Below are 941656 nucleotides of genomic sequence, written 5' to 3'. Positions count from 1 at the left end.
TCTAAGGCTTCGCCCCCATGATCAGTTGCCTTTTAGGGCTTCGCCCCCCGCGCCCCCAAGATTAATTGCCGTTTAGGGCTTCGCCCCCCTTAGTTAATGCCTTTTAGGGCTTCGCCCCTCCGCGCCCCCATGATTAAATGCCGTCTAAGGCTTCGCCCCCATGATCAGTTGCCTTTTAGGGCTTCGCCCCTCCGCGCCCCCATGATTAATTGCCGTCTAGGGCTTCGCCCCCCTTAGTTAATGCCTATTAGGGCTTGCGCCCCATGAGGCTGGGCCCCCCGGGCCCCCTACGGGGCCCCACGGGGCTGCGCCCCTTGTGGCGCCCCCTTTTGAGCCCCATGGGGCTGCGCCCCATGAGGCTGGGCCCCCCGGGCCCCCTTCGGGGCCCCACGGGGCTGCGCCCCTTGTGGCGCCCCCTTTTGAGCCCCATGGGGCTACGCCCCATGAGGCTGGGCCCCCCGCGCCCCCTTCGGGGCTTCACGGGACTGCGCCCCTTGTGGCACCCCCTTTTGAGCCCCATGGGGCTGCGCCCCATGAGGCTAGGCCCCCCGGGCCCCCACGGGGCTGCGCCCCTTGTGGCGCCCCCTTTTGAGCCCCATGGGGCTGCGCCCCATGAGGCTGGGCCCCCCGGGCCCCCTTCGGGGCCCCACGGGGCTGTGCCCCTTGTGGCGCCCCCTTTTGAGCCCCATGGGGCTGCGCCCCATGAGGCTGGGCCCCCCCGGGGCCCCACGGGGCTGCGCCCCTCGTGGCGCCCCCTTTTGAGCCCCATGGGGCTGCGCCCCATGAGGCTGGGCCCCCCGGGCCCCCTTCGGGGCCCCACGGGGCTGCGCCCCTTGTAGCGCCCCCTTTTGAGCCCCATGGGGCTGCGCCCCATGAGGCTGGGCCCCCCGGGCCCCCTTCGGGGCCCCACGGGGCTGCGCCCCTTGTGGCGCCCCCTTTTGAGCCTCATGGGGCTGCGCCCCATGAGGCTGGGGCCCCACGGGGCTGCGCCCCTTGTGGCGCCCCCTTTTGAGCCCCATGGGGCTGCGCCCCATGAGGCTGGGCCCCCCGCGCCCCCTTCGGGGCTTCACGGGGCTGCGCCCCTTGTGGCACCCCCTTTTGAGCCCCATGGGGCTGCGCCCCATGAGGCTGGGCCCCACGGGGCTGCGCCCCTTGTGGCGCCCCCTTTTGAGCCCCACGGGGCTGCGCCCCTTGTGGCGCCCCTGGCGGGGCCCCATGAAACTACTCGCCTTGCGCCCCCGCGGGGGTGAATCCATTGAAATGAAAAAAAAAATCGGCGCCCATGGATCGAAAAAAAAAAAATCGAATCACGTGTTCGATGACGTCACCGATCTACGGACGATGACGAAGACGACGACGACGACGACCAAGGATATTTACATACAAAGTCTCTTTCCAAATTATAGATTAGATAAAACAATTGTAAAATAAAAAAAAAAGTATTCTTAACATTCAAATACATACATTAAATATAAACAATATGTAATAAACACTTTTTTTCAAATATCAGCTCTGTTTATATTTTATAAAAATTGTATTTATTAATTACAGGAAATAACATGAAAAAGACTTCACCAAAAATAGTATTTAATTCTAGTATCTGTCTAAGAAATAAATACAAAAACGACAGGTAAAATATTTGTAATTGTTCAAACATTTAATAAATAAATAATTACCACAAATAATCTTAATTTATGTTTAGATCTCGAATCAAATTAAATTCAGAGGAAAATTCAAAATCACACAAAAAAATAATCCAGTACTTAATACTGAATAGGAAAAACAGTTTTACCAAGTGTATATTGAAGCCAATAAAACTTCACACGTTGAAGCAGAATATTCGATTCAGAAGAAATAGCAAAGGTACGTCAAACTGTTCGTAAACTTTCAGCTAAACCTACATTTAGAAGCTAAAGTTGCACTGTACATATTGACAGGATCACCTCCGGACGTCATGTATACATTCATCGAGCAAGCCGTGCAACCAGTTGCCCACATTTCCCTCAAGTGTTCAGCTTCCGGTGATCCCCCACCGAGATTCGACTGGTATCTTGACACACAGTTCATCTCATCATCCCCTCACAGGTTTGTATTTTTGAAAAAGTAATAAAAACCAATTTAATGTTTCATATGCACTACAATTTCCTATGTATACAGACATGCCGTTGGTCAGTATATGGATCATAGTGGGCTCGTAGTTTCCCATCTGAATATTACAGCGGTGAGAGTTGAAGATGGTGGATTGTACGAATGTAAAGCAGTCAACTCTAAAGGCCACGCTTCGCATTCGGCTCGCTTGAATGTCTATGGTAAATTCTATTGATGTGCATAGTAAAATAATACACTTTGAATTCTATAAATAGTTTCATACATTTAAATAAAACATCCACTTCAGGTGCTCCATATATAAGATCGATGAGTTCTGTGCGTGGTATCACTGGAAATGAAGTAGTAATATTATGCCCTTATTACGGATATCCAATTAGGTATTTACAAATTTTAATAATAAACTCGTGTATTTTATATAAATTAAAACTTGATTTTAATCGATACAATCACATATGAAAGTATATTTGAAATAATCAATTTATTTTTATAGTTATGTTAAATGGGAATCGAGCAGTGTGAAAATTTCATCAAATCCTAGATATAGGCAAGATGGAGGACTGTTGAAAATATCATCATTAGATCCAACAACTGATGCCGGGAGTTACACATGTTCTGTTGCCACGCCGAGTGGAGAGTTAGCCAGAAGAGAAATTCAATTGATAGTGAATAGTCCACCAGTACTTTCTCCACTGACATTTCCACCTAATCTTAAATCTGGTGAACGAGCTCAACTTTCATGCACAGTAACATCTGGCGATATGCCTGTGTACTTTTCATGGTTGAAAGATGGACTTCCAATATCTGCAACGTTACAGGTATAAATAATTATAATATATATACATATGTATACGAATTACTAAACTGGATTTAATATTCTAATGATTGTTCATAATTCATCAGATTGAAGAAAGGAATGCAGAATTTTTCAGCTATTTACTGTTCAAAAGTTTATCTGCAGTTCACAGTGGTACGTACACATGCGTTTCTACTAATTCAGGGGGAAAAGTTAATTCATCTGCTGAACTCATCATAAAAGGTTGTATATACGTTTTGCTAATTAGTACTTATCTCATGATAAAATAAAAATATAATAATATAAATGATTTACAGTTCCTCCGTATTGGAGCTACGAGCCACAAGATGTATCTACATTACTAGGAAGTTCGGTGTTTGTTAATTGTGTTGCAAAAGGATATCCAGAACCAAGAACCTACTGGTCTAAACAACACAGTATGTTTAGTTAAAAAGTTATTTGATCCATTGATATTATAAATTGATTAAAAAGTACTAACCCAACAAATGTTTCAGATCGAGCAAGTGATGATTTTGATCCAATATCACCGATCAATGGACACATCTTAATATTCAACAACGGTTCACTTCTCATAAATTCTGTGACATCTATCGATGAAGGCAACTATAGATGCACTGCTGAAAACGGAGTCGGTCCTGTTCTTTATAAAAACATAGCCGTCAGCGTTAATGGTAACTATTGTGTCTATATACAATGATACATAAAATATTTATATTATTAATTATGCTTAAACAATTTATAGAACCTGCACGATTTGAAGTCGCCTCTCAAAATATAACAACTCGAAGAAATGATCCAATTACGCTCATGTGCGATATATTAGGCGATAACCCCATACATAATGTATGGACTCATAATACTAATTCCATAGATACATCTAATTTTAGGTACCAAAACTTTTTAATTTATATAAGTCCAAGTTAAATTAGATTTAACATTTTATTTGCAATTGTTTATAGATTCAGTTTATCAGAATTGAAAAAAGAAAATGGATTAAGATCACAGTTGAGCATAGAACGTACCGATAGACAGGATTCAGGACTCTATCGGTGTCAAGCAAGCAATGCATTCGGACGGAGTGAACATTTTATACATTTAGCAGTACAAGGTAATTCATTTTACTATTAAAATGGTGTTATAATTAACTGTTATTCATATTTTATGCAATTTTAAGAGAGACCAGATCCTCCGTCGCAGTTGGAAGTGATTGAAGTGGCTAGTCGATCAGTCAGACTAGCTTGGCGTAGACCATTCGATGGCAACAGTCCAGTTTTAGGCTATTTGGTTCAATATCAACCAATACATTCCATTGAAAGTGATGTGTGGGATAATGCTAATATTGTAAATGTTACAATATCAACCAATGGTCCATATTCTATAACTAGGTATAATATTCTTCTTTTCATAGGTATATATGTATTATATGTAGATGCATAATACAGTAATATTTATTGTATATTATACATATACAGTTCCATAAGTGATGCACTAGAACAAGGAATTGTAAATGGACTTTCGCCTGATACAACTTATTCTATGCGAATGCTTGCTGTAAATCAAATAGAAAGTAGTACATTCACCGATACTGTAGTTGCCAAAACTCATGAAGAAGGTATTGATTTTATTGATATTTAATAATGAAACTTTGAAGAAATGTGTTGACTTTTGATTATTTTAAAATACAAATTATTATTTTAGCACCTACAGATCCTCCACAAAATGTTCAAGTACAAGCAGGAGAAGCTGGTGAGCTTATTATCAGTTGGCAGGTAAACGAACATTATTTATTTCAAGAATAAATTTCTAAGACCAATGAATGATAATGTTCATTTAAAACTTCAGGCACCGACACGTTCATCTTGGAACGGTCCACTATTGGGCTACACCGTTAGCTGGTCTGAGTCTCCAGACAATGATGATCCGTCATCATCTTCTTCTGCCCTTCTTCCACACAAATTTGCAACTGTAAAAGGATCAAGCTCTAACAGGTTCACGATAACTGGTCTGAGGCAATTCACAAGATATAAAGTAACAGTTAGAGCATTCAATAGAGCATCAGCAGGACCGCTTAGTATACCAGTGATGGCTCTGACAAGAGAAGGAGGTGTTTTGAAACGAAAAAATATTTATTTTTTTTAATAATAGACAAAGTCTTAATACATAATAAATACATTTTAGTTCCCACTGCTGCACCACAATCAGTTCGTTGCGCTGCATTGTCTTCACAGAGCTTGAAAATCGAATGGACGTCTCCTCCACGCATTCACCATGGTGGTACATTGCTTGGATATAAAATATTATACAAGCCAATTGCTGACATTTATTGTAAGTAGTCAGTTTTTAGCTCAAAATAATTCACAGTATTCAAAATTAATCTGAAAATAAAAAAAATTAGCAGCTGACGTTACACCTACATCTGAAATAAAGCGAATAAGCAGTACTGAGACAACTCTGCATGCTCTCCTTAAATATACTAACTACTCGATACAAGTGTTGGCATATACCAGTGCTGGAGATGGGGTTTTGAGTCCAGCTATATTTTGTACCACCGAAGAAGATAGTATGTTCAATTCAAACAAATATTTTTAATATGATTAACGCTTGATTTATCAAATTGAATATTTATATCGCATTTTAGTACCTGGACCACCAGCGGATATCAAAGCCATATCAAGTACATCTGAATCAATTATGATTAGTTGGTTACCACCAAAGAAACCCAATGGAAAAGTTATATATTACACAATATATTACAGAGATGCTGCAAGGTAAACATGAATAATTCAAAACAAATTGCATTGCTTTAAAACTTATACTATATATTTATATATGTACGTATTTCAGAGGTGGACAGCCAATGACACAAGTTGTAAACGCATTAGAGCTAAAAAGTTTTACCAACATCGGGATTGGTGGTGCATTAGAAATAAGAAAGTTGACTGAAAACAGACGATACGAATTTTGGCTCACGGCAAATACAGGCTCTGGTGAAGGAGAAGCAACAAGTTCTGTAAATCAAGTAACGACAATGAGAGGTCAGTTCTGTAGTAGAATTGTTTTTTTCATAACTCTGTGGTATGCATATGTTTTAAATTGTATTTTATTTTAATAGTTGGTGCACGTATTGCCTCGTTTGGAATCGCTGTACGGGGAGGTATTGGACGTTCCATCATACTGAGTTGCATGGTCGTCGGTAATCCCACACCGAGAGCTCGTTGGCTGCATTCTCAAAAACCAATCACACACAGTCAACTTTATAAAGTGACAACAGAAGGAAATTTATTGATTCACAGTACGTTTCGTTAATTATTTAAGAGTACTGATAATGAAATTTATTTATATACTATATCAATGGTTACTAAATAAAATTTACTTCATTTTTAGACATTGATAAAAGCGTTAGTGGAAACTATACGTGTACTGCTAAGAATTTATTCGGTTCTGATGATATAGTATACTCTGTTGTATGCTTGACTCCACCCAGTGCTCCATCACTTGACATACTGTATACAACTGCTAACAGTGTTCAAATTCAATGGAGATCCACCGGAGATGGTGGCTCGATGATAATGGGTAATTAACGACGCAGATAATCAATTTATTCACATATACAAATAATATAAAACTAAAAATTAAAACAGGTTACACACTCATATACAAACGTATGGAAGAGAGTATGCAAAGCGTGGAATTACCCGCAGAAATTAATACATTCAACATAGTCGGCCTCAAATGTGGCTCTCAATATTCATTTCAAATAGCAGCTTATAATAGAATCGGCAAAGGAGAATTTTGTTCATCGCTTCACGTGAACACCAAAGGGGAAGGTAAACAATATATTATATTTCTTACATCATACATTTCTGAAATCAAAAATGTGAGTAAAATTTAAATTAATTGTAGCACCAAAATTGCCCGACGATTGGGAGGATTTGATATGGAGTAACTCTAGCTGTGTGATTCTCGATGTAAGACGATCTTTGAGTGACTCTATCGACTGTCCTGTTTTAAATGTGGGTGCTGAGTGGAGACGGGGTGGCTCTGGAGCTTGGCAGGCAACTATAGGAGGGGCTGGTGGATCAGCTCCATTGACACTTCCACACCTAGCACCTGCAACGTGGTATGAGATTAGGATTTCAGCCGAGAATCATGCTGGAAGAAGTACAGCTGTCGTCCGAGCTGCTACTACAACACTTACTGGTGGTACGTTTCAGCTCTAATTTTCAGTAATTAATTACAAAATAAAATTATAGCCGACATTAATGACTGAACAAATACTTTTCAGCTCTCATATCACCACCGGTTAATTTTCCAATGGAACCCATACATCCCAACGACATCGATAGTAGAGATAATATATTTAATTTGATATCAATTGTATTTGCAACTGTGGCAGCCATATCTACTTTGTCTGTTGCTTACATATTGATTAAAAAACGAAGGTCTGTTTATTACTTTTTGTTAAAATAGTTACTACTGGTTACTAATCGGCAGCTATTGTTTTAACTATGTACTTGAAATTATCAATATTTCCAGAATGATTTGTCACTGTAGTGATCAATCTGAATACGGTGGTGATAGGCAAAGAAGTCAATCGCAAGCAAGTGACGAAAAGACGATATGTGCAGAGCATCAAAATATGCGAAACATTCAACATGATTACTCTACATCGCCAATCAAAGGACATGTTGACAAAATGCGAAGAGAATCTTCAGGTATGTTTTATGATACTCAAATATGTATGTATGTATGTACTTCAGATTTGATTTCGAATGTGAAAAAATCAAAAACCATGTATTTTTATGATTTTAGAAATGTACGAAATAAGTCCGTACGCCACGTTTCAAGTAGGAGGTCCTACGAGGCAGGTAGCACCGTCTACATTAGATCACACTTTACAATTTCGCACTTTTGGACATATTGAAAACGATGCTTTACCTATGCAATCGCAATGTAAACGCCATTACACGCAAAAGCCACACAGACATACAACTTTAAAAGGTAGATTATTATAATATATATAATACATATTCTATACAAATATATATATATACATATGTATAAAACGCTAGGCCCAACTAGAGTAAACGTATTATATTGAGTGGTAGAAACTTTCAATGAAATTTTTGTGAATATTGGGCCTTTTAGTACCAAGTGACAAATTAATATTACAACAACCAGTTTCCATGCCTCATGTTTTACAGATGACGATAAAATGGGGAATGCTTGTGAAATGCAACCATTAAGAGTTCGCGGTAGACCACGTCAATGTTCCAGTTCGACGTATGGAATACCGATACAACAAGGTATGCTTTGCGAACTCTGTCATTCCAATACGTATGGGTATAAAAGTTTATACAATGTTTAATTTATATTTTGTAGATATTTATCAACGTGAATCGAGTACAGAATCGAACGAGCTGTCGCCACCTCCGGACAGAGCTCGAACACCAAGACATTTCATGGACAGGCCATTGCACGTACACCAATCAGCAAGCTCGTCACATAGTTAACCAAACTTTAAACAATTCTAAATTAAGTAGTATATTTTAAACGAAATCTCTTTTTACTATACATTTTTCATTTTCAATTTCATACATATTATATTAAATAATTTTGATATTTTAATTCATCTGCTGTCATCTTAACTCAGCCAAATAATATCAATAATAATCTGAATCATAATAATAAAATCAGAATACAATTTATGTGTATTCCAGTGACACAATAGCATCCATTATAATGCAATTTGGACTTATTTGAAGGACATATCACATCATTTTACTATTATTTAACGTTTACATATGTAAATCTTAATAGCAGTATTAATTAATATTCAAAATTAAATTGAACAAAAATTTCTTTATATGGACCAAAATATACCAGTCTGAAGAAATTCACTCAAACTGCCCAAATTGCTCAAGGTTTTTTTTCCTATTTTACACATACATAATTTAATAATCTTACTCCTTTTTTAAAATACGTACTATAATATGCTAGTTTTGATTTTGTATAATATATATTTGTTTTAGCTTATTTTGTATATAAAGTTTTAGAATAAAAATCAAACAGAGCTTATTTTAGATTGAGACAAAATATTAATCATAATTATATTATTGTTATAATATATACGAACTCTATGTTGCCAGTTAAACTGAAATAAATGCCAAGCAAATAAATTTAGATGATAATTCCTGTGATAACTGCAACTATAAAAACTTAATTAAAAAAGATGTTGATTTTTTACTTAATACATATAAATATATTGTACAGATTTGCATTAAAATGTTAGTTTTTGAATCTTCTCAATATGTAAAATATTTATAGGGCATCGTTGAAATATTTCTCAAATAAAATTGTCATTTATTTCCATTCGTTACATAACTTTGATATTGTATAAAATACACATATATGTACATAGGATATATAAGATAAAAATTGTTAGTAAAAAAAGTTTTATAAAATCATTTAATAAAGAATAAATTGTAGCTTAAGTTAATAATTATTTGAGACTGACTTTCAACCATATTAATGTATGTACATATGTTGTACATTTTTTTTTTTTTATAAAATCTTACCGCTAAGGATATTTTACTATGACTTCAAATTATAATAAAATTTCGATTATTATCTGGATCAATATGATAAAGATATAATAATTCAACACAATAATCAGATTTCTAGCAGACGATGTTTGGTGGACGCAAATTCTGTGTAAATTATATTCATTAAGCACAATCAAAATATATGTGGTAACAAGAAAAAATATCCGGTATGTATGTACATATGTGTCTAAAACAGAACTTTTAAATTCTTAATGCCACAAACCGTATTCAGCATTTAAGATATTTAAATTTGATTAGGTTTTATAAATATCGATTTTAAAATTCATATAAAAAGACACCCCAAGTGCATTCTTGCACATCCCTGTATACACCAATGTTATATTTCATTGAATAATGGCGATATCTAGTCAATTTATTACATACAGTACATCTATCGACAAGCGCTGAAATATGTTATACATTGTATGTATGTATGTATGATATATAGTTATATAATATTAGAATTCTCTTTATTATTCATATTATTTCATGTAAAATATTAGGATATTGAATAAACAATTTCAGTTTTTGTATTTGTATTTATATTGTTTCAGTTATTGAATTTTACTAATATTACCTCTATAATTATGTAATAAATATTTTGTTATAATTTCTGTACAGTTTATTTTATTTTTTTATATAATAGCAGGATCAAAAAGAAAAATCAAATATTATAATTGAACATCATTTATATTTCAAATGTTATAATAAAACAATTAATTTCCCCAATTCCTTCATTAAATAAAACAAATACTATCTGATTTCATATAACAGGATCTTACAGTAGTATTACAGAATATAGTAAAATATAATTAAAGAAATACATTTTACGGTGACAAAATAGAATTTTTTATTTTATTTAAGTAAACCTCATATTATTTATCAACAATGTAAAAATATTCAATATCTTCTAACGGTCACACCATTCACATGAAGCAAAGGACCTGAAATAAGTTTATATGGTTATTTATAATTAATAAAATATAAATTAATAATAAAAACAAAATATAAAATACCCAAAGACTCCACAGAACCTTCCATCAAATATTCTGCATGAAATTTCCGATACTTGGGTATTTCATATGAAGCGACAACAGCTTTTGCTGGAATCTGAAAACAAATCAAACATAATGTTTTTAAATGCCTTATAAATTAATTTTACCACAGTAAAGAATTCATATATTATAATACAAGAAACCATTTATTTTAAAATTTAACATACCACCACAGCCATCCATCGATAGGCACAAACATGAACATATGTAGCAATTATTGTTAGTTTAAGTATTACTCAAAGAAACTGGAAGAAATGATATGCTCGTTTTGTCATCTTCAATTATCGTTTGAGAGGGTCTTATTTTGGCTATTAAAGGATTCTTTCTCGTAGAAGTTTTACAAGTTGAAGTTGAAGGATTTACAGTATTTATAGTATTTTGCATAAATCTTTTCTGTTTTTCTCGATAAAGTTCCTTGTAACAATGAAAAGCTTCGTTAACAGCTCGGGTCACTTTAAGACTTCTGTCACGACAAGGATCATTCTCTGATATGATCTTGAGCGCAGCTTCCAAATGAGTGAACGATTGAAACAAACAATCCATGGTCAATTGCCTTGGATTATAAGTAGCCTCAGTAGTTTCACTATCATCACCAGATTCGAGTTTGTCATCATCAACATGCGACATACTCTCCTTCATGAAATCTTCACCGTGCGACTGAATGAACTCCACAACGTCCGACTCTTCTATTTCATCAAATCCAACATTCTTAGCAATATCTACAATATTTTTTTGTATATCTGAAACTGTTTCCTGAACCATTTCATCATGTACACATTCAGGCCATAGTTTTTCCCATGCACGATTCATTGCACAAGCCGGAAGCTCTTCCCATGACTCGGTAATGTTATCAATAGCATTCATAATATGGTAATTCCTCCACAATTCTCTTTCTACAGGCAATCCATCGCTCTCGGTCAAGCGTACAAAATGAGCAAAAGCCCTTCTTAGATAGCAAGCTTTTAAAGTCGATATAACTCCTTGACACATCGGTTGAATAGAAGCCGTTTTATTTCTCGGAAGAAATTCAACACGAACGTGTTGAGATATATCATTCAGATTTACTGGATGTCCTAAGCCATTATCAATAATAAGAAGAGCTCTATGTGGAAGGTTATTCAGGTAGCAATATTTTTCAACAGCCGGACAAAAGTAAGTTGAAAACCATTCTTGAAATATACTGACACTAATAAACGAATTTTTATTAGAACGCCATATAACAGGCAAGTCCGGCTTAGAATAACCTTTCATAGCTCTCGGCGTTTCTGAATAATAAACTAATAATGGTTTTAATTTAAAATCACCCTCAGCATTACTACCTAAAAGTAACGTGAGACGATCTTTAGATCCTAAGGAAGTAACTTCTTCAAAACTTTTAAAAATCTTTCCGGGCATACGCTTCCAATATAATCCAGTCTCGTCAACGTTAAAAACTTGTTGAGGTGTATATCCGCCTTCTTCTATAATTCTTTGTAAAATCTGTGGATACTGTTCAGCAGTTCTAGCATCGTTTTCGCTTTCGTCTCCCATTTTATTATTAAGCAAAGTCGAACGATTTTTAAACCGCTCATACCATCCTCTACTGGCGTTGAACGTTTCCGAGTCTGATGTTTCACCCTGCTCACGTTTCAGTCGTTCGAAGAGTGTTTTAGCCTTCTCGCGTATTACCAATGTGTTGATGGGAATATCGTTTTGAATTTGGTTTTCAATCCAATCGTTCAAATGTTGTTCCATGTTCTCCATGAGATCGCTTCTGTTCCGGTACAACTTTGTCGCTCGCCCTGGAGTAACGGCTTGTGCGCTCGATAATATCTTTATACTATTTTCTCGTATCGTGCACACCGTTGATATAGCCAATCCTAATGCTTTGGCTATAGTGCTAGCTTTTTCTCCAGCCTGAAATCTACTCAGTACCTTTAATTTAGTATCCAAACTTATGTTTTTTCTGCACTTTTTCACTTTCACAATCCTCTTTGAGCTTATATTAAACGCCATAGTACAATTACACAGTTTTATTCTCTTTACCGTGAAGAAATAATCAGAGATATAGAATAAACGAAGCAAGAATATGACTTGACAGCGATAGCACAATGCAAACCGGTGATACCAACCAATGACATTTGTCGTAATAGTTATAATAACAGCTATGGCTAATTCTGATTTTTACGGCAAATCATTATTTTTTATTTATATTTTTTTTAATATCAATTAAAGAAACACTTCAGTCATTAATCGCTCTAAAATAGTTAGTTATAAAAAAAATAAGGATTCTGTGATATTACTGAGTTATGTATATTTGTGCCCTCAGTAAAGCTCTCGTTCTATCAATAAATTAATTTATCGATTATAATAAGCGTTATTGCATTAATATAATACAGATTGCCAAAGACTATCGCATGACCAACTACCGTAGTGTTTCCCTTATCTACAACATAAAATCTAAAAAAAAAGTGAAATATATAAACTTACAATTTTGGTGGCTTTCTTTTGATTTTTCCTTCGCTTGAAACAGATAAATATCGATAAAAACATTATTCCAATAATAAAAATACTAATTAGAGACGGTAAAAGTAATCGACTTCCATTCCAATTATCCGCTTTGTGAAAAAAAAAATAGCAATTAAATTTATTATTTCAAAATAATTTAAACAAAGATACTTAAAACATTTTACATTTTAACGATGTATTGGTATCAAATGAACTTTCAGTTGTATTAAATAAACTTTCAGTTGTACCAAATAAGCTTTCAGATGTATCATCAAATGAAATCGTAGTAGAAAATGAAAATTCAGATATTGTCGACATGAATCCATTAAAATAATCTGTTTTCTCTTCTAAACTTATTTGTGTAGTTGTTATAACTTTTGGGGTCGCGTAAAGGCTAAAAACAATGTTTTCAAACAAATTCATACTTATCGAATGAATAAGGTAATAATATTTGTAAAAACTAAAGTACCTGATAAATCCAAATGAATCACACTTGCATAACACGTAATTGGTCTTTTTAGATACTAAGTATTTAGCATTGCTTTCACATGTCGTTTCATCCCATTTATTTTCATTCCATCTGCGGCACTAATATAATAAAAAAATATTATAAATAATGTTATTTATTCCCAATATATTTATATACACACAGATATGAATTATTATACCTGCAAGACTTCATTAACTTGAAGCAATGGTTCAAGGACAGGAATTTTTAACAATATTTGAAAATTGCTTCTTAATTCAACGAGATCATTATCATACATTGAACTTTGATATATAAAGCCATTCTGCTTTTCATCATTTTCAAATAATTTTATTGAATATAAACTTTTTGCTAAACAATACGGATTTGAAGGTAAAAAATTATCTTTTGGTAATATCTGCATGTTGCTGATTACAGAATCATTGATTTTACTCGCAATATTAGGATTGTAAGGAATGTAAAAATTTGCATTTGGTTTTAAATTGATCTTTTCCACGCTCATTGATACAAGTTGACTTTCTAAAATATATATGTTTATACTTCAAATATATGATACCACATTAAATTGAAAATTTAATCAAAAATCGTACCGATAATTGTGGATTGTTTCTTTTTATTTTTGCACAATTCTCTGATAGATATTTGAAGTTTCGATAGAAAATTTTCTTTTTCTATTTTTATTTGTTCCTCATTTTTTGACGTTAATATCACGTATTCGGACACTTTCAATAAACTTTGAATATCGTCCGATGACAAATCTCTCTTATATCGACGTTTTCGATAAACTTTAAATGATTTGTGTCTTTTTGTTAGTTCAGAATATTTTTGTGATTGTTTATTGCTTACTGCTTTTAAAGATTGACTGACAACTTCGAATACATAATCTCTAAGTTTTAAAATATCCTAAAAATTTTAATTAATTTGTTATTTACTACTATAGTATTTGTTATTGAATAATTTAAATAAATATTACTTGTATAAGTGAATCAGAAACAGTAAACTTCTCAATAAATTTCGTAACTATTAGAATGAATTCATTTGAAATTGCAATATTTGATGCATTTTTAATATTTTCAATTTGTTTATAAATATCCAATCTAGTTATGTTTTCAATATCAACCATAAACGAAGTGTTCAGTTCGTTTTCATCCATAGCCTAGACTTTTTATAATAAATTTCCATTAAGAGTAGGTCACATTTGTATGTATGTATATGAAAACCAAAACAAAAATACGATACCGTAAGTGTTTGTAGCACCATAGACACTAACTTGAAACCATCAAAATACTCCTTTCTGTAGATATTTACTCGGAAAGTGTCAATGAATAAACGTAACTTATTAATAGTAAGAGTTGAGGGTTTAAGTGTAGTAATAGGATCACCATCAATATCTGAACATGCACTTCTCGAATCACATACCTTAAGTGTAGGAATCAGAGGGCTATCTGAAATATTAGTACCACATCAACACAAATTAGTCTAAAATTAAATACAAAAACAGAATAATTATAGTAACTTAACTTGAAAATGGTAAAATTGTCTCCACCACTAAATTTTCAACAAAACTTGTTATAATATTAATATCGTTCATTAATTTATATCCAAAAATGTACGTTAATGGATAGTCTGATAATATATCAATGGCTGCTGAAGTTCCAAACTGAAAGACAGTCATCAAAGCTATTCCAGACACTGGTTTTATCTGTAAGGAATTCGATAGTTAATGGGATAATATACATTCGAAATAAAATAAACATACATACGAATAGACAAACTTTTAGAGATTTCGGAATCGGAGGTTCGTTTGTGTCGACGATAACATCAGAATATGCTGAAACATTTTGGGGTCCATCGCATTCAATACTCATAGAACAAGTACATTCCACTAATAAACGAAATTTATACTCTACATTAGACTTTAAACCTGGCCAAGCTTCAGACATTCCCGGTATTAGTAAAGGAAAATTTTTATAAACTGTCTCATTTCCGAATTCAACTATTTCAGAAAGAAACGTTTCATCAATTGAATTTATTGGTAATAAATTTCCAAAATTTCCAGGCTTAAAATAAATAAAGTAAACATGTGTACATATGTATGCACATATACATATGTCTTATTCATATTGTTTTAATATTACCACTATTTCTTTGTCAAAATATGTGAAACTATTTTCTTCAACTGAAATCCACCTTAGATTACAACCTGATCTCAAATCTGATACTCTAGCTTGAATTTCTAATGGACGTCCTGAAATTGCTGAAACTGACGCCATATCGAATTCAATAGTAGGAATCATAGCATTTTGCGCTATTATTAAACATTTTTGAGTAGCACTTTCATTGCCTTTAATTATTATAACCTCAAATTCATATCTAAAATGTATGACAAATGCATTGTATAGTGTTGTATCATTAATTATATTATACATATATAATGATAGTATAAATGTAACCATACTCTCCGTCATTCTCCAATCCACCTTCCAAAGTCAGTTCACTTTGATTCACTGATTTAAAATTATCACAGACGTTCAAATCTGGTCTTACTTTGCAGCTCCATTCAATCTTAAATGAATTCACGATGTATGCATAACAAAACTGAAACTATATTATCGTATATTTGTTAATATACTTACGAATAATTTTCCAGGAAAATTATCAGGATTTTTGAGTGTTGCTATTAAATTTATAGAACTACTTGTAGCAACTTTTAACTCTTTCACATTCATTTCGATGGAAATTCCTCTTACTTTTGTAAAAATGAAAATCCCTTTCTACAAAAATTATTCTCTATATTTATTAGAATTTGATGACAATTTCATAGACATTATAAGAGAACAAAATTTGCACTCACTGACGTTATGAAATTATTGTCTGATATTCTTAAAATGTTACAATGTATGTCGTATTCTCGACCTCCAATCAACTTCCCCGGAGCAATGTCGAGTCTTTTGCCATTCTGTTGACTAATATTTACTTCAGTATTATACAACAAATCAGTCACAGTCCAAACGAACTAAATTACAAACAAAATAAAAGAGAGAAATTGAAATGGCGTTTTAAGCAAAAATAGTTAAAAACAATCATAAAAAAATGGTTACATACATAGTAATCACGAGTTGGTTTACAAGGTGTAACATGTGCTTCAATTACATATGGTACATCAACGTACATCACATCACTACCTAACATTAAAACTGAAAACTGCTCGTTTACACCTTCTCCACTTATATCGAACTGAGGTTCACTTCCAGCGTCTTGAAACTTAATTGCAAAGCTCTTCATATCTCCAACTACCCCCTGCTTATTTATACCAGATATATAAAATACGTAATCGACGCCTTCAACGAGCTACGTGAAAACATAAAATATTATAGTATTTTGCTAAAAATGTTGTTAATTTTAAAATATATATATATATATATATATACATATAATACCATTGTATTGTTTATAACGACTTTATTGGTAGAGGCTATTTCTGGACTCAAGTTAGTCAGGGTTTTTTCAAGATTGCGAACAGCTCGCCAAACAAGCAAGTTGAATCGTTGACCTCGTGGCCCATTTAAAACAGTGAATCGCACTGTCCAATTGTAACTCAGCTCTTGGCCAGACGCTGTCTGAAGTCTTTAAATATTCCATTCATTTAATTGCAATAACGTATGTGCATATAATATGATGTAAAAAAATCAATATTCAATTTCACCTAATGGTTGTAGCTCCAGGAGAGGGTTCGGGCAAAGCAGTCGCATTATCTTTTAATTTATCGGAACTACATATGAACTGTGGAGCAAGTATCCGAAAATTCGGCTTGGATTCCTTGGAATTATTTTAATATACTTTAAAACAAATGTATTTTATAATAAGTTCTTACGTTGAAAGTAATTACCTGGCCTTTAACCATCGTTGAATACAAGATACAAATTATGAACCAGGACGTTCTTATTAAACATTTCGCCATGTCGAGTTCATATTACTAAATATTGAAATAAAATTGATTGGATGAAAAAGAATGACAATTATAAAATATGTATGTATGTATATTGTTTCTAGGTTACAGTTTTTATAGTGCATTGCATGCGATAAACTGAACAATAAAGATTTTACAGATAGCTTTATTACAAAAAATGCAGGCAATTCAAAGTCATTATCTGCACGAAACTGAAATACAAACATAATACACGAATGAATATGAATGAATGTATTTAAAAAAAAAATACCAGAGAATGATTTAAAAATTTATTTTTAACTAATTAAAATAAAACGTTATGTACGGTTTCTATCAGATACAAAAAATTATATATTATTAAAAGCCAGGATTCCATTCTGTAGTTTTCTTATAATCAACCATATGGTAACAAACAATCACATCACCAGGTTTAAATTCTATTCCTTTATCGGTTATTCTCAGACCACATTCTACATTGTTTTTTATGGTGTCTACTTCATCTTTTATATGTCTCATTGAAGCTAATTTACCTGTAGACAATGACATAAGAAATAACATTAATAAATGACATACTAAAATATGTATTCATTAAAATTAATAAGATATATATTTAAATATATGTATGTATGTACCATCAAACAATAACTCTTCATCCCTGAGAACTTTGAACATTGCATTTCTTTTTAAGACACCGCGAGTACACCTACACCCAGCTACATTTACCACTTTTCTTCTCTCATTTATAGGAAAATTTTGCAAAACATTTGCCACTCCTAATAACAAATTAACATGAGTATTCGAATAAAAAATGGATATTTAAAAATTTTCGATATAAAACTAATGAATATAGGAAACAAATAATAAATTTTAATACCCAATTCTTCTTCTTTCTGAGCCGATGGAATTCGATTATTTAGCTCTTCTTTAATATCATCAATCATTTTATAAATAACATTATGATTTTTTATCTTCATATTCTTTTGTTTCAGTAACATCCGAACATTCGGCAAACAATCCACATTGAAAGCATATATCAATCCTTTAAAAGCTTCAGCCATATCAATATCTGTCTCCGATATATTCCCAACGCCATAATGAACAATATCCAGTTTACATTTAGAATGATCGTCATAAGTTTCAAGAACATCTAAAAGAGCTTCTAATGATCCATCCACATCAGCTAAAAATTCAGATACATAGTTATTGGTCAAATAAAAATCAAAAAAAAGCGATGCGAAAAATATTAACATACCTTTAACAACAATACTCAATGTAGGTTCATTAGAATCGATGAACATTTTCGGTCGAGGACCTTCTCTTCTCATTTTGAACCTCCCTAACAAACGTTTCTTTTGTAAGAGTTCTCCGTAAGTGGCCTTGTGTTCGGATTCTTTTATTGCAATAATTACCGCATCTCTTTCCTGCTTCTCTTGCATTTTAAGATTGTGCCTCAAGCGCATAACTTCAGAAGCTCGTTTCTGAATAATTAAAAAAAATACATGTAAGTGCATGGTAAATTAATCGTGCATAACAATTGTTTTTACATAATCATCATACCTCAGATTGTACTTCGATCATATCATCTCCAGCAGATGGAAGTTCCCGCCAACCAAGCAATTGAACTGGCGTTGATGGTGGCGCTTCTGATATTGGTGAACCGTCTGGTGAAAACATGGTGCGAGTACGAGCCCAACCTGTTCCCGCAACAACTATACATCCACGTCTCAATGTGCCTCTTTGAACAATAATAGTAGCTAGTTTCCTATGGTAGATAAATTATTAACGTGAATTCAAACCAGAAATTAATTAAATACTGTATAAATTGTGAGCCACACTCACCCTCGTTGAGGATCAGTTTGAGCTTCAATAATTACGCCTTCAACTAGTCCAGTCGGATCTGACTTCAGTTCCATTAGCTGCGCTTGCAATGCTATAGTTTCCACTAGGAGGTCTAAATTCGTTTGCTTTAATGCCGATATTGGAACTGATTGCACATCTCCTCCCAAATCTTCCACAAGTATACCTTGCTTTGACAGCATCTTTTTTGTTCTTTCCTTAAAAGAATGAAATTCGCAATGCATTCAATCACAATAATGAAATATAGAACAATAACTAATATCTAATTAGTTGCATTAACGATTACCTACAATGTCTGCTCCAATCTTGTCGATTTTGTTGATAGCAACGATCATGGGAACTGAAATGAAAGAAAACAATGAAATTTCTTGTTAACTTCTAAAGCACTATACATTTAAATATTTTTCATTAAACCTTGAGCTTCTCGTGCCATTCTAATCGATTCTATAGTTTGTTCCATGACACCATCATCAGCAGCCACTACTAAAACAACCATATCGGTGACATTGGCGCCTCTAGCACGCATTGCCGAAAATGCAGCATGGCCAGGAGTATCGAGGAATGTAACTAAATCTTCATTAGGCAATCTAACTGTTTCATAATAAATAAATAAATTCTATAGATGTAACATGATAAAGTAAAAAAATGTGATGAAAAAAAAATCAAATTCTATGGTACCAGAAAATGCGCCGATGTGTTGAGTTATACCACCAAACTCTTGTTCAACAACGTTTGAATTACGTAAAGCATCTAATAGTGTTGTTTTGCCATGATCCACATGACCCATTACAGTAACAACTGGGGGTCGTGGTTTTAGATTTTCAGGTGAAGCTGGAGGGCCACGAACTGCATCTTTGATCTAAATTAAAAGATTATTACCATTGAATTAGAATGTATAGAAGCGCTCTTAGCTTCCAAAAATGTTGCCACAAAAACTCCGTGCAAACGGAGATGTCGGCTGTTTTGCTCAGTTGTTTGTTAAACTCTGTAGCAGTAGGATCTCTTTGAAATAGGCTCTACTAGTGAAATTGTGTGGTAGTATTAGTTCGACAAAGTCCGAACATCTGTATGTGCATGTGCGTATTGTTCGGACCAGCCTCACTCATTGAAAAACAGGGCCGTACACCGTATTCTTTTTTAAAACTAATTATTACTTTATCTACATTGAAGTAGTATGCATAGAATTGCTCTCATTGTTGGTGTGTAGTTCGATTATTAATGAAAAAATTTAAATGTGAAGACTGTATTGCAAGTCTGTTGGCAACAGAAGAAATGTGGTTTCACAAGCTCATTAATTTGCGGAATTTGGGTGGACTATGTTATCCATCATCTGATGTATTCCAAATATGCCTGATATGAGAAACTGTAATAAGGAAATTAATAAATGAAAATGACGGGAAAACATTATCAAACAAAATCACAAACGTAGAAATAGTTTCTAAAATATTAAAATTATTTTTGGGTACCAATATTTTTAGTTCTATATTAGTGCATTCTACAGATCAGCCTGCTATACAAAACCATAGATTACAGTTAATTCACGCAACCATTGAAAATTTTGTTAAAATTAGAGTTTATTACATTGCGAAAAAAGATAATTCGGTTAAACAAATATTCATCGAAAAGGTATTTGTTTAACAAAACAGTTCTTTTCCAAGGATTTTAAAATTCTTTTAATTTATGATATGTACAGTACTGTCACACTAACACACTAACATTATTTATAATATGTCATTCTGATTGATATGTCATATTTGTATATTTATATATTTCTAATTCAACTAAATTCTCGCGACTAGGAGGCTTCCACTTTTGGGGACTGATAACACTCCCAAGGAAGGAATCCTCTTGGGCAGCTATTTAAATTATTCACTTAATTTCGCGTAAACGCCTTTCTTATTTCTTTATATGTATTGTAACTATCGTGAAAATTGTTTAAATTAAAAATAACTTGAGTCCCCTTGGTTATAGTGGAGTACCCTTATGGACCACTGATACAAGGGTGGGAAAGAGGTGGAAGCACAACTTCCTATGGGTCAAAAGCTGTTAATAGAGATAAAAAGTGATATTTTGTATTTTAAAATTGAATTAAAATTAATATTTTATCTATTGATACTTCGTAAATAGATAAAATAAAAATATGCCCATGCCACCCTGAACGTCAAGGGACGATCACTTCCACGAATTTTTTTTCCTCACTCTTTTGTCTCTCTTCTGACTTTCCGTTTCTCTCTTCGATGGCTCGCTTTTAAGCGATATTTTGTTAGAAATGACTATTCTATACATTATACTTCAATGATTATTACTATTCACGTTTATCTAAAAATTAAAAACGAATAAAAAAAGCTCTTACCTCTTTTTCTACAATGTTACTGTCGTCAATCTTAGAAATAGTTCTAAATCGGTAGCCGCAAATTTTTAATATATCTTGAATCACTTGTGGGTTATCTATGATAGACGTTTCTTCACTATAACTGTCGGCATTTTTCACGTACAACATGGATTCAAAAATATCATCTATTAAAAATATTTATAAATCGGTTAACATGTTTTTCGATTGGAAAATTACGAATACATTTCAAATACAAATCATACCTATATTCCTATTAGCGGCTGTGGCTAGTTCTTGAACAGTCATATTTTTCCAAATATCAATGACTGGATTTTTGGGTTTACTTTTTGGCGAATATCTGATCATTTTTCTACCAGTGTTTTTATAGACCTACAAAAATTTTTTGTTGAATCTGTAAATTTGCTTTTATTGCACATAAAGAAACCAAAGTATACACACCTTCTCCTCTTCGGAGAGCCTTTTTTTCAACAAAAGCCTGTTTGTATGAAAATTTTGACATCCGTTTTGAGATCCGATTATAACGCATTTCCTGTGAATTTGAAACTCCATCAAAAATTTGGATGAGCATCTGAAAGCAAAGCATGCATTCCATATACATATGTATGCACATGACATTTACATAACCTTAAATTATAGTAGGAATTCAATTAAGTTATATTCAAACATATGTATTTTGAAATTTAAGTAGTTTGTTAAGGAGTTTATTTCACCTTAAAGCGAAGCGTAAGCGACCTGCGCCAAACATTATCACCCCCTCAACTGTCAAAATCGTTCATCTAACCAAGAGCGGCTCTTCTTCTTCGAAATACCTAAGCACGCTATAGTTGTTGACCAGTATTTAGTTACAATGGATTTTGTAGTAAAAATATAAGAATCCTATTGGTGGGATATACAGGTCTTTGGTTTTTATCCGGATTCTCAAGATTTCAACCTCATTTCTCCGGATTAAAAATTTTGTAAAATTTAAGTAACAATTTTTTTCCCAATTCTTGAAAATTATTGGTGAAGATCATATTAATGCCAAACAGTAATGCTTGCATTGAACGTCTAAAAGAAAATGATCTTTTAAAACTGTTTATAGAAATAAATAAATATTTACCAGAAAGTCATCATCATTTACAGTCATCGACATTAGGGCATTTCGAAAAATTTTCCACTCGTTTCTATTTTGCGCAACTCTCATCCATCTCACCCCACACATTTTATTAATTTCTTCTCAGCATCTTCCCTACTGTCTTCCATTTACTCTTTTGCATTCTCTCTAGTAAAATTCTAGCACTTCTTTCATTATTAGCATTCTAGCACTTTTGTTTCCACCATGAAAATCAGATAAATTGACAAATTCTGATAAGAAACGATTGACTTGGAGTCATAAATATCCAAGTCTAACCAACAGTATTAAAGATTAGCAAGGGCTCGAACCCAGTAATCTCTCGGTGCTAAAGATAAACGCAACCATCGAGCCATACTGCTGGTTAATATGTTAAGTATGTTAAAGATATTTCACAAATTTATACAAACTCCTGTTCAAGCAGACGAAAATGGTTGAGAACAAGTGTCAAGCAGGGGCGTCATTAGAGAGGGGGGGGCTAGGGTGGGCAGCCGCCCCCTCCGCCCCCCAGATTTTAACGGGACTATCCAAGTTGTTTAATGTATTATTATGAATTTGAATTAAAATACTAAACCAAAAAAAAATAAAATATTGAAAGTTTTTAGAACACTGTTAGGTATAAACACGTCGATTTTTCCCAGAAAAAAAATGTTAACTCCCAAATTCATTTTGTTTTATTGTTTGTCTTGATTTGAAAGATATTTGTAAAACTCGTTTATTCTATGGGGGCGTAAGGGAATGAAACGACGGAGTGTTGTACACACGACAAGCAGTTCAGTGGCGAGTAACATGGCCGAGTCGGTTCCAGCTTGTAGGATGGTGACCGAAACTCGACGCTACAATTCTATAAAAATTAAAAAAACAAAATGATTAAAAGAAATAGTTACTATTCATATACACTCATTTTTTTAATGTAACACCCCTCCCTCTCTAGAAAATCATTCCTTACTAGCCAAAAGTTTTGCCCTCCCCCCCCCCCCCCCCCTTCCCCGTGGGAAATGCTGAAAGACGCCCATGGTGTCGAGATATTGGCCACAAAGCGCTCACCCAAAAGTCACTAAAATCTCTAAAACCAGACATCTGGCAGCCGAAAAGTCCTTCATACTAACGAAAACTCGAGTGCAAAATATTCTATATTCGCGATTTTCATGGCAAAAATTGTCTTTTGGGCGATCTTAATGTGACTAATAATCCATCCAATTAGAGGAGATATTGCAAGTGGTAAACAGACTACTAGTCAATCAGTCACAGGACAACCTGTCGCTATAGATCGGTCACACTAAAACTAGTCACGAAAAAACTAGTCACACCCGAAAATTAGTCACACCATAGATATATAATACACAAAGATGGGCCCTGACGCGTGATTTTGGTCGGAGATCTTGTCGTCACTAACTGAGGGGTGCGGGGGGTTTAACTAGCGGGGAAGTTGAGAAAAAAAAAGGATTTTTTTTCCCTACGACGCAGTGGTCGGCGTTTTTTTCACTCCCCTGCTAGTTAAACCCCCCGCACCCCTCAGTTAGTGACGACAAGATCTCCGCATATTTATCGACAAGATCTCCGCAATCGACCTTTCCTACTGTAGGCATATAGTACAACTTAAATGATCTCATCAGGTCACTGCGACACATATCCAGGAAAGTCACTAATGCATGGCACACGCTCGCCTCGTCAAAAGGTCGACACGTGTTTCTATACACGTGTCTTGGAAACAAAGGAAGAACACTGAATCCATAAAAACCACGAACTACGTCTAGGCGTATGAACCCATAAAACCACGCTCGCAGCATAACTGGGGCATCGCGAGTACCAAGAACAAAACGTTTATAAAGCAACGCAGCAACCTCCACCGGCAGAGTGAGCCTCTGGAGTTCATACAGATCACTTCTCCGAAGAAACCTCTTCGTACATACAATAACCATTGTATAAAATTGAACGAAAATAAACGATCCTCTTTGAAACTACACAACATGTGTTTCGTTAGACCGGGATACGGTCAACATACCTTCTCTGTCTTACACTACTAAGAAGCTAACTACCTACTGAGAAAAAGTGCATGCGCCATGTATTTTGTATGCGCTAAAAGGAGACCAGTATAAAGCGTGAGGGCGGATCTATGTGTAGGAATCTCGTCATCGTCATCGTCATCGTCATCGAAACATTCGAGAATATTTCACAACAACAAACCACATTCCGCGCAGAACTCGCACACGTAAACAACACGTGCACTTCTTGGAATCAATCACCAAAACCTTCGAGACAGTTCCACCCCTCACACTCGAGCGGAACAAAACCAGTCGAAGCACACCTGCAACCATTATATTAAACTCGAGCGGAACGGTGCCAAATCCTTCGAGAATGTTCCACCCCTCACACTCGAGCGGAACAAAACCAGTCGAAGCACACCGCCGCCATTAAACTACATCGAGCGGAACGGCGCCAATCATTCCATAAAATTCTACCCCTCGACAAAAGCACATTCCTCGCTTACGCATCAACAACCACCACCATGGGTCAGGTGATTCCAGAAACACTATAAAAGGAGGTACAACCCAAACAACGCCAGTCGACCCACAGCAGCGAGCGTCGACACACAGCAGCAGACCAGAGACCTTCCGAACATAGCCGAACGACGAGCCAGCAACACACTGCCGCATCCAGAGACCTTCTGCACATAGCCGAACAACGAGCCAGCAACACACTGCCGCATCCAGAGACCTTCTGAACATAGCTGAATGCCGAGCCAGCGACACTCTACCATATCCAGAGACCGCTGAACGACATACTTTTGCCCAAATATCATACCTTTGTACAACCATAGGCAAACAATAAAACTTAATAAAAACAAGCACAACAGTGTTTCGTTAGGCTGGGATACGGTCAACACATACCTACCCCGCCTACATATGTATTATACATCTAAGGGTCACACCCAAAAATTCGACCAATTTTTAATTTTTGGGTGTGACCAGTTTTTTCGTGATCAGTTTTAGTGTGACGGGTGATCACGTGTGACCGATCTAGAGCGACCGGTTGTCCTGTGACCGGTTCACATTTGACTAGAAATCAGAACCGGTATGAAGTGCGCTACCGAGGGCACGGCAGCTGGAGCTGGGAGGTTGCAAGGTGGCGGTCTGCGAGGTGTCCGGCGACGGGCCGAGTCGAGCGACAGTCGACGTACGGACACGAGTGCGCTCGCGCGTAGCAGGGGGTGTAGACGCGCGTGCTAGGTGCCAGGTGCCAGGTGCCAGGCCGCTCGCAGTCACGCGCGCTCGTGGAGGGGTGCGGGGGTGCAGCTTTAGCGGCAGGAGAGCGGCTGCGGCTACGGCTGCGGCTGCGGCTGGAGGCCCAGCGTGGTCTGCGCGTGCGGCTGTGGCTGCGGAAGCGGGGGTGCGGGCGGGGCAGGGGGTCACCTGTGCGCCACCTGTGCCGGATGCGGGAGGGGGCGCAGCGGCGGGGGGCGCGGGAGTGGCAGCGGCAGCGGCAGCGGCCGGCTGATGGCGCAGGAGGGCGCGCCGCCGCCCCCCGGCAGCGACCGCGATCGCGATCACGACCACGATCACGACCACGACCTCAAGTCGCAGTTCGTCACTCGCGAGGGCACCTACCGACTGCTGGCGCTGGCCGACTACTCGCGAGCGGCCACCGCTGCGGCCGGGACTGGAGCCGCAACCGGAGCCTCCCGCAACGTGTGTGGCGCTGCGCCCCCCCCTTCGTGCAGCGCCGGCTCCGGCTCCGGCCCCGGACCGCGCCTCTCGCTGGTCACTCTTCCCCAACAGGCCAACTCTCCACCAGGGGGGGAGCAACAGCCGCCCTCCGAGCAGCCGGAGCCCCCCGACCCTCCCGACCGCCTCTGCTTCAACTACGGCAAGGAGCTCTACGTGTACGTCTACCGTGGACTCAACAAGGTCACTTGCTTGTGCTAATTTATTTATTTATTTATTTGGAAAATTTACAGTTTATTATGTTACATAGATTGATAGTAAAAAAACATAATCATGTTAAGTAAACCATTAATAATTTTCACATATAGGTAAAAAAAAGAAAAGCTCAAACATTTAAAATAAGAAACAAAAATGATAATAGAGTAAGATAGTTAGAGAAAACAAAAAGAAAAAAATAGAAATAACAGTATAATAAAAATATCAAAATAATAAGAATAATAATATGATAAAAATTATGAAATAATAAAAATAATATAATATAAAACAAAAAGACAAAATAAATACATCAAAATAAGAATTCATAATCACAATCGTAAATTTTCAATAAAATTAATCATCGAAAAACAAATTTGCAATAATCACTCTAGCTTGTATAGCATTAATATTAAATAAGTCAAACATAGAAATTGTTAAAATTAGTGTGTTGACGGTGGAGTTTGCACGCCAGATGAATGAGCTTCTTCCATAATTAGAAAAAGTATTAGGTATGTAAAGGAGCTCATTACATCTAGTCATTCTATTGGGCACACGCAATGATAGTCTGCTCAATAATTGAGGACAGTCGATCGAGCCGTTAAGGATGTTCAAAATTGTTGAGATGTCAGCTATCTCCCTTCTTTTGACAAGTGGAAGTAGATGCTGACACCTACAAGCATCTTCATAGGAAGTATAGGATAATCCAAAACGGCTACTGATGTACCTCGAGAATCTCTTCTGAATGCGCTCCAATCTGTCTCTTGCACCAGAGTACTCTGGGTTCCAAACTTGGGATGCAAACTCAACAATACTTCTTACGTATGCACAATATAGTATTTTGTATGATTTAATAGAAGTAAAGCATTTGGAGGACCGGATGACGAACCCGAGGGCCTTCGACGCTCGAGCTACAACATTGTCAATATGTTTACTAAAGGATAGATCAGAGTTTAAAAAGACTCCCAAATCTCTAATTTCCGATACCCTTGTGAGTCTATGTCCGTTGATTGAATGAGGAAAGTCAACTGGACATAGTTTTCTGGTGAAGGTTATGCAGGAGCATTTTGCTACATTAATTTCCAACTTATTTATGCTGCAATATGCCTCTAGCCTGAACAAATCATCTTGTAGGGCCAAAGCATCATTTCGGTTGTCTATTCTCTTGAAAATCTTCATATCAATTGCAATTATTCTCGAGCCTCAAACACTCGCGCTATCTGTCACATTTTTCTCGTCTGTCCCCAGACTGCTGACCTCTCCAAACCCATCGACAAGAAGATCTACAAAGGCACCAACCCCACCTGTCACGACTTCAACACCGTCACCACCACCCACAACAGCGTCTCCCTGCTCATCGGCTTCTCCACCGGACAGATACAAATACTGGACCCCATCAAGAAAGAAGTCAGCAAGTTGTACAACGAAGAGGTCAGTCCTACCCGCGACATTTATACCGACCGATTATATCCATTCGCAATTCCAATAAGAAACGAATGAGAAATTGTAAAATAAGCGACACTCTTACTAAAATGCGTCAATACAAAACGTGCCGTTTCACATTGCCGACGATGTAACTTAATCCTAATCCGGCATCCCCTAAATATCGCATACAGAATATTATTACATTAAAAACGCACTTTTAAAATTTCCATATATTCATCTATGCACTCCTACATATTCGAAAAAGTTGTGTTTTATTTTTACAAGCCTCGTATCTTTTGCTGCTTTCGCTTTTTCGTTTGACAAAATTTGGGTTTGATATCCACTGATATTCTTGCGATCGTTTTTCAAACGTCTATACAAAGTATCGTCTTTAATAAACGAAGTGAAACATAGAATAGCCTTGTAAACATAAATATGCAATTCAGTATCATCATAAATCACAATAAATTGTTTTTAAACAATGAGGAAAACCATGTTATATCTATTTTCCATTTATTTATGTAATATTTATTTATTTATTTATTCTAAACAATGAGGAAAACCATGTTATATTTTTTTTCCATTTATTTATGTAATATTTATTTATTTATTTATTCTAAACAGACCATTGTGGCATAACAGGAATTCCTAAAGCGCCACAATGGTCAAAAAATATAACACAAAAAAAATACATACATATATGTATATAATATGTTACAGTTGAAGTCTATCTTCCAATTGTAATATATTTTGACTAGTTGGAATATATTCCATTTAACTCACGTGAGTTGATTCATATGACGAATTACATTACAACTGAAAATTTAGTTCAACTACAAGTTGATACCAAATTAAATGGATTGGTTAGGTTTTCGTGAAAACGTCACTCGACTAGTAAATTGAGTTGAAAAGTTACATTTTTGTTTTGAAAACATCATTAAAGTTATCGCAATACGGTACTCATTACCTTCATTCGTAATGCCTATGAAATATTAACGCATTATTAAATTCTAAAGCATTCGTAAAAATATCAGAGCTGTCACAACTCAACTGTTATGCCTACTACAACCGGCGCACATTGTTGAAAGTGTATTTGCTTGTTGAATTCGAATATGAATGACCTAAAACGCCAGTTGGATTATATTATGTACAATTGAAAATACACCCAAGACTGTTACATATATGTACATTACGATTAAACTCGGTATTTGTAATACAGAACAAATAATTCACAATCTTGAATCAATATTATTATTAGACGTTTCGGCATCGTTCAATTCCCCGTTCAAATATTCCATTTGCCCTATGTCCACATTTTTATCGATGTGACAAAGCGTGTCTACTAATTTGTGACCCATCCGAAATGTCAATTCGCTCTCATAAGAGTGAATTAACCCCAATGGTCACAGATTAAATAAACGAGGTAATGCCCTATTTATATAACTGTGATGATTTGCACAACCTATGTTATGATTTACACGTCAAAAATATCTTCACAGTATTGACTGAACAAATCTTATCATGTAACTGAAATGATTTTTCATTGTTTATTTAGACCTAATCTAATCTTAACAGAACGACAATGTTGGGAAGAACTATATTTCAACAAATATAATGAATGATCTAAAAGTAAATTTTAATATACATTTGTATGTATGTACATGTCTGAAAATATTTTTCGTTTATTTCAGAGGCTCATTGATAAAACTCGAGTTACGTGCATTCGATGGGTGCCAGGCTCCTGCAACTTATTCCTGGCAGCTCATGCGTCGGGACAACTTTATGTGTATAACGAAGAACTCGGCTGCGGAACAGCTGCACCTCACTATCAACCGTTCAAACAGGGAGAGGGATACGCAATTCACACGTGCAAAACTAAATCGACGCGGAATCCTTTATATCGCTGGGTGATCGGTGCCGACGGCTGCTGTATCAATGAGTTTGCTTTCTCGCCGTGTGGAGCGCATTTAGCGGTGGCCTCGCAAGATGGATTCCTCAGAGTGTTCCATTACGACACGATGGAACTCATCGGCCATGCTAGGTCGTATTTCGGTGGATTTTTGTGTGTTTGCTGGTCTCCGGACGGTCGATATGTAGTTGTGGGAGGGGAGGACGACCTGGTTACCATATGGTCGTTCAACGAAAGCAGAGTAGTGGCCCGAGGGCAAGGACATAAGTCTTGGGTTTCCGTGGTAGCGTTTGATCCTTATACTTGTTGTTTATCTGAAAATGATAATGGTGCTTCTACGGGTTCGGATGAAGAGCTACGTGTGTCCGCCGCGGACAACCCAGGCGTCAGCTATAGATTAGGTAGCGTATCCCAGGATACTCATCTCTGTCTATGGGATGTTACGGAAGACATACTGCGCCCACCAGCGAAGAGCCGGGTATCGGCACACTTGACGACAAATCTAAAAACGTCCTCTACCAACGGTGTAGTCAATAAGCCTCCCGTGAAGTGTTTAAAAAATAATAAAATAGGACTGAAAGTCAGTGAATCTAGTATAGTTAGTTCTTCTTCTCATTCAACTGTGAGCAATAAATCGAACGTCGAAAGTTCCGGCAACGGTACAAATACTAAAATAGGAAATAAGACTGCTAAAGTGAACAACGTATCTACGGTAAACATCACGGTAGGCGGCTGTGCCCCGGCGACCGAACCCGGTCCTTTGAGCGCGGTGACGCAACGACTAGCCGGCTTCACTTTCGGAGACCGCAAGGACCATTCCCATCGTCGTAATTTTAGTTTGACTTCTAAAAGTGGCAATTCCAGTAATAGTGATAGTAAAAACAATTCCATATCGAACTCGGTGGCGCTACGGATGAAGAGCACACTCGTGGGCAGTGTCGGCACCGGGAGTGGGGCGAGTAGTACGTGCGGGGGCTGCGGGGCACGGGGAGCTTGTGATCCCCTACGACTCATCGGGACAGCGGCGTGCCCCCGCTTCGACGACTGTCCCGTGTTGGAGCCGCTCGTAATTAAGAAAATAGCGCACGAGCGACTCACGGCGCTGCTGTTCCGCGAGGATTGCCTGCTGACTGCGTGTCAGGACGGCGGCGTTTACACCTGGGCGAGGCCGGGACTGCCTTCGTCGTCTAACGACGCGCCCGACGCTTCGCACGTCTTCGAACGGGACAGACGTTTTGAACACATCGACATGTACAATTGAATGAAACATCTAAATTATTGTTTTTATTTTATACTTGTTGAATAATCTTATAAATTTGACTTCGCGTTAGATTGTTAGGAAAAAACAATCATTTTACTAAAATGCGTTCTTTATGTAAAATATTTTATCATATAAATCAGTTAGAATAAAAAATGTTGATAAAAGAAACTGTTTTTTTTTCCTTCTGTTTTTTTGTAATTGGCAATTTGATTATTGTTTTCATCGATTTGTTGTAAATTGTTGACAGAATGTTTTAAGTATTGTTTAGTGTTAGAAATTATAACTCTTCAATTTGTGCGTGCGTACGTACGTTGAGTTACAATGCCCTAAAAGTTTACTGTAAAGTAACTATGTAAATTATAGGAAGAATTGTTGGATTTGATGAAAAATAATTATTGATAACCACTTGTTTTGGATATAAGGATAACTTATTTGTAATATAATAAATTGAAAACTATTATATTAAATTTATATTTACACAATATTCATTGTTAAGTTTATTTACATCAATAAATATTTGCAATAAATATACTTGGCCTAAAAGAATTTATTTTTTATGTATCTGTTACGTCTGTTTAAATATATATTTTTATTTGGGTGCAACTTAAGAAAAAAAATAAGGAAACAAATTACATTAAAAATCACAATGAAACACAACATTATTTATATTGTTATATTTACAATTATTATCTGAATATAAACAGATAACTTGGGTAATTTTTTCACAATGAAATTTCTCACTTATAAATTCCAAACTGTTCATGTACACATAGTGTAAAGAGAAATTTTGCTTTAAAATTATATTTAAAAAAAAATACATATTTATCATACATGTAGATTGGTTCACACATTATTAAAATATTCAACGTTGACTAAATACAACCAATTCGTTATTTTATTTTATTTTCAATAGTATTAGTGATGAGGAAAATCTCACTGGAATATAATAATTTTAATGAAGAAACTTAAAAAAACTTCCATGTCAAATGATAAGACAAATAAAAAACCACTATGAATACTGTTAAGAAACTGAACATCCCACAAAATAGAATCATTTCAACTTAAAAAAAAAATTTTTTAAAGCAAATAACGATAAAAATATAATTTTCATAAAAACAACTATCATATTTCCGAGGATGCAAATGTAAGTGTACTAAATAAGCACTGATAAAGAGGAACTACACATATTGTAAAACGACAGATACTTCCACTTCCCAAAAAGCAATTGATCCCTTTGAAAGGGTGGTTATTTTTTTTTTAAAGGTAAAAATGTTTATATAATTTGTATGCTGTTTTTAAAAAATTAATAAATGCATCTTTATTACACATTACATATTTTATCCATGGGTATTCCGAAATTTTCTCTTGTTTATTTCATTATTCATCTATTTAGTAAACTTGCCCTGTATGTAAATTGTTTCTATTCTATAACAATCACTCGCATCCTTCCGACACAATTTTTTTAATCAGTTGATCCATATCAACTTCCATGTCCTGATTTTGTTGGTCACATATTGCAGGAGGGGAGGCCAATGGCGCTGACGAATCTCGTGTTGTGTACGTTGCGCTAAATGGCGTTTCTAAATCTTCCAAACCGGGAGGCACCGCTAATTTGGCGAGCTCTTCTCGCAAATTTTTATAGTGTCGCTGAAAATACACCAAGGATTAGCGTTACTTTACACACATGTAACGTCGCAAATAAGGAATTCAAATAAATAATAACCTTCAGTGCCACCATATTGAGACGTATATTACGTTGAGTCCTTTTATCACCAGCTTGTTTCTCTAACTCTTCAATCCACCCTTCTATAACTGAACATATTTCATCTCGCTTCAACCAGAAGTGTGTTTGTATTACCTGAAAATAATAATAATGTATTTATTTTAAATAAACAATTAACAAGAACACGATGAATAAGTGTGCAAATAAGAACTGAATCATGTATGAACTTTAAATTCTATAATTGATAATAAACAAAGCCAGTAGCAATGTGTAAATGTCATTGTAAGCATAAAGTCCAATAAATATTATATAGAACACTATTAGTCAAAGCAAAGAAATAATCAAAGATTTATATTGTTTTCTTTTTTTATTTTGTTATAGAATACAAGGAGTACTAATTAGTAAATGCCATACCTGTTGAAAGCAAGACGTAGGGTTTCTCAATTGTTCTAACATTGCCCAACGTACACACGCTTGATATATATTAGAATTATATTCTAAGCTGTGATGAGTTCCACCAGGTGTACCACGACTTCGTTCAAACCCAGGCTCGTTAAAATATGGCTCGGGTACAAGGATCAAACTTTGAATAGACACCAAAACCTAAAACAGCAATTACATAAAATAACAATTCACCGATTTAAATAGAGATGGAAAATTCAACAATAAAATCAAACCTGTAAGAAACTTGATGTTTGCGCATTCCATTGTTCTTCCGGTCGACCATGCCAAGTATTAAGCACTGACAGGCAAACTTTACCGTCTAGATATAAATTTGGATTAAACCTTACTGAATGTCTACCCGTCGTTTCTAGATTTATTAACATTGGAGTGTTAGGATAGTCTATCGGGAAGTAAACGTCTAATTCGAAACATCCATTTGCATAGGGTGTATCTGAAGGACCTGTTATTAAAACCTGAGAAAAGCAAACGTCAAAAGTCAAATAATACAACAACAACAACAACAACAAAGAGGTAATAAAAGTATAATCTTACTTTCATAACATCTAATCTATCTTGGTCTGTTCTAACAAATACGGAACTGCTGTACGAAAGCGGTAAACTGGTGGATAATGTCACTGCTTCTTGGGCCAGTCGTTTCATTCGAGCGGGATGACTGTGTTCACCGGCTGCACGTACAGTCGACTCGAAATGATACGGAACGTTGAATTTAAATCCATTGTCCGGACACTCTCCGATCATTTCAAACGTTTCTGAAAATTCCATTCAATAATAAACACACGTTTCGGGAAATTTATATAACTTTATAATAAAGTTCATAATAATTACCGAATTGAAGCCTTCGCATGACTTCCAAATATCTCGCCTCTCTCGTGGCAGTTGAAGGTGTTCGGAGTATAAGCGACGTACTGACTAAGCCCTTGCTTTCATCACTCATTCCTAATCTGCGTTGAATTAATGCAGACGTTGCCTAAAAAATTCAAAAGTTAAAGTCATCCTTCAAAAGTTGAAGTCAGATTAAAAGAAATCTAATATGCTTACTTGAATATCTGGAATGAGTAGTGCGAGTCCTTCGTCATCTTCGCAACCGTCTGTATTAGAATTAATCGATTTTTGGGTGTAAGTCTTTGAAAAAGCAGTCTTTTTGTTCATTCTAAATAACATTTTAAATTAGAATAATCTTTTTATATAGAAAAACAATTCAACTAAATATGTATGAACATCATGCTAACTTCAATTTCTTTGCGTATGTGTCTACAGTACAGCTCATTTGATGCAGCAGTTGTGGTATGACTGTTAGTGAAGATGAAATAGGCACAGAAGGGCCATCTCCGTGTGAACATAAGGCTTGCGTGGTCATAACTGCACGTACCACTTTCATAACAGCTAAATACAGTGGAATGTGTCGTGACATATCTAGCACTGAAAAATAATTATCAATGTTAAATTATTCACTTAAATAATGATACACATTTATTATTGTTTAATTAAAACCTGAATCGTTTCTAAGGTATGATGAAATAGCTGGTAATAGGACACTTTGGTGAATTATAGTAATGAACTCGGTTGGTAAACAAGACGGTTGACTTTCTGTGCTTGTCGATGACGAAGCATCACTTTCCACGTTTGATTCTGACGATTGCTCTCCGACTTGCCATTTTTCGCCAGGTTGAATGTATGATGCGATTACCTGATATAAAAATTGATTTAGTTAATTAATTTTTTACAGTTTATAGTGCAAAATGTTCAATGGCAGAAATCTATACCTAAGATGCAAATAAACTAACCAAAAACAGAAAATACATCTTTTATTAGTTCACTAAAATTTCTAAAAAAAAAAAAAAAAACCTACCTGAAGTAAAACAGTAACATGTTCTTCCTCCGTTTTTTGTCTCAAAAGTGATTCTTCTACGTTCCAGGATTGCTGAGTGGAACCAGTACCAAAACCGGTACCTTTGGCCCAATACAGTTTGCTTTTTTCTTCAGCTTTTGCTTTGGAGAGTGAACCGTTTGTATGTGTAGTCTAAAACGCAATTACAAATCAATATACAATTAAAACAATTTAAAAAAAGGAATTCAAAAAAATGGAAAACAAACCTCTGAAGGTGGTGAATCAGGTTGTTGGTGAGTGAACACAGCAAGGCAAAGTAATAAAAGTCGTAAAGTTCCCGACTGAAGCAACGTGGACCTAAGTAGCATTCCATCATCAGTAGACAGTGGCAGACTTTCCAACAACGAACCCAACACTTTGAATGAAAGCGTACCGAGTCCGGGTCCACATACCGACATAATATCTTCTAAAAATACACATAAATTTTATTTCAAAACATAATTAATTTACAGCACATTAATTTTATATTCTCGACTTACTTCCTTCTCCATCGTCTGTCACGCCTAGCAAAAGCCTTAGCAAATATACAGCTTTTTGACCTTCTTTCAGCAAAGCTTCAGCGTAACCTGGCAATCGAAGCAACAATCCCAATGCTACCAATGAATGAGCAGGCACCAAGGAGCTGGCTTCATCATTAGTACTACTACTACCAGCTTCCGCCACATCTTCATAGACATCGTCCAACTTTACCCACTCATCTGTATTTGTGGAATCTTTGCTAGGCTGTATCGAAAGCGGTAATGGGGGACACACCGGTGGTAGATGACGTGCTAATAATGCAAGTCCACCGGCTCCAACGAAAGTAGCCAGGAGCGAAGGATGTGGTTGCATTTCACTGAGCATACATTGTGGAATACTGTGTTCTGAAGAGTCCGCTGTGATAAAAATATTTTTATTACATACATTGAATTTCATCCTTCAATCTTAGTAAACTAGTATACATATGAAACTTACGATTATTAAAAGGTGAAATGATGGAGATATTAAGCTGTGGACCAAATTTGTATGATGTAGCCGAGCATAACATTCCCAATGTTACATTAGATGAAACATAGCCATCTAAACCATCAACTAATATTTTAATACTATTGGATGATAATGAATCTAAAATAATTCATTTTATTTAAAATAAAATAGTGTCACTGTTACAAAATGATCATTCTTTTAATTAAATACATATAGTATACCTGGTATATTAACGGAATTGAATAATGAAGGATTATTAATTGAAAATTCATCTTTTTTGCTGGACGAACCACGTTGAGAACCTTTCTTTTTACTGTGCATCAACATGGCCTGTTTAGCGCACAGGTTTCTGGCGTCTTTAGTTCTTTTATCTTTGGCAGTATTGGCGGCGGCAACACTGAGTTCCCAAGCGTCAATAGCACCGGCGCTACTCTGGGCATTGCTGATCACATCAGCGAAATTTCCAATCATTGAAGACTTTTTCGGTATGTTATTTACAGTTATCGACGATTCGTTCACGGACCACGTATTACCACCTATACATACGAATTAAAATTATTAACAAATAATTTCAATAAATGTTTAAATCAGTTTTACAACAAATCTTACTCAATAATAGATGCTGTGATATTATATCGGACAATTGCGTCTGGTGGGGCAGCGACAATAATATACAACCATATAGAGATGGATGTGTGGCAAGATATCTCGGTGGTAATGGACTTGTAGTTGAATATCGAAGGTTGAATGATGTATTGGCGTCTTTGAAGTAAGACTCGTTACTACCCTTTATTCGAATGGCTACGGAAATTCTTTCGCTTCTCAGGAGCAGTCTCAATAAGAGTCCACGTGTAAATCCACTGATCGGAGAACCTGTGCCTATACAAACGATTAAGTATTATTTTAAGTCGACACATAAATTTAAATTGCTTCCAAATGAAAAATACCTGATAATGTCTCTGGATGGCATTTGATAACGTCATACAATGTTTTAGCGAACAATTGTTGATTTGTAGCGTGACACAATACTAAAGCGCCAAACAGTTTGATTGTTTTCTCTTCTAATTGTGTGTGAAGTTCGCTTTTATGCCATGATCTACAATTTAAAAAGAAAATTTTATTACAAAAAAAAATCACCATCGTAGTGATTAATTTAAATGTTCATTTAGCTTACTTAGTTTTAGATGATGGAAGGCATAGCATCATAAGAAGTGGTTTCCAGAAGATAGATCCCACTGATCGTCCCAGCCAATTTTTTATTTCGGCATCGATGCAAAGATAAGATAGCCATTCAACCAAAACAGGCATCATTTCCAAAGTCATAAGTCCGTCTAAAATTATTTAATATATTTTATTACATTTAAAATTAGTTCGAACGAATAGCTGCTTTTAAAAATATATCTTACCAGTTTTTCTAGATTTATCGGAATCAGTTAGAGATACACGATCTTGATCAGTGCTATTTTGCTGAGTGCAAAATACTAAAAAAAAATTTTACATAAATTAATAATGTAAATAAAATTAATAATCTAAAATAAAACATTTAATTCAAACATACTTTCGATAGCTTTAGTAACACTCGTTAATAAATGTGATTTCAGGAGCGCTTTTGTAGCCTCAGGAGACATACAAGCGACAGATATAGTCATAAATTGAGATGGTGAAAGTTTAAGATTTTCTAAAGACACTGGTTTTAGCAATTGAGTGTTCTCACGGTAAACCTTTATATCATCAGTTACAGCTTCACGAGCTTCTAAATCTTTCCTGTAATAAAAAAAAATTTAAGTCGTTTGGACAAATCAAGATTCAAATCAAGATAGTGACTACAAACCTATCGTCTGATATAGATGCTTCAACAGTGCTCGATGATGATGAAGCATCGGGTACTAAAATTTTCATTCTTTGCAACATTCTCGTGAATAACTCCGGTTTGATATAACATATAGAACAAAGGACTGAAAAAAACAAATATTAATGTAACAAGATTTTACACGAATGCGATTATGCATTATTTATTAAATATACACACCTGAGTTGAGTGATCTTTTAACGGTGGCGTATTTTGGAAGTATTTCGAGCCAATCGTAAATGGTATCAAACAAATCCCTAGTGATAATATCGTTCAAATTGTACTGCACATGATGTTCTTTGATAGACCACAGGACAGAAGCGAGACATTGAATATACACAGGACTCAAATACTTCGAAGTATAGCTGGTATTAAACATTAGATCGTTAGACGATCTTTGCCTAGCATGCGAAAGCATCGACTGACCACAATTCTTTAACCAGTCAATGAACGTTTTGATTCGTTGCGACGAGTGTACATCTTGAATGGTACACAGCTGGAATAATAAATCACAAACCGAGTCTGTTGCACTCTTAGCATTGATAGAAAGGAATGACGGTTGGTATCCTAATAAAAAATAAAGTAAAAACATGAATTACAAAAATGTACATAAATAATACTATGTATGTATATGTAATTGATGTTATATTTACCTCTATGCGCTGGAATATGAGCACTGTGTAACATCAATGACAGTACTCGTAAAGCTGTCGATCTTTCACTGCCCAATGCGAGAAGAAGTGATCGTAGCGTTGCCGAAGGTGTAGCGGCAGAAAGAAGAAGGCCAGCTGTGGCTTCGGCGAGACCCGGAATAGATGATGCACGTTGTCTAGCTTCTAAATGAGACGTCGTTTCCGATCCACACAAACACCACCACAATAAAACTGCCCATCCAGCACTATAATAACAAAATTATTCATGTGTTAATTATTATAATAATTTATTTTAACGCCGATTGAAAAAGTTTAATTACCTCGTTGCAGCTAGTTTTTCTTCAACTTTATCTGCTGATGGTGCTGTAAACGCTGCTGTACCCAATATTCGTATGTTTAACAGTCCCATATTGAAATTATCCCTAGGTCTATAAAGTCTTACCTAAAATAAAAATAAAATATATAAAGTATTTCACAGTAAAATATATTTATTTCTCTAAAGTTGATGATTTATTTATTAGGATCATTCGGGTTATAAGTTCGACTTACTAAAACAGTACTGACGACCAGTGGATTAGCCAATTTCAAACGTATATAAGTCATGCCTGCAGTAGGCTGCGGTGGTCCTAGTGGAGTCATAACGCTACCTTGAGCACAAACTTCGAGACTTACAGCACTAGGACAAGCTAAAAAAAAGCAATTAATATATTAAATGTAAAAATAATAAATATTCTATACCATATTAAATAGAAACACAAACTCGATAATGTCGAAAGATGAGGTTGTAATTGAACTTCGTGCAGAAGAATTGCATGCGGCAACCTAATAGAAAGATCTACTGAAGTTTCTCCACGGCAGAAGTGATGAGACCATGCTGCTGATCGAGTGCGTCTATGAGCACCACCTCCACCGCCACCTCCTGAATTTCCACTGCCATTATTAGTTATGGTGAGGAGCGCGTCAGCTTGTTGAGCGCTAGGATTACTAGATGATACTGAACCTGATCAAAAAAAAAAAATTATGAATATTTGTATACATATGTATAATAAAAATTTAATCAAATGTAAAGAATTTACCTAAAGGTGCATAATTTAATAGGCCTTCAGATATTTCCATATTAGTCTGCTGGGCTTTTTCTGTATTGGCTGGATTTACTGTTGACAGGTTAATAATTTGCGTAGGTTGTTTGAGATGATTCATCAAAGCTGCGACGAGTCCAGGTTGAGGACTCAATTGAGATTTGTGACTGGCTATTAAGCGAGAGCAAATTATTTCGATTCCACCGAGTTGAACGAATATTTCGAGCGCATCTGGAGCTTCCAACGATCGAAGAATGAATCTAACAAGCGCCTCTGACAACGCACCTTGAACTAAAAACATACATTATAATATGAAAACGTTGCATTTTCATTCATTCCAAAAGTAGATAAGAAAATAATTACCTAAATAATCCAATAAGGGAGTTAATATCAGTCTTGGATGGGTCGCTGTTTGCACTAAGCCTATTACGAACTTAAATAATGCGTCCCCGAAAGACATATTTTCGTTAGCCATAGATTCATTTGCTAAAAAATTAACATAAAGTTAAAAAAAATACAAACACTGAAATATTCTATTACACGACAATATTGTAAACGTACTTGTTGTTGGGACAAATAAAACATTTGTTGTGGAACAAGTTGATAACGCCTTGAATATTCTCTTCATAGTTGGATAGTGTTGTAATACTGTATCAGCGAGACATGGAACTTTCGGTGGAGTGGCCGATGTTGATGGGTTTGGATTATCGATGTGAGCTGACTGCTGCTGTGATGCTTTACTTTCGTCCGTTTGACTTTCATCAGTATTCGGCTCAGTATTTATCTCTTCCTGTTAACATTGAGTAAAAAGTCAATGAAAAATAATAAAAAAAACTTAGTTTAACAAGTTACATTTTATATAGTGTTATAAATACCTGTACATCACGTAGTGGTATAAGGATTAACGACCGAGCGAATATAATCAAAGATATTATAAGGTCACGGCGAGTTGCAGGTCGCTCCCGTCGAACTCCATCAGTTGCTACACCCAAAGCTTCTGCAATCAGACCACCAAGGCTACCACTGACACCTCCACTCAAATCAACAGAGCTAACACTGGATATCGGCTCTCCAATGCCGAAGATTTCAACACCGATAGAATTTCCAACTAAATTTATTATAACTCCTAAAAAAAAATCATTTCAATACAATTCGTTTAAGAACGTCTTAAAAGCACATGAAGTGTTGAATCATTACCTATACTTTCAATGAGACTCATCGCTTCAGGCAAATGTACAGACGTGTATTGGCAAGGGTATGGAGTGGCTACACGTAGAAGTTCTCGTTGGGCATCAGGTGGACCTCTACCATTACGAAGGGCGCCAGACGGAGCCGTAAGTTGGCATAGAGCCCTTAAGAAAGCATTCCTAGCTGTGGCAGGAGCACGAGCTGATATTCTTTGTAAGAGACAAGCCATTGTTGCGCAAGCGACAGGTCCAGCCTAATAATTGAAATAACATTTAAAAATTATTCTGGAAATAATTTATAAAAAAGAGTAATTTTAAATAAACATTACACAAGATCGCTCCCCTCCGTGTGAGATTAAATCGCTTTCCATATTAGACGACAAGAATTTTACTAGCATTTCGACAAATTGTGGGTCTTCTAGCATAATACCTGCCATACCTTCAGGATTCGGAGATCCCTAATAAAAAATATACAATATGAATACATACATAATATAGAAATAAAATATAATATAATGACATATAATCAAATTCAAAAAAAGTACCTTAGATGGAGAACTACTCGGACTGTTGGAAATCCACGATAAGCATTGGAAAGCTAAGACCCAACACCTAATCGGAATATTTATTTGTCTGCAAAAAAAAAATTAAACAAATGATTGCCATAAAATAATTTGTTTTGATGTCTAAAAAATTTATATTTACTGATTAAGAGCGTGAATTATTGCAATGACTGCTTGTGTCGATAATTTAATCTTGGGCATAAGCAGGGAATCTTGAGATGAACTATTATTCAATGATACGCCACAGCTGCATCCATTCAATGTAATCCAGAGTTGAAGCACTCGCTCAAGGTAATTGCAATTATCCTAATAAAACATTGTTTGATGTCAATACTAAAAATAAGATTCTCATATATCATATATCATAATATAATTAAATACCTGTAATTCTAGTTCTGTGAAAAGAGTGTGGAAAGAATGAATCAACATATTGGTTAAATCGCCAGTCGAAGGAGGCAAAACCTCAGCAGGAGGAGTGGCATTAACTGATGTATTAGATGGTATTGGCTGTGAATGAATTGCGGTAGCTAAAGAGCCACCCCCTAACAAAGCTAATCGTCTAACTAGTACTTCTCCAGATATTTCCATTCCAGACCCTAGTCTTGCATCAATAGCAATAGATGCTCTAAAATAAGATAATAATTATTACATAACATCTAATTAATGAATACATACATTAGTCAAAATTTTAAATACCCATTAGGTGTTTGATTGATGGGAGGTTTAGGAACAATTTCTTTATTGAAACTCCTGCTTTTATCTGGCATTTCTTCTAGAAGGTCATCTATGTCAAAATCTTCATCTGATTCAATAATTGGCGATTGAGAATAATCTACACTTCCGGAAGCTAAAATTTTATTTGAATATGATCAAACATGTTCGTTCGAAATGGACATTTACATATGTAAGTATTTTTTTTATTTACCAGCAGCACCGTCATCATTGCTAGTAGCGAACGACACTGTTGATCCCATATCACTTGAAATTGTATCGTTTCGATTATCCGGACTAGAAAATGGATTTAAGCTATTACTATTCCACTGTACAATGTTTTCTTCAGAGGTGTCAGTTTGTATCACAGGCAATGGCGAAAGCGGTGTATCTGAAGCTCTACATCCAGTTCGATCATATTCAACTAAATCCTATAAATTACAAAAATTGTATATTTTGTTTGTTTTTAAAACGTACACATGTTTTTAATATAAAATACGAACCTGCAATAGCATAAGAAGAGCGTGTTGATGCCACGGTGCCGGTGAACAAGCAGCTCGCATTAATTCTAGAACTTCATTTTCCTTGACCACATTAGACAATCCACCACAAATGCCATTCAATCGACCGATAACCTATGAAAATGTTATAATTTGATTAATTTAATTAAAAATAAATTATAAACAATATTAATAACGTTAAATAATCAAACCTTGCATGCTAATAATAGCACATCTGTATTGCAAGTGAAATCCATAGAAAGTATTAGTGATATTAAACTACGGGAAACTTGAAGAGCAAGCTGTTGTGAAATCAAATGTGTTGGCCGTCCATCGAATAATACTGAATCATTATCGTTGCTTGTTCCAGGGCCGTTACCATTTGATCTGCTAGAATTGCCCATTGTGCTTGAATGTCCCGCCACCCTCTTATTCAAGGCTGATAGTCGATGCTGAATATAGTCTTCGAACTTCTGTAAATTGGATGAAGAATGTTTCATACCTTTAGGTAGGGTTACCTAAAGGTTAAATACATTACAAACATAAAACAATCAAGAGTCATATACATACGTACATATAAATATAATATATAGAAATATGAAGTATGAAGCATGATATATGAAGATATGAGGATGATTGTAGGTTTTAACAAACGTACATTTAAAGACAAAAATAGAAAATCGATTATGGTTAAATACAAAATGGTTCCATTGAAATATTCTATATTTTTTTACAAGAAACATTTCATGCACAATACTTTCTACCGAATTTAACACAAAAAATCATACATACACGTCATACTTAAAACATATTAGAATATATGTATATTAAAAAATAAACAAAATTATTGTATATGAAATTTAGCATACTTTGACCCATTGATGTTTGAAAGAGGGCTTGAACATTGGTTCTTGGTTTTTATGAGTGGACTGCAAAATGTTTGAATTGTTAATATTTGAAGTTATTAGATGCTGGGTTAAACTAGCAGCCTGACTTGACAGAGCAGAAAGAGCCTGAAATATGGAAATAAAAAATATTGAAAATTTTTCAATCGATTGAAAAAACTTTCAAAATATTAGATAAAAATAATAAAATCAATTTTATATAAAATTCGTATACAAATTAAGTAATTTTTAACACATTCTTCCAAAGTTCAAAATGCCCACGACAATTTTTTTTTTTTTTCAGGATACTTCTGCTAAATTTATTTAATTGAGGATTAAACACTCAAGTTCAACATTTATTATATTGTAGTAGACAGCATCATTCGAGTTAGATTATGAATAAAGGAAAATGCATCATGGTTATTAATTTCATACATTATTTAATATGTAAAAATTAACAAAATGATAAGCTTCCGATGAATGAATGTTGATGATCATGAATACTATATCTTTTATAGATAATAATAATTATATAAACCATTTAAACATTAAATAAATTAATTTAAACCAAATAAAACAAACAAGTACATTGTTTTTGTTGATAACTTTTTGAAAACGACTTTTATAAAAAATTGACACTTATATGAACAAAGCAATAACACATAATCAAATATTTGAGGTAAAAAATATATAGAAACAAACCTGCACCTGTTGAGATACTTGATAAGCTTTTCGTACAGCTTCCAACTCTTCTACTTTATGTACCAGACGTTTTTGCATTTTACGTCGATGAAACCGATTTATACCGCCAACGCTGGATCCCTTTCCAATGTTTCCATTCATACTACCAGCATTATTTCCAGCGAAATTTCCATTACCACCTGACAAAAAGTTCCATCGCGACCAAGCATTGAGCGCTATAAATATAAAAAATAAACATTACCGGAAAAACTTTTTGATAATTTAAATCTAAAACAGAAATTACAATCAACTTACATCCGTCTTTTGGCTGAGCCGTATCTAGACAAGCTGATAAGTATATGAGCAACCATCCTAACAAAGCCAAATCTGTCGTTTGCCAAATTGGATCTGTTGAAGACTGTCCACTATCGGATGGCGGAGGAAGAAGACGAGCTACAAGTTGGGAAACGCATTCAACTACTCCACCACCACCTCCTGTCACGCCAGTTTTACCAAATAGAAGACTTTTACGCCCCATATACACCAATAAAATAAGAACTCTAAAAATTAATAATCAATGATTAGTAGCGAATGTAACAATCGAGAAAATTCAATTGCGAACAACCTGATTGTACCTATTTTGTGAGAAAATCAAAGTATTCGATGGACTGTATAACTGGGCCAAAGTATCAGCTATAAAAGTGCCCCACCAAGGTTGAGATGAACACAGACGAACTATCACACTAGCTAATCCAGCTTCTAGTCGAGGACTGCCACCTCCTCCACAGACGATGAGCCAACGTGTAATCAAGTTACAAGTTGACATGCTCACATTAATCGACAAACGCTTAAATAGAAACACACAAACAATATTTACATAAATCACTTTCAAAAATAATTTATAAATACACGTCAAGCAACATACCTTTAGCACAGTAGAATCACATTCAAAGCATACATACAGTAGAATATCGGTTAACTGTTCTGTGATGGTTTTTAATTTGTCAATTGACGCCTGTTTTAAGAGAGTCAATGATGATTGCTTTCCTAGTTCGTCTGGTGCAAATCTCTTCATATTTTCATTCGCACTTTGAATATTAAACCGTTCCATGATTTTTTCTACGATAGTAATTTGTTGTTGCAGTTCCAAGCACTCCTGGTAAGTTGTTCGAACTAAAGGACAACTATCATTTTGCTGATCTAAATCAGCTGTCATGTGAGCTGCGTTTCCACCAGACATTTCCAAATAAAAATCTAAGCAATCAGTCAATTTTCCAACCGCCAATCTATAAAATTGATTATTTAATTGAAATATTAAGAAAGAAATTCATTATTCAATAGAAAACTAAAAATATGTATATTTTCACCTGAATCTGCACAGTAAATCTTGATGTAATGCAATTAAATTACTTGAATTAGCCTGATCATTATTGAAAACTGAGTCAGCAATTTCACCATAGAACCATCCTAGTGGAATTTTACATCTCGTAGTGGACATATTGTATTTTCCAGTTGCGGTAATCTATAAAAATAATTCGACCATAAAAATATGCACACTTCAGATTTAATTTTCTCACTGTTTCAAATGTTACCTTCAAATATTGGCAAAGTGGTGGTGGTTCTATATCAGTCATAACGAGATTCTTAGCTGATATGTCCGGTGTCGATATAAGTCGAACACAATCCTGATCTTCACTCAATAGCCATATATCAATACTCAAATTTGATAATTCGGAACATACCGGAATAATCTAAAATAAATGTTTTGATATAAATGACATTCATATTAGAAATAAAAAAATAATTACGGCTTCAAAAATAATACCAAATCAGTAAGTTTCACAGGGTGGCCAAAATCTAAAACTATGAAATGACGGGCACCAGGATGCATCCTCTTAATAACGAAGGTCTGTTGTGGAGGTTGTTGAACTAAAAGCTGCCATGGAAGTAAACCATTTCCGTTGCCAAACTGGAAATTAATGACGTATTTTTGATATTTGTATACATATATTTTTATCAGATTAAAGCTAAGTCGAATTCTGAAAAACTTTTACTCCTCCAATGCTTTAAGCTTTTTTTAATTGAATTTTTTTACGTAAGTAGGTGGATGTAATGTTTTCAAAACTATTTACCATATCATATATATAAAGACGGTAATCTGTGTGTGTGTCCTAACTCTCGCCGAACATAATGAACGAATCGATAAAAATCGATTAATTCATTTTTCGACGAGACAACTTTGTCGCGACTCGAACCGAATTTTTTTAAACATAAATTGAAATATTCCTTCTCGCCATATAAAAATACGTAATTTTAATAATTTCATTTAGCGAGGTTTTGAACCATTTTTTTATGTATTTATTTTCAATTAAATTATAATTATAATTTAAATTATTTATATTTTGATGATATTCGAGAAAAAAATTGATTTCCATTCACCGCGGGCGCCGGGAATCGAACCTCGGACCCTCCGATCCAAACGCAATGGCCCTCACGAGCTCGCGTCGCATGCCATATCCTCGCCCAGAATACGTGTTGTAAATACACATCATATGTATATGCACGTAATTTGTTATGTGTAATAATAATATTCAACGTTACGAGGTCAATGACCGTTTGTGTATAATCGGAAAATATTACATTTTGTTAACGTTAACTTTAAGAATTGAAAATTATTACAAATAAAGAATTGAAAACTATCTATGAGAGTCTACGAAAATAACGGTTCCGGTTCCGGATTTTTTTTTTAGTTTTATACGGGTATATAATAATTTTATACCCATGCGATGATATTTCATCGGGCTATTCACTAGTTTGATATATAATCAATTATGATGACAATAACCGATATCTCAAAGTTTCTTATATATCATATTAAAATATCATTTAAAAACATATTAAATTCGAATTAAACGTTTTCCTCAGAGCATGGAGAAAAGTATGGAGGGAAACTGGAGCAAGAATTTTTATTTCGAAGCAAAATTGGTCTGTTCCAATTTCCTGGAAACCAAAAAAAGTACATCTTTCAAAATTACCTTGCTTCCATCTTTATAATGGAATGTACTCTCAGGAGGTTGAGTTTCTTCCTCAGATTTTGCGAATTCCCCAACTGTTTCGCATTCCATGACAGAGCAATCCGATTTATCGTTTTCATTCATTTCAGACAAGGATGCTTTGCCTGCATCAGTTTCCATAGCATTAGATTCTTTATTTTCCTTGGGGTTTAGAATATCCCAAAACTAAAAAATATATACATACATTTAATAAATCGTTAAATATTTTAAAACGTTTAAAATTTTTTACTAGTAAATCAAGAGAATATCAACCAATGAATTGTCAGAATTAATTGTGAAAATTGACTGTGACGATTGCTGAGTAGTTGCAGTATCTAAAATTGTACCATCAGATGCATTGTGAAAGATTACTCTCAGTGGCATTACTTCTCCAAGGCCGGTAACACTTCCACAAACCGAACTTTCAGTACACCACCATCCAGAGCTTCCTTTGCCTGTAATAATAATGATAATAAAAATGACACGCATGATAATAATGATACACATGTGCACATAAATGATTAGATATACTTTCGAAATTAGTTACACATAATACATGCATATATGTATGTCGGATGACAGCCAACTCTTTTCCACTCAAATGCCATTAGATATTTTATCTCTAACATTAAAAAAACTTAATTTATTTATCAGATTACACATACCAGAATAATTATAAAGATCTCGTAGATCGATCTCAGGATGTGATGCAGTCTGATTGGATCCGGCGTCTCCTGCTACAATACTAGCATAAGTCAACGGCACCGACATAGTCTTTCCCAATGCTGGAGGTTCAATATCAAACAACGAAGACTCCATTGGCAAGCCATATAATCCAAATCTAAAATAGAATCACCATAATAATAACAAACAAATATTATACACATTAAAATTTATTTCGGTGACAATAATCACTAACCGAGAGCGCAACAGCAGATGGTACGGATTGTACAAAGTTTGCATTATGGATGCTATGTCCTTCAAGAGTTGCATACACGAAGTGGCACATCTCATTTCAAAGTCTAAGGACACAGATCGCTTCACGAGCTGTGTAAACCAACTGAGTGAACCAGCCGATTGAATCGAGCCTATCAACGGTAGACATGTAGTGAGGCTGTCCAATAAGCCTATCTCAAATTGAATAGACACCTCATTGTTTAAATTTTTAACACCCCTATAAAAAATAACCGATTAAATAACATTAATAATAAGTAAACCAATATTTTTGTAAACAATACCTACTTGCAACAGATCAGTATAAGTTTGATACATTTCTTAGCAATACTTCGTTTTGACAATAAAATACAATTTTTCACTAGAGTGGTAATATGCTTTTGAATTAATTTGAGGGTCTCATATTGTAAGCCTTCTATGTCTAAGTTAGCATTTTTAGGTTTGCTTTTGCTACTAGACGTATCAACATTTTCGTTTTCGTTGGATTCAGATTTGGCACTTCTGAATCTCGTCAATCGTATTGAAGCTATCCATATCAACAGGTCCAGGGCGCTACCTTGTCTCTCTTTATTTTCAATGTTTGACGCTATGTTCAGTAAATTTTCGAAAAAGCTATTCGATTCTAACATAGCTATTCGCTGCAGTCGTTCTTGTGGAATATTCGTATGTTTGTTGGTGCGTATAGTTATCGAAATTTCATGCAACCAATCGCATCCAATATACGATTCGACTTTCTTTTTAGCCAACGGCATTGCAAAGCGTTCCACAGTAGAACCTGGAGGAGTGAACGTAACATCTGAATTCTCCGAAAGTTTACTCTTTTTAGACGAGGACACCTTGCCTTGATTTATCTCTTTAGATGGATCGAAAAGTGTCTTTATATGAATTAAGAGTGTTCTTCCCCTAGCTCTGTACAATCGTGGACTAGTCAACGTCAAAGTTCCACTTTGTTGTGTGAGGTCTAAATCTTGGGATAGCGACAATGGTCCAGCTAATATTTCCGCATTGTGTGCTCTGAGATATTCCTTGCTCCTCACCGGATTTTCCGCCAGTCCTTTTGATTCAGAATCAACCAAATTAAAATCTATCTGATCATCAATCCTTGAGAAACACTTTGAAGAATCTTTCCGATGACCGATGCCGTGCAAGTGCTGCTTTAAGAGAGTAACTTGAATGTTTGGTGGAGTCGTGCACGGTGCGTGCAAAGAGAATTTAAGATCAACGTGTGATATCGATATACTCCAAGGCAATGTCAACTCTAATACATGTTCGTCCCACGTTGATGCAGTATTTTGTAATCTCCACGATCTACAAAAGTATTGATTGTCAGCTCTAGATCGTTGTGTTGGCAATAATTCACACCAACAATTTGAGACTATGGCACTGTATGCAATGACGTTATCTCCTTTGCCGTCTATTCCAGCTAATTTTATAAGAGTGGAAAAGTCTTCTTGATTAAGTTCAGATTTATGTGCAATTAAATTGGATGGATTGATTAAAGGATTCTGTAAACCAAGAGATGAACTTTGTTGATTTACAAAATGCTCTGATGAATTTAGGCATGCATCTTCCTCATCCAATTCTTCGGTAGAGTCACCTTCACTATCTCTCACTGCGTAAAAATATAAAGATCCCTTTTCAGTACAAGCACACAGTCGTTCCGAACTAGTGCAAAAAGCCAATGATACAAAATCCGAATCTACTTCTGCCTGTGCAATTGGTTCTAATATCGTCAAATCCAATAAACGCAATGCCCCATCTCGGCTAACAGTAGCAGCCAGGCCGATACCTTGAGGATTTTTATCTAATTTTGGTAGCAGACATACTTCTAATGGAGTTTCTCCATATGGGATTTCCTTTACACACAGCGGTGAATCGTTTATTAACGTGACAAATGAGTCGAATTTGAGAGAATACAACACTAGAAATGAAGTTGGCAAGCTTACAAAGTGATCACCGTATATGTTTTGGTCACCCGTAGCATTGCATTCAAAACCATCGAGCTCCATAGATTCGGTCAGTCCGTTCACTGTGCACGGATTGGTTTCGTCGTTTTTGATTGGTTCACATGCAATTACAACTAAGAGGAGATCTCCTTCATTAGTCGGTATCACATGTGAGATGGTCAAGTCACTCCTCGTTGATATATTAGGAGGAAGCTGCACACATTGTACAGCTCTGCATGTTGGTGGTAATGGCGCTTCCTCTTTCTGTGTATTTTCTTCATCGGGTAATTCGATGGCGTTCGTTTTATCAGGGTTAGATTTGGTAGTCGACGGTTTGCAATATGGCATTTTCATTTTAATTCCGCTATTCTTATACTCGTACATCAATTCAGTTATGTATGCGATCTCTTGACTGTGATCATCGTTCTTAGTGTCCAGAACCAAAGCGTCTGGTTGAGTAGCATGCTTAACCACCGGTTCAAATATTTTCACATTTGGATCGAAAAGATTATACAGAGGTTTTAAAATCTTCTCAGCGGGCTCAACTTCATACTGTTCATTTTTGTTTCCTTGGGAATCAACAATTGATATAGAGTTCCCTGGTGGATTACCCATGTTTACTTTAGATATAAATTGAATGCATTTTTGCAAAGGATTTTTGCTATTGCTATTTGATACTCCTGATGATTCAAGCGACTGACTCAGTTTCGAATCTAATTCTTTGTTGGTTACCAGTCCTTTCAGGTCAATAACTGCCACTTGATCGGGTAAACCGGCCATTAGTGCCATTTCTTGTGAAATATCTTCGTCCAAACACATATACTTTGAAAAATAAATGTCATCATAGAAATTAGCATCTTCGGTGCGACAAATTTGATTTATGAGGTCTCCACACTTCTTGCTGCCCCCAGATTTATTACAACCATTTTTGGAGTTTAAACTCCCATTCCCATTGGTCAAAGGTGATACAGTTTGTGCACATTTTCCTTGAAAGTCGTAAACTATTAGATAGGAACTATTTATTACACTATTATTGGTTTTAGCTTGATTTTGATCATTCATTGCTTTAATTCCGTCTATAGAATACACAACTTTATTTTTCAAAGGACAATTTTGTAAATTTTGATCCATGGAACTTTCAGCATCATTCCATATACTAAAAGGAGTTTTTCCAGAAGCACTAGCTGTATTTATTTTCACACCGCACACAATCGCTGGCCTCGCCAAACACTGCTTTTCATCTTGAATGTCTTCAGTGGTATTCGGCAAGTTTTTAGAACACGGTTGATCTTTATTTTGGCATCTTCCAACAACCGTCAACGATGTTAAGGTTAGTTCTATATCTGAAAAACAAAATATAAAATTAAACAAAAAAAAAAAAAATCTAAATCTCGAAGTGAAATTTTGAAATCTACATTGATATTGTTACTACTTACATACATAGATAAAATAAAAGTAAGCATATATTACAATAATGGGTTAATGTGATTAATCAAAACAGAAAAAAGGTAAGTTAGGTTAGGTTAAAAATTGATAATTATTGTTATTTATCATATTAACTGCTTATTAATAATAATAAGAAACAGTCTATCACATTAACCTTAGCATATATGTACATACATCGATTTTAATGATTTACAGAATATGAAAATTAAATACCACTATCATTCGTGTTGTTATCACTCCAAGCTTTTCTTACACTAGAATAAGGTCCATAAAGTTTACTTTGAAGTAAAGGCTCATCAATGGAAATATTAAATTCTTGTTGCAATTTTAATTTACAATCAACGTTCCATATTGAAACTTTTCCTGACGTTGTTCCAGTAAGAAATATGTCACCAGAATTGCCCTTGGATATTAATGCGATTCCAGGATGAGAAGTGGCGGGGCTCGTCGCATAAGTTACCTGTAAAAAAGTAAATCAATAATAATTTTATATTATATACACATATGTATGCGTAAATAAAACATATATTTCGTTATTATTTACCGAGAGAGGAACATTATGAGTGTATTCTCCTTTGACGAGGGCACAATCTGGGGAATGCCTTTCATGTTCACTCCAAGGTTCGTCAGTTTTTTCCCAACAAACTAAGCAGACAAGGCAAACAAAACACATTGCACGATCGTCGCCGCTGATTGCAGGTTGATAAAAGAATCCGGCTTGTGCCATCTGCGCAGGCAAGGCCCATCTAATTTAGTGACAAAGGGAAAAAAGTAAATAAAAGTACGATGCAAATGCAGTAATTTATTTCTAAATTTAAAAGTAAACCAACTTGTAATCCATGTGTGGCCATTTTTTGAAAGTCTCCCGTCGAGTGGCCTCCGAAAACATCAATTCACGATTGTGCGTGTCTTGCGACGATTGTGAGCACATCGTAGTACTAGGCATCAAATCGGAAACTTGTTGATTTATTGCAGATGCAATCGCTAATGCTGGCACGTGTCTTTTTTGTTTTTTCAATTCCATTACAATAGTGCTGGCCATTAGTTTGAGGGTCATATATGGCAATTCTAGACATATTGTACTCCACTGAAACGTTACAATAACAATTTGAATTTAATAATTAGCGTTGTGAATAATTTGCGATAAATGTATACGATATTGTACCTTTTGTGCTTTTATTCCTTTCTTCGGCAGTTTATTAGCTTTTTCTATAGCATCACCTAATGCTTTGAAAAATTCGGCTGCACATTCTACCGACATAAGCTCGATTGATCTCATACATTGATAGAGCAAAACTGCCTATAATAAAAAAAATTTAAATGAATTGTTTAGATAATAAAATAAATTAATAAGTAAAATATTGAAAAAATATAAAACATTTTACCTCAGAAAGAAATAGCTCAATTTTAACCGAGTGTTCGGTGTTCGAAGATGATAATGGTTGTTGTAGTATGGTGTGGAGTAAAAGGACACCATTATAATCAGAACGCACACCCAAGGAGTGTCTATTCCAAAAAACAATTCTATCCGATCCTGCTAAATATTGAATTCCAATCGGTTCATCACAATCGCCTATAAAATTAAACAATAGCTGTAACATTCCATTGAAACAATAAATGATAAAAAAAATATATGTGAGTCATTCTCGTACAATATAAAATAAATAAATAACGGGCGCAGTAAAAAAACCCAAGCAATATGAAGTTGTGCAAAAATATGATCCAACTGGAATATTTTTCATCATCATTCTAATGAGAATTACAAAGTCCAAAAATTAACATGATTTGCACAACTAAAAAATCCAATAGAGTTCCGATATTGAAATTTTTTTCATCACAAAAATGAGTGACACGGGATTACTACAAAATCGAATATTTTGCACTTCCATAAGATATACGTGGACTTACTTTATTATATAAAAACGATTAAAAGCAGCAACTCGTCCAACCAAAGTTAACGCAACGCAAAACACTCGAGTTAGGTTAGTTTTTAATGTAGAGGGATAAAACAGTTTCAAAATTAGTATAAGACTACCTTATGGACAATGCTGCACGCACTGTATTAAAAAAAATTGTTTTCAAATGGGTGGAACCAATCCACAATGGATTCGATTCGAAGATTGACATTAATTACAGAGTTGCCATTGATTTTTTTTTGATGCATAGTATTCGTCAGTCAGAAGGAATTAGGTTAAGCGCAATGCACAGCAGCGAAAAGTACAACAATTAAAATTGCACAACGATCGAGTGCAGAGTGGCGCGGGGTGGGGGTGGGGTGGGGTGGGTTGGGGGGGGGTGTCAGGCGAAGACACGCAGAGGGGCGGGGTGGGGTGGGGTGGGGTGGGGTGAGGTGGGGCGGGGTGTTACCGGGCGTCGCGTGGTGCAGAAGAGCGCCAGAGTTGACGTCGAGCACACGCAGGTGTCCGCCGCGCGCCTCCACAACCACGTTGATGCCGGGGTGGTAGGCGAGGCTGGTGGGGGGCGACGGCTGGGGGGCGGAGGCGTTGAGGCCGGCGCCGAGGGCGAGAGCGGGGGCAGAGGCGCTCGCAGAGGCGACAGGGGGGGGAGCGGGCGCGGGCGCGCGCCCCTCCTCGCGCAGCACCCACGCGCCCATCCGGAGCGCCAGACGTCAACTGCGACACCGGCCCACGGACCACGCCTGCCGACCAGCTCTCGCCAACTCACGGCTGCCAATTGAACCACTTTTGCGCAACTTTTCACTTTGCACAATTTAGATTTTTGCCACGCTAACTCACTTCATGTGTTTTGGTATGCATTATAAACGTGCTAATTTATTCTGCGTTAAATATGTGGTCAAATTTATAATAAAATTTTACCAATAATTACTGGGGGTGTTTTTCACAGGGGTGTGCTCATGTATAATGCCCTCCCTGAGTGCATCAGGTCTGCTAAAAACATGGATGCATTCCTGCAAGGTGCGAAGAGACACTTATCTGAGGGACAGTACATATACATAAGTTAATTATAAATTTTAGAGTTAAGTATAATAATTAAGATGTATTTTTAAATTAGCTTGATAGCTAAAATATATATAAATAAATAAATAAATAATACTTATTTAATAACTTGAAATCCATGTTTTTTCTTTATCCTTTACACTCATTTTACTTTTTCCACAGAGGAAAAGCTCGTATTCACATCTGAAACGTTTAAAAATCATTTAGTTTACGAAGTATAGACACCGAATACTCGAAGCTTGCTGTGTTTGTAATTACGGTAAAAGGATTATTTCGCACATTGCGATCGCGAATACGAAATATCTGACACTCGAGTTCTCGCTAATTCGATTGTTCATAGAATTTTCGGGTGTTAGATGTTACATGATCGAGATTTTAGTGACTTGCGCGAGATCGCTCTATGTGGAATAATCACTGAATCATAATTACACTGAGCAACAAAAAAAAAATATCAGAGCGGAGACTAGCCAATCTTTACTAAGTTTGACCCACTGAATTCGAATATGATATTGATTTTTGTTGGTGGGTAATCGTTTACGAGATATGACATATAGTCCGACCGTTGTACTCTGTGAGGTGGATTACATGCCATCTCGCTTGCACCCAAATATTACGCGCTATAACCATATACACAACGAAAGCATTTAAATTGCAATTACCGCTTGAGTTAGTACGTTTAGATAAAAAAAAAAATATATTGAGATAGAAAACCAATCCTTATAAACGTGGTGAAATAAAAAATTTGCCAAATAAATGAAAAATAGCACGGAAAAAAAATCACGCATGAATGCGTAAATGCGCATGCGTGAAAGGAGTATGAATACGTCCATATAATGTACCAAAGAATACTATCCGCCCTTGCAGGATACGGGTCGTGCTGGATAGGTATGAACAGACCTTAACTGCCAATCGATCATTTAAAAAATTATCATTTTTTCATAATCATTCACTATGGTGACGTCATTAATAAAGCCTGTTAATATTGTCATTTTGATTATATATAATGATAATAAAAAAAATGTAAGAAATCACACAACGGTATTAGAAAAATAATAGTGGAATAGAAAAAGTCAAAATCAAACATGTGCTTCACACTACAAATCAAAGATGAAACTTTCTTATTAAAAATCTATTACATACACACTATATATAATGTGACCATTTATTTATTTCCTTAAAACGGGACATCTTCTAATTTTTAGGTAATGTTTCAGAAAACACATATTTCTTCATACTTCAATTTATTAATGAAAACAATAAGAATGAACACGTGAAAATAAACAATTAATGTGATCCTATATTTTTCTGAAGAACTAATTTGCTTAAATATATAATATTTGTTGTTCATTTGAAATAAAAATAAAATTCTAGGTAGGATTTCTTAAAATTTACTTTGGTAATTAACCCTGATTTAAGAACTGTGACTTGCAACTGTGTTTTTCGCTCGTCTATAACTTATTCATAAAGGTCTGACCGCACTAGGCGACTTTTCATAACTTTTCATAACTTTTATCACAGTCTGACCGCAAAAGGTCACTCGTAGTGCGTTCTTTCTCATACAATTTCATACAAACAATATTTGGCCGCGCTGCGTCGCTGCAATGCAGTGCCGCTTAGTGTGGTCTAAGCTTAAGAGAAAATATCCTTTCTACGGGTACAACAGTGCCTAGAGGTTGTGCTTTCTCGACTTTTTTTGATTCTCGAGATTCGAGAATCTCCTTTTCTCGGAATATTTGAATCTCGAGATTTGAGAAACTTATTTTCTCGAAATATTTGAATCTCGAGAATTCGAGATTTCCTTTTATTGTTTCTCGAGATTCTCGAGAATTCTCGAGAAAGTATATATATTTTTTTAATATAGTGAATTGATTTTTTTAGCATATAAACTTGACAACATACAAAAATCAAAAGGACACAAACACTACATATGTATGTATATTATGTCAGGGTTTTACAACTTTATTAAAGACATGACGAAAGATAGATATAGAGAGATACAATAGAACATTGAATAGAAAAAAGGCATGATAAGAAAATAAAAAATACACAAAAGTAATTTAAAATAGTAAAAATAACAATATGTAAAAAATAATTTTATAAAATTCCCAGTGGTGCTACCCGGCTTTGCCCGTGTTTTTGTGACCGGAAAAATAATAGAAATACTGACCATCTATGCATATTAAAATACTGACTATAAATTGATTAATATCTAATCAAATACTCGAGTAAATAAATAATAAATCAAAAACCTTTGTTTTATGTGTGTTAAGTGGGGTCATATTGTTAGTGAAAATATATTTTCACTAGCGTTTTAATGATATCATAACCGAATACTTTCGCACTAATGACTAGTACCTACATGCACATATGTATACCTATATGTATATGTAACTTAAAAATGGTGCGATTTCGTTGTAACATGTGTATATGTACTTATATGATGACCGAATAATAACTTACCGGACAAATAATAAAAATACTGACCATCTATACATATTACAATACTTCACAAAATTATTTACGAGTTAACAAGTATACAAATCAGTCAGTTTATTGAGCAAAAACATGTAATGATAAATTAAGAATATTCTCGATATTTTCGAGATTCTAATAAACGATTTCTCGAGATACGAGAATCTCGAATTTTCATAATAAAATATTCTCGAGAAATGAGAATCTCGAAATTTTACAATAAAATATTCTCGAGAAACGAGAATCAAAATTTCTCGAGAATTCTCGAGAAATCTCGAGACGAGATTTCTCGATCACAACCTCTATCAGTGCCGGGCAGACATAAAATATTATATATTCAAGTTTGTATGATTCAAATTATTGGTGTGTGTTTTGTGGGTTGCTCTATTTCTGAAAATAGAACATTTCGGCATCCGAAGCTGTGCTTGGCGACAGCGGAATAGGCTATTTAAAAACGGGACGTATGGTCACATTAACCATACACGAAACAGGTTAGGTTAGTGAAGTGATTCTAAAGTAAGGTGACCATTTTTTAAAATTCACAAACAGGACATAACATTTTTTAATAAATATATTTGGCTAAAATTATAGGTACTTAGTGATTGGCAAACATTTTAAAGTTTCAACATTTAGTGATGCTTTATTACTAAACCACATATTGTTCATCAAAGAAAAGTCAATCGGTAGGTTCCTGGTTAACATAAACAATATTCAACCAAACCATTTTCACTGAAGGCTTTAAATATTTCAATCCATTTATTAGATAAAAAAGTTTTATTACATAAAGTGTACTGGTTTTATTTCACGATTTACGGTGTACTGGTTTTATTTCACGGATAGATAGTAGATACCCAAAAAACCAGTACTGTACTGAAAAAGCCAGTACGAATGGTCACCTTATTCTAAAGAAAGGGGAGACAGAGGTCAAGAGAGAACAATAAGGTGTCTTCCCCATCGTCTCTTTTGAATTTCATGCAATGCTTAAGCGTTACAAATTTTCATGACGCAAATCATAGTATTTCTCGGAAAAAAATTGTAATCAAAAACAATTTTGCTAACTTGCATTTGCAAGTTAGCAAAATTACAATCGTTGTCTTCAGTTACACTACATACAATTGGCGTATTTAGTTAAATTACAATCGTTGTTCACACAATCGCATCATAACGTCTTAAATTTCAAAATGCTCTTTATAAATACACTATAAATATACAGAAATTTGAGAATAATGAAAATACAAACCAAAAAAATAAAAATGAGGACTTTATTTTCATTCTTAACTTAACATTTTCAACTTGGCGCAAATCATTACATGCATAATTTAAAAAACATATTCAGGTGATTTACCATACTAACACACTTGTGAAGAGTCTCGGTGATTACAACAAAATGTCCATACCCTTCAGGTATAAACCCAGATTACCTAAACACAATCTGCTTTAGGTCTTCGACTTAAGAGAGTCTTTAATTAATATTATGTATTAGATGTATTATGAACATTTATAAGGATTGTAAATAGGTTTTTGATCTCTTTTTCCTATTATGCTGTAGATTAACATTAAAATAATATAATACTATGATTACTAACCAAATTAAATTAAATTGTAAAATAGAAAATGATCAGTAGATCAGTAGCTATTAAAATAGATATAAGATGTATTGTGAACATAATTTCGTAATAATAAAAAGCATTTAAAAAGCAAAAAAATATTAAGGTGATTCTATTTTGATTCATAATTATTTAAAATAAATTTAAGGGCTTTTTTATAATTTCCATACATACATAAGTATTCAATATTGAATTTTATATTGTAATGTTTTGCTAATTTTACCATAGAAGACTTTATTTATCTGTTTTTCATAAAAAAACAAAATTAAATTTTCTCAAAAAATGTTTAATATAATATCTACTGTAAAAAAATTAACTAATAAATATAATGCGTCCTTCTTAAAAATGACAATAAATTGGAAATTTTCGTGTTAGAAAAATAAGTTTTCATGGTAACAAAACGAGGACTTTATGTGCATATTGCACATTAATAATCAAGACTTCAGACTTCTTATTACAACCCGTATAAAAAAAAAAATCTTAATTAAATTAACTAGTAATCAATGCGATTTGAATTAATATTTCACATAACCATTTAATATTATTACCTATTATGTTTATATGAAATTAAGTTAATGAAGTAAATGTTTTACCGAAATTTGAAATAAAAACTGCTTTGAGTGTCAATATTTTTAAGAGCATTCGTGACAATATTTGCTACATCGTAATACCTTACGCTAGAATATTTTTTAAATGGTTCACGACACTGAAACAATGGATTGTTCATTTCTCTCAGCATTTCCACGAAACTACTTTTAATTGGATTTAATTCTTTGGGGAAGTAAAATCTGAAATAAATTTAACATCTTTTATTATTGTGTGTAAATACAGGAAAATGAAAATTTCAAAGTAGCTTTCATTAACATAGCAAAAGCAACAAAATAAATCATTGAAGTTGTGCATTTAATCAGTGGCACAAGCAGGAGAGTGGTTCAAGAGCACATTTGAAATATTGTTAAATTAATAATTTTATGACTTAATATAGCTAAATATCGATTTGTAATAACAAAAACTTGAACATTTTGCAGAATATATACTGATTTTCTTTTTTATTTAACCCCTATTTAAAATTCTGATTGCGCCGCTGATCTCATTACAAATACCCATTATAAATATGCAATCTCAGCCATGACTTCTCATTGTATTGGTTCAATAAGTACAAAGAAGTAAATACTGCTGCTGCAGCCATCATTGAAGGTAAGGTGTGAATAAATTGACAATCTAACAAAGCACAATCCAGTATATAGTGTGAACATTGAGCAATAATCTGTACCAAATAAAAATAATTCATATTATTATAAATTAATATTTAAAATATACAAAAGATAACAATTATATATAATAAATGACTTACATCTGGATTAGTAATTTGCAAGTTAAATGTATAATAGTGAATATATATGCTTTGATCAATTGGATTTACATTAAAATTGTTGGCCTGAAAAACCGTACGCTCCATTAGTATAAGTTGATCTCTGGTACATGCTCCATCTGACTGTTTCACCATCCATGACACCTAATATTTTGACTTGAATTAATTTAATTTAGCAAATGTAAATGTAAAATACATAAAATTATAATTACATCTTTCTGATGCACTGCGTGAAATTTCAAAGATATCCAAAAAGAAGCAAGGGCAACTAATTGTAGCTTATTAATGGGAATATCTATAACATCTAAGGTCCGATCCATCATTCTCACAGCAGTGTGAATTAAAACATGTTCAGTTTTCATATATGCCTGCAATGTTTTTGAATAATATTTCGTTAATATACGTACTGTTAATTTATTTTAAAAAGTCAATGCTATTTTGTATTTACAAATACGCATATTTGAAAAATATGGTAATTATTTTGACAGTATTGGTAGTGTATGTATAAACTGAATTATATTATATTACCTGAAGTTTTATTAACCAATTAATGACGATTGATCTATTTAGATTAGTAACACTGAATTTTTTTAGAAAGGTATTTGTAAGCCTATTTTTACTCTCTATTCTGCATTGATATGCACATATATAATTTAAATATGGCGTTGAATATAAAACAGAATGATACACTGGGAAAATAAAATTTATAAAGCGTCTGAAATCATTTATATAAAAGTTATAGATAATCAATGAACATAAAATATATAAAAATACATACCAAAATTTTCTTGCGAATCTAAATTAACTGCTCCGGCTAAAACATACAAATGTCTTCTTTTCATTTCATTTTGTTTTTTGTCGTTAATTTTTAGTTTAGATGTACTATTGCTATTTAACTCAATTTTTTTTGAAGCCGATTGCTCCAGTTCTATATCATTTACGTCCAAATTATTTGCCTTCAGAAATGCCTTCCGTATTTCTTTAATAGCCTTTATTTGTGTTTGTGGAACAAATGAATTAGCCGGTGTGCATACTTGTTTTGCAATATTAAAAGTATCCCAGTTTGCTGCAAGAAAAGGATCCGTAACAGATAGTTTTAATTTTGAATCACCACTTAAGTCTTCAAAGAAAAAACTTTCATCACTTTTAAGCTCCAAAGAAAGATCAGTCATATTTAAGGTGTCATAATGACGCTGGGTCGTTATGCGTTCTGGTTTATCTATAACAGGATTTAAATCCTCGTAGATGTGTTGGAGTAGTGGATTTAAAGACTCATCGATTTCCCTAAAGCGTTCTTCTGGAATATCTGGCAAGTTGGATACTCCTTCTTTATCAATAAATTTTTGAGGTTTAAATCGTTCATAAACATACTTATCATTTTCTACAACTGATTCTTTTTTAATTTTGTGAATATTAAACTCTTTATGACATATATCATTTAAAGGTTTTCTGACTATTTTTTTTGCTAAACAATCTTCAAATACATCATTGTTATATTCTTTATTATTAATTTGATTTTTCAATGGTATTTTCTTCTTTTGATTTTTTTGCACAATATTGATTTGATTTTCCTTATTCTCGTGCTTATTTATTACATGTTTATGATGGATGCAAGATGATATTTCAATATTTGTCTTATTCCACGAATGATTTTTTTTCTGATTCTTTGACATTTTTACTAAAGATATTCTTGAAATTTCAATAAACAGATGAGCAACACAAAACCAAACACAAATATCACTCAATACTATTAAACGTTGTATTATATGTGACAATAATATTATAATCTTAAAATTAACTTATTGAGCAATACCAAAAAATTGATCAATCGCATTTAAACTTTAAATTAAAAAACCTCGTAATTTTTTTACTCGTAGTCACTTTGAACTTTCTTTTTAAATAATTACAGATTCAAATTCATTATGGTGTGTGGGCCACTTCGATTAAACAATTTTGTATCACTGATTTCTTGTTGTCTCAAATCTGGAAAAACTCAAACAGGAAAAAATATGAAAATTTGTAAATTAAATTATTTTAGCATACATTTTTACTTTTAAATTCATAGATTTTAAATTAAAATTTTATATTGATATATTTTGGTAGCACATTGTGACATTAGGGAGTATTTTTTCTGTCAACACGTGTATTAGTATTAGCCAAAATTTATTAGAAAGGTCCGGCTTTTTTTAGGCTTTGGAGAACGGTTTATGACATTGCCTGGTTTTACGTAAATTCTCAGTTATTGTCGGCATTGAGTCTGTATACCTACTTTTTTTCGAAAAAGATATAATTAAGTGTGCAAAAATAACAATACATTAAGTCAATTAAAGCATTCAAATTTTCAATGTGTACAAATTTTTGAGCGTAAAATCTAATTTTTAATTTAATACCCCTCGCTTGGAAGCCACCCCCCCCCCCTAGATCTTGAGGCCGTAGGCTGAAGCATATTTAGTACGGGCTCGAATGTGAAACGCCCGAAAACGAAAGATAAAAAAAGGGTGCATGGTAAACGGTACATACTCACTTAATTTGCGCGAGCAGGATACAACAGGAACAAGAGGAACAGGCTTTTCCTCCCGTATTCTGCGCGTGCACATCGATTTTCGATCTTTGCCTTCCGATATTTGCGTTTTCGGGCGTTTCACATTCGGGCCCGTCACGGAGACCGATTTAGTACATAGGCAAATCTCGCACTGATTATAATCCTAATAGTCAACCACTATAATATTTCCCGTTTGAATATGAAAAATGCTTGATTTATATGAGATAATGTCTCATTTATACATAATTTCAACCAAAAATAATTATTTTTTATAAAAAAATTTAAAAAATATTTATGTCGTTCATAAATGAATTTATTTTTTCATTACAAATCAAACAATAAATTCGAATTATCAAGATTTTAACATAGCCGCTTATATTTGGCCAAAACAACATCTGTCACATATCTTATTGTTGATTTGTCGTTTCGCGCTCATATTTTGTTTGCTTTTGGAATTTTCTGAATTGAAAACACATTAAATTAACCTATTTGCACATCGCAAATAATATTAAGTGATATTCCGATTCAATTGACCTCAACCACTCAAAAATTAATATGGGGGTGTGTATTATATTGTAGATAGAAAAACATAACCTAAAATTTGTAGCATTCTCAACGTAACATTTTAAAGTTAATTGGAATTGTGTTATAATGCATATTTAACTTTTTACATGTTTTATTGTCTTTGCTTGAGTATTTCTATATTTACATTGCAGCGTAAAATAGTGAACAAAAAAGGAAAGGAAAAGCGTTTAGCACGCAAAGAAGAACGTCAACGTATAGCAGCTGGTACAATTGCCGTCGCACGTGCTAATGCTCTGACAGACCCATTGGCACCTTTGACTGCTTTTCGCTCTTACCAGAGATGCGGTCTAATAGCATTATTGTCGTGTTCTCGGGTCACTCAATTGCCAACTGAAACCGTTGAGTGGGCAATCGACTTAACAGAAAGAAACATTAGAAAACCGTAAGTTGTATCACTATCTTTAATCCTGAGCTAATCGCGTGTCCATTTAAATTTAAAAATCGCTTTTAAATCATAATTATCCCATATCTATGTCTCGTGTTCGTGAACTGTTTAAAAGTTGAATATAATATTAATAACCGTTTTAGTCATTTGTTATATTCATCATTAAAATATAGCAAAAATTCAGATATGGCCAACCGTCAACTTTTAGATTTATATTTAAGGAATCCAAATAGTGTCAAAAACACGTTTTTTAAATTTGTTATACCTGTTAAATATGCAAAAGTTTCAGTCTAGTCCATTGAGCGGTTTAGGGGATAAAAAATATTTAAAGAAGAATTAAAAATATGGAGATTTATAAAGGAAGGTATTACTTATGGTTGACTTTAAAATTTGAAAAAAATAATAACATAATTATTAGCATTTTATTAATTAATATGTATATTTCAGTGTATTAGGATTTTTTTTTAAACCATTCACATTTTTTTATTTAAAACCCAACTCTTATTGAATAATAAAAGAATTAATAAATAGGTAATTTTTACAATTCTGACCCCTTCAAAAGTGCTATGAATTCACAGCCCTGGTTTTTAATTAAATTATCATTGGCATAAAACAACAAATAAATCAGCAGTATGACTAATCCAGCGTTAATATATTTTTAATGGATTATACATATGTACATATATTAAAACACCAAAGTAATTTATTGTTTTAAATGTTTATTTTTACTTACTATTTAAGTAGTTATTTACAATGTATGTATTATATTTAGGCGCGGTACGTGAAGATTTCTCTATTTCTATCGCATAGCCTTACTTGTGGGTCTGCGAACAGGTCAACTGATTCTACATGACCTAGCATCCTGCTTGCACACACACAACTAAGACTATACATATATACAACATTATATATATATTTTCCATACCTTATAAATATAAAATTGTAAAAATATAATATTTATTTCTATAAAAAAATATTTGTACAAATTTCCTTAAATTATAATATTGTAACTGACGTGACTAAAGTAGTTAAATTAATTCGAACGTATTTATAAATATTAAAAATAGTAATTAATTAATTAAAGCTTATTTTATTTACATTCAAGGAGTGAACAATGCTCTTGGGGTTGGGATGGTGATAAAAAACGTGAAGAAATGACTGAAGAAGCTGCATGGTATTTGATTGCGAAAGATCCCGAAGGAAAAAATCTCGGATTTTCACATTTTCGCTTTGATATGGATTACGGCGATGAGGTCTTGTATTGGTAAGACTTAAATTACTTTTATATAAATTAAAATTGTTTTTATCATATACTCCTTAACACACTCGAGGTTCGATTTTTTTTGTTAAAAATACTTTGTGCCACTTTCACAAGTTTAATCTTACACTGCATGTTTTCTATGTATATTTTTTTGTAATTATTCATCTTTTGGATGAAATGCACTGTATGTCACTTTGTCTAATTGTATCGTTCCATTGTGATTTGGATACCCGTTTTGATACATGGTTGTGTATCCGTTGGACTTCATATAACCATTTCCAGTTTGATATATGTGATTGTTGTTGATGACATTTGGATTTTCGCATTTGATTTCTGCGTCTTTATTCGTCGTAGTCTTCAAAAAGAGATGTTTTAAGAAACGTTTCATCATGAAGAATACGCCGATGCTTGATAGTATTAAAAATCCAATTACGTCCAAAAGCAAGTATTGGTACCACGATAGTTCGAGTGCTGCCGATCTAAGATGCTTAGCGCCTTTGTATTTGATCACATATTCCAGCCAGTACACAGCTGTTTCCATAGGATGCTGCGGTCTGTCTTTGAAAATTTGCGATAGATGATTCATATTTTTCGCATAGCTGCAAAAAGATACATTTCAAATTACAAATTGCAAATAAAAATAACGTATAAGGGAGATAACATTTTGGCGATTTTTATTTTTCGTGCATTTCACTATTAAATTCAATGTAGCGTGATGAGATAGTCTTGTTGTACTTTTCAAAGTCATAAGCATTGCGATCTGACACAATTTCTTATCAAATTGCGATGGTGTGGATGTTTTCATTAATTTTATTGTTGTCACATTTTTAATATTACAGTTCTTATTATCTATATACGTAATTAACCTATATTATATATTAACGCTTATATAAAGAGTATAATAACTTTTAATTAATTGTATGCATATTTATTTACAATTTTTATCATTAATGTCGTTTCTTTTCTTTTTCATTTTTAATAAACACTTCTATGCATAATGTATTCACCAGTTTATGTATAATGTTAAGATATTCTTAAAATATATACATTTAAATTCAACAAACTTCATATATTACAAATATACATATTTATGTACGTATGTATGAAAGTAAATTACGTAAAATTGTATAAATAGGAAATATGACGTTATAAATACAAACCTCGTATCGTTGATCAACTTATTTATTGCTGTTCTTAATGTTTTGCCATTCACATCATAATAATCAATGACTTCGGCTACTCCTCGTTTCCTTAGTTCCCCCAAATTAAGCGCTTGGTCAGCAAATAAAGGTACACCTAATATTGGTACACCGCAATGGATTGTCTCTTGACTGCCAAGAAGTCCACCGTGACTTATGAAAAGCTTCGTCGCTGGATGGCCTATAAATGAATATCAAAATGATTTATCTTCTTATTTATATCAGTATGTTAAATATGCATATTCTAAAGATTGCCGGCTTACATAAAATTTCCAACTGTGGCATCCACAATCCAGTCTTGATATTGTTCGGTAAATCTGGTAAATTTGTTGCATTAACTTTCCATAATACCCTTTGTTTGAGACTGCCTAGAACATCTATAATCTGTTGTAGTTTCTCTCTAGGTATTGATTCAACACGAAGCATTGATCCGAAACTAAAGTATATTACTCCGTGAGATGATTCGTCGAGGAATAATTTTATGTCCTAAAAATTATTAATGATATGTTTAAAGAAAACTTGAAATTGAAAACAACACTGATTTTTTATTTGAAATATTTGAACGCACTTTTGGTAATATTCCTTGTTTTTTAATGTGAAGTCCTCCTACTTCTATAATTTGTGGCACAAACGGCCGTACTTGATTTATACTGAAGTGACTGTTCGTTAAAATCACACTGAAATTTTTAGCCAAGCTTGAAATAGATGGAACAGGACCCAAAACATTCTCAACTATTTTTTGCGCTTCCCAATTAGACAAAATCTCATAAGTCACTTTGATCACTACAGTCATTACGGTGTTATACAACCGTTGGTAAAAATTCATCCATTGAGTCAACGGGAAGAAGTAAAGTGGTACATAGGATGGGTTGTCTGGATTTCCCACCATGTCATTGACCCAAGGTAAAGTTACGCTCGATATCATGCCCACTGATGGTATCCCGAGCTTATGTGCTATTGCTAGATAACACTCGGAGCCAAATATTTCAGTTATGAAAAGATCAAATTTATGATTTGGTTGTATTAATTCTAAAACTTGAGGATGCTTCAGTCCCACTTGGCATGATTGATAACTGTCTGATATAATGTCAAAGTGATTTTCCAATGGGGTCATAGCCAACGGTATGTCGATCGATATGTTGTTTGTAAATGCAGGTAAAGTACCTTCCAGACTTATATCAACAAAATTTGGAATGAGCGTTTTCTGTAATAAAAAAATTAAATAAATTAGCAACACAAATCAATTTATAATAATGTGAACCACATTGCAATATCACAGATAAAATCGAAATTCATTATTAGAAAGTTGTTGACCAATATCACATTAATAAGTTGATAAGTTCAACTCAAAAATGATTCGAAAAAAAGTATTCGAAATTAATATATTTGCATGTTCATTATCTTCCATATAGAATTTATTCATTAGTGTTATTTTACATGTCATACTTTTGTATGTACACGTAAAATTTTTCACATTATTTTGTTATAAAATTATTATTTTTTTCCAGTAAAAAATAATAATGTTTTTGATATGACGGCCTAGTAACATTTATCTTATTTGATACATAAAAAATTATTATTCGAAGATGATAAAATTAAATTTTAATTAAAGAAAAAAAAATTAGATTGCTACCAGAGCAAAAAGACTTAATGGAAAATATAAATCAAATAATATATAAATACAATTAGCAATTATTATTTAAAATCAATGAAATCATCAAAAAGTATATTAAATAATGGTATATTTTCTTAATTAACGAGCATTGTTTTTTCAATACACTGTATGTAAAAGCTCGCGCATGATAAAAACTTACCGAAGGAAAATGGTTGACGACAGTAACATGATGTCCACGTCGAGCTAACTCTCTCATCACGCTTCCGTACATAACATAGTGACTGTGAGTATTAGTGGGAAATATAGCCAGGATGTTGGCTCCTTCAGTCAATGTTATTAAGCTTCCAGCCACCAAGAGCAAAATCCAAGAACCAATCCTTATATCCATGTCTACGTCTATCTCGTCTCTTCCAAACTGAACTGTTATCTACCAAAGTAGATTCGCGCTCGTGTAGACTTTGCTTTCATCCAGGGCATACCCACCCTAAGGTAAGAACTTTCGATAAAAGACCTGGTATTATGTTAGTGTGCTCTCTCTACCGATGCCTGACCGATACTGGCGCTCTGCGAGAGTTTTTCTTTTGACGATCTTATCGATCGTTCTGGACTAGTCGTTACCGGATCTAGCGACCAACGGATCTGATCTTGGAATTCCTGATTGGCTTTGCACAACGTCACCGTCAGGTCCAGGGTGCGGACGCTAATCGAAAATCAGCTCTACACCTTGCGAGTTTCCCCCTTGCAATGCTCAATTTGGAACTTGAAACTCGTATATTTTGTGGGTCTGGTGGTGGGGAATTTGCCGTTCGTGACGGTAATTTTCATGTCTTGCCAAAATGCGTTTGTCATCTTCTTCGTCATGTGCAATAGCTAATATACAATTGAGAACTGTTACTATCATTATCGGGGATTTCGTACTAACTGGTAATGATTGATTGTTTCGAAAATCTATTTAGGCAATGCTAATGACTATGCATTTATGGATGTCAGGCAGGTAATTTAATTTAACGTGCTTACGCGTTTGTCGTAATGTGTTTTAAATTGAAATTTTTCTTTAAAATTGGCGTACTACTAAGTAATTTTTCAATACTGCCTTTTGCATTTGAGTGATTTCAAACTTGCTCTAGTCGTATCGTCTAATACAGATATGGTCTCGCTTTCTTTCAAATTAAATTCAATGATAAAGTGCATGTACGCTTATCTATAAGCTTTAATTGAAACATTACAATTGTTTACGAAATAATAATGAATTAACCGAAATGATTTCTGGATCGTCGATTTTCCGCAAAAACATTAGACATCTGCGTTTTATTTTAACGAAATCTGAGAAAGTGTACGAATTCATTCAATTTATATAATTTTTATACTTAATAATAAATAAAACCATGATTTCGATTTGGGTTAACGCCTCTGAAATTAGGATCAACATATATATAATACATTAAATTAAAACCATTTAAAAGTGTGCCAAAAAAGTGACGTTTGTTTTTGTTTTGGTTTTGTGTCGATATTTATTAGGTCACTCGTTTTCTCTAGTATTATAATGTAAATATTTTGATTAAAATATTTATTTCTAATATCCTCAACATTTTTTTGCATAATTGGTTTTGTCGCAGAAAGACGTTGCATTTTATATCCACGCTCATCTTCCTGTTCATAATATGACCCTGATTTGTTTGCACACAAACCAACGGAAACATTGACATTGCGTTCGGGTGCTTCGCACTGTTAGACTTGGCACGCTGAACTACAAATGTTTCACGATAGTGACCTCCATATTGCGAATTTAATGCTGAACAATTTAGAATTGCACACGTTTCGCAGATAATCTCTGAATTTATCTTGCTTAACGTTTTCAAATCAAAAAGTTTATTTGGATTACTTTTTATTATGTTCTATTTCACTGTAGTCTACTACTTCCTCCTAAGAATAAATTTGAAAGGAAGTAGATAACGAGATCATGACCTTGCTCTTATCGAAGGTAAATTGAAAAAATTATAGTGAAGACTAATCTTCAAATACTTTTGGCAGACGCTACGAGGACATGAAAGTAGAAAAAAATTCGTCAACTCGACTCGTTTTCGATTTGACTGAGTAGCCATGCATGTAGTTTTTCAATTAATTGAGTAAGGAATAGTGACACGTATCTAGTTTCATCTTTTGACCCCTTAGATACTATATGTTACTCTACTCTGTTGATCATTAAGACTAGTATCAATTACCAACCAATGTGATAACTAGCTTCACACCGATTACACATAAACTTTGACAGGGCCGAACCTGTTCTGTTTGAAACATACTAGTTTACAAAAGTCCATTGTGGAATTGCGTTGTCTCAATTACAAAGTTCAGGAAGATCAATGGCACGAGCCATTGCATTATCAACATTTTTTATGTATGTTGTTTCTATATACGTAATTAACAAAACCTCTGAAGCTCCCTTGTATTTTATACTGTAATATTCATGCTTAAGAGGGCTGGACAGCAGCGCCTTGTCCATACAAACGTACTATACTTCTCCCTTCCTCAATTATGGCACTAGAGAAATTATTTTTTAATATGCTATGGATATCCACCATTGGGGTGCATCTATCGTTTTATTTTTTTGATTAATTATTTTTTATATGAGTTAGGAGCCGCCAAACATCTATAAAATCGCTTCTTTTTTACACCCACGAAACGAGCCCAGCGTGCTTATTTAACGGTCGATTTAAAAAAAAATACGCCGATAGATGCACAGAAAGTATCTTTCTCATACCGATGATGAAATTTTTTTAAAAATTGGTCCAGTTTTGGAGGAGAAAATAGTAGAATACGAAACCTCAATTTTGTCAATTTAAAATACGTTTTATCTGGTCGAAGCGCAACTGTCGCATTCACTCAATATATATATTGATATATATTGTCGCATTCACTCAATATATACATACACTCAATATATATATATCGAAGAAAGGAATGGTAACAAAATTAGGGTTTCTCTTAATATACATATTTACGTTTGGAACAAGTCAGGTACAAAAAATATTATACAATAGTATTGCCTTACATAATATTTTGCTTAAAGCTGTCGAATTATATGAGTTGGTAAATTTTTATTTACATATTTAGAATTCAATTCTTGAAGGGACACCCGGTAAGGTTAGCTTATTAGCAATTAGACTTGTTTAGCCGACTTGAACTGTCGTTTGGGCGCAGCGTTTTGCAACATACCAACTTAAATATACACTTGACCCAATCATGCCAATTTAATCATCTATACATAAACTCTTTTTTTTTTTAATTTTATTTAAGGAAAACCAACAGTCTTAATTACAAAACAGAACAAATAGTAAAGTATATAATAAAAGACCAATTATAGGTTTCCGCTGGTAGTAATAAACTAAAGCATACACGTAATCATACATGAAATTTCAAATTAACATAAGAAAAAAAATAGAAATTAAATTAAAAGATTATTCAAAAAATGATTTAACTATTTAACTTTTGGGTTTGAAAAATAAATTCTGCGCATATGTATATTGTTTTCACCAGTGGCGGCTTGTGAGAGTTCACAGTGGGGGGCTGCATAGATGAATTGGGCTGTAGTAGCTCGTTGACCATACCGGTGACCAAATGCAAGCAAAAATGCACTATACTTGGAGAGCTGTAGACCGCAGCCCATATGGGCATCAAAAATAGTATGTATATGGACTATACCGGGAGGGCTGTAGCCCATAGGGTTTTCACTCTCCCATACTGGTTGTGATTCACATCGCTTGGTACACAAAAACTGTATGAGCAGCATTATAATACGTTTTTAGATCTACATATGTCAAAGTTAGATTTTACATTCAGACACTGCATTTGACTTCCGATATTAAACCACCAAAAAGTTAAATATTTTTATTTTATTTACACGCACATTCTCACAAATATATATTGATAAGAATGTTTACTATTTTTTGATCGACCGATATGGATTTGTTAATGTTATTAACTTGCACTTATCACCTTGCACTCGAACTGAACTCCGGCATATCTTTGTATATTTTGAATACTAATACTCAATTGAAGTAATAATACTCAATTGAATTATTACTTCATACTATATTTATTTTCAATTGTTATTATAGAAATTTTATGCTTCAAATCCTAAATTGCGATAAACAATTCGAAAGTGGTGTTCTCGTGATTCGACAATCTATTCGTATGAATTAGATATTAGAGAATTATTTGTGATATTGATTTGTGGCGATCACGTTCGTTCGAATGTACAACGCCTCGCACATGTTTGCGGTTCGTATTGCCGTGTGTACGTTAAAATATTTAAGGGAACCTGACCTTAAACTTACTGATGTTTTAAGTAAAATATGGTACTTTTGTAAATAGCGGTAGTTCCACTTATTAAGAAAAAAAAATCCTTTTAAGAATCTTACTTATCTATGATTTACAAATAATGTTTTACAATTTGTTTACAATGATGTGTTAATTTCACGTTCAAGAGGCAAGCACGTGAACTTGTAATATTCACACAAGTCTTTAGAAATTACGTGTTTTTATTTACATGCGTGATATCCTTGTTAGTGTTTTTAAGCGTTTTGAAAATTGTAAATTTGCACAGTAATTTACCATGTGTTAAAATTAAGATTTCACATAAAATAACGGGGAGTGATAATTATCTACAACAGAGTGAGATAAAACACAATGAATGGACTGTGCATGATATATTGAATGAATGACAAAAGCATTAAATCTTATCCTGGTATTCTTGCGTCTTAATTTGATAAAATAAAATAATTTTTAATGGTTTAACTTTGGATCGGAATTGTGATCTGATAAAATCTTATAAATACTCATCTTAACTGATATTCTGAAAATTAATGCTTTTTAAAAAAGTTTTTTTTGAAAATAAAAGTTAATAAAACCGATAAGTGCGGCTAAAATCGTCTTAGAATATGATTCTTAGAGCAATTTCTAAAACTTGACAGTTGAAATAAACTCTCCAAGAATGCATGTTATATATTTTGAAGGTGATTAAAAATTCATTACATTAATTTAAGTAGGAAATGGGGGGGGAGGGAGTTTTATGATCTCTATTTGGAAAAACCGTGTAAATTTTTACAAAAAATATTTAGTGACTCATTACAATCCTTCAGAGTGATTATGTGTAATTTTTGCCATACAAATTCTATTATACGTTATTGATTAAAAATCAAAAGAACTGGAAATTCCCAAATTCACTTAATTAATATTTTATTATCAAAAATCACCAATTTCCATTAATTCTTTTAAGTTTGATCCTTATGTACATACGATGTATAATATGTGTACAATAATTTTTCATTTTCATTTTATGTACATATATATACACATGTAAAACTTTATCTATTACATAATTTGAATTTACAAATATGATTTTAATGTTCTGAGCATGTTGTTTTTACATGATTTCAAGATAATATCAATTAATTGCTCTTATAATTAGTTTCAATATTTAGTTTGTTGTGCTGTGTAACTAGACAGAAGTAAGCTGATAATTTTTTTTTTTTGCAAAGCTCTTAGCATTTATTGAGGTTATCATTTTTCTTATAGAAATCGTAAAATAAATTAAACATACATATTTCTGTCAAACTTACTACATACTACCTAAAATTATCTATAAACACGTTGTCCGAGTTCAATGTCTCCAATGGCCTTAGATGTGTAACTTAAGCAAAAATCGAGATGCGTTCATACTGTTATATACTGTACTGTCATCGACCTCTCAATTAAATAAATTATAAAATTCTCCTAGCCTTTGACCTAAAGATCAATTCATCTTTGAAGAAGCTCATCCAAATCTGGCCATTTCAATATATGTAGGATCAAAGTTGACCACATTATCTGTTCTAGTTTGACTATTGCATGACATTGGCATATATTTCTGCTTACAAAATAGGTCCATGAGTGTTTGAATTTTACGGAAGAAGTGTTCGGTGGCAATAACTGATGATTCGTTATCGAGTAGCGGATGCCGTCTAGAGTTTATTGTTATCGTCGCTCACTCAAATTGGAACTCGACCCTAACACCCCCAGATTGTAGATAGTGAAAGCACGCGCCGATATCAAAACCAGAATTTTACTATTTATTACTGCGTCATTTCGGTAATGTAATCTTGTACTTTGGAGTTTATCGTTCGTAGAAACTACATACTACATGTAAAAGAATCAAATGACCTGTCAATTGATTGACTAACTAAATTTGATACACAGATTCTTCAACCAAAGAAAAGGTCATTTGTTATATGATAAAAATTAAACAGAAAATATTCATTGATATGATATTTTTTTTCATTTATTCTATCATACATACATTACGCAATAATAAGAGAATCTTTGCTGACTTTTACAAGGTTAATATATGTTATTGCATATGTTTCACTTCCTTGTTCCAATTTATTCAATACGTAAGCGTGTTAAAATTACTTTTTTTTTCATTTGTTATATCACAACACGTTCAAGGCTTGCACTCTTGCTAAGATAAACGAAAATTATTTGCTAAAATATATAGTTTATTAATTTATCTCAAAGAATACAGTAGATTTGTACTATTCAGAATAGGGACCTCTAAACTTTTTAGGACGAGGACCACATAGGGATATTTAAAATAAAGTAAATAAGATCAGGCTAAACCAGGTTATTGCAATTTGGAAATCGGTTGAGGGCTAGATAAAATACGGCCACAAACCAGAATATGTCCTGCAGACGGTAGTTTGAGTGAGATTTCAGACTAAATGTGGATTGATAAGGTTCAGATGATCGTTTTTGAATTAATCACATGGCCTTCGATTTCTTTATTTCGTGATTTTTTCACAACTTTACACAAAGTTGCCATCCTCAGACTTATGGACACTTTCATATGTATGTTAAAATATGCACACATACATAGTTTTATATATATGTTAAAAAAAATTGTTTATGTAAATAATCGAGGTTCTATTGTATGTATAATATACTAGTGGTTTTACCCGGCTTCGCTCGGTATTTGTAATATAAACCGCTTAAACATGACTAATCTTATAGGAAACATTATATTAAATTTGTTTGAATAGCTTTATTTTATATAAATTTATTGGAATATTCATTTGTTTTTTTTTATTGAATTGACTTACAGAGAAATGTTATAATAGTAGAAGCGCCCTTTGGAATACATTTATTGTTTCAATACACGCGTACCGTTTCCATAACTACGCAATATTCTACGCGTATGCGTATGCTATTGCTGAATGCTAGTTGTCGCCATGACGCTTTCATGAAAACTTTCATATACGATGTTAATTGAATAATATGTTACTTAAATGATCAATAGTGGACAAGAATGGGGAACCAATCACAGCCGAGTATTCGGTACGTAATCGCGCATTTTCGGCAGTCGTCAGCGTTCGGTAGTCGGCTGTCGCGGATGGTGGTGATCGAGTGAATCGATTTTCAATGCGATTTCGATTTTCATTTCGTATTTGATTTCGATTTGATTTCAGAATGGGAAGTGAGGGGCGTACCACTTCGTAATTCGTAATTTCTAATTCGTGTATCAATTCCTTTCCGAAACCACCCGTTTTGATTTCGATTTGCAGTAGTCTCGGGGCGATAACCCCGGGGTGGCCGCAAGGGCGCGGGGTGGCGGCGGCTGGGGTGTTTCAGTTCTAGATCCTGATACCTTTTTGATTTCCGATTTTGGATTCCCTTTTGTTTCAGATACGGACTCCATTTTCAGTTCCTATTTCAATTCCGATTCCCGATTTCTGTTTTAGTTCCGCTTCCGATTAATTATTACTATACGTATTGTAACTTTATTTTTAATCATGTATCAATATGTTTCCGAAACCACCCGTTGAAATTTCAATGGGTACAACACTATTTACTTATAAAAATGTATCCCATGTTGTTTATTATGTGTTTTTGAATGCATCGTGCAATTTTTAACGATGCACTTGCCCAGAAAAATTTTTATCGGACATACGTCGACCACCAAGTATCAAATACGACTGATGCTAAAATTATTTAGGAATGTCTGTGGACAATCGTCGATTGACAACAATATAACGCCTAAAGCCACTTCTATTATTATAACATTTCTCTAGACTGTCACGAACAAACAAACATATATACTAAGTCTCTTTCGAAATTATATGTATACCAGAATCCGGCGCCTGCACCCCGGGGCTGAAGGCCCGTCCCCATGTCGTCATGGAAATTTTGACATGTTTACAAAGTTACAAACGAACAATACATACATATATATATATACAAAGTCTCTTTCGAAATTATATATTAGATCTGTTTTATATAGGTGGTAGTATAAATCATACGTGTTTTACAATTTTATAAAGAGACACTTCAATTACATGATGTAATATTTAGTAGTGAAATATGAATATATCATTCATTATATAATCTTGCATCATACGTATAATGTCTCATGCATGCATGTCATTTTTTTGTTTGTCTTTTATGATAGATAAATAGGAATTTCTATTATTTTATAATTACACATCTATTTATCTGTTCTTTCTTCATTTGTATAATAGTACTATGTATGTAATAGGAATTGACTGTAATTTTTTCCCTACTTCATTTATTTTTACGTTGTTTAATAGAAAGCATCATACTTACATACATATAATTAATATAAATTCAATTTATGTTTCAGCTATGAACTACAACTGGAACCATGGGCACAACGCCGAGGCTTGGGAAGCTTTCTTCTGCATACCTTAGAGCTCATTGCTTTCACAAACCAGATGCGAAAAGTTATACTTACCGTCCTACTTAACAACAAACCTTCAATATGTTTCTTCAAAGCACTCAGGTATGTTCTTGAAAAAAAGCAAAAACATTTTAATAGTCATAGGTAAGTAACTTATGTACATATATGTGAATGTATTTAATAATTGCTTATTTGACCACCAATGTAGATACTCAACAGACGAAACCAATCCGGATGAAGAAGAAAAAATACCATATGAAATATTGAGTAAACATAATCCGAAGATGAATCGAACTGTGCCTGCGCCCAGCAAGCCTGCGGTGAGAGCTGCCGATCTCTTGACAGCATCCTCACACCAATGCTGTCAAGGTGGACATCACCACCATTGATTGTGCTGTTTATTTGTATTTTAAAATTTGACTAGATGAATTTATGAATAGAATAATTAATGTCCTTACTATTTCTAATAATTTTGTATTATTTTTAATTTACGCAATGATACCACCATTCTATATGTGTGCGTGTGTTCCAAACTTTCAGTTTTAATGGAATGATCTGAATTCATAAAAAAGATTTACATATATGCATAAACAACTTTAAAGATGTATACAAATATGTTATAGTTAATTTAGATGCATAATTATTGTATGTAGCTAAATATTTGTTTCTGATATTTAATAAAAATCAATTTGTAATTAAATGCATTTGCGGAAATATCTCTTTCTGTTATTTAATTTTGTTTGTCATTTACATTTTTACTTTTAAATCGCAATTTAAAATAAAATAATATTTTTGTAATATCAGGTTTTTATTTTCTTTTCTCAAGTAACATTATTATAGTAATACCTTTTAATTTAAAAAAAAAATAATAATTTTATAAGCATTTTTTTCTATAATTGAAAAATTATTTTAATTGATACTACGGCATTTACACAAATTTTGATCAAGATATTCCCATCCATTGTATTGTATGTATAATACGCACATTTTTTCACTATTTACATTCATATAAACATGCCTGTTACATCAAATTCGTGACAATGGGGAAAATAATGCTTATTTCATGAATAATGCAAGAGTTGCTTTTTTATTATTTATTATTCGTGAATCTGGCAAAAAACTGCTGCTTACATGGAGTCATGAGGTAAATAACATATAATATGTAGTTGTCACAGTTAGCCTCAGTAGATATTGAGTAATTATATAAAACCGTTTAATGTGGTGACATTCGAGTACATTACTCTCATCTTGACTAGGCATAGTTATCAACTATATCTAGGTACATTAATGATGCATTATGTATGATAATACATATGTAATTTAATTTTTAAAAGAAAATTTTACATTTAGTTTTAGTTTATGTACATGTTTATATGATCCTTCAGTCTTTCTTTTGTTCTTTTTGTGTAAGATCTTTATTTTTACAAAAATAACTATAAATATACTTTAAAATCATCAAAATCATTGCAATAATTATCAAAATCGAAAATATTACGAAAATAATCACATCAAAAAGATAATATTGGTACCACTCTAATTCTAATGATGGAGATTTCAAATGATATGCACCCTTATGTTTTATTGCATATTCCAACCAGTAAATAGCTTTATCTAACGGGTGTAGGGGTCTATCTTTAAACAATTCAGATATCTCTTTAGCTTTTGACGAAAATCTGAAAATGAAGTAGAGAAAATTTGTATTAAATAATTAAAATGTTCGTTCATTGGTTTGATAATATAATACTCACGACTTATCTGTTAGCATTTCATTCAATACTTTTTGAAATGACTTTTTATTCAAGTATTTGTAGTCTAACATTTTGGCCATTCCTTTCCTTGTGGCTTGGGCCAAGTTATGTGCCTGGTCTGCAAAAACTGGTATTCCCAACATTGGAACACCGCAGTATATCGCTTCTTGCAATCCTAATAATCCACCATGACCTATGAATAACTTTATATTTGGGTGACCTGCAATCAGGTTTTATCACAATGATAGTTATAAATGAAATAATCCATTAGTTCTTTGCTTTGCAAATTATTAATTTTCTATTTCGTTCAATACGTGAAATTTTTATCTTTTAAATAAATTTAGAAATTGATTTATGTATATATATTTTACACTTTAAAAATTAGATACAACATTGAAACTAAAATACTTATTGGTAATAATATGTACTTACAAAGTACTTCCAATTGCGGTGACCATAATACTGTTTTAATATTTGAAGGAATTTTTTTCAACGAGCTGGCATCAACTTTCCAAAGAACATTTTGTTTTAAAGAACCTAAAATTTGAATTAAGGCATCTATTTTTTCTTTTTTCATAGTTTCTACTTGAGCTATTGATCCAAGGCTGAAGTAAATAACACCATTAGTCGATTTATTGAGATAGGTTTCCAAATCCTAAAATTTTTTCAATTGTAATTCATTTTTTTTTAAATCAAAATATATGAGAAGTTCTTACTTACTGTAGGTAATTTTCCTAGTTGTTTTGGAATGTGCATTCCTCCAATTTCAATAACTTGCGGAACCAATGGTCTTACAGGATTTATACTATTGTGTGTATTGGTTAATAAAAGACTATAATTTTGCGAAAGTCGTTTCAGCGATGGCAGTGAGCCGAACGCTTTTTCAGCTATTATTTGTGATGGTTCAACAGAGTACATATTGTAGTATAATTTCATTCCGAAATTTGTTAATGAGTTGTACATTCTTTCATAGAATGTCATGTGTTGAGAAAACCAGTAAAAATACCCAGGTATATATGAAGGATTATCTGGAGTGCCTATCATGTCGCTCATCCAGGGTAAAAGGACACTCGTTATAATTCCCACAGTTGGCGTACCAAGCTTATGGCCTATTGAAAGAAAACAATCGGATCCGAATACTTCTGTTATGAACAAATCAAAGTCTTGTTGAAGGACTTCTACAGTGGCTGGGTGTGTCAAAACTGTTTCGCATGCTTTGAGGCATAGATCTATTATGTCTCTTTCGTTTGTGAACTCTGTCATGTCTATTAACTGTTCAAAAGTCATCGTTGGAATAATGTAAGATCCGTTTAAACCTATGTCATTCAAATTTTCTATGTTCGTAGTCTGAAAAAATAAAATGTTTGATTAAATTATGCATTGCATGCAAAGCTTAAATTATACATTAAAAGATGAATACTGTCCACTTATTCAAGTTGGAAGGAATGCCTTTTGACAGGTGAGCTCTATTTTGTCCTTAGTACAATTTCTAAATTGATAAATTGAAGATCATTTAGTGTTCAATTGAGTCTGATTGTTAAATTATTTGATTCGTGTTGATGCTAATATATGCACATGTGTGTATGTACATACATGCATACATGTTGTTTATTTATATACGAAGTATTGATAATTGCATTCTTGAGAAATTTCAACTTTTTCCTTAAGATGTTTTTATGGATATGTAGCACTAAGCTAAAACTGATACTCCTAATTATCCTCAAGTATATACAACATAAACATACCATATACAAAAAGTTATGGACACGTCTAATATTTTTCTTGGGCAACAAATTGAATGCCCAGTTTATTTTTCAATAAATGTGACATCTACACAGTACAATATACAATGTTTGGAAAAACTAATCTGTTAATTTGATAAATCAACTACATAATATTCATTTAATAAAGTGTTGCATAATTTATATTTCATTTACATATGCAGTGACACACTCAGCGGAGGGTAGGGGTTCTAGCCCTCCCCAAAAATAATAGAAATTATCCAAAATAATTCAAGAGTTTTATAATAAGAGAGGAAATCTGGATTTTTTGCTTAAATTATTTTTTATAATGAATTCGCAATATAAATATTTTCATCTGTTTGACCCCCCCCCCCCTCATTAAATACGGTTCGGTGATTATTCCGCAAAAAGTGATCTCGCGCACTTTTTGCGGCACATCCGGCACCTAAAAACTCCATCAATCGAAAGTAAGTTACGCACGCCAAATATTGTAATAACGAGAACTCGCGTGATCGAGATTTTAGTGACATGGGCTATATCGCTTTTTGCGGAATAATCCGTTTACCATTAAATACTTATGTTTGCTAAATTTTGTTTGAATTTTTCACCATGATTCCAACTAATAATAGGGACATATTTTCTTCCATTAAAAATGCTTACAATTAATGGTCATCAATAAAGCTACATTGTACGTGTACATATTTGTTTTCTATATATTTTAAATCTATCTAATATGATTTTTAAAAAAATACACCTTTGTAAGGTGAAAATACAGTTTTTATGAACAATTGAAAAATTGGTACGAAATCGTTTTATCTTTTAATCTGTCAGTATTGATTTTTAAATTGCTTGTTAAATCACAAAATTATATCATGCGATATGTTACGATACTAATTTTAACATTATCTTCACATACATGTACATTCGTCTATAATTTGTTTTTAGTCAATTTTAATTTAGTAATTTTAAAATTCGATATATTCAAAAAACCTCTAAAAATCTCTCTCTAAATCATGAAAATTTAAATAAACATAATATTAGTATGATGCTTCATTATACGCATTCACTTGTTACAGAATTTTATTTAAAAAAAAAGATTAATAATTGAATTCAAAAAATCGTACAGTCAAAATGGAACAGATCACCAAATTCGCTATGAATTTGTAATCAATATTGAAATTCAAACAAATCTAGTACATACAGATAATTTCCCAATAAGAGCAAACATTTGTAGAAAGAATTTCTAAATGCTTATTTATTTATAGAGCTCCTCACCTCTGGAAAAAGACTGACGACGGTGACTTGATGCCCTCGTGAAGCCAATGTCTTCATCAGTCTGCTGTACACCATGTAGTGACTTTGTGTATCTGTGGGAAAGAATCCGAGAATCCTGGCGGAGTCGACGATCCCAACCGTCACTAGCAGCAGCAGGATAGTGGCGACGCGCACTCGCACCTCCATTTTGAACTTCGGAAAATTCGTATTCAATTGTTATCCAAACATAGACGAGCTCTCATAATGATACACCAGTTCTTGAATGGTTGCGATCGCGATCTGTGCCGTTTCAATTCGAGCGCCATCTCGATAGCTTATCTCCGGCTCACTGAACTTAAGCCAATTAACCATGTGTCGTCATTTCACGTCGACGCCATATTTCACTGTATTTAAATTCAAATTTTATCAAAATTATGTAAATTATATTTCATTCGATTTTGTGTTGACTGTAAACAGTAATTTACGGAATTAAATAGCATTTTCACTCGGACTTTTTAAGAAAAGTCTCGTCACGCCTTTATTTTATTAATAACTTCAAACTTTATCCCGAATCGGCAACTAATAAATACGTGTTTTAAGAATCGGATTCATTTATATAAACTCGGAAAATGCGTATTATTCATCGAAAGTATGTAAGCGAAAAAATTTAAATATACAAGTAAACAAAATTCTAGATATTTAATATCGATTATAAACTTCGTAAATGTACTTTTGGTTAAAAACAATGTTTTTAATTCAGAGATCTGGAGCAACCACTTTTTTGAGTCGCACCGCTCCGACACCTCAGTACTTGCTCCAACTCCACTCCGTGCTCCGAATAGTTTTAATACATATGATAAAAAATTATAAAATTTTATTTATTATTAAAATAGTTGATATTTAATATATATCACGAAAATACATATATATGTAGATATATGTAACTACTTACACACTCATTTCTACAATTTGTATTTTTGACTTATTTATGATATACTACAAGCTAGAGTGATTGTTGCAAATTTGATTTTCGATGATTAACTTTATTGAAAATTTATAATTGTGATTATGAATTTTTATTATATTATTGTTTTTATTATCTATTATTTTATTATTATTATTTTTATCATACTGCTATCGTTTTATTATTCTTATTATTTTTATTATATTGTTATTTCTATTTTTTTTTGATTTTTCTAGTTATCTTACTCGATTGTTATATTTATTTTTTATTTTAAATGTTTAAATTTTTCTTTTTTTACCTACATATATGTGAAAATTCTTAATGGTTTTTCTTAAAAAATTTATGTTCTTTCATCAATTTTGTAATTTTAATAAACTGTTAATTTTCCCAATCAAAATAAATAAATAAATAACTATACTACACGGTGTGCACATGGTTATCCCAAATTGCCATAGTAACAAGAATAGAGAAAATAATCAAGAATATGATTTGATTACGATAGAAAAAAAAAGAATGCGAAAACATTAAGAAAACTAAATAATTCAGAAAAAATTGTAATATTCATATGTAAAAAAGTACATATGTACCTATACAGAAAGAGAACATATAAAAAATAGTCACATGATAATCCGTAGAAATCACAGCTATTCAAATTTATGTTTGTTTATAGCTCAGAGATGGCGAACCTTTTTGGGTCCGCGTGCCAAAAATCCTCAAAAATTATTTCTCGATTGTGTGGCGTGCCCAAGCAGTAAAAATAAAATTAACAAAATAGAAAAAATAAAAAATAATTTTTTTTCTGAATTTTATTTAAAAGCTTAAAAATTACAATAGAGTTTCTTAACAATAAAGTCATAATTAATAAAAATAAGTAAAAATATTTTCTGGTTTACTTTAGTCATATTCAGTAAAAAATTATTTAATAAACGGACATCTTCTTACAGAAGGTCAATATCGAAAGTAATTGTTTTGTTAATTCTTCAATTGACGAAAATTCGATTTTCAAGTTTGGTTTCAAGAAAAAGACGTACATACATATGATTGAAATTTGTTACTTTTGAAGTCGAACCATTTCTGTACAAAAATTGAGCGAACCTCTTTAGCTTCATACATTTTTAAAGGTCGGGTTTTTCAGAGGCAATGCGGGACTCAGGATTTGTCCGTTGAACTTGGGACAGTCCCACTCAAAAAGGGACGTCTGGCAGCCCTGAATTCGGTATGCTCGTACATACGTAATATAATTAAATAAATAAATTCCATTGTTGTTTTCGATGCTTATAAACATTGTTTTTGCGGATAATTTTTTTCATGTAATTTACTATACAGAAAGATTACAAATCGCTATCAATTTAAACCTTTGACATTTTTTCCATTCCTACAACTCCTATTATATTATGATTGGTATAATATAAATACCTTTGTACGTATTCGATTCACTTCTATTAAGTCAAATTTCATATTGTATGACGAACATTTAAAGTTCCAAATATTATAATTGCCAATGCATATGGTTCATGTCACGCGATTGTATACATTGATAACGTCGTATCACTAACATTATTTACGTTTTAAAGTGATACAGTAAAACTTTTATTTATTCCTATGTAGTAAATAGTGGAATTTTGTCTTCAAATGTAATTAAAAAATATTTTACCATCTCACGGAAACATTCCACAAACGAGCAATAAAATTATATTATTACAAATACACGTCGTGTTTTGGAAGATAACTGAAAATGGGTTGTAAACATACATATATTTTTGTTCCGTAGACAAAAAATGTATTCGTTGAATATAATAAAAATCTAACAGCATTTTCCACTATAGCAAAAATAAGCATAACATTTTCCACTGTGGCCTTATTGGGGGCGATGACCCCCCAAGTATGAGAAATATTATTTATTTAAAATACATACATAGATTAGGCATATATGCAGTGGTGTCACCCCAATTTTGGAACAACGGGTTTCCAATTTTTTTTTCAATAAAATTATTATGAAAATATATATGTATATACATTATTTTTTCATCCAAGGCATATTACTTGAAAGTTCATTAAATTTTCAATATTTGTATAATTTTTGACAATAATTATATGAATTTTTAGTTTAAATAACAGGTTTCCGGAAACGTTTGATTTTTAACAGCGGGTTTCCGGAAACCCATGGAAACCATTAGGGTGACACCACTGCATATGTATATGTATTACAATTTAAGTTTTGTAAATGTTAAATAATATATAATGCAAGTTTCAGTTAAGTTGTACATATGTATAAATGTACATATATGCAGGGACGGTGCGTCACATTTTTCTTGTACGTGCGGTTAAATTTTTGGCGCCTTTTCTAAAAAAATTCTGTTTTTAACAAAAAATTACGTAAAAAATGATAATAATTAAATAAGAAGAATTTGGAAAGAGTTCCTCTAGGTTGTTGTTATATATCCACTCATAATCTTAACTTCTTCAGCTTCTATATCCTTCGTTAAAAATACATCGCATTTTTAATTATTCTGTGGGAATCTCGTCACCAACATTTACTGCGACGCAGAATACATTCCTAAAACCTTCTAGAAAGCTCCACCCCAACCAGGCGAGCGGAAACAAACCGGTCGAAGCACACCTGCAGTTATTAAACTAAACTCAAGCGGCACGGTGCCGAAACCTTCTAGAAAGCTCCACCCCTACCAGTAGAGCGGAAACAAACCAGTCGAAGCACACCTGCAGCCATTAAACTAAACTCAAGCGGAACGGTGCCGAAACCTTCCAGAAAGCTCCACCCCTACCAGTAGAGCGGAAACAAACCGGTCGAAGCACACCGCAGCCATTAAACTACATCGAGCGGAACGGTGCCAATCATTCCAGAAAATTCTACCCCATCGACAAAAGCACATTCCTCGCATACGCATCAACAACAGCCACCACGGGTCACGTGATACCCAGAAACACTATAAAAGGAGGTCCAACCCAAACAACGCCAGTCGACCCACAGCAGCAAGCGCCGACACACAGCACAGAGAGTCGACCCACAGCACAGAGAGTCGACCCACAGCAGCAAGCGTCGACACACAGCAGCAGACCTGAGACCTTCTGAACATAGCCGAACGCCGAGCCAGCAACACACTGCCGCATCCAGAGACCTTCTGAACATAGCCGAATGCCGAGCCAGCGACACTCTACCATATCCAGAGACCGCTGAACGACATACTTTTGCCCAAATATTCTAATACTTTTGTACAATATTTAGGCAAACAATAAAACTTTATTAAAACAAGCACAACAGTGTTTCGTTAGGCTGGGATGCAGTCAACACATCCTACCCCGCCTACAATTCCCAAAATTTTATCCTTTGTTACTTTAGCGATCAATGAAATAATTTCCTGCTGGATATATTTTCCCAAGAAATGAGCCTTTTGTGGATTTTTTACTGCCTGTTTTACATGCTTCTCTAACACCGGATCATATTTTGAGAACAACTCGATAATTAAAAAAAAAATACCATTATTTTCGGTGAAAAGTTTGTTTGAAAATCCTCTGTATGCAATATTTTTTGAGGCCATCGTTAAAATAATTGAAATTATTCTTTTGAGCAACTCATCCCAATGTTTGATCTAACTCAAATATACTCGTAAATTATTTGCTATTCAATCGATAGTTTGATTTGTGGAAAGCCTCTTTTTGAAATCACTCTCACTTCTCATAGCAACCAAATTGAGTGCTTCCCTCGTGTCCCTTTAAAGCCGTCATGTGTCTCCCATAGCACTGAGCAACAAAAAATCACGTTTTTGAGTTACCAGAGCGGAAACTAACCAATCTTTACTAACTTTGACCCATTGAATTTGAATATGATAATGATTTTTGTTGGTTGGTGATCGTTTACGAGATATGAGCGTTTAAAAAAATGCGTGATTTTTACAGTGTTTTAGCTTTTGCGGTCTTTAACTCAAAATCTAGTATTGTTGTGCTCAAAGTGAGTATTGGAATCAATAGTCAGATGTTTTTTCTATTGATTGTGATATTTCATTTCTTTAAAATACTTCTAATTAATTGTATAGCGAATTTTAAAAGTCAAAAATATATTGTTTTTTACGGATTTTTTCTCCGTGCTATTTTGCATTTATTTGACAAATTTTGTATTTCAACTCGTTTATAAGGATTGGTTTTCTATCTCAATATTTTTTTGTTTTTATCTAAACGTACGTACTAACTCGAGTGGTAATTGCAATTTAAATGATTTCGTTGTGTATACGTTTGAAACGCGGATAGCAAGGTGCAAGCGAGATGGCATGTAGTCCGACCGCTGTACTCTGTGAGGTCTATTTATGTGCGCGCGAAGAATACGGGAGGAAAAACCTGTTTCTCTTGTTCCTGTTGCATCCCACTTGCGCAAATTAAGTGAGTATGTACCGTTTACCATGCACCCTTTTTTATCTTTCGATTTTCGATCTTTGCCTTCCGATATTTGCGTTTTAGGGCGTTTCGTATTAAATGGCGAGACCGGTTTGAATCGTATTAAATGGATCGTCACATAAAATAAAAATATCGATTTTAAGCAATGTCCCGAACCTCCGAGTAATCGGTTATCTCGAAATTTGAAGGCAATATTTGCACATTATATATATAAAAACGGACTGTCGCTAAATATATTTGTATATTTGTATGTATATTTGTATATTTGTATGTATATTTGTATATTTGTATGTATATTTGTATATTTGTATGTATATTTGTATGTATATTTGTATGTATATTTGTATATATGTGACGGACGATCAACCGTCAACCAGTATGGGGAACAAAATTTTTTTTTTTTTTCATTTTTTTCATATTTTTCATATTTTTCAGTTTTTTCATATTTTTCAGTTTTTTTCAGGTTTTTTCAGTTTTTTTAATTTTTTTAATTTTTTTCATTTTTTCAGTTTTTTCATTTTTTTAATTTTTTTAATTTTTTCAGTTTTTTCATTTTTTTCATTTTTTCAGTTTTTTAATTTTTTTCATTTTTTCAGTTTTTTCATTTTTTTCATTTTTTCATTTTTTTCATTTTTTTCATTTTTTTCATTTTTTCAGTTTTTTCATTTTTTTCATTGCCGGGGGCGCTGGCGGCGCCGAAGGCGTCAGCGGCGCTGGGGGCGCCGGAGGCGTCGGCGGCGCTGGGGGCGAATCCCCCGGGGTGCCGAAGGCATCGGGGGGGCTGGGGGCGCCGGAGGCGTCGGCGGCGCTGGGGGCGAAGCCCCCGGGGTGCCGAAGGCATCGGGGGGGCTGGGGGCGCCGGAGGCGTCGGCGGCGCTGGGGGCGAAGCCCCCGGGGTGCCGAAGGCGTCGGGGGCGCCGGAGGCGTCGGGGGCGCCGGAGGCGTCGGCGGCGCTGGGGCCGAAGGCCCCGGAGCGACGGAGGCATCGGGGGCAAAGGCGGCAGGAGGTCGGCGATGCACAAAACGTAGTTCGTAATTCGTAATCACTTCGTAATTCGTGCATCAATTTCTTTCCGAAACCAGTCGATTCAATATCTTTAACTTTATTTTTATTCGAGTTGTAGGCGGGGTACGATGTGTTGACCGTATCCCGGCCTAACGAAACACTGTTGTGTGGTTCAAAGATGGGGTCACCAATGTAGGCGGGGTAGCGATGTGTTGACAGCGCTGTTGGATGATCAGAAGGTTGCGTAGATCACGTCGGAGTAGTACCAATGTAGGCGGGTTACATGTGTGTTGACCGTATCCCGGCCTAACGAAACACTGTTGTGCTAGTTTTATAAAGTTTTATTGTTTGCCTATGGTTGTACAAAGGTATGGTATTTGTGGGCAAAAGTATGTCGTTCAGCGGTCTCTGGATATGGTAGAGTGTCGCTGGCTCAGCATTCAGCTATGTACGGAAGGTCTCTGGATACGGCAGTGTGTTGCTGGCTCGTCCGGCTGGTTGATCTTCCAAGTCCGCGTAGTGTAGTGGTGGCTGGTCAGGAGCTGTATGTTGACTGGTCTGCTGCTGTGTGTCGACGCTTGCTGCTGTGGGTCGACTGGTCTGGTGCTGTGTGTCGACGCTTGCTGCTGTGGGTCGACTGGCGTTGTTTGGGTTGTACCTCCTTTTATAGTGTTTTTGGAATGCTTGGTGGAAGTGGTTATTGACGCGTACGAAAGGAATTTTGTTTTCGTCGAGGCGTCGAATTTTCTGGAATGCTTGATGGAAGTGGTTATTGACGCGTACGAGAGGAATTTTGTTTTCGTCGAGGCGTCGAATTTTCTGGAATGCTTGATGGAAGTGGTTATTGACGCGTACGAGAGGAATTTTGTTTTCGTCGAGGCGTCGAATTTTCTGGAATGCTTGGCGCCTTTCCGCTCGATGTATTTTAATGGTGGCGGCGTGTTTCGACCGTTTTGGTTCCACTCGACTGGTAGGGGCGTTCCGCCTGAGTTTAATATAATGACTGCAGGTGCATGTCGTCTGGGTTTCGGGAATGTAGTTTGTTGTTGCGGAATATTCTCGAAGGTTTCGATGACGATGACGACGACGAGATTCCTACATGGCTCTCCGGTGAGTGTTAACGATGTGTGTGATTTTGTGGGAATCTTGATATGTTGGAGTCTATTGACTCGATGGCGTCGTTGTTTGTCCGGTTGTGCTGGAGAAAGTTGTCTCGACAGCGGGTCTTGTGTTGCATGCCGGTCCAAGTCTTGTTCTCTACCAGGTTGCTTATTTTGGGCGAGCTGCGTTGGTAGTGAAGGTTTGCGATGGCTTGGATGGTGCTGTTGTGCAGGCTGCTGTGTTCTGCGTGGAGTCATTCGCGTGACTGTTTTGCTGGTTGTGCTGGAGTTAGTTGTCTCGGCAGCGGGTCTTGCGTGAAGAACGTTGGTTGACGAAGTGCGTTGAGTGCTAGTCTTCGTTGGTTGTGCTGGAGTTAGTTGTCTCGACAGCGGATCTTGCGTGAAGTAGCTGGTCCATATGTACTTTCACACCATGTTACTGTTTCGGTCGTTACAATGGTAGTGAAGGTTTGTGTCGGTCTGGACGGTGCTGTTGTGCAGGCTGCGGCGTCCTGCATGGGCTCATCGAGGTGATGAATCATCGAAGGTGTGATGAGCGGTGCTGGCGGATCAACAGTAGTGGATCCATTTGGTTGTTGTCTCCGGGTTGCGTCTTGTTGTGGCGAAAGCTGCGGAGTTGTTTGACATGGTCACTAGTTGTGGGGACATGTAGCGGACTGCGTTTGAAGTCTGCGTTGAAGGCTGCAGTTGCGTGAAGTCTGCGGTTGCATGAAGTCTGCGGTTGCTATGTAGGCTGCGATGTGGGCTGCTATGTAGGCTGCGATGTGGGCTGCTATGTAGGCTGCAATGTGGGCTGCTTTGTAGGCTGCGATGTGGGCTGCTTTGTAGGCTGCGATGTGGGCTGCTTTGTAGGCTGCGATGTGGGCTGCTATGTAGGCTGCAATGTGGGCTGCTATGTAGGCTGCGATGTGGGCTGCTATGTAGGCTGCAATGTGGGCTGCTTTGTAGGCTGCGATGTGGGCTGCTTTGTAGGCTGCGATGTGGGCTGCTATGTAGGCTGCGCTGTTGACTGTTGTCGTGGCGGCTGTTGGTTGTTGTGGAGGCTGCACTGTGGGCTGCCGTGCTGACTGCGCTGTTGACTGCTATGAAGGCTGCGTAGTTCAAAGATGGGGTCACCAATGTAGGCGGGGTACGATGTGTTGACCGTATCCCGGCCTAACGAAACACTGTTGTGTGGTTCAAAGATGGGGTCACCAATGTAGGCGGGGTAGCGATGTGTTGACAGCGCTGTTGGATGATCAGAAGGTTGCGTAGATCACGTCGGAGTAGTACCAATGTAGGCGGGTTACATGTGTGTTGACCGTATCCCGGCCTAACGAAACACTGTTGTGCTAGTTTTATAAAGTTTTATTGTTTGCCTATGGTTGTACAAAGGTATGGTATTTGTGGGCAAAAGTATGTCGTTCAGCGGTCTCTGGATATGGTAGAGTGTCGCTGGCTCAGCATTCAGCTATGTACGGAAGGTCTCTGGATACGGCAGTGTGTTGCTGGCTCGTCCGGCTGGTTGATCTTCCAAGTCCGCGTAGTGTAGTGGTGGCTGGTCAGGAGCTGTATGTTGACTGGTCTGCTGCTGTGTGTCGACGCTTGCTGCTGTGGGTCGACTGGTCTGGTGCTGTGTGTCGACGCTTGCTGCTGTGGGTCGACTGGCGTTGTTTGGGTTGTACCTCCTTTTATAGTGTTTTTGGAATGCTTGGTGGAAGTGGTTATTGACGCGTACGAAAGGAATTTTGTTTTCGTCGAGGCGTCGAATTTTCTGGAATGCTTGATGGAAGTGGTTATTGACGCGTACGAGAGGAATTTTGTTTTCGTCGAGGCGTCGAATTTTCTGGAATGCTTGATGGAAGTGGTTATTGACGCGTACGAGAGGAATTTTGTTTTCGTCGAGGCGTCGAATTTTCTGGAATGCTTGGCGCCTTTCCGCTCGATGTATTTTAATGGTGGCGGCGTGTTTCGACCGTTTTGGTTCCACTCGACTGGTAGGGGCGTTCCGCCTGAGTTTAATATAATGACTGCAGGTGCATGTCGTCTGGGTTTCGGGAATGTAGTTTGTTGTTGCGGAATATTCTCGAAGGTTTCGATGACGATGACGACGACGAGATTCCTACAGAGTTTCAATTCCTTTTCGAAACCACCCGTTGAAATCAACGGGCCCAACACTAGTTTAATCATATTCACCGATTGCGATTAGATCCGAATGAATGTAAATGTGGCGATAAAGGTGAAAGCCGTCAACGCAAACGCCAACGAAGAGCGAAGAGCGAAGAGCGAAGAGAGAGAAGTGCGTTCGCGAAGTGTCAGTCGTGGCGTGGAATCGCGAACGTGCGTTTGTTCGTCGGTGTTCGCTCGAAGGCTCGGGGGTAGGCGGCTGAACGATTAAAGGGCTACAGATAAGTAAAGAGCAGTAGAAGGATGTCCAGTCAGACAGAAGGACAGGTGTCGGGGGCGCAGCCCGGGTTGGGGGCCACCACGAGAATCGATCCGATGCAGCGCTGTTACGAGAACTTGATCGTGGTGGATGCTGGAGCCAACCTCACCAACAAGAAGTATGCCAGGGACCTGGATTCCGTCGTACAAAGGGCTCAAGATGCTGGTACGTACTTCTACATTCACACATAACCTATAAATTCGTGTCACTTTGACATTTCCATTTGACGTATATTTAACCAATTCCTTAGTGGGTTCGTTCTGATTATTTGTACACTTGTGAAAGTGCGTATTTTTTCGTTACTTCTTATTATAATTCATTTATTACAATCTACGATTCGGATAAGATAATTCAGATTAAGTTTTAATGCTCATTTCTACCATACTTTTTGATGGCAACGTATATTTTAGTAATACTATAATGACTGTAGTTACTGAGAACTATGCATTGAATCATAGTACAATATAAGGTGTGGTTTATTCTTGAGCGATTACAACATTCGCACTGTGTCATCATTGACTAAATATAATATGATGTGATTCTTATAAGAATCTTGTTTGATATCAATATTAACTTTCGTTATGAAATGTCAACACATACTAATTTAATATTAATACAAACTAGAATTTCTGTTATTTACTTACACTTAAGATTACCATATTTACTACGGCTGTAGCCAGGGCGGGGGGTTATGGAGGGGCCAGCCCCCCCTTAAATTTAAAAATAATATATTGTAATTATAATTAACTTGGCGTATGAATGTTTCATTCGTTTCCTATGCTCATAATGCGTTCATAATGCTCTGCTGCTTTTAGAACTAAACGTTTTTAAATCCCGAGGAAAAATCTGTTTTTCTTACCTTCTGTTTTTAACTTTTTAGTGCTTTCGATTTCATTCTGGTTTTTGAAAATTAAATTTTCGGAAATATATTGTGAATGCGAATTTTGCTGTGAAGAATTTTCCTGTGAACATGAGAAGTGGGAACTTAAGAATTTTTTTTTCAGAGATTTCTAATGAATGTTCAAACTTTTTCGCTGGATATCATTCCAGACGTCTTCAGACGATTTTTTTAAGTAATTGATATATTTATTACATACCAGCCCCAGTCCTAAGGGTATACGGTACAGTTCAAGAGAACATCTCGTCTTTTTTGACAGAATTATTTTGCTCTCTCTCTACTGTCAAATATGTTCAATATGTTCTCTTTTTTGATTTAGCTGATTTTTAAATATTATTTAATGTTCAAATAAATAAGCACTATCGATTTTTTTTATAATAAAATAAGCATTTGTGATAGTGTTTAATTTGGAGCTTTCGGATTGCATAGTTCTAGGATTATCGAAAATCAATGAGCGCCTTATTTGGAAAATTAAAATCTCATCTAACCAATATTTATTTTTATTGATTACTTTTAATTTATGAGTCTTTACTATATACAATTCACGTTACACTATTTTGTAAAATAAAACGGTTCTCAGTAGATAACATTTTTCTAATGGTAAAGTGAAAGTGAATGTTCCAGCAAATATGCTGAGATTTCAAGAATTAGTATAAAAAATTTCACTTGCAGCACTAAGTACAGTATTATTTTCTGACCATATTTTTTTGTAAATTAGAGTTTGTGTTAAAATAAACTGGCATTTATTTTTATGAATACCTCAACTTTCTAATTTTTAAATTGTTTCGAGGTCGAAAGTCGAGGCTTTATTGTGATTTTTTAATAAAATTAAATATAAAAAAAGCTATTTTCATTTCTTAGTTGGCAACCCTAGTATATGGCGCTCCTGGGCTAGTTTGGTTTATAGTGCTCAACATTTGTGAAATAATTTAATAAGAGATACATGTTGTAGAACATACTAAGAAAAACACATAAAATTAAATTTACAATTTTTTTTTTAATTCATCGCTTTTTCCTAATTCCAAACGAAGAAAAGCTTATAAAATTTTTTTTTTTAAAAAATAAAAAAGCTTGGGGTAGGAGGAAACTGTGTTTCAGCTCCCCCCCCCCTAAAAAAATCCCAACTATGACTGTGATATTTACCATATATATATCAACAGTTCCTCTTAAAATGTATAAGTTAATACTGACGACGAAATTTTATATATGTATTTAAATTCAAAAATACAAATCCAGATAAAATAATTGATAAGCAATGAAAATAATTGATAAGCAATGAAATTTAGCATTCCTTATATGTTTTTATGAATTATTTTCAGGTGTCCAGAAAATCATGGTAACTGGTACTTCTGTGAGGAATAGTAAAGAAGCTTTGCGTCTAACAAGGATTTTTCCCGGTGTAATTTATTGTACTGCAGGTGAGATTGGAATTTCACTTTTTACTTACAATCAATTTGATTTGTATAATTGAAAATATTGTAATGTATTTTTAGGTGTTCATCCACATGATGCCAAATCAATGGTGGAGGAAGATTTGTGGGAATCCTTGAGAAGCATAGCAGTAGCCCCAGAATGTGTAGCCATTGGAGAGTGTGGTTTAGATTATGGAAAGGATTTTTCAGAGCCATCTGTACAAAAAGAAGTGTTCGTAAAACAGGTAGGAATAATGTTTTTAATATATATAATACATATATTCACAAGAAGCTGGTCAATGATTTAAATTATTTGCAGATTGAACTTTCATGTGAGCTCAAGAAACCTTTATTCATACACGAAAAAGAAGCACAAAGTGATTTGCTACATATTCTGGAACCATACCGAAGCCGCCTACCCCCTGTTATAATACATTCTTTTTCGGGAACAGCCGATGAGGGCATCAAATACTTGGACGCTGGCTTTTATATAGGTCTTACCGGTAAAAAGACAAGTTTGATTTGGTTTAATCTATTTTATTTTATTATTATTATTTTTTTAATATAACTGCTATTTTAGGATACTTGTGTAAAGATAAATCGGATACGGGTGTTCGTAAATTATTATCTGAAGGAAAGATTCCTTTGGATAAACTTTTAGTTGAAACTGATTCTCCCTTCATGTATCCTAACACAAGAGCTTCCAAGTTACCCATTCATGTAAAAGATGCCCTTACTGAACGGTAAGTATTATTATACAGTATTAAAAATCTCATTTTCTAATGTATGTAAATCAGAAATATACATGATAACTTGAATATTAATCAAAATGACTCCATACTTTGTCAGATCGATGGCGTTTTTACAACGATATTGTACATTTCAACGAAACGAACCGTGCTCTTTACCTGCAATTGTAGAGATGATAGCTGCTTTTATGGGGAACAAGCCGGAAGATGTCGCTTTAGCGACCGCATTCAACGCTCTCAAACTATTTGATATTAGTAGATAATAAATAACGTAGAAATGCAAAGTACATTATTAATTTTGCAAAACTGAAATGATTAAAATTTAAAACACAAGAGTGGATGCTACAATCTGCAAGTATTTATTTTATACTTTTACATGGTTCCTGTGCCTTTAAATTAATCAGTTAAACATCACTCTTGCCTTTGCAATCACCCACCACAATTTAGGTATTAGGACGCTAGACAACACTGTAAAATTTAGCACATTATGTATATGTGAACCTATTCTAACATTTTATACATATATTATAAATCCTGCAAGAGGCTAGGGTGTGCAATGTTTATTTAACTGAATATTTTTAGTTTTTTGTTTTTCGTTTATGACCAATATTTTACAATTCTATAAAAGCTGGGAAATTTTTATTGAAAACGGAAAAAATACAAGAGAGCGGTCATAAATATTACTAACCGCATATATTTAATTATAAAGAATATGGTGCAAATTAATACAAAATGGTGATATGCACATCACATTTATACATATATACATACTTTTTGTAAATAGTTTAATCTATTAATGATAAATTTCTACCAATAAACGAGCTTTTAATTTACAAAAAGTATTAAGAAAACCATTTATTTATTAACATAAGTATAATTCTTTATTTTTTGATTCTGTATATTTTTTTAAAAAGTAAGTACTTTATTTAACTCTTATGTAACGATTAATATTAAAATGCTGTAAATATAAATTGGACTTGCTACTGGGGTGACTTTTCTTTTCTTTTATACTCATTCATTTCTAGTCAATATGTTAAATACTTTAAAACTAATCTCTTAAATATTCTTGAATTATATTTATGTGAAACGACTTTTATGATTTAAATGTTAAGTGTAGTAAAATTTAAAGAATGTAACTTGCACATCCTTGTATATGCTTTTGTAAAGTTAAAATATTGGTCACTAATTTTGAAACTACGTATTTAATGATGACAACTATTCTAAATACATATATATGTACATATGTATGTTATAAAAGATTGATACTATTTTGTATAGATACATTTTTCATGTACACTTCTTGTATTAGTTTTTATGTGGTAAGTTCTTTTTAAAATATAAATATATTTTTTTAAAATCTAAAATCATTTATGATCGATTCGACCTGTGAATCCGTCGGAAAGCCTTAGCCTAAGGAAACAAACATGACTGTTAAGCTAATGGTAGCTATTTAAGATTACTATATTAATCTACATATACCATCCATCAATTTAAGGTGCTTTATTTAACCATTGACTAAGTTTTGCTTACTGTGTACCTATGCATAATTTATATCTACATGAAAAGTTATAATTTCATGTTTTTTTTTCACATGTGACTGGTGTGTTAAAGAACACGTTCATAAAGAACAGTAGTAAAATATTTGTTTTATTGTACATATATATTATTACATATACTTATGTATTATTCTTTTTGTATTTTTGCTTAGATCTCAAAAACTGGGAGAATATTAAATGCTTGGTGTGTTTTTATATATTAAATATATTTATATAGAGTTACATATGTATACGTTCATACATATGTATATGATTTTTGAGAAAGTGCCTTATACTTTACTGGAATGTGATAATACATTATACATACACGTTGTTGATATATTATTTTCTAATAAAAATAAATATTTCCATAATGAAATTTATTATTATTTTCATAGTCATGGTACAAATTCTAGAAATATACACAGTTCATTAAAATATATGTATTAGGGATTACAATTTACTATCAAATTTCATAGACCGGTAAACGGTAAATGATTCTTCCTACTACCGGTATGCCAATATTTACGGGTAAATTTATAAAAAAAAAAATCGTGGATTACATAACTGTATGTGGTTAATTTTCCTAAAAACGTTAACCTAGATTGAATTGTAAATGATTAAAAATAAATCTCAGTTGCATAATGTCATATAAATACATTTAAATAAAGTCGTCATAACAAATAAATTTTATTTGTAACTAATTATATTATATTTATTTATTCAAAATTTGAACCATTTGAAAGTTTGTATCATAATTGAAACAACCTTCTAAGATCGCACTTATTTCGATTTGGTTAGTCTGTGTTGCTAGTAATTTTATCAATTTGAAATTGCCACATTGAATACTGAAAATAAACAAATTCCAGACAACCTAATCCAGAGCCACGCAACCTCTTGATTTTCGCGGAACACATTGTTTACGACTAGTAGAGTTTGCCAGCTACGTACATACATATGTACTTTATCGGCTTTCGCTAGCTAGTCCCTACATACATAGGTGACAAAACGTTAACTAACATCGGTTTTCTCCTAGACACGCGTTAGATCAAAGTGGTGCCCACGATACAAAAAGGACCACGTCCACCAGGTTGCGATGCTCTGACCTAATCCACAATGCGCTATTTGTTTCGATTTGAATGTAATATTATGCAATAGTATGACTATATGCTCTTCATTCGCGATAAAATAGTTTCCGGTAATTATCGGTATGACGATTTACCAGTAAACTGGTATTGCAATCCCTAAAGCGGCCTCTACACTCGCGCGCGAACAACGGCGCGAGCTCGCGCTTATTACTTTACTAATTTTTCGGTGTTGTTATCACCTGAATTATTGCTCAGGTGAGACTACTCACCCACCCATGAGAAGTTTTGTTCATTAAGCTAGAGGGCTTAAGCCTTAAAACATGATGAAATTGTGATGACATTAGAATTAGACTGTCTTCTAGAATTTTTTCTATGATACATTGCTGGAATAGTATTTATAACTAATAATCATCCTTTCCAGCAACGTTTTTTTTGGTTGGCATGCAATGAAATAACATACACTGATATATAAATGCTTTTATGGTTATAAAAATGCTTCGACACATACAAAAAATGTTAAGATTTATGTTTATTTTGTTCTGGTGTATTAGCCATAGAGTTTTGACTGGTTTTGGTTGACGAATAATTTAATAAAGTAACTAAGGATTCTGGCTTTTCGCACCACAACTTTTTGTTACCATTGGCTGGATATTTTCTAACGAAACTACACTGTTTACATTTCCATATTACAATAGGAACTTTTTTATTACTTTTGATCTTTACATCTGCTGTTGTGCCGGGCAATAAGGCGCCTTTACACTTCTTGCAACTTTGCTTTTTCAAGACTGGATCTCTATTAAAATAAAAATATATATACTTCTTCAATATAAAATTTTATAATTGTATATAAAATTTTACAGGCACAAAAAATTAGGTAAAATTCGAGATTGGGGACCGGTCGGACCACTCGCTGCTGTCAGTGACTTTTTTTGTATGTGTAAAGAATTGCCAGTGCAGAAGAAAACGGCTTGGTCGACAGTGCGCAGTTATTTTACGTACCTTTACAATATTTAGAATTTTAAACCATCAGATTCAGTACACATAATTAAAATTTAAAAGACATTTACTGATAGCGCACTGACGACCAAGCTGTTTTCTTCTGCACTGGCAATACAAAACTACACTCACACATACAAAAAGAGCCACTGACAGCAGCGAGCGGTCCGACCGGTCCCTAATCTCGGATTTTACCAAAAATGAAATATATACTTATTAACTAATATCTACTTACATTCTAAGAACCGATTTTTTTGCAATGCTGTCTATTAAACTTCCGTAATACGTTGATAATGCAATGTTGCCTACATTGATAGCCATAAAATCTCTGATCTAAAAAAATGTCATAAGGGTGTTATTAAAGGATTTCGACATTGTAGGTTATGTTAAATTAATTTTGAATTAATTAAAAAAATAAAATATTTTGAATACCTTGAATGCATTATATGAAAAAAATTACCTGAAATAAGTAATTTAGCCTCTGGAAAGATTCGAATCCTTGACATTTTCGAGTATTTTTAGGCATCCTGAACTGTCAAACTATGTACATTTGACAAGTTATAATATAAACCAATATAAAACCGAGCATATAAATACGAGTACATTCATTTTAAGATTTACATAACCATTATGGTAAACGGACTACTAGTCATATGTGAACCAGTCACAGGACAACCGGTCACTCTAGATCGGTCACACGTGATCACCCGTCACACTAAAACTGGGCACACCCTAAAATTGGTCACAAGAAAACTGGTTAACCGATTTTAGGGTGTGACCGGTTTTATCGTGACCAGTTTTAGTGTGACGGGTGATCACGTGTGACCGATCTAGAGCGACCGGTTCACATTTGACTAGTAATCACCGAACCACGATTATAGGTCTCCTTGCCTATTTCTCTCGTTTGATGAGATTAATCGTGTAAAATATTTAGTTGGTGATTTGATATATTAGGATTAAATTTGAGTTAAATTAATTAAATTTACAAGATTAGATGGATGAGTAATGTTTAGGAATTTGTCCAAAAGTTGATGGTGAGCGACTGAAAATGATGATGGATTTAAAATTTGACAACAACGGTAATTGGATTATTAGTCACAATGCGATCGCTCAAAAGACAATTTTTGCCATCAAATCGCGAATACGGAATATTTGGCACTTGATTTCTCGTTAGTATGATATTTATTGTTAGTATGATGGACTTTTCGGCTGCCAGATGTTCTGCTTTGTGACCAATAATCACCGAACTGACAAAAACATATGGTTATGCGTGTGACAACATTACTTTATCTCACTGGCAACTATATTTGAAAAGCGATGGCGGCTCCGTTGAGGTTATATTGTGGTCATTTAGGATTTTTTAATAAATTTAAATGCAAGAAAATTTCGCGAAATATACATCGATATAGAAAGTTTTCTAGTACAGCTGTCAAATCAAACGAGCCAGAGGTGGAAGCTCAATTCTCGAATGGGTAATCGGCACATTTACTTTGACATTTAAAGGTTAAGTTTTGATAAGAAGGATGAACGATATTTAAAAGTATTTATGTTAGAGAACTAGGTAACAAATGGTGTTTCAGAGATTTTTATTTAGATTATTTTATTATGTTTCTAACAGTATAAGTACTATCCATAAGTACTATGCATATATTTCCGTTATCATCATATGTATTTATTTTCAGTCGCGAAATATTAATATCAACTGGAAAATATGCCAGATTTGCTGATGGATGCGCTGTTGCGAAGCTTGGCGATACCAGTGTTATGGTCACAGCAGTTTCAAAAATTAAATCGTCTTCAAATTCGTTTTTACCTTTAACTGTTGACTACCGACAAAAGTCAGCTGCCGCTGGAAGAATACCAACCAATTTTTTACGCAGAGAATTGGGTATTTCATTCATCAATTATATGTAGTAATTGTGATAAAAATACACATTCATTAAAAATAGATTAATTTTTCAGGTCCATCAGAACGAGAAATTTTAACATCAAGAGTAATCGATCGCTCTCTTAGGCCACTATTTCCCACTGGATTCAACTGCGAAACCCAGATAATTTGTAATATGTTAGCTGTAGATTCTGTAAATTCACCAGATATTATAGCTATTAATGCAGCCAGTGCAGCGATTAGTCTATCTGATATTCCATGGAATGGACCCATAGGAGCAGTAAGGTAATTATTATTTATACTATTTGAAATCATCTTCAAATATCTGTTATACTTATCTGATATCACTCAAAATGTTAATTTTTAGAATTGGAAAAATAGATGATGAATTAATCATAAATCCGACACGCAAAGAATTGCAAGGTTCAAATTTGAATCTCATTGTTACAGCGACTCGTCAAAATTTATTGGTCATGTTAGAAGGACATGCTGATAATATTCTTCAGCAAGATTTACTTAAGGCTATCAAATTAGGTGTGTATTCAATGTTACTTGGTTTCGTATTGATTATATATTTTTTTACAGAAGTGTATAAATTTTATCAACAGGAACAAAAGAAGCACAGGTAGTTATAGCCGCTATTGAAAAATTACAAAAGAATTATGGTAGAGAAAAAAGACCAATTGACGGTGATATTGAAATTAATCTTGAAATGTTAAATACAGTTAGGTCTTTTTCTGTAATGAGACTGCGAGAAGTATTTAGGTAAATAATCCATTGCTTAAAAATTTTATATTCAAATTATTTTCTAATGATAATGTGTTACAAATATGGAATCATTTTTTCTTTTTCAGTAATTACAATCATGATAAATTAAGCCGCGATGTAGCGGTTAATAATATAAGATCTGACGTAGTATCCAGTGTTCGTGAAACTTATGGTGCTGATGATAGTGATGGTGCTAAAACAACAGAATATTTTAATTCAGTTTGTAAAGAAGTTTTTAGAGAAATAATATTTGAACAGGATATCAGATGTGATGGAAGACATTTAGACCATATACGCAATATATCTTGTCAAGTTTGTATTTTTGAGTAAATTCAATACACCGCCCTATAATAAACATTAATAACAATGTTATAAATTAGGTGAATCTACACAAACCACTTCATGGCAGTGCGCTGTTTCAACGAGGTCAAACTCAAGTTTTTTGTACTGTATCTTTGGATTCTGCTGAAAGTGCGATGAAGTTGGATACTCTTTCTATGTTAACGAGGTATACTATAGTGTATATTATTTTATAATAGTATATACTATTTTGTTTTGTATTAACTATTGACCTTTTTTCGCTATTATTGGAGTGTTTTATTTTTAGTGGTATTAAAGAAAAGAATTTCTTCCTTCATTATGATTTCCCACCATACGCAACTAGAGAAATTGGCCGTGTTAGTGGACCTCAAGGTCGTAGAGAGACTGGACATGGTGCATTAGCTGAGAAGGGTCTCATTCCAATTTTACCTAAGGATTATGACTTTACTGTTAGACTCACTTCAGAAGTTTTAGAATCAAATGGTGTGTTGTCATTTTTATCTCGAGATTTTGACGTATATATGTATTTATATTTTTAATTTACTATGTTTTCAATTATTTATTTTAGGATCGAGTTCAATGGCTAGTGTTTGTGGAGGTAGTATGGCCTTGATGGATGCAGGAGTTCCAGTTACTGAACATGCCGCAGGAGTAGCCATAGGCCTCGTTACTAAATATGATAAAAATGATACTAAGCATATAGAAGATTATAGAATTTTAACAGATATTTTAGTACGTTATATTTATTATTTAAAAACAAAAAAAATTGTGATTAATTTATTTTTATTTTTCGTAACTTCACAATACGTCTAAGGTTTATTCTAATTGTGATTATCTATTTTATGACCAAATATGTTTTATGATTTAGTGATTATCTTCTTTACACATTTTTACTTTATCTATGTACGTAGTAACAATAAGATGAATTTTTGTGATCATGCGAAAATTCGAACTCGAGATTTTGACTGATTCAAACTCAGAATCGATTACTGATTTCGTTTTCATGGTCTAGAAAAAATGTGTGTGTATCTGTGTGTTAGTATGTGTGGCTGTGTATTTTGGGGATTTAGTCCTATCACCTATTGGTTACTGGAATGCTTATTGATATGACGTAATTTTTTTTTCAAATTTTTAAGTTCACTGGTAATGGCACCTCCCTTATAGGTTTCTTCTTTTTTACTAACCTCTTAGTTCAGAATCGATTTTTTAAAGATTTTGGATTATCTCCCGAACCGCTCTACGAATCGGACTAATATTTTTGCATGTAATAGAAATTATAAATTTTATACACTAATATTTTTACCTCAACCGGAAGTAATACTTTTTACTTTAGAGAATTGGGATTTTTAAGTTTTTACTTCAAAAACTTTCAGTGTATTGATCTGAAATTTCCAATCTAGAAGTTATAGCTTAATACCAATTGATATTATATATACAATTTTGTTAAGATCCGTCAACTGGTGGTGGCAGTTTACTCTTGTTCGATTTTTATTCTACTATTTTTTTTGACCCTTTAAATATGTGTGCTCTTCGCGAGAAAATTCCAGTATAACTCTAGTATTATTGTCATAAATAAAAAAATCAACAAGTTTAATAAATTGGAAGTGGTATTTTTTTCTCTTCGAAAAGTCGAAAATGTTGTGACCACACGATTTCCATTTACCTATCGAACTGAAAATTTATATTTTTATTCTTTATGTTCTCACTTAGAGTTGATAAGGTTTTGTTTAGAATTTAGTAGTAATTTTTATTTAAAACAATATTTCAATTATTTTATTTTGACCTTTTAATTTATTTCAATTTTCTTGATATTTTATGATTTTAATATTGTGATATTAAGTAATAAAAAAAAATTGGAACAAAATCCGAAGTAGAACTTTTGTCTTGTGTGCTATTAGCGCTCAAATTTGTATCGAAAATGTTTTCATAGCCGGTATGTATGAATGTGTGCGTCACTGTCAAATATATTTTTTTATAACTTCTTATATTCCTCAAATACATGATAAAGCCATGAGTTGGTCACATTCGAATTTTTATAATGTTTTTCTTATTTTAATGTTATTATTTTAGTCCAATAGGAGAAAATGCTCAAAAATTCATTCAATTCTTAATAAAAATTTAGGGCATTGAAGATTACATGGGCGATATGGATTTTAAATTAGCTGGAACAAAAAGAGGTATCAGCTCTTTACAGGCTGATATAAAAATTCCTGGTTTACCATTGAAAATTGTAATGGAAGCCGTTCAGAAAGCTTGTGATGCAAAATCTAAAATTATTGATATTATGTATGATTGCATTAAGAGTCCAAGGTAATTGAAAGTTATAACATGAATTTTTAAGTATTTGTTTTGAATGAAATAGCTTGATGTTTTTAATTTGTTATTTTAGCAAACACAGAAAGGATAATATGCCAGTTGTAGAAAAGATGGAAATTGAAGCTCACAAAAGAGGAAAATTGTTGGGTGTCGGCGGTGTAAATTTGAAAAAACTATTGGTCGAAACTGGAGTACAGGTAATTTTTTTAAATAGAATTTTTAATAATTAAAACAATATATACATATGTATGTAGATCAGTGGTTCTCAACTTGTTTTTAATCTGCCCCTTCCCCCTTCCACATAGATTTTAAAACACATAGAATAAATACATTTCAATAGTGCTACATACATCATTTAACATTGAAAATCCAAACTCGCTACTAAAAAACTATTTGTGCCTTTTTTTTTATTAGAGCTAGGTCTTACTCGGATGAAATTATTATGTCAAGAATTCAAATGTATTTTTTATATTCACAATTTCGTGGAATATTTATGAAATAATGTTTAATAATTTTGATTTGTAAATGCTATTTATTATGTTCACAATACATTTTGTATCTAGTTTAATAGCTACTGATCTACTGATCATTTTGTATTTTAATTTTTTTTTTAGTAGTTATAGTATTATATTTCTTTAATGTTAATGTACAGCATAATATAAAAAAGAGTTGAACACGGAATATGTACACAGAATATTGCACTTTACCGCTGATAGTAAATTGGAAAGTCTTGTCTAGAATCTGAAACTAGTCTGAACTATTCGTTTTTAGCTGATTATAAAGACTGATTTCTGTTCATTTTTCTTGCTCTGAATTCGATCTAACAACCCAACCCAATGATTTTTTTGATGCTATTATTAGTCTATCTTACAATTTTATCATTAAAAGTATCATTTTTCCAAGGGTTCGTAACCCATTTTCTTTCTACACATTTTACATACACATGTATGTAAAATGTTTGTATCTCATAATAGTGTATTTTATCCTACGATGCAAACTTTTATTTTTATCTAAAAAAAAGTTTAAGTTTAAGAAAATCGATTAATCTTGCAACCAATTTTTGTTTATATGTAATAGCATTTTTAAAAAATTTTAAGGTTACTCAAGTGGATGATACTAATTTCAACATCTTCGCACCGTCACAATCTGCGATGGATGAAGCCAAAGAAATGATAGCAGAGTGGATGGCCAAAGATAAAATTCCTGATTTGGAGTTTGGCGCTATATACACTGCGAAAATAGTAGAAATTCGAGACATCGGCGTTATGGTCACACTTTATCCCAACATGTCCCCAGCACTTTTGCATAATTCGCAAATCGATCAACGAAAGGTTTGTACTTCAATTTTACACATATGTGCGTATGTAATTAAACAGATGTATCTCGATAGAGAGTATTTTGTTCATCAAAATACATATGTAATGCTAATCGGTTTGTACGTTTATCTTATGGGCAGGTTTCGAAGCAACGCAAATATTAAATTTTCACAATCAAACAAAGACTCGATTCCATCATTATTGTCGTTTCTTTCTTTGTTTTATTAAGATTTTCCCCATATTTCGCACTCTCTCCTCTTCCCCTCCCACTCTCGACTAGCTCTTGAATTCAGTAGTAATACAAAGCTTTTGCCTCTGACAAGTCAAAGCCTCTGCTGATATTGTTATCGTAGCTTACGATGAATGGATCCAATGATCTCCGAAAACAAACATTGATAAACGTGTTCGTAAATCTAAACATTAAATAATGCTGAATGTAATATTTTTAGTTTACTTGGAAGTGAAATTTTTATTTGGAGGATGCGAATCGTTTCTCCAGAGTGTTGTTTGGTCAGTTTTTTTGTGTGTCTGGGATTAGGTATCGTTCGGCTTTTATTTCGGTGTGTTTTATTATATCATCCCTTATAATCGTAATAAGCTTGGCCGTTGGCCGTCTTAGATTTATATCGGCAGCGTCTGGAAAAAGTATTTTGTCGTTATTCGATCGAACAACCGTACAAAACCCCTTCAGATAAGTAAACCGTGCGTAATAAAGATAGTGCTTATACTAGTAACGAAAATACATATGAATTTCTCGGAAAGATAAACTCAAGTGAAATCAGATTTTTTTTTTTAGTTAAAGCAATAAATAAGTTGACATACCAAATCAATTAAATGAAGATCAGCAGCTAGTTGATTAAATATAAGTCAGAAAGAGAATGTAATATATCACAAATAAATTACGTAAATAGTAGCCCGTATTATATTTCAAATTCGATACGAAAAAAATATTTTTAATGCGTGTATACATAAAGTAAAAAATTCGGGTGTGACCAACCCTTGACATTATCTATGTATTTGAGGAATATAAGAAAGTTACAACACAAAATTCGATATTGAACCGTACAGATTATGAAATACATACGTACTAATAACTACATATGACAGCGATACAAATTGAGCGCAAATGTATGGAAACTTGCACAAGACAAAAGTTCTATTTCCGGTTTTCGGATTTTTTTCAATTTTTTTTTAGTACTTAAAATCACTATCAGTATTAAACACATTAAATATTAAGAAAATAAAAATATTTTAAAAGGTCAAAAAAAAAAAAAGAAATATTGTTTTAAAAACAAATACTACTTCCGGTTTACGAATTCTGACCAAAACGTTAGCAGCTTTAAGTTCGTACATAAAGAATACAAATATAAATTTTCAGCTTAATACGTTCAGGGGTGTAGACAGAATCCAGGCGACAACATTTTTGACCTTTCTAAGAGGAAAAAACCCCACTTCCGGTTTATAAAATTTAAGGATTTTTTTTTATTTTATTCACATTGATATAAAAATTATACTATTTTTTCGTGACAAGCACACATGTTTAAGAGGTCGAAAAAAATAGTGGAAGAAAAATCGGACAAGAGTAAACTGCCACTTCCGGTTGACGGATGCTCACCAAATTTTAAACATAACTTGGTATTATGTTTAAACTTCTAGATATGAAATTTCAGTTGAATAAACCAAACAGTTTCTGAGAAAAACGATTCTCTAGAGTAAAAGTACTACTTCCGGTTCAGATAAAAATATTTAAAAAATTTAAGGTTATAAAGATTATTGTTTCTATTACATGTAAAAAAAATTTAGTCCGATTCAGTCAGCAGTTTGGGAGATAATTGAATTCAAAAACTTAAAAAAAGAGGATACCTATGTATGTATAAGGGGAGGTACCATTTCCGGTCAACTTAAAAATTTGAAAAAAATTTAGGTCGTGTCGATAAAAATTTCTGTAACCGATACAAAATACGCTGACACACAATAAACATACAGATACTCACACACACACACACATTTTTTCTAGATCACGAAAACGTGATCAGTGGTCGATTCTGAGTTAAAATCATCAGTTGAATCAGTTAAAATATGCTTCAAATATAATTGCGGTTGAGCACAATATCTGGGACACAATAAAGGCCGTTCATACCATTTCGTGGAAACGGCAAGCCGGCGTCGAAACGGGTGGCAAACAAATGGACTATGACTGTCATTGCTCATCCCACCATTGTTCATTATACATACATATATAATGTTGTTTTATGTTTTTGTCCATATTATTTTTGTAAAAATAATATTTTTAAAGAAATTTCTGCCAGCACCGTAATCCCGGTATTCAGACTAGTTTCAGCACCGGGATTCACGGTACCAGAAAACACGGGGATCCCGGGATTGGAAGCCTTAATGTACATATATATGTATGTATATGTATGCGACGTGCAAAAATCAAATCACATCAAATATTATTTGATGGCCACGTTTTCTAAATCGAAAGCTGGCCTCTCTTAACTTACTGTGCTAAAAAATAATCCGCTAGCCACTGTGCTGGACGCTAAGCGTCCATTTAAAAGTGTGTGTTTTTAGTTAAAATAATGCAAAATCTGCGAGGTTTCTTATTGTAATCTAATATATAATTTCGAAAAAGACTTTTTTTATGTATAGAAGTATGTTATATCTTTGGTTGGGAACTTCGTAAACAACTCAAAATTTCTATGACGATTCGATTTTTTTTTTCGATTCAAATAAATTTAATAAACAAACAAATTAATATTTACTATTAGATTCGCCATGTTTAAGCTGTTTATATTACAAATACTGAGCGAAGTCGGGTAAAACAACTAGTTAGCTATAAAAATCATTTTATCGCGTATTTAACGTCGAATAATATAAAATAAAGGCAAGAAATGAAAAAAAATTTGGCTGAAGCAGATACCTCATTCCAAGGCGGATATCATTCTCACACTGACCGTTGAGCGTGGTGTACTGAATTCCCCCTCTCTCTCGCATCTGTGAGGCACGTGTACAAGTGGCTTCCCGCGAAAATAATTATTTCTGTTGATATTGATATATATTTTGATTTCGTAATGACAATTCGAATCATAGAGGTTTTGATGAGGAATACTGCATAAAATATGAAAAACCGGCATTCAGTATATTTGGAGAAATACAGCAAAATATGTCCTGGTCACTCGCTATCCATCACAGTGCGGCAAGTGTTAAATGAAACATCGGAAAAACAACCCGTTACCGTATATATAATTTATTTACTGTCGTGATATTACCAACTTTTCATAATAAGATTTTAATGATAAAGTAGTGTTATGAATTTTTAATTATTCATAAGAATTTCTATCGAAAATTTTTGTTCATGAAGAATATCTGCAACGATACAACTGCATAACTAATTAATCCATCTATTACCCGATTTTCTTCAAATGTTCAACATTTGAAGTATGAAACAACAGTATGAAAATCTACATAAATACAAACCGCCTAGTGGATAAGCGGCTTCGGCATTGTAAAAAAGGCTTTCAGCTATTTATAGTAGGTTGCTCAGAAGCCCTTCGATGCATCAGCCTCTGTAATTTGTTGCAATTATATACACCTCCAAGGTAACAGTCGATCGCGTGTCAACGACGGTGAAATTTCACGAAATCAACGCGAAACAACCCGCCTTAATCCAATTTATGACCTACGGATAGGGGTTGGGGTGTCTGGAAGTTAACTCGAGTGGTGGTTTCGGGGTCGAGCGACTTATCGCCCTTTTATCTGAGGTCAGAAGGCGTCGGCCACACCTTCGAGGGGTAAATCCGACCGGATATCTTCAACTATACACAACCTCTGGAATAATAAAGTGCGGTTCATTCCACTTCACGGGAAAGATAAAATGTACATACATAAGAGAATCAGTGTTTAACCCAATCACTAAATCGCACAACAAAAGTTGAAGAATGATTGCTCCATTCTGATTTTGATTTTTAAACGCTTTTTATTATTACGAAATTATGTTCACAATACATCTTATATCTATTTTAATAAATTGCTCCATTCTGATACTTAAGTATACCACTAAATTAACGCCTCCCTTAAATTGATCTGATGTAGAAGTCATTTTTGATTCAGAAGTCATTAAAAAGGTACGGCTGAAATTTGGTGTATGCAGAACGTGCCCGAAAAGCTATATTTCGTTTAAATTCACGTAAAAAACATTTCATCATCATCATCATAATTTATAGCCATTCGCCATCCACTGCTGGATGAAGACCTCTCCAACACGCTTCCAATCGTCTCTGTTTTGCGCAACTCTCATCCATCTCACCCTGCACATTTTCCTAATTTCATCCACCCATCTTCCCTGCGGTCTTCCTTTTACCCTTTTGCATTATATCGGGTACCATTCAAGTACTTTTTTGTCCACCTTTCGTCCAATCTTCTAGCCACGTGGCCCGCCCATTTCCATTTCAATCTTTTTACTCTATCCACTATGTCCACTACCTACTTCTACGTCATACTTCTCACCCACGTGTTCCGCTTTCTGTCTTTCCTCGTAATGCTAAGCATACAGCGTTCCATACTTCTTTGAGTGCATTGGATTTTTTTGTAGCGTCTTGGCAAACCTTCTTAAATCAGCGTAAGAGCCAAAACTGAAATATGAAATTTTTGCCAAGGCCGCATAATTTTTTCGGAAAAGTAGTTATTAGAAACAATCTAATAACTACTCCCGCATTTAAACAAAATTTGGAATATAATATTGTAGCGTGGACGTGTGGGGGGGTTGTCATAGATCCAAATGAAAGATGCAGTGAGTAATGTTAGAGGTAGTTTATTGTTGATCCGTCGTCAAGTCAGCTCCCAATGGAGCACGGAAGAAATCCGCCAAATCAGCACAGACAGATCATTGGTCGATGGGTCGCGAGACCTAATTGGCTGTTGTGCACAGCTTGCTAAACGCGCGATCAGTGTTAGTGTGTTAGTGAATCAGTGGTATATATATATATATATATATATATATATATATATATATATATATATATATATATATATATATATATATATATATATATATATATTTATTTATTTATTTTTTTTTTTTAATTTTCTGTATTATATAGACTTTTTATCAATTTGTATAAATATTTGTAATTTTTGCGTGCAAGGAAATTCTCCCGCTTGCCACGTTTAGTACGTGTGCTATACATATATTGTTATGTTGTGAATATCTTACAACCTATGTATGTATCTTCTCTAATCTATAATTTGGAAAGAGACTTTGTATGTATGTAAATATCCTTGGTCTTCGTCGTTTTCGTCGTTTTCGTCGTCGTCGTCCGTAGATCGGTGACGTCATCGAACACGTGATTCGATTTTTTTTTTTTCGATCCATGGGCGCCGATTTGTTTTTTTCGTTTCAATGGATTCACCCCCGCGGGGGCGCAAGGCGAGTAGCTTCATGGGGCCCCGCCAGGGGCGCCACAAGGGGCGCAGCCCCGTGGGGCCCCAGCCTCATGGGGCGCAGCCCCATGGGGCTCAAAAGGGGGCGCCACAAGGGGAGCAGCCCCGTGGGGCCCAGCCTCATGGGGCGCAGCCCCATGGGGCTCAAAAGGGGGCGCCACAAGGGGCGCAGCCCCGTGGGGCCCCGAAGGGGGCCCGGGGGGCCCAGCCTCATGGGGCGCAGCCCCATGGGGCTCAAAAGGGGGCGCCACAAGGGGCGCAGCCCCGTGGGGCCCCGGGGGGGCCCAGCCTCATGGGGCGCAGCCCCATGGGGCTCAAAAGGGGGCGCCACATGGGGCGCAGCCCCGTGGGGCCCCGAAGGGGGCCCGGGGGGCCCAGCCTCATGGGGCGCAGCCCCATGGGGCTCAAAAGGGGGCGCCACAAGGGGCGCAGCCCCGTGGGGGCCCGGGGGGCCCAGCCTCATGGGGCGCAGCCCCATGGGGCTCAAAAGGGGGCGCCACAAGGGGCGCAGCCCCGTGGGGCCCCGAAAGGGGCCCGGGGGGCCCAGCCTCATGGGGCGCAAGCCCTAATAGGCATTAACTAAGGGGGGCGAAGCCCTAGACGGCAATTAATCATGGGGGCGCGGAGGGGCGAAGCCCTAAAAGGCAACTGATCATGGGGGCGAAGCCTTAGACGGCATTTAATCATGGGGGCGCGGAGGGGCGAAGCCCTAAAAGGCATTAACTAAGGGGGGCGAAGCCCTAAACGGCAATTAATCTTGGGGGCGCGGGGGGCGAAGCCCTTAAAGGCATTAACTAGGGGGGGCGAAGCCCTAGACGGCATTTAATCATGGGGGTGCGGAGGGGCGAAGCCCTAAAAGGCATTAACTAAGGGGGGCGAAGCCCGAAACGGCAATTAATCTTGGGGGCGCGGGGGGCGAAGCCCTAAAAGGCATTAACTAAGGGGGGCGAAGCCCTAGACGGCTTTGAATCATGGGGGCGCGGAGGGGCGAAGCCCTAAAAGGCAACTGATCATGGGGGCGAAGCCCTAAACGGCAATTGCTCATGGGGCGTGGAGGGGCGAAGCCCTAGAAGGCAAAGGCTCAGGGGGGTGCCGAGGGCGAAGCCCTAGAAGGCAAAAAAAAAAAATGATTTTTTTTTTTTGATTTTTTTAAAATTTTTTTTTGATTTTTTTTTTATTTTTTTTTTGATTTTTTTTTATTTTTTTTTTATTTTTTTTTTTAATTTTTAAATTTTTTTTTAATTTTTTTTTTTTTTAATTAAATTAGCTTAGTCATGTTTAAGCGGTTTATATTATAAACACTGAGCGAAGCCGGGTAATACAGCTAGTCTAATCTATAATTTGGAAAGAGACTTTGTATGTATGTAAATATCCTTGGTCTTCGTCGTTTTCGTCGTCGTCGTCGTCGTCGTCCGTAGATCGGTGACGTCATCGAACACGTGATTCGATTTTTTTTTTTTCGATCCATGGGCGCCGATTTGTTTTTTTCGTTTCAATGGATTCACCCCCGCGGGGGCGCAAGGCGAGTAGCTTCATGGGGCCCCGCCAGGGGCGCCACAAGGGGCGCAGCCCCGTGGGGCTCAAAAGGGGGCGCCACAAGGGGCGCAGCCCCGTGGGGCCCCGAAGGGGGCCCGGGGGGCCCAGCCTCATGGGGCGCAGCCCCATGGGGCTCAAAAGGGGGTGCCACAAGGGGCGCAGCCCCGTGAAGCCCCGAAGGGGGCGCGGGGGGCCCAGCCTCATGGGGCGCAGCCCCATGGGGCTCAAAAGGGGGCGCCACAAGGGGCGCAGCCCCGTGGGGCCCAGCCTCATGGGGCGCAGCCCCATGAGGCTCAAAAGGGGGCGCGGGGGGCAAGGCGTTTTTTTTTCGTTTCAATGGATTCACCCCCGCGGGGGCGCAAGGCGAGTAGCTTCATGGGGCCCCGCCAGGGGCGCCACAAGGGGCGCAGCCCCGTGGGGCTCAAAAGGGGGCGCCACAAGGGGCGCAGCCCCGTGGGGCCCCGAAGGGGGCCCGGGGGGCCCAGCCTCATGGGGCGCAGCCCCATGGGGCTCAAAAGGGGGTGCCACAAGGGGCGCAGCCCCGTGAAGCCCCGAAGGGGGCGCGGGGGGCCCAGCCTCATGGGGCGCAGCCCCATGGGGCTCAAAAGGGGGCGCCACAAGGGGCGCAGCCCCGTGGGGCCCCGAAGGGGGCCCGGGGGGCCCAGCCTCATGGGGCGCAGCCCCATGGGGCTCAAAAGGGGGCGCCACAAGGGGCGCAGCCCCGTGGGGCCCCGAAGGGGGCCCGGGGGGCCCAGCCTCATGGGGCGCAGCCCCATGGGGCTCAAAAGGGGGTGCCACAAGGGGCGCAGCCCCGTGAAGCCCCGAAGGGGGCGCGGGGGGCCCAGCCTCATGGGGCGCAGCCCCATGGGGCTCAAAAGGGGGCGCCACAAGGGGCGCAGCCCCGTGGGGCCCCGAAGGGGGCCCGGGGGGCCCAGCCTCATGGGGCGCAGCCCCATGGGGCTCAAAAGGGGGCGCCACAAGGGGCGCAGCCCCGTGGGGCCCCGAAGGGGGCCCGGGGGGCCCAGCCTCATGGGGCGCAAGCCCTAATAGACATTAACTAAGGGGGGCGAAGCCCTAGACGGCAATTAATCATGGGGGCGCGGAGGGGCGAAGCCCTAAAAGGCAACTGATCATGGGGGCGAAGCCTTAGACGGCATTTAATCATGGGGGCGCGGAGGGGCGAAGCCCTAAAAGGCATTAACTAAGGGGGGGCGAAGCCCTAAACGGCAATTAATCTTGGGGGCGCGGGGGGCGAAGCCCTAAAAGGCAACTGATCATGGGGGCGAAGCCTTAGACGGCATTTAATCATGGGGGCGCGGAGGGGCGAAGCCCTAAAAGGCATTAACTAAGGGGGGCGAAGCCCTAAACGGCAATTAATCTTGGGGGCGCGGGGGGCGAAGCCCTAAAAGGCATTAACTAAGGGGGGCGAAGCCCTAGACGGCATTTAATCATGGGGGCGTGGAGGGGCGAAGCCCTAAAAGGCAACTGATAATGGGGGCGAAGCCCTAGACGGCAATTAACCATGGGGACGTGGAGGGGCGAAGCCCCAAAAGGCATTAACTAAGGGGGGCGAAGCCCTAAACGACAATTAATCTTGGGGGCGTGGGGGGCGAAGCCCTAAAAGGCATTAACTAAGGGGGGCGAAGCCCTAGACGGCATTTAATCATGGGGGTGCGGAGGGGCGAAGCCCTAAAAGGCATTAACTAAGGGGGGCGAAGCCCTAAACGGCAATTGCTCATGGGGCGTGGAGGGGCGAAGCCCTAGAAGACAAAGGCCCAGGGGGGCGCCGAGGGCGAAGCCCTAGAAGGCAAAAAAAAATTTTGATTTTTTTTTTTGATTTTTTAAAAATTTTTTTTTAATTTTTTTTTAATTTTTTTTTTTATTTTTTTTTTATTTTTTTTTTTGATTTTTTTTTTTTTTTTTTTTTATTTTTTTTTTTAATTTTTAAATTTTTTTTTAATTTTTTTTTTTTTTTAATTAAATTAGCTTAGTCATGTTTAAGCGGTTTATATTATAAACACTGAGCGAAGCCGGGTAATACAGCTAGTGTTCTTATATTACTCTTTATTCCCGCTTGTTATCTTGATTCTTTGAACGTACGCTTAATTGATATTTTCCTTTAATGTTATTTATGAGACTTCCAAAATCCTTATTGTTTTAGTTGCATTTTTCTCACGACTCAATGCTATCTGCGTGACGAATTCTGTGCATCTACTCAACCATTTCTCGATACATTCAAAACACATATGTTAACACTAAAAATATCGTTTTTAAATAACTTTATTTCTTATTCTCACGCCACCAGCGTGACAAATTATGTTTCCCTCAAATACCAAAACCCTTCTTAATCCGCACGACGAATTGCGAGAAATCTACCCTCAAGGGATACATATGCAAACACTAAAAATATTATCTTTAATTAGTTTACCAGCATTTTTCACACGACTCGACTCGAATCGTATTCCCTCAAAAACCCTTTTAAAGCTGCGTAACTAATTGTGTGAAAACCATTTCTCGATACACTCAAGGGTCAAAGTATTAAAGTTTTAAGATATTGTTTTACTTAACTCGAGTTCCCCCTAAAAATATTATTTTCCCACGAACTATGATTGGTCCAAATTGTTACGTTTATTAAATATATACTGATGTAAAACATATTGAAGATCACTTGCGATCGAGCCGTCTCTTACTTATCACTTGCGATCGAACCGTCTCTTACTAATCACTGACTTACAATTGAACCGTCTAACTAGTGACTCGCGATTAGACGACTTAACTAGTAACCACTAACTAGTAACGTGTAATACAAACTTATCTCGTGTATACTTACTACTATTAAAGAAGACCTTATAAAAAACTGTGACTATAATATTTGTACACCATCTCCTTCTCGACCCCGTAACAATATGTAGGTTTGCCATATGTGATTGGCATGGTACTAATATTTGCTATAACGATAACACTGTTATATCGCAGTGATAGTTCACTTGTCAATGTTTGCTTATTTTTTCTGTAGACCAATTTTATTTTATTTTTATTCAATCAATCTATGTACACTCGTTATTACAAATCGATCCATTGCGACGAGTGTACTATACAGATCAAGAAACACCAAATTATATACATAATTCGAAATTATACATGACATATGTATCTGGCCAAACATAGCAATGTGCATTGCAAACATCGTATACAATACGATCAACAAATATTTATACAAAAATACGATTTTTTTTATACAATAATCATCCACAACATCTATGGAAAGACAACTAGATAACCTTGAGATATAACATAATATCTCAAGATTTTGCGAGAAATGCGGAGGGAAAGCCAATTTTACAGAAATCGTTTCAATATAGATACATACATATGTATGTATATACGTCTAAACAATTTAAATAAATTATATATACGACTGAACATTGATAATTGAGTATCGCCATATCTTTAAAATAAATGTTTATTTTCAGCGTTTTTAAGGTGTAATAATGGATCTTTACCTATATTTTTACAATGGCGTAAAATTGTATTCGCTTTAATGCCATGCATGGACAAATGCCATGTCGCGTAACTTACTATACACACTCTCTTGATACGATTTTTATATAAACCAGATTATAATTTTCATTAACGTGAAACATTAATTGATTTCTTACAGGAAATTATAAGAAATCGCTGTACAAAAGTAACAAGTACAAAAGTAAAATGTTACCTCCGGAAACACTGTAACAAATACTCGAGTCGTTTGTGACGGCAGTTTTGAGTTCAGTAAAAAATATTAATTATTATTGCACTATATTTTCCTCGCACATAGAAAAACATTCAATAATCCTCAAATGCGGAATGAAAATGCTTTTAGCTAGAAAGGCTTTCGACTGGAACGGCAGCTCAACGAATGGTATGTAGGTATGTATATACTATGTACATATACCTAGTAATATACCTAACACGCCTAGTAACTACGTAATAAATATTCAGTTTTATGCGTATATAAATCTCGGAGAGATTGTTGCGGAATTCCTCTTTACCAAGGAATGCTTGCACTTTGATTTAATTTCGTTGTCGTAGTAAATTAATGTTTTTTTTTCTTTGAAATTTTTCATCAAAACGAACCACACGTCGTACCTTCTGGGCCACCGATATAAAACGAAATAGAAAGAAAAAAATACAATAACTACGTAGACCTGTGTGAATAAAATAGACCAGGTTCACCCTTTTACATATCCATATGCAAACCAAAAAAGCTGTGAGCTGAAACTTGGGTACTCGCTTAAGGACACTTTTGAGTGTAAATACGCGTATTGTGTGTTTTTGTGACATTTTTTGTTCTCTATTCATTTTTAATCTGAAATATTTGATTTTTCAATACTTCTTTATTTATAAATGTCTATGTATGTATGTACATATATACATATATGAAGTTCAAATTTAAACTAAAAATCGCCACAATATAACAGTCAGCTTATACTCGGTCCCACCCACGCTATAATTTTTACGATTCATTTCCTGAAAATTTGAAGAATGCTGTTATTGAATCTGAGATTATTTTGTAACCAACCTATCAAACAATTGCTATTTCGCAGCAACTATTCGACACCAATTAGTTACAATTTAAAATTTTTAATTAGTACAAACATACATCGATGTATCTTTCAGATTTTAGAAATATGTATATATTCTTTCCACGTTTTGTTCGTCCGAGGTTAATTCCTTGTTCTATTAGTATCCAGTGCACACATATACATACATAATTTATGATTGTTAAATGTTCACATTATAATTACTGTATTGAAGTGTTTCTCAACGTGTTTTAGTGATCGTATTGTCGATTGAAGTTTCGTTTTTGATGTTGGTTTTCCCCGATTTTCCCGTGTCGGTTCCCCAAGTAGTCGAGATGAAAGACGCGTGTCTACCGAAATAGCCAAAACAAAAGCGGCTGTAAATTATGATTGTATACTAAATATTTATTTTAGAATTGCTGGGCTGCCATTTTGTAGACACAATAGTCGTGTCCACGTTGGAAAAACTCGTCGAAAATAGAAAGAGTCGTCGTCGTAGATGTTGCGGCATGGCACGTAGTGGATAATATTGGCACTTGCACTTTCTAGCAGCACGTGGATTTCCATTTTTACCGTCTGAAAATCTTTTTGCGTGAAATATACATGTATACATATGTATGTATATATATATATATATATATATATAAATTTGTGTTTGAAAATTTCACATGCATATGCATTTCAATGTATGAATGAACAAGTATGACGGAGTAAATATACTCGGCTCATTCATGTATGCATAATATGTATGTGCATGTGGTGAAAGAATTAGCCGTACAATTTTTGTACATCGTCTTAGTCAGAATCTTTACATACTACGTATGTATACTTATACTCATTCCCAAATGTATTTAATGTAAGTCTACAGTTTTAAATTTAGGATACGGCTGGATGTATGTATGTAATATGTATGCAGTATATCGTAGTTATGTATTTTTCTTCCGATTTTTCTTGTTATTCCAGGCATACGAACATACATAGTTTATTCATAATATTTTCTTATCACACCTCGTACATACATATGAGAAAAGTGTCGCGTCGTATTTTTTTCAGCTTGAAAAAAAAACCACATGAAGGCATTCGCATTCCAGAACAGTTATTATTTGCTTACATGTTGTATATCAGTGGTGAATTTCAACCAGATCGGTCTAAACTAATTTGCATTTATCGCTTTGGGTTTTGCTGAATAATTCAAATGTTGATTTTCTTTTTTTTTCATCTCCCCGTTGCGGAATTGTTTATTTTCAGAGACTATAAAATTGACATTGACTTGCGCTAAATTTATTGCCGATTTTCAGCCGGCTGTATACCGCGCGTAAACAAAAGTGCTTTCGATCGACGCTAACGGATAATTTCAGATAATGAACTAATGGATATTTTATAGGGCTTCCAAGCCGGCTTTTTGACCATTTTTCAAAAAACCGAAAACCGGCTTTTTAAGATTTTTTTTCCTCAAAACTAACAATTATGAATTTCAAATTTCTATGAAAGATCAAAATAAATGTGTATATCCAAACTTTCTTCTTGAATGGGCGTATATTTCTTTGAACAACAAAAAAAGGTATCGCACTCAGCGGTGGCTTTGAGATTAAGTTATGGACAAAGACCTGGTTATAAACCAATAAAATATTATTGAAAGTAGTTTCAATAACCTATACAAGGCCTTTCAAAATTTCGGCAAATTGGGTTTTCCATAATTTGAAGTTTTTGCGTCTTCAGTTATAAAAGTATATAGAAAATGTTATCGTAAGTAAGAATTCGTTGTTGTTTTAAACTAAAACAGATGTGTAAAATAATTTTGAAAGATGGAAATATTTCATATTTAATTATGTTTTCGAACACAAATTCATCTCAGCAGGGTTGTTATTCACGATTCCACGATCACAGTTTTTCTACGAAGTAGAGACATTATTTTTTTAATATATTGATTATTTCAATCATTTAATTATTTGTGCGTATTCAGGATCTACCATTTTACGGCTGTAATATATAATACAATTTTTATTATTTGTAATATTTATAATAATAATATATAATAATGGTCTTATGAGAGTTCATAATATTTATAACTCAATTTAATTTATAAGCAATTATTTTTTTGCATAATATAAGATGTATATTTACAATTTTTTTTTCGATGTTAAAGTTTACATCTAAAGTTTACATTTAAAGTTAAAGTTAACTTAAAAAACATCCTAATTTTCTGAAACCGGTGAACGCCGGTCAACCGGATTTTTAAAAAACCGAAAACCGGCTTTTTCTTTTGGGCGGTTTTTTGGAACCCCTAGATCTTTTATCATATTCTATTTTTTATGATTTTTTTTTTCCGAAAAACCGTTTCCTTTTCGTATTCTTACAGTTTGACTATTTTAATATAAATTATTAGCTTTAATAATGAATAGCATAGGGTTTCTTTTAGTTGACCTCGATCGAAAGAATTTATTTCGAGTATTGTCTGTTTGCTTAATTATCTGATTTCGTTGTTGAAACGGTTTTTCATCAAATTGGCGAAAAACATCCTACACTATGTCACTATTTGAATATGATTTCAAAATTCATAATCTATAGATTTATATATGACCAAGTTTAATACCATAGATCAGGTTTGGACAATATTTTCAAATGAAGGGCCGGCCGCATTAGGAATTAAAAATGAACGTCGGGCCGCAAGTATAATACTATTTATAGATATATGTACGTTATTTACTGTCATGAAAAATAATTTCAACAAAAAACAAAAAAAATAAGTTATCCTCTAATAATAACCGACAATTTGGCGGGCCGCACAAAAATTCGGATCGGGCCACAGTTTGCCCAGGCCTGCCATAGATGATGCTCACGGGCAACCCGATAATGGCATCTTGGGAAAATATAAAATTGGGTCAGTCAGATATGCCGCCTTTCTAAAGTATAAATAAGGCTTGTTTATAATCTACTACCAATATATTTTATTAATTACATAGTTAGGAATAGATATATGCATAATCATAAAACTAGACATAGGAATACATTAATTATATGTAGGTAGAGTTAAGAAAGCAAGAACTGCAGGAGGTGTTTTCCACAGACGTGTTCAAATCTATAATAGCCCTGAAAAGATTAGAGGTGCTAATAACATTGGTGCCTCCTAGAAGTGTGTCAATGGATACCTCTGGAAAATGTAATTATATAAGTTAAAGTGCAATTTTCGATATATTATTTATTTATTTTAAAGTTCAGACCATTGTGGCATTACAGGAATTCCTAATGCGCCACAATGGTCAAAAAATATAACATAAATTAATACATAACGAAAATAATATATGAACTATGGTATACTATGTTATATTATGTTATACTATGTTATATTATAATATACTATGTTATGTTATTGTTATTAATTTTAGTTTGTTATTTTGTTTACATGTTTTAATCATCAATTTGATATAATAAATAAATAAATAAAATGAATGCAGGTTCAGTATGAACAGTTATTAGTTGTACGCTTAAAGTATACAGTATTTTACTATTATTTGTAAGCATACATACAATCTTACTTACACAAAATAGGATAGAAAAATTATATGGAAAGACTAAAAGTCATCATGCTGTTTGCAAAATATTTTACTGGGTGAAAATGAAGGTTGCTGCCGACGTTTGAAAGGAAATTATTATGGTGAAAAAAAAATGAGGCAAGGGAAATTCGGAAAGAAATTTTCATTTGAAAAGGTCGGCGCCAAATAAAAAAAAAACAAATTTTTTTCAAGGCCAAACCAAAGCTACTAATGATGCAAGAAGATATTTTTAAATGTGTAAATTAGGTACTTTTAAATGTACATATATTTTAACCAATATACACATGTATTTATCTGACATTAACATGCAGAGAAAAATCGTTCATCGTCTCTATTCATTGTCAGCCGAAGTTGACCCGAAATGGTATTCTATTAACCCCTTTGACTTCATTTTTAAATACATTTCTGTTTATAATCAAAATCCTATCTTAGAACTGATATCCTGTCGTCAGTTTGCAATGCCATTAAAAACTTTTATTACAAAAAATATATTAAAAAGTTTCTTAAATTAAAATGGCTTCAAACTGTGCGGTCGATCAGATATTGTGGATTACATTTGAGTTTCGTTCTCGAGTGTTTGAAAAAATTTCACGCAAGTTGCGGATACTTTAATGGGAAAGTCGGCGGTCAGAAAAGCGTCGAAAATGTAAACAACGACGCCGCCCGTTTCGAATGTTAAATTTTACGGTCGTTCTTCCTCCACGGGCGTGCAATTTTATTGCGAAACAACAACACGTTGTCGGATTTAATTATTTTCTAAACGCTGTGCTGGCAGCTGACGATGATTCGTACTAATACGAAGGTATGCGTGAAATTTTCACGCTATTTTCGACCAATCAATTCAGGAAGACTCGATTCGAATTTCTATCGTTGAAATACAATGGAAATTTCACAATGCCAAGAACACCTTTTTCGATTCATTTTTTTGCCTGTAACTGTCGCCACCGTCTTGCGATTCAATTTTTTTTTCTACATTATGATAATTTTATTTCGTATCGAAACTTAACAAAAGTTGTACTTTGTAAAATGATATTTAATTAATTTAAAATATCTTATAAAATTATTTGTGTTTCCATTCAATTTTTTACCTCAGTGAACCTTGGCTTTCCTACTGCATAACATACATATGTATATATGTATATATGTACATACATATGTATATTATAATTTATATTAAATCACAGCCAAAATTTTTCGTTTCTCTGGTAGTAATATCCAGCTCTTTATTTGATGCTAACTAATATTAAATTCTTACGTGTATTATATTAAATATATATTTACTACATGTGTATGTACATACATACCTATATGGCGCTAACATCGACTTTAATCTATTTGACGTGGCGTGGAATTTGCGGAGACAGCGTCAAATAGACTTTTCACCTTTCGACTTTACACTAGATTTACATACATATACATATGTATATTTTTCCATTATTTCGCATTTTTGTATTCTTAATACTGCCAACTTTTGACATTTCAATAAAAAAATGTATCAAGAATACTATTTTTATCGTCCATAGGAGTTATCTAACTATGGCCCGCGGGCCAAAACGAGCTTGTGACCACTTTTCGAATCTGAAATCGCAAGTATCTATGTAGAAGTAAATTTCTAAAATTTTCGAAAACAATATAGGGAATTTGCTCGTCCTAGTCCCCCTAGTATTTAAAATGCTTTTATTTGACATGGTGCAGTATGTTGACAGTATTATTTTAGAAAGTTGATGGTTTAATATAAAACCAACGGAAAACCATACTTTTATTTATTTTATTTTATCTTTAATTTATACCAGGAAAACCTAACAGGTAACCCCAATGCGCATTCTTGGCCAGAAACATTGTACATTTGATACAAATATTATTAGTATTATTACGTAGGGGGTGGAGGATCCAAATAAAAGGCCAACGTGGCTTCACAGCATTTATTGGTGATTCAGGAGATACACGCATCGCCAGTGATCCGTCCAGAATCTCTTGCTATGGTCTAAGTACCTCCTTATAAAGGACAGGTCGCTCAGGGCATCTTCGACGTCCGGTTTGTTTACCTATTGTTATAGTCACGTACTAGATATGCAGTCCCACGCCACTCTAACGGGAAACCGTGCTGACCACTTAGTTCATTCGGCAGTTTCCTTTGCTAGCCGAATGCTCTTAAGCATGGAGATAATCCTCGGAACCAATTATAACGGTCGCACAGTCTCAGGGATGCTGCTCGACCTAATCCGATTGGCGGCGTATGTTACAGTATTATATAAAGTAAATATAATACTGTAACATACGCCGATCAATTAATATCCACAAAGACATCTAGGGTCAAATTTGTAAATTTGCAGCATTTTTAAACAATTCAGCGAAATTCAGTAAATATATTGTTGCGTAAGGGTGGGTGGAGGATCCAAGTCAAAAGCCAACAGTCGTTTCACAGCATTTATTGATGATTAAGGAGTTACACGTATTGCTAGTGTTAAGTCCAGAATGACCTGATATCGCCTACGTACCGCCTTATAAGGGGTAGATCTCTCAGGACGTCTAATCTGTTTACCTACAGTATAGTCACGTATTCGGATATGTATTCCCACGGTATGAGAAGTGCACTCATTGTTTAGCTTTCATGCACTTCGCTTGTCGCTAATCCCTAAAACCACTTACACCGGTCTCACGGTCTCTCAAGACGTCTACTCGTCTTAATCCGATCGCAGTTACTCGGCGGCTCTGTTTAGTATACGTTACATTGCCCCCCACTTAGGTCAAATCGTCCCGATTGACCAACAAATCCTAATTGATAAATCTACCGTAGTAGTTACATTTATATCTGATATCAGTCACAGTTACATTTAAAATTACAGCCGTTATCTTTACAGTGAATACATTAGCGCGTCGTTACAATGGAGACAATTACATTAAACTTTCGTTACACTTCAATTACGTCACCTTTACATTGGAAACAATTACATAAATTTAAATTATAAGTACACAAAAGAGATTGAAAATTAATTCCCCCGTTTCCATCAGTCTTTTTCCGAGGGGGTGACTCGATAACGCGCTAAACGGTCCAGATGCACTACCATGCAGCGTGTTGCGTTTCCAAATTCCCTCTTGATGCGATAAACGACATCGCTGATCCGTTTCACAATCCGGTACGGTCCCTCCCAGAACGACTGAAGCTTTGGTGATAGGCCCACGTGCTTAGCAGGGTTGTATAACCACACTCGCTCTTCTTCTTCGTATCGGGACTCTGTTGCGCGGATGTCGTAGCGCGCCTTCATTCGGTCGTGTTGTATTCGAAGATGGGCGCGAGCGAAACGGTGGCTCTCAGACATTCGTTCCACCAGTTGTGTGGTGTACTGGTGTGGGTCCCGTGGTCCATGGTCGGGAGGGGGCCCTCCATATAGTAGTTCTGCGGGCATTCTCAATTCTCGGCCGTATAATAGTGCCGCTGGGGATGTTCCAGTGGCATCATGTTGCGCAGCTCGATACGCCATCAGGAAGTGCGGAACGAACTTGTCCCAGTCTTTTTGTCGGTCTGCCACGAATTTCGTAAGGTGGGCCAGTAGTGTCCGATTCAATCGTTCCACCATGCCATCGGACTGTGGTCTATATGGAGTGGTTCTTGTTTTTCGGATCCCCATGATTTCTAGTGCCTGTCGGAATAATTTGGACTCAAAATTTCGACCCTGGTCTGAGTGTAGTTCATTTGGCACTCCTAGTCTTGTAAACACTTGGTGGACCAGCACCTCGGCCACCGTCTCCGCTTCTTGGTTGGGAATAGGAATCGCCTCTGGCCATTTTGTGAAATAGTCCATAGCGACGAGGATATAGCGGTTTCCACTTTCCGTTTTTGGCAGTGGCCCAAGGATGTCAACCGCCATTCTTTCTAATGGTGCCCCGGAAATGTACTGTCGTAGCGCTCCTCTGTTTTTCCGCTGTGGACCGTTGTGGGCTGCACACACTGCACAATTTTCACACCAGCGAATTACGTCGATGCGACACGTCGGCCAATAATACCGTTGACGTATGTTTTTAAGAGTTTTGTTCATTCCAAAATGTCCCCCCGTTGGTGAGCTATGGAATTCTTTTAAGATGTCCGTCACGCACTCTTTTGGTACAACCTGTTGTCGTACCTGTCTACTTCCAGTTGTACTCTCCCACTTGCGGTACAATTTGTTTTCTTCTACCGTTAAAGAGTCCCACTGGGCCCAGAGAACTTTCACTTCCGGCTCTTCTAAGGATACTGCTTCCCACGCTGGTCGCTGTTCAGTTCGTTTCCAATCAATAATTTTCTGAATGGTGGCGTCGTTTATAACTTCCGGCTGAATTCCCACTAGAGCTACACAGGTATCTGAGTCTATTATTTCCGCTTCTTTATCCAGCTCCTCCAGTCGCGAGCATTTTGGGCAATCCGTCTGACACGGTCTTCGTGACAACGCGTCCGCATTTCCGTGCTTCCTTCCGGGCCGATGAATTATATCTGGGTTATATTGGCCCAGTATCTCCAGCCACCTAGCGAGTTGACCTTCCGGGTGTTTGAATTCTTTCAGCCACGTTAACGCAGAATGGTCGGTCCTCAGTGTGAATTTCGTACCCGCCAAGTAATGATGGAACTGCTGTACAGCTTTTACAATAGCTAGTAATTCCTTTCGGGTTACGCAATAGTTCCGTTCTGCTTTGTTCATGGTTCTGCTGAAGTATGCAATCACTCGTTCCTCTCCGTCTTGCCGTTGGGACAACACCGCTCCAATGCTGTGTTGACTCGCATCTGTGTCGAGGATGAAATGATCGTTGGGCCGTGGATGTGTCATTACCGGAGCTGTAATCAGCGCCTCTTTTAACTGCTCGAACGCTTTTTGACATTCTGGCGTCCACTCGAACTTACGCTCCTTCTCTGTCAATCTATGTAGTGGTTTGGCAATCTTCGCGAAGTTTTGTACGAAACGTCGGTAATATGTACAGAGTCCTACAAAGCTCCGCACTTGTTTCTTCGTACGTGGGACTTCCCAATCCTTTACATCCTGTATTTTCTTTGGATTGGTTGTGATTCCATCGGCTGATACTCGGTGCCCCAAGAAGTCAACTTCTCGATTCAATAGTTGGCACTTGTCAGCGTTTAGTTTTAGGCCAGCTGCTCGCATTCGCTGCAAGACTTGTTCCAACTGTTCCATGTGTTCTTCGAACGTTCGGCTATGTATGATGATATCGTCTAAATACACCAATACATGGTCTTGCATGTCCCCAACGACTTGTTCCATCAGTCGCACAAATGTTGCCGGTGCATTACATAGCCCAAATGGCATCACTTTAAACTGGAACAACCCAAATTCCGTGGCGAATGCTGTCTTTTCCCGATCCTTCGTGGCTACGGGTACCTGCCAATAACCGCTCTGTAAGTCCAGCGTACTGAAATATTGTGCTCCAGCCAGTCGATCTAACGTGTCGTCTATCCGAGGAATGGGATGGGAATCCAATTTGGTGACCGCGTTCAAACGTCGATAGTCGATGCAGAGGCGTGAAGATCCATCTTTCTTCCCCACTAACACAATTGGGGATGCCCATGGGCTGGAAGCCGGTTCGATGACGCCTCGCTGAAGCAGATCGTCAATCAACTGTCTGACCTCTCGTTTCTTGGCTAGCGGTGTTCTTCTCGGTGCCTGTTTAATTGGTTTTGCGTCTCCCACGTTAATAGAGTGCACGGCTCTCGTAGTACGGCCGTGGTCGTCCTTGTTTCGGGCGAATGCCGTTGCATTCTTGCGTAGCATTCTTTCCACCTTCTCTAAAGATTCTTCCGAAAGTTCTTTTGTTGGAGTCTGCATCAGTACTGCGATTTTTGGATGAGCTGTGTTTAGACTGATGTCTGTGTCTCCCCTTTTCCGTGGTCAACTTGGGATGTGACCTGTTCTCGGTGGTGGCTCTTCTCACAGATATCGTGGCCTTTTTCGGGGACAACGACAAAACTACCCCCACATGGGACAAGAATCCCAAACTCAGTAGGACTTCATCTTCTATATCTGCGACCGCTACCGTCCACTTGACGGTCTTCCCCTCGAATTCTATATCGAGGTTCACCCACTCTGTAGTCGGAAGACGCGCCTTCGATGCCATCCGCAAGGACTGTCGGCCGATCCTTTTCTCATATCGAGAACGGGGAATTCGGGCAAAAATGTCCCTCCTAATTACTGTGACCTGTGCTCCACTGTCGATAACCATTCGACACGAAACTCCCCCGATTTTTCCGTCGACTTACAGGGATCGTCCGATATCAAATGTACGGACGGATTTTAATGCGAGCTCTTTTTTGTTTGCGATCGACAGGACCCGCGGTCTGGCGACCCGTTCTCGTTTCCCGATGACGTGCTGCTGGCGTCGTCTAAGATCCGAACTGAGGAATTTTTTCGGCAGAAACGGCTGATATGCCCCGCTTTATTGCACTTAAAACACCTCACCTCCGGTCGCTGTTTATATCTGTTCTCGTACTGCCTTTTGGGTATTGCATCTTCTGATGTTTCCAGTCTGTGCGGCCGCAGCTTTTTACTTTCATCGCACGCAAGTGTCTTCCCGTTTTCACACGAGAACTTCGTGGCTTCGTACACTGCCTCTGCCACCTTCACAACTTCAGGAAGGCTCGTAGTGGGGCATAGCCTGGCTACGGCTGCCTTCACGTCAGCTTGCATGATGCTGTTTACAAACATGCAGGTTATTACTCGCTCAAGAGCTTCTGGTGCGGCAACCCCTGCGAAGCTTAGCTCCACGTGTTCTGTAATGGCATCCATGTGGGCTGTTAGTGACTCTCCTGCTTCGGGACGCCACTTTCTCGTGCTGGCCTTTTCGAAGTGCTGGTATACCGATGTTTTGCTTCCATATCGCACCGCGAGTCTCGACACCAATTTCTCAGATTCCAATTGGATTCTTTCTGGAAGGCGGCAAACGTAATTCATGGCCGCGCCACGCATCGCCGCACACAGCCTCATTGACAGGTCCGTCGCGCCATGTAGTCGTGCCGTGAATCGAAAGCGCGCCAGGAACTCTTCCCATGACCCAGTTCCATCAAATGTCGGGAACTCTGGTAATGCTCCTGGATATCGTCTGTCTTCGACTGCTACCGGTCGTGGTGATGAATTTGACTCATTAACCAAAATTGAGTCACGTTGCAGTGAAAACTGCATTTTTGGATCTTGCGAACTCGGAAGCGCTGCCATTTTCTCCTCCATGGCCCGAAGTCTCTCCTCCAACTCCTTGGCTTGACTCCGTTGTGAAAACTCTTCGATTGCTGGCGACTTCTGTCTTCTTGTTGCTCTTGTTGCTCTGCTCATCTTGGATCCCACTTCTGACGACCAGTGTTGCGTAAGGGTGGGTGGAGGATCCAAGTCAAAAGCCAACAGTCGTTTCACAGCATTTATTGATGATTAAGGAGTTACACGTATTGCTAGTGTTAAGTCCAGAATGACCTGATATCGCCTACGTACCGCCTTATAAGGGGTAGATCTCTCAGGACGTCTAATCTGTTTACCTACAGTATAGTCACGTATTCGGATATGTATTCCCACGGTATGAGAAGTGCACTCATTGTTTAGCTTTCATGCACTTCGCTTGTCGCTAATCCCTAAAACCACTTACACCGGTCTCACGGTCTCTCAAGACGTCTACCCGTCTTAATCCGATCGCAGTTACTCGGCGGCTCTGTTTAGTATACGTTACAATATATATATATATATATATATCAATTCACATTTATTGTCAAATTTGTAAATTTGCAGCATTTTATATAATTCAGTGAAATTCGGGATTGCTGAAAACTAGTAGTAAAAAAAACTAGTAAGGTTACCAATTTGTTGGAACCGTTTCAATGAAAATCAGATAAATTGGCAAACTGATAGGAAACGATCGACCTGGAGTCACAAATCCAAGGTCTGGCCAGCAGAAACCACTGGGATTTGAACCCGTGACCACTCTGTTCAAAGTATTTTTGGTTGCAGGAAACTGTTTGCATGGTTAAAAACGTGCCTAAGTTGGCAATTCTGAAAATTCTCATCTAGTTGAAATGCGCAATCCAAATCTAGCATAAGTCGACCACGAAATGAAGACAAATGGCCGCCGAAGTCTGCGACTGGGTGAAGATGACAGTTCCTCGTTAAGTCTCCTCATACCCCACCCTGGTTGTTTTCTGCGAACGATGCGAATCAAGTCCCGAAAAAAAGGCAGTCGGTCCCTCTCCGTTTTCGCTAATAGCCCTTTTCTACTTAATTCTGCACATTTATAGCCGACGGTTACCGAGGGGGAAATTATTTCAAAAAACTTTTTTCAGCCGCAATGAATCATTTCGCCATTATACGAAATCGCTCTTTCGTCTTTGGACTGTGTTGTTATCGAACGAAAGACCCCCATGCTATAATGCCATTGTCATTTTGCCAATAAACTAATAATTTATTGTTCCACGTGCTCGAAAGAGTTATACTGTGTAGTACTAAATTTTGGAATGTCCATGAAATGCCAACTACATAGTTGGGAAAAATCCGATTTCTTCAATTTTCAAAACTTTCTTTTAAATGTTTGCTTTGAATTCTACCTATTATCTAAAATAGTTTTGAAACTGAAAATGCTAAATTATGAAACTTTTCATAATTTAGCATTTAAAATGGAATTTGATGCTTTGAAATTGTAATGCTGAGAGATTCTCAACCAAATTTAAACCCGCGAACTTTTCTTTATAAATATAATTTCCGCTTTAAATAAAATACGGGCGTTTTAAAATCTTATTTTGTTATCGCAGCTTCTCAAAAGACTCCAATACAATATTATATTTAAATTTGTTTGATTCAGACGATTTATTTCATTGTTCTTGGATAGGTTTATTTATTCGGCTTTTTATAATATGAATAATATGGATTTTATTTCAAAGCGTGAATATGCCTATCGTATACAAAAATCTGTTGAAAGGATCAAAATTTTATATTATAATTTTATTTTATTTAAAAAAAAAATCAATACCACAGAGACTTGACAAGTTGCCCCAAAGCGTCAATGTGATTATAATACAAATAATAAAAATCATAAAAATTACAAAAAAAACATCATAAAAAAATAATAAAAATCATAAATAAAAAAAACATAAAAAAATAATAAAAATTATAAATAAAAAAAAACATCATAAAAAATAATAAAAATCAAGTAAGAAATATGTACACAAAATAAAAACAAAGAAATAAGATTGAAAAATTTATATCGTGCTATTTAGGATGTGTTCCACCAACTCAACATAACTGGCATCGAAGAGGTCCAATTAATGTGCCAGTAAGTTAAGGAGTCGAACAGCTCTCGAGAGGGGGGAGTTCATGAGCACGTTTGATTTAGCCCTAATTGGCAAAAATATATCATGTTTTCTTAAAACTCTATGATTTTCCGGGGCCCAGAATTTTAGTTTCTCCAGGATAGCGGGATTGTGAATCTCTCCTCTAAGTAATTTTACGAAATGTTTCCCAAGAAATAAATCTCTTCTCTTTGCCAGGGAGTTGAAACCCAAAGATCCCAAGACAAAGGCACTAGGGAACAGATATGGATAAAATCCAAATGTCTTCAGATATAAAAATCTAAGGAATTTCCTTTGAACTCGTTCCAACATTGGAGAGTAACGAAGTTGATAGGGAGACCATATAATGGAGCCAAACTCTAGCACACTGCGAACTAATGTACAATATAAGAGACGAATGGCAGTGAGCCCTAGTTCGGACGAATTACGGATGACGAATCCAAGGATTTTTGTTGCCCTATCACAGATATTCTCAATGTGGATGTTGAAACTACATATTTTCGAAGACTATTCCCAGATCAGATATATTTATCAGATATATTAATTTATATACCTAATGTATATATAAGTATTGTAAAATTCGCTAGATCTTGAAGCTGATTTTTGTATATGTTCAAAATGTATTGCATAGTTTTATTTTATTTATATTTGATTTACTATTATAATAAATACATTATATAAATGGATAGATAATAATAATAACAAAATAATGACCGATGTGACCTGACAGGTTGCCCCAATGCGTCACAGCAGTCTTATAGATCAATGGTTTTTTTTTTTATTCTGAAAACATAAATTTGAATGGGGAAATATGTAAATTTTAAAATATTCACTTTGGTGGATAAAGTGGCGTGTTTTTGCCACACGAAATTTTTGCGTTAAACTTATAAATTTCACTAATAAATCTGTACGAAACACACGCTATTTCCCTCGGAAAAATTTACTAACCTACGTAAAAAAAATGCAATCTCCGAATTCATACACCATCCCTGGGAACTTCTTAATGGAGCACGCGTTGAGATAAATAAGCCTAATCCCGGCTATCTCTCCGTATCGTTACTTTCATTTTCCACAGTCGCTAACATGGCATCGTTAACATTTACATTCTTCTGCATTTTATGATATACACATATCTTTTTTTATACAATATTATTGTTCTTTGCTCCCCCCCCCCTAATCTGCTTTACCGCTTATCACATTTGACCGCTGTCATACATTCGAGGGTTTCAGTTTCACGGTTCAGTCATTTGTGGACTTTCAACACGTCGCTTTATACACATGTACCTATATAGGTAGGTTTTTCATTAGGTTTTAAAAGGTGAAGGCATTTAACACTGTGTGTATCTTACGTCTCAAGAATAGTCCCACTGCCTTATAAATCATTACGAACTTGGATAGAATGATGTGATTTTTTTAATATAGCTATTGTATATATTAATAAATTGATGGCAATATTTAAATAAAATTTTAGTGACACATAGAGACATGCATTTCCAAACGTGGCTTCCATGAACTTAAACGATGATTCAAAGTATTTTCCTTTATGGAAATCCATATGCATTTCACGAGCACCGAGGCTTGACGTAATTCGATATAATAAGATATTTATGGTCCTTCGTATAACATTTTTAACAACTTGACTTGTTTACATTAAATTTCATATTATAATTAAATGAATCGATTCTTAAAAATTGATTGCATGCCGTACTCCGTGGACCCCCGATTTATGACCAACCCATGGCTAGTAAAAGTGTATAGATATGTATCAGCTCTTTTTTCAACGAATTTAAAAGGTTTTTTTCAGGATTAATGGAGCGAAAAAAACCTTTTCAAATCGAACGCTTACTAAATAATATCGGAGAGTTTTGCTCGGGAAAGGATTTGAATAATCGACTACATACAATTTTTCTTCGGAGCAATTTGTTAAAATTCTTTATCGGTTTCATATCTGCGAAAACGATTCATTGTGCTGTTGCAAACGCGAAAGCTTTCGCCTTTCTTTTATCCTTTTTTTATTAATGTGATCCCAAAAGGGCTAACGTCATATTTTGGCCAAATTGGGTTTTTTTATTTTTTTTTTACTAAACCTCAAAAAATGGTGACTTATTTGTAATATGTTATACCCTTTTTAAATCATATGTATTTTATTTTAACAAATATATTCCCCAATTTCGTTACCCCATTATGATAATGTGGCCGGAGTAGTGGCGTAGCTACCGCGCCCGTAGACCCCGTAATACGGGGGGTGGGGGGTGCCGCAAAGCGGCGCGCCTTTTTTACAGATTTTTTAATTTGTTCCGTAATTTCATTGTAATAATGTTTTAAAAACCTCTCTTATTTTTCAACTTATTTGCATCTCGTTTTATTGTATGTACATATAGCTGAAAATTCTCTCTTATTCTTGTACAATTTTTTTCAGTGTTAAAACAATAAAACAAAATTATATGAAAACCAATAGAATTTACAAATTTATAAATTTTTCGCTGTCAACATTAAGGTGGGAAGTTTTTGAGTAAAATTCACCATCAGTTACTTTAAACAGATTGTGCAATGCTTGTTGATCGTCCAGATTAGACTCTATTAATGCACTTCGACATTTATTTATTTACTTAAAGTTTGGACGATTGTAGCATTACATTACAATTACTAATGCGCCACAATGGTCAAAAATATATCAGAAAAGAAACAAAATGATAACTAAAGAAATTAGACATGACAAAAATAAAACATATATGTACATATGTTTTATTTTATCAGTATTGTTCGTGTCGTGATCGTGTACAGACGTTGATTACGTGTGTGGCGATTTGGACAACGAAATTGTAACAATTAAAAAATTAAAAATAAATTTGTAATATATAATTATGTGTACGTCCTAAGTGTATAATAATGGCATCAGAACGCATAAGTGAAGTAATAACAATTGAAAAAAAAATTATGGACATTTTGACCACAAAAACTAACAGTATATCAAATGACAATAAGACATTTTTAATTACATCAGTAAAAAAATTAGTTGAATATATTTGTAAAAATGAAAATAATGATAAGGAACAATTTTTGGATGTAATATGTGAATTAAGAAGTGAATTTAAAAATTTGAAAAACAATATACAAAAAGACATAAATATAATAAAAACCAACAGTGAATTAAACATTTTAAAAAGTGTAAATAAGAGTGAAAATAGTTTTAGTTATGCAAATGCACTTAAGAAGAATAATAAAGACATAACAATAATTGTTCCGAAAAAAATCCAAGAAACGGACAAGACAAAGGAAGAATGTAAAAGTTTAATAAACCCTAAGGAACTAAAAATAGGAATACAAGGGGTTAAAAAAATCGGTAAAGGGGGCATTGCTGTAACGTGTAACAGTGCACAGGATAGTATTAAATTAATAAAAGAAGTAGAAAATAAATTAGGGGAGAATTATAATGTTAAAAGAGGGGAATTAAAAAATCCCAAAATTAAAATTGTAGATATGTCGGAGGAACTTACAAGTGAACAGTTGGCTGAGTGTTTGATGAATCAAAATCAAGAAGTTATAAATGATGGTGAACTGAAGGTGTTAAAAATATGGAAAAGTAGAAAAAATAATAAATATAATGCGATAGTGGAAGTAGATTGCAATACATTTAAAAGATTTATTGAAGATGGAAAAGTAAATATAAATTGGGATAGATGTAGGGTTTTTGAAGAAATTAATATTCTAAGATGTCTAAATTGTTACGGATTTAATCACAAAGCGGTGGATTGTAGAAACAAGGTGACATGTGCGAAATGTGGAGAAGAAGGGCACAAAAGCGAGGGATGTAACAATAAAATAATAAAATGTAATAATTGCTTTAAAAGTAATAATAAATTAAAATTAAATTTGAACACAAATCACGGACCGTTGGACACTAAGTGCAGTGTATATAAAAGAAATATAGAATTAATGAGAAATAGAATTAAGTATAATAATATATAGCAACCACCAAAAGGTATCGGTATAAATGTACAAAGTTTTTTTGCTCACAAGGATGAGGTTTGGAGTTTAACTGTAAGTCAAAAACCATTATTTATAGGTTTAAGTGAAACGCATGTAACTAGTGATTTTGAAGATTTTGAGCTGAATATAGATGGATATTGTGTTTTGAGATGTGACTCTAATTCTAGACATACGGGTGGGGTACTATTGTATTTAAGGGATGATTTAAGTTACGGTAATGTAATAGTTAATAAGGTTGATGGTGAGTTTTGGACAATTGGTGTGGATCTGCTTGTGAATGGAGTTACTGTGTTTTTGCTAGTAATTTACCGCTCTCCGAATGGTAGAAGTGGAAGATTTCTTAAATTTTTAGAAGAATTGAGTGAAAGAAGTATAGATGTGAGTAAAAATATAATTATGTTTGGGGACTGGAATTTTAATTGGTTACAGACAGAAGAATTTTATGTAAAAAAGTTGAGAAATTGGGTAAATGAATTGGGTTTTAAACAAAAAGTGACGGAAGCAACGAGAGTGAATAATTTATCAAGCTCTCTCATTGATTTGGTTATAACGAATATAATGGATCTGCGGTGTGAGGTGAAAGATGTACCGAAAATAGGAGACCATTCTATTGTCAACATGTTTTTGGGACAGCGGTTTAGTAACGGAGGACTTAAAAATATGCAGGTGACTGAAAGAGAAAACATTGATTATCAATTGATGAATGAATTGTTAAAGGAGTGTGTATGGGGAAAGGATGGTGATAGTGTGAATGAAATGTGGGAGATAATGTATCGTAATATAACATATTCTAAAAGTAAATGCGTAAAAACCACAAGAATCATGCATAAGCATAAGCTGAAACCTTGGTTTACCAAGGAAGTAAAGGAAAGCTTAGTTGATAAGAATGTTAGTTATAAAAGATATAAAATTATTAAGGCTATGGATGGAATCCAATTAGAAAAGGCTTGGTTAGAGTATAAAAGAAAGAGGAATAAATGTGTGAATGTTTTACGTAATGCGAAGAGGGATTGGCATGAAAGAAATATTGATGGTGCAAAAAAAGATCCCACAAAAATGTGGCGAATAATTAAAACTTTGATTTCCGGGGGAAAAAATGTTTCTTTGAATGAATTAGAAGTCGAGGGAGTAGTATATAATGATAAAGAGGATATGGTTGAAAGATTGAATGAGTTTTACATCAATAGTGTGAATGATATAGTTAATTCAATACAAACAAGGCATAATAGTGTGAATGATGATATTAACTTGGGTTTAAATAAGTTTGAAAGGTTTAAATTAGTGGAAATGGAGGGATTAAATGGTGTATTGAAGGGCATGAAATCAGTTTCTAGTATGGATGGATTGACTCTAGATATTTTAATCAACACTTGGGATATGGTTGGACCTCAGTTACTGAAATTAATAAATGAATCGTTAGAAGTGGGATCCGTCCCGGATGCATGGAAGGTGTCTACTATTGTACCGGTACCAAAGGTTACGGGCACACATAAAGCCAGTGAAATGAGGCCCATCAATATGTTACCGATTGTTGAGAAGATGCTGGAGGAAATCGTTATGATTCAATTGAAAGAGTTCATTAGTATAAATGATTGTTTGGTTGTGGAACAGTCTGGATTTAGAGTGAAACATTCAACAGAAACCGCTATCCAATTGGTGGTTTCTGATTGGATGGAGACGATGGATGAATCTAGCATGGTTGTTGGAGCAGTTTTTCTAGATTTTAAGCGAGCGTTCGAGACAGTAGATAGGAATATTTTATTACAAAAATTATATAAGTTAGGAATAAATGGTATAGTATTAAAGTGGCTTCAATCATACTTAAATAATAGAAGGCAAAGAGTAAAAATTGATAAGGTGTTATCCTCTGAATATGTAACACCTCATGGAGTGCCGCAAGGGTCCAAATTGGGACCCTTATTATTTATATTATATATAAACGATATTGTTAAGGTAATTAAGATGTGTAAAATACATTTGTTTGCAGATGATACATTGATATATATAATTGGAAAGAATGTTGATGTAATGTCTGAGATTTTAAATATAGAATTAAATTATGTGAATGACTGGTTGTGTGAAAATAAATTAAAGTTGAATGTGAATAAAACAAAAATGATGTGGTTGAATGGTAAAAATAAAAATATATTGAATGAAATTAGAATTAATGATAAGTTAATTGAAAAAGTTGAAAATATAAAATACTTAGGTGTATACATAGATTCAGGACTAAATTTTAAAATGCACGCTGACTATATAATAAAAAAAATGGCTAGAAAAGTTGGTGTATTATGTAGATTAAGAAATATTTTAAGTAAAAAAAGTAAAATTTTAGTGTTTAATTCAATTGTCTTGCCACATGTGGTTTATTGTGCCACTGTGCTTAATTTGTTTAGTGGCCAAGATTTAGAAAAAATGCAAAAAATACAGAATAAAGCTATGAGAGCTATTTTGAATGTGAGTAGATTTAAGAGTATTGGAAGTATGTTAGATGAATTAGGATGGATGAGTATTAGAATTAGTCTAAATATTAGTACATTGTCTTTTGTTTATAAGTTAGATCATAAGTTATTACCTAAGTATTTTGATGATTATATAATAAGGAATAGAGATAAACATAGTTTTTATACTAGAAATAAGGACAAACTAGTTGTAAGTAGAGTAAGAAAGAATAAGACGGCTGGGGGTGTTTTTCACAGGGGTGTGCTCATGTATAATGCCCTCCCTGAGTGCGTCAGGTCTGCTAAAAACATGGATGCATTCCTGCGAGGTGCGAAGAGACACCTCTGTGAGGGACAGTACATATAAGTTAATTATAAATTTTAGAGTTAAGTATAATAATTAAGATGTATTTTTTTTTTTAAATTAGCTTGATAGCTAAAATATATATAAATAAATAAAAAAAATAAATAATATATAGCACAAAGAACAAATTTAACACAATCATAAAAATAAGGTATATAGGTGCACATCTGTACATAAAGCACTAAATATATGTACATATGTACAGATGTTTAAAAAATTTTTACAGATATAATTTTTAAAGTAAAAGAAATGATGAACAATCTGAAGCAAAGTGACTAAAAAAGAAAATGGAAAGTTTCGAATTTATTCTCCTAATCGTGCTTCTTGAAAAAATTTTCAATTTGAATGAAATTGTTACAATTTCGTAACAATTTCAACAATATTAGGGTTGAAGCCAAAATTTAAATTTACTCTATCTGAAATTTATAATTTATCTCGATGAACTTAGTCATGATACACGATTCCAGAATTTTTAATGCGGCATTAAACGTAACCTTAGTGCATATAAAGGTTCGTATCACGTTATTTAATGATATTGTTTCAAAGTTCGCTTTCCCGGAAAGCAAATATCAGATGATGATTTACATATAGTATATGTACATACATATGTATATCGTGAAGCCAATTCTCTAGCCAACTAATATGTCAATGAATTTGACAAATCATTGCCTAATCAGATGCTTCATTTCCGTTCGTGCTTAAAATAAAATAAACCTCGTAAAAATAAAGAAGATCGACAGTGTTCATAATTTGGCTAAGCTCTTCATTTGTAATTTTTATACTTTAAATACGTCATTTCAATCATCTTGTTTCTCACGCGTCACAAGTTGAAACTTATTAAAAATTATTTAAGGTCAACTATGTCAACTAAAAGGATTAGCAATGATTAGTATTAAATTTTAACAAATTATTCGTGTTTACCAATGAGAAGTAAGGAAATAATATGAATATATGGGGGGTGGGCGCCTTAAAATATTTTGCGGGGGGGGTGCCTGGAATTCACGCTAAGCCATTGGGCCGGACATGATAAATAAATAAAAAAAGTAAAAATAAAAAATAATGTAGCGTTGAAATGAAGAGGCGCTTCCCAGCAAGTAGTGGTACAGGTGATTTATTGTTGATCCGTCGTCAAGCCAGCTCCGAATGAAGCACGGAACAAATCCGGCGAATACGTATTGATACGTCGATGCCTTAATGGCGTGAACGCTTCATCAGGCGATTTGTGATAGTAAGCCAGGGTTCCACGAGCACCAATGACCTAATAAATAAATAAAATAAACAAAAGAAAGTTGTTTATTTTGAAATACAAAAAAACAAACACTCTTTGGTTGATACAATAGTATATGTAGCTAGTAATTCTTTACATTTAGGGAAAGTGATAGACATATCCGGTAGCAATGAAGAAGAAATAAAGGGACGAATGTACATAATTAGGACAGAGTGCATTTGCGTAAATGAACCCTGTAACGAACGGTTTTTACGCGCGTTATCTGATCTCGCGGTGGGAGATGCAGATGGCGGATACGTCGTTCTTCTTCCAAGGGTCGGGTTATAGGGAAACGTGAACTAACCTTGGGATACAGTTTATATAGTCGGGGAGGTTCCTGACTGCAACTCGTCTCGTTGATAACAGCTTCCTCGTGGTCGGGAGCTGGTTCTGCGCTTCGGACCGGTCCACTCGCGTCTGATATTTCTCCGGAAACGGCGTGAGCAATACGAGGACGTTGGCTGGAACTCTTGGGAGGGAGTGATGCTGCACTCGACCTCACAGCGGTTCTTCAGCAAGATGGCGGATCTCTGGGCCCCGTCTCCCCGTGGAGACGTGCACAGGAGAGATCTTTCTTCGACGGTGGATGGCGGGTGAGAGGCTCGCTCTCGATGCGCGCGCGCCTATAAGGCTCTTTTCTGTGTGGCCACTCGAAATAAAGGGCGAGTGTTGCCCTATGGGACTATGGGGAGAACGTTGCGTTACATCCCGCTTTTAAATCCAAAATTTCACTTCGCCTAAATAAAAAAATCTTCAATCTATATGGTTTGCCAGTGATGACGTATGGATGTGAAATTTTGACGTTGAACGCCAAAATGCTACACAAAATCCAATGTGCAAAAAGTATGGAGCGCTGCATGTTCCTCGTACCGAAGGATATGCCAAATTGGAGAGAGTGAAGAGATTAAAATAGCAATGGGCGGGTCTCGTGGCTGGAAAAATTGCTAAAAGTGGACAAAAATACAGGAATGTTACCCGAAATACTGTCAAAGGATGAAAGGAAGGCCGCATAGAAATGGTTGAGTGAAATGGGTAAAACAGAGACGAATGAAAACGAGGCTTGTTGGAGAGGCCTTCATCCAGCAGTGCATGGTGAATGGCTGTAAATGATGAATAATGATAATGAATAGCGTATTTAATAAGTAAATTTTACTGCAAAATATTCTCAATTTTATTTCAATATCTTAGAAAATATGTACATATATTGCAATTTTCCGCAATATATGTATGTTGGAATTACTTTTTCATTTGATGGCAATAGAGTCGTATTATTTCCATTGCAGAGTTTTCCTCGAGAGCTTTCCGCTAACAATCCCAGTTTATTTATATAGTTTCGATTTGGCTGCATTCGGAACATATTCGATTATACCGGAATTGATTTATCGCCGACGGTTTATTCCAGTTTTATGTTGGCTTTATAGTTTCACCTAAAAATTATTGCTTCGTACAGCGGTTTCTCGAACAATTATTGCCGATTTTATTGCCATGCATACACGACGACACAGTTCCGAATTCGACCACCAGGGATTCCCAAATCTTACACATGCTCACATATGTACATCTATATATATATATATATATTTTTTTTTTTTTTTTTTTGCAAGATGTGGGTATGCTCACATATGTACATCTATATATATATATATATATATATATATATATTTTTTTTTTTTTTTTTTTGCAAGATGTGGGTATGCAAACAACACCCCTAATCGGGTTAAACCATGTTTGAAGTGCATTAACCCTTTCGCTGTCCGGAGAGTATCTGCAGTACCGTCGTCAATTAACTTTTCGCGTTCCGACAAAAATCGCATTAGAACGGGTTGATGCGGGGGTAGGAGGACACACCCGTGCCAATCTGAAAGCAAATTCGCCAAAATGTAAATTATATTATATTTGTTCGGGCCTCTCTCGTCCTCTCGGTCTTTTTAATTTAATCGCCACAAAACGACCTCTTTTATGCGAGGGTCTTTTTAACGAGCAGACACCAGGATGATGCCTTTATTAGAGGTTTGAGAGCGTGATGTACCTATGTGCGTGCTTTTGGCGAAATTCTTCTAATTTTCTTCTCTTTCATCTGTAACATTCATATATGTACATATGCGTATGTGTAACGAAGTTGAATAGCAGCTCTCGTTTGACGCCTGAATTTTCCTAAACTGTGTGTTTATACAATTCTAGGAAATTCGCCTATTTCAAAGATGAAATTATTGAGCGTGTCGTCGTCTCCTTTTATAAGTAGAATTTTCTTTTATTAGTAATGAGGTACTCGGTTTAAATGTAAAGATAGCTTGGAAAAGGTTTTTGAAGAATCTCTGCTTAACCTAGCGCCTAGTTCTCAGATTCAACTTGAGAAGATATTGTTTATGCTCAATATACAATGTACATATGTATGTATGTACGTGTCAGATATTATCATCTTTTGCATCCCTTTGCTTTCTATCGAAGCTGAATAAATATTGTATTGTAATCCAATATCAAATGTCTTTGTTTTATTTTTAAATGTTGATTGTTTATATTACATGTTTAATCAATACCCTATTATTATAAGTGATATAAGTGTCATTATAAATACATTTTTGCTATATTGTGCCGTCTCCGAATTGTTCCTAGAGAATTTCATATAAGATTTGGGTAGTTTAAGTTTTATTATATAATATTATAAGACGATAAAATAGTAGAAGTATTAAATAATTATTTATATTTAGGTCAAACAATTGACATGTCCGGTAGAAGAAGAAATAAAGAGACGTATGAAATTAGGAAATAGTGCATTTGGACGAATGAATGTTGTTTTTATTTAAAAAATGCCACTCTGTTTGAATAAAAAGATCTTTGATCAATGCGTTTTGCCAATGATGACGTATGGATGCGAAACTTAGACATTGAACGCCAAGATGCTACATAAAGTCCAATGCTTTCAAAGAAGTATAGAACGCTGTATGCTTGGCATAACGAGGAAAAACAGGGAACAGAATACGTGGGATAGGTGGACAAAATAAGTACTAGAATGGTACCCGAGAGAATTTAAAATGAGACGAGTGGAAGCGTGTTGGAGAGGCCTTCATCCAGCAGTTGATGGTGAGTGGCTGTAGATGATGATTATGATGATATGTATGTACATATTTAATACACATTCTTGGCACTAGGAAACGAATTGCATTGAAAACATCTTTTCTTTAATTAAAAAAGTTATTTTTGTTAAAGTCTAAAGCTAAACGTGCTAATTTAACCTTAAATTCTAATTGGGAAATTCTCCAATTGCAGCTCCAACGTTTTCTGATACCGTCTTCATTTCAAAACTTCGCTTTGCAAAAGTATCCATCGTTTGCAATTATACGATAGAATTAAGTAAAATGTCCCAATTCGACCGAAAGTGAAATAGGATAGTTTTTCTTGTTTTTTTTTTTTTTTTTTGGTGAATGTCCCTACTAACCCTCTCTTTTTAGTAACCCGGGAAAGGCTTAAACGTTTTACGCGACATACCTCCAATAAAACGCTACAAATGCTCCTCCATCCTATTTGTACAATGTCGTAAAAGGCTTAGGCAAATTCCGAAGCATTTTCTTATCTTCGCTTTCAGACAGTTTTAATGAAAACTTCAATCTTTTTTCGTTACATAAAAGTGGGGACTTTCCACAAAAAGCATTTTCCATTCTAATCGATTGCCTTTTTCCCAATTAGAAATTTATCAGTAAGGTTATTTGAGGTTAGTGTGTATTTACAGTTTTTATTTTAGGAAATGCAAGTTTTCGACAACTACATACGTAGGTGTTTTTCGTATGTCTTGCGTCGATCGATTGATGAACTTCGAACTTATCATTTGTCAATGTCTCCGTAAAGGAAGTTCAAGTTTTCATCCAAGTAAACTGCAACAAGCTTCTCTAGGAATAATAGCAAAAGGGCGTGAAATTGATCACTTCTACCAAGATAGGCAATTCGTCAAACTTCCAGTCAACTTTTGTATATGATATTTTTATTTTATTTTATTTATTTTATTTTATTAATTGAAAAATCAACAGACAGGATGTACAGAGATAGGTATAAAAAAAACAAAAAGTAAATAAATAATATATGTAACATCCGAGTCCAATAATAGATTTTTACAAAAATGAAAAAGATAAATATAAGGAAAACAAATTAAAAAGTAAAGAATAAAGGCATGACAAAATATGTAGTACATTGCATAATTAAACTATAGTATTAAAATATTTGGAAAAGGTTATAAGATAGAATATAAGAAGAAATTGATATATTATTATAGTATGCGGGTATAACGATATGTTTAAATTATTTGTTTGAGAAAATACATATATTATTATTTACATACGTTGAAGATAAATATGAGATCATTCATCGTTCCCTTCTTGTTCTCACGTCCGTTTATCCCTTTTATTCTTTTCTTTTGTCCTTAACTTGATTTCATCCATCACGACCGAAATAAACAGGTGGAATTAGTATGGTGATAAATTGCCACAAATTTCTCTTTCTTGTCAAATAATTTCCTCCTATCGCAAAGGCTTCATACGCATTTCTCCCCGCAAAAAGCTCTCGCTTTTCATTCTGCCCGAGAAATGTCAATTTATTTTCATATATTAATTCCTCGTGAACGTATAATGCCTAAGCTATTCGCATTCATAACAAGATATACCCCCCCGTATTACGTATATTCAGTGCTTCGTAATCGTATTATCTGTGCGCGTGTTTGCCTATTTTGTGGATTAAAATTGTTCATTAAAATGCGCGTTTCCATGTGTATTTCCTTAAACACACCAATCTGTTGTTTAATAATCTAGCGCGATGAAATCCACTCCGGTTTCCCGGCGACGACAATATACTTCAAGAGTTCATCATGTTTTAAATCGGCATGAGCTGGCGACAGGATAGTATTAAAAGCACTTCAAAGGGAAATTGTTTTTCCTCTTCTCCATCTGGTATCATCTCGCGAAGCAACAGTACGCGTACACACAAACGTATTTGCGTTAAAAAAATTGGTATTTTTTTCTGGGAATTCTCCTAAAAAAGTAAAATTAAATTATGTTTGTGTTCGTTTGTTCCTATAATATTGCGGAACAGTGCGCTTTGTAAATATTTTTGCCTAACGTTCAGATTTTTCTTTTAATTTCATTCCCCGAATTGTCGTTTTCTTTTTATATTTCAATTTTCCTTTGCCGCTTTATTATTCATTTATATAATTTTGTGGTTTCATATTTTTCATTGATTGTAATAATCGGAATTGGGAATATATCGCAATTTCATATTTTTTCAGTATTATACATATTTATGAATATGTACATATATACGTTAGTGACAGTAGATGAATTTTTGTGATCAAACTCGAGATTTTTAACATGGCATTAAAATTACAAAAATAAATGTATTGATACGTCAAAGTATTTTCCGAATAATGTATCTTTAACTTATAATTTTTTTTGAAAATTTTGATACATTATTAATTTACATCATTTTATGAATACATTAAAATTATCGAACAAATACGTACGAGCGACAAAATTTAAGATTTTTTTTCTTATCTTAGCGATGTTAAATCACCCCATTTTATATGATAAGCTAAATAAATACACAAGACTACCAAAGTGGTGTTCAAATAAAAATAAAACTTCGAGAATTGGTAAATATAACGATTTTCACAAACTTGAATGGGTAAATACCTTTTTTAGAATTTTTATACTAATTTTCAAACGTTTCCCTTGATATAGAATTAGAGATTGCAATTTACCGTCAAATTCCAATAACCGGTAAACGGTAAATAATTTCTCCCATTACCGGTTTACCGGTTCTTTACCGGTAAATTAATAATAAAATTATATAAAAAATATTGGTTTTGTTGAGAAAAATGTTTAGATGAAAATGCTCGTTCTGATTCACCCCGTTTTGGTCGGAAAGTCATAAGATGTTGAAATGCAATGTTTAAATATTTGCCACGATTTTTTTTGATTTCCAAATATGACATTTCGCTCTGAATAATATTGTTTACATCTGTTTTTGGTTTATCCACTTTATTTTTGTCGTTTAATTTTTTATTTATTGCTAATTTAAGCTTTTCTTATAGTGTTAATATTTCGACTATTTCTATTTCTTTTCCTTCTCTGTCTTTTTGTTCAGAAATTTTATAGTTCTCATCCCTCAAAAATTCATACTTGGTTATATATCTATGATTTTTTCCATTATTGTAGTTTTATTCGTTATATTAAATATTCCATATTCATCAAAATCATTTATTGTATCAGGATCATTAAGTTAATTAACCACGTCGGAATATATCGTTCTTCTTTCCTTTATTCGAATTATTAGCTCTTCTTTAAGTTACATGGCTAAAAAAGAACTGTATTTAGACAGTTCATCAAGCATAAATTTCAAAGTTATGTCGGCTGTATATTGATTTATGTCTTCACGACATAGAGCTTCTACAGCTATTTTTACCGGCTGTAATGCCAATATTATGTCAGAGATTTTATCAAATTCAATATTATCAATTTTTATCTCCGATTTTATATCAATTAAACTTTTTAAGATCGCATTAATTTCATAAAATCGTTCCAGCAATTTCAGTAAGGAATTCCATCGAGTTTTGCAATCTCCATACAAAGTAAGCTCTTTTCCTAATTCGTCTTTTATATTTTTTGAAGATTATCATTTTTTTAAGGAGATCTTCAGATCATCTGACTTGTTTCCCTTTATGAAATATTCTTTATTTTTATATAAATTAAACTATTGTATTATACCGAAAATATATTTTACATTACATTTCACCGAGATTTCACAAACATCGATCACCATCATTGCGAAAATCCTTCACGCTATTTTTTACAGTAATAATAATAGACACATCGAATTTTTTCCACTTACTCTTTGTGTCGGATCGTGCCATGCGAAGCTTTTGAGCTTTTCACTCAATTTTCCCCCCCACCTTAACAACGATCGAATATTCTCGCGAGCTTGCCACATTGGTTGCAAACACTGGAAAGATTCCGTTATAAAACGATTTATTTCCCGTTTTATTCTCATAATTAGATATATTACGATTCAAGTCCTATATAATGTTATATTTACGTATAGCATTAGTGCAGAGTAGAGATTCGTCTGGGCTTTGTCGACCCCGTGACCCAGTTGTTCTAGTGCGTCCATTTCGGCCACAAAAAAGGACGAAAACTTCTACCACGGACGAAATTCTTTCATCCTCTTTCAGTCCACCTAAAAGCATCGATCGCGCACGCGCAAAATTTACATGACGTAACGACTTTTTCCACTTGGGAAAATGCGTCCACTTGACACTTACGTAATAGTAATAGTTTTCGTCGCTTCACTCTGCTCCCAACATCCTGTGCAATTTTAAGACAATTATTCGAAATATGCGATACGGAGCCGACCATTAGGAGCCACTCGGGTGAAATTACCCCATAAATTCCTGTCCCCGATAGGCCGTGCTCGTTCATGAGGGTGAAAAAAAAAGTTTTTCGCCGAAGAGCTTTTTTCTCTTTCTTTATTCGAAAGCTTCAATTTGGTGCAAATTCGAACTGTTCGCAGCACACTTATTGAGACTTAACAGCCGGTCGAAATATATATGTATATATGTATGTATACCTATGTACGTACTTATGATCGATCCTATTTTCCCCTTTGTACTGTTTGGTCTGAAACGGCTTCGCCATGTTCAATTTTGCGCACACTTATGGACACGTCCTTTTTGGTATACATACATATGATATTGCGCAATGCAGTTCTAATGCATCTCGTAGATATGCAGATATTTGACAACGGTTGGGTGCTATATCAGGACAAAGGAAGGAAAACGATCGAAATTGAGAAATCCGTGCTACCGAGTGGCAGTAATAAAGCGAGGATGTGTGCGCATGCAAATAATGTTCTATTAAAATAGTCGTTTTTATGTGAGCTTTCTAATTAATCAAAGGCTCAGCAGTTTAATCTGCTCTAAATCAATAGCATGTAGATAGATTCAGTTAGGATAGATGGCCCAGAGATTAATTATAGGTTCTTCGCGTTCGAGTGAATATGTACGACAAATGAGAGGATATTTAAATTAATCTCGATCCTCTAAAATTCCATTATCGCTCCACAAACACTTTCCGAAGTAATCTCATCGCCGATATCTCTGTCGCTCTACTCAACGAGGGCTGTTTAACCCCTTTCCTGTCGAACATATAATATTTTTAACATACCTATGTATGTATATACATATCTATTCGGATCATCTACGTGTAGGTATAACTTAATATAGTAATAAGTATGTATTATATTTCGCTCAGCTTATTGGATTTATGTGGCTTTTGTAACTTAGCTGGCATTGACGCACACACTCAATGATGCGATAACGCCTTGTACAGATATAGATATACATTTTATTTATATGTACGTATTTCTCGTAGATTTTCCAGTAGGATTAAATGAATACTGGTCGTCGTCTTGTAATCGCCAATTAATGGTTATCTTATACCATGTCGGTTCTATGTAATTAATTTTTATAAAATTCTCCGAATATATTTTTATCGTGTGCTCATTATTTCTTACTTGGGGTTTTCGAGTACGTGACTTATCTGTGACTTGCACATACTTGCATACGTGTATATTGTTGCGGTGTTTTCAGAATGGCTTCATCTTCTTTATTCGCCTCCCGGGATTCCCAAGAATATAAAGAATAAGCTTGTTGTGTGTTTTTTTTCTAAAATTTTATCCTTCTACGCTTTCAGGTGAACCATCCTTCAGCTCTCGGCATGCAGGTGGGCGACGAGATTCAAGTGAAATATTTTGGACGAGATCCAGTTTCAGGATTGATGAGGCTCTCGCGAAAAGTACTCATGGGAACGGCGTCGTCTGTGGTCAAGAGTTTGGATAGGAATTGAAGAATAAAATAATTGTTTTTATAGTCGTGCGTTTAATTTAGAAACACTGATAAATGTTTCGAGTGGTTTTTTTATACTATAGTGCGACGTTTATGGTCTGATTAGTGAATGCCATTTCGAATAAAAACATTTGTCATAAAAAAATATTTGATTTGAGCAGTTATGAGGATAATCTCGATCTTTGATTCATAACTACTCCAAATCAATGTATCACTGTCCAAATTACAGCTACACATGGTGAAATTATGTAACAATTGAAAGTACATGTAATCGTACGTAATAAGATGTATGTATATACATACATTTAGGAAATTTTTAATTTTATATACATTGAATACAAAACTTTGTTTTTGTTGTGGTATTTAATAAAAATTTTATGTATTATATTATATAATAAATATTACAAATAAAATATTAGATTTTTTTAAATATGATATTATTCATTGTTTGCTTTCTCCTGTATGTATATTTTGTCCTATTTATTTTTATGTGATACATTTGAACAAAAATATAGCTTTTGGAAGGAAATCTGTATATTTTTTTCTTTTTATTTGAGAATGTTTAAAATGAAACGTGGAATATTTAAATTTACACTGTTCGACACGAAAAATGGTTCAGAGACGAGATATGACTTTTCTTATGGTCCGTACGCACCAAACCAACGACGATTTTGGGCCAACTTTTAAAACCAGTAGCGTACATAATATCGAAATAAAAATTAAATTAAAAAAATTGAAATTAAATATCAAAATTAAGCTAAAGAGCGAGATTGAGCTAAAATTAGATCATCGTTGATGTTTTGAATTACAACAATGATTTGAATTACGACGATACGCATTACAACCAGAGAAATATTATAATTTCTCTGATTACGAGCGAAAAAAACCTCGTTATTATTTCTTCAAAGTCGTCACGATATACTACTGTGTTTCGGCCGTCGATGAAACATTTAATAAAAAAAGCTGTCGATGTCGGTTGTCGGTGATTTGTCAAAGGGTTTTTTTTTCTTTCGTCGAAATATAATTAATAATCACACATTATCCGATAAATTTTACCTCTGAGATGGATTTAATTAATTGATTTATGCCGACGAGAGAAACTTAAAGACTTAAAAAATTTCGATTGATGTACCGACAACGAAACGGATTGCCGGCCATCGCTGGATCACCCATACTAATACATGATATATTCTCAGTAACTGTGCATTACGGGGAAGTAAAAATAATAATTCTTTTATTTTTTTTCGATCTTAGTGCGTATCTTCGTAAGTCAAAACATCTTCGACAAACAAAAGTCTAGGATTACCTGTATGTGATTGTTGATGATCTAATTTTAGGTCAATCTCGAAAATTTATTTAAATTGGGCATGTTCTGTTTTAACTTTCAATATTTTATTTTAATTTTAATATATTGATTATAATTTTATTTTGATATTTGAATTTAATTTTAATATAATAATAATATTTTTAATTTTGATATTTAATTTCAATTTTTAAATTTAATTTTTATTTCGATATTTTGTACGCTACTGGTTTTATCCTGCTGGTTAAAACTTTGGCCCAAAACCGTCGTTGGTTTGGTCCGTACGCAGCGTTATAGATCTATGCCCAGTGAACACGAATCTGGTAATAAAAAATGTTGATTTGCTCGAGATTCGGAGATATATGTGTTTTTTAAATCGAGCGATTTTTCTACATAGTCCTGCCATAAGTTCTGTTACAAAGGTTTGCGATCGTTTTGCTCGTAAATATTAAATACCAACAATATTTTTTTACTCCTTTTGGTAAAGGTACATATCTAGATTAGATTCATATACATAATCAGTTGATCCTTTGTTCAGGTAAAATGGAGTGGATAGATTACGAAAACCGCATGGCTGTGATAGCGCTGCATGAGATTATGAAGAGGGCAGGCTAAATTTTCAACACCCTGAAAAAGCTTAAGCTTTCGAGAATGTTCGTGTATCGAACGATCAAAAGATTCACCATATCCAACTCATTATTAAACACTGAAAGAAATGGCCAGCCAAGAACAGTTTGATCGTCGAATCCAATTCATGTAGTCCAAGAGCGAATTTGAAGAAAACTAAAAAAAATCGTCATTTGTCGAACAGTGTCATTGAAAGGTATTCTACCTAAACCTTCATTGTTTATCCTAATATATATCATTAAAAAATCCAATCTTTTTTATTATTCTTTATATGTATTTCATTATTAGTTACAATATTTGTTATACAATAATCTTCGATTAATAGGTTGTTTATCTTAATCTTCTTATATATCTTGATTTAAAATTGATTATATTCGTTATCAGAAAAGTAGGTGACGGCCGTTTTAGAATTGCGTCACTTGATCAACATCTGCTCTCGCTTATTTATATGAATTTGAAAAGGATTAGCTTATTTGCACCCCTATCCAAAAAAACGACCAATTAAAATGTGTGTAATTAATAAATCTCTTTCAGGTTGAATATTATCAATTTATTGTGTAAATTTACTCAAATAAAAGTATAGTACATATGTCGTAAGATTATAACGTCATTGGTTTATCTTATCGGCGCTTGAAAATCTGTTAAATCCACTGAATTCATTTCAAATTACGTCAAGTTTATTAAAAAGAACGTCAGAGCTAATCTTTTATTTTATTTCAAGAATTTTTTCAAAAATTTACTAAAATAATAAACCATTCAATTCCAGTTTTTAGCTAACAATCGTACTATACCTATAGTTAAAAGATTTTCATATCGAATGTTTTCCAATAAGATGTACTATTAAGATACTAATGTAAAGTAATGGTTAACATGGATGAAATACATATCCGTTATGATTTCAGTAATAATATAAGCGGGTTGGTGATACCCACTTTCAGCAATAGATGATTGTTAAAGTAGAGCGATTTTTTTCATCAGTTATTTGTAATGATAAAAACTACATGTGATACGTCGCACCATTGTTGTGAAAAAGTCAACGAATAGTTCTTTTCGTACACTTTTCTTATATTATGATATTAAAAGCCGTTCCCGGATGAAAACGGGATTAAGCTTTCCCAAGGGAGGATTTTTCGGTTTCAGAACACCTGCCGGCCAGTGTGTTCCATATTAACACGTTGTGGACACTTGCCATAAAAATAAAGCCACCACTGGAACCTCGGACCGTAATATTTTTTTGCCTCCTTAATTTCATTAGATTGTGTATACAACATACCCAAAAGCAAAAAATGAAAATTATTTTACGAAGCTATACACGCAACGGTAAGTACGTGACTATCAAATAATTGTAGCTTATTATGAAATGTTGGTCCAAGTAATGGAATAGTCAATTGATATCTACATATTATATATGCAATTGTTGTCATTGAATGAAATTCAGAAAAACGATAATAATTCATGATTCGATGTAAAACAAAATATTCGTGAAGGAAAAACTGCTTCTAAAATATTATAGTAAATATATTGACGAAAGCACGCTAAGCTTACTTGAAGTATTATACTCACTCTTATAAGTTTCTAAATTTAAAGCAACGTAATATTATTACGAAATTTGGAAATTGTATCGATGGACTAGTTCCTGACCTTATTGAACTAATTATCTAGGTATCCATCGTAACAATAAACTTGAAGCAACAAAGTTCCAACTCAGGTAGTTCGATATTTCGATAGAAGTAGACCTTGGTGTGTTCGGCAAGGTTAGCTTGTACTTAAAAAAAAAGTTTTCGCTTCAAATTTTCCGATTAATTAATTTTATTTTCACTGCTAATGATCAACTCTCGAAGTCTGCTTTACTTTTAATTAATTATATTCCCTTTTCGATTTCAGTGCATGATAAAAAAAAAATTATCGCAATTTAGAAACCTCGGGAATCGATGCAAAACTTTAAATTACCCTTGGCCTTGAATGGAATGTTAATCTCGAGTGAATTTTCGAAATATTTCGAACACAGATTTACGCTTATATGAGTAAGTTTCAGATTTACGAGCATTAAAAGTTTCCAAAGTTAATTTTCGGATAATACCAAGTTAAAACAGGGTTTTTTTGTATACATATATAGTACCACATATGTATGTATATGTATGTATGCATATAAAGAAAAAGAAAAAAACAGAATACAAAATTGAAAGGCCCTTCGATGTAATCGTTACATTGTAGGACATTCTGTGTCAAATACACTTCATTTTTATCGCCCATCTTATAAAGTTTTGTTACTGGTATTCGAGGATTATATTACCTATATACACATGTACATTGTACTACCTTTACATTGTAACCTTTTATTTAGGTATGTATTGAGTCATTTGCCACACCCGAGTGTGTCCCAAGTGGAATTCCGGTGTGTGATGATTTCATACATACTTCAAGGTTATCACGAGATCTTTCTTATGAGTGTATTTAAATATCTAATAATCCCCATTTGGTTTTATGTATTTTGATTTTTATATATGCAATATCAATTTGTAAGACATTATTTTTGTAATATCTCTGATTAAGTTGTTGAAAGCATTGTCTGATCGAAAAATTGAATATGTGCGTTTGTAACTATATATTTCGTGCAATTAGTGGCAAGCTTGAACAATATATGTAAACTCCTTTGAAATGTGATGTTACCGAAGGATGTAAAAGATCTCATTGAAGGAGCATGTGAGGAACGGAATCCTCCAGCTTCTTCATATAAAAAGAAAGTATCAAATGGAATATTATTCGTAGCCCCAAGTATCACCTTCTATAAACAATAATATAGGGGAAAATAGAAGCAAACGGTGGCTTGGGAGAAAGAAGCTCTCTTGACTCCGGAACATCAGGTCATGGATGGGACTCGAACTCATAAAATTGTTTCGGCTTGTCCATGATAGGACAGAATTCGCACAGACCATAAACAATCTCTTCCCACGGTAGTCGCCGATTTGGCAAGAGAAGAAAAAAGAGATTTCGAGGAAAATTCGGACACTTCTATCATTAAAGAAGATCATATGGACGCAGACACACTCACACATATTTATTTTACTTGATGATACTCTTTATTTCCTCAGATATTCATTATAGATAGTCGTAGTTTGATACACCTAATGTTTTAAATTCAAATAAAAAAAAAACAAAAGCATATTTTTTCACTATAAAATATATCTTGTTTTTTTTGTGAGTGACACGTATTTTACGAAAAATTGGAGTTATCAGTGCCAAAAACCGCATCCCAAACTTCCTGAGGATTCCTGAATTATTATGGAGCATGAACCGGACCACTGGCTTCATAATTTTGGAAAAGTTGGGGTTCTACGCGCTTGAAATATGTGAGTTGATTTTATTTCACCAGAAGCATTATATTATACATACATCCATTTTTAAATTTTGTCTTTTCGTTTCATGGATATAAAAGTAATGTACAATATTGAACAAATTTTAATATTGTTAACTACCTATTTTATACATTTTTACTATTTAACTACATATTTTATAAATTCAAAAAACTGGTTTGAAAATGCAAATCTAAAATTAATACTTGATTGAGAACATATGTAGTACACACATGCATACATACATATGGAGTATCATTTTCGAAAATAAATTTTGGTGGGTTAAATTTGAATTATTTTTTGAAATTTATTTATTTCATTTCATTTATTTTATTATTCGTGTACAAAAATTAACCTCTTATTTAACCTCCTAAATGAATCTCTCATTGTCGAGACAGTTTAATCGTATTCTCGTCATCACATCATCATGTGTCATTAAAATCCTTGCGTCCGTTTATCAAGATAAAAGTGACAAATGTATACAGAAATTGTTCGTTTAATGCATAGCATGAGATTTAAATTTTTAATATTCTTCATATCTTTATTCTTATAATTTTATCCACGATAAGGATTGCACTATTCTTCCTATAGTCTGAAATAAAAATAATTATTATTATTCAACTTAACAACATTATTCTTGGAAAATAATAAACTTTCAAAATTTGCAATCATATAAAGCCTATCGCGGTATTTTCCATTGTGCATTTCCATACTCGTTTAGCATCGATGAGTGAACACGCTCTTGTCGAGTTCGAAGATTAATCCTTCACCTCTTATCTTCTGTTTTGGACGTTCGTTAAGGTTCTTCGTGTAGATTTCTCTCGTATAGTTGCACTAGTCGACGGCTATTGTTAAAATTATGACACCAAAAAACAACGCTTGAACAATTACATACATATCTGATTCTCATAATTATAATTTTTATAATAATATGGATGATTTCATAATAATAGATACAGCCGTGTCGTACATATGCAATATATATGTAGAAAGATTATGGGGATCTTCAAAAAAATATCCTCGTACGGAGCAATTTTTTGGAACTTTATGTGATGGTATCTTATTATGTTGACAAGCAACCAAACCAAGATTCATCTGAAGAGCAACAACCAATATCCAATAACTAGAACATATGCAAAATCCATAGACATAAAATCAAAACAATTTTTTTAAATTTTTTTTATACTGCAAATTGGGATGTTGAAATGTTAAATGAAAAGGAGATAAGTAATGTTTTTTTAATAAATTTGTGTAAAAGTGTCGTCTTAAAATGTCTTACTTACCCTGTACTGTGTTTGTTTACGTGTGTGTAAAATTCTTTCATTGCGCCCGTATTACAGAAATGAACCTTTTTAATATGCAAAAATTTCCAGATAATTTATTTATTTAATTTTGGAAAATTTTACAGTTTAAATAACAAGCATGCATAAAATAAATATTTTTTAAAGTAAAAACTTTTGCATATTGATGAAATAAGATATTAATAAAAATAATAATGATAACGGTTATAATAATGACAACAATAAAAAATAGTAATAATTCCATATATCAACAAAATAATTAAAAAATAAAATGAAGTACACAAAAGTTAGTAAAATAAATCAATAAATCACAATTCAATTATTGACAGACATTAAAAAACAAATCCACAATGACCATTTTAGCCGAATTCGCCTTCACATTAAAAGTATGAAAATCACAAACAACGGAATTATGTATGTTAATGGTGGATCTTGCATGCCAGACAAATGAAGTCCTTCCATAATTTGAGCAGACATTGGTGAAGAACCCAATTGATTTAGTACTTGCATTCAGTGTGCGAATATGTCGTATTTTTTGCAATAGTAACAAAATTGCACGAAACCGTGTAAGTTGAAGGTGTTTTGTTTTTTACTTACCTCTTATACAGTTCACATGGTTTTCGTGTAAGGGGTAATTTTTTATTTAAATAACACGATAATAAAAATTGTCGATCAACGGAACTGGTCGAATTGGTGTATGTATGTATATATGTATATGTACATATGTGCACGTAAAAGTTGGAAAAGCGTAGAAGAAAATGGTCGGAAAAGCGGGTGGGGTGGTGCGCGTGCGCGCGTGGTGCGTGTTGTGGTGGGGTGGGGGTGGGGTGCAGAGGAGGGGCAGGTGGAGTGGGAGGGGGAGGGAGAGGGTATCGGGGGAGAACGGCGGCGTCGAGCATCGAGCATCGAGCAGGATTCGGTTAGTGTGCGCGGGTGTGGTGTGGCGAGTGCACGTGTCGCGGCGGATGTGCCGAGAGCGCACCGTGACGTGACGTGACGAGAGCGCGCGCAGTTTGAAAGTCGCGCCCCGGCTATTTATTGCCGCTGATGCCGGGATACCCCAGGCACTCCGAACGCCGAACGCTAACACGCTATTCATAGACAACGAACGCTCTCCGACGCAAGCTCTTCGACAGCGCTCGCTCGCCTCCGCCACCGCCACCGCCACCGCCACCGCCACCGCCAAAGATATGAGAGACGCGCGCCGACGGTGATCAGCGATCACGACACGAGGATGCGCGACCGCGACCCCGGAAACGACAGTGCCGCCACCGCAGCCACCATCACCCGTACTGCCAACACCAACAGCACCACCAACTCCTCCAACGTAGCCGCGTCCGCACCCCCGGCTCATTGAAAACGGCCGCCGACATGAAGCCCTCCGTGGCCGGCCTGCCGCTGCTGCTGCTGCTGCTGGCGCTCTTCTGCCTCTCCGCGGCGCACGGCGTCGAGAACGGTGTTTCCTCCGCCAACGTCACCTCCCCCAGGCGCTCCGACGGCACCCACGAGTGCATCGATGGCCTCGTCATGCCCGCCTGGCGACCTATCCAGAACATCACCGTCGGCGACAAAGTTCTCCGCGGCTTCGTCTACTTCTCCATCATGCTCTACCTCTTCATCGGCGTCTCCATCATCTCCGACAGGTTCATGGCTGCCATCGAAGTCATCACCTCTCAGGAGAAGGAGGTGCGCGTGAAGAAGCCCAACGGCGACACGCAGATCGTCGTTGTGCGCGTGTGGAACGAAACTGTCGCCAACCTCACCCTCATGGCGTTGGGGTCTAGCGCTCCCGAAATCCTGCTCTCCATCATCGAGATCGTCGCCAAGAACTTTAAAGCTGGCGATCTCGGTCCCGGCACCATTGTCGGGTCGGCCGCTTACAATCTCTTCGTCATCATTGCCATCTGCGTTCTCGTCATCCCCAAGGGAGAGGTGCGGAAGATCAAACATCTGCGGGTCTTCTTCGTGACCGCCACCTGGTCCGTTTTCGCTTACGTTTGGTTGTACTTAATCTTGGCCGTGTTCTCTCCCGGAGAACTCGAGGTGTGGGAGGGTCTCCTCACTTTCACGTTCTTCCCGATGACTGTTTGTACGGCATGGGTCGCCGATCGTCGTCTTTTCATCTACAAATACCTCAATAAGAAGTATCGCATCAATAAGCGTGGTGTGGTCGTGCAGGTCGAGGGGGGCGACAACTCCGTCGAGATGGAATTGAAGAACGACGGAATGAAGGGCTTGGAAGAGGAAATGTCCGACGAGGTTAAAGATTTCGAGCAACATAGAAAGGAGTACATAACCACTTTGAAAGAATTGAGGAAGCAGTATCCTCAGAACGATTTGGATTCGATTGAGTGTATGGCGCACGAGTTATTACTCAACAAGGGGCCGAAATCGCGAGCTTTCTACAGGGTGCAAGCTACGCGCAAAATGATGGGCAGCGGAAACATCATGAGGAAGATATCGGAACGAGCTCAGAGTGATTTGAGCGAAGTCAAGGCCGAGCTTCAGAAGCAGGATATAGACGAGGAGTTGGCCGAAACCGGCGGCAGTCACGTGCACTTCGAACCGGGACATTACACCGTGATGGAAAATTGTGGGGAGTTCGAAGTGCGCGTAGTACGCACCGGTGAGACGGAGGAAGCGTGCAGCGTAGACTTCCACACGGAAGACGGCACCGCCGAAGATGGAAGCGATTATATTGGAAAGAAGGGAACTTTGACTTTCGAACCGGGTGAGACCGAAAAGCGGTTCACCCTCGAGGTTATTGACGACGACGTGTTCGAGGAGGACGAGCACTTCTACATTCGGCTGAGCGACGCTCGAGGGGTCACGCTCGCTTCTCCGAGCCTCGCCACCGTGATGATCCTGGACGATGATCACGGGGGCGTGTTCGCTTTTGCCGAACGAGACCACGAGCTGGTCGAGTCGGTGGGCACGTACGATTTGCGCGTGGTGCGCTACTCTGGCGCGCGTGGGAGAGTAGCTCTTCCTTACTGGACCGAGGATGGAACCGCCAAACAAGGACACCAGTACGAGGCCATAAAAGGGGAAATTGTTTTCGAGAACAATGAAGTCGAGTAAGTTCATTTTTTTTTGTCTCAATTTCGATATTGCCAGAATAAATGCCTGATTAACGTTATTCCGTTCGTATTGCTCATTGAACGTTGGGTTGTCTATACTTTTAGATATGCACATATGTATGTGTATGTATGCGTGTGTTATATTATCTTCACATGATAAACGGAAACGGAAACGAACGAACGAACGGACTAGATAAATTAACATATTAATTATTGTGTTTTTTTTCCTATTATGTATAGAATAAGCATTTCATCACAAGTATTTATGTATATCATGTTTTTTCGAGTTAAAATTTGAAAACTAAGAATTTAATTATTTTTATTAAATTGATAGTTAATGTTTTGTCAGAGTCAAAAGATAAAGTTTAAACGTCAAAATGGAATTCAATTTTAACAGTATATGAACATTCATATTTACATATTATACATATGTATACATACATATGTATGTATATACATACATACGAATGCTTACATTCGAAATCACTTCATCTTAATTATAAATTTCGAGACGAGATTTTTTTTAACTTGCATGTTTTTCGTATTATAAATATGATAAGCCTTTAAAATGATTTTTAACTATTTATTATATTACTTACTTTTGATCCATAATCCGACATTTATAAAAAGTCAAAGTTGAATTTTTTTAAATTTTATATACTGCATACAAATGAGTTAATTTTCATATGTACATAATTACAATAAAGTTGAATGCATTTTAAATTTAGAATCAATCTTATACTCATTCTATTGCTTTTATCGTTATTGCGGGCTTAAACTTCTCAACATTGTCCAATAATCCAGTGAGATCAATTCTCTTCTGTTGGGTATAACGTTCGTCGTATCAAATTTAACACGTTCTCATCGGCTACTATAGATTGACATGATTGGTATGTCCAAATTCGGAATCCGGGGACGTACTCACGTTCGTAATCAGATTTCGTTTGGAATCGATTGAACTTGAACCTTGTGTAATTTGATTCGACCCCATTGTCCGACACTGGTCCACGGTGGCGTGGGTTGTTAATCTTAACCGTACAATATTATAACTAATAATATAACTCGCTGATAATAACGTATTATTACTGCCGAGTTTTTAAATGTGTTTTGCCTTTTGCAATTCCAAATGCGGTTTGATGATCTGACTGTCAGACCGAAGGTGGTTGTTTTAGATTGGGATCGGATAAAAAATGATAACCGTATCGTCTGTCGGCTGTGATAAATGAAATTGTCTTATCGACGTACTCAAACTCTGGATTTAGATAATAATTTTTTTAATTTTATTTCGAAAAAGGTCGATTTTAATCTTTTTTTTTTTTGATTTTATCGATTTTACGTGATTTTTCTTCGAAACATTATTATTAAAATATGTACGTATGTACATCTAAAATTGTTTTATTTCTAAATTGTGCTTTTTTCCCCTTTTTAATTTTTTTTACATACATACATATGTACATACATATACAATACGTATCGACATTTATTTCCAAATTATGTCTAATTTGGAATATGGTCTTGACAAATTGATTCCTGGTCCCTAATTTTAAGTTTGAATTATATTTATTTTTTTTAATTTACATAATTAATCTTTCTTCAACAGTCCAATGACGTGGTTAGTATTTTCTATTCCTTTTCGCAGATACATACATATGTACATAATGTCAACGAAGCTGCAATCGAAACGTGATTTTTATTTCGTCTTTAAATATATTTATAGCGTTATCAAAACGCCAAATAAAAACCATATATAAAAATAGTATCCTTCAAACGCATTTAAAGAAATAAAAAAACCCGCATATTTTGTAGTAGGGCACTTTTTGTTATTTTTGAATTAGTCTTCGATTTGTTTACCTAAATGTGTTAGTTAAAATCTTTATTTATATTATGCTGTTAAGAATATACATATTTATGTACATACATGCATATGAATATGTCCATACATTTAATATGAAGTATTAATTTATTTCAAAATGATTGACTTGATACATACATATTTTTAATTTAAATTTTTTTTCTTTCTCTAATTTGTTTACAATTTTTAAAATGTTTATCCATACTCTTTCTTGATTTTTACCATGTTTTTTTCTCCTATTTATGTATGTACATATGTTTTTTTTCCTTTCACGTGAATAATTTTTTTTGTTTAAATTTTTGGTCACAGTGTCGTTTTGGGCAAATGTAAGAAGACACTGGTAAAAAAATCTTTTAATAGTAAAATAAAATAAAATATGTACGTACATATATAATTTTCTTGAAATTGGAGTTGAATATAATTATGAGAATGTTCAATTTTATTCTAATCATAATAATTGACAATTTATTTTAACGTCAAAAACGCAATTAATCTGTTTTGTTTTTCTTATTTTATATATTATAATTAAAACCCAAATAGTATCATTCATTGTTTATACCCATAATCATATTATATGTATTAGTACGAATTCGGCTGTTGGTATTATAATACAGTATAATATTATTAAACGCGTACAATTACGCTCTGGTTAACTCATATCTTACCTACATAATTATACCAATTCAATGGGTTTTACTTTCACATGGATTAATTTACGTCCACGGTACCACATTGTGAATAATAATACATGTATATAATTCAACATAGGCATTATATTACAATATATAATTTAATTTTAGTTAATCCGCTACACATATCATACATATACATATTAATGTACATATATACATACATATGTACATACATACATACTTATTGTACAATAGATGAAGTTAGTCATAGATTTAGGTCCAACACCAAGTGGTGATGTGATAAATTTACATTAATCATCGGAATTTAAATACATACATACATTAGTATATGTATGTATGTACATACATTGTGAACTCATCTTGTTGCTCATTGTTTCAACGCAATATGGGAACACGCTTGCTGTTAAATTATGGGAATTCTTGTGGGTACATACACACATAGGAAGTTTTTTTTTATCAAAGTAGTCGTTAGCGTATCAAGTATATTATGGTAAACGTAACGTGTTATAATGTCCCAGTTCCGAAACACCTACAATCGTCGTCAACATATGGGTACCGTAAATTATGATTGCCGGAAATTACGAATGTCGTGTTACATTGAAGAGACCTTGCTAGAATTGTAAATTTTGTCGTCAACAAATTTAAAGGAATACAAGTTTCTGGAAAAAAACTATATACATATGTACATATGTACATAGATATGCATGTACCAGTGAATTGGAGCGGACTATTTTTGCTAAAACTCCAGAAACAATGTTTTGCTCCAGCTCCGTTCCGTGCTCCGTTCCATGCTCCGAACAAAAAATTTCCAAAATTAAGAGGCTAGTAAAAATCATGTCACACGAAAATTCGTCGCACAGTAAAATTTCCGTACAGAAAACACCGTACAGTGCCCAAATATTGCTGAGAACTGCCCAAATATCGTAAAAAAAAGCATTTGCTGAGAAATATTTAGTCAGTTTTCTGTAAGGCAATTTTCCTGTGAGACGAATTTTCGTGCGACAGGAGACCGAATTTTCTTGCGAGAGATTTTCGTAGCGGCGGTTATCGTGTTAGCGATTCACATTTGGGATGTAACCCGTTTACCAGGTTGAAAATAAAAATATATTCGGAGCGTGGAGCACAACAAAATTTTACGTGCTCCGCTCCGCTCCTGCTCCAGGCGAAATCTCATCGCTCCACTGCTTCGTGCTCCGTGATCCTGCTCCGCTCCAATTCTCTGGGACGTACAAACAAAAAGCCCAATTATGCGTCGAACAACCGTCGATACACTTATGTACATACATGCTATTACACAACCAGTTTTATCTGATGGGTATGTCAATGAACAGTTACGATTTCACTAGGTGTAACAATCAATTACACGGCGTAAGGTTATCGGGTCAATTGTTCCATCTTTTCGAACGTGTGTAACGTAATTTTTATAATTGTAATAATATTTTAAAATAGAACTACGGCTAGAGCTCGGTGATTAAGTTTGTGTGTGAGAGGGAGGATGAGAGCTCGTTCAAATATCAGTGTGTGTCACGACACTATTTTCAAACGTTCCAACTTCTTTAATTAACCCTTTAACGAAACATGGGCTTGTTTTTAAAACACGTATCGCTCGACAAATTATTGCTGTACATATATATGTATGTATGCATGTACACCTGTATTTAATATGTCGATGGATAAAATATAGTTTGTTTCGGAGGCGAAACTTCGGACTTAGGTATCCCGGAAAGTTGAGATTTTTTTGGACTATCTCCACGACCTTACACAACCGCCGCTTTTTTTTTTAGATATAAAATTAGATCGACGTCGGCCGAAAGATACATACATTTTTGTAACTTCAACCCTTCGACGACGACGCGTGTTTACAATTTAATTACGCAAATATTTACATTGCACTATGCCAAAGTGGCGTGAGAATTATTACAAAACTTTGCGTTTCGGCCTCGCGGCATGCATTTATGGCTCGGTTGATATGACGCGACGGCTTGATCTATAAAAACATATGTTCAGTTGAGCGTTTGTATTCGGAGGTATGAATTGTAAATAAAAAATAAATAAATAGGCGAAACTGTGTCACTGAATCGGTTAAATTAATTAATTAGAGGAAAGTTCTACGGATTGTGGCATGAGTGTGGTATTACACGAGCCGTACGTATTTTTTGTCGGTTAAATGCAATCTGATCGTGAACGCCTGCCTGACATTGAACTATTTTTTTCTAGTCCATTGTGATTCACGAAATTTTTTTCTTGTCTTATATCGCGCCGATTCTCAACTTTTTATTGTGAGTAGTGTTATTATATGATATTAAATTTCCATTAAATTTTCATATGTTTGTGTATCAAGTCACAGAAATGCGATGACTAATCTTGAAAAATGTTGTTTGCGAATGAGTAAGTTATAAGGGAAATGTTAAACAGAAATTCCAGTTTCCAGTGTGGTGTTTTTTTTTTGTTGGGTCGCTCTTCAGATTACAAAATAAACGAATAAAAGAAGATGTAACTTCGTAAATTACACATATCCAGGATCGTGTTGTTTATATGTATATGTATAAAATATATATAACCATATATCTATATTTAACCATATTTTTATCAAAAATTCGCATGATGTGCTATTTATATATGTAGTAGATTGTTATTTTTATCAGCTGGTTTGTATTCAAATCAATAAACAATATTACGAACATTTGTTTGAAAAAAGTGAATGCTGCAAAAATGGATGAAATAATTTTTGTTTTATATGTATGTGTGTACATATATGTACATATTGCGAATTTCTTCGTTAAATGTAAGGAGTATCTCGCACGGACTGAATGGTTGACCGATACTCGTTTCGTATTGTATGGGTTCCCACCAGAATCCGCACTGGCGTCTCTCGACTTCACACCCTACTTCTCCTCTGTCCGCTGCAAATATTTTTATTTATACGACGATACGTCATATCGATAGTAAGCTCGATTTGTTGATGTGTCAGTTATGTCAGGGTTGTCAGTGTCGGCCGGTGTGTGTGCAATTATAGCAGGGAGCGTCTGGTGCGGCCGCCGGAACGATGACACCGCGCGTCATTGGCGAATTGTGTCAGACGAGAGACCGACCACGTCTGAGGAGTACAAATGTACGTCTACAACTCTACACTATTCTTTTTAAGATCATCAAATCGAGCATGAGAGAGAGGGGAAAAAATGTGTGCCGGTCGATCGCCTTGGCACGGCCGTCAATATAGCGCTTTGAGCGGCCGAGCGGCCGTTTCAAGATCGAATACCTTACCGCTTGAGTTTGATTTTTACTTTATTTTTCTTGATACTTTTAAAACATTTTGGGGATTGTTGGTGTGTGGCGGTGACCTTCGAAGTGCTAAAAAGACGCTCGTTGAAATATTCAACGCTCATTTGCGTAATTGTCGAATTGCTTTTAAGAGACGAAAGAGAGTATAATGACATCAAATGCTTTCGACGCATCTATTTTTATCAAAAGAACAGTGTGTGTGTGTGTGTGTGGACGAAAATATATTTGTATACATGTTTCCATATGTTAATTGACTTTAGATATTTGTTTGTGAATGTACGGATATAATGGTTTAGGAATTCTTGTTTATGAATAGAACTTTGATGTTTTGCATGTTACAAAAACCGTATAAAAAAATCTTGATGTTTTATGTCATTTTATTTGAGGTTTATAATTGTCTCGCTTATCTATAAAATATTTCGTCGCTTGCATTTTATATAATCACATAGTGTTTTCAGTAAAGGAACCACTAGTTGACCCAGAAAATGATCAATTCATTCATTCAATGGCATTCAAATAAATATAATAATACTTAAAAAAATCTTTTTAAAAGCCATAAATTTTAAGGACTTATGTTTTGCATAGATAATAGCGCGAAAGGTCACTTTCATCTTGAATTAAGCTTAGTCCATCTACCTGAAAGGGTCATGAAAAAAACAATCGTGCAACTATGTAAAATTAAAATAGAAAGAAGAAAAATATATTTATACGTAATCTGTTGTGAAAAATGAATTTAAATGTAAAATTTAAAGAAAAAGTATGTCTACACGTGAAATTAAATTCGTCCAAGGGCAGGAGGGGGGGGGGGGCATTAGCACCCATGGTACCCCACTTGGATCCGCCTATGATAGGAACATATAAATATTTAAGCTCACAAATTGGCAATGCATACACACATAACTGGAAATATTTAAGGTTAACTATTTTTCTTGATTTTTTTATTATTCGGGGTATGGATTATATGTACATATGTATATTGCGTGTTCGTATACATATACTACTTATGTAAAGTACACATCAATAGGTACAAAAACTTTATTTTTTCCGTTCACAAGTAACTCGTAATTATGAATTATGTAAATATTCGAAAAATTTATTGATTAAAAATTGACTGCAAAATTTTATTTTAACAACGTATTATTTGTATCTACATATGTATAATTTTGTTTTTAAAAGAAGTTGGGTCTGATACCGCTTAATAAGCTGTTGTGAAATGTTAATTTCGACTGTTGAAATTAAGTGTCACTATGTATATAATCAGTGGCAAAATTAGTTTTCCGGTGCGGATATTCGGTAACGTGGGCACTACCCGGGAATTAAAGGAGAAACCCTCGTGAACGCGCTCTCCGTTTTCAGACATTTCAGCAGAATATAGCAATGTTTTACGGCGCGTTGCGAAATTGTTAACTTTGAAAACAATAACGCGAAATGTTGAATGGGCGACCGTATACATATGTATATAGTTTGATTTATAAGTAGCGTAGCGTATATCAAGAGTTAAATCGGAATATGTGAATGTAACGTGTGTGATACCGGCTTTGGTATTGTTGGACGCGGCATTCGCTCACGCGAATAGTGAAAAATTATTATTGTTGTCACTTCCTATGAATGATAACCGTTCATTCTTACCACATTTTATGAATAGTAATATAATTAAATTTCACTTGTGTTATTACTTACGCATATTATAATCATCGCACTATTTTGTTTATACGTAACATGTCATTTTTTTTCATTATACGTGACGTCAAAGAGCAAGGTGTGTCTTTAGTTCTATGAATAGAAACTACAGTTTCGTAAAAAAAACGTATATATAGGAATACATACACACCATTTCATGGCCATTATCATATTTATATTTATCAATGTCGCGTGTTGAAGTTTGAGAATTAAAAATATTATCGTCTAATTGAAAATGGAGTGGATGGAGTATAAGATTTTTAAACAATCAATGAATGTTTAAAAATCTTATAATTATTTCGAAATAAAATGTTTGTCATAATATTTTTACTAACGTGTTGATTTACGATCTCCATATATAGGTTGTCGTCAGTGGTGTAGTTGGGCCGGGTCTGGCTGGGTCGCCGCCCTGGTACTTTGATATAAAAATAGTTTTTCGAGTACATACAACTAAAAAATATTTTTTCTTATATGTATTTCATATAAAATTTTGTAAACCGAATATTGTGAACAGACTCTCGTTTTAACATTTGGTGACTACAACCGTATCCCCACTCAAATGCTCATTTGAGTGTAGAAAATATTTTAAAAACAGCCCAACAACAACCCTTTGAAAACTTCATAGACACTCTGAATTATGCCGAATTCGAATCATCTAACAAAATGAACTGCATATTATATTATATTGCAAAAAATAATAAGCCTTATTCAGACCACTTTGATTGACGTTTCAAGTTAATTAGCATTTGATTTTTTATAAATATTTGTACTACCAATATTAGGATACATATTTTTTAAGTAACGAAAAAAGGGAGGGAGCTGGGCTTGTAAAAATTAAACACCGACCTGGTACTTTTTTATTTAGCACTACACCACTGGTTGTCGTATAAATCAAATTAAGTATTCCTATTCACATTTCAGAAGATATTTACAATATGTACATACAGTGGTGGCTCGTAAGAGATGCGGCTCTGCAGTACCCACAGAATAATTAGGAAAAAATCGCATTTGTATACATTTACAACTTATGAATATAATAAAAATAAAAATGTGTCAAATATATATTTTCGTAATTTTTCTTGGGGTGCTGCATCGCCGCAGCTCCCAAGCACGAGCCGACATTGTACATACATATGTATGTAAGTTACATATATAATTTTACATTACTTTTGCGTTATTTCAAAATAAAATTTAACTATGTATTTATGTATGTATTATAGAATCATCTCATTAATTGATTTTGGGTTAGGTTAGGCTTTATTGAATAAAAATAAATAAAAAAATAAAAATTAAGCAATATATGTAGAATCGTCTAAAGGCACTATTCTTCTGTGAAGTATTTATTGCATGAATTTGTCACTCATCTCATATTGAGACGTATAAAATTGTTCGGTCGCGTCGTTGTACATTTTATTTGCATTATTTTATTTTTAATTTAGCAAATTCACCAAGGCGGTCATTTTCCACAATATAACATATCTGTTGTACGGTGTGCATATATTTACATTTGTATGTTTAGTCAATTCGTCGCATTTCTGGGAAAAACTGAAGTACGTCATCAATTTTATTGATCAGAATGGGCACAAAAACGGTCGGTGATGGTTTGTTAGTGATCATTTTAGCTTTTATCGTATTGTCTTCAGTTTTTATTTGATAAATGCTTTCGTTTCGTTTCTTGCTTTTTTAATTTTGATTAATATTTGAGACGGCATTTTCAATTACGCAATTTTTTATTCGGAGAAATTACTCCGTTTTTGCCTTAGCGCAAATAAAGCGATCGATTTTCAATCCGTTTGAGTGACGCTCGCGTAAATATACTAGTACGTGTGTCGATATTGTAGAAAGAAGAAAAAATAATACCGATCGTATGAATAGTTTATTCATTCGAAAATTACACTTATTCAAATATACCGCGGAAAATTCAAGGTTGAATATTTAGATTTTTGCACTGTGTTATTATTGTCCGAAAATAGTAATTCTTATTAAATGGTAGAATACTAAGTTCATAATAAAAAGGCTAATAAAAAGCTTGTAAAAATTGAAAATACATGGAAAATATAAATGTCATTTTTAAACGATTTATAATACACTGGGGAATCACAGACTTTTTTGATTGCGAATGCATTCGTAGCTGCATAATCTCGTTATTTTATGAGTAATTTATGATTTCGCCCACACACAACAATAGCTGTAATATAGACCTTGACGTGTCCGTCTCGGAAGTCGGCGGTTGATCGATTCGAAGACCACAACGAAAATAGTCGTGTCGGAACAGCTTGAGCCTCGTGCAATATTCAGCTGAAAGTCAAGCCGTTTCGGAGCGACGACGATAATTTTCCAACATTATTCGGGTCGGAAAGAACACAAGGATGTCACGCTGATTGTATTAGTGATCGTGTCATCATTTAGTTTCATTTTCGTCATCGAAATGTCAAAGATCACGCTACAATAAATCCAATCGACTGATGAAATATGCATGTTTCATGATACGATGACGTGGTTATATGTATGTACATATGTTTGTTGAATGTAAGCTGCCAGTGTCAATTTTCTTGTGTTTTTTAGTTGAAATGAATTTTCGATCTGTATTATGAACGTTGTGAGAACTTTGGTAAAATTCGATACTACATATATTTGTGGTCAAATTATCTATATATGTATGTTTCAACTTATTAAGTCAACATAGGTTTCAACATTTTTGAGGCTCAACTTGTGAAATAATAAAAGTGTATGTGGATGTCATTTAAATTGACCTTAAATTTTGATATATATTAATTGTGGCATGGGAAAAATGAATAATACATCCAAAAATTTATTTATGACGCTATTTTTGAATACTATGTGTTTTAAGCATTGTCCCTCGTTAAAAATTTATATAGCGTCAATCTTTTAATTAGATATGGTAATATTCATTAAATATGTAATAATTAATAATTTTGATAAATCATTCTGAAAAATTAACTTGTGTCAGTATAGCGATTTTCCATCTTTGAATATTATACATACAGAGATTAAATATGATATTTTCAGTCTCCTTAACGACTCTAACGAATTTACCTTGAATTTTTTCAGCATATCGGAACTTTTTTTGGGAAGTTTTCAATTAAGATATCGGTGCTGTATATGTAACTTCAAACGGGAAAGCAATGTAACGTGATGTGATGTGATTAACCGTCTCAATTTTAAATTATTTAACATTTAATACTATCACATTGCCTACTTTTACATATACATACATATAAGTACATATGTCTTTATGACGAACTGGAGTACATACAATAATTCGTTTCTATCAATTATTTTTATAACCAAACTAGGAATTTTCACAGCAACATAACGCTAATTATTATGGTACACAATAAAGCAAAAATCGCAAAAAAAAAAACATCATTAAAGTTTCAATCCGCGATGGTTTTTCGCAATTTTACGCGATTGTATACATACACATGTAGTTACATTAATATGTATGTATATACACACGCATATGGAGACAACCTACAAGTGTTGTGTGAAAAGTGAAAATCGATTCGGATTTAGGCCAAATAACTAACTGCTCGACGGTAATCGCACATTTTGTTGAACCTAATTGTCCTAAAGTTATCGAGTTATCGAGTCACAAAAGTGCAAGCGTTTCGTTATTTAATATTTGTAAAACAAGTCATTGGCTCACCCAAATAGCGTACATTTATGAAAGTGATTTCTATGTACATATATAATTGCAGTGACGTTTTAATTTCAGCAGATATCGAAAATTTTGATTTATTGAGTCGTCAACACGTGGCTCGTACCTCCCACGAACAACGCTCATCAAATCAACGTCAAATTAAACTAATTTATGAGGAAATTTCCGAACCAGAATGTGTATTTAATAACTGGGAATAACTATGTACCTATAGATGCAATGCAGTATATTTGTATGTCGATAAATCTATTTTAAATTTTCCTTGTTTTGCCTGTGCCGATCGTCAAACTTGTCAGAATCGCGCAAATTCAAACCTATCAGAAACATTATTTAAAAAAAATATTTATGTATATAAATTTCTACAGCTACATGTACATATGTGTATATGAAAAAAATAAATGCCCGAAGAAAACATACGTATTTTTCTACTGAAATTACTAACACGAGACAAAATCTAATTTGCTTTGAATCATCATTTGCTAATAAATCGCAGCGGGTATAGACAACTTGGCGCCATAGTATAAAAGAAAAAATACGATTATTATAAGTCATCAAATAAAAAAATTTTTGTCGTTAGAAATTTTCGGATATTTATTTTGTTCTTGTTTTTTGACCTGTTATTTTTAATTAAAAAGTTTTGCATATTTAGACGCGATTCATTTTTTTCTCAGTTCTTTATTATTGTTTCGTGTTGGTATTTCACATGTTTGGATCGTATTTAATAACAAGGGAGTGTCTAAATCATTTGATTTTCATCACTGTTAATAGGATGTATCAATTTCACATTACCTTATAAGAAACCCCTCATTTTTAATATAAATTCCGTATTACAATATTTTGCGCGAATATACATAACTAGTGAATAGCCCGATGAAATATCATCGCATGGGTATAAAATTATTATATACTCGTATAAAACTAAAAAAAACAATCCGGAACCGGAACCGTTATTTTCGTAGACTCTCATAGATAGTTTTCAATTCTTTATTTGTAATAATTTTCAATTCTTAAAGTTAACGTTAACAAAATGTAATATTTTCCGATTATACACAAACGGTCATTGACCTCGTAACGTTGAATATTATTATTACACATAAAAAATTACGTGCATATACATATGATGTGTATTTACAACACGTATTCTGGGCGAGGATATGGCGTGTGGCGCGGGCTCGTGAGAACATTGTGTTTGGATCGGAGGGTCCGAGGTTCGATTCCCGGCGCCCGCGGTGAATGAAATCAATTTTTTTCTCGAATATCGTCAAAATTTAAATAATTTAAATTTAAATTTAAATTTAATTAAAAATAAATATATAAAAAAATGGTTCAAAACCTCGCTAAATGAAATTATTAAAATTACGTTTTTATATGGCGAGAAGGAATATTTCAATTAATTTTTAAAACAAAGGCGAAATGAAGAATTGGATTTGGCGTGATGTTCGTGACCATTAGCTCAATTTCGGTCTCCGTGATTTGACAGAATGTTAAATTACAGAAAACGCAAATATCAGAATGCAAAGATCGAAAATCGAAAGATCTTAAGTCGAAAGATCAAAAAAAATGGTGCATGGTAAACGGTACATACTCACTTAATTTGCGCGAGCAGGATACAACAGGAACAAGACGAACATGCTTTTCCTCCCGTGCTAATGTGCGCGCGCAGAATACGGGAGGAAAAGCATGTTGGAAAAGCATGAGGTGATGTAATCGGTGTGATGTGATATTTATCGAAATTGACATATTATGCCATCATTATTCCGCGGAAAAATATTTTAGGTGAACATAAAATTTGTATAAAATTAATTACAGTAAATCTCAAACGCTATTAATGGGTAGTCCGTCATTAGCGAGTGTTAACTTTTTCCCGCTTGTGTGACCTGATTCTTTCATACACAACGTGCTATACAATTAATCAAATTTTCAAAACACAAAAAAAGTTTTCTCATTATTTATAATAAAAATATGAAGTCTGTAGGAAAAAGCACTTTCATATTTGATTTTTTTAAATTCAATTTGTTTTGTGTATATTTATTTTGCAACATCCTTGCCGTACAGTTTATGAGTAAATAAATCCAACTCAAATTATATAGTTCGATATAACCAATGAAAGCATTTTATAAAAAAATAAAAAGCAATTTATAGATAATAAAATTTTATATACACTTTGAGGTTTATGAATTTAAGTTTTCCTCGGTTAAATTACACACAAGAAGTTAAATTAAGCTCTGTGATTCAATAACAAATGAAAAAATAATTGATAATTTTCAACACATTTAGGTTAGTCGTGTTATTTTTTTTAGTATACAGTTGTTACTGAAATGTTTTTATTCTCATTAATAACAAATAATATGTACTAGTGTTTTCCCTGTTGATAAATCAACGAATAGCATAATTGTTTCAGGAATTCTTTAGCCAATAGTTAAATAATTGATTTTTACTATTCGTTCAAATTTCAGATACTAGTTAACGCTCTGGAAAAATTTGTGTATGTGTGTACAATGTACGCACATACGTATGTATATTGGCCATTTAAAATTAATTTTTAAATATAGAAAGGGTAAAACGTTTTAGTTTTATATACCCCACTGGGTATACAAGACGTTCTTGGAAGCATTAAATCATCCCCAAGTCTTGTCTCAAGGGCTCCTCACCCCCTTTGTCGTGATCATTTAAATGTGGCTCACCCTTGTCCTCTGTAGGCTTTCCCGGCCTCCTAATGGGTAGCACGTGTAACCCCTCAGGGCTAGATATCACATCAGAAGCGAACGGAAACCATTAAAATTACAAGAAACTTGTCGCTCGTTTGTATGTATGTACATATATATTGATGTATATGTAAACATTTGTGTGTATGAATGTAAAATATGCATATATGTACATACATACTGGTATATGAATAGATTGTCTGTGATCTTTCTGCCGGGTCTTCTCACCCAATAAAAATTCTTCCACTCATACCAGTTTCCCAGCAAAAATTAGTAGGCGATTTCCCGATCCCTATACCGAAGGGTGACTCAGATGTCAATTCTTGCGTGTTTGGCCGAGATAACGCACTGGATTTTATTTGTCAAGTCGTTGAAGCATAATCGTCGTATTTTAAATTAGTTTTGAATTATATATAATAAACATATGTATGTATATACATAAATACATATAATCAGATTTTCGATCACCACGCGCAGTAGGGTGACCTGTTATGCTAAATTGATAAATAAATAAATACTCTAGATATTTGAGATACAAATATTTAAATGCAATATAAAAATAAAAAAAATACCTATTGATTGTGATCGTAGTCACACGCTTTGTAATTTCATTATCATTATATTGATACATTTAATATTCAATATATGTATGTATATTATTTAATAAATCGCAAGGAAGAATTTTCTTATGCACAATGAAGCGTCAAAAACCTTTTTCATCGTTTAACAATGAATTTTTCCTGACTGTTTGTGAGATTAAATATAATAATTATTATATTAATTGCTAACTATTATTTATTAGTACGTACGCATGCTTTGCATTAACTTTAATTTAATTTTTCGGGTGTAATGTTGTTAATAAATGTACATGTGTTTTATAATATTAAATTTTCCATAGAGAATAGATAACGTGTTCAATGGTGTGATTTTTGCGGTCGTAGACCATGTGTTGTCTCAATGGTGATTGCTACCGTGCCACGTGCGTTGTCCTTTAGCACGTGGAATGTGCCAGGAATGAGAGCACAACGTGCGCTCTTGCAACTCAATGAAACTTTCTCGCTTACAATCAAAGATTAGACACGTGTCAAATGTGCAAACGCTGTAATCGTTTTTACGAGTAATTTAATATTTATTCTATGTATGTATGGTACAACCTTCATCAAACTTCAAAAGTGGTATTTTTCGACACAAACAATAATTATTTATTTCACTTTCAGACACAATTGTTATTGGGTTTTACGTGTGACTCGTAATAATTATAATCGTGATTATATATAAATAGCTGTGAACTTCATTGAAATATATACCTATGTACATATGTATATATGTATGTATATACATATCTACTATAATATATCTAGGTTTTCAACTTCCTAGGTATTCTTTTTCAGTTTTCTCATTCTATACATACATTTTTTTAACTAATTGGTATATATTAAGCTGTGTTAGTTTTTATTAAAAGGGACAAGAATTTTTCATGTTGTTACATTCACATACATTGTATGATGACTTAAATACATATGAAATGTCGTATTTAATACACTTACATTTTTATATTACATATGTATGTATATGTGAGCGAGCAAACTTGTTGTGTGTGACATTTTGACAATAATTCACTTCGATTGTTTTCCAATATATGTATGTATGTATATAAATTAGATAAGACTTATATTGGCGGTAGTCGACACGAGCTTTGATCCTAACAGCAGCAGCAGCATCGTCGTCGTTGTCGTCTCCGTGGTCGTCTTTCGAGTGTTCCATTTTTACGTACGTTTGGATCTCAGCCAGACCCCTTTTACATAATTTCACCTCGGCATAACTAAATGCCACCGTCTCGCTTGTTCCAACTTGATGTATTCGATCCAAATAATAAATACACACGCGGGTTGCGCGCTTACAATTTCCGACGCGCGTCGAAGTTTCCCGCACACGCGCTTTCAGAAAACTCCCTGCGTTGACGCTTTTCTTCTACTAGTTTTTTTCTCACTATCTTACATCGTTTTTTCGCTTACATTTTTATTATGTGTGTGTGTTTTTTGTACATATGTACATACACGTGTTAGTGTGTGTTTGTAAATCAGATTTCTCGTCGAATGGCGTGCAAACAAGCCGGTTAACTGTCGACGCGTTGAATGATTAAAATCTGTTTTCATTGATGCCTAACGTCAAAGCCCGTGTTCAAACATTTTTATTTATTTTAAATGATTTGATTTGTATTCCTGTTCGTATTTATGAATCTGATTGGTATAGTAAATTGTTTATTTATATTTTATGTGTGTTTTAATTACGCAGGTGGTTTTTTTATTAATTTTTAATTAAATAAAATTTAACTATGTAAATTTCATTTTTGAAGATATAATTTATATGGTCTTATGTTATATTACTTAATTTAATCACATTCCACCTTCATTGAGGTTTCACGTGTTGTGCCACGAGCTGCTTGATCCTTCTTCGTTGCTTAGTTTTTCTTTTGCAATCCAAAACTTATTTAAAGAAAAATATGTGAAAGATTTTATTTAACAATTTCTACTATGATAAATATATGTGTATTATTTAAAAATAATATTCATAAACACATTTCTTTTGTCATATTATTGTGAAATTGGAAATTCGGTTATGATTTAATTTTTTTTATTTATTTCAATAATTGCTTATTATAATATAAAAAACAAAAAGAATAAAACTTTAATATAATCTATGTACATACATACATACACGGTATAATATACAGAATAATCGTTAAACAATAAATATCGCTATGGTCCATCCGCTGTAGAAAGACACTTAAAACGCACTGCTGTCCCTTACACCACGTCTTAACCAATAGCATTCTGTATGAAATTCTATTGGTTGAGAATTTCATACTGACAATATAATATTGTAGAGATGGTGTTAGAGAAAACATGTGTTTCCTACAGCGTCTTCCTAATTAAGTATCTTCCTACAGCGGATGGATTATAATTGAACTAACCAAAAAAGGTGTATTAAAAAGGAAATTATTGTAGTAGAAATTAAAAAAAAATATTATTGCGGGTAATAATTTCCATTAGGTAAAAGTATGTATATATAAGCTAATTTAAATTTATATGATGGTTTCCGTGTGCTCATATTCTAGACATTTTTTAATTTAATTTTTTTTAGATAGGGATTTCCATAGATAGATAATTCCATATAATAGGAAGGCCTTACAGGTAGACCCCAATATGCCTAGATAATTAATTACAAATATTGCAGCATTTTTATTACATAAATCGCTGTATTTCGAGAGGCTGAAGAACACGGAATTAGCAATTAATTAATCTATAGAGTTATCTATGGATTTACAATTGTACATATTTTTTTTACATATTATATAGTACATAAATCAAATTCAGATATTTCTGTCAGCGGCTAGGATGATTTTGCCAATTTAATGGAGGAGCCAATGAAAATCAGATAAATTGGCAAACTCTGAAAAAGAAACGATCGACTCGGAGTCACAAATATCCAAGTCTAACCAGCAATATTAAAGATTAGCACGGGATCGAACCCAGTAACCTCTTGGTGCTAAACATAAACGCAACCACCGAGCCATACTGCTGACTTTTGAACAATTGAAATACTTTTGTATTATTTTGAACAGAATTTGCATCTTTGCATGTTGTATTTGTAAACCAACGAAGTGCAATTTTTCAAACGAAAAATTATCTAAAGTGTAATCACACCAACTGTCGTAACAACATCGAACCGAGAGACCGCAAGCAAACACTAAGGTGTCTTGTCTTATTCACGATATATTGGCCGATGGACCGAGATACACCGTGTCCCAACAGCTGGCCTACATCCAATCATAATAATAGACAATGCACTTTAAATATTTCGATCGCACACCGAAACTGACCCTTAAAAATTGCGATTATTATTCCGCGATCATATGTACATACATATGTTTACGCAAACGTACTCACGGTCGTATTATTCGCTATATGTAGTAATAAATTTGTCACACGTCAATATACACATTATAGATTAGATCGGAGATATACATACATAGATACGCGTCTGCGTGCGTCCCTTTTCGGTATCTTATCACATGTGTTATGATAAAAATTTATTTATGTACATATGTACATCGCTAACTATGTATTGCGCTTGGTCGTAGGTTTGTATAATACATACATATAATAGTTTGCATGTATAATACATATGTACATACGTACACTTTTAGTCCTTGAACTTCGTTTAAATAGCTTCCGGACTTTGAAAACTGCATCGCTAAAACACTCAAGTCGCACAAGTTACTTCCGTTAGATGTACATACATACATATGTATGTATATACAAACATATGCATGTTCTTGTATGTGTTGAAACACACTCTATGTAGTACTATCGAGTCAAAGAAGTACACGCTCAACTTCACACTGTTTGTTTTCAGCGGTAATCTACTATGTACATATGTATGTGCGGTTTGGTGTTTTTAGTCGGAACTTCCCGCATTGCAGTGGACTAAGCCTCACAGTTAATTTGATTAATTTATTTCTAAAGATGATTCTATTTCAGTTACAAAGTTTTTTATTCTATTTCAGTCACAAAATCTTGGGTTTCTATTATATGTGAATACCCGTATATTTTAGTAAAATAGAATGTTGACAGCTTATGTATATTTAATACCATCTGCATCGTGCCTGCAGGTTATATATATATATATATATATATATATATATATATATATATATATATATATATATATATATATATATATATATATATTCCCATTCCCGTTCCCATTTGTCGGGAAAATGCAGGCGGCGAACTTGACTTGACTTGACTAAAAAAAACAATAGAAGACGGCGAACACTTTTTCAATTATTCACATATTCACAACGTAGGTTGCGAACTGATTTGAAATTATTTGCCATGCAATGCCACTCATTTCCGTTTTTCCCGCTTCCGTTCCCGTTTTTGGGGGATTTTTTTACAAAAACCATCTCGGACATGCACACAATAACTTTTTTAAGTTTCATCGCAATTGGTTGAATGGTATAGGAACGCATACGTGACAAAGAAACAGACAAACATTGATTTTTATATATACATATATATATATATATATATATATATATATATATATATATATATATATATATATATATATATATATATATATATATATATATATATATATAGATAATATACTTAGTACTATGTAATACATACTTAGTTATATGTACGTAAATGTATGTATCTCAATTAGAAATCTTCCAAATATTGACATATTTTAGAAACAGTATTGATTATTTATGTTACACTTATTTTCGCATTATCTACCTACATACATTATAAGTATCAGTGGCGTGCGGTGAAATTCTCCCTGTTTGTGTTGCACAGCCTTACTTAGGTGAGCTCACAAGGGGACTAGGTGGTCATATTGAATTCCCTTGTATCCTGCTCGCGCAGGTATATTATGTAGATATGTATGTATGTAAATTACCGTGATACTTATGCTCTTTTTTAATTTGTTTCAGGTAAGTAACCATTTGCATATCTTACTATTAACCTCGACCTGTCTGGTTTAAGCGTAAGTTTAATAAATCATTTCATCATTACTTTTGATAATCCGAGCTGTATCCGAGTCATGCGTGTATGTATGTACATATAAAGAATAAGGTATACAAAATAATATTGTTTAAAAAAATACACTAATTCATATTCTCCATTCCCATATACCTATGTATATAATTTATGTACATACAAACATATGCATGTATTTATTTACATGTACTTGTAATATCAATGTATGATACCTATAATAATTTTCTTGCGCAATGAATTGGAGTGATGGATTCGCGGTTAAGCCCCGTATGAAAGTATCCAGCTGAGGGCTTTGCAACGAGATTTATGGCTTTGGCGAATCTCGCCCTACGAGATAAAAACCTCATCTTTCACGCGGACCAAAAACTGGACGTTCAAAAGGGTTAAAACATCGCGATGAGTTTTTGGGATACACGTACATAAACGCGCACATATGGTGTGCCTAATTAAATATAAAAAAGAGAATCATACATACATATATGTACGTACAAATATAATATAATAAATCGTCAAGAAAAATATCAACATGTCGACACAATTGGACCTATTATAATTTTTTATTATCGAGGTTATTATAAATTTTATTTGAAGTTGTTAAATTTATTTATTTGTTTTATTTTCAAAGTAAATTTGTCTTAAATGATTATACAAACATAAATATGCGTAATTAATCTGAATTGAAGTCGTTGATGAGTTAATATTCTAGGATGGTATATCAACTCTGACAATTAAGACCGGATACGCGCCAATAATTGAATACATCCCCTTTAATTGCAGATAATTTATAGCTTAGAGATAGGTGCATATTAACTCTAAAATATATGTACAATATGGAACTCAGAATCGACCACTGATCACGTTTTCGTGATCTAGAAAAAATGTGTGTGTGTGTCAGTGTATTTTGGGAATTTTTTGAACACTGTTCGTCCTATCGAACTGAAACTTAGTATTGGTCAATAAAGTTTTTATCGATACACCGTTATTTTTTTTTCAAATTTTTAAGTTGACCGGAAATGGTACCTCCCCTTATAGGTATCATCTTTCTTTTTATGTTTTTGAATTAAATTATCTCCCAAACCACTAATCAAATCAGACTGAAATTTCTTACTTGTAATAGAAATTATTAATTTTATACCCAAATATTTATATCTAGAGTTTTGAGTTTAATACCAAGTTATGAATAAAAGTTGGTAAGCATCCGTCAAACGGAGGTGGCAGTTTACAGTCTTGTTCAATTTTTTCTTCCACTGTTTTTTTCGACCTCTTTAACATGTGTGCTCTTCACGTAAAAATTAAAGTATAATTGTTGTATCAATGTGATGAAAATAAAAAAAAATCACTAAATATAATAAACCGGAAGCGGGATTTTTTCCTCTTAGAAAAGTCAAAAATGTTGTGACAACGATTCTTTCCACGCACTGAATATATTTAGGTGAAAATTTATATTTGTATTATTTTTGTACTAACATAGAGTTCATAAGGTTTTGGTCGAAATTCGTAAGCCGAAAGTAGAAATTTTGTCTTGTATGTAAGTTTTCCTACATTTGTATTGAAAATGCTCATAGCCGGTGTATGTGAACGTATATGTACATACATATGTTCGATTATAGAATTTTGTTTTTTATCCTTCTTATATTCCTCAAATACATAGATAAAGTCGTAGGTTGGTAAAATCCGAGTTTTTTTATATTAGGTGGATGGTTTCGATGAATAATTACTAGACGGTTCAAACTATTTGTAAAAAACGAATCAATGAATCAAAGTGATATTTTTTTCTTTATTTAATTACATTTTCGGATGTGTTTTATTTAATATTAGAAATTTATGGATGCGAACCGAAAATTTAAAGAATGTAGCCAAACTCTCAAAATTATTACGCCAATATGGGAGTATGTTTTGCGTGAAACATCGGGAGAGTTTGCAAAATGCAATTGAACGTTTTTGAAATATGAAAACATGCAATTGAACTTTTTTTTATTATACATTTGAAATTCCGGTGCTAGCACCGGGATCCTGGGATCGGAAATTCCCAGCACCGCAATCCCGGTGCTGAAGTAACCTTCCGGCATTGGGAGCACTAATATGTACTTATAATACATATGTATATATTATTTCATGAGTGAGCTTGGACAAAATAACCCCTTCGATCAATAGCTAAATACGGTTTTCTGCGTCTTGCTCGCTCGGTATGTACATTTAATATATATATGGAATATATAATTATATACATTATATGTTCTTTCGCGAGTTTTTATTGACCAGGGGAGAGACAGGATAAAATTCAATTTTCTCATGTTTACCCTCGTGCAAATCTCGCTTTTGTTTATGCGGATATCATGTATTATATTAAAAATGAAATCTCGCAAATATTCAAACAAATTGACCCTAGTTGTTTTTTTACTGCCCCGTCGAGGGCAATAGCTAATATAACAAAAGCAAACATTACAATTTCCCGCGAGATTAGAAAGTTTTTCTTCATTGTGTTCGCTTGCCGAAATATTGATTAACACTTTGCCTTTTATTCTCGCTAGTGTTTGAATATTCTAATCGCGTTAATCGTTTAGCGTCGTGTTAGCCGTAAACTTTTTCTTCAAAAAAATATTCCACGAAGTTATTATGAATATTTCATGAGTTTGTGGGAATAGAATGGTTTCATTTACAGGTAGTCCTCGACTTACGAAGGTTCGACTTACGACGGTTCGCACACGACCGAAAAAAAATAATATATTTTTTATTAATTAATTATTTTTCAAAAATTGATTGATACATCTCAAGCGGATGTGAGTTATGAAAATGGGGAATTCTCTTTCGGAAGAAATTAAACATCGCAGTAGTTTTAAAAATTAAGTTATGACTCATTCCTTTGGGATTCGTCAGCAGTCGCACGACGGTAACAAACTCATACGGTCGTTACTGTTCGTTATTGTTTTAGGATGTTTATTTTCTCAATTTTGAGTTCATTAATGCTCAAATTTTTATTTATAAGAACATTTATAATGTGTGATAAAGAAACGGGATAATGGCCGATAAAGGAACTCTTGTTAAAAAAAAGAGAAAGGTGATAGACTTAGAAATGAAACTTGAAGTGATAAAACAATATGATAGTGGTAAAAAAGTGATGGACTTGGCAAATAATTTGAAATTTTCACATTCAACGGTCTCCACTATTTTAAAAGATAAAGAAAAAATTCGTAAAGCCGTTAAAGGGTCCTTGCCATTCAAATCTAAAATAATAAATAAAAAAAGACTCGGACCCATTCAACAAATGGAAAAATTACTAGTGATTTGGATCGATGACAAGATTGAAAAGCGAATTCCATTGCGTCTCTTAAAGCTCATTATTTAAAAATTACATTTGCGCAAGGCATTGAAGCAATAAAAACTTTTCAAGAATTTTGGAAAAATTATAATATCCTTCATGCTATAAGAAATATAGATAAGGGATGGACCCTTAACGGCTTAAGAAGTTACTTCAGCATGTATGTACGGAATGTGAAAAAACCCAATCGATTTGAACCCGTTTCTCTTTCCATATACGAAAAAGAAAAAAAATGTCGAGGATATTACTAACCTAATCGTACAATTTAGTAAACGTCTACAATTTGACGTAGATAACGTAACGTAATAACATCAACCAACTTCTTGAAAATGATTCAGAATATCTAACCAATGCAGAATTATTAGATCTTGAAACTCAAATGGTTGCAGAAGAGGATATTCATGAAAATTAATCAATCACATCTGCGGAACCGCTGAAAAAAATTGTATTGAAAGAAATGGCTGCTGCTTTTAATTTAATTAATCAAGGAATACAAAAGTTTGAAATGATGGACCCAGACAGTGAAAGATTTTCAAATGTGAACCGCAGGATTCAAGAAAATCTCGCATGCTACCAAGAAATATATAGAGAAAAAAAACAGGATACTGTTCAAACAAAATTAGACACATTTTTCAAAAAAACTCATACGACTGTATCTCAAACTGAAGATGAAGAAATGGATTTTACTTATGTGATAAGTGATGAGGATGTATAATTTATAATTAATAAGTACGGATGATGTAGATGTTTAATTTTTTTTAAATTTAAATATGAATTCATTTGAATTACTGTATTAATAAAAGTAAGTAAAATCACCGAAAAAAAATATATAAATATATTCCTCGACTTACGACCGAGGTTCAGGAACGTATCTCCGTCGTAAGTCGAGGAATACCTGTATTGTATGTGTTGACTTCTACACAAGATGTGTATTATATTAGCTATGTATGTATATTTTTTTGAATTCTTGTTAGAGAAGGCATTACATATTACATACATATAATACAGGCCTGGTTCACTGCATCGAAAGTCGAAAGATCGAAAAGCAAATATCGGAGAGCAAAAATCGAAAATCGAAAGAACGAAAATAATGTATGCATGGTAAACGTGCTATGTATGTACATATATATGTATATATATAATATAGGTATATATCAGTGGCGTGCGGTGAAATTCTCTCTTTTTGTCGTACAGCCTTACTTAATGTGCACGGGCAGGATACAAGAGGAACAGCCTATTTCTCTTGTATCCTGCTCGCGCAAATTAAGTAAGGCTGTACGACAAAAAGAGAGAATTTCACCGCACGCCACTGACATACATATATACTATCCAATCTTCATATGTAGGTATACATGGTAAACGAAAATGAATAAAGATTTCGATTTTTAGACATTCGATGTGGTGACGGCCACCGGTATAATACGTATGTACAATGTACATAAAAAGTGCGTTTTACTCGCTCAATTCGTTTTATTGCATTTTAAACCTTATCTGTATCGTCTTTTTTTTTTTTGTAGATATGTATAAAAATATAATATAATATTTTCGTAAATATTTGCCCACAACAGCGTTCTGTATCTTACTTATTAAATGCCGATGATACGTACTTTGCTGCTTTACAGAAGCGATCCCGTAATAAATACTGTTTTATGAGCATTTTAACGTTTTTCGACAATTTTTGACTTAAATTATTTTAATAAAATAAATTGTCTACGTTTTTCGAGCTCACGCATTTTATGTAAGATTTTCCTTAGAAGTACTGTAAATAAACCAAACCGTACAAGTTTGTAAGTCTGTCTTTGTAAATAATTCAATGATCATTAGAAAATTGCTTAGTTAGTAAATAAATGATTTCATGTTGATATAATGTATTCATAAGTACGTGATTAATCTATTATTTTACCATATATATATATCGTAGAAAATGTCCTTATTGTACGAAGTTTTCATTAAAAATCGTTGCTTAAATTTCATACAAGTAATGATTGTTTACATTTATTTAGGAATATCTTGAATGACTTTGGTCGTGAATTTTAGTAAAGCTTTTATTTTTTTTATTCAATTTTGGAATGGGGGGATTACTGCGGTGCATCGCTTTCAGTCTGTCTGCCGTGTAACAAGCATTTCATCTCTTTATAATTTAACCTTATTTATCTTTTCACCCCTCTTAAGTCGTGTACTAAAATCGTCTTTGGCTTTCTTGCGTAATAATTCTTCATGACCATTGATAGCTGAGAGTTACACATAATAATATCTGAAAAAATGATAAATTACGTACTTCATTCATTGAACGATTTCATATGACGTAGGTATTTTGCACTCTCTGTGTCCGGAGGGGAGGGTACATTAACAAAAATACTAATGCATGCCAAGATACTATTTTCATCTACTTTCCGACACTCCGGTGTATGTTAGCGTTTAGATTTAGCTTTTTCATTCCCTTGTGTACCGATAACATACGACATTCGTGCAAAAGAACGATCGATCGAACGCGATCGAACACACTTCTATGGCCGCCATCTTGAAGTTTAAGCCGGCGCCATCTACCGCCGTCGAGGAGCTTTTATCAGCTCGAAGCCGAAAATAAGTAGGAAATTCGCTTTAGCACGCGTAGAAATAAGCGGCGAAATGTCGTCGAGACATTGACCCATAAATAATTATAGACCCGCCGCATGTCACACCACACCGTCAAACAAAACTGTGAGGGCGTTTGCATATTGTATGTAGCTACAATTAACAAAAATTATCCATACGTACCTACAATGTATGTGAGTAGAAGCTCACTTATCTATGTGGGCATACAAATTTAAGTATCGTTGAAAAAAACCATTCGCCGCCGCCGTCACTTATTTATAAATTGAGTCTGCTAACTATTCACCTTTCGACGTTAATTCGAACGATGCTTTTGACGAGCTTTTGAATTGAAAAGTATGTATAAAAAAACGTATAGCTCGCGATACGCATCGTTAGCGCGTTGATTTACGCCGACGTCCACGTGCTCTTCAGATCAAACGCGTATCGTATATTATATATTCGGTATCAAACAAAAAAATAAATTATTGAGATCGAATCATTCGTCTGTCTGTCTGCCTGTCTGATTCTGTTCAGGGAATCCCGGAATTTTCTTTTTCTCGGGTTTTTTTCTCTGTCAATACTTTATTTAATTTTCAATGCAAACGTGTAAATTATGGTGTGTGATTTAACTCTTTAGGTGATGAAATTAACTACATTGTTATATATATCGTGATTACCTAATATCTAATCGGTTTCAATAAGTAGTGATTAGGCAGGTGTATTTATCGTAGTTTCAGTTTTTTTTATATTCATGATAATTTTACACGTGTAAACCAAAGAAATGATCTTAGAAAAAAAATTAAGTTCATAAAAAACTGTCTACGAAGATGTTTTTTTTCGATTAATAGCCGACAAAAAAATGTATCTATGATAGTTGAAACATAAAAGGATTTCTAGATTTTGATAGATACCTACGACAGGTAGATACTAGATGCTAATAATAAAAGAAAAAAGGAAACTTTTTCTGTTGTTTTTACTTTATTTTAACGTACTTTTTGCCATTTTTGGTTGTTTTTTTTTCTTAATTCCAAATTGGCCGTTATTGGCATTTTATTTATCTCCTTTTTAGTAACGGAAAGGCAAAAAAAAAATTGTCGTCTCTCTTAATCTTTTTCTCTTCGTTTGCAGATTAAAACAAATGCGTTGATTAAAGGATGAAACGAATTTCCGAATTATATTTTAATTGAAAACTGTCTTTGATATTCTTATCACCTTGTGTTTATAAAATTTAAAAATTGAATTTTATGTGGAAATATGATGGACTGTGTTAAAATATACATATATTATATACATATTATTTGATTCATCAACAAGTGATAACGTTCGTAGATAAATCAAAGTAATCTTAGTTTAATGTATTAAAACAATATGTAATAATATATATAACAATAACAAAAGCAATATATATATATATATATATATATATATATATATATATATATATATATATATATATATATATATATATATATATATATAAATATACACATAAATATACATATATGTATATATATATATACTACAAAATTCGTGAATAATCCAATTCCACGCACGCACAAAAAAATCCAATTCCACGCCAAACGCATTGCGCTTGCAAAAAATCAACATATATATTATTTGACCAACTATTATAGATATACATATGTATACACATATAATATAAAAATTTAATTAAATTTCGAAATTTACCTGTAGCATTTTAGCCACACCTATTCGCCAGTCTATCGTTCGATTGCAATTCGAGACTGTTTTAACACATCTCTCGGACGACAAACACATACTGGTGAGTCGTTCCGGAAGTTCCCGGACCCAATTCCGTACTCGTTAAGCCATTAAACCAAATTGATCGTCTGCTAACCGGCGGATTAACAGACGACACACCGCCAGTGCGATATTCAAATCAAGTTCATGGCTAACCGACTTATTTTTGTTTGTTTTTATTTCATTTTTATTTTTAGCCAGACGGTTAATCGCAAGCTTATCGATCATACCGAAAATCTCGTGAATGGTGTTATTTTGCGTGTCAGTCCACAATAAAGTGTCCCCAAACGATCGCAATCTGAACATGCTGAAACCTAATAAGACCGTTGTATATACGTTTTTGATAATATTATGCGATTTGATCGAATTTTCAACATTTTTTCCATTTTAATTAACCCTTTAGTTGCAGCCCGCTCGTTGGTAATGAGCTTCGCGGTCAAATCGTCGTTGCATTCCAATTTATTTCCGAATGAATTTATGCGATCGTTTACCTCATTTTTGCACCAATGTCGCTGTCACGCATCCCGCTCTGCATGCGATCGCTTAAGTGGTTTTATTTTTTTTAAACGCTTGGTTTAATTACGGATTTGATATGTATGGGGAGCATTTCGTGCGTTTTATACGCGATTTTTAGTACCGTGACGTTATCGAGTTTTGATTTAAATGTACGAAAATCGAATGTAATGTGTAATATTTTCAACTTAAGCTCATCGTAAATCAATTCGTATCGTTGCACAGTTTATAGCTTACTATTATCATATTATACATACATATTTATACGTGTCTAAATATCGATGTTTGTCTAGTGCCAATAATAACAGTTTATATTCCAATAAATATATGTATGCTCATATTGTAGAACACGGTGGTGATATTTTAAATCATTCATCTCAAGTTGTAATAAGGTTTATATAAGTTTAACTAAAACATAATTTAATGTCATCCAAAACAACCCTAATGTATCAGTAAGATCGTATTTGAATTTGAAATTTGGCACGAATCGTGTGTATGAAAAAATATTTAACAAAATATAATATATATGTAGAATAAAGAGGCGACTTAATCGAAGTCTTTAAAATACTAAATAATAATTATAAATTTCATATGTCCAATCTTTTTACATTCAACGAAAACACTCACCTCAGAGGTCACTCGCTTAAACTCCAAAAAGAAAAATCTAATAAATTGATCAGAGATTACTTCCTTTCAAACAGAGTGGTTACAGTTTGGAATAGTATTCCCAATGAAATTGCAATTTCTGTTAACCTTAATATTTTTAAGAAAAAGCTTGATGCGTTTCTTAAACTTAAAAGAATTCTTCTTTCCCAATATCTTATTTCTGTTTCTTGTTTACTTTTTTTCTCTTATTTTTATTTTGATATTGTCATTTTGAATGTATTTTTTTTCTCATTTAATTTACATATATGTATAAATCAAACTCCTTGGGTCTATCGGCTTTGGTGCCTTTCCCAAGTATATTAAATAAATAAATAAATAAAATAGTTTTGTTATGGTGTATTACATATGCATAAGAAATTAAATATTTCTGTATTTATTTACGAGAATTTAATTTTAGCGTATTTTTCATTTCAATTAAGGTCATACATTTAATGTTTTTGTCAAATTAGTTTTATTTTACGAATATTTTTCGTGCAGATATGATGCATTTTTACTTTAATTCGAAACAATTTTGTCGATATTCGTGCGATACGCGCGAGTGCAATGACTTGCACACACCACTTGGTCTCTGTCCAAGTTTCAAGCTAATATAATTCTATATAACATATTTTCGAACATACATAGCTACCGCATAATCGCATCGTACACACGCAATAATAATAATGTATAAATAGGTAAAACAACAACAAAAAATTAATAGCCGTTTTAAAACGAGCGCTAATTTTACGCGAGCGTAACTTTAAAGTTCGCACGCACATACTATTAAATATATGTACACATTCGTGCAAATTGTTTTTATAAATCATGGAAACCCTAATGAGCTTTCGATCCAATTATAATAAGCTTCCATGATTGCACGCCGAAATTGCAATCAGTTTACGTTACAATCGTGTTACGTTACGTTATCGTTACGTCATTGATGTGGAAACGTCATTCGAAAAACCATTTTCCAGATGTATCTCGTCTCGTCGAATTCACTTTCGCACGCCCACGTGCTCTCCGTGTGACTTATTTTCTTCGTCGCTAATATTTTTTCCGTCTATTTTAATAAAGTAGTCCAAGTTTATACGTTCGCCAGCTATTTACGACGGTAAAAAAAGTGTATTAGTAAGTAGTGTATATCGTGTTGATTTGATGCGATGTGTCCGCAGGTACTTATAATATTTACTCTATGGTACATTTTCGAAAACGTAAAAGTACACAGTTTGCAAATATGTCAGTCTTTAAGTGCTCCATGCGAATCGCATTACTTTGATCTCACATTTCAAAGCAAATCCATATATTTTTTTATACACCTCAAATATCCAATTTTTTAATGAATTAAAACATTGTATGTTATATTTTACTATTCATACATATGTACTTGAATAAAATTTCCTCTTCCGTTTTCAATTTTCATTTGTAAGTTTTTTCGTGTTTGGGGATCGCTTTTATCGCTTAAAATAAAATATTATATTATATATGTACACATATACATTAACATATTGTACCTATATATGAAGGTAATGAATTTTTAGAAAAAAAGTGGTTTAATGTTGATCGATTTTCAAGTATTCCAATAACCTTTATTTATTGTCACTTCAACTAGAGATAATTCTTTCCATTGTATCTAATTTTCATATACATATAACATTTTAGTAGTACGTATTATGTGTATTTTTGTACATTTTTTTCAATATATTGCTTCCATATTATTTTTCCACTATCCCATGTATGGTTTCGATTAAACTGGGGAGCTTTTCTCACACAATTTTTTCATGATATCTAGAATATGTATTTGCATATTCGAACAGTTAATTAATTGACATTAGCAATAACTGCGATAATAACCGAACATCGACCGCATTCCGGTTTGGCAGGGCTTCGGTTTAGCTCGTGTAGTAAAATTAGACGAAACGGTGACGACCCTGAAGCAAAATTGATGCACTAAAAAATACAAATTGACTACTTATTTCTCGATCAACAATTTTTCACCGCATGGTTTACGACTCTACTGTGTACGCGTATTATATACCCTTGGAATGAAGAATGGTCGAAGAATATTTTCATCAAGGTAAAATGTTCTTTAATATATGTACATACAAAATTATTTACAACTGAAGACTATGTCATCGATTTGTGATTTTGGAATCGAACTCTGATTTCTTCAACTATGAATATGCGATAATGGTCAATTTAATAGAACCATATATAAATTTAATCATTATCGACCTTCATACAAACTTTTGTCGTATGCAAATGCGAGCGTGTGTCCATGCGGGGAAATTCAGAAGAATCGCTAATTTTGATTTACGGAAAATTCGCTGTGAGAGCTCGTATCTTATTTAGATAATATTTTTTGTGCGTGTTTTTTCATAAAGGGTTTTCTTCTTAGATTGAGGGCTCTTCGGAGTCGCTGTCCTGCAAGGGGTCTTCAATTACGCCACTGGAGACGAGTTATTAAGGTCGACAGCTGGTTATAGTCTCACATTCAAAATAAAGCTTCCACATTTCTATTATTAACAATAATAATAAAAAAAATACAAAACTATAAAATAAAATTACTACAGTTAAATTCAGCGCGGGAGATCGTCAGTGAAATATGGCAGGCGAGTGTCAAAATCTTCTTAGCAAAAAAAATAAAACAAAAGGCGTTTCCCGGGTTCGTTTCCAGTTTGACAAATGTTTTCTGTGTGATGAAGCTAAATGCGAACGATAGATAGTTGGACTGAGATTTTTTAATCGCTTTGACTGTAATATGTCAAGAATCTACTGACGAATGTTACCTATTAAGCATCGAGGAATAATTCTCAAATCACACTTTCTAGACGTTGATTTAAAGTAATACGAAATTTTAATGCCGATCTTGTCGGTCGTAAATTCTAAATTAAAATAATATTTCATCGCACCGTAGACGTCGATTTATAGCTTAATTCTGACTACCTTTTTATATCTACGTCTACGCATATATAACTGTATTAAATATTATTGGTAAGCAATTGGAGCCACAATGTGATCTATCTACATATTATATTATAAATCTAGACAATTTAGATGAATGTTTTGACATCGAAACTCAGTTTTGGAGTCTTCTAGCATTGTCCAATACATACATACTTCTCGTTTATAATTCGGCCGATGTATATTTGACAAGTATATTACATAACTAAGATATCAGCTATATATAATACATATATTTCAAAGGGATAATATTTTTGGCACGGCTGTAAAATAAATTATACGACAAATGTCAAAACGACATTTAATTTCAAATTAACATCTCTTAAATAGCTCGCACGACAGAATCGTCGCTCGCCCGGCAAATCAAACGTCAAACGGGTTGCCAGTAACAAAAATAAAATTTGACGTTTCAGTGAAATCATTACCAGTTATGTACATTTTCACTGAATAATCGTTATATCTTAGCAGCCAACACTTATTTATTTAAGGGTTGTTAGGTTAGGTTAAGTTAGGATTGGCCAATTTCATTTAAGATTAGGTTATTACGGTCGGTATTTATTTTTGTCAAATTTTATTTTGTTACTTGGCAACCCATTTGACGTTTGATTTGCCGGTCGAAAACCGAACCTGTCGTGCAAGCAATTTTAGAGAGGGGCATTATTTTTATTTGCCGGACTGATAAATGGTACCGTATATCAAAATGGTCATTAAGTGTTTTAATACATGTATTATGTACATATGTAAGTCGTCAAGTAAAATATATTAGTATTTGTAATTGTTTCTGCCTCTTTAGATTTTTAGAATATTTCACTTATTCGTTAGTACAAAACGATCAGTTCGATGAATTAATACAATAATACGCTTTCGATTGGCCCGAATAAACAATTAAATCAAAGCAGACTGTTATTGCAGACAATACTAGTAAACAAATTGCACGAATGCATAAATAAATTATTTGAATATTTCAAATAAAGCTAGCACAGTTCTCCATTCGTGAGACAGTAGAATTTTTTTTATTATTTTACTCTTTATTAAATTCAAAAAGTAAATACGTGAGAAAACTCGTTATTGTAATTAGCATTGCATTCGTATGTATGTATGTACATTAGGGTTTCTGACCCGGGACAGACATTCCCGGGAATTCACGGAATTTTTGTCATCCCGTGTCCCGGGAATTCTTATCTCGAATCCCGGGAATTGGATTTAAAAATTCTTGAAAATATATAACATTTTCACGACTGCACGAAGGTAAATAATAAATCAAATACACAAATAATTGTTTCTCAAAGGTTTGTTCTTTAGTACAGCGCATTCCCCGAACGTGGAAGTTTTATATAAATAATGGTTCTGTGCGTTTGGCCAAAATCGTTTCTTGTAATTCTATTTTTGGAAAATCTCAATACCGAAGGACTTGAAGTTACCGATGAATTATTCCGAGAATTGAAAATTAAAATCGAAGAAAGACGGAGCCTAAAACTGATTTTTTTAACTAAATTTTAAATAATTCTAATTTTAAACTGAACAAAACATTCTTTAAATGTTGTATTAAAAGTGAATTTATATCCAACGGTGAAACTATGTATTATGAAGCGAGTATATCCATCTTGTATTGACGATTCCACAATGGAATCGTCAATAAAAGTGGAATTAATGAAGAGTTAAATGAGTTATCAAAGACAAATATACAAAATAACGTAAATAAAAATAACCTATACTTTAAAAAAGAAATTAAAATATATGTACATGCTTGACAGAAGATAAAACCGATAATTTAAAAAAATTTTTTCGTCCTTTTTAACAATAAAACCAACTTTGACCGAAACTGAAAGAGTTTTTTCCATTGCTGAAAACATTTGTACCAAATCTAGAAATAGGCTTTCGGATTCTCATTTAAATATTTGAGTATTCTTAGAAGTTTACTTTAATAATTACATTTTTTCCAGTTAATAGATATATTATGTATTGTTTACTTTTTTTTAATATTTTGTAAATAAATAAATATTTTTTTTATTATTAAAAAATATATTAAATTGAAAAAAAAAGTATTTTTACATGTATCTCGGGATCCCGGGAATCCCGGGAACGATCCCGGGCTCCGCCCCGTGTCCCGGGAATTGAAAAAGTCCGGGAATACAGAAACCCTTGTACATATGTATGTATCTCGCACACAGTTCGGACACGTGCTCGATACGGTTTTTAAGACTTTGGATATATGTACATATGTATGGATGTGGCTTCAATTAATTTCCGCATTTTTACTTCTCAAAGTGAATGCAGTTTCGATGCAATCGACTCGATTACCATTCTGTGGGATTGGTGAGTCACTATCACGCAAACTATAATAGGACGACAGATGATCTCAACAGCAACAATATCTTCCTCCTTGTTTAAGACCGATGATGCGATCGTATTAAATAATATAGTATTTACATTGCATTAGTGTGAAGTAAATGGAAAAATTTTGCAATGTTAGCACACTTGCGAGGCTTTGTAATTACTTAGTTGGCTGCCTTTACATAAATACCATTATGTACATACATATACATATGTATGCACGCTTAAGGTTGATGTACTAATATATCTAATATCGCAATTTTTGTTTATTTTGTTGTTGAACTATTTACTTTGAACTTAACCTTTATCGTCCTCTCCCTCCTCGCACTCGCTTATTTTTATGGGCGGATTTGTACTCGAACAAATGAGTCATATTCTCGGATTATGTACATAGGTGGATTTAAGCTTGATTCTTCTGCCGCAAGATTGCCACCCGTGGCCATTAACGAAGAATGCGCTTCGGCGTCAGTTTCAGACATTGTTTTGTGTGTTTTCTGCTCAAAATAAATGCTCTTCTGAAAAGACTGGACATTTTTCAACGACTTTTATGGGGTTTAAATGCGACGGATAGCCACGAACCGATTTTGCTATTTGTTTTATTTGAAAGGTGTGATTCATCTGTGAAAACAAACAGGTGGAAAAAAATATATTCTCATTGCCTTATTTTGAGCAAATTGATTTGTTCATCGTAAAAGCCGTATTTTTTATTATTTTTCATGAGTATAATAATGCAAATAAAAAATTTTTTTACCCAAAAGTCAAACGAACTTATGGATTTATTTCTATTTCGGAAACGATATTTTTGATACAGCACAAACTGATATTAAATACATATGTAGAAGATAAATGGAATAGATTTGTGTTTCATTGTACATACATTCGTATGTACAATAAAACGCGCTCTTTCGCCGAATATCACATCAATCACAAAATTGACGTGAAATTGTGTGAAGTTAAACTTTTTTTTATTATTTTGTGTTGAAATCGACGTTGGTCCTTTCGCGCCCTGCCCAATTCGACGACAGGCCGATTGATAAGGGTCAAAAGGACGGGAAAAGTCCCATCAGCGCCTGAACGGCGATGCACAACGGGGAAATTTAATATTTGACGTGCTTTAGGGGATGTGCTATTAGCGTGGAGGACGGTGGGTCGATTTACGGTTGTCATTAGCAGGAGACTGGGAGGTAGGGGTACGTGATCTAGCCTGCCGATGGGTGCGGTCCAAACTAGGTCAGATATGGGTTAAGGTAAGGTTAGGGTCGTCGATTTTCTCCATTTTACTACCACGGGCGATGGTGCTGTTTTATCGATATTTTTGCAATTTCCTTCATTCGCAATTCAAATATTTGTATTGGAAAAATTTCCCGTGAAAAATTTCAGCAGCATCCATCCACCATAATTTTTATATACCTGCACACGGGTGCAGAAAAGTAAATAACTTTTTAAGTATTTAAAATTATCCGTATACATATTTTAAAAGTATAAAATGCATGCGTATAAAAATATAAAATTCCTGTTTATTGGTTTTACCAAATTAGATAATTTTGTGTTCGAGAACACCAAAAAATTGAAAAATTGTTTTATTATCCTGATATATCCTGAAAATCGATGCGCTCCGTTCAACTGACTTGCAATTTCCTGAGACTCGTTTTCTCCACTTTTCATTTGTTTGAACAGGAGTTTTTTGTATACATGTTTGAAATTATCTTTAAAATACGAAACATATTGTCATCGTTAATAGATTTTTTTAGATATTAACAGACCTTTAAAATTTTAAAGAAAAACTTTTTGAAATCAATTTTTATAATTTTTTTTTTTAATATTCAATGTTTTATCTCATAAAATAAGTATTTCACTATTTTCGTATATGTATTTTGTATATATGTACAATGTTACAGTCTATAGAATATATTACAACTGAAAGTGTATTTTCAGTTGTAATATATTCTAGCTGGCGTTTTAGTTCATTTATATTCGAATACAATTCAACTAGTGAATTATATATCTACAAGTGCAAACGCACTTTCAACAATGTGCGCCAGTTGTAATATAAATAAAAATATCAGAGCATTTTGATAGCTCTGATATTTCTAAGAATGCTTTAGAATTCAATAATGCGTTGATATTATATTTGATAGGTATAACATATGCATACATATGCATGTATTATATATACAAACTCGGGGACAAGATAAACAGAAACAAATCGGGAAAACGAGTCTGATATATAAAATATGATCTGTTGTCCTTGATAAAACAATGAAAATCTGTTGTCCAATATAAAATAATTAATTTATGATACTTAATCCAACCATAAAACAATCACTTAGCAGTGTTTCTTTTATCATTAATGGATTACAAAATCGATCAGGTACTAGCGATATATAATTCAGTGAATATTATTAAGGACCGATTAAATTATCGCGCTTTTCCTTCAACAGAGGTGTCACTGATTCTGACGTGTTGTCTCTTCGCTTGACTGAACTGCTAACACATAACGTTTAATTTTCATAATACGCATTAATATTCTCTCTATTATTGCGAAGAAACTCGATAATTTGTTGTAAAATAGCGAAACTGCTAACAGTCGTAACGTTTTAGCTTGGCGGTAAATATTCCCGCGAATGGCGAAAGTTTTAGGTAGCGCCTCGCGCAACGAATTTAACTCGAGCAACTTTTGCCTCACTGTGTTAAATAACTTTGACCTACGGTCATACGAAAAGTTATTATTGGTATTATAAAAATATTCTCGAAATCATGTTTCTACGGTCATTGATTATAATATACTATATTTATTGAGTTTAAGGTCGTTGGCAGGTATGTATGTATTGTATAATAAATATATAAATTCGCAGAGTAGATGTAATATAATATTACACGCATAGGTATTACATAATAAATATGTACAGCAAAAGAGAGCACATTTGTTTATACTGTGAGATTTAACGCCCACGTTTATGCCATCGTTGGCTTATATTTTTTTATATTTATAGATATACCCGAGGGTATATTTTATATTATTGGCAGTTTGATTTACACGGGCGATGTCATATTTCAGGTGCGTAAAATGTGTGTGGGTTGGAACCCCAGTAAATTTTCTACGTTGGTTTCGATTTTTAGCTACGATAAGATAATGTTGTCGGCCGTCGGGTGACTTTGTTAAAATTAAAATGTATGGTAGTATTGTTTTTATTATATCAATTGAAGTTTTTAAACAGCATTTCCGGTTGTTACTCGTATGTTACTGTTTGTATGATAGGAGCTTTGCAGTTATGATTTATCAAAATTGAATCATCGAAAAATGAACGTTAAGTATTTTAATGAATACTTGTTTATGTACATATGTACATATGTATATGTATAAGACATGGCCCATACCCCAAGCCGGGCCCCTGGGCTAGCATGCTTAAGCCCCCTCCCCAAATTTCAAATTTGAAATTAAAAATCATTTCATCAATATTTTTCCCAATTCACATTAAGGAGTAATGAGATTGAGTGATAAGTGATAACATATGTTTATTTTCACAAATTATTATTGTGTATAATCTGTGTGTGTGTGTGTCCTAACGCTAGCCGAACATAATGAATGAATCGATAGAAAGCCTAAACTTTGTATAAATTCTCATTCGGTAGTCGAACCGGCGAACCCTCACTCGAACACAAATATACATACATATATATGTACATATGTATGTATGTATATATATATATATATATATATATGTATATTTTTTTTTGGGTTCAGAGACAAGATATGACTTTTCTTATAGATCTATGCCCAGTGAATACGAATCTGGTAATAAAAATGATCATTGGCTTGAGATTCGGAGATATACATATGTATGTGTTTTTGAAATCGCGCGATTTTTCTATATCTTGGTGTTGATAGGTTGATGTCTCAAAATCTGTCAATTTCCTGTTCAAAATGAATATTGAAATCTGTAGTCGGGTATTTTATCTTCCATTCGTAGTACTTTTGGAATCCGGTGCCCTTTTGCGGCGGCCGCCAAAGGGCGCTAGAGGGCGCCGGGGGCGGGGAGCGCCGGGGGGGGCCGCCGGATTCTGGAGTCCTTTTTGATTCGGATTTTTGTTTCAGTTCCGGATACCGATCCCTGTTTCAGTTCCGGTTCCCGATTAATTATTACTATACATACATACGTGTTATAACTTTATTTTAAATCATGTATAAATTCCTTTCCGAAACCACCCGTTGAAAACAACGGGCACAACACTAGTTGTGCCCGTTGATTTCACGTTACATGTCATTCCAGTTAAAAAACTGGAATGACATATAAAAATAAGAGAAAATACCAAAATATCTAACATTTTATACAAATTTTACTACCGTACTAAAATTAAGCAATCCAGATATTTTGTTGTTTCTACGCCTCAATTTTATTTTTATTGTTATTATTTTAGCTTGCGGAAGATCTCGCGGTTTTCCATAAATCTCTTCAAACATCGAGTCCATTTCTTTCGCTAAAATATTATCTAACGCTCGCGCATTCTCTCTCCTTTTGGCTGGAAAACGCGGACGCAAAAAAATCGGCCATTTGTAAATTTGCTTAAAATATGGCGGTCGAAAAGTATGAGCTTTTTATTTTTCATTCTCCGAAGCCTCAGCATAAATTGGGAGCCTGGCCTCCGCAAAAGTTTTCCAAGATTCTCGTACCATCAAAATCCCTATAGCCTTGCCATATTCAATGTTCGTGCATATATATATATATATACATATGGATATTATATATATATATATATATATATATATATATATATATAACGTACGCTTTATACATATATGTACTTGCAATTTGAAATTCAAATGTCACGATTGTGAGGCACGTCACGCATAAAAGCCTTAACCCAGATCGGAAATTTGTACTCCCGTACCAGGAACTCACCCGGCTTAGGGAAATCCTCTAATTGACAACAAAACCTTATTTCGTTAAATATCGTCATTTCCATAAATTTCGAATGATAATTTTCATTTAATTTTGATATAAAATACTTTCCATTTCACTATGGGAAGGATGATTCGTCCTTGCTGTATATAACGTTTAATTACTTAAATAGACTTCTCTCATACATACTGTCTCAACGCACGAAATTAGTTTTAAAGTGTCTGCAATTTACTATGTCCTGTAATTATGTTTTTAGTATACGGTTGTACATATATAAGTTACATAAACATATTTAAACTATGTATATTTAAGATGTTTTCATGTCTTATCATCTCGTTTTTTTATACTTGAAAACACTTATAAGCTGTTCAATATAAATAAAATAAAATAAAATAAAAATAAAATAAAATATATTTTTTCAATATGGATACGTTTTTATGTTTAAAATGTGGCGTCCCATTTTAACATCCGAAAATAGGTAAGTTGTCCTGAATAATGGGAAAAGCTTTACAATAACAGATTTTGAAAAAAATTTGCTTTTATGATTGTCGCATATGGATAGTATGTATATGTACATATGTAATAGTATATCCATAATCATATTTTTCCCTCAGTTTCTTAATAACTGCCGTATTTTCTTTTTCATCATCTTATATTAAATGTATATGTGAATATCTACATATATTCATAATCTGCCTATTGAATTAAGAGATGAAACACGCTTCTTGTGGATTTAGTCGACATTTTTTTTGGTATTCAATAAATAATGCCAAAAAAATGATAAAACCCCTATTTTTTAAATAGTATTTCTTAAGAAGCTTTGGGACTACTTTTTATATGTGTTTACATAGATACGTACATATGTATGTACATATGTATAATATACATATGTATAATATACATATGTATATTATACATATACATTGTATATACAGACAGAAAACTTATGAGAAATGTGGCAATTTAGCGAATACCTCTTTTCTGAACAATTTTATTTATTTATTTATATAATTTTAGCTATCTAGCTAATTTTTAATAATAATTATATTACATATGTAAAAATAGTACAGTATTATATTACATATGTATATTTATTATTAATAATTATAATTTTTTAACCAGATGATAGGGGCAATAGTACAATCCCTATCGTCCTTATAAATAATACATATATAGATAATACAAATAAATACTTTTTTTCTCTTATTTTTATTTTAATATTGTCATTTTGAATATATTTTACTTTTTTTCTCATTTAATGTACATAAATCAAACTCGGCTTTGCCACCTCCCCCAAGTATATTAAATAAATAAATGATAAAATAAATAAATATAATATAATTATATGTAATAATAATATATGTACATGTAATAATAATATTAAAAAATAAATAATAATAATAAAGTTATCAATAATTGTTCATTAATATTTTATAAACTATTATTTTCCTTATTCTAATGGCTACAGCGTAAATTCCCTTGCCTCAAACATCCATAATAAATGAAACAAAATAGCAGTGTCACTTTCTCTGATGACAGTTAGAGAAAATTCATAACTGTCACGTCACTTTACTCCGTCCCTAGAGATATTCTCTTAATTCTCTCCGTTACTACGTCAAACATGTGTATACACTTACATACATCTCTTGAGCGATTCATCGTAGGATTTCTAAATCCTTCATTGTCAATTGTCGGGTTTTTTACTTTATATGAAACAATATATGAAGTTTTGTGATCATGCGAAAATTTGAACTCGAGATTTTGACTGATTCGAACTCAAAATCGATCACTGATCACGTTTTCGTGATCTAGAAAAAATGTGCGTCTGTGTGTATGTGTATTTTGGGGATTTTTTGAATGAAATGATCTGAAATTCTTATCGATACGACGTAAATTTTTTTCAAATTTTTAAGTTGACCGGAAATGGTACCTCGCCTTATTTTAATATCAACTCGCGAGTTGATGAAACGTAAAGGTAAGAGTTTATCTGTGAAAAAAGTTCGGCAATTTGCAGGTGAGTCGTTTCTATTGTTAGGGTTTTCCGCCGTTCAATTTCAAAATCGCTTTGTGCGATGGAGTCCGATTGAAAAAAGCAATCGCTTCGCTTTCATCATAAAATTCTGCTTATCTTTTCTACTCATGTATAAGCTTCGAGTCGGGGTTTAATCTCGCCCTTTCAAATTTATTAATTTACATTACGGTGTAGAACCTTCGTCCGTTCATTGTACGTTTAACTTTCGAGAGCGTTGTAACAACTCAAAGTTTTTCAAATTTGGATCGTCTCGAGTAATTGGATTTGCACGCGATATCCCCCTTCCTCGCCTAAAGAAAAAATAGATCTGAGCCTTACTCTATTTAAGTATTTAGTTGTCTGCGTGTGAATGTTGAAATCAATCATTTCAGCGAAAACATTCATCACACGGTGGGGTTTATCTCTAATGTTTTATGCGTCACGTGCCGGTGAAGTCGTAAAAATATATACGGGAAGCTCTTCGGTGGAATTACCGACAATTCTTCAAGCTGTCACTGAAAGGGTTAGTAAATACGAGTGTGAGTGTAGCATGCGACGATCGCTTAAAATTCTAAAACAAACACGTCTAAATAAAGATCGAATCGTTCGTTGCTCCATACGATAGATCGTCGTATGTTTTCAGAGTTGAACTTTTAAAGGTGATATTTTTCAATTTCGTGATTTGAGAAGTTTTTGTTATCTAATATATTTCAAATGTAATAAAAATAATTTGGTATCTTAATTCTTAAGTATACACTAAGTATTTATTAAAGAGACATATTGTAATTTTATTGTATAATACATATTTACCTATAGCTATTGAAGTAAATTTAAAACTACGTATTATATAAGGTTTGTTTTGATATTACATATCCAATTCAAAAAGATTTTTTCATTTTCATTATATAAACTGCGTGTATTCAAAAGTATCATTCTAATGTTTAGAAGAAAATATTGAAAATTCGTAATGAATAATATCAACTTTTTCACCCTATTTTTGGTACATATTTATTACTATACTTATTTTCTTATTATTTTATGTGTTTCAGTAATATAAATTTTGTACGCAATTTTTATTAGTTTTGAACACGTAAATATTTCAAACAGAATAAATCGTTTCTTTGAGTTTGAAAACTTTTGCTTAACTCCCTCCATTGAATCTGTATGAAATACATAATATAATGAAGATTCACCGTTTGAATGATATCCATGACAAACTTTCACGCTTTATTGCGTCGTTAGTACGGACATCACGATTCCGAACGTCCATAAAACCGGAAAAAAGGTCCAGTAAATAGATTGCCTTATTTCTAGCTTACCGGATATACTGTGATGATGTTTACTCTAGCGGAAAAACAACCAAAATAGACAACACAATGCTCGAGACCAAAGGTGAAAGGACCTATTTTCGGTCATTGTCCGAATTTTGCATTATAAAATCGCAATAATTTAATGCGGTGCATGTTTACTAGCAATATTTTTTTTTATTACCACTCATGACCGGTCTCAAGCTTCACAATATAAAATTTTTATATATGTATGTATATATGTATGTTTGAAATTGCACTGCTCGCATATTAAAGCTTTGCTGAAAGTTCGAGTTGTATATACATACATATGTATGTACATATGTAGTTGTGTATTTCGTTTTGTTCTTATATGCAAAATACGCAATTGACTAAAGAAAAATCCCGAAATAGAAACACAATTAGCTTTGTTTTCGAGGTTTCTTTTGATGTTTCCGAACACATTTTATTTGGACTTTGTCCACTTTACGCGGAAAACTATGAGTGTGTGTGGCCTCGGATCGATTGGAGTCATGAAACGTTACGATTCGCAAATATCGTAATGTACGAAAAATCAATACGACACACACTTCATTTTATATATACATACGTATACCTACATATTTGTATACACATAATTTACAACTTCTAAAAATTCTAAACACGTATTAATACGTACCCGTCCTGACAATGGACCGGGTTAAACTTTTGCTTCGCTTTTCTAATATAGTGCCCTATTGTGCTAAAATATACCGATGCGACGTTTACTAGTTCGGTTTTCCGTTCGTTTGCTCGTAAGATTGTCTTATTCGTAAGTTTTTTTATCGTTGTTTTTTTTATGTTTTTTAAGTCTTCCGTATTTTTTCTCTCCCGTTAGTGAAAACTTTATTTCATCCGTCGTTTATGGTGTTCGGTATGACGGGAGAAATGCTCGGTGATTTTCATTATTCAACCGACGGAAAAGCGTTTCCGACAAATCGGTCGTGTTTCAAGCCTCGTTATTTTCCTTTTCCCCTGTAGAGCTTTGCGGTGAATACTATTGACGTTTTGTTAATGCAAATTTAAAATGGTTTTAATGCCTTTTTCTGTAATATCTCATCTCAAATATTGGACGTCCATGTATGTATGTACATATGTACATAAGTAAATTAATCTTACGACTTATTTGTATTGCTTATTATTATTTTTAATTCACTCTCAATAAAATATAATAAAAATCGGTTCATTTTAATGAGTCCCAAAAAACATAACGTATTTTACTTTTAAATATCGTTTTATTTTAACTTTTTCATTATTTTTTCCCCTTCAATTTTGATGGAATCAAAATTTCATAATAATTGAAATGATTCATTTAAAAATGTATTGACGATGATTTTATTTATTTTTATTAACTCACAAATATGCTTCCACCTTTAATTCCATTTAATGTATTTGTCCTTCTTTCTGTGCCAAAAAGCGAATTGATTAATCTCTCATGCGAAGACTCATTGATTCACATTTTTTTCGCGAAATTCTATAGGGACTATCGTTTCAAGACATTAATTTAATTAAGGTAAAATGTATTCGAAATAGATTATGCATAATAAAATTCGCCGAATTCCAACGTATAAACATGCGATAGAATGCGTATGATATTAATTAATTAAAATTTATATATGGAATATTCTTTTCATCCATTTACTTTATCCTTCGATGAGTTCCCTTTATAGCGATAGTTCTGAATTAATCTTTAAATATTTTGTCTATTATTTTCGTGAATAGATCTTGATTTATATCATAGTTAATATTATAACGTGTAAGATTTTATTACATTATAAGATATTGTTGCGTAATGGCGCTACAAATGTTTAATTTTGTATAACTTGACTATCTCTATCGTATATAACTATTTAACTGATATTGAAAAGGTTTAATAAATAATTCTGATAGCAGTTAACCTTTAAGGCTTCAGCTACAAAAATTATAAATATTGAATGATACCACTTATTCCCAAAGGTGGGGGGGGGGGGGCAAGTGTGTAAGTAGACATCTCGGTCCGGATTAGGCTCATATTTCCACCGCAACTTTTACAACCTTTTTTTTTGGATGGAGGCGGTGGAAAATCTCATCAATCCGAAGCTTGAAAGCGTCGTGAACTTTTCTATATTATTTTTGCGTGTGGCACCGAATCGCGCGTTATGCAGTAAATATGTTTATTGACGTTTTTACGAGAAGCAGTTACGCGTTCTTCTTCTTTGTTGTTTCCCTGGCAATCGTTAAACGCACGAGCGTTCCTTTTTTCGCATTTTTTCGTTTTCGTCCTCAGATTATGTCGTTGTTGGCGATATCATCCTCACAAGAAATTAATGTTTCATTTTATAGTCTTCATAAACAATTTTTACACAGTGTCTAAAGCATTTTACGCTGAAGAATCACAAGTTGATATTTTGAATCATAGATATTTAAAATAAAAAAAACCAATGCTTTTCTTAAAGTTATACTGTTTCAGATATGTATTTCGAATATAGAGAAAAATCTGATATGTATGTACATATGTCTATTCTTAAGAGTACACGTGTACTTAAACTTAACACATCCACCTATGTATTATATTTTGATGTGTCTAATGAAAATAAAAATGTAAATCCTGTATTTAATTTAATGTATGTTTTATTTGTTTCAGGTAAGTCCTGATTTAAATATCACACTGTAGAGTTCGAGGCCGCTCATTTCCAACGTAAGTTTCATTATACGTTACGTAAATCCCTGTTTAATTTAGGGGGAAATTATACTGATTTCTACCTTTGATAATCTAGACAATATAATTAGCACGATGAGTTTGAGCTTATTGAGATTAGACAGACTTAAATCTGTGCAATTGGTGATACGGTTCGACCAACTTATATTGATTTATCGAAAATTTGCCTTGAAATGCTTTTTTCATTAATATTATAATTACATTTTATGTGTTGTATAGAAAGTGTAAACTTGAAAGGCGTCAGTAAAATTTAACGCTTCGCGGTTAATTTAACCCGCGGCGCGCTGACTCACGCCTCGACCGATTAACCGACTTGTTTTTAGCCGCCAGTCATGCCATCCGCAATATTTTGAATTAAATTAGTGCCTATTTGATCGCAGAGTGTTGATTTTTAGATTCGATTTAATATGTAGTGTGTAGTACCACAGTACATACATATATAAATATGTACATTTATACATTTACTATTTTTCGCTGAACAATGGATTACGTAACGTCGACGGCCGCTCTCAGATTAATTAATATTCGCTTACTTTGATTTGAAATAAAAATAATAAAGTACATTTCAGCGAATACATAATTTACATTTGTGCTATTAGTGTTTCGCATTTTTTCTTAAAGACATTTATTAATTTTATATAAAGATTTATTCTGACCTTTTACGGGTACTTATTTTTGCATTGTTTCCCGATTTAGTGCAAGAGAAAACACCGAGGGTTTTGTAAATTATTCTGAAAGATTTGTAAAAATAGAATTGTTGTGTTTCCACAATGAAAATAAAAACTCATGAATTGTGCTCACATTTTTTGGAAAAATGATAGTGATAAAAATTAGGCAAACCATTACAAAAACCGAACAGTTATAAATGTTATACGCACATGTGTATTATACGAATGTAATAATATGTAATATGATAGCGGCTCGATTTTTCCAGGATTCGTTTTGGAATGGGTGAAAATTTATCTCTCGCCAATATAATTTTCAAGTAAATTTATTTTTAATGCAAATCGCCAGTTTTAAATTACGTGCTTTAGTTTTTGACAGTGTATGTAAAAATTTCAGATATAGAATTACACGAAGAAGCCCAAAACGTTTGTTTATTTTATTCAGATTGATGAGAATAATATAATACAATGAAAGGTCAAAAAAAAAAAATCAAAAACCAATATTGACAAATAATATTCGACAAGATAAATTTAATTTCAATTTCACCCTCCTCCCTTGAATAAAAATATTATAATAATGGAAGAAAAAAGCATCGAATTTCGCAATCGGATATTTCCAATGTCGTCACAACGAGAAATGTTTTCCCTAACCAACCGACCAGTAATTTTTCCGAATACGCCCCTCCCCACACCTTTCTCGCTCGTTCCCTTTTTTCGCGAATAATTTTCGCCGCATTTTCCAGTGATATTGCGAGCGGATTCCGCGGCGAAGATGTCGGCCGGTCGGAATGCCGATGGTTGACTGGGCCTTTATTGCCGTGCGAACCTCGACCCAATAAAAACAAGGACGAACGACTAGTTTTGCCCACCCTGCAACCCATTATTCCTGTTGTAATTCATTACGAATAGTAATTTCCGAGATGCAAAATTGCTTCAAATTATTACTATTCTTTGTAATCTAATCACATACATAATATAATGGACTGATTTGGATTCGTGCCCAATCTGATAATAATGAAAAATTGACTAAATAATATAACGCACTATAATTAATTTGGTCGATTCGTTACATTCTAAACTCGACGAACAATGAATCGGTCAACGTCGTTAAACGACACATGACAAATAATGTCACATCGCGATAATTGAGGGTTTCGAAAAACAATGTCGATCGTTGATATCTCTTCAATGTTTTGAATGAGAATAGTATGTGATATCATATCTGCTAGTGGAATAGAAGTGAGTACTATGTTGTATATTTAATGTGAATAAATGATTATATAAATGGTAATAAATGATTTATGTACTGTAAGCCATTTACTGAATATTATATTTACAATAAATAGGCACTACATAGAATGTTTCGAAAATACAGATACAAAGCATTGATTTACAGGAATTTCAAAAATAAATTTTATATAACTTGAATCAATAAGTTTCCGAAGAATCTTTTGAATCACCAGTCTTATTATGTATAAGGTTGTTATTATTTTATTGTTATTATTACAAAGAAAATTTGGTTTCAAAGTATTATCATTGTTGAAACCGTTACACAGCACCAAGGAATTGTAATTTGTATAATATATATTTTTTTAGTTATACATAATTCTTACTTTGATGAACGTTTTATTTTTTTATTTTTTTTATTTTATTTTAAAAATCAATACCACAGAGACTCGACAAGTAGCCCCAAAGCGTCACTGTGGTTATAATACAAGAATAATAAAAATCGTAAAAAAAAATTAGCCCATTCAAAAATAGAATTCAAAGCCTCTTGCAAATAATGAGCGTCAGGTAAATCAATTATTCTCTTGTAAATTTTTAAGTCATCCGCATATAATACAAATTTTGAATGGTGAATAGAAGAATGAATATCGTTGATAAATATTAGGAATAATAAAGGGCCAAGATTTGATTCTTGGGGAATCTCAGAAGTGACAACATACTCATAAGAAAAGCGATTCCCAAACTTAACGAATTTACGTCGATCCTGCAAATAAGAAACAAAAATACTAACAAGATTATTAGTAAATCCAATAAAACTTAATTTACTAACTAAAATTTTATGATTAACTTTATCAAACGCCTTCTCAAAATCAGTCATATTACAGTCCAAAGAGCTGATCATGTCACTAGAGAAACATAACAAATTGGTAATAGCTGATCTGGCCAGACGAAAGCCATGCTGCTGATCACTGAGTGTATTTTGAAAATGATTAAAAATGTATTTGTTTAATATTACTTGAAACATTTTGGTTGACGCAGACAAGATAGCAATTGGTCTGTAGTTCCTTACACAAGATTCTAATCCTTATAAAAGTTTGTTTATTATTATCAATTTTAAAAGGCTTGTAATCTTACTAACTGTGAAATTTAACACTCACTTTTAATTATTTAATTTCTCTGTTTTTTCTTATGTTAATTTAAAATTTTTATGTATGACTACGTGTACTTTATACCCTTTAGTTTATTACTACCAGTGGAAACCTAAAATTGGTCTTTTAATTATTTGTTGTGTTTTGATTTAAGACTGTTGGTTTTCCTTTTAAAATAAAATAAAATAAAAATATACGTTACAGTGAAAGCATATTTCAAGTGAAAATATATTTTCACTAGTAAAAATATATTTTCACTAGTAAAAATATATTTTCACTAGTATAAATATATTTTCACCAATTCAAGCAGTGAAAATATATCAAACAATGAATTTACAAGGTTTAATTCTATAAATTTAACCCTTAACAACCCAATCTTAAATGAATAGGGCCAACCCTTACTTAACCTAACCTATCCTAACCCGTAAGTAATACCAACCCTAACAATCTAATCTTAAATTAATAAAACCAACCCTGAAAATGTAACTGGTTATGATTTCACTATGACATATAAAAAACTGAGTTTTTGTTTTTCTAATTTCTGATAAATTAGAATTTCAAAAATTAATTAATTACCTTTTTTAGACAGAACTTAATGTATGTAAATATGTATGTGTACATAAACATACATATATTCATATATTTACTTTAATGTATGTATGTATATATTTATTTTTTTAATATGAACTTGTAACTACATACATATGTACATACTTGTAAATTGATTGTTTTAATAACATTTTTTTTCCCACCGTATTACACATATTATATGCAGAACGTAAAAACAACGTGTAAGAAATGGTAGTTCGACCTCATATGAATAATTACGTATGTCTTTAGAAATTTCTTATACACGACAAATAATCGAATACCTACTACAATTTTTTGATTATAATTAGGAATAAAGTCAATAATATATGTATTAAATTCAGGCCTTTGTTCTGCCAAGTCAGTCGTAGTCTTACATACGTATACATATATGTATGTATGTATAATATGTACATGCAGATACGTATGTTATTTACATATTTTTCTTCACAAAACTAAGCAGCCCTAAATTTAACATCGATACTTTCAGAAACAGTAAACTAAATCAAGTGGATCATTTGATTAAATTTAAGGTTATCCATCAAACGTCTCTAACGAGTCTAAATTTGTCGAATGGCGATTTCTTGGAGAGAAATTTCTCGAAGGAGAGCGTCATCTTTGCAGAGTCGTAGGTTGGAACTCATGAAAACTACTGTTGGTGAACTTAAAAGGGCTTGTTTGTCGAACAAATAGCGAACTTTCCGAACCGACCGCCCTTCAACAATATATCTAGTATTTTGAGGGGGGTAATTAGGGCACAACGACCCTATTTCGTATCGGCCAATTTGCTTGTTTGTCCCGGTCGAGTGTCGAATTCAAACAAAGCTAGAGAGAGAAACGTTGAGTACACTTCGACGCGGAAGGCCTTTTGTTCGCCTATATGTTGTATACGTACATACATACATATGTACATACATATACGTATGTTTATACAAGTGAGTATTCATATGTATTCGCCTAAAATCGTATATGTAGCCGCGAATGTGTAGTTTTGTATTTCGCACACGTTTTGACGGTAGAGATTTTCGCAGATAGACGCGCTTTTACGACAAATTTTAATATTTTGTATATACATACATATATACATATATATATATATACATACATATTTATGTTTGAACAATGTTCATACATATTGGCCAGGAAGATGCATTGGGTTTATCTGTTAGGTCTTCCTGGTATAAATAAAATAATATAAATAAAAAATAAAATATATGTACTATTTATTCAGAGTGCGGTGTCTTATCGTTCCCGTTTCGCTTCAAGTTTGCGGCCGACTGTTTCGATTGTATGTATGTATGTATGTATGAACTAAAATAAGCTTTTATTTATCGTACTTTGCAAGAGGGCTTAATTCTTTAATTGGGTACGGTCGATTAATTCTATAAATGATTTTATTTACGAGTGTTGTGTAACTCTCAACATGGTATGTCTGAACTCGGTTTTTCCTTTTTATAAATTACATATGGGAGTGTTCGCTTATATTATAATTCGAAATACTTTTCCATGGTGCATTTTTCTCGAACAATATGTTATAATTTTCCAAAATATACATGTACACGTACAAAAAAATGCATAGTATGTATATTGAATGTAGTAGACTTTTCCAATTTTCGAAATATTAAAAACATTTTTTTTAAATATATCTCCCAATGTATTATATGTATTTTGAAATTAAACAATAAATTGTGTCTTTATTTATTTTTGATAGATGTTTTTTTTTATTTTGATTGATGTGTATTGCTCAAATCACTTATGTATGCATTGCTTATTGTTTTGATTAAACTTTCTGTCTTCGTGAACTTAATATTAGGTATTTATATCTACATAATTCTCTAGTTATAAATTGGTATGCATACATACTCGTATGTATGTATGTAGTAATAGTTACATACGTAAGTAAACTCTTATTTTAGTGAGGTAGAATTTTTTTTACTTTTGACAAAGTTAAATAAAAATTAACCTCGATCTCTTCTTGAACCTTTTTGATTTACTTTATGTCAAACTTGAATGAACCGAAAAACTATATAATTTGCATGGGCTTAAGAATTTACTTATTTTTAAACCCACCCTTTCATAGCTTTGCGTGCATTTGCATAATGTTCACTGGGATTATTAAATTTTTGCTGAAAAATAGTCCCAAGTCGAGAATATTACCGCAAGTTATGGTATTAATTATACTCATTAAAATATTACATATTAAATTATTTCAAAAATATACACGAACTTGATTACCTGAGTGCTTGCAAATTAAATTTGCATTGAAAATCTACCGCTTTTACAATATTAATTTTCCATTTTGCAATATAAATTTAAGAGCATCATCACCACTTGAACTTGTTTTTCAATCGAGCGATATTATCCTAATAATATGTATAGGTAATAATACATAAAAGGAACATCTCCAATTCGGTTGATATATTACATTATTATAAACATATGGTATTAACATTACATATATCTATGTACATATGTATATATGTACATACGCAGGCGAATACGTACCGTATATACATACATATGTACCTATGTACGTATAACAAAGCGTGAAACAAAGTTCGTTTCTCTAACGCTGTAGAAATCCAATATAAGCTTCGCGGTTGAATTTTCCGACTAATTTTGAATACCAGATAAAAACAATTGTGAAACTAAAGAAGAAAAGTAGATGGAATTCAATTTTGGATTTCATGTACCTACATATGTATATATATATATATATATATATATATATATATATATATATATATATAAATATAAATTTCATTCATTTTTTTACTTATTCATTTTATTCTTTTGAAGATGTCGACATTTTTACTGACAAGGGTTATACATATGTAAGCATTTATATTAATATTAAATTATATATGTATGTACATATGTAAATACATAATGCTATTTTTTAATCAAGCATGTATGCAACCTTTATATTCTACCCGTGCAATAATCTAATATAACTTCATAAACTTTCGTCTCGATTATTCGAAGGTTATGGAAATTTATGTTAATGCAGCAAAGATACAGAAATTCAATGATATGTTTTATATATACATATGTATGCACATATACGTAAGTAGCCAAATACAGACTTAGACAACTCTTCCATTAGTGTCATATTTAACTACATACATATAAATAGGAGTTTCTAAGGTAATTTTCTTTGAGCACCAATCAATGGTTCTTCTTACATAGGTTTTCTTCTTTAGTAGATGTCGTCACTTTCAAAAGCACATACTGAAATTCCCGTAGTGAAAATTTCGAGCTTTCATGTCGCAAGCGATTCTGCTGCATTTTCATTCACGATGCACACGGTTCGGTGTATCTCAACGTTATCCTTTTTAAAGGCGGAAAGCTCAAGCTCAGACATGCCATTAAATGGACGTTAAGCGTTGGCTTTCAGACAAAAACGACTGGACGAAAGCTTCGCCTCATTAACTTCAACCGCTGTGCGATACGTCCTTGCCAAAGTCGTGCGATTTAATTACACGCGTTTGCTTTTACGTCCTAGACTCAAACTATCAACTGATATATAAATATGAACATATGTATGTATATATGTAATACATAAACATCATACATATACATACATATTATGTATGTATATGTACGATCATATATGTATATATTTAACAAATACAGACGTATATTTTATACTGTATAAGCATACTTAGATCGTGTAAGTGCTTATGCTACGTCGATTGCTATGGATACTATTTTATTTAATTTTCGATATTGCATGGAAGATGAATATAACTATTAATTTGGAAGAAATAATGTTCGAAAACTTATTCGATGCGTTTTTTCGATTTGCAACATTTTTTTTTGAGAAATTTACATAACGTATAAATTTTTGGAACGAATCTATTTTCCGGTTTTAATCTTTTCGATTTGTTTTACTCCGACAGTAAAGTTCGCTCTATATTCATTTTTACCAATATCATGTTTCGCATCAAAGCTAGATTGACTTGACCCAAAAATGAGATTATTTTTAATAAAAGTCGATTTATAACACTCATCTTCCACCCGACTACTAAAAGTTTGCGGTTACGACTCATAGAAATATATTTTATTTCACCCGGCGAAATTCGGTCGTAGCGAAAGATGAGAATGATGTTGGGGGGTATCGCGTTAAAAATGAATAAAGGAAAAATGGCGTTCAAGTTCTGGCGTCGATTGGGTCTCTAATACGACGAGCCGGCCGGTCGGTAATTGTGTTTCTGCGGGGCAAAATAGACCCCTAGCCGGATGCGAGGTCTTCCTGGCGAGAGTGCAAATCTCCAGGGTCCTTTCCTGGTTTCCAGGAGGCATCATCCCCCTTCTCCGGGCCCCGTCTTGCGTCGGTTATAAGGGGGTATCTCCCCTGGGCCGTCTGGAAGTAGCCAGGCGTGACCGGACTGCTCGCTGCATTATTAACCCAGCATCCCTTTCAAGTGTTTTTCTTTTATATGTGTGTTTGTGTTTGAACTCTTCTACGTGTTCGGTGTGCGTAGGTAATAAAATGATAAAAAAGTTCTCATCGAGTTTTGGCGGTCCCTCTTGTATCGGATTGCTATAGCCGAGAGAAAGTCAAAGAAAATCTATCGAATTAGAACGTTGTATAATGAATTACGATGGTGTGTTGTGTGATCGTCATAAACTTTTAAATTTATGCAACACGCTTTGATAATAACTATATTGGATTGTATTAATAAAATGTCGTGAAATGCAACACGCGATTTAAATTAGAAAATTTATTGCAGTTTCTGTAATGTCGGAACTTAGTTTAGTTTTTAATATAAATAAACTAACACGAATAGTTTTTCTTTGAAAATTATTTAAATTCAATGGTGAATTTTAGTAAACGAAATTTTTTTTATTCATTGGAAATGGAATAACGCGCATTATTGGTCAATAATAAAAATATATAAAAAGGTAAATAGTGAGAAAATTGATTAGAAGGCAACTAAAAAACGATCGAAGATTACTTTGATTATAATATAAATTAGTGTAAAAATTCATGTAAATGATCATTAACTAGTATTTTAAAACATAAGCCTTTACTGTTTTTTCCTAATTAACTTTCCGTTAGTTAAATGACTGTACAAATACAGTTGTTCATTTATATTTTAGAATGGAAGTCGCATAAAAGTATATTTGCGATACGAATCTAAAGGATTGATAAAAATGTCATGAATTTCCACGCAACACAATCAGACTTCCTTTTTAATGAATTTCGTAAGTTTTCCTTTCTATTAAAATGTGTGTTTGTAAATACATAAACATATTTTATGACATATTTAGCCATGTGTTTGCATTCACTTAAAAAAATACTTATTATTACTACATATGTATGTATATCGTAGACCGAATAATTTTATGAAATCAATCTCGCAAATTACCAAAATACAAAAAACGAGAGAGTGATAAATAATGTAAACGAGAAATAGCGTTTACACATTAACATTAACATTAACATTCGCGCGTTAGCACCCACCACCGACCGCAAATAAATAAAGAACTCTCGTCGAAAACAACACACCCTTTGTCGTTTTTCGCACCTTTAATTTATGCCGAACGCGCATTTCCCACGCGGAAAATCACCATGGTGAATTTTCCGCAAGAGTGAACGATATACCTCGCCCCCACCAGACCACAATTGAATCGTACTCTCGCTTCGCAGTTGAAATCAATTTCCACGTCCGGGAAAAATCGGAATTTTCCGTGTGGCGTCGAATACGCCACGCACTGTGAGCGAAAAGTTGTCGCACACAATCCGATCTCCTCCAGTCGGCCTTCTTCTCTTTATTTTCGGCTTTGAAGATTTTTTTGTGCAATGCAGCGATTTTCTTTTACGCTTTTGCCACACCGCGATGCGAAAATAATAATGAATTTTCCGAGCGTTTTGAAGGCGGTATCGCATTTTTGCGACGTATTAATATTCATCAACATCACAAAAGCACTCTAATAAAAATGCTTCATTTTTTTCTTCTTTTTTTTTTTTGAGGCCTTAAAGGGAAGCTCTTGGTTTTCACTCGGACGCTATTTATTCGAACCGTGTAAATGATTTTGCGAAGATGCTTTGTGTTGTAATATTGTATATTATGTGTTCAAGCGTTTTATGTAATTTTTTTTATTGCTTTGTATCTTTGAACATCTTTTTGCTTGTTTTTTTTCCTGATTATGCCTTTAGTATTTTCATTTGACAAAAAACACAAAGCATATTCTGTCATACCTTGGTATATGTAGATACATGTATGTAAATACGTTAAGTGCTTCACATTTCCATTTTTGATTATTAAATACCTTTTATAATTGTATGGTAATACTAAATGCTTTCCGCCGCCTCTATAATTGAAATATGTTCATACTTGATTGAATTTACCTGAAATGTTTCCACGCTCAAAATAAGAATTTAAAAATTTAGTGCACTCTTAATTTAAATCTTCATATTCAAATATTTCGTTTCATTATTTAAATTTATATAATATCAAAAATTCATATTGAAAGATTCTCATAAAATTAGCTAGTCTAGGAAAATTGGTATATTTTATACGATATCATTTAATAGATTATACTATAATATAAGTAAAATAGTTGAAATATAGAAACATTTATACTATGTGTATATAATATGTACATATGTATGTATATATGGACTTTTTTAGCCCCATCATAAACTCACCGCATTTATCGCGATCTGAATAACACCCTGTATATTTTCATTTAACTTAAAATCGATGAAGCTATAACTCACCGAATCTTCATAAAATGAAAATACGACCGTTTGCCGGCGCGCCACACGTAAATCTGCGAAAAACCCAAAGCACACACGTTTTCCGATTTTTCCGAAAGCTTCAACACGAACATTGTCCTCGACTAGATAACGATACGAATCGTTTCGGTTCCGTTTATGTTCCCCGGGGTGTACTCGAAAATTCGTCATTTCATTCAGACTTATTGATCCTCTATGAAATTTAAAAAAATTGGCGAAGATATACAAATATATGTATGTATGTACATATGTACTTACGGCTCGCTTTTTGTTTACGATCTCAATAATTTTCAACGTTTAGTGAGTTTTTAGGACCGTTTGTGTCTGTGGGTGGGGTTTTTAGCGAGTTTCGGTCCGACCAGATGGGAACCCCGAAACACTCTGGGATTATAGGATATACTGGATAGCGCGCAGTTTTCTCTTTCTCTTCCAGTCGCCACGCTTTTTTATTGCCTCAATAAAATGTGTACACGGATGAAGAGGGGTAGTGTTTCGCTCACGCACAATTACAAAAGTAACTCTTATCTTTTACGCGAAATTTGATTATAATGTGTTGAAGTTTATATTCTATTCTTTTTGAAGTAGGTATAATATTTCAAATTATTTCTGGAAATTTTTTAAGTAATTGACTGTTATAAAATGCTGATGAAATATGTACAAACCTTATCTACTTTTAATCTATAATTCACTATGACGCTTCCAATGAAAAACACATTATGTACTTACTACAAATATTCATATAGTCAAGTATAATCACACACTTGTCAAGGATTTGGGAATTGCTTTTTCAAATATCTGGAATTTTAATTCTCATGTCCAAGATGTGTGCAATAGGGCTACGAAAATATTCGGATTTGTCATCAGAAACTCACGCGCCTTTGATAGCACCAGAGTGCACTTACACTATCGCATGGTGCATTAGCGTTCGAGTTACAAATTCACTGACATTGAGAAGTGAATTTGTAATTCTATTGAAACATCCGTAATCACTACTTGAGTCAGTCAAATTATAATTTCACTGTAACTTATAAATATTACGTTTGTTATATTGTGCTTCTTTTTATATATTTTCTAATACGTTTCATATCATTTCAACAAAAAAAAAGTCGTAATTAACATATATTTATTGTAGTTGAAGCTGTACTATACTTATGTATTGTATTTTATTTGTTCGTTTAAATTTCTTGAATTTTTATATGTGTAAAGATAAATTTAGTTTAATGTTAATTGTATAACCATTAAAAACATAAAAACTGAAAAATCGGCCGTTCTTCTAAATTTTCTGTTAAACCACAGGCTATGTCGTGCAAGTTTCATTAAGAAAATTTGATGAACCAAAATATAGTATTACATACATATGTCTCAAATTTGATGATTACAAATTTAAAACTAAAGATGTGCACAGCGGACAACTGAACAACCATTTATTTTTATACATTATTCTATACCCATTCTACTGTTTCCGATATTTTAAAAATCCTATCTTTTAACAATTTTTCTGGCAGGCGACGACATACTGATGCTATATTCTTCTTTAAGCTCATAAATGGTTTCATTGATTGTTCTGATTTACTGAATAAGGTTAATTTCAGAATCCCAGTTCGGTACTCTAGACACGTTGCACTCTTTTCACTTGATCCTTTCAATACTAATTCCCAAAAATATTCTTATCTACAGCGCGTTTATCGTATGTTTAACGGAGAGCTGAATGAGGTTGATCTATTTGGTATTTCCCTACATCAATTCAGGTCTAACATCAAGAGAATCTTGACCGATTGATTCATTTCTTTTTCCTTTCCTTTTTCCAATATTTCCAATATTTTTATACTTTAGTTTAGTTATGTAATGTGCTATTTAATCATGTTATAGCTTTCATTATTTTCCTTTTCATTTGTTTATTTTGTATTTACCTTTTTCATTTGTTTTATATTTGTAAATTTCAATTTCTTCTTATATTCTATTTTATAACCTTTTTCCTCTATTTTAATACTATAGTTTAATTATGCAATGTTCTATTTTGTCATGTTCTTTATTCTTTTCATTTTCATTTGTTTTCCTTATAGATATTTATCTTTTTCATTTTTTTTATAATCTTTGTGAAAATCTGTTATTGGACTCGGATGTTACATATATTATATATTTACTATTGGTTTTTTATACATATCTACATCCTGTTGTCTGTTGATTTTTCAATAAATAAAATAAAATAAAAATAAAAATACATAAATGTGTACAAATGTACAGGCATGTGTGCATACATATGTATGTTGAATATAGAAGGTGGAATATTTGTCTGACATTTGCAATGTTATTATAATTGTATAATATGATTTCAATGTTGTGGTGTCCTTTAATATAGGATAATAATCGTTCGATAAAGCTGTTTTGATCGACCGACACAGTTTCATCTGAATTTTGATCGTGTTGTTCTGTCATAATACAGACAGCCTTGGGCGTGGCGGCTTGCCCGTATCCATGGAAACCTCCCAAGTATCGCACCAAACCTCCCCCCCCCCCACAAACCCCTAGAAAACACCCACACTCGACACGACCTCCGGTCTAGCGATTTTCTTCGCAAAATCGAATCATCGCGTCAAGTTCGATTCAAAAGCTTTGAATAAACCTTCAACCTAACGAATCTAACCTATGTATGTATGTTGTATTCGTAAGTTTGTATATACCCACTACTCGTATATATGTATGTACCTGCAAAAGGCCAAATGCAAAATTGAAATGGGTTGCGTCACTGAGTTGAAACAAATGAAATAGTAAATCGCAAAGAGGAGATTCGTTTTATTTTTTTATTTTATTTTATACATATGTGCTATCATCAAACCGATTGAATAAATCGTATTTATGTCATTACTTTGGCCTCCAACAACAATGATCGGTTCTGAAAATCGGTTCTAGGACACATGCATACCTGCATTTCTGAATTTGTATTTTTCTGACTGAAATAAATTAGTATTGATACTGACTTTTCGATTATATATGTACATAGATACAACGCAGATACTGTCAATTTTTATCAAATATTTTTATCCAAGGCGGGGGGGCTATTTTTCAGGGTTTTTTTTGCACGGGGGGTCAATGTCCAGGGGGTGGTTTGACCCGGGGGTATGTGTCCTGGGGGTACATGTCCTCTTACCCTGAAAATCGCAACAATTTTGACCGCTTTCATTCGGTGTGTTTATTTTGTTAGACGTAAAAAATCTTATATACAGGTACTATGAAGCTATGTAAGTGCAAGACCTCAAAGAATTGATAGTTCATATCATTTAAAATATTTTGAGCCACACACACACACACATACATTAGTACAAAGTCTTATGGTTTTTTTTTTAATCTCATTTTTAAAGGTCTTTAGAAAAAACACCATAATCTTACAGTTAGTTAAAAGCTAATTTTAAAATTGGCATATTAGTAAATTATTATTTTTTTTGCTTTTTACATGTTTAGTGCTTTTTTATTGTAATGATAAATTTTCAAACAATTATCAAGTAGGCAAAAAGTCTAAAAGATATTTGTACGATGTTTTAAATAAGGTTTCAAGAGGCATAAAAAAATAAGTTATTTGCAAATCCTTGTACATTTTTGATTCTCTCAATTTCCAAATTTAAACTTTTTAGAAGGCACAAAAATTTAATGAACCGATTTAAACGTTAATATACATATGTTTTAAAATGCCATCTTTACTAGACTGCGAACTTATTATTTGTTAACTAGATGTTCAAAAATAAATAATCAGTTCATCCACTTGCGTTTTCTATGAACTTACTAACGATGAAATTTTACATAATGTAGAATTTATTTCTCGAATTTTTTATATACCGTAAAATAAATTCATGTATGTTTAATAATATTGCTATATTGACCTCGTAAAAATACGCTTATTAATTTTATACAAGAACAAGCCTTAGAAGTTACGTGTTTCATATCAGTTTTCTTCGTCAAAATTCATTATGTATGTAGAATTGAAGGTATTCAATTAAATTTCATTCCACGCAATACTTATGTATGTATATTATCGTGTTTTTTTTCAAGTGTGAAAGAATCTAGAAAATTTTCATTGAAACTTACAAAATATAATTTTTAAAGCAAATATATATACATATGTGCATATATCATATTCAGACATGTAAACTTCAAATATTCAAACTAATATTTTTTGACGTCCGATACTAAACAATAAATTCAAGTCATGTTCAATTTTTTTTTACACTAACTTTACATAGATCACGTTATTTCTTAACTGACAAGTTTGACGTTTTCCCAAACCAAAATAAATATTTATCGGGAAATAAATATATATATATATATATATATATATATATATATATATATATATATATATATATATATATATATACATATATTATATGTACATATAACAAAAAAGTAACATCAACCACATACATAAATATACAGGATGATAAATAACGTAAATTCATCTTATAAGCTTTACTCATAGCAAAATATACGAATTAAGATGTATATAATGCGTCTATTATGTGCGTAATTTATATAGAAAATACGCACATTTTTATTTCATCAACATACTGATTTATCACCGGTAATATACACTGCTTAGTTAAGCCTATGGCGATAAATCATAAACGGACGTGTCGTACTGAAGTATAAATAAATAATTTTGCACCGGTTTCGGAGTAATTTATGCAAACTAATCAATCATAATTAATTCACTTGTGCCCAAAATATACGCACTCTTGATTTTTCCTTAATTTTCCTTTAAGAATACATACATACTCATACATATGTAGAGTACGTACTCTGATAGGAATTCTGACTCTCAACACTTTTTCGATACCCAAAATTAAAAGACATAAAATGACATTGAAGTTTATTATAATTATATAATAAAATATTGTATCAATTTCCAGGAAAGGATGAACCTCCTAATACATATATGTACATACATATATGTACATACATATGCACATAAGAAACATCAATTCATTGATGTATCATAGAGTATGTAAATTTTAGTGAATGGTTGGAATATTCTCGGCACGCAATCGTGATTGTTCAAAAGTTGGGTGTCGTCTTGAATTTTTTTCAAGGGCCATTACACGTTTTGGCGCACGCGACAAACCGAGCTGTCGGCACGAGATAACTCGCGTATAGATCAATGGACCGAAGAATGGATGCCGGTTGTCTGAAGAGACACTCGTCTCAGTGTATCTTCACGCTGTCGAAACGAACGAGACGCATTGGCGAACTATGTTAGAATTCGACGCACGCGCGTCTTGGCACAATTTTCTGGCAAACTTGGCTCGAACTGAAATCTATCGCTTATATTATATATCAAAAGTCTGCATTCGCTTTGAGAATTTGCTTTTTTTGTTTTGTAGTGTGGGTACTTTAATACTGCGACACGTGGCCGTTCAGATACCTCTTGAGAATCTCGGATCACTGCTAAAATATTAAACAAAGCTTTTTTTTAGTTTATGAATTTTTTTTTTTCACATAAAAATATTGTTATGTTATGTCATCATTATCGTTGCTTTTCGAAATTCAATATTCTTCCACTTTGACTATATCGAATTTTTCAACATTTATTTTGTAGCAATTGTAAAGTATGTAGTACGTTTCTGAATTTTAATTTGAGTTGTAGTGATTAATTAGTTAGGATAGTCTTGGGGTCAAATTACAATAACCATGTAAAATTTTGATATTCCTTCATTTAAATTAGCATGCGTAAATCTAACATTAATAAGCATACAAATGTTCATTTTCATTTGACTAACTAATCTGTTAAGCATTGGAATAACTACTATATTTTCATTTCATAATTAAAATGATTATTATTGCTAATTTCCATCAAATTGCTTCATTAATTCTGATGGACTACTTAAGTTCTGGTAAAATGTAGTAATTATAATTAGTAATTAAAGTACCTGTTTCGACTTTAAAGCCTGAAATTTTCCACTGCTAAAAGTTATCCACGTCGTTTTCAGACAGACTGTACAAAGAGAGTCAAAGATTACTTTCATTGGCGTATGTAACCATTTGTTGTGAAGACGCGTCCATTTTTCCTTCCTTTGTTTTCCAACTTGGGGAGATATTTTTGTTGTTTCAGCTGTAGTTCTTTCTACGACGCGGCTGGCTACGAATCGTAGCAATTTAGAAAATGTGAAAAACGTTAATGAAACTCGACCGGCAGCCTCGACTCACGCGAAAATCCTTCACCTAATGACTTTTAGCTCAATTTTCCGCGCATATTGTGAACCGTATTCCTAGGGTTTGTATTTTTTCCCTTTTTCAGCTGAAGTATCGTGTTGCGTGACGAGTGACGTATACTAGTCTTACCCTTAACGAGCTGTTTGCTGTAATTTGAACCAACGAGTTAATCGTGCTCGAGTCGAGAGTTGGCGATCACTGTGCCGTTTTACCCTCTTTCGAAAGCGAAAGCGTTTATAACTGATCCTTTTATTATGCATATAAAACGATTAATTTATAATTATAATTATTTATTTCATTTCCAAAGGAATGTTGCGGTAAATAAGTCTTTTAATACTGAATGAATTGGATGAATTTGATATCTGGTGCTTTCGTAAAAAAATATAATCCACGTGATTAAAAATAATATTGAAAATTTAACATATTGCTTTTTATCTTCTTTTCTGGTATATGTATTTAAATTATTATTAAAAAAAAATTCTCAAGTACTTTTCCTCCGGGTCATTGATTGATTTTTGAATTGATTTTGGTTTACGGATAAAATTTTAATCGTTTAATTGTTAAACATCGCTAAATTCATATACAAATAAATCATTAATTTTGATTGAAACTATATTTTATAATTATTGCTTTTTATTTATATATTATAATATTATATAATAATCAATTAAAATAGAAGAATTATTTATTTTATGAAGGAATGGTAGATGGAGTGATCGTTTCCACGCAAAATTTTTGTATTCAGCTGAAGATTAAATCCACAAAAACATCCCTCTTTTTCGTTTTTTTTTTAAGTAGACAAGCTCTTAATTTAACTTTTTACCGTTACTTTCAGAAATGCGAGCAACGTCTCGAGTTCAACGTTATAATTAAAATTCACGATCTACTGTATTTTACGTTTCTGTATAAAATTTTAATATAAAATACGCCACCTGCGTATGATATAATTCATTTTTTTATACATATACATATATGTACTTATACGAATGCGCATATATAATACATAGATATATTTTTGTGCACTACTTGTATGAAAAATAAAATAAAATACCACTAAAATAAATGCGAGTCAATTGTAAAATACAATAAATTCATACGTACCGAACAAATAAATCGTAGTGTATATTCTACAATATGCAAATTTTTATGAACGTTGACATTCATATACAATTTCTCACAAATAGTTTTATTACATTATGTGCTTGATACTGAAATTTTCATTTCACATTAACTTCATATGCTATTGTTTTTTTACAAACTAGCATTTTCAATAGAAAATATTTAGATATTGTATATGTACAATTTATAGATTGGTACATACATACATACATACATGTATTAAAAATTATATAATTCTAATATGTATAATATTTTCAAAATCCACAAAACTATTTGTAGTTTTAATAATCTACATTTCAAAACTGCGTTAAATTATAATTGGACGGGTTCCGGCTTAAATATATGTATGATAGCAAATATAATAATAATATAGGAAACGTGACGTTTTTAACGTAAGTCGTTGTCAACCTTGTTTTGACGCTCCATTTAATCTCCAATTTGTAACTTTGGTGGGAGACACTTTGGAAATTATTCCAAACATTTCATCTTTTAAATTATAACCAGTCTAATTCGACACCCGAGTGATCGAATTAAACCATCAAAACTTACCAAAAACGAGCCCAATTTAATCGGAGTAAATTTTCCATTCTCCTTTCACACCCACAATACACAAAATGTACATATAATAAATATATGTACAGCTTCTTTGTGCTTCGAAGGAAATCCGCCGTCCAAACAATTTGAATGCTAATTTTGAAAGCACCGTCAGTCAAACATATTGGCCTTTGCACAATCAATCGATGTTAAAATAATAAGCGAATAAGAGAGACGAATATTTTCCCTCCGGGATTGAAAGTTGGTTTCGCACATGCGTTCGTTTAAATAATGAGTGTAAATATTAATTTTACCTTTCAACTGTTATTTTCAAATATTATTAACTCGATGTTTATACTGATCGCGAGAAAATTTTCGTTTTGATAGCGGAATGTTGTGAAGAATTCATCCCGTGCATCAATTCGTCACACGTCTTGGAATTTTGATACGGTTTTTTAATAACACTTTGAACTAACTGATGTATACGTCAAATATGCTACTTTCGCATGTTTTAATGTCAATAGGTATAGTATGATATGTTTATAAGAACGCTCATAAGAGCGCTGTTAAAAATATATTTCAGATATCGCAACATTTTTTTTATAATGATTGTAAAACAATTTTCCAATTGTGATAAGGTTACGTTTTTAAATTTCCAAAATATTCTCCTAGTAATTACTTATATATTACTGATATGAAGACATCGATCAAAAACTAAAAAAGATAACAGACTATCTAGACGCGTTTAGCACTCGCTTTTATACGTTCAATATTATGTCTACGCAGCTGTCTTTAACCTGAAGAAAATTGAGGGAAAAACGATAAAAGAAAAAAGGGAAAAGGGAAAAGGGAAAAGGGTAGAAATTGAGAGAAATTTTTTCGTTCGAAATTCGCACTAAATCCGTCTAATTTTCGCCTAAATGTAAAATTGAATATACATAAATATGTAGATACATATGTATGTATGTATTTGTAATTTGATGATAAACTCGCATAATCGTCATACACTAATTTATAATAATTGAATGAATTTCTGAAAATATTTCAAAATTTTCTTTATTCTTTACTGAATTGATTAAATTCAATTTTAAAGTATTTAAATTTCATCGTTTTTAAATACATCTTATCACGAAAATTTAAGATTTCTTTTGTTGAAAAATTTAGCAAAGTAATTTAAATATATTTTTTAATTATCAGACAAAGAAATGGATTATAATAAAAATATATTCAGCTGAGAACTCTGCTAAAAATAAAACTTGTCAGGTAAAATATCTACATACGTACATATTTACATATCTATATTCCGATAAGTTAACGCTTCTAAAATTCAAAATTATTCGAAATGTATTCAGGAAAAACACACATAATATTATAAGTTATATATTATATTATACGCTATTATATATGCAAAAAACGAAAGATTCCTCCCCTGTTTTGACGGCTTAATATAAAATTTGAAAGTACGATTGAATCGAAAGAAAACTTTTACCCTCACTGTCAATAGACTTATATAAATATGTGTGCTTTTCTCTATCAAAATGATAAAGACGCACACAACTTCATCCCAATTTTTTCTCTCCAATATACATATATACCATAAAAAGTATAATGCCTATGAATATAATGCGATATGCGGCGTGCAGTCGTCTGATAGGAATAGACCTGTCAAAACTTACACGAAGTGAGAAAACGTGTAAAGTTTACTCCCCCCAGGGCGAAGTTTATTTGAAAGTAATATTAGAAGGCGAAAAATCGATCCGGCAACTTTTACTATATGTAACACCAACATAATATAATAAAATATATATATATATATATATATATATATATATATATATATATATATATATATATATATATATATATATATATCTCCACATATGTATGTATATTGTTTACGCGAAAAATGAAGAGGTCACGAGCACACATTTGAATATTGACTACCCCCATATGTACATATGTATATTTTACGTATATATACAGACCGCAATACTATATATGTATATAAATGTGTGCGAGTTGAATCCGGCATATCCACGCGGTATCGTCCGAAAGAGAAACTCGCGTTAGTACGTGATCGGGTTTCCAACGTGTTCCAGGGTACGTGTTCCATGCCAAAAACCCATCTGGTCACTGAAATAAGAGTTTACGATCTGAACGTCTCGCCTTCGTCTCCGTCTCCTCTGTATATTGTATGTATGTATACCTTCAAATTGTACGTAGCATCGCGTCGTCTCCAAACTCTCAGATCTCGTTAAATCCAGCGACCAGCGAACGTGACCGCCTTAATGAATCCGTACTAAATGTTGTATGTATGTCCATATATCAATAAAGGATAAGTGTGGCTTATATACATACTAGCTGAACCCCGGCATGCGTTGCAATGCCATAATAGCGCATGCAATTCCCGTTCTGGTTCCCATTTGTCGGAAAAACGCAGGTAGCGAACACATTTGAAATTATTGCGTTTCAATGACACTCATTCCCATTTTTCCCGTTTCCGTTCCCATTTTTTCCCGTTTTTTTTTCACAGTAATCTTCCCGGACATGCACATAAGAAATCCTGAAAGTTTCATCGTAATCGGTTCAGTGGTTTAGCAGCCTATTCGAGAGACACACACACACACACACACACACACAGACATTCATTTATATATATATATATATATATATATATATATATATATATATATATATATATATATATATATATATATATATATCATCATCATCATCATCATTTACAGCCATTCGCCATCCACTGCTGGATGAAGGCCTCTCCAACACGCTTCCACTCGTCTCTGTTTTGCGCAACACTCATCCATCTCATTCCGCACATTTTCCTAATTTCGTTCACCCATCTTCCTTGCGGTCTTCCTTTTACTCTTTTGCCTTCTCTCGGGTACCATTCAAGCACTTCTTTTGTCCACCTTTCGTCCATCCTCCTAGCTACGTGACCCGCCCATTGCCATTTCAATCTCTTCACTCTATCCACTATGTCCACTACCCTTGTCATATTTCTCACCCACGTGTTCCGCTTCCTGTCTTTCCTCGTTATGCCAAGCATACAGCGTTCCATACTTCTTTGAGTGCATTGGATTTTATTTTGCATCTTGGCGTTCAGTGTCCAAGTTTCACATCCATACGTCATCACTGGCAAAACGCATTGATCAAAGATCCTTTTCTTCAGGCAGAGTGGCATTTTTGATTTAAAAACAGCATTCATCCGTCCAAATGCACTCCACCCCAATTTCATACGTCTCTTTATCTCTTCATTTTTACTACCAGACATGTCAATTATTTGACCTAAATATAAATAATTATTTACTACTTCTACTGGTTTATCATCTAAGGGGATGCTATCAGGCATGCAATAACTATTGAACATTAGTTTAGTCTTATCTACGTTAATTTTTAATCCTACTTTTCTACTTTCCCTGTCCAGCTGTGTTAGTCTGATAAGTAGGTCAGCTGAATCACGAGCTACTAAAACTATATCGTCTGCGAACCGAAGGTGACTCAAAAAGCGACCATTGATGCTTACTCCGGCTGTATCCCAATCCAATTTCCTGAAAACTCCCTCAAGCACCGCGTTGAATAACTTGGGCGAGATTGTATCTCCTTGTCTTACTCCTTTTCCTATGCTAAATCTATCTGTACCTGAAAAAATTTTAACTGAAGCTGTGGCATTCTTATATATTGTAGCTAACAGTCCCACATAGGGTTCCGGCACTCCCTGTGTTTTTAGAGCGTTAAGTACTGCATTATGACTAACTGTATCGAAGGCTTTCTCATAATCGACGAAACCTAGGCACAGTGGCCGTTGATATTCGTTGGCGCGCTCGATTAGTTCGCCAACTACTTGGAGGTGGTCCATTGTGCTGAAATTTGCCCTAAACCCTGCCTGCTCTATAGGTTGGTTCTCGTCGAGGATATTCTTCAGCCTTTCTGTAATAACCTTCGTGAAGAGCTTGTAGACCGCTGAAAGTAGACTAATGGGTCGGTAGTTCTTGATATCGCTTTTGTCGCCTTTTTTGTGTATTAAAATGATAGTTGCGTTATTCCATCCTTCTGGTATAGCTTGGTTATATATATATATATATATATATATATATATATATATATATATATATATATATATATATATATATATATATATGTATATATAGATATATAGATTATACTTACATACATATGTATGTTAGTTTTGTATTTTCGGAAAATTTATTGATAAAAAATACCAGGGGCAGAAGGAAGTGGAATCAACTTAGAATTTCTCACTCAATTTTATTTCGTTCTTTTCACTATTTTCATAATTAAAGATATTTTTTTTTTGTAAATGTCATTTTTGATATACAAATATCATACATTTTTTAAATATTTTTGACGCAATAGTGCGGATTGACTTCAAGAAAAGAAATGACCGGAGCGGAAACTAATCAATCTTTACAAAGGTTGACCCACTGAATTCGAATATGACAATCATTTATGTTGACTTAATCTCGTTTAAGAGATGTGAGCGTTTAAAAAATGTGCAATTTTTAAAGATTTTATGCTTTTCCAGTTTTAATTCAAAATCTAATATTGCTGTGCCTAAAGTGAGTATTGATATCAATATTTTTTTCTACTTATATAAATGTAGTTCTACATACTTATGTATATACTCGTACTTATGATTTGTAAAATATGTATCAGGCATAATATTTCATGACTGTATTCTTACAGCCGCGATAAGGTGTGCATATAATAATGAATTCGTGTTAAAATTTTTTATTGTTAAGTCTAATCCCTGTCGCCTTATCGGTGTCCCTCTGGCTACATAAAAAGCCCACGAGTGTTTTTAGTCGCTGAAGGAGGGAGGATCGTGGAGGTTTTCCTCACCTCTTTTATAACCGACCGCTTCCGGCCACTCGTACTCCCGAGTGCCTCCTTATCTCTTCGTGCTTTTTTTTTCTTTTTTTTGTGACTTTTCCACTTCAGTGATTTTTAAAGAAGCCTTGTGTCCCTCCTCTCGTTGAGAAGTCGAAACGAAACGAGAGGGACACCGTTTTGATAGATATCATCTTTTCTTAGTCTGTATGTTATATTGTTACAATTTAACAAATTGCCTTTTTCCACGTCTAATAAAAAAAATGTATACAGGATGTTATGAAGTTAAGTGCAAAGCAAAGCAAAGGTTGATAGCTCATATCATTTAGAACATTTTGAACCACACATACCTTTTTGTAATTTCATGTTATTATCAATTTCAATTTATTTAGTATACATAAATTACCTTGAATGGAAAAACCCGAATTATACCAGCATCTCAAAACATAAAATTTGATGCAAATTCAAAAATGGAAATACTATATTTCTGCACCAAACCATTAATATGTACTATGTACATATGTATATATAGGTAGTATTTTTACGTATTTGTATGTATGTACGTAGTAGGGTTTTTGCTTCTTGACATTCCCGGGAATTCATGGAATTTTTGTTGTCCCTTGTCCCGGGAATTCTTATCTCGAATCCCGGTAGTTGGATTTAAAAAAACTTGAAAATATACAACATTTTCACGTCTGAAATATTATTACGTCTGAAATACATTTTCACGTCTGAAATATTATTACGTCTGAAATACATTTTCACGTTTGAAAATCAAATACACATAGAATTGTGAAATATTCTCAAAAGGTTTGTTGTTTAGCACTAAGTACAGCGCATTCCACGAAGTGGAAGTTTTATGAGCATAATGGCCAAAATCGTTTCTTATAATTCTATTTTTGGAAAATCTCAATACCGAAGCACTTGACCTTACCGATAAATTATTCCGAGAATTGAAAATTAAAATCGAAGAGAGAGGAAGCATGAAACTTATTTTTTTAACACAAATTTTAAATAATTCTAATTTTATACCGAACAAAACATTCTTGAGTGTTGTAATAAAAGCAAATGTGTATCCTACGGTGAAACTATTATGAAGCGAGTATATCCTTCTTGTATTGACGATTCCACAATGGTAGAAACTCGTTTAGATTCGGATGAAGATGAAACAATTCTGTGTTTGACGATGAATGAAGAATTAAATAAGGAGTTATCAAAGACAAATATACAAAACAACGTAAATAAAAATAATCTCGACTTTAAAAAAGAAATTAAAATATACATACTGATAAAAGAAAAAACCGATAATTAAAAAAAAAATTCGTCCCTTTTAATGATAAAACCAAGTTAATAGTTTTTTCCAGTTAATAGATGTATCATGTAATATTTACTTTTTTTTATATTTTCTAAATACATAATTATTGTTTTTAGTAATAAAATATATATTAAATTGAAAAAAAAAATGTTTTTTTACACGTGTCCCGGGATCCCGGGAATCCCGAGAACGATCCCAGACTCCGTACCGTATCCCGGGAATTGAAAAAGTCCGGGAAATCAGAAACCCTAGTACGTAGTAACAATATATGAAGTTTTGTGATCATGCGAAAATTCGAACTCGAGATTTTAAATGATTCGAACTAAGAATCGATCACTTATCACGTTTTCATGATCTAGTTTATATTTGTTTCGATTAGTTTGGAGAATATTTGGTAAATAAATATTTTGCATTGCATTTGAAAGCACACAAAATGGCAAATCAAAAATGTATAATATACAGGTGTGTTATGAATAGAGGTAGGATAGTCACAGTGCTATCCATTGTTCGGCAAACCTTTAACAATGCATTTACAACCTTTGAACAATACACGGCCCCCTCAGGCTCCGGTGACTAGTTATGAAGCTAAGCCTTAAAGAGTTGATAGCTCATTCAGATCACTTTGTTAGTCAATTATTATTTTTTTTGTTTTTCTCATGTTTAATCAATCAAATAAAGTTATTCCAGCTTCTACAAACATAAAATTCGATACAATTTAAAAAATGGACATGCAACATCTATGCATCAAGCCATCGATATGATACACATAAAGATTAATCTTGAAATAGCTCGCCCCGGTAACTAATACTGGGTAATTAGTCTAGTTTTCTATTTATTCACAGAAAATGAACGACGACACGTTATACCGCGAATAGTCGATTACTCCGCGCCCCGTCTCTCACGACTCGTCTCATTCATCTCTACGGCTAGTCATTATTTATTAAAACGAGCAGCTAAAAAGCCTAAAGCGTGCCGTAAATTCCTGAAAGCTTGAACATTTCCTCGTTTTTCGAGATAGAGAAAGGAGCGTCACATTTCGAAGCAGCATACGCGAAACCGTCCAGAAGTCGAATCGATACGCTGAAAATTGAGCGAAAATACATTTCAAGCCAAGTATTATTTTATGATGGTGACCTTGGTACCTGGTTTTGGAGTAACGGCAATAAAACCATCGTTTATAAGAATCGTATTGTTCCCATGTCGGAAAATGCAGAAACGCGCATGAAATGCTCGATATCCATACATTGTTAAGTTTTAGTACTTTTTTGATGTTTTCGTATTTTGTTCTATCGAACGACCGTATTTTCAATGACATTTATTGTTTTTAGGCCGGTTTCACACCTACAGAATTAACTCAAAAGTAATAAATTCTGTTATGCCATTATAATCTGGAAATTTATTCATCTGTAAGCCCAATTCCGTTTAAAATCTGGTCGTGGTCAATTTTACACGCAATATGAAATAATAATCCACAGGCTTTGGGCCGTTTTGCCCTTCGAAGGTTTCTACGTACATACATATATGTATATCATGAAATAAAGCCCCAACCACAGCTCATCTCGGCAACAGCGTCCTAAACTTTATTAGAAATTGTTTAATTTCTATGGAAATTGGTGAGTACGAACTGCCTACAACGCAATCAGTTGATTGAATTCTTATTATTATCTATATAGATTTCGTACTTTTAATTATGATTGCGTACCTTGTGCGTTTAAAATTCATGAAATAATAATTAATATATATTGTAGTCGTTATATAATAAATACTTTTATTTCTTCATTGAAGGCAATCGGAATTCCTTTGTTCGTGCATAGGAGCTGCGGCGCTGCAGCAACCCCAAAAAAATTACAGAAAAATCGCATTTACAACTTGTATTTGGATATTTGACATACTCATTATTAATGAATATGTCAGATATCTAATCATTCTTATTTAAATCATATTCACAAGTCGTAAATGTATACAAATGTGATTTTTTTTGTATTTTTTCTGGGGGTGCTGCAGCGTCGCAGCTCCTATGCACGAGCCGCCACTGCATATACATATGTATGTACATTGTACATGTACATACATACATATATGTAGTTAATAATATTTTTTTCTTATTATGCCTTAAGGCTTAAACACTTACATTAAAATTATAAAATGTATTAAATAGAAATAAAATGCATATAATTTCATTTATAACCATAAGTTATAATGACGTAAAGTCAATAATGACATAAAGTCAATAATGACATAAAGTCAATAATGACATAAAGTCAATAATGACGTAATCGTGGATTTTTAACACATTAAGTAATAAAAAATTACAATTCTATAATCATTTGAGCACTCAAAAATATTTTCCGTCCTTTCTATATTAAAAAAAACCTCTCGTTTAACACTACCGCTCAAATTCCAGACGATAAAAAAACCCTTCCCTTAATTGCTTCCCTCTAGCTCTAGTGAAAAAGACACGAATTGGAAAACGACGTCCCTCAAGCGTTTCAAAGGTTGATGTTGAGGCTTTTTAATTTTTTTTTACCTGACTTAAGTTTCATTCCCCTTTTTAAATATATTCCGCTTATTACCCTTTATTTTTCGTCATTCTCTCACTTTTTCCCGGTGCGGTGAGACCCGTTAAAATAACTCTCTTTCACTTTGAACGCCGTGTTTACAGTGTATTAAATATTAACGGGAAGCGTTCGTTGCTAATTACTCGTATTATCGCGGGAAAATTTCTCACCAAATTTCCCTTACGTGGTTGGATTTTTTTTAATAGCTATATTACCTTTTCGTTGCCTGATATAATTTATACCTAAATATCTATATGTATATTTTTAAGTAAAAATGTATGGTATTGGACCGTCCTCCATACAGTCTATTATATGGCACTATTTTTTGATCAATTTTCATTTCTTTCTGAAATTAAGAGAATTTTAGGTGTAAAACTCGCGGAGAACTTTAACGACATCCACAAATCTTTGACAACTGGTATGTACATGGAAGTAGCAACCGAGATCTTCAACCCAAACTCGTCAAACTCCTCTCATTATCTTAAAAAATCTTGGACGTCATAGGAATTGTTTTGAAAAATAATGTAAGACGTAAATATGTTCATTATATGTAATGACATGGATTTCGATTTACAGTTAATTGTTTTCAGTTCATGAAAAAACCACTATCATAAAAAATAATAACCATCATGCGTAAATTCAAATATGTAACGTATGTATATACATATGTATATAATATGTATATTTAAAGTGGGTGACCGTAAAAAAGTCGACAGTGAAAAAGTCGAAAATGTTCGTTTACCATGCATACATATGAAAAACGGTTAGTATATATATCAGTGGCGTGCGGTAAAACTCTCTCTCCCCTCGTCGTACATCCTCACTTAATTTGCGTGAGCAGGATACAACAGGAAAAAGAGGAACAGGCTTTTCCTACCGTAATCTGCGCACGCACATTAAACAAGGCTGTATGACAAAATGAGAGATAATTTAACCACATACCACTGATATATATTATATACATATATGTACATAGTATCGTTTACCATGCACCCTTTTTTTATCTTTCGACTTAAGATCTTTCGATTTTCGATCTTTGCCTTCCTATATTTGTTTTTTCGACCTTTTTACTTTCGGTGCCGTGAGGTAGACCCATTTAAAGTATACTACAAATATACTATATTTTCTTACTTTATAAAATTTATATACACAAAATTTCCAAAATAATTATCATTATTTAAGCAGAAAACTTTATAATGTCCATTCAAGTTTCATTAAAAACAATTCTATTGTTATGTGTAGTTCAAATTAATATTTAATTAAGAACTTGTAACTGTTGAAAGTTTGGAAAAGCTGTCTTTAACTTGTCTGAATGTACGAATCAAAAATTTACACAATTGATTAATTTGTCGCATTGAAATTCCTTTTATTGAAAGAACACTTTTCAATAAAAAATAACAAAAAAAATCTCTTACATATATAATGACATATTGTAGCTTATTGAATTTTGTATACTTTAGTTTTTTCAATTTGTGAATCAAGATATGATATTCTTACACAAATCATTTTAATTTTGAACTTCTTATGTAGCACATTGTGGGGCTATTTGAGGATTACACAATTGAGGGTAGATAAGTTTAATTGATTTTCCATCGCAGTTGCTAGCAACGCCCACCTGGAGAGTGTAAATTGAATGAATAATAATCCGCTCCTTACTTAAATGTTGTTTATGCAATGGACGAGTATGTTCGGTCCATGTTGACGGAAAATGTCAGACTTTTCCTCTGATATTTTTTTTATTTTTTCACGGCTACGATAAATTTATAGGTTTGAAGAACATCGTGAAAAACGCTTCTCTTAAAAGAAATTTACGCCTTCCATTTAAAATGAACGAATAGCTCCTTTTCTTTTTGTTTTTATTTATTATTCAAGCGAGCACATTACTTCCGTAGACACTTTGTTAATCGAAATTTTGTCGTATTGTTAAGTTTACTTTACAGTTCACTCTCTTATCAAGAGCCGGAAAGCTCTCAGAGTAAATAATATTCTATAACACTTCTAATTTATGTGCTCAAATTCGGGACAATATCGCTGCGACCAAGTTGATATAAAAATATGTTATACCTATGTAGATTTACGGATGAAAAATTTGAATTGATCAATTGAATAATAAAATTTTTTTACATACTAATTTCTAAAATAATAAACATCATATTTTCTGTTAAACATACAGAATTTATCAAGGCAACAAAAATTAGAGCTACACATTTTATATATCATGATCTTGTATTATACATATGTATATTGTAAATATTGACATAAACTTTTTTATTTTCTTATGATTTAATATAAATTTTCTTGTGATTTATAAAAATCACTATTTATTTAGCTCGCAATTTGCAAGGTTCTCACGTTGCAAGATCACGCTTCAGGTATTTTTCAGGTTCTATACGAACTGACGTACCTACATATATATTATACATATGCTTAAGACTGTTTTCTCCGTTACGTCGTGCATCACACTTTAAACGTGTGTTTCGGTAGAGCGCAGTTTGCACTAAAGTGCAATAAATTCACATGCTAGAGGTGAGCCTTCTACATTCTAAGTATAAACAGAGTATATCTCAGAAGCAGAAGCTTCCATGAGTTGCTTGCGCTCCAACTGCTTTATACCGAGGGTGGTTAGAGGTTAAGGAGAGGTGTATTTTACCCTGTTTAATTCCCCTGCCCGCAACTGAGTTATATCTCGAATGATGTGGATTATAGGATTAGTTGTTGAACTTGAGATATGAGTAAAGTCTGTATATTATATTATTATAAAGTGTTCGGTTTTGTGTCAACATTGGTGTGATTTCATAGTATGACATATGTGATGATATAAAATAAGGATCCAAAACATTTTATTAATATTCCGACTGTATTCCAGTATATCTGTACATATACTTATTATATTCATTTGCATAAATACAATTACAAAAAAAGCTGTTCTTGTGTTAAATTGCATCACGTAAACGACGTTTTAAAAGACCTCAAACTTCGCCGCTACAAACAAGACAAATGCGTTCTGACGTTTTGCCGCATAAATTCTCGAGATTTCCGACTGCGTTAATGAAAGTCCAGAATATGACGCGAAAAAAAGAAAATGGAAGGAAAAGCGACGACAAACGACACCACGCTTTCCACGCAGGTGAATTATGCGACGTCATTTTCACACTACGTTCATCTTGTAAAATTTTACAACGAAAAATGTCTACAAATGATATATTTACCGTACAAACTTAACACATTTTTCATTGATGATTTCGGTTTCAACATACAAAAAAATTTCAAATAATTCTTCTCTATCTGTATTATTGTATTGTATCGGCTATCTGTATTATTGTATATGTACAACCGTTCTAAACAATTTCACAATAAACCATTCGTGAAAATTCCCAATATTTCATCACTCAAATTATAACATGTCTAAGTGATCCCGTTGGTTCAGTCCATCAGCCGATTTTCATTTCTGATTCTGACAATATGTACTATTTGTAAACATGTCGAGCCGAGTGATACATCGTGGAATTCACGTATCCATTGCGATTTTGTTAATAGCTTCAGTTAAATTTAATTCGCTCGGGTGAATTTGTCTTCCGGTTACGCAACTGTACCGGACGTCTGAAAAGGTTTTGCTGTTTGTAGATTATGTAAGGCTTTGCAGGCAATTTGGTGAGAGGGAAGCGGGTCGTTTGGCGGCTGGCGGTCGGCCAGACGAACGTACGGAAGGGACATTTGTTATAAGTTGCCTCCACTCTTAACACATACCTATACTGTACGTATAATTTGTATGCATGCAGATACGTATAGTATTTGAACCCCTTCCCCGGGAAGGTGTTCAAAGGGGTTGCAATGCGGGTGCATTCTTCGTGCCGCGTCTTCTGGGATGCATCGATCGATCATTGGAATTCTCTGTGGAATTATTTGTCTTGCTCCAGCACGTCCTCGTGTTAATTAAAATGTATGTCTGCTTTGAGAATAGTGTCAGTTAATTAACTGTGTAAAGTTAAATTAAGGTACTTTGACTTTTTGGTGAAAAGATTCATTTAAAAAATTGTCTTTTTTGTATGCGAAAAAATTATTTTAATTTATGTGTATAGTACGATAGATAACTGAATCGTTATTATCTGCTATTTTGAAAAGTGATTTATAATAATATTCTAGTATTGAAAATTTATTTTCATATGCTCTCAATATTAGAAATTTATGTTATAGTCATAATTTTATAAATAATGAGAATGAATGTTTGCCAAATTATTTGATTGATTTTGACATTTGTTCATCTATCTATCATCCAGTTTTAATATATTTTGACTAGTTGGAATATATTCCATCTAACCTGTTAACCAACTAACCGTTAGGGTGAAATCACACAGCGCGGGATGTGGTATGTGGAACATCGACAAGTTCTCCTACATTTCTTAAAACCGTTATCGATCACTGTCAATCAAGGATCAATACAAGGATACAACTTTACCGAAAACACCCAGGGGGTCTTTTTTTTGACGTTTTGAAAGTACTATACCTTGTACGCATCCCATGAACCTGACATTTTTTCTATATGTTTAAAGCTATCTAAAAAAAACCTACGTCCCACATTCACCGCTGTGTGATTTCGCTCTTATAATTGGTGTATTTTTAGTTGTAATATATTTGGACTAGTTGGAATATATTCCATCTAACCTGCGATTCATATGGCGAATTACATTCCAACTAGTCAAAATATATTACAATTGCAAATAGAGTTCAACTATAAGTTGGTACCAAGGAAGATGAGGGGTTAGATTTTCGTGAAAACGTCACTCGACTAGTAAATAGAATTGGAAAGTCACATTTTTGTTTTGAACACATTCTTGGAGTTATCATAATACGACACTTATAACCTTTATTCGTAATATATTGTAAATATTAACGCAAAATTGAATTCTAAAGCATTCGTAAAAACATCAGAGCTGTCAAAACTGAACTGTTATATTACAACAGGCGCACATTGTTGAAAGTGTATTTGCGCTTGTAGAGATATAATTTGCTAATTGTATTTGAATATGAATAACCTAAAACGCCAGTTGGAATATATTACAACTGAAAATACACACTGTAACATAAAAACGACAATAGTATAAATTCTATAATGACTTTGATTTCAAACGTTGTATTTTATTTACAGACATTAAAATACATGATAAATGTATTTTACAAGTATTAATATTTATGTGTGTATATACACGATTACATATATTTTTTGTAAAATATATATATACATACATAATCATTTGGATTACGGGCCTAAATTTTATTCTCGCAGAGTAATAAGAAAGTTTTCTTTCGCACCCCACGACATTCTGATACTTCAACTCTTTCTTGAATAATTAACCGGTCGGTGTTAACTTTTCACCATTGCCAACTCTCGGATCGCACCTTCATCTGGCAAACTTTTGTCGAACTTTGAAGACTCGAACAAATAATTCATAATTTAAATCTAGCGCGACACACTCGCCCTCTTCCTATTATTAACCTCGCTTCATCGTCTCATCAAATTCTCATCATCTCAAATATTTTTTCCCTCGTTTTATTTTTACATATAATGAACGACTTTTAAACGTTCTGTATCAGAGTAAAGTGGCATTAGTGGTTATACTTTCCTTGCCGTTCATTTTCTTCGCTCCCGTAAGACGGATAGTTAGACAGACAGCGGTTAGAACCGCTTTAGTATAGAGCTCGGGAAAATTTATTGCCGCACTTCCGAATCCGCTAATCGAAATACTGATTAACTTTTACCGTCACTCACTTCCGGATACTTTAAATTTGGGTCTTTGTTTTCTTCGTTTATCTAAATTGAGAATGATCATCAATTTATTCTTAATCCATTTGTATCACGGTGCTCGTCTATTTTTTAGTATACTTATTTTTATACAGATACATATAACTACATACATATATAAGTATATGTACGTATACGTATATCCTGTTTAATTCAAGTGACGTTGAACATTTCATATTTAATCGAATTTTTATGTTCGTATATATAAAAATCTTTTTAAATTTTTGTGCCTTTTATTAAAGTATTTAAATTTTACCGTTACCGCTATAAGCGTCGTAGTTTATATAAAGTCATATAAATATGTATGTATGCATTCATACAAACACTTTCCGGCAAAGTGGCTGTGTTGTTTAGTTTAAAAACTCCACTGAAAATTGAGTGTATGCACGCTTTCTCCCTTGCGATTCATTTTGAAGCAGAGGCATTCAGATGAATTTTCCTCTCTCTTTTCCGTTTTTCCGCTTTCGAAAAAAGGGTTTTCTGGATTTTGGTGTCTTGGAGGGCATGCATTAAAAATAAGCGTTCACATACTGGGCTTCAGTTACAATCACAACGACCCTAAAATCTCTATTCCCTAGTATATGTAAATATGTATAATTTAGATTTAATTCATAATCATCTTCTACTCCTAATTAATTTCCAAAACATTAAGTTATTTGGATATTAATTACTTGAAAAAAAATCTCGTAGATTTTTTATCTTCGTATAAACATTATAAAAATGAAAAATATTTATTTATCGAGTGTAATAATGTTCGGTGTATTTAATTTTTAGAAAAAATTTAAAATTTAAAATTTAATATCGATATTAATACTAAAGCACTTTGACAAACTTAACTTGAAAAACTTCTCGATACGATGCCGAGTACATTAAAACTCGTGTTCTTTTTCAAAAGTTTTCTTTTACATTTTTAAATCGAAAGAAAGAACAATGACAACCTACATACATAGGAGTACTTTTGTTTCTCTTTTTGCACAGTTTTGAAGTAACACGGCCTAAGAAAGCGGACATATTATTATTTTTAACATCTATTCTTTTGATTTATTATTTCATATGCTATTTAAATATTTTTATGGCAGAGTTTTCAGCCACTTGAATTTCAATTTAAAAATAAGTCTTTTATGCCTTCGATAATGCTTCTGTTCACTATTAATTAATATCAATATGTAATGTATTATTTTAATCTAACGACAAACGACTGTCTTTCATTCTTCTTCTAATGCCAAATCCGTACTCGGACGTACATACATAGGTGACTACCATGGGCAAACATTGTTTATGGCCAGTACGAATTCTGTAAATTATTCGAGTCCAAATTCCATCCCTGATCTGATGTCCCAGAGCCAAGATAGCTTCTTTCTCCCAAGCCAACGTTTGCCTTCTATTTTCCCCTCTATTATTGTTTGTACATAGAAGGCGATAATCGGGGCCACGAATAGCGTAGCCAAAATATTCAATTTTGTAGCGCTTTACCATGTCAAGTAGCTCTCTCTTTTTATAAAGACGTTGGAGGACCGTTTCGTTCCTCATGCTCCTTTCATGAGATCTTTAACATCCTCCGGTAACACCAAATTTCAAAGGACTCTTATCTTGTTCAAGCTTGTACCAATAGCGTCGACGTTATTTATTACCAGTATATACATATAATAACAGTAACCTTGATTAAATTAAGATGCATTTTAATGCGCATTGTTTTGAGGTAGTAAATAATAATAATAATAATGTCAGTTGGGTTAAAATTTCAAGCCGATATGGCTTTTGAAGTAAGGAAATTCGAAAAACTTTCCAAATGGGTCGGTTGCAGCTGACACTCTCGGTAGTGGTCTGTTTGCACATGTTCCTTCACATTTGCATACAAATCTGTGCCGTATAACAGGGTTGGATTGGCAGGGGAAAATATCTGGTGAACGACGTGGGAATTTCGAATCGGTGTGAACTTTACTCGAGTATTCGATTGTGCGTCTTTCTGTTTTTCCGAATAATTATTTTCCCGATCATTCACTGCGAAACTCAGCCAAATGTGCAAATCACGTTATCCGGATAATGTCTTCCAGGACCCTTACATTATTTTCCGGAACGGCGGTCGCTCTTAATGATCGCCAAAAACAATAGCCGTGTTTATATGGTGTGAAAATAATATTTTCTATCTCATTCTTTGTGTCTGTCTCTGTAAAGAATTTCTTAATTACCTCGAATTTTCCAAGATTTTATTCAAGGCGTCCACGTTGAATGCCGACTGTTATATTTATCGGTTTAATCATTTTATTTTTTCATGTAATATAAACTTAATTTATTATTTGGTTTATGATGGGATATAATTAAGATTAAATTTTTTGCTTAAATATTATATTAATAGGAGCTTTTTTATTTATTATTTTTCACTAGCACTTTGTAATTTTTTAATGGCTTAATTACACAAGTACATATAAGTACAATGACTAAATTAAATTAGTATATACATATGCATATGTCAATTATTATAAGCTATAAATGAAATAAATCGACATATGTGCCCATAATTACGAAAGTGGTCTAAGTCAAGAAAAAAAAAATTTTAATCAATAATGTACATATTACAATATAACCGATATTCAAAAGTAAAATCGACTTAAAAAAACAAAATTCCTGACTTAGACCACTCTCACAATCATGAGCTCATATGTAGGTACATATGTTTACATTTTATAGTCATTTTAAATTTAAAAAATATGAATGAAATATTGAACTAATCACACAATATATAATCCCTGATTTTTCTTAAAATCAAATATTCTTTTAAATGGAGTTTATATTAAAATTTAATATATGAAAAAGAAAACAATTAGATTGAAAAACAGTTGAACAAGAAAAAACGACAGCGGAAACCATTTTAATAATACAAAATATTTATAATTCTTATTTATATTACACTATTCAATTTTTTTTCTTAAGCTTCTTTGAATACCTTCATATTCCATGATTGAAAAAAACATAATCCCGTAATCTCGGAATTGAAAATTTTTCCATTTATTGAAATCTCCAATTCAAACAAAGAAATAATCTTCAATAATCAAATTACTTTTCAAAATCAAATGTTACTTTGTTTAGAATATGTACATACATATGTATATATATATATATATATACTTATTAATGGAATATTTAAATATACATATGTACATGTAGTATGTTTAATTTTATATAATTACATATAGGTACTGATATATATATATATATATATATATATATATATATATATATATATATATATATATATATATATATATATATATATATATATCATCATCATCATTTACAGCCATTCGCCATCCACTGCTGGATGAAGGCCTCTCCAACACGCTTCCACTCGTCTCTGTTTTGCGCAACACTCATCCATCTCATTCCGCACATTTTTCTAATTTCGTTCACCCATCTTCCTTGCAGTCTTCCTTTTACTCTTTTGCCTTCTCTCGGGTACCATTCAAGCACTTCTTTTGTCCACCTTTCGTCCATCCTCCTAGCTACGTGACCCGCCCATTGCCATTTCAATCTCTTCACTCTATCCACTATGTCCACTACCCTTGTCATGCTTCTCACCCACGTGTTCCGCTTTCTGTCTTTCCTCGTTATGCCAAGCATACAGCGTTCCATACTTCTTTGAGTGCATTGGATTTTGTTTAGCATCTTGGCGTTCAGTGTCCAGGTTTCACATCCATACGTCATCACTGGCAAAACGCATTGATCAAAGATTCTTTTCTTCAGGCAGAGTGGCATTTTTGATTTAAAAACAGCATTCATCCGTCCAAATGCACTCCATCCTAATTTCATACGTCTCTTCATCTTTACTACCAGACATGTCAATTATTTGACCTAAATATAAATATATATATATATATATATATATATATATATATATATATATATATATATATATATATATGTATGTATATAATTTTTTTTCTTAATTATATATGTATGTATACCTACATATATTTATATGCGCCATTATATTTGAAAGTGACGGAAGTCCAATTTTAAGTTCCAAAAACACTATTGGACTTAATTCAAAAATCGTTATCACTTATTTTAATACGATATGTATATTATTAAACACAAAACATTGTATTAAACGTTTTGCGAGATATGTATTTCTCGAAATGAAGAAAAGTGTACACTTTCGAATAGAACGGCTCATATGTACATACATATGTACATATGTAGATAGAAATTTTAATAAAACTGTATTTTAAACGAAACATTTGTTTTTTAAAAGTTTAAGGTGCGTGAAAAGATAATTTATAATTGCAGAGTTATATGAGAACATCGGAAAACTAAAGGTTACGATGCGTCAAATGGTTAATGGAAAAGTAATAAATGTTCGCTGGGGAAAATGCCAGCTTTTTTAAAAGAGCAGAATGGAATTTTTCGATCTTTGGATTATTGAAACTTTGTCAGGTCGCATTCAACGTCGAAGACATTAACGACTTTTGCGTTCAACTTTTGTCGTAATAAAAATTGAATTATAGGTCTACTCTGCTTGTACTTTTGCACCCTTAGCAATTTCTTTCTGAGAATTATATATTTTAATTTAACGACTTCAACGAAAGAAAAAAAAAGTGGCTAAGTGTAATATAACGTTTTTATTGTGGATCGATAAGACTTCATTTAAATAATTCCGATAAAATCTAACGTGTACGCAAAAATCCAATTTTCGAAATTATTTAATAAACGCAGCCGAACAAGGTTCCTAATTTTGTATACGGTTCTATTTATACAGTACGCCAATTTAACGCAATTATAGTTAAGCTGCGTGGAAAAAATAAAACACAGCATAAAATAGTTGTGTGTTTAATTTTAAAATTCAATACTGAATTAATGACTTTCGTTTATAATGAACTCGAATAATTATTTTTTTAGTATTAAAATTATGAAAGTCGTAAAGCAGAAACGTTTAGAAGAGACAAATATATAAGTAAAAATTTAACGGTCAAGTTTTTGGCACGATCGCAACGATTTCCGCATATGAAAAATATATTATACCGCAACATGCTTTTTTAGTGGATACAGAATTGTATTTTTTTTTATAGAAATAAACCACCGCAATTGTAATCGAAAACAATAATAGAAGCTTTTACAACTGTAAGATTAAACTGCTTAACGTTTGAGCTCAGTTTATGTATCCATTCTGTAATCAAATTAGAACTCGAAGTTCGCATCTTAACGGAGTTCGAAAATCAACCGTGTTACCTTTTCGGCTGTTTATAAAATAAACAAACGCCGAAGATAAGTTTAATATATATACTCACATACATACAATGTATGTAACTATATATCCACCGAATCGGAAAGCTCGACGTTTATTATTACGTAAAAAAGGCACATTTACTTATATGTACCTATGTATAATATATAGCTACGCAGTGAACTCGTATTTATATTGTCAAAATACGGGACATAATGAATTTCGCATCGAGTGCTCTGTATTTCCATTTTATTGGAGCAATCAGTATATTGCAAACGGCGAAACGGTCCGAATTAATATTTCATCAATATAAAACCGGCCTTCGAATATTTATGACCGTAATAATGAAACGTTCCCTTAATCGCTAGATTTGCCTCCTTCTCTCACTCTCGTATACGAGTTTCGTCTCATCGAGCTTTGATACTATACGTCTGTATGTATGCATAGATAGATACTGTACGTTTTCATTTCTAAAATCTGAGAAAATAACTGTTTGCTGAATGTCAATATTGAAAGGAGTGTTTGTTATTCAATATCTTCATCCGCAAGCGTGTGTGATATTAGAAAAGCTTCAGTTAATCACCGTACGAACAAGAAGTGTATTTTTCATGGGCAGGAAATATGTAGATGTAAAATGTTGTACCATTAATTTTATAAAAAAAATATACGTTCATATACATATTTGTATGGCAATTTATTTAATTTAAAAATTAATAAAAATATTCAGACAATCTCGTAAGCTTCATTTACAAAATGTCCTTCAATTGTGGCTTCGTAAAAATTAAAAGGATAAGGGTGACTGACGATGAGCTGATGATGTTTTATATGTGTTTACAAATGTTTTATATACATATGTATGTACATATTCTAAACAAAGTAACATTTGATTTTGAAAAGTAATTTGATTATTGAAGATTATTTCTTTGTTTGAATTGGAGATTTCAATAAATGGAAACATTTTCAATTCCGAGATTACGGGATTATGTTTTTTTCAATCATGGAATATGAAGGTACTACATGTACATATGTATATTAAAAATATTCCATTAATAAGTGACTGAATTTAGGACAATTAAATTTAAATCCAGTAATTACTTTGAATAGTTTGATTTAAAATGCTTCGTACTATTTCAACATATCACATATACATATGTATGTTTGTGTGTATATTTGCTTTTTGTGTATGCACGGGAGCCTTAATTTTCAGCTGAACTAACAAAGACAAAAGAGATCCTAAAGTTTCAAGCGAACGAGTGGAAAATTCAAACTTAAACGTCCAACTTTTAACAGTTTAGTTTTTCGCGGTTAATCGTTTTGGAATTTTGAGAGAAAATTGCGATCTTGATATAATATACATAATATATGTATTTATATTTAAGAAAAAAATATTTCGCTGCGAATAATTCACTCGTAGTTATAACATAACGAGTATATAAATATTTCAGTATTTACGCTGAAAACCGGTATGATTATTATGTTTCATCTCATTGCAGGCGAACGTTTATCAACAAGTATTAGGATTAGTATATTATAAACAATCGAAATTTACATACACATCTGCTATTCGATAAATATAACGTAATATTTTTCCGTGAATCTCTCTCCGCAAACGAGTGCTAAAACATCATCAGATTTATCGCAATGCAACTACATAGATGCATCCGAAACGAGCGCACATCTCGCAATAACGTTTCAAATACAGGTCATTGTTCCAATCCCATTTATATGTGCATGCATACATACACATGTACGTTTGTATAATATGATTAATTTGGGTGTGAAAATTCGATTCGAATCGCATAAACGGGCCCGACCGCAATATTTACACGCCGGCCGCCATTTTGCAAATATTTGAATACTTGATGAAATTAATGGCCGGGTATTAAGAGAAAAATTAATAGAGTCGTTACGGTGGCGTCTGCTGAAGTTTATTCGCTCCAATCGTAAAAGATTTCAGACCGTTCATTAACATAAGGCATGCGCTCGTCTTATTATATATCTGTACTCAACATACACACATGTGTACGTCATATAATATCTATAATATATAATATCTATAATATATATGTAATATATTGGTTACTAGCTGTATTACCCGGCTTCGCTCAGTGTTTATAATATAAACCGCTTAAACATGACTAAGCTAATTTAATTAAAAAAAAAAAAAAATTAAAAAAAAATTTAAAAATTAAAAAAAAAAATTAAAAAAAAATAAAAAAAAAATCAAAAAAAAAAATTAAAAAAAAAATAAAAAAAAAATAAAAAAAAAATTAAAAAAAAAATTTTTAAAAAATCAAAAAAAAAAATCAAAATTTTTTTTTGCCTTCTAGGGCTTCGCCCTCGGCGCCCCCCTGAGCCTTTGCCTTCTAGGGCTTCGCCCCTCCACGCCCCATGAGCAATTGCCGTTTAGGGCTTCGCCCCCCTTAGTTAATGCCTTTTAGGGCTTCGCCCCTCCGCGCCCCCATGATTTAATGCCGTCCAAGGCTTCGCCCCCATGATCAGTTGCCTTTTAGGGCTTCGCCCCCCGCGCCCCCAAGATTTATTGCCGTTTAGGGCTTCGCCCCCCTTAGTTAATGCATTTTAGGGCTTCGCCCCTCCGCGCCCCCATGATTAAATGCCGTCTAGGGCTTCGCCCCCCTTAGTTAATGCCTTTTAGGGCTTCGCCCCCCGCGCCCCCAAGATTAATTGCCGTTTAGGGCTACGCCCCCCTTAGTTAATGCCTTTTAGGGCTTCGCCCCTCCGCGCCCCCATGATTTAATGCCGTCCAAGGCTTCGCCCCCATGATCAGTTGCCTTTTAGGGCTTCGCCCCCCGCGCCCCCAAGATTAATTGCCGTTTAGGGCTTCGCCCCCCTTAGTTAATGCCTTTTAGGGCTTCGCCCCTCCGCGCCCCCATGATTAAATGCCGTCTAAGGCTTCGCCCCCATGATCAGTTGCCTTTTAGGGCTTCGCCCCCCGCGCCCCCAAGATTAATTGCCGTTTAGGGCTTCGCCCCCCTTAGTTAATGCCTTTTAGGGCTTCGCCCCTCCGCGCCCCCATGATTAAATGCCGTCTAAGGCTTCGCCCCCATGATCAGTTGCCTTTTAGGGCTTCGCCCCTCCGCGCCCCCATGATTAATTGCCGTCTAGGGCTTCGCCCCCCTTAGTTAATGCCTATTAGGGCTTGCGCCCCATGAGGCTGGGCCCCCCGGGCCCCCTTCGGGGCCCCACGGGGCTGCGCCCCTTGTGGCGCCCCCTTTTGAGCCCCATGGGGCTGCGCCCCATGAGGCTGGGCCCCCGGGCCCCCTTCGGGGCCCCACGGGGCTGCGCCCCTTGTGGCGCCCCCTTTTGAGCCTCATGGGGCTGCGCCCCATGAGGCTGGGCCCCCCGGGCCCCCTTCGGGGCCCCACGGGGCTGCGCCCCTTGTGGCGCCCCCTTTTGAGCCCCATGGGGCTGCGCCCCATGAGGCTGGGCCCCCCGCGCCCCCTTCGGGGCTTCACGGGGCTGCGCCCCTTGTGGCGCCCCCTTTTGAGCCCCATGGGGCTGCGCCCCATGAGGCTGGGCCCCCCGGGCCCCCTTCGGGGCCCCACGGGGCTGCGCCCCTTGTGGCGCCCCCTTTTGAGCCCCACGGGGCTGCGCCCCTTGTGGCGCCCCTGGCGGGGCCCCATGAAACTACTCGCCTTGCGCCCCCGCGGGGGTGAATCCATTGAAACGAAAAAAAAAATCGGCGCCCATGGATCGAAAAAAAAAAAAAATCGAATCACGTGTTCGATGACGTCACCGATCTACGGACGACGAAGACGACGAAGACGACGACGACGACGACCAAGGATATTTACATACATACAAAGTCTCTTTCCAAATTATAGATTAGATATCTCGTTCGGCAGCCATGTTGCCAAGCTGTCTCGCCCGGTCGGTCGCCATATTGGAAATATTTATGCCGCAGTCCCGATAATCTGTGTTTTAACGTTTGTGCCATTTCATTTAGATTTTATATACATATATGTATGTATTATATATAAAGCATGTACTCGTATTATTCGCATAAATGGATTGAAAAGCACACGCTCCATGCTTAAATAAGCTTGAGCTTATTTAAATAACTGTTCAATACAGGCGATTTATTGTATGTAAATATATTTAATTCTCGTTCAATAGCATTTTTTTTAATATTCATATTTATAAATACCAACAACATGACTCAGTGGTTAGTATATAATTCTAACAACTGACCAGTCACGGTTTCGAAATCTGATCCAGTGTTGCTGGCCAAACTTTGGATCACTATCAAAGTAAATTAATTTTCATTGTTAAAACATTTCTTGTCATATTGGCCACCTAATTTCATTTTTCACAATTATTTATTTGAACTGGATTTCAAATTTACAATAATATTATGAATTTATGTATGGTACATAATGTGTACAAAGTTGGCTATATGAAAATGTCCCCTTGAGGCAATCCCGTAATGTCACCAAGATAAAAATAATTTTAGAAGTTTACTTTAGATCATAATTTTACATAATTTGTTGTAAGGAGGGGGATTAAAGGCGGGGGAAAATAATTTGACGAGTACTAGATTGATTTTTGATTTTAACTAAATGAGTAAGTACTCATAAATCCTGTATCACAAGCTCTCTTAACTGGTTATTAAACGGCTGATCGTTAAGGATAATTGACCTTTATAATGCTCGATAATGATTATGTAACCTATTCGAAAATGGTAAATAATATGTTACGACTTGGTGTCTAATTTTATATAACATACGGATTTATTTCTTATTTAATTGTTTGGTGTATTATATTATTTGATTATGATACATACATTTTTTGTTTTATTGTTTATTTTTTATTTAAACTTTAGATATCTATAAGATTCTCAATTCTAATGAACTTTTCAATGTGTAACTTAACTGTATTAAATCGACTCAAATTGATTAATTTTGTTATTATATTGAATAAAATAGTGTTAAATAATCGTGTGTAATAATTGTATAAATCGGCATTTAATTTATTAATTTTATCTGCCTTTGTCTACAATACATTTTTAAAATGTCATTCAAAGTAAAATCACAAAGTTTTAAAATATAAATCATCCCAGTCTAATTTGAAAATCAACTCTCTTCAATAGTGTTGTACTTACAGTATGTATGTATGTATGTATATACAGTGTATGAATAGACATCGTTATTTAAATTTCACGACGTAATTCCCTTCGTAGCTCCCGGCTTGAAAACTAATTTTGAGGATCAAAACTCTTATTTTTCCAGTTATAAAACACAAAGACTCGTACACTGAATGCTAATCGTAAATTCACTGTAGGTACATTGTACGTATATACCTTCAAAATAAAAATGTTGAATGTTTCTGAACAACGTCACTGCAGTCGGTTCGATTTCAACGTCAAATATGTACCTCAAGGGCGGACGATGACTGTTATTTTCTTTTCTTTTCAGCGTAATAAATTCGCCTTTCTAATAAATAGTTACGTGTAAAATATAAAATAAAACGAAAGAAAAACTGCCGAGTCGGAAAACGCACTTTAACGGAAAAAATAGCCTTGCCACGTCAAACTCCAACTAAGGTCAAATACCGCTAAAACCTATTTTTCGGCAGCTTTCGATCATTTTGCAACTCTATTTTATATTGCATGATTTACAATGTGATACGCTTTTTAAAGGTTGTTGCAGAGATCGTTTATAAATTAATATAAATCAAATTAAAAAATTGTATGTGTAAATTTCCAAAGAACTATTTTTCCGTTTACAATACATACATATATCTACAACAAGCTGAGATAAATAATGCGGTTGATGACTTAGTTGCGGAAAGCCTCAAAACTATTCGCTAGGTGCGATTTTCGCGAATGATGAATCCGTATTCTGCGGCGCAAAAATTTAGGAACGACTAAGTGCGATTTCAAAGGATGATTTATGACACAATAAATCAGTATATACTTGTACGTAAAAGCAAGGAATGCTTGGGCCTCTTTGTTGCCGAACACTCGACAAAATTATGTGCTAATCCTATTATAGAGACGTGGTTAACTCCAGACGGGGACTGCTTGATTTTCAAGACCACCCCTGTCGTATATTATACTTTTCGCTCGAATAAATCTCACTTTCATTTTATTCAAAAGGTACATAAATCTTTTCTCTAGTTTGATTTTTTCCTTTTTTTCTCTTTGCAGGAAGTTCATACCCCTGCGCATCATCGAAGAGGACAGTTATGAGAAAGATGTCTTATTTTACGTCAATCTCGGTGATCCTCAAATGGTTGGAGGTAATTTTTTTTAAAAATATTAATGCATTACTCAGTTTCGGCAGTAATAATGCATTATAAACGTGTAATGTTTTATTGTATTTTTGTAAGTTTTCAGAAGCTTTTCAAAACCAGATGTATTATACAAATGTATTATTTTGTTGTTTGATTATTGGGTAAAATTTCTTTTTTTTTTGCACTTTTTATAAAAGCACAAGAAAACAATCCAGTGAAAGTAGAGTTGAATATTTTAGATATATAGCTATATATGTATGTATATTTAATATTGCACTTTGAAAGTACATAACCTATACATACACAAACGATGTGAACCTTTACTCAAGCACATACATAGATAATAAAAAATACTTACATATATGTAAATCACATTGAACTTGTGGTTAAATCTGAGGTCAGGTTTAGTTATTATTTTAATAAAAACATAAAAGAGGTTTGTAAAAATTACTTATTATTGTTGTTACAAGCCTATTCTATGTTTCACTTCTTATTATTTGAGATACATAAAATGTATGCTTTTAATTATTTGTTAATATAAATTGAAATTTCAAGCAAGTATATTTGCAATAATGAACTTCTATATGAAATCAAACGTTCTTCCATTTATTTGGTAACTTGACATTTTTTATTGTTTTATTTTATTTTTTTATTTATTCATGCTTTCGAATGATAAATTATCCAACCCCGTTTAATTTATTCATAAAGTTTACATCATAATTTAAAAACCCTTTTTGGGGAGTCACGAAGGAGGCGTTAATTTGCAGAAATTCTAATTTACGACTTTTATTATAAAATCGTTACCCTGTACAATTTTCATTCATAAAAATACATAATTGCTGAAAAACAATGATCAATATCTCATCTAGCGTAATTACCTAATATTTTATGAAAATTCAATTCGATTTTTACGTTTCAACCACAATAGCGATTCAGTCAATACCTTAATTAGCATTTATAGGAAGCTTTTTCTACATACATATATATGTACATATGTATGTATCTACCTCTTCTATTTCGATTTTCTCAATTTAATTATTATAATATAATAAAACTACAGAAATACTGTATAATACGTTACCTATACGTACATATTTTTATGTTATCCATGATAACAATATTGTACGGGGTAGAATTACGGGTGCATACACAACCATTAATTATTCCTTTGTGTCGAATAATATTTCCGCGGTGTATAATCAACATATCACACGACCATTATCTAACTCTGGGCTACAAACAATACACGATCATAATCGCTCCCGGTTTTTGTAGATATTTTAAAGTAAAATTCATTTTTAATAAAATATTAAACGTCTCGTCGATGCTTTGCCGACATGGTGTTTCAGGTTAATTTAACCCTTATCGATCAATTTTTTATTAAATCAGCTTCGTGCCTAATTGAATGCGCTAAAAAGGAACGCTAAATAAGTTCATATATATACATACATCTGCAGTAATTTATTCGAAAATATATTGTCGTAATAAATCGTACTTTTTACCCCGTATATGTCCGGTGATATTTTACAATGACAGCGTGCGATAAAAAATGTTTTTTTTATTGAAATGATAAAAAACTGGTACGAAACGAGCGTCAAATGAAATTTGGAGTGACATTTGATGCTGAAAATATAAAGAAAATTAGTCTGTCTAAAAAAACGGGTCATTTTTGGAGACGCTCAAGTTAATATGCCTATTTTTTATATTTTAAATTAAAATAGTTTTTAAATAATGATTCTTAATTGTTTAACTTTTAAAATAACATAAATTTTTCATTAGAATTTAGCTTGGGTAGTGCTGATTTTTTTTTCATCGTAATAATGTAAATATACTTGCTCGGTATAAAACTATCCTAAAAATTTACATATTTGAAGAGTAAAAATATACATTTTTATACCAATGTGCTATTATGAAAAACTAATTTAAAAATTTATATTTCTTTCTTTGTCACATTTTATGTATAAAATAATAATGTTGTAAAAATTTAACAACTTAACTTAAAATAATAAAATATTTTATACATGTAATATCATTCTGAATTTAATCATAAAATACATATATACTTAAAATGTGCTTAGACAAAAAATGTACAGTTTCAGAATGTCATTTTATTTTAAGTTGTATTTTCATTAAAACTATAGGTATGTAAATATGATAAATTCACGTATATATATTCATACATACATACTACATGATATTTTTTTCTTCCTAATTGTACATTATCGAAAAAGTAACCATGAATGTTCGAATCAAATTGAAAGGAGTCTATCGTGATTGAAACCGATCTTATTGTTCGAGATCTTAACTACCCATTCACAAATGCCGACCGATTTCTAAAGCGTTTAACTTTTATATATTAAATTGAATCAAGTCTTTCACAGTTCTAGTACGTACTATACATTCTTATTTATACATCTAGTATTGAAAGAATCGAATTTCACGTTAAAATTCTTATCAGTTTTAAAAAGAATTGGACGAATTCTTCCCTTTGGTATCGCGTTTCATTCGTTCCATCTTTAATAACTTTTCTCTGAATTACATACCTACATATTTATATGTTAACGTATTTTTGTCTTTTGGTTATTTTTACATAGGAAATATGTATATATATACATATAACATAATCTCCAGAGATTGAGATGCTTTCAACCTCGAAAGCCTGCGACGCGTTGGTTGCCCCACGTCGACAATTTCTAAACTGGGTTTATTTTAATAGAGTTTATTCTCACGGGGAATGAAAATTGAGTACAGACATCTATTGGATAAAAACAAGGTTGTTTTCTTCGTCGTTTTTCTTTTAACTTGGAGTTACGGCGACGACGAGCTGAATTAAAAAATTGTTTTATTTTTATTTTTTAGTTTGCAATCGAAATAAACGACATCTAATTGGCATTCTTTTTATCCTGGCTGAAATAAAGGGCGACACAAAAATCCCACCTCTTATTTCGTGTATTTTTTTTAAGACTTTTGTATATACATAGTAAAATTTAGTATAGACCTGATTTTGATTCGAATGTTCATCGATCTGAATTTTTGTCCTTTTCTATTGATTTTCAAATATAATAATGTAATTGATTTATACGTTCCAAAGAATCACTTGGTGAAAAATATTTAGTTAAATCAAACTTCATTCTATTATATTGTTCACTTTCTTACATGTATATATAATATTATTGTGTATTGTATTATAGTTTCAATTTAATTGTCTGGCAAAATCCGTTCGACTCTTCATTTACAATAGATTGCTCTACCCAACCTACTGTTGCCTTTAAAGGCAGCAAAATAAAACAGAACGATACTTACATAGATTGTAAAGCATTTTATTTTATAAATATAATCGTATACATGTAATTGTTTTTGCATCAACTGAAAGTTCAATTGATTTACCGTATTGTTTGATTGTGCTTTTTAAAAATATATTCACATACACATGTACATACATACATATATGTATGTAGTCTGGATCAATAGGTGCTAACGAGTCTACTTAGCGTTTTGTTGAACGTCTCGACTGGATTAAATGTTTCAGTGTGTATTTTTTTAACAATATTTTATTTCTTCCAAATGTCCAAAATGAGTGTTTTACGGTGATTTGCGAGTCCAGATTGCGATATTTATAGGCGGCGATCGGTACCCGAGGAGGAAATTAACATTTTAACCTCTTATCGACCCGCACTTTTGTGCCAAAACGTGTTTACGCAAACCGGTACATTCGTACGATACAAATAACTTTTTTTCCCATGGATATGTATGTATATTAATATATTTTTTCACAGCAGCTGGATGCAAAAGGAAATAAAACGACCGAAGCGTTTACACGTTGAAAAGAGAAACAAAATCTGTTTTCACTCCATTTACCGTAACGCGCTGTTATGAAACACCGAACCGTTTAATTTACACATTTTTGTATTATACAATTTCGTTCATTTTTATTTTGTTATAGTTTATTTTTATTTTGTCATTATTATTCTATTGTTATTTATGATTTTGCACAATTTCACTTATTTTTCGTTTTCTTTTTTCTTTTTCTTACAATACAGAAATGTTCGAAGTTTACTTGCCATCCCCAAAACGCAAATTTTCAGTTCGTCTTCCTCCTGGTAAGCTATGGTTCTTTTCTGTTTCTTTTTTGTTTCTTTTGTTACTTTTTTAAGATATTGAGGATTTTATAGATGGGGATTCTGATTCACAATATGAAAATAATTTATATATATATATATATATATATATATATATATATATATATATATATATATATATATAATATATATATATATATATATATATATATATATATATATATATATATATATATATATATGTATATACATATATGGTTTTCAATTTACCAAAATATTATGTACCTATGCATATTATACATATGTTGGTGATCATTTTTAATTCATAGAAAATATGTAATTCATTATTAAAAGTATAAAGACTTTCCTACTGGAAAATATATGTATTTTAATAAATCTCCGTTCTTTTAATAAATAAATCAAAAATACTTTTTTAGAAAGATTCAGAATCCTTATCAACTCCAATAGTACTCCACGCACAACCTCATAAATACTTACATTATATATATTATTATTATTATATTGACACGCAAAAATAACACCACATTTTTATAATATACACATTATATATTCGACTTAATTATTATAAATATATATCCTTGTAGTCTAAATGTTATTAATCGTTCTACATATACATATATACTTGTTTTTTTTTTCTTACACTATATTTTTGCGCACAAATGTATCCGATATATCAATATCACATCGCTTCTTTAGTAACTCACTCTATTTATACACTCACTACCTATGTATTTATTAAACATACCTCTTCTTGCTCCTGTTGTTTAAATGTCGTCACATCTATCTTGTCGTATTTATATTTGAACAAAAAACATCACTTCTTGCAAACTTTCTTGTGTCTATTTTTTATATTACTATCTTATTATTTCATTTATTACATATTATTTATTGTCTGTTTCCGATTTTCTTGCCTCCGGCGTACCACCTATTGCTGTATTTTGCTCGCCGCACTCCTTTTATTTGCCGTAAGTATTTTATTCTTTATTTCACTAAAAAAAACTGTCCTCGAACGAGTTTGTCTGTGTGAGGTTTTTCTTGTCGAGCTTTTTTGCATTTTCGTGTCACTATTTACTATTATCGCTTTTTTCTGCTTTATGTGTCCAACTAATCTGCTTTTATTATATTCTACTATCTAATATTATATTATATGTCTCTCATTCACATTAAATCACTTCACATCTTTTTTCCAATTACTCATCCACTCATACTAATACGATTAACTTTTTTTCAGCATGAAACGGCGAAGCATTTCTTTATTATTTTTATAGAATATTATAACAGTTTGACCGTCGATTTATTTTGCACTCAAATCGATATTATTTAAACGTGTGAATTGAAATTGTGCTACGATTAATTTTTAATTTTGATTTTTTTATTCTAATCTTATAATGATCCATATTTAATTTGAAGTCTTGTTTTTGTTTGATTTTATTTGTATATTAATTCGATTTCAATAGAAGCTTTTAAGCTCTAATATGAAATAAATGGCTTGCATTTGTGTTAGGTTTTAAATCTTAATATAATATTATAGATTGTTAGCACTGTATTATACACAAATACACAGGGGTTCTTAACTTTTTTAGACTCTTGTTCATTTTATTCTTTGAAACAATAAAAAATGTTTTTTTTGATTTGTAAATATGGTACAACGGAAGTGTGATACATATTTTTCAGTTAAGAATCCCTGCTTCGAATAGTCAAATCGAATGGTAATATTTAAAAAAAATGTATTATATCGAATTATGTTGATGCGTCCATTTGAATTTTTGGTCTCGTATGATATTTATTCCCATTTGATTCAAATTCATTTTAATGCTAGAAAATACTCATCAATATTGTATGTATGTACGTTTAGTTTATGTATATATTTACGACATTGCAAATTGATCATAAATAATTTTATATGCGTGTATAAAACGAAATTGATTCATCATTCGTACACGAGAGCGGTATACGTAGTACGTATACACTCGTTATTTATTTGTTCACGTCTGCGCTATTTACAAATGTTTCGATATACATATACAAATTTCCAAACGAAACACACGCATCCGGTCCTGGCTTTGATTACGTCAAAAACTCAATAATACGAGTAATCCAAAGTGTTGCGTACAAATTCCCAAGTCGCGGCGGAAAACTTCTGCAACGGGAAAACCTCTGGAGGATTTTCCGACTACCGGCGTTTCACATTTCCCGATTCCTCTTCCACGTACATATGTATGTACATAGCTTCTCCTGATACTCCACTTTCAACACAACGTACGTGTGGTACGTTTGTGTTGAAATTTTCATTTACGGAGAAATAAAATACACTATATATAGGTAGATACTTATAACAGTCGGTAACTATTTGAAATGGGGGGTGGGTGGTGGGCGGGATTTGGGCAGTTCGTTCGATCGCGCCATGGAGAATTTCCGTTTCCGGTATGTTTGCTAGACTCGTTGTCGCTGGTTATAGCCGATTTTCGGCGTTTCTTTAGAGCGGTCCCCCGGATAGAAGAGAAACGTCGACCGAAAATAGACCGTTGGCGAAGGTCCAGGCTTACGGACTCCCGCGTGTATTGTTCGAGTCTGCCAGGTACACACGTATTATACATATGTAGTATATTGTGGAGATGAACATACCATACGTACATATTATTCACTGCATCACCAACATGGTCACGTTGTTCGATTTAAATCAATGTAAGTTTTGTGTGCGAACTTGTTGTGTGTTATGGTTTCATTGCGTGTTATGTTTATTGGTGATATATGTATGTTGGCTCGTGTGGTGCAATCGGGTTGGCAAAACATCATCGGTTGGCATATTTTAATTTGATTTTTACAATTTGATATGCGATCACTTTCTGTCTCTTCCTTCTACACTGGTGGTGAAATGGGCGCGTTGTCATTGGTTAATATATAAATATATTTAAATATTTTTTTTTATTTCGGTACATATTAGCAATTCTATAATTGTTTCATTTTTTGGACAGTTTCAATTTACGAACATCGAATGTTTACAAATATATTTTAAAACCTTTGAAAATAAGTTCGTATTCAACTTCAATTTTTAATGTAGATTTTTCCCTTTTAAAACCTTCGATTTCAAAAGCTTGAAAAAATTTGAATCTTTACAATGTTATTCCTTGTATTCATATACATATAATACATATGTATGTATTTACATTAAAATAGATTTTAAACAAAATATTTGTCCATAGCCTCTCTTTAATTAAATTTATGATACTTTCATTAATTTTTGATAAAATTTATGATATTTTAAAAGTATTTGCAACATTGTTGTGATTCACTGAAAAAAATGCTAAATTTAATTTACCAACCAAATTTACATGTTTTCGATATATAAAAAAATCCAATCGAAAAATATTTACATATTTTTATCACACCAATACACGTAACGTAAAAATTAAATTTTATCAGTTTCATGACGAATGGATACAATTAAATATCGCAAAAAAGATCAATGCCTTGATTTAAAAGATAACTGTCGATGCGTTTACTTAATGAACACGGACGATTTTGAAATACCAAGTTTAAATTTATATTATAATATATTTTCTATAATGTCCTTTATGTGGAATTAATTGTCTGCTTTCCAATTTAGTCACCTATTAACAAAGTGTTATTCATAGATGAATCTCAATACATGCATATGGCCACTGGCTGTGACAACGAATTACCCCTCGCCAACAAACATATACAATAAGTACAACATGTTATTTTAATTTCATTATTTTAAGTGACTTTTTTTATTATATTATATTATATAATATTTATGTATTTATTCGATTTATGATTGTACCATAATCTGGTAGGTAAATTGCGGTTTTTTTTAAGCAGAGCAGTGATGTGGTCAACTGTTTCGCTCTCCGACGAAAGAGTCTCTCGGACTGTATTCGTTTGGGGGGGGTTGATTTTATTGAACTTTAAAGTAAGCTTATTATAATTATTCGAATCCAATCATAGATGAATAAATCTAGTATACGGATATAAAAATATACATATTTTCATACTCGTACATATGAAACACACCTCGCAATAAGATATTCTCCATTATATTCAGAATGCGTACATATGTATGTATGTATGTACATACATATGTTTGCAGTGCTGTAGCGAGGCTATGGCAAACGGGCGAGTTCCAAGGGCGCTCGATGCGAGGAGCGCCAAAGGCGCCCCTCGCCTATTTTATTTTTATTTTTTTAGTAAATAATCTAAAATTTAATAAAAATTCGATGTGTTTTTGAAATATCCATTTGTATATATGTACATACATATGTATCTAGATACATACTACATGTATGTTCGTACATATTATGTTTCAATTATGTACTTTGTTCGAGGGAGCGTTATGCATGTACTTTTGAGTACTGAGAAATTGACCGAAAAAAACGAAATTTTCAGAACCTTACTAAGTCTTTTTTAATTTTTTTCATCGTCTACTAAATATATAGGAAAAATCGTTCATCATAATTAGCTTGTAAAAACATTTGGATACGAGATGGTGTTCAAAATAGAAAGCAATGGAAGCAGTTCACGATCAATATGAGGACATACGTACATATGTACTTTCAGTTTTAAACATCATAAAATACGATCATAATTTTTTGGTAAGTCACATTAGCTTGTGAAACCATTTTACTTTCAAATGTACAATTATAAGTTTCTTGAATTTTTAAATCTTTGGAATCTCATACTTTATAAATGGAATAAGGTTAACACTGCAATTCAGCAAAAAAAAACAGGATATTTATAGATCATCGTTATTAATTCAGGGGTACGATAATGATTTTAGGGATTTTCGAGAAAATAGTATAATATGATAAAAAATATATATATCAATAGGAATTGAATTAGCAAGTAATATCAATTTTGATAATAGAATAACAGACTTTGCTAACGCTAAATTCACGGAAAATTCGTCTTTAGTTTTTTGTATCCGTAATAAATAATAGTTAAGTTGTTAATAATGTAATTGGTTACCGGTCAAAATAGATATATGGTTTTAGATAAAGAAAAATTTATTTGAAACAAACATTTATAAAAATTAAAATAAATGTTAATAATCGACAAAAAAATAAAAACCACGAAATTTTAATTGTGTTTTAAGTGCACTGATTCCTTTTATAATATGATATTTATTGCGAAATCGTCAATGTGGACATTTATGTATAATATAAATAATAACCTGTTTTTTTTTTGTTTTTGTTATTTTATTTTTAAATGTTGAATTTAAATATTTCTAATGAAAAATTATTGAAGGGGCGACAAATTTGATATTTGCCAAGGGTGCCAAAAAATCGCTACATATGTACATGTGTTTGTACATTCATATTTCAACGTGGAAATACAATATATGAGCCTGGCGCGTTGCGTTGATGGAAACATATCCTTCACAAATAAATACACGACCCATTTCCTGATAACGTTCCTCCATAGCTGCATTTTGGAGCTAAATCTCGAGGGCAAGGATATAAATTCCTGGCGGGACTTTCGACACGCAGCAGCGGGTCTACCAAGAATTACGGCACGCCGTAACCATTTGCGCCGCTCATTTCTATCGTAAAATTCGGCTTCCCGAAAACATGTTTATCCTGACCCATTCCCCGGAGGACGTCCTGTCATGTTAAAAATTTACGCCGCAAGAAAATCGATTCGTTTTCTTTCTTTTTTTGTTCAACGCGACAATCTCCGGAGATGGGTCACCCTGCGGTGGTGTCACTTTATTGCGGTAAACAAGAATAATACGGAATTTATTTTAATTTTTTATTGTATTTGGTATGCCTTAATGTGAAATTAATTTTGAAAAAATATATATAAAGATTTTGTTGTCTTTGCAAAGGCCCCTTCATACTAGATGAGCATGACAAACACAAAATTGTCTGGACAGTCTTTCAAATGTAACTTAATTGCGCTTTGAATTAGCGATTAACGTTTACGGTTTAATTCCTTACAAAAAAATTAGTAATAAAATTATTTCTTTCTTATAAAATCCAAGTGCTTCAGAGAAAACTATAGAAATATTTTATGGTGATATTGTATTATACAAATTATTAAAAACGTTAAATTTTCTATTGAGTGCCTATGATTTGTTATTCTATGTATAACATATTAATCATTGTAGATGAATTATTTCGCAATATGCACTTTAAATACGTTCAGGCCCAAATGTTCACTGTCGTAAAAGCTCCATCAAACTATAAAAAAACATAATTCGCACACTATTTCAGTCGGTGAACTCATTTTGACATTTTCGCCCTGTCGACATTTCTTTTGTCTCTGTCCTTATTTTTTTACACTTACATATACTCTTTCGCAAGTGATGTGTGAAAAGTTACCGCTGAAAATACACCACCATACATAGCTTACATTAAAAATTTAATTTATTTATTTATATGCTACGATGAATTTGTATGTGAAATTATACTTTCACTAGTAGAAGTATATTTTCACCAATTCAGTCGGTAATTTGTTGGAGGTAGAAGAAGATTAGTAGAAGTATCAGAAGTGAATGCATAATATTCGGAATATAGATTCCCTAAAATGCCAGTGAAAGTATACTTTCACTGCTGGTATGAAATCACTATAGCATACATGTATACATAATGTAAAAATAAAATAAAAAATAATATAAAATACAGATGTATATATGTATGTATGTACATACATACATATATACATATATACATTTCGTTGGATCTCTTCGTATATACTAAATCGTCACCAAATCATAATTCTCAATGGTTTTAGATCATCACTTAGACATATTCCTTCCGGTGTCCCACAAGGGTCGCATTTAGGTCCCTTATTGTTTTTACTCTATATTAATGATATCTCATACATCTTCAAACATTCCTTTATACTTCTTTACGCTGATGATTTAAAAATTTACAAACCTATATACACCATAGACGATTGTCATAAGATACAAGAAGATCTAGATAGATTCTCTATATATTGTTTAAATAATGATCTTTTTATTAATCTAGAAAAATGCTCTATTTTAAATTTCACTAGAAATAAGTCAATTATTACTAATCAATATCAATTAAATCATTCAATCCTTAACACGTCATCTTCTATTAAGGATCTTGGTGTAATACTCAATAATAAACTAGATTTCTCTGAACATATTTCTTTTATTACCAACAAAGCATTTAAATCTCTTGGATTCCTACTCCGCTCAACAAAACCCTTTAATGATCCTTATGTACTAAAATTACTTTATTTTTCCTTTGTAAGGTCTCACCTTGAATTTGCCTCAATTATCTGGTCACCTTTTTATTTATCCCATATTAATTGTATTGAGAAAGTTCAACTTAAATTTATTAAATCCTTACGCTACCTTTTTCCTACCTATACCCATTCTACTGTTTCCGACATTTTAAAAATCCTTTCTTTTAACAATCTTTCTGTCAGGCGACGACATTCTGATGCTATATTCTTCTTTAAGCTCATAAATGGTTTCCTTGATTGTTCTGATTTACTGAATAAGGTTAATTTCAGAATCCCAGTTCGATACCCTAGACGCGTTACACTCTTTTCACTTGATCCTTTCAATACTAATTCCCAAAAATATTTTTATCTGCAGCGCGTTTATCGTATGTTTAACGGAGAGCTGAATGAGGTTGATCTGTTTGGTATTTCCCTACATCAATTCAGGTCTAACATCAAGAGAATCTTGACCGATTGATTCATTTTTTCTTCTATTCTATTTTTCCAATATTTCCATTATTTTTATACTTTAGTTTAGTTATGTAATGTGCTATTTAATCATATTATAGCTTTCATTCCTTTCCATTTCATTTGTTTATTTTGTATTTACCTTTTTCATTTGTTTTTTATATTTGTAAATTTCAATTTCTTCTTATATTCTATCTTATAACCTTTTCCAAATATTTTAATACTATAGTTTAATTATGCAGTGTACTACATATTTTGTCATGCCTTTATTCTTTACTTTTTAATTTGTTTTCCTTATATTTATCTTTTTCATTTTTGTAAAAATCTATTATTGGACTCGGGTGTTACATATATTATTTATTTACTTTTTGTGTTTTTTATACCTATCTCTGTACATCCTGTCTGTTGATTTTTCAATTAATAAAATAAAATAAAATACATATATGTAATATATTATATTATATAAAAAATACAATATAATGTAGATACATACATATATACAATACATAGGTAATCAACAGAATCAAATTAATATAAAATTCAATTACTCTGAAACCACTTTAATTTCAGTACTAATTTAAGTGGAGAGTTTTCCTCTTGTACTTTCCTTGAATCTCCTAGCAATTATGAAAAACCTCATTCATTTCCAACTAAAATACTTTTCCTTTTGGAGTTCTTATGCAATACAACATTAATAAAATCAGTTTTGTTGAGCTTCTAAATGTATGCATCTGATATAGTATGTATTTTACGTAACATTAGATAGTCAAAATAAAGTTTCTTTGTTGAAATTTCTAAACCCCTTATTATACATCTGTCGCCGGAAGGGGTGAATTTCTCCTGAACCATTTTCATCTATATCTCCGGAATGAATCATAGCTGTGCGTACCTGCAATGAGAAAATTCCTCGGAACGGCAAATTCCTCTCCGACTCTCTGCATCCCCTCGCTTCAAAGTTATTAAACTCTCTCTGATTAATCTGACTGGTTTCATAATTAATCAACTTGAATTGAGAGATTTCGCAGCCAAATTATGCGAAACTGCCGTTGAATTTTTCATTATCCATTGATGAATTTCATTATTGTCCAAACGTATTATTCTCCTGTCAATTACATATATTATATATGGCCGCATCGTCAAATTGGTGCAAATTTTTCATTGGAGTTGAACGTGAAGTCACTTTTAAATTATCATAATTTAAATGAACCTCGAGTACAATTTTCATCTCGGCGAAGATTTAAATGCGGAAAATTTCAACCGCTTTAAATTAAACCTAAGTGAATTTCCGCCGGTGAGCTTTAAAAAGTACCCTAATTGACAACCGCAGCTTAATTCAAAAAACGTCTGTTTGTATGATGAATTGAAATTTACTTAATCCTTAATATACATATATGATAACTGCTTAACATTGATTGTATAATTAATAAACATATGTATATATTATATAGTACTAAATTACAATCGTTAAAATTAAGCATCGTTCCATTATACATATATTCGAGTTTTAGATTTCAATTTTCGATTTAAGGTAATTTAATATTGATCCTTATACAACCGGATAAAGCTGTTATTACGTATTATACGTATTATGTATACATTTACATCTGTTTTGTTTGCGGCTCGCCTAATTTTGTATTAGGCACTCCCTCTAATGAATCGAATGACAATAATTGGTGATGTACGACCACCGTATGATATGGATAGCCTGAATTCCTCTAAATTAATTACAGTCACAGTACGCGCGTTTCGCCACAACAATTATACTTGGCCATCCAAAGCTACTGTTGATACGGAAGCAGCCTGTTTACCGAATACTACACGTCCGGCTCTGATGAATTGATCGAATGCATCTCTGTTTACACGTATGCGTGTATGCGCATGCATTTCGACACATATAGACAAATCGAACGCCACTACGGTTGACTGCAACTGTGTCGGAAAAACTAGCATGAAAAATGAAATATAAATCAACGGAAAGTCGCGACTGTTTTTGACAGAACAACTCTCTGAATTTCACGTTAATTGAGTAACGCTGTAACAATGCTGTGCGCGACGTCCGGTTATTGTTTCAATTTTTCCAAGGTCGGTTTTCAAAATGAAACCGGGATAAAAACCGTTCGTACCGTATTCTATGCAATGTATAGAATAAACTAATTTATTATTCTCTGTATGAAATGGCTTTTGATTATTATTATGGAAGGGTTCGAGTGTGGTGTCCGATGTTTCAGACGTGTTCACCGGGAAAATTGTGGCTTTTCTCGGACAGCCGGTTTTATTTAACACAAAACAGCACAATTATAATTGCAATGTTTTATGTTGTGTTAGTGCGCTTTGTACATTCGAATCGGTTTTCAAATTAATTTTCGTTTGTATCACACTGGCGTTCGCATATTGCACAGATATCATACATAAAGATGTATATATAATTTTTTTAACAAGGCAATTTTTTTTTTATATAATGGAAAATAGCGTATAATTTTTTTCTACTGAGGGGGTCACGGCTTCAACCACAAACCTGGTGTTGCTGGCCAGACTTTGGATATATGTGACTCCAGGTTGATCGTTTCTTATCAGATTTTGCCCATTTATGTTGAAATCGTTCAGCAAAATTTTGCTGTATACCGAATTTGTCCATATATTTCTTTATGGTATTGTATTAAAATAAAATTTTATTTGTAAAACGTTTGGAATTTTTGGTACTTATGTACAAAAATGGGTTTACCTGTAATAAAATAAAATAAATAAAATATAATTTATTTCAATGCTATCCTATGTATGTATGTACAGATCTTTGAACAAAATGAAATTTGTCCAAACAAAGCGAACGATATTTTTTTATACAAAGGTACATTTGTATGTATATCTAAACGCTTGGTTAACTTAATAAATCAGATATACTTAATAAATACGATCTAACTTTTACTTTTCGCACGTGAAACCGGAAAAGGTATTTTCCGTTCGAAAACAACATTATTTTTTCCTTCCATATGGACACGTACACATATTATATTTATATACTGAGCAAAATATGTCGATTAGTTCGATGAGTTATGAGGGCGCCGGGGTACGCCAACTTCTAATCCAATTTCCGGTCATTCCACTTAGCGCGAAATTTACTAAAATATATATTTTTGGCCAAAATACGTTTATTTTCCTTTTGGTAACAATATATGGACGTATGTATGTGTAATATTTTCCGTGTGTAGGTGTTTAAGCGCGTTAATGGACGTTTAACCGAAATTGAAATAGAACGTTGCGCCGTTTAAATTCGCTTTATTTAACCGTTGTAAATTTTACTCTCCCAATGTAACGCTTTACAACAAAAACAACAACGTGAATTATTATTTAATCTCGATAAATTAATTTTAAGCGCACGCACGTCTCTGTATCGTTGTGTACTTCACTGCGGTAATAAAAATTCCATTTACATTTTCGAATATGTATGTATGTACATACATATAACTTTTGCTTATTTGTTATTCATATTTTAAATACAGTTTTATAACATAAATTCATCGTTACAATTTTTATTCGTTCACCTTTGTGAAACAGAACAATGAGTTAATCCATTGTTTTGTAAAACAGATTACAAATTAATCGGTATGTTTGGTAACTTTTGTTTGAAAAATTATCAATAGTAATATGTAAGCCCAACATTTTTCAATGGAATCAGTTTGAGGTTATTCAAAATTATTATACATATATGAATAAATTTTTTTTCCAGTCTCGTTACTATTATATCATTATTTGTTTTATAAAATGATTTTATTTGGTTTGTATACTATGACAAGTTGCCCTAAAGCGACACCGGTTAACAGACTATTGGCCGAATGGACACTTGGCCGACGGATGCTTAGCCAAACGGACATTAGGCCGACCGCGATGGACGTTAGACCAAACTGACATCAGGCTGCAGACATTTGGCCGAATGAAATTTTTAGTTGTTTTAATTTATCAAAACGATAAAATTTTTATGATACATCGAAGCGATTTTTCAATAACGTGTCTATTTTTAATGAGTTTCAAATTATTTCTCTGCACGATTCTTAATTTTTATCGTTTAATATAAAAAAATGTTTTTTTAAAAAATCAATCAAAATACAAAATTATTTGAAAATAATATTTGTATTTAGTAAATATTATAGTAGAAGATAAAATCTGAGGACACTTAATAAAAGTATGTGTGCGTCATTATTGAATTTATTTTTATTTTTATTTTTATACTGTTTGTGACAAAGCATTTAACTAAAATAATAATCTGCAGCGATATTTTCTTTATATATTATCTATTCTTTGTCATTATCATCATTTACAGCCATTCGCCATCTACTGCTAATCAGAAATAAATTCAAGCAATTGGAAATTTCAATCGGCCAAATGCCCGTCCCACCAATCGTCCGTCGGCCAAGTATCCATTTGGCCAAAAGTCCGCGCACGGATTTAATAAACGTAACACGCATTTTCTTCACATGAAATTTGTATAAATTTGAAATCACGCAACCGCATTTTCTCCGTGAAAAAAGCGATTTCCATTTCTAATTGATAAAACTCACTAAAATTTTGAAAAATATTCTAGTCACACGCTACGTTGGACCACAATATTTGGTCAACTCCACAAATATTGTGATGAAAAATGAATTAATTACTTTTTGAATTCGCTACAAATTCTGTCAATTTTTCTTCACTCAAATCATAATATTATAATTTGAAAACACTAACACTTGTATGAATAGTATTATATTTATTTATTTTCAATCAATTTTAAATTTTAAAAAAATTAAATGGTTCCCAACAAGTTTATCGCGGATGATCAATGTCATACCGTGACATGGGCACAACAACGATGCTTTTTTAAAAATATATTCGTCCAATATTAACAAAGGCATTAAAAGACGGGCACTTAACGAGAACGAATGGAAATCCGAGGTGGGTTCGGTTGTCGTGTACACCGATTTTGGTTTAAAAAGGACCCTCTCGCAAATCCGCAGGCTTATCGTGCCCGGCAAGGATACAAACCAACATACGAAATCACTTAAGCTTTTTTCGAATCTCATTTTATTACACGCGGTCGTGTCCCGCCTCGGGGGTTAAATACGTTTATTTTGCCGCGATCTTCTCTCGTTCGAATGTTTTTGCCAGAGCACAAAGGGAACGATAATATAAACGTAAACAGACCCCGCCGCGGCCGAGGACGTGCACGGGTTAAATTGAATCGCTGTCGATTCAAAGACTTTAATTAACCATCTATAAATGAAATTGGGGAATTCGTTTGTCGTCGCGAAGTCTCTTATATGTGGTTTCGCATGTGTTCGAACATCGCAAATCATATCAAAAATAAATTACCTTCGTAATATGAAGTGTTTGTACAGGTATGCGTGTGCTTAGTGTGTTTAATTTTAAACCCGAATGGTTTTGAAGGCTTTTTTTAATTGCTGAATAAAATGTCCAGCAATCGAAAATGCCAAAAAAAACTTAAATGTCAAAAGTCTCCTGGAAGCGATGGTATACAAGTTGAACTTCTGAAAGAGCTTGGTGAAACTGCGATAAAGGCTTTATGTAATACATATATGTATATGTGCAATAATATACTCTGGGTAAACGGAGTATGGCCGAAAGATTGGGTCAATTCAATATTCATTCCCTTACACAAGAAAGGATCTACAAAAAAAATACGAGAATTACAGGACCTTGGCCATAATATCATACTCCAGTAAAGTATACCTGTATATAATTAAAGATCGTTTGAGCAACAGATATCTTGGATGGCAAATGCCAAACGAACAAGCCGGTTTTGTAAAAGGAAAGGGTGCGAGGGAACAAATACTGAATATACACATACATACGTCAGCTTATTGAAAAATGTTTCAATGTTTTCAAACACCAGCCGTTCTTTGCTTTATAGACTACTAGTTGTTTTACGCGGTTTCGCCCAGTATTTTTAATATAAACAGCGTAAATCGAAAAAAAAAGTCGACTCGTCGTCATAGAAATTTTGACTTGTTTACGAAATTCCCAACCAAAGATATATACATACATACCTACATACAAAGTCTCTTTCGAAATTATATATACAATAAAAAAGCCTTTGACTGTGTGAACTGGGACTACGTGTGGAAAGTTCTACTGGACAAGGGAGTCCCCATGCATCTTGTCAATAATATATAACCTGTATAATGACAACACTGCAGTAGTACGAATCAAATCACTAAATATACATATATCCGGTCGAAAATGAATTGGATATATTTTTAACATCCACTATTTTTTTTATTTTACATATCATTTAAAAAAAACAAGCCTGCAACTGTTTCCTAATTGCGTAAAATGATTGCTTTACCTATAATCTAATATATAATTTCGAAAGAGACTTTGTATGTAACATTCGTTGGTTGGTTGGTTGGTTCGTTGGGAACATATTCGATTTTTTTTTTTTCGATTCATAGGCGCCGATTTGATTTTTTTCGATTCAAAGAATTCAAAGTCCTCGAGGGCGAAGCCCTACCCGATTTCTCTTCGGATTCTGGTATACATATAATTTCGAAAGAGTATATATGTTTGTTTGTTCGTGAGAGTCAATTTAATAAAAAAAATCAAATGAGTATTCTAATAAATTTATATAAAATAAAACTATTCACATAAATTTAATAAAATGTTTACTATTAGATTAGTCATGTTTAAGCGGCTTATATTACAAATACCGAGCGAAGCCGGGTAAAACCACTAGTATGTATATAAAGCCATGCAGATTTATTTGAATAAATGAAATACATATTGTATTTATTATTTGTTTAAATTAAACAAATAATTTTGAATATCTGTTAAAAATCGAATTCAAATGTTTTCTTTTGGTCTCAATTTATTAAAATTAAAATTCTATTGTTTTTTTTTTTCAAATTATGTTCAGTGAATTCTTATATACATATCTTTTAGTTTTCAAGCTCGCGGTGAAAAATAATGATCAAAACTGTTTTAATAAAACTTTTATTGCATTAAAACGTGGATTTCGTTTAAATTATAAAAATTGCATTTTTAACTATAGATATATTATATAGATTAGTTTATTGCAAACAAATCATTTAATCTAATGAAGTTTTCGAACATATTTGAAGAGGTTGTAAGACCTATTGAACCATTAAAGTGCCTACTTGAACTTAAATAAAAATACAACGAACAATACACTGAGCTTTTCTCCGTCATTGGATACGTTTGTTTTTCAGTATAAAGAAGCCGTCAACACACTCTGTAAGAACATCCCGGGTATTGTCTTTAATCTTGTGCTAATTAGCCGGGTTGGGTCATTGTCAACCCATGTCAACCACAGACAGTTCAAATTTCATTAGTAGGACGAAACGTATCATACCCCTCTCCAATAGCACGATCAGAAAATCATGAACGTACTCTCATCCACCCGGTGCCAATTAATCTAATATTTCGCAATACATAACAGTAGTAAACCGTAAATTTGATTGTGTCGCACACGTCGAAATTTCCAAAGGAAAATTCGATCTATTTTCGTTAGGAATTTTCGCGTTTGAAACTTTGCCAAAATTACACGCGAATTCGCGAACATCCCCAATTTGCATAATTCATCAACGTGGTGGTTTCTGGTTTTCACGTCACGTCTTATCATCGGAACGTTTTGATTTGAATGTCAGTAAATTTATACACATGATATGTATATACATAGATCGATTTCATTTCCCAACGGGCTCGTTTTGAAACGGAATTTTCGCAATGAGTGCTCGTTTAATTAAAGCTAATTCAAATAATCCGGAAGCTTAATGGACGAAAAAATATTATAATGTATTTTCTGCCGACCGCTGTTAAGGTTGTATTTATTGTTTTCAATTAGAGGGTACAAAACGTGCGAGCGATCGTCTGAATTATTCACATTGCCTGAAAAAAAAACTTAAATTAGGGGTCGTTCTGTTTAATGGGGCAATTCGTGTAAACGTTAACACCTATCCCTAATTCCAAATTACGATCAGTATTTGCCTTAGTTTTGCGCTGAGTTTTTGCTATGAAATTTCGTCGATAATTCCATAGTCTTAACCTAAAGTTAATTGTATTTTTGAGATGAATTTATTTTAATTTTTACTAATTATTTTTTTAATACATGTAGGTAGGTACTTATTATATTGATGTGAAAAAATTAAGCACACAAAACACAGAATTAAATAAAATTTGCTCTCTTTCATTATACTTACGTACATTTACATAATAAAATCAATTCTTATTATGTACATATTTATAATATGTAGGTATATATGCTGACATAAATCCGTTGTAAAAGGATAAACGTCAAATTTCAAACTTATTGTTAAAGGTATTTATAATACAATTTAGGAGTTTTAAATTATATAAATAATTACATACCTGTGTATTAATGTGTTGACTGCATTCTAATTGTTTAAAATATGTATATAATAATCAATATACTCACAGAAAATATATGTAAAATTATGTTATCGCACTGAACGTTAAAAATTATATTAAAATAGTATTATACATATACATTCATATATGTATATGTTAGTAAATATTTTTGTGTAAGTAACGATATTTTCCAATTATTATCTATTCCGATATGAAATACGCCCAATATTTTGTATAACGTTCATGTTGATTACGAGCTTTACTGTAAATTAAACATTGAATATATGTATGTAATTGCGATCGTTGTACACGAATATCACACATAAAAGAAAACACCTTATCCTTTATATAAATATTCGAGCATTAAACGCGTTTACAACTACTCACACCACGAACAAAGTAATTAAAATTATCATGACATAAAATACATTATCTACAAGGCGTTACACTGGTTTAACGACGACCATAACTGGGAATATTATGGCGCGCAATTTTTCCAGTGCCGAAAATATAATATAATACATGTACGTAGTATATACCTACTATAAATATATCAAAAATACAATTTTACATTTCGACATTAATTGAAATACCTTATAATGTATACACATTCTCGACAATCGTTCTCGCTTTTGTTGTCGGAATTCCTGTCTGACGAAATACACATCCATCAATCACGTGTCAAATTATGACAGTTGCGAATCGACTCAATCGCCGTTTTTACTTTCATGGCATTGTGATTAGTTTACGTTTCCTTTTTTTTTCAATTTTTTTAGTCATTTGCTATAAATAAGTTCTGTATACATATGAATGTACTTGAACGTATACGGTGTAATTTTCATTGATTTCTTATACCTTCCTTGAACACACAGATGCGATCCCGTATAATAAATAAGTGTGATGGATCCGTATCGTATACATACGCATTATTTAACCGAACACCCTTATCCATCTTTGGCATGAAAAAAAGTGTTGATCACACTTTTATGCTATTTATTCTTATGAATGAGTAAGTTTGGAAAATGTGACCTGTGTAGACCTTGAGAGTACATATGTATGTACATATATTATTACTTGATTTCTACCCATTTTTTACATATTTTGAAAGGAAAAATCATATTTTTACTGAATACATATGTATGTGTGTAATGATTGCATTATATTTACAATGTGTTATTATATTATGAAAAAAATCAAAACTACATTGTCTTTTCACGAACTTTTCTACATTTTCTCACATTAAATATACGGTCTGTTTTACCAAGATTTTATCTCATTTTTATATACATAATAACTTGATCAAAAAACTTGATGATCCTGATGCATAAACAACGTACAATTTTGTTCTAATCTATCCCCATCAATTACCGGTAAATGGCCTGAAAAATAGCTCGGTGAATTATCAGCAAATTATCACTTTTACCGGTAAATCAATAAAACATATTCATTGCGTTTTATCACATTCCTATTTTTATTTTATATTCTAGCAAAACTGATCCGACCCAGTGTTTCATCCAGGAGAAAAATATACAATAATGAAAATAATAGTAGAAGGGATAGAACGGATTAACAATGAATATGTAGTAAATCTATCGGTTTCAGATTTCGATGATGATATTGCATTAGTTCCATCTACGACTAAATTTGTGTTATCAATAAAAGAATGGCTTCAGTTACCTATTAGAAATAAAAAGGAAGTCAATTTGGGAATGGAACCCACCCAGAATTGTGAGAAAGGAAATAGTTTTTTGATGAAATGAAATAAAACTGGAAAAATTACTTGAAAAAGTAGATCAAAACTATCGAACGATAGTTTAAATACATTATGTTTTCTTCACTTTTTTACTTTCTTAAACTTTTTTACTTTCTTAAAAAATAATAAATATTTATTTAGTCCTATATAAAATATTAATTTATTAAGAATTCATTACTCATACCTTATTTTTTGGGCAATATATCCAAGTATACATATAATAAATAATGCTTATTAGCGTTTGTTTAAATATATTTAGTACAATAAAAGTATTTTTGAGATTGAAAAATCCAGTAATTTACTGGTAAACCGGCTGGATTCCCTAGTACGCACATAACTATTTAGACGCATTGAAATTACATATGTTAAATGAATATATTCATTCCAACATTATTTATTAATATTTCATTCCTACCCCGATTTGAACCCGCTAAAATTTAATTCTAGTGAATAGGTAGACAGCATCCAAATTAATTGCCGGAGTACGGAGCAGGTCTCGTAAGTGTCGTGGGATGGAAAAAAGACGAGTTTTAAATGGATGTTCCCTGTATGCGACCGCCTTCACTGAATAATTAATAACAGTGGGCGAAGGTGACAAACGGCTTAGTGGCAGCCCTGAAAGTCGTTACGAGCCATTAAGTTCAGCAGGGACGCACCCGGAGGCGTTGTGCTCTGAAACCCAACCGAACATAAGTCATCTGTAAATTTGACTCTGAAAATACTGACTCGATTTAATTTAATCGCGAACCCTGCGTTTAATATTCCGCGGTAATTAGCACGTGGGCAACGAAGGTATATATTTAAATAGATCGTCTTAATAAACGTCATAACAAAGCGCGACCTTTTGGCCCTTGTATTGTGAAAATCAACCCACACATTTATTTTTTTAATTTTTAAGACTTAATAATGAAATGAGCACTTCATGCCCAAAGTCCACAAAATGGATGTGAAATTTTCATTGAATTTGTGACCATATATCGTGTATTATTAACATCATTATTTAATGTTTTATACAAATATACCAGGAAGGCCTAACAGGTAAACCCCAATGCGCCTTTCTGGCCAATTACAAACAATTCAGCATTTTTATTACATAAGTCGATGAATTAAGAGACACTGAAAACTCGAAATTAACGAGATATCTATGAATTTGTACCTAATTTTTTATTGTACATTAATCATGCTGTATATTTATTTTATTTTTTATTTTATTTAAATAGGCACACATACAGAATAAAATATAAAAAGAAAGTTGTATAATGAGACAAAAAATAATAATAAACATAAATAAAAATATAATATTCCATTTACAGTGAGCACCACATGGTAATATAATCATATAGTGGTGACATTGTAGGTAGGAAGGTTTTTAGCCAATTTAATTAGGAACCGTCTCAACAATGAAATCAGAAAAATTGGCAAACTCTAATAAAAAACGATCGACCTGGAGTCACAAATATCCAAGTCTGACCATCAGCATTACAGAAATACTCGGAATAAATTCTTTTCAATTGAGGTCGATCGGGATCGAACCCGGCGTCCTCTCGGCGCTAAGCAAGAGCCCAACCACCGAGCCATACTGCTGGCTGAATTAGAAATATTGACATTAGTCCTATCTTATATAATAATTGTCTAATACGGGCGTGCGTGCGTACGTGCGTGTGTATGAAGTAATCGCTGTTAACACCATGCTCAGTCTCTCTTTCTCCCCTTGTAATCGTATATCATGGAAAGAGACGCGACATATCGTGACAGACAGACGCGAGTGGCCGACAAATACAAAATATTTTTTCAAAAAAATTAAATAAATTTTAAATTATTAATTCCGTTGATCCGAATTGCAATATTTTACCGAGTGCACAATTACATATGTGTACACATGCCACTAGTGATATATATATTTCATTTTAGTTTATGCATGACGGAGAACTGGCTGTAACTTTGTGTATGAATCGGTCTGTATTAGAACGATCCGTATACATACGTATATCATAATCATTTCGGAACGAACGTGTTTCGAATAAGGATGTAATTTATTCGAATCCTTAAAACTTTATCTACGCACGAAGAACTCACTCGCGCCTTTGTTCGCCTCACCTAATTTTTTTTATTTTTCACCCACACTCCTCGTGCGCAGTTAGGGGCTAGATTATCTTCCGAATTTTCCTTCATCACTGCGAGACAGAGATGAGAAAAAAATTAATAGCTTAGTGCTTCGTCGTAAAAGGCCCTAAAGTTGGCGACTACGGTCGCTTTAATCCAATCCGCAGGGGCGCATCAAGTCGGAGTAAACGACTCGGGTAATTCACCCCCCGATGCGTTTCAAATAATTCCCAAAATTACACTCGTGTCGGTAATACTCCTTTATGAGTATTTCACAGAAGCAACAGCTTCGAGTGTTTTAATTAAAATTTAAAAAAGAATCCTATGGTAAATTGGTGTTGATAAATTTTAACGACAAAAAGTTTTACATATAAATATATATAAAATATTTTGTATAATATCCGAATAAAAGTGTTACAGCCAGAAAATTTTATGCCAGATTGATTACATACTCAAAGGAATCATAATTTGGATATATTTATAGTATAGATACATGTTGTAGCGTGTACGTGAAGAGGGGTTTCCTAGATCGGGGTAAAGACGCAGTGAGTACTGGTAGAGGTAGTTTCGTGTCGATCCGTCGACAATCCAGCTCCGAATGAAGCACGGTACAAACACGCCGAATATTGGACGATGAGCTTATTCACACGTCGAGGCCTTTTTGGCACGAACGCACGATCAGGTGAACAATGCTGGTAAACCAGTGGTCGACGTGCACCCAATATCTATCTTACAATATTAATCGATATGGTCGTAGCTACCCATTATTTATGCTTGGTTTTTATTTTTTTATTTGGATTTAAAAAAAATCTTTATAAAGCTTAGCACTTTCCGCACTGTGACTAGGAGCTATATATTTTATTTTATATCTCCAAATATATTGAATGCAGGCACCTCATATTTATTGTGTTCCTCATCAAAACCTCTATGATTCTAATTATGTTATTACAAAATAAAAAAAACATTGTTCAATATCAACGTAAATAATTATTTTCACGGGAAGTCCTTGTTACACGTACTTCACAAAAGCGAGACACAGGGGGAATTCAGTACTTTGCGCTCAACATTTAAGCGTGATAATGAAGGCTCTCTACTTGCAATTATTTTATATTATTCGACATTTAATACATGACAAAATAATTTTTATAGATAATTGCAGTAATTAACCTCACAGATTTTGAAGTATTTTATTTTAAAACACACATTTTTGACTGAACGTTTTGCGTCCAGCTCAGTGATAGCGTATTTTTTTAGCTCAGTAAGGCAATTTATGTCTACTTGTTTTTGCTTCATCAAATCTATTTTCTATGTATGTAAGATTACGATTAGGCTATAATTCTGTTTTCACCTTTACACTCCCAATATTTTTTTGTTTTAAAATTATTTTATCAAATTTTGACAAACCTTCTCATATCCTTGAAGAAATTTCTAATTATGTAATGCGTTTTCTTGGAATATCACATATTTATTTATTATACTACGAATATATATATGTATATATATATATATATATATATATATATATATATATATATATATATATATATATATATATATTCATATATATATATATATATATATATATATATATATATATATATATATATATATATATATATATATATATATATTTATATTATATATTATATATATATATATATATATATATATATATATATATATATATATATATATATATATATATATATATTTACATAAATATATACATACATAGAAGAGACCCTTTTGAATGGTCGCGTATATCCGTTTAATTAAAATACGAGCAGCGAGGAAAACCAACCATCACGTAATGACCCTAAAGCATACTTTACGATTCTAATAACCGACATCTAAGAGTTTCTACTCGTAAACTGTGAAAATGTATGCGCACCAAGCTAAATTTCCAACTTCTCATCCTATAATCCGTTCTCGGTTACGAAATTCAAGCTTTTTTTCGGTAAAGCGATCACGTTGGAGGTAATAAGATTTTCGTGATGGGTTCCGTTCGGGTATTTTTACGTTTTTCGATATGATTAGTTTACTTTGGTGGTTTGAATGTGCGTTTATATGGTCGAGATTTTCCCAATAAAGTTTATCCTATGCTTCGGTCCATTTAACAAAATTATCTGTGTACGCGTCGTCGGATACGGAATCCAGAGAAGTCATCTAGTTGCGTTGGATAGCATTTTCGTGACACTGGTAATGGTGTAACGTAACCATGACCTGGATTTTCCGGAATGGAAACGAACGAAAAAACTCCGTAGTGAAATCGCTGTGAAAATCCTTCAATTTTGCACCTTTTTCGGTGATTTGAACACATTTTTTTTTATCAATTTCACGATTTTTATCGTCCTGAAATATTAAACGTTTTCATCGTCGTTTATGTACTGATAAATATAGTTTTATTCTTTTTACGGTGTCTTCTTTTTTTATTTAAATATGATATTTTGTATTTCATTTATGTAACTGCACAAAGAAAAATACATATCCATAGATATGCTTATTTATATTGTTTTTTACTTGTTAGGCCTTCCTGGTATAAATATATTAATTAATTAATTAATAAAGATATCTAGGCTAGATCTACCATTTGATTTAATCGCACTAATATTTAAATCCCATCATAGAAAACAAGATTTCATTCATAAACACATTTTTATATCAAAATATTTTAAATCCCATTATAGTGATTTTTAAAATTTGTATAGAAATATTATTTATTGGTATTTAAATAAAATACTTTGTGTGTGTACAATCATGCTGCATTTTTTATATGTTATACATGTAAGAATAATTGCTGTAATTCATTGTATGTAAAATTCAGGGTGATTCTTACTCATATCAAAATTAATGTATTTTCCATTTATATTTATTGTGTCTGTACCGAGTTGACCACATTTTCAGATATATCACATGTAATATTTCCCGTTGCCTTTATATGCTCGATTTTCTTCCGACGTTCTTTTGGCATTGTCGTTTACGCCAAAAGCCTTCCGGCTAGCCAAAAATTGAATTCAAAGGTTTCCGATGCGAGCTTATTCAGTATTAAAAAATAAATAAACTGGAATGGAACGGGAAGAAGCGAGAGAGCAGTGGCGGGAAAAGTCGTCGTGTATTTCCCAATTTGTACAAATAAATCCCTTATCCGCAAAACGGATTAGAACGTTATGCGCGAACGCTAAATCATATTTTTTTTCTCCCCGGAAAAGTCACAAAGCCTGACACGTAATACAAACGGTGAAAATTCGCGACAACATCGCGGGATATCTTTTTTGTGTGCTATTATTATACGAGGTGTATTTTCGTTTGAATTTCCTAACAGAGTAAAACGTTTCGGCGATGACTTTAAATTTTTCGGTTGCCTTTATTAAAATAAAAATATTAAACATGATTTATTTTACTGTACAGATGAAATAGCAACACTGGCGACGATAGCTGAAAGCAAACATCCCGACAAAAGAACAGAAGAGGAAAAAGTAGCACTATTAGGAAAACCTAAATCCGGCGACGTCATGAGAGCACAAATGAGAGTCAAAGAAAGTAAAGAATTTAAGGTCAGTACTAATTTTATTTTCATTAAATATATGTATGTATTTTTAAACAATTATAACCGAAATAGTCATCATGATTCAAATAAAATTTATTTGATGTATAAAGTTAGCTTAGCTAACGTTAGCTATTCGTTAACGTGTTTTTATATCGTAATTTAAATTTCAATTTAAAATAACCATGTTTTCCAACAAAATAGCCATGCATTTCCAAGACGAAGAAAGGTTCAAATCTATTATCTGACAGTTGATATTACCTACATCAAACTTCCTACCATATTGAAAGTTGCCCAAACTTTATCACTGACAAACAAGCTCACGTTTGCTAACGAGCAACTCGCCAACATGACGATGCAACTTCCTACTTCTCACGTCGACAAAGTTCATCCAACAGCCATTTAATGGCATTATGATAGCATAAGTTTTTTTTAAGGTACATCTCTTCAAATTTTTGTTTTACTAGAACTCGACAATTGCACATCCAAACAATGGAACGGATTTGAATCGGGGTCGTCGTCGACACTGGGTCGTAAACGCACCCCAATCCATAAGTCTCAGGTCGATAAAACGACCCCGTTCTGAGTGATGAGTTTCGTCGGAGACCGAAACACTAAAAAAAAAGTAAAAAAAAGGGCCATTAATCACACGGTGGCCAATGCGATACAATGGACCCGGATGGATCGCTTGGGTCACGCGAAACACCCCATAGAATTTTCCCCATAAAAGCACACTGCCCTTCCGACGAAAAGACCGGCTCATTTTATTATTGCCTTTGGTCCAATTTCAATTTAGACTTTCTCAGAATCGTGCTCGACGACCAAGCCCAACTAGGGCTCATCCCTGTGACCGTATATATGTATAATATCACGTAGCATAGTTGAAGTTAACGGTTCAAGTATGTATTCATTTGATATCTGGGGTGTTATTATATATATATGTATATACATACATATATTACAATATATATATAAAATTTTCATCTGAAGATTTTCATATACTTGGGAATTCGGTAGTTTCTCGTACGTTCTGTGATTTTCTATTGTTTTGCTTTAAAATGATTTTTACTGTAGTTTTCTAACTAGATGTTTACAAAAAATAGCAAATTCACCCCTTTTAAGGACTATACACCTTATAATAGGTAGATGTATTGTATTCAAATTGTTATTTCCATAACGTGAACACGATGAAAATATGTTCGTTACAATACGGTACATATGTATTATATTTGTGTATTTTCATGGAAGAAATTCTTCTATGGCTTTGTATAACGTTACTTTCATACATTGTACGAGTTAATATAATATTATACATATTGCCTGTACATTCCATTGAATAAAATATTTATATGAAGTGCGTGTTTAAAAAAATATTCTTTATCTTTATTTAAATTGAAAAGTGTAAAATATATGTACATACAAGACATGAGCTTAAATATATTAACTAAATTTACATTATATAATATATACCAAAAATTAAATATACGTTTTGTATGTATACATACTACGTATATTTAATTATATACATACTTAATGAATGTGAGTGTAGGAAACCTTTTTATTTGTATAATAGATTTGTATGGTAAGTTTTAGTTCAGTAAAACTTTTATTGAAAATTATGTATATACATATTTATATTATACATAAATATGTATGTATATTAGGGTACATCAAAATCAGCGACTTTTGTGTTTGGAAATCAGCGACATAGTTTGGAAACAACTTGATTTGGAAAAGGTGCTTTTTTATATTTATAAGAAAAATTATTGTTAGGTTTTTTTTTTTAATAGATCAAAATATAAAGTTATTTGAAAATTATATCATATTTTATTAATAGTAGACTTGAGAAACGATGTTTAAGGAACATCGACAATGAACTGAGGACGCGCGACGAAGTTTCAGATTATTTTTCCTGTCTTAGCAATGTGAAGAAAAGTCCCATTTGAGGTATTTTTAATGTAAAATTATTCCATTTATGTATATATGATAAGATAAATTTTAAAAAATAAACTACTAAATGGAAGCATGAATAAAAAAAAATTCACAAACTTGAATTGGCTGGCGGCAGTGCAAATATATATTTTAGAATTTTTATATTATTTTTCGGATTCCTCATAATACAAAACGTCTTTTCCGACTCAAGCTGCTTCCAAATTCCAAAATTCGCTGTCTTCAATGCACCCTAACGTATAGTTATATGCTTAAAGAGTAAACCATTAATAGTTGAGCAATTTATTAATCCAGCAACATTTGACCATCGGAGCTTTTATTCATCCATGTGTGCTTTTCAATTTTAACTTTTAGTTTTTAATTTAATAGTTCAACAACTACTCATTGGCGGATTAAATTGATCCATTATGACTCACTTGTTGTTTAATTAACTGTATAAAAACGGCACTTAGGGTAATATTTATTATCATAATATTAACCCAACTTTCAGATAACTAACAACTTTTTCTTTAAATTAATCATGTCAATTTTTTGTTTAGTTGTGCATAATTTAAATCCATTCCTAAGCTTTCCATTTATAATATATGTATACATAATCATATCTGAAAAAAATGTGTGTTGGTCTTTTTCACGCAATGTGATTTTTGAACCTTTCGAAAATCACATTGCGTGCTCAGTCAACACTAGACGAGCACTTCTCCAACGTTACGCTCGACTCTTTAATATACATAATTAATTATTATTATTACCTATAGTTTTTTAACAACCCTTGGAAATTCTCGCACAAATTTTCAACACATTTACCAAATAGGTATGCATATTGTGTGTATGTATATAGCATTTATAAATTTTCCACGAACTCATTTCATTTCGTTCGCGGAAAATCGAAACGGCACGCGATACTATTTAACATATGTACATATTATATGTATGTATACATACATTCGATATAGGCAACCGAAGATTTAAATCCACCATAGAATTATGGTGATGTCATTCACCGATTCACTTTTGACTATCGCCGTTTTCTTTGAGCTCCGATATTGTACCCTTTCAAACGGGTAAGTCTTTGTCTCTTTGTCTAACTGCGCAATATTTATATCGTGCGTTTCATCGGTCTCTTGCTTGGATACATATATGTACATACATATGTGTATATATATATACCTTTATACATACGACAATCCCCTCGTATTAAATCTAGCACGTGTTATCTAGCCGTAAAATAGGAGAGACTTTTCTGTCCTTCCTCTTTATATCTAAAAGCTGGGCATTGTCGCGTGCCACTTTATTTGAAAACAATGGCTAATTACGACACATCTCGAAAAGTGGTTCGGTCGCTTTGTTGAGTTTTGTGTCTGGCACAATGGATAAATCGTATTTTGCAGGTATTGTTTACTTTCGCTTCAAAGTTCTAAACTTTCGAATCGAATACTGTTTTTCAATTTAAAATCCGTGTATAAAATATATACCGTACGTAGATTTTATTTATGTATGTACATTTGTTACGTATAGTGGGTATCTCGGGTCCAGCCCTCTTAATGTTTATAATAATGTAATGATTTTAAGTAATAAAAAAATTTCCAACAAAATCCGACAACCGGAAGTAGAACATTTGTCTTGGTGTAAGTTTCCCTACATTTGCGCTCAATTTGTATTGAAAATGCTTTCATAACCGGTATGTTTGAACGTGTATGTACATATGTTTAATTATCGAATTTTGTTTTGTAACCTTCTTATATTCCTCAAATACAATACATAGATAAAGTCATGGGTTGGTCACATCCGAATTTTTTATTTTGCTTTTCATTTTATGTAAATAAAATTGATTGATTTGATTTTTTATTTTAAATTTTTGAGTTGCATTTCGCAACCAAAACGTGTCGTGACAATCGTGCATGTTTACTGAAACAGTCTTTATTTTAAAATGCTTCCACGTTAACTTTCGTGACTTGAGAGAATGAAATGGAGAGAATGAAATGCATAAAATTTCGTATTAGGTCGCTTTAATCCTATCTCACCCTCATTCAGAAGCTTATCTTCAACAGGACTCGAATGACCCGCCTTTTAATAGTCATTATACAGAGGTATGTATGTATGTATGTACGTACGTTGCGCACGTAAAAACTTAAGTAACTCACCCTTTTGCATATAGCCCATGGGTCCTTTTTAATTGTTAAAAAGAGAGCATTTTGGATTTTCTCTTCGTATTTCTTATTTTTTATCGCCAACTTTCGCATGACAGATCCATTGGAAGTCAAAAGTTTTCCCCTCTGACCCCGGAGTAACATTTCTAGCGTAGGTTTTCCGTAAGGGAAGCGCGTCGCTTACATTATTCTTTGAATGCCTCTAGCCCATCCGTTCTTATCTTTCAACCCTTCGAGGGTGAGGTTTGGGGGAAGGATGGAAGCTCTATTTGTTGAAGAATTTCTATGATAAAGGGCCTCACAAAGACCACACACCTCGCGTCTCTGAGAAACTGTGAATGAAGAAAGCGTCGAACAAAAGGATATTTCCCGCCACCGCATCGTACGCAGATACGAATATATCAATTTTAGATGTTTCCTTTGTGCTTTGGTGAAATAAAAAATCTGAAAGCAACCATCACGCCACTTCTCCCTCACGGCACTGGCTCTAAATACGAATAAAAATGGTGTTGTTTTCTCGGCAGCAGATTATCGCACAAGCATTTATGTAAGTGTTGCAGTTATGAAAACCTTGTTTTTCTCTTCTCTTTTTTTTTCCTTACACGACATTTTGCAATCACAGATTGTGGCTTATAAACATTTTAAATCGTCTTCAGCGTATTTGGAATAAATGGGCCAACAATTCTCTTCTGAGTGTCTCGAAATTTTACGATTTGAGAAGCAGCAGTCCGGTCTATTTCGACGAAATCTGCTGGTTGTTCTTTTATTTCAAATTCTTTTATGATGTAGTTATTTGTAAATCATTTGAGATTCTTAAGAGGGCTGGATACCCGAAACCTTAATTTTGTTGGCGTTCCTTTCTTCGATATATATGTACGTATATTGAGTGAATGTACATATATATTAAGTGAATGCGACAATATATATCAATATATACATATATTGAGTGAATGCGACAGTTGCGTCTCGACCAGATAATACCTATTTTAAATCGACAAAAATCGAGGTTTCGTAATCTCCAATTTCTCCTCCGAAACTAGACCAATTTAAAAAAAGTTTCATCATCAGTATGAGAAAGATATTTTCTAGTTGCGTCTTTGTATTTTTTTAAAAATCAACCGTTAAAATAGCACCCTGGACTCTTTTAGTGGGTGTAAGAACGAGGCGATTTTATAGATGTTTGGTGGCTCCTAGCTCCTATAAAAAATAACTAATCAAAAAAATAAAAAATAGAAACATGCCTATGGTGGATATCCATAGCATATTAAAAAATAATTTCTCTAATGCCATAATTGAGGAAGGGAGAAGTGTAATACGTTTGTATGGACAAGGCGCTGGTGTCCAGCCCTCTTAACATTCTCCTATAAATGTAAGTGTGAATAATTTTTCTTATAATATTCTCCATATTATATTCATCTTCAGTTTTTCACATTATTATGTTTTTAAAAAAATACAAAATGTACAAAACACTTGCCGACCTACATATATGCCTGCATTTTATCAAGCTCAGCCTCAGCCTCGCGCATAATCTCCGTAAAAAAAGTGTAACATGATATCACGTAACTACGAATGACGTTAGTACGACCACTCATGTCGACTATCGTAATAACTCGGTGAGTTATCAACATTTTGTAAGAAAAGGAGTATATGGTGGAAGGCCAATCCTAGTATGGGCTTTTCTTTTGAGACTAACCATCGTTGGCTTATGACAAGCTCACATATAAAATGTTTGTAATGTTTGTAATATTGTAAATAGCATAACTATATACATATGTACATATATGCATATACGAATGTGCTTCTATAATAAAAATATTAAATTTGTTTGTCTTCTTTTGAATATTCGTCCTTGAATCTTGAACAAAACACATGAGATAGTATTGTGTCAGAGTCCCACATTCGCAGGTATATTTTTGAAAATTCAAATTTTCCCATTTAAATTCTCGTATATTATTATCATACAGCCGATAGCATCGCTGAATAGACTATTGCACGTCTAGACCGAAATGTGTCGACAAAGAATACCTTTTGTGTCCTTGCCGACGCCGCCATTGTGCTCTCCGGTGTGGTTTTTCTTTCTTGTTTATTTATTTTTTTGTTCGCAAAGGCTAAAAAGTGTCACACTTTATTCTGAACATTGGTACGTTATCCTCCGAGCATTGTCCTCTTAATTTTCTTTTCGTATACAAACGCACTCAATCTCCTTTCATGCCACAAACAAAAAATAAACAATAATAAGGTTAAAAGATACACACCTACGCCATGAAATTCTTTTGTGGTGCGAAAGAAAAATAAGGAAACTTACATAGTGTTCTTTCATTTCTGTATTCGACGTAATTGAAGTAAAACATCGAAAGCTCGTAGCACTCACAGCTGCCGGGGTGAAAACTATGATTCCGTTTTAGTGTTACTGGTTCAAGGGGAAAACCTCTATAGGATCGAATGGGGAAATGGTTCACGGCCGGGAAATGCGAGGTTGATCCGTTTCTCTTCGACCTTCCGCCAGATACGGAATATGAAACAGATCTGTATGAAAGAGAGATCAGGAAAACTCCATAACAAACAACGGAACGTGCAATTTTGTATATTATTGCTTTTTACTATTTTTTTTTCAATGTTATGTATTAGTGTTGATATTATTATTTTTCACCCTTTTCAATATTTTATATATGTACATAAACACATACTACATATGTATGTACATATATTTTGACAGAATATACATACATACATTTTTTAACAGAACTTATGCAATCATTTTGTATTTTAATAAAAAAAATATTGCAATGAGAATTCGACCTTCTGATACAATTTCGAACACGTCTTAATTATGTCTTACACACGTCTAAAATGAATGAACGTCTAAAATAATTATGAACAAGTCTTAAGTATGTTAACTATTATATATTTATGATACAAGAATATTGTTTATAATACTGTGATTGAAATATAATCTAACTTTAACAAAATAATTAATTAATTTAAATTCTGACCTATAGAGCGTAAAATTTCATTCGATTAATTAATTATAATTATTTGGGGGAATTATTTTAATTGGGATCGACTTTGGTATTCTCAACTACATACCTTTTTTAAATTATTCCTTTAATTACTTTATACTCTCTCCAAAAGTCAACAGAAATTCATCGGAAAAAATATCAAGTATACTTTTATAATCTGTACTTTGTGAATAAATTGAGATTAAACTGGTTTGTGTATATTTTATTTATTTATCTGTGATAGTATAGTGTGTTAATTAGTCACGATACGTTTAATTGAGTTTTGGAATAATTATTGTGTAAAAAAAATAACGTTTTTGTACGCTATTTTAATAATTCAGTGAGCGAAATGTTGCGTGAGTGATTTGTGATCAGTGATTGTAATGTCCATGAGTGATTTGTCGCATGAGCAGATGGACAGTAACAAATAACTGCATAATTGACCACGTATAAAATGCAACACGTTTTTTCATAGAAAATTCTTAGAATAAGCAATATAAATATATATGAGTCGTTATATTATATTTGAAAGTGATATAAGTCCACTTTTCTTCATTTGCATTTTAATGTTTTGCGTTTAACAATATTTGAAAATACTATTGGTCTGTAATACGTGTAGTTTGATTTTCGGAGACATATCGAATTAAAATAAGTGACAACAGTTTGTGAATTCAGAAATATGTAGTGTTTTTGGAACTGATCCACAACTTTCGAATATAACTGCTCATATGTACATGCAATTTCATAAGCAATCGTTCCGAACTGTCGCCGTAGTTATACGTAAAATTTAACAATTTAAATTCAGATATATGTTATCAGATATATATCCCATTGGAGCACTTAGATCAGCAATCGTCATATTTATTACTGTACATATTATATATACATTTACCACAAGCGTAATTGTCTCGGGAAGATTTGCATTGTCGGTCGATTAGCCGCTCTCGGTTAGATTGCGTGATAAGCGCTCCCCAGATACTGAATTTCGCAAAGGGTTCGCCAGCCCAACCCTGCGACCCAGTTTCGGTCCAAATCCACCCCATCCGACTCTCCCCCGTCCTTCGTTTCCGGCTCGCGATGATACGACCCGGCCACGGAACGGTTAACCGGTTCCACCTCGTGCAGAATTTCGACGATTGTGCGCGCCCAACTCGCGCCCGGTTGGGAAAGGCCTCATATATCACGAGGAAAATTTCACATGGGGGTGTGTTAAAGCGAGGCCACCCTTGTTTGCATCCGAAGGGGTAGTTATGTATGTCTTTCACTTTCTTTTTTTGTCTTTTTTTTCGTAATCTTTTGTTCACGCAACATTTTCCACGCACTCGCCGAATTGGACCGGTTCAACCTTTCGCGTGTTTCTGTTTTCTTCGTCAGAATGAGTTATGTCGTTAACGTCACATTTACACCCGTGTGTGTGTGTGTGTGTGTGTTGGTGAATTCGGTTAAGCAGTCGCGTGTATAACGAGAGGTATTTATCTCTCGTTATACACGTTGTTGTTGTTGTCGTGTTAAATGAAACTCTCCTGAGTTGGCTCTTTGATGCGTTTATTTCCGAGTGTAGTCTATTTTTGGTATTCGATTCAATTTAAACTTGAGTTGAATTTGTCGAAAGCTTGAACTTTTGTTTGAAGTTTTCGGTCGACTTAATCACATCATCATTTCCAAGTGTTTGATTGCGTTGTTGTTTGACAAACTTTCAAATGCTCAAAATCTAAATGAATCTCAAATGTGTACACTTCATATATATTGTTTGAAAATATTCATACGATTTCGTATATTTATTCTCATTTTTCTACAACTAATATTTCATTATACCTATGTATACAACTATCTTTCGGTGATTAGTTTAGAACTTCATTGAAAATCCCCATAACCAGTAGCCGGAACTCCAAAAGACCGGGAAAACTTTAGGGCACTTAAGAGTTTCCTTTTCTGGCAGTAAATTTGCGAAATTAGTCGTGGCTGAAATTACGGTCCTGAAAATTATTTTTAACTGCATATCAGTTACTGCAAATATAATATCTATTTTAACATTCCAACCTACATATACATATATGTATGTATATGCAATTAAGATTTTTTTTTAAAGGGTGATTGTTTGTTTCTCATTATTATGTACTCATCATTATTTTCGAAATGTATTAGTTTGGGCTAAAATTTTCGCTCGATTTTGGCAAATCAAGGCGAAGTTGTTAAAATTTAATTTAAAATCGTAAAACGAATGTATCGTTGAATATTCATTTTCTCTATATAAATAAAAAATTTAAACGGTCCCAAATATAGTAATTTGAATGATGTTGTACATACATACATATGTACATATGTAAATTCATTATATTATTTATTTGATAAATCAATTCATCGTTTATTGTTATTGAATATTTTGGGATAACATATTCCCGTATCTTCTACAGTAGTTTGTAGTATAAATTTGTAAATTGTATAAACCATTTTGCTTATATAAATATATGTATTATATGTTATACTAGTGTTTTTACACGGCTTCGCTCGGTATTTGTAATTTTGAAAATCGCTTAAACATGGCTAATCTAATAGTAAACATTTTATTAAATTTATTCGAATAGTTTTATTTTATTTAAATTTATTTGAATATTCATTTGTTTGTCTATTAAATGTAACGTCACGGATTCTATCACCCAAACTTACATACATACAAAGTCTCTTTCGAAATTATATATTAGATTAATTTTGGCTGAATAATGATTGTGTTATTATTTATATCAAAAAATGTGGATTTTTGTCGCAGCTCTCTCAATAATTTAAGTCGATTTTAACCGAAAATTCATTCCTCGATCCGAAGCGTATAATATACGCACTTAGTCTACAATGATGCTGAAAGGTTTTCATTAGTTAATCATGAGATGTTGTCCCCGGTGTATACTTTCGGTCGCCAAACTTCGTGGGGAAGTCGTTAAGCTCATTTAGGGCGCAAATGTTGCCACGTGCATATTTTAAAAACTGTCTCTTCCTCCTCTGGGGAACGAAACGATCGCTTGCCATCTTCTGCCTTGTCTTTATTACCATATTTTAATTATATTTAAGTATGAAGGATACATCTGTATATAACACAACACATTTCCATCTATCTTCCTTATACAATTCCGTATCGCTTAACTAAATGGGGTTGGTTAATTTTTGATTTGAGTTTTACATCTTTTCGACGTTGAAATTTTTAAGTTTATAATATTTATAAACTATTTTCAATGACATGATATGTAAATTTTAATCTAACTCGATCTTCCAAAAAAAAAGAAGATAAAAATACTCTAAACTTAAAAACCATTTTTAACATCGAAAAATATTAAGATGCAAACTCGACTTCTCGAAACCAAGTTCTTTGACATGGCCATTTTAGAATCGAGTCATTAATACATATATCTATGTATCTACACATGTGTATAAACTTATAACTTTGTCGCAATCTCGAGATCCAATTCTCGTTAAAATTATATACATATATATGTACCTACATACATAGTTCGCTGCAATTCAATGAAATTTTTTCATGTAAGTCGTTATAAGTTCGTAAAGCATTAAAATAACCAATCAACAGACTACAGCAAGCAATTATTATTTATCAAGGCATCTTTTTGCATGCATACCTACGAGATATCGCAAACTCCCAAAAGGTCATTTCGCAAACTGGCCTATAATGCGATGAGGTATTCTATATTAAATCAGGTAGATTTATTAATAAACTTTCAACGATGCTCCTAAACCACTTATCGACATATGTATGTATGTATGTACATACATATCATTTGATCAAACAAGTTCATGGTTTACTATGTAGCTTACACTCGGAACTCCTAAATTTTGTTTATTTTATTTTTACATTAAGTAAACGCTAATTTAAGAACGTCGTAAACATTTTAGAGCCTCTCAGGTAAATGTTTTCTATCGTCAAAATGTGATGTAAACCTTCATTACCATTTTATTTTAAATAGTAACAGTAACGATGTAACTTTATTATTATTTTAATTTGAATTTGTTTGCAATACGATGTGCCTCATTAAAATGTATACACTTCGTATTTCTGACGTTATCTCTGTATATATATTTGTGAGATGCAATGAAATCCTTGTGATAAATCTCGAGTATTTCATAATGGTAGAATTTCCGAGAGGAAATGGGAATCCAGTCGACGCGACATAATATCCTGGAACGATATGAACTTGAATAGAGAACATGCATTTGTCGAAAATTTAAAATATTCAAATCTAAAACTGATGAAATTATATGCAGTTATTCGCATTAAATATTCTATAATAGATAGCTGTACACATGTGAGCATAATTACGTGTTTAATCATGCAGTAGCTGTAGGAACAATATTAATTGATAAAGTTATAATGTGCTATTAAGTATATGTATAGATACATATATCCCACATTTGTTGTATAAGAGAATTTTGAACTAATTTTACACAAGCAACGCATTTTGGGAGCTTAAATTAGTAGTGTAATACATAGTTGTATGATTATTGCATTTGTAATATTGCAGCTTAAATAATCAAAGTAAAATTTTAATAACGAAGCTCAAAATCTACCATTAAAATTTACGTGCATAAATTTGAACCCTTATGGTAAAAATACAACTAAAATACTTTTAATCTAATAAAATTAAAAATTTAACATAGACATATCCCAGACTTGTTCCGCGATGAAGCTTGTCTTCATATGAAATATGAGGTATTAACTTTAAATAGAAAAACTTCAGAGACACATGGTGAAATACTTTTAATGAAAAAAAATGTCACACACACTCATTTTATTTTGATATTAAAATCTAAAGAAAGGCCTTGGTTTATACTGATTTTTTTGTATAAATATATGTATAATATCTGAAACTTTCATACATTCATATATATGTACATATATGTATGTATGTCTGTAGTACAATATTTATAGATGCAGTATTAAATTTACATTATATTTACATACCGCAAGCCAAATTGAGGAAATGTAGTCATCAAGTGTTTATCGTATCAATTTCTCCTATAATTAATTTCACATTGGTTTCGAGGCTTCTCAAGATGCACGTCACAAATCCTTGTTCAGCGTATTTCCGCCGGAAGTACGCGCCGCCTCATTTTCCTCAACCTATCTTCCCTTTCCTGAGGAAGAGGGAGGTGGAACGAGAAGCATTTTCACGTCCTATCCAATACCAATTAAGCTGAGTCACACTGTCATCAAGGACCGCGGCTCGTTGAAAGTTCGTTTCGTCCTTTTGTCCTCAAATTCTGAACAAAGGATAATAAACAAATTATTCTCGCTCGCTAAATCAGCACATCTGAAAACGAGCACAAATTGTGTCCATTTGTACACACGATACTTGCTATCCAACTTTTTATTTAAATATCATATGAAGACCTTTGTCGTTCAGAACCTTTTGAAAGTCAAATAATTTATTTAATTCTTTTTGTGATTTTCGATTATTCCGATTGGCCATTTTCTGTCGGTATTTTCCCATTTTATCCGACTTCAATCATTTTTTTTATCTTTCATCTTTTCCTAGGGGTAATCAAAAATATGACGACAACTTCCGCATACAAATTTTATATTTTGTATCTGTATTGCATAGTAATGCTTACTTACTCGCTTTCTTCTTAAGTATTTTGATTCCGAAGTTTTTCAGTAGTTTAGCCGTGGTTAGTTTTGAGAATCGTCCTTTTTTATAGTGTCCTATCTGACACCACGACGTTTGACTTGAGATAAAGTGTTATGTTTACCCCAGCGAAGATATATTTGTATATAAAGAAATTGCGAGGACTGGGACTGAATACGAAACTAAGGTCAACTCGAAAAACAACACCTGAAGATTTATCCTCGGCTTTCCACCCTTCTTGGTTATAAATAGGTGTGTGGGTTTGAAAAAACAACGTACCAATTTATATTACTTAAATAACACACGTGTACCATTGAAACCGAGACACTGGATTTTTTTAATAATCTTTATTTTATTTTATTTTATCTTTAATTTAAACCAGAAAGGCCTAACAGGTAACCCCAATGCGCCTTCCTGGCCAGAAACATTTTTCATTTGATACAAATATTATCAGTATTATACAAAGTACGTACATAAATAAATATCATCCAAAGCGAAATTCAGCGAAGTTCGAGATTTTGCGAGAAAATGGGTAAGGTTGCCAATTTTCTGGAACTGTTTCAATGAAAATTGGCAAACTCTGATAGGAAACGATTGACCTGGAGTCAGCCAGCAGAAACCAGTGGGATTTGAACCCGTGACCACTCCGCTCAAAGCATTACATGCTGACCACTAGTCTATTCTACTAGTTTAAAGGCACTTGTAATAAAAATCATGGTTTTATAAAATTCGAATTCGGTTTGTCTTGGTGTTTCATCTGTTATATATTATTATTATATATTTATGTACATATATGTATATGTATGTATGTACATATTTGTACATTAAAATTTGATTGAAAGGAATTAGATTTCCCAGTGGACTTTTTACCAGACAAACTAGCACGTATACTGTACGTAATACATAAATCAATACACATTAACAAGCTATGTTAAGTGTATAATTAAGTGTAAATATCCTTTAGAGATAATAAATCATATTGATCCTATAACATTATGATTTTTTTCACATTTTTTGATTAGCAATCAGTAGATTACAAGCTATATCGATAGTGTGTGAGCTCTTCTAGCCACGAACGAGTACATATATAGGTTATACATAAATCTGGTTACAACTCCAGCTGTAATACAGTGTTTGTGACACGTCGATGAAAAGGGTCCAAAACCGACGCCACATTTCTTCTATGTGTTTTTATATTATGGCTCCATGCTCTCTTGACACTTTCATCGACCATTGTGCGACAAAATGAAAAAATATATCCGCCGTTACTTTTTTATCTTCTTAGTTTTGCACAGTTTCGATCGAATTCGACGGCGAAATATATATACAACGTGTATTTTAACTAGAAAATTCGAACACGAATAATAATTTAAGATTTCCGAGAAATCTTTCAAGTAGTAGCTATAGGTGTACAAATTTCGAAAATTCAAGCCACGGTATTGATTTTATTAAGATATTACTGAAACAGTTTTAGTTAAATTGATTTTAATAATTAAAAAATTCCAGTAAAAAATGCTATTTCGGTATTATAGAAAATTTTCAATTCGACTGGAGATACAAAAAAAAATTAAAATAATACCTGATTCATAAACAGATCGGTGTTTGATCTAAAAGTAAACAAGATGAACACTTTTATGTTTACTTAATAAAATATCACTTTGTTTAAAGATTGATACGGTTTATTCAAGTGTATATAAAAGTACAGTCAATGGACTAAGAGAAATGAATAGACACTTTTACTAAAAGTCCAGATCACTTAGAAATTCAGTATAAAGAGGCTCACAAGAAGGGCTTAAGTAGAGACTCGGAACAACGTTGGTGTCGATCAAGGTAATCGATTCGGTTGTCGTCTTTTATACAGAAGAGATTTTTATTATACGTTATTTTGTGTGATATTTCTTTATCTTAATGTTAATTTATTTCCGTTAGTCTTTATTATTTATCGATGTCTTCCGATTCGTCATTTAAATTGCACGCCACTGGTAAATACATATATTTTTTTTATTTTTCATTGTATTATATTATACAATATATTTTCAAGTTTAAATAGTTGTATTTAAAATAAAGATAAAACCCAAGGAAGCTCTCAAAAAATTTTATTTTAATAATAATGACGAAAAAAAAACCTTTTTTTTACTATTTCCGCCATACAAATGGCCGTTGTGAGCGTAGCGCACTTTGTATGGGAGATTTTGGCAAAAAATCGATTTGAATTCTCGTTAATCATTCAAAACCAGTCATAATCGACTCGATTATGACTGGTTTTTCGGTTTTCAATAGGTGCCTTTTACATATATGCTTTCTTTACATATAACTGCAATAGGTGACTTTTAGATGCTTTATTTTATTAAAAAAAAACATACATAACATGAAGAAAAAATTTTTGAGTTAAATCGATTAGTTGGAGACACAGGTAATTTTTTTTAAATCGATATTTTTTTTATTTTACGTTCCCGTGATACGACAGAGGTTTTGCAATAAATTCAAAATTCGCGTTTTTCGCTCCGGCATCATTTTATTTTATTTTTACATATACCAGAAAGGCCAACCAGACAAACCCCAATGCGTGCTCTATTACAAACATCGAAAAAATATTTACAAACATTTTACAGCATTTATTTTAGTATTTTATATATTCGAGATGTTATAAACTTGATTTTTTGCAAGAGATGGGAAAGGTTTCAAATTTTTTGGAACCGTTTTAATGAAATCAGATAAATTGGCAAACTCTGATAGGAAACAATAGACCTGGATTCACATATTCAAGGGTTGGCCAGCAACACCGGGCCACGGAATGAACTCATGACCACTCAGTTGAAAGCATTACATTATATATGTACATCTTCCGAAAAATAACACGTAATATTTCTTTCCTACCCACGAAATAAGCTTATGATATTTTATTATAATATATTATATAAGTATACTATTTGTGATAGCTATATTTGTATTAATATAAACTATAGCAAAAAAAAAACACTTTCCCATATTGTACTACTGAATAAATTGTATCAGAATTGTATGAAGCTTAGTAGCAAACAAAATAAATATAATACATTGTGCAGATATATACATATGTACATATGTATGTATATATAAAACCTTGAGATCGCTCAATCGGATCAACTTTTCTCTTAGAAGAATATATTGGTATATTATATGTTCATATGAATTGGTACTCGGAATACATACATACACCTAAAGTACTAATATAGACGTATTCCTCAATACAATAGTCGCCTTTTTGTGGTTTCTGCCTTTCAATTTGTACCCGTATTGACGTCCGGAAAATGGGGCAACACGTTGTGAGCTGTCCTTTATCGACAGGACATAATTAATTGTACACAAACGCATAAGGTAGCGGTCACCAGTTTTGGGACCCTTTAACCGGAAACACAATCGCTTTGTGCGAACTCTCTGACCGGCGATCGTAAATCATCCATCATCCAGCATCGGGGGAATATTTACCGTGAAAAGAAATTATTATATAGGTATAAAATAAATATAAATCCCCTCAAGAGAGGTTGGTCGTAAATTCCCCAAAATATAAAAGCGTTAATTCATTACGATTCACAGTCTATTACCAAATTGCGTTCGTATTCATTTTAATTAGATATAATAATACAATACAGATTTTTTTACGTTCACTAACCTATTTATGTATATAGTTTCCATTTGGAGCTTTCAAAGTTGCTTAATTTATGCATTATTAGTTCGCGAATATAAAAGCTAGACGCGTGTGTCGGTGTATGGGAAAATTTTCATTAAGTTTCAATTGGACGGCTAACTTTCAGCGTAAGATGAGAAAAGTTGATAGTGATTATATTATCTGTGTGCTAGAGTGCTTTGCCGAAATGAAATATAGTTTGAGAGGTTCTAACAGGTATAATATTGGCAATTTTGGTACAAAAGATTTTCATAAGAGTAATCTATTTTATGTTATTGCTTACTTGAATGCATACATACCTATCTAAAAATATTACTTATTAAAATTTTGATAGATTAATTTCAATGTACCTGTACATATATCCATCATCATCTACAGCTATTCACCATCCACTGCTGGATGAAGGCCTCTCCAATATGCTTCCACTCGTCTCTGTTTTGCGCAACTCTCATGCATCTCACTCCACACATTTTCCTAATTTCGTCTACCCATCTTCCCTGCGGTCTTCCTTTTACACTTTTGCATTCTCTGGGGTACCATTCTAGCATTTATTTTGTCCACCTTTCGTCCATTCTTCTAGCCAGGTCATTTCATTCGCCCATTGTCATTTCAATCTCTTCACTCTATCCACTATATCCACAACCCTTGTCATACTTCTCATCCACGTATTCCGTTTCCTGTTTTTCCTCGTTATGCCAAGCATACAATGTTATATACTTCTTTGAATGCATTGGACTTTGTGTAGCAACTTGGCGTTCAATGTCCAAGTTTCACAGCCATACGTCATCACTAAAGAGCGGAGCCAGAGCGCACCGTTCATTGTTCAATTGTTGTAAATGCATTGTTAAAGGATCGCCGAACCTTTTTTTTTTGCACTTTGCTTTGTAAATAGATCCAAACCGCCCCGATTCCTGGAAAAAGCACGGTCTCTATCCGTGCTCTAGTCATCACTGGCAAAACACATTGATCGAAAATCTTTTCTTCGGGCAAAGTGGCATTTTTGATTAAAAAACCGCATTCTTTCGTCCAAATTCACTCCATCTTAATTTAATACTCTTTATTTATTTATTTCTTCTTCTTCTTTACTACGGGACATGTCAATTATTTGACCTAAATATAAAAAAATACTTACTACTTCTACCGGTTTATCATCTAATGAAATGCTATCAGGCATGCAATAACTATTGAACATTAGGTGTATATAGACATAAAATGATTAAATAAATAAAATAAAATTATCTATTTTTATCAATACAATGCATATATTTTAATTCGACAAGCTAAATGGCATTATTGGACTTTGTTGAAAGCAAAAAACTCGGTCTAATGATAAATATTTAATTTTGTTTCAGAATACTGTGGACAAATTGGTCCAGAGAGCAAACGCTTCGATACTCATCGGCACATCGTCGTGGAAAGAGCAGTTCGTCGAAGCGCTAACTGTCAGCTCAGGTAATTAATTATAAATCGGCACGCACGTATCCATACATTTCAAAGTGAACAGGTACATAATCCTCGAGAGAGATCCACCGAGGTCCTCTTTCGCTTTTCAGTGGCTGTTATCGATTTTAGCACTTCATGAATTAAAGATGGGGCGCGCTTTTGGCGCCGACGTCGTGCGAAATTTGCCAACGTTTTAAAATACTCCGATAAGTCTCTGTGAAATCCCATTTCGGATCGACTCCAAAGAGATTACTGCCCGAATGCTCCAGTGGCAATTTTGAAAAGTGAAAGTTTACCCTTATGTGGGTTTTTAAATTTTAATATCATCTGTGGGTAAATTATAAGTCCCCGACCTGCTCATTCGACTCAAATAATTATTATAGACGTGGAAGACCCCTGGATCTTTAATTATGACTTTCGGATTATCCTCTCTGCCATGAACATTAATACTACTTATATTTTCTTGATCACGTATTTTATAAAAGCATTTGAATGATATATGTATATACCTATAAAATGATAATTACATGCATACATTCGATCAATGGATTGGCAAATCTTAGCGTAATGATTGAATTTTGGTTCAATTCTTTCGTTGCAAATGTTTTTCTTAAATTTTCTTTGATGACTCAATAAATAGTAAATAATAGCAAAATTTTTATTAAAATTAAAAATGACTTCCAATACTTTTGCAAAAACTAAAATAAGATGTTTATCAAATCGTTACATTTGTTTTCATTTGATTTACTCTAGCTTTTAAAGTGCAGAATACATGCATTAAAATTTATAAACAAAAAAATACTTCATTAGTACACCGGCGACCCGTGAGTCACGCATTAATTCTCTTGAACGCTAACGTCTCACGGGTGGGTCACGTCAATTTCTCTTCCTAAACGTACAATATTTAACGTTTAAAATGGTTTTACAAGCACCGTATTTGAACTAACCTGGTTATAAAAATTTAAAAATGATTTGAGTTTTTCGGTATTCAATGCTCAACTTTAAGCTTTGCTGGTGTGCAGGTAAAAATCAAATATTTCGAGAGTGGCAGCTAAACGTTTAAAAGTAAATAATTTTCGAACGCTTTTAATAATAATATTTTTGATTAAAATCAAATTTTACAAATTCAAATATCTAGGTACTCGCTTAAATTTCATTAATTAAAATAGAAGCGTTAAATTTAAAATCGATTCCGTTTGACTTAACTCTAAATCTTCTTGTTGGATGGTTAGATTATTTTTTATACAAATTTACTTCAACTCAAAAACTTCAAAAAATTTATACTTCACTAGAAAATTTACATAGGAATTTCCCCGTTGAATTTTCAAACCGAACGTGTGACGCCCTCGGAAAAAGTCGTCGCATCGCCGATTAAATGGAAAATAATTCGTTTTTCCGCAGCCGAGCAAGTTTATTTCCGATCCGGAAAAATTGTTCATTGATCTCATTCAAATGAAACGCTATCTCCGCTATAAAACGACGCAATTAATTTGAATAAATTAACCGTCTTGTGATTCTGCCAAACGTCTACAATCAATAAAATCAATTCGACCGGTATGTGCCATCCCGATTCATTTGATCGACATCTGAAGCGAAAAGGTTTATACTAACTTCCGCAGCGCCAATGTATGAAATGTTTTACGCTCAGTTTGTTACATTCAAAGAAAACGATTTTAAGCTCGAGAAAGCTTTCAAAATAAAGCTTTATGAGGGAGAGAGGCCCCATAATGAAAGAAATATCGAATTGCAAAAATAGTAGTAGTTGGTCTTTGCGAATAGAGTTTTCCCTTTACGTATCATTAAGGAACTTCGCTAAAAATATATTCCATTTTCTTTTCTATTTCAGGCGAAGAAGACGAAGATGGTGAACCGAAGAAACCTTCCTGTTTTGATTATTTCCTGCACATTCTAACTGTATTTTGGAAAGTCATATTCGCATTCGTACCACCGACAGGTATGTCTATGATATTTAACCGAACACATATTATTTTATTTTTATACATACATACGTACATTATTTCAACATCCAAATATAATATTTCACTTAAATCAGTATTTATGTATGTACTTTCATTTCATGAGTTCATTATTTATAAAATTTTCTGCCATGTACTCATTATAAAATAAAAATATATGTATGTATTATATATAAAACTTTATCATCTGAAAGAACACTAACACTCGCGCTTGTCCTTATTACTATGGGTATTTTCAATTTTCCAAAATGAAAACGTTCCTGAGTGTAAAAGTTTTCAGTAATAAAAATAAATTTTTGCCATATCTCCCCGTTCGTTGCTTTTTTTTTAGTTGACGCTTTTCAAATGTCTCGACATTTATTACACAGAGTAGGTATGAAATTTTCCTATTTCAATTTTTACTTTTTTAACATACATACTACATACATATATACTCGTAGGCATGGTATGTATTAAGGTATACGTAATTTAAATGTCAAGCTTTTGTGTATTTTATTACCTTTTCAGGTTGAAACTTTTATATTCCAATAATTAGATGAACATTAGATTACAATACATATAAAATAAACACAATGTTAATAATGTGTATATTGTGTTATATTAATTATATTTAAGCGGATATATTGATATTTCAAAGAAAGTAAAAACGACCGCAACAGTTAAACATTAAAATATTCAATTTTGAATGTGAAAATTTACTACATATACCCGTTTTATTTTATTTTATAAACATAATTTATTTTTTTTAAAAACAAGTTTTTGTGAATTAGTGAATTAGTGACTTAGAAAACATGTGGGTACTGCAACTTTCAAAATGAAATACATATACATAGGTGCTACTTTGGTATGCGGTCTGCCTAAGCAAGCGATCTACTTTTGAATCGGAGTCGACTATTTTTTTTTTATTTGTATCGTAGCAATGACCTGTTTATTATATTTTTTGTTTTTTCTTGCCGCCCCATAATGTTGTCGAAGCATTACTATTAAAATATCGTCAGCAGCGAAGAAAATAACGACCCTAACTACCTAATCTTAAATGAATAGGGCCAACCCTAACTTAACCTAACCTAACCTAACCCTTAATTAAATAGGTGTTGGCTGCTAAGATATTTTTTTTTTTTAAGTTTTATTTCATCAATATTTTCAATACATATTTAAAAAAAAAACATATTTTAGCAGCCAACAACTATTTATTTAAGGGTCAGGTTAGATTAGGTTAAGTTAGGGTTGGCCGTATTCATTTAAGATTATGTTGTTACGGTCGGTATTATTCAGTCTCACTGTCACACGCGAGAACTGAGACAGTGATACCGCATATTAAAGTAAAAACGTGAAGGTAGATCGCATACTAAAGTAGATATGTGAAGGTAAACTAAAGTGGCACCTATATAAATATGTATATACAGTCCCTGACCAGTGAATTGGGGACAGCGCGCAAATTTCACGTATTCTATATTTAATGGTTTATTATCAGAAGTACAGGTATTCGTACAGAAGTACGAATTTAAAACAAATAGGTATTTTTGTTGTTACATAGTTTATTTACAAAATAAATATACAAAAAAGGTAAAAAAAAAGTATCTTTTAAGACTTTTAAGTACTTTTCCTTATTCATAGAACCGCTCACAAAATAGAGGGGACTCCGACTTTCGACGCTAAATTGAAGCCCATACCATGATTTATGGATTTATAAAAATAAAATCTTGTGCAAAAATAAGTGTCAATTAAATTTAATAAAAACTCAGATTTACAATAATTATGTTTAGCCAATTATATTATATTTAACGCCGCAGATGAAAATTGTTCTGTTTATTCTTGAAATTCCGATGCTTATTTGCCGTTGCATTCACTTTCACCGTTAAAATATGCTATCCATAGAAGTACGTTTTGTTTTCCGAAATATAGCAACACTGGGCCAACGGACGCTTGGCCGAACGGACATTAGGCCGACGGACATCTAGCCAAATGGACACTTAGCCGAACGGATACTAGGCCGACGGATATTTGGCCGAATGAAAATTTTTATTGTTTAAATTCATCAAAAATATCACATTTTAATGAGGGCGAGCTGATAGGTGTATAGCATAAAGTACATATAGTCAAGATGAGAGCTCGGTTCCATTTTTACAAATTTTCTTACCGATGTACATAATATTCAATTTATATTGATTTTCAATTATCTATACGCTACTGCACTATACACTATACCAGCGGTTTCCAAAATTTATGCTACTACGCCTCCCTAAAAAAATTTTTTTTTTCCACGCCTCCCTGCCTTTTATTTTTTAATAGACACGTTTTAAATAATAAACCTTTATTTAAAAAGAAAATACTGAACACTACAATAGACAGAATAATAAAAAGGTTTTTTATAACATTTATACGAACACGTATATTTATTTTTATATTAAATTACTAATTAAACTACATCTAACACATCAAAATTTAACGCACAGGATGTTGTTGTTTATTGGCACAAAGTTTATCAAATCTTGGGGGCAATATAGAGAGTGCCACTCGTAACTCCTTTTCGACTTTCCTTTACCTGGCTCGATGACTTTGGTTTTCATTGCAGCTAGTGCCGAAAAGCCCGTTTCGCATAAATAAGACGTTACAAACGGTAGAAGCACTTGCATTGCTTTGCAATACAAAGATTCATACTCTCCACTAAGATTCATCCAAAATTTGATTATGGTTTCATTTTGAAACTTTTATTTTAGTGAGCTACCGCGTGATAATTCTATCAATTTTTCTTTTTCGATCGTTGTCAGCTCGAATTCTTCTTTTTCATTGTAGTTAAATGGATTCTGTATCCACAAAAACTTTGAGAAATCAAGGTCTTTGAAATAATTGGAAAAATGCAGCACTAAACCATCCAAGTGGTCAGTAAAAAGATTTTTACTTGCTTCAATATTGGCTGTGGCCCAGAAATCTTTGGAAAGTGAAAACATATCCAACTCATTATTTTGTAAATTTGATTTCCATAACTTCAACTATTTAATGAAAGCTTTTACTTTCTCTTTTTGAACAAGTGGATGTATTTGTGAAGAGATTTTTCGACTGAAATTTTCGCATTGTCCGTTCTTAACCATCAATAGATTAATCACCATCAGACTAATGTTGAAGATATCCTACTCACGCTTCAGTGCATCGGTTCGAACGAATTAAATTCCGTGTCGCCTGTCGACGAATAAATCCAGCTGAAGTGCTGAAAATAAACAGACGTCTGTAAACAACGAGCCCCATGTTCCTCGTCATGTTTTCATTATATAGCGTACTCAGAAAACACACTCAGAAGAGCTACGCTATCACTGAAGATGTGGAAAATTTTCGATTGAGGCTTATGTATATTTTCTATGCGATTTATAATTGAAATTATTTCAGAGCCTAACTTTACGCGTCGTAACGTTTAAACCACACGTGTCAATTTAACGCGGTGGTTCAGGTGGCGCTCAAACGATTAGGTAATTAATTAATCAACCTTATTATTAATGCAGAGCTTGCGGGCCAATTGTTTCCAGCCCGCTTTATTTACATACATTGGCCATTACACCATATGCGTGTCGACGACATTTGCATGGCAATCGCGTCAATATGTCACAAATTGTGTATACAGCCGATTAATTACGTAACTGAACTCACTATTATTACATATGTACATTCGTATGTTGTCAGTGAAATGTCTTTAAATACTTAATAGATTTAAATGGACTCATAATAGCTTCAACTCTACCCGTTTCCCGTCAATATTTACCAATTTTATACGACTCGATTGTGATGACGATTCCGGAGAAAATTTCTCTATCTATTTTTACCACTTCACATTCTGTCGTCTCCAGAATTTGTTTTGTATTCGTTAATAAAGCTTCATTGCATTACTGAAATGTTTCTCTCTGCATAAGAAACGGAATACCAATTCATTAAAAATAAAGTATACGTGTATACTGTATATGTATGTATAATTACATACAAATATGAAATAATCATTGAATATATTTTTTCGTTTATTTGAGTATCGTTTTAGCCCGGTTTCGAGTATGACTCGAACTATGTTTTAGATGAGGATTTTAAAAAAATATATATTTTATTCTACTTTTTAAATTTAAAAAATTTATAGACAGAAATAAATTAAAATTCGAATGATGAAAAAATGCAAATTTTAAACTATTGTTTCGTAAATATAATGCGATTGCTTTTACACTTAAATATATTTTATATAGGGGACACTTTAAATGTGTATTAAATAAAACAAGTTTGCATTAAAAATATTGTATATTTTTCATAAATAATGCAAATAAATCTTTTTTTGGAAATAATTTTTAATGCACTAGAAATCAAGCGTATTTTCTTTTATTCTAAATCCACAAATAATTCGTTTTTAGGAGCAAAATTATTTTTTCAATGCACATTTAAATTGTATTAAAAATATTGAAATTCATTAAGTTACGATATTAATGAACTTTAATATTTTTTCAATTTTTTGACACCATGAATGCAATGCTATAATCATACTATGAATGCAATCGGAAGGCCTGGTTTCACCAATTCTCGTTAAATGAACTCTCCGTTTCTTTACTTCATATAATTTGTCATCAATTTTGAATAAGATTTATAATTTTATGCTTATAACTAGAGGTAGGACCGGGAGCGTTCCGTTCACCGTTAATTGTTCGCCGTGCTTTGTTCATTTTTATGATGAACCTTTTGTTTGCACTCTAGCTCTGTAAATAGACCCAAAACACTCTAATTCCTGGAAAAAGCACGCTTCCGGTCCTACCTCTATTTATAACAGCTAATTGCATATATTGTGTTTTTAATTCATTTGAATGAATTATACATTTTTCAAATACTTCCAGTACCAAACCGACGAGACAAGTACAGAAACAAAGAGTTTATTCAACGACCCGAATATAATATATTGATTTCATATAAAAACCTTGGAATGTAAAAAAAAATGATGAAATTGTATAAGAAAATAATTTCATTCATATTAAATGTCCATAAGTAATTTCTATTGACATTCTCGAAGCTTGCCTAATACCGAATTGAAGAGAATATAGCCTACTAACAACATAAATTCATTATATAAAGCAATTAAACTAACTCACTATTGGGATATGAAATCTTTTTAATATATGTACGTATATTACATACATATTTATATGTATATTATATTATATAAACATATAAATTGGGAATCCAATCTCTGATCAGATTCGGTGATTGGATTCCCATGCGAATGTCGATATTGGATTCGACTCACCAAAACGAAGCTCGCTTTTCAGAAAAAAAAAACGACCATATGTACATATGTATATGATATGTACGTTCGAATTGAGTTTTCTCGACACGAAAGTTTCCGACTTCCACACTTTCTGCACCGAATGCCAGAGGATGCTTTTTTTCCATTTATTTCCATATTTCTTCTTCGAGGAGCGCTGATATAACATTTTATATCTGCAATATCTGTGTATAGCACAAATGTTCCCAGTTCAATATGCATATACATACATATGTGCATATGTATCTACCTACTAGATGTGGTATTTAAGAAAATCTTATTTGATATATTTATGTACGTGCATATACATATGTACAATATATCATGTAAGGGTAAAATTATAATGATATTAATAAATATTTTAAATTTCAGATATTGCCGGTGGGTATCTCTGCTTCGTTGTGTCTATCCTGTCTATCGGTGTGGTGACGGCCATCATCGGTGATGTTGCATCACACTTTGGCTGCACCTTAGGCATTAAGGACTCAGTAACGGCCATCGTCTTCGTGGCCCTCGGCACCAGTATCCCAGGTCTGAGCTCAATTATTATAAGATTATAAAGTATGGGCACCAATCCAACTCGTATTCCTATAGCCAAACTAACAACAACCCACATTTCCCCCAAGTGTCTACAAAAATGAATGGCCGATATTGCTGTTGAGAATAATTTTTTTCTGTCATAAATATTGTTTGGTTGATGCGATTATGTTTATATAATTTTATCAGGTAAATATTTATTTGGTTAGTGTCTTTGGTAAACCAACCTAACTTCCATATACTGACTAATTTATTAAAATATTTATACTAACCAAAATCAATAATATATGTATAATATATTAAATAATTCCCCATTTATTAGCCAGCAGTATAGCTCAGTGGTTTCGTTAATCCTAACCACTGTGAGGTCCCCGGGTTCAAGACTTGGGTTGACCTGGATTGAAAAGAATTTATTTGGAATAATTTATGTAGTGCTGCTGGTCAGACTTGGATATTTGTGACTAAAAGACTAAAAGTCGATCGTTTCCTATCAGAGTTTGCCAATGTATCTGATTTCATTATTGAAACGATTCCTCATCAAATTGACTAAACCATCCAATATTTGAATATAATTTCAAAATTTATAAATCCATAAATTTTTATATGTACAATTTTTGTACCATAGGTGCCACTCAGAGGCAACCCTTAAGGGTACCAATGAAAAATATAAATTTTATTATATCCAAATCATTTTAATAATATCTAAAAATGAATGTTTGTGTATCCATATTGAAAATCTACAATTTTCAACTTCGATCTACCAAATTTGGTATATTATAGCCTAACTTAGACTGTAAACGGTATTTGGAAGGGTTTGCAACTCTTAGAAAGGTTTTTCCTTTTAATATTATCAGCCCAAGCAACACCGGCTAGTAAATTATAGTACTATATGAAGGTTGTAAAAGATTGAAAATGGACTAAGTTAGAGTATCGAGAATAACAAATATGGATATATGTATGTATGATGATTCTAAATTAAAAGCTGTAGATGTGCATAGCAGACAAACCAACAAACAAACGTTTATCTGTATATATTCGATAGAAGAAGAAGACACAAAAGAACCATATATAATATTAACATTGCCATTGAAATTTTATTTACATTTTAATAAATATAATCCTTCAATATTTATAATCTAAATTAGATACTTTCAATTTAATTTATTCTATAATGTTATGCACTATGAAATTATAATTATATTTAATAGCAACATTTAATTTCATTACATAATGTATTTGTTCCAATAGATACGTTTGCTAGCAAAGTTGCCGCCATTCAAGACAAATACGCAGATGCTTCAGTGGGTAACGTAACAGGCAGTAATGCCGTCAACGTCTTCTTGGGCATCGGTATCGCTTGGTCCATAGCTGCTATCTATCACAACGCTCACGGAAATAAGTTCCTCATTGATCCCGGAAAGTGAGTACATACCACATATATAATATTTATTTGGTCAAATTCAATGTTACAGTAAAGATATCCACCACCTAAACTTGAAATATATGTTTTCAGCCTCGCATTTTCAGTGACCATTTTCTGCTCAGAAGCAATGGTCACAATTTGTATACTGCTACTTAGAAGGCACAAATCCATTGGTGGTGAGCTCGGAGGAGACGTCACACTTAAGTACATAACGGCTGCGTTCATGTTCGGCCTTTGGCTTATCTACCTGATCCTGTCTACATTGGAGGCCTACGATTACATCGAAGGATTCTAAAGTACCTACATATATATATGTATGATATATTATAATAAAAGAAAAAGCAACATATTTAAAATAATATTAAAATTATAATTTATCGTTTTTTTTTTCTTTTGTAATCATACCGATGTAATATTTAATATCAAAAACTCTTGAATGGATTAGTTACCATTTTACTTAATTTAAATCGAATTTATTCGATTAAAATTATATCCATCATATAAAATCAAGTGTGTCATATTTGAACTTCAGATTTGGTCAACGTCGACGAAGTGTTTCAGCGTAAAAATTGTTAATTCGACAATTAAATTTATTTTATTGCACTTGAGACATTATACTGGCTACTTATAGTCCGATTGGTTATTTGCTTTTAAAAATGTATTTTTTTATACATTACTTTTCAGGAACACTTTACTCGCCGGCGGTTTAACAAATATTAGATTTATGTGTATATGTGTAAAACGTGCGATCTAAAAATCCACATATCATCGCGAGGGACCCGTCTCTTCAAAGAATAAACGTGGTGAATCGTATTGACCAAGTGAAAATGAAGAAGATTTGACCAGAAAATGTAAAGAAGTATGTAATTAATTGCAAAAATAAATAAAAAGAGATTATGAATGACACATTGATATAAAAAAAATAGAATATATATTTGAATATGTATGTGAAATTATTAGGGGATTAACTGTCCTGCACTTGCTTACATCTCGTGCAAAGAACACAGCCATGGCTATGGTGCAAAGTGTTATATACATATATTTTAATTTACATATGTATGTATAAACGTTACTATTGAAATACAAATATATCATCAGAATTATTTTATTTCACATAAAACCAATCAAAATAATATACAGACTCACTTCATTGGTCGAACAAAAGGCAGGTATTAAAAATCACATTTGGAACCTCTTCATTATTTAATTATTATTACTTGTTACGTTTTCTTTTATTGAATATTGAATTTTTTGGAAAAGTTTACAAATACCGTAGTATTTGTATGGTTTTTATTAGACGTAGTTAGATTTATTCCGAAATTAAAAAAAATAATTAAATAATAAAAATAAAATACATACATGTATTATTGTATTTCGACTGATTTTGACACAAAAATAATAAAATATAATATCTCGGCCACATTTCGAGGTTAGCGCGATGAATAATTTTTATTAATAATTAAAAACGAGTAATATACAATGACACATTAGAGTTTAGTAATTTGGGACTCGTATGTACGTCCTACAAATAAATAAACGTAACGCAAGGAAGAGTTAAAAAAACGAACAATTTTTAAAATTTACACTACAATAGTTTTTTTACCATTAAGTCTTGGTTCTATAATTGTACAAAACTAAAAAATTGTGTAATCTTTTTAAACAAAGAAGTAATAAAATAAAGAACTGCAATCGGAAAGAGATTTCAAAAATATATGTACGGAACTGTGCGAAATTGATCGAAAACTGCAATTTCAATTATGTGTACTGTGATAATGTTAATCCCAAAACTAAATTAGTGATTTTAAATACTTGGCTATTATATTATTATTGTTATTGTATTACCTTTCTAAACAATACTTCTCGCATTAATACTAATTCGAAACTACATTTAATTGTAACCAAATAATTATTCAAAATACAAATGCTGTAGTCTTCACACATCTTGACCAGTCTCTATGTATTTCTATAGATATCTCTTTCTGTATAGATCTCAACATGTGTATCACAATTTTAAACTAGATGTCTCAAAGTATTGAAAAATATACATATATGTATGTATGTATTTATTTACATATGCATATACTTAGAATCAAATTAAAAGTAAATTAAAAAACCAAAATCATTGTCAAGTACCAATTTTTTGTATAGAATAATAGTTTTTTGAAATTACATCTTATAGCAAATCATTCGTTAGCATTGTACGTTGCTTGTATGTATATCTATCTTCAAACTTCTTAAGTACTCTTGTAACTAATTATAGCATACATACTACTATACATATATACATATATATATGCCCATAATTATGAAAGTGGTCTAAGTCAAGAAAAAAAGTCGATTTTATCGTTTAATATCGCTTAAAGACCACTTTCATAATTATGGGCACATATATAATTTAAATGAATAATTAAAAGCAATTACATATGTATACATATATGTGTATTGTTAAATAAGATTCACAAACAAGCTTAACACACCTTCAAGAAAAAAAAACTAATTGAAACATAACACACTTCATACTACATTATTTTTATATGTACATATATACATATATGTAATGAAGTATATGTATATATATATATATATATATATATATATATATATATATATATATATATATATATATATTATATTTAAATGTTTTAGACTTTCCATAAATATTATTAAAAATATAATGAATATTTTAATGTTTAAATTTCTGTTATGTATGTAAATATATATAAATATGTATATATATATTTTTATATATATATATATATATATATATAGATATATATACATATATATATATATATATATATATATATATATATATATATATATATATATATATATATATATATATATATATATGTATGTACATATATATGTATGTACATATATACGTATGTAATACGTTCAGTGACATTTAATTTTAGCGCTCAAGCGTACAGTGTTTAAACCGAACCTACGTTAAGGGTTTCACTGTATATCTGTAATGTATCTGCTATCGTTATTTTAATCCTATTACATACTAACTTCATAATGTAGATATTACATATATATATATATATATATATATATATATATATATATATATATATATATATATATATATATATATATATTAAGCGAAAAGACACCAGAATGTTACTGTGAAATCGCAATGATTATCAAGCGTGATTGTAAATAAGGTTTTTTTTAATATTATATTATTACTATTGTGCTTTGATTTTATATTATTAATAATCACAACGTAGATATTGTTGTTTGCCTTTCCATAAAGAAACATGTATGTATATTTCGAATTTAATACAAAAGTTATTATATTGATACATATAAATCTTTCGCACACAAATGACGATTTTCCGTCCAATTATTTTTCTCACATTTAAATGTGTTCGTTTTTTAATTTTTTTATGTTTACCTTATCAAATATTTATGGAAAGGTTGTAACAACATCACACCGCGAAGCTTTTATCTATATATTTTTATTTTTATTGTAATTTTACGACCCGTGCATTTTATCCTCGATTTTACGATAGTTTTCTATAATGTTAATTTCTAAGTGATATTTGTATTCACAACATATGGGCATGGCTGCTAAACATACCTTTCTCGATAGACGAAATCAATCAAAAAATGCAATTGTATAATTATAATAATCTTGCAGAGTTTGCGCATTCCAACCATTGAACGCCTTCGATACAATTGTGCAGCGATTCCGATGTGTAAAATCTATTTTTTCCTCTCTTCGTCCTGTCTTATTCCTCGATTCCCCGCTCATGTTTGTTTTATTGTTATATGATATAAACCATATACATATATAAAAATCGTTAATTAAAGTATAATTTATTGTAACGATTTGTAAAGTAATGCCATAATTTTATGTATCAGTAGAATAGATGTTATTTATTTGATAAAAATGATTTACATATTTATAAATATATGTATGACACTACACGACTACATGACTTTATACGATGCGCTCGTCGATACGTTTCTTTCGCTCTCAACTTAACTTGACTGAAGTTTTTAAGCGTTGATGCTTCGAAGATGGAACTATTGCCGTCCGCATTGTAGAATATGCATGTTCGAGTGTGTGCCGAGTTGATGATCGAAAAAATCCAAAAACTAACAGCTATTCTTCCATCCGCCGGGCGGTGGCTAGTCAAAATAGCTTAAGAGATGTGTTCAAGATTTATTCAGACAATGTCTAACAATGATTTGTTTTATTCTTTTTTTCAAAACTTATATTCACTACGGATCAATATTTCAAACTCTTTTAATTCACTTCTTTTAATAAACTTAAATAAACAGGCCATGAGTATTTTTTAAATATTGTAAAACGCAAAACATTATATTTAATGTTTTGCGAGATATATCTCTCATAATGAAGAATAGTGGACTTCCGTTATCCTTAATTTTCTTTTCATATTTTCTAAACTAATCCATAATTTATAAAACATTTTAAGACGCTGATCAATTTATCCAATCATACACTATTCAGAAATTGTGTGAAATTACAATAATTAATATAGCAGTAAATGTTTTATGACTCAATGTATTTGAACATTTTTACTAATCTTACCTAAACCAAACCAAATACATACATATTAACTTTAGACATCTGAAGAAATATGAGATCCGTATCATACTAAAGAAACTTATTCGAGGTCAAACAAATAAAAAATATAAAACGATTGTAACAATGTCTGAACAAATCTAATAAAACTTGTATATAGGTTATGCATTCTTATTTTTCTTTTAACTATTATTATATTGTTATTTACAAATTTGTTAGAGATTTACTTTTGAAATGAATAATAAAAGTGTATTTTTGAAAAAAAAAGGCTACGATGCGTGTTGGTTTGTGAGTACTATTATGAGAGATGAAAGAATAATTGAGAGAAAGCAAGCGGTTTTGTTTTCAATGTCACTCCGGCCTGTCGGTCAAGATCGGTGTAATATTATCCATTGTATGTATATGTTTGTAAAAATCATATATGCAACTGAAAACCAATACACATAATCTCCCATGTATATATAAATAATACGTTTTTTTAATTTTTAATTTTTATTATTATCGATGAGGCCTATTGGAGAATGTAATTATTTATTTATGTTTATATTGAATATTGTATTTACCATTTTGTGTTTTTAAGAGTGCTTGTTTTATTTTTTTTTTGTTTATTGATCACATTAATTAATTTTTTTTCGTATGAATCTATTATTTTGTATTAAAATAAAATCATCCCTCTTGTTAGATACCGCTTGCAAAGAATGCAGTGCGATAATATATTGGTTGCAATTGCACTATATATATGTACATATATACATATATATATATATATATATATATATATATATATATATATATATATATATATATATATATATATATATATATATAGATATACATGTATATATACATGTGTATATAATACCGAATGAGCATATTATATATTGATGTTGATCATAATATGTTATTTTGTTATTTATTATTAATAAATTTAACTATTTATAAATGTACATGACTTTTTTATTGTTACATAGTGTACATATCAACAGAAAATCAGTTTAAAAAAAAAAAAAAAAAACACTTTAAATATAGTGTTAACCCTTTGAGTGCTGACGTTTTTTGCAAACATTTCCAACTAGAATTATTTAGAAATTTAGAAATAAAAATTGTAGCTAATCCAAAAAAACCCTACATAACTACCGCCGAAGATTTCGAATTTTGTAAAGGTGTGTTATAGACTCTCTAATATATCTTGCAACAATATAAGATAAACAAAACAAGTCTATTAATGAATGTATTTTTCCAAAACTAGTTCCATCTTCTTCATTGTCATTAAAATGTAATGCTCACAATCTAAATGCCAAGCCACAATCTAAAATACTCGGCAGTTAGGGATTTCCATCGAGAAATTCTGCTCTGGTTATAAATTTAGAAATTCCGGTGTAAACCAGTCTTTATAAACGTTGACAAATGAATTACATGAATTACACGATTTTTTAATGCTGCCTAGAAAGGCTTAGCGGGTAGTATTCTAGTTTACTTTGTACGTGCTCAAAATACAACGCCTATCGTCGTTTTTCAGGCCCATGAACTTATTGGCAAAACTCCGATCAACGCCGGTTAATGAAACCATTTGACAAATTGTGTACTTCTGTTTACATCAGATGTGAATATTCATTTCCTGGGTCACTTAATGCCAAAAATCAGACTAACTGATAGATGAGACAGCCTTGACTGATAAAAGGCATACATATTATATGTATGTATGTATGTTATTAAATAAATCAATTTCAGAATATCAAATCCCTTTGTTTTACGCGATATTTCTGCTTCATTGTTCAAAATGCTTTGTATACGTATATGTATTTACATTTTTTTAATCATATAAACAATAAGCTATTCAGTCAATTTGAATTTAGATATAAAACTAGGCTTAAATATTGATTTAAACGCAAATGTTTAGTAAGCAAATAAATACGTGATATCTTAAAGGAAAAAAAATTAAGAGTAAAGGTCAGGTGCTTCAAGCTATGATTAAGATTTCAATGTATCTTTTCGTTCATATAGGACTCGATTCACAAACGTGTCGAATTTCAACCATCAACACTCGAAATATTGGTGCACTGAAATGATCACCCACGAGAGTATTCCACTCCTTGTTAATAAAAATTCGGATATAGCAAACTGCTATACTATCCCAAATACAAGGTCAGTCAATATAAAAATATTTTCACACACTTAAAATCAAATAAAATTATTTTAAATATACATAATTTCTAGAGATAAAATTCGACGACCGCCTGGCCTCACTAAGGAAGAATTACTATTTCTAGAAAATGACCCATTCTGGAAATGGCTCAGAGGGATCCTTGCTTTCACTTTTTGGTTGCTCCTTTTGACGATGTTTGTAGGTGCTGGCATGATAATTGTAATCACGCCACAATGCACCCCGTCTAACAAAACCGTGGTGACTGATAATTTTTTTGATAAAGCTGTATTGTATCCGAGTCATTTAAGTCAATGACGACCACTCTGGTGCACTAAAGTAACATAAAAATTATATTGCTAAAAACCAACCATAGACCACAATAAAGCTTCATTGTTTATTCATACATCTTACAATACATTAAATAAATAAAAAATAAATTTATGTTTCAAACATCAATAATATACTTAGGTACATACATATATTGTTTTACAAAAATATTTCACTATGAAAAAGTATTTCTATAATAAATGTCTTTGTTTAGAAGCACCTCCATTTCCTTTTTGACATTCAATTAAAATGTTTTAGGAACGTTAAACTTAACAATAACGTAACAAAAATACACACATATTAAAAAAAAATCATAAAACAATTTTACACACATAATCAACAAATAAATATCAGAACATATTTAATTTCAAATAAATGCATATTTAATCAATGGCACTTTTAAAAGGAAAATTAAATTTATTATTTAAAAAAACTTAAAAGAAAATCTAAAAATAAAAATAGAAAATTACAGATCACATGAACATTTTAAATAACGAATCTTGTAAACTGTACAACGCGATAATCGGCCTGTTCTTCTCCACTGCCAAATCTCTGAATTGATCGCAAACTTCCATTAAGTACTTCTTGTTCCGTGAATGTCTGAAACCAAACATCATTAAAAACGAATCAAACGGGGACGCGACAATTGGTGCAAGTCCAAAAGGTTCAACGACAAAATGTACCCGAAAATAAGTGCAATGACAAAATGTAGCCGCGACAAAATGTACCCGCGACAAAATGTACCCGCGACAAAATGTCCACGGAAATAATGTTCAAGCGACAAAATGTAAATTTTCCTATTTTAATGGAAAAAGTAACTTTTTATTGTATTATATTTATCGATGTATATGGTACTTTTTATCGTAAAGATCGCGGATGTTATTAAATTAGTATAAATTACAAATGCTCTCAACCGCACCAACATATTCTTATTTAAATTGAACAATTACATTTTAAGCTAATGTCATTGTGACTCATTGAATATCATTTTAAGATGTCATTGAATTAGTTTAAATGTTAGGGGTTCTTAGCCGTATCCAATATTTACTTATTTAAATTGAAAAAAAATACTTTATAAGCGTATGAACTGCAGATTACATTGAATTAGTTTATATGGCAGGGCTTCTCAACCGTCTCCAAAATTTTCTTTATTTCAAATGAATAATTTACTTTTTATCGTATACATCGCGGGCGTTATTAAATTAGTGTAAATGACAGGTGTTCTCAACCGTATCCAATATTTACATATTTAAATTGAAAAATAATAATAATTTATAATTAACTTTAAAAATTTAGGATTTTTGATCATTTTGTCGCTTGAACATTATTTCCGTGGACATTTTGTCGCGTGAACATTTTTTCGCGGGTACATTTTGTCAGTGCACTAATTTTCGGGTACATTTTGTCATTGAACCTTTTGGACTTGCACCAATTGTCGTGTAACCGAAACAAACACCTAAAATGAATTTTGAAAAAAAAATCATTGTATAAACTTACTTTTCTATTATTGTCTTTACCGCTTTATCGTAATCATTCTGTTGAACATCAACTTCTAAATACGATGTCAAGGTTCTCAAAACACTTCCATCCAACGACACAGCAAGCACTTCGACTCGATTCTTCGGTGAAATTTTTTGCAAAGTGTTACCCATCTGTGATAAAATCTTAAAAAATCAAAATACACAGCATTATACAATAATATATGCGATTTTACCCAAATATTTACATACATAAATTCTAAATTAAATTTTTAGTATTTATGTATAAACCTGATTTTCAAAACGTCGTCTAGTATTAGCTGCTAGTTTTTCTGGTGTGATAAAATTAACAGACACATTAGGCATGGACGAATTTTGACGTTCGAAATCATTAATTTTGCCTAAAATAAAAAAACAAACTATCTAAAACTCTGTAAAATAAATCCAATATATATGTATATATAAAAAAAATACTTGTATTACTTTCACTCTTTGACATTTGAATATTATTGAATGTATTACTTCCCACATTCGATATATTTTCTGAATCTTCGTTCCAAGTTTTAACCAGCTGCTGCATATAATAAACTATATCACTTGTTGCAACTTTTCGTTCCTGAAATCTAATTATTATATATTTATTATTAATACGCTTATAGCTGAAAACGTTAATACATGTGCACAATATGAAAATTACCTATCTCTTTCCCAGCTTCGTACCCGAACCATACCTTGTTCTGATTCCGTTACAATAATAATATGAGTCGTGGAAAAATCCCTACAAATATCTTGAATCTCATCTAAATTCACAGTCTCTATTAAATTCGCTTTTATACCGGCATTCCACAATGTTCTTACAATCTGTGTGATAAAATAAACATTTTATTCATACATTTATGACAAAATGAAACATCACAAGTTAGAAAATATAACTTAAGTTCTAAAATAAAAATGCTATTACACATATATGTATGTATGTTATTATTACATCAGGTATAACTAACTAACTAACAGACTTTTTCTAATTTATCTTATTTACAATATGTTAATGATATTCACACCTCAGCTTTTTCCTTGGTGGACGCTTTGGAAGAAGATGTAGAGCAAACACAAACGTCACAAGACGTAGAATTAATGAAAGAATCGTCTTCAACACTGGCCATAGCACCTTGAACTAGCCGTTCTAAAGACAAAGATATTCCAGCTGCTGCTTGTGATGGAACTTCACTTTTACTATTTAAATCTACACGTTGAAGGGTCTTCCTAAAATATTCATACTTTATAATAAAAATTAGCCATACAGTTTGGAGTAAATTTGACGATTTAATTACCTCAAATTACAGAGCATACTGTCATATCGACCTCCAGCTGCTATCACGTCCCAGGCACCTTTCCTACGTTTCTTTTTCAACTCGCATATAAACTGACACATCATCCCAGAATACTGGTGCACGTTGTATACCATACAAGGCAATATTAAGATAGGACACTACACAAAACAATACATCTCAAAAAAACAACTAAAATCAAAGGAAACAATTACGTAAATTAAAACAACGTACTTTAACGCCTAAGATTTCCGCATTATGAACTATTGTTTCCAAATCTTTAACACCGGCTCTAGCTAAAACATTAACTTCGCCTCTCTTTTTCAACAGAGGTTTTAAAATGTGCGATAATTTTTCAATAGGACATTCGGTTTCCATCAAACTGAAAAATATTACCATAGCTTGATCAGACAAGCACAGTGAAATAAGATGCGTCTGAACCTGGAATTTCGACAACTTGCCATCCTAAAAGATAAAATTAAATATACGAATATGATTTACATAAAATAATGTTTCAAACAATTATAACCTACTCTAGCATCAGATAATATACTGTATACATCAGAATACTTTTCTTCTTCAATTCCGCAATTCATTAATATTGCTTTCAATAGACTAGTATGATTCAAATGTATAGCCAAATTTTTACATTTCATTGCAGGCAATTGATTGGATATTTCGTACACAATTGACAATAATTCTGCTTCGGCGAAAAGGTTTCCTGAAAAAAGTGATGTAAGAAATAAATGAGTACACCCAAGACAAATACATGATTTATTTTATTTCATTTAAATACCTGGAGTTGGAGTTACAATGTCAAAAGCGCATTCATACAACTCCCGAGGATGAAATCCAAATATCTTTTTCTCTCTATAAACCCTCTCAATAGAATATCTCTTCAACATCGTTATACCATTCCAAGCGATATATCGAGCAAATGGTACCCTAAAATCACGCAATATGTAGTATAATAACATAACAAGTCTATGATAGCAACAAATTGGGGACACTTGTAATGTCACTATGTTCCAAAGTGAAAAATAAAATAATGTAACAATTTTGATAAAATACCTCAAATCATGAGGTATATGCACAACATCACCACTGTGTGTCATAAGCCGTACGCTAGATTCAACAGGATCATACAAATGACACATTGGAAGCAGCAACGGAGTAGTCAATTCTACACCACCATGTAATTTAAATACTTTTATAACCTAAAAAATCATAATACAACATGATTGTTTTAAATAAATGAATAATAATAAAAAAAAACAAAATAGTCTTTAATTAAACGATTATATAATACCATTTCTTTCACAAATGTTATGATGAGAGATTGTTTGTGGTGTAAGCCAGTCGTTTTCAAAAGATTCATATCATAAGTTATATCTTCAGCCGGAGTCAACTCCTAAAACAGATTTAATTTGCATCCATAGTGTATGATTATACAAGTATATTAAACTTTGAACTATTTAAACAGTACCTGTTGGAAGCAAGCGTTGATTAGGTGTCGATATGCTTTTGATGATCTAATGGCTAAAGCATGTCTTAACACTTCCTTCAACTCATATTCTTCCATAGCACTAGGTAACTGTTCGCATTGTAAAAGCTCTCCGCAAGTTGGTCGACTACTACCATCATGATTCAAGAGCCAACTGCAAAAACGTTATATATGTATGTATATGTAGTTTTTCAAGTATGTTGTCAAAATATCTAATTTACATAGTTATAAGTGATATACAATACGAACCTTATTAGGAAAACTTGTTTTGAATATTCAGGTGTATTGAAATTTTCTGGCAATACTATGTCTTTACTGCGTAAATTGCCTAAAACTTTTACTCTTTCCATGCCAGTCTTCAATGGCATGTAAGACATCTCAAATAAAATTATACCCAATGAATAAATATCGACTTTTTGGTTGTAAATTGCCTTATTTCCAGTAGCAACAAGCTCAGGAGCTACATATAACGCCGTTCCAACCTTAACATGAAAACATAATAGCATACATATGTACATACAAGTTTAAGTAAAAAAAGTTCTAATTCACTTCAACTTACATGTCCCGTCAATGAAATATCGCCAGGATCACTGTATGTATTAATCTCTAAAATTTAATAATAAAGACAACCATCACCTATCATGTAAGAGTATTCAATGTTTTATAATTTTGAATAAAAAATCTCACCTTGATAATTTCTAATCTCTATAATAGGTTGAGCTTTAGGTAAAATGTTGGTAGCAAGTCCAAAATCTCCAATCTTAACATGATCGTTAGAATCAAGAAAAATATTCACCGGTTTCAGATCTCTATGTATCATACCCTGTTGATGAATGTGAGACAAACCTTCAACGATTTCTCTAAAAAGACGCCACACTCTATCCGGATCAGAGTGCAGACCATTATCAATAGCATTTCTGAAAATAATATTCCCCTTTACAATTATGGATTGAATCTATGTAACTATTGAAAATAAACATACCGTAAAGTACTCTTTTCACAAAATTCCATTTGAATGTATAAATATTGAATCTGAACTAAGTCAACACCAGAATCCGATTGACTATTGCCATTAACATGCTTTTTCTCTACCAGCAATAAACTTGAATCATCCTTTTCAGTTGTCGAATCGTCCCCTTTGAATTCTATTGAATCACTATTTGATGATGTTTTGATTTCAGATCTGAAAAATCATACAACATTTATACTATTTAAAACTACAGAAATATTTGCTCTATTCAATAGACATATACAATCTACATATTACATACAAAAAATTGACCCAAACATCATCATCGTCGTCATCATCATCATCATCCTCTTCGCTTTCTGATGAATCAATGACTAATTCATTATTAGGATCCGGAATTTGTTTCGAATGCGATGAATAAGAAACTGACCACTCAACTGAATGAATGGGTGGTGCTAAATTCTCAATATCATCATTATTCACAAATGGAAACTGCGTATTTTTTCTGTCAGCAGGTTTATTATTGCCAACTGTTGTGACTGATGTATTCGAACTACTGTAATCATTTTTTTGCTCTAATGTGGCACTCTCAATCCAACTGTTGTAATAACGAACAACATTCTCATGATTGAGACGGGAGAGTAATTTAACCTCTCGAGTGATTTTTTTATTCAACTGCTTATTTTTTGGATTCAATTCAATACGTTTTAAAGCATAGCAACCACCATCCAACTTATTTTTAACCTAAATATACACAATGAATTAAAACATCATACTAAATACAATACAAAAATTATATACAACATAATTCATTACTTTCAAAACATCCCCAAACGCTCCTTTTCCGAGCCATTTCATTATTTCGAATTCATTTTTTATACGAGATTGCCCACTGGATCCTGTTGGTATGAATAGTTCCAGGTCAATTGCACCTTGTGAGTCATCTTGCCCTCCCTACATTAAAAAAATATGTTATATTATATAATACATACATAATTATAATAACAATAAAACAAATAAAATAGAATACATCAGATCCCGATTGGTCATTGTGGTCAATGCTTTTCTTTGGAAGCAATCTGTGAATTGGTGTTTTAATAAATTGATGTTTCAGCAATTGTTCAGCAGAACACCGAGATCGTTCGTTTTCATCAACACATCTATAAAATAATAAAAAAAAAATCATGCATCATATGTAAAATGTGTAGATAAATAGAATATATATACAAAAGTAATTACTTGAAAACAAAATCTCTCAAATCTGGCGTAATATTCTCAGGCACATCTACATGATTTTCTTGCAAATATTCACCCTTTAATAGTGATACTAGTAACATTCCTATTCTGAAAATATCTTGTTTCTTTGAATACCTAGAATTTAAATACATTCAACTAACATGTGTATCAAATATATATGTATGTAAGTAATATATGTAGTAAACTACGACAACAACCTTGCATTGCTGTCTCCTCCCTGATATAATTCCATAAGTCTTCTATCGATACTATAATCTGCCAAACGTATAGTTCCCATTTTATCAATAAAAACATTAGTATCTCTAATATCTTTATGTACAACATTATTACGATGAAGATGGTCAATCGCTTCTAATAACCCAGTTGCGAAATGACGTAAAACATCTACTTCCATAATAATCTTATCGTTCAAATACAATGTCGAAACATTTCCGCCTACAATTTAATCAATTTTGTAATAAATGTACATTTACACATAATGCTTATATGACAAAAAATATTACAAATATAATACAGTGTAAGCAAAGTACACACCCAAAACGAATTCTTGAAGTAAGTAAACCATCAGAGTATTATTCTCGTTCGTGTACTTAATGTTAAGGTAGTGAACCAAATTTGAATGGTGGAGTTTCATCAAAAAACTCAATTCTTGTTCAACACTGGCAATTTGTCTCATGCATGTTGACAGATCATAGTTTGACACTAACATATGCTTTGGAGAATTGCCTCTCTTCAGTCGTTGTTTCAGCGGCGATATATTTCCTGGATTGGATTGAAGTTCTATGATCCATTCGACAACTGCTAATAATTCACCTGTTGCAGCATCTAATCCTCCATAAACTACGCATCCTCGTTCTGAATGTCCTATAATATCATATATTTGCACGTATTTAAGTTTGCACATTATGAAATAAGTGTATGGAAAAACTAAACACTGGTAGAAGAGAAAGGGTATGATGAATTAAATAAGAACATAACGAGCATAATGAAAATGAATGCTTTCAGTATTATTAATAATCTTTGTATACTATGTAGTATTGTTACAATTGGCATAAATTTTTAATTTAGTGTTAATCCATTATTCTCTAAATCAGCGGCTCCCAACCTTTTTTGACACGCGTGCCACTTGGTAGAACATTTCGCTAAATTGTACCACCATATAAAAATTATTGTATTCCATGAAATTTGTTACTGCAAGTGTAATTATATAGTATGTATTTGCATAGTAAGGAATGTGAAGAGAGGGTAGACGCAATGAATCATTTTTGTTAAGAACTTTTGTGGTAAAAAAGTTATTTTCGAAGTCACAATATTATAATATGCTCAAATTTAAATACGTTTATATAATATTTCGTCATACTTATATTACTGCTAAATGGTTTTAATAAAAACACAAATTTACCAAAGAACATATAATAAATTTCCTTTCATAATAAAATCTCCTTACAAAATAAATTTAATGAGATTTAATGAATTCGTGGATACGTCGACTATGATTAATTATGATAAAGTTTATTAATTATATGAAAAATATTTCTATTTATGATCGTAAATCATTCATTCCTGCATGTCCGCCATTACTGATTTTTTTTCACATACTACCAAGTGGTACGCATACCACAGGTTGGGAACCTCTGCTCTAAATCATTAATTGATACAGTAAAATAAAATTAAACCCAAAACAACCAGTATTGAACGCTTAGACGAAAAACGAGAAAAACGGCAACCTCCCAAGTGCTCTATGGTATAAAATGTTAAATACAAACTTTTTTCTATATTTATAACTCGGAATCTTCCCTTCTACCATGCATGTCAAATACACACATTTTATAATCACATAATACCTAAACATCTTCCCCTCGTAACTTGTCTATCTGCTTTAAAAGCAAAGTTAATAGTTTTTATACCACGATGTTCACAAAAGCTCACATCAGAACATTCTGATGTGGACTGACGTTGTCTGAAAGTAGAGTCCATTTGTTAATATATATTTTTATCAAAACAACACCAAATGATACGAAATTATTACCTGAGAATGGAGGCTTTTTCATTAGTTAAAGACATGGGAATACTGTTTTGGTCAACAGAAGTTTCCATGCATAATCCATGCCTAGTTTCTTTTCTTAATTTCATTTCCATTTTTAAAATTTCTTTTCGTCGTAATATTTCATCTTTCATTTCTTGTCTCTATATACACGAAATTAAATTAAACAATCAATATTCAAATTGAATGTTATAATATTTCATCAAAAAAAAAGCACCTCTTTATCTTCTTCGCGTAATCTCATCTGTTCATCTTGTTTTTGTCTGCTCATCATTTCTTCATAAAAAGATTTAAATCCTGGTTTATTATTTCGATGCAAAAAAGTCTAAAAAATACGAATTGTTAAAAAGAATTACGTGTATTAACAATAAAAATATGTATTTAGATAAAACTAACTTGAACGTATTGCGCTAGTTCAAATATCATAACTTCTCCCTTAAGACTTGACGATAACGTTTCTAATTCACTCAACAAAACTTTAATTTGCGAATCTGATAAACCTTTTGAATTCTTAACTTCTAGTTTTGGTTCTCTGAAAATAAATAGAAAAATTGGGCGTTACAGCAATACATTGAAAATAAAAATTATTATTTCATAAATAGACGCATTAATTCAATTAAAAAGCAATATATACATTTCTGGATATTCAGGAGGACACATAACATGTAATCCTATCGTGCAATGTATTTCTTGGTTTCCCGAAGATCCCTGCTGCGGGTACAAAGTGAGCAATATGTCTAAAGGCTTCCATAATTTCCAAGCAGATGGACCTCGCAAATCTTTTAAGTCGTCACCAAAAATTGCCTTAAATTAAATAATTTAGTTTAAATGACAATAAAAAGTTTTGGTACTGATATTTTATCACAACATTACTTGGGCAAATGTTTGTACAATATTTCCGCAATTACTGAAACCGAGATATTAATATTGCTGTCGTTGACAGTGATATGAAGCGACAAGTTAAAGGTCACCTTTCACTAACTGCTGATGAGCAATACATATACGGTTAATTTAGGTTATGATCAAAGAGGATGAAAAAAGATCAAAGAGGTAAGAAATGAGGATGTCAATACAAGAGCCGCATGTTTAAGAGGGCTGTACACCCGAAACCTTAATTTTGTTACCGTTCCTTTCTTCGATATATATATTGAGTGTATGTATATATTGAGTGAATGCGACAATATATATCAATATATATATTGAGTGAATGCGACAGTGGCGCTTCGACCAGATAAAACGTGTTTTAAATTGACAAAATCGAGGTTTCGTATTCTATTTTCTCCTCCAAAACTTGACCAATTTTAAAAAAAATTTCATCATCGGTATGAGAGAGATATTTTCTGTGCATCTATCGGCGTATTTTTTTTAAAATCGACCGTTAAATAACCAGGCTAGACTCTTTTCGTGGGTGTAAAAAAGAGGCGATTTTATAGATGTTTGGCGGCTCCTAGCTCCTATAAAAAATAATTAATCAAAAAAATAAAACGATAGATGCACCCCAATGGTGGATATCCATAGCATACTAAAAAATAATTTCTCTAGTGCCATAATTGAGGTAGGGAGAAGTATAGTACGTTTGTATGGACAAGGCGCTGCTGTCCAGCCCTCTTAAGCTTGAAGAATTGAGATAATACTAAAACATCACCTGCAGCGCTTCTATCTCGTTGTGCTGCTTTTCACTCGGCGACTCATCCGTCATAGCAGACAACAACAACACCTGTTCGCGTAAACACTACCCTCACTATACAGCACTCCCACTCACTTCCCAGTACTAAATGCGGTCGGGATAGTGACAGCTCCCCTAATCTTACCAAACATGGCCATATGCCGCATGGAAACAATTCTCACTACTGCTGCGACTTCGCTTCACCGAATGTTTTCCTTTGGCTTTAGTTATTTACAGTCGCTTAGTCATACAACAGTCATTGATCGGTGTCCACTTGGGTTTCAAAGTAAAAAAAAATAATCCCAGAACATTTCTGGGAAGATAGTATAATGCCCTTGATGGTGCTTTTGTTGACGACTAATTAATAGCGATATAATATTTTATCATCAATTTTTATTCGATGCAATCGCAGGGACCTCATTTTAACTTTTTTCGAGGGGTAAAAGTTGGTCAATTTTTAATTTTTTGGAAGAAGCGTCTGATCAACATTTTGAAGTTGTTACCATAGATATATAATACATAGATGGGCCCTGACGCCTGCTTTTGGTCTGAGATATTGTCTTCATTAATTGAGGGGTGCGGGGGGTTTAACTAGCGGGGAAGTTGGGAAAAAAATTGGTTTTTTCCCTACGACGCAGCGGTCGTCGTTTTTTTTCCCAACTTCCCCGCTAGTTAAACCCCCCGCACCCCTCAGTTAGTGACGACAAGATCTCCACAATATCTATGCAATATCGACCTTCTGACTTAGAAGCTAACTAGTTACTGAGATAAAGTGTGCATGCGCCAACAGGGAGACCGGCATAAAACGTGAGGGCGTTGTTACAGCTTCTCCTGGGCTAAGCTCTTAGTGGTTCAGTGATTACTAGTCAAATGTGAACCGGTCACAGGACAACCGGTCGCTCTAGATCGGTCACACGAGATCACCCGTCACACTAAAACTGGTCACGAGAAAACTGGTCACAAGTAAACTGGTCACACCCTAAAATCGGTTAACCAGTTTTCTCGTGACCGATTTTAGGGTGTGACCAGTTTTCGCGTGACCAGTTTTAGTGGGACGGATGATCACGTGTAACCGATCTACAGCGACCGGTTGTCCTGTGACTGGTTCACATATGACTAGTAGTCCGTTCACCCTTTTAGTAACGAATAATCGATTTAATTAGGATTCACAGTATTTCATCAAATGACATGCATGTTCCTGACCTGGTCAAATCTAAGGGGGAAAAATGCCCCCCTCCCCCCCTCTACCCAAATGATGTTCTTGTGCAATCGTTGTCCTATTTCAAGTTTATTTAAAACAGATCAGTAATAAAAATTAATCCTATGTTGGCAGCAGTTTGGATATGACACTAGCAACATTGTTTTTGACATTTACGTACGCTCGTATATTTCACGTTATTGTTGTTATCGTTTATTGAGATCTGCAATTCGCATTTGGATGAGTTTGTAATTTATTTATCTCCTTTATATTGTTCTATATGCCAATTACATTTGTACAAATTTATTTTGTCATCTGAATATAAAAAAAATGTGCATTACCAGAATCAACATACGTAGCAGATACGACTGCATGTGAACGAAAAAACCAATATGAGACTGTTAGCCAAGGACTATGGCGCTTATAATGCCCTATGGGCTTATCAACGCGAACTCGGATTCGCTCCGCCAATTGGAGCTGGAGACACTTTCGCAAAGAGTCTATATTCTTCTATGAGCCTGTGTGCACAGTGGGATGCTTTGAAAGATTCGGACGGACTCATGCATGGTGGTGTTTTCAATCTGGAATTCTCTCCGGATGGGTAATTTTTTAATGAGATTAATTTATATATTGTTTATGTTATACCTTGGGCAAAAAAATCATTTCAAATCTCAAATTTAGGTCTCTCTTAGTAGCAGCATGTGAAAAAAATTCCATACTTACTATAGATCCATTAACATACAAAAAAGTTTATTATGTTAACAATGCTCATTCGGATTGTGTTAACTATGTAAAGTGAGTATTTCATATTACACCATAATAAAACAAATATTATTCAGATAAAAAAAATTGTTTTGTACTAGATTTTTAGACACGAGAACATTCGCAACATGCTCGGACGATACAACAGTTGCCCTTTGGGACGCACGAAATTTACAAGGCCCAATACGAACTCTACAAGGTCATTCAAATTGGGTGAAAAATATAGAATACTCAGTTAAAGATAAATTACTCGTTACGTCTGGGCTTGATGGTAGTATTTACACGTGGGACATCAACTCGTACACAGAATGGGGCTTCGTTTACCAAAGAGTGTTTCATGCACCAGGATTGATGAGGTGTCGTATATCTCCCGATGCTAGCCAACTCGTAATGTGTACTACCGGTGGACTCATAATAATAATTCACAAATTAAATCTGTCGACTATGGCTCAAGATTTGCATGGATTTAAAGTAAATAGCACTTGTGCATATATTGAAACGTGTATGCATAGATCATTTATGTACATATGTATAATGATACGATGTATTTTTCATTTAGCCTAATATGTATCGACTAATGCAAATGACAAAGCAACATCTTCCAATAGCTGCAATGTATGACCATTTGTTTGATTCAAATAGGAAAAGAAACAGAGTTGAATTCATCAGCGATTTTCCGAAAAATAATGATGCACAAGTTGTTAGTTCTCTACAGGTATGTAAACTCAAATTTATCTTCTGTATATAATAAGACATTTTTATGTATATTTTTTTAAAAAAGTGTTATTTTTTAAGATCCATCCACAAGGATGGTGTGCACTGAGTCGAAATATTAGCCAAGGTGATAAATCTGAGGTATAGATTAATAATAAATACATAACTAATGATTAGAATAAATTTAAATACTCTTATTAGCATTGATTTAAATTAATGGTTTATTAATATGCTTCATAGTGGACATGTATTCACGACATACAAGAGGGTGATAATTCAGACAACGAATCAGAAGAAGTAGTAGTCCGTACATCAAGTAGAATTACTCGTAGAACTACACGAGCAGCTGCCAGGGGGAGAGCTGCAGCTCAGAACACTTCAGGACAAACTAATACTAGGCAATTACCTGCTAGGCCGATTCGTCCTAGAAGAAATGTCAACACTAGAAATTCGCCTTCATCTAATACTAGTCGAAGGGTATGTAATTTATTGATTAATCTGTTGTGTACACAGAAAATTAAGATTAAAAACTATGTTAACTATGTATTTCAGGCATCATCTGTGGTAAGTCAAAATGACGTATGGGAAGCCTTGTTATCTGTAAGGCAGCAAAGAGTCCGGTTAGATTTATCATTCAGGTAATTTTTCATGAAAATTTTAATCAATATTTCAATCTAAAATGTGTGTTTGATATATCTCCCATTTTTTTTTAATTATAGAGGTGAAACGAATAGAGGTTTCAATATGCAACATATCACGGGAATCAGTTCCGGTATTAGTATACCATTAGACAATGATTCTTTATCAAACGTTCCACCTTTCCTGTCGAATCGCGATAGGTAACTGAAACAAACATTTACCTGGATTCAACTTAATTTATTTGTGGTCAAATTTCAAACGATTTAAATAAAAAATTTATCTATCACCAAATTCTCAAATTATTTTTGTATTGACTCTTAAAATCGATTCACTTGTTTATAATTGTTATTGAAGTGTACAAAAAAAAAAAATCTTTTCCAGGGTTGCACAACCTTCTCGCAGTTCATCCAGTTCATCTAATTCGTCCAACGACAATTCTCTCGTGGTCGAATATGACGGCATTCCAAGCGAAAATAACCAAGTTAAAACCAGACGAAATGTTTTACAAAACAAAAAAAGATTGCTGTATTATATTCAAGAACCTAACGTTGGAAAAGGTTTCATAAAGGTAGTAATCCAATATACTAGGTATTGCATATCAAAACAATAACTGTAATATACCTTGTACTTGGCGATTTATTTCAGGAATTATGTTTCTCGGCTGATGGTCGTCTCGTTTGCTCGCCATACGGTTACGGAGTACGATTGTTGAGTTTCACAGATAATTGTTCAGAGTTGCCAACATGCGTTCCAAAAACCAACAATCCAGTAGCACTAACGGAATTATGGAAAAGTATTTACCACGACGATTATGTTGTAACTGCCAAATTTAGTCCCAGACATTTCATGTTGGCTACTGGATGTCTCAGCGGAAGGATTATTTGGTATCAACCTCGTGCTTAATTTTAAAAAGTATATTGAAAATATTTCATCATTATTGTAACCTATGTATGATGCGTCTTTATATTCATTCTGATGCTTCCTTTTTTTATTGCATTAAAGATCAATTTTAAATTTAGTAATTATTCATATTCGATTCATTTTTTTCTTTGCAATGTATCAAATAATTACTTATGGTTTAAGATTTTTTTATTAAATATTTACAATGTAAGCCTCAAAATAACTATTAAGTTACGGAAACCATTTATATAGCTGTATGGGTCACTTTAAAATTAAATTATGGTGAAAACATTTATATAATGTATGTACATACATACATATGGGTACTAAACATTTAAAATAATCACGCAAATATCCTAAATTATTAATAAGTTATTGTTTCCATTGATCTTTTTGAAGCGATTTTTTGTTTTATAATATTTATTGTAATAAATTTTAATTTGTACTGAACATTTGTTTTATCATATCTATAACATAATGTTCCCGACTATCACAAACACAAAGAATAATTCTTTAACTTTTCTTATTATTCAGTACATAACCACAAAACAATGTATTTGATATTTACATTTATACTATAAGGGCAGATACAGTTCAGATAAATAACGAAATAAAAACAATGTAAAAAATATTAAATCAACATTTAGTAACCAAAATAAATTTTATATGTACATGCATACACTGCAAAATATTCCAATGTACATTATGTTAAACTTTTTAATTATTGAATTATAATCTCTGCAAATTTTACACTAAAAAATTTACACATGACCTCCTTCTTTCAACTTAGCGATGAGGGTATCCACATCAGGAACAATCGATCCTGCTTGTCTTACTGGTGGTTCTTCTACAGAAACAACTCTTATACGAGCAGTAGTATCTACTCCTAGATCCTTGGCTGTGATTTTCTTGATAGGTTTTTTCTTAGCTTTCTGTTCGATAAAAATATTTTATTAAAATCCATTATAAACCATACATCATATTAACATTTAAGTATTAAAAATACCATAATGTTGGGAAGAGTGGCATATCTTGGCTCATTCAACCGCAAATCTGCACTGATAACAGCAGGCATTTTACATTTAATTGTTTCAAGTCCGCCGTCGATTTCTCTAGTGACCGTTAATCCACTATCAGTTTTGTCTACCTACAAAGTATTTATTATTACAAATATTTATATCATAATAATTTGTTAAACTTTTAATAGAACAAATATTTACTTTTGATGCAAAAGTAGCTTGGGGCCAATCCAATAAAGCTGCGGTCATTTGTGCAGTTTGGTTGGAGTCATCGTCAATAGCCTATACAGAAAAGAATGGTTAAAACATACCATTTACAACAAACAACAATCCGTGAATAATAATCAAATTACCTGCTTGCCGACGATTACCAAATCGGCTTTTTCATCTTGAGCGAGCTTAGCAAGTATTTTAGAGACATGAATAGGTTGTAAAGTATCATAATCGCTTCCCGAAATCTCTACGTGAATGCCTTTATCAGCTCCCATTGCCAAAGCTGTTCGAATGGTGTCCTTAAATTATCAAAAGGGTTAATAAATATAATGTTTTTTATATCACTCATTTGTATGTATTATGCGTATATCTCACAAATAATAAAAAAAAGTCAAATTATAAAAAAAGTTCAACAGATATCGCTTATCAAAGAAACTATACATATGTACATATATACAATTATTCTTATCATGTTAATATTACAGACTAACATTTCATAAATTACACCAGCATACAAGCTATGTAATAATTGAGGTCATTACAATCTGTTAGATCTATCTTATAAATATAAACTTTTTATAAATGTATTTACATGTTAATCAAAACAACTATATGTATCGATGGATTCATCACGATCATGGAAAGTTATTAAAGAAACAAGAGCTTTTCCACCTTTAAACACCCAAAATTACTATAAACTAGATCAACGCCAGGTATATCTGTTAGTTTATTATTTATTTCATATATTAAATACTACATAGTTAAATTTTGCATTTCTATAACAAAACCTTACGACAATTTTTACCTGAGCTTGGGCTGGACCGCACGAAACTGCAATTATCTCAGACACTAACTTCTTTTCCTTCATGCGTATCGCTTCTTCTATGGCGATTTCATCGAAAGGATTCATGGAATGTTTAACTCCATCGGTGACAACGCCAGTCTTATCTGGCTTAACACGGACCTTAAACAAAAACAATGTATATAGTAATATAATATAAAATAAATAATGTAATGTAATTTAAAAGGTCATAGTATGACCTAATATTAAATGAAGTAAAACTAATTATTCCAGTGGCCGGAATATATACAAAAACTATTACATATTCAATTAATGGGAACTTAAACAAATTTAAAACGATCGACCAAGTGGCTTCAATTGTAATTATTACAGATTGGTTGCACAACATGAATCGAAGCAATCAAAATATTAAATTGTTACATAAAAACTGAAGCAAACAATGGTAACAACCTTTGAACCCAGACGTAATATCTGAAGAAATGTGAGTGAAAATCGTAATTTAATATATAATTTGAAAGGTGTAAATATATACCTTGACTGCATAATCAATGACTCGTTTGACACCGACCAACACACGTGACATTTTCAAGCCTCAAAGATGAATCAACACCACACACCTACTTCCAACTCTCCACAGCAAATGACAGCTAGTGTGGCCACACCTACTCTCATAAAAATGTTGCCACCACAAATGAAAATGTGTGAAAATTTTCCAAAAGTGCATACAGATCTACAATCAGACATTATCTTCAAAAAACAACTTCGTAGCGTAATGATATCTAAGGTAATTTGCTTTTATTTGTTAAATTAGTGAATCAAAACGTTTATATTCAAATTGCTTTGTTTGTTTCCGCAATTCATCTTGTTTTATGATACTTCTGTCCTTTTTAGAACATTTATCACGTTTGTTCTCTTTCCTCTTGGCTTGTGGTTGGCACTTCACCAGATCCAGGGGTCTCTTCGCTTGAGCCTCTTTGTAGTTTTATTAGTTAGCAGATAGCTTTTTATACTAAAAGTTTGTTCTCCTTGGTCAATTTTCCATAACCAGTTCCTAAATAGCAACCACAGGTTGCAATATGGGAACTGGATATGTAGATATCGTGTGTGTGGACGGCGCCAATGGTGAGTCATATCCATAGCAGTAGAATGCATAGAATGGTCATTGTTAACAAAAGTATTGTCTAAAAACGAGTCATTGAAGAGAGAGACGGAAAGTCAGAAGAGAGAGACGAAGTTTAACAAACAATGAACAAACTCTGCCGCGCAGAGTTTTTGTAGCAACATTTTTTGGAGGCTGAGAGCGATTCTATGCATCCTACTTCTATGGTTATATCTGATTATCCAGTGGTGCTTCCCGAACTTAAAATTTTGTTATTTATATTTTATCCAGATAGGTTTTTTATGTCAACCTTCGGTCCAAATGCATACCCGAATGCGGTCTCCGTGACGGGCCGGAATGTGAAATGCCGGAAAACGCAAATATCGGAATGCAAAGATCGAAAATCGAAAGATCTTAAGTCGAAAGATCAAAAAAAAGGGTGCATGGTAAACGGTACATACTCACTTAATTTGCGCGAGCAGGATACAACAGGAACAAGAGGAACAGGCTTTTCCTCCCGTATTCTGCGCGCGCACATTAATACGGGAGGAAAAGCCTGTTCCTCTTGTTCCTGTTGTATCCTGCTCGCGCAAATTAAGTGAGTATGTACCGTTTACCATGCACCCTCTTTTTTATCTTTCGATTTTCGATCTTTGCCTTCCGATATTTGCGTTTTCCGGCATTTCACATTCCGGCCCGTGAGGTAGACGGTTCGGTGATTACTAGTCAAATGTGAACCTGTCACAGGACAACTGGTCGCTCTAGATCGGTCACTCGTGATCATCCGTCACGCTAAAACTGGTCACGAGAAAACTAGTCACACGCTAAAACTGGTCACGAGAAAACTAGTCACACGCTAAAACTGGTCACGAGAAAACTAGTCACACGCTAAAACTGGTCACGAGAAAACTAGTCACACGCTAAAACTGGTCACGAGAAAACTGGTCACACGCTGAAACTGGTCACGAGAAAACTGGTCAACACAAAACCCCCCGAAGAAAACGAGGGACTACTGTATTAATTTCATATACTATATAGATATAGTCGAGGAAATCGCTATATTATCATGTCACTGAAATCGCCAATTCTGAAGTGAGAAGAAAAGCCGTTGTGATATTGCACAATATGTAGTCAAAATAGTAGGATTGTGCAACCGACGCTTTGCTCAAATCAGTCAAGCGTGAGCTCACTGTTGAGTAGGAGTGGCAACTGGTAGTAGTAATTGTGTCAGTGTGACTGTTGTCCGCTGTTTACGCATGAGTAATAATACCGGTGAGAATTGGGTCTGCGCCCCCCGACTGGGGCTGACGCTCCACGACACCCTCTCACCATGAAACTCCCACTCCTACTTTTACATATATACTCTGTATTGGCCGGAGCCGGTGTGGTCAGAGCCACCGCCACAAACCTGGACCTTCTCGGATGCTTCACCGTAAGTCCAGACACGCCAGTGGGAATCGAACTACCTGGAGCTGGAGCTTCCGTCCGCACTTGCATCATATCATGTACTCAACTTTGGTACGGACTTGCTTTGCTTACCAATGGAACTGCATGTCGGTGTAGCAGTTCACCTCCTCTTCCTCCTATAGGAGATGAATCTTGCTCATCGTTCTGCGGAGGCTCGGATCCTTGTGGTGGCCCGCAAGCTTTCAGCGTCTATCGCACTGGAGTCCTAGTACCCGGACCGCCCACTAACATCAGCATCACAAACCTGACCGAAACGTCAATACACGTATGGTGGCAAAAACCTGACGCCTACACCTCATTAACGGGCTATAAAATACACAGTGAAATTGTATTCACATACTCTAATGACGTTTTGAAACCGTTAGATTGGATCTTCTCTAACAATACATTCGATACTCGTCTGACAAACTTACATCCTGGCACCGTTTATAACTTGACAATATGTGCGCTATCTTCACAAGGCTCTGGTGCTGAGACTCATGCCGAAGTGGAAACGATCATCGGAGAACCAGATCCGTCTCCGCCTCAGGCTACCGTCGTCGAAAAACACTCAGATCGCATGGTGATACGAATTCCAAAGGCCATTAACTATAACGGTCCTGTTTCTAATTACAGAGTCGTTGTAATCAACGAAGAATATCAACAAGGTTTCCTTCCAGATTATTTAAATCCATACTATGAAGCTAGTAAGGATGGTATTCCTTACTATATAACGGCTGAATTAGATCCGTACGAAGTTCAGCATGACTTCATCGTTGGTGATAAAAAAACATATAATGGATATTTCAACGCACCATTGCCACAATCGAAAGATATTGGGATTTCGATTGGCGTCGTTAGTAGCAAAAAAGGTGTGACAAAAGTGCGGTACGCTCATACGGGTGACGTTATGATTTTGAATGTTTCCGAAGATGAGCCAACCCCCGGACCGGTTATGGCTTTGGGTGTGGCTGTCGCTATCGGCTTTGTCCTGTTGATTATCGGGATTGGAGCCGTTATTGTATTACGTCGAAGAGTCGGTCTTAATCGTAGGCAACGTTTGACACAATCTATGGCTCTCAGTGGACCCTGTATCGAAATCGAAAACACTGGATTTATTCCGGATGAAGAAGAACGTGTAGATCACTACGTTAATTTAAAACGACAGCTATGGAATATTCCGAGGAATTTCTTAGAAGTCGATAATACTTCTGTAGTCGGTGTTGGAAACTTTGGACAGTTTGTCCGAGGACGTGTACAACATCAAGGTATGCTTAAACCTTCTTTGGTTCAGACTGTAAACGATGGAGATTTGACTAAGCCGGACAAGAAGACAATGTTGGGTGAATTAGATATGCTTATTAAATCAAACGGACATGAAAACATAATAGCGCTTATAGGAATATGCGAATTGCCTGATACACTCTATGTCGTATTGGAAGATACGAGACATACACTTAAAGAATTACTATTATCGTCCAGGCACCGAGATTTTCAAACTAACAAATTCAGTCTCATTAATGAGAATAAAATATTACAAATAGCTGTAGCTATTGCCAAAGGTATGGAATATTTATGCAGCAAAAAAATTTTACATAAGAAATTGTGCTGTCGTAATATTGTTATGGGTGATGGGATGACGCCGAAGATCAGTGGATTCGGTCTAAGCCACATTTCGCCCAATAATGAAAAGCCTGACTATGCGAGATGGACGGCACAAGAAATGTTCAAGCAGAATATTTACGTCATGAAGAGTGATGTTTGGTCATTTGGATGCTTGCTCTGGGAGATACTATCATTAGGTGGAACATTATATGGTCACGTCGCTAACAGAGATGTACCAATCAGAGTTATAAAGGGTATGCGTCCAGCTCAGCTGCTATACGTAGATGACGAACTCTATCAAATGTCCCTGCATTGCTGGCAATTGGATCTTGACGAGAGACCGACTTTCTCAGAAATTTATGCTACTCTAGAATCTCTCGCCAGTAATCCGATGCCAGACTTGTTGAGTTTTCTTTACTTTAATGATTTCAATTACGAAGTTTATAATCCTGAGCTTGAACTGTTGAACTGAAATCTTTTGTATGTAATTTAATTTACGACTGTTGTTAGTTTTTAATTTTAAATAGTTTTTATCGCACTGGAATTTTGCTTTCGGTATTAAACTCACATTTGAGTTTTTAGTGAAGATGATCAACAGAGAGTATTATGAATTTTGAAATATAGATTTAGAACCTAGTCTTAGTCGCTCGAAGTTGATTGTATTCCCTGTTGATCTGTGTCAATTTTGTATTTTAAACTAATAATGACAATATTATCTATACGCTGATATTATTTAATTGAAATTATTTTTGTTATTTTAATGTATATAATATATAATATATTTTTATAATTCTAAAAGCCTGAATCTATTGACTTTTTCACAATGAAATTATTGTGTATTGAGAATCACACATTTTATGGCACATTTTTTAAATCAATGCTCAGCGTTTTAAATCAACCTGCAAACATACATATGCATTTGAATAATTTTGCGTGCCTTTTATTGTACTTACTATGATATTTTTGTCTTACTTAATATGTAATTTAATCTACCAAAGTTCAAATTTTTACTAAACGAGTGCCAAAAACAGACCAATCCAAAGTAAATATTAAAATGAACTTTTATTAAAATTTGACACACCAAAACAAATAGTCAGTCAAGTATTAATGTACCACTCTGAGTATTATTTCTATTGATCTTCCATTAGGACATTTTCTTTTTTGCATTTATTGTTAACCAAAATGATGCCTTTAAAAAAAATATTGCCAATAAAACAGTATTTTCTATTATTTCATACAAAAATTTGATAATTTAATTATCCAACATTGTTTAATTTAATTATCCAACATTCAATACGTCACAACTTACACTTTTTTTTATTCCAAAAATTACAGATATTTACACAATAAAGAAGAAGTGTGAGCAGAGCCGACCGGGGGCTCCACAAGGCCTCGGGGAAAAGGCAATTAACCCCTTATGGCAAATAAAAAATTAAATTGGCGAAAGCGAAACTTGATGTTTAACTTCCTAAAATGCTCCTTCAAATTTTCGATAGATAGTGGTGTTAAAAAACAGGAATACTGTAAATCTCTTTGAATACTGCAGCCTTTGTGTAATTATAATAATTTGTGTAATTCATGTTCAAAAATCAAAGGAATTATCTGATTATAGATATCAAATACTTTGAAAAATAGAATTCAATTTAAATCAAATCATAGTTTCTTAGAAAGTCTTAAAATCAATAGTTTCGGAGTAAGCATTATATATCTTTATTATTCTAACAAAATTAACAAACTGAAAATTTCACGAAACAAGTGCTTTGCATAAAACTTTATGCAACAATTAAGAGTTTGATAAAAATAGTTAAGCCATATTAATGATATTTTCACATTACCGTTTTATTTACATACTGGCATAGAGAATACAAGCTGAATATTCAAAATCTTATTTTTGTATGACACTATTTCAAAGCACAGGACCCAGGATAAAATCCCGAAAAGCCAGCTCTAAGAGGGTAGGTACTATAAGGAAAAAAGTCGAATTCATTTAATAAGGATTTATTTCATGGTTAACATAGTATAGACAATGCCAAGTCATTGGTCTTAATGAACTGAATGCCAAGTGGTCTTAATGAACAAATGTCACAAAATACATGTATGAACCTATCACATGCATAAATAATTTTAGTTGAATGGAAACAATATGCAAAAACTGATGATTACAAAAACGATTAAAGAATTTACGCTACTGAAGTAAACCTAAAAGGAAATTTATTGAATCTTCCTTTTCAATCAAACTGACTAGATATAATATTATTGCTGATTATTTACTATTGCATTTTTAAATATGATATACTTAAACATTATTGTTTCATTTTGACTCTCTTGTTTATAATTGGAAATTTTAATATTACACTCCACAAACTAAAGGCTATTTTTCAATTATTAAATTTATTGCAATTGAAACATTTACTATTTCACGAACTGTTCAATCAACATATAAATATATACAATAAGAGGGTATTGAGTATAATTGTCGCAATAGAAGAAAAGCAAAATATTTCTCCAGATAGTAAACATTTATTAGCAGGACAGTTGCATCCAAAATAATTTTAAAATATGGAAGATATACATATGTATAATGTAATGAAGTGGAAATTTTTAATGTTCCATTCTAATTGAACGATTCAGCATATCTCCATACTTCAAACCGATATGAAAATGACAATTTCAATAATAAATTGACTCACAATTAGAGATTATTTACTTCCTACATTGAAATCGTACTACATTTAGCCGAAATTTGTAACTTTTTTATTCTGATAAAAGCAAAAAAGAATTCAGAATAGTCACTATTCAATTTATATAGAAAAATCCTTAAAAACATTTCACACCATTAACAATACATGCATATCATAATTTTTTAATTACACACAAATAAAATATACATAGGAGTTCATTAAAACTAAAACACGACTTATTTCAATACAAATTTTGTTTTAACAGTTAACACAACAATAAAATGTATACATTAACGTAAATATTAATTTTTGGGAGAGTACGAACCGAGGGGTAAACAAAAGCGACACAGAGATCGTATCTAATTTAATATATCCGAATAATATAAATGCAATGACAAAAGGCACAAATTAAGGTGAATTTCATTTCACCAAAACCATATTACACATCTAACTAAATTGTCTACACATAATCAATATCAACCTTCCATAAAAGTACCGTTTTTTTACATACCTCCTTTACGTTTCACATGGCTTTCTTGTCAGTGGTCATTTTTATTTAAAGAGTGCAACGATAAAATAGTGAAAGCGTTTTAAAATACGTATAATATAATAAACGCTAATTTTACAACACGCGATCTCTGTGTGCCAATGCTGCAAGCGATGGGACGATATCGATTGTCACCGTAGTCTCCATTTATCGAACACTATTTAATAACATATGAAATTAAAGAAAACGACAACATGCAACTGTTTAGAACCAAAGAAAAAAGTATACCGACACCATTTAACCGTTAATAGCGAAAAACTTAACACTATTTACACCGACAACTGGTAAATGGAAAATTAATCATGTATTCTATGACGATTTTTTTACAATTTATCAGTTCAACTGACATGTAATTTTAATGCAATGTGAGGAAGTGAAAATTAACAAATATCATTATTTTCTTTTTATATCATTTTTTTTTTCATTCTATCTAAAGAGAAGTAATTGTTTGAAAGAGTTTCCTTATATGTATGAAAATTGATTTTACACAAATTTGTTTTACTAAGTTTTTTTATTATTTTTAATCACTAAATTTAGCTAGTTAAAATGGTGAATAAAGTTCATAAAACACGTGATAATGTAGAATCACTTCATATATAATATGTATATATATATATATATATATATATATATATATATATATATATATATATATATATATATATATACGAATCGAGAGAAGCAATGGTACACAATATTCTTATCCAATATATACATACATACAACAAGTAGATCAATTTAAAAATGAAATTATATTTTATAAAAATATTTTTTTATATACACATACATACGTATATATCACAAAACGAAAAAAAAATAATTTACGGGTATAATAATTGGCTCTAAGCTCATAAATCACCCATACAATGAACGACAGCAAAAATATCTACATAAGAAGAAAAATATTGTTATCTTGCCCGTATGTATGTATACATATATTGCACTCTCTCTCTCTCTCTCTCTCTCTCTGTTTGAATCGGTTTAGATTGAATTTATATACATTGTTCTCATACATTTCAATTTTTTATAAATAAATTGTACTCATACATTTCGATTTTTTATAAATAAATTGCAGAAAATATTTATTTCATGCATGTTTATTTAACTTCTATAACGTAAAGAAGGCTAAATGTGCAATAACGATTTATGTACTACGTACGTGTATGGTATGACACAATTTGTATTTGTTGAAAATGTACAAAATAAATTGATTAATAAGAAACGTTTTAAGCAGTCAAAAAGTACTTCAGCAAAAATGAAAATGTTGAAAATAAAATACATTAGATAATTTGCCATTTCAGTTATAATTTGAATTGTTAAAAATAATGCATACAAGTTGTGAAACACCAATTTGTAAAAATTATATTTTCTTATGGATGAAAATGTACAGATTTTAAAATTAATATAAGTGCCCAGAAAGACCCTGGCTAGGCCGTCTATTTAAAAAAATTACTATGTATTTTTATAAAACATCTAGTCAAACAGTTTATACGTACATCTATTCAGCGAATTTCGTTTAATGTCTACAGACAAAAATAATAACATTAATCAATTATAAATAGTGTTACTTAATACCAATATTTTGTTTATTTGACATACATAAAATTTGTGGTTTTTCTTATTCCTAATATATTTATTATACATACATACATTTCAGTTTTTTATAAAATAAAATATATGTATAATATAACTTTTATTTTGTTATATTATTTATATATGTATAATTTTGTGTCCAGTATAATTTAACAAATGAGATATTTACATTTTCATGCATAAGAAAACATATGTAATTACATATGTGTATTATTTTAACCAGTTAAATTTTTTAAATTGTACAATTGAACTAATGGGTGGAAAATACATTCAACTGGTTTTATTTTAATTCCACAAACGTGTTTCTCAAAATGTGCTCTTATATTTTTGACACAAGGAATTGCATCTTCATAACGTTGCAGAAATGCTACATAAATCGAAATATTTTGTACAATTTGCCAAAGTATCTTGAATCGACACTATCAGTATATAATATTTGAGAAACATTTTCATGTAATACGAAAATCAAACGAATCGAAATCGTGAATATGTGATGTGCAAAATGACGCATGAAGATAATAAATGTGACGTGTGGTAGGACGGGCAGAACACGGTCACTACACAGTCCAGCTATGATGCCACACATTCCACAATATCACAGAATAGTAAATAATCAAGTTTTATTATATTTATATACTTTTCTTTTTTTTCGTTTACATGTATAGTAGGTATATACTTATGTATAGTATAATCAATGTTACACACAATCCCATACATGCATACACATAAAAATGTACATGTGATGATGTATATTATTGTGCGCAACTCATGTCGTTTGTACAATGCAAAATGGTTACAAAAACGTTTGTCCATTTATGTAAGTAAACAATCGAAATATTCATATTATGAGAATTTGTATTAGCTGTAATGTACATACATACATATTCAAATGAATTCAAACGTACCCTTTACGACTTAGTTAAAGTACATTTGAGAAATTGCAACCATTTTGTGTCATTATTTGCGTATAAACATATTTCTAGCCACACATGTGGAAATACGAATGAAGGTTTTGATTCAAATTTAATATCGCTTGCAGTTTTGACCCCTTCATACAAATTAGGAAAAAAAATATTAAATACATCATTTAAAAAAAGGTGTATTCAAATAAATAATAAAAAAAAACAACAAAAATAAAATAATCATATTTAATCAGAAAAAAATATATATACGTATACACACAAATAATCCATAAGTAATAATTTCCACAAGTGAATATGTTTACATATAAATTGTCAAGATGTTTATGTTTACGCGATAAAGATTCTCAAATATTATTAACAACATTTTTTTTTAATATAACAACATTAACATTTCAATATCTTTAAATTGTTACATTCTAAGATATAATTTTACAGACAATATACATATGTATGTGTATATATATATATATATATATATATATATATATATATATATATATATATATATATATATATATACAGTGGCGGACTGGCCATACAAGCGAACATGCCCGATGGCATGTGGGCCCCACTATCTGTTAGAAAATATGGGCCCTGAGTAAAATTAAATAACTTTTTAACTATTTCACGTGTGTAAAAATGTATAGGATATTGCAACTTTAGGACCTAAAGTTTGGGTATTTCAACAAAACAAATTTCTTACGATATACACAAATAACTAATACCTGCTTTAACAGCCCAAGGATCGGTTAACTTTTTTTATTAGGCTTGAAATGTAAGTTTCAACATTTGCGTGGGACCTTTTGCCGGGCCTATTCCAACCTCAAGATTATGTATATACCAATACCTATGTAACAACTAACTACTGAAATAAAAATGGGAATAAACAAATTTTCGTGAATAATATAAACTGAATTGCTTAAAACAATTTTGATAGGATGATTCATCATCAACCAGCGATTTAAATTTACTTCATACTTTCAAAATAACATTTGATTATACTTCGATGATATAGTAAGATTTAAATACACAATTTTAAACAGTTTCCGAATATAAAATCTATTCCTAATCTAGACACATCCATGTAAATAGAAATATAGGATAGGGGCCCCCTCCCCAAAATCCCGATTTTCGATTAACATTAATTGAAAATATTATGCATTTTTTTCAGGGACGTAATTTTGGGGGGCCATAGGGGGGCACTCGCCTTAATTAAGGAATAGTGTGAATTTAGAAAATATTATGAATTTAATGATTAATGAGATACTATGGATCTATGAATGCTACGTGTATTTCTTATGTATGTTACTTTTGGGTAACTAATAAAATAATCACTGCTATGTGCTTTGAAAAAAAACAAAACAAAACTTTATCTAATGTTATTACGTACATATGTACATAGATAAAGTGACAAGACAGTCGGTAGAAATTAAGTTAATTGATAGTTTTTTGGAGAATCAGTTTGATGGTCGATTAATGTTGACTATGTAAAGATTTGTGGAAAAAAATTTTCGCCTGCGGCGCTTTTTTCTCTTTTTACATAAAATTATTTTATAATTACTTTTTCAAAAATAAGCTTATTTTTTCATATTTTATAACTCAATAAGGTAAAGAATATTTTCCATTTTTATTCCGATATAAAAAAGATTTTTTGAAAAAAAATTCAATTTGACCAATCTTTGCCTGCCCTGCCCCCCAAAGAAAAAGCTGAAATGACGTCCCTGATTGTTTTCTACCGAAAGTAAAAGCCGCTTTTATGCCGCATTCTTTTATGATGCATTATATTTACCTAGAACAAGGGTTAAAACGAAATATACAATATAATTTATGGATCTATTTTGCTTTTGCCATTTTTCTTGTACCTAAATTTGTTTATTCCCAATTTTGAAAAAAAAAAAATTTCCCTTGATTTTTAGCGTGATGGAAAGAAGAAAATTTTGTTATATGGGGGGGGGGGACAAATTATTTTAACCCTAGGTGGGGCCCCCTTTGACTCCTGGCATGCACTGATTTCAGTCCCAGTCCGCCACTGTATATATATATATATATATATATATATATATATATATATATATATACATATATATATATATATATATATATATATATATATATATATATATATATATATATATATATATATATATATACACATACATGTGTATATTTTTTTATACATATGTATGCAAGATATAAATAACATTTCTTATATGAGCCAGGTATTTTATTCCATGCTAGAACCTGAACAAATATAACAATTAATTAATTCATTCACAAAATTTCTGTCAAATAAACTCCTCATATATATATCACCAATTTATTTTTGTAAATTGCTGGAATGTTCACATCAACAATGAGCGAATACGACCTCGCACAATACATAATAATTGTGTGACGGCACATCTAAAGCCAACCACCACTGTTTCAATAGTCGGCCTTTAAAATGCAGGTAACAGTAATTATAAAATACATAATAATATAAATAAAATAACTGAAAATTTTAAATAATTAATTACTGAATACTACATACATATATGAATATTGTATTGTATATCTGCAGTTTTCAATAAAAAGATACCAAATAACCTATCTGTTATAATATACATAATTACCATAGTATTTCACTACTGTCACCTACACCGATTACCAAACTGTTTACAATAGATTCTTTTATAAATCAATAAAAAACACTACTTCAAAAGTTTTACAGTGTACTAAACTGATATAGTGTAATTTTACGTAGTAGTTCAATTGTCCCGAAAAATTCTAAATTGACTGTTTGAACGAACATAAAAAGAAACTTCCTGAAAACTTTCAACAATATTAGAGAGTTCGCAATATATTGTACTTTACTAGGCGTACATATTATATTTGTATTAATTAAGTAATTCCTCACCAACTGCAAGGGCTAAGACAATAACCACTTTCATTCATCTAACTTTTTCCATTAAACAGCAATCTCTACAATTCAGACTTGCCTAAACCCCAAATGAAGGTATAAATGGAAAAAGTCAAAGGAAACGTCAATTGAAAAATTACAATTGGAAATAAAATAAATATAATGTAAAATATGCAGTTGAGGAGATATTACTAAATTTTTGCGTTAGCATGCAAGGTGTACACGTTTTCGTTTGTGTATATGTACATAATATATGGTATTTTTATTCAGGTAGCATTGAAATGGAGTGTCCTCATTTAATAAGAAACTGAGTAATCCTACTCTTAACTCCGAATATCACAAAAATTTTAATATAATAACTCTTCACTATTTAATAATGCATATATAACATTAAATTATTACAACGGTAACAAATTTTACATTTATTTTTCAATAAATATAAATATATATGTATGTATGATAAAACCAAAAAAGAAAAAAACTCAGATGAGAAGTTTTAGTATTGATGATGCTATGTAAAATATCGAGGTTTTTTTCGCTATTTCAAAAAAGAACTACATATATCTTCACGTAATTTTTATAACATATACGTTTCTCTGTGACATTAGACTAATTAATTCTAATTAAAATCTAAAAATATTTAAGTGCGTCCGTATGCACACACATAAACATACATCTACGTACACACATATACACACAGACATTGGTACGTGTGTATATACATATATATTTATCTGTAAGATAAATTTCAATACAGAAACAATTATCCTGCAATCGAGCGTCAGTCCACTCACAGCACGCTCGGCCGGCCAAATTGACAACCAACAATTAAATATCACAGCCAACAATTCAAGGCTATGTCGATGGTATGAAACATGATAAATTCAGTCCGTTATCCTGCATAACCGGCTATGGCAACATAACATTAATTTTACAAATTAATATTTCCTAAAAAAATTTATTTTACCCTTATATAAATTTAGACACACTCGATTTTTGTACTTTTCGCTTCCTAAAAATTCACACATCTGCTAAAAACAAAAGCAAATGAAAAATGGCAATGCCGAAAAATGAAATAATTTTTGTTTTAAATGAGATGCATTATTTACAGAATGCTAAAATACATACATATGTATTTATATGTATATGTGAATATGTATAATATAAATATATATATATATATATATATATATATATATATATATATATATATATATATATATATATATATATATATATATGTATATATATATATATATAATATTATACATATATAGCAGTTGTGATAAGGTGTGCTGCTTAAGAAGGCTAAAAGTGCAGCTTGGAATGTATCACAGATGAAATGATTATGCCGTATGCAAGAAATGAGATGATGGTAACGACACCGGCCGAGCTGTGGGCGCAGACTCCCTATTCTTTCCTGATAATTATCAAAGATAATAAAATCATAGCTTTAATTACAATATGGCATCAATAAATAAGCACTATTATATATTATTAGTCAATCAACCTGTGCTGTAAATTCCAAACAAAAGGAAACATATTTAATACAATTAAAACAAACGCACAACTCTGGTTCTCATACAAAATCATTCGGTCCATTGTTAAAAAAATAAAAATGTATGATTGTAAAAATAAATTAATTGTGATAACACCTAAATTACCGAGCAAAACTGCAAAAAAACCAAAGCTTTCTTCAACAAACACTAATATGTATGTTAGGACTGAACATAAACCGATAGGCCCTCCGAAGAAAACGAAAAAAAAAGGGTGTGGGTACATATCTCAAACTATTATCCAACAAGTTTGAAATGAATATGCCAATAAGTCGCGAATTTTTTTCAGCAATACAGTTAGGCCAGTACATAATAATAATAACTTGCGTAAAACAAAAAATAATCATGATACCAAAACAATATTACCAAATTCACTCTAAAAAAACGCAATGACAACAAGCGTACAAATTATAAAATTAATTTGATAAAATTGATAGCATAATAACTTGATTTTTGTCAATTTTTTAAAAATGGGCTATAAAAGTGTCTAAAAACATTTCGATAAATTTTGAGATGGTACTAAAAAATCTAAAATATCTGAAGCCCCCAGTCAGCGTTGATGATAACAAGTAATTTCAAATGAAAACTGATGAAATACAATGACAATGATATGCAAATCAAGTTAATGTAAAGAAAAAATTGGTAACTAATCGTAAAATTCTTATAAATAAACTTGCAATTATTGTATATAAATATAGCTGTCTTATGAAAATCTTACGAACACTGATAGATTCATGTCGTGACAATTTGATAGTCATACAGAAGCTAATCATGACACTTCTGAAAATATAATAAATTAATATAAAATTTCCACAAAATAAACTTTCAATTATTCAACATAAAATATATGTAGAAACTTGTCGATCAAGTTAAATAACAAAATATATCGATAATAGTTTTTTTAAATTATTTAAGTGATACATAAAGAAACAATTTATTGTATGATTCCAGAAAGGGTGGTATGTCGAGCACGCTTGATTTCTTCCTCCGAAATGCGCTGTTCAATAAGATATTGAGCGGTACCAATTGCATTTTGAGAACCGCTTATAGTGACAATGCGATTTCTTGTGCCAGGAGCAAACGTACCCTTCTTGCTTATCTGAATATTAGCACCTGACAAATGTTGAATTTCTATCAAGTTACGTCCACCTGGCCCTGGAAACAATTCGGAATAAAAACATTATTCTACATATAAATTACATTCATCATTTCAATTCAAACGTAAGGAGAGCAATCTGTTTTATTTTCAAAAACAATCTATAGTTACCTAATATAGCACCAACTATGACCTCAGCTATTTCAACGTTTTTTTGATCTTTAGCCCCTAAATCACCAGGTGTTGGACTTTTACTGAGAGGTGCCAACCCCTGACCGGGAGCACCTCCAGTAGCCAAACCAAAAGAATTATTATTGAGACTTATGGGCGCTACAGCAGGTGAGCGAAACGCTGTTTCGAATGCAACATCAGCAGCATAACGCTCTAAAGAATTACGTGTTGTTGGAGACGTATTCCCTGAAAGATGACGAAATACTTGAAGATCTAAATAAAACGTAAAAACAATTAAAGCCAAAAATAAAGAAACACAATAATAGAATAAAATTGCATGAAATATAGTCACATTTCATACGAACAATGCATTCCTTGATATCATTCAAATTCTCACCAAGATTGACAGGCCCGATAGGACCGAACACACTTGCGGTAGCAGATTGTTCAGTAGTGAGTGGAAAATATGGCAATGCACTAGGTAAAGATGCAGATGTTGGTAACGGAGTTATTCCGAGGCCTAATATACCATGCTTAGCTAAAAGACCAAGAGCAGCACAAATTTCGCCAACACCATTTTCTGAATAGCCGGAATTGCGTAAAGTTAACTGTGAAAAATTAGAGTATAAATAAAAAAAAATACAAAAAATATTGTACTAAATACCATTCAATTCAAAACTCTTATCAAAGAATCCAATAGAAAATTCAAAAACATATCTCACCTTGATGTTATCCAACATTTGGGAAGTAATATTACTATTTGCAACTTGCGGAGAGGCAATATTTAATGTTAAATTGAGGCTACCCAATGTACTTCCATTTACTAAAACACTAGTTGTACCACCGACTGATCCTAAACCGCTGTTGTTAAGGGATGCAGTACTGGAACTAAATGCATGAGCCTATAACAAAACGGTTTTGGATTAAAATTATTTCATTATTTATGTCAATAATATAAATGTATTTGCTTATGTACAAATAAATTCATACTAGAGTTGTGTAATATACAAATTTGTAGAAAGAATCATGAATATGGTACTACAAAAGTTTGTTATTGTTCAGTGTTTTGATTAATTCGAAATTTATTTGAAACTAAAAATATTAGCAGCTTATTATAAGTCAATGTATATATGTATAAATATATAGGTATATAAATAAGCAGAAATGACTAGCAAAAGTTACAATGCTTGGAATTTTGAGAATTTTCATGAATATGTATGCTTAAAATTCGTACGTTCACATATGCATGATGTGTGTATGTGACGATGAAAATGGTGAAAATGAGTCCCATTAACATATGATCTGATGTAGGTAATAATAACTCACTGAGTGCAACACTGATCTTCACCACATTTCATTTTTATTCACGTTATTATAAAACGTTCAGTTATTGAAAAATAAAAATTATTTTTGCGATTACGATGGTCTCAATGAACTTTCAAACTATTAATTGGATTTCAAACCCAAAGGAAGAGCTCTTAATGAAGTTACAAGTTTATTTATTTTTTTACTCTTTTTTTTCATTTACTTTCATTCAATTTCTGATAAAACTGCCTATACTTTCCATATAATAAATGTTACCTGTTGACTGTGGGCATACGGAGATCCTGTCGGATTGTAATTAGCAACAGGACCAACGACATCCGCGTATGATACATTCAAGCATGAACCAGATTGAGGATCATCTACAACTTTGGCTAGAATCATCATGCACGCTTTCTTATTTGACTCTCTATCACCTATTGAATAAATAGAACAAATATTACCTTCCATCAGTTTGTGATTAGAAAATGCAGTTGCATGATGATAAGCATTTGAAAAAACATTGATAAAGAATATGCACTGAATGAAAATTATTAATTTGGATTTTTTAATCTTTGAAAAGGTAGAAAATGATATGATTAACTTATTCAGTTGGTGGGTGAACGATATATTTTGGAAAATACTTCTCACGAAGAATATTCACATGAACTACCACCTACTGATTTGTAATTAAAATTATAAAAACAAAAAATAAACAAAATAAAAAGAGAGAAAGAAAAGTGCTTTGAAGTCACAGAATTGTATAATTTTATGGTGAGCAATCAATCATTAACCCAAACTAAACTTTCGAATACAACTTACCTATAACTGTAATGCACCGCTCCTGCAACGATATATCTTTGGCTTTCTGGGAGATCTGTACATAGCTGCCGCTGGCTTCTTTGATTTGCTTTATATAATTACCAGCTTTTCCAATTATCATGCCGGCTGTCGAATTGGGTACGAGTATTTTCACTTGTTTATCTCTTTCCTGAGCTACTTTGGGATCAAGTTCTGTGAATGATTTTGTGAGATCGGGTTTCTCCCTAATTTTATCCATAATAAAATCCATAACTGCCATGATTGCCTCAACCGACCCTGTTACCAAACAAACTCTTTCCGATGTTCCTACAAAAATCATTCATACCATTTCTGTGGGATGCGTTCAACAACAATTTCAATTAATTTCTGAAAAAAGGACATACCTGGATAGAAATCGTGCGACTTGGACATTTTAACTCGAGCTCCAGTATCTTTTTGCAACTGAGCGATCGCTTCACCACCTTTGCCAATGATGGCACCAGCTGCCACTGATGGCACCAAGGTCTTAAAGTGATACATCCCATCGCCACCTAACACACAAAAATAGTACATGAATATAAATCATAGAAATTTAATTCAAAAATATTACAAAATATGTAGAAACGACGTTATCTGGAATAAACAACTTATCGAGTGACCTTCCACACTTCTAAAATGATTTTATGCTTTGAAATAATAATGCAAATGTTGTAACAAGTTGATAACCATTTTAATATTAGATAAGCATACAGATGAACTCAATTACCAGTGTGATACACGCTGTTGCAGTCATTTTTTAACATCCTAACCATATTTAACTATGATATCATCGCTTTCACGATAAAAATAACTAGTATTCCTTCTATTACACTAATATAAAATTAATGGTAAATGAAATATTCAATTCAATCAAAAACTACATATTATCGTATGGAATCAAACAAGGTTATTCGAAGGAAAACGCTTGCAAGCTAAATATTCATTTTTCACGTTTAACAATAAAATGGTAAAGTCCAACGAGATTACAATCATCGATTACAGCATAAACAAAAAAATGCATTTTATACGATAGTTATTATTGAGAATTAAACATAAAAGCCCAGAGGTGTATTGAAACACTGTTTATCCAACAATACATAAATATTATAATATAATTCAGTAAAATTTAACTAAACTTTCTTAGCTGTTAAAACAAACAACAAAAATGTTTCCAATTCATTTATTTAAATTTTAATTTAAAAAAACAAAAATGAACCACAGAAATTTTTCAAACATTAAAAGCATCTACATTTAGCTATGGGTTTTATAATGATCCAAATCTAAAATCCCCATATTTACAAGATTTTTTATCGTTTAAAATTTTTTTGAGAAATTGCTCCAAATGAACACTGATGGCTGAAGAATGCACTGAATAGTGTCGGAGTTTCGAGAAGGCAATTTTAGAAGAACTTCGCAATACAATTCCACAAAAAAGAGGTTAGCACCCTGGGATAACATATAAATACCCCCCTTGACAGTTTTTTTTGGAATTCTACTTTTTATTCTATTTGAAAGTTTGGATATCTCGAGAGTGCGGCTCTCTTGAGTGCATTTATCCGATCATCCATTTCCAAGTACCATATAGAAATTTAAATATATATTTAAAACCAGTGATAATAATAATAATGATGAACGGTTTCGACAGTTAAATCAAATAAATGGGCAAACTCTGATACAGCAAATATTTAAATCTAACCAGAAATATTTAATATTATATCATACACCGTATGATTTTTTCAATCGAGATCTAACCCGGGTTGGAACCCGAGACCCCACAGTCTAACTCTATCGGTTAATTTTATTAATTGATTAATATTGACAACACTTGTGTCCGATATATGTATGTACATACATATGTTTAAAACTTTTCCAGCACGAGGCATAACGCCAATACGTTCACAGAAATCGGTCAAACCGCCGGTTGTGTGGAGACAGACGACAAGGGGAGGCTTTAAAAATGCACGAAGACAACTTTGAATTAGCAATGTGTTATAGAAAAAGTTGCAATTGCAGTTATCGAGGTTGCAGTTGCAGTGCAGTAAAAACGGGTACAAACAAGGCTGGTTTTGAGGTGGCGGCCCCCGAACCGTTGCGTCATACCACTGGCCTCGACCTTTACCGCAACGCGACACTAACGCCCGTACACACTCTAGACCAAAATCATTATCCCCACACGCACTTTCTTCACCAAAAATATGGTCTTATGAAATGGTCCAATCCCACAATGGTGTAATATTGCTAAAACTCACCGACGCCGAATTGGATTAAGCCAGTGGCATAGCTAGGAATTTTGGGCCCTTATGAAAAAATCATCCAAGATCCTCTTTTACGTGACTTTTAAAAGCATGAGATGAAATAATTATAATCATTTTTTTGATATATAAGTAAATTCTTCTTTCTCATTCTAAACTTTCCAAAAGCGCCTTTAAAAAAAGGACTGTAAGGTATATTTTGGATGTTTCTTTGTGTTCAATGGGCTGTGGAGTCGCTTCAAAATCTACCGACTCCGATCTTATCGTATGATTCGACTCCGACTCCAACTTGAACGATTTTAGTAAGATGGACTTTTCTCGCAACGTATAAAATTATGAGTAATAATAATAATAATACCGATTTTTAAAATATAAAAATTAAAGGAAAAAATCCTTGAAAATTGACATTTAACACACACACACACATTTTTTCTAGATCATGAAAACGTGATCAGTGATCGATTCTGAGTTCAAATCAGTCAAAACTGTAGTTCGAATTTTCGCATGATTACAAAACTTCATCTATTGTTACTACGTACATAAGATAAAGTAAAAATGAGAATATAAAAAAAAGTATGAGACGTAAGAAGCAATCGGTGTCGGCTGCAAAGATTTTATTTATAGCTAGTGGTTTTACCCGGCTTCGCTCGGTATTTGTAATATAAGCCACTTAAACATGGCTAATCTAATAGTAAACATTTCATTTAATTTTTTTTGAAAATTCATTTGTTTTTCTATTAAATTTAACGTCACGAATTCTACCACCCAAACCTTACATGCATACATACTCGTACATTAAACCGGGTCTACGTGACGAGACAGAATGTTAAATGACAGAAAACGCAAATATCGGAAGGCAAAGATCGAAAATCGAAAGATCAAAAAAAAATGGTGCATGGTAAACGGTACATACTCACTTAATTTGCGCGAGCAGGATACAACAGGAACAAGAGGAACATGCTTTTCCTCCCGTATTCTGCGCGCGCACATTAATACGGGAGGAAAAGCCTGTTCCTCTTGTTCCTGTTGTATCCTGCTCGCGGAAATTAAGTGAGTATGTTCGTGAGTACGTACCGTTTACCATGCACCACTTTTTTTTTTGATCTTTCGACTTGAGATCTTTCGATTTTCGATCTTTGCCTTCCGATATTTTCGTTTTCTGTCATTTAACATTCTGTCTCGTCGCGGAGACCGGTACGAAAGTGCTGAACGATTGTTTTTTTGCATTGAACGATTGAACGAAAGTTTTTTGCAGCGCAGTTCATACTCGAGAGCGAGCACGCCTCGTACCAAACAAATGTGCACCGAGTCCTGTAAATATACCCTGCGAAAACAGGATCAGGCACGTTTTATGAGAAGTACATTGTTTTAAATTTAAACAAATATTCCGTAGGCTGTAACAGCGTCCCTCGAAGTGCTCGCCGTACGTGCGTATTGACGAAAATCGAAATGCTGTATATATGTACATAGCCATTACCATGTACATACATACGTTCCATTAATTTTATTTGCTTTCGGCTGAAGCTCTGTCCGATACATGCATTTGATGACAGACCTGGATTTTGCGAAAGCAATTCAATAACGATTCGGTGTACAAAATGTGCGCTTGCAGCTAATTCATCAAAGCGAATTGCAAAAAAAAATACGGTACGATATGACATAAGTATTTCGCCTCGAAGTACTTTTATATAGGAACACACTACAGTCATGTTCTCGGTGTGCAGCCTTATATCTCGATGTAAGGTTTGCAAAATCACTAATAAATTATTTAAGAGGGCTGGACCCCAGCGCCTTGTCCATAAAAACGTATTAGACTTCTCCCTTCATGAAACATGCCCATGGTGGATATAAATAGCATATTAAAAAATAATTTCTCTAGTGCCATAATTGAGGAAGGGAGAAGTCTAATACGTTTGTATGACAAGGCGCTGGGATCTAGCCCTCTCAAGCTCCATTTTCGATGGTTGTTTGTGTTCAAGAGCCAACAAGACGAGACTATTAAGTCTGGATTATTCGATTGAGTTTGTTTTGTAATGTTTTATCATTTTTTAACTTACTGAAGAACCTCTCAACAATCGATATAGTTAATGGAAAGGTAACAAAATAATATAAACACGGAACATGTACTTCTGAATTTCCAATTTGCAATCAATTCACTCCAAGCAGTATTTTGTAATGGGTCCGTCCTATGGACACATTTTTAATCACCTTTTTACAAGTTTTTTTTAATAATGACGTTAATTACATGAACTGGGCACCAAACCACTCTGAGAAATCTTTGAACAATTGAAGGTGAAGCAAAATAGTATTTTTTTATATATGTACAAGTGTATGACTCGAGTCATTTTTTTGCAAGGTTTTTTATTACTTTCGATATTTTCAAGCTGGACAATAGTAAATTATATTGAGCGTATATGTATGTATAAATTTGGACCCCTTGTCAAGCTGGGTCCAAACTCTTGTGACTTTGTTATGAGGTAGCTATGTATGTACACTAGGGTATCTGACCCGGGACAGACATTCCCGGGAATTCACGGAATTTTTGTTGTCCCGTGTCCCGGGAGTTCTTATCTCGAATCCCGGGAATTGGATTTAAAAAAATATTTTCAAAGGTTGTTGTTTAGCAGTAAGTACAGCGCATTCCCCGAACGTGGAAGCATAATGGTTCTGTGCAGTTGGCCAAAATCGTTTCTTGTAATTCTATTTTTGGAAAATCTCAATACCGACCTAACCGGACTTGACCTTACCGATGAATTCTTCCGAGAATTGAAAATTAAAATCGAAGAAAGAGGAATCCTGAAACTGATTCTATTAACAAAAATTTTAAATAATTCTAATTTTATACCGAACAAAACATTCTTTAAATGTTGTAATAAAAGCGTTGTATATCCTACGGTGAAACTATTATGAATCGAGTATATCCTTCTTGTATTGACGATTCCACAATCGAAGAAACTCTTTTAGATTCGGATGCAGATGAAACAATTGTGTTTGTCGATGAATGAAGAATTAAATAAGGAATCAAAAACAAATATACAAAATAACCTCGACTTAAAAAAAGAAATTATAATATACATACATGACAGGAGAAAAAAACGATAATTTAAAAAAAGTTTTCATCCCACAATAAAGCCAACTTCGACCGAAACTGAAAGAGTTTTTTCCATTGCTGGAAATTTTTGTACCAAATACGCTTTCGGATTCTCATTTAAAATATTAAGTATATGTACTTAAGAAGCTAATTTAAATAAGTTTACTTTTATAATTACATTTTTTCCAGTTAATAGATATATTATGTATTGTTTACTTTTTTATATTTTGTAAATAAATAAATATTTTTTTTATTAATAAAAAATATATTAAATTGAAAAAAAAAAGTTTTTTTACATGTGTCTCGGGAACGATCCCGGGCCCCGTCCCGTGTCCCAGGAATTGAAAAAGTTCGGGAATACAGAAACCGTAATGTACACACACCACTGGGATTAGCCCGCAGGATTTAAACTTAGAATTATATATATGTATAATTCGGTACATACGCCTAAGCTTGGCTTGGATTCACAAAAATATTTCATGTTTGTCACCATTGTCTTATACATTTGCTTTTTAAACATAATTGGAAATAACAAATTGGGTTTTGTTTATGTACGCAATATGTAACCTCACAAATATAAGCACGTAGTTATATGCATGTCTAGAATGAAAATTTTATGTCGAATGTAGTGGGTAATAAATGTGGAATTTAAGTATGCGGTGAAACCGGATAATCGAAATTTATTTGCAAGGCTGCGCTTTCGAACGTTAACTTTCTGATTAGCTTTGTAGATGTCTATAAAATATAATATATTTAGTCCGATGTAATGACTGAAACTAAAAATTTACTATTAATTGCTGACGGGAGTCAATTCAAAGCAGTGGCGAGACGAACTGGGAAGCCGGAAAATGAAAGTTTCCCGGTGACAACAAAAGGGCCGAATCCAATTATATTACGCCAAATTACCCGCATATCTTTCATCTATTATTAATTTAAAACAATGAACAAGAAATATTAAATAAAAAGTGTAGAGTAAAAGCATCCCGAGAAAAATTTCCTCCCGAAGTTATGCGAGAATTTCTCAAAAGCCCTATTCTTTACAAGACTTTCACGACGCAAGTTTTCACAAAACCGCAGAACGTGATCCGCGATCTGTTCAGAGATAGAACGAGAAAACAAAAGTCAGAACGTCAACCTAACCAAGCAAACTTAAAATAAAAATTTCCATGACCGGTCAAAAACTGACTGGTGCAAAATTTGAGCATTGGTCAGTCTCTTCTCTCAAGATTGTCTTCCTTATACGAATACAGAGATACAGAAACGTCTAAACTTGACTTCAAGTTCCTCCAAAATTGAGAAATAATATCTACATATGTATTTCTGCAAAAGTAAACACTTCAATTCTACATTCTCAGATTTTAAAGTACAACTCTAGGTAGAATTGTCAAATAATCTAAAGACGCTGTGCTTCAAGCACTATTGAAAGGAATGAGAGGAATGCTCTATAAATATTGGATGCTCAATTCTACCCAAAAAGAAATTGAAAATTGGCAATTTTGTACTAAAAAAAAACACCAACTACTAAATCAAGTGAAATCGAACAGTTCAAACAGAAAACCTTCAAAATAATGAAATAAACCTCGTGACCACATCAGCAATTGACACGTGAAATTAAAAAATCCAATGCCCTACCGACTAAAATTTTAGATAAATTTATTTAAAATAGCGAACTAAAAATGAAGACCGCTTACTGACTAATTTACTCATTTAATCAAAACTACAAACACATTGTAAATATACTTATATAATACATATGTATGTTACAATTATACTACGTCATCGTTTATAAATCTCGTTTCCCAAATACATTTACATTAAGTACTCTTAGTACTTCTACTTACTAATGTAAGTAGAAGTACTAAGAGCTCTATTATTTGAGCAACTTCCTTAAACGGTATTTACTAAATACTTGACGCCTGACACTACTTGAACCTGTTTCTCGAATCGAGTTTTCAGACATTTAATACACACAATCTAGGTGCACGGCTTTTCGTAACAAGGTTACAACATGGCATTTTAAAGTGTCAGTGGAATTCGCTTAACCCATCGATACATTCGTAAATAAGAAACGATTAACCATCGTATTGAATAATGAAAAAATCTCCGAGATATGCGTAACGTGCATAAAATGGTTGATATTTATCGTTTGTGATATTATAATCATCTAATGTTTCAAACAAATTGAACTTTCATCAAATGATGTAAGTAAAATGGATGATTAGTTTTCAGTAACATGCATATTAAGAATTTTAAACAAATCAAACCAAAAGAATTTCCAGTTCGAAACAAATCAAAATAAAAGAATTTCCAATCTATAAATTATTAGAATAGCAAATAATACCTAGTGATTGTAACGCTTACCAGTACGCAGTAGATAAATACTTAATTGAAATAAATATTATATAATAATATATTTTTTCCACATTATCAGTGTTACCAATCACATCAGTTGATAGTGTAATTTTTGGAATATCAGCTTTTAAACTCATTTTTATTTGCAGAGTCACAGCTCAAGCAGCGAAAACGTCATATGTATACATATGTATATTGTATACTTACAACACCTTCTGTTGCGGTTCAATTGTAAATTATCATAAGCATCTAGTAATACCTGTTGACGTTCAAGGTGCAATGTGATACTTCAACTCTTATAGTTACATACATAGTAGTACATATGTATATGCAGATAAAAACACAGAGTGTGTGACAAAGCATGCCAACTACGGATTATTTATATTCATGCAACCAGTGAATCTCGCTAAATGCAAAAAATTCATCCTCGTTACAAACATATTCATGGCAACGTTTGAAAAATTCGTAATAGAAGCGTGTTATCACGCGAATAATACGAACTCTGCGATGGTTCAACAACAAACCCGCTTATCTGTCAGTTTATGGAAATTTTTATTTATAGTACATAAAAATGGAATAACGTAATACACATAAGTATGTGTAAAATACGTACAATATTTTGCAATATCGATAATGTGTTTATCGTGTATCTAACTCGCGGGTTAGATACACGATAAATATACATATTTACACATTATGCATGACTAGAGCGAAAAACATTCAAAACGAAAGCAAATACATCATCTTGGTAAATATCCAAGTTTTCATTTCTCTCTATATACGCTACTTGCGTATTTTTAGATGTGTCCCGTCTGTGATAAAGTGCGATTACAACACACAAAGATATAAAACAAAATTTGAACAGTGCACTACAGTTTGCGTAAGCAAAAAGTGTCCAGTGAGTATCGTGAATTAATACAATTATGTTTATTGAAGATAACAACCTCGACTCGTATGCACATAAGATGGCTTATTTGCAAAATGGATGATAAATATATACGAACAAGACATCAATGAAATACGCCAAGCGTAAATTACGAATTTGACCCTCCCCCCCCCCGTCTTACAAATAAATAAAATATAATCAGGTTTTAGCTTAAATAAATTCATTGAAGAAATAAAAACCTATTTCCAATTAAACGATCCGATTACGCAATATGTGTTACTGCTTTGATATTTTTAAAAATTTAGAGGACGTGAGGTCTCGTTGGCTTCAAATGAAAACAAAACGATTTTTTAAGGATGTTTTATACTCAAATAATAATGATGCTGTCATAATTAGAGACAGAAAAAATTCTGTCATCAAAAATTTTAGGGACCAAACGATATTCGGTCACCTATTTGAATTTATTTTGATCAATTATCACGATAAAATTAGGACCATGTTCATAGTTTAAGTATATTATTATTTTGAAACATTTTAACTGTAATATTAATAGCACATTACATTCGTTTTCATTTTTTTGTTCTTATTTTCTAAATCAAAAATATACAACAGTCAAAGTAAGTTTGTTGTCTGAATCTTAAAAGTACATACATAATTAAAATTTCATGGAAAATCTTCCACAATTATACAAATCTATGACTTATTGCCAACATTTTGAATAATAATAAGTTGACATTTGCTGATAATAACAATATTAATGCAATACTTTGTAATATGGTAAATGGATATATGTATGTATAAACAAAAAATTGACATCGACCCTTAGAGAAGCGATAAAAAATATCTAACAAGAATTCGTATCTGTTTCGAAGCGATAGCTGTTCCGATACACAAAACTGTCAATTACGACATGGTTTAGTGGACACATGTGACCGAACACTCTATTACGGCCAGAATCGGAAAAATAATATCCAATTTCCAGCGTGTGAAAAAGGAAAACCTGCAGAATAGTCTCATTCCTTATTATATTAATTTTTGCCACCAGACCACCTACTCAACTAGGGGTTTTGGATTGCCAATAGAACAGTTAAACAAACATTTTTTGAGCCAAATTTCCTTAAGAAAACAATAAAACTTATACATATCACGTTGAGATTGCGGTTAAATTGCGGCCAATTTAATATGAAAACAACAGGAAATTTTACCACCCCGGATTATTTAACATCATAGTTAAACGTATACCACACTAGACAGACGGAAGAATGTCAGATACACGAAAATGTTTTAAAATCGTATGTATTATAATATACAGTGGTATACTATTATAGACCTTTAAGACTGATTGCACGAACTACAGTTTCTACGTCAATTCCCGAATATAGATGTATAATAATTTCTTGAAAAACACTATCCCTTCGATGAATACCCTGCATGGAAACCCAGCCCTTATTTCTTGCAACAGTGCTTTGCAGTGTAATTAAAAACGCTGCAACGAGCTGTAAACAACACTCACCAACCAACCACTCGTCCATATTGTGATTTTAGATTAAACCATCCAATTTAGTAAGGAAATAGCTGCGCGAGCTATATATGTATTATACATATTCAGTCTATTGACCCACTTTCCAATACGCCGCAATGCGTGAACGAGCTTAGCTCGACAGGACAACGGTCCAGATCGCGGACAATAGACACAGGTGATACACTATTGTTTACCCTAGTGTCAACACGCAAAAAAAATACTACTCGTCCAACCTTGACTCACATACTTTATCCGGTAACCATCTCTAAATATTCCACGTCAAAGAAGATTCAGCACTCGGTTGATGGTCCGAGTTTAGAACAGAAACAAACGCGTTTGGCACGGCCTCTTAACTGAACTGGGTGACATTGCCATTAGAGAGCCCTATGGCTCGATACCCTTGATTTTATCGTAGACATGACGAGTTTTTGCTGCAGCAGTGAAAGGATGGTCGACAATGATACTGCTACTGCTACTGCATACATAACAAAAAAAAAAACAAATAATAATCGGATGAAAAACAAAATAGCAATCGTATGTGAACGTGTTTCAAATCTGTATGTAATATAATATACCTTGGCAAACTTCCTCCGATGATTGAACATTTGTGCAAACATCGATATGTGCTATCAAATATTTCACCGATTTTACTTAACGCAGTATCAAATCAAATGCTCGCCTCTGGCGTAATGGTGATATACATATACAAAAAATTCCCAAATTAATTATAGCATCATCTTCTACATATGCCTCTTTCTAATATACATAATTTATGTATGTATACAGGTGAATTGTTGTTTGTTCGATGTTGAAATCTACCATTTTCAATTTTCCAAATACACCAAATTTCGTGTATTTGGAGGGGTATTCGGAGCCCAAAATCAATTGAAACTTTTCTAAGAATGTTTTATTGCTTTTTTTTTTTCAAACTTTCACCCACCTAAAGTCATAATGGCGGCAATTTAGCAAGTATTATAATCTTACATATAAAACAAAGACCATTCGTTTTGTAGTTCGTTTCTGTTTGGCTGTCCTTAAATATTCAAATAAATTCGATCCAAATAAATTTAATAAAAAAAACGAATGAATGTTCACAATTAAATTAGCCACGCTTAAGCTGTTTATATTAAAAATACCGAGCGAAGCCGGGTGGAACCACTAATGATCTTTTAAAGGAAATGCCTTCCGATTCGTTTAAAAATCAAATTCTGTTATATTATAGAATTTACCTGAGACTTAAACTTACCTTGAGAATTTACCTTCAGACAATGATTAAAAGAAAAGAAAAATGATTCACACAAGCATAACACGAACTTTCCATTTATTGCCTTAAATTAAAATTTATATATTTGCTTTCAAACGTTAAGGGCGAAAACACACAGCGATGAACGGCACATCGTGTGCATGACTCCCCGCTGTGGGTGGTCTCTTACATTTTTTCAAATATGGGATACACCGTAATCGATCACTGTCAAGCAAGGATACAATTTTACCAAAAACACCCCAGAGGGTCATTTTGGGGCGGGGCGTGCTGGGTTTTTGAATATGTGCAAGGCACGGTCCATTTTTTTCGCATGTTTAAAATCTAAAAAAACCACGAGCTACGTGCACTGCTGTGTGCTTTCGCCCTACTCTTCTACATACGTTGTACATATGTATGTATCAATTTTGATGAAAATCCAGAACGTGTAGTGAGCTTATTGATTCAGCTATGCCCACAGCATATTTTGATTAGATTTCGACCAGTTGGGACGCGTACATAGTGTAGTGACGAGGCGCGATATAAAGAACTAAGTGACAAAAGGAATATAAAACGAAATTAATATCAAGCATCTTGTCTCGCTTTGTTCTAGTATGCATATTTAATTTCAAAACAAAACCCAGATATGAGAGAGAAAGAGAGAAACTCACCCGGAATAGACAGTTCTTTTTGGAGCAGCCTGTATTTAGGCGAATATTTCATAAGTGGACATATTACAATTACAATTAGAGAGGGGGCGTTTTTGGCACGTAGGGACGTGTTGGCACCGAGCTCTAGCAGTGCAGTTTTTATTGCGAGATAAGTGGGTTAACTGGGGATGCATGCATCATCAATTGGATTGGTGCGGATGCAGCACACACACCAGTGTCCACACACACGACGCACGATTATTGAGCAACATGTCCACGGCAACAATTATTCAACTGACGATGAGCGCATTTCATTATTGTTATATCATCGCTTCTGACATTTACCTGCTTGTTGCGACCTCAAACGCAAACGCGCTATATGTACTATAATATAATATATAGGTATGTCGAGAAGCAAAAAAAAAGTGGAAGAACAGGTCATCGCCGTCACGCGTTCGAATCGCGAAAGAAAGAGTGATACAAACCAGAATTGCAATGAAAAAATGTGGAACGTGCTGTACTTATTGATTACGAGCTTCATCTGTATGCGCGTAGTGTACAAAAAAATTGTTTGTTTACGAAATGGTTACGTTCTTAAACGGGAAAACTAAAACTTGGAATACGACGAAATTTTTGCAATTTGTTGAGAACGAAAACGAAAGTCGCCAAGATTTCTGTGGTTTGGTGCAAAAAAAACAACCCAATGTCAAACTTTAATACCAAAGCCGGGGCAAGAACGGCAATGTTCAACTCAAATTAACAGTACATAATATAATTAGTAAAATTACCCAGCTCAACGTGGAAGAAAAATCTTATATGTAGATTGAGATTAAGAATTACCCAGTATTCGTCAATTCCCTTTGACAAACGAAGACCCAATCGTACTAATGTACCAATAGATAAACGGGTTACTTTCCCAAAGAATCGCTACCAGGATAACCGCCGCTACGAAAATCGCTCGCGCGGACTTCTATCGCACGAAAATTCGTCACACGGGAAAATTGCCGTGCAGAAAACTGCACAAATTTTGAGTAATATTTGTGCGGTTTTCTGTACGACAATTTTCCTGTGCGACAGGAGACCTGCGCGAGCGATTTTCGTAACGGCGATTATCGTGGTAGCGATTCACATTTGGGATGTAATCACCCAACCGTACCAATCATACCCAATGGTATGTACAAAGCCGAATGCTTTCGATTCCATATGTATTACACATATGTATGTAAAATTTTTAATATGTTTCAAAACATATTAAAAATGATTATTCCGCACAAAGTGATCTCACACACGTCACTACAATCTTGATTATGAAACATCTGGCACCCGAAAATTCGATCCATTCGATCCGCGAACTATCATGCTAACGAGAACTCGAGTGTCAGATATTCCGTATTTTCGTGGTAACGATTGTCGTGTGCGCGATCGCAATGTGCGAAAGAATCCGTTCACCCTTAAATGCATATATACCAAAAGTATACACAGAAATTTGAATAACAAAACTTCAAGTGATTTTACAAGTATTTATGTTTACAAGCAACCATTTTTTTGCATGCGTCACATTTATAAGAAACCTCCTTCAACATGTTAGCATTAATTTCTTCTGTATTATACAAGGCTTAAAACCGAAATGAATTTTTTATATTGACTTTCATTTTTATTTCTAAAGCGGATTGTATAAATTTCATTTAATGTTGACCCTCGTCGTCTCTGTTCTAAAAACTCTGTTTAAATGTTTCTTGAATAGTTATATTCGATCAGTCTATGAATAAAAATAAAGTGAAAACGTAAATGATTTTTTTTTATATTAAATTACATATCTTACCGCTTATTTTTGAAGTCTTAGGCCAGATTTTTTGACATTGACCTTTTTAAATGCCACTTATAACCATCTAAATTAAAGCACATTCATTGGAGAGTTTGTGGCCTCGTGCGAGAATTTTAATTTTTGACAATTTCACATAACGCTTTTCACGTAAAACATAGAAAGGCAAAGTTCATCCACGACGAAAATCGCTTGTTTTATTACTTACCTGCTTTACGTTTTTCATTAATTCGGTACAATTTAGGTCAAACGCACAGTGCTCGCTATTGACGGCAAATAGCCCACGCGATCTAAATAATTCGAACCGAATCTCGAGATATTTAGTGGGTGTACTCGATAACTATTTCATCATTAATAATTTACATGTGTATCCACAACACAAACACGGCCGGAGATAAGAAACACAACTGAAAATAAACGAACTGCAAACTCAAATACGAAAAGTCTGAGGTAAAAATCTTGATAGATACAATTATACATAGATATGTACGTATGTACATATATAGAAAACTAAATCAGGATTTCTTGCTGTTTCGAATATTCCTACAACTGTTGGCAAGATTTTGGGTGGCAAGATTAAATCTAAAACAGTATAGTCTGCAGTCAGAATTCAGCAACATATGTACATATGTATGTATGTATGTATGTAGACGTTGTGACGCTTCCATATAAAATGGACACCATCAAGTTTCCTTCAATTAGGAAAGTTCCATTCCAAGATTTAAAATGCACAATATGTATCAATGCAACAGTCGTGACAGACCAAAACATACAAAAGTATTACAACATGCATTTTGAATGTTTAAGGTACTATGTACATAAATTGAAGTAGAAGTAGAACAAACTTAAATACATTAAGAGATGAATCATTAAAAGCATTACAATATTACTAATCGTCTTTACAAGTGAACAAATACCGAGAATGCACAAGTCCAATGCATTTATCCAAACAACAACAGTCCCGTTTTCAATACAGATAGACATCCCGAAAAGTGAACATTGTTATTGTTATGAACAATGTGTTCGAAATTGGTTGCGCTTGGCTAAATGCAACTTGCACACACTGATTCCGAATTGGCTGTGAGTTCTAAACGTGAGTCCTATATTTAGGCCTCACCTAATAACTCGAATAACACACACAAATAAAACAAAAATGCACTGCAGATTGCGAAAACGGGAGGCCATCAACACGCAAAGGTTCAAAGAACATATTACACTGCGATGGACAAAGTTTGACGTTGTGAAACGGATTGGAATGCCTTTCGTCAGTTCCTCATTTTCACTCAATATCACTATAAATACAATATACATATATATATGTATGTATATACTCGTGTACGTCTTATCGGAGATCGCAACGGGCAGTTATTAATATCGCTCTTGATTTTATAACTAAACTGCCCACGCCTATCCCACCGCACCGGTTGGTCGGTCGGTCGGTTGATCTACTGGGTGAGTCCGATTAAATAAAACACAGGCTCATTCATCTCGGATATATCTCGACGCAGCCAGATAAACTCAATAAAAGAAAATTGGAGTATAATAAACAACATACTCGAGAGATTATTTTAAAATGGTGTTCTTATCAAAGTGGCAATTGCCAAGATAACAAGCGGCGATGACTTCAGCGAGAAGAGCACGATTGTAAATGTTCGTTATGCCGAATATAATAATATTCCGAAAAACCATGAGGAAAAACTACAAGCAATCAATCGCCTATCAATGATGATTCACGCGGTTAAAAAAATGAATAAAACTTAATGATGGAAGATTATAGAATATACAATACTAAAAAAATACTAAAATCAATGCTATGCTACTAAAATCAAGAAAAAAAAATCTTGAAATTTATTTATTAATTTAACCGCTCTTCCCGTTCATTCATTCTAATTAATGGGTTCCCGACTTGCAAATGCAAATAATCCGGCAAGACTGGCAAGGCATAATTCGCTCGTTTATATCTTAAAAGACGATAACATTTGAAAGTATGTGACAAGACAAAAACATATTAGAAACTATAAGTGACGTTTCCTATAAACATGAAACATACATAAACATATAACAATGAGATTTCAACATATAAGAATTTAACGTGTTTTATTAATAATAAAAAGCTTGTAAAAATAATCCGACTCACATTCGTAACTGTTCCTTATACCGGGTTGACACGATACAAGTGCACTTAGACCGATTCTGCCAACTTAAAATCACTCGGAAGTTACTCGTAACAAGGCAACGTCTGAGTGATCAACTTAGCGGACTCGGTCTGACTGCACTCTTATTGTGTCAACCCAGTATTACATGTACTAATTAAAAAAAAAAATAAAGTTACACTGATTAAAAAAAAAACAATCCATGTGGATTGAAACATTTTAGCAAATCATTCAAAAAGGGCGCAAAGCTTTAAAACGCCTGTTAGTTATCAACAAATGTACATATGTTTGTATATCTACTATATATCTCTTGCAACTTAAAACTCGACCAATATGAAACTGAACATACAGACATTTCACAACGCTTATCTCCCCAAATCTAATCTCCACACGCATATATAACAGATTAAATACGAAATGAAAAGAGGATAAGTGGGCAGTAAATAAATGGATGAGTAGCGAACGTTCAGCAAACATCTCAAAATCTAAATTATAACTGGAGACGATTGATCTGGATTAAATAAGCACACGAAACCAGCCAACACCCATACATATGTCACTCGAGTGGCTAGACGCTTCCACAAACTTACATAATAAATACACGAGTATGTAAATATGAAGCTCGCTCGTGGCGAATTTACGCTCACTTACGTGCAAATTGTTACATCAGCGAAAAATAGTGTAGGAATTTCGACATTGTAACAGAAATAGGCGCGATTCTAATGTAAGTAGAGCATTCCGTATTCTGTTCAGTGGGTGAGTAGTGCGCTCAAATACTATTTGCGGACAAGCGATCTATATGCGTGGGCGACCCTGCGGAAAATTAAGAAAATGTGTCGCTGGCAATAGTGAATGGAGATGAAAAGGAACAGGTGTTTGAAGTATGTGCTATTCCCACGGTTCATAATCAACCCTACAGCAACATCTGTACGACAAAGTCCCAGAAGACGTCAAGTGACATTGTTGACTTTTAAACGACTCTACATACATACATATATATGCATGTAAAAGAAATCCTCAGACACGTATGGCAACAAGAATTTACATATATTGTATCATCACAGAAGCGTAAACATTAACACGTCTTGCGTCTAAACCGAAAAGTTAGACTTTTAGAGGAAAATTTCTAATTTGAAAGCTTGAATGTTGACATTTCCTACCTTCCCTATGTGTGGGCCTTTAATTCGGACAACAGCTACGGCTGTAAAATATGTTATGAAAATGTTGCCAAGAAGACCACTATATTACAGACAATTCCTTGAACTTTTTTAAATATTTAATGTAGATTGCGAATATTCCGATTTTTGTACACAGCTCAAGCTATGGGTCACGGCCAGCTTAGAAGTGGGTTATAAAACTGCAAAAAAAAACGATTAAAAAACTTAACGAGGCGGATTTTTTTAAAATTTAATTTTCCATTACAAGTACGGTTACCATATTTTCCAGGACTCAAAACGGGACACTCAAAACTCGTCTCTTCCCTCATCAAAACTAATATTTCCCTAAAATAACCATTGATATTGTCAAGGAATTAAATATTTTTTCAGAATGTACAATTCTTGTGTACAAGGAGAATAGAAACAAGATAAAAAAAAAATAATATAACATGTGATCGTGATCATGATGAAAACCAACATTTTGCTTTTTCATTAACTCGCCGAGGAATTCCAGGCTTTCCGGCGTCCTGTCCCAATCAGCCGATGAAAACAGTTCGTTTAAAATTTCATAATCAAAAGAATATTTCATACTTTCTGTAGTACTTCTATATATGCATATGTGGGTTTGTACCTATACATACATACATATGTGGAAGACAGCACATAATACACCAGGATTAAAATAATAGTCCCATAAATGGCTCTTCACTTAAAAAGATTACAGACCAGTTTTAACCACCAGCAAATGACAAGTCAAACTAGCAAACTGCTTCCAAGGCGAGCAACACCGAACCAAGGCTTTAAAGGTGCTTATGCGAACCTTGACACATCGACGAGCACAACACACACGTACAAATACTTTCAAAGAGCATCGAAATCGTTCACAATTTGTAATTCTTCAAAGCGATCGAAGCAGAAATAAGTCGTTAGAATGCTGTGCGCCCCAGATCTAAATATGCAGATAGAGCCAGGTCTTGATGAAGTGTAATAAATGCCAATGCTTACTTTACAACATGGCATTGTTTGTTGAATTGACTGATAAGCTCGTACTGAACTGATTACAACTATGTTATTATGTAAAATGTGTTTGTGCACGTAGGAATAGAAAGATAAGCACAAACACATACATATGTACATACATATAATAGAATCTTTTCATATGCGTAACTAGTATTCTAGTATTCTAAGTTAGAATTTAAAATTTTAAAATATAAACGTCAATTGAAAATAGTATTATGTATTTTTCTGAAACTTAGTAAATACTAATTGCATACATATTATAGCGGTTGTTTGTGTCAAACCGGTTGTAAATTTAACAATTATTTGACCCACGTCAAAAATGTCTGCTCATGCGTTAATAAATATCTACACAACAAATCCCACTCAAAAATGGAATGTTTTCAATGGAAATTCTGAATGCATGTAAAAATTCAATACGGGTACGTCAAAAGCGAATTTTCGTGCTTTTTCGGGAAATTCGTTGTGTGCATTTTCGGGAAATTCTCTATTGAATGTTGGACGTTTCATCGAATTTCATGTATTATTAAATTCAAATTACATCCTTTCTCACATTTCCACTAAATATTTACCAGCGTAATATTTATTCACATGAATATGATTTACCTCACTTCCACATAAACCACCTGCTAAAGTTTAAATAAATAAACCCATAACATTCCTTTATACACTTATCTATCAAAATAAAACAACGAAAAACACGACAAAGTAGAAACATAATAAAATGGGTCACACGGTGAACTTTTACACGGAATGACCCATATTGTGTGCCACAACACATAATAACCCACCCACGACATAAGCATAAAGACAAGCAGGCAGACTTTGAACCGAAGAAGTAGCCAGATATCATACACACACACCAAATAATAAAACTACATACATGCATATGTATGTATGTAGCTAAGAACTCGTCAGCAGTTCAGCACTACATACAACGAACCCAGGATACCGGTTTCCAGTCTTGTACGTCTTGTACAAAGTCGCGGATATAAGACCTGACACTGGGACAGTGGGCCATCAAGTTCGATAAACAGCTGATCGCACTAACAAAAGTGAAATTTAACCAACCGATCATTTTAATTTTTTGAAATAAATAAATAAATATGAATTTCCATTCGTATCCATACTTTTCTACATATATGCGATCTCCATATGAATGTGGGGGGCTGCGGATGAAGTGGCAGAGGGGCGCAATGACGTCACGAGCGCCCCCTTCCCCAGTCCCCGAGCCGCGCCCTACTTGCGGTCTGCACCCCTCTGCCCCCTTTTCCTCCCCGGCCAGGGCGCTGGCCCCTAGTCTTCCGTAACCGCTATCAAACCTATATATCATTTTTATTTTAATCTACGGTTGATAATACGTTCTTCCCTAATTTGACTTCGCGTTTTACTTACATACATGGCTTGTGGACTTTTCACTGACAGACTTTTCGTCCAAGTATTAATGCATAATACATACGTAAACATAAAAATATTACTTTAACATATTTTGAAAAATCAGGTCCAAATTTTCTTCCTATGTATGTACATACATGTATACGTGGCGTACATACATATACATATTATCACTTGACGATAGAATTTTTTTGAATAAGTACTCTTTGAAACATCCGGAAAAAAGCGGTAATGCGTTTCGCCATTTACAGCGGAGCCTATTGATTTTTCTTTTAATTTTCAAATAAATAAAAGTATATGTATGCTCTACGATATAGAAAAAACCTTAAATTTTGTAGAACGTACACAAATCACATTCCCAAGTTGGAATGAAAATAGTATATCATAGTTATATCGTCATACGTCAAAACAGCGGAGAAAAAAAAAAAAATGGCAATCCTTTTTTTCTAACAATCTAACGTAAGATACCAATCTCGAATACAATTAACCAAACACCCCTTTCGACCAAAAAAGATGAAAATTAAAATAATCTATTTAAATTTCATGTGAATGACCCACGATTAAAAGGCCGGGTACCATTCACTGGATATAATGCACAGTTCGTTCAGTTGACAAATCACCGATGAACATATGTACATAGATATGTATGTATGTACATATTTATGTATAGTATTCGCATAAATATTTACGTCGTTGTGTGAATAATTTAATAGATGCTATATTCCCAAATGACTAATTAATTGTGTGGGGGGGAATAACTGCATTCTTCGCTAATGACACGATTGTTAACTGATTTCGAGTAACACAACTATGTACATAAATCAAGCGTGAAACGATTAACCTTGCCAAATATAATTTCCTAATTTCACAATACTGCGGACCCCTTCGATAACGTCATAAACGATTTTCACTCAAAAAGAAAAAATATCCTTGAAATCAATTTAATTAGAAATCAAAACCTACCCAATTTTCAACATAATATAATATACACGCTTAAGTTTTATTGCAATACTCAAACTGGAATGATATGATAAGTATCGTTTAGTAATTTTTGAAATCATTTGGAAAATAAATCGATACAAACCGCTGATGGGGTTTTGCAATATTGATACTTATTTGTTAATAAAAAACAACAGATATGAACGTAAATATTTTCAAAATTCTATATTATACATACATATAAGCAAAGCGCTCTCTTGGAAAATATACAGATAAAAATAATTTCTTTAGATAATAGCACTTGTTCTGAGAATTTTCTCCTATAGTAAAATACAAAATCGAAGTTGTCAAATCAAATATTCGCCAAAATACTTCTCCCTAAAATAGATTGTATTATCAAATTAGTAAAGATACGTAATAATCATTAGCTGTGATAAATGAACGGTGATTTTTACTAATCGACATTCGCACTTCAGAATGATAAAAAAATAAACCTAATAATTATCATTGTAGGCTGATTGCACGATGAACAATGTCAGTGCCATATATAATACATATGTATGTATTATATTACTGTGAATTAAGCTTATGCCAATCCAACATATGTATGTACATGCATGTAAGTCGCCAAATATACAAACTAATACACGGTTTAATATTTGTATTACATACATATCTCTAAATTTCATACGGATAAAAAATGCTTTCATTTGTGAAATATTAAAATATTAAATTATATTACAGCTCGTCAACAACGCAGTCTTGATACCCCATTGTAATTTGCGGTTCTATAGATAATGCAATGATTATCTCGGCAATGAAACCCACAACAACACAATAGTGCAGTGTGCAACAGCAACATCAAATAAAAACGATAGATGATTTGGAAAATTTTGAGCATTAGAAAATTACGATAATTGCCCTCGTTTAGTTCCACCTGCGAGCCGGTAAACCATCATCACCATCAAAACGTTATTATATGTATATTATGATGATGATACAAGCATCCGAGCACGTTTGCAAACAACGTCGCAAACAAATAGCGAAAAGCCACAATGTCAAAAAGGTCGAATTTACGGGCGATTACGTTCGTTTGTGCGGAAAAGGTTGAAATTGCCTGATGAAAACGACAAACTATCCCCGACACCTTCAACCGTGAACCCGGACCAAAAACTTATTCTATGTAGACAGTAAGTACCTTATATTATATAATATCATATAAATTATTATTAGGGTGATATCGAAAAAGGAAACATAATATTATATTATCAATATATTTTTTTTTCAATTTAATAACCCAATAACTATATGATTTCTATTTATAATAATTGAGATTTATCCTGCGCAGCATATAGGGCAGGGAGCCCTTCCTTGTCAAAATGGAAAAAAAATCATTCAAGAGCTTTATTTGTAATGAGAAAAAGCTGGTTTTATTAAAAAAATAAAAATATATATAAACATACATACAATAGGTACACATGTACATAATATGACGACACAATGAATTTTGATATAAAAAATATTTTTATTCGTTCAACTCTCAACCGCCCCCCTACAATAAAAGAAAATAATGTATTTCAATAAGTTATTGAAAAAATGTTTTGAGTTGATACAAACTATGTAAATTAATACAAAGGTATGCAATAAACTGGTCAAAAGTCAAATATTGAAAGTATCTATTATATTTCCTAAATTTTCTCATTGTAAATCAATGTTCGATATTCTAAATAATGTGCATATGTTACTCACAATTATATGATAACACACAATGTTCATCTAAATTTTATATCAATACCCTTCGTTAATCCAATAGCCGAATTAACCCGCACACCTTTAAACTAAAACCATCGGTATGTAAACACAAACCCAAGTCAAAATACGAATGATGATGATGAAAACTACTCCGACCAATCCTAACCTAACCAGCACAATAGTGTGCTTATTTTATAGGTACTGCCCATATTGACGCCACTGACTCGAGAGAAAGTGCAGATAACTGAGTAAAGGCGAAAGAAGTACCATGCACGCCGAGCATAAAACTAAATTTTTATCGAATTTGTCTTTGTTGAAGGCGTCAAAAAGATAACAAACAGCTCTAATCAAGACTTCAACTCTTTTCGGTCTAGAAGGAAGCTCAAACTCCATCACTTGAGAAAAACCTAGAGTGGGGCCGACCCTCGACCTGTTTTCCCTTCCACTCTACCGTCTTTTGTAACGAATGCTAATTTTAAAAGTAGGCACATATAATATAATACCTACATACATACATAAAAGTTTACCTGCATTCTACCTTTTAACTAACCTAAAAAGAAGAACGCATGTACTGCGAAGTAGTTTTAACAATATCAAATGACCATTCTATATTCGAGTAACCGGAACTGACTACATACATACATATTATATTATAATACATATTTAAGTGATGTCATTTTCTCTTTGAGTTCAAAATACTATCGAGTGCCTGACCATCCCATGCATGTATGTACGTACATATACATACATATGTATGTGTGCATTTACGTACATATTCATATTATCATTCTTTTTTGGTCTCGGCGATAAAATTACTTCACAATTGTTCGGCGAGGGTAACGAGGTTACCGAAACCGATTACAAAACTGTTATCAAAGCAGGCCAGCTGGCCACAACGACCGATCCGATGATATTGCAACGAACTGAGTGTACAGGCAATTTTACAGGCACATCCTCGCATTATCATCATAATATATAATGTGCATTAAGACCCGGGCTTATCTGCTCGATAAAAAACCATAATGCTATTTTAATGAGCACAGATTTTAAGTATGTATAATGACTCGATATTGACATATAATCGATTATACAAAACGGCTCTAAGAGAGTCCCTATCTTACTTTTTTTTACAATATTGGTCGATAAGCCTAATCAAACAGTTGCGATAAAATTCTTTCAAGTTGTATTATACATGTCTAAATAGCTTCAAGTTGAAGTCGGCGTTCAAATTCGAGTTTTTTATCACTGAATTCGGAAAAAAAAACGTGCGTTATGTCGGGATGGGTCGTCACGCGACCCGCAATCCGAAGGTTGTCGACCGCCTATTCAGATAATAGAAAGTGAAACGCACCGAAGGGACTGGCAAAACCTATGAAATAGCGAAACACAATATATACAGTTATTTAAGTAGAAAACATAGCGGAGTGTTGTCATGCGAATTTTAATTCAATTAAATACCCGAAAATTTTCCGGCCCGCGCGTGTGTGCAAGGCCTAATAATAATCCAGAACACGTCGACATAAACTCTATAGAATTTGCTTAAATACAAAACGAGTAAAATTATCATACTTTTTAAACACAATCGGAAAGCGTTATTTTTACTAATTTTTTTCATTTTCAGTCGTAGTATAAAATTCAAAGACTTATATGGAATGAGACGAAAAACTATTCGAAGAGATTCTGTGAAATGAGAATTAACTAGCGTTTATTGTTGAATTCACTAAATTATTTCATTAAAATTTAATATAATCAGTTAATAAATACTGAGCGTAAAAGTCTTTAAAACATTTTAAACAATGATTTAAAAGTCCGCCTATTTAAAGATACAAAAGAATGGCTTGGTATTCAAATGCATCAAACCTTATTCTGTGTCAAAAATATAACCGATATAATTTACAATCAATTTTTTTTTACATAACTAATTGTGTACTTATATGTCCATATGTAAGGTACACCAACGTATAATATAGTATACCTAATAATACCCTAAAACGAAATAAGACCTATATTTAACTAGTCAATTTAACGTTTTTCGTCAGTAATTGTATTTAATAACTAACTAAAAATTTCATTTTCACAACATAATACGTTACAATACTTTCAATTTATTTCAGGACTGTGGAGTAGGATCAAAATTTACCGACTATTGCGACCAAACTCTAAGTCCAACGATTTTAGTAAGCTGGGCGATTTAACGATTTCTTGCCAACGTATAAAATTATGAATAAATAATAGCGATTTTCAAAATATAAAAATTAAAAGAATTAAAAAAATCACTAAAATTTGAATGAAATTTAATCATTTATTGAATTATTGATAATGAAATAGGCGTAAATAAAAAGTACAAACAAATCAATTAAATAAAAAAAAAATAAGAAGAGGTATGTAAAAAAGTATGAGACGGAGAAAACATCAAAATATGTGCAATTCGACGATTTTATTTAAAATTTAATTTTAACTCATGATTTTTAGAAAGAAATCATTACATTTCAATTTATTAGTTGATTTACTTCAATAAAACTGGACTCTAGTTGACACATACGGTAATACTATTAATTATAAAAATAATAAAAAAGAGTCGTAGTCAGTTGATTTTTTTTCGACTATGACTCCGCTTAAAATGTTACGACTCTGCGACTACGACTTCGAGGAATCCCGAGCCCTAGGAAAAATAATTCAAAAAATATCTCATAGATATGTAGATATATTTTTAATATGCGAAAAATCTATCAGAACTATTAGAAAAATACCCACATATATGTAGGTTGTTATTTTTTTAAATAATAGAATAAGAAAGCTAATGATTAACAAGTACGATTTCCGACACGGGGCCCCTAGAGTAGTCCGGGACCTGGAACTTTACCCCAGTTCCCCCTCCCCTCTCGGCGACCCTGCATATATTTAAAGTGTTAAACATTACATTTACATATATAAATCAATTTAATATTTCTAAATAGTGTGTATTAATATAAATGAAAGTTGTAAAAGACATCACAATTTAATAACTGATAACTTAATTATATTCCAATGTGGGTATCCCCACATTGACGGCTTAACCTATGTACATATGTACATGCATAATATAACTTCAGTCTGTAAGATAAGAACAATCTAAAACTAAAAAAATCCATTTATATGTACAATATGTAATACTTTCAAATGAAGTTCGAAAAACAAACTTATCTTCCAACAAACAAACATAATTTAATAAAAGCTACCGATACACGCAATCTCTATCATTAGTAGGTCAAGCAAATGGAAATTAAAAAAAAAAAATCGCAACATCAATATTGTAGGGGTTTCGCTCCAGATCAACTAATCACATCAGTCACACGTCGAATATGAAAACGAAACGAACTTTTCGAGCCGATAGAGTCGGATAGACGTGCACGTGTATGCACATCCACCACACACACACACACACACACACACACACTCTGTATTTATCTGCAAAGCTGAAACGTTGGCGCAATACGGATACGGATACGGTCGAAAACCGTGCCGGGGGGGGGGAGCTACGTCGAACCGAACCGGCAGGAGGACTCGAATGTTCCGAGGTTGTTATGCAAACACAATGGGGGAGCAGGTCGAAGAGCCTTTCGAAGACGTACACATGAAACGATCGGGTTATTGTGTCCGCGATCGTGTTGTGATGTCGGCGAGCGGACACCGGCGACTGCCGCAAACGTCACCGGCGCCGCCATGTTGTCGGGGCCGTTTCAGCGACACACCTGCTGAAAAAAAAATGGTCACACCACACCGATGTGTGATGTTCATCCCGTGCCATCATCATCCGTCGTCCGCATATCCGATTTCAGTACGAACAATGAAATGGAAAGGGAAAAACCGCGGAAGATGAGACTCGGTGACCTTGTGGCGTTGCCCCCCCCCCTCCCCCCCCCCACTCCACCTTCTCGTCTTTCCCGCGGGAGAGCGTTCAATTGCCGCTTCGGAAAATCGAGTTACATTTTCCGCTTTTTCAAATTGGTTGATGCCGAAAATGTGTATCATTCCGCCGCAGACTTATCGGCGTATAAATTATATGGAAAATTTCGATTGAAAGAATCGACGTTTCGTGCTATTTTGTAACATTTTCATCGCGACATCAAACATGAAAAAATATATCCACTATACTGTATGTATACTCAGGGCCGCCTAGAGAAATCCCGGGCCCTGGGGGAAAATCAGAACTATTAGAAAAATACCTATATATTGGTAGTAATTTTTTAAAATAATAACAAAATATAACAGGCACAATTTCCGACACGGGGCCCCTCGAGTAGTCCGTGCCCTGGAACTTTTCCCCGACTCCCCCCCCCCCCTCCCCCCTCTCTTCGGCCCTATGTATACTGGCAGATAGCTAAGTCTCTTTTTGATAAAATCGATTTTTTCGAAAATCAAAAAGTTTGATGCTCTCTATTTTGAGACCTAAATCATAATTCATTTGTTGACTTGAAAATAATCAAATTAATAGCGTTTTCTGCCAGTATGGCGACGATATGTAATCGAAACGTATGTTGCAATGATGATTGACAAACATGTACTGGTGTGTGTATGCATGACCTTGAATCCGTGTGTAATGATCACCTTTATACACAATTTTAGAGCTGAAAAAAGCAAGCTGAACGATAGTAAATTACTCGAAAAATTTTAGTTGAATGCGGAATTCGAATGAAGTCGACTGCGCATGCACCACCATTTCCGTTAACACTTTTGATTAATTTTGCAATAATGAAAATTGAGGCCGTAACCATCAAATGGACATGTGTGTATTATTATATTGAAATGATGAATGCATAGGTGGATTATTAAAGCTGGCGTTGTTCGAAAGAGGAAATAGTGTACTGCGATAAAATCTCCATTTGACCCTAGTTCGACCTTGCGGAAGACTTTTAAGGGACTTTACCCCACAAATTTTCCACCCAGTTTTTGGAAGGCTTCGACGAACTCGCTCTCATTTCCTTCTGCGGTATATTGCGTGATTAAAATCAACCGCCAGTGAAGAAGAAACGCGAGAGTCTGGAGATAAACCATCGACACTAAAGACGTCACAGCACTCTTTTTATTATGCATAATAATGGGGTCGAGGCAAACAGAGCAATGCCCCTGGTTCCGATCTTAGGGGTGCCCCCCCTTACCGCAGATCACACTGACAAAGGTTATGAACTGATCGTAACGATCCTCAAACACATTAATCGATCTGTCAACTTTCAAAGTAGTTATTTTAACTTTATATAAGACTTAAAAGTCTTTCGACGTACAAAATTAAATTTCGACAAAGTTTAAATATGTTTCAAATTTGAGGTCTCGCATGTGTGAGTATTTAATACTTACATAAATTTAAAGAAATTAATGCGTGAAAACAAAAGACAAAATTTGTAAAGGAAACAAAAAACAAAATAATATTTTCACGATAGATCGATTCTTTTTTTTCTTTTCGTCAATTTTCTCCGTGCGAAGGTTATATACATATATAGGTATATACAGTTTGGAAAAGGTTACATTGAGACATAACAATATAGAAAATTTATATTATATACTCATTATGAAGCAATCGACGAAGACCCGTAGACAAATAACAAAACAGTGTGCCGTAATCGTCGTCCCGTCAACTTGAAACTTCACGACACGAAAATTACGCGCGCACACACTTGATTGATTAATCGAAATGGTATGCGCCCGACACACATTTTACGTCAAAACGTAACGTGTCGTACGAACGTGAACGGGGTAAATTATAAATTCAAATGGTTCGCCGCGTCAGCTGTGACGACACGTGCTGACGAACGGAAAGGGAAACCGGGAAACGGGAAATGCGCGTCGTGGGAAGAGGGGGTGGGGGGGGGGACAGGCAGTTTCCGCTTTTCCCAGATTTTCCGGAAGCCCGCCACTTTACATAACGCGCGCGCTAAAGTATTTTTAACACACTCTAGGCGAGTTTTCACAAAACCCGTATCTCCCCCTACCCAACACATGCATCCCGGATTTCCCCCCGCGCGGAATCGATTTGACCGACCGGCCGTTTGCCGCCAATACTTGCGATTTCAACTTTCGATTCGATACAAATCATAGCGCGCCGATTCCGTTCGCGCGTTTACGGTCCGTGATAAGAGCGTGACCTTGTGCCGAATTGCGTACGAAACGACCGGGTTCTGGCCGCGCTCTCGACTATTTCGACTGCAAATTTTCGAGCGCGGAACGGGGTATGCGGAAGGGGGGGATGAGGGTGGTCGATCGGGGGTGGGAGTGGTGCGCGAAGAGGCTGGAGGGGAAGGGGGGTAATTTAAGTGGTGCAAAGTATAGTTTTGGTGTACCTGAGCTAAAGTGCGATCGCTTGACGTCGGCGGGGTCGTCGGCGCGGTGGTCGAGAGGTGGCGGCCGTTTGCGCGAGTCGGCCACTTCGGGGCTCGGGCAGGTCTCCATTCCCGTGTCGGCCGCCATGTTGGCCGCCGCGCCGATACTGACGCTGCCGCGCAACACGACTGTGACACCCCCCCCCCCCCACCTCCGCCCCCTTTACCCCCCCACCTCCGCCCCCTTTACCCCCCCACCACCGACCCCCACACTCGCCTCGCACTCGCACTCGCACTCGCCTCGTACTCACCCCACCCACTACCCGACTGCTGACTACGGACTACGCCAAACACCCCACCCCACTGCTCTACTGCTCTCCGCTATCATCACGCCTCTCTCCATCTACGCCTCTACGACTTACAGCTTACGACTGAATACTGAATAGTGAATACCGATCACGCCAAGCTCCGAATTATTTTCACGACAACAAACGCTTTCGTCATTTGCTTCCTCATGAGAAAGCACTGTAAATGTTGGCCAAAATGAAAACGTAGATTTTAGCTCAATATGTGAAAGGATGGGTCCCAATTGGAAACAAGCAGGCCCTACTCACTATATAAGGAGCGCGGAGACAAAAACCCGGGAGCGCGGGAGCTCTAGGCGTCGGGAGCGAAGGCGCTGGGGCGAAGCCCCCAGGGCGCCAGAGGCGCCGGGTTGAAGTGTATAATATGCCACGTTTATTACGATTAATATTAAGTGGCGTGCGCCTATAAATTACCTTACATCAGAGCATCGTAACCTTTTCACGCATCTCGCTCGCACGCGTTAGATCTATATGGTGCTATACGCTTCTACGCTGCCGCGGCACACAGGTTAAGATGCTCTGCCTTACATTATACATTATACTACAAATAACTTTATTTTTATTCGTGTTTCAATTCCTTTTCGAAACCACCCGTTGAAATCAACGGGCACAACACTAGTATATAATATATAAAAACGGACTGTCGGTAAATATGTATATAAATATGTATGTATATAAATATGTATATAAATATGTGACAGACGAGGGGAGCATTATGGGAATCGAGACGCCGGGAAGCGTGGTAGTGGGGGAGGGGGGGAAGGTGTCGAGCGTCCTCCGGCCGCGCTGGATGTGCTGGGGGCGCGGAGGCGAAGACCCTGGAACACCAGAGGCGCTCTAAGCTTCGGGGGCGCAGGTGCTGGGGGCAAAGCCCCCAGGGCGCCGGAGGCGTCGGAGACGCGGGGGGGGCAATGCCCCCAGGGTGTCGGTGATGCACAAAATGTATCACTTTGTAATTCGTAATTTCTGATTCGTGCATCAATTTCTTCGAATAAAGTTTTTAATGAATAAAAATCACCGGAAATTTACTATTAAAAATTAAGTTCTTTCATGCATACATATATACATATACATATATGCATACACATATACATATATGAAAAAATGGATTCAATTAAACTAATTGAAATTGAAAACTGGACGTGGAGGTTATGGAATTGACATTACTTATATATTTATTAAATGGGTCTACGTGATGAGACAGAATGCTAAATTACAGAAAACGCAAATATCGGAAGGCAAAGATCTTAAGTCGAAAGATCAAAAAAAAATGCGCGCGCACATTAATATGGGAGGAAAAGCCTGTTCCTCTTGTTCCTGTTGTATCCTGCTCGCGCAAATTAAGTGAGTATGTGCGTGAGTATGTACCGTTTACCATGAACCATTTTTTTTTTGATCTTTCAACTTAAGATCTTTCGATTTTCGATCTTTGCCTTCCGATATTTGCGTTTTCTGTCATTTAATATTCTGTCTCGTCGCGGAGACAGGTACGAAAGTGCTGAACGATTGTTTTTTTGCATTGAACGATTGAACGAATGTTTTTTGCAGCGCAGTTCATACTCGAGAGCGAGCACGCCTCGTACCAAACAAATGTGCACCGAGTCCTGTAAATATACCCTGCGAAAACAGGATCTGGCACGTTTTATGAGAAGTACATTGTTTTAAACTTAAACAAATATTCCGTAGGCTGTAACAGCGTCCCTCCAAGTGCTCTGTAATTTAACATTCTGTCTCGTCACGGAGACCGTTATTAAATTTCGCTTTAATTTTTGATGCCACATTATTTTCGTTTTATGTTAATTATTTAATTTTATGTTAATTATTTAATTAAGTTAATTATTTGGTCTCAAGAAAAATTTGGAAAAATTTTCTATTATCTCAAACTAGTTCTAACTAGATTCTTACTAGGATTAGTGAAAATCCGAACAAATTTTCTATACATTCTATGGATGAAAAAATAAAAAAATAAAATTTTGAATCTAAAAAATGCAGTACGATTTATATAATAAAAAACGTCGTTAAACATCGAACCTATTATTTTCGTATTGAAACAACAGAAAATACATCGAAACAAAAGAAAATAGTTCGATGGAAACTCTTTTTGAATACTATTTTTGAAAAGGCAATTATCAAAACACAAATAAAACATATTCACCAAATATTAAATTGAATTATATAATATGCGGTGAAAAAAAAAAGATGTGGAGCGTGTGTGGGCACATTGCAGTGGTGGCCTATTTAGATTGCGCGTTTTTCCAATTCCCCGCGCGCTCCGACCTTGTTTCGCACGGCTACGGAATGTTTATTATTGCCATTTGTCGTCCTGTCGTCCTGGGTGATCTCCTCAACGCCATTCATGCATCCTATTGATTCGACAGGACACGAGCCCGTCATTAAATTGAAAAAAAAAGTAGCCCAGCGAGTGGCTAGTTCACCGAACAAAACGGAAAATGGGTCAGTGTGTCGGGCGCAGACAGGCCGTTTTAGCGCACTCGGTGCATTCAAACGACATTATGCAACATTCCTAATTTGTTTTTTGTTATGCTTTGCATATAAATAAGGTTAGATCTTGCCATTTAATTGTACCGCCAAGCGGCAAACGACGATGCGCCAAATTTTCTGTTGGCCATAATCGCCCACAATAACCACCGTATCTGCAGACACCTACCTCCCTTTCGTTGAAGATTTTAAACATTTTTTTTATCAATTAAGTACATTTCACAAAATTCCAACGTGTTCCGACCTAATTTTTTTTTTTAATTTACTATTTCTTAAATTAAAAAAGCTCTTAAAAATGGATCAAAACATTAGATATTTACAATTAGTGATCACCAATACCAATTTACTGACAGTGGTGTCACCCTAATAGTTTCCATGGGTTTCCGGAAACTCGTTGTTAAAAATAAAAATTTTCTGGAAACCCCTAAGAAATCTAAAAATTCATATTTTTGTCAAAAATTATACAAATCTTGAAAATTGTTATCGACGGTTACAATTTTTAAAAGGTTTGCAGTCGATTACATAGCAGTTCAAGAGAAAATACATTTTTTCGAAATATATATATATATATATATAGAAAAAAATTTGGGAACCGGTTGTTTCAAAATTGGCGTGACATCACTGGATGTACACGTTTTTATTTTCTGTTTAAAGCCTAGCCAATAGTTATTAAAATATCTCTTGATGCAGTGAAAACACTATTTATAATATAATATAGTTAATATAACTTGAGCTTCTCTTTATATGCACATATGTAAATATACATATAGGGCGTATCCTTTGTTCATACTAATACAACAGGATAATAATATAATAACAGGATTGAAATAATCAAAATATTCAAATAGTTTAAAGCATTTTTATTTAAAAAAGGACAAACATATACAAAAGGAAAAATAAAGTATTAAATAATTTCAAATTTTTAATATCGTTCACATACCAAGTAAAGTTATTTATTTTATGAAAGATCATGCGGAAGGTTTTTCACACGCATATGTAGGAAATTAAACGCATTCTACACATGTTTGTAGGGAAAATAATTGGATAACTCCAACTTATAATAGGAAAAAAATAAGGCTAACAAATTGTTGTGTAGGGATATTCCAAAACATAAAGCAAAAAATGAATTTTAAAATATGTATGTATATGTAATAGTTTAAATAAATTTAATTAAACCGTACAAATATTTATTTTAATTTAAAATATTTACGTTTTAAATTTAGGTATTACATAACTGATAATTGAATAAAGTCGCTTGCAACATTAAAGATTTGTGTTTTGCTCTTTTGTTAAATTGCATTTTAGTTACCATATTGAATTTGAGCAACATAAAAATGGCCATACAATATAAAACATACCAAGTATGGAAACATTAAGTACGGAATTTATTTAGATATTTTGTTATAGACTAAAAACATTAAAACATAACTTTGCTATAATGCATGTAGAATTTATGGAAGTCACATGTAGTTTAACAACCCCTTTATTTGACAACAATAAGGTTATTAATATTGTCATATTATATTAAAAACAATGTTTTTATTCAAGGTAATAAATGTGCCCACACGATCTAATCAACATCACTATTGTATAAAAGCAATTTCATAACTTTGTTTCAAACTTTAATTTTATCCAATCCATTCATTACTTTACAAAACCAAAGTTACTATATTGATTAAATCAAAGTTTAAATTAAGTTTAAATCAAAAATTCGACTCAACTATACTTTTAGTCGGTACAAGATGATATGACAACCACCAAGAGAGAAATGGTTGCATTAAAGCTATAAGAAATATGAAATATCTCTTCCTTTTTGCACCTCCGGTGTGTCTTGGTTGACCATATGTATCTTGTGTGTAACCATGCTGTATTGATGGGTCAGCAAGAATTTGAACTTTCAGTGTCCTCATCTAAAATTATATATAAAGGTTGTTACATCTTGTTTTTGCAATAAAAATAAAAATTTAAAATAAAATACTTGCCATGAAAAATGAGAGAGCAATACTGCAATAGCCAAGGCAAAGATAATATCCAAAGCTTTTAAATATAACGCTCATCAATATTGAAGCGATTATTATCGCATATTTATATCCAGAGAATGATAACAAATCATAAACTCCTAATCTTGTTTGAATATTCGTAAGATATTTCGTGGCTGCATATATAAATAATTCAAATATACTGTAAGCAAGTGCACTTGATGCTTGTATGCCAATTTGCTCTGGTGAAAACTTATGTTGCATACCTATAATATGACATACATATGTATATGTGTACCATGTTTATTAGCGACAATAATTTTTATTATAATATCCACAACCAAATAAAATACAAATATTTTTCTAAACCAGCGTTTCTCAAACTGTGATTTGGAGATTAGTTGGGGGTCTGATGAATTATATTACTTTGAGTTAGAAAATTTAAATCCAGCATGCGACACATAATTGAAATCTACGAGTATTTCAATAAAAAATAACAAAATGTGACATTTTTAATTAAAAATTTTATTACCCTAATCTTTAAAATTATGAAATCAAAAACGAACAGACTTTCATTGTGCACGACTATATTTGAAATAGCTTGAATGTACATAAAATTGGATAAAATTAAATAGACTCAAAATTGGGATTAAATTCAAGAAAAAATACAATTTGTTTGTTGATAGTAAAAAAAGAGGTATGTAAAAACTGACAAAACTACTGAAATAAAATTCCTTTTCCTAAATGTAAGACATGTTTTAGGATTTATTTTTAATTCATTTTATGTGTATATATGGGTTTATTAAGAGAACTGGATACCCGAAACCTTAATTTTGTTGCCGTTCCTTTCTTCGATATATATATTGAGTGAATGTATATATTGAGCGAATGCAACAATATACATTGAGTGAATGCAACAGTTGCACCTCGATCAGATAATACCTATTTTAAATCGACAAAATCGAGGTTTCGTATTCTCCAGTTTTCTCCTCCGAAACTGGACGAATTTTTAAAAAAATTTCATCATCGGTATGAGAAAGATATTTTCTGTTTGTGTCTTCGTATTTTTTTAAAAATCAACCGTTAAATTAGCACGCTGGACTCTTTTCGTGGGTGTAAAAACGAGGCGATTTTATAGATGTTTGGTGGCTCCTAGCTCCTATAAAAAATAACTAATAAAAAAAATAAAAAGATAGAAATATGCCTATGGTGGATATCCATAGCATATTAAAAAATAATTTCTCTAGTGCCATAGGAAGGGAAGAGTGTAAAACGTTTGTATGGACAAGGCGCTGGTGTCCAGCTTTCTTAAATTTGTAATAATATATTGTAACAACCGTGCTAGTAAAAATTATTCTTTATCCAGTTTGGCTCCCACTTGCCATTCCATCGGCTATTCAGTCGATTCACTTCCTAATGTCAAACCAGTCTGAAATTTCGCATACTTGTAATGTATTTTTTGCCTAAGATTTTTAGTTAAATGTATGGAGTAGACCAGACTTGCAAATCTGCAGACCACTTAAGTTTAAGAACCGCTGCTCTAAACTACATAATATTTTACCTAAAACAAACCCAGCAAGTACAACATATGTAACATAAGCCATTGTAGGAATATAAAGATCAGGTGCATTTATTTCATAACGTGGCTGAACCGGATGTTCTTGGTCATATTTTACAGTCCAATCCTATAAACATAATTGAAATAATAGATACATATGTTAGTAAACATGAACTTACAAAGAAAAACGATAAGGATTTTACAAACCTTATGCGTAAATGGAAAGAAAATTAATAATAACTTTTTCAGCACATATTTCGTATCGACTGCAAAATAATATTTCAATTCTGATACAGAAACGTACTTTTCTATTTTTTTATTTACAATGTCTTTTCCTTGACTAGCCAATTGTTGGCCGAATTCCACAGCCATGCCTTGAACCATTGGCTGCTGAAGCATCATACCGAATTGTGATTTATTCGGTATGAAAGGTGACGGAATAGACATTGGAGATGCCTGTTCCTCGCTGACGTTGTATTGATTAAAATCTATAAAATAAATGAAAACAGTAATTATTGAGCTAGCAATTATATCAAAATATTCTAATAAATATTCAAAATATTCTGGTATTGTGCACTCACTCATATTTGATTCAAAGCCTTGAGGATCATAGCTATTTTCGTTGAAAGGCGGTTGATTTTGATTCATATTTGTGTTATATGTAGGATCAAATGGAGCTTGAGGATAATTTTGTGCTGGTGGTGACATTCCTAAAGCAGCAACATCACTAACACGTTTTACTTTTTTACCAAAACCACCTGAAATAAAACATTAAAAAAATATTCACATACATAAGGTACATTTATTTTAATAATATAAATAAAAACTTATTTCATTCATTTGTTTAGATAAACATACATATACACAATTACGATTTAGATTCCGGAAGTCGACAACTTTTTATTGTGACCAAAAGTGGCTCAACTACGTCTCCATCGCATTGACATATTAAATTTAATTTCAAATCATACTTAATTTCAACATATATCATATTGTAGATATTAAAATTATAGGCGATATACCAGCATTGTAATATGTAATAGACAGTAATTTTATGAAAAAATAGTCTGTTAAAAATACATAACAACCTTTGAAAAACCGTATTTTCAAGAATTTAATACGTTTCAGGTGGAACTGACACAGTTTGAGATAAAAATAAATGTGAAAGATAACCTCAAATATGTTTGAATACGATTTTAATTGAGAAACCGTTTCAACACATCCCGTTTTAGCATTCGAATATATCAAAATACGCTGGAAATACTGTTTTAAATGATATATAATCTTAATAATAAAGAACTAGAGACAATTCAAAAAGTGATAGTAATACTGTCAAAAATTTAAACTCACCTTGCCTAGGCGGATTATTTTGGTTATAATTCATGATATTTAATAGTTCAGTAAAATAATATTGAGAATTATGAAACTATTTGTTCAGCTGAATAGTGAAAACAAAAAATAAACGCCAAAGTTACACATCACCAGACAGCGAGCAACTGACAACTAGAGCTAATCACGTACACGAATACTGACGTGTGATTGGACGAAATTTTACATATATGATTCATTGACCAATCAAGAGTACTTTTGATCGGACTTCATATATAGTAATAATACCAATTTTTACGGCCAGTGCCCAACGCTTTGAAAAAAAAACAAATTTAAATCCTTGGATCTTCATTGCGATTCTTTTGTCAATAAATATAGTTTTATAATTCACCTTTTTAATAATCATCATAATTGCAATTCCTCTTAGCAAAACCATATATTTTTTTATTACATACATATTATTTACCATCATATCAATATTACTCTACTAAGTATAATTATTCTACGCGCATATTTAACCATAAAACCAACTGAATGGTTTTATTAAATAATTTTTCTATAATTCATAATTACTATTGTATGCGTAATGGTTAGACTTTATTTTTTTGCATATTCATTTCATGTAGTATATGAAATACGAATGTGTCATTTATTTTTACTCGCAGATGTAACTATTCTAAATGGAATAAATTATCGGAGTTTTATATGCTTGTATTAATCGGCAAAAAGTGCAATACGCGTGATGATAACGCCGCTCCGCGGAAGTAGGGAGCACATTACATTCAGTGACTCCCAAAGTTTTTTACGTGCGCCACTTTGTTTACAACATAATCACGAAATAGTTATTGCATCACAGGGTTAAATGACCGTAATTTGGTAAATAAAATCAGCCAACAGTAAATTATCAATCGTCTTCCGTCGTAATTAATCTGAAGGATAACCAAAGGAATCGTTTTGAATAATCTATTTATGATATCGTATGGAAAAAAATGTAATGTACATATGTTCATTATTTTGATTCCCAACTAAAAATTCTGTTATAATAATTGTAAAAAACATTTATTATTTATTTATATTTGTATTATATAAATAAAATTTTATTTACTTACTAATATATGAAATATGAAAAAACTAGCATATTTAAAAATAAGTATGACTTAGACACGCTTTTCATTTTTCATCATTTTTAATGCATTCAATATGTTCCTCAAGGTTTATAGTATGTAGAATATGAATTGAATAACATTTTAAATTTAAAGTGTCGATGAACCAAGTGCATGCCAAAATAACAATTTAAATGATACATACATATATGCAGTGGTGTCACCCCAATTTTGGAACAGCGGGTTTCCAATATTTTGAAGATATGTAATTTTTTTTTCGTCCAAGGCACTAACATGAGCATTCATTAAATTTTCAAGAGTTGTATAATTTTTGACAAAAATTATATGACTTTTTAGATTAAATAATGGGTTTCCGGAAACTTTTGATTTTTAACAACGGGTCTCCGGAAACCCATGGAAACTATTAGGGTGACACCACTGCATATATGTATACATTCTATAAGACGTTATACGACACATGAATTTCACTATTAGTTCAATGAAATACACATTTTTAAAATTGACATACATACATACATATGTATGTACGTAATTAAACGAAAAATTCTATACATAAAAAAAATAATTAATCAGAATTTACCAGAAATTATTTTAACTAACAATATATATCCAATAATGTATTCTAGTAATCAAGGAAAATAATTCTCAGCACGTTTTTTTAATTTATTTTTTATTTCATAATGTTAATATGGATTCATCTGAACTATGAAGTCAGATAAAATTCAATCGTTTTACACTATTTATTTTATTTAAACTGGCACACATACAGAATAAAATATAAAAAAAGGAAAGCAGTAGAGTGAGACAAAAAATGTACAAATATAAATTGAAATATTATATTCCATGTACAGTGAACACCACAATTACAAAAACATATTCAAATTAATTAACAATGAAGGTGAAGAAGCAAATCAACCACAGATTCGCTTTTTCACCATAGCCCTAAAAGTACTGAAAGAGTCAGAAATATTTTTTTACGCGTAATGGAGAGAAACGATGGAACACTATCCCCATCGTAACCCATAAATAAGTTTTACTCCAAAATCATATAAAAAAAATGTATGTTTCTCCAAAGTATCCTGAGAAAACAATCATTCAGGTCATAGTTAATACGTTCACCACGGATATATTTAAACGTATTAGCATTATGTCGTAGTTCCACGATGTTAACCTTCAATTTTCTATAAACAGAGTTAATATTTTACAACTGCGACGCCACTTATCTAGCATAAAATAATAGCGTTCAGTTTGACAAAAATTTGATCAGTATATTATGTACAAACGTACTCAATATTCATTTAGTATGTATTTGAGATAGGCTAGGTATCATCGTATTTTCCAAAAAAAAGTGTCATTTGACATACACATACATACATAGATCGAAGGAACGAGTTTAGCTACGTAAGTACGTAAAGAGACAAACAAAATTTCCATACGCGCGGACAGAATCGCCACAAGGACGCACACGGAACACCTACCGTCAGCACATACATATTCGGACGTCTAGTAAACAGATCGAGAAATGCACGTACACATTTGCCAATGTGGGTCGTTCTCGTACAGTTTGTTTGCCTCGTTATGGTGGATTGCGAAACAAAGGATGCGCGGCGTGGGGTGCGCGCCCCAGCTTGAGAAGCTCAGCTCTGCACTGCACACTCGAAATGGCGACAGTCGTGTGTGAAGCGCGCACGACGTAGGACGCGTGTCGTCCGCTCTCGCAGCACACCCACCCTTCACCCCCCCTCTCGCCCAACGGAGCCCCCCGGAGGCTACGCCCCCCGCCATGGAGATCAGTGGAACGGAAACGGAAACGGAAACGCAGCCTCCCGTCAGGAGTGTCCGCCCCCTCCTCGCCCCCCGCGCTCGCTCCTCAGCGGCACCTGGCGGCGCGCGCACGAGACAGGGCGCGCCCGCAATGGCGCCAGATTCGAAATTCAAAAAGCGCACCCGCCGTGGCAAACCCAACAAGCCGCGCCGCGTGGCCTCGGGCCGGCCCTGGAGGGACCTCAGGTCGACCCACGCACCCTACAACACCAACCAGTTCCTCATGGAGGAGCACATGCCCGAGGTGCGCCACGAGCCGCGCACTCGCGACTCCAGCTTCAGCGTCGACTCCGACGAGAACTACTTCTACCCGCTGCCCGAGGACGAGGAGGACTTCCTCACCAAGGAGTTCTCGTCCGTGTACGAGGACGCGCAGAGCGAGCGCCTCAACAACATGACCAAGGACGAGCTGATGCAGGAGTACCTCTCGCTGCAGACCCGCTACGACGCCCTCAACAAACGGCTATCTCGCCCCGAAGTCGACGCCAATGCCAACGCCAACTCCAACTCCAACGACGCCTGCTCGCGGCTGCAGCAGCAGGAGGAGCTCATCAGGGAGCTGCGCGCCGCCAACCAGGCGCTGGCTCTGCAGGCGCGCCGCCGCGCCTCCTCCTCCTCCTCCTCCTCGGACTCTGAAGACTCGGAGACGGACAGCGACACGTCCAGCTGCTCCACGAGCGGAGACAGCGACCTGCCCCTGGCGCTGGCCGTGGCCGTGGCCCCGCTGAGTGTGCCCCACTCGCTCCAGAACGGCCACGCCACCCCCCCGCTCTCCCCCGGCCCCCCGCTGCTCAACGGACACGAAGAACACCACATGAACGGGGAGCACGCTCGCAGTCCCCCCCATCCCGATTGAGGACTCTCCTTCCACGGAGACAATGGATAATAGACTATGCCCGATATGAACATTCGACCGCCGCTCAGACTCGTTCTGTTTTCAATCGTTTTCAAATATCTATTTAGCAATAGTCGGTATCGAAGTCCCGATCAAGTGGGCTTGAAATCCCATATTAATGTGCCTCGTCGTCGTCGTCGTCGTCTTTCGAGTATTTCATATTCGTAAGGTGCTCGGGCGCAATTCAGTGTTGCCCGGGTGCCGGGAGTAAAGTTCGCATCGGATTTTTAACATGTTTGTCGTCTAAATTAAATTTTCGATGGGAATCGTACTTAGCTCTCTATTTCAAACCGAGCCATACATAGTATGGTGTGCGCTTTACCTGTAAGTGATCGGAGATGTGTATTTGAAGTGAATTAAATCTGGCCATTGCTGAATTTAAATTTTGTTTCTTTTTCAAATGACAACACTCGACACTCAATTAATGTTTTGTCGCTGATGCGAAGCGCTGTCGAGTCACATCGTCCGTAGAGTGTGCGCTATAATAGCTATAATTTCCAGTTTGTCTACGTGGCCACACACTCACTTTCAAGTTTCAATTTTCCGTTTCGTAGGATTTGGTAGTTGCGTATCATAGTCTCCCATTGAATTCTGAAGACCTTATTTTAGCCGAACTGTTTGATTACTCGCAAACGTGGCCCGAATTCTATCGATGAACGCTGGTTTCGTTGGGTTTTTTCTCCGTTTTCTCGCTGCCGACAACATAATTCCAAATTTCACTTTTAATGTAGCTTGATTGTACCCACCTTCGCCTTATCTAAACTGTCGCAAAGTGGGCTTATTTAGTACGTTAGAATTGAAAAGTAACGGTGATTATCGCACACGTAAATGTGTCCGTTTGAACCAGTCGCTTACCTTTGTTTTTACTTTATTTTTCGAGTTTTATCGAAAATCGAGACGACATTCTACATAAATAAATGTATAAAAAAATTAAACGATTAAACTCTCACTTTTATTGATACAAAAACAGATTATCAATAAAATTGAGTTGTTCTTATCGCTGACATGCACAAAGAAACGGCACAAAGGTGCATAATTTCGAACGAAATAAATATAATTGATGCATTTAAGTTCATGTGCATATCTTCTTTTATTTCTATTTTGAATTGTGCGACATGCAATTTAGCATATTATTTCGATTTTTACAACATTTATGGATTGTGTCGAATATGTATTCTCGTCAATAAAACTTTATACATTTAATAAAATTACTGGTATTGTACAAAAATTTTAAATTGCCAGTATTTACACTTATGTATATGTAATGTAAACCATTTTACATTGTAGTTATTTTTAAGTGAGTAAGATATAAAAAAAAAATAAAAAAAAAATATATATATATATATATAATAATTTTGAGTGTGCGTTTTTTTTTCTATCTACCCACCTTTTTTATTTCAGTTAAAATTACATTTCGGTTGAGATTCTCTGGGCTGTATACAATGGTTAGTATACGACAGCTGCAATGGTTCAAATCGTTCCAAGACGTTGCTCCCCTCTCGTTTAAAACTGCATTTTGTACCTATTATTTCTAAACTCCGCTCTGCTAAATCATATGCTAACAACTCCATTGTGTCGTGGATTAGTTGAAAATTTCGCTTAATTGCTGTTTCCGAGACGTCTTGGTATTATTAAACATTTTCAAGGATCTTTATGTATTTATGCGTGTCAAGTATCATATTTCCAGTTGCTTGAATTTCACTTAATATATGATAAATAAGTATGTAGTTGAAATGTCGTTAATGTAAGAACAGTAGTATTTTTAAAAGTTAAGTTTTTCCTTGACCCAACGAACATTTCTCAACATTTTTTACTCCGATTAAGCTCATTCTGTGGAAAACTGCGTAGGTAACTTTAAATTGATTATTTAAGTTTTATCATAATTGCACTTAGTTCAGGATGAATATCTACATATATTGCAGTTGCTAAATATGTTCGTATTATATTTATTATGCACGTCACGCATTCTTAATTTTATTTGACATGAAAAATTAGCAAACTAAATTTTATTATATTCCAATGTGCAATATATAGTTTTCAGATATGTATGCATTATTCATTTAAATTTATTTTAGCACATTAAAATATTTTATATTGATGCATTAAACTGTTTGAAGTTGACATTGATTATATATTTATATTATAATTTGAAGAAAACAATAGTATCACATTTGTATGTATGTTCTAACTCAGTCTCCCTCACGGGTCCGAAAGTGAAACGCCCGAAAACGCAAAGATCGAAAATCGAAAGATAAAAAAAGGGTGCATGGTAAACGGTATACAGGTAGTCCTCGACTTACGACGGTTCGCACTTACGACCGGAAAAAATAATATATTTTTTATTAATTAATTATTTTTCAAAAATGTATTGATAAATCTCAAGCGGATGTGAGTTATGAAAACGGGGAATTCTCTTTCGGAAGAAATGAAACATCGCAGTAGTTTTAAAAATTAAGTTATTTCTCATTCCTTTGGGATTCATCACCAATCGCACGACGGTAACAAACTCATACGGTCGTTACTGTTAGTTACATAAGTGTTCGTTTATGTTTAAGGATGTTTATTTTCTCAATTTCGTGTTAATTAGTGTTAAAATTTTTATTTATAAGAACATTTATAATGTGTGATAAAGAAACGTGATAATGACTGATAAAGAAACTCTTGTTAAAAAAAAGAGAAAGGTGATAGACTTAGAAATGAAACTTGAAGTGATAAAACAATATGATAGTGGTAAAAAAGTGATGGACTTGGCAAATAATTTGAAATTGTCACATTCAACGGTCTCCACTATTTTAAAAGATAAAGAAAAAATTCGAAAAGCCGTTAAAGGGTCATTGTCAATTAAATCTAAAATAATAAATAAAAAAAGACTCGGACCCATTCAACAAATGGAAAAATTACTAGTGATTTGGATCGATGACAAGATTGAAAAGCGAATTCCATTAAAGCTCATTATTTAAAAATTACATTTGCGCAAGGCATTGAAGCAATAGAAGAAGGAAAAACTTTCAAGAATTTTGGAAAAATTATAATATCCTTCATGCTATAAGAAATATAGATAAGGGATGGACCCTTTAACGGCTTAAGAAGTTACTTCAACATGTACATACATATGTATGGAATATGGAAAAAACTCACGAATCCATTTGAACCCGTTTCTCTTTCCATATACGAAAAAGAAATAAATGTCGAGGATATTACTAACCTAATCGTACAATTTAGTGAACGTCTACAATTTGACGTAGATAACGAAGACATCAAACAACTTCTTGAAAATGATTCAGAAGGTATAACCAATGCAAAATTATTAGATCTTGAAACTCAAACTGCTTTTAATATAATTAATCAAGGAATACAAAAGTTTGAAATTATGGACTCAGACAGTGAAAGATTTTCAAATGTGAACCGCAGGATTCAAAAAAAACTCGCATGCTACCAAGAAATATGTAAAGAAAAAAAACAGGATACTGCTCAAACAAAATTGGACACATTTTTCAAAAAAACTGATACGACTGTATCTCAAACTGAAGATGAAGAAATGGATTGTACTTACATATGTGATAAGTGACGAGGATGTGTAATTTATAATTAATAAGTACGGATGATGTGGATGTTTAATTTTTTTTAAATTTAAATATGAATTCATTTGAATTACTGTATTAATAAAAGTAAGTAAAATCACCGAAAAAAAATATATAAAAATACTCCTCGACTTACGATGGATTCGACTTACGACTGAGGTTCAGGAACGTATCTCCGTCGTAAGTCGAGGAATACCTGTATACTCACTTAATTTGCGCGAGCAGAATACAACAGGAACAAGAGGAACAGGCTTTTCCTCCCGTATTCTGCGCGCGCACATTAAACAAGGCTGTATGACAAAAAGAGAGATAATTTCACCGCATGCCACTCATATATATTATATATACATAGTACCGTTTACCATACACCTTAAGATCTTTAGATTTTCGATCTTTGCCTTCCGATATTTGCGTTTTCGGGCATTTCACTTTCGGACCCGTGAGGGAGACCCGTTCTAACTATGCATATACATTACGTCTGTTTATATGCACTTAATTATTTTATTTCAGTTATTTTAAATCATACATACATATTAAAAATTACCATTAGTGTTGTACCCGATGACATATCATCAGATGGATGTTGGCATATTAAGTCATGAAATTAAAAGAAATGTGTTATCGGTCATGAGTTCGATCCCCCACGCGGTCCAATTTTTTCAAATACCTTTTAAATATATTTAATTTAATATTTATATATAATTGTTAAATATGAAAAAAAAATGGTTAAAACTATAGCTCGTGCAGCGAAAGCTGGCACGTACCAATACAAACACGTATATTGTATCCGTGAAGATATGAATAAGATTTTTTGTATCTGTTTTCTAGGACAATCAGTTGGTCCCTTTCATACGCACCCACTTTCCGAGCATGACAGAAACAACAATTATTTTTTGTATTGCTCGGTGATTTTTGCTCAGTGATCAAGTGTGCACTACAGGTTGATTTTTTCCAGTTTCACTGGTCAGTCACCGATCAACCCCCACAAACTGACGTAACGCGTTCTTATATTGTTTGCTAATTGGTTAATTGGAGTTAGTTCATTAGAATTAGTGGATATATGATAATAAAATGCTTTGTAATAAAATTGGATCTGGGAAAACACTAACGGGACAATCTCGCGAAATTGTGTATAATGTTTTCAACTATTTCATGCATCGTATAGTGAATCAGAGCAGAGTCAATCACTATTGATACATTCAGAGACGTTTGGAGACATGTGAAAAAACATGAAGAAAAATTTATTGAACTGGAACCAAAACTCGATAATTTAACGGACAATTTCACTGACATTATAAAAGTAGAATATTCTGATAGCGAATATATGGATTCTTCAAGTGATGGAGAATTAAGTGGCGTAGAAGAATTATGATATGACATTGTATAGAAACAGAAGACTATCCAAAACGAGCAAAGAAGTAACGAATTAAAGAAAATCAGAAAAGGTTAGTAAAACTAGAAGTACGTTTAGTAGTAGAGTAGTAAAAGTAAAGTCTTATAATAGAAAAGTTTGAAATTGAAATTCAAAAATAAGATTATAAAATGAACAATGTATTTATTTAGGTTAGAAACACTTCCGGTTCGGGTAGACTTTCTGGGTGTAAATGTACTGCGGCATTATCCAAAGATCGCCGCAATATTTTTTTTGTAAGTTTATTTGATTATTATTTATGACAAGTTCTGACTTAGCTACAAAATTCTGAAGCCGACAAACAATTCTATGCAAAATAATGAAAAAATATTTTGATGGTCTAGGCACCCAACAGTAAACAAATTTGAAGTGAGCAAATAAACAACAAAGTGTAGCGCTTTCTTTGCGAATTTTTTTATTATCTTTGTAACGGTCGGGACTTAATACTAGCCGACAAAGAAGAATATCTATACATAATAATGAAAAGGACTGCATTATTATCAAAATTCGAACGCTTTTAAAATTACTTATTTCCTGTTTAATATAATTTATATCCTATATTTTTTTCTCATTTTTTAATTCGTATTAATTTTTGCATACGTACGTTTGTTTTATTTGTAATTTAAAAAAATGCTATTTATCATTTTATTCTTGGTACGTATTCAAATAATAAATAAATATGCCACCCAAATTATATCATAGATCTTAAAAACATTACACGATCGGTTGAAATAAAATATATAAATAACAGTCTGTATATGAAAAATGCATTTGTATGAGTACTGTGCACGCGCCTTCTGTAGCTAATAGAGCTATACCTACCTACCTACATAAATGTAAAAAAATATAAATCACCGATAGAAAAATTAATTAAATAAATTTTCAATAGATGGCGGCATATTATTTCGGTCTATTTTCCTAGCGGAAACATTCGCATCGAACAGTATATATAGAACATTTATTCTTTCGTTATTATTTTTTGAGTAATATGTATAGTGGAAAAATAGATGAAAACAAATTTCAGAAAGTTTCTAATGTCTAGTTGCAATATTTTCGGAGAAAAACGAAGATTACCTTTATTCTTGACATCAAAACTATTTTGAGTCACAACTCATGACATATCATAAGTAAAGAGCGGCGGTCAAGTTTCCGCCATAAAATATCAATAGACCTCTCCATTGTCCAAGAAAGCAGGAAAGCAAAAAAATTGTTGACAATAGTGAACCATTTTTTTAGCCGTCGAGCAACCTGACCATAAGGAAATAAGATAATAAGATAATAATTAGTCATAAGGAAAGGGCGGCATTTGAACGATGCTTTATGCACAAAAAATAGTTCACTATTGTCAACCATGTTTTTTGCTCTCTTGCTTTGTAAGGTAATTTTATTATTTGACGAGCACCATGCCAACGCCGAAGTCTGGTCATAAGTCCTTACTTAAAATTCTTATGGGGAAGGATGTCAATTTTCGTAAAGAAAACTAAAAGATAAATTAGCTAGGAAACAATTCTATACGCAGAGGTAAGGGAAGGTGATCGGCCGGCAAGAAAGACCGCTGGACACTTTTTTCCTCGCTCGTCTCGTTTCGCTCACCCCTTTCGCGATGGAGCTTCAAATATAGAAATTAGCCCTTTGTAAAATGAGCGTAACTAAGCTAAGATAGAAATGACTCAACTCCGCTCGCGATGGAGCCCCGGCATAAAGATCATACCGACATAAAGATGATTCCGAAAGATGGCCTCGGTAGATTCAACAATATAAATTGTGGAAAATTCAAGAAAACATAAACTTTTCAGAAATGTAGGTACAAATGCATTCGCCATTATAAATACTACTAATCTAACTGACATATGAAAAGCTGTGCACTATATGGCAAAGGAAAAGCTAATTTGAATTTCCCTTAAATGATGTTCGAATATAATTTTCTTTAATAAACAGCTTGTCAAAAAATAGGTTTTATTTTTATAAAAAAAGCAGTGTAATTATAGTTGAAAACTACATATTTATTTATTTATTTATTGTCACAAATCAATACACACTCGCCATTACAGATTTGCTCCAATGCGACGGGTGTACGTTAATGAAATACATAAACAATCAGAAATCAGAAATACAGTAATACATACATATACAATCAGATTTATAGATACATATACAATCAATATATAGAATATAACAATTAATCAGAAATAATAATCATAGTGACATCTATGGATTTCAGATTACTGTGTATAATTAATACAAATTATACACAGGCAGATTTTTGTGACAACAGGATTAGATTTTTAATACCAATTTTCAGGAACCGTTTCAGCAATGATCAGATAAAATTGGCAAACTCTGATAGAGAAACGATCGATTTGGAGTCACAAAACCCCCAAATCTAACCAGCAGTGGCGAGGACACGAACCTATGACCTCAGTGATGCTAAATATATACGCTATCACTAAGCCAAACTGCTGTAAATATATAGCTCATATTGCTGTTGGCCCCACTCCGTGACAAAAAACTATATGTGCAAAACGATGCCCGTGAGGAGCAATGCGCTGAAGACAGGATACGCAACGCTTAAACATTTGAGACTTAATCTTTTATCGCATCTTGGTCAATGTCATGAGGAGCATTAAAAAAATTTGTTGTTTTATTGGTTTTGTGGCGTCACGTTTTCCTACAATGCACCCCCTATTTCCTTCATTATATACATATATAAGACCTTCCCCCCTACTTTTAAGAATTGATATAATTTATGAACGAATCTTTAACAATGTATGTAAATTTTAATCTCGATAAAATCTTTCTATTTACTCCAAAACAAAATTTGGGAAAACAAGATCTAAATTTTATTCTCAGTATATAATTTTCTTTTTGATCTTTCATACATTTTTATATTTGTATTTACACTTCAGGGGCCAATTACCACAGATCTAAAGTTTTTTTCGTGTGTTGATGCATTACAAATTCAATACGGTTGACAACTCGAACAAAGCAGTTTAAAAAGACAATACAAATTTCGAATTAAACGATAAATAATGCAGTAATGGCCGTAAAAGCGAGCGTGCGGTGAGCCGTTTGAAAAGTATGTGACAACAATGGTGTCGGTGTCGGTGTCGGTGTCGGGCTGACGTGTGCGGCGCAGGCGGCGGCCCTCCGCCCCCCGCACCCCCGCGCCCCGCACCCCGCCTCGCACTCACTGCCTCCCGCACCCCCTGCCCACACACCGCCATGTGCGATCTCTGCTCGGATTTCTCGCAGCTGCTGCTCACGTGTAATTACCCCCACCCACCCCACCCCACCCCCACACCCGCCCCGGCCCATCCACCCCACCCCACCCCACCCCACCCACCCACCCCACGTACCTCCATTCATCCAACACCTCCTTCTGTCACTGATGATATGATGATATGTCGTTTGTTTTTCAGGCGAGGCGAGACTGACTGCCAACTCCACTCAGTATCCCTCTTTGAGAAAGTGCGAGGTCGAGACTGTCTTGGCGTATATCCTCTCCTGGCAGCAGAGGTATACTTTATTCTCTGTCTCCGTCTCCATCTCCATCTCCATATTTCGATCCACTCGATATGCGATATAGTATATACGATATGACCTACTCATCTGTCATACGCTATAGAACCAGTATTGAGCAATACTGGGTTAGCCTTGTATGCGCGCAATTTAGCAATTTACCGATTTTGTTGTATGTGGTGAAGTTTTCATTTCGTTTTCACAAATCTAATGAAATGAAAATTTGCGCTTTGAAGGAAAGAGACGATTGTCCAAGAAGAAAAAAAAATCGTATATAAATACGTAAACAAAGAAAGATTCGAGCAGTTGCACATAAATGTATAAATAAATCCACTCACTTACATGGAAGTCGAGTTGCATATTTTTAGATCGTTTTCAATAATATTATGACAAAACTCAAAAATGATGAGGCTTTTTTGTCACAACAATTTGGTTACAGTATTCCTTATGTTGTAGTTGAGATTCGTCTTTAATATCCTGTCATCTGATTATTGACTGAATGATTAGCACTTGGTGTGTCGTTTAGATTGAATACTACATCAAATAATTGGCTAGGATAAGTAAGCAAGGCAGAATGAGGTCAAATTTTAATTTCTCATATCTATCAATATTATTGTATAGATTTGCACTGAAAAGCGTCTTTATTAGAACCTAATCTATCATATGCTTACATATTTTTATTATACAAGTCATTTTTGTTATTCATTAAGTATCACACAAATCGATTTGGAAATATCAATCGGTAGATGTATATTTTTATTGTCACAAAGGTTTTGCACAATTTTTTGTTAATTTTCCAAACATGCTTCACTACATCGAATGATCGATTCTATGATTTTTATTGCTAATTTAAAAATGATCACTTATCACAATATTAACATAAGATAATGTGTCAACATCAATCTAAACTGACGAACAAATTCGGAATTTCAATATTAACCTATATAAGTAAAGCTGTCATGTAATTTATCCAGTTCTTTGTGTAATGAGTAATGATTCAGTAAATAAGATTATTGAGAAAAATAGTTAAAAATTGATATTGAGACTACGAGAAATATGAAATGTGTGGTTGCACAGCTTGCCCGTTATATTTGTTCTTATAAATGGGAGGTGTTGCTTAAGAATAGATACATAACTCAGAACATTTATTCAAAATGGCTTAAAATAGTGTTATTATAAAGTCTCAAAGCTTAATATTAGTTTCAGTGTCATCTTATTTATTTTTCAGTGTCAGTGTATTTTATTTTTTTTGTGTTATATTTTTTGACCATTGTGGCGCTTTAGGAATTCCTGTTATGCCACAATGGTCTGTTTAGAATAAATAAATAATAAATAAATAATAATCTTCTATCTACCAGATTGCACGGAAATACAATCAAATTACATGAAATCATGATTAAATAATTGCCAGAGTTTGTCATAAATGTACTATTCATCTTTTCGTTATGATTTCAGGCAGTGTATGTGCTGTTACAGAGATATAAAAAACTTCGATAGATTCAACTTGGTGGTTCAAAGTATTTTATACTTATCCCTTTGTCAATTGAAAGCACTGAAGAATGATCTAGTCTCTTCTTTAGAGACACAAAAGAAAAATGCCTCGAACGATGAACCTGTCGCCGATTCGTCTTCGGAGCAACAAAGTACAGAAACTAGGGAAGCATCCAGGTCGACGGAAACTCAAAAAGAAGTTAACGTTGAAGTCCAAAGCACCATAGCGACATCAGACATCAACAATGAGAATTCGGCCGACGGGGATAGTCTGGCCAGCGAGGGTTCCGACGACAACGAAACGTGGTCCATGCAGCAGAAAGAGAAGTTGATGCACATGGTGTCGAAGATATTCCTTTTGAACTTTCCGTTGTACATTGCATGCAAGCACTCTGCGTTTAGTAGACTGGACGATTTGTCGCCACAAGAGATATCGAGTCTCAGTTGTTTTTGTGATTTACACGACACCGAAATACCTGTGTACCTCTTGCGCAACGTTAATTTGTTCTGTAAGACCGGTGGCATTGGTGCAATGACTTCAGTTTTCGAAAGTGCTACTCCGGAGAACTTGCCCGTTTCGATGGCGCACTCAATCGTGGCAGCTGTGGGAGATATCAAACTATGGTTGAATTACAGGGCTGTCACTCAATTCTTTCTCCCGCTAAGAAGTAAAGTCCTCAAGTACATGTGCAATTTAGAAGATAAGGATTTGAGACTTGCAGGTGTTAAGACAATGGCCGGTAAGACAAAATAATATCTAGTACAAGGTGTGACTGAAGGGAAACGGAAGATATCGTTATTTATTGTCTATTTAAAATATGATAACTGCACTATGTCTCATGTTTTACTCATAATATCTAAGATATAAACATACATATATATATGTAGGTAACTATTTTGTTTGGATATTTTCTAAAAAAACTACTTTTCAAGATCTCAATCTTCTAATATATGATTTCGAAAGAGACTTTGTATGTATGTTTGTTTGGTTCCTAAAATCTGTGACACGTTAAATGTAATAAAAAAACAAATAAATTTAATAAAATGTTATTTATTAGATTGGCCATGTTTAAGCGGTTTATATTACAAATACTGAGCGAAGCCGGGTCAAAGCACTAGTCAACTATAATATAAGCGCCAAATTGTTTCTATAGAGCTACATATATTTGATGGTACATATGTCCTTATAAGAGTTACTAGTTACGACTACCGTTTCGTTTTAGCACGCCTGGTATAATACATATATTCATATGATTAACATATGAGTATACTTCAAATTGAATATATTTTACTTTCAGATTTTATGTGGGGGGCTGTGAAGGATCCGTTAGATACACCTATAACGTTTGATAGCGACGGCTTAGATTTAGCGTTTAAATATTTCAGTAGTACAACATTAACTATGCGTTTAGCTGGAATAACACAGATAAACACTCAAATATCCCTATTCAACGATATATGCGCTAGCGAACCTGTCCCCGAAGCTGAATCGGTTGGCCAACAGCTAGCTCAATGGCTGTGCTCGAATCAAATTATGCAGCATTTGTTTGGACCGAATCTTCATGTGGAGGTTTTGAAATCTTGCTTATAAGCTATGATGAATTACAATCTCTTAAAATTGCGTTCAATAACATTTTATTCATTTTCAGGTTATAAAGCAGGCTCATGTTATTTTAAAATTCCTCGCTATCGAAAATAGAATTAGCAATGAACATATTGATCTCATATGGCAAGCGGCTCAATTAAAACACTGCAGCAAACAAGTGTACGATTTATTGCCGGGATTCATCAAAAACTTGGCACCGGGACCTTGCTCTCATCTGTATCAACTTTTATGTACGCTTCCACCGAGAGAACACAGTGAACAAGTATGAGTTATTACACACGTCGTATTTGTTACATGTTTAAAAAAATTCGTATAATGTGCTAAAAAATTTTGTTTTTCAGAGTTTATATCTGGCTTCAGCGCTCATGCGAGTCATGTGGTCTCGGTGTTCTCAAGCAGCTACGGTCCTTGTGAGCAATACTGGAATATCGGAAGCATGTTCTTTGCAACCGACTGTGACAACGCATACACCTTCTTGTTCTCTGATGCATCGCGATTCATCTTCCGAAGCTAGTGTCAGCATGGATCCGACTAATTCAGATGAAGATCCTGTAATTTTACACTGTCTTATTTGTCATATACTGAATCGCTTGTTATGAATGTGTGTGATTTATTTTCCTTTAGTGTGAAGAATTGAGTACTTCTGGAGAAGAAGCAGGTCCGACACCTAGAAAACAGTCTAAACAACAAGCTTTGAATCAAAGTGCGTAAATTTACTTTCAACAAGTTGATGTTTAATGTATTGTATGTAATATATTCGATATTTTTGTTTTATTTTATTATAGATGAACCCAAATGGCAGCAAGAAAGCAGTCGTTCAAAAGAAGGCGACATTTCTAAAAATCGTCAGAAGTAAGTTGAAATAAATTTAAATAAAATTTGTTCAAACAGTTTGCAAATTATAGAATGAATAAATTTGGCTTCAAAAAGTTGAAAACAGATTTACACATTAGTTCGTAAACATTCTAGTTATAACTTTATTAGAATGCATTGTGCAAATTAACTCCAGTCTAATTTCTGATTTGTTTATTGAATGTGTATAATTCTTTTACTAATTTAATTTTTTTCAACATTAGACGAGCAAGAAATAATGGTGCTAGTTCCGGAAGCATGAGTAGTGGTGTTGAAGATCTACGACATCCTCCTAAAAAGAAGCTTCTTCGTAAGAGAAAAAATATATGTCGTGATTTATTTGGTAATCATTGAAGATTTCAATGATTTCGTATTTATTAGGTTTTGTTATTGATAGTGTCTCGTGATTCAATCCCGATTTTTATTTCCAGCTGACATTGCAAAGGTTGAACTCGGTGAATTGATCGAATCAATATCGGATGCTGAAGAGACTTCTGGAAGCGAACCAGAAGTCTGCAGCCTCTCGAAAAATGTCCCTCTGAGGAATATAACTAACAGTAGAGAGGTTGTCGATCCCGCTATAGTACTCCTCAAGCCAACAGATCGATCGCCAGAAAGAGTTTGTTCACAGAATGTACTGCATGAGTGTCCAACATTATGTGATGGCATGGATGATAGACAATTGATGGAACTTTTAAGTGGTGATGACGGCGAAGCTAGCATTTCATCAGCAATGTCAAATAAATCAGACAAAAATATGGCTGATTTTGATGGTGAAGAATCTGGTTGTGAGGAAGAGTTGGCTCAATTGACTGCTCAGGTAGATTTCAATTTTTCAACCGTTCATTGTGTGAAAGATAACTTTTCGTATTAATTGTTTGAATTTTTAGGCACAATGTATGGGTGGTTACCGTGTTGGTGGAGGTATCGGTGGCATAATAGATCCAGCTTACTCGGGACTGGAACTGAGAGGTGTTCAATCCGATCCTGTTTGTTCTCGGGGCCATTCTCTTGGCATTGCTGATTGTATTCCATCTGGTTCTGATCATCATCGTAGTCATGACAGTCACACAACTCATTTCAATCTAAAAATTAAAGATGTCTGTAAACCAGGAAATACGTTGCTGTGGGATCTTTTACAAGATCATAATATTGTTAGTGTCCTCTGTTGATATTGGGATCGCAAAATAGATCTGTTTTGTTTCATTTGTATTTTCATTGTATTGTATTGTAGAAACAACTCGGGGAAGGATTAGCTTTGGAGGCTGAAAAAGCTTTGTATACTTTATTGGGTTACAACACCGATAAATTCATACGGTTTAAATTTATTGAAGGGTGTTTGGATAATCTGGCGAATCACACGTTAGTATTTAAATTTTCGTTGGGTGTTTCAACATAAAATTATATTGTATCTCATGTAATTTTTATTACTATTAGATCTGTTGCTGTATCATTACGATTGCTTCCCAAGCTCTTCTCGTCGTTTCAATTGCGCGGATTAGATATGCATCAGGTTTGATTATTAGTGTTTTTGAGGCTTTCAAATATTTCTTGTTTTGAAATTAAATGAAATTTAAAATTTATGTTCATATTTTAGGTTGTGCTTTGGGCAGAAAGAGAACATAGGATGATGGAATTGTTTTTTGATGATTTGAAGCATTATATAAATAGTTATGTGAGTAATCCTGCCAAGTTCATGTTAGATCACGTTTCAAACAATCTTATACAAACAAACATTTTGCTTGCACAAACTGGTCTAATCTCTCCGCTATTTTCGCATATAACAGAAATCACTGTTAGGTTACAGTTTCTGACTACAATTTTTTCACCTATGGGTTCTCCCTCTAACTTTAGGTATTTAATATTCTAATCGTCATAAACAGATTATATATAGAATTATAAACATTTATTTCATTTGGTTAATTATTTTTTTTATAGATTAACGTTAGAGCAAGTTGATACTTTGTGGACGTGCTTAGCTCACGATCCCGAGTGCAGTGATTGCTTATTTTCTTGGCTATCGAGCCATACAAAATCCACAGATCAACACGCTTTAAGCATGGACGCTTTGAAGTATTTATATATTGAAAAGATGCCTACGCTAAATCCTGAAGTGCGTTTTTGTGTTTATTATGCTCATTTTAGATGAGTCATTCCACATTTTAATGAAAATATAAATAATCGTTTCAGACTATTAGCATAATGGGACTTAGCTTTTATCAACAACTGTGCAGTCTCGCACGAATGACTTTGGGACAAGCAGCTATCGATACGAAAGATAAGAATCATCCTCACGTTCTTGCAGTTGATCACTTGTGGAAAATTGCTCTCAAGGCGAAAAATACTGGTAATTAAAAATAACAATTTGAAACTAGTTAACTTTTGGGTACTATTAAAACTTTTCAATTATTACAGATGTTTCAATGGGCGCTATTCAATATCTCAATAGTTACTATATGAATCAGCATTTGCAACAGGAAGAAGATTTTTTATCAAAATGCATGTCGCATTTGTCAGCGGCTGCAGAAGGATTACGACCAACTCCTGCAATTGAGGCTAAGGTTTCTTCGGAGGGTGAAGAAAGATCCGATGGTGAAAAATCTTCTGCAGAAATTTCAACAAAACCTTCGATTGGTCCTAATTCCATGGAATGTTCGTCGGAGGAAGGGTCTTTACAATGTATACAGAGAGCGTTATTGTTGCTCAAAACTCATTTAGATACATTTAAACGAAGGTGTGTGTATGTGTTATTTTTTACCTCGCATTGTATTTTTACAATGCTTGATCTTATTTTTGGATTATTATTACAGATATGCATATCATGTTAGACGATGGGCTCAGTCGGGAGCTTCCGTTTGCGGATCAAGCATCGAAGGATCTCCATTACGAGTCATTATTCAACCTGGAGGTATAAATGTAAAGGCTACTCTCGATATGCATCATACTGATTATGTGGCTGATCTCAGAGCTCAAGTCACTATATGGTGGGAACATCAGGTATGATTGGTTATTTATTGGTGATCATGTTGTGCATGTGATTTAACTGTTTTTAATAATGTAATTTGTATTCAAGGCGCAGAGTGATGATAGTATGGCTTCATTGATGAGTGACGGTCCCATTAGGATGATTACTCAAGGACAAGAGCTCACTTTTGATTTTGACGAAAAATCCCTGTATGAAATGGGTTTTAAAGATAATCAGGTAATTTGAAAGTTATCTTTTGGATTTAGATTTTGTATGAAATTTTTATTGTAAATGTTTTGCTTTCAGCTGGTATTTTTGTCTGTCGGTGGTGGTAAGACTTCTCGAGCTGGAACCAGTGCTTGGGGTGATGTGCCGTCTCAGCAACCACCTCCACCAAGAAAAATGTTGCCTACATTGTTATTATTGAAGCCGCAATATTTCGATAGGCTCTTTGGTTTAATGCAAACTTTGGGAGAAATGACTATGCCTGGCAACAAAGGGGTATGCTTCATCTATCGCTAATCGCCATATATTTTTCTTTGGCTTTGAATACCATTTGCAAGTATTTTATGTTTAACTATTAATTTTTTTAGGAAAAGATTGCTCATATGAAAGCTCAATTGTTATCACGACGAGTTTGGGATATTTTACACGCCGTACCCTTAAGTCCTGTTTTATTACAAGCGTTCGAAAACCCTTCTGAATCGCGGCTGCCTGTACTTCTTAATCCTAGTAGTCCTCAACACCTTATGTATAGCTTGCACATAGTTGATAAACTCAGCGGAGCTGGAGATTCTCCTGTGCTATCTGTTCCGAAGCGACCTCCATATAAATCGGTGCCTGAAAATATAGCGACTTGCGCTATCAACTCAAGCGAAACAGAGCCGTGGAGTCAACTATTTATTAAAAACGGTGGATTGCGGCATCTATATGATATATTAATGTCAGGTACATAACTAGTGTTGTATTAAATTAATATAAATTTACTGATTATTGTTTGCTAAGTGATAATGTTTATTTTAGGCGTATTGCAAAGTGAAGATAACGAAGACGAATGGCAGCAAGATTGTTTAGTACTCTTGTTAAAATTAGTAGGACATTTAGGTATAGCTCCTAATAATTCTGAAAGTCATTCCAACGCCAGATCGTGTGAAATTTTATCTATTCCTCGTTTACATGAGGTATTTATTTCATAATGAAAATAAAATGTATATTTTTTATTTTTTATCTTCAATTTAAATTTTTAATTATATTTTAGTCACTTTTATCACTGATGGATATCGAAGGCACAACTAGATGTTTGATGAGTATTTTATCTGAAGCAGCTCGTCCTAAGGATCCGTCACATTTTAAAACTGGTTTATGGGGACGAGCTCAAGTAAGAAATTATTATCATAATTTTTATCTCAAAATATATGTAAATATAATATGTAGAATGAATTTTAATATAGTTCATTATCTTGTTAGGTTGTTCAACATTGCATGTGGCTTTTGGTGTGTTGGGCTCACAGTTCTGCTGCAGCATCTACTCAGGTCGTTTGTTCACCAAGTGTACAACATTGGTTACCACGGCTTTTGCTCGAGGATCCTCAACCTCCAGTGAGACGTGAAGCTTGCTCGGCTCTTTATAGATTATGTTTAGGGGGAGGAAACGCTTCATCGAATTCAGCGTCGATTAATAATATGGCTCACCACGTTGTGCCTGCTATTTTGCAACAACTCTTAGAACATTTGCCTAGAGCAGAAGGAATGCGACCTTGTAAAATTGAGGTTTGTTTAGTTTTTTAGGCTTATGTTTGTATTTGTAATGGATTATATTATTTTTAAACGCTTTTTAAGGCAATACAGCATCACGCAACCGAAGAGGGTAAAGAACCATATGGTCCAGCCTGCCGGGATTATTTTTGGCTAGTTTGTAGACTAGTAGATGGATTACCATCAGATTTGATTAAAGGTTTGTTTACATCTTTATCATTTTGAGATCAAGCATGTGTAAGGTATCTCAAGTATGATTGAGTTTATTTATTTACAGATAACGGTGTGATTGAATCAATCGAACTGGATGTCAATTCACTTTGTTATCACTTGACGGAATCCTTATTATGTCGAGAGATTGTAGAGCGACGTGATGAGCCTTCTATCCCTGATGATGGATTACTTGGACAATTAAATCTGCTGACACATCTTGTTAAACATCCTTTACCATTTAAAAATAGTGACGGTGGTAAAAAGTTATTGGAATTGGTAAGACATGCTTTTTGTATTATTCATTATAGTTGATGCCCGTATACGAAAATTATTTCATCGATAAGCAAACGAGTCCTTATTTTTAGAGACCTATATATGTAGTATCGATGGGCTTTTATAATCAAAACAAATTTTAATCAAATATTTTCATTACAGGTTTTCGGGTTTTTATTCGATGTAGCGAAACCCAATGCTCGGCTTTTGCCAAAATGCAAATCACAAAAGTCTAGAGCTGCTGCATATGACTTGCTTATAGAACTAGTTAAAGGTGCACCTGAAAACTACATGATTCTGCATAATAAGCTGTTGGCACATCATCAGCCTGGTCCACACTCTCCCTATCCTTGGGACTATTGGCCAGCCGAAGAAGGAAGATCTGAGTGCGGTTATGTTGGACTTACAAATTTAGGTGCTACATGCTACATGGCCTCTTGTATGCAACATTTATATATGATGCCCCAAGCGCGGTTGGCCATTTTAAAAGCAGATCCGACAAAGAGTAAACATCAGCACACTCTTATTGAAATGCAGAGAATGTTCGCTTACTTGTTAGAGAGCGAGAGGAAAGCGTACAATCCGAGAAGTTTCTGTAAAGTTTATCAAATGGATCATCAGCCGTTGAATACTGGAGAACAAAAGGATATGGCGGAATTTTTCATCGATTTGGTATCAAAACTGGAAGAGATGACACCCGAGTTGAAAACATTAGTCAAAACTTTGTTTTGCGGAGTACTTAGTAACAATGTTGTATCATTGGTGAGCCGACTACTGTATTATAATTAAGTTTACCGAATATAATGGTTGAATATAATTGTTGATATAATGTTTTGATTATATTTAGGATTGCAACCACGTCTCGCGTACACTTGAAGAATTTTACACTGTAAGGTGCCAGGTTGCCGATATGCGTAATTTATATCAGAGTTTAGATGAAGTCACTGTTAAAGATACACTAGAAGGAGATAATTGTTATACGTGTTCACAATGTAGTACGAAAGTTCGAGCTGAAAAAAGGTTTGTTTTTTTATAATTTCCATTGTATTTGATTTTTGTGAGAAAACCTTATTATTTAATTTTTTTTTTTTGTAGAGCGTGTTTTAAAAAATTACCACATATACTTTGCTTCAATACAATGCGATACACATTCAATATGGTAACAATGCTGAAGGAAAAAGTAAATACGCATTTTTCATTTCCAATGAGGTTAGACATGTCTGAATATGTTGAAAAGCATCTAATGCCGGCACACTATCAAGGTTTTTATTATAAAAAATATTGTGTTTTATCTCTTAATGTTCGAAAGGTTATTTATTTTTTGCTATTTACTATTATTAGAAGAAAAGCGAAAGTGTGAGAAAAAACAGGACAGTGAAGAAGATTCTTCCGAGACGCAAGATTCTGAAGAATTCAATGAAAATTACGAGTATGAATTGATTGGTGTGACTGTGCATACCGGCACAGCAGATGGCGGTCATTATTATTCATTTATTAAAGAAAGGAATGGAAATAACACTGGAACTATAATTCCGAATATGGGTTTTGGTGGTTCGCGTGAAAAATGGCTGTTATTCAACGACGCTGAAGTGAAACCGTTTGATCCTGCTCAAATAGCGTCGGAATGCTTCGGTGGAGAGATGACGGTAAGAAACAAAAATTTCTTAACGCACAATACGATTTTATTGTACGATATTATTTATTTTACTTTCGTTTATATTAAAGAGTAAAACATACGATTCTGCAACTGATAAGTTTATGGATTTTTGTTTTGAAAAAACAAATAGTGCGTATATGTTGTTTTACGAAAGGGGTTCTCCAGCTCAAATTCATGATACAAATTCTCAACAATCGCCGACAGTACAAGTAAGACTATTTACATTTAGTATGTGTGTTTATGAACTAGTTTTTATTTCATTACATTGTTTATTTTAGGCTTCCACTGCAGATACGGTCGATCAAATAAGTGAAACCAGAGTTCTCGAGTTTCCTTCGATAACACTGAGTCCTTCATTGCAAATGTGGATATGGGAAGATAACATGAATTTCTTGCGCCAAAAGAATATATTTCAACATGCGTATTTTACGTGAGTTTCATATTTTTACTTTATTTTTATTTAATACATTTATGATGATGAATGAAAATTTTATATATTTATTTTTTATTATTAGATTCATGGGTCAAATGTGTAGTTGTATTCCACAATCCTTACTTGCATCCCAGCCTGAAATTACGGAAATTGCAGCTCAACTTTCAACGTCGTTTTTCATTGAAACATTCATTCATGCAAAAGAAAAGGTTAATTTTAATATTTTTTATATAATTTGTGTATTACTATATATTTAATATTAGCTTATATATATTTTTTTATTTTATTTTTTAGCCTACTATGGTATCTTGGGTAGAGTTAGTAACCAAGCAGTTCAACGCATCAGCATTAGCATCAGAATGGTTCCTTGAACATATGGCAGATAATACCTGGTGGCCACTTCAAGTAATGATTTATATATGAATTTTAAAATATGTTTGTAATCTGTGGTATGTAATATAGTATTTAAAAATGAATTAAAACTTTTAGGTGTTAATAAAATGTCCAAATCAAATGGTTCGTCAAATGTTTCAACGCCTTTGCATTCACGTTATACAACGATTACGGTAATATTTCATTGTTTTTGAGTATAATTTTACATTCATAGTCATATTTTTATATATCTACATATGCGTTGATAATTAGGTCTAGCCACTGTGCTCTCTATTTACAAGAGTATGATGAAAATGGAGACGATGTTGCAGAAATTGGACAAATTTCGTGTATTACTAAATTTGTTAAAATGCTATTAGGATTGGTGAGTTTATTTCTTACCGTTTTTTTGTTTATATTTTTAAATTGCAAATATTAAAATATAATATTTCATTTATAGATGGAAAATGGAGCTAAAGCTCATCTGCGTCACTTGACAGAGTATTTCAGTTTATTGTACGAATTCAGCAAAATGGGTGATGAAGAGAGTCAATTCTTATTGAAAGCAAATGCAATATCAAAAATGGTTTCCTTCTATTTGGGTCATACATCGACTTCAACGGTAAACTGAATTGTATTGTATTATAAATGAACACTTTTAGTATAAATTAAATTTAGTAATAATTATACTAAATTTAAATGCAGATTTTAATTAATTATTTTTATTCAGGCCGATGGATCTTCTTCTGATGATGGTGGTAACGATAAACTTAGGCCTACAGCTTTGGATAAAATGGTAGCACTTGTTGCTGGGCTCGTTGAAAGATCTAGAGATCCCCATAAAAGCCTCAATCTAACATCAAAGGATCAACATGCGTTACAAGGAGGGAAAGTATGTACATACATATAATGAAATTACTAGTATGTCTTATGAAATGGATTGTGATTAAGCGGCATTTATTTTCAGGGATTCCCGTTCCTCTATCAGCAGACGAGAGATTGTTTAAATTTACAACAGACCAAAACTCTTATACATGCCATGTGCCGATGGAATGATAGATTAGCTCAGCATATTATATCTATGATATTTCAAGCAATTTCGAAACATACTGAGAGTTGTCAACCGTTTTTCAAATTACTATCATTGCTAGTCGAAAGCAGTAGTGGAGCAACTTCTGGGTTGCCTTGCTTTACTCAATTAGCTCTTCAACAAGTGTGGGATACGGCAGAATCGTGTCCTCATGCTACAATTGAATGGTTGGCCTTGCAGGTCTGTTTTTATTTATAACTACACATATATAATATTTAAATGTGTGCATTATTACAAATTTATTTTATAATTGTACAGGTACCACGAAATAAAATGGTGCACTCATGGGTGCTTCAAACTGCCGAGAGCTGGGTCGAAACGTATCTAATGGCTCATTCGAATCAGCGAGTTCGATCAGCAGCAGCATTTTTGCTCATATCTTTAGTACCATCATTGCATTTTCGTCAAGGTTATAGATCTATGAGGTGCATGTCTGCAAATAAGGATATTACCTTGGGAGAAGACGCGTATATATTATTGCATAAGGTTCTTTTTTAATAGTCTCTTCAAATTGTTAATTTTAAATAGTAAAACATTGCTATATCTAATTGCTTTTTATCTCTAGATTTATAATTTACTATTGGGAAAATTAAAGGCTGCAAAGAAGTATATTGAAGTAGTTGCGCATGGTCCAATGAAGCTCACTGCGTATTTTAGCGTTATGTCATATTGTTTGATTTCAAGAGTTGAGAAAATTTTGGTCAGTATGCTTTTTTATGCAATTTATTACATATTGAACTGTTTTATTCATTGCTACTATTTTTTAGTTTGGAAAATACTTTCTCGATTTATGGGATCTTTTCCATCCCGGATTGAGTGAACCTAGCGTCGCTATACATCCTAATAAACAAGCTCTCTTGGCGTTTTGGCACACAGCGTGTATCGACTGTCCAGAAAATGTTCAAGCGATTGTATCAAATCCGATAATAGGAAAACATATCGCTTTTAATTATATTCTGTAAGTTGTAATTTAAATGCATACACTTGTTTATTAATTAATACATATTTGATAGTATTTTTCATATGAAAATTTTTAATTGCAGTGCGGATCACAGTGACTGTGAAGTAGTGTCATACAACAGAGTAATGCTTCCGAGTTATTATGCCATTTTGCGATTGTGCTGTCAAAGCTCTCCATCGTTTACCCGCACATTGTCTCAGCATCAAAATATACATTGGGCATTCAAGAATATAACATCTCATCCCAATTTATATGCAGCAGCCATAGACGAATTGTTTCGTTTGATGCAACTCTTCGCTTCGAGAACCGGTGATGCCAGCGAACAAGAATTAAGAGAAGTCAATTCATTCCGAAGAAGCACTCTTACTGCTTATTTACAAGGTATTATATATTATAATATACATATATATTACTTAAATATTTTTTTATTTTAAAAGTATGTATGTTTTATTAATTATACGTTTTTTTAGGCCTAAATGGAAAAACCTGCTGGACCACACTCATTTCAGCTTTTCGGACTTTGGTTGAGACCGATGAGGACAGATTGTACATTGTATATAATGGTGGCTTACAATTGGCATTTGAGGTAAATCATTTATTGACTATTTTTTAAAAGTTTTTGTTTATATTTTTATTAATTGATTGTTGCGTGTTGTATAGGCTTTTCATACTTTACACGCAATGTATCACGAAGCTGGGGGTGGATCGGGCGCGGCTGGAGATCTCTGTGAGTTATTAGCTCTCGCAGGTGCATTGTGTAAGTCACTTAGATCGTGCCGCGATTGCAAAGAAGCCCGAGCTGCTTTAAATGCGTATAAAGACTGGCCTGAAGCTGTGCGTAAATTGGCCACATTGTTGAATACCTACAATCCACCGAATATCAGAAATCTTGCTATAGGTTTGCATATACTATATTTATATTACAATAGTGTTGTTTTACGTTTAGTTTTTAATTCATATATTTTTTTTTCTATTTAAGGTTTAATAAAAGAATTACTTCCATTGTTGGACTGTGTGACGTTTACTGTTCTTGTACCGTTATTGTTGCACTGTCACAGTGCCTTTCAAGATGCTCGTAACGCTTTGCCACCTGGTCCATATTTTCCAGTCAGGAGTAATTTAGGATCATCCAATTCCGGAGATAAGAGTATGCAACAAAGTAGACCGTTAAGGCCGATGATACAAATGTGTGTGCCGCATGCTCAGTTGCAAGCAAGAAAAGTGTGTATTTATTATAATATAAAGCTTGGATCTAAAAGGATTATTTATTCAATTTGAATTTTTATCGCTTAGAACCAAGTTATACTTAGGATAATAGTTAATCATGTATTAAAATTTTTATTTTTTGTTAAGGGTGTGGATCCAGAGTATGACAAGGCTTTGTCTGCATTTTATCTTCCATACCATTCATTATTAGATACAATGTGTAGGTTAGGTATAGAAAAAGATTATTGTACGCCACAGTTAATTTCATTAGCTACGATGGCTGCGTGTGAGGCAGCTCCACTTCAATTTACACTCTTTCCTACATTCTGGCACGAAGTTTATGTCTCTGAGGTGAGCTTTCTTTGGTTATAAATAAATCGCTGAAAGTAAAATTTAATTTGATCTAATAAATTAATAATGATTTTACAGAACGGAAACCAGAAATATTCGTCCATACTGCTAGAATGTCGCAATCTCGTTGATTATATGGATTTGGTACTTTTAGACGAAAGAGAAACATTGGTGCATGATGAAGTGTATCAATTTTTCTTGGAATACTTTCCAAAGGTAAGAATGAAAGGCAGTTTAAAATATGCAATGAAGTAATGATGAATTGTTTCATATATTTAAATATTGTTTCCAGGTTGAAGGATGTAAAGTGATTAAATCTGTTGGCGGTTTAATTGCCGAGTTAGAGTCAAAAGTTGACGAGATCAACATTGAAGAATCAACAATCCTGGGGGATATTAGAGCGTTAGAAATATTAATACCTCACGCTAAATTATCGCAAAGAGAACAAATGCTTACAATGCTCAAAGATGCATTGCAAAAGTTACTTACAAAAACAAGTCAAGGTATGCAATCAATGGTTTTATATATTATATATAGTTCTTGTTTTTTTAAGTAGAATTTAATATTATTCACTTTCCTTTTGTAGAAGCTAAAAAAAATGATGAAACTGATAATGCAGAAACCAAAATTGTCATTGCTGAAACTGAAAATTCTGGCGACATAGAAGTGGAAAAAATTTCAGAAAGCTCCGAAGTGGCGTCTGTTGAAGTCAAAGAGGCTGAGGTTTCCACGTCGCAATCCTCGAGTCATACACAAATAACTTCGAATATTACTCTTTTAGTAACTGCAATACAAAATCTTATTCGAATTGTTGATAACAGAGCTTAGAATTTATATATGTATATAATATATATCCACATTATTCCATTATTGTTATGATCTGAAGACGTTAACATGAACTGTGCGAAATTTGTTGTTTATATTTATTTTGTGGTGTCAATATTGTTAGATATTTAAAGATTTATTTTCTTATATTAAGTAAACCTTTGCGATATACAATATTATATATATTTCATATCATTTAGTGATATTTATATTTAGAAATTTCAATAGTGCTCTTACCCACTGGGAGTATGTTAGTTTTCAGTTGATAAATATTAAATTCGATTGCAATAGTGTTCGCTACTATGTTACTTGAAATTTTTGCTAAATGCCCAATAGTTTCACTATATTTTTAGTACATACATATATGCATTGTAGTGAATTTGTGCTACATTTCATTCGGTATTTCTTTTTTTATTTAGTAATTTCCTTTATTATATCTACTACATAATAGTGGAAGATTAACGCACTTTTTTTTTGTTGAAATAAAGTGAATGTCGTGACTATGTTTAAAATAAACTTTCTTAATTTATGTGATTTTTATCGTGTATATATTAATAATATATATAAATATATATATATATATATATATATATATATATATATATATATATATATATATATATATATATATATATATATATATTTATATACATATATGTATATGTATATAAATTGTGTATTAAAGTGTATGTGGACTTACAACATCATACTAATTTTTGCTCGATATTAGTGGGTATTTTACTTTTAAAAAATGAAATGTGTTTTTTTTTCCATCGTCTCAAATCCAATTATATACTTTTTATTTTTTTATTTCATTTTGACTAGAAGACGTGGTTTTATTTTTATCGATCGGCTGAGTTTTACACATTGATTTAACAGTATTTGATTGTGTGACAAATTTACTTTTATGAAAGTTGTTACGATAATGCTAACAACTCGATATACACAAAAATATCTGCGTAATATTATTATTAAAGTAATACTTAACTTATATTGATACTAAATGTTATATGGATTAAGGCGGTTAATATAATTTTGTGAATGTAATTTATCAATGTTTTTATAGCTTCCACAACTTTTTCTTATTTTCGAACTAAAATTTCAAATCAAGTATCCCTTTTTTTCGTTTCAAAATTATTTTAAAATAAGTCGACCAAGGAATTTTAATGCTCAAAAGTTAGTCCTTCATTATCGCTGCATTTGAAGTGTGAAAAAATGTGTTTTTTATAATCCATGTGTAATTTCAAATTGAAATTTACCTATGACTGATTATTATAAAAAGAAAATTAAAAAAAAAAATTCAAAATTGTATTTTAATGTAAAGTTACGTTAAATATTTTGTATTATTATATAGATAGCTTTATTAGTGATATGTGAATGTTTGAAACTTTTTTTATATATGCGCATATTTGATACCTAGTAAGTATCTACATATATTTCTGTTTATTTCATTTCATACTTAATACTATTATTATAAATATAATAGCTTCTAACGGCACTCTTACATTAACTATTGAATATGTTTGCATAATGAAATAAGTTTCATTGAATGTACTTGGGAAGAGTTTGAATGATGGGGGTTTTTTAATCTTAAAATTTTTCACACTGCAAAATATATGTGAAAGTTGTAATATGTATATAAAAAGTTTATCACTTATACTTATTATTATTATAATCACTTAACACTGCCTTGCATTGATCGTTCATTACATTCGCCAGCCATGTCACAAGAGCATCGATGGTATCTACGTAACTGAATAAACGATAAACCCTAATTATGTATGTAAATTTGAACGGGCCCGAAAACAGATCTGCTTAATACAGTATGCTTGACGTATTTAAACATTGACTTTTTCACAAAAAAAAATTGTACGTGTATTCATAAATGTATCTATTTAAAAATTAATATTTATATTAAGTATTGATCTTTAGACTATTTTAAGTACAATATTTATTACGCTTTATTTGAAAATGTTATGCATATGTTTAAAAAACAGCCTCTATCCATTTCACTTTTTTTTCTTTTTCAAAACAGTATTATTATTCAAAATTTACTATATTTACCCTACTCCGTATTATTCAAAATTTGAATATATTTTTATAATAACTCAGACATCCTCACTTATTGTTTTCAAAATTGTATTATGTAATACAAATCCATTAAGTATATACGAGTCTTGTCATATGTGAAGGCAGGTTTTTTCTAGCAATATACATAAAATGAGCTACATTTTGTTTATAAGTGTTATTATACATATATTTTTTGTACTATGTTTTGTTTCAATTGTAGTTAATGTAAATTTGCGTCTCTTTTATATTGGTGGATTTGTATTTGAATAAAAACATACAAAATGCGGTTGTTGAAGTAATAATTTTAAGTTAATCAATGCAAGGGAACACTATTGTGGCTGGCTTCATGAAAAATAATACATTCATTGTTTTTATATAAAAATCATCCTTTTTTATTTCCTATCCTGTTTCTTTGATTATTAAAAATACTATGTGCGTTTAGCAGTATGTCTTTGTGTATATGTATGTAAATTTCAATTTTGCACAAAGCTAAAAATAAAACAAACAATTTTAAACATATTATATTTGAGGTAGAGAATCAGAATTTCATACAAATTATCTACAATAGTTGGTTTTTGATGATTAACATGAATTTATTTTATTTTGTATGACGGTCGGAAAGCTTTCAAGTTTTTGCTTTGCACATGTGGTGCAAAAGGTTTTTGTATAAAAGACACTACACTCTTTTCCGTGACAGACCATTTGGTCGCACGCACAGCAATTGCTGCCCACAATCAAAATTTGTCCTCTTCTTGCCGTGCTAAATGGATCTTTCATCACATAGCTGTCTTCTTTTAACAATACACTTTTAGCAAAATATGGCTTTGTTCCTTTGTAGTCTACATTCTCCTTCATGCCGCACAGTTTGCAAAGGAATACTACCTTTTCAGGCTTAGACGATTCCGTTTTCGAAGGCTTCGTCGACATCTGAAAAAATTCAACAACGTTCATTTCTATACAGTCACACCAATAATTTCTAATAGGCTATATGATCTTTGGTTCTTTTCTAATTGGTTGGCTTCTCTTTGGACGCTTCTATTGGCCACCATTTAGGCTTATAAGTTTTAGCATTGAACCCTAATACTTTGAGCGAAGGTGCTGTCAATGCTTCCGTTATTCTCAGTAGTCCTATTCCTGTATTTTTAGAAACTCCTCTCACTTTTCCAACTGCAACATCTGAATTGTTGGAACTATAGATCGGAGAATCGTTAGGAATTTTTCCAGTAACGTCTTCGTCAAATACGAGTGGCATTAGCCTTTTCCTAACTACTCCAGTGTGATGAGTTCGAGCGGTCAACTCTTGTCCAATGTAGCATCCTTTATGAAAACTAACGCCATGTAAGTAATCACAATTCGCTTCCAAAGGAAAACTATTACCAAAAGGAATATCTTGAGCGCCTTCAGAAACGCCCAATCTGTACCTATAACTCCTGTACACTTCAGCGTCCGTAGTCGTGGATACATTCGATAGGTTTAAATCTTTGACTATTTTATCAGTGGACGTTGATTTTGGAAGTATCAATCGTGCTCCTAAAAGGTTTAAACGTGGATCCATGTATACGTTCGGATTGGATTCTATCAATTTGGTAAAGCTATCTATGTTGTTTGCGGACGAGTCGTGGTCTAAAGAATCGTTGAACAGGACCCACACGTCGAGATCTACGGGTTCAATTTGTACGTCTTTTTTAAGCTTATACATGTTCAAATGTTTCTGAACGGCTGATGCCAAGGTTTTGTCGCAGTCTATGAGGAGAGTGTCAGGTTCTAGAGTTTTGTATATGAGAGTGTCGAATAAAGTTCGTCCGCGAGCGTTCAGTAGCAACGAATAGAGACTCTTGTGTTCGTTCTGTAGATGCTGAAGATCGTTGGTGGCCACGGATTGCAGTAGGGAATATGTAGCTGGACCACGTGCTCGTAGCAGGGCTCGACCTATACCGGATAATAGCACCAGACGACACATGACTTCCGTTTTAAAAACAACGAACCTGGTCTACGATTGATCGGCAGATGCTGGCCGTTTTCCTTCTCACTCGGATCTCAGCTGTTCGACCGGCTAACACCAACTGTCGCGCCTGCACAGCCAATTAAACAAAATTTCAACATGAAAATATCAGTAGCGTGCGGTGAAAATCTACATATTTTTGTCGCGCAGCTTTACTTACGTATGTGCGAGCAGAGTGCAAAGGGATTCGGTATGACGTCGCCTTGTCGCCTTACATCCTGGTCGTGCACACGTAAGTAAGGCTGGCCACAAAAACAGATAGAATTTTACGGCACGCCATTGAAAAATATATACATTTGTACATACTGTTGTTACTGTAGTAAATTTCAATTGTTTATGATTAATACAATATTACTGTATATATTTCTAATTGATTAAAATGGCTTTTAATTTAGTTTCAGTTAGATTTTTCATTGATATAGATGGGTTTTTAATATATGAAAAATTAAAAAACTATCTCTTCTGACTTAAAATGCTGTAAAAATTAATGTGTGTGTATATTGTATATCTAAATTTGCGAACACAGTGAAGCGAGTTAGGATATCACATTGATTAATAAATAGCTAGAAAAAAAACAAAAAACTAAAAAATAGACAAGATTGTGCTTGAGTGCTTGATTGGCAACCAAACGAGTATAAAAGTGCTCGAAGATGAAACTGAGTAAAGAATTGTGTGAAAAGAAGCGTGATAGAAAATGTATAAATTCGATGGTAGGTATGCATACAAAGTCGATTGCTAAGGCCATTAGTGTCAAGAAGCAGAGGTGTGACAGCGTGAAGATTGAGAAGTGAGGAGTGAAGAGTTGGCAGCCGAGATGTCGGCGAGCGGGGAAGGGGGAGCGGGGGTGCGGTTGTCGCAGCTGGCCACAGTCGTGTCGGTGCTGCACCTGGTGTGGTGTCCCTTCACCAAGGTTGAGGAGAGCCACGCAATGCAGGCGACACACGACCTGCTTTATCTTAGAACCAACTTCACACAGGTTTGGCTAAATATAGCTCCTACGGAAAGTTTTTTTTTTTCACGTTTTAAATCTATATAAAGTTCATTTTTGTTTGTCCATTGCACAAATCTTCAGTTTTCAATTCAGAACCAACAAACTTAGTATAATATCATAGCATTTTGATTTATAAAAAGTTCTATTATTTACTTTTATTTCCAATATTCACTCATTCAAGTAACGTTTGGCAATTTGGCTAGTCGCCTATAAAATCATACTTTTTTTTGACGTTCTATTCGGTGTACCATTTTTCACAATAAAATTGAACTTATCTCATATCAAAGTTGTATTTAATATACAAAACTTTTCGTATGACATTTTTATTTTTCAAAATAATAACTTAAATCATTTTTCAATTAAACTCAATGTAAAATTTTCTGTAAGAAAATACTGCAATCTGTAGTTTTTTGTGTACTCCTTTATAAGTAAAGATGTAGGTACTTAGCCAGTTATTATTTTATATCTTTCAGTATGATCATCACGAGTTTTCCGGTGTTGTACCCAGAAGTTTCATCGGACCAATATTTCTATCTATTTTATCGACGCCTATGGTATTTTTAATACAGATTTGTGAGTGCAATAAATTTTGGTCACAATATATAGGTATGGTTTAAAACATTCTATTTTATTCGAAATATATAACAAAACAATAATTTCAAAATGTCGTTTTAATTTTTTTTCAGTAAGACTATCGTTAGCACTTAGTGTTATATTTTCATGGACTCGATTAAGAGAAAGCTTATCGAAAATATTCGGAAACTCATTCAGCATATGGTTTACTGCTATTACTGTAACACAGTATCACTTCATGTTTTACCTTAGCCGTACATTGCCCAATATAATCGTCATGCCTTTAGGTAAGCAGTATAATAAAATATCTACATATATAATGGCATGCGTTGAAGTGTTTTTATTTTTTATTTCATTCAAGTTCTACTAGCTATGGATTATTGGATAAACGGCAAACATGATAAATTCGTATATGCGTCTGGAGCTGCAATAATAATTTTCAGAGCTGAACTATCTCTTTTACTTGGCCAATTCCTACTTTATGATATTTTTTTGAAACGACTATCACTTGTAAGGTAAGTTACGATTAATGTAAACGAATGTTTATTGTATGATGAATCGAGGAAAGTATTGTGTAATTTTAATTTTTCAGATGTCTGAAGTTGGTGATTCCGACAGCGCTAGCGTTGATTCTATTGACCGTATCGATCGATTCATTCTTCTGGCATAGATTAACTTGGCCAGAAGCTGAAGTGTTCTGGTTTAATACCGTTCTAAATAAAAGTTCCCAATGGGGAGTATCCTTTTTAAATGGAAAAAAAATACGTACGATTTTCGTTTGACATTATGTTTCTTAACTCAAATTGTATCAGACATCGCCGTTTCTTTGGTATTGGTATTCTGCACTGCCACGTGGTTTGGGACCGAGTCTATTGCTGATACCGATAGGTGCTTATTTTGATCGCAGAACTTTAGCGTTCATAACTCCCGCGTTAACGTTTGTTCTTCTGTTTTCATTTTTACCTCACAAGGAATTGCGTTTCATTATATACGTTTTCCCACTTTTGAACATTGCCGCGGCGTCGGCTGGTAACTACTTGTACGTTCATTTATCACTCTTTATTGTATTTTAATGTTATATAAGGTTTGAAGATTGACAAAACATTTTCCATCGTTTTAGATGGGATCGTAGAGGTAAAACGACGCTATATCAATTCTTAGCGTGCTGCTCAATATGTTGTCTAATCGGTAACTCATTATTATCGTTGACTTTCTTGTCTGTCGCTTCAACTAATTACCCTGGAGGAGCTGCAATATCCAGGTACATATATAAACTTGTATAAGAAACTAATATAAATCAATAACTAATAATTTTGATCCATTTGTTTACATTTATTTGATTTTAGATTACATCGCTTATTGAAAAACGAATCACTTGTGAATGTTCACATTGATAATTTAGCAGCTCAGACCGGAGTCACCCGATATACTCAGTTGAATGATGATTGGAAGTATGGTAAACTAGAATCGTTAGCTCCAGAACGCCTGCAAATGTATACGCATCTCATAATTGAAGGCAAAAATAAATACTCGTCTAATATAAAGCAGTTCTCAGAATCCCATGTTGTATTAGACTTTATCGAAAGTTTTTCGCATATATCAATCAATTATCAAAGTCTTCCGCCATTTAAAATTAAAACAAGGCCATCTCTGTTCATTTTGGAGAGATTGTTGTGGCAGGAAAATCCATTAGGGCTTGATTTGCCACCATTGAAACCAGTGGTGGATTCAGATGATGAACAGGATGACCTATTTAATAATTCTATTGAAGATTTGATGAACGATTATGCCAAAGATGACATGTCCGACACTGAGAATGTTGTTGATTCTATCAATGAACCGGCAAATATTAGACATAACATAAAACAACTCATAGAGAAGTACAAAGGTGATGAATTTGGTGAAGAAGAAAACGTTAGGAAACTTAATAACTTGCGCGAAAATATGAAAAAAATTCACGACGTTCACGTTAGTGGTGTTAAAAAGTTTGAAATGAAAAAGAAGCAGCATTCGGATAAAGAAAAGTCGAAACTTTCAGCTGCTTCAACCAAACAGAAATTAAAAGAACTGATTGGTAAACATAGAAAAGAAGTATTAGATAAAGAAAATGCCAATACACCTGAAGAGGACGTGCAAAATGTAGATATAGAATTATTAAATGACACTGAAGAAACTATAGCTCAAACATTTGATGCATTTGATATTGATACAAATATTGAAGATGAATCTACTCTTCCATCTAATACGATGCAAATTGAATATGACACAATGAATTATTTAAGGAATACATCAGTTCAAGATATCGTCGAAGAGGTGATGCGAAAAATTGAAAGCCAAACGGAAGACGATTCCATATTAGATATTAAAGGTCTCGATAGTAACGAAAAGAGAAAAGCTATCCAACGTATAGTTGAAGAGATTCTATATGAAAAAATCGGCTCGCAAAAGTCGTCGGCAGAGGAAATGCTCGAAAATCACCAATCGGAAGAAATGAACATCGAAATAAAAGATTCTCCTTTCATTTTGGAAGAGGATGTTAATTCATATCAATATGAAAGTGGTGCAGTTGAAAATCAAAACAGTTCAACGGTAAATTAATGGTTTTAACCTTGCAAGGGTTTCACGCTCCTGTGGAGTCTCGTCTGCTATTATTATTTTTGTCCCAAGTTAAACTTATAAAGTTAGATTCAATATATTATATTGTGTGATAGTTGAGTGTGTTGCTAAACAATATAAACAATTTTGCTTGGTTTTTTCTTTATATACATATATTAAGCTTATGCAATTGTGAATATCATATATAATGTGCCTTACATAATATACAAGCTAGAATGGATTTCCACTTCGAATTTAAAAGCCTCAAAGGGTAAATATGCATTTTTTGTACCAGAATGAAATAATTTATTTTTGCTCTCATATTGCATTTATGCTTGATAATTTTATAAAAAGATGTAAACTGACTTTTTCAGTCTAAAAGACTTAGAGCTAGGAAATTGCACTAAATTATTAAAGACATTGAATTATGTGAAATACTGACTGATAATTAGCTATATGTATATTATGATATAGATGAAATGTATATAGTTCTGTAAATAAATAAGTGTAGTTTTTTTTTTTTTTTTGTTACATGGTATTGTATATCAAGATTAGTCAAAGTTGCTTTTGCCTAATTGTTAACCTAAATACCAGTTTTTTTATATAAGAAATGACTTTTTTTGTATGTAAGAATGAAATCTAGTCATTGATGAGAGGGTTATACATATTTTAAGTGTGAAAGTATAATACTACACAATTGTTACATTTTGTATTGTTTTTATCGTTTTGTAATGTTTTATAAACTGAAAGGCGTTGTTTTTAAAAATAAATTTATTCGAGCATCTTAATAAATGATCTTTTTTTAATTGAAAATTTTTCCAATCACTCGATACAATATATGTATATATATACATCGGTATATATTATAAACCAAGGAAAAGAAAATGATTCAGTGATCATATCACTACTAACAAATTTAAAAAAATCAAAAATAACAACAATGCACCTGCTTTCTTCACATGCCTGTAAATTTGAGTCAATTTACAATTTTATCAAGAAAAAATGGACTAAAAACAATAAAAAAATTCTTCAGATTCTATCCAATGTTAATAATCGACTCCCTTCCTTGGCCAACACCAATCCATTTAACTGAAAGTAAATATGAAGATTAACAAATTACTTGCGATGTACATACATATAAACAAACATTTGGAAGAGATACACACCAGGAATATTGAGATATTTTTGAATCCTCTCAATATACGTCTTTGCATTCGCCGGAAGTTTATCATAATCCCGAATATTTTCAATATTCTCCTTCCAACCTGGCATAGTTTCATATATAACCTACACATAAACAAAAAAAAAAAATATACATATAAATCCGTAACAAACTTGAGGTTGTCAGATAAAATACATATTCAAATACTTACTTCTACAGCAGCTAATTCAGCCATGGATGATGGGAAATGAGGAAGCTTCCTACCATGCAATTTATAGCCGACACCGATCTTAATTTCATCAAACACGTCTAAAATATCAAGCTTCGTTACACATAACCTAAAACCAACAATTTGAATAGATAAATCACATCATTATTACATACATTACAGTATGACAGAACAACAGTAATACCTTGTGTATCCGTTGACCATAGCTGTATATTTTACAACAGCAAGATCGAGCCAACCGCACCTCCTCACTCGTTTGGTCGTCACTCCGATTTCACGACCTCTCGATTGCAACAGTTGACCAGTTTCCTACGAACCACAATTCATCATGAAAAAAAATCAACTTATTGTTATCTACGTAACGCGTGATACATACATCGAACAATTCTGTGGGGAAAGGTCCGTCGCCCACGCGAGTCGTATAAGCTTTGAATACGCCTACAATGTCTCCAATAGACTGAGGTGGTATTCCCAAGCCAGTGCACACGCCGCCTATGCTGCAATTCGACGACGTGACGTACGGATACGTGCCAAAGTCAATGTCCAACATGGCCGCATTGGCACCTTCGACTAGGACTTTGCTGCCTTCGGAGAGAGCTGTGTTCAACATGCACACCGTCTCTTGCACCAATGGACGGATCTTGTCTGCAAAGATCGCATATCGGGAGAGTTCGCTATCTATGTCTACTACCAGGGAAGGGCACATGCGTTGATAGTGTTTCACGAGGGTTTGGAATCTGAAATATTCAGATTAAAACATTATTATTTATCTTTTTTTTATATAAAATACAAGTTTTAAAATTTCAACAAGAAAAGGACAATAATTTTGTCATATTTTAAGAGCTATACACTGTAAATTACAATTTTTCAGCCACGTAACTAAATTTATACAAAAAAAATATATCACTGTAAAGTGAGGATTTCAGGATACTACAATGATCAAGGAACAGATGTTATAAAACTTGTTTCACCCTAAAATAGAAACTTTCTGTCAATTTGATTGATCTATTTTAATACTAGCGAATGTATTCGCTAGTATTAAAATAGATTCAGTTCAGTTTGGGTTCAAATTCGTACAAATTTAAAACATAAATTAGTGGTTAGCGCATATAATGCTGTCGAATAAAATGGTCACAGGTTCGATTCAACTGGTTGCTGCTTCCCAGACCTTAGTTATGTAACTCCAGGTCGATCATTTTCCATCAGATTTTGCCAATTTATCTAATTTTCATTGAAACGGTTCCTGCAAATTAACATCCCTATCCTATCTCTCTCACAAAATTCGAGTTATTCAGCATCTCAATTATTCACTGATTTGTATAATGCTTACAATGCTTATATACAATGTTTGACCATAGATGTATTTTTTAATGCAAAATATATAATAATTGATATTTCTTGATCTGTAACACGAGTGCGCATGATTTATTGAATTTAAAAATTGAAGGACTGCAAAATATTTCTTCTATTTTCAGTGGTCTGCAGGTGTAAGAGTGTAGAGAAACACTGCTCTAAATGAAACATTTTCTTCTTTATATAGATATACATATACAGCTACAGTGTGCAATAAGAAACTGAAAACAAATACAATATATCGATAACTTTTAGCAATTTAAAACTAGTACTAAAACTACAAGACCAGTTGGGAAAGTATCCGTTCCTCGACACTGTCTCATTTACATATGTAAAACTATTTTTTATCCACTATCATTTCATTAATAATAAAAATTAAGACAGTGTAATAAATAACAATCAATCAACACAATTAATGTGTTGCAATTACTTTTCAGTAAATTGTCCAAAATCGCCAAGCAAATCGGCGATTCTCAAGCCGATGCGGTTCGCTTTAGACGCATACGTGGGACCAATCCCCTTTTTCGTTGTGCCTATTGACTTCAATCCTTTCTCAGCCTCTTGTAAACCATCAACCTGTCAACGAAAACAAATCAAAGTGAGCATATTTATACAACAATCATATACATATATAATTACAATGACTGATTGATCATTTACTTGTTGATGGAAATCGAAGACGAGGTGTGCTTTGTCCGAAATGATCAGACGGCCTTCCCAATCTTTAAGGCCTTTAGCTTCGTTCTTCTGCAATTCTTCAAACATACCCGGCAAATGCACGACAACGCCATTTCCTGAACGAAACATCCTCGTTATACATATGTACATAATGAACACACATTTCTATCTACGTACACATAATTCCTAATGGAGTGCTAATGATTATATTATAATGAAACACGCCTCACCTATAACCGATTTGCATTCGGGGCTGATAATACCGCTCGGCAGTAAATGGAAATCATATTCACTTCCATTGACTACTACTGTATGGCCGGCATTGTTTCCTCCCTGAAAAGAACAATACGAACATTCATTATATGCGATTAAAGTTATTTTAAGACAAACGTCATGATGAATTGGCATGCGAATTTGGAATAAGTTTAAAACGATTATTACACAATTGACAATTTCAGCAAAACCCAACCTTTTTTATTTATTTTTATATTTACCATGGTGCCATTACAGGTTGCCTCAAGGCGACACCTATGGCCAAATTTGTACATGTGCACTATATGTAAATTTATAACAGTAATACAACTTTTCAAATTATTTTTTAAATAATGGTGACAAATAGAGGGTAAGTGGCCAATTTGGCGAGGAACCGTTTCAACGATGAAAGCAGGTAAATTTCCAAACTCTGGTAGGAAACGATCAACCTGGAGTCACACATATCCAAGGTCTGGCAGGCAAAACAGCTGGACCATGGCTCGATGGTTAGCATTATACGCTAACCATTGAATTATGTTGCTGGTTGAAATTTAAATTGATACCATAAACTATATTTGCGGGACAGTATTAATGATGTTAATATCTTATATATATATTCAGTACCATTTATGGAGTTTTTCCTTTTTTTTTTAATTCAATATCAACTAGTGTTGCGCCCGTTGATATTGCAACGAGTGATTTCGGAAAGGATTGATACATGAATTTCAGAAATTGATACACGAATTTAAATAAAGTTATACGTATAATAATAATAACAAACAATGAATAAAATATACTTGTATGAATCGCTCTGTTTTCCTTTTAGCGTTAGTTATTTGTTTATACAATGCAATATTTGTGCGCAAAAAACATTCGAAAATCAATTCTTACTATATTTTTAAAATACAATTAATAAAATGTCCGGAACTGAAAAAGGAAATCGGGAACCGGAACTGAAAAAAGGAACCGAGACCTGGAACTGAAAAAGGAATTCGAAGCCGGAACTGAAGCAGAAATCTGGAACTGGAACTTAAAAAGGAATCTGGATCCCGAACTGAAAATAGCCCCATTGGTCAAAGCGCCTTGTTCGCGTGTATCTATTTTATTAAATATCTCTAAGCACAACATATGTATACTCCTGGCATTCTAAAATTTGTTTTTTTGAAATCTCCATACTAGTCGACGCGTCTGCCACATATCCACATACATATTTGCCACATATCCACATACATTTATTGGGATTATGATATAAAAATATGCCTTCATAATATAAAATAGTATATGTACGTACTACGGTTATGTCAATATTAAGAGGGTCAACGGTAGCACATAAAAATATGTTGCAAATTTAATTTAAAAACTTTATATAAATAAAAAAAAATGAAACGAGCAATAAAGTGAGGTCTTGTTATAAACAATAACAATAAAACTACATACATTGCACACATATGTATGGATTTATGACCAATGGTTCAGAAGATAAAGTGAACATTATGTTTCATTTTTTTCAGCAAATCATTCAATAAAACAATATGTTATGTAATTTCTAACTGGTCAAGTGAGAGGTAAAGCTTGCAAATGGAGCGAAGCGGATTTCGCTTGAAATTTCTCGAACGAGAAGACCTTGAATATCCTCACAGCAAGCATATCGACCAAGAGTCTCGTGATCGATAGCATCACATCATCATCATCATCCTAGCTGCAATAATAATAAACGTCAGACGATATCAATTTAATGGCCTTAAACTCCATCCATTTCTCTACAGATACATAATACAGTAATACATATATAAAAGATAAAGTAAAAATGAAAATATTCTGCGATGTCGTGCCCAACCGTTATAAAGTCTCAAGCGTTCAGATATTAATAGACAACAATATAAAAGATGGCAAAAAAATCTAGGTCGTGAGACCTTAATGCCATATATTATCAACATAAAATAAAATAATATTATTACGATTCGATTCTCTACGAAGAATTAAATTGAAATATGTAAAAAAGTATTATCGTTTATTTTTAAATCGTTTCAAAATATCGCAATAGCTAGTTGAATCATAAAAAAGTCGATCGAGAATCCAAGGTTTGCCTGAAACTGATATAAAAACATTCACTGAAATAATTTTTATACTATAGATTTTATATTCTATAATAATCAGTCACGCGATGTCTCGTGCTAATCTGTTCGTTCTCTGTTTACACGATTCGCACAGCACGGCTGATAGTCATTATTCGCATAGGTTCTGTCTGAATATTCAAACTGTGTTTCGCGGAATCTCTCGATCAAAATTTCTAAAATTGATTAGGCACATTGTATGTAAAAAGCTACGATACATTTTTTCGACTAAAACGAGGTGCCGCAGTTGAAAACGTTTGAAAATCGGCTATTTGGCATTCTGGGTTTCGCCAAGGAATGATTCACCAGTCAGATGACGTCAAAAGCGAAATTATACATACTACATGTGTTCAACTATGTATTTTTAACTCTAACGACAATTGCACGTGTCGTCCCTTCAATGTTTATCCGTCCTTTCAAACTCAATGTATAAACGTATTTAAACTAAATACATGTATATTCATTGGTTCATTGGAAAGTAGTCTAATGAAGAGTATATCGAAAAGTACCTACATAACTGTATTTGCCTATTTTTATCGTTAAATAGCTAGCGTGCAGTCGCTGTCAAAGTAAAAGATTATAAACCGACAGGTTTATGTTGAAAAGCGTATTTGTGACAATCATTTTGATTGTTTTAATTTTGCGGCTTCTTAGTTTTAAATGGGCCAATGTTAAATTATGAGCGAATTGAATTATAGTTATGTCAAAATGTCTAATTTCGTGCGTTAAACGCCAAATCCTAGAAAAATATTGACTAAGCCAACGTTTTCTCAACTTTTTTCTACTATTCTCACTTCAGAATGGAATTTCAGTCACGAGGTTTTCTAATAAAAGTTTTATATTTATTACAAGTCATACTATGTTTCAAAATGACTATAGTTGGTCCGCTGTAGGAAGACAATTAGGAAAAACGTATGTATGTACTGCTGTACCTTTCACCCCATTTCGACCAATGGCATAAAATAAATCATAGCATTTCTAACATCTCCACCAAAAGAAAACCTCAATAGCATTTCGTACAGACAATAGAACATTGTCTTCCTACATGGATGGACTAAAAAATGCTTTTTTTTGGCGATTGAATCGTCAATGATTTTTTATTGCTTTAAATTATCTAGCGAATTAAAGTAAAAAAAAAGAATTTTCTACAAATTTTTTACCCGTGATTATTAAGCATTTCTTGGGCCATTTTTATATTTCACTACGTTTACAAGGATTGGTTTTATATCTCAATATTTTTTACAATCACAATCAATATAAAAGACTTCCGACTATTTGTTTTCCGACAATGCTCATTTTGAGCACAGCAATACTAGATTTTGAGTTAAGGTCTGACCGCACTATGCGTCAAACGAAAGATCCGACACTTAACAGTGTGCGGTAATATTAGGTAAACCGCACGTGAACGACAGCGATGCGACACTACGCAGTAAATTATGTCAATCATTCGTTCAGTACCTCGGAGCAAGCAAGATGGACGAAACGGACGCTATTATAGTATCTTTGATATGCGAAGAAGAAGAACAATCGAGAAGAACCAAAAGATTATGGCTACGTGCTATTTCAAAGTCACGATATGAAGAAGGAGAATAATTGTCGCAAGGCAACCCCCACTCAACAAAACTTGCGTCACGTCGCAAACGACACCTTGCGTCAAAGTTGGTCGAAAAGTCAACTTTGACGCAAGGTATCGTTCTACGTCATGTAACTGTCGCGCAGTGCGTTATGTCTCATGCAATACAAACAATATTTGGTCGCGTACTGTTGTGAAGTGTCGGATCGTTCGGTTGTCGCATAGTGCGGTCAGACCTTCAAAGACCGCAAATGCCAAAAAACTTGCGCTTTTTTTAATTAAATAAAAGGGCACAAAAAATATTTCACTATTGTCAACCATTTTTTTTTACTTGAGGAGCATCCGTCTAACGCCTAAACGAGAGCGACCAACTAAAATCATTATCATATTCGAATTCAATGAGTCAAACTTAGCAAAAAGAGTGCTAAGTCTCCGCTCAAGTGACTAAAAAACGTCTTATTATTGCATACTAACATTTAACAAGTTTATAGTTTTAAAATCACTACCCGAATTGAATATGAATAACATTTGCCAATATTTTTAAACTGATTCAAACGCCACAACCCTTAAATATCTCAATGTATGGACTTACCGACCGTAACGTAACGAAAAAGTGTCGTATTTCTAACTTTCATCCGCTCGAGCAACGCCGGGTACAATACAATAAAACAGCACGAATTCTGCATTGAAAAAGGTTTCGTGCCAAAAAACCTTTGAACGACGCTGCATAATGCGAAATTTGAACCCAAACTATCGACAAAACCAGGAAAACCTTACAACTCGTGAAGGTTAAACAGTTTCGATTTTTCTACTGTGTACAAATTGATAACATTTTCCCCCTCTGGAATCATTTATCATCCGAATTGTCAAACTCTCCATGTATATTTATACAAAGAACAACCTTCCAATGCGTTGCTAAACAAAAAAAAATGCTCAAAAAAGACTTTGGATCAGATTGAACCAGAGAAGTGTCAAAATACTTGAGTATTAACGTATATTCGTAGTATCGGGTTGTGTGAGATATGACCCAAGTACTCTATAACACAATAAGGAGTGCCTTACGAACAGAAAAACATATTTCATGTATGATGATTACAAAATCAGATAAGGCGACTCTCTAATGATGCACTTGTGTAAACGTACTGCGAGCTGATGGAATTTTTTTAATGAATTTTAACCCGCTCCACTCTTCAGGCGAAAATAATTCGAAATTTGACTCTCTTTGATTATTATTCCCTTTAGTACATTCGGTATTTGTTTTGTTTTGCTTTTTTTCTAAAAGGCATTACGACATTTGATCAGCTTCTGGTGATAATACACATATATATTGCGTAACGCGTTTTGGCAATGTGACAAAACGTACCTAGTCTTTTTAACACGTTCTCCGTCAAACCGATTTATTTTTCAGTTGAAAAAAAAAAAACAAATAAAAAAACAACAAATAACAATTGCGGACAAATCTTATTGTTACATTATGTTATCGAGCGATATTTCTAGCGAACGTGGGAATCAAAATTACGCGAACATTCGATCATGGAAATAAGATATAGTACTTTCCTTATCTGGTACACACACCCGGCAAACAATGAGAAATTGTGAAATGTAATAGTATATAAATTTAAGTTTTTATCAGTTTATTTATATTGAAAAGGGAACATATTGTTACATATTGAACATAAAATTACATATTGAGAAATCAAACGGTTTAATTTTAGCGATTGGACATTTTGCTTTTGAAATATTCAAATGTATTTCGGTACTTGTTGGTTTTGACGACTCTTTCTTTCACCCGTTTTAATATTGAGGCAAATCAAAAGATAGGATATTATTTTATTTGTGTATAGAGAATTTGTGAATTCGAAATAGCGGGTTTTAAATAGAATTTAGATTGTAGTCGTAATTTGTTGTTAATTTTTTACGTTTTTCTTAGAATTAGCAGAAGTATGTATGTATGTAAATGTAGAATGATGTCTGCAGTGCTGTTCGGTCCAAATTAATAAAATTCATACTAATATTTGTTGTTAGAATTTGACTTAAATAGCTCTTTTGAGTGCTGACGTCTTTTCTGTTGAAAGCCCGCTACGCTGAAAATTTCACCATCATTTCCAACTAGAATTATTTAGAAATCCTATAGAAAACCCTAGATCACTACCCTAGATAACTACCACCGAGGATATCGAGTTTTGTAAAGATATTTTAGACTCTCTAATATATCTTGCAACAATATAAAATAAGTCTATTAATAAATTTATTTTTCCAAAACTAGTTCCATCTTCTTCATTGTTGTTAAAATGTAATGCCAAGTCACAATCTAAAATACTCGGCAGTTAGGGATTTCTATCGGGAAATTCTGCTATGGTTATAAATTCGGAAATTCCGGTGTAAACCAGTCTTTATAAACGTTGACAAATGAATAGAGCCCGGATAACCAAGGTGCCGTTTATTGTTCAAGCATTTATAACAATTGAACAATAAGCGGCACCTTGGCTATCCGTACTCTACAAATGAATGAAACGAATTACACGACCCAAGTTGAATGCATTTTTTTTCAATGCTACCTGGAAAGGCTTAGCGGGTAGTATTCTTGTTTACTTTGTAGATGCTCAATATACAACGTCGATCGGCTTTCTGCAGGTCCATGGACTTGTTGGCGAAACGCCGATCGGCGTTTGTCAGCATTCAAAAGGTTAAGAAAATACGCATGAATGTCCGAACATAATTTTATTGATGAATAGAAATGGGATTTCGAGATGTTTTTTATTGCCCTGGAAGACCAAGGGCAGTATATCGATGGCTTGGTGCACAGGTATTGAATGTCCATTTTTGAATTTGATTCGAATTTTAAGTTTGTAGATGCTGGAATAAATCAGGTTTTATTTTCAAGACAATTTATGTATACTACAGTTGCGCAAAAAAAGACTTACGGAAGCGTTTTGGAGAGGCCTTCATCCAACAATGCATGGTGAATGTATGCATGTACATCGGATTAATGATTTTTTTTACAATCTACCTGCACTTTGTGATAAAATTTATTGGCACAAAATTTTGGTTTGTTGTAAATTAAAAAATAAAAGTTTAACAAACGGCTTAGTTTAGTCTCAAAGACAATGCTAATTCAATCATTCGCATGCGGAAGCCTTGCGATATTTCCCGATTTCCCATTAAACAAAGTATATGCATTTCTAGACCTGTAAGGGTTAAGTATAGATTCTGTTGTTGTTTTTTTTTATTATAAGTTATCGTTCGATGAAAAATAAAACGACAAAAGATTTTATTACATTGCTGAAACGTCGTCGTAAAACCAAACGGAATGATGAATAAAATGCGAGTACATAAATTTAATGGACATTTTTCAACGAATTCAAGGTGACAATAATTTTTAGAACGCACATACATACTTGATAACGTGCAACAATAAAGTTTGTTCCGGCAAATTTGCACAATATTGTAAAATTGAAAAAAATGTGTATATAATAATTTCAGAACGAAATTGAAAATAAGTAAAAAAAGATCAGTACGGGTATGAATTGAAATAAAAACGTGACTTGATTGAACATTGGAAGACATGTGGTACACGATATGACGAATCGAGTTGTGGAGTGGAATCTCACGAGAATCCAATTGGAACGAGGGGTTGGGTTAGGTTAGGTTAGGTTAGGTTGGGTTGGGTTAGTTGAGAGAAGTGATAAGTGAGAGATGAGAGACCTGGCAACGGCAGACGATGTCGGCGTACTGCGCCAAGAAGTCGGAGACTTTGCCCTTGCCTTCGTCGCCCCACTGCGCCCCGAGCACCACCGTCACTTTGCCCGCCGCCACCACCTCGGCGCCCCCGTCGCTCCGCCCTTCCGACTCGCTCGCGCGCGCCCCCGCCACCGCACCCGCACCCGCACCAGCACCCGCTCCCGACGAAGTCCCGGCCTCCACCATCTCGCGGCGCGACACGTCCACCACCGACACGCGACTCGCACGCTCTGACACCGCTCGGATGCGGATTGCACTCGCACTCGCTACCGCCACCACTCCCTTTCCCTCTACACGGAACACCAACCGAATCTATTCCCACTCCAACCGTCATTTTCGCCAATCGACGTTTTCAAGTTTAGAATCCCCTGATTCTAAGCAGCGAGAAGAACCAATGCCTCCATTTTGCGGATGTCATCCACTTAGCTTAGAACACACTATTGCATATTGTGGCATTGCACTGCGGCCAAATATTGTTTGTATGAAATTGTATGAGATTGAACGCACTACTACACTGCGCGTCAAAATTCAATTTTGTACCAACTCTGATGTGCTGCGCTGCGTCGCTGCAGTGCACTGTCGCCTAGTGCGGTCAGATCATTTTATTTTTATTTTACATATATACCAGGAAGGCCTTACAGGTAAATCCCAATGCGCCTTCCTGGCCAATTACAAATACAAATACAGCATTTTTATTATAAGTCGTTGAATTGCGAGACACTGAAAAAACTCGCAAATTAACGAGACATCTATGAATTGTACATAAATTTTTATTGTACATCAATCAAATTTTTCAAATAGTGGTGACATAGTAGGTAGGAAGGATTTTTAGCCAATTTTTTTTCCGGGAACCGTTTCAACAATGAAATCAGAGAAAATTGGCAAACTCTGATAGGAAACGATCAACCTGGAGTCACAAATCCAGGTCTGACCAACAGCATACTCTGAAAAATTCATTTTCATTCAGGGATAGAACCCGGCACCTTCTTGACGGTAAGCAGAAGCTTAACGTCCGAGCTATGCTATGTTGCGCAAAGACCGGCCCAACGAAGGCCAATGGGGCCTTCAACACAGTCAATATTACTATGGGGGATGAACGAATGAGACGACTGGCATGTTAATGCACGTGTTTATTATATGACAGCTGAAGACAGAGTGAGTAGCAGCTGTCCGAACCCAGCCGGGTTGGTCCCCACTCGCAGGAAGGCAACCAAACTCGACCATGTCGTATAAGCGAGCCGCCACATCACTCCCCCCCCAGCATCAGCGATACCAAAATTACAAAGAAACAAATTTTACAAAAGAAAAAAAAAATTGTTGTTACACAAGGAGAAAAAATTATTACGTGGGGAGAAAAAAAAAATGTTGACGTGGGTCATCCGCTGTGTACATAGGTGTACCGCCCTGAATGGTCGGTAGATTCGAGGGCGGTGACGTCGCGAGCAGGACGGTGGGTGGTCCGATGGTCGCGCGATGCGATGCTGCGGCGGCGGCGCTCTTCCGAGGCTGATGTCGGTTGGTGGGGCGGCGGGGGCGGCAGGGGCATCGATGTGGTTGATGATACTCCGAGCTGGACTGTGAGTCGTTGTGGCTCGTGGAGGTGTTGTAGCGCTACCGCCCGTCTCGGCGTGACGACGCTCGTGGGGACGGACGGGGCCTTGATGATGATGATGATGATGATGGTGCTGAGGTGGTGTATGTCTTGTGGTGCTGGATGACCGTTCTATGTGTAGTGGATCGCGCATGACTCCACATCCAGCTGTCAAGATCGTCGTCTCATTCGCTCCCCCATTTTTTAAGAGCAGCTGTCGTCGACGTTGTGGCTGGACGTCGGTAGGTAGGTAGGTAGCCGTGTCTGCTCGTTTATTGTCACCCGCGGGCCGTGACGCGTGTTGATGGCGATGGGGGCGCGGCGGGTAGCTGGTAGCGGGTAGCCTGGCTCGGCGAGGCAGGGATGAGCGGCATGTTGAAATTGATCGAGGCTGCGTGGCTCGATGTCGGGGGTCACCAGTATGGAGGATGAACGAATGAGACGACTGGCATGTTAATGCACGTGTTTATTATATGACAGCTGAAGACAGAGTGAGTAGCAGCTGTCCGAACCCAGCCGGGTTGGTCCCCACTCGCAGGAAGGCAACCAAACTCGACCATGTCGTATAAGCGAGCCGCCACAATGATATTGCCACGTTATGGGTTGAGAGTGGACGCTAACTTAATTTTAGTTGGCCTTCGCTAAGCTTTCCATTCGGAACTAACGAACGCCAACAAATCCCTTTCGATAAGCCGGCTGTACGCAACTTTAAACGTATTCTTCAGTTGTTTGGACACATCACGAATCGAGACCAGGATAGTCTGAAAAAATTGGTCTTTCTGAAAAGCGTTGAGGGAAGCAAAGGCTACGTCCACACTATCGATATATACACCCGATATTTTTTAATTTTCTATATCCAGTTCCCATATTGCAACCTGTGGTTGCTATTTAGGAACTGGTTATGGACAAATTCGTAAATATCGGGTGTAGATATCGGTAGTGTGAACGTAGCCAAAGAAAGAGGACGATCCCCAATAAGATGGAGTCACCAAATCAGGGCTGCCACTACGAAAGTGGTGTTCAGTCGCTGCGAGCTGCGGGATGTCGAAAAGACTGGATGACCACGATGAGCTACACATGGAAGTTGGAAGACAGGAAATTCACGGCCCTCCGATATATACTCACTATGCGAAAATACACAGCAATGCTCACATATACACAATATATCGCTAAGGTGCGGGGCTTACTATCAATGCTCTGTACACTTCTGGTACAAAGTGAGATATAAATGAGCCCTATAATCTATTATTCTAAATAAATACATTAAACTCTTGAACGAGTCACCAGTTGCCAAAAATCTTAAAGCGTTACGATGGTAATCCTATTCACTACTGATATATCATAAATTGGTATTAATATACCGTATATTTTAATCGAGTGACCGACATTTGCAAATTTTCCCTTATGTATTCGTATTAGCATGACTTGGCTGGAAATATTCATCATAACGTTGATTGACAACATATTGTCAAACATTAAGTTGGTGAACGTGATCTCCACGTCTGTCGCCGTTTGACGTTTACTCTGCGCCGGTTAACTCTCGTCGCACGTAAATATTTCACAATTTGCATCGTACGATACGCGCGTTTACCCATTACGTTTCTAATATTCGAATATTTTCCACAGCAGAGTCTGAAATCATGGTGTCTGTGGTGTCAGCGGTGGACACGGGTCACGAGGACATGGTGCACGACGCGGCGCTCGACTACTACGGCCTGCGCCTCGCCACGTGCTCCTCCGACCACAGCGTCAAAGTATACAGCGTGAGAGGAGGCGCGCACGCCCTGGCGGCCGAGTTAAAAGGACACGCAGCCCCCGTCTGGCAATTGGCCTGGTCACACCCCAAACACGGAGCTCTCCTAGCTTCTTGTTCCTACGATAGGAAAGTCATCGTTTGGAGGGAAGCCGCTCCTAATGACTGGACCAAATTGTACGAATACTCCAACCACGACTCTTCCGTCAATTCGGTAGCTTGGGCTCCGCCAGATTATGGTGCTGTGCTCGCTTGCGGCAGTTCAGACGGCTCTGTATCCGTACTCACCTATAGAGCTGATGCCGATGCCTGGGATGCTCGTAAGATACCTGGAGCTCATGCCGTGGGATGTAATGCCGTTAGCTGGGCTCCAGCGTTTGCCGCTGATGGATTGGACTCGATCCCTTCAAAATTGGCCGCCAAACGATTGGTCACCGGTGGATCTGACAATCTAGTGAAGGTACAACAATAACCCATAATCTGTTTTATACCATTTTACAGATAATTCTACGATCATCTGCTATTTTATAAATTGCACATTTTTTTCTACATCAATAAAACGAATAAAATCTGGCAAACATTGATAAACACTAGAATTTTGATATTTGTTTTTTAATATTTGGGATTATTTTAGTACTAAGATATTCATATAATACAATTTTGTTGCTTTGAAACAGTATGAATTTTAACATGTGATGAAATTTTTTTTGTAGATTTGGGTAGAAGAGGCTGATCAGTGGACAGAAGAGACTCGGCTTGAAATACATACTGATTGGATTCGAGATGTAGCATGGGCTCCATCTATAGGATTACCACGCTCCATAATCGCCTCGTGTTCCCAAGACAAACGAGTAGTTATTTGGACGAGCGATGACAATGTATCTTGGACGTCTACCATTTTGCACACTTTCGACGATGTGGTTTGGAGCGTTAGTTGGTCCCTCACTGGGAATATATTAGCTGTTTCGGGTGGTGATAACAAAGTTAGTTTATGGAGGGAGAATAATGAAGGACAATGGGTGTGCATAAGTGAAGTCGCCAGAGGTATAGGAAATATCAATAATACCGATGACGGAGTACTCAATTGAATCGAACTACTGATAAATACTACTTGAAATATTATGCGATGTTGATATAGTGTCATAGTACACACGAACTTTTCGTTCTATTTGAATTCTTTTTACTATTTTAGTTATTGTTTATATATCTCAAGGATAAAAATAAAGATTAATAAAATATATTGAGGGTTTTCTTTTGTATTATTTATATTATAACTGTGAATACGAAAATTGCCTCTGATACAAATTAAAGTTAATTTATCGTATGTGCCTTTATGATACATGTTTGATTATAGTCGAAGATTTATTCCTTTCTTTAATTAATTGTGTCAGTTGAGTGTATAGCGATAAATATTTGTATTACATTGTATATGCATTTTATATTATAATAAAGTTTGTTTTAAGATTATTTTTTGTTTCATTTTGATTTCAACCGAAATGTTTAATAAAATGTGAGTTACATACATTTATACAATAAATATAATTAATTTACGAATAACAGTTTGAGGTTGTTAAAGGTCACAAACCTATCTTAGAATTAAAGTGCATATTTATAAATATTCGTTTTATTTACAAATTACAAATGTATCTAATTTATTTTTAATTAAGAATTTTCAAATTCTTTTCAGATTTCCACTAACACTAATAACCTTTTTTCCAAAGCTACATACATACCCAAGCCATATATATTTTTCTTTTCAAAAATGCTATTATTATTTTTGTTTAAACATAAGAAAGTAAAACTCTACTTTAAACTAGAAAGAAGAAAAATTGCTATATATCATTAAAAATTAATCAAGAAAAAGTTAAGATGTACGTAGGTTTAATATTTCTTGTAACAGAAATATTAACTATTATGTAATTTACGCTACTGAAATATTTGATACAATACATAAAAAAATCCTGTTCCCGTCTCAACAGTTGTACATAAAAATATGGTATGAAATCCTCCATTCTTTTCTCTGATCACAAATTCCTTCTTCTTACATCCGTTGATTAGAAAAAAAATTGAAATTGGGCTTATTTCCCAAATATTAAAATTGTAAAATCTGCAAATGAACCTATTCATCAATTTTACCACATGCAAACTCTACAGATTAAAATATTAAAAGAAACATTCAAGCTATTTCGTGTTAAATTCTGTATTATTTTTTTTAATTTTTAATTTTTTGCTTTTGCTTTTTGTTGTATCTATTAATTTTTTATTTTATTTTTTGTTTTCTCCCTCTCTTATTTTATTTTATTATTGTGGCGCATTAGGTTCTTCCTGTAATGCCATAATGGTCAAAAAACGTTAAATAAATAAATAATGGATTTGCATGAGGACGGTGGGGCTAATGATTTGGATAGAGGCATTAGGTAAGCATTGATCAGAAACTACTTTTGTAAATATTTCACTTCCGTTCCGCATCGTATCGTGTCTATAAAAGTTTAAAATAAAAAATTACCGCTTCAAATCGAGGGGATATTGTTTTTTCGATGACCAACCAATATTCAACATCCTTGAAGAAATAAATCTGGCAGTCGCAAAGATAATAGAACATAAAATACGATAAATTAACTCTATGCGGACCAAAGCTATACCTGCTATCCCGTTATTTCCTCGAATTATAGTTCGGGTGTGTTGTAAGCAGAGAAATGTTATATTAATAGAAGTGGCTTTAGGCGTCATATTATCAAGTGACGATTGTCCACAGACAATCCTAAATAATTTTAGCATCAATCGTATTTGATGCTTGGTGCTCGACGTATGTCCGATAAAAACTTCTCTGTTTGTTTATATAATATTACTCGCAAGTTGGGAAAGCATCGGTAAAAATTGCACAATGCATTCAAAAACACACAATAAACAACATGGGATACATTTTTATAAGTAAATTGATCCGATTGTATTCCGTGCGTTGTAGCGTATTTATAGAGACGTACCGCGTAATATTGACAACAATTATTTATTCGTAAGGGCCCTTCTATTATTATTACATTTCTCTGGTTACAAGTTGTAGCTTGCAACAGCAATCCACAACTATACAACACGACTAACTAAATGAATTTTAAAAAGTACGATGTCTTGTTTCGTTTTTTCACAGGAATATAATTTTGTCGACTCTCATTTCTTTCGGCCGCCTTTATATTTCAGCCGCCTGTGTGCGTTGCACACATTTGTACATATGGTAGGCGCGGCCCTGGAAAAAAGGATCTTTTAAAAAGTCGGTTGACGTTGGCCGTGTTAGGCGCTTTTACGGCTGCTGTGGTTTGAGTTGTAACGGCTGTGGTTGCCGCTGACTCTGATTTTGTCCCTTCAACTCATTTCACTGCTGTTATAATAGAAAATGTAATGTAATCTTATTTTAATCAATTTCAAACTATTCTGTGTTGGTTTGGTCGTGTTTGTTTTGTCATAACTATTTGAATTACTTATTGTTACCCATAACAGATGAGCCTCGGAATCGAGGATGTCATCGAAACCGTTCAAGTGGCACTCAGAATCCGGCCCCTCATTCAATCTGAACTGGCTCGTGGATGCGAGCTATGCGTGGAAACCACACCCAATGAGCCGCAGGTTCAAGTCAAAGGCTTGGCCTTCACTTACAATCATGTATTTCCGCCCGAAGTCAGCCAGGAAGACTTCTATAATAACTCCATTAAAGGACTCGTTCAACGATTGCAAAAAGGTTATAAAGTCGATCCTTTTTATTATCCCGTTCCAAATTTTGTATATTCTTGACTGTTTTCTTTTTGTGTGATAGGTTACAATGTGACCATTCTTGCGTACGGTCAAACTGGATCAGGCAAAACCTACTCTATGGGAACGGCATATTCGGATGCAGTCTACAGACCATATGACGTTGGAGTAATTCCGAGAGCAATTAACGATATTTTTGAGTACATCGAAGAAAATTCTGATAAATTTGATTATAAAGTGAAAGTTTCTTTCTTGGAGTTATATCAGGAACAATTGTATGATTTGCTATCAACAAAGTCTAGGGAACAAAGTATTGTCGACATCAGAGAAGAAAATAGAGTGATAGTCTTGCCTGGTATATATACTTTTTTGTATTGTATAGTTTTTATTGTACAATTGGTTTTACTTATTTTTTTTTTAAGGTTTAACTGAAAAAGTTGTAACGTCGGTTGATGAAACGTTAAAATGCCTAGTACGAGGATCCGATGGTCGTGCAACCGGAGCTACTGCAATGAATCTTCAATCGAGCCGTAGTCATGCTATATTCACCGTACACATTTTTAAAGAAAATAAAGAAAATCGGTAGATTTTTGTTTGCATTTTGCTCACTACATTTAGATTTTGGTTTGATTATTTATTTTTGTCGCTTTAATAATTGTTAAAAATAACAGAAATCAGTCGACGACGTCTAAATTTCATCTGGTTGATCTGGCTGGTTCAGAGCGATCGAAAAAAACGAAAGCGACTGGCGATCGATTCAAGGAGGGCGTTAAAATCAACCAGGGATTGTTAGCACTTGGTAACGTTATTTCTGCCTTGGGAGACAGTGCAAATAGAGGATTTGTTGGTTACCGAGATAGCAAATTGACTCGTCTTTTGCAAGGTAACTAATCGCTTTGAGACATTTAACACAGGTGTTACATTATTTAATGTTGTATAAATATATTCACAGATTCACTGGGTGGGAACTCAATGACACTCATGATTGCTTGTGTAAGTCCAGCGGATTACAATTTAGAAGAGACGATAAGCACACTCCGGTATGCTGATCGAGCTAGACACATTCGCAATAAGCCGATAGTTAATCAAGATCCAAAGTCTGCCGAGATTATGAGGTATGTTCATATATTTCCTAAATACAACAATTTTATTTGAAGGTACTATATACATATATGTATGTATTTTCTATACAGATTGAATAATTTGGTGCAAGAACTTCGTTTGCAAATAGTAAATAGTGGATGTGGAATATCATCACAAGACACATCAGAAATTTTAAAGCAACTCGAAGAAGAACGCAGAAAAAACGTAGCGTTGCAGGAGAAATATCAAGAGGTTTTGGCTAAAAATAAAAAACTGTCTACAGAATTACAAAAGTCTTTAAGCGAACACACGAATATGATCGAGAGGGCTTTCCTCGCGGAAGCATCTAAAGATAAAGTGGAGCGCAAGCTCACCGAGCTGACCGAAGAGTGTAATCAAACTATTGAGCATTTGAAAGAAATGAAAAATGAATCGACTGTGAACGAGGAGGCTTATAATTCGATATGTAAAATGCGCTCGAAGATCGTCGACCTTCAAACGGAACAGAAACAATGCGGTCAAATGATATTGAAACTTGCGGATGATGATGAATATGTGAAGATAGAAAACGAAAATGATGACGATACGGCAGAGAGCGATTCACCCGAAAAGTTAAATGCTAGTGATTTGGATGAAAAAGAAGAAGCTCATGTTTTGGATCAAGTAATTGTTATTATAACTAAAATTTGGCTCAGTATTTAATAGCTATATCATTATAACAATTTATTTAATTATATTTATAGGCTGCAAAGAACAACCAACTCAAAGATTTGATCAAATCGTTGGCGGAAAAGATGAACATGGCTGAAAAACTATCGACGAACAATCAAAATCTTGAAACGTATAGTCAGAATGTCAAACAGAGCGAAACTAAAATATCGGAACTTGAAAAGGAAAAGGATATGCTTTTACACCAACTCAAATCGGCTCAGCTCAAATCAAAGTTAGATCCAAAAGTACTGGACGAACGAAAGGCTAAAATTCAACAATTAGAAAACGAAATAAATGCATTGAAGAAAAAGTGTCAACAACAAGCTAGCCTTATCAAAATGAAAGAAAAGAATGATTTGAAGATTAATACGTTGTCCGGCGAAATACAGCAAATGAAAGCAGCTAAGGTATAAATCTATTTATTATTGGGGAATAAAACGGTTTTGTATGAATTATTAATTTATATATATCTACGACGTATCAACAGATGAAATTTTGTTTTTTTCATGGGTTTAAATATCTTAACAATCTATGCTTCTCTAAAAAGATATGTTAAAATTCTAGTTGTATGCAATACATCTCTAGACATGGCAGATAGTACATACATATATAAAATATGAAGAATTCTACGTATTATCGTCTTAGATTCCCGTTATAGATTAATATATTTGCAGGTGAAATTAATAAGGACAATGCGTGACGAGAATGAACGTTTTCGCAAATGGAAATTGCAAAACGAAAAGAAGATTGTTAAACTGTGTAACCAAGATCGAAAAATGCAGAGTGCTATTGTTAAAATGGAAAATACACATGCAAAACAACAGAACGTTCTGAAGAGAAGAGTCGAGGAAGCCGTTTCTACCAACAAACGATTAAAGGTATTATTGTATACAATTCATTGCATAGATACGAATCTCTTACATTAATTACATTATATCATATTAATATGAATTGATTTACATCGTAGGAGGCTTTGGAACGGCAACAGTATGCGCAAAAGCAACGCGGTCAGAATAATGCTGGCAAAACCGGTGCTGTGCAGCAGTGGGTTGTCGAAGAATTGGAACTAAAAGGTTCGTTGGTTGCTGCCGAGTGCACGCTCGAAGGTTTGATGGAGGATCGTGCAACACTAACGCAACAGATGAAAAAATTGAAAGCTGCAAATCCGAAAGATCCTGATATAGCCGCCATACAAGAGGATATTCAATTGAGGACGGCTCAAATATCTGACCTCCAGCAGAAGATTTTGGTAGGAAATCAAGGTACGTTAGAAGTTTAGTATATTTTTAAAAATAATTTAAGACTATTTCTACTGTACATATTTCGATTGTTTTTGATGTTAGAAATTAAAGCAAAGAGTAAATGGGACACGGTGCAATCGATGGTTGAAGCCAAATCGGCTTTGAAATATTTATTTGACGTGGCAGCTGAAGCCAAGCGCGAGATTCAAAGCAGCAAATTTAAAAATAATCAAGAGAACAGTAAATACGAAGAGCTTCGTGATTCGTTTAGGAAAAATTCAAGCAGGTTAAACGAACTGGAAGAAAAACTTTTGAAAGAAACAACGAAACACAAAAGAGACTTGGCTGAATTAGATAAGCAACACGAAGAAAAGGTTTTTATATAATATAGTATTTACTTAAATTTAACGCGATAATGTATACATATATTCTAATTTTGATATTAATTGCATTTGTATTATACAGATAACAATGTTGATTAAACAACTCAACAATGATAAAACTGGAACGGACAAAGCCCCCGATCGTGATTTATTGGAACGTCTTGAAATATTACAAGATGCTTTTGAACGTGTTCAAAAGGCTAAGGTACATACATACATACAGAACTTCTTTTTTAATGTGTATAAATAATTTTATTTACTGATTACTCAATAATTTCATCAATTCAAACTTAATTTTGTTTAGGCTTGTATTTAATTGATCTGTAATTTATTCAGCTTTTCATCAACAAAAGTAACTAAATTGTCAGTAAATATTTCGAAATTATCAGTGAGTATTCTAAATAATCAGTACGCTGTGATCAGTTGACATATACTCAGTTACTAAAATAAATGATCAGTTATTAAACCAAAATGATCAGAAAATAAAATGAAACGGTCGATGATTAGTAATATCATTTAAAATGTTAATTTTATTTTGACAGCTAGAAAATCGTCAGTGTTGCCATATCGCATTGGTTCGGTGATTACTAGTCAAATGTGAACCGGTCACAGGACAACCGGTCGCTCTAGATCGGTCACACTTGATCACCCATCACACTAAAACTGGTCACGAGAAAACTGGTTGACCGATTTTAGGGTGTGACCAGTTTTAGTGTGACGGGTGATCACGTGTGACCGATCTAGAGCGACCGGTTGTCCTGTGACTGGTTCACATATGAGTAGTAGTCCGTTTATCATCACATTATGGCTCTTAGTATAAAAAATCCTGATCCTATCGACGCACCATCATCCAACTGTCAAAAATTATAATTTCACTGATAGAAAATTGTATTAAAATAAAATGCTGATCAAAAAGGATTTATTTACTGATAAAAAGATAATTATTTACTGAACAAAAATGAATAATTTACTGATCGTTTATTATATTCTACTGATCATTTAGAATAAGTTACTGATCAAGTATATAATTAATAAGTGATAAATTTTTCATTTTTTTACTGACCACTTGGAATTATAAACTAACCAAATAATTTGTTGCTATTTTGTTTTATATTAGGCCGAACTACAAGAAGAAAACATGGCGCTGAACGGAGAAATCGAGTCCATTAATATCAAACGACGTAAAATTCCCATGAAGGGGTCCCAAAAAAATCCCATAATTCATAAGAAGTTAGAAGAGATTAACTGGGGAGATGCAGAAGACGAGTCCTTTGAAGAGTCATTTTCTAAAGATCCTGATTGGCGTAATACCCCTGTATCTAAACGTAACCTTAAGGTATATTACTTATTTCTATTGTAAATTTATAAAATAATTAACTTGACTATAACGAGCTTGGCATATTATTTATTTTTCAGACACGACAAACCGTGACGATCTCAGACGAATCTGAAATCATCGTCAAACGGACGAGCGACGGTCAAGTCAAGTGCGCTTGCAAGACAAATTGTTCACGAAGGTGTGGATGCCGGAGGGTAGATTCAAAGTGTAATAGTAATTGTAAATGCAACAGTGAAATATGTCTCAATAGGCATGATTCGAATGAGGTTTGTTAATTTTACAAGGTGCACGCTTTGAATGTTTCAATTTTGATTTTTTTTTTAATTTTGTAATTTGAAATTTTAGAATCAAAGCTCAAATGGCGATGATACGAGTGAAAATATGGAATGTAATGATGACAAAGTATATAAGGGCGATTCACAATCTGAAAGTGAAAATCAATCGAAATTTCCAAGGTATAGTAACTTATTTACATGTACATATGTACTTTTTAAAACTAAAATTAATGATTTTGTTCATTTTAGAATTTATAACAAGGAAAATGACTCAACATTGCTGAACAGTGAAAAAAAGAAGCGAAGCTTCTTTTATCACAATGATTGATATATAAAAGTTTGTCGACATATTGTATTGTAGATATTATTTTTTTGACTGTTTTAATTATTCATTGAATTTGATATTCTAATATCTGAATAATTAAATATTATAATTAGCCGTATATGTTTGTATATTGATAATAAAATAAAGATATTATGAATTTTAATTTAAATTGGATTTATTTAATTAAGATTTTTGATTAATCCGGTTTTATCCATATAAAATATAATACATAAATTAATAATACAAAATATCATTGAATGGTCTGCAAATTGAACAAAACTGCTTCATACAAAAGGGGCATTTTGAAGTATTCGGAGATGATTTTAAACGTTTTTAATGTGGTGACAATATCTTTCCTTGACAGCATCAGTTTGAAGTCACCAGCACAGGTACACACGTTGGCTAAATTCTCCCTTTTCACCTAAACATATCGAAACAATTAGATGGAATGAAAAAAAAAGGAAAATAAATAAATTTATGTATGTGTATGTATATGCATACTTGATGACAACGGCCACATATTAAATCTTGTAATATGAAAGACATAGTTTTTTTATTGAGAGCTTCGAGCAGACGATGTTCTAACTCAGCGTTCTCGTATGCTGTTCCACAGACGGGACAAAGGCAAACCGGTCTGTAACATAAAATTTGCTGTAAGATTACAAAAAAAATTTAGAGAAATTATCATAGTTATAGACTCATCGGTACCGATTGCCTTCTATGTCTCGGTGATTGTCCTTGCACATATCAATGTCTCGACAGTGATTGCAAACCTTGCATATAACTTCACAGAGAGTGAACGAAGCGCACGGATCTCGCCAGACTGCTGCCTCGCTGAATTCTCCGATGCCGATCAGTTTGAGGAGATTTCGTCGAAGAAGATCCACCTGAATATAAAACACAATTTAGCATAAAGTCATCCAAACACTTGCCATAAATCATAATTAGGTTTACCTCGTCAGTTAATTCAGTTGCTAAATAGAAGACTTTACACAGCGCGTTAATGAATTCGAGAGCTGGGTTTCTATGTTCAGTTTGATTTTCGAAATATATACTCATAAGACTTCCATCATTTGCTGTTTTCACTGATGACGATTTCGTGTGAATTTTTTCTACTATCCTGTGTATTAATAAGTATATGTATATGTAGGTAATTAAAATTCAATTTAAATGTAGTACACATATATGAAGGTTATTCTTTTTGTAAGAATCGTTTCATAACAAAATAATAAGTATTGTAACTCAAAATCATAATAAATATATGTATATCTTAACCATTTTTGTACATAATTATCATTGATGTCCGAGTACTTTGAATAGTCCTCGTAGAAAATCTTTGCCATCAGTTCCCTATACCAGTCGGTAACAGTTTGAATGAAATGGTACTGTAAAATAGCTTTCAAGATTTAAGAGCTTAGAATTAAAAGAATTATAGACACGATAAAGCATGTTCCCAATCAGGGTTCATTCTAAAGTGACAACTTACGATGTTTGAATATGTAAACAATTCTTACTTAGAAAAAAATCTTGTATATTATAATCTATCATTGTACTAACTGGAATAATTTTTGCGATATTTCGCCTCTGACGAGTGTAAGAATATCTTCTGGTTGAGTATGAGCAACACTCACAAACCCTGCGACAGATCCAGCGAATTGTTCTCGGACCAGCATCGGTAAATACTCCATGAGATTCCAATTCATTTCAATTGAAGACTATGTAAACATGAATGATTATACCACGTTATATGCATGTACATATGTATATGAATTGTAGAAAAAAAAATATCACATCTTACCTCTTCTTCTACTTCTTGAGAATTTTCAATTTGAGTATTATTAACTGATTTAGACTCCCCAACTTCGGTTAAACCTCTCGGTAGTTTTCCCTGGAAAAAAGTATGAACTCATTATTATTCAAAATAAAGATCATCTGGTTTATAAATGCTAGAAATAATGTATAACAAACCTTTATTCCAGCATTGTTAGCAAGATCTAACCATAATAAATATGACCAGCATTGTTTATATGATATTTCAATTCCATGGAAAATTTCTTTATTTCTAATGCTCTGTACAACAAATTCAACATAACCTATAAAATATTGATCAATTTAATGAGAGAAAATTTTGTTGTAATACAAATTGATTTAATTTCAAAATTATACCAATAGCGTCCGAGATAGATTTTTTTTTCGTAGAGAGAATAATCTTGTTAAAATTTGCGAAGACGATTTGTGAACCTAGACGTTTAAATTCGGCAATAAGTTGCAAAAAAAGTTTTTTCATTAGATTGTGCAAAGTCCGACGTAGAGCTGGATCGTAAAGAAGGCACGTAGGAGTACGCAACCACCTGAAACATATTACAAGTTTATATTATGATCACTATTTGTTTCCAACTGTTTAACTAATTTAACCATACCAATAAATATGCAAGAATGTATGTATTTACATACCTATAGAAATGCGTCAGTTGAAAATCGGCAAAGACATTCTTATAAGCAGCAACATCTCTGAGCCACGTGCTGATCATTGTACGAAGAACTTTAAAAACGGCACTACATTGGGCCGACTCGTCATAGTTTAAAAAAGTATTGGCACCTTTGAATACATATAAAATCAGAATATTTCTTTAACTGCTTAATGTTTATATATGCTAATACACTTACTGATTGAATCCGGAATGAGAGGTTGCAGTTGGGCACCGAAAGATGTTGCAACGCTGGTTCCTTCAATTTGTAATATTTGCGATGCCTGCATCAGAGCACACACTGCTAAGGAATCGATTTCCAATTCAACACAAACATTAGAATATGCACCACTTGCGCAGTGAGTATTCGCTCCAAGTTCTTCAGTTTCACTTACTAGTCTGTAATAGAATAAGTTACATCAAACGAAAGAAAGAATTGACTACGAATGTTTTATTTGAGGGTACATACCGGTTGTCGTCAATTTCTCGACCACCAAGATCCGGCCTATCCATGTCGGAACACCATAAGACGAAATTGTGTTTGATTAAATGTCGTGCAAAAAATAAATCGGTACCAAATAGGGTTGGATCTGCCGGCATATTACCCAACGGTAAATGAAAATATCTAAAATAATATTTGCTTGAATAAGTAATATTCAGTGTAGTATATTTTAATAAACTATCATGCGATTAACCCTTTGCCCGCGGCAATAAATATAGCGAACAAGCCCTGTATGCGGCACCTTTTTCGCAAATTTGGCAATTGAGTTTTCGACCTTAAATACAGATTTTAATATTTACTCAAGTAACCAGATATGTTAATTAACACATAAAGTATTTTTTAAACAATAAAATACATAATATATGGATTAATTGTCAAATAATCATTCTTCATAATTGTATGAAGACATGACGTCACTTAAACGAGGTTTCAGTATGGTTCCACAAAAAACTAATTTTTGACTGGTATATATTCATTTTAAGCAAATTGAATAGATGGCATTCAACTCTCAGTAATACATTCAACCAATTTTGAACCTTACAACAGTTGAAATAGGCGCATATAAGCCTCAAAATCCCGTGCAAAGTTCAGAAATTCTATGGAAGACAGCCGCGCTACAGACTTGTCGCCCAAAGTTTCCATAGAAGACGGCTGCGGGCAGACGGTTAATATTCAGACCGGTTCATACTCATATACATATTTAATTATATAAGACTCGGAAGCTTTTATGAGCTTGATATACTTGTAGATGAAAAGTCAAGATACTTTACCTACACTGCTCTATGGTCATATCTATAACAGAATCCAAATTTAAATAATGTCGAACGATGGCTCTAGCGCCTAATCGTTGCCACTCCAACGCTCCATACAATGTATCAACATCTCGCACGTAAATCGGTACCAAAGGAAATTCTCCCAATCCTGAAATAGATATAATTTTAAATTAGAACAACCACTATGCACGAAAAACAAACAATATACGAGCTTCAGAATTACCAGGCATGAATGTCAGCAACGTCGAAATGGAATAAGTAGATTGAACAGCGCAGAACGTCGGGCCTTTATGATCTTCTCTGTAATCCTGCAACGCCCTCTGAATCAGACGGTATATTTGCTTCACGTTTGTTTCGAAAACTACTTCAAATGTCATGTCTGATGGGGGTAATTGAGATTCACTTGTGCCACTGTTTATTCTGAAAACATAGAATTAATTTAATTCAAAATTTTATTGTATTGCAAACACACTAGAGAATTGTTAAGTAGAATACTTTGATGTGCGCTCAACGTTGAATAGTGTATTCATATTAGGCATTTGATTCGTCTTAACCGTGTCTAGTACGAATATGTAAGACCGTTTTGTTGGGCCTAAACACAAAGACCACATTGCTCTGTTTGAACCGACACCGACGTGTTGATAAAGAAATATGTGTTTCAAAGCCGGTGCACCATTCTAAAAGTTGTAGTGAAGTTATTATCGCTTTTAATTATTAAATGCATTTGTTGAATTATTCTTAAACCAAGAGATAGATTTAAACTTACAATTTTTGGTAGATATGGTTGATATGCTATACTTTTAAACTGCAATTGATTGAGTGTAAAACTGTCCACATTATTGTTTTGCGATGCTAGTCTAAAAATTAAAACTAATTGTTAATCTGCTCCAATAATTTAATAAAATTATCATATTATTAATTTGGCTTACTTTCTTGCTTCTTGTCTATCCACAGTACATATACAACCTAATTGTACAAGAATTTTAAATTCTAAGCTCAGTTGAGTCTCGTATATACCTTCAATTTCTGGTGCTGACAGTTCACCCATCAAATCTCTAAAATATATATGTTCATACAATAAAAACAACATTGATATAAATATTTCATAAGATATTAAACAATACACAAGGCTCACTCTTCGTGTTGCCTATATAGTTCTTCAGAAATTGAATATTGATATAAATTCAACACTGGTCGACCCCTCGGAAGTATCCGATTACATTTCTTCCATAAAGTGCTTGATTCTTGTTCACGATTGACACGTTGATTTACATAGAAAACTCGAGGCACGGTCAATCGAAGTTGATGCAACTCGGTGCCTACCAAAGCCCAAAGACGAAACATTCCTGGTTCACCACTTTCCATTACCTAAAAATACAAATACATAATGTAATGTTTCAACATTTGCCAAGGCGTGTCATAAATTAATTAAAACAAATATATTACTTGAATAATTTGCCATGGTGTATCTAATAAGACTCTTTGAGCTCTTTTTAAGAATCCTCCCAGCGTACTAGAGGGAGCGTGATTTTGAATTGGTGCGATGTATTCATCGGTTTCAATAGCATTATTCACAAAGGATCGTTTGCCTGTTAAAATGTTTTATTGTACTACATTGCATAGAAGAGTAATATTTTATTCTATTGATTTATGTCTTATATTAACCTTTTTTATTTCCACTACCGCGACCCCTCTTTGCTATTTGCCAAGACCATTTCTTCTTTTGGAAAACAATCCAAGCGAGTCTTTCAGCCTAAAATTTCGAAAATGACAATTGTAGTTGATTATTTTTAGGAAATGAAAGTTGGTATGTATCAGTAATCAGTACCTTAGTGGTTCCAAATGGAGGTGGTGGTCCAAGTGCTTCTCTCCAAGTCGAATATTTGAGTGATTGATCTTCCTCATTAGATGGTTTACGTTTTCGTTTAACTGTTGCAATGATGGGCTTGATAAATGTAGAAGAGTTTCCAGGATGCTGGCCGATATCTTCAATGTCGTTTATCTTTAAAATATAGCACATATGAATTACATATGAGGAAAAATTTGATCGACATTCGTCGATTGGCAAGAAATTGTATTAATTTAGAATATATATAATGAAAAAGATTGTAAAAATAAAATTTACAGTATTTTCGCTATTATTTTCTGTTTGAAAATCATTTGTGGCCTTTGGTTTTGAAGAGAATAATTCACTAATTTTCCGTTGTTTCAAAACATCATTTTTCTCTAGCATTTTTTTATGTAACCAATCAGGATGTTTTACTCGACTAACTGGATTTGCTATCTAAAATAATAAATAAATTCAAATGAATACCAAAATAAGTAATACCTAAGATCAATAGATAAACAATTTAATTACGCCTTGCATTGCTGCTGGAATTGTGATAATTTTTTGTATAGTACCACTCAACCGCTCTATATAATAATCCCAATCAAGCACATCTCGAATGTTGATATCATCATTGATTGAATTGTCTTTGAGCCAGCGTCGCAAATAATGTCGTTTGATGGATGGGTCTGACTGAAATATGGCTAAGGGTACAGCTCGTTCGGTAACTGGAGCACCTTCTGGCTTGCGAGATATTATAAACTTGCACGCCAAGCCAGCATCTTTGACCATCTGATCCCCAAGGAATTCGGCCAATCGTTTCGCAGTTGATATAGATGTGGATTTTTGAGCGCCATACTCTTCGAGTTTTTTTGACATGGACCTGTTTTCGGATATAAGTTCAAATAGTTCAGCGTCGACCATATTACCACCTTTGCTGAATAAAACGTCGAGCCAATAATCGGCGACTTTGGCGACAGAAGCATAGCAAGTTTCGAGAGTGTCGCCCCGCAGGAAAGCTTCAAATACTGATGATTGAAATATTTTGATGATTTGTAGTTCTCCACGTCGTTTCACTTCAAATCCCTTCAATTCGGCCAATGATCCGTCAAAGTTGAAAACAGCATATCGTTTTTTCAACCTTTTGCCTTCTTCTTTGGATGCAGGTAGCACCATTCCCAAATAGGGACCGTCGACTTCGAAGAATATAGAATTTTCAGATCTTTGACTATATGTCGTAGTGGCACGATCTTCCAATTCATGATATTGATCGTTTGTAAAGTGATCCTGAACAAAATATATTATAGGTATAAGGAAAAAATGAAAATCAAAGTAATGAAAAAGTATATTATATGTACTTACTTTAACCATGGCATTCAATATGGCATTGGGATATGAAACATGAATGGTTTTCTTCTTTGGATGTTCAGACAGCACAGTAAACGTTTCAGGGAACGATGCTGGAAGTACGCACCATATTCCATCAGTATCTAATTCTAATGGACGACCGACTTGTTCTATTATTTCACGAGCTTTCATAATTATATGAGCTCCAGTATAACAAACGATCCCTGCCATTTCCATGCTATGCCAACGAGCACTGAAAAAATTACACCTCTGTTAATAAATCATTAACACAATATGTGATTTTTTTATCATAACTAATCGGAAAATTACCCTCGTCTCATGACGTAACCATAAAACGAATTTAAAATACATTTGTGAGCTAATTGAAGGGAATCGTACAAAACTTCACAACTTTTAGCTAATTTTACATCACCAGCATTGCCAGAAGCAATGGCTTCTGTAACTTTTTGCTTAGCTTGTTTATTGAGCGCTTTGTATTCATATCGTCTATCTCGGAAAGCTCGCACAGTGTCGACATAGAAAGAATTTTCCTTTTGACATATTGTAGTGGTTTTCACTTCTTCTTTAGTTATTTTCGTCTTTCTGTAAGCCACTCGGCAGTAATCAGCCAATCGTTTCTTTTCGTAAGCTGCCTAAAAATGAATAGTCGTTTTAAAAATAATATAAAAACTGACATATGTATAACTGACACTGTATATAAAGAATAAAAAAAATACTTGATCTTCTTTGGGCAGAACATGAAAGGGTCTTGGTGCACCGCCTGGATGAAGAGATGGAAATTTTTCGATCTCCAACTGTTGTTGAATTCGTTGGTATTCATTTCTAGTAGCGGGCACTAATTTAACAATGATCTTATAGATACAATCATTCAATTGAATAAATATTCTCATGTAGTTATTGTCAACACTTACTGTAATCTCCTCTCCAAACCCATTCCATGTCTCTTTGGCAAGTCGCACCAGGACGATTATGATCACACACTGCACAAATACTAGAATTAACCATTGCTGATGGCTGTAATCTGAAAATACAAATATGTATATTTTCATATTTATAGATAAATTTCAATCTACAAAATAAAATTATGTTGAGAAAACAGTTTTACCGATTAGTTAAAATAATATTAGGATACATAGCACCAACATCCAAATGATATATGACTGGATTTTCTAATCGATTTGGGTGATCTCTCAATGTTTCCAATTTGATTTTAATTTCAGAGCAAATTTCATCGAAATTCGTTACCAAATCCAATGAAACGTTTTCTTCAACTTCGATAGCATGTTTCATAACATTTGGTATGGATTTAATCAATTTGTCAAACGCCTCTGGAACTAGGCGAAATCGGCATGGAATATCAGCTCGAAAAACCCCAGATTCTAAGGCTTCAACATGACCACCAACATAGGTCTCTTGCTCCAATAGATGGCCATCTGGTGTGAGTTTATTCAATTCCTCGATTTGTTTGTTAGGAAAAATTATATTCGCATGAAAAGCTTCAACCATTAGAAGAGATTCACAAAGAGTTCCTGAACCTTTTCGCAAAACCTTAAAATAGAGATGTACAAATGTATTTTCAATAAATCTTATGAAATTAATATTAAAAAAATATATATCAAATACTTCATCAGGCTCTTGAGGAATTATAGTACACAAAGCAAATATGAATGGATGAACATATTTCATATATAAGTAATATGTAGCAACAGCATCAGACACAGAATAATTAGCAAGGACCTAAAAATAAATTCTTTGATTAAAATAAATAATAATATATACATATGTAAAAAGTATGGGTGCAATTATACCTCGGGTTGTTCTGTAGCCATTTTACACATATCTTCAGGATCCAGTTCAACAGGATCATATCTGAGCTTAGCTTTAGCTACGGCTTTCAAGCCTTGAGATCCAACGGGCAAATAAGAGTCTCTTTTGACCCAACTAAAATAATTTAACAGTATTCAAATTAAGTAAAACTATAAATTTAAATTGTATAATAATAATGTGTTCCAGTTTAGGAGCCAGACAACAGTAAATTACCTGATTGGATATTTAATTACCGAATACCATTTAAAAAATTGACATTGTATCAAAGATGTTTTGAGAAATGTTGATCAAACACATAACATAAAATAGTAAAAATATATATTACCATAAGCAATCCATATGCATTGCAGGCCTACTGAGATATGTACCGTCTCTGGAATTGTTTTTAGAGAAACCAATTTCTCTATGCATATTTAAACCGTGGGTTTGGGCACGAGTTTCAATAAATGGCCAATCGAAAAAATCCCCTATAAATATTAATAAGCAAATAAAAGCTCAAGTCAATATACACATTGATGAGTTGAAATAAAAAAAATTACCATTGTATGTTACGAATATGTGTGGTCTGATGTCTAAAATATGATCAAAGAATTTTTGTATAAGAGACATTTCATTTGGTTCATTGAAGATCGTGAAGAATCTATAAACAAATATTTATTAGTAAAGACAAAATATGTTGTTAATATAAGTATCATACACAGCATATAACACTAACCCTTCGAATTCAGGTTTGGGAGTGAATTCGAAATCTTCAATGTCGCTTGATATGATTTCTCTATTTGTAATTAGGTATCCTTGTCCATCAATCATGTATGAAATCATCATAATTTGATCAGTTTGAGAGTCAGGAAATTTAAGTGGCAGTTTCGTCGTTTCAATGTCAAAGGCTAAAACGATTGGATCAGGTCTCTCTAAAATATCGTCACGTTTCGTAATCAGGGGAGGTTCAGTACCGGAACCGCGTGATTTAATTGTATACCATAATCCACAGAATATTTTCATATCAATGGAAACTCTGACATGATAGGGAACATCGTGTTCTCTGTATAAAAATGAAAAAGATAAATATGTATGTGTATTTGATTATTTTATGACAAAATTCAAAGGTTTATCTTACCGAATATCAATGATATTTTCCATGTGATCTGTAGTTTTTTTAGCATGTTCCAAAGCAGCAGAACTAGTCATAGCGTTAGCTAACATTTCTGTATAGATTGTATCAGTTTTTTCCCGTTCTTTATTTTTATTAGCTGCAGTTAAAAGCTCTTTTCGCACTTTAATCATTTCATTTACTGACATAAAAGATAATTTAATATAATTTTGCCTCAAATTGGATAAGTGGTTGGGCTGAAAATTACAAAGAAATTTTATACTATATACTACATTACATGTGATATATCAAATATTCAAAAATTCAATTGAAACTAACCAAATCAAGATCTTCCTTTTCGATTGTTTCTATTTTGGCTATCGTACCGGCAAATTTTTTACTTAGAAATAGTATAACTTCTTGTTCACACTCTTTTCTCGCAGCTATAAAAAAATATGGTTGAAAAGCCAGTGAAATTTTAAATCTTGTTCCATCCATTTTCATGAAGTAATAATCCATGGCTGCAACCAGCCTCTTGTCTTCGTCGAGAATTTCGGTCTGAAGAATAATAAAATGTTACGACAAGTGACATAAAACGTAGTAATAACTCGATTTAAAAAAAAAACTTACGGAATGCATGTTAAGAAGAAATCCAGTTCGCTCAAGATGATCTCGCACTCGATCGAAGCCATATTTTGAATCGATCCTATCATTTTCTAGAGCTATGGAAATTCTCGATTCCGAAGAATCCTCTCTGTATGATAAATTGTTATGTTAGTTATGTTATTGTGAATCTCTAAACAATGTGCATGCATATGTATGTTTATAATTAAATTGTTATGAAATTTAATCTAGATTAGATAATGGATTGAATACCGATATCCTGAGTTATTACTCGTCGAAGGTTCATTTTCCGGCGCCGCGGACCGAAAGTAGCGACCTGTATTCCGTAACACCATGGCAGTATTTGACAAACGTCAACACAGTTCGCGCGTTAACCTAGATTGCCATATGAAAAAAATACCAATGTAATATTACAGTGCTGCCGCATTTATCTTATTCAAAATTGAGTAGGGGAAACACCACAATTGTTTGTTGTTTATATTTAAGTAATACATTAAAATTAGTTAAAAGTTAACGGGAGAACCACTGAGAGTACAAAACGAACTCTTAATAATGCTACACGTTTCATATTTTTAAGCTTTAAAATCCAATAAAGTAGGCAAGTTAAGTATTTCTTTTACCTATAACCACCCATGTATAACGTAGAGCAGAGCATCGCAACCTTTTCACGCATCTCGTTCGAACGCGTTAAATCTATATAGTGCTATACGCTTCTACGTTGCCGCGGTACTCAAGTTACGATGCTCTGACGTAGAGCATTTAATTTCGATATTTAATGGTTTTTTACTTAAAAACGTTCTATGGTGATGAAATGTTTATTTAGTTGAAATATTTATTTATTTTTATAAACAAAACATGTTCAACTTTAATAATTGATTAAAATAGAGGAGTCAAGCGGAGGTCTTCTTTAAAAACCTTTGAGAAATTTTTAATTTTTACACAAAATATAAACTCCGGGGTGCATATTCTAATCAAAATTTCTACAAAAGTCATTATATTTTTGGTAAAATTTTAATCAAATATACTAGAGCATAATATTCAATAAAAAATATCGATAAAACTTTCGATTAGACCACAATTGACCTCCAATCTGGAAGTTACAAACGCCCAGTACAAATTAATTTCATTGCATATCACGAGTCGATTCGGTGATTACTAGTCAAATGTGAACCGGTCGCTCTAGATCGGTCACGCGTGATCATCCGTCACACTAAAACTGTTCACACCCTAAAACTGGTTACGAGAAAACTGGTCACACGCTAAAACTGGTCACACCCGAAAATTGGTCACGAAAAAACTGGTCACACCCAAAAATTAAAAATTGGTCGAATTCGTATTAGCACAAGTCGTGCTAGATTCCTACAGGCTCTTTTTTAAAAGGTGCCGGAGCTCACTTTTTGTCAATCTTTTTGGTAATGAAAATTATCATAATTTTAACGAATTATATAGATATGGATCGTCATTATGTACGCGTGAACATTGTTTCGTTCAAGAACCTGCGTACACAGAGAGCGAGCTGGAGTTCCACGTTCTGCGTTTGGACTTTAGCGATCTTTGTCATGTATGGACTTGTTCGCAACAACGCACACAACAAGCAGACAGTTCTGCCTGCTTGCTGTGTGCGAAAGTTAAAATGAGGATTTGGAAAAACCAAAGCACGTATATATGTATGTGAAATTAAATTCATTTAAGGGGAGGACATGGCACCACCCTTAGATTCGCCTATGACGTTTAAATATTAGGGGGCTAATAAAATTATCTGAGTTTCTTGGAATGATATAATATATAATATTATTATTTGTAAATGTTTTTTTCTCTGCCTAATTCAATTATTTTTTCTGTAACGAATATCGTGGCAGGCAAGCGAACTTTGTCTTGGCGTGAATAGAACTTACCGTTCGGAGTGAGTACCGCGATCTGACTGCTTGCTGCAGAGAAATGTATTATTATAAAATTTCTCTGGCTTGCTGTGTGAACAAGTCCATACATGACAAAAATCGCTGGAGTCAGAGAACATTTCTTTGAATGAAGTCCAAACGCGGAACGTGGAACTTCAGCCCTCTCTCTGTATGTGCAGGCTCTAATTGCTTTTGAAACAATCGATGTTTTTAACATTTTTAAGGTTCACTTTTGTTCACTGCCACACAGCTAAAATTGTAAATTAGCGAAGTGAAACATAGAATAGCCTTGTAAAAAATTCTGGTCTCCCTCACGGGACCGAAAGTGAAACGCCCGAAAACGCAAATATCGGAAGGCAAAGATCGAAAATCGAAAGATCAAAAAAAAAAGGGTACATGGTAAACGGTACTATGTATATATAATATATATATATATATATATATATATATATATATATATATATATATATATATATATATATATATATATATATATAAGTGGCATGCGGTGAAATTATTTCTCTTTTTGTCATACAGCCTTGTTTAATGTGCGCGCGTAGAATACGGGAGGAAAAGCCTGTTCCTCTTGTTCCTATTGTATCCTGCTCGCGCAAATTAAGTGAGTATGTACGACAGGAGGAGAGACCCTTTTTTTATCTTTCGACTTAAGATCTTTCGATTTTCGATCTTTGCCTTCCGATATTTGCGTTTTCGGGCGTTTCACTTTCAGTCCCGTGAGGTAGACCTCAGAAATGCATATCTAATTTAATTAAATAAGTTTCATCACAGATATACAAATTTATTTGTTTTACAATGAAGACACAATACATAGACATATATAATACATATATGGAGACATAATTTATTTCACAATCACATTTATTATTTGGAATTCAATATAAAGTCGTTGTAAATAGAAAGTTATCATAGTATGTAAATACAAAATGAACACAGATTGACACATATTATTATGAATTTTAAAAATTTCATTTTATTACAACTTTGATGTAGGTGTTTGCTTCAACAGCTCTCTTAGCTCACGTCTCAATATCTTTCCGCTTGGATTTTTGGGTATTTCCTTAACAAAACGGACACCACCGTGTAACTGCTTTGGCACAGACACTCGATCAGCTACAAACTTAATTAAATCTTTTTCAGTTACTTTGGCACCAGGTTGAATAACAACGAAAGCTATTGGAAGTTCTCCCGCCCTTTCATCTGGCAATCCAACAACCCCGACATCTCTGACTGCTGAACATTCTAAAAGAATGGCTTCAATTTCAGCAGGTGGAACCTATCAAATATACAAACAAATATTTAAATTTGCAATAATATTAGTTGGATAATCAATTTAATGCAGGTTTTTCATTACCTGAAATCCTTTATATTTAATGAGTTCCTTTATTCTATCGACAACATAGAAATACTGGTCTTTGTCAAAATACCCCACATCACCAGTGTGCAACCACCCTTCAGAATCGTAGATGTTTTGAGTCGAAGCTGTATCGCCAACGTAACCTAACATCATAAGGGGACCTTTGAAACAGAGTTCACCTTCCTTGTATGGTCCTAGGGATTCTCCTGTTTGCAAATCGACAACCTAAAAATAATTTAATAAGTAAGATAAATATGACTTATATAATAAGTAAAATGAATAACAAAACCTAAACTTTATATTTTGAATATATTAACCTTAGCTGTCGTTCCAGGAACGACGAGCCCACAAGAACCTGGTTTAACTTCGCTATTACCATTGTGTAAAACTGCCAGCGTGGTTTCTGTCATACCATAGCCTTGTTGAATTCTTTTTACACCAATTCGTTTTTGAACAGCGATTTGGGTCTCTTTGGCTAATGGTGCAGCCCCACACCACAATTCTTTCAGACTGCTCAAATTGTATTTATCAACCAATGGATGTTTAGCCAAGAAAACTAATAAAGGAGGCACCAACATTGTTATTGTAACCTGCAATATCAAATTTACTTTTATTTTATCTTTCAAATTTACCACATTCTCACTTACATCTATATTGTTAAATGCGCAATAAAAGTGAGTACGATGTTAATTTAATTTTTGTCTGCGGTACTACTTTTTATATAAACAAGCAGTGAAGATTTGAGCTTGGATTGGTAAGTCTTTTACTTTTAACTTTCCCATATCACAAACGAGTGAGATTTTTGCTTGCTAATTGTAATAATATTTTCCGAAAATATGCTGGTTTTTCGATAAGTTTAACCCCTTTCTCACTCACAAAAAAAATATGAATGTTCAACAGAAGTCTATATTTGAACGAAATAGATTATTATTTATACAACCAATTAAGCTTAAACTTTCTTAAAAAGCAGCACATCTAACTGAAAAGAAATGAAAATGAATGGAAAACTTAATTATTTAAAAAATAAATAAATAAACCTTATGGTTTTGTATTGCACTTAAAAATGCAACTTCTTCAAATTTGACCATAAACACGTATCGTATTTTTAAAGCTAGCAAAACCACATGCGTTATAAAACCATAAGCGTGGAACCACGGTATCAGTGATAGCAGACAATCATCAGGTGAATTAACGTCAATTAGCAGCCGTCTAAAAGAAAACAACTGAAATAATGAGATGGCCTTTACAATGCAAAATATTATTACAACGAAATAGAATTAAAAAAAGCTCATACTTCAAATGCGAAGAAACCAACAAGAAATTGTGATGCGATAAAGCGACTCCTTTCGCCAACCCGGTTGTACCAGATGAACACAATATAATAAGGGGCTGTTTGTAGATGTCAACTTTGGCCAATTCAAACTTGGATGTATCACTGACTTGATCGAACAAGTCTTTGTATAGGGTGATTGAAGGATTTGGTTTGTTGTTTCCGTAACATATTAGCTTCTGTAAGGATGGTACGTCTTTCATGACGGTCATTATCTTCTGAGCCGTCAGCGGAGAACAGAATATCAACTTTGGCTTCGAAATGCCCATAGCGTGAATTAGTTCATCTGAAATAAAAAAAAACATAGATAGATTATTTTATATTGAGAGCATATCGTACATATATTCAAAGTTACATACGTTCTGTGTATAAGATATTCAAAGGAGCAGATATAGCTCCGATGGACATGATAGCAATAGCAGTGATGGTGAACTCAAATCGATTTTCACTCGATATACTGACGACATCTCCTTTATTGATACCGAGCTTCTGCAGAGCTATCGCAAGTTTAATACTCTTCTCTTGAATTTGACGGTACGAAACTTTCTCTCCAGTGGCGTTACATATCTAAATCATACAGATTTCTCATTTTTTATTTGTAAGTCCAATGTGTATATTAATAGACAAATATTATGACAAGATAATATCAGCTAGTAATATATCAAATGTCTATGAATGATTACTATCAAGTATCTACGATATTATCAATAAACATAATTATAAATATTGATAAGATTTGACAGGTATTTGTTAACACATTGTATTTATACGTATGCTTTATTATGTAAACAAATAATTTAGGGGGGGGGGGGGGGCTACTAAATCAGTACCAATTATTTAACTGAGACAACATATTCATTATTTGAATTTTCCAAGTAAAATAAAAAGAAAATTCGCTTAAAGAGCAACATATGTATAATTTACTTAATTTATAAGTGTTTTAATGACAATTTTAAAGACGTAAACTTGTGAACTGAAATTTTTTCTACCAACTGAAGAAATTCTGAAGTAATTTCATACATAAATTGACCAGATTGATGTAAAATATTGTTGAAATTTGATTTTTTTTAAATTATCATCAAAAAGAAAAAAAAACTTGAAAAATAGCATACAATTTTTGTGTGCTAGTTTTGCATATACAAATATTACTAAAAAAAATAAACAATTAAACTTATAATTTGATGCAAGTATTATAATACACCATTATTATATTTTTATTTATTTTTTATTTTACAAATATACCAGGAAGGCTTAACAGGTAAACCCCAAATGCGCCTTCCTGGTCCACATAATTACTACATAGATACATGTAAATCTAAATAATATCTGACATCTATGGTCAGTATACATATATTACAAACATCGTATTATATGTACTTTAAATTTACATACATAACGTAAATCTAATTCAAAGACTATTATTTGATAATTGTGAAATCTATTAGTTAGTATTTTCCATAAAGCGATCTTTTGATAAGGATATATCTTTAATGGATATTCAGTAACCTATTTGAGATGAGTCAAATTTTTGTATGGACTTCTGAACTATGTATGTATGTATGTATGTAAAAACCTGTTTTGAAAATTGAAGAATGAAAACAAAAAACAACAATGAATAGATATGTACATTAGTTTACATGACAAATTTGATTATTTTTTAAACACCTCTTCTTATTGTATGTTTATTTGCAAATTAGTAGTCTAGTAAAATTGGTTTACATATCTTTGAAAATTTGCTTTTGAAACATTGATTATGCATACAGAGCTGCTTTTAGCACGTGTACGGTAGTAACCGAAATCCACCAAGAAATGTACATATTGCAAAATATAATATAATTTTTTCGTAAATTATTTAAGTGGCTTGTGCATATATTATTTCGAAACATTTTAGCCTTATCTTAAGCAAGGAGCTAGTATAACTTGATATTGTTGACCCTGAGTATACCTTATTGCTGTGTAATTATTCCTACTGAAGGAAAGATTATCTATCAATTAAAAGGAGAATATTTGTCAATCTTTCCCGTTGCTGTCGTAATATAATATTTAATATAATATAACATATGTCAATGATAATAACTATGTTGTTGCAAAGATAATACATTAATCTTAACTGGCATTTATGTTGTACCTTCCAAGTTCAATACAAGAATTTTCGTGTTAAAAAGATTTTACCATTGATGTTAACAACAAATATCCCCTTTTTCCGCCAACTTATCTATTATTCATTATTAAAAATAAAGTATGCGTATAAAATCTATTCTGTCAAAATAATGGATGTGCAAAATTGACCATTTTTCACCGATATTTTGCCTCCCACATAATTAATGAATTAAAAACGGTGAAATTATATACATATGTCAATAAAGATAAATCAATATGCAGAGGGGTAGTGATATCTTATTTGCGAATTCCCAATTGCAGTATTGTACAAAGGAAAACTGGAGAAATTCAATTCTTTTTGAATGAATTTTGAATGCAAAAAAATATTTGTCAATTCAAATCCACCCTTCTCTCAATTAAATCTCGGGTATGCTATTGATGACAACATTATCGGATTAAACACACCAATCTTTAAATTTTTCTTGAAGCAATATATGTACGTACTTACATATGTGTGTTACGTACACATGTATGTACATACGTAATTTGAATTCATACGATGTACAGATAACGATTCGTCGGGTAATATATCATACCGTATTAGTTTTTGCCAGCTTTATAACCTTGGTTAGAATTACATTGCGCCGAGATTGGAGTTCAAGGCATTATCAATTAGGCAATTCAAAATATAATAAGCCGGTCGGTAAAATTTATTGAGCGAATTTTTCTTTACATTACAAATACACACATAAGCTTAATGCATATATAATATTTAAATGATTCTCTATTTTTGAAATCAAACAAGTGTATATTGAATTTAATAGATGGTGAACCTGGGCTATGGCATTGTCTCCAGCTGACAGTCGCTGATGAAGAAACTGGGCAAAGGAAGAGAAGTCAGGAATATGAGGGTCTGCTGGACCCCGGATAACATTCGCGACTTCACCTGCCGGCATCTTGGGCGATACTAACCTCAATTGACAGATCGCTTGATTATCGTACCAAAATGAGATCGCGAAACTTTTTTTCGGCGGCCATGTCAGGTGTCGTACATCGTTTTTTATTGTGGTTTTATCCATTTTTCGGGGTATATCATAATAATTATTTGTGGATTTATTCGAGATGACCAATTATAAAAGAGCAACATGACTTAAAACGATAATAATAAACGGTAGATAATAAAAATATTAATAATATAAAATAATAAAGTGTTATCTGAGATTTTCATTTTATAAGTCCTATTTAGGTCGGATAATTGAAAATCGGCAAACTTTTTTGGATGTCTTGTTTATTTGAATCTCGCGTGAAATTTCAATTTAATCAGTATTTTAATTAATTTGCAGAATTTAAAGTTTGGTGCGATGCTGTGCATTGATTAAGCTTAAAGACAAAGATTTCAGAGAAAGCTGGAAACTTCAGGGTAAATAAAAAAGTGTTACATTGGTATTCAAATCCAAGAAGATGTATGTATAAGAAATAAATTATGGTTGGATGGACGATGAGTAGAAAAATTAAATTAAAAGCTAACAATCCTTACTGAATGAAATGTACGAATATAAAAATACACTGAAAAGTTTTTAGGAAAGAAAACATGATTTGTGCCCGCTTATTTATGCGTTTTAATAGTTGAAAGTCTGAAATCAAAGTTCAAATTAATTATGTACGTATTTATGTATGTAAAATTATACATATGCAAAATGTTCATATTAATTTTGTTTGCAAATACATCGATTGTAAATAATTTAAAGATTTCTTTGATGTTGTTTATAATCCATCAAATTTTATTATAAAGTATACACTATTGTGCATACCGAGCGGACCCAGAGTTCATTGTTCAATTGTTGTAAATGCATTGTTAAAGGTTCGCCGAACCTTTTTTTTGGAATCTAGCTTTGTAAATAGAGCCAAACCGCCCCGATTCCTGGAAAAAGCACGGTCTCTATCCGCGCTCTAGTTATTAGATGAAGAATCTACAACCGTGGTAGATAATTTATAATATTTACTTCATGGAATATGAATGCGAGCAATAAAATTCGCACTGTGCTTCCAAATTCTAGAGTTAGACAATGAACCGGTTTTTGTAGGAAATAATTTGATCATAAATAAAAATCTAGCGATTCAGAAATGAGCATTTAAAAATCTAGTTTAGAACATGTATCTATTTGGTTTTTTTATGTAAGGAATAAGAAACCTTTTTATATAATTACTAGCTGAACCCAGCATGCGTTGCAATGCCACAATAACGTATGCAATTCCCGTTCCCGTTCCCATTCCCATTCTCGTTCCCGTTCCCGTTCTCGTTCCCGTTCCCATTTGTCGGAAAAACGCAGGCAGCGAACACATTTGAAATTATTCAATTATTTATTTATTTTACTCTAACAACACATGTCACGATGCGAAAACATTTGCGTTGCGAAAAACGTATTACTCATTAATGTTGTACGAATTTGGTCAGTTAATTAAATAGATTCAGCATGACATTCAGACTGTCAATTCAATAAAATTAGACAAATCACAATTGTTTTAAAAAATGATTTCATCGTGCGTAATAAATAACAAAATAGAACTTCATATGTAGAATTACGCACGGTTCAATTGCCGATTTAATTGAAATAGTGATCAATCGATGTACATATAAATATTAATAATATCTAATAATAATAATATAATATATGTAATTTGTGTAAATAAAAATAGAATAAATGTTTATTTTATTTACTGATAATTTATTATACATATTTACTTTTTTTAATATATATTTATAAATTTATTATATATTATAAAGTATTTAAAGGTACTGACCAATAAAATACAGGCTTTTTCTTAATTGCGACTCTACAGAAAAAACCAAACAATTGTAAAAGAGCGTTTACAGATGATAAGATAAAAAAAGCCAAAAAATTGTTTTTAAAATATTTGTTATATAATGATAATAATAGATCGTGTTAATAGTATATGATACTACATACATACATATGTAGATACTTATACATATGTATGTACATTGTATATATCATATTAATCCGATTTATTTGTCAAAAATAATCTGCCAGACTTAATTTTGAATTACATTGGACAGATTAATTACACTGAGCAACAAAAAAAACTACCAGAGCGGAGACTAACCAATCTTTACTAAGTTTGACCCACTGAATTTGAATATGATAATGATTTTTGTTGTTTGGGTGTCCTTAACGAGATATGAGGGTTTAAAAACATGCGCAATTTTTATAGTTTTTTGGTTTTTGCGGTCTTTAATTCAAAATCTAGTATTTGTCAGATGTGTTTTCTATTGATTGTGATTTACGCTGCCCAACCGTCCGAAATTATATGCGAACCAGGCAGTATATGTCGGAGTATTTCATCAGGTAAAAGTCAAGTTAATTCAGGGCACGGCAATACTAGAGTAGTCGCAAAGAGCAACCAATGACAGGAAGGAGCGGGTCGACCGAGCTTCGCTTCCGAGCCTAGAGGGCCGCCCTGTCGATAATTCCGACTTTTACCATCTTTTCTATGCCACCAGGTGCATAAAAAAATTGTCATATGAACCGTTATTATTGAAAGTGGCATAAGTTCACTTTTCTTCATTTCGAGACATATCTCTCAGATCATTAAATAAAATGCTTTGCATTTAGCAATATTTTGAAATACTGGTGGCCTGTAATACTTTTACTGTGCTTTTCCGAGATTCTGGAGATTTCCTATATGTATTATACATATGAATGTATAATACATTTGAATGTATAATACATATATGAGTATTTCGGAAATAAATCTGTACTGATTTTTATTATTATACTTTACCGATTTATTACTCCTATTCAAACAAATATAATTCACATAATTGATGTTCACATATACATATGTACAATCCAAGGGAAATTTTTTAATTAAATCATACTCCATACCAGACATGCAAAGTTGGCGACCTATTGACTCGCAGGTAATTTTGGTTTATACCTGTTTTACGATATTATTGTGGTATAAATTACACTGAATTATACATTTTTGAAATATATAATAAATTTTCAATAACTTTTAATTAACCTCTTTTAATCAGTGATTATGACCATATAAAAAATCATGATCTTGCATCAATATTAATACATGTGTATAAATATTGATATGTCGCACAACGCAGTAAGAAAAAGTAAGTTTTTACAAACCTCTTCTTACTTCAAAAACGATTTGTTACTTTCATATGTAATATACATATGTATGTGTGTATATTTATGTACATATAGTAATACATGCACATATGTACAAATGTACTAGTGGCGTGCCTCGACTATAAAACAGCAAATGCATATAATTTTTTTTTTAATTTCAGACAACAGATAAGATAACACGATTTTCACATTAACATAATTTTTTTCATATACATATTATATTTCTTCATTACAAACATATGTACATATGTACGGGTGACCGTGAAAAAGTCGAAAATATTCGTTTATGATGCATACATACATGAAAAATAGTTAGTATATACATCAGTGGCGTGCGGTAAAACTCTCTCTGCCCCCATCGTACATCCTCGCTTAATTTGCGCGAGCAGGATACAACAGGAAAAAGAGGAACAGGCTTTTCCTCCCGTATCCTGCGCGCGCACATTAAACAAGGCTGTGTGACAAAAAGAGAGATAATTTCACCGCATGCCACTGATATATGTATATTATATATACATATAGATAGTACCGTTTACCATGCACCATTTTTTTTTGATCTTTCGACCTAAGATCTTTCGATTTTCGATCTTTGCCTTCCAATATTTGCTTTTTCGACCTTTTCACTTTTTTACATATACTATGTAAAAAAAAATGGAATTGTCATATTATTACCAATTAAATAATTTTAAACTATTAATGACGTGAATTTTCAAAAAAAATTATTTGTATGTAAGAGCAGTCCTTTTGTCGCTTCTACAGTATGGTAGAAATCTTTTCGATTTTATTTTTTCTAGCAAAACTTTTACTATCGAAAGTCTTTATAAATTATCGAATCGGTATATAAATTTCTGGAAACGCTTCTTTCTCCAATTTCATTTCCTTCGGGAATTTTTCTAGCGTTTTAAAGAAATTTTCAAATTTTTTTTTTTTTTTTTTTTTTTTTTTTGTTTATTTTATTTCATACCAGGAAGGCATTACAGGTAAACCCCAATGCGCCTTCCTGGCCAAATTACAAACAATACAGCATTTTTTATTATAAACATAAGTCGCTAAATTACGAGACACTGACTTAAACTCGACAATTAACGAGACATCTATGAATTGTACATACATTTTTATTGTAATATTTACATTAATCATACTCAAATAGTGGTGACATAGTGGGTAGGAAGGATTTTTAGCCAATTTTTAATCGGGAATCGTTTCAACAATGAAATCAGAGAAAATTGGCAAACTCTGATAGGAAACGATCAACCAGGAGTCACAAATCCTGGTCTGACCAGCAGCATTACAGATATACTCAGAAAAATTCTTTTCAATCGAGGTCAGCTCAAGGGATCGAACTCGGCGCCTCTCAGTGTTAAGCAGAAGCTCAACGACCGAGCCACGCTGCTGGCTAATCTTAATCTCATTCTTAATTTCACCGAGCATCGCATCTCCAATACTTGCAAAATAGTTGGCCATTTTGACGAATCATAAAAATGTATCTTGAAGAGATGAGTATAATTTTTCATTTCGTGCTAGCAGAAATATCCGAATTACCTATGTATGTACTTAATAACGTCTTACTTAAAAAGAGTAAAATCTTCAAAACTTAATCTTTTGAATGATTTGTCAAACAATCGATCGAGATTTTACAAGGCCTCGTTATTCGTTTCCAAAAAATTGTAATGAACGGATTTTTCACATCATATGATATATGTAAAATTGCTTTTTTTGGGCCATAGAACCAGAATAATTACGAAAGTTTGAAACACTTCACTTAACGAATAGCGGCTGGGTGAAGATAATTGGGTGCAATCCATGAATTTGCCAGTTTCGTTAATCAAGGAAATATTTAAAGCGAGACTGACTTTTTTGTAGTTTAGTGAAGCGTGAAACGAGCTTTTGAACTATCTCAAAATAGTAGTGGGTAATTTGTATAAACTTTTGATTTTAAAGCATTCATAATTGATTATATACATGTGTATATACATACACTGTGCGAACCGATTGTTTGTTTAAAATTTTAAAGACAGAATGATGAAAGCATCTCCAATTAAAATCTCATCAAAATCGACCGACCGGAAGCGTCAGTTTAATAATCTTTATCGCACATCGCACTCGATTGACACGACATATTTGCACACACGTACACGGACAAAGTAGCGTTACGGCCAAACTGGATTAAATTTCGAACGCATTACATATACATATACGACATAAGTGCGTATGGTCGTAACTATGCACGTAATGCAAGATTCAAAATAGATTTTTAAACCAATTACGTACACTCGCAAAGTAGAAAACCCGAAACAAACGTACGGCATGTGTGTGGAAAATCTACAGAATACACATATCTACATATTATACACACGCATAGTCAGCATTCGTACGTATACAAATAGGGACGCAAGCGCGCCAAGTTGCACAGAAATCCTGTCATTTTGACGGCAACTCCGTCGGGAGAGGTCCAGTTTGGCGGGAACGGTGCGCAGCACCAAACAAAACAAAACACGACCATAGCTCGCGAAACAGATCTTGAATTTGAACTACGTGTGTTTCCAAAGAAATACATTTAAAATTGTGCAGACAGACTCGCGGTTAAATTATTAAATAAAACGTGCAAATGAGTGGAAATTCTGGAATTCTTTCCCCATCCAAGTCGCCAAATAGACAAGCTTCGCTGGAAGAGGGCGAAGAAGCAATATCTACAAGGGCAAAAGAACTTTCAGAATCAAAAACTGCGAGTAAATGCGTTCGTGTATTAACAGTGTTGGCTTATATATTATCCGTATCGATGGCGGCTATCCTGTTGTCTCTATATTATGTGTTTTTGTGGAAACCAGTAGCTTCTGACCCCGAAAAAGGTCCCGAAACCCCCATGGCTTACATGGATCAAATTGAATCGACTCGTGAGTATAAATATTTTTTCCAATTATAAATATATACATACATATGTATATGTATGTAAGTTTCAATATAGTTAGAAACTTGTTTTTGTGGCATTTTATATTTTATTGCAAAGTGATCGTACCAATAAATTGGCTCCAGATAAACGATATATTGATTTCAGTTTTTTCATCCGGTCAAAATACTCAGAGTTTCTGTAAAATTAAAGTGTGATTCATCAATAGGTATGATTGATCGCTCAAAAAGTTTACCGATGATGTTCTCTTTCGTGTGTGACTGGAAAATATTATCGAGAACGCATTTGCAATTCTTTTGAATCAGTTTTTGCTAATTATATAAATACTCACTGGAAGAACAATGAATGAAGTGTGTCAACAATCGTAGCCGAGATGTGGATATTCAGAACGAAAATCTTGACCTACATATGTACATATGTATGTACATATCTATCTACATATGTACATACATACGAGAAGAAAAATGATTAAATGCTACATATGAAAAATGAATCTAAATTGAATAAAATATGTAATGAAAACATAAAATGAACATTGACATAGGATATCGAATATATACAAATACAATATAATGTAGTTAAATCTATACAGTTATGTAATATGAGACTTTCATTAGTTCATGAGTTAAATAATATTAAAATTTATACTGTATATGTATATTAGCGAATCGTTCAGGAAAATAAAATGGAAACGCATGTTCAAATACCCTACATATGTATGTATTTACATACATATGTAGGATATAAATTCCTCAAAATTCCAATGGTAAATACATAAACAAACGAAATTGGTTTTTTCGAGTGTTGTTGATTGGATATGTACATATGTATATGTACGCATGTATTCAGGATTCAGCTGTGTTTACAAATTGTATATTTCCCCTTATAGTTTTTCAATATGTACATTTCTTTATAGTTTGTGTCGTGAAAACGTTCCATTCAAATCTACAAGTATTTATTAATAACACAAAAGGTCAATAAATGGTACAACTAAAAATAAAGTGAATATTAAATCGTAAATTGTAGAGATTTTGGTTGGTAAAAAAAGGGGAATATATGATTGAAATTTATTTTTCGGAAGTAATCGGAACTTTTATTCGGCTTCTTTACACACACAATTAGATACTGTTCACTTGGTACACTTTAACTTTATTTCCAATACTGATACGTTAAATATCATGCACTTAAATTTAGCAATTTTTGAGATAATATCATGAATTTTTAAGCCAATAGTTTTCAGTTGGAAATCAAATGTTTGAAGAAAGATGTGGTTGTTTGATGAAAAAAAAATGTGGTTGTTTTTAGACTAATTTTATGAGAACAAAGTTACAGAAATATAAAAAAATTGAAAATTACTTTAGTCGCAAATAAAAACAAGCACTGTATAAGTAGATTGTTTCATCTTTGCCTTGCGTCTGTTGTGAAATATTTCACTTGCTTCCTCTTTACTTTCCGAATCATAACAATTCGTTAATTCAAGAAGATGGTTCATAACTATGATGCAATATGAATTAATCAATTAATCTATAATATATAAATGTACTAGTAAACAAAGTAAGGTTAAAAAACAAAGTAACGTTCAATTTGACAGACAAAAAAGGCTATGGATACAAACGTACTTTATTGGAAATATAACGTTGGCAGTACCAAAAAATTCCGTGTGATTTAGTAATTTTCAAGTGCAAATAAATAAGTTTTAGTGATAATATTTTTTCTCATGTGCAATATATTTGTTGAATATTGGAATAGTTTATTTTATGTTGAATACATTTAATCAGAGTTAAATTATTTGTCTTTCGTTCGATATATTAGTTACGAGTAGACTCCGGACCCAAAGCGCGCCATTTATTGTTCAATTGTTGTAAATGCTTTGTTAAAGGTTCGCCAAACCTTTTTTTTTGCACTCTAGCTTTCTAAATAGAGCCAAACCGCCCCTATTCCTGGAAAAAGTACGCTCTCTATCCGTAGTCTAGTTATGAGTATAAATTATTTTTATCAAAGTAAATATGGTCAAAATTGAAGTTCAATTAATTAGACGCCATACTTAAATGTTTTCAGTATAAAATATATCGTAAATCCAATAATTCATAAACGAAAATTGAAAAATATTACTTTCTTTATTGTATACCTATAGATATAAAACGAAGGGGTCTACCTCACGGGCCCGAATGTGAAACGCCCGAAAACGCAAATATCGGAAGGCAAAGATCGAAAATCGAAAGATCTTAAGTCGAAAGATAAAAAAAGAGTGCATGGTAAACGGTACATACTCACCTAATTTGCGCGAGCAGGATACAACAGGAACAAGAGGAACAGGCTTTTCCTCCCATATTCTGCGCGCGCACATTAATACGGGAGAAAAAGCCTGTACCTCTTGTTCCTGTTGTATCCTGCTCGCGCAAATTAAGTAAGTATGTTCATGAGTATGTACCGTTTACCATGCACCCTTTTTTTGATCTTTCGACTTAAGATCTTTCGATTTTCGATCTTTGCCTTCCGATATTTGCGTTTTCGGGCGTTTCACATTCGGGCCCGTGATGGAGACCGAAAACGAAGACCGCTTATTGCAATGGATTTACATATGTCACATATTGAATAATGTAACGTGTGAGCGATTTTCTATTGCGAAAATGTGTGTATATACGCATCAAAATAATATTCTCAATTCTTAAAATTCATTTGTAAGAAAAAGAAACACAGAGATCGCATTAAGTTTACGAGCTGAATGAGATATAGCAGAAGCTTCTCAAAAGACTAACAATACGGAACAGTTCAAAGCCGACATTAGCAATTAAAATGCCTGGCCTTTTAGCGGTGAAATAAAGTTTTAAAATTAAAAAGCAGTAAAGCCCACCGTAATGTAGCATTGCACTTTCAATGCCGGAAAGCGGAACTCGAACGAGCATTATTATTACACTCGGTGAAATTTCGTCTTAAATTCTAAAGCGTTTCGAGCGAAACAATGCAAATATTTTATTCGATTTGAACGTAAACACTCGAGAGCATTCGGCCTCTTGCTAATAAGTTTGATACATAGTTTTGGCTAAAAATATGCGGCGGGTCGTTTCAGTAACCACTTGTGAACGATCGGAAAGAGATCGCGGCGTATCACACGCTAGTTTCAGCGCAAAATTTGACGGTGCACTTAAAGCCAGAGCTGCGAAATGCGAACTGCGAGATGAGTGTTTCGATAAATAAGTCGAAAAAATCAATTCCGAAAATAAGCTCAAAGTAAAGCTCTTCTGAACGCTGTCCAAAGTTTCTCAATGATAACACTTCATAAATATTTTGAAAAACATTGTTTTGAGATGATTTCTTTGAAAGTGAAATGATCTCATTTCCCAAATTAAAGTTTTATTTTTATTTTTATTACAGGTAAACTCACTACTTTGTACATAAGTACTAACGATACCAAAAATTACACAAATAATTATATTTTTACATACCTCCTTTACGTTTCACTTACGATTACAATTCAGGAAAAAGTTTGCCTCTTATCCGATCGTTTTCATACTCTGCCATATTGCTCATTTTGGTCATCAATATAAGTAAATGGAGCCTCCGCCATTAAGATGGTGCAAATATATCGTGTAAGATGCGTTTGTAATTTGCCCGCCGACATTATATTTGACGTTTACCGTTGACGTTTGTTTATTAGTTTTAAACATAGATGGCGGTAGTAAAAAAAAATATTGGTGTTTTTATTCAAAATGATAATCTTATATACAAATTATAGAAGAGGTATGTTTTTAAAAAACTTTTTTTTTATTGTTATTATACAATACCATAGAGCAGAGCCATGCAACCTCTTGATATTCGCGGCACACATTGTTTACTACCAGTGGTGCAGTCGGGCCAGGTCACCGCCTTGGTACTTATTTTTGAGCCAGGTCGCCACCCTGGTACTTGGATATAAAATTTGTTTTTTGATTTAAATTAAAAATATTTTTACTTATATTTCATATATCATTTTGTATACCAAATATTGTGAGCAGACTCTCGTTTTAACATTTGGTGACTACAACCGTATCCTCACTCAAATGCCCATTTGAGTGCAGACAAATTTTCAAAAACAGTCCAACAACCCAATGAAAAAATTATAGACACTTTGAATGATTCCGAAATCGAATCATCAGAACTGTATATTATTATATTGAAAAAAATAATAACTTACTCAGACCATTTTGATTGAATTTTGAAGTTAATTAGCATTTGATTTTTTTATAAATATTTGTACCACCCATTTAGGATACATATAGTAAATAAAAAAAAATCGTTTATTTTATCGAGGTAAGCCATTTATCAATAGAATCAATAGAATTTGTTATTAATCCACAAGAATAGTCGAAATATGATTTTTCTAAGTGCAATTTTATTTAATTCTCATATAGAGATGATTTAATATATTATACTTATTAATTCAATTATGATTCGTGTAAATACGAGTAAATACTGGTACGAGCTTTTTGCTCACAATTTTACCGATTTAAAGTCCAGCACACTTCCAATTAACCCTTTTAAACGAAAACAAAAAACATGTGTGGTTAGAACACTATCCCAATAAAAATGTAATACTAAATATAAAATAGTATTAACAGTGGGAAAAAATCCCAAGTGAAAATACGTACTTTTGACTTTTGATTTGAACTGGACGACTACTTAGAGATATTTGAAAGCTGAAAAGTACTACAAATGAAAGATAAAATACCCGACTATAAATTACAATATTCATTTTGAACAGGAAATTGTCATATTTTGAGAAATCGACCGAACAACATCAAGATAGAGCGTCGTTGGAATAGAGCGATTAGGCTAGTCCCCTAATATTTAAAAAATATCAACAATTCAATTAAAATAAATTCAAATCTCTGTCCATATTTTTCATTAGCGTGGATTGTGGATTGTTATGGTATGGTCCGCCACTTCGTTTGCTTGAACGGACTCGCTGTCAGAATTTTGTTCCCCTCGCTGTACTGGCGAATTGTAATGTACATATAAGCGTTCTGTCGAAGACAAAACATTTTTTAATTTACTCATTTATTCAAGTATGTATTGAGTTTTTACTGAGAATATTCCAATTTGTGTCTATCAAACATTATTCCGAACTATTTTTTTTTTCATTAAAGTACAAATATGGCAAGAGACTTGGCTCACGAAACGATTTATTCAGAACAAATCAGTGCGCGCGGAAACAAATAACGAGGCCTTGGAATGTTGCATTCTCGATCGATTTTTCGACAAATCATTCAGAAGATTAAGTTTTGAAGACAAACAATATGTTATTAAGGAAGGCAGGTTACCCACGATATTTCTGTTAGTACAAAAATGATATTCATCACTTTACACAAATTATTATAATTCAAATCTATATCTATATATATAAAAATCAATGTCTGTCTGTCTGTCTCGAATAGGCTCCTAAACCAAAGAACCGATTACGATGAAACTTTCAGGATTTGTTGTATGCATGTCCGAAAAGATTACTGTGAAAAAAAAGGGAAAAAACCTCCTAATAATAATAATATTCGTCATTACATTTTATCGACGCGAAAGTATGAAGCGCCAGTGTGTAGTTAAGGAAATGTTTACGTTAGTAACCGACTTGCGCGCACGCATTACCAACGTACAAATACATTACGTACCAATTTCAAATGTGTTCGCTGCCTTCGTTTTTCCGACAAATGGGAACGGGAATGAGAACGAGAACGGGAATGGGAACGGGAACGGGAACGGGAACGGGAACGGGAACGAGAACGGGAATGAGAACGGGAACGGGAATTGCATGCGTTATTGTGGCATTGCAATGCATGCCGGGTTCAGCTAGTAGATATGTATATAAAATTGAATGTGTTTGTCTATCTGTCTGTCTCGTATAGGCTCCTAAACCACTCAACCGATTACGACGGAACTTTCAGGATTTGTTGTATGCATGTTCGGGAAGCTTACTGTGAAAAAAAAAACGGGAAAAAACCTCTTAATAATAATATTCGTAATTACGATTTTACCGACGTGAAAGTATGAAGCGCCATTTTGTAGTCAAGGAAATGTGTTTGTTGGCAAACACGTTAACAGGTTGGTTTATGACGACACGGAGGTGAAGAGACGTTACTCCACTTGAAACGGGAACGGGAACGCAACGGGAACGGGAACGGGAACGCGAAAAACGGGAACGGGAACGGGAATTGCATGCGTTATTGTGGCATTGCAACGCATGCCGGGTTCAGCTAGTATTTAAATATATTTTTTCTCCATACCTAGTCCCCCGATTTAAATGTCGCGGTACGTCTTTGATACCCACCTATTTAATAACGATCATGTAAATGCATATTATTTAATGACCGGGTTAAAGTTGGTTCTCTACTTCAAAAATAGTTGATAGCACGTGTTGTTATTCTGGTCAAATATTGGCCAAGGATTTACACATTCTGCCACAATAAACATTATCAGCGATAACTGCTTTTACCCAGCGGCTTAAATTCGCGATATAAAATATATTAACAACTTCAACAGATTTGGTTTGAAGTGTTCTCTTTGTGAAGTTCTCCAGTGCGGTTTACAGACATGTTTATTTTATTACGTTGTTTTTTATTCATATGTAAATTTTGGCTCTATATTTGGGAAGGAGGAAGACGTATTATCGATATACGAGAGGACAGTTGACAAGGTCCTAAATCAAACATGGTCTAATGTTGCCAATTTGAGTCACACACAATATGTAACGAATGACAGACGAAACGATTTGTCACGACCGACACGCACCTTAACGCGCATTTTAAGGTCGAAGAAAATTGTGAAAATATTTGGAAAACTTTTATCAAATTGGCTTAATCTATAGGTGCTTGATTTCGTGACGTATTTTTGCGACGTTACGCAATTTGTAATAACATTACGCGATTTAAGTACGATAGATTCTACGTAGGTATAATCGAAGGACACGTAACGACCGTTTCGATGGCACAGTGGGACGGAATTACGTAAGTGTATTAATTTAATCTAATACATCGACGTTCAACAGATTTAAGAATCGAATCCTTATAAGTGACCGGTTTAAATAAATTGGGATTTATAATTTTTAATAAGTATGATAAATATTTTCTTCTGTACGCTCGAAATGCATTCGCTGATTAGTTCGTAGTATGGACATTTCACATAAAAACTAGAGAGGTCGAAAAAATCTTTACGTACTCATTATCGAAGAGTTCTCACTACATTAAAGAACCAAATTAGGTCATCGACTTTAGAGAGTGTTTAATTATTATTATGTATTAGATGTATTATGAGCATTTATAAGGATTGTAAATAGGTTTTTGAGCTATTTTTCCAACTATGCGGTAGATTAACATTAGAATAATATAATACTATGATTACTAACCAAATTAAATTAAATTTTAAAATAGAAAATGATCAGTAGATCAGTAGCTATTAAAATAGTTATAAGATGTATTGTGAACATAATTTCGTAATAATAAAAAGCATTTAAAAATCAAAATATCCAATGTGTACGAATTTGTGTTGAGGAAGTAATGTCATATCTTGGGTTATCGTACATCGGAGCCACGAGCCATGGTGAATCTTTCAATTATGCTTAGCCAGCGTTCAATTGAATGATCCTGTCAGTATTGGTTATCAGATTGGGTTTAATCGCTTTTAAGTGAAAAATGTTAAAAAACCATAGCTCATCAAAAGTTTGTATCTACATATGTATGTACATGTACATGAAACAAAAAATCGATCAAAGAGTTTAAGGCTTACTATAATCAAAAACTTATTGATAGCGGTTGATTTATTATAACGTTTATTAAAAATCGAAATACACAATTGATATTTTAGATTATGTGAAAAAAATAAATTTTCATATGATTGACTTTTAATTCAACCCGATAAGCGAATATAATATGTGACTTAATAACGTAAGATATATGTACATATATACAAACATATTAAGTTTTCGTCATATTTAATATCCGTTAATATAAAATATTTCAGAAAATCGTGAAAGGATTCTTACCTTGCAGCTCATCGGCAATTCGATAGTGAATTCCATGATTCTGTTTGTAAACCTGAAAAGAACGAATGAATAAATAAACAACCGAGTGTTAGTCAAAAGTCTGATTTGTTTGTTTACAAACAGAAAAAATCGATTTTAAATAGGTGGGGAGGTAAAAAGTGTGTGTGCATAAAAATATATAATTTCATTTCTATAAGAGATCAGAAAGATTTCATCTTAAAAGAATAGTGACATCTATGAAATTTTACTAAAATATTTGGAAAATTTTCGTAGATAAATTTTTCTTTAGGAGATAATTTCATCAGAAAGAAAATGATCGACGTCAACGTACATACAAACAATGAAATATTTATATAACTGTTCAACAGGAATATATAATATATACAATTACTTACATTCATTCGAGGACTTCATAATACATAAATATACCAATACAAATAATTTACCACATTAATATAGTCAATGAAATCCAATAGCGGAATTTTATATATGTATGCAATTAAAATTCGTGTATCTAGAAGATGGGAATCAACAAAAGTTGGCTTAATCAATCGAATGTTAGTTGAAAATGCTTTGGAAACGGCAATTACAAACCAAAAAAATCTTACATATCTTGCTGGCGCAAATGAAGTGAGTATGTACCGTTTACCATGCACCATTTTTTTTTGATCTTTCGACTTAAGATCTTTCGATTTTTGATCTTTGCGTTTCCTGTCATTTAACATTCTGTCGCGTCACGTAGACCCACATGGGGTCTACCTCACGGGCCGGAATGTAAAATTACCGAAAACGCAAATATCGGAAGGCAAAGATCTAAAATCGAAAATCGAAAGATCAAAAAAAAGGGTGCAGGGTAAACGGTACATATTCACTTAATTTGCGCGAGCAGGATACAACAGGAGCAAGAGGAACATGCTTTTCCTCCCGTATTCTGCGCGCGCACATTAATACGGAGACCTGAATGTCCTGTCATGTATGTCGATGTTATGACATAACATCGACAAATGCGGGAAAATACTCGTAGTAAATACTGAAAACGGAGGTAAAGGTGGAAGTCAGTTTCAAAAGATATAGTTCTTAATTGTTTGTAGCCAGAAAGAAAACTTTTTTTAAAAACCCTATTAAACCCCCGTAAAAAGTAAAAGATTTTCAGGGAATATTAAAAAAAATTCTAAAAGGTACTCGCTTAAACCTTTAAGAAAAGCATGACTGAAATAATGCAATGAAAAAAGAAATCTGGTTTTTACTTTTTGAATATTTTTAATAACCACATCATAAATATTACTGAATTAGCAACAAAAATGTTTCTATTTGTTCAATCCAACCTTTAAAAGGAAAATCTTTGGTAAGCAACTTGGTAGACCTTATAAATATATGTAAGTTATATCAGATGATTATTGACAACAATTTAAAAGTTGTAAAAACGACCATCTTTATGGATGGGTACTTCTGAGGCAAAATGTCAACTGCAAACTGGCAACTAATAAAATCGATAGAGAAAACTATGTATGTAATTCCACATCGATGATACAAAATGCATGAACAGCTGCGCAGCCCACTTTCATCCCGTTATTGATTTTGTCCCTAAGGGGAGGTGGGTGTGGGCCCAGAGAGAGTGCCAGACACCGATCACCCTTCAGTGGGTCTCGATCGGCGAATAAAAATTGGACACACGTTTATAATAAATACGAAATCGACAAAATCTGTCGAATCTCCCACGCCCGACCACTGTTAATAAGAAGCGCGTCGAAAATAGATCGGATACAATAAACAAACCGAGGAGAAAAAACCCAGGCTGGGTACGGGAGAAGCATGCATTTCGTGCCACGATAACGGACAACCTGTTACATTTTGCGACTGCTGCACATACCCCATCGATCCGTAGGCGGTAAATAGGACAAGTCCAAAGGGGTCAAACCCAGTCGGAGTGGGTTAACTGAACAGTGTGTTTGTGCGATTCAACCATGAGCTACAAATCGAGCCTCAGCAACAGCGGCTCATGCCGACAGAACAGTCTCCATGAGAAGTTGCACTCCACACCGTCCACCGAGGAGAAGATCAAATTCGCCGGCGATGAGTCCAAGGATAGGTTGTACGAGCCGAAGCAGAACATGAAGATGGTCAGGGTGTTGACGGTGATCATCTACATATTCTCGGTGTCGCTGGCTGCCATCATGCTGTCGCTGTACTATGTCTTCTTCTGGCATCCAAAGGAACCGAATTACAATCATGGCGATAACGTAACTACCAACGCAATAACTAGTTGCGTAGAAAGGCACGGTAGGTGACACCACCTTCACACATTTTACCAGTGACGAGAAACCCCCGTTCTTAATTTGGTAAAAAATGAGCATTGGTGTGCGACGAACTCTCTTTGAGGATTCATCGTGCATGCTCGGTGGAGTTGTATCATAACTAGAAGCTCGATTCATACTGTCGAAGCGAAAAACGTTCACTTTCTTGTGCATGTACATACAATAGTTGATAGTAATTTATTCCAAGATTTCTAGCAATGTTTTTTTTTTATTATACACCTTGGATTACATATGGCGAATCCTTATTTGAAGAATATACATCCATACATATGTATAAAAGTGATGGTTTATTGTGAATATGGTTGCCAAGCGTCCCGGTATTCCAGGTTTGTCCCGGCGTTCCAAAAGGACTCTTCAGGACAGCCAAATGTCCCAGTTTTCGATAGCTGCTTATTGACCTTTCATTGTTCAGAAATAACGATCCCCCGCAGTTATGAAACTGCAAAAAAATGCACGAATCCCAATCTCACCGTAGATCCACATACATGGTTAATAAAAAAACCAGAAAAGCGAGACTGAGAAATTCATTTTTTTTTCAATATGTAATTAATTTCATTTAATATTAAAATAAATAAACAAACTGGAAAAAAAGGAAGTACTAATTTGTAAAAGGAAGGATTTTAAATTTAATTTGTTAGGTTTACGCTTTTTTTTGCAAAGTTTTTTTATCATTCTTGTAATATCTGTGCTTGGGGGGGGGGGGAAATACAATTAAAGTGTGTCGTTTTGGATATTAATAAATCTGGCAGCCCTAATTGTGAAAGTATTGTACATATTTAGAAAAACCGTCAACAGTAAACATTATTTTTCGAACAAGATAGATTACAAAGGAATATGGAGAGTTGTTATCCTACAGATTTTTAAGTGTTTCTTGAAATTCTATATTCAAAACTTGTTTATTCGTTGGAAGCCAGTTGCTAAGGAAATTAGATGACACTACTGTTTTGGGAACATGGAATAGATTATAATGCAATTTCAAATCATCAGTAAATAATGATTTTTGATGAAATTCGTACATATATCCTATGAAATCAGACTTGATACAAATTTAAAAAGTGAATTATGCAATAGTACACAGTATGGATTAATCTCACAGTTATAAAACAACTCTTTTAATCATATTGTTGTGCAATTTTAATAACACAATATGTGTGCAAAACACAGCACCCAAACACGCCAATAGCACACAATCAATCCACGCTAACTTAAGACAAAGTTTGACCACAAAATGCAAAAGATCACGTTCATAGAGGTAGAATATTAACATAATTACAAAGAACATAAATTCATGCATATTTTCTATTCACAAAGAATTAAATGATAAAGTTTTTTTGTATTATCATATTCCGTTTCTATGTACGTGAATTATACAATATTTTACCCGCATGCCTATCAAATACCTATAGTTACATAAGTCTGTAATGTATTATATCATCACAAGTGTGTTTCGAGTGCTTTATGCTTGACCAACTATGACTGATATCCATATACCTACCCTTGAATACGTAAACGTGGTGAGGGCAATAGATATCTAGCTACTTTATTTATATTAATTCTGAAATGCTTTCACTTTGATATTGAGTGCTATTATTTTATCTTAAATTTTGCAATTTTGTATCAGAGCAGTGACGGAAATACACGAGAGCACTTTAATTAAACGTGGACACTTGAGCTAAAAAAAAAGTGCCACTTGAATCACGCTCTTTCAGGTGTCACCTTGTACCTATTGTTGTTCACACTTATATATAGCAAATAAATATAAATGCGAATTCTTTGTATCATAAATTTTTTAATTGAACGATTGATTGATATTACAGAGCCACACAGCAATCCAGTAGAAAATATGGCTTTCACCACATCTCCACCAGCAAATACATCTACGGACAATGGTTTGTTGGGGAACAACATTTTTAACAAAACCTTGATTCCAAATCTAAACGACACTGAAGAATCAACATCAACGACAATCCAAGAGACAACGCCGTCCCTGTCGCCAGACGAAATAAGCGAATTTGGTAACAAGAACGAAACGGATGACAAAAATGATAATGAGAAACAACCTAATAATACATAAATCATGAAATTATAAAAAAATATATTAATGTACTTAACATATATTATTTATATGCTGTTATATGTTTATGTTTGTAAAACTACTTATTTATTATGAAAAGAAACTAGTCACATTGAGGAGTTCCTTGAATTGAAAAAGTATATATGTATTGATAATTACACCAATATTAATAATGCATTTACAGGTTCAATTATATTGGCAGTGATAATAAGAGCATATTGTACTAGTCAATAATTAATTACTAAATATCATACTCACACCGTCTTGGATATTATAAGCTCTGTAGTACTATTTTGAGGTCTTAATAATTTCTACTATCAATTTAATCATTTATTTTATGTAAATGGATTTAATGTTAAATGCACATATGTATAATCAATTAAAATAAAGTAAAGCCCATGAGATATTCAGGGATTATGACATCTTCTATATATATGTATCTATACATAAAAATTAATCACCTAGACAACCATCATATTATATGCACATTAAATACATAGTATATATTGGATAGTTAAAAGTAATTTTTAATGATCCAGTATTTCCCAAGTGGATTATTATTTTTGTGATCAAACTAATATGTCAAAATAAAATAACAACATTTTGATAAAAGACGGCTGATCTTGTACAATATCTTGTCATACAGAAAGTGTCGATTCTAGTCATTAGACCAATGTTTTATTGAAGGTGTAATAATAAAATATGCAATTAAATTTTTTTTCTATTTTTCCGACATATATATAAATATATACATTTACATGTGATTTTCGCTACATATATTTAAAATTATTCTTCAGTCATGAACATATGAACGTTTTTCTCTGACTGAACCATTTTTGCTGTCCTTTCTGTGCCAACAACTGCAGATAGCTGTTGTAAATCATATTTCGTATATAAGACTGTTACTGTCATATTGCTTTCACTTCCACCATATTTATTTTGATTGGCTTCCTGTAAAGACGAATGTAAATAGAATCATAATAATACACAGTATAAATCTGATAATCAAGGTTAATTCAATCACCTGCATCAAGTTACAAAGCTCGCTGTAAAAATGAGGGAAGATTGGCGGTTGATAAAATATTATATGACGGATTCCTTTGACTCGAACGCGTCTGAAAAAGTGAAACCGTTCAGAGTATAAGAGAAAGTGAGCTTCCGTATGAAAGAACATGTCTCTGGCACGAGCTATTTTAGCATCCTGAAATAATATACACATAAATAAATATAAAAATAAAACAATACCACTAGATCAATAAAAGCAACAGACATACCTTAGAATATTCACATATTTGAACAAAGCTCACATCCTCTTTTTTAAAATAGTTTCTTATTCGAACATAATCGAAATAGCTAGGCACATAAATCATCGTATGAGCCATTATAGAGTCTTTGTATTGTGGAATTATTTCTTTGATGAAGTATTCAAAACGAGAATCCAGAGCTGTAATAGCATCCTTTACATCGATCCTTTAAATGGTTAATGGTATATCGTTATCGTTTTATAAACTTATAAACTTATACATATCGATTTTACACAACAAATAATCTTGAAAATAAAATAATATAATTCACCTGCGAAAAACTTGGGGCACTTGAACCGCAACTTGCCTGACACTACCAGCATCGACTGGATTGTGAACTCTGATTTTCCCCGCATAATTAAAACATTTCTTGTTAAACAATGAATTAATTTCCGGTAATGATACAGACGAAAATAACAATGTTTGTCTAAAATTACATAAAAGAATAAATTATATTAAAGGTAGGAGGTTTATCATCAATTATAGTAAATACACAAATAATTTAACCTGTAGTATTTGGTCCAGCCATTGACGGCCCAGGATCGCAGTCTTGAAAAATCAGTCCCGTGTGTCTTCTTAGGCTGCAAATGCAAATGATCCAATATATGAAGAAGATGGTCCCAATTCTGCATGAGGAATATTTCAGCTTGGTCTAAGATCAACAGTTCAACAGATGCGAGAAAGTCAAAGTCTCTTTCTTCTTCACCTTCAGCACCGACAATCATACGCAGACCAAGTGGCGATGCTATTATTATGTCTGATGAATAAAAATCCGAAAATAGCTGCAATAAAAATTGGAGACATGTATGTACATATATAAAGAATATAAATGAATAAGGTATTTTAAATCATTTCTTCTAAATATATAAAAGTAAAAGATTTGAGAAATGTTAATTCATGGTAAATAATATATTGAACGTATGATAACGAATAATAATTAATATATTCATACTTGATTTGAAATACAAATACAAATTACAACAGTTTTGGATAGTAAATGATAGAATTAGAATTTTAATATAGCTGTTAAATTAAAATAGGTATTTTGTAATGTAGAAAACATAAATATGAGCAAACCTTTAAGCTTTTTTTAGTAACGGAGAGTCCAATTCTGAAAGTGTCATCAGTATTTCCTGAGAAGGTAAGTTCATAATCTTCTGGCTTTGGATTTTTCTTGGGCATTGCAAGTTCACCACCAGTGAAATCTTGCTCAAATCTATTTATATTCATTATTTGAGACGAATTTTCAGGAACAAGTATGTCAGCCATCAATTTTATTATTCTATACGCCGAGTCTTTGAATGGTGCTATTATAAGGACCTATAAAAAAGTCAAAATTTAATACACTGGTAAATGATTATCATTTTAGATAGATATGTATTACAGAATAATGCATAGATTTAAGATAAGTACCTTTGGCCTAACAAGACCTTGATCTCTAAACTCATCGGGAACCTCATCTTTTTTAAATAGCCTAGCATTATGATGAAGAATTTTCGTTCTTGTTTTCAATATGTGATTTAATGCATGCAAACAATATACAAATCTAATCTCTTCAGCATTTGTAAAAGACCTCTCTGGATAGTAAAAATCTTGATAATTATTAATAATTGAAAACATTTCTTTTTGAAGAGGTGTCAATTGGTCTGATAATTCGCATTCTCTTCTGGAAAGGTTTATTTTGTTGGCTGGCGCGATATGAGATTGAATCTGATTTTTCACGCTCGTTTTATTCCAATTTACTGTAAGGATTTTGGTTGGTATTTTTCCAGGTAAGGCATATACAATATCTTCAAGGACTGTGACACTTTTTACACTCTTTTGCTTCATCTCATTTTGAGATGACTTTGGAATTTGAATGTTCATTCTACCGAGGCAAGGCCAGTTGATATTTGTGGTGTCGATGATTTGAGGATTATTTGAGACTGAGTTTAGGATAGACTCGTGAAGGTCATCCCTCAAATGAATTGTAAATGGATCATTGCTGTCGATTAATGTGTCATCCTTTTCTGTATCTACATCTAATTCTTGATCATCGATTGTTTCGTCTTCACAGGCATCCCCGGCTGTCTCATCTAGCTGGATCTAGAAAAAAAAACGAGATTATTAATAATGAAGAAAAATGGAATGAAATTTTAATAGAAAATTTTTGACTAACTTCTTGTTCCATTTCATTGTCATCTTCGGTTATATTTGAATCATCGATTTCATCTTCTGAAAGTTGGTTCTCATCGAGATTCACATCTTCTTCGTCAGCGTTATCATGATCACTTACTTCTGATTCATCACTACTTTCAACGAGATTGTTAATTGCTTTTTCTTTAGTTGAAAAAGTAGAAAGCAATTGTTGTATAGGATTAGCTTCTTCTTCGGAGTCTGATTTATCATACTGTTCTTCGATTGTTTCCTCAATCTTTCGCTTCTTAGCTAATTCTTCTTCAACTCTATTCTTGTCACGATATCTATTAAAACAATAGGTCCTTTTATTACCGACCTTATCACTTTCGGATTTTTTCTTGTTTTTAAATGGACCTTTTTTATTGCCTTTTGATCGAAAAACTTTCTGTTTTTTGGATTTGTCAACAGTTTTACGACCACGAGGATTAGATTTTCCCATTTTTAGTGAAAAATAAAAAAAATACGAACGCGATCTGTCACCACAACTAAACGCCTGATCCAAACATAACCTCAATTGACAGCTGACATTTGTCGAGTGTTACCATACTAAAAATATAAGGGGCCGTAAACGAGCAACACTGTACAGGGTAAAGGTCTGGGTTCGGTGATTACTGGTCACAAATCAAGGTCTGTTCATACCTAGTCAGCACGTACCGACTTCAGCAGGTATCCGGCCGTACGAAAAGTATTCTTTGGTACATTTTGTATGGGTATATTCATACCAACCATCACGTTTACGCCACGGCAGGCTTACAGCAGTACCCGACATTTCCTGTTCATACCTTACAGCAACATCCGTCAACGTATCGTAACCGTTTTTTTGGCCATCGTGGAAATATACACGCGAATTACGTGCCATGAGTCTGCCGCTTTGCTGTTTTGGACCAATTATCGATAGTGACAGTTGACAGCTGTTAAATCTTTCGACATGGTTTTGGCGCTGACAATGACTTTTTGACAATGCTTCCTTAAATTTTGTAGATTTTTTGGCGATTTGTGTTTTTATTTTATCCAGTATTGTTTCAAATTGGTATCGGTTCATACGGAAATATTTAAAAAAAATTTGTCCATCATCCACAAGCTCCTTATACAGTGTCCAAAACTCTCCTTCGGTTTTTCTATTTTTTAACATGGGATGCACATCAAAACGCCTCCATGCTTTTTTATTGCCTTCTTGAGATTCTTCTTCCAACAACAACGCGATTATACATAATTTTTCGTTCAATAAACGCCGAAACATTTTTGCTGACTTGTATTCTGACGCGTAGCTACGAATGCACGTGTATGCATTCATATTTAAGTACTCGACAATACGACGTAAGCAATATTGCACCGTATCGTCATGGTCTGCAATGTATAAGTAAGCCGATTTTACCTTGCACTCGGCCAAAGTGCTGTGAACGTGACGTGACCGCGACGTGTAGGTAGATATGAATAGAAATGTAATAAAATGACATATTTGAAACGGAGTCGTGCAGTGCTGAAGCCGTGCAGTGCTGTTAAGTATGAACAGACCTTAAACGGTTTGGTGATTATTGGTCACAAAGTGCTCGCCCAAAAGTCACTAAAATCTCTATAACGGAACATCTGGCAGCCGAAAAGTCCATCATACTAACGATAACTATCACACTAACAAGAACTCGAGTGCCAAATACTCCGAATTCGCAATTTTCATGGCAAAAATTGCCCGAGAAACATAACTAAGATTGATACGTAAAAATAGATAGAAAAACTGATACATGCTAAAATCTGCGACGCAAATTTGAATATACACAAATTCTTTCACATTTCTTGGAATTTTATACCTACATCATACAGTGGGGGATCAAGTAAATGGGGGCACACAGTGGGGCACGTGACACGTGTTTTTTTTAGATACTTTTAAACATGCGAAAAAATGGGCCGTGCCGTGCACATATTCTAGGAACACCCAGCACATCCCGCCCCAAAATGACCCCCTGGGGTGTTTTCAGTAAAATAGTATCCTTGTATTTATCCTTGCTTAACAGTGATCGATAACGGCGTATCCCATATGTCAAGAAATGTAGGAGACCACCCACAGCGGGGAGCCATGCACACGATGTGCCGTTCATCGCTGTGTGTTTTCGCCCTAACAGTTTTTGGAATAAAATAGGTACTATTTTAATATACTATGTAAAATAGGTATTAATTTCATTTATTCTTGGCTTACGAATGTATTGTGGATAATGATAGTAACTTGTAAGTTGTAAATTTTGGTAGCAAAGGCCATTTCGCGGCCCCCAAGATTCGGGGGCCCCAAGCGCGCGCTTATTTTCAATGTATGATAAACCGCCGCTGCCTTCATAGTAACGTGCTGTATTAAATTCACTATACATATATGTTTTTGGAATTGAAATTAATTTTACTATAAAAGCGACTTCGATTTCAACTTTGACCTTTTTACTTTTTTTATTTGCGTGGGAAATATTGATAGATTCAGAACATTAGAATTAAAAGTATGTACAGACATACATTGTAGATACATTTAAATATTGTGTTTTCGTCATTTATTACCTTATCTGTATAGCGACAAGATTATATGAGATTCATTCAGTATCGGAACGTCGGGCAAAGTGGTTCTGTCACTTCCTTATCTTACACATAAGTGTCGAAACTTATATATAATACATTTTCAAGATGTCTGACGATGAATATGTAGTATGTGGGCCACCAGAAGTCGACATTCCCAATTTTTCAAATTATGCAGACTTTTTGATAGAAGGCATCAAAGCTGGAGGAAACGCCATAGCTCAGGTAAATATTACCTCATTTAATGTTATAATAGCAACTCGTTTTACAACTATGTAACTATATAACTCATGTTATATAAACATATAAGCAACGGTTTGCGCATCTCATTATATAATTTGTATTTTTCTACATCTTAGTTTAATGATTTTAATGTACATTGTGTTTGTCATTAATGTATGTACATACGGTTTTAGATCCGAAGGTCATATCATGTGTTTGCATTATAATTTATCTGTAAATTGTGAATACGAGTGGATAAGATCAAATAATCGTGGAACTTGACCAGCGTCATCACATTATGTACTTTGGATTTATTGAGATCCAGAAAATCGGATCATTTGATTCTTGTATAATACTTGAAATGAAATGCATTTATTTAATTTAATTGAATGAATGATTGTATGAAGAAAGCTCTCTGTAAATTCATTGGTAGATGCAAAACTTAAACATCGGATTCAAGATTTTTACGTAAACTTTAATACTTAACATAAACGGAAATTTGGAAGTTTTTCCATAACATTGAGCAAAGTTAAACCTTGTAGAAAAATATGAAAACGTGCGTGTTTAGAATAAGAATACTATATACGTACATATGTATAGTATAAGTAGTACGTACATATTAATAAGTTAGATACTTATAACTAGAATATTGTCAAGGTCGAAATTAACGTAATTCTCAACTGAAAATACTACTCTACCCATTCATTACGTTAAATAGCCTTTGTTATTTTATTGAAAACTTGCTCAAACTGACATAAAAATTTAAATGCTTCATGAATGTACATACATATGTATTTGCAACAATATTAATGTATATTTTGGTATTTAAATATGTCTTACAAAAGATATCAAATGCTACTGGAGAAAAAGTAACGTACGCCCAAATTCTGGATAGAAGCATGACAATGGCGCTAGCACTCAAAAAACTTGGTATCAAAAAAGGAGACGTAGTGGGAATTGCAAGTGAAAATCGATTTGAATTTACCGTAACGGCCATCGCAATAATATCAATCGGTGCTGTAAATGCTACATTCAATGTTCTCTACAGTAGAGGTGAAAATTTTACAATATCTTCGATACTATCAAAATTGAACACGAAACATATGTACATACTAAGCTGTAACTTTCAGATGAACTGATTCATGCTATGAGCATATCGAAGCCCAAACTTGTTTTTTGCTCTCCCTTTACCGTCTACAATGTAATGGACGTCAACGAAGACGTGAAGTGCATCCAGAATATTGTACTTTACGGAGAAGACAAACCTGAACCATCCATCATAATGTATGAAGATTTGCTTAAAGAATCGGTGGATTTAACACAATTTAAAACGACCAAACTAGATGTCAAGAAACATCCCCTAGTGATACTTTGTTCATCGGGAACAACCGGTCTACCCAAAGGGGTCGTATTAACCCATTACAACATGATTGTTTGCCTGTGTCACACTGAGTAAGTGTGACTTGTGATAAGTTAAAAAAAAATGTTAAAAGAATATCCTGTAAATTTTCAATATTTTACAGTGATGCAAGGAAAAGATCTTTACATCCCAATAATATCATATTATCTCTGATACCGTGGTTTCATGCTTATGGATTCTTATCTCATTTGTTAGCCCTTCATTTGAACCGCCAATGTGTTTATATGGCTCGTTTTGACGAAGAAGCATTCTTGAGTGCCATTCAAAACTATAAGGTATGTACGTTATGGGCATTTAATTTAATCTTAATGTTGGAATATTTTAATAGGATAGCGTTTCAGATTGAAATAACGGTTTTGGTGCCCCCTCTTCTTGTCTTTCTGGCTAAACATCCGTTGGTTGACGAATATGATTTGAGCAGCCTAAATGAAATAATTTGCGGAGCAGCTCCTTTATCCAAAGAACTCCAGATTGCAGTATCTAAAAGAATAGGCGTTAAATCTATAAGACAGGGATACGGAATGACCGAAACTACGCTCGCAGTTCTAAGTAATGAGGGGAATAATTCTAAATATGGATCTTGTGGAACTGTAGTACCCGGAACTAAAGCAAAAGTAAGAGATCTTTTGATAATATTCGACGTTTTATGAAAATCGAATGTCTTTAATTTGAGAATATTTCTGCAGGTTATTGATTTGAAAACAGGAAAATCATTGGGTCCCAATCAAGAGGGAGAACTATGCTTCAAAGGCCCTCTAATGATGTTGGGATACCTGGGAGATGCTGCTTCTACAGAAAACGTTTTTGATTCAGATGGTTGGTTACACACGGGAGATGTGGGTTATTATGACAAAGATGAATTTTTCTTCATTGTTGATAGAATCAAAGAGTTGATCAAATTCAAAGCGTACCAGGTATTATCGAATCTTATCGTTCATTGATAAGTTTTCTGATTGGAAAATTCTGATTGACATATTTATGTAACATAATAATATATGTATTTAGGTGCCACCAGCAGAAATCGAAGCGTTACTTTTGCAACATCCGTCAGTTAAAGATGTCGGAGTCGTGGGATTACCCGATGAAGAAAGCGGAGAGTTGCCTTTGGCGTTCGTCGTGAAACAACCAGATGCTAGAGTCACTGAAAAAGAATTGATAGATTTTGTAGCTAAACGAGTATCTCATCCAAAGAGATTGCACGGAGGAGTTCGATTTATTGATGAAATTCCAAAAAATTTAAGTGGAAAAATTCTCAGAAGAGAGTTGAAGTTAATACTGAAAACGATGCCTCTGTCAAAGTTGTAATTATTATATATTTATGAAGTAATCAGTAGTGGCTGTAGGCTACAGTCCCTCCAGTTTAAAATTAAGTAGCATCGTTCTTAATTTTTTATATTAATAACATTCTAATATTCGTCTTACACAGACGTACAGATGAAATACACAATTCAATCAATCGTTGCATTGCTGTTGTCATTTGTTGGGGTTGGGTGGTGAGGAAGGGTTCATGACTTGACCGCAGCCGAATAATTATATCTTCTTCAAACTTGCGCTGTCTTTATTTGTGTTTTCTGTTGCTGATGTAGACTGACAATATCGCAGCCCCCAACATCTTGTTGTTGCTTTAATTGCCCACTTTTATTACGGTTTTTTTTTTTCAATAATGTTTGGTAACTTTTACAAAAATTTAGTGAGAATAATTTATTTTATAGATAAAAATGAGCGGTCGGTAATCAGCTTATTGTTTAAAGTATTTTCTGAAAAATAGAAAATAGTCAGTGATCGATAATATATCTTACTGATCAAATCAATGAAGTTACTGACTAAATAAACACGGGCTATTTTATTACTGCAACCCCACCACTACGAATTCATGTGGGCCATTATTGTCAAGTATTATTTCTAATATATAAGACTGTTTTATAATTTTAAGTTTTTTTTTCTATAAATATAAACAAATTTTATACATATTTTATATATTTCTTCTATTTTTTATAACTTGGGATTATCAAAATATGATATTATTATTGCGGTATTTTTAAATGTTCCTAAGATTATTTCGTATTTGTTGATCAAAGCTAAGCACTAGATGAAACATACTTTATTTATGTACGAAATATTAATAGATGAAGATTTGTTTTAAGTAGGTGAAAAAGTGGTGAATTTTTAATTTAATTTAACTAAAAATATGACATATAAATAAAGTGATTAGTTTTGACCTGCTATAAAATTTTTATTTAGAAATACAATCTTAATTTGTCTGGATAAATGTTTAGTCTGTTACATATGTGTATAATACATTTGTATTTAAAACTGACTTATCTAGAATTTATTCAATATTTTAATATGTTTGGTATTGGATTTTTTAATATTGTTATATGGTTTTTTAGCTAATTGTACAATAATAAACTTGGTTGAATTAAAAATTTTGAATCTAATTTATTTCATGATTAAAATTTTACATGTGCTGCAAAGTGAAGCACATGTTAATATCGATACAGTTATCTCCATTCCTTACGTATCCTTCATCACAGATACATCCAGGTTTGCAATTTTGGGCAGGAATGGATTGAGAATTGAGACATGTGCCTTGGAATTCAGGCATGCATGTGGTATAATGCTGATTCGGTCCACAGATTGAAGATGGTATTATGTTTGATGAACTCCGTGAGATTTGTGGACTCACTGACCTTGCTACCATTTGAGGCCTAGCCGCTGAAATGAAAAGCAATCATATGTATATATAAATCATTATTTTGAATTGTAAAACTCGTCTAAGAGGATAGATTTTAGGACCCTCGTCACAATGCTCAATAGGTAGTTTAATTTGATGTATGTATGTATATACATATGTACATACTTCTCTATGCATTTGGAATTATGAAAAAAATGAAAATATTGAAAAATTTGAATTTATTGTGTCGTTTAAGTATTACAAATATTTTTTTGTCGAAGTAGTAAGCATTTTGTGTTTAGAAAACAATTTGTACACGTTAAAGTTCAATTAATTTCAATTAAAAGAAATAGTAAAAGCATTCTTGGTATTTTATACAACGGCTTCGGAATCGCACATATGCGAATTTGCAAGTGCAACCAGGTTTACACTCTTTAGCAGGAACAGGTCTGGGGAATTGACAGGTTCCTTCGACTTCTGGCAAGCAAGAAGTTAACACCTCTCCTGAGCCACATCGTGGTTCCTGTACCATCGCTTTCGTTTGTAACTCTGGTTTAACTAAACGCAAGGCAAGAAAAAACCATACGAATACAAGGTTCTAATTAGCGTACAATTCATGTTAGGCGAGCCAAAAATAATCGCCAATAAAACTTATCATTGAATATTTTAATTTACTTCAATTCCGTCAAAAAAATCATTCAAGTTTGAATACGTGACATCGAAATGTATGCGCAACAGAAAAAAAAAATCGAATGTACATATGCATATGCAGCAGAGACACTTATCGATTACAATAACGTGCAGTTTCCAATGAATTCGTTAGTATATAATATTATAATATAGTAGTTTTAAATATTAAATTATGAGACGTTAAACCAAAAGATTGCTCTAGGATAGTAAAAAAGAATTTCATACAATTTGGTTGATTGTTTAAATTTTTTGGTACGAGATCTTGCAGTTACATACAATACAATTGATTCCTTTTGGCTCACCTAGTGTGAAATCATTATATTTCAACTTACGGCAATTTTCGCGAAGAATGCAAATACCGAGGTAATTTTTCACGAATCCATCTTTGCATCGACAACCTTTTAAAAAGCACGGTGTAAGTCGACAATTTGGATCTGGAACACTTGTGCAAGTCTCTTGACAAGCAGCTGGACAATCAACGGCTATTTCATTTGGATCCTTACAGCCTGAAAAATTTGAATTACGTTAGCTCCCGGCACACTACAAGATCAATACTATAATCGAATCGATATACATATGTACATGTATCTGGAGTCATGCAAATGTTTCCAATTCTAACCAATCCTGGTTTGCAGACACAACGAGGTTGGCATTGAAACTTGGGTGGTTCAAAACAATCAACCGTTCGGTTGTTGAGCAAATATTCGCAATCGTCATCTAATTTGCAATATGCTGGACAAGGATTATATTCTTCACCCTCGGCACATTTCAATGCTTCAAACATAACAAATTGGATTTAGTATATAAATGTAATCGCCATTATATTGTTGAATACACAAACTGTTGGATTCAATATTTACGACAAGTCTTGATGTCGATGCAATTGTTATTTTCGTCTCTGACGAATCCTCGTATGCAGAAACAGCCCTGACGACATGAAGTACCACAGTTCGGACTTGGATCGTAGCAAGTACCATCACAAGTACCACAGTCGTTATATACCTCGTTTGCACCAGAACATGCTGCCGAAAAACATGATGTTGTTATTATTTTTTTTAATTATTTAGTTAATACTAAATTTTTAAATTCTGTCTTCGATTATAACATTAAAACCGACTAAATGCTTTCTCACCCAATCCTAACTTACTTAATTTATCTATGTATTGTAAGTTTTAATTAGCAATTTGCTAATAAATAAATAATCACTAAATTGAAATATTATCTTATTTATAAAACAAAGACCGTTCGTTATGTGTGTGCAATTTATTTCTGATTGGCGGTCATTAAATCTATATATGTATACACGTATACATATATAAGTTTGTCTGTCACGTATGCGTTCCTATACCATTCAACCAATTGCAATGAAATTTACTAGTTTCTGTAAAAAAAAATCCCCAAAAACGGGAACGGAAACGGGAAAAACGGGAATGAATGGCATTGCATGGCAAATAATTTCAAATCAGTTTGCAACCTACGTTGTTAGGGTAAAATTAATAAACAATTGAATAATCGAAAAAGTGTTCGCCGCCTTCTATTGTTTTTTTTAGTCAAGTCAAGTCAAGTTTACCGCCTGCGTTTTCCTGACAAATGGGAACGGGAACGAGAACGGGAATGGGAACGGGAACGGGAATTGGATGCGTTATTGTGGCATTGCAACGCATGCCGGGTTCAGCTATTATTATATAAATTTGATTCAAATGATAAATTTAATAGGATAACAAATTAATATTTACTATTAGATAAGCCATTTTTAAACGGTTTATATTTCAAATATCCAGCGAAGCCTAGTGGAACCAGTAATTATCAATATACAAAATAAGAGCGTCTTGAAAGTATCAATTCGATAAAGATGTTTAAGAGGGCTGGACACCAGCGGCTTGTCCATACAAACGTATTACACTTCTCCCTTCCTCAATTGTGGCACTAGAGAAATTATTTTTTAATATGCTATGGATATCCACCATTGGCATGCATCTGTGTTTTTATTTTTTTGATTATTAATTTTTTATAGGAGCTAGGACCCGCCAAACATATATAAAATCGCATCTTTTTTACACCCACGAAAAGAGTCCAGCGTGTTTATTTAACGGTCGATTTAAAAAAAAAATACGCGCACAGTTGCATATAAAATATCTTTCTCATATCGATGATGAATTTTTTTTAAAAATTGATCCAGTTTCGGTGGAGAAAATTGGAGAATACGAAACCTCAATTTTGTCAATTTAAAATACGTATTATCTGGTCTGTGCAACTGTCGCATTCACTCAATATATATATTGATATATATTGTCGCATTCACTCAATATATATATCGAAGAAAGGAACAGCAACAAAATTAAGGTTTCTGGTGTACAGCCCTCTTAAGGAACTGGTCTGGAGACTCCCCAAAACTGGCGTTTAAAGTACGTGCGACAAAGTATCAGTTTTCTTTTCGAACCTTAGTAATTGACGAAACATCCCATATGAGGCTTTTTTAATGTAAAATTATTTTATTTATTTATATGATCACGTGAATTGAAAAAAATAATATACTAAAACCGAGCTTAAATTAAAAGAATACCTTAAAAAATTGGTAAAATTTACGATTTTCACAAACTTGAATAGGCTGGCGGCAGTGCAAATATATTTTTTAGAATTTTTATATATTTTTACGGATTTTCCATGATACTGAACATCTTTTCGACCGTGTTTCTAAATTCCAAAATTCACTGTACGTTCCTTTTCGATGTACCCTATTCTATCACATTCTATTCTAAAATTTCTTGAATTTATATTTTTAAAATACATACATAATATAATGTATTACAGTCAACGAACAACTCCTCGGCTATTTATTGCCTGTAAAGTAATGTGCACTTGTTCATATTGATTCGCAATATTGATTTATGTTTCAGTATACAAGTGTGCTAATTTTTCACTGTGTAATTATGTATAACCTTTTGCATACTATTTGTCTTAGCCGCGTTATTTATTTAATTCATTCAATAAAAAACATTCACAACAATTTATAAATCACATATACAATTTATAATAAGTATATGTATAATATATAATATCTTTATTATACATATATGTATGTATATACATGCATATGTACATACATACATATGTACATACTTACTGTAATATGTATTATTAAAAAACTATTGTTCATTTACTTCTACATATGTATATGTATGTATGTATATCAACTTGTTTTCACGATTAAAACAAATCTATAGAAAAAGTTGAAAATTCGTTAAATATTATATATTAATTATTTAATTGAAATTTTAACACTTACATTGAGAATACGCAATTGCAAATGAACATATAAGCGTTATAAAAAATAAGCTTTTGTCCATTTTAAATGGGCAATTAAATTAGCCTTATCAAGTCACTTTAAGAGATGCACTGAGTGATAGATGGTAACTGAAAAAAAAGTCGTTAACAATGATGTTTATACAATAGTGGATTCGGCAGTATCACAGTGGCGTAGTGGGGATACCCGCAGATTTATGAGTATGGAAATGATTTTTTTACAGTTTATTATTTGATCAACATGATAACATGTAATATGTGTATAATGTATTAAAATAATATAATAGTAATATGTGATTTTTTAATAATATTTTTAATCATTGTTCAAGGTTTATTATGGGAGTTTTGTATTTAATTTGGACATGATTTAGGCGGATTTATATTAGTTGGTGGAGAGTTTCCTTGAGCTGTTTGTTTGAGTGGTTGCAAGGGTTTTTTTTCAGGTAGAGGTGAGTTGCTTGGTGTTGGTGGTTTTAGTGGTGGACTGTTAGCTGCTGGGGGAGAATTTTCTGGAGTTAATAGTTTCAGAGGTGAAAGAGAATTTTCTGGTCGTAGAACATTAGGTGGGGGAGAAGAATTTCCTGGATTTGATAGTGTAGGTAGAGGATTTAGTTCAGCCAGCCTAGGAAGTTGAATAGATTTTGTAAATGGTAGAGAACAATTTCCTGGATCTGATAGTTTGGGTGGTGGAGGAAGTTCCCCTGGCTTGAGAAGTTTTCCTGGTCTTTTTAGTTTTCCTATGCGTGTGCCGTTGTTTCCTTGTACATTTTTTGCCAGACAAATATTTGCGCGTGCTCCTGGTTTTGGAAGATTTTTTACTGGCTTATTTTTGCATCCAACCGATTCTAATGGTTTTAAAATTCGAGCCAATTCCACTGTCCGAGCTAAAATATAATATTCAATAAATAATTTGATATTTTTCTGAAGTCTAATAATATAACATTTCTTTCTTCGTAGTTATTTTTACAAGCTTTTTATTATTTATATTTTTATTTTTCAATATTTTAAAATGCATAAATAAATTCATATATTTTAGAGACATTTGGAGATAAAATAATATTTTATGATTGATGGCGAAAGAAAATGTCTGTATAAATTAAATGTTAAATTGTGAATTACATTTGAACAAGTGTTTTTTTCTTCAGTACACGAACCACATTTTCGACATTACTTCGACGCACTAGAATTATTTATTTATTTATGTAGGAAATTTAAAAAAAAAAAATTTCACTCACGGCAATCTTTGCGTTGTATACACGCATTTTCGTGTCTGACGAAATCGGATTTACAACGGCATCCCTTCTTGAAACAGGGGACTAATGTACAGCCTGGAAATGCTGGACCCAGACACGTATCATCACATTTTGCTGGACAACAGGTCATTTCTTCATTTTGACCAGTGCAACCTAAATAAATGTAATATTAATTAAAAATATACGTTTTAAAAATGGCGGATTCACTGATCTCAGGGCAAACCATCTTAGCGCCGACCTTTCGGCGCAGAAAACTCAGCGCAACGACAATTCAGCGCATGGACTATTCAATTTAACAACAACAATTTAGCGCAAAATCATTTTTTTCAATAAGTTTTAAATTGGTTGAAATGCACGATATGGTCACCCATTGAAATGCATGATAATTTAAATCAATGGTCGATAAATACGTCAATACATACATACGTATACGCGTACATTTTAGATATGAATAGCATTACCCATGAAGACGAGCTTGCGAACCTTGGTCTAGAATCCGTTAATACGTAAGATTTTTTGCTGTGTATCCTGGTGTGGAAACTCTTTTTAACACATAGGATACCACGGGCTATTGCTAAAGAAACAGGCGTGCGGCGGGGAGAATTTGCGCTAATCTTTGCATAAAACTGTAACTGTTTAAAATGTCATATCTCTTTTACCAGTAAACGTATAAAAGTGAAATTTGAAATGCAGTTTCGTATGGACTATCTTAAAATTTCGTAATTGTAAAATCAGTAAAAGTCAAACTGTGAGTCGCGTACTAATAAAATAAATAATTAAAATGTGTATAAATATGGCAAATATACATATTTTATAAATAAACAAAAAAAATGTAGCAGCAGTGAACCTTTGTGTAACAAAAACAACAAATGTCGTTATTTGAAACCTATAAATACAATGCAGTCAGATGCAATTCCATATGCGCTTTGGAATTGCCGACATCGAACAAGGTTAATCCTCTTTCGTCATAAATAACAATATCAGTGAGAGAATTTTAGGACATCGGCAAAATCTAAGAGGAACATAAAACAGATGTGAGAAAAAAAAAGGTCCCCCCAAAATGTGTTTATTACCTAGTGCAGTGGTTAGTAACCAGGAGTCAAGTGTAGGCAATAAATTACCGAAGAAATATAAAAGGGCACATAGTAAACAATGGTGATATTTTCTTCAGAACATGAATATAAAAAAAAATCAAACATATTTATTCAACTAAAAACACAAAAAAAGCATTCACCCAGCAAACTGCACCCCTTATGTAGATATTCACATTTGATTGATTGGTAGATATTTCCACAATATTTATTTAAAAGTTTCCTTTATATTATAATATATTATCGATAAACTCACTTAATGGTTTTTGATAGTATTACATATTTTTATTATTTACACACACACACGTTATTTAAACACAATATGAAATTCATACACTAATGAAATTTTCGCTGGTTTCGAACCTCTGAGAAGGTCGATGACGATCTGTTCTATTATTTTTACAAACCTCCTATACGCTTTAGTTAAATAAAATAAAATTTGAGACATCTTCGGCATAACCAAAGAAATATTTTGTAAATTTAAAGAAATATTTGGTACATTTCCTATAGTCCAGTTTCTAACCTTCTAAATTTTTCAATATCGACTTTTTTTAAATTATTTTAGTTAAATATCACCAACGACATCTTTTACTAAGCCCCGATATGAATAAATTACAAGAAGTACGAGGTTCAACGTGTTTTTTCTTTATATGAAGTAGGAGTGACGCAACGCACAAATTTGTGCGCACGGTAGCCAAAGGAAGTTTTTCAAACGCACAAATTTGTGCGCACGGTATCCTGTGTGTTAAGAAATATTTTTTGCGGAACTCAGTTGAGAAACCCTGAATACGTAGGATTTTAAAACATAATTTTTGGGGGAAAAAACGAAAGCCAAAGATTCTCCCATTTTTTATCAAAAGCAAAGTTAATAATGACGATTTGCGAGCCTTAGTTAAGAGACCATGCATACGTAAAAGTTTGGATAGCTAAAAAAATTGAAAAAAAAAATGCTGTCCGGTTTAGAAACCCTGCTTAAAAATAATTTTTTGAAGTTATAAATAGTATCAAATAAATTTATTCGCATTTATGAAATTATCATAAAGATATGGCCGAAAATTTCAATACAGTGATTATTTTCGAAAACTTATTGAAAAAAATGATTTTGCGCTGAATTGTCGCTGCCCTGAATAGTCCATGCGCTGAATTGTCGTTGCGCTGAGTTGTCTGCGCCGAAAGGTCGGCGCTAAGATGGTATGCGCTGATTTGTCGTGCCACCTTTAAAAATATATGTATATTTTACGTCATGAGCACTGAATATTTAAATGTTGAATTTTTTTTTACAATTTACAGTTCTGATTTTCAATTCTAAATTCCTTTAGCTTTTAGTAAAAATACCACTATTTTGCCTATTGACGTTTCAAAATCGACACGTCGAATGGAATTGATACGGGATTTGAGATAACAACATAAGATCTGACATACATATATGTATGTACATAAGATTCATAGGTCGGTTGATCAACTTGGAGGATCATAAGATAATTTTTAAATATTATTTGGAGAGCGGCTGAACAGAATTTCAAAACAAAATTCATTTAATTTAATTCTTTATTGAAAAAATTGATCAGTAAACTTACAATTTTCAGCTAGAATGCAGTTTTTATCAGCATCTCTCACAAATCCTTCTTTGCAATCGCATCTAGGAGTGCACTGATAGTCAACAGGTTGAGGTGGACAGTATTTTTTAAATCCTCCAAAAACAGCATCGCAATCGCTGTCTGATGTACCATATTTGGGACACGAATTCAATATCTCGTTGGGACCGCAATTTAGACATTCTACAATAATTTCAACACAGGTATACACATTACATATTCAAATTAATAATTTCAATTGAATCACTGACATAACTTACGCGCGTCAACAGTTTTCGTAATAATCGACAGGAAGGAGCAAAACGACAAATACGACATCAAGAAAAAACGCACATTGATGATCATCATGATGTTGACTGCTGATTCGCTTTGCAAAAATCAACAATATCGATGTGGAATATTAATGATACTAAATTTTTGAGCACTTGTGCAACTTTTATACATGAATGAAGGTAACATATCAGGTGTTTATCGTATTAGAAAGAATATAACGAATATGATTCCATCTATATACATTTTTTATATATATTTAAACAATATATTATCGATTGAAAAAATGATAATAAATAGTTTTATAAAGTGACAATAGGTGTCAGTGGTGGTCTTAAAAATTTAAGAAAAATCGACCTTGTATGTACATACATATACATATATACATATATGTATTATGATTATTTCTTTGAATAGGTACATACATACATATGTATATTATATTTATGCATTTTTCGAAATCTATTAAACTTCTCTTTTATTGCATATAAAAATTAAATATAGTAGACCATCAAGGGAAGATATTATTTCTAGTTCATTAAAAATTTTGAAAGCAGTTTCAAGATGCATTTTTACAATTAACACAAAAACGTTTTGAATTATTAATTCATACATGCTTCTATGTATTTGGGTCTATCAGTTATGCCACCTCCACCCAAGTATTATTAAATAAGTACATTAATTAGCTATTAAATGCGAAAAATAATTGTTAATAAATATTTTCGTAACCAAGCTGACGTAAGCGCATTTTAATATTATCGTTTCAGCTGGCCGTTTTGAATTTCGATTATGTGTGGAACACTCAAATCCTATATACACACAATGAGTAAATACATTTTATTTGTGCAAGTTTAGATTATACGTTTGAAATTAGTCAAGCCACACTTGAACATACACACATTGCACATTAATTTTAATTAATTTACTTGTATAAGTTGATTTAATGTCTAAAATGTATAAAATCTATGTACATATTTTTTAGATAAATAATAAGAATATCCAATAAATTCATAAATTTATTTAATAAGAAATATAACATAGTTTCATTAATTATTTTAATTAATATTATTATTTTTTATAATGAGTTTTGCAGTCCTTTAAAGTAATACATTTCCCGTTGTGTCGAACATATCCAGCCATACATTTGCACCCGGGTTTGCAATGCTTAGAAGCGATTGTGATACGGTCTGCACAAGTAGGTTCCTTTTCTGGTACACAGGTCGTATGCATTTCAAAAAGTCCACAAACTATCGGTTTTGAACTTGTATATGGTTTTGGAGTTGTAGTTGTAGGTGTTGTTGGTTTTGGAGTTGTAGTTGACTTTGGAGCTGCAATATTTAAAACATTAATTGTACATATTAATATAAATACTCTGTTTTTTATTTCGAAAAATGAAAAGCAGATATAGAAAGTAATTTAAAATTTAGAAATTGGGTTTCTTTTCAAGTTAGATTTCTAGCTTGAAGCATATGTGTACATAAATTGTATAAATACTGTCTTTTTGTACTTTATTTGGTTAATTGAACGTAAGAGATAGAACTTAGTGAAACATTGAAAATTTTGGCTGTTTTTCTAGTTCGATTTCAGCTTAAAAAAAATAATGTCTGATTTGAAATTTGTATACGTAATACTTACGACATGATTTTATATCTACACATTTTTTGTTGGAATCTCTAGCGAATCCACTTTTGCAGAAACATCCTTGTATGCAATTTTTTTGAAATAGACACGCGGGGGTCAAATTAGCACAAGATGGGTCGCAAGTTCCACATTCTTTGAATTCTTCGTTTTGACCAGTGCATGGTTTAGCTTTAATTCAGAATGATAAAATTGTACATTTTAAACGTAAAATAAACTTAAAGTGAATGTAACGGTATATAACAATAGCTTAAATCTTACGACAGGTGTCAATTGGAATACACTGTTTTTTATTGTTTCTGATGTAGCCATCTTTGCAGAAGCATCCGGATACGCATTGGAAGGTACAAATTGGTGTCCTATTATCGCAAGTTGGTTCACAGGCTGTTCCACAAGAGCTATACACTTCGTTTGGATTGCTGCACGATGCTATAGTTAACATAAGTGATATAAAATGAATAAAGTTGAAGGGAATTTAATATAATTTTAATCTGTCTTGTGAACGTTATAGCATACAAAATGTATGGTACTTACGGCATTTTTCTTTGAGTATGCAAGCTCCAGAGCCGTTCCTCACGTATCCTTTTTTACAACGACATCCCTTTGTGGAGCATGGTTGAAGCTGGCAATCGGCTGCTGGTTTCGATTCGCAAGTATCATCGCAAGGTGCTGGGCAATCAGTTAATTCTGAATTTTGATCGGTACAACCTGAAAAACAGGCAACATGTGTACATATACACATGTACATAAATTAATATAAAAAAATAAATGCTTTAGATTATCGAAAAAAATGTTGGTTGTCGACTTACATTTTTTCATTGTTACACATTCTCCATCAATTCTAACTAATCCTGTCTTACAATCACATCTAGGTTGACATTGAAAATCTATGGGTGGAGCAGCACAGTCCCTTATAAAACCGAATATCACGGATCCACAATCGTTATCAAATGTGCAATACCCAGCACACGGGTTCAGAACTTCGTTTTGTTTGCATATCAAAGGTGGTGCTAAAAAATTATATTTAAGTACGAAAAATCGAAAAATAGTTTTATGCTAGTCGTCATATATGTACATAATATGTACTTACGACAATCTTCCTTTTTGACGCATTTGTTATTTTGGTCTCTGACGTATCCGGAAATACAGTTGCATCCTGCAGGACATGGGAATGGAGCACTACACTGAGGCTTAGGCCCAGAATCGAAGATTGATACACAAGTTTCTGGACATGGGTCTTTGCATGATACGTAAACTTCGTTCGGTCCTGAACATAGTGGCTTAGCTTCAAACAAAAAATATATTTATTCATATATGTATGAATGTATATATATATTTATTTAAATCCATAGATGTATAGGTACATATATTAGACCGGAATGAAAAACGTGAATTTCAGATTCACATCGATGGACCTAGCGGAAAACTTGCGTGGATCAAAGAATCGTCAAATGAAAAATTTCTTCGATTTTAAACATTTCTTATGCCTCCAACCAATGTATATTTATAACTTGGACACAAAAAATGACGAAAATATTTACAGAATATTAGAAATTTTTTAAAATACCTACATATTTTGACATTTAGAGTTAAAATATGACACTTTGGCCTATTATTTTCCTGAAAATTCGTATTTTTTTATATTTAAATTATAGATACATAGCCAAGGAAGCTCTCAACGACTTTTGTTCTTCAAAATAATCATAAAAATGACGATTTTCTGGAAAGAACGCTTTTCCCATACAGACACTCGTTACCCTTTGTATGGGGATAAGTCGAAACGGTGACTTTGATTTCTCGTTAATCAGTCAAAAAACTTTTTTCATTTACGTTAGGTTTATAATTTAATAAAATATATTAATACTTACGTGGATCGTATACGGTAGTGGCCAGCGATCTCGAAAAATATAAACATAGTGGTATTATAATAATCGAAATACGCATGTTTGTGCTAATGGCAAGTGATTGCCGATCAACTTTCAAACGATAAATGCGTCGTGTATATTTTACCTGGTTAATTTATCGATGTGGAATTTTAGCTTTATTTTTATTGCGAGCTACGTCGTGATGTGTTAGCATGTGTTTTTATTATTCGTTTATGTATGTATTATATAGCTTGTAATGCTCTTTTATATTCTAATTGATTTATACTGAAAAAAACTGGCAAGATATAGTTGAAAATTAATTTATATATCATCGTATTTTTTTGTTCAACTGACTACTTAATCAAAAAAATCATTAATTAATCATAAGCTGCATTAATTTTCCATTTCATCGTATCTGAAAAAAAAATCTCCAAGTCAAATTTTCGCATGATTACAATACTTCATCTATTGTTACTATGTATGTATGTAGATAAAGTAAATATAAACATGTAGATACATACAACGGTTCCTTCATTAAATTGGCTAAAAACCCATCCTTTCCACTATGTCACCTCTATTTGAGTATGATTTATGTACAATAAAATGTATGGATTTATGTACAATAAAATGTATGTACAAGTTTAAAATTCATAGATGTCTCGTTATTTTCGAGTTTACCTGTTAGGCCTTCCTGGTATATATGTATGTAAAATAAATAAATAAATATGTACATAATTACATGTTGTTTAACTATATTTATGTTTCGTCCATTGGTGTCAATTGTATGTCAATGGAAGAGGAAATTATTACGTTTTGCAATTGGGTACATAATGATATATTTTAATATAAAGTTTTAAATATTTGTTATTATATTTTTTTAGTTACTTTTTAAATAAAAAATGGTCTTATTTTACATATATCAAATTAAAAATCAAAATATTATAACATTATGTAAATGTATGTAGTTTAACATTCATTCATTGAAAAGCATGTCTTTGAATAAGATTTTTTTAGAATATATTTGGGTATACATATGTATGTACAAAAATTAATATACATAATTGGCGAATATTTTTTTGCAACGACAACCAGTGGCGTGCCGTGACTCTTATAACAAGGAATTAGGTATGGACAAAAATATATATATACAAATTTAATATTTGAATTATAATAATTCGTCTTGAAGGGATGAGCCAACATAAGGGTTGGGACGATGCTTTTTGCATACACAATCAGAGAAATGTTATATTAATAGAAGGGGCTTTAGGCGTCATATTGTTGACGATTGTCCACAGACAATCCTAAATAATTTTAGCATCAGTTGTATTTGATGCTTGGTGCTCGACGTAAGTCCGATAAAAACATATCTGCTTGTTTATATTACTCGCAAGATGGGAAAGCATCGGTAAAAATTGCACAATGCATTCAAAAACACACAATAAACAACATGGGATACATTTTTATTAGTAAATTGTTCCGATTGTATTCCGTGCTTTGTAGACGTACCGCGTAATATTGACAACAATTATTTATTCGTAAGGGCCCTTTTATTATTATTACATTTCTCTGTACACAATAGTTTACTATTGTCAACCAAGTTTTTTTGGGTTATAAGAATGAACACAAAAAAATAAAAACCAAAAATGATGCTCATATATGGTTATAAATATTTCAAAAATTCCAAACATACATACATACTTTTAAATAAAAATAAATTGTGCATTTTAAATGTACATACGTTTTGTATTAAATATGATGTAATATTAGCATGAAATCAACCTGCCAGTATAATAAGTTAATGGTAATTTAATTTTAATAAACGTATGTACATATGTTCAAGTGTTTCTAGACTAATTTAAAATGTATAATCTAATATTGCATAAGTGTATTTAATCACTATTTGTATATGTATAGGATTTGAGTGTTCCACATTCTTTAGACAAATTAATACGAAATAATTGAAATTCAAAACGCCCAACTAAAATGATAAAATTAAAATGCGCTTACGTTAGCTTGGTTTTGAAAATATTTGCAAAAGATTTATTCGTCGCATTTAAAAAGGATTTACTACATATCATAATAGTACATGTATATACAATTTCACAAAACAATATATGCATTAATTTCGTTCATTTAATAAAACAATTGTACTAGTTTCAATTAATATTTTTAATTAATAATATTATTCTTTACAATGAGTTTTGCAATCCTTTACAGCAATACATTTCCTGTTGTCTCGAACATATCCAGGCATACATGTGCATCCTGGTTTGCAACACTTTGAAACGATTGTGTTATGGTCTGCACAAGTAGGTTCCTTTTCTGGTACACAGGTTGTATGGGTTTCGAAAAGTCCACAAACTATCGACTTTGGAGTTGTATATGGCGTAGACGATGTTGTTTTTGGAGTTGTAGTTGACTTTGGAGCTGCAACAATTGAAACATTAATTGTATAAATAATCTGTTTACTTATCTATGTTTTATTTGGATAAATGAAAAGCAGAAATAGAAAGTAGCTTTAAATTGAAAAATTTGGTTTTTTTTTTTTTGTAATTTAGATTTCTAGCTTAAAAAAATAATTCTTGTGATGTACTGATTTGAAATATGTACTAACGACATGACTTAACATCTACACATTTTTGGTTGTAATCCCTAGCAAATCCACTTTTGCAGAAACATCCTTGTATGCATTTTTTTTGAAATAGACACGCGGGGGTCAAATTAGCACAAGATGGGTCGCAAGTTCCACATTCTTTGAATTCTTCGTTTTGCCCAGTGCATGGTTTAGCTTTAATCCAGAATAATAAAATTGTACATTTTAAACGTAAAATAAACTTAAAGTGAATGTAATGGTATATAAAAATAGCTTAAATCTTACGACAGGTGTCAATTGGAATACACTGTTTTTTATTGTTTCTGATGTAGCCATCTTTGCAGAAGCATCCGGATACGCATTGGAATGTACACATTGGAGTTTTATTATCACAAGTGGGTTCACAGGCTGTTCCACAAGATCTGTATACTTCGTTTGGATTGCTGCATGAAGCTGTAGTTAACATAAGTGATTTAAGATGTATAAAAGTTGTAATCAACTTGATATACTTTTCATTTTAACTTGTGTTGTGAACGTCCATAGCATACAAAATAAATGGTACTTACGACATTTTTCTTTGAGTATGCAAGCTCCGGAACCGTTCCTCACGTATCCTTTTTTACAACGACATCCCTTTTTGAAGCATGGTTGAAGCTGGCAATCAGCTGCTGGTTTCGATTCGCAAGTTTCATCGCAAGGTGCTGGGCAATCAGTAGATTCTTCATTTGGATCGGTACAACCTGGCAAACAATAAATATGCATATAAAGGAGAACCGACCTATTAGATTAATCGAAAATTTGTTGGTTATTGTCTTACATTTTTCGACCGATACACAATCTTCATTGATTCTAACTAATCCTCTCTTACATTCACATCTAGGTTGACATTGAAAATCTTCAGGTGGAGCAGCGCAGTCTCTTATAAAGCCGAATACCACGGATCCACAATCGTCATCAAATGTGCAATATCCAGCACATGGGTTCAAAACTTCATTTGGTTTGCATTTTGACGCTGGAATTTTCATAACATTACATTTTTATTTAAATATTATACGTAATAAGTACAAATTTATATTTTAATTTAATTATATATTTTTAATTTAATTATATATTTTTAATTTAATTATATAATTATAATTTTATTTTATTTTAAATTATATTTACATATTGTAACGTGGGAACATGGGAAAGAGTATCCACTGTCAAAGTGTATTTGTGGGTGAACAATAGAAACTCCGAATTAGGCTAACGGAACCCAGTAAGTGCCCGAAAAAAGGATTCTCAAACCCGGGCGAGTGCGTTCAATTTACCAGGGTAGACCTGTACATGCCTAGACAATATATACATAAATGGATCGGGGAAGCTATCATGTGCAACATGTCCTTTATAAGAAGATACACACGGTGTGTGTAAAAGATTATATGAACTTACGACATTGAGCAATGGGAATGCATTTTAATTTAGCGTCTCTTGCAAAACCTGGTCTGCAGGTGCATCCTCTGAATAAACACATCCGAGCACATGGAAACTTTCCATGCGTTTCCAAGTTGTCACATGTCAAAGGACATGGATCTGGACAATCAACCATTATTTCATTGGCATCGTCACAGCCTTTTAAAATTCAAACATAAGATTAGAATGATTTCCATAATCAATATCATTGAAAATTAAGGTTATAACACTTACAGTCTTCTGGTTTTACACAATTTCCGTTACTATTTCTGTAAAATCCTGAAGCACAGTCACATTGAGGCACACAAGGAAACTTCGGAGATGGAGGACAATCATTTGTTGCGTTTTTCATGTATTCTGAACATGTTTGTATTACTCCTGGTATGCAAGGTTTTCCACATAAATTCAGTACTTCGTTTGTTTTGCAAATCAGAGGAGGTGCTAAAAATAATTTTCATTTTATTTAAAAAATAATTTTATGCTAGTCGTCATATACATATGTACACATGTATGTCGGTATGTACTTACGACAATCTTCCTTTTTGACGCATATGTTATTTTTGTTGCTGACGTATCCGGAAATACAGTTGCATCCTGCAGGACATGGGAATCGAGGAAGACACTGAGGCTTAGGTCCAGCATCAAAGATTGATGCGCAAGTTTCTGGACATGGGTCTTTGCATGATACGTAAACTTCGTTCGGTCCAGAACATAGCGGCTTAGCTTAAAACATAATATATACGTGTACATATATACATATGCATATGATAATGTATGTAAATTAGTTTAATCGTTTTTTTCAGCTGTTTATGTATCGGTTAAGCGTATTAAAGCAATAAATAATTGGAAATCGTGACGCACTCATAAATTATATAAGTAAACACTTTGATGTATGTGTATGTATAAATATATATATATATATATATATATATATATATATATATATATACATATATATATATATATATATATATCAACTCGTGGGAAAGAATTGATTTTTAAATGTATAAATAATATTTTTACTCACGACACTGATTAATGGGAATGCATTTTCCATTGTTTAGAATGTATCCTGTTTTGCACTGACATCCTCTAAGTTGACAAGCGTCTGAACAACTGGCAGGAGAAGGTTGATCACAAGTCGGAGGGCAAGGGCTTGGACAATCTACCACTTCAGCATTTGGATCATCACAACCTAAGAAAATCGTTAGTGGAAAATTATTAATAATATTATGTTATAAATGATGCTAATATTTTGGCACAAAGGGCTTAGACTATTCTTATTTTTTTTCTCATTATTCCAAAATATATGGTTGTAATTGTATCTAGTATGTGCTTTTCTACATTTTATACAAACCCTATGGATATAATGGATATAACAGGAGTGATTAAAAGCAAAATAATAATAACAAAACTTTAAAACTTTAGTTAAGTGAACAGAAATATATCGAATATACGTTATTGTATTTATTTGAAACCACTTACAATTAATTGGATTTATACAAACACCGCTCTTACTCCGAACTAGACCTGAAGCACAACGACAACCGGGTACACAAGGTGTCCCAGGTGGTACTTCAGCACATAAGTACTGAATATTGGTCAAGTACTGTTCGCAATTAGCTTCTGGTGGACACGGACGTGGACAAGGATCGATAACTTCGTTCGCTTTGCATACTAGCTTAGCTGTTGAAATGTACGCTAGGTTTATATTAATCACGCAAGTCGAAAATTTTATATTATAGACATATTATTATTACTTACGTGGGTTGTATACAGAAGTGGCCAACGATTTTGAAAAATATAAACATAATTGTATTATAATAATAGAAATACGCATGTTTGTACCGTGGCAAGTGATTGCCGACCAACTTTCAAACGGCAAATGCGTCGTGTGTATATTTTTCGTGGTTCATTTATCGGCTTTGAATTTTTTTATTGCAAACAATGTCGTGACATGTTTCCATGTGGTTTTATTATTTATTTTCGTGGATAACTTGTAATGTGATTATTCAATAAATATGTTTTTCGTGTATTAATTTTAATTCATGGTAAAAATATACACATAAATATTTACATATGTACATACATACATGGATACATGTCAGCATATATATTTTTATATTTTATGATTATGTTTCATACGTTGACATTACCAATTTTGTGAGAAAAAAAACTTAGGATATAATTACATTTCGGAATTAGGTACATATGTATGTATGTATATGTATTTGAAAGATTATAATGAAGCGACACATTTTAGTAATTTTCAATATTCGCTTTACGATATGAAAAATAAATAAAAAAAATGTGGTTTTATTTAAAATGTATTTATTTAAAAATCAAAATGTTATAAAATTGTGTATACGTAGTTTAACATTCGTTCATGCATGTCTTTGAATTCGAATTTTTTCGAATATATTTAGACATACATACATACATATATGTATGTATGTACATCCTGGTTTGCAAACTTTTGCATGATTCGGAATTATGTCGTGACATGCTGCCTCCTTCATTGGCAGTGAAGGTTTCGTTTTGTCCACAAATTATAGGTCTCTGAGTAAGAGTTGGCCTTGGACCTGAAATTGATGATTTTCATATGTTATCTCAAACGACATTCATTTTATATATGTATTATATGTATGTACTAGCTGAACCCGGCATGCGTTGCAATGCCACAATTAGGCCTGCAATTCCCGTTCTCGTTCCCATTCTCAATCCCGTTCCCGTTCCGTTCCCGTTCCGTTCCCGTTCCGTTCCCGTTCCGTTCCCGTTCCGTTCCCGCTCCGTTCCCGCTCCGTTCCCGCTCCGTTCCCGCTCCGTTCCCGCTCCGTTCCCGCTCCGTTCCCGCTCCGTTCCCGCTCCGTTCCCGCTCCGTTCCCGCTCCGTTCCCGCTCCGTTCCCGCTCCGTTCCCGCTCCGTTCCCGCTCCGTTCCCGCTCCGTTCCCGCTCCGTTCCCGCTCCGTTCCCGCTCCGTTCCCGCTCCGTTCCCGCTCCGTTCCCGCTCCGTTCCCGCTCCGTTCCCGCTCCGTTCCCGCTCCGTTCCCGCTCCGTTCCCGCTCCGTTCCCGCTCCGTTCCCGCTCCGTTCCCGCTCCGTTCCCGCTCCGTTCCCGCTCCGTTCCCGCTCCGTTCCCGCTCCGTTCCCGCTCCGTTCCCGTTCCGATCCCGTTCCGTTCCCGTTCCGTTCCCGTTCCGTTCCCGTTCCGTTCCCGTTCCGTTCCCGTTCCGTTCCCGTTCCGTTCCCGTTCCGTTCCCGTTCCGTTCCCGTTCCGTTCCCGTTCCGTTCCCGTTCCGTTCCCGTTCCGTTCCCGTTCCGTTCCCGTTCCGTTCCCGTTCCGTTCCCGTTCCGTTCCCGTTCCGTTCCCGTTCCGTTCCCGTTCCGTTCCCGTTCCGTTCCCGTTCCGTTCCCGTTCCGTTCCCGTTCCGTTCCCGTTCCGTTCCCGTTCCGTTCCCGTTCCGTTCCCGTTCCGTTCCCGTTCCGTTCCCGTTCCGTTCCCGTTCCGTTCCCGTTCCGTTCCCGTTCCGTTCCCGTTCCGTTCCCGTTCCGTTCCCGTTCCGTTCCCGTTCCGTTCCCGTTCCGTTCCCGTTCCGTTCCCGTTCCGTTCCCGTTCCGTTCCCGTTCCGTTCCCGTTCCGTTCCCGTTCCGTTCCCGTTCCGTTCCCGTTCCGTTCCCGTTCCGTTCCCGTTCCGTTCCCGTTCCGTTCCCGTTCCGTTCCCGTTCCGTTCCCGTTCCGTTCCCGTTCCGTTCCCGTTCCGTTCCCGTTCCGTTCCCGTTCCGTTCCCGTTCCGTTCCCGTTCCGTTCCCGTTCCGTTCCCGTTCCGTTCCCGTTCCGTTCCCGTTCCGTTCCCGTTCCGTTCCCGTTCCGTTCCCGTTCCGTTCCCGTTCCGTTCTCGTTCTGTTCCCTTTACCGTTCCGTTTTGCTTTCTTCAGTTGGCAGACGTCGCGTTTCAAGTAATGGTTGGAGTTAGCGGACTTGCTTGTGATGATTGGAGATCAAACAACGTCTTTTCAAAGCCGTGACCTCAGAAACCAACTGCTTTTTGTCGTTACCAACAAACAAATTTCCTTAACTACATAATGGCGCTTCATAATTCCCGTTCCCGTTCCCGTTTCTCGATGCGTTTCGATGAATGTTTCAGTTTCAAATTAATACTTAAATTAAATTATAGTAAAGTATAGGAACGCATAAGTGACAGACAGACAAACAATGATTTATATATATATATATATATATATATATATATATATATATATATATATATATATATATATATATATATATATATATATATATATATATATATATATATATATATCATCATCATCATCATCATCATCATCATCATCATCATCATCATCATCATCATCATCATCATCATCATCATCATCATCATCATCATCATCATCATCATTTACAGCCATTCGCCATCCACTGCTGGATGAAGGCCTCTCCAACACGCTTCCACTCGTCTCTGTTTTGCGCAACACTCATCCATCTCATTCCGCACATTTTCCTAATTTCGTTCACCCATCTTCCTTGCGGTCTTCCTTTTACTCTTTTGCCTTCTCTCGGGTACCACTCAAGCACTTCTTTTGTCCACCTTTCGTCCATCCTCCTAGCTACGTGACCCGCCCATTGCCATTTCAATCTCTTCACTCTATCCACTATGTCCACTACCCTTGTCATATTTCTCACCCACGTGTTCCGCTTCCTGTCTTTCCTCGTTATGCCAAGCATACAGCGTTCCATACTTCTTTGAGTGCATTGGATTTTATTTTGCATCTTGGCGTTCAGTGTCCAAGTTTCACATCCATACGTCATCACTGGCAAAACGCATTGATCAAAGATCCTTTTCTTCAGGCAGAGTGGCATTTTTGATTTAAAAACAGCATTCATCCGTCCAAATGCACTCCACCCTAATTTCATACGTCTCTTTATCTCTTCATTTTTACTACCAGACATGTCAATTATTTGACCTAAATATAAATAATTATTTACTACTTCTACTGGTTTATCATCTAAGGGGATGCTATCAGGCATGCAATAACTATTGAACATTAGTTTAGTCTTATCTACGTTAATTTTTAATCCTACTTTTCTACTTTCCCTGTCCAGCTGTGTTAGTCTGATAAGTAGGTCAGCTGAATCACGAGCTACTAAAACTATATCGTCTGCGAACCGAAGGTGACTCAAAAAGCGACCATTGATGCTTACTCCGGCTGTATCCCAATCCAATTTCCTGAAAACTCCCTCAAGCACCGCATTGAATAACTTGGGCGAGATTGTATCTCCTTGTCTTACTCCTTTTCCTATGCTAAATCTATCTGTACCTGAGAAAATTTTAACCGAAGCTGTGGCATTCTTATATATTGCAGCTAACAGTCCCACATAGGGTTCCGGCACTCCCTGTGTTTGTAGAGCGTTAAGTACTGCATTATGACTAACTGTATCGAAGGCTTTCTCATAATCGACGAAACCTAGGCACAATGGCCGTTGATATTCGTTGGCGCGCTCGATTAGTTCGCCAACTACTTGGAGGTGGTCCATTGTGCTGAAATTTGCCCTAAACCCTGCCTGCTCTATAGGTTGGTTCTCGTCGAGGATATTCTTCAGCCTTTCTGTAATAACCTTCGTGAAGAGCTTGTAGACCGCTGAAAGTAAACTAATGGGTCGGTAGTTCTTGATATCGCTTTTGTCTCCTTTTTTGTGTATTAAAATGATAGTTGCGTTATTCCATCCTTCTGGAATAGCTTGGTTCTGGATGCATTTGCTGAAAAGCCTAGCTAAGATATTAATTAGGGGGGGGCCGCCACATTTTAGTAAGTCAATGGGAATATTATCTTCCCCTGGGGTTTTACCGTTTTTTGCAGTTTTTAGCGCGGCCTCTACTTCGCTAGGCAATACTGCAGGAACCCTTTGGCCGTGTGTCGATTCCGGAGCGGGAAATTGACCGTTGTTGTTCTCGTAAAGTTTTGCATAGAACGTATAAACTCTGTCTATGATCTCTTCTCTATTCCTAATTATTACTCCGCTCTCTGATCTGGTTGCGATCATTTGGTTTTTGCCTAAGAAAAGAATATATATATATATATATATATATATATATATATATATATATATATATATATATATATATATATATATATGTACTTTTAGGTGTTAAGTACTTTTATCTATTAGTACATACATATTGGCTTAGTGGTAGCGTATATATTTAGCACCACTGGGGTCAAAGGTTCGAGTCCTCGCCACTGCTGGTTAGATTTGGGGGTTTTGTGACTCCAAATCGATCGTTTCTCTATCAGAGTTTACCAATTTTATCTGATCATTGCTGAAACGGTTCCTGAAAATTGGTATTAGATCTAATCCTGTTGTCACAAAATCTGCCTGTGTATAATTTGTAATAATTATACACGGTAATCTGAAATCTATAGATATCTCTATAGACATCTTTATAATTTCGTATTTATTATATGTATAAAAATTGTATACAAAAAAAATCTAAAAATAATCCATAGATGTCTCTATGATTATTATTTCTGATTAATTGTTATATGCTATATATTCTGATTGCATATGTATTTATTACTGTATTTCTGATTTCTGATTGTTTATGTATTCTGTATTTCGTTAACGTACACCCGTCGCATTGGAGCAAATCTGTAATAGCGAGTGTATATTGAATTGTAACAATAAAATAAAATAAAATAAAATAAAATATGTAAAATTAGATTAAACAAATATTCTATTATAAAGAGCTGATTTTCTGAAAATGTTCACGGAAATAGATAAGGACACATGTGATATCACACATAGGATAATCAATTATTATTAAATAAATTATTTATAGCATGCAAATATTTATTTATTTCTTTTTTCGTTTACAGTCACGACGAGCAATACACACTTTATTATATCGAACGAATAGATTATCGCATGTGCATCCTGGTTTGCAGTAGTTTGGATGAGCTGGAAGTATGTTGTAGTCGGTACAAGAAGCTTCTTTCCACGGCACACAATCCGTGAAATGCTCGTTAACATTACAAGGAAAAGGTGTAATTGTAACTGAAATGACACGATATACAAATATTAATTGGTTTTTTTAATGATCATATTTTTTTAATTATCGTATCATTATTTATTAATATTCACCGCAATTTTTCGGATCAATGCACTTCCTTTTATTATCTCTGACGAATCCTTTGATACAAAAACATCCCTTTATGCATCCAGTTTGAGGACAAATAATATTTGGATTTTTACATGTAGGATCGCAACTACCGCATTCGTTATACACTTCATTTTCACCGCGACATATTTTCTCTAAGATAAAATTAGAAAAAATAACTAACTTAAGAAAAAATTGGCGGTATTAGTATGAAATTCAATAATATACATACATACTGGGGTACATGTATGTATGTACCCAAGTATCACAGGTCCTTGTATCAAAGATGGCAAAAAACACCTTACATTTTTTCCATAAAAGACAAGTTTAATAACTAAGATACTATATGTATTTCACAAGTCAGTTTTGATAAAAATCTGTTTTTAAAGTTAATTTTGAACCAAGTTTAGCCGGTTTTGACAGTCACAATTGTTAATTACGGATTCCTAAATGACTAGCAGAAAAAAAACATTAAAACATATGAAATTCCAAAAAGCGCCTTTGGCCATCGTGGATAATAAGGGCCTCACATATATACATATGTACATTAAAGTACATACGTATATCAAAAACAGTGAATTTTGGAATTTAGAAACACCTCTAGGTGTAAAAGATGTTCTGTATCATGAGGTATCCGTAAAAATAATAAGTAAAATCTTCCATTTACATATATTATTAGGCGAATTGAAAAAAATAAACTACTAATACTAAGCTTAAATTAAAAAAAAAAAACCTTCGAAAATCGGTATGATTTTCAAAAATTTAAATGGGCTGATGGTAGTGCATATTATTTTTTAGAACTTTTATATTATTTTTTAAGGTTTCCCCTTGATACAGAATATTTTTTCTATAATAACCCTTAAATACGACCAACTTTAACGATCTAATCTTAAATGAATAAAACCAACTCTGAAAATGTATCTGGTTATGATTTCACTGAAACGTCAGTGAAAATATATTTTCACTTGAAATATAATTTCACTGTGACATATGTATATGTCTGTCACGTATGCGTTCCTATACCACTCAACTGATTGCGATGAAACTTACATGAGTTATTGTGTGCATGCCCGCACACGATGTTTTCTGTAAAAAAATCTCCCAAATACGGGAATGGCAAAACAGGAATGAGTAGCATGGCAACGCAATAATTACAAATGTTTTCGCATCGCCCTCTCGTTGTTAGGGTAAAATAAACAAACAATTGAATAATTTCAAATGTGTTCGCCGCCTGCGTTTTTCCGACAAATTATGATTACTGTAATTTAATTTGATTATTAAGTATTAATTTGAAACTGAAACATTTACTTATCGAAACACATCGAGAAGCAACAGCCAAAACGCTGGATAAGTCAGATTACCACGACGTTAACTAGGGAGTGGGAAAATGGGAACGGGAATTGCATGCGTTATTGTGGCATTGCAACGCATGCCGGGTTCAGCTAGTATAACATAAGATATGATGTTTATAACATACTGCAATCTGCCTTGAGTATGCAATTCTTCATAAAATCCCTCACATATCCTGCTTTGCAACGACATCCTTTCAAGACACAAGGAGTTATTTTACAGTTTGGTGCTGGTCTCAAATCACATGTGTCGTCACACGGCACCGGACAATCGATAGCTTCTTGATTTGGTCCAGGGCAACCTGATTTCGATTTTTCCAAATTTGATTATTAAATCGAATCGTTTGATAGTTAGAGTTTAAAAATTATCAGCTTACATAAATCGGGTGAAACGCATTTTGTGTCAATTCTGACGAATCCCGGTGCGCAAACGCATGCAGGTCCACATTCATAGTCTGGAGGTGGGGGTGCACATTCCCTTACAGCTCCTGTCATTGCATAGGGACAATCAGGTTCAGGGTTGCAGTATGTGACACACGGATTTAAAACTTCGTTTTCATTACAAGTAATTGCTGAAATTTAGAATTTTGGATAAGCATACGTACATATGTACATAGCATACATAAGCATACGTACGTATGTATGTATGTATGTACATATGAGCCGTTATACTTGAAAGTGACTGAAGTCTAATTTTCAGTTCCAAAACCATTATTTCTGTTTGACTTTATTCAAAAATTTATCACTTCAATCAATTTGATATTTCCAAAATTTCGGAAAAGCAGAATAAACGTATTACAGGCCACCAGCATTTTTAAATATTGTTAAATACAAAACATTAGATATATTTAATGTTTTGCGAGATATATCTCGAAATGAAGAAAAGTGGACTCATGCCACTTTTAATTATAACGGCTCATATGTAAGTCATGTTATAATATTGAATGATTTTACATATGTGTATTAAAATGCAAAAATTTGTATTTCTTTTGTTCATTGAAATACATGTTCATGAAATGTTTAAATATCCCGAAGGTGATCGGACTAGAATAATGATAATTATATTGTATATACATATGTACGGAGATGATTTCATTAATTTAAATTACGAATAATTGAAATCGGTCTAGCCTACCTTTTACATAATTGATGTTTTCAGAGAATATTGCAACACAATAAAGTGCTGCTATAGCAAAAAATGTACTTATCATGCTGGATAGTACATATAGCAGTAGTGTACTTTGAATACAGAATGATTTTTTTAAATATTACGTAGCTTTTATATGTTTCATAAAATATTACATGAGATCTGTTTTTGGACAAAAATTTTTACTCGTAAATTTTTACACAATATTTATCTTTAGATAAATATTGTGCCTTCATTTTGTGTAAACTTGTTTTTACATACAAATTATTTCTTATTTGAACAAGTGTATTATTAATGTACTCTTCTAATAATATATCATTTAAAATGGATATTTATCTACATATTTATATGTGATGCATATAAATGTATGTACATTAGGGCAGGGCCAAAGAGAGAGGGGAAAGGGTATGAAAATAACCCGGGCCCGGCTTTCGAAGGGGGCCCAGGGCCCCCGCAAATAATATGTATATTTTTAGCAAAAGTATAAAAGCATTATTTGGTCTTTATACTCTTAGGGTTTTTTGGACACTAAGCAAAATGGTATAACTGTTTTCACGTAACGGATTTTACCTACTTAAGGCATAATAAAATTTAGGGAAAGATCCGTTCTGGTGTTCAGAATAGTCATTTTCTTCGTCACAATATCAAACACAAAGTAGTAAAGTAACCCTTGGCCGATTCAAGCAGGTAACAAGCGGACAGTTAAAAGTACGAGATTAGTACATTTTTACATCGATAATTAAGATAAAAATCTTTCACATTTACCTATTTGCTAATTTGCTATGAAACTTTTAACTTAAAATTGCAAATGCGGTGCACGTTCCATTCCTAGAATAATTCAACAGAAATATACTAATAAATGCTTGATTTTAATCGTTTAAAGTATCCGCTTGTCTTTCGACTTTAGGGAAATACGTCATTGAAACATGTTAAAATTTAGCTGTATAATTGCGAACGGTGGACTGGATTTAGTTAGTTAGTTACTGGATTTAATCCAAAGTTAGTTTTTAAATTAATAATATTTGTCGTTTACGAATTCATTTTTAATATTCAACTGTTTTCTATGTTGATTATTTTAACCCATAATGAACATGTATTAATCTGAAGTATGTAAATGTACATAGGTACATATGTATGTATATAGAGACATTTTAAAAAGCTCTCACAGAAAAAATCATCCCAAATTCAATGCATTATTACCCACTATGTACCTGCTTTTCCATAAATTATATAAGTTGATATTTTACAGTTTTTTTATGTTATATATTTAATTTATGACATTTATTCATCTATTTTTTAACGTGTGTAGGTATACATGTTTTAATTATTTAATATCAAATTAATATTTTTTATTAATTAGCAGCGATATTAATTGAAATACCCACATAATTTTTTTTACATGTTTTGAAGATTTTTTTTACTAAAATGGGTTAAGGGGGGGCGGATTTTCAAATTTGCACCGGAACCCGGATTTTCTCTCTACGGCCCTGCGTTAGGGTACATGGAAAACAGCGAAATTTGGGATTAGGAAAAAAATTCAATAATAAATAACAGAGTTAATAAAAAATGAAATCATTATTTTTCAACTTTTTCTTTAACCATTTATTTACTTTATTTTAAGTATACATTAATAAGTTATTGGGTTGAAAATTAGAAATGGAAGAAGTTTGGAAAGGCTTCAAACGAAAATTGAACATCATGATTGATAATTTTCTATCTATGTAAATCATTTTCTTCTTCTTTTGCAGTCCGTAATTGGAATACATTTACCATAATTTCTAACATACCCATATATACAGACACAACCTGGTTGACAATATTCTTTAGCAGGAACTGATCTCTGTTCTATGCAGGTTGCCTCTTTTAGTGGCATACAGGTAGTGGGGATTTCGTAAGGCCCACAAGCCACAGGTTTCGGCGTTGGTTTTGGACCTGAAGTTTACACAAAATCGTCTTATAGATTAGAGTAATTCACTTATTTTGGTTTGAAGCTTTTGACATTAATACCAACTTACAACTATTTTTTGACATGCAGGCGTTTGAGGAGTTCCTCACGAATCCTGTTTTGCAACGGCAGCCCTTCTTTGCGCAGGGCTTAAGTTGACAACCTATAGCCGGTTTCCCATCACAAGTTTCATCGCAGGGTGAAGGACATCCAGTGATTTCTTCGTTTGGATCCTTACAGCCTGGTTAAGAAAAATCATTTGCCATTAAATTACATACATATATTATTCTTTATGTATAAATGTTAAAAAACTAACGTGATAATCGTTGCATCCCAATACCTAATATAAAATATTAAAAAATGAAAAATTATACCAAACCGTATTCTGAAAAAGATCAGTTTTTTATGAATCATGTGATTGACATTGAACAATCATTTGACGCTGAAGCGTGGATTGATAACGAAACTTACACGTATTAACCGGAGAACATAATCCATTGTCGTCCCTGATCAAGCCTGGCTTACAAAAACATTTGGGTTCACATTTATAATCTGGTGGTGTCTGACGGCACGGAGTGATAAATCCGTTTACCACTTTACCACAGGTGTCGTCAAATTCGCAATATCCAGGACATTCGACATAAACTTCTTTCGGCTTGCATATCAATTTGGGTGCTGCAATAAATTTTAAAACTGAAATCTAAAGCATGCACACGCTAGATCTCATGTGCTTAGTTTTATATATTTACAAACTTACGACAATCTTTTTTAAGTACACATATTCCAGCTGAATTTCTTACAAAATTCTTTTTGCAACGGCAACCGTTTCTAAAGCAAGGTTTAAGCTTACAATCTACAGCCGATTTTCCGTCACAAGTGTCATCGCAGGCTGACGGGCATGTGGTGACTTCTTCGTTTGGACCAGAACAACCTGATTTAGAAATTAATAATCATTCGACTATCATATTATATATATATATATATATATATATATATATATATATATATATATATATATATATATATATATATATATATATATATATATATATATTAAATTGTTATTATATATTAAATACATTACATTATAGACTATCATATTATATATTAAAAGTTAACTGTTTATAAAAGTAATGTGAAACTCACACGCCCCTACAGGTAAACAATCGTTGCCAATCCGAACCAATCCGGGTTTACATTGACATATAGGTTCACATTGATAATTATCTGGTGGAGGTGGACAATCTTTGATAAAGCCTTTGATCACTTTATCACAATCATCGTCATGGAAACAGTATCGAGGGCATGGATTAAAAACTTCATTCGCCTTGCATTGTAATTTTGGTGCTGTGATGAAATTTTTATAACAAATCCTTTGAATATTATTGTTTTAAATAAAATATCAATATTTTTATAAACTTACGGCACTGCTCTTTAGGTATACAACTGCCTGTAGAATTCCTTACATAGCCGTTTTTACAACGACAACCATTTTTAGAACAAGGCTTAAGTTGACAATCTGGAGATGCTTTTCCATCACAAGTGTCATCGCAGGCTGACGGGCAAGTGGTGACTTCTTCGTTTGGACCAGAACAACCTGATTTAGAAATTAATAATCATTCGACTATCATATTTTAAATGAAATTAAGTTAATTGTTTTTAAAAGTAATGTGAAACTCACACGCCCCTACAGGTAAACAATCGTTGCCAATCCGAACCAATCCGGGTTTACATTGACATATAGGTTCACATTGATAATCATCTGGTGGAGGTGGACAATCTTTGATAAAGCCTTTGATCACTTTATCACAATCATCGTCATGGAAACAGTATCGAGGGCATGGATTTAAAACTTCATTCGCCTTGCATTGTAATTTTGGTGCTGTGATGAAATTTTTATAACAAATCCTTTGAATATTATTGCTTTAAATAAAATATCAATATTTTTATAAACTTACGGCACTGCTCTTTAGGTATACAACTGCCTGTAGAATTCCTTACATAGCCGTTTTTACAACGACAACCATTTTTAGAACAAGGCTCAAGTCGACAATCTGGAGATGCTTTTCCATCACAAGTGTCATCACATGCTGATGGACAGTTGGTGATCACTTCGTTAGGGTTCTTACAACCTGTAAAATCATTTATATCAATGATGGTATTCAAAGCACAAGATCATGAATTTGTCTGGACGATGGACACAACATTTATTTCTATGTATCGCAATGGAATTAAAAATCTTGATTTTTGCAATTATTTTTAATTTTAATCAAAAATTAAATCGATTTGAGCATTTTTATAAATTTAAATTTAAATTTGAACATTTTTTTTGAACACTTACAAACTTGAGGAGATACACATCCGCCATTTTCTCTAACCAACCCCGGCTTGCAATCGCATCTTGGTTTACACGGTTGACCAGGTGGTGGAGTAGTGCAACCCTTGATAAAGCCGAAGATAACGAATTGGCAGTCGTCGTCGAAGGTGCACCAGGCGGGACATGGATTTATTACCTCGTTAGATTTGCAATTCAACGGTGGCAGTGCTGCAGAAAACAAAAGAAATATCATTTTTAGTGAATATATTTATCGATTGTTTTTGATTCATTGATTGTATTTGTACAGAGATCATTAAGATAATTTATGAGGTTGAGCAAATAAAACATGTTCGCTGGAGAGACATTTGTGTAAACACAATGCAAGTGTCGAATTCGTTTTGATGAATTGTAAATTGTAAATTACATTGGGTTGAAATTATATTTACATTTTATGTGTATTAATAATGACTACACATGCATATATTAATTATAATTTATTTTAAACTAGCTGAACCCGGCATGCGTTGCAATGTTACAATAACGCATGCAATTCCCGTTCCCGACATGCACACAATAACTCATGTAAATTTCATCGCAATCGGTTGAATGGTTGCCACAATAACGCAAGCAATTCCTGTTCCCGTTTTTGGGAGATTTTATCTACAGAAACCATCGCGGGCATGTACGCAATAACTCATGTAAGTTTTATCGCAATCGGTTGAATGGTATAGGAACGCATACGTAACAGACAGACGGACACATTGATTTTTATATATAATATAAAGATATAGATAGATAACAATGAAATAAGTACAAATATACTATATATTATTATTAATATGTATTAATTAATTAATTAATATGTCTTAATATTTTTATTTTTTATTTTATTTCAATCGAATATGTACACTCGCCTTTACATATCGCTCCAAAGCGAAGAGTTTACTAATACAGATACAAAACAATTAGACGCAAACATTAAGACGCTAAATAGCTTAAGACTTGCAAGAGAGATTGGAAAGGAGATGCCAATTTACAGGAACTGTTTAAATGAAAATTAGAAAAATTGGCAAACTCTGGAAGGAAACGATCGACCTGAGGTCACAAACCAAGGTCTGGTTAACAGCCGCTAGTGGGAATCAAACCGTGACCACTCCATTCGAAGGCACAATATGTTAACCACTAGTCCACGCTGCTGGTTATGTATATAAGTATCATATCTTACAAGTGTACACATTTATCACTCTATTTCAATTAGAGTAAAATAAAGAAACCTATTTTTACTGACCTCTTCTGACTTTCATTTACAATCACTAGTCAAAAAATTTTTTTTTCATAAGCAAAGTTAATCACATCTTCTTATCCTGTCGTTACAGCGGTTATATGGTAATATTATACATATGGTGAGAATCACCGAAGAATCGGCGAGGAAAGCACGGGATTTTATTTTCGAGTGAATTTCAATTTGATATAATAATGGCAAATATAAGCTATACTAATGAATAGATTCCCATGGCTTACGTTTAATATAAATATAAGGAAACTTACGTTTAATATAATTAACATCATCAGAAAACACCAACGAAACACTGTACAGTGCTATAAAAACCAAAACTTCGCTATGCATGTTCATAGCAAATGTATGTATTACTATGAAGAATGTCTGATACGGAATGAGGTTTTCGTTTTATTGTTTAGTTTTTTATTGAAAAAATGAGATCTGTTTTGCGGGGTAATTTGTATACATATGTAAAAATAGCGTTATTTAAGTATGTATTATGTACTTGCATTTATATAGTGTAGATATGTTTCTTATGTATAAATTCAATTATTAAGTGCTTCTTATTTGAAGAGGTGGCTTATATTTTTGCAGATATTTATGGAAATATCTACATTTTTGATTTTATTGATATCCCAAGTTTCACAATCTTATTCGTTCCTCTGTGGATATTTCCAAGTAGGTTTTGACAATTCAAATTTTTTAATAATGCTTTACTGACGTGATTGTTTTTACTTTATCTATGTACGTCGTAACAATAGTCGTAAGTTTTGTGATCATACGATAATTCTAACTTAGGATTTTGACTGATTCAAACTCAGAATCGATCACTGATCACGTTTTCATGATCTAGAAAAAATGTGTGTGTGTGTGTGTGTCTGCATGTCTGTGTATTTTGGAGATTTTTGAACACCGTTAGTCCTATCAAACTGAAACTTAGTATCGGATACTTAAATTCTTATCAACACAACATAATTTTTTTTCAAATTTTTAAGTTGACCGGAAATGGTACCCCCCCCTTATAGGTGTCTTCTTTTTTTTTAAAGTTTTTGAATTCAATTATCTCCCACACCGCTAACTAAATCGGACTGCAATTTTTTTACATGTAATAGAAATAATAATCTTTACAGCCTTATATTTTTTAAATATTTTTATCTGAACCGGAGAATTGAGGTTTTTTTTTCTCAGAAACCTTTTGGTTTATTGAACTAAAATTTAATATCTAAAAGTTTAAGTTTAATACCAAGTTATTTTTATAATTTGGCAAGCTGTATAGACCATAGATGTCTCAATGAATTAATTCTGTAATTAATTAATAAATTGTTATTTCGTGTTCTTCAGCTTCTGGAAATAAAGTTATTTATTAAATAATAAAATGCTGCATTGTTTGTAATTAATTATCATTGGGGTCTTCCTGTCAAGTCTTCCTGGTGTGTGTGTGTGTGTGTGTGTGTGTGTGTGTGCGTGCGTGCGTGCGTGCGTGCGTGCGTGCGTGCGTGCGTGCGTGTGTGTGCGTGCGTGTGTGTGTATATATACATATATATATATATATATATATATATATATATATATATATATATATATATATATATATATATATATATATATATATGTTATACCGAATCCGTGAAATTGTCTATTACACAATATTGTTTTAAAATAAAATACTTCTTCCGGTTTACAAATTCTGACCAAAATTTTATAGTACATAAAGAATACAATTATAAATTTTCAGCTTGATACGTTCAGGGGTGTGGACAGAATAGTCGGCACAACATTTTTGACCTTTCCAAGAAGAAAAAATTCCACTTCCGATTTATAAAATTTAATGATTTTTTTTTTTAATTTCATCACATTGATATAAGAATTATTTTTTAATTTTTTGTGACGAGCACACATGTTTAAGGGGCGAAAAAAATAGTGGACGAAAAATCGAACAAGAGTAAACTGCCACTTCCGGTTGACGGATGCTTACCATATTTTATTTATAGCTTGGTATTTAGCTTAAACTTCTAGATATCAAATTACAGTTCAATAAATTAAAAGGTTTCTGAGAAAAACATAAAAAGCCTCGAGTAAATGTACTACTTCCGGTCTAGGAAAAAATATTAAAAAAATATTGAGGTATAAAATTTTCAATTTCTATTACACGTAAAAAATTTTCAATCCGATTCAATAAGCTATTTGGGAGATAATTGAAACCAAAAACATAAAAAAGAGGACACCTACATATAAGGGGAGTTACAATTTCCGGTATATTTAAAAATTTGAAAAAAATTTACGTCATAGCGATAAGAATGTCACTAACCGATACTAAGTTTCAGTTCGATAGGACTAACGGTGTTCAAAAAAATCCCCAAAATACACAAACACACGATTTTTTTATAGATCATGAAAACGTGATCAATAATCGATTCTCAGTACGAATCAGTTAAAATCTAGAGTTCGAATTTTCGCATGATCACAAAACTTCATCTATTGTTTCTACGTACATAGATAAAGTATAAAAAAGATAAATAATAATAGTATAATATGTAAATGATTTTGGTTTATATGTACACTTTTTTTTTGTTATTTGAATGTGTTTAATCAAATAACAAAATTTTCAATACGAGATTCTTCGTCAGTAATGCACACACAATTGGGTAAAATATATTCTTTCATATATTATTTTGAAATTTTCCTGTATTAGAACTAGCACTTACTGATTGGAACTTCTAGAAATAATTTCTAAAATAAAAATAATGCTTTTTGTTTGAATAATTTTCATTTATTTATATTCAAAATCGTTTAATATATGTATATATATATATATATATATATATATATATATATATATATATATATATATATATATATATATATATATATCTGAATTTACTTCTTACATGGCATGGGAGGGTAAGATACAGTGGGATTGCAAGGTATTGGTTTGATTATTATCGGAGTTGGAGTGATTTTTTGGGTAACTGGGGCAGGGTAATTGCACGGAGTGGGCTTTGGAGGATATGTTGGATTTGGGCATATAGTTGGTTTTGGAGGTAGAGTAGCTTTCGTTGGTGGTGGAGTAGCTTTGGTTGGTGATGGTGTAGCTTTCGTTGGTGGTGGATCTGAAATTATTTTTATATCTATTTAAGAAAATTGAAAATAAACATATATGAAAATAACGTACAATGGTGTTTCATAAATTAGAGTTGTTATATAAACTTGTTCTATGTAGAATATAATTTTTCTATTTGCACTTGTGTTTGTAGAATAATAAATAGAATTATTTTCTCAAATTTTGTTTTTGAGTTTTTTTTTAATATGTATTCAGCTTATCAGCTTGAAGTTTTTTTTTTCAATTCATCTTATTATATGTATATATGCATACTCACTGGCATTTAATCACAGGTTGGACGCAGACAACAATTTTGTTTTGAATTATACATATTTAATTTGATGATTGTGTACATCAGTGGCGGACTGGCCATACAAGCTAACATGCCCGATGGCACGTGGGCCCCACGATCTGTTAGAAAATAGGGGCCCTCAGTAAAGTTAAATAGCTTTTTCACTATTTCATTTTACGTGTGTAAAAATGTACAGGATATTGCACTTCGGGACCTAAAGTTTGGGTATTTCAACAAAAGAAACTTCTTACCATATACAAAAGCAACTAATACCTGCTTTAATAGCCCAAGGATCGGTTAACTTTTTTTATTAGGCTCGAAATGTAAGTTTCAACATTTGTGTGGGCCCTTTTGTCAAGCCCATTTCCAACCTCAAGATTATGTATATACCTATTAACCTACATATGTAACAAATACCTACTGAAATAAAAATGGGAATATACAAATTTCCGTGAATAAAATAAAGTAAATTTCATAAAACAATTTTGATACTCATCATCAACCAGCGATTTAAATTTACTTCATACTTTAAAAATAACATTTGATTATACTTCGACAATATAGTAAGATTTAAATACACAATTTTAAATAGTTTCCGAATATAAAATTTATTCCTAATCTTGCCCCCTCCTCAAAAGCCCGAGTTTTGATTAATATTAATCGAAAATATTATGCATTGTTTTCTACCGAAAGTAAAAGCCGCTTTTGTGCCACATTATTTTATGATGCATTCTATTTACCTAGGACAAGGGTTAAAACGAAATATACAATGTAATTTATAGATCTATTTTGCTTTTGCCATTTTTATTGCACCTAAATTGAAAACGAAACTCTTTAAAGCGACTTTTACCCACGATCTTTCGAAAGAAACCAGTTAAAACCGTTGAAAATCTATTCCAAAGATCTGTCGGTAACTTTGTACGATTCTCCGGCAAACCTTTTTATTTTATTGGCTAAATACGACTTCGAAAATTTCAATATTATCCTTTTATTTTCTTCGAAGTGGCATAATCCAAAACATATGTTTTCTTTTTTACACATTTAAAGCAACTTAATATCGTACAATTTACTTTAGTTGTGTTTCGAACTAGTACTATTCAACATCTAGTACAGCAGACAAGGCATAATTACAAAGTGTTTGTGAGAGCGGAAACATTCAGAATTTTATATTATTTTATAAAATTCACATTGATTTAAGGTAAGTGATTTTTTTAATTTTTTCATTGTTTAATTTTGTTTGTTTTGCATAGAAAACCAAATTACGGAATACAATAAAATCTCTCAAGGGTAAAAAAAACTATCGATAACAATAAAAAAAGGAGTTTGATGTTGGAAATTTAGACAGCTTTAAAAAAAGTACTAAAACTTTAGATATACCTATATTATATAACACATTAACTTGCTGTGTCGTCGACAGCCACTGAAAAAGTGTTCTTAAATTCGCTCAAGTATGAGTTTTGATCTATTTAATGCGTTGATATTTTAAAATTTAAACAACATTTTTCGTGTTAATGAATTTCAATTTCTCCCTCGCACTCATACGCGACAACGTTTTAGCGGATGTTTGTTTTAATTCGATTGAAATTCACGTACCGCTCGAATTATTACGTTTAGATAAAAAAAATATATTGAGAAAAAAAAACCAATCCCTATAAACGTGTTGAAATAAAAAAAACTGTCCAAATGAACCCATAACAGCACGGGGAAAAGTTGTGTAAAAATATGTATTTTTGACATTAGAAATTCGCTAGAAAATTAAGTATTTTAAAGCATAAAAATATTACAATCAATAGAAAAAATATCTAGTACAGGGTTTATTATAAGAACTTTTTAATTCTTCGTATTGATAAGGATTTTCGTTCAGTTACAATTATTTTTTTAATTGATGTTAATTATAAATGCTTTTATATGTAAAATAATCAATGGTACTATACAATATTATGTTTTTGTAGTTAATATATGTATGTTCAATTCATCATCCAAGACGGTTTTATTTTGAATTATTGTATCTAGATGTAAATAGAATACAATAAAATCTATGTTCGCAAAGTTTTTCCAATATATATACATATGTAGGTTCAGGATGTGAATGATTCCAAATGATAAGCGTGGATGCGGTTAAATACGCTTTATTTTTACATACCTCCTTTACGTTTTTACGTGTATCGTCGAGCGACCCCAAAGGGGAAGTGTTGCACAACCCACGCTATGCCTCAAATTTTTTTGTGAATATGAAAAATTGTAATGCTTGAATAAATTCTCCGCAGTGGAATCGAATATCGTGGCAAGTGTTGTTAACTGACATTTATTTGGTCAACTTACTAGAGAAAAGCAAATTTAATAAAAAAAAACATTGCCTTCACGATAGTAATTTTTAGTAATATTTTATCGATCAATACTTTAACTTAATTTGAAAAAAATTTAACTGTTATGTTTTCTCTACGATATGCTATTTCAACTGCAAAGTTTAATTATTTATCGATTTTTGGACATAATCTCAATTCGATTTCAAAGGCAAATCGTATCCGGTGAAATTGAGCCGGAGATCGAATTTTAATTTTAGTTTTTTTGATAATTCTTTATATTGAAAATTTATTTGCCGCATTTTTTCGATTTAAGTTTCTATTTAGTTAATGAACTATTTCCTCACGTCACATTTGTAATACATTTTTGCAATATTTTTAGGGAAAAGAAAGGAAATATTTATTGTAATATTTATAAACTCAATAAACTGAAAATAGAAAGCGATTAAGTAAGTCTGCTTCTCTTAATATTGGGTATCCTACCCAATACGATTTAATTTTAAGATTTCACCAAAGCACTATAAAAAATCTCAAAATAATAAAATGAGAAGAAAAATTATATACATACATACATATATACATTTATTTAAAAACTGCACTCTCTAAGAATGAATCCAAGGGCGGTCCAGGCTTTAGATGTGTAGTGGGAAGTCCAGTATGTATGTAGATAAGTCGTGAAGTGATAAATCCAAGGACGGCCAGGTCGTAGTTATTATGTATACGTAGCAGTTGGTTCAATAGTTAGGAGTCGCGAATTAATAAATAAAAAAACAGATCGGATGAAATTTGATCAGATAATGGATGAATGTCTCCAACGAAAGTTGAAGTAAGACTAAATGTACTTTACCTATCATATCTCGTAAAAAACGAAATTGTGGTTTTTCCTTTATTTCGAAAAGGTAGCGAAAAGTCCACTTTTGCTAAAACGTATTTTTACTAATCATTTTTGTCTTCCGGTGCATAAATATGAAACTTGCTAAAATTGTTATTTTGACATGGGTATTATTGTCAATTGCAAGATCATCTATTCATAACATAAATTTTTCTATAGACATGACAATTAAATAATAATTATAGTTAATTGTTGATTGTTCGCTGCGTAAAAAAATGTATTACATGATGTTTTCCAGGTATCGAGACACCCTTATTGTGTAAGCAGGTAAATCGATGCAAATGTTGGCCATTTAAAAATAAACTGATAGCATCATAGTAGGATCATCCATAATACATTTTGGTATATTCCCTTTTTTTTAAAAGTTTGGTAAAACCCATGGGGAATATAAAATTACATTTAGAGGCATTTACAATTAGCATCAGTTAAAAAAATAATTGTAACCATACGAAATCCTTAATCCCGAAAACCAAACAATTAAAGGGATAGGCTCGTTATATTCATTGAATTCGTTTCAAATATTGGTAACTTTTGCATATAAAATTATGTAGTTCTTTGATTCAGATACGAGGTGTTCGATTGAACATCATTTATAATCTTCTTACTATACCATAATAATTTAAATATTTAAAAGTCAATTGACAACACCTGCCATGGTAGTCGATTTAATTGTGGATTCAATCGTTTTATAATAGTCTTGGATGATGAATTGAACATATATTAACTACAAAAACATAATATTATATAGTCCCGTTGATTACAATGTTCGACAAATGACGACTTTTTTTTGGTTCAGAGACGAGATATGAGTTTTCTTATAGATCTATGCCCAATGAACACGAATCTGGTAATAAAAAATGTTGATTGGCTAGAGATTCGGAGATATATGTGTTTTTTAAATCACGCGATTTTTCTATATCTTGGTGTTGTTCGGTCGATGTCTCAAAATCTGTCAATTTCCTGTTCAAAATGATTTAAAATTCAGCACACTTCCGATTAACCCTTTTAAACGAAAAAAAAAATAGTGTGGCCAGAACACTATCTCAATAAACATGTTTCAATAGAAAATACTCAATATAAAATAGTATTAACAATGGGAAAAAATCCCAAATGAAAATACGTACTTTTGACTTTTGATTTGAACTGGACGACTATTTAGAGAGATTTGAAAGCTGAAAAGTACTACAAATGAAAGATAAAATACCCGACTATAGATTCCAATATTCATTTTGAACAGTAAATTGACAGATTTTGAGACATCGACCGAACAACACCAAGATATAGAAAAATCGCGCGATTTAAAAAACACATATACATATGTATGTATCTCCGAATCTCGGGCCAACCAACATTTTTTATTACCAGATTCGGGTTCACTGTAAATATATCTATAAGAAAATTCATATCTGGTCTCTGAACCATTTTTCGTGTAGAGCAGTGTTATTTTACATATAAAGAATTTGTAATTAGCATCGATTAAAAATATAATTATAATTGAATGAAAATCCTTATTAATACGAAGAATTAAAAAAATCGTATAATAAACCCTGTAAAAACAAAAAGAGAAGAAACTGCTTTGCAAAAATATAAATCGGTTTTGATTTTCAGATATATTACCCCTATTAACATGGAAAAGAGAAGGTATAAATCTGGATCACTAAAACGCAAAGAACGCCAAGAAACAAAAAAACAGAAGTCAGCCAAGTATTGCAGATCTATTACAGATTTTATAGTACCACAACCACTTCCCGCATCAATGTCCAGTTGCGCAACAAATAATCAAGAAACAAGAAACAATACTCATGGCGATGATGTATTGACAAGTGAGTTGCAAGAACAAGAAAGAAATTCTTTGGATATAGAGACAAGAATAAGTGCATCCTATATTAATCAACCCAGGCCCAGTACTTCAGGCTTCATTATTCCGGTATCTGTACAGACTATATTTCCTATAGTTGCAACATCCGCGCATATACCTATAGTTTCAACTAGTGACAAGGAATTAGATATTACTTCAGACATAAATTCTGAGGCACATGATGTTATTGAACCTACACAAGAAAAAAAATGTACTACTGGAATATTTCAATATCCATCGCGAGACAATCTGAAACAATTTTTTGCTGAACATCCATTTCAGCCTGTAAGTGATCTACCATTTGATGCTCGATTATATGAGAGAAACACTATGAATGATTCAGTCCCAAGAAATTGGCTAACATATAACATAGAAAATAAGTGCTTATATTGTTCATATTGCTTAGCGTTTGAGTGTCCCAAATCGGATTCATCATCATTTGTACATGGCTTTAGTGACTACAGACGTATTAGCCAGAACTTGGCTGTGCACGAATCGACAACAACCCATGTGCGAAATGTTCATCAATATATCAGTGTGGTTAATAATGGAACATTAGATAATTTTTTTGCGTCATCATTAATTCAAAAGAAAGAAAAGGTACTAAAGCAAAGAAGTATTGTCATGAGGATTATAGACATCATAAAGATGTTAGGCAAGCAAGCAGTTTCTTTTCGAAGTCACTGAAATGAATCGGCCTATACTCTGGATGATGAAGCTTCGAATCATGGTAATTTTTTGGCTTCAGTGCAGTTGATGGCAAAATATGACACCATTATAGCAGCTCACGTTTCTGCAGTGCAAAAAAAGTCATATCAAAGAATGAAACGACTTAAGCACCAAGGAAAGGCGGGAAATAAAGGCCGTGGTGGACTAATTACCTACTTGAGCAAAACAACTGTTAATAGGTTAATCCATATTATGAAAACTATGATTCAAGAAAGAATTAGTCATGAAGTTTTTGAAGCAAAATATTATTCTATCCAGGTTGATTCAACACAGGATAATACAATCATCGATCAATTTAGCATCATTATTCGGTATGTGCATAAAAGCATTGTCTATGAGCGCCTACTTTCAATTGTGCCGTGTAATGATGGTACAGGACAGGGACTTTTTAATTTATTGACTGAAAAGTTGCAACATCTTAATATTGACCCTAAAAATTGTATATCTGATAGCACCGATGGTGCTGCAAGCTACCATGGAGAGTATAATGGTTTGCAGAGTAAACTTGCTAACATGGCAGATCAACATGTTCATATATGGTGTTATGCCCATGTCTTAAATTTGGTAGTAACTGAAACCACAAAATGTTGTGTGTCTGCAGTTTCTTTTTTTAATTTGCTTCAAAATTTAGCAACTTTTATAAATGGATCATATAAGAGAATGTCTGTGTGGATAGGAGTTGTTGAAAAACAACTGGGGCAAGAAAAGATGAAAAGATTAAAACTAATTGGTGAAACCAGGTGGTCGGGAAAATCTAATGCAGCAACAACAATATTTGGACATTTTAATGATCCCACTGCTAGTACTTTCGTAAATCTACTTACATGCTTATCAATGATACAGGATTCAGACAAGTTTGATGCAAAAACGAAGCACGAAGCCACTTATTTACTCCAGAGTCTTCAAAAGTTTGAAACCATATTGACAGCATTTACTTACTTGTACATATTTGAAACCACAGCCCCCTTGTCTAGTTATTTACAAACAAATTGTTTAGATATGTTTACTGCATGGAGTTTGGTAGATACAGCAACAACAAAGTTGATGGAACAGAAAAGAACATTCCATAATGTTCACAGTAAGGCTTTCGAATTCGTAACAATATGTAATGATATGATTTCAATGATTAATATGGATGAAAATCAAACATTGGAAATTGATTCTATAGAAACAGCGTTGCCTGTTAAAAGACAAAGGAAGAAGAAAAGAATGGCAGATGAAGTAACTAATGATGAAGGAAATTCTTCGGATCCTCTGGCTGATTTTCGAATAACTGTATTTAACCTTATAATGGATCGCATTGTCCAATCGCTACAATCACGATTTATACATCACAAGCAGTTGTATAAAGATTTATCTTGGTTGGACCCAGCTAATTTTAAAATTATTGCAGAAAAAGGCCTTGATGATATTGCATTGGATGGTGTTGTGAAGTTCTTTCCACTAATCAAAAGAGGCAATGTAAAATTAGAATTGGTTTCATTTGCCTCAAATTTTGATATATTGAAGCTATTACTTCAAATTAGTGAGAGTGAGGATGACAGCAGCAGCTGTAAAACTTGCAGAACATGTCCATCGTGCGTTTTAAAAATTTTATCGTCGAACAGACTACACGACAAAGCGTATGATAACCTATATGAATTATACAAAATCGTCTCCACACTCTCAGTTACACAAGTGCAATGTGAGAGGACGTTTTCAAAATTAAAAATAATTAAGAACAGACTGAGAAATACGTTGTCTGAAGAAAATTTAGAAAATTTTATGTTCCTTTCTATTGAGAAGCAAATGTTAGATGATTTGGATGCAGAAGAAATTATTAACAGATATGCACAAGCGTCGAAAGGACTCAAACGTTTGCTAATATACTCTTAATTTTCCAATTTTTCTTTTAGATTTTTTATTATTCTTTTATAATTATGTATTTTATGTGTATGTCCTTGTTGAATCTCGGTTCAGTCCTATCTTGTAAATAAAGTTTCCTATATACATTTTGTATTTCTGTTAATTGCCAGTAAGACGTGTAGTATGTGTATATTCTAATTAATAAAAATAAAAATAAAAATTGCAAAATATAATTGCAATTTTTATTTTTGATTCGTGCATTTTTGAAAATTTGATTTATTTTTTACCCTAGATTTTTAGCGTGATAAAAAAAAAAGATTTTTTTTTTATATATGGGGGGGGGGGGAGGAAAATTTTTTTTTAACCCTGGGGGCCCCCTTTGACTCCTGGCATGTACTAATTTCAGTCCCAGTCCGCCACTGGTGTACATACCACACTCTTCAGGTCTGGCACATACTCCATTCTTGCGCAAATATCCTCGTTTGCAGAAACATCCAGGTGTGCATACTGCAGCACAGATTGGATTCCTATTTTCGCAAGTTGCTTGGCAAGGGGATCCGCAATCCGAGTAGACCTCATTTGGACCAGTACACTTTTTAGCTGGTGAAAATAGATTTGAATCATAAGTAAGTTGATTTTGAACGATTGCAAATTATTTTGTTACTATATATGTATGTACACATGTGCATATGTGTTCCTATTTCAGTTAGAATAATTTATAAGTAAGCGACATAAATTTTGTACTACTTACGACACATTTTTGGATCGATGCATTTTCCATTAGCGTCTCTGACGAATCCTTGTTTGCAGTGGCATCCTGGCGCCTTACATGTAGCAGGTTGATCTGGATTCAAATTATCGCAAGTAGGTTGATTGAAACCGCACATCCGATATTCTTCGTTTGGAGCTGGGCACTTGACAGCTGAAATGAGATTTAAGATAATTGAGAACAAAAATCACATACATAGTATATATTGTAATGAAGTATAAATTGATTATATAAACTTACGACACATCTTTGGATCGATACATTTTCCATTAGCGTCCCTTACGAATCCTTTTTTGCAGAAACATCCCTTTTGACAGGCTATACGACAGACTAGATCGGGGGCATCACAAGTTGGGTCACAACCTCCACAATCTGTATACTCTTCGTTTTGTCCGGTGCATGGCTTAGCTACAAACATAAAATTTTGTACAAATTATGTGTGAAATTGCTGGATGCAACCATAATGCAATAAACTGCAATCTTACGACAGTCGTCGATTGGAATGCATCGCTTGTTTTTGTCCCTGATGTATCCGTCTTTGCAGAAGCAGCCTTGGACACATTGCTTGGTACAGAATGGATTTCTGTTTTCACAAGTTGGCTCACAAGCTGTTCCACACGATCTGTACACTTCGTTTGGATTGTTGCAACTTGCTGTAATTTAATTCAATGTTTGCGTTAAAACCATAATGTGGTACATTTTGGTTTACTTTGTATTAAAGTTACTTACGACATTTTGCTTTCTGAATGCAAGTCCCAGCAGCATCTCTGACGTATCCCGCTTTGCAACGGCAACCCTTTTTGAAGCAAGGTTGCAGTTGACAATCAGCGGCTTGCTTTCCTTCGCATGTTTCATCACAAGGTGCTGGACAATCGGTCGATTCCTCATTTGGACCGGTACAACCTGATTTTATAAAATACATAAATATATAAATTGTTGATTCGTTGAATTTTAAAAGAAATATTGTTTTTATTACTCACATTTTTCTACAGGTTCACATTCGGTTCCAATTCGAACCAAACTGCGCTTGCATTCGCACCTTGGTTGACATTTGTAATCAGGTGGTGGAGCAGCACAATCTCTGATCAATCCAAAGACCACGGAGGCACAAGTGTCCTCAAACACGCAATATCCAGGGCATGGGTTTAAAACTTCATTTTCCTTGCACTTTTTGGCTGCAATTTATATTACAACATTTTTTACAAGCTCATTACTTTGCTTTAAGTCAAAAAGTTTTAACACGCTTACGGCATTGATCTTTTGGAATACATTTGTTATTTCCATCTCTAACATATCCGTCCCTGCAAGCACACCCTCTAACTGTAGTGGGTCTCATACATCTGAATTTATCATGGGTTTCCAAGTTGTCACAGCTTAGTGGACATGGATCTGGACCGTCGACTACCACTTCGTTGGGGTCGTTACAACCTGTTCAAATTTAATTGAAGTATTAAACGTGTGAAATAGTAAATTCAGCCACCGAACAAATATGTACGTGAGTGACCGTACAATTTTCTCTCTTTACACATTTTCCGTTATCATTTCTGAGATAACCTGGTTTACAATCACATCTGGGTTCGCAGGGAAGAGTTTTGGGTGGATCGCAATCATTGGCTTTATCCCTCAAATATTCGTAGCAATACGACATTTCACCTGGTACGCATGGTTTTGGACATGGGTTTACCACTTCGTTTTCACCGCACACCAAAGGTGGTGCTGTAATAAATTGAATAAAAGAAATATTTTTTACTGGCTAGCTAGCGATATTCTATTATACATATTAATTAATAGGTGAAAATTATGACTTGTCACCTTTTTTTTTAGTATCTATTATACATAAATACATACTTGTAGGTTCTAGAATATCCATAGGTAACCATTATTATAATATATGTATAATTAACGAGAGTTCAAATTACACTTACCAAAAAAAGATTAAGCTTTTGAATTTACAGAGCAGAGCTAATCAATCTTTGCAAGTTTAACCCAATGAATTCGAACATCATGAACATGAGTAATTTTTGTTGGTTTGATCTCGTTTATGAAATATGAGCAATTAAATAATAGTTGCGTAATGCGTATGAAACTTACGACAGTCCTCCTTTTTGATACACTTGTTATTCTTATCCCGTACGTATCCTGAAATACAATCGCATCCTGAAGGACAAGGGTTTAAGGGCATGCACATTTTTTTTGGAGCCATTCCAGTAACTACATCGCAAGTATCCGGGCAAGGATTTTTACAGGAAACATAAACTTCATTAGGTCCCGGACATGTAGGACGAGCTAAAATATTCATGATTATAATTGTAATATGGAATTATTTAAATTATTGGTATAATGAGGCATACAACTTACGACAATCCTCCTTCTTGATACATTTGTTGTTTTTGTCTCTCACGTATCCAGTTGCGCAATTGCATCCTGGAGTGCAAGGATATATTACAGAGCATGCTGCTTTCATATCAGAACTTTGGAATATTGTTTCACAAGTTTCAGGTGTGAAGTCTTTGCAGGTTGCAAACACTTCATTCTGTCCTGGACACATCGAATAAGCTGAAATATAAATAAAAAATAATAATAAACATATAAAATTTAATTTTGATTTTTTATTTACAAAAGTCCTTTATTGATTCGGAGAAAACGATATGTTGAATAAATATTAGACCCGACGCAGCGTTCTGTTTCAGCTGTCTATACACACATTTTGTACACCGCAAACATTAATATCTGCGTTCAAAAATTTATTATCATTGAAATAAATAGCGTATATAATATGTACATATACAAAAATGTCAATAACCATAAATAATATGGTACATATACATACGTACCTTTTAATTTATTTTATATTAATTTATACCGTAAAATATTATGTTCGTACATATATGAACACTACAAATAGTGATGTAACGAATTTAAATGGCGGCCAAAGCAAACATTTTTTGCCCCACCCCTCTCCCCCCAAGCGTTCAGACACAAAATATCGTATACTAGCTGTATTACCCGGCTTCGCTCGGTATTTGTAATATAAACTGCTTAAACATGACTTATTTAATAATAAACATTTTATAAAATTTATTTGAATAGTTTTATTTTATATAAATTTATTTGAATACTCATTTGTTTTTTTTATTAAATTGACTATCACGAACAAATAAACAGATATAGTAAGTCTCTTTTGAAATTATATGTATACAAGAATCCGGCGCCTGCGCCCCCTAGGGCTTTGCCCCCGGTGGCTTCACCCTCGGCGCCTTCGCCCCCGGTGGCTTCGCCCTCGGCGCCTTCGCCCCCGGGGTCTACGAATCCTTTGAATCGAAAAAATCCTTTGAATCGAATCGGCGCTTATGAATCAAAAAAAAAACTAGCCGGGGTGTTTCAGTTTCGTGTCCCGATTACTGTTTCAGTTCCGGATCCCGATTTCTTTTTAAGTTCTAGATCCTGATTCCTTTTTCATTTCCAGTTATGGATTCCTTTTTGTTTCGGATACGGGCTCCATTTTAAGTTCCGGATACCGATCCCTGTTTCAGTTCCAATTCCCGATTTCTGTTTTAGTTCCGATTCCGATTAATTATTACTATACGTATTGTAACTTTATTTTTAATCATGTATCAAATTGTTCCCGAAACCACCCGTTGAAATTTCAACGGGCACAACACTAGTATATGCATAGAAAGCAACAGCCGCGAAGTGTACCGTAGTTTCTGGGTTTGCTACAAATGATTGCAAACCACCCGGCTACATGCTCATTTCGATTTACGAAAGACGAGATATTCATGGGGTTGCGCAGATGACATTTCGATAATTGATGATTGGCAATTCTTAAAATTGAGAATCTGGCAAGTTTAAAATGGCAAAAGCTGAGACAAAAGTATGAAATGAGCATACAGCGAAATGAGCATGCGCCCACTTAGTTTTTAATCGTTTGTAGCGCAGGGGCAGTTTCTACACATTAATATTTTGATATTTTGTGGCTAACATAAATATGTATATATGTATGTATATATGTATTTAATACATATATGTATGTATTAAATACTTACTCGCATATTTATTTCAGTGCCTCTCGCTTTGTAACATAACTTTGATTTTTTAAAGTATTTGAATTCGAATGAAATGTTATGATTTTTTTTATTTTTGAGAATATGAATGAATATATTGAGTCGTTCATTTGTTAAAGTTTTTTAACCATTTGAGTGCTGACGTTTTTTTCTGTTGAAAGCTCGACACGCTGAAAATTTCACCAACATTTCCAACTAGAATTATGTAGATATCCAATAGAAAGCAGGTATAAAAATCCTAGATAACTACCGCCGAGTATTTCGAGTTTTGTAAAGGTTTGTTTAGACTCTCTAATATATCTTGCAACAATATAAAATAAACAAAAAAAGTCTATTAATGAATGTATTTTTTCAAAACTATCTTCTTCATTGTTGTTAAAATGTAATAATGCTCACAAGCCACAATCTAAAATACTCAGCAGTTAGAAATTTCCATTGAGAAATAGTTGTAAATTCAGAAATTCCAGTCATTATAAACATTGACACGGATTACACGACCCATGTTCAATGCATTTTTCAATGCTACCTGGAAGGCTTAGTGGGTAGTATTCTTGTTTATTTTTTACATACTTAAAAAACAACGACAATAGGCGTATTTTCAGGCTGATGGACTTGTTGGCAAAACGCCAATCGGACTTGGTCAGCATTCAAACGGTTAAATAAAATTATAATATTTATGTAGCTTTCACTAGATTTAATATATTTTTTTAAATCCTTAACATATGTACATACATATGTATGTATCCGTTAAATAAAAATGTAAGACATCGAGGTATATACTTGTTGGAATTTTGAGAAAATGAAATTTATTAGATGGAAATACAGACAATAAAGAAGAGAAATATAAATTTTTGCCAAGTAACTAGAAGTTTCGCCAAGTAAAGATAAATTGGAATTTATCTTTCACCGATTTACATTTTTCTATGAATTAGAGACATTCAACGTCTTCCATGGTTCAAATTCAGGAAAACAAAATCCTTCAATTTTAAATTTTAAATAACTAAAATACCAAGTAAATACACGTACAAATGTAATTTTGATATCTATTTCTTATTTTTAATTTAAATTATGCATAATACATTTTATATATGTAAGACAGTAGAAACGCTATTATGTAACATGAATAAATCTTTTCTCAACAATATTCCACTGTAAATAAATCATAACAAGACAACTAAAAAGCGAAAGTTTATTTATAAAAATATTAAACAATTGAACATTGGCTTCTGGCAATATTAAATTTGGTACAAAAGATTTCCAGAAACCATTACAGTCTACATGTATTACCTATGTATATACATACACATAATATATGTATAACTGCAATATTCATAATAAATCAGTTTTAATTACCAAGAATATTAATATTATATAAAATATTGAAACATTGTAAGGGTGCTTCGAGAATCCATAGCATACAACTTACGTGTGTCGCAGGTGGTAGCCCATGTTAAGGAGACACCGAAGAGGCATAGTGCCACAATTGTGAAGGCACTATACATGTCTGTAGTCCTGAAATACAGCAAATTCGAAATACAAAAATGCCGTACGATTCGAACGTGTACCTGACGCAGAATACGTATTGTATTTATTTTGTGTGGCCTTTATATAACCTTTGGAAAAATGACGACGCTCGCAGCGAAGTTGTGAAAATTTACGGCCTGAAATTAAATATATAGTAAAGACGAAGAAATAAAGAGACGTGTGAAATTAGGATGGAGTGTATTTGGACGAATGAAAGTGGCTTTTAAATCAAAAATACCACTTTGCCTGAAGAAAAAGATCTTCGATCAATGTGCTTTACCAGTGATGACGTATGGATGTGAAACTTGAAAATTGAACGCCAAGTCGCTACACAAAGTCCAATGCACTCAAAGAAGTATGGAACGTTGTATGCTTGGCATAACGAGGAAAGACAGGAAACGGAATACGTGGGTTAGAATTATGACAAGGGTTGTGGATATAGTGGATAGAGTGAAGAGATTGAAATGGCAATGGTCGAGCCACGTGGCTAGAAGAATGGACGAAAGGCGGACAAAAGAAATGCTAGAATGCTACCCATGAGAATGCAAAAGGGTAAAAGGAAGACCTCAGGGAGTGAGATGGATGAGAGTTGCGCAAATAGAAGCGTGTTGGAGAGGCCTCCGTTCAGCAGTGGATGGCGAATGGTTGTCGATGATGATATACGTACGTATATTCATATATATTTTTTAAATGAATTTTTAATAGGTACACTAAATTAATGCGAGTGAGTATAAACGGCAACATTAAGATATGATGAAAATTTCATTAAAATCAGTCGACCGGAAGCGGAAGTTTAATCTCGTATAATGTATGTCTCTGCAACCGCATTAAATCTTGTGTAATCTATGCATACAAATATATAGGTATAATTACATCGAAAATATAGGTAATTTTCAATATTATATTTCGAAGGTTGGTTACGCAAGATTGATAATAATTTTTATAATGATATTCGAATTTGACGTTTTTTTATTTGTTCGTCTCAATATGACATCTAAATGAACATGTACATATTATGTATGTAGAAACAAGTGGCGTCACAATTTGACAGGTTCAATTTGAAATAATACGAAAATATTTATTCTAAACGTATTTTATAATTTATTGTATTTTAGCGGATACGAAGTACATCTTGTACAATAGTAGGTATGCGTAAATAAAATAAATTGTCTTCGTTCTTTTATGTCATTTACAGTACTCGAATTGTTAATAGTTGATTACCAATATGAAAATAATAATTTTATTTGGGAACCATTTATCGGCCCGGAAAATAAAAAGAATTACCTTCTCTAAAATAGGTCGCACGACAGATTCGATTTTCAAACGTCAAATGGGTTGCCAGTAGCAAAAATAAAATTTGACAAAAATAAATATCGACCCTAAAAACCTACATAATCTTAAATGAAGAGGGCCAACCCTAACTTAATCCAACCTAACCTAACCCCTAAATAAATATAATGTGTTGGCTGCCAAGATATGACGATTACGAAGTTAAAATGTAACTGTCTATGATTTCACTGAAACGCCAAATTTTATTTTTCTTACTGGCAACCCGTTTGAAGTTTGATCTGCCGGGCGAACGCCGATTCTGTCGCGCGAGCTATTTTAGAGATGTTAATTTGATATTAAATGTCGTTTTGACTTATTTTACAATTTGTAATTTATTGTACAGCCGTGCCAAAAATATTAAAAATATATAGTAGTGGGAAAATAAAAATTTCCCACTACTGAAGACATTTAGATTTTTTGACAGCCAGCACTTGTACAATTATATGAGTTTCTTTCATTCGCTGAAATTACGTTGTTGATTATTAACCAGCCAAAATCAATACATTTCAAGGTATAAAATAATCCGACGAGGATTTAATAATGGGATTTGCTTGTAAGGCGTAAGTAAACCCGCCTTCCAGAACTGACAGTTCTATTTTAGGGACTTGCGAAATTACTTGCTTTCCCAAATCATTATCACTCCACTGGATCTTCTAAATGGTTATACTTTTTAATTGCATCCACACTCGTGGACGTTGCTTTGAACCTTTGATTTATTCAAGTTCCACCTTTGTGAGCGTTACCGATAACCCCAGGCAGTTCGTACTCAGTTATGTATATTCAACTACGTAAATTGAAATTCGTTAATTAACGACATCGTTAGTAGTTACTCTCAATAATAGAGGAATTCCACTTGTGTGGTTTTGCTGTGAAAGCATCTGTCGGGTGAGACTTGATCTCTCGGGTTGCTGGCGTACCCGCCAGAAACAAAATGTTTTTATCTCCCGAATGCGACAAAATCTACAATAGAGGTCTTGCAATCAGTTTCAGTTGTGCAGTAAAAAAAAAAAAAAAATATATATATATATATATCAGTGGCGTGCGGTCCATGGATGCGGTGGATGCGGCGCATCCCCTATAACTTTAAAAAGCCAAGAGTATTTTTAATAAATATTTGAATTTCGCTTCGATGTATTCTTAGTGATGTACGTGATTATGATGTAGTATATGATATATATTTCACATATCACGTGTTTTTTGTTACATGATGCATTATATAGGATCTTTTGATAATTTTTATTAAGGATTCGCATAGGCCGCATTCGCATAGGCCGGCCACAGGCGAGTGACGCTGGCGAGTAGACGCTGAGTGAAGTGCGCGCGCGTCATGGATTCGGAGTTCGGACCGATCCCATTTGCGCATGCGCACTATGAGGCTGTCATATTCGCGCGGACGCGTTGACACTTGTTTAACCTCTACGGTGGATTCGGTTTCTCTGTTTGCTTATCTATTGAGTTTCACTTGGAAGCCGCTGTTGATCGATATTTCCGCACGCTACGCCCCAAGTTATTTATCAAAAAGCTAGCCGATTCATTTCTTTAGACGAAGTTAATCATTTATACTGTAAGTTGGTTATTTTTTACTTTTGAATTAAGTTTTCATTTAAATTAGTTTCGTCTAACTTTATTTTTAGTTTACTGTTCCACTACTTACGAGTTTTCATTATTGCCTTTAATATGGATATCGAAAATAACAATGAGAGTGGACTTGTCGTCGAGATCAATAATAATTGCAATTGTTTAATTGAAAATGTGCTGAAAAGAAGATTTGCTTCTCTCCCATTTAATGAAAAGGAGATTATTGTTAAGAGCCCCAAACCCACACCAATATTAAATATTCAGTCTAAAACAAAAACATTTAAAAGGTATTTTAACACAGAAACATACGAAAAAATTTCATGGATTTGTGGATGTGCTCACTTAACGAAATTATTCTGTTGGCCATGTATTTTATTTTCTCAAGAAGTGAATGTCTGGAGTAAATTTGGATTTTCTGACCTAAACAATTTAAGTAAATCGCGCAAGAGACATGAATGTTCTCAAGCTCACATATGTTCTGCTGCTCAATTTAAAAAATTTGGAAAGGGACCTCGTATAGAAAATTTTTTAAGTGCTCAATTTAAAGCAAATATTGAAATGCACAACAAAGAAGTTACTGCAAATAGATACATTTTGTCGAAATTAATAAGCGCGATCTGTTTTTTAGCAAAACAAGAACAACCTTTACGAGGACATTTTGAACACCAGGAATCGGAAAATAGAGGGAATTATATTGAATTGCTGTATCTGTTGAGTGAATCAGACATAAAATTGAAAACTCATTTAGATAACTCTACGGTGTTTACTGGACTATCGAACCATATACAAAATGACTTGGTATCCGCAATATCAAAAGTCTTGCTAGATGAGATTAAAACTGAAATACGTGCATCAAAATTTGTTTCCATAATTGTGGACGAATCTACAGATATCAGTCGCAAAGCTCAGCTATCTACTATTTTTAGATATGTAGATGAAAACAATGAAATTCAGGAGAGATTTGTTGGATTTGTTGATGTTAGTCCCAATAGAACAGCTAATGCTCTTTTTCAGCACATACGTGAGACCTTGGAAGAATTTGGTTGTTTGGACAAATTAATTGCACAAACGTACGATGGAGCGGCTGCAATGTCCGGGGAGCATAATGGAGTGCAACGAAAAATTCGAGATATTTGTCCGAATTAATGGAAATATTTAATCAAATAATTAATGACGAAGACGAATGGGATACTGATGCTGTCATAAATGCTGAAGTCCTTCATCGTTATTTAAAAGAGTTTGAATTCAATTTCAATTTGCATTTATTTTCTGCAATATTTAATTCGGCAGATTTTTTATTTGAAATTTTACAAAAAAAAACCTTTGACATATCGTATTGCGTAAGTGAAATTAAAAAATTTGTAAAATATTTAGATAACAAAAAAGACGATTTTGATTCATTGTGGAACAAAGTAATAACTAAAAATTTTAATAGAAAAAGAAAATATGCTGAATGTGAAGAAGATGTGAAAACAACGTATAAACTTCACTATTCTGAAATTTTAGAAACTCTTTCAGTAAATACAACCAATCGATTTCGAGATATCGAAAATTTAAAATTTCTCGAATTTTTCAACGTCAAAAAATTTAAAGAATATGAAAATAATTTTCCAGATTTCCTATTTAAATCACTCCACCTAACTTATGGAAAATACTTTGATTTTATGAAATTAAAAAGCGAATTAATTTACATGTACTCAACGCAAGATTTTCATTTGAAATCTATAAATGACGTAAAGGAATTAATTGTGAAAGATGATCTAATAGACGTTTTGGAACAAGTATTTAGTTTAATACAATTAATTTGTACGATACCTTCCACGAGCGCATCGGCTGAACGATCATTTTCGACTATGAAAAGAATTAAAACGTTCACCAGAAGTAGTCAAAGTGAAGAAAGACTCTCTGGTCTTGCTTTAATTGCAATCGAAAAGAAAATAATGTCAAATTTAAAAAACAATAAAAAATTCTATGATGCGGTTATCGATGAATTTTGTAAAAAGGAACGAAGAATAAAATTAAATTTAAAAAAATAAATTGGTCGGTTTTTTTTTTCAAACAAGGGACAGCATCCCTTGTTTGAAAAGTCACCGCCCGCCACTGATATATATATATATATATATATATATATATATATATATATATATATATATATATATATATATATATACACATATATATATGTATATATATGTATTATACATTATATGCATATATGTATGTATACGTGTTATAAAATTAATTAACTGTTACATTTAATAATAAACAGAAATAAAGCAATTTTCATCATAACTAAAAAAAATACATGAATTCAATTTATTTTAAGTAATGACAATATTTCATGTTTACATAAATGCATGTGTACACTGTATTTTTAAATTAATATTGTATTGTTAATTATCAATGATTTTAAAACTTCATACATATTAAAATTCATATATATTATATAAACCAATATTAATTATTTATAAATATATAAATTGATGAATCATTTTTACATTTGAACTTTAATCTTCGTCTGGAAAAACAATCCCGCTTAGATTTTTTACAACTTTTTTACCAGCCATTGATACATTTATTATCAAAGGACGCTGTCGACTACTCCTAAGCGAAGCTAATTCATCCCACGTATTATTTTGAGGATCATAACTGAAGGCTAGTCGTCCACCTGGAATTATCAATTTTATCAATTTAACCAAACAAAATGTACAATCCTTTTTTATTGAATAAATAATAGATATCACTCTTACCGACGACAATGATATTCTCTCCAAAATTACCGGCACTCGCATACTTCAAATCTTCAGGAAAATTGGAAGAATCCAACATCATCCATAAATCATTTTTTACGTCGTAACGCTCTACAGAAAGCACTGGCCCTTCGTCGTCACTGCCTCCAATCACGTATATATTATTGCCAATAACGGCTACCTGTAATTAAATGTATATAAAAATCTACAGGGAAATTCGTCAATTAAAACGATTGTTGTCATTTGCAATTGTCTGTACACATGTATGTATAGATATGAGTATAACTTACTCCGGCATAGCATCTTGCTTGGTTCATAGGACTGCAAACGGTCCAAGTATCATCTTTGACGGAATAAACTTCGACACTGTTCAGTATTTCACCGTCGTTTTTGCCTCCAATTGCGAATATTTTTTTGTCAATTACAGCCACTGCAAAACATCCTCGATTTGCCGTCATCGGTGAAACGTTGGACCACGTGCGTGTAACTGGATGACACCTGTCAATTGTACAAAACACTTTTTTATACATATTTATTTTATCTACAACCATCTGACACGATTTAATAGAAACTTTATTTTGTAAGCTTAAAGACATAACGTTAGGGGGAAACTTTTGAAACCACGTTTCATAAGGCTTCTCGCGTGAAGCCGACCCGAGGCCGGTTTCAGATAAATATTTTGTCATTGCGGCTTTGGACACACGTGTGGATTCGTTTCAAGAGGATTCGAGATACAATTAATAAAAAATATAGGATATGCCATTAATCCAATTCTAAGTCTTGAGTAATCTATTTAATAGTAAAAAGCTCTATGACTGAGTTAACATTGTAATTTTGTCCACATAGTGTAATTTTGATTAAATAGTTGAATACAGTACAATATTAAATGTTTGACAAACTTTTCAACACTATTGACAAAATGTGTGTCATCGTGACCTCCAATAGCATACAAAATAATATTACGATCCTGGTCAAGTATACTGGAGACGCATAAATGTTTTCTATTCGTCTCCATCGGCAACAATGCGCTGGCTTCCATCGTATCTAAATGGACACCTACCACCTGAAGACAATTAAAAAAAAGCGTTATCAAAATAACAATTAAATATTGAGCATACATACATATGTATAAAATATGTATATGTTTATGTACTTCATTTAACGCTTTCCTAGCTCGTTTTCCGCCGATTACAATTACATAATTTTGCAATTTGATGACTCCGAAATCTGTCCTTTTCAAATTCATATATTTGGTTTCTAACCAACTTTTAGTATCGGGATCGTAGAAATCAACGTAAGATGCGATCTATTTAATAAATTGATACATGAGAGTAAGATTAATTTGCAAAACATGATTGTAGTTCAATTTAAAAACTCGCCGGTTCATTTTCGCCTCCGACGACCATAATTTTGTTAGTTTTCGGTGGAGAAACAACTTCTTCGAGTGAGTCTGAAATATTGTCCTTGGAAGTCTGTGAAATATTTTCATTCTCTTCTTCTTGTATAGAAAGAGAGTTCTCCTCTTTAAAAAGCTCCTTTTTTGGAAGTTGGGTTAAAGAAGAAAAGAATTAAGATGTTATGCAGGTAGTGGTCAAAATCATTTTTTACAAGTGGGCAAATAAATTTGTCCATGACTTTAGTTTGAATTATTATGAACTAACTTTCAAAGAAAATAAATGGAAAGTTTTATGTTTTAAAAAATTTCAAAATTTTCTTAAATATTTACATTTAAATTTATAAAAATACTCAGATTTTTTATAAAAATAATTATTTATAGCAGATTTAAGGAATAGACATTAATATGTTCAATAAACAAAATAATTTCTTACCTGAGGTAATTCATCCTCATTGTATTTATTCACTTTATCTACCAGATCATACAAAGAATTCGTTTCAGCAAATGTTTTAATATCAAAAATATTATCAGCTGACAAATGGTTTGCCAGAAATTTACAGCAAATATCAAAAAGAACATTTAACTGCAATAATTTGGCTGCCAATATTAATCTCTGAACTGAATCCATATCCAATTCTAAAATAATCTGAAGTAATTTATGCGATCGTGGTACAAATAGTTGAATATAAAATAATATATTTATAAATAAAAATATAAAACATGAGTAGAAATTTCACTAACGAACGCTTCCTTTGTAAAAAAACTTCAAAATTTTCTCAAAAGTTTCATCGTCAATGGAAATATCAAATTCGTTTAAATCTGGATTTTCTATGATTTGATTTCTGAAATATCTGCAGCAAATGGCCAATACCAATTTGTGGGTGTAAAATCTAAAATAATTTTTTTTTTTTCATCAAAATACTATCAAATCAAAACTTATATACACATATTTCGAATACACGTATTTCAGAATATAAATACATATGGACATATATGTATATGTGTATACATACATATGTATTTAATTTTTATTCGAATAACAAATTCGAGCATGTACGTACCTTTCCTCTTCGGCTAATATTGTCATATCACAAAGGGTGCCATGTTTATAAAATTCGTACATGATTGACAGCTCACTATCACCATATTCCGGATTGATGAACGTCTCAGAAATTTGGTTGTCCATTTTCAATCTCACAAATTCGAAATTGACAAAATGCAACACTTTTGCTTCTCGCGTCGTTCGAGGTCCTCCATGAAATGTGGAAAGGGAATTCAAACATATTTTTTCTATCGTGATTTATCTTATCTAAACAAAATTCTGATATGACCAACCCACGACTTTATAACTGTATTTGAGGAATATAAAAAGTATAAAAAACAAAATTCGATAATGAAATATAAATACATAAGTATATGTATGTATGTATGTACATACAGATATATGTACGTTCACACGGGTCTACCTCACGGTAAGGAAAGTGAAAAGGTCGAAAAAGAAAATATCGGAAGGCAAAGATCGAAAATCGAAAGATCTTAAGTCGAAAGATCAAAAAAAAGGGTGCACGGTAAACGGTACTATGTATATATAATATATGTATATCAGTGGCATGTGGTTAAACTATCTCTCCTTTTGTCATACAGCCTTGTTTAATATGCGCGCGCAGGATACGGGAAGAAAAGCCTGTTCCTCTTGTTTCTGTTGTATCCTGCTCGCGCAAATTAAGTGAAAATGCACGACGGGGGGGAGAGAGTTTTACCGCATGCCACTGATATATGTATGTATATACTAACCGTTTTTCATATGTATGCATGGTAAACGAACATTTTCGACTTTTTTACGGTCACCCACGTTCACATATACCGGCTATTAGTCCATTTTCCATCAAAATTGAGCGCAAATGTAGGGAAAAAAACAAAAGTTCTACTTCTGGCTGTCGGATTACGTTCAAAATATTTTTGTCACTTAACATCACTATAAATATTGTAACGTGGGGACATTATGGGGATTGGCCACTCCATAAAGTGCATACGGGGGCTAACAGTGGAGACCCCCGAATCGGCCTAGCGGGACTCTCAGTGGTCGGTAGAATTCCTAGAACCCTGATAGCGTGATACCGCGAAAGCGTGAGACTTAAAACTATACGTGCCTATACAATGGTGAAACAAACGAATCGGGGAAGCTGTAGTGAGCGACCTACCCTTTTTAAGGAGGTACTTAGGCCATATCAGATCATTCTGGAACGAGCGCTGGCTGCGCGTAGACCTCCTGAATCATCCAAAATATGCTGTGAATCGACTTTGGCCTTTCATTTGGATCCTCCACCCACCCCTACGCTACAATATTATAAACATAACTAGTGTTGTGCCCGTTGATTTCAACGGATGGTTTCGAAAAGGAATTGAGAGACGAATAAAAATAAAGTTATATGTAGTATAATGTATAATGTCAGGTAATTTACAGGCGCACGCTCGATTAATATTAATCGTAATAAAAGTGGCACATTATACACTTAGCAATCCAACCCGTTCAAAATGATGAATGAATGTGTGTGTGTGCCCTAGGGGCTTCATCCCCGCGCCCCCAACGCCTCCAGCAGCCTAGGGGCTTCGCCCCCCACGCCCCCGACGCCCTGAGTGCTTCACCCAGCAATTAAAAGTAAATGCATTTATTTTTATTATTAATATTGTAAAATTAATTACATAGAATTAATTCACTCTTAAATTAAATAATAAACACAAATAAAACAATTTTCATCATGAATAATAAAAAAAAGATTAATTTAATTAATGCTAATATTGTATTTTTAAATTCAATCTTATGAAATTTATCACTATTTAACAATTAAAACTTAAGCAGTTAATATTTTTTTATATCTTAAGTATAAAACAAAGACCATTCCTTGTGTGTGTAATTTGTTACTGATAAAATCTTTGAAAAAATTATCGATAAGTTCCTTTTCTCCAATTTCAAAAACTACATTATACCTGAACAACATGGTTTCTTTAAGGGGAGATCGGTAGAGACTAACCTGCTTAATTTCACTAGTACTCTCACATCTTATATGGACAATCGAATCCAAATAGACGTCGTTTATACGGATTTCTCTAAAGCTTTTGATAAAATCAATCACAACCTATTACTCAATAAACTTTGGTCCCTCGGAATCCGAGGAAATTTATTTCGTTGGATCTCTTCGTATATACTAAATCGTCACCAAATCATAATTCTCAATGGTTTTAGATCATCACTTATTCCTTCCGGTGTCCCACAAGGGTCGCATTTAGGTCCCTTATTCTTTTTACTCTATATTAATGATATCTCATACATCTTCAAACATTCCTTTATACTTCTTTACGCTGATGATTTAAAAATTTACAAACCAATATACACCATAGACGATTGTCATAAGATACAAGAAGATCTAGATAGATTCTCTATATATTGTTTAAATAATTATCTTTTTATTAATCTAGAAAAATGCTCTATTTTAAATTTCACTGGAAATAAGTCAATTATTACCAATCAATATCAATTAAATCATTCAATCCTTAACACGTCATCTTCTATTAAGGATCTTGGTGTAATACTCAATAATAAACTAGATTTCTCTGAACATATTTCTTTTATTACCAACAAAGCATTTAAATCTCTTGGATTCCTACTCTGCTCAACAAAACCCTTTAATGATCCTTATGTACTAAAATTACTTTATTTTTCCTTTGTAAGGTCTCACCTTGAATTTGCCTCAATTATCTGGTCACCTTTTTATTTATCCCATATTAATTGTATTGAGAAAGTTCAACTTAAATTTATTAAATCCTTACGCTACCTTTTTCCTACCTATACCCATTCTACTGTTTCCGACATTTTAAAAATCCTTTCTTTTAACAATCTTTCTGTCAGGCGACGACATACTGATGCTATATTCTTCTTTAAGCTCATAAATGGTTTCCTTGATTGTTCTGATTTACTGAATAAGGCTAATTTCAGAATCCCAGTTCGGTACTCTAGACGCGTTGCACTCTTTTCACTTGATCCTTTCAATACTAATTCCCAAAAATATTTTTATCTGCAGCGCGTTTATCGTATGTTTAACGAAGAGCTGAATGAGGTTGATCTATTTGGTATTTCCCTACATCAATTCAGGTCTAACATCAAGAGAATCTTGACCGATTGATTCATTTCTTCTCCTATTCTATTTTTCCAATATTTTCAATATTTTTATACTTTAGTTTAGTTATGTAATGTACTATTTAATCATATTATAGCTTTCATTCTTTTCCTTTTAATTTGTTTATTTTGTATTTACCTTTTTCATTTGTTTTATATTTGTAAATTTCAATTTCTTCTTATATTCTATTTTATAACCTTTTCCAAATATTTTAATACTATAGTTTAATTATGCAATGTTCTACATATTTTGTCATGCCTTTATTCTTTACTTTTTAATTTGTTTTCCTTATATTTATCTTTTTCATTTTTGTAAAAATCTATTATTGGACTCGGATGTTACATATATTATTTATTTATTATTAGTTTTTTTATACATATCTATGTACATCCTGTCTGTTGATTTTTCAATTAATAAAATAAAATAAAATAAAAATAAAATAGACAAATCTGGGTGGTACCAATAGTATTAAACAAATTAAAACAAAGTACACACTTATTAGTTATAAATATATGATTTGATGACTCATTGTTACATTTAAATTTAAATTTTCGCCTAGAACATTTTCTTCACTGTTCTCATCAGTCATTGGTACATTTAATATCAAAGCACAATTTCGACTACTTCAAAGGGAGGCTAATTCATTCCACGTATTATTTTTAGGATCATGACTGAAGGCTCGTCGTCTACCTGAAACTATAAATTTTATCAATTTAATTAAACAAAATGTACAATCATTTTTTATTTAATAAATATTCACTCTTACCAACGACAATGATATTGTCTCCAAAATTACCGGCACTCGCATACTTCAAATCTTCATAAATCTACATCATAACGCTCTATAGAAAACACCGGCCCATCATTGTCACTGCCTCCAATAACATATATGTATGTATATAATTACCAATGGCAGCTACCTGTAATTAAATGTACATAAAAATCTATAGGGACATTCCTCATCAAGATTAATGTTTTATCATATGTAAATGTATCTACACACGTATGTACATACATATTACCCCAGCATAGTATAAGCTTGGTTCATAGGATTGCAAACCGTCCACGTATCGTCTTTGGCGGAATAAACTTCGACACTGTTTAATATTTCACTGTCGTTATTGCCTCCAACGAACGTTTCCTTTGTAAAAGAACTTTAAAATTTTATCGAACGTTTCATCGTCGATGGGAATTTCAAAATCAGGTATATTCGGGTTTTCTTTGATTTGAGCTCTAAAATATTTGCAGCGAATGGCCAAAACTAATTTGTGAGTGTAAAATCTGAAATAAAAATCAATTTTTTTTTTATCAAAATCCAATAAAATCAATGCTTACATACATATGTATGTATGTACATATTTTATTTTAAATGATGAAATTCGAAAAAGTACATATGTTTCCTCTCCGGCAATTATTTTCATATCACAAAGAATACCTTGTTCATAAAATTCGTACATGTAAAATACATTCACTGCCACTAGTATTCCGGATTGATAAACGTCTCAGAAATTTTGTTGTCCATTTTTGTTTTCTTTTTAATAAATTCAAAATTGACAAAACGTGATAGTTTTGCTTCGTTCGCGGTCCTCCATGAAATGTGATAAAATATTTCAAACATATTTTTTCTATAATGATATATCTTAGCGAAAAAAAAAATTATTTATCTTAAAAAAAAATCGAATTCCTTATCGTATATTGACAGCTTTTAGTATTAAGGCGACATAATAATCGTTTCCATTGATAAATGTGATATGTACATCTGTACAATGTATGTACATGAAGTATTTGTGTATGTAATATGAAGGAAACTTATCAGACAAAAAGTTTGCAGTTTCATTTACAAATTATTTACTCACGAGTATTCAAGATATATATATATATATATATATATATATATATATATATATATATATATATATATATATATATATATATATATATATATACAATATATATATATATATATATATACAATATATATATATATATATATATATATATATATCATCATCATCATCATCATTTACAGCCATTCGCCATCCACTACTGGATGAAGGCCTCTCCAACACGCTTCCACTCGTCTCTGTTTTGCGCAACACTCATCCATCTCATTCCGCACATTTTTCTAATTTCGTTCACCCATCTTCCCTGCGGTCTTCCTTTTACTCTTTTGCCTTCTCTCGGGTACCATTCAAGCACTTCTTTTGTCCACCTTTCGTCCATCCTCCTAGCTACATGACCCGCCCATTGCCATTTTAATCTCTTCACTCTATCCACTATGTCCACTACTTCTTTGAGTGCATTGGATTTTATTTAGCATCTTGGCGTTCAGTGTCCAAGTTTCACATCCATACGTCATCACTGGCAAAACGCATTGATCAAAGATCCTTTTCTTCAGGCAGAGTGGCATTTTTGATTTAAAAACAGCATTCATCCGTCCGAATGCACTCCACCCTAATTTCATACGTCTCTTTATCTCTTCATCTTTACTACCAGACATGTCAATTATTTGACCTAAATATAAATAATTATTTACTACTTCTACTGGTTTATCATCTAAGGGGATGCTATCAGGCATGCATATATATATATATATATATATATATATATATATATATATATATATATATATATATATATATATATATATATATATATAAATACATAAAATTAATTGATTATTATAATTTAATAATAAACAGAAATATAATACATTAATTTAAATTACTTTTATTAATGCCGAAATTTTATACTTAGATAAATACATATGAATATTGAATTTCTAAATCCAATCTTTTGAAGTTTTAATAATAATTAATCTTTAATAATAATTTATTGTTTTTTTTTTAATATTAATAATATAAATAAATAGTACATATAAATTAATAACAAATATATGAATTGACAAATTTTTATTACATATGACTTTTAATCTTCTTCTGGAAAATTTATCTTGTTTAGATTACATATTTACTCTTTCGTCAGTAATTGATACATTTAATACCAAAGCACGATGTCGACTACTCATAAGAGGAGCTAATTCATCCCACGTATTATTTTCAGGATCATATCTGTAGGCTTGTCGTCCACCTGAAATGATCAATTATTTAACTAAACAAAGCTAACAATCGATTTTAATTGAAAATAAAGTAAAAATTACAGCTATTTCTCTTACCGACGACAATTATATAGTTTCCAAAAATACCAGCACTCGTACACTTCAAATCTTCAGGAAAATTGACTGAATCCAACATCATCCATGAATCATCTTTTACGTCGTAACGCTCTATAGAAGGCACCAGCCCATCATCATCACTTCCTCCAATCACGTATATATAATTACCAATGACAGCTATCTGTAATTAAGTGTGCATAAAAATGATAGGAAATCCATCTATTTAGAGAATTTTTGTCATTTTCAATTGTTTGTACACGTGTAACATATGTATACATATGAGTATATGTAACTTACTCCGGCATAGTATCTTGCTTGGTTCATAGGACTGCAAACGGTCCAAGTATCATCTTTGACGGAATAAACTTCGACACTGTTCAGTATTTCACTGTCGTCCTTGCCTCCAATTGCGTATATGCTGTTGTCTATTACAGCCACAGCGAAACATCCTCGATTTGCCGTCATCGGAGAGACGTTGGACCACGTGCGTGTCACCGGATGACACCTGTCAAATGCACAAAACTCTTTATCATACTTATTTTATCGGCATCCATCCGACACGATTTAAAAATATTTCTTGCTTAAGCCTTAAAAAATAAAATGATATTGCGTCTTTTAACACAAGTGTGAATACGTATTAAGATGATTTAAGAGTAACCATAAGAAAAATAATTTAAAAATATTGGATATACTATGCATCCGATTCTTGAGTAATCGATATAAAAGTAAATGCACATACATAGTATACTTTTATTAGTTGATAAGAGTAAAATATTAAATGTTTCACAAACTTTTCAACGGTATTGACAAACTGCGTGTCATCGTGACCTCCAATAGCATACAAAATAATATTACGATCCTGGTCAAGTATACTGGAGACGCATAAATGTTTTCTATTCGTCTCCATCGGCAACAATGCGCTGGCTTCCATCGTATCTAAATGGACACCTACCACCTGAAGACAATTAAAAAAAAGCGTTATCAAAATAACAATTAAATATTGAGCATACATATGTATAAAATATGTATATGTATATGTACTTCATTTAACGCTTTCCTAGCTCGTTTTCCGCCGATCACAATTATATAATTTTGCAATTGGACGACTCCGAAATCTGTTCTTTTCAAATTCATCACTTTGGTTTCCAACCAACTTTCAGTATCGGGATCGTAGACATCAACATAAGATGCAATCTATTTATTATAGTGATGTGATATTAATACTCAAAACATGATATTTCAATTTAAAAACTTACCGGATCATGTTTGCCTCCTACGACCATAATTTTGTGAGTTTTTGGTGGTGAAACGATTTCATTCGTTATCTTGATGGATTTGTAAACCTCGATTAAAATTTTCAAGCTTTCTATTGAATCTTCCGAATACGGTTGAACTTTGTCTTCTAAAAACTTCATGCGATTTTGTGCTTAAAATATTATCGAAAAACGTTTAAATAGCTTAATTTTCGTCTTACTGAAAAGCTCATCGATGTCATATCCATTAATTTTAATAGACTTGGTAAATGTTGTTTTCTTTCGGAATCATCAGATATCCATTGAACAACTTCTTCGAATGAGTCTGTCGAAGAAATATTTTCCTTGGAAGTCTGTAATCTATTTACAATATCTTCTAGTTCTAACTGGAGACAGTTCTCCTCTCCTGAAATCTTATATTGTTACCGTAAATTAATTACGAATTTATTTAATTTAACATAAACTGATTAAATTCACCACAATTATTACATTAATCGACTATTTCATAATTAAATAATTTCTTACCTCATCAGAAATTTCTTGCTCATCATATTTATTTACTTCATCTATCAGATAATTCAAAGAATTCGTTTCAGCAAATGTTTGGATATCAGAAATATTGTCAGCAGACAAATGCTTAGCCAGAAATTTACAGCAAACATCAAAAAGAACATTTAATTCCAATAATTCGGCCGCCAATATTAATCTCTGAACTGAATCCAAATCCAATTCTGAAATAATTTGAATTAATTTATGCGATCGTGGTACAAATAGTTAAATATAAAATACCATATTTATAAATGAAAATATAAAATATGACAAGAAGTTTCACTAACGAATGTTTCCTTTGTAAAAGAACTTTAAAATTTTCTGAAACGTTTCATCGTCGACGGCAATTTCAAAATCGATTATATCCGGATTTTCTATTATTTGGTCTCTGAAATACTTGCAGGAAATGGCCAAAACCAATCTGTGAGTATAAAATCTAAAATAAAAATCAATATTTTTGATCAAAATCCAATCAAATCAAAATTTGCGTACATATATTTGCGTACATACCTACATATATGTATATTTCGGCATGTATGTACAATCTACATATGTACATACATATTTTATTTTTAATGATCAAATTCAAATATAATTATCTATACGTACCTTTCCTCTCCGGCAAATATTGTCACATCACAAAGGGTGCCTTGTTCATAAAATTCATACATGATGGACAGCTCACTGCCACCATATTCCGGATTGATGAACGTCTCGGAAATTTCGTTGTTCATTTTTGATCTCTTTATAATAAATATATAATAAATGTGATATATGTATTAGTATTATACATATACATATTTATGTACAATATACATAATATGAAAGAAACTTTTTTATTAATTTTACTTATACTGTAGATCAGGTATCGGCTACCTATGACTCGTGGGTCATCAAGTGGCTCATTTTACGATTTCAATTGACCCACTTGAGTTAACCAATTATGGATAGAGATTTTTTTATATCTTAAGTACCAAAAAAAAAATATTTCATTTAAAAGTATGCGTCAGGTCAAAAACAATTTGCTTTCTTAAGGCATCTACGCAATAACTTGAGGTTGTAATGAAAGAGGTTATTTAGATCCTCAACAAAACAACACCACAATCTGCACTAACACACAGTCGATCCAAAGCTTTTTGAAAGAAATTGAATCTAAATATGGAGATTTGCTGTTACATATATGCTGAAATACCATGGTCAAGCCAAGGTAAAGTTGTTAATAGATTTATAGAGTGCTTTGTTTACATACAAATATTGACCCATGAAGTCGATAAAAATGATCTAGAGCTCAATGATAAACAATAGTTTTAATTGGACTATAGTTTTAGTTCTAATAATACTTTTGCTCTCCAATGAAATAATTACCATTATAATGATTTCAAAGAACGACTCCATCGAAGTAACTACACAATTTTGAAAATGTACGAGAAATGGAAGAATTTTTCTTAATATTTACTAAAAGACTTTTAAAACTAAAATACCCACTGACTGAAACATCTTAATGTTCACATTTTGGTTGATTTTGACCCGCAGCCAAAAAAGGTTGCTGAAGCCTACTATAGATGACATTATATTTGTTTGTACTTGTACATATGTATAACCAGAGCTGCACCGCAACGCACCGTCCATATGTGCGAATTGTGTGATTTGCACAATTCGCACACATGGACGGTGCAGCGGCCGAATTTCTTGAGGCGGCCGTCCAAGAACCAAAAAAAATTCTCGGGTCCCCTTTCATTATTACTATATATGTGAAACAAAAATCTAAAAGGCGAACAATAGTAATATAACACTTTTTTCTACATGCTTTGCCGGATGTTATCACGGCCGCCTTTTGTATTTTGTACTGAAAAACGATTTTCGACTGCAAACTCATACAACAAGGGTGATCAGCACGTGCGTTTTCGCCAACAAAGAGTCATCCGAGTGGCATGAAATGTTGTTAGTAAGATTTTGCAAAGTCCTAACATTGATATTAATAATGCCATGTCAATCTTAAAAAAAATAAAATCCTATCGAAGGCGTCGGGGCGTCGGCGATGCACGAAACGTAATTCGTAATTCGTAATCACTACGTAATTTGTAATTCGTAATTTCTAATTCGTGCATCAATTTCTTTCCGAAACCAGTCGATTCAAAATCTTTAATTTTATTTTTATTTGAGTTTCAATTCCTTTTCGAAACCACCCGTTGAAATCAACGGGCCCAACACTAGTAAATAATAATAAACGTTTTCAATTTTAGATGCAAAATAGAGGACGGGGAGTCGATACTCTCATACTTTTATGCGATAATGTTTATAATTCACGTCCGTTCAATAGCATTTTCGGTACTATGTTGTACTTTGAATAAAAGGACACCTTTAGCTATGGTGTGCTTGAAATTTTTGAAAGTTTGCGCATAAATAAATGAGGTGCGAGACTTTTACTCGGCCTGGATAATAACAATCGGATTCGCAATATTTTACAGTTATCTGGCAAAAAGAACTGAAAAAGGGTACCAAATGAAACTGGAACGACCCGGTTTCGATGGCCAAAAAGTCCGTACGTGATCTCGGAAATGGGGTAACCTGGTGGAAAATCCGCAGAGACAAAGAACGCTTATGAGATTTCGCAAAACAAAGGAGTAACGAAGTGTGGCAAGGGCGCACTTTGCTCGTAACCAGGCACCTATTGGACCTTGCTCTACGAACAACCGTAGAGTAAGGTCGACGCTTTTAAGTGTATGGTGGATATTACACATATGTACATACATATATGGATGTATCAAAGAAACGTGAGTGACCAGCCAGCCAGAAGGCATTGCATATTACCATGTCCGGTGACCCAATTTGTGCGCTCGGTGAATTTTAACCTTTATCGGTCCACATTCGTGGTACATATTCGTGTCCGATTTAGTATTGCAGAAGCGGAATACAGACCAATTAGATTTTTATATGAATCGAGTAATAATAGAACAATTATTAAAACAATATTAAAAAATAAATCAACTTTCTCTACACACTTTTCACGCAATTCCCAATTCCGAAAATAGAAAACATTTATAAAAAAATCTCAACCATCCAATTAATCAAAGAAAAATACTATGCAAAACCTGAAGTATGTACATGTATACGATAGCAAAATAACTTCAAAATACCAAAATAAAGCACCAAACAATATCAGCAAAATTTAAAATATTTAGGCATAAAAAATTTCAATAACCTTCCTACAGAAATGAAGAAGATTGAGAATATAGTCCAATTGAAAAATAAATTAAATGAACAATATAACCGTGTAAGCTCCTTTCCAAGCACAACAGTTATGTAGTCTCTTTTTTGGAGAGGCACAGCGATAACGCTTTTTATTTTCATGTATTATATGTATATACTTCATCATCATCATCATCATTTACAGCCAATCACCATCCACTGCTGGATGAAGGCCTCTCCAACACGCTTCCACTCGTCTCTGTTTTGCGCAACACTCATCCATCTCATTCCGCACATTTTTCTAATTTCGTTCACCCAACTTCCTTTCGGTCTTCCTTTTACTCTTTTGCATTCTCTCGGGTACCATTCAAGCACTTCTTTTGTCCACCTTTCATCCATCCTCCTAGCTACGTGACCCGCCCATTGCCATTTCAATCTCTTCACTCTATCCACTATGTCCACTACCCTTGTCATACTTCTCGCCCACGTGTTCCGCTTTCTGTCTTTCCTCGTTATGCCAAGCATACAGCGTTCCATACTTCTTTGAGTGCATTGGATTTTATGTAGCATCTTGGCGTTTAGTATCCAAGTTTCACATCCATACGCAAAACGCATTGATCAAATATCTTTTTCTTCAGGCAGAGTGGCATTTTTGATTTAAAAACAGCATTCATCCGTCCAAATGCACTCCATCCTAATTTCATACTTCATACATAATTTGTCTTATATGTACGTATATACACAGTTTTTAAGAAATATATTTATAATTTTATAATTTTTAAATCAAAAAAATAAATTAAATTAAATAACGTTACAAAAAAACGATCTCCATACAACGATGTCCATAAAACTTTCACAATATTTAATCGATTATGCAAGTATTTTACCAAGAATTTTTATATTATTTTTTACGGATTTCTTATGATACAGAACCTATCTAATATATAATTTCGAAAGAGTCTTTGTAGGTATGTATGTATGTAAGGTTTGTTGGTAATCGAAAAACATATCAAAGTTTCTATGACGACGATTCGATATGGTTGAATTTGAATTTTTACTTTATCTATGTACGTAGTAACAATAGATGAAGTTTTGTGATCATGCGAAAATTCGAACTCGAGATTTTTACTGATTCGAATTCAGAATCGATTACTGATCACGTTTTTATGATCTAGAAAAAATGTGTGTGTCTGTGTATTTTGGAGATTTTTTGAACACTTAGTCCAATCTAACCGAAACTTAGTATCGGTTACTGAAATTCTTATCGACACGACGTAAATTTTGAACGTTCCGACGTTGACCGGAAATGGTACCTCCCCTTATAGGTGTCCTCTTTTTATTAAGTTTTTGAATTCAATTATCTCCCAAACCGCTAACTGAATCGGACTGAAATTTTTTTACATGTACTATAAATAATAATTTTTATAACTTATAATTTTTTAAGCTTCTTGATATTTATTGTTTATTATTAAGATAGTGATTTTAAGTAAAAATAAAAAATAAAATCAGCAAATTTAATGAACCGGAAGTAGTACTTTTACTCTAGAGAATCGAGGTTTTTTACATTTTTCTCAGAAACCTTTTGGTTTATTGAACTAAAATTTAATATCTAAAAGGTTAGGTTTATTACCAAGTTATTTTTAAAATTTAGTAAGCATCCGTCAACCGGAAGTGGCAGTTTACTCTTGTACGATTTTTCTTCCACTATTTTTTTCGACCCCTTAAACATGTGTGCTCGTCACAAAAAAATTAAAATATAATTCTTGTATCAATGTGATGAAATTAAAAAAAAATCATTAAATTTTATAAACCAGAAGTGGGATTTTTTTCCTCTTAGAAAGGTCAAAAATGTTGTGCACACCCCTGAACGTATCAAGCTGAAAATTTATATTTGTATTATTTATGTACTAACTTAGAACTGATAAGGTTTTGGTCAGAATTTGTAAACCGGAAGTAGTATTTTTTTTTTAAACAATATTTCATTATTTTATTTCGACCTTTTAAATTATTCTTATTTTCTTGATATTTAATGAGTGAGTGATAATACTGATAGTGATTTTAAGTAATAAAAAAAATTTGAACAAAATCTGACAACCGGAAGTAGAACTTTTGTCTTGTGCAAGTTTCCATACTTTCCGTTTGTATCGAAAATGCTGACATAGTTATTAGCAGAGATAGGCGCATGAGGGTGCTTTTCCAGGAAATAAGGCAACCTACAAAGTGAGAGACCAAAAAAAAAGGTTCACAATAGAAATGGACAACGGGGCACCCTCATGCGCCTATCTCTGGTTATTAGTATTTCATAATCTGTCTGTACGGTTCAATATCGAATTTTGTTTTGTAACCGTCTTATATTCCTCAAATACATAGATAAAGTCATGGGTTGGTCACACCCGAATTTTTTTAATTGCAACTTGAGTTGATGGTTACGCTTTTTTCGCAAAACATTTTCAATACTTTAAGCTGACCGTATTTTGAGAAAATTTTCAATTACTGCTAAGATCTAATAAGTACAAAGTTAAATTTTTACGTACGTCAAAATTTACATATATACGTCATATTTTATGAAGAGACTGGGTAATTTGTATTGGTTATCAGGCGATATGAAATTAGACTTAATACCAAAGACCAACGAATTGATTCGTAACACCGCCGCCAACGAATTGTTATTCCGTTGACGATTTGTCGATATTGGGGAACTAGGAACCCTTTTCTGGGTCAGTCACTGTTAACATTACGCTCTTATTATCCCTTTAGAAGGGTGTGTGTATGTACTCGTTTCAAGCAAAAGGGTCGTAGAAGCCGACACGGAACGATATTTTCAAGTATTTTCAAGGTTTCCCCACTTCTATTGTGTGAATATGAGTGCGAACAGAAACGTGAAAACTTCAGCTGAAAACTTTTACGGTACTCAAATAATATTATATTAAAATCCTTGAAAGAAAACCCTCTCTTTCTCCTTTGTGTTACATGTTTATTGCATATTTGTACTTTTGAAACCATTCAAATCAAAATTACGTTTTGAAAGCGAATCTTATATTTGCGACACTCAGTAAACAATATCTTTTGTTCTCGATATATGTTTGTATGTATGTATGTATATGTACGTATATCTTAATTAAATTTAACCATTTTTTGTGCACCAAAAATCCTAATATACTTAATTCTGTTTTCATACACCAAAATCAGTCTAAAATCATTATTTGTATAATATATTAAGCAATTTTGTACACTGTTAAATACTTAAGGTCCGGAGCCGCACTGGTAAAACGATGACTACGCGACCGCACAAGAGTAGTGATAAACCACCGAATCGCCACTAAATCGCGATGCTAGTCGCATTGGCTAGGTAAGACTATATGTATATGTTTGAAATATCGCCATCTCGACGTCATCATACATATATATACATTTACAAAAATTTGTTACATATTTTACGAGGTAAACATTAACTATTAAAAAAATATATAATAAGAATTGATTTTCAAATATTTTTAAGGATGAAAATCTATGAATGATTACAATAATTCACAAAAAAATTACAATACAAAATACACAATTTAATAATTAGTTGGGTTAATATTTATTTTTTAAGACTGCCTTTATTCTTCTAGACATCGATTCTATCAGATTTTTTAGGTAATCGTCCGATATTTCGTTATACCACACATTTTCCAGACTTGAATGCAGTTCTCGTTTGCTACTGGGCTTCTTATCATTGATTTTAGAACCCATTATGGCCCAGAGATTAATGTACAATAAATATATTAGAAAACATATTTGCATCAGTATTCAACAAAATATCGATTTTTTGTATATATATATAAAATATACACTAATAATATAATAATAATAATAAGTTAATAATCAAGCTATTCACCATCATCCACTGGATGAAGTCCATTTTTATAGCCACATGGCCCACCCATTGTTATTTCAAACTCTTCACTCTATCCACTATATCCAATTCCCTTGTCATACTTCTCACCCGCGTATTCCGCTTCCTGTCTTTCCTCGTTATGCCGAGCATACAGCGTTCTATACTTCTTTGAATGCATTGTACTTTGTGTAGCATCTTGGCGTTCAATGTTCAAGTTTCACATCCACACATAATCTCTGGCAAAACACATTGATCTTTTTCTTCAAGTAAAGTGACATTTTTTATTTAAAAACGGCATTCATTCGTCCAAATGCACTCCATTCTAATTAAATATATTATTTGTCCTAAATATAAATAATTATTGACTACTTCTACTATTTTATCATCTAATAAGGCATGCAATAAATAAATTTATAAAGGTATATTTATATTATTTAGCACTGCACGTCAACATGGTAGCAGAACAGTGCACGGGAAAGGCTACTTATATTCAGTAAACGAATTATTGCGGAAATTGACAACGACAATTTTTGGCACCCGAGTCCTCGTTAGTACAATATTTTGCGTGATTGATGGAGTTTTTGGGTCCCAGATGTTCCATGATCGTGATTTTAGTGACGTGCGCGAGATTGCTTTTTGCGAAATAACCTCCGAAGCCTTCTATTCATACTATACAACAGCGCATGTTCAGGCACGTTGCAATGACATGTACTGCTGTATAATATGAATAGATCGTGTCAGCTACTGCTGTTTAGATACACCACTTACATATTACGGAACATATGAATGTGTCCATACATTTTTCGTACGCCTATTTATGTACAGTTGCTGATCTTCGCTATGCCAGTATAAACGTACCTTAATTCGTATTAGAATAAAATGTGTTATCGTTTACGTTCAGTGTTTCATTGCCACTGTTGTGACATTTTTTAGAGTCATAATTCATAAATGTTTATTGAGATTCGAGCCACTGCCACCCGCGTTCGTGAACACAGTGTGGGAATTCAACTTATTTGTTTTGTGCTTCAAATGCTTGACTGGCAAGGATCTGTCATTATAGCTATTTGACAATTTATGTAACAGCGGGTGTTCTTTGCGAATATTTCTACTGTTTATACATAACATTTTTATTTCATAATTTCGAGTTAAGAAAAATTAAAATGTTTACAGCCACTTGCATAATTATGTTTTCTAATTAAAAATTAAAATGCTTTCTGCAATGTCAAATTTTTTTTTCACGTCAGTTGGAAATATTAGTCGGTGGTCAGTATTTCCTTATCAGTAATTTTAATAATAACTCTGAAGATTTCGATAATGGAGATGACGAATTAACTTTTGCTATTTTCAAAAACATTATTAATAAAAGGGATACAAACATTGATAGTGAACAAGCTTGCGACGATTGAAGTAGTGACAGTGACGTAATACAACCGGAATGAAGAAGAATGCACATTGAAAGTGATAGCGATGAAAATGTGGAAGAAGCAGGGGATGAACGAGTAAATACAAAAATGATAAAAAATATATCTGTTTTGGTTTTAAATAAAAAAGGGTCTCTGTTTTGCGGTAACGTCACTGGAGCAAAAAATAAGCAAACTTATTTCAAACAAGAAAAAATATCACATTAAAATTTGTAATACTTTGATATTGAAATAATTTATTTGTTTTTAATAATTAACAACAATTAAAATTTTTGTTATTATTAAATAAGCATGAAAAAACAAAATTCTTCTCAATAGATAACATTTTAAGCAATTAGCAATGAGATTTCAAGAATTAGTAAAAAATAAATTTCGAAATTATTTTCTAAAAACCGATACTACTTTATAACCATAGTTTTTGTAAATTTAAGTTCTTATTAAATTAAATAGTTTAATACCTGAATTTTCTTATCTTTATACTAAACGAAATTACAAAGTTTCAATACTCCCATCTATTCACGTCACGAACCGCTAATGTATTTTATGTAAATAATTCATAAAATCTACATAAAAATTATATCATATAGGCTACTTTTATTATTACATATTTAAAAAAAAAAATTTATATAATATATACATACATATGTATGTACATACTTAGGCACAATTTTTTTTTTATATAAAATTTAATGCTTAAAAAAAAATTTCTGAATCCGGTGAAAGCCGGTTTTGTCTTTTATTTGTAAAAAAACCGAAAACCGGCTTTTTCTTTCGGGCGGTTTTTTGGAACCCCTAGTTCCTCGGTGTTGGCCCGCAGACCTAGCCCTTTATTATATTTATTTGATTTATTTTAATTTTATTTATATTAAGTTTATTTAAAAAATTTTCCATTCAACTCATTTAGTAGAAAATTTCGTTTGTTAATTTGTTATTTTTAACAGATTTTTTTTTTGAATAAATTAATATGCCGTAAGCCTGATATTTCATCGGTCTTAACACTATTATATTATTTCAATCATATTTTTAATATATGAATATGTAAAGAGAAAATAATTATTAAGCTTCATATTTATATCGATATACATACATATGTGCATAGTATAATACATATACAATTTATCTGTAATAAATTGAGCTTCATAAATTTGATACTACCAACACAAGTTAATTTCGGCAGTCAGAAATTATATTTTCAGATGTATACAATAAAGTATCACTTTACATACATATGGCGTATTTCCTAAAATTGTATTTACATACATATGTACATACGTGTATGAAGGTATTGTTATTGACATTGGTATATCAAGTAACAATTAATTATTAATTAAGACGTGTTGCTTATCACTAGAGACACGTATTTTGGGCATTTTGCTATTAATGCTTAATTGATGCTAAAATTCTGAATAGATGCTAATAGATGCTAAATTCGTAAAATATGCGAATAGATGCTAAAATAATAAACAAAAGTGAAATTTGCATAAAATTTATAAAATTAATAGACAATTTATGAGGGTCTTCCTATCCCTTTGCCCATTTATTATGTAAAGAAATTGAGAGGATAAAACAGAGCTTGCAGTTTACCATAGACGGTGTTTTTCCTGTCGAAACCAAGCAACTGCTTTTGTCTACTATGTACTGTAAACAAAAGAAGATAGTTGGAGCTAGTCACCGGACCCAGAAGGTGCCGCGTATTGTTCAAAGGTTGTAAATGCATTGTTATAGGTTTGCCGAACCTTTTTTACATAGGATTTACAACAATGGAACAATGGATAGCACTGTGACTATCCTACCTATAGTTGGAGCTGTGTATCCAAAAGGCTGCTCAAAAAAGCGTCTTAAAACTAGACTCGCACTCAAGACTTAATGAGACAAATCTATTCCTCCAAACATTGAGTAAACTATTCAATCCATCTGTGGCAGGTACAAAATCTAATATTAATGTAAAAGGAACAGTTTTTGTTTTTTAGGAACCTGCCATTGTTTAATGTATTAACAGAGGATAAATGTTTGGAAGGATATCAGCACTTTTTTAGACAATTAATAGAAAATATAAAAAGTTAATCCACGCCGGATATATTGCTATTATTGATGGCAACAAAAATTAAATATGAAGGGTTTGGTAGTGCAGCTCTAGAATTTATTTGGTGTCCCGTCAATAGTGTGGATGCTGAAAGGTATTTTAGTAAATACAATATAATTGTTACCGATCGTCGCACGAATCTCAAAAAAGAATCTGTAGAAATATGCTCCATGTTGAGTTTTAATAAATTGTAATTGGTATTATATTTTTTGTCTTTGTATTTTAATATTTATGTTTTTTTCATTGTAATTTTAATTCCAAAACATTTTTGAATTTTTCTATTATTTTTTAATTGTTGTGTTGTTTTTAAATTGTATATACATACATATGTATGTATGTATATACAATTTTTATTATATATTTAAAATTAAACTTTTTTAATGCCCTAAAACTCTACAATGCAAAATTAAAATGCTAAAATTAACAAAAATAGATGCCCAAAATACGTGTCTCTACTTATCACGTATCATATATTATTTTCCTATAACCAAAATTGACTATATATGTATGTAGTATGTGGGTGGGTTAATACAAAATTACGTTTAATCTATAAATTATACATATGTACAATAGATTCATACCATAAGACTCCATAAATTATTTTGATAATTTTAAAAAACAATCATAAATGAGCGCCATAAGTTTAAATAAAATTTTAACAATATTTTTTGACAAAAGAGCTTCCAAGTACACACTTAAAAATTTATTTAATAGTAGTTACTTAGAGGAGTTCCATACGATTTATTTCTATAAAATGCTTTGTCGATTTACTACAATCAACGTCGTATCGATCATCTTCGACGTATAAACCCAACGATATATCTCAATTTCTCTTTTCCTTTCTCCTTTTTAATGTATCCGGTTTGCCACGAGGGTATTATTATACCGTATTATAAACACAGTCCCTTGGATATTCAATAAAAACACAATACATGTAAACAAATGATAAGTACATTTTTTTTTCTCAGATTCAAACACTTCAAACAATTTATTTCAGAAATAGAAATCTGGAGGTTCAAGCGTCGCATTCAACGATTTTAGAGTCTTGAATCAAACAAACAAATTTTATACGTTTGTCGACGCACTGCAGATTAGAAGAGTTTGAAAACTAAAAACGTGTCACGTCTAATATGAATTATTTGCTGAATAGCGGTAATAACTAACTCAGAATATTACTGACCATACAAGTATAAATATCGATAGCTTCGAAAAAAGTTTTTCAACTTTCATCTAGGCTTAACCCAAAACTTCTGAGTCACATAGAAAAAATATTAATTTAATGCTACATCTACTATATAATATGGGTCTACCCCACGGGATCGGGAAATGCACGAAAAACCAAATATCGGAAGGCAAAGATCGAAAATCGAAAGATCAAAAAAAAGGGTGCATGGTAAACGGTACATCCTCACTTAATTTGCGCTAGCAGGATACAACAGGAACAGGAGGAACAGGCTTTTCCTCCCGTATTAATGTGCGCGCGCAGAATACCAGAAAATAATGATGAGTTTAGGCTACCAGACAAATTGAATAATATAAATAATAAAATAATCCTACACACACTGGGTTGGAAAATACCACATTAAGGTTCAGCAGCAACGATTTCATTGAGAGTTGGATAGCTCTTGGAATTATATCCTTTCCATGAACTAACGTCACAACCACTGAATACATTTTACATTTCCTTCTTTCTGGTAAGAATTTTAGGTGGGTCTTTCGACATTGGTCATACAAATTATCCTAAAATAAGCAGTATGCACGTGCGCTCTCAGTACGCACACGTGTTTGCAAACACGTTGTGCAATTATGAGAGTTGTTTCCTTCGTGGAAAATTCTCTCCCTCGTCGTCGTCAGCAATATGTTTCGCTTTGATGTCAAATAATGGCACGGAAAACTTTGTTGGTGGGTGGGCGGGTAGGTGGGACGTAGAAGGAGGAGAGGGCGCAGGGCGGCTGTTGCTGCCAATCGATGTCTCCATGGCGACCGCCCACCCCCCCACCCATCCTCCTACAACCCCACAGCCTCGTCCGCGTGTCTGGCAAAACCGCGCCAAGCGAGACCCAAAATCGCCCACCATGGTCGACGTAAACAGTTTCAAGTTATTCTGTCCCGCAAATGACACGCGTGAATTCTTCAGATCATCGCACTCTCTCCTCCTCCGCTTTTGCCTAAGCCCATTGTGCACGCTCCAACAATCCACCCGAGACAGATCGGGAGAGCGACCGAAAACCATCTCTACACGCAATGATACACTAGTCAACCATTCAAAACAGCCACAGAGATATTTTGTCTGACGGAACGGTTGAAAATAGATAAATAAACTGAACGATACGAGAATCAAATCAAAATCAAACAAACTATTCTTGTAAAAAAAACATACCTCTTCTATAATTTGTATATAAAATTATTATTTTGAATAAAAACACCAATATTTTTTTACTATGGCCATCTATGTTTAAAACTAACAAACAAACGTCAACCGTAAACGTCAAATAGTATGTCGGCGGGCAAATTACAAACGCGTCTTACACGATATATTTGCACCATCGTAATGGTGGAGGCTCCATTTACTTATATTGATGACCAAAATGAGCAATATGGCAAAGTATGATAACGATCGGATAAGAGATAAAAATGACCACTAACACGAAAGCCATGTGAAACGTAAAGGAGGTGTGTAAAAATAAAAAAAAATGACAATTTTCTCTGATTCCTGGTTGGTTCAAGTAATAATAGGAAGTAATAAATATAAATTATACGAGGAAGACGCACATCCCCGAATCGCCAGATCGACAAGATTATTTATACATAAACCTAGAAATAGTTCACCAATACTAATTTATGTCACTAATTTATGTAGGCGAATGTAAAAGAAAAAAACAAATACTGCTCTCTTAAGCTTTCATACTTTGGCTATATGTGAATCCAGGTTGATCGTGTCCTACCAGAGTTTTCGAATTTGTTTGATTTTATTGTTGAACGATTCTAGTAAAATTGGGCTGTAATATGTTTATTCTACTTTTCCGAGATTCTGGACATATCGAATTAAAATAAGTGATAACAATTTATGAATTAAGGAACTGAAAATTGAACTTCCGCCATTTTCAAATATAACAGTTCTTATGTACATGTATATAAGTTACAGACACATTGTGTACTACATATTGAATAAACTAACTAGTCAATGTATGTACATATATACATACATATATGTTACCGTTTTTACGGTACCAAGATAGACGGAAAGATTAGGTTTTCGTGAAAACGTCACTCGACAAGTCAATCGAGTTTGAAAGTTACATTTTTGTTTTGAACACATCCTTAGAGTTATCATAATACGATAATCATTCGCAGTAGCTATCTAGCAAATTTCAACACATTATTAATTTCTAAGGCATTCGTTAAAATATCAGAAATATGATACTTTGATCAAACATATAATATTACAATTGGCGCACATTGTTAAGAGTGTATTTGCGCTTGTAGAGTAATAATTTACTTGTTGATTTGTATTTGAATATGAGTAACCTGAAACACCAGTTGGAATAGTACATATATTACAGCTAAAATACACTTTGACAATAACATTAACACTGTTAAAATTGGTCATTTATAGATTACATAACTGAAAATTGACTGAAATTAACAAGCACACCGTAAAATAACACAAGGAGTCCTAGCGATGTATACTAAGAAAACTTGAAGTTAGTGTGTGCAATAACGAGTCATGGTATACATTAACAATATTTCACATTTTAACTGTAACATGCACAAATATTATAATAATGAAAGAAAATGCTAAATTTAAATATCAAGATAATGAAAATAAAAAATTCACACATCTACATATTTCACTTTTTATTTCGCCCAACACGTACGTGTACACTCGCCTTAACAGATCGCTCCAAAGCAACGAGTGTACTTACAGATACAATCAATATACATACATCAATTCAATTCACATCAATCAATTCAATCAATATACATACATAGGCAAACATCCACAGTGACATCTATCAAGAAATTTTTATAATCAAATTGGCGAACCTCAAGACATTGAATAACTTGAGATTAGCAAGAGAGATAGGAAAGGAGATGCCAAGTTTACAGGAACGTTTCAATGAAAATCAGAAAAATTTCAACAACTCTAATAAGAAACGATCGACTTGCAGTCACAAACCAAGGTCTGGCTAGCAGCGGTACTCAAGTGGGACTTGAACCCGTGACTAATCTGCTCGAAAGCATAATATTCTAACCACTAGTTCACACCGCTGGTCTCAATGTTTCAAGAGATCATCGAACTTTAAGTTGAGAGCTCTTGCAGATATACCTATATATGTACATGTGTACATGTTTACGTGATATTTATATTGTATAGGTAGTATAAATCGATATTAGCCCTCGGGCTGATTACACTCGAATATTGACACGTGTTGCTTATATTGCGCACATCTATAATAATTATAATACTAATTTTAAGGCATCGAAACCATTAATTGTTTTCAAATTCGACATAAACACAGAAAGACAGCATGTGTGCCACCTGTAGCACGCGTGCCACCTTCTATGTAGTATTCGTACCACCTCGTAGCAAGCGTGCCTTGATATACATATGTATATATGTATATGTACATATGGATGCATTCCTGCGAGGTGCAAAGAGACACCTCTGTGAGGGACAGTACATATAAGTTAATTATAAATTTTAGAGTTAAGTATAATAATTAAGATGTATTTTTAAATTAGCTTGATAGCTAAAATATATATAAATAAATAAATAAATAAATAAATAAATAAATATGTACTCGTATATAGTTCACCATTGTATGCACATAATATACTATTACATATATTTCAATTGATTTTCCGAAGCTTTTACCAGAGTATGATTATATTGTGTAACATACCCCCAGAGCAACCACGGTCGAACGATAATCTCGCCCGTGAGCCCCCAAGTCCTAAGGGTCGCTGGGAAAACTCGAGACCCTTTAATATCTTCCGGAAAACTATAAATCTTTATCTAACGTCCTATCCACCGACGCTGCGAACGTACATTTTGTATCATAGGCACGTGTGTATAAATATGGTATATGTATACATACATATATTATACAAGGAAAACACTCACCTAATAAGCACCGGTGTGTGTGTGTGTATTATTCACTGCATTATCGATTTGATTGGTCGTTGCTTTATTGCCACGTATGCCCTCGGATATGAGTCGGTTCTGTGTTGAGTTTTGAATGAACCTGATGATATGAACATTTAAAAGAATGTCAATTGATATGTTTGTCAATATATTGTACATACATATGTACGTTTGTCAATTTTACCTCGAAAGAGGATTATGTTGTGATTGAGTAAATCTACCCTTTTCCCGGTGCTAGAATACGATTTTCTCTGAGATAACTCATTTAGAAGGTTAAACATGGAGTTGACTTCTATAAAACAAATGAAATGTAAAAAATGAACTAAAACATATTTAATTTAAAAATGAATGTAAAATTTGAGAATTTATTCTCCAGAATAAAAATGCTGATCAGATTTTCCGATGATTTTTCTTATAATTTTTCTTATAGCAAGCAAGGCGAGCAATAGTTAAGTAATTTTTTGAATAATCTTTTAATATAATTTCTCTGTTTTTCCTTATGTTAATTTGAAATTTTATGTATGATTACGTGTATGTTTTAGTTTATTACTACCAGCGGAAACCTATAATTGGTATTTTGTTATGTATTTTATTATTTGTTCTGTTTTGAAATTAAGACTGTTGGTTTTCCTTGAATAAAATAAAATAAAAATAGCCGAGGAACTGACATCAAAACTTAAAGAGATACAAAAACTTTTTTTTTAATATTATTAAATACATACATACATCTTAATATGTGCCATGATAGGAATAGCCCCAAGGCGAGCTATGTGGTTAGGTTATTTTTATACATAAGTACTAACAATTTTTCTAACATAACAGGACATAGAAAACAATCGACATACAATTGATACCTATGTACATATGTTTGTAGATAGCATTTTATAAAATTAAAAAATAAATAAAAGCTCTTAACTCGAATTTGCGAGACACTGAGGGTCATTGAACTGATTTATAGAATCCGTCACAACGATTAGCTTAAAAATCGGATAATTCTAACAACTGACGGTCGATCTGTGTTTCAATAACGGTTTAATAAAGGTCTCACCAGCAGCGTATTTGGCTGGGACTTGAACCCACCACCTTATCTACTGGTATGCAATAGCTCTACCGGTGCACTACACTATGCATAAAGATGTACTATTTTAGTAAAATTAATAATATCAAAGTGCTTTACTATACATCAAATAAAAATAGGAGTAAAGAATTAATGAAATCACAAAAAAATGTTAAATTATGTATTTATAGCAATATACATATGTAGTCATTACAATTACAGACAATGTAGTCAAATTAAATGAAATATTCAATTAAATTATGCGTAATATAAGGAGGAAACTATTACATATATGTGTGTTGATAATATGTACAGTAATTATTTAAACGAAATTAAACAATTTTATGAGGTAAGGCTATGTTCATTGTAAATTAAAAGTTGGATCCACATTTATTAAGCAAACTTTCAAAGTTGTATTTCATTTTTAATTCCTTTTTCGAAGATAAGATGGAAATTTATACAACCAAACAACGTATAAATTCATAAATTCAACCTTGAATACGTAATATTTCATAAAACGGAAATAACAGTTTCATTCCTGCTTTATTCGTTAAATTTATTTATGAATTTATAGTGTTTGCAGTTGACTTATGTTACAAATATAATATAACACTACATAATTCAAAATTATGTACATTATAGCATTGTATCAGTAACTAGGTAACCTAGTGATTACATATTCGTATTATATGTTTACACGTTAAAGTTTTAGTCCTTCGTTATTCGGGTCAAATTGACAATATTTAAATCAATTATATTTCATAAAATTTCACAGTGGTTTAAGCGTGTAGATGTATGAGTTTAATTCTAATCAAAATCAAGTGATCAAATCATTCCATGAAAATGAATATTGGTATTCAATATGAAAAATATTATCACTTTTTTTCATACAAGAAAGATTTTCATTTGTTTTACGTTTGAAAAATAATTAATAAAAGTGTTCGTTTTAAATTTTGTGTGATTATGAAAATAATTCAGAGAAATCTATTATTGAAGAACTTACAACCTGCATATGCATGTATATATTTGAAGAGTACAGTATTTGACAGAAAAGCTGCAGAAATAATCCAAGTAATTTATTTTACATATACATTTTCTATGATCCATTAATGTTAAGTATCACCATTTTTTCATATCAATGACAGGTTCAATATATACATATATAATAAAAAAAAGCATTGAAATTAATCATTCTAATGTAATGTACGGTAGACTCTTGTGTTTTGAGTCACGTTCGATTCGACTTCCATATTTTTTCTTTCATACAAAACCATTAAAATCAAATCAAATCATAAAAAAGCATACGTGAAAAATCGCGTGCTGTCACATATGTTTTACAACACTATATTATATTTTATATATTTACTGTTTTTTGTACTTTTGTGAGACGCGCATCAAACTGGAGCCATTTTCCGAGCGTAATTTTCAATAACGTTCTCGCCGCAGACAGATACCATCTGATCGAAATGTTTCGAACCTCGTTTTTCTTTGTTCACATCGTGCAAATTTTCCCAGAAACGGCCTCGTTCACCGGAAAATTTTGGTCGAGCATTTAAAAAGCAGTGAGAGAGCTGGCTCACTTACATAGGGCGAGCTCAACCCGAATCGGAAAATTCCGCGAATTGACTAACATTCCGCGTGTTTCGCGAACAAAGGCCCAGCTTTTTCGCCGCATATATCCAGTACTTGTATATTTGTATTCGTGCGATCGGTGTCGTTGAACATTTATAGGGTGAAATTGCCAATGCTCTCTCTCGCATGTACATATGCATATAAATGTGCATACATACATATTATGTATAAATATGTCTACTGGTTTACGGTTGTATTGATTCAATCACGGTCTCGTTACAAAACAAATTTCATACCCTGATATGACGTTCCAATAAATACATTGTGTTTTGAATACTCGTTTTAATTTAAAAACCGAACGGTAGCCTGTAAATCATATAAAGAGAACCTCTCGAATGATATGTGCTCGGTTTGTTGTTTTGCTTTTCTTTTTGTTGTTCACGCATCGTTGAGTCTATTCGCGTGCCTCTTTGTTAAATCTGTTTTTTTAAATTTTAAGAATTTCTCGTTACAAGGAAATTGCCTATTTTCTTCCGATTGCTACTAAATTTTTTTATTAGATATTAAAATTTATATTTTACTTTTCTCGTAAAGTCGTAATTTCGAAACCCATAAAAATATTTTGAATTCCTTTCATCTCTTTCAATATTGCTACATTAGTATGTCTTATACATTTAGCCTTGTGTCTTAATCTTAAAGTATAAAATTAATCTAAGATTATCTCATAAAAAAAAATTAAATGTTCATTGTTAACAATATTTGTTATTTTATTTATATTAATATTAAATATATATATATATATATATATATATATATATATATATATATATATATATATATATATATATATATATGTATATAAAATCGAGCCAGTAGTAGAGCTCGGTTGTTGCTTTAATGCTAACATTTCCAGGTTCAAGCCCTGGGTTGACTTAATTCTGCAATGTCGCTGGTCATACTCGGATATCGGACTACAAGTCGATCTTTTCCTGTCAATTGATAGTTTGCCAGTTTACCAATTTATTTCATTTCATTGTTGAAACGGTTCCTTATCAAATTGGCTAAAACCATCCTAACTACTTACTATTTGTGATAAATTGTACAAGTTTAATACCATAGCTATCAGTCAGGGGTAAAACCCGTATTGGCATATTATTAAAATATAAATAAATAAAAAATGCAACAACATTTCAAAATATCACGAGAGTCACTAAAATATTTATTTATACATCTCATAATTTTTCTGTTATATTATACAATGTTCTTGTAGTTCAAAGTGGCTTTACTCTTTGATACATTTCATTCAATAGAGCATCGGTCCACTTATTGTGGAAATTGACCATGAATGCTCTTTAGAACCACTACACACCTCCATAGATATTGCCTTTAAAATATTACAGAATTTATCTCAATGTTAAATTATGTACTTTTTTTATTTTATTTCTTTGTAATTTAAAAAAAAATACATACAGGGCAGACGATATACAAAAGTCGATACATAAAAGACGGTATAAAAAAAGCCAATACTTTGATATGACGTTTTCGTTCTTTTGTTCGATGCGGAAGTTTTCTTTATTATGTCTCAATATTTAAAAAATGACGTCACGAATTCGAAGAAGGGATGTGCCATAGCATCGAACAGAATCAGGGAAGGTATCGATTTTTGAACACCACTGTATACATATACCACTGCACATACATATGTACATATAGAGGTGAGTTCACGTAGTATTGGGCCGCACGTGACATAAGTCTCGCGATTAGAGTTTTCCTTCGTGGAAAAACCTCGACTCAGACACGTCGTAGTCGTAGGCCTTAAATTGGGACTTTTTCCGCCTAGGGTCACATTGGGGACCGTTTGCATATTCAATGACCGATTAGGGCCGCGTCACGACAAAATAAAAAGGGAAAAAAAGAAACAACAAACTTACAGGCACGCACAGTTTCGCGCACTACAACAACAAAGAAACGAGAGTTCGTTTCGAAAGTACATAAACGAGTAGAATTATCTATAATACATCTAGTGTTATGCGTTGGCGGGGTGCTTAAATAAAAAATGACCACATTTATATTTCACGCACAATATCTTTGTTTTTTCGTAGAGAGTGGCGTGTACTGAAAATGAGTAATAATTTAAAACATAGTATCAGCGTCGTTTAGGCGAGCGTTAAAAATTTATTAATTTATTGCCGCAATTTTATTTTTCAAATTACATCGTTAAAACAATGGATGCTTAAGCGATTGTTCTGTAGGAGCTTTGTATAGGTCAAAATTGGGTAGGCTTTTGTTTAGCATAATGACAGGGAAGCGGAAGATAAAAATCTTAATTTAAAAGCAGTGTAATTGAAAATAAAGAACGAACAAAACACTCTATGCATGTGTGAAAGAATGGCAATATTAAGAACATTTTTATTATCATAAGTAAATAAAATTATTGGAAAGAAAATGCTAATGGAAACGAAACCATATTATGAGAGAATTTTTAATGATAGTCATGAATGGTATTTATCCATAATATTTTATTTTTGAGTGATAAAATAATAATAAAATTAAAACAAATATTCTACTTATAGTTAAAATGTGTAATATGTACATACATAATAGGTTTTCATGATATAGGACACATCGAAATTTAACGTATTTTATCCAAAATTGTCATTTGTCATATATGTATGCAAAGAAAAACTTTGTGATAGCTCAGTACTTTTGGAAATGGGTCAAGAGAATAAAAGGTCATAAATCTGAAAACTTGTAAATTGAGAACAATCGTCAAGTTCAAATCGGATAAAACAAAGTTTGAATGTCACGATTTCCGTCACGACCTTCGACTCGATGAAGAAATATCACCAGCTCTTTGGACTTTAGAAGAATTGACGAATGGACAAAAGGTAAAGTATGTACGTATACACAACAATGAAATAATCAACGAAAATTATTTGATTTAAATAACTATAAATTATTCATTCATCAGACACGAGAGAGCACAAAAATTGAGTGATATACATAATAATATACTATATTTTTTTACTATTATTGCGTAGTTTGGTGAATCTTTCTGTTATATTATTACCTCGTATATTTCAGCGTGGCATAATTATTAGTTGATAAATCAACGGAACGGATATAGACCGCTTCCGGTTTACCTACACACAATGGTAATAGTAGTCCTGTTGGGAGAAAAAAATCATTCAATATATCATGGACCTAATTGTAACTGATTTTTGCGAGGAGAGAACACAATAATAAATATAAGGAGGTAGTCGGAAAACTTTTTTCGTTATCCCCGAAATTGTATTTTGATTTTTTTTTTCTTCTACTCTTTCATGTTTGTTCGCCAGGGCTATCAATCAAAAGTGACAAGTGCAACCTCTCGCTTATCGGAAAGATGGATAAAAGAGAAAATACACACACGAGTTTGTTCCGGTTATTTAGCAATTCTATATTGTGTGTTAATCATTTTTACGTAAACGTATCTATAATATCAACAACATTATTAATAATAAACTTAAATGTACCAGGAGTCAAATCCAATTTTTAATTTTATATTGTATGTGCATAAATATGTACATAGGTAGGTAAGTATGTAGCTACAGTGTAGTTTTATTATACTGAACACTAAATTGATTCAATTCATTCACCAAAACAATAATAATGATCTGCAATTAATGATTTCTTGCTTGAAAATATTTTAATATTCAATTCAATATGAACATACATATACATATGTACAATATGAACATACATATAAAATTAATAATTAAAAACCACTGAAAATTTGTCAAATTTACAATGTATTCCAACATTGAAAATGTAGCCATAGAATTTTTTTATTACGTTTTACGAATTCATTATGAAATTCCTAAGCTTCATGTTCTTTTCGCATTCCAAAATTTGCATTTTATTGCACCGTAATATATGTACATATTCAATTCATAATGTAGCTATTTACCAATAAAATAGCCATTGGTATGCATGTAATAAAATAAAAAATGTATTTAAAAAAACCATATAATAACAATGTATTATGGACCATATATTTATTGGTTTGTAATATTTGGTATACCACCTGAAATTAATTAAGCAGAAACTATTCAACTATTCATATTATAGTCACTAATATTTGGAATTGATTCGATCTAGCTCAAAACGATAATACGTCCCACCCTTTTGTGAGTTTGAACCTCATCTCCCTAAATATCTTAGACAGATACACATTCGATATATTATCTTTGTCTACAATGAAAACATTGGTACAACTACATACATATATATATATATATATATATATATATATATATATATATATATATATATATATATATATATATATATATACACATATATATATATATATATATATATATATATATATATATATATATATATATATATATATATATATATATATATATATTTTATTTTTATTTTATCACTTTCCAGGCAAAATATAATGATTTGGTAAATATGATGAATATTTAGTATCATAATTTCGTGCATAACTATATTATTATATGCGAAATTCTTTCAGTCGTAGAATAATTTGCCTTCTTGAAGACGGAATACTGAGAATTTTCACCTGTATAATTCAAAGCCAAATACGTGGAATATCCAGCCTCGTGTTGAATGCTTTTCTGGGAAAACGTTCGCGAGAAAAATTTGCTCGCGAGCAATAAAACGATTCGAGGAAGATCCCGAATTTCCCGAACTCGGAAAAACGTCAAATGAAAATGGCCGAAGCTTACAAACTAATGGAGTTTTACCCCCACCGTTCTTCGTTCTCTACATCTTTTTCACGTAATAATCCCTGCGAAAAACCATCGATAAGCCACTGCAATTCCGAGGGTATTTTCTTGTATGAGTGGTTTTATTTGAAAAGAGGCGTAATATTACATTTAAATATTCCGTGTAAAACGTGAGCCTAAAGGATACCCGAAATAAATTTCATCCGGAAAATCCTTCGGATTATACATAGCACGTTCGATGCGCTTATAAAATTTGAAACACTTGTACTGATTTTATGTAACTTGATAATTATTATGATTATTTTTGTAAAAGCTATCGATCGTCGTAATCGAGTGATTGTTCTCGCGATTGGATGCGTTTTTTCATGAACATATCAATGTATACATATGTATTTATATATTATATTGTGATCGCGTTCGACCTTTGTTCGAACACATACAATGCTCGGTCTTTATTCGTGAATGAGGTTTTTTTCGTAAGTCGTAGTCGTCGAATGGATGAAGTCTTTTTGGGCCATTTTTCCATATCTGATATTGGCGTTCACAATGAAACTTTCACGAAATGAAAACGTAGCAAAAGCTATGTGACACGCGCGCGTGCGATCGTTAAAGTATGACTGGATTATATTGTGATTTTTTTGTATTCATAAAGCTTTTAGCAATAATAAAATTGTGAAAAAAAAAATAATAGTGAAAACTTATCGAAAAATACTAGGAACTGTTTTTATTTTATTAACAAATTTTGTAAATTTGTGTAAAATTTCCATAGTTAATATTTTACCAAGAGTGAATTTAGCTAAGCCAACAAAACCTAAAATTTATAATATCGCTGGGACCATCTGGCAAGTCTGAGAAATGGCCTAGATATATGTATGTATGTATGTATGTAGTCTTAAAACGTAACACTAAATCAAAATACCAATAGAGAAATTTTAATTGCCGATTTGGATAACTTCATAATTACCAATCAAATATTGTTTGTTTGTTTCTTTGTAAATAAATCTACTACAACGGTTAATAAATTTCTTGATGCGTAACTTTTTCCGAAACCTTCGCATTATTTAACTTATTATTATTATTATTATTAGGGCGGGGACGAACGTTTGGTTCTTTCACAAAAGTTTTTTTAATCCTTGTAACTTCTATCATAAAAAAACGTAGCGTACAAATTCCTTAACGGCCAAAAATTCGCGTCAAAATATTTCATTTAAAAAATATATACGAATATTGTGTTATAATAATTGTAAAAATTCTCAGAAATGTGCTTTTGAATCAGCAAAATTTACGTAATTATTGTCTCTCAGATATACCTTTGATGTAAGGCTTACATCGATTTAATTGCGCATGTTTTCACCTGATAACGCTTTTTCGCCAGCAATTTTGTTTCATATATGTACGTATTACAAAATATGAAAATATGTACTATGCAGACGTGTGTTTATTGAGGCGTCTGTCGTCGCGTATGCAGACACGATATTTCCAGCTATAGAATTCGAATTGGAAAATTTATTTCCATACTCGAGAACATGTCGCATTTGACAGGCAGAAAAGCGATGTTAATAAATATATATATATATATATATATATATATATATATATATATATATATATATATATATATATATATATATATATATATATATATTTATTTATTTATTTATTTGGAAAATTTACAGTTTATTAAGTTACATAGATTGATAGTAAAAAAAATATAATTATGTTAAGTAAACCATTAATAATTTTCACATATAGGTAAAAAAAAAGAAAAGCTCAAACATTTAAAATAAGAAACAAAAATGATAATAGAGTAAGATAGTTAAAGAAAACAAAAAAAGAAAAAAAATAGAAATAACAGTATAATAAAAATATCAAAATAATAAGAATAATAATATGATAAAAATTATGAAATAATAAAAAAAATATAATATATAACAAAAAACAAAAAGACAAAATAAATACATCAAAATAAAAATTCATAATCACAATCGTAAATTTTCATTAAAATTAATCATCGAAAAACAAATTTGCAATAATTACTCTAGCTTGTATAGCATTAATATTAAATAAGTCAAACATAGAAATTGTTAAGATTAGTGTGTTGACGGTGGAGCTTGCACGCCAGATGAATGAGCTTCTTCCATAATTAGAAAAAGTATTAGGTATGTAAAGGAGCTCATTACATCTAGTCATTCTATTTGGTACACGCAATGATAGTCTGCTCAATAATTGAGGACAGTCGATCGAGCCGTTAAGGATGTTCAAAATTGTTGAGATGTCAGCTATCTCCCTTCTTTTGACAAGAGGAAGTATATGCTGACACCTACAAGCATCTTCATAGGAAGTATAGGTTAATCCAAAACGGCTACTGACGTACCTCAAGAATCTCTTCTGAATGCGCTCCAATCTGTCTCTTGCACCAGAGTACTCTGGGTTCCAAACTTGGGATGCAAACTCAACAATACTTCTTACGTATGCACAATATAGTATTTTGTATGATTTTATAGAAGTAAAGCATTTGGAGGACCGGATGACGAACCCGAGGGCCTTCGACGCTCGAGCTACAACATTGTCAATATGTTTACTAAAGGATAGATCAGAGTTTAAAAAGACTCCCAAATCCCTAATTTCCGATACCCTTGTGAGTCTATGTCCGTTGATTGAATGAGGAAAGTCAACTGGACATAGTTTTCTGGTGAAGGTTATGCAGGAGCATTTTGCTACATTAATTTCCAACTTATTTATGCTGCAATAAGCCTCTAGCCTGAACAAATCATCTTGTAGGGCCAAAGTATCATTTCGGTTGTCTATTCTCTTGAAAATCTTCATATCATCAGCAAATAATAGTACATTTGAATTCTGAAAACATTTTTCAATATCGAAGATGAAAATATTGAATAATAGAGGTCCCAAGAGGGAGCCTTGTGGAACACCAGAAGGAATATTCATCCATTTCGATATAAATCCATTTAATGAGACAGCCTGTGATCGACGTGTAATGTATGAGGTGAACCATCTATAGAGATCACCATGAATACCGATCTGTAAAAGTTTTTCAAGGAGAATATCGTGATCAATCCTGTCAAATGCCTTACTATAATCTGTATATATAGTATCAACCTGAGACCGATCGTTCATGGCATTAGTAACGAAATCATTAAATAGTAGTAAATTTGTTGTAACTGAGCGTCCTTTCTGAAAACCATGTTGTTGCATACTAAGAGATTGCGAGATAGCTGGAAAAAGTTGGTCGTACACTAATTTTTCTAATATCTTAGCAAATATACATAGCTTTGATATAGGCCTGTAATTGGAAATTTCGTTTTTTTTTTCCTTTCTTATGTACAGGAGATATGAATGCTGATTTATATATATATATATATATATATATATATATATATATATATATATATATATATATATATATATATATATATATATATATATATATATATATATATATATATATATATATATATTTATTAACATCGCTTTTCTGCTTTTCATATTTTTAATTTAATTTTATCCAATTTTTGTCACATAATAGGTTTTTCAAAATTTAGTCGAACAATTATATTTCTTTTAGGAATCGCTGGATTATAATGAATGAAAACAGTATTAAATCTTCGTGACAAAGGATGATTTAAATAATAATTTATATACACACACATATAAATAAATAAATAAATATATATATATATATATATATATATATATATATATATATATATATATATATATATATATATATATATATAAATATATATATATATATATTTTTTTTTTTTTTTTGCTGTCAAGGATGAGAGGCAAGCCTCTCTCCTTCAAGCTGATATTAACGCTGTCTTGGAGTTCAGTTCTAGTTTAGGCCTTGAACTTAATTTAAATAAATGTGCAATTATGAGCTATGGACGTGCATATTCGCTCTATTGTCACGGATATTCCATTAGATCCGTCTTGTTGAAGCGTGTTGAATCTATGGTCGATTTGGGTATCACTTTTGATCCCCAACTCACCTTTCACAACCATATCAAGAAAGTCGCTGACGTTTCCTTTCGTCGACTTGGATTTGTCTTGAGATATGCAAGATTATTCTCCAATCCTTTGTCTTCTCGCTTGCTTTTCAATTCGCTTGTGAGAAGTAAGCTAGAGTATAATGCGATTGTGTGGAATCCGCATGAAGCAAATTACTCTCTGATGATTGAGAAAGTGCAAAAAGCATTTCTTCGTTTCCTATATAGGAAAGAATATGGGTATTACCTATATATCTGGTAGTCTGCGCTCATCATTGTTTTCATGATTGATTGTGATTTATGATTGAAATTTTGATTAACTCTCTTCCATTTGGGCCTTACAGGGATGTTTTGTATTTGTAGTTGTTTCTTACATATTTATTGGAACTGGCTGTAGGTGCAAGGCATTCCTTATGCTATATTTTATATTTGATATTTTTACTTTGATATTTTATTTGATATTTTTCTGTTATTATTAAATGCTATTTTTTATGTTTATGAATGAATGTATTTATGTTTATGTTCATATGTATTTTTTTTATGTATAATTGATTAGTATATTATTTTCGTTATGTATTAATTTATGTTTAATTGTTATTTTGTTTTTTTTGTGTTTTATTTTTTGACCATTGTGGCGCTTAAGGAATTCCTATTATGTCACAATGGTCTGTTTAGAATAAATAAATAAATAAATATATATATATATATATATATATATATATATATATATATATATATATATATATATATATATATATACATATACATATATGTATATATGTATTTGCATTTCTTTTTATACGCACACATTTGCATGTTTATATGTTTACTTTATCTATGTATATATGTACAAATGTAGGTGCAAAGGTAGTAAAACTAGATGAATTTTTGTGACCATGCGAAAATTCGACCTCGTTTTCATATGCGTATGTATTTACATAGTTACATGGTTCGGCTAAAGTTGTGAATTCTCGTACTCTACAGCTTTTTCACGTAATAATCCCTGCGAAAAACCATCGATAAGCCACTGCAATAACGAGACCTCGTTTTCATATGTGTATGTATTTACATGGTTACATGGTTTGGCTCAAGTTATGAATTGTTAAGTTTTAAGTTATAAAGGGTAAATTGTTGAAATCATTTTTTAAATATATAATATTATCAATGGACGATTCTGTACTATACTTCAAAAGTTTTATTTGCATAATAATGAGCATTCGGAAATCATTACTTTTCTCACCTATAATAAATAAATATAAAACGAATCAAATATTGTACTCAATCCAAACTAAATTTGTTGATTGTGAAATTCAGATAAATGTCAGGGTTTTTAAGCGTTTGATTTAATTTTCACGATTCCTAATAAATTGAGATCAGCGAATTATCTACTTCCCTTTTTACTTTATATGTGTACAATATGTAGGTGAAGTTTTGTGATCATGAGAAAATTTGACTGATTTGCATTATGTATCGATCCCTGATCATGTTTTCATGGTTAGTAATGTGTATCTGTTTACTTTGAAACTGAAACATAGCACACGATACTGAAATGTTCATCGTTCGTTGTAATTTTTTTTTTTTCAAAATATTAGGTTGAGCAAAAGTGGTACCTTATATGAACTTATACATATGTCTCATCTTATATATAAGTTTTTGGATTCAATTGCGCCACAAACCACTCAACGGATTGAACTAAAACTTTTTTACATGTAATAGTTATAATAAATTTCGTACATTGCTTATATTTAAATATTTTTACATCCAACCGGAATTAAAACTTTAACTCTAGTTTAATTGATGATGAGTTATTTACAGATTGTGATGACTCAAAAGCAAACGTAAATTGACACGCAGTCATGTATGTAGTAATAAATTTGATACGGCCGATGGATAGGTTGATATTGAAACAAAACGGTAGACCGCTAACTCCACCTCGTCATCCACCGACAACGCGAAAAGAAAGCCGCCGTTAACACGTTAATTGATTTCCAAAATATGCGAAAGTAAACGAATCAACAGTGTGAGGGCGCGGTCTCAGCACTCTCCCACCATACACCGGGGAGTCGAGGGGGAGTCGGGAAGAGAGAGTCACAACGAAGGAAGGGTAGGAAGGCTGATTCGTGGTGGGGATCTTTCCAAACGGCCCCACCCGCACAAACCAACCAGTCCACCCCCGGCGTCCGTAAGGGGTGCGCGCATTCGGTTCGCTTCGTTCTGCCAGTGTGGTTCTGTGCAGAACCTACCCTTCCATCCCACCCCGTCTGGTATACGACATATTGACCGCGATAGCCGGTGCTCCAGGGGGCGTTAGTGTTCCGGGTGTGGAGTGCATCGAGTGTATGCATTGTTGAGGATGCAGATCTGCAGACGGCCGACGCACGTCCCTTTGTTTCAGGTTATATTATATGTATGTATTTCATTATATTGTTGTACATGTAAAATGTCTGTATGTATGTGTGTAATCGTTTGATTTTACATTATTTTTACGTCACGTCAATATTGTGACGTTTCTTCGGCGTATGCGTCAGTGAATGTATTGTTGAGGTTCTGTGATGCGTGTTGATTAAATTTTCAATGTTTCGTACTGTGGCCGTCATTCAAGTGAGGTTTTATTTTGTGATTTTGTATGCTCGTTTTGTCTGCTTTTAAATAATACGTGTGATGTACTTTTAATATGCCTTTTCAATTAAATAAAGTTCACGTGTGTGTGTATGTACTATAAGGGAAGATTTATAGCGAATATATGGGTACATGGCAGTGTTGTCACCCTAATGGTTTCCATGGGTTTCCGGAAACCCGTTGTTAAAAATCAAAAGTTTCCGGACACCCGTTATTTAATCTAAAAATTCATATAATTTTTGTCAAAAATTATACAAATCTTGAAAATTCAATGAACTCTTTGAAAAAAATATATACATACATATATATTTTCAAAATAATTTTATTGCAAAAAAAATTGGAAACCCGTTGTTCCAAAATTGGGGACACCATTGGGAACATCATTAAATAAGTGCATGAAAAATTAAGTAATGTATGTATATTTAAAAGGCTTTTTATGTATATTAACAATTTTCAATTTCATTTTTGTATATAAATATTATATATGGTATTTTTTGTTCATTTAAATGAGTCATTATATTTGAAATTTGGCATGAGTCTACTTTTCTCCATTTCGAGAAATATTTCGTTTTTCGTTTAACAATATTCAAAAATACTGATGGCCTTTATACGTTTATTCTGCTTTTCCAAGATACTGGACAAATCGAATTAAAATAAGTTATAACAATTTGTGAATTAAGTCAAACAGTAATATTGTTTTTTTGCACTTTTTACACTTTTAAATATAACGGCTCAAATAATAAAAACAATCACCTTGGTGTATAATAAATGCATTTTTCACTGTTGATATGAAAATACATAGGCACTAATAATTTTTCATTTTTTCAATTTTACTTTTTTAAATATAAATATGTGGTTTAAAAATACCCTTCTTTGGTTTATTTGTAATATATTGTATTATACATAAAATTGAAATGTTTCTTATATTATGTTATATAAATTGAGTCGATATTATTCACTCCATTTACACTATAAACATTTTACAGTTACACTTACACTATTTGCAGTTTCCTTTTCCAAATACATACATCAGACAAAGATATTTTCAGAATAATGACTCATTCATTACTCTTCCTGGTCATTCTGTCATTCCTCTTCTTATAACTATAACGTCATATCTTCCTTATCTCCCCCAATCTCACATTTTCCTTCTGTCCAATATCGTTCACTTTTTTACAAAAAACATCACTCACATAAACGATTGATTTATTGCCCACTCGTTTATATTATACATATATTGTAGTATTTCTGGTTGCTTCATTTATTTTATGGCTTAATATTTCCTTCCATTCATTATCTCAGTATATTCGCTTTCAAAAATTACCTTAATCATTTTCATAACACGTTAACATTCCAGTCAAATATTTTACATTACGATTATCGCAATTACATCAGCTATAAGCACGCTTCGTCAAAGCTTGCTGAAATTAATTTCTTTCTTCCATTCCTCCCTTAATTCCCATCAATCTTCCTCACAGGCCGGTTTCGTTATTTCTTTCAAATACCTCCTCTGCGCCTTTTCCCCTCATTAATCTCTCGTTTCTCTCTCCCTTCGAGATCACCAATAGAGATTACACTTTGCGAAACGCAAATATACGTGTGTATGTACATATATTATATTAACACGATGCCAACACTCTCCTGCAGTATGCGTCGAGACTCTACGAAAAATTTAATCAAAAGAAACACTCTTGAGTTTCAGGCATGAAAGAAAACATTTTCATAATTCTCGAAAAATATATCAAAGCGCGTGCCGTACACTTAAGAATTTACATAAATGAAAATATTTATTATACAACACGAGGGGCGACAAAGTGCTACCGAACATTTTACCTATGCATAATTTTCAAATATAAAGCTTTGTTTTATATTTGTTACGTTATTTTTCTTAGAAGAAAGTTAACTAATATATACATAGCTGAGTGAGTCTTAAATAAGAGAGGATATTGTGTAGCCCATTTTATTATGATACTCACTTCCAAAACCTACTTTATAACTAGAGAATGAGTGTACATAAACACGCTGTAAATTTTAAACGTCGTAAAAATAACATTCAGGGCAAAATCATGAAAAATATACATCCCAAAATTTTGCAGAAACACACCAAAAGAAACAACACATATAGCCATACTAAAAAGCACCATTTATAAATCTAGTTTAACAATTTTTAATCTATCACTATGTTTTTAAATTTTAGAAAATAAAATTAAAAATATAAAATAAATTGTAGAATCACTTTTATTTACACAATACGTCGATATTACAATATATCCAAACTCGGAGAACAATTTATATACTCTTTTGTTGGAAAGCTTTCCACTTTTGGATTGTCCTGTAAACGAACATTAATTAATCTTTGGCGTTATTTTTAAACATCCCAACTGTAAGCTGTGGGTGTCAAGGAGAGACAATTAATTATATTTATATACATATATTTTAATTTTTTATCTCCCGTCCCGTCAAAAATAACTTTACGATAGGATTAAACGACGTCAAAATAAATCTTTACGTAAATTTCCCAGTTTTCCCGTCGGAAGATCGGAGGGTTGGGTCGACGTTTTTACACAATAAGCTGGTGATAAATTGTACAATTTTTATTTTGTACAAGTTTTGTAAGCTTTCTCGCTCGTGCATAAATCTTGTTTTTCTCCGGTCAATTATCTTTTCTTATTTCGGCCGCGATGATATAATCCGACGACAGCGAAGGGAAAACTTTTCGAGTTGTTCCGACCCTGTACAGGGTTCTCTCGGGCTTTTCCGGGCATAAATATTTAAGCCCCAAGTCTCTAGAGTCAAATCGATGAAAAATCGTCAGAATTTTCCATGAACAAACAACGTTTAGGTACAGGTACATTATTACAGGTATTATATATCCATAACACAAAACCAATATGGCTGTTCTGGAAACGATGAAAATTTTAAACGTACGTCCACTCATCGCCGTTCTTAAGCGTTGTGAAAATAAAATGAATACTGAATTTATATAGAAATTCGTTAGTCTATGTTTGTACACGAGAATCGGCTTATATTTAATTGATCTGGTTTTAACTTGAACCTATTTTTAGACTCTGCTTTTTTAACTATATTTATATTAATAGCAAAATATATCCTATTTCAATGTTGACAATATGTGTATTACATATGAATCTAGTAATTATAATAGAACATATAATATGTATGTATATATATAATATATACTACATGTATCGATCACTTAAATGGAAAATTCTTGAAACATTGTCTTCTAAAAAGGTTCTTCGTGCTTTTAAACTGAAATTTTGTATACAAAAAAAGATAAAATCTACTGCGATGAAAATTTCGATAAAATTTTGGGATACCCGTTACGTGCATGTATGTACATATGTACATACATATATATGTACTTTGTCATATAGAAAATGTTTGCTGTTTTTCGAGTATTATATTTTTATTTTTATGGTAGTTACATTATATTATTAGTTTTTTACAATAAATCTTATTCTTGCGATACATGATAAAAAATATATGTTCGTTTAAGTTAAATCTACTCACATGAGTATGTATGTATGTATATATTCATATACATATTTGTATGTATGTATGTATAATGTTTGAAAAAATTCGGAATATTTATTTAAAAAATATTGATTAAAATAAACAGCTATGGATTATAAAATATAAAAGTTTGTGTTAAAATATTTTATTTTATTCGAAAAAATTCGTACTATATCGATTCGTTCTGAATATATCTGAATAATATTAATCACTTCTTGCATTTCGATTGATTATTTTTTATAGTATATTATACACGATTAATATTCACACTTTTTTACTGAAATTCTACGTGATTTCTCAGTTAATATTGTGAAAATTTATATTTTTGTTTACCTTTTAGCACGTAAAAACGTTTTCGGTGTGTAATTTAATATTGCATTCGTCTAAAATGTGATATGACCTTTTTATAAGCAAGTCATAAATACGGTGTTGCTTTGTTGCGAAAACAGAGCTAAAATTTCACATTTATAATATAAAACAATTTTCTTGCGGCGTTGATTCAATTTTGATCTTTTTCCGCCAACCGGAAGTTCAAGCTTACCTTTGCTATCTTCCTTTACTTTTGTTTTCACAAATGAAGTCAATTTATACAGCTGAAAGTGCCGCTTTATTTTTAATGACTTTTGCCGAATAGATTAAATTTTACATTAAAATATTAATCCGTATATTGAAATATTATTACGGATTTATTACGTTACATATAAAGTATAGATTTATCACTTTATTCCGTATAGGTAAAACGTGCGAAAATTTTCATTGAAATAGGTCATCGGAAATGACAATTCGCTCCAGTACAATATTTGATTTCTTGCTCACTTTTTCCGTTCTGTTCACTGAGTTATGCTAAAGTCGTCCTTTTATATTTACATAATTCTCTTAGGTATTCTTTTACATAATTCTTTTTCTATATATATGTGTGTATATATATATATATATATATATATATATATATATATATATATATCTGTGCATATCATATATCTGTGCTATCGTTGTGTCTGGACGTGTTAAATCGTTCGCATTCTACCATGGAGGATATTGTTACTATAAGCCAGAGAATACTCGCGGACCTTTCAAAAAAAGGATCTGGTGCCAATGTCCTTACCAAGGACAGGGTGCGATACATCAGCGACGAAATTAAAAATATAGTATCCATCGCACGCGTCGCTTTTAATAACCTGGCCTCGCTAAAAATCGCTGTGGAGTCCCTCCAGACTATCCACACTGATGTCGGTGAAATAAAGAGGATGATGTGTCGTCCCTTTCCAGCAGCTCTGGCTCCAGCTGTTTTTGTTGAACCTACAACTCTGCAATCGGGCGAGGTAACATTACGAGAACTCTCCACACTGTCAACTGAATGTAACAATACTACAGTACATAAACAAACACCTGTCAGATGCCCGTATGACGTTATAGCGGCATCCTCTACCGTTTCACCTCCGCCTTATTCAGCTTCAACTTCACTCGCGTCTGCTTTAGCTTCAGCATCTACTCCTGGGTGTGCTACTGTTTCTGCTTCTACTGTTTCTGTTTCTGCTTCTCCTCCTTCTCCTATAAAACCTGCGAAATCTTACAGTCAGGTCGCAGCGCTATCTTCTACTGCTTCACCTCTGCCATCTTCATCTTCAGCTACACTTACATCAGCTTCTGCTTCAACATCTGATTATGTTCCTGTCTCTTGTGCTCCTGCTTCTGCTTCTACTGTAGATCCTTCAAATTCGTTCAGTCAGGTCGCTGGGACTTCTTCCGGGAGACTGCCATACACTCGTGGATCTGGAGCACCTGATAAAACTTTACAGGTGGCCACTATTCCGAAATTGAAGAATGTACACGTTTTTAATTTGGCAAATAACTGCACTTGTGATACTGTGAAACAGTTCATATTAAATAAAATTAAAAATAAAAGAATCAACGTTTCTCAGGTTGCTAAAACTGACATGTGCTCGTCATTTAAAATTAGTGTAGATACTGAAACTTTTAATATAATTATCAATCCTGAATTTTGGCCTATGGGTACTGGCATAAGAGAATGGTTATTTCTCAAAAAAATCTCTTCGAAACCGATTGCCCAAACCCGTGACCCGTAACATTAAACTTTATTATCAAAATGTGCGGGGTTTAAATACAAAACTCAAGGAATTCTACAACAACGCCGCTTCTAGATCTATTGACGTCCTTGCTATTACTGAAACATGGCTAAACTCATCTGTACATGATGCCGAAGTACTTGACAGCAGTTTCAATATATATCGCCATGATAGATCTGCCAGAGGTGGTGGTGTTCTTCTAGCAGTTAAAAATACAAATATTATTTCGGTTGAAAGACTTTGTCATCTTGAGGACATTCATGAATGTGTATGGCTAAAACTAAGATTTGTTAACATTCCTTTTTTTATATACATATGTACTATTTATTTTCCACCAAGATCTCCACCAAATATTTATAAGCGATTTTTTGATTTAATTATATCTAATTATTCACATTTAAGTAATGGTCGCATTTTTATATCTGGAGATTTTAATCTGAATTCTTCTAACTGTTTTCCTGATGACCTTAATTTTTTTATATCTTTATTCAACTTAAAACAAATTAATACTATTCGAAACTATTTTAATAATTCCATGTTGGATTTTCTATTAACAAATTTAGATTGTCAGAATATTATTATTTCAAATTCAGTTGATTCCTTGGTTCCTGAAGACAGCTATCATCCTGCTCTTGATATTCATTTAAAATTAACTATAACTTATTCCTCACTTCGTTTAATAAATAACTGTCTTAATACCTCTGTCCTAAATGGATGGTTATTTACAAATGTTGATTTCAAATATTTAAATGATATTCTTTGTAATTGTCAATGGGAGCGAGTTTTTGAGTGCAAAGATGTTAATTTGGCCCTCTCTAATTTCTATGACATTATATATTCTATTTTTAATGATTGTTTTCGGTTGAAAGGATTAGTGACGAGTAAAAGGATTTATCCGCCTTGGTTTACTAAAGAAATTATTAATCTCTTAAAAAGTAAATATCAAACACATAAACTCTGGAAGAAATCGAGCAATCCTCTTATCTTAAATAATTTCCGTATTTTACGTACGGAAATTAAGAAATTAATTAATAATGCATATAATGTTTATGTAGCTGATTGTGAAAGTTCCATAGTTAAAAACCCTAAGAAATTCTGGAACTTCATCAATTCTAAACGTGTAAATCGTGTAAAGTCGACCATTATGTACAATGATTCTGGATTGTTAGAGGGTGATCAAAACATTGCTAATGGATTTGCCGACTTTTTTAAATCAGTTTTCAATAATCCTACTGATTCCATGGAACCTACCAATGACTCGGAATTTACTTTCCCCACTTTAGCGATTAATCATCTTGACTCTTCCGATCTGAAATATGGCTTTCTAAAGTTAAAAAATATTTATTCTTCCGGTCCTGACTCCATCCCTAATTACATCCTAAAAGGATGTGAGGTTAGTCTCTTAGAACCTTTAAAATTCATTTTTAATTTAATTCTAAGGAACTCTTCATTCCCCAATTTATGGAAATGCTCTAAAGTAACTCCTATTCATAAGAAGGACGATAAATCTTGTGTAAGGAACTACAGACCAATAACTATCTTGTCAGCGCCAGCCAAAATGTTTGAGGTAATATTACACAGATACATTTTTAATCACTTTCAAAGTATGCTCATTGATCAGCAGCATGGCTTTCGTCCGGCCAGATCAGCCATTACCAACTTGTTATGTTTCTCTAATGACATAACCAGCACTTTGGATTGTAATAATCAAATGGATGTAATATATACTGATTTTGAGAAGGCGTTTGATAAAGTTGATCATAAAATTTTGGTTAGTAAATTAAGTTTTATTGGATTTACTTATAATCTTGTTGGTCTTTTTATTTCTTATTTACAGTATCGACGTCAATTCGTTAAGTTTGGGAGTTGCTTTTCTTATGAGTATGTTGCCACTTCTGGGATTCCCCAAGGATCAAATCTTGGCCCTTTATTATTCCTAATATTTATCAACGATATTCAATCTTCTATTCACCATTCTAAATTTTTATTATATGCGGATGACTTAAAAATCTATAAGAGAATAATTGATTTACCTGACGCTCTTTATTTGCAAGAGGATTTGAATTCTATTTATGAATGGGCTAATGTTAATAAACTTCCCTTCAATATCCTAAAGTGTCGGGTCATTTCTTACTCTCGTTCTCGTTCTCCTATTAAATATCCGTATAAATTTCATGATTCTCTTCTTCAGAGAGAATTATTTATATCTGATCTGGGAATAGTCTTCGAAAATAGTTGGAGTTTCAACATTCACATTGAGAATATCTGTGATATATGTGATGTGAATATCTGTGGCAACAAAAATCCTTGGATTCGTAATCCGTAATTCGTCCGAACTAGGGCTCACTGCCATTCGTCTCTTATATTGTACATTAGTTCGCAGTGTGCTCGAGTTTGGCTCCATTATATGGTCTCCCTATCAACTTCGTTACTCTCTAATGTTGGAACGAGTCCAAAGGAAATTCCTTAGATTTTTATATCTGAAGACATTTGGATTTTATCCATATCTGTTCCCTAGTGCCTTTGTCTTGGGATCTTTGGGTTTCAACTCCCTGGCAAAGAGAAGAGATTTATTTCTTGGGAAACATTTCGTAAAATTACTTAGAGGAGAGATTCACAATCCCACTATCCTGGAGAAACTAAAATTCTGGGCCCCGGAAAATCGTAGAGTTTTAAGAAAACATGATATATTTTTACCAATTAGGGCTAAATCAAACGTGCTCATGAACTCCCCCCTCTCGAGAGCTGTTCGACTCCTTAACTTACTGGCACATTACTTGGACCTATTCGATGCCAGTTATGTTGAGTTGGTGGAACACATCCTAAATAGCACGATATAAATTTTTCAATCTTATTTCTTTGTTTTTATTTTGTGTACATATTTTTTACTTGATTTTTATTATTTTTTTATGATGTTTTTTTTTTTTATTTATGATTTTTATTATTTTCTTATGTTTTTTTTTATTTATGATTTTTATTATTTTTTTTTATGATGTTTTTTTTGTAATTTTTATGATTTTTATTATTTGTATTAAAATCACATTGACGCTTTGGGGCAACCTGTCAAGTCTCTGTGGTATTGATTTTTTAAAATAAATAAAAATAAATATATATATATATATATATATATATATATATATATATATATATATATATATATATATATATATATATATATATATGTACATATTTTTTACATTACTTGTGACTTACAACCCCACGGGACACTAAAAGACCCTCAGCAATAAATTCACTGACCCACTCTCTAACCACTCGAAAAACAACAAGATTTGTTTTTATTTTATTCTCAGCGATATGCACATGCTTAATATACATATACATATTTCGAATTCAATTTAAAAGAATAAAATGAAATAAAATATCTGAAAAGTTTCGAATTACTAGAAACGTAGGTATTCGATTTTTTTATTTTCATTACACTTTACACCAGTATCCTTTTTACTTTTGAAGGAATATTGAGTTTCTTAAGATATATATACATCGCTATCTTTCGGGTGGAAAGAATTGCTAAAGGAGGAATTCGTAATTTAATTTAATTTCTTTTCAAACAACCGACCAATTGGGTAATTATTGGAATAGTACGTATCGTATTTTTCGTAGTTTTTAGCCATGGAGTATTTTGTACGAATTTTAAGAAATGTAAAATGTACGAATTTTAAGAAATGTAAAATGTACGAAATTTAATAAAATCGATACTATCGATATTTCATTTTAGTACCGATATTATCAAAGGCTTATATTCGGACAAATACCGGTATCGGTACATTCGGTATAACAATCCCTACACACATGTAAATTGGATAAAATAAATATTTCAAAATTAATAATTTAGTTTTAAAAGCATGTGCATATTTATTAACCATGACAAATCGTGAAATAAAAAATACTACCGAATAGCATTAATTACCATTTACTTTCCAATATATAAAAAAAATAGTAAAAAAATATTTCGATTGCAACAAAAATGATAATAACATAAATCTACTGTTAATTTATTTGAAACCACTCTGTACACACACACGGCCACACGCATACCGTTTAATTAGGGATTAAGTTCAAACGCAAAGTTTGGATCCCTTCGAGTGCAAAAAAGGGATTTCGGGCTTAGGGAAATTATCATCCCTTAAGTTTCCAAACGCATCACACGGTAAATCATACCGAAATTCACTTGAGGAGATCAAAGCTTATTAGGCAGTGAGAATTCTATTCGCGGAATTAGTATAATTCCTTTGTGAAATACACCCAAACACATACGTGTACCCGAATACTATAGATATACGCAGCTTCCGGCTATACAAATTTCCGTATGGTGACGATGATATTCTTCCCATTTCGAGACACATCACAAAGTTCACTAATAGTTGGGTAAAGGGCGTCAAGGGAGATTAATGGTAAATCGGCCGATGTAATCGGGTTATCCTTGTATCCCAGAGTTTGGTTTTAGGGTAAATGTCAAGGGAGCATCCGGTTTAACGAGAATGGGTCACGGACATCTTTTTCCACCCGTTATTTGTTAGTTGTGTAAATTGACGCGTAGAATAATTTAATTGACCGCGTGAAACTCGATGTTCCTGCGTTTGTGCAAGTAATATACATGTATATACATACATACATACATATATGTATGTATAATGGTATACAGTTTGTCGACATTTATTTTCACGCACGGTCTCCAACGAGCAAAATGATTAATGTCGTTCCAAAAAAATATATATGTATGTATGTATGTATTATAAAAAAGATGTTTAAAAGGTAGGGAAGGGTACGAAGGCAGGGATGGTAGGTTGAATTCGCGCTCCAATTTTGCCTTCGGTTGTGATGTGAATTTTAAGTAGGGATTGACGAAAAAATATAAAAAAAAGTTTTATGCTCACTGCTTATACGACTACGTAGGCGAAAAGGTGTGAGTCGTAAAGTGACAAAAATCACATGATTTTTTTTTCTCTATCGCTTCGTGTAATTCTGTGACTTGCTTCTTAAGTGGTGGATCAAGGCTTCAGGGATCGAACTTGTCTCAAAAGTTAAGGATTTTATAATAAAATTTTCAATGGATTCGAAGTATCTATTTGATGTTCCTGGAGAATTGGAATGTCATCGATTTTCAGTACATTTTTACAGTAGATTTTCCTAAATTTTTTGTTTTGCATTAAGGTGAACTGAGACAAACTTTTCTCGATTATTGGGTTAAAAATACAAAATAAAAAAACTTTGTTCGTTATTTTTCATATTTCATCTCAACATTTTTCCAGTCCTATTTAGTTGCTTCATTTCGTGATTATCTAATGATATATAAGATTATAAGTTTAAATAACATTTGCATATTGTTAGTTTTCTTAATGGTTGCCGCCGCGTGTGTAAAGATTACATAATAAAATAGTTTCATTTATACTACCAAATATTTTTACTTTATCTATGTACGTAGTAACAATAGATGAAGTTTTGTGATCATGCGAAAATTCGAACTCGAGATTTTGACTGATTCGAACTCTGAATCGATTACTGATCACGTTTTCATGATCTAGAAAAAATGTGTGTGTGTTTCTGTGTGTCTGTGTGTATGTGTGTCTGTGTGTCTGTGTATTTTGGAGATTTTTTGAACACCGTTAGTCCTATCGAACTGAAACTTAGTATCGGTTACTGAAATTCTTATCGACACGACGTAATTTTCTTTTAAATTTTAAAGTTGACCGGAAATGATACCTCCCCTTATAGGTGTCCTCTTTTTTTCAATCCAATTCGAATTCAATTATCTCCCAAAACGCTAACTGAATCGGGCTGAAATTTTTTACATGTAATAAAAATAATAATTTTTTTAACCTTATATTTTTTAAATATTTTTATTTGAACCGGAATTAGTACTTTTACTCTAGAGAATCGAGGTTTTTTATGCTTTTCTCAGAAACCTTTTAGTTTATTGAATTAAAATTTCATATTTAGAAGTTTAAGCGTAATAAAAAGTTGTATATAAAATTTGGTACTCATCCCTCAACCGGAAATGGCAGTTTACTTTTATTCGATTTTTATTTCGACCCCTTAAACATGTGGGTTCTTCACAAAAAAATTCAAGTATAATTCTTGTATCAATGTGATGAAAATAAAAATAAATCAATAAATTTAATAAACCGTAAGTGGTATTTTTTCCTCTTAGAAAGGTCAAAAATGTTGTCGCCTCAATTCTGTCCATATCCCTGAAGGTATCAAGCTGAAAATTTCTATTTGTATTCTTTATGTACTAACTTAGAGCTGATAAGGTTTTGGTCAAAATTCGTAAACCGGAAGTAGTATTTTTTTTTTTATATTTAATTATTTTATTTTGACCTTTTAAATTATTTTAGATATTTATTGTGTATAATACTGTTATTGATTTTAATTAATAAAAAAAATCCGACAAAATCCGACAACCGGAAGTAAAACTTTTGTTTTGTGCAAGTTTGCATACATTTGCGCTCAATTTGTATAGAAAATGCTGTCATAGTTATTAGTACTTCATAATCAGTCTGTAGGGTTCAATATCGATTTTTTTACATAGATATGTACCAGTAAGGCCTAACAGGTCAACCCCAATACGCCTTCCTAGCCAATTACAAACATTGCAGTATTTTTTATTACATAAATCGCTGCATTTCGATATGCTGAAGAACACAAAATTTATCATTAATTAATCCATAGAAACATCTATGGATTTATACTTGTACATACATTTTTACATATTATACATAAATTAAATTCAAATATTGCTGACATAGTGGGTAGGGCTTGGATCGACTCGGAGTCACAAATATCCAAGTCTGACCAGCAACATTAAAGATTAGTACAGTATCGAACCTGGTAACCTCTCGGTGCTTAATATAACGCAACCACTGAGCCATCTGCTGGCTTATATACATATATGCTCATGTATGTTTGTTATATATTGTATATGTAGGTACATATGTATGTATACTCAAACATGTATATATTGCTCATATTTACATGCATGAAAACTGCTCTCATAAATATTTTTTTTTCATATTATACATTTTTCTTTTTACAATTTCCATTTACTAAATCGAATAACGAAAAAAAATCTTTCCACAGATGAATATCTGTCAAAAAATTGTCGTTTCTGTTCAAGTTTTTTTTATGTCTCCCACATTTTATTTTTATTTTAAACATATTCTGTAATGAAATATATATATAATCATAATGTGATCCATCACCTACTTGTCTCATCTTCCTTTTCATTGTGCTATTCATTATTACTATATTTCATACTAAAAAATATTCACATAGTATGAAATTTGTACATATGTATATTCAAGTGACTTAATGCCCGCTTCTTTATAATTAACCCTAAAACTGTACATACGATAGATGGGCTAATGTAAAACAATATATGTTTATATATTTACATATGTATGTATACATAGCTTAAGAGCGGCGAACGTCCGGAAAATCTAATTAAAAGCACTCGTAATTGTTAGATGAAAAGCCTTGATAAATTTACGGAGGAAAGTCTGGAATTCATTGCCGCATTTTTTAATTAAAAAAAATATAAATAAAATACATTGTCAGGTTGATAGTATTAGAGTGTAACTACGCTAAAATAGACTTCAATTGAATCAAGAAATTAAATTTTAGCCAACTCATGTAACATGATTTTGTAAGATATGTTTGCATATATTTGTATATGTACGTTTTGCATACAAACATTAAGATTTATGAAATAATTAATGGCATAAAGGCAACATCCTCTGAAAGTAGTAATAAAAAGATTATTTTTTCGCCTTTAAATGCACTGACCTTTAATCCGATAAATCTTTTGATTTTATCGAAAATTAACCCTATAATATACTCTAACCTTAATTCTATAAATATCAAAATACTTTTTATGTATATATATATATATATATATATATATATATATATATATATATATATATATATATATATGTATGTATATAATGACTGAAAATAATATTTGACATACTTGTAGAAATCATTCATTAAATCTTTTGATCTACATCACAGATACGAATTTATTGAATCTTTTTTTTTTGATGAAAATAATGAATTTACTTTGTTTTGTCGATTAATCAATTAAATAAACCTTCATAAATATCGCCGTCCTTTCTTTATGATATATTTAATTAAACTTATTTCAGCAATTATCAAAACTCGCAGCGCAAATCGGGCCATTTCCAAAGAAGAAAACAAATAATTTACGACGCTCGATTTTGACAATTAATTAACCATGCCATTATTTTGTACAAATTCTCGACCCTATGATACCATCAAGAGTGCCTTGAATTTTTTTTAAGTATCTAAATAAGTATCAAATCTACCTAACGAAATTGTAACAAATTAAATTCATCCGTTTTCGGCGACAGCGCCGATGAGAGCCAACTCAATACAGTTTTCTTGACGGCAAAAGCTGATTAGCTGAAGAAAGGGCTTTCTGCGGATTTCTTAACTTGATTAATGCAAATGCCGAATTAAGCTTCAGCTTGGAATAATTCAAGTCGACAGATGTTTGGCTGGTGCGTTGAATTTATATAGAATTATTTATTCTCATGTCGAGAATTTGAGGAAAATTCATTCGATTACGGTTGATATAACTTTTATTTAAATAAAATATATTAATATATACGTATTAATATTTGAACTATAAAGAATTTTCGTTTCCTTTTTTTATGTATCACATCACATGAAAGCCGTTGCATAATGCATTGATTGGATAGTGTTATTCCAACGTTTAAATATTTCAATAGTTAAAAAATAAAAAGAATTCAATAGTTTTGTCGGAATAAATTTTTTTTTTTTTGTATATTTGAATATTATGAAGTTGACTAACTGAGTCGGTTCCTTTCTGAAGATTTTCAAGAGTTTCCTTTGAGAACATTTCCTTAAAATGTATATATATATATATGTAAATATCTATATACATATTTAAAATTGAATATCTGTGTGTCTCGAATAGGCTCCTAAACCACTGAACCGATTACGATGGATCTTTCAGGATTTGTTGTATGCATGTCCGGGAAGATTACTGTGAAAAAAAACGGGAAAAAACCTCTTAATAATAATATTCGTAATTACGATTTTACTGACGCGAAAGTAAAGCCTTCAACGCATCATGCTGCGAGTGTGACAATAATCGCGCCACGCCTACCTCGCACTCGAATGTACTGACCATTCAGAGCTGTACCACAAACACACAGCGGATGGCCCACGTCAACAAATACATGTATATATTTATATATATATATATATATATATATATATATATATATATATATATATATATATATATATATATATATATATATATATATATATATATATATATATATATATAATAATAATAATATAGTTATGCACGAAATTATGATACTAAATATTCATCATATTTACCAAATCATTATATTTTGCCTGGAAAGTGATAAAAAAATATACATAGTGATCGGTAGAAATCGATTATTTTTGAAATTTGTATGTATGTACATCGGTATGTATATATGTAAGTCCAATATTTCAAAATGTACGGGTAAATTTGCACAGACCGAAAGTGGTAAATTATTCATCAGTTACATGTATGTATGTTAACAATGCATACGACTATTCGTATTTGCTGTGAAAGCTTTTAGGATTTGTGAGGATTTCGTGAAATTTTACCGTCTGCGGCTAAAGCTTTTGGTTTCCATTTTGTGATGGAACTATTAGTTGAAATATCAGACTTTAGTTCACTATTATTAAATTGAATATTTAATTATTCTGAATATTAAGAGGGCTGTTCACCCGAAACCTTAATTTTGTTACCGTTCCTTTCTTCGATATATACATATATTGAATGTAGGTATATATTGAGTGAATGCGACAATATATATCAATATATATATATATATATATATATTGAGTGAATGCAACAGTTGCGCTTCGACCAGATAAAACGTATTTTAAATTGACAAAATCGAGTTTTCGTATTCTCCTTTTTTCTTCTCCAAAACTGGACCAATTTTTTAAAAAATTTCATCATCGGTATGAAAAAGATACTTTTTGTGCATCTATCGGTGTATTTTTTTTTAAATCGACCGGTAAATAAGCACGCTGGACTCGTTTCGTGGGTGAGGTGATTTTATAGATGTTTGGCGGCTCCTAGCTCCTATAAAAAATAATTAATCAAAAAAATAAAACGATAGATGCACCCCAATGGTGGATATCCATAGCATATTAAAAAATAATTTCTCTAGTGCCATAATTGAGGAAGGGAGAAGTATAGTACGTTTGTATGGACAAGGCGCTGGTGTCCAGCCCTCTTAATGTCGAAATTAAAATTGATATCATTCTCTAATTTAATGTTTTCCAGAGGAACTTTCAAAATACCTTATCCTCCGTTAGGAGCCCGAAAATAAATTTAAACGACCATTTTCTGCGTTTAAATTAACAATCTGTAGTGAAATTAGACCAAATATAAACCTACAAATGTGTCAGCGATCGATTCTTGTTATTCAGATATTCATCTAAAAATAAAAATTGGATTTTATTTAATATGTACATACATTTAAATATGTGTGCATACTGTTACATTCGTGGGTGATGTGTATTTTGTTGTTATTAATATTTCCGCTGCCACCAAGCGTTTTTGCGGAACGCTACTCCGTAAATAAAACTCACTTTATTTTATAAGATGATTATCTTCTTTAATAGTAGTAAGTATACACGAGATTAGTTAGTATTACACGTTACTAGTTAGTAGTTTACTAGTTAAGTCTTCTAATCGCGAGTCACTAGTTAGACGGTTCAATTGTAAGTCAGTGATTAGTAAGAGACGGTTCGGTTGTAAGTCAGACGGTTCGATCGCAAGTGATAAGTAAGAGACGGCTCGATCGCAAGTGTCCTTCCATATGTTTAACATCAGTATATATTTAATAGACGTAACAATTTGGACCAATCATAGTTCGTGATAAAATAGGGGGGAACTCGAGTTAAGTAAAACAATATCTTAAGACTTTAATACTTTGACCCTTGAGTGTATCGAGAAATGGTTTTCACACAATTAGTTACGCAGCTTTAAAAGGGTTTTTGAGGGAATACGATTCGAGTCGAGTCGTGTGAAAAATGCTGGTAAACTAATTAAAGACAATATTTTTAGTGTTTGCATATGTATCCCTTGAGGGTAGATTTCACGCAATTCGTTGTGCGGATTAAGAGTCGTGAGAATAATGCAGAAAAGCGATAAAGTTTGTTGAAAAACGATATTTTTAGTGTTAACATATGTGTCTTGAATGTATCGAGAAATGGCTGAGTAGATGCACGCAATTTGTTGTGCAGGCTTAAGAAGGGCTTTGATATTTTTGGGGGAAACATAATTCGTCTCGCAGATTGATTTAAAGGTCGTGGGAATAGAATACAGCTAACATAAAACAAATAAAGACTTATGTAGATATAACAATACGTACACTAGTATCACTAAAGAGTGATTTTGTGTTATAATTTCAAATGTTCACTCACCAAGATCACGAATTAATAACCCTTTATTAATTTTATCTTAGAGTGAAAGTACCTTGTACCTACTTACTATTACTGAAAATTCCAGAAATTTAATAATAAATAAAATTAGTCCGTTATGTATATTATACACGAGAACTCGTTATATTTGCCGTTATATTTGAGAGTGGCGGAAGTCCAATTTTCAGTTCCAAAAACACTATTTCTGTTTGAATTAATTAACAAATTGTCTAGAATCTCGGAAAAGCAGAATAAATGTATTACTGACCACTAGTATTTTTTAATATTGTTAAATGCAAAACATTATATTTAATGTTTTGCGAAATATTTCTCGAAATGAAGAAAAGTGGACTTATGCCACTTTCAAATATAATATAACAACATCAATTTTTATTGATAAAATACATAGCGTGTAAATAACCTATCTATAAAGAACCCAATGGTAATGCTCTCCAAACCAGGTATTTAATTAAGTAATTTGAATATATAACGAAATATACAAATAACTACATACATACATACATTGCAGTTAAAAAGTATAATAATATTATATATGTATATATATATATAACTTTTATGAAATTGACTTGTGGCATAATTTAGATACATTATTGGAGTCCCTCCAAGCCCTTCACCATAATCAATGACTCATTAAACCCAAACTGACGCTCTTGGAGTTGTCAGTTTAGAAATCGTCAAACCAACAAACAATTGTCAAACTTATGCTACTTTTGTTACAAACATTCGTTCTAGATTTTATGTGTTAATGCCAAAAATTAATATATGTATGTATTGTATATATGTATGTCTAAAGGAACAAAACTCGTTTGGCATTAGACTTTATAGAACCAAGCTTTGTATACACAAACACACTGTAGCCAGTACTTATATGCATATGGGTAACTTTGCGGAAAACTCGCCGGATAAGGAACTACCAACTGTATATTTTCCGCACAGCGTTGTCATACCGCATACATGTACACATACATTTAGCTACAGCGCCATTTAAAATACATTTGCGTAACTATAATTAGAGAAGGAAATGGGGAGTGAAACTCCACTTTTGAATACATCTTTCGTCGGGTGGGTGGTAGAAAGCCCTCTTTGTCAACCCGGCCATTACCTTTCAGAGGGAGAGAGGGACGTTTTGAAACAGCCAGGTGGCTGCCGGCATTAGCGACTGTTTGTGTAGCAGGTGTAGACCCTAATGCGATCATGGGGATGCAGATGGAGGAGGAAATACCCCCCTTCTCACCCGCTTAACCCTCGAGCTCATGAAATACTTTTATAGCTGAATATGTCGTATCGTAATTTAGAACTGAATAACGTTTTAAGTCGTTACGTTATTATTGATATGATTTCAATAACTAAGCAGCGTTTTGTTACATTGTATGTACATAGTACTAGCGAAAATTAGTACATACATATACATATGTACATGTATCTTTAATCACACTTAAAACATTTTTATGTAGTAAATGTGTTGAAATTAATGTCAATGGACAATTTACTGTACCAATCATTGAAATGCTGCAATTTTGGCAATAAATTGGCATACTTGTAAGACAAGTATGTACATTTTTTGATTTTTAAATGCTTTTTATTATTACTAAATTATGTTCACGATACATCTTATATCTATTTTAATAGTTACTGATCTACCGATCATTTTCTATTTTGAAAATTTTGATTTCATTTTGATAGTAATCATAGTATTATGTTATTCTAATGTTAATGTACAGCATATAGGAAAAACAGCTCAAAAACGTATGACCTATGAAGCTAATGACCGATTGTTAGTTTCGATAGTAAATAATATGTATTAAAAAAATTGCCCAGAACTGTTAGATCGATTAAAAGTTGAAAAAAAATATAAAATTCTGTATGTGACAACTTAACCCTAAGTTGACTATGATCTATGTACAAAAATTTTCATTTTGAATATTTAAACAAAATATCTTGTTTTTTTATTCTTGTACCCTTTTTTATTTTGCTTAGCCGTAATGACGAATTGGAAAAATTATGTAATGTTATTGTGGAAAATTTGTAAATAAATAAATAATTCGTATATATATATATATATATATATGTATGTATACGCTACAGTTAAAGTGTATCTTCCAGTTGTAATATATTTTGACTAGTTGGAATATATTCCGTCTCACCCATGTATGTAAATCGATTCATATGGCGAATTATGTACATTCCGACCGGTCAAAATATATTACAACTGAAAATACAGTTCAACTATAAGTTTAAAAATACTTTTTTCGTGAAAACGTCACTCCAATAGTAAATTGAGTTGGAAAGTCATATTTTTATTTTGAACACATTCTTAGAATTATCGCAATACGGTACTTACTACCTTTGTTCCTAATATCTATCTTATATTAACGTAATATTGAATTCTAAAACATTCGTAAAAACATCAGGTCTGTCAAAACTCAACTGTTATATTATATTACAACTGGCGCACATTGTTGAAAATGTATTTGCGCTTGTGGAGATATAATTTACATATCTCTATAAGCTACAAGATATAGTTGAATTGTATTATTGTTGTTTATTACAACGTATATTACAGCTTCAGTTTTATATTACAACTGAAAATACAATTCGACAATAACATGCATACATATGCACATATGTACATACATACATACATATATACCACGTAGGTACATACATATAGTAAATTATGTATCCTTATGTTGAACTTCCTTTTCCTAGATTTGACAGTAAAATACAGACAGATGGGATTGATTTGATAAATGGTTTTGGAGCAAACTTAATTTTAAAATATGTCCAGAGAGCTGGAGGGTTAAATTTGCTTTTCGGGTTGCGAAAGCGCGTGTCTCTTAAACGTTCCAAAAGATGTCCACAAGACGACGACGCGCCGGCAAATTGCCCAATTTGTAATATCGCATTTCTCCGGAACAGACTATAATTATCTACGCTCATCCATCATCGTCTTCTTTCCCATCCCCCGCCCACTTCTACAGTCGGTAATCCTCGAAGTGATTATTCAGATTAACCGCCTTTAACGTCTACCCCCATACATAGCATACGCGCTCTTATTCTTCCCAGGCCAAATAAACATAATGTATTGTGTGTTGTATGTGGTATCTGCTTCCGGCCGAAGCGACCGAAACATTCGCAAGGAGACGGAATAATATTTGAATAAGTATATGATTCACGATGCGAATTCGGCGGTAGAAGTTTAATCGAGTTTACCGAGTGAAATATGAACCGCAAGCAGATGCTGAATTGTCGAGCTCTCGTCTAGATTCGCATGTAGAAGTACGCTATTCTCTTAAGCTGTACAAAGTTTTTGTCTGTTTAATGAGCTTTTCTTAATGGTTTTACTATTCAAACCCTTTCCGTAGAAATCTATATACGCATGTACATATGTACATATGTATGTATATTATCAATTGAAACATGACCCAATTTGACTGAAATGTTTATTTGATTTTTTAGAATGTTTATAGTATGAATTCACAAATTGTATATAGGTTGCGTAAAAAGCTGGATCCTAAATTAAAGCTATATTTTTTAAACTCTGATCTTCTTTAAAATGCTTTTCTTATTTATAATATATACATGTATGTAAGTATACATTTCTTTTTCAATAGTTTTTGCCATTAGAAGACATCAAACAACTGTTAGAGTGTTGTTAAAAAAGGTTAGAAATGAAAATAAACTTGTCTATGATGAACAGACTTTGGCGGCCGAAGATGCCGCCATAAAATGACAAAAGACCTCTCCATTACCTCCAAAGAAAGAGAACAAAAAAATGGTTGACAATAATGTATCGTCGGCTGTATCTCTAATGATGTAAAATTTACTCAAAAAATTGAATAAAGGAGTTGTTGAAAGGAAAAAACTTCAAGTAAAACACATATCTACCATATTTGGAGTGAATGAGAAGGGTGGACGTCGACAAAGAATCGAATAAAGCCTTAGAACTAATGTGTGTAATAAAAGTCTTAATCTTTTAGGTCATAAGAGTGTATAAAAGTAAGATATTGAGGTAGAACCGAGGTAATAAAGCGCGGTATTGATTAAAGAGGGTTCGGGATTGGACAATAAAAAATAAACTATAAAAAATAAATTTAATGATCCATCACTGAAATTGGAATCAAAAAAGAAAAGATATTACATATTTATGTACATACATATGTACATAGAATCGTTAAATTAAAAAATGGGGAAAGTTAACCGCAGAAAAATAGCAATAAAGAGCAATGAAAAACCGCCTTTTAACAAGCACAACTCCCTTTTGGGAAAATACGTTTGCCTTTCACCAAATTTAATTGCGTTTCGTTCACGCGCGCGCACCCCGAATTAAAAAGTTTTCATTTGGTTAATTGTATTGGCGGCAAAGGAGCGTGAAAATAAAAGTCATTTAATTTTGCAAGCACACGGTAAATAAATCATTTAAACCAGTCCCGTCGGTTTTTTTGAGAGCGATTAACATTTCATTACAAAAAATAAATACAAAAACATACATACTTGTATATACCTCGAACGTACATTTTTCATATGTATGTACATACATATATCAATATTATAACAATGTTAGGCGGTGTATAATGTCGCGTTTCTATTCCCGTGGGTTAATGTAATTGGACACGATGTGGTTAACGAACATTATGGACCCGTCGAAGCGCTGAAAACTTATTTATAATATGTTGTATACACTTCTGCATTATATAATGGTGAGGTGTATGCGTGTGTGTGTGTTTATTTACAAGAATGTTACGTGAAAATTTTCTCACTTCCGGTCTCTTTCTCTATTTTGTTTTTCTCTTTTTCCTGTTTTTCTTTCTTTCCTCTCGGGTATTATTTTATGTTGATGCAAAAGTTGCGTCGTTTGTTTGTCCTCAAATATTTTTACAAATGAAAATGTATTATTTGCCGTGTGTAAACACTCCAAGCAGTGTTTCTGAAACTGTATAAATATTCATACCGCTTTTACGTCTTTACTGATAAATTATTGAACTGTTTTTGTTTACATTGCCTATATACATATGTATATGTAAAATGCTACAAAGTAATGAGAATATTATTGTTTTATTTTATTTTACAATAAATACACACATCTTTAAAATTCTGTAATTTTATATGTTATCTATTTATGTACATATCGTTGGTATACTGGCAGAAAACGTTAAGTAAAAATTGGATGTTTTGAATTTGTTATAGAATTTAAATTATTTTTCAAATTGTTATTGAATTTAAAATTATTATTCATGTTTTGACTTAGCAGTCAACATACGAATAATAATTTAGGTCACAAAATAGAGGGCCTCAAACTTCTTATTTTTTGAAAAATTCTGTTTTCTCTAAACAAGGATTTTTGACTTAAAGCTTTCTGCCATTATACGGACGACGATCTGTTTGTCTGTTTTTTTGTCACGTATGCGTTCCTATACCATTCAACGGATTGCGATGAAACTTAAAATAGTTATTGTGTGCATGTCCGCGATGGTTTCTGTAAAAAAAATCTCCCAACGGAAACTTTTCGAGAAGATCTTATTAACCCGTCTCACACCAGTACTGGAGGAAACAATTTACTCCCTGACCATCAGTTTGGATTCCGTACTAAGCACTCGACCATGGAACAAATTCACAGAACGGCTCACAAAATTAGACAATCCCTAGAAAACAAAGAATACTGCTCTGCAGTCTTTTTTAATATTTAATGTTGGATTATTTCATAATTGATTATTTAATATTGAGTGTTGAATTATTTAATATTTAATGTTTGATAATTTAATATTTGATATTGGATACTTGTAGTCAACGTTAACGTTAATGTTTGGTACTAATTTCATAAATATTATGATTGTGAATAAACTGTCAATATATGTAAATATATCATAAACGGAAACACACATCCGGAGTAATTACTAAGCTCAGAGCAGAGCTCCATGCAACCGCTCAGGTCCCCAGGTTGCAGATAGGGGAACGACTCTTGTAGTCAACTGCCATGGCAACATGGTGGTCCTGGACAACGAGCGCTGAGATAAGAGTGGTGATGAGTGAATCCGTCACTCTATAAAATGTCACACAACACTATGACGGTCTCAGGTCAGCGGCGAGTAAGTGCCTCCGCTTAACAAAAGCACAACCCGGCTTTGAAAGGTACCGTACCACCTTTCCCAGAGAAGAAAACTCCATAATAAATCTCTGGCAGTGGGCAGCAGCTCTGTCAGTACCATCCACGGCGGAAGTATATGCAATATACTAAAACGGCAAAAGATGGAAGATTCAAAGCGACGTGGCAGCCACTCAATTGGTTTGAATTCTGCGGAGCAGAAGGTTTGGGGAAAACTACTGTGCTCTCATATCCCTAGTATAACCACCATGAAGAGAAAACCTAAAACCGCGGCCCCGAGTCTCCGGCGTCCCTTCAATGGGACAGGGGTGCTAAGAATCCCCGAACTCAAAAGTGGTGAACATACGAAAATTTGGTACATGGAACGTTAGGACCAAGCAGGTAAAATTGAAAATCTGTAACTGTAACTAGAAATGAAAAAAAATCAAATACAGATGCTCGGCGTAAGCGAAGCTACATAGATGGCCTGGAGTAGGAAAAACGAGGCATTGCAACTTACTATTCGGGATCGCTTGACGGCACTCATAAGAATGGTGTTGCTGTGACTCTGGAAGACAACATAAGTAAAAGTAAGAAGTTTTATTCCGTTATCTGAACGTGTCATGATGATACAATTAGCACGAAAACCTATAAATGTTAACATAATGCAATTGTATGCCCCCACTTTCGATAAGGAAGAAAATGAGATTGAAGAATTTTATCAACAAATCAAAGAATTGATGACATATACGAAAAAACACGGATTTAGAACTGCTTAAAAATCTTACGATCAACGAACAATTTACAAAAGATCTCAATAAAAATTTTAAACAAAAATGTATTGAAGAAAATAGTAATGTAAGCTTAAAGTGGGAAGGTATGAAATTAGCAATGACCCAATCTGGGAAAAAGTTTCTTGAAACAAATAAAATAATCAATAAAAAACAACCTTGGATGACGGATGAAATTATACATTTAATGGAGGAACGTAGAAAACACAAAAATAATAATCCAACACAATATAAAAATATTCACCGCCAAATTCAAAGGAAAATTAAAGAAATCAAAGAAAAATGGATAGAAAATAAATGTGACGAAATTGAAAAATTACAAGAAAAACACGATGAATTTAACGTACATAAAAAATTAAAAGAAGCAACAGGATCATTCAGAAAAAAAGATTTCATACTTCTTAGGAATAAAAATGGAAAAATCATTTTAAATATGGATGAGAAGAAATCAGAATGGACTGAGTACACAAAATCGCTCTTTAAAGACAATAGAGAAACTGGAGGGCATATTGAAGATCCAGAAACGGGACCATATACATATATTAAAATCCGAAGTGGAACATGCTATAAAACTAGCAAAGAGTCGGAAAACTATTGGAACGGATCTGATTCCTGCCGAATTCCTCAAGTTATTGGACGACGATAACATAGAAGATTTCACAAAACTCTTCAATAAAATATATTTATCAGGCGAACTACCTAGCGATTGGTTACGATCCATATTTATACCGTTGCCAAAAAAGAGTAACGCGAGGACGTTTAGCGACTTCAGAATAATTAGCCTAATGAGTCACACATTGAAGACCCTACTACGGATAATACAGGGCAGAATTTACTCACAGTGTGAAGAGGCGATTGGCAGAGAGCAGTTTGGGTTCAGACGAGGCTTGGGTACCCGAGAGGCCCTTTTCTGCATGAAAACACTACTCCACTACTCTGAAGACCAAGATGATCAGCCGCATCGAAGCTTTTGAGATGTGGGTCTACAGGCGTATGCTATAGATTCCGTGGATCAAAAAGATATCAAACGAAGCTGTCCTCGGCATGATGGGGAGAGGCGGGGAACTTGTTTCTATCATCATGCGGAGAAAGATGGAGTACCTCGGACACATGATATGGGGTCCAAAATACGAATTTCTCCGTTTGATAACCATGGGGAAAATAGAAGGAAAAAATGTATTGGCAGGAAAAAGTTTTCTTGGCTTCGAAACATGTGGACCGATATGAGCGCCGAAGACTGTTCCGAGCCACTTAAGACCGTTTCTTATCAGAAATTGCCAATTTTTCTGATTTTCATTTGAAACGGTTCCTGTAAAAATTGGCGTTTCCTTCCTTTCCTTCCCAATTTTCTGTGGCAAACCTTTAGTTATTGTTATATCTTAGGTTTCGCCATATTGCTCACCATAGATGTCTCTGTGGTTGTTTATCGAATATAAATATTCGTATTGTTACATGAAAGTTATTCGTCGTTATTTATCGTATTCATACGATGTTTGTAATATCTGACCATAGATCTCATATATTGTTTAGATTTACATGTATCTATGTAATAATTATGTGTACCAGGAATGCGCATTTGGGGTTTACCTGTTAAGCCTTCCTGGTATATTTGTGTATATATATGTAGCGGTCGAAGATATAGGGAGGATTGCAGGAGAGATAAAGCAAAGGCGATCTTAGTTCAACCTTATACGTTTATTGTACAATATAAGAATATACACACGTGCGCTGCTGCGCACCTAGCCGGTGGCCGTCCGGCTAGCGGCTCTACTGCCAACTGTCAGTTGGCGTCCCACACTTCTGCCAACAGTGTACACTCATGTATACCACTGTTTGCCATTACTCTTCAACATTATACTGACATCAATTCCCACACACATAAAATCCCACATATATATGTAAAAATATGTATGTAAAAATAAAAGAAGAAGAAGTCTTTTTAGACATCCAACAGGCGTTTGACAAGGTTTGGCATGAAGGATTGTGAAATATAAGCTCAAGAAAAACCTACCGCACACGTTTTATGCTATCATCAATTCGTACTTGGAAAATATAATTTTCCAAGTAAAGCACCAGGAAGACTACTCTAAACTTCACGAGATCAAAGCCGGAGTACCACAGGGATCTGTATTGGGACTAGTACTATATACATTATATACGGCAGACCTCAAAGATATACTGACAGCTACTTTTGCAGGTGACACAGCCCTACTAGCCAGCAGCAAAAATGCAGAAGAAGCCTTTAAAATCCTTCAATGTCAGTTGGATAAATGCGTACAATGGCTAAGGAAGTGGAGAGTGAAAGTCAGCACTAGTAAATCGGTCCATGTAACTTTTACATTGGGAAAAGTGAACTTCCCACCCGACATTATGGAAAACATAATGCTTCCGCATAGAGACTCTGTTAAGTATCTGGGAATACACTTTGATAGACGCCTTGTCTGGAAAACTCACATCAAGAAAAAACGCGATGAAGTTAATCTAAGAACTAAAAATATGTATTGGCTAATAGGTCGAAACTCTGCTTTATCATATAGCTAGTTTTATATAAAGTACATACATATCTGCTGTATATATAATAGAATTCTGTTTGTTCAACTGTGGAACTTTTTCAGATTTACAAAAAAATTACATTTTTTTCGATAATACATTCATACTTACAAAGGTTTTATTTCATTTTTCGACGAAACTGTACAATTTAAATCCAACTTATTCAAGAAAAATATATTTTACTTTGATTTGAAATATAAAATTTGTAAAACTGCACATCTTAACACTCATCATTCGAATGTAAAAAATAAATTTCATAAATAAATCGTTTTTGTTACAGAGTATCATCCACTGAGAACAATCAGCAAGATGGTCGTCTCTGAGAAGTCGACGAGCATAACAATGGCGCTAGTGGCGGCCATGTTGTTAGTGGCTAGAGCCGAAGTGGGGGCGCAGGCCGAGGGACAGAGGCTCCCCCGTCGAGCAGCAACAGGTGCGTTCCAAATATATACCATTGTAGCGACTTAAAATGTCACACTGGCCCACTTTAAGCCCACACAATGGTCACAAACAAAAACACCATAACTCTGCAACCACCCCATTGAACCACCGCGCGTGTCCGGTTTTGTTTACGAAAATAGACCCTCATCAGCGATGGTGGAGGAGATGTTTACGTCCGTTGTTATCGTTATTGTCGTTCCGTTTTGTCGACAATTATGGGGGGTGGAGTGCGCAACAATGGTTTAAATATAAATACTTAAATGTGAAACGTTCGACCTCGACACACAAATAGAACATACATATATTGGGTTTTTTTTGTCTTGCAGTAAATATGGTAATTTGGGGTTTTTCCATTTTTTTTCTTTGACGATTTGAAATTATTGGTTAGATATTCTTGAAGATAGTGATCCATTTAAACATGCGTGTTCTACCGATAGGTATACGTTCATATATGCGTATATTTTTACTAACTTACTTATTAGTACATATGTATTTAAAATAAGTAAATATAAAACATCATCATCATTATTCACAACCATTCGCCATCCACTGCAGGGTGAAGGCATCTCCAACATGCTTCCATTCGTCTCCGTTTTGAGCAACTCTCATCCATCTCATTCCACGCATTTTTCTGATTTCATCCACCCATCTCCCATGTGAACTTGCACCCTTTAACATTCTCTCGGGTACCATTTGAACACTTATTTTGTACATATTTCTTCTAGATACATGACCCACCCATTGCCATTTCAATCTATTCACTCTCTCCACTATATTACTATCCTTGTCATACTTGTCATCCTCGCATTCCATATTATATTCCTCCACTTCTTTGAGGCATTGGACTTTATGTAGCATTCTGTCGTTCAATGCAGATGTTTTGCACCCATACATCATCACTGGCAAGACACGTTGATCAAAGATCTTTTTCTTCAGGCACAGAGGCATTAATATAAAATATATCTTTTTTTATTATACGTTGTTTCTTATTCTTGATTAATTTCTTAAAAAATTCCAACTTCAATGGATTGCGCTATTTTATGAACACTTTATTTTTTATACACACATACATGTATTAATTACAATATAATATGAAATGATTTTTAGTTTCAACTGTTAATAATTAAATAATTGAAATAGTAATCGAATAATATACATATTTATATATGTACATAGAAAACATTGATTTTAGTATTAGTACAATATAACCATACATACATACATTTAGGTACATATGTAGCTATATAAATTAATTGATAAATTGATAAATACCTACTATATTGATAAATACCTACATAAATTGATAAATACGTTTAGGTACATACCTACATATATGTATATAAAATTTTGCTAAAAGATCAGTTTTTCTTAACGACATCCAATTATTTATAATTAATCATTTTTTGATAAGGTTAAATTTATCAAAAATTATCCATGCAAATATATATATATATATATATATATTTATATATATATATATATATATATATATATATATATATATATATATATATATAAATAAATTTACATATACAAATACAAATGTATATGTATAGTATTTGTTATACATATGTAGTTATCGTTTAAATTTTCCAACAAATGCCAAATGTAGTCAAAGCCCGATCCCTCATCTGCGTAACAACCACCTCGTGGGAAAACACTGACGGAGCTAAAATATAATATAATAATTTATCATCGAAGCCTCGTGCAAGTTATTAATTGCCATGGCAAATATTGTTGAGGCCTAAAGACTGGGTCTCTACGAAAGTCTAAAGCTCGCCGTAACGAAGTTGAGTCAGCCGCGGTCCTAATTGGCTCTCTCGCGCTTAACCTTTTGCCGCCCCGGACCACTTTACACAAAACGCCCGGGGTGGCGGACGATCCCTCGTCTACACGCCCATTCCCCCCCCCCCCCCCAGTTGAACCCCTTTTAACCCCCTCGGCACCCAAACGGAAACGAGCGTTTTCTACGAGCTCTACAGGAAATTGTCTCCTTAAATCTATCCCCTTTTTGCATGCCCAATAGCATAATACATCTGCGGAATTCCGCTGCGTAAATTTTCATGAATAAAATATTTCACTATTACAATATTACTGATGATAAATTTGATTTAGATGATTTAAATGCCGTTCCCATTTACTTTGCGTGTACTTTTACACAATGAGATTAAATATTCATGGGGGGGGTTTATCCGTTGTGCAATCAGTACTTTCGGCTGAGGCAGCGAAATCAAACTTGAGAAACTGCAAAACGAAGTCTTGGAGTGGAACTTATTAATTGATTCATTTACAAAAACCGGATTCCAATTCAGAAATTTTGTAAATAACTGTCAAATTCGCAGTAAACGAATTCGTGGCTTGCAGCTCTTTGAATATGTATAAACGCATTACAATTTGTACTATTACTTTTTCAGAATTATTCTAACTATAGTTCATCACATTACAATTAACCGCATAAAAACTGTCACAGTTACAATTTTATGAATTAAAAACGGTCAAAATCAAAATTAATTGAATTAAAACTCAGAATTTCATATCGACCACTTATAACTTGTCCAAATTCCTAACATTTGTTTTTAAAACGTAAATAAAATCGTAATCAGTGATCGATTTTGAGATGGAAATTAAAAATATACATATTGCTCAAAGAATTTACCTACATACTTATGTATACAACATAGTTCGGTGGTCAACGTATGTATAACGCTTTCAGCTGAGTCATCATGGGTTCATTCCTTGGCTCGGTATTGCTGGCCATACCTTGGATATATGACTCCAGATCGATCGTTTCTTATCAAAGTTTTCCAATTTATTTTATTTCAATGAAATGTTTCCAACAAATTGGCAACCTTTCCTATCTCTAGCAAAAATATTTATGGCATCTTGAATTTTCTGATAGATAAAATGCTGTAAAATGTTGGGTAATTGTTTTATATGTTTTATCTTCCTCAACAATGGTTTTTCTTGAAAGTACAAAGTGTCTCGATTGATTTTATTCCAGAAAATACCATTGAACGCACTGGACAAGGATATATGCTATACTTGGGTGCCTGGAGTGGGTGCAAACCGACCAGCAACGTTCTATCAAACGAAGCATTGGAAGAACCACAACCGGCCGGAGGACTGACATTTGAACCACACGTCGGAGTCCAGACCAGAGATGTCAAGTGCCAAGACGCTTACGAGACAGTAGTAGAAATGAGGTTAGGAAAACACTCGCACAACCCTTGAAACCACTTAATAGAGCAAACTAACGATTCTCAATAATAAATAGAAACATTAATTTCAGCCGTTGTTTACCGAAGGGCAGCAGAGTTCCCAGCACACGTCGAGCTTGCCTGCTGTCAGAGGATTGCGTGATGAGTGAGTGGTCGGCTTGGGTCAATGAGGAAACTGCCCAGGAGCCAACCCTAATCAGGACTCGGTCCGTCATCTCGTTACCGCAAGGTAGGCACTATATTAGGTAGACGTAGAGGTAGATACGTGGGCACTTGTCTAATTCGGGATTTTCTTGGGTCAAGTGGCCACTCACGCACGAAAGTACCTTAGTCGTCGCTAACCGGCTAATAAAGGAAATGTGCTCGACGCAAGTATAAATTATCGCTACTCGTAAAAAAGGTACGTGGGACTGCGAATATATATATATGTACATATACTATAATATATAATATAATGGTTTTCGGTTATTTTAATACTTATGTATATAATTGATAATGTTAATATTTTGATTCACATTGCTACTATGTTTTTTAATAAAATTTCTATACATATTATTTTGAAACCTTCAATTTTATAATAATCCGTATATAATTAAAATTACTTCATTTGATAGAAAATTTGAGTTTTCTGTAATATTTTTTAATTTTTTTTTATTTTAAATTGCAATGATCAAAACATTTATGGGTTACATAATTGTATAGCAAAAGTACGCGAGTCAAAAAAGGTTGGGAGCCGCTGCTCTAGAAAATTGTAGCATGCCATCGAAAAGTACTCATATTATATTATATAAAACAACAATTCAACTGGCTCATAACCAGAGTGGAAAAAATTGAAAATCATTCGAAATCACCAAGTACCCAAGCGTATTTATACCAACATACATATGTACATACTTATATTATACATATATGTAGGTATATGCAAGCACTATCTCAGATTAAACAGCTTGCACAACAACCAGAGTCTATCACAGTGGGGCCAGAGGGACCGTTTGTCCTCGACCTCATTCATAAGAGAATTTTCTTTTGAGAAGAGGAAAACTTTTACGGTCAAGAAAATTTTTATGGAAAATTTCTGTATGAAATCTTGCCACCACACACCTATTTGACAAACTCTTTAACTGCCAATGCCACTTTCACACTAACAGCGGAACTTTTTCTTATTTTCCTCATTCTTCGTATTATTTACGGCTGACGTTTATTACTTTATATTTTCACCAGGCACTGGAACCCTATGCGCTAGCACGCGAGAAAGTAAATCTACGGGGAGTGGTGCCCCAGCCACTCCTGCCGAGCTTTTCCGGTGGGCCCCCGGATCTTGGGGACCATGTCATCTACCGGAAGATCCACCTCCGCTTATGCTGCCGGTCCCCATTGCGCTCCCATCACAAAGTAAGTCCGACCACTAGTGTCAAACCTAAGTAAATAAATATAAGTAAATTTCCGGGAGAGGTAAAAAATATGCTAGTGAATTAAAAATGCGATATAATAATGCATTCACTTAACAATAAGCTAGTCATGTAGTACGGATTTGGTAAATATCTGTATGTATGTATTATATAAATGCAAGTTAAATAGCTTAATGGAGAATCTGTTTCGTGAATATTTACACATTACCTATCCTCAATAACCATTTCAATACAGGTTACAGATAAATTGAAAGTAAATTTGATCACAAAGTCCCATCAAGTATCTTCCGAAAATAATCATGTTTTGAGGGATATTCAGGTAGTTATATGTAGTATTCATAATACTATCCAATTTAAAAATTTATAATCTATAATTGTCCCCCTCACCCCACCGTATACAAAAAATATGTGCACGTTTTTATTATTTTTCCATTAAATAACCATTAATATTGTAAGGAATTATAACTGTTTTCAGAATGTAGAAATCTTGTGTACAAGGAAAATAAAAAAAATTATATACATAATATCGGATGTTCATGCGCCGCAGGCGGTGTGTTTTTTTCTGAAACATGTAAAATCTACAAATTTTCCAAAACGATAGTCCCGGTTTTCTTTTAATTGCAAAAATTATGTGCAACTGAAAATTTTGATTTCTTTAATTTTCATTTCTTCTTTTGTTAAGTAATATATTTTTTACCAGAACGTACATTTCTTTAAAAGAAGGAAATGAGACAAGATAAAAAATTAAATACAATATAAATATTGTATTTTACAGTTATTTAAAAATAATTATAAAACAGAGCGATTTTGTAAGACAGGATTCTCCCCTTCCGGCCAAAACGGGACGTATGGTAATCCTATATATAACGTTAAAACAGATTTCACAAAACCTTTGTATGAATATTTATAAAAATGATTTTATAATTACGATATAATTTGAGGATTTTTTGATAGATGACACCTATTATCACTTATCGAGTATCTCAAAAGATGATAGTATCAACATGATTGTTTTTATTCATTCCATAATGCGATCGTCAGTAAATTGCTTCAAATAAACAATGTTTATAAAAATGGAAGATATTTAGTTTGGGCTAGTCACATATGTAAGTAATTTTTCGGTTGAGTAACATCTGCTGCTATTCTGTAGTTATGTTCCGCAAATTCCTTGTAAATAAATTATATGTTAAAATCATATACGTTGGTTTCAGGTGTTGGAGGAAGTGCGGCCGGACGTTGCGGTGGGGGAACCCAGAGACGTGCAGCATCTTGTGTCAGCCGCTTGACAGGGGCGCCCGTTGCGGATCGTCTCTGCGAAACCCTGCCGCCCCCTGTCACCGTGCAGCGTTGTGAGGTGGGTTATTTTCGTATCTGGGTGAAACTATTTTTTGTGGGTTTATTTACTCCTTCTTGAGAAAAATATGTCGTGTTGTCAGGTGCCGTGTCCCAGGGATTGTGTGGTGGGCGAGTGGAGTCTTTGGGGACCCTGCGAGCCCCTTAGCGGCTGTCCCATGTCACCAGTTGAGCAGCTGACTACGAATGGTAGGTGTTCTTGACAACTTAATATTTGTGTCGTGTTATGAAGGTTCAATTTTTCACCTCAATGCCGTGAAGATAACGTTTCAAGTAATCTTGTCAAATGTGTTTTTAGGCCAGAGGATATATCATATTATGCATACTCATATAGTTGAAATCATTTAATACGAAAGATTGAAACGTAAATATTTTTCTCGACCCAAAAGAATCTCATATTAATAAAATTATATAAAAAACATTTCTACGAATTTCTGTTTTCGAAGAATGCCCTACATCTACAACTGCATCACCATTTTATAAATTATAAATTTTTTTTTGAATAATTACGTACATATGTATCGCCTTTAAGAATTTAAAAATTTATTAATTATAAAATTAATATAATAATATTTTCTGAAAAATATTATTTATTATTAAAATTATTATTATATTGTTTTGTAATGATAGAACGATCAGTGCACGCCACCCAATCAGCGTGCGGCACTCATCGTCCACTCAGAGAACCCGACTCATTGACCAATAAAACCGCGCAAATACCTCTATGTGCTCAGCGCCTAATATGTATAAATATGGGCGCTCTCGAACTGTGATTCATTCGGAACCTGGCTACCACCAGAAGAGCAGCATTAAATAACTGGAACTTACATAATTGTTTTCTTATACCTCGACTTGACTCCCCTTACCTTTGAATACTCTTCAATATTATTAAAAATACTATTATATTTTTATATAAAATATTATTATATTATTAAAAATATTATTATATTTAAAAATAATACAATACAATATTATCTGCTATGAAACATCTTAAAATAAATTTAATGAAGCCAATTTAATATAATATCTCAAATACAAGAAATTTTACGAACTCATATAAAGCACTTCTCGATTACATGGAAATGAAAAAATCAAAAAGCACAAATGAAATATAAATATCGTAATTAAAAAAAAAAATTAGTTGTTTCTTAGTAGTTGTTCAAATCATTAACTGTTTAAGGTCTTTATAAAATTATCAGTAAATGTGTTTTTCAGTAAGGTAGAATGGTTTTATGGTACTCAAAATGGAATTTAACTTACTCAAATCAGTACTTAATCAACAGAAACAGATAGATCAACGGATCAATCTGAATTTAACCGAAGCACCCTCGTTTACAGGATATCGGAAAAGAACTAGACGCATATTAGTCGCAGCTTCGGAAGATGGAGCTACATGTGGAGCATTAGTTGAAGTTCAAGGATGTTCCAGACCTGCTTGCGCTCGTTGGTTTACCGGAACTTGGATAGCCTGTCAACCGTTAGAGCCAAGAGCTCCTTGTGGACCAGGACGGAGAACCAGACTTGTCACATGTGTAGACCTGCAACAAGTGAGATTTTAAAATTAATATTTAAATAAATGAAAAAAAACGTAAATTATTTTATTCACGAAATAATTTTAGAACGAAGTAGGGGAAGAACAGTGCGCTAGAGCAGGGCTACGTCCAATAAATAACGAACCGTGTCAACGCGCTTGTCCACACGATTGCGTTGTGTCTGGTTGGTCGTCTTGGAGTGCTTGCACCAGGAGTTGCGCTACCAGACATCATAGACCTTCGCGATCAAGGAACCGAACCGTTATTGCTCCACCAGGATCTGGTAATTGTGATGAAATATGCAAAGTTAGATATACATATATACATAGTTCTGGGTTTAATTTAATATTTATTAATCAGGTGGTCATCCCTGTCCAACATCGGAACAGTTGATTCAAACTGAAGCTTGCAATATCCATTCATGTTCTGGTTATTCTTGGTTGTCCCTGCCGTGGCAACCATGCGCTGCTCCACCCATTGCTCCTGAAGTAAATTTTATAGTAGTTTCATAACAAATCTAATGGCTTACTATTGGAAGCTTAAATGAAAAATGATTATTTTCAGGGAGACGTAACGGAAAAGATAGATATAGACGCAATTACAAGTGAAAATAGTACTGAAACTCCAGTTTACATGCAGTACAGAGAGGTGTGGTGTGTGGAAAATAATGATAGACTCGTCAAAGATGCTCAGTGAGTTGAAATACAATTAGCAAATAATATTGGCCATCTAAATTGACGATTTAATATTTATTTATTTATTTTAAATAGTTGCATACCTATCAAAAGACCTGAAACGAGCAGAATATGTACACCCATAATGTCACAGGATTGCCAGCTTTCTGAATGGTCTACTTGGTCTTCTTGTCCTACAAATCTAGGTAAATAACCCATATCTTTATATTGAAAGATTAAATCGATTTTTAAATAAATAAAATTTTAATTTTATAATTTTACATGTTTAACTCTGTTTTTATCACGATTCAAGGTGAAGGTGCAAGCCAGTGGCGTTCAAGGGAAATAATAAGTGGAGCAATAGGAAGTGGCGGCCCATGTGGAGCACTCAAAGAAAGACGAGCTTGTCCTCCAGCACCAAATACTTCTACAGGACCTAGATGGTCTCATGGAGCATGGTCATCGTGTCAATTACCGCCTGGTGTCATCTGCGGAGAAGGAGGTCTTATGACAAGGGGTTGGTGTTTTCAAATTTTCTCAATTATTTTTTCCATAGACCCTTTTTTCGAAACTTTTAATCTTTTAGGTGTATGGTGCTCTTTGCATCATCATAAAGTTCCACCATCAGTGTGTATGGAACAACAAGAGGCTGATTTACCTGCTTCTAGCTTAAGATGCACAGTTGATTGTAGTACTGGTTGCCAATTTAGTGATTGGTCTCCTTGGTCCAAGTGTGAAAATGAATGTTCTGGAGACAGCACCAGGTACTTTAAAGTCTTGGTATTTATCATACATTCGTTTCCTGTTTATGTTTCGACTATTTTTATTTTTATTTTTATGTAGGTCTAGAAAACTTTTGGGAAATTCAGCTTGCGCTAATACAGTGGTATTTGAAGGACATTCGTGTCCTTGTGAGAGTGTCAATGCTCAACTTGTTGGCGTATGGTCTTCTTGTATCGTTTTGGAACCTGAAGTGACTCAATCGCCTGATAACTGGGACGTTCCTACTGGGTAAGTTTATATGAGAAGTACTCTATGAAATTAACTATTATTCTCAAAAAAGAAAAAAGCCAATACGATTTTAATTTTTTTGTTTTTTCACAACATATAATATATAATCAATTTTTAAAATACCTGATAGAGAGAGAAAGGAATGTGGAGCAGGAGCTCGTTATCGTCGACTATCATGCCAAAACTCTTCAGGATATCGCTTAGAACCTCAAGCGTGCAGAGCTCATACTGAAGCTTTAGGTTTGATATTTATTTAAAGTTTGTGTATTGAAATGAAACGAAAATAATGAAGCTTAACCTACTTACAATACGATTTTTATACAGAAGAAGAAACTGCATTGCGAGGACTTGTACGAGAACCTTGCTGGTTAGCTTGTCCCGTAGATTGTCGTATGAGCCGATGGAGTGCTTGGGGTCCTTGTGTAGGAGCTCCATGTGGAATTGGACTACAGACTCGTACAAGGTATTTATAATGTCTTCTTTAATTTGAAATCATAACTACAAACGATTTATATGATTTTATTGTATCCAGAAACATATTGGTGAATGCTTCTGCTGGAGGCCGACCCTGTGGAATTACAGCTCAGACTAAAGTATGAGTTTTTGATACTGTTGTAGGCCAAATAATTGTTACTATAGATTAAAGTATTAAATAATAATTTTGTTACTAGGTATGCTCCAGATCTTGCGAACAGTTCACTTGGTTAGCTGGAGGTTGGAGCGATTGTCATCTCGTACCTCGTTATCGAAATCGTGGATGCGGCTCAGGAGATCAATACAGAACAGTCAGGTGATTGAAGTTTTGTCTTGAATTATGTGTATTAATTTTGTTTTTTTTGTTTTTTTATTTCATTTTTATTATCTTCAGGTGTGTGGAAGTTGCTACTGGAGGTGTAGTAGCCGATGCATTGTGTGACCCGTTACTTAAACCAGCTGATTTCAATGCTTGTCATTTGCCTTGTCCCGGAGAATGTGTCGTTAGCCAATGGAGTGAATGGAGTCAATGCTCACAGGTTAGTTTCAATTGGTTTTATTTATTTTTTTGTTTATAAATTTAAAAGATATACTGATATCTATGATATTTTACAGCGTTGCGATTCGCACGAGCAGCGTGATCGCACACGTGCCTTATTACGAGGTGCAGCACGTGCTCAAGCTGCTCAAAGATGTCCTCCTTTATTGCAAGCTCAACCATGCATACTCAACAGGACATGTTTCAGGCACATATGGAAAATCGCTCCATGGGGAGACTGCTTGCCTTTAGGTTTTGCTCATATTTATGTGAATGCTATGACGTTAAAATATTTTACTGAAAATTTATATTTTATTATAGGAGGATCTCCATGCGGAGAAGGAATGCAACAAAGGGAAATTTATTGCGAAAGGAGTGATGGTCGACAAGTTCCAACATCAATGTGTGATGTAAGTTTTCTACATTGTAGGCAAAATATTATATGAAATGTGATTAAAATAAGGTAGATGTATTTATGTATGTAGGTATATTATTACTACTAATAAAAAACTTGTAAAAAAAGGTAAACAATGTACATAGTAATGTTTACAGTCTTTATTACAATGTTCTTCTCACTCTTATTTATTTATTTATTTTAATGTTCTCATCTCTTTTGAAAATTACAAATAAATATTCCTTCCTTCTTATTGCCTACTTAATCAGGGCCCGGTTTTATTGATTTTATTTTTTACAAAATACAAAATTGTTCCAACAATTTAAATTTTGTATTTTACAGTAAACAACAAAATTAAATGCATAATTGTTTTCAATAGCCTACAACACGACCAGTAGAGCCTACAGACAAATTCTGCTATGTGGATTGTCCAATAGATTGCGAAGTTTCAGAATGGTCTATTTGGAGCTTTTCACAATGTAAATGCGGAGCCCATCCTACAGACGAAAATTATATTACCAGAAGCAGGTATGTATTACAAATTTGAAAATTATAATACATATTATAATCATTGACACATTAAAAACGATTATATATTTAGGAATATAATCACACCAGCGTCCTCGACAGGAAGACCATGTCCAACAGAAATACTTCAGCAAGTTTCATGCCCCCTAACTCCTTGCTATGCATTGAAAAAGTCCCACTTCCCTCGCTGCAAATTGGATGTGAGTATCACATAAGCTTTTATAATATAAATTTAGTGAGAATTTTGAATTAATATATGTATGTGATCATTTTTCAGGGTGAACTTATTGCTGGAGCTGCTTGTGGTTTCGGAACTAGTCGTAGAAACGTCAGTTGTGCTAGACAACCAGACGGTGCTGAAGTACCTCTAATACATTGTGCCAATCAAATAGCAGTACTGAAACATGCTCCAGCTGAAGTAATTAAACAATGAAGTTTAAAATAGCATGATGCAATATTTAAGAATTAAGACTTAATTTTATACAATGTTACTAGGTGTCGTGCTTCGTAGATTGCTATGATGATTGTCGTCATTCGCCATGGAGTCATTGGTCTTCCTGTGACACTGAAGGTGTTCGATATCGAAAGAGGGTTTCTTTTAAACCTCCGGGTCCTCCGTGTCCTCAGGGACCAGTATTCAAGTAAGATTAAATCATAAATCAAAGTGTTGTGTTAGTTTTTAGATTTTATTATAAAATTATGTTGGTATTTTTCAGATATGAAGTGTTCGAATATGCCAATTGTAATGTAACTGAATCGGAATTAAACAGAGATATGTCAGAATGGAGTGCTTATGACGAGCCCACTCCGTCTCAGGATCAGGACCAAGATGATTATTACATCCACAATGATGATCAACCTGAAAAAACTTATCTTCTTTTCACAGGTTTATTTTTTAACTATCTTATCCATCATGGTGATTTTATTTAAATTGATTATAAAAAAAAAAAAATATTTTCAGGGAAAAGAATGACAGATGAACATACTGCTCTTGCTATTGGGATTGCATCAGCATCGCTAGTCATCATGTTGATGGTTCTATATTTAACTGTACGGTAAGAAAACTCCGATAATATCTAATTTTGAATATCCATTAAGATCATCTGATTACATCATATTCTATATGTGCTATGAATATAAATTACTAGTCTAACTTAACTTTCACTGTGGAAAAGTATACTCAAAAAAATATATACATACATATATGTATATACCTAATTTTATATTTCATTATTATTAATAGTCTCAACATTTTTTTGTACTTTCAGATGTCACAAACAACGTACAATACACAAAGTATAATTTTTATGTGTGGAAAAAGCCCGTGAGGAATTATCCTGATTGTGAATATATTTGATAAATATGGCACAACTGAATCTCTCCTATCCCAAGCCAGCCATATCGTAAAATAATGTAAAACACAAAAGTTCTATTTACAATAATATTTTTACAGCAACTACCGTAATTTAAAACAAAATTAATATTTTTGGGTAAAGTCTTATCCAAACGAACGCTATTATTTAAACATACATATGTATTTCTGTATGAAAACAAATTCAAAGTGTGAAAAGAAGCCTTTACTTAAAAAAAAGGCAAAAACTGAACTGGGTAGTGAAACGAAAGAATTCTCAAGTGTTTTAAGCCGCATATAAAATGAGAGTTGTGGTAATTAAATAAAAATCTGAGTGATGAGGGGATGAAAGTAAAGGCAAATCGATCCTAACATACATAAATACAAACATCGTTATAATATCTCCGTAACAATTTTATTGTAGGTGTTCATGTAAAAAAAATATTCATTATAAAGTGTGTTTAATAATTTTGAATAAATATATGTGTAGTTTTTTCACATATCAGTATAAAATATAAGCTACCACATATCATATAAGTTGCTGATTTTTTAAATTGTGTTTCGATTGATACTTTATTACTTGAATTTTGTATTGGTTTATTACCAAATTTCTCAATATTCTGAAATTCGTTATATTTCATTTTTCAATGTTATATTATATATATTTGGACCACACACACACATATAAAATGTTAAAATAAATGGATATGATAAGCTTTATACTAGCAGACCTCCTCAAAATTGGAATTATTCAATTAATTCTATACTATTATATATTACATGTACTTAAATCGAGTCTAATTGACTTGCCTCGAGGGCTTTACTATTTTAAAATATATAATTTTTACTAAATTATCGCGTAAATATATACTGAGGATTTCGTGAATTTTCTACTTGCTTAAAAATGCTTGTAAATAGATACCTACATGTTTAAATAAAATAATAAGAAAATATTACAAAAATGTTATTGTAGCAATTAAAAATATGAATTTGATTAGAAATACAATTATGTTTTCTTTTTTGTACATTTTTGGTAATTTTTCGCATGAATCTTGTAAATATATACGTAAAATATTCGTACTTAAATATGAGGTTCATATGAATAAGAAAATATAGGACTTTACATATTACAATATGCACATATGTACTATCAGTGGTGTGCCGTGAAAATCTCCTTGTTTTTGTTACTCAGCCTTATTTACGTGTATGCGAGTAATATATTAAAGGACTATGTTACGTCATACCGTGTCTCCTTGTATCCTACTCGCGCACACGTAAGTAAGACTGTGCGACAAAAAACAGAGAGATTTTCACGCCACGCCACTGGTATGTATGTATGATTTGTTTCAAATTTGATCATCGCCCCTTATACTGACATCAAAAAGCTCTATAGGTTCTTGTTTCTTGAATTTTCACATATAAGTTTAAATATTATTTAAAAAATTGACTCAATAAGATCGATAAAAAATTAATATTTTTGATTGCTGCGAATGTTTGTAGACTCTTAATGTAAGCCCTTAATGAACCTAAGGTTGTAACTTTTTAAAAGGTACAGAATGACAATATTATCTTGAAAATATCTAGTATTGCTGTGTTATATATTTGATTATGGAAAAATAATGGAAAGTATTTTAACACTATACATATCTATATTTATATACGTATGAATTTTTCTTATTTATTGTTGTCTTTAAAAAAAATATGTGTTTGGTGTTATTTGTGAAGAATGAATCATTTGTTGATCTTTGAATATAAATTAATTGTTATTTATCACTTTTTTAAGTTTTTGCGAAATTAAATAAAACTATTATTACTTAAAACCTCCGAATTGAAGGATTTAACAGTATGATGCGTTAATGATTTTATTTCATCACAACTTTTTTAAAAGTTGTCATTTAAGTTATTTTTTATTGATATTTAGCTAGTTAAGTGTTGTGAAATAATGTAGAGTAAATAATATTCATATTACATATGTATATGTAACAATCTTACATTTGATTATTCAGCAACATTATGTATTATTTTTCGATCTTGATTCATAAAAATATGATCTTAGTTGCAGTCAGAATAAATGTGGTAGCACACGTTCAGTTTCAATTAATATACATAATACATATATACATGTATATTCACATGTATGTTAAATTGTTATTTACAAATTGAACGTCCCAAAAATTTATCAACTTTTTCATATATTTGTATGTATAGCTCATTTTATTATTAAGTAATAAAAAAAAACAATACAATGTACTGAATAAACATAATCAAAATGCGTCCCATATATATTCGTAATTATAAGTGATTTTTTTAGGATATGTCATGTCTGTGTCCGAGGAATTATTTTTCTCCATGAAAATATTATTCTAAGTGTTTTGTATATCGAACGAGAGCACAGTAATAATTTGTAGCCAAAAACATTACATCTCAAATGTCTATGTGAGTTATCATTATTATATACAATAATATATTTGTGCTTTTTCTTAAATAAATGTTACATTTCGTACGACACAGTTTTTATTAAATATCTTACAAATTTAATCCCGTATGAAAAAAAATATTCTGCAAAACTATATCACTTGAATCTTAACTACATTATCATCACACATAATATGTGATAGTGTATTGTAGCTATTATTCATACTTATATACAATATGTATACATATATTATAAACACACAACGTCTTCTATATAAAAATAACAAATTAACTTTTCAATAAAGCTTGTGGAAATTTGTAGAGCACGTCTGAAAAACCCTTTTCATCTATAAGATTAACTCTTATTCCCCGCAAATTGCTCGCTAATTGGTTTACATTCGTATCAATCTCATCAAGATCCTTGTCTAAACTTGTTTTTAATATCTAAAACAAAATTAACACTTGCATTACATTATATCAATTGAGATTGATTACTTTAAATTATCATACAACAATAACCTCTGTAATCCACGATGCTAGTTGTAAAGTTCGTTCGCTGAATCCAGAAAACACACGACTAGCATGTTTGTATCTGAAAAAGTGATCGAAATGAACTATTGTAACTTTCGTAGTGTTACCAGACGTAGGGATTTTCTGGGACATGTCCTCTCTTAAGGGTGTCTGGGGACGAAATTTTAGTGTTTGTCTGGTAATTTTGCAAAAATTGAAAACGATATTGCTAGGAATATCAACAGTATGAAAGTAATCCTTGTAACTACTATGTATTATTTTGGTCATAAATAGCCTGACAATACTTTTGGCCCTTTTTAACGAGAAACCCTTATTTTTTGGGTTTTTTGTGTATCGGCCATCTAATTTTGAAAACATGACAAGATTTTCGAAAAAATCATGCGTAAATATGTCGCGATTTACCAAAATTAACAGAAAACCTACATACATACATGCCAGTGCCGGCCTTACACCCGATGGCGCCCTCGGGCAATTTTTTCTAAACACCCTTAGAAAGAACTTTCGCCTTTGTTGCTCTAATCTAAAATTTTGAATGGCTTTTGGCGCTCTAATTTTAAATTTTAAAGCGTCTTTGGCGCCTCGTTCGGCGCCCTAACTTATTTGGTGCCCTCGGGCGCTGCCCGACCTAGGCCTCCCCTAAAACCGGCACTGATACATACATATGTAAATACATATAAAAGCCAAAGTGTAGCTAACTGATAAACGAATGTTTACCAGTAGAAAGGTCATGACATCGATAAATTCATTCGTTTTTTTTAAATCCAGATCGACTGTCTCCTTCTAGCGTCAATTTATATATCTTAATTTTTGTGACAGATTCAATATATTTTTCGTAAAATTGTCCTACATTTTCAACATTGATTCCGAAAAATATGATAATTCTATCTTATCCTAAATATGATAATTCTATCTTTAATTAAAATATTGATTATAATATCAATACCTTTCATCGGTATACATGTCAGTGAACATATAATCAAGTGTTAATGCCAAGGCCTGTAACTGTCTGGCGGTACAATGAGGAAAAGAAACATCAGGCAGGGCAGCTTGCGCAGTACGAATCTCTCTAGCACCTTTTACTAGAGAATCTCTAGTGTCAATACCCAAACGCACCCGTTCTGCCACATCAGTTTTTCTAGAAAAAAATCAACATAGTCAAGAAATCTAGCAGCTAGTCTATATCAAATATCCAGTTATTTAAATATATTACTTACTTTGTCTGTGATATAAGTTGCCAGGATAGTACAGCAGCAGATGATAACGAATTTGCTTTGACAGCAGCAGCAGCAGCAGCTCTCCACGCGCGTGCTCCTGCTGCTAATGTGTCTCTGAGAGCTCTAGCTCTCGATAATTCAGCTTCCAAATTCCTCTCTGCTGTACTTCCATATTGAGCACCCAAAACTTTTTCTAAGTAGATGTAAAAGAAACAAAAAAAGCTTTATGAGCATGTGGTTTGGATGAAGTTTTGTGGATCAAAATGGGATGATGAAAGGCTAACAAGTAAATGTTTGATCATTATTCAGTATTTCATCTGGATTCAGTCATTAGAATCATTCGATTTTAATGCATATATAAAATACTCACCTAATAGTAAATCTTGCTCTTTATACAGAAATTGCAATCTGGAAATTTCATCTTCTAGTTTTGCTTTAGTATCTTTAATTTCATTGAACTTTACTTCCGTCAGTGATTTGTTTAGTTTACGCATAGCCTAATTATAATAAAAAGAAACACTAGTTTTTATATTCATTTTTATGAATTATAAACTTAAAAAAAATAAATTGAAACTTAGATATAAGATAATTTTACCTGACGATTAATATTAGCCACAAACTCTTCATGTTCTGCTACAAATTGTGGATTGCGCGAAAGTTTCAAATCTATTATCACCTTAAGTTTGTCAAAATATAAAATTCACATAAGAATTCCAAATACTATAATGTGCATGAAACAAAAAATACCATATATGTATCTTATAAGTAAAAATATCGTACTTGCATAATGGCATCATCGCTAGTTTCTTCAACACTATTGGGAAGTAATCCTATTTCTTCACTTCCTCTTATATCCTGAAATATTTTATTGGAATAAAATTTTTTTATTTTGATTAAAAATATTATTAATTACATACATAGAAAAACAACCTCTTGGTAGTTTTGCATCAATGGCAAAAGTCCTGCAAGTTTGGCCGCCGGAGAATCCCTTTCTATTTCAGTTATCGATGCATCCAAACGCGTGAAAGCTTGTACAATTGTTTCGTTCTAGTAATAAATACACAATAAAATTTAATCAAATAAGTAGATAGTAATAATTTACGAAATATTAGTTCTTGCTATGTTTTAATTCGGGTGTCGACAACCTTTTATTGGCTGCGGGTCAAAATCAACCAAAACCTGACTATTAAGATATTTCTGGTCAGTGGGTATTTTCATTTGAAAACTGTATTTTTCGTGAATAATAAGATAAATTTTATTAAGAGACAAAAATTCTTCCATTCCTCGTACATTTTCAAAATTGTGTACAATTTCCTTGGAGTCGTGCGTTGAGATTATTATATGTACATATGTGGTGGTTCATTATGTCTGTTAAGAACGACATTCTTAAGAAGCCTATACAAATCATTGTTTATCATTGAGTTCGAGATCATTCTTATCGACTTCATTAAGGAATATTTGTATGTCATCAAAGCACTTTAAAAATCAATTAAGAACTTTGCTTCAAGTAAACTATCATATTTCAGCATGTAACAGCAAATCTTCATATTTAAAGTCAATTTCTTCCAAAAAAAGCTTTGAAGTGCCTATGTGTTAGTGCAGATCGTTTTTTTTACGATCTTAAAAACCTTTTTCATTAAATCCTCAATGTAATGAAAAAGCCTTTATAAATAAACATTCTTCATCGAATGCCCTTTACGTCACTAAAATAACATTTAATTTTTGACCTGACGCATATTCTTAAATAAAACTCGTGTAGCATATAAATATGTAAAAAAAACATGAACACACATTATTAAGAGTTAAAAAGTTATTGAAATTCAACTCTGTCTAATTTTTCGAAAACTAGAAAACAGCACTGATTAAAATTAACCATCTACCCTTTCAAGAATTGATAGTATTGATTTATTTAAAAAAAAGTTCATATTTAGAGCTTGATGGCTTTGTCAATAAAAAGTTTCGATCGTAAATTTACAAAATTGCTCGTTTCCTTTTTTCAATTCGTAATGTAATGACTTTTCAAATATGTACTTACACGAAATGTACGTTCAAAAGCTCATTTATGAATAAAAAATTGATCCTCATTACTTTTTACTTTATTTGACTAATGATCTAGTATATGTATATAATGGCTCATTCGTATGTAGATCATTAGTCAAGTATTTTAATTGGCATGGTGTATGTTCTCGTAATTATTAATTAATATTTAATTATCTACGTATTTTTAATTGACATGGTGTATTTACTCGTAATTATTAATTAATATTTAATTATCTACCATATAAAAAATGCACTGTAACTAAAAGTTTGCAAAGCAATGAAGAAACTAATCGATAAATCGACTAATGTAAGCTTTGAACTTTCCATTCATTAAGCGTCGTTTTTGCATGCATACATACATATATACATAGATACATATATATGTATGTATAATAGTGATATTTATGAAGATTTTATCATAAGGAAGCCTTTTCAATTTAACGATAATATATCAATCAAATTCAATGTCAAGGTCATACATTAAATTTACACCAGAACGTTAATCATATAAAAATTTGGAATGCAAAAAAAATATTTTTGTTCATAGTCAAAAATTCGATATGTTTTTAAATATTATATATTAAAATACACTCACATAAAATCTACCAGCTTTAGAGTTTTCTTGAAGAACTACAGGAGACTGTGCTGTGTCACTAGGGACACAACCCATGGTATTCTTGCTCATCACCATTATTCCCTAAAGATATAATAGTCCTATCTCACCGAATCTTAAAAGTCCTTTATCACTAGAGGTAGGATAGTCACAGTGCTATTCATTGTTCGGCAAACCTTTAACAATGCATTTACAACCTTTGAACAATACACGGCCCCCTCAGGCTCCGGTGACTATTTATCACACACCTTCTTCAAAACAAGAGCTCAATAACATGTCAAATTACTTTATGCTTACGTGACCAATAAACACGTGTAATTCGAACGTGGAAAAGCACTTAACTGATGTAAAGGAATACTGAATAGAATCATCAACAAACATAATTGATAATCGATAGATAGACAAGTGAAATATGAACCGTGTTCTATACAGGTAAATGCGTTTGTGTTCACTCTATCAACACACAACCAGTACTTGCCGAAGCATGATAGAAAATTATGTACTACATATGTATATATATATATATATATATATATACATATATATTTATGTACTTGTGTATGTATGTACATACATATGTAGCTAATGCATGATCGTTATCAAACATTTATGGATATCGCTTGGTTATTTACAGTAATTCTAAACATTTTTTTTAACTTCAAATCGTATTAAAAATAATAAAAGGCTACCTGAGGTTAATGAGGCCCAGCGTTTAATGAGGCCCACTTTTAAAAAAGTCACATTAACTGTGAATTTTGACAGTTTGTTTGTTCAAAAGATACATTTAAAATTCTAAAATTAATGCTACTTGAAATTTGTATTTTAAAATATTTATTGACAAATGTGAATCGAATTATTTATCGTGAGATTCAGAGCTGTCGAGTCAATTAAAAAACAGAGCTCCGATTTTTAAAATGTAATTTTTTCCATTTTTTTCGTAGTGGGTTATTTTTTAATATCTCTAGAGTACTAATACAGAGTCCCACATGAAAAGGGAGCTGATGCTAAACATTAACTTTAAATTAAACTTTTTTTCATTCAATATTTTGTATTTTTTTATTTACATAAATAAAACTTATAAAAACGTACGCATTTGGCGTATTGGATTGCCTCTCCTCAATTTGACCTAAACATGAGAAAGAGACAAGGATAGAAACACTATGTCTCGGATCTGCATACATTGGGTATTGGTGAGTTTTTGAGCATACATATATACATACATACATACATACGTACATACACGTTTTCTACTACAGTAAACTTGAAAAAATTAGCGTTTGCTGTTCTTTCCCTTTTTGATTCTACATATTCATGCGAACAATCTTTTTCGAGCATGAACCTTATCGAGAGTAAATTCAGAAGTCTTCTTATTGATGAGCAGAGATTGGCGGACAAGTTTATTTTGCCCACAAAAAATGGTTCACTATTATCGATTAGAATTGTCAACCTTTTTTTTGCTCTCTTGCTTTGTAGGCCAATAGTAATCGACGATAGTGAACCATTTTATTGTGGGCAAATGAAACTTGTCCGCCAACATCTGTTGATGAGAACCTGGAATCGTGCCTAAAATTAAAAAACCCTGTGTATTAAAAAAAAGTTTTTTAAAAACATACCTCTTGTATAATTTGTATATAAAATTATTATTTTGAATAAAATCACCAATATTTTTTTTTTACTACCGCCATCTATGTATACAATTAATGACTACCAACTGTCACCGAGATTAAAAATCTTCAGACCTGAAATGCTTCTTATACGATATTTTATCTCTATCGTAATGGCGGAGGCTCCATTTACTTATATTGATGACCAAAATGAGCAATATAGCAAAGTATGAAAACGATCGGATAAGAGGCAAACTTTTTCCTGAATTGTAATCGTAAGTGAAACGTAAAGGAGGTATGTAATAAAAAAACATTCAAACTTGACTTACCCAAACTTTCCAAAGATATGTAAGGCCATTGTTCACACTAAGTGTTTGTTAGTCATTGTCATGATTTAATTTTATGGATACCTTACTTATAATTTAATTTTTATCAACAAATAAGATTATTATTAAGTATGATATCAAGTTTGATTCAGTGTACCTATAGTTTAATTAAGACTTAAAACTTTAATTAAAGTTTATTAAGTTAATAAACAGTGTACCTACATATATACATAGTTTAAGTTTTAAAAAATTGGCTCTCGAAATCTCAATCGTTGCACTGTTGATATTTGGCTATGTTGAATTATTAGAATTTACCGACCACTGTACTACACAGTTGAATTAAAAAAATATATAGTACTTGTTTAGTAGTGAGGCTAGTGCTTCACGATCAAAAACCAATTATTACGTTTCACTGTGACATACCTTTCGACCAGAGAAATTTTATACTAATAGAAGTGGCTTTAGGCGTCATATTTTTGTCAAGTGACGATTGTCCACAGACAATCTTAAATAATTTTAGCATCAGTCGTATTTGATGCTTGGTTCTCGACGTATGTTACACAATGCATCCAAAAACACACTATAAACAACATAGGATACATTTTTATAAGTAAATTGATCCGATTGTATTCCGTGCGCTCTAGCGTATTTATAGAGACGTACCGCGTAATATTGACAACAATTATTTATTCGTAAGGGCCCTTCTATTATTATTATATTTCTCTGGTTTCGACTATATATACATATATATATCTCAGATGTTAAAATCAGTATTCGTGCGTGTTTCTGAAATTTATATAAACATATGTATGTACATACGTCTCAATACGTTCAAAGCCGCACCACAACGTCGATATGTGCGAATTTTGCAAATCACACGGCGGCCGAATTTCTCGAGGTGGCCGTCCACGAACCAAAAAAATCCTCGAGTCCCCTTTCATTATTACTAGATGTGAAACAAAAATCTAAAAGGCGAACAATGGTAAAAATAACACTTTTTTCTACATGTTATCACGGCCGCCTTTTGTATTTTGTGCTGAGAAACGATTTTCGAATGCAACCTATACAAAAATGGTGTGACCGTGAACAAGGAAAGTGACCGTGTTTGGTGCAATAAATTTTGCTTACGACGTAAAATTCTTAGAATTAGTTCGAAGCTTATGAATAGTCACCGGAGCCTGAGGGGGCCGTGTATTGTTCAAAGGTTGTAAATACATTATTAAAGGTTTGCCGAACAATGGATAGCACTGTGACTATCCTACCTCTACTTATGAACGCCACTCAGATGACGTTTTGTTGCCGAAAACGCACGTGTTGAGCACCCCTGCCATACAAATATAATATCAACGAAGAAATTACTCACTAATTTCTCCGAAAAGTATCACTCTTATGAAATTTTGGTAATTTGATTATTAGTCACATTGCGATCGCCCAAAAGACAATTTTTGACATGAAAATCACGAATACGGAATATTTGGCACTCGAGTTCTCGTTAGTATGATAGACTTTTCGGCTGCCAGATTTTCCGTTATAGAGATTTTAGTGACTTTTGGGCGAGCGCTTTGTTACCAATAATCACCGAACCAAAATTTTATTACGTCAGTTCTCTTCGGTTTTTCCTCGAGAGTTGTCGAAAGATCCTTTAAAGATTTTTATAAAATTATAACTCGGTGTTTTTATAATATTAACGAATTCTTATTTTTTAACATTAAAATTAACAATGTCTCAACGGAAGACCAAACGTTTATCGGGCGTACAACACAAATTAATAAATAAAATCTAAAGTAAAAGAAAATAAAAGATTCGGGACCACTTTTTAAAAATTTATCACAATAAACAATGAGGTCGGTTCGATCGCTTGTGAATCTCCATGTTATTCTATAGTATTCGGAAATAATAATGAAGTGATTGAAATAATGAGTTATCGAAAATGGTGAAAAAAAATTAGAAATGCAGGGAGGAGGCAGCAAAAATATTTTTAACACAGGCGGCTGAGCTCCTCGAAGCGGGCCTGAATACGTTCGTACTTTTCTTACTTATTTAATAAAAATCTCATCCACGAATCTCGAAAAAAACCAACAGATAGTGATAAAAAGCAGCCCCGCTTATAACTTTTTCTCGAGGCCTAGCGGATGCCCCAGCCTGCCCTGTGAACTTATGTCTTATATCTAGCCAAGTTTATCTAGCGAACGAAACTGGAAGAACTCAATTCCTGGGAGACTATTCTTTTAAAACATTTTTGTTCCCACTATGGAGGATGAACGAATGAGACGACTGGCATGCTAATGCACGTGTTTATTATATGACAGCTGAAGACAGAGTGAGTAGTGGCTCTCCGAACCCAGCCGGGTTGGTCCCCACTCGCAGGAAGGCAACCAAACTCGACCATGTCGTATAAGCGAGCCGCCACACCACTATGCCCCGTAAAATAAATTTGAAAATTAGACTTATTGGTTACTACGCCATCTGTTAACAACGCGTCGAAGCATGACGTTAAAGCGAGTGAGAAACGTGATGTCGCAGCGAAGGGTGATGACTAGAGGTAGGATAGTCACAGTGCTATCCTTTGTTCGGCAAACCTTTAACAATGCATTTACAACCTTTGAACAATACACGGCCCCCTCAGACTCCGGTGACTAGTGATGACCATAGAAGTAGAATAAATAGAATGGTCATTGTTAACAAAGGTATCGTCTAAAAGCTAGCCATCGAAGAGAGAGAAGGAAAGTCAGAGGAGAGACAAAAGAGAGAGAGACGAAGTTTAGCAAACAATGAACAAACTCTGCCGCGCAAAGTTTTTGTAGCAACATTTTTGGAGGCTAAGAGCGATTCTATGCATTCTACTTCTATTGTGATGACTGATGATTGGTTTTTGACCGCAAGGCGAAAGCCCAACTACTAAAGAATTACCAAATTTATTTTGAAAATTATCATCAAACAGGCTGGGTCCGTGACAAAAGATATAAATTTGTCAAGATCAGTTTGACAAAGTCATAGACAAAAATCAAAATTTTGAAATAAGAGCGTTATGTGTAAGCATAACCATACAAATGCTTAATAATAATAGTTTTATTACATTTTGAACACAAATTTTTATTTACTATATAAAATATGATATAAAAGTATTTAAGATAGTACTAAATATAATTTATATCACCTCATATTTGGAATATGAAAGCAAAATTCATCATTTTGAAAAAGATTGCAACTGTCAACGCTATGGTCGACGTGTGAAGTTGTGTTGGTGTCCCTGCGCGGTAGACGGGACGTGTCGCGGCTGGGGCAGAGCGCTGGGGCGGAGCCCGAGGTACAAAAACCCGTCCCTTGCCCTTTTTACACATTCTATTCTTATACTCGTTACCTTTCGATTCGTCTTTTTATGCCCCTTCGCCCTGATCTCCCACCACTACCACTCACTCAATTTTGACGCGCTTGCACATAACCTCAATATTTATTTTCTTAAATTTACACAAATTTTCTTTCTAGCCTTAATTTGGATGTCGATTATTTGCAGTGACCATTACCAATCAAAATGACAGTCAAAATTTTATTATAATTTTATTTTGTACTATTTACATTATACCATACATGTAATTTCAAGTGAATTGCTCAATACGATTAGTACAAATTTCAAAAAATCACACTTAAATAAATTTTACTAGTATTATCTAAGCTGTTTCCAATTATTTTTTTTTGTATGTATTACATATTACACAATATTGTGTAACTTTTATCTGTTATGAAATTCATGCAATGCGTCACTTTTAATATAAAATTTTTAAATAAAAATATTTCAATATACGTAAATGTATATGCTAAATCTATGTATAATATCCACAATCGTATGTATGTAGATGATGATAATAAAAATATATTCCAATTTTATAATATATAATTTCCAGATGAGCAGACTTGCAAAATCCAACGTTGCTGAACGAGAGGGAGTATAGAATAGTATGAAAAACCGAAATTATTCGAAAGCTGAACTTGCTTATGGTTTCTTCGATTGTTATGCGTAAACGAAGCATAAGGAGAAAATATTTCGGCATCGAAAATTTAATAGTATTTTTTTACACACCCAATCGTTTCAAGACTTGATCAAAATTTATTCTCCAAGTCTTCCGTGTATGATTAGTATAACGTAAGATTTCGAACATGGGGGAGTGGAACTACAACCAGTATCCTCCGGGTTACACGTGGACCAACAGCAGAGAGAATGCAGCCCAACAACCTGAATATTATCATCAACAACAGGGTAACAATGTGCCACAACAATACGTCGGTTTCCAAGACTTTCTCAGTCAATACCAACAGTCAAACTCGTATCAAACGTACTCAAACAACGGCTACCAAAATCAACAGCAATTTCCACAATATCCTAGAAATCCCGTAGACGTTCGTCATCAACAGTATCAGCAGCAGCAGAATTCCGAAACTAGACCAAGTAAAAAACATGAGAACTCTTCCACATCCGCCAGCAACTCGAGAGTGCCTTTTGAACCGATCCCCGATCAGCATCATCAAGGTGAGATACACGTCGATAACACAACCGATCAAGTAGCTTCGTCGTCACGTCACGAGAGCCATCGCCCGAGGAGACACGTCAATCATTCAGAAACAGCTTCAGGTAAAAACGTTGCCTCGAAGTCCAAATTGATGGCAACAGCTGTAGAATTCGTACCACAAGGTTCCAGAACTGATACAAAGACTTTCCACAATTCTAAAATTTCAATCCCGAATGGCTCTTCTGAATCCCGAGAGCCTTTCAATAGAAAAGATGATAAGTTTAATTCACCATCTCGCACTAATAATCAACCTAGACCGAAGAATAATCCCATAGCATCGAACGACTCCAATAAAAATACGAATTGGCGCAGGAGAGACAACAACGAGGAGCCGTCTCACTCGAATGCGTCCACACCAGTATCAGAAGATCACCAATTTGATGGAAACTATGGTGGCGAAAGCAACTATGCACAAAACTCGAGTAGTTCTAGTTCTAGATATAAAAAAGAGGCTTATCAAAATAGTAAACCGAAATACAATAACAGTGAAAGCAACATCACCGAAAGTAACAAAAATTATAATAACGGTAGAGCTGCTAAGACATACAATTTGACGGGGAATCAGCGTCAAAGTGCCGAAAATGGCAATGGTAAATACCCACAACGGAAACAACAATCGTACAGTTCAAATGAAACATTCCGACAGAAAAACAACCACCGAAGAAACGACCAATACGTCAACAAGGAAAACTTTCAAGAGTCGGATGACTACGGCAATGGTTCAAGCAAGCATAAAAATAAAGCTCCCGCATCGGCGAAAAATATGAATAGGAAGGATTCTGAGGTCACAAAAGGTAACGTGGATCGTTTTCAATGTATATACTTGTGCATACCGAATCGTTATAATTATGATGATTTAAATTTCTAGATATCGATGGTGCTAGTGTCTCCCAGAGAGAACGACTGATGGAACAGTTAGACAAGGGAGTATTGGAATGTCTAGTATGCTGCGAACGTATCCGACAAATAGATAGTGTTTGGTCTTGCGGCAATTGTTTCCATGTGCTGCATTTGAAGTGCATTAGCAAATGGGCTAGAAGTAGTATTGCAGGTATGGCAATTACATTCTTCACAGTTGAAAATCCTACAAAAAATTACTGCATATGTACATACATATGCATTCAAAAAGTTACATACAGACTCAAATCTGTAACAGTTGCTTTTTGATGGAACGAGCATACATTTCATTTATATTTGATTTTGATTTTTAAATGCTTTTTATTATTACGAAATTATGTTCACAATACTTCTTATATCTATTTTAATAGCTACTGATCTACTGATCATTTTCTATTTTACAATTTAATTTAATTTGGTTAGTAATCATAGTATTATATTATTCTAATGTTAATGTATGTATATCATAATAGGAAACAGAGCTCAAAAACCTATTTACAATCCTTATAAATGTTCATAATACATCTTAGACATAATATTAATTAATGTCGATGACTTAAAGCAGATTGTGTTTAGGTAATCTGTGTTTATACCTGAAGGGTATAGACATTTTGTTATTTAATTTATATAAAAATGCATGAATACATGTATATATTATAATTCATATAATATCAAAAGACATGTAAATTGTTGGTTTTATATTGCATATGTGTATAAAAAATTGGTCAAATTTCATTATTTTGCTAATTTTACAAATATGAACTGTAATCGTTCAATTGCAAAATCAAATTAATAATATCATTGCTGAAGCTATCAAATGAAGTTATTCCAAAAATTTCTACAGTCTTGATAAACTTTTTTTATTAAATTTATTTGAATTGAAAAAAAATAACATTTAACGACAACCAATCGGAATCGAATTACACACACACAACCAACAGTCTTTGTTTTATATATATATGATTTATTTTTGCAACTTTGTATTCTATATTAATACTTTATGGTATTTAAGTATTCGCACTTATAAAAACAAATACACAACAGTTAAATGAATGGCAATCATTGTAGTGTAAAAACTAGGTACAACAGTATGCAATCAGTTATTGACGTTCCATCAAACAATATACTGAAATCAGGGGGCACTCCCTTCAACAATAAAAAAAAACTGTAAAACAATTACATTAAGTTATTTACGAAAACCAGGGTTAGTTTTCACAGCAATTGCAATTTTAAGGGTTCATTGTAGTGTAAAAACCAGGGCTGTGAAGTCCGAGCATTTTAAACTGAGTCGTAGTCGTAAAAAATCATCAGACTCCTTTTTTTATAATTTTAATTAATAGTATTACGGTATGCATCAACTAGTCTCTACTTTTATTGAAATAAATCGACTAATAAATTAAAATTTAATCATTTCTTTATATAAATTATGAATTTTATACATATTTTGATGTGTTCTGGTCAAAACCGATGTTTCCTGTCTCATACTTTTTTTATTGAACTGATTTGTTTGTGTATGAAATTCATACACATATACTATGAATGTAATAAATTTACTTATTTTCATTTATACCTACATATTTCATTACCAATAATACAATAAATTGGCTTAAATGTCAATTTTTAGTGATTTTTTTAGATTCTTTAATTTTCTATTACAAAAATCGATCAAGTTTGAGTCGGAGTCGAGTTATAAAATAAAGCCAGAGCTAGAGTCGGTAAATTTTGATCCGACTCCACAGCTCTGGTAAAAACTATAACGCTGTTGCCAGTAACCGTTTTGATGAATAGACAAATTTTGACTAAATATGTTATTTATTTAAAATATAGAGTTGTTGGACAGAAAATAAAACCATTTTCTCGTATTACAGAAGAATACTTACTCCAATTCTTGGCAAGCCTACCAAATTCATGTAACTGACTTGAATTTGCTTGTATTAGTGTAAATGTGTATACTGAATGCTCATATAACCAATATGTACCTCAATATGTAAAAGTTGTAATAACTGCATACATATTTTCTTATAAAAAACATTTCAATACTCATTTCAACCACAAGATTGCGTATTTTGAATTTTTGACCTCATAAAAAAAATAGAATCAGACATAATGAAATCAAATTGCCGTTTTAGAGGGAGTGTGGCGTTGTCCAGCATGCCAAAATAACAACTCAATCGTTCCAACTGATTACAAATGTTTCTGCGGCAAGCAAAACAATCCCGATTGGAAGAGAGGTGGTGACAGCGCTCACACCTGTGGCGACATTTGCGGCCGACTGCCACCCAGTTGTCTCCGACATCCTTGCACATTGTTGTGCCATGCAGGACCATGCCCACAATGCGACGCTGTCGTACAAAAGTACCAATTCATTTCAGTTTTATAACATGTATGTAACTAGCACGGAACACATATTTAATTTATATTTGTTTAGAAAATGTGAATGCGGAGCCACATCTCAGTCCATGCGATGTTCTCACAACCAACCACTGCTCTGCGAAACCATCTGCAAGAAAACATTAAACTGTCAAGTCCACACGTGTGATGACAAATGCCACGCCGGATCATGCCAACCGTGTAAAGTCACCATTGATCAACGTATGTTTACTCCACATAATTTTGCCGTAATCCTTCGAGTATTAGTCATTAATTTGTCTTGTGTTTTTTTTTTTTTTTTCTAGAATGCTATTGTTCTAAGACTGAAAAGAGAACTCTGTCGTGTGATGCTGACTCTGTCGGCGTATCCAATTACAGCTGTTGTGGTGTCTGCGATAAGAAATTAACTTGTGGAAACCACAATTGTACTAGTATTTGTCATAGCGGACCATGTGACGAGTGCCACCTTTTGCCAGAGAACATTAAAAAGTGTCCTTGTGGACAAACTTTGTGAGTGTTGTATGTTTATTAATTAATTTTAAAAGTTATTGGAACTTTTTATGATTTATTTCTCTTTGAACATCCAACACGTCACTAATATAATTAGGATGACCCTAATTCATTATGGACTGCCCAAATTTTCCAAAATCTATAAGAGTAGGCATATTTTTCACAAAGTTTCGGTAAAAGTAATAGGTTTTGTAAATTAAACATATCTCCTAAACCTTTCTATCAACTAAATTAAAAATTGTAATACAGTTTCTTTACAATTGTCTTCCACTGTATGAATTATCATCAGTATTTCTCAAACTGCAGTGATTCCAATACTCACTTTTGGCACAGCAATACTAGATTTAGAATTAAAGACTGCAAAAGCCAAAAATCTGTAAAAATTGCATATTTTTTAAAGACTTATATCTCAAAAAGATTAAGCTAACAAAAATTATTATCAAAATTCGAATTGAGTGGGCCAAACTTAGCGAAAATTGATTAATTTCTGCTTTGGTAAATAAAAAACGGAATTTTTTTGTTGCCAAGTGCTATCGATCAATTCCCTGGGAAGAAAGTCAAACTTTATACCATAGAAATATATATATTTTTAAATTTATTTATCGATATTTTAAATAAAGATATGCTGGTATGATATATATGAATGGGAGTTTGAAGCCAAATCTTTGATAAACTATTTTTTTTGTATGAAGTTTGGATAATTTAAAACACTGTGTTGACAGCCTTTGAATGAAATTTTATTAAAAACAGAACATACGTATTTACAGCCCTTAGTGAGTTAATAAGTCTACTTCTGAATGAATTGATGCATTTCAAGTTATGGTACAATGTAATGTTATTATTAGTCACCAGAGCCTGAGGGGGCCGTGTATTGTTCAAAGGTTTTAAATGCATTGTTAAAGGTTTGTCGAACAATGGATAGCACTGTGACTAGGATCCTACCTCTAGTTATTATATACACAGCCATAATGTATGTAATAAATTTTAGCCACATTGAACTCATGTTAACAGCAATCTAGTGATAGATCTGGATGAATCATAAAATTCGTGTTGATAGTCTACTTTTTTAATAATTTACCGAATAATTCTATTCAAAATCTGTCCTATCAATGATAATTTCTTTTTTCAGGTTAACATCAGAACAAAGACGAAATTCCTGTTTGGATCCAGTACCTTTGTGTGATAAAATATGTTCTAAAGTATTTAATTGTGGTCCACTTGAAGATAGACACAAGTGCAAAAGCTCATGTCATCATGGTAATACACTAATAATTACAATAAAACCATTGCATCGTACAATCTGAATAAATTAACATGGTATTTAATTTTAGGTAATTGTCCTCCATGTCCGGATAAAACTCTGGTGTCGTGCAGATGCGGACACATGAACAAGAATCTCAAGTGCGTCGAACTGGAGAACGAGAAAGACAACGTTAAGTGTGGTAGAAAGTGCTCCAAGGTAATTGTTAAACATGTAAAGTACAATTGACGATTCGCATTGCACCATACGAACACTGAAACAATTTTTTAATGCATATTCAATACTTATTCACAATAGAAACAATCGTGCGGACGACACCGTTGTAAAACCTTGTGCTGCATCGACACCGAACACAGATGCATGCTGCCCTGCAATCGATCACTCACCTGTGGTCTCCACCGCTGTGAAGACACATGTCATAATGGACATTGCGATCCTTGCTGGAGAACTAGTATGTGCCTTCACATATACGTATATATAGATTATTTCTATATCAGTATATTAACAGAGAACATTCATTGTAGGTTTTGACGAATTACGGTGCCGGTGTGGTGAAGCTGTTAGGTATCCGCCAATCCCGTGTGGTACTCGTCCTCCAGCTTGCACTCAGCCGTGCCCCGTATCGAGGCCATGCAGCCATCCACCACTTCATGTCTGTCATCCTGCACCAACTGTGTGCCCGCCTTGTACAGTTCTCACTACTCGATATTGTCACGGACGTCACAAGGTAAGAAATTTTATTTAAAAAGTTCGAGCCAAACCGAAAAGAATTAATCATAAAAATTTAATTTCAGATGCGTAAAACAATTCCATGTCATCAAGAGGAATTCTCATGCGGTCTACCATGCGGTAAAGAATTGTATTGTTCAAAACATAAATGCATTGAAATATGCCACAAAGGAAACTGTCCCACAACGTACGTTACTTTTATATTATAAATATCATTACATTTCGTTTATGGATTTTTGATGTGTATTTTTTTGGACAGATGCTCACAACGTTGTGAAGTCGAAAGACCCGGATGTGGACATCCGTGTGGTGGTAGTTGCGGACATGCAAACCCTTGTCCAATTGTCACACCCTGCAGAAGACCCGTGCGTGTAACATGCTCGTGTGGAAGACGCACTACAACGAAACCATGTGCAGAGCACATGCGTGATCTTCAACGCTTACAAGCCAACGCGGGAATGTTGGCTGGAGCCATGGGTAAACCCATCGATATCAAGGAGTTGATTGCCAAAGGAAACACCACCACGACGTAATTATTCATTGGGTTGATTAGTGTTAGGTTTGTGTATATGTAGTTTGGAGTTAATGTATGAATTTTCGTTTAGGTTGGAGTGTGACGATGAGTGTCAGATTGAAGAGCGCAATCGTAGATTGGCCATCGGACTTCAAATTCGCAATCCAGATCTGTCGGCCAAATTGACTCCACGCTATTCAGATTTTTTGAAACAGTTTGCCGTACGCGATGAAGGTTTTTCTAATAAAATACATGAAAAATTATCAGAACTTGTATTGTTGGCGCAAAAGGTAAAAGCAGCACTTCAAACAAACGGACTTTATTTTAACATAAGTTGTTAACCTTATTTGTCAATAAAAACTTTACAGTCGAAGCAGAAAACTCGTAGTCATTCGTTTCAACCGATGAACCATCAAAAGCGGCAGTTTGTACACGAAATGTGCGAACATTTCGGCTGTGATAGTGTAGCTTATGATACGGAACCATATAGAAACATTGTTGCTACAGCATATAGGGAAAAGGTATACTATATCGTATTATGAATTTATTGCTCTTGATGAATCGATACTTAGTAAAAAGATGTTATGTTATAGTCTTGGTTACCGGCTTTGAGTCTTATGGAGATAATCAGACGAGACAAAGGACAAAGAAGAGTGCCCGGACCAATAGTAACTGTCAGCGCTACAAACAATTCCACAGGACAACAGCAAAAACCAGGGTATTGCATTAATTAAAAAATACTACCAATATTTTTACTTACTTATTTTTAATTAATTAATTTTTTCGTTAGCGGGGGAGCTTGGGCAACATTGAGTACGAATTACGGCACTTCGACTACTCTGGAACTATCTCGTTCATCGTCAACAGTGACAGCTTCTGAACCGAGCACCAGTCAAGATCCACCAAAACCTCGCATAGACTACTTCGATGCACCACCTGAAGACTAAATCTTATTCTTGGAAGAAAATGCACGCATCGCTTCCATCAGATCACAATGTACTGCACAATACAACAGCTTTTACTTACAAGTGTACATTTTTTTTCTTATATTAAATAACGATATTGTGGATACTGACAGGGTCTCACTAGTTAAACTTGTATTTCTTTTTAAGTTTATTTACCCTTTTGTTTATGTATGTTAAATATCAATCTACATATTTTTTTCTGGTTTCTGTGAAATTTGTTTTTCTGGTAATTTTCTACTATACAAATTGTGATAGACCAAAATTTCGAATACGATTTTCCAGTCCGATGGTGCTTCTATATAATTATTTTACGGCAATCACAGGCTCGAAGCGTTCGATGTATACAACGCATGCTTTAAATTTTATCTTTGCAAAAGTAATAAAAAAAAACTAAAGGACTAATTCTTGTCACGATATAAAGGATAGTATAAATATTTATAATTTTGTCATCAGGTATTCACATTGTTTAAAAACCTCGGGTGTACTGTTACATTTATAACCATTAAAAATGTATTTATCGTCTAGTTAATACAAATAAAATATTTTGAAAAATATTTTTCTTTTATTATCTTTTTTCATATATATATACAAATCAAATATTCACATTTTATGTAAAATCAGCATTCATAAATTTTTTGTAATAAATTTATACATGTGTGAAAGATTTAACAGAAAAGTGACATAACCCAGCATGGTTAAACATAGTTAAAATGCAAATAAATATGTTGCAAACACACCATCAGAATCTTAAAGCATTAAAGATACATTGTTATAATTATCATAAAGATTAATCAATTTCTCCGGATTGGTTCATACATAATATAAATAAATGCAAAAACCGATGCAATCAAATGATTAAATTAATTCAATAATAAAAAATATCATTTAACACTAGCTAGACTTGTATGTTAACGGTATAACATACACAGCATTTTTTGCCTCTTTCACTTTCCACCATCTCGCCAACTTGTGCTCTTGACCGACTCCTACAATTAATTTACTTCCATCCAAACTAAACACAATAGAGTTAATGAACCCTGCAATGGGGATTTCCATTACTGGCTCGATGCTTCTGAACCCTTCTTTTAGCCTCCACAACCTGAGGAAGCCGTCGTGAGATCCCGACGCTACTAAATCTGAATTTAACAACGCAGCAACACACGTTATCCATCTGGCTTGTCCGTCTTCAGAACCATGCGCTTTGTTCACTGTGCAAAGTGCCTTTTTCTTCATATTACCCCACACACATATCGAACCATCGTCACTGCAAGATATAAAATTCTCCTCGTTGATCAGTCTGACGCAGTCTATACTGCCGGAATGTCCATTGAATATCAATTGAGACTCTTCGACTATTTTCCATATCCTTATTGAGTTATCTCGGCCGCCTGCCGTTATAGCTCGTTCCCTCGAGAGTGCATCAATTGAAGTAATTGCCGACTGGTGACCGAATACAGTTTCAATATATGCCATCTCATCCAAAGACCACACTTTCACAGACCTATCCTTACTGGCAGAGAATAACTGATGAGTGTCTTTACGGAATACGAGATCGGTCACGTGATCTCTGTGGCCGCGAAACGTGTGTAAATGCTTTAAAGTGGCTGCGTCCCATACTTGAATATCATTGGCGTTCTCACACGATACTAAATATTTGTTATCGGTGCTTATGGCTAGAGCAGCTATCGGTGAAGAGTGACATTCAAATTTCGAATTCTTTTTTGAATCTTTATTATATAGTATACTGTTCACTTTCTTCATGTCTGTTAATGACCAATGTATGATCGCTGAACATTTTGTCCCAGAATACAGGTGTTGTCCATCCGATGATATACACATGCAAGTAACGGGTAAACGCAAGTCCTTACCTCGTAATATACGAATGTCTAAAGGGGCAGGTATTCCTAGTTGGGCTGCTTTGGCGCTACGAAGTCGTCCCTGTTGTAAAAGTAGATCGTCACGGAGACGTGCTCCAACTTGTCCGTCATCTGGTTCACCATTCCTAGCTCTTTCCTCGCGTTCTACTTCGCTTAAGTAGAGTCGAGCCAACCGCAATTTCTTCTCTTGAGCCGTTTCCAGCTCACCTTCCGAATCGGAGCGGTCTGGAAAGTCTCGTGCTTCCAAATCACTGTCCAAAGATTCTTCTCCGTCATCATCCTGCGGTTGAGGTTGTCGAGGTTTCTTACTCTTCTTTGATTTGGCTTCGAATTTTCGCTTAGGGGCTTTGCGAGGCTTCGCCTTTTGGAAGAACGACATCGCGCTGTCTTCTAGTGAAGAGGTTATGTGCACGTGTGTCAGCGGTGTTGCCACACGACTGTACAACTGTCAAACAATATTTGGCCTTAAGCTTCAAAAGCCCAACAAAATCGTAGCAATGTGTTTTATTCCTGTCAGTTACTAGGAAGCTTAACCAAAATGCTTTGTGGAGAAACCCACAGATTATTCGGATCCGCCTTCATCTAAAGAAGTATTTTGTATCGTACAAAAATATTTTCAACATTTGTTATAGTGTGGAATAAAAACATTTTATGTACATATTAACTTACTAATTTTAAATCAAATGCTATTAAATTAACCATCTTACAAGAATTGAAATATAATTAGTTTTCTCATCCAATTAAATTTCTAAAAGTATTTTAAATAAGAATTCAGCTGGGGCTCCACCGCGAGTGAGCTCCCCTTTACACGGGCAGGATGGATTGGACCGGTATCGAACCATCACTGGGTACTAGAAGCTGTGTTGTGTGGATGGGTATGCAACGTTTCATACGGGCCGGATGATTCCTAACTGGTGGATTTATCCGGCCCGTCTGAAACATTGCGTACCCACCCATAAAATACAGCACTTAGTAACTGTCGCAGGCACGGTGCCGGTCTAATCCAACCTGCCCGTGTAAAACCAGGCTGAAACTAAGCGAGAAAGAGGCGAGTGGATGGCTAGAAATGGCAAAATTGAAGCTCTAAACACGATTTTGTTGTAAATTATTATTCTCATTTATTTTTTTAAATTATAAATTTGACATTATATGTATATAAAGACGGTAATTATATATATAAAAACGGTTGTAGGCGGGGTACGATGTGTTGACCGTATCCCGGCCTAACGAAACACTGTTGTGTGGTTCAAAGATGGGGTCACCAATGTAGGCGGGGTAGCGATGTGTTGACAGCGCTGTTGGATGATCAGAAGGTTGCGTAGATCACGTCGGAGTAGTACCAATGTAGGCGGGGTACGATGTGTTGACCTTATCCCGGCCTAACGAAACACTGTTGTGCTAGTTTTATAGAGTTTTATTGTTTGCCTATGGTTGTACAAAGGTATGGTATTTGTGGGCAAAAGTATGTCGTTCAGCGGTCTCTGGATATGGTAGAGTGTCGCTGGCTCAGCATTCAGCTATGTACGGAAGGTCTCTGGATACGGCAGTGTGTTGCTGGCTCGTCCGGCTGGTTGATCTTCCAAGTCCGCGTAGTGTAGTGGTGGCTGGTCAGGAGCTGTATGTCGACTGGTCTGCTGCTGTGTGTCGACGCTTGCTGCTGTGGGTCGACTGGCGTTGTTTGGGTTGTACCTCCTTTTATAGTGTTTTTGGAATGCTTGGTGGAAGTGGTTATTGACGCGTACGAAAGGAATTTTGTTTTCGTCGAGGCGTCGAATTTTCTGGAATGCTTGATGGAAGTGGTTATTGACGCGTACGAGAGGAATTTTGTTTTCGTCGAGGCGTCGAATTTTCTGGAATGCTTGATGGAAGTGGTTATTGACGCGTACGAGAGGAATTTTGTTTTCGTCGAGGCGTCGAATTTTCTGGAATGCTTGGCGCCTTTCCGCTCGATGTATTTTAATGGTGGCGGCGTGTTTCGACCGTTTTGGTTCCACTCGACTGGTAGGGGCGTTCCGCCTGAGTTTAATATAACGACTGCAGGTGCATGTCGTCTGGGTTTCGGGAATGTAGTTTGTTGTTGCGGAATATTCTCGAAGGTTTCGATGACGATGACGACGACGAGATTCCTACACGGTAATCTGTGTGTGGCCTAACGCTAGCCGAACATAATGAATGAATCGATGAAAAGTCTAAACTTTGTATAAATTCATTCGTCGAGACTTGCAGCGGTGTCGAAATGGTGAACTCGAACACAAATATATCTGAGTTTGGTGAGCTAACCGATTACGCTATCATCCTTTTTTTTTAAACATTAATTGAAAATTTTTCGTTCTCGCCATATAAAAATACATCATTATAAATATATTAATTTTATTAAGCGAGGTTTTGAATCATTTTTTTTTTGTTTTCATATTAAACAATTAAATATATATTTATATTTTAACGATATTTGAAAATAGAATTAACTCCAGATCGAGCCTGGGCCGACCGTTCTATTACTTCACTATGTAGACCAATGCTCCACGGGGGCGGACAAAGGAAATGTTCTAAATTTAATATACATATATGTAATTTATAATATTCAAGGTTGCGAGGTCAATGACCGGAATTTGTTTATACATAATTGTAGGTATTAGGTTTTGTTAACTAAATTTACAAAGCTCATACACATTTTTCCTTACGAGGTTTGGAACATTTATTTTTTCATATTATACGATTTTGAATTCGAATTTTATTATTATTCTTTCATGCATAATTTAATTGGCATGACCGATTCCGATTATTACTATTCATATTGTAATCCGAAAGCACCCGTTGAAATTTCAACAGGCATAAAACTAGTTTCTTATATTCGTGAACACACAATAGGGGTCGTTGACCATACTTACTTGTCATTGTTTCCATACATAGCATGTAAATGTTTCAAGGGTTTCATAATTATTCCACATCAACCCCATGCTCTTTATTTTCCAATTTCTTTCAAAATATAAAAAACCGATACATACACATCTTATCTGTCCATAGTAAGCTAGCCTACTTCGACGATAGAACTAAACAAGCACCTAAAACAAACCAATCCACCAGAGCCTTATTTGTAAAAATAAATTCTCTCAGACACAGGAATACAAGAAAAAAGAAAAGAAAAATTAATTTTCAGATTTTATTTATTTCCTTAAAAAACTATTGTATTGTTAAAACTTAAATCTTGTTTTAAAAAAAAGAAAAAACATAGTCAATGGAACACAGGACACATGAATGATGAGGCAAACATAGTTTTCACATAAATTATGTATGTAGTTATAAGACACGTGTATGTATGAGGAACTGTGACCATGGAATAGAATGATTAGTTGTATCACGTGCAAAATCTTTTGCATATGAAGCGTACGTCTCTTTTTGTTTGTATCATATTAATATTTTTCATAAGCGGCAAACGAATGTGACTGGATGGTTTTTCTTTCTTTATATATTTTTGATATACATAAAGTGAGAAATGTAAACTGTAAACTGGATGGACACCGATTAGAATAACAGCAAACAGCAACGCTGCCACGTGTACAGCACAGGCCAGCCAGCAACTGCCCCGGCCTGTAGAACATCACACCAGGTTAACACAAGTTAAATATTGTCCCTACACAAAAGCACTAGGCATGTTCATATTATTTCACAAATTCAAATCAAAAATCTATTAAGTTTTCAAATTCTCTATAATGTATTAGATATTATATAATGTGCTCGAAAAAAATAAATTATATAAAATCGATTACATCTACTGGTTGAGCATAAAACACATATTGCACTTTGAAGCATGCCTTTGAATTGATTGACAAAACTACTGTTTAAATATTTTAGTTTAAAACTGAATATAAGAAAAAGAAAAATTAAAAATGAACAGGTGCAAATGGCAGGCGAGAATTAGCCCAGTGTTGATAGAGCCATAACGCTGTCAATAATATAACCATTGAATGGATGGATACCAAGCAGCAGGCACAGGAAGGAGGCTGAGGCTGAAGCAACGGCCAGAGCCGCGAGGCCCGTCAGGACTGCACGCACGCCCTACTCAGTGACCGCGGGGGCGTCTCTACACCCATTTAACACCTCCGCCTGTTGCTAGTCAGCTAATCACCTGCTGCTAATCAGCGTCTCACCCAACTCTCTCCCATTCCCCCCATCTCTCACACAGCTAACCCGCCTGCACCGCTCACGGCCTGGCACAGCTAACACATTCTATATAGTAAATGAAAAGCAATACAATAAACTTTACATATATTAATTAGAGCTTAATATATAATTCATGTTTTTTTTTATTATTTTACATGTGAAGTTTCATATGAGTCAATTATTAATACACATAAAATTTAACAGGACCATTTTCAAGCCTAAACTATATCCAATTAATCGAAAAACCCACATTTCTATGATGACCAATTTTTTCTTCAATATTAATTAACGTTTAATGTTAAACTAGTTTTTTCTTTTTCATCAAAAAAAATTTACATATTATAATGTTTTAAAATTGAAAAGTTGAGTCTATTAGGTCATTTGTGACAAAAAAGATATATCGCATACGAAAAATGCATAAGAGAAAAACCATAATTGGATTTTCGTTTTTTGAATTTCATGAACGTAACAACCTCATTCAACAAAATATGGTAAGTACAAAATAATCAAATGACATTACAATTTTTATACGTTGAGAAAAAAAAGGAATACAAATTGACAAATGTCCTGAAAACCAAGTCCTAACTGTTGTTGTTACATTCACTTGAAAAAACAAGACGACTACAAGTTAAAAAAAAGTATATCAAAATATAAACAAAAAGGGTAAAGTTATTATTTTAAGATTTACGATAATAAAATGATGATGTGGGAGTTGAAAACAGAAGTACCTTCTGAATTAGGAACAGAAGGCTCATACTGAAAATCCAGTCAATCTGCACTTGTGATAATTTGTCGTTTTACACCTGAAACGTTGAATTATAACTTATTTCTTAATCGATAAAATAACTATATCATTATATAAAAAAATAATATTACACATAAAATGTACATATAAGGTAATATAATAGCATGATTAGAATCAAACTTAAAATACCACATAATTACCATCAGTAGAATTAACGAATGTCATTCAAATCAATAACGACAACCAGATCCAGAGCGTGAATTGCGACGGCTGGCAGAGCGGGATCTGGAGCGACCACGGCTGCTCTTTGAGTCCGATCGGGAGCGAGATCTCGAACGGGAATACGACCGCTTCTTGGAGCGAGATCTGGAGCGGGAGCGCCTTCGAGACCGCGAGCGAGAGCGCGACCTAGAATTGGACCTACAATCATTAACCAAAAAAGAAAAAATCATACAATGTGCTTTATTGAATTTGCACAACTACTATGAGAAATTCCGGATGCAATAAAAACTACAAAATAATTTGTATGCTATTATTATTATATAATATTAAATACTATTATCAGAACTTTGTTTTTGAAGTTATATGGCATATTGTTTTCAAGTTTCGAAACCAACTGTAGATACATTTTAAAAATAAATTAATATAATTTTTTAATCTGTCGGATCATGCAGTTTGCGGACATTCACTCACGTCAGTGTAATCCAAGCCAACATTGATCTTGGAACATCCAATTACACGAGGCCAATATTGGATTGGCTTGGTGAATTATCTTCAAACTGCCTTCGGGTAGCAACGTTAATATGCACACATCTGTTCGACAGTGTTGCCATTTTTATTTTATATATTTTTCTCTCTTTGGAACCATATATGTTCAGCAGAAACATAGGACTATTTAAAAAAAAAATGTAATAGCACCAATCATGTACTTTCCTATTGTCCAGAGCAACTAAAGAGAAATCTAATTTGTAAATTAATCTCCGAAAATGACGAGAGCTCGTTCACTATACAACGCCAGCCGAGAACTTCCTCGTCAATTCTTTGCAACATTGGAGAATACCGAAATGGGTTCTATATAATTAATAATTCAAAGTGCCTACAAGACGAAAGAATTGAAAGTCTTATTCGTTTGAATTCATGGAAACAGTAGGTCAGAGATTTTCGTAGCCAATCAAAGTTATAATTAATATATAAATGAATGAATTATTTTATTCAATTGTTTTAACATGACTCTTCCAAACAGGAAAGTGCCGCCATTTTATTTTTAATAAAAATAGTTTTAGATGGTCATTAGCTACGCATCAAACATTTTCCTGATCGGCCAAGCAATTCAACAGTTCCAACATAAAGCTAGCGTTCGGAAGAAAACATTTTAAAATCATTCATTTTTATTTAGAAAAGTGTCTCAACCATCGCGATATAGAACGTAATTCAATAGAAATCTATCAATTTTAAATGTGCCATACGGCGGCGGGGAGGGGGGGGGGGGATTTGACCGGCTCAGAGGGTTAAAATTAGGGGCTATTAGGACCAAATTTTTGCTACTTTGGTACCACTTTCATGGGTGAAATTTCGATCGAATCTTCGAACAAGCTCCCGTGCAACAACAACGAACCTTCAACGAACGTGTCGAAGGAAAATCGTTTGGGGCCAACGACAACAATAAAATGCGTAGTAGGACATAATGAATGGAATCAATAGCCGCCACGCGTCTTTCGGGCGAGGGGAGAGGGGAGCAAAACAGCAATAAAAGATGGCGGCCGCGTACCTGCGTCGGGGCTGTCGGGTGTAGCGGTTGCCGCGGTAAGGCGAGGTGGGGCGGCCGTAGCGAGCCATCTGCACGCGCAACTCGCGGCCGTCGAGCAGCCGACCGTCCATGGCGTCGAGCGCGTCCTCGGCGTCGCGCTTGTCGTAGAAGCGCACGAAGGCGAAGCCGCGGGACTCGCGCGAGAAGCGGTCGCGCGGGATGTAGATGTCGCCCACCTCGCCGCAGCGCTCGAACACGCGCCGCAAGTCCTCGGGCGTGGTGCGGTACGTCAGGTTGTCGACCTTGAGCGAGACCATGCCCTCGATGCGCGGCGGCGGCCGGCCGTAGCTCATGTTCTGGCTCTGGCTCTGGCTTTGGCTCTGGCTCTGGCTCTGGCTCTGGCTTCCTTTGGCGGCCCGGGGGCCGGGAGACGCCAGACTAGCAGACTAAAGCGCACGCTGCAACGCGCACGTCGATGATGGCGTCCGACCCGCCGATGAACGACCGCACTCAGCGATCGCCGGAACGGGAAACGCACGCAGCGCTCTCGACCCGCTCGACGTTGGCTCCCCCCCCCCTCTTCACACACACACCCCCCCCCCCTCTCCTTCCCTTTCCCACCCCGCGTCCGCGCCACGCGACTCCTAACCGCGCCTAACACGACCATTTCCTGCTGCATATCGATTTTGGTTCGGTGATTACTGGTCACAAATTCACTAAAATCTCTATAACGGAACATCTGGCAGCCGAAAAGTCCATAATACTAACGATAACTATCATAGTAACGAGAACTTGAGTGCCAAATATTGTGTATTCGCGATTTTCATGGCAAAAATTGTCTTTGTGACCACCCCAATGTGACGAATAGTCCAATTACCATCGATTTTACGATTCCCTTTTATGCTGTTTCGTATTCTTTTCAGTCTAATATAAATCGACTACTTCGAGTATCTCGATAAGATCGTCAACCATCTGATCAAAGTCCTCGGTGAGAACATCAACCATCTGATCAAACCGGAACAAGGGGCTTAAAAAAAATTAAATTCCTACACTTTCAAAACAATTTGAAGATTTTAGGAATTTTAGCTCAATTTTTTGTAAAAGAAAGCTAATAAGAGGCTTGTAAAAAAATGGTAACAATCCCGTTTAATCAGAACTTCTGAAAGCCATAGACTAAACTCCCATTTCAGAAAAAATTAAAAAAAGTAATATAAATAGATTAAAATTATAAGTTTATCTCGTAGCAGAAGACTTTCTGATTTATTGCTCTTACATAAAATAGTTAATGGTGCTATTGATACATTTGTTTTTACAAATATTAATTTTAATTTTAATTTTAACAAACATTAATTAATTAATTGTCCCCTGACCTGTTTAGTGACTCTTTTAGTATTTTTAAGACAAACTACTTAGGTGAAGAAAATAATATGTGGTTGATTTGCTTCTTCACCTTCATTGTCTTTCTTTTCTTTTTTACTTTATCTGTTTCTTTTCTTTTTTTTAAATCTTGATGTTTTTGTAATTTTACTTTATCACCATGTGGTGCTCACTGTAAATGGAATATTATATTTTTATTTGTTTTTATTATTATTTTTTATCTCACTATACAACTTTCTTTTTATATTTTATTCTGTATGTGTGCTTATTTAAATAAATAAATAAAAATAATGTCAATACCCAATTCAATAGATGTTCAAAACTTTTTTATCGCCAAATTTTAATAATATTTACTTCATTTAATGGTACAATTGCCCGGTAATGGAGTCTCTACGATTGAACAGACGATTGCCTTGATTTGTTCAATCAGTACTTTTAAGGCTAAGGCGAAGAAGTAAATTTGTGGTTGATTCATTTTCATTCATTGTTTTATTTTATATTTACTATGTTTTTGTAACTTTTGTTTTTATTATATTATCATGCGGTGCTCACTTTAATAGGAATTTGAATATTGTTTTTTATAAACATACATTTATGTTTTTTTTTTAATTTTGATAAATGGATTGATAAATGGTCGCACATTGCGATCACTCGACCGACAATCTTTGCCACGAAAATCGTGAATACGTATTATCTGGCACTCGAGTTCTTGTTAGTATGATATTTCACGTGGGTAAATCTCGATGGATGGAATTATCGGGTGTCAGATGTTCCGTGATCGAGATTTTAATGGCGTGCGCGAGATCATTTTGTGCGAAATAATCATCGAACCGTTTTTTTTCGCTCCATTTCTCTTTTAATATATTTTCATTCTGTATGTGTTCCATTATATTTAAAATAAAAATAAATTAAATTAAACATAGGAGTAAACTAATTAACACTACTTTATTTTATTTATGCACCTCGTCCCGAAATAATTCTACTTAGTGTTCTAGCCATAATCACCGAACCATGTACAAAGTTGGCCACAGGTGTCGCCATGGGGAAATCCTGTAATGACACCATGATAAAAATTAAATAAATAAAAAGAAAAACATTAATTGAAACATATTCGAGAAGCTTTTGTCCAATAGCGGGTGGTGAACGGCTACAAATGATAACGATGATAACAAATATTATATATCACACGCATAGAAAAATTTGTTGTAAATATTTTATTTATTGTGATGATATTACATTACAATTACAATTACAATGATAATGAGCTTCAAAATTGACCGATAATAATGTATACATTTAATAATAATAGAGTGTGCCACCAAATGGTCTCGAATATCCAGGAGCGGTTTTAGCAGAATGATGTGAAGAATTCATAAGTTTCACATTGTGTGGTGAACGACGTTCAGGTACTCCCCCATACTTTATCGGATGTCCCTAAAGATTGTAGCAATGCAAAATACTTGTAATATACTTACATATGTAGGTATTGTGTACTTTAAGCTGCTAACAATATTATTTAATTGCTCTGCTTACCATGCTATTGTCTTTCGTCTGTGGTTGCTTGAAAATAAAACCGGAAGGACCCCAAACGCCTTTTGATTTTGTCTCCTTCTGTAGATAATAGTCCTTTTCGTCAGGAAAAAGTTCTCTGCAGTGATTATAAGTTGACGATAACGCTAAATCTAAGCGATCATATCTAACATTGAAAACACACGGTTATAATTTAATTAATAATTAATTATTACACCACAGAATATATGTATGTACACATATAACAATATGTGCATATGTACATATGTAGATGATGTTACCTTTCATTCTCAATAAAACGACATCTTCTCATATTTGATATAGTGCGATTATCGTTTAATCTTTCATAGATCCGTTCCATTTCGTTTTTGGACTATAAGTCAATGTATGCCTTCTCACGGTTGCTGTTATAAATAAGTCGGTAGAAACCTTACCTCTTCATCGATTAAATATATTTATTTTGGTCTAAGACACGACAACAAGAACTACTTAAAATTCTTATTTATTTTTTTATTTAAATGGTATTAGATTACTGACAATATTTGCATGTATTAAGTAAAACATTTTTCACGTTTTATGTTGTTTTGTAACAATTTTGTTTTATTTATTAGAAAAAGATAAATTAACTTTAAATATTTATACATGTTTTTAATAATAATATATCATTCCACCTTTAAATTTTCTTGAAAAACCTGGAGCCGTCGCTGCAGAATGATGTGATGAGTTCATAAGCTTCACACTGTATGGTGATATGTATTCGGGGATTCCACCAAATTTTATTGGATGTCTCTAAAAATTATGAATTATAAAATATTTAAATCATTAAATGTGATATGAAAAATAATTTAATATCTTTTTGAAGGTTCGGTGATTACTGGTCACAAATTACTCGTCACAAAGTCACTAAAATCTCTATAACGGAACATCTGGCAGCCGAAAAGTCCATAATACTAACGATAACTATCATAGTAACGAGAACTTGAGTGCCAAATATTGTGTATTCGCGATTTTCATGGCAAAAATTGTCTTTGTGACCACCCCAATGTGACGAATAGTCCAATTACCCTTTTTGAATTACCATGTCGCTGTCTTTAAATTTTGATTGCTTGGCTACGAAGCAGCGAGGACTCCAAACTCCTAATTTTGTTTCTTTTTGAATGTAATAGTCTTGTCTGTCGGGGAACGACTCTTTACAGTGATTGTATGTTGAAGATAATGCCAAATCTAGGTGATTACATCTAACAATTGTAATAATACATATTTAAATATTATTTTATGATTCAATAAAGAATTCTCTAAATAGCTGGGGTGGTGGTTTTAAATTACATATGTATGTATACCTTTCTGTTTTAATGAAATTGCATTTCCTTAAACTTGATACCGTCCGATTTTCATATAACCTTTGATAAACTGATGGAAATTTCTTTTCGTGAATGGTTTTATTTTTCAAATTTTTCATGATGAAACAATTTTGGTAATTCAGTTGTACACAACGAAATAAATATTTATTTACGTTGTCGTGGTTGCTATAAACACGATTATAGAAACCAAGGATGTGAAAGTTATTAAGCTCACATATTTTTATGGCCAAAACATTTAGGAACTATGCACTTTTGAAACATCCAATCTTTTGAAATGTAGACCTTTATTTCGAGTCTAATAAAACATTTAATCATAAAAATTGATACACAATACTCATTCATTGGCTACGTCCACACTACCGATATCTATGTACACCCGATATTTACGAAATTTTCCATAACCAGTTCCTAAATAGCAACCACAGGTTGCAATATGGGAACTAGATATGGAAAATTTCGTAAATATCGGTAGTGTGGACGTAGCCATTGAGAGATTAAGAATTTAAAAGTGATTGATTGGTCAAGGTTCTATAGTTTATTTACAATTAGCCTATAGTTGAATGCCGTACATTAGGATATTAATTAAGTACCAATGTATTTTAAAATAATTTTGATTTATTGAGTACAGATAAGAACTAGTATAACTTTTAATATATAGTAATATATTCAGTAATAATAAATCATGCCATCATCTTTTCTAGAAAATCCTGATCTGGTTGCTGCCGAGTAATGGGATGGATTCATCATTTTTACAGTATGTGGTGAAATACGCTCATAAATTCCACCAAACTTTATTGGATGCCCCTAATTTTTTTATAAATAATATTACATATTTAATTTTACGCAATTTAATCGATATAATATTAAAAAAAAAATATTATATTTACAATCGAGTCCTTTTTAAATTCGGGCTGTACCACAGGAATCCGAACTCCTTTTAATTTTGTTTCCGTTTGAATGTAGTAATCTACCTTATCAGGAAATGCTTCTCTGCAGTGATTGTACGTTGATGACAATGAAAGATCCAAACTGTCGTAACTAACGTAAAAAAAGAAAATTAAATAAATGTTTTGAAATCGTACTATTTGATTATTCTAGATTATTAACTATTAAATTACCTCTCAGATTTTGTAAAATTGCATTTATTTAAATTTGATATCGTGCGGTTATTAATCAACCTTTCATGAACGAATTTTAATTTTTTCATACAAATCGATTTTTTTATTTTATTAGTGTCACTGTTAGCGAAGTTACTATCCATATTTTATTTTCTGTGCTATTATCTGTCTTATCAACAAACTAGGAATGCAAGTAGGAAAAAATCTAGTGTTCTTTCAAAGTAGTATTTTTGCTAACAATACCTTTTCATTCGTTCGTGGTTGCTATAAACAAGTCATAAAACATTATTAAATTTTTATTTAAAAAAAACAAACGAATTTTTCAATCGAATTCAGGTAAAATTAAAAAATTTAAATAACAATAATTCTGAAACGAAATATAGCTTTTTGAAATGAAATGATTTTCTTATGCGTCTTATTAAAAAATTCAACAAATGATTTTGTGTACTAAAACTTGTGTGAATGTACATAATCGAAAATAAAAAATGAATGAATTTCTAACGAAAAGGGGGGGAGAGACCACAGTAATTGACCTGGTATGTAGTTGTTGGCCATTTTTATTTAAAATTTAACTGCAAATACATATGTATACACAGGGCTTTATTTAAAAAAAAAAGGTGCCGGAACTCTCTTCTTGTCAAGTTTTTTATTGAAAAAGATTATATTAAAATTATATTATAAAGAATATTCGTTTGAAACATAAAAAATGCTAAAAGAAAAAGGTGCCAGAACGCCGTCCCACCGCGTTACATGGGAAAAAAAGCCCTGTGTATACATAATGCGATAGCATTCATTAATAGATTAAGACTGATTACACTGAGCAACAAAAAATCACGTTTTTGAGTAACCAGAGCGGAGACTAGCCAATCGTTACTAAGTTTGACCCACTGAATTCGAATATGATATTTATTTTTTTTTGGCATATAATCCACCTCACAGAGTACAGCGGTCGCACTACTGCCATCTCGCTTGCACCTAACATATTACGCGATACAACCATATATACAACGAAAGCATTTAAATTGCAATTACCGCTTGAGTTAGTACGTTTAGATAAAAAAAAATATTGAGATAGAAAACCAATACTTATAAACGTGGTGAAATAAAAAATTTGGCAAATAAATGAAAAATAGCATGGAAAAAAAATCCGTAAAAAAATATATTTTTGACTTTTAAAATTCGCTAGACAATTAATTAGAAATATTTTAAAGCAATGAAATATAACAATTAATAGGAAAAATATCTGACTATTGATTACAATACTCAGTTTGAGCGTAACAATCCTAAATTTTGAGTTAAAGACCGCAAAAGCCAAAAAACTGTAAAAATCACGGATTGTTTTAAACGCTCATATCTCGTAAACGATCGCCCACCAACAAAAATAAATATCATATTCGAATTCAGTGGGTCAAACTTAGTAAAGATTGGCTAGTCTCCGCTCTGGTATTTTTTTTTTGTTGCTCAGTGTTAATGGACAAGAACACCGTTTCATTGACGTGCAAGCCTCCTACTTTGTTACATTGTCATTATTCATTTTTAATTTAAAATCCAATCACTGTGATACCATGTACCCAACTAGAAACGGTAATTAGACTATTCGTCACATTGCGGTGGTCACAAATACAATTTTTGCAATGAAAATCGCGACTACACAATATTTGGCACTCAAGTTCTCGTTAGTATGATGGTTATCATTAGTATTATGGACTTTTCGGCTGCCAGATGTTCCGTTATAGATATTTTAGTGACTTTGTGACCAGTAATCACCGAACCACTAGCAACTAACACTAGAAGTAGATTTCAGAAGAAAATGTTTCCGTGATTATTTGTAATCGCGAAATATTGTACTAACGAGAACTCGAGTGCCAGATGTTCCGTGATCGAGATTTTAGTGATTTGCACGAGATCGCTTTTTGCGGAATAATCCGCTTACCGAAGAAAATTTTTATATGGAATTATAATGGCCGTTATTCGATATCATTATAGACGAGTGTCATTATTCTTGTGTGACAGTAGATTGACATAACCTATAGCGATGTCAAGGGTGCAGGTGGAGTGAGGGGCGAGGGGTGAGGGGTGTAATGCGGTGTGGGTGTTGTCGCGGGAGATGGCGATGGGGCGCGGCGGCTCTGTTGGTGGCCCCTTTGGCCCTTTTGGCGCTCAATTTGCGTCTTCATAGACTGCTGCCGCTTCAAGGGCCGCCGCCCCCTCCACCCCCGCAACAACCTCTTGCATTCCATCCCAGATTTAAACTGCTATTGAATGAATTGACACACAAACTTACACCTTCCAAAGCGCATGACATCACCTTTACTTGGAATACTGCCAGAAAGGTTTAACCATAAAACAAGTTCAGAAGTGAGGAAGCATAATTTGATCTTTTTTGATAGATTCATATTCACAAATACGTTTTTTTACAATCGATACATTTAAATTTCAATACTTTGTCATCAACTATGTATATTAAACTCAAGTTTTGCGCTTCTCATATGTAGTATGTACTTAATACATTACACCTTTTGAATATGAGTCGTTTTATGATTTCAGTGGACTAATAAAGAAAATGTATTTTCTTTAAATTATCCAATTGGAGAAGTTCTCACAGCTCTACGGACGGCAAAAATTATCCGGGCCGAAAACTCACGCAAGGGCACTCAATTCAAACTTTTATTAGGACTTGAAGTACGAGTACATAATTTCTTAAATCAATCATTTGCACGCAAATTTTTTAAGGTTTATGTATTTTTTCCAGGGAAATGGAACTGCTTTCTTCAAACCGCAGTGGTACAAAAGGAATGAAGTTATTCGAGGTTCCGTATATTCTGGAAAAGATAGACATAACGCAGAAGTCGTAGCTTTCTATTTAGCAGTCGTTTTAGATATTCGATGGGCTCCTCTAGCAATCATTAGACGGTTAAACATTAAAACCGAGGTATGGAATAATGCAACTCCAGAACTCAAAGAGACAATGTTTCAAACAGGTATCAACCATATATCGTTTGTATTTTATATTCACAACAAAAATTTTCAAATACCTATGTGTATTTCAGATAATGGAACTATGTGTATGTTTGGAAAATGTTTTTACTGCAAACGCAATGAAACCGTGTGTAGTGATGAAAACGATGAGATCGAAGGAGCAATGATTTTATCTGTTGATTATCGTTTTCAAAAGTATCGATCACCCTGGCAAAGAACTTACGATGATCGACGACAAGCCGATTGGGAAGTCAATCCTAACTATTGCACGTAATTATCATTTTTATGATCAATAATGGTGGTCGAGAACACATGGCTTTTAATGTTACCGATATTTTTGTTCGATAAAGGCTCACAACCATTTATCTATGTATATATGTTACAGTCGAAGTGTATTTTCAGTTGTAATATATTCCAACATTCATATTCAGCAGAATAGTGGTTAGCTTATAATGCTTTGAACAAAGTTGTCACGGGTTCAAATCCTTCTAGTATCTGCTGGCCAAACCTTGGATATGTGACTCTAAGTCGATCGTTTCCTATCACAATTTGCCAATTTATCTGATTTTCATTGAAACGGTTCCAACAAATTGGCAACCTTACCCATTTTCTAGCAAATCTCGAGTTTTCAGCAATCTCGATTTTTGCTGAATAGTATAAAATGCCTCAAATTTACAAATTTGGCCATAAATGTGTTTGTGGCTGTTAATTGATATGTATTTACTTTGTATAATAATACTTGTATCAAATGTACAATGTTTCTGGCCAGAAAGGCGCATCGGGGTTACCAGTTATAAATTAACAAAAATAATAAAATAATATTCGAATACAATTCAACTAGTAAATTATGTATCAACAAACGCAAATACACTTTCAACAATGTGCGCCAATTGTAATTGACAGCTATTGTAACTGTGCGCCATTGTAACTGTTTTTGACAGCTCTGATGTTTTTACAGATGCTTTAGAATTCAATAATGTGCTAATATTTGCTAGGTATTACGAATAAAGGGAATGAGTGCCATATTACGATAACTCTAAGAATGTGTTCAAAACCAAAATGTGACTTTCCAACTCAATTTACTAGTCGAGTGAAATTTTCACGAAAACCTAATCTCTCCATCCTTCCTGGTAGCTTCCAACTTCTAGTTGAAGTATTATATATTTTGACCAGTTGAAATGTAATTCGTCATATGAGTCAACTTACGTGGGTTAGATGGGATATATTCAACTAGTCAAAATATATTACAACTGAAAATACAGTTCAACCTAGCGTTGTAAGTCGAGAATATTCTCGTTATTCGCCGAGAATTTTCTTTTTTCTTGCTTTAATCATTCTTTTAAACTTAACACACAAGATCGTAAAAAAATATTTTATTCATTTCCTCTCTCATATTTAACGTTCACATGAATTTATCAGTTTACTTTTTTTAGAAATTTTTTAGCACAGATTTTGTATGATTTTGGGTATTTTCATTGTTATTTCACATCAGTGCGTACTTTTAAAACACATTACATAATATGAACTCGTAAATTTATTAACTTTAGAAACGATAAAAATTGGTAAATAAACAATGCGAGTTACCATTAACATTAAAATGTAAGTTGGTTTTTTTTTATTCCAGATCTATGTTAAATCTTTTAACACAAACAACATAATAGGCGTAACATTTCTGTTGTGTTTCGCCAACTGCTCAAAAATCACATTTGCTTACCCTCTCTCTGTACATATGAAATGCAAAATGTTAAAAATTATTATTAATTAGGTTTTTGCATTAGTTAATTAATTTTATTCGTGTCTTCCCTCATCATACCTTTCACATGAATCTATCCATTTTTTGAAATTGCAACGGAATAGTATAGAACCCTTCTAGCTCTAAAAAAGAATATTCTCGAAAATTCTCGGTTTGGAGATTATTCTCGAGAATATTCTCCAAAAGATTATTACCGAGAATTTTACAACACTAGTTCAACCATAAAGGTAGTTGGTACCAGGTTAGATGAAATATATACCAACTAGTCAAAATATATTACAACTGGAAGATACTCTTCAACTGTAACATATATACTAATAACAAACACGCTCTTACTATTTAAATCTACATTATTAATTAGGAAAGTGAAGAAAGTATTGACAATGCAACGATTGTTGGATTTAATTGATGCATCCATATTTGACTTTTTACTCCAAAACGGTGACCGACACCATTACGAGACAATAAAAGACCGGGTAATCTTGTTGGACAATGGCAAAGGTCTGGGAAACCCTCACAAAGATTTCAACGATATATTGGCTCCTTTGTATCAATGTTGCATGTAAGTTATCAAATAATATAAAGAATGAATTAAGTAATTTTTGGTATCAAAATAAAACATGTTTTTTCTTCAGATTGAGGTTGTCCACATGGAAAAGATTAAAGCTTTTATCAGGAGGATATTTAACCACAACATTATCTGAATTATTATCAGAAGAACTTGGCGGGCCAGTTTTGACGGAACTCCATTTGCAGGCAATGGAAAGACGGTTGCTTACAATCTACGCAACTGTTGAAGCTTGTATAACCGAACATGGAAAATCTATTTTGAAAACAAATAATTCTTAAGATACTAATAAATTATTATTTTTTTGTTTTATATTATTTTATTAATATACCTTGTCAATTTTAAACTGGTTGAAAACTCAAACTCAAGGAAGCCAAAAAAAAAAACGTGTTTTGATTATTACAAATCATGTTTTGATTATTACAAATTATTTCTAGAAATAAACCATTTACTTACAAGGCTTTTTATTGTTAAAAATCATATTATTGAGCTTTTAAATACAATTGACATAATCTAATTCTGATTGGAAATTGCAGCATCTTATCAAATACCGAATAGTAATATCATATTAATCTGAAAAAAATAAGGCAACCTTCCATTTTTGGAGAAGCTTTAAGGCGATCGCCATTTCATTGTATTAATCTGGTTTTTATTCAAACTTAAGCTATTCTCGACTGGCTTTTATGTATAAAAATCTTGGATTATTTTCAGGTCGATGCAATATCACATTAAAGCCCAATAAATTAGGTAATATTCTAGAAACAGATTATGCTCGAAATATTATGTACTTTTGAAGAATGCACGCCAAAAAAAGGTGCACTCTCTCAATAGCTAGCTGGCTTCCAAATATGAAGATTGATTGACATTTTCGCCTTCATTTTTCTCCGGGCAAATTTGTTTGCAATGCCTTGTCTGTTATTCTATATCTACATATGTCTATAAAACATTCCAACTTGAGAATGGTTGATGTTACATAGAAGCAGGAAATTCGAGAGCATTCCATATGCTATAATTAGACAAAATCTAATTTCACCGCAGAATGGTGGATGGCTATTTTAATTATAATTTGCGACCTTGGTTGAGTAAAATTACTATTATCATAAACTGGGTATTCAGTTTAAGGTCGCTTACATATGCATGGACAAATTCGATTTCTGGATAGCGTGTGGAAAGTACGTTGTACTGAAAACTGTCCACAATGTGAGGCTTTTAAATGCGTATTATCGTGACACGACACTCGCATATATTGATTTTTATTAGTTTTCCGTTTTTAATTTCACATTTGTATTCCCTTTGCAAACAATAGTAACGAAGCAAATGTTCAACTATATATACAGTATATTTGCAGAGTAATGGCAAATTTTAAAATGGTGTACTGTTTCGGTGAAGATATAAATCTGGTAATTATTATAAACTGGCAAAAATTCTATGTACATCTAATGCAAGGCATGGATCAAAGAAAGATCTTCATCAAATTAACATACTAGAATTCTTGCTTATGAAGGTTTTAACGTATAATCCCATAGATCTAGAATATACTAGATCCGCCCTCACGTGTTATACTTGTCCCCCTTTATGCACATGCAGTTTCTCTTAGTAGGTAGTCTGGGCCCATCTAGTATATTATACATCAATGTATAATCCCAAATATTTTGTATGTAATAGAACGTGTAAATCCATTGAAATATACTATCGTATTTTAAATTAATAGTTTTTTTAATTGTTTGTGCCAAAACATACATATGTAGGTTCAATCAATATGAAGAAAAAAAACGAAACAAATATTTTGCAATGTTTGTACTTTATTAAATTATAAAAAGAAAATACAATAAACTAAACATTAAGCAGGAATGGTTAAGATGACATTAACATAACAGAGAAATCTGTCAACGTACCGCTAAAACGAGGCCTTATTACATAGTGTATGTAAAATACTGACTAGGTTTAAATATTTAATCGACTTCTTCCATTCTGGACGCATCCTCAGCATCTCCCTCTAGAGGTGGTACTTCGCTGGTGGAAACTTCTTCGGCCATCATGGGCTCGTCTTCGTCGATACCTAAACCTAATTTGATCATTCTGTAAATACGGGCAGCGTGTACTTGAGGTTCATCCAATGTGAAACCAGAAGACAAGAGAGCAGTCTCGAACAGTAAGATGACCAAGTCCTTTACAGCCTTGTCATTCTTATCAGCGTCAGCCTTCTGACGGAGAGTTTCGATGATGGAGTGGTCGGGGTTGACTTCCAAATGTTTCTTGGCAGTCATGTAACCCATTGTAGAACTGTCGCGAAGAGCCTGTGCCTTCATGATACGTTCCATGTTAGCGGTCCAGCCATACTGAGATGTAACGATACAGCACGGAGACTCCACAAGTCTGTTACTTACTACTACCTTCTCTACTTTGTTCTCAAGGATATTTTTCATTACTTTGCAAAGACCTTCGAATTTGGTCTTGTCTTCCTCGCGCTTCTTCTTTTCTTCATCATCCTCGGGAAGTTCAAGTCCTTCTTTGGTAACAGAAACGAGTTGTTTTCCATCATATTCTTTCATTTGTTGGACAACATATTCATCAATGGGTTCAGTCATGTAGATAACTTCGAAACCACGTTTCTTGACCCTTTCTACAAAGGAAGAGTTGGCTACCTGTTCTTTGTTTTCACCGGTGATGAAGTAGATGTGTTTCTGGTTGGCCTTCATTCGGGTAGCATACTCCTTCAATGAGCAATATTCATCTCCGGATGCAGATGTGTTGAATCGTAAAAGTTCAGCCAATTTGCTTCTATTTTGAGAGTCTTCATGAATACCGAGTTTCAGATTCTTGCTGAACTGAGCGTAGAATTTTTTATATTCGTCTTTGTCTTCAGCCAATTCATCAAAGAGTTCCATGCATTTCTTTACTAGATTCTTCCTGATGACTTTCAAAATCTTGTTTTGTTGTAACATTTCACGAGAAATATTTAAAGGTAAATCTTCGCTGTCAACTACTCCCTTCATGAAGTTCAAATATTCTGGGATGAGCTCTTCACAGTTATCCATGATGAATACTCTCCTGACGTACAGTTTAATGTTATTCTTGCGTTTCTTATTTTCGAACAGATCAAATGGAACTCTTCTGGGGACGAAGAGGAGAGCTCGGAACTCCAATTGACCTTCAACAGAGAAGTGTTTGACGGCTAAATGGTCTTCCCAATCATTGCTGAGAGATTTGTAGAATTCTCCATACTCCTCGCGTGTGATATCATCAGCATTACGAGTCCAGATTGGTTTGGTTTTGTTCAATTCCTCATCTTCAGTATACTTCTCCTTGATGGTCTTCTTCTTCTTCTTCTTTTCCTTATCTTCCTCTTCATCTTCTCCAATATCTTCAACCTTTGGTTTGGATGGGTCTTCTTCCTCGTCAGCCTTCTTTTCTTCTTCTTCATCGTCAGACATTTCAGTCTCGCGTTCTTTCTCCACTAGAAGCTTGATCGGATATCCGATGAATTGAGAGTGCTTCTTGACGATTTCTTTGATCTTAGATTCCTCCAAGTAATCTAATTGATCTTCTTTGATGTTGAGGACGATTTTTGTGCCTCTGCCCAAAGGTTCGCCATGATCAACCCCAACGGTGAAAGATCCTCCAGCGGACGATTGCCAAATATATTGTTCATCGTCATTGTGCTTTGAGACAACCTTGACCCTATCGGCAACCAAGTAAGCCGAGTAGAAACCAACACCAAATTGACCAATCATGCTAATATCAGCGCCAGCTTGGAGAGCTTCCATAAAAGCCTTTGTTCCAGACTTGGCAATGGTACCGAGATTGTTTACCAAATCGGCTTTAGTCATACCAATACCGGTATCGATGATGGTGAGTGTTCCTTCGCTCTTGTTTGGAATGATCTTGACAAAGAGGTCTTTGCCGCTGTCCAAACGTGAAGCGTCGGTGAGGGATTCATAACGGATTTTATCTAAAGCCTTCAGAAAACAAAAAAAAAATTAGTAAACGCATTTTGAGAGTAAATAAAAATCGTGAATGTGAAAATTGAGCAAACTTACATCAGAAGAATTTGAGATCAATTCTCTCAAGAACACTTCCTTGTTCGAGTAGAAAGTGTTGATGATGAGGGACATGAGCTGAGCGATCTCAGCTTGGAAAGCGAAGGTCTCCACATCCTGAATAGTTTCTTCAGGCATCTGAAAAACAACAAAAAAAAAGTTAGTCTAAATTATTAACAAAGGACCGCGTGGTCGCATCAGGGTACGACAAACAAGCCTTGTTTGGGTGAATCACAAACTTAATTCGGAAACCATGCGGGTAATTATTTTGAAAATGCAGTATTATCGTAAGAGCCAGTTTCATATTACAAAATGAAATCTTAGTACAATAGTTCAAAAGCATGGAAAGAACTGGAGACGCGACCTCGTGTTGGGGGGGGAGGGGGGGTGAGACGAACGTTCCAGAACCCTCCAGTAGGTTCAGACCAAACCTGAGAAACGACGAGAAAGTCCAAAACAGTTCAATTTGATTCAAAATACAAATAGGTAAAATCGAATTGCACAAATCGGCGAATGCTACGCATAAGCACGCGTACGCCCAATTTAAAAATTGAAAAGACCGCCAAAATCAAATCTGCATAAACCGAAGAATCCTTAAATCATTGCGTATAGAAAACTCAAATGATGGATGGGACGCGTTGAAATACGCACCTTGATTGAAAATTGGTTTGACGAATCAGAGAAGAAGCGGGCTGATCAGCCAATTGGAGCTCCTACTGGGACTGCTACCGCTCTCGAGTTTCAACTATAAATGCGCCAAGCGAGCGACGCTCGGACTATTTATAGACGCGTGCCGGCGTCGCTAGAACGTGCGAGAACTTTCCAGATCGAATTGTAATCTTCCGCCGGAAGTTAAGCCCTCTTCTTTGATTATCAACTTATTTCAATCAATTTGATTTTATGAAACTCAATAATTTAATAAATTATAATTTTTCAATTAGTAAAATAATAGTATTATGTAGTTTTATTCATATTTTTTTATAGTGAGTACTTAAACATTTGTAGGATGTACAGAAAATTCTGGATGAATTTGTTTTTAAATCGATCGCTAGTGACCGCAAAGCGTTCTATATCAACCATACGTTTCAACTGCATTGCTGGAATATTCCAAAATTGCATTTTTGGTGATTTTTTGATAAATTCAGATGTTTCAATGATTATAGAATACCAATTCGAGTTAAATTTATAAGTTTTGACATATGTTTTTTCAATTTTGTAACTACGCAAATTATTTAATAAAACGCCATCGTTAAATTTGTGCTTTTATTCAGTACTGTTTGTATTATTTGTGAAAATTGTAAACCTACTTCATCAAAATAAACTAATACAAGGATTTTTTCTTATAAAATATTAGTTTTATAGAACTAAAAAGATTATGTCGTTGAAATCTTAAATGATTAAAATTTTTTTGAAAATTTATTAATTAAGTCTTGTTTCCAATTTAAATCATAAAATCAGTCCTCATATATATGTAGAACTTGAAATTTTTATTTTATTTCATCCATAATAAGGGCGAATTTTAATAATATGTAAATTATTACGAGCAAATTAACGTCTATTAAATATATAAATGATTTAGAGATATAAATTATTCAATTAACAAATTATTATCTTTCAAATTGGTACTTCAATGGAATAAAATCGATAAAAACTGACAAAAGGAATGGATGGAATTAGTGGTGTTATAACCAACCGCTGTTGTGGTTGTCATTTTAGCTTGGGCTCTCGGGAAGGCGAGGTAAGATTTTCAAATTGTGAATATTCCATGTTTTACGCATTTACATGCTCTGCTCGAATCTTAAATCATGCATATCGGTTTCAGAATTTCCGGAACGATTGAAAGATGAAGACCACAAGCATAGCCGCCAAGTCAAAGACTATAAAGAAGAAGCCAGGCCGACAGCCTGTGCGTCCAGAAGCAGTGGAGAATGAAGTCAAATCTAAAGTATCCAACGGCACCGGAGCCGAATGCCGATTGTGTTTGTCCCTGGGAGCGTCCATAGATATCTTCAACTCCCCGGAGCCATTGGCCCAACACATTCGGAACTGTTGTGAACTACAAGTGAGGCATAATGAGAATATGTTATCTGTTTTCTATTGAAATATGTGCAGAAGGCTAGTTTTGGATTCACGATTTTCTTGCAGGTGGAAAAGGACGATGGATTATCTGAAAAAATCTGCGAATCGTGCGAATCGAAACTGACATTTTTCTCCCAGTTCATAACGACTTGCCATCGATCCAATAAGATTTTGATTGAGAGGTCGTCCAAGAACATCAAGGTAAAACTAGAGCGGGTGTTTGATGTTGTCAAATGTGAGCAGGGAGAGGAAGGAGAGGATGTGAAACCAAATGTGGCAGAACTACCAGTTGGCGTAATGGAGACCGAATGCCAATTGCCAATAGAGTATGTCAATACTGGTAGTATTGACACTGAGGATGTTAAGCCGACTCCACAAGAATTGTCAGTGTATGCAGAAACTCGACAAATTAAAGAGGAGTCTTAAATGTGAATGCCAAAATTTTTACTTACACATTTACAAGTCACTAATAAATTATTAGTAATTGATTTTTTTTTTTTTTTTTTCAGGAAGATTCTGAGACGTTCTAAGAATATGAAAAAAACTTTCACACTTTTAGAAAAACACTTAAACTTTAACACTTGAATATTTGGCATGCCGTATTGACGAATTGAAAAAAATTCTTTCTTAATTATTAGTGAAAGGTTTATATGTATTGATTATATTTGTAAGCATTACTTAAGTGCATTAAATATGACGATTTGTCTTTTTTTTTTGAAAATTAATTTTGATTCTTTACCTTTATACAATCTACTCCAGTGGTGATTCTGTCTAAACAAAATTTTCAAGAATTTGTCGATGTACGTCAATTTTGTTTTTGAGTTTTTATTGAATATCTTTAGTGTGCACCTCCTGGGCCAGAAATGGCATGAAAATATTTTATATATCTGTATAGGATTAAATTTGTTTAGAGTAGGTTGGATGTTTAGAGATATTTTTATTGCAAATCAAGAAAATCATTTTGACAGCTAAAATTACTATTACTAAGCTCTTATCACAAAGAATTATTTTATTCATAGATTTATGAAAACACTTATCTGTTGGACCTATGTATGTAATGTAATAGGTACATGTATTATTTCATACCTATAAAATGTTGTCAGGTTTTTGCATTAGAGTGAGATTTGGATAAAACAGATTTTGGATTTAAAAAATAAATTTTCTGGACAAATTTATAAACTAAACGTTATCCAGTTCTAAATATTTGAGAATTAATTTGCTACCCACATACTTTCTATTTTTTTTGTGCTCTTACAAATTGTTACAATTTACTAGTAATCTTACAAATTTACAAGTAAAAACGAAAAAAATGTTTATGATAAAACTACACATTTATATTTATACTTTCGTCAAATAATTACCATACCTAAGATAAAGATGAAATTTTGTGATGTTTTAGTTTTTGAGGGCATTATAATTTTTAATCGAAAGTAATTTTACAAAAGATATTTTTACGAGCTTTTTTTTTACTTCATTCCGTGCGTTTTTCTCATAATTAATTTCACAAATAGTTGGGGAACAATTCTGAATGAATTGTCGGACAGTCAAAATTGGTTTACATGATTATCATGGTTTGTAATCCAGAAATTGAACTCAAATTGACTAGTGATTTTTAAGAATCGGATTATTTGTATACTATTACGAATGTGAACGAAGTTAGTAAAAAATGTGTTTAATTATCTCCACATTTTTTTTCTCGATGGTTTTTACTTTATCTATTTTTTTTATTTAATTAAATGACATACGATTTATTTTAAGTAAACTTTCAAATAACTGATTTCCCAAAATTTTATAGTGAACTGCGTTTTTTATTCATAACTATTCATTGTTGTTATAAATAATTAATTGGTTTTTTAAATAATTTAACTATCTATTTTGTTTATTATTTTTAACTTAAAATCATAAATTTAAGTTTGGTTAATTTTGGTAATATGTACGTATGTAGTAAGTCACGAGATATCTCTCATGACAAGTATACACACTTGTTAGAAGTATATTGTGAGATGTTTTATCACGTATGAATATAATAATTATTGTAGAAAACTCAGCAGGGACCATATCTGGTCTAATAGTTTGATTTTTTTCAGCATTGTAGCATACCCTATTATGTAGTATGCTTTGTTTTATATTGAAAATTATTCATCTAGTTGCCCCTTTTGACGTTAGACCAACCACCTTAAAAAAGCGTGTGTGAGATCAGAATGTGCACCGCATAACTTACACGTTTTGGATTGTGATCTTTTGCCCTAACTTGGCTAACATCAAGACGGGCCACGAGTGAAATACTTTTCCCCCAGTAACCTTGTTACTTTCTTAATTATATATGTATTTCTGTAAAATGTCATTACATTTATTTTTTTAAATAATTTTCCTTTTTGTTTTATTTTTTTAATTTTTCACAAGGTATCAATAGATAACGCATTCTTTTTGTATTTCACTATAATGCTATAATTATTTTTACATTCTTTCATTAAATGTATAATATCTCTTATTCATAATTGTTTAATAAATAAATAACCTTATCATAAAACCTTTTGTGACTGGAACCATGAGTTACAACTGATTTACCTATAACAATATCATAATAGGAGTTAGACTCGGGCCACACCGTGCAACTTTGTCGGCCGATTAGTTGCACGACCAGAAAAAATGTATGAAAATGTGAACGATTTGAAGAAGTTGATGGGTGTGGCATGTCCCATCTAACTCCATATATTGGTCTAGTGGCCCTCAACCAAGTCGCACGGTGTGGTCTGGCTCTTAGGCTGGGTCCACATGGAGGCTGTTTTGCTCCTCTGTCGTGAGACATTACGACAATGCATCCAGGACTATATTTGAATAGCGAGCGCCAATCATATGTACAGCTAGACAAAATTCCCGATATGCGTCCAGCTTAACACTGCTGTTGCTGATTGTGTCAAGTTTATCGGTAAAATTTGAAAAATAATAGCCCTGTGACAGTGCCAGCACTAGATTTTTTGTTATCGCTATTGGGATAAATCAATAAACATAAAGCATTGATGTTAAAATATTGTTTTTGGACTATTTTGATTTTGTCATTATTAAGAATTTTTTTTATATCAATGGTTTAATTTTAATAAGTAATGTAACGTTACGTCCTACATTTCGCACGGTTGGTAAAAATGGCCGATAGTTAGGTTGGTGTTCCTATTTTCACCCGCGAGTTACCTATTGTAGATCTTGTGAATGGAGCCCAACTCCGACATAAATCCAAGAATGGAAAATTCTTATGCAGGCACTGGCAGAGCGGGATCATTTCCCAGTCGCATTTACCAGTAGAGAACACTTCCGATTCTCACTACCATTCCTAACCCGCGCTGCTTTAGGAAGAATATCATAGTCAGAACATATCGAATCATTGGCTTTGTTTGATTTAACGACTCAAGGTCTGTTCATACTTAACAGCACTGCACGACTCCGTTTCAAATATGTCAATTTATTACATTTCTATTCATATCTACCTACACGTCGCGGTCACGTCACTTTCACAGCACTTTGGCCGAGTGCAAGGCAAAATCGGCTTACTTATACATTGCAGGCCATGATGATACGGCGCAATATTGCTTAGGTCGTATTGTCGAATACTTACAGTATGAATGCATACACGTGCATTCGTAGCTACGCGTCAGATTACAAGTCAGCAAAAATGTTTCGGCGTTTATCGAACGAAAAATGATGTATAATCGCGTTGTTGTTGGAAGAAGAAGCTCAAGAAGGCAATAAAAAAGCACGGAGGCGTTTTGATGTGCATCCCATGTTAAAAAATAGAAAAACCGAAGGAGAGTTTTGGACACTGTATAAGGAGCTTGTGGATGATGGACAATTTTTTTTAAATATTTCCGTATGAACCGATACCAATTTGAAACAATACTGGATAAAATAAAAACACAAATCACCAAAAAATCTACAAAATTTAAGGAAGCATTGTCAAAAAGTCATTGTCAGCGCCAAAACCATGTCGAAAGATTGAACAGCTGTCAACTGTCACTATCGATAATTATAATTGGTCCAAAACAGCAAAGCGGCAGACTCATGGCACGTAATTCGCGTGTATATCTCCACGGGTAATTGGACTATTCGTCACATTAGGGTGGTCACAAAGACAATTTTTGCCATGAAAATCGCGAATACACAATATTTGGCACTCAAGTTCTCGTTACTATGATAGTTATCGTTAGTATGATGGACTTTTCGGCTGCCAGATGTTCCGTTATAGAGATTTTAGTGAATTTGTGACCAGTAATCACCGAACCACTCCACGATGGCCAAAAAGAAGGATACGACACGTCGATACAGGAACGATACAGGAAATGTCGGGTACTGCTGTAAGCCTGCCGTGGCGTAAACGTGACGGTTGAAATGAACATACCCATACAAAATGTACCAAAGAATACTTTTCGTACGGCCGGATACCTGCTGAAGTCGGTACGTGCCGACTAGGTATGAACAGACCTTCAATCGTTTGTGCTCGATGAGAGGTTCTCTTGTCGCCCAGACTCGTAGTTATTCGACCAGCTTTAAAATTTAATATTACAAGGTTTCAAACTTTCTCATGTAAATTTTAATTTTTTTAATGAAATCGGACCAAAAGTTATCAAACTTATGTTGTAATACTAGAGATAGAAAAGCTGAAAAATCCACATTTGATTGGGTAAACTTCGTACAAATCATGTGCTCTCAAAATGGTGGAAATTGTGTTGGGAAATGGATTGAAGAAAAAAAGAGGGGGGAAGGGGGAATTATATTCTGAACAATGGTGAAACGGGAATGGATCGAAAAAAATTGGAAACCCCTACTCTAGACTGTCGACCACGAATTGTGATACTTGCAGTCGTGCAAAGACCACATTTTCGACGGAAACACATTTTCTCACATACGCAACGTGTGAATAAGATTTTCGGCCGAGTGATACTAACATGAAAAACGGCCAATAAAAATATCACTCTTATATAGCTCTACACACCCAGCTCTAATATATAGCTCTACACACCCAGTGAATGGATAAGCAGCTGAACAAACCCGAGTGCGAACCTAAAGGAGACTCGGCAGCTAAATTGGGATTTCTTATGCAGTATTTTGAATCCGAGTGAAAGGGCCGATGAAGTCACTTCAATAATATTGCCGGCCTACAAAAGATGGCTGCCGGTTATATCTATATACATATAACGCTGACCCTGTCTGTGAGTCACTGTGACATTATTGATTATCTTTTGTACAATTTTCAGTTTTCTTTTTTGTAATGAACTAGAGTACCTTCAAAAAGTGCCAACCTCAAGTAGCGTTAACCTGCGTTTTTACTAAACAAAAATATCATATCGCCAAAAACAGACTTATTTGATTATAAAACTTTATATGTGTTATTATAATTATTATATTCCTAAATATCGAAGAAGTTTTGTATTTTATAGCATTTTGGAGAGATAGACAAACGTCATGCTACTAAAATATGAATGTGGAGTCCACTTACATATGTATACCCCGCTTGGGTGAGCAACTGTTAATTATTTTAGTTCAAAAGGTCAATGATTATATATTTCCCTACATTTTTTTGTTGAATTTAAAAATCAAAGCTCTTTTTAAGTTATCGTAAGTTTTGTTTAACAGTTATTACAGATTTGATAAGTTGACATGAACTGTGTTTGCAGTGGGTAGCACTGATTGTTAGAATCAAAGGTTGGCAGCAGTGACATGTTTTGACAAATGTCATTTTCGTCGCGTGTGTGCACCGGTTTTGTTTAGAGTTTGTTTTTAATTCATTTCAATACGAATTAATCTATATATATAAATTATTGTGCTGTATTTTTAATATATTTAACTATCTATAAATAAATGAAATGTTCTAGAAGTGTACGATTTATTATATAATAATTTTATTTTTATTTCAGTTATAATTTTCAATGTCTGGGAAATGGAAACACGTATTAAAAACCCCACCGCCATCTTTGTATGTCGATAAAAAGACGGTATGGAGAGATCGTTTAAAGTATTTGTATAATATTTTTGCTTTAGGGGCTTTCACATGTGTCATTTATAATTGCTTAAATGGTAAAGCGGACTGGGCTGATTATTATGGATTGAAATCGGAAGAAGAAGCTAGTTTATCTTCAGGTATTATCTCATATTTTTACTTGTTAATGTCTTTTTATGTTAATGTAAATTAAATTGGTTTAATATTCATTTCAGGTCAATATTGGAAGCGTTCTTTACAATCAGGCAATGCTTTAATATACAGAATTTCTGGTTTCAATATTAAGAAAATTGAAGATGCTGATGATGAAGTCAAAGAGAATAAAAATGTTGAAAGTTAAAATAATAAACGTAATACAAAGTCTTGAAGTTACGTAGTTGATTTCAATTTTACTTTTACTTGTAGCTATTATATGTACATAATGGAAATAAAATTACTAAAGCTAGTATTTACTGTCTTAAATTTATGTGTATCATTTAATTCGTGTTAAATTTATTTGTTTTTTTTTTTGGAATATTTTTCCAAAATTCAATACATGCACAATGCAATAAATCGCATAATGTATATGAAATAGTTTCTTTATATCTCAATTTATAAGTTTTCGAAATAATAGCGCAGTTGAAATTGCTGATAAAAAAGAACTTCATAGAGCTGGTTACTAAACCAGAAAATAGCAAATAAGCAGTAATTTGTAGTTACACAAAGTCGTCGCATTTCTTTTTCTGAAAAACTCAATATAACCGTATATAGATTAATCTATGTATATCTTGATCTTAATTTACTAATACCATGTCGAAATTTGATATCAACATATGTACATACATACATATGTTTGGTATTAAAATACATGCACATTTTATATTTATGAAAATATAATCAATGTTTATATGCATGTGCATAGTGATTTTTATTTACTTCATTTTACACAAAAATACACAATACACAAAAAAAGTGTTTTCTTGCGAAATTTAGACTCGAGTAATTGAGTGATTTTTAAGCAGTATTGTTCTTTGATAATTATTAAATAATGGTTAAAGTTTCCATGTTCCATATTTTACGTTGGGCCAACGCCTCAGTATTGAAATTTAAACTGTCTATAAAAAAAACTACTGAATTCGTCAAGAAAAAACTCTAAAATTATGTCAACTTGTGATTTCTCTCAAACAATTAGTCTTAAATATATAGTTTAAAATTTATATTTGATAATTAATATTTCAAAGACGATAGGTTTTTAGTTTTTAGAAGTGCTAGTTTTCTGTTAGATATATATTTTTTTGGGGTTTATATATTTATCACAATATTATAATCCCTAGTTATAAAAAAATTGGCGAAATTGCTACTTAAAATGAAAGTCCGAAATATGTGGATTTTAAACACAATAATACACTGAACAATTTTTTTTTTGACATTTCAAAAATTTGAATATATTATACATATGTAGATAGTTGAGGTTTGGAAGCCATTTTTTTTCAATTACTGATGGTTTATATAGAAACAAAGTTTATTTTGTTAAACATTTTATTATCACATTTAGAGAGCATTTTAACTAATAAAATAGAAACATTAAAAAGGAACTTCAAAAGATTACACATTTGAATACTTAAGATTGTTCGAAATTGTATTTAGAGAAATGATCCAACAGCACTTTTATTTTTACTTAAATTTATTGGGTAATATAAAATACAATTAATACAAAGTTTTAAGGCAAACCATCGTAAAGGCGTTCGTTTTTTTTATATAATATACAATATTGAGATCATATACAATAGTTTAATTTCAATATTAAAAATTTTGACAAAAATATATTTTTATCACAGTTGTTGTGCTTTCACATTGAAAAATAAAAATATATACTCACATACATACATATGTAAATGTATCATATAATACATACATCTATTATATAAAATTTTGAAAATAGCTTTGAATAAATAATATATTTTTTCAATATCATATGCTTAAGTCTTATTTGGCACAGATTGTCAGATTGATAATTCTTTATACACAAACTATATAAGATGGAGATTCTTTCATTTGTGGTTTTACGACACTATTGTGCATAATTTGCGATATTATTTATAAGTGCTAATTGATTTATATTTCAATGAATGAGTTTGATTCGATTACATAACCGAACATTTAACCATATTTATGTACAATCATAGATCCTTGCGACCCCAGAGGTCGTGACTCATAGTCAGAGGAATATTAAATTAAGATAAATTCTGTAACAAAAAATTTAACAGTTTGAATGTGTGTGGTATGAAATAGCTCTTCTGTTTTCCATTTCTTGCACTAACGCTGCCCTAAAAGAAAAGCAATGAGATAATATATAAGCATGAAAGCTATTTTAAAGTACATATGTAAAAAAAAAATTTAAATAAACAACATATCACACCTGTATTGCTCATATTTCATAACTATTAATTGTAATTCTTGTTTGTAGAGTCTGGTTAACATTGCCGAGTAACAATCCAAATCACTCAGTCTGAACATACCCCATCGTAATTTATGATCCAATTCTTGGGACGCTAAAATATAATAAATGCTTTGTATTATTTTTTATTATACACATGCATGTGTAAGTCAGTGACAATTTATCAACCCCATAACCCAAAGAAGTTTGCATTTTGCAAAGATCATTGCAGTTTGTTTCTGTTTTCATATTCTATCAGAGCACACTGGTTTTGCAAAAACTAGTAGAAAAAAGCTAAAGGAACTTTAAATTAATAAAAAAATCCCTAGAAAACTTTTGTTCTGGGTAGCATTATCACCTTTATGATCCAAGAACATGATACATAAAAGACATTATATTTTTGTGAGTTGTATATAATAAAAACGTGAAAAATAATTTTGTAGTATATTATTACCTTTTGAATATACAATTAACCATGGAGGAATTTCTTCTAATAAATAAGGTGGAACTAAGGCACCCGTAAGTGGACCGAATAAATAACATCCTCCGACAAGGCACGGATGGGCATACGATGCTTGTCGGGTCATTTCACTTTAACAAAATAATACAATTTTACATAAAAATTAAGTTTCGAATTATAGATTTGTACAAATCAAATATGTACTTGAAATAGTAAATGCCCTGTTGTGGACTGTGGACTCTTTGCCAGCCCGAAGGGACGGATTCGAGAGGATGTGTCCAGTGCGTAGTTTGCGTATTATGATCCATGTAATATTTTCTGCCTCGCAAAGTAAAATCCACTGACCAGCCAGGCGGAAGTGGTAGTTCTCCATCATCCGCTATTATCACATAAGAATAAAAACAGCACTATAGTAATACAAAAATTGAGATATCACGATATGAGTAATGAGGTGTTTACTTTGATTAGTATTCATTAATGCTGGACTGTGGGTTGCATTATGGATCAATTGTTCGCCATAGGTCATTCCCGTTGGTCCGGTCATAACATTGGAATAAATAGGCACTGATGCTGCATTGTTGGTATATCCTACAAACATAAATATAATTAAAACAAATTGCTCCATTTCAAGATTAAACAAAGTGATTTTAAGGAACATGATGAACAACGTTATATTGCATTTTTATTGAGATTGATAAAAATCTCATGAAGTTTGTACAATTTAAGTTCACAATATACATAGAACTGTCAAATATGGGTTGAATATACAAACATAGTTCCAGCTAGTAGTTTTACAAATGTAATATATGTATGTATATTATTTAACCCAATATTCATGTTTATTGTAAATACCCGGCCTGTGAAGTCGAAGTCGTAGTCCTAGAGTTGGAGCATTTCAAGCAGTCGTAAAAAATCAACTGACTCCTTTTTCTTATTTTTTTTCAATTATAGTATTACAGTATGCGTTAACTAGTCTCTAATTTTATTGAAGTAGATCGACTAATAGAAATTTAATAATTTCTTTATAAAAATCATGAATTTAAATAACATTATAAAATAAAATCGATGAATTGATATTTCCTCTGTCTTATATACTTTTTTTATTAAATTGATTTGTTTGTGTATGAAATTCATACACAAATACTGTGAATACATATATACTATTATTTATACCTACTTTATTACCAATAATTCAATAAATTGGGTTACTGTCGATTTTTTAATTCCTTTAATTTTTTTTATTTTGAAAATCGTTATTATTTTCACTACTAATAATTGCTTACGTTGGCAAGAAAAGTCCACCTAAATCGTTCAAGTTGGAGTCGGAGTCGGTAAATTTTCTCAGTAAACACCACAGCTCTGATAAATACTGAGATTGCCTTGTCATGTATAAAAGAGTTGGTGAAGTGTATTTGTTAATGATCGCAAAGCGTATGCCGTAGTAGCACATACGGATATATGTATATGTACCTTGTTGAATTTGCCCAATGGGTATAGAATGGTGTGAGACATTGACAGAAGACGTAGACAAGTGTAGTTGAGATGAAGTCGGCGTAATATGGTGCGTAGAAGAAGTAGGTGTGACTTTATTATGAGAATCGCTACTATTCTCTCTCAGTAGCATTTTGTGCTGTTGCTGTTTTACTTGTTGTTGATTTTGATAAATTGGATCTTCAGTTTGTTGACGTATCGGATGTCTTTGTCTACTTGGTTGTCTACTGAAACTTCCACCCTCTCCGTCGAAAGGCAATAAATGTGAACTCTGTAAGGCAATATAAAATACTATATATGTAGCACTCAAATACGTCCAGTTTCAATGTATTCAAAAATTATTTATTTAACCGGTGTCAAGTCGGTGCTGTAATATGGCGTTGATAAGTTGGATGACGAATCACCACTGGTAGAAAGACTAGCAAATCTAAAATAAAAATCAACAAACTATGAAACTTTTTAATATATTAAACTTTGTATTTGACATACTTTTATTTTCATAGTTAATTTAATATAAATACATATGGTGGATAGCATTGATACTCTTTTGTTTTTTTTGTGAAAATTAAATATTTATTTTGCTAGATCAAAATTTAAAATAAAATTACCTGTGTGCTAAATTGGGCACGGATTCACTGGGTGTATATTTTCCAGCGTGTCCTCCGAGACCCTCGCCCTTACCAAATTTATGCTCAGGTTGAGATGTGGCGACTACATTATTGTCAACTACATTCTGCGGTTGTTGACTGCGAGACCTTCTGTTTCTTTCTGTGGTCCATACGTTTATAACTGAGAATTTTTGAAAAAATTCAAAATAATGTATATATACTTAAAAATTCTAAGGGGTAAAATAGCTAAAAACTATTAACTGGGCATTTCCGGCGGGGTGTCTTTTTTGACATATTTGCCGACGACTCCCTCTTTGATTGCTTTCTGTCCTTTTCTTGATATCATCTCGTAAATAATATAAACACATACGCGTCCAACTTCACAATACAAATGCAACTAGTAGCTCACGCTCGCCGCCCCCAAACGTCATTTGGACTCGACAGTTTTCCGCGCACTCTAATACTAACTACTCCGGCCATTATTGATCTTTATATTCAAATATTTTCTTTCGTTAGTTTGGTTTGACATGATCTATTTTGATGAAGTTTACAGATTAAAAAAAACCTTAAAGAAAATGAAGATTTCTCAGGAATACAATTCTCATTAGTGCAAATACTTAATCGGAATAATCAATAAATTAGAGCGATCCAATAAAATTATCATATGAACAAAACTTATTAAAGTTAGTCAGTAGTTTAATTAAAATAGTTATTACACTAAGCGTGTGTTGGATGCACGTGTACATGTCAGGTTTATACCTAGTGACCGTTTATATTGTTACGTACACCGCCGAGTAGTTGCAATCGAATTAGGCCGAGTAGCGTCCCAGAGACTGTGTGATCGTTATAATTGGTTTCGAGGATTATCTCCCCCGAATGCACTTAGCGGGGGTAGTGGTAAATCGGGGTCGCATTCCGGTAGAGTTCTCAGAACCCAAAGCGGTAGCGTGGGACATCTAGTACGTGACCACAACAATAGGCAAGCAAACCGGACGTTGAAGATGCCTTAAGCAACCGACCCGTTATATGGCGGTACTTATGCGATATCAAGACATTCTGGACGGAGCACTGCTAGTGTGTGTATCTCCTTAATCACCAATAAATGCTGTGACACTACTTTGGCCTTTTACTTGGATCCTCCACCCACCCCTACGCAACAATATCTAATGACATTCCTAGAATATTTACCGCGATTCGGTGATAATTCCGCAAAAAGCGATCTCGCGCACGTCACTAAAATCTCGATCACGGAACATCTGGCCCCCAAAAACTCTATGGGAACTAGTCTTATTGTGAAGGTCTTCTTCACCACCAGTCCGCCATGTATTGTAGACAGATTCGTCTGTGTTCGGTATTAATACAACTATATGTTTAATATGGTATTTATTTGGTAGTAACACGTATACACAAGTATGGTTAATTGTTGGTAAAAGTATGTCGTTCAGCGGTCTCTGGATATGGTAGAGTGTCGCTGGCTCGGCATTCAGCTATGTTCAGAAGGTCTCTGGATGCGGCAGTGTGTTGCTGGCTCGGTGTTCGGCTATGTTCGGAAGGTCTCTGGATACGGCAGTGTGTTGCTGGCTCGTCCGGCTGGTTGATCTTCCAAGTCCGCGTAGTGTAGTGGTGGCTGGTCAGGAGCTGTATGTCGACGCTTGCTGCCGTGGGTCGACTCTTGCTGCTGTGGGTCGACTGGGGTTGTTTGGGTTGTACCTCCTTTTATAGTGTTTCTGGAATCGCCTGACCGATGGTGGTGGTTTGTTGATGCGTAAGAAAGGAATGCACTTTTGTCGAGGCGTAGAATTTTCTGGAACGCTTGATGGAAGTGGTTATTGATGCGTACGAGCATTTAGTTGTTGATGCGTACAAGAGGAATTTGCTTTCGTCGAGGCGTAGTATTTTCTGGAATGCTTGATGAAAGTGGTCGTACGAGCTTTTAGTTGTTGATGCGTACAAGAGGAATTTGCTTTCGTCGAGGCGTAGTATTTTCTGGAATGCTTGATGGAAGTGGTCGTACGAGCATTTAGTTGTTGATGCGTACAAGAGGAATTTGCTTTCGTCGAGGCGTAGTATTTTCTGGAATGCTTGATGCTGTTCCGCTCGATGTATTTTGTTGTTGCGGAATATTCTCGAAGGTTTCGATGACGATGACGACGACGAGATTCCTACATGGCTCTCCGGTGAGTGTTAGCGATGTGTGTGATTTTGTGGGAATCTTGATGTGTTGGAGTCTATTGACTCGATGGCGTCGTTGTTCGTCCGGTTGTGCTGGAGAAAGTTGTCTCAACAGCGGGTCTTGTGTTGCATGCCGGTCCAAGTCTTGTTCTCTACCAGGTTGCTTATTTTGGGCGAGCTGCGTTGGTAGTGAAGGTTTGTGATGGCTTGGATGGTGCTGTTGTGCAGGCTGCTGTGTTCTGCGTGGAGTCATTCGCGTGACTGTTTTGCTGGTTGTGCTGGAGTTAGTTGTCTCGGCAGCGGGTCTTGCGTGAAGAACGTTGGTTGACGAAGTGCGTTGAGTGCTGGTCTTCGTTGGTTGTGCTGGAGTTAGTTGTCTCGACAGCGGATCTTGCGTGAAGAACGTTGGTTGACGAAGTGCGTTGAGTGCTGGTCTTCGTTGGTTGTGCTGGAGTTAGTTGTCTCGACAGCGGATCTTGCGTGAAGAACGTTGGTTGACGAAGTGCGTTGAGTGCTGGTCTTCGTTGGTTGTGCTGGAGTTAGTTGTCTCGACAGCGGATCTTGCGTGAAGAACGTTGGTTGACGAAGTGCGTTGAGTGCTGGTCTTCGTTGGTTGTGCTGGAGTTAGTTGTCTCGGCAGCGGGTCTTGCGTGAAGAACGTTGGTTTACGAAGTGCGTTGAGTGCTGGTCTTCGTTGGTTGTGCTGGAGTCGGTTGACTCAACAGCGGGTTGTGTTGGTAGCTGGTCCATATGTACTTTCACACCATGTTACTGTTTCGGTCGTTACAATGGTAGTGAAGGTTTGTGTCGGTCTGGACGGTGCTGTTGTGCAGGCTGCGGCGTCCTGCATGGGCTCATCGAGGTGATGACTCATCGAAGGTGTGATGAGCGGTGCTGGCGGATCAACAGTAGTGGATCCATTTGGTTGTTGTCTCCGGGTTGCGTCTTGTTGTGGCGAAAGCTGCGGAGTTGTTTGACATGGTCACTAGTTGTGGGAACATGTAGCGGACTGCGTTTGAAGTCTGCGTTGAGGGTTGCGTTGTAGACTGCGTTGAAGGCTGCGGTTGCGTGAAGTCTGCGGTTGCTATGAAGTCTGCGGTTGCTATGTAGGCTGCGATGTGGGCTGCTATGTAGGCTGCGATGTGGGCTGCTATGTAGGCTGCGATGTGGGCTGCTATGTTGGCTGCGATGTGGGCTGCTATGTAGGCTGCAATGTGGGCTGCTATGTAGGCTGCGATGTGGACTGCTATGTAGGCTGCAATGTGGGCTGCTATGAAGGCTGCGATGTGGGCTGCTATGAAGGCTGCGATGTGGGCTGCTATGAAGGCTGCGTGGTTCTTAGTCGGGGGTCACCAGTTATGGTGAGGTTGGAAGTTGACTGCGCTGTGGGCTGCTTTGTTGACTGCTTTGAAGGCTGCGTGGCTCTTAGTCGGGGGTCACCAGTTATGGTGAGGTTGGAAGTTGACTGCGCTGTGGGCTGCTTTGTTGACTGCTTTGAAGGCTGCGTGGCTCTTAGTCGGGGGTCACCAGGTATGGTGAGGTTGGAAGTTGACTGCGCTGTGGGCTGCTTTGTTGACTGCTTTGAAGGCTGCGTGGCTCTTAGTCGGGGGTCACCAGGTATGGGAACTAGTCTTATTGTGAAGGTCTTCTTCACCACCAGTCCGCCATGTATTGTAGACAGATTCGTCTGTGTTCGGTATTAATACAACTATATGTTTAATATGGTATTTATTTGGTAGTAACACGTATACACAAGTATGGTTAATTGTTGGTAAAAGTATGTCGTTCAGCGGTCTCTGGATATGGTAGAGTGTCGCTGGCTCGGCATTCAGCTATGTTCAGAAGGTCTCTGGATGCGGCAGTGTGTTGCTGGCTCGGTGTTCGGCTATGTTCGGAAGGTCTCTGGATACGGCAGTGTGTTGCTGGCTCGTCCGGCTGGTTGATCTTCCAAGTCCGCGTAGTGTAGTGGTGGCTGGTCAGGAGCTGTATGTCGACGCTTGCTGCCGTGGGTCGACTCTTGCTGCTGTGGGTCGACTGGGGTTGTTTGGGTTGTACCTCCTTTTATAGTGTTTCTGGAATCGCCTGACCGATGGTGGTGGTTTGTTGATGCGTAAGAAAGGAATGCACTTTTGTCGAGGCGTAGAATTTTCTGGAACGCTTGATGGAAGTGGTTATTGATGCGTACGAGCATTTAGTTGTTGATGCGTACAAGAGGAATTTGCTTTCGTCGAGGCGTAGTATTTTCTGGAATGCTTGATGAAAGTGGTCGTACGAGCTTTTAGTTGTTGATGCGTACAAGAGGAATTTGCTTTCGTCGAGGCGTAGTATTTTCTGGAATGCTTGATGGAAGTGGTCGTACGAGCATTTAGTTGTTGATGCGTACAAGAGGAATTTGCTTTCGTCGAGGCGTAGTATTTTCTGGAATGCTTGATGCTGTTCCGCTCGATGTATTTTGTTGTTGCGGAATATTCTCGAAGGTTTCGATGACGATGACGACGACGAGATTCCTACAACTCCATCAATCAAAAGGAACCCAAGTGAATTATTGTATTAATGAGAAGTCGAGTAACAGATATTCCGCATTCGCGATTTTTGTGGCAACGATTGTCGTGTGCGCGATCGCAATTTGCCCAATAATTCGTTTACCATTTACCGCCTTTAGGTGAAATTCAAAATGCCGCTCTTTCTAAAAATATGATACTTTAACGCAGAGATATGACGATCAGTGTTCGTCAAACAGTGGATGACCAGCACTCATCGTATAATCAGAGAGCTGGTTAGCGAATTACTTAGTGCGTAATTACTAGCACCCACCACCTCACAAATGCGTGTTAGATCGTATTTAAACCAATGGATCGATAGTTGTAGGAGTTTGCCGTCTTAATTTATCTTTAAAACTTGTCCACAATAACATTGATTCACTCAAAGTTGGCAGTAAGAAATGCGAAAAATGAACTACTTCGATCACTAGTACTCACTACATTTTCTTGCCTTCAATATTGAAACATTTCTTTATGTCCACGCAATCGTATCATGATGTAGAGTCGTGACTTTTTGATTGGAGTCGGAGTTGTTAAAATTTCAAGTAGCTCCGAATAAGGTTTTGTGTCGAAATCACATTTATTTTTTTACTAATGTACATTTATGAATATAAAATTACTAATCACGAGCCGTTCAATAACACCCTATGTATTCTATAATTGCCTTTTTCCGATGTTTAGGTCAAATCGAGAAAAGTTCGATATATGACAAATTAATTAGGCTAAATGCGTTAATTTTATTAGTATTACTATATTCCACATGTATGCATTTGTATCAGTTCTCCAGATGTATTAAAAAATTTGCTCAATGGAAAGAAATGGGAAACAAATAAAAATTTTCATTTTTAAAATCGTAGTCGCATTGTGGGAAAATGTTTGAGTCGGAATCGTATTTTTTTAACGACTTCCTAGCCTTGGATTCAAACATCAAATTCAACAATACAACCAGGTTTACACTCAGAGACCTTTTGTTAAAGCGTCAACAAGCGTAAGTTCTTGAACGACCAACGAAGATGTAAACCAGGGCATCAGATGCAGACACCAATAGAACCTACGAATCACCACAATGAGCTCACCTCCAGAGTTCAGCGAATCCCAAAGCTAGTTATTCGAAGTCGAACAATTAGCTCTTTCGCTGCGGATACATTGTACTTACAGTAAACTTGTATACTGAACAAATAAATCCTCTGTAAAACTTAACCGAGTTTTTATAGACCGCTATACTGGTTGACACATACATGCTCTACAGTCCATTATTTTTTAGAATTTGTACTCACAATGAAAATACAATGAACATTGAATTGAAATTAATATTAAAAACAATGTATCGATTCACTTTTTACTTTATCTTTATATTTTACTTTATGTTTTAATACTATTGAGAATCCGTCTCCGTCCTTGTCGCTCTTACAAAAATATTTTAAATCAATATATTATTTTCAAACAGCAACCAAATTTAGGGGGTGGGGAGGGCGATTGCTCCCATTGCCCCCCCCCCTCTGGATCCATCCTTGTATCATAGTTAGAAATAGAGATATGCATAATCATCAAACAAGAAATATGAATAAATTATTTATGGGTAAAGTTAAGAAAGCAAAAAACTGCAAGAGGTATTTTCCACGGGCTGTTCATATATATAATGCTCTTCCTGTAAACATTAAAGGTGCTAAAAACATTAGTGCCTTCTTGAAGGTTGTTAATAGACATCTCTGTGAAATAAATAATTATATTAGTTAAAATGCATATGTACGATATACTATATTATAGTTTGTTATTTTGGTTGTATGTTTTAATTGGTTCGGTCACCGAACTTCTGTGATTATTCCGAAAAAAGCGATCTCACGCACATTACTAAAATCTCGATGACGGAACATCTGGCACCCAAAAACTCCATCAATCGCGAAATATTGTACTAACGAAAACTCGAGTGCCAAATATTCCGTATTCGCGATTTTCGTGGCAACGAGTGTCGTGCGCGCGATCGCAATGTGCGAAATAATCCGTTTACCGTTTTAATTAGCAATTTGCTATTTAATTTGCAAAATATTTTCTGCAAGAGAAACAAGCCGGTCGTTTTTTGTTTTCGAAACAACAGGTACCTGAGACGGTAATCATGAAAGTTTTGTATACAAAATCCATTTTTTTTTTATTTATTTCTCAGAGCCCCTTTCATGGAAGGGGCCCAGGTGCTTTGGATTCACCGGTCCCCAAGTCAGCCGGCTCCAGCAATGACAATTAATTAGTAATTTGCTATTTAATTATCAAAATATTTTCTGCAAGAGAAACAAGCCCAGGTGCTTTGGATTCACCGGTCCCCAAGTCAGCCGGCTCCAGCAATGACAATTAATTAGTAATTTGCTATTTAATTATCAAAATATTTTCTGCAAGAGAAACAAGCCGGTCGATCCTGGTTTTCGAACCGGTTCGGTGATTACTAGTCAAATGTGAACCGGTCAATGTGAATCCGTCACACTAAAACTGGTCACGAGAAAACTGGTCACACCCAAAAATCAGTCAACCAGTTTTCTCGCGACCGATTTTAGGGTGTGACCAGTTTTAGTGTGACGGGTGATCACGTGTGACCGATCTAGAGCGACCGGTTGTCCTGTGACTGGTTCACGGTAACCTGACAACTAGTTCACAGATTTTCCGTAAACCGAGGATGCGCTCCAGGCATTACGTATACGGCCATCTCTTTCTCACCCCGTCTGTACACCAAGATCTCGTTTACTATGCCATTACGTATGCAGCCAGCTCTTTCACAGACCGTCTGTTATCGGTGAAAAGACGGTTTGCGAAAGAGATGGCTGCATACGTAATGGCATAATAAACGAGATCTTGGTGAACAGACGGGATGAGAAAGAGATGGCCGCATACGTAATGCCTGGAGCGCATCCTCGGTTTACGGAAAATCTGTGAACGAGTTGTCGTGTCAACCTGGTTCACATATGACTAGTAGTCCGTTTACCTTTCGAACCACAGGTACCTGAGACGGTAATCGTGAAAGTTTTGTATACAAAATCCATTTTTTTCTTTCTTTTTTATTTATTTCTCGGAGCCCCTTTCATGGAAGGGGCCCAGGTGTTTTGGATTCACCGGTCCCCAAGTCAGCCTGCTCCGGCAATGACAATTAAAACATGTATTTGCTGAAATGTAGGTGTAACATCAACGTGGTGTTGGGTGTAGATGGCCGCGAATAGAGGTGTTAAGTCGTGGTTGTCACCGGTGGACGTGTCAAGCGAGCGGTGCGGTGCGGTGAGGTGCGGAAGGTGCGATAGTGCGCGCCGGTGTTGGTGTTGGTCGTTTGCTGTCGGTGTCCGTCTCCGCGTGAGAGAGAAAGGAAATGCCGGCAAGCGGGGGCTCCACCACCACTGGCACCGCTGCCACTAGCACTAGCACTAGCACTAGCACTAGCACTAGCACTGCCACTAGCACCGTCGCTGGAACTGCCAGTGGGAATGCTAGTAATGCTGGTGCCGGTGTGTCTCGAGGGGCTGCCGGCGCCACCAGTCTGCTGGTCTTCACGGTGCTGGCCTTAGCTTGGATCTCGGGCTTCGCGTCTAGACTCTTCGCCGTCATCCGCTTCGAGAGTATCATTCACGAATTCGACCCATGGTTAGTACCAGTGCTGGCCGGTTGTCATTTGCAGGTTTTATCATTGATGTACGTGTCGCGTGACTGTTTACAGGTGCGGATGTGGATGCAGTTATTGATTTGTTTTGAATGGAACTTTACTATACACGATGTTTAAAATTAATCGAAATTATTTTCTTCTGATTCTTCTATGTCGGTGGTTCTTAACCTTGTTGGAGGTATTGAACCCCACCAGTTTCATATGCGCATTCACCGAACCCTTCTTAATTGGAAAAATAAAATATGAATTTTTTCAAATTCAAAACATAGGTATATATTTTACTGGTGCACAAAATGAACCGTGCGTCAACATCACTGTGTTCAAAGAACAAAACCATTAAAATATGATTTTCACACAAAAACAAAAACATAATAATGAATATTTACTGCAAATCAGTGTGACTTTTGCTGTTGCCTTTCAGAGATCAGTTCAGAAATGCGCGGCTTCACATTGGCAAGTACCACTCTCATGCTATTTTCGCAACAAAATCTGTTCCTTTTCTTCGTTTTTATGTCCAGCATCCTCGAAAAGGATTGCTCGCAAAGATATGTATGTTGTAACAAACGGTATGTAAATCTCCAGAGCTTTCTTAGCAATAACAGGGTACGTTACCATTTGTTGACACCAAAACGTTGTTGTTCTGAAGAGTTGCTGTTGAACCTGGCTCTGCTGAATTTCCGCCGAACCCCTGAGATTGACTCACCGAACACCTGGGGTTCGATCGAACCCAGGTTAAGAACCACTGTTCTATGTTCTATGAATTGAATGTTTTTTATTTTATTTTTTTATTGGTCAAATAATATGAACTGAAATGATAATATATTTGTTCTGGTTGTAACTTTGAATCAAAGATTTTGATTAGAAACGTAATCATTATTTCCTGATAATAAATGAAAAGGATACCTATTATGAAAAATATTATAGAGTTAGAATTGTATGTCATTTACGATATGATATACATGTGTATATATGGTGGAGAGCGTTTGCACAAATGCACAAATCTTTGATCAACGTGTTTTGGTAGTGATGACGTGTGGATGTGAAACTTGGACATTGAACACAAAGTCCAATGCAGTCTAAGAAGTATGGAACGTTTTATGCTTGGCATGATGAAGAGAGATAGGAAACAGAATGCGCGGGTAAGATGTATTATAAGGGTAGTGGATATAGTGGAGAGAGTGACGTGAATGAAATGGCAATGGCGGGTTACGTGGTTAGAAGAATGGATGAAAGGTGAACAAAAGAAGTGCTGGAATGGAATGAAGTGCTTGAAAAGAAGGTTGCAAGGAAGATGGGTAGACGAAATTAGACAAATGTTTGAGGTGAGATGGATGAGAGTTGCGCAAATCAGAGATCAATGGAAGCATGTTGGGGAAGCCTTCGTCCAGCAGTAGATGGACCATTTTCTAAAAAAAATTTGTAAAATCAGCAAATTCTGAGAGTGGCAGCATGCTATTTTAGAAATATTTAATTGATTAATATTTTATAGATTTTAGAATCGTAAAATCGGACTAATAATTGAATATTCAAACGGAATATCATAAAATCTATTTGAATTTTATCAATCGTCTCTGTTCGAAAATTGCAAAATATTTTCCTAGCTAGTATTGTTCCTGTTGATATTTCAACGGTTGTTTTCGGAAAGGAATTAATGCATGTATATATAATATATGTATGTAGAATCAGGATGCGAAGGATTTTCAATGATGCATGCCGATTCGACTAAACAGCGTTTATTATTATTACATCAGGCCGGTTACACGACAATTGGTGCTAGTCCAAAAGGTTCAACGACAAAATGTACCCGAAAATTAGTGCACTGACAAAATGTACCCGCGACAAAATGTTCACGAGACAAAATGTCCACGGAAATAATGTTCAATCGACAAAATGTTCAAAAATCCTAAATTTTTAATGGAAAAAGTAACTTTTTATTGAATTATATTTATCGATGTATATGGTACTTTTTATCGTATACATCGCGGATTTTATTAAATTAGTATAAATTACAGGTGCTCTCAACCGTATCAACATATTCTTATTTAAATTGAACAATTACATTTTAAGCGAATGTCATTGTGACTCATTGAATATCATTTTAAGATGTCATTGAATTAATTTAAATGTTAGGGGTTCTTAGCCGTATCCAATATTTACTTATTTAAATTGAAAAAAAAAACTTTCTAAGCGTATGAACTGCAGATTACATTGAATTAGTTTATATAGTAGGCAGTAAATTATTCATTTGAAATAAAGAAAATTTTGGAGACGGTTGAGAAGCCCTGCCATAAAAACTAATTCAATGTAATCTGCAGTTCATACGCTTAGAAAGTTTTTTTTTTTCAATTTAAATAAGTAAATATTGGATACGGTTGAGAACACCTGTCATTTATACAAATTTAATAACGCCCGCGATGTATACGATAAAAAGTACCAGTACAAGATACCATATACATCGATAAATATAATACAATAAAAAGTTACTTTTTCGACTAAAATAGGAAAATTTAGGATTTTTGAACATTTTGTCGCTTTAACATTATTTCCGTGGACATTTTGTCGCTTGAACATTTTGTCGCAGGTACATTTTGTCAGTGCACTAATTTTCGGGTACATTTTGTCGTTGAACCTTTTGGACTTGCACCAATTGTCGCGTCCCCCATCAGGCCTGCCAAAGGGCAAGTACCCTACACACAGTTAGATAGTTCCCAAACGCTCTGCCCATACACACTCTGCACTATGCACGCTCGTTAAACACACATCCAACATATTTAAAATCTTTCCAACATACATATAATAATTTAATATAATATACTCTTATAAACATATTACATATGTATATGCGTATTGTATATATTAATAACACTGAGTAACAAAAAAAATTACCAGAGCGGAGACTAATCAATCTTTACTAAGTTTGACCCACTGAATTCGAATATGATAATGATTTTCGTTGGTTCGCGATCGTTTCGAGATATGAGCGTTTAAAAAAATGCACAATTTTTACAGTTTTTTGGCTTTGCGGTCATTAACTCAAAAGTGGTTTTCGATCTAAATTTTTTAATTTTTTATCTAAACGTACTAACTCAAGCGGTAATTTCGTTAGTAAGACTTTCATTGTGTACATATTTGTGACGCTGATAGCGTTGGTGTAAGCGAGATGGCACTTAGTCCACCTCACAGAGTACAGTGGTCGGACTACATGCCATCTCGCTTGCACCAACGCTATCAGCGTCATAAATGTGTACACAACGAAAGCTTTTCTATCGCAATTACCGCTCGAGTTAGTATGTTTAGATAAAAAAAAAATATTGAGATAGAAAACCAAGCCTTATAAACGTGGTGAAATAAAAAACTGGCCAAATAAACGCAAAATAGCACGGAGAAAAAATCCGTAAAAAAATATATATTTTTGACTTTTAAAATTCGCTAGACAATTAATTAGAAGTATTTTAAAGCTATGATATATTACAATCAATAGGAAAAACATCTGACTATTGATTCCAATACTCACTTTGAGCACAGCAATATTAGATTTTGAGTTAAAGACCGCAAAAGCCAAAAAAACTGTAAAAATCGCGCAACAAAAATCATTATCATATTCGAATTCAGTGGGTCAAACTTAGTAAAGATTGATTAGTCTCCACTCTGGTAACTCAAAAACGTGATTTTTTGTTGCTCAGTGTAATTAATAGTAATACGGTAAATCAAAAATGTGATAATAAATTCTTACTGTATTTAAAAATATTTGCAATTCTAATTTCATTTGATTTTTGGTTTTTTTAAAATGTGTATAATATATTTAAAATGTGACTAAAATTAGAACCATTGTTGAAATTCTAAAGGAAACAATAAAACAAATTTGAATCATTTATGATTAAGGAAAGCAACTTGAATAAAACAAAACTATAAGGACAATGAGACTTTCAATTTAATCACATGGTCATAATATGATGTTAATTTAACATTAAAAATCTTCACATTTGGTGTTATAAATACAATACTCATCAACGTTACTTAAATAACAGGTGATATCGAGTTTCCGACCACTGTTTCAGATGAAAAGAATTATATTTAATAAAGTTTCATTCACTATTTTACCACAGATTAAATTATATGTAATATCAAAAAAACACGCAATATATGTAATAGATACAATATAAAATGGTTTAGGTTTGATAGATATTATTGTATACTTAGTTTTTTCGTCACCTATTCGAATCCATTACGGAATTGGAGATTTTTTCATACACATCTCAGTATTGTTGGCATTTTACCAATTGCAGTCGACATCTGCTTTATGTACGTACACATGTACATATGTATGTGAAGCATAAATTCCAATGATAATGTGACTATTATTATGCCATTTGTGCAAAGTGCTTTCTTTGTCCATGTATGAAGTTAGCTTTCATGTAGTTGAATGAAATAATAATGGCGATAAAAATCATTTACTGAACAACTTATGTATATCTTAATTTTTAATTTAGGTATTACATTAGACTACCTGTTTATTAAAATGTTGTATAGAAAACTCTTTAGTGTTTAAAAATTTGGCGATGGGAAGTATTATTTTCATCATTATAATGGGAATGTGAACCGTTTACGATTTAGATTTTAATATTTTATTGAAATGTCTGCTATGATATGATGTCATGTGTTATTCTAATCACACATTACATTATGAATACAATGATTTGTAATGTCATTACATACTCATAGCTATAGTTTTAGTTTAAGTTTCACTCGATTTATGTAACTGGTAATAAAAAATAAAAAAATTATACTCATGTAAAATTGTGCAATCAAATTATTAATATATAAATTTAAATAATCAAATGATTTCTTTTAAGGTTCAACTATCGAGCTACAGCTTACATGGTCAAGCATGGTTTTTATAATTTTTTAAATTGGTTCGACGAGAGAGCATGGTATCCGCTGGGTCGTATCGTCGGAGGTACGGTTTATCCCGGCCTCATGATAACTTCCGGAGCTATACATTGGATCCTCCACACACTGAACATTCCCATTCACATCAGAGATGTATGCGTATTTCTCGCACCAGTCTTTAGGTATGTTTTTAATTAAATTGCAAGCATGTTTTTACATCGCCGACATTTACTGATTTTTACACTGCTTTTCAGTGGCCTGACTGCTATATCTACATACCTGCTCACAGCGGAACTGTGGTCCAAAGGTGCTGGACTATTTGCAGCCTGTTTTATAGCGATTGTTCCGGGCTATATAAGCAGATCAGTAGCTGGAAGCTATGACAACGAGGGCATTGCCATTTTCGCCCTTCAATTTACATACTATTTATGGGTCAAAAGTGTAAAAACCGGTTCTATCTTCTGGTCGTCGATGACCGCCCTCTCATATTTCTATATGGTAGTGTATTTTGTACAATTTTTGAATTATAATAGAAGCTATTAAAATATACGTACGTTTCTACTTGATTAATATTGATGTTTTTTTTCAGGTATCGGCATGGGGTGGTTACGTTTTTATCATCAATCTTATCCCTTTGCACGTTTTTGTACTTTTATTAATGGGTCGTTACTCGGTTCGACTCTTCACCAGTTATACTGTATTTTACATCTTGGGACTATTGCTCTCTATGCAAATACCGTTTGTTGGATTTCAGCCAATTCGAACCAGTGAACATATGGCTGCTTCAGGTTTGTATATTGAAAGTCGAATTGACATACATATATATATTCATATGTACATCGATGCATGTTTTAACTGTTCTGATTGTTTTTAGGCGTCTTCGTTTTAATGATAGCCATCGGTTCGTTACGATATTTGCAATCGATGATGCCCAAAGGGGAATGGAAGAAGTTGATATTGGGCGGAGGGTTGATTGCTGGGGCCTTTGTATTTTTGATGGTTGTGCTTTTGACGTATGCCGGCGTCATAGCTCCGTGGAGCGGAAGGTTAATTTTATGCCTTGTTTTTGACTTTTATGTTTCGTTTTTGTTGTTTATATTAATTGCCGTTTGGTTTTAGATTCTACTCTTTATGGGATACTGCGTATGCCAAGGTGCACATACCTATTATAGCGTCGGTGTCTGAACATCAGCCGACGACGTGGTTTTCATTTTTCTTCGATCTGCATATACTAGTGTGCACTTTCCCTGTAGGGTTATGGTATTGCATTAAGAACATCAACGATGAAAGAGTTTTTGGTAACAAATACATTTTTAATATCTGGGGCTTCAAAAGCACTTTGTATGATTATGTACTTGCTACAGTAGCATGATAGTATCGTGCAAGTTGTGATAGAAATTTTTTTTCTTTTATATATTTTAATTATAGTATTCTTATGAAGTCTTCATACGAGTTAGAATAGTGGGATAAATTTCCATGTAACCAGCAGTATAGTTTGGTGGATAACAAAAGGCGGCAGAAAGATTTCTAACATAAGATTCGCAGACAATACGACGTTTCTGGCCAGCAATGAGTATGAAATGGCTGAACTATTTCTGCTGAGATAAAAACTGTACACTTGGGTCTAGACATAAATAAAAATAAATCAAAAATCATATTCGTTGACAGATTTGAGACTCTCACAAAGTCCAACGCTCTAAAAGACAATGAGGAAGTCGAAAACTTGGTGCCTTGATCTCAAAGGAAGGAGGATGCCAATCAGAAATATGCAGAAGAGTAGGAATGACGAAAATAGCGATGATCAATCTGGTAAAAGTAAGGAAGACCGCTCTATGTATTATGAATAAAAGGGAAATTCGTTAGGTGCGATCTCCGGTGTTCCCCATTCCATTGTATGGCGCCGAGACATGGACCCTGAAAAAGAGAGAAAGAGACATTTTAGATACATTCGAAATTTGATGTTAGAAACGGATGCTACTCATACCATGGACCGCAAGTCGTCCGAACATCTCCATCCTCAAAGAGCTGGTATTCTCGGAGAGACTAGGGAAAAGAGAGTAAAGAGTTCTTGTCTACTTTGGCCATATGGGCAGGAAGAATGTGGTGAGTCTAGACAGGCTGGTAGTCACCGGAACGCTGGAGGGAAGGTGAGCGATAGGGTGGTCTCCTAAGAGATGGTCTGACCAAATAAAAAAACTGGCGGGATTGTCTTTTAACTTGGCACAAAAACGGGAGGAATGGAAGTGGATCGTCTATCAAATTCAAGATGACATCAATGACCATGAAGCTCAGCATTGAGCAAACGAGAAGGAAGAGATAGCTTGGTGGTTGTGTTAATGCTAACCACCGAGAGGTCCCGGGTCTAAGTTCTCATTTGACTTCGATTGAAAAGAATTTATTTGGAGTATTTCTGCATTGCTGATGGTCAGATTTGAATACTGACTCCAAGTCGATCGTTTGCTATAGAAACTTGTCAATTTATCTTATTTCTTTGTTGAAACGGTTCCTCACCAAATTGTCAACTACCTACTGTTTGTCACCACTCTTAGAATATACATAGTTTCAAATTTTTAATATATAAATGTATATATGTACACGTTTAAAACCATGGATGTCGCTCTGGGGTAACCTGTAATGGCACCATGGTAAAAATATAAATAAATATATATGTATTAGTCGGTTGAACTATTAAACAAGAAAATATTGTGATTCATACATAAAAAATACAAAGTGCTTTTGTTGCTTTTTTTGTCTTTAACATAACCAAAGCTGTGCTAAATTTGTATTATGTTAATTTTCAGTGGCTTTGTACGCATTGAGTGCTGTATATTTTGCTGGTGTTATGGTGCGTTTAATGCTGACATTAACACCTGTAGTTTGCATCTTGTCTGGTATTGCATTCTCGGGCATTTTGGAAATATTCCTCCGAGAAAATAAGTCAGACGAGAGACACATTTCCAGTGCTAACGATGGAGATGATACCACGCAATCAGGGTCTAATAAAAATTTATATGATAAGGTAAATTCATATATATTATTTTTTGTTATATGTACATAGCTGTGATTGCCGAGTTATTAAGTGGTTGTTATTTTAGGCTGGCAAACTCCGCAGAATGAAGCACGAACAAGATGGCGTTAGCGTCGGTGCCACTGGTACGACAAACGCTAACGAGGGACTCGGTGTAAACTTCCAGACTGCTGTAGTTATGATATGTTTGATATTGTTAATGTTGTTTGCTGTGCATTGTACGTGGGTTACGGCCAATGCATATTCAAGTCCAAGCATTGTACTCGCTTTTTATACCAATGATGGGTAAGATTTTTTTGATAACTATTTTGCATTTGAAATATATATGTTTTCTCATTGTCGTATTAATTTTAATAAATTAAACCTTACCAATTATTAACGGTGCGAGCAAGTTCAGTATATTTTATATTGAGTCTGTTGTATTCGAGAGATGCTATTTTTATTGCAAGGTGTTTTGGCCTTTATTTATTAAGCACCTGCTTTGAATTTAAATACAGATTTATGTAAATATGTATCAATTTTCAATTTGAAATATTCTGAATGTTTTAATTATATTCGTTGTTTTTTGTTATCATTTACTGATTTAAATATATTTTTGTCATAATGCTTTCGAAGGGATGAAGGAGGGTATGAATTTTTCAAATTTGTATGTTTCAATTGAATTTTTGATATTGTCTAATGCGTTGCTTCTATTTTTTAGGTCTCGACAAATTTTGGATGACTTTAGGGAAGCCTATTATTGGCTGTCGCAAAATACTGATGATGAAGCTCGTGTAATGTCTTGGTGGGATTATGGATATCAGGTATGTTCCACACACACACACATATATTATATGCAATTTTATGAAATGTTTTCGATATTCATCTTCAAATGTCTGATTTTTATTTTTAGATAGCAGGGATGGCAAATCGGACAACGCTAGTGGATAATAATACTTGGAACAACTCTCATATTGCGCTTGTCGGCAAAGCGATGGCTTCTAATGAGAGTGCTGCATACGAAATTATGACATCGCTGGATGTTGACTACGTTCTTGTGATATTTGGCGGTGCCATTGGTTATTCTGGAGATGATATCAATAAATTTTTATGGATGGTGCGCATCGCCGAAGGAGAACATCCCAAAGACATACGGGTAATTATAGTTTTTGGTGTGTTAGTCTTTGCATATAACGAATAATTTATTTTTAATTATGTGTGAAATTCGTAGGAGAATGATTATTTCACGGAGCGTGGAGAGTTTCGTATAGATGCTGAAGGTGCACCGGCACTTTTGAACTGTCTTATGTACAAATTGTCGTATTACGGTTTTGAAGGAGACTCGCGAGGACCTGCTGGATTTGATAGAACCAGACAGGCGGTTCCTGGAAATCGTGGATTTCAACTCACTTACTTAGAAGAAGCTTATACCTCAGAACATTGGCTAGTTAGAATTTATAGGTTAGTTGTTGATTTTTTTTTTTTATGTTAATTGATGGTTTTTTGTAATAATGTTTTAATGCTTTTGGTTTTCGTTTTTAGGGTAAAAAAGCCACACGAATTTAACCGTCCAAGACTTCCCGTTGCAGAGAGGTCGATCAAAACTTCAGGATTCATATCTAAAAAGGTATGAAATTATCATATTGAAATACATATAATACATACGTGCTTATATTTTCTTATGTATGATGTATTTCTTTTCACAGACTAGTAAACGCAAAAAAGGAACAATTAAAAACAAACCAATTGTGGTAAAAGGAAAAAAGCCAATTAAAACGTAATTTTCAAACAGTGATTTTTTTCCCACACAAGACTTTTCATTTTTGAACTAGTCCACCGAAACAAATAATAAAATATCAAACAAATTTAAAGTTAAATAGTTTTACTATTTAAGCTTACTAACTAGACAACAGAATTCAATTAACTGGCACGACTCAGAGTATAAACTGGCTGTGATGTGTTAGTGGTACTTTTTCTAAATTCATTATTGTGCTTTGAGATGGGTATGTTTTTATTATTGTGTGTGATTGAAGTGTTAATAATAAATGAAAAAAAAACCCAATTAATATTAAATAAAAAAACCTTGCAATCTTCACTTGACCTACTCTATCAGTATATAAATAGATATACATATTTATACTTGCAATAGCATACATACATATATTATGTAGGGTTTTTTTCGTTAATTAATTTAAATGTATTGCTGTTAATCTCAAATATTTTGCTGAATTATGTATTTGTGTTGTAATACTTGTAAATTAATCAACTTTTATTTAAAATTATTTTTGAAAATGTTATTTGCAATACTTTCATGCTATTTAATAAAGAAAATTCGAAAGTCACACTTTTGGTAGATCACTACCGTAAATGTATTTTTTTTATTCTCTCTGTCAAAACCCTCTTTATATTCGTTCTGTTGTTTCGTTCTCAAAAAAGTAACAAAGAGCAATCATAATAATTTTTCTCAAGCATTTTTTAGAGATTGCATTTGTGAAATAGGCATATAAGAATTTTCAAAATGTGATCTTAAATTTTATATTATGTATCTGTTTCAATTTTTTTGTAGATTGATAAGCGGTACTTAGTTGTGGTTACGTGTTGTTCACTTTATTGATGCATATGAATACATAATATTTATTTTAATTCACAACCTATTCCACATTTTCGTTTTTGTGAATGCACACGCACACTTCTATGTTTTTTTTTATTATAATTTTAAATGACTTGTTTACTATTTTGGAACTAAGAAATTAAAACCTGTTCATGTGTAATATATTTGATTCTTGATTGAATTTGCAATGCGTTGCCGATGTGCCAAAATATTTTATTGATGGATTACATAAAATTCAATATAAATTTCTATTAGACTCACGTCTCTTTTTTGTGGCATTAAAACGTCAGATATTCTGTGTCAAAATTGAAAAAGAAATGAACAGGTATGGTTTTAGATTTTCAATATAACAGCGTTCCTTTTAATATATAAAAAAATGCATTTATTTATTTGAAAAGAGTTTATACTGATTTTGAGATGAAATTTGCAATTTATAAAATTATTGATTTAAATTTATTACTTTTTAATTTTAACGTGTGTGGTTTATTTTATATATTTTTTTGATCATAAAACAGATAAATTATTGTGCAATGTAATCATGTATGACATGCTATCGAATTTGATTTACCTGTATTTTTAAAACCTATACAAATACAATAGATACATATTTGTATGTTTATAAATTATATTAAATTACACAAATCCGTTTTATTTTGATTTTTTTTGTTGTTATTTTAGAATTTTGTTGTTCTATGAATACGTCCTAAGCTTTTTGTGGTATGATTGAAAAATATCTTAAGTGTTCAATATTGTTGAAATAAATGATAATATTAAATATAGACATATTTGTTTTTTTTTTTTTAATTTTTCAGGTTTTTCTTCAGTGCGTTTTTTTTTAAGGAATACGAGAACAAAAAACAACAATGAATAAAAAATCAATATTTTTTTTACTCATATTGTATATTACATGAAGATATACATATACATATTACATTGACTTTTTATATTAATATTACTATGAAATAGAGTAATTAATAAATTACCTAAAAACGAAACAATCAAGTAAATTTAATAACATAAACGACAGGGAAATAACATATTTGGATAAAAAAACAACATCAACAACAATGTCAATAAGTATTCTCGAGTAATAATGTTATTTTTTTTTTTTTGAGAAATTCTTGAAATATACCCTAGAATAATTTGAATATAAACATCAACGTAATATATCAAAATGTTGAGTAGAAATATATTATCTTAATTACAATATCTCTGCTGTAAAATTTAAAGGTACATCGAACGTTTAATAGTCTGTAAAACATTTCTATATACAAGATAACACATTTCAGTTATAATAATAATGTTATACACATATATATATATATTTATATGTATATATAAATTAATATATATATGTATATTAATTTTAATACAATCAATATATATATATTAATGTTTATAATCTATTTTAGGCCATCAAATGGCAAAGACACATAGACTTTACTTTTTAAAACTGTACATTTTTTATTTATTTCCATTTAATATCCAATCACTAGGCTAGTTTTTTATAGACATAACAAGTGTGTCATTTAATCACATAATGAAATACTAAAATGAAGCACATAAAAAAATATGTCTTATTCATATTGAAGTGAAAAGACATTCTTTTGCTAGTCACATGAAATGATTCTTATCATTTATTGTATATGAGGCATGATCATTTTTTGCAAAATTGCATGGCATGGAGTCGCATCATACAAAATATAATTCCATTAGAGCTTAAATCATGAGACACGTGCTAGAAATTTAAATTGAAAAACATTGAAAAGAGACATGTATAAAATGTTTATGAACAACAAAACAAAACAAAAAATGCATCAAATCTGAAAGCCAACAACGTACTAAATATGTATGTAATTTTGAATTTAGCGTTTTGGGGGTGAAATACTAATTTTTTTTGTTTAACGTGTTGCTTCATTTAAAATATGTTCTATTATATAAATTATTATTTTATTTTTATTTTATATTTGGCTTCGAGCACCCATTTCAGCTCTGTACTGCTCTTTAGTTTTTTTTGCGCATATAAAATTACATATAAAAAATAATTTTCACATCAGAATGGAATCAGAAGTACATTTTTATTTTATTTTATTTATATTTTAAATAAATAATGTGCTAAAAATCGTTTTTAGTACATCCATTCAAATATATTTGGCATCATATACATTGTACAATATCTAATTGACTATTTAATCAGAAAGTCATGTCCACATAATATTGCTTCAAGAAAAAACAAATAAAAAAAATATCAAATTTAATACTGAGAAAGTTTTTTATAATACAAACTACATTGAATCATTTAAAACAATGGTTTTATCATTAAACGTAAAGTTTTCCGTTGTTTTGGCACAAAATTTATTAAATCCCGGATTCATTACGATTAATCATATATAAAAAGGATATGTTATTTCTACCATGACTAGATTACATTGAGCAGAAGAATACTTTCTTAATTTGTGAGCAAAATTCTATAGTTTTAAAATACTGTATTAATTAAATAAATAAATAACAATTAGGTCTCGAAATGTCACACAAAATATTAACAGTAAGTATCAAACTCGTCCTCGAGCAGTTTTTAAATTTCAATCAATGGTTCTGGATGCGGAAGTAAGCTTTGCAGTTTCGATGATTGACAATTAGGTTTACACATTTAAAAATAATAAATGCTGCAAAAATATAATATATATACAAAAAGAAATAAATGATTATACTTTTTAGAGCGTTTAGTATTTTCGAGCACATTGACTACTTTTTTTATAATTAAGCTGCCAGTTTAAATTTAGTTTCAACTAGCATCTAACCATCTAAAATTATATCATTGAATTTGCTAATCTAAAAATTGTCTAATCTTAACAATCATAAATTAAATCAATCCAAAAGTTATCTTCTGAATCACTGTCATCTTTTTTATTATTCATTCAGTTTTTTTTAATACATTAATAACGATTGTCTCTTATACGTAAGATTTTTTTAAGTTACTATAAAATTATTTAATAATACATCCATTCCACATAACACACTGTTGCATGTACACAAACGTAAACACAGATATACACATTTGGTGCGTATATAAAATGGTTGTGATTTTTTTTTATATTCATGAAGATTTATTCTATTTACCACATAAAATAATACTAGAAGACGCATAAAAACAGTATTTATTTCAACATATTAAATTTAACTACAGTAGGGATGCATTGCGTTGATTACTACCTAAAAGATATATATATATATATATATATATATATATATATATATATATATATATATATTTTTTTTATAAATTGGATCTAAAATAAATTGAAAATTTAAAAGGGATAAAACAAGAACATTTTTTTTGCAATCACTAAAGCTTGCAAACTGAATGTCTTTAAATAATTTTACCGAAATGCTATTCGGAAGGGGAAGACACGTCATTATGTATTTGAGTTTTCGTGAACTTTGAGCATGTTTGAGTGAATTCTAATGGTAATTTTCCAATACAACCAAAGTAAAAGAACACACGATAATTCTGGATGTTGCCAAATTGATAATTTCTAGTCTTAGTTTAATTTTTTATTTACTAATTTAAAACTTGAATTTGAGCATTTGTTACGAAATAGATTTCAAGATGTGTGAAACAAAAGTTGCAAAACCTTTCAAATTCAAACTTAATAATTTGCATTATAATAATACTTTCTTTGGTTTACTCTTTAGCATTTAGCGAACAAAGCAAACTACATATAAAAGGGGTGTAGGATTCAAAAAGCAGTGGACAGGAAAAGTTAATTAAAAGATGTCTGCGAATTTTTGAAAAAACTGGAAAACGTATAAATGCACATTATGTCTTTATAAAACGATTCAATGATTTTTTTCTATGACAAATTAATCCAATTGTGACATTCAATATGTACATGTACGATGACGCGTATAATTTAAGTATTAAATATGTTATGGATCAATAAATTCATTGTTACAATTAAAGTTGTAACAAAAATCTTCCAGTTTTCACTATATAGTATATTTACAACGGAGATCTTTGACCGACGAATATCAGTAGATGACTGTAGACGTTATCGGGGAAAATATTATAATTGAATGAACTAATACGTCAGGTACATAATATTAATTGTTGAAATTCAAAATGACAAGTTGAAAAGTTTAAGTCTAGGCATTTATTTATAACTGACAGTTATAAATAAACGCAAGTTGATTTTGACTTTTTGGTTTAATTGGTGAATGAGTACCGTTATATAAATTCATAGTTCATATTCATAATTCATATTTTCATAATTCAAATTCATAATTCATATTTTTTCCATCGTAATAAATATTTCATACTGAATAGGCCTTTTAAAATTTTCGATGATTTTATCATTGAAGAAGTTATCTCTGATTGTTGAGAATGGAAGAGTTGGAATAAACGTGTAGCTCGTCTGCTTATAGTAGTATGAGCTACTTAAGAATTGAGTTGTTTTTGTTGTAACACATTAAATAACAAAAAAAAAAAATTGACAATACAATAAAGCATAAAACGTATAGAAAATAATAAATATTAATTCCTAAGCGTAGCTATACTGAATTCAATATTAAAATATTAAACTAATGATAAGACAGCAATAATAAGTTTTCACCTTAAAATATTTTTCTATATGTATATATTTAATATATTATATTGTTTTATTATTGTTCAACGATATGCTGAGTTGACGCGACCCAATGAAGGAGTCACAGGACGACCGGGACTGGAGGCATTCCAGAGCCTTGAGTGTTACCTATTAACATTGAATAAATTGGCATGGCTAAATATATATATATATATATATATATATATATATATATATATATATATATATATATATATATATATATATATATATATATATATATATATATATATAATCATATACATATAATACTCGTGTCTCTGTAAGTTTCATTCGGTGACCTCCTTAAAAAATCTAAACACCTATCTATGTATATATATAATAATAATTTAAAGAAACACCACAGAGTGTGAAGTATAAAATGATTAATAATTATTTATATTTTACAGAGCGCCTAAATCACAACACAGAGTGGATGCCGCATTATTTGCCGCTCGTTCATCATACGCCCTCTATATACGGCGAATCATTTGAATTTGAAGTCAAATTTTCCTATTGTTTATATAATAATAATAATCAAATAGTCTTATCTAATCACAAATAATTCAGGCTTCCATTTTTGCAAAAAACACATTTTGAAAAATATCATTTATACACATTTAAATTCATTAATACAGAAAATATGAGGTATACACATATACACATATAATATATGTATACATATACATATATATAATATTATTAGTCACAACATGCATTCCCATTTATTATAATGTTTATTTACAATTTCAAAAATCGTGCGTATTTTCCATTTGAGTTAATTCTAATATTGTATTCACTTGTTAACACATAGTAGATATCCTTTTCGATAAATGTTATTTGAAGATTAAATCATGTTCTGCAAAACAAGATTTGAACTTAAGAAGATTGTACTCCAAACTATTCAAGGGCAAAAAAAAATTAATTTAGACTAGTGTTTTATATAGACATATATTTTTGCTATGGGTTAAAAAAGAAAAGTTATGCATCATGAGACGATTTCATTAAGTGGTGGAAGAGTATTAATTTATATTTTTTATTTAATCAAATTAATGAATAATTCGTGATTTTTATAAATCAATAGGATATGGGATTTTCCTATTAAATTTCAACCATAAGTATGTACGATATAAACTGTTGAATACTCGTTAGTAAAAGATTGATTATTTTAATTTAATTTGAATAAATTATATATTTTATCTTTAATATTTTTTTCGGCTATCTGATTTAAAAAATATATAGAAAATGTTTCAGAAAAATGAAGTCACTATATAAATATAAATAATATTAATATTTATTTTTTAATAAAATTATATAATAATAGCTCTACATAGAATGTTGATGTTTTAAAACACGATTTTGGATGTAAAAGAATATCGCACATACTATATATTCAGTCAAAATCTATTTTGAATAAAATTCCCATTTTCTATTAATTACATGTAAGATGTTGTAATAGATTAATTAAATAAAGAGTCTCATCCAAGTTATATTGGTCATAATATTTTGATTAATGTATGTACATATTTGTATTTTTAATGAAAAAAAGTATATACATATGTATCATATAAATATATAGACATAAAAACAGTCAAATATTTGAGCTATACTAAATTATACCATTTTTTGTATTTTTAGAAATTTATTTTAGATTAAATAATAAAAAAAAAATTTTGCTAAATTTGTTTAATCGTATCGTTTATGCTCACATGAGTATACAAACATATGTATTCTGTTACGGAGAATGGATTTCATTGGCGAAGCATTCAATTTTAAAACGAACTCGAATGCCTTTAGGAAATTTGTTAGTGTATATCGCTGATTTGCAAATGCTAAAACATTAATATATATATATATATATATATATATATATATATATATATATATATATATATATATATATATATATATATATATATATATATATATATATATATATATATATATATATATATATATATATATATATATATATATATATATATATATATTTATATAGGAAAATATTACATATACCCATACTCACACAATAGTACTGAATAGATAATGAAAATAACGTTTTAAAATATAAATTATTTATATGTATATTTGTTTAATTAGGTACAGTAAAAAAATTACAGGGGCCATAGATCTGGAGGCTAGTCTATATTGAAATGTTGATTGAGGAAATGTAGATGAAATTATGAAATAAATCTTGGAAAGTGTCTTTAAATATGCGAAGATTAATTTTTTAAATCAACTGAATCTAAATCCAGACCTTTTGGCCTCGTTATATCTTTTGAATGTTTAATATATTTTGCCCTTTTAAGATAATATTTAATTTTAATTTCGTTATGGTAAAGGCACTTGTGTTAGCAATGGAGGATAAAATTTTGAATCGTGATTATTGCATTAATTTGTTTACGAATTTTAATAATGTCTTGATATATACTTTCTTGCGTTATTTTATTATTAAGTGGATGGATTTAATTTCTGAAAAATTTAAATTTTGAATAATTTGTAAAATATAATCATTTTTACGTAAAGGGTATGGGCATACACAATATGATTTTATATTTAAAGAATAAACAATCACAATAACTTATGGACTACTACTAAATTTTCCTGAAGGATCAGCTGAATTATTTTTGATTATTATATGTATGTCATAAAAAAAGTTCGAAATATACATACATCACGCCAAAAAGATATCGTTCAACCTTAACATTAAGTGTCTGGGAATAGTTAATATTTACAAATTTATTTCATTTCATTTTTAGAGTATTATTATATATTTTGTTTATTTATCGAAGATTTTATAATATTATTTATTTACAGATAACCCTGATTTTTTCTTTGGAAAGTAATGTTATTGTAAAAAATTATTTTCATTCATCTATCAATAATATCAGTGTCTCTTTACTGTACAATTTTAATATATTAGATTATGATCACACATGCTTAAACGGTGAATATATTTAAAACTATGCAATTAATTTCTGTTTTTTGTGAATCAAAAGCATACAATGAATAAGATAATATATTCTTCAATATGAAATATTCAACGTATGAGAATTTAGTGTTTTTTTTCACCAATGTATAAAATACATAAGCTGATTTTCAAATGCTTATATATTGTATACATAAGCGTTCGAATTAAAGAGTTTACGGTGGATTCGTTCACTAAAGAGTCGACTGATTTATTGTAGATAAAGTAATCGTTTATGATTGTCAATAAAAATCAAATTTTGGATGGATTTTATATTCACATATACACGTTTTAATCATTAGTAAATTTTAAGCCATGAAAAATGTTATTGAAATTTTGAATTGTTTTTATTTTTGTGACCATTTATTTATAAAACGTGCATATGTAAAGTGAATTTGTCCAATTTTTTGTTAATAAATTGGGGAGGGGGAGGGGTTATCAAAGTATTAAATTTCGTCAACAGTAACATCTACTATGAGAGTAAAAGTATATTAATAATCATCTGTTAATTGATTTAATTATTGAGTTGAAACTTAATAGGATAAAATTAAATGATATTTTGAAAAGTAGATTGAAAATAGATGTTACTGTATGTTTGAAATCCATTGATTTAATTGAACGATTTTAATGTAATACGGTTTAAGATTTTTTTAAAGTACTAAATTGTGTCTTATGAAAAAAAATATGACAGCACAACCATGTATATATATATATATATATATATATATATATATATATATATATATATATATATATATATATATATATATATATATATATATATAAATAACTATAATATATAAATATAATGCAGTGGGTCCTCACATTGATAACAGAAATTAATTAGAATAATTAAGATTTATCAATAGAGTTGGTAATAGTTGGTAAAATGTACATGACTATTAAAATACGTTTAAAAGAATAAAGTACATATAAATAGATAAAAATAAATTAACTATTAAATTCAACTGAAGTTTTAACTGATTTTTAATATTAAAGTCGTTTTATTCACTATAAAGTATATATAGTGACTTAATTTATATCACACATAGTTAACATGTAATATTGGCATTATAAATGTAATTTGGCCGCTTTTGAAATGAATTATTTTGAGCGTAGATTCTAGGATCGAGATAAAAAGCAATAAATTTACAAATACATAGCTAATAAAATGTAAACAGTAAATTATTTTAACATTTAACAATATAGCCAATTAAAACTAAAAGGAAAAGAATTTAAACGTGAAACAACCGTGTCCCGAGTTACTACAATACATAAGTATAATAAAAAGTCATACTTCTATATAAAAATATCACTTGGCACCCGTAAACTCAGTGAAAGATTTATATTCTTTTAATAGTATAACCAGTGCCATCGTAATAGGGTATTCGTATTCGGATAATTGCCTAGGGTCTCCGTTTGGGTAGAGACCTATTAGTTCAAATTTTGAAATGTCTTACGACGACACTCAGTCTAAAAAGATTGTCCATCCATTAAAAAAAGTGTTAATAAAAAAATGCGAGTGCAAAGTGATATTATAATAATGTATCACTACTTTCATATACACAACCTACCATGGTTTAATAATTTATACTCTTTATGGCAAACAGTTAAAGTTTTAGATTGATATGTTTGAAATATTCAGCGTTTGCTTTCACTGCAAGTTATTATAATTCGCTGTATATTTAACTGACCGGCGAGATCATCAGTTAATAATAATTTATTTTTAGGCAAAATTATTTTTATCACTACAGTTTTTTTATCACGAAGTATCACTAGAATAATAATATAGTGCTAAGTGTTTCTGAAAAATTTAGTTCTTTAATTAAAATTTTGAATCTCGTTAAAAATATTTTATTATGCGGGTTTATATTGTATCTACAATTTGTATGAAAAAATAGTATTTTTTCCGAAATACTTATATGTGGCTTAAATTTCCGTATGTTTATTTTATTGTAGGTGAAAATATTTTTTTCGAAGAATTTTTTACAACTTTATAAAAACGTAATTTTGAGATCAGAAAAAATATGTAAATCGGTAATAGGATAACGTCTGATTGTAGTATATTTTATATATATAAATATTATGTAGGTACTTAGAAAAATAAATACAAACACACATGTACATCATGCATATACAAATTGAAATAATGCGGATGTGTGTATTATGCTAAGAAAATATATAGAATATGTATACCTACATATAATATATAATAATAATATATATTTACATATATTTTTTCTGATTAACACACTTGTGATAAATGAGATGATATAAAACAAGGTAAAACGACACAAAACACTAGAAAAGATACCAGGAGAGTATTTTATACAGATAGTTTTGTGGTGAAAAAAATACAAAAACAAACAAAGCTTAATGTTCATGTATGTAGAGTTAACAGGCAATTGGATACATGTTAGGCAGGATAATTTTGGGATTGAGCAGACATGTCCTATTGCTGCATTTTGGAATGACTATCAGGTGAGGCTTGGTGTTTGTCTTCAAGCGATATGGTTCTGTCACATCTGTCCATTTTAGGCCTTTTTGAGTCAGCGTCGGGAGGTCGGTGGGATTTCATGTGAGCACTTCGACTTTTTACTTTGTTAAACACTCTGAAACAGACATCAAATGTCATTTCTATAAATCTAATAACACAACAGTCACTAGTACATGCTAACTATACCCCTTTACTACGGATCTGTGCGAGTTGTATTTAATATACCTACATAAATGCATTCAACGTGTGTATGTATAACTATTTTTTTGTACAGTATTTGTTCGTGTTGGTAATGACAAGAAACTTACTTTCCACAAAGCTTACAAGGGAATTCGTCACCACTATCAGTAGCTGGTGTACTTGGAGGCGTGCTCGGTGATCGACCAATTCCTCTTCCGCTGTTGCTCCATCTTGACCAACCCTGCTAATGTGAAAGGCGGGTAGCATTTAAATTTAAAATTTTAAGTTCGGTTTCAATTAAGAAATTGACTGTTTGATGTTGGCAGTAAATACATTATTTTTCATTGTAAAATAAATACCTGATTTGCTATACGTTCTCCTATTCTATCTGGGCTCCAAGATCTCAAATAAAGAGATTTGTAATCTTTTGTAACCTTCTTCCAAAAGTAATAAAATTGAATACACTGTTTACTGTTTTTCGTTCCAATCTATAACAAAAACAAATAGGTAATTGAATACAAATTTAAAGGTAAATTTGGTCATTCATTTATTTTGCATTTGGTTTACATCTTTGACTATCAAAAGGATTTATAAATAATATTTTATTATAATTCATTTACTTGTTTGGATATTTTATAAAAGTCTTTGTCATTTTCTCTTAGGCCGGCAAGGAAATTTTCTACTTCATCTGCAGTCCACCTTTCTGAATTATAAGTGGTGGATGTTTGAGCTTGGCTCATGAGGCACAGAGTGGCTGCGTGAATATCACCACCACATTTTCCGAGCACTTCTAGAGCATGTTCACGCGAATGTCCTCCGACGGGCATCGCAGCACACATTGCTAGCTCCATAAACATTCTCACTGTAATAAAAACAATAAAATCTTATAAGAATCATGATGAACTATTGTCACAAGTATACATATGTACACATGTGATATCATGTCGATAGTTACCTTCGTTGTCATCTAATGTGTCGTTGATACCAGGATCCCACAACAAATGTTCGTAGCTGGGATCGTGATCAAACTTCACATCTTCGGTCACTTTTTCAGGCATAGAGGCCTGAAACTGTGACCCAAGGTTGATTTTCGGCGATTTCTTTTCTTCGTTTTCGTTTTTAATCGTCTCGAGTAGTTGATGTGAACAGAATGATGACATACCTGAAATGTTTGGTATTTAAATTATTCACAATCAATTTAATTCCACGAAATACAAAAGGTGGAGAAACCGAAATATTTTAGAATGCTTTCTGAAAATAGCGTTCTGAAATATGTCAGTCGTCTCTTTGTTTGAACATTATGATCCTAGATATTTACCATTCGGATTTATTTCGTTGTATAATCCAGGAGCTGACCTCGTGGGATTTAACATGGGGGGAGGAGTGTAATAGTCCTCATTGTTACTTTTTAATCTCGACTGGTGTTGTCCTTGAAAGAAAGTCCCCGAGGCTTCAGACCGCGGCCTCTTCCTTGAAGTTCTCTGAGGACTTGCTGGTATGCTGTTAGGACTTAAAAACACATCCGACAACGACTCTTTGATCGGTTCCACTTCGACTTTCAATGAAGTGATTATCTCATTACTGGACAGTTCACCGCTGATGTTTTGCTGATGTTGAGGAGTTTGACTAGCCGATTTGATGACGCCTTCTTTCAAATCTTGAATTTGAGGGATACTCTCTTTGGATATGATCTGATGGGCTGCTCCAGCCGTCAACCACGAAACTGGAAGTTGATTTGACGCTGCTTGGATGAGCTTATATTCACCGTTGGATTCCACTAGGATACCCGTCAGATTCGGATTGTTCAAATCGATCGGACCGTGACTGATGATTTTATACGATTGATATCCGCTGAAGTCAAATTTCTTCTTGGCGGCGAAGTCTTTAGGACTACTCGACAGGAGGGGATCGTCTGAATTTGGCATCATGTGAGACTGGAGCGTTTGTATCACCTGCCTGGGAAATGTGATATTTCCTGTCGGTATGAAAGTCTGAGTACACGGATTACCTGGTTGTGTCGATAAAGGTGAAGGTAAAGGTGTGACACAAATCGGAGATTGAGGAGGAGGAGACGTATTACTCAAACTGTACATATCTAAGGTGTCTCCGTGGACTATACTTTCTCCAGGCAAGACTTCTTCCAAAGCTTCTTCGACTTCTTCAGCGCTAGACATGGTCGTTGTGAAAAAAGCAGCCGAAAGGGGTGAACTAGTGTTCCTTACTTCATCAACATCGGTACCGTGAGACAGGACAGGCTCAATATATGAATCTGTAGTATGTACAGTAGCTGGCGGAGATAAGATAGGTAAACTTTGTAAAGGACCTTGACTGATCGATGGAGATTGAGCCTCGTGACTGGCAGGAGGGGTGGGATAAGTGAAACTAGGCGAATCGTGGTATTTCAACGGGGAAGGCAGTGGCGAAGGAGCTGATAGTCCTACGTGCGGCGAGTTCGCATACATTATGTACTCCTTTTGAAATCCGAGCACGTCCTTTGTGTTGGAATTACTTTCAGCGACTGACGAGTGGTAAGTGCTGAAGTCAGCCAAACTTTCCGGAAGGGGTGAATTCAAAACCGCTTGCAGCTGTTGATTTACCGGATATTGTATTGGCGGCTGATTTTGAAGCGAAGCTGTAACGCTCGCATAATCTTCTAACGTTGCCAAGTCGTCTAATTGTTCGGAGGTACTCGTGAACTGAAAATAATAAGAAATTGTTACCAATTAACATGAGTTTTTTATAGATCTATAGCTACTATGTAATATATATTACTAATACTATTTTCAAAACAAGTGTTTCCAGATTATAGGTAGGTTAATACATAATATTTAATAGCCTCAATGTATAATATATCTACATGTGAATTTAACTCACTTGGAGTGTGTCAGAGGATGTTTGTTGTAGAAGAATGGCAGGATCCTGCACTTGATAAACATCATTCTGAAGAGTTGGTGAAAAATATCCACCCTCGTCAGATTGAAAGGACATGCTGGTGAGAGTGAACTCTCCTTGCTGGAAACTCAACTGCATGGGTTCAGACGGTGGTTGGCCAGGATCCGAAGCTGATCTTCTCACGGAGACCTGAATAATAGATTTCAATCAGAGCATTGTTCACTTTGTGAAAGGTGATAGAGAAAAATAATTCATTACCTTAGTGCCTCTTTTGAGTAGTTCTATAAGGGTAGCGTCTTTGTGTGGGGTGGCAGCTGTAACTGGTGGGGGTAGGAAGTCTGGTGTCGCAGGCTTTTTTACTGCAACACTAACAGTTGATTGAGTTGCCACTGCTTGGGGTGGTGGAGGTGGTGCCGGAGCTACAAAAGCCGTTCTATTTCCATTTCCAGAACACAACACGGTTGTAGTGGCATCGCTTGTACTCACTGAAAATAAATTACGGTCTGAGACTCGTTGCTTATTTAATCGATTTGAGTAGAATTTGCATAGCACATACCTTGTGGTGCTGCTCTTCTACTGATGATCTTCTCTTCTATTAAAGCTCGCACCGAAACTGAGGCGGTTTGCAACGGAGGACCAGTCGGCTCTTTCTTTTCCGTCTTTTTGTTTTCAGTCTCCTGTTAATACCAAAAATAATTAGAGCATTTTTTACGGCATGTTAATGAATAGAGCAGTGTATGGAATTTACCTTTTTGAAATATCCTCCATGTAGTCGCATGTGTCCATTCAGAGCTGGTATGTTTTTAAATCTTCTGTGACATAGGTTGCATTCTACCGGTCTTGGTTCAGGTGGAAATCGTGTCAGTCCTCCTGGCAAACTGCGAAGTGCGCTTGAGGGTCGTTGTTGATTCTGTTGTGCCTATAAAGGCAAGGAAACATTAGCATAACATCGATACTATAATAATACAAATTTATAAATGCTTAGAATATATGTAAGAGTAATGACTATTTTAAAATAGATGTGTGTATTAATGTTGACCGTTGATTCTTGCTACTGGTAACATTTTTTTATGAATGTTATATTTTTGATTTTAGAAAATTTAATTTAATATTCAACAGTCGCTTCGAGGCGAGTCCTTATATTTTCTAAAAAGCATTGAAGCAACGATGCGCAAATTTAATGAAAATAAAATATTATTTCTAGTGAATGTTTACTTTTGTATTAAATGTTTTCCTTTCAATATTCTACGTACATATTCATACGTATAAATAAGCAGATACGACTTGGAGGTGGAACATTTCAGTTGAAATATTCCCACAGAAATAATTTAGAATGCGTCAGTGTGCGAGAGGCTTTTAGCCTTTTGGTGCTGCATCTTTTCTGCAGAAGCAATTAATTAACTCGTCTCTACCTCCATTATTTCTTCCCTCCATTTTCTTAGCGGGCATATCTTTTCAAATCCATTCTCTAGTCGAAGAGAAGAAAATTTCGCAGCCCATGAAGGTATTTGTATATATATATATATATATATGTATATATATGTATTTATATAATATAAAATAGATTAGGTTTTAGGAAACACTTTTCAGGTGTATGTAAGTATTTCATTTATAATAATAATAACTATATATAAATATAATATGTGTACATACAATAAAACGTTATCTATAATTTTTAATATCTTCGCAGTGTTTAGAGTATGCAAATTTTTAGAATATGCAAAAAAATTAAGATTTTTTTAATGTTTGAACGCTATCTGCTTTAACAAAGGCTTTTATTCGCTTTATTTTTTATATAAAGTTATATATAATATAACTTTTATGTCTAATTTAATCTAAAAATCTCGTAAATTCACTTATATTAAAAAAATGCTATTATGCGTAATTTTTTAGAACGATTTCAAATTCACCTACATATGTGAACAGCATTTCACAACCGTAAAAATAAAAGTGAGACATTATAAAGGTCGATAAAACAGTTTCCGTTCTTGAAAATTGCGAAAAGAAAATTATATTCATGAGATTTTCAGTCAGTTTAACTGTACATTGTCTATGTACATAGAAAGGCTTGCAAACAAACAGAATAGTATAGTACCACCACCCAGCTTTTTCGTCGTTTTCGTGATTTTGAAAACGTATATATATATATGTATATGTATGTATATACAATATATAGAAAAAATATACTACCTTTATACAATATGTATGTCATATTATATAAGAAAAACAATACAGTTTAAATTTCCTACAGTCAGTCGGCAGACGAGGCTTAAAAAAAACATTATGTTTTGATAAATTGAAATTTATCAAAAATAAAAATCTTTGCTTATTTTATTTCTGAGTCCGCGAAATCTATTTTTCTTTTGAATCAATTTGAAGATTTGTTTTTTTATCGATTCCATTATTTATTGATGATCACCTTAGTCGTAATTATGTCACCGAAGGGTTGCCCTACTTTTTAATTACCTACGGTGTTTTGAAAATGTACACGTTCATATCTTATAATTTTATTTTTATAAATTTTATTTTTTCTTTACAACAATTTTTGCCGCCCCCCAAATCTGCCACTCCGGGCAAATGCCCGTCTTGCACCCCCTGAATCTGGGTCTGTATAATACATGTACGTAAAAGGTTTTTGCTAGGTGAGTGACTAGTGTAGACGATTTTGGCAAAGTTCGCTAACAAGAGGCCCGCTGCAAAGGTTTAGAGACGGAATAGTCCTAAAATTGAATTAAAATATAATATGTATATTGAAAGGGGTAAATGTGTGAATGTGTGCGGGTGTGTTAATATCAATGGTGTGTGGGTCACGCAATAATGCCCTGTTTGTAGCAGCAGAGCTCGTTATGGGAAAATTATTGCAGTGCGCCAGAGGTCCCAAATGGGGTCTTGTGTGCCACCTACGAAACCCTTCTGGTTTTCAGAAGAATTCCTGAATTACTGAAAGCGATAACGACAATGTAACTATAAAACGAAAATAATACATCTCGCTGTATACGTACATACGTATGTACATACATATATACGCGAGCAAGAAGAAAAATGATCAAGGAAGAGAATTGAAAATTTTGATCTGTACTTTAATCTGTGCGTGTTTTGGATTTAATTAGAATTTATAAGGAGGGTGTGGTGAGTGGTTGCCGGGTCGAAAGCTGCAGGTGGTCTTGATGATGAGGTCGAGAGCTACGATTATTGCGGTGACCCCACGTTTTGCAAATTTATGTATACCGTTGCTAACACATTGCAATCTTGAGCTCTACGTACAAAGTCTGGGGAAAGTATTCAATTTCGTCTTTCTTTTTTTCGCCTCACTTCTTTAATATCATCAATAAACATTTATTTAAATTGCTAAATTATATATCGTGTTTATACTTTTGTTTTTATGGAATTCCATAAAAAAAAAACAAATCAAAAAGAATGTTTTTCTTAAAATATATAAAAAATATATATTCTTAAAAAATAATATATATATATATATATATATATATATATATATATATATATATATATATATATATATATATATATATATAATTTTTCATTCATTTACATTAAATTAAACGAATATAAAAAAATTAAATAGTATTGAATTCATTAAATTTAAATAAAAAATTAGAAATATTCTATATACAAAATCGTTCGGTGATGAAGCAATGAAACAAATCGTAAAACCGTAAATCGCAAATCGTAAAGCCGGGTTCGATCCCGTGATCTCGATTAAAACTAATTTATTTCGAGTATTATCTGTAATGCTGCTGGTCAAATTTGGATATCTGTGACTCCATGTCGATCGTTTCCTATCAGAGTTCGCCAATTTATCTGATTTCATTGTTGAAACGTTCCTTCATCAAATTGGCAAAAACCATCCTACCACTATTTGAATACGATTTCAAAATTTATAATCTATAAATTTATATATCTTCAAGTTTAATAACATATATGTATATCGCTCGGGAGCAACCCGTAATGTCATCATGGGAAAATATGAAATTAAAGAAATATTATATACATATGGTATACATATGTAGTATATAATATAAAACATTAAATAAAATTTTTATTTAAGCAATTATTTTATTTAACTAAAACAGTTGAAAGTAACATTATAAAAAAAGTCATCATATCCAATTCTATATTTTACATTGCATTTAAAAAATTCAAATAAAAAATATTCAGCAAAAGTTCTCTCGATTGAACCAATCTCAAATTCAAAGCCAACACGAACGCAAAGAAAACAAAATCAAATATTTGCAAAGACTGATCGACTTTTCGCGACGAAATAACAGCTGAACGGTGCTATCAATATTGAAATTGAAAACATACGCGAAATATGTACATACTGTTACGTGTTCGTTCGAATGACTCATTTTGCATGTAAATAAATTAACGAAGAAATTTCCATACGCGCATCGAAAATTGTATTTTCTACGCTCGGAAAATTTATTTTTACCTTGGGCCTGAGAAAAGTGGGCGTGTGGAACAGTTCCGAAATCCAGTGATCCATCCTCGGCGTATCATACACAAACATGTGTATGTTAGATATTAGCACAAAAAGACAATAATTCACAAATTACATCCATTTGATTTGTTGCGTGGTTTTTGCGTCCCGTTCGCGATAAATCAGCCCATACATTTTCATTCTGAACGAAACGGAACGTTATATGCAAATGCATTCGATATGTACTCGTAAATTAAAATGCGAAACTGAATAAAGGCGTTACGGGTACAATTTAATTTAATTATTGTGTGTTTTCCGGACGAGGCCGTGTGTCGTGGAAAGCTCTCGGTTAACTGAAGGGATTCGATCGCGATCACTTTGCCAATGTCTCCTCGTATTAAATGTAAACTTAAGGGCTTTGCAAAAAAAAAAAACGTTAAGTTAGTAGACGACTTGAATGGTCAGTTTGACCCTTGCGAACCGCGAGATTTAAAAGGGGATCACCAACATTTTTCAAACAATGTTGTCGTCTTTAAGCACATTTCATTAAAAATAAAATATAATAAATCAATATTTAAGATAGCATATATGCGAATCGGTACTTTATATGAGCCGTTATCTTTAAAAGTGTTTTTGTTCGACAATATTTAAAAATACTGGTAGCCAGTAATAGGTTTATTCTCTTTTTCCAAGATTCTGGACATATTGAATTGATAACAATTTGTGAATTAAATCAAACAGGAATAGTATTTTTGGAACAGAAAATTGGAATTCCGCCACTTACAAATATAACGACTTGTATAAAAAATATAATATCCATACAATGTACTATTTTTATTACCATCATATAAAACTGTAAGAACATCTTTACATACAAAGGATACGCCTTTGAAAAAGGTTGATTCGGCAAAGATCGGTTTTGTTAAGCAAATGAATACACTCAAATTATAAATACAAATATAAATTATATATGTACACAACGAATACAAATTATATGTATATAAAATAATACTTAAGTTGGATATAAAATGTTTTCGACCCCCATCTGAATTCTCACGAGCGCATTTCGGATGAAACATGTGCACAATGAGCTTTGTGCAAGAATTAAAAAAAATCACAGATCAAAAGAGAAGGGAAGGAACTTGTTGCACAGGATTGAACGAGGTGTAAATACTACCTATGAACGAGCAAATCATCCGAATCATTCCATTTTCCTTCCACAGATAAAACATTCGGACGAATGGCTCGAGTATAGGATTTAATAATATTGTGCAAAACTTGCCAAAGAAAGTGTTACAAGTGATCGTTTTTTTTTTGACAATTATGCAACAACGCCACATTGTAACTCGTGCACAAATATATGTACATACATATGAATACGTATGTATGTGCGTATGTACATATGCATATTACATACATTGTTTCCACATATTAATCACGGAACAATAGGTATTAATCATCTAATAATAACAGTGCTTGTTATCTTCGATATACATACATATGCATTATGAACATACATATGTATGTATATGTATATTCTAGTAAAAAAACGAATTTCTCGGTAAATATTGTGAAAGTGTTACATTTGGTAAATTTTTTTCAATTGGTTATTATTATTTTTTTTTGAAATTGGCGTCTAGACGTCTGGCACGAACTGAATTGCGATTCAACGAAGTTCATTATGAAATACAAGTTATTAATTCCTTGACTACAAATCTGTCTGAATGAAATTCGTAAACAATAAGCCAAGCAATGAGGTGAATATTTTGATCGATTTTCCAGAAATGATGTTTGAATACACCAATACACCAGCCTCATAAAGAGAAAATAATTATGTTATATTTAGCAAGATAAATTTGCTTGGCAACACATTTGAAATTTACGCAAAAGAATATTAAAGTATATGTACTTGAATTTTATTCCTTTTATATCATACTAGCTTTATTACCCGGCTTCGCTAGGTATTTGTAATATAAACCGCTTAAACATGACTAATCTAATAGTAAACATTTTATTAAATTTATTTGAATAGTTTTATTTTATATAAATTTATTTCAATACTCTTTTGTTTTTTTATTAAATTTACTGTCACGAACAAACAAACATATGTGTATATAGTAAGTCTCTTATAAAAAATTATATGTACACCCCCGGGGTCTGCGCCCCCTAGGGGGCGAAGCCCCCTAAGACTCTGCCTTCGGCGTCTGCGCTCCCTAGGGCTTCGCCCTCGGCGCCTACGCCCCCGGGAACTTCGAATCCTTTGAATCGGAAAAAAAGCGAATTATTTGTTCGATGAAGTCAGAACAATAGACTATTGACGAAAAATACGTAGGTACATAAATACATACATATACGAACAAACTTTAGTGTTTTATATAGTATATATGTATTTTTTTTCGATACTTCATTGAGAGAGGTAGACAAAAAAAGGAAGAGATAATGATCAATTAGTTGATAATAATCTGTGCAAAATTTTCTCGATAAGTGATGTTTGAAATTATTAACAATTTCTTTGATTTTGTTTGGGGATTAAAGTTTTTATGTAAAATTAGATCCAATTTAATCCTGTTGCATGTTCATATGTATGTATGTATGTAAGTACCATAAAATCATTCGTTCTGAATAAATACTAATTACGTTATATTTGAAAGAAAATTTTAAATGAAATGATTTTGTGGGATTACTTTGATTTGATACAATTGAAATAAATTCGCATCGAGCTATAATTGATTTTGAGGAAAATTAAATATGTATGTATGTATATACAGATATGCATTACTATTTTATGTAAATGCATTGGTGTACGGATATTGAACTAGTAACCGTGGGAAAACTATTACAAACGAGGGATGGTTAGCCCTTACAGAAATTCGCAGACTATCATCGTCAGAAACCGTATCAAAATAATTCCGTTACCTACCCGCATATGTACTATGTTCGTATGTATACATACGAATTATGCACATACGAAACGTCGACTTTTCTTTTTTTGAATTCTCGTTAATCTGTCAAAATATATCATAATCAACTCAATTAAGCTGCAATAAATGAATATTGAGCTTTTTTTTTAATACTTAAACATTTTAGAAAATTCTTTCAAGATAAATGGATTGTTTGAAGGCACAGAACATTGTTTAAAATCAATAAAATGAAATTTAAAATCAATGAAATGCATAAAACGATACATGTCTTTATTCTTTATTAAAATGTGAAAATAAATTCCAAATGATATTGTTCGAATATAGTGGGATATTGTAATTAGTATTGAAATTGATGTTATGGGGTACGCATACGCATGAATATGGTAGAGAACGACAATTAATCCATTAAGATATGAGTAGAATAGCGAGATTGCACTGCAAATAGGTCCGATAAACCCATATACATAACAATGGGGACAGAGGGAAGCTAAGAGGAAACCGGTTGACCACCCCACTGGACATGAGCTGCTGCTTCTCCGAGGGTTGCATTAGGATGGTGCGCAGATATGTAGCATCTTCAGGGCATTCAAATTAGCATCACGCAGTCACAATTAGAATCACTTTTAACTCTAGTTAAATATACTTGATGCTTAATTTTCTCGCTAATTGTAAGTGAAATAATATTTTCATTTATTTATAAAACGGGATATATTTATTTTCTTTGATAATGGACCTTAAAAGCGGCCTATTCGTAAATAATAGGATTATTAATTTGGCTAATGATAAATTTTAAAGTTTTTCTTAGAAATAATGGAATATGAAAAATTAAATCTGTAAGACAAAATGTTTTAATTAAAATTTTAATGAATATGAAATTCAGTGTAAGATTTGATTAATTGAAATACGTATCTATGTATTTATATTTGAAATACTGAGAATAAATGGTTTAATGGTGAGATATTCTTGAGGTCCGAATTTTAACCAGAACTGTGTATGTGCTAACTTAATCTTATGACCATGAAGAAACATTTATCAAATTATAGTTAATAAGGACTTTTATCGAGGTCCAGTTTAAGTCCCCTGAAGAAGAGCGGCATTGATCGATTTTAGCTCGTAATGGAATCCGTCCCGTTCTCCCCCTTTTACTCCTTGGTTTGTGATATTTGATTAGGAGCAGCCAGGTTTGCAAGTTCCTAGCGCAGCTCGTCGTTTTGCAAACAGCTCGTCTGCAGACGCTCTCTCACCTCTCTCCCTCGGTCCTTCTGGGATGCAAATAGAGAGCTGCTCCTGAGGCGTTATCCTGCATAGGACATTCGTTAGACAAAATCCTACATACACCGAATCATTTGTGAAAGCGTCTTCAATCCACGTACATATATACATACATACATATGTATGTACATTGTACATACACAACGGTGATAAGACATGATCAATATAATTAAAGGTAAATCAAAATCCGAAGGTGTCAACCATAAGACTTCGTGTTCTATGAGATTTGTTCGATGAGTATTTTAAAAGCTTGCTTTTCACTTCGCTTGTGAGAAGTAAGCTAGAGTATAATGCGATTGTGTGGAATCCGCATGAAGCAAATTACTCTCTGATGATTGAGAAAGTGCAAAAAGCATTTCTTCGTTTCCTATATAGGAAAGAATATGGGTATTACCCATATCTCTACCCCACTCCTTTCCTTTTGGGCATGCATGGGTATAATTCCCTTGAACTTCGGAGAAACTTCTCATTAATTCGTTTCGTTCTCCTGCTCTTACGTGGTAATACGTCATGCCCGTTGTTGCTGGAGCAGTTGGGACTTTATGTCCCTAATCACTATGTGCGTGGTAGACATCATCATTTGCTGGCTGTACCTCCTGCCCGCACAGTTATTTTTCGAATGGCTCTTATTCCAAGAGCTATTCGACTTCTTAATGAAATCGTTGCTGCCGAGACTGAATGTGATATTTTCCACCTTAGTGAGCGTAAATAGTCGGAAATTACTCTAACCCATTTATCTGGTAGTCTGCGCTCATCATTGTTTTCATGATTGATTGTGATTTATGAGTGAAATTTTGAAATTTTGAAACTCTCTTCCATTTGGGCCTTACAGGGATGTTTTGTATTTGTAGTTGTTTCTTACATATTTATTGGAACTGGCTGTAGGTGCAAGGCATTCCTTATGCTATATTTTTTATTTGATATTTTTACTTTATCTGTTATTATTAAATGCTATTTTTTATGTTTATGTATGGATGTGTTTATGTTTATGTTCAAATGTATTTTTTTAATGTATAATTGATGAGTATATTATTTTCGTTATGTATTAATTTATGTTTAATTGTTATTTTGATTTTTTTTGTGTTATATTTTTTGACCATTGTGGCGCTTTAGGAATTCCTGTTATGCCACAATGGTCTGTTTAGAATAAATAAATAAATAAATAAAATAAAAGCTGGGATTGGGATATACGTAGAATAGAACCGGAAGCGTCTACTGTTCATCCTACTAAGCTGTTTTTGCCTTTTGTATGTAGTTTTCCTTTCTTTTTCAAATATATTGTCAAACTTCTGGAACAACACTCATCTTCCAATGTTAGTTAAAGATTGTCAAAAGTAAAGGAAGCAACGCTTGAAAGAATGCCAACATTTTTGAGATTAAAATTGGCATTAAATAATATCCTCCTACCCTTAGTACATATGTATGTACATACATACATACATACATACTTTCAAACGACGGAAAACGATTGCAGTATCTATTTTGGAAATTGACCAACAATAGAAGTGTTATCAAGAAGAAAAAGAAAAAGCATAAAACAGAATATTTAAAAAAAAGTGCAAGTACTGTACATTCATATGGATACTATATGTATACATATGTATATACACATATACTTATGTGTATGATATTTCGGGATGTAAATGCGCGAAAGGGGACGTTCGATCTCATGTATCTTTCGATGGTGCATTTAAATCACGTTACGGCCACGAAAACATCATAAAAACTTTACTATCGGTCATAAATCTCCTCTTACTTATAAAATGCCTACGAGCAATTCTGTCATATTACACCGTAAAAAAAAACTACTTCACCGTATATTATACTGCAAACGTACATACATATGTACATATACAAACAGTGCTACTTCACGCAAATACAGGATACGTAAACGAACACCTCATCTGAAATATTTTGGGCTTGCTGCTTATCTACAGGTACTTTTCTTAAAGGTCAGAACCTTACTATGATCGAATATAAATAAGTGGTTATAAATAAGAGTTACAAGACTAATGCTGAATTGTGTGAATTTTCGGAAAAAAAATTGTTTTATTTTGTATGTATTTTATGTACATTTTTACATATTCCCATGAATTCAGTGACTTTCATAATGATATTGACTAGTAGAGTTATTCGAAGAATTGAACTTGAAATTGCATATTCCATTTGGAACTCTTATTTTAAAAAAGGCGTATGTTAAGAAAGGGTCCAATGAAGAATTACAAAAATGCCTTCCGAACTTAAATCACTTTCATATGATATGAAATGGTAAAGAATGAATCTTTGCACTTTGAAGATGAGAAGAATGCGAAGAGATCTATATAATTGAAGTCTCTCTATATATATGTAAAATAATTATAAATATCCATTACAATATTGGCATATGATAAACGTTTAACAATAACACTCATCTGAAAGGTCAATACTCTCAGACTCAAAAAAGATATTTACTTCAAAATAATAAGAGAATCCATCGAATATTGGAATAGTCTATCCAATGAATCAGTAACTTCTAGTAACTTAAACCATTTTAAATATAAACTTCTAGACTTCCTTAGATGGGTTTTTTAAGTTTATTTTTTGTATTTTCTCTTGTTTATTTAATTTGTATTTTGTATTTGATATCTGTATTTCTATACTACTGTATGTATGTATGTATTATCAAACTTCTTTTTAAATAATTATACAATATGATTTATGAACTTTATTGTTTTAGTCTAATATTTTTTTTCAATAGTACTTTTCGTTATTTAGAATTATAATTTTTCAACAAAATATGTTTGATGTGGCCGAAGCTGTTGACTGAGTAGAAAAAAATATATAAGCATAGGTACAGGTCAGCATGAAAAGATTGAAAGAGAAGTGATTGCTGGATCGTGTAGTTATATTATAATTGAAATGAATCGATGAATGAATGAATGTAATAATCATTCAAATTAGCGTATTCAGAAGTAAGGAGGGGCACGAAAAAAGCATATGAATGAATTAATAGCTTAAATTAGAAAGGAATTAAATTCATCCAGATAACTAATTTCAGTATATGTATATGTTTATACATATACATATGTACATAAATACAAAGGTAATATATTATAGTAAACGGTGATTGGCTAATAGCAATGTCTTACATATTTACTGCGTATTATATGTATTACATATATATAAGGATTTTTTAAATAAAAAATAAAGCAAATGAACATCGGCTATGTGAAAAAGGAGATATGAAGTCACCATTTTCCAGTCCATCGAATAAAGTGAGGGCCGAAAAGCGGAGAGGATTCTCGCAGAGTGGCGCATTATGAGTGAGGGACTTCGCTGCGAATTCTGCACGGATCCACGGATTTTCACGTTACACGGCCGTTACGGCGAAAGCCGTCCAACTTTATATTGTTATGACCGAGACTCTCGAGGGAATCGGAAATATTCCTGGCGAAAATATGTATTGATAAAACGGGAATGGGGAAAAAAAAGAAAGGGGGAGAGAAAGAGGGAGCGTTTATTTGGAACAAAACAACAAGCGGCGAAGGGAGAGGCTAAAACGTAAATGGGAAAGAAAATGGGCGACTCAACGTTATTCTGTAAATAAAACTCACCGTAAGCCTCGATCGGCCAGTCGTGCAAAACACACCTAATCTGCTAAATTCTTTTCTTTTATATCTATTACGTTCTTACTTAATTCCGCACGCTATTTTTGAATACGACGCTTGACTCTTAAATGAGACACTTTGAAATTTCGACTTTCGATAAAAACACTAGTGTTTTTACTTAACTTTCGGCAAAATACTTTGTCGTGTGAATAATAGAAGATTGTAATATTTTTTTCTCTAGAGCAATAGGACCAAAGAAATTTGACATATAAATGGAAAAAGGATATTATATATTTAATACATCTGGTGCTGTCACGTATTCGGATAAGTTTCTAAACATTGGAAAAGAGTCTAGTGTGATCTATTTGTCTAGTTGATACTTTTGATAAATTGTAAGCGTTCGTTACGATTACTTTTAAGAACGGTGTTCGAAGACGAAAACACTGTAGGAAAGACTGTAAAAGGGAGTAAGAAATGTGATATAAAAATTGTATGTTTGAAATTTTGTTTAGGCAAAAGCAATAGTTTTATATAGAATGTTGAATGATAGAAAAAAGCACTTTGAATAATTGGGTACGAAAAATATGTAGTTAATTTACATTGCTTGATTTTTTTTGCCAAATTTAATAGAGTAGTAAAAAAGATTTACTCAGTTGCCTTTCCCGAACTAAATAGGTATGGTAAAAATGGAAAGGAGCACTGAATATGTTCACCGATTGAGTAAACACTAAAGTGTACTCGTACATTGGATTGAATAAAGAATAAGCTAATGTTTGCAGGGATCTAAAATTGATTTTATTACACTTCGGACGAATTAAGTCAAAATGAAATATTTCGAAGTTATTAGCACTGGTTTAGAATTCCTGACGTATGCTAGAAAGCAATATGGGATGCGAGGTTTCATGGGCAGGCCATGCAAACCCGCGAACGATTCCAGTATTATCTGATGCCCACTAAAGTGAATCTCTCCGGTGTGTTTTATTCTATACACAATTCCTCGACTTTATCAACACGGAGAACTGCTGATAGAATTACGGCCATATGTTATACATACATACATACATAGTCAGCTACATCTTAGCGTGTGTGAAAACCCGCGTGTCCGTCGAGAAGAAAAGAAAATGGGAGATTTTCCTTGTGCGCGGGATGACGCTTTTCTCGAAAAGAAGGGTTTTTGGGTGTGAGGCGATGAAAGACAACAACCCGGCTCCGTGAAAACAAACCATTTAAGGATATCATAAATCAGAAGGTCCTCCCTTACCACCCTCTGCCACCCCACTGAGCACTCGCAATATACCCATATATATGTATGTACATACATACATATATTTATATCCACATAGCAAGAATCAGGTTATAGGTCCATGAATACGAATAAGAGGTGTCATATAAAATTTTCGTATACATTCGTTTTTGTTTGTTTCGATATTATAAACTCAGTGGTCAGTCGAGACACACATATGTACATACATACATATATCAAAAATATAAAATAAAACATCTTATTCTTAGTGTAATATGTAAGAGTAAGAGACGATTTCTAAGCATTTTAATGTTTAGAATTCATGCATTCTTAATGAATAAATTTTACCTGCATGTTCCAAGTTCGAGGTGGTCTCTGTACAGTCGTGGGTTTGGTATATTTGCTTGAAGCACCACTGCTACTGTTTCCAGCACTTTCTGGACTGGTATTTCCAGAAGCTTGGCCACCAGTAGGACTTGGACCAGTCGAACTTTTAACGGCTACGACTTTGTGACTTCCTTGATTGCTCGGTGATTCTTGGCTAGGAGACACCGCTCCTTGTCCACTTTGAGATTTACCCTGTTGTCCATTGGCCTGCTTCGGCTGACCATTCGTTTGCTGCTTCGATTGATTGCATTGCGGTTTTGATTGTTGGTTGATTTGTTGCGGGCTGCTACTGATATTGCTGCTGTTGCTGCTTGATTGACTTTGCTGCTTTTGACTAGACTGTGTTGCTTCCGTGCTTGGTTTGATCGACTGTTGAAAAAAACGCTATTTTAACTACATAGTGATGGTTTAAAAAAATGTTTCCATTATATGAAAGTCTTCTACCTTTTGTTGAGGAATCGGAGTACTTTCAGGTGAGGGTCTGGCTGTTGTTGGACTGTCTTTAGGTCTGACTGGAGATGGACTATTGTCTGAGGAAGTTTGACCGTCTTTGCTCATGTCCTTGTTTCCACTTGGCGCGTATTGAATACAGGATGATCCACCAGGCGAAGATGCATCACTCGCTGCAAGTACAATATAATAATTAATTCCATTATTTAAAGCGATGATATAGTCGTAAATAACTATCCATCAAAATTCATCTATTTATTACTAGCCTCTTCTTGTTCGGTATCGATTTTTTCGTGTGACGAAGTTTGGGTTCTTATCCCATTGTTTTCAAACTTTGCCATTTTTCATGTTTAGTATTGAAAGTGTGCTTTTATAAACTAATACCTATATACTAGAGTGGTTTTGACAGCGAAAAATGTAATAGTTGTGACCAAAATTGTTAAATATAATGACCAAGGAGTAGAATGGATATTGACATAATTTTCTACTAAAATATACATAATAATTTTGGACCAATAATGTTATTTCATATACTATGTATTTGTGTCTATAATTACGATAACTTTAGCTTGATACTTTAGTAACGGAAATATTTTGACATAATCAACTAAATTATTTATATAATATTGCTGTAAATTTTATCTACAATGATTGAATTTTAAATGGTTTCAAATCAATGAGAAAAGGGATAACTTGAGAGTGAATGAATTGATGCTAAAAAATATGAGAGGTTTTTTGCTCCCACTTATCTGTATTCATTTTCCTCAAATCTATCTCTAAAATAACTTTTATTTGAGTTATTACAAAACTTTTTAACAATGTTTTCGAAATTCAGACACTCCATAAAATGCCCGTCGAAAATTGATTTTGATGAAGAGAATGTTGGCATTGGTCCTTTTGAAAATTGCTGATAAAATCCAACTTTTAGCATATATTTAAATTGAAAACTAATTGAAATCGATAAATTGGTAAGTTTCGTAAGTTACCTGGTGCACCGTGATGGTTTTCGGCGTGTCTTCTGAGCGACCTGGCATCGCAGTACGACTTTCCGCACCCTTCAGCTCGACATTCGTAAGGTTTTTTATTTCGATGGGTGAGCATGTGTCCGTTGCTGCAAATTGAATTCGAATATTGGTTCAGAAACTTGTTAATAAACCGTGGAGAGGTCGAAAACGGGGTGGGCGTGTTTGCGTTTGCCCACGTTGAAATTTTAATTAAGTCCGCCAGAAGGGGATGGGTGACTCTAAATGGGAAACCTTCGGAAACAAAAATATAATTCATTTTCTTCGGATGAATTCAACTCAGGTCGACTTTTTATTTTATTTATTTCGATGAAAGAAAATACAAAAATAAATATAAAGAACAATTATTATAATAATATAATTGAAGCCATGGAAACATTCTAATTGAATAACAAATTTATGATTATAATACTATTAAATGAAAAATTTTGTCGATGAAGATTTTTTCAGCACTTTTTTTAAACGAAAGGTTCTTAGAAATGAATAAATTTCACATTAAAAACAACAAAGAAGGTCGTTTTGGGACTACTAATTAATTAATTGGAATTTTCTTAAAAAAAAAAGCGGGATGGTGCATGAAACGATCGATACTAGAATCAGATGTGGAGAGATAAGCAGTGGCAGTGATTGAGAAGTGTCATTTCATTAGATTAGATGTTTGAAGTACGGTCGTTAATCACGCGGTGTGTCAACGCCACACGAACCACAAGTATAGGTACAAACCAACCTCAACCCACTCAAGAATTGCTCCTCTTGATGATCAATTATTTCGGATCAAAACAGTGTTGCTACCATCAATCACACTACAATTGATTTATCACATCGTTACCAAAATTTGTAAAATCGAAAGTAACACGTCAGCTTTACAAAGAGGTACGTATAGGTACACATGTATGTATGTACATACATATATGTACATACATACATACATCTCTGACGTTGGTGACATCTCTGAATGTGCCGAAGGAGAAAAAATAAAGAGTGTCTGCTGTATAGTAATTTATTATACATATGTATGAAGAATAAAACTAGAAAAAGAACGGATATAACTCTTCTTCGCCTTTTCGAATGTTTATGTGAGAACTGTAAAAAAAGACACTTTCAACTTTGTCGAGAATGGCTGATCAAACGGGGTGGGGTTGGTGGAGATCGAGTAGTAAAAAATAACGAGACGAAATGTCCCATAAAAAGTACAAAAGTCCTATACTAAAGAAACGTTTTGCAGTCACAGTGGCGAGATTTGACCTAATACACTTTGTAGAAATCTAAACACAGGCTGTTTTAAAATAGTGAAAATCAAATTTGTACATAACTACATATGTACATAATTAAATATAAGTACTGGCTTGTATGTAATTACTGTTTTCGATGAAATAGAATGTCTTTGTTGGATACATATTTAAAAATAAAAATAATAATTTTAATTAGGATATACAATGAACATATGTACATAGAAACATAAATAGGAATAACATGGCTTCTGTTCATAGTTATTACGGCATCGATGACAAATTTGTGAAACCCCGTTAATTTTGAACTTCAACAAACAGCTTTTACATTATGAAAATTACAAAAGCACTTAGAGGGCAGGTGAAATTAATCGCACAATTTCTCTCCCTTCGTGCGCATAGTTGAGTGGCTGTATTTGTATCAAATATTGATTTTGTATAACAGGTAACAAACGGCGCTTCAAGGAAAATGTCAAAGCATAATCCATCCTGAGGGAGGAGTCGTCTTTGAGGAAGGGCCATGAGAAGACGATAAAATTGCTTCAATAGACCTATAATCTATTTATATCTGAGACGATAGGGAGAAAGGGGAGTGTGACGATATATCCAAGTATCTACCGTGTCACACTACCAACCTTTTCCAAAAGGTTCGTCCGAAGCTTCCAAGGAATTATGTTGGGGTCTCAGTATTATGAAAAGGTTTTGTTGTTATTTTTTTTCCCACACTTCTGACATATTGATCGAAAATGGTTTGACAAGTGTCTTAGTGGCTTTGTGACTATATATAAGAAGGATTTTTTTTTGATGTAATAAGAAAGTGATTTGATCCAAACCAACAAAAATGGATATAAAGACGAGTGTCTACAGATTCGTAGTATCAATCATAAAATAAATGTGCGAATATGTAGACGGGTCTGCTCCAAGAGTTTGGAAATCGATTGAATTATTTATCACTGATTGATTCAGCAAGACTTATCATTGACTTAGCGAGACGAAAGATGTCCTAAGATCTTTCTATTGGGACAGTGTCCCAGATCGATTGAGAAATGTGAGCTTTGAGACGTTCGGTCTCTCGAGTTGTGTACTATTCTGATATTATTGGACACATCGATTGTCAGCCTGTCGTGTAATCAACGTTGATTTCGACGGTGGCTTTGGCTGATTGTGCAATTTGGTCGATGCTTTGAAGTGGGTTGTGACAATATGCTACACATACATACTACATACATATGTACATATATCCTTTGATGCGAGGGGGCTATATTGCCGATCAAGGATCCTGTGGCAATCAACACGACAAAAGGAGTACTTCTCCACCTTATTATTATTATTATTTTTTTTTTAGAACTTGGGGTTCTTAGATAGGTTTCAACGAGTTTACGTAACGCAGACTAGTTCAAATAAAATCCATTTGCATAAACCGAGGAAGTACAGATGTATATATATATATATATATATATGTATATATAATAAAAAAATGTATACATAATAAAAATTAAGGTCCTAAATTATGTGTATGGAAATTTTTTCTTAAGAAAATTTGGTGATAAAAATATTACATTGATACGTATGGTAATCAAATTATACTTTGGCTTAAATTTATTTAAATATTATATTATTTAAAACATGTGATATAGGGAGAAATTATTAAAAAGAAAACATATCGTTGTGTATTTCCGTATTATTGAAAAAAGGAATGCTATGACGTAATTTTCTTTGAATTTCCAAAGAAGATAATTTTTCTGATCATCTGTTTTTTTTTTTGAAAATCCGTAATATTATTTCAAACTTTTAAAAATTGGAAGAAAATCTCAATCTTTTATATACATTTAATTTAACTTACAGATGATCCTGTCTTTTGAATGCCTTCGCACACATTGAACAAACGTATTTCCTTTCATCGCTGTGAGTCAACTTGTGTTTTGCCAGTGCCGAAGCGTTACCGAAGATCTTATTACACACCTGAAAGCAAAAAAATATACATATAACAATTTAGTACTCGAGGAACAAATTTCGTATTATAAAAATATGAAGGAAAAAAAAATCATCACTGAATTTGCTCGCGAGTACGGCGGAAAATGTGTTCAAGAATGTATTAAATTTTCAATATTGTACATTATTAAGCGCTTTTGCCAGATTTAAAGATATCGCTGTGTATGAAATTCACGACATAACGTAGCGTCGTCCTTAAAGCAAGAATGTCAAATAAGGTATTTTTTAATTTTATGGCCCCATGCTGTTGTTGCTGTGGGCGGCGAAACGTGACATATAAATAAGGACGACATTTACGTACATATTCTACAATAATATAATACATAAATACGTATATTACGCTCCATATAATAGCACACCTATGCATGTGAGCGTGTATAATAAATTAGTATTTGATGTTTCGTTGAAGGGCGATCGCTCGATGAAATTTCGCTCATTTGATGTATCGCATGCACGGTGGCGGTTTTCGACCCTTTTGCGCTCGCTGAATATTTTAACGCTTTATTGACATTTCTCCGATCTCTTTGTGTTTGGAAAGTCTGCCATTTGTATGAATTTCAGTTTGTTAGCTCTGTGATACAATATTGGAACAATTTATAAGAAGTCTGACAGGTTTCGAGCACTATAGCAACTTTCCTTTGTTACAACCACTGCTCAAATCCAGGTAATTATGTAGAATATTTATAGTTACATTTAGAATACTTAAATATAAAGTATTATGGGTATGAAATATTTATTCAGATAAATATATTTTGAACCATTTTATATATGTATGGATCATTCGCCCAATCAACACTAAACTTTAATTTAATTCGTGAAGGGACACGTAGTAAGGGAGGCCATGCGCTGGAACGAACTGTCGTTTGGTCATAGTGTTACCCAGCATACCAACTTAAATATACTAAACATACACTCGAACCAAGCATGCCAACTTAATCATTTATACATGGACTGTTCTGGGTTTTAAAATTAAATTCAACATATAATCCAGCTGCATGAACTAGTGGTTAGCATATGAGCCGTTATATTTGAAAGTGAAAGTTCAATTTCCAGTTCCAAAAAAACTATTGGACTTAATTCACAAATTGTTATCACTTATTTTAATGCGATATGTTTAGAATCTCGGAAAAGCATAATAAATGTATTTCAGGCTGCGAGTATTTATTGTTAAATGCAAAACATTATATTTAATGCTTTGAGAAATATTTCTCGAAATGAAGAAGAGTGGATTTATACCACTTTCAAATATAAGGACTTGAATAATACTTTCGAACAAACTGGTCACGGTTTGATTCCCACTAGTTGATGTTGGTCAGACCTTGTACATGTGACTCCAGGTCGATCGTTTCCTTTGAGAGTTTCTCAATTTTCCTGATTTTCATTGAAACGGTTCCTACAAATAGGAATTTTCTGTTCTATTGCGAAAATTCGAGTCATTCCGAATCTGGATTTTTCGCTGATTTCTATAAATGCTGCAAATTTCTCCATTGTCTCTGTCTTAGTTTAAAGTCTCTGTGGATGTTGATCGTATTTGCCTTGTATAATACGTTTACAATCCGTTTGACCACAGATAATCGTATTGAATGTAAAATCTAATATATAATTTCGAAAGAAAATTTGTATGTATGTTTGTTTGGGTCGTAGACGTTCAATTTAATAAAAAAACAAATAAATATTCAAATAAATTTAAATAAAATAAAACTATTCAAATAAATGTAATAAAATGTTTACTATTAGATTGGCTTATTTTCCAAATACCGAGCGAAGCTGGGTAAAAACACTAGTATACAATAATTATGTACTGATAATTTACATTTCTTGGTCTGTGTAGTTCACTCGTCGCACTGGAGCGATAATGACGAATGTGCATGATTGATTAAAAAATGAAATAGAGAGTTCTGGTAAAATATATATAATTTGTCTTGATCAGGTAGCTGCAGTATGATGTGACCGTGATAGAAATTCAATTTAAGTTCATCAAGCGCACAGAAAAATGTAATTTGGCGCGCTTTGAAAGAGTGACGCTCCCCTGGCAATCGCTTTAGTCTACCATACTCGATATGCAATGTATCAATGTACATACATATGTATGTATATTTTAAGTATACATACATATTGTAATATGTACGTAGATATGTACATATGTATATACGATATATTCGAGAAAAATGGAATAGAAAAGAAGAAAATGGCGAAGAGAAAAAAAACGAAGGAAGAGAGATCACAATATGCGACCCTCGAAACCCTATCAAACGAGGTTCGAGAAAGTCTGCGGTAAAGTGCTTTAAGATGTACTCGGCAGAAGCAGGTGGGCGGCGTGGATTGTCGTCTTCGTCGAAAGTTCGAAGATGCCCTACGGGGAGCCCTCCCCTTCCACTGCCAAATAAAAATAAGCATTCAACTCTGTACACCCACCCGAGAAGGTGAGGGGATATTAAAAGAGGGCGGAAAAACTTGGGAAAACTCCACCTGGCCTCTACCCACCTCCTTGCCCTGTGCCCGTTATTATGGAAATTCTACGCGCGACCGACTCTTGAACAAAAACTATTACATCATTTTTACATAAAACTATGATGCTCCGGGAACGAAATATATATATGTATATATATATATATATATATATATACATATACATATATATATATATATATATATATATATATATATATATATATTTATTTTTTTAAATTTTTAAATCAAATTATAACATTTAGTATTACGTTGCTAACAATATATATAGTATGTACTTGAATGTATTTGTACACAAACGTTATTAACGTCGTTTTATTAAAACTGGTACAAGTAAAATTATACGCAGCGGAAACATCATTCCCCTATGTACTTCACAAAATTTATATTTTCTTCCCGGTAACTACATTTGAACATAAGTATATTCGAGATATTATTTTTGCGAAAAAGCAGAACATTAATCATAAATATGAAAACAATCTTATTTCGAACAAAAGCAGCATCGAATGTAAATAAATTGATCACAATAACAGACAGAAATAATAAATTTGATTCAAAATACATTATTTAATATCATTCAGCTTAGGTCTTTGCTTGATATTACTTATACATTACGTAACATAGTAAAGATATTATTATATATAAAAATAGGTAGTCGAATTACATACATATATATGTATGCATGAATATTAGGGTAAATTGAAAACAGCGAATTATGGAATTTGGAAACAGGGTAGAGTTGGAAAAGATGTTCGGTATCATGGAAAATCCGTAAAAACTAATTTAGGAATTATTAAAAAAAAATGCATTGCCGCCAAACCATTTGAGTTTGTGAAAATTGTAAATTTTATCGATGTCACTATTTTAACCATAAAAATAAAATTGAAAAATCAATTTTATCCACACGTCGACTTTTTTTCCGAATAACGAATTAAATATCTCTTTGGAGTTTTTGGAAATTTTGATATACAATTATTTATTTTCATCAATTTATAATTAAAAAAAAGTGTTTTTTTCAAAATCGATCAAAATATGTGTAAAGATATTTGTAAATAATAACATATTTAGTATATATTATATTATGGTAAACGTGAGAAACGATGTTTTACGGAATATCGATAATGAACTAGACACGCGCGACGATGTTTCAGATTGTTTTTTCGTACCTTAGACATGTGAAAATACATCCCATGTGAGCTTTTTTTAATGTAAAATTTATATGATGAAGTGAATTAAAAATCAAACTACTTAAATGAAGATTGAATTAAAAAAAAAAACCTTTGAAAATCGGTAAAATTTACGATTTTCACCTTGAATGCAAGTGCAAATACATATTTTTTTATATTATTTTTTACGAATTCCCTATGATACAAAACATCATTTGCTATTTTCGATGTACCCTAATTTATAATAATATTCGTAACAGCCCGAAATAAATTCTAGTAATAGATTTGACGGAAAATAAATTTAAAACAGTGCTTCTTAAATATCAATTTATCGAACGCGACGTTTCAACGGAAGCCGATTTACCCAGTGATCGTTTCCGTTTTGCATAAATTCAAACCTTCGGTCCGACATAAATCATTATTTGTTCGGCGTATATTTTTCACCCATTCCCGTTATAACGACATCTATAAATTCGTTATATGCGCACCAGTATAGGCAGGTCCTAAATAAATCCGGCTCCCTAATAAAGATAGAGCACCGTTCGCAGTACCCCTACCACTCTCGTTCACTGAGTCGGTGTGTCTGCTCTCGAGGGAATCGCGCACCAGGTAAATTACACACTGCCACTAGTGATGTATCCAGTTTGAAGTAATGGATATTCAATCATAAATGTACAAAAAAAATATATTCTCGGAAAAAATCTTTTCTTAAGAAAATTTTCATTGGCACAACGCCCATTTCCGGTATCTTTGCTCCAAGATTGATGAAGCGTGAACGGAATAATATCTTGCGAGACGGATACGTATGCATGTGCAAGTCTAAATACAAAAGTTTCGACTAACAAAGTACGTGATAGTATTTACTTTTCTATATTTCATTCAAATTGATGTCGTTTTTACTGAACCATTTGGACAAATTGAAACTGTAAAGATGGCAATTCAATTTTCAGACATTTTACACCTCTTTTAAATTGAATAATTTAATTATATTGAAAGTGTTAAGTATTAATGTGATAATCTTATTCTTAATACATACTCGTGCATTTGGTATTATAATATTATAAAGTAAATCTCTCAAGTACTTCACAGGTTATGTTAATGATTAGTGGGATTTATGTAACAAAATTTTTATTATACTATTTAACATATGCTAAAAAACATCTTCAAGGATTTTGATAAAATTAAATGAAACTAACCTTTTTGGGTCCAAAAAGCGATTAAAATAACATTATAGATCTTCACACACAGGATAAAAACGTTAAAAAAAATGAAATATTATAAAATTTTAAAACAAACGAATTAATATGAATTTGAAAATAAACCTAATAAAAAGCCTTGTAATGAATTGAGTGTTGAAAAATTGTAAATGTTTTGTGCTAGCGATCGATGCTTAATATTCCAGATATTTTAATATTGTGTAAGGGAAATGCAAATAATCATTATGAAAATATCGATTATTATTATGAATTTAATTGGAAAATTTAGTGTTACGGAAAAGCACGGTTTTTGATTTTTTTTGGTATGAAACGTTAAAAATGGCGTTGGGGTAGTTAATTTCGGCGCGACCTTTGTGATGGTTGGCCGCAATATGATAAAGGGTCTCCGCCAACAATTTAATTCTCATTAACGCCAATTAATACATTTCCAAAATAAGCCGGAACCCCTTTGTGAAATTATCATGTAAACAACCCTCTTTAAATGTTATTAAATTACGGGCTTTGTTGGCTACTGGAGGGAAAGAGCCAGAGGCAGAGGGAGTGTTCCCTCATAGCGCCCTCAGAGCAACCTTTTCGCCTCGTACACCATACGCTCTCTTATTTTTGTCGTTTTTTTTCTAACTAGGGTCCACCTCTGACTTGTACATATGTACAAGTACCCTTATATCTATCATCCGCATTCAGATTTAATATTATATTAAAAAAGTTCCTAATGGTATATAAACTAAATATGCACTCAAAGGCTAAAAGTTGAAATACAATTAAAATTATAGCAGTAAAAATTCCAAGTATTTTAAAATACAAATTCATTTAATATTATTGAAACATATTTGAAAAGGACGGTCTAAATAAAATGTTTACTATGAAATATTACGCCATCCGCTGTTCGGTAATTTCCTATAACGCGTAGGTACGCATTATTTGAATTATCGATTCGCTAAAAAGAGTTATAGGTATATTTCTAGCCGGCAGGAGTGTTTACGTTTACGTGACACAGCCTCTTTTCAAGGAGGATGGGGTTGTCGCGACCATCATTAATAACCCGACGGGTTACCTTGGCGAATCTGAATAACAGGCTACGGGAAACTACCCCTCGGGATTTTCATCCAGGAATTCGGCAATGGGGGTTTTATCTTAACGACGACGAGGCATTGAAGTGGTCCCGAGTCCATCCGTTATTGTTGTGCGCCTCCATTAGCATTGTTACGGGCCAACTTTCCATGTTTAATGGCTTGTCCCCCATTAATTTGACCATCACATTGTGTGTACGTGTGTACTTGTCTACCACGGAAAAAGAAGAGTTTCTGATCTTTTCTCCGGCTACTCTCGCTCTCCGGAAGATTTGATAAGTGATTGCGGTTTCTATTCCAATGCTTGTTACATCCAAACTCCTGCACTGCGCACGGGTCGTTAAATTAATAAAAGCATTTTTTATACTCTACCTTCGCACTGATTTTCGCCGCTAAGAATTCCGTTTGAAATTTCAATTTAATATAAAAAATTAAATTAAATTATAGTTAAGAGTATTATTTAATTGATATTATCTTTATTTATTTATTTATCTAAGATATAGCTTAATATATTGAATAATACAAATAATAATATATTCATCTGGATATGACAGGCAACGCCATCTATGAACAGTACTTGTAAGTAATGTATTTGATATAGATATACATATATGTACATATGTACGTTAGTTTCACATAACAGATGGATATTTAGAACTGATATGATGAAATATTCACTCATAATTTTGTTTTTTAAACACAGATACAAAATAATGTATGTAACTGTATTATCGGTTTTTACCTATACACAAATGTAGATACTTCAATTCAAAAGAGAATTTATTTTAATGCGCACAGGTAAGTTTTATCACAAGTTCGATATACCTTGAGAAAATTTCTTTCACTGAGAGATACATGTTTTGTTGTTTGACACGGCGAGGTCCTTATCTCTTGCAAAAGTTGGGCAGGTGAGCGCCGCGGGTGGAAGGATGAGGATCAGAAGGGGGATGAGAATCGCGAGAGGTTTGAACTTTCAGCATACACCAGAGTGAGATAGAGCGTGCCTGGATAGAAACGAAAGAAACAGGTGCTTTCTTATGATGGATATTCATCCACGGGATAAGCCGAGAGGCAAGACGGGATTCAGGTAGGGGCAAAACAAGGGACATATCTCGATCGTGTAAAATAACCGCTAGTGTGCAAATGAAAGAAATTTCAGAGACTGCGTACGTCAGCGAGACACCTCACGTCATTCGGTGAAAGAAAATAAGGCGTCGAGAAGATGGGGGGAGATCGAAAGGGTGTGGGTAAGGGGTTAAAATGTGACTGAAAAGCAATGTGAATTATACGCTGAAAACGTCAAGCCGACTGGCTGTGCTGCGAACGTGTGATGGAAGCGCGAATATCGCAATTCATATTTTATTATTAAACCAGATGTCTGGAATTGTATTCCAATGCTATTCCATACTAAGGTATGTGACGGAATTGGGACAACATTTGTAGATAATTTTTTTTTTTTTAATTTTTCACAAAACCTGGGCTTTGACTGAGCGAAAAATATTCTTCCTAACAAGTTTCATTATAAATTCATACATTAGAATGTTGGTATGTTGAATTAATATTAAGGGCGAAATTCGTCAGGTGCAAACGTCAACGTCAGGTGCAAGATATATGATTTGAGATATCTTGGAGAAGTGACGATGTCGATCTGGACGACGAGGACGAGGTCTGCTCTCGACGGCGATGAAGCCATTACAACTAAATTGCGGCAATAGTCGGAAGAGCCTATTCTAGGAGGAGCCCTTATAAATTTTCCGTTTCAATAAGTGCGCAGTTTTTCAAGAGGTCCCGCAGTCCGCTCATTATCCCTCGCCGAGTTTGATTTCCTCTATTTCTCATCCAGAAAAAATATATATCTCTCGCTGCGTTTCCACCCTTCCGGTCCAGGGGATTTTTACCCCTTGTTGTCGCCATTGTACGTAGTCCGAAAAAATATTCAAGACTATTTACTGTCTATAAAATTCAAACGAAAAGTACGCACAATTATCCATGTACATAAAGCAAATACAACAATGTTTTTATACTTTTTTGTTCGAAACGTTGTTAAATGTTTATATTGGAAAATTTCTTTAAAATATGTTACAACTAAATAAAATGAAAGTGTTTTATCAAAACTTAAAAATGGAATATCAACTTGTACTTGGGAATTGCGAATAGAAGAGAGTGCTAAGAATAAAAACTACATTTTCATTCTCTAAAGTTTTAAAACAAATATAAAACTGATAAAAAATATCATGGTCTTAAATATGTATATACATATATCAATATATTGTATGTTTATATATAATAAACGTTTAATTGAAAATATAAAAAAAAAAATCAAATATTATTTTTCGTTCCGAATTGTTTCAATAACATTGATTATTAAATAGGTCCAGTTTAAACAGTTTGATAAGCTGCGGGCCAAATCCTAAAAGTTATCGAACATTTCTCTTCTGGGAAATGTTGTCCTTTAGTAAAATCCTTCTTGTAATATAAATATAAGCAATTTAACGTTTTCATCATATCCTAAATACACAAAACTATACGTTGAACTACTCCACTGTACGTTTACGATACGATCAGTGTTTCCGTTTAGAGAAGTCTTATCGTCTTCCAAAAGTTTTCCCCAAGTTGGCCCCCTACTAAATCTTTGCGCCGTAGGAGAGTAGGGGGATATAAAAAAAGGTTATCCCCCGTTCGTATAGTATGTACATGCCACTTTATAAATATTATAATGGGTGAAGAGTTGGAAAAGTTGCTTTGGGAGTCGTGCAGGACAGGTCCGATCCATTAGACGGTATGTTGATTTCTTGGGAACACCGTGAAAAGAAATATCAGAAGGGATGAGGAAAGAAGAAGGACGCGAAAAAGGTCAAATACAGTCAACTTTGACAGTCCCCCTTTTCATTTCAATTTTTATATTTATTGACGTTACTATATACACATTTATTATATGAGTCTGCGAACTGTCTACCATATTAGAGATTTTAGCGAAATGTGTTTGAAATATTGCGTTAGTTGTTTTACAATCCTCTTCTTATTATATTTAAAAATCTCTATTTTTTTTAACGGTTCTACTAGCACGCCTTTTTTGTCCTTTTCTCTTCTCGGGAGTTGCGTTTTTTCTTTATTCTAACATTTTCTTCCTTCGCTTGTATACGAACAATTTGCTTCGTTTCTCTTCAGTCTTGTTGTTATAAATAAAGTCTAGCGCGTGTTTTCAGTAGCTTTTAGTCTGACAAAGTAATCACTATGATCAATTATTCTTTTTCGATGCATAAATAAAAGCAAATTAATTGAAAACCAAACTGTAAATTTTGTTTAAGCTTTCAACATTTTTTAATAACCAACCAAATAATTAAAACTCTAATCAAATTTCAATTTAAAATATTTCATCGCATAAAATAAAAATTCTACAGCATAAACATATTTACATTGTTTTAAAAATATGTAAGTTCAATTTAAAAGTGTGCCATCTGATATAAACATTCAATTAAACGTTATAATAGATCTATATGCCTACATTGAATGCAAATCCTTTTTATAAACTGTTTAATCTGGAGGATTTAGTCTCGGAATTTTAGTCGATCTGTTAAGCTATGTTATTTAGTAATGCAGTGTTTCAGACACTGTAGTGTTAATGTATTTCAAAGAGTTTGTATGTACAATTTCTTAAGGCTTAAAATACTTAGTTCATTCTACACGTATTTATTTAGGAGAGAAAATATATAAAATAGTATGTATATGAAAATAAAGAATAAAAATTAAATTTCAAACTAAGCAGAAGTAATTTCTTTTAATATTTCAAAAAATTCGTTAATATTAAATATGAATCTTTCAAATATTGACGGTGATAGTTTACATATTTTTGAAATGAAACGCCTCAGTTGTTCAAGAATAATACCCAAATATTAAAACAAAATTGATAAAATCTATACATATGTACAAATTTGAATGTTGCAGTACAACGAAACCGAGAAACTGTGTATGTAATAGCGAGTAAATGGGATTGAATTTGGACTTCATACATGTTGTCAAATTTGATGCCGTGAATGTGGAGAGTGCTTTTCAAAAGCCTTTATTGTCCTTTGACCCAGATTTTGCTGAAGTTGTGTAAAATAGATTAACATTTGCGAAAGGGAATCGTTGATAATCTCTTGTACCAATGAAATAATATTACTATATATATATGTATGTACAAACATATTTGTATTTGCCGTTAAATTTTTCGATTTGAAAAAATTCAAACTTTAAAAAACAACGTCGAAAACAATCAATAGGAATGGGATGAGGGGTTGGATAGGGTGGGAATCGTAGCGGCGGCGGAATAAAAGTATTATGAAATATTGGAAAATGGAAACATAAATTTTCCGGTTCGTGGAAAAGCGGCGTCGATCGGAAAACGAACGAATTAAAAAAAGTCTGTATTTGGCGCCGTTCAAACATGTCGAAATGCATATTAATTGAAAATTTACGGAAAACTCTCATATTTTTTTATTTATTCTATTGTTTGCTGTTAAATGTTTTACATAGAGACGTGAATATATGTATGTATGTACATATGTACGTATATAAATACGAATTTTAATACTCTATTTAAACTAAACGAGCACAGACTGAAAATGGCTGATGATAAGTTTCTTTGTTATAATATTTTGTAGTACATGTTTTTTTTATTTTTATAAAAAAAATATAATTGCAACCTTCTCATCAGTTTTTTGTATGGTGTAAATTAGTCATATCTGCATAAGGTATTTGTGGAATATTGAATATAAATAACATTCGTTTTTATTCAACACCGTGGATGTTTAAACAATAATCTGAATTATAATATTATGATCATCTACTTTGCATTGTACATATTTACATATGTCTGTAGGTAGTAGAAGTTAAAATTATCATGTGTACCTCTACATATACAATCATAAACATATTGTATATGTATGATATGTAGGATATGACTTATGTATGCTTGAAGCGATCGCTAATTTATTATATTTCGAAAAAATACGAAAATGTATTTAAAAACTCTTATATAGTACCTATATACTATTTTTTTTAAATAACTACATATGTTTATGTATAAATTTATACATAAAGAAAATTGTCTTATGGCATTCAAATATACTAGATCAGACATTCGTAAAATTAGTTTTGAATGTGTAAACGTTTTGGGAATGTACATACATTATGAATATAAAGAAAAAACAAACAAAGAAGAATTCAACTTTATAAAAGACAGCCAAAAATAAATATATGAAAAAAATAGAACTTTACTTGACACTGCTGTGGTCCCTGTCGGCTTGGAGATGTAGCTTTTGAACGTAGCCTTCTAGACGCGAACCTGACACCTCCAGCGCCACCATCACCTGTCACAAAAAAATAAACATTTTAAAATATGTATAGATACATTTATTCTACGCACATTTTTGTGTGAAAATGTACATATGTACAATATTTCATCAACTGATATTTACGAAATATCCATTGATGAATACATCTACATATTATACGTAAATACTAGGATTTTTAATTCCTTGAGAAAATGTACATAGTGATTGCACAGTATGTGTACATATAAAATTGTGGATAGCGTGCAGAAGGCATGTTTACATTAAGTCGAACCTCGTTTGGAAGGATAGTATGTATGTAGTATGTACCACGAGAAGTCTAAACAAACTAGCCAGCGATTGCAAACATTCGGCTCGTCTATCAACCAACAATGGGATTCATGTCTACGCCAATGTGTGGTCCGTTTATGCAGTTTATACATCCGGAAATACAGTTACTGCACACTTTACGCAAATAAAATTCTGCATTCGTATATGTACATAGCTAAACTAATAATTTAAATCTCATACATATTTTATTTGATGTACTTTTCATACGTGAAGCTATAAATGATTCGTATTCTTTATCGTTTAGAACTATTACATACATATACATATAGTGTGCAATCATTATGTACATTCTGTCAAGGAATTAAAAATCTTAGTATATACATATTATATGTAGATGTATTCATCAATGGATATTTCGTATATATCAGTTGATGAAATATTGTTCATATACATACATTTTCAAACAAAAATCTGCGTGGAATAAATGTATCTATACATATATGTGTGTATGTACATACATATATTTTAAATCTACCTTATTGTAAAACTTTTAAAATAACCGTTTAAATAAACTAAATAAAGGTTGACAAAAGTATTTAAAATAAAAAGTTAGTGTAATGATATGTAGTATGGATATGTATGTAGATATTCTGTTCTACACGTAGTTTGCCAGAGTGTGAAACTCCGTGCTAAACGGATTATGCAACCGATAACCAGTTTAACGTTCTGCTCGATCGAACTTACTGACCTTTTTACATTCGAAATCAAATCAATTACATGTCATTAATTCGCACGGAAAATTCATATACATATGTATATGTAAATATACATTGTACATACATACAACTAGCAGTATTCAATTCAATTTATGTAGAAATATAAAAATAAATTTTTGAAATTTCATGCTTAAAGAGCATGAAAAGTGGAAGGTATGATTTAATAAAATGCATTGGAAAATTCTATGGAGGAAGTCGAACGTAAAGCGACTGTTGTATAAATTGGTATGATTCGTTTAGGTGACCTCGTAGTTTACACAGGCAAACCAAGTTAGTTCACCAAAGCAGAGCACGCTATAAGGATTCTCCGTTTTTAACGAATTCATGTTTAATTCATGTTTTGATTTTGCATCTCGTCTAAAAACTGATAGTATCTCACCCGTGTCCTGCTCGTTTTGACTGGGGCTGTTGGATGTATCGGAGACGTGGAAGGCTTCGGAGGGCAGCTGAGGTGACAGATCCATGTCGTGGCACGAGGACGAGTCCAGCAGATCGAAAGTTGCTGTCGCTGATTCCCCAGCACCTAAAAAATACATAAAATTAAGTCATAAGTCATTGAATTGTCCTAGTTAGTGAGGGTTGTACAAGTGAGATACATTGTGTGTCAAATATAATCTATATATTATATACATATGCATATGTAAAAGTCAATGCGCTTTAATATTTAAATGATTTATAAGATTGCTAAACTGAAGGTCCTAGTATAAATTAGAAGGATTTGGTGAAGGCCAAGAATTCACGGGTTAATATCAAATTATAGGTTAACTGAGATTTGAAAGTAAGTCGACATATTAATATAGACAGATAATTTGGAACTATGGTCAAGAGGCTTAGATATTTTTTCATGATGAATGGCCAAGACAATTTTCCCTACTTCATGATGTTTAATAGCGAAACGCATATGCGATTTATCATCGAAAATGTGGGCGTTCAAGCTGGCATCGTTAACCCAGATAAACTTTTACGTCGCATGACACAGAAGAGAGGTACCAAATATCCCTTTTTCAGCCCTTCTTCTGGATATTTTGGCAAAGTAGAAAAAAAAAACATGTCTGCAATCCGCAGACTGACTATAATTAATGTTCTGAAACTTTTTCGAGCTTTTCCATCGACCACCGGGTTCAGAAGGTTTTTATCGAGACACGCGTTCAAGTCTCCAGCTCGAATTTTCCGAACATTCTCAAATCCATTATAACTTTTTGATGTTGTGTCAGTTACACTCTTCAAACCATATCGCTGTCGATTTTGTAACAAACTTATTTCGTTTTTGATGTATTTTTGTTTACAATTTTACTGCAACACATACGTACATACATATGTACATATGTATGTACATACACATACATACATATTGTACGAAAATATTTATTAATATTGTAATAATTAAATCCCGGACCCTGAGGGGGCCGTTTATTGTTCAAATGTTGTAAATGCATTGTTAAAGGTTTGCCGAACCTTTTTTACAAAGCATTTACAACAATTGAACAATAAACGGCACGCTTCCGGTCCTACCTCTAGTAATAATACCGTCGAAATGATTTTATTATTAATTAATCGTTCCATATATGTTATAATAATTTCTTTAATGACATATTGAATTGGAACGTGTTTTCCAAACAATAATGTGTTGAATCGTTAACGTGCAAAACTGTGTGTTGCAATTACGGTGCATACTATAATATATTGGAGCACCGCATACATTTATGAAAAACAACAAAATTTATAAAACAACGGATGCATTCATTCATTTTTATAACATTGTCACGTAATGTTATAAAAATACAGTTAGCAATAAATAAAATCAAAGTTCGAAACATGAGCTCCAGAATTTCAATAAGATTCACATTAAGCTACTGGAATTTCATAAAATATTCAAGGCATAGAAAATTTTAGGCTAATTGAATAATAAATTGTCGAATGAAATGAGAGAAATGCGCTTCATGAAAAATAAAATCGTCTGATTTGATGGGTTTAATATAAACTTGCACCTAAAATTTTAATGTTTCGTATGTTTGTCAATATTTTAGAATTGACTATTCAAATACCCAAAAACAGAAGTTTATCTTATCCTTGTCATAAAAATAGCACTTGAGATATAGTAGTTACTTTAAGATCATTTAAGCACCTCCATAATAAATTATTTAATTCATGAGTAATCTTAATATCAAAGTATCGGCTCATTTGAAATTTTGAAAATTAAATCGCGATTTATTTTGTTTCTTTATATGTACATATTATAGGTACATCCAGTGAAATCCTGATAAAACTGTTATTATATACTAGTTGTTTTACCCAGCTTCACTCAGTATTTGTAATATAAACAGCTTAAACATACCACATCTAATAGTAAATATTCATTTGTTTTTTAATTAAATTTATTTGAATCGAAAAAAATATATATCGAATCGTCATCATAGAAACTTTGATTTGTTTTCGATGTTACCAACCAAAATTATATTACATTACATAAATACACATACATAATTACAAAGACTCTTTCGAAATTATATATTAGATTCGCTACTTAGATAGATAATATTCTAAAAAATTATGATAGTACGTAACAAAGTATATTATACACATTTCCGGTGACAAAAATATATAATTTATGATACAATTTTCCTGCAAGAGATATATTTTACCGTTTAAAGAGTTTTTATTATGTATATAAATAGACACACGTAAAAGTTAATGGAGTGAATGGAACCGAACATGCGATAAAAACTATATTTAAAACGACATTTTTGCAATATTTAAAAAAATTAAATTGCCGTTACATCAGTGAAAAACAATTTAATTACGGTGGAAAAGTTTACGAATTTTCACAGGGTCAAGTGTACATACATACATATGTACAAACATATATTGGTACACGATAAAACTTCTGCAGTTTTTCGGCTCGCTGTCGAAGTTTCATCGATTAACACGAGCGATGAAAGTGTGCAAAATTTTCCAGTGAGCAAAAAGTGAGCTATACCGAATAAGTCATAAAATATATGGGTATAATATATAACATAATATACATAGATACATACATACGTACACATGTGCAATCGTTTAACCACGTTGAGACGAGAAAGTCGTATGTTTATTGCAACATTTGTGCGGGGCGTTTGCATGTGACACAGATTTAGAGCCACCAATCTACCCCCGAAAGATACGAGGGCTGGGGAGAATTCAAAGGAGGTTTCTGTGGGGGTTTGACATGGGGTTTTTCACAACCCCACCCCTATTCACATCCCCCAACTTGCAGCCAATACGTTTTCTATGCAAATTGACGAGTAACGGGAGCGCCAAGTGAAAGAAACTGAAAACGTGAGTACATTTTTGACATTTTGCCATTGACATAATATTTTGTAAAGGAGAGCATAAAATCATTACTTTATTTGCTGTGGTTGTGACTGCAATTTACGTGACTGTTTTGGTTTAATTATTTCTGGTAATATTTTATATACATCTGTAAGCAATTTGACTTTGAAAAAAAATATATACATACATATATATGCTACACCGAATCCGTGAAATTGTCTATTACACGCATTCAGCAAGAGAATTGCCGAATGCGTGAAAAATGCAAGCACGTTGCCCAGTTCACGGATTCGGCAAATTCTTTGGCGATTGCGTGTATTCGGCATGAATTTGTCTGCTCAAAGCGTGGAGTCGGCAAATAGACAGCAGCGCTCCGGTGTTGTTTTTTAGAACTGGACAGCGTGGACAAGTGACAAAGTGACAGCTGAATGAGGATGTTTAATTTACATATTATTATGTATAATATGACTACATACTTATGTTTCGATCATCTTATTTAACTTATACATAAATTAATGCTATTTTTATACATTTTGATCAATATTTTAACAGTCGGAATTTTATACCTTGTGAAGAATCAGTATTATATTATAAATATTTAATTTCATTACACATGTCCCAGAACATATGTATGTAGCTTTAGGCTACACCGACCAGACCAATTGTACATATGAAAATGTGAGCGACTAAGAAATCACCCGGTGTGAAACGCTGTATGTATGTAACTGCATACGTTTCTCCGGAGTCCTGAGATGCATTTGTCTTGAGGACCAAAACAGCCCTGCATGACTTCAGCTTTGGAACACTTTGTATTTTAACAATCTCGTAGTCACCTCTCACTCATTGGTTCAACCTAAAATACAAAAATTGTTTGGACAAGGGTCTATTACAGAAAAACACTCTTTGAAGTCTTTGAGAATGGGCTAAAAATGTACCCTAAATTTAAATTTTTATATATACAAATGCGAATATATATATATATATATATATATATATATATATATATATATATATATATATATATATATATATATATATATATATTCGCATTTGTCGGTCAGAGATAACCGGCGAAAATATGTTAAACAAAATTATTTTTTTAAAGTTTTATAAAAGATAAATTGTCAGAAAGTGAAATTTGCCAATTTATTGAAAGTGAGTTTCCAATTAATTTTATAAAGAAATACAACAGAAATTTAATGAAATGTAGTATATTAAAATTGAAGCTACAAGTAAAATAAATAAATCTATAAATATCGGTCCGATTTGTGAGAACATTGTTTTTGACAAACTAATAACAAAATTTGTTTGGTTTCAACGATATTTATTTGTTAAGTAGGGAGTATGAGAGAGATTTTAATATTGCTTTTCGATTATATGTAAATATTATATGTGCTGTGGAAAAGCCTAGCCGTCCAATTTTCCGGAAGCGGCATTCGAGCCGATGATTCCTTACAGTGAAATTATAATTTCGTTTTCGTCGCAACCTTGGCGACAAAGGGAATCCTCCTCGGTGAAATTAATTTGCCTGTTTTCGTATTTGCGACCAGCATAAAAAAATATTATTAAACGAAGGATACCCGGATGGAGAGAACACAGGAGGGGAGGAAAACTTTTAGATCGTAAGAGGCTTTACCGCTCTATCTTCTGCAGACCGGAGGGAAAATAGAAAGGGGACTAGGAGGTAATATTCAAAAGAAAATTAATGATAATTAAGGAGACGTAAAAAGTTTCTAACGGTGAAAAAATATAACGGTTTTATTATGTACTGCAAGGAAGTGGCGGGTCTTTGAAGAAAAAGAAGACGTCCTATCCTCACTCCACAGATTTTTATCCCCATCGTGACTCGGACAAGGGATGAAACTCTCGCCTACTTGTAGACTTTTTCTCGTCCCTTCAGACGTTTGAGACGAACGAGACTTCTCGACAAATAATTAATATTTTCGATTCAGTTCGCCCGGTCAGTTTTTCACAAAGGCTGTTCAGAAACGAACGGAGCTTTCAATATTGATTTTGTATTGAATCGAACGGTTCGTGATAAAAACAAAAATACCAAATACACTTATATATAATTTAGGTACAGTACCAGCCATTAATATTGTATCGCTTTACTAAACACACGTACATACACGTGTAGTATAGTATATTTACAAAAATTAACAATATATTATCAGTTGATGAACAATTTTATTTATTATACTTTGAGAAAGGCGGCATAGCCGATGGACCCAATTTTATATTTTCCCATGATGCTATTATCGGGTAGCCCCTAAGCGACATCTTTGGTATTAAACTTGTTCATATATAAATTTTATAGATTTAAATTTTTTTAAATCATATTCAAATAGTGGTGACATAGTGGGTAGCATAGTTTTTGTGACTTTGATGAGGAACCGTTTTAACAATGAAATTAGATAAGTTGACAAACTCTGATAAGAAACTATCGACTTGGAGTTACAAATAGTAACTGAAACCAGCAGTATTAGAGATCGGCACGGGATCCAGCCCAGTAATCTCTCGGTGCTAAACATAAAAGCAATCACCGAGTAACACTGCTATAAATCCAAGAGAATAATATTGATTTTAATAGTGGATACAACGTTTATTGTTGCCACTGTACGAACAAATATAGGAAGTAAAAGACTGTATTACTAAGAATTAAAGTTGTAAAATATCACAATGAAAAGTTGCACTCGTCGTAATACAATATCAACAAGTTCATTAAAGTTTCAAGCTGGAATAGACAAAATAATCGAATAAAAAAGTGGAATAGCGCAGCGAATGCTATTTCATTCGTTTTACTCTGCCATCCGTTCGTCAAAAGAAACATTGTCGGTTGTAACGACCGACTACAAAGAACTTGTTACGGGAAAACTTTATCGTACGAACGGAAAAGTGACCTGCATTTGAATGGGTAGGGATGTTAAATTAATATATAAACACAGCCCCGACCCAAGTCAAATGCTCTTTGCTATTATTTACCGTGAATGCTAATAATTCGAGTGCAAATATATGTTCACGCATATTTATGTAATATAAAATACATAGAGCTATGCTTTGAGCTGATTCAATAGGGATGTGCGCCAAGTCATAAAGATAATCGGATAAATAAAAATGCCCCATTTATTTCGATTTGAAATTACATTCCAGTATCTACATATACCTATGTATGTATATATTTTACAAATATGTATGTGAAAATAAAATTTTATAAAATACATAACAAACCTATGTTTTATATCATACTTTGAATACCGCTCGCTTCACAAGTAGCAAAAAACCAGACACTATTCTTAAAAATCTTGAATTTGCAATTAAAACAATGACTGAACACTTCACTAAGTGGAAAATCCAAATTAATCAAACCAAAACAGACGCCATATTCTTTAGTGTTAGAAAGCATAAGCCAAGTTCAGATCTGAAAATCCCTTCTGGAGAAAGTCTGAAATGGCAGTCAGTAATAAAATATTTAGGAGTAACGTTCGATAAAAGAATGAGATGGGCACCTCACATTGAGGCAGCGAAATGCAAGGCGATGCGGGGTATATCCTCAATATATCCAATATTTAATCGCCATAGTTCTTTATCAACTCAAAATAAAATAAAATTATATCGCGCGCTCATATTACCATTATTAACCTATGCTTCACCTGTATGGAATAACGCCTCGAATACTAATCTTTCCAAGCTCCAAGTAATACAAAATAAATCCCTAAAAATAATTTATAATACACTCATATATACTAACTTGAAAAAACTGCATGCCATATATAATATTCCGTTTGTTACAGACATTACTAACAAACTAACCAGTAGATTCTATGACAGAATCACTGATAACCATACTAACACACTTGTGAAGAGTCTCGGTGATTACAACAAAATGTCTATACCCTTGAGGTATAAACACAGACTACCTAAACACAATCTGCTATAGGTCATCGACTTTAGAGAGTCTTTAATTAATATTATGTATTAGATGTATTATGAACATTTCTAAGGATTGTAAATAGGTTTTTGAGCTCTTTTTCCTATTATGTTGTAGGTTAACATTAGAATTAGAATAATATAATACTATGATTACTAACCAAATTAAATTAAATTGTAAAATAGAAAACGATTAGTAGATCAGTAGCTATTAAAATAGACATAAGATGTATTGTGAACATAATTTCGTAATAATAAAAAACATTTAAAAATCAAAAAAAATATCATACTTTGAAAAAAATCAATAATACATATGTACATAGTACATATATAGCATACCAAGTGATATTGATTTAATAATAATAAGCAAAGCACATACATAGGTTTCATATTTAGACTATCCAAGCCCTTTAAACCTTATAGTACTGTTGTCCTGCTTTGGAATTTGCTAGTACTGTTTTGGAATCAATTCAATTTGTTTCCTTATAATCTAGAAGGAAAATTTATGATTTATGTTTTTTTGTTTAAACTTAATTATATAATCATAGTCCTTATTTAATAAGTAAAATCCTATTCCAATGTCCATTTAGATCTCCGTAATTCTTCATTATTTCGCATTAATCCCTGTTTTTTATATTATATATGTAGATCTGGCTCTTCCTTTAACAATATTCCCACTCATGTTGTTCCTTTTCTTGTGTGTATGTATGTATGTCTGTTAATATATGTATGTATGTAATATATCCTATCTTTTTTTCTTCTTTGTTTTTATTTTTTTCATTGTTGGTATTAATATTTAGAAACATTTTTGGTGTCAATGTTATAATATATACTTTGTAATGCTGTTTGTTTAATTTTTTTAAAATAAATAAATGATTTTTTAATTACTTCATACATACATATTTTGACCTACAACTTTTTATGTGCTTATTTGTGTATATATGTACATATATTGTATATATAGATTACGTATGTATAATATTTATGAGAATACCTGCATCGACGATAGGTTATTCGAAGCTTTGACCGGTGTTGACTTCATAATTATATCGATTTAAATTTATATTATATATTTTGAAAAGACGTACGTCTATGTGTGCAAAGTCGGATAAACACATCAATTCCTTTATTGATCTATAAAGAGAGAGAGAGGAGGAGGAAAGGCACAGATAATGGTGGTGCCGCGTCGACCCGAAACTGGGTCGGTAACGACTCAAAACCCGAACCGAATCGGGCCACGGCCACTCACCGGGTATTTCCAAAATTAAACCTTAAATACACTTTATATCGGTTAATGGAAAATATAAATGATAGTTTCCCTCACGGACATAGTGTTCTTGTGAAAACGGAGGGTGAGAGTTACATGTATATATAATAGAATTAGATCTCATCTCTGGTAACATTTATCGACAAAACGTGTAATTCTCGGCATAGTCATTTGTATGCCTTTGTAGGACATGGTATGGTCTTGTCCTTTGGGTGGGATATACATCGCACTTGCACTGTCTGGTCTAACTTGTGGTTCGATCGATTATGTAGCTCTTGTTCGTTCTGTTACAATATCGATACCCAATTGTATTATACGATACATGTATATTCAAACGTTAACGAAATAGCATTCAGTTTCAACTTGGAATTGATTGAATTAAATTTCAGCACTTTTTTTGTTCGGTATTCTAATATTTAATAATTTAGTCTCGATTAATTCAAATATGATGTATTAGAATAAAATTAAATGTATTAGAATAAAATAAAATTTAAAATTGGATGTTTCATCGATATTCAAATTCCAAATTTTTTTAAATTGAATTTGGAGAAAATAATCCTCAGAAATATGGCAATGAATGATCACGATTTTGCAATAAAAAATCAAATAAAAAACTTCGCGATTTTTTTTTGTGTAACATGTACATACACAAATGTACATATAAGCAAAATTTGATAACAGTGCGTTGTAATTACGTTTTATGAGTTTGTTTGTTACAAATAAAATTCACGAAGTTATATAATAAATAACAAAATATATACTAAATATAATATACATATATAAAATTATTCTTACTCCTCGGAAAAAATCTATTTATGTTTTCAAAATATGTTAAACGTTCTATCATTGAATATTATTCTACATACATATATTAAACTCTTCAATGAAATATGACAATATTTTGTTTCATTTTAAAATGAATAAACTTCATAATGGGAGAATCGTTAATGTTTCGATTTTTTTATAGAAAAATTGAATTCCCTTGCTGATTGTCTATAGTTCTATATTTGAATCTGTTTTCTAACTAAAAGTTCCTAATCGCTTTACTCGATCTCTGCGGTTATTTGTGAACGATAGTAGTTCTTATCGTAGCTATTATCTCACATTACTAGATTGATTAGGTATGGTAATGAGTTTGGTGAATTTGATTGTTTTTTTTAATGAATCTGGATTAAATTAGACTCCGTATGATATTTTAGTTTTTTATAATTTTATTTGTATGTATGTATTGTATCTATATACATATGTATTCATATAAATGCATATATGAACATATACGTATGTATGTATGTATATGTGTGTATGTACATATATTTGTGCACTGTAAGTATATGTTTTCTGTATTTTATTAAAAGCCTTTTTTATAGGGTGTAAAAAAATAAACAAATAAATATTACATTTGAGATTCAAATATTATATATTAAAAACCCGGAATATTGTGTTTTGTTTCTGTTTAAGATAACGAGAATGAATTAAAAAGTTTAAACTGAATGTTCATTTGGAGTGACTTCAATATATCGCGTATCTATGTACATCCATACTTTGTACATATGTATGTATCTAGAAACCTCCGAGACGTGAGACAATTTTACATATACATATGTACATACATACTTATATAAAAAAATATTTTATTTCCTCCCAAGACGAACAAGATAATTCATTTTTTTCTCGAGCATATAAATCTATTAGGACAACCGAAGACATATACATTATTTTATCGTGGCGGGGAAAAGTCCATGAAATAACATTTTCATCTGGCACTTACGTGCTGCGAATGCATTTGAGCGTGTGACTTGATTTCTTATTTCTTTCCACACTTTCTCCACCCGAAGGCATTTCCACTTTATTCACAATACATACCTATATAAAGTTGCTTTATTGTTTCCCTTGTGCCGTACGTAAAATACGGCCGTGGAACGTAAAACCAAGTTACAACGGCGTGGGTCGAATTGTCGAAAACGCTTTACGGCCACGTTCTCACTTGCTTTTACCTGGCGACATCGATATCATTTCCGAAACGTGCCTTGTTAATTCGCTGTTGAAACGTCCTCGACAAAATATTAAATTTCTGTTTAAAGCATCGCGTTCAATTAAGTCCCCCTCGCCGAAGCGAAGGGATCTCAGCTTGGCGTGTGTGTCTGATACGTACACATATGCACATACCTATTTCATATTTTGAATATACATATGTATATATATATATATATATATATATATATATATATATATATATATATATATATATATATACATATTATAATATAAGATACCCGTTTCGTGCGACGTCGACGCGTTCTAAATAATCTTAGAGCTGATGCCGCAGAAGTGGTCTCGATGATAAAAGTACACGTGTACGTATGGTAAGGGTTAAGCTGTCGCAAGTCGTGGGTTTAACTTCCAAACTAAGCTTCCAATGCTCTGCCAATTTTGCCGTTCAAAGAAATAAAATGATTAATTTTGACATTATTTTAAGCTAGCTGGCGATGCCCGGTATTTGTCAGACAAAAACCATTCAATGGGTTTTTCAAAATAAATCACAGTCTTAGGTAAGAAAAGCCTTACCTAAGACTGTGATTTATATATATATATATATATATATATATATATATATATATATATATATATATATATATATATATATATTCTTAAAAAGTATGCCAATACTTGTACTAAATATTCAATCGTAAAATTCATTTACATTAAATTAAACGAATATAAAAAAAAAAAAATAGTATATATGTATGTATGTACATATACGTATATCTACATACATAATACCAACTGTTACCAACTACTTAATCCCAGCATTTCCATTAAAAAAAAGGAATTTATTACAATTGAATGCATACAGTTCAATGATAAATGAATTGCAGTAAAATGAAGTGTAATCGGATGTTGAATTTGTAATGAGGTTTTATGGTCAAAATGCATTGAATGCATTATGAGATGCATTAGCGGTAATAAAGAGTACACTTTCGTTCAATAAAACATGTGATTGAATTGTACGACGCTTTCCAATGGATTTTCAAAAGGTTTAAGCACGTATGCATTTATTTTTGAGAAATATATTTGAATATGAATACTTTTTGTACGATGTCAACCTTATAAAATAATAAAAATGAAATCATTCGTTTTGTTTACTCTAACTTCGGGAAACTTTTTAAACCAATATCATGGTATAACATTAGTGTTACCAGGAAAAATACTTTCAAAGGATATCCTGCAAAGCCTCACGAGTAATCTTCTTAATGAATTAAACACCCAATAGGTCTGAAGATGCCCGGGATAAGGATGGGAGCAATGTGAGGGATAAACAAGCGGTTTCTATCGTTAATTGGATTGGGTTTCGGTGCCGTGATCAGATTATCCAAACAGGCGATTTACGTAATTTATTCTCCAATTATTATTGTTATTATGCAATATGTCTTTTTAAACAATTTCGCCAGAGGAAAAGTAAATTTTTACATCAAAGAGTAAAATGATGTTGTTGTATGCATGCTTTACACGAAACGCAAAATTGGATCACGTTTTATGAAGAAGATTATTATTAAATCGTGTTATGGTTTTTTGGCGTCTATTGATCGCAAATTATGTATATTGCCTTGGGTTGCCATGGAATTAAAATTATTCTTCTAAATTATTCTAATTATTATTCTATTCTAGGCAGAGAACTTAAATTGTAGCTCGTTTTACATACATAGATAAGCGACATTTCATCGGTAAGAATTTCAGTAGGAATGTTATTGTGGAGACGGTCCACCGAAGACGTAACACTTCTCTTCTCCTCGAAAATGGTACTTCTACAGCGAAAGGGTGGGGACAGATTCATTACATCCTCGGAATGGTTTCTTCATCTCATCTCCAGATAAGCAGAAACGACGAGCTGATGGATGGTCTTTGTTATGCGACCAGAACAATTGCAGAGGATGCCCCGTAAACGCACCGCACTTTCTATAGGCTGTTCGTATACTTTTAGTAACAATAGATAGGGAAGTAGATGAAATACATAGTGATTTATTGAAAGGTACTTATGTAATATATAAAACGAATTTTTACAAAAAAGAAAGAGGGAATTGGGCGGTAGAAAATAATGTGGCGAAAAATCGAAGAAAAATACGATTAGTCGAAATACTGAGACGCACAATAATATATAGTGTACATATATATATATATATATATATATATATATATATATATATATATATATATATATATATATATATATATATATATATATATAATATATGTATGTTTGCCGATTATATGTATCTGAAAATAATTGTTGATTTATTTATTTTTAAAAGCCTTTTTTTATAAAATTATATTTTACCATGATGCCATTACCCGTTTTACTCCCGAGCGACACCTATGGTATTAAGCTTGTACATATATGTATAAATTTATAGGTTATAAATTTTGAATAATATACAAATAGCGGTGGCAAATAATAGATAGGATGGTTTTGCTAATTTGATGAGGAACCATTTTTATAAGAAATCAAAAAAATTGGCAAATTCTGGTAGGAAACGATCGACTTGGACTCAAAAATATCCAAGTTTGATCAGCAGCACTGAACAAATTCTCTTCAATCGAGGTCAACCTCGGTGGTTAGCATTGTCGCAACCATCGCGCTATACTACTCTTCAGTATAAAATTGGAATTATTCAACAAAACCATATTCAATTATTTCTGCTGTAGCAGGTAGATGAGGAGCCCCCGGGGATTAAAACAACATAATCTCAACATAATTTTACTCCATGTAAATAGTAAAAAAGTGTGATATGGTGAAGTCTGGTATAGATTAAACAAAAAAAAGTAGAACATAATATATCTTATGAAGGGTGTTCGTATCAATTTTGGGATTGCATAATGCACTGAAGTGTGAGAAAACATCAGCATAAAAATAAAACGCAAGCACACAGTCACGAGCTGATCGTCGATCGTAATAGAATTAGTATTCCGTAGTATTGTTTTTCCGTTCACGTAGTCCGCTCTGGGCTATGCGTATGTATGTACATATGTATGTATAATATGTATGTACGTTGTAGCGTGCGGGTGCGTAGCGAAAATAACAAGATCGTGGGAAACGGAAATCTGCGACCGGAAATCATGAATCAGGCCCCCCCCCCCATCCACCATTTCACTGTCGGCGGTCGCCAACCTTTTTTTTTACGCATTATTACCGTCGTTATAATGAAGCGAAATCGAGCTTATTCGGTTTTACGATAGCAGTTGATGCGTAACAATAATAAACTCCCTTCCGGGGACGCGGCTCCCTTATTTCGTTACGTTTTTTTAGTCGGAAAACATACGTTTTCCTCTTTTTGTGTTTTGCTTTTGCTTTGTTTTTGCGTTCTTTTATTATTAAGGTCGAAACCTTCGTTAAATTAACGACCGAACGAAATGCGCTTTTTTGGAGCTCCTCACGCTGCAACCCTAAATGAAAGGGTCGAATATAGGAAATTACATGAATTTAATCTAAATATTTTCAGTTTATTTGGAAATATTTGTAGGGCTATTTCCGAGTCGAATTGATTTTCATTCCATGTTGATTTTCGTTAGGATTGTTTGATTTAAATTTCACTTATACATACATAAAATTTTCACCCGAAAACACAAAATAAAATCGAAAAAACACATGTAAACGAAATAACACCGCATAAAACGATTGCAAAGATGGGAAAAATGTAATCACGTTATTTATACATAAATTTTGACAATTGAAAAAATGTATTTCTTGCGAGAAATTAAAAGTTTTCTGGGTAAATCTGAAACCAATTAACAACCTAGAAGTTGTTTGAAACCAAACTAAATATACATACATACATATGTATATTTTCTATAGAAAGAGTGAATTTGGCATAAAATTAAATTACGTACATCTATTATACAAGGATAGCAATATGGGAGAATTCCAAGATACAAATAGTTAGTTATTTAATATTATTTTTTTTAATTGATTAATATTATATTAATTTTAATTGATTAGTATTATTTTTATTTCAATTGATTTGTTATAAAAAATAAATAAATTATAAAAAATTAAAATTGTATGTATATGTACATGTTTTGTTTTACATTCGGAGAAGAAAATGTAAAGGGAGAAAAAAAAGAAAATATGTATCTTCAAAAGTAAAGAAACCTACGAAACTCAATATCTATGCCATTAAAAAATGCTAAAAATAAAAACTTTCACTGGCACATTTTAATATTCAAATGTAATCTAAAATACATGTGTGTATATAGCATTATTTTTATTTCGATAGAGATGGAGAAAAAATGGATATACAGTTAGATCGTTGTATATAAAGTATGTAAGTGAGGAAAGAAGAGGAGAGAGCTCATTTAAAATTCTAATAGCTTCAGTAGCTTTAGGGATTTCAGCGCATACAGTAAGTAGGTACTGCACAATACGTGTACTGTACAATGGAGTCGCGCTCCGATATCGATAACCCATTCTCATTCAACGTCAGCAATTTTCCACTGGAAAACGCATTCTCTTCAAAAGAACCGATCAATAGGATTAATTATACACAGAATAGATAAAGATCGCTGTGGGAAGAAGAAAATATACATATTGATTGAATGTAATTTGTTGTACGACCAAGATTCCAATACAATTCGAAGAATCGAACGCTCCAATAGTGTTGCTTACAGCATGCTCTTTGAATATAAAATGATATAATATGTATATACATACATAAACTTCAAAGTTTCGTTCGCTTATGAGAACTATTGTATAGGTTATTACTGTGCGGGATGGTAGGTAGATGGGTATAGACTGGGATGGGAGGAAAGCACCGTATTTTATCAATACTTCTTAGGGGAGCTTTGGCCATAAGAAGCGGGCTTTCGCCACGGTATCGTTGGCGAATATTCTCTTGAAAGTTTCCAACGGTGGAAGCTCGTCCGAAAATAAAATTATTATAGCGCTTAGTGCAAAGTGGCTTTGCTCGAATTGTTTCGCCCACTTGAGCTCGTCCTCGAAGTGCCATTTCGCGGCGAAACATCCCTATCGACTCCATCATCTGCCCCCCCCCCCACCCCTCACTAGTACCTTTTACCTCCTACAATTTACATTTCAAAACATCGTCATTATGCACTGATATTAAATTTGAGATTTTCCTCAACAATACTGTCTGTGCTGTGAAATTTGGCATGGTTAGAATTTTCGGTTGATGTTAAACGGACTTGTTAACGTGAAATTTAAAAGTTTGTTGCATGAAAATTAGGTGTATATTGTATATGGGTATGTATTTATTTTTGAAATAAATATTTCCCAAAATACACAACGCGAAATAGACTTTGTTAGGAATTGTAATTGAGATACTTCAAATCTTAGCCGAGTCTTGAATATTATATGAAATATTTTGAAGAGGAAGAATTTGTAAACACAAGAGAATATATTCAACATATTCTGACCATGTATGTGTTGGATAAAAAAATTAAAGATAAATTTGTAGGTCAAGAGTATAATTTGATTTTGACTACGTAGATATAATATATTTTGATATGTTTCTAACTAACTGATCAAACCTTGAACTACCATGTATGTATGTATATGTAAGACTAAAATAAGCACTCATTTCAAACATTCTGTAGAATAAACATATAGCTCGAATGGTAACCAAATACATGTCAAAAACAATTGTTCCATTGTTCTTGTTTGCCATCTCTGTGTGTAGTTTTCATTTCCAATATAACCCACCGTTTGATCTTCATCTGGACATATCTACCGTACACAAATTCAACCATTCTCGTGGGTAACGTTAGCTTGTGTATAATGTTTACCAACGGGTCACGGGCTAAATTATATCGTCATTGTAACCACACATTGTTACTCCTTTCGGCATAATGAATTAAAACGATACTCGAATAACGCACGAACAAATTCCATTTTTAAATGATACAATAAAAGCCACAATCCAATTAGTTCGAACGTTATAATTATCGCGGATTTTAAAAACTCATTTACGTTTGTAAAGCTGCATGTACATACATATGTATATATATATAATTTTTTACCATTGAAAATTTGATTGAGTGCAATTCAGATGATTATCCAAAGTTGGACAGTGGAAGTGTGTGTGTGTGTGTATGTTTTTAATTTTCAGCATGTATGGAACGAATGGGGAAACTACATATTTTAATTAAAACCACAGTTGCACACGAGTGCACATACTGCGTGCTGTGATTGCAAGCATCCACTTTGCATACGTAAATGGAAACATTATTTAATATGGCAATGTGGAATATGTATCGCAAAATGACAAATATTATTATTTTGGAGTATGCGGGATAAATATTAATTGAGAAACCTCATGTCTGTAATCTATATGTTCAAATTATGAATTTTGAATTTCAATCATTTGAATTTTATAGTAGACGATCGTAATATCAGATTTTTGTTTCTTATAATATTTATCAAAAATACATAATATGTAGGGTATACGATATAAATTTGTATAAAATACTAGCGCCCTGTGTGCACATAATTGTGCACTCGGTAAAATATCGCAATTCGGATCAACGGAATTAATAATTTAAAATGTAATAAAATTAAAAATATATATATTTTGATTTTATGGGCCAATCTTGTGAATGAAGTGATATGCCGCGTATCTTTCCACGATAACGATTCTAAGGGGAGAAAGAGAGACGGAGCATGGTGTTAACAGCGAGTACTTCGTACACACGCACGTATTAGGCAGTTATTATATACGATAATATGAATTAGCAAATATACTTTGTAAAGTGCATACATACACACATGCATATAATATCCTAACGATACAAAGTATATATTTGTTTACCGTAAGTGTGATTTGGAATAACCATATAATGTAGTTTTATTATTTGCGTAGATATTCAGAAAGATTATATATATATATATATATATATATATATATATATATATATATATATATATATATATATATATATATATATATATAATATTTTCTTTTTAAAATAAATACATACCACTTATTAATTTTAAAAACATTGTTCCTGTTTGAATACCTATATGTATGTAAATATATTATATTATAATATAATATTAATATCGGAGACATATCTTATGACTTAACTAGGATTTTCATCAATGAAACCGATCTACATATGTATATGTATAACATTGAATATAAATAGAAAATAATTGACTATAAAAGTCATGAATAATTCGAAAAATCAACGATGTCTTATCTATTATATATCTTACGAAAGCTAAAATAAAATTAAAAAAATCTTTCAACTTCATTGGCGAAAATCTGTGTTCAAATTCTTGTACATTTTTCCGAATTATATATAGATACATGTGTAAAATCAATTAGGCCGTTATTTTTCGGTTGAACATTGTAAAATATGATTCAAAATGTGGCTCCTAATGGATCGGAGCTATTACTGAGTTGAAATTTCGGACCTTTGAATACAGATTAAGGATGAGGCTTTCGAGTTTCGCGGGGTTCGCGCACTCGCGCGTCGACGTTAAACGTTGATTTAAACACCGAATAAATCTTTTCTGTAAGTTCATACTAATTACAAAGTTATAAACATAATCCGTTCGGAATATTTCATCAAAGGCGATTAAAAGTTGGCCGGCGCACAGACGTCGTGTTAAAGCAGTTAAACTTGTTAGGGCCGAAACTTTTGACCGTGGCCCCGAGAGACCCTCCCCCGCGGGGAGTACGATATACCACCCTCTCTCACAAAAGACATTCATCTTAATTTAAGCAGCGGTGGATATAATCGTCAAATCAAAACTGAAACGACCTCTTAGAAATGTCCTCAAGCGGGGATCGATTACATTTAAGGAAATTCTAAAGCGGCATTTCCTAATGGAAACACGTATGACGAACAAGGCGAGCACAACGATCAAAACGAGCATGGAGATGAACATGAAAAAAAAATCGGTGGATTCGGCGCACACAATGTATCATCTGATGCTTTCTCGCTATACAGCCCTCAGCCTTAATCCCCCCCCCCCCTTGAATTACCGACACGCATAAAGTACGGCATACGATGAAAAACGTTTTTGTTGATATTCGCATTGTTCGTTGTGTTCGCCGAATCTTTGTTCATTTAGTACAAACTAGCGAACATAACGAATAAAAGTAGTTACACACGTAACTGCATGATCAAATAATTTTGTACAAGCATGCTTGAGCGTCTGTACCATTACGTATGGTAATAGTGACCCTGTGCACGTTTGTACAAAATTATTGATCATGCATGTTTGTCAAGCATGCAGTTACGTGTGTAACTACCTTAAGGAAACGCCGAATTTGTTATTAATATGTATGTACATTTCTAATTTCGTCGTGTTCGTGTTTGTTCGTTGTGTTCGTTCTTACTGGACGGGGCTTTAAGATATACTATTTGCTACGAATTAAAAAGTCAAAAGACTATTAATTTTTAAAGATTATATTTAATAAATAGATAAATGTACAAGAGTACAAAAATGAAGGAAAAAAATAGTGAACACGGGCACGTATGAAGCCTCAAAGGATGAAGAGTGACCGTAATATAAAATAGGCCTTTTATCCGGCGCGCAAGGAATATTTCATGAGTATCGATATATTGCCCCCCGTATAAGAATAATAAATGTGCCCGTAAAACACACCCTTACCGACACTGTTATGAAATCAACCCCCGACCGTGAATTATATTCTCTATACGGATCGACATTGCGAATTCAATCGCCACGTTCGCCATTTCAAATCGTTCACGCGTGAAATTTCAAATGGGCTCGAACAAAAAAAAAATCGATAAATATTCTGTATATGTATGTATGTATTGTATATATGTATTTTGTAGTAGGGATATTATGTATGTACATAGGTACAAAGAAACACGTTAATTTGTTTTTCAGGTAAGATGGTATCCAAGTCATTGATAACGATCTGGTGATAACATATATACATACATATATAATATATACAATGTTTATGACAATCCTCATGTCGATCTGTTAGAATGTGTAAATGTTGAGATTTTTTTAAAAATTTCTCTCTCTCTCTCTCTCTTGAGCGTCCATTGAAATGATCGATGTTGGTATCCAGTGGATAGTTTACCACGTTATAAGTTTCGTGATCGATGGCCGAAGTTAGACCAACCGTAATATATTCAAATGTGCTGAAAGTTTCAATCTACAGTGCAGTTCGGCTATCTCTATTACGATGGATTGTGGGGATTGTTTTAAAAACGGGTGGGTGTATTTATTTTGGAAAAATCGATGAAAGGAAAGCGTCTGTGTCAATTGTGAAGTATTAAAGTTGTGGTTTCGTAACGACGTCTGTTTAATTTATGACGGCGAAACGCTGAACGCATTTCAAAAGTCTTTTGTCTTTTCAAAGACACGCAGACTCTTGGAGATGGGAAAATTGAGAACAATATAACATCGTTGGAGACACTGATTTATGAGACCGAGACGAAAAACGCAGACGGACGAAAAAATGACGTTCGCTTTGCCAAAACGCATAACGACGCTTGTCAGCGAAATATTTTCCGTACACACGACGAAAAATTAATACGATTTATGAAAAGTGGCATATTATTGTCTTAAAGCATATCACAAATAGATGGAAATGAAAATAATTATTCTATATTCAGAGACACGTGTCAATTGTCATTTTTAATCAATATTTTTTAAATGTAAATTCACTTGTATACGCAAGTTTTTTGAACAATCATGCCATATTTTATTTAAAAATAAAGTGTATATTTTTTATGTTGAAAAAAAAGTATAGCAAAACACGTAGCAAATAGCAAAAAGTATAGCAAAACATTTTTTTCATTACATTGAAATATAGCTCGATATGAATTTGCCTATGTTTATTGTATCAACCGCTACAAACCTGAGTGATGAAGTAAATAAGGACACACATACATATGTATATGCAGGTACATAACAATAGGCCGAAGCGAAAAACGCGAATTTTGGATTTTCACCAATGGACCTAGTGGAAATCTTGCTTCGTATCAAGAAAACGTTAAATAAAGTCATAAATTTTAAACAATGTCCTGTGCCTCCAACCAATCGATTTGTCTCGACAAAAATGTCGAAAAAGTGGGTTTCTTCCATATAATTAACTTTTTTAATTAAATTTTTTATTTAAATTTTCTTTATACTATAAAAGTTTTCCACTTGATCCAATGATGCAAATCGAAAATAAGCGTTTTACGCTCCAGTCATTTACATATGTAATTGAACCTAAAATTTATATGTTATTACATACATATTATGTATAATAAATGCCTATAAATATATGTACCTATGTATAGCTACATTTAAATAAATACATGCGTAAGTCATCTTGAATGACCTATGAGTGAGAATTGGCATCGCGCCTACCTGCCATTTGGGGGTGAAAATTGTCAAAGTACGAATATATTTTTCAATAGCTGTTATAATCGAAATAAAATATTGGAATCTATTATACCTGTAAAGTATCTATTTATGTGAACATTGTGTTTTTCTTGTTAGAAGAGTTGTTAAATGACTTACCGGCGGCTTGCAACGTAGCCAACAGGTCCTGAAGCAGAGCGGGGTCCTGGCAGGCGACGGAAACCTCGCCTGCAGCCCTCAGCTGTAGGGCTACGCCCTCGGCGGGGCCGCACATTAGTACAGCCCTTGGCCGCAGCGCCCCCAGACCGAGCCGCGCCCCCGACACCTGTGACAATAAAGGATTTTTCATGAACAATAAGATCATTCAAATATATGCACATATCAACCGATTTAACCATCTAAATATGTAATTTGGAATCATTTATCAAACGTCTATACATATGTATATAGGCACACATGTACATACCTATACATACATGTATGTACATATATGTTTTTACTCTCACTGTACGGGGTCGACATAAATATACATGCTTACAAGTTTATTAAAAAAGTTCCACATAAGGTAGGAAAATTAATACGGGGTGAGAATGGGGGGGCGTGAAGACCCCCCCCACCCATTTACTTCCATCACACACATATATACATATATATATATATATATATATATATATATATATATATATATATATATATATATATATATACATCTTTATACCTCACTGTAACCAATTATTGATTAAAACGTAGTTAAATAAATTGACATTATAAAAGTTTTGTTTTATTATTGCATACTTCAGTTTAGGCTAAAATATAATCTTAGACGCATTAATCCCCATCAACAAATTTTCAGATATATAATTCAAAATACTATATTACGGTCCAAGACGAGCACTTAAAGCTAGGAGGTATGTATGCACATATTTAATTTTGGAATCCTTGGGGACGTTGTCGTTTGAAGTAGCAGGAAAAGCGAGCGTATTTATGTACGTTATAACATGTTTATTCTTACGTAGTGTGTTTGTCATTACTCTGTGTGCTCTTTTTTTCTTTTTTGTAATTTTTTAATGAATTCATTATGGTAATGTGTTTGCGGGACGCTGTGCGCTCCCGACGGTCGCTTTCCGTGATTTAGTGGATATTCGTGAAAAATATTTTCACCTAGGGGAAAACACGTGTAGGTTAAAAACACTAAGAGGAAGACAAAATTAAAAAAATAAATCTTGCACACCTCGAAAGCAGTATTTCAATATATGTAGGATAGAAAATAACAACGCACATACGACTTGAGGGACAAATTAAAATACAAAATCCGTCGGATTTAGTCTTATTTATATACGTTTATATATACATATGTATATATATATATATATATATATATATATATATATATATATATATATATATACACATATATATATATGAGGGGAAGTATGAATATATTAAACTCGACTCGAAACGAAACAATGGGGGATTACCGAGAGTTAATCGTCGTTCTATATTGCGGGAAATTTCGAATTTAAGCCATTCGTTCGTTATCGATAAAGATTACGCGAAATTTCAAACTTTGGACCGGCAAATTTAAAATTTATAACGAACCTTTGGTTAAAAATGTATAGATTATATAATTTTCTTTATATGTACATATATCAAGGATAAGTTAATAAGATAATGAAACTTCGATCTTCAAAATATTTTTTGACCAATATCGTTTCGGGGTATGACTTTAAAGTATATATGAAAAACTGTCATTTCACAATAAATCGTAACCAAATTATACATGTTAATATGGTAATTGGATTATTAGTTACATTGCGATCGCCCAAAAGACAATTTTCACCAAGAAAATCGCGAATACGGAATATTTGGCACTCGAGTTCATGTTAGTATGATGGACTTTTCGCCTGCCAGATGTTCTGTTATAGAGATTTAAATGATTTTTGGTCAAGCGCTTTGTGACCAATAATCACCGAACCGTTAATATAATATATACCTAAACATTTTCATCAAAGGTTAGTAGCGATTTTGTATTTAACAATTCCTTCCTTTCATTCCTCATTCATTCCTCAAGACATCCCTTTCAATTTGTTTTGTCTAAACCCATGTACGTACATACATATGTATTTGCATGTAAACAGATGACGGTTCATACTTTTAAAATATTTTAATAATAGTAGAGTAAGTAAGTAGAAGATTAAAAAAAAAAACACTTTTAATAACTGAAAATGACAGCTCAATTTTTCCGCTTGTGCTATTAAGATATTTTTTTAATAAGCTCCTTGAAATAATATTATATTATATAATATAAATATCAAGCTAGAACAATAGCATTTATAATTTTAGTTAATAATTAATTTGATTTATTAAAATAAAATGTATTTTTTTTCCAATTTGTGACAATCGATTGTTTTGTTATAAATATTCCAAAATTTTAAGTTAGATAATAAAAAAAATATCTTCAAGAAGATGTGCACATAACTTTATGACTTTTTATCGTAACAAGTATAAATATAGTCGTATGACGTTTTGCAATATGTATGGAATTGAATATTGTATGAAATAATACATTTATTATAATAATACATATAACATATTGTATTACATGGTGAATTGTATTCGAAGCGTACATATAGTCTGTCAATTTTCATTTGGTTTCATCACTATTGAAGACGAGGCCGTTTTTCGCTTTTTATATCCGCACAAAAGTGAGAGGCAGGAAAATATTTTTCCCTTACTTACATTTGGCAGAATTTCGTCGATATTATTTTCATTTATTGTATGTATTCGGTTCGGACCGAAAGCAATTTTGCAACGGATTTTCCAGATTTTTAGGGTTGCCGTCTGCATTGGAGCAGGTGGGAGGGAACGAGGGGAGAAAAAATAGGAGTGGGTGGGAAAACAAGAGAAAGCTTGCATTAAAAACTCGGTGAACGGCGTCGACCCACTTGACCCAGTTTTCCCCAAGTAGACACACAGCACTAGTTGCGGGATAAATAGGGGAACATTTCAGATGGCATTTACGACATTTCCACCGAGAAAGCGTTATTAAGAAATCTTGTCGTGCGTTTATTTTTAGGCCGTATAGTAGTATTAACTTGTGTGGTGAATAGATGGTGATAATTATAATTCGAGACCAAAGTCTCATATTATATTTTTAGTTTGTAAGGAGACTAATGAAGTATTAGGTGTCATTACGCTCCTCATAGTTCTGAACTTAACTGTGTGTTACGAGAAGACATTCGTTGTATATTTCCATAATGAGAAAACTATCGGCTTATGGCGAGAAAATCCGCTTTGTTAGTAAATACAATATAGTGTTACGTGTATGTGCCTTTGTTTAGTTGAGTAAGAAGCTTTATAGTTAATTAGTTTCCAAGATTTAACCAATGCTAAAATATAATAAACTTTCGATAACATATAAACATATCTTGTTACGCGTGTAAATATTTTAATGTTGAATTTAATATATTATATAGGTATATATTAAATTCAGTTTCATATTCCATAATACTTCCCGATTAATTAGAAATTCCCGTTCCCATTCCAGTTTCTCGTGTGTTTTGATAAGGGAATGTTTCCATTTAAAATTAATACTTATGAAAAAATTAAATTACAGTTGTTGGAAAAACGCAGGTAGCGAACACATTTGAAATTATTGCGTTGCAATGCCACTCATTCCTATTTTCTTGTTTCCTTTCCCGTTTTCAGGTGATTTTTTTACAGAAACTATTGCGGGCATACACAATACCTCATGTAAGTTTCATCTCAATCGGTTGAATGGTATAGGAAAGCATACGTGACAGACGTACAAATATTGATTTTTATATACATATGTATATATGTAGATATGTACTATATATGTATGTACATATATTATAATATATATATATATATATCTATGGAGTCTTGCAGGTGAAAATAAATATGTTTACGTAGTTATATATACATATATTTAAGGTCTTATTGGAATTAAATGTAAACATGTCCAATGCGCGAGAAAATAATCTGATTAAGGTGCCGACTTTGCTCAAATTAAAAGAAAGCATTTCAACGAGAATGAGTGTGAAGATGTTTTATTTATTTTTGTGCGCCAAATTGAATTTCTACGTACTCATCTGGCATCTAGAAGACTATCTACATAATAAGGACGCGCTAAAATGAGAATGTAAAGCAAATTACAAATGTAATTTACGAATGTAAAGCAAATTAATGCCGCTGTCTATTAGAAAACTCATCTTTGTGTGACATACGACAAGTTAACTAGAAAAGCACGAAAATGTAATCTCTCAAAGTGACTATTTCTCGTGAAATATCATTGAAACGTTTCTGTCTACAAGCTTTTATTTAACAGTGTATCCACTTTGTACAGTATTTTCGACAAATCAACTTGTTTACACGAAAACGTTTTCAGGCATTTTACATTTATTAATTGTAAATTATACGTTTTGAAGTTTAAAAACTATAAACACGCGATAAATCTTTTGATATCAAAAATTTTATATTGAAAATGAAAATTGCACCCTCTTTATATGAATGCATCTCATCATGAATATTTGATTTTTAAATTATATTATAGTGATATAATCAGTGACTATAATATACATAGTATCATCAATAATTGATTATGACATTGACATAGTTGATTACGATCCTTGTAATATATGTATGCACACCACTTATGTTTGTATATACATACATACATATCATGCGTGTGTTTTATATTGAATAGAAATCTTATTGCGAAATCTTTTTACAATTCTAAAAGGAGGGCAGTTTTCTATTTGTTCACGAAACGGTCAATTTTAAGCGATTTGTCGCGTCGCTGTCGGGGATAAGGATTCGGAGGCTCTACATCCTAGTAAATCTTTTGACCCCCATTTATCTGCAAAAGGATTACGAGCGCAGACTCTCCCAGGGAATAATTCGGAGAAGTCGGTCAGTAATTTTGATTCGATTCGACTGATAAAATTAAAGGACGATTTGTCTGCGGGGAGGAGACCAATCGTTCGATCGGGCCTAATAGAAATTCCGGTCGTTCCCGATATTATTGTACTCTGCCTCCGATTATCATAATTTTTAAGCATTGTTATGATTATTACAGTTGTCCATGAATTTTATGTAAATTTTTAAAAGTCAAATAAAACGGTGTATTTAATGTGTTTATTAATATATAAATTTAATACATATGTATGTGCATTACATATGTAAAGAGTTTTGTGAATCGTTTCGTTCATATATTACATATATAAATATAGCCACTTTATGCAAAATATTAATTTACCATTTAAATGTGAATTGTGTCAAAAGCTGATTCAAACTTGAAGTATTTTTTAAGAATGAATAAACATATGTTTATGTAATTCTCATAAGTTTTTCATACAACCGGTCAGTATAATTCGGTTCAAGCGAGTTCATCGATTTACGCCATACCTACTGACAATAAATTCCGGTCAAAGTCGTTAAGAACACATGGCCAATACGAAATCGATTCCAATAGAAGGATATGAACTTCTAAAAATCTCACACCACAACTATTCGGTATTTATTGTATTACAATTGCTAATAATATATGTACTATGTCTATGTACATACATATGTATATGTATATTATATAATAGGAATCTGCATATTTTCAATCATTATTTTCTTTAATTATTATTACAGGTTTATTTATTTTGTTTATTTATTTATTTTTACATTCATATAAATGCATGTAGTCTAATAACCAATACAAAATTAAAAGTAAAGCAATGAGAAAAATAAATAATTATTACATTAGACCGGGATTTCCCAAACTTTTTATGAAATGGAACACTTCCCACAAATAGAACACACAAACCCGGAAATTTTAACGGCTTATTTTTAAAGTTGGGTAAGTATAAAATAAAATATATTATTAAAAAACATATTATTATCTATTTCATAAATATTTTTAAATATAGTAAACAGAGCTTTTAACGATTTTAATGAATTTTAGTCAGAATCACAAATCTTCTTGATATCAGGCACAATACATTCGTGTGGGGTAGCGTCGAGTTTGTTCCTGCACTTTGACCGATGCAGCATAATAAGAAAATTCTAATTCGCATAAATAGGATGTAGAAAACGGAAGTAACACAAAAATAGCTTGTATATTGGGGTATTCTTCTGACAAACTCGCTTAGAAATCTTTGAATTCATCTACTTTAAAACTACTGGCTTTTCATCTACTTAAAAATTTAATTCATTCATCTAAGGTTAGAAAACAATCAAAATTATTAGATTCAACTGATGAAATCCAAAATTTAATTTTATCTTTTGTATTAAAAATTGTATTATTTTCACCTTATATTGTAATACTTTTTCCATAATTTTTATTTCCGTATTTAATTTCTATTCAAACTCTCCGCCTGTATGTGTTTAATTCTTGACTTCATAAACATTGGTGGAGATTGACCACTACTCGCCTTTCAATTTGAAGTAGAAATAGTTAGGGAAACCCTGCATTAGACAATAAGACAGTAGAAGTAGTTAAATTATTTGTATCTATCTGGTCAAACCATGGATATTTCGGGTAATCAAAAGATGTATGAAAATATAATGGAGTGCATTTAGGTGAATGAGCGCCGTTTTATAATTTACATATAGAATGTCACTTTGCCTGACGAAAAATATCTTCGATCAATGTGTCTTGCCAGTGATGACGATGGATGTGAATCTTGGGCATTGAACGCCAGAAAGTTAAATGCACTAAAATAAGCATGGAGCACTTGCTCGGCATAATGGGAAAATATAGAAAACGGAATACGCGGGTGAGCTGATATAATGGAGAGAATAAAGAGATTCAAATGGTAATGGGCGGGTCATGTAACTAAAAGAACGGACGACAAATGAACGAAAAAAGAGCTCGAATGGTACCCGAGAGAATGTAAAAGGGTGCAAGGAAGGCCACAGGGAAGACGGCTGGATGAAATTAAAAAAAAGTGTGTATAATGAGAGTTGCCCAAAGCAGAGAAGAATGAAAACGTGTTGAAGCGGTGGTTGGCAAATGGCTGTAAACGATGATGATGATGATTCCATTACGATGTGTCGAAAACTCAAAATTTCAAAAATTAAAATTTTCAAACGTCTACATAATGTATAATGTAACTTTTACAATTTTTTCCAATTTGTGGAAAACTAGACGCGATCTTGTAAGCCAGTGGAAAGTTTGTGCAGTTCGTTTGCCGTATAAGCTTACGTGATTTCAACGGCGTCTTACAAAGATTCGGTGAATATTTTTATTGATTTGCAATTATATAATAGATAGTAATTCGGAGGAAATTGTGAAATCAATTTTTACGGTCACGTAATAAATACACATAATACTATTGAAGCAAACGATTCATGAAAATTTATCACCAAGAATGGCGCATACACTGAGAATGAATATGCACCTTTATATCACGTTAACGGTTTTTTTCTCGTCTTCGTCCCCAAATGACATTTCGTTGATAGCGACAAGGAAAAGCGATGAGCGTTCAATTTTTACCCACCCCAAATGCTCAAGCGATAACGGAAATTTTCCAGTAATAAGGGGAAATTTTCAAAGTGCCGTAGGAAAATAACTTGATAATTCGCTACATCAAAAGATCGTATACTTAGTATTTGTGTATATGTATGTACATATCTAATATATATGTACATATAATTTCGAAAGATAATTTGTATGTTTGTTTGTTTATTTGTTGGGTTTGTAAAATCCGTGATGTTTAATTTAATAAAAAAATAAATGAATATTGAAATAAATTTAAATAAAATAAAACTATTCAAATAAATTTAATAAAATGTTTACTATTAGATTGTTTAAGCGGCTTATATTACAAATAACGAGCAAAGCCGGTAAAAACACTAGTGTATAATATTTTGCACGTGAATGCATTTGAAAATGTTACAAATCCTGTGTATGTGTATGTGTATTTTTTTTTATATAGTAATTTAGTAGTTTAATAGTTGACAGTTGACAGACAAAAATCGTCTTAAAAATAGATCAAGTTTCTCAATTATTTTCCGAACTACTAATTACTCTCTGCAAGAACACATATAATGAATCCAAGAATAAAGATTAACATACTTAATTTAGATCAAATGTTTGGTAAAATTTGATTTCAATTTAATTGTAAATATGTACATAGTACTGAATATTTTCATTTGCAAGAAACCTTTTTATGTGTTGTGTAGACTTTTATTTAAAAAATATTGTAATATAATAACGTTACAAATATTTTTAAAATTTGATTAATCGTCTTTTTGACGGTTGACGTCTGGTTCTTATTATTTTTAAATACGCATTAGGAACAAAACACACTCTTCAGCATAGCCATTACCCACAAAAATTGCATACGTTTCAAACTAAAATTTGCTTAAACATAAATAATAAAATAATTATTTTCGTAACCAATTCGTAAATACAAAAGTTGTACAATAAATAAAGGAGATATTAAAAGAACTATGTAAAAGTCTATGGAAAAATAAGATTTTGTATTATATGCATATGTAAATAGGTCTATGTACGTACATATGTACGTATGTACCTACATATGCAGTAGATTATATTTATTTTTTACATATACAATATACCAGGAAGGCCTTACAGGTAACCCCAATGCGCCTTCCTGGCCAATTACAAACATTGCAGCATTTTTTTTTATTATACAAGTCACTGAATTACGAGACACTGAAAAACTCGCAAATTAACGACACATATTGTACATTAATCAATCTCAAATAGTGGTGACATAGTAGGTAGGAAGGATATTTAGCTAATTTTACCGTGAACCGTTTCAACAATGAAATCAGAGAAAATTGGCAAACTCTGATAGGAAAGGATCGACCTGGAGTCACAAATATCCAGTTTTGACCAGCAGCACTACAGATATAATCAGAAAAATTCTTTTCAATCGAGGTCAGCTCATGGGATCAAACCCGGCGCGTCTCGACGCTAAGCAGAAGCTTAACGACCGAGCTATGCTGCTGACTTATATAATTTATGTACATATGTATCTACATACATATTTTATTTTTATTTTTATTTTACATATATACCAGGAAGGCCTTACAGGAAAATCCCAATGCGCCTTCCTGGCCAATTACAAATACAAATGCAGCATTTTTTATTATAATTCGTTGAATTGCGAGACACTGAAAAAACTCGCAAATTAACGAGACATCTATGAATTGTACATAAATTCTTATTGTAGGAAGGATTTTTAGCCAATTTTTTTTTTCCGGGAACCGTTTCAACAATGAAATCAGAGAAAATTGGCAAACTCTGATAGGAAACGATCAACCTGGAGTCACAAATCCAGGTCTGACCAACAGCATACTCTGAAAAATTCATTTTCATTCAGGGATAGAACCCGGCACCTTCTTGACGGTAAGCAGAAGCTTAACGTCCGAGCTATGCTGCTGGCTATATTTATATACCGTATTATAGTTGATTGTTGAGCCAAATTTAATTTTTAATGAATTTAGACAGTATTGTTTACGTTGTAATGAAAGCATCTGCTATTTTCTTGGAAACGTGGATGAAAATAAATAATAAAAAAATGAAAATGGCACTTATGCAAATGGTGTACGCTTGGCATACGTGGCTGGGCGGGTAAATGTGTGGCTTTTGCTCGTTTTCAAGAACGTAATTTTCACGGTGACCCAATTTTTGAATGCAGAGCGAACATCCACCCGCACATTTGTCACAATATAAAAATATTGTGTTCCAGGGGAGACAATTTCATCGCGTCAATTTATTGTAAAATTTAGTGCACGACACCCGCGAGACCTGAAAGAATACTGTGGGGTGTTTCGCAAAAGCATAAACAGTTTTGCGAGGAGAGCTCGTAAAAATTGGAAATTTGCCCCCTAAATGGAAAATCCGCTTTCTGCTCGTACGACCCGCCGACTGTGGGGTGGAAAGTTTGTAATTTATTCACGATATGATAATTTCGTAGTCGTTCCGGTTTAATATAGAGCCCGACAGAGACTAGGTGACGCGCTTAAACGCGATTTGGGAATCGAAGTTTTTTCAAGGATTATGACTCAACAAAAAAAAAAAATTAAACAAAAAAACGAGTTTAAAAGTTTAAATGTGAGAAAAAAAAACATATTTTTGATCGAAACAAATTAACTTTCATTCTTTTCGTACTTTGTAGAATCGCGAATTTTGAAATCCATTCTGCATGTACATATGTATATATGTAAATATAATAAAATATGTATAATATCACAAATAAAATAAAAAAATAATGAACAAAATATACATATATGGATATGTTAATATTTTACATTGTACGAGTACAATGATTAATACACTGTATTCGTAGGATTATTAATTTCAAACATTAAGAAAAAAATGTTGAGAAATTCAAATTTTTCGCATAAAATGGATTTTTAAATATACCAATCAAATAATGGAACTTATCATAAGCAGCTAAAAGTTTTCCATTGAATTTTATTGTTTTCGTTTCCTTGTTTGATGTAAGTTTTGGGTGGTAAAATCAAGAAAAACCTGTATACATATACATACATATATTATTTGCCATCAATATTTCCTCTTGGAAAATAGTGCCACGAGTATTTAGCGCCATCTACTGAATATTAATTTAATTTTTCTATTGCTGTTTTATATTGTTTATATGTAGATGGGTAGGTAGTTAAATTTTTCTTAAAATACACCCGATGAAATTTACATCGGGTATATCACTGTATTTATTAATTTATGAGAATATATTGTATTTACATATGAATAAGCACATACAGTAAAAATACATTGTATCTCGATTATTCTAATATATAATTTATCTCTAATGCGCGTAAAAAAGGCAGTAAGAATCAAAAGATTTCGAAACTATTTGCCAAGCGGTATAATTGACTATGTAGACTATTTTACGGCGAGCGCTCGCAGACGGCAGTAAATTTTGAAATTTTAGCAATTCTACCGGAAAAATCTAGCAGATAGCATTCATCATCGATATTTTACGAGACACTATCCGTGCCGTGCGTTACTTATGACTAAAGGATTCCTAAAATATATCCCGCAGAAGTAGTACGTAAGTGAGATAACTGGTCCACGGGAGCCTACTTCCGCTTAGTTATATCTCCACCTATGGTCGTAAATAAAGTTCTGGACGTATCCAATATCCGCTCGGTGCGGCCACGTACACGCTCTTTCCATTCCACGCTTTTGCAAAACAAAATGTATGCAAAGAAATAAAATAAAATAAACGCACCGCATAAAAATAAGCTAGGTTTTGCGGAACGCGAGCACAAACGGTATTATTAGCAGCGATGTTGTTTTTGTTGAATTACAAATCCTTCCTTTAATAAAATTAATTCGCTAAGCTGTATTGTACTGTAAGTATTGGAGGGAGGTTAAATTTCAAACCTTTTAAGGTTTCAAAGAATATGATGTTTAAGAATCTATAGGTACATGCATATATTAAATTAACACGAACGTGAAATTTTTAATTTAAGTCACTCATCTATTCGTGAATTTATCGAATCTGTAATAATATATGAATCTTTGTATACGCATACATATGTATGTACATAGCTAGGCACGTGGTTGTGGAAAATTTTCAGTCTCTGCATATAAATCATCGCTTTGCCAATAACTTTGTTGGACAATTAGGCCAAAGGTTGTACCGAAACGTGAGGGGTGGAAGGAGGATGGATTATTCCCGACCAAACCCCATCCCCTGAAGACTGATCGACACGCATCCCGTCGGGAGATATTTCACCCTCTCCCCTTTCCGAATCAGTGGGATTAAAAAGGATTCGAGCGGGAGCTTAAGGCTCAAATTTTACGCAAACTGTCGCTTTTATCGATATTCAAAATTATTACAAAACGGTTTTTTTCCAACAATATTAGCGCTAAAGGTATAACGTAATCTATTTAAAAACAAAAACATAATATAAAACACCAAACTTTAAAAGTATGATTTTCACGAGCGCTAGAAATTGCATTCAAACAACCTATAGTAATAAGCTTCGAGGACTCCCTCTAATATACAAATAAGCTGTTTTGTATAAATATAATATGATAAACGACAGAACGGTTGTATTTGATACATTATCCGCCATAATAGCGATAAATCTTTGCACACGACCTCTGCACGAAAAATAATAATTTGATTTATCACGCCCTATTTATTTAACGTGTTCACTATTTATTATATTCACAAACCGAGGGCGACCCGTGAGATAGATACTGAGGATGGAGGGGGAGGGGGTGTTAAAACTAAAAATGTTTTTTATTTTTATTTTTCTCCGTCGAGCACTTCGCGTAATGAACTCAGATTTTATCGCAATAAATAAGCGCGTCCCGTTATGGCAAACAAGTTGCAATCTACTCGAGAAAAATGTGCGACCCTTTATTTTTCGTTTTTGACCCATTTAAGTCCTCGTTCAATTAGCTGCTTCATTGTTCGTAAAAATGATAAAAATTCGCAAGTTTCCGCACCGATGATCTATCTCGATTTCATTATAATAGGAAATGCTGATACACTATATGACAATTGAAAAGTGTTCTGTTAAAAATAAAGAATTGGATATAATTTAAATAAATTAAAAAATAAGCTTTAGTGACTAATATTTCATTTCAATTCACATAAAATTAAATATCGGGGTTGGCTTTAAGACGAGCGATGCCATAAGCCAGCGGTTTCCAAACTTTATGCTACTACGCCTCCCAAAAAAAAATTTTTTTTCCGCGCCTCCCTACCTTTTATTTTTTAATAGATATAATAATATAGACACGTTTTAAATAATAAACCTTTATTTAAAAATAAAATACTGAACTCTACAATAGACAGAATAATAAAAAGGTTTTGCTATAACATAAATTTATACGAACACGTATATTTATTTTTATATTAAACTACATCTAACACATCAAAATTGAATGCGAAGGATGTTGTTGTTTATTGGCACAAAGTTTATCAAATCTTGGGGGCAATATGGAGAGTGCCACTTGTAACTCCTTTTCGACTATTAACCTGGCTCGATATTTAGTTTTCATTGCAGCTAGTGCCGAAAAGCCCGTTTCGAATAAATAAGACGTTACGAACGGTAGCAGCACTTGCATTTATTTGCAATACAAAGATTCATACTCTCCACTAGGATTCATCCAAAATTTAATTATGGTTTCATTTTGAAACTTTTGTTTTAGTGAGCTATCGCATGATAATTCTATCAATTTTTATTTTGCGATGGTTGTCAGCTCGAATTCGTCTTCTTCATTGTAGTTAAATGGATTCTGTATCCACAAAAACTTTGAGAAATCAAGGTCTTTGAAATAATTGGAAAAATGCAGCACTAAAACATCCAAGTGGTCGGTAAAAATATTTTTACTTGCTTCAATATTGGCTGTGGCCCAGAAATCTTTGGACAGTGAAAACCTATCCAACTCATTCTTTTGTAAATTTGATTTCCATAACTTTTTAATGAAAGCTTTTACTTTGTCTTTTTGAACAAGTGGGTGTATTTATGATCCCTGCATTGATTTATTTAAACCGCTCAATTTTCCAAAAATTTCAACCAAATAGGCAAGTTTAACAATAAAATTATCGTTCATCATACAAAAGTGAGGTATAATTAGCTTCCATATCAGCACACAGCGTTGCAAACAGCTTTGCTCTCAAAGGACTATTCTTAATGTAGTTTATAATTTATATAACTTTTGTAAAATGCTGTTTAGTTCCTCGCTCATATTTTTTGACAATAGAACTGCTCTGAGAATCAAACAGTGCGTCCAGATAGCATGTGGTGCTTTCTTTTTGACCAATGCTTTAAGACCTGCTTTGTGTCCGGACATTGAGTGAGCTCCGTCGGTACACAGTCCAACGCAATTATTCCACTTTATGTCGTTTTCTTAAAAAAAAACTGTCTATTATATTAAAAATTTCAATGGATGTGGTCTTCCCAAGAATGGGTTTGCAAAATAATATATCTTCTAATATATTATTATCCGCGACATATCGAACATATGCAATTAAATGGTCATCTTTAGCTAAAACAGAGCGTATGCAAAGGCGCAATTTTTAAAATCTTCTTCTCCGAATAATTTGTTATAGGAATTAAATGTATATATAAAAATGAAAGAAAAATAAAAATAAACATTCATGCATTGAATTTTTACTGTTAAGCTACGATATGAAGTTTTATTTATTTGTAGATATTATGGTATGAAAATTATTTTTTTATTAAAAAGTTTTGGCGCCTCCCCTGGGAGGCGCGCCTCCCGGTTTGGAAACCGCTGCCATAAGCTGAACATTTTTCAAGCATTATTCGAGTTCGTAGCTTCAATATAAATTTAAAGAATACATACATATGTATATGTGAAGCTATATTATTTATGTACGATTAAAATATCTTCTAACTCAACTGGAAACTATTTATTTTTTAAAAAAGCGTTGCATAAATTTTTTTACAATATTTTTATAAAAATAAGTTAGCGTAATTTAATATTTACTAAATTTATGAGGTCCTTCCAAATGAGAAAACCTAAATTTAGCTTATGGGTAAATCCGGTACAGAGAATTACACATATATATGTATGTATTATATATACAATAGATACAATCATGCCAGAAAATATGATAACGTTGCACATTTTAGCTTTATTCAATTTATTGCGAAAATACTCAATATCATCGGGAAAACCGAAAATTTCAGTCAAGGATGAATCTCAGAACTTTTAGACACAAACAAAAAATTGAAACTCAGTAATACATACATATGTATATTTGCACGCAGAAAGACATCAAGACAGTTGAAGAGACAAGAGAGTTTAAACGATTACCTCGGAACAAAGACATGGTCCTTTACAATAATTTGAAACAATAAAAACATATCGAAAATGACTAAAGTGTAAAGACAGAAAGCACATACGCGTTTGTGTCTGTTTTATTATTTTTTTAAATGCGCAAACTTTGCATTTGCGGGAGTGATAAAGATAATGGATACTCGCGCTTAAAATATTAATGCCAGAAAAGGCGCACAGACGTCTTCGGGGAGATCACAGTCGGGAGATAGCATTAAGAGCATATGAAAAGAGAGTGTTATTATGCGTACCTGCATTAGTAGCAGAATTGTTATTATAAACGAAGTGAGTACGTATCTAGTTAAAATATATGTGCATATTAAATAATATAATATTGTAAAATGCATATGGGATATTGGGTAAATTTTCCAATTTGCGAACAAAAGTTCATTGAACTCGGCCGTTAATTAGACCGAATCAATACATTTTGGGGATTTTTCGACAATATCTTTGTACCTAAGAATTACGAGCGATTTGCATTTGAAATTGTTAAGTGCACGCAATTTAAGAATTGGTACGGTTTAACCCGTAAATTATTAGGGGACGATGAAAGGTGTTTGGTGTAAGGCAGGGGCTCTCAACATTTTCTGGGTCACAAATATTTTTAATAACATCCTTATAAATTCTGCGAAACTCAAGATCTAAATAGCAACAAATTGTAAAAAAAAATATTCTGGCATTTCACAGTCGATAAAAGATTTTTCCCGATTAGGATTTATAAACTAAATTTAAAATCGTTTATATATATCTCTTTATACATGTTTGTATATTAAATGTGTTTTGTGATGATGGTATTGCATATTAAAAAAGTATTCGTACAATTTCATTATTAATATAATTAAATTTCATTTTATACTTGTCTAACGATCCATTTATTTTTTTACTTCTCTACCAGCTTGAATGTCTTAATTTTTTAAATTTGACTAAGGCGGACTAATAAGAGTAATATAACAATTAAAATGTAAAGGAAGTACTGGTATTATAAATTTCTCATCTAAATTTGCCGTTTGAGAAATTAAAATTAATTTCCTTTTTCATTAAAATTTTAAAATATAAATAATAATAGTGCGTAAAAACTAAATTCACAATACTTTTTTTCCTCAATAAATCAATTGTTTTTTAAAAAGGCAATTGAATATTTTAGAATATGCCTGATTTAATTATCGAGGCTTTCCATACAAAATTTTCAGCCTAATATTATGTCTTTCGTTTTTTTTTCTCAATCTTTAGAAGGATAGAATAGATGGAATAAAATAATTGAAATAAAAAATACTTAAAATGAAAACCAAAAAAAACATATTAAAAATTCGTATAACATTTTAAAAACAGATAATGAATAATAATTGAATGTTTTTTAATAGTTCAAAGATACGCACAAACTAACATAATTACGAAATATGTATGCATTGTGAATTTCAATTCGATTTATACACGCCTATGGTGCGGGAATTTCACTGAATAATTTCTACCGATTCCCTCAAGTATTCCCAGAACTCATGGCATTATGCAATTTCAGCAAAATATGTATAAGCAACGAGGTGCAAAACTCACGTGACGAACGATCTACCTACATAATCATACTTTATACATGTATACGTAGATATTCAAATACATGGCTAGAGATAGGCACCAAAACAAAGGTGTTTCGGTTGCCGAAAAAGCTCTCACCGAAGGGGTTGGAAGGGGATGGGAATGGGGGGGAGATGATGGTGAGGGCAAGAAAAGCTCAATAACGATCCATTGTTTGCATAAACCGACGGCAGCTGTTTATAAGCACGTCCTTTAAAATGTCATTTGGCCCGGAGCGTCTCTCTGGAGCGACGAAAGAAAAACGACGCGGAGATTGCACGCTCTGCATTACTGATGAGGACCAGCTAATCTTCGACACCGATTTTGGGAGAACACTTTTACTCCTCCACTGGCATCGAGTGTTTTGCCACTCGGGTTATCGACGATCGCTCACTCCTTCCTCCACATCGACGCGATTTACCTTTAAAGATTTTTTCGTTTACATTCGTCTGACGCCTCTCGCCTTTTACCAAATAGCAAGTTTCCGAATTATCTTACATATTGATGTATCGTTTAAACGTGTCAATTAATAAACTGTAATTCGAATGAATTTTCACATATTGCAAATTATTGGTCAAAGCTTGTCAAGGCTAGAAAATATTTTGAAAATATGAAATTGTCAAACTTAACCACAATTCGATATTACCGTGTGTCGAAAAAATGAGAATTTATACAAACATCATCGGATTACTAATAGATTAAATTTTGTATTATTACATACATTCTGCTGATATAAACAACTATGATTCGTATAAAAATGAAGACAATATATGTAGAGTTATCTATTCAATCTATCTATTCAATCTATTACAACATCTCCAGCAAATAACTTTCAATACGAATTCTGCTTTTGAGGAATGCTGATATTTTGACACAGTAGCTTTATATTCAATGAAACATTCCACAGTTTTATTGGACTGCTTCTAATTTGCTCCCGAAAGATGAGTAGGATTTGAAAATGAAAGCAATTTGCATATACATACATATATCTACATAGTATATGTAAAAATAAATAAATATTTTAACTGAAAAAAAAAATCAAAACAAACGAAGCGGTATTGCGCGCAAATGGAAACGTAAGCATAATCTCTTTTTATATACTTCTAGAATAATGTTTATTACCTTTAAATATCGAATATGAAAAAAAATAAACGTGTAATTTTTGAATGAGCTCAAGAGGCTTTATATTTTGTCTATATTTATGACGATCACCATTTTTTCTTAAATATAAACTCCCAGTTTTTTCAATTTCAAGTAAGATTATACTTTTGCCCACTATCGTGGGAACAAAATAAAAAAATAAATGAACAAAATTACCGATTATACCTAAAAATATATTGAGTGGCTTCTGTAAATAATATTTTTTCACATGGTTGATTTTCAGAAAATTCATCAAATGTAAGCCGAATTCACCATTAAAAGAATGAAAAAAAGACTCAATGTTAATATTTGATCGTAAATATAGGCACTTTGAGAGGTATTAAATTGTGTTCGGTATCAAACTTATCGATCGGTAGGTAGTATAAGACCAGCGCTTTGTTCGCGTGCGGCTGTGTAGCAATAAACGTACACAACTTCATAAAACAATATTACATTTCATCGACTACGGCAAGTTCGACGATGTGGGAGGCTATGGGGGGTTTCGTGAGGTACGATGAAAACGGAGGAGAATGAGGTGGGATGAAGAATTTCAATATTGATATACATATGTACATACATAAATGTATATATGTATATGTACGTATATTATATTTTATGTACCTAATAATAAGTACAGACCACCGAAGCAGATAAAGCGGGCTTAGGTTTCAAGATCAAATTAAGACTTGTAGATGTGGGCGAATCTCTTTTCAGAGCCCATGTCATATGTAAGATTTTCGATCAATGTGTTTTGCCAGTGATGACGTATAGATGTGAAACTTGGACATTGAACGCCAAGATGCAAGATAATATAATTTTATCACTTTTCATTCCTTCTCACCACCATTTGAAACTGGGAGCGAAATATTCGAAAGACATTTTTATACGAAAGAGCTATGTAAAGTGATTTATTTACATATGCATTATTATACTTTAAAAAATTTCGAATGTGATCAATGACTATATATGCATTTGAGGAATATAAGAAGGTCACAAAACAAAATTCGATAATTAAACATACATACATGTTCATGGGAGCATTTTCGATACAAATTGAGCGCAAATGTAAGGAAACTTACACAAGGCAAAAGTCCTACTTCCGGCTGTCGGATTTTGTTCAAAATTATTTTATTACTCAAAATCACTATAATTATTATAAGAAAATAAATATAATTTAAAAGGTCAAAATAAAATAATGAAATATTGTTCTAAAAAAAAAAATAGTGTCCACAACATTTTTGATATTTTTAGAGGAAAAAATCCCACTTGCGGTTTATTAAATTTAGTGATTTTTTTTTATTTTCATCACATTGATACAAGAATTATAATTGAATTTTTTCGTGAAGAGCAGACATGTTTATAGGGTTGAAAGAAAAGTTGAGTGAAAGAAAAATCGAATAAGAGTAAACTGCCACATCCGGTTGACGGATGCTTACCAAATTTTATATACAACTTGATATTAAGCTTAAACTTGTAGATATTAAATTTAATTTCAATAAACCGAAAGATTTCTGAGAAAAACATAAAAAATCTCGATTCTCTAGATTAAAAGTACTACTTCCGGCTCAGGTAAAAATATTGAAAAAATATAATTTATAATTTCGTTTATAAAATTTATAATTTCTATTACATGTAAAAAAATTTTCAGTCCGATTCAGTCAGCGGCTTGGGAGATGATTAAATTCAAAAACTTGAAAAAAGAGGACACCTACTACATATAAGGGGAGGTACCATTTTCAGTCAATTTAAAAATTTGAAAAAAATTTACGTTGAGACGATAAGAATTTCAGTAACCAATACTAAGTTTCAGTTTGATAAGACTAACGGTGTTCAAAATACACAGACACACACACACATTTTTTTCTAGACCGTGAAAACGTGATCAATGATCGATTCTGAGTTCGAATCAGTCAAAATTTCGAGTTCGAATTTTTGCATGCTCACAAAACTTCATCTATTGTTACTACGTACATATGTACATACATAGATAAAGTAATAAATGACAAACCTGTCATGATGATAAATATCAGAAATTGTGAAGATAATTAAAAATACACATGTATTGCCACTGCCCAATCACCATTTTATTATTTTCCTTAATCATTATAATATTTTCCCATACAAAATTGTATGAGAAGGAACTACACATGTCAATATACATACATATTATTTTACTATTCAAAATCATATGAGAAGCTGCCGAAGAGTCTCATCAACAATAGCGTCCATCAACCTCATAAAAGTAATCATACATGAAGAATAAGCAAGTAGGACGGGTCAGAAAGCAATGCAATGTTATGGCACGTGCAGAGGTGAGAGCGATTTGGCGTGCACGCGCTTCAGCCTCCGCTCGCTGAATGGACCAAGTTAAACGATGCTGCGTCCTACTCTAACGCACTCAAAGTCCTGATATATATATATTTCCGTCCCCGTCTAGCACTGCCTCACACCGAGTCGCGTATCGATCGCGTTCTACGCACGCCCACCCTGTAGCGCTCCGTGCGTTTTACGGCCATCGGTGGAATCTTTAATTTTGCCGCTCTTATGATTGATTCCCTCCTATTTTGAGACGAGAGCTGTCTCTTCTCTAAGCCGACGCAAGGGACAAATGCGTGTGGTGCTAAAAAGATTGGAAGAACGATTGATTGAACCTCTTTCGATGCTCCCCCCCCCCCAAGTGCCACCGATCGACATTTTTTTTATTAATCGGATTATTCTCATATAATGAGTAGGTGACTCTCTTTAATTGGCATATACATAAATACACAAGTCAAATCGTTTTTAATATCAAGAAATAAGTATGTAAAAGGTCGAACTTCTTGTGACCCAATTTTTAAAAAAGGGCATATTCCAAAAGATCACACAAAAAATTTCGTTGTCAAATCTTGAAATCGGAGATAATTTTTAATTAATATACAATTTTTTGATTTCATATATGAATGCATTGACACTGTGGTTCTTAGCAGTATAGTGGATTCGGGAGCATTTGAGATTAAGGAGAATAGTGACGGGTGCAGGCGGGATGTTTAAAAAACAAGATTTAAGTTGTACACATTTAGGGGTGTGAGATGATAATCCGAACCATAAAAAATTATCAAGATTGGTATTGGTAAGTCGAGATCTGGTTTTTGATTTTATTATGTTCACGGTGGAAAGGAAAAATTCGCACAAATACGTGGAAACCAAATAATGATTTAATTTTGTAAGCTCATTTTTTCAAAAGAGGTTACATTTTATGGTCAGCTAGATTCCAAATGTTTGCATTCAGTTTGTTAGATTTTAAAATGATGTCATTTTAAACATTCAAAATATCTTCATCAAATTTCGATGTATCTTCTTGAAAATTTTTCGCTATGTAAGTAGAAATTTCAGTAACGTTTACGTGTGTATCAAAAGGATTTACAAAAAATGAAGCCACTGGTTCGATATTGGAAAATTGCTAGAATCTACTTTCAAATTGCTCTAAAAGCTTCTTAAAATGCGTAATAAATGACTTTAACGTACCAAGTGGTCTTGCTGCACACATTTATGCACTTGATGAAAAATGAATTTTTGAAATTCATGAAGTGAAAACATCACTCACCCCGAGCTAAGTATCGAGCTGGATTATTGCCGCTACCTCTTATTGTTTCATCTCTGAAGAGAGTAACTCGCGAGCTCGAATAACGAACTGCACAATATGGCATGGCGGTGATGAAAAGAAAAGAAACAGAACAAAAGAACAATAATAATAAAATCGATATAAAACAAAATAAATGAATACTTCAGCGCATGCGCATTGTCTGAATTTTCTGACGTTCTGAATATTGAAAATTGATTTGTTTTTTGAAGTCATAGATTTTCATAGCGTTGACCGCTATAGCAAACAAACATTAATATTTATTTAGGAAAAGATAGTGCCATCTACATACATATGTATGTAAATACCAGAAGTGTCCAATACAAGGCTTGTTTCGAGAAAATTTCATACGTCCCGTTCGCAAAACCCATGATCAAAATGTTTCAATTTCACACTTATGCATAACGGAGAGGCTCAACATATGCATAACGGCCATTAGCGAAACACGACATTATTCAAACTTAGTTAATATGTATATAATTACTACGTACATATGTATTTATGTATCTATTTATACACGTATGCTATTTATGCTTTTTAGACGCAAGAGAAGACAGGATGGTAATTACAATCCTCGAAAATGTTCTTGTTAATTAATGTTGTAGGAGGTGGGAATATATAAAAAAATAGGTCCACGGTAGTTTAGTAATTATTTGTATATATGTATGTGATCTACTACCAAATAAAATTATGCATTCCCAGTAAAAATTATGCATCCATACAGAAAAAATCGCATTGCCATAGTACGAGTATTATGTAGTTTCGATAGTACTATAACACTAGCTAGCGTTCCCCGACAAAGCTAGGCATTTCAAATTAGAATCTACCATTAACTTTTAAAAATATATAAATGTATACATGTACATAATATGTACTCGAGTTTAGAAAAAGTTTATTTTGAGATTAATATTATTATTCAAAATAGTAGGTAGAAAATCCTGCGATTGTAAAATTTCATAACATCCAATGAAATTCATTTTTGATTCAAATGACAAATATTACATGTCAAAATAATAATTCTACGAGTTTAATAAGCACTCATTAAAAATCGGTAGTCAGAGAAAAATATCTTTTTAGGGGTGTATCAACAAAATTTGATGGAATTTTCACATATTGGCTTTTTTATAGTTTTAATAATAATTTTGAAGACTTTAACTATTACTAAAATGAGTATTCACAGAATATATTAACAGAAGATCACACATCATATTTAATTTTTATTTTATATATTTAATTTTTATCACAGGTTGCCTCAAACCGACAACCATGGCCAAACTTGTAAAAATATACCTACAATTAACAAATTTGGATTTGCGAGATGCAACGAGGAAGCCGATTTTATTGGATCAACAATTAAGCTAGATAATGTGGCAAACTCTAACAGGAGAAGGTCGATCTGGATTCAATAACCATATATGTAAATCGAATGATTGCTCGATTCCAGCCGGGACTCGAACTCTTGACCTTTCTACTGGTAAACAATGACAACCATTTAGCTACGCTGTGGATTAGTTGAATGAAGTATGTGTGTATATGAAGCTCTTTACATATATTTATCAATAAGGTATTTTATGTAAGTAGTTATGTAAGTACCAACATCAATTATCACGAAATTCAACTCTAGCTTTTATAGGTCAAAGTTAGAAGAATACTGAGTCAACGTTGGGACTTTTCAACGCAGGATAAAAAAAAACTTTGTAATCCAGTGAGATGATAGTTTAATTTTCGTCGGCTCCCCTTGAGGTAGGTTCGACTAGCGAATAAAACTAAAAGTTTCAGCCGAAATGAGTTATTGATCACGCACAACCTAGACAAATTCAAGTTTGCCACTTGTTTTGATACACACACATACATATGTACATATATGTACATATGTGCATATTTATGGGTACAAGAAATCGTATAACCACAGCAGTGGTGATTCGTAAGAGCTGCGAGTCAAATATTCAGCCTCGTTGACACGTCACATCTGGTTACGATATTGAATTATTTGAGACAAAAGTGTGTATGTACACACAGTTTTAGCACGTGTGGCGTGTTCATGTAGGTACATACGTGTGTGTGTGTGTGTGTGTGTACATACGTATCGATTTGTCGTTTCCGAACAGACAAAGAGAAACTCGCGTTCAAAATCTGTACGCTGAAACTATTCATTTTATATGAGTGCATCATAAATGCACGCAGTGATGTTCAAATGAACCAACCTATATGAGTAATCTAACATTTGCTACTGAAATTTTTATAATAGTTTTGAAAAAAATAATCACCAGACATAGGCTACACGCTCTATTGTCAATCTTTTTTTTATACATATTTTTACAAGCTTTTTTTGCCCTATTGCATTAAATACTAACGATTTTTCTAAAAAATTGATCATTTCTAAGAAAAAAAAAAACTGCGTGTAACCCACCCTTTGGTTATCATTTCGAAATGCCTAATATCTTATGGATAGATATATTTTGGCTATAACAATTATGTTTTATTGTGAGAGATATCAAAAAAATGTGATGGTTAATTGAAATGCAAAAAATCATTGTTACATACAATTATACATGTTGTATACAAAACTAAAGTTGTTTGCTGTGTTGGAATCTTTCGATTATGTTTGTACGGTTGTTTGGACAACGTGAAGTATTCAAATCGGAATTTACCTCGGAAATGTACCAATTTATGAAATATTCATTCAAGACATATTCAGCATGTCTCAGAACATTCTCTTTGTAAGTTCTCGCAGACTACATACATAAATGGTGACAAAATTAATTTTTTTTTATATAGCGTATTCGATTCATAGAGGATCAGAAAAACATCATAAGAAGGAAAATAAAGTAAATATTAGATGTACATATATATAAGGATATCTATCGAAAAATAGTATCGAAACTTTTTAAAAAGTCATACGCTTTTTCATATTATATTTAGGAATTTAATTCAAAATTATTGCAACACAAAGATCAGCATGTTTGGTTTAAGAGGAGCTGTTTATTCATTGAGTTTATAGTTTCGATTGGATTATTGAGCGCCGAACTTTCAAAAGCTCTGCGCGGTATCAATCGCAGACTTAGAGCTGAGTCTGAGAAACGTCGATCTCCGAGCAGCTTTCGTGTGTGCTCAGAAGATTGCCGGTCTTCTCTTCATACACAAACCAATCTAAAATACAACATAAACTTTGTACCTACACATGTGTATACTAAATAATATACGACATCGACACGTAAGAAAGCGATAGACACGGTACATAATAATAATATTTGGCGTTAAATTCGGTCACACTTTTGTTAGTGGACCGCGAGTCCCGTAATTTGAACGTCTGCAGGGGACACACGTAACACTCCCCTGCCGGCACGACCGCGCTATAAAATAATTTCATCTCACGTAGAATTTTCTAGGGTAGATATGGTCCTGCGACCTAGTCGATATCTGGGCAAATGTCGCGAAACTCCACTGCTCTCTGATCTTACGTGGGATTCAATCAAATAAACCCACTCATAAAGCCGGCGGACGGCACCTTTTCAATACAAAATTGAAAAGGTCGTGTGCGAAAATCCTCTGCAAATTGACACACGTTGAAGAAAGATTTTCCACGCACGTGTGTTTTTCTCGCTCGTCTCTCTCACTCTCTACCTATGCGAACAATCGATACGCGTTGAATTTTGTTCGCAACGTGTAGTGCAATTTGTAGAGGAACTCGCCACTGTTGTCTATTTTATTTGCTTCAATTTAATTTGTATTGGTCCTATTGCTTTTATAGTTCGTTGAATACTTTTATTCACTATAAAAGGAGAGATACATTTTGGGCACTTATTCGCAATTTAAATATACATACATACATAATACAGCAACGGTAAGAATAGATGAGTTTCTTTCGGAAAAAATTCAAGTTCAAAAAGGCATCCGATAGGGATGCATACTGTTTCCTGATCTTTTTAATATACATACATAATATATGGAAAATACATAATGAGAAGAGTGCTCGACGGCTGGGAAGGTGGAATAACAATAGGTGACAGAAAGACTTCTAACATAAGATTCGCAGACGACAGACGTTACTGATCAGCAATGAGAATGAATTCGCTGAATTACTTCGTAGAATAGAGATTGAGAATAGAAGCCTGGGTCAGAGATAAACAAAAATCCTATTCGTTGACAGATATGAGACTCTCACAAAGTGCAACGCTCTAAAAATCTATGAGTAAGTCGACGACTTTATCTACCTATGTATGTATGTAGGTGTTTTGATCTCAAGGGAAGTAGGATGCCAAATGGAAATCTGCAGAAGAATAGGAATGGTGAAAACGGCGATGGTCAGTCTGTTAAAAATATGGAAGAACCGGTCTATTATGAAAAGAACGAAAATCCGTCTGGTGCGATCGCTGGTGTTTCCCATTGTATTGTATGGAATCGAGACGTGGACGCTGATAAAACGGACATTCTAGATACATTCGAAATGTGGTGCTGGAGACGGATACTGGGCTTATCATGGACTGCAAGACGCATGAAAATCTCCATCCTCAAAGAGCTGACAGTCTCAGAGAGAATCTCCACAATATTTAGGGTTCTTTCATACTTTGGCCATACTGACAGTGGTGTCACCCCAATTTTGGAACAACGGGTTTCCAAATTTGCTGTCAATAAAATTATTTTGAAAAAATATGTGTACATACTCGTATATACGTTTTATTTTCATCCAAGGCACTAAATACATGACAGTTCATTAAATTTTCAAGGCTTGTATGATTTTTAACAAAAATTACATGTATTTTTAGATTAAATAACGGGTTTCCAGAAACTTTTGATGTTTAACAACGGGTTTCCGGAAACCCATGGAAACCATCAGGGTGACACCACTGCCATACATGTACATATTATATCCAGGAAGAATGTGGAGAGTCTGAAGAGGCTGGACGGCAACCGAGAGGACGGTCTCCCAAGAGATGGTCTGGCCAAATCAAGGAACTGGTGGGATCGGCTGATCGTCAATCAAATCCAAGATGACACCAATGACCACGGCGCTCAGCATTGAGCAAGTGAGAGAGAAGACATTTTGGGTATTTTTAGTGAATTTTTGTGTATTACATATGTTACACTCAAACAATAAATCACAAAATGATTTTGCCTTGATAGTACATACGTATTGACATATATGTACATACATACATATGTAAAAATAAAATACTCAATCTTAAAAATGCCATGAAATTTCCGTGATTTCCGAGAAATTAATCGTTGAAAACAGCCATTTTTTTACTAAGACAGTTTAAGTGCGATTTTTTTATACGTCATCTAATCCAACCGTTGTTTTCAAAAAACTTTTAATTGATGAAGAAAATAAAATATTAATTTTAAGAAATAAATAAAAGCTTTCTAAAAATATCCAAACCTTTCTTAAAAATTAAGAAAATTGTATTTATCATAAGGAAGAACAATCTATCAAGATCAGAAAGTCAAATCTACTTAAGCAAGCCAAGCAATGACTTAATGTAATTTCTAGTAATTATTTTAATAAAATGCTTTATTGATTAGTTTACTTAAGGTTGATAAGTTATTATGATTGATAAATTCACTTACACAATTTCAAAGGGTCCATAATGTGCACACGAAATAATTTGCACACGAAATAAGCTTTGAACTTACCTGAAAAGATAAAAAATACGTATCGTTAATTACAAGTTGGTATAAAATATTCTTTAAAATAATGTCTCGCATATTTATACAATCTCAACGATCCAATTAGTGCTATGATACCGTTCTTCCAGTCTCTTAAAAGGCTTTTTATGTTTTTCTTCAAACGGGAGAAAAGTATCGTCGGACTATGTGACACACAGAGTGCTACGCTGAATGTTTTGCAGATTCAAAACTTTTCCATTTAAGTATCGACTCATCTCGCGAACTTTTACTAAGATGAAATAATAAAGTTATCCGACTTAAGGACGTGAAATACGAGAACAATCGAACGCTCCCCTCCCCTTGTCTATTTATAATACGCTTCATATTGAAATGAGATTTATAACATCGAAACCTAAACAATCGAGTCTCAAATGTGAAGCTCCTCATTCTTACATGAAATTATCCAAGTCGAGTTTATATTGAAACACAGTTTTAAAATAAGGTGTCTCGATAGTCGGAAAAGATGTAATATTTCGTAGTCGTTTCGCAAAGTCGGATACACGGAGTGCCATCCAATAGAAGCAAACCACTAACTGGAAAGATAACGTTTTTAAAATCAAAACTTGCAAAAGTGAGCCTCTCGGATTTTATAAGTGCCACTGTTGCGGCCATTTCGATGGTAGAATTTCGGGTCATAAAATGGAGTAATTTAATGGCGCTCGAGGTGACGCCCCTTTCGCGTCGTTATTGCGTTAGGATTTTTCGCTGTGTGAAAATTTCGTTGAGTTTGCAACCAAAAGCAAAACGAATTGCCTCCATTTAATCGACATTTTATGCAGAAATTTATTTCTATCAAATTTTTCCATATATAAAAACAAAATTCATCTGATAAAAACATTGAACTCTCAACTTAAAAATTTCAAAATCTATATAAAATCCATAAATAATATTATGTCAGTCAAATTTTTAAGTAATAAGTGCATATATGTATGTATGCATATAATGTACGAGAGGATGTTATAGCCAAAAATTTAAATATGAGAACTTTTTCGATGCATTTTCTAGAAATATATAATGATATAAACACCGCGAGTGTGTGTGTACAAAGACGAGACGAGCTAGAAAATTCTACTTCAGAAAACGAACTAAGATGATTAAAGTTTATTTTTCAAGTTTATAGCCTACGACGACAACGGATCCGAGAGATGTAATAAGAATCTCTTACTCGTTATACACAACTTTGATCATATTTGCTGACTAGGTAAATATAAGAAGTATCTCATGCACTAATACAACTTTCGTACGACAATATTTAAATACGCTACATACATACATAGTACGTCTTGAACATCTTGAGATAATAAAGATTACCAAAGAAGTGTGTGGTAACATATTTTGTAACCAGAAGATCCATTCATTAAATACATTGCAATTAAAAGTCACATTAATCAATGGAGAATAATGATTTAATCAAATTATTTGTAGAAATCAAATAAAATAAGAAAAAATATCAATTAGCAATAACCAATTCAAAAAATTACAAGTAACGATAAACGTTTCAGTTCTATAGGATTAATGGCATTCAAATTATTTCCAAAATGTACAGACAAACATATCTACACACACACGTGATTAGTTATCGTTTTCAAATGAGCGCTGAATCGACTTCCTTTGCTAGAAATTGAATTTTCAATGTGATACAATCCGAAAGGGAGAAACCGTAGACGTGGGGTATGGCATCCGCTACGACGTAGTCTAAAAGCGCGTTCTCGCAAACGGATAAAACACATAAAGAAATACGTTTCCCATTATTGTCGTTCTAGGCAACTAACTAAAGGACAAGAAGTTACAGAATGAGGAGAAGGCGTTTTATTTTATTACTACCTATGTATATATGTACATACATACTTATATTGAGGGGATTGAGAGACATTGTACACTTGTACTGTTAAAATTTAATTGGCTGTTTTGAACAACAAGCGTTTTATCTTTACTTTTAATACGTTACATTAATATTTTTTATAACAATTATGCTGATTTCCTATATATTTTATACGTATTTGTCATTCTTCAATATACAAATGTAAGTCACAAAAATGCATCTTGATATGTACATAAATAGTTGGATAATTTTTAATATACCAACCTATGCATGTATTACATAAATATACATATTTTTATGCATAAAGCTTTTCATGTCTTGTAAATTAGTAGTAAAATGAGTGTGCGAAAATACGAGAATAAATATGAGTTCATTTTTTAAATGATGCTAAATAATGATAAATCTCAGAAAGAAAGTGCATTTTTTTATTTCGTAAAAATAAGCGTATTAATGTAATGGTACTATGAATGTAAATATAGATACATACGACGTTGGACGAGGTTCCATTCCAGTCATCAAATTGATATTTTGCATAATTATGTATATATATACATACATACATACATACACATATATATATATATATATATATATATATATATATATATATATATATATATATATATATATATTTATATATATATATATATATATATATATATATATATATATATATATATATTTATATATATATATATATATATATATATATATATATACATATATATATATATATATATATATATATATATATATATATATATATATATATATATAAATTCCTTTTGACATTGATATTTTGGATGATGTGGTGAAAAAATCATTGTAGTAACGTTTTCCAGCTCATCGACAAGATGATTCCGATTTGGTTGGTGCCAGTTTTTTATTTAAGTTTTTTCCCATCACTAAATAAAAGCTCTTTTTTAAAAAGGCTTTTTAGTAATCGACAACCTGAATTGAATATTTCAAAACCAAATTGATATATGTAGTTATTCACATAAATGTACATATATATTATATATATGTATTATGGTATGAAATATTATTAATGTTGTGTATGAAATTCGAAATATATCGAAATTCATTACTTCCCCAAGGGTGTGTTTTATACGATAAACAAATATTCAAGGCTTCAGAAAGCCTCTAATTACAGTCTGCTATATTTTCAAAAACAATTCTAATATGAAGGATACTAAAAACACATACATATACCAGTATATACATGTATGTGTTTTTATATATATATACCTATATACATATAAACAATATTTTAAGTTTTCATCGATATTTAAAGTTATTAGCGATTTTGCTAAATGGTAGGCCATCAATAAGGGCCATAATGAGCCGTAATTAAATATTTTTTGATTGAACGCAAGACCAATATTGGCAAGTTTGGACCGTTTTCTAGAAATTGCTTAGGCAATTAACTGCCATTAGTGGAATTTTCGTACCCCGACTCATCAATCTTTTCCACGGTCGGACAATTGACAGTGTATCTCAAAACTTCGGACAATTTCCAACGACACAAAGAAACCGACCATTCTTACCCATAATAAGCAATTCACTTAAATTTGGCACTTCTGTGCTGTTCGCTACTCACCCACGCACTGAAAACTTTGGGGTAAGTAACCGGACTTTTTGCCGACAAACATTTCAATGAGAATAATTTTACTTTTTTTACATGATACATTATATAGCAGCTTCACTAAAGGAGGGTAGTGGAAAATTATCATCAGTCTTTAATACTGACTCCATTGGACCAAAAGGATGCAAACATTTTAGTTTTACAAATCAATTCGTAATGATGACAAACATCCTGGTAGAAACGGTTGTTTTATCTCGCATCTGTTAAGCAGCTGAAAATTGTAGCATGAAAAGTGAATACAAGGATGATTATTTATGGGTTGGTCAAACGGCAATAAATTTATGAATTGTTGGGTAGAGTACACCTTCAAAGCTGTGCTGGTGAACGGGAATTTCACAATCATATCCTGAAAGAATCAATCAATTCATACGATATATACATATGTATGTGTGTACATACTGCTAAATTCTTATAATTACATATAATGCCAGCAACATAGCTCAGTTTATAATGCCAGTAACTGCGGGTTCACGTGTTTGAGCTATGATCCATTGTTGCTGGGCAGACCTTGAATATATATGTATGTATGTATGTACATATGTATATGTACGTGACTCCAGGTCGATCGTTTCCTATAAGAGTAAGCCAATTTATTTGATTTTATCGTTGAAATCTGCCAAATTGGCCACCTACCTCCATTTGTTACCATTATTTTATTTAAATTTAACAATATTATAAATTTATATATGTACAGTGCATGGCCATGGCAATCCCGTAATGACACCATGGTAAAAAAATACCATTTAAAAACTATTTGGAATTGCATTAGGATTTAAAGGAGCAACATTCCTTTCGATCATAATTCCACTGGCAATGAGTCCGTCGATGGAAACTCTGCCGTCGAAACGTTCGGATACCGAAGTATATTGCTGTCCTTTTGTCATAATTTAAGCCGAAGCTGAAAGTCTCGTGCTGCGATCCCCACAGTGCTCGTCAAACGTGTCATCTAGGTCGAGAGGGCTTAAAGTGAATATTTTTCATCTAATTATACGGCGACATTTCGCCATTTTTATTTTCATTCAAAGCGGGAACGGCACACGGCGAAGCGATGGCGAAATATTAAATATAAACATATACATATACCTATATATGTATATGTACGTACATATATTCGAAACAAGCACACATCTGAAAGTGAATGAGTTGGGGTAGAGGCAGAGGGGGTGATAAAAATGCATGGCGTTTAAAAGGGAGATGGACGATAATGAAGTACGAAAAAGGAACATTTCACGATATGCATCTCTTTGAAACATGCCCTTTTGAAGTTTCGTGCATTGACCGTATTTCATTAATTAACGTTCACGTGTTCTCGCTTGTAAAAATTATGCAATGCACATATGTATCTATGTATGAATGTACAGCAGCAATGTAATGTAATATTTTAGAAAAGGCAGTGCAATTAATTTTTTTTGTCAACATTTTTAAATTTGAATTATAATAATAGATTCAATTTTAAATATCATTTATATGAAAAATTCGGTTAAATAAATATGCGTCGTTTTTTTCTAATGGCCTTTCCATAAAACTTTCTACATATATTCGTTAGTTTTGTTGACATGACAAACAACTATTTTTTAATATCAGCCCCCATTTTTTAGACATTTCTGTGAGAGCAATATTTAACTTTATTTTGCTTGAATATTAGCAAATAATTGTACAAAAAATACTCATACAGCTGCGAATTCAATATAACTTACAAATGAGATAGTTTCATAAAGATTAAATGAAATTGAAATAAGTAACTTTTACCAATATTTATGTAAGTGAGTTGTGAAGGGGCATTAGAAAGCGGTATATATATGTATATATATATATATTTTTGTATACATATGTATCTTATGTACTATTCAGAAAATAGTAATCTAAAATGTATCGATTTTAAAGCATGTGCACAGACTGTCATACGAATCTTTAAAGAGGACGTTATAAATGCAAATTGTAATAGGTACTTAATTCAATATTCAAATCGCTTTGAACGCTGTTTTAATACGTTTAACATTTTAAGGCAAACCAGACAAGATTTGATCTGTAAGATGGTAGGCCACAAAGCTACGTATGAGGACATCGGCTCTCGAGAACGTTTTAAGATTTTGAATTATTGATGTGGTACCGGTCTCTGGAGAACTTGAGAGTTTAAGACGACTGATGTGTAAACTTTAGCACTGCAAATCAATTTTCAAGAGAATGTAATAAATGGTTTCAGATGGACCTGTATATGTATATATCTACTGGGTAATAGTTTCTGTAATTTGACCGTCGTATATTTAGCAATCGTTTTTCTTAACGGTAACAAATGTCCAGTCGAGTTATTGTGGCAAAAAGGGCCACATTAAAAAAGGATTACGTTTAGGCATTTTTCACCCTTAACGACCGTTTAAGGACCACCCGGCAGATTATCGCATTTTATTATGGACATTTGTGCGTCGAATGAGTTCCAACAATGAAACGAAAGGTACGGAGAAAAATCGAATACGTATCGATTTGAAATTTTTGCGGAGCTTTGTTATCGAATGAAAGATTTCCTCGTTTGCTGCAAATGAAAGCTCGTTCTATCTTCTGATAGATATACTTTCAGAAGAAAAAATCTTTCTAGATATACGTACAAGTGTATATGTAAGGTGGAGAGTGCAACAGTGAAAAGTTCGCCATAAAAAGTTTTCCAAGCGGAATTGTACACAACTTTCAGTGAAAAGAGAGCGCGTTTTCTAGCCGGGTTTGGTTAATAGCATCACGTTCATCTAACAATACTAATTGTTCACTAAAAAAAAAAAAAAAAACCAACTAATTAAATAATATTTTAGGAAAAAAAAATCAAAAAGTTTAAAAACATACTTCATGTATTAATTATATATATATAACACCATTTATAACCCCTTAATAATTTATAGGCTTTATAGAATTAAAAATTTTCAAAATGATTTCCTTTGACTTTTTGTATATTATATATTTATTTGGGCACAAAATTAGACCGATGACAGTTTTTAGTTATACATATGTACATACATATGTATATTAATTTCTTATTTGAAAACTTATGTATGTGTAGGTAAAATTTACATTCATACTGGGTATTATATATGTAAGTTAAAAAATGAGTAAACTAAAGTTAAAGAAGATTAAAAAAAATAATTATGTATATACATATGTGTCTAATAGCCAAAAGTCGAACCGAAAAGCTTCAAACGAATAAATTTAAATTAAATAAATATTGTCTCGGCTTCTTTTAAACAAGAATTAAAAATTTCGTCGTTATTTATGCGAGCTTAAAATGGCGGAAATCACTTAATCGCGTAATTAAACAAAGGGTTAATGACTCAAAAAGATGTAAAGCTCGTAGCGGCGAAAAAAAAAGACCAAAAGAAAAATGTTGATTGCGAACGAAAACGTATAAAAAAATTTAAGAGTCTAAAAAATTACACAAATTTCGACAATTCACATTTCATTAGCTTTCAGATAGTACAATATTGGGACCCATGCAGTACATTTCGTACCAAATAAAATTGAAAATGAGTTAAATTCACATGTGCGTAGAGTAATAAAATGTAAATTATTGAACTTGCAATATTAAACGAAATAGTAATACCCATATTGAACTTAATAATAATAACAACAACGGGCGGTACTTACAATAGGATATATATATATATATATATATACATATATTTTTGGAAAACGAACACTGAAGCGTCAATAACAAGCGGCGTTAAACAGGACGGCCGGACAGACAAAGGCTTCGCCCGCCGGCCATGATAATAAAAGCAGGGTCGAATCGGGAATTTAAATGCGAAATAGACAAGCGAACGCCATACCCCACCCTCATCCCTCTAGCTAGTACCCCTTCGATCCCTCACAGCCTCCCCCATCGTGGCATCAGCTTCCCAAAAAATGCGCCATTTTTTTACGGCGGCGTCTCTCTCTCCCCAATAAAAACTTTTACGTCTTTCACAGGTGGGTTTCGAATAAGGGCCGTAAAATGTGCGAAATTACTTCAATTATGCGCTGAAGCGGGCTGCAAGTGGGAGGAGAGGTTTAGGATAGAACAAGACCGAAGACGGGAAAAGGCGATTTATGACCGCGTAAAAATTGTATGTGCATACATACTCGTATGTATGCGTATTTTGTGTGAAATATTTACCGATCGTTTTGCAATTAATTTTTCTATTATACGAATATATAATGTTAAAGTAATCCCATGTAGTGATTCTGATTCTCATTTTAACTTCTTAAATTTCTCGAGAATTCTCAAGAAATTTTGATAAATGAAAAAATGTATATAACACAGTAAAGTATCGTTTATTCGACATAATTGGATCAAGAATATAAATATATGTTTTCGCATTATTGGTGTGTAATTTTTGTATTCATTTTGTATTGCATTCTGCCGATTCCCACGCCTTATTTCTTCTTATCGGAGATATTTCTATAATCACCAAATCATAGAATTATAATTGAGGGTAGTCAGAAGATATTGTTTGCATATTTCTATAGATTGACGCGTTTGCAACGTCCAGGTCAAATTGTGATAAATATAAATTCAAAAAGTAATCAAAATAATATAAGAAAATAACATAAGATAAGGGACGTTCGAAAGTTGTAAACAATTTTTCATAATTCTCAGACCCCTTGTTAAAACCTTCTAAGAAGTATGCACATTAGATATAAACCCTTTCGCCCTTTCAAATGCAGCTTTATAAAGGGCAGTGGTTGTAAACTTTTCGAAAATATTCGACAAAAAAATATTTTTGTATAATAAAAAATGTTTATAAATTTTAATAAATAATAATAAAAGGTTATAGAATTTCTCAAGAAATGAGAATTCTCAATTTGGCATTTTTTTCGAGAAATTCTCAAGAAATAATTCTCGAGAAGGAACAATAATCATCCCAAGTAAGTAGTAATAACATTCATAAAAAATATTAATTTCATTTATTTTAGTCTAAAAAGTATATTTTCATTTAATGAAACGTCGTACATGCATACATACATGGGTATATACATAGTTTTTATACTGTAAAGGAAATACCTATAGAAACACGTCTGAAAATTGGCAGATTTCAAAAGGGATGTTTAAAATTGAACCAACGACACGTTCCAAAGCATCTCCATAGTCGACCACAAACTCTTTGACATCTTTTCGCGACGAATGCACCCTAATTGTGCACTGTCGGGAATTTTCCATGTCGTGCATCTAAAAAGGGGATTTGGGTCAAATTTGTCAAAATATATATGTACATATCTGTATGTACACAGCTAGAATTGTATGCAATATGTGTGATTCTCATTTTACAGAAACGCGTTGCAGCCACTGACACAACGCTGAAATGCACATCTTGGCATTGGAAATAATAATAGAGAAACAGATGTGCCCACAGACGGAGCGACGTAGACAACTAACGGGTTAATTTCCCAAGTATTCCGACCCCTGAAGCGATGCAGCGCGAGCCATTCAGTGCATTGTTTTAGACTGACTCTGAAAACGCTGGTACGTGTATTGCACTTAATTTCTGTTACATGGTTCGTATTGTTACTGTCGTAGTGTGTTTATATGTAATATTTATTTTTTAATAATACGAAAGTTAGAGAAAAAATTGATACAATAAAGAAAAACTTAAAAATGTATATATGTATGTATGTATAATACGGATATTTTATATATACACATTTAATATTACTTTATCTATAAATATATATATACACACACACACACACACACATATATATGTATATATATATATATATATATTTTTTTTTTTTCAAACCGGAAATTTCAATATTTGATACAATATAACTCTTCAAGCGTGAAGCGCTTACTCTTTCACAATTCATTTTGTATAATTTTTTGTTGCCTCATCATCGTTGTCAACTCTGTTCGTTTTGAAATGAACATAAAAGGGTGGTTACAAATTTGTAGTATCATCGTTGTCGTACAAGCGCTCAAAAACGTACATTTTACACGTCCAACTGACACGTGTCTCGTAAAAATATTATTTAAAAAAATATATTCAATGCTATCACCCACATTTTTTATCTTTTTGTATATTATCAAGAATTATTTACAGATCCTCAGACTAAGCGAGAAAGAAGGAAAGAGATAATGTTCAGAAAAATAGTTAGTATATTAATAGGCATCAAACGCTTTTGTCATAACGACTCAGCGGAAATTCGAGGCATTCCATTATTTTGAAACCGCTTTATTGCCAACACACAATAAGATAAACTAAAGATTCCTCTCGCTTTATGATTATACGAATGTATGTTTATATTTATTTATGTAAACGAAAAAATGTGTCATTGATTTAAATAAATGGGACGAGTCAAAACATCTATGCCGCTAAGGTTGCAGCTGCCAGAGCCATCTTATTTAAAACACAACTTTGCACACGTTTAGAACTGGCCATAATAAAATCGACAATAAAATTTTAATTAGGCACATGTGCTAAGTCGACCATAGAACTTCAAATGTATCTTGTTTGCTTTAAGTGCAGAATTGTAAAATTTTGGTATTGATATTATGAAATGTGTGGAAACACATTCGTGAGTCCTATCCAAGGGCTCACGAATGTATGTATATAACTTATTTTCAAACAAAAATAAATATTATTATGAAACAAATCATCGTATGATATTTTGTTATCACAAATAATTAAATACTGGTAGATAGCACAACTGGATCGGAAAGATACTGTGGAAATTTCGATCCAAAAATTAAAATGATTTATCAATAGTTTGATACAGTTTTTCACGATCTAAGATTTAAATCCTGATAAATAAATTACAATAATTTTAATAAACATCTATAATAGATACTTAAAAAGTAAGAATACTTAAAAAGTAATAATTGAAATTTATTCTAAATTCAAAATTTGTGATTTTTCGTTCTTTTCTTTCTAAAGATCTTGTAATACGCTGCCCAAGATTTACAAAAACTATTAGACAGAATATCAAAATTTAAATGCGTATAAATGTATATACATATGTTTATATAAAGATTATGTACACATTGTTAAAAATCACTAATGTATGTGAAAAGACATACATATTTACACATATCTGAGAAAAGGAATATTATATTTACGTACACAAATAAAAGAACCTGAACTACATATGTACATAGGTATAATTTCGCGCTATGGCGTTTTAAAAGTCCCTTTTACAACGTCTACCAAAATGTTTACACTTCACTTAACTGCACTTATAGGAAAAACATTTTTCCAATGCAGATATTTTAAAAGCAGATCGTCAATAAATTATGTAAGCACAGTGTGATGGATATATTTACATATATAATGTGTAGGTACCTTTATATATTTGAAATAAAAAATCTAAATACATGTACAACGGTTGAGTGGATTTTGTTGGTGTTCATCAGGGGTTATGCGGCACTTCAGACCCTTTTGAAAGCTTTTGCATATTCGGATTAAGTACTTTAGAATCTGCTTATAAACCAATCATGTCGGATTACTAAATTATAAAAAGGTTATTGAAAAGCTTGAACGACTATGTATTGTGTATACAAAGGGGTTCAACAAAAAACGCCACCTATTTTTTTAAAAGCTTAAGTGAATTCGAATAATGTTTAATATTTTTCATAATGTTATGAAGATTATAAAAATAACTATTCATGGAAAATATGAATACTGCATTAATCGAATTTTATTTAATTAGTAAATCATTACCTTGTGTGATGTTATGGTATATAATATACGATTTTTCCTTATTTTCAAAACCTTCATAAATGTATGTAATATATTATAATAGACGAGAAATAAACAAAATTTTCGCGGAAACGTTGAAAAGCTTTGACCCATTTAGCAATGGGGGTAGAAAACGCACCGTTGAAACTAGTCGAGAGTACAAAACACGATGTGTTATTTAGTTTGTAGCGTAAAACGTGTGCTTTGTGAGCAAAGGGCCAAAGCAAAAAGCGAGGGGTACCTCTACACCACTTTGGGAGATTCAAAATTACACCGTGATTAAAGCCGTAAATTAGCGCAACAGCACAGACGGACAGATTAAGTTTTAACCAGAGATATACTCCTCTACGTTCCTGTGTGCTCGAATCATTTTTGAAATGTGCACATACTATGATAATTTCACTATAAAATTGAGGAACAGTTAGCTCAACCAATTTACATACATCTTATTTAACTTTAGCGTTTTACAAACATTCTACATATAATTTAATTTGTAAACATATATTTAGGTATAAACATATTTGTATATTAAGATTGATCTTAATTTATGTACAAATTCAATGACTAAATTGAATCGGTATTGAGGTTTCTACATATACCTACGGTACGACGTTTATTCCGATTCCGATCAAACTGTCAATACGGAAAAAAGATTTTTCGCTCTATCCAATCGTTTACATTGGAGATGAACTCCGACCGCAAAAAGACTCAATAGCTTCCATCGTTTGATTCGTTTGAAAAAAGAAAAAAAAAACATTTCGGGATTAATTTTGGAGAATTCGAGGATGCGTACGTACGATAACGTTAATCTTTAAGCCGATCAGCCCTTTTTTTATAACATCGGCCCGCACAAATGACTATAAAATGGAATACGAACTTCTTTGAGACGACACTTGTATGTATGTACAATGTATTTATGTATATCTGTTACTGGCATTCTTTAGAATTCTATAAAATTCTAGAAAAAACATCACTAAATTTTAAAGATTCACAATTAAGTCGATTGTTACGTTTGAAGAACCAAGAAAAATATATTTGAATAATTTTGGAATTTAATGCATGTCGTCAGATCGAGTTTCATTAGAACTCATGAAAAAATTGCATGAAATTTGAATAAAAATTTTGTTCAATGTGACGTCACTTGAAATCAAAATCATTCATAAAGAAGCAACATATTACATGGAAAGATATGTATTTACGTTGAATGACCCTGTCTAATATATATGTGCATATGTATTAATTTAGCATGTAATCGAAGATTGTTCCATTTGAAGCAATTACACAATTTACACGCTAATTACATGTACCTAATTGGCAGGAGAAGCTAACACGTGTGACTCAGCGGTGCGGTAAATCTGTCAATGCACTCTGAACGTACTTTACACCTACACATCACGTCGTACAAAATGACGGGATTGCTAGGCTTTAATCGAGACGCACAATGTTTTTTTTGGTGCTGCCGTCGACAAGATGGTGAATTTGCGAGTCGGCGCCATTTTGTCTATGCGCCGCAAGCTCGCAATTAATTAATGAGACGTGGAGTGTAACAATGGGAAGAAAGACTTTGAGTGGCATCGCGGGGCCCCGGTTTGAATTCCCTTTAATCTAATTTCGGCGGCGTATCATGTTAACTCGGCAACGGGATGTGTGCCGGAGGGATCCCTAATCTCGCTTTGTCAGATTAAATTTCGCTGATAAAATAAACGAGGATGGAGAAAAAGAAAAAAAAACCAGCACGGTTAGAATGACAGAATAGCCTTTTCATAGATAAATAGACAGATATTCTTTCATCTGACCGATCGTTCGTTTGTCTGTTTGTTTTCTTTGATTTTTTTCGGAGCACATCTTCCTCGCTTTGCGCTTATTATCCGACGGATGAAGAGAATCAGTGTCCGAAACAGAAGTCGGACATATCTAGTTTTACTTAATATTGACGAATGTTTCCACTCTCGAAAACAATACGTAAGAATAGTAAATAGTTGAACCACGAAACAAAATATATCTATGTACAATAGTATATTTCAAAATCTATATACAAATAGAATCTTTTATATAAAATACGTTTTATTATTTATATGCGTACTTTAATCGGGGTACTTCATTTTCATTTTACTGTTAAAATAATTTTTAATTTTTATCGGCCAGATGGCTATTGATGTTTGATTCTCTCAATGATTTAATATGAATAGTGTGTACATACATATGTAGAATTTCAAAATAGATGATGATTTAATGTTATCCTAAGAAAGCAAAGCTAAACTATTTCAAGTAAACTTAGCGAAAACTACAAACGAAATATGCTTCAGTAAGTTTATTTTAATTAGAATTGTTGTTTTTGTCAAGACAGACGGGAACAGGGGAAGTCTTTGCGCTGTGTTTAGATTGTAAATACGTAGAGATTTCATTGAATCAAATTGTAATCTACATATGTATGTAGAATACTGATCTGAGCGTAAAGATGATGGCTCGGAAAAAATGAAAATGTTGACGAGATGCAATTTTTCACGGTCTTTCATTGCATTTAGCAGATTGCAGGCTGTATATATTTATATACTTTACCTATATATACACCGTGATATCGCAAGGGTTGCGGAGGGCCACTCTGTACTTTTGTATGGAAATAAATTGGTGCTATTTGTCGGTTGTCGCGGCAGTTGGTCGTAAGATAATTTACTTTTTTCGGCGAGCTGAGAAAAACGTCTACGTGTGGGGAAAACGACGGGGGAAAACGCATCTCGCTCTAGGAAAATTCTCGCTCATATAAATAAGCGTATATTTTTCATTTTTTATCATAATAATCATTACACTATAGTCGACGGTTGAGTGCAAAATTGAACAAATTCTGGAATATATGGCATTATATACAGAATTTTATTTACAAATATATCTTCATTTCAAATATTTTTTTCCAAGAATGATATTTGCTAATTTCTACCGGTTAATTTACGCGTCTTATTTTCACCATCGTAGTATTTTAAATTTTCATTATGATGATTTATGTAGAGAAAGATGCTTTCCAATAAGTTTTCATTGCAAAATGAAAATGTGTAAAAATAATCATTGTTTTTTCATCAAAAAAAAAATGATAGTTCTCAAAAACTAATTGTCTTGTAATTCGACATATGTAATAACTTTTCAAGCAAGTATTATATTAGTTAACCGTGTTATAGTTTTATACAACGAAAATATTTTTTTTATTTTAATAATTAGGTACAGTAGTAATACTAAAAGTTTTAAAAGATCGAATAAATAAATCGAAAGTACATAAATATCAAGTTTGCTAACCTATTTTTACACAATACAGTTTATGGTGAACTGGAATATAAATATTGTGCTATAAAAAATGTACATTTTCGTATAAGTAATTGTACGTATGTACATATGTTGGTATGTAAAATAAGTTGTTACACTTTTTGAAAGTGACTTTTATTTGAAAGAGGTATTTCCCCGTCGCGGCTGTAATATCCATCTCGAGAGAAATTTCCATACAAAGAAACTTTTCTAATATAAAAATGTTGAAATCTCGTCGGCGTCGTGTGCCAATTTCAACTTTGCCCTCGTATTTACGCGTTGCGGTCCTCAGACACCAATTATATTGCTCCCCATCTTTTCCCCCATCCCTTCGACCCTTATGCCCTTACTTTTCAATTTCAACGTCCGAAATATCGTTCTCTATTAACGTCTGTGACAGAGAGAACAGTTCCGTCTATTTAAAATGTAATATTGTCGGCGAATATTACATTACCAAAAAATTTACATGACAATTTAAATACATTTATCTTGGCGATGGTATGTGGTAAAAAACATGTAAACCAATCTGAGATATGATTGATTAATTTTAAATGACGAATTTTTCGGTATCATCACTATTCTATGTACATATGTACATAATAATTCATACTTGAAAATATTTACAAAATTAAATGAATAATTAACTCAATGTTTTGAAATTGAAATAATTTCAAATTACGGTCGAATTGGCACATTACGACTAATATACACATATACATATGTATGTTCAGTTTGTATGCAGTATTACGGTATGTATGTATGTATAGGTACATACACTATAAACCTTACTTGGCTTGTTTAGATTTCATTTAAATAAATATTATTTGATATCAATAAATACTCTTACAGAAATATTGAATTGTTTCATAATTATATTCATATGTATATAACATTTTTTATGAGAGTATGTAAAAAAAAAATGGAAGGAAAATAATAATTCAGTAATGTAAAATTGCAAATTATGTACTTTACAAATTTAGAATTGGAGTCAAAGAACATTGGTTTTTCACCCCGAGGGTAATCACTTCTTTCCCCAAAAGAGTAATTTGGATTATTTCACGAGCAATAAGCCCGTGACAAAGAATAAAAAATTCTTATAATTAAATGTAGACCCTCTCGTGGACGATGGTTTGAAATAAAAATGAATATTAGATAAAATTCCTCTTAACGTATCTCTAGAAAAAGAAGGTCAAAAATCAAAAATATAAAAATAATCTTACAAATTAAGTTCATAGCGGCGTTTCGTTGCAAAACTATATATTTGTTTATGCGCTGTTCGAAAAATAGAATCTGGTTTTACCCCTTTGCATGTACGTCAATTAGTGAAACGAAACTATCTAAGCCTCAATCGCGAATTTCAATCAAATGTGTGGGAAATTCGTAAATGGGATCGTCAACGTAGAGCTCCTTTGGGATTACTTGAAATTATCTATGAAATATGAATATGCATATTGTATACACAAATGTATATGTAGGTACATATGTACATATATTATGTATGTAAAAATAAAATAAAACTAAAAATATTCGGCCCTTAGGCAAAATCAGGCAAAAACGAAGTAGGTACGTGGGCCACATTCTGGTCTAAAGAGAAAAAAAAACTTTATTTATATCTATTGTTACAACGTACATACAAAGATAAAGTAAAAATCAGATTATATACGAATTGTAAACTTAAACAATTAAAATCTTGATATTGAAAAGTAACAAATAGGTTGCAAATAATTATATGTATATACATAAATATGTACATACATAGTTTTAAATATTATACGACCTATACATTTGCACACAAAGTTATATGAACATATGTATGTAAGTAAGGGATCAGAAAATCCGCGACATATTCTCATTTTGCAGAGATGATTAATGGCAAGGATCAACACACCGGCACAACAGTCAAAGATCCAGATGTAATTAGGCGAAGTCGTTATCAGACCCGCGGCTCAGTAGAGGACTCGTCCTCCACTTTTCCACCCCCGCGATCAGATATGATCTGCCACCCCACCCCAGCGTCCCCTTACCCCAAATTCGCCCCAATAAATCATCCGGCTGACGTATTAGTCGCCAAGACGACCGTAGGCTTTTTACCGTCCTTAAACGAATCGGAAATATCGGAAAATAGGGGGCGTCTGGGGAAAACGATCGCCTTCGCGAGAATATTTTATACCCGATTGAAACGGGGGATGAGGGAGAGAGGGTGGCTATTCTAGATTTATTTGCGTTCGTAAATAAATATCACTTGCGAAAATGTGTTGTTTTCGCGCTTTTTATTTGCGCAAACAAATCCGCCGCGCGTTATTTATGCCCCGGCGCGAAACTTACATTTCGATACGGAATAATAAAGGGTGTTAGGGTCAAGCTTGTTTTTCGACGTTAAGTCACCTTTCAGTATTCATGAAAATAAAACTAAAAATAGTAATACCTTTCTTTCATCGTATAAATTGGAATTTTACTTTGTTTTTTCAGTTGCACAACTATCACAATTTTAATTGCTTTACAAAGTACATTCCAATACTTTTGAATATTTTGATTAAAATTTTCAGGATATTTTATAATTATTTTTTAATTAAATTACCAAACTTTTTTTACGCAAAAATACTTACATATGTATGTATATGCATCCATTAAACTACATGATAGAACCTGTATTGCTAAATTGTAATAAGATTCAAGAATTTTTAAAGAATTGGAAACCACAATACAACATTTAATAAAATCACATAAAATTTTCAATTTAAATCTGTAGTACAGTAAAAGGAACAAATAATAACGTGGTAACAAAATTAACAAAAGTAACAAAAATAAATTTAATTCTTATATATGTAAACTTACTCGGCTGAAAACCTTACATTTTATACATAAAATGTAAGCTTTGTAAATTTGTCCCAGAAAATGAGGTTAAACAATAAATTCAAATAAATTATTTTAATTTAAAAATAATGAAATGTAAGATTAGTTAATAAATATACATAATAATATTTTTTTCAGATAACACCTACAAAATTAATTATTTAATTAAATTAATTTTAAATTAAAATTAAAATTGATTAGTTATTAAATTTATATTTAAATTTAACTCTAAGCATGCTATTTTCATGCAATATTAAAATGAACGAAAATAATTGTAATTTTATAAATAATATAAATAATTGTAATTGGGCTCCTAAAATAATTGTAATTTTATCTTATGCAAGCTAGTATAAAATAAAATATCCATTTATAAGTTATTTCATAAATTTAAACGTAAATCAAAAAATACATACGAATGCACAAAATAATTCCGTTTCCTGAACCAACCCAATTCTTAACTTCTTCCGTAGATAAAGTCCGTTACTGGTGGCTCATTGTGCACCGCCTGATTTACGCTCATAGTTTGCGACTTGCAAATGCTTGACATACTTACAAACTATGCAGAAATATTAAATCATAAATCTCTGTAAATTTATTAAATACTTTACCACCTTATTGCGAAACCCTAAACCACGCAAATCAAGAGCAAATTTTACGCATTCGAGCTCCAAGAATTTACAATATATTTATACTATGTCCATACATACATACATACCTACAGAAAGGGTAATATAAAGCCCGAACATAATACTTTTATAATTATATATAAAGTACAACCATTTTGATCGACTTTAAAACCAAATCAACAATATGTATCGTCAAAGATAAAATACGAAAGTACGTTAATTTTTTTTTAAATTATTTAAAGGTTCTAAGAATGATTTCCGACCTCTGAAAATATTCAAACGAAGTGCAAAGAGCCGCTAATACGTAACTTAATAACACTCGCCCTTGTGTGGGTATTGTTTAATACGATGTAGTATATATTGCGAAACTCGAGCTAATGTTATCGCGAGACCCAAGGGATTCCTTTATAAGTGCTTTAGGTCATTAAGTAACTATAGGAGCAAAGGCCGACCTATCTTTCATCAATCTTGTAATACGACCTGCTACATTTGAACTTCTACCCTCCTCTCCTCCACCTCTTAAGAGGGCATTCCGTTTTAAAATTTGACTTGAATTTATTTTATGAGTGTTGTATTACATTAAATTTTCGACTGGGGTGACTCAGTCGACTTTATTTGATGAACGGGGTATCGCATATCTCGCGTGGATATCTCTCGAGTTTTTCCATCGAAGGAAAAAGACGCGGTTAAATGCGGTTGGAATGGACCGGTATTGTGTGCTTTTTTCAGAGGATTGGGTTAAAAAGGACGAACGACGTCCTTTGGGAGAGGATAATGAATGGGAAAATCGAAAAGGGCAACGCGGCGACGAAATAATGAATTCAGATGAGGACAACCGAACAATTTGTAGTAGATAACGCTTTTCATTTTTTTTTACTTGTTTCGACGAACGATAATTGAGAACGATTAGGCAGAAGATTAAATGCGTGTCTGAATTTTTTTGAAGGAAAATCGCTTACGTTTTTTTTCAAATATCGCCAGAATTTTTTGTGAAGAAGTTTCAATGAGCAAATCAACCCTTTGCGCCCTCAACAACATTTTAAATAAAATTCTTTTACTATTTATCGAACCACAATTTAAAATATTAAACTGTGTAATTAAATATTAGATAAAACAAAAAGTACATATGTACATACTAGTGCTTCCAATCCCGGAAGGTTACTTCAGCACCCGGATTGCGGTGCTGGGAATTTCCGATCCCGGGAATTTCATAGATAAAGTAAGAAATTTCAGTCCGATTTGATGAGTGGTTTGGGAGATAATTTAATTCAAAAACTTAAAAAGAAAGAGGACACTTATAAGAGGAGGTACCTTTCTGGTCAATTTAAAAATTTGAAAAAAAATTACGGTGTATCAATAAAATTTTCAGTAACCATTACTAAGTTTCAGTTCAATAGGACGAACAGTGTTAAAAAAATCCCCAAAATACACTGATACAAAATAAACATAGTCACTCACACAGAATTTTTTTTAGATCACGAAAACATAATCAGTGGTCGATTGTGAGTTCTAATCAGTTAAAATATGATTCAAATATCATTGCAGTTGAGCACAATATCTGCGACACAATACAGGTCGTTCATACCATTTAGTGGAAACGGCAATCCAGCGTCGAAACGGGTGGCAAACAAATGGACTATGACTGTCATTGCTCATCCCACCATTGTTCATTATATAATGTTGTTTTATGTTTTTTTTCATATTATTTTGGTAAAAATAATATTTTTAAAGAAATTTCTGCCAGCACCGTAATTCCGGTATTCAGACTAGCTTTAGCACCGGGATTCACAGTACCAGAAAACACCGGGATATACATAACAAGCCTTAGTACATACATATGTACATATATGCATGCTTTGAATAATTTGCAATAATTAGCACAAATACTGTGAGAGTGTGAGACACATTTCAGAAAATTCGCGGATCCCAAAGTTTGACAATTTTCTCGGAGAGGGATAGGTGACGTACGGTACGCGTGCCGCCAAAAATAAACTAGCAAAGTTGTCGCGGCTTTTACTCTTTGCAATTCGGCGGGTAATCCTCGTCCAAAGACTTAACCCTTTTTAATTGGCAACGCGTGGACGTCACCGGCCTTTGTTCTTCGGGTAGAGAGAGGTGAGCAAGCCGCCCCGACAGGGTTTATACGCCATATAAACATGTAAAATTCAAGAGGGGTTTTATCTGGCGGTTGCCAGGCAACGCCACACCGCGCCCCCTCAAACTGGGTGGCGCGTGTGTCGCCCCCGCATTAACGCGACCAGATAAGGCTTGTCAAATTACGAGAGCACAACCGCAAATTGGGAAAGGCCCACCCTCGCACTGGGGGGAGTCCCATAAACCCTTTTGAGTTTTTAGTCGTTCTCGATAGATGTTGAATAACAATGAATCAAGCCGCGAAGAAGAACCCTTTTTTGTGCTTTGTGTGTGGGTTTTATTAAGGCAAACGGTGCACACACTTGCCCTCAAATTCTCCTTTTGCCTTTCGAGAGAAGAAGGGCCTTCGTTACGAACGTAAAATTTAAGTAACAATTCGATCGTTAAGGAAATGGTACGATTTCTACCCTTAATAAAAGTAGATATTCCATAAAAGTCGTAAAATATTACGCGCATTAAATGAATTGCGTTCGCATTATAATGCGCGTACTCCTAAGTGGAAATGATAGGACTTTTACAGTAAAAATATCAATTTATCAGAAAAATTATTTGATTCTTAAACTTGACCATTATCAAACTGTGAAATCTATAAAGTTATATATGTATGTATGTAGATTATATAATGGCATGACAGAAATATATGCGAGTATATACATGTTTGTATTTGTATTTGTACATGTTTAATTTAAATTTCATTTATAAATAATTATTTTATATTTTTATAATTTTTAGACACCTGAAAAACTGAAAATTGACAAAAAGGTAGCCAATTAATTTACTAGTACAGATTTATTAGTCACATTTCCTTTTTTATTTTGAATATTAATATAGCATCGGTATATTTATAAAGCAAACGATAAGTCCTCGAAATTTAAAAATAAGATTTTTATACAAGTTTCATTAAAATATGAAAAAAAAACTATATACTAAAGTAATTTCATTTTATGAAAGCTCTGTTTAATTAGTATAATATTATATTTCATTCTGTATATATTTTCTACGGTTGCTTCAGCTGGAAAGCGTAGGCATCAGTGGTGTGCCGTAGAAATCTCTCTGTGTTTTTCGCAAAGCCTTTCTTATGTGTGCGCGAGCAGGATATGAGAGGAGTCAGTTCATACCCCTTGTATCATGAGTCCCTTTGTATCCTGCTCACGCACACGTAAGTAAGGCCGATCAAAAAAGCACAGAGAGATTTCTACGGCACGCCTTTGGTAGATATATTCTTACATTCGTCCCACTGTTACAGCCGATTCAGGGAAAACGCTACCTACCGTTGAGAGTTTTGACCGTTTTTCATACATACATATATACATATTATAGGTACATATATGCTCAAATCCACATAGGAATACTCAGATATATACAAAAAAGTAGTAAATTGAGCTGAGGAATAGGAATGATGTGGACGAATAAGTGGTAGCAATAAAATGAATTACCGCACAAATTCTCCTTTTGTTTCCGACGAGCTTTCGGATATTCGGACATTTTCTCCTCGCGGCACAGGAAAAAGCGACCCAGAGAAACTTTTAATTTATTATTTAAGTTAGGGGGGAGGGGGCAAATGGGGGAAATGGTTTGGATGGGTGAAGGAAGGGCACAAGTCGGACACTTTAATTGTTTGTCTCGGCGTTCGTGCGACAAAATCATTGTTTGGGAAAGTGCTATTATTTGCGTGATAGCTCGACGACGAATTAATACGGCAATTGCAAAGGATATATTGATGATGTTTTTATTATTTTTTCTCAATATAATTTTATTTACTGTTTTGTATATATACATTTATACGCATTGAAATGACTATTTTTTATAATGCGGCAAATCTCAGTCTAATGAGATCCTCTTTATTTGTTTGAATTTTTTTTTGATAGATCAGAAAAATCATCAAAAATTTATTATTTGTGAATAAGGAATGACAAGGAAATCAACCAGTCCAGTTTTATATTTATTAGTTTTATAAAATCAATTTCTTCATTAGGACATCATTTCAATGTGTATATAAAGGTTTGTATTAACGAATAGTGATATTAAATTTTAATCCATTCGTTCGTAAATCGTTCTTAATATAAATTTAATTACAGAAATTGTAAGATGTTTTAATTAAATGAGCTATTATAGAAAATTGGACAGTTGAACAAATACCATCAACCTAAACACACAAAAATTCACACAAAACACTTTAGGCAAAGTTTCAATGATAATAGGGACATTTTCAGAAAACTTTGATTCTCTAACCATCGGCAGAAGGAGGGGGAGAGAAGAGTTCGCTTGATCTCCCAATTATCAGCGTATGATAGGTGAGAAAAGTGGAGAATTAATTTTCCGCACCAGGGCCAGCGTAAAGCCCTCATATTAATTACGAAACCGAGAGATGGAAGGTTCAGCCTCTTCGATGGGGAAGAAGCGGCACTGAAGAGGAAGGGTGTAGGGTGGTGGAAAAAAGTTTCACGTTATTCTCGTCACGTGCTAGACGTGAAAGCCTTCTGGGCTTTGTTGTTTTATCCCGCAGGAACCTTTTATTCCGGCACCGCTAACAGCACGTGGCGATCCCCGGATAAGGACTCGTTCTAGGACCAAAACTCCATATTAGATTGCGGTCTCTATTAAAAATCGCACTGAACGTATGATAAATGCGACTTATCCCGCACGCTGTCCGAAATTTAATTAACCATATCCCCACCCTTATCACTGCAGATGTGAAAATCTGAAAATTTATTCTAATAGTGCTATAAATAATCAGATAAATTTATATTCAGGTAGACATACCACACACATCTAAACGAGTAGATATATATATATATATATATATATATATATATATATATATATATATATATATATATATATATTTCCAGGGAGTCAATAATTTTTACGTAATAAAATATTTTAATCAAAGAATGAGAGCCGAAAAATAAGAGACGGAAAAAGAAATATGATCTAATTTAGGCGAATGTTGATTAAAACATTGATTGAGTAAGACATTATTTTTTTATTACATGTAAGATTTTGTGAGTCGTATGATAGTTATATTATAAGTAAAATATAATACAGATTTTTAAAACATATGTACATACCCGTACATACTGTCAATATAATCTTAATTTTTTAATTACTGTGTTACCTAATATTTATAAACGAAATGGTCAAAACAGCAAGATAAATGAATATATTATATTAGAAATTAAAAAAAAAAGTGAAAAAGAATGAATTCATAATAGAATATGTAGAATTGACAAAAAAATTAAGTCGTATCTGAAGAGCTAAAAATAGTATATAGTAAGTATATATATATATATATATATATATATATATATATATATATATATATATATATATATATATATATATATATATATATATATACATATATATTTTTTATTTTATTATTTTTTATTTATTTTTATTTTTTTATTTTTTCATTTTATAACTTTCATTCAGTCGAACAGTGTACAAAGTAGTGAACTAGTAGAGTTATTGTATACCAGTAGATAAGGTCGTGGGTTCAAGTCCAGGCCAAATACGCTGATGGCGAGTTCTTGTGGTTATTGAAAAAGCACAGATCGACTGTCTCCTGTTACAACTTTTCTAGCTCAATTGTTTTAACGGATCCAATAAATCGGTATCCTCTCTCTCAATTTCTCAATCACGAGATTGTTGAATCTAAAAAAAAAGCTACCTATGTACATACATGTATGTACATAATGTATTTGTCACAAATTTTCTCTGTATGAAAAATATGTTGATTGTCAATAGATGTGCCTATTTCTATTCTACAAATGTACTTTTATGTTTGAAAAATTGTTACATACATATGTATATGTATGTATGTAACAATTTTTACTAGTACTTTACATACATATGTATAAAAAATCAATCTAACCAAAAAAACCTTTCAATTACATACATATTTATATTGATATTTACATGTCGAATATTAAAACATATGGTTAAATTGATCAATAAAGCAATACAATATATACATATGTATGAACAAAACATGTTTGTAAATGTACAAACCAACCGAGTCAATTCGCATTTGTAGTTCGCTATACATACATATGTATGTACATACTATAGCTACATGATATGTATGTACCAGATTAAAGGGTATGCACCAGGTTCTCCGTTCTGCAGTTTATAATAAACTTCACTTTGATCGCATCAAAGAGGAATATTATTATATGGTTTATACAAATGCATATATGTATAAACTGTTCTTGGAAAGCTGAAACACCGGTTAGTTCCATTTTCCGGAGATGTTTTACGAGTGTAACAACGGGCTTTGTCAATATATACATACATATGTACTAGCATTACTAACGTATCAAAAGTTTAGGCGATCGGCCAAAACAACACCGTATCGAATTTCCAATAACGCTTTTCCGTTCGAGGATGATTATGCCAGTTTTATTTTTTTATTTATACGTATATGCATGTGAAAATACGTACGTCTCCATTTCTGTAATAATGTGAAAATATTTAACCCACTTTTGAAAATTTTGGAATGTTTTCTTTTACGTTGCGTTGGGAAACCTTGGTTATATGTAGATATTTATGCGAAATTCAAAATATAAACTCGACTTTACGAGCGTGTTTACGTTTACTTAATTCGCACAATTAAATAAACGTTGTAATATTATTACTGCGTTAACTTTACAAATTTATTACAATAATTTGAAGTGGGCACGTTTATTATTGTTATTCAACGAATTTATGGTTATTAAGTATGTAAAAATAAATAATTATGTATTTCAACATAGCAACGATTTTAAATGTTTAATCTTGTAACATACGAATAAAATTACTAATAAGGGTGAAGTCTAATAGGTGAAATTGTGTCTAATTATATATGTACATACATATATACCTAAATACATATGTAAATATATGTACGTGTGTTAGTTTATTTTTAACTATAAATCTATGTACTTTTAACAATTTGGAAAGCAATAAAATAAAATTGAGTTCCAAAACAAAATGTTTGTAATTAATCATCACAGATCATTAATTACGGTTTTTACATTTTGTTTTTAATTAATGAAAGAAATAAAAATAACTATTTACACATTCATGCAAAGATGTTACCTAACAGCTATTAGAAATTTGTCGGTATTACTTTTATTTTTAATTTCATCTGGCAGTTAATTATAAGTAACAACATATCCATACAATATGTTATTGTACTAATCTTATTTAATTTTAATTTCAGTACAATTAATTTATTGCTACCTCTTGTGCTATATTTATGTAAATATAACCCTCCTATCAAATATCTATTCAATAGATTATATTGAAATACCTAGGTACTATTTTCTTATTTCACTTATAAATAACGACTTACATATTTATGTACATATTTTCAGAGTATTATTAATTTTCATACAATTAAATTCCTGTAGCATAGATATTATACTATGTAGTATACATACATATTTACATCTAAGATTCTCATCACGGCTCTGTTCTGTAATTTTTGTAACCTATGTTTAATTGACAAATTCATCCAGTACAGAACAGATCCACAATAAATGTGGTCGGAAAATTGCATTATATATTTTATGTAGTATTTTTGACAGAATTTTACTTAATACATATACCTATACAAAGTACTCGTACTTTCGTATTATAAAATCACCATGAAATTTTAAAATCTAACCTTTGCGTGTATGTGCGTATGCGTCTATATATGCATGCATGTGTATATATGTATATTAATATATTATTTGTGTGAATGAATATACTTAGCTATTAAGCTATATCGAACATAAATAAATAAAAAAATGAAAAGAACAAATAAAATATAAAATTACGTTACACAAACTATTTCTTTATATTTAATTTCTATATATTATATCAAATAAAGACATATCCACAAAGTTTTATTATAAATTGAACTATTTAGAAGCAAGCTTTAACGTAAATAGTGCATTGAGTGTAAAAACTATATCGAATTACGTCGTACAAGCAATTCAAGAGGCAACTGCAGTCTCTCGTTTAAAATATTTAATACATATGTACCTACATATGTATATATATATATATATATATATATATATATATATATATATATATATATATATATATACATATGTAGGTACATATGTGTTTTGTACAGTGTTCAAAAATATAATAATTAAAAAGCGAGACGAGTAAATCGGTCCGTGACTGGAGATTGGACATTAGAATATACATATAAGTGTTAAACTACATACGTGGGCCAATTTCGCATACCTAAAATGTTGGCTTAACTTCAAAAATGACATCAGTAATGTCAGTGTGTCATAGTGGTCGCTCGGAGATCTAGGAAACGCATGTGCGACTACCGTGAATGAGACTTGGCACTAAACCATCACAACACATATGGGGGAATATCGCTATATCCACCACCTTACGCAATCTCTACACGCGACTTCACCAAATTACATATATTTCTATAAATATATACATAGCTGTAACTATGTAGCGTAATATAATATACATATGTTTTTAATTTAACATCTACCACTCACTCTGTCTAAGCTCCACATAAGTATTATATTTCCGTGGGATTCAACTTATTGTGAATAACCTTTTTAGTAAGTGGAAACCTCGAGGCTTCTACGTTCTAATATACGTATTTAATTAGTATAATACTTTTGTATGGTAAAATGTGTATTTCAAATAATGAAATTCAAAACTAAAATTTTTCGAAAATAATTAGTCAAGATCTCCAAGTCAAATTTCATCACGACTACAGTATTTTATGTATTGATGCTCCGCATAAATATATGTAAATATAATAGACAAGGTAAGATACAAAATGAATTGGGTATTTATATTGATTATTCTATGGTTGTTTATAGCGGGGCTGTGGAGTCGCTTCAAAATTTAATCTTATTTAATGATCCGATTCCAACTTAAACAATTTTACATATTAAGATCGAATTTTCTCGCCAACGTATATACTTGTTAGTAATAAAAACAATAGCAATCTTCAAAATATAAAAAAATTAAAGGAATTCATAAAATCACTAAACACTGACATATTTATGTACATAAATATTTATAAACCCAAATCATTGAATTACATTGAATTGAATTATAGGTATAAAAAAAAAGTTGGTACATTCATAGTATATGTGTATCAATTTAATGGGTCTACCTCACGGGACCGAAAGTGAAGCGCCCGAAAACGCAAATATCGGAAGGCAAAGATCGAAAATCGAAAGATCTTAAGTCGAAAGATAAAAAAAAAGGTCTCTCCCCCCCGTCGTTCATACTCACTTAATTTGCGAGAGCAGGATACAACAGGAACAAGAGGAACAGGCTTTTCCTTCCGTATTCTGCGCGCGCACATTAAACAAGGCTGTATGACAAAAAGAGAGATAATTTCACCGCATGCCACTCATATACAATATTATATATACATAGTACAGTTTACCATGCACCATTTTTTTTTGATCTTTCGACTTAAAATCTTTCGATTTTCGATCTTTGCCTTCCGATATTTGCGTTTTCGAGCGTTTCACTTTCGGTCCCGTGAGGGAGACCGATAAAAAATATTTTCTTTTCTTAATTAAATCTCCTTGCAAAATAAATTTAATTTGATTTATTGAATTCGTCGATATGTTGAATAAGATTAATTATGATAATGTTTATTAATTAATATAAAAAATATTTCTATTTAGGATTGTAAATCATTCATTCCTGCATGTCCGCCATTACTGATTTTTTTTCGCATACCACCAACCATCAACCACGGTTCCCAACCACAAGTTAGGAATCGCTCTATTAGTGGATTTACTTTAATAAAATTGGAGACTCTAATCAATACATACCATAATACTATCAATTAAAGAAAATAAAAGTAGTCAGAGTCGGTTGATTTTTTACGACTCCGACTCCGACTTCACAGCCATGCCATTTCCGACTCCACAGAATATAAAATAAGTGATTTCTAATATAAATGAAATTAAAATTTGATACTCAATTAAAAAGACCACAATACTTTTTCCATTAATACATCATACATGTACATTCATATGAAAATCTGTGTGTCGATAAAACAATACTGATAAAAAAAATATTTATAAAACGCATAAAATTTATTGGGATAAATGATAAATAAAATAAAAACTCCATATGTTCCGCTGGGTGTTTATCATATGAGGTTTTATATATGTTTTAAAGTTTATATATATTTTCGTAAAAACATAACAAAATATGTCTATTCTCCAATTAAAATCGTATTTTTTTTCAATTTCAATTTCGTACTTATATGTACATATACAAACGTTATGGGTCAATAGAGCATGTGTTAATATTATATTAGTAAATTCATATACACGATCACTTTAAATATGTATATAATATACTTCCGGTAGGAAAGCAATCGATCTGGAAGCGATACGCATCATCGGAAAACGCTGGATTTTACTAGGGAGCGTGGATTTTCCGCGACCGCGCTATATTGATTTTTATCAGCTCTGAATAAACACAAACAAACGACCGTAATTTCCATCGACAAATAGACGACCGGATGCGTATAAAAAGCGATCTCGCTCAAAAGCAGAACCTGGACTAATCGTGTTACCCAAATACTACGTCACTTGATCAACAACTAGTGGTTCGCTTGCTTCATGACTTCGTACAAGCTAGCCGATTCCAATATAAATATTTACAACTGGAAGGCTCATTTAAAAACTTTATAAAATTAGACATAAAACGACACAACAAACTTAAAATGTGGGCTCACCATTCTTACATTGAAAATGTAATACTAAATGTGAGCATGTGTATCTATGTAAATACAATATTATAATTGGCACTTTTAGTACCAAAACAATAACATATATAAGATTTTGGCACGCTAAACGTACACATTTCACTCATGCATATATTCATTTGATAACTACTAATACACACGTAAAACGAAAACATTGAAAGTTTTGAGGATTTATAATAAACTGAGTATATGGGTTATGAAAGGCGTTACGTTACGCAAACTCCAATAAATTGTGTCTAGACGTATTAGACATAGTCTAGTTTATTTCGAGTGAGAGTGATTAATGTGTGCGCGCTGCATTTTGTCATGTGCATCGAGAAAATGCAACTGGCTCACCCGTGAGTAATTTGAACGTAACGAGATACGACTAACATGTGTGCCGAAAAATTTGATTTTCCCAAAACATCTGGAAAAATTGATTAAAATATATTACTATTTTTCATACTAAAGATGAGGATCGAATTTAAAGTTTTTGATATATATTGTGACGTAAAAAACACAGTCTAAATTTTTTTAACGTTGTTAAATATTTTATTTATTTATTTATAGTTTTATTTTATAGCTGATTTATTTTATTTTATTTTATGAATATGATGAAATATACGGATGATTAGGTAGAAAGAATGAATATCTGTTATAAATATAATATGATTCATTTAAGATGAATGTGAAACGTATCGCAAGCCTTTGATATTCGTCTTCTTGTTAGCTGATAATTGAAATACTAGCGAAACTTTTATTATGTTTTTGATTTCTTTCACAAATTTTGCGCTGTGAAAGTCAGTTTTTCGCCTTTTTGCGAATTATATGCTTTGGCTGTGAATACCTCGCATAAATATAGACATAGAAGTCGGAGGGATTTCTTCGAAAAGTAAATAAAAACAAGCATCCATTCGTTTGAACAAATATTTAATTAATACCCCGAACGCGCGCGGCCCTCTTTCTCCCTCTCCGCTATTTCTCGCGGAATGAGATGAATGGCGAAAGGGTAATATAGAATATATAAGAAAGGACCGAGGGTGGGCGGCGGCCATGTTGTGCCCAAAGCCTTAGGTACTAAAAGGTCCTTATGATGACTCGTAACTCGCACAAGTCCTCGACAAGGACGAAGCAGTCGCGGAAATAAGAGAAGTTACTATCTGATCGAATCGAACGCCCACTCTAAGCCCCTTTAATAATATCATATATTCAGATATATTATACACATTCTATACGTTGATATACTAGTATTGAAGATGTAAAGGACACTGTCAGCTCGACTTTTTGAGTGACTGCGACATTTTTAAGCGATTGCAATTTTTTTTTCTACCTATATTATTCACGTGCCACTGAAACCCGTATGTATTGTACATCTTGTTATTTATTTTTTTATATTTGCTATCCACTTCCTCGCCGGCTTCCATGCCAAAGTTATATATGAAATATCGGCACTTGATATTCATAGGTACATGTGTATGTACTTGCAATAATGTAAAAAGATTAGTTCCCAATCAAATCTAGTGGGATTTACATTTTTATGCTCTCATAATGCAAATATATACATATATTTTTAGAATAAAAAGTAAACCTTAAATTGAAAAAAATATTAGAAATGAAATTGTGTTTCAATCTTTTTATTGTGGGAATGTAATAAAATAACAATGTTCGACACGAAAAATGGTTCAGAGACGAGATATGATTTTTCTTATAGATCTATGCCCAGTAAATACGAATCTGGTAATAAAATATGTTGATTGGCTCGAAATTCGGAGATATATGTTTTTTAAATCGCGCGATTTTTCTATATCTTGGTGTTGTTCGGTTGATGTCTCAAAATCTGTCAATTTCCTGTTCAAAATGAATATTGAAATCTATAGTCGGGTATTTTATCTTTCATTTGTAGTACTTTTCAGCTTTCAAATCTCTCTAAGTAGTCGCCAGTTCAAATCAAAAGTCAAAAGTACGTATTTTCACTTGGGATTTTTTCCCATTGTTAATACTATTTTATATTGAGTTTTTTCTATTGAAACATGTTAAACATGAAATATGTGTTCTGACCACACTGTTTTCGTTTAAAAGGGTTGTTATTTGTCGAACAGTTCAGTTGAATCAAATCAAAAGTAAAAATAATTTTCACTCTCAATTTTTTCCACTCGGTTATTATTTTATATAATATAATTTTAATATACAATACATTAATTAAGAATACATCCAAAGAAGAGGATCTTCAAAATTGTATAAAATAGTTATTTGAATTAAAAATTTTAGGGTTGGGGGAAATTTATGTACATACAAACATACATATTACAAATAAAAATATTCGACTTCGTTGCAAAAAAAATTGATTATTTTACGTTTAAATTTAAAACAGCTTATTTGCTTATAATTAAGCTGAATAACTTTTTAAACATCGTATTTGCAAGTCGTAGTAAAGTTGTATCCAAATAATGTACAAATAATATCAAGGTGTATAGAAAACTGAAGGGATTTTTCATCGTACTGCATCCCTTTAGGATTTTGAAGTTGCATAATAATTCAGCTTGAGAATTGATTAATGAGATGGTACGAACGTATCGCATCAATTTCGTTAAATTTTTCCCTTGCGTACATTTTAATCCACGAACACACTGTTGGAAAATTTACGAGGGTGAAATTCGCTCATGGAATTCATTCGCGGTGCGGGCAATAAAAAGTGCGATATGGGGTGTGCAAGAACCACGTTTTCATACCAGGAAAACCACCCTCAAAATTATTTGCTCATTTTTAATACATAAAAGTTACGGCGGATACGAAAGAAAGCTCGCAAAAAAAAAATATTTCGACGGTCAATTTCAAAACATTCCTAGTGGAATAATGGAATTCATAATGCTTGTAATTCTAATGATGAGTTCATTTATAAGTACTAAATTTATTTTTTTATGTGCCAATATATGAAACGTTGACAGCCGATATGATCACAAATGAATAATGTATCAATAACGTATCAATGTATAATAGCGTATTACAACGTATAATAACGTATAATTAATGTATAATAACGTATGAATGTACATATGTAACATAATAAAGTATCAATGTATGAAATGAATAATTATTAATTTCCATTGACATTTGAATTCATATCATTTATCTTTTTGATGTATAATTTTATATACTTAATGTAATCAAAATCATATGTAATGTAATCAAAATCATATGTAATGTAATCAAAATTCTATATAATTTACGCTCCTAAGGCATTGATAATTTGATGAAATATGTAGAATTAATTAAAGCAATCATAAAATTAAAACACTGTCCACAAAAATATAGCAATACACATATGGATAACAGGTAAATAAATAAACAAAGGAACTTCAAAAAATTTCACAATGAAGAAATGTGTATATAACGTGTCCACCAACGGCATTTTGACGAATCAATTCATGAATACACACAAATATATACTTTTTCGAGATTTGTTGCGAGTGCAATGAAATGTCACGCAAGGTTTTCTCTTATCGTACGTGCTTTCAAAGTTAGTCATCTACGAGCCGTGCGGTAAGTTTTTCGACGAAATCTCGTACGTGAAAATCTCATTGATGTTGGCGTGCCGGTGAAAGTTGAGGCCTAGTCGAGGTTTACCTAATTACTTAGGGCCTTTCTCGCGGAAAAGGTCACGCTGAAGGGAAAAAGCTCCGTCTGGAGTCTGTGATTGGACGGATGTGTAAAGCTTTCCCGGGGCGCCTTTCCAATCGATATGGCAACGTGGTGTGGCGCCTTACTAATTCCACGACAATAAAGCTTCCCCGCCAGGTGCTTGCTGCCACAAACTTTACCCAAATGTATTACCGATTCGTGACGAAACTTTACACTGTTATGTAAGTGTTTACTTTTAGTGGTGAAATTAATTTATAATTTACAATCACGTTAAAAGCTAAAAGGACAGCAGACTAGGCCTAGTGCCTATTTTGAAAAAAAATGTCTTTTTCCTTAATATATTTTTCTCCATCAACAATTTTCATCATTTCAAAACAAAGTAAATAAGGCAGATTGTAACTCATAGACTAAGCAATTTTAACTGCTGGAGAGTCGTAGATTAAGATTTAGACTGAAATAGAAAAAAATATTCGATTAACGAGAAACTATCTAAAGATAATTAATACATAATGCGAACGTTTGACACGGTGAAGTCCGCTACAAGCACATACATACATACATTTGTATATACATTAAAAAAAGTAAAACAAACAATATATTATCCAAATTAAACATTTTTGTACATTGAAAATTTATTATAATAAATCTTCTTTTATTTGGAAGTTATCAATATTAGAATTACAGCTTTAATTATCAAGTAGTCAAAACATGTTAAGGATTTATAATATCAAATTGCATTCGAACGAGGTTTGAGGGTGGATTTATCAAGGTGAATTAGATTATGGAAATTATAGTAAATTTATAATATAGAAACGTGGTCCATTTAAAAATTCAACACCTACTTACCTACAAAACATGGTCTTAAATGAAAGCTTTTCGGCTTATGAAACTTATATAGATGTAACATCTCAAATATTATACATATATAAACATGTGCATATATAATATGTATATATGTAGGTTAGGTGGAAATAGAATGTCGGTATAGTTTGCTTACCCCGATACAATAATCAGATCGGGCGTGCAAGCGTTACGGGCCATCTGGCCGCACTCGGCACCAATTGGAAACGTATTTGCCAAAACGGCGAAGGTTCTCTTGCCCGAACACAAAGGAAAATTAAAGGGAAAATAAGGCGATCCTGCAGCGAACAAGCCCTTGCCGACGAGACCCTTATCGAAAGGGAACGAGAGAGGGAAGGGTGGGATCTTGGAGACGAACACTGAAAATGTAGGGGGTGGAGGCGCCAGCCGTCGCCAGCAGAAAACTCACTCGAGCAAATCATCTTTGTATGTTTTTTTTATATTCCTTAGACTTATATTTTTTGTTTATATCAAAGGATTTCTCGTTCGAATCTTCGAAACGTCTACAGTGGGAAGGGGAGAGTTTGCAGTGTGAAAATTTCGCTAAAGCCAAAGTGCAAAGCCTGTAAGCGGCCGATTCCTAATATCCCCCTACATCTTGACTAACCCTCATAATAATAAGCTCTCTGGTTTTGGTCAAAATATCAAACTGGAAAGTTTACCATTCATATCGTACCATGTATATTAAATAAAGCACGAATATTTGATAAATACAAAATTATATTTATGTGTTCGATCGTACTATGTATGTACGTATGTATGTATGTAGTACATACATACATACTATGTACATATATTTTACTTATTCATTTATTACAATTTTGCTATAGTGACATTACAGAGTAGTTCCAAGTCGTCATTATGGTAAAACAAAAAAAAGAAAATAGGATACAATGAGAAGAACATAAAACATAATAAAAAATCAAAAATATGTACGTGAATGACACATACAAAGCCATTAATCTTATTTTATTATATAATAAAAATTACTCCCATTTAAAAAAAAAAACATTAGAAAACACATACAATATTTACGAATTACGGAATTTTCTTCGTAAAAACAAAATCAATATATTGAGAAAGATAGAAAAAGACCTTTGATAAATAAGAATAATAAAAAAAGGGAAGTTGATAACGCGTATCGTGCGCCTATATATCCGCGGTATCCAAATTGGAGGTTCCATCCGTAATGAAAGCTCTGGGGTTGGAAGAAAAAAATTACACGCTAACTTCGTTTTAACCGAAAGAAAGGAATAAGAAAGAGGATGAGGAAGGTGGTAACGGAGAGAAAGGCGCGGAAGTCTGGAAGAGGAATGATTGAAAAATACTGACAAGAAGACAAAAAGAAAGCTCTGAAAAAGCTCGATGGTTGGCGAACACAGCGGGTGTCTTCGCAATAAGGAGCAACAACAACCACGACAAAAAAGCATGACTGATGCTTCTTCGTCAGAATATTGCTTGTTACAAACTAAATTACATACTATGTATATTGATATGAAAGCTTCCATGTTAATATAATGCATCTTCATATTATATAGAGTAGTAATTCCGCGAGGCATTGTACATTTTAACCAACATGTACACTTCACATTTTTTAGTATAAATGTATGTACATAATGTATCTATGATAATCAAGAGACAAATACTTAATTTGATGAAACGTGTCAACAGAAATTACTTCAAAAATACAATAATTAAGAAGGTATGGGAACTTAATACTATTATTTTATATCAACGTGACTTACATTTAATGAGTTTCTTATCTGTAGTAGTGAAGAATCAATCAGTTGACTTACCTGAAACAATTAAAAAAAATTCAAATTACACAAGAAAGCATAAAAATTTTAAAAACTCGCTCGCAGATACTGAATCTTATGAGATGCTACTATATCCATTGCAGCGGAAAGATTTTCAAAAAGAAAACTTGGACTCGGTCCGGATGCGAAATCTATCCGGGAAAACTTGCAATAGAGAGAGTTCCATTGTCAGATTTCCTTCTTTATTACCCGGCCAACTTTTCTCGCGTACGTTAACTCGCGAACGTAAGAACATCTCCGAGGGAGTTTATGTATACAAGTATTTATAATATCTATTATGGTAACTACGTATATGTACATACACATAATATGTATGTGTACGAAGTACGTTAGGTGACAATAAAAGACAGACGACGAGGATAAAAAGACGGGACTTTCGACCTCAGCATACATACACGAGTTGACCTCAAAAGACCCCGTCTGTTGCTGATATAAATTATGGTGAAATAAACTAAATCGCACTTCTAACCACTCAATACTATGACTTATTAAATAAATTAGTGCTTCAAATTACACAATATCTCGAGCATTAGTAATACAAGTATATTATTCTGGCAAATATATATATATATATATATATATATATATATATATATATATATATATATATATATATATATATATATATATATATGTATGTATGTATGTATATGTACATATACATATGACCAACCCTTAGTGGCGCTTCAATATTATTTCACATAATGTATTTGTTTAATTTTAATGATTGTTTGTATGTATGTATGTACATATCAATAGAGCACATCGTTCACGTTATACGATATTGTTATGATCGGCATTAAAAAATAAATAAACGTGTCTAGTAAATGATGTTTGCCAGACAAGCGGTCTAACAATATGTACATATGAATGTATAATACTATATTTATACCTATGTACATATACATGTATGTATGTATGTACGTAGCCAGCGGGTGAGTGGGTTGGTGAGGTACTTACTATGTATGTGAATTGAATCGAATTTGCGAAACACACTCAAATTTCACATTTCACAGAGGAGCTATCTTATTGAAATCGACAAAAAGCCAATATTGCCGAGCGGCAAATATAATATTGAACCGTTCAAAACAGTTATACAGCTCGGCGATATCAAAAGGTTGTCGCTCAAAGACCAACGTGGATATAATAGAAGTGTTCTGAAATGGTGACCGTAATCATAACTTATGAAATTTTATCATTTTTCAGATAAATTAATCGTTTCATACAAAAATCGACATCATGCTTTACATTTACATTCATTTGCAGCATTGAAAAGAACGTATAACATAATGCAAATACATACAAAGAAAGTTACTCTATTTCGATAATAATTGATTTATAGTTATTAAGTAACTTATTCAGCGCACATTATGACATATTTAAATTTTGTACAGAACTTGATCTCTTCAATATACCGTTATTAGAAAAAGGTCATTTTTATTATAAAATAGTGGTTTTACCCGATTTCACTCGGTATTTGTAATATAAACCACTTAAACATGGCTTATCTAATATTAAACATTTTATTAAATTTATTTGATTATTTATTTATTTTTTTTATTAAATTTAACGTCTTTTTCGAAATTATATATTAGATTATATTATGTAAATATGAGTGTTTATGCAAAAAAATAGGTTCGTTTTCTATAATTCAGTCAAATTTATAATGGAATTGGTATGGCAATTATGCCACCCGAATTTTATTCGTTTTAATTATCTTCCAAAAATTGAAGAGATGTGACCTTTTATATAATATGTATGTATTTCACTTCATATAACCATAATGTAATATACATATACACAAACATATGTTCATATATGATATGATAATTTCAAATTTCTATTCCTTTCCTTTTTTTATTTAAGCATAAACTTTGAAACTAAATTATAATATACTTGATCTATGCTAAAATTATTATTAAACGATGAAGAGATTATTTTAAAGTTAAATAATAAAAAAAAACTAAATATTTTAAAAGCAACTTGTTTTTCAAATTGGAATCAAGAAATAGTCATAGTTTTCAACCCGATCTGACCACTCATTTCTCAAAGTTACTTTCATAATCACTAGCACATATGTAGTCTCAAAAATTGGCAAACGACTCAATATTAGTTCAACTGGAGCGAAAAACCTCGCATTCTCCACGGCGCGGCGTCCGTTCATCCTATTTTAAGATTTTTTTTGTTGTAATATTTTTTGACAGATAGAGTCGTGTTTGATTTGGAGCGAAAACACAAATCACAAATAGATCCGCGAGATTGTTTTCGTGTGGAGTGGCGGAGGCGGAGGAGCGTCACCATAAGATAAATAGAGCATCATCCATCCGGTTCAAGGCTGGGCCTCGCATTTTTGGTCGGATGCAGAAGAAAAATAGCTTCCCCTCGTTGTTGCCATAGCGATCTCTGCCACAATGACACCAAGAGGAAAAGCTATTTGGAAGCATGCCACTCTTCCCGTATTTTCAAGTCGTGAATCAAACGCTTCCCTCACATGTTCCCCCTCCGACCCACCAACAACTGAACGCTTTTTAGCTTATTTTCCTTCTGTGAAAAAGTTGTCCGTCCCGGAAAAACAAAAACACCTCTTGTGAAATCAAGCAAAATATTCTCACAACGTTTTCAACATACAAAGTATTCAGTGTAACTACTTCAATGCGGAATATTCTGTTAGAGGTGTATTTTAAAATATCAGAAAACTAATACATATGTACAAATACACTATATGTACGTTGTTATATCGTAGGATGTGAGGCTCTGTTACTTAGTCAATATTGTATTTTTTTTATTTAGATTTTTCATTGAATATTTATCTATTATTTTTTTATTTAAGTTAAGTTTGGATCAGTGTGGTATAACAGAAGTCCCTAATGAGCCATAATGGTCGAAAAAATATAGAGAGATGAGTAAAATAAAAATATATACCTACATATGTATGTATGTATGTATATACACAGACAAAAATAAAATAATCATAAAAAAACTATAGCATTTTAATAATAGCAGATAAAGTAAAAATATCAAATAATAAAATACAAAGTATGAATACGTGTTTAGGCTACTTTTTCTTATAAAATATACATGTTCATACATATATATGTACATACATATATCAACGGAGTCTCGTTATAAAAAAAATAATTCATCAATGAAGATTTTTTTTATCATTTAGAAATCCAAATATTTCACTCATTTGGGTATATATACGAATCTATATGAATATTAATATACGTGCGTAAACACAAGTTAAACAATTTGAAGCTATGTACATATGTATGTATTATATGATCACAAGTTAGTATTTCCTCAAGTTTTAATTTTATAAAATTCAAATGATTTTCTGCTATTTTCTGAGATGAAAAATAAATTGCATTAATGAGTAATTCATTGTATTGGGATAAAGAACACTTGAGATACTTTTTCAGCAATTAGTCTAAAAATAAAAAGCGCAATTGAGGAAACTTTTACCTAAAATAAATTAAAAGCATACAAAAATTAATTAATTAACCACAGAAAAAATACTGTATTTATTTATATTTTTTACATACATACACGGATCCTGAAGTAAAAAAAAAACATTCAAGCCACATAATCACATAGAAAGCTACCATCGCGTGAAAACGAACGTGGATAAAAATAATAAATCATTTTATTGTGCACTTAGTCGTACTATACTAAAGATTTAACATCAATTGATCGCAACCCTAACAACAGACACTTGTATCATCACAAGAGAGTATCATTTGCCAATAGCCAACAAAGACTTTAACTTCGGACGTGCATAAACACACAATAAAAACCTTTTACGGTTCAATTAACAAGCAAACCCGTCGGCTGGTGTCCCTTATTTACGGTTCGATTTTACGCAAACCCCTCCTCCTTCCGAAGTGGAAAAGAGGGTGAGAGAGAGCGAAGGGGGTCGTTGAGAGGATAGGGAGATGGGGTTCCGTTTAATCTCCAATTACGCGTTTCGAACCCGTAAAACGCGCTCGTATACTCGAAACTCGACTCTAAAACTGTTTACGTTATGGCGTTCGCAATAAATCATGTTTCGATGCCAGACGGTTGGGCTCCCCTGTTCGATACAATCATACCTGTTTTGACCCTATAACTGCTAATAATAATCAAAATTGCCAAGCTGATGATCCGTCTAAAACGGTAAAAGGAAGAATATACTTATAGTTTGTATGTAATATGCATACAAGTATTACATCCATATTTGTACATATATGTATAATAGTTTTATGCCCGTTGAAATTTCAACGGGTGCTTTCGGATTGATACATGATTTAAAATAAAGTAACAATATGAATAGTAATAATTAATCGGAATCGAAACTGAAACAGAAATCGGGAATTGGTTATGCCAATTTAATTATGCAATAAAAAATAATAATAACATTATAATACCCGAATTCGAAATCCGAATCCTAATCGGATAAAATGAAAAGTACGCATTTTTACATCGCGTGACGTAAGCAAAAATGTATGTTTAATTTACAAAACCTAATACCCACAATTATGTATAAACAAACCCTGGTAATTGACCTCGCAACCTTGAATATTATAAATTACATACACACATATATATATATATATATATATATATATATATATATATATATATATATATATATATATATATATAATTAAAAAACGGCTTCTTTCTCGGCTGTCGTGTTGTATTGGTTTAAAACCCAGACATGCAAACGGGCGGCCCAGATTCGATTCGCGGTTGGGTTTTTAAGGTAAAATAAACAAATAATTGAATAATTGCAAATGTGTTCGCTACTTGCGTTTTTCCGAAAAATGGAAACGGGAACGGGAATTGAATGCGTTATTATGGCATTGCAACGCATGCCGGGTTCGGCTAGTATAAGATAAATTACACTGAGCATCAGAAAAATCTCATTTTTGAGTTTACAATTTGAGCAAAAATTTACTTGACTTTTTGATTGAATGACCGCCGAAAAACTAACCTACATTTTTTTAAACACTTATATCTCCTTAACAAAAATCATTATCATGTTCGAATCTATGTATGTATAATTTATCAATGTTTATTTTTTGATCTACAAAATTAGTGGTCTTTTTTTTTGATGAGTTTTGAATTTTATAATTTTTATGTATTATTGAATTCACACCTACATATGTATATGTAGGTACATACATATATTGAACTGGCGGAAATAAAACAATCCTTGATATGAATATCATGATAAATAATAGCTTCGAAAATGTTAACACACCTTTGTACGTATCTAAACTTATTTTAAAAAACTTCTGAACATTCTATATGGTCATTTAAATCCTCAATCATTCCACATCACTTGGTAAATTACGGTGTATTTACCAAACTTGGTAAATTACGGCGATAGCATTTTATTATAATTTTTGGACTAAAGTTTAACTCTTTGACCGGACGTGTCGGTCGGATGAAGCTTTAAAAAGTCTGGACATGGATGAGCATCACGGTCGAGTTTATTTAAAATATTATATATAATAGCGAATAGTAGTTAATTCTAATGGTTAAGTATCAAAATCTGCACACGAGTTAATTTTTTATATTAAAAAAAGAGTCCGGAAAAAAGGTCGTCTAATACGTGAAGGCGAACAATGGCCGCCGGAAAAGTAATTCGGCGTAATGTTCTTGTGCGTAGAGTTGACGCACTGTGGCTCCAGATAAGCCCACGAGACAAAAGAGTCCTGAAACTTTACCAACTGCCACAAAGAAAAAGGTGACCAGCGAAGACAATGATACAAAGGACACTCCTGATTAAATTTTCAAATAACGCAATCTCGCCCTGCGATTGTCTTTTCGAAAAAAAACAAGGAAACAACTTTCAAGTTTAATATTCTTAAGTTTCTACCGCTATCATATAATATGTATTATATTTAGTACATGAGATAAGTGTTTCAAATATTGTGTAATTGATATTGAGCCTTATTCATTTTGATAAATATTTATGTTAGCTATAGATTCCAATGTCTTGGACATGATTAATTTTCACATCTTTATCGTTGTATTCTAGAAATGATACACAAAAACGAGGAATCACTTTTTATGTGCGATAATTTCAATAACCGAGTAATAATTGTGTTGTTTCATTGTTTATACCTATACATTAGGGTATATCGAAAACAGTGAATTTTGGAATTTGGAAACTCTCCTAGTTAGAAAATAGTATACAATAAATAATATAGAAATTCTAAAAAAATATTTGCACTGCCGACTGGCTACCGATTTTTTAATGTTTTTTCTTGAATTTTAAGTTCAGTTTTATTTTTTTATTTCTTCCAACTCACCTCATCATTTAAATGGAATAATTTTACATTAAAAAATTTCATATGGGATGCTTCTTCACATTGCTAAAGTATGAAAAAATATCTGAAACTTCACGCGTATCTTAAACGCCAGTAATTAGTCTCCAGTCAATTGTCAATTTACCTTGAACATCGTGTCTAACGTTTACTATTTAATAATAATGATATTATTTTGAAATAATTTTATATTTTGATCGACTTTGAAAAAAAAAACAGCAGATGTTTTCGAATTTTTTTTATATATGTACATATACTATGAAAATAAATAATTGTTTATCAAAATTACCAAAATCTCCAAAAAGAGATGCATTATATGGAAAGCATTATTATTTTTTACGGATTCTCCATAATTCAGAACATCTTTTCCAACTACATTTAAATATATATATATATATATATATATATATATATATATATATATATATATATATATATATTTATTTTTATTTAACATATATAAACTAACCAACTATAAAAGAAATACACATAATACATATATAGGTACATACGTATTTTACGTATTGAACAATTAACCTTTCACAAAATCGTAAATGGACTGACGTATTTCAATAATTACAACTCGATATTGAATTTCGCAAAAATATATTCAACGACTCCGTCATATCAAATTAGCAGACAGATAGACAGACAACATGAATAATGTAATACCTTTCCGGGAATATTTAAAAATACTTAACGGAAAAAGATACCAGTATACGTACTTACGATGTGGGCTAAAATAAAAGTGAAAAATAATGACTAATAGTAATAATTGGCAGTACAAATGAACTTTCCGAACATTGGCTGATTTTCCATATCGAAAATTGGATGTCTGATCTGTGAGTTATCGAGGCGTTACGTTTTGGCACGCATGTCGCCGGTTCGGCGCACATGTCGCCTAACACCGGGACCAGAATAAAATATTTCACCATTTTGTCCGACTGAAACGGCGCCAAAACAATTGTCATTCGACTTGTTGTACGGCTGACACACTAGTGCCTATCTAATACCAAAAACATGCTTATCTATTTAAATGCCTTCTATATGTATGTATGTATATATATGTATATACCGTGACCGCATCGAAAAGTCGAAAAATCGAAAATGTTCGTTTACCATAAATACATATGAAAAGCGGGTAGTATATGTATATGTATATATCAGAGACGTGCGGTAAAAGTCTCTCTCCCCCCGTCGTACAGCCTCACTTAATTTGCGCGAGCAGGATACAAGATATATATATATTTTATATACATAGTACCGTTTACCAGCAGCATAGCTCGGACGTTAAGCTTCTGCTTACCGTCAAGAAGGTGCCGGGTTCTATCCCTGAATGAAAAATGAATTTTTCAGAGTATGCTGTTGGTCAGACCTGGATTTGTGACTCCAGGTTGATCGTTTCCTATCAGAGTTTGCCAATTTTCTCTGATTTCATTGTTGAAACGGTTCCCGGAAAAAAAAATTGGCTAAAAATCCTTCCTACCTACTATGTCACCACTATTTGAAAATTTGATGGATGTACAATAAGAATTTATGTACAATTCATAGATGTCTCGTTAATTTGCGAGTTTTTTCAGTGTCTTGCAATTCAACGAATTATAATAAAAAAAAAAATGCTGCATTTGTATTTGTAATTGGCCAGGAAGGCGCATTGGGATTTTCCTGTAAGGCCTTCCTGGTATATATGTAAAATAAAATAAAATAAAATAAAATACATTCTTTTCGATCTTTCGACTTAAGATGCCGTGATGTAGACCCCCCATATTAATTGTATTGAAAAAGTCCAACTTAAATTTATTAAATTTAATTTATTCCTTACGCTACCTTTTTCCTACCTACACCCATACCACTGTACCCGATAATATCCTATCCTATCTTTCTGTAAGGCGACGACTCACTGATGCTACATTCTTCTTCAAGCTTCTAAATGATTTCCTTGATTGTTCTGATTTACTGAGTAAGTTTGGTTTCAGGATCCCAGTTGGGTATTCTAGATACGTTGCACTCTCTTCACTTAATCCTTTCAAAACATATTCCCTAAAGTATTCTTATCTCCAGCGTGTTTATCGTATGTTTAACGGGGAGCTGAATGAGGTTGATCTGTTCGGTATTTCCTTACATCAATTCAGAACTACCATCAGTAGAATCTTGATCGATTGATCCATTTATTCTTCTATTATATATATAACCTTTTTCCAATATTTTACAACTTTAAGTTTAGTTATGCAATGTTCTATTTAGTCATCTTTTAGTTTTATTCTTTTCTTTTTCATTTGTTTATCTCTATGCACCATTTTATGTAACTTGTAAAAATCTGTAATTGGATGTTATTTTGTTATATTTAGTCTTTATTTTTATGCATTTTACATTTATTTATTTTTATGCATTTTTATGACTTGTTGTCTGTTGATTTTTCAATAAATAAAAAAAAATATGCATATATACATATACGTATGTATTTCATGAGAACCAATACCTTGGTTTCTTGTTTTCATAAAATTTGGTTGATGTTTCGTAAACTGTTGTTTTACGTCTTTTGTTAGGTACTGTATTATATCTATATTGTACACATAAATAATGATAATAACCCACACTTTAATTTTCCCAATTTTAAGATCACATTTAAAAGCATTATTCAAAAAAAAAAAAATTAAATATTTGTTAATTTCGTCTCAAGAATTCGGACTTCTGTCAATTTCAATCTCCATCTCGATCGAAAAATGTGCACACTTTTCATAAATGTATTTTATTATTATAAGATTTAAACGTGAGGCGTAAAAGATCAAGCATTCTAATATCGCGAGAAGACGGAAACGTTTCTTCGCCTTGAACTCAAATATGTTTTGGGTTATTAAAATCATTTGTTATAGATTCGTACATTTCAGAAAGAACACTTTTCATTCCAATCGCTCTTCTTACTCTCACACCTCTCCATTCGTATAAAAGTCGACGGACGGTGTTGGCGACTATCCATGAAATTATCGTATTGTTATTGTGGGTTTATTCGTGTCATCTAATTGTTTTGTAATACTTCACTAGAATAGAGTCTCAACTCACGTACTCATGTAAAAATAAACATACAAATTTATGTTCGACATTGTCATTAGACAAAAAGTAATTAACAAGTTTTTAACATTTGTCGTGATACAAAAAGAATTAGAATAAATTACCCTATTTGAAATTATTTTTGCATTTATAATATTGACAAACGTAATAAACGATAATTTTTAGTCCCATCGCAAAATTGTTATGATACTACCTAGTTAATATTATTGTGAAAAATAGATTAAAGGTATTTTGATCATGGCGACGAATTGGGGATACCTGTAACGTCGCTATGACTGAAAAAATGAAAAACGAAATACTGAAAATTCCAAAAAGTAAAAATAAATAATGCTATTTTGACTATCTGTATATAAAATTATAAATTTAAATTAGTAATTGTTGTCCAAAAGATTTTCTCATTACGTTTGTCTGTATACACACAAAATAAATTGTTTAACAAAAGTGTTATATGTACCTAATAAAAAACTCGCTAATTATAATATATTATATACTAGTTGTTTTACCCGGCTTCGCTCAGTCTTTGTAATATAAACAGCTTAAAGATGGCGAATCTAATAGTAAATATTCATTTGTTTATTTATTTTATTTACTTAAATAGAAAAAAAAATTTGGATGTGATCAACCCATGACTTAATGTATTTGAGGAATATAAGAAGGTCACAAAACAAAATTTGATATTGAACCTACAGATACATACATTCACACATAACGGCAGCATTATGAAATACTAAGAGCTATGAGAGGAATTTCGATACAAATTGAGCGCAAATGTATGGAAACTTGCACAAGACAAAAGTTCTACTTCCGGCTGTGGGATTTTGTTCAATTATTTTTTATTACTTAAAATCACTATCAGTATTATACACAATAAATATCAAGAAGATTAAAATAATTTAAAAGGTCAAAATAAAATAATGAAATATTGTTTTAAAAAAAAAATACTACTTCCGGTTTACGAATTCTGACCAAAACCGTATCAGCTCTAAGTTAGTACTTAAAAAATACGAATATAATGTTTCAGCTTGATGTATTTAGGGATGTGGACAAAGTAGTGGCCATAACATTGTTGACCTTTCTAATTGAAAAATATCCCACTTCCGGTTTATAAAATTTAATGTTTTTCTTTATTTTCATCACATTAATACAATAATTATACTTTATTTTTTTTGTGAAGAGCACACATGTTTAAGGGGTCGAAAAAAATAGTGGAAGAAAAATCGAGCAAGAGTATACTGCCACTTCCAGTTGACGGATGCTTACCTTATTTTATAAATAGCTTGGCATTAAGCTAAAACTTTTAGATATGAAATTTCAGTTCAATAAACCAAAAGGTTTCTGAGAAAAACATAAGAAATCTCGATTCTCTAGAGTAAAAGTACCTACTACTTCCGGTTCAGGTAAAAATATTAAGTTATAAAGATTATAATAACTATTACATATAAAAAAATCAGTCCGATTCAGTTAGCGGTTTTAGAGATAACTGAATTCAAAAAGAGGAGGTACCATTTTCGGTCAACTTAAAAATTTGAATAAAATTTACGTCGTGTCGATAAGAATTTTAGTAACCGTTTCAGTTCAAAAAATCCCCAAAATACACAGACATACACACATTTTTTTATCTCATGAAAACGTGATCAGTGATCGATTCTGAGTTCGAATCAGTCAAAATCTCGATTTTGGATTTTTGCATGATCACAAAACTTCATCTATTGGTACTACGTACATATGTATGTATGTACATAGATAAAGTAAAAAAATATCGAATCGTCGTCATAGAAACATTGATTTGTTTTCGATGTTACCAACCAACATTACATACATACAAAGTCTCTTTCGAAATTATACATTAGATAATACAATTCAATCCGATCAAAACTTACATCTGACCATTTCAGTATTTTTACATTCGTTTCGAAATTTTTGATTAAAATTTTTGATGATATTTTTCCGATGATATTACTATTGCCTCAGTATGAAAAGAAAATTTTTTCTCGAGTACAATAACCGTATAGAATAAAATTAATAAATCTGTCTAAGTAATATTGAATTAGCTGTGCGCTGTACAAATGAAAATATTGTATTTCAATCACAATAAATTATAAATTTAAATAGGTTATCTTTGATCCCTCTGACCACAATTTATTATGGAAGTAATTAAACCAAATTAGTGCATTCATATGTGATTCATTAAAATATTTTTCTTGCATATTTATCCTGTGTACAGTAGAAGACAAGCAAACGTTCGCATGTGTACTTCAAGTATTCGAGTTCTTCGTCAAGTATCCCAGCTTGATTCATTCATGTATTCCAAAAAGCACTCCATGAACTTTTAACGAAACGAATAGCGAGTACTAGCTTTGCTCATACAAAATTTCTCACCAACACCCCTACACCGAATTGATTTCTACGGATTCAAATTTAATCAAACACGCTAAAAATAATCGCGCGATTATTGGCAATTATTTAATGCAATAATGGCGTAGGAATTTTCCGCAGATTTGAGCAAAAGGAGGGAGCGGCGACGAAATGAAATATTCTTTATTTTGAGAACTTCCGCTCGAGAGTGCCGTTTCGGCAAAGGACTCTCGCTTTTTGCCCGGCATGAAAATTCTTTTATGTTTTAAATGTAGATTTTCGTACAATTTTACAGTTTCCGCTTCTCGGATAATTTTAACGGTGGGGTGGAAACGAGTGTGGTGTGAGAAAACGGGGTGTTTGAGAGCAGAAATGGAGGCTTTGAAACAACCTCCTCCCCATTTTCTAACCACCCTCTGTGAAAGCTACTGCTTTACTTGAAAAAACAAATAGCGACTTTTGAAAAAACAAATTTCGTCGAAATATAATTAAATACGTTGAGGAAATTGCATAAGCGATTGTGGTTTTACCAGCTGATAGATTCCCATAACGAATTTGAATAAAAACATACATACATACATATATGTATGATTTATGTTGCTAAACACGATTGAGTAGTTTGTGGTCGATTCTGATCATGTGGACCTTTTTCATTTTTATTAATTGTAATTATTGCGTATCTTTGTAACCATTTAGAGTTCGTTTTGATGTTGCAAAAAAAGTCTGTTTCTGTTTCAAAAAAAAAAATGAAAGTTTTAGTACTTCTAATCTGCAGCAATTAAGATGAATAAACTGAACAATTATTAAATGACGTAGATATTAAATGACAAATTTATAATAATGAAAAAAAAATGTAACCGAAGTAACTTATGTACATATATATTTATATAACAGGCTGTTTCTCTTGTATCCCGTTCGTGCACATTAAGTAAGGCTGTACGACAAAAAGAGAGAGAATTTCAGCGCACGCCACTGATATATACATATATGTACTACTAAATATTGCATTTCAATAACTACGAATATAAAGAAAATTGAAAAATTAAATTGGCACGTCACGAATTGTCTCTTCAAAACACACACATTATCTTATATAATCTTATATGATAATTGTCTAATGTGTGCGTGCGTGCGTGCGTACATAGCGTTTGCCGTCTCTCTTTCTCCCCTTGGAATCGTATATCGTGGAATGAGACGCGGCATATCACTTCGTGTATATGATCGGCCGACAAAAGCAAAAGATTTTTTCAAAAAATTTTAAATCATTAATTCCGTTGATCTGAATAGAGATATTTTACTGAGTGCACAATTATATGCACACTTCTGGTGAATAAATAAATCATATATACATACATATATAGTATTTGTGGGAACAAAATCTTAAAATATGTATAGTTGAAGTCGAATTCGTAAAATGAATATTTTATACATATGTACATATGCGCCGTTATATTTATATTATATCACTTCTTTTAATTTGATATTTTCAGAATCTCGGCAAAGTAGAATACATGTATTAAAGGCCACCAGCATTTTTAAATATTGTTAAACGTTAAACATTTATTTAATGTTTTGCGAAATAATTCTTGAAGTGAAGAAAAGGGGTTCTTTAGCCACTTTAAAATATTACGGCTCATATATTGAGTTATTAAATATAGTTCAATATTTCGAGGAAAGCGTAAGCGATTGCGGTTTTAAGGTCTGAGAAATTTTGAAATTATTAATTAGTGAGAACTGTGTGCTTTGTGTGAAAAAGCAGTATATAATTCATAGTACAGTGTTTGGTTATTCCCGAGGGCAAAAAAGGTAAGCCGTTTGTTGCCTACTGGGTATGTTTCACAATACACTTTATTACTTTTATTCACTCTACTTCCTTCCCGAGAAAACAAACCGAACAACTGCACAAACCGAGAAATGATTTACGACATACAATCCCGCGAGAATGTTTCAAGACCAAAACAAAAAAAATATAATGTGCTTACACATACAGACGAGTTACACATTGTACATATGAATGTGTAATATGTAAATACATACATACATAAGTGTAAAACTCGGAAATGACATTGTAGTTACACATATATAGACAATTGGGATAGATATGATAAGTTATATTTTCGAAAGACGTAAGCGCAAGAACGTGCATTTTATAGAGAGAATAAAACCTAATCAGTGATGACACTGGATACACATCATTCAAAATCTCGAAGTAAAAATTACTTAATATATTAATAATTTATTAATACATATGGTGGAACATTAAAATATAGGTATTATGTCATGGAATATCGGATTTCACGTAGTCGAATGGAGAAATTATTTAGATTCATCTAATCTTTTCGTATCGCAATAACTTATTCGACACGCCCACGTACTATATTTTGTGTTGATAGTCCATTGCCAGAAAAACTTTATCTTGGCCGCATCTCTTGATAGCCATTGTTGTTTCGACGTTATTAATTAACCGTAATCTATAAAGAAAATTGGTCCGTTTGCAACGGTTCCTTTATAACGTAATGAGTTGGGTCGCCAAGTCACCTTATGTGATTTAAAGATTCAAATATTTCGATTACGGTTTCATTATTCATCATTTTTAATAAAAAATTATAGAATATATAATTGGTTTTTAATATAACCTTAATATAACTAAAGGCAGGCATTTTGGGGTAAACGAAAAATGTATGCAAATTTGGTTGTATTTTAGTAATTGACTTGTAAAAATGTACTGAAAGTTTAATGTCTTATATGTACATACATGTACCTATTACGGGTCTACCTCAGCGCGCGCACATTAATACGGGAGGAAAAGCCTGTTCCTCTTGTTTCTGTTGTATCCCGCTCGCGCAAATTAAGTGAGTATGGGCGTGAGTATGTACCGTTTACCATGCACCCTTTTTTTGATCTTTCGACTTAAGATCTTTCGATTTTCGATCTCTGCCTTCCGATATTTGCGTTTTCGGTAATTTCACATTCCGGTTCATCACGGAGACCGCCCTATTACATCTGTTGGGTCCAACACGAAACATAATATACATATACATATGTACATCTGTATAAATATACATACATTAGGGTACATCGAAAACAGCGAATTATCGAATTTGGAGACAGCTTGAATTGGAAGAGATTTTTTGAATCATGGGGAATCCATAAAAATAATATTAAAATTAAAAAAATATATAATTTGCACTACCGCCAGCTCATTCAAGTGTGTGGAAATCGAAAACGTAAATCATGAGAAACAATGTTATAGGAATATCGATAATGGACTAAAGACGCGCTAATAGTATTAGCGTGTCTTTAGTCTATTATCGATGTACATATGTATGTACATATGTGCATGTCCAGATTAGCCTAATACTGGCGTTTAAGGTATGCGCGACGATGTTTCAGATTTTTTTTCGTGCCTTAGCAATGTGAAGAAGCATCTCATGTGAGGTTTTTATGTAAAATTATTGCATTTATACGAGGAAGTGAAAAAAAGAAACTACTAAAACGGAGCTTGAATTAAAAAGAAAATCGGTAGAATTTACGATATTCACAAACTTGAATGAGTTGGCAGCGGAGCAAATATATTTTTTAGAATTTTTATATTATTTTTTACGGATTTCCTATGATACATAACGTCTTTCCCAATTCAAGTTGTTTCTTTATTCCAAAATTCGCTGTTTTAGATTTCCCCAAAAGTACACATTTTTTTTAAATTTTTTACAATAAAATCAAAAAACATTTAATCGACCCAATAAATTATCTAAACTTCAGGTATTATTTTTAAATTAAAAAAAATGTAAAAGCAGCTTGTTGTTTGTTATTTCATTGAAATTCAAAACCCGAGAAATAGAAACATGATCTTTGAAATTTAAATTTAATCCTTTTCGAGATAAAAAATCAATCTAAGATAAAAAAATCAGAATTTTTTAATTTCGTTAATATGTAATATGAAGCTTTTAGGATTTTTTTTTAATAAAATGATGAAAAACTACGAAGTAAAGTAGTAATTGAAACGCCCTACGGCGTGTCACAAGATTCTGTAAATCTTTGACGGAAAAATTAAGATTGAAAGTGAGCAAATACTCCACGTCAAAGTTTTTTAATGATAAAATACGCATATTTGAGATTTTAAAACGTACGAGGTAAATCAGATTCGCAAGTGAGCGTGGTTGCGGCCTGAGTGTCGCCCACGAAAATATGCGTACAGAAAGTGTTTACATTAAAAGAGCGCTCATTCATCAGCATAACCTTCAACGAAAGACACAAAACGAAAGCACGAGAATATAAAGTGGATAAAAAAGAACAACGTGTCTTCGCAACGCTCTCTCGAAATACCGTGGGCTATATTATGATATTTGATAAAGTTCACACTGGCACACATACGAATATAATGTATATATGTACGTATGAACATATGTATGTACTATTTGTGCAAATGCATACATATGTATGTATGCACATACGTACGTACACACGAGTGCGGTAATATTGATGTGGTTGCAAAGGTGATTGCTCCCGTGTTTCGGCCATTTACTGAGCAATTGTTTTAGATAGTAGACTTTGCCAGAAATTGATCGCATATGTTCTACAATTTAATTGCACGGTCGACGAACTCTGTTAAGTGCAAATATTTGCAAAATATTTAAGCTTTGCAAAATTACCTACATATAGATATTTAAAATGCACGCAAAAATCTACATATGCCCCTGTAGTACATATCGTATACATATGTAGTGTATTAAAAATATATTTAAGTATTAACATTATGATAATTTGAGTCTTATTATATTTAATGATACATACAAACATATACATATTTGATATAAATTTATTATATCTTAATTATTATTATTAATTCATCATAAAATGAACTAGTATCAAATCATTACAACAAACTTTTAGAACCAAAATACATAAATAAATAATATTTATGTGTATTGTGTAGGTATAACTCATTAAAACCGGATAGAAAGTGAATTTAAACTAAATCGTATATAATCTCGAAGTCAAATTTTCGCATGATCACAAAACTTTATCTATTGTTATTAAGTACACATATATGTACATACATAAAGTAATAATAACGTAGACAGTTTAAGAAATTCAGACTTGTATATCTATATTATTGAGCTTATTAACGATTTATAGATCTAGTTTAATTCAATAGCAAACGAAGCGAATGAAAACAATGTCACACAAACAAATGAAACCTGTAGCGGAAGCTCTACACTACCTGATCCTTTGTAGAGCATCGACGAGCAGCGACGAAATCAATTCAATGGCAATAGAAAAATCGCCATTGCGTAACGATGGCGCTCTCGCAAAAATAAAATAAAAGAAAAAAAGCACCATGGGGAGATGGAGAGAGAAAGCATGGAGAGGCGTAAAAGGGGGAAAAATACGAAAGAATCTGAAAAATGTAACGTCATGCTATCGGACGATTTCAGTGACTGAAAAATGGGCTCCCCTTCACCAACCCCCCCCCCCTCCCCATTTTCTCCTTCTTAACCGGCGACCTGGAAAAGTTTGCACCTACTTCGTTGAGAAATTGTACGACTAGTACACCGTGGACCACCGACCTGGACTCAAAAGACCCAAATTTCCTCCCTTCCGCACCCGTAAACGATTCATAATGAAAAAATAGCGAAAAACCGTCGACCTTTTGACGTTATATTGCGGGTGTCTCCTCTCTCTCGTCTTTGACACGCAAATTTCTAACAGGACAGGTCCAATGGCGCTTTCTCTCTTTTTTCCTTCCAACAAGTCAATGCTGTAGAAAAACACAAACGTTTTTTATATTTTTCGGCAAGCGGAAAATTCTTGGAAAGTTTTCACCTCAATGTATATACATACATATGTACAAATATATTTAAAAGCACTATATAAGTATGTACATACAAAAGTGCATATGATGGTTGGAGATCAAACAACGTCTTTTAAAAGCCACGTGTCATCAGAAACCAACTGTTTTTCTTCATTGCCAACAAACAAATTTCCTTAACTACACAATGGCGCTTCATACTTTCGCTTCGATAATACGAATTACGAATCGTAATTACGAATATTATCATATTATTAAGAGGTTTTTTCCCGTTTGCCAGATGTATTTTCCCAATGCCATTCATTCCCGTTTTTCCCGTTTCCGTTCCCGTCTTTGGCCGATTTTTTTTCACATTAAGCTTCCCAGACATGCATAAAATAAATCCTGAAAGTTTCATTGTACAATAACGCATGCAATTTCCGTTCCCGTTCCCGTTTCTCGATGCGTTTCGATAAGTAAATGTTTCAATTTCAAATTAATACTTAATAATCAAAAATTATAGTAAAGTCTGGGAACGCATAAGTGACAGACAGACAAACAATGATTTTTATATATATGTAGGATAGTTATGAGTGGTACGTAATGTAAGGTTGGTATGAGTGGTAAGTAATCTAAGGGTTGGTACGCATGCGCTCAAGTTGGTTACCAAAGTACACGTTTCCTTAACTACCCACTGGCGCTTCATACTTTCCGTCGATAAAATCGTAATTACGTACATCATTATTAAGAGGTTTTTTTTCACATTAATCTTCCCGGACACACAACAAATCCTGAAGTTTCCATTGTAATCGGTTAAGTGGTTCAGGAGCCTATTTGAGACAGACAGACAGACATACAGACAAACATTCAATTTTGTATATATAGAAGAGTTCTAATTATAACAATGTTTTTAGTTTAATTTAATGCAAAAAAAATTAACAAGCTATTTTATACATTTATTTAATTTTTATACGTGTATATAAATTTAAAACCATTTTTATCCGTTTTTTTCTACACTGAATGTTAGGGTTGCCATAGGTCCCAGTTTACGGGAACATGTCCCCGTTTTGAGGCTTACGTCCCAGCGTCCCCTTCAGAAGGATATTTGTCCCAGTTTTCCATAGATATTATTTAAAAATATATCTTTCCGATAATATATAATTAATGGGTTTGCACAATGGTAACACACGGCTAGTGGCTATATTTGTCAAATGGTAACACTGTAGTCACTAGCCCGCCCATTCTTCAGATGTGAATTGCATCATAATTTAACTTTTTGGTCAAAGTCGGACCGGAGCTCGTTGTTTTCACCTATTTGCGTTGAGATTCGTTTCATACATTTTTATGTACATCCAGTGAATGTAAATACAAATGTATGAAGAAAAAGAAATACCTACAAAGAAAAAAAATTCTTTCATTCCCCATCCAATCTTTCTTTTCTTCATATTCATTTGAAAAGCAACGGAATAAATCCAGAAGACTATTCTGCCCGTAAGAACTTTATTGATTACCAACTTATTGATTGACTTATTGAACTTTATTGATTACCAATTATCTTTTCGTAAAATACCCAAAGGTCCGTTAAAATAATAAAATTCTATTTTTGTAAATCAATTCTTTAAATTTAAATAAACACGACGGCGAGTAAAAATGTTTGTCAAAACTTCAGAATGCTATAATACATTTAAAAGACAAATTAAGATTACTAAGTGGCTAAAGTGCGTATGTGAATCAGTGGTCTGAATTTCAGCTGAAAAAAAGAGGAGAAAAACGAGAGTCACGGTTGCTCATTAGCGCCGAAATAAAACGGCACGGCTCGAATAACAAAGCCGCCCACAAGTCACGCTTTGCGCCCGAAAGTCACTACGGAATCCCGATCACAACATATTATTGTGCAATACGAAAAAATCTCTAATTTCATCGACGCTCCGAGCAAATTTATCAAATATTTATCACAACGAAAAGAAATTTTATATCACAAAATATGTTTTTCAAAAAAAAAAAGTTTTTCACAACACAATGAAAACATGGAAAATTATTTATTCAATCTCAAATATAAAGAGAAATGTTATTAATGGCATGAAACAATTCAAAATGGTGAATTTCTTTAAAACAACACAATATAATGCTTTCAGGATGTTAGTTGCGTGAAAAATTACTAAGCCTTATTTACCCTAAATACAGAGCGTTTCGCTTATCGCAACTACTTATACTACCTTCGGGGCAAATTTCATAATCCGCACTTGTCGGATTATGGTGGTTAATTTATTGCGGGGACTTCTATCTAAATGTATATCTTTATGTATGTAGAATTAGAGCCGATTTTCCGCACCCTCACACCCTAACACAATATTTATAAGAAAATTCTACTCATAGAAGCTAACTTACTTTTAGATGACGCATAAAATACAAATAGGGGGAGTGAGTGGGTAAAAAATAGAGGATAACGAATGTTACGCCATCGTCGGTCAGCCATATCGACCCGGAAGTGATCAATATCCAGCTTGTGTATTGCGAAACGGTGTTTCCGCACCATAAACATACAAAATTGCAATCGAGAAAAAATGTTTTTCCTCGCGTCTGTTTTTCGGTGACGCCGTCACGTTCCAACGCTAACGTTTTTCCAGCGGGAGCATCGAATAAACCGGCCTTTAACGTTACGCATTTTAGCTACGAGATGCTTTCTTAATTTTTATTAGAGCAACTTTAAAGGAAACATTACACAAATTACTTATGAAACTAATGACACAATTTTAATTTTTTCAAAACCAATTTATACATACAATATTGTTTAAATTTTATTAAATTTTAAGAAGAAAATAATATTTTAATATATAATTAATATCCTGTATCATGTGTTTGCATATGAATAATGTGATCTGAAAAGCTATTTAACATTTCGAAAAACTAATTTTATGGTATGGAAACCATTCATATTTAGTTAAGTACTCACTGCACTACAAGATTTTTTAACCAAATTATAGGTATAATTGTTATTTTCGTTATGAAATTATAGTAAAGGTTCATTAATACCCGTTTTCCATATTTTAATGTCTTGCTATATTTGTAAACCGTATAGTAAAAACTAAAAGTACAAACAAAAAAAATGTCATCGAAGTGAATATCGATGGCTTGGTATGTCCATTTTTACTTTATCTATGTACGTAGTAACAATAGATGAAGTTTTGTGATCATACGAAAATTCGAACTCGGAATCTATCACTGATCACGTTTTCATAATGTGTGTGTTTGTGTATGTTGGGGATTTTTTGAACACCGTTACTCCTATCGAACTGAAACTTTTATCGATACGACGTAATTTTTTTTCAAATTTTGGAAATGGTACCTCTCCTTACATGTAGGTGTCCTCTTTTTTTAAAGCTTTTGAATTAAATTATCTCCCAAACGGTTAATTGAATTGGACAACATATGTTGGTATATGAGGTATGTGTATATAAATTACCTTGAAAGGAAAAACCTGATTTATTCCAGCATCTACAAACTTAAAATTCGATACAAATTAAAAAATTCGTATATGACCAACCCATGACTTTAGCTATATATTTGAGGAGTATAAGAAAGTTACAAAACAAAATTGATAATCAAATATACATTCACGTTCACACATACCGGTTATGAGAGAATTTTCGATACAACTTGAGCGCAAATGTAGGGAAACTTTGTTGTCGGATTTTGTTCAAAATTTTTTTATTACTATAATAATTATACACATTAAATATCAAGAAAATAAAAATAATTTAAAAGGTCAAAATAAAATAATGAAATATTATTTAAAAAAAAATACTACTTCCGGTTTACGAATTCTGATCAAAACCTTATCAGATCTAACATATCTGTGCACCAATCCATCGATATACTCCGATCCATATAAATAATTCAAAATAGTGTAAAATGTACATATGAATGTACATACATAGATGTATCTTAATTAGTATGTGTATAATTTTCATTTATGTATAATATTATAGGTTTTTATGTTTTTATAGTTGTATAAAAAGGTCTCGTTTATTTTCACGGTTGTAAAACGTGTCGGATATAAACGAAACGATTGAAGTGAAAAAAACTGAACAAAGGCCTACTCTGCGGAAAATATACTTGGACCTAAATCAGATTATTTACGCGAGTTTCATCCGCCGATTTTTATTCGATTTCCCGTAAGGAAATCCGCCAGAGAAATTCCATTATCGATTCGGTTTTTAATACGTCCGTTTCGTACTCGAAGTCCAATTGTCCGTTATTTTTTATTTTTTTGGATTCGGCAAAAAAATGCCGACTATCATATATAACATAAGGAAAAAAATATCAGTATGAACGTACAAACATGTATGTCTTTACACTAGTATTTACATATGTATGTACATACATATGTATATATGTACATTGTACATCCAAACGGAATAATTTCTACATATATGACACGTGCTAGCATCCACACACATCTCGGACATCCAATAGAATCTGCAATGTCGTAATGGTCTAAATTTAAAACAACAAAACGAACTGTGAACTGTCGTGGCGCTAGATTCACGCCAATCTAATTCTGACATAAACTACACCGCGTTTAAGAAAAATTTATACGATTTCTGTTATTATTTTTTCGAATTCTGATCACTGTCTCTAAGTCTTTGAATTCTGTATTATACAGACAATTTTTTTATAATTTGATTTTGTCATCATTTTAAACCAGGGCTGTGGATTCGTTAACAAAACACGACTCCGATTTCACAGTTCTGTTTTAAGCTCAACGATACAATAAAAAGAGAACTACATGAAGAGTCCATTATTTTTATTCAAATGTAATAAAATAGAGCAACGAAAAGCTAGACAAATATTTTATTATATGTATTATACATATATGTATAAGGTATATAATATGTATAAGGGCACACGCTTCGAATGTTCCGATGAGTGGAAAAACTCCATTCACGATAACTAGAGGGCGTATTTATGAGGGTTTTCTCTCCGTCCAGATTGTATCCTAATTAAGATTTAATTGCATCTGCGTTGAGTAATTGAAATTTAATATTGAATACTTAGTATACGCCTTTTAATTAAGCGAATCCGCCGGCCTTTAAGAGCTTTATTTATCCCAACCGACTCCCATTCACCCCCTCCCCTCCCCCCCTAGCCAAATCTCCCCACTTCCAGAATGCTCCGGATAAAATAAAACTGTTAAAAAGAATTATATCGAATGGTACTCGAACGTAACGAGATATCGGAAAAAGTCTCAGCTCGTTGTTTGTGTTTGATGCGATCGCTTTCTGTATGAGGGAGTGGAAACGAAGAGAGGGAATAAAGTAATCGAAAAATTGTAGGGCTCTTGCTGAAGATTAAGGGATGCTGTCCATCCCTAAAGGATATTACGTTTGATCGTGAAGTTGGCTGTTTATAAAATATTATACTATACAATTTATATATACAATTATGAGTTGCCCTTATAACTGTCACATATTATACATACATGCTCGTATGAATTACTATAAAAAAACAATAACATTTTTAAAATTTATTATAAGAATCAAACTACCTGCAAGATTTATTCAATTTTTTCAAAAGTTTTGAGTATAATTATAATCAACCGAACCTGTGTTAAATCATTGATTTAAATGAAATGTGATACCAAAAATATAAATATTATATTCATCGGCTTTAAATTATTTACTGCTGAAAAAAGGTTTCTTCATTCATCTCTCATTTTTCAATTTAAGCTATTTTTACCTATTACGTTAAACTTTTATTAAGTCGTCTGCCTAACGTCCAATCAATATGGGTTCTGATTTCCCCCCCCCCCTCACTTTTTTCGTTACTTAAAAAATATGTATCCTAATATTGGTGGTACAAATATTTATAAAAAAAATCAAAATGCTAATTAACTTGAAAATTCAATCAAAATGGTCCGAGTAAGTTATTATTTTTTGCAATATAATAATATACAGTACTGATGATTCGATTTCAGCATCATGTGTCTATAATTTTTTCAATGGATTGTTGTTGGGCTTTTTTTTTTAATTTTTCTTCACTCAAACAGGCATTTGAGTGAGGACACGGTTGTATTCACCAAACGAGAGTCTGCTCACAATATTTGGTATACAAAATTTTATATGAAATATAAGCAAAAATATTTTTAATTGTACTCAAAAAACAATTTTTATATCAAAGTACTAGGGCGGTGACCTGGCTCAAAAGGAGTACCAGAGCGGCAACCTGGCCCGACTATACCACTGCATACGTACCTATATGTACATACCTTCATACAAACATATTCTGTGCAGCCTTTTAAATAACTTTATTCAACCTATAAGATTTATTTGTCAAACTTATATACATATCTCGTCTTTCCAGTATTATAATAGTTTGAACTAAATTATTAATAATCTAACAATCATCATCATTCAAATAATGGATAGACCTTTGAGAACAATAAGTATGTAACAAATATGTACATATACATATGTAGTTGAAAAGTGAAAATGAAAACTTGTGAACTATGTACTACATACCATGTATGTATATATGTACATATAATATGTATGTGTATATTATTAGGAAAATTCGTACGAGGCTTACTGTGAGGTCTCTGAGTGCGTAATTTTCGGTTTAATTATTTCAAGAGAAAGCACTTGAACGTTTCGATCGTAAAACGGGAGATTAAATGAGAAAGTTACAAATATAGCCCATTAAAATACGTTCCGATACGCCTCCACTTACATACATATAGACACACCACATACTACTACAGGTTTAATTACTCTAACTCTCATATGCAAATAATAATTATTAAAATTTACCCAAATCATATAGGATACCACGTCGATTAAATGTAATTAATACCCACGACTGAATGTCACTGGGACAAATATTAAAATAAAAACATTTCAAACGTTTTTTTTTTTATAATATTTTATTTAGAAGTGGGGGGGGGGGGTGATATGGCGCGTCATGTGAAGTCGGGCTAAGCGACGGGTGACATATGTACACACAGACACACACTTCATTCATCATTTCGAATGGGCTCGATTGGCGAACGAGTAATGCGCGCACTTTTTATGACCTTTAGCACTATGTGCGCGCGTGCGCCTATAAATTACCGTAAACTATATTTATACATATTTTTATTTATTTTTATTTTTTTATTTTACATATATACCAGGAAGGCCTTACAGGTAAATCCCAATATGTATATAATATATAAATTTATTTTAATTCGTGTATCAATTCCTTTCCAACCACCCGTTGAAAACAACGGGCAGAACACTAGTATTTTATAATAACATTTTTTTGGGATAATATTGAGATGAAAAAAATGTGTAAAATAAATATATTTTTGAATTTTAAAATTCGCTAGATAATTAATCCTAGATACATATTTAAAGCAATGAAAAAATCACAATCAATAGAAAAAACATCCGACTATTGATTCCAATACTCAATTTGACCACAGCATACTAGATTTTGTGTTTAAAGACCGCAAAAGCAAAAAAACTGTAAAATTGGGCATATTAAAAACTTTTTTTAACCCACCCATATATCAAACGAGAGAAAACCAACAATCATCATATTTGAATTCAGTGAGTTAAAGTTAGTAAAGATTGATTAGTCTCCACTCGGGTATTTTATTTGTTGCTCAGTGTAATTAAACGTCCTGCTAAATCGTCAATTGGACATTTTGCTTTTATTAGTCAAAAATATTATCAAACGATTCTCCAACTTTATTAAATATCAATTATATCTACACATACTTATATGCGTATGTATGCCTATAATAATTGATAATGTTTGGATGTTTGTTTGTCCACTATGCAGGTTCATATTTTTCAACTTAAGAACACCAAATTTGATTTACTAAATTATGGTACCACAAACCGTAGATGATTTTTGGAAGATATTTTTAAAACTTTCACCCACTAGAGCAACGTCAAGTATAAAAGTATCAAAATAAAGCTATAAAATGGATTTTAAAATACACAGTGTAATTTCCGCCTAACAAAAGACACGCAGAATGAAGATATGTATTTCCGATTATAGTCATCTACATATGTATGTATGCCCGTTATACGATCTTTACCATATTTATTGTATTCAGTTGACGATGTAACATATGTATGTAAATAGATACAAACCGTTCATTTGTAGTTAAAAATCACCCGTTTAAATTTAGAATACTTGCAAAACAACCAAAATTTTCTTAACCTTCCGTCAGCCTAGTGCGCTATGTATGACGTACCCGTTTTATTTGCGTATTGCTTTCAATGAGAAACGCCGATTTCTTTTCTACTACTTTTATCTTACGAAACCATCTCACTCGTCTATCTATAATCTCCTACCGACCACATTTAGACTTAATCGGAATGCGTACGCATGTCTAATTCAACCCTCCGATGACCGTTCGTCTATTATTGTACCCAAGTGTCATAGGTTTTTCGCATTTAAAACAAGCGAAACATTTCACGACCCTCCTCGTACATGATATTAAACATTCCACAATATTATTCCCCCGAAATTTATATACGTACATTTCGGCGAATATTTCGCAGCACGCATCTCACTCGGCGTAATAGCGACATATTGCCTCACTCGAAATAATTACAAATATTTAAGTAGTAGGAATGAACCACATCGCCCCGGGAATAAAGTAACGACGGTACTAAACGTAACTGATGTGCTGGATTGAGTGATGTATTGCGAGACACATTTGCTCCCGTACAACTTTACACACTAACGACCCAAAATCGTACGCCGGCAAGACTTTCGGTGTGTCGGTACTCATATGAGAAAATGTGACTACACTCGGGGGAAGTCTGAAGCGGTTAAAACACGGTGGAAATTATTATTTGCCTTTTTACTCGTTTGACTCGTAAGGTTGTCCCAATTTACTCTCATTTTGAGAGTTGATACGCTATATATGTACATATGTACATATGTGAAGCTACCTAGTACATATGTAAATGTATGTACATATATATTATATAAACAACGCTGATTTTCAAATGTAAATAAGTATGTATTTATGTTTGTAAAAACACGAAAATAATCAGATTGTTGAAATATCAAAACACATCAAAATTTGGTCTAGCAAAATCAATTTTAGTAAATGTAGATATGTGTATGTAGACGAAGGTAGCAATCAAAATGAAACAGTTACATGGATTGGCCATAAGGGCATATCCGCGTGCTACGACTACGAGGACGCGGAACGTCTGAATAATAATAATATTAAAAATAACTCGAGTTTATTTGTGGAAGTGTGGCAACACCTGTTGGACATCATTTAAAAGCGCGGTCGCGAGCAACAGAGATGCATGCATCGCTCAGTCTGCTCTATTTTCGACTTTCGATATTTTCTTTTTGGCTTTCTCCGAGTCTATTTGTCCTTGCGCTCTTATTGTTTCGCAGTTCATCTTCTCAATCGTTCTATGACTCTATGTACGTGTAAAAAATTATGAATATAATAATAATAACAAAGAAAAACATAAAGAATGACAATGCCTCGAACGTAATAAAATCAAATTTAATCAACATTAAAAGATAGACATTTACTTCATTCCATTCATAGTATGTTCATAAATGTAAAAAAACCTGAACTTGATAAAATTGCTCACGGCTGCTAATGCGTTTGTCGGTTCTTATGAAAACAATGAAACGACCGAGAAAAAAATTAAAGAAACTTCAACACAAATTTCCGTTCAACTCGACATGATGTAAATTAGAATTTAAAGCGGATTATATAATAAAAATAGCCAAAACAACAAAATTTCTTAAATGATGTAATTTAAATGAAATAATAATTATTTTTAAAAATAATGATTATTTCACATAAAATTTTTTATGTAAAATAATCAATTCATATAATTTTTATTTTAATAACAAATTTAATAAAACGTAATTTAACTATTTTTTCGATGGAAATATAATATAATTATTTTTATCTCATTGAAGATTGTAACAAAATGAAAATTTGAATAAGAAATTTCAAATGAGTGAAAATTCTTTATATAAAATTTATTAGATAAATAAAAGATGATCATGTTTCATTGACAGTAAACATTGCTTTTATACAGGTTATATTGATTTTTTTTTAACAAATCGCCCGCATATAAAGTGCTCATAAAATGAATAAAGTGTTTGCCATCGTAAAATATATTATTTCCGATCTGCTGAATAATGAAAAAAAGTACGTTTACGGCTTTTTCCTTTTATTACAAAACCGTAGCATTTCGCAAGTAAGAAATCAAAATATGTACAAAAAAAATAGTCGACAGCGTAGATTTAACCAAATCATTGTAACTATTATTAAATAAACACAACAATTCTGTAGTATCGTAAATATTATGCATTCCTACAGTAAAATGATTTATTTTAAATTTTAACAAAATGACATTTGACATTCTGTAAACAATACTTTTTTTAACTTTTAAAAATATGTTTTTTCACTAGGTACTTAAAAAATAGTATACAAAAAAAAAAACAGTATATAGAAAAAGCAATCGGTACTTATTATGGAATATTATTCCGATGGTAGAATTAATTTGACTTTATAATCAACATTGAACTTAATTATGCTTTTAATTTTGGAAATTATATGCAAAATTATGTACGGAGAGGGACACCGGCGGATTTCGTTCGAAATTTACTGTAAAAGAAATAGCCTTTAACCGACCTCCCCCGCATTTCCCGCTCATTCTTCTCTCTCCCATGATCGTCCTGTTGGAAAATTTTCGTGCTTGGGTCGCGGCCGCGTGAAAAACAGAACCCGAAGAACACGAAGCCATTAATGAATAATGTCCGTAGAGAGAGGCGTTTACAAGAATTGTTTACAGACTTAATTAATAGTAGGACCGTGCTGACACGGGAGCGCTTTGTTTTGCCAATAAAGTCTTTAACCCCTTCGACGACGTCCCACGCCTTGGATCCCTTCATATTTTTTTCAAATTTCAAATTCATGCTTGAATTGTTTTGTTTATTTGTGTTTTTTTCTCTGTGGTTTCGCTCAATTTACTATCTAGATTAAGCGACATAGGAATAAACTATAAAGGGATCGCCGTTTGGCGCCCTATATTATACTGCGTCCTTAAACTGAAACCTTAATTGCCCGAGGGTGAATCTTCCGATTCCCATAGCGTTTAATGGAATTTAATTTAAAGGCGTTTGTATGTACAGAATGCGGATGTAAACAACAATGAAAAATAACCAATACTTGTATGTATAGGTACATACATATATACAATTTGACGAAACGGGACTAAGCCTTTGAGAGCTTTTTTTGATCAATCAAAATCATAGTTTTCTATTTATTATATCGAAATATATTTTAACAGTAAATTTTTCAGTTAGCGCTCGAGAAATAAACAAGGAAATTAGAAAAATAATATTTTTTGATAATAAATATGTAAATAAATGCTAACAATGTTTACTGGTTTTATAACAAAATTTATTGAAAATGTCCAGTATAGACTCCCCTAAATGTTTATATTAATATTAAAAATCTAAATATATAAATTGGGGCATTTTCTTTACATTTAAATTTTTGATCTCATCGAGAAATTAGGGATACATGTAATGTTGCTATGACCTATGTAATTTAAAAATAAAAATAAAAATCCTCATTTGGTACATTTTCAATTGCAGATATTTTATTGAAAAAAAATGAAAAAGAATATTTAAAAATAGCATTTCAGCTAAGATAAGAAGATTGATTGAATCTCTGTTTTAATTTGTTATGGAAATAATACTTTGACATAACGCACTATTTATAATTATTTTTAATCTATATATATGTACATACATACATACATACATACATACATATGTAAACGGTGAATCGGGTGAACACATTGCAGATAATTGACCCACCCCTATTGCGGGGGTAGAGCTATAATATATTTAAAAGTTAACTAGGGTCGAACGGACCGCATTTGATCTTAATGAAATATATCGACGAAGATTTTTTTCTGCCCGCCCGGCCAAAATAAACGTTGATGTATGTACGTTGAAAGAGTGAAGGTTGGTCGGGTCTTCGGAGGATGCTTATTCAACAAAGATCGAATGAATCAAATTCGCAGAACACCTGAGCAAGCAAACCCTCGCGACCCGCGCTAGACCTTCGCAAAACCTTCCCCATTTAACGAATAACTCAACCTTTGGCATCCCATCCCACCCTTCTCCGGTCCACAGGGGATTAAAATGAATATAACGTTAGAGAGCTGAGGCTAACGATCATCATTATACGATATATAATATAAGCACGCGTGTGCAAAATTCAACCCATTAATCGAAACCTTGTATACGCTTATTTGAGCTCTGCTCAAAGTCCCTTTCCTACTTGATTTCTAACCTTGCCTCTTCAATTTATGGGAAGCTTTTTATATTCCTGGTCAGATATACATAATATATTATATAAATAAAGATTATCTCTATATGTTTATATATGAAACTATGAAACATACAGCTCAAAACTTAAACACACTTCCTACGCTACGACAAACAATGAAAACCTTTTCAGTAACTAAGCAGGCACCATTTAAAATCGAATTGGAAGCCTCCATATCACACCTTTATCAGCTATACACATGCAATGCAGTTCAACAGGAACAAGTAGCACAGAAGTCCAATGACATTGGCTGCAATATAACTATGAAACTTTTACATTTTGCAAGAAAAGCAATGCGTGCCAAGAAGTTCTCGGCATGTCTTAAAAGAGAGGGAGGGGTGGGGGAGAGTAAGATACATGTTAGATATATACTATACGTATGTAGATGGTAGATATGAGAGTTGGACAGCCCTGTCTGAGTGAAGGTGAGTCATCGAGGCGCTTGTCTGAAGGGGCAGTTGGCCGCGGTGCCAGAGTTGGGCGACCCAGACCAACGCACACATTTGGCAGACGACCCGACGCTCAAAAAGTCTATTCGCTGTTAAATTTACAGTTGATCTTTACAGTGCTTATCTACTGACCTATTGAAAAGCAACCAACAAACAATTATGTACATTTATATATGTATTGTTGTCGGTCATAACATTCAAAACAAACAACATAAATTTATTACTTATCTAATAATCGATCCCACTGGCGATGTAAATAATAATATGCAGTTCTAGTATTTTCCAGTATGTATTAAAATTATAAAAAAAGTCAAACAGGGTAGGTTGTACATACATAAATATCTGGCCACTGTATTTAAAATTAATCAAATATACAATTTATTTTTATAATAAATTATTTTGAATAGTAAAAATAAATGCTGAAAATAGTTTTCCGTTTGAATCACCACGTAAAGGTTGATTCTGATCATTTGGAATTGGCATTCAATCATAGGGGAAAATAGGGGACTAGGTATCGACAATACATGTATGTAAGTATATAAAAAAATATATTTTTGAATTTTTGAATTATAATAATCTGTATTTTAGTGATGAGTATAATTTTACCTTTCCTAATAACATCTTGTTAATCTTCAAAACTTCTGAATGATTTGTCGAGCAATCGATCGAGAATGCAACATTCCAAGCCATAGTTATTTGTTTCCGCGCACTCCGCACTGATTTTTTCCGAGTAATATTAATACATAAAAATTTGCCAGTACGGAACAGAATTGAGATGGCGAGTCCGTGCAAGCGAACAACGCGACGGACCATGCCATAACAATCCATTACCACTACCACTACCTCCGGTACGGTCGATTCCGGTTTCTGAACTTTGCTAATCCGAGTGAACAATATCAATATGGACAACAATTTGAATTTATTGTAATTGAATTGTTGTTTTTTTTTTAAATTTTGGGTAAAAGATTTTTGGAGACTAGCCTAGTCTCTCTGGTCCAATGACGGCACGCCACTCGTACATATTTTATGTACATATATATTTTAGAAATAGGTAATTCCAAAACACGTTTGCAAAGAAAATTTTAAATTTCATTCCGTTTCCACTTCTCCAACTATGTATGTATGTATGCTCAGGAGATCTGTTTTTGGGATTTCAAAAGACACGATCGTTAGAATGAGATCTTGACACTTCTTGACATATATTCCATATTCTTCTTGTTTTTGATTGATTTTTTATAGAACCAATTTCATTGTATCCTTTTAATGTCGTTTGGACCACATATCGCGATAATCTAATTTTTATCTATCCCGACCCTTGAAAATTGTATTGAAATAATCTGAGCCCTGTTCCCTTCACTTGATTAAAGAAGATACACTTAATTTAAAAATACCAAGAAAGAAAAGAAGAAAAAGAAAGAATGAACCAAAACGGAAATGATAAAAACAACGCAACGAAACCACTACTCTCTAAAGCTAAACAGCCATTTGTGTAAAAGGGAAAATTTCGCATTTTTTTTTTAGATAAGCAACCCGAGGAAAAGAAAGAAGGGTTAGACAATATAGGAATTCATAGTAAGATGCAATGCAGGTAGTGATTGTCTCAAATACGAAAGTATTTTCTATCAAAAGCATTTTTTACAATTGGCGTAATACATTTGTTTACGGCTGTGTATACTCGTATGTATACATACATATCTACATATGTATATGTATGTAAATATAAGTCAATCATTATCAAAAATTGTTACATACAAACAATCAATCGACCTCCCTTCTACATCTTCCATCCAATATCAAAAAATCATGAAAGTCCAAACTAAAAAAAATGAAGCACGTGAAAGATGAATGAATGGGACTGGATTCGAAAAGAAGCAAAGTTAACGTAACGTTAAAGATACGTAACCGAGAAAGATGTATGCTTGTATCTGTACAAATCCATAGACACGACGAGAAAAAAAAAAAAGCTCTTCAGCAAAAATAGATGGTGAAAGAGGGTCACTAAACATCGTCATATTTAGCCTGCTAATTTACGACAGTTTTGTGATAATAATTGGGGGATGAATACGGGTTGGAATATAATAGTAAATACGATATTTGGCATGGGTACAGTTCCACGTACCTACATACAGTTTAGTTGTCCTTGTCGGAAGTGCGCTAATTAACACGGACAATTGATTACGTGACACATTATACGAACAAAAGACATGTTGTCGGCTCATTTGTTGTAACAGATGCACTATTTGAATTTAGAACGACCCACCGGTAAATGCTCATGTTAATTACTTCTGTTAACCTTCCAATGAGAAAGCCGTAACATGAAAAAATCGCGTTTCGATATAATGAAAAAATAGTCGAACGAATCGAACGACCGTTCCTAATATCGCAAGGAAATTTTCAAACGATTAAATATCATTAAGTTGGCCAATATTAAATATTATACATTGATTTACAGCTGTTGAGATAGCAAATTATACCAAACATACTGTGAAAATATATGTATAAATCAGATTACCGTCGATTATAATCCAATAAAATAGTATGAAATTTTAAAACTGGCGTTTAAATTTAGTAATAAATTCGATCCAACGGAGCCAATAAAAATCAATTTAAAAGTTGACCAATATAAATTAAACAATATCTAAGATAAAAACAACGGCAATTTTGTCATTTTAAATAAAATTCATCACAGATATTACATAGTAATTAAATTCCTAAAAGTTGAAAGTTAATTTTCGTGTACATTCTTAATTTTATTATATTATTGAACGAGTAAAACTTTTATATAAAACATAAATTTCGAAACCGTTAATAAACAAATGTTTTAATCAAATATGTTAATTGTTTTTTAAAAAAATATACTGTCACAATTAAAAGAGTCACCTGAAAATATTTTTGACTACTTACATATAATTAAAAACCAACTTCGAAGAAATGTTTTAAAGAGAGATTTCTAGAAAGTCAAAACCAGAATATAAATAAAAATCATTATATATACATATGTATATTTATTTACGTACATATGCACATACATATGTTACATACATACATATAATAAACGTAAAAAACATTTTTTATAAGTCAAATTATTCTTTCGAACCGATAGACGCGATGAAACGAAGGTTTGAAAAAGTGAATGAAGACAAATGAAAAGTAAAATGAGAAGAAAAAGAAAAATTGCTGACTTCACAATGCAGCAGTGCGCAATGGCGATTTCATTTTATGTGTAAAGCGAAGCGCTTTTGATACGTCGAAAAGCACACCGAGCCAGCTACATAGCTTGCTGTTTATGACGCTTTAGGGCTCGACAGCTCTCCACTCAACTGGACCCAGGGGTAGTCAACCATTGGGGATAATATAATATGGAGTATAAGCCATACTATGTTCAGCACGTGATCCACGTCCGATTCGATGCACTTTGACGAAAGCAAAACGCACTTGACGATCTGCCAGCCATGCCAGTCTATGAACCACTCGTTCTCTGTTCTGCCCGCTACACGTTACCAAATATTCCTTTGAGGCGTGTGTTTATACATTATCTTATAATATTATGTCCACATATTCGTAGACTGGCTTATAATCGGGTTTTGTAAGTATCAATTTACCAAAAATAATTAGACAACCTATATGTATACAGAAATATATCGGAAGGTCGAGAAATTACTAGCAGGAAAATTGTTTCAATGTTTTATTTCTAATTTTGAATTCTCGACTATAAAAACAAAATTTCGTAAGATCAAATACGATATGCTTACATTTAATTTCCTTAAATTTAAATAATTGCTGAAGGCTTATGCGCTTACGCGCATTGATAAAAAATAAGTAAAGTCAAACTCATTCGTCCCAAATGAGCCCTTATGCTAATCGACCCTCTTGGATTAGTTCAGATGATTATAGGCTTTTTTTAGGGAATCGGAAATAGAAAATTTGAAACTGTTCTCGTTTCAGAGTAGAAACTGATCCATATACCAACATATGTACATATATGTATATATATATATATATATATATATATATATATATATATATATATATATATATATATATATATATATATATATATATATATATATATATATATATATATATATATATATATATATATATATATATATATATATATATATTTACATATTGATATAATTAAAATATTTGAACGTTTCCAATTAAAATATTCAATGTTGAATTGTTAGTGAAAAAGATTCAATTTGAATATTAAGCTCGGCGAAACAAAACTTTTGCGATAAATAATATTCGTTTATATAAAAATTCATTTTCAGCAATAAAAAAAAACAGGTCAATTTATCATTTATGACAGCTCGGTAACTACTGTCTAAACTTGTATATTCTTATTGGAACTATTTTCGTTTCACTAGAAAAATAATTATACATGTGTATGAAATGGAAACATTTTAATTTTAATTTTTAATAAAATAATACTTCAACTAATGGTGGACGACAAGATAATAGAAAATTTAGTATGCATGTAATCTATAATAACAACTTTGTATCAAACCCGAGAAACCCGAGCCGAAAACTTGAATAGACAGACACAAACAATAATGATAATTATTATTCGAGAATCCAACAGTGATGATATGGATTTCATCATTTTCCTTTTAGTGTTGCTGTGGGGCCGGTTACGTTAATGCCAGCGCACTGGAATGCCGTGACGTCACGATGCACTAAAGTGCAAGATGGTCTCTCTGTTATCTCTAGACGAGTTACAAGCGATCGCCAAAACGTGGCACTGGGTTCAAATTTATTGTCATTTATTTTAATTGCATGGCAAAACGTTTTTTAATCGGCCGGAACCGACGATGGTGTGATTTACGATGACAATTTCGCACTAGACTAACTTTCTGTTTAGTGTGTGTGTGCTTTTTTCATACTTTATCTCGTAAACGATTATTAATGTAATAATTTTATTTAGGGGGCCGCGCTCTGCGACATTAGCGAATGTCACAATTCATCATCAGAGAAATTTATAAATGTCGTGGCGAATACGAAGTAAAAATTTGCACAGATATCGATATATATACATATGTATGTATATTATGTAGGATAGTTTGTGGCGTTATGAACTTTGAAACCGGATCAGATTTGTGGAGAGAAGCAATGGATTTGATCATTTTTTGGCACAGGCTTAAGTTCACTCCGCTGAAGTCAATTCGAAAAAACATATAGATATATTTTCTTCTGTGAGAAACAATTTGAAAAATGCGGATAACCACTACTACGACAAACTTTTAACACGTGACGTCAATTTGTATTTTTAAGTATAGAAATGACGTTTTTAGCATACGACTAAGTACAGTGACAGATTATTTTTGCCTTTGAAATTATAATGCCTTCTACACAAAAGTGAGGGCTAATTAGAGGGTGCTACAATTTTAAAAGCATTTTTTTATAAAGAAATGTGAACATACATTTCATAATCCTACATATACATATACTATTTAAAGATATATTGAAATTAACTAATATATTAAAATATATGCCATGTCAATATACATATGTATGTATATATATACATACATACATACATATGATATGATATTTTTCGATTACAATTCAAAATGACTACTCTCAAACTTTTTTGATTGGTCGATTAATTTTTATGTCATACATGTTTTCAAAATTACTTCTATTTATATAATATGTACATATGTATGTATTAAACATGATAATTTATTTATTTTTACTTCAAATAGTTTATACGTGTAACAGCCTGTATCATCACTAGAGAGCAAAACTGTTTTGGAACTGACCCAGAAAAATCAGTGAACTACAATCAGCGATTGCTTAATCGACAGGGAAACTTAGTAAAAAATCGGTTAGCCCAATTAATCTTTTCTTAATTAAAAATTATTTCAAGTGGAAATATTTGTTCTTTTTACGACGATTGTTGTCAAAATACAAAAGCTTCAAATCGTTATTATTTACTAAAATAGCATCGTAATTTGTAATAAATTCATATTTTTAATATACACATGTATATGTATAATATATAGCGATAAACTCTAGCTATGACATTATTATATACGAAAATATTATTAAAAAAATATTGCGATTTTATTACGCAGGCTATACTAAGCCAAAGGATGAAACGCACGACGTATTGATTTATTTAATTTATTTAATTTAGCAAATATTAAAGACTTACAGAGTTGACAGCTGCCATCTCCCCGGCCCGCCGGTCGTTGAGCTCTGCTATGTCGTCATTCTGCAAAGAAAATACGCAAAGCGATTAGGTAAACAAGTCAAATAACATTCGATCTTAAGGGTAAGAAGGCACGTTCTGAAAATTTCCGAAAACATTTTTCATTTCAATGTTACATACAAACCAGCTTAGCATCCTGTGACTAGATATCACATCGTTTCAGCTGGAATCCTATATATCCACACATATCCGAGAGGGATCACTCACAGAACACACACCGTTTACAGCTTTTGCATACAATTGAACTAATCTTACGACGCATAACGAAAACTGCACGAAAAAATTACAAATTCGTTTAAAAAAAATGTAGCGAAAGAAGTGTTATGTTCACATGCATATATTGTATGTAATATGCATGTACACGTGCGAGGTGACTTTACACTTCATTAACGCGAAAGAGTGATGATAGTGTGGATGTAACTCGACAGGTAATCTCTTAGAAGTAATTTAAACATGCGGATGAAGATCTTTACGACCCGTAGCGAGGATATTCGGGGCAGTCAATCACGAAGGATAATTTGTATTCATGCTGAGGAAAGACACTTCCATGAAAGTCCTTCCTCGCGATTTTAAACGAAAACTCTCCTCTTTTGCACACAAATTTGGAGAAGGTATACATATATTTATGCAAAATGTGTATATGTTCGTATGTATTCGCGTAGATGTATGTACATTTACTTGTAAAGTAAAATATGTTCACGTTTGAAGTTTGAAGTAAAGCTAAAGCTCTCCGATCGCCTACGGCTGTTTTCAGAAGCGGAAAGTATTCGGAACAAAATAATAAACAGTATACTCTCGATCATCTGGGTGCGGATTATCCGGTTTTCAGATTATCCGTGCATAAAAAATAATAATTCATTTTTTTTCTTATATGATTATGAAACGTACCGATTGATTGCGACTGTAAACATGCGTATTGTTTGAAACAAATGATGGCACACACAAATGTTTTTCATTCCCTTTTTAAATGTCTTTTACTATTGCGTTAATTCTTTCAGTCGCTTTTCATCAGCGAAGAAGTAATAAGTGCGTGTATTCAGAGCAGATTTTTTTCGTAACATACGTATGTTTAATTATTTTCAATTCCTGTTGAATTCTGCATCGAATTTCGAGAATATTTGCACAGAGAAAATTTGCAACCCGATCAAATCTATAATGCAGATGAAACAGGCCTGTACTGGAAGTGCTTGCTGACAAAAACGCTGGCTTCAATGAGAGAAAAGTCCACACCTCGACATAAATCGTCCAAAGAAAGGATAACTTTCATGTGTTGCGGAAACACATCAGGAACTCATGAAATGAAACTTTTGATGATTAAGAAAGCAAAGAAACCTCGATCTTTTAATGGAACTGAATTGAAAATTCTTCCCGTCGATTATTATAGTCAGAAAGGGGCATGGATGGACAGGGAGATTTTTGAAGATTGGTTTAAAAAGAAATGGTTTTCAGAGGTGCAAGATTTAAAAAAAAAAATAAGGGATTGCCATAGAAAGCAGCATTGTTATTAAATAATGCTCCTTCTCATTCGAACGAAAGCATATTGAAAACAAACGATGGACTTATGGTTAAAATACTTTTGCACCCTAATCTGACATCATCAATGAAAACACTTGTTGAGCAAGATAACAACCTGATCAATTTCTGGAAAAAAATGACGATATTGGATGCTATACACTGAATAACACAATCTCGGTCAAAAGTAAAGCCAGCAACACTTGTTCGATCATGGAGAAAGATTCTTCCTGACAGATTAAGTGGATTTTGAAGAGAATGAAGCAAGTGATATATCTGAAATATGTGGATTATTGGGAAATTTTAAATGTTTTGAAAACATCGAGGAGTGACTCAGTCATGATTTAAGTGATTCAGGTTTTAAACGCATGGATGATGTAGGTATCGTTTCTTTTGTTTCTTAAGAGGAAGAAAATGAGAGTGACACTACAAGTGAAGAAGATACCAGTGGTTACATTAGTCATAAAACGGTACAATACTAGTACTACATGACTACTAACGACCAATTATCTCCTTAACTATGAGCGTTTTTTTAATAAATAATGAGTATTAAAACCATCCGGGATGTTATATATATATATATATATATATATATATATATATATATATATATATATATATATATATATATATATATATATATATATATATATATATATATATATATATATATATATATATATGTATATATATATATATATATGTGTATATATATATATATATATATATATATATATATATATATATATATATATATATATATATATATATATATATGTGTATATATATATATATATATATATATATATATATATATATATATATATATATATATATATATATATATATATATATATATATATATATATATATGTATATATATATATATATGTGTATATATATATATATATATATATATATATATATATATATATATATATATATATATATATATATATATATATATGTGTGTATATATATATATATATATATATATATATATATATATATATATATATATATATCCGGGATGTTGCATAGTAAATTGGTACAAACTGTAATTAATATGCACGCTGGAAACAATCATGAAAGTAAAAATATGTAAATGTATGTTGGTAAAATAAATATACACACCAGAGAACATGATTTTAATAAATATATATATGTGTATATATATATATATATATATATATATATATATATATATATATATATATATATATATATATATATATATATATATATATATATATATATATATGTATATATATATATATATGTGTATATATATATATATATATATATATATATATATATATATATATATATATATATATATATATGTGTGTATATATATATATATATATATATATATATATATATATATATATATATATATATATATATATCCGGGATGTTGCATAGTAAATTGGTACAAACTGTAATTAATATGCACGCTGGAAACAATCATGAAAGTAAAAATATGTAAATGTATGTTGGTAAAATAAATATACACACCAGAGAACATGATTTTAATAAAGATAAATAATAAATTTATTTCTCAATCGATACAACAACAGCCAAATATTTTATTATAATTATAACAGGATATATCCGCATTATTGGGTCGGAAAAAAGCTTTTTTTTTAATTTGGATCGGCTTTCATTATAAATGAGGAATCAACTTACAATTTTCTTTTTAATACAGCATTCTTAACATTAAATTTATCTGTATAAGATTCTAAAATATACTTGGAGCTGTTTTAATGAGAAGGGACGGAGTATGAGACGGAAATGATTATTCAAACATTATCTATACAAATTGATTGATAATGGATATATTCTTCAAATTTACAATTTTATGTTGCCGGTAAATGAAAACTGGAGAGGTATTAAACAAAAATAATTCTAAAAACAGCTGTTTTATAGTTTGATACAGTTATATTAGACATCCTAGTAAATTTCCAAAATACACATATCATATGTGCAAGTATGTATATGTAGGTAAATCAAGAAATATTACCACAATTTTCAAAAAAACTAAAAACTTATTTAGCTTGTATTATGCACTTACAGCATAATTTTTAAAAGAAAACAAAAATAGCTCGGCCAAAGAAATTAAAACACTATTTATACACCTGCCAAATTTTGACATCAATTCAACGAAGTCACACCAACACTGAACAATCCTCCAAATAGCACTAGAACGCATTCTAAACGAGCGAATACATACATACATACATACACGCACACGATACATGTAAACGTATCTATCAAATTTCAAACAACGTTTTCTAAACGGGTCACGGCCTCGCCAACGATAATAAATATAATAATAGCCGAAAAAGCGGTGTCAATTCGAAGCAAAACTAAATCGAACCATCGCACAAATTACCTTTCACATGGTTACATGTTTATATTTATGTGTGTGTGTGTGTGTGTGTGTGTGTGTGTGTGTGTGTATATTTAAATTACGTTACGAACGTCACCGGTACGACAGTTCGATCGACAGCGCCATTCGTTGAATATCAAAAATCGAACGAAACACTGTTGCACTCGCGTTATGTAGTAAAGAGTAAGGCGATGGCGATGGCGATGGCGATGGCGATGGCAATGGCGATTTCGATGGCGACGGCAACGAGCAGAGGTTATTAGGTTATGTTTTGTTTGTTTGCATGTAGTGTCCGCTTGGCGCTGCGGTCGCGCGACACGATGGGCGGTCGAGGCGCCCCGCACTGCACTGACAATGAGCGGTCATCTGGGCGGCCGCCCACTCTCACACAACGCACACTCTCGCGTACGTCTCTGCCAACGCATACTCCCGCCCAACTGCCCAACAGCCCAATCGCCCAAACCGAATGCACATCAACACGAGCGCCACTCGCACTCAGAATATAATGCACGTCCAGTTCGTCAGATTCAACCACTAGGAATGTTGACAGGGCTCATTGTCTGGAGTCGGATCAAAATTTACCCGACTCCGACTCCGATTTTACCAAGCTCGACTTCTTGCCAGCGTATAAAATTATTAATAATAAAAATAAAAGCGTTTTCAAAATATAAAAAAATAAAAAAATCATTGACCTTTTCCATTCTGGCTTTTTTTCCGAAAACCAACCAGCAACTTTGGTTAAAAATTTTGGACGTATTAAATGAGATAAAAAAAGCATTTTTGTTCGTTTGCTGTGGGACATATGTATATATGTAGTGGGTCTACGTGACGAGACAGAATGTTAAATGACAGAAAACGCAAATATCGGAAGGCAAAGATTGAAAATCGAAAGATCTTAAGTCGAAAGATCAAAAAAAAAATGGTGCATGGTAAACGGTACATACTCACTTAATTTGCGCGAGCAGGATACAACAGGAACAAGAGGAACATGCTTTTCCTCCCGTATTCTGCGCGCGCACATTAATGAGCCTTAATATTATGTAAAATAAAAAATTTAATCAAGTTTTTATAAAACTGAATTTTTTAAAAGATTTTGTTGTCTCTTGAAAAAAATGGTTTTTGGCATAAAATCTATTTATTTATAATTTTTTTTTACTTAAATTATATCTTCATATATAATACTCATTACAAACACTTAATCTAATACTATACAACTCCTCCTTTATTATCACTTCTCTCATTCTCGAAGGCATCGATTCCACCAATATTTTTAAACAATCGCCTGTAATGTCGTCATACCACACTTTTTATAATGTTTGTATAAGCTGGTATTTACAAATAAACTTATTGCTATTCACTTTTAGCCCCATTATGCCCCATAAGTTCTCAATCGGGTTTAAGTCAGGACTATTACCCAGCCACTCCAGCGTCAAAATTCCATGTTTCTTAAAAAAACTCTTTCACCTAAATATCATAACATTTATCCTTTACAATATTTTTGCATTTAAAATATTGCCTAGGATATAAAGTATTTAAAAAAATATATAAACATACGGATTTAGCGCGATGACACGGTGCAAAAGCGTCCTGGAAAATGCTCTGGGTTTCATACGCCCAATGCATTTCAATATATGGTAACAGGTTCATTGTTAATATATTTTTGTAAACTTCTGCGATTACCGTTCCGTCAATAAAAGCCAACTGGCCCACCCAAAAGTGAAAGAAAGACCCCAGACCATCTATCCTGCATGATACTTCACCGTTGGCAAAAAGCATTCGTCACATAGACGTTCCCCAGTTCTGCGTCTCACACACCGCATTTAATCGGACCCGAATAAATTTAATTTACTCTCATCCGAGAAGATCATATTTTGCCAATCACTTAGGGTCCAATTTTCATATTTTTTGGCCCATTCCAGACGCTACAGGTGCATTTTATTGGTGAGAAATGGATTTGTTGTTGCTTGCAAAAAAACCCCATTCACGAAGGTAATGTCACCTTGTTTCTAGATTTATTTCAAAACCACTAACCGCTATTTACTCCGATCTGATATCCACGGTAGTTTTGAAGTGTTCTGAAGACAGGAACACTTCAAAAGTTGATCTACAGCAATTGTGGTCTTTTTCGGTCTTCCTGGACGTTTTTTTCGTTCTGGAGGTGTAGGATTTGATTTCATCTTGATATATTTGAGCATTGCTGTCTTATTGCATCCAAATTGACTAGCTATAGATTGGGAGCTGACGTGTTTGAAAGCCAAAGCCGAAATTTTGAGTTTTTTGCGCCGCGGCCAGTTTTGGATCATTTGGAATAATTTTAGTAATCATCACGGGGCCGAAGAGAATGAGCTGAAAGTCACGGTTAAGCTGACTTAAATAAAAGCAAAGGATCATATTCATAAAATAAAAGGGCTTTGCATAAATCCCCAGCCCCCCAAAAAAAGTATACCTGCATTTACCGTAATTTGAAAGTGGACACTTTTTCATTGACCGTTACTGTAGATATACATATACCAGGAAAGCTTGACAGGAAGACCCCAATGCGCCTTCTTGGACAATTAATTACAAAATTTAATTATGGTTTCATTTTGAAACTTTTGTTTTAGTGAGCTATCGCATGATAATTCTATCAATTTTTATTTTTCGATGGTTGTCAGCTTGAATTCGTCTTCTTCATTGTAGTTAAATGGATTCTGTATCCAAAAAAACTTTGAGAAATCAAGGTCTTTGAAATAATTGGAAAAATGCAGCACTAAAACATCCAAGTGGTCGGTAAAAATATTTTTACTTGCTTCAATATTGGCTGTGGCCCAGAAATCTTTGGAAAGTGAAAACCTATCCAACTCATTCTTTTGTAAATTTGATTTCCATATCTTCAATTTTTTAATGAAAGATTTTACTTTGTCTTTTTGAACAAGTGGGTGTATTTGTGATCCCTGCATTGATTTATTTAAACCGCTCAATTTTCCAAAAATTTCAACCAAATAGGCAAGTTTAACAATAAACTTATCGTTCGTCCACAAATGTGCCTCTTCATGTTGGTTTTCTTCAAGAAAGGTTGCTATGTCTTCTTTGAGTTCAAACACCCTTTAGAATCATTTTTGCACGAGATAGCCAGCGAACTTCACAATAATACAAAAGTGAGGTATAATTGGCTTCCATATCAGCACACAGCTTTGCAAACAGCTTTGCTCTCAAAGGACTATTCTTAATGTAGTTTATAATTTATATAACTTTTGTAAAATGCTGTTCAGTTCCTCGCTCATATTTTTTGACAATAGAACTGCTCTGAGAATCATACAGTGCGTCCAGATAGCATGTGGTGCTTTCTTTTTGACCAATGCTCTAAGACCTGCTTTGTGTCCGGACATTGAGTGAGCTCCGTCGGTACACAGTCCAACGCAATTATTCCACTTTTTGTCGTTTTCTTAAAAAAAAAACTGTCTATTATATTAAAAATTTCAATGGATGTGGTCTTCCCAAGAATGGGTTTGCAAAATAATATATCTTCTAATATATTATTATCCGCGACATATCGAACATATGCAATTAAATGGTCATCTTTAGCTAAAACAGAGCGTTTGCAAAGGCGCAATTTTTAAAATCTTCTTCTCCGGATAATTTTTTATGTATATATAAAAATGAAAGAAAAATAAAAATAAACATTTATGCATTGAATTTTTACTGTTAAGCTACGATATGAAGTTTTATTTATTTGTAGATATTATGATATGAAAATTATTACTTTATCTATGTACGTAGTAACAATAGATGAAGTTTTGTTTTTTTATTAAAAAGTTTTGGCGCCTCCCCTGGCAATAGTCATCGCCTCCCCTGGGAGGCGCGCCTCCCAGTTTGGAAACCGCTGCAATAAAATATTCTTGAAAAACGAGAATCAAAAGTTCTCGAGAAATCTCGAGACGAGATTTCTCAATTACAACCTGTAAATGTGAGTGCATATTGTATGTTATCATACATACAATCGGTGTGATCTGTTCCACCTACGTGAAATTTTTTGACATTCGTCTTCTTGAACAGTAGTTTGTATGTTGTTTACATTTTTTTTGTGTATATCTGTGTATTAAATATATTTTATATATATATATATATATATATATATATATATATATGAGACATATTGTGATTATTCATAGATCTTAAAGCCATTAACACACTTTTAAAATATTTAAAACAGAAAAAGACGTACATATACATATAATACATACACGTGCATCGAAGTTAAACGAACTAAACGGAAATTAAAGCACAAAGCTTAAATCTCATTTTAAAAGCTAGACGAGGACAACGAGCGCTCGCAGTACAGGACACGTCTAAAACTTTGCCCAGTTCAAATTCCACTACCTACGATTACATACATATGTATGTATGTATGTATGTGTGTACGAACATACTCGGTAAAAGATTAACTATCGACAAAGTATGAGAACTCGCCCGAATACCAATTACTTGCAAATATAAAATCTACAACACTACTTCTACTACGATATTATTTATTTAATACAACAGTCATCGATGCTTACATAATTTCGCTCGCCGGGTTCGAAAGGATCGCTTCGGTTCCGTTTTAACGGTCGATTCAGTGGCGTAGCGTGAATTCCAGGCGCTCCCCCGCAAAATATTTCAGGCCCCCCCCCCCTCCATTCATAATATTTCCTTTCAGCAAAATAAATTTCCAAATTAATAATTCATACCTTTTTTACGTAGAAAAACTTCTTTTTTTCTGGACTTCTCATTGGCAAACACGACTATTTTGTTAAAATGTAATACTAATCATTGCTAATCCTTTTAGTCAATGTTTTGACATGTAGTTGACCTGAAGTAATTTTTAATAAGTTTCAGCTTGTGAATGAGCTTAGTGGTTACAGTTATCGGAAGCGTGAGGAACAAGATGACTTAAATGACGAATTTAAAGTTTAAAAACTACAAATGAAGAGCTTTGCCAAATTATGAACACTGTCGATCGTCTATATTTTTACAAGGTTTATTTTCTTTTAAGCACGAACGGAAATCAAGCACCTAATTAGGCAGTGATTTGTCGAAGTCATTGATATAATAGTTGGCTAGAGATTTGGTTTCACGATATACTACATACATACACACATATGTACATATATACATACATATGTAAATCGTCATCTGATAATTGCTTTGCAGGAAAGCGAACTTTGAAACAATCTTATTAAATAACGTGATACGAATCTTCATTTGCACTAAGGATACGTTTAGTGCCGTATTAAAAATTGTTTAAAAATTATTTTAATGGATCCTGGAATCGTGTATCATTACTAAGTTCATCGAAATGCTTTTAGATAAAAGATTGACGATTCAATTTAAATTTGGGCTTCAACCCTAATATTGTTGAAATTATTATAAATTCTTCAAATTTATTTCTAAAATTATTGATCTCGCAATATGCATTTCTAATCATAGACTGAGCACTGATAACATCAGCATTTTTTGATTGAAGGAGCTTTGAAAAAAAGTTGGGAGGCCGAAGAATTATTCAAAAAGCACGAGTAGGAGAATAAATTCGAAACTTTCTATTTTCTTTTTTAAGTCACTTTGCTTCTGATTGCTCATCATTTCTTTTACTTTTAAAAAGTATTTCTGTAAGAAATTTTAAAACATCTGTACATATGTTATATATCGAAGTTCATTACATTAATAGTCTAATCTGGACGACCAACAAGCAGTGCATAATCTGCTTAAAGTAACTGATGGTGAATTTTCCTTAAAAACTTCCCACCTGTTAATGTAGACAGCGAAAAATTAATAAATTTGTAAATTTTATTGGTTTTCACGCCTAATATAATTTTGTTTTATTGTTTTAACACTTAAAAAAATATATATGTACAAGAATAAGAGAGAATTCTCTGCTGTATGTACATACAATAAAACGAAATGCAAATAGGTTGGAAAATAAGAAAGGTTTTTTAAAAAAATATTACAAAGAAATTACAGAACAAATTAAAAAATCAGCGGAAAATGGGCGCATCTTTGCGGCGCCCCCCCGCATTGCGGGGTCTGCGGGCGCGGTAGCTACGCCACTGGGTCGATTTGTATCAAAAGCTCATTTCTTAACATCGTTGCACCACTGTAACTCGAAAATCGTAAAAGCTTCGTATACATACATACATTGTACATATACATTAAGTTGGAGTAAAAATGAAAATGTTGAATTTCTCATGGTTTCTTCTCAGAAAACGCGCGTCATATTAAATTTTTTAAAAATCATCGATTTTAAGCAATTTTCCTCGCCGATAACCAATCTTATTATCTTTCATGAGACTAGTACAATTTTCGGAATTTGTTTCGGAAGTTATTTCATTCGCTTAGATCTCTTTACTTTTGGCCTAGTATCTTTTATTTTATTGCTATTAACATTTCTAAATATGAATCATTATAAAAGAGCTATTCAGATGAAACAAAAAAATCAAGTATTGCATCACAAACTATGTGTTTAACTCAATTTAACTTTTAACTTTTGAAGATATTTTAAAATATTGTTTTTGACAGAAAATTTATAATTCATTACGAGCAGAGAATAATTCATAAAAGTTATTAAACATGATTGAATGAGACATAATAATGTCGTGAAATTGTATTAAAATAGGCTACAACTCACTATATATTTAATTTTGCATATTTCTAGGCAATAAAACATTTTAAACAACATATTTTAACTCGCAAGAATTTGGAGCTGTTCCCCTAATGACAAAAAAACCCTCTTTAAAATAAAATATATTCGATTACGATCAAATAAAATACATACATATTTATATGTGTAAAGGTATGTATATGTATGTATATATGTACATATCTATGGATTCAAGCATATGTATATTGGGATACTTAATAGCACTCAGTATCGACATATTTCTCATGTAAATATCTACGACCTAGGACATGTAATGATAGCTTCAAAACCAAAGTAAACATCATTATATAGGTATTATCAATACTTTTACAAAAATATTATACGTACAATAAGATGATTAAAAACTACAAATGTGTAACCGAGGAAAAGGAAACAAACACGATCGTTACGTTCTATATTCGTACATAGGATACATTTTCCTAATAAATACAAAATATTTTGTATGTCGACCTGAGGCCGCGAGCACTGTATTCTCATGGGGTTATATTCTCGTATATATTTGTCGATATATTTTTCGCGATATGTGTGTGTATCTATGTACAAACAAAAGCAACATTTAATACCCACAAATACAGCAGTTCGTTACCGATGGTCTATGGACAAATAATTCACAGAAACTTCAAAAGATACATGAGATATATGTATGGATTTTTAAATTAAATATCAAAAATAGACAAAGAAAAATCAAAATGTTTTTATTCAATCAATTGAACTTTTGAGTTTAATCATTTTCACATTACCGAAAGAAATATATTATTTTTGAATAAGTTAAAATGGATTGAAACTTATAAGATCAAGTAATTTTGAATGAAACCTATAAGATTAAGCCGCTTTTATATCATCACTTACGCGGCCCAAACCTCTTAGTAATATATTTAATTACATTAGTTTAAGCCGGCATCATAATTTTGATTGAAACCCCAATCATTGAAATCTTTTTGATTGAAATTTTAATCCCACACATTTGTTGTTGAAATTGCCTTTTTATTTTAATAAATTAGTTTTATTTAATTTTTTATTATTTATTTATTTTATTTTTTATATACAATTATTTTTTATTTGAGTTTTTTTTACTACTGTTTTTTATATACATTTATTTTTTTTACTTGATTTTTTTTATATATATTATTTCTATTTCGTGTCGAGTCGATATCTGGAAAACATCATGTAATGTATTTTTATACGCAATGAACAATTAACAATCAACTACAGTCCCTACTCAAAAAATTGGGAACACTTGCGAGTTTTGCGACATACGTGTTTGTTCTAATCATAACTTCGTTATTTGTAACTTGATCCAAGTTATTTCGTTTGCATATTGTTAACAAAACGCAATTCTTTTAAACCATGTACAAAATACAGTTATCTTGTATATCTGCAAAACAAATAAATAAAAAAAAAAAAAATATATATATATATATATATATATATATATATATATATATATAAATATATATATTTTTTTTACAAATAACGAAGTTATGATTAGAACAAACACGTATGTCGCAAAACTCGCAAGTGTTCCTAATTTTTTGAGTAGGGACTGTAGTTGATTGTTAATTGTTCACTGCGTATAAAAATACATTACATGATGTTTTCCAGATATCGACTCGACACGAAATAGAAATAATATATATATATATATATATATATATATATATATATATATATATATATATATATATATATATATATATATATATATAAAAAATTTCAAGTAAAAAAAATAAATGTATATAAAAAACAATAGTAAAAAAAACTCAAGTAAAAAAATAATTGTATATTTTAAAATAAAATAATTAAATAAATAAATAATAAAAAATTAAATAAAACTAATAGTCCAGCTAGTAATTTATAAATTAAATAATACATTCATATATTAAAACAGAAAACTTTCAACATTAAATAGGGAGGAGCCATATATGTATGTACATACATATGTTGATATACAATACTATATAAATAATTAATTCGATGTCAATATGAAATATTACAGGCCGAATAGCTGAGATTATGATTGTTAATGAGACTAGATAGCTCCTAAGCTTCTTTCTGACAATTAAAATAATCCATTCACCAAAATGATGGAATACCTCTGCCACACAGGGAATATAGACGCGCTTATGTGTCTAATAAAATTAAATTCACATACAGACACACACATTATTAAACACATATTTACGTGGTGGGGTGGCTGTGTTGTTACCACGGCAACGCACATTCTCCCATCAACCACCCATCTATAGACACTGCTTTGAATGTGTATGTAAAGGCCTCATTCGTGGAAATCTATAATAATCCAAAACAAGATATTTAATATGGTGGTGAGTATGAACATCAAATATACGAGAGTAATAATATGGCTGCTATTGTTGTACGATTCAACGATACACCCACGCTAGCCATGTATGTACATACATATGTACACATATATGTACATCCATGTTCGTGTTTCCAGGATAATTAGTTATTTGGTACGTCGAACGTTTGCAGGATCAAAACAAATATCCGTGTATTTATGTACATATGCATGTATGTGTGAGTGTTTTCCAGTAAAATTTGTGATGAAAGGTACACACAGAACAATGAGACCGCGATGCATTCGCTACTTTTCGGTAGCGTTAGATTTGTTTTCATTTGTAAAATAAGCTTCGAATTTATGTATATACATACATGTGTGCATTCAATGTCTGTGGTATGGTATAAAATGGTCGCTGAAAAGCTTTGGATTGAACGAATGGTATATGATTTCATAGGTCGATGAATAATAGCAGTGGTTGGCATTTAAGCTAATTTGAGCTCTGGTTAAAATCAATGTACATAAATATATTTTTGATGCTTACTACAGTGATTTTTAACCGTTACTGTTAAAATATTTATTTGGAACAATTAATTAACTAAATATATATAAATATGTTACACCGAATCCATGAAATATACATGTATATATACATGCCGGGTTCAGCTAGTTTATTTATAAAATTGAAAACTATTCGCAATTAGATATATGTATGTATGTACATACATGATATAAATACAGGGAAGAAACTAAAGGAAAACCGCTAATGGCATCCGATAAAGATGTTTGCACAAAAGGGTTAAGTATTTTGTATAAGGTTTCACCTTAAGAGATAGAACATGATATCGGTTCATGCGTTTTAGGCCTCTCTTGTGATATTCAAGTGGTCACTAAATATTTATCTCCATTCCTTCGTAGAAAATCTTACTATTTTCGCAAAATATGTACATATATAGATAAATGTACATGAATGTATGTACATACGTACATGAATGTATGTACATATTTATATAAACGAAGAATCAATTGAAGAATTTCGTATACATACATATGTATGTACTTTATAGATTTATCTATTCAGTACACATTTCACTGCCATTCTCGAGTTTTCCGCATGATTGTCGCGGAAAAATTAAGTGATTTCCATTGAAAATCAAAATACAAAAGCTTTGTTGGCACACAATCATCTATTATAGACCCATCAGTTTCGTATCAAAATAAAATCGGGCGTCGTAAGTCTCGTCGTCCCGCAACTACGAATATTTATTGTGTCTTCGGCTGTCGCGAACCGACAGACAATTGTCTAGCAATGTGTATATTTTTATAAAAAAAACACACACACACACACACACAACAACACCGTCACATCATTTTAATTCTTCTCTTATCTCCGAAGAATCTACACCCACAGACTACGAACTGAAATACGCCGATTTTTCAGCGGGATTTATATTTTTCTGAAGCGCCATCCACTTGCCTAGACCCCCTCCCGAGAGGTTAATTAATTTGAGTGATATTTATGCATGTGGGTGGGGCTTCTGCCTTTTGGCTAATGGATCCTGAGTCTTGAATAGTCTCCAAGGAGAATGCGCTTCGACGGAGATCATTTGATACATGATCTGAAGACTTCACGCGCGCGGTCCGCTATACACTTGACGGTTCTTGGAAAAACGCGTCAGAAATCGACAACGCATGTTCTAAATCATCCTAAATAGTAAAATTATATCGGATAATCAGAGTGATATCCGATAATAGTCTAAATTGAATCCTATACATAAATACATATGTACATATTTAGATATACAATGGGAAAATCTGAATCAATTGTATTAATTTTACACGCACCCGGTTTAATTGATGTACATTTATTTTTTGGATAAGATTTTGCTGTTGAACTATTGTGAGACATTTTAGTGTATTTGAATGTTGAAATTTATGTTATTTAGTTGCATTAATATTTATGTATTGTATTTTGTATATTTTTCAATACTACGATTTGTCGAAATGAATCTGAATAATTTAGCAAACGCGTATCTAATAATACAAAGAACAAATGTCCCGCTGGTAGTCTCCTTACCCCTTTATTGTTTGTGACAGGAACAATGTATGTATGTCAGCCTGTAAAGGCCGTGGGGGGTTGCTCACGCCTCGACAATTGCCAAAGACCGAAAACATACTAATTAATTAATTAACGCATTCAAAAGTAAATTCGTTTAAGTGGAAATATTAAAGTACATCACCATAGCCGGCTTGAATATGAAAATTTGCGTTAGAGAGGTGCATATGTTTATATTTATACATGTATGTATGTACATACACACGAAGTAATGTATGTAAGTACTCGTATGTATGCAATATGAAAGGTCAAGGTGTTCAATAGTTTGGGAGATGGGGGTCGAAAAGATTCTCGTTTTTTCGGACAGTTTGAGTGGCACGTGACAGGAACAAAAGTTTTATAGGAGAACATCTGTCGGTCGTAAGGCGTGTGTAAAAGACATTCTGGTGAAACGTCTCAACCAATTTCTACCAAAACTTGAAATGGACCGCAGATCTACGTCGAAACTTTTGTCGACCTGCTGCCGTTAAGTGGTACCAAACACTCAACTATGTATGTGCATATGTATGTATGTGTGTACACGTATAAAAGTCCCAAATACATATGTCATTGTATCGATGGATATATGTATGTACATATGTAGATTTGATCTAATCAATCGATTCTTTGTTAGACATTTTTACCATGAAATACATATACCAAGTATGTACACTGTGCCGAATATAATGTTATATATTGCTACATATATGTAGACGTCTCTCAAAAGTGTTCCTGCAAGCAGTATTATCATGAAAAGCAAATGCTCGGAGGTGTAGTCTGCGCGTGAAAATATCATTGTTTCTTAATCAGTATCTATGAGTAGAGAGAAAATAGAGCTTTTCCTTCATCGAGACGTCGGGAAAATCCCGCGGGAAAAGTGAATTGTGCGAATGAGACGGCAACGTACATACAGCCCTAGGGATCGACGGCTTTTTTGGTTAGCGGCAATGAGGGGGCGGCCTCGGGACTACTCAAGTCAACTTAATTGAATTAATCTCAAGTGTTATGGCTTCCCTAACGGCTTAATGGGAGAAACTATATCTCCGAGAAGGGAAAGGGCGACGGCAGATTATATTCGAGTGCCGTCACAGATTATTTATTTAAGAGCTAAGTAGAAGATGCCGACGGGAGAGGCTCCGTTTTATTTTCGCCTTTTTCGTTCAGTGAATGCATGTTTAATAAGGATTCATCGTCGAATTTTAGTTCAATATTGAAAGTAATTACTACGACGTTAATATTATGTTTATGTATGCATATATGTATATATATAAAGTAATATGTAGCCGTGAGTTATCTCTGAAAATCTGGATGAGGATAGTGAAATGCTGTGTTCTCAGGTCTCTTAAACGGAGTGGAAGCGTGGATTCTCACTGAAGTTATCGTGAAAAAAATAGAATCATTTGAAATGTGGGTCTACAGAAGAATGCTACGTATAAGCTGGACAAATAAAAACAAAGGAGTGTCTTTTGTAGCAATGAATAAAACAAAACGACCATCAAGACACGAAAACTTGAATACTTTGGTCACCTAATGCATAGAAATATCAACATATCAACTTCTGTATCTCGTCCCTGAGACATATCAACTTTTGCATCTCATTATCCAAGGAAATATCTGCGAAAGGAGAGGCCCCAGAAGAAGAAGGACATCCTGACTGAAAAACTTGAGGCAATGGTTCAAACAAAATACCACTGGTGGCAGCCAATAAAGTCATCATTGGAAATATTATATGATTGCCAACGTCCGGTAACGGATAAGACATTAGATGAAGAAGATATGCATATGTACATATTTACGAGTGTGTATATGGTATTGATATCCACCCGTTGCGATTATGCACAGTCATTTGCGTCAAACAATCTTCGTGACTTCGATAGCGTAAATATGTAGAAGTGGACTTCGGTTGTAAGAATGAATGAATGACGAAAAAGATGCATTTCATTTTTTTTCCTCTATGTATACAAATTAAGTGTATCATCAATAACACTTACAGTCTAATATATTCGAATTAATGCGTGTCACGCTATTTAATATACTGAAAATGATCGGTGAATCAGTGTGTGAGTATTCATATATGTAATATGTATGTTTATATATTATCGCTTCCTGTAAGTTTGCTCCAACATTTTACAGAACAAAACAAATAATTGAAATGCAGAAATACTTATGTACTACTTTAAAAAATGTTTCAATTTTAAACTAGGAAATAAATACGACTTGAAATATACACTCGAATGTTACATGAAATATATGTATGTACATACAACAGCAAAGGGATATTTTTATCAGTTAGCCCGAGATACGAGAGGATTTGGAGTGAGCGGTCGAGCGCCGCTCGCATTTTCCATATATCAAAGTTTATCCGGTCGTGTGAAATATGGACATGTTTTTCCTGTCGTCCGATCACAAAAGGCTTCCACCTTAATAACGGTGTCCCGAGTATCGACGAGATGGGATCGTCCTGGGAGTCCTTGTCGCGGTCGACGGGGGCCCTCGGAGGCATTGTCCCGCGGGATAGCGCGAGGCTGCGGGGGTGCCCCGGGCGCAAAATGAAAACCCGCCGCGAAGCATAATATAGTGTTTTGGTTTTCCCTTTTTCAATGGTGAAGACTTTCAAAAAGGGCCCCTCTCGCATATTATGTAAAATATGATTTATAAAGAGAACGTTGAGATTTTATTCGTTTGCCTCCGAGACACGCTTTTCACTATTGCGACTCGCGACTGGAAAATCTACGTATCTTTGCTTTTTCAGCACGTAAATACACTTTTTTTTTGCTAAAGAATTCAACACAATTTAAAGTGTGCTAACGCATGACACCGAGGGCTTTGGTTTAAGCTCGATTCGTACTGAGGTGCCTAGCTGAAAGGGGTTCTTTAGAATTATATTCTAGTATCGTTGTATCAATGGGAATGAAAAGGTAGTGAAAGATTAATTCAAATTTTATTCATGATAATTTATATTATAACATAGATTTGAAAAGTTAGTTGAAATGAGAAATGGAAATATTATAAAAGACGACTGGTACATGAACGCTTAATAAAACTACCATCAAGAAAATTTGTGTAAGCCGTATATATATTTTTTCAGAATATAAACTAAAATGTTTACGTATTTTGATTAACCGATTGGAATTATATGTAAATGCCACAATAATTAAAATGGCAGAATTATACAGTGGTCAGAATTTATATAATATTTGAAAAAATTTATTGATTTAAAGTTTAAACCATTGTAGCATTACAGGAATGCCTAATGTGCCACAATGGTCAAAAGTATAACAGAAAATAAAATAAACTATAGAAATTAGACATGACAAAAACATAACATATAATATATGTATATATGTATTATATATATATATATATATATATATATATATATATATATATATATATATATATATATATATATATACATATATATATATATATATATATATATATATATATATATATATATATATATATATATATATATACATATATATACGTATATACGAGTAGTTTAATAAACGAATAAAGTGCGGGTCGACTTTAAATAATTTTAGTTTCAAATAATAAATAATTTTTACAAAATTCTTCCCAAACATTTTTGAAAAATGCTAATATAATAAGTCTAATATGCAAAAAATTAAAATGGTTTAAAAAATAAATAAAAAAATGTTTCCGCCCGGGATCGAACCGGGGGCCTTCCGCGTGTTAGGCGGATGTGATAACCACTACACCACGGAAACTGACGACCACAGGTCATTTAAACCGAGCTCAAATGCAGTCCGAACGCAGTTTTAAATATGTATATACATTTCCATTGTAAATTACGGCATCGTCGAGGAAAAGCGTGGCGCGCGTGCGGAAAACTTGTGAATGGGTCGGAATAAAACACCAAAATAGACATGCGACTTCAAGGTCCACCAACAGGTGAGTTTTCTCTAGATGACGGTCGTCATAGCACGACCAACTCATCATTCGCGATATTTCGGTCGAGTTTTTTACATTTCTCGATATTGCGACCTAGGCTATTTATAAGCCGGTCGGTTCATTATCGCAACACCGCATATACATATGTACATATGTATGTATGTAGTATACTGTATAATACAAGCGAAAGTGCACCAAATAATTTTATTTTTTTATTTTTTATTTGTACATACAAACAAATCATCACAATGTTACCTGAGCATATCCGTACCTACACATATGAACAGTCTAGAAAAAGAACGAATTTTATTCGAGTGTGACTTTTTTACACACAAGGGAAATTATATTTTTAATCATACATAAGCTTACATCTTGAAAACATCAAATTTAGTAATGTTAGCTTAAATAAATTTGTAATGAGGCACATTTTCATACATTTCTGGATGATATATTAAATAATATACAAACGTCTTAATGTAATACTACAATATTTACGTATATGTAAATATGTATGTACAAAAAAAAGTTGTTAAATACAGTAGTTGAAGTTGATGCATACATTTTTAATCATCGCTTACATGAAGCGATATTTATAACGACTAACGATGTCATCGTGTATTTAAAGACTTCAACCCGCCGATATTGGGGTTGTTGACAAACTTCCTAAGTGGGTAATTTTTTATACGCCAGTTTCCTAAACTCGAAGTCAAACACTTAATTGCTTTCATAAATTTTTAGTACGTAATAAAACCTTCGAAAGTTTTCCACCCCAATCTAAGAGAAGAACCTACATACAAACATATGTATGTATACATACACACTGAATCCTATCGATAGGAAAAAAACATTACACAACCTTTTTATAATACGTTCTAATCGATCAAATGTCCGTTACTAATCACATCTAACATCGACATTGTATATTTGGCATTTGGCATTTGGCATCAGACATTACGGCAATTTTACACAAACGCGATTTCGTATTTGAGACAAAAAGTAGACAACAGGTGTCATGAAGAGTTTCGTTCAAAAATAAAGAAAAAGCTGTCGTGAAAAAAAAACGATTTATCAGCATATACTGAGATGCATCATTATAACGACAATGGTTTTGTTAAAACACTTATTGTTTTAACGAAAAATTTCGAAAGACATATTTCATAGTTAAATGGTGCGTGAAGCTATTTTTTAGCATTCGTTTTACACATTATATATATTGTAATGTGAGTCATACATACATACGAAAATTAATATTGAATAAATAAATTTCTAATTCATCGGGAGTTTCGCTGAATTCAAAGCAACAGCACACCATTGAAAAATAAATGACATGTATGTACATACATATGTACATATGTATGTATGTATTATGCCTAGGAATAATATAATATTTAACATCGGAGAAATTTAAATACGGCTTTTATTATACCTACGTGTAATATGTCTATCGCACACACAAATAAAAATTTATTTCGTCGAGCTGTAAATAAATATAAATACATTTCCTACGAGTGTATTATATGTATATTTATTATAAATATTGTTGTAAGCGGACAATGAGGAATTCGGGAATTTTGCCAAAATGTCGAATATCTCTTGCTAGTATTTCAATAATCTCTATATTACTACGCAAACTTTTCCAAGATCGTTCCGGCGTTAGACTTGTCTTAGTTAATTACTATATCAATTTACTAATTAATTTAACATATTTTTCCCAAAGCATAATTTGCGCTACTTATAGTAGGTATTCATATTTGTTACACAATTTTCATTCAATTCAATGAAACATTCACTGAAATTGATTAGGTTTACCTTTTCATAAAAAATTCTAAAATAATAAAAAAAATCTAATTTGCGACAACACAACCCACATTTCTATTATACGGGTTTTATATTACATACAATATACATGTATGTACATATGCGTAGACTAAAATTAGTACTTAAATTATTAGACTAAAATTATTACTTAAATTATTAGACTAAAATTATAGATAAAATTATTATCATCCCTTTAACAAAGATACGGTCTTTATAACATCAAATTCAAATTTAATTCTCTGTCTTGCCAATGATAACGTATGGATGTGAAACTCGGGCATTGAACGCCAGAATGCTGTATAAAGTCAAGTGCACTCAAGTAAGTATGGAAGGCTGTATGCTTGGCATAACGAGAAGAGATAGAAAACGGAATACGTGGGTTAGAAGTATGACGAAAGTGGTTGGTTTAATGGTGAGAGTAAAGAAATTGAAATAGCAAAGGGCGGGTCACGTAACTAGAAGACCGGACGATAGATGGATGAAAGAAGTGCTCGAATGGTACCCGAGAGAATGTGTGGAATAAGATGGATAAAAGCTGCTCAAAACAGACATGAATAAAAGCGCGTTGGAGAGACCTTTATCCAGCAGTAAATAGAGAATGGCTGTGAATGATGACGACGATATGGAAAAGTGTATTTCTTTTTCAATTCTAAGCGTCATTGTTTCATTAAAAAGCCCTTCCCAACCAAACCTCAATTCAACAGAACTTATTGTACAATTTAGTTTACGATAACATCCACAATACGTTTCATCACTTCGTCTCGTGTGCGGTCGTAAAACCGACTGTGCTCGAAGTACAAACACGAATTAATTTATTGTATTTGATATTCAGCAATATGTGCGTAAATACGAGTATATATGGTATGTACATGCATTATGAGAAATTTGAAATGGATATATGTAATTGTAAGACCCTTATCACACAAATATACCTCTGAAAAATAGCGCTAGTGTAAAAAAGCAATAACACGTTTAGACAGCGAGACAGGCACGCGAACAAATGAGAGCTGAAGTTAATTCTTCAAAAATTCACCCGAAGAAGAGAAGAGAACAAACGTTAGGCGTGGGCGATTTGTGCAGCTGTCTCTGGAAGTCATAAACATATTACATATGTATATATGTATGTATATATATATGTATATATATATATATATATATATATATATATATATATATATATATATATATATATATGTATATATGTATATATATATATATATATATATATATATATATATATATGTATATATATATATATATATATATATATATATATATATATATATATATATATAAGTCATAAACATATTACATATGTATATATGTATGTATATATATATGTATATATATATATATATATATATATATATATATATGTATATATGTATATATATATATATATATATATATATATATATATATATATATATATATATATGTATATATATATATATATATATATATATATATATATATATATATATATATATATATATATATATATATATATATATATGTATATATATATATATATATATATATATATATATATATATATATATATATATATATATATATATATATATATATATATATATATATATATATATATATGTATCTTCTAGGTATGAGTTTACTAATACTGCTATTACATATGAGGGGTCTAGAATCAAAACTCACAAAGTCCACCGAAGTGAAATTGTGGGAAATCAACAAAAACTGTTTTCTCATCACAGTTAACATTTTTTAAATACTTCTTTGCGTTAATGTTTTAAATGTAAACCAAAAAATATTATTAATTAGAAAAATTATGATATATAATCCTTAAAATACAGAAAATTATCGATTTAATTTTGGAGATTATGAGTTTTGCAACTCAAGTATGGAGTTTGAGAGTTTTGATATTCAATAAGTTGGATTTTGTGACTTATGAAATTGACTGTGTCACCACGCTCATACAAACTACTGGATGGTTTGACATATATTGATGGCGGCCATGATAGTTGTCATCTTAATAACTAGCTCCTATTGGCTGAACTGGAGAATGTTGGTTTTGAAACCCACTGGTAAGTAAAGTTTGTGAATTTTGAAAATAAATGCCATTTAAACCCATTTTTACAGTGGAATTTAGAGGCTTATGCAAATTTTATAATTCATCAGTAGATGCGTAATATGACAATAAAAATAATAAAATAAAATCTCATTTTTGGTCTATGGTGGAGTTTTAATTCTAGACCCCTCATATACAATATCACTCTCAACCGTTTTGGATGTGTTACGTCAATATTAGAAGTCTTTGTGTTGCTCGTTTTTTTTACATTTTTACTTCATATGTATATATGTCAGTATAGTTTTCCAGCGATTAGTTTGAAACCGAACATGGAATTAATGCTCATAGCAATAGACTGGAGTATAATTTATATAGGAACATATACATATATGCATAAACATATGTATATAGTCGGTTTTCTTTGAAAAAAGGAAAAATATCTCTTGGCGCTTCTTGTTTCTGTGCCGATGTCGATTTCACTAATTGCTTTCGAAGAGAAAATATATAAATATATGTATGTATGTTTATAAAAAAAACTGGTATATTTTTCTCTGACGCCTACACTTATTCGAGAAATGTAATTTATATAAATAAATGAAATTTTATATATAGCCAGTGAGTCCAGGTGGTGTCAACATTTATTTGACAAGTATGATTCCAATGAGAGCTCAATATACATATAAAATTTATTTAACAACATTGTAATTGTAAAATATTTCAGCAAACATTTGTTTAACCAATATCGAAATTAGTTTACAATACTTAAAATCGAAATTATAATATATTATCACTATTAATTTAACATTTTACTTATAAAAATAAAAATGAAAAATTGTTCTGAAAAGACTTAAATATACTCATAATAATTTAAATAAAAATTTTCATTTGTTTTTTTATACGGACTAATTAAAAAAAAAGTTTTACTAATAGCATATAACGAAGCGTATCCAATTCAAAATAGCAATACGTTTATATGAATATATTTATTAATAATCTCAAAATATTAAGGATCATTAGTTTAATAAAATTGAATTTATCCTGAACAGTAATATTGCATTAGTATTTACATAATATCATAGATATACATGTGTTATATGTATAATTAAAACATACATACATGGCCGTCACTACCTATAAATTGGTACACATGAATTCTGTTATTGCTGTTGGATTATAAGAAATTATAATATGATAATGAACGATTATAATATGATTAATCTATAAAATTTGATATGAATTACCTTGATTTTATTTAGACCGACGACCGCGTCCATTTTTTGGCACCGAAAAGTTGCTTCTAAAACACATTGCATTTGTTTTTATATTCCAATTTATTTATTTTTATTAAAATATTAAATTGGTAGCAATTCATACATATTTATTGATTCGGTTGTTTATAAAATTTATTTATAATGCTTTCAGAATCATTCCTATAGAGAAAATATTCTTATTAATCATGATCATGTATTTTAAATACATATACATAAAATATATAAAATACATATGTATAGTTCTTGTAAATTCATGACTTGCTGTTTTACCTCTTATAATTTATAATATAAAAAAGTATTTCACCAATTAAAAATCTCAGAAATATCTTTGACGAACGAAAAAAGATATAATAACTCTTAAAAACGATTACTTTTAATATTTATTTTAAATAAAATATTGAAAAAAAGTGAAAATTCCACGTTTAAGTATCGATAAGTTCAGAATAATAAATAATAACCACTTATAAATTTAAAAAATTTCGTTCAAAAGCCTACTAATTGGACGATTGCAAAGAAAACGGTTTCCATAGACACATAACAGCCCTTCAAATTAAAAATGTTTTTTTCTCTGACGAAAAAATTAATGATTCGCGATTCAATTTATGATACGTTTATTTGACAGAATTATGTAGATTTCCATAAAAAATAAAATAAAAATTAGCACAGCCTCACATAATTACTTATTTAACAACTTGTTCAATTTTTCTTGTCTTCTAATGATAACGGAAATAATTTCACGCGAAAAATATTTCATGTTTATTTTATTTGATAATATGAGTTGAAGCTACCACTTTTTTACGAAAAATTCAAAAAAAATAAAATGCACAGATGCCTAACCAGATATGACTTTAATAATAATAAGTGAAATTCAATAACATTTAAATCAAACGTTTCTTCGTGATAATAAAAAATATTGCGAACTCCTTCCCGGACAACAACAACCGTAAACATTGAAATATACGACACATTATCCGAATGTTAAATCTGTTGAACCTCCACGTGCTTGGAACGATGTCAAAAGTTGGAGACGGTCGGCAACATGATGACAATAATAAGTCTTCGCCGTCAGCGCGTTGTACGGAAAATTGAACGAATTCTCCCGATATGGAAAACCTAAACAGCACACAGCACGTAAGCCGATTACGGCAACAATAATAACAGTTGAATACTAGACATATGTATATAACAATAATACAGGAAAGCACTAATTGAAATCGCTCATTAACAAATTGCCATGCTTATTACGCTCGGTTGGTTTAATTCGACCATTGATAGACACGACACTGTCGATAGATACGATGTATTATTATCACACACGCTATCATCCGACATTTGACATAATATGCGATAGTATTTTGATATGATTGGAATAATAGATATGTACATATGTACATACATATTAGAGGTATAAGTGAACGCTTTAAAACGTTGCTTTGGTAGAGTACTTATGACTGAAATAGTTCGGTTTTGGGATTACGCTAAAAACGAACCGCCAGAGCATGTGAAAAATATATCAGTCTTTATTTTCGGTTAAGATAAGTAGTAAACGTGTCGGCCCTTTAGAGCCCAAGCCGTAGAATATAGATACAAAGCCCAATACAACCTATGCATATTTTATTTGAGTAACACAAGCTTAGATAGCATGCATACGTGGGTATACGAACTAACGTTGGGAAATTTTGCTTTTGGTGTTCTGCCTCGACAATGGTACGGGTCAAGTGTATATGTTTACGGAAAAGTCTGAATGCGCTTTCACCGATCGTTATGTGGTCTTATCCCCCATGGACTCGCCAACCTGGAAGCTCAATAAATATTGAACCATTGTGGTCGGACTTTTCCCGACTTCTCTTGCCTCCCTTCCACCCTATATCTCCTCCTTTTCCTCGTTTGACTTTTTTTTTTCTTTTTTGAATATCGGGGAAATGTTTAGTAGACCGAAACATTTGGGTTATTACATACATATATCCAAGCATGGTGTTCGTTTTTATTTTATTTTACAAATGTTTCGATAGTAGCCCCTGTATAGTTGATTGTTTAAACAGCAAAAAGTCCAAGTTTTCTTGATTTTTTTAGTAGTTCTATTATGTACAATATATAAATACATTGCCACAGAATAGTGCATTGTTAGAGCTATTGTATACCCGTAGGTAGGTCGTGGGATCAAGTCCCAGTCAAATACGCCACTGGCGGGGTTTTGTGGGTATTAAAAAAGCACAGATCGATCTGTTAGAATTTTCAGATTTTTCTAGCGTAATTGTTCTGACGAATCCAATAAATAGGTATCCTTCCTACCCGTCAATTTCTTAAAAATTCAAGTAATTAGCATTTCGAATTTGTTGAATCTTATAAAAAAGCTACCTACATAATGTATTTCTCACAAATTTTCTATATATTAAATTTTTCTGAAATTTCTGTGTATCTGTGTTACCTTTGGGTAGCGATGTATGTATGTAAAAATAAAATGAAAAATATGTACGTACCTACATACATATATGTATGTATATATGTTATGATTAATTAATCTACTGATACAAAATACTGTTCTACAGCAGTGTGTATATGTACATACATAATTACATTCATATATACATATGTAATAAAGGTAATGTTCACTTTACATTTGTTTCATATGCTGTGATATTGAATTTGTGCGAATTAAATCTTGCCGTGGTTCACTTTGATTTCATTTTCAGCCTTTTTGAATTATTGTATTATATTTTTTTACTTTTTAATTCTGACTAACACAATTCATTTTGCAAAAATAACGTTTGTATGTGAGCATTTTTGAGAGGGGGTGTTTTTATTTATTCGTTTTCAGATATGTACAATGTTTTGCACAGCTACGCATTTCTTGTATTTTCGTCATTCAATCGTATGTACAAATATAAACATAAATTAAAACCTTTTCGTCTATACAACGAGTTTGCCTTTAATAAAGAACAAAAGCAAAGTTGTTATAGTGTTGCTAATGAAGCAAAACACGAAGCGCAGTCTTCGAAATTTTACAGTTCAACTTCTTTCGCTATAAACTGTTTTTATTGCAACCCCTTCTTGGTTAACAGTATAATTAAGATGTTCTGAAACTTGTTCCTTTTACATCATGTAATGCAATATTCTATCAATATAAAATAAAACTGCTTGAAGCCGCAGGGAAGTTTACATCTGTAGTTGGCAACTACGGATAGTAATTCATTAAAATTTTCATTTATATAAATTGGCAACCCCTGGTTTGCTGGTACACGGTTACACTAATGACGAGTAGATGTATACGTTCTGAAACAAAGTAATTTAATGATCGCTCGTCTGAAAATTGTTACATTCACCGCTTGCGATTTTCCCAGCTTCGAAATCATTACGTTCGAATTGCTCGTTCGTTTCCCGGAGTTGAAATTTACGAATTTTGAAGTACTCAGCATTGAAATGCGACTCTATAATAAATTTTGCAGCGTATAAAATAAAATACAACTTTTGATCGTCTGCACGTATTATTTCATAAAAGGAACATTATAGTTTGACATACAAAACGTAGCTACAAAATGTATGTAATTGCCAATTTAAAATATTTAGAAGGATATTACTGATATGCAAAAAAAAACATGTGTTATTCATTTATTTTGACCATTTAAATTATTTCGATTTTTTTAATTTTTTAGTTTATAATATTTATGTGATTTTAAGTAATAAAAAAGATTTATCAAAATCGGTCGTGTGAAAGTTTCCCTACATTTGCGCTCAGTTTGTATCGAAAATGTTCTCCTAGCCGGTATATTCGAACGTGTTTAATCGAACGTGTATAATTGTGTAGAATCGATAATGCAACATATTGCATTATCGATTTATTTTATACTTCTTAAATTCGTCAAACAGATAAAGTTGTGGATTGGTCAAAAAAAAAAATTGTGAATAAAACAAAAATGATGTGGTTGTATAGTAAAAATGTATTTAATGAAGTAAGGATTGATGATAAAATTATTGAAATAGTTGGTAATATAAAATATTCGCATCGAGACTGAATTTTACGGTAAATGCTGAGTATATAATTAAAAAAATTGCCAGAAAAGTTGGTATGTAGATAAAAAATAAGAAATATTTTAAGTAGAAAATGTTAAGGTTTATTGTGCCACTGTGCTTAACATGTCTAATGGCCAAGATTTAGGAAAAATACAAAAATTACAAAATAAAGCTGAGAGGTATTTTGAATGTTGGTAGATTCATTATTTTTATTTTTAAATGTTTTTTATTATTACTAAATTATGTTCACAATTCATTTTATATCTATTTTAATAGCTACTGATCTACTTATCATTTTCTACTTTACAATTTTATTTTTGTTAGTAATTAAAGTATTATATTATTCTCAAGAGCTCAAAAAATGATGTTGGTAGATTAAATATTATTATAAGTATGTACATACATATGTTAGATGAAAATAAATGTGACGAAATTGAAAAGTTACAAGAAAAACACGATGAATTTAACGCACATAAAAAAAACTAAAAGAAGCAACGGGATCATTCAGAAAAAAGATTTCATACTCCTTAGGAATAAAAATGGAAAAATCATTTTAAATATGGATGATTTTGATTTTTTTGATTTTTAAATGCTTTTTATTATTACGAAATTATGTTCACAATATATCTTATATCTATTTTAATAGCTACTGATCTACTGATCATTTTATATTTTACAATTTAATTTAATTTGGTTAGTAATCATAGTATTATATTATTCTAATGTTAATGTATGTATGTATATCATAATAGGAAAAATAGCTCAAAAACCTATTTACAATTCTTATAAATGCTCATAATACATCTAATACATAATATTAATTAAAGACTCTCTAAAGTCGATGAACTAAAGCAGATTGTATTTAGGTAATCTGTGTTTATACCTGAAGGGTATAGACATTTTGTTGTAATCACCGAGACTCTTCACAAGTGTGTTAGTATGGTTATTAGTGATTCTGTCGTAGAATATACTGGTTAGTTTGTTAGTAATGTCTGTAAAAAACGGAATATTATATATGGCATCCAGTTTTTTCAAGTTAGTTTATATGGGTGTTTTATAAATTATTTTTAGGGATTTATTTTGTATTACTTGGAGCTTGGAAAGGCTAGTATTCGAGGCGTTATTCCATACAGGTGAAGCATAGGTTAATTAATAATGGTAATATGAGCGCGCGATATAATTCTATTTTATTTTGAGTTGATAAAGAACTAGGGCGATTAAATATTGGATATATTGAGGATATACCCCGCATCGCCTTGCATTTCGCTCCCTCAATGTGAGGTGCCCATCTCATTATTTTATCGAAAACCAAAGATGCAGAGAAGTCCGTAAACCTGTGTACATCCGCTTTATAGGCTTTGAAAAGACCTTTGACCGTGTCTAACACGCTCGCCTGATGGAAACGTTAAAAAATATTGGCCTGGATGACAGAGATGTCAGATTGCTGATGAGATTCCTATAGAGCAGGACGTCAGGCATGGACGCATCCTATCACCTACTCTTTTTAACACCTACACCGAATCTATCTTCCACGATGACACGGCACTAGACGCTGAAAATTTAGCAGACCTGCAAATATCTCTAGACCGTATACATCTTCAGGCAAAGTGGCATTTTTAATTTAAACACCGCATTCATTCGTCGAAATGCACTCCATCCTAATTTCATTCGTCTCTTTATTTCTTCTTCTTTACTACTGGACATATGTATGTATGTATGTATGTACAGTGAATGGACAGAAATTTGCAGTAAACTGAGAAAAAAATCACATTTTCAAGTTTCGTTGCATTTTTTTCGGATTAGTAATTGAATTAAAAAAATTTCTATATACTATTTGAACTCGTAATTTTATTGGCAATGTAATATATTTATAATTTTATTGGCAATGTCTGGTGCCTGGCCAAGGAAGTAACGGGATATTATGGAAGGCCATGAAATTTTTTACATTGTTTTGCATAAAATGGTATGTTGTATCTGTAGTCGTAATATCTGCTATTGAAGGTAAAAAAACATTTTTCAGAGCATTCAGGTACTGATTCTTACGCATATTCCCTTCGACAAAAAAAAGGCGACTTGGGTCAGCTGAGTTTAAGTTTACTATACAAACGTCTTAGAATACCTATTTGACCCTTTTGCGAACAAATTCTCTCATTTGCGGAGAAATTACGACGCCTGATTTATCTGACAAATGCACTTAAAAAAATATGTAAAATTGGTTAAAAAGTCAATATGAATTTGTCAAATTCTTTAAGAGTAAATTTTTACCATACCGTCTTCCAGTCATCAACGGTGAATGCTTGATGACTTTTGACCTAATTGACCCGGGCTGCTTTAATATTTTTTTAAAGCAATGGTTCTTTTTTGGGCCGCCGTATTTTCAGTCCAATTTCGTTCATACGACGTTATATTGTTTTGGTACATATTTCCACCTCATCGCCAATTAATTGCTCCTTGATAGCTTTTTTAATGAAGAAGCGATTTTGGAGCACAAGTTTGACAATTTTCCGTTCAGAACTGGTGATGATTTTTTTTTACCCCATACATATCGTAATGGCTTGTCGAAGATGTCGTCACCCACGAGTGACAATTTTTTAATTTTCACTATGGATGATAGACTCACACCCTCCGAAACGACTATTTAATGTAGGGAGAGTTTTCCCAATTTTAAATGACTTAAAATGCTCGTCATCTTTACCACGGATAATGTGGGATCTGATCCCATCTACAAAAATAGTGAAAATTTTAGATCCCATCTACAAAAATATTACAATTTATTGTATAAAAAAAAACTAAACATATAAATAAGATATTTTTAATTGTATTTACTACTTCAAGATGTATTTGATGATGTAAAGATAAAATACTTTTTATTAAATTATAAATCAATTAAAATTAAACACTTGATGGCACGTACAACACTTGGCGTCATTTACTGAGAAATTTCCTCATCTCGTTTAAAAATTATTTGTGTACTTCGTATTCATTGTATCACAGGTAAGCTTACTAAACAAAAAGAGGAGGGATTTGACTAAAGAGAGAGAAAAAATAAAGATAGCATTACAATTCACAAATTTGATCAACAAGAAAGTAAAAAAATGTAAAATAATCTAGTATATATGTGTGTTTTAAGTCCTCTCCCTCCCCCGGGGACTTCGAATCCATTGAATCGAAAAAAATCAAATCGGCGCCTATAAATCGAAAAAAAAATCGAATATGTATCGTCTACGAACCAACGAACGAAGGTTACATACATACATATATACAAAGTCTCTTTCGAAATTATATATTAGATTATTTACTGCTTCGAGTTATGGTTGAAATATATGTATTAAAATATATATATATATATATATATATATATATATATATATATATATATATATATATATATATATATATATATGCAATACATATATTATTTAATCATTTCATGAGTTTGCAATACCAAATGAGAAGAAAGAGTCGTAATCTGTCAAACGAGCACTCAAAAGAGACTTTGAAAGGAAAGTTCCAACTCTAAAATTTGTATATACATATGTACATACATACATATGTAGCTGTTGCTTAGAACTGCTCGTTACCTTATCCACCCTTATTCTAAAGTATATCTGAGATGTATACGTAGTTGGGGCACGTAACTTGTATGTGTATGTTCGGAGTAAGCATTTTCGCAAAACGACGCCGTAGTCAGGTGATCGTGTTTTTCTTCTATTTTCAGGATAAGCTCACGGAGCGGCAAAAGAAGTAGCAGCACTAACGGGAAACAACGTTTCGACATCCTCGCAGGATTAACTCTCTCGCTGTTTTTTTTTTCCTATTCCTTTTTTTCGAAACCCGAAAGGGTGGCTTCGTTAGTGCTCGTTTCGCTGACCGTGCAATTTCTTGGCGCTCATTTTCCCTCCAATTAAAAATGTGAAAAGTGTCGGTCGCACGAGGGAAAGGATTAGAGGAAGTACATAGGTGTGTGGGTGGGAGTGGTGTAGAATGAAAGCGGTGAAGAAAAAGCAATTTTCAAAAGCCGACACATTCGCATGCGCGCGCGATTTTAACTTTTGCCCATTTTCGCGCAAAAGCAATTCTTCAACCACGCCAGTGTTTTGTAAGGGGTGCGGTTTAGGAGTTATTTCATCTTAATGTGCGTTTGCCGCTTTGATGAATCGTGACTGAAAGGATTGATCCTCAACGTCTAGAGCGAAGTCGTTCTCTTTGTCATATTTAATTCAATTTCCGAAGTTGCGCAATTTTTATGTACCTCTACATACTCGAATTTACAATATGAGTGTTCACGTTGAAATTGTAAAAGTGCTATGACAGCTTGTCCCAAAGCGACACCTACATATGTATGTATGGTCAAAAATACATAAATATTCAACAACATAAGCATACGTATATAACAAAAAAAAAATCGGATTTGCGACAAATTTGCGAGAACTGGAGGAGAAGAGGGTACCAATTTTATTGGATTCATCACAATTAATTAAGATAAAATGGCAAACTTCAACAGGTTATTAAATCCAGATCGAATCTGGATTTAATAACCAACCAGATTTTGCTTGCAGCGTTAATAAATCGAATATTGCTCGATTCCGGTGGAGATTCAAACCCTCAATCCCCTACTGCTAAAAAATGGTTTAACTAGTGAGCTGTTTTTACTGTTGACATAGTTTAAGTTCTTTTTATTTATATTTTTGTGAATATATGTACATATTGCTGACGAACTGCCGTCAAAATAAATTTGAATTATTTATTTTGTTGTACATATTATATGAGCCATACCTATGTACATATAATCAATAATATAACTAAAGGCTATACATCCAAAATGGAGAAGCAAACATGCGCTTTTAAATATCACTACGACAAATAATTGTGGAAATTGAATAAACATGTGTGTATCTACATATACACGAAAAAATGTTTATTTCACCTGAATCTAGTTGTGTGTATATATTTCCACAGAAATAAAAATAAAAATAATTTATTCAGAGCACAATTTTCCGAGAAGATTGGTGAAAATTATACCCCCAGGGCCAGGAGTAACTCATTGCAATTTAAAAAATAATGGAATACCAACAAAAAAAATCATGAAAATTATATAAAGTGAAAATACAGTACTCTCCAATATTTTCACAATCTGAAAAATTAAATTTATCATTAAAAAAAGAAGAGCTTATTTCGTTTAAACGAAACTGAATATATTTTTATTACATACATATGTACATACTGCATACATATATCTAATATATAATTTTGAAAGAGACTTTGTATGTATGTAAGGTTTTTTGGGAGCATCGAAAACAAATAAAAGTTTCTATGACGACGATATCGATATACGGTTGAATATTATTTTTTTTCGATTCAAATAAATAAAAAAATGAATATTTACTATTAGTTTCGCCATGTTTAAGCTGTTTATACTACAAATACCGAGCGAAGCCGGTTAAAACAACTAGTGTGTAATAAAATGGAAGTTACCACATATTCCTTGTATAAAAAAGTACGAGTTAATATGATATGAAAGAGAACATACGATTTTATTTTTGAGGGATTAGGCGGTGGGAGGAGCAATTGATGGACCGAAACGGTCGTCTCCAAAGGCCAATATCTAATTCTGAAGATGAAGACAAGAAAAAAGGAAAAAAAAACGAAATGTTTGATCCCGTCTCCGGTGGAGACATCTGCAGCCGGCGAAACGGAAATTGGATTTCTTCTATTCGACGTAGAAAAGCAAAAGCAGCAGCAGCACCAAGCAGCAACGGTATGGATATCCTCGAGAAGGATATGGAGAACCAGTGAGCCAAACGTCTGAATGAAATATGAAACGAAATATTCAACAAGAAGAATGACCTATGTATAATACATTTATAATATAAGGAAGGATTCGATACTAGGGAATACAAATTTACTGTAATTTCCATTTACCGATAATTCGGTAAATTTTTATGAAATTCTGGTTTACCGTTAATTTTCAGTAAAAGATTTTTTTTTAAATTCTCTTTCATTTTTTGTTTGTATTGCTTGTTTGATTTTAGGCACAATTTAGAGTGTTAAAATCAAAACAGATGTAAAACACTGATAAACGATCAAAAGATCTTAAATCCGAATCGCAGGCTTTCAGTGGTATATACATACATACATACTATGAATATAATACTTTTTCAAAATCATAAATTTAAAAAGCATTAAATTTCAAATAAACATCCAATTCTTAACGTTTTCAAGCTCGAATTTTTCGTGAAAAGTATTATCGTAAAACCCTCAACATACTTGATAGTTGTTATCATGCTATTGTTTCAGTGAACTGTTGAAATTCATTTTATGTCAATTTGATATGTGAATTAGTATCTTATCAAACTTTTTCTCACATTTGTATTACTAATAAAAAAAAATAACTCACTCATGGCCGAAAAAGTATTTCATCTACATACATACATACATAGTTTCACGGTCTAGGGTTTTGAAGTATATCATTATGTTTTTTATGTATTATATTTTATACTTTGTTTTGTTACCGAAAAAATGATGAGATGAATATTATGTGAAATGATTATATGTACATACATATATATGTATGTATATATATATATAGTGAAATATTAATATTACGTCCTGCACTAATGAAGTTTCTCCTGATTCTTTTGTTAAAAGAATAAAAAAAAGAGCTCGTGGGTTAAAAATCTGTAAACATTTTTCGTATGTTATACAACCGTTGCGCAAGCATACATATGTACATATGTATGTACACACCTACATTGTATTGTGCGAGTAATATATTGTTGTTTAAAAGCTAAAGACTTATGAAATTACATGGCCGTCATTAAAAAGACTACGCTTAAAAGAATGAAATTAGAAAAAAACAAAAGAAAATGATTAAATAAAATTCCAATAACATTTTTCAACTTTAATACTATTTAATAAATATATGTTTTATACAACCGCCAAATTATTTATTTTATACTTTCTCATAATACCTTAACTTAGTTTGTTGCTAATATTATGCATCCATTTCAAAGTTTTGACACTTAAGATTACAAGTTTTATATCGTTGTTATATATATTTTTTCGGCTTAAATGACCTCGAAGTTTAGTCACCTTCTCCTATATTTTTGGGCACGTGTGCCAAAGATTAAGAAACGGCGTATCGATGCTCGGCGATGAATGAAAATTTCATTGCGGTAATTTTATTTTCTCGCTGAAATAAACAAGTGAGTCACGGATATAGAGTAACCGACAACGTTACTAATAGAAGCAAAAATAAAACACATGTGTCGAAAGGTTCGGCTCGTATAATATTTACACAGTTAAACGGAAAACTTCATTCAACATCATATGCGAGTATACAATGCATCCTCTAATGCCACAGATCTTAACTTGGAGGCATACTATGTTGTATGACATGTTTTACGCCACAAAACATTGTATGGCGTATACAAGAAAAATCTCGAGTTCGAATTTTCGCACGATCACAAAACTTCATCTATTATTACTAACGTTTTATTTTGCATTTGAATTTCGTCGGAAAAATAAAACGGCTTTCAAAAGTCCGCTGTGACTATATTTTCATACGAATAAATTTTATTTCTCGAGGAGTGGAAAAAAAACGACCTCAATGGAACCTTAACCTGCGACACGAAGGAAACCTTTTCGTTTTCGCACCCATCTCTCTCTCCTTTTCCTCTTTGCTACCTTTTTTGTGACGAGGGCCCCCAAAACGAGCCCTCCAGGTACTTTTGAGTCCTCGGAGACCGTAACCTACTTATCGGAAGGGGGACATTTAGAAAGCTCTGCTTGTAATAATTCACGTAGATATCGTACCCAACTTCAGCTCAAACAAAAAGTTTATGCTTTTCATAATTACATAAACATCCTTATAAGTGTACATTGTTAAATACATTTATTAACCGGTACTTTCTTTCTTATTTCAAATTTTATATTTTTTAATATATTTACGGTACCACAAAGTAGTGAATGAATTATTGCTATTTGAATCCAAATCATATGTTCGTATGTAGGTTAAATGTAATGATATGTATATATATATATATATATATATATATATATATATATATATATATATATATATATATATATATATATATATATATATATATATATATATATATATATATATATATATATATATATCCTAATCCTAATCCTAAGAAAAATGATTTATAAAGCACTGAAAATTATATGTAAAACCTATATGGACTAATAAAAATACTGACGATGAAATATCTTCATAATATTTATTGTGGATATGTTATGTGACTAATTTTATTATTGCTTGAACTTTTGTTTGTTTATGAATTGTCAATTTATTTTGTTTCTTTTCTGCTATATTTTTGACCATTTTGGCGCATTAGGAAGCTTTAAATAAATAAATAAAATAATACGTGGCTTATATAATAATTTTTTTTTATAATTTCATTAATACTTTGTATGTTTATTATATATTTAACTACATTAAAAAAGTTTTGTCCAAATTTTTTTTTTAATACATATTTATTTCTATTCTATTCTATTTAAGATAAATATAGATGCAGCTTTGCCTTGCAATTAAAAGTCAGATTAAAATTAAGAAAAATTTGATCATGGAAATACAATATTAAACACTACTTTATTAAGAATACAACACAAATAAATAAAATCACGAACTCACCACGTTGATTTGATGTTTCGTCTCGGAGTCATCGGGTGCCAGCTTTCCTAGATCTGCTTTACTATTGCGTTCAACATCGTTCTTCACACACCCGTGTTCTTCTTATCAACGAATGTGTGTATGTATGTATATATTCTATATAATTATTCACATGTCACTAAAAGATAAATTGCACATTATTATATACACACGATCTCACACTACCTATTAAGATGGCGCGTGTGCAGATTGTACTGATACAGTGCAGTATAGTAATATTGTAGTACCGTTCTGGAGAACTGCCAATGAACAGTCTGAAAATTAGCACTCGAATGTTCAAATTAACACTCAAAACTGGGCAATTCGAGAAAATTGTGAATCGTTTGCTACCGCCTTCAATGACGCTCTCTATTATCTAATTGATTGCGCTACGCCGTCGTAGGTTCGAAGCGTAGTGGTAGTAGTTGCATTTGAAATTGAATTAGAACTCTCAAAAGAAAAGTAACGACTTCTAACTTTAATACTCGCGCAATAATTACTGGCTTTGTAATAAAATTACTCTGAAAGCTTTGGTACAGCGGAAATTTTGCTCTTGTAAAATACTTTGAGATTAAGCTTTTACGTGCTAAAAATAAAATAGTAAAAGCGACTTTGAGCATCCTTGCAACGAATGCAATTTTTATTATATTTTAATTTATTCAAAATTCAACAAAAATTTTGGAAAAGTGCATTGTTTTGAAAAAAAACTTTTTCTCGACTTTTCATCCGCTTGAACTGGAATTTTTTATATTGTATACAAAAATATTGTTTGTATTTGTAATTTATTTAATATACGAGACATATTGTGATAATTCATAATTTTTTAAGCTATTAACACGCGACGAGATACTCCGAAAAAGTCGAAAAAACGAGTGTTGAGATATTTCAAATCAGTGGAACGGAATAGACCTGGTTTGTAACTTCAAAATCAACGGAAAAATACGATTTTTCGTAGAAAATATCTGTCGCCTAAATCGAGAGACAGGTGTATTTGATTTTGAACCACTGATAACCAAACAAATCGGTAAATAAACACAGTTCAACATTATATGTATTTCGATCATTAAAAAATCGTGAAATTTTTCTAAAAGGAAATCTTTTGATAACATATCATATCTAAACATAAACAATGATAACAAATCATTTTAAATACGAAATAATTTATTACTTCAAAAAAAGGATAGTTAGACAGTGATAAATAGTGAGTTAATTGAAAAGAACTTATTGTTCAAGCTATTTTAAAAAATATCCGGATTAAATATTTTATCGTAAAATTCAAAACTAATGCACAGATACAAAAAATCAAGCTATCGTTTGTGAATCACAATTTCTCGAAAGCACAAAAAGCAAAAATAAAAAAAAAATACTTACATTCAGAAACACTTATTTGATGACACACACAAATTTATTGTTTATTTAAGAGATTTACAAAAAAAAGGAAAGAAGATGAGAAAAACTATTATTATTGTTGACACTCACAACCTTATTTACGTAGAAAATAGATATATGTGTATATATATATATATTTATATACTATCATAGTCACAACATCACATATAAATAATATTATTTACACACTATGTTAAAATTTAAACATTGAACACTGCGGATTATTTTCGTATTCTTTTATTTATTATATTTGATTACATATATACACGTGTATATATATGTATATATATGAATGGAAGAATGAAAAAGTCTTTCGCGTCTCGTTTTGTTTTTCGTCAGACGGAGAGACGTGTATTTGTGTGTATTGGTGAGAGAGATTTGAGTTGTTTAGTGTGTGTAGGTGTTAGTGTGTGTGGGGTAGTGTGTCGTATCGACGCACATTATCGAGCGGCGCGAGCGTCGTCTGTGAGCGGAGCGGGGTGGTGGGAGGCCGCGGCCATGGCGGCGGGGGCGGTGGGCGGCGGGGCGAGAAGGGAGGGTAGGCGGGGGCGGCGGCGGCGGGGGCGGAGCGCGAGGGGCGGCGCGGCGCGCGCGGCCCTCGCGACGCTCGGCGGCGGAGTGACGCACACCAACCAACCAGCCTGCACCGGACCGCCCCACCTGCCCACCCCCAACCCCACACCCACCCACCCACCCACTCCGACCCCCAAGCCGTCGCCCCACCACCCACTGACACACTTACCAATTAACGGTTTTTTTCGGCGAAAGTGGACGCGCGACGTCTCGCCACTCGACCTCCCCCATCCCCATCACACCCTCCCTTCCCCCCATTTTTCAAGCGTTTCCCATAGTACAGGTTGTATGTGTATCATTATACGGTCCAAATAAACCGTGTTGAGACCTTGACCGCACTCATCATTCTATCCAGTCATCAAATGTACCTCTTTTATGTTTCACTTGCGATTACAATTCTGAAAAAAATTTGCCTCTTATCCGATCGTTTTCATACTTTGCCATTTTGCTCAGTTTGGTCATCAATATATGTAAGTAAATGTATCCTCCGCCATTACGTTGGTGAAAAAATATCGTTTTAGGCTGGCCGCGCACTAGGCAGCCAGGCTGCTGCAGTCAAAATATTGAGCAGCCAATTTCGGCAGCCAGAGTCGACGGCCAGTAGTCACCTTTCCGTCAAGCGTAGAAGAAATAATTCTTTACCTCTTGTTTCGTAAGAAACGCAAAGCAAAGAGATGATTTTGGATTCATTCATTCAAACAAACAGCGTTTCCAGAATTGAATGGAGAAAGATGGATTGAGATAGCAAATGGTTTCAATAAAAATGCAAATTTTCCCAATTGCATTGGTGCCATCGATGGTAAACATATATGTAAGATTAATAAAACCAAGCTTTCCTCACACTTTGTATTTGTGATTTCCTACCATCTTCGTCTTTTCACATCTCGATCACTATATTCTTCTGAAGACATATCCCATATTGCCTTACGATTTAATCCGTTAACAGATATCCGTTACTAGGGCTTCCAAACCGGTTTAAACCGAAACCGAAAAGCCGGCTTTTTGACCATTTTTCAAAAAACCGAAAACCGGCTTTTTGGCTCGATCAACCGGCTTTTTAAGGTTTTCTTTAATTAATGTTTTTTTCCTCAAAATTAACAATTATGAATTTTAAATTTCTATGAAAGATCAAAATAAATGTGTATAAACGATCTTAGGTAATCGGCGTATATTTCTTTGAACAAAAAAAAAGCTACACTACTTTCTTTCTTGAGCGGTTTCTTTGAGATTTAGTAATGGACCAGGTCATAAACCAATAAAATATTATTGAAAGTATGTAGTTTCAATGGCCTACCGAACTTCAAGTATAGAAAGCATCCTTATCTATCGCAAATCCTTGTACTTGAAAACATCAAAAAAAGTAGTCAAATGATTTATGGCAAAATGCATAGGAATTTCCGAAATATAATTGATTTTTCTTCGAAGGAATTGCCCTTTAAATATTGAGGCCACATACCTAATTTTATTATGGATTTAAAATGTTCGTGATCAAATGAATTTGCCGTTTCAAATGAATTTGTTTCCGAAATTTGCAACGGTTGCTTTTGGATTTTTTAAGCTAAAACAGATGCGTAAAAACAACTTTGAAATCTCTTTATCTATAATATATCTAGCTTATTTAAATCATTTAATTATATGTGCGTATTTAGGATCTGCCATTTTACGACTGTGATATATGTACATATAATACAAATTTTATTATTTGTAATATTTGTAATAATAATATAAAGTAATGATCTTATGAAAGTTCATAATGTTTATAACTTAATTTAATTTATAAAAAACTATTTTTTTGCATAATATAGATATATATTATGCAAATATATACATATTTACGTTTTTTTTTTCGATATAAAAATTTTAAACATAAAAAAATCGTATTTTTCTAAAACCGGTGAAAGCCAGCCAACCGGCTTTTTATTTGTAAAAAAACCGAAAACCGGCTTTTTATTTCGGGTGGTTTTTTGGAACCCCTAATCCGTTACAGATAATCCTTGAAAGGTCACACAGTCTCTGGGATTCTATTCGCTATCCGCGGCGTAAAACTTCTGGCTGCTACGTCAAGTGCGCGGAGACTGAAGGCAGCCACATACTAGCCACATACATTCTACCTTGCAGGCTCTGGCTGCGTGCAGCCAGCTGGCTGCCGTGCAATCGTACGCGATCTATTGGCTGCCGCAGCCAGGAATTCTTGGCTGCCTAGTGCGCGGGCTCCAATGAGCCACCGTATGTTAGATTGGCTGCGGCAGCCTGGCTGCCTAGTGCGCGGCCAGTCTTAAGCGCGTTTGAAAATTCTCCGACGAAGATGTGCCTGACGTTAATCGCCCAAAATGTTCGGTCGCACTGTTCGCCTACTGCGCTCGCTTCGTCGTTTTCTTGGTGAATACCTGTTTTCGCCGTCATCTAGCTTTAATTGCATAAATGCCTATAATTATTTTCTTTCACTCTATATTTTATTGTATTTTCCGAACTACTCTTTTCATATATGCACATAATAATAATAATAATAGGTTTTTATTCCAAACTATAGGGACAATAGTGCAATCCACATCGTCCATATAAATAATATATATTTTTTTATTTTATTAATAGTTTTGGACCATTGTGGCATTACAGGAAGAACCTAATGCGTCACAATGGCCTACATTTAATAAAGATTTAAAAGCAGAAGAATTAAAAAGCAGAAAACATGGTAAAATAAAAAAATAATAAAAAAGTAGCAAAAGAAAAATAATAATACAATAAAATAGTACATAAAAATGTACAAAGGAGAAAGAAAAAGTAAAATAAATAAAACAAAATATCAATAAAAAAAAAATCACAGCGAGGCTCAAATGGAATAGAGTATATTAAGATTCCACTCATACATCACATTCAAATTAAGAAAGTAATGATGAGTGCAGGTTACCAGATAAATATGTTAAAATAATATCGCATTCAGGGACAACGGCAACGATTTCAATTGAGAAGTCGAATAGTTCTAGGTATAGGAGCCATTCGAAAAAGAAATGTGCGAGCAGGAGGTACAACCATTAAATTATGATATCTACCACGCACATAATTATTAGGTACATAAAGTCCCAACTGTTCCAGCAACAACGGGCATGACGTATTACCACGCAGTAGCTGGAGAACGAAACGAATTAACGAGAAGTTTCTCCGAAGTTCAAGGGAATTATACCCAAGCATGCCCAAAAGGAAAGGAGTAGGATAGAGATATGGGTAATACCCAAACTCTTTCTTATATAGAAAACGAAGAATTGCTTTTTGCACTTTTTCGATATATGATAAAATAAATAAATCATATCTGTCTGTGTGAGATAACGCTCGCCGTGCTATAATAGTCGTTTCGATTCCACATACGTACGTCACAGTTAAAACACTGCCAACAAAACGTACTAATATAATACGAACATAATAACAGATCAACAGAAAACTTATATATATATATATATATACTGTTTGCTACTAAGGTTTGCTACTACTGTTTGCTCCTAATGTTACAGATGAAGATTGATATTCATCCGATCGATGAATACCGCATTACATACTGCTTTCTGTTCGTTAAATAATCTGTGAAAAAACGCACTAAATTAGATAAACCAAAATTAGAAAGCTTTTGAAATCCTTTTCAAAATCAGTGTAAACAACGTCTACCTGTAGTGAAGAATCAAGAGATTTGCCAATTACTTTAGAAAAGCATAATAAATTCCATACAACAGAACGAGTAGGATGAAATCCGTGCTGTTGATCCCGGTGCTTTCTGGTACCGTGAATCCCGCTGCTGAAAATAGTCTCAATACCGGGATTACAGTGTTGACAGAAATTTATTTAAAAATATTATTATATACATAAAACAACGTTATATTAGGGGATCCGCTTTAAAATATTGCTTTTTATACAGATTTTTGAGAATCAGTTGTGTTTCAACCATTGGTCTGAACACGTGTTCTGGACGCATTCACTCTTCGTCGTCAACTTTATGTTGCATATTTTTTATTTATTTTTCATTTTCATAAAAAATATTATGAATGATTTTGTGCCGAACAAATATTGTAACATATACATATGTATTGAAAAATGCGGAAAATAAATTTAATTAAAAATTGACGTAAAAACTCGATGGAACAAAATGCTTTTCATGTTGCAGCGATTTTATGAAGTTAAAAACTGTATTTTAAAGTCATTGATTGATATGGACTCACTCGTTTCATTTGAAGAGAAAGAATTTGAATTGATTCATGATTTGGTGAGAACGTTAGAATCTGTATATTAGTATATTAATAATAATAATTATTATTATATTCAGTACTATATAATATAAATAACAAATATAATAATATCTAAATACATAAATACTGTATATTGTATTTTTTTTTTAGTTTTATTTTGTTATTTATACTTATTATATATTATTATTACTAATATTTTAAGTATATTTGTATTTACGTGTATTTTTTTAAATAAATAGAAAAATATTCAATTGAAAAAAAAAAATTTCCTATACATACATTTAATTTCCCAGTGCTAGTACCGGGATCCCGGAATCGGAAATTTCCAGCACCGCAATCCTGGTGCTGAAAAAACCTTCCAGGATTGGATGCCAATGATTAAAAATAAATCAATGAACAATTATTTCTTATACCTTTGCTGGTGCAGAAAGAACAGAGATAGGTTTATAATTTTCAACCAGATACTTATCATCTTTTTTGAAGATTTGTGTTACTTTTGTACATTTCCACATTTCGGGGAAGAAACAGGTTTTCAATGAAAGGTTAAAAATGAACTTGAGTGGCTTCATGAGGCCCCTCTCACATCCCTTTAACACGAAGTCAGGGAGAAGATTAGGACCATATGAAATTTTACACTTTAGACGATAAAGCCCATATTTAATATCTGCGTCAAAAAATTCTCTGATACTAAGCGTAGGGCACGAAATACTACTAGCGTCAGGATCCTGAACATACGACGATGATGAGTATCAAACAGACCCAAAATACTCTGAAAAACCATGAGAAATTTCATACTCGCCTTCAAAAATAATATCATCCTTATTACGGAATGTAGAAAATTTATTGGAAGCATCTTTTCGATATGAAATATAATTCCAGAAGCTCTTTGGATTAGCACAAATATTTTTTTCACAATTATCAATATATCGACGATGACAGGATGCCGTCAGAGACCTTATTTTGGTGCGCAAATTGGAAAATATATAAAAATCAATGAGGTTCCGAAACTTATGGAAATTTTTTCCGATTGATCATGTAAATTACCTTTGAATTAAACCATTTCGGAAAAGATCTCGTGTTGTTAAAGAATTAAAACATTATACTGTTGTATAATGAATCATAACATGACCTAACTGCGTCATTAACATCTGTTCTCTCAAAAACTCGACTCCAAACCTGAGATAACACAACGAGTTCAAACTTTCAAAATTGACTTTATAAAACATCCATCCAAGTTCATGCAGTTGCTCGGACGGCACAGATTTACCAACAGATACACTGCCACTACACAATTTTGAAACAAAGTTTAAGGCCGGGTCATAAGTATTTGCATGGTAAGGAATGTAAAGTCGCAGTGGATCTGTTTTGTTAAGAAATTTTGTGGAAAAAAAATTATTTGCGGAGTCACAATTATAATATGCTCAAAGTTTTATATATTTATATACTGTATCGTCATACTTCTATTATTGATTAATGGTTTTAATAAAAACACAAAATTACAAAGTACATCTAATATATAATTTCGAAAGAGACTTTTTATGTATGTATGTATGTATATATACAGATATATAGGTTTGTTAGCAATCGAAAAACAAATCAAAGTTTCTATGACGACGATTCGATATGGGTGAGTATTATTACTTTATCTATGTACATAGAACAATGCATAGGATATTCAAAAACGGCTGCCGATGTATCTCAAGAATCTTTTCGGGATGTGCTCCAATCTTACCCTTGCACCAGAGTACTCTGGGTTCCAGACTTGGGATGCAAACTCAACAACACTTCAATTGTATTAAATTATATAACTCACACATCATTAACAAATGATCATTCATATATCTCAACGAATTCCCCCAAAATCAACAATATTTTCTTCATCAAACGATAACTCAGCTCACTCATCTTGTTAAAGAACATTGACACTTCATCATCTTTGGGGATCATCATGATGGGAGGAAAATAAACAACACAAACATACAAATTGAAAGTTCTAAATTCTAGAGAAATCCATAAATTCTCGCCAGTAGTCCCGTCGACAGGAACGTACTGCTTCCCGACAAACCGCTAGCAGAACTCCGACTCTTTCTCTCCTGAATACAATGCATCGATCATCAAAGAGCTCTTCATTGATAAATAATTGAAGATATTTGAATTTTGATTTTTTAATTATTTCACTGACTTTTATTTGTTTATAATTTTTTTTTGTTGTTAAATGGGATAATTATTATTATTCTTTTATAATTGTCATTTTTAGAAATGGTTTATCATTTAAATACTTATATTTTATTGATTCATGACATTAAATCTGTAATTTTTCCAAATTAAATAAATAAGCTAATGATGAATCTACAATTAATTAATTCATATATCATTGGAAGTTAATAAAATTTTGCTGCACAAATTGATACCGGTATATAGCGTCACATCGGTAGTGTGAAATTTTCGGTAATACCGATTCTGACAAATATCGATATTTTTTTAAATCCCTAGTCACAATATTTTAGTTTGATAAATTGACAATGAAACCAATGAAGAACCAATTTCAAAGAGCTAAGGGTTGGATAAAGATTATCTTGTATATGGACCAGGTTAGCCTGGGAAAATTGGTCGTGTTTCGAGGTTGTGATCGAGAAATCTCGTCTTGAGATTTCTCGAGAAATTTTGATTCTCGTTTCTCGAAAATATTTTATTGTGAAATTTCGAGATTCTCATTTCTCGAGAATATTTTAATATAAAAATTCGAAATTCTCGTTTCTCGAGAAATCGTTTATTAGAATCTCGAAAATATCGAGAATATTTTAAATTTATCACATGTTTTTGTTCAATAAACTGACTGATTTTATACTTGTTAACTCGTTAATAATTTTGTGAAGTATTGTAATATGTATAGATGGTCAGTATTTTTATTATTTGTCCGGTAAGTTATTATCCGGTCATCATATAAGTACATATACACATGTCACAACGAAATCGCACCATTTTAAAGTTACATATAATATATGTATGTCCATGTAGGTACTAGTCACTAGTGGGAAAGTATTCGGTTATGATATCACTAAAACGCTAGTGAAAATATATTTTCACTGACAATATGACCCCACTGTAACACACATAAAACATAGATTTTTGATTTATTATTTATTTATTCGTGTATTTGCTCCTTATATATTAATCAATGTACATATGTATGTATATTCAGTATTTTAATATGCGTAGATGTTCAGTATTTCTATTATTTGTCCGTTCACAAAAACACGGGCAAAACCGGATAGCAACACTTTGAATTTTATAAAATTCTTTGTTACATATTGTTATTTTTACTATTTTAAATTACTTTTGTATATTTTTATTTTCTTTTCATGTCCTCTTTTATAATATTTTTTTTTATATAATTTTTTTTTTTTTCTATTCAATGTTCTATTGTATCTCTCTATATCATTCTTTCATCATGTCTTTAATAAAGTTATAAGCCCCAGATATAATATAAATATGTAGTGTTTGTGTCCTTTTGATTACTTTATCTATGTACGTAGTAACAATAGATGAAGTTTTGTTTTTGTATGTTGTCGATTTTATATGCTAAAAAAATCAATTCACTATATTAAAAAAAAATTATACTTTCTCGAGAATTCTCGAGAATCTCAAGAAACAAAAAAGAAAATCTCGAATTCTCGAGATTCAAATGGTTTGAGAAAATAAGATTCTCAAATCTCGAGATTTAAATATTCCGAGAAAATGAGATTCTCGAATCTCGAGAATCAAAAAAAGTCGAGAAATCACAACCCCTAGTCGTGTTGGGAAGCGTTGAGGAAAACAGAGGAAAAGGACGATCTCCAATAAGATGGATTGACCAGATCAGACCTGCCACTGGGAAAGTCGAGTCACTGCAAACTGCGGGGTGTTGAGTAGGCTAGAGGACCATGATGTGCCGCATTTTGGAAGTTACATAGAAGACGGGAAATTCACAACCCCCAGATACGAGGAAAGCGACCGGAAAGAAGAAAACCAATAAAAGACGGTAGATCGGGATTTTAATAACCATCCCATTTAAACCCATGACCTATGCCATGACCAGAGAGCTACGCTTTGGTTCTGAAAACCATTGCGTGTTTTTTACCGCACGATTTCAAGCTTTTAAAATAAGCAACTGAATTGCATATGTATACATTGACGCTCAAAATTATTATTTGATACTAAAACTCGCAGAACATATTGAACCCAATTCCTTTTTTTATTTGTTTATTATGATGTTGCATACTTTTGAGATTTTCCTCAAAGCAGAATTATGGCTGATCGTGTGTATGCGACCGAATGCACAAATCTTCCTGAATTTCCGTCCCATTAATGAATGCACTACAACCATTATTTTTTTCAATATAAACATTCAGGCAGTATAGCTTTCCGGTCAATTTTTACAATATTGATTTAAAATGTGACCTGGAAAAATGATCCGTAAATATGTTATTTTTATAATTTATAAAATTAACACTTTTCAATATTGATTTGGTTTATATCTTAGCCCGGAGATTGCTCGTTTGTTTAAAATTATTTCAAATACAAAATTATTCTAAATAAAAAAAATTTTTCGAGACATATCGCTTTGGAGTCCGAATTTTTTAAATTGATTTTTTTATTTAAAGTTATCGTGTTGCCTTTCCATAAATTTAATATCCTTGCTTTGTGTACTTCAATAGTGCAAGTTCTTAATTCCAATAGTACACATAGGGCTTGAATATTGATTCAATACGAATTCTGACATCCACCATATAAATATCGTTGCTCTTCAACGTTGAGAGCTTACTTTCATTTGAAGGGTTAAAGACACAGTTGAGACCATCACTGTGTGATCATGTCAGTCATCTCTTCCATGTCTTTAGAGACTGATTAAAAACTTGAACTTCAATTGATGTATGAAAAGAATCATTATATAAACTATACATTTAATATATCTCTATAATGGTACTTAAGTTCAATTGTAACGTCTCGCCATTCAGGAGTAATTTAATATCATGACTCTATAATGTTTATATTTTATAGCTATGTACATGCTAGCCAGTACGGATACATGCTAGCTAGTACACATACACATATATATTTTCTAATGTAAATCTCAATATATTTCGCAATTCTGAGCGAGATACGGTGATGGATGTGCAAACGGGACGTCTGACAAACCTCTTAACGGCGTTAACCCGTAGTGTGCGATGACAAAAGTAGACGCTAACGAACGAACGAGACAAAAAACAAAACAGGACTAGTGCACGCTGTTTTTTCAAAACCAAGCACATATGTATATAATAGAATCACTCTCCTTTGTCTGGTCGCAGAATCAATACGAACTCTGTTTTGATTGCTATTGACATACCTATTGAATGCGTTTTTCGTATATTTTTTACTGACATGCACAAATCTCACAATTTTCAATTTATAACTGGTAAGCCTGGTAGGATAGGGCTTGACACAACCACCGTGATGACAATGGAATCACCGCATCGGCGATGCGTGAGATTGAGATTCTGTAAGTGGACCATTCATGCAGGATTGTCAGATCCTTTGTTATCGAAATTCTCATACACTTCCTTGAGAGCGTTTCTACCCATTATAATATATATCTATATATATATATATATATATATATATATATATATATATATATATATATATATATATATATATATATATATATATACATATATATGTATATTTGTTTGAAAATAAATATTTAATATTTAAATAATATTTTCAGAATATGTAGTATGTGTCATTGAATTTTCATTTTCAACGTCATAGGATTTGATGAACGTCGTCGAAGCGAAGAAAAATTGAAAATTTTCCTAACTCACCCCCCCTCCCCCACACACACATACACACCCCTAAGAACACCCACATCCATTCCCCAGCTTCTACACGGGCTACGCGTGTGTGAAAATTGAGAAAATCGGCGATACGAGTGGCCGCGAAAAATCGAATTCGAACGGTTCCCATCCGGGGTGTTCTCTTTTAATAATATGCAAACGCTCGGGCGTCCTCCGCGAAAGAATAATATGATAAATGGGGGGTGCTTTGTTAAATTTATCACCGGGGTGTCACGGCCAGACACCCACATTTTGCCCCCGGTGGCCCACAGAAATGGGGGGTGGATTTGGGGGGCTCTCGCGATAAAAAAGTACGACGTTCGCTAGATTCGGAGCAGCCGTTAAATAAAAATAAATAGGCGAAATTCGACGATGCCGGTCACGTGCGAGCCGTTCGACTCATCGGAAAGGTTGTTATTTAAATAATAAGAAAATTTAAGCATGCGAAGGTATTTTTGGGAAGTTTCAGCGACTGTATCTATAAATTGGTGCGATGGTGTATACTTATTTCGGATGGAAATCAACGATAGGAAAAAATTCACAAAGATATATATTATGTTACATATGTTGCATTTAGTGCATGGAAAGTTTTGAGCTTTTGTCGACAACCCCGATCGTGTGTTACTATGGCTTGCGTTATGGCATTTACGAAGGAATATTGAACAAAATTGAAAAGTGGAAAATTCTCATATTGAAAATATGAGACTCTTACATACATTTTCTCAAAGAAATGTCTATACGTACTACATCCATACGTAAAATAGCTGTGTATAAGATAATTACGCCAGCAAGAGATTTTTCTTTTGAACGCGTTTTGTTCAAAATAGGACATACAAAGTGAAATCAATTTATAAATTTGAAATCAAAGTTTTATCATTAGATCATCACCATTATTTAAATATCAATATATTTTTTGATGTTTTGTAATACTTATTGATATTTAATATTTGATGCACTCTATTACATTTAAATTTTGAAAAAACCTTTCATTTTGTTCGTTTCATAACATATGTATGTAGATACATTTATTTCTCTACATATTTTTTATTTATTCCACGCACAATAATAACGTATTCAAAACGCCATTTATCCGATTTTTTAAATTAATTTTAATTAAATCACATAAATTATGATACCAAATATTAAGCAGCAGCATAGTTTGGTGGTTGCGTTTATGCTTACCACCGAGAGGTTGCCGGGTTCGATCCTATGTGTTGAATTCAATTGAAAATAATTTATTCTGAGTATTATCTATAGTGCTGCTGGTCAGACTTAGATATTTATGATTCCAAATCGATAGTTTCCTATCAAAGTTTGGCAATTTATCTGATTTCATAGATGAAACGGTTCTTCCATTGGCAAAAAAAAATATTACCCACCATGTCACCACTATTTGAATAATATACATACGTATGTAAAAGTTTAATATCAACCCGATAACGGCATAATGGGAAAATATAAAATTGATTCCATCGACTTTGCTATGCCGTTATGAGTATAAATAATTAAAAAAAAAAGATGTCTAACAATTTAAAATCTAAGGTAAATGAAATGACATTAAAACAATACTCTTTTCTAAAATATTTTCTACTGTAAAATGATTCATTGGTAGATTAAATTTGTATATACATAAAAAGTAAAAATGTATTATATTAATTTTTTAAACCGGGGAACCCGGGGTATAAGGGACATACTAAGGGAAAATGGAAAAAAAAATATTATAAGAATATAAAATATAACAAATTTAATATTCATATCTCTTCTTTATTTATTCATCTATAATATTGAATAAAAACATGATAATATTTTAAGCAATTTAAGAAAAAAATAAGAATGGCAAAATGGGGTCCTCTGTCCTCGGGAAAGGAGAGAGGACCATATCTCATTGTTCCCCGGTAGCCCGTTCTGCCCTGGGTCCCTTACAAATATTACACGTTTTTTTTAATAAATTCAATATATGTATTGTACATATATCTTCTTTCTCGTTTGCTCAATGCTAAGCGTTTGTGGTCATTTCAATCATTTGGAATCCGGTGGATGATCCGCCTCCACTCCTCCTGGTCTTGTTGAAATCAGCATTTACGAACGATCATGTCAGTTTTTTTTAATTTGTGCTTTCGCTAGCCTTCCCTCTAGTGTTCTGGTGACTACCAACCTTTCTAGACCCTCCACATTATTTTTGTCAATATGGCCAGTGGTGTCACCCCAATTTTGGAACAACGGGTTTCCAAATTTTATTTCAAAAAAATGTATATGTATGTACATATATATATACATATGTATATACATTTTGTTTTCATTCAAGGCACTATCACATGAGAGTTTATTAAATTTTCAAGATTTGTATAATTTTTGACAAAAATTATATGAATTTTTAGATTACATAACGGGTTTCCGGAAACGTTTGATTTTTAACAACGGGTTTCCGGAAACCCATGGAAACCATTAAGGTGAGACCACTGAATATGGCCAAAATACACTGAAACTGTCAGCTCTTCGAGGATTGAGGTCTTTGTACGGTCATTGGAATGCGCAGCATCCGCCTCCAGCAACACATTTCGGAGCCAACTTTTTGTCTTTTGCTGAGCATCCATGTCTCGACTACATACATACATACATACATACAATACAATTGGGATCACTATACATAGATCGCACCAGATAGATTTTCGTTTTTCTGATATTCATAGAATTTAAAATTGCGAATAAATTTAAAACAAATCCAATTATAGAAAACATTGATATTTTAAGGTATTGAATACACTTTAAAATACAAACAGGTTTTTGACAAATAAATAGGTTTTTGAGCTATTTTTCCTATTATGCTGTAGATTAACATTAGAATAATATAATACTATGATTACTAACAAAATTAAATTAAATTGTAAAATAGAAAATGATCAGTAGATCAGTAGCTATTAAAATAGATATAATATGTATTGTGAACATAATTTCGTAATAATAAAAAGCATTTAAAAATCAAAATCAAAAATACAAACAAACAAATTAAATTAAAAATATGCCTTTTCTTCACTTTTACCAGTAAAGGTTTGGGGAATGATTATTATGCGATATGAATTGATAGGCAAAAATAAAAAATAAATATATACAATTTCACGTGTAGTATTTTACATATTTACGAAATATCCAATATTTGTTTCAGTTGGTAGTTCGTTATTTCCTGCTATTTTATTGTGCAAAAGCAATCCCGAATTAAAAGTTCAAAACGAATGTTTTTCGCCCGAGGTTGCGTTACTATATTTTCTGACAAATACATAGTTCGACATACGTTTGGAAAGTTATTGAAAAACGTGCGGAACGAATACGTACTCGCATAAGTGTTCGCAAATTCTATTGAAATCGACGTATTGTCGCAAAAACAAAGCGCGTTCGACATGCTCTACCTTCGAGCGAGAAATCCCACCGAATTTTCCCGGATGCGGAAACGCGCTCGACCACCGCAAAAACACGCACCCACGTCGATTTTCACGGCTTTCCCTCTTTGCTTTTTATTTTTACGCAGAACTATAGAGTCCGTTATATTGCGTTTCGGGGACGGACGCGCGAGTTTTAAAACGGATCGGAAAATTTATGACTTTTCAACCGGGACGAAAATTCTACGTTACGCGCGCGCGTGCATGATTTATGTATGCATTTTATACAAATGTATTCTTATACGTATGGGTACGTGAAAAGTCCACGTGATTTACGAGCGCGTGCTCTTTAATGAGTTACGTGCTTTTAAATGGACGTTTGCGAAACGATACAATTAATTAGCTCAATTAGTGCCAATTATTCTTATTATTTTTTTTATTTATTTGAAATATTATAATATATTGTTTGCATAATTATTTTCGGAAGAGTGTGTAGAATTTTTTTTGATGTATCTATCGATTAGTATGGAATTGTATGATTAATTTTTGGGAGATTGAAGAGAAGTAATATGGCTTTGATTGATTTCGTTTTATTTGATCAGTGTAGATATAGGGGGAGGCAGATATTTCGAATGAAGAAATATAATTGACGTAGCAACTTATTAATCTGTCATTTCTGGAGGTAAGATTTTTTATAAGAGCATTACTTTATTTATTTATACATCATATAAATTAGATGAAATAAGAAATATATTTGTAAATTAAATTCTTACATATGTATATAATATATTAGGGCTTCCAAACCGGCTTAAACCAAAACCGAAAAACTGACTTTGGCTTTTTTGGCTCAATCAACCGGATTTTTAAGGTTTTTTTAATTGTTTCTTCTGTTTCTCAAAGCGAACAATTATGAATTTCAAATTTCTATGAAAGAACGAAAATAAACCAAAAGGTTTCTGAGAAAAACATAAAAAACCTCGATTCTTCCAGTTTAGATAAAAAAACTTCCAGTTCAGATAAAAATATTTAAAAAATTTAAGGTTATAAAGATTATTATTTCTATTACATGTAAAAAAGTTTCAGTCTGATTTAGGAGATAATTAAATTCAAAACTTAAAAAAAAGAGGACACCTATAAGGAGAGGTACCATTTCCGGTCAACTTAAAAATGAAAAATGAAAAAAATGTACGTCGTGTTGATAAGAATTTTAGTAACTGATACTAAGTTTCAGTTCGATAGGACTAACGGTGTTCAAAAAATCCCCAAAATACATACACACATTTTTTTCTAGATCATGAAAACGTGAATCAGTCAAAAAGTTCGAATCAGTCAAAATCTCGAGTTCAAATTTTCGCATGATCACAAAACTTCATCTATTGTTACTACGTACATAGATAAAGTAAAAATGAGCATACAGACTTCCTTAGGGAATAAGCATATATTTCTTTGAACAACAAAATAAAGGAAAAGCAATGCTTAGCTAGAAATTCAAGATATGTATATTATTAATGCAATTCATAAAAAAATAGATGAATTATATAATTTTCGATTACATAATTAAATCGGAAATTTATTTATTTATTTTATTATTTTATCGGGCTGTGGCTCACCGCCCTTCGAACAATTGTTGATCCAACTCACCGGTCGACACTGTTGTACAAAACTTTAAATGGTTATATTTTGAAAGGAACTACTATGCAGGTCATTTTTTTTCAACTGTTGATTTACGTCAATAAGAAAAGGAGCCGAAATTCAAAGATATCACGGTTTTTATAAGCAATTATTATTATTTTTTTGCCTAATGTATTACATTTAGAATTTTTTTTGCAATACAAAAATTTTAAACTTATAAAAATCTTAATTTTCTGAAGGTAACCGGTGAAAACTGGTTGAACTATGTACTTTTGATTAGTAAATATCCGAAAACCGGCATTTATTCGGGCGTTTTTAAAAATCCCTACATATGTACGTACGTAAATATATCTTTATAATAAGGTGCTACGGGGTCCAATTATGATTACAACAAAATTTCTATATAAAAATTCACGAGCCAATTTCTCTGATTTCATTGTTGAAACGGTTCCCGATTAAAATTGGCTGAAAAACCTTCCTACCTACTATGTCACCACTATTTGAGTATGATTAATGTACAATAAAATGTATGTACAATTCCTAGATGTCTCGTTAATTTGCGAGTTTTCAGTGTCTAGTAATTCAGCGACTTGTGTAATAAAACTGCTGCATTGTTTGTAATTGGCCAGGAAGGCGCATTGGGGTTTAACTGTAAGGCCTTCCTGGTATAAAATGTAAAAAAAAAATACCCTTCAGGTATAAAAACAGATAAACTAAACATAATTATAATATAAATGACATTTCAAAACTCCTCATCGTTCTGGTACTTGGAAAAAAATTTACTCGAGGTCAAAGGTCAAAAATATGGGTTTTCGCGATTTTCAGCAAAACGGTAAGTTTTATCATAAAATTACTTCAGACAAAAATTGTAGATCATCTATAAAAAATGTGTCAACACTTTTTTTTCCTAAGAGCCACCGTTTCTGAGATATAACGATTCAAGAAGTTGTAATTGTCATAATATGTACACGTTTTCACACCAGCTATGAGGTAGTGTACTTGGCGTGTTTTTTTTTAACGTCGTTTCCCCAGTAGGCCTATTCCACAGGTCTGTTGTGATTCTGTTTAGTTTTAAACTATTGAATAATAACAGATATTAGCAAGGGTTGGAAATGATAAAAGCGATAGAAATTTTAAAAAAGTAGAGAAATTTATTTTATTTATTATTTATAGAATATTTATCTGATTTATAACCTTCAAAGACTTCTTCATGTTCTTCTTCTTGATCTTCTTCTTGACCTTCTTCTTGATCTTCCTCTTCTTATTGATTCTAAAATCGCGAAAACCCATATTTTTGACCTCGAGTAAATTTTTTTCCAAGTACCAGAACGATGAGGAGTTTGAAATGTCATTTATAATTATGTTTTGAACAATTTTACTCACTTTCAGCTTGTAGTAAATTTATGTATCTTTGAATGTCTAGATTGACCGGACTATACTGATCTACTGATGATTTTATATTTTACAATTTTAATTTAATTTTGTTAGTAATCGTAGTATTATATTATTCTAATGTTAATGTACAGCATAATAGGAAAAAGAGCTCAAAAACCCATTTACAATTCTTGTATTGATCATCAAATTTTGTTTTATATCCTTTTTATATTCCTCAAATACATATATAAAATCGTGGGTTGGTCACATCCGATTTTTTTCAATTATAGTGCTAATTTTCAAGTAACGAGTTGTCTATTTGTTGACCCCCTCCCTCCTTCCCCGGTAAATTTTGTAAAAACTAACTCGTTCTTAAAATATTACTAAACTGACAAACTCATTCTTAAAATATTATAAAAATTCACGGTTGAAAAGATCGCATACGACTCCCCATAGCTTGAATTCATAAAACAAGATGTTTGATATGTCTGTCTGGCTTGTTGGCGAAGAGTCGCTTTCGGAAATTAGAGAGACCGACCGTTATGCCTGCGACCATTGTGTTTGAAGAGGACTCTGTTTGACCACTCCATATACCGGCGCGGCTGTTTATCTTCGATGGATGACTGGCGAAATATTGTTTATCCGACGATACACTATTAACGTTGTAAAAATAGTGCATTATTTAAGTTCGGTGAAAGTTTGAGTGACATCGCAATATCCGAAAGCGCGTGTATTGGAAATCCACGAAACTAGGTCAACCTTGAAAACGTTCACAGGTTTTGCAACCGCGCACGCCTAGCATCCCCATTCCCTTCGTTCTCTCTCTCACTCTCTCTCGTTTCCAACCCCTTCTTAGTATATGTATATGTGTATGTATGTGTACGTATACACCTCTCCCACTCCCTGTTCCTCCCAGCTGATCCTCACTTCGTCCTTTTCTGGTGCAAAGACCGTTCACCACTGTGTGCCGCGACTGTCAGAAGTTGCCAACTATGGTTTGTTTCACGCCAATGCTATTATTATCAATATATACGACATCTTAATTTATATCGACATATGTATGTGTGTATATATATGTATTTGTATATATATATATATATATATATACATATATATACATATATATACATACATACATACATACATACATACATACATACATACATACATACATACATACATATTTACCGACACACCGTTTTTATATACATACATATATGGTACTGGTGGCCTGTAATACGCTTATCCTGCTTTTCCAAGGTTTTGAACATATCGAATTAAAAGAAGTCATAATAATTTGTAAATTAAGTCAAACGGTAATAGTGTTTTCGGAACTGAAAATTGGGCTTTCGCTACTCTCAAAAATATCAGCTCATACATATGTATGTATATGCACCAAGCCGCGTGTATAAAATAAGGCTTTTATTGAAAAAAGTATTATTATTTATTTTATTTACGTCCATAATCTATGTATACGTTTTCATTTGAAAAATTTTCAAATTAAAAAAAAAACATTTCTTTTGTTTTTCCTGTTGCAAAATAAGGTAGGTCACTAGTTTACAATTCCTGTTGCAAAATAAGGTAGATACAAACAAATATTTAATTTATCGCGTGCCATTATTTTCGGCCTTCATAAATTGAATATTATGTTCTTACATAAAACTTGAAAAAGATACACTTAATCATTTAGTGTACATATACATACATACATATGTCTTAGAATTATTTCAATTATGTTCAAAGACATTTTATAAATGAAAATGTCTGTATTCAATAATATTGATAGGTATTAATATTCAATAATATTGATAGGTCTGTATTCAATAATATTGATACCTTTGTTTTATTTTATTCTAATTCTACTCAAGCATATGTATATACGTTTGTATATATGTTACACCGAATCCGTGAAATTGTCTATTACACGCATTCGGCAAAAGAATTGCCAAATGCGTTAAAAATGCAAGCACGTTGCCCAGTTCACGGATTCGGCAATTCTTGCATTTTTCACGCATTCGGCAATTCTCTTGCCGAATGCGTGTAATAGACAATTTCACGGATTCGGTGTAACATATAAATATGTATATATGTATTTCACAACATTTTAATATTAATAATTCGAATTTAAACCGTGACAATTGTTTTGCTTATACATATGTATATACATAATCTTTCCCGAAAATTCAATTTAACAGGTTTTTTTACATTTTCGTAGTATGGCCCGAAACAATATCACAAAATATGAGGCAATGGCATAGGTTAAAGAAAATATTAGTTTGAGGAACAATTTTCCAAGTTGAGAACACCTATCCTAGACAAACAGTGGTGCGTGCAGCTGTCTTCTTACCATCGAGCCACCTTTACTCCCTCACACTCACACTACAACCCACCGTCCTTCTCTGAGGTCTTCCCCAGAGAGACGACAAGGCTGGTGAGAAAACTTTCAGATAGGATAATTTTGGGAAATCCCCACCCCCCCCCCTCCCAAACCACCCCTATTCCCGCGTAACGCCTTCCATCTCTCGCCCAAAACTCTTGAAGAGGCATTTTCCAAAATGGATTCATTTCCGTTTTCCACGAGCTGGCCGGGTGTCCCGACAAACTGGCAGCGTTGATTGCGAGACAACAGAAACGACCCTAAAGCTTACAAAAAAAGTAAAAATGGCCATAGACCCTTTTTACGGATTCAATTTTACCAAAATGCCCCTCCATATACCCAGATACACACACAATCACGCCATATTTTAAATTCCAGAGACCTTGTCATATTTATCTATTAATTACGTCTAATTAGTAATGTTAACTATTGACGTACTTTACTAATTAGTGATTACTCTTTTGTGATTTAGTTAAAGTTCAAGTCTAAATCTTGGATGGTTCTTTAGAGCGAGAAACCGATGCGTTAAGCGCGAACCATAACCGTAACGAATTTACATCTGGGTCGTAGTGCTCGTCGGTTTTTCCGGAAAAGTTCTCCGGAAAATTCGTTGGAGGCGCTGAAGGGGTGCGATATTAAATCCGGTGGATTACAGTAGCTCATCTGGCCGGGCACAAATTATGCACGATAAAACCTTACGCTGCGAGGACGGATTATTAAGCAAGCGCGACTTCTTCTCTCTCTGAAAAAACGGCTTCTGCAAATTACACCTGGGCCGGGCTGGTGAAGATGATTTCTGCTCATAACTCATCACAATACTTTCTGAAAGTGTCTATTAGCTTAAAGAATCCTTCCTATTTTTCCAGTATGACTTACGAAGGTGTACTATTTAGTACTCATTTACAAACAAAACTCCAGTTCTACATATTATTGCCGAATAAAAATATATTTTGTGGAAGTCTTTTTTTTAATTTCAGACATGCTTTTTTGGGCCGTTATATATGAATGTGGCATAAATCAACATAAAATTTCTTAAAATTTAATCATTCAATATAATGAATATAGTACATGTATGAGTATCATTTAATATTGATATATTTAAGTAAGCAAATTGAATTCAAGTGTTATATATACATATGTACATACATATGTATGTGTAAAATGTTTACAGAGTGTCAGTCGAAGCTACTAGTCTAATACTGAAAACGAATGCATTCTCATTATAGACTTTATATATGTATATGTACGACAAAAGTACATATTTCTAAGAGCTCAAAAGTTCGTAGACAAAATCCGACCACTATGAAAAGTACAATGGTCGCAAGCAATCAGCAAACTTTTCTTTCGCCATCAAGTTCTCGTTATCCTTCCTCTTCAACCCTCAAACTGAATTTCGAGGACAAAAAAGTTCCCACCAATTAAAAAGGCACAATAAACGCACAAACACATACAGTGCTCGAAAAAGGGACGTCGTTGTCGACATCGACGTCAAAGAAGACACGGAAAATTATATTTTCGATGGGAAAATTCACAGCTGACAAATACCCCACCGTATTTACACACATATGAGGAATTCAAAATACCCTAAAAGCATTGCCAGTTTTGAAATTTAAATAATATATAAATACCATGGTACGAGACTCTGAGAAATATGGTTTGAAACGTGGAAAATTTCCAATAAAATATCGCAATCGTCCATGCGGAAAATTTCCCCAAAACATTTCATCATACATAATATGTATGTAATAAATACTTAATAATTTATGCGTCATTTGTATGGAGAAATGGTTTAACAAAATTTGAGGATGTAGCACCTAATTTCTATTACAGATTTTGACGATTTAATAAGAACTAATTGAAATAATTCAGCTTTTTCTTAGATGTTCATTCGATGAAGTTTTTTTGAAGACCTTTCCTTATTATTATTGTCCTTTTTTTTATTAAGTTATTGATATATTATATACAGATATATTTGTATGTGTGAAACCTTTTTAACGATTTTCGTTTCGTTTCGTTGGGGATGAAATTTACACGCAGTATTGTCATTCTGAATGAAAATATGTGTTTGCTACAGCTCTGTCTATAAATAGGAGGAAAAGTGCAAGTTTGTCTTTCAACAGAAAAACACTTTTATGGCGGCATAAAGAAGTTCGTTCTTACAAATACGTATACATACGTATTTTTAAGCACGTCTTTTTAACTGCTTCACGTGTGTACATATGTATATATATGTATGTATAATATGCATATTTGATTTTGAATTTGAATATATATATTTTTTTTACTTATAAGTACATATGAGTTTGTTTGTATATAAATACATTTATGTTTGTATTTACATATCTGTATATATAATTAATATACATTGATCTCGTATATTTATATTGTAGTTTTTTGCGTAAATCTAAACTTATAGACACCAAGACGATTATAGACACCAAAAATTTAAATCTAAATTAGGAATGTTTTATTGAGCACCCTTAGACATATTTACCTATGTATATGTATGTACTTTTGATTTCCAATAATTTTCCTACGTTGGAATGGGTCCGTAAGAGTGGCATTCTGACACAAACAAGGAAAAAATTCAAATCGACATTATCTACTCGAATTAATTTGACTGCGATCAATCCGATCGGCTCAGAAGCCCTCAAAAATTGTCTTATCTTCGAGTATTTTCAATTAGAGTTGAAAAGATTCGAGACGAACGATCCGTTATATCCGATTCGACGTGTACTTATTATATATCGGATTACTTTTTGCTTTCAATCGCACGATTCAGTCAATATGCGGAACGGCCACGTTGAAATCTACTAAATTAGTACATGTACTCCTATGTTTGTATGTACATATACATAAGTGTGTTAAATACCAAAAATGCTGCGAATCCCGGGTCGACTTCGGTTTAAAGCTGGGAGAATCCGTAGCAATCAAATTATGGGAATAGTATGGGTTCAATTAAATGCTACCGTTGCAATTCACCACTGGTCAAGCCATTGGACATGTCCGTTCAGCAGCTCATTTCTAGTGCATTTTATATAAAGTTATATTATTAATTCAGGAATTATTTACTATCTTCGCGAACAAGAAAATTAATTTTAGTGTATAAATTGAATATTCTTATGTATGTATGTATGTACACACGAGGGTTTACGCCCGGGTTGACCCGGGACAGAAATTCTCGAGAATTCGTGGAATTTTTTATATCCCGTGTCACGGGAATTCTTATCTCGATACCTGAGAAAAATATTTCAATCAAAATGTTATTTAAACGTTATAATTAAGTTGATTGTATAGCCCACGATGAAACTATTGTGAAGTGGGTGTATTCAGTGGTGTAGTCGGGCCAGGTCACCGCCCTATTACTTCTTTTTGAGCTAGGTCGCCACCTTGGCACTTTTATTGATATAAACATTGTTTTTCGAGTACAATTAAAAAATATTTTGACTAAAATTTCAAATAAAATTTTGTATTCCAAATATTGTGAGTATACCCTCGTTCTAACACTAGATGACCACAATCGAATAGTTATCTGAGCACATTCAAAACTTAAAGGACGTTTAATGAAATTTTTGCCATTATTATCTAAAACCATCCAAACCTTCGGAAGAAAACGTTATTTGAACTATTGACCATACGCACTTGAGGATAGATAAAATGAGGGAACATCTCTAAATTCACATGTTAAAATTTAATAGTTTTTTTACCAACTACCAATATTAGGATACACCTTTTTTTAGTAAGAAAAAAAGCGGGGGGGGGTCGTAAAAATTAAACACCGACCTGGTTCTTTTTTATTTAGCACTACAAAACTGGGTGTATCATTCTTGTATTGATGATTCTACAATGGGAAAAAATTCTTTCAGATTCTGATGAAGGTGAGACAATTGTGTGTTTGATGATGAATGAAGAATTAAATGAGGAATAATCAATGACAAATCTACAAAATAACGTAAATAAAAATAGCCTTGACTTAAAAATATGCAGACAAATATATGTACATACATATGTATGTATGTACATGCTAACAAGAAAAAAACGGATATTAAAAAAAATATATTTTCGTCCCTTTTGACTATAAAACCAACTTTTAACCGTTTAAATATTTATTATAAGAATACTTATTTAAGTAAGTATTCTTAAAAAGTTACTTCAAATAAATTTGCTTTCAGAATTACATTTTTTTCAGTCAATCCTGTTAACTTTTTTTAATATTTTGTAAATAAATGAATTAATAAATTTTATTTAAAAATAAATTTAATTGAATATTTTTTTTTTAATTAATTATTAATCCCTAGAAAGGTCTCGAGCTCCATCCCGTGTCTCGGGAATTGAAAAATTTCGGGAAATCAGAAACCCTAGTACATACAAATGTATGTATGTACATACTCACATATATTAGTTGTCATAATATCACCTGTTACCAAATACGGCAAGATTTTTAAAAATATTTTAGGGTTCGGAATGTTTTAATTCAATCGAGCACCATTATGGGTTAGTTGCCGTTTGTCTTTTCGGTATGGTTGTTTGCGGCAACGTCAGCTGGCGAAATTTCAATGGGATAATCGCGATCCAGTGTCGGGCAATAATGCAGACTACGAAACAGTTTCGACCGGAAGCAGGCACGATGTAATGGCGAAAACGGAAACGTTCACAGCCGGCATTTATTGCCGGCAACCCTAACGAGTCCCCATAATAAGCCTTTTCTTTCGGATTTAATCCGAGCCCGTCGTTGAAAATTTTTTATCGGCCAGCCGTTAAGTGCTACGTAATGGATTCGGGGCAAAAATCGAACAGCTTTTTCGAAGGCTTCAAACTCTTATTCAATTACTCGGCAATGCTCGTATATTACTAATCATGTATAAACCAAACAAGGTATGCATACTATGCAAATGTATATTGATCCTATGTAGTCAGAATCATCCAATTGCAAAAGTAACCGTTTCTCTGTAGCATGCATACATATAAAGTAATCTAATATATAATTTCGAAAGAGAAAAGTATTATTGGTTGGTAATCGAAAACAAACCAGTTTCTATAAAGATTCGATATATATTTACTTTATCTATGTACGTAGTAACAATAGATGAAGTTTTGTGATCATGCGAAAATTCGAACTCGAGATTTTGACTGATTCGAATCGATTACTGATCACGTTTTCATGATCTAGAAAAAATGTGTGTGTGTATTGTCTGTGTATTTTGGGGATTTTCTGAACACCGTTAGTCTTATCGAATTGAAACTTAGTATCGGTTACTGAAATTCTTATCGACACGACGAAAAATTTTTTATTTGACTGAAAATACCTAGGTAACCGACCAAACCGACCGGTAATGCTTCCCCAAATATATTCACATACATACATATGTATATTTATATGGATCGTAAGTTCTGCGTATCTGTTGCCATGAAGCCTTGTACATAAGTCAGATATAAGAACGGGATTTTTAATAGGAAAGTATTGGGATTTTTAATAGGAAATTCTCAAAATATATTAAAATTTGTGTATCATTACGGTATAACTTAAATAAAGCTATGAAGATATGTAATTATGATGATGATAGCCATACATATATAGACAGCAGCATAACTTGGTCGTTAAGCTTCTGTTTAGCGTCGAGAGGCGCTGGGTTCGATCCCTGGGCCCGGGCCTCGAATGAAAATGAATTTTTCAGAGTATGCTGTTGGTCAGACCTGGATTTGTGACTCCAGGTTGATCGTTTCCTATCAGAGTTTGCCAATTTTCTCTGATTTCATTGTTGAAATGGTTCCCGCCAAAAAAATTGGCTAAAAATCCTTCCTACCTACTATGTCACCACTATTTGAAATATGACTGATGTACAATAAAATTTATGTACAATTCATAGATGTTTCGTTAATTTGCGAGTTTTTCAGTGTCTCGTTATTCAACGACTTGTAATAAAAATACTGCATTTGTAATTGTAATTGTAATTTGTAATTGGCCAGAAAGGCGCATTGGGATTTACCTGTAAGGCCTTCCTGATATATATGTAAAAAATAAAATAAAAAAAATATATGATGATAGCCTAAAAACCTCCTTGACAGTTGTTGTCTACTGAACAATATAAACGTACATACATAGATACGTTGTATGTATTTTGTATAAGTAACGTAGTGAATCGTAAAACCGAAAATACAAAATATGTACGTACATTTTCAGTTTCTTCTCTTTTTATGTATGAGTATATTTATGTATACACATGCCTAATACTAGGCGAAGCATCGTAAGATTCGCCTAATTAAATATTTATGTGTCGCTAATGCGTTGTAAACTCGCCAGTAAGTCGTAAACCTGAAAGGAAAATATTCACAGGGAATTCGCCTTAGCCGACAATTATTACACAACTTATTTACTTTACGGTCGATGCTGCTCCAGGACTTAAGAATTAATTTGAATACATACTTGAAACTTTTATCACGAATTGTACCGATTTGCACCTTCGTTTGATAGTACTTTTATCGTCTCGTAAAAATATATTACGAAATCCTTTAAACTTTCGCGTTGTCAACGGGAATGGAAAGCTTTTAATGAAGAATTTAAATTTTCCATACATTTTATTAGAATATTATCAATAGTCATTAATAGCCAGATGAAGATTTTGTAAGCCTTTTGTACGGAATCATATAGTTAATTTCGTAAATAGCGTATTTCTATGTAGTACATTTACTAGGTAATATTGATAGCATGATATCTCAATTCGTAAATTCTCATATATCCATTTCATAAAGAACAAAATTGGTGACTGTAGGAATGGTAATAAACAGTTTCCATTTTTTTTTATTTAATTTCAATCATACACTAGTCTTACAGATCACTCCAATGCGACGAGTGTACTATACAGATCAAGAAACACACCAAATTATATATTAATAAATAATTATTATATATTTTTACATTATACATGACATCTATAGTCAAACATGTGTAATGTAAAGTGTAATGCAAGCATTTTATATAATACAATCAATAAACATTTATACAATACGAATTTGTATTCGATAATCATCAACAGAAGCATCTATGGAGAATTTTTTTATACAAATCGGCGAAACTCAAGACGCTGAATAACTCAAGATTTGCGAGATAGATTGGGGAGGGAAGACCAATTTTGCAGGAACCGTTTAAATGAAAATCAGAAAAATTGGCAAACTCTGATAGGAAACGATCGACCTAGAGTCACAAACCAAGGTCTGTCCAGCAGCAACCAGTGGGACTCGACCCCGTAACCACTCTGTTCAAAGCATTATATGCTAACCATTAGTACATCCTGCTGGTTAGTATTTTAATAGATAAAATAATGCTGCCAAAATCAGCTTAAAATTTTAGTATAGTCTGAAAATATCTATTTAACTTTTATGCGACGCGAAATTATGAACACTAACGATTCTAAATCCCCGTTTAAGTTTTCCGTTGCACTCGTGCAATAAATATTTAAATTAATACGAGCAGATTTAATTAAAGTCTCACACATGCGAACACCTTAGCTAAATACACACACACACATGTACATGTATTGCGATATACATAATAAATCCGTCGAGTTTTTCTTGGATGTGGTCCAAAGCTCGCCGAAAAACCGAGAGGACGTTAAACGGCACAAAACATATACGTATGTTTGTATGTATGTATATGTATATGTGTATGTTATGTGCATTTTATTTTTTCTTTTCCGTTTTTCACGCGTTGTTCCATTCATCCGAGTCCGCATTTCCAGTGTGTTTTTCCCTTCCAGTCGTGATATTATGACGTGGCACTAAGGAAAAAATAGATTTATGACGACGAACGCCGGCTTACGTACATACGACTGAAACGATCTCATATATGTGTACATATGTATGTATATATTTATATACATAGGTATATATAATTTTGGGTAATGTTTGAGAAATCCTGGTGGTAGAAGTGTACTGATAAAGAGACACGCAGAATCAATTCGAGTGATTAATGTGTACGTTGGTGAACCGTGGTTGAACACTACTCGTACTGATGCACTTTGACAAATGAGTTTTTCCACGATCGAATACCCCGGTTCCATCTATTGATTTAATTCATAAACATATGTATGTATATAAATTAATAGTTGATATATTCGTTAATTTTACTTTAGTTTGATTTTTAAATGTATCGTAAGTGTAATAATTTACATTGTAGATGATGAATAATTGTCCTGCCAAAACACTTGACCAATCTTCAATTGACTAATTCTGATGCCGAAGAACCCAAGCTGGCCATTTCTGCTAGTTACCGATTTATAATAATGGTTTTCAATCTGCTGGGCCTATCCTCCTAGATTCATTACCTTAGACGACGTTGGACTGTGTTAATCGATATATTTTTTAAATCGTCTCTTTTTCTGTCTCGGAGACGAGTGCTGTTAACTTTTGATTGTGTTTGCTTCATAGCATGATAATGTATGTTAATAACTTTGCATAGCATACAGATAAGAAATACAACATACATATATACATACATGTAGTTGAAATTGTTGAGATACTGAAATGTGAGAAAAACCTTGAAGAAGACAATTTAGCATAAATAAATTGTACATAAATATTTATAAATATACATACATACATATTCCGAAAATAAAATAAGTGCTCTTTGAACAGCATACTGATAAATGAACATATGTACATACGGTAATTGGATTATTAGTCACATTGCGATCACCCAAAAGACAATTTTTGCCATGAAAATCGCGAATACGGAATATATGGAATTTTTCCTTTGTAAGGTCTCACCTTGAATTTGCCTCAATTATCTGGTCACCTTTTTATTTATCCCATATTAATTGTATTGAGAAAGTTCAACTTAAATTTATTAAATCCTTACGCTACCTTTTTCCTACCTATACCCATTCTACTGTTTCCGACATTTTAAAAATCCTTTCTTTTAACAATCTTTCTGTCAGGCGACGACATTCTGATGCTATATTCTTCTTTAAGCTCATAAATGGTTTCCTTGATTGTTCTGATTTACTGAATAAGGTTAATTTCAGAATCCCAGTTCGATACCCTAGACGCGTTACACTCTTTTCACTTGATCCTTTCAATACTAATTCCCAAAAATATTTTTATCTGCAGCGCGTTTATCGTATGTTTAACGGAGAGCTGAATGAGGTTGATCTGTTTGGTATTTCCCTACATCAATTCAGGTCTAACATCAAGAGAATCTTGACCGATTGATTCATTTTTTCTTCTATTCTATTTTTCCAATATTTCCATTATTTTTATACTTTAGTTTAGTTATGTAATGTGCTATTTAATCATATTATAGCTTTCATTCCTTTCCATTTCATTTGTTTATTTTGTATTTACCTTTTTCATTTGTTTTTTATATTTGTAAATTTCAATTTCTTCTTATATTCTATCTTATAACCTTTTCCAAATATTTTAATACTATAGTTTAATTATGCAATGTACTACATATTTTGTCATGCCTTTATTCTTTACTTTTTAATTTGTTTTCCTTATATTTATCTTTTTCATTTTTGTAAAAATCTATTATTGGACTCGGGTGTTACATATATTATTTATTTACTTTTTGTGTTTTTTATACCTATCTCTGTACATCCTGTCTGTTGATTTTTCAATTAATAAAATAAAAATAAAATAAATAAATAAAATATGTACATATGTGGCACTCGAGTTCTCGTTAGTATGATAGTGTTGCGTAGAGGTGGGTGGAGGATCCAAGTAAAAGGCCAAAGTCGTTTCACAGCATTTATTGATGATTAAGGAGATACACACACTGGCAGTGCTCAGTCCAGAATGTCTTGATATTGCCTAAGTACCGCCTTATAAAGGGTAGATCTCTCAGGACATCTTTGACGTCTAATTTGTTTACCTATTGTTATGGTCACGTACTCAGATATGTATTCCCACGACATTCGGTCCCACGGTACCAAGGTATCGGTCACTTCTGAGAACTCCACGGGACTGAGTGCCGCTACTACGCCATTGTTTAGCTTACTTGCACATAGTATGCAGATAATCCTCGAAACCAATTATAACGGTCGCACAAAGTCAGGGATGCGCCTCGGCTTAATCCGATTGCACTTAACTGGCGGCTCTTTACTAACCTCTTATTTTAGTATACGTAACAATATTTATTGTTAAGATGATGGACTTTTCGGTTGCCAGATGTTCCGTTGTGGAGATTTTAGTGACTTTTAGGCGAGCACTTTGTAGGCAAAAATCACCGAACCGTACATACACATGTACATATAAGTGGTAATAAAAAAATAAATTGGAAAAAACATGATTTCACGATAGTACTAATATTCGCTGGGTTTCAAGTTCAAAATTTGCCCGTCAATCATGTGCCAGTTTATGTCGCGTGATTACCGCATTAACGTTGACATTATTCCACAGAATTGCACAAAAAAAAATATTTAATATTTTTTGAATCTACCTATTTACATCTACAATGTATGCTTACTTTCAAATATGCATATATTATAAGCGTATACGAAGCAAGTTTATTATTTATTTTGATGGGAATTTAGTTGGTGGTGTCACATATGATAGTGGTTTCCCACATACACATGTACGTTCATATGTACATACATATAATCAGTGGCGGCTCGTCCATACGCACTGCGGTACTGCAGCACCCCCAAGAAAATTGAGAAAAATTTAATATTATTATATACATAAATGTATGTATATTAAATGAAAGTATCAATATTATTTAAGCGTGTATTAATCTCGCCCGCACACCGATACATTCAATAATGATCAAACATCGCGGTACTAATATCAGAAAGTGAGGCATCGTTTAAGATTTTGGGCAGTACGGTTTTCGATGGAATATGCTCGAGCGGGTGAAGGAGGGGCGCGGCTGCAGCTAGAAGCTTGGTCCGTACTGCATTCCCAACAGTACTAAGCACATTTCTTGTTGCGTTCGTGTGCGCGCGCTAGACACGCTCCTCACTTTTCGTCATTTCTTCTGCACCTCTTACACTTTCTACCTTTCTACACTTCCTTCTACACGTCACTTTAAGTATTTAAGATGGTATAAAAATCAAGAGAAGCTGAGCCAATGTTTTCAAGAACTTAAATATTCTTCCGAAAATACTGATAAAACAATAACAGATTCTACCAATTTACTGAATACAATTTTTTATTTTAGTCAGAACTTTTTCACAAGTTAATGCCGCATGTATAAATTATTTATAACCAAATGCAATCTAGTAATATCGATGGATTTTCAATTAAAGAAAACATAATGTCATTATACAAATACGAGATTCTTATAGCGAATAGAAGCCAAAAATATGTGATGCATATATTATATGCATATATTATCGCACATATGTATTATAGAAGCCAAAAATATGTGCGATGTTATTTTTAAGGATATAAAAGAAAGATATACCTTTTCTAATCAATTAAAAGCTGTAAAACTATTTAATAAAGAAAATTTTGAAAAGTACTGAAAGAAAATGCCAATGGAAGACCTACTACTAACCGTTGAATCATATCCAATGCTAGATAAAGAAAAACTTCAAACTGAATTAGAAGTGTTTTTCTCAAGGAAAGAAATGCATAGTATTAATGATTTATTAATATTTTTAAAACTTAATTTTTGCAATAAATGAATGCAAAGTTCATGTGGAAATAACAAAACTTATTCAAATTCTGCTTACAACTTCAACTACCTCTGAGCCAGAACGGTGTTTTTCATCAATAAATATAATAAAGACATACGGCTTAAGACATAAAGACATAAAAATTGACGGCTATGTCTATGCTGTCAATTGAAAAAAAAAATGATTATAAACAGTGAAAAATTTAACGAAAAGGTGATAGACCTTTAAGAGTCAAATTTTATGATGAAATAAAATACATATAATGTTTAATTTTGATAATTTTGATGTTAATAGTAAAATATAATCGAAATAAACATTTATTTTTATTTTTAATCAACCGCAGCACCCCCAGATATCTTATCCACGAGCCGCCACTGCATGTAATACAATATGTATACATATACAGAAGAGGACCCATAATATAATATGTACCAAACACACGTCAGACCGATATGCGAATTGATATAGGCGTAAATAAAATATTCCTAGCCTTACAAATTCGAAACGTCATTCAAAGTCACGTCAATTCGTATAAATAACATCGGGTATGTGTGAATAGGTAGATGGATATGTGTTATATTATCGATTGCAATATCATAAATTGACACTTTCACTCTTGCGGATCCATAACTAAGCAACGAAAAAGTGAATATACATATTTAAATACACTCAATTTTCAAACAAAAAATGTACAGTTGTATAGTATGTACATATATGGCCAGCAGTTTGGCTTAATGGTAGCGTATATAATTAGCACCACTGAGAACCGAGGTTCGAATCATCAAACTGCTGGTTAGATTTGGGGATTTTGTGACTCCAAATCGATCGTTTCTATATCAGAGTTTGCCAATTTTATCTGATCATTGCTGAAACGGTTCCTGAAAAATTGGTATTGAATCATTTTCCTGTTGTCACAAAAATCTGTCTGTGTATAATTTGTAATAATTATGCACAGTAATCTGAAATCTATAGATATCTCTATAATTTCGTATTTATTATATGTAGTCACCGGAGCCTGAGGGGGCCGTGTATTGTTCAAAGGTTGTAAATGCATTGTTAAAGGTTTGCCGAACAATGGATAGCACTGTGACTCCTCTACAGTGACCTCTAACACTGATCCTCTAACACTGTGACCTCTAATTATATGTATAAAAATTGTACACAAAAAAATCTAAAAAATAATCCATAGATGTCTCTATGATTATTGTTTCTGATTAATTGTTATATAATTAATTGTTATATGCTATATATTCTGATTGTAGGTATATGTATTATTGTATTTCTGATTTCTGATTGTTTATGTATTCTGTATTTCGCTATCGTACACCCGTCGCATTGGAGCGATCTGTAATGACGAGTGTATATTGATTGCAAACAATAAAAAATAAAATATGTATAGTTGATGTTTTTCATATGTATGTATGTATGTGTGTATATGTATTTATAGTTTATAGTTAGTTAGTTTTGGACCATTGTGGCTTTACAGGAAGAACCTAATGCGCCACAATGGCCTACATTTTATTATGAAAAACAAAATACATGATACAATAAAAATAAAATACATAAAATAAAAAGCAAACAATGCAAAAGCAGAAAAACATGATAAAATGAAAAAATAAAATAAAAAAACAAAAAACAAAAGAAAAATAATACATAAGAAAAAGAATAAATGTACAAAGGTGTAAAAATCAAAAATAAAATCCAAAAATCACATTCTTAGTTTCATATTGAACAAAAGAAAAATAGTACATAAAAATGTACATAAGGAGAAAGAAAAAGAAAAAGTAAAATAAAATAAAACATATAAAATAAAATAACATATATTATGAAATAAAATAATATATAAATATACATACACATACATGTATAACTGGTCGATTTTAAGCTTGCTTGAACTATTTTGCGATCACATTAATTAGCGTCGCTTATATGCAAATTGATAACCGCGGGGAATAGTCAGTGTTGCGTAATTGCAACCGTAATCATGGCTTCACTAATTTGAATCCACAGAATCGAAATAGATCACACTTCAACGCGGCCATAGGCGGATCGAGACTGGCTGTTCAATTTCCACTTTCATCGATACAACCGTGAGGTGTTAAATTGGTGTTGGTAAAAAATACAAAGGAATTGAAAATACCTAACTAGCTCATAGATCAATCGGGAAGTTGCTGATTTCTCAGTTGCATTAAGCATATAGAGTATTATAATTTCAGAGAGTATTTCTTTTGATCTTTCGGTGAAAAGTCTGTGGATTAAAAGTCCCGAGCACACATATAAGGTGAATTCAATGAAAAACGCTCTTTCGTTGTCGTCACGTACTGACGTTGGCAGGTGGACTTTCCTCCTTTATCCACCCCATTCCCTTCGTTCCCCCAAGGTATCCCTTGATTCCTGCAGTCCCTCGAAGTCCTGTGACCCAGTTGGACCCGATCTACGTCGGCACTAAAAGGAAATACTTGTCAAAATGCTCGCCTAATTTAAAACGCCGACGACAACCCTACAGCCCCTACCCCTATTCTCTGTCGACCAGAGACGCATCCCTTTCCTGTATTTCCAATACGAGTTACCAACATGAGAATCATTTGTAGCAGGGGTAACCAACGACAAAGAATATGATAGAATAGAAACTCAATTTTAATTATTTTAAGCAAATCGGTTATTGATCACTCTTTTATATATTTTTATCGCTATAAACCAGGGCTGTGGAATCGGCTTAAAATTTACCGACTCCGACTTTATTTTTTGATTCGACTCCAACTCTGACTCCAACTTGAATGATTTTTTTAAGATTGACTTTTCTTGCAAACATAAAATGTTTAGTAAAAAAATAGCGATTTTCAAAATATAAAAAAAAATAATGGAATTAAGAAATCACTAAAAATTAGCATGTAATAAAAAGTAAGTCTATTCATATTATGTATATATGTATGTATGAATTTCATACACAAACAAATCAATTTAATAAAAAAAAAGTATGAGACGGAGGAAAAAATCGGTTTAAGCAACAACAATTCGAAGTTCACCGATTTTATTTCTAATGTTATTCAAACTCATGATTTTTTATACATATATTATTAAATTTCAATGTATGTATTAGTGATTTAAGCTGACGCATACCGTAATACTATTAATTAAAGAAAATAATAATAAGCAGTCGGAGTCGGTTGATTTTTTCCGATTCCGCTTAAAATGCTACGTCCTCGGCCTTATAGCCCTACAGCCAATACTATTTAATTTTAGTAAACATTGCCGATACTACCAACAGTATTTTTAGTTTTGAGACTGATTCCAAATACCATACATATATTATATTACATATCTACATATGTATGTAGATGGAAGACAACATATCAAATTGATTGACAATATGGTTGCCCAAACAAATCTTGCGTATTCTCATGTGTTTTTAATATATCTGTTTTAAATTGAGACACATGTACACATATAAAAGATTTTTAAATGTTAATATTTATATCAAAAATATACATACATACAAATGTCCACCTACTTACTGATTTAATCCATCATAACATTTGTATGTCTATAAAATAGGGCTACCATTCGTAGTGCGTAATTATTATTTGAAAACATTTTATAAGTGGCATGGTTTTATAAAGATTAAATTTACATTTCTAGATCATTGAAAAAACATGATGTATTCGTAAACTATAATAGAAAGTATGGAACGCTGATTAATAGATGTGGTAGCCAAGTTAACAGATACTGTTTATCCAACTTAGCCTCAACTGTTGTTGAGGCTAAGTTGGATTCAAAAGCTTTGAAAATACCTCATTTTGATAGAATCACATATTATTATTGGAATTATTAATTCATTGAGGATTATTCAAAATGGCGATACCCACCTCTACATTCGCATTTTTTCATACTTTGAGTGAGTCTAATTATTTTCATTTATTTGGTTTCTTAACTATGGCTGTGGCTTTTATATGAATATAATGATATTACACATACACACACGCGAAAAACGTGCCTGCCATTCAACATAGCCGCTTGCAGCTTACGTATGAAGTTATTTCAACTTTTTTATTACCTATTTTAAGTTGTCATGCGCATTATGAAAGTGGAAACTCAAAGGACGGCGCGGAAAGGAGCGAAGCTAGACGGCAGAAGCTAGGAAGTCCTGCCGAAGAGGGACGAGCTGAGAAGTTTCCGAGGACATAAAGGACCGTCTGAGGAGGAGGTGGTCCCCCATAGTCCTCAAGTCCTCGCAGCTGAGTATTCACAAAGGAGGGCCGAAACGGAGCGACCCACATCACGGAAGTTGGCCGCGGACAAAGCCCACCCAAATGAAACTCATAAATAATACCAGAAAATCGCATGTGTATCGGACGTGCCCCGACTACGGTGACTTGGACCCTCCCTGTTTCCCCTCATCCTCCTCTGTACCAACCCTCGTCGAATTTAAACGAATTATTCGTCCCCGGACCGATTATCCGGCCGTGCGGTTAACCGGAGTCGCGCGTCGCCACGCTTCGGAGCACCTGCGAGACAGTTTCAAATTAGACGATCACATAAATTGCTTGCTGGACCTACCTGTGTGACATGCAACAGTGATTTAACAAATGCCAAAGTTCAACAACAACAGCGAGCTGTCTTTGAATCGATGAATTTAATTTAATTGGCTGTTTGAAGAGTTGTTTCCGACGTCAAAATTTGCATCCACTTCTGAATCGAGACCGTTCAATTCATTGGTACTTGGTACTTGTAATGGTACGTCTTCCTAATCTTGTTAACTGGACGACGCGCCCTCTCGTATTTTACCTAATATATGCTATACATATATTTCAATTCAGCATTCCTCAAACTTTTTTGATTTTAAATACAATTTGAAACATGTAAGCGTGCATGTAGTTGTCTTCTGTTTACTGTTTAAATTATATATAATTACTGATTATCACCATACTAACTATAACTATATATTTATTCTTCAATTTTATAATTTACAATCAAATCATTTTTTCTATTATTTCCGTAAAATTTTACTCGGCTCACAAACGAACGGACTTGTGGAAAACTTCGATTTTTCCGATCAAAAATCTTGAAAATTTAAATGATTTAATAGACAAAATACAGATTAAATTTTACAAAAGAATAATTTTTATTTATATATACGCACATATGTATTACTATACTTGTATTTAGAATTGAATGGAACGCCTAAGTGAAAATTACGACTGAAATGATCATAATATGTATGTGAAAAGGCCTTCAGAAATAGCGTTGATTGCATCCACGTTAATATTCTCACCTATATATTGTACTTATGTATATATTACATTCACACACACACTTGTTGTTTGAGTGCAAACAGTGGTCGTAATGCGAATTACAGTAATTACGTATTCACTTTGAATTATACTAGGGATGGGTAGATAGGGTGTTGGGTTGGATAGTGGGGATGGGGTTGGGAGATGATTTTAATTGGGCATTTCCAGTTCATCGGCTTCGACGAACGAGCTAACGAGTTCCGAAGACGTACACATAATCATTCCAGCAGAGATACTCGAAACGATGTGCCTTGGGCGATCTCTCGTTACAAACCTACTTCGGGCATGAATGGACCGAGTGATATCCTACGATGTAACTGTTAAATAAGTAAAATCGGATATTGGATACTGTCTGTTATGTCGTCAGATTTGATGTCGAAAACTCAAAATTCTAAGTGCGTAAAAGCTTTTGTAATGATAGGATGCTAAATATTGTGATATACTGATTTTGTGTGTACATACATATTGTACATACATATTTTATACCAAATTTGGTGACGAAAACTTGTCGCCAGAATTTGGGAAAGGTCGCTCGTGTGAAACCAGTCTTTGATACCATAATGATTAATAACCTCGTCAATGATACTGTGAATTTTCTAAAAAATATGTAATTCTAACTGCATATGAGGTACGATAACCGGCCGATAATAATCATATTTCAGTAATAATATAAAAGAATTTTTATTTAATCTCAAAATATTCAAAATACTTGCATATCAAATGTGAAAATATTCTGGAGATAAAAAAAATCATATTATTATTATAGACAAACATTCATACATGTATATAATATCGTGTGAAAATACTTTGTGTGTAAAATTTTTTACAGTTGAGTAAAGGGAACAGGGCTCAGATTTTTTAATGCGGTTTCAGGGTTATAGATAAAAATTTCCAAACTTATATTATCGCTGTAGGAATTATAATAAACAGTTTCCATTTTTTTTATTTTATTTCAATCGAACATATTGATTGTTTATTTTATTTCAATCATACACTCGCCTTTACAGATCGCTCCAAAGCGACGAGTGTACTAATACAGATACAATACAATAATACAAATAATACAAGCATTTTTATACAATGCGAATTCATACAAACATCAATCATAGTGACATGGAGACATTTTTGCAGAATTGACGAACTATAGAAATTGGCGAACCTTAAGACGGTAAGTAACTTGAGATTTGCAAGAGAGATTGGAAAGAAGATGCCAATTTACAGGAACCGTTTCATGAAAATCAGAAAAATTGGCAAACTCTGATTGGAAACGATCGACCTAGAGTCACAAACCAAGGCCTATGGCCAACAGATAATAGTGGGAATCGAACCATTACCACTCTGCTCGAAAGCGTAATATGCTAACAAAATAGTCTACGCTGTTGTTTAATAATATAAATTATATTAATAATATATTATAATTAATAATAATATATAATAATTAATATAATTCCGCACAAATTCGTTGTATATTGAATTTGTTGATTATGCCAGTTTGGTTATTCGATATATTATAGTTTGAAACCAGATAATAGAAACCATTGTTTCGCTAAGAATTCAAAGACTTCTTATCAGGGGGAGAGGGGCAAGCCAGCAACATACATATGTATCTCAATGTTTAGCGTATAATGCTTTAAAATGAGGGCTCATGTTCTCAACCCCTGGCACGGTATTGCTGGCCAGACCATGGATATATGTATGTGACTCCAGATCAACCGTTTCCTATTAGAGCTTGCCGATTTATTTGATTTTATTGTTGAAACGGTTCCAAACAAATTGACAACTTCCTTATTTGTCGCCATTATTTATTTATTTATTATACCGCAGAAGCTTTACAGAATGATTCAATGCAATTAGTTACATCTTAGTTACATTTATTTATTTTACAAGTATATTTTTAACATTAAACTCGACATCTATGGTCAAACATTGTACAGAAGTATTGTAAGTATTATACAAGTCAAATACAAATATCAATTAACATTGACAGAAACATCTATGTAAAGATGTTGTTAACAACCTTTACCGAGAAATTGGTAAAGGTTGTTAATTTGTTGGAACCGTTTCAATGAAAATCAGATATATATATATATATATATATATATATCGCGTATATATATATATATATATATATATATATATATATATATATATATATATATATATATATATATATATATATATATATAATATTGCTATTCTGTCTATGTGTTTGTGTGTCTATCTGTCTGAGATAACGCGCGCCGTACTATAATAGTTGTTTCGATTCGACATACATATGTACCTCGCAGCTAAACCTCTGCCAAAACGTATATACGAATACAATAACAAAATAAATAAAGTGAAAAAACTTCTATGTATACTCTTTGCTACCAATGTTTCTGTTTGGCAGAAAATTTATTGACATCTATTGAAAATTTATTTAATTAATTAATTAATTTTTCTATCGGTGTTTTATATTGTTTATACGTAGGTAAGTAGGTAATTTTTACCATTGGGCAAAGCTCTAAGGCTTCGCCCTTGGCGCCCCCTAGGGCTTTGCCCTCGGCACCTACGCCCCCGGGAACTTCGAATCCTTCGAATCGGAAAAAATCGAATTATTTGTTCGATGACGTCAGAACAATAGACTGTTGACGAAAAATACGGAGGTACATAAATACATAAATACATACATATACGAACAAACTTTAGTGTTTTATATAGTAGATAGACTGTCGAGTATTAATTAAAATGACGAAAAATACAAGAATACTAGAAAAACTTTAGTGTTTTATATGTAAGATATATAAAAATTCTAAATTTGATACAATGTTGTATCATATTTATTCATGTTTGGAAAATTTGAAAAAGTGGGTCAAACCTGCTCCACATTCCTTGTCAAGTTTAAATGAAAAGTAGGTTTTTTTCGAATGTTTACTAAATGTGTCGATTCCTGACGCGTGAATTGGTATCGGCGATGGAGTTCACATCCGATCGTTACGGGAAAATAAATCTCGCAAGTGTACTTGGTTCACTGTTTCTCTCTAATGCAGAAGTGAGTGTCGGGAATGGGTCGATGGTGTGTATTCCCAGCCCGCGGCCATCCATCGTTTCACTGCCGTCGTATCATCCATTATCAATCATTTTTCTTTTATTTGTCGCACACACACGCACACGCCCCTCTTTCGCTTTGACAGCCTTCATATTTGCCAAAGCCTCGCATTCAATCAAACGGAGCGGCCATTTTTTATGCGGAAATTATTCCGGTCGCTTGTTTTTCGCGACGAGGATTAAACGTGCTGTTTCGCGTATACATTTTCCGCTTCATTTTCCACACAACCGGGGGTACATTAGACCAATGAAAATATATTGCAAATAATTTTTACGATCTCACAATTTTTTTTCTTATACATACTATAAATATAGTAGATGCTATAACCCCTTTGCGGACCACTACTATTGCACCTATCTTTGACTTCAGTTCATTTAATTTTGTTTATACCATTTAATTTCTATTCCTTAGGTATTTTCCCATTAACTACTATAACAAATAAGCCGTTGCAATTGAAAGTGGCATAAGTCCACTTGTCTTCATATAGAGAAATATCTCACAAAACATTCAATATAATGTTTTGCGTTTAATCATATTTAAAAATACTGGTGGGCTGTAATACGTTTATTCTGCTTTTCCGAGATTCTAAACATGTCGAATTAAAAGAAGTGATAAAAATTTGTAAATTTAGTCAAACAGAAATAGTGCTTTTGGAACTGAAAATTAGACTTCGGTCACTTTCAAATAACACGGCTCATATTATGAAAATCGATTTGGTAATTTTTAAGAAAAATGACAAGAAAATCTATGTACAAAGATAGGATTTCAACAATGAAATGTGTGGAAAGATAAAAACAGACATTAATAGACAGGCAGAATGTATATATGTAAATGTAATTTAATGGATATCTCTAAAATGTCAGATGGACCACAGTGTTTTAAAATAGCTTTATCACTTTAAATATATATCATAATTTAATCTCAACGGCTTTATTTTTTTCGCGAAATATATTTACGAGTGTTATACACGTGTGATTTAGGTGTTTATGAAAGAGTAGGCTTATATTATATCTGACTCGACATCACAAAAGAATAAAAAAAACGGCTTAATAAACGCTGGTGATACACCAAAAGATGATTGATGTTCTTAGGACTTAGGACTTAATAAAACATGTTTATTTTTCAGTCTTCACATACACACATTCATATTATAATATCTAAATATTCAACCACAGCCTTAGGGTAAAAAAAACAATATTAAGTAAATAAAGTCGTAGAGGTAAAACAGTTTCTCATACATACGTATGTATGTATGTATACGTAGTTATATAGTGAAATTATAACTAATGTGAGCTAAGAAAGATACATATTTATTCCATGTGAAAACATCAACCATCAGAGATGCATTCATTGAATTATTTTTAAAATATTTTATGTATGTACATATGTCTAGACTTTTAAATTAGAACTTCATTTTATTGCCTATAAAAACTGGAGGAAATGTAATCCAGTTAATCAAATCCGTTAATTTATTTTTATTGCGAGTGACTTTATTTTATGGTTGATTAAATTTAAATTTTATGTGTATTTGTCCTTAGCCAAGAATATTTAATTTTAGATTAATCTTTATAGATAAATCAAATTTTGAACAAACGTAAGTCGATTTGAAATTAGAATTAGATTACATTTTCTTTCTTCAAATAAAGATATTGCAATCGATTTTAATTCATGAGAAAGATCTCTCAAATATTTTGCATATACGTACATACATATTATGTACATATACATATGTAGAATACTGATTAGAAACAGTTTTTGTCCTGAAATAAAATTTCTAACTGTTTTTTGCTGATTTTTGTAGAGAAATGGCAAAAATAAAAGGTTATAGATTCTTGTATAGCCATTTTTGTGTACTAGTCGTATCAAGTGTTAAAAAATAGTTCAAATAATATGTACATATGTATATTATGTGTTTTAAACCCAGGATTTAAAACACTATCAGTTCAAAATGAAACACCTTTTAAACTAAACTATGTATCTGGATTAATAAAATTATACGTATGTATTTGATTATATGAAGTCTGTAAAATTTAATTTAATATAAATATAAGGCAAGAGTCGTAGCAGACGGTTTGGTTCATACAATCGAGAAAAAGTCATAGAAGCGAATTAAATTTATGTCTTTCGAACGCGGTGAGCGTATTTATAATGCGAATTCAATAGTAAAGCGAGTGAATCTATTGTTTTTCGATAATCAATGGGTTTGTGATGAGATCATACGTTCAGTGGACCAAAGCAAATTTACGGCACTTTCAAACCTTCGAACAGAGAATTGATGTGCTTAGTTTGTACCACTGCGATGGGGTTGATGGGGTGGGAAAAGGGGAGAGATTTTAGAACAACGACAGATATGATAGATGACGAAACGGAAGGGACCCGAGGGCTGGCCGACATTCCAAATTCCCTTTTGTCGCAATAACATCTAGAGCCGTCCCCGAAAACAAACAGCAAAGTCATCGGCTCAATTGCGATATTCATTTTTGCCAAACAAAGAAGTCACAGACGGATCCACCCTCCAGCCTCCCTCGAATACCCGTATTCGGAGTGGGTGGGGGGGGGGGGGGTTTGTCTCACGCAAACATCTTTGCTTGTTAATAATTGTTTGGAGATGTCGATAATGAGTCCCGGAGACGGAACGAGGGGATGTCGGAAAGGGTGGGTGGTGGGTGGTGAGGATGAGAGATCGTATAGTAATTTAGGGAGGGAAATCTATAGTCTGTTGTATATACATACATATCTAGCTATGGTTGTGTTCTTAAGTTCCTGTTTTTACTGCGGCTACATAAATCAAAGTGCGAGCGAATCGGTGACCGAGATGTTCATCCTTTGACTAATGGCTCTGTATTTGAATACGTAAATATAAAATGGCATATTCGAATTCGAATGATAAAATCTCTTCTAATATATAAGAAAAAATATTGATTTTATACATCTAAGAATTCCTCTTATATTATATTTGATAAATTTACTTTGGAATATGGAAGATCAATGATATATTATACATATGTATAGTTGAGATCTTCAGTCTATTTGTACAGTGGTCGTCTCTTCAGCCATGCATCCTATTTATAGACAGGATCATGGAGTATGTCGTTAAAGTAATAAAATTCTATCGAGACCTAGATTACCTACGATTTATTTTGTTCTAATAATAAATTTAACACAACTTGCTGAATCTATGTATATTTTAAGAATCTACATGAATATCATATATACATATATGTATGTACACATGCTGCATTTATAATTTACGAATATGTACACAAATTAACAGGTTTTACAAGAATAACATAATTGGCATAAATTAGTCGATGAAAAATATGACCACACTTATAAATTGAATATGCACATAATGTAAAACGTAACGTCATATTTTGAATATTTAATTTATGCACAAATACGCGCGCTTTTGCCTGTTCAAAATACAAAGTGTAGGGTATGTTAATTTATGCACGATTTCCCCGATCATTCAAGCCCGAAATTTATTTTTTAAAAGCATTCATTTATGTATTTTTAATTGTTTTTCAAAAATATGTTATTATTAAATTGACGTTTTCCGACGGCGAAAAAAACTATAGTTATTTTAATTGTATATACATAGATACTTCAATCGCGGCGTTTGAAGCGAAGAAGAACGGAGGTTTCGCTTCAAAGAAGCGAACGCAAAAGATTGATCGACGTCTAGGGTTTAATTAATTTTATCTTAATTGCTGATTTTTTCAATAATGATTAATTACCACTTTTTTATAAAGATAAAAATTAAATAAAAATACGTACATATATGCAGTTACGAGAAATATTGTACAATTAACACGAGATAATTTATGACAGTAACTCAAAAATGATGAGCAATATATAATATGGAGAGAATGAACAGATTGAAATGGCAATGGGTGGATCACGTTGCTAGAAGAATGGACAAAGAAAATGCTGGGATAGTACCCGAGAGAGTGTAAAGAAATGAAAAGAAGGCCGCGAGGAAGATCGGTGGACGAAATTGGAATTAGTGAAGTAAAAATATATATGAGAGTCTATAATGCAAATTTTATAAGATATAGTGTGAAAATGTTGCAGGCGTTAAAACAATTAAAACCTGTCAAAACGAGTGGGGGGCGGAAATAAGGCTACAAGCTATTAACAAAGGAATAGATGACTCGACCGAATTTTTAATTATGTTTATTACGATTATATTTCATCATCAACGTAGTGGCCATAATTGAAATCTCTATCGGAGGCCAAACCTCAAAAAATGGCAAAAAGTTTCAAAGCGATCGGAAGTGTTTTATGAGGTTGTTCCATAACAATCGCAAAGTGAAATAATTAATATAAGCCTTGTAAAAAAAATGTGTGGAGTGATATGGATGAGAGTTGCGCAAAACACAGACGAATTGATGCGTGTTGGTGAGGCCTTCATCCAGCATTGGATGGTGAATGGCTGTAAATAATGATGACGATGAATTAAACATTGGTTGTCCCTGGGCTTTCATTCAAAACTGATTTTAAATGCTAATTAAAGCCATTCATTATTTATGTAATTTTTATTTATATTTCTGTCGATAATTTTTTACGCAATTATTATAGTTAAATATACATATACATACATATATACACATGTATGTATATACTCGAATGCTTTATTTTTTAGTATCGCATTATCTATAGACCCTTGATGCTAAACACCACTCTCTTTAGGCATGTAATATACTTTGGGTATATTTATGCGTAGGTAGATCTATCGAGACATTGTTAAATAAGACCCATTTTTTTCTCGCAGTCTTGTCATCGCCGTAATGAAGATTGACCCAAGAGAAGTAGGCGTTGCTGGGAGGCAGACACCGTTTACAAAAGCCTCTAGAAGACTAGTTCTAACGAAGGAAGTTTCCTACAGAGGGAGTCTCGAAGATTGCAGCTAAAGAATTACATATTTATAAAACTGTTTTTGTTGTATCTTCGATTGATTTCGACAGAGTGAAGTCGATAAATATAAAATTTCGGTATGTGTCTTTGAATTTATGGTATGGCAATGTCCAGTCGGATTCCTGTATGGATTTTTGTAGAGGTGCCGTGTTATTTGAGATGGTAGTACAGCGTCTGGCAACACCATAGGACGTGCCACCGTTTCATGGCACGTGACGCGCATGGTGTGTCGCGCTCAGGTGCGTCACGTTTAAAAACATATTTCTCGTCTTTTTGCAAAGGTTTTTTTTTTATTTTGAAAATGTGAAAGCTTCATTCGTGACCGGCGTCGCCAAAAATGGTGTTTGATTTTTATCGTCGGCTCGTTTGTCTGAAGCGTGACGAGTCTAGAGTCTACAACTAGGGAAGACAACTCGTGATACAATTGTTGTGACTCGAGACAGTAACAAGAATATGCTGTTGTCTACTACTATACAATTTTATTAATTTGCTTATACGCTTCATGAAAATATTGAAGAAGTTGCAGTGGTCAAAATTTTTCTGAATGCTTTTTACAGCATCCGGGCATGTGTAAGTGCAACGTCTGCACTGTGAGATCTACGTAGAATCACATTCAAGTAGCGTAACTTTGAGGATGGCTGATTCCTTTATGTGCAATGTGAATGAAAGCCTCCGCTCTGCTCTACAGTCTCCCAGGAAATGAAATAGATTTTAAGCTTTAGTAGCAGTCACGGTATAAAAAATGAAACGTGCAGATGGAAATCAAATAATAGAGCGAGCGACCCCGCCATAGAACATATAAATAGATATTTTTTGAAATACATAGATTTTAATATATATTTATTTAAGTTATAAATAAAATATATGTAAGTATTTGAATATTATCCATTTTGAAATATTAATGCATGCTATGCAAATATATTTATACTCGTTATATTGATATTCAATAGTGCTGGTATTTGAGAGCTTGCTTTTCACCCCGTCGTTACATCTTTTCTCTCTTTTTCCTCTAAGAAAAGACCGTAAGCTCTTGCAGCCTGTCCTTACTCAAACACATTATATTTTGTTATCAATTATGTTGTTTTTACACACGGTTTATGTGTGTAAAGTTGAGATAATTTAGCCAACGGTACATTTTTACTTTGTACGTAGTAACAATAGATGAAGTTTAGTGATCATGCGAAGTTCTAAGTCGTGATTTTGACTGATTCGAATTGAGAATCGACCACTGATCACGTTTTCATGATCCAGATAAAATGTGTGTGTGTGTGAATTTTGGGGATTTTTTGTCCTATTGAACTGAAACTTCTCTAGTACCTCATGTACATATGAAGGTGTAATTTTTTTTTTGAGATTTTGGATTCAATTATCTCCCAAACCGCTCAACAAATCAAACTGATTTTTTTACATGTAATTATAAATTTTTTACACTAATATTTTTAAATATTTTTACTTCAACCTGAAGTAATACTTGTACTCTAGAGGATTGAGGTTTTTTTTGTAATTCTTTCAGCGTATTGAACTGAGGTTTCATATTTAGAAGTTTAAGCTTAATACCAAGCTATATATATATATATATATATATAAAATATGGTGAGCACCTATCAACCGGAAGTGGCAGTTTACTCTTGTTCGATTTTTCTTCCACTATTTTTTTTTACCCCTTAAACATGTGAGCTCTTCACGAGAAAATTCAAGTATAATCCTTGATTCAATGTGATGAAAATCAATAAAAAAAAGTGGAATTATTTCCTCTTGGAAAAGTAAAAAATGTTGTGACCACGCAATTTTTTCTACACCACTGAACTTATCAAGCTGAAATTTTTTATTTTTATTTTGATGTACTAACTTGAAGTCGATAGGCTTTCGTTAGAATTCGTAAGCCGGAAGAAGTAATATTTTTAAAACAATAATTCATTATTTTATTTGGACCTTTTAAATTGTTTCTATCTTCTTGATATCGTATATTTATAATATTTATAGTGATTTTAAGTAACAAAAATATCTAACAATCAGTAGTTAAGCTTTTGTCTTGTGTAAGTTTTCCTACATTTGCGCTTTTTATACTTCTTATATTCCTCGTGGGTTGGTTACATCTGAATCTTATATTTTAAAATGAAGAGAAATACATATTATGTAATATGAATGATAATATCCCTGCCTAACACACGTAATTAGCTACTCATGATTTTTAATAAAACATTTTATTTTAATAAAAAGATTTACAATCGAGTTACATAGTTTAATTTCTAAAAAAGGCGATTGGAAAGTTTGAAATTTTCCTATTCATTTCATTTGTTTTTATTTTCGAGCCAATTTAAATAAAACATATGTTTTAATATGTGCGATATATCATATTCATGATATATCACATTGTCGAACTTTCTAGCCGTCTTATGTATATACACCTCGAATCTTGAACGTTTTTAGCAACAGTTTTCCCTATAAGCCTACCCCGAGGACGAATGTCGGATGGTACAGAAAGTGTTTAAAAGTTTCGTCATTCGTCTCGTGTTTGGATAATACCCCAGCCTCCGGCCCCTACCGTACACCTGGGAAATTACGAGCAGCCCTTGTTATATCACTTTTCTCGAATTGATTTCAAAACTATCATACTCACTACTTTACTCACGTCTACTTGTACATCATGCATAACTGCATATTAAGTAATGTCTAGATTTTCCCTGTG

At 32.9% G+C, this 941656-nt stretch overlaps 53 protein-coding genes, 1 long non-coding RNA gene and 1 other non-coding gene across 93 annotated transcripts in view; 23 read left to right on the top strand and 32 right to left on the bottom strand.

The window, feature by feature from the left end:
* The window catches only part of LOC143910463 (cell adhesion molecule Dscam2-like), a 239810-nt gene extending 233275 nt beyond the window's left edge, over positions 1-6535 (top strand). The window contains exons 10-30 of the mRNA XM_077428955.1: positions 1552-1630; positions 1703-1863; positions 1938-2085; positions 2158-2309; positions 2396-2486; positions 2600-2924; positions 3010-3145; positions 3220-3339; positions 3418-3594; positions 3666-3810; positions 3883-4031; positions 4098-4308; positions 4396-4535; positions 4622-4692; positions 4766-5027; positions 5102-5248; positions 5319-5483; positions 5562-5691; positions 5768-5958; positions 6036-6215; positions 6308-6535. Coding sequence (XP_077285081.1) covers positions 1552-1630; positions 1703-1863; positions 1938-2085; positions 2158-2309; positions 2396-2486; positions 2600-2924; positions 3010-3145; positions 3220-3339; positions 3418-3594; positions 3666-3810; positions 3883-4031; positions 4098-4308; positions 4396-4535; positions 4622-4692; positions 4766-5027; positions 5102-5248; positions 5319-5483; positions 5562-5691; positions 5768-5958; positions 6036-6215; positions 6308-6504 — 3377 coding nt within the window. The 3' untranslated portion in view covers positions 6505-6535. The remainder of the gene's footprint in view (positions 1-1551; positions 1631-1702; positions 1864-1937; positions 2086-2157; positions 2310-2395; positions 2487-2599; positions 2925-3009; positions 3146-3219; positions 3340-3417; positions 3595-3665; positions 3811-3882; positions 4032-4097; positions 4309-4395; positions 4536-4621; positions 4693-4765; positions 5028-5101; positions 5249-5318; positions 5484-5561; positions 5692-5767; positions 5959-6035; positions 6216-6307) is intronic.
* Positions 6536-6587: 52 nt separating this feature from the next.
* On the top strand, positions 6588-10136 carry LOC143910806 (cell adhesion molecule Dscam2-like). Its single transcript, XM_077429402.1, has 7 exons — positions 6588-6750; positions 6827-7126; positions 7209-7365; positions 7460-7638; positions 7736-7924; positions 8128-8229; positions 8306-10136. The coding sequence occupies exons 1-7, from the start codon at positions 6588-6590 to the stop codon at positions 8434-8436; spliced, it is 1221 nt and encodes a 406-aa protein (XP_077285528.1). The 3' UTR covers positions 8437-10136.
* A 7646-nt stretch (positions 10137-17782) lies between these two features.
* mIF2 (mitochondrial translation initiation factor 2) lies at positions 17783-22538 on the bottom strand. The gene is made up of 13 exons (XM_077428953.1): positions 22427-22538; positions 22155-22284; positions 21959-22085; positions 21717-21880; positions 20042-20222; positions 19778-19954; positions 19654-19703; positions 19346-19560; positions 19064-19268; positions 18759-18984; positions 18381-18686; positions 18139-18279; positions 17783-18036 (listed from the first exon to the last, which is right to left on the bottom strand). Exons 1-13 carry the CDS (start codon positions 22459-22461, stop codon positions 17864-17866), a joined length of 2130 nt encoding a protein of 709 aa, XP_077285079.1. The 5' UTR covers positions 22462-22538; the 3' UTR covers positions 17783-17863.
* Positions 22539-26275: 3737 nt separating this feature from the next.
* On the top strand, positions 26276-31878 carry LOC143910460 (WD repeat-containing protein 20). The gene is made up of 3 exons (XM_077428951.1): positions 26276-26735; positions 27993-28175; positions 29861-31878. The coding sequence occupies exons 1-3, from the start codon at positions 26325-26327 to the stop codon at positions 31337-31339; spliced, it is 2073 nt and encodes a 690-aa protein (XP_077285077.1). The 5' UTR covers positions 26276-26324; the 3' UTR covers positions 31340-31878.
* Positions 31879-32473: 595 nt separating this feature from the next.
* Bruce (BIR repeat containing ubiquitin-conjugating enzyme) lies at positions 32474-54570 on the bottom strand. Its single transcript, XM_077428950.1, has 57 exons — positions 54255-54570; positions 53273-53460; positions 53053-53187; positions 52718-52974; positions 52432-52633; positions 52101-52347; positions 48784-51784; positions 48461-48715; positions 48207-48382; positions 47815-47996; positions 47524-47727; positions 46314-46457; positions 46081-46239; positions 45856-46010; positions 45414-45774; positions 45124-45335; positions 44804-45048; positions 44510-44724; positions 43793-43936; positions 43136-43396; positions 42927-43058; positions 42638-42854; positions 42409-42559; positions 42094-42337; positions 41855-42018; positions 41695-41782; positions 41479-41607; positions 41160-41403; positions 40838-41088; positions 40524-40752; positions 40326-40448; positions 39960-40253; positions 39644-39883; positions 39433-39569; positions 39204-39325; positions 38884-39128; positions 38411-38797; positions 38213-38336; positions 37940-38145; positions 37788-37862; positions 37556-37712; positions 37329-37477; positions 36991-37260; positions 36603-36917; positions 36370-36519; positions 35895-36290; positions 35622-35821; positions 35377-35547; positions 35019-35214; positions 34757-34946; positions 34566-34677; positions 34353-34494; positions 34059-34276; positions 33740-33979; positions 33477-33665; positions 33063-33197; positions 32474-32986 (listed from the first exon to the last, which is right to left on the bottom strand). Exons 1-57 carry the CDS (start codon positions 54499-54501, stop codon positions 32774-32776), a joined length of 14235 nt encoding a protein of 4744 aa, XP_077285076.1. The 5' UTR covers positions 54502-54570; the 3' UTR covers positions 32474-32773.
* A 4016-nt stretch (positions 54571-58586) lies between these two features.
* Positions 58587-64710, bottom strand: LOC143911348 (uncharacterized). Of its 2 annotated transcripts, XM_077430204.1 has the most exons (8): positions 64562-64710; positions 61461-62308; positions 61095-61382; positions 60845-61005; positions 60529-60684; positions 60299-60460; positions 60048-60211; positions 58587-59732 (listed from the first exon to the last, which is right to left on the bottom strand). In XM_077430204.1, the coding sequence occupies exons 2-8, from the start codon at positions 61987-61989 to the stop codon at positions 59534-59536; spliced, it is 1659 nt and encodes a 552-aa protein (XP_077286330.1). In that variant the 5' UTR covers positions 61990-62308; positions 64562-64710; the 3' UTR covers positions 58587-59533. The 2 variants fall into 2 exon arrangements, with proteins under 2 accessions (XP_077286330.1, XP_077286329.1); XM_077430203.1 differs by lacking the exon at positions 64562-64710 and having other exon boundaries at positions 61095-62183.
* Naa40 (N-alpha-acetyltransferase 40) lies at positions 63230-77433 on the top strand. Its single transcript, XM_077430207.1, has 5 exons — positions 63230-63419; positions 63575-63825; positions 64934-65092; positions 76575-76733; positions 76840-77433. The coding sequence occupies exons 1-5, from the start codon at positions 63414-63416 to the stop codon at positions 77018-77020; spliced, it is 756 nt and encodes a 251-aa protein (XP_077286333.1). The 5' UTR covers positions 63230-63413; the 3' UTR covers positions 77021-77433.
* LOC143911349 (UDP-glucosyltransferase 2-like) lies at positions 64901-68653 on the bottom strand. Its single transcript, XM_077430205.1, has 5 exons — positions 68103-68653; positions 66857-67492; positions 66552-66774; positions 66250-66469; positions 64901-65688 (listed from the first exon to the last, which is right to left on the bottom strand). The coding sequence occupies exons 1-5, from the start codon at positions 68289-68291 to the stop codon at positions 65247-65249; spliced, it is 1710 nt and encodes a 569-aa protein (XP_077286331.1). The 5' UTR covers positions 68292-68653; the 3' UTR covers positions 64901-65246.
* LOC143911350 (UDP-glycosyltransferase UGT5-like) lies at positions 77426-81783 on the bottom strand. The gene is made up of 5 exons (XM_077430206.1): positions 81397-81783; positions 79100-79726; positions 78812-79034; positions 78380-78599; positions 77426-78304 (listed from the first exon to the last, which is right to left on the bottom strand). The coding sequence occupies exons 1-5, from the start codon at positions 81580-81582 to the stop codon at positions 78013-78015; spliced, it is 1548 nt and encodes a 515-aa protein (XP_077286332.1). The 5' UTR covers positions 81583-81783; the 3' UTR covers positions 77426-78012.
* A 9372-nt stretch (positions 81784-91155) lies between these two features.
* Positions 91156-96264, top strand: LOC143910179 (3'-5' ssDNA/RNA exonuclease TatD). The gene is made up of 6 exons (XM_077428545.1): positions 91156-91463; positions 93516-93614; positions 93690-93853; positions 93928-94111; positions 94189-94351; positions 94458-96264. The coding sequence occupies exons 1-6, from the start codon at positions 91283-91285 to the stop codon at positions 94618-94620; spliced, it is 954 nt and encodes a 317-aa protein (XP_077284671.1). The 5' UTR covers positions 91156-91282; the 3' UTR covers positions 94621-96264.
* Rpp21 (ribonuclease P protein subunit Rpp21) lies at positions 92702-98767 on the bottom strand. 2 transcript variants are annotated; one of them, XM_077428547.1, is made up of 4 exons: positions 98437-98543; positions 98212-98309; positions 97691-97773; positions 92702-93824 (listed from the first exon to the last, which is right to left on the bottom strand). In XM_077428547.1, the coding sequence occupies exons 1-4, from the start codon at positions 98500-98502 to the stop codon at positions 93799-93801; spliced, it is 273 nt and encodes a 90-aa protein (XP_077284673.1). In that variant the 5' UTR covers positions 98503-98543; the 3' UTR covers positions 92702-93798. The 2 variants fall into 2 exon arrangements, with proteins under 2 accessions (XP_077284673.1, XP_077284672.1); XM_077428546.1 differs by lacking the exon at positions 92702-93824 and having other exon boundaries at positions 96260-97773; positions 98437-98767.
* A 502-nt stretch (positions 98768-99269) lies between these two features.
* On the top strand, positions 99270-145944 carry PNPase (polyribonucleotide nucleotidyltransferase 1). 2 transcript variants are annotated; one of them, XM_077428819.1, is made up of 13 exons: positions 99270-99448; positions 99659-99864; positions 99939-100149; positions 100232-100398; positions 100473-100629; positions 100719-100944; positions 101013-101140; positions 101240-101436; positions 101522-101685; positions 103076-103263; positions 103343-103466; positions 104367-104600; positions 145769-145944. In XM_077428819.1, the coding sequence occupies exons 1-13, from the start codon at positions 99294-99296 to the stop codon at positions 145919-145921; spliced, it is 2310 nt and encodes a 769-aa protein (XP_077284945.1). In that variant the 5' UTR covers positions 99270-99293; the 3' UTR covers positions 145922-145944. The 2 variants fall into 2 exon arrangements, with proteins under 2 accessions (XP_077284945.1, XP_077284944.1); XM_077428818.1 differs by lacking the exon at positions 145769-145944 and having other exon boundaries at positions 104367-105846.
* Positions 145945-153350: 7406 nt separating this feature from the next.
* Calx (sodium/calcium exchanger 3) lies at positions 153351-301397 on the top strand. Of its 8 annotated transcripts, none has more exons than XM_077429564.1 (10): positions 153351-155581; positions 244219-244310; positions 248345-248404; positions 271740-271876; positions 289609-289708; positions 291546-291653; positions 297329-297487; positions 298742-298913; positions 299007-299230; positions 301280-301397. In XM_077429564.1, the coding sequence occupies exons 1-9, from the start codon at positions 153876-153878 to the stop codon at positions 299209-299211; spliced, it is 2739 nt and encodes a 912-aa protein (XP_077285690.1). In that variant the 5' UTR covers positions 153351-153875; the 3' UTR covers positions 299212-299230; positions 301280-301397. The 8 variants fall into 8 exon arrangements, with proteins under 8 accessions (XP_077285690.1, XP_077285689.1, XP_077285688.1 ...); XM_077429563.1 differs by lacking the exon at positions 301280-301397 and adding an exon at positions 299601-300238 and having other exon boundaries at positions 299007-299212; XM_077429562.1 differs by lacking the exon at positions 301280-301397 and adding an exon at positions 299601-300238.
* Positions 301398-305492: 4095 nt separating this feature from the next.
* Positions 305493-309515, top strand: LOC143910941 (uncharacterized). Its single transcript, XR_013260510.1, has 3 exons — positions 305493-305625; positions 305698-305802; positions 309421-309515. It is a non-coding gene; the product is annotated as an uncharacterized LOC143910941 (long non-coding RNA).
* Positions 305998-316458, bottom strand: Gcn2 (eukaryotic translation initiation factor 2 alpha kinase Gcn2). Of its 2 annotated transcripts, none has more exons than XM_077429557.1 (29): positions 316180-316458; positions 315169-315338; positions 314931-315066; positions 314752-314859; positions 314520-314677; positions 314335-314450; positions 313025-313354; positions 312688-312925; positions 312473-312604; positions 312264-312393; positions 312050-312187; positions 311535-311977; positions 311246-311446; positions 310951-311180; positions 310823-310869; positions 310513-310745; positions 310246-310417; positions 310069-310170; positions 309831-309976; positions 309556-309704; positions 309293-309480; positions 308994-309224; positions 308763-308920; positions 308493-308694; positions 308129-308292; positions 307915-308054; positions 307723-307832; positions 307451-307617; positions 305998-306553 (listed from the first exon to the last, which is right to left on the bottom strand). In XM_077429557.1, exons 1-29 carry the CDS (start codon positions 316231-316233, stop codon positions 306427-306429), a joined length of 4920 nt encoding a protein of 1639 aa, XP_077285683.1. In that variant the 5' UTR covers positions 316234-316458; the 3' UTR covers positions 305998-306426. The 2 variants fall into 2 exon arrangements, with proteins under 2 accessions (XP_077285683.1, XP_077285682.1); XM_077429556.1 differs by having other exon boundaries at positions 305999-306553; positions 307906-308054.
* An 834-nt stretch (positions 316459-317292) lies between these two features.
* LOC143910929 (DDB1- and CUL4-associated factor 10 homolog) lies at positions 317293-321021 on the top strand. Of its 4 annotated transcripts, none has more exons than XM_077429572.1 (11): positions 317293-317646; positions 317743-317999; positions 318080-318193; positions 318262-318631; positions 318720-318875; positions 318956-319015; positions 319115-319351; positions 319427-319512; positions 319594-319713; positions 319895-320081; positions 320159-321021. In XM_077429572.1, the coding sequence occupies exons 2-11, from the start codon at positions 317791-317793 to the stop codon at positions 320414-320416; spliced, it is 1797 nt and encodes a 598-aa protein (XP_077285698.1). In that variant the 5' UTR covers positions 317293-317646; positions 317743-317790; the 3' UTR covers positions 320417-321021. The 4 variants fall into 4 exon arrangements, with proteins under 4 accessions (XP_077285698.1, XP_077285701.1, XP_077285697.1 ...); XM_077429575.1 differs by having other exon boundaries at positions 319594-319646; positions 320159-320861; XM_077429571.1 differs by having other exon boundaries at positions 319895-320084; positions 320159-320859.
* Positions 320770-323456, bottom strand: Etfb (Electron transfer flavoprotein beta subunit). The gene is made up of 6 exons (XM_077429590.1): positions 322980-323456; positions 322451-322609; positions 321786-321944; positions 321634-321714; positions 321420-321560; positions 320770-321345 (listed from the first exon to the last, which is right to left on the bottom strand). The coding sequence occupies exons 1-6, from the start codon at positions 323028-323030 to the stop codon at positions 321175-321177; spliced, it is 762 nt and encodes a 253-aa protein (XP_077285716.1). The 5' UTR covers positions 323031-323456; the 3' UTR covers positions 320770-321174.
* Positions 323457-324738: 1282 nt separating this feature from the next.
* Positions 324739-327130, top strand: Wsck (tyrosine-protein kinase Wsck). Its single transcript, XM_077429570.1, has one exon. The coding sequence runs from the start codon at positions 324877-324879 to the stop codon at positions 327067-327069; it is 2193 nt and encodes a 730-aa protein (XP_077285696.1). The 5' UTR covers positions 324739-324876; the 3' UTR covers positions 327070-327130.
* A 9952-nt stretch (positions 327131-337082) lies between these two features.
* Positions 337083-368965, bottom strand: ps (RNA-binding protein Nova-1-like protein passilla). Of its 3 annotated transcripts, none has more exons than XM_077429576.1 (8): positions 368748-368965; positions 340571-340717; positions 340188-340493; positions 339645-339802; positions 338786-338965; positions 338461-338671; positions 338064-338336; positions 337083-337951 (listed from the first exon to the last, which is right to left on the bottom strand). In XM_077429576.1, exons 1-8 carry the CDS (start codon positions 368872-368874, stop codon positions 337731-337733), a joined length of 1623 nt encoding a protein of 540 aa, XP_077285702.1. In that variant the 5' UTR covers positions 368875-368965; the 3' UTR covers positions 337083-337730. The 3 variants fall into 3 exon arrangements, with proteins under 3 accessions (XP_077285702.1, XP_077285703.1, XP_077285704.1); XM_077429577.1 differs by having other exon boundaries at positions 338064-338309; XM_077429578.1 differs by having other exon boundaries at positions 337089-337951; positions 338064-338327.
* Positions 368966-372431: 3466 nt separating this feature from the next.
* On the bottom strand, positions 372432-376710 carry Yif1 (Yip1d-interacting factor 1). The gene is made up of 6 exons (XM_077429582.1): positions 376478-376710; positions 375709-375885; positions 375335-375615; positions 375131-375254; positions 373573-373835; positions 372432-373500 (listed from the first exon to the last, which is right to left on the bottom strand). Exons 1-6 carry the CDS (start codon positions 376509-376511, stop codon positions 373294-373296), a joined length of 1086 nt encoding a protein of 361 aa, XP_077285708.1. The 5' UTR covers positions 376512-376710; the 3' UTR covers positions 372432-373293.
* Positions 376711-379156: 2446 nt separating this feature from the next.
* Hexim (Hexamethylene bisacetamide inducible) lies at positions 379157-381604 on the top strand. Its single transcript, XM_077429586.1, has one exon. It carries the CDS (start codon positions 379364-379366, stop codon positions 380258-380260), a length of 897 nt encoding a protein of 298 aa, XP_077285712.1. The 5' UTR covers positions 379157-379363; the 3' UTR covers positions 380261-381604.
* Positions 381605-388353: 6749 nt separating this feature from the next.
* puf (ubiquitinyl hydrolase 1 puf) lies at positions 388354-405368 on the top strand. Its single transcript, XM_077428856.1, has 50 exons — positions 388354-388556; positions 388711-388807; positions 390266-391041; positions 391600-391871; positions 391951-392169; positions 392249-392458; positions 392532-392610; positions 392693-392759; positions 392984-393102; positions 393191-393579; positions 393650-393913; positions 393994-394121; positions 394197-394272; positions 394357-394613; positions 394698-394872; positions 394950-395106; positions 395175-395493; positions 395570-395756; positions 395833-395961; positions 396031-396225; positions 396318-396672; positions 396748-396905; positions 396983-397102; positions 397192-397494; positions 397564-397678; positions 397757-397968; positions 398128-398727; positions 398813-398985; positions 399061-399227; positions 399307-399611; positions 399691-399831; positions 399901-400052; positions 400138-400264; positions 400350-400460; positions 400545-400621; positions 400701-400812; positions 400888-401049; positions 401158-401319; positions 401395-401697; positions 401776-402003; positions 402083-402217; positions 402285-402475; positions 402561-402859; positions 402949-403064; positions 403139-403376; positions 403458-403699; positions 403832-404035; positions 404114-404251; positions 404328-404538; positions 404622-405368. Exons 1-50 carry the CDS (start codon positions 388514-388516, stop codon positions 404861-404863), a joined length of 10257 nt encoding a protein of 3418 aa, XP_077284982.1. The 5' UTR covers positions 388354-388513; the 3' UTR covers positions 404864-405368.
* Positions 405369-407442: 2074 nt separating this feature from the next.
* Positions 407443-408992, bottom strand: LOC143910613 (cysteine-rich DPF motif domain-containing protein 1). Its single transcript, XM_077429167.1, has 2 exons — positions 408916-408992; positions 407443-407857 (listed from the first exon to the last, which is right to left on the bottom strand). Exon 2 carries the CDS (start codon positions 407855-407857, stop codon positions 407513-407515), a length of 345 nt encoding a protein of 114 aa, XP_077285293.1. The 5' UTR covers positions 408916-408992; the 3' UTR covers positions 407443-407512.
* LOC143910612 (iron-sulfur cluster assembly factor IBA57, mitochondrial) lies at positions 407812-408965 on the bottom strand. The gene has a single exon (XM_077429166.1). The coding sequence runs from the start codon at positions 408888-408890 to the stop codon at positions 407937-407939; it is 954 nt and encodes a 317-aa protein (XP_077285292.1). The 5' UTR covers positions 408891-408965; the 3' UTR covers positions 407812-407936.
* A 640-nt stretch (positions 408993-409632) lies between the features above and the next one.
* Alg12 (Alg12 alpha-1,6-mannosyltransferase) lies at positions 409633-413900 on the top strand. The gene is made up of 8 exons (XM_077429569.1): positions 409633-409908; positions 410397-410529; positions 410610-410783; positions 410858-411011; positions 411089-411233; positions 411309-411535; positions 411617-411757; positions 411843-413900. The coding sequence occupies exons 1-8, from the start codon at positions 409747-409749 to the stop codon at positions 413092-413094; spliced, it is 2388 nt and encodes a 795-aa protein (XP_077285695.1). The 5' UTR covers positions 409633-409746; the 3' UTR covers positions 413095-413900.
* Positions 413257-424491, bottom strand: Adss (adenylosuccinate synthetase). Its single transcript, XM_077429580.1, has 9 exons — positions 424158-424491; positions 416744-416846; positions 416496-416629; positions 416266-416411; positions 414859-415219; positions 414667-414791; positions 414465-414591; positions 414258-414378; positions 413257-414180 (listed from the first exon to the last, which is right to left on the bottom strand). The coding sequence occupies exons 1-9, from the start codon at positions 424377-424379 to the stop codon at positions 414128-414130; spliced, it is 1392 nt and encodes a 463-aa protein (XP_077285706.1). The 5' UTR covers positions 424380-424491; the 3' UTR covers positions 413257-414127.
* A 2697-nt stretch (positions 424492-427188) lies between these two features.
* On the top strand, positions 427189-429150 carry Sec13 (nuclear pore and COPII coat complex component secretory 13). 2 transcript variants are annotated; one of them, XM_077430235.1, is made up of 3 exons: positions 427189-427333; positions 427411-427997; positions 428251-429150. In XM_077430235.1, exons 2-3 carry the CDS (start codon positions 427425-427427, stop codon positions 428623-428625), a joined length of 948 nt encoding a protein of 315 aa, XP_077286361.1. In that variant the 5' UTR covers positions 427189-427333; positions 427411-427424; the 3' UTR covers positions 428626-429150. The 2 variants fall into 2 exon arrangements, with proteins under 2 accessions (XP_077286361.1, XP_077286362.1); XM_077430236.1 differs by having other exon boundaries at positions 427244-427333; positions 427414-427997.
* A 1678-nt stretch (positions 429151-430828) lies between these two features.
* Positions 430829-436800, top strand: Klp3A (kinesin-like protein 3A). Its single transcript, XM_077430086.1, has 16 exons — positions 430829-430927; positions 431030-431267; positions 431343-431633; positions 431701-431860; positions 431950-432161; positions 432231-432393; positions 432472-433024; positions 433105-433479; positions 433747-433950; positions 434040-434334; positions 434416-434687; positions 434779-434901; positions 435814-436032; positions 436113-436301; positions 436381-436490; positions 436560-436800. Exons 2-16 carry the CDS (start codon positions 431030-431032, stop codon positions 436636-436638), a joined length of 3483 nt encoding a protein of 1160 aa, XP_077286212.1. The 5' UTR covers positions 430829-430927; the 3' UTR covers positions 436639-436800.
* Positions 436790-447500, bottom strand: PolE1 (DNA polymerase epsilon catalytic subunit 1). The gene is made up of 36 exons (XM_077430085.1): positions 447368-447500; positions 447122-447245; positions 446831-447049; positions 446519-446748; positions 446117-446443; positions 445941-446041; positions 445727-445868; positions 445383-445515; positions 445198-445311; positions 444680-445122; positions 444486-444595; positions 444291-444409; positions 443884-444206; positions 443569-443806; positions 442738-443493; positions 442504-442662; positions 442207-442380; positions 442044-442131; positions 441825-441967; positions 441514-441746; positions 441308-441433; positions 441145-441235; positions 440874-441055; positions 440602-440798; positions 440376-440526; positions 439573-439728; positions 439303-439502; positions 439090-439234; positions 438802-438986; positions 438604-438728; positions 438434-438523; positions 438193-438350; positions 437590-437755; positions 437344-437522; positions 437137-437269; positions 436790-437056 (listed from the first exon to the last, which is right to left on the bottom strand). Exons 1-36 carry the CDS (start codon positions 447448-447450, stop codon positions 436886-436888), a joined length of 6714 nt encoding a protein of 2237 aa, XP_077286211.1. The 5' UTR covers positions 447451-447500; the 3' UTR covers positions 436790-436885.
* Positions 447501-449541: 2041 nt separating this feature from the next.
* Positions 449542-454889, bottom strand: LOC143911258 (luciferin 4-monooxygenase-like). 2 transcript variants are annotated; one of them, XM_077430084.1, is made up of 7 exons: positions 454791-454889; positions 452078-452285; positions 451683-452004; positions 451426-451597; positions 450706-450978; positions 450386-450613; positions 449542-450307 (listed from the first exon to the last, which is right to left on the bottom strand). In XM_077430084.1, the coding sequence occupies exons 2-7, from the start codon at positions 452124-452126 to the stop codon at positions 450008-450010; spliced, it is 1344 nt and encodes a 447-aa protein (XP_077286210.1). In that variant the 5' UTR covers positions 452127-452285; positions 454791-454889; the 3' UTR covers positions 449542-450007. The 2 variants fall into 2 exon arrangements, with proteins under 2 accessions (XP_077286210.1, XP_077286209.1); XM_077430083.1 differs by having other exon boundaries at positions 454652-454844.
* Positions 454890-460409: 5520 nt separating this feature from the next.
* On the top strand, positions 460410-474002 carry inaF-D (trp-interacting inaF-D). Of its 2 annotated transcripts, none has more exons than XM_077430082.1 (2): positions 460410-460881; positions 473036-474001. In XM_077430082.1, the coding sequence occupies exons 1-2, from the start codon at positions 460596-460598 to the stop codon at positions 473290-473292; spliced, it is 543 nt and encodes a 180-aa protein (XP_077286208.1). In that variant the 5' UTR covers positions 460410-460595; the 3' UTR covers positions 473293-474001. The 2 variants fall into 2 exon arrangements, with proteins under 2 accessions (XP_077286208.1, XP_077286207.1); XM_077430081.1 differs by lacking the exon at positions 460410-460881 and adding an exon at positions 470672-471183 and having other exon boundaries at positions 473036-474002.
* LOC143911256 (U3 small nucleolar RNA-associated protein 25 homolog) lies at positions 473199-477322 on the bottom strand. The gene is made up of 8 exons (XM_077430079.1): positions 476755-477322; positions 476010-476681; positions 475674-475916; positions 475104-475378; positions 474868-475023; positions 474567-474762; positions 474317-474493; positions 473199-474243 (listed from the first exon to the last, which is right to left on the bottom strand). Exons 1-8 carry the CDS (start codon positions 477211-477213, stop codon positions 474079-474081), a joined length of 2343 nt encoding a protein of 780 aa, XP_077286205.1. The 5' UTR covers positions 477214-477322; the 3' UTR covers positions 473199-474078.
* A 2016-nt stretch (positions 477323-479338) lies between these two features.
* On the top strand, positions 479339-482310 carry LOC143910931 (luciferin 4-monooxygenase-like). Its single transcript, XM_077429579.1, has 7 exons — positions 479339-479549; positions 480392-480599; positions 480677-480998; positions 481070-481241; positions 481308-481580; positions 481653-481880; positions 481972-482310. Exons 1-7 carry the CDS (start codon positions 479433-479435, stop codon positions 482269-482271), a joined length of 1620 nt encoding a protein of 539 aa, XP_077285705.1. The 5' UTR covers positions 479339-479432; the 3' UTR covers positions 482272-482310.
* Positions 482311-482928: 618 nt separating this feature from the next.
* LOC143910938 (von Willebrand factor-like) lies at positions 482929-488355 on the bottom strand. Of its 2 annotated transcripts, none has more exons than XM_077429587.1 (5): positions 487617-488310; positions 485191-485352; positions 484913-485104; positions 484663-484836; positions 482929-483681 (listed from the first exon to the last, which is right to left on the bottom strand). In XM_077429587.1, exons 1-5 carry the CDS (start codon positions 487675-487677, stop codon positions 483425-483427), a joined length of 846 nt encoding a protein of 281 aa, XP_077285713.1. In that variant the 5' UTR covers positions 487678-488310; the 3' UTR covers positions 482929-483424. The 2 variants fall into 2 exon arrangements, with proteins under 2 accessions (XP_077285713.1, XP_077285714.1); XM_077429588.1 differs by having other exon boundaries at positions 482931-484198; positions 487617-488355.
* LOC143910936 (uncharacterized) lies at positions 487617-492124 on the bottom strand. Its single transcript, XM_077429585.1, has 4 exons — positions 491833-492124; positions 491555-491755; positions 488869-489039; positions 487617-488517 (listed from the first exon to the last, which is right to left on the bottom strand). The coding sequence occupies exons 1-4, from the start codon at positions 491918-491920 to the stop codon at positions 487985-487987; spliced, it is 993 nt and encodes a 330-aa protein (XP_077285711.1). The 5' UTR covers positions 491921-492124; the 3' UTR covers positions 487617-487984.
* A 756-nt stretch (positions 492125-492880) lies between these two features.
* On the bottom strand, positions 492881-501344 carry LOC143910805 (zonadhesin-like). Its single transcript, XM_077429401.1, has 18 exons — positions 501155-501344; positions 500876-501076; positions 500418-500585; positions 499919-500113; positions 499625-499831; positions 499370-499549; positions 498756-498950; positions 498505-498678; positions 498224-498391; positions 497960-498133; positions 497539-497772; positions 495349-495495; positions 494571-494765; positions 494290-494490; positions 494015-494188; positions 493742-493909; positions 493478-493651; positions 492881-493170 (listed from the first exon to the last, which is right to left on the bottom strand). Exons 1-18 carry the CDS (start codon positions 501228-501230, stop codon positions 492911-492913), a joined length of 3291 nt encoding a protein of 1096 aa, XP_077285527.1. The 5' UTR covers positions 501231-501344; the 3' UTR covers positions 492881-492910.
* A 4781-nt stretch (positions 501345-506125) lies between these two features.
* On the bottom strand, positions 506126-509217 carry LOC143910939 (zonadhesin-like). The gene is made up of 5 exons (XM_077429589.1): positions 509049-509217; positions 508291-508485; positions 508042-508215; positions 506549-506719; positions 506126-506461 (listed from the first exon to the last, which is right to left on the bottom strand). The coding sequence occupies exons 1-5, from the start codon at positions 509122-509124 to the stop codon at positions 506262-506264; spliced, it is 816 nt and encodes a 271-aa protein (XP_077285715.1). The 5' UTR covers positions 509125-509217; the 3' UTR covers positions 506126-506261.
* Positions 509218-510466: 1249 nt separating this feature from the next.
* Positions 510467-532225, bottom strand: LOC143910925 (zonadhesin-like). Its single transcript, XM_077429559.1, has 20 exons — positions 531880-532225; positions 528748-528945; positions 528481-528675; positions 527899-528105; positions 527638-527817; positions 527370-527564; positions 527119-527292; positions 526875-527042; positions 526630-526797; positions 526372-526542; positions 526053-526220; positions 513347-513550; positions 512964-513137; positions 512687-512887; positions 512429-512602; positions 512152-512352; positions 511763-511936; positions 511477-511680; positions 511076-511246; positions 510467-510992 (listed from the first exon to the last, which is right to left on the bottom strand). Exons 1-20 carry the CDS (start codon positions 531953-531955, stop codon positions 510787-510789), a joined length of 3609 nt encoding a protein of 1202 aa, XP_077285685.1. The 5' UTR covers positions 531956-532225; the 3' UTR covers positions 510467-510786.
* Positions 532226-534678: 2453 nt separating this feature from the next.
* LOC143910924 (thrombospondin type-1 domain-containing protein 7A-like) lies at positions 534679-619902 on the top strand. The gene is made up of 29 exons (XM_077429558.1): positions 534679-534870; positions 604758-604910; positions 607920-608121; positions 608208-608365; positions 609358-609528; positions 610757-610899; positions 610982-611087; positions 612237-612445; positions 612518-612713; positions 612791-612918; positions 612995-613122; positions 613201-613310; positions 613418-613621; positions 613691-613868; positions 613948-614115; positions 614246-614355; positions 614440-614578; positions 614648-614708; positions 614787-614905; positions 614984-615128; positions 615205-615379; positions 615449-615537; positions 615901-616049; positions 616123-616249; positions 616327-616467; positions 616545-616690; positions 616766-616935; positions 617011-617104; positions 617318-619902. The coding sequence occupies exons 2-29, from the start codon at positions 604787-604789 to the stop codon at positions 617349-617351; spliced, it is 3924 nt and encodes a 1307-aa protein (XP_077285684.1). The 5' UTR covers positions 534679-534870; positions 604758-604786; the 3' UTR covers positions 617352-619902.
* Positions 537188-540288, bottom strand: LOC143911190 (kelch-like protein 12). The gene is made up of 9 exons (XM_077429968.1): positions 540092-540288; positions 539772-539920; positions 539464-539666; positions 539014-539169; positions 538788-538940; positions 538534-538697; positions 537925-538132; positions 537635-537815; positions 537188-537552 (listed from the first exon to the last, which is right to left on the bottom strand). Exons 1-9 carry the CDS (start codon positions 540214-540216, stop codon positions 537392-537394), a joined length of 1500 nt encoding a protein of 499 aa, XP_077286094.1. The 5' UTR covers positions 540217-540288; the 3' UTR covers positions 537188-537391.
* LOC143910935 (kelch-like protein 18) lies at positions 546125-611086 on the bottom strand. The gene is made up of 11 exons (XM_077429584.1): positions 610746-611086; positions 548792-548925; positions 548470-548618; positions 548159-548364; positions 547855-548046; positions 547637-547723; positions 547422-547574; positions 547236-547335; positions 546678-546885; positions 546411-546561; positions 546125-546276 (listed from the first exon to the last, which is right to left on the bottom strand). The coding sequence occupies exons 2-9, from the start codon at positions 548914-548916 to the stop codon at positions 546872-546874; spliced, it is 1026 nt and encodes a 341-aa protein (XP_077285710.1). The 5' UTR covers positions 548917-548925; positions 610746-611086; the 3' UTR covers positions 546125-546276; positions 546411-546561; positions 546678-546871.
* On the bottom strand, positions 617792-624700 carry synr (BH3-only protein sayonara). Its single transcript, XM_077429581.1, has 9 exons — positions 624196-624700; positions 622491-622607; positions 622341-622415; positions 622156-622236; positions 621931-622057; positions 621561-621753; positions 621290-621481; positions 620335-620407; positions 617792-620259 (listed from the first exon to the last, which is right to left on the bottom strand). Exons 1-9 carry the CDS (start codon positions 624289-624291, stop codon positions 620104-620106), a joined length of 1110 nt encoding a protein of 369 aa, XP_077285707.1. The 5' UTR covers positions 624292-624700; the 3' UTR covers positions 617792-620103.
* Positions 624701-629349: 4649 nt separating this feature from the next.
* On the top strand, positions 629350-638502 carry stc (nuclear transcription factor, X-box binding stc). 2 transcript variants are annotated; one of them, XM_077429717.1, is made up of 16 exons: positions 629350-629450; positions 630046-631502; positions 631577-631759; positions 633735-633960; positions 634034-634197; positions 634281-634485; positions 635615-635742; positions 635817-635959; positions 636044-636197; positions 636271-636473; positions 636541-636662; positions 636735-637004; positions 637081-637279; positions 637358-637510; positions 637583-637707; positions 637780-638502. In XM_077429717.1, the coding sequence occupies exons 2-16, from the start codon at positions 630299-630301 to the stop codon at positions 637934-637936; spliced, it is 3636 nt and encodes a 1211-aa protein (XP_077285843.1). In that variant the 5' UTR covers positions 629350-629450; positions 630046-630298; the 3' UTR covers positions 637937-638502. The 2 variants fall into 2 exon arrangements, with proteins under 2 accessions (XP_077285843.1, XP_077285844.1); XM_077429718.1 differs by having other exon boundaries at positions 635817-635944; positions 637780-638501.
* U3-55K (U3 small nuclear riboprotein factor 55K) lies at positions 638457-640279 on the bottom strand. Its single transcript, XM_077429720.1, has one exon. The coding sequence runs from the start codon at positions 640208-640210 to the stop codon at positions 638846-638848; it is 1365 nt and encodes a 454-aa protein (XP_077285846.1). The 5' UTR covers positions 640211-640279; the 3' UTR covers positions 638457-638845.
* Positions 640280-642972: 2693 nt separating this feature from the next.
* SC35 (SR family splicing factor SC35) lies at positions 642973-648157 on the bottom strand. 12 transcript variants are annotated; one of them, XR_013260543.1, is made up of 5 exons: positions 646506-648157; positions 644938-645145; positions 644721-644795; positions 643809-644058; positions 642983-643419 (listed from the first exon to the last, which is right to left on the bottom strand). XR_013260543.1 is itself a non-coding variant. In XM_077429888.1 (3 exons), exons 1-2 carry the CDS (start codon positions 646835-646837, stop codon positions 644968-644970), a joined length of 522 nt encoding a protein of 173 aa, XP_077286014.1. In that variant the 5' UTR covers positions 646838-648157; the 3' UTR covers positions 642977-644795; positions 644938-644967. The 12 variants fall into 12 exon arrangements, 2 of the variants coding, with proteins under 2 accessions (XP_077286014.1, XP_077286015.1); XR_013260541.1 differs by having other exon boundaries at positions 642986-643419; positions 643791-644058; positions 644938-645157; XR_013260540.1 differs by having other exon boundaries at positions 642986-643419; positions 644938-645157.
* A 1000-nt stretch (positions 648158-649157) lies between these two features.
* On the bottom strand, positions 649158-649752 carry LOC143910804 (uncharacterized). The gene is made up of 3 exons (XM_077429400.1): positions 649673-649752; positions 649395-649557; positions 649158-649295 (listed from the first exon to the last, which is right to left on the bottom strand). Exons 1-3 carry the CDS (start codon positions 649750-649752, stop codon positions 649158-649160), a joined length of 381 nt encoding a protein of 126 aa, XP_077285526.1.
* Positions 649753-653839: 4087 nt separating this feature from the next.
* On the top strand, positions 653840-657627 carry LOC143910919 (glycosaminoglycan xylosylkinase homolog). The gene is made up of 6 exons (XM_077429552.1): positions 653840-654203; positions 654418-654552; positions 654623-654851; positions 654921-655119; positions 656964-657164; positions 657238-657627. Exons 1-6 carry the CDS (start codon positions 653952-653954, stop codon positions 657449-657451), a joined length of 1230 nt encoding a protein of 409 aa, XP_077285678.1. The 5' UTR covers positions 653840-653951; the 3' UTR covers positions 657452-657627.
* Positions 657628-658448: 821 nt separating this feature from the next.
* Hsp83 (Heat shock protein 83) lies at positions 658449-662050 on the bottom strand. Its single transcript, XM_077429551.1, has 3 exons — positions 661862-662050; positions 661211-661348; positions 658449-661129 (listed from the first exon to the last, which is right to left on the bottom strand). Exons 2-3 carry the CDS (start codon positions 661346-661348, stop codon positions 659123-659125), a joined length of 2145 nt encoding a protein of 714 aa, XP_077285677.1. The 5' UTR covers positions 661862-662050; the 3' UTR covers positions 658449-659122.
* An 825-nt stretch (positions 662051-662875) lies between these two features.
* Positions 662876-665831, top strand: LOC143910921 (uncharacterized). The gene is made up of 4 exons (XM_077429553.1): positions 662876-662948; positions 663033-663272; positions 663356-663717; positions 663799-665831. The coding sequence occupies exons 2-3, from the start codon at positions 663054-663056 to the stop codon at positions 663713-663715; spliced, it is 579 nt and encodes a 192-aa protein (XP_077285679.1). The 5' UTR covers positions 662876-662948; positions 663033-663053; the 3' UTR covers positions 663716-663717; positions 663799-665831.
* A 3120-nt stretch (positions 665832-668951) lies between these two features.
* On the top strand, positions 668952-670176 carry LOC143910374 (uncharacterized). 2 transcript variants are annotated; one of them, XM_077428812.1, is made up of 3 exons: positions 668952-669050; positions 669196-669418; positions 669494-670176. In XM_077428812.1, the coding sequence occupies exons 2-3, from the start codon at positions 669208-669210 to the stop codon at positions 669616-669618; spliced, it is 336 nt and encodes a 111-aa protein (XP_077284938.1). In that variant the 5' UTR covers positions 668952-669050; positions 669196-669207; the 3' UTR covers positions 669619-670176. The 2 variants fall into 2 exon arrangements, with proteins under 2 accessions (XP_077284938.1, XP_077284939.1); XM_077428813.1 differs by lacking the exon at positions 668952-669050 and having other exon boundaries at positions 669190-669418; positions 669494-670174.
* A 609-nt stretch (positions 670177-670785) lies between these two features.
* Positions 670786-674727, bottom strand: sav (scaffold protein salvador). Of its 2 annotated transcripts, none has more exons than XM_077428609.1 (9): positions 674515-674727; positions 674254-674434; positions 673997-674072; positions 673625-673916; positions 672614-672742; positions 672359-672533; positions 672149-672285; positions 671677-671809; positions 670786-671584 (listed from the first exon to the last, which is right to left on the bottom strand). In XM_077428609.1, exons 1-9 carry the CDS (start codon positions 674597-674599, stop codon positions 671518-671520), a joined length of 1275 nt encoding a protein of 424 aa, XP_077284735.1. In that variant the 5' UTR covers positions 674600-674727; the 3' UTR covers positions 670786-671517. The 2 variants fall into 2 exon arrangements, with proteins under 2 accessions (XP_077284735.1, XP_077284736.1); XM_077428610.1 differs by having other exon boundaries at positions 674254-674413; positions 674515-674718.
* A 780-nt stretch (positions 674728-675507) lies between these two features.
* Positions 675508-678461, bottom strand: LOC143910922 (uncharacterized). 4 transcript variants are annotated; one of them, XR_013260507.1, is made up of 6 exons: positions 678312-678461; positions 677601-678257; positions 677085-677509; positions 676094-676985; positions 675795-675990; positions 675508-675740 (listed from the first exon to the last, which is right to left on the bottom strand). XR_013260507.1 is itself a non-coding variant. In XM_077429554.1 (2 exons), exon 2 carries the CDS (start codon positions 676676-676678, stop codon positions 676274-676276), a length of 405 nt encoding a protein of 134 aa, XP_077285680.1. In that variant the 5' UTR covers positions 676679-677655; positions 677926-678460; the 3' UTR covers positions 675522-676273. The 4 variants fall into 4 exon arrangements, 1 of the variants encoding a protein (XP_077285680.1); XR_013260508.1 differs by having other exon boundaries at positions 676094-677680; positions 677829-678257; XR_013260509.1 differs by having other exon boundaries at positions 676094-677656; positions 677829-678257.
* Positions 678462-682149: 3688 nt separating this feature from the next.
* Stt3B (catalytic subunit 3B of the oligosaccharyltransferase complex) lies at positions 682150-693891 on the top strand. 2 transcript variants are annotated; one of them, XM_077429550.1, is made up of 14 exons: positions 682167-682580; positions 687453-687671; positions 687744-687987; positions 688079-688277; positions 688364-688535; positions 688609-688787; positions 690291-690508; positions 690585-690623; positions 690663-690802; positions 691218-691320; positions 691410-691652; positions 691728-691957; positions 692039-692123; positions 692203-693891. In XM_077429550.1, exons 1-14 carry the CDS (start codon positions 682309-682311, stop codon positions 692275-692277), a joined length of 2418 nt encoding a protein of 805 aa, XP_077285676.1. In that variant the 5' UTR covers positions 682167-682308; the 3' UTR covers positions 692278-693891. The 2 variants fall into 2 exon arrangements, with proteins under 2 accessions (XP_077285675.1, XP_077285676.1); XM_077429549.1 differs by having other exon boundaries at positions 682150-682580; positions 690585-690802.
* Positions 693892-703028: 9137 nt separating this feature from the next.
* On the bottom strand, positions 703029-860779 carry LOC143910313 (uncharacterized). The gene is made up of 21 exons (XM_077428730.1): positions 860433-860779; positions 856646-856795; positions 856469-856528; positions 819865-819915; positions 758123-758288; positions 737491-737634; positions 735992-736083; positions 724662-724780; positions 721554-721678; positions 720562-720740; positions 720079-720486; positions 707018-707188; positions 706826-706946; positions 706528-706754; positions 706252-706458; positions 704696-706073; positions 704333-704539; positions 703998-704239; positions 703737-703865; positions 703506-703621; positions 703029-703312 (listed from the first exon to the last, which is right to left on the bottom strand). Exons 2-21 carry the CDS (start codon positions 856658-856660, stop codon positions 703153-703155), a joined length of 4317 nt encoding a protein of 1438 aa, XP_077284856.1. The 5' UTR covers positions 856661-856795; positions 860433-860779; the 3' UTR covers positions 703029-703152.
* A 14381-nt stretch (positions 860780-875160) lies between these two features.
* TRNAV-AAC (transfer RNA valine (anticodon AAC)) lies at positions 875161-875233 on the bottom strand. The gene has a single exon. It is a non-coding gene; the product is annotated as a tRNA-Val (tRNA).
* Between the last annotated feature and the right edge of the window lie 66423 nt (positions 875234-941656).

Source organism: Arctopsyche grandis, chromosome 4 (assembly GCF_051622035.1).
Source record: "Arctopsyche grandis isolate Sample6627 chromosome 4, ASM5162203v2, whole genome shotgun sequence".
Classification (NCBI taxonomy): domain Eukaryota; kingdom Metazoa; phylum Arthropoda; class Insecta; order Trichoptera; family Hydropsychidae; genus Arctopsyche; species Arctopsyche grandis.
The sequence above is the reverse complement of the archived record's forward strand: the minus strand, read 5'-3'. Positions and strand labels throughout refer to the sequence as shown.

What these genes read in the sequence shown, in the direction of transcription:
- LOC143910806 (XM_077429402.1), top strand. Translation starts at nt 6,588, where the DNA reads ATGGAAGAGAGTATGCAAAGCGTGGAATTACCCGCAGAAATTAATACA. An exon ending in TACTACAACACTTACTGGTG is followed by an intron (nt 7,127 to 7,208) that starts GTACGTTTCAGC and finishes AATACTTTTCAG; the next exon opens with CTCTCATATCACCACCGGTT. An exon ending in CAGACATACAACTTTAAAAG is followed by an intron (nt 7,925 to 8,127) that starts GTAGATTATTAT and finishes CATGTTTTACAG; the next exon opens with ATGACGATAAAATGGGGAAT.
- mIF2 (XM_077428953.1), bottom strand. Translation starts at nt 22,461, where the DNA reads ATGTTTGGCGCAGGTCGCTTACGCTTCGCTTTAAG. An exon ending in AATGGCACGAGAAGCTCAAG is followed by an intron (nt 19,704 to 19,777) that starts GTTTAATGAAAA and finishes CTTTCATTTCAG; the next exon opens with TTCCCATGATCGTTGCTATC. An exon ending in TGATCGAAGTACAATCTGAG is followed by an intron (nt 18,985 to 19,063) that starts GTATGATGATTA and finishes TTAATTATTCAG; the next exon opens with AAACGAGCTTCTGAAGTTAT.
- LOC143910460 (XM_077428951.1), top strand. Translation starts at nt 26,325, where the DNA reads ATGGCGCAGGAGGGCGCGCCGCCGCCCCCCGGCAGCGACCGCGATCGC. An exon ending in TCTACCGTGGACTCAACAAG is followed by an intron (nt 26,736 to 27,992) that starts GTCACTTGCTTG and finishes GTCTGTCCCCAG; the next exon opens with ACTGCTGACCTCTCCAAACC. An exon ending in GCAAGTTGTACAACGAAGAG is followed by an intron (nt 28,176 to 29,860) that starts GTCAGTCCTACC and finishes CGTTTATTTCAG; the next exon opens with AGGCTCATTGATAAAACTCG.
- Bruce (XM_077428950.1), bottom strand. Translation starts at nt 54,501, where the DNA reads ATGGGCGCGTGGGTGCTGCGCGAGGAGGGGCGCGCGCCCGCGCCCGCT. An exon ending in CTGTGAAACTTACTGATTTG is followed by an intron (nt 46,240 to 46,313) that starts GTATTATTTTTG and finishes CATTTATTTTAG; the next exon opens with ATTATTCCGGTATGTTCCGA. An exon ending in TCCCTTATTGGATTATTTAG is followed by an intron (nt 40,254 to 40,325) that starts GTAATTATTTTC and finishes GTATGTTTTTAG; the next exon opens with TTCAAGGTGCGTTGTCAGAG.
- LOC143911348 (XM_077430203.1), bottom strand. Translation starts at nt 61,989, where the DNA reads ATGTCAAAGAATCAGAAAAAAAATCATTCGTGGAATAAGACAAATATT. An exon ending in ATTGGTTAATAAAACTTCAG is followed by an intron (nt 60,685 to 60,844) that starts GTAATATAATAT and finishes AAAACATTGCAG; the next exon opens with GCATATATGAAAACTGAACA. An exon ending in AGATTGCATATTTATAATGG is followed by an intron (nt 59,733 to 60,047) that starts GTATTTGTAATG and finishes AATTTATTTCAG; the next exon opens with ATTTTACTTCCCCAAAGAAT.
- Naa40 (XM_077430207.1), top strand. An exon ending in GGCGATGAGGTCTTGTATTG is followed by an intron (nt 65,093 to 76,574) that starts GTAAGACTTAAA and finishes TTTATGTTTCAG; the next exon opens with CTATGAACTACAACTGGAAC. An exon ending in TGTTTCTTCAAAGCACTCAG is followed by an intron (nt 76,734 to 76,839) that starts GTATGTTCTTGA and finishes CCACCAATGTAG; the next exon opens with ATACTCAACAGACGAAACCA.
- LOC143911349 (XM_077430205.1), bottom strand. Translation starts at nt 68,291, where the DNA reads ATGGATATAAGGATTGGTTCTTGGATTTTGCTCTTGGTGGCTGGAAGC. An exon ending in AACAAGGAATATTACCAAAA is followed by an intron (nt 66,775 to 66,856) that starts GTGCGTTCAAAT and finishes AATAATTTTTAG; the next exon opens with GACATAAAATTATTCCTCGA. An exon ending in AAGTTGATCAACGATACGAG is followed by an intron (nt 65,689 to 66,249) that starts GTTTGTATTTAT and finishes ATCTTTTTGCAG; the next exon opens with CTATGCGAAAAATATGAATC.
- LOC143911350 (XM_077430206.1), bottom strand. Translation starts at nt 81,582, where the DNA reads ATGGAGGTGCGAGTGCGCGTCGCCACTATCCTGCTGCTGCTAGTGACG. An exon ending in AACTAGGAAAATTACCTACA is followed by an intron (nt 79,035 to 79,099) that starts GTAAGTAAGAAC and finishes AAAAAATTTTAG; the next exon opens with GATTTGGAAACCTATCTCAA. An exon ending in ACCGCAATTGGAAGTACTTT is followed by an intron (nt 78,600 to 78,811) that starts GTAAGTACATAT and finishes ACCTGATTGCAG; the next exon opens with GTCACCCAAATATAAAGTTA.
- LOC143910179 (XM_077428545.1), top strand. Translation starts at nt 91,283, where the DNA reads ATGTCCAGTCAGACAGAAGGACAGGTGTCGGGGGCGCAGCCCGGGTTG. An exon ending in TGTAATTTATTGTACTGCAG is followed by an intron (nt 93,615 to 93,689) that starts GTGAGATTGGAA and finishes ATGTATTTTTAG; the next exon opens with GTGTTCATCCACATGATGCC. An exon ending in AAGAAGTGTTCGTAAAACAG is followed by an intron (nt 93,854 to 93,927) that starts GTAGGAATAATG and finishes AATTATTTGCAG; the next exon opens with ATTGAACTTTCATGTGAGCT.
- Rpp21 (XM_077428546.1), bottom strand. Translation starts at nt 98,502, where the DNA reads ATGCCTAAAAATACTCGAAAATGTCAAGGATTCGAATCTTTCCAGAGG. An exon ending in GGCTAAATTACTTATTTCAG is followed by an intron (nt 98,310 to 98,436) that starts GTAATTTTTTTC and finishes ACATTTTTTTAG; the next exon opens with ATCAGAGATTTTATGGCTAT. An exon ending in AAAAAATCGGTTCTTAGAAT is followed by an intron (nt 97,774 to 98,211) that starts GTAAGTAGATAT and finishes TTATTTTAATAG; the next exon opens with AGATCCAGTCTTGAAAAAGC.
- PNPase (XM_077428818.1), top strand. Translation starts at nt 99,294, where the DNA reads ATGGCGGCTCCGTTGAGGTTATATTGTGGTCATTTAGGATTTTTTAAT. An exon ending in GAAGCTCAATTCTCGAATGG is followed by an intron (nt 99,449 to 99,658) that starts GTAATCGGCACA and finishes ATTTATTTTCAG; the next exon opens with TCGCGAAATATTAATATCAA. An exon ending in TTTTTTACGCAGAGAATTGG is followed by an intron (nt 99,865 to 99,938) that starts GTATTTCATTCA and finishes TTAATTTTTCAG; the next exon opens with GTCCATCAGAACGAGAAATT.
- Calx (XM_077429560.1), top strand. Translation starts at nt 153,876, where the DNA reads ATGAAGCCCTCCGTGGCCGGCCTGCCGCTGCTGCTGCTGCTGCTGGCG. An exon ending in AGCGCTAACTGTCAGCTCAG is followed by an intron (nt 289,709 to 291,545) that starts GTAATTAATTAT and finishes TTTCTATTTCAG; the next exon opens with GCGAAGAAGACGAAGATGGT. An exon ending in CGCATTCGTACCACCGACAG is followed by an intron (nt 291,654 to 297,328) that starts GTATGTCTATGA and finishes TTTAAATTTCAG; the next exon opens with ATATTGCCGGTGGGTATCTC.
- Gcn2 (XM_077429556.1), bottom strand. Translation starts at nt 316,233, where the DNA reads ATGACGGATGAGTCGCCGAGTGAAAAGCAGCACAACGAGATAGAAGCG. An exon ending in CCTCCTGAATATCCAGAAAT is followed by an intron (nt 315,067 to 315,168) that starts GTATATATTGCT and finishes ATTTATTTTCAG; the next exon opens with AGAACCAAAACTAGAAGTTA. An exon ending in AGAGATTAGAAATTATCAAG is followed by an intron (nt 310,870 to 310,950) that starts GTGAGATTTTTT and finishes ATTAAATTTTAG; the next exon opens with AGATTAATACATACAGTGAT.
- LOC143910929 (XM_077429571.1), top strand. Translation starts at nt 317,791, where the DNA reads ATGAGACTGTTAGCCAAGGACTATGGCGCTTATAATGCCCTATGGGCT. An exon ending in AAGATTTGCATGGATTTAAA is followed by an intron (nt 318,632 to 318,719) that starts GTAAATAGCACT and finishes TTTTTCATTTAG; the next exon opens with CCTAATATGTATCGACTAAT. An exon ending in CATCTAATACTAGTCGAAGG is followed by an intron (nt 319,352 to 319,426) that starts GTATGTAATTTA and finishes TATGTATTTCAG; the next exon opens with GCATCATCTGTGGTAAGTCA.
- Etfb (XM_077429590.1), bottom strand. Translation starts at nt 323,030, where the DNA reads ATGTCACGTGTGTTGGTCGGTGTCAAACGAGTCATTGATTATGCAGTC. An exon ending in GCGGTCCAGCCCAAGCTCAG is followed by an intron (nt 321,945 to 322,450) that starts GTAAAAATTGTC and finishes TGATAATTTAAG; the next exon opens with GACACCATTCGAACAGCTTT. An exon ending in TGGTAATCGTCGGCAAGCAG is followed by an intron (nt 321,715 to 321,785) that starts GTAATTTGATTA and finishes TTTTCTGTATAG; the next exon opens with GCTATTGACGATGACTCCAA.
- Wsck (XM_077429570.1), top strand. Translation starts at nt 324,877, where the DNA reads ATGAAACTCCCACTCCTACTTTTACATATATACTCTGTATTGGCCGGA.
- ps (XM_077429576.1), bottom strand. Translation starts at nt 368,874, where the DNA reads ATGGCGGCCGACACGGGAATGGAGACCTGCCCGAGCCCCGAAGTGGCC. An exon ending in GCGATCGCACTTTAGCTCAG is followed by an intron (nt 340,718 to 368,747) that starts GTACACCAAAAC and finishes TTTGTGTGTTAG; the next exon opens with GTGGCGATGGGATGTATCAC. An exon ending in TATCGGGCCTGTCAATCTTG is followed by an intron (nt 338,337 to 338,460) that starts GTGAGAATTTGA and finishes CGTTTTATTTAG; the next exon opens with ATCTTCAAGTATTTCGTCAT.
- Yif1 (XM_077429582.1), bottom strand. Translation starts at nt 376,511, where the DNA reads ATGAATTATAACCAAAATAATCCGCCTAGGCAAG. An exon ending in AAATAATCCGCCTAGGCAAG is followed by an intron (nt 375,886 to 376,477) that starts GTGAGTTTAAAT and finishes GTTTTATTTCAG; the next exon opens with GTGGTTTTGGTAAAAAAGTA. An exon ending in ACTTGCTGGGTTTGTTTTAG is followed by an intron (nt 373,836 to 375,130) that starts GTAAAATATTAT and finishes GTCATATTATAG; the next exon opens with GTATGCAACATAAGTTTTCA.
- Hexim (XM_077429586.1), top strand. Translation starts at nt 379,364, where the DNA reads ATGGAGATCAGTGGAACGGAAACGGAAACGGAAACGCAGCCTCCCGTC.
- puf (XM_077428856.1), top strand. Translation starts at nt 388,514, where the DNA reads ATGTGCGATCTCTGCTCGGATTTCTCGCAGCTGCTGCTCACGT. An exon ending in TTAGATACATTTAAACGAAG is followed by an intron (nt 395,494 to 395,569) that starts GTGTGTGTATGT and finishes TTATTATTACAG; the next exon opens with ATATGCATATCATGTTAGAC. An exon ending in TTGAATGGTTGGCCTTGCAG is followed by an intron (nt 401,698 to 401,775) that starts GTCTGTTTTTAT and finishes ATAATTGTACAG; the next exon opens with GTACCACGAAATAAAATGGT.
- LOC143910613 (XM_077429167.1), bottom strand. Translation starts at nt 407,857, where the DNA reads ATGTCGACGAAGCCTTCGAAAACGGAATCGTCTAAGCCTGAAAAGGTA.
- LOC143910612 (XM_077429166.1), bottom strand. Translation starts at nt 408,890, where the DNA reads ATGTGTCGTCTGGTGCTATTATCCGGTATAGGTCGAGCCCTGCTACGA.
- Alg12 (XM_077429569.1), top strand. Translation starts at nt 409,747, where the DNA reads ATGTCGGCGAGCGGGGAAGGGGGAGCGGGGGTGCGGTTGTCGCAGCTG. An exon ending in TATAATCGTCATGCCTTTAG is followed by an intron (nt 410,784 to 410,857) that starts GTAAGCAGTATA and finishes ATTTCATTCAAG; the next exon opens with TTCTACTAGCTATGGATTAT. An exon ending in ATAAAAGTTCCCAATGGGGA is followed by an intron (nt 411,234 to 411,308) that starts GTATCCTTTTTA and finishes AAATTGTATCAG; the next exon opens with ACATCGCCGTTTCTTTGGTA.
- Adss (XM_077429580.1), bottom strand. Translation starts at nt 424,379, where the DNA reads ATGGTGGAGGCCGGGACTTCGTCGGGAGCGGGTGCTGGTGCGGGTGCG. An exon ending in CTGAATTAGCTGCTGTAGAA is followed by an intron (nt 414,379 to 414,464) that starts GTAAGTATTTGA and finishes GTTTATGTGTAG; the next exon opens with GTTATATATGAAACTATGCC. An exon ending in AAAATATCTCAATATTCCTG is followed by an intron (nt 414,181 to 414,257) that starts GTGTGTATCTCT and finishes ATTTACTTTCAG; the next exon opens with TTAAATGGATTGGTGTTGGC.
- Sec13 (XM_077430235.1), top strand. Translation starts at nt 427,425, where the DNA reads ATGGTGTCTGTGGTGTCAGCGGTGGACACGGGTCACGAGGACATGGTG. An exon ending in GATCTGACAATCTAGTGAAG is followed by an intron (nt 427,998 to 428,250) that starts GTACAACAATAA and finishes TTTTTTTTGTAG; the next exon opens with ATTTGGGTAGAAGAGGCTGA.
- Klp3A (XM_077430086.1), top strand. Translation starts at nt 431,030, where the DNA reads ATGAGCCTCGGAATCGAGGATGTCATCGAAACCGTTCAAGTGGCACTC. An exon ending in TAGAGTGATAGTCTTGCCTG is followed by an intron (nt 431,634 to 431,700) that starts GTATATATACTT and finishes TTTTTTTTTAAG; the next exon opens with GTTTAACTGAAAAAGTTGTA. An exon ending in AACGTGTTCAAAAGGCTAAG is followed by an intron (nt 434,902 to 435,813) that starts GTACATACATAC and finishes GTTTTATATTAG; the next exon opens with GCCGAACTACAAGAAGAAAA.
- PolE1 (XM_077430085.1), bottom strand. Translation starts at nt 447,450, where the DNA reads ATGGTGTTACGGAATACAGGTCGCTACTTTCGGTCCGCGGCGCCGGAA. An exon ending in GGTTACGTCATGAGACGAGG is followed by an intron (nt 443,807 to 443,883) that starts GTAATTTTCCGA and finishes TAATTTTTTCAG; the next exon opens with TGCTCGTTGGCATAGCATGG. An exon ending in TCTCATTCCGGATTCAATCA is followed by an intron (nt 439,235 to 439,302) that starts GTAAGTGTATTA and finishes ATGTATTCAAAG; the next exon opens with GTGCCAATACTTTTTTAAAC.
- LOC143911258 (XM_077430083.1), bottom strand. Translation starts at nt 454,774, where the DNA reads ATGCCGGCAGGTGAAGTCGCGAATGTTATCCGGGGTCCAGCAGACCCT. An exon ending in GAGACAATGCCATAGCCCAG is followed by an intron (nt 452,286 to 454,651) that starts GTTCACCATCTA and finishes TGTATGATTTAG; the next exon opens with ATATGTAACGCCACTGGAGA. An exon ending in GAATATCTTATACACAGAAC is followed by an intron (nt 452,005 to 452,077) that starts GTATGTAACTTT and finishes TTTTTATTTCAG; the next exon opens with ATGAACTAATTCACGCTATG.
- inaF-D (XM_077430081.1), top strand. Translation starts at nt 470,868, where the DNA reads ATGAGCTACAAATCGAGCCTCAGCAACAGCGGCTCATGCCGACAGAAC. An exon ending in TAGTTGCGTAGAAAGGCACG is followed by an intron (nt 471,184 to 473,035) that starts GTAGGTGACACC and finishes TTGATATTACAG; the next exon opens with AGCCACACAGCAATCCAGTA.
- LOC143911256 (XM_077430079.1), bottom strand. Translation starts at nt 477,213, where the DNA reads ATGGGAAAATCTAATCCTCGTGGTCGTAAAACTGTTGACAAATCCAAA. An exon ending in AAATATGTGAATATTCTAAG is followed by an intron (nt 474,494 to 474,566) that starts GTATGTCTGTTG and finishes ATATTATTTCAG; the next exon opens with GATGCTAAAATAGCTCGTGC. An exon ending in AGCTTTGTAACTTGATGCAG is followed by an intron (nt 474,244 to 474,316) that starts GTGATTGAATTA and finishes TCGTCTTTACAG; the next exon opens with GAAGCCAATCAAAATAAATA.
- LOC143910931 (XM_077429579.1), top strand. Translation starts at nt 479,433, where the DNA reads ATGTCTGACGATGAATATGTAGTATGTGGGCCACCAGAAGTCGACATT. An exon ending in GTTTGCCTGTGTCACACTGA is followed by an intron (nt 480,999 to 481,069) that starts GTAAGTGTGACT and finishes AATATTTTACAG; the next exon opens with TGATGCAAGGAAAAGATCTT. An exon ending in TACCCGGAACTAAAGCAAAA is followed by an intron (nt 481,581 to 481,652) that starts GTAAGAGATCTT and finishes ATATTTCTGCAG; the next exon opens with GTTATTGATTTGAAAACAGG.
- LOC143910938 (XM_077429587.1), bottom strand. Translation starts at nt 487,677, where the DNA reads ATGGACAAAAGCTTATTTTTTATAACGCTTATATGTTCATTTGCAATT. An exon ending in CATCGACATCAAGACTTGTC is followed by an intron (nt 485,105 to 485,190) that starts GTAAATATTGAA and finishes TTATGTTTGAAG; the next exon opens with CATTGAAATGTGCCGAGGGT. An exon ending in CATTCTTCGCGAAAATTGCC is followed by an intron (nt 483,682 to 484,662) that starts GTAAGTTGAAAT and finishes TTTTCATTTCAG; the next exon opens with CGGCTAGGCCTCAAATGGTA.
- LOC143910936 (XM_077429585.1), bottom strand. Translation starts at nt 491,920, where the DNA reads ATGATGATCATCAATGTGCGTTTTTTCTTGATGTCGTATTTGTCGTTT. An exon ending in CTGCATTCTAGCTGAAAATT is followed by an intron (nt 489,040 to 491,554) that starts GTAAGTTTACTG and finishes ACATTTATTTAG; the next exon opens with GTTGCACTGGTCAAAATGAA. An exon ending in TATACAACGCAAAGATTGCC is followed by an intron (nt 488,518 to 488,868) that starts GTGAGTGAAATT and finishes ATTATATTTTAG; the next exon opens with CTCGGACAGTGGAATTGGCT.
- LOC143910805 (XM_077429401.1), bottom strand. Translation starts at nt 501,230, where the DNA reads ATGCGTATTTCTATTATTATAATACAATTATGTTTATATTTTTCAAAA. An exon ending in CATTCCCATTGCTCAATGTC is followed by an intron (nt 498,951 to 499,369) that starts GTAAGTTCATAT and finishes TGAAAATTCCAG; the next exon opens with CGTCAAAATGCAAACCAAAT. An exon ending in TATTCCAATTGACACCTGTC is followed by an intron (nt 493,652 to 493,741) that starts GTAAGATTTAAG and finishes TCTGAATTAAAG; the next exon opens with CTAAACCATGCACTGGTCAA.
- LOC143910939 (XM_077429589.1), bottom strand. Translation starts at nt 509,124, where the DNA reads ATGATAAGTACATTTTTTGCTATAGCAGCACTTTATTGTGTTGCAATA. An exon ending in ATGCGTTTCACCCGATTTAT is followed by an intron (nt 508,216 to 508,290) that starts GTAAGCTGATAA and finishes AATCGAAATCAG; the next exon opens with GTTGCCCTGGACCAAATCAA. An exon ending in CATACTCAAGGCAGATTGCA is followed by an intron (nt 506,720 to 508,041) that starts GTATGTTATAAA and finishes ATTTTATCTTAG; the next exon opens with AGAAAATATGTCGCGGTGAA.
- LOC143910925 (XM_077429559.1), bottom strand. Translation starts at nt 531,955, where the DNA reads ATGTATAGTGCCTTCACAATTGTGGCACTATGCCTCTTCGGTGTCTCC. An exon ending in ATGTGTAAAGAGAGAAAATT is followed by an intron (nt 527,818 to 527,898) that starts GTACGGTCACTC and finishes AAATTTGAACAG; the next exon opens with GTTGTAACGACCCCAACGAA. An exon ending in TATACCTAAAGAGCAGTGCC is followed by an intron (nt 512,888 to 512,963) that starts GTAAGTTTATAA and finishes ATTTCATCACAG; the next exon opens with CACCAAAATTACAATGCAAG.
- LOC143911190 (XM_077429968.1), bottom strand. Translation starts at nt 540,216, where the DNA reads ATGGACAACCAAATTTCTGAGACGTTCATCAATCCGGAATATGGTGAT. An exon ending in ATATTAGCCGAAGAGGAAAG is followed by an intron (nt 539,921 to 540,091) that starts GTACGTACATGC and finishes AAATTATTTTAG; the next exon opens with ATTTTACACCCACAAATTGG. An exon ending in TTTTTACAAAGGAAGCGTTC is followed by an intron (nt 539,667 to 539,771) that starts GTTAGTGAAATT and finishes AGATTATTTTAG; the next exon opens with AATTGGATATGGATTCAGTT.
- LOC143910935 (XM_077429584.1), bottom strand. Translation starts at nt 548,916, where the DNA reads ATGAACAACGAAATTTCCGAGACGTTCATCAATCCGGAATATGGTGGC. An exon ending in CTTTTACAAAGGAAACATTC is followed by an intron (nt 548,365 to 548,469) that starts GTTAGTGAAACT and finishes AAATTATTTCAG; the next exon opens with AATTGGATTTGGATTCAGTT. An exon ending in AGCAAGAAATTTCTGATGAG is followed by an intron (nt 548,047 to 548,158) that starts GTAAGAAATTAT and finishes TAACAATATAAG; the next exon opens with ATTTCAGGAGAGGAGAACTG.
- LOC143910924 (XM_077429558.1), top strand. Translation starts at nt 604,787, where the DNA reads ATGGTCGTCTCTGAGAAGTCGACGAGCATAACAATGGCGCTAGTGGCG. An exon ending in CGTCATCTCGTTACCGCAAG is followed by an intron (nt 608,366 to 609,357) that starts GTAGGCACTATA and finishes TATTTTCACCAG; the next exon opens with GCACTGGAACCCTATGCGCT. An exon ending in GTTCTATATTTAACTGTACG is followed by an intron (nt 617,105 to 617,317) that starts GTAAGAAAACTC and finishes TTGTACTTTCAG; the next exon opens with ATGTCACAAACAACGTACAA.
- synr (XM_077429581.1), bottom strand. Translation starts at nt 624,291, where the DNA reads ATGGTGATGAGCAAGAATACCATGGGTTGTGTCCCTAGTGACACAGCA. An exon ending in CTAAAGCTGGTAGATTTTAT is followed by an intron (nt 622,608 to 624,195) that starts GTGAGTGTATTT and finishes ATTTATTACTAG; the next exon opens with AACGAAACAATTGTACAAGC. An exon ending in CAACTTATATCACAGACAAA is followed by an intron (nt 621,482 to 621,560) that starts GTAAGTAATATA and finishes ATTTTTTTCTAG; the next exon opens with AAAAACTGATGTGGCAGAAC.
- stc (XM_077429717.1), top strand. Translation starts at nt 630,299, where the DNA reads ATGGGGGAGTGGAACTACAACCAGTATCCTCCGGGTTACACGTGGACC. An exon ending in GGCTAGAAGTAGTATTGCAG is followed by an intron (nt 631,760 to 633,734) that starts GTATGGCAATTA and finishes TTGCCGTTTTAG; the next exon opens with AGGGAGTGTGGCGTTGTCCA. An exon ending in GGACAACAGCAAAAACCAGG is followed by an intron (nt 637,708 to 637,779) that starts GTATTGCATTAA and finishes TTTTTTCGTTAG; the next exon opens with CGGGGGAGCTTGGGCAACAT.
- U3-55K (XM_077429720.1), bottom strand. Translation starts at nt 640,210, where the DNA reads ATGTCGTTCTTCCAAAAGGCGAAGCCTCGCAAAGCCCCTAAGCGAAAA.
- SC35 (XM_077429888.1), bottom strand. Translation starts at nt 646,837, where the DNA reads ATGAGCTACGGCCGGCCGCCGCCGCGCATCGAGGGCATGGTCTCGCTC. An exon ending in ACCCGACAGCCCCGACGCAG is followed by an intron (nt 645,158 to 646,505) that starts GTACGCGGCCGC and finishes TAATGATTGTAG; the next exon opens with GTCCAATTCTAGGTCGCGCT.
- LOC143910804 (XM_077429400.1), bottom strand. Translation starts at nt 649,752, where the DNA reads ATGGAACGGATCTATGAAAGATTAAACGATAATCGCACTATATCAAAT. An exon ending in CGTTTTATTGAGAATGAAAG is followed by an intron (nt 649,558 to 649,672) that starts GTAACATCATCT and finishes TTTCAATGTTAG; the next exon opens with ATATGATCGCTTAGATTTAG. An exon ending in AGACGAAAGACAATAGCATG is followed by an intron (nt 649,296 to 649,394) that starts GTAAGCAGAGCA and finishes TACAATCTTTAG; the next exon opens with GGACATCCGATAAAGTATGG.
- LOC143910919 (XM_077429552.1), top strand. Translation starts at nt 653,952, where the DNA reads ATGCGGTGTGGGTGTTGTCGCGGGAGATGGCGATGGGGCGCGGCGGCT. An exon ending in AACTTTTATTAGGACTTGAA is followed by an intron (nt 654,553 to 654,622) that starts GTACGAGTACAT and finishes TATTTTTTCCAG; the next exon opens with GGAAATGGAACTGCTTTCTT. An exon ending in GTCAATCCTAACTATTGCAC is followed by an intron (nt 655,120 to 656,963) that starts GTAATTATCATT and finishes ATTATTAATTAG; the next exon opens with GAAAGTGAAGAAAGTATTGA.
- Hsp83 (XM_077429551.1), bottom strand. Translation starts at nt 661,348, where the DNA reads ATGCCTGAAGAAACTATTCAGGATGTGGAGACCTTCGCTTTCCAAGCT. An exon ending in TGATCTCAAATTCTTCTGAT is followed by an intron (nt 661,130 to 661,210) that starts GTAAGTTTGCTC and finishes TGTTTTCTGAAG; the next exon opens with GCTTTAGATAAAATCCGTTA.
- LOC143910921 (XM_077429553.1), top strand. Translation starts at nt 663,054, where the DNA reads ATGAAGACCACAAGCATAGCCGCCAAGTCAAAGACTATAAAGAAGAAG. An exon ending in GGAACTGTTGTGAACTACAA is followed by an intron (nt 663,273 to 663,355) that starts GTGAGGCATAAT and finishes ATTTTCTTGCAG; the next exon opens with GTGGAAAAGGACGATGGATT.
- LOC143910374 (XM_077428812.1), top strand. Translation starts at nt 669,208, where the DNA reads ATGTCTGGGAAATGGAAACACGTATTAAAAACCCCACCGCCATCTTTG. An exon ending in AGAAGCTAGTTTATCTTCAG is followed by an intron (nt 669,419 to 669,493) that starts GTATTATCTCAT and finishes TATTCATTTCAG; the next exon opens with GTCAATATTGGAAGCGTTCT.
- sav (XM_077428609.1), bottom strand. Translation starts at nt 674,599, where the DNA reads ATGATATCAAGAAAAGGACAGAAAGCAATCAAAGAGGGAGTCGTCGGC. An exon ending in GTGCCCAATTTAGCACACAG is followed by an intron (nt 674,073 to 674,253) that starts GTAATTTTATTT and finishes TTTTTATTTTAG; the next exon opens with ATTTGCTAGTCTTTCTACCA. An exon ending in ATGAAATATGAGCAATACAG is followed by an intron (nt 671,585 to 671,676) that starts GTGTGATATGTT and finishes CTTTTCTTTTAG; the next exon opens with GGCAGCGTTAGTGCAAGAAA.
- LOC143910922 (XM_077429554.1), bottom strand. Translation starts at nt 676,678, where the DNA reads ATGACTCCACGCAGAACACAGCAGCCTGCACAACAGCACCATCCAAGC.
- Stt3B (XM_077429549.1), top strand. Translation starts at nt 682,309, where the DNA reads ATGCCGGCAAGCGGGGGCTCCACCACCACTGGCACCGCTGCCACTAGC. An exon ending in CAACGATGAAAGAGTTTTTG is followed by an intron (nt 688,788 to 690,290) that starts GTAACAAATACA and finishes GTTAATTTTCAG; the next exon opens with TGGCTTTGTACGCATTGAGT. An exon ending in GCTTTTTATACCAATGATGG is followed by an intron (nt 690,803 to 691,217) that starts GTAAGATTTTTT and finishes TCTATTTTTTAG; the next exon opens with GTCTCGACAAATTTTGGATG.
- LOC143910313 (XM_077428730.1), bottom strand. An exon ending in AGATAAGAAACTCATTAAAT is followed by an intron (nt 758,289 to 819,864) that starts GTAAGTCACGTT and finishes TTATTGTCACAG; the next exon opens with GTGTCGGGGGCGCGGCTCGG. An exon ending in GGCTACGTTGCAAGCCGCCG is followed by an intron (nt 737,635 to 758,122) that starts GTAAGTCATTTA and finishes TGTATTTTTTAG; the next exon opens with GTGCTGGGGAATCAGCGACA.